General features: G+C 41.2%; 3 protein-coding genes across 10 annotated transcripts; 2 read left to right on the forward strand and 1 right to left on the reverse strand.

The window, feature by feature from the left end:
• Positions 1 to 63,498: 63,498 nt before the first annotated feature.
• Positions 63,499 to 814,206, reverse strand: LOC126470515 (constitutive coactivator of peroxisome proliferator-activated receptor gamma-like). 8 transcript variants are annotated; one of them, XM_050098424.1, is made up of 15 exons: positions 814,078 to 814,206; positions 770,534 to 770,680; positions 714,732 to 714,818; positions 687,918 to 688,019; positions 618,148 to 618,259; positions 554,475 to 554,841; positions 514,206 to 514,475; positions 457,395 to 457,608; positions 399,538 to 399,852; positions 324,414 to 324,485; positions 272,225 to 272,311; positions 123,803 to 123,978; positions 103,994 to 104,206; positions 68,602 to 68,697; positions 63,500 to 68,490 (listed from the first exon to the last, which is right to left on the reverse strand). In XM_050098424.1, exons 5-15 carry the CDS (start codon positions 618,237 to 618,239, stop codon positions 68,410 to 68,412), a joined length of 1,983 nt encoding a protein of 660 aa, XP_049954381.1. In that variant the 5' UTR covers positions 618,240 to 618,259; positions 687,918 to 688,019; positions 714,732 to 714,818; positions 770,534 to 770,680; positions 814,078 to 814,206; the 3' UTR covers positions 63,500 to 68,409. The 8 variants fall into 8 exon arrangements, 4 of the variants coding, with proteins under 4 accessions (XP_049954380.1, XP_049954381.1, XP_049954382.1 ...); XM_050098425.1 differs by lacking the exon at positions 714,732 to 714,818; XM_050098426.1 differs by lacking the exon at positions 714,732 to 714,818 and having other exon boundaries at positions 687,914 to 688,019.
• LOC126470516 (serine protease inhibitor 2-like) lies at positions 197,642 to 230,236 on the forward strand. The gene is made up of 7 exons (XM_050098427.1): positions 197,642 to 197,740; positions 208,616 to 208,944; positions 211,990 to 212,200; positions 212,726 to 212,937; positions 213,040 to 213,225; positions 223,045 to 223,189; positions 229,484 to 230,236. Exons 1-7 carry the CDS (start codon positions 197,719 to 197,721, stop codon positions 229,879 to 229,881), a joined length of 1,503 nt encoding a protein of 500 aa, XP_049954384.1. The 5' UTR covers positions 197,642 to 197,718; the 3' UTR covers positions 229,882 to 230,236.
• Positions 317,990 to 381,185, forward strand: LOC126470517 (leukocyte elastase inhibitor-like). The gene is made up of 8 exons (XM_050098428.1): positions 317,990 to 318,127; positions 348,373 to 348,494; positions 348,593 to 348,775; positions 349,202 to 349,415; positions 352,948 to 353,162; positions 368,012 to 368,197; positions 379,979 to 380,120; positions 380,199 to 381,185. Exons 1-8 carry the CDS (start codon positions 318,109 to 318,111, stop codon positions 380,555 to 380,557), a joined length of 1,440 nt encoding a protein of 479 aa, XP_049954385.1. The 5' UTR covers positions 317,990 to 318,108; the 3' UTR covers positions 380,558 to 381,185.
• Positions 814,207 to 960,959: the final 146,753 nt, after the last annotated feature.

Below are 960,959 nucleotides of genomic sequence, written 5' to 3' on the forward strand. Positions count from 1 at the left end.
ACCCGGAACACCCCAGTGCCCCAGTGAGCAGGAGGATCCGCAGATAATGAACTTAAATAATTTGCGTAACGGTTTCTGTACTTCGGATGGCGGCTGAAAGCTGTATGTGTCGTCATCAGTAGGGACCAAGAGTCGAGTGTGCCTTTGTGAGCATCGCAAAATATGTAGTAAAGGGCCATGCCTTTTAGCCAATTACGGCGTTCGTCCTGGTTGATGGAAAGTATACGCCGTCGGGGAGCAATATATCATCAGCGTAGGTAGACCCCGGCAATCGCCGCAAGAGTAATGCCAACATGCGCTGCGTCAGTAGCCAGCACTTGCTGGTCGCCGCACAAGTCAGGCGGTGTGCATCCGAGTCAACGACTGAGCATGTCGGACACAAGTGGTCGTCCACCAGATGAATGGAATGTAGCCTCTGACCTGACGAGTAGCGAACTTCCCATTCACAACTACGTACCACTGAAACGTCCCCTTAGAACAATTTATATATGACTGTGCTTAAACTGACACACAACACTTTTAGCGCAACGCAATCTGACTTTCAAAAATCCCTATAAAACAAAGGCCCTGACCAACATTAACCTATACCTTTCACAATTCACTTACCTCACCAAAAATCTTCGTTACTCGAACTACTGCAATACAGCGAGCGCCACTACTGCCAGCTAAATAAAAGATTCAAACTACTGAAGGCACTAACTACTAATAGGCATAGTTAGCAAACGAAGGATTTTAATAGAGAACAAACAATGTATTTACCTTAATAGTGTTGAAAAATCATAATATACATAGCAGTTCATGACATCCAGTCTAACAAATTTCAAAACTCCGCCATTTCTCTCCCCACATCCACCACTGCTGGCGGCTCACCTCCAACTGCGCAACGCTACGCGCTGTTAACATCCAGCTGCCCAACACTACAATGGCAGACAACAATGCAAACTAGCCACAGACTGCACACAGCACAGCCAGTGATTTTCATACAGAGCGCTACGTGGCGTTACCAATAAGAAACCCTAAATAGCCTACTTACACCACAACGAACGCACCGTCGTAGGCAGAAAAGGCATGTGTGCCGCTCGCCACATCGTGTTCCAGGCAACTTCAGGATGTCTGTGACCGACCGTATTTATAGGTTGCTGCTGTTGATAGAGGCGATAATAGTTTTTCGTGCTGGGCATCCCTGTCGTCGAAAGGTCTGACCGTAAGTAGCTGAAGTCAATCAAGAACTCTCTGATGTGGGCGAGTGCCGGTGAAGTGTGACCTATAGAAACCGGGGGATGCAGAGAGTGTGGTGCCACTTCCGCTATCAGGGTTCCCGTCAGAGTTGCGTGGCCAGAGGTCCACGTGCGACGCATAGTGTTGAGATTAAGCGATGGCGCACGGTTATATACATGAATCGAACAGATACCGCCCGCCCGCTGCGGCAGTGTCAGGGTGGCGAATCGGACTTTAAAAACAAGGCCGGCGCTTACGAAATGTCCATATGCTGCTTGAAATCTGTCGGTCATCGTAGCTGTCAAGGGAAGGACATGCGCAAAATAGTTCAGTTTAGAGACAAGATAGGTGTTGACATAACGTGTTCTGAGGAGCATACCCATGCGACGCGATTTGTTGTCCTGCAGCAGAGCACGTGTCTGGTGTAGGAGCCGGCAGTGGGTAGCAGCCACCGTGCGTCGAACATTGCTATAGAACTTGTAATGGTCGCCTAGTCGTTGATATTGCTAATTGCTGTAATCGCACTATTTCACTCCCGTTTACGGAGCTTGTTAGCACTTGATGTTTGGTTGGCGCCATTAAAATGCGTTGTAGTAATCGCTGCTGCTTGCTGGATCGCTGCTGTGTCTCGATGCTGATGCTGGCTCTAAATCTGGTTGTCTAGGGTTAAAAACATGAGGTCCCGTGTTTTTTATGTGCTTTTGATGATAAAGAACGAGCGAAACCAACAAATATGTAAACTTCAAATATTTATTACTCTGGTGGCCATCTTAATTCCACTGTCCACCAAAGACCATGACACAACACAAAATAGTACTTCCTTTACATGTTCTTTGCATTGTTTATCCACCTCAAACAATAACACACAAACACACTTTACCAAAGTGACATTCCGACTGCCTCCCGACCGTTCTTGCTGCTTGTATTTATAACATTGTCAAAGAACTACTAAAAAGAGATATAGTTTACAAGTCACATGTACATCTGTTATCATAATTTGTGCAGAAAAGTTATTAATTTGCATCGAGTGACATAATTTAACATGTTATTAAAATGACAGACAGATTTGTAGACTTGACAGAATAATTCTTTGTTACAAAAAGGCCGTTTTTTTAGAAGTTTGTCAATTGACTTCTCTAATTTGCATAAATAAGTAATTAACATGAATTATTAAGAATTACATTGGTTTTCGTCTAAAATAGGATTGATTACGTGAATACTGAGTGAAAACGCTCCTAGTGAACAAATAGGTTTCACTGGGTGATTTTTATTTAAGGAGATCCAAAATACCTAAGTTGGCTACTATTTTTCGTACTTCATATTAATTATTTAAGATAAACTTAGTGTTTTTACATGATGACATTTGCTGTATCAGTGATCAAGTGATATTAACTTTTGTGTGGGTCAGTTATTCAGTATAATTTAATGGGTTGACTGTTTATGGAGACATGTTGTGCAATCATTGTTAACATACACAATAACTCTTCTACAATCATAAATACTCGTTAAACTGGTTGAATTTGGAGGGTATCACATACTTCATTAAAGTAAAGCCTTTAATATGTTCCGTTACAAACTGCACTCCTAAACATTTGAGTACGGCCACCTTGTCAAAGGGCAACGCAGTTACGTGGGAAAGCCCCCCTCCGACATCCATGTATTTTGTCTTCTTCACGTTGATGATGCTCTCAGCGACCGCCCCGTACTGGCGTAGCCACTGAAGCGCCATATGCATCCTCTGATCTGGCCAGGAACACAACGTCATCGGCGAATGCAAGGACCACGGGCTCACCCAACACAACGACATCTCGGAAGTAGAAAACACTTTCTCCCGACACTTCCGCATCTAACAGTGGTGCCAGGTTGTGTAGATGGCCGGACTCAGCAGCGGTTGGTTTTATTGGCCACTCAGACTTAGTCTCTGTGGCGGCCGGCCGGCGGTCAGTTTTTATCTCTAAGGCTGTACGTACCCTCAATTACACTTCTCGCTTCAGTCGTGCTTGATATTAGCAGTAGTTTGAGGTCATCCACATGAGTGCTAAAAGGAACTCGTTAAACTTCGGTTACACGATAAATCGGTCTAATCTAAAAGCCGTAAATTCAACTAAATACCTAGGTATTACAATGACAAATAACTTAAATTGGAAGAAACACATAGAAAATGTTGTGGGGAAGGCTAACCAAAGACTACGTTTTGTTGACAGGACACTTAGAAAATGTAAAAGACCCACTAAGGAGACTGCCTACCCTACGGTTGTCTGTCCTCTTTTAGAATACTGCTGCGCGGTGTGGGATCCTTACCAGATAGAACTGACGGAGTACATCGAAGAAGTTCAAAGAAACGCAGCACATTTTGTATTATCGCGAAATATGAGAGAGAGTGTCACAGAAATGATACAGAATTTGGGCTGGACATCATTACAAGAAAGACGTTTGTCGTTGCGACGGAATCTTCTCACGAAATTCCAGTCAACTTTCTCCTCCGAATGCGAAAATGTTTTGTTGACACCGACCTACATAGGGGGTAACGATCACCACGATAAAATAGGTAAATCAGAGCTCGTACGGAAATACATAGGTGTTCATTCTTTCCGTGCGCTATAGGAGATTGGAATAATAGAGAATTGTGAAGGTGGTTCGATGAACCCTCTGCCAGGCACTTAAATGTGACTTGCAGAGTATCCATGTGGATGTAGATGTACTGGTTTTGATAGATGCATCCATGTCCCACGAGGAAATAGAGCGAGGAAAAACCGAAATGAATATTTACGATAGTTGATACATCGAGGCACCATCCACATCCCGCTGCATGAAAATGTATACAAAGAAGCAGCAACTTCTTACGAGGGAGTAAGCACCAAAATAGTAGCCAAAGGAGATGTAACAGCCTTACTGCTGTTTACAGTAGCACCAACACGGCTCTGGTAGCATTCCTCTTACATAAAGAAAATCTGGTCTCATGTTTAGTAGTTTTGCTCATGTGTAGGATAATACAGCAATTTCGTCCTAACACCACGTCTCTCCAGTACAACCCCCTAGCACTATTACAGGTGATATATGACATTGTTCCTGTCTCCTTTGCCGCACAGGGTAGCCGTACGGTCAAATGTGCCTTGCCACGGTTTGCGCGGCTCCTCCCGTCGGACGTTCGAGTCCTCCCTCGGGCATGGGTGTGTGTGTTGCCCTTAGTGTAAGTTAGTTTAAGGCAGGTGGGTGAGCTGACTTTAAATACAATTGAGGTGTGGCGACTTTAAATACAACTGTTACAACGAAGTGTTTTCACTATCAGAATGGCTTGCTCTTGTGGGTGGAGCTGCTACAGGCGTGGTGGGTGTGTTCCATAGGAGGTCACAACTGCCCTTTTAGGCAAACAACCCACAGTCAGGACAACTGTCATTTATCTCAGCTTCGTTCTGAGAGACACCGACTTCACTGACATAAGTTATTGCATACACATTGTATGTGTAAATTTTGTTGTCATCGATAGCACTGACCGCCCAGCAACGTGCTCGTTGGGGATGCATTGTACTGAAGACTTCGCAACCAATGTAATTTGCTGCGAATACATAGAAAGAAAGATCCCTTATCATTTAGCTACAATATAGCAGGTCAGCAACTGGAAGCAGTTAATTCCATAAATTATCTGGGAGTACGCATTAGGAGTGATTTAAAATGGAATGATCATATAAAGTTGATCGTCAGTAAAGCAGATGCCAGACTGAGATTCATTGGAAGAATCCTAAGGAAATGCAATCGGAAAACAAAGGAAGTAGGTTACAGTACGCTTGTTCACCCGCTGCTTGAATACTTCTCAGCAGTGTGAGATCCGTACCAGATAGGGTTGACAGAAGAGATAGAGAAGATCCAACGGAGAGCAGCGCGCTTCGTTTCAGGATCATTTAGTAATCGCGAAAGCGTTACGGAGATGATAGATAAACTCCAGTGGAAGACTCTGCAGGAGAGACGCTCAGTAGCTCGGTACGGGCTTTTGTTGTGGTTTCGAGAACATACCTTCACCGAGGAGTCATGCAGTATATTGCTCCCTCCAACGTATATCTCGCGAAGAGACCATGAGGATAAAATCAGAGAGATTAGAGCCCACACAGAGGCATACCGACAATCCTTCTTTCCACGAACAATACGAGACTGGAATAGAAGAGAGAACCGATAGAGGTACTCAAGGTACCCTCCGCCACACACCGTCAGGTGGCTTGCGGAGTATGGATGTAGATGTAGATGTAGATGTGGATGTAGATGTGATCCACTGAGAGTCTGCTCTGGGGGTTGTGGCTGGCATAGAGCTGCCAGTTCTCCAAATAGCGGAATTTTTTTCAAACTGGAGATTACTCCAGAATTTCGTTGTCGTTCCATGAGGGTCCAGCCTTTCAAAGCAATACATTCAACAGATTGCATGAAGCATGCTGCTCTTGTCTTTTATCTAAATGTGACTGGATATATTATATCAATGCTACCAGAAGGATCTCTTTGTGTACCATCAGCGACAGGATAGACTAGGCCTCTATCCCTACCTGCAGTGAGGAGAGGAAGGGATGAAGCGTGGTAGGGGTGTGAGGGTAAGACTCCCTCTCATGTGGTCAGTTCGAGACTATCCATCGAGGAGGACACAGCTGCAACTACCACGACTCTCTCCTGATGCAATCTTCTGGGGTTGGTTTTTGTGGTAGTTGTGTTATTCCGATGATTTTTTCCGATACCCAGTACATGTGTTGCATTATGACCCATTGTTTACGAATGCTAGTTTTTTACATGACAGTTACGATGTGTTACTAGAATAGTGAAGCATTTTCCATCAGTTATGGTACGGGATATTGGCCTCCCTCAATTTTGAGCACCTAGGTTACAGGGTGATCGTCGAACAATGCATCAGGAGACTTCTGTAGCGAACTCTGATGTCAAACAGCGATAGATACAGTCCTCATCTGTATGATTACAGGTAATACACTTATTAAACTCCTCTTTGTCCAATACCAACATATCGTCAGTTGAACATAATTCCCACCAAAAAATAAGGATAGTACCTTCCACTTCAACTTTTTTCCCCACCAGCATCTGGGTGAAGGGTAGAGGTTGAGTGCGTCTGCCACTTGTTTGGAGTGGTATCGTGAAATATTTTCCCAGCTGGATAACACCTGTTGTATGGCATCGTCAATTTTTGAGCTGTATTGCGATTTCAGGCACTCCTTGTGTAGCGCTACGCATATGGTTATGTATTTGGGACCTATCTTATGATTAACTCTGTAATTAGGACCGGTCTTTACTTCAGTTTCCCAACCAAGACAAATAAAGTACACTAACCTAACATGCTCTCCTGCATTTGGACACTTTCCCTTTTTTAAGTGGTGCACTTGGGATAACTGTCCAGAAGGACAAGGGTTTGAGTGCCTGAACGGTAACCGTTATTTTAATTTCCCGCCAATTCCCGGGTGGGGTGGGACAAAATTACGCTCGGAGCCCAATCTCCCTACTACTGACGGGTACCACTTTTCCTTCTTTCCTTGCCTGTAGGCGTACAATACTACGTTTCACCAAACAATATGCTGTTTCTAACACTTCACTACCCTCCAATGGCTCTATTACATGTCTTACACCTACTGGTAGTTCGATTCCACATTTACCAATAGTGATTCCCGGGTGCCTTACGACACACAATCGTACATAACAAGCCTTAACGCTATTGCTCGCTGTTTAACTGGGCTGTCTTGTATACTAGACACTCCTCGAGGTACATAAACATTGACAACAGTTTCCCCTAGTCGGAATATCTTCCCACTCAATTTCCCTACACGTCGTTGAAGGTCAATTGTGGCATGATGTTGATGCAGAAAATCATACCTATTATCAAGCCAAATCCCCCGTTTACATAAGACACCACTTCCACACACTGTCTAATTCATCACTGACCCCAATTCTCATATATCATTATATCCCCCACCCCCCCCCCCCCCCCACCACCACCACCACCACCATCACCACCACCACCGCAAGTAAATCTTATCGTGGTAGGTTCCACTGCCACCTACCCACACGTTCTCTCGAGGTTAATGACACATATGCTCCTGCATCCAACAATACTTATATTTCATCCGTCTATAACACCCATTATGGCACATTCCGCCTCTGCATTCGTTCTCTCTGAACTTATTCCGATCGGAAACCACTATCGGCAGCCCTGGGGCCCCCTTCTAAGTTTAACGGACCCTTTCTATTCCTTGGACTAACTTTAACATTATCCTTATAACCTCACCGTTGACCTCCCTGCCGCCGTTGGATAAGCAGCTGCAGCAGCAAGTCGTATACTCCTAGCTCACTCATTTGTTACATCGTTTAATTATTAATTTCTTTGCGTGTTTTTGGTACTTGCATTGTTTAATTCATGAATTTCGGGCGTATTATAGTATTTGAGAGTTGTAGCATCGCGTTTTAGTACCCGAATAGTGTAAAATCGCGTAGTCTCCTTCCGCCGCCGAGCAGTGTGTCAGCAGCGCGCAAGTAGCAGCATTACTGCATTTACTAGGCAATCTTGTATTTTAATAACCGTTTAAATTTTGTGTCGATTTGTTTGCGCTCTCTGTAGATTAGTTCAGACGTTCTTTGCACAACAGTTTTTAGCATGGATAGGGACTGCAACTGCTGTGTTCGGATGCAGGCTGAGTTGGCATCCCTTCGCGCCCAGCTTCAGGCAGTGTTGGCTTCGGTCACACAGCTTGAGGCTGTTGCCAATGGGCATCACTGCGGAGGTCCGGATGGGGGTTTGTCGGGGACGGCCAGCTCGTCCCACGCATCCCCCGATCGGACTACGACTGTGGTTGCCCGGGATACTGCCCGCATTGAGGCTGATCCCTCACCTGTGGTAGAGTGGGAGATCGTCTCAAGGTGTGGCAGGGGGCGAAAGACATTCCGGAGGGCTGAACGGAAGGCCTCTCCAGTTTGTCTGACGAACCGGTTTCAGGCTCTGTCTCAGGCTGATACTGATCTTCGGCCTGACATGGCTGCTTGTCCTGTTCCAGAGGTTGCCCCTCAGTCTGCAAGATCCGGGCGGTCGCAGAGGGTAGGCTTACTGGTAGTTGGGAGCTCCAACGTCAGGCGCGTAATGGGGCTCCTTAGGGATATGGCAGCAAGAGAGGGGAAGAAAACCAATGTGCACTCCGTGTGCATACCGGGGGGAGTCATTCCAGATGTGGAAAGGGTCCTTCGGGATGCCATGAAGGGTACAGGGTGCACCCATCTGCAGGTGGTCGCTCATGTCGGCACCAATGATGTGTGTCGCTATGGATCGGAGGAAATCCTCTCTGGCTTCCGGCGGCTATCTGATTTGGTGAAGACTGCCAGTCTCGCTAGCAGGATGAAAGCAGAGCTCACCATCTGCAGCATCGTCGACAGGACTGACTGCGGACCTTTGGTACAGAGCCGAGTGGACGGTCTGAATCAGAGGCTGAAACGGTTCTGCGACCGTGTGGGCTGCAGATTCCTCGACTTGCGCCATAGGGTGGTGGGGTTTTGGGTTCCGCTGGATAGGTCAGGAGTCCACTACACGCAACAAGCGGCTACACGGGTAGCAGGGGTTGTGTGGCGTGGGCTGGGCGGTATTTTAGGTTAGATGGCATTGGGCAAGTACAGAAAGGGCAACAGCCTCAACGGGTGCGGGGCAAAGTCAGGACATGCGGGGACCAAGCAGCAATCGGTATTGTAATTGTCAACTGTCGAAGCTGCGTTGGTAAAGTACCGGAACTTCAAGCGCTGATAGAAAGCACCGAAGCTGAAATCGTTATAGGTACAGAAAGCTGGTTGAAGCCAGAGATAAATTCTGCCGAAATTTTTACAAAGGTACAGACGGTGTTTAGAAAGGATAGATTGCATGCAACCGGTGGTGGAGTGTTCGTCGCTGTTAGTAGTAGTTTATCCTGTAGTGAAGTAGAAGTGTGAATTATTATGAGTGGAGGTTACACTCAACAACCGAGCTAGGTTAATAATTGGCTCCTTTTACCGGCCTCCCGACTCGGCAGCATTAGTGGCAGAACAACTGAGAGGAAATTTGGAATACATTTCACATAAATTTTCTCAGCATGTTATAGTCTTAGGTGGAGATTTCAATTTACCAGATATAGACTGGGACACTCAGATGTTTAGGACGGGTGGTAGGGACAGAGCATCGAGTGACATTATACTGAGTGCACTATCCGAAAATTACCTCGAGCAATTAAACAGATAACCGACTCGTGGAGATAACATCTTGGACCTACTGATAACAAACAGACCAGACTCTGTAAGTGCAGAACAGGGAATCAGTGATCATAAGGCCGTTGCAGCATCCCTGAATATGGAAGTTAATAGGAATATAAAAAAAGGGAGGAAAGTTTATCTGTTTAGCAAGAGTAATAGAAGGCAGATTTCAGACTACCTAACAGATCAAAACGAAAATTTCTGTTCCGACACTGACAATGTTGAGTGTTTATGGAAAAAGTTCAAGGCAATCGTAAAATGCGTTTTAGACAGGTACGTGCCGAGTAAAACTGTGAGGGACGGGAAAAACCCACCGTGGTACAACAACAAAGTTAGGAAACTACTGCGAAAGCAAAGAGAGTTTCACTCCAAGTTTAAACGCAGCCAAAACCTCTCAGACACACAGGAGCTAAACGATGTCAAAGTTAGCGTAAGGAGAGCTATACGTGAAGCGTTCAGTGAATTCGAAAGTAAAATTCTATGTCCCGACTTGACAGAAAATCCACGGAAGTTCTGGTCTTACGTTAAATCAGTAAGTGGCTCGAAACAGCATATCCAGACACTTCGGGATGATGATGGCATTGAAACATAGGATGACACTCGTAAAGCTGAAATACTGAACACCTTTTTCCAAAGCTGTTTCACAGAGGAAGACCGCACTGCAGTTCCTTCTCTAAATCCTCGCACAAACGAAAAAATGGCTGACATCGAAATAAGTGTCCAAGGAATAGAAAAGCAACTGGAATCACTCAACAGAGGGAAGTCCGCTGGACCTGACGGGATACCAATTCGATTCTACACAGAGTACGCGAAAGAACTTGCCCCCCTTCTAACAGCCGTGTACCGCAAGTCTCTAGAGGAACGGAAGGTTCCAAATGATTGGAAAAGAGCACAGGTAGTCCCAGTCTTCAAGAAGGGTCGTCGAGCAGATGCGCGAAACTATAGACCTATATCTCTGACGTCGATCTGTTGTAGAATTTTAGAACATGTTTTTTGCTCGAGTATCATGTCGTTTTTGGAAACCCAGAATCTACTAGGTAGGAATCAACATGGGTTCCGGAAACAGCGATCGTGTGAGACCCAACTCGCTTTATTTGTTCATGAGACCCAGAAAATATTAGATACAGGCTCCCAGGTAGATGCTATTTTTCTTGACTTCCGGGAGGCGTTCGATACAGTTCCGCACTGTCGCCTGATAAACAAAATAAGAGCCTACGGAATATCAGACCAGCTGTGTGGCTGGATTGAAGAGTTTTTAGCAAACAGAACACAGCATGTTGTTATCAATGGAGAGACGTCTACAGACGTTAAAGTAACCTCTGGCGTGCCACAGGGGAGTGTTACGGGACCATTGCTTTTCACAATATATATAAATGACCTAGTAGATAGTGTCGGAAGTTCCATGCGGCTTTTCGCGGATGATTCTGTAGTATACAGAGAAGTTGCAGCATTAGAAAATTGTAGCGAAATGCAGGAAGATCTGCAGCGGATAGGCACTTGGTGCAGGGAGTGGCAACTGACCCTTAACATAGACAAATGTAATGTATTGCGAATACATAGAAAGAAGGATCCTTTATTGTATGATTATATGATAGCGGAACAAACACTGGTAGCAGTTACTTCTGTAAAATATCTGGGAGTATGCGTGCGGAACGATTTGAAGTGGAATGATCATATAAAATCAATTGCTGGTAAGGTGGGTACCAGGTTGAGATTCATTGGGAGAGTCCTTAGAAAATGTAGTCCATCAACAAAGGAGGTGGCTTACAAAACACTAGTTCGACCTATACTTGAGTATTGCTCATCAGTGTGGGATCCGTACCAGATCGGGTTGACGGAGGAGATAGAGAAGATCCAAAGAAGAGCGGCGCGTTTCGTCACAGTCGTTCTTCCCGCGAACCATACGCGACTGGAACAGGAAAGGGAGGTAATGACAGTGGCACGTAAAGTGCCCTCCGCCACACACCGTTGGGTGGCTTGCGGAGTATAAATGTAGATGTAGATGTAGACCAAAACCTCCTCTACTGCCATTTCCATGAAATTGTTGGCGACCCCTGATACTCCAGTTGTGCTGTGGGTTTCGTAATTGGTAACATTGACTTTGAAAGTGTCACTTTCGACCGCAATTAAAATACTTAATATTCGATGTAAATACCTGTTTCTGCTCTCTTACCCCTATCGACGTATCGATTTTTTCGTATTTGAAAGCTAACCTAACCCCTTTATGAAGATAACTAGGTGCCCCGTGCGCACTCTCCAAGACGTTTCTGGTGTCAGACGCCTTAAAAAAGCATCGAGCGCTCATTTCTCGGCCTCTTGCAGCAACTCTTCATTTACCTCCTCGTTTAATGGAGAGCTCGTAGGTGTTAAGGTTCATTTTCCTGATTCTATCCGCAAAATATTCTACTGCCTCATTATGTCTCCTGGATACCACCCTTAATCGTTCGCGAAAAAATCGTACGCTATTATGCTTTCTGTATCGCTGTTCCAACTCCTGTCTCAACTGGTCAAAAGTTTCTGCAATTCGAAATGCTCTTGGTATCTTGCAAATAGTTTTGCTTCTCCTGACAAACGTAACCTTCCAAACTGCAACACCGTTTATCTGACCAACTTCCAATGTCAGCTGACGACTGAAGATCCTCTGTAAATGCCAACACATCCTCAGACGCTCTACTAGAGAAAGGAGAAAAGATTCACCACATTCAGATCTCTCCTAGAGTTTGCGACTTCAACACTATTATCTAGCGATTCTTTCCTGCTAACACATTAAACCTAACCACATTATCCGCTCTCAACTGAGCCACCTGATTCACTAATGAGTGCACCGCTTCGTCACTGGTGACACCACGTGTCTGATTTTGCCTCTGCATCCACTAACCAAGATAAATATTACGCAACAACGAAATAATACGCACAGAACAATTAGTCCTGAAGTGTTCTACCGAGTTATTTCTTCTCTCTGGTCATGAGATACCTGTACTCTCTACATTCCGTAGCCGTGCGCCCAAAACGGCTACAAGTAAAGAAGTTCCACTACTGATTCAGCACAAGCAACGGACTGCCCGAGGAAATTACACTGAGTGCAACGCACATGTGCTAAGCATTCTTCTTTACCATCACTCCTAAATGGTGACAGTTCCACAGGTTCGTCTTGTTTCGTAAATGTAACTTTCGTAAAATCACGCGATCTAAACTTCGATCTCATGATTACCATCGCACAAGATCAAAATAGTCTCACTCACCCCTATGACGACACTGCGGCCTACGGTTCGAACGACGTGCTGCGGAAGTTCCACACCCTCCGCTGTTGAATGCTGTAACGTCGGCCATCCTCATTCCACTCTGTGTAGACCGCTCAGTAGCGGCAGATCTACTGGGTGTTACGAAAAGGTACGGCCAAACTTTCAGGAAACATTCCTCACACACAAAGAAAGAAAATATGTTATGTGGACATGTGTCCGGAAACGCTTACTTTCCATGTTAGAGCTCATTTTATTACTTCTCTTCAAATCACATTAATCATGGAATGGAAACACACAGCAACGGAACGTACCAGCGTGACTTCAAACACTTTGTTACAGGAAATGTTCAAAATGTCCTCCGTTAGCGAGGATATGTGCATCCACCCTCCGTCGCATGGAATCCCTGATTCGCTAATGCAGCCCTGGAGAATGGCGTATTGTATCACAGCCGTCCACAATACGAGCACGAAGAGTCTCTACATTTGGTACCGGGATTGCGTAGGCAAGAGCTTTCAAATGCCCCCATAAATGAATGTCAAGAGGGTTGAGGTCAGGAGAGCGTTGAGGCCATGGAATTGGTCCGCCTCTACCAATCCATCGGTCACAGAATCTGTTGTTGAGAAGCGTACGAACACTTCGACTGAAATGTTTAGGAGCTCCATCGTGCATGAACCACATGTTGTGTCGTACTTGTAAAGGCACATGTTCTAGCAGCACAGGTAGAGTATCCCGTATGAAATCATGATAACGTGCTCCATTGAGCGTAGGTGGAAGAACATGGTGCCCAATCAAGACATCACCAACAATGCCTGTGTTGATAACGTGATCGCCGGCCGCGGTGGTCTCGCGGTTCTAGGCGCTCAGTCCGGAGCCGCGCGACTGCTACGGTCGCAGGTTCGAATCCTGCCTCGGGCATGGATGTGTGTGATGTCCTTAGGTTGGTTAGGTTAAGTAGTTCTAAGTTCTAGAGGACTGATGACCTCAGAAGTTAAGTCCCATAGTGCTCAGAGGCATTTGAACCATTTTAAAACTTCTCCCACACGACCCCGTAGCCAGGAGAGCCCAGAGATGAGGCTTCCGCCACCAACCTAACACCAGTAACTTTCACACGCAGGGAACAAACCTCTTTGCCTACCCGGAAACTATAAGGGTTTGCCACTCTGTAAGACTACCGCAGATTCTCTGCGACAGACTAAACCACTGTACAGCAAAATGAAACACACCCACATTCATTCACTCACGCATGCCACAGAGTTTTGGAATAGGAGAACAAGGGATAAACATTTTGTGGAATCATGGTCGTGAGTTGGGTAACATATATAAACATAAAAGATTTATAATAGCGTTACAGACGCATTTGCAAGTCTGAAAAGAACCAATATAACAACGATCTAATGCTTGCAAATCGTAGAAAGAAATAGGCTACGGCTAGATTGGATCATAGCTCAGTCTTCTCTGGTACGAAGTTTAGCAACGAAAACACCGGAATTGTTATGTAGGATGCAATGTGCACTGGCAAGCAAATAAAATGATAATGAAAGGGGACTGTAGGGCCCTTTCAACTTCAGTGGTTTGTAAAGGGTAAATGTAGACGTAAAAAATCAAGTGTCATAGATTTGTTTGTAATTTAGAAATTAAGGAAAAAGTAATAGGTGACGGAATACGATGGCCCGGTCGAAATGCTAGGGTCTAGAAGAGAAATCTTCAACAAAGGGTTCGTATTCAGGTACTTTTTGGAGATGTAAACAATCGCATAATATCTTTCTCGGTGGTACTAAGTGCCCAAATTCCAGCACTTCCTTCAGAAACTGTTTCATTATATTCTGACGTGGAATATGTATCCTGGCTAATAAATTACTTAGAGGTCTGTTTAGCAGAGATATATAAAGGACTTATAGTGAGATGATCAGTCTTAGGGCACAAAAAGATCAACGATTTGTTGATCAGTTCAGCAAAATCGGCCAGTAGAGGCCATATTTTCAGCAATAAACAAGAAAACCATTCCTGATGTAAACACTGCTCTAAGTGAACGTAAACAAATAATTGCATTTTCTACCGCTGAACTATCATAAGGTTTGAAGGACCTTAGTGGAGAATGTTCTAGTTGGAAGCTAGAAATTATTGCAATGTATACTGCTTGTGAAGAAACGGTAAATAAAGATTTGATACCTAAGCATTCTGTAATATTAATGAAACAAAAATAGTATTTAGAAGGTATTGTGACGGTTCCCAAACCCAAGGTCCTCGGCGGTACTTTTCGGGCAGCCACCACAAATTGTATAGAGCGTGGGTAGTGACCAGGATGTAGCTATGTCTGTTGGCCGAAAAATAATTAATGACAAGAATTGCGCCAGCTAGAATGAAGAGATAACTTATCTTTATTTCTGACGAAACGTGCACCAGCAACACAAGTCCAAGTAATATCCAAGAGTAATCGGTGTACTGAACCTAGTCGAATACAATAGCAAATATCACACTGCAATGGCTCCGCTATAAACTACACGAAAGGCTAGCAACAGACAATCGACAATAGACTGTCCGTCTCGGGGCCAGCGCTCCTTCTTATATGCAAAAGGCAGAGGGCGCTGCGGACCCGAGTTCAGCCGTGGCGCGACCTCTTCTGTCGGCGGTAACGCCCTGAGACGCCTACGGCAGCGACAGGAACTGTGGCCAGCGATGTCAAGGTCAGGGCGCGCGTGCGCGAGTTGGTTGATTGGTTGGGTCCGTGGATACAACAGAAGGAGCAGTAACTGAAACAAATTTCGCGACTGAAGTGGGACGCCAAACCCGGGAATAAGCTTGTTATGGACGGGAACATTTCTTCTTTAACGGATAGAAAGAATAATTTTTCTGATAAAGTGGTTAAAATTTACCTCCTAGGTTTTGTTCTAATACGGTGCAGAAAATTTGATGAGTATATCTCTAATAGGAAAGTTCATTGGAAGATGTTCAATCAGGATTTCGCAACGTCTTGACTAAATCTTGGGAAGTCGCTGGATATCTAAAACGTTATACAGTAATCTGATCTAATAGTGTTGCAGAGTGATATACCTACCCAGACAGCCACGTGTGTTATTAACGACCGCTTCCGGGACGGGTAGGTACACCGGCTCAGGACGAGTCCGCCCGGCGGATTAACGACGATGGGTCGGTGTGCCGGCCTTCCTAGATGTGGTTTTTAAGCAGTTTCCCACATTCTACCAGGTGAATACCAGGGTGTTTCCCATTTCACACCTCAGATACATGCTACACAAACATTTAGGGCACTTTCTCATACCTGCACAAAGAATTTACTCTATACGCAAACAGAACTAGATACACTGCTTCTGTCCTGAGGAGTTGGTAAGAGACTGATGACTTTCGCTGTCCGGTCTCCTTAAACACATAAACCAGAATTACGATCAGAGTAGTTAAAAGCGTAAAATTCAAAAAAAAAAAAAAATGGTTCAAATGGCTCTGAGCACTATGGGACTTAACATCTTATGTCATCAGTCCCCTAGAACTTAGAACTACTTAAACCTAACTAACCTAAGGACATCACACACATCTATGCCCGAGGCAGGATTCGAACCTGCGACCGTAGCAGTGCCGCGGTTCCGGACTGCAGCGCCTAGAACCGCACGGCCACCGCGGCCGGCGTAAATTTGAAGAAAACATTTTACAGAACTGTTGGCCACAGGAGATCCAAGAAGAAATAACTATGAATTTATTTAACGGAGAGAGAGCTACCAGGCTAGATGTAGTTCGTTACTTGTTTTCAACGATTTCTGATGAACTAGAGCCAGCTCAGCTTGGGGAATTACATCTTACCTTGGTTCACAGGGCCTGCGTCGGTTCAGACTCTGAAAATTTGTCAGCTGAATTAGCCCAGCTCAAAGCCACATTTCGTCAGAATGGTTATACTTAAGGACAAGCGTTACGCTATCGACCAACTATAGATCAGGTGAGTGAAGATAACACCGAGGTGGCATCAGTGAGTCTGGAACCGCGTGACCGCTACGGTCGCAGGTTCGAATCCTGCCTCGGGCCTGGATGTGTGTGATGTCCTTAGGTTAGTTAGGTTTAAGTAGTTCTAAGTTCTAGGGAACTGATGACCACAGATGTTAAGTCCCATAGTGCTCAGAGCCATTTGAACCATTTTTGGCATCAGTGTCTACGATGTTTTTGCCTTGTAGGATAGGTCGTATTTTGCTGAGATAACATGTGAGATGTGTTTCTCGACCACCATCTAAGATTAGGGTCCTTTTGGGATATCTAAACGATGACCTTGGTGTGCGTAAGATCGGTGTCTATCGTATTCCATTTTAGCTGTGGCATGTCATATATTGGTCAGGCCATTAGGAGCGTTGGGGACCAGTGGAGTGATCACAGGCGCTGCACACGCTTACAACAGCCCAGCAAATCTGACATTGCAAAACACTGCTGTGGCACCATTCTGTGGAGTATAACAACACGGAGACTCTGGCATGCACTTCCAGCTACTGAAACAGTGTTATTAAGGAGCAGATGAAATTAAATTAGCAAGTGACCTTATAAATAGAGATGGAGGTTCTTGCTTAAATTCTGCGTCATTCTCTTGCCATAAAACAGATGGACATAGTTAATTCTACCTCATCCGTTCCTTATTAACATTCACTATCGATAACTTCAGACGTCAGCCATTCTTGGTTGTGCTGTGGCACTAGTGTTTACAACGTATGTATGTATGTATGTATGTGTGTGTGTGTGCGTGTGTGTGTGTGTGTGTGTGTGTGGGTGGGTGGGTGGGTGGGTGTGTGTAATCTATCCGGATATGCTTTGCATCAAATTCCTTCACACAGCGCTTCCTTGCTGCACTTGTGTCTTGAAAACAGCAGGGTCTGTACCTGTTCGAAATATCGGTAGTCTTCAAAGACGTCACGCGGCTGCATTCCTGTAAGTTATTTGACCGTTTTACTGTTAGCCTCCCGCATCTTACGCCATTTCCCGTGCAAGAAGCAATGCTGCAGGCGCTGCATGGCACATGTGAAAACTGCATTGCCCTACTACAGTAAAGCGTTTACAGGTGCGGACAAGCAACTAAGTTAGCGACCGCTGCGAAAGCACGATCGACAGGTGACAGTTATGCACGTACAGGCTTGCTGCGCAAATGGAGACCCTTGCCGTCACTGGTAACCGCCCGCGCGTATTTACAATTAGCATGACGATTTTGCTCACAAGCAAAGGTTAAACGGAATATTGGCTCATTGAAGGGCATGCTGGAGGCAACCACAATACAGAGTGTCCCAAGAGGAATGTTCAATATTGATGAATACGGCAGGAATGATCACTCGAAGCAAAAAAGTCTAGTAAACATGGGTTCTAAAATGTATATCTTATGACCTATGAGCACTTGTTCATCTTCGTTACTGTGAAACATACCCCACATATCTCTTTGTTGTGTACATAGTTCCGCATAGTCAGGGCGTACACAACTTTCCCAGTAGAGCGCGCCCCGCTAAGCACAATAGCGCAGGCGCAGCGCTCGTCCGTCTCCACACTATGAGATGGCGCTGCCTTAGAGACGGACCAAATTGTGCTTCCGCCGATCCACGTATTAATATGTAACGCAGCCAATGAGATTGCTGCTAATGTAGAACCTTTTCTCCTCACGGATCACACTTACGCAGTGATACCTGAACGCGCAAGGTATTATAACGAGTGTACAGACCTCCGATTAGTCAGTCTGCATTTGTCTGCATTAGTCTGTACCAGTCTTCATTTGTCTGCATTTGTCTGTACCAGCCTATAGTCAACTTTCAGTCTGCGCCTAATAAGATTACCATATTCCTGTACATAGCCATGAAGATAAATGAATAGACACTTTGTCAAGTATCAGAGATATGTGAGAATAAGATTAACGTACCAAGACCAAAGGAACTTCAGATTGTCAATTGTAAACAGCATCCAGAATCAAGTTACGTAATGTCTACGCTTTTTATTATTTTAATAAATGTGTGTGAAAATTAATCAAGTTCTGTTTAAAGTTGGTCATCGTCAATCTGCTACTCCAAGCGTGCAAGTGGCATTTCTATCGTCTGACCTAATGGTAGAAGATAAACACGCCACGATAAGACCACGAGACATATTGCTGACACTCGCCTACTTCGTTAGAGCGACAAGTCAAATAATCTGACGGTGTGTGTACCGAAAGTCTTACAGTACGCACACCACACTCTTCTACTGAACAAGAGCTCATAGCTCTTAAGGCATGCCTTTTACAGCTCATGTTTACTAGGCTTTCTTGCACAGATGATCGTTCGCGTCGTATTTCTGAATATTGACCATTCCTCCTGGGACAATCTACATGTGAGGTCCCGCGAGTTCGTACAGTCCGTGAGAAGAGGAGAAATGTTGCTTGATCTAGGAGCAGGCACTAAGAGTGGCGAAAATCGAACTCAGTATACCGCAGCCGATTCATACTGTGTTGGCAGGGGGCGGCAGTCCAAAGTAAAGGGAGTTAATTTAAATGGAAAGCAGAATTGGTATTAAATTTATAATCTCCCAGAATTATTCAAGAAACCACGCGTATAAAAGCAGGTAAACACGGATTCATAGGTATAGACAGGGGATGGAGCATATAGGTTCCTGAAACAAACTTCACCCACAAGAGGTAAATGGGAAGGTGGTGACATTACCCATCCGTATAGGATAGTTTCACTCCGGCGTTCGTAGTAGTCGGTCACGCGTTGTTTACTTGCGCGCGCTGCAGCCATTGTTTACAAGTCACATGCGACAGGTGCCGTCTCGCGTAGCGTTTATTATACAGTTGCGTTACGCGGTAAGTGATAATCTTTACATACTCCTAAGTGCGTTAGAAAGTATCAAGTACAAACAACAATCGAAACCTACCCCACAATAATACCTTGAAACTGGATTTCGCCAAGTACAACGAGCGGCCAACAGCTCTCGAAATCAAGAGATGGGTAATTGCCCACATGAAAGTAACAAGAAATCAAGTAGACAGTGAGCAACTTGACACTAAAGAGTCGGCCTACTATTACAAAATTTGCTCCAACTTAGTGTACTGGTCACTTTGAGTTAGCATTAGCGACAGGCTCTCTCAAGAAAGTTACCCTTTAGTTCAGTCGAAGGCTACTTGACAAATGTGTGTGCCTTTAACAGTTCCGTGAAGGCTCCAAAGGATGTAACAAAACTCAAATTGCAGCCTTATGAAAACGTTCGTGCAGTTCTGAACGAGGTCTGGGCGGATTTTTACCTGTTCCTCGTCCCAAATGGTATCAGAACTATCAAAATGGAAGCTATAAAACCGATGCCCTCTGTAATGACTAGTGGGGGCTATCAAAAGTTAGTTACATTACGTACATGGGACAATTATAAACATGTTTCACATGTAGCGAAATATACCACGTTAAACAAGACTGTTCCGGACGAAAATTCTGTCTTGAGTAAACCTATTTAAATGTAAACCTTTATTTTCTGACATCGTAGCAGAAATAAATAGTGAACCGGTGGCAAACGGTGCTGTATGAGCTGAAAGTTCAAAAAATGCTTCAAATGGTTCAAATGGCTCTGAGCACTATGGGACTTAACATATATGGTCATCAGTCCCCTAGAACTTAGAACTACTTAAACCTAACTAACCTAAGGACATCACACAGCACCCAGTCATCACGAGGCAGCTGAAAGTACACTGCTGGCCACCGTAAATGCAACACCAAGAAAGACAAGAGGTAGCACAACAAAATTTATTTTGTAGATAACATGTTGACCAAGTATCAAATGATTACGTTTACAGACGTCTGTGACATGTGGTTCCTGCCAGAATCAGTAGCCAGAGTAGCCGCCATTGTTGGAGATCACCGCTGCCACACGTCTCGGCATTGAGTCAAAGAGACGTTGGATGTGTTCCTGGGGTACAGCAGCTCAAGCAGCTTCCACACGTTGCCAAAGATCATCTGGTGTGGCAGCTGGGGATGTAATCTGGGTCACTCGTTGAGCAACCATGGACCACATGTTCTCTATCGGCGAAAGATCCGGAGAGCGAGCAGGCCAGGGAAGCAATTTAATCTGGTTATTGACGAAGAACCTTTGGACAATGCGTGCCACGTGTGGTCGCGCATTATCCTGTTGAAATATGGCTGTGGTCGAGCCCTGAAGGTAAGGAAGGACAAGTGGCTCCAGCACCTCGGATATGTAGCGCAGGCTATTTAAAGTACCGGCAATGCGTACTAGAGGCGTGCGAGAGTAATATCCAATACCGTCCCATACCATAATACCCGGTGCAAGACCAGTGTGGTGGTGCATAATGCAGCTGTCCAGCATCCTCTCTCCACGGTGTCTCCACACTCGAATCCGACCATCGTGGTGCTGCAGACAGAAGCGTGCCTCGTCAGTAAAGACAACGTCATTCCATTCTGCCGTCCACATCCGTCTGTCATCACACCATTGGCGACGGAGACGTCTGTGGTTCTGCGTCAATGGTAGACGAAGCAATGGACGTCTTGCGGACAGACCACTCTGCTGTAAACGGCGTCGAATGGTACGCGCAGACACTGGATGATGCGTTACAGACGCAATGTGCTGTGCTATGGTTCGGGATGTCACTGAGCGATCCGTCACTGCTATGCGCACAATTTGCCTATCAGCACGTGCAGTGGTGCACCGATGTGAATGCGATCGACCACGTCGGTCCGTCGTACCCTCCTGCATCCAACGGTCACATATCCGCATTACAGATGTTTGGTTTCGTCCAACGCGACTAGCGATTTCTCTGTATGATAATCCACAATCTCGGTAAGCCACTATCCTTCCTCTGTCGAACTCGGATACTTGATCAAACGATGTTCGCTGTTGTCTAGAGGCATAACTGATCGTCTTATGAAACAACCACAAGGTAAACACACGTGCCGAACGTACACTCATCGAAATCGCCAAGCCTTAAATGGCGCTATGAGGTGGCGCCACAGGCGCGCGTGATGTGCGTCTGCGCTGAAATTCTAATCAGTTGCATATCTCATCGCTGCAAACCCATGGTGTAAATTTCACTTGATTCGGATGCTTCCTTCAGGGTGTTGCATTTTCGGTGGCCAGCAGTGTAATTCAGTTGCTGTTAATGATCTAAAGACTGTAAACAATAACTCGAACACAGTAGTGATGTACGAAATGTTTCAAATGAAGGTGTATCTCCGCCTTTAGGCCTACATGGAAAGAGCACCAGACAGAATTAGGAACGGGGAATACTGACACACTACCTGCCAGTCACGCCCATGCCACTAGTGTACCTGAAGATGATAGCACAGCTCATTCTAGTAATGTCGAGGCAACAACTGGTAAACAGTTCGACACTCAAAGAGACATTGTAATCATGGACGGACAGTTTACAACAGCCAATTCAGAAATGTCTGCAATGAAGGCCGCCCGTGGTGACGCGGTACGCGGTGATTTGGGGCTTGAATTTAAATCGATGATACGTTCAGCGGAAGCATTTGCGGATTGACCATAAGAATCAATAGAACAATCACAGATGGACACAACTGTGTCTACTAGTACAGGGAAGCTGGGTCAACTTTCGACTCAAAAGTATAAGAGGAAAATTTCTACGAGTAGTAACTAAGGGGAGCAAAACGATGTAAACAAAAAATCCACGACAACTTCCATTAGTGGCAGCGGGGAAAGATATAACGGTGTCTGACTTAGAAATGATCTCCTATGCCGAACATCAATTGTTTGCGGACAGTCGTAAGGGAGGACAAAAAGTACAGACACTGGGGAACCAAGCGTAAATATAGTCGAAGCGTAATTTCAGTCTCATTCCAAAGTTCAGACCAATTACTATATCAAGTATAAACACAAAAACTGAGAAAAATAATCCACAACCACAAAAGACATTTATAACCTATCAAAATTATAAATTTGGAAATTGGTGGTAAATTCCTATCGGACCAAACTGCTGAGGTCATCGGACTCTAGGCTTACACACTACTTAATCTAACTTAAACTAACCTACGCTAAGGGAAACATACAGATCCATGCCCGAGGGAGGGCTCGAACCTCCGACGGGGGGAGGGGTCAAAATTATAAAATGTTTACATTATATATCAATAGAATATCAACTAAGTTCTACAGACCTGTCTACAAAGATACTTCCATGCGGCTGAAATCGATATAGTATTACTACAGGAAGTCGAAACTAACAATCTAGATGAAATTTCAGGATATAACGTAATTCTCAATAGATCTGAAAGTGCAGGTACGGCAAAATTAACAAAAGATGGCATTCAAGAGGCATAAACGGTGAGGCTATTAAGTGGCAGAGAAATACCAGCAGAAACAGAAAATACAATATTTCTAAATGTGTATGCTCCGTCTGAAATCAGTCGTTAAGAGGGGAGGGCCGTGTGTTTCAAACAGGAAATTGTCTCTGTTTTATCGACGCGATGGAGCAGAGTCGTATATGGTGCTGATTTTAACTCTGTTATTGCCAAAAAAGACCAAAAGCCCAATTTCAACAGATACATGGAACTCGAACACATGGTCAGAAATTTAAATGTGATTGATCCGTAAGGAGGCAACAAATGCTGACTCATTAATGTACGCCTGCGTGACTAGTCATTCAAACGAGCGGTATAAATCGAATATACATCTAACAAGACTTAGTACTTAACGTCACTATGTCAAAAACCTGGCCTGTAAATTTTCTCAATCATTTTGCATGTATTACCAAAATCAGTTTATACGAGAGTTGGAACTTTAATAGTGGCAACTATTTATTTACAGCTCGTACAAAATAGATACGTGTTCCAAAGTTTTACTGACCTTCAAAGTAGTCACCAGAGCTATGTATAACCCGTTGCCAGCGATGTGAAGTCGTAGGATACTGTTAGCAGTGCCAGTTGTGCTTCCAGTTCGAGCGGCGCGGTCTATTGCCCGACGAATTTGTAGCAGTTCTGAAGCGAATGCCGTGAAGTGTTTCCTTCAGTTTAGAAATCGAGTTGAACTCACGAGGGCTTAAGTCAGGGAATGCAGTAGATGGTATAGCACTTAGCCGGCCGCGGTGGTCTAGCGGTTCTAGGCGCTCAGTCGGGAACCGCGCGACTGCTACGGTCGCAGGTTCGAATCCTGCCTCGGGCATGGCTGTGTGTGATGTCCTTAGGTTAGTTAGATTTAAGTAGTTCTAAGTTCTAGGGGACTTATGACCTCAGAAGTTAAGTCCCATAGTGCTCAGAGCCATTTGAACCATTTTTTTATAGCACTTAGCAGCCTCATCAGTAAAAAAAAAAAAAAAAAAAAAAAAACAGTAACAGCTTGCACTGTACGTGCTTGAGCATTGTCCTGCAAAATGATGGTCAGGTCCTGCGGAAAGTGTCGTCACTTCTGTCTCTAAGCTGGTCGTAGGTTGTGTCCCAAAAATGAACAGCACAGAGACAGAAGTGATGACACTTTCTGCAGGACCTGACCATCATTTTGCAGGACAATGCTCAAGCACGTACAATGCAAGCTGTTACTGTTTTTTTTTTTTTGTTTTTTTTTTTTTTTTTTTTTTTTTTTTTACTGATGTGGCTGCTAAGTGCTATACCATCTACTGCATTCCTTGACTTAAGACCTCGTGAGTTCAACTCGATTTCTAAACTGAAGGAAACACTTCACGGCATTCGCTTCAGAACTGCTACAAATTCGTCGGGCAATAGACTGCGCCGCTCGAACTGTCAACACAACTGGCACTGCTAAGAGTATCCTACGACTTCCACATCGCTGGCAACGAGTTACACACAATGCTGGGGACTACTTTGAAGGTCAGTAAAACTTTGAAACACGTATCTATTTTGCACGAGTTGTAAATAAATACAGGGTGGTCCAAAAGTCTGGAAACACCCTCATAAAATTCAAATGGAGTAGCAAACAATGAAACAGAGTCCCTACACTCGAGGAACGGGAAGGGGGAAACTTTATAGGCTATGCCACCAACATGGCGGCCACCTTAAAAGTCGCCTTCTTGGATTCAACTCCAAAATTTCAAATGGGAATGTGGTCATGTGACATATCAAACAGATAGAAAATTTCACCAGAAAAACAATGCCGTTGTTACTTTAAACATAGCTTTATTCATTCTCGGGTTATAGCTAGTTACATGTGGCAGCGGTGGGACGCTCGGCAGCATGTGTGTTATGTGCCGAAGAGACATTACGCCGATGTTACACAGTCCCGAGAGACCACCAACAGTCATACAGTCATAGGAATGGCTCGATATGTTGTCCATTATGTTGGATTGTTAATGCTATAGTCCAAACCCAGTCCTGATGAACTTTGACCAACACATCTGACTGAATTTGACCACACCCATCAACAATGTGCTGCTTTAGATGATGCAAATCTCGTATTTTCACAGAATAAATCAGTGCTTTGACATGATCCCAAAGATAGAAATCCAAAGGAGTCAAATCTGGTGAACTTGGTGGCCACTCCACAGCACCCCTATGACCAATCCACTTTTGAGGGAACTGCACATCCAGGTATGCTCGCACATTGTGCCCCTAATGTGGTGGAGCTCCATCATGCTGGAAGAATTCCGGAAATGTTCCGTCCTCTGTTAACAACAAGGGAACACTTCTTCATCCAATAACCTCACATACCCGTTGGCTGTTAACGTACCATCAATAAAAAAAGTCCAACGACTTTGGTACCCCACACCCCACACCACACCAGACCATCACTTTTGTGGGTCGACCGTTTTGGAAGCATCAATCCAGTGCAGATATGTGTCGGACCAGTATCTGTGATTCTGCTTGTTCACTTCACCACTGATAAAGAAATTGGCTTCATCACTGAACAGCACCTGATAGGGGAAACGTGGGTTTATCTGCAGCTGCTGTGTCACCCATTCTGCGAACTGAACCCGACTATCTGGGTCATCCTCGTTCAGATGTTGGAGCAGCTGAATTTTGAACGGGTGCCATTTGTGCTGCGATAAAATTCGCAGTATGGAGGTACGGCTAACCCCACATTCTTGTGACAGGCGACGAGTACTCGGATACTTGCTAAATAATGCCAACACGCTCACTGTGTTGTTGCTTCATCGGTGGCGGATTTTGGTCTTCCAGCCTTAGGTTTATCTGAGACAGAACCTGTTGCTCAGAATTTGGCCAAAAGCTTGGCAAATGCGCTGCGAGTGATGGGCTGTCTGGTTGGGTGACGACTGTACTTCTTTCTCCTGATATCAAGATGATTTCAATGCGTTCTTCATGTGTTAAAGACGTTTTGTAACCTGAAAATAAGGAAACAATGATTAAAACGTTAGCATGAGTAAATGATATCTAACAGTTAAACACATGTAACATAGCAGGCATGGGATAGTCACTTTGCACAGTTTCAGACTCCATTTTATGACTTCTCAATGCGTAATACTCACGCTGCCGAGCTTCCCACTGCTGCTGCAAGTAATTGGCTATAACACGAGAATGAATAAAGCTATGTTTAAAATAACAACGGCATTGTTTTTCTGGTGAAATTCTCTATCTCTTTGATATGTCATATGACCACATTCCCATTTGAAATTTTGGAGTTGAATCCAAGATGGCGGCTTTCAAGATGGCCGCCATGTTGATGGCATAGCCTATAAAGTTTCCCCCTTCCCGTTCCTCGTGTGTAGGGACTCTGTTTCATTGTTTGCTACTCCATTTGAATTTTATGAGGGTGTTTCCGGACTTTTGGACCACCCTGTAGTTGCCACTATTAAAGTTCCAACCCTTGTAGAAGCAAACAACTGCAATCGTTTTGTAGTGGAAAGGCATCAGGGCCAGATCATATACCTGTAATATTCTACAAAGATTATGCAAAGGAACTTGCTCCCCATCTAGCAACAGCTTTCCGATTGTCGTGTATCAACGAAGAGTACCTAGCGACTGGAAAAAAAGCGCAGATAACTCCCGTTTTCAAGAAGGGTCACAGGACAAATGCATATAGTCCTATGTCATTGGCATCATTCTGTTTTAGAACTATGAAACATGTTCTGTGTGTTATGACATTTTTTGGAGAACGAAAATCTCCTCTATAAAAGTCAGCATATATTCAGCAAACAGATCTTGCGGTACTCAGCTCGCTCTGTTCCTCCATGAGACCTACAGCGCTGTAACCATCGGCGTTCGGGTAGATGCCATGTTCCTGGACTTCAGGAAGGCATTTGACACTGTCCCGCACTGCCGTTTAATGGAAAAAAAATACAAGCTTACCGAGTATCGGACCGGATTTGCGACTGGATTCAAGACAGATGTAGAGATAATTTCTGAGATACCCCAAGGAGGTGTGATAGGACCGCTAGTGTTTAGGATGTATACAAATGATCTAGCACAATGCTTCGGAAGCACTTTAAGTTTGTTCGCAGATGATGCAGTTGTCTATAAAAGGACAGCAACACCAAAAGACAGTAACGATTTGCAGAATGACCTACGTAGGTCTGATGAATGGTGCAGGGACTGGTAGTTTGACCCTGAACGTAAATAAATGTAACATACTGCGCACACATAGTAAAAGAAACTAACTACTGTACAACTACACTATTGATGACAAATTGCTGGAAACAGTAACACAGTAAAATATCTAGATGTTTCTATCCGGATCGATTTTAAATGGAATGACCACATAAAAAAAGTAGTAGGAAAAGCAGATGTCAGACAGATACATAGGAAGAATCATCCACGAAGGAAGTGAAGTACAAGGCACTTAATCGACCGATTCTCGAGTATTGCTCATTAATCTGGGATACTTACCAGGTAGGACTGATAGAAGAGATAGGGAAGATCCAACGAAGAGTGGCGCGTTTCATCACTGGATCGTTTAGTCGGCGTTAGAGCGTTACAGAAATGCACAACAAACTCCAATGGCAGACGTCACAAGAGAAGCGTCGTGTGTCACAAAGATTTACTACTGAAATTTCGAGAGAGTACTTTCCGGGAACAGTCTGAAAATATATTACTTCTTCCCACACATGTCTCGCGAAATTACCATACGAGGATATTCGAGTTAATAAAGAGACTTACCGACAATCATTCTTCCTACGCGCCATTCGCGAATGGAACAGGAAAATGGGGGATCAGTTAGTGTTACAAGAAGTATACTCCACACACCGTCAGATGGCTTGCGCAGTCTTGGTGTAGATTTACATATATAACTTTCAGTGGAAAAAGATGCTGGGGATATCTTACTCAGAGACGAGGAATTAAGAATTATGGTGTTGGAAACGCGGAAGGCCTGCGTCGCTAACATAAGGAAATATCCCAGCAAGTAATATTGGCGGGTGGAACCGAAACCCGAACTACTAAGATTGTTTAGACAATATGGTTACAGCAGAATTGACTGGAAGAAAAGTATATAGGAATTTCAAATCATGTGCCTCCGAGAATTATACCAACATACACACGACGTGACCACTGCATCTGTTCACAGATAAATCAGATTAAAGCGCAGATAATGTCAACGCAGAGAGCTAACTGTATTATCCAAAAGAGAAAGTGTCACTCTACCACCGAATCCGACATCGAAAAGTACAAACCGCAATATAATCGAGAAACTCATGAGAGGAAACGAAGCAATACAACAGCAGTCTCATATCAAAAGTGGAGTGCTGTAACATTCCCGTGAGTTGTATGCTGCAGTAAACGAAGACAATCTCGAACAAGTTTCTCTGAACGACATCGACGGCGTGCTGACAAGCAGACAACGATTCTCTCAGCGAAGAATTTACAGAAAGGAAATATATGAAGACCTATTGAGGAACCCGAAAGGAAACTCACCAGGAATGGATGGCATACCAGCTGAATTTTGTCTCATTTATTGGAATATATTGAAAGAAGAACTAATTAACGTGTACAGTGATACATGGAACGTCCAATAGCTCTCTTCAAGGATCCACAAGGGGTTCATCGTATTGGTACCGAAGAAATACCCGCCAACAAAAATCAGTTACCCTAAGCCGATATTTTTGATGAACGCCGACTACAAAATTCTAGTCCGAGAGCGAGCGCAAGATTTAGGGACATAGTGATAAACATGATAGGAGATCATCAAACATGCGGGTTCCCCGGACGCAATAAAATAGACACCCTGAGTCACTAACGTGACATAATAGCCATCACAGATATTTGTAGAACAAGAAACTTTGTAAGATCTATTGGTTTTTCGAATGCTTCCGACCAAATCTCTCAAAATTTTCTACTAAAAGCAATGCGGAAATTTGGTATCTACAACAAATTCACCCGACATGTCAGACTCATATTGCAACTGGCCATTCGATATAATGTGGTCAGCCCTATATAAAGTTGTGTTCGAACGTCTCCTAAGAAAACTGAATTCACTCACAGTCATGATCTTGTTAGGAAAGAAAATCGTATGTCGAGCATTTGTGGATGATCTGAGCATATTTGTGTAGACACAATTTTGAGATATACAGAGGCGAGTGTGCCGGAGCTTACCCCATTTCACTGCTAGTAGCGCCGCATCATCATAACACGCCTGTGCGTAGCATAGAAAGAATTGCGCTATAATCTATGGTTGAAATTAGATATTAAAGTTATTTTTCCAAATTTTGTCATTATATGCTTCAGTATATTAATGTTAAAATAGTTAAATCTCAGCATGATCCAATAAACATGTTTCGCCAAATACACTGTTTTAATTTTAAAAAAATAAGTGGCGCTAAATAATGCAGCTAGAAAGCTAAAAATTGTTCGGAATGTGCAAACGTATGCCACAATCGACTGTTATAGGTCTTAACTTGATCGGAGCAATATTGGTCAAAATCGGAGTTTCGACGATAAGTTGAAGGCGCTAAATATTACTCAGAGAGATGAAAGTTCTTATGAAGCTACAGTTTGGTACAAAAGCAATAACTTTGTGACTCCACTAAGCTAACTCTAATAGTTTTAAAGTAATTTACTAAAAGCTAAATTTGGAACAAAAACGTCCTTATTCGTAATAGATTAAGCATCATTTGTATTAATGATAGAAAGTTATAATTACAGCATTTGATTACGTTAAGGAAATAATACATCTGTACCAAGTTTGAAGACTTTAGTGTAAATAACAATCAATTCAAGGACTCTTTAAGAGGTAGCTCAGAGGTTACGTTCTACTGTCGGTTCTGTTCTAAAAATTCTAGCCAGCAAAGTTTAAATGCAGTCGAGCTGAGACTTTCTCAGTAACTAAAGCCAACGTAACTTTAATTATGTAAAAATTATGAAGATTGTAAATTGGTACACAATAGAGTTATTAAATAATATGCGTCCGAGAAAGTGGCCGTTTAGGTGGTACTACCTGCGTATACAGCAGTTGACAGCAGATGTTCCGTTCAGCCGTCCGCTGCGTACATACATAAATACGGCTAGAGAGGCATGAGACAGATTTCGTCCAAATCTATCGATCTGTCCATATCATACGCTGTGTCTCAGATGATGTCACAGCCAGGCAGCTACCAAACATGTTTTCGGTACAAATAGGAAGAGAACGCACGATGACTGTACACCATCGTGGATCACTTAGATTTTAATGGAAGTAATTGTGTGCCGCCCGTAATGTCGACAAAACGACGTGGCAAGTGGTGAGATTATTTTCCACTTTCGTGGCGAGCAATTAACTTCTATGATTAGAAGTAAGGGCGAAATACCATTTTGATTGTAACTTATCACAGAGGTTGCCTCTGAACTGCTCATAGTGCTGATTATAATGGGACGTTATTATTATTATTGTTATTATTATTATGAGTATTATTATGTTTGTGCATGTGAACTTCTACTGAATACATGAATCAGTTAGAACTCAAAACTTTTATTTATAGTCCTAGTTCTTGATCCCACTGAGTAAACAGGAAGTAGGAACACTTCTTTCAGCGAGGACAAGAAGAATTTTGGACTTGCAGACTGGAAATTATGGTCAGTATGTTCATCACTTCCTGACTGACCGCAAAAATAGTCATCGGGGTCTTGTAAGCGATGGTGACAAACGAATTCATTATACAGGGTGAGGGCAAAGTCTTCCGCTGATTAGAACATTTTATTACAGAATTACAGTTTGACATAACAATTCACATCGGATGCCGTCACATAACTTAGTGTTACTAGTGTTTTTTTTTCTTTTTTTTTTTAAGACCACATACGTTAGTAAACCTCTGCGTGTGCTCCCTTGGTAGCTCGGAGAATGTCGAGGCGGTATTCCAGTTCCCGCCAGGTGTTTCGTAACCTATGTTCTGTCACGTACCCACAGCAGCTTGTATCCTAACCTTCAGTTCGTCGACACCATCAACTGGTGTGACGAAGACTCCGTCCTAGTACAGCCCCAGAAAAAAAATTCAAGGGGTGTGATGTCTGGAGAGCGGGGTGGCCAGGGTGTTGGACCGTTCCTTCCAATCCACCGATCCGGAAATGTTTCATTCAGGAAATCACGCACTATCAAAGCGCAGTAGTGGGGGTGGGGGGGGGGGGGGGAAGGGGTTCATCTTGCTGGAAAAGTATCCATGGTTGATATTCTTCTAACTGTGGGGCGATAAACTGTTGCAAAACGTCTGAGTAAATGTTAGCGATAATGGATTTTTCCGCGAAGAAAAACGTTCCAAAAACTTGTTATGCATGAGGCCGCACCAAACATTCGCTGTCTCGCTGTAACTGTACAGTAGCATGTGGAGGCTCTAAACCCAATGTATGGACATTTTGCCTATATCATTCCACTGACATGAAAAGTGGATTCATCGGTAAATCATATGCGATTTAGGTAATCGTTAGCGTCATCAATCCTGTTGAGAATCTCAGTTGCAAATTCAGTACGTGTCAACAAATCATTCGGGTGCAAGGCCTACATGATTTGCACTTTGTAAGCATGCAACGCCGCGCGGGATTAGCCGAGCGGTCTCAGGCACTGCAGTCATGGACTGTGCGGCTGGTCCCGGCGGAGGTTCGAGTCCTCCCTCGGGCATGGGTGTGTGTGTTTGTCCTTAGGATAATTTAGGTTAAGTAGTGTGTAAGGTTAGGGACTGATAACCTTAGCAGTTAAGTCCCATAGGATTTCACACACATTTGAACATTTTTAAGCATGCAACCTAATCCTTTTACGAAGCATCTTCACCACACTCGCTTGCGGTATTTCAAGTTCACGTGATGCTTGATGAGTTGATTTAGACGGATTCCGCTGAAACGATTGCTGAACACGATCAACAGTTGCATCACTCACACGAGGCCTGCCACTTCGAGGACTATCTTCAACGCTGCCTGTTTCGTTAAACTTTGCATACCATCGCTTTATTGATTTAACGTCAGGAGGGCTGCGTCCATAAGTAGCCTGAAACTTACGCTGAACACTGATGGGCGATTTCGTTTTGTGAAACCAAAGCACAATCTGCGCTTCCTCCTGCTTCGACGCCATTTCTCCAGTAACTAACGTGACCTTACAGACCACGTCGGTGTTGTGGAGCGCTAGCGCCATCTATTGGTCACAACAACTAGTAACACTAACCCGTGTAACGTATTATGTCAAACGGTTATTCTGTTGTAAATTTTTATAATTAGGGCAAGACTTTGTGCTCACCCTGTATAATAACCCGCCGCCGGTCCATAACAAGACCAGATACCAGATTCAAAACATTTACTGAACGCTTACTGTTCAGCAACAGGAGCCAGTAACAAGTTGAAGACAATGAACAAAGGAAAAGGTTTACTGCTGGAACAACAAGAATTGCTACCCACAGCGACAAAGGTACAAGGTGTAGGTCTAGATCTGGCGGCAGAGTTACAAAGGGTGCAGACTACCAACTGGCGATCGATGTTGCACAAAGTCAGGACCAGCATACAGCTGCAAAATGGCTCTGAAAACTATGGGACTTAACTTCTGAGGTCATCAGTCCCCTAGAACTTAGAACTACTTAAACGTAACTAACCTAAGGACATCACACACACCCACGCCCGAGGCAGGATTCGAACCGTAGCGGTCGCGCGGTTCCAGACTGTAGCGCCTAGAACCGCTCGGCCACCCTGGCTGGCATACAGCTGCATTCCAAGCGATGTCTCAATATGATGTAAAAAGTAAAATTAAGTAAACGAGTTCACCTTATCAAAAGTGAATTAAATAACATCCATTTTGTTAGTACCAGCGCCACTAGCCAAACGTGTATCAGTGATTGGATATCTTGTATGCCGTGGAGATGGTATTGGATTAATAGATACGTACGCAAAATGCAACGCATTACTAGTACGCAATGTCCTTAAAAGATCAAAATTCAGCCACATCGGATTAACAAGAAGCACTAGTCAATATTAGCAAATACGCAAAGTTAGCTTTCTCAGAACCACCATAGTCGAGAACAGCTACATAACCTAGGAAGATAAAATGAGCAATGCATAGAAATAGTGCCATCGTATTAAGATACTTTTAGGTCCTAACAGAATGTTAACTAAATACCCTCATGTCAGTTGGCCAGAGGTGTGGAAGAACATTCACAACATAGGCCCTACAGCTTGCATCAGATGTTACAACAGAATGGTATAAAGCTGTCAGTGAAAGTATTACAATTGTCACATTGTTGTACTCTACCCATCTTGCCGATTCACCTAATTGTGATAAGTGAAATGAGGAGGAAACACGAGTTCACATGTCACCACACACGCGTGATTTCGGAATGGACTCAACAAAAACTTAGATTGCTACTGTGCTATGGCACAATATATCAAGATATAAGAAGGGACACCACACCAAAAGCAGTACCCCAGCCGGAAGAACTATACGGTAATCTGGCTATCGGATCAATTCTTACACTACATGAAAAAATCAAAAATATCGAGCTTAACTGAAGTAGTGGGGCAACAAGGACACCAGCACACATTATAGGTTGCCTGCATGACGGGCAAGTAAACACTCAACGGTAAACATATTGTTCTATTTTGATTGACAAGTGCTTAAGCTGCACTTCGGTTACATGGTTTGTCATGTCACCCCCACTGCTCCCCTGTTCCCCTCCCATCCAACACCCCATCCCTCTGGGAACTTCCCTCACCAATATAAGATCAATTTTGGTATCAGTTTGATTGACTAATTAACTAAATCAATCAGTTAATTAAACTCTCCTCTCTGGGAAACCACCTATCCTCCCCCCTCCCCCACCTGGAAATTGGTGTGAAAAAATCTCAGTTGATTGGCCGTTTAGTGGGAAATCGATCGCAGTTTGTGGAATATTGTTTAAACAATTTACACAATGTGTGGAAGATTGTTTGTTTAAACAATTTGTGGGATATAAGGCAGTGTATGGAATATAGCTTATTTACTTATCTATTTATTTATTTATATTTTTACTTAAAGAATTGTGTGGGAAATCGATTGCACTGTATAGAATATTGTTTAAACAATTTCTGGCAGCCAAGGCAATGGGTGGATTATAGTTTATTTAAACAATTTATGGGATACAAGATGGTATTTGGTATATAGTTTATTTATTTAGTCAAAGAATTTGCCACAAAATTCATTGCAGTATATGGAATACTGTTTATTTAAACAATTCGTGGGTGACAAGGCAGTATGCAATATTTAAACAACTGTGCACTTTGTTATTCTGATTGCACATGGAAACGCCGAATGGGTTTAGTTTATATTTGCTGCCAGAGTCAGGGATGTTAAAAATGGTTCAAATGGTACTGAGTACTATGGGACTTAACTTCTGAGGTCATCAGTCCCCTAGAACTTAGAACTACTTAAACCTAACTAACCTAAGGATATCACACACATCCATGCCCGAGGCAGGATTCTAACCTGTGACCGTAGTGGTCGTGCGGTTCCAGAATGTAGTGCCTAGAACCGCTCGGCAACCCCATCCGGCCAGGGATGTTAAGGCTCATATTTTTTCATTTTCCTCATGTTTTGAAGCACATTGGTGTCTAAGCACAGATGGGAAAATTAGAACATTACATATCTAAAAGTTCATGACATATTTCGAAATTCATCGCCACTTTCTACGGGTGGACAAATTACTAGAATATCAGTGGCAAACTATTTTGCACAGATAGAGAAACATATAGCAGTCATATTTCACTGACAGCTAAACTATCCAAAAGTGGTCTACAGATCATGAATGGAATGAAGTGGGGTATACTAGCCACCATTTGGGGTCTCCCGTGCGTGTGTCTATCGCCAAGGTGCCACCACGACGCTCAAAACCGCCCAATGTCCCAATTACAGATCCCGTTACTAAACACCATCGACCACAGAATGTATATCAGCCTCCTTTGATACCACGGCCCCCAAACAAAGCATTCTGTTGATCGGGAAATTCCAGACTCATTTCCTGTCTCTGTTTTTCTCAAGAGACCACTGGCTATTTGTCTGTGTGAACCAATGTCCCAAAACATGCAGACAGAGATTTTAATCTCTCCTCAGAATATAGTGTTCCTATTGGCTAATGTTGGAGACAAAGGGAGAGCTGACACAAGTTCAATATCAGAAATAGAATGAAAAAAAAAAAAACAGTTTGCACTAGCCCATAAAATTAATTGTTTAACAATTTACAAGAGTCAAATAGATCACTTACAACACATTGCCTTCACCTTACGATGCTCCTTCTTTGTAATAAAACATATTTTCAACATTTGAGTATCATACACAAACATTATGCGTATCAAGCAATGAAATTTCCCCCACAAATGGATCATAGTACTAAATATATCCGAGATCTTGTATACATCAATGTTTGAGAGCACCAACACCCTCCTCCACCACATTGTTCCATTAAACACATCTGATGAAAAAACAACCTACTGATCACACAAACTAGCGATCGCAAGGCATGCACCGTTCGCCATCTGCAGGGTAGCCCTCATCTTCACCGGCCAGGAGAGAGACCCAAACCTGCCCAGGCCATCTCTGCCCATGCTGAACTTGTGCATGTATGCAATACAACTATCAGAAACATGATTGGGTTCTTAAAAGTACTATAGAATTCCTAAATTGGGTTCTCTCCGCTACATTCAGAACGTAGGAGGAAGGTTCTATTGCGTGACTGAACAGAGACAACAGCAAATACCACTGCAAGACAGAGTCTACTGTGATGTGTTGAGAAACACTAAACATGACACATTTAAACCACAATCTCCTTCGCAGCAATATTTGCCATGGGTAGATGTTAGAGATTGCTGAAACACTCTTACATTCCATGTAGTCGCCTTCCAGACACCCACATGCACTGTGCAGCAGTGCAGTGCCAATACCCAGAGGTCGGTGAAAAATACTTCCGCGACCGCAACCGCAGTTGTGGGCACATGTGTATGTCAGAGTGCACCACCCCTTGCAGGGAAAGCATGCAGGGATGACTGGAGTGGTAGGAATTCAGATGTTATCAATACGTCCAGTGCAAACACCAATCATTTTGAATCTTCTCTCACACAACACACAATACACAAAATGGACAACATACACCATGTGATCAAAAGTATCTGGACACCCCCATATAATCCGACGGGAGGCCCTAGTCACACAACATTTACATTTACATTTACCCCTATATAATACAGAATTGACCACTGGATATCACGAGAGGAGGACCTGCCAGCATAAAATGAGTTGGGGGATATTTGTCTCGTCAGTAAAGATGCTAAAACATCAGAATGGATGTGTCAGAAAAACTCAGTGACTTCGAAATTGGCCTAGTCATTGCATGTTATCTGAGTAATAAGTCTATCACGGACATTTCAACCCTTTTAAAGCAATCCAAGATGACAAATAAATTATAATGTGGTTGTGATGTGGAAATGCAAAGTTACAACCACAGCAAAACCAAGACCAGGTAGACTTCATGTGCAGACAGACAGGGACTGTCAGTCATTGTGGTGTGTCATCGTAACAAATTGCAAAAAGTCAGAGGAAGTAAGTTGTGAAGTGCTACCAGCAGTCCAACTAGCACAATGACTGTGATTAGGGAGTTAAAAAATATTACGTAAATTGTCAAGAAGTTCCTCATAAACTCTACATTTCTGTGGTGAGTGCAAAGCAACACCTGCGATGGTGTGAAAAGTGACGTGACTGGACAGTGAATGACTGGAAACGATTGACTTGGAGCCGAGAATCGTGCTATATCCTTTGACAGTGTGATGGAAGGGTTTGGGTTTAGTGAATACCTGTAGAACATTACCTGCTTTAATGTGCAGTGCTAACAGTGAAGTATGGAGGAGGTTGTTGTTGTTGTTGTTGTTGTGGTCTTCAGTTCAGAGACTGGTTTGATGCAGCTCTCTATGCTACTCTATCCTGTGCCAGCTTCTTCATCTCCCAGTACCTACTGCAACCTACATCCTTCCGAATCTGCTTAGTGTATTCATCTCTTGGTCTCCCACTGCGATTTTCACCCTCCACACTGCCCTCAGAAACTAAATTGGTGATCCCTTGATGCCTCAGAACATGTCCTACCAACAGATCCCTTCTTTTAGTCAAGTTGTGCCTCAAATTTCTCTTCTCCCCAATTCTATTCAATACCATTAGTTATGTGATCTACCCATCTAATCTTCAGCATTCTTCTGTAGCACCACATATCGAAAGCTTCTATTCTCTTTTTGTCTAAACTATTTATCGTCCACGTTTCACTTCCATACATGGCTGCACTCAATACAAATACTTTCAGAAATGACTTCCTGACACATAAATCAATGTTAACAAATTTCTCTTCTTCAGAAACACTTTCCTTGCCGTTGCCATTCTACATTTTATATCCTCTCTACTTCGTCCGTCATCAGTTATTTTGCTCCCTAAATAGCAAAACTCATTCACTACTTTAAGTGTCTCATTTCATAATTAATTCCCTCAGCATCACCCAATTTAATTCGACTACATTCCATTATCCGCATTTTGCTTTTGTTGATGTTCATCTTATATCCTCCTTTCAAGACACTGTCCATTCTGTTCTACTGCTCTTCCAGGTCCTTAGCTGTCTATTACAGAATTACAATATCATCAGCGAACCTCAAAGTTTTTCAAAGTTTTGACTTATCTGGACGAAAATTACAGTTTGCAGACTGACACAAAAAAGTATGTCTGGCATCACTTTAAGACAAATGGTGACCTGATGATACTTAGATGTCAAGGTGGAGGAGGTAGCGTTATGATATTGGGATGTTTTTCATGGCTATGTTGTGGTCCCATTTTTGCACTTAAGAAAACACTAAAGGTGGAAAGATAGGAATACACTTCGCAGCAGTGTGTACTGAGTACACTAGAGGAAAATTTGAGAGACAATAATTGTATCAACATGACAATGCGCCCTGTGACAAACCAACATTTGTGGGACAATTGTTTGTGGGAAATAACATCTCTGAAATGGAATGGCCTACCAAGAATACCAACCTAAAACCAATTGGAGTATCTTTGGGACGAGTTAGAACGTCAACTTCACACCAGTTCCCAGCTTCCAATACCACTAAAATTGCTGGTTTCACTTCCTGAGGAAGAATGGGCTGACATTCCTCAACAGAAGTTCAGACACTTCATTGAAAAATACAGTTCAAGCTATCATAAAGATAAAGGGTGCACACACCCCATATTAATGCCCACTAATAGGTGTCCACATCTATTTGATGAGATCATGTTCACTGCCATGCAGAAAAGTTGTGTACTCTCTAGACTGAGATTTCAAACTTAGATTCCAATACCAACAGGTAATATCTAAGGAAGCATTGAATTTCGCATCGTGAATGTTTTGTAACAATTGGAGCTCCAGCCGCAATAAAAAGAAAACCACCAACATTTCAGACTTATTTCTACCAAATTCCTCTGAAGCGAAGCGTTTAAACAAAATAGCCTTTGCTCTATTCATTCTATCCAAGTATAAAACAATCATGGTATCAGGTCTGATAATCATCTGTGGAGCTGTTTTGCTGCATATTTCTCAATGTTCTTTTTTTTATATAAAAACTGTAGTTTCTAGTAGGTATTCACTTGGTACTGACAGAATACCCTATTTTTTGAACAGTGCAATGCAGTGGGCCCTTTTGTAACTCTTGCTCATTATACTTCTGGCTCATTTTTGCATTTTGAACACATTTTCCACATTCTGAGCACTTGCACTCCAGAATATTATGCCATAACTGATGCTAGAATGTATGGGTTCATAGTATGTTGCTTTTAGGCACAAGTTATTACACACTGTGGTTAGTATTCATAAGGCATAGCATGCTGTGCTAATTATTTTTCCAAGTACCTTAATGTGTTCATCCCATCTTAATTGCTGATCAACATACATACCTAAAAATTTTGTGCAAACTACTCACTCTTTGGTTTCATTATGTATTTTATATTTTGTTATTTTAGGTCTTTTATTCATCTAGGAGTTCATATTATTAGTCTATTTTACATAAAGAGTCACTTTATTGTTATTTGACCAGTTGGAACTTGGTGACTAAGATGGCGTCTAGTGCGGTTGTGTGTAGTGATCAAGTGAACAAAAGTTAAGTTGTGCCTTAAAAACAGGTGTCTATGGGAATTGTGGTAGTGAAATTGTGAAGCTAAAAGAACGAATTCCAAGTTTACAAAAAACTGTGGACGTTTTAAGATATGACATTTCGCGTTTAAGAAACGAAAATGCTGAGCAGCTGAAAATCCCTCGCAACATGGCGCCAATTGTAAATAATCAGTCGAATTACTCGACAAACAAGAGTAAAATTTACGAAAATACGTGTTGCGTGTGTAAAAACTACAACACTTTCAGTGACAGGCTTGCACTAAAATATCAAAAGTTGCGGAATGGAGACATGCAGAATCGGAGAAATTCCAGTGTGTACCAACTACGTTTAACGAACAAAACGCAACGTTAGAGTCAAAAAGATTCAGGACTCTGCTACTGTGGACATCGTGCATAAAATGTAAAACTGTGTTTCATTTCTCTTGTGTAAATGTGAACTCTAAACAAAAGTTCTGGCTGTTTATGGAAGACGAGTTAGGACTAGACTTGAATAACAAAGACTGTACTTACGATATAATCAATGTGCTCATTGATGAGGTTAAAGAATTAAAAATTAAATCTGACGAGCTCCGACTACAGAAGTTACAAAATGATGGTGAAATACTCAGAGAAAAAAAAAAGGTTCCAAATCATGCGAAAACAAAAACTCTATAAACTAAATCGCTGCAAAAACCAATCAGTATATTACGCCTAAAACAGCATCTAAAGCTGTGAAAAAAATTGCGAATGATTCCTCGTTATACATTACGCCAAGGAACAGGTTTGATGTGCTACAAAAAGATGAAAATTGTGAACAACAAAGCACTGAGGTAAATAAAAACTTCATAGTTCATGAAAACAGCATAAGTAGCAAGAAACATTCGTACAACAGACACAGCAGTAATATAAAAAGCTCACCTAAACACAAAAAAAATAACAGTGTTTGCAGACAGCCATGGGCGATCAGTTGCAGCTAACTTAATGTATCAAAGTCATAATAATTTCGTAATCCAAGGAAATGTTATACCAGGTGCACCATTAACTTCAATACTTGAAAGCTGTAACAACTTACAGAATCTCACAATGAATGACACAGTTATAATCTGGGGTGACACAAATGATGTAGCCAAAAACGAAGCAGACAAGGCATTAAATGCTATAACATCAGCATTAATTAAGCTTCAGCACACAAATGTAATCATAGTAGGGATACCCCATAGATATGATCTTGAAAACTGGTCTTGTGTGAACGATGAAACCAGGCGAACAAATAGGAAAATAGCCAAAATAGTGAAATCTTTCCAAAACACTCAGTTTGTAACAGTCCCAGAGAACTGAGACTGGTACACTTCTCACGGACTACACCTAAATGCTACTGGCAAGGAAGGAATGGCCAGAACTTTACTTTCAGTCATGTCTCCAAAAAATCAACTAAAGCCTGCAATATCACTTGAGTGGAAGGATCCAGATGGAACTGAGCAAATAGTACCACAGCAAGAGAAAATTACAGTACCAGAAATCAACCACAATGTTGTCAAGAGGACAGTAACAGGATATTCAAAAGTCCAGAAACACATTGTGCTCCTAGAAGATCCTCAAGACCAATAAAACCCAGAGTTCAAAGTGACATGTTTTTGTGCGAAAGTAAAGCAACTAACAAATTCCCAGGACTGGGTAAAAACAACTTGCTAAGCCAGCTAGTTAAAACAACAGAAGCTGTGGCATCAACTGCAGACTCTTCAGCATCACTTACTCAATCAAATGTGGAGTATACAACTCCAGTTACTGCAACATCAGGCAGTTCGGCAACTCCTCGGACTGTACGGAGGAAGAAGGCACCTCAACAGCTACCTTGACAACTAGACAGACAGAAGCCAGGTTGGGTAGTAGATGGAGAAAGGCAAGATCGCCAAAGAACAGGAACACTTTTAATGCCTGGATCCAGAACTTATGTAAGTGAACCAACTCAGTGCATTTTAAAGGAAGATAATCCGAGAGACCAGTTAAAAATACCACTAAGGCTCATGCACCTAAACATACAGTACCTTAGAAATATGCTTAATATCTTACAGGTTTTTGTAAATGAACACTCACCTCATATAGTAGTGTTAACTGAGCATGGATTAAAATCTGATGAAATTATTTACTGTAAACTAGAGGGCTAGTCCTTAGCAAATAGTTATTGTAGACAGCAACATAAGGGTGGTGGTGTGGCAGTTTACATTAGTGGGAATCTCGAGTACAAGAAAATAAACTATCTAGAGCAATACAACAAAGAACGCTTGATTGAAGTGACAGGCATTGGAGTCCACACCAAAGAGTGTTGAGGGGTTATGAGAAAACATAAAGTTATTGGGATTTATCATCCACCAAAGGCTGATGTAGTTAGCTTCATAGACACATTTAGTGAGACGTTGTGGTCCCAGTGACCTAACTATACTTGGTGATCTGAATATTGAGGCAAAATCTTCCAGTTTGTGTAATATGAGGTTAATAGATACTCTAAACCCACATAATCTCATAAATGTAGTAAATAGTGATACCAGGGTAACAAAGTCCACATCTAGCAGAATTGATTATGTTATACTATGTAAACATATTAAAGACTGTGTTAGATGCTGGAAATTGGATTTTCATTCCTCTGACCACAAATGCCAGCTTGTAGAGCATCCCAAAAATGACAAAAGTTATCGAAAATAAAAGTATCCTAAAAGAGAGTAACATCCTTGCCCTAAGAGATAAATTAGCTATAGAGGACTGGGATCTGGTTTACCAGACTGAAGAATCTGAAAACAAATGGGCCAAATTCTATGATACTATGCTAAGACACTTTGACAGATGCTGCCCTGTTAAGAAAATACAAAGAGCGTTCACCCATAACCAAAGTGCAAAAACCAACAGACTGATACTTCCAGCAAATATGATAAAACTCAGGCAAAACATCCAGGACCTGGATGTGTTACACAAGTCAACAAACCTGCAGGTTTTTAAGGCCAAGTACAACGAAGCCAAGAAAATCTTTAAGAAACAGCTTTCAAATCTAAGAAAACAGATATACAGCAGTGAAATAGCTCAATCAGACAATATAGCCAAGACATCATGGAGAATTGTAAATCAATTTTGCAAAGCCACACCGAAGCCAGAAACTGAAATTGTAAATATAAGACATGAAGGAAACACAATTAAAGATCCTAATAAAGTCTGCAATGTTTTCAATAAATACTTTATATCTGCAGCTGTTAGTCCAGTTAATAACACAATTGTGAGTAGTGAGGTAAAGCTCTGCCCCTTTGAAGAGCCACCTTTTGAATTCAAACAAGAAAGTGAAAAAGAAATGGGCAGGATAATAAATAACCTAAAGAATAAGTTCTCATCTGGATGGGATGGTTTGAGTAGTATCGTGATTAAAAAATGTAATAAGGAATTAGTTAAACTAGTCACCAACCTGGTAAACTGCAGTATCAGAGAACATACATTTCCAAATGTATTGAAATGGAGTACAGTTAAATCAGTGCATAAAAAAGGATCCAAGGAACAGGTTTCAAATTTCAGGCCCATATCATTAATACCTGTCTTCAGCAAAGTATTTGAAGTTGTGCTGCTGACACAACTTAGTGACAATTTCTTGAAAAATAAGTTCTTAACAGAGACACAACATGGATTCCGAAAAGATCATGTACTATCACAGCAATTATGGAATTTCTTCACAAAACATATGGTGCCCTTGATCAAGGAATGCAAACAGCTGGCATATTTCTAGACCTTACTAAAGCCTTTGACTCGGTAAACCATGAGTTACTTTTAAGTAAACTTGAGTCATGCAATGTAAATGCTGCATCCATGTACCAAGCAGTATACAAGGCTGACTTACGAAATCAATAATCAGATCATTAATTTCCAGTCCAAATATGAGACAGTCACACAAGGTGTACCCCAGGGCTCAATTTTGGGCCCTTTCCTTTTCCTAGTGTACATAAATGATATACAGCAACCTTTAAACTCCCAATTGGTAACCTATGCAGACGATACATCACTGTTATTTCTTGGTAAACAAAATGATGAGTTAATGTTGGTAGCAACTGAGGGACTACGTCAAATAACTACATATTTCCAAGATCAAGGTTTGAAAGTTAATATCAGTAAATCTCAGTTATTGCCATTTAAACTTACAAACTTACACCAAACCTCCATTCAGTAACATAGGTGGAATTGAAGTAGTGGACACAGAAGGCTGCAGATTTCTAGGTATTCACCTAGATGAAAATCTAAGATGGGTAAACCATATCAAATTTTTATGCAATAAAATCAGCAGTTCATTACATCTAATCAGCCAGTTATCAAAAGTAGTCCCACATCAGACATTAAAAACAATTTATTATGGAACCATTTTTGCGCAGATTAATTACGGGATAGAGATATGGGGTTGTGCTGCCGACATACACAGGAACAGAATATTAACCCTCCAGAAAAGAGCAATCAGAATTATCCATGGATTAGGGTATAGAGATTCATGCAGGGAAATCTTTGTTCATCATAAATACCTCACAGTCTACTCACTGTATCTTTACAAATTAATTATATTTTTTGTGACACATCAAAACAAAGCAACAAAATGCTCTGATATGCATGCCTATAATACAAGAAATAAAGACTGCTACTACAGACAAAGAACAAAATTAAAAACAACAGACCATAGTCCATCCGTTAGTGGTCAAATATGGTACAACAGATTACCGAGCTCTATAAGGTGCCACAAAGGGAACTTATTCAAAGTGAAACTGAAATATTTCTTGATTGACAAGTGTTTATATTCTTTAAGTGAATATTAATATTAAACTAAAATAAATTATTGCAAACTCGAGTTGTGCTTCGTTAGCTCAGTTGGTAGAGCACTTTCCCGCGAAAGGCAAAGGTCCCGAGTTCGAGTCTTGGTCGGGCACACAGTTTTAATCTGCCAGGAAGTTTCATATCAGCACACACTCCGCTGCAGAGTGAAAATCTCATTCTGGAAACATCCCCCAGGCTGTGACTAAGTCATGTCTCCGCTGTATCCTTTCTTTCAGGAGTGCTAGTTCTGCATGGTTCGCAGGAGAGCTTCTGTAGAGTTTGGAAGGTAGGAGACGAGATACTGGCAGAAGTAAAGCTGTGAGTACCGGGCGTGAGTCGTGCTTCGGTAGCTCAGTTGGTAGAGCACTTGCCCGCGAAAGGCAAAGATCCCGAGTTCGAGTCTCGGTCGGGCACACAGTTTTAATCTGCCAGGAAGTTTCATATCAGTGCACACTCCGCTGCAGAGTGAAAATCTCATTCCAGTTTCCTTCCTGTTTACATGATACACAAGAATTGATAATTTACATCTGCTTATCTTGTTTTCTCCTCACAGTAGATTTGCAACAAAATTAGTTTTTATTAAACTTTCAACTATTTCAATAAAGCTGTTGCATATGCTTGCTCTTCCCCTTGGCTTTGTAATCTTTTTATTGTCATGTAACAAGACAATACTCTAATCAGTTTTCTTACTTTTGCCTGTTTCCTTTTTTTCACATACCTTTTACTTCTATAGAAACATATAAAATATTTCACACATTATTGCATGAAATAGTAGAAAACTGTTAATTTTAACACCAAACTGTGAAAAATATAAGGTATTTTTATGTCAAATTTAACTTTAAGGCAGAAAGATTTCTGGTCTCTTTTGACATACCATTGCTGGTACAATAATTTATAACACTCTTCTCTATTCCAGTTCCTTCATTTGTGCTTAATATGTAACACAGCTTTCATAAAAATTTATTTATTAACTTAGATATTTTGAAAAAGATCTTTTGTTCTGTTCAAACTATGTTCAATTTTATAGTGTGCAGCAATAACTGATGCACTGGTTAGTTCATACAGTTATTGCCAAATATAACTGTAAAACATTACTCACTGGTTTTTGTTCCATCCACATTACATAATTTTTTAAAAAGTGTAAAATAATAAATAAAATGATAAAACATATGAATTGTAAAATAAAGTTAATACATGCTGACAATACATCCCATGTATACAGACAGCACATTTGATTGGTATGATGTACACTGAAGCCAGCTGTGTTGTAACTAAACAGCAGCCTCAGTGTGAATTCAACCTTTGAAACTTAATAGTCCATTTGGCACAGTGTGCATATATAAGAAGTTTTAATGTTTTATCTTACATTTACTGGTCTGTATTTTACGATTCAATCCAATTTAAAGTTTATACAACTGTACATTTAATAATGCATGCATGTAGCATTATTGTAACTGGTTCTTTATATGTCTTTCAGCACTGAAGATGACCATACAGTGACCAGAATATGGATATGCCATAAACATTATTTGCAACTGATTGTTATACCCTTTAATAGTTGAAATAAATACAGTCATTGTGGACAACTTCTTCTGCATGGAATCAAACATGTACCTGTAGGTTATTGCTTTTTATTAAGAACTGCTCAATGAGATTTTGTCAGACTGCAAGTGGAACTGAGACTACATAAACATTCCTGGTATAGTAACTGACAATATTCTTGTTGAGTCTGCACCAGGATCATATAATCATCTTGATACAATGTTTCATCAGTCTATCTGGGTGCCATCTTTAGATGAGAATGTTGTTTGCTAAATTTTGCTGATGAGAAACAAAGAGCATTCTTGCCTTAAAATGACTGTCAGATGGACAGTTGAGATATCATGTCAAGATTATTTTATCATCTGGCTGCAGACCCAACAAGAATATTACAAAAGAAACTGATTGCTGTGAATCAATCAGAAATATGTTAAATTATTCTCTTGCTAACATCTGCATCTATTGAATAATATGTTGGAGATGACACAAAAAATTCATTATTTTGTTTTAACTTTTGTTATCCTCTCTGTGGACTCTGGGTGTATTTTCAGATAGTATGTGAATAATGGAGCCAGTTTACTAGTACTTTGTTATGGCTCCTAAGTTTTCCATCTAAGCTGGGATGTTGTCACTGTTGGAGACTGTCACGGTTGCTGTGCATTGTGAGTTGAAAATCATAGTCTCTGTCTGCACCAATCCTGTCTAATTCAGGGGCTTAGTTCCTACTCCAAAATTTAACAGAGACTGAAGGTTCCCCAAGGGGTAAAAGCAAATATCATTATCTATAACACTTGCATATGATTTTGAACTGATAACATTTCAGAAACAGTTTCATCAAAGAACAGGCCTCATCACGTAAACTATTCATTCCAGTAGGGTCTATTTCCTGGAATTATATTGAACTTGCCCCTATAAGTGATATATAGCTGAGGAAAATTTTGATCCTCTTTTATTAAACTGCCACAAGGTTTCAGATAACCAGAAGTTGAGAACTTGCAGATGAAGTATGTACTTGAAATAACTACACGTGATGTATGCTGGTATAAAAAAATTTTGAACTGTGAGACAAACAAATCTATCAGTCATAAGTCTCTACTATAATGAATGAGAATCTAATGATATTGGTATAAAAAGGTTTAGTGTATGATTACAATAATGTTTCTAATGTTACTGCGCATGCCCAAAAAATGTCTGTCACTATTAATCATCACTACCAAATAGCTTTAGTTCAAACATTTGAATATCAACATTCTAAACACGCTGCACATAACAGAACTCTTGGTTTTATCAAGTACTTCACAACCAGATTTATGTAATGGTGTCTATCTTCTATTAAGTTGTCTGAAACTTAGCCCAGAGTCTTTGTTAATTGTAATAATTTTTCTGTTTTCATACTTGTTTCATTATTTACATCTTGGTTTTGACAAGAGAAATTTATTTACGTAACAAAAATTTTTCACTACTTATTCATCCTTTTTGTCTTCAGTTATCTGTTGTAACTTGCTCTAAATAAGAATATGTTTGTCTTTATTATCACACTGCCTTTACTCACTCTTCCATTTCCATCCCACAGTTCTGTATGTCAATAAGGATGTAGTGTGTGAGCATAAATCTTTTGGTTTCTTTGTTTCCTCAAAGTTTGTATGCAGAGACTCAGAAAATTTGCTCAGGTAAGTACAAAAAAGGGAAGCTGTCATCAACCTGAAGGATGGTTTGAGTGCCACAGTGCTTTAGTAGAAACAACCGTATTTAACATTATATATGAAGATAGTAACTGTTCTTGAAAGAACAGATACCATTTAGTGACTGAGTAGCTTCTCTAGAATAAATGATAATTAATTGGAACCCTCTGCTGCCAACACGTGTTGTTGATATACCTCGATGGGGACAGCTGAAAATGTGTGCCCCAACAGGGACTTGAACCAGGGATCTCCTGCTTACATGGCAGATGCTCTATCCATCTGAGCCACTGAGGACACAGATGAATAGTGCGATTGCAGGGCCTTATTGCTTGCATGCTTCCCATGAGACCCACATTCCCAACTGTCCACAATCTACATACGTAATGTACCTAATAGATATTTGCCCATCCACTCATTACTCGAGAACAATAAGGTGACGATTCCCGTAAGAGTTTGGGCAACCTGTGTGCATTCGCACAGACAAAGGTCAATGGCTGGGTAACCTTTAACTATATATATGAAGATAGTAACTGTTCTCGAAAGAACAGATATCACTGATGACCGTGCATCTTCTCTAGAATAAATGAGTCCTGGTCGAGGCACACATTTTCAGCTGTCCCCATCAAGGTATATCAACAACACCTGTTGGTAGCTGAGGTTTTCAATTCATTATCATTTATTCTAGAGAAAGCAGTGCATTTGCATATCCAAATAAGCCACTAAGTAAGTATTTGACTAAATGAGAGGAATTATGAAACTGGAATTTTTTCATGAAAATAGGCATCTCACCATTCAGTGTATCAATCAAACAGAACCATGAACTTAAACAATTTTCCAATTATCTGTCACATATATAAACCAAATTATAGAAATTAGTAGCTAAATAAACAAACCCCCTGAAAATGCACTTAGTATTATGGACAGCTGCTTTGAAAAGCTTCCCCCAAGCACCTTCACTTTCACAGAAGCGAGCCAAAATAATATCCTAAAAATAGTGAAAAATTTCAAACCTTCAGTTTATGTTGATTACTGTGATATGTCATGTAATTTGTTGAAAGATGTTATTGATTGTGTGATTTATCCCTTAACTTTTTGTATTAACAAATGCCTAGTTGAAAGTAAATTCCCCGACATACTAAAAATTTCTGGAGTTGTGCCCATACATAAAAAAGGGGAAAAGAACTGTCCCACTAGTTACAGACCTATATCCATAACCCCAGTTTTTTCAAAAATTTTACAAGAAATTATGAATGAGCAAGTTAGTGTCTACTTGGGTACGGTTAGACACTGGACTCGCATTCGGGAGGACGACGGTTGAATCCCGCATCCGGCCATCCTGATTTAGGTTTTCCATGGTTTCCCTAAATCACTCCAGGCAAATGCTGGGATGGTTCCTCTGAAAGGGCACCGCCGACTTCCTTCGCCATACTTCCATAATCGATGAGACCAATCACCTCGCTGTCTGGTCTCCTTCCCCAAACAACCCAACCAACCCCTACTTGGGTAAACTAGATATAATTAGTGATAAACAGTTTGAATTTAGGAAAGGTAAATCCACAACAGATGCAATGGACTCCCTCGTAAAATTAGTACTAGATGTGTTCGAGGCTAGGGACTATGCCCAGGCTGCATTTTGTGACCTGAGCAGAGCCTTTGACTGTGTAGAGCATGACACTGTGCTGAATAAGCTAGTTTACTATGGTTTTGATGACAACAGTATAAATCAGTATAAATATGTTCAGGTCTTTCTAGAGAACCGTCAACAAGTTGTGTGCATTGGTAGGGAGAAATCAAATTTGGTTAATGTTAGGTACAGAGTGCCTCATGGGCCGGTGCTTGGACCTTTACTGTTTATACTGATGATTAATTACCTGCCCTTGTTCATAAATTCTCACACAATATTGTATGCTGATGACACAACTTTATACATAAAAACTCTGATCTAGGTGTACTGAAAACACTGACCAAAAATACCCTTGCTCAGTCCTCATTATGGTTCAAAGCTAATGGCTTCTTACTAAATGAAAACAAAACCCAGACACTTTACTTTAGCCTCAAAGAGATTCCTAACTACCAAGAACCAGAAACTGTCAAATTTTTAGGTGTTACTATTGACAATAAATTGACATGGGAACCACACATTAAAAATATATTGGCTAAGCTTGCAAGAGTTATTTATCTAATTAGAAATTTAAAAAGACATTGTTCCACATATTTTGCCTTCTTCCAAAGCATCATCTCTCATGAAATCTTACTGTGGGGTAGTAGCTATCATGTAAATGAAATTTTACTTTTACAGAAGAAAGTAATAAGAATGATAATGGATTCTGATAAAACAGAACATTGTAAACCTCTGTTTATTAAATTGCAGTGTCTTACAGTAGTAAACTTATTCATCTACAATGTTTTATTGTTCATTAGAAACAATTTCTCTAATTTTGTATTGAGAAGTGATATTCATAGCCATAATACTAGAAACAGAACATCTGTAGACGTGCCATATCATAGATTATCAAAATTTCAGAACTCCTACCTAGTTCTTGGACTAACGATGTTTAATAGACTAAGTGCTGACTTTAAAGAACTGCCTGTAAATATTTTTAAAGCTAAATTATACAAGCTACTTGTGAACAATCTGTTTTACACCATTGACGAATTTTTTGAAGACGAAAATACTGTATTCTAATGTGTACCTATTTTATGTAAACCAGTTTACATCAATATAGTAGTTTATGTAGAAATATATGCTCTTGACTTTGTCTATTGCTGTAATCAGCCGAATGACAATAAAATTTTATTATTATTATTATTATTATTATAGATTGTCACCACTCCTAAACATAGCCCTTATAGATTATAAATTGAAACATAATTACCATTTTACTAAACATTTGTTTGGTTGCTTTTATATCCCCTCTCTGGGCAGACAGTACTCAGTTGGCATCCAGAATTCATTCAGGTAAAATCTACGTCTAGAAGGTCTACTCATAGCTATTGCTCATGTAACATCTCCATGATGGAATTTGTATTAACATCTCTGTACAAAAGTTCACACTCAGACTAGAACATGTCAACATATCCACTAGAGAATTTGTGACTCTATAAGGTAATGAATGCAAAAGTGGTGGTCTAATTTAAATCAGTTAATATCTCATGGCAGTGTCTGCTGTGAATGCTTTCTGTAAATTTATCAGACACAGTATCAGTTTGACTCGAAGATGGAAATTTGTACTGTAAACATTGCCACTGTGTAACATGTATTATAAGTTGCAAATAACCTTGGTGCAGTAATATCATGTTGAGAAAATTTGCAATGGTTCGATGAGGGTTATTAATGAGTTTCATAGGAACTGTGGCCTAGTCATCACTGGAAAGAAAATTAATTTGCACAAATGTGGAAATGTGACAAATTCAATCCAAATGTATTGTGTCTATCATTGAACTGTAGAGTTACCAACTAAAGCAATTTCAGGTTATAAGACTTCAGTTCTTTTTGGGCCAGTTGAGGATATGCAGAGACATCACTGGGCATAGTGAAAGGACTCATGAAATTAAAGTAGTACAGCTAGTGAAAATATAGTGACAGTGGGTTCTTAGTAGGAACAGAGGACAGTGTGAAAACTAATACAAGGAAGTGAATGAAAGTGTAATTCAATGCATAGCCTGAAACAAGTGTGACATTGTTAGTATGGCACCAAATTATGTATCAACTAATGAAAAATCAAAGATATGACCACCATACTGGATGGACTTTCTTCAGACAATGAGAAGATGTCAACAAATATATCAACAGCAACAGCTACCAACACTGGAGAAGTAACAGATACGATCAAATAATAGAAATTCCAGGTTGAAATATTTATACTATAAGGAAAAATATTGCTACTCACCATAAAGATGACATGTTGGGTTACAGAAAGGCACGACAAAAAGACTGTTACACATTTAGCTTTTGGACAAAGCCTTCTACTGAAAAGGAAACACACACATATTCATTTATACAATTAAACACACCTCACGCACAAATGACCTCTATCTCCAGCAGCTCAGTCTGGAATGCATTCCAGTCCAAGCTGCTGGAGATAGCAGTCATGTGTGTGTTAGGTTTGCTTGCTTGAGTGAATTGATGTGTGTGTCATTCCTTTCCTGAAATAGGCTTTGGCCAAAAGCTAAATTTGTAACAGTGTTTTCTTTGTGCCTCTTTTCATGTCAGTATGCCATCTTTATGGAAGTATAGGGTAAAGTGTTTCTTCTGCTAGTTTTTGAATGTTGTTTGTCATCTTTTCAAACTGCGTTGTGAAATGATTAAACATAGTGTATTTAATGTGGATGGACAGGGATTAGAAATTAGAGGAGAAAAAGTACTATTTAAAAGTGAGCCCTGCAAGAATACCTGCTTTGAGGATAGGGATCAAGGACTAGGAATTGATGATGAAAAGGGGGTGCTAGTTAAAAATAAGTCTTATGGTGAGAGTGGGATAAAGTGAGAAGAATTAACTTGCTGTGACAAAATGGATGCTAGGCAATTATTGGCAAAATGTCTAGGGCATCACCTATGGAATTCTTGAATGCTAAAGATGATGGAGGTGATATCAAAAGGGTCAGATGGAAGACATGAGCTAATATATTCATCATTTAGGAGCAGAAATTAAAAGTAGTTAAATTCAAAAACGGACAAAAATAATAGTGACATTAAAAACAAGGTTAAAAGAGACATTAATAACTAAAAATCAGATTTGGACAAAAAGATAAATTCAGTAAAAGTCTATTTGGAAAATAAGTTAGAAAAAGTGAATAATGACTTGGAAGTAAAAATAAATACTACAAGCAAAAAATGTGAAACTAGGAAATAGAAAATTACGAAATATTGTGATAAAAGAGTAGAAACAGTTTTTAATTCATGTAAGGAAAAGAATGAAAGATTAGGGAAAATGTGGACTCAAAATAAGAATAAGTTAGAGTCACAAATTGAAACAACAAAGTTAGATATAAATAATATAATAGAAACAACAGAAAAACAAGTAGAAAACAGATGTATGTTAACTACTGAAGAAAAAATAGATGAAACCATAGAAAATATCTGCTTATAAGTTAATCTACATTTGCTTACATTGAAAACCAGATTAGTGTGGTCCAAAGTGTTGAGCATAGTGTATGTAATGTGTCTAATGAAACAGAATTTGTTATTTATAAGAATTTTAACAATTCTGAACCATAAAGTAATGTTCACCAATATGCTTTTACTAGAGAATTTAATGATTTATGTATGAATTGGACAGATATAATGATTTACATAGGAACTGGACAGATGAGAAAGAAACCAGACAAGTGTAAGTAGCGCTCACAGTCTGAGGATTCTTTGGAAATTTGATTATGTTTATAGACAGTTCACCTACAGGTGTCGATGAGCGAGTTTCCAAGTATCAAATTATGAGAGAAATTGCCCTATCATTTGATTGCATTCATGTATAAACTTAAATTTTTTACACCACAAGGTGACCATAGACCTTAATATTTGTCATTAAAATTCAACTTGATACCTCTACTGTTTCTGAGAGAAATGGTTTTAACAGATGGAGAGACGGACAGCAACAAACTGACCTTATAAGGGTACAGACACCTAAACATACCAGTTGCAAGAGGTTATCTAAAGGAAGATGCCTATGGATGGGCAGTTACAGTTACAGAATCTTGCAATTCATGGTAAGGTTTTAAGGAAGCATTTTTGAAACAATGTTAGTCCAGGGATGAGCAGAAAAAGATTTTAAACAAATTTTGGGGTGGTGAAAGGTATGATTTCAGAAGAGGCACTACCAAAGGACTTTGTCACTTCTGGATTACCAAGATTAAATATTTTGATACAGAATTAGGCAATGAATCAATCATAATGGGACTAGAAAACAAACTTCCCCATAGATAAAGCAAGCTGAGGAAGAAATAATGGAAATCCCATATTAGGTTGGATAGTAAATGACTCTAGTGGACTGTGGGATGGTGGAAGAAGCCAATATGACAGACCAGGGGAACTGAAGATTTTTCTGGTTGCAGCTAAATATGCAATTACATAGTGTGTGTGAATGAAAATACAAGTAATTTTAGGTCAGTTTAAGGGAATTTCGTGTTTAGGGATCCATTCATATTTTTGGTTTTTAAAATTTTCACCTTTTATAGAAAAATGGGGGTTGGTAAGTATGATGTATCTTTGGAGACGTAATGAGACCTTTGTTTCTCTTCAAGTTTTCTGGCATGGACTTTTTGAATATTTACTTGTGTTTGTATATGTCAGTAAAATTTCATAATTGTTTATGGTGCTCATCAGTGAGTAAATAAACAGTCATAGCATCCTACAAAGCAGGAATCACAACACTATGGATATGAGAAAAGCTTTGCACCATAGTGGTATTTATTTATCTTGAAGAAGTGCTAGTCAGGAAGATCTGAAACAATAAAGGGGTAATACAGAGATGTGATGAGAAAGTATTAATAAACAGAAGTTAAGAAAAAAAAGTGTGCCTGCGAGAATTGCATGCAAAGTTGAAAAGTTGAACCCCGATATAAAACTTAACCTGCAATTGTTACTATTGAAAATAGAAATACTATGCTATTTGAAATAAAAATAATAATAATAATATAGACAAAGACTAACAAAAATAGTGAAAACAGAATTGACAGCAAGAAACAAGACAAAAGCTATAAATACTTATGCTATACCAATATTGACCTACTCATTTGGAGTAGTGAAATGGAGTAACACAGACCTAGAAGCACTCAATACACTTACACACTCACAATGCCACAAATATAGAATACATCACATACATTCAGCAACAGAAAGATTCACATTAGGCAGAAAGGAAGGAGAAAGGGGATTCATCGACATAAAAAACCTACATTATGGACAGGTAGACAATTTAAGAAAATTCTTCCTAGAACAAGCAGAAACTAGCAAAATACACAAAGCAATCACTCATATAAATACATCGGCTACACCACTGCAATTTCATAACCACTTCTACAACCCTTTAGATCACATAACATCAACAGATACGAAGAAAGTAAATTGGAAAAAGAAAACACTACATGGCAAGCACCCATATCATCTAACACAACCACACATCGATCAAGACGCATCCAACACATGGCTAAGAAAAGGCAATATATACAGTGAGACGGAAGGATTCATGATTGCAATACAGGATCAAACAATAAACACCAGATATTACAGAAAGCATATTATTAAAGATCCCAATACCACAACAGATAAATGCAGACTTTGCAAACAACAAATAGAAACAGTAGATCACATCACAAGTGGATGTACAATACCAGCAAATACAGAATACCCCAGAAGACATGACAATGTAGCAAAAATAATACATCAACAACTTGCCATAAAACATAAACTAATAAAACAACACGTTCCCACATACAAGTATGCACCACAAAATGTACTGGAGAATGATGAATACAAATTATACTGGAACAGAACCATTATAACAGATAAAACAACACCACATAACAAACCTGACATCATACTCACCAATAAAAAGAAGAAATTAACACAACTAATCGAAATATCCATACCCAATACAACAAATATACAGAAGAAAACAGGAGAAAAAATTGAAAAATACATCCAACTGGCTGAGGAAGTCAAGGACATGTGGCATCAGGATAAAGTTGACGTTATACCGATTATACTATCAACTACAGGAGTCATACCACACAATATCCACCAGTACATCAACGCAATACAGCTACATCCAAATGTATATATACAACTACAGAAATCCGTAATTATTGATACGTGTTCAGTAACCCGAAAGTTCCTAAATACAATGTAACATATACCATACAGTTAAAAGGAAGTCACACTTGATGAAGGTCCGCGTCACTTTCCATTTTTAACCAGACCTAAGGTCCGAGAAAAATAGAAATAATAATAATAATGGTAAGGAAAAGAACATAACACCACATAATACATTAACTACTGGTGGAAATAAATGAATGTGAACATGTTTCTAAAGATTTCCCAGTCATACACAGAGAACTGGATGTCACATGGTGTGAGATCAGCTGAACTGTAGTGCAAAATGTGGCTGGCCGCACATGTGGCACTTGAAAGAATGGGAAAAGACAGTGTATGTCAATCAGTGAGCCATTACAGTGCACTGTGGTGGTGTTCATCACTGCAAAATGGCACTAAGACAACATCTGGATGACTTCGCATGGGGAAGAATCATTGGGAAAGCAGGAAAGTGGAAGAAGAACAAAGTGTAATGAGTGCAATACAAGAGTTTCATATTGCTCACAGCATTGTTGCACTAGCATGGGGAGCGTTCAAAAAGACAAACACTTGTGTCTAAAGGAGAGGAGGTGGTTGACAGTGGTCAATTACAGAAGCAGAGACTGCTACATTGTGCAACAGGCAAAAAGAGACCCATGCCAAACAGCAGTTGCAATTGCAACTGCATTTAACAGGGGGGCTCTTTGACCGACAACCAGTACATTGCGTTCTGTTGACACATACACATACATCAGTAACACGGTTCATGACGGTGCCAAGAGAATAGGCACTAGACCAATGTGAGGTGGAGTCGCAGGCTTCTTTTGGATGGGAGCAGATTCAGTCTAAGTCGTGATTCTGGACATACCCTCATATTGCAAGGGGCAGGAACATGTAATGCACCTGAGAACATTCTGAAATATGATTGTTTTGGTGGTGCTGGTGTTATGGTCTTGGGGAGGCATATTTTTGTATGGACATACTGACGAAATCTTTAAATATGGGCCAGTTGCTGATCATTTTTATTATGATACTGGTACTCCTTCTCCATGTACATCTTTTCAGAGGTGCATTTGACCCTGACTTCATTTTTTATGGATCACAGTGTGCTACTGCATCGAAAAGCACAGGAGGAGAAGCTCTTTGAATGAGAGGATATTCATCAATAGACTGATCAGCCCCTTCCCCTGACTTAAATATCCTCAAGCACATGTGGGATGCATTAAGAAGATGTATTGTAGCATTAAAACATGCACCAATTACTGTATATTAGTTGTCAACTGTGCTGGTGGAAGAATGGAATGCCCTACCACAAGAACTCTTTACCAGCCTTGTGGCCAGCATGGGGCATGTTGCAGAGCAAGCATTGCTGTCCATGATGATCACATACCCTATTAAGGACTATTTTCTGCCTTTTTTAAGTTCCAGGGGACCATTATAAATCATGGTGACTTCAGTGTAATTATTTTCTTTGATTTAAAGTGTATTCTCTGTTTGCTCATTGCACGTGTCTTTCAGTTAACTTCTGTATTAAACTGTAGCAGTTCTTATTATGTGTGGTCAAAGTTTCATTGAGCTGTGTTACTTAGCAGCAACATGTCAAGTGAAAGTTACTTTCATCCTTAAGTCTTACACACCAGTATATATTTAGTGCAGACATTTGTAGAACTTCACAGTTCGGACATAAAATTACTTCAAGGGAATGGTTAACTACACTCCTGGAAATGGAAAAAAGAACACATTCACACCGGTGTGTCAGACCCACCATACTTGCTCCGGACACTGCGAGAGGGCTGTACAAGCAATGATCACACGCACGGCACAGCGGACACACCAGGAACCGCGGTGTTGGCCGTCAAATGGCGCTAGCTGCGCAGCATTTGTGCACCGCCGCCGTCAGTGTCAGCCAGTTTGCCATGGCATACGGAGCTCCATCGCAGTCTTTAACACTGGTAGCATGCCGCGACAGTGTGGACGTGAACCGTATGTGCAGTTGACGGACTTTGAGCGAGGGCGTATAGTGGGCATGCGGGAGGCCGGGTGGACGTACCTCCGAATTGCTCAACACGTGGAGCGTGAGGTCTCCACAGTACATCGATGTTGTCGCCAGTGGTCGGCGGAAGGTGCACGTGCCCATCGACCTGGGACCAGACCGCAGCGACGCACGGATGCACGCCAAGACCGTAGGATCCTACGCAGTGCCGTAGGGGACCGCACCGCCACTTCCCAGCAAATTAGGGACACTGTTGCTCCTGGGGTATCGGCGAGGACCATTCGCAACCGTCTCCATGAAGCTGGGCTACGGTCCCGCACACCGTTAGGCCATCTTCCGCTCACGCCCCAACATCGTGCAGCCCGCCTCCAGTGGTGTCGCGACAGGCGTGAATGGAGGGACGAATGGAGACGTGTCGTCTTCAGCGATGAGAGTCGCTTCTGCCTTGGTGCCAATGATGGTCGTATGCGTGTTTGGCGCCGTGCAGGTGAGCGCCACAATCAGGACTGCATACGACCGAGGCACACAGGGCCAACACCCAGCATCATGGTGTGGGGAGCGATGTCCTACACTGGCCATACACCACTGGTGATCGTCGAGGGGACACTGAATAGTGCACGGTACATCCAAACCGTCATCGAACCCATCGTTCTACCATTCCTAGACCGGCAAGGGAACTTGCTGTTCCAACAGGACAATGCACGTCCGCATGTATCCCGTGCCACCCAACGTGCTCTAGAAGGTGTAAGTCAACTACCCTGGCCAGCAAGATCTCCGGATCTGTCCCCCATTGAGCATGTTTGGGACTGGATGAAGCATCGTCTCACGCGGTCTGCACGTCCAGCACGAACGCTGGTCCAACTGAGGCGCCAGGTGGAAATGGCATGGCAAGCCGTTCCACAGTACTACATCCAGCATCTCTACGATCGTCTCCATGGGAGAATAGCAGCCTGCATTGCTGCGAAAGGTGGATATACACTGTACTAGTGCCGACATTGTGCATGCTCTGTTGCCTGTGTCTATGTGCCTGTGGTTCTGTCAGTGTGATCATGTGATGTATCTGACCCCAGGAATGTGTCAATAAAGTTTCCCCTTCCTGGGACAATGAATTCACGGTGTTCTTATTTCAATTTCCAGGAGTGTATGTTACTGATATAGACAGTCATCAGAATCTATCTCTTCTGTTAATTACTATTGCATTCATTGCTCCAGTAACATCACAGATTAGTTGATCTTAAAACTTGCAATTAACAGGTTTCACCTTTTAACAAAATACAGTGCTAGAAGGCAGACTGAACACATAACTTAAAAATCAAGGATGGTTTAAAATTTCCAGATTCCAGTGGCCTCATTACAGTGTTCCTTCTATTACTGATGACTTCAAGTACAAGAGATATAAGGAACTAACCTCCATTTTGATTTAGTATGGAATGTAGTTGGGGTAACAGAACAGTCACTACACTGAATTGCACAGTAGGTCACTGTGCTTAGTTAGAGCTGTGATGTTGAAAGAGACACCATGCTTCTCACTCACCTATAGCTGTCATTCAAAATTCACATTGCAAATGAAAATACCAGAAAATATTAAATCTATTCCATAATATGGTTTTCATGTGGTAAAAGTCTTGGGGCTGTTGACATTCACTGCAAAATTTGTGCTTATATGAACCAAATATGATGAGTGAATGTGTTAAGAATCAGTGGTGTGGTTTGTTAAAACACAGTGTGGAATGTTCGTGAAGATTATAGGCATGACCCTCCAACCGTAGTCAGCAATGGACTGGCATGGAAAATTGATACAAAAGTGAAAAAACTGGTGTGTAATGATACTTTCACTGACAGACAACTTTCTGATTATTGTGTTATTCATGATATAATGGGTAAAAAGTTAGAGTACCACAAGTTCTGTGCTTATTGCCTTACAAAACTCCTTTCTGAGAACCCTCAAATTCAACAGATGACTGCCTCACATGACTTTCCTTTTTCATTCTAGTGTGGAATATGAAGATCTACTGAACAAATTCATGACAGATGATGAGACATGGTTACCTATGCTAAAGCAGAGACAAACCAGCGATCAATGGTAATGGGGTCATACCACCTCACTCAACAAATCAGAAAATCTTGCCATGTGCTGCTAACCAATAAAGGAACAACTATAACTGGACTGGAAGGAATATTCATCCTTAAGCGTACTGTGAGACATTAAGAAAATTTGTGGTGATTATGCGAAAAAGCAACATAAACATATAGTTTTAAGATTTTTCCAATAAATTTTCTTTAATTAATCCAAAATTTTATTTATAACACAACAAGTTGCTTTCTGGGTAGCCCTCACATAAAGTAACTGCTAGAATAGTTAAGCACAAAAGTAGTAGTAGTAGTACTGCCAAAATTATCTCCTATTTTAAATACCTCTTCTATAACATACTAAATAATAACCAACTGAAAAGCTTCTTGTGCTTGATAATGAAAATGAACCATCAAAACTTGTAGCAATAATCAACATTTTCATAACAGTTGATGATCATACAACATGATTTTGACAGAATTATATGTATTTATGGAATTGTTTTTTCACTCTCTATGTGAATGGAGAGCTGCATCAAACCAGTCTCAGGACTGAAGACCACACTTGCAAAGATAGCCCTAAAAGAGCAAAGAAGTGGTAAAATATTCTAGAATAGAGATAATTTTTCCTAAGAATATGATCATACACAACATATTCACAGTTACTTGCATTGCGTTTACCATTACAGACAGTGTTCATCATGAAGCAGATTTTCTAGAGCCAGAGGTTTTGCATTATTTCACATGAAGATTCCTATTGCTTCCAGTTGAACAGGAAATATGTCAAGTTCAAACAGGTGCTCTAGCTGACTGCTGTCTGTTTATTTTATGGCTGCTTTTGATACAATCAGATACAAAAATCATCACAAATGCTTGTATCTTATCATGCTTCAAAGGGTTCAAAAATGCAAAGGAGAGCAAGATTGTTAAAAAAAATTACCACTATTTTTAAATGCATAGAAATGAAACATTCAGATTTATAATACTGAATTACGTATAAAACTTGCTTTGTATTTATTAGTATGAAAGCAAGTTTTATGTTCTAACAGGATAAAACTATTAGAAGGATATGGAAAGGTTTGAAGATAATGAATGAATTTAATGTAACAGGAATATCGATAATTTTAAGTTGGTAAGTAGAACATATAAATTAGCAACAGTGAAATACATGTTTCACTGTGTAACAAGGAAAAAATTACTGTCTGCGGCCTCTTATATGAAAGGGATACGTTTTACTGACAAACTTGCAGTGACTCATACATAATCATCATTACACATGAGGAAGGAAAAGATTTGCTGCTCTATTTTCTGAAACAAATAATACACATCTGGTTTTATTTTGACATAAAAAAGTAAATCAATCCTCATCCTGAAGGTTGTTACAGACACCACAATGCCTTACTAGGAATGATCCTGATTGGTAACTGATAGTTACCAACCATGCACAGGCAGGGTGACAACTCGAGCGAGCGACCAAATGATGTAAATTGCCCTGAAGATGACCCCATTGTGGGTTGAAACTGGTTGGCGGCAAAATAAATAATACAATTGTGACTGTCATTTTGAATAATTGATTATAAGTAAATTATCACTGTTTATCTCCATACGACTATGTTGTCTAAAATTTTCTGTTGAATAAATTTAGAAAACTGGGATCTGCTGCAGACTGGGCAATAGATCTGCTGACATATTTGTATTTTTCACGTACACATTACGAGAATAATGTAAGTGAGATTAGAGTGCATCCACAATCATACATACAGTCCTTTTCTCATGCACACCTTACACAAATGCATTAGGCCTTGAAGTGGTTAATATTAATATCATGAATACTTGAATACTCTGCTGGGTACTGTAGTGCGACATGTGGAGTACGAGTACATAAGTACTCCAGTTGGTTAGTTGACTGTTCTTCCACAGATCATTTTACTATGATGTTAGACATGTGAGCTTAATACAGAAATTAAACATAATTGTACGTTAAGAAACATCCATGCACATAATTACTTACAGGTCTAGTTAATTTCAGATTAATGTTGCACTATTTGTTCACATATCATCATGAGTCACTCACACATAATTTCAGATGACTTCAGATCCATGGTGGTCTCCCTGCCTCTCCATTATATTTTTTGTACAGTCCCATTTGTCTGTCTGAAAGACTGAATCAGTGTTTCTCCATAATGAGATGAACTCAGGAAGCTGAGACCAGGTTATTATTTTCCATCATATATCTTGGTCATACAATGTTCTGATAACATACATTATACTCTGAAAACATCCTCACTTTGCTTTAATTAACTGCACAGTATATACTATTTGAGAGTTATGCTTTAACTGTATTTTAGAACATGTTGGTTTTAGTTATCTCTTTCTTTTCATTTGACAATTCAATTCCCAGGTAGATAATCATGTTATGAGATTTTTGTTTAATTTTTCTCCTTAGATGTAAGTCAAGTCTGGCTCTTGTTCTATGATCAAAAGTAGAGCAGTTATTGCAATAATTAGTTTTCTTCTCAATTTGGCAAATGGATTGGTAGTCGCATAGTGACCTTAGCAACCAACCTACCAGTCACGTACGGTGAAATATAATTAGCGAGTGATAGCATTAAGATTACTTTCTTTTTTTTATAACTGCATGACACATGCTTCTCTATTTTGGTATGGCATTATATATGTTAAGTTATTGTGAAATAAAAGTAGGTTATTCAAAACAGTGTTTGATTCAGTCACAGCAGATGTCTACTTACCCTATGAGGTAAAAATTCTACAGATCTATCAGATGGTGCAATTGTAATCTCTTACTGTTTAAACAGATTTTTGCAATTGACTAAGTTATTGTTTTTAATGACCCGTTTTTGTAGTTTGAATGTACTGACCATATTTTGTGCACTTAATGGCAAAAAAGGATACCATAGCTAAAGACTGAGAGCATATATGAATAGGTGCAACTATTATGACATATCATGCTGACCACATTCTCTTTGGTAGTATTGTTGTGTGCCCACTGCACTACAGTTACTGTTCGTTTCTAAAATATCTATGTTTGCTACATATTCTATGGAATTATCATATCATTTTAATGTGATTATCAGTTTTGCTCTTCAAACTGTAAATTACACAGTTTCCTTTCTTTATGTTACTTATTGACTAACTGTGAAGATCCCTTACACTTCCATTAGCTGTAGACAAGGTGTGCTTTATTCTGTATCAAGTTTAATGGATTCATGAAGCAAAGTTGTGTGTCTGGGGGGCACACGCGCGCATGTTTGCCCATATATGCATAATACATCTTTTCTTTCCTCAGTGACATCCACAAAGAATAACATGCTGATAAGCCAAAAGATTATGACCACTGCCCACCATACAACTGAACGCTGCCTGGTGGCATTACGAGTATATGACACTGTAAAGAAAGTATGTAAGTTGAGCAGAGAAAAATGGGGAAACATTCTAGCTATGATACAATTGCAAATGAGCAAATCCACTGACCTTAGAAACTTTGAGTATGGGCAGATAGGAATGGTCTGACACCTGGAATGAGCATTGCGCAAATGATGAAGCTGCTCATCTGTTCCCATGCTGTCTTGAGCATCTAAGAGAAGTGATTAGAGGGTGGTGAAACCACAAGTAGGTGACAAGGTGCTGGACATCAACACCTCATCATATACTGTAGAAGATTGAGGCTCACCTTCTCTGTAAAGCAGGATAGGCAGTGATCTGTGGCAGATCTGATGACAGATCACAATGCTGTTGCAGCTAGAAGTGTTTTGTAGCACACTGTTTGGTACACTGCAGAGAACACCCACATTTCCATGTTGACCCAACAACATTGTCAATTATGATTGCTGTGGGCACAGGGCCATCAAGATTGGACCATGGACCAAATTGGAAATGTGTTGCCTCACCAGACAAATCATAGGCTGGTAGGGGCAATATTATGCTACGGAGGATATTCCCTAGGGCTTCCATGGGACTAATGGCAGTAATCAAAGCCACCAAGATAGCTGTGGAATACATGAATATTACTGGAGATCACCCGCACCCCTTCATGCTCAATGACTTCATGGCATTCCCGTCTGGATAACTGTCCATGTCACAAGGTCAGAATCATGCTACAATTTTTTGAAGAGAGTAATAGTGAACACATGTTCGTATCTTGGCCACCAAATTCACCTGAACAGCTACTAGCACCACACCCACAAACCACCAGGAATTGTGTGGCATGTGACATGTGTATCTGGTGACATATACATAAAGAAATCTACCACAGACTTGTCAAATCCAGGTGATGCTGATTCACTACTATATTGCATTCAAGGGATGAACAGACTCTCTGCTAAGCAGCTGGTAATACCATTTTGGATCATCAGTATAGTTCCAATATGCTGTTTAAACATCCACTGATTTTATTAATTATATGACATTAATTACAACTTTTCATTTTTTGAATACATAGAAGCTGGAAATTGTTCTCACATGTTAAAATTACACAAAACACTGAGCTACATTTTCTAAAATAAAATTTATTTATCCTTTCATTGTTGATCTACACTAGAGGATGAACAAAGACAATGTAAAATAAGTTTTGGAAATCATTAAAGTATTGGACACATTAGCCATAGAGCACACCAACACAGAACACTAATCAACATTGCTGAAGCAAATGATAATGAGTTTCTTTCTGCTATACTAGACTAGACATACACAAAGATAATGTTTTGGATCATCAGTATAGTTCCAATATGCTGTTTAAACATCCACTGACTTTTATTAAATATATGACATTCATTACAGCTTTCCATATTTTTGAATTCATAGCTGATGTCAATTGTTCTCACATGTTAACAAAACAGAAAACACTGAGCTACATTTTCTAACACAAAAGTTATCTTTTAATTGTTGATCTAGACTACAGGATGAACAAAAAAATGTAAAATACATTTTAGAAAATCATTAAAGCAATGTACACATTAATTATAGAGCACACCTACACAGAACACCAATCAACATTGCTGAAGCAAATGACAATGAGTTTCTTTCTGTTATACTAGACTAGACATACACAAAATATGTTTACAGTATGTTTGTTTCTGTTATACTAGATTAGACATACACAAAATATGTTTACAGTAAGTGTCTTTCTGTCATACTAGACTAGACATACACAAAATATTTTTACAGTAAACTGTAAATGCAAACTACATTAAACAGTCTGACAAGTTAGATCAGCTCTGCAGGACAGAATTTATAGAATCAGATGTTACATGAAAATTTGTTCCTCACACTCAGGTACACAGAAGTAGGAGTATATAAGTGGGAATGTAAAAGTAAGATCCATGGGGCTTCCATAATTACTATCCTAAATCCTTATATCATGCTGCTGCCTTCATTTGTAGGTACAGAATAACTGTGTTAACACAATTCATTTTCACAAAATGACATACCTTGTAAAACAAAAATTGTAAGACCACATAACAACAACAGAGCATTGATAACTACTGTGTGTCACAGAAATTCCATTTCACACACATGAAGCATAGCAACATAAAGGCAGTAAATTGTAGGAAGCATTTTTTTCTGATTTTAAGTTCAAAAGACTCAATAAATATAAAAATGTTGCTACGGACAAATTTTTGCCCTGTGTGTTATATTATTAGAAATATTCAAATGTTACATATTCATATAAAATACACACTTTGCAGATAAAGTCAAAGATAAAACAGACATTCCACCCAGTAAGGATCAAACAATGGGTGCACAATTTCTTCTTGTTATCACAACTAATATCATAAAAGTAACAGAGATGCAAACACCAACTAATTTTATACACCAGACATGACTTTCAGTGTTCATTCCTATTAAGAAACAACTTTTTTTTAATAAATCATACCGTATAAATGTTAAGAGCTAACTAACATGGAGCAGGAATGCAGTATGGTGTTGAATGCGTAGAGCAGGTAGTGCAGATCTGTACACAAACTGAACAGTGGGACATATAGCAAATAACTGGAGCAGATAACTAACCTAACAATTATTTCCTTCTGTGATTTTGGTGTAGGTTCATCTGCCACTTTACTATATGTGTTGCCTTGGTCTTAAACTGGTCCTTGCTATAAATTTATGAGTTGGTTTTCAGATTATAAACTTGTTCATACAGGACCCATGTTGTTCACTGATAACTTCAAAACAATTACTTTACTACAGTATTATGACTGTGATCTCGTCATTTCTATTAGTAGGCTCATACATAAATGTAAAGTGGTCCCATGGTAAATCGCTGTTACCTTTACCAACATAATCTGAACATTAAAGTATAGAGTGATAAACAGTGTTGCACAAGAATACTGCAGGCTTGACTGAGAGTGAATTTAAATAATATTCAGCAGTCTACATCTATATCTACACCTACATGTAAGAAATAAATATATCCATAAAATAACATCAAGACACTAAAATTTACTTGACTTAGTCATACTACATGTGCTGGCACACTACAACATCAAAACATCAATTACTACATACATACAAGGTATATGATGTATTTTAATAAACATTAAGGTACAGATATTTGATACAACAATTTCATGCATGGCTGTCTTAATTACTTGTTTCCAATTGGCACATATATTTGCATTGCAATTAATTGTTTTAAATACACAACCATAATCTGTCCATGATTATGATATGATATAATACAAGTTAAAGCTTTTCAAGGATCTGTTATTCAGATCCTAGACATAATACTGTAATTGGTAAGATTAGTCATGGACTGACATTTATAAAACACCAAGATTTGTCATTTCTTTTACCACACACTATAGAAAATGGTGAATGATGACACTTACTAAGCCATGAAGAATCACTGTTTAAGTGACCATGTAAAAGGTGTTATCTACTGTACCTATGTTCTGCACTAATGCTTGTAGTCATTACTTTTAGCCCAGATCACATAAAAATCATATTGACTGACTACTGCCTTTGGCAGGGAACCCTTGTCAGTTAATGGCCGTCCACTTACTTGTGCACATTTGACTAGGGTCTTCTGTTCTCTAGGCAGATGTGCAAATCACTATGTCACCCTGGCACAGTGGCTTTGCACAACCGCACAGACTACCTCCCTCCTCAAGCCAAAGTCCTACTCATACCTCAGCCCTGCTGGTACTCCTCCCACAGTCAAGCAGCATTGTAGAGGCTCTCCATCCTCAGCATTGAATAAAACAGAGGATCCTGCCTAAACTCAGACATAGGTGCTTCAATCAAATGAAACTGTACGGTTCCAGAGAACTTTTCAAGTCCTAAAAATCTACTATGCATATATGCAGACTGAAGCAATGGCCATATTAGATGTTTAAGACTTGAAATGTCTCTGGAATGATGTAGTTTTACCTGGGACATTCCATGTCAACTAACTTAGGTCTTCCTGCTTGACCATCACTGATTTTGAAAAACAAAATTATGTGAACATTCTCACATATCCCTGATATACATTGGTAAAGTTTAACATTCATCAAAGCAATACTGGACAGGACATAGTCACTTGCTTAACTCCATGCGCGACTTTGAGCAGAGCGAGTGTGAACTTCTATCGACTTTGAGCTGTTATATCTCAGGCAATAATTTGTTGGATGAAATGAATTGGGCCAGCTTGTACAACTAAGTGCTCATTTTAGAATAATAATGAAAAGAATTTTACGATACACATTTGAAATTTCTTCAAGTGCCGATGTTTTTGGGGTATTTTGACTACAATTTTCTGGCTAAATATGGCTTGTAAAATTCTTTTCATTATTAACGTTTACAGTTGTACAACTTGGCCAAATTAAAATTCACCAGAAATTCATGGTCACCCTGCTCAAAGTCATGCATGGAGTCAAACATGTGACTATATCTTAGCCACTGCTTTGATTACTGTTAAATGTTCATCGGAGACTTACATGAATATCTACATCAAATTTCATCCAAATCTTTGATGGTTAAGCAGGAAAATGTTCTGAAATTTGGCAGTGTGACATGGAATGACCCTTCAATTATTATGCGATCTGGGCGTTTATGATTTGTTGCAGAAAGCAATGCTGCAACATTTTTTTACAGTTTGGAGAGGTAGGAAGTCTTAAAATAACCATAAAATTATAATATCTGCAACTTGTAAAAAGTTTTTTTCTCCAATAAGATGTCACAGTACCATTATTTTTAAAATTTCAAGTGTGTTGTAAGATTTTATTTAACACAGAAAGTGTTGCTACATGGCTAGTACTGATGCAAGGGTGAGAAAAAAATTAAGCCTTCTAACACAATTAGTTACATCATTATAAAGTACTGATTTGTTCAAAATAAGGTACATTGTTGCAGTTAAATAATAGTTAACATAACACAAATGTTAACAAGTTTCATATTTTAGAGATGCCATATTCCATTATGGGCCTGAAGTCTATTGGTCTACCTATGTCTAAAACATGATACATAATCCAAACAATATTCTATGTAACACAACAGGTCAAATATTAATATCAGATTATATTTCAAAAGTTGATCACATGTAGATTAAATATACACTGGCCCATTTTCACATGATTGAAATTGTACTGCTGAAAACAGTTTCTTCCTGAGAAATGATATGATATAGGTATTTTCACTCACAGTTTAGGAGCAAGTGTGAAACATGATGAAACACAATGAAAATATATTCTACATCAGATACATGCACATATTTTTGAAGAAAGTGTAAAAAGGCTGGTTGAAGAAATTAGTCACTGACAATGGATTTCACTACATGTAACGAATGTCAGGTAAAATAATATTATCTGGTAGAAGGAGAATGTGAGGCGGACATTAATATTTTTCACATATAAAAATGCAATGCCTGAGATGTGATAAGTGTCAGAAAAAGGATTCACTGACGTCTGAACCTCCAAATACTGAATTTGAAGTCTGGGCCTTAAACACTTAGATCAGGTGACAGATATAAAAGTTAGCAAAATAAATACAAAAATATAAATAATGAAATGAATTAGGAAATATTTTATCACTTTACAAAACTGAATAGATGAATGAAAATGTAAGTGATTCGATATAAGTCAACAAATCTATTGCTAACACAGCCCAGTACTATAACAACACTATATGCCCTGACCACAGTGTGTTATCTGTGTAGCGTGTAATAAAAATCATGAAAATTCTGTGATCAACACAAATAGTGTTAGTACAGTTCAACTAAATGGTAGTGCTGCCCCATAGAGCATTTATGCAACATATAACAGCCCAATACATATGCTAAGATTCTGGTACATAACATAAATTACATCCACTGCATGTTTCACTTCTTATTTGTATTCAAGAACATCTTCCTTATTTTTCTCGCAATTACAGTAATATACACATTTCTTTTTTTAGAAAGTAGACATTTCAAGATTTGCATTTTGCTTTGTGAGAAACTCTTTGACTTGCAAGTACTGTGCTTTGTAATCATCCTGCAACAAAGAAACAGGAAAGATTGATACGGATGGAAATATGGTATTGAGTTAATTAAAACATGTACCATTTCAAATAATTAAAACCCAAAATAAAAAACTAAACATTACCCGGTGATTGATGAGTGATTTTATATCAAACCCTAAGGACATCTTCTTCCACAAATCTTGAAAATATTTTCCATCGAAATAGGTATCTGGCAAACACTGTAACAGAAAAATATTCCATTAGCATCTACTGCAAATATGCCACATTATGAATAATAAGGTTCCTGGGATGTGGACAGGCACATGCAGTTTGAAATGAAGTAATGAAAAACTACAGGCTGCTTGATGCTTCACATTAAAGGAAGGATATTTCAAAATTGTGAGTGTTGACACACACCAAAAAAGTCAGAGGAGTCTTTTCGTCCTCAGATAAGATGGGTACCAATTGATGTGGATTCTGAGTGGCTAGCCCCCTTTCCATTCTCCTGCAACTGTTTCCTGCTCTGAAGAACTGACATGAACGGAGTATGTTATGACACATGTAAGTTGTCACTACAAACAGCTACACTGATATTAAGAATTTAACGATCTGACATAAGCTGACCATATTGTGAAAAACTTTGTAAAAAATTATTCTTACACTTACAGAAAATCAATAACTAAATAACAAGCACAATGTTAACAACTGTTTACAAAATACTGAGAAAAAATATTCTTTGGGAACTGTGAAGCTAGTAAGTTGTTAGGAATTGAACTCAAACAGAAAGAGACTGATGTCAGTTTCCAATTAATATAATCATTTATAGATATACTTATGATTTTATCCAAATAAAGGGTTTGTCTAGTAAAACTGAAGCAGATGTATTTATCATAAAAATATTTAAATCAGTCCAAGTCACAGAGATTTAAAATCTAGTCCTTCCTTCACATTCTATATTAAAACACACATGATAAATAATTTTGTCCTTAATGATGGTATTAGCAATGATGACAATTATTATTATTGCCATTAAGGACAAAATTATTTATCTTTGGGTGTTTTAATATGAAACATGAATAAGGACTAGATTTTAAATATTGTCATGTTTGCATTCTCTGCAACTTGGACTGATATGAAGCTTTTCATATGAATACATCTGCTTTTATTGGGACAAAATCATAGAGACACTCTAGGTTTCAGGATGTAAATCCCATCTTGAGGTGGAAAAAGAGAGAGAGAGAGAGAGAGAGAGAGAGAGAGAGAGAAAGAAGAAGAAGAAGAAACTAAGAGGGATACTATATAAAATGAATCAATTAAACAGGTCCGTAAAAATGTGACCATCAGGTCATGTCTTGATTGCATATGAGAAATCGTACCAGCCATGTAAAAAAATCCAGCATTTTTATTAAGTAGTATGTGATGTCCGATGCAAGTGAGGCACAAAAGAGTTCTCTGAGTTAACAAGTAACACACTACATAAATGGTGCCTAACGGAAAAAACTCTGAATGTATCAACAAATAAGCACTGATTGCCTGCCTAATGTAACCTGTGAACCAACTGTGAATGATCAAATATCTGGCATTGACTTAAGAAAGTAAAATGAAAGCATAAATGCCATATAATGCCAAAATGTGAACCTCAAAAGTGGCAGATCACATTAATGTCTGCCGTATGTCGTGGATACCCTGCAAAACTGGTCCATAGATGACCATGTGAACTGCAATGAGATGCCCTGGTACACATGTACGTCATAAAGTGTCCACCCCCAGAACTAATACCAAGGGCAGTAGGGAGAACCAAAGAGATCATTGCTAGCAACATGGTCGTACCCCCATATTGTCTCCCAAATGTCACCCACAACTAATAGCACTAAAGTCATATTACTGTTTGAATGGCATTAACTGAGATACAACTGATACAGAGCAAACAAAGTCACAACACGCAATACATGATGCAATTGTCAAAAAATAATAAAAAGGGATAATAAAATTGTCAAGAAAGAAAATAATAAAACCATTGTATAAAATATAAAAGAGCCCAAACTGACATGTTATAAATTAAACATATTAGTAGAAGATATGACAAAAATACAGAGTAGTTAATTTTCAAAATACAAGGTTATGGATGAATCTTTAATTATATACAATCTGCACATACTTCAAACTAGGCTCAGAGAACGTGATGCCACTCATAATCCTCAGTCAGCTCTAGTGGTGCATTGGGTAACTAATATGAACAGCTTGTGTAACATTAATGAGGGCTTAGAAATCTTGTATGTACAATCAAAAGAACTGATCCTTAAGTTTTTTTTAAGAGTTAGAAATCATGAAGTGTAAGTTGCAGCATCTAGATAGTAGCCTCAATGATCAGACTGAACATAAACATAAAGGGACACTCAGCAACTATTTACAATATCTGCGGTGGTCTCCACTGTAGTAGGCTGTCATATTTGGTCATGTTTGTGTAAGGTATATGTAGAACATCTTGTCTCCTCATCTTGAAGGTTGTGTATCATGTCAACTGGGAGATGTTGCATAATGTTTTCAGAGCTACGTTCTACTTTCCTTTCAACGAACTGTACATACTACATTGTTCCTCAGCTTTGTACCTAATATGTAATTCTGCAGCTATGTATATGCAGTTTTTTATGATGTTTACTAGTAATTCTGACTTTTCTGTTACTGGAGATTTTAAGCACCATGGTTATGTAGGTTACCTTGTACATTGTGTTGCACTATCTGTATCAATAGCCTTGTATTCTTAATGTGGCCTGCACTGTATATTTGACATATCCTGCACTGTTATTTTTGATTTGTGGTATGTCAGTTTGGTCTCTTTTATGTCGATTGAAGGATGCTTGAAGTTTCAGTTGGTTGCCCATTTGGTCACTAGGAGCACTGTTCATCATGTACCCTTCATTTCTGTTGTCGGTGCAAAGATGGTGACTGCTCAACGAAAAGCTTTTCATGTCATCAAGTGTGGCAGAAGTGAATAGACAACAACTGTTCAGCATGCATTTTGAACCAAGTATCGTGTTGAACCTCCTAATATATGGTGTATTGTATGCTGATCTAAATAATTCACAAAGAAAAGGTGTTTGTGCAAAGGGAAAGTTTCCAGACAGCCGCATACGAATGAAGAAAATTTTGGCCCTCAAATTCTACAACGACCATTTGGAAATTCCTAAGGTAAAAGTTAGTAATGAACCCTTATCACCTACAGTTGGTTCAAGCCCTTTCCAAAGCTGATAAGGTGAAAAGAATTGAATCCTACAAGTTTGTCCTTGAGCAAATGGAAACAGAGGCCAGTTCATTTTGAAGTAATGAAGCAACATTTCACACAGTCAGTCGGCACAACATCTGATGATGGGGCACTGACATATCTGGAAATGTTGCAGGAATGGCTGTTGGCTCAGCTCAAAGAAGAGGCACGTCAGTTCATATTCCAGCAGGATGGGGCACCACCCCATTGGCACTTATCTGTCCATACCTATTTGAACAAAAGATACCCACAGCATTGGATCAGCTGCCTGGCAGCTTGTGACAGAGCACTCCATCATTGGCCTCCAACAAACCCTTACCTCAACTCCTGTGATTTTTTTCTATGGGGTACGTTAAAGATATGGTGTTTTGACCACCTCTACCAGGTAACACTGAGGAAGTAAAAGAAGGAATAACTGCAGCTATCCAAACTATTGCACCAGAGATGCTACAGAGAGTGTGGAATGAGTTCGAGTATTGGGTTGATGCCACTCGAGTGTCTGGAGGGGATCATATTGAACATTTATGAACTTGTTTTTGACTGAGACAGACTTTTTAAGTACTATTAATTAATTACCCACACTTCCATCATGTTTCTTTGATTAAATACAGATTTTAAGAGTTATGGTATTCTTTTTGAATCATCCTGTATACTTTTAGGGACAAAATGGCTAAAATAGCTGAATCTGGAAGGGCACTTCCAAAAGGAATTAAATTTTGAACTGAAGATAGGATTCATAACATCGGTAGGTATTGTTACAAGTTTAAATTTGGAAACAGCATATGAAGCAATGTGTCAGTAGGTCATAGTGACATTTGATGACATCATATGATAAGTCAAGTGCCTTGAGTCATAGCACAGAGTTCCAAAATATAGTGCAATGGCTTTTTATTCTGCAGCATATGTCAAATTTCATCCTACACATTGTCTCCTGGGGAAAAAGTGTAGGTAATACTACAGGCCAAGGGATGAAGTCTATGGCTTGTACGTTGTTTCATGATATGGGAAATGTGTGAAGATGACTCATTTCTCCTTGGAACGTAGTAAAGGAAAAGTGTGATAAGGAATGGATAGTTTGTTCTGTTCTTGTCTTTGGTAACAGGACAGGATGCTTTTCAAACTGATCCTCTGGTCATTCCCACCTAGATAGAAGTGTATTCCACAGTTAACTACCAGTCTGCAGCTGTGCACAACATACTGATAGGACTTTGTTCCAATATCTGCCTACTCTGCTGAGATCATTGATGAGTCACTATAATGGCTACACCTTGCAACAGTGAAGCTCAATACAGGGTGCATTATTGCTCTCTGTATCTATAAAAGAATCTGTTGCATTATCCTAAAACATGTTCTCAATACAGTGTATATGGTATTTCCAGAACCTTTTTAGTCATGGTACATACTCCTTTTATCCACTGCTTCAAATTTCATGCACTGATGACTCCTGTATAAAACTTATATTTTGCAATGTATTTTAATGACTGAAAGAGAAATGTAAGTTCAAGATGCAACTCCTCTCAAATACATCTAACTATTAGAACTATGACTTGGCCTTCTCAGGCTTGTGAATGCATGAATGATCACAATAGGTCTGTGCAGTGAAATGACGTTTCATATCATGCTGCACTTGGTATACAATATACAGTCACGCATTGTAACAGAACTATTCAGATTTTTTGCAACACAGAGTTCAGCTACTATTTTTTAGAGAGTTCCATTGGCTGCTGTGACTACTATGTGTGTAAAAGTGCATATCTGAAATTTCCTGGCAGATCAAAGCTGTGTGCCAGACTGGTACTAAAACCCAGAACATTGCCTTTTGTCAACAGTGCTTTTACCAACTGTGCATCGCAGGTACAGCTCATAATCAGCCCTCACAGCTTCAGTCCTGTTAGTAGCCCTCTGCTACTTTCCAAACTTCACAAAAGCTTCACAGCATTTTGGGTGAACCAGTTCTCCATAAAATGCTTCCTTCCAGGAACATGTCCATCACAGAATGCCAGACAGCATCTATTAAGTTTGGAAAGTAACAGAGTGTTACAGGCAGAATTAGATCTCTAACTGTAGGTTGCAAGTTACACCTAGGATAGCTCAATTGATATGAGCACAACCTGTAAAAGTTCAGATGGAAGGCCACAGTTTTTATACGCCCCAGGCTCTAAACTTACACACGACACCCCACTATCATGCAGGCTTCAAAATCTTCATGCTGCTGCGGATGGAGATAGTGGTCATAAGTGTATGAGGTATGGCTGCTCGTGTGAATGTATGTGTGTTTTCCTTTCTGATGAAGTCTTTAGCTGAGAACTCAATGTGCAACAGTCTTCTCATTGTGGCGGCCTGCAACTCAGCATGTCATCTTTATGGTGAGTAGCAATCTATCCTTTCCATAATATAGTTGACATTATAATCTGGACTTTCCATTGTTTGAGTTTGCCTAATGACCAGAACAGGTCTTACTTCACTTCTGTTTCAACTATTCATCATTCCTGTAACATAATTATTTTCCAAAGACTGGAACACATAATGAAATATAAACTGTGAAATAACATTTACAATAACTGACTCAGATGAAAATTTTGGGTCATATAGCTTTTTAACCAGTTTAGATCTGCAGTCGGATGTTTTGAAACTCATTTCATGTCTAGTGATGTGGTATTAAAATGTAGCCTCTTTAGCAGCACAACCAAATAAGTTTTATTCACATTTTTTACTTCAAAAGATATCTTATGTTTGGTGAAGCAGTAGCAGTAATACAACTCCTATGTTTAGATATTTTTGTGTGGTCTAATATCACCTTTTCCTTTATGTACAAGTCTAATATCACCCTTCCTTTATGTGCAACAGACAGTTCTCCAGTACATAGTGAGCAATACACAAATTCATTGCTACTGTCAATATTGTTGTGGTCTTCAGTCCAGAGACTGGTTTGATGCACCTCTCCATGCTACTCTATCCTGTGCAAGGTTCTTCATCTCCAGGTACCTACTGCAACCTACATCCTTCTGAATCTGTTTAGTGTATTCATTTCTTGGTCTCCCTCTACGATTTTTACTCTCCACGCTGCCCTCCAATACTAAATTGGTGATCCCTTGATGCCTCAGAATATGCCCTACCAACCGATCCCTTCTTCTGGTCAAGTTGTCCCACAAATTTCTCTTCTCTCCAATTCTGTTCAATACCTCCTCATTAGTTATGTGATCTACCCATCTAATCTTCAGCATTCTTCTGTAGCACCACATTTCGAAAGCTTCTATTCTCTTCTTGTCTAAACTATTTATCATGCACATTTCACTTCCATACATGGCTACACTCCATACAAATACTTTCAGAAACGACTTCCTGACACTTAAACCTATACTCGATGTTAACAAATTTCTCTTCTTCAGAAACACTTTCCTTGCCATTGCCAGTCTACATTTTATATCCTCTCTACTTTGACCATCATCAGTTATTTTGCTCCCCAAATAGCAAAACTCATTTACTACTTTAAGCGTCTCATTCCCTAATCTAATTCCCACAGGATCACCAGATTTAATTCGCCTACATTCCATTATTCTCATTTTGCTTTTGTTGATGTTCATCTTATACCCTCCTTTTAAGAAACAGTCCATTCCGTTCAGCTGCTCTTCCAGGTCCTTTGTTGTCTCTGACAGAATTACAATATCATCGGTGAACCTCAAAGTTTTTATTTCTTCTCCATGGGTTTTAATTCCAACTCCCAATTTTTCTTTTGTTTCCTTTACTGCTTGCTCAATATACAGACTGAATAACATCACGGTGAAAAATCAGCATTTCTGTTGGAGGTTAATATTAACCACTCGCTTTCTTTTGCCCATTGCTAAATGGTGGGACAGAAAACAAATACAGATAGAATGATCAAAACGCGTAGAGGGGTTACTTCACACACAAAAACACTGCAAAGACTATTCCTGTTGTGTTACCAAATGATTAACAGTAAGTGAATAGTTGTGGTCAAAGTGATAGCCACGTGTCCCCATCAATGTCAGCACTTGCTCCAATGTTAGCTGACAGAGGCAAGGCAGTAAAAGAATGACTAAAAACCTGATGTGAAATATATAGATACAAAATTTTTAAAAAAATTCCTTGTCAGCTATAAGATTTTCAAACAACCGATATTTTTATAACCACAGATATTACCCCAGACAGCACTAAAAAATCAGGACTGTCCAGGCATACAGTAAGCCTAATTAAGACTGAAAAGTGCCTGGTTTCAGTGGAATTGTTAGTTATGGGGTATGGTGTGATGGATTATGTAGTTTTTTTTCACTGAGGTAAAATGAAACGCTTCAGTGATTTTGAAGAATTTGCAGTAAAGATGCAAAGATGAAAAACAGGTATGTAAGACTGCTGTCCTTTAGACTGAATTTTATAAGATATTAGGCTGGAAGGATCTGGACAGGTTAAGAAGAGACAAGGCTACAGAGAGGTAAGAAGTAGCGTCAAGTGACAGAAGGAACAGCCAGCTTTGTGTCGAATGTGAAAAGATTACTTTGAGCGATAACTACAGTTAAAAATGGATGAACCTCAAGCAGATGTAGGTGTAGAAAGGTAGAGAGGGTAAAACAAACTTTTAGTAAGATTTGCAAAAATACGAATGCAAGGAAGGCAGTACGGAGAAATAAAATTTTGTTGTTATGTAGTTTCATGCCAGTGGTGTAGATCAGCTGTAGCAGGATGAGATAGTAACAAATTCACCAGAGAACAAGGGCAGCAGTTTTTTAAACCTAGTACTGTTCCATGACAAACAATAGTGTATTTAGGATAAATGTGTCAAAGATTTCACCAGTGATGACTTTTTAGGTTACTGTGGGGAGAAAGAAATAATCTCCTCTGTAAAAATTGAGATGGATTCTGCACACAGACATCTTGCAAAAGTCATGTTGCTCTGGTCCTCCATGAGATCTACAACACCATAGACAGTGGCATTCAGGTTAATGCCATGTTCCTTGACTTTAGGAAGGCATTTAATGCCATCCCACATCGCCGTTTAGTGAAAAAAATATGAATGTACCGAGTATTGGCCAGATTTGTGACTGGATTGAAGACTTCCCTGCTGATAGAACTCAACAAGTCACTCTTCCAGAACAAAATTGACAGATGTAAAAGTAATTTCTGGAGTACCCCACAGCGTGGTACGACCATACCTGTTTACAATGTATGTAAATGATCTAGTAGAAAGCCTCAGATTGACCTACATAGGACTGATAAATTGTGCAGGTTCTAGTAGTTAACCCTGAAAGTAAATAAATATAATATATTGCACATACATAAGAAAATAAATCTACTACTGCACAACTACACTACTGATGACAAATTGCTGGAAACAGTATCTGCCACAAAATATCTAGGAGTAACTATCGACAGCAACTTTAAGTGGAATGAGCACATGAAACAAATACAGTAGTTGTAAAAGCAGCAGATGCCAGACTGAGATTCACAGGAAAAATTTTACGGAAATGTAAACTATCCACAAAAGAAGTAGCTTACAAGGCACTCACTTGACCAGTTCTTGAGTATTGTCCATCAATCTGGGACCTTTACCAGGTGTCACTAATAGAAGAGAAAGAGAAGATCCAGTGAAGACTGGCATATTGCATCACAGGACTATGTAGTTGGTGCAACAAACTCCACTGGCAGATGCTGCATGAGAAGTGTTGTGCAGCATGAAGAGGTTTACTACTGAAGTTTTGAAAGAGCCCTCATGTCACATACATCTCACGGAATGATCGGGAAGAGAAAATTCAAGAAGTTAGCGCTAATAAACAGGCTTACCAACAACCATTCATCCCCTGTCCCATTCACAAGTGGAACAGGGAATGGGGGATCAGTTAGTATCACCCAACATACCCATCACCACAAACTGTCATACGGCTTGCAGAGTACTGATATAGATGTAGATGGAAATGGAAATGTAGATGAAGTAACCAAGCAGTGTTATTCAAGCATACCATATCTGTGCAAACACCTCCTTACTGACCCAACATACCCATCACCACAAACTGTCATACGGCTTGCAGAGTACTGATATAGATGTAGATGGAAATGGAAATGTAGATGAAGTAACCAAGCAGTGTTATTCAAGCATACCATATCTGTGCAAACACCTCCTTACTGACAATTTTCAGCAATAACAAGAAACTGTTTTCCATCACATTATATTTTAATCAGCTCACAATGTCAACTATCATATCTGTGTCAGAATATTTTAGGGCTGGGGAATAAAATTTATGAACTACTCTTTGCATCAATGTGTTAAGAGTCATGAAACTCAGTTGACATAATATGCATCTCTGAACATCATGTGACATCATCCTTTAGAATAGTGAGCATATTCTGAGCACCTATAGGAAATTTTAATGTGTTCATAAATCACTTGCACACTCTATTAACGTATTTAACAGCACAGTAGACCAAAGGCACAGTGGTTGTTGGTGATTTTAATACAGATTTTCTTAAAATTCCTTCCAGTAAGAATTCATTTCAGTCAGTAAGATTATTACAAGGCACTCATTTGACCAATTCTTGAATATTGTTCATCAGTCTGGGACCTTTACCAACTACAGTAGTTATTTGCTCCAAAACAGCCATATGTAGACACATATAATGAACAAAATTATAATACGTGATCAGTAATCAACAGTTTCTCTTACGTTTTCTCACAGGCATCACAGCACATGTTGACAGTATGATTGATTTACAGTTTGTCCCCGTGGCACAAATTCCTGATAAACTAATCCTTCAAAATCAAAGAAAACTATCAGCATGACTTTCACATTTCTCCTGACCTGATGAGCTTTTCTTGGTCTTGGAGAACCTTTCCTGGCCCATTGAGAAGATTGAACCATGGTTTCAGCATTATAACCACCAACCCACACCTCATCACCAGTTATGATTCTCTTAAGGACATCTCGCTCTCATTTGCGTGATCCAAAAGCTTTTCACAGATTGTGAGGCAAAGGTCTTTCTAGTCTTGACTCATGAGGCACAGGACGAACTTGGTGGTATTGATGCATTCAAAGATGCACTCTCAGGATTGCATGACATAATCCAACCGAAATGTAACATTTTTCTGCAATCTCTTGGACAGTCAGTCTTCGATTGGTGTGAACAATTTCGTTGACATTTCCAACATGAGCATCATTGGTAAATGTCGAAGGGCATCCTGAATGGGGGTTATCTTTAACTTCCATCCTGGCATTTTTAAACCCTGTGAACCATTCGTAACACCAAGTGTGGCTTATGCAATCATCACCATATGCTTTCTCTCTGTAAAGGTTTTCATAAGCTGAATGCAAAATTAAATGCAGACGCATTGCTTCTCTAACCCTGCTATCTCCAAATTCACAAACTGTATGACACAACATTCTACTCAATACAGCACTGAACAATGACTAACAGATATACAACAATCAAACTTTTGGCAGTTACACATTAAACACATGCATGTGCAGGGATCCCAACTGCATTTCACTCCAACACACAACTGGCACGAAATTATGAATGTTGCATCATTTTTTTAACAGGCTTTGTCTGTTTGTTACTGGAAAGTTAACTGGAGAATTATCAACACAAAGTCAAATATGGGTAACAAAAGTATAGTTCTAATAATTAACAAGAAAACAGGAATGGGAGTAAACTACTATGAACAGCACAGTGAATGCATTGTCGAAAACAAGACAGATATAAGGCCAACATAGTAGAACAAATTTACATTCCTAGTGCCTCCACAGATGAAGAAGACACTGAAATAACATATGACATAATAAGAAAAGGTAGTTATGGGAAACTAGAATTTAATTGTAATGAGCAACCGGAATCTGGTAGTATGAAAACGAAGAGAAGGAAAAATAAATGGGTACGAAAAGTCTAGTATGAAGTAAATAATTTAGGTGTAAAGGAGAACAGTCACTAAATAGCAAAAGTGTTGAGCTGCAGAGAGACACACACAAAAGGAAAAGAAAACTTGCTAGCTTTTGGAATAAATCCTTTGGCACAAGTGTGTGTGTGTGTGTGTGCGTGTGTGTGTGTGTGTGTGTTTACAAAATGGGTCTGAGCACTATGGGACTTAACTTCTGAGGTCATCAGTCCCCTAGAACGTAGAACTAGTTAAACCTAACTAACCTAAGGAAATCACACACATCCATGCCCGAGGCAGGATTCGAACCTGCGACCGTAGCAGTCGTGTGGTTCCAGACTGTAGCGCCTAGAACCGCTCAGCCACCCCAGCCAGCCATGGTGTGTACACTTGCTCAACAAAGGGTTGATTGTGAAAGCTAGCAAGTCTCCTTCCTCTTTTGTGTGTGCCTGTCACTTACTCGCCAATTTTGTTATTCAGAGAAGGAAAAACTGTAAGAGAATGTGGAGTGGAGAGAGAAATGAAAGGAGAAGTACACTGGTGGAATTTTGCACAGAGCATAGTTTAATTATCGCTACTCTTGGTTTAAGAATCATGAAAGAAAGTAGTATAAGCAGAAGAGACATTGGAAGTTTTCAGATATTCTCAGACTTCAATTAGAAAGTAATACATCTATTTCTGAAAAAGATGGGTGCTAACAGGTGTGAATATTACAGAACCATTGGTTTAATCAGTCATTGATGGAAAATACTTACACAAATTACTAACAAAAGAATGGAAAATGTCATATAAGAAAGGCTTGGGGAAGATGAGTTTGGGTTCCAGAGAAATATAGAAGCACATGGGGCAAATAGAAGCACATGGGGCAATACTGACCCTATGATTATCTTTGAAGGCAGGGCAAAAAAAGGGAAAAAAAAATTATAGAATTTGATGACTAAGAGAAACCTTTTTACAAAGTTGACTGAAATAAACTCTTTGAAACTGTCAAGATAGCAAGGATAAAATATACAGAGCAAACAGTTATCTACAGCTCATACAGAATCCAGACAAAGTTATGACCTTACCCCTAATGTTATTCAATCTATAAACTGAACAAATTGAATAACATTAGGGGTAAGGTCATAACTTTGTCTGGATTCTGTATGAGCTGTAGATAACTGTTTGCTCTGTATATTTTATCCTTGCTATCTTGACAGTTTCAATCTATAAACTGAACAACCCCCCCCCATGAACCATGGACCTTGCCGTTGGTGGGGAGGCTTGCGTGCCTCAGCGATACAGATAGCCGTACCGTAGGTGCAACAACAACGGAGGGGTATCTGTTGAGAGGCCAGACAAACGTGTGGTTCCTGAAGAGGGGCAGCAGCCTTTTCAGTAGTTGCAAGGGCAACAGTCTGGATGATTGACTGATCTGGCCTTGTAACAATAACCAAAACGGCCTTGCTGTGCTGGTACTGCGAACGGCTGAAAGCAAGGGGAAACTACAGCCGTAATTTTTCCCGAGGGCATGCAGCTTTACTGTATGATTACATGATGATGGCGTCCTCTTGGGTAAAATATTCCGGAGGTAAAATAGTCCCCCATTCGGATCTCCGGGCGGGGACTACTCAAGAGGATGTCGTTATCAGGAGAAAGAAAACTGGCGTTCTACGGATCGGAGCGTGGAATGTCAGATCCCTTAATCGGGCAGGTAGGTTAGAAAATTTAAAAAGGGAAATGGATAGGTTGAAGTTAGATATAGTGGGAATTAGTGAAGTTCGGTGGCAGGAGGAACAAGACCTCTGGTCAGGTGACTACAGGGTTATAAACACAAAATCAAATAGGGGTAATGCAGGAGTAGGTTTAATAATGAATAGGAAAATAGGAATGCGGGTAAGCTACTACAAACAGCATAGTGAACGCATTATTGTGGCCAAGATAGATACGAAGCCCACGCCTACTACAGTAGTACAAGTTTATATGCCAACTAGCTCTGCAGATGACGAAGAAATTGAAGAAATGTATGATGAAATAAAAGAAATTATTCAGATTGTGAAGGGAGACGAAAATTTAATAGTCATGGGTGACTGGAATTCGAGTGTAGGAAAAGGGAGAGAAGGAAACATAGTAGGTGAATATGGATTGGGGGACAGAAATGAAAGAGGAAGCCGCCTGGTCGAATTTTGCCACGAGCACAACATAATCATAACTAACACATGGTTTAAGAATCATGAAAGAAGGTTGTATACATGGAAGAACCCTGGAGATACTAAAAGGTATCAGATAGATTATATAATGGTGAGACAGAGATTTAGGAACCAGGTTTTAAATTGTAAGACATTTCCAGGGGCAGATGTGGACTCTGACCACAATCTATTGGTTATGACCTGTAGATTAAAACTGAAGAAACTGCAAAAAGGTGGGAATTTAAGGAGATGGGACCTGGATAAACTAAAAGAACCAGAGGTTGTACAGAGATTCAGGGAGAGCATAAGGGAGCAATTGACAGGAATGGGGGAAATAAATACAGTAGAAGAAGAATGGGTAGCTTTGAGGGATGAAGTAGTGAAGGCAGCACAGGATCAAGTAGGTAAAAAGACGAGGGCTAGTAGAAATCCTTGGGTAACAGAAGAAATATTGAATTTAATTGATGAAAGGAGAAAATATAAAAATGCAGTAAGTGAAACAGGCAAAAAGGAATACAAACGTCTCAAAAATGAGATCGACAGGAAGTGCAAAATGGCTAAGCAGGGATGGCTAGAGGACAAATGTAAGGATGTAGAGGCCTATCTCACTAGGGGTAAGATAGATACCGCCTACAGGAAAATTAAAGAGACCTTTGGAGATAAGAGAACGACTTGTATGAATATCAAGAGCTCAGATGGAAACCCAGTTCTAAGCCAAGAAGGGAAAGCAGAAAGGTGGAAGGAGTATATAGAGGGTCTATACAAGGGCGATGTACTTGAGGACAATATTATGGAAATGGAAGAAGATGTAGATGAAGATGAAATGGGAGATATGATACTGCGTGAAGAGTTCGACAGAGCACTGAAAGACCTGAGTCGAAACAAGGCCCCCGGAGTAGACAATATTCCATTGGAACTACTGACGGCCGTGGGAGAGCCAGTCCTGACAAAACTCTACCATCTGGTGAGCAAGATGTATGAAACAGACGAAATACCCTCAGACTTCAAGAAGAATATAATAATTCCAATCCCAAAGAAAGCAGGTGTTGACAGATGTGAAAATTACCGAACTATCAGCTTAATAAGTCACAGCTGCAAAATACTAACACGAATTCTTTACAGACGAATGGAAAAACTAGTAGAAGCCAACCTCGGGGAAGATCAGTTTGGATTCCGTAGAAACACTGGAACACGTGAGGCAATACTGACCTTACGACTTATCTTAGAAGAAAGATTAAGGAAAGGCAAACCTACGTTTCTAGCATTTGTAGACTTAGAGAAAGCTTTTGACAATGTTGACTGGAATACTCTCTTTCAAATTCTAAAGGTGGCAGGGGTAAAATACAGGGAGCAAAAGGCTATTTACAATTTATACAGAAACCAGATGGCAGTTATAAGAGTCGAGGGGCATGAAAGGGAAGCAGTGGTTGGGAAGGGAGTGAGACAGGGTTGTAGCCTATCCCCGATGTTATTCAATCTGTATATTGAGCAAGCAGTAAAGGAAACAAAAGAAAAATTCGGAGTAGGTATTAAAATTCATGGAGAAGAAATAAAAACTTTGAGGTTCGCCGATGACATTGTAATTCTGTCAGAGACAGCAAAGGACTTGGAGGAGCAGTTGAATGGAATGGACAGTGTCTTGAAAGGAGGATATAAGATGAACATCAACAAAAGCAAAACAAGGATAATGGAATGTAGTCTAATTAAGTCGGGTGATGCTGAGGGAATTAGATTAGGAAATGAGGCACTTAAAGTAGTAAAGGAGTTTTGCTATTTGGGGAGCAAAATAACTGATGATGGTCGAAGTAGAGAGGATATAAAATGTAGGCTGGCAATGGCAAGGAAAGCGTTTCTGAAGAAGAGAAATTTGTTAACATCCAGTATTGATTTAAGTGTCAGGAAGTCATTTCTGAAAGTATTCGTATGGAGTGTAGCCATGTATGGAAGTGAAACATGGACGATAAATAGTTTGGACAAGAAGAGAATAGAAGCTTTCGAAATGTGGTGCTACAGAAGAATGCTGAAGATTAGATGGGTAGATCACATAACTAATGAGGAAGTATTGAATAGGATTGGGGAGAAGAGAAGTTTGTGGCACAACTTGACCAGAAGAAGGGATCGGTTGGTAGGACATGTTCTGAGGCATCAAGGGCTCACCAATTTAGTATTGGAGGGCAGCGTGGAGGGTAAAAATCGTAGAGGGAGACCAAGAGATGAATACACTAAGCAGATTCAGAAGGATGTAGGTTGCAGTAGGTACTGGGAGATGAAAAAGCTTGCACAGGATAGAGTAGCATGGCGAGCTGCATCAAACCAGTCTCAGGACTGAAGACCACAACAACAACAACAAACTGAACAAGCAGTAAATTAAAACATTGAGGTGTGAAGATGGCTTTATAATTCTGCAAGCAATGGCAAAGAACTTGAAAGGATAGTTGAATGGAATGGAAAGCTTCTTGAAAAGAGATTATAAGATGAACATCAATCAAAGTGAAACAAAGGTAATAGAATGTAGTCATTTAAAATCTGGTGATTCTAAAGGAATTAGATTAGGAAATAAGACACTCAAAGTAGCACATGGATTTTGCTATATGGACAGCAAAATAAGTGAAGAATGGCAATGCAGAGAGGATATAAAATGCAGATTAGAAATAGCAAGAATTGTATACCTGTAAAAGAGAAAACTGTCAATATATGGTACCAGCACACCTGGCAACACTTCACAAGCCACAGACGAACAGGAATTGGATATACTTCCTGATTTCCTCCTCCCCCTATTTCTATACATCTCCTTCTCCCCACTCTCTGTCCATCTCCTCCTTCCCCCTCTCTATTTCTGTATCCTCCCCTGCCCCCCTTCCCCTCTCTGTCATCTCTTTTTCCCTCCCTCTCTTCGATCTTGGGCTTTGTTCATTGTTATTTCTAATGTACCCTTGATTGGGGACAGAAGTCACTTAAAGTGAATGGCTAAATATATTGGGATATTTGTTATATAGGGTATGAGAGGGACTTCTCCAACAGCTGGATCTGTGAGGATGGTGGCTTCAATGACAGCATTTCACACAGTTTTAATCTGCAAACTGGTGAGATTACAAAGTCTGTGATTAATACAACTTTCCTGTTTCCTTTTATAACTGACTGCAAGGAAGAAAACAAAACAGCATGTTGTTGTGTATACAATTTTTGTGTAAAATTATGTACAACAAGAAAGAATATATGTGGGAGAAGCAGCTTGGCTAATAGTTTGAATGTCCTGCTATCATAATTAAAATTGACTGTGAGATAGGAAATGAAACTGTACATTTTCACAGCACAACATAACATTTTCTTTCTTGCTGTCAGTTTAAACAGAAAAATCTGTACATTGTAGTTTAAAAAATAAAAAGCCTATATCCATCTGAATGCTTATTAGAATATCATCTGAAGTAAAGAACATCTTGAGATTTTTGCTAATAACTCTTGCCTTTTATATATTTATCAGTGTATCGTGTAAAAATTTGATGTAAAACAGTAAAGCATGTTTTGAGAATTTTGCTAACAATGTTTCTACTTTGTAAATAAAATTGCAAACAGTTTTGTCACAAGTATGAACATACACCTCTAAAATGCACCTTGTGGAACTTGGCACGTCCACAAATGTAACGCTCCTCTGATGCTTGTAAGTTGTTAAAATTTACATTATATAGTAAAAGTGAAAATTTATGCCAAAGTTTAGATTTACATGACACGCAAAGTACATTTTGGAACCTTCTCACTGTAAATACATAGTGCAAGTCAAACTAGTTTTGACAAATCTGTGTGGAATGTGCAATATACTTTCCATTAAAATGTGCAATACACTCTCCGCTAAAATGTTAACATGGTATGAGTAATGAATGTACACTGGATCATGACATAGAACCAAAAATGTTTTTAAATTTCTGAAGATGACAGTCTCACCTGTTGAAACAAGTCCATAAAAGAACAGTTTCAAATGCAATCTTAGCTGTAAAAAGTTTCTTAAAAACTCAACAACTTTTTGAGATTTTTGGCAATGACATTTCCCCATTATATATACACAGGGTGAATCACATAAAACTTGAACTGCAAATATTGTGGAAATGGAAAGTGCTGTTGATGTATGGTTTTCTTAGAATAGATTGGTAGTCCGAGGCTCTTATTGTTAGCGAATGCACAGATTGTAATAATACTTATAAAGTACTGACATTAACAAAGTAAAAGTAGGGTAAATTAGAATGTCAATGGTGTTTGCTGAAGGATTCTAGCGTGCGTCTTTTATGAGATACCACAGTTACAGAAGTTCCCAGACATTGTTTTATGCCATTCAACATGCATAGTTGTCAGGTATGATTTTGGTATGTTTGCTTACATTGTGCTTGTGTGTTCCTTGAGTGCATTGCAACTTGCTGCTCAGTTAGTGTGTGACAGCCCAAGTAGTAGGTTGTGAGTGGATGATGGGCTTTACCAATGCAGAAAAGCCACCATTATCATGGTGTACGGAAAGTGTAGGAAGAATGCAGTTCACCCTTGTATGGTATATGTGGCAAGATATCCCAATAGACATCAACCATCTTGTCAATTATTTATCAACCTCTCCAACCAGTTACATGAAAGTGCTAGTGTAACACCTACATACATAACAGAAGGAAACAACTGATTTCAGCTGAGGGGGAAATTAATTTCCTTGGTGATGTTGCAGTTGACTTGCTTGTTAGCTCCTGTGAAGTCACATGAGGAAGTGGCATGAGACAAGCAAATGTCCTACATAGTCTCCATTGACACATTCTTCAGCCCTATCACATCTCTCTCCATGAAGAGCTGCATGGAAATGATTATGAGAATCAGGAGAATACTCCAGATGTTTCCTGCATCTTGCCTAGTGAGGAAGCCACATTTACCAGTCAGGGCCAGGTAAATTGCCAAAATATCCACTATTGGTCTGTTGAGAATCCCCACTGGTTTCATCAGGTCAAATTTCAGCTTCCATGGAGTGTAAATGTGTGTTGTGGGATAGTGAACCATCAACTCATAGGGCAATTTTTCATAGACAGAACACTGAACCTGCACAAGTATCACAGTCTCCTAACAGACCATCTTCCACAGATGGTAGAAGATATTCCTATGCAGACTAGAAGGAGCCTGCGGTACCAACATGGTGGATGTCTACCCCATAGTGCACAAAGTACTACAGCATGTATTGTTTCCAAATCGTTGGATTGGACACAGAGGACCTGTACCTTGGCCAGCCTGTTCCCTGGATTTGGTGTCTGCAGACTTGTTTCTGTGGGGAAAGCTGAAAGATGGTACCCACGAGGACATACCAACTACACCCAATGATATGCAATGACATATTACTGCAGCCTGCTGAGACATCTCCGCTGAAATGCTAGCACATGAGCAGCAGTCATTCCGTACCACACTGGAAGCATATACTGCTGCTGCCAGTGGTCATTTTGAATACAATCTGCAATGTTCAGGGAATAGGCCACGAAACAGGTCCTCTGCATCCAATCGAAGATCTGCTGTAGTATTTTGTGCACTATGGGGTGGACAGCCATCATGCTGGTACCACAGGTTCCTCCTAGTCTGTAGAGGAACAGTTTCTAGCATCCCTGGATGAAAGTCTATTAGTGGGCTGCAATATCTGTGCATGTTAGTGTTCCATCTACGAAAAACAGACCTATGAGCTGAAGGTTCATTATCCCACACCACATGTTTACACCCCATGGACACCAACATTCCACGTGACAAAGCCAATTAGGATTTTTCAACACACCAATAGTTCATGTTTTGTCAGTTTATCTGGCCATGATTGGTAAATGTGGCTTCAGCACTAAACAAAATACATGATACATCTGGAGTATTCTGTCTTAACCCCCATCTACAGAAGTTAACACGATGCTCACCATTGTTTTCATGCAACTCTTCATGGGGAGTGACGGGGTAGGGATGGAACTCATGTCAATGGAAAATGCATAGGACACTTTCTTGATTCATGTCACTTTCTCATATTATTGTGTGGAAGCTTACATGTGGAGTAACTGCAATAGCAGCAAGAACATTAATTTCCCCCTTTTCTGTCATCACTTCTTTCCTTCTGTTATGTTGTCTAGGTGTTACACTATCACTTTCATGTAACTGGTTTAAGAGGTTGAGAAATAATTGCCAAGATGGTTGATGTCTATTGGGATATCTTGCCACATACCCCACACAAGAACAAACTGCATTCTTCCTACCTCTCCATAACCATGATAATGGTGGCTTTTCTGCATTGTTAAAGCCCATCATCCACTCACAAACTGCTGCTTGGACTGTTACACACTAACTGACTAGCAGGTTGCAGTACACTCAAGCAGACTGTAAGCAAACATAAATATTACGGCATAAAGTGAAGCGCCGGCACGTCAGTCAGGAATGATAGAGAAGAGATGGCTGTGAGAAGAAGTCAGCCAACTGCACGCTGACTGACCCCTATCCAGGAAGACAATGCAACAGCAGCGGGCCCTAGGTGAAGAGGACATAAGCACGGTGCCAACTGGGGATGGCCCAGTTCGATAGTAGCTGCAACATTAGCAACTAGGGTAGCAGCATCAACGCTATTTACTTCGCTTGTACACTCTATGTAACTCAAACATCAAATTGTTTATCCTGAAGAAGATTGCTTGTTTTATAGGTTGCCCTTTGCTTGCAACACATCTGTGTAATTGTAAAAGGTAAGTATTGTAAATTTCTTTTTTGTAATAAGACTCATTAATATGATTTGTTTGAATGTTTGTCTAGCAAACCTAGTAAACAGGCTTCCTAGACACCGCAATAACATCATACCTAGCCACTAGGCAGACTGAATACCACAAGCAAGTGTCAGTGTAAAAACTTTTCAAAGTATGATGTCTCGTACATGACACACTAGAAGACAGCAACAAACACCACTGACATTCTAATTTATATTTTAATTTGTTAATGTCCATAATCATTGCTACATTTACAAAATGTGAGTTTGCACAAAAATATATTTTCTAAGTATTACTGCAATCTGTTGATTGTCCAAGAAAATGAACCCCTGGCTAGCAATCCACTCTGTGAAAATTGCACATCAATAACACTTTCCATTGCTGCAATTTTTGTAGTGCAAGTTTTAGGTGCTTCACCCTGTATATACAACCCTGTGGCCATCCAAATGTTTACTACAGAATTGTGTAAAAATCTGAAGTAAAGTGGTCGAGAACTTTTTGATATTTTTGTTAAAAATGTTAAACAACAACTTATCTTTATACAGAAGTATAGATGCACTTAAGTCTTAGAAAGTATTTTCTGAAGGTATTCATCTACAGCAGGGGTAGTCAACCTTTCTTCACCTACCACCCACTTATGTATCTTTACTAGTAGTAAAATTTTCTAACTGCACACTGTTTCCAGAGTAATGGTGATTTATGAAGTACATAAGTTGCTTCAGTTTATAAATTTATAAAGCAGAGTAAGTTAAAGCATATAGTAATAATTCCTTACCAAATGCTCTCTGTCAAAATTTTATGGAAAAATAATGAAAATGTTTTTCAAACCCCTACAACCTACCAACCCCCATAAAAGCTCGAATGCCAAGTAGGTAATATGGACCAGATTGACTGCCACTAGTCTAGAATGTGGTCTTATACTGAAGTGAAACGTGAATAATAAATGCTTCAGACAAAAAGAGAATAGCAGTTTTTTCAATGTGGTGTTACAGGAGAAGGATGAATATTAGGTAGACAGATAGGCTGACTTACATGGTAGTACTAGATCAACTGGGGAGAAAAGAAACTTGTGGCACAAGTTGACAAAAAGAAGGAAACAGTTAATAGGGCATATAGTGAGGCATCAATGAATCATCGGTCATCAGTCTAGAAATGGAGGGGAGTTGTATATGTATATGTGACTTCTTTGGGTGGGGCAGGGAGAGGGGAGAGGGAACCATAGAGGGAGAGCAAGGCTTGACAACAGTGAGCAGACTCAGATAGATATAGGTTGCAGTGATTCTGCAGAGATGAAGTAGCTTGCACAGGACAGACTAGTGTAGAGAGCTGCACCAAACCAGTCTTCAGACTGAGTTTGACAGTCTTGAATATTGTGCCATGGAATACTTGAGACCAGACATAACAAATAACCTGATCAATATAAATATGACCATCACTACATCAGAATAACTAAAGACCATCATAAAATTTTTAAAATCAAAACAGGTATGATAAAATGTCAACAAAATTAATTAAAGAGTGGATAAGTTACATTATCCTGGGTACTTTCACTGCGCATTGTTATGGAGAGTCAAAATAAGTTTTGGCTCTGAGCGCTATGCGACTTAACATCTTAGGTCATCAGTTGCCTAGAACTTAGAACTAATTAAACCTAACTAACCTAAGGACATCACACAGCCATGCCCGAGGCAGGATTCGAACCTGCGACCATAGCGGTCGCTCGGGTCCAGACTGTAGCGCCTAGAACCGCACGGCCACTCCGGCCGGCAAATATGTTTTGCGTTATGTTTTTAATAATGTCATGTTTACATGAATTGTACAATGTGATGTGTTTCTGAGCAGGTCTTGAGGAGAGAAAATGGATTATTGAATAACAATTACACAGTACTATTTCAAAAAGATATATTGCTATTTATATCTTCATAACAAACAAGGTTACAAGAAAGTCGATCATTCTGTTTAATATCCACTGGGTAGCTAAACATTTGCTTGATACATTTTTCACTTCTTTTATGAACAAAAAGTTATTTGGGATGGCCTTGTTAAATGAGACACCCTGTATGGTGTGAAAACTGCCACTCAGGGTCTACGTTTGAGACTGGAAGCCAAACTGCCTTTACTACAAACTGCTGGCAGAAAAGTTGTTATTTCACTAAATTATTAAGGGCTTTGTATCCCTTCAGACTATGTAAACTGAAGAGACCTGTCATTTCAGGTATACATAACAGGCTGTTTGCCATCTCATCATTAATAGAGTTCATCATTATCATCCTTTTGTTGGAACAGGAATCTACCAATGTGAACACAGACTTGCATGTATCTGTGGTCATAAAAGTTGGCAGGCTGGTCTAAGGTGCAGTTCAATGCGTTTCACTGTTTTCTTCGCCTCTGCTTGAAGTACTTTTCTTCATGTTTTACAACAGTTGCTAGTTTCATCATTAAAAATTCCATTTCTAATGATAATGAATCCATCTTCAAATTGTTTTAACTTGGAGTAGATCTAACAGTTTTAACCACAAACATTATATTACCAAAAACTTTTATGCAGCAAATTGTACCAAAAATAATGCATTTTGGGAAGAGCTTTAATTCTGCACAATAATTAGTTTCCATTTTTGTGAGAGATAAGTACAAACACAAAAACCACCAAACACAACATTTCAGCTTGAGAAACACATAAATCAATATGGCACCTGTTTGGTTTGCTTCTATCAAGCAATCACAGTGCAGGACAAATGTCTCACAAACATATTTCTGGCTGTAAACTAGAATGCTGTGAACGTTTATCACAGTATTTACTAAATATTATTTTTACTATTCTGTCAGGTGAATAGCCTGAGTGATTGGAAGATATGGAACAATGAGGCACTATGCTGATTTCTGTGTTTACACAGCTAAAGGGCCGTATTTTGTGGTTTTAAGTTTATAATTGTGTAATATGAAAAGATGCATTTTAACTAATGTATCACACTAAAGATCTCTCCAAAGCACAATGTTTTTTCTAATGATTTATAGCATAGGATCTGACAGAATGAACAGTAGGATTTGAAAACAAGCACAAGTATATTTCTCAGGTATTATGCAATATGAGGATTTTGGACAGGCTTGAAAGGAGATATGGTAGAACTTGTGTGGATGCAGAAAGTAGTAATGTTACAGAAGTTATGGGTGTAATGTAGCATTATCATCTCCAAGAACTTGTGAAAATGTGTGTGGATTTTCTACAGTGCCAGACAAAGTAAGTGTGTGCTATACTGAAGTAAATACGTGTGTAGATTGCTTCATGAGTGATTTAAGTGGGATAATATCTAGTCCATTGGGTGATAACAGGACTCTTTTAGAGGCCATGGAGCCTAGGCCAGATGTACAGGGAAGTGCATGTGCCAATGATTTTTTGTATCATGCAGAAAGGAAATGCACACTGTAATTTTGTTGTGATACTGCAGAGGATGCACAAGAAGCGACCAATAAAGCTGACTGTATTGCAGATGTTGTGAATAATGAAGTGGTACAGATGCACTTATTTCCAAAGGATGCAGATTCATTGCAATCTGTGGTGGCACTGCATCCTTAGAAGGGGGAGGGTGTAGGTGAAGAACAAGGAAAAATTATAATGAGACTGTTAGTCATGTCAACAAGGCAAAATCCTTTCAGGAGGGTGTTCCCATATATCAGGAGGATCGTAAAAGTGGTGACACTTGCAATATAATATGTACTGGAGATATGATGGGCCATCATGCAAAAACTGAGCTATGGCGATATGTAATGAAACTTGGGGGAACAGTCTTCCAGGCGGGGTGAACTGTCAGCAGCGATAAAACAGCCACATGGTTCATCTGTCATGAAGACTGAACCAATTAAACTGTGGGAAAAATCATTAAGGTTCAATTCATATGATGTAGTACCACAACCCATAAGGAAATGTAACATTTCAAGAAGAAACCAATGTGTGAATGAATAGTGTTATAGTGAGGGAAATGAGGGGAATTAACTGTCAATGTATTGTGTGTGATACTAACATATGTGGGTTTTGCTTGCACATAGTTATAGGGACATGTTTTTTAGGAAAATGGAAGAGGAACAGCTGTTGCAGAGAGAAAGTTTTGGTTAGTGTAACAAAAGAGAAGGTTAAGAACTGGCTGCATGAAAAGAGATGGTGAAGATAAGAAACAACAGTTTCAGACCACTTACTATTAAGGATGATTCGTTAAGGGTAATTTGTTAAGAGAGAAAGACTCTTTTCCACATCTGTTGGTAATGATGTTAGAGGGCACATTATTTTGCATTAATATTTGTTATGATTAATGGCTTACATATGTTTTTTCAATGATTAGGATGCTTAATGGATGCCGTTGAAGATTTCTTGTGTGTTCTGTGAGACTGGATCTTGTGAGATAATACAGGGATGGGAATGTAAGAGATTAATGACATAGTGCTCAAAGCAATTTTTGCATGATGATTAGTAAAGGATTTAAGCAATTTACAGCAAATTGAAGATTTGCCAGTGATTAGAGGGATTAATAGGAATTGGTGTTAACAGTTTTATTTTGTTTTGTGTAATTTTGTGTGGAATAATGTTTATTTCACCAGTGTGCTTGAAATAACTTTATATCATAAAATGGAAGTAACAGGGAATAAGTTTTGAAATACCAGCTTAGCATAATATATAAGTAAGCAGGACCACCTGTTGTGAAGAACAAGCCGTAAGAAAGTTTGTGAGAGGGAAAGCATTCCCCAGTATTTTTGGTAATTTGTTGAATGAAACGTCAGGCAAGTAAATTAAGTATGCATGACTTTCTGACAGACATCAGCACCTTCCTGAGTAAATCAATTTATCATTAAGTAGTTGGTAATGAATGATACACAGGAGTGAAGAATCTGGTAACATTACTCTGTTAGTTTGTAAGTGGTCAGTTAAGGAAGCTACTGGTCATGGGGAAAATGGAGGTGCCAGTGGGGTAATATGCACATTAAGTATGCAGTCAATGAACCTTGTGGTTTAACTTACGTTCTTAAAGAAAATATACTGTACACAATTATTAGTTTCAGAATGTATGTTGAGTCTTTGCAGAGTGACTGTGAGCTAACATCTGGAGAGTGCATCTACCCGAGGGGGGAGGTGCGTAGTGCCATGACCATATTTTGATGCTATTTAGCAAAATAGTGACAATGCCACTGCTACTGGAAAAGGCCATGGGACTGTACATGCTCAGCACTAGTCAAATGTTGTTATGTCAGATGCAGCAACGCCACTGGCTAATTACAACACTGCAGGCCAGACAAGATGCCAACACCATAATAACAATGACACATTGGAAAGGTAGAACTACTGCAGCATTGGTAGGCCAATTACTACACATCCAATTCATGGCCTTGTTTTGGCCTACATGCTTGAGAGTGATGCTTTGGCAAAACAAGTTTGCACTCATCATTTTAGGCAGTGGTATAACAGTCTGGCTGCCACCAACTACAAGGAGATGTCTACGTTTGTCTATGAAGTGACATGGTTCTACAAGCAACCACCACGAGACTTGGTCTCCACTAACTGCAGGCCAACGGCTGTCTCTTAGTCCAATGTTGTGGTTTAGTGCCTTCCAGTGTTGGGCCACTTCCAAGATCACTTCAGCTACAGCCAGCGATCTACACTGAATGGTAGCCATTAATGACCAGGGCGGTGAAATTGCTCAGCCACCAATGCCTGTGAGGGAAAAAAAGTCATTGTAGGACGATGGTGGGATACCACACCTTCTGCAGTGTCCTGCCCTGGGCAGCAGAGCTGTGCCTAGATGGCATACAAGTAGCCGCATACTCTGCAGGTGAGCATTTCCATTGAGCCACTGACATCACAGCACACTACAGAGCACATATCGTAGAGGGCATTAAAGAGTGTTGCCACCACAGAGTGCCATCATGAGTGTTATAGTTCTTCAATAAAACGAAAACAAACAAACACCATCCAAACAGACCTTGTAGGCCAGTGTCATCCTCAGCCAATAAGTGTCAGTGAATGCAGATACGGAGGGGCATGTGGTCAGCACTCCACTCTCCCAGCCATAGTCAGTTTTCATGACCAGTGCTGATACTTCTCAATCAAGTAGCTTCTCAACTGGCCTCTCAAGGGCTGAGTGCACCCCACTTGCCAACAGCAGTCGGCAAACACAGATGGTGACCCATCCAAGTGCTAGTCAAGCCCAACAGCACTTTACTTCAGTGATCTGACAGGAACTGGTGTTATCACTGCAGCAAGGCTGTTGGCTCCTCAATAACATGTATGACTAATAATGACGTGCCTCTGAGCAACCATCAGCTATCATCCTGACAACAACCTCCCGCTTTAACTCAACACTGCCAATGGAGAGATCATCCGCCCCAGGCCCCTACACAAATAATATACTGATGAGCCAAAACTTTAGGACCACCTGCTTAATAGCTTGTTTTTCCATCTTTAGAACAAAATACATCACTGATTCTGCTTATCAGGGATCTGATAGTTTGTTGGTAGGTTTTTGGAGGTATGTGGCATTAAATGTCTATGCACAGGTCATGTAATTTGTGTAAATAACAGGCCACTGATTTGCATATGTGGTGATGGCACTTGATAGTGCCCCAGATTGGTTCCATAGGATTTACAACAATGGAATTTGGTTACTGAGCCATCAATGCGAGTTCACCATAATGCGACTCAAACCACTGTATAATGGGTGTTCAAAAAGAAACAAGCCAGAGGCATAATTACAGAAACCATTACCTGTATGTTAGAAGTATTGACCATGGCTTTTGAGACACTTGTCCGACTGTGACACAAGGCAGTGAATGGCTGTATCATAAAATTCTCAGGGCTGTGATGTTAACCAGTTCTACACGTACAGCTGGATGTCACCATCCAAGGTGAATTGTTTGTCCCTTGGAGCCTTTTTAAGGGGACCAAAAATTCATTCCTTCCGATTCACTTCCTGCAGCATGAGACAACAGTTAATGTCCAGCGCTACTTGCAAACCTTGACCATCCTTCACCAAGCGATCAAATCAAAACGACCAGGCAATCTCACTCATGGGGTCATTCTGCTCCACGACAAAGCAAAGCCTCATACGGCCAACACAGTCACGGCACTCCTGCAGAAATTCAAATGGGAGCTTCTTGGCCACCCTCCATACCGTCCAGACCTCTCTCTCTCTGATTACTCCATTTTTGGTCCCCTTAAAAAGGCTCTGAGGGGCAAATGATTCACCTTGGACAACAACATCCAGCTGTACATGTGGAACTGGTTAACATCACAGCCTCAGAAATTTTATGAGACAGCCATCCACCGCCTTGTGTCACAGTGGGACAAGTGTCTCAACAGCCAGGTCAGTACTTCTAACATACATGTACTGGTTTCTGTAATTATGCCTCCAGCTCATTTCTTTTTGAACGCCCCTTATAGCATGGTTCTGGTATCGAGATACAGACAACTATACTGCTGAAAGATCACAATGTATGATGAAAGATGTTCTCCAAAACATTTGTGCATGCACCACTGCTGCGCTCTTTTGGCAGAGATACCACAGATCACCTTCTAACCTACTTTACAGAGCAGACAAGGCTCTGAATTCCACTTTCTGTGAAGACTCATGGATGTTCAATCAAATTTAGCACCTAGTGGTAGTTTCACTGTCATTTTACCTCTTTCTGTAGATGCTCACAACAGTAGCATTTGAACATTCGACTAGCTCCATCATTTTTGGGATACGCGCTCACAGGCTCTGCGTAACAATAATCTGCCCTTTATCAAAGTCATTCATCTCAATGGATTTCCCCATTTTCAGCCATAGCTTGGCCTCTCTGTGTCTGCTCCACTTACATACTTTTGTTACTATGTCAGGCACCCACAACGCCACCAGGCGGCATCCAACATCACGATGGGCAGTGGTCATAATGTTCTCCTTATCAGTGTAAAGAAAACCCTGTTTCTACTATCTGTGACTTTTTTGAGGTCTTGATTGTGCTGATGAAAGATTGTTTAGCCAGTTCCATTGCATGCCTACAGTCATGTGCCAAGAACAAGAAGTGGAGAAACCTTCTCAGCATACTTCACTACAAGAATAATACCTAACACAGAAAGAATGAACATTAAATACAGATTCCTTCGAAGTTCAGTTCTCGTGATTGTAATATGTATGAATATTCTGTTCAAAAGTTTGGAGAGTCTGCCTAGAATTTTAATGTTTACAGTTGGCACAATGTGACATGATGTATTGAATCAGGCTGTTTTCTAGAGAGTGACAGTGTTCAGACAGGCAAAAAAATTTATAAATGTCATGACAATTTTTACGAAGAAGATGATGGAGTTACATTAAATAAAATAGGGATGTTGACTCTATGCCAGTTGACTAATGAATGATTGCTTTTAATCAAGAATCATTTCAACAGCCACAGATAACCATGCATTCAACAACATGTAGTGGATAGTGGTGCTTTCTAAACAGCTCTATAAATCTGGGGCCCTCTCAAGGTTTCTATGTAGATGACAATTTATCTCTGAAAATGTTTCCCAAAAGGGGGGACAAAAAGTGAGTAAATACGTGTATATGTCAGCCACAGCCTCTCAGTTCAGAAGCCTCAACTTAAGAAAACACTGGCCGTCAAAGTCTACATTGCATCACGAATAGATGTAAAGTGTAAATACTGAGATCTTCAGGAAAATTGTTTGCAATGCAGATCCAAACAAATTGCACCTATGCAACATTTGTACTAAAAAGTGTGTTTCTCCTATCCATCAAATGATGTAACCATATACATAAATGTCAATCAGTTTTCAAAAATTTTACATCATTGTCTGTCAGCAATGTTATTTGGTAATGGAGCAAAGCCTCCAAAATGTGTTACAATTTTAATAGGTTTTAATGTTCAGTGTATGGTTATGAAGTACTTACTTATTTATAGTTTAAATACAGAGTGATGGGAGCAGCTTATCTGAAGCATATTTCTTGTTTTTTAGGGTTCTGTACCTCAATCGGTATAAACAGAACTCTTAAAGGATTGCCTTGTTGTCATTCTGTCTGTCTGTCGGTCTGTCTCTCTCTCTCTCTCTCTCTCTCATGGCTAAGACCCATTTTTCTCAGGAACAGACAGACATATCTAGTTGAAATTTATGTCACATACTAAGGTCTATGGGCCCTTGGTGGTGTAAAACAATTAAGGGGACATGTATGTGAATAACTGTCAAAAGATCAATTTTTTTAATTTTTGTCTTAAAAAATTCTCTGTAGTTTTCTGAAGAGGAAAAGTTTACTTTCAAGATAATGGACCACAGAAGGTACCAAATTAGAGGAATTTAAAAGTGGCTGTACGCACCATGACTTCCCCATGGCATGCAGTCAGCTCTGTTAAAAATAAAGTTTGTGAATTCAAATCTTGAGCTGACATAAAATTAAAAAAAAAAAAAAAAATAGAATGTGTTGGACATGTCCAGAAAAGGTTAGCTAGAAGACTGAGGAACTTGAAGAGGAATATGAAGGGAAAGAAATTAGCCGATGGTAAATGGCTTACAGACGAAGAAATAGACAGGTTGCAGAATTATTATGGACAAGCCATAAGACAAAATAAAAATGAACTTGAGGGAATGAAAAAGGCACTATGAGCTACCTTCTTTCATAAATCCTCCACAGATGACAATGCATGTGATGCACTTTGCCCATCTGGCAGTGATTGATGGTGTGGCTGTTACTCAAGGGGGGACTGATGACCTCAGCAGTTGAGTCCCATAGTGCTCAGAGCCATTTGTTACTCAAGGTGAGGCCTACAACCATAAACATTCTTTGCCATTTGCTATAATGGAAGTTGTAAAACCTATATACAGGGATATTAGTGACACAAGATCATTAGAAAATGGTAGGACTCAAAATCCAAATGAAAATTTCAATAACTGTATATGGGAACAGATACAAAAACTGTTCTAGGAGAACAAAATACTTTGAAAATAGGTATGCTAAATTCTGTTCTATATTTCAATGATGGTTAATGTTATGGAACTGATGGGAGTGCCTGGTGGACTAAATATGCATAGAGCTCTAATAGCCACTGACTAAAGGAGACTCTTTGAAATAGAAAAATCAGTGTGGGAAGCCACCAAAGAAGCAAGAACGAGAAGAAGAAATGTGAAAAAGAGAAGGAAGGAAGAACAACACAGGAAACAAGATGAATATGGACCTGGGATGCATTAGTGCCATGCAAGTTTAATAGAAAAAGCAAGTGTTAACTTTGACTTGAATTTCCCAAAAGTTAAATTATTTCATGTACTGTTACATATTGGCTAAAAACTATTAAAGATAAAGAGCTGGAATTTTGTATGCTGTCTTAAAACATGCTTAACTGAAAAGCAGATTACTCTTGTGACTTAACTTTCAAAATAAAATGCTTTTTTGAAGAAAAACCTTGAATTCATTTCCAAAATTTTTGATAATCAAACTTAAAATTTTTTTGTACCACAATTTATGACAGCACCATCTTTTCAATAGTCTGCTTGAAAGATAATAGTGTAAAGAACTTACAGAAAAAAATAAACCTTCTACTTTCTTTGTATTTTGAGTAATATGTACCTATGATGCACGTAAGTAATTAGCATTGTTTATTTTTATTGCAACAAAAAAAAGGTGTGAAAGATAAAGCTGTGGTTCACACAAACAAATGTTCCCAAAAGATGTTTTAAATGAGGTGAGCATTATATGGGCTTACAAATTTTATTCTTTGAGTTATACTGTTTAGAAAACTGACAATTTTTTGAAGGTTTCCCCTGGTATTCATGGACCAGTCCCCTTAAGCTTCTAAGTTGAATGCAATCAAAACATACAGCCATTTATGTCACATATTTAGATACTTGCAAACTCACACACCAAAACATATTATGGTACTTCCCACTGACCTAGAATCATGAAATTTGGCAACAAGCAAGGTTTCACATTATGACTAATGGAAAAAATCCAAAAATTATTAATTTGTAATTATATCACAAGAAAAAAATATTTTTTGTCATATTTTATCTGTCTGTCTGCCCATCTGTTAAGATGTCTTGTTTGCGTATCAAGTTAAAATTTATGTAAAGTTCAAATTTATGCTACATACTTAGGTCTATGCTCCCTTGGCATTGTAAAATATTTAAGCTTCTAAGTTAATGCAATCAAAAGATACAGCCATTTGTGTAACATATTATGAAACTTGCAAACTCACACACCAATACTTATATGGTACTTCCGATTGACCTAGAATCAGAAATTTGGCAAGAAGCAATTTTCCACACTATGCCTAAAATTTTTAAAAAATCCAAAAATAGTTAAACTGTAATTATAGTGCATAAAAATATATTTCTGCCATTAGAACTTACACTGCATTCACCATCCATCAAAAACTTAACAGAAAAATATTACTGCATGCAAACGTAAAATGTAAATTGTAGTCATGTTCTACTAAAATAATAAAAAATATGTTATTAAATCTCCTCTCTCTACATATGTAAACAGAAGTCCCCTGCTCACTTCATTTTGTATGTCTGGGCTATTGTCAGGAGCTACTGTAGAAATTTTGACATGGTCTTGGAATCCCCAGCACCGATATCTTCCCTATATGAATACTCCAATACCCATAACAGGCAAAAATCATCAAGACTCTCAATTCCTGGGGTTGATGAACTACACACACACAATTAAGTTAGTATTGAGCCCCCAGTGCTCCGTTCGCAAGGTTTTTTTTTTTTTTTTTTTTTTTTTTTTTTTTTTTTTTTTTTTTTTTTTTTTTTTTTTTTGGGGGGGGGGGGGGGGTATGTGGGAATGTGTTACTCATGTCATCATCATTCCTTGTCTAAAGCCCTGGAGGAATTTACCACCTGCTATAAAGAAAATCACCTAATCACCTGAATCCAAATGCTACCAAAACTCAGACCCAGCAATTTCGCCTCAGGAACAAATAAGCAGCTAAAACTCTTCAAATCATCTGGGAAGGAATTGCTCTTGAAGACTGTCTGACTCCAAAATATCTGGGAGTGATTCTGGGCCATATCTGTACATACAAGAGACAGAAAGTGTCTACCAGAAACAACACAGTACAGTAACCGACAAGTTGAATACGCACCATGAGAAATAGTGTGCTAACACTGTGTTACACCTGTGCGGACTATCAATGTTCAGCATGTTACAAGTCCAACCATGTCAGAAATATATATGTGGTGCTTAATGAGACCTGTTGCATTATCGTGGATCATTTAAGACCTACATCCATTGGTGAACTCTGCTGTCTTGCTAGTATAGCCCCTCCTGAAATTAGACACGAGATAGCTGCCTCATGCCAGGAAAGCAAGGCTGGGACTATAAAAGTCCACCCTTTATGTGGCTATCAGCCAGCACATCATCAGCTAAAATCGAGAAAAAAGTTTCTTGGTAACTACTGAAGCTGTTGTAGGAAAACCAGAGCAAGCAAGGATCTCAAAGCTGCGGAGGAAATGTCTACATCCTGGCTATTCAGAGAAGTGAATGCTCTCAGCAGATTATGCTCTAGTACCATGAGATGCAAAACCAACCTGCAGAAGTTGGTCCTTCCTGTGGAGTAAGTTTTTTGCACGTGTGGTACTATTTTGACTAACAACTATCTACTACAATGTTCTTCAACTCCAGCCACATGCACCATGAGGGAGACCTGATGAGTGGGACAATGAACGCACTCAAGGTGGCCAATTTCTAGTCAATCAATGAATAAAATGATGTCAACACTCAATTTCCTTTTGTTGATTCTATACTTTGTACTTCCGACAAAATAATAAATGAAAGAAAATCATTTTCTATTCCTGTTTTTTGGCTGAGGGCTGTTCAAACATTTTAAAGTTAATCAGGAAGATGTCAGTGTGCATGCATCAAATGTAGCCTACTGTAATTTTAAGTTTCTTGCATCATAAATGAAAGCCAGGTTTAATGCCCTTGCTTCAGAGACTGAAACAGTACAAGTGATGTAGATATTCTTATGGGCCTAATGTAAATGCATGACAAATGAAACTAAGTTCATCTGTGTTACTAGCACCACAGATAGTATTAATATATTTTTTAATCTATGTATCACAAAGAAGCATAAGTTTATCTATAACATTTGTAGTGTTGAAACACATAGTTACATCTGTGATGTATGCAGTCAGATGCACATGATGTGATACTGTCTCAGCGGCCAGAAACAGGGGTTATGGGTGTGTGAGTTGTGCTCATTGTGAATGTGTACATGTTTTATACTTTAGAAGAAGGCCCTGTGGCCAAAAGCTCAAAGATGTAGGTCTTTTTGTTGTGCCTTTCTGCAGCTCAATGTCTCCTCTATATGGTGGGTAGCACTCAATCCCTTCCAATAGTCTCATTATTCCATACTGGATATATTGTTGCTTCTGTAGTGACATAGTCTGAAGGACAATGAATAGAAATAACTGCTACAATACAGTACATAAGGTAACTGAAAGAAATAAGCAATGAGATGAAGAGAAATGACACTATTATCCAAAGACAATAATTACACTAAAGTCACTGTGATTTTTTATGGTCCTCTGGATACCACAAGAGGCAGGACATGGTTTTTAATAGGATGTGTGACCACCATGGATGGGAATGCTTGCCCTGTATGTGCTCCTATGCTGGTCACAAGACTAGTAAGCAATTCTTCTGTAAGTGTGTTCCATTCCTCAACCAGTGTGGTTGACAACTGCTGGATGGTAGTTGGTTCTTTTGAATGTGCTTCAGTGCCTCTCCCCAATGCATCTCACACATGCTCAGTGGGATTTAAGTTGGAGGAATGGGCACACCAGACCACTTGCGAAATATCCCCTTGCTCCCGTAACTTCTCCACCTGTGCTGCTCGATGCAGTCGTGCATTGTCATCTATAAAAACAAAACAAAGTCAGGGCTAAATGCACCCCTGAAAAGACGCACATGGGGAAGGAGTACAGTATCACAATAACATGGACCAGCAGTGCACTGTGTTCAAAGATTGGTAGGTCACAATTCTCACACAACACTGTGATTCCGAATACCACACCACTTTGACCACCAAAATGAACATGGTCGATAATGCTGCACATACCCTCATATATCTAGAAGCGGGAACATGTAATGTGCCCAGGAACATTGTCAACCGCGATCATTTTGGTGGTCTAGATGTTACGGTGTAGGGATGCATAGTGTTGTATGGGCACATTGACCTCCCAATTTTTGAATACAGTATATGTACCTATCAGTGTTATTGGGACACTGTACTTCTTCTCCATATGTGTTTTTTCAGAGTTTCATTTGGCCGTGACTTCATTCTATGTTGACAAACATGACTGCTTTGAACTGTGCAGATCGAGGAGCTCTTGGAGCGAGAGAATATTTAGTGAATGGACTGGCCTGCCCATTCCACCAACTTAATTCCATTCAGCATGTGAGGGATGTGTTAGGGAGAGGTACTACAGAACATCCACATGCACCAAATAGCATCCAGCAGCTATCAACAATGCTGGTGGAGAAACCAAACACCCTACCACAAGAACTCCTTACCATCATTGCGGCCAGCATGGGATCACGCTGGAGAGCGTACTTTGCCATCTGTGGTGATCACACACTTTATTAAGAACCGTGTTCCATCTTGTGTAATGTCCACAAAACCATTATGAATCATTGTGACTTCAATTTAATTCTTCTCTTTGAATAAAAAAAGTATTTATGGCTGTCTCGTCACATATTTCTTTCAGTTAGATTCAATACTGTACAGTAGCAGTTCTTTCCATGTATGGTCCAAGTTTCATCAAGCCATGTTACTTGGCAGTGACACCTCATGTGAAAGTTACTTTCATCCTTAGATTCACCCACCAGTGTATAATGTGGCATTAATTGTGACAGCCCATTTACAGTGCATCATAGCAATGTTTGTGGCAACACCTTATCATTCAAATAACAAGACCAGTTCTATTAGTCTAAATGCATATTATAGCTTCTTTTATAAGCAGTAAAACTCATATGAATATCTGTGGACAAGTAGATCAAACTCCTTTGCTCTGATATCACTTAGTTTCATGTAGCCTTTATTGATTTTAATGAAACTGTAAATTTTAATTGGTCTCAATGTGGAACTATATTTTAAGGGAAGTATATCTTTTAAGTATGTTGGTTTGCTATAAACTGTAACAGAGAATGTTAAAATTGTATTTCTGATGGTGCGAGTATGCTGAGACTACAATGTAATAATAATGTGTGTCTACAAAAGGAAAGTGAAAATTTCTATAAATATATAAGGTTTATTTCCCATTTTTTCATTTTCTTTGTTATTTGTATATAGCAAAATGACAAATCTAGAGGCCACAAAATATTATCTGTAGTGGTGGCCACAAGAAGCAATGAAAAATTTATTCTTTTCTGAAACACCTTTTTAGGTGTCTATTTCTATTAACAAGTACAGTAAAAATCATGAAGACAAAATAACTAGGAAATGATGGCATCTGAAACAGCAGTGTTAGCTTACCTCTTGAGGTGGTACTGGAAAGCCACATGCTCCAATGGTATTGAAAACATGCATTGCAGTTTTAAGATAAATATTTGTCAAACGATACCCTCGAGCATTAGGCTTTGAGACATGTATACCTTTTAGGTATTCATAGTCATGTTCATTAATAGTTATAGCCATGATAATGAACAAATCAACTTCAGTTTCCATAATGAATAACTTGTCAACTTCCTGAAATGCAAAGAATGAATAAGTGATCTTAAAAACAGCATTGCTTATATTTAAAAAGAATACTGAGAGAGAATATTTAAGTGATCAATGCCATTACTATGTAATTTTACATTGTTTATGGCCAAAACTGTTCATTTAATCAATTATAAGGCAGTCATGCTGAGGTCTAAAAGTATAAATAATACAAAAAACTGGGCAGTTGTAGAACAAGCATAAAACCAACAGCAATTTGTGTCAATCTGACAGTGTGACGTCCCTCAACTTTGCCACACAGCCATGAGTACTTCCTCAAGGTTATAACATCACATAGTGTGTGTCACCCCATATATACTGTAAATCATTATACATTCTCCTCCCATGAGAGGAAGAGGTGTAACCTGTTAAAATTGTTAACTAGAACAAGGCATAGGTATGCAATGTGGTTCCTGTGTTGCAGAGTACGATAAAGAATGATTTTAAGAGCGGCAAATAACGACAGATGTCATACAGGTGCAGTCAATGACCCAAAAGGCTATCTCCAGAACATCACTCAAGTGTATCGAGCTACCATAGTCATTCAGACTTGAATCATAACAGGTTGACCAAGGATCACAAGCCCTCAGTAGCACCATTCTCTGACAGCAACACCATGAAGCAACTTTCTGGCTGACTACTGGAGTCACACCTAGCAACATCATAAGGAGTCCACGTTTCAAGGCCAACTGTTTACTGGTAGTAACTGAACACTGACAGTAACTACACACAGATTACCTCTGTACTTGAGTGCATTCTGTTCATCACTGTGTAACAGTGGACTGGCGTAAGGTGGAGTGAGAGACATGTTCTTGGACCAGTGATGGTGTGATGGTGTGAATGAGCATCAACGCATTCATCAACAACTTGTCAAACCATTTCAGTGTGGTTAGTTGTAAAGGTTCATACAACATATTAATGGTCAGCATCTACCATGCACTCTGGTTTTCTCATGTGTTTGTATTAATATCAGTAGTCAACATATTTAAACTTTTTTTGCATCTGGTTTGCAAACTGATGGATTTACCTAATTTTGGGGTGCTGAATTCACTGGTAAAACCAGTTTTTTCTTTAACACTTTAATTTCATAGATACACAGCAGAATCAAAACAATACTGGTGAACACTGACAGAATTAAAACAAACAATAAATATGTATCCAGAACTTTAGAACTCAATATTATTTAATATGTATATATGAACATGATGCCAATAGAAGGCCTCAATTATTTCACACATATTTTCAACTCTAAACTTCTTTGATAACTGAAAAATGTGACCATGGTACTCTTCTTTTGTCTGCTGGTTCATCACTATCCCATTAGACTTCAACAGTGGTAGCTCATCATCAAAAGGTTCCAGTGACCTTCATAATGGCTTTCCATCACACAGAAATCTCAGTGAAAGCATTCATCCTGCTCATCACTTATGGCTCCCAGATTTTCCAGAAAACAAATCAAGGTAGGAATGTAAAAAGAGAATTTTAAGTAACATTCTAAACCTCATGTTCTTGCACCTGTCAAACAGATAATTCATAATGGAAACCAAGGTGTAATCTCTTTTGCTGCCCGAAAAGTGTTTCCCAATTGCTTTGAATGAGGACCAACAGCAACTTCGATATTTGTGGCTTTGGTATCAAAGGTTGAATCTTTCAGCAATTTTATTATCTGTTATCCAAAAAAATATACCTTCTTTCAGCTCTGCTTCACTCAATTTAGGAAACTTTTCTTTCAAATGTTTCAAGGCCTGACACAAAAATACCCTTAAAAATTAAAATTCTTTTGTGCTACATCACTTTGAAAGGTGGATTCAGGTTCTGCACACCATGATACATACTAGTTGATATATCACATCCTAGATGCAAAACAGCTTATTAGTAGTGTAATTGGTTGGTTGGATTGGAGAGAATGAGTAGTATAATTAATGTAAAATATGACTCATTTCTCTTGATACTTTTCTTCCTTGCCTTGCGTGTTTTCCAATGTTCATTCTGTTCCATTTGCAATGTTCTTTCAGCAAACACAACTGTAACTCTGATCAGATATTTAATTATTACAGACTTAATTTATCAAATTACATTGCAGAATATTAAGAAACCTAATCTGCAAGCACAAAATCAGGTTAATTTGGAAATAAAGCTATAAAAGTCACATTAAGTAACAAGACTTTCATTTTAAATTTCACAATTTTTCATTAAATTTGTAATTCACATCTGAACAACTATTAAACTATAGTCCTTTGGTATCAAAGACCAGCCTTAAAAAAGCACACTAATTCATATGTAATTGCATTGCTTTCACTTCCTGGCTGTCTTATAGAGTCTGCAATCAAGGCAAAGAGAAGCACCAAGTGTGCTACTGTAAGAAATAAGCTTTACTACTACAAAATGAGGAAGTATGAAAGATGACAGTGCTTTCCGGGAAGGCCACTGCCATGGTAATACCTGTCGGGCACTTCCACTTTCATTTTGTCTTGGTGATTATCATACAAGTTCATTCGTTTTCGGTATATCTAAATTTTCCCTCATTGATATTAACCTGATGGACTATTAGAATTAGGATAAACCACTGATTGATCTAACAGTACTTGCATGACTTGAGTAGCAGCAGTAGAATTAAACTCGGCTATAGAGACAGATTTTTAGACGCTGGAGGTGACAATCGCATTAGGGGCAGCTTTAGAACTTTCCCTGAGCAGCAGGTGAGTTCTCAAAACGTTCTCATTGCTAGCCTTCCTTTGTAGTCACCGAAACTGGCTGTGGGCCCTGCAGGGCAGTGGTTTATGGGCCACAATTCTGGTGGTTGGCCTTGTTCCACTAGTGGCCGAAGCAAGAGGGTGGGAAGGCCATGGCTGAATGCAAAATGACACTTTTTTAGAAACTGGCAGCACTGGGCATCTTGGTGCTGGCCTAACCACTTTATTAGCTAGTGGACATGGTGTGGGAGTCAGAAGTTCAAGAACATCAGGGAGAACAGCTGTTTTTTGGAAGATGTTGAACAATGGTAGATGCTGTGGCCACACATTTTGGACATCGTAGCACCTACTGCATCGGCATCCCACTTTACGTCAGCCATCACAGGATGCCTGAATATGTTCACCAGGAAAACCTATGTCATCTGTGTTGTCAAAACAAAGACTTATTGGTGGCCACAACACAACACACCTCCAGGTCTCCACCAATGGTCCCCAGCGACCGCTACCCATTTGTGGAGCCTGCAGAACAGCTTCACCTGAGGGCGTAGCAAGCCTAGGAACTAATTTGCTGCACCAGGCACGTGATCGCAAATAGTTCTGGCAGATACATCCGGCAATGGGCCTTATAAAGTGGCACACTGCCAGCAAAAGGCAGTTCGACGCATCGCTCAGAAGGATACAGAGCTGCTGCCCCGGCAGCCATGGCCAGACGCCTCTTCTAGTTGGCCAATCTCCTGGTATAGTCGACAAACCTCTTGACATTGTAGAACTGTTTGTGTTGATGCCCGCCCTGTGAAAAGTTAGGTCTTTTTATTATTATTACTATTTTGTATTTGTGTCGATCTGCAGTTGGAATCGAGTCGTTTGTTCTTTTGGATATTATACTATTGTTTTGTTTTGGTGAGTCCAATAAACTGTTTCCAGATCTGATTTTTACACATTTCTATTCTGATAGTGCAGATACTTCAGTAAAGGAATGGACTTGCTTCTTGACTGTCGCGGAATACAGACACCAGAGCTCTCCCATTTTTATGGAGAGAGCAGTTAGTTGTAAACTCATTCAGACACCCGGGTGAAATTTCAATATTTTTGTCGATGTGGAACAATCGCTGGTGGATGTGAGATTATCTCCTGCTGTACGATGTGCTACCAAACATTGCAGCTTTGGCAGCGTCGCATGCAGATGATGACATCTCATCTCTCACCAGCTATATCAGTAATGCTGTGCATCTTCAGCAAATTCAGAATCTTATCAATTACTTCCATGACCATCTTTTTTATAGCAGCCTTGTACTCGCAGTAGTTGCTCCCAGTGTTCATTGCATGCTTAATTATATTTTGACATGAGAGACCAATCAGTGGAACAATACATTAGAGCGTGCTTGCCTTGACTGGCATTCTTCCACTCACAGCAGCCGGCCTCATCTACATGTAAATTCCAGTTAGGTTCTCCAAGTATATTGCCAACCAACCTGTATTTGTGTTAATGAAATGTTATACACTTGAAGTTTCTGTTTATATGGTTTTTCTCTCTTGACTTTGATATTAGTTAATAAATCTCTATGTGATGCTGTAGGTACTTGTTATTAATTTTTCAATGACACCCATTCTCATTCCCTGTGATGTCATTTATTTTGTTGTGGGTTTGAAGGAGTTAAATTAATTTTTTGTAAAGTTACTCAACTAATTAGGTGATGCACATAGGGGCTACTATTTAACAAATGTCAGATTTCCTTGCATTACTGATAAATGTGGCACCTCTTGGGTGTGGTGGTTATGACTTTTTAGTCATTTGGCAGATGGAGAATTGTCACCACCATAGGCCAGCTTGCAAGTATAGCCCACAGCTCTTATCTTTTTCCAGTAATAATACATAATTTCAAGCTTTGCTAAATCCAAATCCTTATTCCTCTCAGCAAAATTGTAAACAACACATTTATTGACACAATGTCTGTTATCAGAATGCTGAGGAATCACATATTATTGTACACCACTGAAAGGCTGCTATCTAACAGTGCTGCACCAAGGAAAATTTGGCAGAATATTATAAGCATGTGATACCTTCAGTTTCTCAGGATTAACTGGGCAGTGAGACTGCAGTAGCATGACACTGTAGCTATTTATATGGGTCTGTATGTGTGCTCTGAAGAAAAATGCACATTTGTAAACTGACGTAAAATATTCAAGTTCTTGTTTGTATGAGTATAGAACTCTCAACAACTTTGGTACATGGGAAGCAGTTTTCTTTACTTGTGCTATTATTTGATAAATTAATAATGTTGCTGTAATGAAGTATGGAAACTAAGCTTAGTGAAGGTGATTCCTGCATTCGTTTTCATCATCAACATCAAACGTATTTTTGTACCTGAATTTAAAATGATAATTGTGATGAAAATGAACATTTTTTGGTTTCAGTCACATGCCCAAAGCAGTAATATATAACTATATAGCAGAGCATGAAATGAAGTGCGATGATTTGTTGGCACTTGAGAGTGAGTATATGTGAATGTCTCATTTCAGAGACATTATGAGATCTACTGCAACTGCAGGCTTAGTGCCATGAAGTCATTATGACATTATTACAAACAACTGTGCTCTTCTGAAAAAAAAATCCATTGCTTATATAAAATACAGAGCAACCCACTACGGTATGATTACAATAAACAGCTGCAACACTATTGCTTGAGTGGAACAGCTGAATTGGAAAATACAGGGGTTTTGCAATAAGTAATGCCCCAAATTATCATTATTTTTATTACTACAGCCATTAATATATATAAGGAAACATACTTTTAGATTATTCAAATTTGATGTTTCTTTCACATGTGTACAAAGTTTTAAACAATTCCAACAGATGCAGAACTGTAGTGAAGCATCAAAATGGCATCTGCATAAGACACTCATTAGAAGCAACATACTGTAATTGCATTCTTGGTTGCAGAAAAAGAAACCATGGAGAACATCCATAAATGTTTGTGTGCAGTTTGTTGTAAAGATGCAGTTGATAGGAGTACTGCTGGTGATGGGTAAATAGAGTTTAAGTGTCAGGAAGCACATAACTGAGCTCCACAATTGACGATGTTTGGGACTCCTGTCACAGCCTATGCTCCCCACATACTGAATCATGCAGATGTCATTATTCTTGCAGACTATCACATCAAAACTCAAAACTTAGCTCTACAGCACTGCAAATGTGAGTGCAATGAAAATATGACTACTAGCACAGGACCAAAGCTTTGTTGTTGTTGTTGTTGTTGTTGTTGTTGTTGTCTTCAGTCCTGAGACTGGTTTGATGCAGCTCTCCATGCTACTCTATCCTGTGCAAGCTTAGCTTTAGCCAACAGGTAATACATGCTGTTACATAATGCTGGTGTAAGGGCATCAAACATCATAGCAAAAGAATTTTTAATTGATACTGTCACCAAATTCCAACTGTTAAGAATACATATGTTCTGAGAGAAAAATTGTGGCAAATTATTTATTGAATGACTCTCATACTTATACTTGCAGCTCTGGCTATTGTGTATGAGACTTTGCTTCAGCTTCTCCACATCTTACTCCACCATAAAATTTTATTTTAAGTCCAAATGCATAATGGTAATTCATACTTAAACCATTATACTACTCCAATAGTCTTCCTGTTACCAACAAATTTGAAGAATCCAGCACACTAGTTGAAAGTGATTACATAAATTGAACATATATATACTTGACAAGCCACCTTGCAGTTGAGGTGGAGGGTACTTTGTATACCATTCTCAATTCTCGAATTCCTGTTCCAGTCATGAATGGTTTGCAGGAAGAACATTTGCCAGTAAGTCTCTAGGGGGGGCTCAGATATTTCTAATTTTATCTTTGTGGTCTTTTTGCAATATATTCACAGGAGGAATCAATATATTTGCTGACTCTTCTAGGAACACACACTCTTGGAACTTTAACAGAAAACCACACCATGATGCAGAATGGCTCTCTTACAGCATCTACCTGTGGAGTTGTTTCATCATCTCCACGACACTTTCATGCTTACTATATGAACCTGTAACAAAATGTGTTGCTTTTCTTTGGATCTCTATTTCCTATCTGGTACGGATTTCGTACTGACGAGCAACATTCAAGTTTTGGTCCAACTAGGTTTTCGTAATCTACTTCCTTTGTTGGTAGGCGACATTTTATGAGGATTCTTCCAATGAATCTCAGTTTGGCATCTACCTGTCCTGCAATTAGTTTTGTGTGGCTATTCCACTTTAAAATGTTGCATATGCATACTACCAGATATTTTATGAAAGTAACTGCTTCCAGTGACTGTTCTGCACTCATGTAATCATATAATAATGAATCTCCCTGTCTATATATGTGCAATATATTACACTTGTTTATGCCAAAGATCAATTGCTACTCCCTGCACAAAACTCTTGTCCTCTGCAGATCTCCCTGTGTTTTGCCACAATTTTCTAGTGTCGCAATTTCTCTGTAAACAACAGAATCATCCACAAAAAGCCTAATGAAACTTCTGACATTGTCCACTATACCATTTTCACATATACTGAAAAAAGTAATGGATCTACAACCTCTGTTGGGGTATGCCCAAAGCTAGTTTCACTTTCCTCCATTGAGAATGACATGCTGTGTTCTGTATGCTAGAAACTCTTCAGTCCAATCACACAGTTGGTCTGATATTCTGTACATTCATATTTCATTCTTAGCAGCAGTGTGGAACCGCATTAAATGCTTTATGAAAGTCAAGGAATATGGCATATAGTTGGGCACTGGTATCTACTGCTTCCTGGGTCTTGTGGACAAACAGAATAAGCAGGGTTTCTTGCAGTCATTGCTTTCAAAACCCATGTTGATTCCTAAAGAGGAGAATTTTAACCTCCAGAAATATCATAAAATGTGAGCATAAAACATATTCCAAAATTCCACAACAGGCTGACATCAGGGGTATAGGCCTACAGTTTGCACATCTGCTTGATGACCCTTCTTGAAAATGGAAATGACCTGTACTCTTTTCCAATCATCAGGAACACTTCACTTCTTCCGAGATCTATTAGCATACTTTTGGTGGACTCTGTTAAGTGTGCAGCCTTCAGGCTCATGCTAAACTTCAGTGCTATGAAACATTTCCTAGTATATGTGGCACACTGTTTGGCTCACTGTTATTCCTGTCTGCATCTAACCCCCATGAACCACGGACCTTGGCGTTGGTGGGGAGGCTTGCGTGCCTCAACGATACAGATAGCCATACTGTAGGTGCAACCACAATGGAGAGGTATCTGTTGAGAGGCCAAATGTGTGGTTCCTGAAGAGGGACAGCAGCCTTTTCAGTAGTTGCAGGGGCAACAGTCTGGATGATTGACTGATCTGGCCTTGTAACACTAACCAAAATAGCCTTGCTGTTCTGGTACTGCGAACGGCTGAAAGCAAGGGGAAACTACAGCCGTAATTTTTCCCGAGGACATGCAGCTTTACTGTATGATTAAAAGATGGTGGCGTCCTCTCGGGTAAAATATTCCGAAGATAAAATAGTCCCCCATTCGGATCTCCGGGCGGGGACTACTCAGGAGGACGTTGTTATCAGGAGACAGAAAACTGGCGTTCTACAGATCGGAGTGTGGAATGTCAGATCCCTTAATCGGGCAGGTAGGTTAGAAAATTTAAAGAGGGAAATGGACAGGTCAAAGTTAGATATAGTGGGAATTAGTGAAGTTCGGTGGCAGGAGGAACAAGACTTTTGGTCAGGTGAATACAGGGTTATAAATACAAAATCAAATAGGGGTAATGCAGGTGTAGGTTTGATAATGAATAAAAAAATAGGAGTACGGGTAAGCTACCACAAACAGCATAGTGAACGCATTATTGTGGCCAAGATAGACACAAAGCCCACGCCTACTACAGCAGTACAAGTTTATATGCCAACTAGCTCTGCAGATGATGAAGAAATTGATGAAATGTATGATGAGATAAAAGAAATTATTCAGGTAGTGAAGGGAGACAAAAATTTAATAGTCATGGGTGACTGGAATTCAAGCGTATGAAAAGGGAGAGAAGGAAACATAGTAGGTGAATATGGATTGAGACTAATAAATGAAAGAGGAAACCACCTGGTATAATTTTGCACAGAGCATAACTTAATCATAGCTAACACTTGGTTTAAGAACCATGAAAGAAGGTTGTATATGTGGAAGAACCCTGGAGATACTAAAAGGTATCAGATAGATTATATAATGGTAAGACAGAGATTTAGGAACCAGGTTTTAAATTGTAAGACATTTCCAGGGGCAGATGTGGACTCTGACCACAATCTATTGGTTATGAACTGTAGATTAAAACTGAAGAAACTGCAAAAAGGTGGGAATTTAAGGAGATGGGACCTGGATAAACTGAAAGAACCAGAGGTTGTACAGAGTTTCAGGGAGAGCATTAGGGAACAATTGACAGGAATGGGGGAAAGAAATACAGTAGAAGAAGAATGGGTAGCTTTGAGGGATGGAATAGTGAAGGCAGCAGAGGATCAAATAGGTAAAAAGACGAGGGCTAGTAGAAACCCTTGGGTAACAGAAGAAATATTGAATTTAATTGATGAAAGGAGAAAATATAAAAATGCAATAAATGAAGCAGGCAAAAAGGAATACAAACGTCTCAAAAATGAGATCGACAGGAAGTGCAAAATGGCTGAGCAGGGATGGCTAGAGGACAAATGTAAGGATGTAGAGGCTTATCTCACTAGGGGTAAGATAGATACTGCGTACAGGAAAATTAAAGAGACATTTGGAGAAAGGAGAACCACTTGCATGAATATCAAGAGCTATGATGGAAACCCAGTTCTAAGTACAGAAGGGAAAGCAGAAAGGTGGAAGGAGTATATAGAGGGTCTATACAAGGGCGATGTACTTGAGGACAATATTATGGAAACGGACGAGGATGTAGATGAAGATGAAATGGGAGATATGATACTGCGTGAAGAGTTTGACAGAGCACTGAAAGACCTGAGTTGAAACGAGGCCCCGGGAGTAGACAACATTCCATTAGAACTACTGCCGGCCTTAGGACAGCTAGTCATGACAAAACTCTACCATCTGGTGAGAAAGATGTATGAGACAGGCGAAATACCCTCAGACTTCAAGAAGAATATAATAATTCCAATCCCAAAGAAAGCAGGTGTTGACAGATGTGAAAATTACTGAACTATCAGTTTAATAAGTCACAGCTGCAAAATACTAACGCGAATTCTTTACAGATGAATGGAAAAACTGGTAGAAGCGGACCTCGGGGAAGATCAGTTTGGATTCCATAGAAATGTTGGAACACATGAGGCAATACTGACCCTACGACTTATCTTAGAAGAAAGATTAAGGAAAGGCAAACCTACGTTTCTAGCATTTGTAGACTTACAGAAAGCTTTTGACAATGTTGATTGGAATACTCGCTTACAAATTCTGAAGGTGGCAGGGGTAAAATACAGAGAGCGAAAGGCTATTTACAATTTGTACAGAAATCAGAGGGCAGTTATAAGAGTTGAGGGGTATGAAAGGGAAGCAGTGGTTGGGAAGGGAGTGAGACAGGGTTGTAACCTATCCCCGATGTTATTCAATCTGTATATTGAGCTAGCAATAAAGGAAACAAAAGAAAAGTTCGGAGTAGGTATTAAAATCCATGGAGAAGAAATAAAAACTTTGAGGTTCACCGATGACATTGTCATTCTGTCAGAGACATCAAACGACTTGGAAGAGCAGTTGAACGGGATGGACAGTGTCTTGAAAGGAGGGTATAAGATGAACATCAACAAAAGCAAAACGAGGATAATGGAATGTAATCGAATTAAGTCGGGTGATGCTGAGGGAATTAGATTAGGAAATGAGACACTTAAAGTAGTAAAGGAGTTTTGCTATTTGGGGAGTAAAATAACTGATGATGGTCGAAGTAGAGAGGATATAAAATGTAGACTGGCAATGGCAAGGAAAGCGTTTCTGAAGAAGAAAAATTTGTTAACATCAAGTACAGATTTAAGTGTCAGGAAGTCATTTCTGAAAGTATTTGTATGAAGTGTAGCCATGTATGTAAGTGAAACGTGGACGATAAATAGTTTAGACAAGAAGAGAATAGAAGCTTTCGAAATGTGGTGGTACAGAAGAATGCTGAAGATTAGATGGGTAGATCACATAACTAATGAGGAGGTATTGAACAGAATTGGGGAGAAGAGGAGCTTGTGGCACAACTTGACTAGAAGAAGGGATCATTTGGTAGGACATGTTCTGAGACATCGAGGGATCACCAATTTAGTATTGGAGGGCAGCGTGGAGGGTAAAAATCATAGAGGGAGACCAAGAGATGAATACACTAAGCAGATTCAGAAGGATGTAGGCTGCAGTAGGTACTGGGAGATGAAGAAGCTTACACAGGATAGAGTAGCATGGAGAGCTGCATCAAACCAGACTCAGGACTGAAGACCACAACAACAACATCTACATTTACATTTGTACTCTGTAAATAATGTGAATATTAGATGTACTTCTCAGAGTGGCACGCAGGTTTATTCCTGTACCTTTCACATTTACAATGCAAGAGGAATAACTACTTAAATTCCTCTGTGCACACTGTAATTACTCTAATGTTATCTGTATAATACCTACAGAGGTAATAATTAAGGGGCTGAAGTATATTCCCAGAATCTTCACTCCACACTGGTTTTGGAAACTTTGTTTGTGGTCATTCCAGATAAATGATGTATTTCTTAACTATCTGCCATTCTGATTTTTCAGTGTTTCCATGACAATTCCTGTGAGTCAAACAAATATGTAACTATTCATGCTGCCCTTCTTTTAAAATATTCTAATTTTATTTTTATTAGTTTTGAGTACTTGACAGAATTCTGTTTTTATTTTTATATTTATTGATGTTGTTAATTTAATTGAAACTGTTGTATAGGCACTGTTTTTGGGTGTAGTGTTAATGTTCTTCCTCATTTGCTAATTTTATATTTATTTATTGTTAGCTTTTAACTTTGTAATTGTATTACCACTGCACTGCCAAATATGAAATTTGCTTTGTGTTCATGCCCCACTCTAGATGAGTAATATGTCTTCTAATGTTGTTCATGAATATTGTAACTTCTTTGATGACAACAGTCAGTTAAAGACTGACGTTGGTCTTGTACACCAACAACCAGTCAACTAAGTAAATTAATCCTGTGGACAAACACCATATTATGGCTTTCATTTTGAAAATATTCTTTTCATGACAGGAACTTACAGCCCAGTCATCAAGGAAAAATTAGGGCAATAAATTTGTGTAGTTACAAATTTTTCGTACGGTGGTAGGGAGTAGGAAACAAATAATAGACATCCTGACTGTTCAGATGTGAGTGGGAGCACATGTGTGTTTGTGTGTGTGGGGGGGTGGGGGGGTGGGGGGGGGCATTTAAATCTTTTTGAGTTTTCTTGACTAGCTCGAAAACTTTGACCTCTGCTGAAAATGTTACCCGGAACAAAATTAAATACACTGCACAACACAATTAAAGGGTCACATTTTTGGAACACCATAATTGTCTCCCATGGCAATGTAGACGTTTGAAATTTAGCTCAAAGGCACCTCCAACCTTCTTCTGTAATTGTGTAAAACCATGGACCTAGCGACGAACTTGGTGATGTTTCAAACAGCAAAATGGTGACACATAGGACAAAGCGGCCAGAGCTCAGAAGTTCATGTGAGGTGTAAGATGATTTCTTCTGCCCAAGACTTTGTGGACATGTCATACAATGGGAATGTCATTCCAACCCCTTTTATACACATTTCACCAATTCTTTTTACGCCTCTGCAATGGAGGTCATAACCACAATGCCCATCATTGAAATAATGCAGTTTCCTTATAAGTGACCAACAGAAACATTTCACACACACCATCAACAGAATCAACACTAAAAGTCCTCAGTGGGTGTGGTAAAAGATGTTAATGAAACCACCCCTTCCACTGGGGCATTGGTTACCACACATTTCACTGTCAAAAACGACAGTTCGCACTACAATGGGCAATAGGATGATCTTCTTGACAACCTTTAACACTGATTCAACCCTTTCCTAAGGGCATCCATGGGCTTGTATCCTCACTGATCACGATTGCACCCTATTGGAGTATAGTGTAACTGTAAATTTTGCTTTGGTATACAGGTTGGAACCACTAGTAACTGTTCAAAACCATCCAGTGAAACGAGACTGTGACCTGAAGCAGGAAAGCGTGTTTATGTTTTTTCATCCCTCCTGCTTCACACACTAATTTGACTGAACAGAGACACCCATTTACTGATTCCTAGATGCTGGTGGACATACATCCATTTTGGCACCCCTTAGATTTTATATGCAGCCAGCAGGCGTTAACCCAGTGAATGTTGTGTGATGCAGCTGAGGTGTGTTGAAATGGTCTTATGTCACAACAGCACCTAGGAATCAGTGAATGGCTTTCTCTGTTCAGGAGCATTTTTTCCCCCTGTAATCATGTCATGTTTCTGCACCATTACAGAGGAAGGTAGTAGGCATCTTTGAGCCAAATTTCAAACTCCTGCATTGCAATGGGGGACAATTACAGTGTTTCAAAAATGTGAGTCTCTAATAGTGTTGCACAGTGTACTTTAACTTTACTACAAAAAAGGTCCTATTCATATTTTTCTCCAGGACTAATTTCTGCATTGCAGGGGATGAAAAAATCACAGATTGTTAAAAATAGTGTTTAATGGTATACAATTAATGTATACTGATAAATGAAATGGGTTAAGAACAAATATTAAATGCTTGTATCACACCTAAGTGTAGTAGAAACATATTTAGGAATAAATTGTGTTCTGAGGATGTAGCACGGCAGAAAGACAGGGGTGGAGTTTAGAAGTGTGAGGGAAGGCAGGTCACCAGATTCTGTTCATGCACTTCCCTCCTTCACACGTCTGCAAAACTGCAGCTGACTTACCATTCTTTGTGTTCAAAAACCGTATTACAGAACAGTCGATGGGCTCAGAAATTGCATCAAACATTTTGAATGATCACTAACAAATGTAATGTTGACACAGTCTAGCTGTAATGGTGTCAGTGGAAATACAGTGAACCAGAAAGCCAAGTGTGAATGTGCAGAACTGTGATACTTGTGCTGCGGTGACAACAGAACAAAATGGTACTTACATTCAGGAAATACCTAGGGTGAGGTGTGCATTTTTCACAAAGTGTATTAGCACTGCTTTGAATACAGGTATGAGTGACTAATAATACAAATGCAAGAAAAGCATAAGGACAGAATATACATAAATCTGTGGACACTGTTCCACAGTGCTAGATGGAAACTGAATCCTAGTCATCCTGTATGGGAGCTGTAGCATTCTTCCAGAAAAGGCATCTTCCCCCACCACTAGTGCTACACGCTTTTCAACTCACAGACTGACTATATCTCCCCAGAATTTACTGTCCAAACCCCTCATGTGAGTAGACAAAATAAGTTCACTGAGCTCCAGTTTATATAGTGGAGTTATTTTCAATTTCTTAAGTGAGTTTTTTTTGCTGTTGTTAAATGAGCTCTTATGTAAAAAAGCTTAACAGCCGGAGCTGTCAGCTGTCTACCACACTGAACACCCTACCCCAAGTGTAACGTGCTGTCAATACGTATTTGACTGTATCAATTTCATTATCTCCATTGCAAATGACTGGAATACTTTTTGCAGCTTGAGGGTATCAAATGCATCATCACAGCCAATGTCATATATGGCCTAAAGGCTTAAATTGGCTCTCTCTGTAACAGGAGAAGGTCACTTAGTGTTATGGAACTTCAGAATTTCAGCACAAGTCAAGCACTGCATTAAAGCAGATTACTATTCTAGGTTTAAACATGATCAGTGATATCCCATCATTTGTATTGACACCCATCTTGCAAAATATATTGTGGATGTGTGGTAAGTGGCTCCACTTAGTGCAGCCCAGTCTACAACAATTCTTGAATGGGAGAGATTTATGCAGTCTACCAATACCACAATTCGTGGTGAGAGAAGTGCAATCACTTTCTGATCATTAATTAATTCACCAACAAGTCACTGCACCATGGTTACACTGCTTTACACTATGCTGTCAATGACAGAAGTGGTAATATGACATATTTTTTCAATCTTGTCCATTTCTCACTACCACTACATAGGTCACTGACAACATCAAACTTACAAGTTAAGCACTTCTCAGCCATTGTTTACTGGAATGTATTTTATATAAAAGCTCATTTAACTACTGAAAATAACTCCATTACATAAACATGAACACTGTGGAGTTATTTTGCCTACTTACATACGAGAACTGGATGGGAAATACTGTGGAGATGTAATCTGTCTGTAAGCTGACAAGTGAGCAGTGCTCACGATGGAGGATATCTCATTTCCTGGAAGAACACTGCACCTGCCATACAGGATGACAGAATCAGTTTCTCCTGTAGCAGTGTAGAACAGTGTGTAGAGCGTTACATAGAATCATCCATATGCTTTCCGTGCATTTGTATTATTAGCATCTCATATCTTTATTCAATATAGTGTTAACATACTTAGTGGAAAATAAACTCACCTTCTCCCCTGGAACTTTCAGCACACTGCATCATCAATGAATCACAAGAGAAGCTGCAAAAGGACTGGTATAACCTTGTGAAGTACACTGTAGCTGCTTTTGTGCCATAGTGTGGTACAGAGAATGGGAAATTGCCTGGTTGCTGTTCATTTTGCAGATCTATGAAGGAGGGAAGTGCATGGCCACAATCCAGTGGCTTACCTTCCCTCACATTTCTAATATCCACCCCCCCCCCCCCTTTCGATCCTGTTACACCACCAGAACATAGTTTATTGCTTCATATGTTTCTACTGCACTTAGATGTGATACACGCATTTCATATTTGATGCTAAGCCATATCATATAATAATAAAGATTAGTTTTATATCAATAAAACACTATTTTAATAGTCTGTGATTTATGCATCTCCTGCAATGCAGAAACTATTAGTCCTAGAGAAAAAAGAACAGGACCTTTTCTGTAGGCAATTTAATGCTGTTTAATTTTGTACTGGGAAATATTTTTGCTAAATCCCACTGTTTTTGAAATATGTAAGCAGAACCTAAAAAAGCGACTTTGACACACACACCACCTGCCATGATTTTTAGTATGTTTTTAATGACACTCACCCTTACCACTGTACAAAAATTTGCAAGTACACAATTTTTTTCCCACAGTCAACATTTTTTGGTCTCCACTGACTGGGCAATTAGTGAAAATATACTGTGAGACCTGAGTTTCTCCTGGCAGACACACACACACACACACACACACACACACACACACACACACACACACACACACACGTAAACACTAGCACCATCAAACCAGTTATGATGGACATCAGAAGTTATGGATGCTGAAATTAATAATCAACGGGTGAGGTAGCATAAACTCTATCCCTCTATTTTTAGACAAAGAGAGAGCAGGACTCCATGTAGAATTTAAACAAAAACCACCATCTCCATTTATAAGGTTACTTGCTAATTTCATTTCAAGAGCTTCTTTAATGACACTAGCCCAATAGCTGGAAGGGCATGCCAGAATTTGTGTGTTGTTACATTCCACAGGATAACTGGTACCATGACAATGTTCTGCAATGGTGGATTTGCTTGGCTGTTGTATGTGCTACTTATGCTCAGGACACTGGTCCTCCACAATCCTGATAGCCTGACCAATATATGACATGCCACAACTGCAAGGAATACAGTGGGCACCCACCTTATGCAAACCAGTATCATCCTTTATGGAACCTAACATGGGCCCTGGTCTTGGATGGTGGTCAAAAAACACACTTCACATCATATTTCCACAAAATATGACCAGTCCTGATAGAAATGCTCCCTGTGTAAGGCAAAAAGGTGTTACCTCGGTATCATCATCACTAACCCAGTACACAGTTGGACAATGGTGCTATGCACATCTGATCTGTCTTTCACTATAACCATTCTGATGAAATGTTATCTACAGTTGGGCTAACTCAGCTGACAAACTCTCAGGGTCTGAGATGACATGGCCCCTGTGAAACAAAGGTACAGACTATCCCTTCCTATAAAAGGCATGTCCCAATGTATCATCCACCTTCCTCCTAACCAAAACATCAAGGAAGGGAAGACAACCATCCTTTTCCACCTCCATTGTGAAACAAATATTTGGGTGGATTGAATTCAGGTGTTCTACAAGGTCGTTCAAATTCTCAATGCCATGAGGTCAACCAACAAAAGTATCATCTATATATATGAAAAACACACACACACACACACACACACACACACACACAGACACAGGTTTCAAAGCCACCAACTGCAGGGCACATTTCTCGAAATCTTCCATAAAGAAATTAGGAGTAATAGGTGACAACAGGCTGCCCACTGCAACTCCGTCTTTCTGCTCATAGTAGTGGTCATTGAATAAGAAGTAAGTGAAGTCAACACATGTTGAAATAGGTTTGTTAATTCATCACCAAACCTAACCTCAGTCAACTGTAACAAATTCAACAGAAGATCACAAGTGAAGAGAGACACTACATCAAAACCTATTAGATTACTAGAGTCATTCAAATGCATTCCCTCTAATCAACATAAGAAATCCACCGAGTTCTTAATGTGGTGCTCACACCAACCTTCTATAGGACTCCACCGAGGCACACTGTGTTTTGCTACACAGTATGTCTGACCACCAGTCCTACTCACATTGGTGCTCTGACATATCACATGGCATAACACCTGTGGAGTACCAATGTTTCATCCAGTTGTGAGTAACATTAGTGCTCCAACCTAGATATCATGTAGCAAAACACCTGTATACTCTGTTGAGCCCTGTAATAGGTCGGTGAGAGCACCACATTAAGAATTCAGTGGGTTTCTTATTTGGATTATAGGGAATGCATTTGAATGAGTCAGATATTCTAGTAAGTTTTGATGTAGTCTCTCTCTTCACTCATGTTCCTCTGTCAAATTTCATTACAATTGGTTGAATTTAAGTTTGGTTATGAATTAATGAACCTATTTTGACATGTGTTAACTTCCACCTAATTTTTATTCAATGACCAGTACTATGAGCAGACAGATGGAGTTGTGATGGGAAGCCTGTTGTCACTTATTATTCCCAATTTGTTTATGGAAGATTTAGAGGAACGTGCCTTGGAGTTGGTGGCCATGAAACCTGCGTGTTTTTTCAAATATGCAGATGATACTTTTGTTGTCTGGCACTGAGAATTTGAATGTCTTTATAGAACACATGAATTCAATCCACCTAAATATTTGCTTCAGAATGGAGTTTGAAAAGGATTGACTTGTATCTGCAGGCTGATAGTTGTCACCATCCAGCTTGTACCTTGGTTCAGAGAGCCCATGCCATTTTGGGCCCTGAGAGTTTGTCAGCTGAGTTAGACCATCTAAGGTCACCTTCCATCGGAATGGCTATAGTAAGGACAGTTCAGACATGTGTTGCACTGTTGTCCAACTGTGTACCATGTGAGTAATGATGATACTGAGGTAACACCAAAGTCTATGTCCGCCCCCGGTAGCTGAGTGGTCAGCGCGACAGAATGTCAATCCTAAGGGCCCGGGTTCGATTTCTGGCTGTGTCGGAGATTTTCTCCACTCAGGGACTGGGTGTTGTGTTGTCCTAATAATCATCATTTCAACCCCATCAATGAGCAAGTCGCCGAAGAGGCGTCAAATCGAAAGACTTGCCCCAGGTGAATGGTCTACCTGACGGGAGGCCCTAGTCACATGACAATTACAATTAATTACCAAAGTCTATGGCCTTTTTGCCATACACAGGAGTATTTCAAACAGGGTTGGTCATATTTTGTGGAAATAAGATGTGAAGTGTGTTTTTCAACCACTAGGGTCCCATTAGGGGTTCCATAAAGGATGATACTGGTTTGCATAATGTGGGTGTCTACTGCATACTTTGCAGTTGTGACATGTCATATATTGGTCAGATTATCAGGACTGTGGAGTACCAGTGTTCTGAGCATTAGCAGCACATACGCTTGCAACAGCCGAGCAAATTTGCCACTGCAGTACATTTTCTTGGAACCAGTCATCCTATGGAATATAACAACACATTGATTCTGGCATGAATGTTCAACTGTTGGGATAGTGTTTTTAAGGACGTTGTTGAATTTAAATTAGCAAGTAAACTTATAATCAGGGACAGTGGTTTTTGATTAATTTCTGCATGCAATCCTACTCTTTCTTGCCAAAGAAGACAGAGCAACACACTTTATGCTATTTCACCCATTGATTATTAATTTCAATATTGATAACTTCTGACATCGGTCATCTTTTCTTGATAGTGCTAGTATTTACATTGTGTGTGTGTGTGTGTGTGTTGTCTTTATGGAGTTTCTGTGGAAACTGAGGTTTCAAATTCGCTTGCACAGCAGTTCCTTGCTGCAATTTTGCCTTGAAAATGCCATGGTGGGCTCCTGTCGAAATACCAGCAGTTGTCGACAATGTTACTTGGCTCATTTCCTGTAAGTTACGTGAAAATGTACTACTTGCATTTAATTGAAAGTGCTGTCTGGTAGACTGAAAACAATATCAATTAATAAGTCATATTTACATTTATTTCTCAGCAGCACTGATTATTATTTTTAATAGTAATCACCCCACATTTCCTTATGCCTTTATACCCTTTCAGTTTTTCCATCTTTTCTAACATTTTATACAGTTTCATAAAGGTAGCATACCTCTAATTATTTTCTCAGCACAGGTGGAGAAAGGAAATACATTAATATCAAATAAGCAGTAGTTATCAATCACAACAAAAGTAAAAATTCAACCAGAGTAACTGAACAGTTGAATCAAGCTGTGTCACTTACATGTATGAGGTAAAACAGTGTTGCAGCTGGAATAATGAGATGATTTGGCATAATCTTTAGTTTTTCAGGTTGCATATAATTAGACAATATCCAAGCGATTAGACCCCATCTCTTCTTCACGGTATCATCATCACTGGCCTTTGAGTCCCAAAGTGCATTGAGACCAGGATGTCTCACTGAAACAAAGTTACAAAACAAATTGAAACAAGAATCACTATCTGATGAAATATTTACACACTACATACTAATACATTACAGAAATTCAAAACTTTCTTGTATCAATATGGAACATACGTCAACAGTTAATATCCTCATTTGTTTATGGTTGCTAGGGAAGTGATGAGAGAATGATAATTCATGGAAAAATAATTATTCTATTTCAATATCACCTGTCTTTCAGAAGCACCCTATCTTTTTGCGGCAAGGAAAATTGTTCTTATTCCTTTATTACAGTTCATTTCTATGAACGAGAAGTGAGTGGGGAACTGTATTTACTTTTTACCAAAATTGAGATCCAATTTGCTTCCAATTTCTGCAGACAACTACCGACTAGCCTTTTATACAAATACGCTTCATCAAGTAATGAATATGCAGCAGGATGGGGCTAACTTATGCTTCTCAACTCATGCTGATAAATGCATATGCGCATATACTGTAACTGTAGATCATTCGATAAAGTCCAGGCAGTCTTCGAAGCGCTCCAAAAGGTCACGTGCCAGCTTGCGGCACGGTCATGCAGTAGCCACAGCAGTGGCCACTACTTCCTGTCGCATTGGAAATACCCGCGGCATTCCCCCTTCTACCCAACCCCGGTGCACAGATACCCTTTGTCGTTGAACACGAACTGCTTCAGGAGTTATTACATCTGGTGTTGCGGAATATTGTCACATACATAACTTGAAGATGTCACAGGAACTAAATGCACCACTGCACAAAGAGAGAGAGGCAGGTTTGCAGATGACGCGGGAATATTTAGACAATCACACGTTTTATTCCGGGGAATACCACCACCACCACAATTGAATGCGGACTCTAAAAAGATCGCGGCACACTTGTGAAACCATCCCAGAGACACTTTGCATGCTTTTTGTGGGAAATAACCTTGTCTTTATGCACAAGCTGCTTCAGGAGTTAGTAATTCCAATTGAATGTGTCTCTAAATACACTTTCAAAAAGATCGCTGCACAGTAGTTTGCTTCAGTTTTGCGATGTATACCACCTCATTTAGACACAGACTCTGAAAAAGATCACGACATACTTGTGGGACCTCTCAGTCTTCCTCCACTACTCCGCAATATTTGCATGCACAAACAAACAAATTAGGTAAAGTGTTTAATGCCTCACTACATTTTCAGATGTTGCTTTAAAGAATTTGTTTCAAATACACTCGCACACAAAACACTGCTCTGTCTTCCCTGGTGCACATGGAATGGAAATAGTTCACAGCAAAATATACTCGAAAAAATTACATCGCTAAAATAAATGATCACAAATATACCGCGTCGAAACTCTGAAGACGATCGTGCATCATATAACAAAGAAATATTGTTAAATACACTGTCACAGTAGTTTGCTACACGAGGCACGGTCGTAACTGGTGGACACGCAAAGCGGCGGCGCGTCCGTCAGCGGCCACAGCTCGCCACACAGTGAAGTGCAAACCGGAAGCGGGTTTTTTTCTGGCTGTACCCACGAGTGCGTGAAAACAGTAGCCGACCCGACCAGCACCAACTTGTCCTGAGTGCTCAGATCAGCATTCACCAGCAGGTGGGTAGAATGCCACACTCCTATTGGCTACTGAAAATACTGTTCAGGACTTCCCATCAACCGCTCTTCCTGATTGGTTCCCGCCAAATTGTTGAGTCTATATGAACCCTCCCCTCTCCACTCCCGGTCTCATTATGACGATCTTCGACGACTAAGTCGAAGAGAAAATCCCAACACCCAATCCATCATCCTGTTCCTTCCCATATAACACCAAACTTCTCGCCTACCTCAGGCAAGTACCAGACACACTCACAACAATCATCACAGACACCAAAAACTATAGAAAAATCACACACACACGTTCACAGGGGAGTAAAAGCCGAAAGGCTACAGACTCCCCCTCACACTTCCCCAAAGAGGGGAAAGCAACAGATGAGAGCAGCAGTCCCGGTCTCATTAGGCCATTGTCAGTTCGTCTGTATAGTTGTGTGTCTGTATGTGTCTCTGTCTCTCCTTAATCAATCACGAAGTGCAGCAGCAGCAGCAGCACTACCAGCGTCAGTGGCAGTAGCAAGCATTTTAGAATGGTTGAAGAAGAAGAGTGAATAATTTATGCATATGGTGATGGTAATTAAATCGGGAAAAAATTTAATATGTTAAAAAATTCTCATCGGTATTTCAGTTTCTTTTTCTTATTTTACAGTGCAACTCAGGACTTTATCCTGGATTGCTAGTGTAGACGGGAGGCGGAGTAGGAAGAGGCTGGGCTGCAGCAAATTCCTCCTCATGTGGAAAGCCAGCACCTAGGACTGCAACGTGAGTATAATTTTTTTTTAATAGGCGGCTGGAGGCACGCCTAATGAGACGGCAGAACAGCTATTTAAGTGTAAAAATAATTCTAATTTTCTTTGTGTGCGTCTGCAGTAGTATATGTTTTTTTTTCTCTAACAAGTATGTATATTTATATATATATGTCTTACTGTTTTTGTTGGTGAGATGGATCAGCAACATATCGATTCTGATGAGGATGAAATACCTGATTGGGTCAGGGAAATGACCCTAGACGAAAACGTACAAAGGGATCACGACCTGGTCCTTTTTGAGGAGGATGACTTCCCTGAAAGAGTGGTAGAAATACCGGACAACGCTGATGAGTTGCTAGCGCCATGGACCCAGAGCAGGAAAGGTAATTACTCACTCCGCTTATAACCATGTAATCATCTGTATTATTTCCTTCTTCCTTTCTTTCCTTGCAGCAAACGTTGTACTTCTTTTTTTTTTCATTATTCTACAGCAGACGCGTCACCGCAGCCACAGCACAGTGTAGCTCGGGTACCGATTGTGGCTAAACCTTCCATCTCGCCAAAGCAGTTTCCGGTAAGGCAATCAACGCCTATAAGGGCGCCGCTACACGGATCGCGAGAAGCTGCCGCTGCCGCTGCCGCTGCCGCTGCCCCAGCACCGCCACTGCCATCCGTGGGCCGAGCAACGAGCTACCACCCCTAAGGTTACTGTGACTGGCTTGCAGCAGCAACAACAGCATCGGGAACCATCGCCAAAGGCAGGTTACTCCCACCGGTTTGATCCAGTAGCGCCGCTTCATCCTCCTTCTCATCCTCGTCAGAATCGTCGCCCGAGAAAGGTATGTCTGCCACTGCAGGTACCACTTAGCACCTCACCGACCCCGTCATCGACATGATGGACATCACGCTGTAGTAGTAGTAGTAGTAGTAGTAGTAGTAGTATTAGTAACAGAGATTATCCTGTGGCTATCCTTTTATTGAAGGGCATCAGGTCAGTGACATCATACTGCAGTTAGGATACCTGGTGAATGCAAACGCTTTTGAGGAGCGAATCTCATTCATGATGATCGAGAACCCAACAGGAGGGTACCGCAACCCTGTTGGTTTTCTAAGGGCGTGCCTCCTTGTCATAAAGAAGGAGCTCCTCAAGGTAGCCTCTGATCCACGGTATCCCACGTATTAATAAACAGTGCCCTGCGTCGAGCTGTCGCACGTTCACAATGTTGATTCTGGCACTGAAGAGAAGAATCTTCATTAACTTTGGGGGGGAAAATGGCATGATAACATGGAAAACTTCAATTAATAAATCCACCTTGAGTGCTATACTGGCCCGGTTCTCCGAGATGGAAGTGAGAGGGTCAGCTAAAGCATTCAGCCAAATATTACACCTGGACATCCATACACATGTCTATGATCCGGTAAATGGAGAGTCTAGCAACATCAGCCTCTCTAAAAATGTAGCTAATAAGAGGGCATGCATTAATGTCGAAAACAGAAAGGATCAGGTTTGTTTTGCATGGTAAATCCCAGCTTGCGAGAGAAATTACGATCATAGGGATCATTCTGAGCGGTTCAGTACATACCATGTACGTGTTAATATTCGTGGGTGTTATAACTTTGATGGTATCGAGTTCCCCAACAACATCCAGGACATACCTAAATTTGAGGGCAGAATACCGGAATAACGGTGCGCTTTTATGGCCTGGAAAAGAAAAGCAAGTCAGATGAGCAGGACAAGCATATTGTCGTCAGTCCCCTTGAGGCGTGGCGCCTTTATTACTCCTGTCTAGAGCCTGAGTGTCAGGACAATGACTCATGCGTGCACAGTGACAGATGGTTTGAAGTGGGTTCAGCCGAGTATGTAGTTCTACTTTTCATCCACAAGAGTCCAGTTGTGCACAGAGACATTCAAGAAACAGGTCAAGAGAATGTTTATATGAATTGTTCTGTTTATTTCTTGAAGGCTGTTTTGTTTATTAATGTTTGTACAGTTTTGCATATGCTTTTAGTAGTGTGAATGATGGGTGAATGTGGACTAAAGTAGATATGTAGATCACTATTCTACTGATAAACGCTGTGCGAACTTGCACGAGAAATTTTTAAGACAGTGTGAATGCAGACGACGGGGAAGTTTGTATCATAATATGTTAAGTAAGTTTATGGTAAAAGAAAAGCTAATTCGAGTGCAAATGAAAATAGTTAAAAATAGTTAGTATAAACAAAATATCAGAAAGTTAAATATTTATTTCAGGAAAAAGTACAGTTCGAAAGTGTGTTAATTGTTGATTGGTTAGTCATGAAAAGCGCAGACTAAAGCGGGAGAATAATGTTTTTCTATTGGCCTTAAAGAAAACTGACCAATCAGAACGGAGATTCTTCGCGCGTCTTTTCTCTTGAAGGTAGAGAATGCTTATGGCAGTCAAAGGGAGTCGGAGCCTAGTCTTTCAATGGTACGGTCGTGTGTAATATGAGCTCCGAAGGAAGTTATAATTTGCTGGTTTTAGTTGTGCTACATTTTCAAAAAGTGTTTTAAAGTAAAGGCATATTTATTCCGTAATAGCTGTTCACATTTTGGGAACTACGTTACCATTAACTGGCTAACGTGAATGAAAGGGTTTGTGCATGACTGTGTTAAGATCAGCACGGCTCCGGCAGTGAACGTGTAAATTATCAAGGTTCAGAATATACCGAAATTTTGCCAGTATTTTCACCTTTCATTCAAAATTACGACCTTCTCCCGATTCTTGGAATAGTTACGTTGTATGCAGCCTGGTGTGAGTTGCAGTACGGTTGACAGGTACGTGCAGGTAAAGGACGAAAGAAGCGCGCCGCCGCACCCTCCATTTCTCAAAATTTGCCAGTGAGCATGAGTTGCATGTAAACGTGCCACTCTTCTCTTAAGGCGATTATTATCATTATGTTTGGATCAAGACAATATCCCGCCTTCTCGCCTCCCAGATGAATAAAAATAAGGGTAAACAGCATATTTGCTTAGGGTGCCTGAATTATTTTTCCTCAGACAAGTTATTAGCAGCGCATCTAATAGACTGCACTTCGCCGGCCGCTGTGACCGAGCGGTTCTAGGCGCTTCGGTCTGGAACCGCGCTGCTGCTACGGTTGCAGGTTCGAATCCTACCTCGAGCATGGATGCGTGTGATGTCGTTAAGTTAGTTAGGTTTAAGTAGTTCTAAGTCTAGGGGACTGATAACCTCAGATGTTAAGTCCCATAGTGCTTAGAGCCATTTGAACTATTTTCTGACTGCGCTTCCAAGGACTCGGTACGTGTTCCAGAAACTCATTGAAACTCTGCCTCGGGGCAATATGCATATCACTCAAGCTGCACTTTCCGACGAGGAAAAGTTTCAACTTGTGACTAGGAAGTGGGTTTTCCTATACGAGTATGTAGGTAGTATGGCGAAACACTACGAAACTAGACTACCCGACATAACTACATTCTCCAGCGACCTCACAGGCAGTGCCATAACGGATACAAAGTATGATCATGCCGTGAGTGTCAGGCGGGAATTCAACATCTCCACTTTAGGAGAGCATGCACGGCTTTACATGGACACAGACGTGCACCTGCTTGCAGACGTTTTCGAGAAATTCTGGAGTCTATGCATGACCACATATTCTCTGGATCCCGCCTTTTGTTACACGGCACCTGGATTGTCTTGGGATGCAGTGCTCAAGAAAACGAAATGCAGCATCTAATTATTGAATTAATGCTGACATGCTTCCTTTCCTTGAGCCAGGGATCCGTGGGGGTCTTTTCGAATGTGTCCATAGGCATGTCAAGGCAAATAACCCACGGATGGATGACAGGTTCAGTGCATCCCTTGATTGCAGTTACATAATGTACTTGGATGTAATTAACTTACGAGCATGCCATGCAGCAATCACTGTCGATTGGTGAGTTTCGATGGGTGCCAGATGACGAATGTGAGTGTATGCGGTGGAGGCAGAACTAACATAGCCTATTAGTTTGCATGATGCGCATGCCGATTTGCCGTTGTGTCCACAGCAACTAGTTCCGCGAGGAGGCTTCACCCCAAAACTGATTACTACGCTGGGGAATAAGCGGAGATACGTTATTCGTTATCGTAATCTCTGGGAGTGTTTCAGTGTGGGGATAGAGCTGGTTAGAATTACCTGGACTATCTCCCTGAAGCAGTCCCCCTCGTTCAAGGAGTATATTGATTTGAATATGAGATACAGAGCTTCCACGACGTGTGACTTCGAGAAATATTTTTATAAATTAATAAATAATTCAGTTTTCGGTAAAACAATGGAGAATTTGAGGGAAAGACTTGAAATTTTGATTATAACCGAATGGGATGGGCGTTATGGCACAAGAAAATGTATTGCCAGACCAAATTTTAAGCGGTTCACCATGTTCAATAAGAACTTTGTTGTTGTTTGGATGGCGTACACTGCAGTAGAGATTACGAAGCCTATTTATGTGGGGATGTGCATACTAGACCTATCCAAAACCCACATGTACAGCTTTCATTATGAGTTTATGAAAACTCACTTCGCAGATCCTAAATTACTTTATATGGATACAGAGAGCTTCATCTATTGGATGAAGAACTGCAATCCATATGAAGTAATGAGGTACCATGGTAATGAATTCAACACGTCCTCGTACATGGCCGCCAATCCTTATGGTATTGTTCCACAGAACAAGAAGGTTATCGGACTAATGACAGACGAGGCGAATGGACTGTCGATTGTGGAGTTTGACGATCTGCAATGAAAAATGAATGTGTATCCCACATTGGAAGGTGCCACCCAGAGGCAGGCTAAGTGTTCAAATGTGTGTGAAATCTTATGGGACTTAACTGCTAAGGTCATCAGTCCCTAAGCTTACACACTACTTAGCCTAAATTATCCTAAGGACAAACACACACACCCATGCCCGAGGGAGGATTCGAACCTCCGCCGGGACCAGCCGCACAGTCCATGACTGCAGCGCCCTAGACCGCTCGGCTAATCCCGCGCGCAGGCAGGCTAAGGTTGTGTGTCGTATGGCATGGAGAGCCCTCTCTTTCGAATACTATTTGTGGTGCCTTTGCAGTGGTGCTCGCGGTGCAGCACTGCAGGGGATTTTACCATATGACCATTTCACGAGTGTACCGTGAATATCAGAAATCTGGTAAAACATCAAATCTCCGACAACGCTACGGCCGGAAAAAGGTCCTGGAAGAACAGGACCAATGACGACTGAAGAGTATCGTTCAACGTGACACAAGTGCAAAGCTTCCGCAAATTGCTGCATATTTCAACGCTGGGACATTAGCAAGTGTCAGTGTGCGAACCATTCAACGAAACATCATCGATATGGGCTTTTGGAGCTGAAGGTCCATTCGTGTACCCTTCATGACTGCATGACACAAAGCTTTATGCCTCGCCTGGGCCCGTCAACACCGACATTAGACTGTTGATGGCTGGAAAAATATTACCTGGTCGCAAGAGTCTCGTTTCAAATTGCATCGTGCGGATGGACGTGTACGGGTATGGAGACAAAGTGACAGCATCCTGTCTGATCACCTGCATCCATTAATGTCCACTGTGCATTCCGACGGAATTGGGCAATCCCAGCAGGACAATGCGACACCCCACACGTCCAGAGTTGCATTATAGTGGCTCCAGGAACACTCTTCCCAGCTGAAACACTTCCGCTGGCCACCAAACTTCCCAGATATGAACATTATTGAGCATGTCTGGGATGCCTTGCAACGTGCTCTTCAGAAGAGATCTTCACCCCATCGTACTCTTACGGATTTATGGACAGCCCTGCAGGATTCGTGGTGTCAGTTCCCTCCAGCACCACTTCAGACATTAGTCGAGTCCACGCCACGTCGTGTTGCGGCACGTCTACGTGCTCGCGGGACCCTACACGATATTAGACAAGTGTATCAGTTTCTTTGGCTCTTCAGTGTATACGCACGCCATATGTCTGAAAGAAAGAAGTTAAAAAAGCATACCCAAAAAATATATTTATTTATTAAAAACCGTAAATATATTAGTATATTTATTTACTCATATGTAACGTATGTGTAACCCCTAACTATATATACCTACGCACCATGTGCGTATTGTCAATAGAGTAATTTTTAAGTTTTCACCTGCCGCTAGCCATCCAAGTCAGATTATATAAGTGTGTATATATATTTATATAGCTCACAGTCCATCAGAATTATTATTATTGTAAAAGCCATCGTTACTGGGACCGTTGAAATTAGATTCTAAGTGTGCAGAGTCCATCAGAATTATTGTAAAAGCTTGGACTGTGGAATTTAGATGTAGTAAAAGTATCTCCACATTATTTTTTAGCGTGGATTTATATATCTGAAAAAATTGTAAACATTCTCATCCAGTGCTACCGGAAATAAAAAAAAAAGTAAAAATTATTCTCAACCAGTATTACTGTTGTAGCATCCAATTAAAAGTATCTCTGCACTGCAATATCAGAGTCAAATTGTACCTGAAGAACTGCATTGTACCTCAAGAACTGAACTGTAATCTCAAGAACTGAATTTCATCTGTTTAACTGAATATCGTTTCCATATGTCTTTAATGTTATTTACAAAAAACCTATCCCCTGTTAAAAGGTTTTGCATCACCCCAGTTCCCAGAACTCCTGTAGATAGACGTTAACGTTGATTGTGGATACTGTATCACAGACACAGTCCCTTTGACTCTTCAGATATGTCACTAAACCCGCCCAAAGATGTGAACAGCCATGCATGAGCAGCGCCTATTAAACGGAGCGGGTCCGACAGCCGATCAGTTCCAGTCATTCCACCACGAAGGAGGTACACGGCTCGCGTTGTCATGAGTTCAACCATGCTTATACGGTCAATACCGCGGTTCGATTGCGTCCGCATTGTTACTTTGTGCCAGGACGGGTTCTCAATAAGGGAAGCGTCCAGGTGTCCCGGAGTGAACCAAAGCGATGTTGTTCGGACATGGAGGACATACAGAGAGACATGAACTGTTGATGACATGTCTCGCTCAGGCCGCCCAAGGGCCACTACTGCAGTGGATGACCGCTACCTGCGGATTATGGCTCGGATAATGCGAAACTTCACTCCCGGCGTCCATGGCGAGGTCCATATTTGCAACCACGACACCATGCAGCGCGGTACATATGGGTCCAACAACATGCCGAATGCACCGCTCAGTACTGGCATCACGTTCTCTTCACCGATGAGTGTCGCTTATGCCTTCAACCAATCAGTAGTAGGAGACGTGTTTGGAGGCAACCCGGTTAGACTGAACGCCTTAGACACACTGTCCAGCGAGTGCAGCAAGGTCGAGGTTCCCTGCTATTTTGGGGTGGAATTATGTGGGGCCGACGTACGCCGCTGCTGGTCATGGAAGGCGCCGTATCGGCTATACGATACGTGAATGCCATCCTCTGACCGATAGTGCAACCATATCGGCAGCATATTGGCGAGGCATTCGTCTTCATGGACGACAATTCGTGTCCCCATCGTGCACATCTTGCGAATGACTTTCTTCAGGATAACAACATCGCTTGGCTAGAGTGGCTAGCTTGTCCTCCAGACGTTAACTCTATCGAACATGTCTGGGGTAAAGTGAAAAGGGCTCTTTATGGATGACGTGATCCACCAACCACTCTGAGGGGTCTACGCCGAATCGCCGTTGAGAAGTGGCACAATCTGGACCAACAGTGCCTTGACGAACTTATGGATAGTATGCCACGACGAATTCAGGCAGGCATCAATGCAAGATGACGTTCTGCTGGGTATTAGAGGTACCGGTGTCTACAGCAATTTGGACCACCACCTCTGAAGGTCTCGCTGTACGGTTGTACAACATGCAATGTGTGGTTCTCAAGAGCAATAAAAAGCCCAGGAATGATGTTTATGATGATCTCTAGAATTTTCTGTGCAGGTTCCGGCACTCTCGGTTCCGAGAGTTACAGAACCTGTACAGAAAATTGGAATAGAGATAAACATAAACCTCATTTCCGCCCTTTTTATTGCTTTGATATATATATTTACACATAAAAAAAGTTTTACATCACCTCGGTTCCGAGAGTTCCGGAACCTGTACAGAAAATTGGAATAGAGATCAACATAAACATCATTTCCGCCCTTTTTATTGCTCATGAAATCAACATATTGCATGTTGTACGTAACGCCGCTTCCTTTGGACGCAAAGATGAAAACATAAAAATAGTACCCAAAACCCAATACAAGCCCCAAACCCAAGATCCAAATTTCATAAAAAAAAGAAAACAAAGTCCCACTGTGATAGCATCACTTGAATAGTAGAGAAACAATGTAAAAAGAAATAGAAAAGAAATCCAGTATAAAGTAATTTAGTATGTTTGCAAAAGAGAGTAAAATCGAATCCCTTTAGTATCAAATTCAAGTAAAAGTAGATCGCAAAATATTACCAGCAGGGAGAGGGCAGCCATTCGAGACCTGAGACAGAGCCCTGAGATTGTTGTCTTACCAGCTGACAAACGCAATGCTACAGTTGTCCTTTCCCATAAGGACTACATTGAGAAGATGCAGACGTGACGTCTCTTACAGGAAGATCAACGCTGACCCCACAAAGAATGTGGAGAACAAGACTAGGGCTCTTCTCAAGGACGCGGATTTACCAGAGGATATCGCCAAGAAATTGACACCTCAAGGACCTGTACCGCCAAGACTTTATGGACTCCCTAAAGTCCACGAAGAAGGGGTGCCGTTACGCCCAATTGTCAGCAACATTAGGGCACCTACATATTTGCTGGCCAAATACCTGGCAGAACTACTAAGCCCTTACGTGGGTAAATGTCCTCATCACGTTCGGAATTCTATGGTTTTCGTAAAATGTCTCGAGAACTTCAAGCTGAAAGACTCAGATATCCTGGTGAGTTTTGACGTTGTCTCGTTATTTACCAGGGTACCCCTTCGAGAGTCAGTTGAGCTCATCGCACAGAAATTTGACGAGAAGACGACCGACCTTTTCAGGCACGTTCTGACTTCCACGTATTTTCTCTCTAATGGAGAATACTATGAGCAAACAGAAGGATTCACAAAGGGGAGCCCACTTTCGCCTGTGGTCGCGAATTTCTATATGGAGTATTTCTAGGGGGAAGCTTTGCCGACATCCAAATGGAAACCTACTTGTTTTCTACGTTATGTTGATGACACGTTCGTGAGGCCCCATGGAAGGGACAAGCTCCTAGACTTCCTTACACACCTGAACTCCATACATCCGAACATCAAATTCACTATGGAGACCGAAGCAGAAGGAAGTTTACCATTCCTGGACGTCATGGTCAAAAGAAGAGCGGATGGCACCCTGGGCTATGGGGTACACAGGAAGAAAACGCACACCGACCTGTATTTGCATGCAAATAGCTGCCACCACCCTTCCCAGAGGAATGGGGTACTAAAAACACTGGTGCACAGGGCGCGCACCATCTCGGACGTAGAGAGTCTGCCCCATGAACTGGAACACCTCAAAACTGTATTCCGGAGAAACGGGTACTCGGAATGGCAGATCAGACGCGCTCTCAGCCCCACCTACACAGTACAGCGTGTGGAGATGGACGAAGTCACGGAGGAATAGATAGCCATCACTTATATACCGTATACTGGCGCACCATCGGGGAAAATAGGACGAATATTGAGGAAACACCGAGTAAGAACTGTCTTTTGCCCACCCAATGAAACACTAGCATTACTGGGAAGTGTCAAAGACGAACTCGGTTTGCGGAAGGCCGGCATATATCAGATTCCCTGTGAGTGTGGGAAGACTTACATTGGACAGACAGTGCGCACCATCAAGGATCGTTGCCGAGAACATCAGAGGCACACTCGACTTATGTACCACAACAAGTCGGCAGTCGCAGAGCACTGTTTGTCCGAAAATCACGAAATGGACTACCAACATACCAGGATCTTGGCACAGGCATCTAAATACTGGGACAGCGTCGTTAGAGAGGCTATCGAAATTCGCACCAGGGACGGACTCATCAAAAAAAAAATGGTTCAAATGGGTCTGAGCACTATGGGACTCAACATCTGTGGTCATAAGTCCCCTAGAATTTAGAACTACTTAAACCTAACTAACCTAAGGACATCACACACATCCATGCCCGAGGCAGGATTCGAACCTGCGACCGTAGCAGTCGCGCGGTTCCTGACTGAGCGCCTAGAACCGCTAGACCACCGCGGCCGGCCACGGACTCATCAACAGAGATTGCGGCTATAACCTCAGCAAGGCACTGAGTCTAATTAAAAAGAGGCTCAACAAAGAAAACGAACGAGCGAACAGGGCGGACGACGCAGTTACACCGACGCCACCACAGACGCCGACGCCAGCCTCTTTTTTTATTTTTATTTTTTTGTGTGTGAGGTGGTGTTTACAGTTCCTTCGGCTTCGCCGAATCTACGTGTACTTGTGTGTGGTTTCTTTTGTTATTCTCTGTGATTATATTTTTATTGACAAAAACAAATCGTACGCTTTGGAGGGCATGGTCGGTAACAATAAGGCCTTGCGGCCCCCGACCATCCTCGATTTATGAGGCGTGGGTTTATGGTTGTTGGGTTCTGTGCAGTGGGTGCAGCAGGTGCTGCTTCCCACTGCTTTCCTTTTGTACAGTTGCGCCAGTCGGCCGCTCGGCGAGGTGTTGTCGTCGTTCCGTGGCGGCCGCTGTACTCGTTGTTTCCCGCCGCTTGCCCGCTGGGTACGGGCGTCGTGCATTCGTAGGTCTGCAGCAGGTCTGCGTCTCACTTTAACATTGACTCTCTATCATCTAGTCTAGTGTGGTTTACTCTAGATTAATCTATGATGCTAAGGGTGGTCGTACAGCGGACAGAGAGTGGGGGGGGGGGGGGGGGGGAGTGGGCTTAGTCACCACGTCTTACTTTAGTTTGGGTTCTACGCTAAGTTGCTTGGGTACAAAAGCGGTAAAACAAAGGTAACTCAATTTACACATTTATCTAAACACTATTGGATTTCAACAAGGGAGCACAAATCGGCTAGACAAATTAACTACGAACCAAGGCAAAACCAATTTAAACATTTATCTGTTCCCTATTGTTTCTCAACAAGGGAGCAAGGATTTGCAAGGACAAATAACAAGGGTATATTATATCAAAGGGGAGTGCTAGTGGACTAAGATAGAAACAAAATCATATTAAGCTATTAGGCTATTCACTATTGCTTACTAATCTACTCATCTTGTATGATTTGGCGTGGCACTCTCTGCCTGTGCCACGTTCGGGGTATCACAGTACCTGTGCCCCTGAGTTGTCTACAGTTTTCTCTTAGTGTTTCTAGTTTGTCAAATAGTGTGTTTACTAATCTTTTAACTGTATCTTGTATCATCTCGATTTCCACTGTTTCGTGGAGCTCGCGTATGGGTGTCCATGTTGGGCGTCCAGAATCCACCTTAGTACCTTGTTTTGCACCCTTTGCAATTTTATGTGGTTGGTCTGGCACGTGATTCCCCACGCAGAACACCCGTACGTTAGTGCTGGGAGGACTGTTGTTTTGTATAGTGTTCTCTTTGTTTCCATCCACATCTCCCTGCTGAGGAAGAAGGACAGGAGGGCTTTTGCGAGGTTTATACCTCTCTTCCGCTTTTCCCCGATGTGAAGGTGAAACAGCATTTTTTGTCTAGTGTTACACCCAGGTATTTCACGGAGTCTCTCCACGGTAATTCCTGGGCTTTTAGAGACAGCTGGTTTCTGAGTACCGGCCGCTTTCTTGTGAAGTAGACAGCTGTAGTTTTGTCTGCGTTTAATGTCATTTTGTTTCCCCTACACCAGTCTTCTACCATGTCTAGCTGCCTTTGGAGGCGTGCTATGTTTGAGTGGTGCTGCCTGCCACTCGTGTAGAAGGCTGTGTCATCCGCGAATTGGGCTATCCCGGCATGCGGTGACAGGGGGATGTCGTTAGCATATGTGTTGAAGAGTGTGGGTGATAGTACCGAGCCCTAGGGGATGCCGGCCCTCAGGGTCTTTCTTGAGGAGCGTTTTTCGTCTACCTCAACAAGGAACGTCCGGTCTGTCAGAAAGCTGTCTATCAATTTTGTGTACACATCGGGGATCGTTGTATTGTGATGTATCTTGAAGGTCAGGTTGTCGTGCCAAACCTTGTCGTAAGCCTTTTCCCAGTCGAGGAATACTGCTGCTGTTGAATTTGTGTAGTTGAAATTGTGTGTAATGTGTTCTGTTAGTCGAAGGACTTGTAGCTCTGCAGAGATCTTTTTCTGGAACCCGAATTGTTACGGTCTGAGGGTTTCATCGTCTATGAGACATTTGTTGATCCTGTCCAATAATACTCTTTCAAGCGTTTTCCCCCATTGTGGAGAGTAAGCTGATAGGGCGATGGTTCGGCGGTAGTTTTGGGTCTTTCCCTGCCTTTGGGATTGTAATAACTTTTGCTGCCTTCCAGGCCGCAGGGAATTTTTGTAGCAGCATGCAGCTATTTATTATGCGTGTTAGCAGGACTAGTGGTTTCCAGGAGAGGTTCTTTAGGTGTATGTTTGAAATTTTGTCTAGTCCTGGTGCGGATCTGCCCTTTCTGCAGGCTATTATTTTCCTTATTTGTGTCGGTGTTGTGAGTTCTGGTGCTGTTTGTGTCGGTGTGTCTCGGAGATTTTGAACTGTTTGTGTGATATTTTCTTCCTCAAGCTGTTCAGCGGCTGTGAGATCGATCTGTGGTGTTGTGTTTTGCTCCTCGTACGTGGCCGCAAGCAGTTCGGCTTTCGACAAGGCATCAAACACGATTCCCTGGGGTCCTAGCATAGCCCTTTTGGCTGGTCGCTGCTGTCGAATGTTTTTGACCAGTTGCCACTCGTCCTGGGTTTGGAGGCAGAAGGTCTCCATCCTGTCTTCCCAGGTTTCTGCGCGCCATTCTTTCAGACGCTTTTCGAGTTCACGAGAGAGTCTGTTCATTTCTCTCCGCTCCCGCGGGTCCCTGCTTCTTTGCCACAGTTTTCTGTGTCTGTTTTTCTGGCATCGGAGCTCCCGCAGTAGCGGAGGGAGTTCTGTTTCGTGCCTATCCGGTAGTATTGTAGTTGTCCTGTCTGTTTTATGGCTTTTTGTATTTTGGATGTCAGGTATTCGACAGCATCGTCCAGCTTTTCCTCTGACGACAGGTCCAGTGTTGGGTTTATTGTGTCTGTGAGGACCCTGCGATACTGTTCCCGGTTCATTTTTATCACTTTTCTCAGGACGTCCGGGAGAGAGTTCATCCTACGGAGCCTCACTAGTACCGGATTGTGGTAAGACGTTAGGTCCTGGATCGTATCTAGCGTGACGTCGTCTCCGATGTTTTTCGCCAGCAGTACGTCCAGGACGTCCGGTCTGTCTCCGGCTATGACTGGGATGTGTGTCGCGTCGTCTGGGCCGCGGACGATGTAGTGGTACGCGTCCTCCAGTTGCAGGAGTTTTGTTCCTTTCGGGTTCGTTGTGCGGGAATTCCACGCTGGAATTTTAGCGTTTAGGTCCCCGCCCAACGCCACGCTTTGGTGCCTGTCGAAGATCACTCTGAGGCCTTCTTCCAGCAACTGGCGGTTTGGGGCTAGGTATGCTGCCCCCACCGTCAATTTCCCTCTTTCCGTGTTTATTGTAACCAGAGTGACCTCGATATCCTGCACTGGAGGTGCGACCACCACATCGTGCGGAATTTTCCGTTTTAGGAACACGGCCGTAGCGCCTCCTCGTTGATTTTGTCTGTCTGTGCGGTAAGCCGTCATGTTCCGCAGTTTAAAAGTATCGCAGGGCCGGAGGTGTGTTTCGGAGACTAACAGGACGTCCACATTGTGATCAGATATGAACGTTTGTAGTTCCGTTTTCTTGTTTCTGATGCCGTTTGCATTCCAGATGCAAAGTGTTGTGTCAGTGTTTTGTCTGCCTCGTTGCGCCATCTTTACATGAACGCACTAAGCAGACCCTGTAGTATTATGTGTGTTTTTTCCGTCCTGTCCGATATTTGACGGAGCGCGTTTGCCGTGTTAAATATTGTTGTGATGATGTTTGAGTCCTGCTCGAGGGTACGGATCGTGTTTATGATCTCCCAGAGGGCGTCCACGAGCAGTCCTTTTTCATTTGTGTGTGGTGTGGCAGTGTTTCTCTGTTTGTTTTGTGTTGTCTCTTTTTGCATCTGAGTTGGTTTTGTAGTGTTAGTTTGGATGTGGTTTGATGTTGTATCGGTCGTTGGTGATGTTAATGCCTCTCTGAAGGAGCGGCGGCGAGGTGTTGGTGTGTTCGTGTCTGTGCCTGCCGCCTCCGCCTGTGCGGCTGCGGTAATGTCCGGATGGACTGTCGTCGCGCAGGGAGAGGTGGAAACTGTGGTCTTGTTTGTTGGGAGCGTAGGGAGCGTGCGGGGGAGCGTGCGCCCTCTGTTGGGTGTGTGTCTGGTCTGTCTGTTTTTCGTGTCGTTCTTTCTGTTTCGTCATTCGTCACCTTTTGTATTGTTTTCCCTGGAGTTGGGACTCTTACTGGGAGATTTTCTCTGTTTGTTTGGTCATGTTGTGTCTGTGGTGTGTCTTTTAACTTCTGGATGGAGTCTGTCCTCGTCTGTCTTTCGCCCTTACTTGAGTTTTGCATTTCAACTTGCGTATTTCTCATGATATCACATTCAAACATGTTTAACGCTTTCCCCTCTCGGTCATAATATTTTCCACACGGAATCTACTAAAAAGGACGACACTCACTACTAGCGTAACCAATGAAAGAGTAGTTACTTAAACTTCTCACTTAAATTTTGATGAGGAATGTATTTAGGAGCCGGCCGAAGTGGCCGTGCGGTTACAGGCGCTGCAGTCTGGAACCGCAAGACCGCTACGGTCGCGGGTTCGAATCCTGCCTCGGGCATGGATGTTTGTGATGTCCTTAGGTTAGTTAGGTTTAACTAGTTCTAAGTTCTAGGGGACTAATGACCTCAGCAGTTGAGTCCCATAGTGCTCAGAGCCATTTGAACCATTTGTATTTAGGAAGTACGCCGTTATGCTCCAGGAATAATCCTGAATAAGAACATCAAGTCAAAAAGCCTGAGCAAAGTGAGACATCCCCAGTGTGAAGTCATGTCTTGTGAAGAATATTGTATAAAAATAAGATAACTTTAATTGCTTTTGCAATGCGCTAACACTTCATAGCTTTACATCACAGATAACTTTCAGTAGATAACGAATTACCACTGAAGAATTAGTCAGATTTTCTAAGCGTATGTTGTTGTGGTCTTCAGTCCTGAGACTGGTTTGATGCAGCTCTCCATGCTACTCTATCCTGTGCAAGCTTCTTCATCTCCCAGTACCTACTGCAACCTACATCCTTCTGAATCTGCTTGGTGTATTCGTCTCTTGGTCTCCCTCTACGATTTTTACCCTCCACGCTGCCCTCCAATGCTAAATTTGTGATCCCTTGATGCCTCAGAACATGTCCTACCAACCGATCCCTTCTTCTAGTCAAGTTGTGCCACAAACTTCTCTTCTCCCCAATCCTATTCAATACCTCCTCATTGGTTACGTGATCTACCCACCTTATCTTCAGCATTCTTCTGTAGCACCACATTTCGAAAGCTTCTATTCTCTTCTTGTCCAAACTAGTTATCGTCCATGTTTCACTTACATACATGGCTACACTCCATACAAATACTTTCAAAAACGACTTCCTGACACTTAAATCTATACTCGATGTTAACAAATTTCTCTTCTTCAGAAACGCTTTCCTTCCCATTGCCAGTCTACATTTTATATCCTCTCTACTTCGACCATCATCAGTTATTTTACTCCCCAAATAGCAAAACTCCTTTACTACTTTAAGTGTCTCATTTCCTAATCTAATTCCCTCAGCATCACCCGATTTAATTTGACTACATTCCATTATCCTCGATTTGCTTTTGTTGATGTTCATCTTATATCCTCCTTTCAAGACACTGTCCATCCCGTTCAACTGCTCTTCCAAGTCCTTCGCTGTCTCTGACAGAATTACAATGTCATCGGCGAACCTCAAAGTTTTTACTTCTTCTCCATGAATTTTAATACCTACTCCGAATTTTTCTTTTGTTTCCTTTACTGCTTGCTCAATATACAGATTGAATAACATCGGGGAGAGGCTACAACCCTGTCTCACTCCTTTCCCAACCACTGCTTCCCTTTCATGCCCCTCGACTCTTATAACTGCCATCTGGTTTCTGTACAAATTGTAAATAGCCTTTCGCTCCCTGTATTTTACCCCTGCCAATTTGAAATAGAGTTTTCCAGTTAACATTGTCAAAAGCTTTCTCTAAGTCTACAAATGCTAGAAACGTAGGTTTGCCTTTTCTTAATCTTTCTTCTAAGATTAGTCGTAAGGTTAGTATTGCCTCACGTGTTCCAACATTTCTACGGAATCCAAACTGATCTTCCCCGAGGCCCGCTTCTACCAGTTTTTCCATTCGTCTGTAAAGAATTCGCGTTAGTATTTTGCAGCTGTGACTTATTAAACTGATAGTTCATTAATTTTCACATCTGTCAACACCTGCTTTCTTTGGGATTGGAATTATTATATTCTTCTTGAAGTCTGAGGGTATTTCGCCTGTCTCAAACATCTTGCTCACCAGATGGTAGAGTTTTGTCATGACTGGTTCTCCCAAGGCCATCAGTAGTTCTAATGGAATGTTGTCTACTCCCGGGGCCTTGTTTCGACTCAGGTCTTTCAGTGCTCTCTCAAACTCTTCACGCAGTATCTTATCTCCCATTTCGTCTTCATCTACATACTCTTCCATTTCCATAATATTGTCCTCAAGTACATCGCCCTTGTATAAACCCTCTGTATACTCCTTCCACCTTTCTGCCTTCCCTTCTTTGCTTAGAACTGGGTTTCCATCTGAGCTCTTGATATTCATACAAGTGGTTCTCTTCTCTCCAAAGGTCTCTTTAATTTTCCTGTAGGCAGTATCTATCTTACCCCTAGTGAGACAAGCCTCTACATCCTTACATTTGTCCTCTAGCCATCCCTGCTTGGCCATTTTGCACTTCCTGTCGATCTCATTTTTGAGACGTTTGTATTCCTTTTTGCCTGCTTCATTTACTGCATTTTTATATTTTCTCCTTTCGTCAATTAAATTCAATATTTCTTCTGTTACCCAAGGATTTCTATTAGCCCTCGTCTGTTTACCTACTTGATCCTCTGCTGCCTTCACTACTACATCCCTCAGAGCTACCCATTCTTCTTCTATTGTATTTCTTTCCCCCATTCCTGTCAATTGTTCCCTTATGCTCTCCCTGAAACTCTGTACAACCTCTGGTTCTTTCAGTTTATCCAGGTCCCATCTTCTTAAATTCCCACCTTTTTGCAGTTTCTTCAGTTTCAATCTGCAGTTCATAACCAGTAGATTGTGGTCAGAATCCACATCTGCCCCTGGAAATGTCTTACAGTTTAAAACCTGGTTCCTAAATCTCTGTCTTACCATTATATAATCTATCTGATACCTCCTAGTATCTCCAGGAGTCTTCCAGGTATACAACCTTCTTTTATGATTCTTGAACCAAGTGTTAGCTATGATTAAGTTATGCTCTGTGCAAAATTCTACCAGGCGGCTTCCTCTTTCATTTCTTCCCCCCAATCCATATTCACCTACTATGTTTCCTTCTCTCCCTTTTCCTACTGACGAATTCCAGTCACCCATGACTATTAAATTTTTGTCTCCCTTCACTATCTGAATAATTTCTTTTATTTCATCGTACATTTCATCTATTTCTTCATCATCTGCAGAGCTAGTTGGCATATAAACTTGTACTACTGTAGCAGGCATGGGTTTTGTGTCTATCTTGGCCACAATAATGCGTTCACTATGCTGTTTGTAGTAGCTAACCCGCACTCCTATTTTTTTTATTCATTATTAAACCTAGTCCTGCATTACCCCTATTTGATTTTGTATTTATAACCCTGTAATCACCTGACCAAAAGTCTTGTTCCTCTGGCCACCGAACTTCACTAATTCCCACTATATCTAACATTAACCTATCCATTTCCCTTTTTAAATTTTCTAACCTACCTGCCCGATTAAGGGATCTGACATTCCACGCTCCGATCTGTAGAACGCCAGTTTTCTGTCTCCTGATAACGACGTCCCCCTGAGTAGTCCCCGCCCGGAGATCCGAATGGGGGACTATTTTACCTCCGGAATATTTTACCCAAGAGGACGCCATCACCATTTAATCATACAGTAAAGCTGCATGTCCTCGGGAAAAATTACGGCTGTAGTTTCCCTTTGCTTTCAGCCGTTCGCAGTACCAGCACAGCAAGGCCGTTTTAGTTAATGTTACAAGGCCAGATCAGTCAATCATCCAGACTGTTGCCCCTGCAACTACTGAAAAGGCTGCTGCCCCTCTTCAGGAACCACATGTTTGTCTGGCCTCTCAACAGATACCCCTCCGTTGTGGTTGCACCTACGGTACGGCCATCTGTATCGATGAGCCACTCAAGCCTCCCCACCAACGGCAAGGTCCATGGTTCATGGGGGGTCTAAGCGTATATTATTTATAAATATTTCAGCTGAATCATGATTACTTATAGTAGGGGAGAAAGGTGTCAATTATACCACTTTTGATATTTTATTTGTTACATCCTAAACAGTAAATTACAAAATTATTTAAACAATTCCATCCCTAACTGCGGGATGTTGTTCTTGATATCTGATCTAAAGAACAAAAATTCTGACAAAAATAAACGGACTACACTTACTTTTCTAAATATCTGCAAGTGGTACAAATTAGGATTCTGGTTGCCTCATTTGTACCAGTAAGCGTGTAAATTGTGCCTCCCTTACAAACCATCTCCCTAAGCTTAAAGATAAGTAATTACTGTCTAAGTTTAAGCAAATGTTCCATATTTTAGTTCTTACATCACTATTTGCATGCATGGAATATAGCTTTTTCCCTTATTTCCCCAGCCCTCTGATCATTTTGCATTTCGTGCATCTCATCATTTCTTCCATTCGATCTTCCTCGCAAAGTATGCTATACCATTTTTCTGTGTTACGAATGAATTTTTGTGGTGGTTTCCCCGCTGAGTCTCCACAACACTTCCTTCTCACAGATGGAGCAGTAATTCTAGATTTCTTCTTCTTTATTTGGTTAACTATTTTTTTCTGCGAGGGTTCTTTTGCATTGAAATTATGGAGCAATCCGTTTCGTTCTACAATGTTAAACGCAAGTTTTGTTACGTCCAACATGCTTAAACCGAACATCATCTCTTTAAATGTAAGAATATGTTCTTCCAATTCGTTTTAAATTTCACTGAAAAACATTTTACCATGGCCTAACATTTTTGTATGCCTGTTTGCAATTTTGTTTTGATTTTCAGCATGCCTCTTAATTGTTGTCTTAGGCCATATTCTATACGTGCACATCAATTGAATCCATGGTCCCCATTTAGGTATTCTGTTACAGCTAAATGCGTTATATTTGTGCTCCACTTTCCATAACGCCTTTCAGAAGTTATACTGCTATACAAAATAATTCTTAAATTAATAACTACAATAAAGAATGGATTAGAAAAACCACCACATCATTTCTAAACATTATGTTACCATTAGTGCTAAACGCATCTTTTAAAGCTCACAGTACAGGGAAGTTTCCTAAATTGTGCCAGTACAATATCGGAAATCTATAGCGTTACATTACAGGCAGCCTCGACATTTTCTCTTTGTCAGTTTCTATAAACAAATCATAACCAATACAGATTCATAACAGTCTGAAAACTAAGGCTATTTCATGTATAATCACGCATAAATAAAACATTATGTTGCCACTTACCTTCTAACAATAATTCTCCTCGCCAAGTACAAAAAATATCAGATGAAAGCTACAACAAATTCAATGCTGTCTTTAAACGATTTGTTCCTCAACAAACAGAACTCTTAGCTGATAATATCGCAGCAAGAAGCACACAGTTAAAGGTGATTTCACTAAATTTCAGACAGTTAAAGAGGCAGGAATTTTGTAGCAGTGGTACAAAGTAGGAGCCGGTATAATGTAGACAACTCTCCCCTATCTATGACTCGAGAGTAAGATAAGATTACATCTCTAATACAAGAGGCAATCAAATGAAAACGAGACAGATGGAAAATAAGTGAGTAAAATGGTTATTATTTCAAAAGGATTGGCCGTAACTATATTTATCCCATATATGAGAATACGGCCAATACCTTCACGGAAAAGTATTTTCGGTTGCCTATGGAACTGTGATTGCACCCAGGCGTTCACCTCTTCGAGCGAAACGAATCGACTCGACGGCCACGAACGTCTTTCTTTAGGACTATAAGAATATGGAAACGCATAAGGAGAGGTAGGGACTGTACGCAGGATGTGTAAGTGCTTCCCATCGAAACTTCTGAAGCAGAGTCGAAACAATCTTGTAAACATGTGGGCAGGCATTATCCTGATGGAATCCGTCAACATTACTGAGCATTTTCACATGATGGTGCGCTTCAGTTTTTGCAGAGTCCATGTTCATCAAGTCCAAGCTCCTAGAAATGTCGACGGACGCTATCATTCTGTTGCAGAATAATGCCCGTCCACATACTGCCAAAGCTCTTTCGACTACGCTGCAGGAGTTCCGCTGGAAAGCCCTTGCACATCCTCCTTAAAGTTCCCATAGTTTTGGAGCACTGAAGAAAGACATTCCACATCTAAAGCTGCATCTACATACATACTCCGAAAGCCACCGTACGGTGCCTGGCGGAGGGTACCCTTTACCACTACTAGTCATTTCCTTTCCTGTTTCACTCGCAAATAGAGCGAAGGAAAAACGACCATCTTTATGCTTCCGAATAATCCCTAATTTCTCTTATTTTACCTTCGTGATCCTGAAGCGAAATGTACGTTGGCGACAGTAGAATCGTTCTGCAGTCAGCCTCAAATGTCGGGTCTCTAAATTTCCTCAGTTGTGTTTCTCGAAAAGAACACCACCTTCCCTCCAGGTATTTCCATTTCAGTTCCCGAAGCAGCATCTCAGTAATGCTTGCGTGTTCATCGAACTCACCGGTAACGAATCTAGCAGCCCACCTCTGAATTGCTTCGATGCCTTGCTTCTGTCCGACCTGGTGCGGATCCCCAATACTCGAGCAGTACTCAAAAATAGGTCGCACTGGTGCCCTATATGCGTTTTCCTTTACAGATGAACCACTCTCTCCTAAAATTCTCCCAATAAACCGAATCCGACCATTCGCCTCCCCCACTACAGTCTTTATATGCTCGTTCCATTTGCAACGTTACGCCTAGATACTTAACTGACGTGACTGTGTCAACCAGCACACTGCTAATGCTGTATTGGCGAGTGTGTTATTCCTACTCATCTACATTAACTTACATTTTTCTACATTTAGGGTTATGTTATGTTATGTTAACCGGGGACCTAGAAACGACGGACAGGCTCAGTCCCCGCCGCAGCCGCAGTGGTCCGCAACCCCACGACTATCGCAGTCCACTTCACCCCTCCGCCGCCCCACACCGAACCTAGGGTTACTGTGCGGTTCGGCCCCCGGCGGACCCCCCAGGGAACGTCTCACACCAGACGAGTGTAACCCTATGTCTGCGTGGTAAAGTAATGGTGGCGTACGCGTACGTGGAGAACTTGTTTGCGCAGCAATCGCCGACATAGTGTAGCTGAGGCGGAATAAAGGGAATCAGCCCGCATTCGCCGAGGCAGATGGAAAACCGCCTAATAACCATCCACAGACTGGCCGGTTCACCGGCCCTCGACACAAATCCGCTGGGTGGATTTGTGCCGGGGACCGGCTCTCCTTCCCGCCCGGAAAGCAGTGCGTTAGACCGCACGGCGGGGTACATTTAGGGTTAGTTGCCATTCATCACACCAATCAGAAAATTTGTCTAAGTCTTCACGTATACTTCTACAGTTCTCAACGACGACACCTTCCCATACACCACAGTATCATCAGAAAACAACCACAGATTGCTGCATTCGTGGCCGTTGATTTGCTTCGGAGAAAGAGGTGCAGGCCTGAGTACAATCATAGTTCCGTAGGCAACCGTGAAATTTTTTCATGAAGGCATTGGCCGCCTTTTCTCACAGTGGGATAAATGTATTAACAATTATTGCGATTACTTTTGAAATAATAAGTAGTTTATTTACTTTTTTCTATCCATCCCATTTTCATGCGACTGCCCCTTATGTAATGCCGTATAGAGGAGAAAATTCACAAGGTCAATTCTTGTGTTATATGTTTCAACATATCATCGAATCATAAGCTTCCAGCCTTTTCCACAAGTCTATTAGCTCCCTGTATACTACGAGGACGTGCGAAAAATAATGCCTCCGAATTTTTTTAAGCTGTTCTCAATACCGGTTGAAGAATTACATGTGACACGTATTACTCGGCCGACTCCCCGATTCACTGACGCAAGCTGCAACCTTCTGCTGCTAGAGGACTCCGAATTGTGGCGTGTAACATGGCGATGTGTAACGTAACTACGTCGGTGCATGAGGAACAGCGTGCTATAAAGCAAGTTTCTAACCGCAGAAAATGTTCCTCTTACTGAAATCAATAAAAGAATGAAAGCTGTGTGCGGCTATGATTGTATCAATATCAGCAATGTGGAACGTTGGGAAGTTCGCACTCGTAATGAAAGAAACGGTGGTGCTAACGTCAGCGTGTGTGATAGAGTTCGGAGGGACAACAGCGCACTGCAACCTACGACACTCATCCGAATTGGGTTGATGAACTTCACAGAAAATCGTCGGATGACACAGACACAGCTCTCAGGTAGCCTACATGTGGCGTATTGCGAGAGCACGACCTCAGATGTTAAGTACAATAATGCTTAGAGCCATTTGAACCATTTTTTTGGGAGTCAAAGCGATGCTATGACACAATCCACACAGAGGAAAATGTCCAATGGGATGCTCTGAGAATCCAAAGAGAACAAATGACGGAACTCTTAGACATTATTTTGGGCACGACGCGATGAATTGAGAGTAACGAAGTATATGCGAGATGATCACCACAGCTAAGCATCTGCAGCTGCGCGTCGCAGTGACTACCCAGTTTCTTCAAGGCTATGGAGCTTTTCCCAGTGTCCCTTGGAAAAAATCGTGACTCGGAATGAAACACGGCTCCTCTACTACGAACCAGAGAGGCAGCAATAAAACCTAGCGTGGAAACACCCGCTGCCCTCTGTGCATAAGAACTTTAGACAACAGTCATTCTAAAAGAAAGTAATGCTAGCACCGTGACGGAACGTAAAAGAGATTGATCTTGGATCCTGCTAGGCAACGGAAACGTGAAATACGTACAGGGCAACGAGGACTATCTCCTACCTGCATGCCCGTGTTTAACTCATAAAGCAGGACAAAGGTACGCACTCTCCAAAGACCTGGTTTTGAGTTGCTTCCACATCCAAGGCACAACCTTGGTCTCCCGTCATCGGATTACCACATCTTCAGCCCTCTAAATAACTCGCGTGAAGTGGAGCAGTGTTAAGACACGAAACACGCATTCGGAAAAACCGGGTTTCATGAATCTCCCTCCGACCATTCCGATTTAGGTTCACCGTAGTATCCTTAAATCGGTTAAAACGAATTTCAAGAAGGCTTCTCAGAAAATGACACCACCAATTTCCTTCCTCAGCCGTCTTTTAACCGAAACTGGGCTTCGTATCTGCCGCTCTCGTCGTCAACGTGACATTAAACCCTTATCTTCCTTCCTTTGTTAGCAGCTCAAAAACCTAATTCGTTGACAGCATTCACAAGCCGATCGCAGAGTTCCTAAGCGCAATACCGTCCTGGGATGTATGTGGCAAAATAATATGTGTAGTTCTTCTTCTCGTTTGGACATAAAGAATTTCTGTCAACACTGTCTTTACTTTTTGACTCAATGTGACATACACTACTGGCCATTAAAATTGCTACACCAAGAAGAAATGCAGATGATAAACGGGTATTCATTGGACAAATATATTATACCAGACCTGACATGTGATTACATTTTCACTTAATTTGGGTGCATAGATCCTAAGAAAACAGTATCCAGAATTATCACTTCTGGCCGCAATAACGGACTCGATACGCCTGCGCATTGAGTAAAACAAAGCTTGGATGGCGTGTACAGGTACAAAATGGTTCAAATGGCTCTGAGCACTATGGGACTTAACTTCTGAGGTCATCAGTCCCCTACAACTTAGAACTACTTAAACCTAACTAACCTAAGGACATCACACACATCCATGCCCGAGGCAGGATTCGAACCTGAGACTGTAGCGGTCGCGCGTTTCCAGACTGTAGCGCCTAGAACCGCTCGGCCACTCCGGCCGGCTTTACAGGTACAGCTGTCCATGCAGCCACAGTTCATCAAGAGTAGTGACTGGCGTATTGTGACGAGCCAGTTGCTCGGCCACCATTGACCAGGCGCTTTCAATTGGTGAGACATCTGGACAATGTGCTGGCCAGAGCAGCAGTCGAACATTTTCTGTATCCAGAAAGGCCCGTACAGGACCTGAAACATGCGGTCGTGCAATATCCTGCTGAAATGTAGGGTTTCGCAGGGATCTAATGAAGGGTAGAGACACGGGTCGTAACACATCAGAAATGTAACGTCCACTGTTCAAAGTGCCGTCAATGAGAACAAGAGGTGACCGAGACGTGTTACCAATGGCACTCCATACCATCACGCCGGGTGATACGCCACTATGGCGATGACGAATACACGCTTCCAGTGTGCGTTCACCGCGATGTCGACAAACACTGATGCGACCATCATGATGCTGTAAACAGAACCTGGATTCATCCGAAAAAATGACGTTTTACCATTCGTGCACACAGGTTTGTCGTTGAGTACACCATCGCAGGCGCTCCTGCCTGTGATGCAGCGTCAAGGGTAATCGCAGCCTGGTCCCTGAGCTGATAGTCCATGCTGCTGCAAACGTCGTCGAACTGTTCGTGCAGATGGTTGTTGTCTTGCAAACGTCCCCATCTGCTGACTCAGGGATCGAGACGTGGCTGCACGATCCGTTACAGCCATGCGGATAAGTTGCCTTTCATCTCGACTGCTAGTGATACGAAGCAGTTGGGATCCAGTACGGCGTTTCGTATTACCCTCCTGAACCCACCGATTCCATATTCTGCTAACAGTCATTGGATCTCGGCCAACGCGAGCAGCAATGTTGCGATACGATAAACAGCAATCACGACAGGCTACAATACGACCTTTATCAAAGTCGGAAACGTGATGGTACGCATTTCTCCTCCTTACACGAGGCATCACAACAACGTTTCACCAGGCAACGCCGGTCAACAGCTGTTTGTGTATGAGAAATCGTTTGGAAAGTTTCCTCGTGTCAGCACATTGTAGGTGTCGCCACCGGCGCCAACCACGTGTGAATGCTCTGAAAAGCTAATCATTTGCATATCACAGCGTCTTCTTCCTATCGGTTAAATTTAGCGTCTGTAGCTCGCCATCTTCGTGGTGTAGCAATTTTAATGGCCAGTAGCGTATAAAACACCCACTTCAGTAGTAGACTGATTCTGTCCATTCAAATACGTACATTACAAACGTCAAGGAGACAGTTCATGTATTGCAGATGTACTTGTTAGTCACAGGAATGTTTATCTCGAATCGTCTAAGAGACTCCTCATTTACTGTATGCGCCGGTCGATGTGGCCGAGTGGTTCTAGGCGCTTCAGTCTGGAACCGCGCGACCGCTACGGTCGCAGGTTCGAATCCTGCCTCGGGCATGGATGTGTGTGATGTCCTTAGGTTAGTTAGGTTTAAGTAGTTCTAAGTTCTAGGGGACTGATGACCTCAGATGTTAAGTCAAGTCGTGCTCAGAGCCATTTGAACCATTTTACTGTATACTCCACTAACTCCAATGCGACAGTTCCCCAGGCATTGACGTAGAAAGACATCGTCCTCCACGAAATGGGAGGCTCTTACTTCGCTTCACCTGCCTTGTGATGACTGACTGTTTTTGTTGTTCTCATCACTTCATCATCATTCATGAAAGTGGCGAGATTGGACTGAGCACAGGTAGGGAATTTGTACGGGCGCTGATAACCGCGCAGTTGAGCGCCCCACAAACTAAACATCATCATCATCTTACTTCGCCGGTGCAAAGCCTGTGCCTGACATATACCCAATATATATTGAACTGATGGGAGGAGCATGTGCTCTTTGCCACAAACCATGTGTGAGCACATCTAAAAATTTACAGAGATAGTTTATGGGAATCTGAAACTAAAATATCTTCATAGTACTTTTTCAGGTTTACATTTGTTATTATTAAGGTAGTCATACTTTTACGGTATTATTTAAGATCGTTGTCTATTTCCTTTTAATATAACAGTAGAACATCCTGTCAGATTAATCTTTTGCAAAAAAGGCAAAAACAAAATCAGTATTTCAGTTTTTCGCCTGTACATACGATAATATCAGAGAAGCTGAGCGAACATCGATCATTCTTCTTCAACATGTAAGAATACTGGTAGGTAGGCCAGATATTAACGTCTCATCGATGTCGAGGTCATCAAAAAGAACGCACAAGCTCACACTGTAAAAAGGTGGGGAAAGAAATCGAAATCTCAAATTTGACGGAATCACTACGATATTCGCGATTTATGAAAACCACGAGAAATGAGTCTGGTCTTCTGACCAGCGTACTGCCTCGTTCGATAACGTGAACGGGATATTATTGTAGTTGCATATTATTCAAATCACCGTCAGAGAACCAGTATGTTCCTCACACATACGCTTCTCATGTAAGAGGAGAGTTGGGGGTTAACGTCTCGTCGACGACGACGTCATTAGGAAGAGATTCCTGGAAAAGGAAACCGGCCTTGTTTTCAAATGAACAATGGCCACATTGTGAGACTGATTTGAGGAAGCCATACAAAACCATTATCTTGATGGTCAGACAGGAATTTGAAACTCGGTCTTCCCGAATGCGAATCCAGTCTCGTGACCACTGAAACACTCGTTCCGTAATAAGCTACGGCCATAAATACAGGTATCTCTGGCCTTATAAGGACGCAGAGGCGTTTGAAACCACCATTTTGGATGTCTTCACTAAATCGTCATTTCACCGCAGATTTTACAGGATGTCTCCATCCTGGATGTGGTTGAATTTCGTTGCGAGATTTGTAAGTGTCGTAAGGAACATGTGTTGGTCAGCAGTTTATCACCAGATAAACCAGGAAACGATGGCGAAGCGAGACTTCCAGGCGCTGTCATAATTCGTGGCTTTTCTGTAAGAGAGTCTTACCGTCAGCGTTTTGGGTCAAAAAAAGAGACGATGCTAGTTTCAGTCCAGCCCATTTCAATCGATTGACTCGAGCACAACAGCAACTACAGCATAAATCGTTAGTGTCCATCTGTAAGCGTTTGGGAGGGAGACTGCGTAACGAAAAACCTCTATATTCTTTAATAAGGCAACACTGACGTCAAAATCCCAGTCCAGTAAAACACATGTTTTCCACACTATTCCTGTATCATTCAAGACAAATTTCTGTTGTGGGTCACACTTACTACTAGTGGACGCATTGGTCAACATCGCACCACGAAGACAATACAGCAGATTACCCTCTGTCAAGCTACATAATAATTCTAAACTGAATTTTTCTCTTCAGGATCGAAGAACAAATGATAGCTTTCAGCAAACACAAATCTTTAATTAAATTTTTTTTCTGCAATATTTCCGTCTGTGGCAAGATCTTACAATGATGAGGATTCGAAAATGATTTTGCAATTATTTTTACTTGATTCTTTTTATTTAATTCATTTCGTCACTAATTTCACTAATCGCAATGGAAAACAGCCACGTAATCCATCAGTATGAGCATCGTGTAACTTTGATCAATGTGTATTTGTACTTTAATTGTGTGGCTGTTGGGTTTCTGAGACGAATACGAGAACAAAATCAGTATTTGCCTAGGTAAGTGTGGGAAATCACTAAAACTGGGTAGTGTAGCTGTCCATTAGTTATTAATCCTTCCTGCGCTTTCGATACAGGTCTGGCTCACCTTCCTGTCTCGAGATCCAACGCAGTGCACTTCTCAAAAATCGTTTTTAGGCATCCAATGTCCCATTTCAGTCTAGCCTTTTAGCCATCTCGATCTGGCTTCTCCGCCGGTGATTTTCCAATAGCCGCATGTCACGAACTGCGCGGCCCCTCCCGCCGGAGGTTCGAGTCCTCCCTGGGGCATGGGTGTATGTGTTGTTCGTAGCATAAATTAGTTTAAGTAGTGTGTAAGACTAGGAACCGATGACCGCAGCAGTTTGGGCCCTTAGGAATTCACACACATTTGAACATGTTCCAATAATAAAACTTATAAGCCTTCTTTGCTGATAGAATAAACGTATTTCTTCCAGCATAAAATCGTCTTCCTCAGTACATAAAATCTTATTTCTTCATAAATTAAAATCTTCTTTCTGCATAAAATTATAGGCCTATGTAAAAATAAGCCCTTTGCCCTTCGTTAAGTTAAACCGTATTTCTTAGCAAAATGAAAAATATAAGTTTCTTATTTATATCAGTTACAGTATAGAAAAAATGGAAAATTGATTCATAGTTAAAAAGTTAAAGAGCGTTACTGAAGAAAATACTGCAACTACCCACATTTTTGATTAAATGATTTATTTCACATTAGGTAGTTTCGTGCCTTGGCACCTTTTCATATGACAGTGAAGATTTCTCGTACAAATTAACCATTTTTCTTCAACAATGTAACGAAATATTCGTGATTTTGTGGGTACTCAGAAACCAACGAACCGCACGAAACTCTGTAGTTGATAGTCAGTTGATGATAAATTTTCGTGGAATCCAGTTGAAGTAGTCGGTTCAATTCTGCAAACGGCAGTTAGTTAATGATACATTTTTTTCAGTAACCAGTAAGAAAATCTAAAACGATGTGTAGTATTAAAATTTTGCAATCTGAAACTATTTCATATTATACATGTAAGACCGATACATTTCTTTTAATTTACATATTACAACATAGAAGTACGTTTCATGGACATGTGACGTACTAAACCACGTGCTAGGCTAAGGACAAGAAGGCCGACGCATAGCAGGTAAGTGATTTGGTTGGCAGTACCAAGGATGGTACAGTGATAGAATACTTTTACAGCTACGATGTCTGTTACTGCAAAGATTTTTGTTCCTAGCCTGGATCAGGTGGAAACTATACATTCAATTTTTGTTGCCAGTGGCAATGTCTCATGCAACTACACATTTAATTTTTGTTGCCAGTGGCGATGCCTCATGCAAAATTTTCAGTCTCTAAAAAAAATGGATACATTTTCTCTTTGATCAACTAACTAAGCTACATACGGCATCATACATATTCTATCAGTATAAAATTATATGATTTGGATTAAATTTTGCAGATACATTTAGTTTCATAACTCTCATCAATAAAATAATATTAAAGAGCTTCCTCTCTCTTCCTCCCCCATTTTTTCTTCCTCCGCAGAGTTTTGTACTTAATTTTGTAATTTTTTTTAAAAATTGCGTACTTCTCTATGCACTTTTTTGTTCTTAGTGTTGTCCTTTCTAGTCCAAATACAGTAGACATTGCCCGTCCTTTTATCCAGTTAACGACAGTTATGTTGTGTTGGGGTATGGTATTTCGTCTGGAATTAGTAAATCTGGTGGTTGTATGACGTTGGGGCGAGTTCTTTTGATGGTGGCAAGTTTCTGTCTGATAATGTTGCGAAATAGTTTTACATTGTTCCACAGGAATAAGTGCTTCACATTGTCTATTCAGTTGCAAATGGGACATTTGCTGGGTTTGTTAACTTTGTATTTTGGAGTTTACGATTCTTGGGTATTTTCTTGACTCTAATGTGGTTTGCTGATGCCACAGTCGATGGTGGTTTCGATCGTAGAAGGTTGTCCACATTGCTGAACAACTGCTCTTTGGAAACTTCCATTCAGTACTGCAGATTTTTTTTTATTACGTTATGGTATATTTGTTGGAATCTGAGCTAGATTCAAAAACGAAACGTTTCTCAATAGGATGTTTATTATGTTGTTGTTGCTGTTGTTGTGGTCTTCAATCTGAAGACTGGTTTGATGCAAATCTCCATTTTATTTTCTCCTGGTGCAATCCTCTTCCTCTCCGAATGAATACTGCAACCTACATCCTTCTTAATCTGCTTACTGTATTCGTCTCTTGAAAACCCGTACAACTTTTGCCCCCACACTTCCCTCCAGAACTAAATTGGTAATCCGTCGATATCTCAGAACGTGTCCTGTCAACTGATCTCATCTTTTAGTCTCTTGTGCCACAAATTACTTTCCTTCCAATTCTGTTCAGTACTTACGCATTAGTTACGCGGTCTGCCCATCTAATTTCAGTACTATACTGTATCACCACATTTCAAAAGCTTCTATTCTCTTCTTCTCTGAACTGCTTATCGTCCACGTTTCACTTCTATACAAGGAGACTGCTTTCAGACGAATACCTTCAGAAAAGACTTTCTAAAAATCTATATTCGATGATAACAAATTTCTCTTTTTCAGAACCTCTTTTCTTGCCAGTACCTTTCTACATTTTATATCCTCTCTCCTTCGGCCGTCATCAGTTGTTTCACTGCCCAAATAGCGGAACTCATCTACTACTTTTAGTAGTGTCCTTTCCTAATCCAGTTCCCTCAGCATCTCCTGGTTTAATTTGACTACATTCCATTGTCCATGTTTCGCTTTTCTTGGTGTTGGTCTTATATTCTCCTTACAAGAAACTGTCTATTCCATTCAACTGCTCACCCAAGTCCTTTGCTGTCTCTGACAGAATTACAATGTCATCGGGAAACCTCAAGGTTTTTATTTCTTCTCTTTAAACTTAAATTCTTTTCCATATTTTTCTTTGGTTTCCTTTACTGCTTGCTCAATGTACATATTGAATAGCATCAGATATTCATTACGATTTCTGTGGGAAGTTAATGAAAGTAAAAATTATTTGGGAATATTTCATTTAATAAGCGAGTCGTTACGCCATTTGCTGCCTTTCTCATTGGTTTTATACGAAGCACAGATTACTAATGGCAGTGGCAATTGTTAGTGTTTCAAATTTGATCTTGAAAATGTAATATCTGGTTACATATAACAAGGAAGATGAAAAAGTGCTTTATGCTGACGTTTGGAATATTATAATGGAGACTAAGATACTTCAACACATGAAAAATGTAAACAAACTGTTCTGGAAAATTCTTAACTGATTCCCTGTAAGTGGACTGTGGCTGAAATTTGGTAAAACACAATACAAAAGGGACTGAATATTTTTAAATTCTTAGATGCTTATATTGATAAGAATGTCAACTGAAGTCACGTGTTTTTATTTTCTTAAATTTCTACTCTCTTCATCTTCTGCGTTGATGGTAATAGTAGGCTTTGTGATGCAAATGAATGCACGTGGACTGTGACTGAAATTTGATAAAACACAATACAAAAGAACCAGGATATTTTAAATTTATAGGTGTTTATGTTGATAAGAATGTGAACTAAAGTCTCGTGTTTTTTATTTTCTTAAATGTCTAATCTCTGCAACTTTCGATCGATACAAATTTCAATAATTTACCTGCTTTCCCTATTTTCACATTAATGTCTTGTGGCGTCATATTCTTGGACAATTCTTCACTGTGTAAGAAGGCGTTCGTTGCCCAGAAGCGCGTAGGAAAACAAAATATGTGGTGGCTGTTCTAAATCTTCTTGTAGACAGCTCTAACAACAGCCTCGCAGAACATTAGTTCTCATGAAGTTTGTTGCAAACAATCAAACACAGTTCCAATTAAAAAAATAATACTAGAAGACGTAATAACTTACAACATCCATCATTCAGTGTCGCAAGGAAAAGAGCGAGGTATTCACCAACAAGAATCTTTGACCAGATATCCAGTGATGCGAAGTAGCTCATACAACACGAACCTGAAGTCTACTTCCAAAATTCCAAACGTTGTTCAGGGATGTTTTGGCACAAGGAACCTGTGATTTCCAGTGGGCCGTTACAGAGTAACTGCGGTTCGTCTGTTTTCTCACAACAGCACACATTTCGATAGTATGCGGTGTGTGTCTTGTCTGGAAACAAACTCGTTCCATTTACTCACGTTACTTTTTGTTGATAACAGTGATGCCCACTTTACTCGTAGCTCTGAAGTCCGCGTTCGCCGGCCGAAGTGGCCGTGCGGTTAAAGGCGCTGCAGTCTGGAACCGCGCGACCGCTACGGTCGCAGGTTCGAATCCTGCCTCGGGCATGGATGTTTATGATGTCCTTAGGTTAGTTAGGTTTAACTAGTTCTAAGTTCTAGGGGACTAATGACCTCAGCAGTTGAGTCCCATAGTGCTCAGAGCCATTTGAACCATTTTGAAGTCCGCGTTCGACCCTGTTCGGTTCTGTCTCGGGTTTGATTTTACAGCACTATTAGTTGTAAGTTAACAATTACACACAGTAGCAATGCCAGATTTACTGAAAAAATTATGGCCTATCTCACAGTATTTTTCCATCCGTCTGTAGATTGTTGCATTTATCTGCGTTTTGCCTTGTGTGTTTAGGTGATTGCATATTACAGGGCTTGTCATTGATGGGAAGGTATCTTCACGAAAACAAAATTTATTGGGATAACAAACCGACTGAGTCATACTTATGTTGTTACTCTGTATTGAACTACCGGAGACCACGGGTCCCTTGATACCAAAATGCTCAGGAATTATCCCTGAACAACCTCAGACATTTTGTCGGTGGAGTTCGGGTTATCGTTTAGATATTGCTAACTGACCTTGTCAAATGCCTTTACGAACTCTCAAGAAACAGTTGTACATTTAATTTCTTGCGCTTTCGTAGTTCACTGCAAATCTGTATTCCCTTATGTTTTACAGTACTTTCCCGTCTTTGCAAACACGTGTTTAGTATGGCTCTGTTGTGTGCATTATCGTTTTTAGCCATTGTTCGATGATCCGTGGCATTACTTTGCAGTTGTGCGAGGGAAAATCAAAACAGGACAAGAAAACATCGACGACTCTGGTACATGGTTCAAATGGCTCTGAGCAGTATGGGACTTAACATCTATGGTCATCAGTCCCCTAGAACTTAGAACTACTTAAACCTAACTAACCTAAGGACAGCACACAACACCCAGTCATCACGAGGCAGAGAAAATCCCTGACCCCGCCGGAAATCGAACCCGGGAACCCGGGCGCGGAAGCGAGAACGCTACCGCACGACCACGAGCTGCGGACACTCCGGTAGAAATGAAATAGAAATGAAATGTCATACAATAAGGGGCTGTGCTGCGATACAGCCATTTGAAATTCAGCGTGCAATCTTGTTTGTCCAGAATCGCTTTATAGCATGTATCAATGCACATGGTCAAAATTTCGAGCGCTTGATGTGACAGTCATAATAATAAACACACGAACCGTACCTTAGTTACGTGTTTGATTACATTTGGTACAGCAGGGTAGATGTGTGTGGCACCTCTTATCGTGACGAGGATATAGTGGTTTGCGGCGCTGTTATCTTGTAACTATTTGGTAAAGTTCCAAACATGCTATGTCGTTGAAGTCCTCTTCGAAGACTCTTCCCGATACCACAGAAAAAGTATACAGATCTATTAAGAAAAGAACAAATTCGGAGTCATTTTTCGGCAGCTAAAAATGTTAATAATTTCTCGCGTACACGAGAAAAATCACCACATTGCCCGCTGTAACTGCACCTTGTTATATTTGCTCATTCTGGGTGACCCGTCTTAGCTACCTCACTATATACAAAGACCACTGGACTTCATTCGTAGTAAAAATATTTGGTAAATATCTACGGGGATAGTTTCTGGTCGGAGAGATTTACTTTTAGGACGTTGTGCGATCGTACATTCCACCCATTCTTCTTAGATTTCTGTTATCTGTGTTAATATACAAGGCGCATCTGAAACGTTCGGTGTATAGTCCCATATCTTAAAAACAGTGCCGGTTAAGATGAGACGCCCGCGTATACGTACTGAAAGACATGTCAATAAGCCGCGCGGGGTAGCCGCGCGGTCTGGCGCGCCTTGCCAGGGTTCGTGCGGCTCCCCCCGTCGGAGATTCGAGTCCTCCCTCGGGCATGCGTGTGCGTGTTGTCCTTAGCATTAGTTGGATTAAGTAATGTGTAAGCCTCTTTTTCCACAAAAAAAAACCATGCCAATAAGCGCCCCCTACCGTTCAGATCACCAAAGCGAAACAGTGGTGCACGCTGCGATCAAGCCAACGGAGTCACTGTGAGAACATGTGTCACTGAAAAATGGATCAACGTGTTAACATGAAGTTTTGGTTCAAATTAGTGGAAACGGGGACGGAGACCAACGAGTTGAGTTGTTAGTCAATTGTACGGGGTTAAAGCAGTAAGTAACAAGTCTACGTACCAGTGGTTTTAACTCTTTAGATACGGAAAGGAAGGTGTCGACGATGATCCGCGTACGGGTCAACCGTCAACTAACACAATTTCAGGCAACACCAAACGAGTGTGACGGATGCTTGCGAACGATAGGCGGTTGTCTTTGAGAATGAGAGCAAAAGAATTAAAGATCAGCAAAGACAGTGTAAGCACAATTATTTATGAACAACTGAAAAGACAGAATACTTGTGCCCAGTAAATACCGCACACGCTGACAGACCAGCAGAAGGAAACTCGAATGGAAACGTCTGGAAATTTCATCGAAATGTGAGACCGCAACCCGCAGTTTTTCGAAACCATCGCCAGAGGGTATCAGACCTAGTGCTACCAATACGATCCAGAGAACAAATGACAGTCAATGGCATAGTGTTCATCGTCTTCCCCGCCTCTCAAAAAACGTTGGCTGATAAAATTCAAAACAAAGACGATGTTGATCGCCTTTTTCGATAGCAAGAGCTAGAACCATCATGAATTTCTACCCGGGGATCAAACTGTGAGTAGGGAGGGTTACGAGAGATCTTGAAACGACTGCTGCAACGCATCCGGAAGTCCGGCTAGAACTGTGCCTGAGTGCTGGGGCACCCATCCCCTGGGGGCAATGGATGAAGGGTTAAAAGTCGGTGTTACGTAGGTTTTTAAAAGGGTCGGAACTGGAACATTTTTATGGCTACTTACAAGTTGCCATTCGTCTTCCAAAATCTTAAAAATGGAATATCCTCCACGACAACGCACGTCCGCACACTGCGATCCGCGTGCTCAACTTTCTCGCTTCAACGCGAAGTGACTGTTCTCCAGCATCTTCGTTACTCTCCAGATTTGCCGCCGGCAGACCTGTATCCTCACCTTAAATTGGCGGTGAAAAGCTTAGCTTCGCAGACGTTCCGGATATCCAACAATGTGTGACCATGATATTGCGAAAGACTCCACAAGAAGAGTTTGCTGACAGTTGCCAACAGATTGGCAGCCGATACCAGAAGTGTGTTGTAGCTAATGGTAACTACTTTGAAGACCGGTAAAGGTATTTTGTTTGTAGCTCTTGTTTCCTTTATTTTCTGAGACTATACACCGAACATTTCAAACATACCTATAAACTGTGAATTTAGTTAGCAAAAATCTCGAAGGTCTTGGTCGATTTACTTCTTAATTTTTACATAATACTTTATAAACATATGGACGATATTTTTTTTAAATAACAATGTGCCAGTTTTCTGCTGAAACAGGCTGCGAGAAAGAAGATGCTGCGATGTGTCGTGTTGTGAAAATGTGCTGTTTCGTTTTCTTTCTCGCTGTCGGTCTTGACTACGATAGCTTAAACTGAATGGGTAAATGGACTGTTATCATTTGTATACCGGGTATGAGACAGACCTCTCCAGCTACTGGATATGTGAGGATAGTGGCTTCAATGATATTATTTAGCGTATTTTTAATTAGCGAATGGGTGGCATTAGAAGTTTCTAACGATTCAGATCGCGTAGTAGTATTTTGATCATAAGCTGAAAAGCCATAAATTCGACTTTCCTAACATAAAGGTTTTCTATTAAAATCGACTACGGAGAGGAAAACAAAACAGCACATTGCTCTGTGCACTATTTTTTACAAAAATTACATGTACAGGGAAATAATGTATATGGTAGAAACAAATTGTCTAATGATTCAAATGCCCTGCTATCGTAGTGAAAACCAACTGCGAGAAAGAAAAAGTAACCGCACATTTTCACAGCACAGCGCAGCATTTTCTTCCTCTCAGTCAGTTTTATCAGAAAACCCGTACATTGTTGTTCAGAAAAAAATAGATAGCCCATGTCCATCCAGATGTTTGTTAGAGTGTCGTGGAAAAATTTGAAGTAAAACGATCAACGATTTTTCGAGATCTTTTTCAGTCATATTCTTTTATATAGTTCATTATAGTTTCGAGTTTCGTACCTTCAATGTGGGCAAAGTCGCGTCGCGTCCTGACACAGTCACCAGAGATACCCCCATTAGGACTTTATCCAATCCCCACACAAACTTTGCAGTTGCAAAGCATTGCTTGGTTCACTAGTTAAACATAATTTTGCTCTGCTCCAAGTCTTTTTTGCAGTTTTCTTGTTATTTATGGCTGCGAGTTTTCATTAGTAGGATGACTAGCCATTACGTCAGTGATGGCTTCCTTAATTTACTTTTGATTTGTTATAGATTTTCAATAGTCTATTCTCACTTTTGTTAAGATTTTTCTGGTCACACTTTCATTCTCACGTATCAAATCATGCATTAATGTTTCCTCTCCTCGAATCGCATTCTGCGTTTTGCTATTATTTAATATTCCAGTTTTTCTTAGTGCATTTCTTTTTGGTCCAATTACTTTAACTTCAAGAAGCATTCCATTACTTTTACGTCTGGTTGACATAATTTCCTCGGATATCTAAAGCAAAAAACTGCCGTTTCCCTGCATCACAACGCTTTTTGTCGAATAATTAACTATCATTTTCCAAACATTTGGTATTCGACAGTTAAGCCCTCACATTGTTGCCTAGTTACACGGTATCCTGCTTACATCTTCATGTATACTTTGCAGGGCAGGGTACTTCACACCAGCATTCATTTTTCTGGCCTGTTCACTTATTGTGCAAGGCAAAAACTATTATTTTTAAGCCTCTTTATACGTCCTAATACAATCTTACTCTCATATTCACAACGCGAGATTTACGATTGTATCGTAATGGTCACACAGTCTTCTTTGAATGCAGTTTCTCTAAAGCTACCCAACAGGGTTTCGTGGGAACTACGGCGTATTCCGTAAAGGTCTTACGCAGCGACACGCGCAACACTGCGTCATAAAGGGGTGTAATGCTGATTTTCAAAACCCTTTCTGCGCGATACGTCTTCTTTTGTTCGATAATTACTGGAGTAAAGTATGAGAAGTGATTACAATAGATTGAGGAACATACATCCCTTGTTGGACTATTCAATACATAGATTCTGTCCAGCATGCTTGCTGAATGGTTCATTACATGGACGAATCCAGGCAATGTGATGTATTTCAGTTCTTTCGTATCCTTCCTGTGTGGTCTTTGAATTATATGTTTATCGAAGAGACAAGCTTTATGCGATGGTAGGTATTAAACAAACTACGGTAGAAATTTATCCCCATGTGAAATGGTTTGGGCAGAAGTAACAATTATGGATGAAGCAAACGTTGTAGTTGGTCTTCTGCTGGCCACCTGTAGAAGTAACTTACAACTCCAGAGAAAACCGTCGTTCCCTAGCACATATCTTTCGTAGATATACTACAGTAGGTGGAAGAGGTTTATTTCTTTCTACAGTTGATTGCGAAAAGTAGAATTTTATAGTTGGCGGACGAGGGACACCTTCCTACGAAAGAGTTATAAAAACTTTCTTTGAAAACTGTCTAGAACTGGTGGTGCGGCACCCTACCCATGATGGAAATATACCTCGATGGCAACAAATAACCCCGACCTTTTTGAGGATGTTCACATAGAGGACCATGACTGACTTGCAGAAAGAAAAAAAGGTACAAGGCGCTGTACAAGTAAGCATACGGTAATTTCATTTCTCATACAGGATCTAGAATAATTTGATTCAGATAGTGAACATGTAGATCAAGTTAGAAGCAATATTCGTCCAAGTTTTAGAACAACAAGCGCCTATCACAATACAGATACTCCAGTAAGTATACAAGCAATATCAAGTAACTTCTTTAGGAAAAACATCTCCTGCACAATAGGTGAAAAACAAGATATAGCAAAACAAAAGCTGAACTTCTGAATTTTCTTTTGAAACTTTCCTTCCCCATGAAAAATCAAAGAATGTTGCCACTATTCAATAGCTGTACCATCACTAAGTTGAATATCATAGCTGGCCGGAGTGGCCGAGCGGTTCTCGGCGCTACAGTCTGGAACCGCGCGACCGCTACGGTCGCAGGTCCGAATACTGTCTCGGGCATGGATGTGTGTGATGTCCTTAGGTTAGTTAGGTTTAAGTAGTTCTAAGTTCTAGGGGACTGATGACCTCAGATGTTAAGTCACACAGTGCTCAGAGCCATTTGAACCATTTTGAATATCATAGCAATCAGCCAATATTATTTACAGGACATATGGAAACAGCATGTCAACAAAAGAGACTGCATACAAAGCACATGAACTGTATATACTAGAACATTGTCCAAGCGAATGGGATTCACATGAGGTCTGACTAACAGGGATATCGAGAGCGCAAAAACAACGGCGGTGCGAATGGGCACAGGGCTGTATGACTAACGAGAGAATGTAACTGAACAGAGGGGGGGGGGGGGGGGCGGGGGGGTAAAAACCGCCCAGCTGCATACGCGTCCAGAACTCTAAAGAATGCAGAGCGAAATTACAGCACAATCGAAATAGAGTTTTTGGCCGCAGTTTTAGGGGATAAAAATTTCTGGAATATTTGTTTGGTCGAAAGTTCACCATTTGTACACATCATAAACCACTATAGTGGGTCGGGAATACTACCGATCCGTCTTCACGTTTAATGAAGTTCAGATTGAAATTAGAGGAGTATGATTACGGAATTCTATACAAAAAGGACACAAACAACCAGGTAGCTGATATCATATCGAGAATAAGGGAAGTACCGTTAGCTGATACCGAAACTGGGGCAAATGAAAGTGAGGAAAATCCGGTAGTCAAGGAAGACTAATAGCAGGAGATTAATGCTGAAAAAAAAAGCGGAAATTTTGTGGCACTTCCATGACGCACCCTTTGGTAATCATCAATGGATCGTGAGAACGTACGATCGAATTAGGAAGTACAGAACGTGATGCGGTATGAAAAAGGATATTGAGGACTATATCAGAAAATGTGTCTGTTACCAAATAAAAACAAGATAAGACAAAAACGCCGTTGAAAGAAGAAGTGTTTGATAGGTGTGATGTTGGTGTCGTCAGTCCGGTGACAGTAACAGAGAGAAATAATATCCCAAATTTCAGGGTGATCTAACAAAAGTTCACAGTAGTGGAACCAATGGAACAGCAAGCTGCAGATAAAATGGCTCCTGTCCTGGTGGAAATAATAATTTTGAGATCTGGGATACCTTGGTAATATTGAGTGATAATGGCACCAATTTTTTTTAGTGACACACTAAAGAGAGTGTGCAGATTCTTAAGGATCGGTAGGGTGCACTGTTCCTGCTATCATCCCCAGTCGAATGGAGCACTGGAAAGATCACATCGAACTATAACGGAATTTCTGAGACTCTGTATCAATAGTGCTCAATCACTTTGGGACGAATGGCTTTAGTTCGTGGTATTTGTGTGCAATAACACACACAATAGCGGCACGAATTATACACCACATGGGTTGTTTTTCGGTGGAGAATGTAATATACATGGTACATTGCACATGTGTTACTTACAATTACGATGACTGTGTATATGAATTAAAGAGAAAATGAGGTGGATGCACCAATGGGCCAGGGATTATTATAAACCGTATAAGGAGAAGATAAGGAGTACTCTGATAGAGACCAGAATCCAAAAGACTTTAAAATGGGCGATCAAGTTCTATTGTACGATGACAGCATTAGAAATGACACAAGCTTATGCTAGACTCATAGTGGCGTAGCCCATACAGTGTAGTAAGGACAGAGGGACCAAATGTGGTCATTTGTTCGAAGAGAAACAAATCTATAACGGTGTATGCCAATAGGTTAAGGGATTTCTTCTAACATAGGACTTTTTCTTGAATTTTAGATGGGTAAAGTGACGGGAGTTCTGTACCTGGTGATCAATATTGTAGCCATGTACATCATTGGACAGTATCAAGATTTTAGCATAGAGAAGGTTCCTTTCACACCGGGCTTATATTGTGATAGTATGGACAAGGTACAAATCTTCACTGTGACATGGAGGATCGTTAGCTATATTAATCCAAGAGAACTTCAGGGAAAAGCTGATGAGACAGAGAGACTGCCACATTTGTCTGTAGGGCTATGTAAACAAAAGTTTAGGAATAAGGGATCAAATACTTACAGCTGTAGAACAAGCCTTAGAATGGCATACATAAAAAGGATATGGAATTCACAAGATCTAATTGAACAATTAACAGGACATGAGACATGTACGAAAAGAAGTGTCTTAAATTTCGTTGGTGAAATATGTAAAATATTATTTGGGACAGTACATAAACAGGCTGCCTCATATTTGAAATCAAAGACTGATTTAATTGAAAATGAGCAAAGTCAACTGTTTAAGTTGACCAAGGAGGAAGTAACAGTAGTCACAGCAACTTTGACGAGTTTCAGTCATACAGCAGCTATCAAGTGAAAGAAGGATGTTGCAACCAGCAAGGGAAATTCCCAAGGATTGTATTAAGAAGTTAGCGAAACTACATTATAGTATTTGGACCCTATTGAGTCAGGACTAATGGTTATTAGTTGCTCCCAAAGAGGAAGGCTTGACTGTTTTGTGGAATGAAAACAAGCCGATTGTAGTGGTCACCGGTACAGCGAGACTAACATTTTATGGAACATAAGTGTTCATACAGTCCAAAAAAATCAAAAGAATTCATGCGACCGGTGAAGACCCAGTGCCACCCTTGAACATGGAGATTGATTGCTGTATAAAGTTGGACACGCCGTTGGAGCATATAATACAACGTTTAGATGACCTTAAGGTAGTAGCCCACAAAACAGAAGAACTAAGAGGAGTAAATAGCACTTAAAGAGCAGCGTAGTTCTTCAGAAATACCTTGGTTTTATTACTCGTTCTTGTCCTACCTACGAAAAGAAAAGGAATTAAAGTCCAACGAGAAGTATTCAAAATTTTTAGGTTTGCTGATGACATTGTAATTTTGTCAGAGACAGCAAAGGACTTGGAAGAGCAACTGAACGGAATGGGCAGCATCTTAAAAGGAGACTATAAGATGAACATCAACAAAAGCAAAACAAGGGCAAGGGAATGTAGTCGAATTAAACCAGACGATGCTGAGATAATTAGATTAGTAAAGGAGACGCTAAATGCAGCAGATCAGTTTTGCTATTTAGGCAGAAAAATAACTGATGATGGCCGAAGTAGAGAAGAGAAATTTGTTAACATCGAATATAGATTTAAGTGTTAGGAAATCTTTCCTGTAGGTATTTTAGAGCGTAGCCACTTATGGAAGTAAATCATGAATGATAAACTGTTTAGACAAGAAGATAATAGAGGCTTTTGAAATATGGTGCTACAGAAGAATGCCGAAGATTAGATGGGCAGATCGTGTAACTAATGAGAAGGTACTGAACAGAGTTGGGGAATGGATCTCTTGATAGGTCACATTGTGAGACGTCAAGGGATTGCCAATTCGATATTGGGGGGCCTCTGAGTCACTGACCTGTCTTTTTTTGATGCCGAAGAGCAGTCATGAGTCTGCCTCTGGATTCAGTGGATCCCACTTTGGTTTCTGCGTCTGACGACGCCACATAGGTTCCTCAGCCTCCATCCTGACGTAACAATAGTGGCTTCCAGCCCCAGATTAGGTGACCCCTATAAACTGGATGTCAGATGTGCTCGATTCCAGCACAGATGGAATTGGAGGACAAATTGGTCAAGGATAAGGAGGGCAATGATTCCGCAAGTGGTTCCGACCCATTACACCAAGAGTGCAAAAGTCACATAGGGTGAGTCACAAACAAACACAATACTTGTTCTCAGGAAAATTGTATTTTTCTGCTATGTCCACAACAGGACTTATAGACTGGAAATTTACTTTTAGTAAGCTGAGTGAGCCAGTTGAAATGTCTCAGTTTAGAGGTAACAGTTGGCAAGAGTACCTTCTTCCAACTTATTTAACAGGTCATAGTGCGCGTTGTGATAAATTTATGCCTATGATACGTGCTACGTGTAGAAAATACGGGAACAAAGCACATGACAGGTCAATGTGTCGTTGAACAACACATAGGTATAAGAATTACATGTAATTTCCTTGGTCGCAACTGTAGTTATTGAATTCATATTTGCAAGTGCTACTAGTCTGTTCGTGAAAAAAGCGAAAAGTAAATTGCACAAACATGGTGCATTAGCAGGCAGTTACTACCAGTGATATGATAACCAGTTTTATGGACCAAGTTTCTAAATTGTTAGAGGACAGTGAACAACGTAAAGCTTATAATGAACAGCTAAATCAGGAATTAAAAGCTTTACTGGCAGGGCAGCAGCCACAATCGAGTCTAAGTGAAATCAAAAATGTAATAAATGTGTCTTGCTGATATGTTGATCTTGCAGCCATGATCTCATAACCCCCTTCTATGGAAAAATATCAGAGGAAATTGCTATACTTGTAAACTATGTATTAGCCATGGCCGAGTCAAGTATCTGGTCAGACAGGGGCAAGCTTGGGGATAGCCAAGTTATGTACCGTGTATCACAAAGTTCTTAATAAGGCACCCACATTTGCAAAATTAGGAGAGGGTTTGCGGCAAAGGTATATAAAGCAAAATAGTGTGTAGTTTTTTTAGGAAAAACTCAAAAACTTTACGAAGAAAGCGAATGAACTGAATCATTGTCTGACCCTATACGCAAAGTGAATGCTAAGACTCACGAGGCATTCCCTCAGGTTTTTTATTTTGCACATTCACAAATCAGTTACCTCGGATCTATTATTAGCCAAGATGGAAGGAGGACAGATCCTCATCTCACTTTATTTGTGCGTTCACAAATCAGTTACCTCGGACCTATTATTAGCCAAGATGGAAAGAGGACAGATCCTCATCTCACTTTATTTGTGCGTGATTTTGCAATTCCACAAACAGTAAAACAGTTATAATAATTTCTTGGATTAGCAGATTACTAGCGAAAATTCGTCGAAGAATTTTCAGAAATTGCACAACCACTAACTAGATTATGAAAAAAGGGGATTACATACCACTGGACATCAGGATGTCAAATAGTATTTTAAAACTTTAAAGGAGATGTTAACATCAGACCCTGTATTGGTTTGCCCTGATTTTACCAAAGAATTTATACTATGGTGCGATGCAAGCAACACTGCTTTAGGTGCCATTTTACGTCAAAATATAGATGGAAAGGAGCACCCATTGGCATATGTGTCTCTTCAGCTAAATACGGCTGAGTGCAACTATTGGACTACAGAAAAAGAAATGCTATCTTTAACATATGGTATACCATATTTTTGTTGTTATCTATATGGTCACAAATTTAAAGTTATTATGGATCATTCATGCTTGAAATGGTTATTGCGACTGAAGATCCTTCAAGTCAGCTAACAAAGTGGTCACGGAAGTTAAGTGAGTTTCAGTATGAGGTAGTTCACAAACCTGATGTTCAGGACACAAATGCGGACACACTTATCAGGAAAACTGCGATGTTACAAGCATCTGCACTAAGCCAAAAAGACTGAAAGAATGCACAAGCAGCGGACAAAGAATCGAAGTTGTACAGCAAGCAACCGCCGTTTCTTAGACACAGAGGTTCACTGCATCAGTCAACAAAATGCACACCATGCATTCCGATTCCTGCACCACTCTGAATCGAAGTGTTTTGACATATACATGACCATGTACTGTCAGGACATGGAGGTAAAAGTGATACTGACAGGCAAATTGCAGAGAGAGTTTGGTGAAGAACACAATGAGATGATATGGAGCAATTTGTTAGAAATTGCATCCTATGTTCTCAATGAACAAACTTGAGACCAAAAAATACAACTACAAAGGTTACCAGAACCACGGAAGCTATTTCAGATGGTAGGAGCTGACCTTCAATACGAGTTTAGCAGGGAATAAGTAGCCTATCTATTAATTACGATCAACCATTTTTCGAGATACCTAGTAATTAATGATAACGATACTAGATTAAAAATCGAGAACTGTAGTTCAAATCATGATTAACAATTAGGTACTTAAAAATTGGAATACCGGAAACTATAATCGCAGATCAAGGAACTAATTTTATGTCTGATCTGATGAAGCTGTTATGCCTCCTGTTAAAAGTGAAGTAGTTGCGATCTCATTGTTTCACCCACAATCAAATGGGCATGCAGAGCGAGTCCACCATACCAAAGTTAAAACCTTAGGTGAATGTATCTAAATTATGTGGTGTGTACAACTCTACAATCCACACAGGGACAGATCTTTCACCATACGAAGTACGTAGTATATAGGCAGAAGATAGCTTCACCTTTTGACGTGATGTAGCCGAAGTTACGTACACAGGGCAAACATGTGAAGCAATTTGCAAGAACTCTGAAAAAGGTATAGCGACAGATAAAACGCACTAACATAAAACCATTGGAGCGTCAAGAATGCACTGTACGAAGTACAAGTAAGTTACCTCAGTACACAGTAGGGCAATGAGTCGTACTAGCGAACTCTTATACCCCAAATGGTGAAACTAATAAATTCTTGACGAAGTTTCGAGGACTGTATCAGGCAGTGTATATGGCTTCACTGGTTAATGTCAACTAATTTGCCCAAGAAAACATCGATAGTGTATGTTAGTTAGATAAAGGCTTTTAACAGTGGCTTTAATGTGTTACCGCACATACTATCACATAGTGCATGTTAGTAAGATAAAGGCTTTTAAGAGTACCATTAATGTGTTACCGCACATACTATCAGAATTACCGCAGAAGAAGAAGAAGTTACCACGTGGAACGAAACTAGCACAGACTGTACCGTATGGGCTTAGGTCTAGAGATAAGTAATAGAGTATTGGGTTATATGTGTTTAATTTTATTTTATTTAGTTTTCTATTGTATATGTAGTTTCCATTGAGAAACACCTGCACACTGAGAACGAGATGGGATTTATGTTAATTCCTTTCTCCTAGGTGATGTCAAAGATGATGTTAAAACACGCTATCACGATCATTGTGGTCTTACTCGTACGTGAGGCAGAGGTAGTTAAGAATCAGTTGTTGAAAAATGGAATCTTATTTTCATGGTAACCGAACGTTCTGCTGACGAACCACAGCTGGTCGCTAAAACTTGCATTTGACATCTGGGAGGTAAGAAATGAAGTACAACGATTACAGGATATGTTCATAGACTTAGCTACTGAAGCAATAAAATGGAAAATACTAATGGATATGTAGACTGAATATCATGAATTGAAGTATTCCTACGACAAACTAAGGAGTCTGTTGCAACAACTGACAGCGATAATTCCTCAGTAGCTGGTGCGAAAGAAGAGGGATTGCTTAGACGTTGGTGTAAGGCTGTTGAAAACAGTATCTGAGACACCAGATAACGAATACTTCGTGAATTTAAATAATGTGCTACGTACGGCACAGGAAATACCCACGAACACAGAAACAACTTTAAGTTGGCATATGAAACAAATCACGAATATTTAACAAGAAATGTTGAACATCACAAAAACTATGCCCAAAATAACAACAAAGTTTTAGCAGTATGCGAAAGGAATGATGGAAACGCTAAAGAAAGATTTAAGAGAGATACAATATCATTTACCTACTGGCCATTAAAAATTGCTACACCACGAGGATGACGTGCTACAGATACGAAATTTAACCGACAGGAAGAAGAGGCTGTGATATGCAAATGATTAGCTTATCAGAGCATTCACACATGGTTGGCGCCGGTGGCGACACCTACAATGTGCTGACACGAGGAAAGTTTCCAACCGATTTCTCATACACAAACAGCAGTTGACCGGCGTTGCCTGGTGAAACGTTGTTGTGATGCCTCGTGTAAGGAGGAGAAATGCGTACCGTCACGTTTCCGACTTTGATAAATGTCGGATTGTGGCCCATTGCGATTGCGGTTTATCGTATCGCGACATTGCTGTTCGCGTTGGTCAAGATCCAATGACTGTTAGCAGAATGTGGAATCGGTGGGTTCAGGAGGGTAATACGAAACGCCGTACTGGATCCCAACTGCCTCGTATCACTAGCAGTCGAAATGACAGGCAACTTATCCGCATGGCTGTAACGGATCGTGCAGCCACGTCTCGATCCCTGAGTCAGCAGATGGGGACGTTTGCAAGACAACAACCATCTGTACGAACAGTTCGACGACGTTTGCAGCAGCATGGACTATCAGCTCGGAGACCATGGCTGCGGTTACCCTTGACGCTGCATCACAGACAGGAGCGCCTGCGATGGTGCACTCAATGACGAACCTGGGTGCACGAATGGCAAAACGTCATTTTTTCGGGTGAATCCAGGTTCTGTTTACAGCATCATGATGGTCGCATCCGTGTTTGGCGACATCGTGGTGAACGCACATTGGAAGCGTGTATTCGCCATCGCCATACTGGCGTATCACCCTTCGTGATGGTATGGGGTGCCATTGGTTACACGTCTCGATCACCTCTTGTTCGCTTTGACAGCACTTTGAACAGTGGACGTTACATTTCAGATGTATTACGACCCGTGGCTCTACCCTTCATTCGATCCCTGCGAAACCCTACATTTCAGTAGGATAATGAACAACCGCATGTTGCAGGTCCTGTGCGGACCTTTCTGGATACAGAAAATATTCGACTGCTGCCCTGGCCAGCACATCCTCCAGATCTCTCACCAACTGAAAACGTCTGGTCAATGGTGGCCGAGCAACTGGCTCGTCACAATACGCCCGTCACTACTCTTGATGAACTGTGGTATCGTGTTGAAGCTGCATGGGGGCGGATGTACCTGTACACGCCATCCAAGCTCTGTTTGACTCAATGCCCAGGCGTATCAAGGCCGTTATTACGGCCAGAGGTGGTTGTTCTGGGTACTGATTTCTCAGGATCTATGCACCCAAATTACGTGAAAATGTAATGACATGTCAGTTCTAGTATAATATATTTGTCCAATGAATACCCGTTTATCTTCGGCATTTCTTCTTGGTGTAGCAATTTTAATGGCCATTAGTGTAACAATACTAGATGAGACTCTACTAGTTGCCAGACTACTATGCGAACTAGCTAATAGTATGCGAGATTCCAGAATAGAAATAGAAAGGGAATATGAAGCTGCTTATCAAGCCACACATGGATAGTTAAGTACAACACTATTAACATCACACTAGCTTTTATTAGGATTCCAGAGAGCAGAAAAGTAATATCTAATGGAGTTACAACATGTTTTACGTCTGGTAAAAAGTAACATAGCATTTTTTATCAAGTTTCTTCGGTTAAGGTGTATTTGGATCAACCTAACGTATAAATTAATACGCAGTTTCCAGAAGCAGGTTTCAACTCTCGATACCAGTGCTTACGCTTCCATTCAAATGGAAGCTTATTAATAACCGGGTACAGGTTCAAACTAGCGGTGCATTATTTTTCAGGACAAGTGGATACGCACGTTGTTATGTCAATAAGAGATGTCAGCAGTTGTGTCAAGGAGTCAGTCACAAGCTGTCCATCTCAGGTGGCGCGAAGCGACAAGTGATCGTGTGAAATTCGGTTATTCCTAGGAGAAATGTGAGCACCAGAATACAAAAGGGTAACATCAGTGCCACAACCACACTTTCACCAGGATGACAATCATCGGATTTATTCCATGTTCTTACGAAAGACAGTAGCAGTTAATTGCTATAACAATAGAACATTTATGGCTATGATAAAATTAGAATTGAGGTAGACTGGGTTATTGATTAATAGAACCAAGTGTGACATAGAAGGAACGCAGTTTCACCTTCCTGCTATAATTATAGGTACCACGTTAATTATAGGAACTCGATCAATGTTGTATTTGGCTGGAGAAACCTCTACGTATGTTACCCATGCAAAACCTAACCTTCCTGAACAGTAAATTGGATCCCAGTTTGCTACAAACGATAGGTGGCTTAATCAATTCAAAGAAAGGACAAATTTCGGTAGGTAAAATGTCACAGTGTGTACGGTGGTATCAAGAGAAACGTAGATGGAATATCATTATGATCAGTGAATCAACAACTAGTGTTATCAGGATACTAGCATTTATTTGTGCAGTTTACTTTTGTCTAAGACGGAAAATCACTCATGCAAAAGAAGAACCATTCATGAGATTTCAATAGAATGGTTTCGTACTAGCAAATAGGAGATTCTAGATAACATAAAGTAAAAAGAAGCAAACTAGGAAGATGACATTGAACTAGGGTATAACATCTGTTGTGATTAAAGGAACCAAAGACTCAGAGTATATATAAATATGTAAGACAGTTAACCAGCAGACAAGGAAAGAGTAAAATTCGGACGAATTTTATTAAAGTGGATGAGAGGCCCGTAGGTTCGCGGTCGCCCACTCCTGGGCTGGAAACCCCAACTGTTTCATCAAGATGGAGACCGATGAACCTGTGAGGCGTCGTCACACACAGTAAAACAAGATTAAATAATACTTCTTTTTCTCCTCAAAATACATCTTGTCACCGTGTCTTTCGCAGCGGCAGATGGCTTTGTACGCTGGAGTGGAATATGCTGCATCCAGATGCAGGCGTAAGGTTGCCGAACATCACTATATCGTTTCCAGAGCACAGGCCAGTGACTCAGAGGATGGCGGTTTGTCTGCCCATTGGGTCTGAAGGCGCATCCTGTCAGCTATTCTGCTATGGATGACTGTGGAGCGTGATTGTTTGGCCCGTATGCTATCCTGAGAGAACTCTATTCCTCTCAGGTCACTACCCGTGTTGTCTCATCAATGGACCACCATGTCAAATGCCGTGATGTCGTGTTGAATGCTGATCCTGACCCACCAGTTCAGTAAGCCGTCTGACCTGCACGATTCTGAAGTTTCAGAGCAGCTGATGCCCTGAACTGGTTTGGTGTTGGTGGGCTCCATCAGTGGTGGCTTCAGTACTAGATGCTGATTTGCAGTCATCCATGGCTATGAATCGGTGGTCATCACATAAGTCATCATGAGTATGGCCAATACTGGAACAATCTCACGCAAGATGCTACAAAATTATAATCACAGAATCGAGTGCGAACAACATGAATGCCATCAATCCTGATCGACTGACTCTAGGCTATTACAGTATTTATGGCGTCGAGGAGCGGTATTTATGACACCATTTGTAACGACCAAATCAGTCTCGCTCATTATGAGTCGTCAGCGGTCTTAAGTTTTGATGTATTCGCTTCATCAATTTATTTCAGTATCATAAATGCTTTCTCAAACCCGTGTTAATTGTTGCTGCGTCCTACCAAGTGCTCCTTACATAATTTTACGAGCGTAACGGAGGTAGGTTGGTCTGCATTTGTCTTACACTTTTCCCCTAATACCAGTCACACCTACACACAGAATTTTGATGTTAGACTCTAGGTGACCGACCAACCGTGTCGTAAAGTTTACACCTAGTGGATGGCTCGTGTTGTTATATTTCCATGTGCTTCAGCAGTGCCAGGCTGTAAGGACTTACAAAAATTTTCTCTCTCACGTTCCTTTACTATCTTGACGTGTAACAAATTTGAATAGTTCATATATGATTGCGGTTATTGTTGTCGGCTGTGCATTAACTCTGGAGGAATCCATTCGAGGGACTTCCTGTATATGGGTTGGTGGAAGAAGATACTTGACCATTTAGACTGTAGTGCTATCTCATCATCATCTGGACTTAATGCCTATCGCTTATTTTGGATAGCCAGCACTTTATTTACGAATGTCAAGTGGGTTACTGAAACTATCGTGAATATTCCGGCAATTTTAGATAAAACAATTGCCTCATTTAAATTTCATGCCGTTTTAATTTGACAAAATTGCGATATTTTCAATTTATCTGGGAACATTTGAATATAATGCCATGTGGTGTGCTTCTACCATCTTTAAAATTCTGACTGGAGCTGAAGGTTAATTTGAATCAAGAGCTATACGTCGTGGGCCTTCAAATTTTGTATTTATCAAAACGATTATGCAATCATCACGCAAAAATCTACTATGTTTCCCGAAAATAGTACTCACTTAAAACTTCTGCAGCTGCAAGCCCTTGGCCCTGAAAATGGAAAAGTTATAGGAGCACGAAGCACCATTTTGGGTGACTGTGAACTGGTGCGTTTGTAGTGTTGTCAAAGCAGCGATTTCCAACAATTTCATAACGAAGATAGCAGCTCTAATAGTTCCACACAGCACTGCTAATAGTATTATTTTATTCTTGCGATTAATCAGAAAATACGTTCAGCATGCCCGCAGTAATCTGAGCCGAAGATACTTGTACATCAGAAGGAAAGCAGAAAATATGGATACTTGCTCCATGGATATCCAATATGCAGACTTGATATTCAGCTAGATTCAATTGCTCATCTATACATACAGCTCATTGTTTTTATATTCTGAACGTTGTTTCACAGGTCTAACTAAATACGGAAATTCTCAATGCAATGTTGCATGTCAGCAGTTTTTATCGTCTAAGGTACACTTGTGTGGACAGTACTAAAAAGAAGATGAGCGAATGACACTGAATGGTGCTACATTCCCTAAATTCTCACTATTTACGATGTATATTCGTTATGATAAATGTGGTTCACACCTCTGGTGCGCATTCTCCATAAAAAATAGGCATATGTCATATAATCAAGTACGACACTGGTAATGTAGAAGTACTTCACGAGAAATGGTAAAAGCTATCGACATACCCAGTCGCGTTCCCTTGTTCCTGTCATCACTAGCGATGTGCTTGCTATGCGTTTCCTCCCTCAGCACGAGATAAAACAAGGTTTTAAAGTTTCAAACTGATTTACCATGACGGAGGAACTTTACTACTTTCATATTTTGTCTTCAACCAACCCCGAAGCTGAAAGACTGTTTCAATGTTTGGACTCCAGTTTGTCATCTCTTCCTAAATCCTGTAACAACTCGGTTGAGCTACGACAGTGTTTCGTATTTGGTAATGTAGTGGTAAATAGGTAATAAAAATTCCGTTACACATACATTCTGCAGGTATAAGTTTGATTTTCACCTTTTTACACCAAATTACTTCTTACTTCAGTCAAACGGAGCAGAACAAAGATGCAACGAAATACACAGCGTTAATGTTTGCTGTCTATTAGACTACTCTATTACAGTAAATATAATGGATTTCCGTATCACCTGCTTCAATTCCGAAAGGAAATTAAGGTCTTTTTTGTCTCTTCGACGTCACTTCATCAGCTTGGATCTAGGCGGAGCACTACATCAGTTGATACGGATAAGAGACAGAACTGGTGGCACTACAAATGAATGAATCTTCGTTGTATTAACCTTGGGTAGCTTTAGGAAACTATGAAACCATTAAATTGGATGGTGTGACAATGCGTAGGAGCTGGCACATACCGAATACGAATCCAGTATTTTACCACTGCTTCGTCGATTTGTTGTAAACTCATACGGTGTCCACATCGTTATACCATTGGTTTTCTGAGGTATCCTTCCCTGCAGAGTGGAGGGAAATATAATCAATGGATTCAACATCTGAAAATTTATCGTGGACATAGAATTCATCTTGATCTCTTCTCTTTGTGTGTTTTCCTCGAGGCTCAAAAATGTATGCGTTCATGTCCCAAAATATAATATAAAACGTGCAGATATTCGGCAGTTCTCAATACTGCGATTCTGTGTTGCAAAATTACACACATTTTTCACTGAAAGCGAAATATAGGGCGCTGAAAGTATAAAATCATACTGTAAGAACAACCACTCCCGTTGTTGTACGTTGAAAGAATGCTGATTTCAAGATATGGATAGAAACACTCTTCAGTCATCTCTCTCTCTCTTTTTTTTTTTTCTTTTTTTTTTTTCGACGAATAATTGAGCTACTTGTTCTTGAGCCTACTTCATCCGTAAATTCTTGCTATTGGCATTAATTATTTGTCTATATGTTACAAAAAATTTATTAAAATCGAGGTTGCCACAATTTAAGGGAGATAACCGCAACTAACAAGACACTAAAACTAAGGCTATATATGACATCTCGGTTTTGAAGATGTTTACTGATCCTCTTCCACCTGAGGATAGAGGTATCATAACAAGATAATGGCGCCCCAAACGCGAGCGAGTCATTAGTGGGCCTAAGAACAAATCTAAGTGTTCCAGGAAGTCTATCGCTGAATCACCATCAATACGTGCGTGTTCGCGCGCACGCACTACATTTCCTCAATTTTTCTTCCTTCTCTTTGTATGACGACAAACATGATTCTAGAACAGCGATATTTGAGAACTTCGTAATTATAAAGGAAACAACGCCGTCGTTCCATAGAAAACATATAATTTCGAAAATGAAATTCTACAAGTTCATTGTTTATTTGAGTGTTGGCACATGATCTTGGACGCTGTCCAGAAATCCGTTTGCAAAGGATGATGGCAAAAGCTGTATACGTTGTGAGTCGTTTTAGTTACCAATCAGTCAATTCGTTTTCCTCGCAAACAGTAGACAGCCATGTCACTTACATAACTGGTCGAGAAAAGAGAAAAAACTGAACACCGTGAATATCATGAGATATGTAAAACTTTGTAATACGTATGAGTGATGCATATTCTATTAAAGCCATTGAAATTTCACACGAATATAATCAAACAACCACCAGCAAAAAATAGATTCTTTTATGGTGCTCTGAATATCTTGCATTCTTTGCCTCAAGTGGTACCAACTACCACGTTGTTGCGGCACCACTTTACAGCTCACTGACTACGCTATTCAGAAAGTGATGATCCAACTGTCAAATGAATTTCTCAAATTCATTTCTATTCGACGACATATTGATTCAACAGTAAAGCCAGAAGCTATATAGGGTGTTGATTGTATTGTGAGAGGCGGTACTACTAATCGAAAAAGAAGTCCAATATACATGGGTCTGGAAATGCATACCTTCTCAGAGCAAAACACTGGTTCACAGGAGCAGCTAAAAGGCGTTTGGCTGTGAATATGAGCACAATCGTCGCACTAGCGCTCCGTCAACACGGTGAACAGAGTAGTTTCACGTATTTGTGTGTTACAGAATTCCAGGAACACGTTAGTCTGACAAGTAGGTAACCTGCAGTCAGTTGTGTGTTTCGAGATTTGTTGTAGCGTAGATTCATTCGTGGTAGTGTGTGTTACTGAAACATAAATTTCTTACCACTCTTGGTATGTATCGTGGTTTCTTATCTACTTACACAAAAAAATTTATTTTTATCTTTACTGTTATTGTGCGGTTTGTACCCGTACGTAGGAATGGTCTACTATTTTTCTTTTCTTTTCTTTTCTCCACCACTTAATAGCAATGAAGGCCTACTACTCCACAAGTGATATGGCGGACATGATTTTCTCGTATGTTTTAGCAAATATAAGTAGTCTCCGAGTATTTACCCTCCAGCTAAAATATTTTCGCGACGCAAGATAACAACTAATAACCTGTTTCTGGCGGACTGTTTCAGCCTATTAGGGACATACGTTCTCTAGCGCCCCAAAAAGGAAACGGTGGAAAGTATAGCTCAGTCCGAAAGTCTGAAATGTAGCATAAATCCTGGAACCAGCATGTGACGATCAGCAGCAGTGGAAGGCATTTATCACCCTCCACGCATTCTTCAACGCGTCCATGCCATAAGGCCGCAACACAACCGTTGCAGATTGCAGTTCTATCAACGGCTCTTGCAAAAGTGATGTGTAGATCCACTGTATAAATGAAAGAATTTATTTACTGATGAAGCGGTGTTCATTGCAGATGTTGTGGAGAATTTTCGTAATCGGCATGCATGTGATGACGAAAATCCTCCAGCAAATGTAGGAAAAGGGCGTTATCACCATTTTTCAGTTCATGTATGGCCAGGCGTTCTTGATGCTAGATTAATACGTACTACCACAGAGATTAAATGAAGCTCATTGTTCAGAACATTCTTTCTGACGTATTGTCTATTTTTCTGGATGACGTAACATACTATCAAAGCTTACAGATGTAGCTCATGCATGATGGCTTCCCTGTTCCTAATCCTTCAATCCCCTAGACTTTTGGGTCAAGAACTGAGTACCAGCATCGCCTTGCGTCTCATGAAGACGAATCACGTGAACATTGTCCCAAACTGCTGAAACTATCGACAAGGTGAGTAGTATAATACTGGCCCATACAGGTAGAGGTGAATGAAAGAGTCATCAGAAAAAACATATGGAGCATTTTACATGAACAGTTAACTCTGTATTTGAAGGAGCCCGCTTTTTTTTTCACTCTGACCAAAATCAAGTGTGAAGGCAAATGTTTGGGATGTCCGCTGATACTCTGGTTAGACTTGCTGGTGTAGATTAGAAGTGGGACCAACACTTTATCCCAGAAACGAAACAGCAGTCAGATGTATGGGTGGAGGTCGGTGACCATACACAAAGAAAAATTACGTCGAGTTCACCTGACGGCAAGGATGGCCACTCTGTAAAATGGACAGTTATTACTAAATACGTTGTAAGCAGTAAAACATGGACTAGCGAATACCGCGCAAGTCTTCTGGGCCAAGTGGACGAGAAAATACGTAAAAAGAATCCTGTATTGTTAAAAAGAGTCATCTGTCAACAGGACAATCAAAGACGCTTTGCTAATGGAAAAATTGAGTGTTTTGCCTTAACAATTGATGGAACACCAAGCTTGGCATCATATAACTTGCCTTCATTCCCAAATCCAAATAATATTCTATTTGAAAAACCTTTTTGAGGCCAATATAAGTTTAAGGGTATGTGGTGACCTTTCGTAATCGTAGTCTTGGGGATAAATCTACACACTGGAAAGCGTTGGTCAAAGTGCATTGACATAATGCGTGACCCTCGAAGAATAAGTGCATTTTTATCCCAAGAATACAGTGTTGCAGGGCCAGGCTGAAAAGGCTGAAAACATCCAGCTGAATAGTACCATGCGGCACAGAGGGTTATCTCAACAATTAGTAACGATTACCTCAAGTAGACTGCTGAGGCCACAATCACACCGTTATTTCAGCACACACGTCGCATTACATTCCATCAAGGCGATATTCAGTACGCGACACCTAAATTGTTCAATGTCTCTTCGATTTCAGTTGAAAAATATTTGTTCCTGAGTATGTGCATATAGGTACATAAGCGGGAACCATACAAAACTCCTTTTAATTTGGGTTTGCAACGTATACAATCTCTTATTTCTGTTCGTGGAAGCTTAACAAACTAGTTCTTTTTCAATAGGTTGATCTTAGTGGACTGCCACTTTAATCGTCATTTATGTCACTGTTTGTCATTAATTGCTACAACTTCTACTCCCCCATCACACCTTCTTGATAATGATTCTTTTGGGCAATGAATTTATCATTTACTAACTTAACAAACTAAAAAAACATACGCTTTCAAATATACATTATTCCCCACATTCAGTTGTTGGTGTCATCGGAAACCCGTTTTATCGCTGTTGGCCCTTGAGAACATTCTCTCTTTATTTTTGTTTTTGAGTATCGCAGACACAACACTGCTCTCCTATCTACGTAGAAGCCACTTGTCAACAGAGTCGCCATCAGACACTAGTCAGTCGTGAAAACCAGTTTTTCCCCGAGGAACAACGTGATTTATCTTTATTTCTTTTTCCTTTCCGTTCAGTGACTTAAAACGTTTACACGGTAAACTCTAGTTAGCATTCCGTTTTTTAGAAGGTTGCTGATCACTATTGCTTCCGTAGTTCCTTACGCAGTAGACTCCATGAATATAGTCACCGAAATCAATTACTTTTGCCTTTTTACGGCACCTTCCTTTTTTATGGAAGAGACCATCACGTTTCCGATACTAACCCATGACTTCGGCATGTAGTAGGGAACCCCATCTGCTGTTCAGACAAAAGGAACAAAAAACAAACATCATTGTAGTAAATAAGACAACTAGTGAAATTTGCGTCGTAAGCGTCCGTTATAAGCAGCCAATTAGAGTGGCGGCTATCTTACCGAAGCCAAATACCGGATGGTTCCTTTGAAAGGACATGGTCGATTTCCTATCCCATCCTTCACTATTGTGTTGCGTCTCTAATGACCTCGTTGTCGACGGGACGTTAAACTGTAATCTTCCTTCTTCTTGCCAAATTTTTTTCCATGTCTATTTGCTTCCGATATCTGAATGGGCATCTGAGATGCACATAGCAATTGCCACGACGTATGAATACGCTGGAGCATACTTTTCTTTTGACGTTTTAAAATTGTCTTTTCCTAACTCGTCTGTTTAGTATCTTCTAGAGTTTACTTGGTTTAGAAGGTTCTGCAATCGGAGGTTTAGAAGGTTCTACAATCGGAAGGAAAACTAGAGGAAATTGTATTTGTGAGACAAGATAAGAAAAGATATACACTGTAATGATCTGTTTACAGAAAAATGAAATGTGTATAGTACTTCACAACAGTGAAAACCAAATAAAGCTGTGAAACATTCAATGTGACTACTCCTGTTATTGCTATTCTTCGTATCTGATACGACTCTTGTCTCGTTGCTTGGCCATCGAAGCGTATATTGTATTTGGATGTATGAATTTCTTATTTAAAAATATATATAAGGATTTTTTTGTATGTACGGGATGACTAACCATACATGATCCCATTTTGACCATATTACAAAGTGTCTCCGTTAGAATGTTAGCAAGCACCTATTATATTTAAAGTGTCAGCGACAGTAAAGTCACGGTGTCCAAGCAAGGTGCGTCAGAAGTTGTATAAAATTTTGCAGGGTCTGATTTCGTATCTTTAGAGTCGTGGAGTCCATTACGATTTATGTTTGCCTTGATTTTCTCTAGCCATTCCAGCCTTCAGAAAGTTTATTTCCTTCAACACGGACACAGTGCATTCCATCTCCAGTCTTTAGAAAAACTAAATTAGTTGCCGGTTCTGACTAAATCTCTGCCTACGAGAAATTAAATTTAGAATAAGAAACAAAAAAAATCTGTAGGAGGAACTATCTACACTTAAATACAAGAAATGAAACTCCGCTGAAATGTAAATATAATTCTATAAGTCTGCAATCACCGAAGGTAAAGTATCTGTCTGAGAGGTGAGCAATAATGGTGAGATGAATGCAGAGAACTACGTACAAGCTATTCACAAGTTGTTACCTCTTGAGCAGTCAGCGTTTATGGGGAAACGCATTCAAAATAACCGAGTAACAGCGTTGGAACTACGTATATTTTTTTGGCTATCGCCAAGTCAAATAGAATTTGCTAGTTTTTAGTATCGCCTCATCTTAATTACAGTCGTCAGCCACGTTCCTGCTTGACCGCTGCAGCCAATTTTTGGAATTGTCAGGAGCATATGTTCACGGAAGACGACACAAGTAGCAACACCGAAACAATGGAGATGACGTCAATGAAGATGACGAGGTGCTATAACTCAGTAGCATTTACTGTCTATTCTAACTTCATGAAACAAGGTATAACCGTTAGAGGTCTTGACGAACGCAAACTGAAATGAGTTCAGGGCGTCAGCCGACTCGATCCGAGGCCACGTGTGACTAACTGTACACATTCCAGGGGCACCGGCCGATTCGGGGAACCTCTACACAGCATGACGGTCCGGGGCCTCGTGACGTTGGCTCCAAGCGTCACGGTTTTTCTACAGGAAAAAAGACGTAACTCCACAGTACGTTCGGTATTACAAGGAAATTCCGTGCCGACTAGCAATACCGACGGAGCTAAAACTACTTCCTTCCATCACCAGAGTCAGATACGTTAGTCACCATGAATCTACAACATTTTCTAAGGCGATTTAATATTTTTCGACTTGTGGATCTGAGAATTCCTTTTAACTGCTGAGCTCATGTAAGTTCCTAGTCGCTATAGAGATTTCAGATAACATTTCTGTCTTGAAACGACGAAATCGACTTTCAGATTTCGAAAGAAATGACGGGGCGAATTCCATGTGCGTTTCCACTGTAGCTTACCTAGGACTTGATAAAAATTAAAGACAAGAGAAGAAGGGAATTATTTAACAAGGACTGCTGAATGCGGAACTGATTTTATGGACAGAACGGTACACGAGCAGGAAGGCAGTTTGTGAAGCAAACGAGCACAAGCTAAAGGTCAATGTTATATTTCACAACAAAGTACTATATAAGCAAGTTGCATATCGGTCAAATTGTTGTTGGTAATAATCTGGCAACCTCGAGACTACCGCTGATGGCGTCACGTCTTTTTGCAACGTAGCGGTGTGGCCGCTCGTTTGACCTTGACTGCTGTGCCATGATGCCACGAAGACGCAGTCGCTGGCGTAAGGTCTTCTGCGACACGCCAAGGTACACTGCGATGCTGCGAATCCCACCACTAGTTGCTCCATCGAAGCCTACAAAGAATATCATTTTCTTCATTCTTTGAAGTTCCTCATAGGAGAGGTAATATTTGGACGTATCTTATCATTGCATCATGAAATATCACAGTCCAATGTAACGTATATGACGAGAGTATATGAGCGATTAAATTAGCATCCAACACCGCCACAATAAAACTATAAAAAACATTTACAGAGCGTCCGCATTTCAGAATAGGTAGTGAGGACTGAATTAACACTAACATTTCTACCCAATGAGCCACTGAATGCTGTATTGCGAAGATTACATGGAATCAGTTGCTGACATCCTCCCCAGTCCAGAAAAAGATAATGTGCAGAAGAAAGCAATAATACGTACAATGCCTACATGCCTCAGCGTCTCGAATCTTGTCATTATGATGGTTCTAGTGGAGGAATTACTATCGGAGAGACAATGTGGATTCAGGCCCGCTAGAGCAACCACAGATATGATATTCACAGCTCATCAGCTTCAGGAATAATGCAGAGGTAAAAACAGACCTCTTTACATTGCCTTTATTGATCTTACTAAGGCACTAGACTCCGTAAACTGCGAAGGTTTTAGATGTGAATGGTTTTCCACAGGAATTTATTGCCATCTATAAATTGCTCTATATAGATATGACAGTAGCTGTTATTGGTAACGATTCTGTTGGTCAGTCATTCCGTATCAGTACAGGTCTTAATTTCCTTGTAGGTTGCCGCTGGCATGCAGTTAGTAAAAAATGATCTTCCTGATCAAATACGGTTAACTTACAGAACACATGGGAAACTGTTGAATCTGACCCGTGCTAAAGCAACGATTCTAACATTTTCTGTAGCATTAGTTGAGCTAGAGTATGCCGATAATAATGCAGTTGTAGCTCAGTCCGAAGAACTATTGTTAATTCTGAATGCCTTCTCCCCAGCTGGTATCAAACTGAATATCAGCAAAACACAGGTTCTTCACCAACCAGCACCATGGAAAGGACAATGAAATATCGGCGTCACCATCGATGGAATGAATCTTCGAGTAGTTAACACATTTCGTTTTCTTGGCAGCATCCTCTCATCAAGTGCGAATACAGAGTTGGAAATACAGTACAGAATTAACAGTGCGGGAGTATCCTTTGCCAGAGTAAGATGTCGAGTATTTGACAACCACAATGTCAATACTGCCACATAGATCATCGTTTACAGTTCAGTTTTAATTCCCAGCGTGCTTTATGGATCAGAATCCTGGATACGTTACGGAAGCCACCATAAAAATCTGGAACAATAACATCAGCGATGCTTGAGGAGGATTCTGTGTGTATTACAGCAAGATAAACGCACAAGTGTCAGCATCTTTGGAGAGGTACATACAATCAGTACATAAGCGATGGTTTTAAGACGCCAGTTACGATGAGGAGAGCATATAGTTTGCATGCCCAATAATCGCATTCCCAAAAATGTGTTTTACTCGGAGTTAACAATGGGCAAACCATACGTAGGAGGTCAGAGGAAATGATTTAAGAATGTGTCACACTAATGTTAACAACTGGGAGACCTCAGCCCTCGACCGTTCATTCTGGCGGTCACTAGCCTATCGAGAGGAATTTCTTTGTGAAGAAAACAACCGACTGACAGTAACTGAAAGGAGGCAGCGTAGAAAAGAAAACAAAATACGGAGACGAAATAGGAGAGATGCTACTCTACCTGGGACCACCTATCACCACTGAGGCAATATGCGTACTTCTCTCACTGGACTCTACAGTCACCTCCGAATTCACAGACGATTAGAAGACAAACCTTCTCAATTAGGAGCGTTTTTTTATGACTATAACTATATATCTTATGTATGTCGTGAATATTTTTAAATCGCTCACCAAGGACAGGTTTTTCCGTATATCGAGAGTTGTTGTTGTGGTCTTCGGTCCAGAGACTGGTTTGATGCAGCCCTCGATGCTACTCTATCCTGTGCAAGCTTCTTCATCTCCCAGTACCTACTGCAATCTACATCCTTCTGAATCTGTTTAGTGTATTCATCTCTTGGTCTCCCTCTACGATTTTTACCCTCCACGCTGCCCTTCAATACTAAATTGGTGATCCCTTGATGCCCCAGAATATGCCCTACCCAACCGATCCCTTCTTCTAGTCAAGTTGTGCCACAAATTTCTCTTCTCTCCAATTCTATTCAATACCTCCTCATTAGTTATGTGATCTACCCATCTAATCTTCAGCATTCTTCTGTAGCACCACATTTCGAAAGCTTCTATTCTCTTCGTGTCTAAACTATTTATCGTCCACGTTTCGCTTCCATACATGGCTACACTCCAGAAACGACTTATTGACACTCAAATCTATACTCGATGTTAGCAAATTACTCTTTTTCAGAAACGCTTTCCTTGCCATTGCCAGCCTACATTTTATATCCTCTCTACTTCGACCATCATCAGTTATTTTGCTCTCCAAATAGCAAAACTCGTTTACTACTCTAAGCGTCTCATTTCCTAATCTAAATATCGAGGGTACATATTTTAATAATGAAGAAAGGAAGTAAGCTTCGAGTTTCACGTCCCGTCGATAGCGCGCTTGTTAGAGACGGAGCACAATCTCGGATTACGAAAGGATGGGGAAGAAAGTCGGCCGTGCCCTTTTCAAGAGAATCATCCTGGCATTTGCTTGGAGCGATTTAGGGAACTCACGGAAAATCTAAATGTGGATGACCGGACGGAGATTTAAATCGTCGTCCTCCCGAACGCGAGTTCAGTATGTTAACCAATGCGCCACCTCGCTCGGTTACCATAATGCGTTATGTCTCTATACTAATGTCTCCAACTGAAGTTTGCTGATAATATTTAAAAAAACATCTGCGTTGATTAAACAAACGAGTCACTACTCCCGCAGTTCTCCTTAGAACTTTATCTACCTGAAAAAAAAAATTAATCCCCTCTCATTTATATACCTGACTAACGTGAATTATTCCATTTATTACCAATATATACAAACGATATCGGACTTCTGGTTTATGTAGGAACATAAAATAACTGTTTTAGACTTAGTGTTAGCTGTCAATCACTCAAAACAGCCCCGATTTTTGTAAATCTCTTTAAGTTTGCAACTTCTTTAGCAATGCCATTTCTCTATCAAAAGAAAAGAAACTCCGTTATTCCTCAAATTGTGGGCAGCATCAGCTTTCCTATACGACGAAGTTGTTAATGACCACTGTGTCACTACAATTTATTGTTATGCAGACACCAAAACGTATCTGATGACACCGCTGTTTACTTTCTGCGGTGGTTTACGATGAGGAGCCTGGATAAAGTCGACGTTTATGCTCTGCGAGGCATTAATTTCTTCTAATAATCATGAATGGTAAAATGAAATTAGGTTTCACAGTTTGTTTCAGGGCTTTTCATAAGACGGGCTTGTTTAGATTCGAGGAATAATTTTATTAATCTACACGCTGATCGGTAAGTTATATGTAACAGCTGATGCTAAACTTCGTCATCACCTTAACTGACAACTCCTGTAAAGTTTCTGTGGAAATACCGGGAACAAGAGGAAATGAAAATGGCTTCTTGCGAAACTAGTTCTAGCTTATTACTGACTGATATCGCAGCTTCAGCTTCATTCCACCTTCTCATAAGCTTCATCCTTATTTCCGTTCTTGCGGATCACAAATTCTGCATTCTCTCATCAATCTCAAAACAGTGCTTTCGTTCTCCACATTATAGTCGGCGGTTAACATTCGAGCGCAAGCCAGACAAAGCCTGAATCACTCATTTATCTTGCTTTGCCACTACTAAACCTCTGAACTTCACAGACAGAACACTAGAGACATTTTAAAAAAAAATTACGTCTATTAAAAGCTACACGAAGATACGTGCTAGGTAAAAATAAGAGAAAACTACATGTGTACATGCCTTTTACTCGGTGCTGGAAATGTTTCGAAAATCTAACGAATAAATGAAAGTAGCTTTGCCATTCATTGAAAAACAGAAATTAGAATATATATTAAGTCTTTCTATCGTGATGGAACGCGGGGACGGAGTCGTCTGATAATCTGAGATTAGGAATAGGTTGCCTCTGACTGCAGTCAACGACGACGACACCGGCGATGGATGTTGGGCAGACAGCAATAGCTGTGTTGAACTCGTTCCAGTTCTGTGTTTCTAATAACGGAATTTCTTCTTTCAGCAGATACTGTACGGGCACCTGACCGTCACGTTCACACTCCGATTTGGAGAAGAAGAGAACCATTTCAAGAATCAGGTCAGTTCAATGGGATTTTGAAAATAATTCGGCGTTTCGCCTGAGACAAGGTAGCAAATTCCTAGAAGGGCGGACAAGGACTTGAATGCATATCCGTGTCGACACTGGGCAAAGCGCTTTACCACGACGTCCGTTTAGGTGTGGGCGGGGTAATGAGTTCTTGAAAATAAAAATAAAAGTATGAAGACAAGACCACCATTGAGGCACTGGCCTCGACAAGCTACTGAGAAACTGTTAAGTCACTGAAACACACGCTGCCTGCATGGCGGTGATCCATCAGCATCTTTATCGTGGAAGGGCGGTGGGTGAAAGTCTTTGTTTACAATTTTTGTCGTTCGTGCTGATGAAGTATAAATGGTCATTTGATGGGTACCAGAAGACATGGTGTGTGTAGCTACTTCCCTGCCGGCCGGTGTGGCCGTGCTGTTCTAGGCGCTTCAGTCTGAACCGCGTGACCGCTACGGTCGCAGGTTCGAATCCTGCCTCAGGCATGGATGTGTGAATCGACGACAAGGAATCAACATACTGTACAAAAAATGAGGAACGTAATATACTAGATTAAATGAAAGTAACTTGTACATTTAAAGTTTAACAACACAACCAATCGGATCTAATAACCGGTAAACACAAATTCCAGTGCGATGAACAGTTCAAGTTTTTGGGCGCAATAACAGACGAACAAAATCACAGACAAATAGAATTGAAAATGAGACTTCACAACGTTAATAGAGCATACTGCTCCACACAAAAACTTCTAGAGTTTAAATTACTGACAAGGAAAACTAAAATCCAGCTACATAACACAGTCACTAGACCACTTCAAACTTATTAAGCATAAACATGGAGTTTAACTAAAATAAATGAACACCAGCTATAAGTATTTGAAAACAAAGTTTATGGGAAAATCTTTGCTCCATACTACGACAACGATTCGCAAAGCTGGATAAGAAGACACACCACAAAAACGCAGTGCTATCACAACAAGCAACATTAATGATCATAATAAATTCCAGAAGACTTCAATGGGCAGGCCATTTGATGAGAATGAAAAAAAGGATGAAATGGTTCCAAGAACATTCATAAAGAAGGCATCTGATAAAAGACCAAAGGGGAGACCCAGGAGTACATGGGTAAACGAAATTAAAACGATATATAACAGGATGGGCGTAAATGCTTGCAGGAAGATGCACACGACAGAAGCTTTTGGAGGCAACATGTGATGTCGGAATGGGAGTTTCGAGGGTCTTAGGAGATAAGACGAAAAAGAAGAAGAAGAATATGTAATTAGGAATGCACTTTTCTAAACCATTTTTATAGATGCTATACAAGTGTTGATGGGGAAATATCATACTTGGAAAAATTCAGGATATGTCACCTCTATACATACGCCGCACATAATAAATAAAGAAATAAGAGAACACTACAATATACAATTCAAACAAACAAATTTCTGCGTTGATGGCTTACTCGCACATCGATCAGTGTAAGCGACGTATAATGTACTTATGGAAATAAATAAAACTTAAGCTGCTGTGGAGGATGGCCATCCAGAACACCACAGCATTATTTTTAATTTCATCAAAAATATTACAGTTTTTAAGAACATGTTTCATCTGCTCTGTATATAGTTAGTTGGTATTTGATTTCTATCCACATTGCTTTTATATGAAGAATTTCAGCAGCTTCTACTGGTACGATGTCTTTACGAACGACTCCCAACACTGTTTTTAAGTACGCTAGATGCCTTTGTCACGACTTGGTACATCCAGTATAAGGAATGCGTATTCCTGAGTGTGTGTGTGTGGAGGTTTTAGATAGACATATAAAAAGAGATATAGAGCATATTTAAATATAAATCACAGTCTGTAAAAAAGTAACACAAGACAACCATGAAAGGGTCAGCATATTGCCAGATTTTTCACTGATAAATTGTACTATAATATTAAATGTCTGGTTTCATATTATAGCGAGAAAACTCATTTATGATCGACTAAACTACACCACACAAGTGTGGGAAGAACTGTCTAAAAACCGCATTCAAGCTGGACACTGTAGCTGGCCGCTGTGGCCGAGCGGTTCTATGCGCTTCAGTCCGGAACCGCGCTGCTGCTACCGTCGCAGGTTCGAATCCTGCCTCGGGCATGGATGTTTATGATGTCCTTAGGTTAGTTAGGTTTAAGTAGTTCTAAGTCTAGGGGACTGATGACCTCAGAGGTTAAGTCCCATAGTGCTTAGAGCCATTTGAACCATTTTGGACAGTGTACCGGGCAATGGTCACTGGTCTGTAGAGCGGACTGGGTCCTGGTTTAATTCTAAGGTCATGTTAACATTATCTTGTGTGCCTGCTCCCGAACGATTACACAGAGTACCATGTAGATACGCAGATTTAAAGCGGACACAAGTGCATGGCTTCATTCAATTGCGTAACCGTTTCGTTAGCATCGTGACAGCTAAGAGAGAATAACTACCAGCACAGGAGGAACATTAAGTTGTTCAGTATGAAATGGAATGTACTCGGTATACGTTGACCTCTGTCCTTATCGGAAAAATCATCGTGCTTGGTGTACACAGAAGGGACAAGTAAAAGACTGACATTATTAAGCTCAAAACGCCGCCGCTACAACCAGTTGCAAGTCGGGTTTTATGCACTACTGCTGCGTCAATCACAGCCTCGATCGTTAACTTCCCGTCAGGACGAAAATTAAATAAATGTATACTCTCCAAGATTAAGCTTGGTCAGTAACTTGAAAGTTGCTCTTCTGAAAGAATTTGAGAGGATATTTAAGATAAGAGAGAACATTTACCCTCACTGCCTAGTTTCCGGACGCAATGTTCAAAAACGTCCAAATTCATCATCAGAAGCGCTTAATCGCGTTGGAAAAGCATACACCGCCATCAGGATGTATACCATAAACGAAGTCAGAGACTGAATTGACACAATAATAGATCCTTGAGACACGTGGTCACGCCACAGCTAGTTCACACTGAACACAACAAAGAAAATGTGAGCGCCTGTGTCCTGCCCTGTGAACCTCGACTCAGCAGTGATATACTTTTACTTGTTAGTGCCTGTAGCTGTCATTTACAGGGCCTTTAGAAATATTGGAAAGTCTCCGGCATGAGTACTCGACACATTACATTTTAGCACACAAAAGAATGACTGGAAAAAGAAAGATACACTGTGGCAAGCTTTTATGAAAGCTAATTTCTTAATGCACGGCTCAAAAACATTAAAGGCAAGCATATTTCACATATTTGTGTATGTCATAAGTTTTCGCAAAAAAAAAACACTGTCTCACTTTTACAACAGAAAAAATGTCTCCTTGTAGCAACAATAACAAAAGAAGAGTTTTCTCACATTCAAAAGTGAGTGTTACGGGAATTTTGGTACAGATTAAAGTTTATTCCTTAATTGATAATCTTTCTTAAGCATTTTGAATACCATTTGTTTGAGCCAACGCTGATCTAAGATACTAAGCATAATATTAAAATGTAATGTTGTTGATTTCTAAATGCTAACTTCACATAATTAGAGCTATTTTCTCTCTGATAACTGCATTTGCTAGCAATTAAAACTGAAGCACCAAAAAGGATAACAAGTAACGAAATTTTACTTTTTATACATATGCGGTATAGTAAGGAGAATGCATTAATGAATTTTGTAGGTGGTTTGGGGGTATACAAGGTGCGAAATTTAATACACGTCTCAGACAGCAACAGTGGCTCTAAATGGATTAGGCACCGAGTCAAACTGAACTTGGATGACAAATATAGGTATGTTATTTTATGTTGCATCAGTTCTATGTCAGAGTCAATCGATCGTAGCGGTTCGCGAATGGTGGCGTCCCATATATCTCGACAACCATAACAAGATGTTAACGTCAATACATTTTGCCACCTCTACATCTGGCACGAGGGAGCTATTACAGAGAAGATGAGCATCTTCTCTCGAGATCGATAAGACACTCTGAAAATATTTTGAGGGAAAAAATTTGAAAATAGGAGGATTACGAAGAAAATAGAACAGAAACTTATGTTGAGTAGATAGCATATTTCACCACTTCGCATCCCAGCTGGCATAGTAACTGACAACCGAGAGAAAATTTTACAGCATTTCGAAGATATGTTTCAATTATTTTAGAATTCAAAACATGAATCCTAAACACGATAGTTGATAATTAAAATATCAAAAGTAATAGCACATGGGACGTAAAACCACTCGAGGTATGACGAAAGGAAAGACATCTTGAGAACTGGTTACAATTGGAGACAAAGTGATATAAAAAGAAATTATAATAATGCTTACAGATTTCTGCGAAGAAAAAAGTCCCCAAAGTCGGAATAGAAACAGCCTAACAAAACACAAAAAGCCTTGGACCTACCATTCTTCTCTCCGCAGTTTACGAGATACTCCTCAAAATTGTCGTCAGTCAATTTTAAACGGGCAGAGTACAGGCTGTCTCTATTAGTGGATGTGGGAGACTGAACTAACTGCAAGTCGTGAATTACATTACATCACGGAGCAATGAGTATAAAGCAGCATTTTTCTGGTATTAATAAATTTTGAGAAACCATTTGCTCAGTTGCAACAAAATCGGTGCTAACAGCGCTTGAGAAACAAAGCATTCCTTGAATACACGTCAACAGAATGAAGAACATATAACCGAATGCAACTTCCTTTTGAATTCTTCAGGGCGGTGAGAAGTTCAGAATTTATGCCGGAATCAGGCAAGGAGATCCCATTACACTAAAACCATTATTAGCAAGGGGCTATTTTCAAGCCCTTAAACTGTGGAAACGAAAAGTGAGTATGTGATATTGAAACACATACCAACCACCTTCGTTTTGCAGATGGCATTTAACAGTTTGCCCATAGTGACGATAAATCATAAAATAATGTATAACTGATATTTCGAAAAGAAAATAGCGTAAATTAACAAGGAATTCATAGCACCGTCTCATGAGCTGTGAATTTATTACTGTTAAAAATGACTAGGTGGACAGCAAAATAAATAAACAGAAGCGTGAATCTGTCCTTAAGTGCTTTCGGTAAGCTAATCAGAGTTTTCAAAACAAAGTTTCCGATAATTATGTCTTAAATTCAAAGTTTACAACTAGAGCGTATTGCCTATTTGGTATTACGGCAGTAAGATGTGAATACTTAACGCGAAAACCACTTAAAAACAGGAGGTTATTATACGAGCAATAGAGAAATGTATGAGGAATTAATAGGAGAGATAGGAAAACAAATAAATAGATTGGAGTCTAGAGTCGAAGACATAATCTTGAACTCAATGAAAACAAAGTGGATGTGGGCAGGACATGTATTCAGGTGGGTGAACGGTAGATGTACCTATGCAATTCTCTGCCAGATTCCAAGAGATTAAGATCGAAACGACTACCTAATATAAGACGTGCAGAAGACGTTGCAAAACACACAAAAGCAACAAGCTGAAACTAAATTTAGTTATTGATTCATAAACAAGAGTGAGGCTCATCAGACTTCTCACTAGAGCTGCTTTTGCGAGTACAAAGATACGTAACGTCGTTCCTATTACTTTATGGAGTTCCATGGAGCTTAGAAGATCTTGCAGATGTCTAAATCAAGTTCAAACTCTCTTTTTTATGATACAGAACCTTATTACAGTGTCTAACTTTAATGATTGCCCTCCTTATGACGCAAGATTTCATGCTATATATTGCATCCTTATGAATGAAACACAACAATCGTATGACGATACTGCACATCTGCATTTGTTTACACACACAATGGAAAACTAATAATTAAATATTAAAGCAACGTGCAGAAAGAAACACGAAAAAGGAACATAACTCTGGGCTACTTTAACAGTCTGCCCCTTTCCTGTTAAAATATAGAAATGTCTCTTTAACGCTGTTTAATTCCTTGTCTGTGATAATTTTCTTATTACTATTTCTTCTAAGCGTTTCTGCATGTTCCCCGCAATTGTTGCCGTATATTTGGGCTGACTACGAGACAGCCTTTCCATAACCTTGTCAATAGGTCCTCTTTTAACGAAATTGACCGTTGTTTCCTGTAAATTCTCAGTAACATCGAGATGTAGAAATTGTGAGGCTATTTCAGTAACTTTAGCGTAGTTATATAGTAACTACAGACTCACTCTGTGCACCTTGTGTTTACGGTCGCTATCTCTGAAGAACTGCACGTTGACCTGAAGTACAATTTTCACCATATTTCGAACAATCTTTTAATACAGCCGAGTAGACCGAGAGAGGTAGCGCAGTGTTTAGCACAGTGGACTTCAAATCCGAGGCCGGCCATCCAGATTTGGATTTTCCGTGGTTTCCCCAAATCGTTCCAGTCAAATGACGCAGTGGTTCCTTTCAAAGGTCACGGCCGATTTCCTGCCTCATCCTTGAACTTTTCTGAGCGTGTCCTCCATCTCTAATGACCTCGATGTCGATGGGGTTCTAATCTTCCTTCCTTTCTACACCGAGTAACAATTTTTTGCCATAGAACTATCAGTAAATGTAAGAACGTGAGGCTCACCTCAGTCGGAGATACACAGTCATATATTATCACACAGCCCCCATAGCGCTTTATTCTGGGCAGTAGCTCCTTTTTTATATAAACCACTCTGTTGCCATGCAACACATATTTCCGCTCCCTTCATACATATTAACACTGTATCTACGTTTGCCAGTAAATATAACGTCTCTCGCCACTCATAGCCTTTACTAATATAAATTCTTCGGAGGTCGAACCTTTTCCTACAGGTAATATCACTAAAATATTGATTTTTTTTTCTTGTCAGTCGGCTCCTGTAATATTGACCACAAAGCACTCTTATGTTTATCCCGGTGTGATGTTTCTTCTTGCACTTTTTATACATTTTACACACTACGAGACGTCAGTCTTTAATAATAAGCTTCCGAGGTTGGCACCATTCTGGCAGTGAGTCGATTCGATCTTCATCACCACATTTATTTACTACGTCCTTAATAGTAAAATTGTGTACGTTTAAAAGAAAAGCGTGATTTCCCTGTGCGAAGCGTAAAACAAGATGACGAGGCCATTCCGCTTCATTTCACATCGAGCATTGCTGTGCAAATGTACAGGTAATTAATTAACTGTAGGACTACAAATGAGGTCACGAGTGACATTTCTTGCTATCCATCCGAAGAAACAGACTGAAGTAATTCGGCACCAAAGACAAAAAGAAGATTTACCGGCAGCTGCTAATTATGAATTTTGCGTGACATCATGTTGTTGGAAAAATGCTTTCTCCATACCCCTACGCACTTATTTTCCGCAAAGGCAGACGCAGTACGGGCTCTCACCATTAGACACGAGAAAACTGTCGCTGTGGTTAGTTAGACCCTAATGCCAGTATTATGTTCGTGGATTACAAGGAATGCAAGTGATATTGCAGTAACACAAACCTCATACTTTCAAAAAAATTTTGAATGTAAAATGCAGCTTCTAAGAATCAGACTGATAATCTCCAAATAACGTAGACAATATTTTACCAACATTTTTCCGCGTCAAACGTGAATGAGAACTTTGAAGTCATTACGATATCCTCCGTTGCCATTGTCAGGAGCCGACTGCCTTCACTGGTTCTTTCGTGGCCTTATATAAAAGACATTTATAAGCAAATTACGACACTCAGGTGATGGGAGTAATGAAGAAGGAAGACACCGGAAACTCGAGTTCCCAGTTAAATACGAAAGAAAAATAAATACAAACTAGAAAAAGCTGAGAATGCGGTCTTCATCAGTTGCTACATGACACATAACTTCCGGCAGAGGAAAACCGAATTTCTGAAACCGATTTTCGCTGTAGTTTTAAATGATGAGGTCTGAGGCAGTTTTGATACCGGTCAAATATCGGTTTTCTGATCGCCAGTTGTCTTACACAATCTCTCTGGAAACCAGCTGACCCGGTTTTCGATTTAGTAAGCCCGACGACTGTTTCTCTTCAATTAAAAATCGGGAAACACACAATTTCGTGCTCAGTCTAATATCTCTACTTCTTCTTCGATGCACAATAAGTCCCTACGTCCAGTTTAGTCGAAAAGTTTCACAAAAGAGGCGTAACCTGAAAATCCAAGTATGTTTCAGACACGGTTGGCTGTTTACGTGGGAGCGAAAATCAAGAGTGGAGGAGAAAATCCAGCTGCCAGAACCGCATTTCCAGATAGATATGGGAGTGTTTACACAACTACAGAAAACGGTATTGGGAATTGCTTTACGAAGTCCAGTTTTGGCAGACTCGTGTAAACGTAGCGATTGTGAGCCTATGTTCGACAAAGGAGCTTTTTCCCTTCGTGAAGTATTCAGCAGGCCTCCTGCCAAGATTTATCTGGAAATAATTCCACACGCAGTTTATTATACTTGGTCAACTTGTGCTTGCAAGCTGCATAAATTCGCTTTGTGGAACATGCCTGAAGTGTTAGGCAAGGTTGATGCGGCTCGCGACGCGAGAAATTCCGGTGGGCAGAGTGGTCTGGACAGTACTTCCCCCGGGCCCAGCGCCAGTGTGGAGGAAGTGGAGGGGAGCGCAGGTAAACAAGTCAGACCGCAGCCAGCGGCCAGCAGTCGCCACCGCGCCGCGCAGCGCACACCATGGCCGTCCGCGCCTTCACAGGTCAGTGCTCTTGTCGCTAAGGAGTCGGCTCCCGGTTCGTACGCCCCACCCTTTCTCTTCGTGACACCACGCTGGTAAACCACAATGGCAGTCGGCTCAGAGGGAAGAAATCGAAAAGGGTCGATCGCGAGACTTCTTTCCGATATTACAAAAACACATGCCGGTATCGAGATAACTGACAAATCAGCGAATGCTATGGACACAGTTACCTTTAGGGTTGCGACTACGGCGATATCAAAGTTAAATTAAGTGCTTTTGACATGTAATAATTTCGGAATGCTGTGACTCATTACGTGCAGCAGCTACTGTCACCGTATCACTCACGTTATAGTCAATTAATTTCCACGGTAAATGAGTTAGGAAACTCCTCCCCATTTTATTATTGGAGTGCTGAATCTCTAAATTTATCTCAAAGTTCAGCTAGCAAACTATCGACGGAGAGGATGCGCGCTAATCGTTGTATTTCCCTAGCTTTAAAAGGCAAAGGTTTGCTAAACTCTAAAGTTGCTTTGAATAGAAGTTTTACTACCATTGTCTTATTAAAAGTGGTATGCTGTCGCTTTTCTCCGACAACTGCAATGACGTACCAAGCCAGTCATACAGAAGTTTACAGTTGAACATAAACTCCGAACCACGGTGCAACCTGACATTCTTCACACATACAAATCATTGCCTGAAGTGATGAAAGTGGCAGGAAAAAAGCGGAACCGTAACGACAGGTCCCATTAAGCTACAGCACATTATGAAAACCTTTAGGAAACTTGCCACGTTCTATCTGCTTGGCCACCAGATGGCAAAAGAACATGAAAATTGTTGGAGCGAAGTAATGATGGAACTTATCGTTGATGAGATACCCATTTACAACCGCACAGAAGTCGTAAACAAGCTAGCGTCGTCCTAACGAGCAGACAAGCGCGCTGAACTGTTGATTCATATCCACTGCTCCGAGCGAGGTGAAGCAGTGAGAAAGGCGCTGTACTTCCTTTTGGGAGGAGTTGGGTTCAAATCGTCTGGCGATTCTGATTAGGGTTTTCCGTAGTTTCCTCAAATCGATTAAGCCAAATAGAGGGTTTGTTTCTCTGAACAATTTGCTGAGATATGAAATGGAACGATCACATAGGCTCAGTGTCAGGTGAAGCAGGTAGTAGACTTCAGTTCTGTGGTAGAATACTAGGGAAGTGCAATCAGTATACGAAGGAGATTTCTCAAAAAAAAAAAAAAAAAAAAAAAAAAAAAAAACGCTCCTGTGATCCAGTCTAGAATATTGCTAAAGTGTGTGGCACTCATACGAAACAGGGCTAACAGGACATACTGCACGTAAACAAAAAGTTGTACGAATAGCCAGAAGTTCCTCCTGTGCGAGAGCGTCAAGGATATTTCGAAAAAAAAAAGGCATACACTTGAGAATAAATTCGAAATATCCTATGAAAGCATGCTTAAAAAGTTTCTTCAAGCAGCTCTTAGGGATTGCGAAGAGATTAGAATATTACATCGCGCACAGAAGCGTTTAAGTGATAATTCTTCCCGCGCTACACACGTGAATGGATCGGGAAGCAGTCCTAAGAAGTGGTACAATGAAGTACCCTCTGTCATGCACTTCAGTGGTTTTGAGTATGGATGTAGGTGTAGAACAGGACACGGCTAATGTTTTTGCCCATTGTCGACTATCAGAGCTTACTCTGTTGCTAATGACGGCGTTAAATGCTGATATTCCTTCCCTCCTTCATAATGTTAAATGGTGGCAAGAATGCGCAACGTTCTTCTTGTAAATAAGCTATATTTTGGAGTTAAATGGTAAAAATTGGCCTTATCGAGTAGACGTGGATACAGTTCATAGCTTCAGAGTTTCTCTCATATTCTGCGGTGGCGGTGCATGTATCGTTACGTCTGCAATTCTCCTGGAAAACGTTCCCCCAGCGCGCAATGGAACTATGTGAACGAACGTTGACCCCGCGGGGTACAATGGCAAGGCGGTTGAGACGAGCCTGCGAACAGCCCAGCCTACGCATACCCCAGCAGCAGCCACTCCGTTCCACGTCACTAGCCGTTGACTTGCCACGAGTAAGACGATTTACCAGCAGCCCATCGTCACACGGCGTGAAATGTTTTAAGGACGTGTGTAAAAATATGAAAATCTGGAAAAATAACGGAGTCCTGATTTTCATTCCTGCAAATTCCTTAAAACTTTAATCTTCATATTGAAATGCTAGAGCTAAACTGAAATCAATAAGCCAATAACAAAATTTGCCCTTTGTTTTTCAATGGATCATGAATCAATGGAAATTTCTTTGAAATGCTTCAGTGTCAAGTGTTCATAACAGAAGCAAACTAGCAAATATTCCTATATTCCTAATTCATATGTGCTCTTCCGTGGTTAAAAATATTTAAAATCATTTTTTGCATAACGTACGTTTTTGTTTGCTAAAGAACATTTGAGTCCTTTAATCGCCAACAAAAATTGTTTTCCAGCCATAAAAAAAGGGGTTTCACGATGTCAAAGATAACAGCAAAGTGTCAGGAAGACATAGTTAGCATCACGCTAGCAGTCGTAATACTTAAGATGTGATCAATCTTGTTCTGGTGGAAGATAGGTGGCACCTGCAAGACGCCGAATTAAGATGACAAAATAAAGAAACAGTAAAGCATGTCTACCTCAGAAATAATTATTTTGCGCTGAGGCCAGTATTGTTGCTGTTAAAAGGGTAGATGAAATGTCTGTTTCATACGCAAAAGAATAAAATCTGGATCAAAATGTAATTTTTTGGACGAACACTTCCGGAAGATGATGGATCTCATTGTAAAGTGACAGTACACAATCGAACTATGAACGGGCGATGCAAAAGCTAAAACTGACCTTGAAGTACTTCGGATGGAATGGAAGCTTACATAAAAATTTACTAAAATCTATGCAACTAAAGCTAACTGAATGAGCATGAGTGATGGTTAAAATCACTTAAACTTAATTCCTACTGGTAGTACGAGACAATGTTGGAACAGGCTTTACAGTTCCAAGCGCGTTTTGTAGCGACAGCGTCTGAAAATATTCCTGTACACTGTCTGCTTACGTGTCTAACAACCCATAAAGCTGCTCGTTCTGAAGACAGTCACGTATATCTAAAAGTGAACGAGCTGGAGTGACTCTTCTACGTTAATGTACAGTAAACGCGCGAGCCTTCTATTGTATCTTGCGGTTGTGTGTGTGTGTGTGTGTGTGTGTGTGTGTGTGTGTGTGTGTGTGTGTGCGCGTGTGCGCGCGCGCGCGCGTTTTTTATATCGACCTCTAATTTAGAATTCCTAGTTCTGGGCGTGATATGATACACATTGGCACAATGCACAGGAATCTTCGGGTTGGCGAAATAAGCAAACTTTCTAGCTAGACAATTCTTAAACGAGGAAATAAAAATCGAATCTCTACTCAGCAAATCACTATGAAGTGCATGAAAGAGGGTATTTCCTATTTTACTGCTTCTTAGGGCCTCCTTCCATACTGTTCATTTATAGAGCGGGGGAAGAATGTTTAAACACTGCTGTGCGCGCTGTATTGCCTGTCTTCGTGGCCCCTGCAGGAACGATGCGTTGGGATTTACTATATTCGTTGATTCGTTGCTTAAAGCTGGTTATTGAAACTTTGTAGCTATGTTTTGGCAATTTTTCTTAAAGCATTTGCCAGTTTTTTCAGCATCACCGCGCAAAACTTTGTCCACTAATTCTTTCCTTCGTTGTTAGTCCTGCTTAATTCGGGACACACACTTCAACAATATTCTAACATGGGTCGCACGAGCGATTTGTAATCAATCGCCTTTGAAGACAGTTTCCATTTTCGTAGTATCCTAAGTGAACGGAAGTCTTCCACCTGCTTTACCTACGACTGAGCCTATGCGATCGTTCAATTTCATATCCAAACAAGTCGTTATTCGGGTATTTGTGTGAGTCGAAAGATGCCAGTTGCGACAAATTGATAATGTAGTCGTACGATACTAAGCTTTCTCGTTCTGTGAACGGCAAACATTTACAATTTTTGAACATTTAAAGCGAGTTCCAATCTGTACATCACTTTGAAATCTTATCGATATATATTCGTGCCGGGGTCGACAGAAGCGTCCGATCCAACGCGTCGGCTTTGACCCGTGACGTAAGGGTGTTGTCGTGTGTGACGTCATGACGGCGCGGAGTTTGGTTTGAGTGTGGCTGTCTCCAGTTCTGTTTTATCTTATTTTATTTACTTTTCTGATCTGTTCGTTCTATCCCGTGAGATTTTTTTAAGACAAAAAACACTAATCAGCTACTGAAGCATCTTTATCTTCTATGGGTTGCAGGGGTTACGACCCCTGGGGAGGTGGGTGGGTATTCATGCATGGCTGTCTTCACTTACACGTTGTAGCTACCCAAGTTGTCTAAATTTGTTTATATTTAGTTTGCCCCCCACCCAAAACACCCCATTTCCCGCGATTGTCCCGTTAGTGTCATTAGGCTTCTTGTGGAAAGTGTGTGTGTTTGTTTGTTTTTGTTTCCGCCATATTTGTGACGTCATGGGTCAAAGCAGACGGGTGGGATCGGACGCTTCCGTATTACCTCGTGCCGTTTCCTTCAGACAGTACTTCATTGTAGGTAATTGCAATATCTGCGAAAAGTCTTAAGTTACTATTGTTTGTGCAAGGTCTTAAATATAAAACATGGACAGAAAATGTTCCAACATTTCCCTGGGGCACGTTTGAAGTTACTTATGTAAAAGATTGTTCACCCAATTGCACATACTGCATCCTCTTTATCTACAAATCAGTCCAGTCGCAAATCTTTTGATGCTATCATGTGATCGTACTTTGAATAATAACCGTAGGTGTGGGGTACTGACTGAAATGCTTTTAGAAAGTCAAGTAATAGTCTGACTGCTTTGACCAAAAAACTTTAATGTCTTGTGAGAAAAACTTGACGTGGTTTTCGCATGATCGAGCATCGAATACCAAAGCAGGGTAGTGTTGAAGTTCGTAACTGACTGATTCATTTAATTCTCATTTTGAGTATTAGGGGATGAGGTTACAAAAGACGCTAATGTCAGTAGAGAGAGAGAGAGAGAGAGAGAGAGAGAGAGAGAGAGAGAGAGAGAGAGAGAGAGAGACGTTGTAAGTCTATAACTTACAACACAATTATGGCATACCTCTGAGTTTCCTTGCGAAAAAATTAGGTCCACTTCGTCGACTACATTCATTCCTTCAGTTAGTGTGAAATGGATACAAATTTAGGTAACTCAATCGCAGAACCTACGTTCCTCCAGTTAGTTACACGATGAACGTAAATACTACCATGAATAACTAATAGTGCGCTGAAGATCGTGGCTTGACTTTTTGTCAAGCATACACAATTAAAATGAATGTACGTTGGTCTGTGCTCGTTTCGCACCAATCATATGCTGCGCAAAGGCACCTTGGCCGCAAACTTCGTACTAAAAATCCTGCACTCATTTCGTAAAATTAGTATCTCCATTGTTTACAAGGAAACATTTAGAAGTTTTAAGAGACAGCAAGAATAAACACTAGCGTATAAGGACTTTTCATCTTGGAACTGAATTTTTAGAAATCTTACTTGAAGATTCAAAGGAAAATACTTATTGCATCGACAAACCTGTGGAACTTCTTGTAAAGTGGATGACGAAATTTGTAAATAAACTAAAATACTAGATTTACATGTATAGTAGGTCAAACTTTGACAGGACATTTGTCACCTAAATTACCGCGAGTCGTCATGGAATGAAATTTCCTATTGCGCTTGTGCAAGACCCACGACAGTAGCTAAGAAAATTTATTCACAATATTCAGACAGTGGTAAAATGTGTGCTGCAAAGCCCTATTTCCCACGACCCCTGTAAGGGCTCCGCTAAGAACCGGATGGAGACATGGCATGTAGTTTCTTAAAACAAGCAGAATCTGTACTTTAGGATATGATTTACTTATACTTTATATTCAGCTATTGTAAATATCTTCAAAGTGTCTAATCACTATGATTGAAATACATTTCGTGAATTCGCAACCATCTTAGTCGTCGTCCATGTGTAATGTTTTCTGTAATAAAAGGTATTCCACAAAGTAAAGAAATGGCTAGGGACTAATAATGCCGGGTAAGTTTGCAAGATCGTTTCCAGTGAGCAAAATAGATTGGTGGGTACTTATTCCTCAATCCTTCATTATTGTTGGTGTGTGATTGACATTAATATTTATTATAAGTTTGTTACAGGAATGTTATGACGCATTTATTTTTAACAACGATTTAAGTTGTTCACTCCACGAATGTCAATTTAACTTTTCTATTAGAAAAAATTGATGTGACAAATATTTTCTCCTCGATAGCAAAGCCAATGCAAATGGTTGCTGTTCCCGCAAGAAACGTTTGACAGATTACTGCTGCAGTTCTGCTTGAAGACATAATTCACTAATTATTTTCTTGAGGAAATACCACTATTACATTGTCACGCAACTAAATACACTAATTTTCTAACAGTTTGTGTAGGTTCTCTTTACCAACAGTAACGGCTGCCCGCCTAGATAAGATTTTGACCTCAACAGAGAAGGCAACTCTATTGCTGCACCGCTACTTTCCAGCATAGAGGTATCGAATGTAAGCACAGTTCTTATCCCCTATAAAGTTCAAGAACGGCTAAAACCAGTCTCAAATTAATAACTGGCGACGTGTAGCACTTCCTCGCATTTGTTCTGGTCTCAGACTAGTGCTATAATGAGTCTAGTAAACCGACAAATTACGAAATTTGCTATCATGGTATTGCAGCCGAAAATTTTTTTTATATACAGGGTGGTTACAATTAAACTTTCGCTACTTGAGAGGGCCCCTTAAAAAGTGTGATCGTAGCACAATTCAACATTGTGGAAACATTTGTAAGGACACGCGGAAAAGAAATAACGAATAAACCATTGACAGACATTTGCATTTCCAAATGATAAGGTAACGTTCAATTTCGTATCCTACGTTCTACGTTACAAACGTAGCTCAATGTGACAACCATCTGCATCGACGACAGCCTAGAACCGTCCTAGACACAGTTTCACAATTGTGCAGCACTTCTCTAACGGTGGACCATGGAATATTCAACTGTCGTGACACAGCTGGTGCACCGTTTAAAGATCACACATTGCGTCCAACATTCTCAGCCATGGCAATAGTAACTACAATAATTCGTGGTGGAATTGGCCGTCGGCAACTCCCAAGAGCAACACCCAAATCGCCAGTTAATTCGAACTTCCTAATCATGTTCTTCAAACCCGGTGCGGAAAGGGGATTTCTCCATATTTCTTTAATGCGTCGATACTCGCTAAAAGCAGCAGCACTACTGCTGTTATTTCAATCACAGCTATAGCAAAGCCCTTCTCAACTTGTACAGACCCGTATCGACTGTCTGCAATTGATGATGCAGTACGGCGCCTAAACCGAACTCATGGCAAGGTACCAGACGGACGGCGTCACGACGAGAAGCCCATTAGCTCCAATTATAGCCAACCTCTTCCTGGAGTACTTAAACATTGCCCTAGACACGGCTCCTGCAAAGTCTACTTGCTTTTATCGGTACGTAGAAGACACATTCGTTTTCTTGCTTCGTGGGCGTGAAAATCTGGTAGAATTTTTCAACTTCAGCATCCATAATATCAGATTTACGATGGAAGTAGAGAAAGGTACATTGTCTTTTCTAGACGTCCGCATCCGCCGGAAAGAAAATTGATGTCGCAGCCACCCACACAGACAGATATCTGCATGCTACCAGCTATGATCACCCTTCATAAAAAAAGTTCTGTCTGAGGACATTGGTGCATAGAGCGGAAGCCGTTTCAGACGCTGAAAGTCTTCCGAAGGAACTGAGCCACTTACGGGAAGTCTTCAAAGAAAATGGCTACAGCAACCGCCTGATTTCTCAAGTCATCTTGCAAGGACGAAGAAGCTTGCGTTCTTAACCTTCTGTGGCTGTCACAGGAAAGATTAGCCGGCTTATGAGAAGCATAAAATCGATACGGTTTTTAGGTCACCGGCTAAAATTTGACAGCTAATAAGGGTTGTGAAAGACGATGTTGGTCTCGGAACACCAGGAGCATGTAAAATACCGTGTGGGTGTGGACAGTTCTATATGGGACAGACTGTACGAACTATTGAACAGCGCTGTGTGGAACACGAGAGATGTTTTCGCCTTCGGTATCCTGAGAAATCAGCGGTGGCGAGACATACTTCAGAAAACGGACACCGTATTGGATTGGCCGAGAAATCTGTTACTACACGGACTACTAATTTTTGGGATAGTGTTCTAAAAGAAGCGATAGTTACAAATTTTTGACAGCATCCTCAATAAAGATGGCGGTCTGCAGCTAAGCACAACCTGGAACCCGGCCATCGGTAAGTTGAGGCGGGCGCAGTAAGCGCGCAATGAAAACATTACCATATATGGCGCTGGAGCGAGCACCAGTGACGTCACTGAAGACAGCGCGGCTGTATAAGAACGGCAGCAGCAATCATTAGACAGTCACCACTTGACAATGGCCAAGGAGTACTCGGCCGGAAGTTTGTGGATTTTAAACCACTAGAGCCCGAGAAAATTTTACCAGCTTATCAGTATGTCTGCAACTCGAGAAGCTACACCCCACTAAGTTTACCTGATCTTCTAAAAAAATGGCCAATTTGTAGTAAATTTTTAGTTTCTATGCTGTTCTTTTACCTTAGATTCCGTAAAATTTTACTAGGGCACCTGAATACAACCACTCAGACTGATATCATGGCACACTCCCCCACCCCCTCCCTTCTCATAGTCAAATGGTTCAAATGGCTCTGAGCACTAGGGGACTCAACATCTGAGATCATCAGTCCCCTAGAACTTAGAACTACTTAAACCTAACTAACCTAAGGACATCACAAACATCCATGCCCGAGGCAGGATTCGAACCTGCGACAGTAGCAGACGCGCGGTTCCGGACTGAAGTGCCTAGAACCGCACGGCCACCGCGGCCGGCCTTCTCATAGTCGATCCAGGCTGTAATATAAGTAAGTTTCTGTTAACAATATGAAATATTAATAGTGTATGATGCGTGTAGGCGTTGGTTATGGAGGCCTTGACCTTGCTTCCACACCGGCCAGGTTCTCTCCGCCTTTTCCCTACATTTTATCTGCTCTGTTGGGCTGTTTTGTTTCCCCTTTCCTTGTCTTCTTCCCCAGGTGGTGTCCCTGTTGTCTCATGATATTGGTACGGTATGGCGTGGGTGTAGAGACAGTTTGTTGGTGGTGCTGGTGCCCCACTATGTGTAGTATTTGAGCCACCCTTGCTCTCTGTTTCCACCCACCCCACCTCCTGTTCATTCCTCTTCCTGATGTCCTGACATCCCTTTTTCCTTTGTTTGCACGTGACGCCTTCCCCTTGATGATTGGGCTTCAGGAACAATTTCCTGCCATCCTAGGTCATGGGACCAATGACCTCACTGTTTCGTCCCCTCCCCCAAACCAACCAACCAATCAACCATTTCATATGAAACGACTGACGCTGCATCCCGGATTTGATTTCTTAGATCCTTGAGATCCCTAACCTCTGTTTCTCACAAACTTGAGTTCACATACACCCAGGTGCAGAGCAGATATCCAAGGAAGTCAAATCAGGTAAACACAGTGGACGCAATCTTGAAACTCTTCCTGTCCACCTTTTGGCGAATCTTCAATTAGGTACTGATATTCCTTTCTGCGAGAGTAAAATAAGAGAATCCTCTACCCTGTTGGAACACAATTATCAACAATGTTTCTTGCTGAAGAGTGGTTCCTGAGATTGCTAATTATTATTAATTAATAACCACTGATTGCGGTTTCCCATCAGACATTGTTTGTTTTTGCAAAGTCCTGAGATTGCTCCAGAATACCAACGTATGTTTCTCTTCTCTTCCGCAAAAACAAAGGGTCCATAAACTGTAGTCATTGTGAATCCAAGCCAAACATTAATTTTTGATGAGTGTTTTTGCTATTTAATGGTAGAGTGAGGTGCCTTGTTACTCATAATGCAGCAGTTGCGTTTAACTTCTCCGCTGATGTGAAATGTGGCCTCATCAGTAAAAAAAAAAAATTGCCAGGAGGTGTTCGTTGCACGTAGCTCCTATCAAATCATAACTCAGCTTGGAGATTGGCGTGAGCTTAGTGTTCAAATTTGTGAAGCACTGAATGTGGCATGCTTATTTGTTTAGCTCTTTGATTTTGATAAGTGAAACTGGTTCCTTAAAGGAAGAGTTCATGCACATTCGGAGTTCTTCAGTTTGCTTCTGATACACTGAACCCTCTCTTGTGGTACAGGCCGTTTCCGGGAGCGTGATTGACAGACAACGTTTCCAGGTCTTTGGAACTTCTTGACAACTAACAGGAAGTTTTATCTTGTTGGTGCTGGTTTGTGAAATTATTGGGTGAAATACTTTAATTTCCAGATAAGATAAAATACACAGCCACCCACTAACACCCACACGTTCTCTATCGTAGGCATTCTTCCCGATTAAATTGAAAAAAAAGGGCCATGTTATTACGGAAATGGATTAAAATTATGTATTATGGAAATATACAAATTATTTCTTAGAAATGAATCGATACTTCATGACCACCCCATGCAATAAGCCTTGTAGAATACTTCACATAGATGTAAAATTACTTGCACTCCTGAGCTAGCTCGTCTGTTTATTAAACTGTTTCATATCGTGCAGATAAACTGTAGATTAATGTTCCCAACAGTGAAAGCAACAATACTATAAATAGTTCCTCTTATTGCCAGATGAAGTGTGTTAATTGTAACTCAGATGGAATGCCACAGACGGAGAAAATAGCTACCACGAGTAAGGCCAGAGTGTGATATGTGATTTGTTTGTGTAGTCGTCGTGTTCCTGTGCGGAGTGCTAGCCGTGCCACCCCTTCTGGACCTGCCGCCTGCTGAGGACCCAAGCCTCTGGGACGACGACGACTACCTCCCCGTGTCTGCGGGAGAGCGATTCGATGCCTTCGACTGGGCACTTTGCCGGGCGCTGGATGCACGCTACCCGGGAAATGTGGTAGTTTCACCCATCGGCGTCAAGATGGTCCTAGCAATGCTGTACGAGGGCGCCACGGGCGACACAGCGCGCGAACTCGAAGCGGGGTTGCTGCTCACAAAGGACCGCCAGCAGACGCGCGACAAGTACAGTGCCATCGTGGCCTCGCTGCAGGTAACACTCCGAACATCTAAACTGTATTTAGTTAACTATTTATTTTGAATAAACGTCCTCTGAATCATTACCCAAGAGTGTATACGACGAGGCTAAAGATATTCTGAGAGCTTCCAGATTTCTATAATCATCCTACAATTACACTGTTGATCGTTTAAACTGCAACGCCATGAAGGCGGCGTGCAACAAACCTCAAATTGCCACGGAGTGTACTACATGTTTGGATATGCACGTGATTGTCCTTTCAGCATAACTGCGCGGAGTAGTATTAAGTAATGCCAGATTAAGTAGCAGCCTCTTCATTCAGATATCGCGTTTGGATGTTGGTTGTCTGAGAAGATAGTCATGCTTAGTGTAAAGAGAAAAGTCTGCCCGAGCATACCGGAATTCGGCAGCAGGATCGTGGCCTATCGAGACTGCACGCTCTCGTTCGGAGATACCGCTGTTCATGTGGGTCGGGATCCCAAGACTGTCCTGCGAATGTGGAACTAATTACTTCAGGCGGCCCATAAGACACTGAGCAGGATCTCAATGGCGCCACACAAGTGCCCGAGAGGACAGACGTTATATTCGCTCGACTGTGCAGGGTTTTACAGCCATGTCAACTATATAGTCACAAAAGTGACTTGGTTTCAGCGAGACCAGTATCCCCGTGGACAGTGCAACCATGCCTCGAACACCACAGATGCCAGCAAGGCGGCCATTGTTGCGGGTTCCTTTGAGCCAACAGAGGCGCACAGAAAATGGCGCACCTGAAGACAACGCTGCACAACGGAATGGCACCTAGTCTTTTCAGACATGTCGAGATTTCATGTACAGCTTCACGATGGAAGTACCTGTATGTGAAGATGCAGAGAACTAATGTAACAGATTGCATTTGTCGTCATATGGCCCCACCACCTGACGTGGTGTCCGCAGCTCGTGGTCAAGTGGCTAGCGTTGCTGACTCTGGATCATGCGATCCCGGGTTCGATTCCCGGCCAGGTTGGGGATTTTGATCTGCCTGGCAACTGGGTGTCTTTTTCCCCATCATTTCATCATCATTCGCGACCGTGGCTAATTTGGACTGTGTAAAAATTGGGACTTCGCATGGGCGCTGATGACTGCGCAGCTGAGTGTCCCACCACCAACACCACCACCACCACCACCACCACCACCACCACCACGACCTGACGTGGTGGTATGGCATATCATGTCATTGAGTACGTAGCACGTTTGCCTCTAGTTCATAAAACTGGTAATTTGGACAGCAGGTGCTCTATCCGACGTTAATGCTAGTAGCTGTGCCTTATCCTAAAGGTCTTTGTGGCCACATGTCGCACATGATATCCTGCCTTGTCTCTCATCCACTGAAAATTTTTGATCATCGGTTGCCGAGGGAATGGGATGCTAACACACGCCAGCTGCTACTAATGAAGTCTGTTGTAGACTTCACACCATGGAATGATCTAACCATACCTGTATTTATCATCAAAACCTAGAATTGGTGCCATCTGAGTTATTAGAACCACTGTTGCTGCCTGGGGTGGTAGCTCTTTTTACTAAACCTCTCCCCTTGTATGCCCCAAATAACCTAAAAATTCATTGACAGCAGGCGTTGCCTGTAGGGGTAACAGCGACAGTTAAAATTTTTTTCAGGCCAGGCACAAAAAGCACTCAATATTTTTACTGACTGGTGTCGATTCACTATCATGCTTGCTTGATAAAAGCTGCAAACTAGCGTCCTTTATGATATTTTGTTTATAGATGCACTGTAACTTCCATTCGCCTTCTCTTCGACAGGTTTTTAATGCTTGCCCATTTCATATCACTGCTTGGTAAGGAAAAGCTGTCACTCCAATGGTTGATTTGAACGGTACGGTGTACTACTAAACATGCTGCTGCAGGAGGTAGTAAAATATCTTATTCTGACCTTTGAACTAGCGTTCTGTCTGGAATCCGAAGTGTTGCCCAACTTCGCAACTTTCACATTAACAAATCATTGCCATAGCAACAAGAGGGGGTGTTCACTTTAAAGGAATATTTCATACAGAAGGCCCATAAGGCCACAAATAAGAATAAGAATATTCTCAATGATCAAACAAGCAACAGAAGACCAATATTCAAACTAATTCAGTCTACCATATCTCTCTCTCTCTCTCTCTCTCTCTCTCTCTCTCTCTCTCTCTCTCTCTCTCTCTCTATCTATCCCTCCTACCACCTATCCCTCCTACCACGTATCCTTCCTCCATTACCACCCCAGCACTTCTAAATTCTCCCATGATGCCTGTCAGCTCTAAGGCATATGACAAAGAGCAGGCAAGCATGTGCAGTTAACTGCAGTATAGATTATATGCAAAGAAATATTTATTGGAAGAAACTTATATTTTATGCATTTAGCACATACAGAATGAAAAGTGGCTGCATGAACAGGACACACAAATGAATGTAAGTACAAAACACAACCATATACTGTAAACAGAAATAGCTAGACTTAAGAAACTGAAAAAGAACCCCTACAAATCTCGAGTAGAAATATGCATAATCAATTTTACGTCTACTATAGACAACTGAAGATACAAAACATCTATTGGTGCAATATATCTGGTACTCAAAAATAAATTTTTAGTTGCAAAAGATGTAAGTTTCTTTATCCTTCCGTTAAAACATATTTGAAGCCAGTAACTGACTGCAGTTGTTAACAATATTCTTTCCCATCACAGATTATCGAAATAGTATTTGCAGGGTGATTTGCGATGCAGCTGCATGACGTTCTTTATAATATGATCATATTACGTAATGTTTTCTGTTATTTGGATCTGCCGGTTTTGAGCTACAGAAAATTAGCTATAGCTCTGTAAAAATTAGATTGCTTGAAAAATGGTATATAACTGTTGGATTCTTTTCAGTGTCATCTGTACATAGTCTGATTTTCCATACACATCAAAAGTCGCCCTGCAAAAAACTAAAACATGATTTAGTAGTTACACAATTTATTACGAAGTCTTGGTAAAACTGTGTGACTAGGAATTAACCAGTTGTTCAGTCAGAAATTTCTATCCACAGGGAAGCAACCCGGATTATCTGTTCGACTTGGGAAACAAAGTATTTGCAGACGTCTCACTGACACTACGACCACGCTTTGTTACAATCCTGAGGGCGTTTTATAACAGTGATATTCAAAATGTCGACTTCAGAGATCCTAAAACTGTGCCCTTAATTAATGAATGGGTAAAAAATGCTACACGTGGTCACATTGACTCAATAATGAATGAAGGTATGTATAGCTCAAACCATATTCTCTTTTTCTGTATGTCATTCGTGGAAACCACTCTCACGAGCGAACTCACAGCAAATTTTTTTCACATTTCGTTTCCACTACTTACACACGCCTTTGCTTCGGTTATACAAACATACTACAGGCAGTAATAAAATAAAGCTTCCTACGAAGATACTAATATTCAGCCGTTATATTCACTTTGTGAGGTCTCATCGCCATTTAATATATTGCTGTTCGAAAAGTAAACCTTGAATTTTTATTTTCTTTAGCAATTTGTCGCAGGTTGTCAACCTTTAAGCTTCTTCCTTTACCACTCTTGTCAGGACAAAATACCCATAAAACTTCAACTCTATATGGCATGTTATCGTGTCAGTTATGACTGATAGATACTAATTTATAATGTAGCTGCTATTATCTTCTAAATTTAAATACTTGGAAGGTAAAAAATTAAGTGAATTTAAAGTTTATCACAACAAGAAATTCTATATAAAGTTGGTTATTAATGGAAGGTATTAATTACAGATGGTCTTTCGGACGCTGTCCTCCTGCTTGTGAACGCACTGTACTTCAAAGGCTCTTGGAAGTATCAGTTTCAGCCTCAGCTTACCTTCACCAGCAATTTCTACACAGGCAAAGGGAAAACTGTAGCCGCACAGTTCATGCGTCAGAGTGCAGAGTTTTTCTACTTACACTCTAAAGAGATTAATGCAAGCATATTGCGATTACCCTATCTTGTAAGTTGCATATTATTAGCAATTCCCGAGTTATCTCTGTGACTGCGGTGTGAGGAATCTCTGCAAGTTCATTATAGTAAAACGTTGTACTCATTGTTACAGGGCAGGAAATTCTCAATGTTCATCGTCCTGCCGGACGACAGGGATGGTCTCGAAAACCTTCTGAGCACTGTAAATCCATTTGCTCTGCGAGAAGATCTCGGACTGCTCAGACCGACTGCAGTACACGTGGTGCTCCCAAAATTTACTTTCGAATTTTCTGTACTCCTGAACGATGTTCTGAAGGAGGTAAGTAGTTATGTAAAGGTAATTAAAACTAGACCACAGAGTAATCATCTCGGATATATTGTATAACTATACTGACAGCTCATGTTGGTCTCGGTACGCTGCATTAAAATGCACAGCGCTAGCTGCTTGAATATCAACTTCGTTGTTGCTGAATTCAGAACTGGGACGTTCTTTTCCTCAGATGACTTTCCATTTGGTCGCCAGTTTGCGAGTTATTGAAATTGCATATTTGTTGGGTAAAAAAAAAAAAAACGCGTAACCTAATTTTTACGCAGTCTGTTTATGAAGGATCGCAAACAAATGTCACGTACATAACATTTTTGTTAGAACGTGGGTACCTGACCACATCACGGAAACGTCATTCGTGTCCAAACACTTTGGCGGTCACTTGAAACATATCTATCACTCTCCTTCACTTACTTCCTATCGTTGCAATTTCAAAAGCAGTACAGCATGTTGGAAGTTTGTGTCCAAGCTAATTTTCTGCAGTTAGCGCACAAATCTTATCCATTGCTAACTATGTTTATGGACGTGATTCAAAGTAAGAACCCACTGCCAACAATTGTGTCCATTGTTTGGTGTGTCCTAGCTGCAACAAATATTTTTCCTCAGTGGAAATCTCATGTGCACTGTGTCCTAGCTGCAACAAATTATTTTTCCTCAGTGGAAACCTCATGTGCACATGTTTGTGAGTGTTCATTTTTTCACCATGCACGAGTTCTGCAACCAGCTAGGCATAACTAAAAAGTTTCAACAAGTGAATGGTTGAATACTATTATCGTTCTTTGCATGGTAATTATTAAATGATCAGTTTGTTTATTATAACAGTGAACATTTCAAAATTGCCCATAAAAAGAAGCCAAGCGTAAAAAGTATATTTTCAAAACAAGTCTATACATGTGTATAAATCTTGCATCTAAAATGATCAAAAATCACATAACAGCATTAGAGCACAAAGAAAAGTTTCTTTCTGCCAGAAAAATTCAGATCTGAAAGGGTTAAGCTTTAGTGTGTAAAGTAATTTTTGTTTAGCGCATTTCAAACACACTACTATAAATTAAAAAGTGTAATGTGGAGAAAAATTCAACTTTGTAAAGTATTTGATTCTGTTATTGTCTGGAAAGTCTGTCTTCGCAACCGAATCAGACTTCCAAATGTTTAGTCACACGTCTCTCTTCACCTTCATTTTTAAAGCTGCTTGGTAGTTTGTGACGCATGACGTGACAGGATCTGTTGGGTAGCCGGAATAAAACTGGTCAGGAAATTGCGCCCCACTAGCTCAGTCTTAAAACGCAATAGCTTCTCACGCATAATCGCACCCTTTCTGAAAGTTCACTTACTTGGTATCTCAAGAAAAAACTAGGAACCCAAATGTCTCGACATTAAATTCAAAAAATACCAGCAGAACTGACAAGGTGCAGGTTACGTAAGTTTTACTTATGCAAAGCTGAAAACTATTAAGAAATAACGCGGACTTACTTATAATGCTCCGATACGATGTTTTTATTTCGGACTAGCACTTGCACAGGCGTTACGATGTCGTCGGAGTTTTTGCAGGTCGTCACGTAAGTGTGCAATCGTGTTCGGAATCGTTTCGGATGGTTTTCTAATGGTTGTTTCGCTGTCTGGAGTAAAATTTCGCTTCATTTTGAACATTTGGTGCGCATGATGGTTACAACAGAAAACACATGCTAAAGCTGAATTCAGTTTATAAGCAGCTTAAATACTTTACCTTATCTGTTGCAAATGTCACGAATGCAGCAGGCTACTGAGAAAGTATAAAAATAAAGGGAAATGAGGCTAAAATTCAGATTCCTAGCCGTTAAGATTGGCTTTCTAAATATAGAAACATCACGACTGATAAAGCGTATGAGGAAGACAGAAGTAAAAAAGGTGGTAATTATTAAGAGAAATTAGAACAAAATTTCCAATCGTACCTGCGGTTAATGCGGTTGGCAATAACATTGGAGTGTCTGTTCGCCTGACCGATTAAATATTACATGGAAAAGTGGAATCCATAAATGCGATGCAACAGGCATTTCAAAGCTCATTAGTTATCACCTTGAACTCTACCCGCATAAGGAAAAAAAAAAACCCTCCCCCTGCAGGTCTGGGGTAAGAATAGGCCTGAGGTATTCCTGCCTGCCGTAAGAGGCGACTAAAAGGAGTTTCAACCGTTTCGGCCTTTCATGTGATGGTCCCTCTTGGGGTTTGACCTCCATTTTTCAAAATTCTACAAAAGTACGAGCCTTTGGGGAAGGATGCCTTACGTGGTGTACCATTGGTCCTCAGTGCACTAAGTCCTTGGCACTCAGCATTGTACCGGCGTTGTAACCATACCCACTATTCCTCAAATTGGGCCTAAACGCCTGGGTTGTACAAGTTACGCCCATAGTGCGTCCCCATCTGCACCTACGATCATGATGGACTTTCCATGGCACCAGAAATCCAGCACGGTAGCCAGCCCCTTGTGGTGGGGTCGTCATGTACCCTCTAGGTTGTAGCCCCTGACAACACAGGGATCGTACTGCCGATACCTGAGCTGCAACCTCCCCACGTCGGCCAAGGAGTAGATGCCCGTCTCCTTGGGGCATCAGGACTCCCGGCAACGGTCACCCTGCCAGGTGGCCCTTGCTGAGGCTGGGTGGCGCCCGTGGGGAGAGCCCCTGGTCGGAGTGGGTGGTATTGCGGCGGATGTTTCGCAGATGAAACGTCAACACGTATCAGGTCGCTCTGCGGCCGAGTCTTTCGAACGGAAAGGTACTGCCTCTAGTTCTGGTTCTCCTGCCCTTTCCCCCTTGGCCACTCCCTGGGAGGAGGGACAGGCCCGTCGGCTTGGGGCGAAGTACTTCCCCCGCTATTTGGTCTGTTCTCGAACCGATGGGGGGACGGTCGCCACCTCCAAGCCCATGTTCTTTGTTCAGCACATTGAGGACATCTTTGGGGAAATCGAGGCTCTCAGTAAGATGCGTTCGGGGTCCGTTCTTATAAAGACCACCTCCGCCACACAGTCGGCGGCGCTCCAGGCGTGCGACCGCCTAGGGGATATCCCAGTGTCCATTGTCCCGCATCTGGCACTAAATAGGACGCAGGGGGTTATTCTTCATCGGGACCTGCTGCTGCAATCTGATGAGGAGCTCAGGGCCAACCTGGTGCGCCGAGGTGTGCATTTCGTCCGGCAAGTCCAGCGCGGCCCCAAAGGCCGTCGCATCGACACCGGGGCCTTTATCCTAGCCTTCGAGGGGGACGTTCTCCCAGAGAAGGTAAAGGTGATGTGCTACCGGTGCGACATGCGACCTTACGTCCCGCCTCCTATGCGCTGTTTTCGGTGTTTGCGCTTTGGGCACATGTCGTCACGGTGTGAGGCTGAGCCCCTTTGTGGCGATTGTGGACGTCCTCTTCATGAGGAACATACATGCACCCCACCACCTCGGTGCGTTAATTGTCCTGGCATCCACTCGCCTAGATCCTCAGACTGCCCCGCATATCAGAAGGAGAAGAAGATACAAGAACTCAAAACTTTGGATCGTCTCTCATATTCTGAGGCCAGGAAGAAGTACGACCGCCTCCATCCCGTGCTGTTGACCACTTCGTTTGCCTCAGTTGTGTCCCCTCCTTCCGTGGTATCCTCACCCCTGTCCTGTCCCCCCTCCACCTCCTCCCCCCATCCGGGGTCTCTGCCTCCGCCTCCCAAATCCCTCCCTTCCAAATCCTCCTCCCCCGTGGCCCCCGCCCCCTCTGCCCCAGGGGCCACCCTTCCTTCCTTCCTCCTCCTCCTCCTCCTCCTCCTCCTCCTCCTCCTCCTCCTCCTCCTCCTCCTCCCCCCCCCCCCCCCGCCGCCTGAGAAGCGATCCTCTTCTCAGGCGTCCGTCGGGGCAACGTTCCAGACCCCAGCTTCCGAGGTCCGGCGTTCCAAAACGGACCCCACGCGTGAGGACCTCCTTCGGGTCCAGCCCACCACCCCTGTACCTCCTCGGACTTCCAAGAAGGCCCCCAAGAAGAAGTCTCAATCCCCCTATCCACCCCGGCGCGTTTCGTCTGACGCTCCATCCGTGAGTCGCTGCTCCCGGCCGTCCTCAGTTTCGCCGGGACGCTCTGCTGCCAGGCGCTCAGCTGGCCTCTCGTCGGCAAATGATGATGCCCCTCCTACACCACCAGGGACAGCGGCCACAGCTGGCGACGACTCGATGGAACAGGATCCGCCTCCCGCCGGTTGTAGCGTTGTTCCCTCGAAACCTGGCCCTCCGTGGCCATCAAGGTGACCAGCTCTTCCCCCGTCTCATTCCCCCTCCTTTTTGACTAGCGATGGCCTTGTTACATTGGAACATAAGAGGTATTCGATCTAATCGGGAGGAATTACAACTGCTCCTCCGCCTGCACTGTCCGCTCGTCCTTGGTCTCCAGGAAACCAAGTTGCACCCGACTGACCGTATTGCCTTTACCCACTATACCTCGGAGCGGTATGACCTCACCCCTGTGGACGGTATCCCAGCTCATGGTGGGGTCATGTTGCTCGTTCGGGACGATGTCTATTACCATCCCATCCCATTGACCACCCCACTCCAAGCAATAGCTGTCCGTATTACTCTTTCTGCTTTTACTTTTTCAGTTTGTACCATCTACACTCCATCGTCATCCGCTGTTAGTCGGGCTGACATGATGCAACTGATTGTTCAGCTTCCCCCGCCGTTTTTATTGTTTGGCGACTTCAATGCCCATCATCCCCTTTGGGGCTCTCCTGCATCCTGTCAAAGAGGCTCACTCTTGGCGGATGTCTTCAACCATCTCAATCTTGTCTGCCTCAATACTGGCGCCCCGACTTTCATCTTGGACTCTACTCATACCTACTCCCACTTGGACCTCTCGATCTATTCTACCACTCTTGCCCGTCAGTTCGAGTGGTATGTCCTTTCTGACACCTATTCGAGCGACCACTTCCCCTGTGTCGTTCGTCTCCTGCACCACATCCCATCCCCACGTCCTTCGAGCTGGAACATACTGAAAGCTGACTGGGGACTTTACTCCTCCCTGGCGACCTTTCCGGACCACGATTTTCTCAGTTGTGACAGTCAGATCGAATACCTCACGGCTGTTATCATTAATGCTGCCGAACATTCCATTCCTTGTACTACCTCTTCTTCACGTCGCGTTTCCGTCCCCTGGTGGAATGAGGCTTGTAGAGACGCTATCCGTGCTCGACGACGTGCTTTACGCACCTTTCGCCGCCATCCTACGCTGGCGAATTGTATTGGATACAAACGGCTCCGAGCGCAATGCCGTAGAGTCATCAAAGACAGCAAAAAAGCTTGTTGGGCCTCTTTCACTAGCTCCTTTAACAGTTTTACTCCCTCTTCTGTCGTATGGGGTGGCCTGCGCCGGCTGTCGGGCATTAAGGCCCACTCCTCGGTACCTGGCCTGACCTCAGGTAATGAGGTCCTCGTTGATCCTGTGGCTGTCTCCAACGCCTTCGGCCGGTTTTTCGCGGAGGTTTCAAGCTCCGCCCATTACCATCCTGCCTTCCTTCCCAGGAAAGAGGCAGAAGAGGCTCGGCGACCTTCCTTCCACTCGCTGAATCTGGAAACTTATAATGCCCCCTTTACTATGCGGGAACTCGAACGTGCGCTTGCACTGTCCCGGTCCTCTGCTCCGGCGCCAGATGCCATTCACGTTCAGATGCTGGCACACCTTTCTCCGGCGGGCAAAAGCTTCCTTCTTCGTACCTACAATCGCGTCTGGACCGAAGGTCAGGTCCCCATGCATTGGCGTGACGCCGTTGTTGTTCCCATATCCAAACCCGGGAAGGATAGACAGCTTCCTTGTAGTTACCGCCCCATTTCTCGTACAAGCTGTGTCTGTAAGGCGATGGAGCGCATGGTTCATGCTCGGTTAGTTTGGATTCTTGAATCTCGACGGCTACTTACCAGTCCAATGCGGCTTTCGTCGCCGCCGCTCCGCTGTTGACCACCTTGTGACCTTGTCGACATTCATCATGAACAACTTTTTGCGAAGGCGCCAAACGGTAGCTGTGTTCTTCGATTTGGAGAAGGCTTATGGTACCTGTTGGAGAGGAGGTATCCTCTGCACTATGCACAGGTGGGGCCTACGCGGTCGCCTGCCCCTTTTTATTGATTCCTTTTTAACGGATCGAAAGTTTAGGGTACGTGTGGGTTCCGTATTGTCCGACGTCTTCCTCCAGGAGAACGGAGTGCCTCAGGGCTCCGTCTTGAGCGTAGCCCTTTTTGCCATCGCGATCAATCCAATTATGGATTGCATTCCACCTAATGTCTCAGGCTCTCTCTTTGTCGATGACTTCGCGATCTACTGCAGTGCCCAGAGAACATGCCTCCTGGAGCGCTGCCTTCAGCGTTGTCTAGACAGCCTATACTCATGGAGCGTGGCAAATGGCTTCCGGTTCTCTGAAGAGAAGACGGTTTGTATCAACTTTTGGCGATATAAAGCGTTCCTTCCGCCATCCTTACATCTCGGTCCCGTTGTTCTCCCATTCGTGGAAACAACTAAGTTTCTAGGGCTCACGTTGGACAGGAAACTGTGTTGGTCTCCGCATGTCTCTTATTTGGCGGCCCGATGTACCCGTTCCCTTAATGTCCTCAGAGTTCTTAGTGGTTCATCTTGGGGAGCGGATCGCACTGTCCTGCTTCGCTTGTATCGGTCCATAGTCCGATCGAAGCTGGATTATGGGAGCTTCGTCTACTCGTCTGCTCGGCCATCCCTCTTACGCCGTCTCAACTCCATCCACCATCGGGGGTTACGTCTTGCGACCGGAGCCTTCTACACTAGTCCTGTCGCGAGTCTTTAAGCTGAAGCTGCCGAATTACCATTGACCTACCGGCGCGACGTACTGCTGTGTCGGTATGCCTGCCAGCTGTTGTCTATGCCCGACCACCCCTCTTACCAGTCCTTCTTCGCCGATTCTCTCGACCGTCAGTATGGGTTGTATGTGCCTGCCCTGCTGCCCCCGGAGTCCGCTTCCGTCGCCTGCTTCGACAATTGGATTTTGCCCTCCCTACCACCTTCAGAGAGGGTGAGAGCCCGACACCACCTTGGCTCCAGGCTCCGGTTCATATTTATCTCGACCTCAGCTCACTCCCGAAGGAGGGTACTCCGGCTGCAGTGTATTGCTCACGGTTTGTCGAACTTCGTGCTCGACTTGCCGGTCACACCTTTATTTACACCGATGGCTCCAAAACTGACTATGGTGTCGGCTGTGCCTTTGTCGTCGGGGCCGCCACCTTTAAATACCGGCTCCTCGACCAATGTTCCAGCTTTACGGCCGAGCTTCTTGCTCTCCATCAGGCCGTTCAGTATGCCCGCCGCCACCGCCATTCATCATATGTACTCTGCTCTGACTCACTCAGTGCTCTTCAGAGCCTTGGAGCTCCCTATCTGGTCCATCCCTTAGTTCAACGGATACAGCAGTCCCTCCATTCTTTCGCTAATAATGGTTCTCCTGTCAGCTTTCTGTGGGTTCCCGGACATGTAGGAGTGCCTGGGAATGAGGCTGCGGATGCTGCAGCCAAGGCTGCAGTCCTGCCTCGGCCAGCCTCCCATTGTGTCCCGTCATCTGACGTTCGTGTGGATGTTTGTAAGAGACTTGTGTCGTTGTGGTGGGATGCTTGGTCATCCCTCCAAGGAAACAAGCTCCGGGCAGTAAAACCGCTCCCAACTGCTTGGACAACCTCCTCCCGACCATCCCGGCGAGAGGAGGTCCTTCTGACCAGGTTGCGGATTGGGCATTGCCGGTTTAGCCACCGCTACCTGCTCTCCGGTGACCCAGCCCCGCAGTGCCCTTGTGGTCAGGCATTAACAGTGCGCCATGTTTTATTGTCGTGTCCCCGCTTTAGTCAATCTCGTCTTGTCCTGTCCCTGCCATCTACTTTACCGGATATTTTAGCTGATGACGCTCGAGCAGCTGCTCGTGTTCTGCGTTTTATAACTTTGACTGGCTTGTCCAAAGACATCTAACCTTTTTACTTATTTTATCTACATCTTTGTTAGGTCTTTCTGGTGTCCCCCCCATCCCCTTGAGTTTTACTAGATTCCATGTGCTCTAACAACAGTGACTGGGCGCTAATGACCTCAGTAGTTGAGCGCACTTAAACCCCACAAAAAAAAAATCCTTCACGGAAAATTAGTTCTACTGTCCAAAACAAAAACAGATTCAAACACTGTAAAAATGGGACTTCCTAAGACAGCACTTTGAGTTTTGCTGACCACCACGTTTCTAATAGCAGAATCTACTGCAAACAACGAATTACGTAGCGCAATAAATCAGTTCAGGTAAAGTCTCACGTTGCTTAATGCACAACATAAAGCGCAATATTTTGTTACTCATACTGAGCAAACCTTAAAACTAAGAGCAGGCGTTTAAGATATGTATGGTGCTTCATCGTAAAACAAAAACAAATGACAGATTCCAACCATTATACTCACTCAGTGACCTTTGCAACCACGAATGTTTAAACGGTGTGAAAGCGCTACTTACTAGTTATCGCATTATGTCGTGAAATTAGCCACACTGCGCTCGTTTTCCACTTTATAGGCTGAGGTAATTACATGACTATACTGAGGGGCGCAGGACGAAGGTTATGCAAAACTGGACCCGAAATCTGACACGGCCTAAATAGAGCTTTGGCAATAGCACTGCAAATGAATAGTTAAAGGATTTGCCAGTTTCAAACTTCATTACGATTTACTGTACTAATGACAGAACGTGCAACCACCCAACTAACCAGAAGACTTAAATATTCAATCATCAATAAAGGAATGATGCATAGTTGAGATGTACAAAACAAGCTGGTGGAGGGTTATCGACTTTTCGGAGTGACGTGATTGATGGGGAGTGGAGCGATTCTATTGCTTTAGATTCACGCATTGTTTTTCACATCAGTGTTACGTGAACAGTTTCTTTCTCTTCCTCTTCCTCAACCCCCCAAAAATGTTTTCCGGCGAGGTCGGTTCATACACCCCCTTCCCCCGTCTATCAGACAGAATCGCACCTAGAATTCATGCATACATACTGCAACAAGAACAAATATAAGTTCTCTATTAGCTTCACAAATATAGACGGCCATAACTGAAACAGAACTGAGTGCGGCAGAAATTTTAAAACTGCCTCCCCGGTAGAGGTCAGTGAGCTGTCCCATACTAACGAGTACTATGCAACGAAGCTAATCATTCCTTTTCATCTAATGTGCCAACCCACATTCACAACCGAATGCCATGGGTAAAAAGGCACAGAACGTAATGTGTTCTTTGAAATAAACCAGGGACAATACTGAAATTTGTGACCGAGCGACGTAGTGTAGTGGTTAGCACACTGGGCTTGCATTCGGGAGGTCGAAGCTTCGAATCTTGCCCCCCCTCCCCCCCGGCCTGCGTCCATATTTAAGTTTTCTGTGATTTCCGTAAACCATTCCATGCAATTAACGCGGTGGTTCCTTCCTAAAGGACACGACAAAGTTCCCTTCCCCATCCTCCTCCCTCCCTACTGATCTTCGTGTGAAATTAAAAATATTGGCAAGTTTCTTAATTAGGCACTATAAAGTTCTATAAATTTTGGAAAGAAGTTGTACTTGGTCCTGGCAACAGTGTACTGCAATTCAAATTATATATCTACCATTACCTGCGTAATGAGAGGTCAGTGAAGTGAGGATGGTAAATATCTCTTGTTACAAAAACTTCACATTGTTACACATTAACAGGATATCGGCAAATTGACACTTTTTTGCAAAAAATAACTGAAATTTATAGCAAGAGTTGACTGTATTGACAAATGCTATATATATCTTTCTGTTTCAGCTGGGAATAAAACAAATTTTCACTGACAAAGCTAATCTGCAGGGAATTGCAAGGAGTCGTTATGGAAAGCTGTCAGTCTCAAAGGTTTTACAGAAATCAGCTCTAGAAGTAAACGAAAAAGGAACTACAGCAGCAGCTGCTACAGGCAAGTTGTGCTAGTTTAGCCAATGTGCAAAAATGCGTTTAAAGTTTCTACTTCAGTATCTTTATATCCTAATATATTCTTGACTGCGAATATCGTTAATCGTAAGTTAACAAGAAAAACTTCTTGGGTTTCCAAGACGAGTATTTGAATCAAGAATTAGTAAATTTTAAGTCCTCATTGTTGGAGGAACAATGTCGTTGACTGCAGTTCGTTTCTGGGAGTTATACAATTAAAAGTATAACAACCAGTTCTAGGTGCGTCTTATAAAAGTATTGAACTGAATTGTTACATCAAAGAAAGTAGGCCTAAGTACTAAAAGCACAATTAAGTTCACACTTAAATCACATCACATTAAACCCTCTTGTGATGCACCCATTAGAAAAAAACTACGTGATTACTGTTTACGTAAAATTCTTTATAGAGAATTTCACTGAAAAATTATTCGAAAAGGTAATTTCCCAGGTTTATTAATGGTTGTCGCACTTGATAATTAAAAACCCCATTTACAAGACATGAGTACGAATGCTGTCCATTAACGTTATTAATAAAGCTTAATCAGATTCTGGAAACAGCTGTCATTCAGGCTAGTAACAAAGCAAACTGTTACAGCCTATGCTTATTTTCTGAGAATTACATTGGAATACGTTCCTTCCTCCTCGCTTAGTCAACAGTAAAGGATCAGCAAATTGTTTGCCTTGTGTGCATCAGTAATTCACATTTTGAATCTCAGGAGTGTCTCAACCATATACACGGATCAGTAAGAGAACGAAGTCCACATCATCGTGTACCTCGTCGTTCTAATTTTCGCCTATAGAGATGGCGGAGCATTAAGACACGGGACTCGTATATGGGAGGAAAGCAGTTTGTCGCCGTCTAGCCGTCCATATTAGTTTTCCATGATTTCCCTAAAACACTTAAGGCGAATGACGGAACAGTATTTCCAAAAGGTACGGCTGTCGTTGACTGTACTTCAAATCTTAACACCTCGTTCCCCCATGATTTTCATTACAGTCCCAAATCGAGGGTTTTAACAGTCTGCCGCCCTGGTTACTATAGAGGCCCAGAGTAATTTTATATTTTGTGCAGTACGGGAGATCTGTTTTTAATGTGATATTTTCTGACATTTTATGTGAGCACAACAACCCTGTAGCTGTCTTTACGCATGGGTCTAGACAGGGGGCCTCAGTTGGTTGCTGTATTGTTCTCCCAGATCATGTCCTCAAGGTCCGATTGCCTCAAGACTTCACTGTCTTCGACGCAGATCTACATGCGATCTTGTGGGCACTGAAGCAGATGAGACGTTCTTCCAGTGCTAAATTTGTTTAATCCGATTCTCTGAGTGCTCTTAACTCTCTACAAAGTTTCTACCCAGCACATAAAATACTCCCGAATATCCAGGATGTCCTCCTCCAACTGCGAAGACTGGCGAAGATTGTGTCTTTCTGCTGGGTACCAGGGCACACGGACATTCGGGGGAACGAAAGGTCGGATCCTAGCAGTCAAGGTGGTGTCATGATCCTCAGCTGTTTTAGTGTGCCATCATCCTGCATGCTGTCGCCTCGCTGTTCACATCCAAGACTTGCTTCGATGGGATGGAGGAGTGGCTGAAAGTGACGGACAAGCTCCGTCTCGTTAAAGCGACGGTGGTGCCTGCGCTTTCTTTTAGCTCCTTTGTCGTTCTGTGTTTCAATCTCACATGCAACTTTTTCTCTGTTTTCGCGTATGTGATATAGTGATTTGTGCGGTCGATTCGAATGCATGAGTGTGGAACAATTTTCGAGGTTTCAGCCACATTCATTGGTTTAATGTGTGTAAAGGCGCTGGTAATCACGCTGTTGAGCGCCCATAAGACTGACTCTCTCTCTCTCTCTCTCTCTCTCTCTCTCTCTCTCTCTCTCTCTCTCTCTCTCTCTCTCGCGATTTTCATCCCCAATATGACTTCACTGCTACCGTTGTTTCGATTTCTTCCTAAGCCTAAACTACGCAATATGCTACGTCACTTGTTTGTTGAGAGTTTAAACTTGATCATGATCTTAAGATTTTCCACGTCTCTCTTCAGTGTTTTGCAACACTCCTTTGTCCGTTTTCTGACACAGTATGTAGGATAGGACAAACAAGACTTGGGTGGTACAATTTTTAACTGCTGCATACAGATGTCAAACGGCGTTTCTAGTAGACCTTTTTTGGCATATGGTTTCAGAGTAGAAATTTTTTATATATAAATTCTTAAAGGCTGCAACATAAATTGTATGAATTTTCAACCGTGTGTCTACATCCAAATCAAAATCTAGACTCTGCAGACCCCTGTAAAGTGCATGTCAAACAATCTATCCAATTCTACCACAGAAAAGTATTATTTATTTCCATTCCATCGACTTCTCGAATACTGGAAGAACATCTATAATGGCATTGTACGCGATGTATTCGGTCCAATTTTGTCTCCACGGGAACGACACATAGGGGTTGTATGTTTAAAGATTCTTCATCTGGTACTGGTTCTTCAAACTTGTAAGTAGTCTTTAGTGGGATAGTGGACACCTTTGTCATCTGCCATTTAAAGTTCACTGTGGGTTAAACCTGTCAAAATTTGTGCTGCCCTACTTAGTACAAGTTCATTGTCACCAGTTAATCCTATATTGTATGGGTCCCACAGGTGAACCAAATTATAGATTGAGTCGCACAAATGTTATCTAAGGAATGATGTTTATAGATTGAAGGCATTTTTCCAGTATTCCACCAATGAATTTAAATCTGTCACCTGAATTACCCACGACTGAGACTTGTCATTCCCTTGCATATATATCCACGAACTGTTATATCCAGATATTTATATTAGTTGACTGATTCCATCTGCAATTAACTGATATTATAGTCAGTAGATACTACATACTGCGTTTTGTGAAACGCATAACTTGAAATTTCTGAATATTTATCATTACATGATTTCTGTTGTATGTCCTTTGCGTCTCCATTCCGTGCAATCGATTGCTTCCTTCTAAATGTTGCTGTATGTGCTGACGTCTATCACGTAATTACATCTGAAATCGCTTCCTCGGTCAACTCCTCTTTCCTTCCACTTAGAGCTCTGTCTTGTTACTTGACCACTTACCTACCTAACAACCACCAGCCTAGGAGCACCGATAAGCTAATTCTACAGAGCAGTCTACAGTAAACAGCAAAACTCTAAATAGCAGCGGGATACATCTGAACAACAGAACCTTTCATTAGAAGGCAAGGAGGACATTCCATAAAAAGTGGCCTTTCTGTATCTAGACTCAGTTCACACATGCAACAACCCTAAAATCAAGGAAGCAAGTAAGGAATTGTGTGATATTTCCTAAACGACCACTGTTCAACAAGGGCAGCAGCTCCTTAAATGCGAAATGTATGGGGGATTCTCTGATGTAGCTCAAAAACGTAATTACGTTGGCTCAAACAAAATTATGGTCTCCTGCCTGGGTATTATGAATATTAAAACCAAGGAATTGTGTAATGGAATAAGAAACATTAAAACATAACTGCCAAATCGTCAAATTTGGAGTACGTGTTGCAGGCTTCCTCTGCCTAAGTGTGTCCACAGCTACCAAACGCCCTGTCAGAGTTCGGCTACACAATACTTGCATGTAAAGCTATATGGGGAAAGACAGTGATCACACAGTAAGGAACAGAAACTGCAAAATATTTCACGAAGAAATGAAAGTTCAAAATATAAATTATCAGCCAAATGTTTTACGCTGAACTGAAAACTTGCTAGAAAAGTCAATGCAGCCACCAACATCTACAGAATTCTTCGGCTCTGTGTTTAATACGCCTGTCATCAGTCGACATTGTCTACCCAGACGAGGAAGCATAAATACGTTCTCTTGTAAGTGCAGCTGCAAAACAGCCGTTACTTCCATACCTATATCAAGATCAGCCACACGAAGTACCAAGAGCACAAAATACTGACGTCTCATCACAAGAAAAAATGCAGCAGGCAGCGTACCAAAACGCCCATAACGGCCAACTTTACCACTAACAGCCAAACGTCAAGCGAACAAACAGAGAAGGGCAAGTCGTACTGAGATTCTCACGAAAAGCTTTCATCCAGTCACCATATACGTGCCATAAAGTGTAAGTCTGTTGCCTATACCTGCCCTCCTAATGGTACTGTAAACTCTGATTCACAAAGAACTTTTAGCAGTTTCCGCTCTGTTGTTGCTTAGTGAGCTTTATTGTAGACCCTTTTATGGGGGTCTGTTACCATCTGAGAGCCTAGCATGTTCAGAAGTTCGTCTTCTGAAAGGAGTACAACGTTCATTTCAGCACACTTACAGATTCCTTCTCCACCATAGATGTGTTTGCTTTTCGTTGCTCGTAGAGACAGCTCAGGAGAAAAGGTCTAAGACTTCACTCCAGTGGGAACTTCCTCATCTTCATACATCTGACAGACAAGCAGTGCACCAAAGTGGATACCAAGACTGACTAGACATTGTTTAGGCAACTGGCTGTTTTTGAACACAGTGTCACATTACGAAAGTGATTCATCAGTCTGACTAATCAAAGATCTTCGGAGGAGGGAAGTACCACTCTGCAATAAGGGTCAGTTTGAGCGGCTCTGATCAGGTTCAGATAGTGACCAAATACACTTAGCACCGCTGTATTATTTAGGACAAGAATTCCTGAACTCTCATCAGTCCATCTCGGCTCAAGTATAGGCAACAAGAAGAAAGATTTCTGGAAAATATAAAAGGCCAGCTATAGCACCTACACTGAAGGGTGTCTCCAACCACCAGCCAGTAACATCGACCAGACAATAGCCCAGCGTTTCGCCATTATTGCCACCACCACCACCACCACTGCTGCTGCTGCTGCTGACGTGGACCTGGCATCGCGTTGTCACCATCTGATCATGGAAACGATTCAGTTGAACAGGGCCCCCTTCTCCATGTGAGAGCGGCATTTGGCACCAAGGCTCCTGATACTGACTCCAGTCACAACAGAATCGAGAGCACTATGCTTCAGAAACATAGAAATCAAAGGAAATAACTACAGAACATTTAATGAAATACGGCACAGGAAAATTTTCCGAATCAGACAGGCAGTTTCGGTCTCCCATCAAAGCGGAAAAAGACTTAACTTACCCAGTAGCTAGCGAAGCACTGCGTTAACTAGCTATGTAGGAAAAATCTTAGCATATGGCCTGGTCTGGATCAGACAACACAGCTTCTTAGCCGATCTATGTGGGTTCAGGAGATATCGACTGACCGTTGACAACTTTGCCTGCCGGAGGTAGCTACACAAACCTTACTACTGTGATAGCGGCCAATAGTTATATTTTTCGACACAAAGGGCATATGATACTACTTGGCATATTATTTTCGGACACGATCATCAATGGGGCTTCTGTAGACATTTTCCTAGGCTTTCGTAGTCCTTTGTAACCAACTAAAAAGAGGCTACCGAGTTGGGGTTTCGTCTGCAAATTAATTTACCTGCCAGAAAATAACGCGGAAAGTTGTTTCAAATGTGTAATGAGGTTTCTGGGCTACTTCAGATCGTAAGGGAAAATAGCACTTACTCCATTATGCCTTGGTCTAAGCAGCCCAATTATACATGGCCTCCTCCTCTGGCGAGGGAATCCTCCAGTCTGCACTACTTGTGTACAGAACTAAGTACGCCACACTCTAAATGTTTTATATTCAGAAAACAGGGCAGAGGCTAGTTCACCAGTTGGTGTATCATGTTTCGGTAGACGATAATACGAATGTGGGACAATACTCTGAAATGTCTTGTTTGCTCCCTTAGTTAATAGGGATAATATTTTGTTACCCGGGTGGCTACCTTATCCTTTCCTTTTTTAAATTTGATCAGTTCGCCACATTTTCTGAGTTTATAATTTCAGCCTTCATTCTACAGACCAATTAGGTTTTTAATATCACATTTTTACAATCTCGGTGTGACTGTTTTACAATCTGCGTGGCTGGGTATGACTGGATATATGAATGTGAGTCTTCTAACAGTTCACATTTGACCAGTTATTGACACAGCATCAGTGAACACATTATTTTTAACAATATAAGTTTACTTCAGTCAAATGTTCGACAGTCACTCAGTTGAAACCGGTATAGCCACAGAAGAATTTGAGTGACTGAAATAAACTTATTCTCCTACAGAGTACATGACACTGATTTTCTATCCTAATTTTTAGCAAGTCAGATTGCACTTACATGAGTTTCCCAGCTTGTCAAGGAATTGACAAATCGTAAAGATTAGGTAACCAAACACATTTAAAAAACGTGTCTTCTGTTACAGGTATCGAGGTCATTGATCGAATCGGAGTCAGAGAGGTGACATTCAACGCTACACATCCATTTCTTTTCTTTATTGAAGACGAGACGACTGGTACAGTAATATTCGTAGGAAAAGTTGTGGAACCATCGACTGACAAAACGCCACAGAAAACCACGATTTCTGTTCGACAAGGAGAATTCAACGGTGACAAGAAGAAAGACGGTTCCAAAGGTGTTCAACAGTCTCACGTGTCTCAAACTGAAAAGGAAGGACCTTACCCTGTGGAAATGCCAGATTTTGACATCACATCTCAAACAATCGATAAAGGTGGACAGCAGAAAAAGCGGGTGTACTATATTTTATCCCAAAGTGCGTTCCATTACCTGATTCAATTTTTACCACAGAAGCTTCCGCAATAGTGAACGAAGAAAGTTTCCCTTGATGTCAATACTTTTTACTCGCTAGTCTTTACCAATGCGTCTACTATACTCATGTTCACAACATATGACTGAGAAGACGTGTGTGTGTGTGTGTGTGTGTGTGTGTGTAAGAACCAACCAACAGATTTGCAAATTATTAATACAGAAGTCACTGTCAAAAGAACAATATTTTATTGGTATGTAATGTGGAACAACATGCGAGTGTTTTTTTATAATGTTAAACTATATGTAAGAGCTGCAAAGCTAAAACAGAAAGAAAAATGTTGGTTTTATTTATTTATGTCTTGTTAAACTAAAATTTAACTTTTAATTAAAGAAATTTGTAATAAGCGTTTTTCACAACTGTTTTAATCTCGGTATAAATAGCAAAATTTTTTGTCTGTGCCTAAGGTACACCTTGCCTCAACCTAACATTTTATGCCTACAAACAGACGCAAGCTATAAACCACCAACCTAAAAATCATTGACTTTAAAGTAATGTTCAGTGGGTTTGGAGAGGAACAGGGAAACATCCTAGACAGTGCTTGCTGGCTTCCTTTAAAAAAGTTGTTGCAGGCACAGGCAACACTCTGCAAATATAAAAGAGGAACGCATATTCTAAAAATGATGTAACATCGTTCTTAGCACCACGTTTCCTCCCAAAAATTTCATCGCTTACGTTATATGTGATGTGCTTCTTTTGTATCTCGTATTTCTTACAAACGTCACCTTCTCTGAAGACACTGCTCACAGCGCTCACCAATCATCCTGTGAGTTTCGCTCTCCATACCTTGGATATTAGGAGCATCAGTCTCACTTCACCGTCAAAACCCCTAAAGACAAGTGCTATCAATCTATCATACGAGTCTCAGATACTAAGGTTACATGCATGTCAAAGATCTGCAGGGCTTTTCAGTGGATCGCAGAAAGGCACGACACTATCAGCTGCACAAGTCCGTAACATTTCCCCTTAAATCATTCGATAACTACAGCGAAACAGACGAATAGAAACACAAAAACTCTATTTACAGTAACATCACTGGATTCTATATTCGCTCAACAAGTTTGTGCCACGTTTAGAAACGCCACCCATCAATCACTGGAAGAGCGATTATAGCTTATAGTGCTTCGTCCCTCTTCAATCAGTGGTCAGGAACACTAAGTTCTTATATCTCTCCCTGTGGTAGAAACCCTCGGTATTATCCTCAAAAATACTGTCTTCTAACACTATTTTTGCTTTTGTGCTGACTTAGCTGTACGACCTGCACTCTCACGAAAGGGTAAAAAGAGAACGAGGGCTATTTGCTAGTGTGGGTTGCATACATTCAGGGGCAAACTTACTGTTATGCTAACTGATTTAGTACTCCTGTGGATAATACATCCCGAGAAACCTCTCCCCGACCTTCTCCTCCCTTCCCTCACCCCCCCCCCCCCCCCGGGAAAAGGAAATTGTTCAGTTCTGAGCCACTTGCCCCCCCCCCTCCTGGGAAATCCCCCAGCATTCCCACCACCACCACCACCACCACCACCACCACCACCACCACCACCACCACATGCATTGGTCACATTGGCACCTGCGTACACAACTCCGGCCATTCCAGACGCTCAGAGGCCGGAGAGACTCACTGACAGCCAAGCAGTTAACCAATCAATTTACGTGGGGAATAATCGTCCAGTGCAAACACTTCTCATATTGAATCTTCTCATACAGCACACACGTCAACTATCTCCGCTCGACAAGCATACTAGCTAGTTAAGTATTCAGCCATCCAGAGGACCCGCCACTGGGACTCGTTCCACATCATTACGAAATATCGTATTCATGATCCATGGAACTAGTGTTAATCTAATCTAATCTGTCGGCAAGTGTCGATAGGTTGAAGCATTCTTCGTAACTAACCAGTCGTAATAGGCTAAGCTGTGGCTTCTGGTCGACCGCTGGCTGCAAACACTTCGAAACAAGCAGATGTGGATTAGATGCAAGTTCTAACTGCAACTCCCCAGTTAAAAAATCCACTTTACCAAATCCGAGACAGGGATGTTGCTGTCCATATACGTCGAATTTCTCATGTGAGATTTAGATCCCTCCCATTTACAGGAGTCATTTTCAAAGACAGAAAAACTCAGATAACGTGTTTTCACAGCGCTAAAGTAAAGTTTTCTAGGGAAATACTGTACAACAGTATGGCATAGGGTACACTTCATGTAAGTATTCTCTCATCAGATAAAACTATTTGTACTTATCTGTTACGTCCTGCATCACAGGACAGGCAACTCATTTGCCTCATGACAAAGTGCTAAGAGCATGCTCTACTTCTGTCATAGGATGTCTCCTCACATTTGCACTGTCTCCAAGTAACCAAATCCTTCATCTCCTAAGATAGCAGCACAGGGAGTTGTAAATACCAGGTTTCTACTATGTATCACTTTATAAATTCGGTAATATAGCTGAGTTTGTTACGATGATCATCTCTCCCTGTGGGAAATTGAAATTTCGTTAAGATCTCGCCGCTACGATAAAACGCCTGACAACTGCTCCGACTCGTGGATCATATCTGTGGTACTCTATCCCTTGCTTCCACCAGTAAATCATTGTCAAACTGATTAACTAAACTGGCCATGAGTCACTTCGCATGGTAATTTTTTTTTTTGTTGCAGTCGTATTACGCTTCCCAGGTAGATCAAATGAGAATCCCTGGAGGGTTGACGATATTTCTTTCGAGGAATACTATTGATAAAACTTACAGAACCGACATTTGAAGCTGACTGCAGAATGTTTCTTCTGCTGCCAACATTTTACATAAGGATCACGAAGGTAAGATAGGAGAAATGAGGCTCATGTGGAGACATGTAGCTGCACCTTTTCCCTCGCTCTACCTGCGAGGAGAAGAGGAAAGGAAATGACTAGTAGTGGTATAGGGAACCCACCGCCACACACCGCATGATGGCTAGCGAAGTAGGCATATAGATGTAAATGTAACAGTCTACCTATTAAGACGTGACTCGCTGCATTTATAGCCCCACATATCATGGAAGAATGTTCTCTTAATTATCGAGAAAATGAAGGAACTTCTGCCACTGATTGTCTCATGGTAAAAATGTTCATATTAGCCCCTATCTTTATCGTTGCAGTCACTTCACGTGACGTATGTGAGAGGTTGTAATATGGTCGCCCACAACACTTAATGTCAGAGTATCGCTAACCCGCCGTACTCTTACGAATCTTGCAGTCTTTTATATATAGGATTTGAATCCACCTGTTTTCGACGAGCAAGTGATGTGCCCTGCCAAGTCAGAGATCCCTATTAATTCTCTGGAAATACCACTATTTTCTGACAACACTGTTCCACTTGTTTGAAGGCTGCCGGATCCACCTGTCATTGACTAGGTAGACCCATCACAACTAGAAAAATAGCATACTCAACGCAAAGGAGGAAATGCACGACCATGCAGAGTATATGCGGACAAATACATTCAGAAGCATAACACCTACAATTCATCAATATTGAATGACTAAATATCCTCCTGTACATGTCCTAATCTCCTTTATTACAGTCTTATGATTACTTTGCCAGAAATATGACAGTGTAATGGTGTCAGAGACTTTTGACAGCTCACCCTCTCTCGCGCGCGCTACGATTTTACCGCATCTCTGGTCCGATGCATCCCAAAAAAATACTGTGTGTGTGTTGACATCGAGTATATGTGGTGATCCCTTTAAATATTCATGTAGTGGTCCACTGGCACAGGTGGCCCGTTACTGAAGTCGCTTCCACAGTGTTGTGTAAAGTTTCGTCGCCCGTACTGTAGGAAGACCATATCCCACAGACACAGACTATCAATCACAAGATAGGTTCCTGAGTTCTTTCATAAGCAGTTTTTTTGTGTGTGTGTCTTTCATAAGCAGTTTTTTTGTGTGTGTGTGTGTGTGTGTGTGTGTGTGTGTGTGTGTGTGTGTGTGTGTGTTGCTCCCACAACACACACGACGATTGAAATAAGATAGAGGCGGTATTTCTTATTGACAACAGCGTAGAAGACATTGAAACTGGTAGTCTGCAGCATTGTGAAGCGTTTCCAAACAGCTCTCTGAAGGTGATGACTTCTACATTTAAACTCATGTTCCACAATGATGGGGTAGCAGATGTCTTGGTGTTCCACTTTCAAACAAACCAACAGTGTTGATTCCTCATATTTGCGGGTACATACTATACCCAGTTATGATTACTGTTTCGGTGTCCTAAGTGGTGGTCATCATGACCTCCAAATCTTAGGCATCTGTCTTTCTCATTTTTATGGCTTACAATGCATACCTGCATGTTGAACAAGGAGACTTTCTGCATGATGTAAACCCACAGAGCACAGATAGTATGCACCATCAATTGAAACACCAGTGGAAGTATGGAATGATTATCATACACCCAGTTAAGCATGTAGGTACCATCGTTCATCCACATTTTTGTCGTATTTACCTCAATTTTAGGTATTTTCATCAATTTTCATAATTTCATCACGTTTTCCGTAATTTAAACGCATATTACCCAATTACTTGAGTTCCAAACCACCACTCTCGACGACTTGTATCAACAAAAAGGCAGATCCCGTTGATCGCGTGATGCTCTCAGCCAGTGACATTGCAGCATGATTCTCAATTCATGTATCACTGCTAAACCACCCATCCATTACTCTGAGAGTGCTAAATACATGTGGACATATCATGAGTGCTGTAGGGGGAGGGGAGAGGAGGATGGGTATCTCGCAGAGAGGAGTGGCAGAAGGCGACATGTGCTGGCTAGGAAAAACATCAATGGAGAGGGGGTAGTTAATTGATCAATTTATTAGTGTAATTAATTTCATACGAAAAGTGTCCTCATTCCCACTTTACCCTAGTACTTCTCTACTGCCTTCATTCTCTTGCCACCTGTGCACATACTCATCCTCAGCCTTGTTTTCTAAGTTGTCCTGTCATCTCCAGTGTCTTTGCCTACCACCCGGAACAATCGCCCGCTCCAGCCGGAGTGGCCGTGCGGTTCTAGGCGCTTCAGTCTGGAACCGCGCGACCGCTACGGTCACAGGTTCGAATCCTGCTTCGGGCATGGATGTGTGTGATGTCCTTAGGTTAGTTAGGTTTAAGTAGTTCTAAGTTCTAGGGGACTGATGACCTCAGATGTTAAGTCCCGTAGTGCTCAGAGCCATTTGAACAATCGCCTGCTTCCCAATCCTCATTGTAAAACATCATGACTGGCTGTGTTGGAGTGTGATTCTTCAATTTCTTTTTGTAATTAATGATGAAATACTACATGAGTGAGTGGCCGAATGTTGGTGTCGAATGGGAACAATATTTTGGCCATCAACTGTCGTTTTTAGGACCTTCTTTTAAACGGGTGCTTGTCTCTACTACCCCACCCCTCCCTCTTCCCTTCTCATCCTCCAACCAGCCATTCTTCCCGCTGTCACTGGCAGCACCCCTGTTGTTGCTCTGCTTGCCCCCAAAGTACTTTCATTGTGAATATCTCGTACCTCTACATAAGCAGACAAAGTGCAGGTTCCCAGGCCCTCATAAGGATCCAATAGTTGAAGATATGTGCCAGTTTAATCCATGATCTGGACATAACAGGTTTATCTCAAGGTCATTGATATGGACTTCTGGTATCAGGTTACACACACGGCAGAATTGGTTCTCCCCCACTCCCTCAACCCCAGTGAACCTCTGAAAATTGGCAGTGTGTCGTTCTCTCAGGAGTTGGGCAGCATAGGGAGAGGAACACGATGTGTGTATTTGTTAATAACAAATTAAGTCACGTCACTCGAGTTTGAGGCACCAGCAGATATCACAACCTGGCAAATATGTAAGTAATCTTATTCTTCTACAAATTTATGTATTTATCCATGTTTTCCATATTTCTTAGTATTTTCCTCCATTTTACGTATTTTTACTAATTTTCACAGGATTTTACATCATTCTACGTATATTTCTTGTATTTTACCCAATTATGTAAGTTAGAGCCCACGCATACCAATGTCACATCAATGTGATGATGCTCACAGCCAATCACAGTATGGCAGGTGTCCAATTCATCAGTGCTAAGCCACAGAAGTGAACACACAGGTGTAAATAATGTCACGTCATATAAATGACGTCATAGCAAATTCTGTATGCACTATAGATTTCTAACCAAAGATACTGTATGTATATGAAATACCAGACTTCGATGGATGAACCTCCACTACATTACTAGAAAGTGTGACGTCAGTGTAAAATTGTGATGGCTCCAACCAGACACACTGTGTGTAGTACCGCATTACAGAAAATACCTAGACATGGATCCAACCAGTAACTTCAATCAGAAGCATGACGCCTGGAGGATGGCTCACACCTCAAATAACTGTGGGATTTACCACCTATAGCAATAACGGCAAACAGGTCCCAACGCGTTGTTTGAAATATGTAAGACTGCAACAAATACATACCCAGAGTATAAGGAACTCCCCCTCCCCCCGGCGTTACCTGGACAATAAGTTGAATGACTCATGTGATTTGGTGGTCTCGTATGGAACTCCTCCAGCAGCTGTGGCCGCCATAGTGTCAACATCTGAATGAGAGCTCCACCTCTGTACCCAGCACTAAGCCAGACCATTTCTGTAGGCTTGCTAGAGAGAGTTACATCATAGATATATTTGTCTAAATCTTTGTGGCTGGTAGAAGGTACTCGATGACTGAGGGAGACACACCAATCTTAAGATGCAGACACCTACAGGATTACCAGAAGAAATCTGAAACACCTTTGTGGATAAATGTTGGTAACAGTATGCCAAGCACTGACCCCCCCCCCCCCCCTCTCCACTTTTCTCCATAGACCTACGAGAAACAAGATCCCCTCCTCCCCCAATCACTATGATTTTAAAACTAGCGTAGGTGACCCCATTTTAGCCAGGCGGCACTCCCAGTTACAATGAAGACACACAATTACAATATGTAAACAAAATCAACCTTGGAATTTTATTAGCATAGGAGAAATTACTATGTCTCGTGTATTAACTACAGAAAAATCTAAATATGGCTAACGCTACTAACATAATTTCGACTGGTCCATAGAATTCCAGAGAAACACAATGGACAACTAGCACATCACAGTATATGGCGACGACATAAGACTGTTAAAAACAATCCTGCAAGAACAATGACCGTTGACGAGATTTGTCAGGGTCCCAGGCTCTGAGATCTTTCTACCAACTTGATGAAAAGTGGGACCTTAGAGAAGGATAAAGCTAGTGCGAAATCTCCCAGTAAACTGATTCCTCAACGACTCAGTTACAGTTAAGTTAGCACCATGTGGTTTCAAAGGAAAGGCGATCTGAGCAGCGCCCACACACTGGTCACAGCATCTCCAATTGCAAGAAGCTCTTTCATAAGACTACCATCGTGTCACCTGGTGAAAGCATTAAGCAGCCTGTCGGAGGTCCATGAATAAATACGCACTAAAATAATTATTACATGTATGTGAGCTTCTGGATTTACGCACACAGTCTTATCAAAGTGCCTTATTTAGCAACAAAAAATACACCTTACTTGTGCTAGTTACAATATCATCAGGTGTGAAGTGTTGCATGTTAAGATTTTATGACGACTCCATCTCTCTGCTGGTCGAGATACAATGTTACAGCTCTAACAGTGCTCTATGACATAGTTAGTGGTGACTGAAGCATAAATCAGCAAATATCGCAGTAAGGTTCAGACCCTGATGTTGCTGAGAGGGGAAGCCTGTAGAAAGGATATTATTAAAACTTCTTTGTTGTTCTCTTCTATGGTGTAAATGTAACATCTCGTTTGGAAAAATGTACATAAACCTCTGCTCTTGTAGGACTCTGTTGAGGGTAATTTGTTTAAGGATTATGTGTTTAAGGCAGAGTGCATAATTGTTATACTCCAATTCGACCTCTTGTAACTCAACCTGTTATGTGTCTGACAGATGAGCAAATCCAGTAATGCGGTTTTTATAAGCTTCATGGCCACACTTCATACCAGCGAATCTTTTTCTGCTGTAACACACTCCTTACTAAGTAGAAGACTTTTCCCAAGAAAACAATAACGTAATACTGGACTTGGTAGCAGCAAGTTCAATCGACACGCTAGTCAACCATAACACACCTGGAACAATTCGTTTGTATCAGCCATAGTTTTGACTGCATAATAAGGCTAGTTTCCCAGTCTTGGCTCTGTATTAACTCACACGTCAACAACTGGCAGCGATGACTGCAGCGGCGCACGTTCAAGTACCGCTGTTCAGCAGCTCCAAGCACACACCTGAAGCCACTAACTACAGGCGAAAAATATGGAAATTATCAAAAATTCAGTAAAATCCGGATACGTCATGGGCAAACAGGCCTCAAATGAGAGTATAGCCAAAATTTTTTGTGATATCAAAAAGATCAAAGTGCCTGGCGATCCCTCTTGGATACTTCCCTGTATACAAGAGTGAGCGGATTATTGGAAAAAAATCTGACTCCAAACTGACAGAGATCTACGCTAAAGATTGAGAGAAAGACCTTTAAACTCCTTGAAAAATAAAAAATATATAAGCATTTTGTTATTCATACAGAATGGGGAGTAGACATGGTGTCACACATATAACTGGAAATAAAGTCAGTAGAGAGGGTTGGGTTGTTTGGGGAAGGAGACCAGACAGCGAGGTCATCGGTCTCACCGGATTAGGGAAGGATGGGGAAGGAAGTCGGCCGTGCCCTTTGAAAGGAACCATCCCGTCATTTGCCTGGAGCGATTTGGGGAAATCACGGAAAACCTAACTCAGGATGGCCGGACGCGGATTGAACCGTCGTCCTCCCGAATGCGAGTCCAGTGTCTAACCACTGCGCCACCTCGCTCGGTCAGTAGAGAGGGGACAACACGCTTTTAATAGTGGAAAGGTGGAGAATTCTAGAAAGAAATGCTGGCAATTAGACATTGTCGTACTCCCACTAGCTCAGTGTGTGAGTGAGAAACCGGTAATATCTTTTTCTATATTTCATAGTATTCTCCATCCCTTGTAGATGTGAGTTGCAAGTCGTACGTATCTGGAATTGGAAAAATATATGGATGCAGTGCAAAGTGGTATGATTCTAGATTCGAAAGAAGCAAAACACATTGAATGAGTATTGCCGTTACTATACATGAAATCGAGAAACGTTTGCAGATAGAGAATAAAAAGGGGCTCTGTGAACAACATGGATAGCATAATTTTTACCTCTATCACTTACACTAGCTCCTAATAATACTGGTAGTTGGTGTTTGTCTATTTTTTAAACCCATTTATTGTACGTTTGACTTTTTTTTTTTTCTTCAATTCTCTCTGGCGACATCAGTTGTGGGAAATTTACTGCACTCGTCAAATAGGACACTGACTGTTTTAGAGGAGAGTAAATGCACATTGGTGGTGGGTGGTTGCGGTCAGTGTATTAGGTAGTCAGAGCAGAATCACAAGGGTCGCCTTCTCTGAGTGGTCAGCGCGACAGACTGTCAATCCTAAGGGCCCTGGTTCGAGTCCCGGCTGCGTCGGAGATTTTCTCCGCTCAGGGACTGGGTGTTGTGTTGTCCTAATCATCATCATTTCATACCCGTCGACGTGCAAGTCGCCGAAGTGGCGTCAAATCGAAAGACTTGAACCAGGCGAGCGGTCTACCCGACGGGAGGCCCTCGCCACACGCCATTATTATTATTATTATTATTATTATTATTATTATTATTATTATTATTACTGGAAAGTGCTGCCGCCATGGCCATAGTGGCGGTGGGTTAGTAACGTGTGGGTTACTACACTTCTCCTTTCCTTAGGGGGGGGGGGGAGGGGGGAGCGCCCAGGTACTGTCTCCATTGTGATGCTCTGATGGTTGACTTGATCATGGTGTTGGACGTGCTCATCCCGGGCATGAAGTCCCTGTTTTACTTACTATTCGCCCTATTTCCACAGTTTTCCTATTTTATAATTGGAGACACTCGAGTTGGGTAGTATAGGGAGAGGTCGTAGGCTGTGTCAATTTGTTTATAGCAAATTACCTAAAGTCACGTCACTTGAGTTCTACTTGTTAATAACTATTTAGTATTACGTGTCACCAGCAGAGACCAAACTCAGGTAGATACGTAAGTACAATTTTTACCTGTTTTTCGCCGGCCGTTGTGGCCGTGCGGTTCTAGGCGCTTCAGTCTGGAACCGCGTGACCGCTACTGTCGCAGGTTCGAATCCTGCCTCGGGCATGGATGCGTGTGATGTCCTTAGGTTAGTTAGGTTTAATTAGTTCTAAGTTCTAGGCGACTGATGACCTCAGAAGTTAAGTCGCATAGTGCTCAGAGCCCTTGAACCATTTTTTACCTGTTTTCCCATATTTTCCACCAATTTTAAGTATTTTCAACCATTTCCGTATTTTCCACAGTTTTACATTTTACATATTTTGTCCAATAACGCAAGATCCACCCCGCTGTCCCAGACGTCGCAACGACGTCATGATGCTCTCAGGTAATCACAATGCACTATGTAAATTTGGAAATTTGTGGTAAGGTCTTATGGGACTAAATTGCTGAGGTCATCGGTCCCTAACCTTACACACTACTTAATGTAACTTGAACTAACTTACGCTAAGGAAGACACACACACCCATGCCCGAGAGAGGACTTGAACCTCTGACGGGGGGAGCCGCGCGGATCGTGAAAAGACGCATCAGACAGCTCGGCTACCCCGTGCGGCCACAACGCATTATGTGACCGAATTAGATATCACTGCTATCTTCCCAACTCGATCTTTTATATCTGGGGAACCAAAATGGGCATCTAAGGGATAATGTGTACGCTGTGTATATTTGCGAATAAAAAAAATACGTTAGTCGAGGCTTGTTTGTTAGTAACAAATTAACATTTCATGGCACCAGCAGACACCACACCCAGACAGATAAATAATACTCTCATTATCCCATAATTTTACACATTTTTGTGTGTAAACGTCAACATCGCGTCGCGTCGCGTCACGTCGACGCATCCCGTCAAGTCGACGTCATGATGGTCTCAGCATTTTCCCGATTTATGTATCATTGCTAAGCCATCACTCCATCACTAGGGAGTGTGAGACGTCACAGTGTTAGAAATGAACACATTGGTAGAAATTATGACGTCATAGAGAATTCTCTATGCACTACCGATTTCTAACCAAAGATAGATAAATAGAGAAACACCCACTACACTACTAGATTATGTGACATCATAGTAAAATTCCGATGCCTCCATCCACAGATACCGTATTTGTATCACAGCGCTACAAAATACGCACATGGAGATAGAGTCGACCAGTAACTGAAACCAACTCAGCGAAAATCATGTCGCCTGCAGATTAGATCGCCTCTCAGAACCCTACGTGTGGGTGTGTTGCCAAGAACGCTTGGAGGATTGTTGCCGAGACACTACCCAGCAATGGTCGATAAAGTTGCGGTATAATGCTTTCCAGCCTGTTGGGGTGACATCGTTGCTATATCACTTATGGCCGAGGTATCTCCCGCTTGCGATAATAACGGCAAAAAGATCCCGAAACCTCGGTAGAAACATCAATGACTTGTACAAATATACACACAGATTACGGGGAAATCACCCCTGCAATCGGTGGATAATACCGATACGGTATGGAACTTCTCGTGCAGTCGCGGCAACCAGGTTGTGAACGGGAGACCACATATCTTCCTAACACAACGCCAGACCATCTACCCAGGCGTGGCAGAGAAATTTAAACAATAGGGATCTGTAATCGTCTCCGAAGCGAGCGACCTAGTGGCTGTACACAAGATACTCAGTCATTGAAGGAGGAGGCATCCTGCCACAGCAAAACCTGACGTAACTTGTTGACGCCTTCGCAGAAATACGCAGCTAACAGTTTAAGCGCCATGCACATACCTCCCCACTACCCTTTCTCTCTAGACCGATCAGAAACACACTCCCCTTCTGCGCTCACCCATCAGCTTTTAAAACTTGAGCGGACGACACCGTTTGCAGCCAGGTAGCACTCCCAGGTGGAATGATGACACGTAATTACGATGTCTAAACAAAATAAACACTGCAATATTCTTAGCATGAGCAAGATTATTATAAGTCCTGTATATTAACCACGGGCAAATCAGCGTATTGTCATCGCTATTAACGTAATTTCGACTGATGCATTGAATTCCAAAGACACACACTGGACATCTAGCACACTGGAGTGTTACTACGAAAACTTATTTGTGCGAGTATCCGCTAAACGTGAGCAGGACAGGTGCAACTGGCATATCCTCTCACTACAGGTGAAAAACCGGGTATATCGAGAAAAAAATTAGCGACAAAATACAATCCTAGGACCACTTCGACGATGCACTGGACACCAGTATTTCCAGACATGTAACTGACGCAATATTAATATACGACGTCGCTGTACGACACGTAAATAGATGCGGAAATAATCCAAAGTATACACAACCTCGCCTACACAATCGAGACTAGGCAATGGCCACAGCGCAGTAAAAATAACCTCTTCCCACATATAGAGTCATAGACTCACAGAGGTCACGATGCATATCCCACTATACGAAAAAAATGCCACCTTCGAGATAAATCGCCGTTTGTCGACAGCGTGTTCTCCAAAGAAAACTTATCGTGCAAAAAATGGTTTGAATGGCTCTGAGCACTAAGGGACTCAACTTCTGAGGTCATTAGTCCCCTAGAACTCAGAACTAGTTAAACCTAACTAACCTAAGGACATCACACACATCCATGCCCGAGGCAGGATTCGAACCTGCGACCGTAGTGGTCTAGCGGTTCCAGACTGCAGCGCCTAGAACCGCACGGCCACTTCGGCCGGCACTTATCGTGCACCTCGTTATTCAAAAATGCGAAAATCACACGCATAATGACAGATGGAAAAACGGTTTGTACGTACCTGATAACAGTCAATCAGTATCATATTTATGACGAGAAGATGTGCGTCTCTGTCGACCCAGGATCGGAATACTCGGGCGTGCAACACTTCTCTCGCTATTCCCAAGGTCCACAATGGGTCAACATTGTGCGAACACTGGCTGACAGAAAACGTGCGAAGCGGCCTAAGAAAACCTAATAAAGGGACCGATGGCCCTTGTAGTCTGATCCCTTCAATCCCACAAACCAACCAAAAGCTAATAAATGGTGGAGATCCCCGACTCGTGAATCCGTTCAGTTAACGGACAGAAAGTTCCTATCCACTCGCCCGGATCTGAGCGTCCGAAGACTGTGCCCGCATTGCAACCGTTAAAACGAAACAAGATCTGAATTGCACCCACAAACTGAGAGCGACGCCTCTCTAATGGCCACAGGCCATTCTGATAACGTTACCAACATGCAACTGACGAACACGAAACAGGCAGGGGAAGCTGTCTAAAGAAAAACGTTCTAATATTATTTTGTTACACGTTGTAAGTTGCTGGAGTTAGCCAAACAGGCTTATTAATATAAAAAGCATTATTTAGCAGCAAAAACACCCCATATTTGTACTGTCTACAATAATATGATCAGGTGTTGAACTTTCAGCTCCTACGACGAATCCACCTCTCATACATCGTTAGAGCTCTGATGACGTCCAGTCTACGACATGGTCGTCAGATGACGAATCGCAGATCATATAATGTTGGGGTCTAATACTTTTGGGGAGGAGGGGGGTAGCAGATTTTACCTTCACAGTGAGATTTTATTAAACCGACTGTACTTGTGTTATGTTTGGCAACGGGAACCTATAAAAATGCGTTCTGGAAGTATACGCAGTGTTAAATTACGATCGATGTATCACAAGACAGACTTGCACACTTTATCCTACGAAAGAGGAAAAAGGAAGCTATGAGCAACCATGTGCTTTATAAGTTGCTGGCCACACTCTGTAGCACTGACTTTGACTGCCTGTGGAAATATTATAACACAATCCTTACTAAGTGGAAGATTTCTCCAAAAACTAATAGCATAATGCTGGGACTTGTTACTGGTACACTATGTGATCACAAGTATCCGGACACCTGGGTGAAAATGACTTACAAGTTCGTGGCACCCAACATCGGTAATGCAGGAATTCAATATGGTGTTGGCCCACCCTTAGCCTTGATGACAGCTTTTAGTCTCGCAGGCATATGTTCAGTCAGGTGCTGGAACGTTTCTTGGGGAATGGGAGCCCATTCTTCACGGAGTGCTGCACTCAGGACAGGTACTGATGTCGGTCGGTGAGGCCTGGCACTAAGTCGGAGTTCCAAAACACCCCAAAGGTGTTCTATAGGATTCAGGTCAGGACTCTGTGCAGGCCAGTCAATTACAGGGATGTTATTGTTGTGTAACCACTCCGCCACAGGCCGTGCATTATGAACAGGTGCTCGATCGTGTTGAAAGATGCAATCGCCATCCCCGAATTGCTCTTAAACAGTGAGACGCAAGAAGGTGCTTAAAACATCTGTGTAGGCTTGTGCTGTGATAGTGCTACGGAAAACAAAAAGGGGTGCAAGCCTCCTCCATGGAAAACACGACCACCGCCTTCAAATTTTACTGTTGGCACTACACACGCTTATATATGACTTTCACTGGGCTTTCTTCATACCCACACCCTGCCATCGGATCGCCACATTGTGTGCCGTGATTCGTCACTCCACACAACGTTTTTCCACTGTTCAATCGTGGAATGTTTACGCTCCTTACTCCACGCGAGGCTCCGTTTGGCATTTACTGGCGTGATGTATGGCTTATGAGCAGCCGCTCGACCATGAAATTCAAGTTTTCTCACATCCCGCCGAACTTTCATAGTACTTGCACTGGACCCTGATGCAGTTTGGAAATCCCGTGTGATGGTCTTGATAGAGGTATAGCTATTATACATTACGACCCTCTTCAACTGTCGGCGGCCTCTGTCAGTCAACAGACGAAATCAGCCTGTACGCTTTTGTGCTGTACATGTCCCTTCACGTTTCCACTTCACTATCACATCGGAAACAGTGGACCTAGGGGTGTTTAGGAGTGTGGAAATCTCGCGTACAGACGTATTACGCAAGTGACACCCAATCACCTGACCACGTTCGAAGTCCGTGAGTTCCGTGGAGCGCCCCACTCTGCTCTCTCACGAGGTCTAATGACTACTGAGGTCGCTGATATGGAGTACCTGGCAGTAGATGGCAGCACAATGCACATAATATGAAAAACGGATGTTTTGGGGGGTATCCAGATACTTTTGATCACATAGTTTAGGTTTCAATCAACACGCTAGTATTACGTGAGCTGACATTCGACAACACATTTTTTTTTCGTGAAAATAATATTGAGAACCGACATTCACAGTCAACGTGACACAAGGCAAAATATAACTTGTAGAGATTGACGTTTTCGTGCCGGCCGGGCTGGCCGTGCGGTTCTAGGCGCTTCAGTCTGGAACCGCGCGACTGCTACGGTCGCAGGTTCGAATCCTGCCTTGGGCATGGGTGTGTGTGTGATGTCCTTAGGTTAGTTAGGTTTAAGTAGTTCTAAGTCTAGGAGACTGATGACCTCAGATGTTAAGTCCCATTGTGCTCAGAGCCATTTGAACCATTTTGACGTTTTCCTCTTTGTAGCTCTGTTTTTGTGAACGGCACAAGGTATCATACTGTGTGTGTGTGTGTGTGTGTGTGTGTGTGTCTTGCGAAGCGAGACGTCATGGTCACATTATCCCATTATAAGCAATATTCGGCCTGGTGATAGGATAGGCTCTAAAAGAAACATAATGAATCTGTGTGTATTATTTAGAAATGTACGTATGTAAGCTCAGGACTGTCAGTAAACTAGGCTTCTATGGAAGTAGTTCTAGCGATAGTTATAGCCCACTTCCATCAACCCAAGTGGTTAGTGTCTCAGACTGTCAATCAAATCTCGTATTTTATCGTACACACAACGGAAATCGCAAACATGTTATGTATGTGATAAATAATTATTGATTCGAAGACCAACCGCAGGTAACACCATACTGATATTGGCACTGTATAGTGGGACGATGACACATTTGGAAAGATGATGTTTCTACCATCCGTAGCTTCAGGGGCATAAAAAAGCTAGTCTTCCAGTCTTGATTCTGTGGGAAGTAACGTGAGCAGATGAGATGATTTCAATTATCCGGCTGAGTAACACTGAATTTCACAATCAGATTGGCTGTCATTATCGCTCTTTTGTGTAATTGGGTTCCACGTTAAAATTATAGGCATACAGTGAATAATTTTATAAATCATTTTTGCTATAGGCGAACAGTGAATAGCTATATAAACCAGTACTGTCTTTCTTTCTAGTATAGTTTTGAAGTATTACATCCTGCCATTACGGAATAATCCACTTAAACTACAGTCTTCCACAGCATGTACACACCCAGCCAAAAAACTATAACACTTATGTACTTGAATTTTAGGAGCCATGACATGAAAAGACGTCATGATCCATACCATCTTATCCAGTATTACCCATCAACTAGACCAGTTGCAGAACGTAAGCATTTGCTTCCGCGGACGTTGTCACTGTCAATAAAATTCTTCATGACTGTTGACCGCATTGTCAATATATAAAATTGCCCGACGTTTCGGCCACAGTGGCAAATGGCCTTCCTCAGGGCTTTGTGCTGAGATAACTCACTAAGACCTGAGGAAGGACATTTGAAACAGTGGCCGAAACGTCGCACAGTTTTAGATAGTGATAATGCTGGCAACAGCCCAGAAGAATTTTACTGATACGTTGCAGAATGCTCTTAGGGATATAGAGACGATCATTTTAATAGACCTGCTCAACAAACAAGGTTTACTGTATATACCAGGAACACATAATTTATTCTATGTCACCACCTGCAAGACAGCCAGACTCTGTAGAGATGCGTAGTCGTTCTTTACATTTTCAGACGTTCTTTACATTTTCAGACTTCCTCACACTAGATTTCTCCATACTGATTTGTTTACGTCGAATAGACAGTAATCCGGATGTGCAACATAAAATGCTACCAAGGTATCGACCGTAATATAACTGTCAGTACCCCGTTTGGTACTTTGTGAAACCCTTTATCAATCCGGGTTGTTTAGGAGAGACGTACTTCCATCACATCTACATTAATTCTTTGCACGTCAGTCTATTTTGCTAATTGTTTATGTCTGTCGATTTGCTATTATTAGGTAGACCAACCATTGTAATGCATATTTCCACGCTAAATAATTAAAACTATAGGGATACAGTTCTATAACCAATTACTGCACTGCCTAGGTGTCATCTCTGTTTGCGCCACGTAATATTGTTCTTAACAAATCGAACTCAAGTGACGTAATTTGTTTTAAACAAACAGTCACATCCTCTCCATATGCTGTCCAGCTCCAGAGTAATCCCCCACACCCTGGTCTCTTATTTGTAAAAGATGAAGATGAAGATGGTTAAGGGTGGAAAAGGTGGGGGTGCTTGAGCGTCAATGGTCCAGACGGGAGATGGGGTAGGACAGGGAGGGGGAGAGGCGGTTGCCGCCTTTTTATTTCACACGCTACAATTGCCTGGGTGATTCCCCTAAGTGATCTTGATCAATTCCCGGTGGTTCCCCGGGGCAGAGGGAGTGGGGGAACCAAGGAGCCCAAGTATGTAACCTTACACCGTGTGTGTAACATGACATCGGATGTGATGAGATCGTTATCTTAGTCCGTACCCACCCCGCTATCCTGCTTGCGTAGGGAGGCAGGCGCATATCTCCTCGCTGACCCCGGCTGGGCTGATGCACGGGCAGCGACTTTCGCATGGCACTGCTGGGCTGGCATCCTTGCTGTGCAATCCACTGTGTTTGTTACTGTAACCCACATGTCGCCACACTTGCGGCAACCGACCCACGGCTGTTAACGTTCTATGGCACTTCCATGCTACTTTTCTTTACTTTTGTAAAAGACTAATAATTTCCTGACCAAAGACTGGGTCACAGCACTACACTGCCCTTCCCTACGGAGAAGTCCCAATCCCTTGGATCGTACTCAGGCTTAGAACAGTTTGTAATTACTTCTGCCCTTAATCCGTAAAACTAGTACCCCAAATCTGTTATCCTTAACCAGTACGCAAATTACTGTGTTCATTGTTGAATCCATAAATCTATCTTTCATCTCTTGCCTGTCGTAACCAGTCGATGGGAACTTCGATTAGCCCTGATTCGGCCTTCCGCATGGCTCGTCAAATACATGTGCGGTAGGCAGAGAAAAATCAGAATCACCATGGCGCTTGGAACTGCAATGCTCAGAGTCACAGTTACTTGACCCTTACCGATCCAGTACTGTTCCACATGCTGCAACAGTTCTTCTGCAGTGATCCACCCCTCCTGAGCTGCTATCATTTGGCTTAATGAATGATACTGGCTAGGTTCCCAGGTATTGTTAAGGAAGGTATGGTTTTGTTTGGACAACATCTCTAAAGCTTTGTCTGGCCAGTACAGCTGTAGCTGTGCCACATTTAGTGGGGTAACATCCATCACAGTAGCGGACAAATGATGCTAGGGTCCCAAAATATTACACATAGTCCCACTGATCAACAATTCATTGCTTCGTAATTTCAAACGTCTCGTCCCCATCAGTTTCCCCTGCTCATAGCAGCTAGTAACTGTCACCTTGTTATTGTTCACCAACTATATCCTATGCAAACCTGCTTGCTGAAAATACATTTCCAGTTCGATCACAACTTATTGACAAGGACATCCCTCTGTTTTACTCTTGAAGAATTGTATGATGCATGCGCTCCTGCTTGTCACAGTTTCAAGAGACAGGTATATGGTGACTACCCCGCTCTAGCATTGCTGGATCTTACCATTGGTCATCAAAATGTGTTGATTCCTATCTTCCGTTAATAGCAGCACCCTTCCTCTGTTCCTTGCGCAAATTTTCCAACTTCCGTTAACTTCGCTGTGTAAGTGTGTAATGGGTAACACCTGAACACATCGCGCTTGCCCACCGATAACAACAACAATATGCAGAATCGTGTGCTGTCTGTTGTTACACCCACCGTTACACTATGGTAGTAGAATGGCAAGTTCTGGCTACTCAGCTCCACCACGAGTTGTAATTCCGGCGGCAATTCTCGTTGCACCTCCCTCAGTGCCCATGTAGCGGTTGATGAATGCTTCCTGCAGTCTCGTGAACTCCACCCTGGCATCCCAAACACTATCCCCCAGAAACTGCAATAGCCTTGTTAACGTTACTCTTGCATCCAGTATCTGCATTCGAGCTTGTACTGCTTCCAAACCCCGGTTCAGAGTGCTATCTGAGACCATGGCTTGATTCACAACTTCCTTAGTCAGTTTCCGGAGCATGCTTGTGTTGCTTAGCACACTACTCTCCTAGTTCATGATCAGCATGGAATCACATTCTACAGTTATTTTATTTGCCTCAGCTAAACCTCTTGAGGTCTCTGTCACTTTGCTCAACTTGCTTACATCGCTCGCCTCTTCCGCCCAGAACAGTACCCGCTCCTTACTCAAATCCACTCACTGTGCACAATCCACATAATTCCTGACGTATCGATCAACATCATCTTTCCTTGCCTTTCCACCAATACTTTTCCGCCACTCTCCCATTCGTTGCCCAGGAACCCCCATGGCCTAATAAAATGTGATCATGTAACTCACGTAACACTTCTACGAGTGTTCAATTGTCTTGAAGCAGAGGCAACAGGATATTGTTGCTCGTCGACCTCCTGGAACAAAATACAACACAGAGCGAGATTCGACACATCACATGACAATATGAACTCCTTCGAAAGTCTGGAAACAACAACGCTGGACTTCACGTTAATACTTTCTTCAACTCGAAAAATGCTTTCTGGCATTCTTTCGACCATATAAATTTAATCCAGTTCTTCAGCAACTGTGCAAACAGGCTGGCAGTGTCCGCAAACTCTTTCACGAATTTTCTATAATAATTTGCGAGACCGAGGAAACATTTTATTTTCTTGGTTGTTCATGGTATCGAAAGCTCTTGCACCGCTTGTATTAACCTCAGATCGATCGTCACACTATCCTTATTAATGATACGGCCAAGATAGTTAACGTCTTCCAGTGAAAATTGAAATTTTCTGTGCTGTGTGCAGTGCAAATGGGCTGTTCTTTATCTTTTGAACACTCCCTCAGGCGTAGTCTACGTACTTGCATATCCCTTGAAAAGATGATTATATCAACAACAGAGACATTGATGTGGTTTCAATATCTTCAGAACTCTGCATTCTTCAACCCAGATGCCATCTATATTTTTTGATAGTGTCTCCAAGGTGCTAATAACGTCGTTTTCGATCTATGCTAAAAACGCCGTTTTCGGTCTATCTTCCGGAGCAACTGCTAACTGATGGTATCCACTCCTGAAGTCCACAGTCGAGAAGTACTGGCTGTGCCCTGGGTTATCTGTCGTCTCCATGATGTTTGGAATTAGGTAGGTATCTGTCGTAGTCTTACTATTCAAATGGCGGTAATCGCAACAAAACTGATGCTTCTTTGAGACCTTCATATACTTTCTTCACACGGTCACAATTCCTACCACCCAGGGACTAGTGCTCTCTCCTATAATTCCATCACCCAACTTTTGGTTTATAAATTCCTTCAAGTCTGGTTGCAACGATCGTGGGACTCTGTACAGCCTCCGATATACTGGTGCTTCGGAATTCTGGCATAGCAGGCAATGGCCCTTGCGGAAAAAATAAAATCCTGAAATTCCAGCACCAGGTCCTCCATCTGGATACTCTCCGTTCACCTTAAATGCTTCAATTTTCCACGAGATGCAGTCCTAGCGGGATCGTGCCTCATCACATCCAACACCTCCTGTGTGGCTACGCTCCTCATCTAGAATCTCCAATGCAGCCAATAACTTTTCCTTTAACAAAATGGTTCAAATGGCTCTGAGCACTATGGGACTCAACTGCTGAGGTTATTAGTCCCCTAGAACTTAGAACTAGTTAAACCTAACTAACCTAAGGACAGCACAAACATCCATGCCCGAGGCAGGATTCGAACCTGCGACCGTAGCGGTCTTGCGGTTCCAGACTGCAGCGCCTTTAACCGCACGGCCACTTAGGCCGGCTTTTCCTTTAACAACTTGACTTCTTCAGTGCCAGAATTATCCACACTGACGGGTACTATTTTGCCTCCATTCCTCTCTTGTATTCGTATAATACTATGGTTCACCAAACAACATGCTGCATCCAACATTTCACTACCCTCCTGATTCTATTTATATAGCATATAAACTGGCAATTCAGTATCCCCATTCACTCATAGCGACTTGCAGTTACCTCTTGACATGCACTCATGCGAGTCAAGCCTTAATGTCATTGCTCACAGTTTATCTGGACTGTTTTTTTACATTCCTTGTGGCAGATCAACAGTGACTACAGTTTAACCTAGGTGGAATGTCCTCCCACCAAGTTCTACTAAACGTCATCAAAGATCAATTCTGGCATGATGTTGATGCAGAAAGCCCATGCTGTAACCTTTATTAACAAAAGAAACAACTTCTTTACATTTCTTAGACCTGGTTACGTCGAACGAAAAACTCGTCGCTGCTGATACCAATGGTCGTATTTCACTATCCTCTACCCCACGCAAATTATAACATGGTGGGTTCCAGCGCCTCCTTCCCACTAACTCTCTTGAGGCCACTGACACATGTGCCCCTGTATCCAACAAAACTTTAATATTTCCTGCCACCTATCACACCCATTATGGCACATTCCACCTCTGGATTCGTTCTTACTGCATTTACTTTACTAGGAACTCCTGTCTGTGGTCCTGGTGATTCCCCCTAACTTGAACGAAGCCTTCCATCTCCCTGCACCACCTTCATTATCACCCCTATATCCTTGTCAGTGACCTACATCCCCCCTACCACCATTCACATTAAATTGCTGGCCACCTCTACTAAACCCATCACTCGTTCATCCTGGTAGCACTGTCTATGAGAATACATGTTTCTGATCCTCCGCCCCTGTCGATCTATCAATTTGCTCGTATTCTAGCGCCAACTTAATCCCAGCGTGGAGATCTTTAGGTCCCCTGTATGTAGCCAGCTAGACATCTCTGGTGGCAAATGCCTCAGAAAAGCATACAGTGTCCCCTGTTCAGCCTCCTACAGTACCACTTCGTTCAACTCGTCATCCTGCGATAACTCATAGGTGTGAACATTCAACTTCCTGATCCTATCCCACTGCCTCATATACCTTCTGGGCACAGTACCCAATTGCTCCCGATAAAACCGCGCGCTATTTTGCATGTTATACCGTTGTTCTAACGCCTGTCTCAGTTAATCAAAAGTCCCTCCATTGCCTAAGCTTCTCTGTACCCCTCGAATAACTTTGCTTCCCCCGTCAAACATAATTACGCAGTGTGCAGTAACTGCTTATCCGAACAACACCTAAGTTAGCCGATGACTTGAGATCTTCCACAAATGTTACCACATCCTCAGACGTCCTGCCAGAGAAGGGAGAAACAAGGTTAGCAATAGCCGAATCCTTCCCTAGAATCTGAGACCTCAACAACCGTACTTCGTGATACTTCTCTGCCAGTACATTATTTACAGCTACATTACTGGATCCCATTTGAGCTACCTGATCCACTAAAGGTTGCAAAGCTACCTCACTGGCGAAACTTTGTGTCTCTGACTTTGCCTCTGCCTCGAACTTACTCATTTTCACAACTCAGATAAACACAGAGGAATAACAAAATTAATATAGGTAGAACAGGTCGTCACAGAGTACTCTATCACCCATTTCTTCTGTCTAATCACGAGCCACGTGGACTCCCAGCACTGCCAGCTGTGTGCCCAAAACGGTTACAGATGAATCAATTCACTACTACCGATTCAGCACACGGAGCAGTGTTTCCAAGCAAAATACACTGAGTACTATGCACAGTCACCTATCACTCATCTCTAGAATTCCCGCTAAACTGTGATAAGTCACAGTGATAAGTCCTCCAGTCTTGTAAAGGTAGCGTTCAGACAATTACGCCCATTAAACTCTGACCCCATTACTATCACCACACAAGAGCAAAAACAGTTTCACTTAAGCTGACGACGATACTGAAGTCTGTGGTTCGGATGATGCGCTACAGGGATGGCACCCCTCCACTGTCGACTGCAGTGACGTCGGTCCTGACGCCACTCTGTAAAGTGCTGGGTGGTGGTGACAGGCCGTGGAGCCCAGGGTAAACACTCTTAACAACTGCAAATAACTTTATTGATCTTGATACGTGGCGTAGTGAGGCAGGCACACGTCTCCTCCTGATCCTGCCCGGGGCTGATGTATAGGCAGCAACTTCTCCCTCGTGCTGCTGGGCTGGCACCATGTGCTACTGAGGCCGGCAGCCTGTGTTAGGCAATGGGCCTTGACGTCATGTTGTGCTGCGATGGTGTCCACTCGCGAGGCCGCTTCCCCGCTCTGCACAAGGCAGCGGTGATGCTGTGTGGAGCCAACACCGACTCAAAGTAAGGCCTCGGAGCTTGTTGGTGACGTCACGTCAGCTAGGCACGGCGAACGCCACGTCTGTTGCAGGCATACTCATAATGGTGGTGTCTCCCTCCCTGACACAGGGAAATGTGAAACTATTGGCGGTAGTTGACCAACACACATTGTCCTGAGACATTTCTGCACTCAATTAATTGCGCAATTTGTTACACTTCTTAACAAATAGTGTAATCCTGAACTTAAATTTCCACCTGTTTTAAGGATTGACATACAAAAACAACTTCGTGGTCCAGCAGCGACAGAATGCGTGCTTCTTTACTTTTTTTGTAAATCTGAGGAAGTTACGTTTGTACTGGGTTGCTTTTACAAGAAAATGTGAACACATTGGTGCTCTTCTTTATGCATCTCGGTTGACTCTGCGGTGAGTAGCACTGAATGTTAATGAAATATCTTGCGATTTTACACGTTGGGGGAAGGGGTGGGGGACAGAGGAAGAGGCAAAAGAGAGATACTTGTTTTATCAAATAGATTTTTTTTTTATCTTATAAAGTTTCTCCTTTCAGTTGTAAGAGGGGAATATTTATCTTTTCTAATGCGCATGTTTAAAAAAGTTTAAGCTCAGCAGTATTTTCGATGTATGAAGCTATTTTGTTTCCTGTTTAGAATTCCTTTCGTTGAAAACGACTGTAATCTAATGACTGGCAACAGTTGGACAGTTACACACGTAAATTAGTTCACATTTCCAGTGACGATGTCAAACGAAAATAAATAAATAAATAAAACGATTTCATTGTAAGGGGATTGATTTAAGTTTCCATAACAAAATGGATCAAGTAAATATAGTCGAACAAGGCCCCGGGAGTAGACAACATTCCATTAGAACTACTGACGGCCTTGGAAGAGCCACTCCTGACAAAACTCTACCATCTAGTGAGAAAGATGTATGAGAAAGGCGAAATACCATCAGACTTCAGGAAGAATGTAATAATTCCAATCCCAAAGAAAGCAGGTGCTGACAGATGTGAAAATTACCGAACTATCAGTTTAAAAAGCCACAGCTGCAAAACACTAACGCGAATTCTTTACAGACGAATGGAAAAACTAGTAGAAGCCGACCTTGGGGAAGATCAGTTTGGATTCCGTAGAAATATTGGAACACGTGAGGCAATACTGACCTTACGACTTATCTTAGAAGAAAGATTAAGGAAAGACAAACCTACGTTTCTAGCATTTGTAGACTTAGAGAAAGCTTTTGAGAATGTTGACTGCAATACTCTCTTTCAAATTCTAAAGGAGGCACGGGTAAAATACAGAGAGCGAAAGGCTATTTACAATTTGTACAGAAACCAGATGGCAGTTATAAGAGTCGAGGGTTCAAATGGTTCAAATGGCTCTGAGCACTATGGGACTCAACTGCTGTGGTCATAAGTCCCCTAGAACTTAGAACTACTTAAACCTAACTAACCTAAGGACATCACACACATCCATGCCCGAGGCAGGATTCGAACCTGCGACCGTAGCGGTCGTGCGGTTCCAGACTGTAGCGCCTTTAACCGCTCGGCCACTTCGGCCGGCTAGAGTCGAGGGACATGAAAGGGAAGCAGCGGTTGGGAAGGGAGTGAGACAGGGTTGTAGCCTTTCCCCGATGTTATTCAATGTGTATATTGAACAAGCAGTGAAGGAAACAAAAGAAAAATTCGGAGTAGGAATTAAAATCCACGGAGAAGAAATAAAAACTTTGAGGTTTTCCGATGACATTGTAATTTTGTCAGAGACAGCAAAGGATTTGGAAGATCAGTTGAATGGAGTGGACAGTGTCTTGAAAGGAGGATATGAGATGAACATCAACAAAAGCAAAACGAGGATAATGGAATGTAGTCGAATTAAGTCGGGTGATGCTGAGGGAATTAGATTAGGAAATGAGACACTTAAAGTAGTAAAGGAGTTTTGCTATTTGGAGAGCAAAATAACTGATGATGGTCGAAGTAGAGAGGATATAAAATGTAGACTGGCAATGGCAAGAAAAGCGTTTCTGAAGAAGAGAAATTTAGCATCGAGTATAGATTTAAGTGTCAGGAAGTCGTTTCTGAAAGTATTTGTAAGGAGTGTAGCCGTGTTTGGAAGTGAAACATGGACGATAAATAGTTTGGACAAGAAGAGAATAGAAGCTTTCGAAATGTGGAGCTACAGAAGAATGCTGAAGATTAGATGGGTAGATCACATAACTAATGAGGAGGTATTGAATAGAATTGCGGAGAAGAGGAGTTTGTGGCACAACTTGACAAGACGAACGGACCGGTTGGTAGGACATGTTCTGAGGCATCAAGGGATCACAAATTTAGCATTGGAGGGCAGTGTGGAAGGTAAAAATCGTAGAGGGAGACCAAGAGATGAATACACTAAGCAGATTCAGAAGGATGTAGGTTGCAGTAAGTACTGGGAGATGAATAAGCTTGCACAGGATAGAGTAGCATGGAGAGCTGCATCAAACCAGTCTCAGGACTGAAGACCACAACAACGACAAATATAGTTACTTGAATGTAAAATTTCCTAAGCTTGCATTGGGACAAAGCGTCTTCTCACATTGATCTACGTTTGTTTCGACAGGGTTCGGTAGTACAGAGATATGATCTTCATTTGTAGCTTTACGATAGTAAGAAAATCTTTCATCTAAATAAAATTGCAGAATCCAAAACAATACCAAACATTTTGTCTAAAGATGAGAGATTTATAGTGATAAGCACGCCCAGGCGTTTCTGCCTGCAGCAGACCTGGCGTTCGCCGTGCCTAGCTGACGTTACGTCACCAACAAGCGCCGAGGCCTTCCTTTGAGTCGGTGTTGGTGGAGCCCGCTTGTGCGCTATTCCTCAGCGTCATGTAGGCCCTCGCCCCTCTCGCGTCGCTGTGAAGGAACACGAAGACGGCTATGTGTAGGATACGACTCGCTGCCCTCGGACAGTAGTCAGCTGGCGGCTCGTGTTGAGGGGCCGAGTCCCACTAGTAACCCACTGTCGGAGTCGGCAGGCACGGACAGCAGATCGGCACGGCTGAGACACCAAGTTCCGTGTAGGACTTAGTGCAGATAGCAGGTGCAGCCTGGTCTCTAACCCATGACTGCAGCTGGTGGAGCCAGTCGCCTCATTGTCTGGCGTTGCTTTGGCGTCTTGGTGGCAATGCTGGCTTCTCGCCATGACAAGTGACCCCGGTCTTAAAATCCAGACTTATTTATATGCCTCTATTGCCTATTTGTTTCACTAAAACCCGGGCACTTTGCCGCTGAGCTCAGCTACCCTCACTGCGGAATCCACTGGCATATCTCCACATGTCTTCACAATTGTGGCTACCGACCAGCGGATCTTGAAGTAATGCACTATGGCGCTTCCATGCTACTTTTCCTTACTTTTGTTAAAGACTAATAATTTTCCGACCAAAGGTAGGGTCGCAGCACAACACTGTACTTGAAGAATGTAAGTTTCGTTCAGACTTTGGCGTAATTCCTCTTCTGACAGTTCACTAAGGGTAGATGACACATTAGTAACCGATGGGCATAGTGTGGCAAATCTATTTAACAAGTACTTTATATCCGTTACTGATAGAATGGGATTGTCAGTAAATAATGCCCTTGAATATCTGAAACTAACCTTTACAAATAGCTTCAGGTACATGAATATGTCGCTCACTTCACCAAAATAAATAACTTCCATAATAAAATCTTTAAAACAAAGAATTCTAGTGGTTATGCCCGCATCTCGTGGCCGTGCGGTAGCGTTCTCGCTTTCCACGCCCGGGTTCCCGGGTTCGATTCCCGGCGGGGTCAGGGATTTTCTCTGCCTCGTGATGGCTGGGTGTTGTGTGCTGTCCTTAGGTTAGTTACGTTTAAGTAGTTCTAAGTTCTAGGGGACTGATGACCACAGATGTTAAGTCCCATATTGCTCAGAGCCATTTGAACCATTGAGCCCTCTAGTGGTTATGACGAAATATCAACAAAGTTAATTAAGGCCTGTTCCTGTGAGTTAAGTACAATTCTAAGTTACTTGTGTAACCAGTCAGTTATAGCTGGGACATTTCCTGACTGGCTAAAATATGCAGATGTTAAGCTTCTATTCAAGAAAGGCGATAAAGAGATACCATCAAACTACAGACCGATTTCACTTTTGCCAGCATTCTCAAAAATTTTAGAAAAAGTATTGTACAGGCAGCTTCTCAACCATCTGACCACAAATAACATATTATCAAGAACACAGTTTGGATTTCTGAAGGGTTCTGATATCGAGAAGGCTATTTACACCTACAGTGAAAATGTACTTAATTCATTAATAACAAGTTACAAGCAGCAGGTATTTTCTGTGATTTGTCAAAGGCATTCGATTGTGTGAACCACGACATCCTTTTAAATAAATTAGAATTCTATGGTGTCACGGGCAGTGCTGCAAAATGGTTCAAGTCATACCTCGCTAACAGGAAACAAAGGGTGTCAGTGCAAGGGACTAGTGAATTAAGTCATCAGTCATCATCAGAATGGGAAGAAATTAGATGTGGTGTCCCACAAGGATCCATCTTGTGACCATTGCTTTTTCTTGTGTACATTGATGATCTCTCATCAGTTACACTGCCAGAAGCTGAGTTCCTTTTGTTTGCAGATGACACAAGTGTTGTAATAAATAGTATGTCGAGTGTAGTTCTAGAAAGATCTGCTAATGATATTTTCATGGATATTAATAGATGGTTTAAGTCCAACTCACTGACATTAAACTTCGAAAAGACTCACTATATGCAATTCAGAACCTGTAAGAGGTTTCCACCCAGCATATGCATAAAGTATGAAGAAGAGCAGATAGAAGAGGTTGACAGTCTTAAATTCCTGGGATTACAACTTGCTAATAAATTCAGTTGGGAGGAGCACGCCACAGAACTGCAGAAACGCCTTAACAAATCTGTATTTGCAATTCGAGTGTTAGCAGACATAGGCGACATAAAAATGAAAAAGCTTGCATACTTTGCCTACTTTCATTCCATAATGTCATATGGTATAATATTTTGGGGCAACTCTTCAAGTCAAACAAAAGTTTTCAGAGTCCAAAAGCGTGTAATACGTATTATTTGTGGAGTAAATTCGCCGGCGTCCTGTAGAAACCTCTTCAAAGAACTGGGTATACTAACTACTGCCTCTCAGTATATTTACTCCTTAATGAAATTCGTCCTAAATAATATACCTCTTTTTCCAACAAACAACTCAGTTGATACCAGGAACAAAAATGATCTGCACAAAGACTTAAAAGCACTTACTTTAGTTCAAAAAGGGGTCCACTACTCAGGAACACTCATCTTCAATAATTTGCCAGCAAACATAAAAAATTTAGTTACAAATAAAGATCAGTTTAAAAGGAGCCTGAAAGACTTACTAGTGGCCGGCCGCGGTGGTCTAGCGGTTCTAGGCGCTCAGTCCGGAACCGCGCGACTGCTACGGTCGCAGGTTCGAATCCTGCCTCGGGCATGGATGTGTGTAATGTCCTTAGGTTAGTTAGGTTTAAGTAGTTCGAAGTTCTAGGGGACTGATGACCACAGATGTTAAGTCCCATAGTGCTCAGAGCCATTTGAACCATTTTTGAACTTACTAGTGGCCATCTCCTTCTACTCCATTGACGAATTTTTTAATGGAAACAAATGATGTATGTATATATTCATACTATTAGTATTGTTATTTCAGCTTTTAAAAAAAATTGACATGTTCCACATCCACGAGGATCTCCTCAGCACGGATCTATGGAACGAAAAAATAATCTAATCTAATCTAATCGCACATATCTTATTTGGTTAGGCACCCAGGACCATTGTCGACCGTTCCTTCACAAGGCAAGAGTTGGGAACATCTAATGTGCCCAGGAACATTACCGAACATGATAATTCTGGTAGTCCAGGTGTGAAAAGACATACTATAGCGTGGGTGTACTGACCTCCAAATCCATCAACACGGTACGCTCACCGGTCAACGTTATTGTGACGCTGTACTCCTTCCCCAACGTGTCTTTTCAGTGGGCTCTGACTTCATTTTTATGGATGCGACGGCATCGATCTGCGCAGGTGGAAGAGCTCCTGGAACGAGAGGATATTCGGCGAATGGACAAGCTTACCCGTTCCCCCGACTTAAGTCGCATCGGGCACGATGGTATGCGTTTGGGAGACTCATTACATCACGTCCACATGAACCACCAAGTCCAGCAGTTGTCAACCACGCTGGCGGCGGAATGGATCGCCCTACCACGAGAACTCCTTACTAACCTTGTGGCCAGCATGATATCACGTTGCACACTATGCACTGCCGTCCGTAGTGATCACACACCCTATTTAAAACCATGTCCCGCCATTTGTAATGTCCAAGGAACCATCATGAACGGCGGTGACTTCAGTGTAATTATTGTCTTTGAATAAAGTTATTTTTGTTCGTTTCACTGCGTATTTCTTTCGGTTACCTCTGCACTATACTGTAGCAGTTGTTTCTGTGTATGCTCTAAGTTTCATCGAGCTACGTTACTTGCCAGTGACATATCACGCGAAAGCTATTTTTGCCCATAAGTTTTGCACACCAGTGTAATTTCGTCATCTATAAAAGTACTATAGATCTACGTTTAACCAGTCGTGTCGGTCGGCTAATACTGCATTGACCTAGTAGATAGTGTCGGAAGTCCCATGCGGCTTTTCGCGGATGATGCTGCAGTATACAGAGAAGTTGCAGCATTAGAAAATTGTAGCGAAATGCAGGAAGATCTGCAGCGGATAGGCACTTGGTGCAGGGAGTGGCAACTGACCCTTAACATAGACAAATGTAATGTATTGCGAATACATAGAAGGAAGGATCCTTTATTGTATGATTATATGATAGCGGAACAAACACTGGTAGCAGTTACTTCTGTAAAATATCTGGGAGTATGCGTACGGAACGATTTGAAGTGGAACGATCATATAAAATTAATTGTTGGTAAGGCGGATACCAGGTTGAGATTCATTGGGAGAGTCCTTAGAAAATGTAGTCCATCAACAGAGGAGGTGGCTTACAAAACACTCGTTCGACCTATACTTGAGTATTGCTCATCAGTGTGGGATCCGTACCAGATCGGGTTGACGGAGGAGATAGAGAAGATCCAAAGAAGAGCGGCGCGTTTCGTCACAGGGTTATTTGGTAACCGTGATAGCGTTACGGAGATGTTTAACAAACTCAAGTGGCAGACTCTGCAAGAGAGGCGCTCTGCATCGCGGTGTAGCTTGCTCGCCAGGTTTCGAGAGGGTGCGTTTCTGGATGAGGTATCGAATATATTGCTTCCCCCTACTTATACCTCCCGAGGAGATCACGAATGTAAAATTAGAGAGATTAGAGCGCGCACGGAGGCTTTCAGACAGTCGTTCTTCCCGCGAACCATACGCGACTAGAACAGGAAAGGGAGGTAATGACAGTGGCACGTAAAGTGCCCTCCGCCACACACCGTTGGGTGGCTTGCGGAGTATAAATGTAGATGTAGATGTAGATTATTACTGTGAACGTCGGGTGTTCAAACACACATTGTTGCTGCAATTCTTTTCCATTATCGCTACTTTTAATTCTGGCAACGATTTGTTTAGCACCAGGCTACGGTGTACACGTGAAAGTAGATAAGTTACTTCTAAGTTTAGGTGAATATACCCTTTTAGTCCGATTTCGTATGGGTCCTGCGTGTTTGGGAAATACAGTATTCACTTTTGTACGAATGTTTTGTAAGCAGTCTCCTTTGTAGATGCACTCTTTTGTTCTTGGAGCACACCGTTTTAAAACATGGAATTAACTGCCTTTTCAGTTTCTGTCTCCTATTTTTTTGAAGTTCGCGTTGCCCAGTCTCAAAGTCTCTGCCTCCATAGTAACCCCATGTTACTGGGAATGTTATGCAGTGTTTTTCAGATATAATTTGCAACTGCAAACTGGGCACACCACCTCTGTCTCAGATGTTATCTTCCTCGTGCCAAAAGAAAAAAAAAGATCGCTACCATAAGTTTCGTGAATCCATGCGCGACGCACGTGTTTGAAAAATTGCGAAACTATCTCCATTTTAAATATTACTGCCACGAAGGGACACAGCACCGTGAGAAAACTGGAAAGACCATCAAGTTGCCTTTCTCATGACGTTATGAATCTTAACTAATCAGCAGATCCGATATTAGTATGCCCCGAAAGGCAGGGGCAGCGGCACACGCAGTATCAGTGACCGCAGGAACTGGTACTGATTTTCGTGATCAGTGGATGCGAGCCTCTCTCGCACCTGGAATTCACTTTGTTCTGTCCTTTTGTACCGCTCATTTCGTTTAACTTCGTTTTGTTCTTATTCCGTCTTGATCCAATTTCAGAATATAATGAAAGGATTTCAGCGTCGGATACAAAAGCCCAATTTTGCGGCATCTCTTCAACCGAGGAAGTAATCGAAGATCTTTTTACCAGGCTGAAATGTGTCGAGAGGATGGAGTTGCTATGTCCAGCCCTTATGATTTGGGTTTCCCGCGCTTTTTCTAAAGCGCTTAATGCAAATACCGTAATGGCAAAAAACAAGCTGAAGCCAGCCAGCACTGAATCCAATAACATACTGGGTGACAATTATTCAACTATGTGAAATAATATTGCCATAACTTCTCAACGGTTTGCGTTAGGACGTTCAAACTGCACGGTTGCCTGCGGGGCATCGTGGGAATTAGTATGCGCAGTATGGTTTGGTTTAGCGACGAAGCCCACTTCCATTAGGATGGGTACGTCAATAAGCAAAATTGGCTCATTCGGGGGACTGAGAATCCGCATTTCGCTATCGATAAGTCTCTTCACCAGCTTTCTCCTCCGAATGCGAAAATATTTTGTTGACACCGACATACATAGGGAGAAACGATCACCACGATAAAATAAGGAAAATCAGAGCTCGCACGGAAAGATATTGGTGTCCGTTCTTACCGCGTGCTGTACGAGATTGGAATAAGAGAGAATTGTGGAGGTGGATTGATGAACGCTTTGCCAGGCACTTAAATGTGATTTGCAGAGTATCCGTGTAGATGTAGATGTTGAACGAGTGAGTGTGTTGTGTACAATGCCTAGTCACGGAATAATCGGTGCGATATTCCTTGATGGCACACGCTGACTACCGAACGGTACGTGAAGCTTTTGGAAGATGATTTCATCCCCATTATCCAAAGACACCCTCATTTCGACTATATGTGGTTCATGCAAGACGGTGCTCGATCCCATCGAAGCGGGAGAGTGTTTGATGTCCTGGAGGAGCACTTTTGGGGACCGTATTCTGGCCCAGGGGTACCCAGAGGCCACTGGCATGGGGTTCGATTGGCCGCCATATTCTGCGGATCTGAACACATACGACTCCTTGTACATCAATAGCCCAAAAACCATTGCTGAGCTGAAAACAGCATCGATGTTCCGACACTTCAGCGGGTTATGCAGAATTTCAATATTCGTCTGCACCACACCATCGCCAATGACGGCAGGCATATCGAACACGTCATAACCTACATCCTAATATCTGTATTGACGTTTACATGTTGAATAAAGTGTGTGCACGTCGTAGTTTGTAACCAACTTATGTTTTTTCCATATAATTCTGATTTAGTGGTCCCTCGTGTGTTCTGTTTACGTTGTTTCTGTTGGATATCGAATTTCAGACAACAAACTCAGTATCAAAAGGTAGTTCCACGAACTAATCTCGACTATGAGAATCCTTTTAGTCCCTGAATGTCTTTGCTCTGGCGTGTGCTACACGTGGCCAGGACAGAGGTTATCTATAGCATGACCACTTAATAAAAAGTATTCCATACAACTACTTTTCTTCCAGTCCACTGCTCCAGCGAAGGACACTCCACCAACAAGACCACAAGTAAGTAGAAAATTGTGCTCTCCTTCCATGTGAGTGTTATTACGATTTACGCGAGGTCAGGTACGGAATTATTAAAACAATACTTGGAGGGAGCTTCATAGAGTCACAAATTTTATATTTTCATCTACATCATATTCCGCTATCAATCTAACGGTGTGTGGCGGAGGGTACCTCTGGTACCACTAAATGACCCCTCCTTCCCTGTTCCACTCGCGAATGGCGCGTGAGAAGAATGACTGTCGGTAAGCCTCTGCGTTAGTTCTAATTTCTCGTATTTTCTTGTCCTGGTGATTTAGCGAGACGCATGTGGAAAGAAGTAATACATTATCCGGCTCTTCCCGAGATGCGCTCTCTCAAAATTTCAACAGTAAACCTCTCCGTGATGAACAGCGCCTCTCCTCAAGAGTCTGCCACTGGAGTTTGTTGGGCATCTACGTAACGCTCTCGCGCCGACTAAACGTTCCCGTGACGAAACGCGCGGTTCTTTGTTGGATCTCCTCTATTTCTCCTATCAGTCTTACCTCGTACGGATCCTAGATTCACGAAAAATATTCTGGATTCGGGCGAACAAGCGCCTCGTAAGCCACTTCGTTCGTGGACGAGTTACATTTCCTTAAGATTCTTCCTATGAAACTCAGTCTGGCATCTGACTTTATACGGTATTCGTTAATACTATGAGTTGAAGCTTTATGACGCTGAACTATTTCTCATATCAGTAGGAGTGTGTATTCTGTTGCGTTTAGCTGTTTGATGTATAGTACTCTGAGCTCAGTTACGGCTAAAACAAACACGCCATAATTCGGAGCCCTCTTGCCACAGTGGGTTGCAACTTGCGTCAGCGAAGCGGGAAAGTCGACAGAGTAATACGCGTGACATGTAATACTTCAACCGATATTGAGACCAGAATAAAAAATTTAGAGGCATTATTTTTCAGCAAGCCCTGGTAGTATTAGGTACCAGGGCAAGTGCAAAATAAGGAAATCGCTGAATATGAAACCCAAATGGTTACATGCATGGACAATATTCTTGTACTATATGGCAGTCGCCTTACTGTGATAGTGATTTGCCTGTTGGTGAAAGGGTGTTTAGATTGAGACAAGAAGCTGTATACAGTGAAGTCAACGGCCTAGCTCTGCCGTGCGTTTTGTCCTGGCCACTGTAGCACAAGAAACTGATTTCAATACGCCCCTACGTAAGGCACTGACCTACAACGCAAGGGATCCTCCTCCGTTTAGAAGACCTACCACTGTTCAAAAATTGCTATATATTGTGACAGGAAGTTAGCATGCTGTTTGTCAGCTTCAATAGTTCTCTTTTATCTAACGGTATAGATTTGAAGTTCTGTGTCAAAGTCTCGCACAGCAGTTATGAGGCAGAAGATTTTCACGGGTTTCTAGGGGGGATGGCTAGTCTTTTTTTCCTTTTGTTGTGAGCGAGCAAATAGCTACAGTTGTGATTAGTGTAGCTGATGTTCTGTTATCTTACATTTATTTTAACATTTTTAATAACATCACTTCACTGTGTGTTTTACGTATAGCACTTTTCTGTGTGTATGTTTGTAGCGGCGTGTGAGGGAATTACGTTTCTATTAGAGGATTACATCTTTTAAAACGCAGTTTTTCATATTTTTACCATTTTCTCTCCAAGATGTTATAGTGGGAGCGCTGATTAATTTTATGTAGCCATTCCTTCTAATTGAAACCGACCAGTTATGCCTCAATTGCTGCCATGTTTCTAACAATGAACAAGATGACGTTGCCTAGGCGTCAGGCACAGAACGCGCACAAAAATAAGCTTAGTAAAATATAAAAGACACGAACGAGGGCGGTTGTTTCCAGCCCGTTCATTATACTTTGCTGACAGTTTTTCATGATGTATACTAAAGTTTAAAGCGACGTGTCATACTTTCAAAGTTAAGTGGTCCATTGGAGCTGTGTGCATTAATAAAAATATCACCGAGCGATGTGGCGCAGTGGTTAGACACTGGACTCGCATTCGGGAGGACGACGGTTCAATCCCGCGTCCGGCCATCCTGATTTAGGTTTTCCGTGATTTCCCTAAATCGCTCCAGGCAAATGCTGGGATGGTTCCTTTAGCCGGCCGGAGTGGCCGTGCGGTTCTGGGCGCTACAGTCTGGAACAGAGCGACCGCTACGGTCGCAGGTTCGAATCCTGCCTCGGGCATGGATGTGTGTGAAGTCCTTAGGTTAGTTAGGTTTAATTAGTTCTAAGTTCTAGGCGACTGATGACCTCAGAAGTTAAGTCGCATAGTGCTCAGAACCATTTGAACCATTTTTGATGGTTCCTTTCAAAGGGCACGGCCGACTTCCTTCCCCGTCCTTTCCTAATCCGATGAGGCCGATGACCTTGCTGTCTGGTCTCCTTCCCCAAAACAACCAACCAACTACAAATATCAAAAACTATCATGGCTTTTGTGAATACTTCTTCTTCGTTACCATTTGGCACGTCGGAGAAAGCAAATAAGAGACGTGATGCTTTGGCTAAAAAGTAAACTCACATTGGTGGTGGAATGGGGTGTTTAAAATATCTAACCAGACATCTAGATTTAAGGTGTCGGTGATTTCCCTCAAACACATCAGGCGAATAGTGGAATGAAAGCATCGAACAGGCAACTATCAATTTCGTTCCCCATCCTTGGCCATTATAAAGACGTCTTCGCCGATGGAACATAGGACTGTAATCTTACTTTTGTAGAAAAAAAATGTCATTACCAACTGAGGACTTCGTCCGGTATTCCCAGCAGGATATCAGAGCTGACAGAGGATGCCACAAATGTAAACGGTTTCTTAATAGCAACGTGGAAGTGTAAGATTTCTTAAGCTCTATTTAATTACAGTCCATTTTGATATCTGCTCCGGTTGACAGGCATCGTACAATCTCTAATGACACAGCAGTTGTCTTCTTTTTCTGCTGAATACATCAAAACCCTATATGGTACAGTTTAAGACCAGTCAGAATTATTTTTCATACTTATTGGCTGATGTACGTACCAAAGTGATCCGCAACCAGCAGTGCCTCCAGCCAGTCCTATGGTTTTACATAAACACTTGGTTAAGAAACCAGCAAAGTTACCCCCTTATTCTCTCAGCTCTTTGTTTAAAATAATCCTATATACTTACCGAAAAGTTAGCAAAAATCTTGTAAGGCATTGCACAGGCGCCTGCGTAAAACTCAGAGCTGGACTTAACTAAATCCCCGTCAGGCAAGAACGACTGTTATGTGGATCTTAGAAAAATTAAGAAAATGCATTTTCTACCGATCCTCCTTATCGCGTGCACAAACTACATGGAACGGCTGTATAAACACCTTTCCCACCACTTAAAGGAGTACACCAACGAAATGCGAACATCCGATGTTTGTTATATACATTTTCTTTTGTTACATATACATGGTGAACATTAATAAAACCGACAAACTGCAGTGACGAATTCCTGACTGGAAATGGAGGAAAAAATGTCCTACGAACAAGTCTCCCGAAATGGATCGTTGCCATGATAGATGGCACTGACGAATGACTGTTCCTCTGACCACGTGCCGTGTGTTCCTTGTGTGTTGCAAGCCGTGTGATTGACGCAGCGTTCTGTAAGCAGCAGAACAGTCCGGTATTCATGTCGGGAACAAGCCGAGATAGTGTTTGTCTACGGGTAAACAGAGTGAACAGTCGAGAGGCAGCATGACTATACCAAAACAAGTACCCTCACAAGCACCAACCACATCACACAACATTTCAAGCCCTTTTTTCGGCGACTATGTGATCATGGATCTTTCAGACAGACGAACGTGCAAGCTCGCGGCGGACTGTGTGTACACCAGATTTGGAGAACTGGGTTCTACGGAATATTGAAACGAACCTCACTACAAGCACCAGGCAAGTGCATGGCCATTTTCTTGTTTCAGTCAATGGAGATAATTTTCCCACATAACTTTCTACTAAAAACTGAATTTTGTACATGATCAATAAGCTAAACGAGACCTCTAATGTGACTGATAACATTCAACAGAAAAAGGAAAGACAGAGTCATAACCTTTCTGTATTCTGGCCAATATGGACCGGAATATAGCCGCACAAAATGGTGCACCATCGCACGTATGGGCAAATTTTCTGAGATTTTACAGAAAAAATTGAAATCCAGCACTCCAGCACATACGGAACCACTTACATGATAGTAGTACCACCAGGGCCGGTTGTAACGCCGAACTGAGTGGGGCGTCAGAGGTTCCCATGTACAGATTTCGTACACAGATTGTATCATAATTAGTACCGAAAACTGACATGGAAAGCAAAAAGTTTTGAGTAAAAGTGGGTCTGCAAACTCGATGTGAGCGAGATAACTGCGAATGTGTGGTTACAAGCCGCCACTGACTTCAGTGTCAAATATTGTACTAATTATTATAAACATATTTGAAATGTACACTTTTCGATTAAGTCCTCATCAAATCGGGGTCAAATTCCACCCAAGATTTGCCTTAACATAAAACACAATACTACTTCAGGACGTTTCATGCGGCGAAACAAGTTTTTTTCAAATATCAAGTTGATAAGACATGCCTTAAGTCGACAGTTGCTCCAGAAAGATCGTGTGGACTGTCAACTTCATCCACTGAAACTGACGCCTCATGGTCAATACGTGGTGTTTCATAATTCCTATTACAGACTTCTATGAGTTGGAACGGGGAATTAGTAAAGAAAATTTTGAAATGGAACCCATACCTGGAAATGAACCGTTTGAATGTAAATATGTTTGAAGATCGGTTCACTTTCAAATATGCCGCTTCACAGTACACACATACAGCGGAGGCAATGAGCTCTGAGAAGTGTCCTCTACATGAGCCCGTGGCATGGGCAATGATTCGAGTAATAGTCGTCGGATTCTCTTTTAGGTTACGAAGGACGTCCTCGTCTACATCTGCATCTACATACATACTCAGCAAGCTACCGTAAAGTCCGCGGAGGAGGGTACCCTGTACAACTACGAGTCATTTCCTTTCCAGTTTCCCTCGCAAACAAAACGAGGGAAAAACAGCTATCTGTATAAAAATCTTGAATGCTTGGAGCTCAGCAGCTTTCAGACATTTGTTAAAATACATCTTCAATAAACCGTGAGCTGCAGTAGAATTGTTTTATCTTCCAAAACCGGTTTTCGGGTTCATAACCCATCATCAGTGGCATGTGATGTGGAGGAACCAACAACTGTATGTGTATCGATTTGTACAAAATGATAACTATACATATGTATCAGTAATATAAGTGTGCTTACATTATGCACTTCTATAGCAATGACAAGATTGTCAGTTAATAACACAGGATCTGAAATATGTTCTATAACACAATACACAGTTTGTCATGTACGTTATAGCTGTTTACATGTCTTCGTACAAGCCCAAATCTCTCTAATCTTATCTCCATAGTCCTTACGCTAAATGTACATTGGTGGCAGTAGAATCGTTCTGCAGTCATGCTCATATGCTGATACTCTAAATTTTCTCAGTACTGCTCCTCGAAAAGAAGATCGACTTACCCCCAACGACTCCCATCTGGGTTTCCGACACATCTCCGTAGTACGTGCGTGTTGTTCGAACCTACCGGTAACAAATCAGCAGCCCATCTTAGAATTGCTTCTATGTCTTCCTTTAACTCGACCTGGTGCGGATCCCAAATACTCGAACAATACTCAACAATGGGTCGCTCTAGTGACTTACATGCGGTTTCCCGCACAGACTATCCAACTTCCCTAAAATTCAAAGGCGAGATTGCACTGCGTCCTTAGAACACCATAGTCAACACTTCTAGTTGCAAACCTACCAGTTTAGCCGGCCGAAGTGGCCGTGCGGTTAAAGGCGCTGCAGTCTGGAACCGCCAGGCCGCTACGGTCGCAGGTTCGAATCCTGCCTCGGGCATGGATGTTTGTGATGTCCTTAGGTTAGTTAGGTTTAACTAGTTCTAAGTTCTAGGGGACTAATGACCTCAGCAGTTGAGTCCCATAGTGCTCAGAGCCATTTGAACCTACCAGTTTCTCGCAACCATAGTCGTAGCTGGACGAAAACGGTATGTGATGTCATAGATACAACAGGGACTTACGACGGCGCCCTCTTCACAGTTTTTGAGCGTACCGTGAAGCGGGAGATTTGGAAGTGATTTTTAAACTTATTTTATATCGCAACGGAAATGGGTTCCTTATTAAAACTTTATCTACAAAGTACTAAATCCTATCTACAACCGCTAAAGGTCTGTAAAAGAAATTGTGAAACTCCCTGTTGCTTTATACTCAGTTCTGAAAGAGTTTTCGATGTTGAGGGCTAGAAACATTGCCAGTATATATACTTAGCAACTGTACGACTTACACATCATCTAATCAATAGAATATTTCTCTTTCGTATCACGCACAAATTTGAGACTTCTTTTTCACATGCACACATAAGAAATTTAACCATTATCAATTTTCATATACTTCCCTGACACATTACTGAACGAGGTGGAGCAGTGGCTAACACACTGGTCTCGCATTCAGGAGTACAACGTTTCAAATCCCCGTCCGCCCATCCGGATTTAGGTTTTCTTTGATTTCCCAATTCGCGCGAGGTAAACGCCAGGACGGTTCCTTTGAATGGAGCATGGCCTATTTAATTCCCCATCTTTTCGTAGTCCAAGTTTGAGTTCTGTTTCTAATGACTAAGCTGTCTAATAGCTCAAATGGCTCTGAGCACTACGGGACTTAACTGCTGTGGTCATCAGTCCCCTAGAACTTAGAACTACTGAAACCTAACTAACCTAAGGACATCACATACGTCCATGCCCGAGGCAGGATTCGAACCTGCGACCGTAGCGGTCGCGCGGCCCCAGGCTGTAGCGCCTAGAACCGCTAGGCCACTCTGGCCAGCTGACTAAGCTGTCAATGGGACATTTAACTCTGACCTTCCTTCCCCCTTCCTTCATAGCAGATTTTCTTAAATTTAACTACATACTGGTGAGTTTTCATCACATGTAACATTACGCAGTTCAACAGCGTGTTATGCTTAACACGTCAGTATTAAATTAGACGATTTCTTTGTATTTCAGTTCCACTTTTCACGACGGAGAATGAAATAATCTATAAATTATTGAATTAAAAATTCCATTATTAAACCAAAAAATAACAAATTATATCAGTTTCCCTCCATTCAGAAGGCTGTAGCACGCAGCGACTGTTATATTGTAAATAATAGATTTCAGCTATCAGTCGTCCTTTTTTAATTCAATGAACTGTGAATGTAGCCAGACCAACAGGGATTACATGCATTGATCAAAAATGATACTGCATTGAGAATGGCTAGTTTCTAGCTGAAATCTAGATCTGCCAATAAAATTTAAAAAGGACAACTGATAGCTGAACTCTATAATTTCATTTGTTCCGCTCAGTTTAAAAGAGAGTATATTTTTATTCACGCTAGAGCAATGTACTAGCTGTAGTCCTTTCTGCTTTCAATAAAATCTTTTGAAGATCTCAGGGATCTCAGGGTTGCCTTAAATGGAAATGAAGTGTTTCATCTTTTAATATTCACCACTGGAGTAAGATTCGTAAATTTATTTCTGTTACAGAGAAATGTCTTTGTACAGGGGGGTGGACAAGAATATGGAAACACGAAAAGCAACACATTTTCATGCCTAATACGGTGTAGCAAAACCACTGGCATTCAAAACATCTTCCAGTCATCTCGGAATGGATGATTACAGGTCTTGTAAGATTCTCAAGGGAGTATTATACCATACTTCCTGCAAAATAGCGGCAAGTTCAGATAACGACGATGGAGGTGCATAGCGCTCACGTAAGCTTCGCTTCAATGCAGACCACAAAGGTTCGATAATACTGGTATCTCGTGAGTGTAGTGGCCACGGGAGATGCAGCAGTTCATCCGCGTGCTCACAGAACACGTTCTGGACGATGAGAGCTGTGAGAACAGGGGCCATGTCATCTTGGGACACAGCATCACAAGTGGGGACCAAACTCTATACTATGGATTGGACCAGATCAACCAAGACTGTCACATAATCTTTGACATTTAGCGGATGATGTTTTTCCGCTTTCCCTGTGTGCGGTATAAATCTTCTTCCTCTTTAAACACCAAACACTTTGGCTTCCTTGGATACGGAAGCACCTACCGTAGGAACATCAAAAATTCGCCCACGTTCGAATTCACTTATCTTGGACACAATACACGCACAGCTACACGGAATGCTGTTCTGACCACGACTGACGCTTTCAACGAAACACGAACATTGCACAGGTGCCGTGCGTTGTCAAATACAACAGCACAACCTGCAGCCTGAACTAGCATCTGCATCTGAGTTCAAGAATTCATTTCTCGCCGTGTTTCCATAGTTTTGTACAACTCCTGTAGTACTTACTGTAGAAGAAAAAGCGACGCATTTCCTTTATCACTACATTTGGATTTATTTTTAAGGGTCTTACGATAAGCCCAATGAAAGGCACTCATTGTCTGTGGGCGGGATCAGGGGGAAAAGGGAAGGGGTGGGGTGAGCGATGGGACGCAGCCCCAAATCCTCCCGCGGTCAGAAAAATGGTTCCGGATCCTCACAAGCCCGCAAGGGTCTGAAAAACGATGGGACCGAATCCTCCCGTTTGAAGCAAGTAGCAGTTCTAAACGTTATGAATACTCCAAGCAGGCAACAGAAAGCATATGAAGTACAGTAGAAGATGCAAAAAATTTTAGTGTGTATTGTATGTTTAAAAGTTTTATCTTTTATCTTATTGAGATAAAGTCCAGTCGGCACAGCGCCAGCGACTAAGTCCCGCTCAAGGTCACGCGCAAAGCGTGCATAAGTGAATCTATATTTTTTGTTTGAAACATGGGAGGGGTAGGGGAAGGAGATAAGGAACATGGCAGAGATAACTATATTATTGTCTATAATACAACATACCTTGTGTCAGTTTGGGAGGATTCGGTCCTGTTACCTGTTTACCTACCTTGTTTCCGGACCATTCTTGGCCGCGTCCGAGCGTTGTCCGCAGAATGGTACGTCCCTCGCGAGGTAGACTGATCTAGTACCAGCTCTGAATAAAACAGGTAGGGTATTACTCGACAATAAGGGTACAACAAATATTTTAGAACAAAGTGGCTTTCATAGAAGCATCGTTAAGCACCGCAGAAAATAATATGTTTCCCAATCAAGCAAAAATGCTGCAATTAGATTATATAGAGAGAACGCAGCGAGAGACTGCAAAACACTGATTCAGTTTCTGGTGATCTTTTCTAAAGGAACGCCATCAGCGTGATGTACAATGCGGTCTTCTCTGAATAGCCAAGAAGAGTTGAACGGTGAAACAACTGGAAGCATTAGAAACCGGCATGTGTATGACACAGATACCAGGTTCAAACTGAACAAACAGTTTCACATTCCAGTCCTCAGTTTGCAAAATCGGTCAAATTAGCATATATGTTTCAGTACCCGCTCGCCAACCATTGAGACTCTACAATATCATCACCGATTGACAGCAAGAACGCTTGGTTGAACATGAGCGAGCTGTGAGGGGACAGCTGTGTGAAAGAAGCGCACTCTTTCCACAAAAGCATATTAGGGATACACGTCTGTTCGATAGTAGTCATTTATTAGTTCGATAGTAGTTATTTCTTTAGGATGCTGCTTGTATAAAATGATACTGCAGAAATAACTGCGTTTACACTCGCAGGCAGAGGAAAAGGCTTCTTTTCGTAGGAAGAAAATAGGAATAAAAGGGACAGGAGAACTCACATTTTGCGCCCCCTCCACGGCTGCTATGTTGGCAGGGGACTATCTCGCCACGGCCTCAGTACAGCCCCTACAGGAGCGTCTAGCAACACGCATTTTTTTTTTTCTTATCTGCACGTACAGGTTGACAATTATTGAACTGTATGAAATAAAATCGTCAAAACTTCTCGACGGTTTGCGCTAGGACGTTCAAACTGCACAGTTGGCCGAGGGGCATGATGGGAATTAGTATGCGCAGTATGGTTTGGTTTAGCGACGAAGCCCACTTTCATTTGGATGGGTTCTTCAACAAACAAAATTGGCGCATTTGGGGAACTAAGAAACGGCATTTTGCAATCGAGAAGTCTCTTCACCCCCAACGACTGACTGTGTGGTGTGCAGTGTCCAGTCACCGAATAATCAGTGCGATATTCCATGATGACACACTGACTACCGAACGGTACGTGAAGGTTTTGGAAGATGATTTCATCCCCATTATCCTAAGTGTCCCTGATTTCGACAAGATGTGGTTCATGCAAGACGGAGCTCGATCGCATTGAAGCAGGAAAGTGTTGGACGTCCTGGAGGAGCACTTTGGGGACCTCATTCTGGCTCTGGGGTATCCACAGGCCAGTGGCATGGGCCTCGATTAGTCGCCATATTCTCAGGATCTGTACACCTGCGACTCCTTTTTGTGGGGCTATAGTAAAGACAAGGTGTACAGCAACAACCCCAAAACCATTTCTCAGTTGAAAACTGTCATTCAGGAGGTCATCGACAGCATCGATGTTCCGACACTTCAGCGGGTCATGCAGAATTTCGCTATTCTTTTGCGCCTCATTATCACGAATGATGGCAGGCATGCCGAACGTGTCATAACCTACATCCGAGTATCAGTAGTGACGTTTACATGTTGAATAAAGTTTGTGCACGGCGTAGTTTGTAGCTAATTCACATTTTTTTCATATAGTTCAATAATTGTCACCCTGTAAAACTCTCCTGGGTTTCGTTCGTACTTTTCGCTTCCTTGATCAACCTATTCTCCCTCAGAAGGTCGTATAACTCCTTATAATGCTGTTGTTGCTTAAAAATACAGGGTGTCTCAGGAGAAATAGGCAGGCGCGCTCATGCAGAGCAAAAAACTGCATATGGACACATACCATGTTCTGAAGGGTTTTCGGGTAGAATACATTTAAAGTACATTTGTTTTTGGGGTAGTGGCTGGCACGTATTTGTCGGGGTAGTACAAATAATTCATCACGAAAATTGCCATACCTTACGCCATTAGATGTTAGTTTAAGGGGTTGGATGAAGTCTCAGGTGTAAAATCGAAAGGCGAATACGACGAAGTGAACTGCTTGCTCGAATCATGATAGCTGCTGCCCTCATCAGGGAACGCGCAGAGGTACTCGGGAAAGTAAAACATGTTCTCCCACGAGAGCACAAATGCATTGAAGTTGCCGGTGGGACGTTCGAACATATATTGTAAACTGTACGACAGCAGTAATGTAACGTTTACCATAGTGCTTACACGTGAATGTATTACAGATACGTATTTTTCAACTGATGTCTGCAAAAACTTATGCTGTACTTTTTTCTAACTGTCGTACATATGTAAACCTGACAATGTATTAAATGACACAGAAAATAAATAACAATATACATTTAGATGTGTTCTACCCCAGAAACCATTCGGAATAAGGCGTATGTCCATATGAAGTTTTTTGCTTCAAGTGAACGTTCCTGTCATATCCCTGAATCTTGACCATTCCTCTTCGTACACCCAACTGGCACGAAAAACTTTAATGTCGTATTTGCACGGTTCATTTAGCTAGATCTTGACCATGCATTGTCCCAGCAAGCACCGTGCCGCAGTGGCTACGCAATGCAGGAGCGGGATTCACATCCCGTCTCGCTTTCGAGACAAATTATCCTAAATCAAGAGAATAGTGCAACAGTTCTTTGAAAACTCGACGGCCGACATCTTCTCCACCCATGGTTCAAAGTGATATTACGTTGCGTTTCTACCCCTTCCTTGCATTATCATTTTAATTATATTAAACGTTGTAGCTCGTTGAGGCATTCTTTACAGGAAGTTACAATATTCTGTACAATTCAGCGTCTTCCAGGTTTCAAGAAAGAATGATCACTAATACTAATAGTGTAATTCGCAAACTCTCAATTAAAACTTCCTCTCGGTATTATCCGTTTCATGTCACAGCCCCTTCGCAAAAAATGTATTTTTCAGTTCCCGAATAACATAGACAACCCCATGACCAGGATACGAGTCAAGTGATGATTAGTGAGATATTGTGATAACACTAACAAAGTTTCATGAAAGAAGTTGTCGGTACACATGACGACATCTATTTCAGGTATTCTTATCGGTACGTCAGTTATAGCTTTGCGATTGTCAGCTTCCATCTGTGATTGCAGACCATCGTTGTTTATGGTTGCTAATGTGCGCTCTTGTAATTCACTTCAGAGATAGGATTACACCGCCGCATTGTAAATTACTGAGCCGGCATAGTGTGGCGCACAAATATTCTGCTGATATTAGTAATTCCTTTTTTATGTAATGTCAAGTTTAAACTTCTAAATAAATAAAGTCATTTAACTTAGGGTACATGGTTGGTCTACTCAGTCGGGAGGCAAGCTGACATTCAACTCGCTAATCCCTTATTCGTGGCCGGCCGGAGTGGCCGAGCGGTTATAGGCGCTACAGTCTGGAACCGCGCGACCGCTACGGTCGCAGGTTCGAATCCTGCCTCGGGCATGGATGTGTGTGATATCCTTAGGTTAGTTAGGTTTAAGTAGTTCTAAGTTCCAGGGGACTGATGACCTCAGAGGTTAAGTCCCAGAGTGCTCAGAGCCATTTGAACCATTTTGAACCCTTATTCGTGTTCAGAAGTGTATTTGTATTGTTTCTCTAGTACCTGGCAGACGTATCTCCTTTTCTGCCGAATGTTGCTATATAACAATATGAAGTTACACATTTTTTCTATTGCTTCAGACGCAACTTCTCTCCCACCCACATTTTTCTATTCCACATTTGCTGTCTACACCTCTGTCTCTTGCTACAGAATTACAACATCCCTAAACTACAGTATTATCGCGTCTTTTGGAACATCGATTTTGATTCACAGCTACTTTACGAGTTTTATCTTCGTCGTGAGTCTCTTATTTGGGAAGATTCGCATCCGTTTGAGTTATTTACTTTAGTTTGTTTAGTTGCCTTTGTGATATATTGCCGCATTTTTTATAGTGGTTGTAATTGCATATTTCCTTTGGGCGCATCAACATTCGCAGCCTACATAAGTAGTATTACAAATCAAATAACACAATTTCAGAGACTTTACTGGTCTCATACAGATACGATTATACACACACACACACACACACACACACACACACACACACACACACACTTTCGAGGCTGAGCTGCTATTCCAGAACATGGAGAGCCTCGGCAATGCTGCTCGCATGTAAGCGGCAGTTCAAAGTAAACTGGGGTGGCAGTGCGGATTTGGATCGGGGAGAGAAACGTGCCAGGGTAATCCGTGTAGTTGTGTGAACCGCTGTGTCAAGGTGGCTTAGTAGCTAACGTACCTGCCTAGTAAGCAGGATACCCGGAATCGATTCCTGGCCTAAGTACAAATTTTCACTCGCTGCAGTCTATACACATGAAAATATTTTACTTCCGCCGGTTGTATTTACAGGGGCGGCCAAATGAAAACGATACAGATGGAAAAAAGTCAGTCAGCTGTTTATTATTTCAAAAGTAATTGCCGTAACTGTTAATACGAGGGTTGGAACTTAAATAGGGAAATACGGAAGCGTCCGATCCCACCCGTCTGCTTTGACCCATGACGTCACAAATATGGCGGAAACAAAAACAAACACACACACTTGCCACAAGAAGCCTAATGACACTAACGGGACAAGCGCGGGAAATGGGGTGTTTTGGGTGGGGGGCAAACTAAATATAAACAAATTTAGACGCCTTGCGTAGCTACAACGTGTAAGTGAAGACAGCCATGCATGAATACCCACCCACCTCCCCAAGGGTCGTAACCCCCGCAACCCATAGAAGATAAAGATGCTTCAGTAGCTGATTAGTGTTTTTTGTCTTAAAAAAAAATCTCACGGGATAGAACGAACAGATCAGAAAGATAAATATAATAAACTAAAACAGAAATTCGAGGAAATAGATAATTAAAATACGTAATAAGTGTTTTTATATTTTAAAAAAATCTCACGAGATAGAACGAACAGATCAGAAAAGTAAATAAAATAAGATAAAACAGAACTGGAGACAGCCACACTCAAACCAAACTCCGCGCCGTCATGACGTCACACACGACAACACCCTTACGTCACGGGTCAAAGCCGACGCGTTGGATCGGACGCTTCTGTCGACCCTTAAATAGTGGCAACTATTTATTCACAACCGATACAAAAGAGTTACATGTTTGCACCTGTTACTGTCCTTCAAAGTAGTCACCAACGTTGTGTAGAACCCGTTGCCAGCGATGTGGAAGGCGTAGTATATCGATAGCAGAGCCTGCTCAGTTGATGATGTGAATGGAGCCGTCTACTGCCTGTCGAATCTCTGGAACAGTTCTGAAGCGAATGCCACGAAGTCGTTCCTTCATCTTCGGAATCAAATCAAAGTAACAAGGACTCAAGTCTGGGTGGATGGTACAGTACTTCCCAGTCCCATCGAGCGGTCATAGCAGCTACAGCTTGCGCTGTATGCGCCCGCGCATTGTCGTGCAAAATGATGGGTGGGTTGCGCAGAAAGTGTCGCCACTTCTATCGCAAAGCTGGTCTCAGGTGATGCTCCAAAACGAACAGCAATACTGTGCACTGACGGCCTGTCGTGGAGGTACGTAATGCGCTAGGATAACACCCTCACAGTCGTACACGAGAATCACCGCAACTTTCACGTTACTGGGGCTCTGACGCACTTTCGACTTTCGCGGCGACCCAAATAACGCCACTCGTTGGATTGGCGTTTCAGTTTTGGCTTCGTGGCATACGCTTCAGAACTGTTCCAGAGATTCGACAGACAGTAGACCGCTCCATTCGCACCATCAACAGAACAGGCTCTGCTAACGGTATACTACGCCTTTCACATCGCTGGCAACGGGTTCTACACAACTTTGGTGGCTACTTTGAAGGACAGTAACAGGTGCAAACATGTAACTCTTTTGTATCGGTTGTGAATGAATAGTTGCCACTATTTAAGTTCCAACCCTCCCACATTTGTCCTCTGTGAGAAAAGACGGTCATTGCCTTCCTGGAAAATGTTTCTGTTTGCCTATGGAACCTTTATTGTACCCAAGCGTGCACCTCTTCGTTCGAAGCAAATTGACGGCCACCAATGTCTTTTTTAAGGGTTCCAAAATATGGAAATTGCATAGGGAGAGCCCGGCACTGTATGGAGGATGTTCTGCAGCGTACTTGAAACAACCTTGGCAGCATATGGACGGGCTTGGTAGGATTATGCAAAGCCAAGATCTAGCTAGATGAACAGTGCAAATACCACGCTAAGGTTTTGCGCTTGAATTATTGTCAGGAGATATACCTGGTGCCCCTAAAGGAACGGTCAATATTTAGTGATATGACAGGAAACATGGGCACGTTCACATGTGGCCAATGTTGTTTCGAGTATGCTGCAGAGTTTTCGCTGGGAAGCCCTTACACATCCTCCATACAGTCCTGATCCCTCCCCATGCGATTCCCATATTTCTGGAACCGTCAAGAAAGATATTCGTGGCCGTCGATTTTCTTTGGACGAAGTTAAGCCTGAGTACGCCCATGACTCCGTAGACAACGACAAACATTTTTCCACGAAGTCATTAACCGTCTTGTCTCACAGTGGGATAAATGTATTAACAGTTATGGCGTTTACCTTTGGAACAATGATCAGTTCACTTACTTCTTTAAGTCTGTATCATCTGACTGCCCCATGTATTATTTCCTGTCACCTCTCTTTTTCGCACTTCTCTCAAGACTCGCTTCATGTTTTCATTCGTTCAGAGACATACATCTTTGAGCCATTTTACCCCTTAAAGAGTTATGTACATAATTATTTAGTCATGCGGGTTACTTTGTCTACGTTCCGCTGCATTATTGACCATTCTACATTTCACCCTGATGCTGAAACAATGTACCTTTCCACGTTGATGCTATGTGAAAGTGATAAGGCAAAATACTTATCACAAACAATACTAGTGCCTATCAGTAGTCAATAGGTAAAGATGTCCTCAACCAGAAGATTGTTTTGAAAATCGCAGTGTTTTAGTTGGCACGTTTTTCTTTGAGGTGGACAATGGCCTTGCGCAGTGGTAATACCGGTTCCCGTCAAATCAACGAAGTTAAACGCTGTCGGGCTTGGCGAGCACTTATACAGGCGACTGTCCAGGTCTGCCGTGCGCTGTTGGTAAGTGGCGTGCACTCAGCCGTTGTGAGGCCAAGTGAGGAGGTACTTGACTCAGAAGTAGAGGCTCCGATCACGAAAACTGACAACAGCCGGGAGAACGGTGTGCTGACCAAATGACCCTGCATATCCGCAACCAGTGACGCCTACCGGTGAGGATGACACGGCGGTCGGTCAGTACCGTTGGGCTTTCCGAGGCTTGTTCGAATGAGGTTAAGTTATTACTATTGAAGGTAGAACGCCCTTGTATTTAACTGAATGTACTGACTTATCTAGCCTGTTATGGGGGAACCTACAGTTAAACGTGGACTCGAAACCATGGCATAACTTCGTTTGTTTTACGCTATCAAATCATTGCCAGAGGTGAAAGTAGCGACAAATTAAAGGAAAAAACCACAAGACCGATGCAGATTGAAACATGCATTTTAGGATTTGTAATCTGAAACCCACTTAGACCCAGTCATATTAATATACGTCGTTAATAATCTTATAAATTGATGAACGATATTGGCTTAAGAAATCTATTTGTTTTGCTGCAGATGTATCAAACCTAACAAGGCTAGTAGATCTTAATACAAACCAGGAATGACCTGCTCTTGAAGAAACAAAGACGTACTACGGACATACAAGGCGAATGTTTGAGGTGTAGCAGGACATCCTTTAGCAGCTAAACAGGAAGCTGTTTCACGAAGCATGTCACAATACAGATCGCTAGCTACATCCTGAGAAATATTTCACCACTCTTCCTGCAAAAACACACGAGATATGGAACTTCTGTTTCCCCCCGAGTACAAAACGTTAAAACAATTTACGCAGCTGAGTGACGTCTTCGACAACCGCCTATATTTCGACAGGAGCATACCCCGCCATTTTCAAGACACGTATGCAACGAGAGAGCGCTGTGCAAGGAAACTGAAAACCTCTGTATGCGGGGCGTAAGACGTAAGGACAACACACGCAAAGTAGACACTAGCGTTGCCACACAACCAAAGATGACCAACGACAGAACTTGTTGGTAGTGAATATTAATTACCAACGGGTGAGGTAGCATTAACTCCGCCCCTCTGTCACCATCCGGCTCAGCGTGAAGTGGTACTTCGTACCTTTGTTCATATGGGGTCAACAAATTTCATGCCCTGAAAGTTTTTCAGTTGAATTAATCCATCTCGAAGTCACGTTTCGACAGAATGGTTATGGTGAAAGACAAATTAAACTGGCGTTGCGCTATCGACCAACAGTGACTCCGATGAGTGGTGAAAATAACTAAAATAACTATGTGGCACCAAAGTCTACGGCCTCTCTGCCTTATGCAGGTAGCATTTCCAACAGAATTGGTCGTATTATGCGGAACCATGATATGAAATATGTTTTTCGCTAACCATCTAAGATTAGGGAACATTTTAGGTGCTACAAATGATGATCTTGGTTTTCGTAAGGTGGGTGTGTACCGTATTCCTTGCAGTTGTGCCATGTCATACATTGGTCAGGCTATCAGCGCCTTTGAGGGTCGGTGTATTGAGCGTGTCACACACACAACAAACGAGCAAATCTGCTGCTGCAGAACATCGCCTTGCCACCAGTAATCCTATGGAATATCAGCAACATGGAGACACTGGCATCCATTTCCAGCTATTCGGGTAGTGTTATTGAGGAAGTAGTCGACATTAAACTAGCAAGTGACCTTATGCATAGAAATGAAGGTTTTTGCTTAAATTCTGCTTGGAATCCTGTTCTTTCCCTTGTCAAAACAGAGGGACAGAGTTAATGCTACTTCACCCGTTGGCAATTAATAATCACTATTAATAACTTCTGACGCTGGTCATAATTGCTTGTGAGGTGGCACAACTATTCACGCGAAATGTGTGTGTGTGTGTGTGTGTGTGTGTGTGTGTGTGTGTGTGTGTATGGCATACCGAGGTTTTACATTTCCTTGCACAGTGGTCTCTCGCAGAAGAATGTGCACTCGCCGAAATATCGGCGGTTGTCGAAGACGTCATCCCGCTGCACTTCCATAGATTGTTTGAACACACGAGACATTGCATCGGTTGTGCAGTCTCGATCAACGGACCAAAACTGGGAGTCATCACAGATCAAGACTTATTGTCTGCACTACCATACCTTTAAAAAAAAAAGGAGTGTATTGTAGCAAGTTTCCAGAATAATAGGACAGAAAAACACATTACTGAAGTTGGAGGAAGTCTGTCTCCAACACGGCAGTGCCATCAGCGGTTATACTCATCAGCGTCTATGAGTCCACATTACTTCTGTCTGCATATGATAGAAATAATACAGCAGGTTACATGTAAGAGATGGAAGTGCCCTCGACTATTCAGGTTGAGTCGAAAACATGATAAAATTCTTATGGGTTGAATTTCTCACGTAATAACAAGAAGAAAAACAAATACCGACATGGGTCGGAAAATGCTTAGTTTCTGTGGTCAATTACGGCTGATCTTACACAAGCCAAACTTGTGTACAGGGGCCAGCTATCAATGTTTCTTACGCAACACACTACCTCGTTACTTGGACGATATTCCAGCGTACCTGGATGAGTGTAACAAAGTCTCTCGGCTGAGCACGGAAGGGAACAATGTTGTCAATTCATTGACATCCGTACGCACAATAAAGTTCGATAAGAACAGCTGTGTTGTTCCGTACAGAATTTATTCTCACGCTCCCTATTGACGCACGATGTTGAGTGAATTTGCTTTGTAGGACCATAAATATCTTTTCACCTGCCTGTGCAGTTTCAGTGCTAGCTTCACACATGCTACCGCGTAAAATAAACACGCCACACGGAGAGAGGCATAACGAGAATGAAGCACAACAGCTCTATTACAAACCGCAATTGTCTTCCGTAGCTGACACGCGTAACAGACACCTAAGGTTGCAATGCGATATTACTACGGTGAAGAGAACAGACGGCGTAACCATATTGATCCTCTAGCTGGTTGTTGTTATGGTACCTGTCCAATAAACAATTAGCTATTAGACACTCGGGTATGCTGATCATAATATATCCTGTCTGTCGGTCGAGGCATATGGTGGTCCTGCATATTTCAATGTTTTCCTGCTCCGCGTCTAGATCAGTTTGGTGGCTTCTGTGCTCACCCTGCATAAACCCACAGGACTTCTTTCTGGGGAGCTGTTTCAAGCCCATATTACATTATTTAAAACGATGAGCCAATACATTGTCGATTCGATATCTGAAATGTCGTGTAGAGATAAAGAACCTCGCAAAAATAGGAAGACGTCCTCAAAAGCCTCATCTGTGCAGCTGATTGAGGATATTACCTATCAAAGCGGTATTGTAAGTCTTCTCCATGTCAAAAAAGAGATAAGGAAAGAAACCAACTATTACACAATGCCTGCTGTATATCCGTCTCCAGTACGGCCAGGTTATCAATGACTGAATGATAGCTACTGAACCCCCACTAAAAACTACTAAAGAGTGATTAGGATTCCTACATCCAGATAAAGCGACGGTTGATCATACTCTCCAAGGATTATCTACGTATTTTGTGAGGGCAAAGCTACTCGGGCATGTATGTCCTTCCCGGGTTCCTAGGCGGCGATTTAAACTTCTTCTTTCCACAAGTCAACAAACTGTTCTGTCTGTCAGATAAAATTACGTAGGGCGAGGAAAATTTCTTTACTTCTCCCCATGAGACGCCATATCATTCTGCCTCAGTGACCAATCTGTGGCGCTGGGAAGTTGGAAATCAGCTGACATTAGCAGTAACTCCGGTGTAATTTGCCATCATTCACTGGGCTAAGTCACGAGACTCTCTGGAAATATTACATTTCGCATTGCAGCAACGACTGCACATATGGTTGTCTTGTGAAGCAATACTCACGCATACGAAGGGCTGAACATGAGAATATTTAATATTTGGACAGCTGAACACATATGTCACAAGTCATCTGCTCTCTGAACACCATGGTGTTATGCCCAAAATGTTAATACTTGAAACGACACATTGTGGTAGTTATGCAAGGTCTTACTTCCGCATAAGTGAAATCTGATATTATGCACTCGGTTAGTTTTGGTACTCTGGAAATAAGAATTCCAGTTCATCATTCACTAACTTCGTAATGATCTTTCTGTGTCCTCCACAAGATGCGGGACGCAGTCTATAAAAGTTGTTCCAAAGAAACACCGACAACCGTTGGTGACAGGTTCCTTACAGCAAAACAAGAAAGACATGGACTCCAAAACGCATATCTTAAAGAGTTATGAGCACTTGTTCAGTAGAAGAGCTCTGCTTCACAATAGCGAAGATGAAAAAGTATTCATAGCTCTTAAAGTATGCATTCTACTGGACTTCGACAAGGACTACGTAATGCTCCCGCATTACGCCACAACAATAGTTCCCAAGTAGACATCCATCAGCTCAACGTGGATATTAGCAGATATACGGCTCCATTCAGCAGTTAATTAGTATCTGAAGTTAGTACCTCAGACAGAGTCTTAGGACCCAGCTACAATGGCCATCAAGAAGAGCCAAACTGGACGTAATACAACTAATGATCAATGGATCCACGACTGTACCAAGATTTAAAGACAGATCAGTGTAAGTTGGCACTGATGTATATTGCCACACACAATCTTGGTATTACATCTGCGTATTGTAAAAATTTTATCAGTAAATCATAGTCAATTGTTGCTAGTCTGTGTTGCCGTCATTTTTGCAACAGTCACTGCCTAGTTGTATCTGGGCCCTGTGAAGACTTTGTATAGTTACTGCATCCAATCACACCACCTCACAACAGCAACTACTCGGTGGAAGGGAGATCCCTTCCTGACAAATTTATGTGTTTCATGCCAAGAGCATTTAGTGAATACAACAGATCTTGTCATTCAGCAACCTAGAATTTATTGCAATTACGACTAGTGGGTATCTCAGTATTTAAGGCCTATTCTCTGAGTAGTATGGCGTTTAACAACTTGTTTACTTGGACAGCTTTCGCTGACTATTCGGGAGTGTACACTTCTGTGGCCTTTAAATAGATTTTAGTGCCCTGTGAATACCTCTTCAAGGACATGAAGAGGTGACAATTTCTGGAAAGTGCTTTAATCACGTTTAATGACAGCGAATACACAGAATGCAGTCTACTGCTGCAGTCATTTTGTTTTTAAGGATTTCTCACATGAGCGACCCACGACAACTCTCCCGGTTTTTTGGCTGAGGATACTGCTCATAAGAGAACTCGAACCGCTGTGAACGTTTGTGACACAATTACTACGAGTTGTTTGGGGAATAAACGCCAATACAGATAGTTTCTCTTGTAATCTTGACAAGCTAAAAAGCCTAAACTTTGGGGGCGCCAGGTGCCCCAAATGATGCGCGGTAACAAGTGTTTTGCTTCATCGGTGCGTAGCACACCTTGTGGTTGAAGGTATTCTGATAGGAAATTGCACAATCCTAGCAGCCCAAGCTATTAAGCCAAGATTCTCGATTTCTGAGAAACACAACTTCCCATCGCCTGGATTTGATTTGGTGTCACGATCACATGGTCTATGACTTCGCAAATTAGTTTTGTGTGGACTGCGTGCCGTGCTTATTGTTGACATGTTGGTAGTAAACCAGTCAGTTGTTACTAAATAACTTTTATTCTAAGGAAAAACAATCGGATTGGATGGCGAGGTCCTGGCCCACTGTTAACGCGACTGCTGGATCCCACTCCCGAGTATTTTTTCTTTATTTATTTACATGCAGTCGTTGGCGTATCAAATCCTAGTGTAAACTGAAGACTAACTGGTTGGCAGCGACCTGGCGGCCTGTCTCACTACACAACAAACAACAGGGTTTTTCGAAAGGGGGGAGGGGGGAGGGGAGGGGGGATTTGTGTCGCTATCATGCATGTACTGAAACTACGAGTTGTCACATTGAACAGCTGATATGAGCGTAAGTTGTTATATGGTGTAAGTTTTTTATGTCAATCAAAAAAAAAATCATTCAAGACCAAGAGTTTCTTATCTCAAAGCACTGAGCTTACGATCTTCTAATATCTGTATAATTTTGACTATACAGGTTTGAGAGTTTCTGTATAGCGCAGTATTATACGCGATCCTGAAGATACAAGAGCAGCGAGACATCATCATATATGGAATTTCTCGTCTGCTCGTCGTCTTCGAAGCGTAGCAAAGTGATGCAAATTATTCAGGACACATTTCTACTCCAACCGCATGAGACACGTTTTTCATTCTGGTATGTATCACGGCACAGGGAAATCCATGCAAATAGGTTAAGTCGACATAGCAGCCAAACATATCTTCAAACACCATAATTTGAGAGAATGTGCCACATACTTGGAGGCTGATATCTCGTTGTTGAGCATGATAAACAAAGATTCATACACCACATTTAAACAAAATGCATTTTACAGTTTTGACGGGAGGGCAGAAGCAAAAGTAAGTACTCAATTTCAGCTGACCAAGGGACGAGAATAGTACAACTCATGAAATGTTATGGGATTTATGGGTCCGCATATAGGCAAAAAATTTGTTTATTCTCAACAAAGATGTTTCTACGAGAGTTCAACATCACCGTTTTTCTTTTACTTTTTAGAATTTTGAGTACTGTCTGGACTTCAGCATAATTATTTTGGTTTGACATTTTAGTGGCTCAGAATGGCTCTGAGCACTATGGGACTTAACAGCGGAGGTCATCAGTCCCCTATAACTTAGAACTACTTAAACCTAACTAAACTAAGGACATAACACACATCCATGCCCGAGGCAAGATTCGAACCTGCGACCGTAGAGGTCGCGCGGTTCCAGACTGACATTTTAGTGTGCTGCAGAGCTGGCGTCTCCTCTTTTCTAGTCCGATGCTCAAACAGCCTCGTTTTTCTGGCGCACAATTTTAGGCTTTCCTGTCTTCCATTCCTCATTTTTCTCTTGAGCTTCATAGCTGACGGATAATACTTGTAGTTTGGAGGGAGAGGGAGAGGGAGAGGGAGAGGGAGAGAGAGAGAGAGAGAGAGAGAGAGAGAGAGAGAGAGAGAGTTTGAGTGCTGTCAACAGGGAACGTTATACTTTAATTCCAAAGAAAAATTTTTATCAGTTTTAATCAGAGCCAGCCAGATTTTAAGTTTTTCTTGTGTCATTCAAGGCAAATCCCAGAATGATATTTTAAAGGAGTCCACTGCCTGTATCGCCTCCCTTAATAACCGATATATCAATCGCACATTAAACCTTCGAAAACAGAAAGTTATACATGTGTCCCGTCTGTTATTAATCAGTCTACCGCATAAAACTGAACTGCTACGGGTAACTGACGATATTGGCTTAACTCTATTTTGTTTTAATTCCTGTCCGCAGCTCGTGGTCGCGCGGTAGCGTTCTCGTTTCCCGCGCCCGGGTTCGATTCCCGGCGGGGTCAGGGATTTTCTCTGCCTCGTGATGACTGGGTGTTGTGTGATGTCCTTAGGTTAGTTAGGTTTAAGTAGTTCTAAGTTCTAGGGGACTGATGGCCATAGATGGTTCAAATGGCTCTGAGCACTATGGGGCTCAACTGCTGAGGTCATAAGTCACCTAGAACTTAGAACTACTTAAACCTAACTAACCTAAGGATATTACACACATCCATGCCCGAGGCAGGATTCGAACCTGTGACCGTAGTGGTCGCGCGGTTCCGAACTGTCCGAGAAATGGACGTGTATTTGTGTTACATATTTTAAAGATTCCTTATTTTTGGACGTGCACAATGTGAGTGCCGTTAAATTCTCAGAGAACTGGTTGAGCACATCCCATCGTGTACTTTATGGCGGCACACAAGCACAACATTTACAAAACGTGGTCGACATTGACGTAAATACCGTAAAAACGCATTAGTTTCAAAGACGTTAAAGTAGTAAAGATGTTAGGCTACTGACGCTGTTTGTTATTTATTTCATGTTTGATTGCGAATATGATGTTACGTAATTTCAGTGCTGTTACCATCAAACAGAATGACGGTTCATCTACATATCTCTCGTACTAAATTCTTACACTATTTATTTGATTACTGGATGAGAATTTCTGCTCAGTATGGTTACTGTAAACATCAGCTAAAGGTCCAGCAAGACTTTTCCCCCTTGGTGTTGCAGTATTTTGTTTACAGGTTTTGCTATTAAAGGTCCTAGGCGCTTCAGTCCGGATCCGCGCTGTTGCTACGGTCGCAGGTTCGAATCCTGCCTCGGGCATGGATGTGTGTGATGTCCTTAGGTTAGTTAGGTTTAAGTAGTTCTACGTCTAGGGGACTGATGACCTCAGATGTTAAGTCCCATAGTGCTCAGAGACATTTGAACGATTTACTATTAAAAACAACATAATTACGAGACATTACAAGTGTGAGAATCTCTCGTAACTCATATACAAGTATTTCAGGTTAGTTGAGCTTTTTATGTTCTAGTAGGTCATTTTTCAATACGTTAACAGTTTCTTCTACTGGGATATTAGTATAAAATTGAATTATATTTAATGAGCAACGTCTAGCCATTACTGGTATGTGTATGCCTTTAATATTGTAATGGCGCGACGGAGCGTCAACATCAGTATTAGCCAAGAGGGCCACTTCTGCCTCATAATGGTGTGTGCCGGAATTTATGAGTTGGGATGTTCCAAAACCGCTTTGTTCGCGGAATCAGAATGCTCTTTCAATAACAACATTCTTTAATAAGCGCGGCTTCCATACAAGAGGTCGATGTCTGCGCCCAAGAATCGGCCAGTGCACGTGAACCCTGGGAGCGGCAGTATGCCACCTCAGCATAACACAGCAGGTGGTATGTGTGCCCTTCCTAATGCAAGATAACTGTCTGCTTAGCATCAGCATGGTGAAACTGCTGAGTGATGAACACGGCATGGGGTCCGAGTGCTGGGTAGGGCTATGCAGATGCTCTGCTTTAAACCCAGGACCCTTGGAGTCGGCCAGAGTGACAAGTGATGACTCCAAGACACAGGTCTCTTCTCCTCTGGTGAAAGTCGAAAGTTCAAGTACAAGTGCTGCTAATAGCTGACGCAGGGGATTCATTTAAACTCTCCAGGACTGGGTATGTTCTGACAGGAGCCCACTTCCCTGCACGTAGACAGCTCTGGAAGCGCAGCATTGCGCCACAGCGTGAAGTGACCCAACCCACTGCTGCAGTAGACAACTGCGTTGCAGAGTTCTACGCCATTTTCCTAGAACCCAGTTACAGGACTTTGTCTGTACTGGGCCAATACACTCCTCAACTGGTTGCGATGCCTTGCAGCGACTGATGCCACAACAATAAATTCTACTAAATCAACTTCGTTTTTGATCATATAACTGCTTTCAAAATTGACAGTGGAAAGAAGGTCTTTCAGTTTCTGCTTATTCTGTATGCCGGGTTATTTATTGCGTTTACTAGCGGTTGTATGGGGCAGCTTTCTTTTTTTTCTGGCTCTGAGCACTATGGGACTTAACTTCTGAGGTCATCAGTCCCCTAGAACTTAGAACTACTTAAACCTAACTAACCTAAGGACATCACACACACCCATGCCCGAGGCAGGATTCGAACCTGCGACCGTAGCGGTCGCGCGGTTCCAAACTGTAGCGCCTAGAACCGCTCGGCCACCCCGGCCGGCCCATTTGTAGGCCTCCAGCGGTACAGTTCATTCCACTAGGAGAGGAAGTTAAAGATTAATATGACTGAGAGCTACCATTCACTACTGGTGGTGCATTCAAATTCTAATAATAGCAACATAATCTGCTCATAAACGCCGGCCGCGGTGGTCTCGCGGTTCTAGGCGCGCAGTCCGGAACCGCGCGACTGCTACGGTCGCAGGTTCGAATCCTGCCTCGGGCATGGATGTGTGTGATGTCCTTAGGTTAGTTAGGTTTAAGTAGTTCTAAGTTCTAGGGGACTGATGACCACAGCTGTTAAGTCCCATAGTGCTCAGAGCCATTTGAACCATTTTTGCTCATAAACAGACTTAAAGCTCTGAATACTTGAGTCACTAGCAGACTTCTTGCAGATCATAGGCAAAAATAACTTCGGTTTCAGTTAAATTATTTTAAAAACACTAACTGCATATATTACTGGGTACATAAGAATAGAGTTAAAGAGGAAATTTGTGTTTTTATTAACGTCCTTAAAGCATGATAGATGAACATTTGGGATCGGATATTAAATATGCAATTAAATAGTAAACCTCAAATGATGTGTTATAAGCTTTCAGTCCGAAAATGGCTGTCAGACGTATTTTTGCCAGTTAGTTACGACAAAATTTTCTCTGATAAGGCCTCGGGGTCTACAGATCGTAAGCACGGCCCTGACTGGAACCTCACGCCACTCACTGCAACGATACTAAAGGAGCATATGCAAACTGGCGGAGCAGATGAGTAGTGAACAGGCTTTGACATCTCTTATAGTTCAGGCACTGAGTGTTGTGCAAGCCATCCGGCATTGGTCAAAAAATCTTAAAGAGATTTTCATTTAAGAGGTGAGACAAAAATTGTCATGCACACGTAAATGTGTATACCATACACTGAAGTACAAGATACAGTTCTTGGGCTGTTGCAATCACGCAACATCAGGCAGAAAAAGAGTTTACAGCACTAGTTTATATTGACAACACTACTGCAATGAATACGTCCAGAAGTCATATGTTACGTATCACGTTGTTTAATAGTATTAACAATACACATATCAATTGGTTCTACTAAGAAATCTGTCAGTACAATAGAAGGAGTTGCCCATATTCAGGCTCTTTGTAAAATTGCGGTAAACCGGGTATCTCCCCCGGACGGCACTTTCAAGGGGCGCCAAATTCATATTCTTGAAGAAAAAACCCTTATTTCACAAAGCGCACAGCGTCCGGCGCACGTTAGTCTATCGATTATCCATATGATTTTGAGACGCATCTCAGTTCGTTTTTGAATATTTTAACATGTTATAGGTTTTATTCTGAACGAATTATAAGTTGATTTTTGAATGCGCGCATAGTGAACGTGATTTTCTGCCAGGGGAATACCCATAGCATCTTGAATATTCTTCCCTGAAGACAAAAGGGGACGGGGCTATATGATCTGAGCCGAATAAACCCGAACGGGTAAATACCAATCGCTGTTTGTTTAAGTGGTTGACTGGGTGTGCAAATGATCAGCGTTGTTGTAATTATTAGCGAAATCCATAGATTCAGACTACCAGAATGGAAATAGAGGAATAACAGGTAAAAAAGATTACAAATTATCATCTCGGTGTATCCAAAAAAATGAAATTTTGACAGAAAATTGTTAACAGATCGCTTCACTACTAAGAACCAATTGCACAGTCCCCGGTTAGTAGCCGCTTTATGTTCTATTCTCGGAGCCGACCGATGTGGCCGAGCGGTTCTACGCGCTTCAGTCTGGAACCGCGCTGCTGCTACGGTCGCAGGTTCGAATCCTGCCTCGGGCATGGATGTGTGTGATGTCCTTAGGCTAGTTAGGTTTAAGTAGTTCTAAGTCTAGGGAACTGATGACCTCAGATGTTAAGTCCTATAGTACTTAGAGTCATTTGAACCATATATTCTCGGAAACGCGCGGAAAACGCCTTGTACGAACACGTAATTACGCCTAAGTGGAGAATAAACGCGGGATAACTGAACCGGTCATTCTGGCAACGTTAGTGAAGTTAAAAGGAGAGTAAGTTTTGACGATGGCCGGAACAGTCACAGAATTAGTGATGACAAGTTTGTTTGTTAGAGTGAGGGAGGAGAAGAAACTGGGACATGACGCAAATTGTCTGGAAGACTATGACGATTCCAAATTTATATAAAAATTTCGTACAACTATTTTTCGATCTCATGCATCAGAAACTGGAGCGCATGAATGAAATGTGAAACTATTTCCTACCATAAAACTTTTTGCTTGTAGTATACCTAATAAACATTTGATATTGGTATTTCGTGAATTATATTCTATCATCAGAATGAAATTTTCACTCTGCAGCGTAGTGTGCGCTGATATGAAGCTTCCTGGCAGTCGTGAGTTCGAGTCTCGGTCCGGCACATAGTTTCAACCTGCCAGGAAGTTTAATATTCTGCCGTGATATTTATGTAAATAAGGTTCATAAAAATGACCATTTGTGCCAAAACAGTCTCCTTATTTGGTGTGTGTTACAACTTCTGCAATATTAGAAAGGCTTATTTCGTTTTCTCTAGCAGACAGTGACAAAATTGACGTAATCAAATAGAGAAACCACACCCCTACTATTCGTATTCACAGCTTTTTCGGTACTGGACAACGATATTTTGATTTTTCAGGCAGCAAAACATTTGACCAACTTTGATGAGGTAATACATTCTTCGCAGAAAGCAAAGCACGCCGCGTAAAGCTGTAACAAGATTAGAAAGAAAGAACTGCTGGGAACTAAGGATTGAAGAAACTTGCTTGTCTCTTGTCCTTACTGCTTTTATGTTTCCCATATTTCATTTATGTCAAATAAAAGGAAAGTTATTAGCTAATAGGCAATAAAGAGTGGAAATTTTCTGAAGAGCTCTTATTCTCCCGGCCACAAATAATCCCACCCAGTATTAATTTTGAGTTTTTTAAGGGGTTTGGGGTGTGGGATAAGATGTCAAAGCGACCGACTGGGAGCAGAGGAGGCACCAGAGGACATTTTAATTTCCACTGTCCTGAATATAGCTTTGATGGCTTCCTTTACAAAATATACACGTTTGAATTACACACAGCGAAATATAGTGACGTGCGATAAAAGAATGTTGTGTGAAGAGGCGTGGCACTGCATTTTGGCACACTTAGGACCAAATAACATGTCTTACATTTCCTCGAACATATGTTTTATAAATCAAACTCTTCAAAAAGATTTGCGCTACAAAAGAACATATTTTTGAAAGATCGATTTTTTTTAATTTCTGACGTCCTATCCCAAACGCTCGAGGGGAGTTGAGGCTCCACTATCAAATTTTTTACCCCGGTTCGGAAATGTAGATCCGGGGCCGATTACGGAAACATGCTGAAAAGTAATGCTTCCGAGCTTTTTATGTGAAAACTCTTACAGCTTTTTTTAAAAAAATAGAGTCATTAACATTAGACATCTGTATTCTTCATTGTTTACATATCTGCAGAACTCTGGTGCTAAAGGGCTCCGAATTATACCGTATAATATGGCGACGGATAGCGTTACGTCTGTCGGTGAGTAACAGCGTCCTGTAAACAAGTTTCGAATTCGAAGAATTCGTCCACACAGGGAGCACCCTATCCTTCAGCATGACAATGCCAGACCGCACACGAGGGCCGCGAAGTGTGCAACAATCCGACGTCTTGGGTTCACTGTCAGCGACCAGCATCCATATAGTTCCGACTTGGCACCGCCCGCTTTTTATCTGTTTCCAAAGCTTAAAGGACACCTTCGAGGACTTCACTCTGATAGTGATGAAGCGGTGCAAGTGTAGCTGAGGTTGTGGCTCTGTCAACCCAAAGTCAAATATTCTACAGTGACGGTACTAACAAACTGGTTTCTCGTTGGGAGAAATGGGTTCGTCGCCGGGGCGACTGCGTTGAGAAATTAATATGTAGACATGGGGGAATAAATATGTAGAACGTTAATAACGTTTGTTTTATTTAAATACCTTTGATTTTTCACATAAAAGTCCGGAGGCATTAATTTTCAGCACATCTCGCATATCCAGTATTGATCCTACTCTTAACTGAAAACTTGTCTAACATGGAGAAGGTTTCAAGGAAGTTTGGTAAGAATATTACGCTGTGGTTTATAGATTCAACCAGTTAAACGTAAGGATACTTTTTCGTTCGACTATCTGGATTCGGAAGAGAAAATCATTGAAACTCACCTACCCTCGGGACAACGCCATTAGATACAACGATCACACAGTATCAACTCTGCTCATGTTCACCGACGCAGAACCAATTACCAGCCTTGAGGCATAAAGAAAATCTAAGATCAGAATGGCCAAACAGCAAAATTCTTAGCGGACTCAGATATTATTGCGCCTACACCCTTAAAATAAAGTAACGCAAATAATATAGCAAAATAAAGAGTAATAACGTTGATCGGTTACCTAAAGAAAGTATCTGTTTACCCTTAGAATAAGATGCGCCTGCCTCCAGTGCACTATCGATATCTGAAAGTTCTTACAATACAATGCCTGCCGGCCCGTGTGGCCGTGCGGTTCTAGGCGCTTCAGTCTGGAACCGCGTGACCGCTACGGTCGCAGGTTCGAATCCTGCCTCGGGCATGGATGTGTGTGATGTCCTTAGATTAGTTAGGTTTAAGTAGTTCTAAGTTCTAGGGGACTGATGACCACAGATTTTAAGTCCCATAGTGCTTAGAGCCATTTGAGCCAATACAATGCCTAAACATTAAGAAGAGCAGATTCCACTATTCTATTATATATTTGATCAGTATTTAATTAACAAAAATATCAACAATTCCCATAAAATAGTACGTAATCCCTATATGCTCATACCGTATTTCTCGTCTTTCAAATGTTGAACGAAGTGTCTGCAACATGTGGGGTCTGAACCAAACTTTTTTTTACTCACCCTACAAACCAGGATCATCTTATAGACAGTACATATCAACTCTCTGGATTGTGATATGGTGCGGTGTTTTTGGGAGGAATTCTTATGTTGCATGGAAATAATCCGTGTTGCAGGTAGTGATGCTGTTGAACACATATAATTCAGTTATTGATGGAATATGTGTGACATGTTTCGAAATGTGTACTATATTATCTTTGTGAATTGTAGCTTCATGAAAGCGGTGTGTTCGCTTTTAATTAGCTGATGATACAGATCAACCCCCTGTGCACTGTGTTTGGCAGGAATTCACATGTGGCGTGCATATGATACGTGCTGCAGACGCACAGTAATAATAATTTCGAGTGACTCAACGGTCTAGAGCAAGTCTTTCAGTTGGACGCCACTTCGGGGACTTGGGCGCACCTAACCTAACACAGTAATCATACTAGAGCAAAGGGATGTACAGTTTAAGGTGGAAGACGGACCACGAGTCGTTGCTAGCGAATCTTCACATAAAGGACACATGAAGGCTAGGTTAAATGCAGGCTGAAAAATTACTATGGTTTGACTGGGATTCAATCCTGTGACCTCCCGGTATACAGGCAAACTATTTACCACTAGACCACCAGCCCTGACATAAGCACACACTGAATACATTTAAGTCTGGAATACATTAGTTACAAGTAGAATATGTGCAACATACAGGCTGACTCAGGAGGAATGACACATAATTTTTGACGTGATCTACACGTGAAAATAAACTTGTTAACATGCGTCTGATTTTCGATCGTTATGGAACTGGAGCAGGTTGAAGACTACACATATCCATTAATGAATACGAAGAGAAGTGTGAATATCACTTACCGAAATACTGTGTAGGAGCTATGGTGGCTCCGGCCTGAGTGGCCGTGCAGTTCTAGGCGCTACAGTCTGGAACCGAGCGACCGCTACGGTCGCAGGTTCGAATCCTGCCTCGGGCATGGATGTGTGTGATGTCCTTAGGTTAGTTAGGTTTAATTAGTTCTAAGTTCTAGGCGACTGGTGACCTCAGAAGTTAAGTCCCATAGTGCTCAGAGCCATTTGAACCATTTTTGAAATGTATCGTGCCTTTCGTGAATAAAACACACGTTTAATGAAAACTATGTATTCAGTTTAACGACTAATTGCTTTGATACGAATTATTACAATTAGAATTTTTTCTAAGTATATGAAGTAAGTTTTAATACATCTACTTTTGTATTCTGTTGTTTTTTTACTACATTCTACTACACCACTGGCCAATAAAATTGCTACACCAAGAAGAAATGCAGATGATAAACGCCTATTCATTGGACCTAATATATTATACTACAACTGACATGTGATGACATTTTCACGCAATTTGGGTGCATAGATCCTGAGAAATCAGTAGCCAGAACAACCACCTCTGGCCGTAATAACGGCCTTGATACGCCTGGGCATTGAGTCAAACAGAGCTTGGATGGCCCGTACAGGTACAGCTGCCCATGCAGCTTCAACACGATACCACAGTTCATCAAGAGTAGTGACTGGCGTATTGTGACGAGCCAGTTGCTCGGCCACCGTTGACCAGACGTTTTCAATTGGTGAGATATCTGGAGAATGTGCTGGCCAGGGCAGCAGTCGAACATTTTCTGTATCCAGAGACGCCCGTACAGGACCTGCAACATGTGGTCGTGCATTATCCTGCTGAAATGTAGGGTTTCGCAGGGATCGAATGAAAGGGTAGAGCCACGGGTCGTAACACATCTGAAATGTAACGTCCACTGTTCAAAGTGCCGTCAATGCGAACAAGAGGTGACCGAGACGTGTAACCAATGGCACCCCATACCATCACGCCTAGTGATACGCCAGTATGGTGATGACGAATACACGCTTCCAATGTGCGTTCACCGCGATGTCGCCAAACACGGATGCAACCATCATGATGCTGTAAACAGAACCTGGATTCATCCGAAAAAATGACGTTTTGCCATTCGTGCACCCAGGTTCGTCGTTGAGTACACCATTGCAGGCGCTCCTGTCTGTGGTGCAGCGTCAAGGGTAACCGCAGCCATGGTCTCCGAGCTGATAGTCCATGCTGCTGCAAACGTCGTCGAACTGCTCGTGGAATTGGTTGTTGCCTTGCAAACGTCCCCATCTGCTGACTCAGGGATCGAGACGTGGCTGCACGATCCGTTGCAGGCATGCGGCTAAGATGTCCGTCATCTTGACTGCTAGTGATACGAGGCCGTTGGGATTCAGCATGGCGTTCCGTATTACCCTCCTGAACCCACCGATTCCATATTCTGCTAACAATCTTTGCCGGTCGCGGTGGCTGTGCGGTTCTAGGCGCTGCAGTCCGGAACCGCGGGACTACTACGGTCGCAGGTTCGAATCCTGCCTCGGGCATGGTTGTGTGTGATGTCCTTAGGTTAGTTAGGTTTAAGTAGTTCTAGGTTCTAGGGGACTGATGACCTAAGATTTTAAGTCCCATGGTGCTCAGAGCCATTTGAACCATTTTTAACAGTCTTTGGATCTCGACCAACGCGAACAGCAATGTCGCGATACGATAAACCGCAATCGCGATAGGTTACAATCCGACCTTTATCAAAGTCAGAAACGTGATGGTACGCATTTCTCCTCCTTACACGAGGCATCACAACAACGTTTCACCAGGCAACGCCGGTCAACTGCTGTTTGTGTATGAGAAATCGGTTGGAAACTTTCCTCATGTCAGCACGTTGTAGGTGTCGCCACCGGCGCCAACCTTGTGTGAATGCTCTGAAAAGCTAATCATTTGCATATCACAGCATCTTCTTCCTGTTGGTTAAATTTCGCGTCTGTAGCACGTCATCTTCGTGGTGTAGCACTTTTAATGGCCAGAAGTGTACTTCTGAATACTCTTCAACGCGTACTTTTATGAGGCAGCTATTCAGCATAGGATAAACAAAATAATGCTCTCACACTACGTTCCTTCTATGAGTAATACGGGAGACTTAAATCCATTTTGGGAATAATGAGGAGGTTTAAACACACCAAAATGACATCATACAATATCTTAGCCCATAATCATAAGATAAGCCGACATATTTAATAAATTTGAGGGATTTCCCTGCTAAACGATTTCACACCAGCTGTCGCCCGCCCTTACATGCGAGAACCTTCTTATGAGTTCCACAATTCATCAGGAGAATGAAATTCGTGGCCAACACTTTGCAACAGACGAAATTGTGGTCGAGTATTAGCGGTAGTAGTGATTTCCCTCTACCCAACCCCCACCTCTCCCATCCCCCCTTCTCTCTCTAACACGCATACACGCCCGCCATGTGAATCCAATGAAGGAAGACAACGTGAATTCAAGGAAAACAGATTTTAAAAAAAACAAATCTTGTATACCGATGCTACAGAAAGTACGTGAATTGGCGCAGCACTTGAAGGAACTACACTCTCGCACTCTCTTGGACGGTGGTTCGAGTCCCCGTCTAGTCATTCAAGATTTACAACGGTGTCGCTAAATCGCTTAAGCTTTATTACTGCATGTTCCCCCCCCACCCCCCCCCCCCCCCCCACCCCTCGCCCCTGCCCACCATGTTGCTCCTTCCGACTGTGAGCTCCGTCTCAAATGACATTTCAGTCGATAGGACGTTAAATCCCAGTATTCTTTAAAATTGCTATATAATTCGAGATGTCTTCTTTAGCGCTCTTTTCCTTCGTTTCATATGTACCGTCCTCCAGTTGCAGCGACTGTTCCGTTCCTAATGACCTCAAAATCGACCAAATATTGATCTATAACTTTAATTTACTTTGAATGAGACTGAAGTGATCACTAAACTAAAAGTTCTCATGCGATGGACGGATCACCGTCAACTCTGTCTCAGCGTCTCACTCAATGAGACACGAATGAAAGGTTTCTAATTTAATTGAAGACATTGGTGCACAGTGTGATGATCATACACTGTACATCATCATCGGCATCGCTCCTTCTCTTGTTTGCTAAAACGCTAGTAATGAACATTCCTTACAACGCTACAGATTCGCAGCGAGTACCTCCCAGACAAGAGTCACTACGTTCGACAGTGTTCTCATCTACGGATGCGGGTGATATTTACGACACAGCCAACATTTTGTGCAGTGAAATGACGATAAGTTGTTAATCAAACCATACGGAAATGTCTTCTCCTGACAGTAGTTCATACTCAGGGTGAACCAGGACACCATCAAAAAACTTTCAGAGGTTGTATTATAGACCAAACCAAGAAAAAAATTACAGTAAACATAGGTTTTAAAATTCATACGCCAGCCGGAGTGACCGTGCGGTTCTCGGCGCTACAGTCTGGAACTGAGCGACCGCTACGGTCGCAGGTTCGAATCCTGCCTCGGGCATGGATGTGTGTGATGTCCTTAGGTTAGTTAGGTTTAATTAGTTCTAAGTTATAGGGGACTGATGACCTCAGAAGTTAAGTCGCATAGTGCTCAGAGCCAAAATTCATACCTTAACAGCTATGAGCACTTGTTCATCATTGCTACTGTGACACACATATTTTCTCCTGTAAACTCTTTTGAGAGTTGGTAGTACTGGACCAAAACGAGGAAAAAAGTCCAGTAAACATGGACCTCAGTCCGCATTTCGTGGTCGTGCGGTAGCGTTCTCGCTTCCCACGCCCGGGTTCCCGGGTTCGATTCCCGGCGGGGTCAGGGATTTTCTCTGCCTCGTGATGGCTGGGTGTTGTGTGATGTCCTTAGGTTAGTTAGGTTTAAGTAGTTCTAAGTTCTAGGGGACTGATGACCTAAGATGTTAAGTCCCATAGTGCTCAGAGCCATGGACCTCAAAGGGTATATTACTCGACAATGCGAAGTGGTAACCTCGCCACAGTGGCAGAACCGTCGTGTTTACGCCACAGGAACACGGATGAGGAAGCAATACTAACTACACTCCTGTGTTCTTATAAGTGGAGCTCTGTCACACACAGCTTGTCTATTAGCACCTTTACAAGCGACGCAGTTTCCGGAAGACGAAAATCTCATATCGAAATTAAAATGCGATGTTCGCTGTAGTGTTTACAGGTTAGGTTTGAATCTATTTTCCTAATCCGATCAAATGTAAGTTTTCGAGTGTCACTTGTCTAACATGAATATATTATGTAGATCTACCGTTCCGATTTAGTGAACTCTGAAGTGGGGCTGTGAGCACCTTTGTAGTTTTTTTATTTGATAGAAAGAGGAGGTCGTTCAAGAACAGACGTTTAAACATCTTATCCAGGCGGGACAGTTTTATTACTCCCGCCAGATCATGCGCATTGTTGAAAACAAGTGCCAATTTTTTTTTTTTTTTTTTTTTTTTTTGTGGTTTTAGGGCGCACAACTTCAATGGTCATTAGCGCCCTGACTACTCTAAGAATACACCGCGAGGCACAAGTTGACCACAACAACTAAAAGGGAAAACACGATAAAAGACAGACTGACAGGCATAGGATTAAAAAACAGCATCATCAAATGTCCTTAGCGAGGTGTGTCAAATTGATAAAACGAAGAACACGAGCAGCTGCTCGTGGGTCATCCGCTAAAATGGCATCGAAAGTATTTGGCAGGTTAAGATCGAGGCGCAGTGTGTTAAGATCTGGACAGGACAGTAAAATGTGCCTAACCGTCAGCAAGTGCCCACATGGGCAGAACGGCGCCGGCGCAGCCGTCAGCAGATGGCGATGGCTGAACCGGCAGTGTCCAATTCTTAACCGGGCTAAAATGACCTCCTCCCGCCGAGAAGGGCGTGAGGAGGACGTCCAAGCCACAGGAAGAGGTTTTAAGGCCCGAAGCTTGTTGTCGGTAAGTGCAGCCCAATCGGCATGCCACAGAGATAAGATGCGCCGACAAATCACCCTGCTAAAATCGGACGAAGGGACACAACAAAAAGCTGTCCGAGGCTGGAGGACCGCAGCCTTGGCCGCGGCATCTGCAGCTTCGTTCCCAGGGATACCGACATGGCCAGGAACCCACATAAAGCTAACTGGAGAACCGACGTCCACCAGCTGCTGAAGAGAGCGTTGGATCCGGTGTACGAAAGGGTGAACCGGGTACGGATCACTGAGGCTCTGGATGGCGCTCAGGGAATCTGAGCAGATGACATAAGCAGAATGTCGGTGGCGGCAGATGTAAAGAACAGCCTGGTAGAGGGCAAAGAGCTCAGCTGTGAAGACAGAACAATGGTCATGGAGCCGGTATTTGAAACTTTGTGCCTCAACAATAAAGGAACACCCGACCCCGTCATTGGTCTTAGAGCCATCTGTATAAATGAATGTCATGTCGATGAACTTTGAACGAAGTTCTAAAAAACGGGAGTGGTAGACCGAACCGGGGGTGACCTCTTTTGGGAGCGAGCTGAGGTCAAGGTGAACGCGGACCTGAGCCTGGAGCCAAGGTGGCGTGCGGCTCTCGCCCACTCGAAAGGTTGCAGGGAGTGAAAAATTAAGGTGTTGAAGGAGGCGACGAAAGCGAACTCCAGGGGGTAGCAGGGCAGAGACATACAACCCGTATTGACGGTCAAGAGAGTCGTCAAAAAAGGAACGATAAGACGGATGGTCGGGCATTGACAGTAGCCGACAGGCATACCGACAAAGCAGTATATCGCGCCGGTAGGTGAGTGGCAATTCGCCAGCGTCAGCATGAAGACTCTCTACGGGACTGGTATAAAATGCTCCGATCGCAAGTCGTAAACCCCGATGTTGTATGGAGTTGAGGCGGCGTAAGATGGATGGCCGTGCAGAGGAGTATACGAAGCTCCCATAATCCAGCTTGGAGCGGACGATCGACCGATATAGACGAAGTAGGACGGTTCGATCCGCTCCCCACGACAGACCACTGAGAACACGGAGGACATTTAAAGAACGGGTACAACGGGCGGCCAAATAGGACACATGTGGAGACCAGCTAAGTTTCCTGTCAAATGTAAGGCCTAAAAATTTGGTTGTCTCCACGATTGGGAGAGCAACGGGACCGAGTCGTAAGGACGGTGGGAGAAACTCTTTGTAGCGCCAGAAGTTAATACAGACCGTCTTCTCGGCAGAAAAACGGAAGCCATTGGCGACACTCCAGGAGTAAAGACGGTCAAGAGAACGCTGAAGACAGCGCTCCAGTACACGTGTACACTGCGCGCTGCAATAGATGGTAAAATCGTCCACGAAAAGGGAGCCTGATACATCAGCTGGGAGGCAATCCATTATTGGATTGATCGCGATGGCGAAGAGAGCGACGCTCAAGACTGAGCCCTGTGGCACCCCATTCTCCTGGCGAAAGGTGTCGGACAGGACAGAACCCACACGTACCCTGAACTGTCGATCCATTAAAAAGGAACGAATAAAAAGAGGAAGGCGACCGCGAAGGCCCCATGTATGCATGGTGCGGAGAATGCCCGCCTTCCAACAGGTGTCGTAAGCCTTCTCCAAATCAAAGAACACAGCCGCGGTCGGGCGCTTCCGCAAGAAGTTATTCATAATGAAGGTCGACAAGGTAACCAGATGGTCAACAGCAGAGCGGCGCCTACGAAATCCACATTGTACATTGGTAAGTAGGCGTCGAGACTCGAGCAGCCAAACCAATCGAGAGTTAACCATTCGCTCCATCACTTTACAGACACAGCTGGTAAGCGAGATAGGTCGATAACTGGAAGGCAAGTGCTTGTCCTTCCCCGGCTTAGGAATTGGGACAACAATAGACTCGCGCCAGCATGCGGGAACATGTCCCTCAATCCAGATGCGATTGTATGTACGAAGAAGAAAACCTTTACCCGCAGGAGAAAGGTTCTTCAGCATCTGAATATGAATAGAATCTGGCCCTGGAGCAGAGGACCGTGATCGGCCAAGTGCGTTTTCGAGTTCCCGCATGGTGAATGGGGCATTATAACTTTCACAATTCGAGGAGCGGAAGTTAGGTGGCCTAGCCTCCTCTGCCTGTTTGCGGGGGAGGAAGGCAGGGTGGTAATGAGCGGAGCTCGAAACCTCTGCGAAAAAGCGGCCGAAGGCATTGGAGACAGCCTCAGGGGCTACAAGGACGTCATTCGCGACCTTCAAGCCAGAAACTGGTGAGTGGACCTTAGTGCCAGATAGCCGGCGCAGGCTACCCCAGACAACAGAAGAAGGAGTAAAACTGTTGAAGGTGCTTGTGAAAGCAGCCCAGCTGGCTTTCTTGCTTTCTTTGATAATACGACGACACTGAGCACGTAATCGTTTATAATTGATACAATTCGCCACTGTAGGGTGGCGTTTAAATGTGCGTAAAGCACGTCGACGAGCACGTAAAGCGTCTCTACATGCCGCGGTCCACCAGGGGACCGGTACGCGACGTGGAGAAGAAGGAGGGTGAGGGATGGAATATTCAGCAGCAGCGAGAATGACTTCCGTGAGGTGTGCGACCTGACGATCGCAACTTGTAAAGGTTTGATCCTGAAAGGTCGCCCTGGAAGAGAAGAGCTCCCAGTCTGCCTTGGAGATGGTCCAATTAGAGAAGCACGGAGAGGGGGTATGCTGCAGGAGATGGATAACACACGGGAAGTGGTCGCTCGAATATGTATCAGAAAGTGCATACCACTCAAACCGGCGTGCAAGTTGGGGAGTACATATAGAGAGGTCTAAATGGGAATAGGTGTGAGATGTGTCCGAAAGAAAGGTTGGGGCGCCAGTATTGAGGCAGACAAGATCGAGCTGGTTGAAAAGGTCTGCTAACAAGGAGCCCCTCGGGCAGGATGCTGGAGAGCCCCAAAGGGGATGGTGGGCATTGAAATCTCCAGTTAACAAAAGTGGTGTAGGTTGTTGTTGTTGTGGTCTTCAGTCCTGAGACTGGTTTGATGCAGCTCTCCATACTACTCTATCCTGTGCAAGCTTCTTCATCTCCCAGTACCTACTGCAACCTATATCCTTCTGAATCTGCTTAGTGTATTCATCTCTTGGTCTCCCTCTACGATTTTTACCCTCCACGCTGCCCTCCAATACTAAATTGGTGATCCCTTGATGCCTCAGAACATGTCCTACCAACCGATCCCTTCTTCTGGTCAAGTTGTGCCACAAACTTCTCTTCTCCCCAATCCTATTCAATACTTCGTCATTAGTTATGTGATCTACCCATCTAATCTTCAGCATTCTTCTGTAGCACCACATTTCGAAAGCTTCTATTCTCTTCTTGTCCAAACTATTTATCGTCCATGTTTCACTTCCATACATGGCTACACTCCATACGAATACTTTCAGAAATGACTTCCTGACACTTAAATCAATACTGGATGTTAACAAATTTCTCTTCTTCAGAAACGCTTTCCTTGCCATTGCCAGCCTACACTTTATATCCTCTCTACTTCGACCATCATCAGTTATTTTGCTCCCCAAATAGCAAAACTCCTTTACTACTTTAAGTGCCTCATTTCCTAATCTAATTCCCTCAGCATCACCCGACTTAATTAGACTACATTCCATTATCCTTGTTTTGCTTTTGTTGATGTTCATCTTATATCCTCCTTTCAAGACACTGTCCATTCCATTCAACTGCTCTTCCAAGTCCTTTGCTGTCTCTGACAGAATTACAATGTCATCGGCGAACCTCAAAGTTTTTATTTCTTCTCCATGAATTTTAATACCTACTCCGAATTTTTCTTTTGTTTCCTTTACTGCTTGCTCAATATACAGATTGAACAACATCGGGGAGAGGCTACAACCCTGTCTTACTCCCTTCCCAACCACTGCTACCCTTTCATGTCCCTCGACTCTTATAACTGCCATCTGGTTTCTGTACAAATTGTAAATAGCCTTTCGCTCCCTGTATTTTACCCCCGCCACCTTTAGAATTTTAAAGAGAGTATTCCAGTCAACATTGTCAAAAGCTTTCTCTAAGTCTACAAATGCTAGAAACGTAGGTTTGCCTTTCCTTAATCTTTCTTCTAAGATAAGTCGTAAGGTCAGTATTGCCTCACGTGTTCCAGTGTTTCTACGGAATCCAAACTGATCTTCCTCGTGTAGGTAGCTGAGCAATAAGTTGCATCACATCTGCCCTGGTAACGGCAGATGACGATGGAGTGTAAACGGTACAAAAGGAAAACGTAAAAGTGGGGAGAGTAATGCGGATGGCAACTGCCTGCAGGCCGGTGTGCAACGTGATGGGATCGTAGTAAATATCATCCCGGACCAGCAACATAACCCCTCCATGAGCTGGGATACCTACCACAGGGGGTAGGTCAAAACGCACAGAGGTGTAGTGTGCCAAGGCAATTTGATCGCATGGGCGTAGCTTCGTTTCCTGGAGGGCTACGACGAGCGGACGGTGCAAGCGGAGCAGCAACTTCAAGTCCTCTCGGTTGGAGCGAATGCTGCGAATATTCCAGTGAATAAGTGCCATCATAAGAAAAGGAAGATGAGAGAAGTGGTCACCTCGAAGGCCGCTTAGGGCCTGGCTTCGAGCGAGCACTGCCGCCGCTATCAGTAGGCGGACAGTCATCGTCCATGTGGTCTATAGGGTCATCGGCCATCTCGGGAGGATGGCCGGGAGGGGGAGCTTCCTCCGCCAGTGAACGGCCAGATGTACGGCTACCAGCGGTGCGGCCAGGCGAAACAGATGACGGCCTGGGGCGGCAACCGCTGGGTGGCGCAGGAGAAGGAATGCGCCGTGGCGGGGAAGGAGAACTGTGCTTCCTATGCGCCTTTTTGGAAGGACGTGTAGTGGAAGTACCGGTCGAAGGCTGGGAGGTCGAGGTACGGAGGAAGTCTGCACGGGATGGTTCCTTCTTGAAGGCCCGTGCATCTGACTTCAATGTCTTCGTCTTAGCAGAAGCTGAGGAAGGTGCTCGTGTCTGTGGGGTGATGGGAGGAAGAGGAGACGTCGACCGCGCGATCTTAGCACTGGCCGAACGGACGACCGTGGTGCTGAAGGTCAGATCGCATGTCTGGGTTGCTACCTCCCGGGTAGTCCGAGGAGAGGCGAGGACAGTACTGTATTTCCCCGCTGGGAGCAGCGTGGGCTTCCTACTAGCCAATAGCTTGCGAGCAGCCGAGGTGGACACTTTCTCTTTGACCCGAATTTCTTGGATACAGCGTTCTTCCTTATAGACAGGACAGTCGCGGGAGGATGCGGCATGGTCACCCTGACAGTTCACACAACGAGGAGACGGAGGTGGACAGTCACCCTCATGGGCATCCCTGCCACAAGTGACACATTTAGCTGCATTGGAACAAGACTGTCTAGTGTGATTGAAACGCTGACACTGGTAACAGCGCGTAGGTGTCGGGACATAGGGGCGAACAGAAATAACCTCGTATCCCGCCTTAATGCGCGATGGCAGCTTAACACTATCGAAGGTCAAGAAAATTGTCCGGGTCGGTACAAGGTCATTGTTGACCTTTTTCATGACCCTATGGACAGCCGTCACGCCCTGCTCAGCGAGGAATGATTGAAGCTCCTCATCAGTCAATCCGTCGAGGGAGCTAGTATACACTACACCACGAGACGAGTTCAAAGTTCGGTGGGCCTCCACCCGGACAGGGAACGTGTACAGGAGGGTGGCCCGAAGCAGTTTTTGTGCCTGAAAGGCACTCTCAGTTTCTAGTAATAAGGTGCCGTTTCGCAACCTGGTACAAGATTTGACAGATCCGGCTATGGCATCTACGCCCTTCTGAATAACGAAAGGGTTGACAGAGGAAAAATCCTTTCCGTCCTCAGATCGAGAAACTACGAGGAACTGTGGGGCAGGCGGTAGTACTTTTGTCACTGTTGGCTGGTCACGTTTCCGTTTTTGAGTCGAAGTCGAAAGAGATGGAGTAGAATCCATTGCGGAGGAATCCCCCATGATTGCCAGCGTCTCCGATGGCGCGCTCCTTCCTTGTGGGGACCCTCTCAGAGGGCACTCCCGCCTTAGGTGAATGTTTACACCTCAGGTCACACCTCCCGAGAAACAGACGGAGGGACCAATCGGCATGGTCAGAAGGTATCAGCTCAGGCAATCACCCCTCCCCGGGCCTGGCCTTTACCAGGGGGTACGCGCGTGCCTTACATGTCTACCCAGGGCGGGGAATTACGCGTTACCCCGTCACCGGCTACGCGTGCGAACGCGTGGGTCGGCCTTCAGGCACGCACAGGGAGGAAGGAAGAAGAGGAAAAAGAAGAGAGAGAGGGAGAAAGAGGACAGACTGTCTCAAACGCCGAGGCGGAGACCAGAGAAGGCAAGGAGAAGAAGGTAATGAGAAGGCAAGGAGAAGAAGGCAAGGAGAAGAAGGCAAGGAGAAGGCAAGGGAAAAAAGGCAATGAGAGGGCAAGGAGAAAAAGGCAATGAGAAGGCAAGGAGAAAAAGGCAATGAGAAGGCAAGGAGAAGGCAAGGAGAAAAAGGCAATGAGAAGGCAAGGAGAAGTCAAGGGAATGAGTAAGGAAGACAGTGAGGTCGAGAAGAGCAAGGAAAGGAACCAACAAAAGGAAGGAAGAAACGAGAAGTGAAAAACCAAAAAGACCACGATTATAGGTCGTGGAACCGTCCGTCTCCGGACGCAGGCGCTAACAACCCCCGTGAGGGGGATGGACTCCTTTTAGTCGCCTCTTACGACAGGCAGGAATACCGCGGGCCTATTCTAATCCCCGGACCCGCAGGGGGGATAAGTGCCAATTGATCACTAGTTAAACATTATTGTAATCAAACATTTTGGACACTTGCAATGGTTAGAAATATTCTGAGCTTGTGAAGACATTGCGAAAATCAATAGCGTTGTCTCAAGTAGTGGTAAGGTGTATCGGGTAAACATAAACCAGAGGTAGGTTCTGAATCGCCAGAAGTACCCTTAAGTTTTAATTTTAAACTCTCCATAAAAATGATTATTCATTATTTTTATTCAGTTAATTGTATGTATATTGTTTAAAATCCTTTGACACGTAGATTTAAACATCGTATCAACTTTTTAATTTGCCAATAAGCTTGTAGATTGTATCAACAAGTCTATCCCACCTCTCCCATTGTGAGTTGCCTAATGTTTCGTCACTAACAAATGATTGCTGATGAGAGCGTTTGGCAGCAAAAGAAAGTGGATATAACAGTTTACAAGGGTAATACTTACTATGGCCAATTACTTTCGTTAATTTCGAAAATATTTGAACACTTGCGTATTTTGTTTCGTCAAAGAAAGATGAAATGTTATTCTCCTCAAATACACAAAGATAAGACTTCATGGTCCATTTATGAGTGATAGCCCGACATTTTGGTTTTTCAGTCATGTGATAAGTGAATCCTTAATGAAATTCATGAAACAGTCTGCATTCACTTCAATAAACAGCGACAATACTCCTCACACACTGTCACTTTGCCCACACTTATTTAGAGTGTAATGGGGGTGAATCCGTGTTTTATGTAACTCACTGGTCGCTCTGACGCTTCATTCCTCCATAAAAACCTAATGGTGCAAGCCCTTTTTTGCACTATGTCCTCTCGTTCGCACATAAGAACACAGATATTTTGGCTTCTTTTAAAACTAACTCCCACAGACATAAAAATTTTTATACTACATCACTTAAAACTTCCGCGCTAACAGACCGTGGTCAATGTATAAAACTTTCTCCTAACGTTTCCTCTCCGACAGAGGGAGACATCTTCAGAGGTTAAGTGGCGAACTGCAACCAGAACTTGAGGAGAGCCGAATATATGGGCAGTGTAGAGGACACCACACCCATCAAGTGACGTCGGCTACGAGATTATCTCTGATAGTGCCAACATTCTCGATTGAAAGTAATCGATTGTCATTCTTACTTTGCAATGTTGGCATCAAATTTCATCTAATTTACTGCCTTCCTCTTTTCTGTTAAAATTATTCCGGTGTTTATAGTTCTCAATAGCCTCTCTATACATACGGGCATGATAATGCGATGTTTTCGATATGACACTCGTCTCAGTGAATTTTATTTCATGGTCACCCTCTTGGTAAAGATGTTCCGCTACGACCGATTTATCCGTACGTCCCAGGCAGCAGTTCCTCTTGTGTTTAACGAGACAGTTGTTAGCACTTCTTTCTGCGGTACCAACATAAACCAGTCCACAACTACAAGGAATTTTATATACACCCGGTGTAGCCAAATGATGTCGTATATCTTTTGCCGATCTTAAAACGTTCTTTTATCTTCCTAGTGGGGCTGAAGGTAGTTTCCACACCATACTTGCTCAGCACTTCTGTCTCTAAGCTGGTCGTAGATTGTGTTCCAAAAATAAACAGCATAGAGACAGATGTTATGACGCTTTCTGCAGGACCTGACCATCATTTTGCAGGACAATACTCAAGCACATGCAGTGCAAGCTGTTACTGTTTTGTTTGACTGATGGGGCTGCTAAGTGCTATACCACCTACTGCACTCCCCTGACTTAAGTCCTCATGAGTTCAACTCGATTTCTCAACTGAAGGAAACACTTCACGGCATTCGCTTCAGAGCTGCTACATATTCGTCGGGTAATAGACCGCGCCGCTCGAACTGTCAACACAACTGGCACTGCGAAGAGTATCCTACGACTTCCTCATCGCTGGCAACGGGTTATACACAATGCTGGTGACTACTTTGAAGGTCAGTAAAACTTTGAAACACGTATCTATTTTGTACGAGCTGTAAATAAATAGTTGCCACTATTAAAGTTCCAACCCTCGTATCTCCTTGTTAGAATAATCATTGTTCTTGAATGTAGTCCGTAGATGTTTAAGCCCATCTTTTAAATTAGTCGGTTAACAAATTTTGTGCGCCCTGTCAACCAAGGTTTTAATGAGACCTCTTTTTGGTCTGTGGTGGTGGTCATAATCTTTAAGCAGGTAACTGTCAGTGTGCTTGGCTCTTCTGTATAGCCTACGGCCCAGCGTCCCATCCCCTCGCTTGATAACAGACACATCCAAGAAATTCAGTTGGCCCTTATTCTCCGTCTCCATAGTAAACTGTATTTGAGGACTGATACTGTTGAGATGTATCAGAAAGGCATCCAATTCCGTTGCACCGTGCGTTCATACTACGAACGTATCATCGACCATCGACATAACGGTATCACCTGGCTGCTCTTTTACTAGCAGTCTGCAACGCTCGTTGTTCGAAGTTCTCAGAGTTTCCTAGTTAGCCTTGAAGTTCAGTTCTGTGTGACAAAAGCTGTGTAGTTTTCTCAAAGTTGGTATTTCTTTATATTGTTCGTAATAACGTAGAAATTGCTGCATGATAATACACTTACCCATTTCGTCGATGGTATCCTTATTGTGAGCACATCGCCTCTCCTTCTTTGGCGTGGAATTCTGAATCCCACCCTCCTCGGCTTCGTGTCCCTCCTTCCGTAATTCGCTAACCATCTACTTGCTCAGCTTTAAGATTCTGGTCATACGTTTCGCCGCCTTCTCCGCCGGTAAGACAAATCCCTTCTCTTCCTCATCGTCAATATATTTAATCACGTTAACAGGAAGCCGTCGCGTCTGCCCACAAAGACATTCGCGTTCATCTTCCATGCTTGCACCTTAATCGGAGTGACACCGTGCCTAGTCGCGTGACCAAGTTAGTTCCTGCTTCGGCCAGGTTACCACTTCGTCTCGCTTAAGAGCTATCAGTACTTGGACATCTTCGCTACGGTGAAACACATCTCTTCTACTAATTGCTCATAGCTCTTAAGGTACTCATTTGAGACCCCATGTTACTGGACATTTTTTCCTTGTTTTGGTCCATGCTATCACTCCTCAACATACGGAAAGCAAAGAGCTTGCAGTAAAAAAGGTGTGTTTCACAGTGTCGAAGATGAACAAATGTTCATAGCTCTCAACGCATGCATTTAAAAAGAAAAAAAAAACTCTGTCCGAACAGGCCATGAAGGCCCAACGGTACCAACCGGCCACCGTATCATCCTCAAGACCACAGGTGTCACTGGATGCGGATATAGGGGGGGGGGGGGGCACACCGCTCTCCCGGCCGTATGTCCGTTTACAAGAACGGAGCCGTTGCTTCTCAATCAAGCAGCTTCTCAGTTTGCCTCACGAGGGCTGAGTGTAAACCCGCATGCCAAAAGCGCTCGGACGTTGGCATGTATTTTACAACCCATCTTTAACAGACATAATGGTTCAAATGGCTCTGAGCACTATGGGATTAACTTCTGAGGTCATCAGTCCCCTAGAACTTAGAACTACTTAAACCTAAGTAACCTAAGGACATTACACACATCCATGCACGCGGCAGGATTCGAACCTGCGACCGAACAGACAATTTTCTTTTTTCGGTCCATACTACCATCTCTGAAAGTTTGTCGGCGGAATTCTAGTTCATCCTGTAGACACCTCATCTATCAATTTCAACACATTAGTTTACAGGGAGAACCGGTTCTCTGGCACAGTCGAAACTTTTCTTGATGAAAGAAGAGTGAAATTAAGGGCACATCTTTTATGTCTTAGATGCCAATACAATAATTTCCGCGGAAATGACAAAGCTTTGACGTTACTTCATCAGTTCGCGCGTGCGGCGTTAAATCAAGCGAGTCGGCGGCGTAGTGGTCACGAGCACAATTTCAATTTTTTGTGCTTTGTGTTCAGATCCAATCATATGGTTTTTTTTCGCGAAAATACATGACATTAATGACATCAATATTTTTTGTGACATCGAGAATAATAAGGGGTCATTGACAAAGGTAATAACTTCACATCTTAATAAAAGTTGTCTTTATATAATCTTATATAACTCGGGAACAGGCCTCGGAAAGCCCAATGGTACCAACCGACCGCAATATCACCCTCAGCCGATAGGTGTCACTGCATGCGAATATGCAGGGGTATGTAATCAGCACACCGCTCTCCTAGCCGTCGTCAGTTATCGTGCCCGGAGCCGCTACTTCTCAATCAAGTGGCTCCTCAATTGGCTTCACAACGGCTGAGTGCACGCCACTTGCCAACAGCGCTCGGCAGACCAGACGGCAAGCCCGGCAGCGCTAACTCTGATGATCTGACGGGAACCGGTGTTACCACCGCGGCAATGCCGTTGGCAATATATAACCTCATTCTATTAACAGTAACTGAAGACGAAAAACATGCAAATTCTAGAATTTCTGTTTTTGTTTTGATTGTTTGCTTTTATACTTCAAGAGGACCAGTGTATTCATCAAAGTGACGTGTATCATAAAAACATCAAAGCATTAAAGTTCAGAGCACCACGAGCGACGTGCGAATACGCATGTGCCACAGTCATTTTTTATGTGAATAGCATTAGGAAAAGTGATCTCGTTAACGTTGCTAAATACCTCGCGTACTGGCGATAATTTCGCGGCAAACCAAGCATATCAAAGTATTTTATCGAAAGCTGGAGCATACAGTGGATTACGGATCCATGCGTGTGTTTTATTAATTGCGTCGCTTCTACTTGTGATTTCCGTTTGCTGTGCGATGAGAACTGGGCACTTCTGTTATGAGCGAATGTAATTCTTCGCCTGTCAGTAAAAGTATACGTCGGACGGTTGATGGTTGGCGGAATTACTTTTAATGTACACGTCGACGTTCCCATTTCATTGACAATCAGGCCATCGCATAAGAAGGGATAACTTTGTCCACACCACGAGTCAATAATGTACAGAAACGGCTCCATTTTTACGTAAAGTCGCAAAACTTTGTCCAAAAACTTATGATACGATTTCATTGTTTCAGTTGGTCGGTAGCTATTTCTGTAACTCTCTCACTTCAAAACGATAACATTGTCTTACTATAAATGTGATGCTCACATTCTGTTTAATCTGTAACTATAACGAAATCAGGATTGGACTCGGGAATTCTAGTGGAGGTTTTAAGTTGCAACTCTCCTGCTCTTTCCAGTAATTAATCAAACGTACCCGTAAACGTACCCATGTCTTTGCTGCTAATGTATTTGGTGACATGCCGCTGGCGAATTCTGTGTTTCCCCTTAAAAGAATCGCAGTATATGGTTGGAGCTTTGAATTCGAAACTTTCCGACGGCAATAAGACTGCTGCAGCCATTGCCCAGAGCCGCAACGTTCATGTAGTATCTAGGTGTCCATTGTTTCTAGCCTCTGTAAAACGATCGAACGCTTACGGATCGATTATTTTATATTTATCTCGAGTCGCCCCTCCGTTTGTGAGTCCTCGATCGCGATATCTGTTTTGTACTTGTGAGCTTGTGCCCTCGTACACTGCCCAGTACGGATTAATGCTTTCCGGAGAACTGTTAACAACGGTTTTTGATTGGCTCCAAGAAGTCAGGGCAAATTTGGTCCCCGAAACCAACAAGACGTAATCCAATTAATGGAACGGCATCGTAATGTGTACGCAACTGCCACAAAAGCTGGAAAACTTGCAAAAGATACCTGTCATCAGTTTTTGTACAAAGTTTATGTGACCTTACGTAGAAATGGATCCGTTTCTGTACAGTATTGACTCTTGGAATGGACAAAGCTATCCCTCATATACGACTGCCTGGTTGTCGATAAAATCGAAATATCGACGTCTTCATTAAGAGAAATTCCTCCAAAGTGTCAACACTGCGATGTACATCTTTACCGACAGGTGAAGAATTTACATTCGGACATCACAGAAGTGCCCTATTCTCATCACACAACAAACTGAAATCACAAGTAGAAGCGATGTAATTAATAAAATCCACGCCCGAATCCGTAATCAATTGCAGGGTCCAGCTTTAGAGAAAATACTTTGATATGCTTGGTTTGCCTCGAAATTATCGCCGGATCGTGAGGTATTAAGTAAGGCTGCTCTTTCTAATAATATTTGCACAAAAAATGACTGTGGCACGTGCGCTTTCCAGCTTTGATCGTGGTGGCCTAAATTTTGATGTTTTGAATGTTTTTATGATATATATCATCCTGATGAGCCCACTGGTCTTCCTGAAATATAGAAGTAAAAAATCAGAGCAAAAATTGAAATACCAGAATTTATATGTTTTTCATTTTCAATTACTATCAGTCATACAGGGCTAAATAAGAATTGTGACGATGCTCGTAATATCTGTCTTTAATAAGATTTGAAATGTTTGTTTCTTTTGTCAATAGTCCCATCGTATTCCTCGATGCCACAAAAACTATTATTGTTACTGACGTCACATACTTCCACAACAAAAGAAAAAAAAACAACATACACGGAGCACAAAACTTGGAAACTGTGCTTTTAGCCTCTACGTCATCAACCCGCTTGATTTAATTCAGCTGGAACTGATGAAGTAGCATCAAAACTGCGTGATTTCCTCGGAAACTATTTCATGTTGGCACCTAAGACAAAATATGTGTCCCTCTATTTTCACCAAGTGTAGCTCCGACTGTGCCAGAGAGCTAACTATGGCGCGTTCCCCTTGTTAGTCTAAAAACGACATGGCAGTTAAAAACGCTAAATGTTTATGTTTCAATGCCAGTACGACATTAACGCCCTCTCTATTATTGGGGGCTAGTTATGCAAAAATCTTTATTTCTGACAAGATAAGTAACTGTTGTTTCCCGAAGGTGATAACTATTTATGAAGATCTTATTTCACCATGCCTCACTTAAGCGGCTGGTGCAACTTGTGTGTAAAATCATGGAGGGGAGATTAAGCGTATAACGTCCCGTCGACAATGAGGACATCAGAGACGGGGCACAGGCTCTGATCGAGAAAAAATACTGACCATGTCCCCTTTCAAGTGCTGGCGCTTTAGCGTATTAGGGAAATCTAAATCTGGCCGTCCTCCCAAATGTGAGGCCAGAATATTACTACTGGGTCACCTCGCTCCGTGCTACTAGGTTAATATTAATGAAATGTTCTCGGCCTTTCAGCCGCGTCAGATGGTCAATATCCCACGTACTTTCCACCGAGCTCTCCTCGGACATTGTCAAGTGGTAAATGACTAGACAATAACCGAGGAGAGCTCGGTCGAAACCTCGTGGGATTTTAGCCACATGACACGGCTGGGAGCCCGAGAAGATTTTATTAATTCATAACACCGCAAGACCATGCATTCACAGATTAATATGGTTCAAATGGCTCTGAGCACTATGCGACTTAACGTCTGAGGTCAACAGTCGCCTAGAACTTGGAACTAATTAAACCTAACTAACCTAAGGACATCACACACATCCATGCCCGAGGCGGGATTCGAACCTGCGACCGTAGCGGACAGATTAATATTACTTGGAAACATTGTCAGCATGTGTATGAAATAATCGTTCCCATTACTGCGGCCATAAGCCTCCTTCCACCCATTGCTGCACAGAGGTAAGCCCAACAGACAAAATGTTCGGCACCCCTTTAAAGGATGAGACTGGTCGCTTTGGAACATTGTAGATGGCGCAGCACTGTACCAGGTGGCCATGTGGTCTTCCACCACTGAATTGGTATGTATGTGCCAGACGATTGCATGGAATCAGCACAGTAAGTAGGTCGACGTGTCAGAATGATCCATACCACACCTTGAATGATGTTACACTATTTGTTAGTGTCAACATAAGATTGTACAGCCAACCAGTTGCAAATAACTGATTGATACACTGACTTACGTTTCGACACCTACTACGGATATCTTCATTAGAATGAAAAATTTGAGAAAGCGTAAAATTACATTGCAAGAAACCAATGGTGAGAATTACGAGCAGATATGCTCAAATCAAAAAATAAAACTCGTTCCAGCCTTTGGCACATGTGCCTAGCTAGGACCAACGTCAGATTGTTGAGTCTGATGATGTTCCTAGTTAGGCACACGTGCCAAAGGATGGAACGTGTTTTATTTTCTAACTGGAGTATATCAGCTATTAATTCTCACCATTGCTTTCTCGCAATGTAATTTTACGGTTTCTCAAAATTTCATTATGGTTAAGCCACTCGTAGTAGGTGTCAAAATCCAGGTCAATGTACCTAACAGTTATTTGCAACAGGTTGGCTGTATAATCCTATGTTGAAACTAATATACGGTTGCTGAGAAACAGCCATGTTTCACATTTGTTGATGTATCAATATGGACTGTCCAACATATCTATAAGGAATGTGTAGACGTGTAGTGTGGTCTGACATCTCTCGATTTTGTCTCAATTCGTATTATGCAAGGTGTGGAGTGCACCGACGGCGCAATGAGGTGTTTTAACCCGCAGCGAGTAGAGCGTGTAGTACAGGTCAGAGGTAGCTCTGTTATGTTTTTCGTACCGTGACAGGAGCCTACTCATTCAGGTTATCGTGATCTCAGTGAAGGAGTGTTACACTTGGTTCTACATCTTCATGACGATCGCACTGTGTACACTCGTGCCTCCCGAGATGACAACAGCCGTGTTCATGCACACGTGCTTGGTTAGACCAACATTAGAGCACGAAATCGCAACTCGACTGGCCCACTAAATCAGTGGATATTAATCTCATAGAAAAAGTCTGAGCCCGTTTGAAACAGCGTATGAAATGCAGCAATCAACATCTCCGCAATTTGGTAGCGCTCTGAGACCTAATCGTGGATGATTGGCCTCGGGTCGGAGTGGCATACATAAACAAACTGACGGACACAAACTTACTCAACGGATTGAGGCCATTATGAAGGCAAGAAGCAGTTACACGAAATTAGCGTCATGTTTCCTGGGTGTTAACTATCGCAAGTCCGTCGAAAAGGCTCAGAGACATACCCGACTACAATCTCAACACATCCTGTAACATCTCTTTTCACTAACACGAAAACTTCAACTCTTCACACAAAACTTACCCTTAATATTGCGCTTTGGAACAGGGGGGGAATAGAAAATTTCAAAGAACGCTTGCCAAACCAGTTATTTAGCAAATAATCACATGCCAGTTTCATCATAGCTGATTGTCCAATTGGATACCAACAAATGTATGTGCTGTTGCATTTATCGCACAGCTCTGTACCTAACTACAGGAACTTGGAAATTATTAAGCAGCCTTGAATTTTATGTGTCTTCCAAAATTTATAGGTAAATTATGAAACACATAACATGTCAGCCTCAGTTGCAAATAGAAACCAATCTTTACCTAGGTTTCAGCCGAAATAATTTGGTCTTCTTCAGAAGCTACTGACACTAAACTGTTGCATGCCAAAGTTTGGCTGACTTGTTATATGTTTAATTATCACAGTTGCTGACGGGACTTCACGGTGTTAAAAATTCTTAGGTAAATTATTCGTTGTGAACGATTTCTAAAACTGATTCCGTACTGTGTTCGCTGCTATATATATATAACTTAAGCTTATTTATTTAAATCTGAGGGACAACATACTGACTTTCTCAAACTCTGATTTTATTATTTTACTTGCACCTCTTAGAGTAATCTCTCATTGCCGATTCTTTGGACAAGTGTATGCAGGTTAGGAGCACGTCCTTTATGGTATACAGCGATAATCCTTCCAGCATCGTTTTACTGCGTAAAGCGGCTTTGTAAAATAGGAGGAAACGGTACTGGACACCTTTCACATTTCAATAGATAAATAATCTCATTTTTAGTATAGTAGTCTGTACGTAAAGTGAAATTAGAAGTCGGTAGAAAACAAATCTTTAAAAGATATTTACGGTGTTCGCGGATTTTTGGTTGTTTGCTGCTGTTGGTAACGGTTCGCGTGACAAATGATGGTAAGCGAACATGAGAAACCATATTTGAGATGTGCGTAGCCAATCACATAGCTCGTCCATAATTTCCTATCCTTCGTCAATGAAATTAACGGGTATTTTATTTCATTCACAGCAATTTAAGCTGTACCCAACTGTATGCTATTATCTAATTGTCTCCGATCAACAATAACGAATTGCCAACTGCAACACGCAATGTTAGAGAGGGATACAGTAAATGCACTTTAGCCGACAAAATGGTGTAAAGAGGCTAAAAGCCTACGAAAGCAACCCTCTGAAGTACTTCTGTAGTTTCCAGTCAAACAACACAAAGCTAGTGTATCAGTTTCTAATATAATTTTTTTACGAAATTCTCATAGATTACTTATGTCTTTTCACAGGTCTGCCAGAAGCTATTTTCTGCTGCTGCCCTGTGTGTGTGTGAATTTCTAAGGGACCAAACTACTGAGGTCATCTGTTCCTAGACTTACACACTACTTTAACTTTTGCTAAGAACAATATACACACCCATGCCCGAGGTAGGACTCAACCTCCGGCGAGCTGCTGCCCTATGAAAATGCCATGAATATTAGTGGGCGTTATTATAGTTCTCCTTTGAGTACACACCTACAGAACAGCTTCTCCGTACGATAATCGCTACGACCTAGCACTTGAAACCCGTGTGTTTCGGGTGCGTAAATTTTCACACTTCTCTGTTCAAGTTGGACCTACACTGATAAAAGTCGAAATAAAAGCATCCTAGTTCACCGGTTCAATTTACAATTTACAATTGACTTCACAATTTTGAATATTAATTAACAAAGCAAATGCACGCGTGAAAAACGTTGAGACACTGTGGACATAACTGCGAGACAAACAGCCTACTCGTACGCCAATTGAATCTTTAGTGCACATTTATGGAAGTTCTTAAAATGTAGTACCACAACAGCGTAGTTTTTTTGCAAATGTTAGAAATGGCCCTGACAAATGGCTAGGTCAGTATTCGTCTAGGAACGTGTCTCCAAGTGTTTCACGTTTACCAGAAACCGAACTTAAAAATGACTCTCTGATGCAACATTACTACTTATGGCGCCGGCCGCGGTGGTCTCGCGGTTCTAGGCGCGCAGTCCGGAACCGTGCGACTGCTACGGTCGCAGGTTCGAATCCTGCCTCGGGCATGGATGTGTGTGATGTCCTTAGGTTAGTTAGGTTTAAGTAGTTCTAAGTTCTAGGGGACTGATAACCACAGCAGTTGTGTCCCATAGTGCTCAGAGCCATTTGAACCATTTGAACTACTTACGGCAATGAATGAGACGAAGTCTATTGACGATGCGTCCTTGTTAACGAAAACGAATGACAAATGAGGCAACGGATGACACACAACGGTAACGTGTTTTTTCTTAGTGTGCAAGTGTGAATGGCAAATAGCAGTGGACCGGAGTGAATGTGGCACGTCACCAAAGCCGTATTTCGCGAGCAGCCGCAGCCTTGGAAGAGCCTCTGCACTTGCTGCTAGCTGTAGTACAGTAACTGGCTGAACGGGTCAGCCGACTGTTCCCCCTTCCTCCACTGGTGACGTCACGAGTAGGGGAAGTGGGGTTTCTCCACTTCTGACGGCATCTGCAAGCAGTCGGCTGCCGAGAAGTGACAAACACCCATCATGATCGGCGCAGCCACAGGTGAGGCGATTGCGCTATGCATTGCTATGCCAGCCACACACATTCTCACAGTCGTACCGCTATTGCTGCGAACTTACATTTGAAGCCCGATAAGTGCTTGAGGGTATTAGTTTTGATAAAGAAGTTGCTCCTTCGGAACAGTTAGCAGGGCAAGTGGTACACTTGATGAAAGCAATTGGTTAGGAAACTAATTCCTGGGCACAATATTCCGTATGTAAAAATAAAATTAAACAAAAAGGGGGTACGATGTGCAGCTCGTTCATTAATTGACGTATTTGCTTTCGAAGTAATACAGTTAATTTTCGTGAAGTGCATAAACGAAAAATAACTATGAAGTCAGATATATCTCACGCATTCATTATATAGATCTTATTCTGAAATCAAACGCTGATAACTCGGAGAGTTGCCCCATGTCTGAGCTTTATATAGTAGTTAGGCTTTCGTTAACAGGCAATGATGTATGTTTTGTATAAATACCTCATAAATGAGCACTTCGATGAAGGGAAATGTAGAGACTGGTCCCTTGATTCGAACTGTCAGTGTTTCCCGTTCTTTGATAAAACTGTTTCGCATGATGATAAACCATGAAATACATCAAAATTACTGTTTAAGTACGCTTGGATGCAAAAGTTAACTAATTACCTCAAGAACTGTTAAATTATTAAAATTGTAAATTATGTACCATTGTCAAACGGTGTGATCATGCCTTTTCTTCAAAAGCTATTTATGAATTGATGTATCACATCAGTGCAGTGCAAATTACAACCACGTCAACCGCAATTAGCTGTTTTATGGGAAAAATGGTATCTTAATTGCTTTTAAATGTGAATGGTGGAAAAATTTCCTGCAGATAAAGGTAGTTGTTCGTTCAAAGGTTGCTGATGAGTTTATTCACGTGAAAAAAATATATTTAGGGCCTGCTATCGTATATTTCTTCAACTGACAGTTTGGGAGGACATTTGTAATGTTCTAACATGAATTCAAGTTGCCGATGCGCTGATATTACAAATATCTAATAACAAATGCATGGGAAAACAAACGCACTAATCATACATCGCGAATGTTAATTTCTTGCTCCATTTAAAACTTTTATAAATTATAGTCCTGTAGAAAGGTTGTTAAATCAGTAAGGCAAAATATCTGCATTCATTGACGAGGAAATTCATATTTTTTGTATTCCACGTAAAACTAAAGCTTTCGAAGTGCCGTACAATTGTATGTTCAGGCTTGACGATACAGTTAACCTACTCATCAGTCAGAAATAGTTTACGGTACTCGTGAAGCCTTGCACTTCGAAATGTCACAACAGGAACGTCCAATAACTTCTTGTCAAAGCAGGTGGTAGGGTTACGGTACTAAGTTTGCTGCAGTGGACACGTTCAGAAACGCAGCTACAGTGAATAACTGTACTACACCACACATCCAGCAGTATTTGGTAACGCACACTTGCGTAGTCGGTCTGGTAGATTAAATATTAGCAAGCTATCACAAAACTTAAATCTGTAATACTAGCATATGAGCTTTACAAGCTAACACATGCTGCCAAGAGTTGTATGTTTTCTGATTAACACCTCTTGAACATACTCAGAAGTGATCCTCGTGATCATTATCGCGCGTGCAAAACATTTCAACTCTTTCGTGCACGGAAGCTCTAGCCATAAGTTAGAGGTTAACAAATCCCAAGAATGGAAAGGTAAATTTGGTACATAGCCCAGGAAGGTAAGGAGGTTACCTTAATGAGATGGACCCGAATATAGACCAATACGTCACAACATAACGAAGCGAGAGACATGCTAATTTTGCTCGTCTATTGCAATCGTATTCAAACAAAATACTCTATGGTTAAGATACCAATGTTCTCAATTGCACTGGATTTAGGTGTAGTGTATCCGCATATACGCGAATTTCATGCTAAACATGGTGTGAATGTTACTAAGACGAGTCAGTTTGCTTTCCCAGCTTGTTACTTTAAATTGCTTTATGGTATTCGACACGACCTGAACACTGTCCGGCTGAATACACGAGAGCATAAAAAAGTTGAGACTACAAACAAAATTTTGCACAAATTGCTTACAATAAAATTAGATTAGCGCGCGGTTTTTCGCCCATCCAGGAGTCTGTATTCCTTAGTTTGACTAAATCGCTTGTGATGAATACCGGAGTGATCCCTTCAGAAGGAATAAGTAATTTCCTTCCCCATTCGTCTACGTCAAGCGATCTTTACTCAACCTGACCTTAAGCTCTGTGTCTGACGAACTCGAGATCGACAAGAGGTTAAACTTTCTTTACGTTATAGCCGAAAATATGTAAATGATCGCTGGCATTGCAGAATGCAGCTTTCCAGTTCTAAGCAAAGTGGATTAGAATTTAACATCCACGTCGCCGTATAGGTCATTAGACATAATGTACTTGTCGGACTAGAAAATGTTAGGGGAAGAAGCATCCCGTGAACTTGAAGCACTGGACCTTACATTCACTACGGCAAATCCAACGGCGTCTTGGGGATTTGAAACAATCCCACCATACTGGAGTTTCACTCCGAGGTTTTCAACTTCGGCAAAGAGAAAACGCTACAGAAGTCCTAAGAATAAAATTCTTTGGTTCTCATATCAAAAATCCATATAAAATGTCATCCTTTAACAACTTTTAGTAATGTCTTCACAAGACTATAGTATTTGTTGTAGCTGTTTCGAGTATATGACGGAAAAAATTGGCAAAACTGTTTCTGAAGTTCTCATGTAGGACCAGAAGAAAATATGTACTACACTGAGATTAACATGCGTCTCCCATCTAACATAAGAAAATTAACGGAAGTGGCGTAGTAGAAAGAAAGACTAAAATTAGTCCACAATATTTCCTGTCACGTACAGTCACTGCATAGTGAGAAAGTACTAAAAATTAAATATGCAAAAAATTTTGTTCGTCGCTGTAAAGTTAACCTTGACCCAAAAGATGGTTACTACATATTGTCGTATTTGAGGTGGATTGCGCTTGACTTCCTTCGACTATTCGAACTGACTTGGCTAGTTATAGGGGAACTGAGAATAATAGTGCAATTTGCATTTTGCACATTAACAAATCATAATCAGACGAAAGATGCGATAAGTGATTAAAAAAATCAAGGGACCGAACGGGAATAGAGCTGTAGATTTTGTAGTCTAGCACTTACCTAGTGAGTCACACTTATAACGGATAAGGTAGGATAAAGGATTCTTATCGAACAAGGATATGTCATTGACTGCACGCGACTACTGAGTCATACTTCACGACGACTTCTAGAGCATTATTTACGGACAACAGTTTTCTAATCCTGCATAACGTGATCAAATACGCTTTGACCAGCACAAATTTGTTGGCAATTCGATGTGTCCAGAATAAGGTAAATGCCGGCAGTTACTTACCTGCCCAAACTGAAACAGTGGAAACTTACACCTAGTGTCTGTAGGAAATTTACGAATAATACGCGAAATAATTGGTAACTTGTAATCGGAAATTTTATAGTCCCATACGAAACCGATGAAAATTGAGCCACAGTCAGTGACCATGCGCTCACACGCAGTTGCTGTGAGTGCACCGGGAAAGAAAATACTACAGAAAGGTTACGCTTTCGGATTTCAAACATTGTTGAAATGTGGTGTAGCTTGATGGACTTGTAACATCAAGAACTGCAAATTTATTAAAACTGCTTTGAAAACATAGATGCACTAGTCAAAAAACCACGGAGAAATAAATGGTGATAAAATTCAGAGGTAGAAGATAGTTTGTGATCTGAAGAGGAAACTTAGAGTATACACTATGCGATCAAAAGTATCCGGACACTCCCAAAACATACGTTTTTCATATTAGGTGCATTGTGCTGCCACCTACTGACAGGTACTACATATCAGCGACCTCAATAGTCATTAGACATCGTGAGAGAGCAGAATGCGGCGCTCCACGGGACTCCTGGACTTCGAACGCGGTCAGGTGATGTCACTAGACATACGTCTGTACGCGAGATTTCCACACCACTAAACATCCCTAGGTCCAATATTTCCGATGTAATAGTCAAGTGAAAATGTGAGGGGACACGTAAGGCGTACAGGCTGACCCCGTCTGTTGACTGACAGAGGCCGCCGACAGTTGAAGAGAGTCGTAATGCGTAACGACCAGACATCTATCCAGACCATCACACAGGAATTCCAAACTGCATCAGGATCCAGTGCAAGTACTATGACAGTTAGGCAGGAGGTAAGAAACTTCGATTTCATGGTAGAGCGGCTGCTCACAAGCCACACATGACGCCGGTAAATGCCAAACGACGCCTCGCTTGGTGTAAGGAGCGTAAACATTGGACGATGTCCGCCCCCGTTAGCTGAGTGGTCAGCGGGACGGAATGCCACCCCAAGGCGCCCGGGTTCGACTTCCGGCTGGGGCCGGGGATTTTCTCCGCTCAGGGACTGGGTATTGTTATCATTTCATCCCCTACTCCGACGCGCAAGTCGCCCAATGTGGCGTCGAATGCAATAAGTACTTGCTCTCGGCGGCCGAACTTCCCCGTATGGGGGACTCCCGGCCCACAATGCCGTATGCTCATTTCCATTTTATTCCCACTGGACGATTAAACAGTGGAAAAACGCTGTGTGGAGTGACGAATCACACAATGTGGCGATTCGATGGCATGGTGTAGGTATGGCGGATGCCTGGTGAGCGTCATCTGCCAACGTGTATGGTGCCAACAGTAAAATTCGGAGGTGGTGTTACTGTGTGGTGGTGTTTTTCATGGAGGGGGGCTTGCACCCCTTGTTTTGCGTGGCATTATCACAACACAGGCCTACATTGTTTTCAGCACCTTCTTGCTTCCCACTGTTGAAGAGCAATTCGGGGATGACGATTGCATTTTTCAACACTATCGAGCACCTGTTCATTATGCGCAGCCTGTGGCGGAGTGGTTGCACGACAATAAGTCCTGTAATGGACTGGCCTGCACTGAGTCCTGAACTGAACTGAATCTTATCGAACACCTTTGGGATGTTTTGGAATGCCGACTTCGTGCCAGGCCGCACCGACCGACATCGATACCTCTCCCCAGTGCAACACTCCATGAAGAATGGGCTGCCATTCTCCATGAAACCTTCCAACACCTGATTGAACGTATGCCTGCGAGAGTGGAAGCTGTCATTAAGGCTAAGGGTGGGCCAACACCATATTGAATTCCAGCATTACCGATCGAGGGCGCCATGAACTTATAGGTAATTTTCAGCAAGGTGTCCGGATACTTTTGATCAGTATATCAGTAATAACCTGAAATAACAAACGGAAGAAGTAACGATTAAAGATACAGACAGCTTTGGAAAATCCAGCTAGGGAAAATTCTGCTGAAATTACCTGCAAGTATTCAGGAGGTTCATGTTGCGTTGAATACATTCTGAAAACTACAGTTGGGCGGATTTGTTGTTACATAACGATACGAAAACTTCATCTTATCAGCACGTCTTCAACAGTTGCTCATAAATGTGCTAATCTGAAATTATCTCCGTCAACAACGTTTTCAGATTTTGGAGAAAGCATAATGAAAGCTGGAAGTGAAATGTGGACTAGTGGAAGAATCCAACGTTGTCAATTTCATTTAACACAGAGCTGGTGGTGAAGCATACAAATGATGGAACTTGCATATGACTGCTATTCTAGAAATGAAATCGGCAAATTTGTCTTGTATATTCTATTTGCTATTGCAGGATCCTAATATGGTTGATAGCTGTTTTGTTGAGGACTTAATAACAGCGATATCAGTGTGTGATAAGCTACAAACGTTCTGCGACTATTTAGTAGATATTTACACATACAAAACCGCACTCTTGCATCCACCAATGTGGGCAGAGCTATGCTGCATTAGACACAAACCACCAATGCTAGCGAAAATTTCCACGGCTAGTAAAATAGTCCGTTCCACTCCCGCAGTGCAGATAGATTTCTTGAGGTACGGTACTGAAGTAAATTCAGCTCGACATCAATATTGCAATCAATTCCTCAAAAAAACAAGAAATCTTATCCAGATTTAAAAAAAAAACGGGAAGCAACAGTAGGCTAACTTGAAAATGGAAACATTACAAGAATGCAATATGAGAAATGAGTTACCTATGAAGTAAAACCTGAGGCAGTTCGCCTCGTGGTGCATCCTGGGTAACGATAAACGAAGCGGTACAAAAATCACCGATTCATATTTAAACAATAGCAGGATAAGCAGTGGTTTTTCCTTACTACTTACGACAGAAAATGTTTGCGTCGGTTAGAAGTATGTTATTACCTGAGCTGTAGGGTAATTTTGTGGTCCTTCTCTGACAGCCGAAGGATTGCCTCCAGGGCTCCAGACGATATCCTGAAAATAAAGAACGGTTGGTTTTAGTAAGCTTAGGGTTACCAGACGTCTCTTTTTTTGACTAACAACGGTCCAGAATGATTTTTAGGAAAACCGGGGAAATGTATAGCTAAAAAAAATACTACTGCTTCAACTCGAAAGTGCGGAAATACAACTGAACTCTCACAATTGCAAACACTAAAGAATTTAATCTTTCTTCCAACAATATATTTTTCTAGCCTTTCCTCTGTCAGCGCCGCGCTGAGCTCGTTACTACTTCAGAGCAACTGAAATAACTGGTGTGGCCACTACAGTGAAGTACCAGCTACAAGACAGCCAGTTAAAGTATTACGTATGCAACAATGCAAGATACCTCGGCTTCTAACAATTTCGAATTACAATGATCATTTTAAACTGCTCTCTTCTCAGTTTGTTTTTAGTTTTTAAGTGAATTAGTGTTAATGTTCAATCGAAACCATGCCAAAACGCAAATGTGCGTTTACCGACGAGTTCCAGAAACGGTTTCCTGACTTCGGGCTGGGAAGTACCAACTAAAAGACAGTGTGTCTCATCTATCCATTTGGTACATTCATTTCAATTGCTAGTAAAGGTAAGGTTTATTATCGTGCGGCTGTTTGTCCGTAAATATAAAATTGACATTGGAAATTCATCTGTAGTACTTTTGTTATAATGAATAACTTATAATACGTGCATAATTATTTTGCAGGAGGTTAGACCTAGCTCACCAAAACACTGGTAAACACAATACGCTTGTTTGTACTGCTTCATCTTCGTCCAAAGTCGACTTTTTTGCACAGTAGGATTCCAGACTGGCCCATGCAGCTGAAAGCACCCCATTTTTCATACGGTCAAACATCATCAGAGTTTTAAATCAATGGACTACACAGGAAAGCTGGAGAAAGTCTTAATCAAAGACTCAAATACATCTGTCATGGGTTCGCACTAAAACAGAAGCAATTATTAATACTGCAGTGTCACTTCACTCTATTGTCTGTTGACCTTTTAGAGGTATTTCATGTTTCGGTATTGCAACAGGTGGCAATAACCATGGTCCTGTGAAATTATTTCCAATTCTAATGTAATACTATGAAGTTAAATCTGGAGTAATTCCAACAAAAGTGATAGAACTTAAAAATACTTCAAATGAACATTCTCAAACGACTGCATCTTACGTATGCGATACTCATACAAATAGAGATACTGATAACAGATTTTGCTTTTTACCAGGGACAATACCAATACTAATTTTTGTGAAATTAGTACACTACTGGTCATTAAAATTGCTACACCAAGAAGAAATGCAGATAAGCAGGTATTGATTGGACAAATATATTACACTTGAACTGACATGTGATTACATTTTCACGCAGTTTTGGTGCATAGATCCTGAGAAATCAGTATCCAGAACAAACACCTCTGGCCGTAATAACGGCCTTGATACGCCTGGGCATTGAGTCAAAGAGAGCTTTGATGGCGTGTACAGGTACAGCCACCCATGCAGCTTCAACACGATACCACAGTTCATCAAGAGTAGTGACTGGCGTATTGTGACGACCCTGTTGCTCGGCCACCATTGACCAGATGTTTTCAGTTGGTGAGATATCTGGAGAATGTGCTGGCCAGGGCAGCAGTCGAACATTTTCTGTATCCAGAAACGCCCGTACAGGACCTGCAACATGCGGTCGTGCATTATCCTTTCCGCAGGAATCGAATGAGGGGTAGAGCCACGGGTCGTAACACATCTGAAATGTAACGTCCACTGTTCAAAGTGCCGTCAATGCGAACAAGAGGTGACCGAGACGTGTAACCAATGGCACCCCATACCATCACGCCTGGTGATACGCCAGTATGGCGATGACTAATACACGCTTCCAATGTGCGTTCACCACGATGTCGCCAAACACGGATGCGATCATCATGATGCTGTAAACAGAACCTGGATTCATCCGAAAAATGACGTTTTGCCATTGGTGCACCCAGGTTCGTCGTTGAGTACACCATTGGAGGCGCTCCTGTCCATGATGTATCGTCAAGGATAACCGCAGCCATGGTCTGCGAGCTGATAGTCCATGCTGCTGCAAACGTCGTCGAACTGTTCGTGCAGATGGTTGTTGCCTTGCACACGTCCCCATTTGTTGACTCACGGATTGAGACGTTGTTGCACGATTCGTTACAGCCATGCAGGTAAGATACCTGTCATCTCGACTGCTAGTGATACGAGGCAGTTGGGATCCAGCACGGCGTTCCGTATTACCCTCCTGAACCCACCGATTCCATATTCTGCTAACAGTCATCGGATCTCGACCAACGCGAACAGCAATGTCGCGATACGATAAACCGCAATCGCGATAGGCTACAATCCGACCTCTATCAAAGTCGGAAACTTGATGGCACGCATTCCTCCTCCTTACACGAGGCATAACAACGTTTCACCAGGCAACGCCGGTCAACTGCTGTTTGTGTATGAGAGATCGGTTGCAATCTTTCCTCATGTCAGCACGTTGTAGGTGTCGCCACCGGCGCCAACCTTGTGTGAATGCTCTGAAAAGCAAATCATTTGCATATCACAGCATCTTCTTCCTGTCTGTTAGATTTCGCATCTGTAGCACGTCATCTTCGTGGTGTAGTAATTTTAATGGCCAGTAGTGTAGTATTAGTAGAATTGGTACAGATCGGGAAATGTTCTCGCTCACCTGAAAACAGTTCAAATGATAGATTAGTAGTATAAGACTGCTCTTCTCACGTTTCACGTAACAGTACTCAAAATGGTGTTGCTGGGGGGCTGACATCCGAAGTATTAAAATATTTAATTCTGTTTGCACAGTGCGCACTGAAAGCCTGACTTCTGTGAATACATAGATGTGCTATCTAGGCAATTAAGTCGTTCTATGATTAGGCGGCGGTCTCCTTTCCCTTGTTACAAGACTAACCCAAACGTATCTTGCGCAGAAATCATATTTCATTCCTCAAGATGCAATATGTGTGTGCACGTGTGTACGATGCCACAGTTAAATTTCTCAAAAAATGGTTTTCAGTATTTACAACGATGCGTTTGAAGAAATTTTCCAGGGAGGAATGATGTGGAACAAGCACCTATGTCTCTAAATGATGAGCAATACATAAAGTGCTTTGACCAGTTCTTAAATTTTTGTCGGTTTTTGAGGAAGCAGGCTAATGGAGATCAGTTGTCAAATGATCTCTGGCGTAAATATTTCCAAGAGACAAGGAATGTCGTTTTTCTCAGAGCTACTAAAAATTTTAGTTTTTCTTTGCTATTCCTAGTCACAACGCTAGTGTAAAAGGGTTTTCTCACTAGTAAACAAAGGACCAAAGATAGAAATAGATTCAGTGTTAAGTCTGTTAAGGGAATTAAGTGTGCATTATAAGCATTGCTTTTATTTGCCTTTTATGATTATTTGCTGCAAAACAAGTAATTACTTTAAGAAATTGGTCCATCAAATGAGTGCTTCAGAGAATGATATAGGTGACTAGTTTGTATTAAAATGTCACAAATTATTGAAACGTATGATTAATTAAACTGATACGGAAAACTACCTATTATGTAAGTTTCATTTGCAAATCACACAGGGCAGTATACTTACATATTTTCATGGTATTAGTTGCAAAAATTATTTATCTTAATGCCACTTCGGTAAATGTCGAGTAACCTATAACAGTTTTGCAAATTCTAGTGTGAATCTAGAAGTGTCCTCAGTTTTGAAGATTCATCTTGACAACCCTAAGTAATCTACTTATCTGAACGGCGAACAGTTACAGATCCCTTTTTCATTTTTGTAAACGCAGGTAATCGCCAGATGATTCATAAATTGATGAAGTTTCTTTCGCCCTACTACATATTAACAATGTTACTATACAAATGTATTGCAAAGTATTTAAACGCGCGTGCATGAGAAGAAAAGATTAAAAAATCTATAAATTTAGTTTTAATTGGCATCAGACACCGCTGACGTAGACTGGTTCCGGCAAGCCCCTTGCGGGGAAGTCCAGAAAACAAGGAAAAAAGCGTGAGGTAGGAGGGAATGAAGTGCCGCAAAGCAGGTTGATGTTTACGCTGACCGCTGCCGGGACAGTTGCCACCAGCATGTAGCAATCTTCGCCATCAGCAGCACGAGGGTCAAACACCACGGCGAGTGAGAGCCAGTACTGGCGGAAAATGACCTTGTGGGACGCTCAACATGTAACCCACTCAAATACGCGCTGCAACAGGACGGCATACTCCTGCTTATTTTGTGTAGACTGCACGAAGGAACTACGGTAAGTCTCGTAGTAACTACGTTATACATAACGCACGCAATTAAGATGATTCACTGGGAGACGAATACTGGAATAAGCTACATATTCTGTAAGCCACTGTGCAGTATATTGCGTGAAGTACCTATACCACTGCGTCCAGTTCCTTTCGCACATGGTGATTAAATATATGGGTACGTATGTGGTACCATCTTATTTTGACGCTCCCTATGTGGTATAAATAGCGGAAGCAGAGTAATATCGCTCTTCTAAGACTACACGAGAGGACTTAGGCGAGAAGAACGGCACCCATCTTCCAACGAATCTCATTAAGTCTCCTCGGCATCTGACACTTCAGCATGATCTATACTAAACTGTTAAGATTGTAGCACCACGTCTCTGAATTCCCTATCTCCTCTGACGTACTTAAGGGCTCAAAACACTGACGCGTTGCTTGATTTGCCGTAGACTTGCACGCCGTTTCCTTCACATATGTACTGTACTTTGCCACAACCTATTGGAAAAATGACTTTCGCCGGCCTTTATTTTCACTGATTTCACATGTTTGTAAAATTTCGTAGCGCTTTGTTGTTAAAATTTATTTAAATGTTTAACGTGTATAGTGTTATGTTAAAATGCTACAGTTTCTTCTCTTGTTTGTTGCATTGTTTTGCATTTATCCGCAGCTCAGTATAAAAAGAGAACTATCGACTTCGTTCTGTATTTCCATGTAGTGATTTGGTGAGGATGCTTTCCTTGACTTGAAGTGGCAACGAAGCGATCTAGCAACGTCAAAGTGCGGTGCTCTCGTTCAGTAAGTGCGCGAGCGTCAGGTTGATACTCGTCACTCTATAGTACGGTGCTTATTAGGCGCTACAACAGAGGCGTCGTTAATCACATGGAGGTTTACCGTTTACGTACGTTCCAAAAAGTACTTCCTTCCACACATACCTTGCCAAATGGTTATGGCAGTAAAAGTGGGTAAATTGCAGCTTGCCCAGAGGCCTAACGACAGTCATTCAGCCCGCGCACCATTCGGGTGAAGAACAGGAAATATAGGCACATGGTAGAACGCAGTTTAGATACCATGGCACAGAAAGACAATCCAGAAGTAGTTTTCCAAGACTTTGCAGCGAAGCAAAAAATGCGAGAGATTACAAGGAAGAAGTGCGCACTTTGAAGGAAACACACAATATCGACAAGCTGAAAGAAAATAATCGTTCCGTTATCTGACTCCTGCTAAAGCCAGTTAAGTTCATAACAGGTCGCAGGAGTCACTCAGTCTACAAATACCTTGTAGGGGCTACTGCGATGGAACAACTCATTTCTCCTGAGGTGTTTCGTGCCTTTGTTGAACTAAAACTGCGCTGAAGTGCTAAAACTTAGAAGTCAATCTACATAACTTGCAGCTTTAAGAAAATGTTCTTTAAAGCTAGCCACAATAATAGTCAGCTTAAAATCATTTCACTCTTCATACAGCAGCTTCTGATTCACTTTTCAGTAAATGATGGCCATGCCACCTGTCATTAAACAACTCCCCCCCAATGCCGTGGCGTCATCAAATTGCAAAACTGCCTCGTACCCCTGGTGCGTATATTTCGAAACTTACCTGGCAGTTCGCTGTATATTGCAGAATAGTAGTTCGTTATTTTTTGAGGTGTGATTGTGATATCCGATGTATTAATGGTGCTATCCGGTTAGATCTTTATAAAACAAGCCTAGTGAAAATAATGGCAGCTAGTACTTAATTGCAGAGAAATGAAAGGTGCATACTTTCATACTTAAAATGTGCCTTTAGATTACACCCCGCAGGGGGCTCACGACTGGCGAGTACGTGCGTGGCAAACATAGGGCTCCACGCTATAGACGCACATACTTCCTTCCCTGCACTGGAATCTCTCATCTTTGAATTTCCCTCCGTTTTTCTCTTATGGTGGCAGCCTCTGATGTCGACCAAGGCATTCCCCGTGTTCTGGTTTCCTTTCTCGGAGTATTCATTCAGACACGCGCAGATTAGTATTTAAAGTACGAGCTTGGCAAATACGTAAATTTGGAAACAATTATTGTCCTCACAGATGCCAAGTATTTGATACTTTAGGTGACACTATAACATTTAGCACTTCATTCATTGCAGAATGATAGTTTCACATCAGAGTAAAATTATCTACAACTTGATAAAAAGTTCTGAATATCTTTTCTATTAGCACACAGTCGAATCTAAGACGGTACTCTCGTGTTAAGCAATGATTACGAGTGGTCGCTGATTACGGATACTAGGCAGAGCGGCACTGCGCTCGGACATAACTTCCCAGCTGCGGCGGCGTTAAGGAAATACATGGGGCATGTCTACATTGACATCTGAGATTCGTTGATGCGTCGGGCAACGACTATCTTCAGTTCTGGTGCAATCGTGAGTTACCAACTCTTGCATGAGACCTCGCTCTACCGACAACACACTTTCACTTCTCTATAAATCGTTTTTCTGCTTTGACAGTAGTATTGCCTTCAGTGCCTCGCTTTTACTACTCCTACGTACTTTCCTCACCTGAGCACATTCCTAGTGGATGTCACTACCTCCGGATGAACGCCGAACCCTTGACTCGGACAGATGACATCGCTGTTTTGCCAATTTTAACTGTCCAATCAGTCAAAATCTGCACTGAAATTTTTTTGTAGAGGAAGAATACACCGAAAGAAAGTAAATTTTAGCTTTCACGTCACACAGTATGTTTCAAAATATGTTGAAATATGAAAAATCTGTAACTCGGCAGGCGACTGGAAGGATTTACACACCTGCCATAGCTGTGGCGCACAGCGCATGTGCAATACGGTGGGCACATATCTTTGGTTGACGACATATAATCGGACTACATGGCACAACACAATCATTTGTAAAGCGAATTGCAGATTTTGTTGATAGTTTGACACAATTGTTTAATTACTATTTGCTCTAATTTGAATCTCATTTAATATCTCTAATAATGAATTACCTTTGCGCTATCGCTAAGTGTTAACAATGGAGAAAAAATTGAATTTTCTTTGTGATTTCTTGCGTGTGGTTGGTAATAACATCTGTCTTTAAGTGCCAGAGGTTCACAGTAATGTGGAATCCAATTACTGTTTCCAACCACGTGAAAACGAAATACGAGGAACGTGGTATACAATCGAAATCACTTCTCCTGAAATATATATATATATATACATGCGTTAATTTCGTGGACATTCATTCCAATGACGTCGACATTTTGTTAGAAATTATGGAAACATTAGAACAAACTGGAAATAACTCGGATGATTCCGTGAATTGTGGTTCACACAACGATTCTGTGCTAATTAAAGTCCAGAACAAAGTTAGAGTACCTTCCAAGCTCAAAGAAAACATTTACAATAATACATCTAACTCAGAAGGAAATGTCTGTAAGATTTTTGGGTAAATGAAGGCGGGAGAAAAGCTCGAACTTAAGCAATGTGCGAAGCTGGTTTCGTTTTGTCACATCTGAACATGAACTGTGTAACGGAAGAAAGATTCAAATGAAGTACGAAATATGTGCCAAAATGAAACTCGTACAAGTATGAAAGAAAAACTAGTAGAAAGATTGAGACCGACTCGTTACTCAACGCACCGTTACTGATGATTTATGGGACTGGGCTCATTCAATTGCAATTGAGGTGACCATTACTGATTTCCATGCTTCTCCGACCTGGTTAAACAGATTCAAGAAATTATACGGAAGACGAAGTCACAAGATTACGAAGTTTACCTGAAGTAAAGATGCATAGACGTCATTAAAAGGAAATACTATACAAAAATTCGTCGCTGATGTGAAGATAAAGCTTCTTACCACCTAACAGCTGCGCATAAAGCGAGTCAGGTTTCGTGCAAACAGCGCTTTATCATTTTTAGCAAAAATGAAGTCACTGTGCAGTCGAATGCTACAAGACGTTCTTATACAACAATCCCAGAGATAAATCAGTGGATTACTGTTTCCACAGCTTTAGCTCTGTCTTCAGGTACATCAAGCCAACTTAGGCCAAAAAAATTAAAAGCAAGGACTGTTTACTTGCAAAATCTTCTAATCGACGTAGCAAAATCAGCAAAATATGGGAAATAATAATTTTCAATATTTGAAACGTTTACCATCCGCAGAAAATTTCATTTCTTTTGTTGGACTTTGGGCCTGGACATAACGACACCTCTTTCTTTAGGAGAACAACGAAAAGAAATTCGGATTCTACCTGGAACTAATGGTATGCTTTAGTCTCTCGCTAATAATTTTTTCAACCGTGCAATGTAATTTTTCCAGAAAATTGTCGGACAATATAATATTCAATAGCTCTTCGTCATTTCAAGTTCACCAGTGGGACAGTATTGTTAATTTTCAGTAATTTCTACATTGTCAGTTTGCATCACCGCATCTGAAGAATTTGATCAAGTATGCCTAGTAAGCACCACTATATGCAGAACGGCCACGATAATTTCTTGCGCATTTCAGTTCTGTCAAAATAAAACTAGTAATTACTGTAAATAGCCTGAATGAGTTCATTTTTCGTTTCAGTTGTGCCTGGGGTATGGGAAACGTCCAATACACTCTTTCCATTTTTGTGATTACAAGCAACAAACAAGGAGCTGTTCCATTGTTAGCAAAATATACGATATTCAAAAATTATAAGAACTGTTCTACAGAAACTGTTATAAAATAGCCGGCCGTTGTGGACGTGCGGTTCTAGGCGCTTCAGCCTGAAACCGCGTGACCGCTACGGTCGCAGGTTCGAATCCTGCCTCGGGCATGGATGTGTGTGATGTCCTTAGGTTAGTTTTAAGTAGTTCTAAGTTCTAGGGGACTGATGACCACAGATATTAAGTCCCATAGTGCTCAGAGCCATTTTTTTTTTGTTATAAAATATTTAACGTCAACAAATCTGAAATAGTTTAGTTGTCGATATGAACTCAGATATTCAAAAAATTGATTTGAGTCTTTTGGTATGGTTTAAGTCCTTAAAATTCACCTGTCTACACGTTGAACTTCGAGCTACGCGGCGCTACATCATCTTGTCAAGGTTGCTTCTGCTTATCCGCCGATTCGCGCGACCGGAAGGAAGGGCTGTACAAACAGCTGTTACAAGCTGTTCATATAGAAAAAATGAGTAACCCCGGTTTTTAAAAATACTGCCAGTGAGCCTTTACGGCTAGCATTTTGACACTGCATTTCTTTCGATGTATTATTCCTGCGTGAAAAAATTTCAGCGTTAAGTTTCGACATGTCAGACTGGACCATTTCCTTGCAAGTTATTCATGTAGTTTATTCTCCATTTTTATTAAGAAATTTCTTGGCTTTGTAGGAGTAAACAGCTGTCTAAGTTGGGAACGAAAAAACTATCTGGATATCAGAATAATTGTTTTGCTACTAAAGTGCATAGCTTGCCAGCAGATATCGAAGATATATTGGCAACTAAACATAGTTTCAAGGCCTGTGCTGTTAACAGAATAAGCACCGCGTAAATTTATGGCACGGAACAGTCATGATCATTCTAAGGAAAGTAAAACCTCATTCGATAACAAGCTCTTCTTACGAGGACCAAAGAAAATTCTGGGGTAATAAAGGTGGCTCTACTTATGGCGACCATTAGAGACAAAGCACTAATTCAGTTCGACAGTCTCATAAACTGGATTACGAAAATCGCGAAATACCTAATTTTGAATTCTCGAGGCTGGGGATAAAGAGGTCAGGCCGTTCGGTATTTCAGTGGAAAGCAACACCATGTGTTCGATGAACCATATCATATTTTATTACGCTGATAAGGGGACCGCGCCAATTCATAACCGATTTAGACCAAATTTATGGTATATGCAGAGCTTTGTTAGAAATTAAAGTAACAGATGTGGGAGCTCCTGATGGAAATGGACATGTCTTGTGGGTAGGGCCTCCCGTCGGGTAGACCGTTCGCCTGGTGCAAGTCTTTAGAGTTGCCGCGACTTCGGCGACTTGCGTGTCGATGGGGATGAAATAAGGACAACACAACACCCAGTCCCTGAGCGGAGAAAATCTCCGACCCAGCAAGGAATCGAACCCAGGCCGGTTAGGTATGACATTCCGTCGTGCTGACCTTTCAGCTACCAGGGGCGGCAGCTCCAGATGACAAAGCGTTTAGGAAAAAATTGCATTTTTGACGCGGCGCTGGTAGGACGAGGCTTTAACTACTTGTTAGCGTAGTTGTTAGGCAGCGGTTTGGGCAGCGGAGAGAGGACAGAACGCTAATCCGAGGGTCACTGGGTCGAGTTCCTCGGTGGATAAGTTTTTATTTTAGGACTTTACGTTCCACTGCAAACAGATCGAAATAATTCTCAAAATATTGTTTATTAATATTTCCATAAAACGCATAAAAGGCAAAGGAAACATGAGTATTGTAAATAAATTTCCAAGAAGGAATTTAAGAAGTACCCAAGAATATCCTGTATAAAATTAAACATTTATTACTTTACAGTTGATTTACATGTTCAGGGGTGATACGTGTCGTAAAAACAGATGAAGCTATAATTTTTTTGGTGTCCTGCACACGTTGTAAGCTCCGCATTTTTACAACTACATCGATGTTTTTAGGTTTCTATAAAGAGACAAATTTGGTTTACATTCATAAAAGGTTCTCTCATCACAGTTCGGCTGCAAACCACGCTAAAGCATTATTTCGTCAATATTGACAAGAATAGTTGATCATCTACAATGGACTGTGTTTTGAAGCGGTCTTCTCGGGATGTGATTACTTTTTCTCTCGCTGCGAAATAAGAGCAGTTTTGAAAAGTTTGTGAGTAAACTACTTGCGTGACGATAAAAAGACATTGCAGGGACGGATTAGCGGAGTGCATTGGAGTGCTATATAAAGGCGATCCTTCATATTGAAAAGACTAGTCATATAACTGTAGTATCCCCCCCCTCCCCTCTGGTCAGTAACAGCATATATTTGTTCTCCTCCACGTAGGTGTTCATAGCACAAGGCAGTTTTTTTTGTAAGTTCCTCATATTTTGATGAAATGACATTCCCACATTTTTCCACACACTCATCCCCCGTTTTTCTAATCCTCGGTCCAAATTTTCCTTTCTTTCCATTTCATGTCTTTCTATGGAAATATTAATAAGATGAGTATATTTCGTTTATTTGCAATGTAACATAAAAAGTGAAAAGAAAAATGCTTCCTCATAACTACTCTACCCCGCGACTCTCGCATTAGCGTTCTGTGCTCTTTCCGTGGCGCCGACAGCTGCCTGGAAACTGCATTAACATAAATGGGTCATGCCTCGTCCGATCCACGCCGAAAATGCTATTTTTTTTTTCGAAATGTTTCTCAATCTGGAGCTCCCACTTCAGTCACTTTCATTGTCAGCCAAGACCTGCATATATCATACATTCGGAGGAAATCGATGATGACGAGCAGGCGCGATCCCATTATCTTTTGTAGATATTTATTGGGCAATCAGTGCCTGTTCCATTCGCCTAAAGAGCTTTCCAAACATACTCTATTTTTCAGGAGCCCCAAAACGCACAACGTTCTGCACTACACAGGATAAAATGACCAGCTGAATACTATAATAGGTGTTTGCCGGCTCATAGATCATACTGAATTTCTTTGCTGAACGAAAATCTAACCTCCTCCTAATCGATGCACCACAGAAGCAAATAACTGCTATTCTTCTTACAGTAGATCCTTCCATAATTCATTCATATGCGCAAGAACAGACTTAAGTTTTTTTTTGTAGCTGAAAGGATAATGTTCATCAGCATTTATCAAACTACCATAGAAAACATTAACATAAGTTTCAGGGCACCCTAAGGAACCTGTGGCGTTGCAGTATCGACTAAGTAGACATTGTATACGTTAATTCAGTGCTGAGTGGAAGCATGCGTCAGCGTGCGTAAACATCAGCATCAAATAACGGTGGCGTATTGCGTCAATTCAACGCATGCATCGGAATATCTTCCATCATGAGTAGTGGAAATCAACCATTCGCCTAAGACTGCAACGTGAGCCAGATGTTAATGATGCAACAGTTCTAACTTCTTTGCGTTACTTAAGTCAACCAACACACTACATGGTCAAAAGTATCCGGACACCTGTTGTTGGAGATTAATATCGGGTGTGTCTACCTTCTGACTTTCTCAGCTTAACTGCAGTATACTGGGAACAATGTCTGAATGTCGGGAGAAATGTTACTGTCCACAAACAATCGCCTCAGATATTGCCCTATGACAGCATGCAGTGTTATGCTGATACCAACGTTTATTGTCGTCGAAATGGTGCTCTGCTGCACGCAGTGCACAATGTTGTAAAACTGTTGGTATCCTTCTGCATTTAAAATTTTCTTAAGCACAATGACGGAACCACACACTAACCACCAAAAACCCCCACATCGTACCACCTCATCCTCCTCATCTATACTCCGCTGTTGGCACTAGAAACGATGGCAGGTAAGGTTCTCCAGGCAATCCCCAAACCCTTTCACCGGATTGCCACAGGAAATAGCGTTATTCATAACTCCAAATATTTCATTTCCAGTTACACAGGGTCAGTGGTGTTGCTGTTTAGCCTACCTCAAGGGTCACTTGTTACTATTGGCTACAGAAATGCATGGCTTATGAGGAGCTTTTCGATCATCGTACCCCATTCTTTTTAACTCCCTGCAATCCTTGTGCGTAGCCGGACTGTTGGTAGTACTTAGTGTCCCTGCTCCCTGTCCATCAACGCTGCTCTTCGTTTAGCTGTGGTTGTAGCTTCGGATTTCGCCTTCTTAATCGCATCACCAACAGTCGACTTCTGGAGCTGGTAAAGAGGTGGTGACAGGAAGAGAATTCAGCCATCCTTCCAATTAACCATGCCAAATCAGTAAATAACCATGCTGACCTTGCGTTGATGTAGGACAAACGCATTTTAGGTATTTTTCATAATATAGTCCCTAGTATCTGACAGTGTCGTTTAATTAACACAGTGCTCTCCACCTCTTACACTAGTGGATCCGCCTCTCCTGGTCATTTCGAATTACACAGGGCTTCCCAGATACATTTGATAAGATAGTGTGTGAACGGCACCCACTGAAAGCACGTCTCCTATTGGTGTGGTAGTACCTAGTCGAATTGTTTTCGTATAGAGAGATGATGATAAAAACTTCTAGTATCGTGTTCAATTTTGTTTCTAAATAAAACTAGATTCATTTTGCTGCTTTAGACTGACCCCCATGCAGGTCTGGGGATTAGAATAGGCCTGAGGTATTCCTGCCTGTCGTAAGTGGCAACTAAAATGAGTTCCTCACGTTTCGGCCTTTATGTGATGGCGCCCTGCAGGGTTTCACCTCCATTCTTAAAAATTTTTCCGAAGAGCGAACCAATTGGGAAGGACGCCTTACATGGTGCATCGTGTCCATCGTGCATTGAGATCTTTAGCCCACTTTCTTGTCATCGCATAGCAGCCCCGCCCATTCTCCATCTCTTGGGGGAGGACATCTTCCCGGGTGCGTTTTCCACCATGCACTATGCAGTGTCGCTTTCTGCATAGACGATGTCCATGGACTTCTTAGCACCTGATATCCAGCACGGTAGCCAGTCCGTTGTGGTGGGGCAGCCATGTACCCTGTTGGTTGTAGCCCCCTGACCACACAGGAATCGCTCTGCTGATGGCTGCGCCATAAACTTCTCACGTATGCCAAGGGGTAGATGCCCATCCTCCTGGGGCATCGTAACTCCCGGCAATGGCCATCCTGCCAAGTGGCCTTCGCAGCAGCTGGGTGGCGCCCATGGGGAGGGCCCCTGGTCGGAGTGGGTGCATCAGGGTGGATGACATGAAATGAAGCGTAGTCCATCTCTTGCTGGTGGTGAAACACCAGCAGTCTCTAAGCGATCATGAGCTCAATTCAATGCACAGAAGTATGACCCCAAATCGTTCCCCTCCCTGGCCACACCATGAGAGGAACGTTAGGCCAAGGATGGCAGTGGATCTTACTCAACCCAGTACCTTGTATGTTAGTGAGCTGATGGGAATCTTTCATGACAATGAAGCCTCAGTTTTTTGTTGAGCATTCAGAGGACAAGTTTGGGGAGGTGGAGGGCTTGTCCAAAATGAGATCTAGGTCAGTCTTGATCAAAACAGCATCCTCTGCCCAGTCACGGGAGTTACTCGCTTGTGACAAGTTGGGGGATGTTTCTGTAACCATCACGCCCCATAAGAGCTTAAATATTGTCCAGGGTATCATTTCACAGGGACTGTCTTTTGCAGTCCGACAATGAGCTGCGCGCCATTTTAGAGAGAAGAGGTGTACATTTGGTCCAGCGAGTCCACCGGGGTCTGAGGGATAACCAGGTTGCACCAGTGCCTTCATTTTGGCCTTGAGGGTAATACATTACCCTAGAAGGTCAAGGTGATTGTCTACCGCTGTGATGTAAAGCCCTATATCCCTCCTCCGATGCAGTGCTTTAAGTGCTGGAAGTTTGGCCATATATCTCCCTGCTGTACTTTCAGCGTCACATGTGGAGATTGCAGATGACCATCATATCCCAATACTCCATGTGCCCTGCCTCCCATCTGTCAACTGTGGAGGGCACCATTCGCTTTGCCTGCCAGACTGAAAGATTCCCGAGAAGGAAAATCATGGAGTAAAAGACCCTGGACCGACTGACCTACACTGAGGCTAAGAGAAAATTTGAATGCCTACATTCTGTGCATACGACATTGTCTTACGCTGCTGCTACAACAGTTCTGGCACCATCAGCTCTGCCAACCCAAGTCATCTCTCAGAGCTGGAAGACTACACCTGCCCCCTTGATGGTTGATGGTGGGGGCATTTCCCTCCCTGTTGCTCCTGCAACATCTGCTTTGGGAGCAACAACCCCCCCCCCCCCCAACCATCAGGGATGTCCGTCCCCACTTCTAAGCCAGAGAAATGTAGTCTTCTTTGGCTTCTCTCGCTACGAAGGGGTCCCTTGGGTCACTCCCTTACCAGGGTTCAGCTAGTGGGAAAGATGACACCTGCCAGTGGCTGAAGAGCCCAAAAGCAGCTGGTCATGGGGCTTCACGCTCATCCTCCATCCCAGAGACTGAGCCAGTGAAGTCCTGCCGGCCAGGGAAATCCAAGGAGCAGTGAGAGAAATCAAAAAGGAAAACCCCTAATACAAAGGAAATTGTGGTGGCACCCACACCACTGCTACCAACAAGCTCTGAGGGTGGGTTGGACATTTTGGCATCTGCTGTGGACCTAGATCTCGCCACTCTGACACAATGGATATAGACTGCTCATGCAGTATGTCAGTGACAGCAGGAGTCTCTGAGGCATAAACTGCCTCACTGAATGTTCCATGCCTTCCCAGTCTTAAGATGTCATCCTCAAGTGGAACTGCGACAGTTTTTTTTTCCACTGCCTGGTGAAGCTATGGCAGCTCTTAAGCTTTACACCTGCTATCTGCATTGCCCTCCAGGAAACGTGGTTCCCAGCAATGTGGACCCCTGCCCTCTGTGGCTATGAGGGATATTACAAGAACTGTAGTGACTGTAATAGTATCAGGTGGGGTTTGTACTTATGTCCTAAACTCAGTCTATAGTGAACCCGTGCCCCTTCATACCCCTCTTGAAGCTGTGGCTGTCAGAATGACAACACAGGAAATAACTGTCTGCAATGTATATCTTCCTCCAGATGGTGCAGTACCCCTGAATATATTAGCTGCACTGATCAATCATCTTCCTAAACCTTGCCTACTTTAGGGAAATTTTAATGCCCATAACCTCTTGTGGGGTGGCACCATGCTTACTGGCCGAGGTAGACATGTCTAAACTTCACTGTCTCAGTTCAACATCTGTCACTTCAACAATGGCGCCGCCACACATTCCAGAGTGGCTCACGGTAGTTACTCAGCCATTGATTTATCAATTTACAGCCCTGGACTTCTCCCATCTATCCACTGGAGAGCACATGATGATCTCTGTGGTAGTTACCACTTCCCCATCTTCCTGTCACTGTCCCAGCATCAGGCCCACAGACGCCTCCCCAGATGGGCTTTAAACTAGGTGGACTGCGAAACTTTCACCTCTGCTGTCACCTCTGAATCTCCCCCACACAGTAACATTGATGTGATGGTTGATCAGTTGACTACAACCGTTGTTTCTGTGGCAGAAAACGCGATCCCTCGCTCTTTAGGGTGCCTGAGGTGTAAGGCAGTCCCTTGGTGGTCGCTGAAAGTCGATGAAGCAATTACGGAGTGTCGGCAAGCTCTACAGTGGCACCCTTCCCTGGAGCACCTCATAGCCTTTAAATGGCTCAATGCCCACGTTTGCCAACTTATCATACGACGGAAGCAGGAGTGTTGGTCGAGATATGTCTCGACCATTGGGTGCCATACGTCACCTTCCCAAGTCTGCTCAAAGATCAAATGTCTTTTCGGGTACCAGGCCCTAACAGGAGCCCTTGGTGTTACCATAAATGGCGTGTTATGTACTAACGCAAACGCGATTGCCGAGCACTTTGCTTAGCACTTTGCTTAGCACTTTGCTTAGCACTTTGCTTAGCACTTTGCTTAGCACTTTGCTTAGCACTTTGCTAGAGCCTCTGTCTGAGAATTACCCCCTAGCCTTTTGCACACTCAAACGGCGGCTGGAAGGGAACGCCCTCTCATTCAATACACGCTGCAGTGAATCCTATAACGCCCCATTTACAGAGTGAGAGATCCTCAGTGCCCTTGCACGTTGCCCTGACACAGCTCCTGGGCCTGATCGGATCCAAAGCTGGATGATTAAACATCTCTCATCTGACTACAAGCGACATCTCCTTGTCATCTTCAACCGGATCTGGTACGATGGCATCTCTCCATTGCAATGGCAGGAAAGCACCATCATTCCGGTGCTCAAACCTGGTAAAAACCCGCTTGATGTGGAAAGCTTCCGGCCTATCAGCCTCATCAACGTTTTTTGAAAGCTGCTGGAACGTATGGTATGTCAGCGGTTGGGCTGGGTCCTGGAGTCACGTGGCCTGCTGGCTCCATGTCAGGGTCGCTCTACCACTGATAACCTTGTGCTGGTAGAGTCTGCCATCCGAACAGTCTTTTCCAGATGGCAACAACTGGTTGCAGTTTTTTTTTTTTTACTTACGTAAGGCATACGACATGACCTGGCGACATCATATCCTTGCCACATTCTATGAGTGGGGTCTCCGGGGCCCACTCTCGATTTTTATCCAAAACTTCCTGTCACTCTGTACTTTCCATGCCCAAGTTGGTGTCTCCCATAGTTCCACCCATATCCAGAAGAATGGAGTCCTGCAGGGCTCTGTATTAAGCTCCCTATTTTTAGTGGACATTAACGGTCTAGCAGCAGCTGTCGGGCTCTCCATGTCATCTCTGTATGCAGATGACTTCTGCATTTCGTACTGCTGCTCCAGTATGGGTATTGCTGAGTGGCGCCTAAAGGGAGCCATCCACAAGGCGCAGTCATGGGCTCCAGCCCACGGTTTCCAGTTTTCAGCTGCAAAGTCGTGTGTCATGCACTTCTGTCGGCGTCATACCGTTCATCCAGAACCAGCACTTTACTTTAATGACGATCCACTCACTGTAGTGGAGACATATGGATTCCTAGGAATTGGTTTTCGGAGCTTGATTGACTTGGCTCCCTCATCTTCGTCAGCTTAAGCAGAAGTGCTGGCAGCACCTCAATGCCATCCATTGCCTGAGCAACACCAACTGGGGTGCAGATCGCTCTACGCAGCTGCAGCTCTACAGAGCCCTTGTCCAGTCCAAAATTGACTGTTTTATGGTTCGGCAGCACCTTCAGCCTTGTATTTACTCGACCCTGTGCACCACTGTGGTGTTAGACTAGCGACAGGAGCTTTTAGGACGAGTTAGCTGACCCGTGCACTGGTACCTCCATTGCAGATCAGACGTGCGTAACTCCTAGCACACATTAGTAGTTACCCTGAGCATCCGGATTACAGTCTCCTTTTCGCGTCTGCGGCAGTCCATCCCTCTCCCACATCGGTGGCCCAGGTTGCGGCTAACTATTGTGGTTTGCGTGCGGTCCCTCTCCTCCGAACTGGAGTCCCTATACCACCTCTACTTGTGGTCCGTTCATGTACGCCTCCATGGTGTATGCCTTGGCTGTAGCTTCGTCTGGACCTTTCACGTGGCTCTAGTGACTCCATTGACCATGCAGTCAGTTCCTCTCGATTCTTGACGTGTTCCGGGGCTCTGAACTGGTTTACACCGACGGCTCGGTGGCTGATGGTCACGTTGGCTTTGCCTACGTTCACGGCGGCCATATTGAACAGCATTCCTTACCCGATGGCTGCAGTGTATTCACTGCAGAGCTGGTGGCCATTTCTCGTGCACTTCAGTATCTCCGTTCATGCCCTGGGGAGTCATTTCTTTTATGTACTGACTACATGAGCAGCCTGAAAACTATCGACTAGTGTTACCCTCGTCATCCTTTGGTAGCGTCCATCCAAGAGTCCATCTATGCCTGGTCGTACTGGATCCCTGGTCACGTCGGAATCCCTAGAAATGAATTTGCTGACAGGCTGGCGAAACAGGCTACACGGAAACCATTTCCGGAGATGGGCATCCCCGCAACTGACCTCCATTCGTTATTACGCCACAAGGTTTATCATTCGATCTGTATTTTGGCGCGTGTCCTTTGTCCCTCTGTTTCCTTAACCCTAGTGCTTTTAGGGTGAAGGATTTAATGTGTTACAGGGTGGCTGGCTTTTCCTTTTTATTTTCGTGGTGGGCCAGCCACTGTAATCTGCTTCCTTGTTTTACTCTCTTCTGTTTCTTGCATCTCTGTTGTTCTCTTGTCCTCTTTTGTTCCTTTTAGTGTTCGTTGCTTTCCTTCGTTCTTGTGGTCTTTCCTTTCTTTCCGTTTTGTGTTGTCTGTCTCGTCTATTTTCTTCTCACACTTGTGGCATTGTTTTATTAGGAACAACGGACCGATGACCTCGTAGTTTGGTCCCTTTCCTCCTGTTTTAAACCAACCAACCAACTTTAGAGTGATTAAGGTCGATGTTGCGGGCTGGAGCAATCGAGAAGTCCCTTACAGAACGTTGTACTATTTCAGTGGCCGCCATAAAGTTATTTTACGCGCCTCTAGCAGTCTTCCAGCGGAGATTACATAGCCCCTTAAAAGCATAATTTGGTTGCAATAGCAGATTGTTTCCAGTATCGCAGTGCACTACGTGACAGCTAACAGACAGCAGTTTAACGGCTCTATCACGATTGAATGCTACAGTAAAGTCGGCAACGTTAGAGATTTTATTAGTTTGTTCTCGTAAGAAATTACCAACGATTTCGAACGTTCGCATTCGTAACTATACTATGTCGGGCAGAAAGTATATTTTGGAAGAGACAAAAGTGGGGACTACGCATAAACGAACAGACCGCACACGCACACGCGCGCGCGATGAATATACAGGTGGCGCTAATCTACGAACGAGAATGATTACGCACTGGCCACCTTTTAGAGTGAACCTGCGTTAACGTTCACATCAGGACATTTTTAGAGTTTTCACTAGATTCCCTAAATAACTATGAGGGAATGATGGGACTGCTTCTTGAACAGGGACAGTACAGTTACCTCCCAAACCTTCTTCAATCCACGATTGTGTTCTGTGTTTAACGACATACACACCGTTGCTAAATTTATTTCGCACATCGTCTATTCCCACACTAGCAAGTACGACTAACCGGATCGGCGTGTAACACAGTATCACATTAATTAAACGGTGATCATTGAATGCGTAATGGCTTTGACTACCTGCATAACAATACAGTATTCCTCAAGTGCAAGTACTCCTTCGAACCTGAAAGTAAGTCGTCTTTATCGAAAACCGTTCCTTTATTAATAAGACGTTGTTGTAGGAAATTTGCAGGATACTTCTAAAAGATACTCTCATGCTATTACCAATTCATATTGACTTGTTCGCGGTGAAAGGGCACCACAGCACTACTGCAAAACTAAACGCAATATGAAATCTTATTCTTGCGTTAATGCTTAACGGGATCCGGCTACCAGGAAGAAACGGAAACAAACATCCGGTTTAAGTATTTCAACAGTCGCGACGTCAAATGACGCAATCTCCCCCACCTGTACGATTCTCTCAATTGTTCTTGCAAGTACGGTTACGGGGAAAGTATTTCATGCACGCTTATTTCCTTACATCTGCAATGGCTGCATTTCTGTGGCACCATGGCAACTCAACTCTGTGTTATCCAACATTTTTCGAAGATGAAATAATCTTGGTCTAGTATTTTGAATCTTACAATTTATTTCGTTGATGATGAATATGGGGGTGGTGACAGTGATGAGAGCCATGATAATGGAGATGTCCTCGGATATGAAAAGTAATTAAATATTGGATCATCCTCTCCCAATCTCTCTCTTGCCATAGTACAGAAATATAAACTGCAGTTTAACTACGTGGTTTGTGACAAATCAGCTGATAAACTATTTGCCGCCTCCCACTCATAACGTGCATTCATTTAATATGTGGCACAATGTGTACGCCACAAACACCACACAATGGTGGGAAGGGCCGGCGCAAGCCCAACTGCCGTCCCGTGCGAGCTGTTAAATTGCCCCCCCCCCCCCCCCCCCCCCACCACGATTTTTTTTTTTTTTTCCGCAGAACGTTTGTGGCATTCTATTTAAACAAATTTGTAGGAAATGTCAGCACTCAGTGTAACTGTTGAGTTACGTTCAGCATGTCGGTGTAGATGTAAATATAACTCAAAGCATTGAGACTGGCCACTCAGTGGCCGAAATATATGTAGATCTGGAAAATAAAAACAAAAATACTGACTGACTGGTGACATTCTCTATAGATTTGTACAAAAGAGTCGCTGGGCACCAGCTCAAAAATGGAGTCAAACCTGATTGAAGAAATCTAACTAATTTTAATAAAGTTTACAAAAATGTTCAGATGCGTGTGGAATCTTAAGGGACTTAACTAATCGATAACGATAATTTGGTCTGATTAATAATATTTACAATAACTATTTAATGTTGAACAAAATAAGAAACAACTCAGTAAATAACCAACACACTGATCATAATATAAAACTTTAAAAAATACTAGATAAATCGAACCTTCCTGGCTTTTGCTTGAGCAAACTCTCACATGATCTGTGTAATTTAAGTCCTCTGCAAGCTAGTGTTATATCGATATTGTTGCAAGATCATTCAAACGAGTTTGGCTCATCTTTGATCGGAGGTATGTCTCTATCAGTTTCAGTTTTGAGGAACTCCTCTCTCCAGTCGCAACTGTCACTGGAAGTGTTAGGAGAATTCTCAGAACAATGTTAATTTTACGGCAAAAGTTATGTCTCCCTATAAACTTCGGTCTCTTTTGGACCTATTCCAGGTTTCAACAATGTTGAAAGCACTTTTAGTTCTTCCCTCAACTCCTGTCGCTTGACTCATGATCTTGCAAAATCGCTACGAGGTTTCTACACTTTGTGTCCAGGCTGTCAGGAGGTGCATTCTTAAGTTCGCCGATGTCCTAGAGAAAATCTAAATAATCACAATGAGATTTCAGTTGATTGAATATCTCATCCAAAGTTGTGGTTACTATATCTAAAAGATAATAGTAGAATTCAATCTTGTAACGTTTTGTTGGGACATCTATTGTCTCATCCCTTCCTCCATAGGTAAAGTGTATTGGCTTCTTACTTCATCGCCGGGAAACACTTATCCGTGGTAACGTTAGATCTTCTAGCTCTAATTCTATAGCCAGTTCTTTGGAATCCGTCAAGAAAGACACACTTTTCTTCTGTTCTGCAAGTCTCAAAATATGCTTTCGTTTTTAAAGCATTTCCACGGCCGCAGAACCATTTGTCAGTGGCCTGGATGGTCTTACTGACTACCCTGATGTGAAGCAGAACATCGTACCAGATTACCAGAGAAGTGAGAAGGTGTAATTTTTTGATTCGCAAGTGACGTTGTTTCGTGAGGGGTCATGCCATCGAATTCTTCTGATATCTGAACCAGTGCATCATAAACGCCTCCAATTTGAAATCTCAGGGGAGTAAGTGCATCGATGCGACTTTCCTACCAAGTATCGCTCAGTGTCTTCAGCGACAGGTTAGGCAGATACTTCGACATCCCAACGTCGAACGGAGGGCGAGAAGTAGTCATACAAGCTTTTCACTGTGGAAAACATGGGAACAGCATATTTAGAAGACATAGCGGCATCGTTTACAACAAGATACAATGAGTGACTGCTACATGGTACATAAAATGCTCTCTTGTTCATGTCTGAAGTTCTTTTCTGGATACCATACTTCTTTCCTTCCATGTTTGCTCCAGTGTCGTATCCTTGCCCTATCATATTACACAATAGGATTTTTTTATCTTCAAAGAACTTGAGTACGACCTGCGACAAAGTGGAAATTTAAGAATTGGGCACTGGAAGAAACCCCAGGAAATGCTTCAGAATTCGGACATCGTATACCCCGTCGAGTCTAGTCTCCTGGACGAAACTTACCACAGCTGTCATCTGCTCAACTTTTGAAATATCTGGTGTGCAGTCCAGAATTATACTGTAACACTTTGCAGATTTCATCATTAATAGAATGTTGTTGGTTATAGATGATCCAATAAGATGAATTATTTCAGTCTGTGTTTCTTTTCCAAGATAATGATGACCCTTACTCTCACCTTGCTTCGTTCTGTGCAGGTGCTCCATCATCACAGTGTCGAACTTTCCGAATAATTCAGAGAGTTTCAAGAAGTTTCCTTTGTCAGGCTGAAAGAATGTATCTGTACTTTCTCTCAAAGGCAGACATTGCCGACCCAGGAAATGAATGATTGCTATTAAGTGCTCAAGAACATTTTTCCATGAGAAATATACTTCTATCATCGACCTAGCAGACTGTTCATTTTACAATGTGTTTATAGTGTAAATCTGTGCCTAAAATTATAGTAATCGTGGCAAGCTAAAATAGCATAGGAGATAATAAATAGTGAATTTGATTATCCAATCATTAATAATTGGTTTGTATCTTCTTATCAGCTTCACTTAGTTAAGATACCCCTTACTAAGCATAGAGGAGAGGAGAATGACACCTATTGTTAGGTGACTTACTGTGGCTGTTTATTCAATTGCAGCACCAACGCTTGCAAATGACATTTTCATAACTACTAAAAAAATGTGATGAGTTTAAGTTAGCATTACTGTTGTAACCCTTTTCATTTGCTGCTGCTTGATTAGAACAGCAAAGAAAAAAGGTCATTACTGATAGAACAAAAGCTCATGCTTTGCAAGAATGAGGAAGGAAATTAGTCACATCCTTACACAAAAGAAACATCCCAGCAGTCACCTCCTTCGGTTTTGGGTAAATGATGGAATACCTAAATCAGGGTGGCCCTCTCCTGGAACAATCCAGTGTGCCAAATTTGCACCATCTACTTTAGTTGCATTCCCAAGAACCATTTAACTAGCAATATGTGGAACAGACATTAAATATGAGCATTATGTATTCTTGTAAGAAATGTTCTCTTCCTACTCCTCTTTTTTTCAAAATAAAGTTATACATCCATGATGAACTACTCACTTTGTTTAGGGATGAAGCAAAGTAATACACTTTATTCCAATAGCATATCTATACCTACAATTTGTTTCAGTCTTAGGATTGCTGGGATATGTCACATTTGCGTATTCGACAAACACTGGACTGAGAGGAAAATTTTTTAACAAAATACCTAGTGATGACCGATTCAATTATTTTGATGCTGAGCTAATACAGGTAAACAGAAACAATATCATTTGAATTTTCAGACCTTTTTTATGGCTTGTCAATAGTTCTTCACAAAATGCACAAAAATAAATGAAAGAACTTTTCAGGAAGCTACAAAGCGGCATGATGGAAATGTACTTATTTCTCCAGTGAGTATGAAAGCTGCTCTGCTAATGGTACTTGAAGGTGCAGTAGGTAAATCTGCAGATGAAATTAAAGATGTTCTGCGATTGCCCGATGAGAAGGAGTTGTATCGGATGAAAACGCAGCAATTTCTGCGTAGACTCGCTGTAAGTATGTATGAGGACAATGGGAGACATGTTAGAGACTCAGAATTTTACTCCTATACAGGAACTGTGCCAGTTAATGTGTAAACCTAATCGAGTACCTATTACCATTCTAGACAAATGTATTTGATAAAAATTCTATTCAGTACTGAATTCAACTCCAATCAGAAATATTTGCTACAATAAATGTAAACTGGTTTGTAAACAATAAAATAATGAAGTAATGAACTTGTTAAATATTAAGTTTACTTCACACGACAATAATAATCCAGACTTCTAGTTCTCTTAACATGTTATCCAAGTGTCAGAAACAAGAAAAAGACCACACACATTATTTTATAGCAAAGTAATGAGAGAGGGGGAGGGTTGAATGATTATTTCTGCAAGAGTTCCTGGACTAACAATAACAATAATAATTTATTTCCAAAGGTCAAATCTCCATCGATTACCATAGAGACCGGAAACAGTCTCTTCCTCTCAAATGACTTGAAGCCATATTCAGAATACAGAGCTGCAATGCAAGAATATTACTCTGCTACCATCAGTGAAGTGGACTTCACTTCACCAACAAAAGCTGCTATGACAATCAATGACTGGGTTAGTGGAGTCACCCATGGACTTATACCAAAACTTGTTGAGGCAGGTTAGTGTGAAGAAACACACACTAATATATTGTGTGAGATTTTTTGTGTTCATTATCATGTATGCAGTCTTTTCAAATTCAAATGACAACAATCATAAACAAGATGAATATTTTCTTATGTCAATTACTTAGTAGAGTAGATGATCAGACTGGCTAGCTAATCACTACACAAAGCTGAGGAGGAATTCACTTCTCAATACACCACTGGAGCAACACACACGGCCAGCCCCCACCCCCTCCTCTCTCTCTCTCTCTCTCTCTCTCTCTCTCTCTCTCTCTCTCTCTCTCTCTCTCTCTCAGCTAAAATAGAAGAAATAGAGCACACATATGTTTACCCTCTGATCTGGACTCTAGCCAGAAAATAAAATTCTACCATGGGGCAAACAAAAACTGTAAAACACAAACAGCAGCCTGGTGAGTCTCACAACTGGATTAAAAACTCACATTTTTTATGACCGTGTTAAATGCAAGCTGGTAAAAACTATTTAATACTAACAGTGAGTAGAGGGTAGTATACTACTGCTTTATTGTGCCCACTTGTGCATTACTTTACTTTAATAATAGTGTAATAGCCCAGACAGACAAAACTCAATGTGCCACTGTTTCTCACAACACATCATTTTGGCTGCAATGCCAATGTGCTCATTTCCTCTTGATTACATATCTTGATGCCTGGCTAAATGGTACCTCTTGCTTTTATAGAAGAAATAGCCCTGAAACATCTGATACTTTTTCTGTTGGGTACAACTGTTGGTTATTTCAGATGGCACAAAGGAAAATGGAAGCAGATGAGACAAGACCACCTTCAATCTCTTATCACCACCTCTAGTGCCTAGTGAATGTAATGGGCATTTTAAGCTCATTTTGAAGGCAAATGCTACAACAAGATCATAAAGGATTACACAATTGCAGCAGTTTTTCTTCTTATGGCTATTAATGTGGAATGTAAGGTGCTTATATAAAGTACTAAACAAGTCATAAAAGCTTCATTCAAGATAGTATCTTCTAGACATAAATCTAAAACAATCCTGGGAGTTGAAAGTTAAGACAAGTGTGATTCATCACAACATTTCCGCAAGAACAATCTTGCTTTGAATATCAAAGTATGCAGTCACTTATAGATAAATATTACAAAGTTGTTCAGTAATAAGGTGTTTCATGCACTACAAACAGTATTTTGTATCATTGTTATAACTATTACTGCCTGATGTTCCCACTTTGGTCTTAAAAAGAATGTTACTAAACACATCTATGGGGAAACAGCAGTCACTATTTTCGTAGGTCTATGAATTAATAATGAAGCTGCACTAAAATATTATATTTTGTAAACACCAACATTAAGGATGAAATGAAATTTCTTAAATTTGTACTTTTTTCAACCAATCATTGAGCAGCAAGCTATAACCTCTTGCCCACAAAAAAGCTATGCATTGAGTGATGTGTAGCTTCTATGTACACACGAGGTTTCAAAATGTGTGGTATATCCTGAAGATTTATGAAAATGTAAAAAGTTGAAACTGTGACATGATTACACCATTCATATAAATATTATGTCACTTTGTGTTGAATGGATTAGAGACTTCAGAAATTATATGAACTATTAAAGCATCAGTTTTCCACCTAAAGGAGTGAGGTTTCCTGTCATTGATCTAAACTTGAACTATACAGTGCCACATGCTTCCTCCAAACTGCAGAGAAATTTCCACTCACTCTACCAAAATAGCATGCCTTCAGTGTTACCTGAAGACTTTGGTATAACCTTGTACTACTAGATAATGTTAAAAACCTCAATATTGAGATTGTGTTGCCTCCAGAAGCAAATAAACATCATTATCACACAACATACAACAGTGGCATGCAATGAGAACTCATATCAAATGTGTGAAAGAGCAACCAGAAAAATTTTCATTGATAAGTTATTCGAATTGTCCTCAAATAAGATATTTCTGCAGTTCCATATACACAGTGCTATCAATGTACACATGTATAAATATGGACTTGTTTATGACATTACCATAATGAATACAGTAACGTTTGATAAAATCCATTTGGTAATGACACCACGATATTGACATATTCTCAGAAGTCACAAATACAGAACAGCAGTTAATGAATTTTCACTGATTACTAATATTAAGAGTTGGTATCTACAAGTTCCCAATATTAGAATTCTTTGCTCAAATTGATAAGATTCCACTGCAATACCACTAGATTTCTATATAAGATGAAGGATGACTCATCCATTGTGATGATTGCTACATAGTTTCAGGTTTCATCACCTGTGATAACCTCTGAAAGTAAGTTTGGCTTGTCTTTGAACAGTCATGGCACAAACTATACCACAGTCCTCATATGCAATTCTACCAACAGAAGATATTCACATCTGCAACTGCATGTCCCCAAGGTGATGTAGTTTTAAATAAAACACCTACAGTCTTGCAGCATCAGATCCCTACACACAGCACACACTACTTCAGGTCTGTTTATGATTGTAAGTATTGTCTCCAGTAGCTTGCTTTAATGCTTAGTGTATTTCTGTATTAGTTTTCCTGACTCAAACAAAAAAAATGTTGTAGAGGCACACTGCTTTGTCAAATAAGCCCTTGCCAAAGTGCAAGCTATCAGCAACATGACAGTGGAAAAATGCTCACCAACAACTAAACCACTCAGCTAACAGCAACTTGTGACACTGATTTAAGAAATATGTATGGGGGAGAAATACTATTGCAATGTTCTAAGACATTTGGAGGAACAGAGAAGACTGTCCACAGAGATTCTGTGTGAAGACTGTTTAGGCCTACTCCATGACAATCCAAGACCACATAAAACCTATGTTCAGGAATTTTTGGCAACAAACAGGTAGTAGCTGTGTCCTATGCACCATACTCAGCAAACTTAGCTGTGTGTTACTTCTTCCCAAAGAAGAAAATAAGGCTGACTGTGTGAAAGTGATACAGTGGAAAGGATTAATGTGGAATGGCAGAGGGTATTAAATGCATTGACAGAGAAACACCTCCAGGATGCACTCCAAAGTAGCAGAAATGTTGGTATCAGTGCATTTGCTTCCAGGTGAACTACATGGAAGGCGATAGTGCAGAATAGGGTCCATGTTAGACACAGTAATTTTAGGTAACATGTATTGTGAGAGTTTGGGTACTACTTTATAAATTCCTCATTCACACATTGCATAAATGAAGAATGAAAACCTGAACCACAGTTTAGACTCCTTTTACAATTACAGATTACCTGATGCAGGTCATATAAGCTACTTCGCTAGTTTAAAAAAAGATGAGTGTAAAGACTCATATAAAATTGGGTATCATTAAACTAGAGTGCATTTGTTGTTTACTTTTACTTCTCATTACATGTATCATACAGTAAACATAAAAAGACCAGTAAAATTACTTTGTTACACAGATATATTTTATAACAAGCTGCCATTATTATATTCTCTTTATGCAATTGGAAACTTTGTTTTTCATAGTACAGCTTGTAGCCATAAAACTGAATTTCATTTATTGCTTGATTTCAGAGGGTCTTCCAACTGATACAAAGCTCATGATGACCAATGCAGTCTATTTTAAGGGAAAATGGAAAATAGCCTTTGATGCAGATGGTACAACAGTGAGATGTTTCTACAAACAGAATCTTGAATGCCAAAGATCATATTTCATGGAAACCCTAAGTTACTTCAAGTATGGTTACATAAGCTCTCTCGACGCAGAGGCTGTGGAAATTCTTTATTATGTAAGTACATTGTTCCCTTTGCTGTTATCATGTTCCATTAGGCTTCAACTTTTATACCTTCTACAAACAGCCAAAAATTTTCTTCCTTTCAAATTTTCCCACATTCTATTTTTCACTACCATACAAAGCTGTGCTTCAAACGTACATTCTCAGAAATTTCTTCCTCAAATTAAGGTCTATGTTTGATGCTAGTAGACTTCTCTTGGCAAGGAATGCCTATTTCAGTAGTACTAGTCTGCTTTTTATGTCATCCTTGCTCAATCCATCGTGGGTTATTTTGTTGCTCGGTAGCAGAATTCCGTACCTTCATCTACTTTCTGATTACCAATTCTGATGTTAAGTTTCTCAGTATTCTCATTTCTGCTACTTCTAATTACTTTTATTTTTGTTAATTTACTCTCAATTCATATTCTGTACTCATTAGACTCGTCATTCCATGTAACAGTGCCTGTTGTTGCTCTCCAGTTTCACTGAGGATAGCAATGTCATCAGTGAATCATATCACCAATATCCTCTCACCTTGAATTTTAATCCCACTCTTGACACTTCTGTCATTGTTTCTTCAATGAACACAGTAAGGGCAAAAGACGACGTCCCTGTCTTACACCTTTTTTTTTAATCTGAGCACTTTGTTCTTGGTTTCCCACTCCTCTCATTCCTTCTTGATTCTTGTACATATTATGTATTACCTTTTCTTCCCTATTGCTTACACCTATTTTTGTCAGAATTTCAAGCACGTTTCATCATTCTACTTTGTTGAACGCTTTTGCCAGGTCAACAGATCCTATGAACATGTCTAAATTTTTCCTCACTCATGCGTCCATTATCAACTGCAATGTGAGAACTTCCTCTCTGGTGCCTTTATCACAGATCCTAAATTTTCTTTTCCACTCTTTTGTATATTATTCTTGTCAACAGCTTGGATGCATGATCTGTTAAGTTGATTGGGCATGTTAAGTTGATTGTGTGACAATTCTTGCACTTGTCAGTTCTTGCTATCTTTGGCATCATGAGGGTGCTGTTTTTCCAAAAGTTCGATGGTATATTGCCAGTTTCATACATTCTACACAGCAATGTGAATAGTCGTTTTGTTGCCACTTCCACCAATGATTTCAGAAATTCCAATGGAATATAATCTCTCCCTTCAGCCTTAGTTGATCGTAAGTCTTCCAAAGCTGTTTTAAATTCTGACTCTTAAACTCTCTCTTTCCTGTCGACAACTATTCATTCTTCTATCATGTTGTCTGACAAGTCCTCCCTGTCATTGAGGCCTTCAATGTGCTCCTTCTATCCACTCTCTCACCTGCATTTAACAGCAGTATTCCCATTGCACTCTTAATGTTATTTCCCTTGTTTTTAATATCACCAAAGGTTGCTCTGACCTTCCTCTATTCTGAATCTGCCATTCTAGCAATCATTTCTTCACATTATTCATGCAGCCATTTTGCATTAGCTTCCTTGCACTTCCTATTTATTTAATTTTTAAATTATTTGTATTTCCATAATCCTGAATGGTTTTGTACTTATTTTGTTGATCAGTTGAAGTATTTCTTCTGTTATGCATTGTTCGGTCGAGAATACAGGTGTTGGGCTGTTGCATTGGCCTGCATATTCTCCACACCTTTGACATTCTGAAAACATCTAATCATGTATTGCCAAGAGACTGGTGTGTCAACACTTGCCAGCCACTAAGATTCATACACTGTGGCATACAGTTCACGCATAGGGATCATGAGAAAAATATGAGCTTACAAAAAGTACAGAGAACTTCGTAGACAGTCATTCTCCGTCATTCAGTACACAGATGGAATAGGAAAGAAAACTGATGATACTGGTATTATGTATTCTCCACCATACACTGGCTTGTTGAGTATTTAATGTGTGGAAATGACTTGCCCAAATGTGAGATCCAAGCTCAATTTGACTACATGCCCAGCCAGGCTGCTGCCAGAGACGGCAGATCTTCGAACTAAATTTCTCATAATTTACCCCACAATTGCACACAAATTTAATAATTTCCTACATGGCTGTAAAAGCCCAATAAATAAAGTTTTACATGCTATTCTTCCTGGTGCTGCAATTTTAAGGTCAAACAATGTACAAGCACTCTCCAGCAGTATGTACTATTTACACACCACCAACAGTTACTGCAATTACTACATTGCATTTAGTTTAATTACATACTTTTGTTTGAATGTGAACAGCATCTTGGTTAGCATGGGATAGGAGACCTTGCCTTATTTTCTTGTTTTCGTATTTGCAAGAGCTATTCAGATATCTAGTGGCTGTGGTAATGGAGAGTGTATGTTTTAAGAACTTGATGTCAGAGTTGACTGGTGTCTGCAGACAGGTAGACAGAAGCTGTATCAGCAGCTACTGATGAGCTCCTTATTTGGTGCCAGACAGACAGTTGACAGTTATTAGCATGCTGTGCTTAGATGAGGAGTGGTTGTGTGGAAAACAGCAGCATCAAATCGCAAACATGTGTATGTCAAGTTTCTTGTAAGTTTGAGGCATTACATCTGCTAATAATGATTTGGACAATGGGCTTCGCCTTTTTGCTTGAATAAATGGCTTTCTTATCGTGTTACAAGCACCCACAGACGAAATGGAGATAGTGCTGTGTGTAAGCAACTTAAATTTCAAATCATATGATCACCTGTCTTTGGGAAATAGTGTCATGCAAGGGGAATAAATCCCATGTACACTTAGCGTATCCCTGTAGGAATTGTCTGACAGGTGAAACAAGCTATCCATGTGCCAGTCAAAAGTATTGGTTGTACTTGACTACAGATTACCACTCAGGTCTGCACTAATTAATGTGTGTTGCATGGCATCTGAGACTGTTGTTTATTCTTTCAGAAAATGGTGAAGACAGCTAGTCTCACTAATGGATCAAACTACAAATATCAATGTGCACCATCATTCAAAATCAGGTTCATCTGGTCTGAATGAGGGTGGAGGGTCGAAATTAGAGGCTCTCTGAGTTGTGCAGTGTAGCTTCCTCAATGTGCACTTCATGTATTGAGTAGCCCAGGAGAGGGCAGGAAACTTCCATATATAAGTTGCAATATTAACTCCAATGAGATCAAACAAAAGTATGAATACACATAGACAACAGTAACTAACAGTGATACTTACCTGGAAACATCACCAAACTGACCTGAGATTTTAAGGAAAGAAAAACACACTTCCAATATCTCAGCCCCAGCAATTGATCCTGCACAAAAATTTGGGCCACAGTTCTGGTAGTATGTAGTTATGAACTTCTAAGCGCACAGCATTTAAATAATTGCGCCCACACATTTTCAATCTGTCCATCTACAGCTGCCTAATGCCAGAGTACAAAGTACTGTATAGCAGATTAAGAGGTTTGTCTTCGTAAGACCAATGATCCAAGAAGCAATAATGCTTTGTTCATTGTTTCAAAATGTACTGTTTCTAACCCATAGCTGTTGCCAGAGATCACTTTGCTTTGAACACCTTCATGTTGCAATTTAGAAATGCAGTATAAATTAATGAAATGAATGAATATATCATTAAATAAGTAGCATACTCCTATTTAATAATTAACATCACTGATATTTGTTCTTTGCTTTGGACTGAAAAGTGGACACTGATAAAGTGAAGTACATTTGCAGGAGTTACGCCATTCATTGTGACTGGTATGGTTAAACTGGAAATTATTAACTCCATTTCATAACACTTCAGTTGCTCACACTGATTCATTTTGATTTTGAGGTATGGACAGGTAAAATAATACTGAACATATATTTGCATGTGGCTGAAATATTATGTACACTTTCCATATAAAGCAATTTGTTCTTGAAACAGATTTCAAAATACATTTGACAGATGTGACCCTCTCCCTCCAAGCTCCCTTGGCTTTGAATGCAACACACACAGCAGTGTGCTGGTCGCTATTCTACTGTACAGTACTTTATGGTCGGGCTGCAGTAGGGTGGACAGAGTGACAAACAATAGGTGTACACAAATATTTAGATGATGTTCGCAGGGACATATCCGCATACTACCAGAATTGTGGCCCACATTTTCATGTGGTATCACCTTTTAGATCTGATATCTTGTTACTGTGCCTTTTCTTCTCAAAATATGAGATCAAATTGGGCTTGATCCACATACATTAGTCAGTCATTCAAATATAGCCTCAGTTCAATAGCACAGAAAGAATTATGACTGCCACATGATAGTAGTGGTAATTTTAATTTGCTGATATTCACTGAAAAAATGATAAATAGCCAGTGCGGTATAAAAAACAGTTTTCCAACGTAATCCTGAACACATTCTCAGGTGTCAGCCTCCAAGAAACTATTCCCAAAAAGCCATGGTAGAGATGAAGTAAGTGGCACATTGGTAATACACCAGACTTGATCTCTTTAGGCTGGCAATTCAAATCCCTATCAAGTCATTTCAGTTTTTTAGTTTCCATCCATCACTTAAGGAAATTTCCAGGATGGTTCCTTTGAAAAGGATACAACTGAGTGCCTTCCCCAATTGAACTTGGGCTCAGTTTCATGGGATGTTAAAACCTGAACTTCCTTCTTGACATTTCATAGGAATATTCTGAATCTTCTAACTATAAATGGAACAATTGTTTTCAACTGTCCAATCAAGGAAAAAGCACTTACAATTTGTATTGGTATCAGAACAATGACAGCACTAAAGGCAAAAAGTTATTCCTCAAATCTAGGAAAGCAGTTGTTTTGTGGAACTGGCAGTTTAGTTTAAAATTGACAAAAGATTCAAGATTAAAGCTCAGATACACAAATTACTCTCTATATATACATGGAATATGGCAAAGACCCTTCTTGGTTAAACAGTGCCCTCCAGAGAATATTTGGGAAACCAATTATTCTCAGGAACCAGTAGCTCCAGTATTCCATACATAGTTGAATATTTTGGGTCATGACATGCCAGTAGACTGTGTGACACTCTCAATTTAATGACATACAAAATCAGTTGGCAGCAGTTCAGTGTTTAATAACATGTATTCCTACATTGATAGCCATAACTATTTATGACATTATATACTTTAAAGAGAAGTTTTCCAGTGATAGCAGTGCACTGAAACATTTGAGGTGTGCTACAAAAGGATGTTGAAAATTAAGATGACTTATAAGAAATGAGGCAGTTCTCCACAGGAGAGAAACATACAGTAAACACTGACGCTGTTTCATTAGTGACAAGGACACTCTCTCTGCCAGTAAGTTGGTTTTTCCAAGGTGTCCATTGTGCATCAATGCTGTCCCCACCTTGTCTAAAACAACACTGATGCCTAATTCCCACATACACCTTGCACAACTGCTGACCAGCCAGAATGGAACATCCCATTTTGTCCACCCCTTGCCATGGTCCGAGGTAATAAATACTGTCCCTATTATCTTTATCACTGTCACTAAACCTCAGTAATACTCTTGTTGGTTCTTATGACTTCTGCTCCCATCATCCTCTTGGTAGACTCTAGCAGTCAACTGGCCACATATGGCCATCCATCATCAACTATTCCAGCCTTGTCAGTGCCAATGTCTACTCTGAGAGGTAGGACCAACTTTTATAACAATCATGACATATAACAACTTTGTTGCACCCTTGTACTGTATTCTAAGTGGATATAATTATAAACGAAACTGTGGCAACCATTGTGGGAAATGCTGCTTGGCATAGTATTACTTTAAAAGATGCTTCAGAACAAATGCCACTTGCCATCACTGTTGTCCTGCAACTTTCTTCTAAACTGTGAAGATGATTGTTTCTCCAACATATATGTAATTAACAAGAAAGATTTCTAGAGATACAGTTGTCATGTTTCAAAATAAGGACACTATCATTTCATATACAGCTGCAGTGATTTTCCTGTCCTTGCAATTGTACTGTCTTGTTGAGGGTGTATTTATATTTTTGTCATGACCCCTCTACTGGAATCCACAATGTCACAGTTTTAAAACTGAAACTATGACACTTTTTTCAACATTGAAACTGGCACTTTTTAAGCCAGTTCACAAAAGTTAGACTGACTTAGTTTTTAAATTCACTTCTTTTTTAAAATTGAATGTATTCATTATGTTAACATTTTCGGAATAATTACAATGTGTGTTAATACAAGGACAATTAATATTTATAAAAAATCCACTGTCCTTTTCCATAGGCAAGTCAAGAAAACTAGACGCTTGATATATTGTTCATTTTAAAGTCAAAGTAGTTCAGGCTCTTTCTGTATGAACCAAATTGCAGCTGCCATCAAAATAGGATTTGCAGTTATCACAATATAAAATCTAGCACATAACAATAGTTCCACTTTTACAGCATGGTAATGCTGTGCATGAGAAGGAAAGACTTCTTTAACAGCAGATACAGGAAGTTGGTGCAGTGCAAGGATACTGAACTCACTCGGGAGGACTGCAGTTTAAATCCTTGTCAGATTGTGCAGTTTCCCTAAATCTCGTACGGCACATGCTGGGATGGTTCCCGTGTGTGTGACATGGCTGATTTTCTCTCTATACTTCCCCAAACTGACTGTTCTACATCTGACAAATTTGTCACTGACTGGCTGTTTAATCCTAATCTTCCTTAACCGTTCATTTATGTGCCCCCTCCACACCCCTTGTGATTTAGTGAATTAATGGGGACTTCTCGGTGTGACGTCATGTGTGCTGGACTGCTGTTGAAATTGCTCACCAATATTTTATAATGTTTGTCTTCAGTTACTTATTTTAAAGTTTATTTGTGTTGATATTTGCTGTAAAAGTAAGTTATCAATGGATTTTTATTCATCTTAGTCTTTCTTTCTGTGTTGTTGATGTGAGTGGTTTGTTATTCATGAGTATGCTTACGTCATTCATCAAAGTCTCAGACCTCAGCAGTGTGTTCATATTTCTTAGTGTGCAGTTGCAGCTCTAGCAATTCTAAAGGTAAGTACTGTCAAGAGATTTGTGCACTGTATTTGAATAATAAATTTAGTAGTTTTCATTCATCCAAATATTAGCAGTTGCAGCTGTAGTGGTTCTTAAGTTGAATTCTGACAAAGTTGTTTGTGCACTGTTATACAGTTATTAAATTTAGTAGTTTTCAACTGTGTCTCATCTTGTTTGTGGCAAATTGACGGCCTAATAAACTGTTGGAGATGTTTGCCCACTGTGTTTTTTTTTTTGAGTTGCCTGTGCATTGAAGTTGTTCAGCAGATTTTGTGTGTCTTACTGATTCTAGTGCAATATTTCAGTGAAATTTTCATTCACTGTTTTAATTTCATTGAGTGTTCCAGGGGCTGCTTGAATTTTTGCTTTAACTAAGAAATTGTCTGAGGTTTTGGTGGTATTGGTATTATTTGTTGTTTAGTGGTATTAATAGAAGTTGTTGCTTTCTTAGTAAAGTGAGAACTTAGAGACAACTATTGTTAGTTCTTTAAGTAACTCTACTTTTGTAATTAAACTTATGTAACATAAATATTTAATTTTTTCAGTAAGTGTTAAAATTTTACCATGAGTGAGAAGTGTAGGCTTTGTCATAGGATTGTGAGTAGTTCATTATAGTGTGGGATCTGTTCAAAGTATTTTCATTGGGGGGAAGACAGTGGGCATTCTAGTGACGTCCTCTCCTAGGAATGCAGAATCCATAGCAGAAATATGTTGACAGAGGAGCAGGAGTGTAAGATCTGTGCCCTTCAGGCACAGTTATAAGACACAAAGGAGAAATTGGATAGATTGAAGAGGGTGAAAGGTGATGGGAATGTGAACTGGCAGTTGGTAAGAAGGCAGCTAGGAGGAAAAGATATCCAGACAGTTGTGCTTCGTGTATATGCAATAGATTTGACAGACTGTCAGAGTTGAGTGGAAAGGAGCCTCTTATAGCTGTTGGTGTAGGAAACACACAGCAGTCCTCAGCAGTTAGGAAGCCAAAGCCAGGTACAAATTCCAACAGAAAGGAGGAAGTTCTGCTAGGTAGTTCACACCATAGAGGTGTGGGCCAGCAGATGCAGGAAATGTTGGGAGTGAGTACCAGGTCACCAGCACTGTGAAACCTGGTGCAGGGCTGGCTCAGGTGACTGACAGCGTATGCTAGTTAGGTAGGAATTCTCTGAAAGAGGATTGGGTAGTGATTGTGACTGGAGCAGAGAATAGTCTTGATGGGGATGGGGAATATGATGTAGGTGGTGACCTGGTAAAGATAGCTACTAACTGCCGAGACTAATGTGCAATCTGTGCAACTGTTTCAGCGTCATGATTGGCCTTATCTTAATGCGGCTGTTAGGCATGTTAACATGGGGCTGGAGAAGGCACTGATGGCAGAGGGCATGGGTCACATTGCAGTGTTGCCAGCTGAGTCTATCGGTAGATCGGGTTTCACTAGGCATGGCCTGCACCTCAAGAGGAATGTGAAGGGGGGGCTGGCAAAGCTTACAGGTGACAGTGCAGTGGGTGGTGGTGGGATCACTCATGGAAAAATTCCTGTACTAGCTGCACCTTTTTTAGATTGAATTCAGCTGGTAGGTATGCCTGCTTAAAAGACGTCCCTCTAGCAAAGGAATCACCTTCAGAGGTGGTAAAGTATCAGAGTAGAGAAAGAATTAGGATATTTAATCAAAATATAAGAGGTATTAGAGAGAAAGTTAGTGAACTGCTTATAGATGTTGACTCTGACATTATTGGTATATTGGAGCACCACTTGAATAATTTGACAATTCAGAGGCATCCTTTACCAGGATACAAATTACCTGGCTGTTTTCAAGGAGTTCCTTGCAGGATGGTGGAGTGGCCATGTACGTAAAAAAACAGTACTCTATTTGAGTCCATAGACATATCACAGCACTGCACTGAACAGATATTTTAATGTTGTGCAGGGAATTTAATGAAACTAAACGTCTAATTTTTGTTGTTTACAGGTCCTCCAACTCTGACTTCAGAGCATTTCTGCTCAAGCTAGAGGGCAGGGTTCTCAATTCACTTTACAGGAACTGCCAGAAATTAGTCATATGTGGAGACTTCAATTTTATTTTTGTATATGATTGTGCAAGAAAAAGGATGCTGTGTAGGAAAGCTAATCGAATGGCATTAGTGTTTTTTTTAAACCTTGTTAAGGAACAAGAGTGGCAGAATATTTATAGTGCTGATAAGATAGATGACAAATATAATTCTTTCCTTAACACATTTCTCATGCTCTTTGAGAGTTGCTTTCCATTAGAACATTCTAAACAGGGTACTAGCATAGGGTGTCCATTCGTCCCGTTTTTTGTCAAAATGTCCCGCTGTCCCGAAAGTTTTTTGGGGGACGCTCAAATGTCCTTTTTTTTATGATTCCGCTTGGCTAGAGTATTTTACGCTACTGGTTGTTTGACTTGCTATTAACTGCGCAATTATTTATGCTAGGAAGCGTGTGATGACATTCAGCATACGCCAAACATGTACCGAACTGTCAAAAACCGCAAGTAATTATAAACGCACTATAGGTTACAAATAACAACAAAGATTCTTCTCTTCTAAATCGCCCACTGAATCCATCCATTCGGTCCAGAGATAGTCTACACCACTGATACTTGCTCTCTGGCTTTTGTCACTACACTGTTAATGTTTTGCACTGTGCAATCACTGTTTCATTATGCCAAAACAGAAGTGTAATTTTAACAGTAATATAAAAAGAGAGTTTCCTTTTATCACTGTTAGTGGAGAAACTGTAGAATGTACGTCATGCAGGTCAAAATTTGCTATTAGTCATGGTGGAAGGTCTGACATTGTGAATCACATTAAGACGAAGAAACATCGCATGAGTGATCAAACAAAAAGAGCAAATAAATGCGTGAGTGACTACTATGTAAAGCTAAAATCAGTAACAGAAATGGATACGCAGTTGGCAGCACAAGAAGCTACGTTTGCATACCACAGTGCAATGCATAACCATAGCTTTAAGTCAATGGACTGTACTACAGCAGTTGTTAAAAAACTTTTCAATCCTAAATTCACATGTGGACACACAAAAGAAATGCAATCATTTCAAATGTTATTGCACCGTATGCAGCTCAGCAGGTTTTAAATGAACTGAAAAGTGCTAGCTTCATTTCTGTAATGATTGATACATAGAATCATCTGGATTTGAAGTTGGTTCCTCTCATTATGAGGTATTTTCACCCTGAAAATGGCATCACGGTGAAAGTGCTCAAATTGGTTAATTTAGTTGGAGAAATGTCAGATTTACTTCAGAATTATGTGCTGGAGGTTTTAAAGAAATATGATCTTGAGGGAAAGGTGATTGCAGTTTCTTCGGACAACACTAACACCGATTTTGGTGGTAAGCAGAGGAAAGGACAAAACAATTTGTTCTATAAACTGCAACAGAACACAGTGAATAATATAGTAGGTGTCGGCTGTCCAGCACATGTGGTGCACAATTCCTTACAAACTGGCTCAGACTGCCTACCCATCGACTGCCAATTAACTGTAAACAAAATCTACCAGCATTTGCACATATACTCAGTAAGGGTTGAATCTCTGAAGTCGGAACTACGGAAGCATCTGATCCCTCCCGTCTGCTTTGACCCATGACGTCACAAATATGGCGGAAACGACCATAAACCACGATTCCAGTATGGCGCATATAAAGTCGTTACGTACACATTAGGAGGACGAAAATACATCGAAAAAAAAAATACACACATTCCACAAAAAGCCTAATGACACTAACGGGACAAGTGCAGGAAATAGGGGGCTTTTGGGTGGGGACAAACTAAATATAAACAAATTTAGACACCCACCTCCGTACAAAACCATGCACAATGACGAAAAAAACCGAAATCACAAAACTCCCCAAATACCACTAAACACAATATCATCTGGAATAGGACACTTCCCTTGACCTATATAGCTCAACAGCAGCTCCCGATCACATAAATTAGGACCTAACGCTTTCCTTGACCTATATAGCTCAAAAACATCTCCCAATACCAATACCAATACCAACATTCACAGCCACACATTGGGATCGAACACTTCCTTTGACCTGTTATCCTTAAGACATCTCTACATACAGCTGTCCCTGGTCCAAGACACCGGAACTTTAAGTAAGCCTCATTTCTTCACAACATACTAAACACTTCATGACTTCATCCAAAAATCCAAATAGTTGGAGAAATTTTATTAGAGACAATGCACTGTCCCCCATCATAGCCGACAACCGAAAACTGTTGACCCTGTCATTCATATACATACCTACCAAAGACATAAAAAAAGAAATTTACCAAAATTCACACACAATGCCACACTCGCAAACTAAACCAAAAACATCACCTAACACACCACCAGAGAGCACCACTAATTGCATCAAAACGACACCTACAAACACGCCACTCTCACAAACTAAATTCCTCGCCGTCGTGATGTCACACACAACAGCAGCCTTACGTCACGGGTCAAAGCCGACGGGTGGGATTGGACACTTCGGTTGACCCCTGAAGTCATTCTGAAAGTTTACTGAAACTGAATACAAAACTGCACTTGGGCACAGTAAGACAAGATGGCTATCTCTGCCACCAGCACTGGAAAGAATTGTAGAGTTATTTCCCACTTTGAAATCGTATTTCATTTCCCTTAAGTGTCCTGTTATCCTTAAACAATTCTTTGATAACCCTGTGTCTATTGTTCTTCTACACTTTCTTGTTAGCCAGCTAAAACCTTTCTCCACAACTATTAAATGTATTGAGAAACAAGAAATTACAATAGTGGAAGCTTATCAAGAAATAAACAAATTATTAGGCACATTACAATATAGAAAATCTGAAGGATTTCTCACATCCTTTGTACATGAGACTCTAAGAAAGCTGGAAGAAGAGGGTGAAACTACTGTAAAACAATTTCATATTTATGCTGACATCTTCCTTGACTCTTGCACTGAGTATATTAAAGAATAGTTTTTACCATTTCTCACACCTTTTAAAGCATTTGACTGGGTTAATACTGAAAAGGGGCAGCTACAGTGGAAGGATATTCAGGACTGTTGTGTTTTTGTTAAAAGTATTTTACCAAATTTTCCTGTTGATGAAGACTAACTGTTCGATGAATTTTCATGTGCTCAGAACTTCATATAAAGTGAAGAAAGAGACAAAGAAAGTGTTAGTGCAACATGTTGTAAAATATTTGCTTATTTCAAAAGTAAAAACATTAACATGTAAAACATTATTCATTTGGTGAAGTTTTGTCTGGAAATTCCTGGGTCAAATGCTGCTGTGGAACATACATTTTCGTTAGTGAACTCTTTGTGGTCAGATGAAAAAAACGGAATGAAAGTTGAAACAGTGAGGGCCTTGCTCATTGTCAAAACACTCTTTAATGGTGCATCGTATACTGACTTTTATGATACAATTTCAAACGAAAATGCACTTCTTGATAAAGTACGTAAAAGTGAAAAGTACGGTGATAGTGTGGCAGAATAATTGTAAAAAGTGATTTGAGGTCATCTGAGTGCACGTTGTAAAGGTAAACTTGTATGTGTATTAAATTTAGTCAATACAATATTTATGTCCCAGTTTTTCCTTCATTTTCCCAAGTTTTTCTCTAATTTACCTTAAATGTCGCCTTTTTAAATGAAAATGAAATGGACACCCTATACTAGCAGTAAAAGGCAGCCTTGGAAGTGTCTGGTCAGAAGCACAAGGTTGACAAAATAGTCAGTTTATAGTAAAAACATTTCTGTTACTGATAAACCAGATATATACACAGTATTTAACAATCGTTTTCTGAACATTGCTGGTGAATTAAAGAAAAACCTAGTTTCTACATGGAACTGTGTAACACTCTTGAGAAATGCCTTTCTGAGATTGATCTGTGATACTGACAAGGAGGAGATTTAGGCAATAATTAAATCATTGAAAGCTAAGGACTCTCATGGATATGACGGAGTGCCTAGCATAATCTTAAAGTACTGTGCTGCACGTGTTAGCCCTGTCCTTAGCCATGTTTGTAATTTTTCCTTTAAGAATGGCCAGTTTCCTGAACAATTAAAGTACTCAGTGGTAAAGGTGCTTTATAAAAAGGAACAAAGAGATAATGTACACAATTTTAGACCTATTTCTATGCCATCAGTGTTTGCTTAAGTTATTGAAAAGCCGTGTATGTAAGGATAACTGATCATTTTTGTATAACATAATTTGCTATCGAATGCACAGTTCAGCTTTAGAAGAGGTTTAACAATTGAAAGTGCTATATTCTGCCTTCCTTGTGAGGTACTGAATGGATTAAACAAAAAGTTTCGAACACTAGGCATCCTTTTTGATGTAACTGAGGCATTTGATTGTGTTGTTCATAAAATATTGCTCCAGAAGTTGGACCATCATGAAATGCAGTGAGTAGCTCACAATTGGTTCACCTCTTACTTCAACAACAGACAGCAAAAGGCTGTTACTCGCAGTGTTTAAAATGGCTGTGATGTGGGGTCTGAGTGGGGCACGGTCAAATGGGGAGTGCCCCAGGAATCAGTGTTGGAGCCACTCCTGTTCCTTATTTGTCTATATTATATGCCCTCTATTATTATAGGTAATTCTAAAATGTTTGTTTGCTGATGACACTAGCTTGGTAGTAAAGAATGTCGTGTGCAACACTGGCTCTGTTTCAAATAGTGCAGTTCATAAGTTCATGGCTTGTAGAAAACAAACTAATGCTAAATCACAGTAAGGCACAATTTTTACAGTTTCTAACACAATTCAATGAAACCCGACTTTTTAATTTCACAGAATGGGCATATGATTAGTGCAACTGAACAGTTCAAATTTCTAGGTGTTGAGATACATAGTAAACTGTCATAGAAAGCCCATGTTCAGGATCTTGTTCAAAGACTTAATGCCACCATTTTTACTATTCGAACAGTATCTGAAGTCGGCTATTGTTTGACATGAAAATTAGTCTATTTTGCTTATTTTTATTCACTTATGTCATATGTTGTTATATTTTGGGGTAACTTTTCCCATTCCCAAAGGATAGTTTTGGCTCAGAAATGGACAGTTTGGACAAATAAGTGGTGTAGGTTTGTGAACATCTTATTGGACCCTGTTCACCGGTCTGGGTATTCTGAAATTGCCCCCTCAATTTATATATTCTTCACTATGGTTTCTTGTTAAAAATATCAGCTGATTCCCAAGAATTAGCAACTTTCACTCAGTTAATACTAAGCAGAAATCCAATCTGCTTTTGGATCACACTTCCTTAGCTCTTGTGCAGAAAGGTGTGCAGTATAACGCTGCATCTATTTTCAATAAGCTACCACAATAATTCAAAAAAATCTTAGCAGTAATCCACATGCTTTCAAATTGAAACTGAAGAGTTTCCTCATGGGTCACTCATTCTATTGTCGAGGAATTCCTCGAAAAATGAAGGTGATTCCTATGTTACATTGTTGATTGTGTTTACTTAAACTTATGGCTGGGGTTTTTATTTATTTATTTATTTTTTTTGTTCATAAATATTTTAATTTATCTGTAATTACTTTATGTTGTAATTTCATGTAATGACATGTTCCATGACCCTGGATATTTGCTCCTCAATTCGGCCCTATGGGACTATATGTGTAAATAGATAATTAATCTTGAACACCTGACACACTTATAATATGAATTTTATTCTCTAATTATAACAGTAGAATAATTTGCCAAAAAGATATCCTATCAGACCATTAAAGTCAGTGAAGCATGAGGTAACTAAAATGAATGTATAGCATGAAGTTTCAAGAGATACACACGCACTTGACACATTTAGATTTGGTATTTTGCAGAACTATTTAAAAGACAAAGTAATACCACTTTTCCCTTTTTGGTTTAATGCCCATGTTACAATTTAATTTGATTATTAATGTTCCAGGATGATCAGTATTCAATGGTGATTCTACTTCCAACCAAGAGAAACAGCATTAACAAGTTAATCAGGGACTTAACACATACCCCACTTTCTGAGGCAATTGGAAAACTTCAGCTAACAGAAATACTGCTGTCAATACCTCGTTTCAACATAACCTACAACTCTGAGCTCATACCTGTTCTTGAGAGGGTAAGTTTTTCTTGCAAATGAAAAAATGTCACTTTCGAATGAATTTTACACCAGGAAATTGGATATATAATACTGTGAAATTTACTGGCAGATTAAAATGGTGTTCTAGACTGGGACTTGAACCCAAACCCTCCTAGACTTTGGTGGGATAGGCTTTTGTCAACAGAGTAAGCCAGGAAAGACTTCCAACCCATTCACGAGAGCTACCGTAGAGTTTGAATAGTAGGAAACAAAGCATAGAAAAGTCATGAATTGTGCTCTGTAAGCAAGTTTCACTAAATCATTTCACAAATAAGTGTCTACTTTTATCTGCTGTTACCACACTTCCTGTTGATATGTCTACAGTGTGTCTGATGGTTTACTATACCACATCCTTGAGACACGCATGTCTGAAGGAACAGACGCTGTTAAGATTTACGGCTGTATAAAATAGAATAAAAATATTTGCAATTGTGAACACAATTAGACTTCAGCTGCACAATTTATTGGCGACATGTGAAAATTTGTGCTAAACTGGGACTCAAACCTGGATCTCCTGCTTAACATGAGTAGTCACCTTAACTCCCCCCCCCTTCCCCCCCCCCCCCACCCCACCCCCAATATGTCAACGTATGTCCATGTCCTGAACTCAAACCATCGCTGTGATTTCTGTGGAAGGACAGTGTATAGCACTCCATAAAACACAGACAATGCAAATTAGTATTACTTACCTACAAAGATCTGACTGTAATAAATAATCTCTTTCCCTGCATGGGACTTGCAGCAACTGTGAGTGTACAGGACATGGATAGACAGTTATGCCTGAGAGTTTGGGTCAGTCTTCCAGGCATGCTCAGAAAGCTGAAACGGTTAAGGTGACCACTCGAGTAAAGTGGGAGATCTTGGTTCAAATCTTGGTCTGGCACAAGTGTCACCAATAAGTTGTGCTGTTGAAGTCTAATAGTATTCACAATTATGAATACATTTCTTCTTGTTAGTTATGTGCTGTGTTCTGTCTTCTAAGCCAAACCACCAAAGTAATTAATTCAATTTTTGAAGAATGTATTACACCAAATGAGAACTTAAGTTAAATGCCTAATGATATTCTTGTAAATATCTTCAGCTTTGAACATGTAACACATCAGCCTCAGTTGCAAATAGAAACAAATCTTCAGCCAGGTTTCAGCCAAAATAATTTGGCCTTCTTCAGAAGCCAGTGACACACAACTATTGCATGCTAAAGTCTGGCCATGTCAAGTATAAGACTGTAGCACCGTAATAACCAGTCATAAATCTGCATTACTTGGGCTGAAGAGAAACAGCAGGCCCACTGCACGGATAAGGTCAACAGGCTGCAAGTGCTGCACAGCTCTCGTGGCCTACCGACCTCATCCACACAGCGGGCCTGCTGTTTCTCTTCAGCCCAAGTAATGCAGATTTATGACTGGTTACTACAGTGCTACAGTCTTATACTTGACATGGCCAAACTTTAGCATGCAATAGTTGTGTGTCACTGGCTTCTGAAGAAGGCCAAATTATTTTGGCTGAAACCTGGCTAAAGATTTCTTTCTATTTGCAACTGAGGTTGACGTGTTTATGTTGAATTATCACAGTTGCAGACAAAATTCCTTTTCAGCTTTGATTTGTGGTTTTAGGGCATCTTGACCTCAGTTTTAGGGCATCTTGACCTCAGTTTTAGGGAGGTACAGTTAGTAATTATTATGTGAAATACTGCTGTCACGCCAAAACTGTGCAGTCTGTAACTGTTAGTGATACTGGTACATGAAAGCCGTGGCTAAATTGCACAACACAGTGAAAACTGAATATCACATGATGCAGGTGTGTGTGTGTGTGTGTGTGTGTGTGTGTGTGTGTGTGTGAATTATAGTACACTAGTGATTCTGAACAAAATACTGCATATGGAAGTATGCCTTATTTTGAATGGTTTCCGAGATACAACAAATTAAATACCACTTTTGTTTGTTTTTCTTGAATAACTCGAAAACTGCACACTCCAGCGAAAACAGGTCACAGTACAAAATTAAACTCTATTAAATTTCCTACAAAAAAGGTCCTATTCATTTTTTCTCTAGAACTAATGGTTTGTGCAAAGAGTGTGCGAGAATGTTGAAAAACTCACTAGGTGCGCATGCGCTGTGGCTTACGTAATTTACATAAACTATGTAAGCTATCCCCCCCACAGAAAAAAGTACAGTGGCATGAGGTCTGGTGATCATGGGGGCCATGTCCTACGAGCAACTCTGCTAATTACCTGGCTGTCGAAGAGTTCATTTAAATATCTGCACACAGCACGACTGTTACGTGCCAGCGCCCCATCATGCTACAACCACACGTATAGCCATACGTCCAGGGGAACATCTTCCAGCAGGCCAGGTAGAGTTTCTTCCAAAAAGTGAAGGTAATTTGTCCTGGTAAGTCGAGGAGGTAGACAGACCAGCCCAACCAGATGGTCAGACACAATGCCTGCCCAAATGCTGAGCTAAAATCATTTCTGGTGTCCGTGGTCTTACATGATGTGAGGATTTCCCCTTGCCCAGTAATGAACATCTAGAGTGTTGTAAAGGCAATCCCGACAGAAGCTGCACTCGTCGGTAAACAACACAATGGCGGGGAAGTCAGGATCTCATGTAACACATTGCAGAAACCACTGGCAAAACCTTTGCCTGTGTTTGTACTCCGCCACAAGATTTAGGTCTTTGACAGGGTGAAAACTAAATAAATGCTGGCCATCATTCCACAAAACCTCCCAGACAAACCAAGGAGTAATCCTTATGTCATGTCAAATCGCTAGAGTCCTTGTCGTAGGTGCTTCCTCGAAGCGCTCTCTTCAAATGCAGCATCCCATTGTGTTAAGGGTCATCCAGCATTACCATGATATTATGCTAACGAGCCTGTTTTGCCAAGTTGCCGGTGAAATGCTTCAAATGTTTGCAGGTGTGGGTGGTGTCTTGCTGGGTACTGTTCCTCATACAACCGTCAAGCTCCGTGTGCATTACTGTTGGCTAGTCCATAGACAAAAAAAACATATCTCGTTGTTCTTCAAACGAATACTGTGCTGCCACGCTTACTGTATGACTAAATGGCTGGTGATTGTGTGTGTGCGTGGGCACTCCAAAGTGAAGCCTACATGTGAATGCCTCTGATGTAAGATGGAGACAAACAGCAGGACCTGTTCGACACATGTGCATATCACGTGGAGGCAGTGACAGGGTGAGGAATATTTGTATATGTGAACTGATAACCACATTGCTGTCCGTCAACCGATCATCAGCAATGGGGCAATCCCACAGCCAATCAGTGTGTGGTGCCATGTTTCTGTAGTTTAAAAATGGTGCATTGTCGACATACACAACATAAGTGATTTTGGTTCCTACTGGCATCACCTATCCATGGTTAAGATTTCGTGACAGTTTTTCTCCACCCTGTATAATGGCATACGGAGACTCTCAAATAAGTGGATCAGTTCATTTCTTACTGACTGGAAACAACTGGTGTAAATTAGGCAACTGATCAAAAGACCAACACAGTTGCTTAAATACAGTCACAAGAGTGTACAATGAAATGATATGCCCCAAGTATCTGTTGCAGGACCCCCAACTTCACATCACATTAATCAATGATGTATGAGTAAATGAGGAGTCACAAGAGGCTCTTATTTGCTGATGATACAATAACTGGGCTAGCACTGAGAACAGAGACATACAGTAATCTGTAAACTGTGTGACAAATCAAGTCAGTAGTCAGGCAAACCTTCAGCACTTACATATAAATGATAGTAAAACTGTTGATATGAAGTTTAATTTATACCAGAATAAGAACCCACAAAAAAAAACGGTTGTGCCAACTAAGGGTAAATCAATCCTAAGCAGCACACTGTAAAATTATACCCGGCACTGCTGCAGTGCAACGTAAATTGGTTGACCCATACCCAGTTTATTAATGGTAAGCCGGTCGGAGTGGTCAAGCGTTTCTAGGCACTACAGTCTGGAACCGCGTGACCGCTATGGTTGCAGGTTCGAATCCTGCCTCAGGCATGGATGTGTGTGATGTCCTTAGGTTAGTTAGGTTTAAGTAGTTCTGAGTTCTAGGGGACTGATGACCTCAGAAGTTAAGTCTCATAGTGCTCAGAGCCATTTTTTGTTAATGGTAAGCCAAGTAGTGTGTGTTATCTAGTTAGTTATAAAACAATACACTAGTATCAACACAGTTAAAAATGCCTACTATGCATACATCTTCTCTATCACGACTTGGTACAAAGAGAATCAAAAACAGGGCCACTAGAACAATGAATAGAAGTGATTGTAACTGTGACTTCACATAATTTAATATACTTCCCCTTCTATGTACTTATACTTCATAAATACTTAAATTCATTAAAACAAATCTTACAGAAAGTTTCAAAGTAACTGTGATGGTCACCCTCATAATACTTGTCTACAAACACCTTCATGATTTCCACTAACTCTACCAGACGAGAACATTTTACTTTTGCTTGAATCTTTTTAATCACATTTTCTGTAAGGAATTATTTCCACAAACCCTCTACATGATATCAATCTGTTGATAGTCAACATCTGTAGTATACAGTGAATTTGTAGGTTAAAAAGATGCATAAAATAAACTATCCTTTAAAGGGCATAGTCACTACACTTCAATGTTCTAGGAAAAAATGTAACTCATGATTAAGATTAACTTTACTATAATCCTCACATGTCACTGCACACCTTCCTTCTTCCTAAATATGTGATGCTGCTAAAAATTTCTGTGAATGGACAACTATCTAATGGAAACAGACTTTTAAAAAGTGTGCCACAGCTTGTCATGATGCATATCAAGGCTTTAAGGTTATGTTTATATAGTGGAAGCAGTAAGCAAATATTTGTTTACAACTGGTTTCAATATAAATTCATGCAGTCAGTTGGTGAAGGTTTATGAGGAGACTCTTATGTTTTCAACAGTTAAGAGGTAGCTGAAACAAAATGTGGGCACATTTCTCTGAAAGATCAAACATAAACATCTATAACTGCACCCGTACGTGGAAATATTAAGAAGGTACACAATATGGTATCGGACAAGTGATAAGAAGTTGCCATAGGTGTATCAGAAGAGAGTGTAGTGTGTTTTAGTTGAAGATTTGACTATGAGAAAGCTTTGCATTTGTTAAATTCTACATAAAAGCAAATGTGAAAACAAATTTTTTCAGTGTTATTTGGACTGTCTAAAAGAATAAAGACAACTTCCTTTGTACATCTAGTTGCTACTGTGGAAGTGACATGGATCAGCCACTTTACATCAGAAACAAAATGACAAAGTGGAATTATATGGTGACCTTACATGGAAAAAAGCAGTCACTTCATCTACCAGAAAGGTTATGACTTGTATTTCCTGAGATATGAAAGGGATTTTCCCCATTATCATGCCAAAGTATAAAACAAAGAAGAGTAGAGCCTGAAATGAACAAAAAAATTAATACATAAAAATGACAATACGCCATCTACAAAGATACTTTAACAATAGGAAAACTGAGAAATTTGATGTACAAAGTGTTGGAACATCCAATGTATCCACCAGATAGAGCACCATTAGACTTTCACAGCCACAGAATTTAGAGCCAATTGACGACTCTGACTGCTAATTAGGTTTATTGTGCAAACTTCTCAGAACTGGACAGCAGAAACTGAATTTACTCTCTGAATGAATATTCAACAAAACAACATTGGCCTCTCAGGGAACTATGCCAAAAAAACTTATTTTTAAGCTAAACACACAGTTTTTCACTGAGACCAAAACTCTTTCCTTTGCCCTCATGAAATGTGTTTCTCCCGCAGTCAGATTTACTTAATTTTTTTTCACCGTACTGCACACAGTATTTACAACTGCATTGAACAGTCAACATTACTGTTTCCTTCCGCTAATGTTCAAAGAAGATACATCAAATGATTGCATTCAACTTCTTTTTAAAACTATATTTCACCAACTCTCAATACTACACAAGATGTTATTTGGATCTTCAGTACAGTCTAAGTTCAGTTATCCTACCAAATTAAAATTCTCCATAGTTTATGATGAACAAAGGTGGCACAAGGGTAAGACCATGGACTCATATTTGGGAAGATTTTGGTTAAAATCCTTGTCTGGCCAACCAGATTTGTCGAGAGATCTGAGTGAACAGGTCCAGGTATTGACAGAATGGGTGCAGGCAACAACCTGGCCAAGATTAGTGCATACAGTACCACAAGTCCTCTGGAGAAGTTAGTTGCGTCACACACAAATGTTGGATTTGTGTCGAGGTTCTACAATGGCATGATCAACCCAGGCTGAATGCCATCAGGAAAGTTGACAAGAAATTGATGCAGTGTGCTGAGTTCACATGGAGGCTTCCACTGATGCTGCACAAGTTGCTGTTATTGGGATATGGGAATACACAATATATGGTCTACACTTGGACATGAAGGGAACTTGATAGCCAAAAGTTAAGGAGGTTAGGGACAATGTCACAAACAGTAGACTTTCTGTGTTTAGGTTACACGTATCATTCAGATAAATTGGTTTAAAAGAAATCCATTTAAGTGAAGTGCCACGCACAGAAGAAACTTGTGTGGATAAGCTCTGCTTTGGATAAGACAGAATGTTGGAGGACTAAAAAAACAAAGTTAATGAATTTCTCCTTTGTTTAAACAATCCAGATTGTCTAAAGGAAGTTGATGTATTATGTTGTTAGAGCATCATTTAAATATGGGTACCCATATGTTAAACATTGAGGGCTACAAATTACCAGTCCATTTCTGTAGGGAAAGTATGAAGAATATAGGAGCTGACATGCATGTAAAAGAATAAGTTCAGATCTACTGGCATCAGTAATTCCAATTTAGATCAACAACTGCAAGCCTGTGCATGTGAACTGCTGCTACCAGAAAAGTCATTTAAAATTGTTACAATATATAAGTGCCTGTTGTGAATCTTTCAAATATTCTTACATGAAATTGAGAAGTTATGCCACCCAGAAGACAAAAGAAAGCAAATGATAATCTGTGGACATATTATTAAATTTTCTGAAAGATGCCAATAAAAGAAACACTTTAGACACGTTGTTTCAAACTTGAAACATACTGCATTGTTAATTTCCACCAGCAGAATCACACACGAAAGTAGACAACATTTTGTAGGTGAACATTTAATAAGTGAAAAAAAAAAGAAAAAAAAAAATCATCCAGTAGTGAATGGCTTCTCGGATAATGCACAACTAGCCATACTCAGAAATTTACCTGATTTCAATTATATAAATGACATACAGTAATGTTATTTTTAATTGTACAGTCAGTTTTGGTCAGAGATCATTTTCCAGTACCTATTGTATTATTTAACACAACACACTACTTTGATTACAATGAAGTGGTAACATGGGAAGCAGGTACAGTAGTCAACAAACATACAACAGAAAGTTCAAATGCAGTCTCACATGAAGCTGAGTGGAGTGATGTGTACAATGTGACAGATGTCACTTTGAATTTAATGTACTTCTAGACGGTTTTCACTCGGTCTTTAACAGTTGCTTTCCAAGAAAATAAAGTATGGTTCTAATCAGACAAAGAAAGGCTTGGATTACAAAGGGGATCAAAATATCATGTGCAAAGAAAGGGAAATTATTTGCAATGGTTAGGACAAACAGTGAAGTAGAACAGGTTAATTATTACAAGAAATTTGTGCTGTCCTAAGCAAAGTGGTTAAAAAAATGTGAAATAAATATTTCAGATAATAAAGTAGGTTGCAGTAGGTACTGGGATATGAAGCAGCTTGCACAGGACAGAGTAGCATGGAGAGCTGCATCAAACCAGTCTCAGAACTGAAGATGACGACGACGACAAAATCAAACCTATATGGGCACTAGCTAGGAGAAACAAGTAACAGTTAAGGAATGTGAGGACTCCATTACTAAAGAAACCAGTAAAATAACAAAGTATAGCAATCAGGTAGCCAATACAATTAAGAACTATTTTGTCAAAGTAGCTCAACAGACTGGTAGTCAGTTCAAGGGATAAAGCAATGTAATACATGCAAGAAGCAGTGCCCCCCACACATACAGCCATGTTACAATTACTGCACACTCTATCAAAGAAATTAACAATGTAATTGTACTCCTTCAAAACCGCATTTCCGTGCATCTGGCAATGTCTCAAGTGAAATACCAAAATCCTGCTAATCACATAAATTCAGTGAGTTCAGTCACATGTGCAAAGCATCACAATCACAGGAGATACTTCCACAGAGATGTACAGGTGTCGGACAATAATGTATTTCCAAGAAAGTTAGTACAACAGATATTATTAATTATTGACATGTCTCACTTTTCACCTCTCAACATAAAGCAGTCACCAATCCAAAGATTGTTTTGAACTAGGCATGCTCCTGTTGGAGGTGGTATGATGTTACCTTCCTCTGACCTTTGAACTGATTTGCCCAGCCAGTTATCGGGGACCTACAGTTTTATGTTGATTCTGAACAACAGTGCAATTTGGCATTTTTTCCAAATCAACAAACACTGACACAAGTGAAGGAAGTGATAAGTGATAGATAAAAATCCTAGGACTGATCCATGATGAAACTCAAGACCTTCAAATTTATAATCTGGAACTTTACTACTGAGCCACACATTCTGGAAAAAAATTATATAAACAAGAACGACAATGCACTTCCCTCAAAATAACACATTTAATCATTCTAAAATTTTATTTCAAAATGGTCTTCACACACAGATATTTTTCAATTCATAAAACAGATTGCACAAAACTTAAATGAGAGAATATTGCCAAATGGTATTTTATGAGACTTGTCAAAAGAATTTGATTGTGCAGTTCACATTATTCTCCCAGAGAAGCTCAAACATTGAGATATTGCAGGTAATTTGTTTTCATTCAGTGTAACTAAAAGGACACACAGGGACATTGAGAATATACACAATGTAACAGCATCTCGATAATGGGGAATAATGACAACAGTTGTATCATAGAGATGGGATTAGGTCCAATCTTGTTACATATATAGGGTGATTCTGTAATGATGATACAAACTTTAAGTGGAGATGGGAAAGGGTAAATGTATCAATTAGAGGTAAAGGACCCCAGTCTGGAAACAACAGAGTCATAAGTTACAAATTAAAATCATTCTGATACCTCTGACAGTGGAATACATGTACTAGTACTGTTGTTGCTAACATTGTAGGACAGGCAATCCAGATGAGCACTTCAGTGTAAAGTGTGGGATAATAACTTGCCTAATCCAATGCACATGGTGTACTGAGATTGATATGAGCACTCCTGATAGTCATTGTCTGTACTGTAGTAGACGGCAGTCTGTGTTTACAACTTGAAATACTAACATCTACCAGTCTTCACCAAATAACAGAAACTGCAGACATGATTCTCATGTATGGGCAAGAAAATGGAAGCAGCACAGAAGCATAAAGGTTGCATCGGACTACATATCAGCACAGAAGACATCTGGCTCGCATCACGTTTTCAAGACTGTTCCAACAATTATGTAAAACAGGGCAAGTGGTGCCACAGTGTGATGACCAAAGATGACGAACTACACGGGCACCCGACACACAGTGCAGTGCTTGTTGCAGTGGATAAGGTGCATGCAGCTGCATGTGAAATGAATGTTTCACAAGAATAATGTGTGGTGAATATTATGGAAAATGCAGCTACACCCCTACAACCCACAGAAAGTGCAAGCTTTCACTCCACCTGAATTTGGACCTCGTGTTGTGCTCAGCCAGTGGTTCTTGCAGATCCTTACAGTCGATCCTCACTTTCCTGCACATGTACTTTTGATGGCTGAAGCCTGTTTAACCAGAGACCCAATGCTAAATAGGTGCAGTAGTTGTGTTTGGACTGATGAGAATCCCCACACTACAGTTGAGAGCGAACACACATTATCAGTCAACACTGGGGTACGGCAGAGTCAATAATTACATACTAAGCCTGTTTACTCTTCTTCTGCACTTAAATGCACCAGTGTAAACAGTATTTATCACAGACATACTACCCAGGTTCCTGAAACATATCCCACTTGTTTCTCATCAATGGATGTGGTTCCAATATAACTGATGGATTGTGTACAAATCAGACATCACCCAAAAAGTGGATACACACAGGTTGATGTGTAAAATTGCCAGCATGTTCACGTGGTCTCACCCCACTAGATTTCTTCTTGTGAGGCTGTGAGGAGTCTTGGGTACAAGATGCTTGTTGAGACTAAAGAGGATTTCCTGTCAAGAAGTCTCACTGCCTGCAACACTTCAGAAGACACCAGGAATATTAGAGTGGGTATGACAGAACTTTATGTGATAATGCCAGGCCTGCATTGAAGCTGTAGGATGTCATTTTGAAAAACTGTTGTAAATGTAGCTGCCAATGAAACTTGGTTGGTAAATGGAATTCATTATTGCTATACCATAAGTTTAGGGTTTTTGGTCTCTCTAACATTGAATCATACATGCCATCAGTGGACCATCAACAAGGGAAATTATCTGAGTGTATTGGGGAATATTCAGTGGGCATTGTATACATCATGATCACGGTTTGGCAATTGGTGCCCTCAGTTTGAGTGCTGCATGAGGCTAAGGTGGAACCTGAATAGATTTCTGTTTTTGCCTTCTGACTCAGTTGGTTCCGGACTAGTATCCCTTATCTCAAATTGATACCTTTCCCCACCATTCCCAAATGTTTGTGACATGATGGAGTCACCCTGTATAAATCCCCTTCCATCACATATTCAAAAAGCAGAAATTATAATAAAACTCAATCAAGTAACTTCAACACCTGAAAATGTAAATAATATTTAATTGAAAATTAATTGGTTCTCTGCAAATGGGTTGTCACTGGATTCAGATGAAACCCAATACATGCAATTCAGTACTGCACAACCCACACCATCAGAAATAATGCATGAGGGTAAATCAATAAATGAAATGGAATATTCTTAATTCCCAGATTTGTACATTGATAAGAACCTGAAATAGAAGTCACATGTGGTAGATCTTCTTAAACATTCTGCATAATAGATAATAACAGATTTTGGAGATGATGATGTTGAAGTTGCCTTGCTTTTCATATTTTAGTTCAGTCTCTACAGAATCATATTCTGAGGTAGCTCATCATTGAGGAAAAATGTTTGTTATACAGAAGCATGTAATAAAGATGTGTTGTGTCCTCTCTAGAATGTATTATAGACACCTCTTTAAACTATTGGGCTTACTGACAACAGCCCTACAGTACATATAATGCCTTATGAAGTTTGGTAGCAGCAATAAATTGACTACAGTTTGAAATTTATTGTATGTAAAAATGTTGAACTTAAAACAATGTACATGGCCAGAATCTTGCCAAAATATTTTAAACAATGTTCTGTAGTTGTAAAACCGACTCATTCCATATCATGGAGAGAGGTCACAATTATCATCCACATAACATGTAAATAAATAACAAGCAAAATAACTATGAATATCAGTAACTACCATCTTTTCTCATTTTCTTTCTCTGATCTTTCTTACACACACACACACACACACACACACACACACACATACACACACACACACACACACAGTATAGCACTCAAAAAAGCTCTAATGTTTCTATTGCAGAAAAAGAGAGATGCGGCATCATGTACCATGACAATCACAATGCTGTATGAATAACATGTAACCTCTTAAAATATTTTTGTTGGGAACTTTTTGTTGTGGTTTTCATTGCATGCTGTTAAAATATTTTTTTACAGTTAGGAGTACAAGAGGTGTTTGGGGCTCATGCCAATCTCTCTGGAATTGCAAGAAACATAGGAACAGCTCATATCAGCCAAATACTACATGCAACGAAGATTGAAGTCAATGAAGAAGGAACAATTGCAGGGGCTGGTACAGGTATGTTAAAAATGTTTTAATTTTTATACATCTCGTATATATCATAATATGCTTGACTGATAAATTTAATTTTGACAGGTGTTCTAGTTGTTCCACTTATGGGAACTACCATTCCGAGATTCCGAGCTGATAGTCCATTCTTATTTTTTATCCGTGATACTGTGGCTGGAACTATACTATTTGGCGGGCTTGTCTCAACTCCAGAAGCCGCAAATATGCAACTGAGTGAAGAAACTTTCGTATCAGAGTTAAAAGTTGAATTGGACACGAGGAAAGAAGAGACGACAGAACATTATATTTCACAAGTATCACGAGGACATACAAAACATCTAGTAGCAAGACCAACCAACCTTCCAACAGATGGAAGACCAGTATACCAACAACCACAATCCAATGACAAAGATGCCATTCAGTTTTCATTTTCAGGAAATTTATAGTTTATCTTTCAATATGTAAGTGTCCTGAGATTTGCAGGATGGCAGTGCCCAAGACAGTCATTGCAAGATTGAAAATGATCAGTAAAGGTCTAAGATTACATAAACAATTCTCTGTTGCATGATTATGCAGAGTTGGACTGCAATTTATACATATTGAGGCACAGTTAAGAATGTAAACTACAGCTGTGTTTCATACATAAGAAAGTTCATAGCATTGCATATGTTTCAGTGTACATTTTACCATCCCTACTCTACTCAAGAACTGAATGTAGGAAAAGTGACAACCTGTATACTTATCTGAAAGCTGTAATGTACCTAATCATATCTCCATCATTCATGTAAGGACACTACACAAGAACGGCAAAATATTAAGATTCCACAAAGAAAATAATTCTTAAGGTTTTGAAAGTATAATGTAATAAAAAATTTTGAGTGGCTGCTAATTTAAATTTTTCACTGTTTGAGACACATGTTCGAAAGTAGAAAACATCTCGATAAACCAAATACAGCAATATAATATTTCCTGTAATGGATAACACCCTTTTTTTTTATCGCTTTAATTTATAACAGAAATGCTCTCATTAATTATATTTTCAACCAAATAAAATTGTGCACTGTTCATTATTAATTTTTCTTTCCCTCTTTCATACAAAGCCTGTTTCAAAGAGATTTTCTACCTAGTAGTGAAAGAAGAAGAAGAAGAAGAAGAAGAAGGCGGCGGAGGGGGGGCGGAGGGGGGGCGGAGAACTACCTTGTAACTATTTATATGCCAATTTGAATTGTATATTCATGTCGGTTTCCATCCATGAATACTCTAATTGCTGAATAATGATTTATATTTAGTAAATCAAAAAATTTATGGACACTAAATGTGATGAACATCTTCAAAGTAGGTATATTCAGACCAGTATCAGAAGAGTATATGATTACCCTCAACACCAATACAGTCATATGACTAACGCTGTTAATGTGGTTTCTATGTGACTTACAGTGACTGCCAACCTAGTAGAGCTGGTTTATGCCAATATTTTGATTATACAGACTGAAGGAATACACTTAAGAGTTAAGAGGGTAATCTGGCACTCCATACACCCTGTATGGTTGTGTGTGTTTCCTGATAAGATGGAGCCCTCACTTATCCTGTCAATAGGAGGACATCTTGATTAACCTATGGAGTCATGAGCCATGCCTCAAATTTATCAGTGGATGTGTATCACTCAATGCCCAATAAACTGTGCATTGATGCCATTTAATAAGTCGGCTACCTTGGCTGTCTACTCTTTACCTATCACTGCAGAAACTTCAAAACACTCCATTTTAAACACGTGTCGCAACTAGCACAACACTACTGCAGTAATAGGAGACTGAACTTGCGTGTGAATTGTGAAGGAACAGAGCAGCAGCTTGCCAAACATATAGAAAAATGTAGTTAGTACAAAATTAGTGGTGTGATGAATGGCAGTCATGTAGATTAAATATCTTGGTGACATGAAATGACAAGGATATAAGGACGGTAGTAGGGAAGGCGAATGGTAAATTTTGGTATATTGGGAGAATTATAGGAAAGTACAGCTCATCTATAATGGAGACAACACACAGTTTGCTAGTGTGACCCAGTCTTGAGTAATTTAGGATCCACATCATGTCATATTAAAGGAAAACATCAAAGTAATGCAGAGGTGTGCTGCTAGATTTGTTACTGGTTAGTTTGATCAATATGCAAGTATTATGGAAATGACTCCAAATTCAGTTGGAATTCCTGGAGGCATGATGCCATTCCTATCATGAAATACTATTGAGAAAATGTAGAGAACAAGCTTTTTGCCACTGAATGCACAATGATTCTACTGCCAACAACAGACATTTTGAGAAATTTGAGAGTGGAACACAGGAAAGTGAATGTGTAGTAGTGGTACAAAGTACACTCCATCATGCACTGCATGGTGGTTTGTACAGTATGTACAGTCTGTATATGTAAATATGAATGTGGCATAATCATAGGTGTAAACTGCATTGCCCTTGCCAACTGAGCAGCATAAAAAAATTGTATGCTGATTACCACACTCCTATAATTGGATAACTACATGTACACTCCTGGAAATGGAAAAAAGAACACATTGACACCGGTGTGTCAGACCCACCGTACTTGCTCCGGACACTGCGAGAGGGCTGTACAAGCAATGATCACACGCACGGCACAGCGGACACACCAGGAACCGCGGTGTTGGCCGTCGAATGGCGCTAGCTGCGCAGCATTTGTGCACCGCCGCCGTCAGTGTCAGCCAGTTTGCCGTGGCATACGGAGCTCCATCGCAGTCTTTAACACTGGTAGCATGCCGCGACAGCAGTGCAGTTGACGGACTTTGAGCGAGGGCGTATAGTGGGCATGCGGGAGGCCGGGTGGACGTACCGCCGAATTGCTCAACACGTGGGGCGTGAGGTCTCCACAGTACATCGATGTTGTCGCCAGTGGTCGGCGGAAGGTGCACGTGCCCGTCGACCTGGGACCGGACCGCAGCGACGCACGGATGCACGCCAAGACCGTAGGATCCTACGCAGTGCCGTAGGGGACCGCACCGCCACTTCCCAGCAAATTAGGGACACTGTTGCTCCTGGGGTATCGGCGAGGACCATTCGCAACCGTCTCCATGAAGCTGGGCTACGGTCCCGCACACCGTTAGGCCGTCTTCCGCTCACGCCCCAACATCGTGCAGCCCGCCTCCAGTGGTGTCGCGACAGGCGTGAATGGAGGGACGAATGGAGACGTGTCGTCTTCAGCGATGAGAGTCGCTTCTGCCTTGGTGCCAATGATGGTCGTATGCATGTTTGGCGCCGTGCAGGTGAGCGCCACAATCAGGACTGCATACGACCGAGGCACACAGGGCCAACACCCGGCATCATGGTGTGGGGAGCGATCTCCTACACTGGCCGTACACCACTGGTGATCGTCGAGGGGACACTGAATAGTGCACGGTACATGCAAAACGTCATCGAACCCATCGTTCTACCATTCCTAGACCGGCAAGGGAACTTGCTGTTCCAACAGGACAATGCACGTCCGCATGTATCCCGTGCCACCCAACGTGCTCTAGAAGGTGTAAGTCAACTACCCTGGCCAGCAAGATCTCCGGATCTGTCCCCCATTGAGCATGTTTGGGACTGGATGAAGCGTCGTCTCACGCGGTCTGCACGTCCAGCACGAACGTTGGTCCAACTGAGGCGCCAGGTGGAAATGGCATGGCAAGCCGTTCCACAGGACTACATCCAGCATCTCTACGATCGTCTCCATGGGAGAATAGCAGCCTGCATTGCTGCGAAAGGTGGATATACACTGTACTAGTGCCGACATTGTGCATGCTCTGTTGCCTGTGTCTATGTGCCTGTGGTTCTGTCAGTGTGATCATGTGATGTATCTGACCCCAGGAATGTGTCAATAAAGTTTCCCCTTCCTGGGACAATGAATTCACGGTGTTCTTATTTCAATTTCCAGGAGTGTATATTATCAGCAAATGTCTGTAATATGTGCTAAAAAAAGGACCAATACAAGATGTCACTGAAAAATTACATGTACCTGTTAGCAGTTTATCAATAAAATAAAAATAAAAGTTAAATCCTATTTGGTGGCTTATATCAGGTTAAGTTACAGCATCTATTAAATTGCAAGTCAAGTCAATAACAAGAAAGAAGCAAGCTACTACAGTTCATTAAAAATGTATTACCAGGGTGAATATCTGACTGCAGAAGACTTTAATTTTGAATATGAAAGTAGCTGTGAATTTTAATGGTCATTGATGGACAATGTTTGATATTTAAGGACATGGGCATAAGGTATTTTAAAATGTCTGAAGCACTTGAGGACAGCAGCGATCTTGTGGCTGCAAGGAGCAATGAGAGAGACCCAAAATAGTGGGGCATATAGAGTTCATTACAGTGACACTGTGTGAGTACCAGAAGCATGCAAGGTCAATAATCAGGAAAGTAAGCAATGACCTTTCACTCCACCTTCAGGCCACAAGTGGCTCATCAGGACCATCCGGCCACTGTGTCATCCTCAGCTGAGGATGCGGATAGGAGCAGCATGTGATCAGCACACAGCTCTCCCGATCATTATGATGGTTTTCATTGACTGGAGCCGCTACTATACGGTTGAGTAGCTCCTCAATTGACATCATGAGGCTGAGTGCACCCCGAAAAATGGCAACTGCACACGGCACCCTGGATGGTCACCCATCCAAGTGCCGGCCACGCCCGACAGTGCTTAACTTTGGTGATCTGACGGGAACTGGTAAGCAATGAACTTGGTGGTCTGCAAATTCTATTAGGGAAAGGTAGTTGTTTTATTGACACTTGTGTAGGATCAGCAGATATGGGCTTTATTCTTCTGGGCAAACTTATATTTAAGGTCTCTGTGTTAATCCCCAGAACTCTTAAACATAGAGAAATGATGTATAGTGTTACCAAATATCAGCTACTGCCATATTGCCCCCTCCCTCCAGTAGTTCACAAAGTTATTAGAAAGCCAACATATATATGCCATTACAATTTGATCAAGCTGATAAGTACACAGGAAAAACTGGGTGAGGAAATCAGTATGTTAAAAGCGCATATAATGCAGTCTATGCACACAGTAAATAGACAGCACCACAATATCTGCATTAGCAGACTGCATGAGACAGGCAAATTAATCATCAGAAATTAGCTGGGATTGTAAACTATCAGCATGTAGCAATATTTACAAAATAACGTGATGTGAATGTAAACTGACTCATCCCATATCACTTATTTGTCATGCAAATGATCTATGGAACACACAACTAATCACCTCCAAGTCTAAAATGAATGTATTTGTAGCAACATAATAGATACTGCTTACATTATCTAGACAAGTTGCACCTCATTCCGTTTCTCTAATGTATTCATTAAAATTTAGTAGCTGCTAACCCATTTGTAGATACCAAGCTCTTCAAAGAAATGGCAAATCTGTCATCAGCTCATGTACCTACGAAGCTGGCAGAAATAATTGCCTTTTTATACAACTTTTGTGCCTCAGAAAAGTATAAAATTTGTTCAGAAATGCAAACGTGACTGAAATGCCAGGAGTACGATATATGTTGATACTTAATATGTCATAGTTGAAAAGGTCTATGCAGCTTCCAAGTAATAAGTACCCCACTTAGACAATTGTCTACTAACTTAAACACCTAGTGACTAATCTACTAGAATGCATGATTGTTGACACCAATTGTTCTACAAAGTACTTGCTAAATTGCAGCAAACAGCAAATTTATCAAGTTGATATTGTTAATTTAAACCAGCATTCATTTAAGTATATAACTTTCAAAGAATTTATGTTCTCCAGAAGTACTTGCAGTTCATATATTTCTTATACCACCCTACTGATAGCTGATGTTTAGATCGATTATGAAATTATTTTTATGAACTAATCAAGCAAAAATCTTCACACCAGTCAACATTTCTGGCACTAGTTAGGGGTTTGCACTCTAAGTTGCATTCCTGCATTATTTAGTTACCTTTGGACAAAATCCATTGGGAATTGGGTCAACTTCATTAGTTACAGCTGTTGAAGGAGCACTCAAAACAATAACATATTTATTTGTGCATTTTTTATGGAGAAAGAACTCCTCAAGAGCATTCCTTTTCAGAAGCTAACATCCTTCTGTCACGTTTTTGAAGTTATACCATGACTTGTTAAAAAATTTATTTCATAATTTATCATTTATAGTCACATAACATTTACAGATTTTTGCATACAGGTTTTTTTCAGTTTCAAATTAGTTATATTTATCTTTTTATACTCGAATAGTCTAGTCTGTCATTCATTTCTGCTGACATCATTAGCACCTCCTATGAGTACAGCACAATAATTTCTTGTGATATTAGAGAATGCTTAGTCACATTCACAGTAACACTTGACATTTGTTACAGGTTTTTTAATGGCAGAAACATGAATACTGTTGCTAACATAGCTTGTCAGTAATATTGACATGTGGCATGCATGACCATAACTAAATAATGTTACCATCATCTTCTGTAATCATTTTACCACTGCTGAAAAGTTTTTTGTTCTGCCTTCACCATAAGCATTTTCAAAACCTTCATCACATGTGCATTGAAGGGCATCAATATTATTGCACAAAGTGAGATTTCTTTACCAGTTTCTTGGTGTTTATTTCCTTTTAAAAGAGAACCATTTTGTAGAGTGCATCAACTTGTCCATTTAATTTACATAAAAGTTTTGATTATGATCTTCTAGCAATATAGAAATGTGTGTTCCTTTTTCAAACATGTACACTTATCCTTCAGATCAATTTTCTTTTTCTTTTAGAGCAAACATATCACTTCAAAATACTGTGATTACTCTCTCCATTTCTCTGATTATGTGTCTAAATTTGCTTTCAGTAGTGCACATAAGAAAAGATCATGAATAATCGACAGTTACAAATTTTATGTTTTACTTGGAACATATTTCATGGAACTAACAGTGGTAGTTTGTCACATATCTTGCAGCTGTCTGCACTCAGATTGAGTTTTACTGGTGCAGGTTGCAGTTAAGATTTTCCCGCATGGTGTCACCTTGTATAACTAGTAACTACCAGTAAACTTAAAACCAAAATCTGAACTGAAGCTATTTATTTGTACCTACAGAAATGTCCCTCACAGATGACTTTTAAGATGCCATTGATCAACTACTTCAGCATTTCCACAAATGACCCAAGTCTGATGCACTTATGAACAGCCTGGATTAGGTGGAACCAGCATAAGAATGAATCCACTCATGATACCATGATCAGGCAAAGAAAAACTATAGCCAACACAATCTGCATGGCAAAGAGAAATTATGTCAGGGCCCTGGTGCAACAGACAGGTAAGAACTTCCACAGAATCATCTCAAGAGACCAGTACAAAGAACTCAAGAAGCAGACAACACAGTACCCTACTTCTCCACAGGTGTGATTGGAACTTCCATCTAAAAAAAATCTGCACCCACCAACATCCTTACGGTCTGTTTGCAGAAGCTTCTCAACATAGGAACATAAAAAAGAGAGCTTCTCCCAATTGGAGTTCAAGGAGAGAAAAAGAAAGAGAAGAGGAAGGCACCTACAGAATCTGGCATGACCAGCTGCATCAAAACCAGGAGGGCATAAACATATGTGTAAGGAAAAGACAATTGGCCTTCTATGGACACTTGATCTGCATGAATACCGAATGACTCACAAATGGGGTCTTCACGGTGAAAGGTGAGACAAAGGCCACCAAGCACACGAGTATGACACTGGTAAATTCTTATCTGGAATAAATGGACAACACACAGGCCCAGTTGAATTGGTGAGTTCAAAAACGGGTCATGTACCAGGAGATAAAATTTCAGGAGACATAAGACCATGATGTCATGGAGTTACCATGTAGCAACTGGGCCTCAGAGAAACAATGTATGCCATTACAACATTTTAGCCATTGACTGTCGCAGGCCGGAGTGGCCGAGCGGTGCTAGGTGCTACAGTCTGGAACCGCGCGATCGCTACGGTTGCAGGTTCAAATCCTGCCTTGGGCATGGATGTGTGTGAAGTCCTTAGGTTAGTTAGGTTTAAGTAGTTCTAAGTTCTAGGGGACTGATGACCTCAGATGTTAAGTCCCATAGTGCTCAGAGGCATTGACTGCAATATTAACCATTAACCATTGACTGTGGTCAGTAATAGTTTGAAAGTACTGTAGATGACCACTTTTTGATGATGATGATGAGGAGGAGGAGGAGGAGGAGGAGGAGGAGACTGTCAATTTGTCTGCAGTGGAAATATTGTGCTATGCAAGTTTGTTATTCATATTTGTTATAACAATAAGAGTGTGTGTTATGAGCATGCAGGTTTATTCATAATGTACCCAAAATATGACCACAAACAAAATACAGCAAAGAAGACTATGGTGGGTATCATGATTGTTCTCTCATCTATCCTTCACAGGCTACTGTCAGATACTGTAGATACTATTGTAAAATTTTGCATTTTGTGGACACACAAAATGCAAATCAGGCCACGGGTGGTGCAAATAGAATAAGGAATTAGGGATAGTAAAAGTGCTGTCGCTGTCTGCATGCTTATTTTACTTATCTGCAACATATGCAAATTACTATGTCAAATACAGATACTTTGGTATTTTAAGATGATACACATGAGTAGCCACGACTTGTTGGTCTTAAAAATGTAAGTTTATAAGACTTCCTGCAACAAGATCGACAGCTGCCCCAAGCGGCTGTGTGTCTGTTGTGCTCTTACATTTCACATCGTTTTCATGAGATATACTGAAGCTGCAGCGTTTTTCTTTGACGCGCTAGTGTAAAAGGGATGCAATATCAATTAAGGGGAGGTTTACTATCTTTGGCCCGAAAAAAGGCATGTTCTTTGAGAATTTTTTTCTTTGAATGTGTTATAGATGTCAATGTCAAATTTGGTCAAAATGTTTATTGATATTTCCTCTACAAACTAGAATTTTTTCGACCAGAAATGTCGACGAGCAAAGGCGAAAGTGCCGTCGGAACGAAACAAAATTTCGATGTAGACATCCACGCGCGGTATGTCACAGGTCAGCCAGCTCATCTGAAATCAAAACTGAGTTGACTTTAGCGAAGTATACAAGATTCTTTAGGACTTGTACCTTGCGTAAGTTATTTGGACAATAGGAAACATAATGGTGGCCATTTGAAAAAAATTGGGTTTTTTCATCAATTTGCCTACTTCGTCGGCCAAGTAAAAATATAGTTGATGGATCGGAATAAAAGTGGTACAACTCCTAGATAATTTAGTTAGCTTCGTCTGAAACAAAGAATCATGCCAGTCGGTTCAGCAAATTCGAAGTTACCATACCGCGCGATATAAAAATCACTTCGAGAAAAACGCGTTTGAAGTTTTGACTACATATAAATGCAATATTATGCAACTTGTTCAATCTGCTATTCCGGGTCAATAAACTAGTCCTTCCTCTTCCTCATAGAGGGCGTTCTGCTCGACCTGGGCCATCCTAGGCAGCTCGAGTGCAGCTAGTACGGCCAATGAAAAGCAGTTTTCGACCGTTTGAATCCGGTGGTAGCCCGAATGCTTGGCAAACTACGTCGAATAGTGTCCCAAGGTGATGGCCATCGCTGTCATGGTCTTCAGAATTGCTGAATACCCTTCATTGAAGCTGCTCACTGCCAGGAAAGTCGCAATCTCCACAGTCTTCGCACCAGAATGCAAGTGCTTGGAGGCTAACTTCCAAACACACGCTGAACACGTTCAAACTTTCATTTGAATTTTGTGTGTTTCCTCCCAAGCACCAGTAAAATAACTTGTCCTCCGAAAGAAAAAAAACTGGTGGGTGAAAAAGGCCGATTTCAGGCAGGTGCATTTTTTGTTCAACCGCGAATAACAAACATTTCCGTTCTGTATTCGAAAATCCGTTTCAGGGGTGGATTCTAAACACTTTTATGGAGCCAAAAATGCATATTATTTAAGTGGCACAATCCGTGTAATTCGCACGCCTATTTACTTAAATACATAAGCCGGCTCCCAGCACTTCCTTCGTCTTACAGTAACATCTACACCTATACTCTGCGAAGTGCATGGTAGACGGTACATCCCACTGTACCGGTTATTACAGCTTTTTCCCCGTCCCATTCACATGCAGAGTGCAGGAAAAATGACTTTAAATGCCTCTGTGTGTGTTGCAATTACTCTAATCCTACTCGCACGATCCCTATGGGAGCAATATGCAGGGTGTTGTAGCATATTGCTGGAATCGCCATTAAAGCCGATTCTTGAAACTTTGTTAGTAGACTTTCCATCTATCTTCAAGAGTCTGCTAGTTAAGTTCTTTCAGCATGTGAATATCTATCTCTCTCTCTCTCTCTCTCTCTCTCTCTCTCTCTCTCTCTCTCTCTCTCTCTCTCTCTCGTGGGGCAAACGAAGCTGTTACCGTACCATTCGTGCAGCACTTCTTTATATGATCAATATTATCTGCCAGTCATACTTCATACGGGTCAGCACAATTTAGCAGTATTCTAGGATGGGTCGCACGAGTTATTTGTAAGAAATATTCTTGGGAGAATGATTGCATTTCTCTAGTATTCTACCAATAAAACAGTCCGCTACCCGCTTTACCCACAACTGAGCCTATGTGACTGTTCCACTTCGTGTTCTTGCCAAGTGTCACACCCAAATATTTGTATGGGTTTATACGATACTTTTTTTTTTTTTGAAGCGAACAATTTTACATTTTTGAACACTTAAAGCAAGCTGCCAATCATTTCATCACTTTGAAATATTATCAAGGTCTGACTGAACATTTGTATAGCTTTGTCCAGACTGTATTTTGTTGTAGATATCATCATCCGTGAAGGGTGTGAGGTTGCTATTAATATTATTCCAAACATCATTAATTTACAACATGAGCAGCCAATGACCCAACACACTTCCCTGGGGTGTGTCCGAAATTAATTCTACAGCTGTTGATGACTCTGCATCCAAGATAATATGCCGTGTCATCCCTACCTGGAAATCTTCAATGCTGTCACACATTTCGTCTGATACTCCATATGATCGTACCTCTGACGATAAGCATTGGTGTGGTCCCAAGTCAAATGCTTTTCGCAAATTGAGAAACAGTACATCTGCCTTATTGCTTTTATTTATGGCTTTCAGGATGTCATGAGAGAAAATTAAAATTTCACATGATCTGTGTTTCCGAAATCCATGCTGGTTGGCATGGAGGAGGTCATTGTGTCAGAGATACTGCATTACGTTTGAGCTCAGAATGTTCTAAGATTCTACAATAAATGGATGTCAAGAACACTGGACAGTAGTTTTATTGATCACTTCTGCTACCCTTCTTGCAGAGAAGTGCGAGCTGTGCTTTCTTCCAACTACTGGGCATGGTTTTGTGCCCAAGGGATCTGAGACATAGTTAACAGAGGGGCTAAAGGTGGATTCACACTTGTCGGAACGCCACCATCAAGAAACCATAAAGTTTTAGCATGTAGACAGTCAGAGGAATTTCTGAGCATTCACACAACACGAAAGAACATCGTGGCGTCATAGCTGATTCATAAATCACTTACCAGAGTTGCTGTTTCGTAGCTCATGGTAGATTATAAAATGTCGAAATTTAGTTTAAATAAGTTTGCAATGATTGTTATTGCACTTCATCCTGAGGAACAGAGCAAAACGGTCTGGGCTAGCAAAATGTTAAATTGAAGCTCTTACGGATATTTGCATACTCGTTACAAGGAGCTGGAAGAGTAGTAGTCATTGTTCTATAAGTATTTCAGAATGTCTGAACAACAGTTTTTTTACCTGTTAAGCAAGAGACAAATAAAAATTACGAAAAGAAACCCAAGATTTAAGTATCCAATATCACTTCGACTGCAGCTCATGGTTTGCTTACAGTATGTCTAGATGGGAGGTTTTGTGTACTTGAACTATGTTTACACATATTTCTGCTACCTGCTGTTCATCATTAATTTATTAAAAATCTTATTTTAAACTTCTGCATGCCACATCAGCTTTACTCCTAGTTTTTCTTTTCACTGTTCCACTGGAAAAATCTTGAGTAAAGCACATTGAACAAGATATGCATCTTTTATTTTGCAATGTATTCCTTCAGTGTATAAAATAAAATACTTTAAATTAGTATATTCTTCCAGTACATATTAAGACATTCTCGCAGTAGTAGTCACTGGGGAATACTTTCGTACCAGTTCACACTGTGTTCTTCAAAATTGCTCGCCAAGTAGGCTACGCTATGGCCCGTCCAAAAATTCTTACCAAGAAACCTTGGTGGTGTGTGGTGTGTCAACGCCACCATATGAACTACAGAGGAGAATCTTTTGATATGACGGTGACATTCTGTCAAGTGTGAATTCACCTTAATTCAGCTGTGAACTGGGTATAGAATCTGATAGGGATTCCGTCAGTCCCTGGGCTTTGTTCAGTTTTTACGATTTCAGCTGTTTCTCAACATCATTGACACTGACATCTATTTGACTCATCTTTTCAGTGGTACAAGAGTTAAGCTGGGGCAATACTCCTTCATAAAGGAACATTCGAAAACAAAGTTAAGCATTTCTGGTTTTTGTTAGCTACCCTCAACTTCAATTCCAGGCTCCTCAATGAGTGATTGGACTCTAACTTGGGTGCCACTAGCAGCCTTTACATATGATCAGAATTTCTTTGGGTTTTTGTTAAACAACATTTGACAATATTCTGCTACAGCAGTCATTGAAGGCTTCACACATGACGCTCTCAACTGCCAAATGTGTTCCATTCGGCATCCCTCTATCTATGGGCCTATGTTTTGTTTAATACCAATTGTACCATAGTACATTTCTTTAGAAATTTGCTTATAATGCCTGTGTACCAAGGAGGATATCTTGTATTACGAGCTGTTCTACTGGGGTACATATGTATCTAATGCATGGTCAACTATTCTTTTAGACTTGAGCCATAGTTCCTCTACTTGCTCCCACACTGAGCTAAGAGTTTAAAGTTCCTCATTGACATGAGGCTGTTGTTTCTGTTTCTCATTTGCTGAATGTAAAAATCATTCTGCTTGTTTCAGTTGCTTTTTGTGTTTTTGTATTGGTGCTATAACTGAATTATGGACACTGATATCAGTATTGATGTGAACTTCCTCAAAGAGGTCAGGTCTGTTCATTGCCATTATATTCAATGTATTTCCATCATGAGTGGGGTTCAGATTATCTGTTCTAGGTCGTTTTCAGACAAGGCTCACAATTTCATGCAATGTCCACCACTAACAAATCTATATGCATCCTAATTGATTGTTAGATAGTTAAAGTCTCCTTTGACGACAGTGTCATTAGGAAACTTATGTACAAGCAAACTGAGGTTTCTCTAAAGTTTTCGTTTACATCAGGAGATGAGTCTGGTGGGCAATAGAAGGATCCAGTTATTTTATGCCCACCCCTGATACTGAGTCTTTCCCAAACAATCTCACATGCAGCGTCAGTTTCTATCATGGTGGATGGGAGTCACTTGTCTACAGCGACAAATACTCCATTTCCCTATCCTTTCAATATACACTTACATATTCCCCAAAAAAAAAAATCTCGCTGCTACCGATTTCAGTTTTCAACCAGCTTTCTGTACCTAGTATTACGTGAGCTTCATTGCTTTTGCTATGCTGCGAATGATTCGGCAGTTTACCATTAGGATTTTAATATTTCAAAATGAGGGAGCACAGCAATCAGTCATTTCCTTTCATGTTTTATTAAGCAAATCTAGATTTCAGCTAGTGCCTAGCCATTATCAATGTACTATTTCATAGCCTCAATGCATGTCCTAATATGTCAGTCCCCTGTTGTTGGGGTTTCTGTCACAGTTTCTTCAAGACTACTCTTCTTGAGCCATTGATAATGGCTAGGCAGTAGCCGAAATCTAGGTTTGTTTAATGGAACCTGAAGGGAAAGAATGACTGACTGCTGTGCTCCATCATTTTGAAAGTCATATCACAGTCGTTGAGCGCATCCACATAGCTAATGAAAGATGACTTGATGAGGATTTTAATACTCTCACCTATGGGAGGCATTTGTTTCGATCTTATAGTGATACTTCTGGGTTTCCTACAGCTATCCTTATCTGGATTGGGTGGAGAGTCACTAATCTAAAAGAAATCCTTGTGTACACCCCACACACAGTGAGCTACCTGAGTAGCAGCCTGTGATTTGTAATGCACACCTGACCCATTTAGGGGGACCTTACAGGTCTCAGCCCTATGGCACAAGCTCAGGAAGTCGCAGCCTAGCTTGTCACAGAACCTTTGAAGTCTCTAGTTCAGTCCTTCTATTCGACTCAGAACCAAAGAGTCAGGATAAGTTCTGGAGACAGTGCTGCAAATTGTTTCGTCGAAGCTCCATGCACAAGGCTGGTATTCTCAACCCTCTTTCAGTCGCTGGAATGATCCAAGTATGACCTCAGAGCCCAGACAAGTATCATTTGTTTCAAGTGTGCCACAATCTGCACTTCATTGCGTGTTCCCTCAATGGCTGGTGGAATAAGCTCAGCATGCCCAATGAGGCCCCCAGGCATACACACTGAGTGTACCTGGTGTTTCTTCCCATACCTTACTGCCATTTTCCCACGGGGTACCATTATTGGTCATGCATTTGAACTGTCGACAATTGATACACTCCTATCCTTTCGTGTTTATCTCCTCTTGATGCACAACAAAGCAGGTTTACCCAAAACAGGTGAAGTGAGTCCTACTGGCTCAGTTTCATTGAATGACAGCATCTTGAACTTGTTTATAAGAGGGATCGGTATAACACCCTGTGTCCGACTTGGTCCCTGTCTACCCTGTTCAGGACTCCACTCACAGTCAAGTAGATGGGTAATTATAGGGCTTGTATTTCATGCAGGAGACAGTGTGTCCACAGGAGAGGATACAACATCAGGTATCTTCGTGCCTCTCTTGGTAACCCAACACTCCCATTCACAGCAGCTTCCAATCACTTGACAGTAGTGAGGATGATATCCAGCTGCTTACGAATAGTAACTAACTAATCTCCTGCCTGAAAAAAGCCAACACATTGGCACTGTGTTATGCCTGGTCCAGTATTTTACAGAATAGTAAAGGAGAAACTTTATAATAAGCTTGCTGATTGTCTTTTAAGTTTGATATGCTGCAAATAATATCAGCAGTCTTTTGGAACATAAGTAATTCATAGCTAAAAGCGAGATATCTATTACAACAGAGAACTTGGCTTTACTACTGCTCTAAAGTGTTTTCTAGGTTATCGTTATTAAGGAAGTTAGCAGCTTTATTTTACGATACATACAGACAATAACACTACCAAAAGAGGGAACTAATATAATACAATATTTTCCTGGGTGTAAACCGAGGCTACTTTGTTCCAATATTTAGACACTATGTACCGATGCTTGAAAATACCTAAGGTAAATTTAGCAAATTTGATAATTTTCAAGCAATTAACTAAAGCACGAAGGAATGATGTCTGAGTGAAGAGATCTTCAAATTTTCATTTTACAGTGAGTTATACAGTTTCTAAAATTGGGGCAAAGTTTCCCATACGGGCAGGTTACTTTGCTCCACTTTCAAAATCAATTTAATTCTTATGGAAAAAATTCTATGGAGCAATGTTAGACACAGAGTAAATATTCGATTTTCTTGGATACACCATGTTCACCAAAAATACATTTTTATATAATCTAGGTACCATAACCTAATTACCACACAGTTCAGCATTGACACTCAACACCACACAGTTCAGTAATTTGGAAAAAGCCCCTTTTATTCACTATGTTAGGTAGATCTATGCCTCCTACAACAACTTTCCCTCCATAAGAGATCATCTGGTTTTGATGGCCATTTGCATGATATTTTTTGACTTAGTTACAGCACTTATTGTAGCCCCAGTCTCATTAAAGTTTTGAATAACACCTGGATACAGATGATCCTCATAATGAAAGATCATAAAAGCACCGACTTATCTCTTTACTTCTTTAATTTGTGGTCCTTGACAGTTCTGTAAGTTTTCCTCCTCCTTCGTACTCTACTTCCAGAAGACATCTCTTACCGTGAGACTCCCAGGATTCTTTGTCAGAAGAGTCTTGCGTATAGTGATCTTCACTTCTCTTAGAATGCCAAATTTGCTTTCTTTTACATTTTCCTGGTTGGTCTATAGGTGTTTGTGAACCGGTTTCTGCTGCAACACCCACATTTTCCACCATTCTTCTACTGGTACTTGTTGCATAAGAAAGACTTTTTCGAACTGGAATCTTTCTTCTTTTGTGGGACTTCTATCCCCAGGAATGTTGAGAGTGTCCTTTCTTTGAAGAATGAACAGAAATGAATTATTCAGATCATCTTGATGCACCTCTCTGTGTCCAATGCATTCAAGCAATGGTTCAACATTACAGGGAAATATTCCACACTTCCTAAGGCTACTTCTCACATTTGGCTGCATCACATCAAGAGCCTTTTGCATCAGAGCAGGAAATTGGTGTTTAAGAACAACACCACACTTCATTCCTTCAAGTGCTTGCTTCCACTCACACAATACATACCACCATACAACTTTCATGGGATGAAAGAAGGCAATGTCTGAAGGTTGAATGAGATGAGGTCAGTTTCTCTACACCTCTGCAAAATTTGGATGTTCAAATGTGTAGAGAGATCGTCAGGAATCACAGCCTTTCTCCCTTCCAGTTTCTCCAACTTGGGCAGCAGTATGGTCTCAAACCAGTTACTGCATCAAACCATCCTGAACTACAGTGATTGTACCTGCATCCCTTTGGACCTCCCTCCAAGCATGTGTTCCGCAACTGCCCAGACTTGTAGGCAACATAGGGTGGCAAAAGTCCCCCTGCTGCACTGCCACACATCATAATGGAGCAACTAGATTTAGAAAAGTTACAAATTCTTTCTGGGTACTTTGTACCTCGGCAGCAGATAACTGTGCTTTTACCAGGATTGTCGAGAGATTTGTCTCATCTCATGTGTAATGGTGTTACATAGGACATATTTCAATGCGTTTACGCAATATGATTTCATCAATAGCTGCCCTGCTGCATATCTTTGTCAATTGAGGGTGTTGTTGAAGGAAACATTTTGTCCAATCTTTCCCCGGTATATTGTTGGAAATTGCTTTCACACTACGCTCCAATCTATCCAGATAAGATTTTTCTATATACACTCCTGGAAATTGAAATAAGAACACCGTGAATTCATTGTCCCAGGAAGGGGAAACTTTATTGACACATTCCTGGGGTCAGATACATCACATGATCACACTGACAGAACCACAGGCACATAGACACAGGCAACAGAGCATGTACAATGTCGGCACTAGTACAGTGTATATCCACCTTTCGCAGCAATGCAGGCTGCTATTCTCCCATGGAGACGATCTTAGAGATGCTGGATGAAGTCCTGTGGAACGGCTTGCCATGCCATTTCCACCTGGCGCCTCAGTTGGACCAGCGTTCGTGCTGGACGTGCAGACCGCGTGAGACGACGCTTCATCCAGTCCCAAACATGCTCAATGGGGGACAGATCCGGAGATCTTGCTGGCCAGGGTAGTTGACTTACACCTTCTAGAGCATGTTGGGTGGCACGGGATACATGCGGACGTTCATTGTCCTGTTGGAACAGTAAGTTCCCTTGCCGGTCTAGGAATGGTAGAACAATGGGTTCGATGACGGTTTGGATGTACCGTGCACTATTCAGTGTCCCCTCGACGATCACCAGTGGTGTACGGCCAGTGTAGGAGATCGCTCCCCACACCATGATGCTGGGTGTTGGCCCTGTGTGCCTCGGTCGTATGCAGTCCTGATTGTGGCGCTCACCTGCACGGCGCCAAACACGCATACGACCATCATTGGCACCAAGGCAGAAGCGACTCTCATCACTGAAGACGACACGTCTCCATTCGTCCCTCCATTCACGCCTGTCGCGACACCACTGGAGGCGGGCTGCACGATGTTGGGGCGTGAGTGGAAGACGGCCTAACGGTGTGCGGGACCGTAGCCCAGCTTGATGGAGACGGTTGCGAATGGTCCTCGCCGATACCCCAGGAGCAACAGTGTCCCTAATTTACTGGGAAGTGGTGGTGCGGTCCCCTACGGCACTGCGTAGGATCCTACGGTCTTGGCGTGCATCCGTGCGTCGCTGCGGTCCGGTCCCAGGTCGACGGGCACGTGCACCTTCCGCCGACCACTGGCGACAACATCGATGTACTGTGGAGACCTCACGCCCCACGTGTTGAGCAATTCGGCGGTACATCCACCCGGCCTCCCGCATGCCCACTATACGCCCTTGCTCAAAGTCCGTCAACTGCACATACGGTTCACGTCCACGCTGTCGCGGCATACTACCAGTGTTAAAGACTGCGATGGAGCTCCGTATGCCACGGCAAACTGGCTGACACTGACGGCGGCGGTGCACAAATGCTGCGCAGCTAGCGCCATTCGACGGCCAACACCACGGTTCCTGGTGTGTCCGCTGTGCCGTGCGTGTGATCATTGCTTGTACAGCCCTCTCGCAGTGTCCGGAGCAAGTATGGTGGGTCTGACACACCGGTGTCAATGTGTTCTTTTTTCCATTTCCAGGAGTGTAGCACAGGTCAGCAGAATTTAAGGGGAAGCCATAATCACTCATTTATATATAGGATGCAAACACATTCTCCTCATTTCCATTAACAGGCTTCATTCTTGGGGTATTTTGGTGTCTTTGCTTAAGTTTGTTTAAAATCATACATCTTTGGACTTTTAAGTGATGTGCAGCCTTTCTGTGGGAAAATGTACCATTCCTGATACTTTCCACATTAACAAGCGAAGTAGGATTTCAGTTCACCATTAAATTCTACAGCGAACGGTCGTATACTTACCCTTTCAGTAACAAAATTCTGTTCCATAGGGCAACTTTTCAAACGCAAATTTCAGTTAAATAAATAACACTTCAACTTAATGCTTCCACTGAAAAACTAAGCACAAAATGGCAGACCCAGAAAGTACTGGAAGGAAGACTGATGCTATCTATGATTTAAAGTTGAAAGCTTTTGATTTTAGTTAAGGATTTCCCCTCCAGAGGGCTTTGAAACTTTTCATTTCCCCCCAATAGGAGCAACGTGGCTCCATTTTACGGTATTCATGGAGACTGTACTTCATAAACACAGATTTATTACGAAATACGTTCTACAAAACACTTGTAAACTGCGAAAATCTTTGCAAGCCTCCGAAACTTCTCAATACGTGCCTTTGTCACGTGAATACAAAAAATTTGGGAACTGTTAGTTGTGTATGGGGACTCCACAATATAGCTCAACAGCCACAGGAGTTTTTATTAAAACAGCACGAACATCATGTTTACATTTGCAAGTTTTCGAAATGAATTTACGTAATGCACACGTTTTAAAATCATTAAAATTGAACAAGACTCTAACTGTAGCTTACCTTTATAGAATGGATGAAATCTCTCAACTGTAACATGATGTCTACCGTTCCTATTGTCTTTGCCATTGACAGACACCTCATTTGAAGTCTGAGTTCGAGGACACTCAAGCAGCAACACAGTTTTAAGTCTCTCTTTTGTTTTCTGCAGAACAATAGATGCTGGCGGGAAAACAGTGTCTGCAAAATCTTCCATCCTAGCACCACAGTCATGTGGAACTTCGTTGAGCATACGGAAAATTATCCCTGGGATTTCATTTTTTCTGTGTTTCTCAGCAGCTGTTAAAAGTATTCGTTCCCAGTCACTGCCAGTGTTACCTAAAAGACAAAGACAATTTAAATTTTAAAAATCAAACTTACGAGATGCTTAAAGAAGGGGAAATGTACCATTATGCTGCCAGTAACGACGACAGATTTGTATACTTTACGTACACAAAAATATGCAAAAAAACTGGAGATTCAAATTTTGATGGAAGAAAGAGACTTGAAAAGCTAATTTGCTTAACATGCTTAGATCTCATTTCTTCTGCGCAAATTAAAGTACCACAAGACAACACACATGTCTTGACAATTAAATGACAAATGTAAATAAATATGATTCCGAATTGGGGCTCCTTAATGTTAACTGACAGACCACAATGGTATATGGGGTAAAACTAGCAATTAATGATCTAACAACTACACCTACATTCATGCCACATTTGCAGAAACTAAGATCAATGTTTTTGATCTGTCATGCTAATGTGAAAAGTGGTAGAATTGATAAAGCAGCGTACAATAACCTCAAGAGACACTAGAGGTCACAAATTAGATTAGCCAAATGCAGAGAAAATAATTTCAATGAGAGCTCAATAATAAACTTAATTCTGCATGGAGGGTCATTAAAGCAGGCAGACTTAGAGTAAAAGTTGCATATGATGTCATTCCAGATTTTTTATTTTTTAATCAATGCTCCAAACACTAATTCTTCACATCCTTATAACCAGAGTTTCAAAATTACAGTCTGCTTATACAAATTAGTTTTTATAAAATTTTGCTGATGCTATGCCAACTTGTTACCTGCAAACAACATGTTCGTTAGTGGTATTTTTTTGGTCTATCTTAAAAAGAATATAGTAGTAGTTCTGTTTCAAAAAGGATGACAAATCCTGATCTAATAATTATTGTGCATTTTCTCTGCTACCTATTTTCTCAAAAATAATTGAATAAAAAGCGAATTCTCATACACCAGCTACACAGGCCACAACTGGTCAAAACATTTCTATTGTGATACCCTCTTTGGAATCCAAATTCTCTGCAGAAGCTACACAAAAGGGCTTGGGCAAGCAATCTGAATCTCTAAACCACAGAATATTACTGGAGAAACATTTATGTTAAGGCATTAAGCACCTGGAACAATAGACGGGACTGTGGGGTGACTAGAGCTCACTGAGCACTCCTCGAGCTTCTAGTTCTCAAGCAATTCTCGAAAAGCTCACGAGGAACAGCGTGGCGGCGCCTGTCGCTGCACCCTAGTTGACTACGACAGCATGGGCTGGGGTTATTGGAACTGAAGGCCGACACTAAACAAACACACTCGTGGTCACTGTGCTCATAACTAGTATGTCTCCGGTTTCAATCGAATAAAGTTATGATTCAAAACAATGTGGATATATGAAAGCGAAAGTCATGGAGCTGACAATAGCAACAGCACTTGTTGAAGTATTTGTTTTCAAAGTCTTCGAAATATTTCAAAAAATACAACGGGCGTGATCAGACACTTACTCTTCTAATAATGCGGCTCAGGCAAAATACCCAGGTACAGGCCTATAGGTATGTATGTTATACGTCAAAATCGCCAGGGACGGAAACATTGATGACAACGTAACCCAAAATCAAAAATAGCGAAGTTGCACGGTATGTAATTTTATTGGATTACTTTTCCAGCAAAATCTCCTTGCAGGAACCACTGATCCAAAACATACGTTTCTCGTCACAGAGGGAAGTAAACGGCAACAAGAACTAGTTGCCGCTCAAGCTGCCATGACAATTTTAAACAGCTCTGTTGTAGAGGACACTGGTGTTCGATGTTTTGTCGTGCTGTCAGAAACAAAATATTCGATTATAAATCGAAAGGGGGGAAAAAAAATTGTGCCACATGACTGATGAAAATTACTATAAAGAGAAAGAGACTGTAAACATGAAGGACTCTACCAGTTTCTTTAATGATCGACATTTGGACCTTGCTGAATTATGGCATACACGTATGGATGTAACTGGTCATTTTATGAACAGTAATTTGTGCCTAAAAACTTTAGCTCTCGAGACATAGTTTCTTTCCAGTAAAGCATACAGTGCCAAATGTTAATAAGGCATTAGATGACAGGGTTTCATAATGGAACATTGAAAAGAAAGCTGTAAGCATCAGAACTGGTAATGCGAGTTACATAACGCCCGCAGTACAGCTTACTCGTACTCGCAGCGTAGGTATGCAACACGATCGATTTAGTTGAGAAGAGTTCTTTGAACAACAACAACAGTGATCCCTGCATTAAGCGGGAAAAAAGGCGAGAAAATTCGTCAGTTATTTTAAAACAAATTCCTACCCTAATGGAAAAAACCTCTACATAAATTAATTCACCAAAAAGATACTTGTAGGGAAGTCAGTTCTGCGGTTCTGTGCAGCTGTTGTGACAGATGGTTACATTGGGGTGAACGTGGTGGCATGGGAATCAGGAAAGTAAATGGGTCTCTTCCAAGGTATTGAAGAGTATGTTCAAGGGATAGGAAAATAGCGGAACACGAAAGGAAGATTTCTACTTTGTGTACTTTGCAGCGTTGGCACGCGACGCAGTAGCGTGCCCATTGCTGGCAGCCCTTGTTGACATTTCTCCACACAAAGCGCTCTGCTACGAGGTGGGCGTAGGCACGAACACTGGGGTGGGCTAAATTACACAATGCGTTGAAGACAGCTCGATGGAGTGTGGTTGGGATGAGGGGGCATAATGTGCGCGTACTGTGGTCACACCAGATCTCACCAGAAATGCCAGGGAAGGTGGCACAGACGAAGTGCAGTGAAGAGGTAGAGTCTGAAATCAGGTTTTCTGTGTCCTCGTCAGTGGGTTGGAGGTTAGGCAGTTCAGAGAGGTCTAACAGGGAATGGATGGCGTCAACTCGTGAAAGGAAATCAGCAACCATATTGTCAGCACCCTTTATGTGTCTGACATCGGTGGTGAACTGAGATATGAATTCCATGTATCCGAAGCAGCTAGGACGTGTGTCAGCTGGCAGGTTTGTAATGGCCATAGACAGGGGTTTGTGGTCCATTAAAACATAGAAAGGACATCCCTCAACGTCGGTCTTAAAATGCTCGATCACTTCGTAGACAACGAGCAACTCCCTGTCAAACGCGGAATATTTCCGTTGTGCATTGGTAAGCTTGCACGAGAAGAACTGCAGAGGTGAAGTTTGGCTGTCGATTGTCTGGCTAAGGGCAGCGCTGATAGCAGTATCGCTCATGTCTGTAGTGATGAAAAGCTGCGCATTGGGATGAGGATGCATGATGGTGCAGGCCTCGGCAAGAAGATTTTTGAGGGCAGTGAAAGAGGCAGCCATAGCAGGGGTCCATGGAACAGTCCGAGATCCAGAAGTGTTGGTGCCTGCCAAGGTGTCTGTCAGTGGAGCCTGAATCTCTGCAGCCCAAGGTAGATGTCGGCGATAATAATTAATTGTCCCAAGAAAGTGCCGGAGCTCTTTGAATGACGAAGGTCTGGGTAGGTTTAGTATTGTTTGTACTTTCTCAGGGGCAGTGAAATGCCGTCAGCAGAGACCTGAAAACCAAGAAAAGTGACAACAGGTTGATGTAGCTGTAATTTGTCCTGGTTGGTCTCGATGCCTGCTGCCACGAGAGTGTTCATAACAGTTTGCACATGTCGAATGTTGTCCTTGACAGAGGAGCTGAACACAAGAATGTCATCAAGATATGGAAAGTGGAATTTTAGGTCGAATAGTACTTCGTTGATGAAGTGTTGCCAGGTCTGGGTTGCGTTTTTCAGAACGAAGGGCATGAATCGAAATTGAAATAACCCGATCGGGGTGGTGATTGCTGTCTTCTTGATGTCTTCAGGTGCCATGGGGATCTGGTGGTAGGCCCATTTGCAATCAATGACAAGAACGTGGTTGCACCTGCGAGGGAACTGGTATAGTTGGCATTGTTGGGTATGGGGTAGATGTCCATAATTGTTTGTGCGTTTAGTTGACGGTAGTCTCCGCACATGCACCAAGACCCGTCTTTCTTGGGTGTCATATGTATGGGTGTAGACTAGCTACTGGCAGAGGGTTCAATGACGCCGGAGCTTAGTAGTTCAGAAATCTGATTTTTAAGGTCGGAGAGGCACTCGGGACAAAGTCGACATGGTTTACTGGAGATAGGGGGACCTGGTGTGAGGTGAAGCTTGTGAACCGTGCCGTTGGTGATGACAGAAATGTTGCCGGTGGCACAGGAGGCGGTTTGTTTACAATGTGTGGCGGGCGGGGCAGGCAAGGCGTGGTTGTGGTGTTGGGAGCCACTCAGCGGATCCAACAGGAGCCAAAGCAGCAAAGTGTCCCAGGAGTCAATGCGAAAAGATGGCCGCCAGCCCAAAGCAGTGGCACTGTGGTCGGGTGAGCTTGGTAGAGCTCGTGAGCCTTTAGTGAGTCCACTGTCCGAGGGCATGGCTTGTGGCAGCACGGTCATGGGCAAAACGCTTGGTGCGAATGCACTGTCTGTGTTGTCAGTGGCGGTCACACAGCGGCACGCAGGAGCCGAGGTTGCATAGTTTGAGGTGCTGTCTGCAAGGGACGGGGTAGGAGCCATCCGTTCAGGAACACGTGACGCTCGTCGCACCTGCGTAGTTGTGTCGGGCCGAGTGTCAAACACTGCCATGTTAGGAGGGTGCGGCCATGCGGAACTGTCAGTACATGTTATGGCAGTCTTGATAGCACAGTTGCAAGGGATAGCGGGATAAATACATGGAGGCTCGATTGCTGGGACTGCAAGCAGATTCGGCGCACTTACTGACCTTGCTTTGTCCTTGCTTAGTGTCTGTAATTCCTTCGCTGCATCGGAGAGCTGGAGCTGTGTTTTGTGGAGCCGGAGGGAGGGCTTGAAGTTTTCCTTGTGCAGGCGAGCGACGTGTTCAAGCTCGACAAGGCACTTGTGCATGGTTTCTTGTAACGTCGTCGACACAGACGAGCATGTACGGATGATATGAGCCCGGACCGATGTGTCACGGGAGGGGATGGGGGGGGTGTTTGCTCTACGGAGCACAGGGGAAATGAGTCTTGGATGGATGATGAAACACAGTAACGCAGTGTTTTGCACTAGGTCCGGTGAAAGTTTGTGGTGTCGCAAGAAGTCAATGCCTAGTAAGGTTCGTCAATTTCGCACACTAAAAAAGTCCACTCGAGTTTGCAGTTTGCAGAGCGTGAGACGACGTAGGAAGTTGAACCCGAGCATTGTAGTTTATATAAATTCATGGCTTGCAGTGAAGTATGATGAGGGTGGATGTTCGACGACGCTAAGGATGGAGGCAGCAGCGAAACATCAGTGCCTGTGTTCATTAGGAAAAGGTATCCCAATGAAATGTCTTTAATGTAAAGTCGTCCACAATTACCCGGCTGTTCCCGGACAGAATGGAGCACTGGGGGGTGCCTGTCGTGTGCAGGAGGCGGCACCCGGACGTACCTGTGATTGGCGTTTGGGAAGTAGCAGAGTGGTCTGCAGTTCCGCACTGCCTCACCAAACTGTGTGTGGAAGTAACAGTACGGGTAGTGCAGTTGCATTTCTTGCAGAATGTTCATTGCCAGTGGTGGTGGCCGAGGTTCGGTGGCCGCAGCAGGTTTGGTTGCAGAAGGGGGCGGAGCCGGTGACATCCCAGTTGCTTGTTTACTGTTTCCCGGAGCAAGCGGAATGGTCGGCACAGTATGGCCCCGGCTGCGTCCGGCCACAGGACGAGGAGTCTGAACCTGAGACTTGTCAGGTACGCAGTGGCTGGCGAAATAGAGCAGTGATGCATCATGTAGCTTGTCAGCAATTGTCATTCTTTGCTCAACAGGTTCGGGAGACATTTGTGCCAGAGCAAAGCGGATGTGAGGAGATAGTTAATCTGACCAGATGACGAGGAGAGCTGTGTCGGAGAGTAGATCGGCGCTGACCAGGGCACGTAGCCGTCTCCAGAGCTGGGAAGGTTTGTCGTTGACTAGTTGCTTGACGTGGAGCACTTGCCATATTGCTGCCTCAGTTGAGTGTGCAAGCCGACGTAGAACTGTCTTTTTGGCTACAGCGTATCGGGTAGATGAGTCCGGGGTGGCAACCAGGTCAGTAATCAATTCCTCCTGGTCGTGCAGATGGGTGATGAGACACAGAAACCTGGTTGACTCATCGAGTTTGTAATGGTCAAACACTTCGTCCACAATTTTGAACCAGGTTGTAGCTCTGTCAGGATTAAACGGTGGCAGCATCAGTAAGCAGTGTAGAATGTTTGGAAGAACAGGTTGAGTTGAGTTTGTCAGGGCACTGCCTGAATCGAGCTGTTGTTGCTGTAGTATTCCAGAAGAGTGTGCCTCTTGGGGATGTGGCAACGACGGCTGTTCAGGTGGCAGCATGAAGGTGACACGTTGTGGTTGAGTGCAATCTGTAGCGAGGCATAAGCCCGCCGCAGGTGAGACACTGTAATGTGTCAATTGCGCTTGCGGAAGCTCAACACATTGCAAGTGTGTTTGGATTGACGCGTCGCGGAACACCGACGCGGATGAGGCACCGAGATGTGCCAAGAACGGTAGTGGAAGCTCGACTGGAGCCGGCGTGGGGGCGACAGGTGAGAAAAAGTTCAAAGTTTGAGAACGCGTGTTAGTCCACGGAAAGCTCGACGTATGATCAGAGCCGGGGCCACCTGTGTTGCAGAGAGGCTGCGGAGGTGCGGGCTGTCCAGAAGCACAGTGTGTGAAATGATGTCAAACGTGGGATGGAATGTGTGAATGTTCACTGTTCATAGTCACACTGCTCAAAACGGTGTGCGGACAAGGTGAATGTCGTGGCACAAAACACTGAGGCATAGCAGTGGGACAGAGGTGGAGGTCAGGCACAGATAACAAGTTATTGTTCCTGTTGCAGGCCGAGGTATCGAAGTAGGAAGGCATGTGCTGATGCTGAACCGAGGCATGTGTGGACATGGTCGGATGCTGAGGAGGTTGACCTGTGAACGAAGTAGTTCTGGCCACGTGGCAGGTATCTGCATGGTACTGCATGGATTTCGGCATGGCAAATCGTTGTCCTGGTGATAGTAGGTTGTCTGACAAAGCACTTGGAGAAATCGGCAATGATCCTGCACTGCACGGAGATCCGTAAGAGGTAACTGCACAGTCGATTAGGGAGGGCACATGTGGCAGGAACAAAGGCGTTTGATAGCCGGAGTCATGCGCACTCCTAACCTCACGTATTGTTGCAGGCTCGAAAACGTCCGGTGAAATCGGCAGACTCATCAAGTGAGAGGCATCGTGTTGCAGTCCTGGCAGGTGTACATCGCCCGCAACACAATGCATGTCTATCACAAAATCTGGCATTGGGCGCTGGGCCAAAGTCATTGTTCGAATGCTGTGTCGATGTAATACATGCGAAAATAACCAGCACGGAGGTCGCGGACACAGTAAAACGGCGAAAACAGAAGATGTTACAACTCGGGGTCACCAGTGAGGAGGGTGTTCGGGTTCGTTGCACCAAAAGGCACACCCATCTAGCAGTAGTTTATTTATTAACCTTAACACATACAAGGATCACAAAGGTGGATGTGAGTCCATCTAAACTATGGAATTCTTCTATGGGGAAATTCTCCAGGCCCCCAGAAAAATTTTTTTTGGCAGAAGCAAAGAGTCATCATTAAATGTGGACTATAAAGCAATGAACGTAAGTTATTTGGTTGGATGAGTCTTCTTTTCACTCTGTTTCCAACTTCTGGCTGAGTTTACTCCCAAGAGTGAAACAGGGTGGGGGTTCAGTGATCATTTGGGTAGCCATACTGTGGTATTCTATGGGCTCAATGGGCACTCTACAAGGTCACATTACTGCAAGGCTTATGTGACCATTTTAGCTGATCATGTCCTTCCCTGTTTGTTCCCTAAGCATGACGTTGTGTTTGAAGATGATGTGGCCCCTGGTTGCACACCTTGTATTACCCATGAGGGGTGAGCACACGGAGGAATTGTCTCATCACCTCATGCCACCACAGTGCCAGATCTCAATATTTTTGAGCCTTTGTGGTCTACTTTGAGAGAAAGGTGCATGATCACTATCTACCTTCATCATCATTACCCAAACTTGCCATTATTTTGCAGGAAGAGTGGTATGAGATTCCCTTGAAAAGATACAATATTCCTGTATTTATTTAGTCTGTAATGACTGGAAACTGTTCTGAATGCCAGTGGTTTTCCTCAACTGTATCAAGCATGGTAATGTGTTGTGTTTTTGGTGTTTTCATATTTTTGTCCACCCCCTGTATCTTACCCACATCATAAATTATGATAACCTATGTGTACACCTCCAGCCATAATTTGCAAACACTTTTGAAGTGCATGGCAGCACAAAGGACCTACTTCTTATTGTCCCACATTTTACATTTTTTTTTGTTTCATTTCCATATTTACTACCTAATACAAAGTTGCCGATATTTATTAGTGGACACTGATATAGCATGCTTCCCCCATTCGCCGTGACAGATTGAACTGTTCTCGGTTTGCTGGGGATATTTTCAATGAGGTGTCTGAACATCTGTGGAAGAGTAGCGGGCCATTCTTCCTCCAGAGTTGAAACCAGAGAAGGTAGTGATGTTGGATGCTGGGGTGTACAGAAGTAGATGTTCTAACTTAGCCCAAAGGTGTTCCACTACGTTCATGTCAGGACACTGGGCAGGCTAGTCCATTTCAGGAATATTGACATCCACAAACCTTTACTTCACAGAGCCTACTTCACGACAGGGTGCACTGTCGTGCAGATACAATCAATCTTTTTTCCAAACTGTTCCTCTACAGTATGCACTACACAATGCTAACCATGAAAACATCCCTATACCATAGAATGACATCCTCCACACTTCACTGTTGGCACTACAGATGATGGCAGATAATGTTCTGCAAGCATTCACCATACCCTGCACCTTTCCATAAGATTGCACAGAGTGTGATTCACCACACGACATCACTCGTTTTGTTGTTTCTCTTTACACCACATGATATGTCACTTAGCATTGTCTACAAGTTTATGAGATACTGCTCAACCATCATACTCCATCCTTTTTAATTCCCTACAGTCTTTTACGTGGACTGCTCATTGCACTTTAACTCATGGCTGATTCATTCTGCTGATTTCATGCAATTTTTTAAACCACCCTTCACAATGCTCAATGGTCCCTGTGCATCAATACGTAAGGTTTGCCTGACTTTGGTTAGGCTGCTGCTGTACCTTCATATTTCCACTTCACCAAAAGTCAAACAAGGGCAACTATAGAAGGGTTGAAATGTAGCTGTGGATTTGTTACTTAGGTGGCATCCAATGACTAGCCCATGTTCGAAACCAAGGAGCTCTCCTGACCAACCCCTTCTGCTGTTACACTTCTCTTCTAACACCACAATGCTCCCTGCCACTTTTTATACTGGCAGGTTAACCTCTCATGGCATGTAGCAGTCAATTACATAGGGGTGTCTGAATACTTTTGATCATAGTAGTATGAGGAAACAATGACTGGCTGTGTGTGTGACAATCAGTATAATCTTACCTTGTAGTCCCTATGGGAGTAATATGTGAGAAAGAACAGCATAGTCCTAGATTCCTCATTTAACAGTGGTTCTTCAAATTCTGTAAGTAGGCATGTTACCTTCAAGTGTCTGCAGGTTTAGGTTTTTTCTCCCATGGGTCACACAAGCCTGTAGTCAGTCATGCTGTTCTTCGTACACATACAAAACCCCATATTAGATCTATTTGCTACAGGTCCCACACATTTGAGGAGTATTCTAGGATGGATCATGTGAATGCCTTATATGCAATTTAGTTTGGGGAAGGACTGCACTTTCCCAAAATCCTACCAATAAATAGTAGTCTACCATCCACTTTGTCTACAGCTGAGCCTATATAATCATCCCATTTCATAAGCCCACATTCATGTATTCATATGAATTAACTGATTTCATTTGTGACTCATTGATAAGGTAGTCATATGATATTATGTTTTTGCATTTTGTCAAGTGCACAGTTTTAGATTTCTGTACATTTAAAGCAAGTTTCCAATCTTTGCACCACTTTTAAATCTTATCAAGACTTGCCTGAATATTTATGCAGTTTTTTTTGTAGTACTTCAGTGTAGATAGCTGCATCAAATGCAGGTTATTATTAATACTGTCTGCCAGATCATTAATAGACAACAAAAGCACCAAGTGTCCCAACACATTTCCCTGGAGAATGCCCGAAGTTCCTTTTACAATTAATGACTTATTTTATTTAGTCTGCTTAGACAAATATAGTAAACACCACTGTATGAACGACACTGGCCCTCAATAAAAACCAATAATCATCTCAAACAAGCATATAGTGACTTCATTTATCACCTCTATTGGCAGTACTTAACAGTGGCACTGTAACTCATCTCTCAAAGAATCAGCAGAATTTCAGGAGAAGGGGAAGGGGGATAAATCTTGTGTGAAACACAGCTTTATTCATATACAGTATTGGTTTCAAATGAATTTTTTTGGAATCAACGAAAGAAAATGCTCAGTCAACTACATGTATTGGCAATACAATTTTAACAAATTATGTTTCTGAAGATGTACATAAATTATGTTTAAATTTAGGAGTTTCTGATCATCCAACATTACTCACTCAGCTCAGATCAAGCAAGGAGTTCTGCCTAAAAATGTCTACATGAAAAGGAACTTTAATCAGGAAAATATGAGTTCATTTCATGACAAGGTGAGTGAGACAGAATTGCACTTTGACTGAAATATTTCAAGCAGTGGAAGTTTTAAAGCATTCTTAAGTAGGTTTTTAAATGTTTTCAATGAAAAATTTCCACCTAAAACTTGTTTTACTAAAGCAAAAAAAATTTGAACTGGATCACTAAAGGTATAAAAATCTGTAGTGCTATGAAAAGCCAGCGACATAAAGAACTAAGATTTAATAAAAACCCTGACTTTGTTGAATATGTTAGACAATATAAAATTACATTTAAGAAAGTTGTGAAGGCAGCAAAGCAAATGGCAAATAATAGTTTAATTTTAAAAGATCTGAATAAATCAGTGTTAAAGCCTGCAGTCATTAAATTTGTAAAATCAAGCTTGAAGATGAAGTTATTGTAAATCCAGCTCAAATTTCAGAATGCTTCACTGAATTCTTCATTAATGTAGGGAAATCAGATGTCAATGCTGCAGTCTGTAACAGCAAAGTATGTGTCTTCAGACTAGATCAAATGTCTGAATGCCTCCCGAAATTTTAAACAGTGTCGGCAACAGAAGTAAAAAGTGTAACATTAACAATGAAAAATGAAAACTCTGCACATTGGGACAAGACACCCACACAAGTTCTCAAATTTGTGCATAAAATAATAGGACACCCACTGTCTACAATAATAAACTAATCTCTTGAACATAGATGTTTCCCAGAGATGCTAAAGCATGCAGAAGTAAAACCGCTGTTCAAAAAAAGGGTCGAGAGAGGATATGCGAAATTATCATCCCATACCTCTTCTTCCAGCCATGTCAAAAGTATTAAAAAGGTCAGCTGCCATCCAAACTCAAAACTTCATTGAAAAATCAATTTGGCTTCCAGCATGGAAAAAGCACTATAGAAGCAATTAACAAGTTTGTTGACAAGATTAGCACATCATTAAGCTATAAAACTAAAGCTGCAGGGATCTTTTGTGACCTCTGGCTCACTTCATACATGTGCAGTAGGAAAGAAAGGGTGGTTGTCTACAAATGCAGGAAATTATTCTTCCAAATGGAAGACTAACACAAGGTATCCCTCGAAGTTCTGTCGTAGTACCTATTTTGTTTCCACTATACATTAGTGATCTGTCAATCAATACAAATACCCCATCAGTTGTATTTGTAGGTGACACATCTGTATTAATTGAGGAGCATGAGCCACAAACTATCGCTGTCTGCATCGTCAGTACAATAGGTCATTTAGAAACATAGTTGCATCTCAATGGATTAACACTGAACATCCCAAAAACACATATGATCCAGTTCAGAACAAGCCAGACAGCATCACAGGAAATTGAAATAAACCATAAAAACCAAAATCTAGAAGAAGTGGATTCTGTGAAATTTCTAGGATTAAATTTATATGAGAATTTAAATTGGAACAAATGTGTAGAATATCTAATAAACAAACTATATAGCTTTGCATCTGCAGTGACTGACATGGGCACAAGGAAAATTGCATACCACAGCTCCTTTCAGTCAGTTATAAGGCACAATATTGTTGTTTGGGGAAATTCGAGTAACTTAATGCACGTACTAAAATTACAGAAATTGAGGGAACCCAAAGAAGTCATGTCACTATTTTTTTTCCATACCAATTTAGAATTATGTGAGGAGAACTGCTTTGATCACACTTACAACACAAGAAACAAAGAAAATTTTATGCTCCCTGCTCATTGTTTAAACTCATATGCTCAGATTACCCAGTGTGGGGGAATGAAAATTTACAATAAATCAAAAGCCAAGAACATTTTGAGTATCAACCTAGATTCACTGAAAGGAAAGCTACATGATACTCTGCTTCAGTGATGATACTTCTCAACTGAAGATTTCATGAATGATGAACTGAATATCTGAGCAGAATGTAGTGTATAAATTGTCTTGTTACGTGAATATGTAAAGATATCTTTTCACAAAAAAGTAGCATTGATGTTTAAATACAACTCCACATTATTAACTATAGCTTTATATCAGTAAAATTGTATTAACCATATTCTGATGTGTCTCCTATAGTCTAATCAAATGATTACATATGTATGTTATAAGACAAGTAAGTCACAGTTTACAATATCATGCAAATAGTAGATGCAGGTGAAAAAGTAAATCCCAAATTTCTTTATTTCCAAAAGGTATTTAACTCTGTACCACAGCATCATCTGATAAGAAAGGTATGATCATTCAATGTATCTTTTGAGACATGCAACTGGCTCAAAGAATATTTCACTAATAGAACCCACTACATTATAATGGATGGCATATATTCCACAGAAGTGAAAGAAACATCAGGTGCACTCCATGAAAGCATAACAAGACCACTAATGTTATCAATATCAGTAAATGAATCACCAGATATGGCTAGTGGAGATATTAGATCGTTTTTATTGGACAATAATAGGGTAATGCCAGTTGGCTTCGACAGAATCACCACTTGGTGTAATAAATGGCAGCTCTCTTTAAATGTGGATAAATGCAAGATAATGACCAGGAGAATGAGAAAGAACAAAATACCATAAAATTACAAGATTAAGAGTCAACTTCTGGAACCATCCAAACAGGATATATTTATTGTAAAGCTAAATCATACAAATCAGTAGTAGGGAAGACATCTGGAAACCTTAGGTTTGTTGGAAGGATTCTGGGAAAATCCAGCACATCTTTTCAGGAAACTTCATAAGAGATGCTAATGTGATAAATTTTATAGTACTGTTCCTGTGACTGTACTCCACATAAAGCAGGCATGACAGAAGGTATCTGTCAAATTAAATGACACACTGCTAGGATTGCAACACATTATAGCCCACATAAATGAGTAGCAAAGATGCTTAGGGAATTTAAACTGGAATCTTTAGAAGAAATGTGGCTTTTTTATTGCTAAATCATTCTAGACAAATTCCCTCCCAGTGTGCATGGAAGACTGTGCAAAATTTCTGCTGCTTCCATTATATAGGCATGAGAATAAGGAAGATTATGGCACAGATAGCCACAAAGACAATAATTTTTCTCTTGTTCTATACACAAATGGAATAGGACAAATAATCAGCACTTCTGACAAGAGATATTCTTCACCATGCACTGTATGTTATCTTTCAGAGTATATATGTACATGGAGATGTAAAATACAGATTATGAAATATCAATTACTTATGGAAATTCTTCAGTGGATAATGTCCACAGAGATCCTCATTTTCACAACAAAAGTAATAAAAATTTAAGTTTACACTGTGTGTGTGTGTGTGTGTGTGTGTGTGTGTGTGTGTGTGTTTGTTTGTTTTCATGTTGCAAGCAACTACAAGTGTTTTATGACTCTGATATTCATTGTAACGTAATCAAACCATTGATAATTAAGCAATTCTATGATGGCAGTCAGCAAATTGAGTTCTATTGATTCTGCTAAATAAGTACCAGCAATTGTCTCTGTACTTCTTCACTGTGTAAAGTCTTGGAGGGAAATAGGTATAAATGAAAGTAAACCTGTTTAGTAAGGCTGTATTATTTACTTTGTTTGATCAAACTGTGCCGTCATAATATGTGAAATGTTGCAGAATACAAATGTTTCAAAGTTCAGAAACTTTACTGAATTTAGAATTTCAAGAATTACACGAGTTTCACAATACTTTCATCAGTTAATTTTCTGTGGACATTGTCATTCCTCTACAGAAGACAACAAAGCCAACATCAAGATAATCAGCTAAGTAAAACTTCTTATTTTCATATGTGGATATGCCCTTTCATGCAACTCACTTCAAAATAATGACTAACATTCAGGTGTAGGAGAAGTAATGAATATTCAGTATCGAAAAGGCACATTATAACATGCATGGAAATACACATTCATATGGTTTACTAACCTGAACTGTAACTTTAAAAAACCCTGCATAATGCAAGCACAGACATATACAAAATTGTATTGCCATCGTGTCTGCTATGATAAAGTTCTACATATTTACTAACAACAGTGTCATCTCCTAGCAGATACAATCAATGCTGTGCATTCATTATGTGTAGCAAACTACTGAAAAACATTATTTAAAAAGAAGTGCATTTTTATAACTGCTGCAGGGAACACATTATAGTGTAAGTAAAATTTCTATTCACTTTGGATTATCAGTGGTGAGTAAATTCAACAGTAGAACAGTTATCAACCAGAAGATTGGTTTGAATACTGTACCACAAATCTTTACTAGATAAGGTCCTACAGCAAAAGTCTAGAACAGGGCCAGTGGCATACTTACATATTTCATGCAGTAATGTTGTCAGTGCTTGGCATGAAGTATGATGGAACAAAAGAAGGTGTGTCACCTGTTTGCGTTACGCAGCCAATGAGAGAGTAGCAGGCAGATGACATGTTTCAAAGTAATACATTCGGAACAAAACGTGAAAAATAGCTGTAAATGAGGATTATAAATTTCATAGCTCCTCGTTTGAGTCACAGCTATTTAAACTGTGCTAGCATCTGCAAAACAAGGACAATGTCGCAACCCCTGATATTCGAAAAAGCAGTGTAATACTCATATTTCTGCTCTGTATTGCTATGCAAGTGATCTGTGTGAGCACTCTGAGTAAGTGGATCAGTGTTTTTTAATTAAATCATGGGAGGAGGTAGGTGGGTCAATGTTTTTAACTAAATCATGGGAATAGGTAGGTGGGTCAATTTTTAAACATTAAATCATGGGAGAAGGTTGATGGATCGATGTTTATTAATATATCAAATGAATAGTCATTGATCCCCCTGCCTTCTTCCATGATTTAATAAAAAAACATTGATCCACTTACTCAGTGTGCTTGTGCAGATCCATTGCATAGTCATTTCACCACCACATTGTACACATTTTTGTGTCTCTGAAATTAATCCATGAGACATGCACCGATGTCAGTCCACTTTACAGCACTTGCTGCCATAATCACAAAATATCTCTCTTGAAACTCAGTGATACACAAAAGAACAGCCAACAAAACAAAGGTTTCAATTTTGGCACTAGAAATACATTGCCTCTCTCCTCACCTCTCACTGGTTATGAGAGAGAATCATCTCATCTGCTACGTAAAACTGACATGTTGCCAACCTATGTGTGGTAGGTAAGCACTGCCTTGACTGCCGATGACCCTGATCTAGACTTTAGCCAGGTCCTATTACTGTTGGTATGCTCTTTCCTTCAAACAGTTTGAAAACCCATGTGCTTATAAGATTACCCATATTTTAATGTTGAGTCCAAATCAGGTTGCTTCTAGACATCTTTCATTACAAAAAGCATTGTAATATATTAAATTAACAATAGTGAGAGACGATGTTCTAGAATCAAGACAGGATCAAACATTGATTCTTTGGATTTCTTTTCAGACACTTAAGTGATGTGGCTCCAAACTTCAAAAGCCACATAACATAACTGTTCCAAGTTGAAGCATAAATTTGTATCCATTATAACTGTACCAAAAAGTGTGTGAAGTTTGTTATGCAGCTCTTGCAATAATGTTAGTTACAACATAGGTAAACTTTTTGCTTAGTGTTAATGTAGCAATGTTAACCATTTGAACAGACTTGTAAGTAGACCCCTCCATCTCAGCATATATATGCTTTAATGACGTTATCACTATTCTCATCTAGATATAAAGAACTGGAATGCAGAACTTCACACCATTCTGAGATATTGAGTTGAACCAGCTGGTCTTGAAATCATACTAGTGATGATTCAATGAAGTGTGCAAAAGCAGAGCAAAGTCTTTTTTTCTGAAAATATGGTTACTAAAAAGCAACATAGATCAAAAGTTGACCATCTTCCAAAAAGTTCTCATACTTGTTGAAATCTAAAGATCTAAAATGAAGTTACTGAATTGTTCAACACCTAAAAGTTGTGTTTGCCTCCAATTAACAACAATTCTCAGTAATGCCTTATGAATCAAGAAGAAAAGAAAGAAAGAAAGATTGTGTGAGAGTGATATTAAGAGGTAAACTATTAATTAAGTTCAGTGCCTAACTTAGTAAATCTATGAACTCAAAGTCAAAGTATAGTTAAAGTGTGAGACACTACACTTGCACAAAAAGCAAGCTCCAAGTGGAGATAATTTGCTACTGTCTTACCCAGACTGTGGAAATTTAAATGAATGTGGTATGAGCTTGTGCATCATAGTATTTCATTTGTGTCATTATGGATGGCTATGGAATTGGGGGTAAGAAATAAAGAGGAAGCCACCTGGTAGAATTTTGCACAGAGCATAACTTAATCATAGCTAACACTTGGTTCAAGAATCACGAAAAAAGGTTGTATGCATGGAAGAAGCCTGGAGATACTAAACGGTATCAGATAGATTATACAGGGTGTTACAAAAAGGTACGGCCAAACTTTCAGGAAACATTCCTCACACACAAATAAAGAAAAGATGTTATGTGGACATGTGTCCGGAAACGCTTAATTTCCATGTTAGAGCTCATTTTAGTTTCATCAGTATGTTCTTCCACCTACGCACAATGGAGCACGTTATCATGATTTCATACGGGATACTCTACCTGTGCTGCTAGAACATGTGCCTTTACAAGTACGACACAACATGTGGTTCATGCACGATGGAGCTCCTGCACATTTCAGTCGAAGTGTTCGTACGCTTCTCAACAGATTCGGTGACCGATGGATTGGTAGAGGCGGACCAATTCCATGGCCTCCACGCTCTCCTGACCTCAACCCTCTTGACTTTCATTTATGGGGGCATTTGAAAGCTCTTGTCTACGCAACCCCGGTACCAAATGTAGAGACTCTTCGTGCTCGTATTGTGGAATACGCCATTCTCCAGGGCTGCATCAGCGCATCAGGGATTCCATGCGACGGAGGGTGGATGCATGTATCCTCGCTAACGGAGGACATTTTGAATATTTCCTGTATCAAAGTGTTTGAAGTCACGCTGGTACGTTCTGTTGCTGTGTGTTTCCATTCCATGATTAATGTGATTTGAAGAGAAGTAATAAAATGAGCTCTAACATGGAAAGTAAGCGTTTCCGGACACATGTCCACATAACATATTTTCTTTCTTTGTGTGTGAGGAATGTTTCCTGAAAGTTTGGCCGTACCTTTTTGTAACACCCTGTATAATGGTAAGACAGAGATTCAGGAACCAGGTTTTAAATTGTAAGACATTTCCAGTGGCAGATGTGGACTCTGACCACAATCGATTGGTTATGAACTGTAGATTAAAATTGAAGAAACTGCAATAAGGTGGGAATTTAAGGAGATGGGACCTGGATAAACTGACTAAACCAGAGGTTGTACAGAGTTTCAGGGAGAGCATAAGGGAACAATTGTCACAAATGGGGGAAATAAATACAGTAGAAGAAGAATGGGTAGCTCTGAGGGATGAAGTAGTGAAGGCAGCAGAGGATCAAGTAGGTAAAAAGATGAGGGCTAGTAGAAATCCTTGGGTAACAGAAGAGATATTGAATTTAATTGATGAAAGGAGAAAATATAAAAATGTCGTAAATGAAGCAGGCAAAAAGGAATACAAACGTCTCAAAAATGAGATCGACAGGAAGTGCAAAATGGCTAAGCAGGGATGGCTAGAGGACAAATGTAAGGATGTAGAGGCTTATCTCACTAGGGGTAAGATAGATACTGCCTACAGGAAAATTAAAGAGACCTTTGGAGAAAAGAGAGCCACTTGTATGAATATCAAGAGCTCAGATGGAAACCCAGTTCTAAGCAAAGAGTGGAAAGCAGAAAGGTGGAAGGAGTATATAGAGGATCTATACAAGGGCGATGAACTTGAGAACAATATTATGGAAATGGAAGAGGATGTAGATGAAGATGAAATGGGAGATACAATACTGCATGAAGAGTTTGACAGAGCACTGAAAGACCTAAGTTGAAACAAGGCCCCAGGAGTAGACAACATTCCATTAGAACTACTGACGGCCTTGAGAAAGCCACTCGTGACAAACCTCTACCATCTGGTGAGCAAGATGTACGAGACAGGCAAAATACCCTCAGACTTCAAGAAGAATATAATAATTCCAATCCCAAAGAAAGCAGGTGTTGACAGTTGTGAAAATTACTGAACTATCAGTTTAATAAGTCACATCTGCAAAATACTAATGCCAATTCTTTACAGACGAAAGGAAAAACTGGTAGAAGCCAACCTTGGGCAAGATCATTTTGGATTCCGCAGAAATGTTGGAACACGTGAGGCGATACTGACCTTACAACTTATCTTAGAAGAAAGATTAAGGAAAGGCAAACCTATGTTTCTAGCATTTGTAGGCTTAGAGAAAGCTTTTGACAATGTTGACTGGAATACTCTCTTTCAAATTCTAAAGGTAGCAGGGATAAAATACAGGGAGCGAAAGGCTATTTACAATTTGTACAGAAACCAGATGGCAGTTAAGAGTTGAGGGGCGTGAAAGGGAAGCAGTGGTTGTGAAGGGAGTGAGACAGGGTTGTAGCCTCTCCCCAATATTATTCAATCTGTATATTGAGCAAGCAGTAAAGGAAACGATAGAAAAATTTGGAGTAGGTATTAAAATTCATGGAGAAGAAATAAAAACTTTGAGGTTCACCAATGACATTGTAATTCTGTCAGAGACAGCAAAGGACTTGGAAGAGCAATTGAATGGAATGGACAGTGTCTTGAAAGGAGGATATAAGATGAACATCAACAAAAGCAAAATGAGGATAATGGAATGTAGTCGAATTAAATCGGGTGATGCTGCAGGAATTACATTAGGAAATGAGACACTTAAAGTAGTAAAAGGGTTTTGCTATCTGTGGAGCAAAATAACTGACGATGGTCAAAGCAGAGAGGATATAAAATGTAGACTGGCAATGACAAGGAAAGTGTTTCTGAAGAAGAGAAATTTGTTAACATCGGGTTTAGATTTAAATGTCAGGAAGTCATTTCTGAAAGTATTTGTATGGAGTGTAGCCATGTATGGAAGTGAAACATGGACAATAAATAGTTTGGACAAGAAGAGAATAGAAGCTTTTGAAATGTGGTGCTACAGAAGAATGCTGAAGATTAGACGGGTAGATCACATAACTAATGAGGAGGTATTGAACAGAATTGGGGAGAAGAGGAGTTTGTGGCACAACTTGACAAGAAGAAGGGACCGGTTGGTAGGACATGTTCTGAGGCATCAGGGGATCACAAATTTAGCATTGGAGGGCAGCGTGGAGGGTAAAAATCGTAGAGGGAGACCAAGAGATGAATACACTAAGCAGATTCAGAAGGATGTAGGTTGCAGTAAGTACTGGGAGATGAAGAAGCTTGCACAGGATAGAGTAGCATGGAGAGCTGCATCAAACCAGTCTCAGGACTGAAGACCACAACAACAACAACAACAACAACAACAACAATCACCACCACCACCACCAACAACAACAACAACATAGAATTGAAAGTATGGACAAGTGTGAAACCCAGTGCTAACACATGCCTTACCCTTCAAGAACAGAACCAAGAGAGTCTCTGAGATTGGTATCCCGCTCCAGGAGAAAGCCTGCCATGGAAGTTTTTCATTCTCATGCCCATATATGTAAGCCTATAAAAAGGTAGATGTGTGGAGTAGGTATTATTTCATACTTCATTTGCGGGCTGTAAGACGTGCTACTGACATTTTCACTAAAATTACATTTTTCATATTTTCGGCATGATTTATTCAATGTAAAACAAATTTACAATGAAACTAATTTACAATCATTGTAACTATTACGTTACTGGGTAAGTTCATATGATTTTGTTTTGCATGTTGGCACTCTGGTTGCTATGGGTTTATTTTTCTATTGTCATTTTTTATTTGTAGAACTACTGTTGCTGTTTGAGTTTACATGTTGTCATTTGGAGATAGTCAATGGAGCTGTGGACTCTACACAATGGTGTGCAAAGTGGAGAAATCTGAACATTTCAGACATATTCTTCTGTTTTGAGTTCAATAGAGGGGTGACAGCAGCAGAAGCAGCTAGAAACATTTGCACCATGTATGGGGATAAAGCTATTGGCCACATCACAGCAAGAAAATGGTTTTCTGATTCTAAGGAGGATTTTTTTACACTAGTATCTCTTGACATTCAGGAAGACCTTCAGCGTTTAATGAAGATTGTTTAGACGCATTAATCCACAATGATCCACATCATTGTATTCGGGAACTGGCCAATGTGATGAATGATCATTCTACCATGATGCAACATTTGCATGCAATGGGGAAAGTTCAAGAATTATATATATGGGTACCACACCCTCTAATCCAAAATCACAAAAGTCAGCGGATGGCGACAGTGAATCTCTGTGTGCTCATCATCAATAGACTCATGAACAACACCACCCATACCTACCCTGTATCATTACTGATTATGAGAAATGGTGTCTTTATGACGTGAAATAGTTGAGCCCAAATAAAGCAGCAGCTCACCATACAGACCGGTGCACATCCATGAGAGATAATGTTATGCATCCAGTGGAATGGTGACTGTGTGGTGTACTACAAATTGCTTCCCTAAAGTGTAATCATCACTGCTGACATATACTGCCAACAACTGAGATATATTGCAGATGAAATCCAAGAACAACAACCAGGAAGACTGTATGAAGTGATGCTACTCCAAGATAACGCCTGCTCACACTCTACCAGACTGACAAAAACACTATACATGAGTTGGGTTGGGAAGTCATTCCACACCAGCCTTATTCACCTGATCTTACACCCTCAGATTTTCACATTTTCCATTCTCTATGGAACAACCTTCAAGGAACTTCTTTTCCAGATTAAAATGCACTCAGAATCATGTGATTTCTACAGTTGCAGAATCGGAAAGTACTCCAGTGTTGGCAGACTGTTGTAAATATTGAAGGAGGATATATTATTGATGGCTAAAGTCTCTGTCATGGGTCTCTTTTGTGTTTATTAAACTTATTGAAAAATTTATTTAAAATCATCTTGAGAGGTAAATTATGTTTAACTACAATTATTACAATCATTTCTGGTTATCTGTGTTAAATTAGCATACAGAAATATGGTATTTCTAGCTTAGCTTCATAAATATCTGAAGATGGTGTGCCACACCAAAATCTGTTGAAGGATAATACATGGTGTATCAAAAAGAATCATCTGATTAAAAAACATCATAACTATTATGTTATTTGAGATATGTGTGTGGACAATTTACTGTTGGAAAGAGCAAACTCTTGAGTTTTACATGTTTCCCACCAGGTAGTAGCAATGTGCAACCACTTCAGTTCTAGTAAAAATGGTGTCGGGACAATAGAAGGCATTTTGTGTTCTACATTTTGTGCAGTGCAGGTCACTAATAACTGTTCGGTGTGACTTTCATACTAGGTATCGAGAAACAGGTTGTTTGTGTAAAGGCAAATTGCCAGAATCTCCCCGAGTGTCTGACACAGACATTGAATACATCCATCACAGTTTCACAAGGAGTCCACAGAAATCTGTTTGTCATGCAGCTTGACATGCCCTTGATGTCCGTCGGGTGAGTGTTGCGTCAACATTTACACATGAAACCGTACAAAATTCAGTTATTGCAAGCTCTTTGTGAAGGTGACAAACAACATGTGGAGTTCTGTAATTTCGTTCTTGGCAAAATGGAGGATGACAGTTTTCTTCCATGCTTAGGGCTTAGTGATGAGGCAATATTCCATTCAAATGGGAAGGTGAACCATCATAATGTGAGAATATGGGGTACGGAACAACATAAAGTTGTACGACATTAGAGGGACTCCCCAAAATTTAATGTATTTTGTGCAGTTTCACGGAAAAAGACATATAGCACATTTTTCTTTACTGAGAATACTTGTTACTAGAAGCATGTATCTCAATACGCTTGAGAACTTTCTTTTCCCCACAGCTGGAGATTGATTCGAACGACTTCATTTACAAACAGGATGGGGCACTGGCATCTGGAAGTGTGGGAATTTTTAAATCAAAGGATTACTGGACTAAATGATTTAGCTTTACATTACTGCCCTCCAAAGTCACTGGACTGACCGTATGTGATTATTCCTTGTGAGGGTTTATAAAAGACTCTGTTTATGTGCCTCTGTTACCAACAATAATGAATTAGCTGAGACATCGCATAACAGCAGCTGTGGAAGCTCTAACTCAAGACATGCTCACTGTAGTGTGGGAACAATTTGAATACCACATCAACATATGCCATGCATCTCAAGGGGGCATATTGAACACCTATGAAAAGGTATGAATAAAGGTTTTTGAGATCCCCGTTCACCAAAAAACAAAATTCATTGTGAATGTTTATTCGTTTCAGAAGTATAGACGTGTAAAATTGGATAATTCTTTTGGATACACCCTGTAAATTATTTGTCACAGTGACTGTTCTATCCAACTTGACTATATCATTTTTTGTCAATTACAATACATAAACATAGAATATAATACAGCAAAAGGGTCGTTTTAGTAACCTACAAAATATTCCATCTGGTTCTTGTAGAAAGAAACAGATGATATCTCCACCAATAACTGAGTTGTCCAAACTACTTGAGATGCCCTTGATTATCAAAGACAAGTACTTGAATAGACATTTACTGTAACTTCTTCTTCCTCACCAAAAACTTTTTAAGTCACTTCTGGTGGCTAAACAGCCTTCTGAATGTAAACAACATGAAGTATTTACAACACTTGTAACATTCATGGAAGAGAATATGACATGCAGCTTATGCCACAAAAAAAGAAACATACTTTTAAATTATGCTTCATATGACATAAGTTCAGATAAACCTGTAAGATATAGATTTGGAATTCACCTGTATTTACATTAAGTATTGAGCACATTCATACAATGAGACGATAGCCACTGACCCACTGAAAACAATCTTTTTCTGACTTAGTCATATTCCAAAAGGGGTGCAGTTAAAATGTATTATGAGTATCTGGACATGAAAACTATCTTTCTGCTCATAAAGTGGAAAACGCATAATAAATATGAGAAATGTCAGTTTGTTAAAAAGCTATTGGATTACAAGGGCTGTGGGTGACTTCATGATGTTTACAACAGTTCTCCATATATTCCAAAGAATTTGTACAGAGACAGAACAAATTAAATAATACTTCATTCAGAGTGACAAATGTTGTCTTCTGCCAAGCAGGATAAATGAAAACGTGAATGAAATAGCAACCACTCCTGTACAAAATATGTCATTGTTTATTTCCACCTAGCATCAGAAACAGTCAGGAAAAAAGTAAAAATACTGCTTTCACGAGCCCAGGAAATGACTTGATGGAGTTCATGATTACAAGAACTCAGCAAGAGAGTTCTCTTAGCCTCCATCCCCTCAATTCTACATACATGCAGTGACTTTGTTAGGCCAAACAACACAGCAGGAGGTTGAGTGGCAAACCCCAGCATGAAACTGAGTTGGTAAGCAGACAACATTTGGATGTCAATGGAAGGCAACGGGAAACCACCACTGAAATTTTCCCATGAGCCCCCATGGCTTTCTCAATCCTAAATTGTCCAGAGCTTTAAGTCCCCCAGTTGGATCTCTGGAAAGGGAAGGGGGAGGGGAGGGGAAGTGCAACATGGAATATTCATGGACTATTTTACATGGGAAAACTTGCTATATTAGAAAGAGAGATGAGTGCAAATGACCTGGATATTTTCAGCCTTGGTGAGACTCACTGGAGAGGAAGTGGCCATTTCATAACTCAATGAAGGAGCACTGTGTATTACTCAATGTGTTGCCACCAAAGAAGAAATGGTGTTGCAATAGTTGTCCCTGGAAATGTGAACAACTGTGTTCTAAGTTATGAGTCCATTAATGACAGGAAGGGTCATATCTATCAAATTAAAAGCTTCTCTCTCTAAACTCAACATCATTCCAATCTATGGCCCTACTGCTACAGAATCAGATGAAGAGATAGAGGAGTTCTATGAGCAGCTGAAACAAGTCCTTAGCAAGAGCCCTAACAAAGAACAGGCAATAATTCAAGAAGAGTTCACTGCAACAATTGTAGATACTAGCCAATACGCATAGGGACAATCTGTGGTTGGACCTTATGGTCAATGTGAGAGGAATGACTGAGACAGATACATACTAGATTTCTGTATGAGTAACAACTTGACTCACTGTAACACTATGTTCCAATATCATCAAGTCAACTTGGATAGCACCTGGTGATAAATGTAGAAACCAAACTGACTTCATCCTAATGTGAAGATGTAAGACTTTGGCCATGGACTGTAAGACCTTTCGCGGAGCTGAGTGTGAAAGTGATAACAATCTGCTGTCCATGATAATGTAGATTACACTCAAATCCACCAAGAGGAGTGAAGAAAGACAATTGCAACTCACAAACAAGGAAGCTCTTTGAGAATTTGGTGAGTTTTTAAGACCAAAACTCCACAACATCAGTCTTCATAAAGATGTACCAACATCACAAACATGGGACCAAGTGAAGGAAGTTGTTTCCGCATCACTCCTGACATCAGAACGATCACAAATTGCAAAATATCCTTGGATACCACAGTCCACACTACAACTATTTTAAGAGAAGCAATCTGAAAGGACCTGTGCGATGAAATACAATGGAATTTCAGAAAGTACAGACTGCACATCATAATCACAATCAAGTATGTGATCTCTTCAAGAAGCTCAAAATCATCACTGGTGAATTTAATACTCATATGTGGGTGGTAGATGATGAGAATGGCAACCCTATTGGAGACAAGGAAGAAACTTTTGCAAGGTGAAAAAAAGTACTGTGAAAATCTGTATTCTGGGATTAAAAACAGTAAGAAAAGTCAAGCAGTTGAGCAATTTACATTGGAACATACAATCTTACACAGCAAAATAGAGAATGCAATACGACATCTGAAGAACTATAAATCCCCTGGTCTAGAGAGTATATCTGGTGAGACAATCAAGGAGATAGAGCAAGAAAGTTTTTATGTCATGCATTCAATGTGTACAAGACTGTGGGAAATTGGGAAATGGTCATTTTATGTCATGCATTCAATGTGTACAAGACTGTGGGAAATTGGGAAATGGTCAGAAGACTGGTCAAAGTCGCTCTTCATCCCATTACACAAAAGGGTCAATCAGGAACTGCTCCAACTACTGAACTATTGCTCTCATATCCCATGCAAGCTAAATATTGCTTACATCCTGAACCAGTCTTTAAAGTCATACATTCAGCATCACATATCAACAGAAAAAGCAGATTTTGTTGAAGGAAAAGAAACTTGTCAACAGATTCTCAAAATGAGAAATAATTAAGGAATTGCCAGAATTCTGTGTTCCTGACTGATCTGCTTCCTTGATTACAGAAAACCCTTTGATTATGTTGTCTGGGAAAAGATAGCCAGGTGTCTGCAGAGTTTGGTGTCCCATCACACTTGACAGCGTAACACATCTACAGAATAATACCTTGTAGCTGTGAAGGTGAGTGCTGGCTTGTCTGATTTCTTCAGTGCATCAAAAGGTATCAGGGTTGTATTCTGCCCCCCCCCCCCCCCCCAAACCCCCAACTGAACAACATCTGTGCAAAACATGTCATTACAAATGCCTTCATGGATAAACTAAAGGCCTCTAAATTGATGGTAGAACTATTAGCAACCTCAGATTTGCAGACAATTATATGCTTTTAGCCGTCGGCGAAGCTGAACTTGCTGAGCTATTAATGAAAGTAAAGGATATTAATCTATTGTATGGATTTGACCTCAATCTCAGCAAGTCCAAACTCATGATAATTGATCGAGGATTACAGGTTCAACTCACAGGTCAATTAAGGGAACTGGAGGTCGTGCATTCTTTAATCTATCTTACATCGACCATCTGCAACATGGGAAGCTCTAAAGATGAAATAAGAAGATGAATCATGCTAGGGTGAGTGACTACAAAGAAGCTCACCAAGATCTGGCAGAAAAGAGCAATAACACATACCACAAAGTTCTGGCTTGTTGAAACATCAGTGTTTTCCATCTTCTTTTATGGCTGTGAGATATGGACCCTTAAAGCCAGAGACAAACAGTGCATCAATGCACAGCTGAGCTTTGGTGGTGGCACAGGATGCTGCACATAAAATGGACTGAAAGAACAACAAATGTGTCCATTATTGAGCAACTCAGTATCTCCATGTGCCTTTCTTCTTGTGTCAACAAAAAAATTCTCCAGTTCTTTGGCCACATTGAGAGAAGAGATGATGAAAACTTAGTGAAAATAATCATGGAAGGGATGATGGAGGGCAAGAGACTGAGAGGAAGAGCAGCAAGCAGGTGGATAGATCAAACCAAGAAGATTTCAGGTATACCTCTTCAACAGGTTGTAAGAGATGCTAGTAATCAAACAGGATGCACATACTTGGTTCATGGGGTCATGACACTCAGTAATGAGTATGACCAGTGATGATGAAGGCTTTCATACTGCATACAGTAAATTCATAAACCCCACGTGATGTGGGAATTGCCTCTCCTTACAGAGGCAAAAGTATGGAGCTGAAACTCCCATTCTACATTAATACATCTGCATCATGCCATTCTTGACTATTATTACAGTTATGGATGTTGCTTGCACTACAGACTGAGATAAATCTTTATTCTAGGCTATTGCTACTGGATTGTATTGCGTTCTGAATATTGTAACTGTACAATAAACTGCACAATGAATAACACATTGGCAACTACGCTATTTAAACTCCATGTATGCATCACTATGGAATCAGTGTTATCAAGTTCCTCTTAAACCAGCTTCTATAGAAGGAACAACAGCAAATCAAAAAGTTGACTGTACCCTCATATGACTCAAGATCCATTGTAAAATGACTGGCCATGCAATACAATCATAAAGGAGGTCATGAATAGTGGACACTACTGGATGGTGAGGGTATAATTAGTCAACAGCCTGCAGACTAGTAGTAGAGTCACAATCAGAAAACAATTGATAGTTTTCTTCTTGACGAAATGGTAGGCTCTAGCAATTGCCACCCATGCTGCCAGAATCAACTACAGGACTAAGGGGAAAAATAATTGCCCAGCTTCAGCTTCTGTGAGATCATATCTTATCTTTTCTGAATCTTTAGAGCCATCATGTATACAATTTCAACACCTTAGGCTTTCTGAAAAGCAGTGAGGAAGTTGTGACATAAAACAACAGGGATAACAGAGAATTTACACCCTTGGATTAGGTCTAGTGTGAGTGGTACACCAGTGTGACCATGACCACGACCAATGGCTGGCTGTGGCTGCAGCTACTATGAACAGGGTTACAGCTGGGCGGCATTGTTGGCAGTCAGTTGGCCACAGCTCAGTCTTACTATGGAGATTATAGAGGTAGCTACAGCTGTGTAACTCTGGAATCATGAGGTGAAACAAAAGAAGAGAAGGTACTGGGTAATCCTGTGTTGCTTTTTATTGAACTTACATTATTCGATTTCACTAGTGTGTCTATAAAAAGTTTTGATGAAATATCACAGGAAATCTCAGACAGCATAAGGAGTACAGACACAGCAATATGGCTATACACAGGAAATGAAGAGAAACTGCTTGCTAAGTTAAGGTAAGTTTGATTAAAGTTTTATCCATATTATAATTCTAAGCATTACAGTACTTATTATTTTAACTTAATTCATCAAAACATCTAAGTAGTGATGAGGTAACACTACTGTTAATACCATAATCATCAGTTGTTTCTGGTGGAGACTGCACTTGTAATGTGCCGACTGGCGGTACCCAAGATCAAACTTACGACGATAATGGATCTTACTGTACCAACGTCGTTATGCCGTTAATGTGTGGCTTCATGCCGCGCCAAATACTTGGGTGAACCAATCGACCACTACAGTTTTAATTCAGTACAGTTTTTAATTTCACAGTTGATGTTATGACTGCGGATCACTATCTGATTTTAGAAGATTCCAGTCATAGTGGAGCGCCTGGGGACTACTCGAAGTCTAGCTCGTACCGTAATCGCACTCTACAGGAACAAATTGAAGACAGATTAACCTTAGTATAATTACTACTGTGGAAACCTCAACCACTGATTATGCAGCCGGTTTGAATATTGAATAATTAAAGACAGCATCCTTACTTTACACAACATCGTGATCGAAAAATGATACAATTACACTACGAATAGACACATCCAAACATTCTAATGACAATGATCACCAATATCAAGCAGTAATTATGAGATAAGCCAATTTAGATAACAACTCTCTTTATCTAAACTACTGGTCACATCAAAGCAACAAATCTCTTTAAATACAGTACCTATTTATATTATGTCAAGATAAATGCCACATCTAGCTTGCAATTGTTCTCCCACACAACAAAATCCTCACAACACAGCACATTATCTCTGGAAAAGACTCGTAACTTTTTAATTACTTACAAAATTCCTATTCCATATATCGTTGTGTTGTGACCAGTTTGTATTAAGACATGGATTAAAATAGTTTAGGCTACCATTAAATCTCTTTCTGCTCAGCCCAGTGTTGTTATGTAAATAACACAATGTCACGTACTCCACTGATTTACAAATCTTTGTTATAGGTATAATCGTTGACTGTTCTGTAATAAATTATGACAACTTCAATTCTACTTGCATTTACTGAGGACACTCTTTCCATATATGAAATCATTTTAACTGTTTAGAATATCTACCTTCTATATATTTATTGTGGATCCACTCAATCAATGAACTTTTGATCAGGTAACTTTACAAATATCAGAGTATACTTGCTTCCCACACCAGATACTAATTGAGTACATGTAAGGTTTTTGTTAATCAAAGAAAACCTGAATTTATTGTCTCTAGGTACTTCAATACACTTTTATTCATGTAAATGTGTGAGGGCCATCAAATGCTACATGTCCATAACACAGAAATTCCGTAATAAAAATAATTAAACAAAAACCCTAAGTGCCACCACCACTTTAAATCTAACTGCAGTGCCTCACTACACCATGCAGTGGGCCGCTCTACTATCAGACCTAGACGCACACCGATATATCCTCTTAGTCGGTGAGAGGTTTACATGGGAACTAACTAACTCTTTATGTCATACCATAGGAACCATTTAAAACGAACAAACACGCAGCCCCATGCCAACTTTTGACAATTAATTAATTATTCATTGCTGCTGTCAGTTTTCTACAACAGTGGCCGGCTGCTGTGCATCACTCAGGCAGCATCTCTGGACCCAGTGATGACGAGTTGTTGCATTGCTGAAGTCACGCACGCTCACCACCTGTTTTTTCATCAATGCTGTCAGATCATCTACAACATATTTTTTTTCTTAATACATCGTACACATGTATTTACAGTAACCATCAAGTGTTACTATTAAGTTATCGGGTAGGATGCTGAGCACTGGTAAGGGCGAACATAACCCATGCGTTTTGACACAGCACACACTTAAGTACAAGGTGATTCAAAAAGATGGACACCATTTCAGTTGGCTACATTTTGTGAGCTATATGTTGCATTTTAATTCTGTAAACTGCATTTGATTACACATGCATGGAAGTTTACAGATGTTTAATATACCCTCCTTCAGCTGCATGGATAACATTTAAATGGTAATTCTTCCAGTCCATCTGTGGCATGAATCGGCAAACCAGTGTTTAATAGTATTAGTTGAAAACAGTCTTGGCTACATTTTTTTTTTTTTTATCAACTACACATTTCACTTTATTTTGGTATCTTCAGGCTGATCTACACAGGAAACAGAGAACAAATACATCTGTTTAAGGATCACAATCGCATTTTGCAGATTTGGATAACCTAAAAGCATGAAGCTTCCTGGCAGGTTAAAACTGTGTACCGGACTGAGGCTCGAACTCGAGACCTTTGCCTTTCGTGGGCAAGTGCTCTACCAACTGAACTACCCAAGCACGACTCATGCCTCATCCTCACAGCTTTACTTCCGCCAGTACCTCATCTCCTACCTTCCAAACATCACAGAAGCTCTCCTGCAAACCTTGCAGGACTAGCACTCCTGAAAGAAAGGAAGGTCTTGAGTTCGAGTCTCAGTTCGGCACACAGTTTTATTCTGCCAAAGAGTTTCATATCAGCGCACACTCCACTGCAGAGTGAAAATCTCATTCTGGAACCTAAAAGCATGTTTAAACAGATCAAATACTGAAAGAGGAAATACCTTAACTTGGTATTTCTTAGGACGATCCGTTAGACAGTGTAGCGAAAGGGCTTCGTCGAGTACATCAGGCCAACATCAACTTCATTAAACTTAGTAAATACTAGAAATATAAAATAGTAAAAACAGATAAGAGAATTCACAAATGATCGGACACTCAGAAATGCAATCATATTGCTGAAGCCTTATCATAAGGCTTTACCTTTCTAGATGGACATGAGTCACTCCAAGACCTGCACAGTGCAGGCCCCATCTTACTCTATTATTTGCTCCTGTGAACATGAATTTGTTATGCAAGTCTTGGAGTCACTCATGTCCATCTAGAAAGGTAAGGCCTTATCATAAGGCTTTGGCAATATGATTGCATTTCTGAGTGTCCAATCATTTGTGAATTCTCTTATAAATTTTTACTATTTTATATTTCTAATATTTACTGAGGTTAACGAAGGTGATATTGGCCTGATGTACTCGACGATACCCTTTAGCTACATTGTCTAATGGATCATCCTAAGAAATACCAAATTAAGGTATTTCCTCTTTCAGTATTTGATCTGTTTAAACATGCTTTTAGGTTATCCAAATATGCACAACGTGATCGCAATCCTCAAATAGATGTATTAGTTCTCTGTTTTCTATGTAGATCAGCCTGAAGATGCCTAAATAAGGTGAAACGCGTAGTTGATAAATAAAAAAACTAAAATTGCAACCAAGACTGATTTCAACTAATACATTGAAATGGTAGTTGAATTCATCCCACACTAGATGATGAACCTGTTGCATCATTGAGTTCACCACAGCAGTGATACAATTTCTTAGGTCCTTCGAATTTGTGGGAAGACATAAACTGCATTTTATATGAACCTCCACTTGAAAAAAAATGCAGGGTATGAGATCAGGAGACCTTGGTGGCCAGAAGTGAAGTGCGAAGTCTTCATTCACCATGCAACCTCTCCATTATTAAGGTAGAGATTCATTCAGAAAACATCAAAAATTTAGATGCTAATGGGATGGAGCTCTGTCCTACTGGAAAATGGAATCTCCTGAAGCTTCATTCATTTTAGGAGCAAGACATTTTTGCATCATCATTCTGAGACACATTACTCCAGTAACCATACTGTCACCAAAGAAGATGGGTCCATAAACTTTTGTCAGTGATATGGTGTGAAAATTTTGGGCTGTCCCTCTCATGTTTTAGTGTCGCATGGAGATTTTATAGCAGCCATATCTGAATATTTTGCCTTTGGACTGTCCCATTTACGTGAAATGTAGTTTCATCACTAAAAATGTCACGAGGCAGAAACAACTCATCTTCTTCAATATTTCAGAGTATGTGGTCACGAAATTATACATTCTTTACCTTATAAATTGCATGAAGAGCCTGTACCAGTTGTATATGGTATGGTCTGTACACTGACAGACACCTCAGTATATGCCATACAGTTGTTTGCAGTAGTCCCAATTCCCTATCCATAATGAGACAATTTCATTTGGCTACATTCAAAGTTTACTCGAATGTGCTCCATGTATTCCTCTGATACATGCAGTCAGCCTTAGGTTTTATCTTTACACTTAGAGCTAGTCTCATCAAATTGTTTATTCCAACAACCCATGCTCTTCTTGATTGGAATTTCAATGTTGGACTTAATATCGAAATGCACACTGCACTGTATTCACAGACTTGCTTTTGCTGAACTCATGGATGCAAAAAACCTTGTGTTGTATAGTAGCTACCTTGCTTACAGATGGAAGTGCTGGGGTATTTTCTTGAAGTCATTGATCAAAGATGAGAAAAAAAGAGCCTGTTCTATCTGTCACAATTTGTGTGCCCATTTTATGCTAGTTTCTGCAGATTTTTGCAGCACACCATCTACCTACATCTGCAACTACATGAATACTCCATAAATCACAATTAAGTGCCCAGCAGAGGGTTCATCAAACCACCTTCACAATAATTATCTTGTTGTGACTCGCCGATCATTCAAAGTGCCGCCGCGCAATTACGCACGTCCTCTACATGCGGCGCTGTCTGCCAGCCATGCAGCAGCTGCGCCACCTAAGCGGCCAGCTGAGCAGCGGCCGCTAGACTGAGACTCAGTGCTTATTCGAATGCTAACGTGTACACATGTCAACTTACTCTGTGACTTATATGTGTTGTTGTGTCGTTCCTAAATACATGTGTTAAACTTGAAGTTCTAACAATTGGCAATGAGGTAGTGGATTTTTCCTTTTCACCGTTGACTCACAGGGTTCCATGGCTACTGTCGAGCAACTCTTGGAAAATCTCCTTGAACAGCAAACGCTTCTAACAGCGGCGATTCGCGATTTCGTCGCGGCGTCAAATGCGGGGCGTTTCTCGTCTTTGGCTGTACCTCCTTTTCCTCCTTACGACGAGATGGCGGAAGACTGGCCTGATTATGAAAAATGTCTTCGACAGCACTTCTTGGCATTTCATGTCACGGACGAACAACCATGTAAGTCTCTGTTCCTTTCCTGGATTTCACCTCAAATGTATCGGTTGTTGTCGCAATTGGCTCCTTTGAAGGATCCTGCATCTTTGTCCTTTGCTGAAATGTGCTCACTTCTGTCTGTCTATTTTCAAAAGCAAACGCATGTGGTAGCCTCTCGTGTTGCCTTTTATCGTTGTCAAAAACAACCAAATCAATCCTATCACGCTTGGGCTGCTGAACTTCACGGCCTCAGTCAAAAGTGTCAATTTGTTACTGACGTTCACAAAGAATCCTATGCCGATTCCATGGTACGGGATGCTATTATCCGGTTGGCGCCCGACAAAGAAGTTCGGCAACGTGCCCTTCAGTTGGCGAATCCGACTCTAGATGAAGTTCTCTCCATTGCGCAGTCTTTTGAAATTTCTCGTGCCACTGGGGCGCAAATAGAAGCGTGGGGTGATGTCGGGGAAATACAACCTCTGTGCGCTGTTGACGACGCGTGCGGCGCGTCCCCGCCGGCCGACGTGGCCGCAGTGCGCTCCCAGTGCGCCTAGCCGTAAACAACCCACTAAGAAACTGCAGCAACATCCCCGGCAACTTCCTTCATGTCTGCCGTGTTTTACGAAACATTCACACGACGATTGTCCCCAACGTTGGGCTGTGTGTCACAATTGCAAAAAGAAAGGTCATGTGTCTTCCGTTTGTAAATCCGACCGCATACATGATGTTCATGAACATGCTACGGGTTCTGACCCTACCCTCTCCCGGGTTTTACGCTGTATTCAGAAGGGCTGGCCAGATCGCCCGTCCGCTAAGACTTCTGATCCGTTGCGGAACTACTACACTTTGCGCTACCGCCTCACGGCTAGGGATGGTGTTATCCTCCTCTCCACTGACAATGCTTTGCCGTGTGTTGTGGTCCCTGCGTCTTTGCGTGCTTCGGTCTTGCGCCTCCTTCACCAGGGGCACTGGAGTGTGTCTCGCACAAAATCTCTGGCGCGCCGTCATGTGTACTGGCCTGGCATCGACTCTGAAACAGCACACATGGTCGCTGCCTGCGGCCCTTGTGCGTCACAGGCTGCTGCCCCGAAGTCATCTTTGTCACCGTGGCCTTCGCCTGAGAAGCCCTGGGAGCACATTCATGCTGATTTTGCGGGACCCTTTTTAGGTACTTATTGGCTCCTTGTAATTGACGCCTACTCTAACTTTCCTTTCATTGTCCGCTGCACGTCACCTACCACCGTGGCAACCACCAGTGCTCTCGCCCACATTTTTTCTTTGGAAGGCCTGCCCTCTACTCTTGTTACTGATAATGGTCCGCAATTTGCCTCTTCCGACTTTGCGGATTTTTGTGCTCGTCACGGCGTTACGCATGTCACGGCCCTGACGTTCCATCCACAATCCAACGGTGAGGCTGAACGACTGGTCCGCACATTTAAGGCTCAGATGCGGAAACTTCTGACTTCTTCTGCTGCTGATGCTGCGCTTCTCCAGTTCCTGGCGTCTTACCGTTTCACCCCCATGGGTGATCACAGCCCGGCTGAGCTCTTACATGGCCGACAGCCCCGCACGCTACTTCATCTTCTGCGGCCTCCCACCTCACGGCCGCGGATGCCTTCACTTGGCCGGTTCACCGCCGACGACCTCGTCTGGGTACGGGGATATGGCGGACAGCCAAAATGGAGCCCGGGCTGCATCTTAAGACACCGTGGCAGACGCCTGTATGAAATCCAGATGGACACGGGTGCTGCAGTGCGTCACTCGGACCAGCTTCAGCCTCGGGTGCCAGCAACGCCTGTTCCGAATGCCGCCACACCACCTTTGGCTCTACCTGATGCTTGGGATCTTGGCATCTCTCAATACTCACAACGCAGCCCTCTCACCGTCATCGCGATGCCAGCACCAGAACGGACGCCACCAGGAGACGTGCCCATGCAGGAACCGGAGGACCATCCTCTGTCAGAGTACATCTACTCGCCTCCTCCTCCAACGGACGCTGACACATCGCCCATGTCTCCTGTCATATCAACTGGACTTGCTGCAACGGGCAGATTGGTGCATGGGGCTCCAGCAGATTTGACCCCTACGTCTCCTGTCATCTCGACCCGTTATCATCAGGGACACTTCCGTCCGTACGGGAAGCCTCCTCCTCGAGATTTTACGGCGAGTCAAACAACGCCTATGGATGTTAGCCATCTCCAGGACACCTCCATCAAGACCAGTGCAACAATTTCAAAGGGGGGAAAAGTGTTGTGACTCGCCGATCATTCAAAGTGCCGCCGCGCAATTACGCACGTCCTCTACATGCGGCGCTGTCTGCCAGCCATGCAGCAGCCGCGCCACCCAAGCGGCCAGCCGAGCAGCGGCCGCTAGACTGAGACTCAGTGCTTATTCGAACGCTAACGTGTACACATGTCAACTTACTCTGTGACTTATATGTGTTGTTGTCATCATCATCATCATCATCATCATCATCATCTTGGACAGTTTCCAGCCACTGGCTGGGTCTGTCGGGAACACAAGCCTCTCCATCGTGTTCTGTCTTTCCACCATTCCCCCTCTTCCACCTTCGTCCAGTTCTCTCCTCTTCTCGTCACACATTCCTTCACTCCCTTCACCCATCTATCTCTTGGTCTTCCCCTGGGCCTCTTCCCCTCCAGTTGCAGATCAAACATCCTCTTTGGAATTCTTCCCTCATCCATTCTCTTCATGTGTCCATACCATTGCAGTCTTGATTTTTCTATCCTGTCCTGTACTGGTTCCTCCTTTAGTCTTTCCCTCACATACACATTTCGCAATCTGTCTCGTCTTGTTACACTCAACCTGCTCCTCTGGAACTTCATTTCACTAGCTTGTATTCTACTTTTGTCGCTTTTGTGCATTACCCATGTCTCACTTCCGTATGCCAATATGGGGACAAAGTAGGTTCGGTATATAATTCCCTTGGATTTCTGTGGCACCTCATTGCTCCAAATAAGCGCCCTAATGCATTTGAAGAACTGCCCTGCTTTTCTGCACCTTTCATTTATTTCCATTGCGTTTCCCCCCTTACTTTCAATCATGCTTCCCAGGTACTTGAAGTTCTCTACCACTTGTAGTTTTCCCCCTCCACAAGTTATATCCACATTTGGCCTATTCTTCTTCCTTGTTGTGACAATTATTTCACTTTTCTTTGCAGAGAAATGCATTCCATATTGTGCTGCCGTTGCCTCCCATACATCTAACTGCTCTTGCACCTCCTCCTCGCAATTTCCCCATAACATCAGGTCATCGGCAAAAAGCACTGCTTTCATTTTATGATCTCCAATTGCATCTGATACTTGCTGTAGGATTTCATCCATAACAATAATAAACAATAAAGGCGAAAGTGCACTTCCCTGTCGCAGCCCATTTTCCAGCTTGAACCATGCAGTACGTTCCCTCCCCACTTTCACACAACTCTCACTTCCCTCATACATTTTTCTGACTTTTCGTGTTATCTCTTCATCTATCCCTTTTGCGTACAGCACATCCCAGAGCTTGTCCCTATAGATACTGTCATACGCCTTCTCAATATCTAAAAAGGCCATGATTAAGTCCTTCCCGTACTCATAGTGCCTTTCCTGCAGTTGCCTTACCGCAAATATGAGGTCCGTTGTTGATCTTCCCGGTCTGAAACCATACTGCTCCTCTTGCAGTCATCGGCAAAAAGCACTGCTTTCATTTTATGATCTCCAATTGCATCTGATACTTGCTGTAGGATTTCATCCATAACAATAATAAACAATAAAGGCGAAAGTGCACTTCCCTGTCGCAGCCCATTTTCCAGCTTGAACCATGCAGTACGTTCCCTCCCCACTTTCACACAACTCTCACTTCCCTCATACATTTTTCTGACTTTTCGTGTTATCTCTTCATCTATCCCTTTTGCGTTCAGCACATCCCAGAGCTTGTCCCTATAGATACTGTCATACGCCTTCTCAATATCTAAAAAGGCCATGATTAAGTCCTTCCCGTACTCATAGTGCCTTTCCTGCAGTTGCCTTACCGCAAATATGAGGTCCGTTGTTGATCTTCCCGGTCTGAAACCATACTGCTCCTCTTGCAGTCTACTTTCAATACTGCTTCTTATTCTCTTCTCCAGGATCTTTTCATAGATTTTTCCACAGTGGCATAGCAGGGTGATTCCTCTGTAGTTCTCACATCTCCTTTTATCCCCTTTCTTGAAGATCGGGACTATAATTCCTTTCTTCCAATCCTCAGGAATTCTGTTCTCCTTCCACACCACCCTCAGCACTCTGTATAGCCACTGGGTTCCTACTTCTCCTGCTGCTCGTATCATATCCACTGTTACTTTGTCCCAACCTGGTGCCTTGCCCCCTTTCATCCTCTTTATGGCTTCTTCCACTTCATTCCAAGTTAGATCATCAATTTCCCCACTATTATAAACGTCTGCTGCCTTAGGCTCTCCTTCGCTGTAAGTTACCCGCTTGACAGCATTCAACAGATCTTCAAAGTACTCCTTCCAAATCTTTTTGAGCTCATGCATTTCCTCCACAACTCTTCCATTATTATCCATGATCCTCAGGCACTCGCTTCTGTCATTCCTCTTATTTCTTACCATGGTGTAAAGTACTTTTTTGTTCCCTTCACTGTCCTCTTCTAACATTCTTGTCCATTTTTCCATCCACTTCTTCTTCTCCGTCCTTACTATAGTCTGTGCCGCTTTCTTGCTTTCCTTATATTTTACCCTAGCTTCCTCTGTTCGGGTCTGGAACCATTCTCTGAAGGCTTTGTTCTTTCGAAGTACTGCCTCTTTACATATGTTGTTCCACCATGGGGTTTCCTTACTTCTCCTCTTTGTGCTAGTTCTTCCGTACACAGTCTCAGTTGCCTCAACTAGAGCCCTCTTAAAATCTCCCCATTCTTCTTCCACTGTTCTCTGATCTTCCTTTGGCAGCTTCTTCCTGATCAGTGTCTGGTACTGGGTCCTCCATTCATCCTCTTTCAGCATCCATGTCTTCAACCTTTTTTCCTGTATGTCTGTTGCCCTCCTATCTTTTTTCTCTCTCAGGGTGGCTACCAACAGCCGATGGTCACTGTCTAAGGCCTCAGATGGAATGACCTTAACATCTGTGAGGCTGCTCATCATCTGCCTATCCACTAGTACATAGTCTACTACTGAAGTTTGGGACCAGTCTCCACTGTACCAAGTTATTTTTTGGCTACTTCTCTTCTTGTACCAGGAATTTGTGATCGCCAGCCCATTCCTCTTGCAGAATTCCAGCAACAAATTTCCTTCTCTATTTCGGTTCCCCCAGCCCTCTGGTCCCATTATCTCCTCGAATCCTTTCCTGTCTGTGCCAACATGTGCATTGAGGTCCCCTATTATAATCTGATTACCTCCATTTAGCTGCTTTTGCATGTCATCTTCAAATTCCTCCTTCTCCTTTTTTGTACACCCCACCTGTGGGGCATATGCTTGGGTTATTTCAATGCTTTTTCCTTTCACTCGTACTCTGGCCTTTATCATTCGATCATTGATACCTTCCACCTCCTCCTGCAGACCCTCTCTGACCACTATTGCCACTCCATTTCTTCCCCTCTCATTCCCTATCCAGTACAGTTTACATCCTTTACTTAGTGGTTTCTCACCAACTCCTCTCCACCTAGTCTCAGCAAGTCCCAAGATGTCCAATTTCCTCCTTTCCATTATTTCTACAATTTCTTCTAACTTCCCAGTTAGAGTCCTTACGTTTAAGGTGCCCAGTCGTAAACCATCTCGTAATCCTTTTCCATTGCTTGGTCGGTTTCCTTTAAATCCGTTCCGTGATCCGAGGCATGTTCCCTTTTTGAAAGCAGTTGATTTATCCACCACTGGCTTGCTAGGCCTATCGCAGCTTCACCAGAGCCCCATTAGCCGTCACGTTTCAGGGTTCCTATAGGGCCCTCCCAGCTACCGTAGCGGTCCTGGGGCACACGAAGTCCCCGCTGTACATCGCCCCTATAGGCAGTCCCCTACTTTGTGCCGTTGCCCATCTCCCACGACTTGGACGAGGGGTTGGACTTATGTTGTTGTGTCGTTCCTAAATATATGTGTTAAACTTGAAGTTCTAACATATCTATTATTCCACTCATGAACAGCGTACAGAAAAATGAATGCCTATATATTTTTGTGTGAGCTCTGATTTTCCTTATTTTATTATGATGAACATTTCTCCCCATGTAGGTTGCCGTCAACAAAATATTTTTGCATTCGGAGGGGAAAGTTGGTGACTGAAATTTCATGAGAAGTTCCACCTGCAATGAAAAATGCCTCTGTTTTAATGGTGTCTGTCCCAAATCCTGTATCATATTCTCTACTAATTTTCCGTTGTGTTTTCCTTTCCTTACCCAGCACTCTAGCCTGATATGGTCCACTTGGAACTTCACTTTCTGGTGAGGCCTATGTCCCAGCATTTTCAAATGATAAGCTGTTGTGAATATGTAAGGGGGGGAGCGGTATTACTTACAAACAGCAACAGATTAAAATATAGATACAGCACTGTTACCAGTTAATCTCCATTTTTCTCAGCTGTAAGAATCTTTAATGTTACACCATTTCTTTTGTAATAACATACCTGAAATAATAAAATAATATTTTAACTACTGATAAAGTCTATTATTTGTACATTGAAAATACACACAGTGATATGTTGGATGAGTTTTGGCATGCCATATGTGGTAGAAACTGGCAGGATGCATGCTTTTTTTTTTTTTTTTTTTTTTTTTGATGATTGGCGTATTTCTGCTTATTACATTATCTTAGCACAAGTTTTCAAGAAATTTTGTTCAGAAAAAGGTTGCCTGAAATGTAAGCTGTTTCACAGATGTATGACCTAATTTAGTAATTTCTCCTTTTCAGCTATTTAGCAACAGCAGATTCATTTGCTTCATGCTTCTTGACTATGAGTAGCAAAAAGGTAATCTGGACTGTCTTGAAAGGTGAATGTTTATCAGAATTGACAAAAACAATTAGCTGCATACAGCAAAAGACCTTGGAACTAAGACTAGTTTTTCAAGCTGTCTCGACACTGTTGATGGAAAGCTTGTGCAGCTGCAGAAACCAGCAACCAGCGCACCAATGTTCTGTAACTATAGGAAGTACTTCTGAGTTGTATTGATGGCTATTTGTGTGGCAAACTATAAATGTATTTCTATAAATGTGCTGACTAAACAATACTTCAATAATCAGTAGTCTGCAAGTGAACACTGCCTAATTACATGGTGATTCTGGAAGATAAACACATTTCAGACATAAACAAAATTCCAGTGTCTTATGTATGTCTTACTGAGGATGTGCTTTCACAGTCACACAGAACTGTGTGTCTATACATAGGGCTACAAAATGATACAGAAAATTTAAGTATTCAACTATTGTCATTTTGGAGCTAGTCTTTTGTAAACTGCACATTCTGGATAAAGGCCAATCAGTGGAGGATCCTTCACACTGTTAAGGTATATTGTATTCTGCACAGCTATGTGTGAAACACAGATACATTGTACTGATACATTGTAATGATATCCCCTGATTCATGAGGATGTTCTACACTGAATATGCAGGCACAGAACCAATTCACAGTACTGAAACACATTGATCAATTACTTTTTAGATGAAGGCACTCGGCCATGGCAGTTGGATTACATTTACTGAATCATATTTACATGTTGGGATAATTAAATAAAAATAAAGGTAAAACAACTTACACAATGTGTTTTGTTCCTGTGGTGCTGAACATTCACTGCCACTGAACATTATACTCATTTCTTTCCATATTCTCATTTTCAGATTTTTATCTGCATATTCTTCAGATGACAAGTCCCACAAAGTAAGTCTCTCCCAATTTTAATAATAAATTTTACTGACCTGAATTTCATGATGACAGAAAGATCCTTTTACACAAATGCAGCAACAAACAAACAATCAAATGTAAAAAAAAAAAAAAAAACACACAGCTATAAATGCATCCAAATGTTCCCAGACAGTGCAGTCTAACATGCATGCTATCCCAAGCAACTGCATACAACTTTGGCTGCAGTGACTGCATGGCTAGAGACTAGTTGCATTGCAAAATACTGGCAGGATGGGACAGCTGCCAGCAGTCAGCTAGTTGAGTGTGTGTGTGTGTGTGTGTGTGTGTGTGTGTGTGTGTGTGTGTGTGGCACTTTTTGCCTTCTGTGCAGACTTGGCCACAACTGATCAACCACAAGAATGGCTGTGATCCCACTAGTGTGCTACCACCTCAACCGGACCTGCAGTCTGGGTACACACCAGGGTAGAGCATTTGGGGTCACCCCATAAGAGTGCACTAGAGATGCAGGAGGTGGACTCCCCTATAGTGAATTCCAAACATATTCCAATCTGGAAGTGTGCCTCGGAGTTTTTTTTGTCAGGGGATATACATTTACACCAGGAAAAAAGAATCTGAGAATTTAAATGGCTAGGAAAATGGCAGATGGTAGTTGCATAATAAATTAGCAGTAGGTGGCATAAAAAGTACAGAAGTAAGATCACAACTCCTGCCAGAAGGCAGTCAAAAGAGCTTATATGAAAGGCACAGGTAGGTGGCCTTACCCCACAATGGTGACCTAGATGTAACAGTTGCAATGCTGGTAGTGCTATCTGGCACCTGTAGCCTAGTCACAACAAGACCAGTGCCCACAGCATGAGTGAGTGGCACAGTCAGAACCCAAAGAGATATTCCCAGGGAATAAATATGGGTTAACCATGTCAGTTTAGAAGGCGAAGCCTAAAAAACAGGTCCATACAACGGCTTGAGGTACTGATTCTGAATGTAGAACTTTGGGTCTGGATGAAGTGTGGTGTAACAACCAAAATGTACGAAATGTGGTTTAAAGGAGGAAAACTGAGAGACATGGTAGAAGGTCCAAGAATAAGTCTTCCCTATGGCTGCTTGCAACTGACAATCAGCTAAGGCCACAGGCTGAGAGCTGTACCAAATGGCAAAACTGTCAAGAGAGAGAACAAGAGTAATCAATAGATCCATAGAATCTACAGATTCATTGATGGCCACTAAAAAAAGTTAAACACTCAATGAGTCCTGAGGGATACCATTCTCTTGAAACTAGGGAGAGCTAAGAGAGGCAGCAGCTCTATTTCTTAACAACTGAGATGACAAAAAGTAGAAAATAAAAAAAAATGGTAAAGCACCTCTGAAACCCCAGTTATGGGCCGTGGTCAAGATATGGTGATTCCAGGTAGTATCATACGCTTTGTGCAAGTTGAAAAAAGACAACAATATGATGCTGCTTGGTAAATGACAGTCTGATTGGCATTTACAGCCAGAACAGATGGTCAGTTGAGGAATGCTCCTCTTAGAAGCCACAGTGATAAATAAACAAAAGGTCCCAGGTTTCAAGAACCCAATATACTGAACAGGCCACTATACTCTCCAGCACATTAATGAGATTCATCGGTTTGTAGCTGTCAATGGGTAATGAATTTTTGTCTGGCGTAGAAATTGGGATGATGATACTATGAAGAGATTTCACCTCAAAGCCAGGTATGAGTGAAAACAACGAGCAAGTAGTTTTTATGATTCACATTCAAGTGTTGAACCATTTAACTGTGAGTTGTGTCAGGGCTTGCGACCATGTTGCAAGACAAGTCAAGCGCTCTAAATAATTCCCATTTCTTGAAAGGCTTGTTATATGACTCGTGGCAGTACACAGTAAAGGATAGGCATGCACATTCTGCTCTCCATTATTGTGCCTGAATGGTGGAAGCATAAAAAGTAGATGCTCACAGCATTGTAAAGTGGACAGAAAAGTCTTCAGCAAGGACAGATTGGTCAGCAGAGTCATTAAATTAAGTAAGAGACCAGGGACAGTTTTTGGCTGCTGGTGGTCTTAACAAACCATGCAGCTTGAGGGAGCGGATACATGCTGCAAAGGTTTTAAATTCTATGGGAGATTATTTTTAAGAACAGGTAAGGAGGAAAAATGAACAGCTCTTAAATCTGTGACTCCTGTGGCTACAGTTTGGAGCTACGTCTCCTGCGACCTGCCACCTGTGATTCCTTCAGCCACTGTTTGGAGTCAGGTCATGGACCTGTAGAATTCTGAGTGGTGGATTCCTCAGAGGGTGGCCTACTGCCACGAGATGCTGGAGGAGGGTGAGGCTTCAAGAGTGAGGGATCAAGGTCTCTGGTGTTGGTGAAGAGTGTGTAACGGATGTGCTTGGCCTCATCTCAGGGTGTAGGATACGGTCACAGTGAGTTGAGTCTCAGGTAAAATCTGAGCATGCAATGAGCATTTTGTGAAGACACTCATGACACTAATCACTACATTTACAGAAGGGAGGTATTGGTATTTATTATTATTATTATTATTAATTTTTTCAGATTGATAGCCAATCAAGAGTTTCCACACTTCTATTTTCCACTCTTTTTCATATATAAGGCATACTGGTGAGTGTGAAGGGTGTTGACCCTAGTAATCAACATATTTCAAAGGGTGTCCACATGGTACACCATAGTGTCAGCAGCATCAATGGGTTTGTGCATTCATTGGGACATATGTCCAAAGCAAAAGTATTTAAAACAGTAAACTGGTGATGGTATATTTATTTCTTCATAATCTTACTTTAGCTGGGAGTGTGGTTTCTTCAAATGCCAGAAGGAGTGCTCCAGTGTCCAGTCAGTTGTCTTTTGGTATCCAGCCATTCCAGGTTTGCATTCAATGGCTCATCCAATAGTAGGTTCAAACTCAAGGTGCAAAGCAATAATGTTATGAATTCTGTGGGGGTGACATTAACTGTAGTACCACTACATTGAGTAAAAGGAAGACCATAATGCTACCTCTCCCGGTCGATGATTGTTGTAGAATGTTTTCTTTTAGATGTTTCATGTCTTACATGCCAATGGCCACCTGTCCGATGAAGCATAAAATGTGATTCATCTGGAAAGGTCACCCAGCCTTCATCTCTGATGAACAGCAGTGCATGGGTGCACAAAACAGATGTCTGCTGCGGAGCTCCATACGCAGCACTGTTTGATGAATTGTCATTGAGGAGATTGAGTTTGTAGCCCCTTGGTTCATCTGGGCAGTCATTTACTCAACAGTTGCACATCTATTCCCCTGTACATATATTTCCATCTATATCTACACCTACATCTATAAAGATATTCTGCAAGCCACCATACAGTGCATGGCAGAGTATACCCTGTACCACTACTTGTCATTTCCCTTCCTGTTCCACTCGCAAATAGAGCAAGAGAAAAACAACTATCTATATGTCTCCATATGAGCCCTAATTCCTCACATCTTATCTTTGTGGTCCTTACACGCAATGTATGTTGGCAGCAGTAGAATAGTTAGGCAGTCAGCTTCAAATGCTGGTTCTCTAAATTTTCTCAATATTGTTTCTCAAAAAGAACATTGCCTTCCCTCCAGAGATCTCCATTTCAGTTCCTGTAGCATCTCCATAACACTTGCATGTTGTTTGAACCTACCAGTAACAAATCTAGCAGCCCACCTCTAAATTGCTTCGATGTCTTCCCTCAATCCGACCTGGTATGGATCCCAAACACTCAAGCAGTACTCAAGAATAGGTTGCACCAGAGTCCACCACAGCATCATCAGCATACAACCACAGACTGCTGCCCACCCTATCCTCCAAATCATTTATGTATATAGAGAACAACAGTGGTCCTATCACACTTCCCTAGGGCACTCCTGACGGTACCCTTGTCTCTGATGAACACTTGCCATCAAGGACAACATATTGAATTCTATTATTTAAAAAGTCTTCAAGCCACTCACATATCTGTGAACTTATTCCATATGCTTGTACATTCATTAACAGCCTGCAATGGGGCACTGTGTCACAACACTTTCTGGAAATCTAGAAATATGGTATCTTCTGTTGCCCGTCATCCATAGTTCTCAGTATATCATGTGAGAAAAGGGCAAGCTGAGTTTCACACGATCAATGCTTTCTGAAATTATGCTGATTTATGGATATAAGCTTCTCAGTCCCAAGAAAGTTTATTATATCTGAACTCAGAATACGTTCAAGGATTCTACAGCAAACAGATGTATTGGTCTGCAATTTTGCAGATCCATTCTTTTACCCTTCTTATATACTGGAGTCAACTGCAATTTTTTCTAGTCACTTGGGACTTTGTGCTGGGCGAGAGATTCATGCTAAATGCAAGCTAGGTAAAAGGCCAACGCCATAGAATACTCATTATAAAATTAACCAGGATTCCATCTTTACCTGGCTATTCATTTGCTTCTAAATCTTTCAGTTGTTTCTCTACGCCAGGTATGCTTATTAGTATGTCATCCATATGGGAGTCTGTCTGAAGGTCAAATCACGGTATGTTTGTAAGATTCTCCAATGTGAATGATTTCTTGAAATCGAAATTTAAAGTTTTGGCTTTTGTTTTTCCATGTTCAACTGCCACACCAGACTGGTCAACAAGGGACTGAATGGAAGCCTTAGACCTGCTTAGCAGTTTTACATATGACCAGAATTTTCTTGAGTTCTCCGCCAGATCTTTTGCTTAGGTGTGACTGTGGTAGTAGTTGTATGCTTCACACATAGTTCTTTTCACTTGTCATCATTTATGCATTCCCTTTTGAACCAAGAGTGCAACACACTCTGCTTCCTCAGCATCTGACGAATTTTGTTACTAAACCATGGTGGTCTTTTCCATCTTTTATCCACTTACTAGGCACATAACTTTCCAGATGTCAATTTACAGTCTGCTTACACTTTGCCCATAATTCCTCTGCATCCATCTTACTGGAACTAAGTGATGCCAATTCATGTCTAAGTAAGATGTTGGTAACTACTTATCTGCTCTATCTAGCAGAAACACTCTCCTAGCCTTATTGACTGACTTATTAATTTTTGTAATCATAGCTGCTATAATGACATCATGAGTGCTAATCCCCATTTCTATACTGACATGGTCGATAAGGTCCAGCCTATTTGGAGATACAAGGTCTACGAAATTTCCACTGCCTGTGAGCTGCTGAGCTAGCTGCTCAAGACAATTTTCAGTAAATATAATCAAAAGTATTTAACACACCTACCTGTCTGTACCCCCTGCCATGAATCCACAGACATCCCAGTCTATATTTGGCAAGATAAAGTCACCTCAACTAGTGCTGCAAGATCTGGGTACTTACATACTACTGATTGTAGATTTCTTTGAATGACTCTAAAACTGTCACAGCAGAATCAGGTGGCTGGTAAAAACATCTGACAATTAACTGGATTTCACCTACACCTGTTATACACCACCAGATGACTTCACTGTCACACTCAACTTCAACAGAGACAATATTTGTATCAACTGCACTGAACACTGCCCCTCATATGGCCTCTAACCTGTCTTTTTGATATACGTTCCATAACTTGCTAAATATCTCAGATCTTTCCACATTGGGTTTCAGCCAGTTCTCAGTCCAAAGAATAATTTGAACATGAGAACTTTCCTGGAAGGCAGTAAATTTGGGAAGTTTATTATGAATACTTGGACAGTTTACTGATAAAACTGAGACAGTCGAACTGTCTTTATTCTGAACACCGTTTGACTTCCCTTGCTGCATATTGAATGACGAGTGTCCATCAAAGGACTTCAAACTACTGCCTAGCCTAAGAAAATCCTCATGTGTACGCCACAAGTAATGTGCTACCCAAGTAGCTGCTTCCTTTGCGTAGTGCACCCCTGACCTATCAAGGAAAGTTCTACAAACCCGCACACAATAATGCAGGCTCATAAATCTGCAGCCAAGACTGTCACAGAGTGGACAAAGCCTTTGATTGAGAACTTCTACTCGGCTCCAAACCAAAGGACCCCAATCAACTCTGGGAATGAAGCTGCAAATTGCGAGCTCTGCTTGCACACTGTGCGCGAGGTCAGCAGGCTTCACCACCTCTGACAACTGCCTGTACAAACTGATGATCACCTCAGAATCCACGCGACAGGCATCGTTGGTGCCAACGTGAGCCACAACATGCAGACAACTGCACTCTGCACGCTCAATAGGCCGAGGCTAGGCCACCTACACATCTCAGATGAGGCTCCTTCACAGACATACCGAGTGCACATTGGTTTTCTCTCCAGGCCTGAACACTATCTGCCTAAGGGGCTCCATAATGCGCTTAACATTGGAGCCCCCAATAACTAGTAGACCCCACCACCCATGTACCTGCTCGGATCCAGCTGAAGGAATGGCCACCTGTCCACTTACAGGCTGAATGGGTGAGGCCAGGCAGCCAGTCTCCACATTGGCCCTCCACGTCGAGCAACGCAAAATCATTACCACCCGCCACTTACCCTCCTGTGAGGGCGGATCAACCACATTGGGTGCATTAGGAGGTGTCTCAGAAGCAGAGCCCATGGGCAAAACAAGCAACACCTGAGGTGTCCCATGCAATGTGCCACATTCTCTGCCATTGCTACACCCTGAGGCAGCAGTCTGAAGGTGATTGACTGCAGCCAAAAGCACATTCAGCTGAACTCCTCCTGTGTCCACACAAAGCATGCACATATCCAAGCCATCCTAGCAAGACTAACTGACAAAGTGAACTACAAAAGCAGACAATCCTTGATATGTAACTTGATAGCCTCTCAATGTGTCACCAATGGATGCTGATGTGTTAATGAGCTTGTAGCTGGGTTTGCAGTGAGCAACTATTGTGCTACAGACAGAATGAATTTACACATATGAAAACATGAGATTAAACCTCTTAAACAGAGAAACACACATAAAATTTAATAAATATTCTCTGTGGAAGTACAGAAAAAGACAAAAACTTAACTTGCCAGTCTGTAGTCGTATATCAGCCAAGAGCTGGAGCCTGAGTGGCTTACTAAATTAACAGACGGCTGCTTTCAAAACAAAACAAATGAGCACCTACTGTGTTACAGACTGAATGGATACCTGTAGCCATTGTTCAACCTGCCATCTACGGCCTGTTGTCTACCACTGTTGCCTCATAACTGGTATTGGATAGTACCATTTTGCCATGAACCGTATACTTTAACCACGGCAGCACGCAAACAGTTTACAAACAAAAGCTGTTTCAGAAATACTTCCAGCCTTGGCCCTAAAGCCAATGATCATGTCCTTTTGGGTGTCAGATAAATCGCTTCATTTCCGCATTACAACAACAACTGCACTGTTTTCCACATTCCCTCGACACACTTTATATACCCTCCACTGCTCGTGCTACCACCTACCATCTGTGAGAGATTGCACAAACATAGGTGGTGATCACATTACCGTGATGACCGTGTTTAAGGAACAGGGACTGAGTACGAATTGCAATTTAAAATGTTTGTGAATGCAAAGTAACATAGACTCTCTAATCAGGTATGTTATAATGTGTTTTATCCCCAGTTTGGAAGTGAGGAACCAGGAATTGAGGAAATCTGGTCAGTCTCTAATGGAAATAATGCAAATAGCTCAACCCTATGAAACTGTTGATGCAGCTCTGTGTTTCTTCATGGTCAAAGAGTATATCATGGCAGTCAGATCTCCACAACAGTTATGCTGAACATTACACCACCTCTTTATTTCCTTTGCCACGCATGCAGCAGATGCAACCATCAGCACAGCATGTGCCACTATCCAGGCAGAACATGCCACAGGTGCAGCAAAAAAGGACACTTGCAAAAGGTATGTTGTAATAGCTCCAGTGCAGATATGCTCCCAACCTATGGAAGTGTACCATGTAAGTGATAAATCTACGATCTACGGAAGTCCTGATTTCTCAGGATGCAATCCAGCAAATGTACTTAGATTTGTTCAGTGAGAAACACCCTGTAAAATTACTCTTGGACAATGGTGGTTGTGTGTCCTTGCTAAACCAATCTACATACTTAAGTTCAGATTATCCAACTGTGCAGGCAGTCGAGACAAATCTTTGGGTCTACAAGCTTCATTAAGTGCCCTCACTACAAAACTTCCAGTTTTATTCACTTATGACCAGTTAAATTCTCTTGTGGTAGCTGATCCCAAAGAGAAAGTGATTTGGGACAGACTCTTCCCACACTTTCAAATGAAACAGAGCATGCCATGCAATCTGAAGGTCATTGCACCACCTTAAACAGGCTCTTTGACAGATATACTGCAATCTTCTCATCTAGATTATGGAAGACAACAGATCTCAAAGCTCATACCACTCTTAAAGTGACAGCTACCCAACACTTCTTCAAAGTCCATCCAGTGCCCTGGGCTCTAAAGAAGGCTCTTAACACAGAATTGTATTAAGTCACTAATGAGGGTGAAATATTGTCTGTCTCCCATAGTCTATCACCCACATTGCTGCTAACACTACACAAACCCAGTGGTTCTTTAACACTTCGTGGTGACTTCAAAATGACAACAAATGCATGACATGATGTGGAATCTTATGCTCTACAGACCCCAATATGAACTCAGCTCTTTTCCAGTAAAGCTGACATCACAAAGACATATTTTCATAACTCCTCAGATACAGCATCAAGGGCTTACCGAGTGCTAGATGTGCCATACTGCCTTTACCATTATAATTGGTTACCTTTTGGTATCCCTCCAGCCCCTGTCATATATCAGCATTTTGTAGATAACTTGCTGTAACATATTCCCAAATGTGCAGCATACCTTGGCGAAATACTGGTTCAGCTGTGACTCTATCACTGCCACAGTCTCAAGCTTTTGTTCCAAAGTTTGGTGGGAAAAGTATTCAAATTCAACCTGCATAAATGTTCTTTCACTCAGTCCTGACTCACATAATTGGCATTCAAAGAGTTGATAAAACAGATTTGCATCAGTGGAGGACTAAGTCATGGCTATCAACCATATGGAAGTGATGTCTAACATCTTACCTTATGCACCCTGTGGTTATCTAGCAATGTAAAGGGCTACCCCACTTGAAGCCCACAGTCCTTGACAACCGTCTTAGGTGATAGTTGACTATGTCACTTGGCTGAATTTCTGTAAGTTATTTGAACATTGTATACACTACAATACAATATGGGGTAAATTAAAACCAACATAAAAATTAATGATGTCAGAACTGATCACACGAAACAATTTTGTTATCTTGGTAGTATGGTCACTGAGGACAATAAATGCTTAATGTAAGTGAAGAGAAGAACTGCACTGGTAAAACAGGCATTTATAACTAAGAAAACATTTTAACCAGCAAACATTTGAATATAGATGTCAGAAAATATTTTGCACATTCATTTGTATCGAGTAAACAGTTATATGGAAGTGAAAGTTGGACTCGGGGTAGACAGAGGTGGAATCAACTTGGAACTGCTGAAATGAGGATATGGTGGACAATGACAAGAGCAAGCTGGACTGAAATAAAAACCAACCTGAAAATCTTAAGGGAAGTAAATGAAGAGAGGAGATTATTAAAGTAAAGAGAAAAATAAAATTTACTGGATGTGTCATCAGACATAAAACCTTCATCATGAAAATTCCGGAAGGGACAGTGCTGGGAAAGAAAGGAGGCGGATGGTCTAGGATGAAGTATTTGGAAGACACTGAGAAGAGGATAGGATGTTGCAGTTATGTGGAAACAAAATGAACAACCAATGACAGATGAGAGTAATTGCACTGACAAGGCATTAGCCTTTAGAATATAAATCAACTAATTTCAAAGTGTGTATACTTCTTTTACATCCTGTAGTTAGGAGCATGTATCTTAAGCAATTTCAAGTGGTACAACAACATAAAACTAATTGTAAGAGAAGCTGATGTCAGATAGAGATTAACTTGAGGTGTTCTCAGGAAATATTATTCACTTATCGTAAGGGCAGCTTACACAACCCTAATTCAACAAATCCCTGATTACTGCTCAGCATTCAGGAATGTTGCACAGTTTTAATTGTGGAGATACAGATAATTCACAGAACAATTAATTTTGTAAAAAGTTTGTTTCATGAGCACAAGGACATCAAAAGGAGATAATTCAACTCCAGAGGTAGATGAAACAGGAGAGGGATTTTGCTTCATAAAGAAATTTATTGTTAAAATTCCAAGAATGTATGCTCCATAAAGACTCAAGCAACATAATACCTATCCCACACATATCTTTTGCAATAACCATGATGGTACAATCAGAAAACTCTGAGCTTGTGCAAGAGGCTTAGAAACAGTTGTTCTTTCTGTGCACCATTTGTGAATGAAACAGGCAAGGAAACAAATGGAAGGAGGGATGATGTATAAACATGACTCGGCCACATACAATAAGGTATCTTGCTAAGTGTAAATATAAATGTCAATTTAAATTATTATTGTTTTTCTGTGGTAAGCCCACAGGTGCTGCACTGCATAGTTGATCTTATCTTTATTCTGTACTAGCAAATGTGAATTTCAGTTTATGTTTGTTTATGAACACCCAATCTGATTGATTACTGTAAATCATGGAAAATTTTTTTTCTTTGTGTATTCACTTCTCCCAACATATTTCCACATTTTTGTGCAGCCTTGAAATTTTACTTGTACATGGCAAGCTCATGCATAGTCATAGACAATTTTGAAATAAAAAGTGTCTACATAATTTTATTGCTTCACGATAATCTGGAAAAATGGTTTTGAAGCTACTTTTACTTCACCACAATAGCATTTTTCATAAGGTAAGCATGATAAGATGTAGTTAATTTGCATTTTCATGTGAATTTTAATGTTACTGGTAGATTATATACTTTTATGTCCCTATAAAACAAGCTACACAAGAAATCAACACATAGCTAACTTTACCATCCCTGTGTCAAAATTTTCATACAATGGCATTAGCAGTCACTATGTTTATCACCTTCATATATAATGTAAATAATAAAATAGGCAGTTCTAGATAAAATCTTATTATATAAGTTTCAATCAGTGTAAGTTCTCCACAGTTTGATCCACAAAAGTCCAAATTTAATGGTCTACCTGCTTTTCTGTTGTACGTACGTTGTAAAGTATTCACTTGCTTTTTTGTACTCACTATTCATGGACACTTGCACAACAACAACTAACTTTATTCTTGGCAACTGAGATCAGTAGTATGAGCTAAAGATTATTAATGGCACAGAATATTTCCCAGTGGTCATATAGTTCAAAGCATTCTATTGCAAAAATAGTCCTGAACATAATTGCTGTTACTGGCACACCACAAAGTGAAATAAACTGTTATTGAGCTCCCATTGATGTATACTTTTTTAACATACAGACAAAATGCATTATAAAACATTTACAGAAGAATTGGTCTTGAATGCTGGACTTGGCACTTACACTGCATACTGTTTACTAAATATACCATTAGCATACACAGCAAATGTTAGCTCAAATGGAAGTGAACACTTCCTTTATAAACTGCTACACCATACAGTGTTGCCAGGTTGCACAAATTGCTGGCCTTAGAATTTCAAGTTTATCATCACATTAACAGACAGTTCAGAATTATTACAGTAGTTTCAGTGATGATTTGGTAGCCAGGCTCTTTAGTCAGAGCCTTTATGTCAGTGGTGCTAGACAACAGACTTCGTGGATCCCTTAGACAGTAGACACATCACAATATTGCAAGATAAAACATTTATCTGATTCAATAGGTATGACATTTTAGCTTTGCCATTTTCTCAGAGACTATGAGAATGTTCTCAGTGCAGAATATAGTGTTGTTTACCTTTCTGTTGTTGTGGCGTCCTGGTTAGTGTCTGTGGCTGTGGACAGCCAGATATTACTGTCATTTTTTACTGCCAGTCAGCAGTTACATTACTGTAAATTTACTCTGCTGCACATCACTGCAGCTACAGTTCTCAAGTACTGCAGCTATCTTCAATTACCTTTGTCTATGTCCCAGAATGAATATTTGTGTGGGATTTTCTGAGGCTAAGGTGAACAATGCACGAGTGGCAGCACAGTGAGTGATGTTAATTGTCTTCTTCCTATGAACTGTATACAGCATGCTCTGAGATTTTAAATTACTGTTATTTCTTCTTTCTAATAAAAAAAGAAGGCACCCCTTCTTCCAATGATTGGTTTTTCAAACAGAGGAAACATACGTTTGGGAAAGGACCTCGTATAAATGGTTGTTGCATAGATATATAATTTCTCTCACCAGCAACTTTGCACTTATACACTGCAGCAATGTGCATAAATGGCTGGAACACATACATATTTGACTAATGCAAATATGTAAAGTATTAGCCTCATTCTTTATTAAATGGAAAAAATAAAAAAAACTTTGTTAATGTCTTTTTTTAACAGCAGCAGCCAATTGTACCTCTCTCTGTGCATAGGATTTGCTCCCCATTATTACTTATAGCTCAGTGCTTTTATGCCAGCAGGCACCATACCCTAAAAAACACACACACACACACACACACACACACAAAGTAGTGACCTAGGCATTAGCATTTACTCATGTATCAGTAATGTAGAAAGGAAGACTAGAATTTATCATTCTTTTGATAACCAGATGGTTCGAAATTGTATTACTAACCAGCTGTCATAAAACAATGCCACTAATCTATTTGTTTGGATTACCAGAAAAAATAAATGCTTGAAATATTTCAAATCACTGACTAAAATTAGCAATTAATATAACTAGTAAGTAATTTCTACATCATCTTGGTATCAAAAGAAACAAATTAGCATTTCTCACTCATTACTGTTCAGCAGGTATCCAATAAAAGAAATGCTTCAGGAAAGTACTGGTGCACTACTGTATTTTTCTTTCTATATAGATATCCCAATGGTAGTTCACAAACAGAATTCTTTAGTTTTAAATTATTCACCACTGACCAGATCTATTGCCCCCTATACAATCTCAAGATCTGACATTAGTTGCATACAACAAAAAAATACTGTATTAGTTTAAGGAAAGTCATTAAAGTGCCCAAAAGTATGCATGTCCTGACAGAAATAAATACTGCAGATAACAAGATTAAAACTATTAGCTGCATTGTCAAACAGGAGACAAGACAGCCAGTCAGAGTACAGGATTCCATAACAATTAAACTAGATGACAATGGTGTGACTGACAATTCAAAAGTTGTAAATTTTTTAACTATCACTTTCTAAATGAAACAGCAAATGTATTATTAAATAGTTCAGTTGAAGAAGCAAGAGAATATATTGAAAACATCCTTCCACAAAACTTTAAGTAACTAGAAGTAGCACCAACATTGTTCACTGAAATTAATAGTTATAAAAACCCTAAAAAACAAAAGCTCATGTGAGCTGTTCCAACGTAATAAGTAATGTCCTTAGTGATATGTGCAATGCACCACTGGCACAGGGAATTTTTCCAGGCAGGTTAAAATATGCAATTGTTACATCATTCCACAAGAAAGGTTACAAGACAGACTTAATCAATTATCATTCAATTTCCTTACCGATATCTTTTTAAACAATATTCAAAAAATTAAGGTGCTCAAGAGTAGTCGCACACTTAACTGGAAAAAATTTATTAGCATTTCACATTTTGGATCCCAGAAATGTTGCTCAACTAAGAAAGATATTTATACATTCACTCATCATACAGTACAAGCCTTACATAATAATGTTTTGCCAGCTGGTGTTTATTGTGATCTTTTCAAGGCATCTGATTGTGTGCATCATGTTTATCTCTTAGAAGAACTTGGGTGTTACGGAATAGATGGCCTTACACACAGTTGGTTTAAATCACTCAACAAACACATTACCAAAACATGTTCTGAGTAATTGAGGCAATGTCAGAAAGGTAAGAAAATTTTAGCGACAAAAAAAGGGGGGGGGGGGGGGGGGGGAGTCCAACAGGGTTCAATTTTAGATCCACTCCTATTCCTTATACAAACATTAAAAAAATTTTTAACATTTTACATCACCCCAGTTCGCAGAACTCTAGATAGACATTGACTGTGGATACTGTATCACAGACACAGTGCCTTTGACTGTTCAGAGATGTCACTAAACCCGCCCAAAGACATAAACAACCAAGCATCAAGCATGAGCAGTGCCTATTAGATGGAGGGGGTCCGACAGCCGGTCAGTTCCAGTAATTCCACCAGGAAGGAGATGCATGGCTCGTGTTGTCTGTTGATCAACCATGCCTAGACAGTCAATACTGCAGTTTGATTGCATCCTCATTGTTACTTTTTGCCAGGAATGGCTCTCAACAAAGGAAGTGTCCAGGCATCTCTGAGTGAACCAAAGCAATGTTGTTCGAACATGGAGGAGATACAGAGAGACAGGAACTGTCGATGACATGGCTTGCTCAGGTTGCCCAAGGGCTACTACTGCAGTGGATGACCGCTACCTATGGATTATGCCTTGAGGGAACCCTGACAGCAACACCACCAAGTTGAACGTCATGTTATGACTCAAACTGTGTGCAATAGACTGCATGATGCACAACTTCACTCACATTGTCCATCGTGAGGCCTATCTTTGCAATCACAACACCATGCAGTGTGGTACAGATGGGCCCAACAACATGCCGAATGGACTGCTCAGGATTGGCATCACATTCTCTTCACCGACGAGTGTCGCATATGACTTTGACCACACAATCGTCGGAGATGTGTTTGGAGGCAACTCGGTCAGGCTGAAAGCCTTAGACACACTGTCCAGCGATTGCAGCAAGGTGGAGGTTCCCTGATGTTTTGGGGTGGCATTATGTGGGGCCAACATACACTGCTGGTGGTCATGGAAGGCGCTGTAATGGCTGTACGAAACATTAATGCCTTACTCCGACCAACAGTGCAACCATATCGGCAGCATATTGGTGAGGCATTCATCTTCATGAATGACAATTCGTGCCCCCATCATGCACATCTTGTGAATGACTTCCTTCAGGATAATGACATCGCTCGACTAGAGTGGCCAGCATGTTCTCCTGATATGAACCTTACCTGGGATAGATTGAAAAGGTCTGTTTATGGACGACGTGACCCAGCAAATCGCTGTTGAGGAGTGGGACAATATGGACCAACAGTGCCTTGATAAACTTGTGGATAGTATGCCACTACAAATACAGGCTTGCGTCAATGCAAGAGGTGGTGGTGGTTAGTGTTTAATGTCCCGTCGACAACGAGGTCATTAGAGACAGAGCGCAAGCTCGGGTTAGGGAAGGATTGGGAAGGAAATCGGCCGTGCCCATTCAAAGGAACCATCTCGGCATTCGCCTGAAACGATTTAGGGAAATCACGGAAAACCTAAATCAGGATGGCCGGAGACGGGATTGAACCGTCGTCCTCCCGAATGCGAGTCCAGTGTGCTAACCACTGCGCCACCTCGCTCGGTGTCAATGCAAGAGGATGTGCTACTAGGTATTAGAGGTACGGGTGTGTACAGAAGTAGTCATACCAACAACAGATGTAGCACATGAGCATGATCAGAGTACAATGCTCCAGATTTTTGGATGTACAGACTGATGAAAACTTGAACTGGAAGAAGCATATTACTGAGCTTCTCCCAAAATTCAGCTTCACAACTTTTTCTCTTTGTAATGTTGCTAATCTTGGAAACAAACATATCAACCACCTGATAAATCTTGCAATTTCCACTCAATAATGTGGTAACTCATCACTTAGAACGAAAGTATTGATTGCAGAAAAGTGAGCCATAAGAATAATATGTCATCTTCACCCATGGATGTCATGAATGTGCCTCTTCAAGAAGCTAGGAATTTTAATTGCACTGTCACAATACACATATTCACTAATGAAATTCATCATAAATAATCAATTACAATTTTAGAAGAAATGTGATGTCCACATCTACAGCACTAGATGGAAAAATGATATTAATTACCCACTGTCATAATATGTCTGCCAGGTAGTAGAGCAAGTTTTAAATGTAATTTAAAATAATTTCTCCTTGACAGTTCCTTAATAATAATCATAATAATAGCAATAGCAACAGTAAGTGTAGCTGGATGAGTATGATTCAAAATAATGCGTTCATTAATGTTAACACCAATCATGCATACACATCCTGTCAACTGACGCATTCCACATCATTTCAATAAAATAATCATTCAAATGATGCACGGAATATATAACTACCTAACTAACCAACCCAGAGGTTGTTTGACAATCTAGAGAACCTTTCTGTTCCATCCACCAAAAACATTCAGCATTTGCCTGTTAAGCCCAACATTACACTGTCCTCGTGGGTGTAGACATCATACATATGGTTTTTAAATCTGTGACACATGCTAGTTGCCTAACCATTTAATTCCAATTTTTCATTTGAACATGGGGAGTATTCTGAATATACTCCTTAATTCAATTCATTTTGTATATGTTCAGCATTGCAGCTTGATAAGAACCAGATACAATCCACTGAAAAATACTATAACTGACCTGTAATTGGTATGTCTGGGTGTGGCAGGTAGCTCCAAATACTTTCAGCCAAAACATCACTCATACTTGGATCATGTAAAAGTTCAGAGCATATCTGTCGGAGCAAAATGTAAATGGTGTTTCCCATTGGAATACTCCTTATATAGTCGGCAATGTTGACTGCGATGTCCTTGTACCAGTACATCCCTCGACTACTAATGCTTTCATGATACTCCTGTAGGGAGATAACAAGAGGAGAAGAGAATAAGTAAAACATTAACTTTTGCATATGCAATTCCAGAAACAACAATCTAGAATAAAATGACACGCATATAAAAATACAGTACTGGGCAAATAACATGAAATAAAAAAGAGAAATCTTAAACTTTTATTGTATTAATTACAAATGATCCAGTGTGTTATAAATGACTAATGATCAAACACAAGGTATCTTTCAAGTTAACAATGTGGATCTGATTGCGAGTTATAAAGAGGCTTAATTTTATTCTCCAGTGTTCCCCAATATTATTATTCCATATGTTAGTGAGCTACAGTTCCATTTGAGCAGATCTCTCAAAGTGAAAGTGACAGCATTCCGGCTGATAAAATAAATATTCAAGTAGCAAAAATTCCTCTGAGGTGACACACAAATTCATTCATTCACACACACATGTTCCAAAAACCTAATTTTGAAAGAGAGCCTTCAGTGATGTTGGAGGAGCTTATGAGTGCTCAATGCTGAGGTTATCAGTGCTCAGTGCTGTAGAATGAGTCGAGTTATACATTAAGTGTGACAGAAAATCGTGAAGTGCCCTATCATAACTTCACAAATACCATCACATCCAAAAGAGATACACGTAAGACCAATTTTCACATAGGTAGCCTACATCAATATATTTTCACACTGGTGTTGTACTGCAAAGAACTGTGTCAACAAATCAAAATAAGCACCAGATTAGACCAAACATAATAATCACTATGTATACCATGGATCCACACCATTCAAAACTGTCATTCAAAAACAAACATGACAGTAATTCAGCACTGAAGAATACCTTTGAAGTATAGAACAAGAAATTAGGAATGTCAATAATAATGTAAATGCATTAGGTTGTGTGAAACCTGGTGCTTGCATGAATCAATTCTTATTTACAAAAAGTGATATTTCTCCTAACACAATGAAGGATGAGCATATTGTGATCTGTGTTGCTAAAAATTATGTTTCACATAAGTAAGCTTTGAATATTGTTAATGCCTTAAGAAAGCCTCAACACTTATTGAAACATACCCATTGTTCTTCACATTCCCCAAAGGTATGATTTAATTCAATTTTCATGTGTTAACAGGGCAGTAAGAACAATGTGGTACCTTCACAGGCATGACATTGTCACATCACTACACATTCAGCATGGATGTTACATGGACCAACAATGGCTCAGTAACAGCTGGGGAACAGAACTCTGTGAGAGGGAAACAAAATCATTACGCAAGTCGATCTACAGGAAGCACAGTGTCTGAGCGGTGCTGAAAAGATCATGGGCAGAACTCAGCACGCAGCTGATGTGGGTGGCTAATAGCTACACACTTGGCACAATACATGGCACCATACACTACGTCAAGTCTGTAATGGTTGAACTCCAAGTAGGCACTAGACCACTCCGTCTTCTGCTGCCCACCAGTAAACATTTCTGCCTTTGGTTCCGCCCATATTATGCGTCATGTGCGACCTCCATGGCAGGTTTCCAGACTATCCTGCTGCACTAAGCATGCCAGATTATCTACCTCCATCATGATGTCTGCTGGTGGGGATGCTAAAACCTGAACCAACCACTAAAGGTTGGCAGCCATGCAGCCAGGCAAGCGGACAAGTTTTGGTGTTCTTGTGAAGATAAGTCATTTTAGATTATAACAACATTTATTTTAGTACTGATTACATGGTAAATATGTGTATTAGAGTGCTTTTTAAGCAGACCATTAAAGTTTTCATTTTTCTTTATGTAATATAGCAGAAAATGTGAAAAGATCATACAGTTGGGTTATAGTTCTACACCTACATCTACATTGATACTCCGCAAGCCACCCAACGGTGTGTGGCGGAGGGAACTTTACGTGCCACTGTCATTACCTCCCTTTCCTGTTCCAATCGCGTATGGTTCGCGGGAAGAACGACTGTCTGAAAGCCTCCGTGCGCGCTCTAATCTCTCTAATTTTACATTCGTGATCTCCTCGGGAGGTATAAGTAGGGGGAAGCAATATATTTGATACCTCATCCAGAAACGCACCCTCTCGAAACCTGGCGAGCAAGCTACACCGCGATGCAGAGCGCCTCTCTTGCAGAGTCTGCCACTTGAGTTTATTAAACATCTCCGTAACGCTATCACGGTTACCAAATAACCCTGTGACGAAACGCGCCGCTCTTCTTTGGATCTTCTCTATCTCCTCCGTCAGACCGATCTGGTACGGATCCCACACTGATGAGCAATACCCAAGTATAGGTCGAACGAGTGTTTTGTAAGCCACCTCCTTTGTTGATGGACTACATTTTCTAAGCACTCCCCCAATGAATCTCAACCTGGTAACCGCCTTACCAACAATTAATTTTATATGATCATTCCACTTCAAATCGTTCCGCACGCATACTCCCAGATATTTTACAGAAGCAACTGCTACCAGTGTTTGTTCCGCTATCATATAATCATACAATAAAGGATCATTCTTTCTATGTATTCGCAATACATTACATTTGTCTATGTTAAGGGTCAGTTGCCACTCCCTGCACCAAGTGCCTATCCGCTGCAGATCTTCCTGCATTTCGCTACAATTTTCTAATGCTGCAACTTCTCTGTATACTACAGCATCATCCGCGAAAAGCCGCATGGAACTTCCGACACTATCTACTAAGTCATTTATATATATTGTGAAAAGCAATGGTCCCATAACACTCCCCTGTGGCACGCCAGAGGTTACTTTAACGTCTGTAGATGTCTCTCCATTGATAACAACATGCTGTGTTCTGTTTGCTAAAAACTCTTCAATCCAGCCACACAGCTGGTCTGATATTCCGTAGGCTCTTACTTTGTTTATCAGACGACAGTGCGGAACTGTATCGAACGCCTTCCGGAAGTCAAGAAAAATAGCATCTACCTGGGAGCCTGTATCTAATATTTTCTGGGTCTCATGAACAAATAAGGCGAGTTGGGTCTCACACGATCGCTGTTTCCGGAATCCATGTTGATTCCTACATAGTAGATTCTGGGTTTCCAGAAATGACATGATACGCGAGCAAAAAACATGTTCTAAAATTCTACAAGAGATCGACGTAAGAGATATAGGTCTATAGTTTTGCGCATCTGCTCGACGACCCTTCTTGAAGACTGGGACTATCTGTGATCTTTTCCAATCATTTGGAACCCTCCGTTCCTCTAGAGACTTGCGGTACACGGCTGTTAGAAGGGGGGCAAGTTCTTTCGCGTACTCCGTGTAGAATCGAATTGGTATCCCGTCAGGTCCAGTGGACTTTCCTCTATTGAGTGATTCCAGTTGCTTTTCTATTCCTTGGACGCTTATTTCGATGTCAGCCATTTTTTCGTTTGTGCGAGGATTTAGAGAAGGAACTGCAGTGCGGTCTTCCTCTGTGAAACAGCTTTGGAAAAAGGTGTTTAGTATTTCAGCTTTACGCGTGTCATCCTCTGTTTCAATGCCATCATCATCCCGGAGTGTCTGGATATGCTGTTTTGAGCCACTTACAGATTTAACGTAAGACCAGAACTTCCTAGGATTTTCTGTCAAGTCGGTACATAGAATTTCACTTTTGAATTCAATGAACGCTTCACGCGTAGCCCTCCTTACGCTAACTTTGACATCGTTTAGCTTCTGTATGTCTGAGAGGTTTTGGCTGCGTTTAAACTTGGAGTGGAGCTCTCTTTGCTTTCGCAGTAGTTTCCTAACTTTGTTGTTGTACCACGGTGGGTTTTTCCCGTCCCTCACAGTTTTACTCGGCACGTACCTGTCTAAAACGCATTTTACGATTGCCTTGAACTTTTTCCATAAACACCCAACATTGTCAGTGTCGGAACAGAAATTTTTGTTTTGATCTGTTAGGTAGTCTGAAATCCGCCTTCTATTACTCTTGCTAAACAGATAAACCTTCCTCCCTTTTTTTATATTCCTATTAACTTCCATATTCAGGGATGCTGCAACGGCCTTATGATCACTGATTCCCTGTTCTGTACATACAGAGTCGAAAAGTTCGGGTCTGTTTGTTATCAGTAGGTCCAAGATGTTATCTCCACGAGTCGGTTCTCTGTTTAATTGCTCGAGGTAATTTTCGGATAGTGCACTCAGTATAATGTCACTCGATGCTCTGTCCCTACCACCCCTCCTAAACATCTGAGTGTCCCAGTCTATATCTGGTAAATTGAAATCTCCACCTAAGACTATAACATGCTGAGAAAATTTATGTGAAATGTATTCCAAATTTTCTCTCAGTTGTTCTGCCACTAATGCTGCTGAGTCGGGAGGTCGGTAAAAGGAGCCAATTATTAACCTAATTCGGTTGTTTAGTGTAACCTCCACCCATAATAATTCACAGGAACTATCCACTTCTACTTCACTACAGGATAAACTACTACTAACAGCGACGAACACTCCACCACCGGTTGCATGCAATCTATCCTTTCTAAACATCGTCTGTACCTTTGTAAAAATTTCGGCAGAATTTATCTCTGGCTTAAGCCAGCCTTCTGTACCTATAACGATTTCAGCTTCGGTGCTTTCTACCAGCGCTTGAAGTTCCGGTACTTTACCAACGCAGCTTCGACAGTTGACAATTACAATACCGATTGCTGCTTGGTCCCCGCATGTCCTGACTTTGCCCCGCACCCGTTGAGGCTGTTGCCCTTTCTGTACTTGCCCAAGGCCATCTAACCTAAAAAACTGCCCAGCCCACGCCACACAACCCCTGCTACCCGTGTAGCCGCATGTTGCGTGTAGTGGACTCCTGACCTATCCAGCGGAACCCGAAACACAACCACCCTATGGCGCAAGTCGAGGAATCTGCAGCCCACACGGTCGCAGAACCGTCTCAGCCTCTGATTCAGACCCTCTACTCGGCTCTGTACCAAAGGTCCGCAGTCAGTCCTGTCAACGATGCTGCAGATGGTGAGCTCTGCTTTCATCCCGCTAGCGAGACTGGCAGTCTTCACCAAATCAGATAGCCGCCGGAAGCCAGAGAGGATTTCCTCCGATCCATAGCGACACACATCATTGGTGCCGACATGAGCGACCACCTGCAGATGGGTGCACCCTGTACCCTTCATGGCATCCGGAAGGACCCTTTCCACATCTGGAATGACTCCCCCCGGTATGCACACGGAGTGCACATTGGTTTTCTTCCCCTCTCTTGCTGCCATTTCCCTAAGGGGCCCCATTACGCGCCTGACGTTGGAGCTCCCAACTACCAGTAAGCCCACCCTCTGCAACTGCCCGGATCTTGCAGACTGAGGGGCAACCTCAGGAACAGGACAAGCAGCCATGTCAGGCCGAAGATCAGTATCAGCCTGAGACAGAGCCTGGAACTGGTTCGTCAGACAAATTGGAGAGGCTTTCCGTTCAGCCCTCCGGAATGTCTTTCGCCCCCTGCCACACCTTGAAACGACCTCCCACTCTACCACAGGTGAGGGATCAGCCTCAATGCGGGCAGTATCCCGGGCAACCACAGTCATAGTCCGATCAGGGGATGCGTGGGACGAGCTGGCCGTCCCCGACAAAGCCCCATCCGGACCCCCACAGTGATGCCCATTGGCAACAGCCTCAAGCTGTGTGACCGAAGCCAACACTGCCTGAAGCTGGGAGCGAAGGGATGCCAACTCAGCCTGCATCCGAACACAGCAGTTGCAGTCCCTATCCATGCTAAAAACTGTTTTGCAAAGAACGTCTGAACTAATCTACAGAGAGCGCAAACAAATCGACAAAATTTAAACGGTTATTAAAATACAAGATTGCCTAGTAAATGCAGTAATGCTGCTACTTGCGCACTGCTGACACTGCTCGGCGGCGGAAGGAGACTAAGCGAAATTACACTATTCAGGTACTAAAACGCGATGCTACACTCTCAAATACTATAATACGCCCGAAATTTATGAATTAAACAATGCAAGTACCAAAAACACGCAAAGAAATTAAGAATTAAACTATGTAACAAATGAGTGAGCTAGGAGTATACGACTTGCTGCTCAGCTGCTTATCCAACGGCGGCAGGGAGCACACTGACTGTGACCAACCGACACTGGCCGTTCAAAACAAAAACAGTAGACAAACGACTACGCGAATTTACACTATTCAGGTACTAAAACGCGATGCTACAACTCTCAAATACTATAATACGCCCGAAATTTATGAATTAACAATGCAAGTACCAAAAACACGCAAAGAAATTAAGAATTAAACTATGTAACAAGCGAGTGAGCTAGGAGTATACGACTTGCTGCTCAGCTGCTTATCCAACGGCGGCAGGGGAGTTGTATTATCAGTTTACATTTTGCCGCAGTAAATCTACAGAATTTCATTTAATTGTTCTTTGCTCTCGCTAGCAATTTAACTGTAGTGTACCTCTTCATTATTTAAGTCACATTTCCAAAAAGTAGTGTGAAGTTTAAGTTGTTGTTTCGGAAACTTTGCACTGTTGTTTTTGTTTACATACAGTTTGCGTATAGGCCAAATTTGTGGAATCATATTCTCGTGTTTATCTGTAATTTAACTGACTTATTCTTAATAAATTATTATGTTTATCATGAGTGAAAAGTGTTTGACTTGCCATAGAATTGTTGGGTTGGGGCTTTGGTGTGACGACTGCTGTAGTTTTTTCCATGTGGGTGATTGTAGTGGCTTGGGAGGCGGGAAAGTAAATGAGACTCATCAGTGTTTTTGTAGGATATGTAGCAGAGATAGGAAGATACTAGAACAGGAGGTGAAAATTGCCACCCTTCAGGCTGAGTTAGACAAAGCCAGGGGAGATCTTGACAGGTTAAGGAGGGAGAAGGATAAACAGAGGTCGGAAGTGGTAATAGGCAACAAGAGGAAGAGGCCCTGAACTTTGTCTGACAGCTTCGTGGTGAATGTGGAAAATAGATTTGACCTGTTGCTTCAGTTATAAGCTGGTGAACCTCAAGCAGTTGCAGGTGTAGACAGGGCACAACCAACTTTCAGCAGCAAATTGAAAAGTAAGAATATAGGGAAATCAGTAAAGAGAAAGAAAGTGTTATTGTTAGGTAGTTCCCGTGGAAGAGGTGTTGGCAAACTTTCACACGATTAATCAGGATCAGAATACCAGGTCACCAATTTTTTTAACCGTAGTGCTGGTCTGGAGCAGGTGACACATGATTTAGAATCACTTTGCAAAGATTTCACTCAGGAAGACACCATGGTTATAGTGGGTGGGCCTGGTATTAGTACTGACAAAGATCGTGGGTACAGTATAGAGTGTGACCTGGCAAAGATTGCATCAGCATTGAAGCATAGTAGTGTTGAGTTTTTATCTGTTCTTGGGTGCCATGACCAACCTCATTTGAACTCTTCTGTCAGGAAAGTTAATTTGGAGTTGGATCGGCTGCTTATGTCAGGTGCAGGGTCACACATTGGTGTGGTTCCTGTTGACTCTCAATCGGTGGGATTATACTAGGCATGGCCTTCACCTCAACAGGAAGGGGAAGGGTAAAGTGGCTGGGGAAAATAGCAGGAAAGTTAAAGGGGGGAGGCACTCTCATGAGTGATAAAATACCAGTGGTTATAGGGCTCAGAAAACACCATTTTTTAGGGTAGTGACAAAAGAAAGAAACCAAGTTTTAAGAGAGGTTAGGATTGAGAAACCAAAAAACATAATTATAGCTTATTACATCAGCATAAACAGCTGTTGGTTAAGAATTTTCAACAATCAGCAGCAATTTCAGCTCTACCCCATTTTAACTCAGTCAATATGAAAAGTCAGCTATCTCTATTGCATCAAAATATTCGAGGACTGAGAAATAAAATTAATGAATTAATTATCTGCAAAGATGAATCAGGGTCCTCAAACCCAGCTAACATAATCTGCCTCTCTGAACATCATGTCACCACTGGTATAGAACTTTTAAGTGTTACAGGACTTAGGTTAGCATCTCACTTTTGTAGAGCAGAAGTAGAGAAAGGAAAAGTTGCCACATTCATCAGGAACTATCATAAATTTAACAACAAAGACACTCACTCATAAATTTTGCCTAGAATAGCATATGGAAACATGTGCAACAGAAGTAGAATTTCATAAAAAAATCCTTCATAATATTAAGAGTATATTGAGCACCTGCAGGTAACTTTAATCTGTTCATAAAGCTCCTTGAAGCTGTACTGGCCCATTTGGCAACCATAAACAAAGAAATAGTGGTTGCTGGTGACTTCAACATGTATTTCCTTGAAGACTCTCCCAATAAGAACTTATCTGAGTTAGTGATACTTTCATTCAACTTAATTCCCTCTGTAACCCTTTCAGACCTGATACACACAATTGTGTGGGCGCGGTTTATTTGCATTGCAGCATCATATTATTCCACTATGCAGTTGAGTTCCAAGTCACACGAGTATGCAGGAATTGCTGTTTCGTATACAACTCGATTTATATCAAAATCTCGTTATAGACGCGAGATATTGTGTCTTAATCTTTGATAATTTTCAAGATGGCGGGTCGGAAGCATGTCTGTTGAGGTAAATGTTTATTGTGCTTTATTTATTGTGTTTTGACATTTAGAAAAATGTGTTTGAGATTCCGAAAGGTACAGAAGTAAATAAAATTATGTCTGCCACAATTGTTTGAATACGTTCATAGCTACAATGAGTGTAACATCCACACGCACAATTGTGCGTGTTGGGGCTATTTTACCGGCATATGGTCGTTTTCGGTTGATGTTTGTGGTTACGATTCGGAACAGATTATGGAAAAGGCAAGTCATTTTACTGTTGTATTTACGCATTATTTTCACAGTTCATTTGTTTGTTTCATTTTAGGGCTTACTGATGAGGAAATTCTAGCCATTTTAGATGACTCTGAAGTGGAAGTCTTCAGTAGTGATGACGAATTGTTAGATACAACTGGGACTCTTCCAACAATCAAACCTAGACTTGGAGATAGCTCTGAATCTTCTGTCAAGGAGGAAAATTGTAACAATGCTTCTGCAACAATACAACCAGTTGCTCCAGACGTTCAGGACAATTTTCCCAGTCAACACAGTAGAAAGAATTCTAAAAAAACAGTGGAAACACATCGTCGTTTGTCCACTTGGAGAAAAAGACCATTCACCTCCAAAATTTTTGCGCACTCAGAGAGTGAGGTAGGACAGGAAATTAAAACTCCAATGAGCAATTTCAGTGAGTACTACCCAGATTTTTTTTGGTTAGCATCTGACTGCACTAACAGTTACTTCTTTTCGAAGAATGGAAGTTGCTTCATACAAACCCTCAAGAGATAAAAAAGCTGTATTGCATGCATGTACTTATGGGATGCATTAGATATCCTCGTACACATATGTACTGGCAGAAGTCATTTCGTATGCCAACTATTGCAGATTGTATGCCTAGAGACAAGTTCTTCACTCTCAGAACAGCACTGCATGTTGTGGACACTAACAACATTCCATGTGAATCAGAAACTAATAGATTGTGGAAAGTACAACCTGCAATTAATGTTGTACACAGTGCTTGTTTGAGACTTCCACACCCCTCTGAAAATGATTACTCCATTGATGAGCAAATGGTACCATTTACTGGATGCTGCACATTGTCTCAGTATGTTCCAAACAAACCACGCCCTTTTGGAATTAAAAACTTTGTTTTGGCAACAACGAAAGGTTTAGTACTTGATTTTGAATTTTATCAAGGTAAATAAACTCCTCTGCCAGATGTTAGCCTTGGTCTTGGGCCATCTGTAATACTTTGCCTTGCTCAAACATTACCTCAAAGTGAAAGACTATATTTTGACAGATATTTTACAGCTTTGCCATTATTGCACCAGTTACTTGACCTAGGGCTGGAAGGAACAGGAACCATAATGAAAAACAGAGTGAAACCAGTTCACCTGACAGAAGAAAAAAGACTGAAGAGAGGAGATAGGGAAGAATTCTGCAGGGACGATGATAAAATAGTCTTTGTCCAGTGGAAAGATTCAAAAGCTGTGACCCTTGCCTCTACTTGTACAGGATGTGAACCTGTAAGCAATGTTGAGAGATGGAGTAAACCAGAAAATAAGTACATCTTAGTGCCATGTCCTGCAGCCGTAGTGAAGTACAACCTGTGTATGGGAGGAGTGGACCTCTGCGATCAAATGATGCAGACCTACAGGACTTTCTTGAAGACAAATAAGTGGACTTTAAAAGTTTTGATTCATTTACTTGATTTGGCTTGTGTCAATTCCTGGTTACAATACAAAGTTGAATGTGAAGCCAATAAAGTACAAAAGAAAAACACTTTAGATCTTCTTGGATTCCGATAAGTGATTGGGGAAGCACTAATTTCTTCTTCAGGACAGGAACATGAAACTGAATCCGATGAAGAACCACCAAGTAAAATGTAGAAACCAGCAGACACACCATGTGATGAGAAGTGGCTAGACTGGCCAACTGGCCATCACTGGCCAACTGTTGATGATTTGCCTTCAGCTTGTTGCTGCAGGCAAAAAAATTGCAAGAAGAGGATGAGAACAAGATGTCTGAAGTGTAATATTTATTTGTGTTTGTCAAAAGACAGTAATTGCTTTCGTGAATATCACTGCAAGAAATGACATAAATATGTAAGATAATCCTGACCCCACACAATTGTGTGGGTTCAAAATTAAAAAATAAAATTTTCTAAGCAATTGGTCCATGATTCTATATTTTTTTTAGTTACAAAAATGTATTATTTCAAAATTTTCATTTCAAGTTTGGGTGGGGGTCTGAAAAGGGTAAAGTTCTCAACTACTGTAGCCAATTACTCACAAACAGCCATTGATAATATCTTTATAGAAAAGTCCAATGAACTAAATTATATTGCAAAGCCAATAGTCAATGGCCTCTGTAGCGGTTCCACCTACTTAATTTTCTTGTTTGTCCTTGGTGTCAACGTACTGCACTGCTGCACTGGCTGAAAATTGGGGTTTGTAATTTGGACACTGACTATGGTAAATAATGTAGCCGACAGATGCACAATTGCGTTTCACAGTACTTTAATTTTCACTTTTCACAACCCCCCAATATTACACAGATATATGTGTATGGCCAGTGCACTATTGTGTAATCTTTCCATAAGCCTCATTAATAGTTTGCAGGCGAACCTCCACATATTGCTACAATAGTTTTCTGTTGGACATCTACGAGCAGTAAAAACATAACCACAAAGCTCACAGTTCTTGAAGAATAGAAAGGTACGTATGGAGCAGACACTGTCAGTGTTTTAACACACGGCCTATTGGTGTAACACTTATTTCACTGTTAAAATGATGCATTGTTGTCGTTCTCAGATTCCTCATCTGAAACTCGGCCGTGGACTGACTGTCTCATGACCAAAAATCGGGCCCTTATATATCATCACAATGATAGGTGCTGAAACTAAATATTTTTTGAAGTTTAATTTACAGAAATTACAATTAAAGCTTAACTCATTATATTAACTGAATACATTGAAGATTCCGTCTTTTTAACAGTTTCCCCTACTACAAGAGTTAAGCTGAATTATTTGCTTAAATCATGAAATTAACAAATATTGTTATGCAAACAATACTTCTGACAAAATTGTTAATTACTTCGGAATTAATTAAGGTCTGTTTTTGATAACATGTTTTTGAATAGAGCCAAATAAATACTTTAAGATTACTAATATTTCATATTACAAAAGTTTATAATGAGTACAGAACTTATATTTGTTTATACATCAACAATATAATTTATGTTACAAAACAATTACTGATTCCACCCTATAAAAAAATACTAACTAGGAATAGTTGAAATTACTTAGAAAATCACTTACATACATAAAACTAAGCACAAAATTAGATCTGATGTTATATTCTTTAAAACTGAGGGCCAACCTTTCTCTTACACGAAAATGCAGATTATACTCATGTATGCTAATAGTAAATAGTTAAAAGTAACAAAACAAATTTAAGGAGGCAGATGTCAAAACAAGAGAGAAATTAAAAATATCTCAGCTTGCTTCGTCACACCTTTCAGCCCATGACATGCAGTTCCTTCTGTTAAATGTTAATACTGAACAGGATATAAAATCTGTTAAATCTGAACTCAAGAGGGTAGCCAATTAGACCAATTAGCCAAAAATGGATTAAGGACACTCCTCTGAGACATTCACTGCAGTGATGTTTACAGTGATCATGGCATGAACGAAAAATATAACATTTTTGCTAATAAAGTGCTTACCTAATTTGAACACTCTTTTCCCCCAAAACTAACCAATGTTAGAGAAAAGTCTACAAAGAAGCCATGGATTACTCAAGGAATGGAGGTATCTTGGAAAACAAAAAGAAAACTGTACCTGTCAATCCGAAACAGTTCTGATGTTGATGCTATAGCACATTACAAGAAATACTGCAAAATATTAAATTCTGTAACACGGACATCAAAGCAAATATATTACAAAGAAAAGATAGTCATATCTGATAACAAAATAAAGACAATATGGGATATAGTGAAGGAGGAGACTGGTAGAACCAGACATGAAGAGGGGCAATCAGTATTAAGAGTAAATGATACATTGGTGACAGATGTGTATAGCATTGCAGAACTTTTTAACAAACATTTTATAACTTACTAGAAAGATGGGGTTGTCAGGTTCTGTAGATGCTGCCGTGGGATACTTCACACCAGATATTTCAAGTAACTTCCATAATATGAATTTCACCCTCACTACCCCCAGCAGAAGTAATGTCCATAATAAAATAAAACAGAGTTAATTAAAGAATGTGATTCTGAGTTAAGCAATGTATTAAGCCATCTGTGTAACCAGGCCTTTTATCAGTGGAATAGTTCCTGAATAGTTGAAATATGCTGAAGTTAAGCCACTGTTTAAGACGGGGGATAAAGAAATAGTGTCAGTTTCGCCAGCATTCTCAAAAATTTTAGAAAAGGCAATGTACAATGCGCTTTATAACCATCTTATCACAAATAACATACTGTCAAAGTCGCAGTTCGGATTTCTAAAGGGTTCTGATTTTGAGTAGGCTATCTACACTTACAGTGAAAATGTACTTAATTCATTAGACAAAAATTTCAGGCAACAGGTATATTTTGTGATCTGTCAAAGGCATTTGACTGTGTAAATCACAATATCCTTTTAAGTAAATTAGAATATTACGATGTGACCGGAAATGCTGCAAAATAGTTCAAATCTTATATCTCTGGCAGGAAACAAAGGGTGTTACTAGGAAAGATACATGTATTACGTTATCAGGCATCATCCAACTGGGAACTAATTAGATGGGGGGTCCCACAAGCTTCTATATTAGGGCCCTTACTTTTTCTTGTGTATATCAATGACCTTTCATCAGTAACATCACCAGATGCCAAGTGTGTTTCGTCTGGTGATGACACAAACATTGCACTAAATAGCAAATCAAGTGTAGTCTTAGAAAGATCAGCTAATAAAATATTTATGGACATTAATCACTGGTTCATTGCCAATTCTTTGTCAATAAACTTTGAAAAAACACACTACATGCAGTTCAGAACTTGTAAGGGGTGTCCCACAAGTATATGCCTAACATATGATGACAAGCAGATAGGAGAAGTGGACAGTGTTAAATTCTTGGGATTACAGCTTGATAATAAATTCAACTGGGAGGAGCACACCACAGAACTGCTGAAGCATCTAAACAAATATCTATTTGCAATGCAAACTCTGTCAGACATAGGGGATATAAAAATGAAAAAGCTGGCATACTACACTTACTTTAACTCCACAATGTCATATGGCATTATTTTTTGGGGTAATTCATTAAGCCAAGGTCAAGTTTTCTGGGCACAAAAACATCTAATAAGAGTTATATGTGGTGTGAACTCAAGAACATCCTGCAGAGGCCTGTTCAGGGAACTAGGGATACTAACAACTGCATCTCAATATATTTATTCCTAAATGAAAATTGTCATTAAAACATATCACTTTTTTCAAACCAACAGCTCAGTTCATGCAATCAGTACTAGAAATAAAAATAATCTTCACAGGGATTTAAAGTCACTTACTCTTGTACAAAAAGGTGTGCATTGTTCAGGAACACACATTTTTAATAACTTGCCAACAGCCATAAAAAGCTTAACAACCAATGATTTTCAGTTTCATAGAAGCCTAAAGGATTTTTGGTGGTCAACTCCTTCTACTCCATTGATGAATTTCTCAGCAGAACCAACAGATATTTTGTGTGTGTGTGTGTGTGTGTGTGTGTGTGTGTGTGTGTGTGTGTGTGTAACTTCTGCACCAATTCAGAGCACTAACATGTTCATTGTAAATCAATATTGTAGTAGTTCTATTATATGTTTATTACCTTATAAATAAAAAACAGTTTTTTTTTAATTTTTAATTCAGTGCATTAATGCGATCTTAGTAAATGAGTGTTGTAAAAGGATCCTTTCATATAGTGTTCATTAAAAAAAAAAAAAAGACAATCATTCCACTTGGGACCTGTGGAAGATACATTAGCTTATTTGTTTTAGTTGTAAATATTTGTCATGTATTATTGTTTTTCTGACATGTTCTACATCCTGGAGGACCTCCTCACTGTGGATCAACAGGAATGAAAGTAAATTTAATCTAATCTAAAAAGGAGACAATGGTGGCGCCAGTGGCTCCAGAAGAAGGGCATGGATGCTGCAGCAATGTGGGGTCCACTGGTGGCAGTAGAGGTGATGCCTCCTCCATCAGACAGGTGGGTATTAGGCTGAGGAGGAGGGGGAGGAGGAGGAGGAGGAGGAGGAGGGTGGATCAAAATCCACGGGCTCCAGAGCAGCAGCACAGGTGTAAGCTTCATTGGGGGCCACTGTCACAACTGACAGGACAGTGGAGCACAGTATAGGGTTGGCAACATGGGAACATATCACTACAGGTGAGACCCCTCACCTGATACAACATTTTGACCCAACTGGTACCCAGTAGACCAATAGACAGTGGCTGTTATGACCCAACAGGATTTGAGCATAGCTAATTTGCATGACACATCGGCCACTCCCTACAAGCATCCACCATAAACAACTGATAACCTTTGTTGCTCACAACAACACCGTGCAAACACTCCTCCTGCCAGCCAAAGGACTGATCCAGCAGGCAGACCTGGGAGGAAAATGTGGCAGTTCGTGGTGCTCCTTGGGTTGAGACTGCACCCACTGAGCAGTTTCGCCCAGTATGTAGCCAGAAAGCTTAATAATGCATCATCATGGGAAGTGGCAGACATGGAGTTCTTCATTTGGGTCTTAAATGTATGCTTGAAGCACTCCACCATCGAGTTAAGAGCCAGGTGAAATGGGGAGCAGTAGCCAGATGATAGATACAACTGCAAATGCAAAAGTACTCAAATCCTCATGAAACTAATTACAAACTGCTGACCATTCTCAGGTACCAGGGATCTTGGGGATCCCTCAATTTTCAAAAATTACTGACAATGCACAAACCATGTCAGTCTATGATGTGGAAGACAGCTTGGCTACATATGGGAAATTGGACAGTGCAATGACCACCAAACACTACATGCTGCCTAAAAAGGGGCCTGTGAAATTGACATTCACCCTGTCCCAAGGGTGCTCCAGAACTGGTGGCCTAAGAGATGACTAGCATGGCAGTGCAGCCTGATTCTGTGCACAATCCTCACAAGAACAAACCAGATGTTTGATGTCACGATTCATTGCCGGCCAGTAGATGTAATGTCATGCCAATTCCGCCACAACTGTTGGGCAGTCCCATCCAGCAGCTTGGAATAAGGCCAAATAAGGAAACCAATAGCTTGTGATCAATGATAAGGAGAGCGTCATACAACAAGACATGAAACATTTTAATGCCAAAAATAATAGCTAGGGTTGCCTTTTCAACCTGTGAATAATTATGCTACACAGCAGAAAGCGTCTTTGATGTGTAAGAGATCGACTGTTCAGTGCTGTCTGGGTTCCAGTGGAACAGGATGGCACCAGTGCCATAATGGGACGTATCACAGGTCAGGGTTAAAGGTTTACCTGATATGAAAGAAGCCAGACAGGGAGCACAGCACAAATGCTGCTAGATAGACTGAAAAGCCTGTTAACAAACTGCAGACCAGACAAACTTAATGCCCTTCCGGCAAAGCTGGTTAAGAGGTTGGGAGATGTGTGTGGCCTGGGGAACATACTGAGGATAATAAAAAATCTTACCCAAAACAGACTGGAGCTCCTACAGGGTCTTGGGCACTGCTAGGTTCACAACGGCTTTGATGTGGTCATCTGTGGGGACAAGACCATCTTTACTAAGCACATGATCCAAAAAAATGCACCTTTGGGGAGAAAAAACTGCACTTCTCCAGCTTACAAAGAAGGCCCTACCTCAGCAAGCATTGGGAAAATCAGATGAAGGTTTCTGTAAATGCTCCTCCCAACCAAGATGTAATCAGGGTCATTGAGGCAAGTGGGAATGCCCTAAAAGCTGCTCCAAATACCACAGGTAAACTCCTGGCTCAGCCAAAATTTAGGAAAGATATTAAACTGGTAAAGTCCAAATGGGGTACTGAGGACTGGGAAAATCCAAGAAACGGTGTCCAATGGCAACTGCAGTAAATATTGCGCAAGTCAATGTGGGAAAAATACCAACCTCCTGACAACTTTGCAAACCAACTCTGCCTGCTATGAAAGGGATACATCCTCAACACTGCCTGCAAATATTGTGTACTAGTTAACAGAAAATTCACTAGCAACAAACTTCATCTAAACAAATTATAGTAATTTCCATGTTGAACGTGTTGTGATTGCACACCAAGGTCATCAGATCCAGGAAAGACAATGCTCACACCTCTTAAGTGTTCAAATAGATAACAGGCTTAAATGAGAGAATCACATTCTCCAAATCTCAAAAAAGTTGCGCTCAGCAACATTCACCATTACAATAATATCCAATATTGGAAATACCAGTACTGTATCTCAAAGTGTGCCTATTTTGGTTATTTCCACTCACATATGTATTATGGAATCACCTTCTGAGGAAATATTTGTCAAACAGAAAAGTGTCATCAAAATTATGTGTAGAGTGCCACCAAGAACTTTCTGACATAGCCTTTTTAAAAAAGTAGCGATACTAAATACTACCTCACAATACCTTTATTTCTTGTTGTAGTGACACTATTATATCAACATCACTTCCATGCCTGCATGTAATATCGTTCCAACATCAATTAGATGACAAGCAGTAGCTGTAACCGTGTTCCAAAAGTGTACTACCCATCAGACCTCACCTCTGTACAGTCAGCCACAGCAGGGTCAGCCACGGTGCTGCCTGTGTGTAGTCTGAGGCTCATCTCATCTTGGCAGTACTGAATAAGTCTCGGCTTTTCTCGATCCTAGTCAGTATAGCGCGACATGACATTTAGCAGTGTGATGTAACACTTTCTTCCAGTATTTGCCCGGCTTATTTTGGTCAGCATGATTTTCTTCAGTTCAGCAGATTAGTTGTGTCAGCGTTGTTTATGCTTCATTATTTATTTGTGGTATAAAAGAAGTTCACAGATGCAGTGAATGTTTGCACAAAAAGAGGCAGTCTAGTGTTCTATAATTATAATCCTCTAAAAATGAATGGGAATCACAGAGGAGCAAGATGATAACTCTCAATATCTGTTATGTATTCGCATTATTGACAGGTACTGCAAATTTGCTATGAAACAGCATTACAACACCATGCAGAAATAATTTAGAGATTTTGTTGACAATGAAAGAGCTAAAAATTATAATGATCAACAGGCAATCTGTACAGGATTCACTGTTTTGTACATGAAGATGTAATCTGTGTTACATATGCAAGCACAGTACACGTGATGGAATGTGTGGTGTAAATAGTAAATTTTCTACATCAGCAACTACAACAGTGTCTGATGGAAGTGAATGAAGAGTTTGGATATGTTACACATTACTCTAAAGTACATTGGTTAAGTCAAAGGACATGGCTGGAATGAGTTTTTGAGTTAACACCCACTATTGTTGAATTTATGAAGGAAAAAAGAAACCATGGACCTAAATTAGAAGATCTGGAATGGATTGCACACCTCGAATTTTAAATAGTCAACTGCCGACTGTCCTTAGTAAGAAATTTCAAGGTGGAAGCGACTTACTTCTGTATCCATGGTGAAAAAGAATGCGTTGTTGAAGGGACAGTTTCTAAAAAGGAACACCACCCATTTCCCTAAACTTAAATTCACTGAAAATGCAAGGTTTCAACAATACATTGTGGCAATGAATGAATTTCAGGAATAGCTTTCTAAACATTTGAGGAGACTGCCAATTGTACATCTACTGCTGAGCTGTTTCTGAGACCATTTGCCATTTCAGTTGAAAGCACCCCTGTGCATCTACAGATGGAACTGGTTGAAACTGCAATGTAACTCCTGTTTAAAAGACAAATTCTTTTACATTATGACTGTCCGGTGTTCTATGCAGTTTTCCTCAGGAAGAGTTTCCATACACCTATAATGAGGTCGCAAACATGATATCAATGTTTTGATCAACATATGTGCATGAAAGGATTTTTTTGATTATGAAATTAAATTAGTCATGATTATGTGGTAAGGTGAGTGACAAATGTCTGCAAAACTGACTGCATCTGTCGATATGCTGACAGTGTTTGGCAGATATAAATTTTACTCCTACAACATGCTAAAAATTATTTAATAATATTTATTAAAAATTTATTTTGCTTGCGATCTACACTCCTGGAAATTGAAATAAGAACACCGTGAATTCATTGTCCCAGGAAGGGGAAACTTTATTGACACATTCCTGGGGTCAGATACATCACATGATCACACTGACAGAACCACAGGCACATAGACACAGGCAACAGAGCATGCACAATGTCGGCACTAGTACAGTGTATATCCACCTTTCGCGGCAATGCAGGCTGCTATTCTCCCATGGAGACGATCGTAGAGATGCTGGATGTAGTCCTGTGGAACGGCTTGCCATGCCATTTCCACCTGGCGCCTCAGCTGGACCAGCGTTCGTGCTGGACGTGCAGACCGCGTGAGACGACGCTTCATCCAGTCCCAAACATGCTCAATGGGGGACAGATCCGGAGATCTTGCTGGCCAGGGTAGTTGACTTACACCTTCTAGAGCACGTTGGGTGGCACGGGATACATGCGGATGTGCATTGTCCTGTTGGAACAGCAAGTTCCCTTGCCAGTCTAGGAATGGTAGAACGATGGGTTCGATGACGGTTTGGATGTACCGTGCACTATTCAGTGTCCCCTCGACGATCACCAGTGGTGTACGGCCAGTGTAGGAGATCGCTCCCCACACCATGATGCCGGGTGTTGGCCCTGTGTGCCTCGGTCGTATGCAGTCCTGATTGTGGCGCTCACCTGCACGGCGCCAAACACGCATACGACCATCATTGGCACCAAGGCAGAAGCGACTCTCATCGCTGAAGACGACACGTCTCCATTCGTCCCTCCATTCACGCCTGTCGCGACACCACTGGAGGCGGGCTGCACGATGTTGGGGCGTGAGCGGAAGACGGCCTAACGGTGTGCGGGACCGTAGCCCAGCTTCATGGAGACTGTTGCGAATGGTCCTCGCCGATACCCCAGGAGCAACAGTGTCCCTAATTTGCTGGGAAGTGGCGGTGCGGTCCCCTACGGCACTGCATAGGATCCTACGGTCTTGGTGTGCATCCGTGCGTCGCTGCGGTCCGGTCCCAGGTCGACGGGCACGTGCACCTTCCGCCGACCACTGGCGACAACATCGATGTACTGTGGAGACCTCACGCCCCACGTGTTGAGCAATTCGGCGGTACGTCCACCCGGCCACCTGCATGCCCACTATACGCCCTCGCTCAAAGTCCGTCAACTGCACATACGGTTCACGTCCACGCTGTCGCGGCATGCTACCAGTGTTAAAGACTGCGATGGAGCTCCGTATGCCACGGCAAACTGGCTGACACTGACGGCGGCGGTGCACAAATGCTGCGCAGCTAGCGCCATTCGACGGCCAACACCGCGGTTCCTGGTGTGTCCGCTGTGCCGTGCGTGTGATCATTGCTTGTAGAGCCCTCTCACAGTGTCCGGAGCAAGTATGGTGGGTCTGACACACCGGTGTCAATGTGTTCTTTTTTCCATTTCCAGGAGTGTATATTGTTGAGAAATACGAAAGAAAGTCATATGTGGCACTTTCTCAATTCCCCCCCCCCCCCCCCTCCTCCCCCTCAGACAACATGGTGTGGTAGAGGGCGAAATGTGCACTCAGGGAACAAGAGAGATTGGCAAGCATGCATGACCACTACAAGTAAGCAGAGTTCTTGGCCATCCAAGAGCTACAGAATATACTTGTCAGCAGACTTAAGTCCAGAAAACTACATTAGCCAATGTGAAATGCGCTTCTTGTATATGATTTGTGCCAAGAGTGGAAAAAGGTATGTCAGAAGTTTCCACCAGCAAATTCGTATCTTATTACTGCTCCTATTAAACATATGAATTGATTTAGTCTTCCCAGGAAACTATGGACACCTCTGAATTGATTTTGTACAGTGCATGGAATGTGTGATGCCTGTTTGTGTGAATGGAGATTCAAGGATGACCTGACTAACTATTCAAACCATGCAGCACCTGACTGAAGGGTGTTTATTATGAAAATTTCCTGGTGGAATCAATGAACTGCACTTGGTGACAACAGGAACTGTGGACTGGTTAAGAGATCTAGATATTCAATTATATAATTATTGTGCATGTGGTTTGTTTATAATAATCATTTATATACACAGTCCAGTCACATTAATGTGACCAACACCTATGTTCAGTATCAACATCCAGTAACTACTCACGGACAGCAAGGATCAAGGGGTGGCACTAGCAGTGGAAGGTATATAGGTCATGTCGGTGGATGGTGGTAAATAGTGCAGTCATCGGCATAATGTGGAAGCAGAGCAATTTAATTTATCTGATGTCCAAAGAACAACATTGGCTTTTGGGCCAAGGGTGGAGGCATTTTTGAAACAGCTAAAATTGTAAACTGTTTGTGGGCCACTGTGGTTAAAATCTATTATGCATGACAAAATGGCACTATCCAAAACCTCTGCCGAGGCAACTGAGGTGCCCAACTGGCCATAGAACAGGGACAAACTATGACTGCAGAGATGTTACAGGAAAATACAAGTGCAATTGTTGAGAAACAGACCACCAAGATGAATCAAGGGGGCTACCAACAGTCTCCCCTCAATGACCATTCAGCGAATGTTCTATGAACTCCTTAAAGAAGAATGTAAAATGACCATCAGCCACAGGCAAGGCCCCCTCCACATCTCAGATGAGGGGACCGTGGCAGACATATCGAGTTCACATTGGCTTTCCGTCCAGTCCTGAACACTATCTGCCTAATGTGATCCATAACATGCCTAACGTGCCAGCTGCCAATAACTCATAAACCCAACCCTCCATGTGCCTGCTCGGACCTTGCTGAAGGAGTGGCCACCCGACCACTCACAGTGTGAATGGGTGAGGCCACGTGGTAAATCCCCACACTGGCACTCCGCCTCGAGTGACGAAAATGCATTACCACCCATCACTCTCTCTGCTGTGATGGCAGATCCACTGTGTCAGGTACACTAGGAGGTGCCTCGGCAGCAGGGTCTGCAGGTGAAACAAGTGACACCTGAGGTGTCCCATGGAATGCTCCACATTCTCTACCACCACTACAACCTGAGGCAGCAGCCTGAAGGTGACTGTCCGTAGCCAAAAGTGCATCCAGCTGTTCATGAACTGCAGCCAGTGCTCCTGCATCCACACATGGCATGCCCACATCCTACTCATCCTAGTAAGACTAACTGAAGATGTAAACTATAAAAGCAGAATCCTAGATATGCAAATTTCTACACTCCTGATGTGTCACCAATGGATGCTGATGCCTCAATGAGCTATGTAGCTGCTGTTCAGAAAAAAATGAAACCTGCACTACAGACTATCTGAATATTTAACTTGCTGCTCTGTAGATATGTAACAGCCAAAAACAGGAGCCTCCTCAACATACATTTGCTACAGAATTCTTGAACAAACAAATATAATAAATTTCCTTCATATGAGAAAGCTTCTGTCAAAATATCAGCACAGGTTTAGAAAGCATTGCTTGTGCAAAACTCAGCTTGCCTTTTCCTCACATGATATCCTGTGGACCATGGATACAGGGTAATAGGTAGAGTCCATATTCCTAGATTTTTGGACAGTGTTTGACATGTTACCACACTGCAGATTGTTCACAAAGGTATGAGCATATGGAACAGGTTTCCAGATATGTGATTGGTTCAAAAATATCTTCAGTAATAGAACACAGTACATTGTCCTTGATTACAAGTGTTCATCAGAAACGAAGGTATATGATAGTACTGCTGTTATTCTCTATACACATAAATGATCTGATGGACAGACTGAGCAGCAATCTGCAGCTGTTTGCTGATGATGCTGTGCTGGATGGGAAGGTGTCACCATTGAGTGACTGTACAAGGATACAAGATGACTTTGACAAAAATTCTAGTTGGTGTGATGAATGGCAGCTTGCTCTAAATGTGAAAAAATGTGGGTTAATGGAGATGAGTGGAAAAAACAATACCAATGTTCAAATACAGTATTACCAGTCTACTGCTTGACACAGTCATGTAAATTGAGTATCCAAGTGTAACCTTGCAAAGCAATATGGAATGGCACGAACATGTAAGGACAGTAGTAGGGAAGGCAAATGATCAAAAATTTTAGGAATGTGTAGTTCATCTATAAAGGAGACTGCGTACAGAACACTACTGTGAGACATTCTTGAGTCATACTCAAGAGGTTAGGTTCCCACTAGATTGGATTAGAGGAAGACATTGAAGAAATTCAGAAGCAAACAGCTATATTTGTTACCAGTAGGTTCAGTCAACACTTAGGGATTATGGAGGTGCTTTGTGAGCTCCTGGGGGTCCCTGAAGGGAAGATGACACTTTATTAATAGAACACTAATGAGTAAATTCAAAGAATTGCATTTTAAGCTGATTTCAGAATGATTCTACTGCTACCCATGTACATTTCACACAATGGCTAGGAAGATTAAACAGAGAAAGTACAAAGGCATACAGGCAGCAATTTTTCCCTTGCTATATTTGTGATTGGAAAAGGACAGGAAATGACTAGTTGCGGTGCAAGGTACCCTCCATCACACACCACACAGTGGCTTATGGAGTATGTGTGTATGCATAGATATTTATCTCTACAAATTTCTCCTTGATTTCCTCTTCTGCTTGCACAGTGTACAGATTAAGTAACATCAGGGACAGGCTACATGCCTGTCTCATTCCCTTCTCAAATACTGCTCCTATTTTCATGTCCTTCAACTTTTATAGCTACAGTCTGGTTTTTGTATAAGTGGTGTATTTTATCTTTGCTATCTTCAGAATCTCAAAGAGTATATTCCAGTCAATATTGATAAAAGCTTTCTCTAAATCTACAAATGTCATAAATGTCAGTTTGGCTTGCTTCAACCTTATTGGTGGTATTGGTTTAATGGTTATTAGATCTTGGTCCAAGATAATTCTCTGCCTAACATTTCTTCTTCCAAAGCTGGAGACATAATTAAAAGTCTTTAATGACTCACAAATCAGTTACAGGCCCAGCAAGCCTAACTGTTGACATGCACCTACGCAATGGTCAGTTCATGAGATTATCCAATCACTGCCTATGATCGCAGAGTCACACCAACATATGTTATGGAGCTAGTAGTGGATAAGAGTTGGCGCTGTTTGTTTTATTTAGCACTAAGGCCCACAACTTGTCTGATTTCAATCCTCATTTACTGTTAAAGCTGTTTTTGTGCTCTTGAATTTCGATGGCCTTTCTATACATCCTAGCATAGTAATAATTACATCTTGATTAAACTACAGTGTCAGAGAAACCAATCTGATGGTTCCCTGGTCTCAGTGCATGCTCTGCTACTGCTCATTTATCTGTACTGTCTGGGCAACAGTTGATCTTGTGTTCCTCAAGGCAGGTTTTAATGCTTCTTTTTGCAGTTCCTATGTACACTTTACCCCAAGTTCAAGGTATTTTATATATTCCTGCCATGGCAGGGATGGATGTAGGTTCTTTGCAGTGTTCCAATACCCATGCACCTTTCTTGCTGATTTAAACACTATATCAATATCATGGTTCTTGAATACTCTATTGCTGCAACCTGTGACAGTTCTTACAAATGGAAGGAAAACTTACCCTTTAGTTTTTTTTTTTTTTTAATTCAAATCTCTAGATCTTTTAGGGTTTAGAGCCTATTTATCTTTTCGTCAGAGAAGCTGTTTCTTCTGAAGACAGTTTTTAATACTAGAGCTTGTCCTCAAAGTAATGTTTTGATAACTCTTCTCTTCTGTATGGGATGGTGACTGAAATTTCTGTGAAGGTATCTATTCATGTGGGTGGACTTTCTGTAGACTTTATGCCCATAAGTTCCATCAGGTTTTCAAATTACCTGTACACAAAAAAATGAAATTTGACCTTCTTTCACTTTTTTATAGTGAACTTTATATTAGAATTACTATTACTCAGAAAATGTACTAATTATGAGAGTTCTTTTCCATGAGACCATATGAGAGAAGTATTATCCACATACTGAAACCAACATGAGGGTTTTCACTTTGCCATCTGCAGGGCTGTTTCTTCAGATTTTTCCATATAAAAATACACTGTAACAGCACAGGGTGGGTTTCCCACAGCCACACCACCAGTTTGCTCACAGAATTTGTTGTCCCATTGAAAGAAACCATCTAAAGTTTCCCTTCCATTTGTAAAAACTATCACAGATTGCATCAGCAGAATACTCAGAAAACATGATATCAATACATTATTTAAACCGACAAGAAAGGTGCACGAATATTTAAACACTGCAAAGAATCTATGCCCACCAATTGACACAGCTGGAGTATACAAAATCTTTCACAATTGTGGTCAAGTGTAATTGCAAAAAGAAGCATTAACACCTGCCTTAAGGGAAAAAGAGCAATTGCTGCCTGGGCAACACGGATAAATGAGCAGTAATAAATCATGCACTGGGACCATGGAACCACGAGTTGGCTTCTCTGATATAGTGATTTTATCAATATCTATTCATTACTATGCTAAGATGTATAGAGGGGCCATAAAAATTCAAAAGCACAAAAACAACTTTAAGCAAAAATAAGGTTTGAAATTAGGCAAGTTGTGGACCTTGGTGCAAAATAAAACAATCACCACCAAATCTTCCCCACTAAAAGTTCCGTAACATACGTTGACCTGACTTTGTGATCTGATGACCTCATGAACCAGCCATTGTATGGATACATATAAATAGTTTGGCTTGCTGAGCTTCGAGTCCATAACTGCTTTCCGAATCATTAAAGCCTCTGACAATGTCTCCAGCACTGGAAGATGAAACGATACACAGAGAATTATGCCTTTGACCATGGGCTAATGCCCATAAAACCATTATCACCAAAAATGCAAATACCTACTATGAAATCCTGGATTTTATGATTTCTTCAACCTGTCTACTAAGGTGAGTCACAAGGTCAATAACACTTTGTATGTACTTATATTTCTCCAGAACCTAAACTGATCTTGCCCGAGGTCATTTTTTACCAGTTTATCCATTCTTGTGTAAATAATTTTTATCAGTATTTTGCAACCATGACTTACTAAACTAATGGTTTGGTAATATTTGCACCTCTCACCATCTGCTTCCTTTGGAATTACAATTATTATACTCTTCCTGTAGTCTGAGGATATTTTACCTATCTCATTTACCTTGCATACCAGGAAGAATAGTTCTGACATGGCTCTCCTTAAGATACTAATAATTCTGAGATAATGTTATCTGCTCCAGGGGCCATATTTCACATTTGGTTTTTCAGTGCTCTTTCACATTCTTCTCATAATATACTCTCTCTCATCTCATCTCCATCTACTTCCTCTTCTATTTCAGTAATATTGTCTTCAAGCCGTTTCCCTTGTGTTGACCCTATATGTAAATTAATGGAGTGCAAATGATACAAGGGGCGGACAAAAATATGAAAGCACCAGAAACACAACACATTACCATCTCTAATATGGTGTAGGAAAACTGTTGACAGTCAAAAGAGCGTCCATTCATTTTGGAATGGATAAATACACATCCTGTAGGGTCTTCGAGGGAGTTTTATATAATTATTCCTGCAAAATAGTGCCAAGTGCAGGTACCAAGAGGTGGCTAGTGATCTCTTGAAAGTAGACCACAAAGGCTCAATAATATTGAGATCTGGTGAATTTGGTGGTCAGGAAAGAGGAGACAATTCATCCTCATGCTCACAAACATCCCAGTATGATATGAGCTGTTCTTGTCTTGGAATGCAGCATCATCATTGGGACAACAAACATGGTACTGTGGGATGGGCCTGATCAGCCAAATTGGTCACACAATCCTTGGCAGTAATGTGATCTTGCAATACAGTACCATGATATGGCTCCCCAAATTATCGTAGAGTCCCCACCACATTTCCCTTGGCAGTAATGTGATCTTGCAATACAGTACCATGATATGGCTCCCCAAATCATCGTAGAGTCACCACCACATTTCATTCTTGGGACTAAACTTGCCCAGAAGTAGGAAAAAGTGTGAAACAAGATGCATCAAATCAAATGACTTCCTTCCATTGCTCCACAGTCTGGGCTTTATGTCTTCAGCATGATGTTCTTCTTTTATGTGCATTTGCATCACCAATGAGTGGTTTTGGAATTCCAACTCACCCTACAATTTGCCACTTCAGAAGTTTGGTTTCTGTTCTTGGTGCTGACAAGGTTCAACAGTGCGACATTTGGTTCTGCAGTGACTTTTGCAGCTGTTGTCTTTTTATTTTTTATCACATTACTCTACAGTGACTGTCTGTCATCTTCATGCACCACACAGTTTCATCCATGTTGTGACTTGGTGGATGATGGTTTTTCACTTTCCCTTTATACGGTATAAATCTCTAATATGGTGCCTCTTGAAACACTAGACAGTTTGGCTACCTTGGTTGTGAAAGCACCCACCATATGGAGACCAATAATTTGCCCACAATCAAATTTACTTAGCTCGGACACAACACACTCACAACTACATGGAACAGTGTTCTGATCATGACTGACACTTGCAATATATAGAGGAAATTGCACAGGTGCTTTTCATGGTCAAATACAATAGTGTAGCATGCAGGCTTGGCTAGCATCTGCATTTATGTTCCAGCATGCATTTCTCGCAGAGTTTCCGTATTTCTGTCCTACCCCTGTACATGGTTAAATTAACATTATGGAAATAGCATGCTGTAATAAAATACATGTTCCAACTCATCTGGAAATAGCATGCAGTAATAAAATACATGTTTCAACTCATCACACAATGTTGCATCTACACACATCGCTACAAATAGGCAAAGTTAAAAAGTACCTGTAAATCAATACATTCTATACAGGGATTGATTACTTAGATAATACAGAGTAGGGGTTTGGTAACACAAGTAAACATCAATGTTGTTGTTTTTGTGGTCTTCAGTCCAGAGACTGGTTTGATGCAGATCTCCACGCAACTCTATCATGTGCAAGCTTCTTCATTTCCAAGTAACTACTGCACCCTACATCCTTCTGAATCTGCTTAGTGTATTCTACTCTTGGTCTCCCTCAACGATTTTTATCCCCCACACCGCCCTCCAATACTAAATTGGTGATCCCTTGATGCCTCAGAACATGTCCTACCAACTGATCCCTTCTTCTCGCCAAGTTGTGCCACAAATTCCTCTTCTCCATAATTCTATTCAGTACCTCCTCATTGATTACATGATCTATCCATATAATCTCCAACATTCTTCTGTAGCACCACATTTGAAAAGCTTCTATTCTCTTCTTGTCTAAACTACACTCCTGGAAATTGAAATAAGAACACCGTGAATTCATTGTCCCAGGAAGGGGAAACTTTATTGACACATTCCTGGGGTCAGATACATCACATGATCACACTGACAGAACCACAGGCACATAGACACAGGCAACAGAGCATGCACAATGTCGGCACTAGTACAGTGTATATCCACCTTTCGCGGCAATGCAGACTGCTATTCTCCCATGGAGACGATCGTAGAGATGCTGGATGTAGTCCTGTGGAACGGCTTGTCATGCCATTTCCACCTGGCGCCTCAGTTGGACCACCGTTCATGCTGGACGTGCAGACCGCGTGAGACGACGCTTCATCCAGTCCCAAACATGCTCAATGGGGGACAGATCCGGAGATCTTGCTGGCCAGGGTAGTTGACTTACACCTTCTAGAGCACGTTGGGTGGCACGGGATACATGCGGACGTGCATTGTCCTGTTGGAACAGCAAGTTCCCTTGCCGGTCTAGGAATGGTAGAACGATGGGTTCGATGACGGTTTGGATGTACCGTGCAGTATTCAGTGTCCCCTCGACGATCACCAGTGGTGTACGGCCAGTGTAGGAGATCGCTCCCCACACCATGATGCCGGGTGTTGGCCCTGTGTGCCTCGGTCGTATGCAGTCCTGATTGTGGCGCTCACCTGCACGGCGCCAAACACGCATACGACCATCATTGGCACCAAGGCAGAAGCGACTCTCATCGCTGAAGACGACACGTCTCCATTCGTCCCTCCATTCACGCCTGTCGCGACACCACTGGAGGCGGGCTGCATGATGTTGGGGCATGAGCGGAAGACGGCCTAACGGTGTGCGGGACCGTAGCCCAGCTTCATGGAGACAGTTGCGAATGGTCCTCGCCGATACCCCAGGAGCAACAGTGTCCCTAATTTGCTGGGAAGTGGCGGTGCGGTCCCCTACGGCACTGCGTAGGATCCTACGGTCTTGGCGTGCATCCGTGCGTCGCTGCGGTCCGGTCCCAGGTCGACGGGCACGTGCACCTTCCGCCGACCACTGGCGACAACATCGATGTACTGTGGAGACCTCACGCCCCACGTGTTGAGCAATTCGGCGGTACGTCCACCCGGCCTCCCGCATGCCCACTATACGCCCTCGCTCAAAGTCCGTCAACTGCACATACGGTTCACGTCCACGCTGTCGCGGCATGCTACCAGTGTTAAAGACTGCGATGGAGCTCCGTATGCCACGGCAAACTGGCTGACACTGACGGCGGCGGTGCACAAATGCTGCGCAGCTAGCGCCATTCGACGGCCAACACCTCGGTTCCTGGTGTGTCCGCTGTGCCGTGCGTGTGATCATTGCTTGTACAGCCCTCTCGCAGTGTCCGGAGCAAGTATGGTGGGTCTGACACACCGGTGTCAATGTGTTCTTTTTTCCATTTCCAGGAGTGTATTTATCATCTACGTTTCACACTCCATACAAATACTTTGAGATAAGACTTCCTGACACTTAAATCTATACTCAATGTTAACAAATTTTTCATATTCAGAAACACTTTTCCTGCCATTTCCAGTCTACATTTTGTATCCTCCCTACTTCGACCATCATCAGTTATTTTGCTCCCCCAATAGCAAAACTCATCTACTACCATAAGTGTCTCATTTATTAATCTAATTCCCTCAGCATCACCTGATTTAGTTAGACTACATTCCATTATTCTCATTTTGCTTTTGTTGATGTTCATCTTACAGCCTCCTTTCAAGACACTGTCCATTCCGTTCAACTGCTCTTCCAGTTCCTTTGCTGTCTATGACAGAATTACAATGTCATCAGCAAACCTCAAAGTTTTTATTTCTTCTTCATGGATTTTAATTCCAACTCCAAATTTTTCTTTTCTTCCCTTTACTGCTTGCTCAATGTATGGATTGAACAACATCGGGGATACGCTACAACCCCGTCTCACTCCCTTCCTAACCACTGCTTCCATTTCATGCCCCTCGGCTCTTATAACTGCCACCTGGTTTCTATACAAATTATAAAAAGCCTTTCACTCTCTGTATTTGACCCCTGTTACCTTCAGAATTTGAAAGAGAGTATTCCAGTCAACATTGTCAAAAGCTTTCTCTATGTCTACAAATGCTAGAAACGTAGGTTTGCCTTTCCTTAATCTATCTTCTGAGATAATTCATAGCATCAGTATTGACTAACGTGTTCCAACATTTCTACGGAATCCAAACTGAACTTCCCCAACGTCAGCTTCTACCAGTTTTTCCATTCATCTGCAAAGAATTTGTATCAGTATTTTGCAGCCGTGACTTATTAAACTGACAGTTTGGTAATTTCCACACCAGTCAACAACTGCTTTCTTTGGGTTTGGAATTAATATATTCTTCTTGAAGTCTGAGGGTATTTCACCTGTCTCATACATCTTGCTCACCAGACAGCAGAGTTTTGTCAGGGCTGGCTCTCCCAAGGCTATCAGTAGTTCTAATGGAATATTGTCTACCCCAGGGCCTTGTTTCAAATTAGATCTTTCAGTGCTCTGTGAAATTCTTCATGCAGTACCATATCTCTCATTTCATCTTCACCTACATCCTCTTCCATTTCCAAAATATTGTCCTCAAGTACATCACCATTGTATAGACTCTATATACTCCTTCCACCTTTCTGCTTTCCCTTCTTTGCTTGGAACTGGTTTTCCATCTGAGCTCTTGATATTCATACATGTGGTTCCCTTTTCTCCAAAGGTCTGTAGGCAGTATCTCTCTTACCCCTAGTCATATATGCCTCTACATCCTTACATTTGTCCCCCAGCCATCCCTGCTTAGTCATTATGTACTTCCTGTTGATCTCATTTTTGAGACATCTGTATTCCTTTTTGCTTGCTTCATTTACTGGATTTTTATATTTTCTCCTTTCATCAATTAAATTCAATCTCTCTTCTGTTACCTAAATATTTTTACTAGCCCCCGTCTTTTTACCTACTTGATCCTCCACTGCCTTCAATATTTCATCTCTCAAATCTACCCATTCTTCTTCTATTGTATTTCTTTCCCCTGTTCTTGTCAACCATTCCCACCTTTTTGCAGTTTCTTCAGTTTTAATCTACAGTTCATAACCCATAGATTATGGTCAGAATCCACATCTGATCCTGGAAATTTCTTACAATTTAAAACTTAGTTCCTAAATCTCTGTCTTACCACTGTACAATCTATCCAAAACCTTCCAGTGTCTCCAGCCCTCTTCCACATATACAACGTTCTTTCATGATTCTTAAACCAAGTGTTAGCTATGATTAAGTTATGCACTGTGCAAAATTTTACCAGGTGGCTTCCTCTTTCATTCCTTACCCCATTCCATATTCACCTACTACTTTTCCTTCTCTTCCTTTTACTACTATCGAATTCCAGTCCCCCATGACTCTTAAATTTTCATCTCCCTTCACTATCTGAATAATTTCTTTTATATCAACATACATTTCTTCAATCTCTTCATCGTCTGCAGAACTAGTTGGCATATAAACTTGTACTACTGTGGTAGGCGTGGGCTTCATGTCTATCTTGGTTACAATAATGGGTTCACTATGATGTTCATAGTAGCTTACCTGTGCTCCTATTTTTTATTCATTATTAAACCTACTCCTGCATTACCCTTATTTGATTTTGTATTTATAACCCTGTATTCACCTGACCAGAAGCCTTGTTCCTCCTGCCACTGAACTTCACTAATTCCCACTATATCTAACTTTAACCTATCCATTTCCCTTTTTAATTTTTATAACCTACCTGCCTGATTACTGAACCTGACATTCCATGCTCCGATCTGTAGAACACCAGTTTTGTTTCTCCTGATAACGATGTTGTCCTGAATAGTCCCCACCTGGAGATCTGAAAGGGGAACTATTTTACCTCCAGAATATTTTACCAAGAGGATGCCATCATCATTTAACCATCCAGTAAAGCTGCATACCCTTGGAAAAAATTACGGCTGTAGTTTCCCCTTGCTTTCAGCCATTCACAGTACCAGCACAACAAGGCCATTTTGGTTAATGTTACACAGCCAGATTAGTCAATCATCCAGAATGTTGCCCCTGCAACTGCTGAAAAGGCTGCTGCTCCTCTTTAGGAACCACACATTTGTCTGACCTCTCAACAGATACTCGTCTGTTGTGGTTGCACCTACAGTATGTCTATCTGTATCGCTGAGGCATGCAAGCCTCCCCACCCATGGCAAGGTCCATGGTTCATGGGGGAGGGAGGTGGAGGGGTAAATATCAATAACAACCATATATCATTTCACATAACATTTTCCACTATGTTTTTTTTCTTTCAGTTTTTCCCCTGAGAAACATTACTCCAAAAGTTAAGCAATGCATAATACTAACACCTCATGGATGCTGACTCAGTTTTTCAGGTTACTAAATGGTAGGCTGTGGTACCCAAAGTGGAAACCAATGGTCCTAACACTCAGCTGACATTGTGAAATAATGTGTGTTGTGTAGTGTGTGCACGGGTTGGAGTGAACAGTATAAAATTTGTCTTTTACATTATTAAATAAGTTCTTTGGGGAAAGTATTGTACACTAGGGATAAACAGAATGAGGTAGCATTGTTTCAAACAATGTGACTTGTATTCGGTAGGGTGGAAGTTCCAATTTCCATCTGGTCATCCTGATTTAGGTTTACTGTGGTTTCCATAAATTATTTCAGGCAAATGCTCGCATTGTTCCTACTAGAAGGCCATGGCCAAATTCCATGTCGCATCCTTCTCAAACTAGACCTGTTAGTTTGCAAATGCATGTGTATAAGAATTATAACAACGAAAATAATCAATTTTTGACAACATAATGTAATTGGATAGAAAAAAAGTACTCACCAAGCAGCAGCACGAGAACACACACATAAAAAGGGGTTTTACTTACACAAGCTTTCGGAGCCACTGGCTCCTTCTTCTGGCAGAAGGGTTGAAGGGGAAGAAAGAGGAGTGAAGGAAAAGGAATGGGGAGGTTTAGGAAAAGGAGCAGAGTTTGGAAAAGTCATCCAAAACCCCGGGTCAGGGGAGACTCACTGGATGGGATGAGAAGGAAAGACTGATTGTTGGGGACTGCACTGGACAAGATTTGAAAATCTGGGAGTTGAAAGGTGGGAGACAGGGTAATATGAAAGACAGAGATTACTGCTAAAACATCGTGCATGAGTTAATAAGAGTGAAAAGCTAAGTGCTTTGTATGTAACAGAGGTGGGAAGGGGACGGAAAAAAATAGACAGGTCAGAAAATGAAAGATGTAGAAAACTAAAATGGAGCAAACCCAAAGGAGTAGTTACTGTGAATAAATGCTGAGACACAAGAAATTAAATTAATGCCAGGTGGATGGCAAGAACCAAGGACATGTTGTTGTGCTAGTTCCCATCTGCGGAGTTCAGAGAAACTGGTGTCGGGGGGGAAGAATCCAGGTGGCATGTGTGGTGAAACAGGCACCGAGCTCATGACTGTCATGTTGTAGAGCATGCTCTGCAACAGGATATTGTGTGTTGTTGGTATACACCCTGTATCTATGCCCATTCATCCTGACCGATAACTTGGTGGTGGTCATGCTGATGTAAAGGCTGAACAGTGTTTATATAACAGCTGGTATATGATGTGTTGTTTCACAGGTGGCACTCCCTTTGATAGTATATATTGTGCCAGTTACAGGGCTCGTATGAGTGGTGGTAGGAGGGTGCATAGGGCAAGAATTACAACAGGGACATTCGCAGGGGTCGGAGCCATAGGGTAGGGAGATGGGTGCAGAAGGAGCATAGGGTCTGAAAAGGATATTGCAGAGATTGGGAGAGTGATGAAAAGCTGTTCTAGGTGTGGTGGACAAAATCTCAGACAGAATGAATCTCATTTCAGAGAATGATTTTAGGAAGTCATGGCTTTGTTGAATAGCTAATTAATACAGTCCAGACCAGGATAACACTAAGTGACAAGTGGTGTGCTCTGAAGTTGTTTTGTGGAGGAATCAGCAGTACCAGGACTGGATATGATGGCCTGGGAAATCTGCTTTTGAACTAGGCTGGTGGGGTAATTATGTCCAGTAAAGGCTGAGGTGAGAATGGTGGTGTATTGCTGTAAAGAGTCTGTATCCATACAAATCCTCGAATGCCAAGACTGTATAGGAGGGAATGCTTGACATGGAAAGTATGGCAACAAAATGTAAGTACTATTGTTTGTTAGTAGGTTTAATATGGACAGAAGTTTGTAGCTGGCCTTCAGTGAGGATGAGATCAATGTCAAGGAAAGTGGCATGAGATTTGGAATAGGGCTACGTGAAATTTAATTGGGAGAAGGTATTTAGGGAGTCCAGGAATTTTAACAGGTTAGCCTCACCATGAGTCCGTATGACAAAGGTGCCATCAATGAATCTAAACCAAACCAGGGGCTGAAAAGTCTCCTCCAAGTGACCCATGAAAAGGTTGGTATAGGAAGGAGCTATCCTGGTTCCCATGGCCACGCCCCTAATCTGTTTGTATGTCCTTGTATGTCCGATCCTCAAAGCTGAAGTAGTTGTTGTTAAATATAAAGTTGATTAAAGTGAGCAGAAAGGATGTCATAGGTTTGGAATCAGTTGGGTGCTGCCTAAGGAGATGTTCAGTAGCAGACTTACAGACCATGTACATGGGGGATGTTGGTATAGATGGAGGTGGCATCAATGGTGACAAGCCAGGTGTGTGGTAGGAATGGGTCAGGAACAGATTTCAGCAACAACAACTGCTACTGCTACTACTACTACCACTATTAAAAGCAAACTCCGTCTGAACAGGACTGGGAAGGCCCAACAGTACCGACCGGCCGTCGTGTCATCCTCAGCCCACAGGCATCACTGGATGCGGATATGGAGGGGCATGTAGTCAGCACACCAGTCTCATGGCCATATGTCAGTTTACGAGACTGGAACCGCTACTTGTCAATCAAGTAGCTCCTCAGTTTGCCTCACAAGGGCCGAGTGCACCCCACTTGCTGACAGTGCTCGGCAGACTGAATGGTAACCCAACCAAGTGGAAGCCCAGCCTTACAGTGCTTAACTTCGGTGATCCGATGGGAACTGGTGTTTCCAATGTGGCAAGGCCATTGGCACTGCTGCTGCTGCTGCTACTACTACTACTACTACTGCTAATAATAATAATAATAATAATAAAAGGTTAAATCTGCTTTTGAACCAGACTGGTGAGGTAATTAGGTCCAGTGAATGCTGAGGGAGTTTTGTTTCTGAGCAGCTATGGTTGGTAGGACTGGGCCCATGCTTATGGTATGCTTGGACAGGGGAGGGGGGTGGGGGCAACAGGTGTGCCCGTCCACTGTACAATACATAATAATAAAATTTCCTTTTTGTGAAGAAGTCTGAGCAACAAATTTTTTTCAGAGACAGACTGCACAGTTCAGATACCAAACATTGTCAAGGACTCATGTGCTTGCATGGCATAAAGGGTTCAAGGAAGGACAAGAATGAGTGTAAAATCAGTAACACAATCGTTGTGCTCAGACCACCATTACGAACCAAAATATTTGTGCAGGTCAAGACATTCTTGATGATGACTGACAGGCATATGTATCCAAATTACAGAACATGTTGGACTAAGTTATGGGAGCTCTCAAGCAATGACCACAAACGACCTAAAGTTCTGTTAAGGGTTTGCCAGATGAGGCCTTCACTTCTTGACTGCAGATCAGAAGTTCAGACGTTTGGAAGTCTGTCAGAAGCTTATAGCATGGTCTGCCAAAGAGAGTTGCACATTTTTCAATAGGATCTTCACATGCGAAGAAATGTGGGTCCACCACTACACTCCTGAGTCAAAAAAAAGCAGCATGGAGAAGTGGAGGAAAGGGGAGACAGCCCTAGTAAAAGTCAGGACTCAAATGTCAGCTGGAAAGGTTATTTCAACCACCAAGTCATTGATCTTTTGCCTGAGCAACATGAAATCAAAGCTGCTTACTACTGCCAGCTGTTGAATGAGGTGAGGGCTGTGTATCACACAGAAGATGAGACCAACTGATTCGAGAGGCTATCCTCCTCCACAGCAATGCCAGGCCCCATACTGTAGTTCTAATGGACTCAAAACTTGAAAAAAAATGACTGGACACAATGTGATCATTATCCCTACAGCCTGGATCTATCACCCTCTGATTTTCATTTGTTTGGGCCACTTGAAGAAATTCTAAGCAACAACAATATGAAGATGAGAAGAGCATGGAGTAACTTGTGTGCAATCATCTCCTAATGCAATCAACTTCATTCTACAATGCTGGGATTAAAAAATCTTCCTTCTTGCTGGTAAGAATGCATTTGTAAAGCAGGAAATTATGTGGAAAATTAATTAAATTTCTTTTTCAATGAATACCAAATATTTAAAAAAAAATAATCCTGTTTTATTTGATTTACCCTCGTACAACTACTATACTTGCAATGCCTCAGTAATGTTTACACTCTTGCTGTGTGTAGAGGGAGTAGTGGAGTGGAGTTTATGTCAAAATGCCACAAAGGTGCTATTTGGATCATTTTTCATGGTAAATTTTAAGCAAGTCAGACCACATTCACAGCAGAAAGTGTCATTTCAAGGGCAGCTCATGGCCAACTAAAAGTAAACATGCAAAAATAAGGCGAATTTATGGCCTTAGCTGTACATTCAATGCACAGATTTCTGTAAGATAATTGTCTACATAGCTTACAACAGCCTCTGGAATTGCATTTTCACAATTAAGTGAATATCAGAGGCTGAAAGCAGCTGGCTGTGTACTAGATATCCAGCAAAGTGTACATTGGCCCCTTGAGGAATAATGTTAATGCTCTGACAAATGGAGAGAGGTGTTGCATCCACACTTACAACTGTTCAAGTGCAGTATATGGTCCAGACTTCCTCTTTATGGACAGCAATGTGTGGCCCAATCAAGTTGCTCAAAGTCCCAATTTCCACACAGTCCAAATTTTTCACATTCGAATCTAACCACTGTCATGAATGACGATGATGATGATGATGAAATGATAAGGACAACACAAACACCCAGTCCCCGGGCAGAATCAAGTTGCTCTGTTAGATTAATTACTCACAGAAGAATATTTCTACCTTGTCAGATCTGAAACTACAGCATGCCTGGGATTCATTAGAGGACTGAACTGCTGCCTGCCCATCTCCACAAAGGACTTTTTCAGACCTCCAAACAGCTCACTAACAGGAATGATATCCACAGCTAATGGAGCTCTTGATCAACCTCATATAATGGGTGCCAGGATTGAGTCAAATGTGTGTGGCAGCTCATGATAAACATAGCACCTTTTAGGTTTATCATTTTTTTTTTTTTTTTTTAGATTGATACTTTTGTTTGTAACTAGGAATAACCATATTCCTTATTTACTTTTGTGGTGTTGTCTGAAGAATGGTGTGCAAAAGCAAGGTTGGCTGCACACTGCACCGACAAATGAGAAACGTCAGCATAGCCATGCCTCCTAAAGCTTCTCCACACCATTGCAATAGCTTGTCTACTTATGCTGAGGAATGCATGCCCCAGTTCACAGTCAATGATCAAGATGACAGCACCATACACACCAGTGTATTAAATTTCTAAGGAAGAACTTTGTGTGAACATTACGTCAGCCATTCTTCAAGTGAAGAATCTTGTAAATTTTTCTGTCTCAAGTGATACTTTAATATTTAGAAACAGTTGTAAATACTCAGAACATTTCTGTGGAAATGGGTTATGGAAAATTTTGATCTTCATATCTACACTGTAACAAAGTGAACTAATATTTTATATGTCGTAGTTTTGCTCAGTCTCTAAACCAAAGAACCCACCATTGTGCCAGTGCGTGTATTTTCATACAGCACAACAACTCTTTTCTTGTTGTGGGAGAGATTGTTTATATTGTTACTTTTGTTTGAAAAGGTACGTAACTATGGTTGCAAAAGATTTCTAATTATGTGTTTTGACAGTCAAATGTCTTGTGATTCAGCTTTGTCATATTTTGTAACCTGTCCATGAAAAATGCTCACTTTTTTCCTATGCAAAACTTTTGGACATTAGTGTATGAACCATATTGTGTACATAAATAGGATGAAAGTTAATATAAACATATTTGATAGCATGACCAGGTATGATCACTGTATGATTCACTAGAATACTTGTTGTGTCATCATGGGGCAGCACTGAAAAATATGCTGCATTATAATTTGTAATTTGTAATCAACAGCCAGATTTCAGCAGACAATTCTATGTAATCCAGTTAATTCTGATACTGTCCACTCAGACTGAAGAAGACCAATTCATTATGTTACTTCTGCATATCCATTTTTCTGATTTATTTTAATTTTAGCACACTGAGTATTCAGCTGCATAAGTAACTCTGCCCACACTGTTTGTTCAGCTTCTAATGCCACAATTTGCGCCCTCCACAACTCAATGTGATAACATTTTATATATCTTTATAATATTCAGGTGACAACTGAAGAAAAAATTACAAATAATTTGAATACTGTATTCTGAGAGTCTTATTTCCTTTCCAACAACATATGTACATCCTCTGAAGCATTCCTACTCTTCTTTGGCTCTGTAACAGTTATTGTGGTATTAGAGTACTCTACAACATGATTATGAATGCCCTTATTAACATATTACAATGCAAATGCAAAAACTTTGTCTCTCAATCTGGCATCCACTCACACACTTGCACCCACACATACAGCATTTAAAACTGTTAATAAACTACTGCCACAAAACTGACTTTTTAAAATATGACATAATCACATATTTGGAGGCGCTATTAATCAAGCAGCTGTCAGAGCAAAAGTTTAAATAATATATCAAGAAAGTGTAGCTGACTGATAGCTAATAAAAAATAGAAATTTGGGAAGGACATCTTGCACAAAATACGATTTTAAATACTGCATCAGTTTTACCTAGTCATGAGTTAGAATAGAAGACTGGCCATCAGGTAACATTTCTGTATGTTGAGTTCCACAGCTTTTATAAATTTAAAGAGAGACTTTTTTAATCTCACGAAAGTTGAAATTTTGAACTTTCTAAAAGTTTGTCTCACCCTCCCCCCAATGGACAAAGAAACAATCTGTGCAACATTTTAGCTCAAACAAACAACTGCTAAATGACCCCAACATACATTAAGTACTGAAATTTTCACCTAGAAGGTCTTTTTTCAGTATTTTTTAGTTATTTCATTTGCAATTATTTGCAGATACCAAAATAGCATGTGATTTTTATTTCCAGCAGTTTGTGATCTGGTATTGCTAAACTAGTGAGAGGCTATACCAAATGTTTTTGATGTGAATTATGTTACATGATAAATTTATGCAGTTGCTATTACACTGCTATTAATGTCTGATAAATTTATTTTACAACATCTGTATTTTTACAATTTTAAGAGCTTGGTTTACTTATTTTGTTAACCAAAGATGAAATTTTTTCCATAGATGCTTTTTTAATTATTGTTTTGAACAATATGTACTGCTGGTGCAAAGGCATTTCTGTGATACGTACACTCCCTAAATTTGTAAGAGGGCAGTTGCTTCTTCCAGCAGTTCATTACACAAACTAAAAATATATTTTTACATCTCTCTCTCTCATATTCCATGTTTCCAGTCAAATCACTGTAGCTAAACTACCCTCAAACTAGCAAGTTTTAAATCTTTTATTATACCATCCATAAGATTTATAAAATTTATAAAAAGTGCAGTGATTCAAAAATACTGTACATTCTTTTTGTAAAAATGCATGAATTGCTATTAGAAAAACTGACCACACTGCTGATAAGTTATTCCAACTTTACAATGAATCAAAGAGTTCACAGAAACATGTAATTAGAACTGCAGACATAGAAATAGGAAAGAGAGGTCTTTTTCTCAAAATTATGGATGATCTCTGCCCCATGAACCATGGATCTTGCCAAGGCAGGGTGGCTTCCATGCCTCTATCATACAGAATAGACACATTGTAGATGTAACCACAACTGAGGGGTCCCTTTGGAGAAGCAGACAAATATACAGTTCCTGATGGGCAAAAATGTAGCTGAATGACTGATCTGGCCTTTTAACATATGGCCCTCGTGTGCTGGTACTGCAAATGGCTGAAAGAAAGTGGAAATACAGGTGCTTCTTTTTTTGCTCACGGGTATGCAGCTCTACTGTATGGCTAAATGACAATGGCATTATCTTTGGTACAATCTTAAGAAGGTAAAATAGTTCCCCATTTGGATCTCCGGGCAGGAACTAAACACAAGTAAGTTATCACCAGGAAAAACAGAACTGGCATTCCACAAGTTGGAGCATGGAATGTTAGATCCCTTAATTGATTACACAAGACAGAGAATTTAAAAAAGGAAATGGATAAGTTGAAGTTAGATATACTGGTAATTAGTCAAGTGCAATGGCAGGAATAACAGGATATATGACAAGGCTTTAAACACTAAAGCAAATAATGGTAATGCAGGAGGAGGTCCAAGAACATATAAGAAAGCAAGACTGTGTGTAAGGTACTATGAACAGCACAGTTAACACATTATCACAGCCAACACGGATATGATGCCAATACACAGCACAGTAGTACAAATTTGTGTGCCAGCTAGATCCATAGATGAAGACATTGAAAGAATATGAAATGAACGAAAAGAAATAATTCACACAGTTAAGGGAGACAAAAATTTAATGTTATAGGGTACTGGAATTCAATAGTAGGGAAAGAAAGAAAAGAAAAAATAATAGGAGAACATGAACTGGGGGGAAAGGAATGAATGATGAAGCCCCCTGGTAGAATTTTGCACCAAGCATAATTAATCTTTGCTAACACTTGGTTTAAGAATCATGTAAGAAGGTTGTATACATGGATGAAACCTGGAGACATTTGAAGATTCCAGATTGATTGTATTCAGTGATTCTTATTAATGTATAAAAACCCTAAAGTGACGTAAATGACACTGATACAAGTAATTTAATATAACACACACGGAGTCACAAATTTTGGGACATACCCCAAAAATGGACACGACAAGTTGAACATGTGACATACCTTGCTGCACATGCAGCAGTTGGGCTTGATCGTGGAAGGGTGATAGCGCCACGCAATGACTGCTTTCAAGCGATTGGTGCAAATTTAAAACAACTTTTGTAAATGTGATCTGTTCTAAATATAAAGTTACAAAATTATTGTCATCGCTCTAACCACGAAAAAGTGTTCTTGTTTTGTGTTTCTTCCATTTTGTCCATTCTTTTTTTGTTTACAGACAATTTTTAGTACAGAAAACATACGTCATTTACTGGTAATGATGGAATTTGGAAGCTTATACTCATTTACTTGTGAGGCAGTATGGAAGGTTTTCATTGAAATTACCTGTCCTCCCACGGTAGCTGAATGGTCAGCGTGACGGATTGTCAATCCTCGACGCCCAGGTTCGATTCCTGGCTGGATTGGGGAATTTTCTCCACCCAGGGACTGGGTGTTGTGCTGTCCTCATCATCAGCCTATCATCCTCATCGACTGCAGGTTGCTGAAGTGGCGTCAAATTGAAAGACCGGTACCCGGCGAACGGCCTGCCCGACAGGGGGCCTTAGCCATACGATTAAATAAATAAATCGCAATTACCTTGCAAGTACCTTGCAATTAACCAGCAGAGATCATAAAAACAGTAAATAAAATAATAAATTTTACCTCAATGTCAACACATAACTGACTAGTGCAGTGAAGATAAAAAAATTACTGCCTGTCCGTTGCAAGATTAGAAACCTGAGTCCCATGCACCAAAGTTGGGCAAGTAGGCCTGGAGCTACACCGACATGAATACTTGACTTGGGTTGGGATGATGAGAAGCAACAGACCAACAGATCAACAGCTGCAAGTGTGATGAAGTACATCATGTACTGACATCACATGTTCAACATTTGTCATCCACTTTTTAGGTATTTCCCAACATTTGCAACCCCATGTGTCTTATATTAAATTAATTGTCTCATTGTCATCTATGTCACTTCAGAGGTTTTTAAATGTTAATAAAAATCACCCTGTATAATGATAAGACATATATTTTGAAACCAAATTTGAAACTGTAAAAAATTTAAAGGGGCATGTGCAGACTCTGGCCATAATTTATTGGTTATGAATTGCAGACAAAAACTGAAAAATTGTACAAAGGTAGGAAATTTAGAAGATGGGACATGGATAAACTGTAAGAACCAGAATGTGTTGAGAATTTTGGAGGAATTAGACAATGATTGACAAACAGCTGAAAGGAATGCTGTAAAAGATGAATGAGTAGCTGTGAGAGATGAAATAGTGAAGGCAGCAGAGGATCGAATAGATACAGCAACAAGGCCCAGTAGAAATCCATGGATAACACAAGAGACATTGGATTTAACTGCTGCAGAAGCAGAAATAAAAATTCAGCACTGGAACCATACAACAGGGAATACATACATATAAAAATAAGGTTAGCAAGATGTGCCAAAGAGCTAAGCAGGAATGAAAGGCTTTAGAAGCATGCATAAGTAGAGGAACGATAGAGGCTGTCTCTAGGAAAATTAAAGAGATCTTTGGAGATAGAGAAACAACTGTACAAAGAACAAGAGCTTGGTTGGATATCCAATACTACACAAAGAAGGGAAATCCAAAAGATATAATGAATATGCAGATGACCTATACAAGGGAAACAAATGCAAAGAAAGGAAATCCAAAAGGTGGAAGAAACATAGAGTGAGTCTATATAAGGGGAACAAACTTATGGAAGATGATATACAAAGAGATGACAAAGTGGGTGAAAATAAGACAGGAACCATGATACAATGAGAAGAATTTGACGGAACACTCAAAGATCTAAATCAAAACAAGATATGTTCAGCAGACAATGAAAGACAACATATCCTCAGAATTACTGAGATCCTTGGGAGGGCCAGCCGTAACAAAACTCCCACCTGGTGTGAAAGATATATAAGACAGGCAAAATATCCTTGGACTTCAAGAAAAATGTAATAATTCTAATTTGAAAGAAAGCTGCTGCTGACCGATGTGGGAATTACTGAACTATCAGTTTAGTAAGTCATGCTCACAAAATATTGACACAACTTATTCATGGAAGAATGAAAAACTGGTAGAAGCTGACCTTGGGGACAATCAGTTTGGGTTCTGAAGAAATGCAGGAACATGTGAGACCATACTGTCCCTATTGCTTATCTTAGAAGATAGACTGAAGTAAGGCAAACATACATTTTTACCATTTGTAAATTTAGAGAAAGCTTTTGACAATGTTGACTGAAGGTAGCAAAGATAAAATACAGAGATTAAAAGATCGAAAAACATGAATGAGAAGCTGTGGTTGAGAAGGGAGGTTGTACTCCATTCATAATGTTATTTTATCTGTACACTGAGCAAGCTGTAAATAAAACCTACAAGAAATTTGGAGAGGGAATTACAGTTAAGGGATAAGAAATAAAAGATTGTGATTTGCTGATGACATTGTAATTCTGTCGAGGGCAACAAAGGACCTGTAAGAACTGTTTTGAATGGATAACTTCTTGAAACGAGCTTATAACATGAACATTAACAACAGTACGATGAGGGTAATGGAATGTTGTTGAATTAAATCATGTGATGTGGAGGCAATTAGACTATGAAATGAGACTCTAAAACTAGTAGAAACTATTTGGGCAGCAAAATAGCCATTAATGGCCAAAGTAGGAAGAATATATAATGCTGACTGGCTACAGCAAGAAAAGAATTTTGGAAAAAGAGGCTTCTGTTAACACTAACAAGGGGAGGCCGCCAATTGTGAAATTCAGATTCGATTCATACTGCGCATAATAAAAGCTCATGGCCAGAGGTGTAATGTGGCAAAGCACCAAGATGCACTTCTCAGCCGTTGTCGAGAAAGTCGACAGTTAAAAGAAACCGTTGCGGTGAAATACTCTCTACGATTAATAATTTTTCACAGCGTCGTGGCGCAGCGGTAAGCGCTTGGTTTCGTAATCCGAAGGTCGCTGGATCGAATCTCGCGCCATGCGATTTTTTTAATTATTAGTTTTTTGTAATTCAAATATATACATATTAATGAATTGCTTATGCATGTTGGTGAAGGCGGATCGCTCTCCAATTGTACCGCCTCCATTTTTCCGTTTTTTTTAACAGGGTGTACCAAATCTCTCCCGTCCGCACTGATTTTCGACGATGTTATAAGTTGCGCTAGGGACCGCATCTACCTTCTGTCGAAGTTAGCAGGCAACTACGCTGTTATGCGGCGGCTCGTTTCGGCCCATTCAACATCTGTCCTTCAAGTGTAACGAGCGAGTAATGGAGTTTATATTTCATACCTGCCACAGCGAATTTGTGTTCGTGGGGTCTCTATTCTAATTCGAACATTTGACTTACGCTATACGTATTCGTTTCGGAATATCGTTTCTACGTCTTCCGTTAACTATACCTGGTTAACATTATGAAGACAATTAATAACATTTGTGAAATACAACTTTGTTTGCGGAAAACATAATGATGTTCGAAGTCGCCAGTTTTTTCACGACAAACGACATTCAACAACTTATTATATGCATAATTGTTGCAACTGATTGCCGGGAATTATATATATATATATATATATATATATATATATATATATATATATATATATATATGTGTGTGTGTGTGTGTGTGTGTGTGTGTGTGCACACATTTGAATTACAAAAAACAAATAAAAAAAAAATTGCATGGTGCGAGATTCGATCCGGCGACCTTCGGATTACAAACCAGAGCGCTTACCGCTGCGCCACGACGCTGTGGAAAATTATTAATCGTAGTCAGTATTTCACTGCAACAGTTTCTTTTAACTGTCGATTTTCTCGACAACGGCTGAGAAGTGCATCTTGGTGCTTTGCCACATTACACCTCTGGCCATGAGCTTTTAGTATGCGCAGTATGAATCGAATCTGAATTTCAGAATTGGCGGCCTCCCCTTGTAAATATAAATTAAAGTGTTATTAGGTATTTTCTGATGATAATTGTGTGCAGTGTAGCCTTGTATGGAAGTGAAAAGTGGACAATGAACAGTTAAGACAAGGAAAGAATAGAAGATTTTGAAATATGGTGCTATAGAAGATTGTAACACATCTACCAATTAGAAGTAGGTTTATAATACGCAACTGTAATTATGAAGTGTGTATTCTTTGTTGATTAAGGTCATTGATTTGTGACAGGAAATTTAAAGTATTGTAATGTATATATGGAAAAAGCTAAATGATGTTTAAAATAATGAAATTTTATAATATGTGAATATTAGAAGAAAAACATACATTGGAAGCTGGTTCATGCTTAGGGCACTTGTATTGTAAAATGTAAAAGATGTAGGAAAGTCCCTCCACAACAGAAGTGGATCAGTGCAATGTAAAAGGTGGTTTTGGCGGTCGAGCTGGGTGGGTACTTGGTGGGAATGATACGCAGCCAGTGGCTGGTCGTTGCACGGTACACATCGACGGTGCCAAGGGAGGTAATTGGAAGCCGTTTTGCAAGGAAATTTGCCTTGGATGTGGATTTGTCTGTTGCTTGGTACTCTCAGCAATAAGGAATGTCTCTAACACATTAAACATTTGATGCCAAGAAGAAATTGTATAGAGCATTCAAACATCAAGAGCCATGAGCACAGTTAGCTGCCACATTGCTTGCCATCACTACTTTGCCACTGCTCGAACAACTTCAAGCATACAAATATGTATCAGAGGACAGACCAGTTAATTTGTGTGAGTAATTTTAATAATAATCCAAGTGATATAAACCTGTGCTTAGAACCATAACTTCTATCCTGATCATGAACCTATGCAGGATCCACTCCTAGGTGTTTATAAAACTGAGGATCCTGTTTCAAATGCACAATTATTGTTTATTTATATTTGTTAGATGTGCAAGGATTATTGAAAGTGAAGCTAGTTAGAATTTTTCTAAAATACTCTCAACTTATTGCAATGCATTGTTTTGCAAAAATTCTGTGTCAGACTGTGTAAATGTAACTGTATAAAATACCTGCTTCACAGGTTATGAAAAAGGCACATAAGTCAAATTTATTTGAAACATAATGTACCCTTGATTACTATCATGAACCATTTATTTGAAGTTAATTGAGCTCAGTGTTGAACAATTTGCCTTGAACAGTAAAAACATAAACTATTCCAAGTGATGCTAAGAATTAACTTTAGTTGAATTAAATTTTGCTACTGAAATAATCATAGAGTTTGACTAGTGATACAATATCAGTTTATGGGTCCCACCATATTCTTCTCATATTAGAAAGGTAATTGGAATATTATTGGCACTAAGGAAATCTGATACATTTCTCTAAATGGGAGCATAAACAGTGTACTGTGGTATTATTTATTTTTAGTTTTTGGTATTTATATGTCAGTTAAGTCAGAACCCCCTCCTGGCCAAATTTAGTTCTGCACTTCTTGCAGTAACATTTCAGTACTGACTCAAGGAACAATCTTGAATGTAGCTCTTATTAGTGTGAGTTTGGTACAAATTTTGCTTCCTATGATTACTAGTACATACAGTAATGGTGACTGCTGCTACACACAGCTCAGAGTGCCCTGTGTCCATTTGTATCCTGTGTACAATTCAAAGGGAAATATTAATGAAAGTAACTTCAATAACTAATATTTAATTCTCTTAAATATATATTTCCAAATTCACATGCCTAATTGGGCTGGTGACCGTTCATTTTTTCATTCATATACGAAATTGACTACTTTAATTAAACCCCAAAGTTTAAAGTCTGTTTAGTTTTTCAATTAATAGCATTATATTCAAAATGATAGTCCGATACCTTCATCCATTAGATACATGCATGGTCAACTTTTCCGAATCTTCTCGGAGGGTAACATTAGCAGGCTAGTGTTATACATGGCTTTTCCCGTGACAGGACTTGAGGTTAGGTTGTTAGGGAAGAGTGATGTATAATGAAGATGATGGTTACACTGAGTAATGACTGAGCAAATACTAAACTGAATTGGAAAAACAAAATTTATGGCTCAATCTGACTAAAACATGGGATCAGCATAAATGATAAAATATGGTGGAGACAAACTAGTACGGGTTTTGCATGAGATTATAGTGGAAATATGGCAGAAAGAAAATATGGTGAAACAGTGGAGTACAGCAATACTCTGCCCTATACATAAGAAACATGACAAAGCTGACTGCGGGAATTATAGAGGAACTGCACTTCTCTGTATAGTATATAAAGTATTAAGAAAAATCATGGCTGGGTGGTTAAGAGCATACGTAGAAGAGTATCTAGGAGACTACCAGTGTGGTTTAGAACAAATAGATCCACTATAGATCAGATTTGCATAATCAGACAGATCCTTGAAAAATGTTATGAGTGTAACATTGACTTCCACCAGCTGTTCATTGATTTCAAACAAGCTTATGATAGTATCAAAATGGATCAACTTTGGAAGGCAGTGCAAGAGGCAGGAGTCCCTAACAAACTGATAATATTGATTCAAATGACTTTGAGAAGAACAATATGCAATGTAAAGATCAAGGGCACTTTTTCAAAGGCATTTGAAGTTAATCAAGGACTACGGCCGGGTGATGTGCTCTCCACTGTTCTGTGTAATGTCTCCTTGGAGAGTGTAATGTGTGAGACACAAAGCAACAACCCTGGGGGAACACTGTTTAACAGAGTGACTCAGGAGCTTGCATCTGCAGATGATATTGATTTGTTATCCAGGAGGAAACAGGACCTGGAAAAAAAGCTTGAAAAAGTAGAAAGATATGGTGCAGAGACGGGGCTGACCATTCATCAGTCAAAGACCAAGTATCTGTTAACATCTAGGAAAAGATATAGTGAAGGAGAAAGAAGCATGACTTTGAACAGAAAAGAATATGAATGCTGTGAGACCTTTAAATATCTTGGGTCACTGGTAACTGAGAATAATGATATGCGAGAAGAAATACATGCAAGGACTGCAGCTGGTAACAGGAGCTACTTTCCATTGGTTAAAGTGTTTAAAGCAAGGAACCTTAGTAGGAATCTGAAGCTGACTGGGTATCATACAGTAGTTAGACCTGTGGTGATGTATGGTTCAGAGACCTGGGTTGTGACACAAAATGATGAGGAGTTGTTGCTGAGATGGGAAAGGAAGATACTTAGGAAAATCTATGGGCAAGTGAATGATAGAGGTTTTTGGAGAATTAGAAATAATGAGGTCAGAGAGTGGTACAACAAACCAGATATCGTGACAGAAATAACATGTTGGTTGGGATATGCTGAAAGAATGGTGGAGAACAGCACAGTCAAGAAAGTTCTCAAAGGAAAACCTGATGGACATTGTATAAGGGGCAGACCAAGGACCAGATGCCTAGACAACATGGAGGACGACTTGAAAGGATGGGAGTTAGAAGATGGAGAGCCAAGGCAGTCAACAGAGAAGAGTGGGCAGAGGTTGTCCAGGAGGCCAAGGCCTTACAAGGGCTGTAGTGCCAAGGAGTAAAGTAGTATGGGATCAGTTGAAATGACACATCCAGAGTCATTACGAATTCTCAATTTGGTAATGGAAGGAAAGGAAGGGGTGAGAGAGAGAGAGAGAGAGAGAGAGAGAGAGAGAGAGAGAGAGAGAGAGGGAGGGAGGGAGAGAGGGAGAGGGAGGGAGAGAGAGAGAGAGAGAGAGAGAGAGAGAGGGAGAGAGAGAGAGTGGGGGGGGGGGGGTTATGTGTGTGAGGGGGGGAGGTAAAAATTGTAGAGGAAGATCAAGACTTGAATACAGCAAGCAGGTTCAAATGGATGATGCAAGGTGTGGTAGTTATCCAGAGAGGTAGACAAGAATGACATTTTTCCACCAGACTATCTATAAAAGTTTACTAGAGACACAGTTGAAAATGAGCAAGGCCTGAAACAGGTATATGAAAAATAAGAAAAACTGTACATGGTCTGACAGAAAAATGTCATTCTCCAAATTTAATGAGTCTTTGGGGCCCACACAAAAGAAAGTGAGAGATGAAGAGGCTTGCAAAAGATGGAGTTTTGTGGAGAGCTGCGTGAAACCATTGTTTGAATTGAAGACAACAACAATAACAACAACACTGACGACCTCTCTGACATGACTCACAAAGTTCCTTGCGACGTGTGGAAAAACAAGACGATATCAGTCCCCCAATGCTTCAGTGCCAAACAGGACACCTGTCCTCTGTGTTTCATGTAGGTCAAAATGGAAGATTGTTTTGCCACCCATCAACTACATGTGTCCAATACAAATGATTCACTAAGCAAAACCAGTGATGCTGATACTGCTAGTAAAATGTAATCTGGCATTTTTCACCACCGATGATAACGAGAGCAACTGTTCCAACAAGATGAGCTACTCTGCACATTTTTACTCATTCTATCCCTCAGTTTATTGATGTATGCAAGATCCATGCTACAAATGCAGTTTATATGGTAATGGTTGCTGCACAACTTTTAGGTAGGTACTGAACACCTGGTAGTATATCACACCTTACCTCAAAGATTCTGATGCTTTGTTAAGAAAATGATACATGCAGAAATGAGACATAATTTAACATTACTGACTTCAGGGAATATACTTGCAACATTCACAGGTGGTTAAAAAGGAGCAATTGCTGTGAATCTCTCAAATCCTAATATCTTTAGGAGAACAGAAAATCACAGCTGTCTACCAATACTGAATAAGCAAAGTATGGATCATAACCAACAAAATTCAAGAAATTTGTTGTAATACAGCAGCAAGCAATATGGGTCTACTGAATGGTGCTGAGGTGATACATACCTCATTCAATCTTAACTGTCAGTTTTACTGCATCTACTGCAAGTTGTCTGGTTGTACACAGTGAAGTAGCACAACCAGAGTTCTGGCATTTATAGTAAAGCATATGATCAGGATTGTACAGCCGCACTTTCACGCAGGGATCCAGCCTTTAAATGTTCTGGCAGCACTGGCATTGCTGAAAACCTTTTGACTCATTTTGTTGTGCCTTTCACCATCTGGGATACTTCTTATGCCATTAATGTCACTCAATGTTTTTATAACATTAAAGGACTTCAATGGGTATTTTCACAAGTGTGACTATATTAAATAACTACATGGTCAGATATGATGAATGTCACTGGTTCAATCAGAAGAGTGTTATTCCACAATCTACTAACACATTTTGATGTTCCTGTAGTTACATAAAGTGTTTCCTAAATATAAAAACTTCCCAAACATTTATTTCTATCTCTTTATGATCATAAAGACATTGTGAATGACATAGCAGGTCCTGTTACTATTCCACACTGTTAGATTCAAATTTTAGTCGCTCAGGTAGGTAGTATACCTGTATGTCTGGGTAAGAGTAATATGAAGATGTGGCAGGAGTCCCATATACAACATCTTAATGAAAACTTCACTTTAACATCTGTTCATCTAGTTGACGTGTTACGCACATTGAGGTTGAGCTTTTCTCCCAGTTCAAAAAACTTGGTTTTTAAAAAAAAAAACTTGGGATGTGGTGGGTAAGCTTCCTGGTGTGTTTGCCATTTATCACATTTTGCACACATGTAACTATCCCCAACATTATTCAATATCTATACTGAACAAACACTAAAGGAAACCAAAGAAAAATTTGGAATAGGAATTAAAGTTCGGGGAGAAGAAATCAAAACTTTGAGGTTTGCTGGTGACAATGTAATTCTGTCAGAGACAGCAAAGGACTTGGAGGGGCAGTTAAACGGAATCCACAGTGTCTTGAAAGGAGGATATATGAAACATAAAAAAAGCAAAACAAGGATAATGGAATGTAGTCAAATTAAATCAGGTGATTCTAAGGGAATTAGATTAGGAAATGAGACATAAAATAGTCAATGAGTTTTGCTATTTGGGCAGCAAAATAACTGATGATGGCCAAAGTAGAGAGGATATAAAATGTGGACTGGCTGTGGCAAGGAATGCATTCGCGAAGAAGAGCAATTTGTTAACATCGAATATCGATTTAAGTGTTAGGAAGTCTTTTCTGAAGGTATTTGTCTGGAGTGTAGCTGTGTATGGAAGTGAAACATGTATGATAAACATTTTAGATAAAAAGAGAATAGAAACTTTCAAAATGTGATGCTACAGAAGAATGCTGAAGATTAGATGGGTTGATCATGTTACTAATGAGGAGGTACTGAACAGAATTGGAGAGACAAGGAATCTGTGGCAAAACTTGACCAAAAGCAGGGATTGGTTGAGAGCACACATTCTGAGACATCAAGGGATCACCAATTTCATACTGGAGGGACGTTTAGGTGGTAAAAATCATAGAGGGATACCAAGAGATGAATGCAGTAAGCAGATTCAGAAAAATGAAGTTGCAGTAATCATTCCAAGACAAAGAGGCTTGCATAAGATAGAGAAGCATGCAGAGCTGCATCAAACCATTCTTTGGGCTGAAGACAACAACAACAACTTACAGAACACTAATGATGTTGTACTACTCCCTCTCCTTTGCATTATGCTGATAATAAAAATTGAGGTATCAAGGTTAAATAATAACATTAAGTGAAGATAATTTTTAAATTCACTCTAATATCATATATGGAAGAATATAATTCAGATACTTGAATACTGATACTGATGTAGGTACACTGTGACTCTTGTCCATACAGCTTGAGAAACAAAATATGATTTTTGTATACATAAACTAGTTCAGAATCAGGAAAACAATAATAACTACTATCCAATAACCAGAACTGCTTAACATCCATGTGAAATGGATACAGCGGTGTACATGTTAAGTTTTTCAGCAATATTTTCTCACTCCTCAAGAAGAGAACTCTACAACTCTGGATCTGTAAAAGAAAATACTGACGTAGGTGAAATACATATTCCAAGAGAATGATACAGCAAATGATTCAACAACCTTATTGTGAATCAATTTCATATGGCCATCAATTGTCATTAATGTCTATTCGTCCAGACATGCAAGTAAAGAATGATAAATATTTTAACAATATAGAAGTTGCAAAGAAGATTAGTGTTTAAAATCCTGTTGACAATGAGGTCATAATGGATGGAGCACAAGTTTGGAGTAGCGAAGAATGGGAAAGGAAACGGAACATGGCCTTTCAAAGGAACCATCCTGGCACTTGAGTCAGGATGGCCAGACAAGGGTTTAGCACTTTTGACATGAGCATTCCGTTTCCTATGTTGCATGGATTATACTTCAAAAAGACAAGTGATGTAGGACCTATGCCGTCTGTGTCTCAGCTTCATAAATGAACTGCAATGTTTTCTTTATGTCTGTTATCTGTATAAAGGCACTCTGTGATGCTTTTACTACCAGGAAAAAGCAAAGATGGCAGCACCCATCACTTGTATTGGCAACAAAGATATACAGACAACATTATGTGTTACTTGCTTTTCGGAGTTCATGTTCCCCTTGTTGTCGCATGCCACACGTTACAATGTTACACACACAGTGCAAAAGCCATTGATAGTTGTCTGCTACATACTTTGTATTCATTTTCAAGATGAACTTACAGTATAATACTGAAAAGCCTAAAGCTCTAATTCTCAGAAATTGAAAAAAGATGAACCCACATTTTGCACCATATACGTACATGGTTTACCATATAGATACATGTATGCTGTTTTTAAGGTAAAGGTAACATTCAAAGGCAAAAAATTTTGTCCTTCAAAAACCGTTACCTTACTGTTCGTGAAATAGAAAGATACTAGGAATGTATTCCTTCTCGCAACAAACACAAAATGATTGCATAAAATTTCAATGTCAGAACAAAAACAAAAATGATACAAAATTGAAACTTGTCTGTAATTTGGATTACAATAAAAACAACTCTGTTGGGGACCACAGTGACCACCTAATGGACTACTACATTTACCAGATTATAAGACAAGGGTTTTTCCCAAATTCACCATTCAAAAAATATGGGGGTCATCTTATATTCACGGGTCATCTTATATTCACAGATTAAACTACTGCTGCTGAGGTCAACATTTTCACATTGTTTAATAGGTTACTATAGTGATCATCTTACATTTACAAATGAAGCTATGCCTATTGAGGTTTTGTATAAATTTATTTTGCACAATACTTGGTTTTACTTGTGTTCAAATAGACTTGAGGTTTCCTGATATGCTGAAGCAATCAATAGAGTATTGACTTCGCTCGAACAGTCAGGTGACATTTGACCTGCGGCACTAGTGTAAGGGATATGTGAAAAACTATGAACTAGCCACTACAACAATCTGATGCTCTCTTAAAAATTAATAATTCTGTGAAACACATGAGGAAATAGGATTAAATTCTATCAACTTACAAACTTTTGTTGTATTTGAGCAGGTTTGCAGTAAAAGTTCTCATACATGTATAGATACCATATACATACATTTATGCTACTTTTAAAGGTAAAGTAACATTCAAAGGCAAAAAATTTTTTCCTTCAAAATCCATTACCTGATTCTGAAATGAAGTCATTATTTTATTCGGTTATGACAAACCAATTATTTACCAAGTGGGTTGGAAATGAGGAATTTGGTTGCTGTTCACATATTAGAATACTAGAGAAAATTGTTACCCGCTTTTAATCAGCTTTAGAACAATATGCTGACACTCAGATGAAATGAGAAGGAAAATTAATCCAGAATGAAATGTGAAAAAAAAAAAAAAAAAAAAAAAAAAAAATCATCATATGAAACTGACTGTAATTGTTGTCACAAGAACAAATTACAGGGGCAAGACCCATTGTGAAGATAGCATGAACAGACATTAGATTGCAGGATGAACAGAAGTTTGACAATTGGACTGAATCATGATTGCGATTTTTATCTATATATTGTTTTCTGTTGTTACATATGACCCACACCCTAGAAGATATTGCCGTCCATGTTTCACTGTTGCTCAAGCACAGCACTATGAAAAGTTTGAGGGGGAGCAGTGACTCAGCTTGGCTGATAATTACAACGAGTGTGGAGAGAGGAGTGTTGAAAAGGCAGAAATTCCATTGTGCAGTCAACCATGGGAATGTGTACTGTGTACTTTGCCTTTTCATGAACATCTACCATGTTTAAACAGCAGTTTGCATGAATCCATTTGCATTCAGAATCAAACTGATTTTAAAATTTGACCAATACTCAACATAAGCATATGAGGGTAATCCCAAAAGTAAGGTCTCCTATTTTTTTATATAGTACAGAACTCTGTTTGTGTGGCAGTTGGTCACACTGTTATGAAGAGTGCTTCATGTTCTGTGAGTAAACATGTGCATGCCGCGCTGAGGCACTCAGTCGTGGCTTGGCAGCCATTGAGAATGGAGCTCTCGTTGGATGTTACCGCTAAGTGTGAACTGCACACAGTTATTTGGTTTTTGAATGCAAAGGGCACTGCGCCAATTGAAATCCATCGCCAATTAATGGAAGTGTATGGTGAATCGTTCATGGATGTCAAAAATGTTTGTAAGTGGTGTAGAGAGTTTGCAGCTGGTCAGATCGAAATTCACAATGATCAAAGGAGCGGGAGACAGTCAATTTCTGAGGACCACAACTAATGCTGACAGGTACTGTGAGACTCTGGAAAAACTCAAACTGGCAATTCAGGACCGGAGAAGAGGAATGTTGAGCAAGGGCATACACATTCTCCATGGCGAAGCTCGCCCACACATCGCTCGGCAAACCGTTGCTCTCCTGCAACAGTTTCAGTGGAACATAACCTCCCACCCACCCTATAGTCCCAACTTGGCGCCCAGTGGCTATCACCTGTTCCTTAGGTTAAAAGAACATTTGGCCGGAAAGTGATTCAGCTCTGACAACGAGGTGAAAGAAGAGGTTCATAACTTTCTGAACAACATGGCAGCGAGCTGGTATGACATGGGCAGACAAAAACTGCCACAGCGTCTACAAAAGTGCATCGACAGAAATAGTGATTATGTCAAAAAATAGGTAAATGGAGGAGGAGGAGGAGGAGATTAGTGTTTAACGTCCCGTCGACAACGAGGTCATTAGGGACGGAGCGCAAGCTCGGGTAAGGGAAGGATGAGGAAGGAAATCGGTCGTGCCCTTTCAAAGGAACCATCCCGGCATTTGCCTGAAGCGATTTAGGGAAATCACAGAAAACCTAAATCAGGATGGCCGGAGACGGGATTGAACCGGCGTCCTCCCGAATGCGAGTCCAGTGTGCTAACCACTGCGCCACCTCGCTCGGTATAGGTAAATGTTCAAGCTGTAAATTGATGTAAACCATTGTAGAATTAAACAGGCCTATATACTTATAAAAAAATAGGAGACCTTACTTTTGGGACTGTCCTCGTACATTTCTGCAGGAGATGCTAACAGTCTATATGGGGCCCAGTGGTGTTCTTATGTGTTTTGCACAGCAATGTTGTAAACACGCACTGTGAGGTATAACAGAAATGACTGGGGGTGTGTCAGCTGCTGTTTCTACACAACCAATGAGAAAGCAGTGGGCAGACAATATTTTTGAAAGAAAGTAAGAGATGTGGAAACATTCTAATCAGTATAGAGGCAAAAGCTGCTGTGCATTAAGAAAAATACAGCTGTGTTCTCTTGTCCCACAGAAATACCAACATATTCAGAAGAAACACTCAAATATTTTCACAGCTGTGCTGTTAAGATGATGATGATTATTAAAAATATTACAGGCGACATGCTAAGTAAAAAAAAAGGCAGTGTTGATAAAAATTGATGTAAACAATTTATTTTTGTTTATTTTATTTCTGTTTGTATTATCAAAACCTAAATAGTCAATAAATGGTATAAATTTAGATTAGGTGTAATGTTATGTTTTTACACAGACTCCTTACAACAATAAAAGATAGTAATTTTGATTAGTCGGAATATCTTAAAATAAATTTTTCTCAAGAAGCCTCTTAAAAAAGGGGGGGGAGGTCATCTATTGTTCAGGGTCATCTTACACACAATAAATATGCTACTACACTTTTGAGACAAAGCAAATAAAGTGGTGGAAGAAAGCTTTTTTCACTTTTTCATGATGTTTCATATGAAAAGTCAAAGTCCACTAGCAAACATCTTGTCGAATTTGTTACTGAACGGGCAATGGCTTCAATAAACAAAGGAGGACTGGTTGAATCAGCTTCCACTCAAATTAGTTCAGCAGTAAACAGACTCAGTGGGAGACATTTACCTACACTGATTCTGACTACAGAAATATCACAATGGTCTCAGAGGCGATGTAAGGTTTTTATAGAATGAATCAAGGCAAGATTGGGGAAAGTGCCAAGGAAAGATACTATGCACTACTGTGAGGAATGTGATGTAGGATTTCGTTTTCCAAAATACTTCAAAACTTTTCATACCAAGGCAAATATAACTAAGTAATTTTCAATAAAAAAACTACATTTTCAAACAACAACTCAAAATTGTATCTCCATTTAGGAAATAAAGATGAAAAAAAAATTATTGTTGTTGTGAAGACAAAACAATCATTTGAACATAGTAAAATGTTCTATGCAGCAGAAACTGCAACACAAAATTCAGAAAAACTGTAAAAAAAGCACAGTATCCATTTGAATTACACCATAGCTGCCCAATCCTAAAAATGTTAAAACTGTCCCCCAAAATGCAAGTTCGGTGTGCTAACCACCACACAACCCTGCTGGGTCAAGTTTGATGAGTATGGTCCTGTAAAATAAAGTAAGTTGGTAAAATGCAGAAAATTGGTAATAAAGGTTACACCAACTTACCCTTAGTTTTCTGAATGGGACTATGTCATTTCCCATAAGTGAAGCAAGAAGTGGGAGATGCTCCTCGGACAGTCCTAAACTGTGTGCTAGGTTCGTGCTATCATAACGTATTGTACAAAGTGTAGGAAATTTGATCCTGTCCACTGCAAAATAGTAGTGTATTCCAGCATGTATCATGAAGTCAGTGTCTCGAGCAAGAATGCCAAAACAAGAATGTCTGCGGGCATAGTCGACAATTTCCTCATCACATTCATTAACAGATGCATAAACCTGCAACAAATAGAAGCAAGAGTGCCAGTGATCTATAGAGAAATTTTCAAAAGTTTAACAAGAAATAATAAAGTAACAATAACAATAGTAATAATAATAATAATAATAATAATAATAAAGATTACATACTGCAATAGAATAACAAAGAATTACAGTAGGAACTGAAATTCAAGTGTAACTACCTTTGCAATCTTGAAAGATCTTTATGATAAAATAAGATGTCCATTTTAGTACAATTCCCAGCATGAAAGTAACTCAGACACTAGGAAACATACACATTCACTTTCAGAACAAACCCATGAGTGGAAAATATCCAATATCTAATCCCCCAACATTTCTTCTTCCTCTGGACCTGCTGCTGTTACTATTAACATAAGTGGGACACTGAGAATGATAGATACCCAAAGCACACTATCATGGGGCCCACATTTAAGTGAATATCAAAGAAACTGTTGAGACAGCTGTTCATGAATCTTCATGTAAACAATGTGGACCTACAACACAGATAAACCTGACTCACCGTAAGATCAACAGAAGTCAGAAGCATGAATAAATGCTACAGTCTCACAATTGACATTGTTGTGTTTTAGGCCTTTATGATTCTCAGCACCTTAATTGTTTTTCACAGAGCACAGACAGCGCTCACTTACAGTGCTCACTTACAGTGATGTTCTCAATTAATTTGGGCAAATAAATGTGTAGCAAAAACTCTAACATACTAGCAGTATGAAGTTTGGTCTGTTTGCAGGTCTTGTCACACATAATTCTGAGGAGGAAGGGGGATGGAAGCAAGAATTTTTTAAATATTATCACTGTCTCAATTTTAGTATAACAGTTAATACAATACATATAATAAATTTATCAGTACCTAAAAGACTGTTCATGGAAGCTACTCTTGAAGGTAGTTCGTCAAGACACATAGGTTATCAGTTTGTTATCTCAATTGTGTTTCTATCTTTCCACTCTCCTTATTTTTAATAAAAGTATATAAACCTGTATATGGACACATCAAAAATAATATTGTGCCTATCTAAGTTGATGGTGTACAAATGTACATGATATGGTTGGTTCATAAAATAGTAACTTATCATTAATTAAAGACTGTTTTTACCACTTTTATCTAGCACAAACTGGGAAGCATCTATTCATGGGGCACAAAGTTTTGTGGCTGGAGCAGGGTGATGGTGGTAGTGGTGGTGGTGATGGTGATGGTGGTTGGTGCAAAAAGCTTAGAGTTACATAATGTGAATCTGTAAGAGGTAGATTTTTTTCATTAATACATACAGAATACCATCATTCAGAACTATTAATAACATGTCTAATGCGTGTGTGTAAGAATAGATGACTGTAAAATGTGTATATAAATTGTAGCAATGTGTTTATGTTTCTTATTGATGGTAAAATAGAAAGCGGGCTACTGACACTGGGCATTTCTTCTGAGACCAGTGGAACTGCTAGGCATAGATGAGCTACAGACTTGAACTTTCAACACAGTTCAGGGAAATTCTGCCTGGCATCTGTCTTTCTCACAACTAGTTTTATATGGTTTTTATGTTTCTTATTGATGGTAAAATAGAAAGCGGGCTACTGACACTGGGCATTTCTTCTGAGACCAGTGGAACTGCTAGGCATAGATGAGCTACAGACTCGAACTTTCAACACAGCTCAGGGAAATTCTGCCTGGCATCTGTCTTTCTCACAACTAGTTTTATACGTTTTTTTCACTTTAAACTAGTCCAGCCGCAAACTCCTATATATTGTATTCTCTCAATTTGAAGTCCGCAGAACTTTCAGGCGGTGGGTCTTTTGAAAATAGCCAATCCTGTACAATCTATAGGCTCCAGTATTTTCATAGAGCACAGCCTCTTTCCTGTGTTGCTGATGGCCATGAACAGTGAAAGGCACTTCTTCGAGTGTTAGTTAAAGTTTGTATTAACAGATGACGCAAACATGCACTAAGTATTATGGATATTTGAGTAGAAATATATCTTTGCACTAAGGTCAATGCGCAGCTCATTGTAGCAGGGTTGTCAGATCCTTTGAATTTCAGAGGAGCTTCCATTTTTTTTAAGTATTCCAGCAAATACAGAATTTTGTGCAAATCTTAATTTTATTTAATCAAATTAGATAAAGGAACTGTAAAACAACTCTTGTAAACATGGCACAATATGTGACACCACTCAGTTTGTGCTCTCACTGTTGCTTGTGGGAACATCCAGCTTATTGTATCATCAATGTGCATACTGCCAAAGTGGCATTAAATAAGAATTCTCGTACCAAGAGGCCAACCTCCTTGAAAGGGGGCTCCTGGTCAACAATGCCATATGGTATACACATTATTTTTAAAAAAATTCCATCTCAAGTTCCACTGAAAGAAAGAAATGTGCACACATTACTGTTGCCAATTTGTGTGGGGAACACAGGCAAAGAAACTCTGCACCACATGTGGAGCACCACAGAGGAAGCATGGAGTAGAGGAAGCAACCCCCTATTGTCTGAAGTATTTTGCTAGGGGTAAGAGCCATAGCCTGTGTTTCATGCACCAGTAGCGAACATCAGAATCTTTCATGAAGTAACAATTAAATTTTCAAATAAAGTACTGCAGTAGTACAAGCTGCTATATATTTCTTGTCAGTTCATTCAGAACACAACAGAAATAAATGTGGTGTTAACAATGACTAACACTATCCGACGTCATGCTTAGATGCAAGGGCAACAAAACAAAGACTTCCCAGCTGAAGCAAGGAAAAGTGTGCGCAAGGCAATGGACGACTGCTGACAGTCACCAGATCACACCATTAGCTTCCAAAAAGTATAGCAGTGTTTTGCACATGTAGATTTGAGTTCCACTTCAGATTCTGAGTTTGTAGTGACAAGAACCAAAAAGGTAAAATATGTTACAAATTAGAATCTCTTATGGAAAAAAGAAACAAGAAACTCCCATACAATACCTACTGCTATGCATGTGATAGTTTCCTAAAATTTAAAAGTGGTTAACAGTGACAGTAAAACACACTAGTGGAAAGAAGCATGGGACACTGAAACTTATCTAGGCAGCATGACTTGATTCACAATATTCATTGTGGCACAACAAAAGTGGCTGGAATCTTAATTAAGGTTACAGGCTAGGCTGGTTTGGTGAAGCTAATTGAAATTCTTAAGAAAAATACACTGAAGTGCCAAAGAAACTGGTATAGGCATCCTTATTCAAATAGAGAGATGTGTAAACAGGCACAATATGGTGCTGCAATTAGCAATGCCTGCATAAGACAACAAGTGTCTGGCACTGTTGCTAGATCAGTTACTGCTGCTACAATGGCAGGTTATCAAGATTTAAGTGAGTTCGGATGTGGTGTTATAGTTGGCACATGAGCAATGGGACACAGCATCTCCAAGGTAGTGGTGAAGTGGGGATTTTCTATACGACCATTTCATGAGTGTACTGTGAATATCAAGAATTGGGTAAAACATGAAATCTCTGACATCACTGTGGCTGGAAAAAGATCTTGCAAGAATGGGACCAGTGACAACTGAAGAGAATCATTCAGCATGACAGAAGTGCAACCCTTCCGCAAATTGCTGCATATTTCAATGCTGGACCATCAACAAATGTCAGTGTGCGAACCACTCAACGAAACATCATTGATATGGACTTTTGAAGCCGAAGGTCCACTCATGTACCCTACATCTCAGCAGGGGACTGTTCAAGCTGGTGGAGGCTCTGTAATGATGTGGGTAATATGCAGTTGGAGTGATATGGGACCTCTCATATGTCTAGATATGACACTGATAGATGACAAGGACGCAAGCATCCTGTCTGATCACCTGCATCCATTCATGTCCCTTGTGCATTCCGACAGACTTGGGCAATTCCAGCAGGGCAATACAACACACCACACATTCAGAACTGCTATTGAGTGGCTCCAGGAACACTCTTCTGAGTTTAAACACGTCCTCTGGCCACCAAACTCCCCAGACATGAACATTATAGAACATATCTGGGATGCCTTGCAATGTGCTGTTCAGAAATCTCGACCCCCTCGTCCTCTTACAGAGTTGTGGACAGCCCTGCAAGATTCGAGGTGTCGTTTCCCTCCAGCACTACTTCAGACATTAGTCATGTCCATGTCGTGTTGCGGCACTTCTGCATGCTCGTAGGGGCCCTACATGATATTAGGCAGGTGTACCTGTTTCTTTGGCTCTTCAGTGTAAATTTAGCTTTATTATTGATGAATAAACGGGTACAGGACCTGCATAAAACGTTTGTGCATGGCAGTCCATGTCCAGAGTGAAGGAAACAAAATAACATATGCCTTTTTAAGATTGTTTTCACTTACTGCTAGGACTAGTGAAACACTGATCAGGAAGTTGTCGTGTTCTTCTATCATAATGATATTCCATTCAAACAGAACATGACTGGTTTCACTATGGAAGGGGGGCAAATGCTATATTAGGGGCCTTGCATACCTTGTCCACTTGATTTGTGCAAGATATTCAACTGCTGTTTGTGATGAAATGGAATTGCCATATATTTGCACTTTTTTTATTCATATGTAGGCTTAAACCTTCCATGATACACAGAACATTATTATATTTGCTTACAAATGTGGCTGTTGCCATAATCTTGGCTGTTTTTCCACTATCGGGACAGGTTTTTACAAGGGTAGTCATAAAGTTTTAATTATTAACTTCACTAAATAAAGTTACATAATTAATTTTTTGTTTGTTAGCAGGTACATATCTACAGGCCAGGGAAATAATGAACTCCCTGCACTACACCACTACAACACATTACTATGAGAGTCAAAACGAAATGCCAACAGTCCTTTGATAAAATGGAGTATTGTGCGGCAACTCATTTTCTGGATTTAAGGGGGACAACACTGAAACAAAGTGGAAGTTTAAGATAAACCAGCACCATCATATGTCACAGTTCTTAGGTGGCACAGATGTTCCAGTGAGATCAAACATGTCTGAGTGATAAAGAAGGAAGAGGGAGACCATTTCTCTGTAAAGAGTCAGGTATTTTAGGAGAAGTGGAGGGCACAATGCTCAAAGACCAAGATATCATAATAGAGGTGATAGTGGAAAAAGTGAACATTAGTCATGGATCAGTTTACAGCTTCTAATACAACATTTTATTGCCTGATGTGTTCCTTTAACTGCTAACACCTCTTCAAAAAGCCTGCCAAACTAACACAGTTGTGGCTCTATCAGATCGATCCAGACACCTTTACTCTTCTACCAACATAAGAATAATTGATTTTCAATGATTTCACATTTATTTTGTACTGATGGTCTTTCCTTCCCTTATACACTTCATTAGCGAGCAGCCTATGTCCTATGTCTTCCCATGCATTCTTACCCACATTTGCTTGGTAAATTCCCCAAGTCTAGCTCTTACCTCCTTTGTAAGGCTTTTCCATCATTTCCATGACACTACTTGTCCTGTAGTCCAAGCAGATATTCAGACAAGCTTTGCTACTCTTTCTTTCCTGGTCTCATATCTCTGCATTCTAACATCGATTTCATTAGTCTTGCTGCTTTAGTGTAATAAACTGGGGCTCACAGCAGCTTTATTACTTTTAGTAGAACATTCTTTGCTTCAGATTTCAATGTAATCTGCTTCTGTTCTGATTGTGTGTCAACATCTTTTAATGAAGTTAACCACTGACTGAATATCTCAGTTAATACATTTTTATTCCTCCTATATTTGCTTTGTGGTATTCAGCAACTGCACCTTCTTTGTTTTTTGTCTGTCTTGTGCTCTCTAATTCCTTTACTACTGGCTTATGGTCACTTATCTCATTAATTATATCACCAGGCCTTATCAGAAAAAAAATCCAGTAAATTATCACTGCTTGTATTTTCTGAAACAAACTGCACACAGCATGTTCCCTTCTTCTTCTTCTTCCGTGTCCGGATGCACCAATTATATCTTCCCTTCCCAGTAATTAGCAACGTAGATTGCTTTGTCATTGACTTTCAAAATATCATCTTTAGTGCATGTCATAGACATGTCTGGGCAGATCAGTAGGTGGTCCAAGTCCTGTATTGCTCCGCATTCACACCTATCGCTATCACTGTAACCCCATTTAAATAGGTTTGATTTGCACCCAGTTACTCCAGTGCGCAGCCGGTTTAATGACCTCCAAGTTGTAAAAGGTAGTTGAAATCCTGCAGATCCCTCCTCAAGTAGTTCCATTGTGGAGTGTGGCACCATTTCTTCCCAGAGAGATAGCCGCCTTGCGACGGGCTTGGTGGCGAGCTCTTCAGTAGTTTCCATGAAACTCCTGCGGGATTTCAGCCGGACACGTTGTTTTCGGTGCATATACATCGGGTGTCGAGGATCATTCTTTTGTTTTGATCTTTCGATCTCGGCGGCTACTTGTCTGCGGATAGTGGGTGGTGCTATGCCTATGATGGGGTAAATGATGTCTGTGGGAGTTGGTTTGAGGCATCCTGTGGCAATACGTACAGTTTCGTTTACGGCGACGTCAACTTGCTTAGCGTGGGCAGAGTTCCTCCACACTGGCGCCGCATATTCCGCAGCTGAGATACTCAGCACCAGACCTGTGGTGCGCAAAACATATGGTTGAGCTCCCCACGATGAACCTGTTAGCTTCCGCAGTATGTTGTTCCTGGCTTTTTTTTAGTGTTGTGACAGTGCTGCTTAAAAGTAAGTGCTCTGTCCAATGTTACTCCCAGGTATTTTGGGCTGTTTGTATGTTTCAGCTCTTCCCCTTGCCACATGACTCGGAGTTTCCGTTTGGCTTGTTTGCTCCTAAGATGGAAGGCGGATACTTGTGATTTACTGGGGTTTGGTTTGAGATTATTGCCGTCGTAATAGGTAGCAAGTTCTGTTAAGGCTCCTGTGAGATTCTCCTCCACTTGTTCAAAGGTTTTATCCTGTGTGGCCACTGCTGCATCATCAGCATATATGAACATTCGTGTATGGTGGCTGATGGGAAGATCATTGGTATAGATGTTAAATAATATTGGAGCCAAAACACTGCCCTGTGCAAGTCCATTTTTCTGTGTCCTCCATCGGCTGTTTTTAGATTGTAAGGTTACATAGTAGCGTCTGTTCTGTAGCATACATTGCACGAACATAGAAAGGGTGTAGTCCTTAGTGACATTATACACTTTCTGGGTAAGCAACTTATGGTTAACTGTGTCATATGCAGCACTGAGATCCAGGAATGCGACCCCAGTTACTTCTCCTCTCTGATAGCCGTCTTCGATGTACTGTGTGATATTCAGGATTTGGCCACAGCATGATTTTCCTGGTCGGAATCCAGCTTGTTCGTTAATGAGGACTTTGTCCACATAATCAGCTATGCGTTTGAGGATCATTCGCTCCAGCACTTTAAATAAATGACAAAGCAGTGAGACAGGCCGGAAATTTTTAGCTTCAGCTGGGTCTTTCCCTGGTTTTAGTAACGCAATAACCCGGGCTTTCCTCCACAGTTTAGGAATTTGCATTGTTGTAATACAGTTATTCATTAGCTCTAGGATCCATGCTTGTACTCCCGGTCCAAAATGTTTTATTTGCTCAGATCTCAGATCGTCGAGGCCAGCGGCCTTATTGTTTTTCAAATCTTTGATGGCATCTTGTAGCTCCTGAATGGAGAACAGGTGAGCTAGGAAGCTAATCTCCTCGTTCAATTTTCTTTTAATTTTGCCATTCCTGATCTTCCTTTTAGTTTTTCCGTTCATGAGTAGTTGGTGAGCTATCTGATCAGGTGTAACTTCACTGTAATTTGGTTGTGGTTCTGTTGGGTTGTTGTTGAGACTTTTGACCAGTTTCCATGCCTTCCTACTGCTGTGCTTCATGTCCGTCTCTTGTAGGAGGTTGCACCACTTTTCCTTTCTCGCTTCGGAGATACCAGACATCAGTGCCTCACCTGCCTGGATCGTTTCCTCTGAGAAGGGGTCCTTATTGTACAGTTCTTCATACTTTTTCAGAGCTTCCTTGCTGCTACCATTGAGTCCAGCGATATACTGGGTGCGGCACCCTCTAGGTATGTGCCGACGAGAGATTTTCTTGACAAGGTCTATAAAAGTTTCATATGTTTGTATCTCTGGTTTAATTTCCAGGATCTCCTTATCAAGGTCCTCTGTGAAAAGTTCCCAATGAGCTTTTTTGAAATTGAAGCGTCTCTTGAAGGGCATTACATCTGATTTGATTACTGCAGTAATGCAGCAAGTTATTGCTCTGTGTTGCGATCTTGGAATTGGGTCCTCGATTTGCTTTACAGTTTGCAGGGATACCTTTTCGGAGACAAAGATGTTATCTGGATTATATCCTCGTTTCCATCTTCCGCTGTTAAATGATGCAGGCAACTTTGGGTCATGTATCAATTTCAGTTTAGTCTGGTCTGCCCAGGCCTCCAGCATTTCGCCATCGTCATTTGTTTCTTTATAACCCCATGCGAGACCGTGACAGTTAAAATCTCCTAGTACAACTTTCATGTTTTTTGAATGGAAATTTCCAGGCTCCGTAAATTTGAACCTCGCACCGGGTGGTTTGTACACGGATGTTACAGTACATGAATGTAGCTCAATAGTTAAGATTTCTATGTTTTCTTCGCAGGTCAGAGCACAGGAGCGTACGTCTAAGTTCGGTTTCACAAATATAGCACTTCCGTACCTTTCGTGTGGTCTCTCAAGAACTAATTTCATGCCCTGTATTTTTGGTCTATGGCTAGTTGGTGCTCTGTGTGTTTCTTGTAACACTAAAACATCACAGTTGTTTCGTTTGCACCTAGTCGGCCAATCCTGCAAACACCGGAGCACCAAAACCAAAGCATGTTCACTAAGAGTTGATTGGTGCCTTATGAGCCTACTTTCCCCTCACCAATATACTGCTGGTATGTTTTGATATCCCCAATTATATTTCCATCCTTGTTATCAGCCAGGTTCCCATAATTTTAACAGTATCTCAACTACACTTTCCTTCCATTCTCCATTTTCAATTCTGTATATGGCCACTACACCCACCTCTTCCTCTCTACAGGTGTTGAGCTGTACTCCTACAATTTCAATGATACTATCACAGAAACTCTGCTGACATAAATATGCTTCAAGCATTAAAATAAATATCCCATACCCCTGATTCCTCTATCCCTAGATCCCTAGCAAGGCACATGCGTAATCATTTCCATTGTTGCCTCTAAATGTCTTGATGAAGTAAAAGAGTTTCAGAATGTTGTAAAGGTAAAAATACATAGACTATTTAATCCCAGCCAGATATGCTGGCTCTCTACACATATGCTTCTACTCAGGCTGCTTGAGCAGTATGATGTACTGAACCTCTTTTAATAGTTCCATATTTTGTGTTTCTCATCTTCAGCACACTTTATCCTAAGGTGAAGAGTCCTATTAAATCCACAACATGCCATGACATTAGCCAACACTGAAAATTGTATTAGAATGTTACATGAAAGAAAATTATCTAGAATCAGTCTCCTTGAGAGATGTTTTGTATCAAAATCCCTCTCATTTTAAATCTTTTGATGACATGTATTTAGGAGTAAGGATTTTGTTTAAGACTGATAAAAATACAGACTTGGCTTGTGACCAAATTAAGACCTTTAAACAAGTTTTCAGTCTTAAACTTTTTGGTTTAGAGTAACCATTAGATATTCAGTTTCCTTTCAGTGATAAAGTTGTGACATGTGCAGCGAAGTTTCCAAGTTAAATTAAAAACTACATTCAAGAAACTGACACTTAATTGAGACTATTAAGAAATACAGAGGTAGGAATGCTGAATTCTGGAATGTTGTTCATAAACTGATATGGGCAGATGGAAAATCTTTATTCCAAAAGGTTTCAGCCATGGTGTAGGTTGGAAAGAACATTTTGGCAAATATAGAGAATGAAAATGACAGTAAGAAACTTACTGAGTCTTAGATCAATAAATGGACGTCTATGTTCCAAGAGGCATATGAGACCTTCCCCCTGCCATGATTTTTCTATTTCTGATAAATAATGACAGCCACAAAAATGTTGGGGAATGAGAGCAATCGATTAGCAAACATTATATAACTTTCTCTTAATGTTTCCTATTAGGTATATTAATGAAATAAACTGACTGTATCGCATTATTCGCTGGGAGACTCAAAAAAATGGTTCTGAGCACTATGGGACTTAACATCTGTGTCATCAGTCCCCTAGAACTTAGAACTACTTAAACCTAACTAACCTAAGGACATCACACACATCCATGCCCGAGGCAGGATTCGAACCTGCGACCGTAGCGGTCACGCGGTTCCAAACTGACGCGCTTAGAACCGCACGGCCACACCGGCCGGCTGCTGGGAGACTCCATCTGGGGTAGTTTGGTTACCGTGTATATTAATATAAAGAGGCTTTTGAAATTTTTCCTATACCCACCAAAATTTTTAAGGTCTAGCCTTCAAAATTAATCTGCATTTTGAACATTGGATTTTAGGCTGTGAATTGTTCAAGTTGTATCCAATCAGCAACCAGCTGATTTACTTACATTGAGAGAGGTTTTAGATGGTTCAGAGTATGAAAGAGGCAATTCTGAGCTAAATTATGAGTTTGAAGGTACATGACTGGCTACTTATCAATAATAAATAGTTCTTAGTACATGCTTACAAAATATTCCAATTTATGATCTCTTTTAGACTTTCATATGATTACAGAGTCACTGACTAAATAATTTGTTTCAGCAGAACAAGAGAATGGTAGTATCTCATCAGAAGGGACTGGGAGTGATGGTAAATTTAAGTACGAACTGTTTGCTGCTGAAGTTCGAATTTTGAGTGCAGTTGATACCCAGAGGTCTATAAATATCAATTCAGTGCCAAAAAAATTCTCATGTACATCAACTCCAGCCATTTTGCATGAGATTGTGCTTAGGTTGTTCTAACTAATGAAGAAATTAGAGATCTGCAGGCATAAACAAATCTATATGCATGGCAAAAAAAAAACAACAATGAAATGTAGTAAGAACTTAAACATAATTCATTGTCGATTTCATGGAAGCCATGCGACATTAATTGAAATTAGGTTTTTCTTGGCCTCATTGTCCATGTATGTATCTCAAAAGGGTCAAGAACTGCACATCACAGTAACACTGTTGTTGTTGTTGTTGTTGTTGTTGTTGTTGTTGTCGTCGTCGTCTTCTTCTTCAGTCCAAAGACTTGTTTGATGCAGCTCTCCATCCTACTCTATCTTGTGCGAGCCTCTTTCATCTCTGAATAGCTACAACAACCTACATCTTTCTCAATCTGCTTACTGTGTTCATCTCTTGGTGTCCCTCTACAATTTTACCAGCCACATTTTCCTCCAGTACTAAATTGGTGATCCCTTGATGTCACAGAATGTATCCTATTAATCGATTCCTTCTTTTGGTCAAGTTGTGCCACAAGTTGCTTGCCTCCACAATTCTGTTCAGTACCTCCTCATTAGTTATGTGACCAACCCAACTAATCTTCAGCATTCTTCTGCAGCACATTCTGAAAGCTCCTATTCTCTTTTTATCTAAATTGTTTATCGTCAATGTTTCACTTCCATACATGGCTACACTCCAGACAAATACCTCCAGAAAAGACTTCTTAATACTTAAATTTATAAATTCTATATCCAATGTTTACAAATTTCTCTTCTTCAGAAATGCTTTCCTTGTCATTGCCAGTCTACATTTTATGCTCTCTCCACTTTGGCCATCATCAGTTATTTTGCTGCCCAAATAGCAAAACTCATCAACTACTTAAAGTGTCTTGTTTCCTAATCTAATTCCCTTACCTTCACATGATTTAAATTTACTACATTCAATTATCTTTGTTTTTCTTTTGTTGGTGTACATCTTATATCATTCTTCCAAGACACTGTCCATTCCATTCAACTGCTCTTCCAAGTTCTTTGCTGTCTCTGACAGAATTATAATGTCATCGGCAAACCTCAAAGATTTTATTTCATCTCCCTGAGCTTTAATTCCTACTACAATTTTTTCTTTAGTTTCCTTTACTGCTTGTTCAATGTACATATTGAATAACACCAGGGGTAGACTACAACCCTGTCTCACTCTCTTCTCAACCAATGCTTTCCTTTCATACCAGTCAACTCCTATAACTGCCATCTGGTTTCTGTACAAGTTTTAAGTAACATTATGCTCCATGTATTTTTCCCCGGTACCTCCACAATTTCAAAGAGAATATTCCAGTCAACAATGTCAAAAGCTTTCTAAGTACACAAATGCTATAAATGTAAGTTTGCCTTTCCTTAACCTATCTTCCATAGTAAGTGCTAGGGTCAGTATTGCCTCACGTGTTCCTACATTTTTCCGGAATCCAAACTGATCTTCCTTGAGGTCTGCTTCTACCAGTTTCTCCATTCTTCTGTAAAAAATTTGTGTTAGTATTTTGCAACCATGTCTTATTAAACTGACTGTTTAGTAATTTTCACAACTGTCAGCAACTGCTTTCTTTGGAATTGGAATTATTACATTCTTCTTGAAGTATGATGGTATTTTGCCTGTCTCATATGGCTTACTACCAGATCGAAGATTTTTGTCATGCCTGGCTCTCCCAAGGCTATCAGTAGTTCTGACAGAATATCAACTACTCCCGCAGCCTTGTTTTGACTTAGATCTTACAGAGCTTTGTCAAATTCTTCTTGCAGTATCATATCTCCCATCTCATCTTCATGTACATCCACTTCACTTTCTATAATACTGCTTTCAAGTTCATCTCCCTTGTACAGACCCTCTATATACTCCTTCCACCTTTCAGCTTTCACTTCTTTGCTTAGGAATAGTTTGCAATCTGAGCTCTTGATACTCATACAGCTGCTTCTCTTTCCCCCAAAGGCCTCTTTCATTTTCCTGTAGGCAGTATCTATCTTTCCCCTAGTGAAATATGCTTCTAAATCCTTACATTTGTCCTCAAGCCATTCCTGCTTAGTAATTCTGCACTTCCTGTCATTCTCGTTTTTTAAATATTTCTATTCCCTTTTGCCTACTTCATTTGCTGCATTTTTAAATTTTTTGCTTTCATCATTTAGGTTCAATATCTCTTGTGTTATTCAAGGATTCCTTTTAGGCCTTGTTGTTTTACCTATCTGATCCTCTGCTGCCTTCACTATTTCATCTCTTAAAGCTACCCATTCATCTTCTATTGTATTCCTTTCCCCTGTTCTATTCAACCATTGTATAATGCTCCCCCTGAAGCTCCCAACAAACTCTGGTTCTTTCAACTTATCCAGGTCTTATCTCCATAATTTCCTAACTTTTTTTCCAATTTCTTCAGTTTTAATCTACAGTTCGTAACCACTAAAGTGTAGTCAGACTCCAGAACACTAATCCAGTGATAATCAAGCAGTCCTGGGGTCAAGGGCATTTCTGTGATATTTATGACAAGTTTCTTTTGAACTCTGTCGAAAGAGATGTGAAATTAGGGAATTAAAGAGATTTATACACATCTCATGGGTTAGTGCAAAGCCCAAAATGGTGTTAAGAGTAAAAAAGAGCATAATCTTCTTCTTCAAATTTTGCAATATTTTTCATCTGACTACCACTGTGTCTTGGTGGGATGATATAGGTTACATAAGCAGCTCCGAAGCACCTGGGACACTATCCACAGGACTGCTGAGCAAGTAATGCTTTCAGAAGGTTCAAAGCCAAATAATGGGACAACAGAGATTGGTCATGTGAGGCGTGCAGGTTGGCCAGCGAGACAGTGGCTGCAGCAATGGATTGCTGTCTTGTCTACCAATCACCCTACCCTGCAGATGTGTTCAACTGCTCCTCTCCTTGAGGGCAATACGTTCTCTGCCACTACGCACAGTTCCCTCCACAGTCATAGCAGATGACAGACAGAATGTAACCCATAGAAGAAGAGTAGGAGAATAAAACTCCATTTTTTGGCAACTCTTTTTCATTCCATATGAAAAAGTCAACAGGATCACCTTTAACCCATCCTGATAAAAACAAGTGGTGTCCTGGAATGGGATCGCCACCATTAAGTCCACCCAACCTTTTCTTGTTCAATCACAAGAGCTATTAGACACCCATGAGCCCGCTGGTACCTTGCTGCAGGTTCTGTGCCAGATGCACACCTGGTGTGCTTGTGCATAAGTTTATGTACTGAGTGCACCTGCCACAGCAGTCAGTTGGGATAGCTATGTAACACCACTGAGCACACTATCAGCCACACGCCACTGCTGCCCAAGCCAAGCAGAGGTGAGCCGCTGGCAGTTGCTGGACTTCCGCAGGCTGCATCAATTCAACGGAGACAGCACTCCGCTCCAGGCCACCTCCAATGCTGTTGCCACCTTCATCACCACCACCGGCCCACTAAACATCCCCCCCCCCCCCCCCCCCCCCCCTGGGGCCGACACCATGTAAGTGTCACTGCAATGCATTCTGCTAGTTAACAACTCTGACGAGCTTCTGCTGAGGTAATATTTCATCACCTAGAATAGAACGAGACCTCTTTTTGTGTTCATCTGTTCGGTCTCAGTCCCAGTTTTGCAGTCAGACATCCTCACCAATCAATGGAGAGGACAGAAATGGCTCCCAATGCTGCAACTGTGGCAACAGGTGAGCCTAGCCACATTACTTCACTGCAATAAGCATCCCGAAACTTGAAAAAATAGTATACGGGAACAGCTTAACACAATAACTCGTGAACGTGAAGCCAGAGCAGTCAAAATAGCCAGTATGCTTCCTGCGGTAAATTTTGTACCTTCTTTTGCTGAAAAGCCAGGCAAAAATGCAACAACATTTTTGCAAACTGTCAAGGAGTAGGACATACATGTGCATGGCCAAACCAGTTTTTGTTAAATGTCAACAAGCTGAAGCTTTCAGGTGATGCAGAAAATTATGTAGAGTCAGTAGATGTGTTGCAGGAAGCACCCACTTTTGAATTCTTGGCAAAGGATTAGCACAGTGCTACTCTGACAAGCATCATGTTAGCTATTATTGTGATCGGTTGTTCATCCTTAGACAGAATAGCAGTGAGGACTTTGAAGCATTTGCAGACAGAATTAGGGCAGTATCTTGTCACAAGAGACAATACATGTAATGAAGTCTTAATTGAAGAAACTGTATCCATATGTGGAATCAATCCACAAATAGGCAGTGAAGTAAAGGTAGCCTCCTCAACCACCTTGCATGAAGCAGTCAGACTTCTTCTATTATGTGAGGAAGCAGGAAGATTTGTATCCACCCTGCATGTGCCAGCAAATGGTAACATGTGTTCATTAATGACACAAATTGCCAAAGATGTGGGAATCCTAACTATACAGTTGAGTGCTGCTAGGCTTCATGCTGTAAGAAATGCCATACCGTCAGACATTAACAGCATCATTGTCTGCAAAATAAGTAGCCAAATTCCCCCAAGAGGAACATGCCAGCAGAAAAAATAAAATGATCAGTCACGCAGGAGTACTCATACACAGTGAAACGAGCATGGGGCAGGTCCTGCCACTCACCCTCAACCCCAATGAAATATATGGACCCTACAAAAATGATTCGTATATTTCACTGAGGTGGCAAATTTAGTTTTAGTGGGTGAGCTCAGAGGGAAGACTGTCAAAATTCTTAAGAATACCAGCACTCAGATTAGCATTCTTTTTGTTTCAGATAATGACAAGTGTGTGCTAAAATTGCCACAATACAATGAAAGTGGACTTGGAGACGAGATAATCATTCCTGCATGCATCTGTACAATATATCTGCACACTGAAGGGGAAGAGTATGTCTTTGGTATGAAAATAGTAAGGAAATGCAGACAGGACTTCAGTGTTATCTTAGGGAATTATTTTCTAACACACTATCAGACTGTGATAGGTTATCGAATGTACCCTGTTCAATTCAGTGGTTCAATACTTCGTTTGAGCAGTGAGCGTGCATTACAATCACGAGGAACTTGTGAAGGGGAGGCCCACCTCACAAGCTCCAACCAAGCCATGTATACAGGTGCTGAAAACTATCATGCCTGTAAAAATCATTGGTTGAACAGAAAGAGTTCTCTGGATTGATATTAAAGACCGAGAACTGCTGAGATCAGACATTCTGGTTGGTCCACTCACCCAACATGAATTTCTTGTCGGGTTGCAATTACATGTTAAGAGAGGTTTGAGTAAACTCAAGATAAAGGGGAACAGGTTTCAAATACCTGTGTGTGTTGTCAAATTTGGTCAACAGTGGCCAGTTGTACAAACTGAAGTGGCAAAGCCAAAACATGTTAAAGGAAAGAATAAGAAGCAGTTATCAGTACGGAAGGTTTGCACGATAGCATCTTCATTAAGGAATCAGTTAAAGAATAAGTTGGCACATTTCCGGGAGTCTGAGCAAAATCTTTTATACACAGTTTTAGAGAAATATGCATGGTTGTTTGAGGAAAGGCAATATTGCCAGCTACTGACCTCATACAGCATGAAATTGCATGGGAGATGCAAGACCAATCATGCAGAAAGGATATGGAATACCATACCACCTACAGTCTGTTGTTGAAGACAATATTTAACAGCAGTTGGGTGGATAATTCAACCCTCTGCAAGTCTGTGGTCAAGTCCTACTGTTGTTGTGCCCAGAAAATCAATCAATGGGGAAAAAATCTATCCATTTGTGTGTTGATATGAGGGCAGTAAACAACGTTACCACACCTGATACCTACCCCCTGCCATGTATCAACGAGACCTTAGACAGATTAGAAAACTGCAAATACTTTACCATCCTGGACTTGCATTCTGAATATCATCAGATTCTGATTGCACCATAGGATAGACCAAAAACTTCTTTTGTGGTTCTTTTTGGACTGTATGAATTCTTGCTCATGCCTTCTGGTCTTTTGGTCTAAGAAATGTGCCTGCCACTTTTCAAAAATTTGTTGACTTGTTATTAAGAGGTTCAAAACTTTCTCCGTGTCTTGTCTGTCTCAATGACATCATAATTTTTGCAAAAACAACTGATGAGCATACCAAGAGATTAAGAAATGTATTATCTTCACTCCAAAATGCAAATTTAAGTTTGAAGTTAGAAAAATGTTCCTTTGCACAATCGCAGGATCAGTACCTGATGCATGTCATTAGTTCAGAAGGAGTTAGGTCAGATCCTAGGCTAACTGAGGCAGTGGATAATTTCCCAGTGCCAAAACATGTTAAAGAGTTACAATCTTTTCTTGGCTTAAACAATTTTTATCACTGACTTGTACAATATTATGCTACAATAGCAAAACCGCTGACAAATCTATTAAAGAAAGGTACAGTGTTTGAATGGACAGAGGACTGTGTGGAAGCAATGAGAAATATCAAAAACATACTGACTAGTTCCCCTCTGTTAGTATACCCAGACTTTGAAAAACTGTTCATCCTTTTGATGGCTGCACCAGATTACACGGTTGGGGCCATTTGAGCCATTAAATTGAGGATGATGGGGGAAGACTAATAGGTTTTGCCTCCAGGTGAATAAATTCTGCAGAAATTACCTACAGCACTTCTGAGAAAGATTTGATAGCTCTCATATTTGGCAAAAATTACTTTAAATACTACTTGTGTGGATGCCAATTCACTGTGGTTGCACGACACAACGCTAAAGTATGGATGCTCAGTTTAAAGGACCCCACAGGTCGTTTGACTTGGTGGACATTAAAAATATGATTACACAGTTTTGCATAAACCCTGCCATTTGCACGGATATGTTGATGTGCTTAGCGGAAAAATTAGAGCTGCACAAACAGATGATGTTTTGATAAAAGAATCAGAAAAATTACAAGAGAGACATGTGCAATGATGTATGCATCACTCTCTGATTTTGTTACAGAAGACGGTGTACTATATCGCAACACCCCATTGGGTAACAGAATAGTAATACCTAAAGAACTGCAACAACGAATAAGAGCACAGTTGTATGACAGTTTACAGGCCTGCTATAATGGCCGATGAGCCACAAACACAAGAATAGCCTCAAACTACTGGTGGAGGGATCAACAAACCGACATTCGGAAGTATATACAAAATTGTCTGCCTCGTGTGCAAAGAGTGCGTCCACTTATAAATGTTACCAGAAGCTTCAAAACCATTTCAGATTGTGGTCTTTAATCTCTGTGGCCCATTCCACAAAGCACCAAGAATAATAAATATATATTGTCAATTATTGATCACTTTTCAAAGTATTTAATTTTGATACTACTTGCAGATATGACCACAAACTGTTGCCTGCACCTTTGTCAATTACCTGGTATTGCTGTTCAGAAGTCCCTACACAATACTCACTGACCATGGCTCATATTTCTTGTTGGCACTGTTTGCACAATTTTGCAAAACATTAAAAATAAAAATTGGTGAACTACACCCTTTTACCCAAACGCCAACGGGCACTTGGAGCATGTGCATAAGACTATTGTGCAAATGTTATTGTACTATCTATTGAAAACACACTTAGCTTAGGACAAATATGTAGGATTCATTATTTCTGTGTACAACAATCATGTCCAGAAGGCAACAGGATACACTCCATATGAAGCTGTTTATGGTGTACCCATGAAATCACCTTTTGAAATTGACAAATTTCCTCCTAGAGTCAATGGAGGTGAAGTGAAAAGGCTAACCCGTTGTCTCAAAGCCATTTGGAAACAGGTTAACATAGTAATTCCAAAGCCACACAAAAGCAGTTGGAATGTAGCAACAAAGGTGCTATGCTTTCTCAGAACAAGCCCGGCGATTTATCATTGCTTCAAAAACCATGGTGAAGCACGGGCAAATCAAGAAGTTCACTCCTCTTTATGAGAGCACTTACTCACTTTTATGGATAACCTCTCTAAATGCTGAAATACATTTACTCAAGCATTCTATCATAGTACATTTTCACCAGCAAAATCCGTATCACAGACCAGCTGCACCATCTCAATTCTCTCTTCCTGCTTCTCCTTCTAAAACAACCACGGCACATAAAAATGCCACAATGGCGAAGCCAAAGAAAAAGAAGGACAAGCTGATGTCAACCCATCCCTACTATGCCTTAAGGAATAATCTGTGCTGGTGTAAGCTGCCGCCAGCACACCAGGTAGCAAAGAGGTTGCGAGAAGATCGATAGAGGCCAAGGACAGACTAGCAAGAAACATGCCACAAATGCCCTCTTGGCCGCCAGTATTTAGATCACCACCGTGGACCAAAGGCCTCAATCCCAGTCAGTTCCAGACTGTCATCCAGTGAGTCACCGAGACGTCAGTTGCAGCCCAGTAACTTGCAGTCGCAAACAGTTGCAGGCAGCACATAGCGACCAGAGTAATGTTCACAGCGGACTTTTACTTCAACAGCAGAAAGGCTAATGTGATCTGTTATGGAAAGCTTGTACCACAACACCTGGACTATCTTAAGTAATTTTCTGTTCTGATAAATAATGAAACCAGCTAACATGTGCATGCAGTTTGTGTTATAGAAAGAGGATACTGGCCACCAACCAACATCCTCTCCTTGCTTCGCATGATACAAGCCTACAGTGACAATGAGACAACACAAAAAAACTGGCAAAAAATATAATTCCTTGCAGATTCTGCTTGCTTCTCTTGTGTTTCAGCTTGTAGGGGTGCTCATTGCTAATTTCTTGTTGTGTTCTTGCATGTATTTCAGGAAGGAAGCTGCAGAACTAATCAAATTTCTCTTTTCAGAGGGTCTGCTTGCTTTTTGCTATAACATATTTGTGTAAACCATGGCTATCCCGCCCACTCCACCCCTGCCCCTGCACCTCAGCCACAGAAGATCAATGTGATGGTTCTAACACAAGCTTTTCAGTTTTAGAACCAACAAATTGCTGCCTTGCTAAAGACAATACAATAACTTCTGGCTGCACAAGCTGCATCGGCCACACAACAACCAACTGACCGACTAGCCCAACAAGCGGTGCCAACCAGCGTACCACTGTTCTGACAATTTAACGACACTGAAGAGGAATGGCTTGAATACCTGACACTACCAAGCACATTGTCAAGCTCATAGTGTACAAAGTGCTATCAAGCTACAATACTTTCTTTTGATTTGGGCTCCCCATTGTTCAGATTAATAAAAAACTATTACCAACTGTGTCTCCCGACGAACTCAGTTATGACAAAGTTATCACTGCATTAACCCAGCACTATGACCTGCAAGTCCAAGTAGCTGCAGCCAGATATCAGTTCTTTCACTTGCAGAAAAATCTGGAACAGATGTACCATCAGCGATACACAGAATTAGTGGGCATGACTACGAAGTATCAAATTAAGTGTAGTTGTGGTACCTTTATGGTGACTTAATGATAGGGATGCTGTAACATTCAATGTCCCAGATAGAAGACAATGGGAACAGATCCTAAGGTACTCTGATCCATCACTTCCTCAAATGTTGCAAATCTTAGAACAATATGATTTGGGTGCCATAGCAGCCAATAAGTTTGACCAGGCCCTGAACTGCAGGCATTGCTAGTCATGATGACATACTACATTCGGTTCATACCGAAAGCCCCTCAGATTGCAGCTGCATTGCATCTCTTGCATCACAAAAATGTACCTTTTGTGTGGACTAAAGACTGTCAAGATGCCTTTCAGAAACTCAAAAATGCCTTGCTTAGTGGCAGATGTTAAGTACTTTTTGACCCTACCAAGCCAGTAGTTTTGCAAGTTGATGCTTCTTCCTGTGGAATCAGCACTGTGCTTTCGCATGGAATTGGTGCACAAGACAGACCTATTGCTTTTACCTTGAAGTTGTTAACTCATACTCAGTGCAATTATTCACAAATAGAAAAAAAAAAGGCTCTTGTTATTCTGTAGGGCGTGACAAAGTTCCATCACTATTTGTATGGTCACAAGTTCTATTTAGTGATAGATCACAAACCTTTACAGCCCTTGTTTCATCTGTCAAAGCTAGTTCCTACATGCACTGCTCAAAAATTGCAATGATGGGCTTTGTTGCATTTGCAGTATCAGTATGAAATTGTGTACAGACCTATGGCACAACATGGCAGTGCAGATGCCCTACTTGCTTTCCAATTAGCCCATACTCCGATTTTGATGCATCTTCCACATCTTTTTGCCAAATTGATGTGCAGGACTCTAAATTGTTAGAATCTATTCCCTTGCACTACAGTAAAATAGCACAGGCCACAGAAGCAGTCCCAGATCTCAAGATTTTGTTGCATTACATTCGCACATCTTGGCCTCGTTCACTGAACAGTATCCACAACTCAGTAGTGCACCGATACTTTGCTCGCCGGCATAACCTTTCCGTATAATAGGGTGGGATTCAAGCTCAAAATGACAGTGGACAGTCACATGTGTTTATTCCCAAAGTGTTGCAAAAGGATGTGTTGTGATTGGTCCACCAAAGACATTGAGGAATTGTTTGCACTAAACACTTAGTATGCCAGCACTGTACTTGGTAGGGCATGGATTCCCATATTGAACAGATGACATTACAATGTCACACATGCGTGGAGAACCAATCCGCTCCACCACAGACATTCTCAGCTTGACTCATTGACATTCTCAGCTTGACTCATTGCCATGGCAACAAATGTACTTGACTTTGCAAGAAAATTTTGGAACAATCGTTAGTTCACAGTGGTAGACTCTTCTAGCAAGTTTCCACTTGCAGTGCCTATGAATTCAACCACGTCTTGTAGCACCATTCAAGCATTGTCCTCCATATTTTGCACTGAAGGTTTGCCAGAAGTACTTGTGTCAGACAACAGGTCACAGTTCACTTTATGTGACTTTGAACAGTTTTGTGAACACAACAACATTCGTCATCTAACAAGTGCTCAGTTTCACCCGCAGTCCAACAGAGAAGGGGAACTCTTCTTACGCACTTTGAAACAACAGATGTCCAAGCTTCGCACCACCCACACATGGGAACAGGTGCTGTAAGTCTTTCTTGTCTCCTACCGCTCCTACCCAAGAGACAGACCATCACCGGGACAACTTCCGCACGGCTGCCGCCTTCAGATGCTGCTACACTTGCTACACCCATTGCAGCATCCGGTGTCGTCAATGGTCCACAAGTATCGTTTTGCGCTGTGCGATTTTGTTCTTTTCAGGGTTTATGGCAACCTTGGGCACTGGGAAAGAGGCGTTATCCAGGAACGCATTGGCTCTTATATGTATTCGATTGTAAGTCCTGATGGTTTGCAGCGCCGTCACCAGAACCAAATTCGAGCATGTCATTTGCCCCATGATTCTGCTGCTTGTCTTACCTCAGATTCATGGTTTCATGGGACTGCGCAGCCTTCACAGCCATCCGCTGGTGCCACTATGGCACTCCAGGAGAAGCGGATGGATGATGCACCCCCCCCCCCCCCCCCAATCCCTCCCGCCGATCCCATGGTCCTGGTCCTGCCACCACCTTTTCTGTCACCATCATTGCCCCAGGACATGTCCTCAGGTCTGGACATATGCCCTGGCAGCAGTTTTTTGGTGGATGTTCCTGTTGCCTCACAAGCCAGTTGGTGGGGTATGGTCGGGAGTGTGCCATCCTCCACAGCTACAGCTCCTGGCTCATCTTTACATCCAGCACCCTGTCAACCTCCCTGTTGTCATTTGCAGCCTCACAACATGACAACGGTGAGGCATTTCGGGGGGAGGGGAAGGGGGGGGGGGATGTACTGGTGTAAGCTGTCGCCAGCACACCAGGTGACACAGAGATACAGAGGTTGTGAGAAGATCAATAGAGGCCAAAGACAGACTTGCAAGAAATGCGCCACAAATGCCTTCTTGGCTCCTAGTATTTTGATCGCCGCCACGGACCAGAGGCCTCAATCACAGTCAATTCCAGTCTGTCATGCAGTGAGTCACCAAGACATCAGTCGTAGCGCAGTCACTTGCAGTTGCAGACAGTCACAGGCAGCACATAGCAACCTGAGTAGTGTACACAGTGAACTTTTACTTCACCAGCAGTGAGGCTAATATGGTTTATTACAAAGAGCTTGTACCACAACACCTGGACTATCTTGAGTTAGGTAATTTTCTGTTCTGATAAATAAAGAACCCAGTTAATACATGCATGCTGTTTGTGTTATAGAAAGACTATACTAGCCATCAACACACATCCTCTCCTTACTTCCCGTGGTACAAGCCTACAGTGACAAAAGACAACACAAAATAAGCACCCTTATAGCCCAACGCTCCTGGGACTAAATACATTCCATAAGAGAGCAAAAATGCCAATGTTATTGCTGAATGAAGTTTACTGGAAGTTTTATTTATGCAATGTACTGGGAGGACCGTGACAACTGCCAAGGAGATGCATTGCTACCCCCTGTACACAGTAAGACTTTTCTTGTTCTTTTCATGTTTATGATCATATGTGTTTGTATTTGTGTCGTGTTATACGTAAGTCATAGTTTTGAAAATTAGCAGCCAGAGCAGAGAGAAATAATTTTATAATTAACAGTAGGAAATGAGGATAAATGTTAAATGGAAGACATAGCAACAGATTTTGCAGTTGTGGCAAAATCATGCCAATTGGAGGAAAGCATGAAAGTGCAACTGTGCTTTTGAAATAGTAATCTCGGAGTTACACAGCCTAGCATTTTCCAATCAATTGTTCCTGGTCATGGATGAGGAGACTTCAATTAGAAAAGACTAAGTAATTACAAGGTCATTACATTCATAAGTCATGTAAGACAAAAGACTTCTGTGAGGTATATACGAAGTATTTAGTTTACACAACATTTTTGCCACTAGGAACAGATGTAAGACACTGTAAAAGGCCTCTGAAATGCTTACCAATAACCATCATTCAGGAATACATACTCACAAGTCACATCTGAGAATTAAATACATTAAAAGACTAAAAATTACACTCTGTTACAGGATTTATCAGAAACTCCTCCTTGTGCTACACCTTGAACACTTTTGGAGAATAATGGCTGAATTTTATCGAGTCAGCCTTCCTACAGGAAGACCTGACACTGAAGTTATGTACCTGATATTGTGCTAGATTTCAGTCTAACATTTATTTCCAGTTAATTGCTATGTAACAAAACGTTAAAGCTATACGAGCATGAAAACCACACACTTATACTGTACCCACACTTATGAGTATTAACAACAAATAACCCGCAACACAAATGAGTTTATGATTACTTCGTTGTATCTCAATATTATGAATGTGCCAAGAACCACACATTTAAGTGAAACATCTGTACATCATTACACCAGTATTTTACACTTTGTTTGAGTACTTTATGTACACTGCAGGTCTACCTGATGGAGTCAGCTACAAATGATTTGAATAAGAGATTTATATTGTCACGAGCAAGCTTTTAAGAATATAACACAACCAAACTTAACACTTATAAATACTGATGTGATTCTTCAACTTATCCCAGCGCATTTCTCACTCGAACAGTCCACTGGTGTACTGCTGGTCCACAGTGACCAACGGGCACAATATTTCAGTGATCAGACATGTTGCCATCGTCAGTTGCGCTGATGAACTGAGCTCCTGAGGGTGGGTGTCCATCCTAAATCCCCTTCCCCTGCGAGGCATTCTCTCCGCGGTCCGTGCCTGCGGCTGCGCATCAGCGATCACTGAGAGGCTGGCGTTGGTGTCTGTGGTGGCATCGGTGTAACTGCCTCGTCCGCCCTGGACACTCATTTATTTTCTTTGCTGAGCCTCTTTTTAATTAGACTCAGTGCTGATTCCCATGCCTTGCTGAGGTTATAGCCGCAATATCTGTTGGTGAGTCTGTCCCTGGTATGAATTTCGATAGCCTCTCTAGCGATGCTGTCCCAGTATTTAGATGTCTGTGCCAAGACCTTGGTATGTTGGCAGTCCATTTTTTGATTTTCGGACAAACAGTGCTCTGTGACTGCTGACTTGTTGGGGCACATAAGTCGAGTGTGCCTCTGATGTTATCGGCAACGATCTTCGATTGTGCGCACTGTCTGTCCAATGTAAGTCTTCCCACACTCACAGGGAATCTGGTATATGCCGGCCTTCCGCAAACCGAGATCATCTTTGACACTTCCCAATAATGCTTGTGTTTTATTGGGCGGGCAAAAGACAGTTCCTACTCGGTGTTTCCTCAATATTCAATATTAGCTGCCACCACCCTTCGCAGAGGAATGGGGTACTAAAAACACTGGTGTACAGGGTGCACACCATCTCGGACGCAGAGTGTCTGCCCCATGAGCTGGAACACCTCAAAACTGTATTTTGGAAAAACGGGTACTCGGAATGGCAGATCAGACGCGCTCTCCACCCCACCTCTACAGTACAGCATGCGGAGATGGACGAGGTCATTGAGGAAGAGAGAGCCATTGCCTATATACCGTATACTGGCGCACTATCAGGGAAAATAGGACGAATATAATAAGTTGTTGAAAGTCGTTTGTCGTGGAAAAACTGGCGACTTCGAACATCATTATGTTTTCCGCAAACAAAATTGTATTTCACAAATGTTATTAATTGTCTTCATAATGTTAACCACGTATAGTTAACGGAAGATGTAGAAACGATATTCTGAAACGAATACGTATAGCATAAGTCAAACGTTCGAATTAGAATAGAGACCCCACGAGCACAAATTTGCTGTGGCAGGTATGAAATATAAACTCCGTTACTCGCTCGTTACACTTGAAGGACAGATGTTGAATGGGCCGAAAAGAGTCGCCGCATAACAGCGTAGTTGACTGCTAACTTCGAAAGAAGGTAGATGCGGTCCCTAGCGCAACTTGTAACATCGTCGGAAATCAGTGCGGACGGGAGAGCTTTGGTACACCCTGTTAAAAAAACGGAAAAATGGAGGCGGTACAATTGGAGAGCATTCCGCCTTCACCAACATGCATAAGCAATTCATTACTATTTATATATATATATATACACATATTTTTTTAATTACAAAAAAATAATAATAAAAGAAATTACATGGCGCGAGATTCGATCCGGCGACCTTCGGATTACGAACCCGAGCGCTTACCGCTGCGCCACGATGCTGTAGAAAACTATTAATCGTAGAGAGTATTTCACCGCAACGGTTTCTTTTAACTGTCGATTTTCTCGACAACGGTTGAGAAGTGCATCTTGGTGCTTTGCCACATTACACCTCCGGCCATGAGCTTTTATTATGCGCAGTATGAATCGAATCTGAATTTCACAATTGGCGGCCTCCCCTTGTAAGACTTAATGAATATAACATCTTCTTTAGAAATGACCATAACTCCACAAATCTTACTATAAAACACATGCACTTCAACTGCATATCAATACGCTACATACTATTATTCAATTAGGCCTACAACAAAAACTCAGTTTCAATTTACTACCCGAAAAGATGTTTTTGCGCACTGTTACTAATATCTCACTCCACTTGATACCACCCATGCAAATGATGTACCCCATATGGGAATCCACTTTATCTCACTATTATTCAGCTGCTCAAGTACATTTGTTGCAGTCCACTAGCATGCTGCATGCACAGATATTATTACCAATTACCTGTGGCAACTGTGAATTTGAGTGTTACCAATTACATCTGTTCACAGTGCCTGGCCTACAATTCAGAAACATATACTTTGGCAAACTAGTGACACACTAATACTCAGTAAAGACCATCAACTGCATGCCATCACGCATTTTTATGTACGCATAACAATTACTACATGTGTCCTAAAATGTGACTCAACACTGGTTGAGGAACTGTGAACTTGTATTATTCCTAGAGGAAACCCCTACTCCTTCTCGCCCTCTTATTGTTCTGACAGTGTACTAATCCTGGTTTGCCCTGTTAGCAACAGCTTATTGCATTTTGTACACCAGGCCACTATTGTATTTTTGATTTGTTATCAACTCACTGCAATTTCCCAGATTTTTTAGGTCGCTTTAGTTGGCAGTGGTCTTTTGTTCAATATTCCTTTGTGTTAAGCTCTCAACACATTTAGTTTATATCCATAACATTAGCCTTACACCTTTGCTGCCATTCCTAACTGAAGTGCGAGTCCCCTTGCCACAACTACATAATTCTCTGACATTATCCAACACATCTTATGTCACCTCTTAGAATCTATCAATAAACACCTAGCCAAGGAGCATGGACAAATTTCTCTTGACTGTGCTACCGCACACCCTGCTGAATGGCACATTCAAAATTATTACAGATGAGTAGCTATTCTGAGTGATACACCTGTACCATTAGCTCTACTTGTCATTGACTTCATTGTATTGATTTCATATAAATATGGCTACAGTAAATCACATGAGCCAGCACTGCAGGTTGTACCAGATCCCCAACCAGCTGGTGAATATCAGGATTAAAAATGTCATTTTATAGGCATGGCCCTCCTTTAGGTTAAGATATGAATTCTATTTTTAGTAATTAGTCCAGTTCTACTGCATGTCTAATCAGACCAGATTTGTAAACAGAAAACCTACCTCAATTTGTTAACTTTAGACATCAAGTGTTTACTAATTATTATGTATTCTGTAAAGCTTCTTTAATTCATTTCTTTTGTAATCACACTTTTAATGGCAAATTGTTGTATTTCTAATGACAGTCATTATTACTTTTCTGCCCTCCTTTTATAAATTGTAAATTACTCGAACCCCTACTATGCGACTCCCGCCCATGAGTGTTGCAGTCACCGACAGCCAACCCACTTGCTGCATGTCAGCCTTGACACTAGGATCTTATCATGGTGCCCATGTAGCCATGGGCTCGCTCAGCTATAGCGTTGCTGACTGCCACTAGCATGCTCACAATGACGCCTAATTGACAACAGGCCATTGCACCAACTCCAAAAACGTCGCTTATTTCAGAAGTAACTTTTTAAATAAAATTTTTAAGCAAGACGTTTCAAGAACTAATACTTGTCAACATGAATTATTGCAATACTGGAACTTTGTACCCCATGTGCCTAGTATGTTTTCAACATTTGGTTTACAGTCTCCTTTAGGATAAGTGCCCCTTTCTTAAAACATTAAATGTCCACCAACTTCCAAGTAGCCATTTCAACAGTTACATTTTTCTTGATTATCAGACTCACTCGACGTAAATCAATTAATGACCTGTAACTGCTTCTCATAGAAGGGGGAGGGAATTGTGCAGTCCAAAGTAGTGTTGAGGGTAAAAAAGAGCATTATATTCTTTTTCAAATTTTGCAATTTTTTTTTTCAATTACCACTGTGCCTCAGTGCCATGATGGAGGTTACAAAAGCAGCTCCACAGCACCATGGATGGATCCCATGCTCAGTTCTGCTCAGCTAGGAACACTTTTGGGGATGCCGAGCAAGTAATACTTTCAAAAGGTTCAAAGCCAATGAATGAGAGAGCAGGGATTGGTCTTGTGGGGTGTGCAGGTTGGCTGGCGAGACAGTGGCCACAGCAGAGGATAGCTCTCTTGTCTACCAGCCCTCCTACCATACCATGGTTCACTCCATGGTCATAGCAGACGACAGACCAAATTTACCCCATAGAATCGAGAAGGAGAATAAATCTCCATTTTTTGGCAACTCTTTTTCATTCTATATGCTATAGTGAACAGGATCAGTCCTGGATGCTCACTTACACTCCTTAACCCATCCTGACACATATATTAGTAAACAGAAAGAACTTTTTAATATGAAGTATGGAATTTTGTTTTGACTTCATAAATGATAGGCACTGTCTGCTCCGAATTGTGGGGATGAACATAATCTTCTCGATTAGAGGGGTTTTATGAAGAGGTTATCACTATTTGTCACTGCAGCATGAATAAATCTCTGTCATCTGCAACACTGCATTGTATTTGGATGTTTATTATCTTCCTAGTGCACTTTATTACAGTAGTATCAGTTGTTATGTAGTCCTGCAGTTTAATAAAATAAGCCTTGCTGAAGACACAGTAGTTGTACCGCACTGTTATTAAGAAGCTGGTTTTAAAATAGATGATGTACTTCATGTGTTCCAGTTAGTAGTAGTAGTAGTAGTAGCTTTATTCATCTGTAGATCTCTTTTTACAAGGACATAGCACATGTCAAAGTATTTACAAATTTAGATCAATTTAAAATAAGCTAATTCATATATACATATATTTACAGACTTCTAGTTAGAGACAATCATTAGATTTACTTCTGGTGTACAATACTTCGTTACAAATAACTTATTAAATAATGTAATGCCACATTGTTCACTCATATCTCACTATCAGTCACTGCACACATTATACACACATTGTTTCATAACGCTTCACTCACTACACACACACAGGTGATCTCTGAGCCATTTTCTGTACCGCAACTTCCCATCTGCTATCCTGAAAAACTTAAGTCAGCATCCCTCCATAATGAGTGAGATGTTAAGCTCAGAAAGAGGAAGAGGTGTTAGTATTGTGCTATGCATAGCTTGGGAGTAAGTATTTCTAGAAAGGAAAAAAAGAAGGAAAAAACAAAGTGAAAGTGTTATGTGGAATGTTGGATATTTTATAATCATTAATATTATTATTAATATTATTATTATTTATTTGTATAACATTGTTTATCAAACCCCAAGTAATCCATCAATGTATAAAATGTATTGCATAACAGCTACTTTTTAGCTGCCTTTTTAAATAAGTGTATTTTGGCAATTTCTTTAATCTCTTTTGGTAATTTATTGTACAGCTTTATTCCTTGGTAGAAAATGCTGTTTTGAGTTTTATGTTTATTTTTTCTTGGTAAATGTAAGTTGAGTCTATCTCTTGTTGCATGGTCATGGACAGAGGTGTTTGTGCAGTAATTACCAATGTTATTTTTGATGTGTACAGCTGACCGGTAAATGTATTCACATGGAGCAGTTAAAATCCCCAGTGTTCTGAACAGATCTTTACAATGAACTCAACTAATATTTTTGGTTATTATTGTTATGGCTCTTTTCTGGAGTTTGAAAATTGTGTTCATATTTTGTGCATTTGTTCCCCCAAAAAAGAATTCCATAGCTAAGAATTTAGTGTACATATGAATAATATGTAACTAAAAGACACCGCATGTTACACAATAATGATAGGATTCTAAGGGCATAACTTGCTGATGACATTCTGTTTGCAAGTACCTTTGTGTGTTCACACCACTTCAACTGAGAATCAATATTCATTCCTAGAAATTTTGAATTTGTTACACAGTCTATAGAGGTGCCATCTACATTTTATTGAACATTGTCATTTTTCCTATTCAAACTGAAATTCATGGCATTAGTTTTCTTTATGTTCAATGTCACTTTATTGCTTATTGACCAATCAGAAACTTCCTTGAGAGTTTCATTTGCTTTCTCAGCAAGGAGTTCTCTTGTTTTCTCAGTGACTATAATATTGCTGTTATCAGCAAAGAGGATTTTTTCACCATGAGTAATACTACTGGGAAAGTCATTGATGTATATCAGGAACAGTATTGGTCCTAATATGCTACCTTGTGGAACCCCTATATTAATGTATTTTGGTTCTGATAAGTGTTTTACTAAATGTTTAGATCTATTTGAAGTATGTGTCATCTCTACTCTTTGTACCTTATCTGTTAGGTATGATTGAAACTAGTCGTTAGCTACCCCTCTTATTCCTAATGCTTCTAATTTATTTAATAGAATCTTGTGGTCGACTGTATCAAACCCCTTAGAAACCAAATTGCGATTCACTTAAATGACTGTATTTATTCCGGTAATTCATTAATCTGTCTTTCATAATTGCTTCATTATTTTTGAGAATGCTGACAGCATGGAAATGGGCTGGTAATTTTCTATGTCTTCTGCATTACCTTTCTTAAGCAAAGGTACAACTCTTCCCTGTTTGAACTGCTCTGGATATGTCCCTGATGTGAAGGATTCATTTATTATATTTGTTAAGGGGCCTTGTATAATCCCTGTGCATTGTTTCAGTACACCCATTGGTATTTCATCTAAGCCTACTGACTTTTTATTTTTTAGTTTTTGAATTGTTTTACCGACTTCATTCTCTGTGGTTGGACGTAACATCTTTGTATTTAGTGCAACATTATTTACAGGTGTTATATTTGTTCGGGGGAATTTTTGCTGTAACTTCTCCGCAATACTTGAAAAATGTCCGTTTACATAGTTTGCTAAGTGCTGTGGATCATTTATTACTTTATTTCCCTCCCTTAGCAGTATGTTATTCTGCGTTTATTTGCCTCTCCCCGTTTCCTTTTTTATAACAGCCCAGACTGCTTTGCTTTTATTTGCAGCATTATATATTATTTTGTCATTAAATGACTTTTTTGCAGCAATCAGCACCTTCCTATAGATCTTTTCGTATCTATGATAGAAATTTAAGAATTCTGGATCATTGTGAATTTTTTTCATGGAACTAAGGTACTTAAGTGTTTGGGAGGACTTCTTAATACCTGCTGTTATCCATCTGTTTTGGTGAGATGTTGATACAGACATGCATACTTTTCAAAGTGCCTTTTCAAAGTTCAATTTAAACAATGTGGAGAATTTAGAGACTTTCATATTCACATTGGTTTCCTTATACACTTCAACCCAGCTTTGTTTTTCTAGTTCTTTTGAAAAAGCTTTTATTTTGATTTCTGATAGTTATCGTTTGTAGGCTCATAGTTTAGGCAATGATTCTATGCCTAACTTTATTTTTGTTATTTGACAGAGATGGTCTGATAGTCCAAGATCTTTTACAGCTACATCACATTATTCCTGGTCCATATTTGTGGCCACATTAAAATAAAGTGATCCATTACAGAGCTGTTTGACTTCAAGGTTCTTAAAACATTTATTAACACTTGTGACTGCACAATGAGACACTTTTTATTTGTGTTCCAGGTTATCTTTTTATCACATTAATAACATTCTGGCATACATATCCACAGTTACTATAGTTGACTTACACTGAGGTGACAAGTCATGGGATAATGATATGTACATATATAGATGGCAGCAGTATTGTGTACACGAGGTATAAAAGGACAGTGCATTGGTAGAGCTGTCATTTCCACTATGGTGAATCATGTGAAAAGGTTTCTGAAGACATTATGGCTGTACAACGGGAATTAACAGACTCTGAACGAGGAATGGTAGTTGGAGATGCATGGGACATTCCATTTCAGAAATCATTAGGAAATTCAATAGCCTAAAATCCACAATGTCAACAGTGTGCTGAGAATACCAAATATCAGGCATTACCTCTCACCATGGACAACGCAGTGGCTGATGGCTTTCACATAACGACTGAGAACAGCAGTATTAGCATATAGTTGTCAGTGTTAACAGACAAGCAACACTGCTTGAAATAACCACAGAGCAACACTGCTTGAAATAACCACAGAAACCAATGTGGAATGTATGGCAAACATATCCCTAAACAGTTGGAGAACCATGGCCTGGTCAGATTAGTCCTGATTTCAGTTGGTAAGAGGTGATGGTAGGGTTCAAGTGTGGTGCAGACCCAACAAAGCCATCGAGCCACAACTGTTCATGATTGGTTTGAGGAACATTTTGGATAATTCTAGCAAATGATTTGGTCACCGAATGAACATTTATGGCATGTAATCAAATGGTCAGTTTGTGCACAAAATATTGCACCGGCAACACTTTTGCAACTATGCACAGCAATAGAGGCAGCACGACAGTATTTCTGCAGGGGACTTCTGATGACTTGTTGATTTCATTCCACATCAAGTTGCTGCACAACTTCGGGCAAATGAGTTCTGACACAATATCAGGAGTTATCCCTCAACTTTTGTCATCTCAGGGTATTTTAACAAACACTCTGTAATGTACCATGAAATTTCTCACAACTGTGTATATTTTTATTCATCAGTCATCTCAATGAGTTAACTAAGATTCGATGAGTCTGATGAACACAAATAGAATCCTAAATGGCAGGATTAACTGATCACAGTTGAGGTTTCACACAAATGTTAAACATTAAATAGATGTTGAATGTGTACAGAGAAGTGAGAAAATAAAACACCTACAGCCATCTTTATGATTTTATTTTATTTTGTCACAACCAGTTTCAACACTTCAATGCATCATCTTCAGGCTGCTGTTGATATGATCCCTATATACCGGGTGATCAAAAAGTCAGTATGGATTTGAAAACTGAATAAATCATGGAATAATGTAGATAGAGAGGTACAAATTGACGCACATGCTTGGATTGACATGGGGTTTTATTAGAACCAAAAAAATACAAAAGTTCAAAAAATATCCGACAGATGGTACTTCACCTGATCAGAATAGCAATAATTAGCATAACAAAGTAAGACAAAGCAAAGATGATGTTCTTTACAGGAAATGCTCAATATGTCCACCATCATTCCTCAACAATAGTTGTAGTCGAGGAATAATGTTGTGAACAGCACTGTAAAGCATGTCCGGGGTTATGGTGAGGCATTGGCATCGGATGTTGTCTATCAGCATCCCTAGAGATGTCGGTCGATCACGATACACTTGCGACTTCAGGTAACCCCAAAGCCAATAATCGCACGGATTGAGGCCTGGGGACCTGGGAGGAAAAGCATGATGACAGTGGTGGCTGAGCACACGATCGTCACCAAACGACGCGCGCAAGAGATCTTTCATGTGTCTAGCAATATGGGGTGGAGCGCCATCCTGCATAAACATCGTACATTCCAGCAGGTGTTTATCAGCCATGCTGGGGATGATGCAATTCTGTAACATATTGGCGTACCTCTCACTCGTCACGGTAGCAGTTACAAAACCAGAATCACGCATTTCCTCGAAGAAAAAAGCCCCAATAATGGTAGATGTGGTAAATCCAACCCATACTGTGATTTTCATGTCGTGTAATGGAGTTTCCACAACAGTTCTAGGATTTTCAGTAGCCCAAATTCTGCAGTTGTGGGTGTTGACAGACCCTCGGAGCATGAAATGAGCTTCGTCGGTCCACAACACGTTACTCAACCAATCGTCATCTTTCGCCATCTTTTGAAACGCCCACACCGCAAATGCCCTCTGCTTCACTAAATCGCCTGGTAACAGTTCATGATGCTGATGGTTTTTGTACAGATAGCATCGGAGGGTATGCCAAAGTGCCAACCAAACAGTAGTGTATGGAATGCCGGTGCGACGTGCGACTGCACGAGTGCTGACTTCCCCATGCTTAGACAAACTCGCTACAGTCTCCATTTCTTCGTGAACTGTCTCAGCAGCATTACGCCTTGCACTCGGTCAGCCACTACGGGGTCTATCGTCTAAACAACCCATGGCTTCAAACTTCGAAATCATTTTCGCCACAGCTGCATTTGTCAATGGACCTTTACCCGTTCAAAACCCCTTCCTACGGCGATAGGATCATAACGCTGAACTAGCACATTCCCCATTCTGATAATACAGCTTCACTAAAAGCGCCTTTTCAGGTAACAACAACATCCTGCAACTGCTGGCGCATCTGATACTCTCTCTCATTACAGCTCCTTTTATACACGATTGTCATGTGCAGTCACTGACGTTTTGCTGTCCAGCGCCATCTTCAGACATTTTGTGAACTTTTTTTTTTTTCCTAATAAAACCCCACGTCATTCCAAGCATGTGTGTCAATTTTTACCTCTCTATCTACATTATTCCGTGGTTTATTAAGTTTTCAAATTTATACTGACTTTTTGATCACCTGGTATATCACATCAGTTGCCAGCATTACTGGATACACAGATAATGTGTCATCACTCCAACCATCAACTGTGAGTTGGTAGTTGGCAGGAGGTCTCTGGGACGACGGCCGTTTACTATTGTGACAAAATAAAACACCTGCAGCCATCCTTATGATTTTATTTTATTTTGTTGCAATCAGTTTCAACGATTCAATGCATCATCTTCAGGCTGTTGCTGATATGATCCCCATATATATCACATCAGTTGCCAGCATTACTGGCTACGCAGATAATGTGTCAGCACTCCAACCATCAACTGTGAGTTGGCAGTTGGCAGTTGATGGTTGGAGTGCTGACACATTATCTGCGTATCCAGTAATGCTGGCAACTGATGTGATGTATATAGTGATCATATCAACAACAGCCTGAAGATGACACACTGAAGCGTTGAAACTGGTTGCAACAAAATAAAATAAAATCATAAGGATGGCTGTACGTGTTTTAATTTGTCACAATAGTAAACAGCCGTCATCCCGGAGACTTCCTGCCAAAAGGATGGACATACAAAAACTGTACAGAGAAGGGCTGCACAAACGTTCTTAAGTTTGTTTGACCCATGGGAAAATGTCAGAGATGCAAAAGAAAGTTAGCTGGGAGACACTAGATGACAGACGTAAATTGTCTTGAGAAAGCCACGTTACAAAGTTTCGAGAACCATCTTTAAATTATGACTCTAGGAATATACTGCAATGACCCCTATGATGAGGGGCAACATAGTCACTAGGTGACCATGATCTTATGTTTTGACATTTTGTTAATACCGCAAGTCCCTGATCACAAATATTTATTTATTCAATTACCAGTTTCAATCATTATGATCATCTTCAGACTGATCTGTCTTCATGAAGTTAACAGAGTAAGCATATAAATATACAGGGTGAAGAAAAAATGCTGCATGGAAGATCAGCACGCAGTTCCTCACCCAGATTCAGGACAAATGTTTATCTAGCAAAATCAGATCTTGTGCATTTTGAACATATGTATGAAAACAAGGTGCTGGCAGTACTGTCACATCATGCAGGGCATCAAAATGTACAGAGGAATGTGTATCACCCTGCACTTCCCTGCTGGCCTTTGTAGCTCACTAAGCAGACTGCTGGAACATGAAACCCTCATCCAACATGCAGCTATGCTTCGAATGTCAAGTTTCTTTTTTTATTGTTTAGATGTCCATTCCCTATTTCTCATAATTTATAAGCAGAACATCATTTTGTCATGTGGCAATAGCCTATCACATAACAGTGGGCTGCATGTGTCTGCTAACCACACAGTACACAACCATAACTTAGCCTATTAAGTTCATGTAGGACAGCTTCCTGATAGAGTACATAAACAATGAATATGTCAATATGTTTTGATGCTAGGCACGCCCAATAACCAAGCTGAAACTGCTGCTTGTGCATATTCTGAACAGTATCCTCACATGCACCATCCGGATAAGAATGTTTTCCATCAGCTGGAGCAACGCCTCCAGGAAACTGGTAATCTTCGCCCACAAGTAATGGGCACAGGTCATCCAAGGACTAGAAAAATGGCTCTGAGCACTATGGGCCTTAACATCTGTGGTCATCAGTCCCCTAGAACTTAGAACTACTTAAACCTAACTAACCTAAGGACATCACACACATCCATGCCCAAGGCAGGATTCGAACCTGCAACCGTAGTAGTCGCGTGGTTCCGGACTGAGCGCCTGAACCGCTATACCACCGTGGCCGGCAAGGACTAGACATACTCCATAAACAGAGGACATGATTCTTGAAACAGTTCACCAAGCACATCTGCGAAGTACCTGTGATATTAGTAGTGTATCCATCCTCAGCATCTGTAGTCGTTTGAAACGAAATAATAAGAAACCAACTGCATTAAAGAAATTTAATTTTTTTTACCAGTTTTAGGCACTTAGTGCCCTTCTACAAAAGGTTATACCTATTGCACTATTTCTGAGTGTCAGTAATAAGATGCATACAGAAAAATGCCACAGCCGTGTGGTTCACAGTGGCAAAGTGTTTGCAAATGCAAAGTGGTCGGTTTGAACACCTTCTCTAAAGTGCACGTTGCTCATACATGTACACTATGTGATCAAAAGTATCTGGACACCTGGCTGAAAATGACTTACAAGTTCATGGCATCCTCCATCGGTAATGCTGGAATTCAATATGGTGTTAGCCCACCCTTAACTCTGATGATAGCTTCCACTCTCGCAGGAAGGTGCTGGAAGGTTCCTTGAGGAATGGCAGCCCATTATTCATGGAGTGCTGCACTGAGGAGAGGTATCGACATCAGTCGGTGAGGCCTGGCATGAAGCCAGTGTTCCAAAACATTCTAAAGGTGTTCGATAGGATTTAGGTCAGGACTCAATGCAGGCCAGTCCATTACTGGAATGTTACTGTTGTGTAACCACTCCACCACAGGCTGTGTATTATGAACAGTTACTCGATCATGTTGGAAGATGCAATTGCCATCTCAGAATTGCTCTTCAACAGTGGGAAGCAAGGAGGTGCTTAAAACATCAATGTAGGCCTCAGCTGTGACAGTGCCATGCAAAACAAGAAGGTGTGCAAGCCCCCTCCATGGAAAACATGACTGCACCATAACACCACTGCCTCCAAATTTTACTGTCAGCACTACATATGCTGGCAGATGACATTTACTGGGCATTCGCCATACCCACACCATGCCACTGGATCACCACATTGTGTACCATGATTCGTTACTCCACACAATGTTTTTCCACTATTCACTCATCCAATATTTATGCTCCTTACACCAAGCGAGGTGTCGTTCGGCATTCACCGGCATGATGTGTGGCTTTATGAACAGCCGCTCAACCATGAAATCCAAATTTTCTCAGCCCCTACCTAACTGTCATAGTACTTGCAGTGGATCCTGATGTAGTTTGGAATTCCTGTGTGATGGTCTGGATAGATGTCTGCCTATTACACACTACGACCTTCTTCAACTGTCGGTAGTCTCTATCAGTCAACAGATGAGGTCGGCCTGTATGCGTTTGTGCTGTATGTGTCCCTTCACATTTCCACTTCACTATCACATTGGAAACAGTGGACCTAGGGATGTTTAGAAGAGTGGAAATCATGCATACAGATGTATGACACAAGTGACACCCAATCACCTGACCACGTTCAAAGTCCATGAGTTCCGCATAGTGCCCCATTCTGCTCTCTCACGGTTTAAAATGACTATTGAGGTCGCTGATATGGAGTACCTGGCAGTAGGTGGCAGCCCAATGCACCTAATATAAAAAACGTATGTTTTTGGGGGTGTCTGGATACTTTTGATCTCATAGTGTATGTACCGGCACTGTGAAGATAAGCCTAGACATCAAACAAATGTTACAGTGTTGCCAGATCCTCATTTTTTAAATCGCATTTCTATTAAATCTAATGGGAGAACTGGGTTTTGCTGAATACACTTTTTTCTAGAACTGGAATGAGGAATCACATGCCAGCCACCAAGTGTGGAATTTTTTCTTCACCCTATATAGCCATGAATGGCATTGTCACATAGAGTAAAATCATGATAAAATGGTACACACTAATGACCTGTGAAGTCAGGTTGTCAGTATGCATCACTCCCATAGGTATCTTGAGGACAATATTAGATTAAGTAGAGCACACATACAGGCATTTAAACAGTCATTATTCCATATATGATTGGAATGGGAAAAAGCACTAATAACCTAGACAATGGGAAGTACCTTCTGTGATACACTTCACAGAGGTTTGCAGAGTATGGCTGTACATGTAGAGGTAAACGAATGCTGGGAAGTGTGCCTCCTAAGAACCCATTCATCTCGCTAAAAAAAAAAAGTCACTCACATTAAAGCCATGCAGGATGTTATATCTTTGTTGTAAAACAATGACACCAACACGAGAGTTCTTTCTAATATTGCCTCGAGCTGTGGTGCATGTAATGTGGTGCTGTGGTTAGCATCGCTGGCTGGCTGGGAGGCTGAGAGTCACCAGTTTAAACCCAACCACCAGCAATTATTTGTTATTTAGTATATACCATTCATGGATTTCTGGAATGTTCAATGGCTGAACAAATTTGAGCAATTTCTGGAACATTTAATATTTGTATAAACATCTGCACTCTCTGACCTAGAGTTCAGTTCTGTTCTGGCTGTATGTTGGTGCCATTAATAAACATGCTTTCAGTTCTAAGTGTTGTACTTCATTGACAACTATGACTTCAGATTTGAGCTTGATTGCAATTCTGACATGACAATATAAAACAAATGAAAGAGAGTTGTACTGTGTCTAGTTTCTAGGGATCTGCAGCATAGTTATGTGTCCACCTTCCCTCTTGAGGTTACAAGTACATTTCATCTGTGCCTCCATGGTCACAGCTACTAATGTTTTAAGGCCTATCACAGTGATCAGTGGTTTAACACCTGGGAGTAATTTTGTGCTGAGAAATAATGCCATGAAACACATCTGATTTCATTTTCACAAACATATGTCATATTCAAACTCATATGCATATGATAAGTTTCAATTGTATATAGTTTAAATCATCAGATTTCTTTAAAACTCTCCATTCATAAAAAATCACAATAAAGTAATCAACAGTGGTGGCTAAACTGAAATGCTCTACAAGAAGTGTAATTTAGCTGTAAGCTGGATATACTCACATTGGTAAAACACAGTTTGAATGTTTTATTCTTCATAGCTTAAACAATACTCTTTCTGATCTTTTAAGAAAAGCAGTTATTACCTTTAAGGATATTTACAACAAAATACGAGGTTCATATTCTAATCTGTGGCTAGCTCACTCAGGTGTTTGTAGGCCATAAATTTGAGTATGGATTGCAAGGTAGGGTATTTTCTGGCATTTATCACATATGTAAAGGTTTTCCAGAGATTAAAGTCACCTTAAGAACCAGGATTTCTTGGAACCAATGAGGACTTATGCTTTGTATAACTGTACATAACCGAATGAGCTACTAAGCCTTGTATGTTAAAAATAAACAGTCCAATAGATTCAACAGATTGCAGTTCTTGGTCAGGAAGCTGTGCTTGAAAAAGTTCCAGATAATATGGCAAATAAAATAATAATGTTATTGCTTCATACTCATTAATTTTTATTCAAAAGACTAATACTGACTTATGTCCTCTTAAATTGTCAATAATGTTGACTATTCTCTGCGACACATAAATATGTTTTAATCGATTTATGTTCCTGCTTTGAATTTTCTTAATAATTAATGTTGGTGAGACAATGCAGGCAAATCACAGGAAACATATGACTCCAGCTGACACTGTTCAGAGCTCTGATTAAATGACCACTTGCATAATTTTATGTTAGTAAGCAAAATTAAATGATCAAAGTGAAATACAAATAATTTGTGCAGATTATAATTATAACTTTAATGTTTCTGTTTCCTACCTCACAGCCACAAAAGTGTTGAAAAATATATCTGGCATAATAATGAAGGCCTATAGGCTGCTTCATCCAGTTGGGAAGCTGATCAACCTGTGCATGATTATTATCCAACCAGTAAAAGAACTTTCTATCTGCCTCCTTATCTTTTCTTCTTCGTTCACTCAAAGTTTCTCTTTTTGCATTTAGTGCTGGACCATCAAAGAAGAAAACTAATTTTATATCTTGGTCTTCAAATGACTTCACAAATTTAATGCATTCCTCCCTAAATTCTTTGTACTGTCCACCACATGTCCAGTTTAGCTGACCATATATTGTTTTAAGACATGATGGTCCATCAACAACAATCACTGGTTTTCTGCGATTCTGAAATCTGAAAGAAAACATTAATAGTATGAATATTAATTACATCAGCACACTAACAGTTTTGAATAAATGTAATTGTATCATTCTCGATGTATTAACTCTCAATCTCTGAAATCTATTCAAATTTAATAATGCCTAATACCATAAAAATTATGGTGAACAATTGATCTTGTGAACATTTTTTGAAACAATAAACACCATAATTACAAGCAAGACAATGTATAGGTAGAGGTAGTGCATAACAAATAATGATCTTTCAGTAAATATTAGGATATATGCAAATAAAAAAACATATCCCAATGACTTTAAAATCAATTATTCAATAAAAATTTTGGACCTGACTTATTCACGTCAAATACAGTAATTATTTTCTAAGAAAGTATATATTTTCCCTCAGAAGAAGATTTTACAAGATCACTTTATACATAGTGAGATTACGATGATTCTGAGGGTGCACTGGAAAAGATGGAAATAACATTGGTGCTACAAGTGAGCCTTTGACACCGGCAGTACCACTGCTGAATGCAGTGTGTAGAACTTTCAGCTGTTGGACTAAATGCGCACTGAGAACTGGTCAGTTCATTTCTGTGTCTGTAGTATTATCATCTACTTGAACTCAGTTGCGAGTGTGACTGGACTAGACTCCGATTTGGCTTCTTCCTTTATTGATAATTCACTCTGGCTGGCTACGGGCTTGTGCGTGACTCTTGAGCAGATTTTCACATTACATCTGTGCTAAATTGTCTCTGTTCAGCTTGTCGTTTATTTTTCTTAAATCTGCTGTGCAAGCTAGAATACTGGCACAAGGTTTGCTATATGCTATAAAGTGCAAACTTTTGTCACAAAAGTTTGAGTGCAGAAGTGTTCTAGAAGATCAAATGGACAAATAGGCATTGAAAAAGGTATGGAAACACCGAAAACACAACACAACACATTATCATACATAATACAATGTAGAAAACACACTGGCATTCGAAATAGCTTTCATTCATCTCCTGTATGGTTTCCAAGATCTTACACAATTCTTCGTGAAAGGTATGGGCACATTCAGGTAATTATGATGATGAAGGTGGATAGAGATCACTCACCCTCCTCTCCATAGTAGACAAATGCTCATTAAATTGCAATCTGGTGACAGTGGTGGCCAGAGGAGATTCATCCTCATGCTCATAAACCCAGTCTTCAATTATGTGAGCTGTGTGGACATCGGTCCTGTCATCTTGGGCACAAGATCACCACTGGGGAATAAACATTGTACCTTGGGATGGACCTGACCATTTATACTATCACATAATCCTTGGCAGTAATGCCACTGTGCACAGTAACCATGGGGCCCATGAAATATCAAGGTAAGGCTGCCCAAATCAAACACTGAACGCCAGCCATGTTTCACTCTTAGGACATAAAGTCAGCCATAAGTTGGAAACAGAGTGAAACAAGTCTCATCCAACCAAACGACTTTCTTCTATTGCTCCACAGTCCAGGTTTTATGGCTTCAGCACCATGTTTCCCTGTTACACAAATTTGCATCAGTGATGAGTGGTTTTGAAAATTCCAGCTCAGCCTGCAATTCCCTGCTTATTGAGCTCCCTTCATGTTGTTTTGGTACTGACAGGGTTTACGAGCCCAATACTCAGTTCTGCAGTGACTTCCGCAGCTGTTGTCCTCTTTTCATCACAATCCCGTTTAATGACCATCTGCCACAATCACTCAACACACACTTTTGTCTGTGTTGTGAGTTCATAGATGATGATTGTTCCACTTTCCCGGTATCCAGTATAAATCACTGATATAGTACCTATCGAAACACTTAACACTTTGCCCCCTTGGTTATATAAGTGCCCACCACATGCGCACCAACAATTTGCCCACATTCAAATTCACTTAGCTCTGACATAATACATTCATAATTACACAGAACAGTATTCTGAGCATGGCTGACACCTGCATTGCATTAAGGACACTGCACAGGTGCTGTTTGTGGTCAATACAACAATGCAGCCTGCAGGCTTGGCTAGCATCTACATTTATGTTCAAGCATCTACCAAAAGGAATGCATTAGGCGCAAAAATGCCACTTACAGTACATGATACGAGGTTTGAGAATGTAAACAAATTTAATATACTCTATTCTAGTAAAAGTATTCCAGTGAATGACTCAGAACTGAAGCTGAATTCGAATGTTAAAGTTACCTTGGCAAACATTCCAAAATGTGTGAATTCGAATCTTAAAGTGACCTTGGATAACGTTCCAAAAAATGTAAATTGTCGTAAAAAAGTTATGTTTGATTTGCCAAAGTCTGAACTACCAGCAGCAAGAAGTGAAATTTATGCTGAGAATAAAACAGAGCGTGTTCATATTTTTGCTGACAGTCATGGAAGAGGTATGGCCAAAATTGTAAAAAACAGTTTTAATAGTGCTAATGTTTGTGGAATCATGAAACCTGGTGTGAAAATTCAGGAAGTTGTAACAGGCTGTGATCCTGAAAGAGTAAAAAACGATTACGTGATTATAATAGGTGGTTCAAACAATGTAGCCTGCAATGAAGGTTTTGATGTTACATGATCACTCAAGGAGAAATTAACGGCTCTTCAGCATTCTATGGTATTTGTTGTGAATATTCCTTAGAGACATGACTTAATCCCACAATCCTGTGTAAATGAAGCTGTTATTCAAATGAACTCTAAATTAGTGAAGACTTGCAAACAATTTAGCAATACTTGTGTAGTAGATACGAGTAATTTTCAAAGAGAGTTGTTTACCAGACATGATATGCACCTTAACAGGTCAGGTAAACAAGCATTAGGTACTCTTTTACATGCAGCAATCATGGAAGAAATCAACAAAATATCTCCCCACTCAGAGCCTATTCCCCTTAAATGGCTCCAGCAATCACATCAGACTAATTTTCAAGTTCAGAATTTCAGCGAAGCAGTTAAAAATGAGCCTATTGTTTCTAAACCCACAAGTGCTTTTTAGGCGAAAGCAACAGTTCTCAGCAAATATGAAAGCCATGACAATTTTTCACCATAATGTAGGACGACTTACAAAGTTAATGAAATTTCTGTTCTTTTAGATGACCTACAAGAGGTAAAGGATGCTGATGTTCTATGCTTTAGTGAACACCACATGAGAGATGTTGAAATGTTACAGCTCAGTGGTTACTGTCTAGCTGCACATTACTGTAGATCTATCATGAAGAATGGTGGAGTAGTACATACTTAAAAAATAACATATCATATACCACATTAGATTTAAAGAGTAACTGTATTGAACAAGATATTGAAATATGTGTGTAGAAATAACTATAAGTGACCGTACGGTTATAGTGTTAGCACTATACAGAGCTCCCTCAGGGAACACTAATGTGTTCCTGAGGCAGTTAGATTCTGTCTTATCCCAAGTGTACTCAGCATCTAAGAATCTAATAATTACAGGTGATTTCAATGTAGATTTCCTAAATGAAAGCAATGCTAAAGCAGATTTAGAACATCTAGTAGATTCTTATAATCTGATGACAGTAGTAAATTTTACAAGTAGAGTTACCGAGAACTGTCAAAGTCTGATTGACAATATATTTATAGATAAGTCAAGAGTCAACAAGATCAGTGTGTGTCCAATTCTTTGCCTTTCTGATCATGGAGGTCAGTTGCTTACTTTCACTGACATCAATCTGTGCAACAGTTCTGAGAATTCTTGGAAATCTTTTGGAATAATAAATGATGAAACCATCAAAAATTTCAACAACAGCCTGCAAAAGATAGATTGGAGTCCAGTTTTCAATGAAGCAGATGTGAACAAAAAATATAATACATTTCTAAATGAATTTATGTCTATTTTTGAAGCCACTTTTCCTAAAAAAAAAAATAATAATTAGAAACAGTCATGAAAGCTCTATCAATAAGTCATGGATCACTGGACGGATAAAAACATCCTGCAGAACAAAGAGGATGCTATATAATTCCCTCAGAACGTCAAGAAATATATGCATTAAGTCTGAAATTGATAAGTCTGACAACAAAATAAAAACAACTTGGTATGTAATAAAGTGGGAAATGGGCAAAAAAAAAAAAAAAAAAAAAAAAAAAAAAAAAAAAAAAAAAAAAAAAAAAAAAAAAAACAGGGAACTTAAACAAGGTACAAGGTAGCAATATTGTAAAGAAACCTGAAACGGCTGCAGAAATCTTCAACAGACACTTTTTGTCAGCAGCAGAGAAGACAGGCTGCAAAGGTTCTGTGGATGAGTCATTGGCTCTTCTACAGAAAGCTATCAGCAATAGACCCCCACAGGTATCCTTATCTCAAGTTACAGTAAAAGAGATTGAACGAATTAATACTTCATTAAAAAATAAAAAGTCTGTAGGTGTGGACAATATTTCCTGTAAAATATTGAAATGTTGCTTTAAATATGTAAGTCCAGTCTTATGCAACATATTCAACACATCACTGCAAGAAGGAATTGTCCCTGACAGGCTAAAACTAGCTGTAGTGATACCACTCTTTAAAAAAGGTGAGAAAGAAAATGTTACAAATTATCGCCCAATCTCCCTTTTAACTATCTTTCCAAAAATTCTTGAAAAACTGATGCACAGGTTGATTGTCAAACATCTCAGCTTCCACAATATCCTAAACAAAAGTCAGTTTGGTTTTTGTGTAGGTCTTTGTACAGAACAAGCAATATTCTCTTTCACCAATCAAGTTCTGGAAGCCATGAACAAAAAAAAGTCTCCAGTAGGTGTTTTTGTGATCTCTCTAAAGCCTTTGATTGTGTAAGCCATCTAATTCTTTTGAAAAAAGCGGAATATTATGGTTTGGGTGGTATCGTTGGTTCATGGTTCCAGTCATACCTAAAGGACTGAAAGTAGACTGCAATGCTGAATGGCACATCTGGAGAACCTGCCTCATCTGAGTGGGGCACAGTAAGTTGTGGTGTGTCACAAGGCTCTGTTTTGGGTCCACTGCTGTTTCTCATCTTCATTAATGATCTCCCACTTTGTTCTGATACAAAGAGTAAATTTACTCTTTTTGCAGTTGACACTACAATTCTAATTGATGATTTTACAGACAACAATCTTGACCAAACTATAAACGAAGTTTTCAATGATATAGTAAATTGGTTTTCTTCAAATGGTCTCTCATTGAATACAGATAAAACCCTTTATATGAGATTCCATACTCCACAAAGAAATCTGGAAAAAATTAACGTTTAAGTGTAGAGATCAAGCAATACAAAAAGTTGAGGTTACAAAATTACTGGTTACTTATAAAGACAGCAAATGTAATTGCTCGACACACATTCTTCATCTTTACAAACACTTAACTCAGCAATATTTGCACGATGGGTTATTGCTTCAGTGGCTGACGCAGATACTATTAAGGCTTCTTACTTCGGCTATTTTCATTCATTGAAGTCATATGCTACTATATTCTGGGGGAACCAACCTCTCGCAAAGAAAATTTTCACTGCATAAAAAAAAGCCATCAGAATAATGAGTGGTGTCCATCACAGACACTCTTGTAGATGCTTGTTTCGAAAGGTGGGGATCCTTACCACCGCCTCACAGTATATCTTTTCTTTGTTGACCTTTGTCTGTAATAACCCTTATATCCACAATGATAACAGCCAATTTCATAACTATAACATAAGCACCAAAAACAGTCTGCACATTGAATTGAAAAGTCTCACTATTGTTCAAAAAGGAGCTTACTACTCCAGTATTAAGCTGTTTAATGCTCTCCCACCACACATCAAATGCCTTAATAATAGATTGCGAGCATTCAAATAAGCTCTCAAGGAGTACCTGATAGAGAAATCTTTTTATACAATTGATGAATATGTGAAAGAAAAGCCGCGCAGGATTAGTCGAGCGGTCTAAGGCGCTGCAGTCATGGACTGTGCGGCTAGTCCCGGCAGAGGTTCCTCCCTCGGGCATGGGTGTGTATGACCTTAGCAGTTAAGTCCCATAAGATTTCATACACTTTTTTTTTAAAGAAAATGTATATAATCACTAAACTTGCAAGTGTTGTATAAATAGTGTAATTAATTTTGTTTTGAATAGGCATATGAAAATTGTTTATAGTATTTCTGTATCTCCCTTCGAATAGTGAACTTATCTTGATTCCTGTATATATTACTCATCCTTAACATGTGAAACAAAAACTTTCTGTTAATTGAATGTGCGTTTGTTTAGTTGGTATCTTATTTACATTCTATCTTTTTGTTGCATTTATGTAAGATATGTTTCAGGTCTGTACAATCAGACAAATTCCATATCATATATATATATATATTACTTATCCTTAATACGTGCAAAACAATTTTCTCTTTATTGATTGTGCTGTTGTCTATTGCTTTTATTTACATTGTATCTTTATTGTATGTATTTACACAAGTTATGCTTCAACTATGTACAATTTGACATGTTCCATATCCTTGCGATTCACTCACTTCCAGGATCTACGGGACATGAAATACATAAATAAATAAATAAGCATGCAGTTCTTGATGTGTTTCCATAATTTTGTCCAACCCCTGTACATAAGAGTCAGTATTAATACTATATCCTTTACTTGTGAACTTAATGTTCGCCAAGAAGTGCTGCAATGAAACCTAGCATCTCTCAAAGGAAAATACTTACAGTTAAGCAAACAATTATTTCTTTAAATTACTTTGTAGACCACTGAAGACACTTAAAACAAGTAGGTGAAATAAGTTTGGTCAAAAATGAATGTAAAATTTGTAACACCATAGCTCTAACGCTGTACTGATTTATTTTGCCTTTTGTTTTGTTTAATGATGTAGTGTTGAGTTTCTGTAAAATTTGTTGGATTGAATCAATACCATGAGAGTGTTTATTCTTTTCTCTGTTAAAAACTTTGATGTCTTTTAGATTGTAGGAAGTGTAATCTCTGTAATATGTACAATATGAGTAAATTATATGTTTTGTCTTTGCCACATAATCTCTTTGGTTAGCTTTAAAATTAAATAATTTTGTGTAGAACTACCAATATGTGCAAATGTTCTGTTTTATTTAAAGTGTTTGTTTGCTGTTATGTAAACTACTGACCTTCACTTAGGATTATTAGTTATTTTGTATGTAAAAGGTGTTGTGGTTCCCCTCGGGAACAGATGCATGCAGTGCGCGCAAATTGTGGTTGGCATAGGTAGAAAAGGTGGAATCAAGAGTCAGTCAGGGACGAGCTACCAAACAATCAACTGCTCATGTAAAAGTTGTGTATTGTGCTGGTGCCGAGAGAGGCTTTCTGTGCCACTTTCCAATGCCTCAGATGGATGGATAAAGACTAGAGCTATTCTGAAATTGGTATCTATCATCGCCACCAAGAAATGACAAGAGTCCAGCAATTCTACCAGCAAATCCACCTACCAACATGCACTCGCCACCACATTGCACAATCACTGTAGTAGAACAGAAGAACAATTGTAATGTACAGTGAAGGATCAGCTCATTGGATGTGTTAGTGTGCTCAAATATAAGGTAATTTATAACTGAATTTATGTACCTACCTTAATTTTTTCCTTATCACAACACCTCTCAGGTTCCTCTCCATTAGAACTATGGTTACCGAGTATCCTTTATTGAAAGCATATTAAAATTAATATAGCAACAGAGTGTGCTAAGATTAATAATGTTTGTTGAAAGGATCCAACAAATATCTCAATTTTGTGTACCATAAGCAGTACTGTCTGTAATCATGTGAAATGGCTCACTTAAAATTGAATGATGTAAAATGTTTACCCTTACTAATTCAGTTTTTAAATTTTCAAAATCTTTCTGACATTCAGGCTGTTCAAATGTGTGCTGAGAAAAACTTGCCCCTTCACAAATTTGAGGTAAAACCCACAAAGACCTAAAAACTCTTTTAATTGTTTCCTGTTCTTTGGAAGAGGACACTTTTCAATAGCATTAAGCTTTTCTGGGTCTTTGCCAATCCCAGATGTGGTTATTATGGGTCCCAAAAACTTAATTTCTTGTCTCACAAATTCACACTTTTTTAACTTCAAAGTCATGCCCCCTGCTTGAAGAACAATAAGGGTTTTGTTTAACAGGTCACAATGTTCTTCCCAATTATCAGTAGCAATTAATAGGTCGTCTACATATGCAATCAATCTGGCACAAAGTTCTTTTCCTAAAACAGAATACAAAGCCCTAATGAAAACAGAAACAGATGTACTTAAACGAAATGGTGCAACTTTGTATTGGTAACATTTTCCTGCAAACAAAAAAAAGCTGTATATTTCCTAGAATCTTTGTGTAATGGGATTTCCCAATATCTGCCAGTGAGGTCTAGACTGGTCAGATATTTTACATTATGGAACTTTTGTAATAAATCATCTAAATTTTCAGGTCTGTCTACTTCTCTCCTGACAATTTTATTCAGTTTTCGTGCATCAATGACTACTCTTACGCCTCCATCCTTCTTATTGACTATAATAAATGGACTATTGTATTCACTATTGCTTCTCTCTATTACCCCCCATTCCAACATTTTACCAATTTCAGCTTGTACTGCTTCTTTCTTAGCTATAGGTATTGGGTATGGTCTGACAAAGTATGGTTCATGTTCCAGGACATCCATACGGTATTCAAAATTATTTACGACACCTGGTTTATCAGAGAATACTTCCTTATTATTATTCAAGATATTAAATACATCCTCTTTCTGTTCACATGAGATCTCCTGGATAACATCAACAATCTCCCTTAAACTGTCAGTTTTTTGATCATCCTGCAATAAATCTTTCACATGGTATATTTCATATAGTTGGGATAAACCATCATTTTCAGATCTTATTTTTAACAATATGGGTTCTATATCAACATCTTGGGCCTGGTTGTGACCTTCAAATTTAATTTCTATTGTATTGGTTTCCCTATTAATCTTAACAGTTCTACTACCACAATCTAAAATTACTTTTTCCTTGTCTAGCCAATCAATACCTGTTCAAATTTTTGACTTTCTATTTCAAAGTCCATCAATACTTGTTTTCAAATGGGCTTGCTGGACTTACCAGTAGCTCCTATAATTTTTACTCCACTCACAGACATTATTACTAGCCCTGGTTTACATGGAATATGATCAAAGAATGATTCATATATGGCACTGATTTGGGATCCTGTGTCGAAAAGCACTTGCAGCTCAGGGTTATAAACATTTACAGGTATTATGGTTTGTTTAATAATTCTGTGTTCCTTTTCCTCCTGTTCTTTCCATAACAGATCCTACTCAATCATAATGTCTTTCCAAGAAATATTACCTACTGATTTCTGTTGTATATCAGGTGGCTTTTTGGGTTTGTTGACCTCTACATCTTTACAGATTTTCAAGAGATCATGTTCTACTATATTTATATCAGGAGGTTCTTTAGGCTTCTGTAAATCTACTTCTTTCATTACATGAAGTAAAGCTTGCCCTAATATAATGTCATCTGACGGCTCTTTCGGTTTTGTTTCGGTTATGCATTCCGGATTTTGTTTCGAAAACATGTCATTCAGTTTTTTCGTAGCCTCTTTCTGCAAAGGTATAATTATGTTTGTCTACCTCTGAAAACTCATCTGTATCTGAATCTGTAGTCTCTCCTTCATCTGAGCTATCACTAAGCTCTATTTCGTTATCAGATTCGAGCAGGAAAGTAACTTTTAAACAGTGAGGCAGATTATCTCTAGATGTTCCAGCTACCTTGTTTTTTGGATTATTTTCTACACAATGCACATCGTTTGGACACTCGGGTACTTCTGTTTGTATCACTTTGAACGATTTCAGCCTTAACTTCATACTTAGTATAATCGTCATTTACTTCGATAACCTTCATTTCATTTTCTTCCTTGCTATCCTTCTCAAGTAATTGTGCGAAATTCTTACTAGACCCTTCTGCATTAGAACTACAAAACACCTTTCCATCAACAATAGCTTCACCTGCACTGCTTATAATGTCATGTTTACTAATGTCCTCCTTTACATCACTTTCACCTATTATTAATTGTGCATATGTCTTTTGCGTGGCATATTCTACCTTCCTTTCCTCTTTACTCATCATAACCTCACCCACGTCTACGTCTTTTACCTCATATACATCATTAACAACACAAATATTCTTCTTTTCACTCGCATTTTCTGGCTCTCTTTCATTCTTTAATAATGCCTTTTCGCATGATTCTGATATTGAGTTATCCTTATCATATGACATATTAACTTTATTTTCAGTTTTACATTCGTCTATTACTAAAACCGGCCAACGGAAGTGTCCGATGCTGCCTTTTACGTTTCTCTCTACGGCAGCCATCTTGTTCTGACCTCGCCCATTTGTGTGTGTTGCTGAGTACAATGTACGGTGCTCCAGCAAGCGTTGCCCCAAGCACAAGCCCACTGGGCTTGCCACTATGTATCACTCTGCGCACGTCACCCCCAGGCTCGTCCTTAAACTTCCTGCCCTGTATTTTACATCCTTCTTTCTCGAATTTATTATCTGACATCTTTTCTTTTAGCCCAAAACCGGTTTCCACGTGAATCCGGCCCGTAACAAACATGGTTTTCAGTTTTCCACTCCATCTCTAGTTTGGAAATTCTGTGCCATGTATCCCCTACCGCGCATCATATAGCTTCCCCTTCCTCTCACGCGACCTCTTTGAATCGTGTTTACACGACAGCTATCATTTTCAGGTCGTTCATTTTGGTCATTACTTTCTCTCGATTAATTGTTGTTATTATTGTGACGAACTTCGCGATTTCCGCGCCAATGGTCTTCGTCTTCGACTCTTTCCAAAAACGCTGCAAAATTCCTATGATTACTACTCACATATATTTTTGAATCCTGTGGTAGTTTCTTCCAAAGTTCCCAAACAATTACGGTTTCAGTGCGCCTGTTTTTCAGGCGTATTAATTTCCTATATCATGATTTACAAACTTCTTTCAAGGTTTGCCTCCCTCTAATATCATACATTCAGGCCATTATACACTGCTGGAAATTGAAATAAGAACACTGTGAATTCATTGTCCCAGGAAGGGGAAACTTTATTGACACATTCCTGGGGTCAAATACATCACATGATCACACTGACAAAACCACAGGCACATAGACACAGGCAACAGAGCATGCACAATGTCGGCACTAGTACAGTGTATATCCACCTTTCGCAGCAATGCAGGCTGCTATTCTCCCATGGAGACGATTGTAGAGATGCTGGATGTAGTCCTGTGGAACGGCTTGCCATGCAATTTTCACCTGGTGCCTCAGTTGGACCAGCGTTCATGCTGGACGTGCAGACCGCGTGAGACGACACTTCATCCAGTCCCAAACATGCTCAATGGGGGACAGATCCGGAGATCTTGCTGGCCAGGGTAGTTGACTTACACCTTCTAGAGCATGTTGGGTGGCACGGGATACATGCGGACGTGCATTGTCCTGTTGGAACAGCAAGTTCCCTTGCCGGTCTAGGAATGGTAGAACGATGGGTTCGATGACGCTTTGGATGTACCGTGCACTATTCAGTGTCCCCTCGACGATCACCAGTGGTGTACGGCCAGTGTAGGAGATCGCTCCCCACACCATGATGCCGGGTGTTGGCCCTGTGTGCCTCGGTTCTTATGCAGTCCTGATTGTGGCGCTCACCTGCACGGCGACAAACACGCATACGACCATCATTGGCACCAAGGCAGAAGCGACTCTCATCGCTGAAGACGACACGTCTCCATTCGTCCCTCCATTCACGCCTGTCGCGACACCACTGGAGGCGGGCTGCACGATGTTGGGGCGTGAGTGGAAGACGGCCTAACGGTGTGCGGGACCATAGCCCAGCTTCATGGAGACGGTTGCGAATGGTCCTCGCCGATACCCCAGGAGCAACAGTGTCCCTAATTTGCTGGGAAGTGGCGGTGCAGTCCCCTACGGCACTGCGTAGGATCCTACGGTCTTGGCGTGCATCCGTGCGTCGCTGCGGTCCGGTCCCAGGTCGACGGGCACGTGCACCTTCCGCCGACCACATCGATGTACTGTGGAGACCTCACGCCCCACGTGTTGAGCAATTTGGCGGTACGTCCACCCAGCCTCCCGCATGCCCACTATACGCCCTCGCTCAAAGTCCGTCAACTGCACATACGGTTCACGTCCACACTGTCGCGGCATGCTACCAGTGTTAAAGACTGCGATGGAGCTCCGTATGCCACGGCAAACTGGCTGAAACTGACGGCGGCGGTGCACAAATGCTGCGCAGCTAGCGCCATTCGACGGGCAACACCGCGGTTCCTGGTGTGTCCGCTGTGCCGTGCGTGTGATCATTGCTTGTACAGCCCTCTCGCAGTGTCCGGAGCAAGTATGGTGGGTCTGACACACCGGTGTCAATGTGTTCTTTTTTCCATTTCCAGGAGTGTAAATTCATGCCATAAATGGTCTTGCTTTTCTTCTGACCAGTATTCATCAATAAATTTTTGTTTAAAACTTTCAAAGAGCATCTGGTTAGTATTGAGGTTCAATGCCCGCCTTTTTGCATTCCTGTTAATGCAGCGATCATAACATTAATTTATTCCTGATCAGATAAATACTCAGGAAAGTTCCTTTCACAATTTTTCACAAAATCAAGTGGGTGCCATCCGTTACATCTCTTTGCAAGGTCGAATTTTTCCTCGCCCTCTAATATTTTACTGAAAGGTATTCTTTCAGTAAAATGTGCAGGTCGTCTTTGTAATTTTCTTTCTAAGTCGTACATTTTGCCTTGGATTTGTGAAGTGTTATGGTCACACTTCTTTTCGCAAGTAATGATCTGTTTGTTTAGTTCTTTACTTGTTTCTGTTAAAGATTGTTTAATCAGTGCAAATTCCGTGTTACATTCTGTTTGTATTTCGGATTTAGTACCGAATACCTTTTCGTCCACTTTAGTACTGACTAAGGGTTGTATTTGATCTTGAATTTTAATTACTTCAGTGTCAAATCTTTCGTTAATGTCATCAATCTGTCCTTGTACACTAGCAATATTGCCATTGATGACAGTAATTTCGCTTTTAATGCCTTTGATTTCATTACTCACTATTCCTACCCCTGAATTGACTTCTTCAATTTGTTTGCTAAGTCGGGTACTCTGCATTTTGATTTGTTTACTTTGTGCAATAATCTGTTGGTTTTGCTCGTCAAGTTGATTATTTTTCACTTTTGGTTTCCATTGCATTTTCATGTTCAAGTCCTACTTCCCTTGCTGTTTCTTGTGATATGAACATATTCCTCGATTCGCTAACATAGCCACTGTCTTCGACAACATCGCCTATTTTATCTTGTTTAGTACGAGCGACATTCACAGCTTCGATCTGTTTATTTATGTCCGCGTGATATTGTACGTAGTTTAATTCGCGTGTAGTGCCATCTGTTGGTGTGTTGCCTGAACTGCTCTCGGTTGCATTCTGGTCTCCTGTGTCTAGATTTATTTCTAGTTTTCTGTCCCTTTTAGTTACTATTAAGTACTGATATCTTTTTACCTTCAATTTACGCTGACTTTTCACTATTCGTTCTGTCAAATAATTTACAGGTTCACACCGCTGGACTTTTCTGTTCACTTTAAGTTTGAAAGATGCTTAATACTTATACTTTTTCCATTGGTAGCTTTCAAGCATGGTGTAACCAGTGGCTCCTGAAAATCAATCCTTCCAAGACCCAGGCAATCATCGTAGGTCATACCACTCTCTCCTTCCGGCTCCTGGATTTCTCACTTACCGTCTGCGCCCGTTCTGTCCGCCTCACCTACCTTGGCCTCACCACTGACCGTCACCTCACCTGGATCCCTCGTCTCCGCTCCATCCAATTCAAAGCCCACAATCGCCTCCGACTCCTCAAACTCCTCTCTGGCGGGAAATGGGGGTTGCACCCCTCTACTACCCTACACACCTACAAATCCTTAATCTGTCCCATCCTCTGTTATGCCAGTCCTGCCTGGATATCTGCTGCCCCCCCCCCCCCCCCAAATTCTACAAGTCCCTCCAGATCCTAGAGCGTCATGCACTCCGCCTTGCCTTCCGTATATGCCTCCTGTCCCCCACGCAGATCCTCTATGACCTCATTCCATTCCCCCATCTGCTCCTATTCCTCAAACATATCCACATACTCTACACCTCCTGCCGCCTTGATCCGCCTCACCCCCTGGTTGCTCCTCTCCTCTCCTATCCCCGCCCCCTGCCACATCTTCACTGTTGTGTCCCACCTACCCTCCATCTCTACACCCTTCATCTTCTTTCCCAAGGTGGCTTCCATCAACTCCCCCTCCTGGATGATGCCCTCTCTCCCTCCATTTATCCCTCCTATCAACTCTGATCCTCACCCCCCCTACTTTCCTCCGTCCTTTTCCTGGGCTCCCTCTATCCCCTTCCATCCTCTTTTTTCCCCACCTACCCACTCTCTGCCCCCTTCTCTCCCCCGAGTCCTTTTGCATTTCCCTCCTCTGCCTTTTCCCATTCCCTCTCGCGTCTGCCTTGCCCCTCCCCCCCTCCCACCCACTATGAGTCCTCTACCTCCTTCGGTTCCCCCCCCCCCCCTCTTGTTTTTCCTCTCCTCCCTCCTTGTTTTCCCCCTCATCTGTCCAGGTCACCCCTCCCCCCCCTCCATCTGCCCTTGGCTATGGTGTGTCATCTTTGTGCGGACATTTTAGTGCAGTGTTTACAGTGAGTGTTCAGTGTTGTGTGTCTTTTCCGAAGTGTTGCAAACGGACATCATACAGTTGCTGGGTGTGATTTTTATATCTCTTGCGAACAGAAACCAGACTGTTGCCATGTTTTTTTAATTGTCTGTCTACTATGTTACCTATCTGCTGCCTGTGTATTTTATTAGCATTGCCAACCCTTTGTTTTATGTTTTAACTTTCCACAATTTTCTGCTGTTTTACAATTTAAGTCACTGTTTTATCGCCTGTTTTTATTTGTTTCTTATCTTCTTCTTAAGTTTTAAAAAGTCTGTAGGCTGCAGAGCAGCATACTAGGCTGCTGCCAGCCCCCCCCCCCCCCCCCCTTAGGGGGGAATTGAAATTCAACAACGGAAAAAAAAAGTAGCCGTCAACTGATTAACGTCCTGTCAAGCGGCGCCACGTGTATCGCACGTCTGCTACTATTATACCACAACCTCAAAACTGGAGGCAGTTCGTATCATTAAATTATTTTTATTCAAGCAATTATGGTATAAAGCAACAGAGCAGTGTTACCCTCTGAGAGGAATTTTGTTATGTTGACCGTGTTGTACCTAACGGAGGTGGCTTATCGGAACTGAAAGAATTATGTAAATATTTAAACAACAACAAACAATATTTTACCTATCTACACTGTTCAAAGAATAAAGAAAACGGTCGCCAGCCTAATTAAGCAAAAGAATAATTGACATTCTTGTTCAAGAATATAGGTATGAGTAATTTTAATGGACAAACACAACCTATACTTCACCACACACGAGTGCAATGAACTCTGGCACCTGAATACAGTATGTTCACATTGAGGTTGGAGCTAACAGATCAGAACAAACTATAACAGATAACAAAACACACTATTATCTTGAGGACTTAGTCAAACTTAATGATCTCAATAACATTACTCTTAATATTCACTATAGAATCGTTAATTGGACATAGGTTTAGTATCACTTTTCAAACAAATTCCTATCTGACATGAAATATGGATATAGTTTACAGCAAATTTAGTTACTGTGCATAGATAAAATCTCTTATTTCTAACACCTTTCTACTTAGAATGAAAATTAAATGGAGTTCACTAACAAATTACTTCTCACTGTCTTTTGAATAAAGAAGTTACTATTTTCATAGACAGTGGCCTTTCTATTAATCGTTATCTAGCATGAGCACAATAGACAAACTGTTGATCCTCTTACACCATTAACATGCACTTTTAATGCACAAGAGGAACCCACTATTGTACAGAATTTGACTTGAATAGCAAGAGTAATTGAAACTTTCTATAATTAAGTAACTTTCTTTGTGCCTTTGAACTACTTTCAATGGAGGGAGGGGGGGGGGGGGGGGCGGCTTAATCTTGACCACTGTAGCAGAGCAAACTAAACACACTTTCATTACATCAGTGAAACACTTAGCAAGCATGAACATATAACTCTAAATAGTTGCAGTTCTGAACTTTTACTGCATTGAAACACAAAATTGAGATATTTGTAAAATCCTTTCAACAAACAATATTAAATTTAGCACACTCTATTGCCATATTAATTTTAATATGCTTTCAATGAAGGACACTCGGTAATCACTTTAACATGGGAAGGACCCTAAGTGGTTGTGTGACTAGGGATAAAAAATCAAGGTAGGTATAAGAGGTCGAGTATAAGTTACCTTATTTTTGCACACACTAAAACATCCAATGAGCTGATCCTTCACCCTACTCCAGCTTTGAGGTTATGGTACAGCAGTAGCGGACAGTAGTGTTATAAGTTCAGCTGCAGAAAACAAGTAATAGTTATTTATTATCTACAATATAAAGAATGCTGAAGTAGTGAATGAGGATGAATGGCTGCAAGTGTTAATATAAACTGTTATATGTTGACAAACAGATATATAATCTAGATGTTTCATGCAACTGAAACTCCTTTAATACCTCTACTGAGTCTGTTCAAACATCTATCTTTATGTAGCTCATATTCCCATACTTGAAGTTGAAATTTGATGTCACACACTTTTTTAAATTTTACTTTCTTTCAAGTATCTTCATTTAGTATATCTTTATGATATACACTGCTGATTTTAATTACAATTCCGTTTTGAGTGGATGTGGATGACTTGAAAGACATATATGACATTCTTAAATTACATCAAGTATAATCCCTTCCACAAACACCTTTCTTCTCCACAGGGGAAAAAACAACTGCCTTACTAACATGTTCTTTAAACTTAATATGAGTGACATGTTAGTAGCACAATTTTGTGCTCTGTACAGAGGAATAAATGTTCCCTCACTAATAAGTACCAGCTGCTAGTGCAACTGAAGAAAGTAAACAAAATTAAGGTTTAACGTCCTACAGAAAGTGATGTCATTAGATACTGAATTGAAAAGAAAGGCAGGTTACAGATAACTTCTTCTCAATGACAGGATAATCAAAGATGGATCACAAGCTCACACTGGAGAAGGAAATCAGTCACGCCCTTCCCTGCATTCATTGTAAGCTATTTACGGAAATTTCAGAAATCTTACTCTGAATGACCAGATGGGGTTAAGGCCCAAGATCCTCCAAGATGTAAGTCCACTCTCTTAACAATGTGTCACCTGGCTTCATACTGAGGCAGGGTGGAGGACAAACTTGGACACCTATTAAATAATTTAGCAAAAACACATAAACCTTAAACCGAATGAGTAGATGGTCATTTGAATCCTGCTTCTCTCAAGCAAAGTGTGGCTATAAAATAATGGGACTATTGCTGTAAATTACTTTATTTAAAAAATACATATTGAGTTTTTGTCGCTCTCAATATATTCCCCTCTTCTAACCCAACAACACTCAATGCGAATTTTCCATGGATGGAAACAGTGCTGGAAGCTTTCCTCTGTGAGCTCCTGAATTACATGTGCCACTTTTTCTTTCACTGCTTCAATGGACTGAAATATTGTTTCTTGCAATGCAGGTTTGGACATGGGGAATAAATAAAAGTCACATAGTGTTGGCTCAGGTGAAGAAGGTACCTGGTCTAAAACTGGGGTGCTATACTATGCTAGAAACCTTTTAACAGACAATGCGGTATGAGCCAGTGTGTTGTCTTGAAGCAGAATCCATTACTTCCAGAGTTCGGGATATTTTTTTCTAATTTTCTCACAGAGTTGAGCAAGAATCTCAAGATGGTAATGCTGATTAATAGTTCGACCTTCAGAAAACCAGCGAAGATACACAATTCCATGAATATTAAAAAAAGAAACAATCATCGTCCCTTTGAATCCTCGTTTGCTCATTTGACCTTCTTTTGCTCTCAGTGAAGTTGGACCCTTCCAGTGCATGCATTGGAGCTAAGTTTCTGAATCATAAGTGAAAAACCAAGAATCATCACAGGTTATCACTCTTTCCAAGAAATTAGAATCATTTTCAATTGTATTCAAAGCACCTGTACAAACATTTTCATGAGTTTCTTTTTGTATGAGCATGAGAATTTTCAGCACCAGTTTCATATACACTTTTCCCATGTTAAATTTGTTCTGTAAAATTTGAACTCCACATTCTTTGTTAATTTCTACAGTTTCTGCAATCAATCAAATACTCAACTGATGGTCATATTGAATTAGATTACCTACTTTTTTGATACTTTCATCCATTTTTTTATGTTGAAGGGCGTCCTAGGCATGAGTCATCTTCAACATGTTCTCGCCCATCCTGGAAGTGCTTGAACCACTCAAAAACTTGTGTATTTGATAAATAGTCTTCATCATACACTTCTTTTAGCAGAATATAGGTTTCAGTAGCAATATTTCCAAGTTTCATGTGAAACTTCATGACAATTCATTGCCTACTATTACACTTATCATTTTCCCATTGAAACAAAATAACATCTAGTGCACAAACACACAAACAAAGGCCACAGCCACACTGATTTGCCCACACTGATTTGACTATAGACACCAGAGACACCAAATTTGATTGAGAAGGCTTCACGCTTCACAGCTATTGGTCGTTCATCTTTGGCACACGTGTACTTATATGACAGCATCAGTTCAATTATTTTATAGCCACACGTCGTATGCAGCACTGAAGTCACTGCATCACTTCACTTGATGGGTGCAGAAGGTGTGAGGCCTATTCATCATTTGCAGATTAAGTGTGAGATGAAAAATGATATCCCTTAGTGAAATGCCAAGGAATGGGAAGGAGAACCAGGCTCACACAGTGTATACACTTAGGGAAACTCATCAACATCTACATCTAATCATACTTCGCAAGCCACCTCATGGTGTGTGGCAGAATGTGCTTCTGGTACTACTAACTCAACCCCCTACCCCCCTGCTCTGTTCATCTACATATATGTCTACACAGATACTCTGCAAGCCACCATACGTTGTGTGGCAGAGGGTATCCTGCACAACTACTTGTCATTTCACCTCCTGTTCCACTCACAAATAGAGCGAGGGAAAAATGACTCTCTCTTCCACTCGCGAACAGCATGTGGGAAGAGAGAGTGTCAGTAAGACTCTGTACTGGCTCTAATTTATCAACTTTTCTCATCATGTTCATTACAGGAGATGTATGTAGGAGGAAGTAATATCTAGTCTGACTCTTTCCAGAGGGTGCTCCCTTGAAATTTCAATAGTAAACCTCTCCGCGTTGCATAATGCTGCTCCCATAATGTCTGCCAACAGTGGTTGTTGACCATCTTGTTAATTCTCACACAGTGCCTAAACTATCCCATGATGGAACGCACTGCTCTTTGTTGGATTTTCTCTCTCTCTCTCTCTCTCTCTCTCTCTCTCTCTCTCTCTCTCTCTCTCTCTCTCTCTCTCTGCTATCAGTCCTGCCCATATTGATGGTCAATACTCAAGAATCGGTCAAACAAGCCCCTTATAAGTGACTTTCTTCATGGTTGAGTGAGTTAGATTTCCTTAAAATTCTCCCTATGAATTTGTCTGACAGCTGCTTTGCCTACTATTTGTTTTATGTGGCCATTTCAGTTGAGGTTGCTCTGGATAATTACTCCTTTGTATTTCATAGTAGATACTGTTTCCTGCAGTTTCTCATCAATTGTGAAGTTGTACAGTAGTGGATTTCTTTTCCTATGTATGCACAATGTGTTACATTTATTTATGTTCATGCTCAACTGTCAGAGCCTGAACCATTCTCAATTCTCTGCAGGTAATTCTGCAAATCAGTACTGTCATCTGGCACTGCTTATTTTGTATAGACAACTGCATCATTTGCAAATTGTCTTAAGTAGCATCCAATGCTTTCTACTAGAACATTTATATACACTGTAAACAATATCGGTCACATCACCTTTGTTTCACTAAACGGCAGTACAAGTTGGCATCAAATACCTCCTGAAGTCCAGGAACATGGCATCAACCTTAGTGTCTCTGTCTACAGTGCCATGGATCTCATGGAACGAACAGAGCAAGTTGCGTTTCACAAGATCTCTGTTTGGGGAATCCATTTTGATTTCTGCACAGGAAATTTTTGGTCACCAAAAACACCATAATTCTTGAGCATAAAACATGTTCCATAATTCTACAATTGACTGATGTCAATGATATAGGTTAATAATTGTGTGCAACAGTCCTACAGCTACCTTTGAAAATGGGACTGATGTGCACTTATTTCCAGTTGCTAGGTGTCCTTCATTGCTCCAGCAACCTATGATGAACTTCTCCTAGATGGGGAGCAAGTTCTTTTGCAAGATCTTTGTAGAATCTTTTAGGTATCTCATCTGGTTCTGGTGCCTTTCTACTACCAAGCAATTGTAGTAGCTTTACTATTCTGCTAAAAGTTATCTCATTATCTGCCATTTTGACATTCATACAGTGATTGAAAGGAGGGGCAGTGTTACAATCTTTCCTGGTGAAACAGTTTCAGAAGATCAAATTCAGTATTTTGCTCTTCTCTCTTACCTTTTGTTTTGGTGCCCGTATGGTCTCTGAGTAAATTAATAGATGATTTCAAACTGCTTACTGATTTTACATAAGAACAAAAACTTAGGTTTTGACATTGCCTTCATGAGTTGGTTCTCTAACTATCTGCTCAAAGTAATTTTCGGATAAGATTTTCAGAATAATGTCACACAAACCCCTGCCTCTGGCACCAGTTTTGATAACATGACTCTCCCAATCTACACCTGGCAAATTGAAGTGATCCCCTAATTACAACAGCATGACCTCAAAAATAATAATAATGATAATGAGTGTATGGCATTGGTGGCCAGGAGACCCCTCGCAGCATGGTTCGGCCGCCGCTCCACAAGTTCTTTATCGCCACTACGGCGACTTGGGAGTGAATGAGGATGAAATGATGATGAAAGACACACAACACCCAGTCATCTCGAGACAGAGAAAATCCCTGACCCCGTCGGGAATCAAACAGGGGACCCCATGCACGGGACACCTCAGAAATTATAAGTTGTTTCTGAAGCACTCTGCCAGTACAGCTCCTGACCCAGGCAATATATAAAAGCATCCTATTAGCATTTTTCACTGAACTTTAATGCTTAACTTCACCCAGATTAATTCACATTTGGGATCTGTGAGAACACTAGATATCTTCAAGTTCCGTAATGCAATAAATATGCTGTCACAAGTGGTGACTAATCTATCCTTATGATAAATATTCCAATATATAAATTTAGGATTTTGTTACTGTTCACTTTCAGTTTCAACCAACTTTCTGTTCCTAATCCAACCTGGGCATTAGAATCTTCAACAAGTGATACCATTTTTGAGACCTTTCCTTGGATGCTCCCACAGTTTACTAATATCATATTAACCTTTTCTATATACGATCTGCAAGGACGAGCATTCTCTGAGAACAATGTTGCTGTTGTAACTTCGATTCTGGCTGGCAGTTCCTCTCTGATCCCAAGTGGGGGAAAGGGGGTTTATCTAACCTAAAACACCCACAAAGCCACACATACTCCATTACTCTAGTAGGTGCTCCCAGCATGTAGTGCATGCATGGCCTATTAAGGGGAGCCGACCGTGGTGGCCGAGCGGTTCTAGCCGCTACAGTCTGGGACCACGCGACCGCTGCGGTCGCTGGTTCGAATCCTGCCTCGGGCATGGATGTGTGTGATGTCCTTAGTTTAGTTAGGTTTAAGAAGTTCTACGTTCTAGGGGACTGATGACCTCAGAAGTTAAGTCCCATAGTGCTCAGAGCCATTTGAACCATTTTATTAAGGGGAACCCTACAATTCTCCACTCAGTAGCAGATGTCAAGGAATTCACATCTGATAACATTGCAGAGTCGTCTGAGCCTCTGGTTTACACCTACCATTCTGCTCCAAATCAGAGGACCACATTCAACCCTGGGTACAATGCTACAAGTAGACAGCTTAGCATGCGACCAGTGTCCAGTTATAGTTGCCTTCACCAAATCAGCTAACCAATGAAAGAAGCCGAGGATGGCCTGAGAACCCAAGCAGCAGGCATCGTTCATGCCAAGATGTGCCACTATTTCCAACTAAATACACCCAGTGCGCTCGATAGGCATCGGCAGGGCCTCCTCCACATAACAGACAATACCACCGGCAAACATACTTGGTGCATACTGGCATTCTTTCCTGCTCTGTATGCTATTTCCCTGAAGGGCTACATCATATACATAACACTGGAGCTCCCAATGACTAGCAAACCCAGCCCTGCACTTGTACAAACTGGGAAAAAGAATTGGCCACTGGCCCAACAGGATAGATATTCGATGCTGGCTCAGAAGCATTATCAACACTAGGCAGTAACTGTTGCTAAGGCATAAACTGTCAGCCGTGAGGTCTGTTCCCTCTTTTGCCTTCCACCCAGAGACAGGCAAAATCACCACCATCCGCCACTCACTCTTGACTGAGGATGGACCTGTCAGATATTGCATATCAGAAGACACAGTGACAGCCAGGAAACCAGGGGATTCCATTGGCAGCAAAGGTGTCACAGGTCTTATCATTGGTGACTCCAATGTCAACATAGCTTTGAGCATTAGCCAGAAGCCAGAAGCCTGTCAGCTGTAGCCAATGCATCTTCTAGCTGTTTACAGACAGCATCCAATTCTCCTTGTGTCCACTCACAAGTGGCACCTTAGCCATATTGTATTGTGTACAAAAACTTAATAAGTTCTCAAAAAATACAAGAAAAGCAATCAGGAGTAACTTAGAAAGTACTAGTTGACCCCACAAAAGAGAAAATTACTTGACTGTGGTGCTACTGAGGTTGGTACATATGCAAAATAACGAGAAGAGTAAACAAACACTAAGATCTGCTCTGCAGTGTTGTCACTATAGCCTGGGACTCCAAGATCTGCAAGCTTTTAAAACAGATAAAAATTGCTCTACTGAAAATATGTGTATCAACAGTTGCCTTTTACTAGAAACTCTGCTCACCCAAAAGTTACTGCAGGAAATAAATATGCAAACTCCAATGTGCTGATCTAAGCTATATGCTAGCAAAAGATTTAAATGTAGAGGCAGGACATGGCACTTCTGACGATGGAAAATTATGTGAGGAATTCACCTCACACAAAAATATGTACCAAGATTTATGCAAGAACAAAAACGTCAGAGTAATTTGCTAAACACTAGTCTACACAGTAGAACAGAGAGATATAGCCCACTTCTTAGTTCCACAGTTTGAAATGCAGCAGCACTCACAAATTGTGCTGTATTGAGAACTAGTTACAAGCATAAACCAGTTGTATGTGTTTGCAGCAGTAGGTAAGTAAACTACACCATCTGATGTAGGAGTATGGAAAGATCAAATGATCACGATAGGCAAAAGTTGTACTTATATCATTCTACCAGTCATATCCTTGAACTTCTGGGACACTTGCAGTTCACTTGTATGTATGTTCTCCAGCAATGCCATAATAACTGATGGAAAGTTTAACTCTCACATAATAGAATGGAAAAGTTACAACTTTATGAGTGACAGACAAAACAAAACATCCTGAAAAACAGTTTCAAAAGCTTTTTTGGGAAAGTATCTAGAGCACAAAGTTTCAAAACTCTCAGATTGTGGAAGTATATTAGATTTGTTGGTGAAAGACACACCCAATCTCTCTTAATACAATCTGACATGACTGCGATCAGTACACATGATGCAATTGTTGAAACATGCAATAACAATGGCACAAAGGGCTAGAGACACAGCCAGAAAAGTACAGCCAATTTGATAAGGAGGGGACCAACTTGTTTCTCAGAAAGATACTACAATTACTTAATTCAACCAATAACAATGCAGGTCAGATATGTCTCAAGTGAATATCACGTCTAGCCCTAGAAAAATATAAAGGGGTCAGCAGAAGAAATTGCCAACTCTCAATTTAGAAAAGATTAGTCTTATCATGGTATCCGTTGTATTTTTGAATGCATGACATGCTAGTGAATAGTATTTCCATATGTAGTGATGGAAAGTGCTGTCTTCTATATAAATTGTTCTGTCTTGCTGTACTTGTGTCCTTAGTTTTGAATTTAACCAAACATATATCATGGAATAACACAAAATATATTCTTGTGGGTTAGCATTTTCTTCCGTTGATCCATTTGTATTTACCCATTAAAATAGATAATGATTATACACATGACCAATTACATACAAGTATTATCATGAAACTCCTTGGCCTTCCACTGGTCATTCCACTGTATTTTGTACAATACCTAGCTTATTTTTCTGCCCATGGTTTCTGGTCAGCTTCTCTGAATACTGACACCAGCTATTCCTCATGACAATACTCTTCTTCTTGCCTGCCCCTCCCCATCCGTTTCTTGCAGTTACATCTCTGCACATAAACAATTTAGTCAGTATGTGTGTGGCTGTCGTATGGAATACAATGCATGACCGCTCTCATTCTGATTGTTTTCAGTCACTTATATTCTTCATTAAGCTGTTTTTGCACTATGCAAGGACAATTCTTTTTGTTTTTCTTATTTTTAATGTTAGTGAGTAGAACAGTACACATCCAGAATGTTCTTATTAGGTGGAGCCCAGTAAAACTTGAATAAATTGCTAGAATTTTTGCAAGAATTAGAAGAAGAAGAGAATGAAAGAAATGAAGACTGTTGACAGTCGATGGTTGGAGAGATAACATCACAGTTACAGATAGTTTGCGTAAAGTAGTTATGTTGGCCACTGATGCATCGTGTATATGGATGGTGTTAACCCCTTCGGCATCAGGCCTGAAGATGGTGCATTGAAGTGCCGAAACTGGTAGCCATAAAATAAATGACATCATAAGGATGGCTGTAGGTGTTCCATTTTCTTATAATAGTGAACAGCCGTAGTCCCCCAGATCTCCAGTCACAAGGATGGACATACACGAAAATGAAAGAAAAGTTGAAAATCAACCAACTCGGAATTTTGAGAATGATTCTATTCTGAGTGAGGAAGAAATAACAAATGATGACCGTGATTCTGAAACTGAAGTTGAGGGTAGTGATGGAGAGGACAAACATGAAACAGGGGCCAAAGATTTTCATGTTGGGAAGGATAAAGTTATGAAATAGTGAAAATCTAGTTTATTGAGATTTTCATAAATTAAGACAAAAATATGGTAAAAATTTTACCTAGTCCAAGAAGAAAATAAGAGATTCTGCACACCTCCAACTGAAGTATTTTCGAACCATTTTGATGTAAACACAATTAAGGACATTTTAAAACACACTAGTTCAACATTCGAAAATTTATGCCCAATGTATACACAGCCGAGATATTGCACTGATCTAACCAGAGAAGAACTATTGGCCACTATCAGTATCCCTATTCAAAATGGCTTGAAAAAGGAGTGAATGATAAACGTGGAAGATTTATGGGCAGTGGATGGGATGGGAATGACACTTCTCTGAGCAGCCATGAGTTCTCGCACTTTTCTACTAATTTTGAGGAGTCTTCAATTTATGATCATACAACCCAGCAGGAAAGAAGAGCGCTTGATAAACTTCCTGCCATAAGATATACACCCATCTAAAAAAGTTTTGCATCACACTGGTTCCCAGAACTGAAGATAGACAGTGACTGTGGGTATTTTATCACAGACACAGTCCCTTTGACTGTTCAGAGATGTCACTAGACCCGCCCAAAGATGTAAACAACCAATCATGAGCAGTGCCTATTAGACAGAGGGGGTCTGACAGCCGATCAGTTCCAGTCATTCCACCAGGAAGGAGGTACACAGCTTGCGTTGTCTGTAGTTCAACCATGCCTAGACAGTCAATACTGTGATTTGATTGCATTCATATTGATACTTTGTGCCAGGAAGGGCTCTCAACAAGGGAAGTGTCCAGGTGTCTCGAAGTGAACCAAAGTGATGTTGTTTGGACATGGAGGAGATACAGAGAGACAGGAACTGTCGATGACATGCCTTGCTCTGGCTGTCCAAGGGCTACTACTGCAGTGGATGATCTCTACCTACGGATTATGGCTTGGAGGAACGCTGACAGCAATGCCACCATGTTGAATAATGCTTTTTGTACAGCCACAGGAAGTCATGTTACAACTCAAACTGTGCGCAATAGGCTGCATGGTGCACAGCTTCACTCGAGACATTCATGGCGAGGTCCATGGAGACATGTTTGGAGGCAACCCAGTCAGGCTGAACGCCTCAGACACACAGTCCAGCTAGTGCAGCAAGGTGGAGGTTCCCTGCTGTTTTCGGGTGGCATTATGTGGGGGCGACGAACACCGTTGGTGGTCATGGAAGGCACAGTAATGTCTGTGCAATATGCGAATGCATCCTTCAACTGATAGTGCAACCAAATTGGCAGCATATTGGCGAGGTATTCATCTTCGTGGGCGACAATTCAAGACCCCATCATGAACATCTTGTGAATGACTTCCTTCAGGATAACAATATTGCTCGACTAGAGTGGGCAGCAAGTTCTCCAGACATGAACCCTATCAAAATTGCCTGGGATAGATGAAAAAGGGCTGTTTGTGGACAACATGACCCACCAACCACTCTGAGAGATCCATGCCAAATCACCATTGAGGAGTGGGACAATCTGGAGCAACAGTGCCTTGATGAACTTGTGGATGGTATGCCACAACCGAATACAGGCATGCGTCAATGCAAGAGGACATGCTACTGGGTATTAAAGGTACTGGTGTGTATAGCAATCTGGACCACCACCTCTGAAGGTCTTGCTGTATGGTGGTACAACATGCAATGTGTGGTTTTCATGAGCAATAAAAAGGGCAGAAATGATGTTTATGTTGATCTCTATTCCAATTTTCTGTACACGTTCTGGACCTCTCGGAACCAAGGTGATGCAAAACTTTTGATGCCTGGATTTTTCACAGCTTTGTTCAAAATATAAGAAAACCTTACAGGATGAGTGAACTTGTCACTGTTGATGAAATGTTGCAGCCATTTCATGGACACTGTTCATGGATTCAATACATGCAATCAAAACCTGCCAAAATGGCATAAAACTGTATGCAATGGCAGATGCAAAGACAGTTTATTGTGAAAATTTGGAGGAATATGTCAGTATTGTATGTATTCATGGATTCAATACATGCAATCAAAACCTGCCAAAATGGAATAAAACTGTATGCAATGGCAGATGCAAAGACAGTTTATTGTGAAAATTTGGAGGAATATGTCAGTAAACAGCCAATAGGTCTACACACTGACTCAAACACAACAGGGTAAGTTGTAAGGGGTCTTGTTGAGGGCAGAGTCAGTGCAAACAGAAATTTAACCATCAATAATAGGCATACCTCTACGCCCCTAGCCACATACCTCACATAAAAAAGTATTACACTTCTAGAAGCTGTGAGAATAAAAGAAGGCAATATTCCTCCAGAGTCTTTACCTAATAAGACAAGCACTCTAAGTGCTTCAATATTTAGTTACCAAAATATGTAACAAAAAGGCTGTTCTTTTGATGTCTATGATGCATAGTAGTGGAGGGATAAAATCAGAGAGTAGAAAACCAGATATTATTTCAGATTATAATACAATCAAAGGTGGAGTGGATATGCTGGACAAGTTATGCACTACATAAAGTATATACAGAACAACCAAGAAGGCAGATTTTACTGATTCTTTTTTTATCCTTATAAATAAATAAATAAATAAAGTTGGAGTGAATACCCACGTGATGTCTGTAATGTTGAAAGGAAATGAAAGACCCATCTTACGTAGAATTATTTTGAAAATGTTTCTCTCAAACTAATGAAGGAAACATGGATTGTAAGACTATCTGCCTACCAATGGACCTCAAACATTTCTAGATCTCCAATATCCACAATTTTGACTTCAGCTTCATCAAATCTTCACCATGTAGTATGTGTGCTCACTTTCTATGTAAAACTCACTCTTCAAAGAAAATTGTTTGCAATAACCATCAATAAAAACAATTTATAGTTATAAATAATTAGATTCAGTTGCAATACAAAGAATAATAAATGTTTCTCATTTAAAAATTTTTCTTGTTTGTGTTTTTATATGATAAACATATTCACCGAGAAATCCTGCACTTGCATATATTCTACAGGGTGACCCAAAAGTCCGTTCACATTAGAAATTTCATGAATTCGTGAGGCAATGTAGAGAGAGAGGTAAAATTTCACACACATCTCAGGAATGCCATTAGGTTTCACTGAAACCAAAATCAAGTGCAAAAACTGGCCAGCAGATCACACAGGGCAGCAACACATCAGTGAAATCACATGTGAGTCACGTATAAAATGAGCTGTAGTGAATGAGAGAGTCAGACCATCTCTAGCCTGGTTGATAAACACCTGCTGGAAGGTACAGCTTTTACACAGGATGTTGCCTCACCCCATATTGCTACATAGGTGAAAGATCTCTTGTGCACATCGTTCAGTGAGGATGGCATGCTGAGACACCACATCTGACATGCTTGGCCTCCCAGGTCAACAAACCTCAATCCGTGCGATTATTTATTGTGGGGTTACGTGAAGTTGCAAATCTACTGTGATCGTCCGACCTCCTCAGGGATCTGATGGCTTTTATCACCATACCTACTGACATACAGTACAGTGCTGTTCACAACACTGTCCCTCAACTACAGGTATTGTTGATGAATGATGGCCAACATGTTGAGCATTTGTTATTAAGCACACCGTCTTTGATAAAAATCAATTGTTACGCTAATTATTGCTTTTGTATCACATGAAGCACCATCTGTTGGTCATTTTGTGCACTTTCTGGTTTTGATAAACTTCCATGTCATTTCAAGCAGGTGGGTCAATTTTCACCTCTCTACCTACAGTATACAATTAAGTACCGAATTTTCAAATGTTAATGTACTTTTGGGTTGCCCTGTATTTTGAACACAAAATGGTTACTGTATGTTGTTTAATACATTTCATCTAAAACAAGAGCAATTATTTACGTAAAATAATTTGTTTTATTTTGTGCAATAGCTGACTGCTCAAGTGACAGGTACTTCACAACCAGTGGAAGGTTAAGAGACAGGCCTGTTATGCAGTAGCATGAAGTGAAGCATAAAACAACTGGTATGCAGAGATTAATTGAAATACATTTAAGCATGAAAAGAGCAATATGTGAAGCCTTCAGTAAGTACCTTAACAAAATCCTATCATAGCACACCTTCCAGAACCCTGATAAATATTTGACATTAACAAATGCTGTAACTGGCTCAAAATTTGTGCCCAGACACAGGGACTGAATCAGGCAGCAAATCATAAATTTTATCTCTGTATAACATAGAAAAATCTGAGGAATATTGCTACTCTTCAATTCCTGTACCACTGTAAAAAAGTTATATGGCAATAAATGCTAGTGATATTTAAAAGCAGTTGAAATAATGCAGCAAGGCACTAGAGTCCATTGTAATCCCTGCCAGATTTTGTACACCATTTGTAACTGAATTAACTTCACTCCTACCCATATAATGTACTAGAGATCCCTAGAGTGCAGATGGTTCCCACTGATTAGTACAGAGCACAGGCCACCCTCATGTTAAAAAAAACAGCAACAGAACTGATCCACAGAATTACCTGAGATATTCAGAGTTCATCCATAATGATCCAACTACAACAAAATCACCTTCTCCACGGCAGACTTCCAAAATTAAGAATTTTAAGTAACACAACTCACACTCCTTGGGCAATATCTTAAAAGGAATGGGTAGATGCAACAAACTGCACTTTGTGTTTACAGTCTTTGTAAAGTCATCCATACAGTACCAGTACTATCTGCTGAAAATGTTTGTCTGGCATATATAGCCAGTTATGTGATGGACTGAAATTTTTTGATGGACAGAATGCAGTATGTTGTCATGGACGGAGAGTTATCCACATACAAACAAGTAATATCAGGTGTGGCCGAGGGAAGTGTGATAGGGCCATTACCATTCAGACTAATGTATTAATGATTTGGTGGATATTGTTACATGCAATCCCACACTTTTTGATGGTGACAATAGTATCTATGAGGAAATATCATCTGATAAAATGTGCAGTAGAATCCAGTTGAATTCAGACAAAAGTCAACCTGATGTAAAGCCTTGCAGTCATCTCTTAATGGTGAAAAACATACAGTTGGCAGAAATCAGGAAACATAATATTGTGTATGTTTTTGACTACACAATGAACGAGACATGACTGCCGTAATGATCTTCCTACAAATCCTCACACTAACTGTGTGTGTGGGAATGTGAAAAAGAAGAATCATGTGGTCTCACTAGTATGTAAAGCAAATGAAAACTTTGATTTATTGCTGAAATTCTGGGAAACTGCAGTTCGTCTATGAAACAGACTGTGCATAAAAAGCGTGCATTACCTGTACTGGAATATTGCTTAAGTTTATAAAATCCATATCAAGTTGAACTAACAAGGCATACTTAGCATGAACACATAAGGACAAAACAAACGGTCTGTTTAATTTAGTTTTTGCATGTTCCATGAATCATAATAGCGATTTCTCACCAAGATGTAGAATGAGTCTGATTTACAGTTATAATGTATCGTGTAAAGTATGGAAATAGCTGGTCATTTCCGTTACTGTGTTCTTTTAATATAAGGGTGAATCACTAACTATTGCCACCAAGAATAACTCTGAAAGTGTGACAGTAGTTGAAAAGTTTGTGGGACAAAAGTTGCATGGGACAACAGGGTCCAGAATATGACGTAGGTTTCTTGTTGCTAGATGGGGTTGCTTCAGAGATATAAGGTCAACTTTGTATTTTTAAATGGGATGCTATAGTTTGGTACTTATTTTCTGATAGCACCTATCAAGACGAATGGAATGATGTGTAACAGTAAGGTCTTTGAAGGTCAACGAACGTCACAAAGGTGGCATGAACGTCCATTTACAGAAGGTGTTCGAAGTGATGACCATTGGTATCAATGGAGTGCTGCATTCATGGATTGAGTGGTATCCTTATCACATCAGCACTTATGAAAGCCCATGCTCTGACAATTCTCTCTCACTTATCTTCAGGTGTAGTTGAAACGTCTTTATAAACAGTGTCTTTTACGAATCCCCACAAGAAAAAATCCAGAGGCATCAAGTCTGGCGAACAAGTTGGCCATGACAAAGCTCCTCCACGTCCAATCCAAAGATTTGGGAAATGTCTCTGCCACTGATTTCTAGCAATCAGTGAAAAATGTGCCAGACACCCATCGTGTTGATACCACATTCTGTTCCTTGTTCCTAAAGCTATTTCTTCCAATAACAGACCTAATGTTTCTTGCAGGAATGTAGTGTACTTCCTACCATTAAGATTTCCTTTGATGAAATAGGGGCCTATAATTCTGTCCTCCAGAATCCCTCACCATACATTCAACGACCACAGTTTTTGGTGTGCATCTTGCCGCAGCCAACATGGATTTTCAGTTGCCCAATAATGCATGTTACTCAAATTAACATTTCCATGGTTTGTGAATGTAGCCTTGTCAGTAAACAAAATCAAATTAATAAATGTGTCATCCCTCTGAATCTGAAGTTGAGCTCATCAGCAGAATTCAATGCGACGCATACAATCCGTATCAGTTAATTCTTGGTGGAGATTGATACGGTAAGGATGATATTTATGTCGAAGCAGAACATGAACAACACTACTCTGGCTCATGCCAGATTCACTGGCGATTTGATGCGAACTAACACAAGTATCTCGAACCATAGTGGCAAGAGTACCAATTTCAGTTTCCTCGTTAGTAATTTTCCTTTGCCGGATATGTTTCCGATGCGATAAAGATCCAGTTGTTCTCAATTTATCATACACATATTTAAATATACAACTTGTACAGTGAGTACATTGAGAACACCATTCAGCGTATAAGTCTCTAGCTCTCACTGAAGTTCGTTGGCATTCTCCATAAATGAGAAACATATCGACTTGTTCTTAGAAGGAATACTTCATTCATATTTGCTTGATTCAACGATACTAGTCTTACCGTTCCTATTAGTGTTGTATTGCAGAACTGTTGAATTGTGTTTACATGTCAGTGGCACATTAGATGGATACACCATATTCGGCAAATATTTACTATTTGCACGATATACAAGAGGGAATTGTCAGAGCATGTGCTTCAATAAGTGCCGAAGTGATAAGGAATACCATTCAATCCATGATAAGAAGATTGCAGCACTGCACTAATAGCAATGGTCATAACTTTGAACACCTTCTGCAAATGGACATCCATGCTATCTTTTTGACCTTCGTTGACCTTCAAAGACCTTACTGTTACACATCACTGCATTCGACTCGATAGCCGCTTTCAGAAAATAAGAACCAAACTATAGCATCCCATTTGAAAAAACAAAGTTGACCTTCATATCTTCGAAGCGACCCCACCTAGCAACAAGAAATCAACGCCATATTATCCCCAGTTGTCGCATGCAACTTTTGTCCCACAAACTTTTCAGTTACTATCTTACCTTCTGAGTTATTCTAGGTGGCAATAGTTAGTGACTGACCCTGTATATTTTTACACACTCTTCACATTACTGGCTAAGTGGTCATAGATTCCCTTTTGTGCCCCACCTTGCAATGGACAGGGTAAGAATGAAAGTAACTTTCACACAAGGACCATACCCTGTAACCACTACAATATGGTACACAAGGTAAATGAAAGAAATACACAATGAGACAAAACAAAATGACAGTTTTATTCAAAGACAATAATTACACGATTTACAATGGTCCCCTGGACATCACAAAACGTGGGATGTGGTTCACAATACAGTGTATGGTCGTCACAGACAGCAATGCATGCTCTGCAACATGCCCCCATGCTGGCCATGAAGTTGGTAAGGAGTTCTAGTGGTAGGGCATTCCATTCCTCCACCAGCACAGTCGACAACTCCTGGATGGTCACTGGTGAATGTGAATGGGTTGAAATAGTCTCCCCAATGCATCCCACTTGTGCTTGATGGGACTTAAGTCATGAGAATAGTCAGGCCAAGCCATTCATCGAACATCGTCTCATTCCAAGAGCTCCTCCAGCTGCACAGTTTGATGCAATCACAAACTGTCATCCATAAAAATGAAGTCAGAGTCGAATGCACCCTGGAAAAGATGCAAACAGGGAAGGAGTACAGAGTCACAACAACACTGGCTGGTGCATATACAGTGTTCAAAGATTTTGAGGTCAGTACGCCCATGCCATAACATATTGCCCACACCATAACATATTGCCTACCAGAATGATCATGTTTGACAATGTTCCTGGCTGCATTACATGTTCCCAGTCCTTGCCATACCATGTTATGTAATGCATACAGGAAAACTGTTGAACATGATCATTTTAGTGGTTCAGATGTTATGGTGAAGGGGGGCATAATACTGCACGAGTGTCCTGACTTCCAAATCTTTGAACACAGTACACTCATCAGTAAGTGTTATTGTGACACTGTACTCCTTCCCCATGTGAATCTTTTCAGGGGCGCAGTCAGGTCTGACTTCATTTTTTTGGATTACAATGCATGACCACATTGAACAGCACAGGTGGAGGAGCTCTTGCAGTGAGAGGATATTTGGTGATTTAACTGAGCCGCCTTCTCCCCCAACTTAATTTCCATTTGGCACATGTGAGATGCATTGGGTAGACATATTGCAGCACATATAGGTGCACCAATGACCATCCAGTCGTTGTCAACCATGCCAGTGGAGAAATGGAATGCCCTATCAAAAGAACGAACACCTCACCAACCTTGTGGTCAGCATGGGAGCACATTACAGAGCACACACTGCCATCTGTGGTGATCACACACCACATAAAGAACCATGTCTTGCCTTTTGTAATGTCCAGGGGACCATCACAAATCACAGTGACTTCAATGTAATTATTGTCTTTGTATAAAAGGTGTCATTTCTCTTTGACTCATTGCACATTTCTTTCAGATACTTTCTGTATTATAATGTAGCGGTTATTTTAATGTAGAGCCCAGATTTCATTGAGCTATGTTACTTGGCAGTGAGACATAATACCAAAGTTACTTTTCTCCTTAAGTTTTGAACACCAGTGTATTTATGAATGTTATTGTTGTTTTCAAATAGCTGCAGATCACTGACAAAAACTTAACAATGGAGTAAATGTCCTGTTAACTGGTAGTTATTATGGCCAACTATTTGAAGACCTTTCTACAACAGATTCTACAGTGGACATAACACATTATCCTATTTCATACTTGTGTGAAACAAACACCTTCTTCCTCAATAACTTACCACAGGATAGGATCCCATAACACTTTACTGTACAAAAACATGTTTTTGACATTTTCACCTTTAATATCTGTAATGCAAAAGTTGCTGAGTGTAGACATTTAAGAATAACTGTAACATGCAACTTCTAATTTAGGTTCTTATCAATATAAACACCTACACATTTTGAATATTATGCTTCATATATTGATTTCCATCATGAATTATTGCTAATAGTTTGTTGAGGCTTTGTGTGGTATAGAATTACATGTCTTATGTTTTATCCAAGTTTTGTGACAGTCCATCTGCAGAGAGTCAGTTATTAATTTCCAGGAAAATTTTATTTACATTATCAAGTGTTGTAGTTTCTCCATTAGGTTTCATTATAATATTTGCACTATTAGCAAAGGGAACTTTCATGATACAAAGCCTATCATTTATATATAACAGGAACAAGAGCAAAACCAATACTGATCCTCATGGCACATCTGTGGTGATAACTCCCCAGTTTGCAGATACTATGTGCACTCCCCAGACTTTTTAATATGAGCTCTGCAGTCTTTTAACTAGATAGGATTAAAAACAGTCTCCAGTACTATAATACTTGAGGTTACCTAGGAGAATACTGTGAACTGCACAATCAAATGTTTTTGACAATTAATTGAAAACAACAGTTGACAGTACTCTATCATTTAATTTTGTATAATCTGATTCGTTAATTGAAAAAATTGTGTGTTCTCTGAAGAGACTCTTTTCAAATCTAAATAGAGACTGACTAAGTACCTCATTCTGAAATAGGTATGATCAAAAGAAATTCTTGCATACATGAAGTCTGTCAGCGGCACCAAATTTAGTGTCAGATATTCATGGTTGACACTGGAACTGATATTGAAGATAGCAAAGAAAATGCAAAAATTCTTCACTCAGTTTTCAAATGTTTCTTTACAAAGAAAATTCCAGCAGTACAGTCCAAGTTTAATTCTTGACCCACAAGAAAGAGGAGTGGTACAGATATTAGTGACAGTGGCTTTGAGAAAAAGCTGAAATTTCTAAAACTGGACAAGGCTTCAGGGATCCTGGAACTCCTATCAGATTATACACAGAATTAACTCTAATATACTCTAAACTGTTCCCAGTAGTTAGAAGAAAGCAAAGGCCACACTTATCTATAACAGGAAGAGTCACAAAATTAATGTCCAATAACTATAAGTACTTAAGCACAAAATTTTTCAATAAGTTACCATGCTCAGCTCGTACAGTACCACTAAATAAATATAAGAATACATTGCAAACCTGTCTAAAAAAACAACGAATTCTATACAACTGAAGAATTCTTAGAAACTAATCATCAAACTATATGTTTTACCTAAGTTATGAAGAAAATGTTTTGATATTATGTAAGCTAGTTATTTACTGTGATTCTTTTCTTATGTGTGTATTTAATTATTGTATAAAACATTGTTTTACATAATGCTGAAGAAAAGGTCTTTAGTTCCTTTTCCTTTTCTCCCCTTTCTGTAATTATTTGAATATCGTACTGAAACTAAAACCCTCTGTAAACATTGACGAAGCCAATTGTACAAAAAAATACTGAAAGGCTAATAAAAATATTCTATTCTATTTGACATCCATTTGTTATAGAATCTTTGAACATATTATGAGATCAAATGTAATGAAGTATCTCCAACAGAATGACCTCCTCCATGCCAACTGGCATGAGCTACTTTCAGAAAGTGATTCTTAAATATGTTGGCCACCTGACAGTTATCATTCATTATTTAACAAAGTCGTAACATACTGCTATTTCTCTTATAACTTTTGCTCATATAGATTTAATTTTATCATCCACATTATTAATTTCAGAAATTTTATTGTGGAGGAAACTGTGGCAATGAAAAATCTTAACTGGCAAATATTCAAAGAAAGGAACACAATATCTGGTGAAAATCTACTTAGAAATTTTCAAAAACTAGTATTCAGAACAGAAATTATGTATATCATGCAGTCTCCTACATATGACTTCCATAGAAGCTGTGAAAACAAAACCAGATTAGCAAATGCACATACAGTAACAATATGCAATACTTCTTCCCACCCATCACCTGTCAATGCAGTATAAAGTACCATCTGTCACAAACTTTATAATGTTTTGCAAAACATAGATGTAGAAGTTATTTATCCACTTTCAACTGTGTCTTTCACTTTTAAGAGAAAGCAATGAAGTAGTTTGTCATTACAACTATGTTGTCTAATATTCAAGATCACTAATCAAGGTTATTCACCATTTTTGGCTACTGGCGGTGAATCTAAACCGTGCTTAAGCCAAGGTTATGTGAAAGAATGTTATTCTTATATCTGCATCTACATAATTACTACGAAATTCACAATTAAGTGGCCTGGCAGAGGGTTCTTCGAACCATTTTCAAGCTATTTATCTATTATTCTACTCTCAAACACTTAAATCTTTCTGTGCGAGCTCTGATTTCTCCTATTTTATTATGATGATCATTTATTACTATGTATGTGGGTTCCAACAAAATATTTTCACACTCTGAGGAAGTAGCTGATGATTGAAATTTCATGAGAAGATCCTGCCGCAATGAAAAACGCCTTTGTTTTAATGCCTGCCACCCCAATTCATGTATCATATCTGTGGCACTCTCTCCAATATTTCATGGTAATACAAAAGGTGCTGCCCTTCTTTGAACATCTTTGATGTCCTCCATCAATATTAGCTGATTCAGATCCCACACAATGCAGAAACACTCCATAATAGGGCAGACAAGTGTAGTGTAAGGAGTCTCTTTAGTAGACCTGTTGCATCTTCTAAGTTTCTGCCAATAAATCACAGTCATTGGTTTGCCTTCCCCACAATATTATCTATGTGATCGATCTGTAATTGTAATCTCTAAGTATTTTGTTGAATTTACCATCTTTAGATTTGAGTTATTTATCATGTAACTGAAATTTAGTGGATTCTTTTTATTACTCATTAGGATGATATCACACTTTTCATTAGAGTCAAGTTCTACTTTTCCCATTAGACAGATATCTTGTCTATATCATTTTGCAATTGATTATGATCATCTGATGCCTTTACAAGATGGTAAATGACAGCGTCATCTGCAAGCAATCTAAGAGTGCTGCTCAGATTGTCTCCTAAATAGTTTATATAGAGCAGGAACAGCAGAGGATCTGCAACACCTTCTTGGGGAATGGCAGATATTACTTCTGTTTTACTTGATGACTTCCTGTCAGTTACTATGAACTGTGACCTTTCTGAAAGGAAATCACAAATCCAGTCACACAACTGAGATGATAGTTGATAGGCACGCAATTTGAGTAGAAATCACATGTGAGTAATAGTATCAAACTAGTTGTGTTTCACAAGAATGACATTCTCTGAATCTATGTTGACTTTTTGTCAATAAATCATTTTCTTCAAGGCAATTCATAATGTTTGAACATAGTATACATTCCAAAATCCTACAGAAAATCAACATTAGCGATATGGGACTGTAATTCAGTGGATTATTAGTATTTCCTGTTTTGGGTATTGGTGTGATTTGTGCTACTTTCCAGTCTATAGGTATGAATATTTTGATGATGGAGCTCTTGCAAATGATTGCTAAGTATGGAGTTATGGTATCAGCATACTCTGAAAGAAACCTGAATGGTATACAAGCTCGACTGGAAGCCTTGCCTTGATTAAGTGATTTAAGCTGCTTTGCTACATTGAAAAGTTACTCATGGTGGCAGTTCTTGATTCAAATTCTAGAATATTTACTTCATCTTCCTTGGAAACCATTTTTAGTAACTTTGCTTTAGTGGCACTGCCATCAGTAACATTACCATTATTATCGTGCAGTGGAGGTACTGGTTGGGTCTTGCCGCTGGTGTACTTTACATATGACCAAAACCTGTTAGGGATTTCTGGTAGATTTCAAGACAATAATTTCATTGGGGAAACAGTTAAAGGCATCTCACACTGAAGTTTGCACTAAATTTTGAGCTTCTGTAAAACTTTGGTAATCTTGGGGTTCTGCACTCTTTTCAATTTGGCATGCTTTTTTTGTTGTTTCAGCAACAATGTTCTGGCATGTTTTGTGTACTATAAGGGATCAGTACTATCTCTTATTAATTTATTTGGTATATATCTCTCAGATGTCATCAATACTATTTTTCTGAATTCAAACCACATCTGGTCTCCACTCACATAGTTAGTTGGAAAGGAGTGGAGACCGTCTCTCAGGAAGGTGTTAAGCACATTTTTATCTGATTTGTTAAATAGATATATTTTGCGTTTATTTTTAGTGGGTTTGGATGTTACAGTATTCAGTCTCACTATCACCCTATGGTCACTAATCCCAGTATTGATCATGATGCTCCCTACTTGATCAGGATTCTTTGTTGCTACAATGTCAAATAAGCTTTGGAATCATTTACATTTTGAGTGGGCGCCTGAACTAATTGTTCAAAGCATTCAATATAATTTCAGATGACAGTTTATGTCTACCAACGAATTTAAACATGTATATTCACCCACATACTGAGAGTAGCTTGAAGTCACCACCAACTATAATTTTGTGAGTGGGGTGCCTATTTGAAATGATACTTAGTTTTTCTTTGAACTGTTCGGCAACTGTATCATCTGAGTGGGGGGGGGGGGGGGGGGGGGTTGTCAGTAAAAGGAACCAATTATTCATTTATTCCAGTTGTGTAGTATAAGCTCTACCAGTACTAACTCACAGGAACTATCTACTTCAATTTCATTACAAGGTAAGCTATTTCTGACAGCAATAAAGACTCCACCACCAACGTTATTTAATCTGTCCTCTCAGAACATGGTTAGGTCCATTATAAAAATTTGGGTGAACTTATTTCCAGCTTTCCATACCTATAACAATTTGAGCCTCAGACTTTCCATTAGCACTTGGAGCTCAAATTCTTTCCCAACACAGCTGCAACAATTTACAACTACAGTACCAATTGTTGCCAGATTTAGCTTCCGATGTTTGTCCTGAACCCTTTTAGATTGATGCCCTTTCTGCAGTTTTCTCAATACCCTCTAACCTAAAAATCCACCCAGTCCCTTCCACACAGCCCCCACTACCCATGCAGCTGCTTCCTGTGTGTAGTAGACACCTGACCAACTAAGTGGAACCTGGAAACCCACCACCTTATAGCACAAGTCACGGAATCTGTAGCCCACACAGTTGCAGAACCATCTGAGCCTCTGATTCAGACCCCCAGCTCACCTCTGTTCAAAAAACCACAGTCGGTTCTGTAGATGAGGCTACAGATGGTGAGCTCCACCTTCATCTCGCAAGCAAGACTGGCAATTCAGGCACTTCAGCTAGCCGTCTGAAACCAGAGAGAATCCAAAGTGACACGCATCATTAGTATTGACATGAGCCACTGCATGTAGCCGCCACCTGCAGTTGTCTGCACCATGTGCTCTTTATGGAATAGGAAGCAGCCTATTCACATCTGGAATGACTACTCCCAGTATGCACACAGAGCGCACACTGAATTCATTCCCCTCCTTGACTGCCATATTCCTAAGGTGCCTAATTACACACCTGATGTTGGAGCTCCCAACTACAAGTAATTCCACCTTTTGTGAATGCCTTGACCCTGTGATCTGAGAGGATTCCTCTAGAACAGGGCGAGAAATTGTATTTGGCTCAGAGACATTGTCAGCCACAGAGAACACCTGAAACCTGTTTGTCAGATAAACTGGGGAGTCTCTCCAATTGACCCCCCCCCCCCCCCCCAAAAAAAAAAAAAGAAGTCTCTCATTGCCAGCCACACCCTTGAATGACCTCCCACTCAACCATGCGTGAGAGGTCAACCTCAGTGCGGACAATACCTGGAGGGGCCGCATCCTTCCTAAAAACCCAGAATACTAAACCCCTCACCTGAATCAGATTCATTGATGGCATCTTTGCTATCTGGATTGAAGTGTGGACAACTTATTCACATTCCTCCAGAACCTCAACAACGTCTCCACCATTTGCTTCACCTGGTCCTACTCAACCCAACAAGCCACCTTCCTAGATGTTGACCTCCACCTCAGAGATGGCTACATCAGTACCTCCACCCATATCAAATCTACTAACCGCCAGAAATAGCTCCACTTCGACAGCTGCCACCCATTTCATACCAAGAAGTCCCTTCCGTACAGCCTAGCCACCCATGGTTGTTGCATCTGCAGTGATGAGCAGTCCCTCTCAAAATATACTGAGGGTCTCACTGAAGCCTTCACTGGCTGTTATCCTCCCATCCTTGTACAAAAGCAAATCTCCCGTGCCTTATCTTTCAAGTCTCCCACCACCTCTCGAAGCCCCACAGTCCGGCCACAGAGGAGCATTCCCCTCGTAACTCAGTACCATCCAGGACTGGAGCAACTGAATTAATTTCTCCGCTAAGGTTTCAATTACCTCTAGTCGTGCCCTGAAATGAGAAATGTCTTGCCCACTATCCTTCCCACCCCTTCTACCATGGTATTCCGCTGTCCACCGAACCTACGCAATATACTCGTCCATCCTTACACAATCCCAGCTCCCAATCCCTTACCTCCTGTCTCATACCCCTGTAATAGACCTAGATGCAAGACCTGTCCCATACATCCTCCTACCACCACCTACTCCAGTCCAGTCACTAACATCACCTATCCCATCAAACGCAGGGCTACCTGTGAAACCAGTCATGTGATTTACAAGAGAAGCTGCAACCACTGTGCTGCATTCTATGTGGGCATGACAACCAACAAGTTGTCTGTCCACATGAACGGCCACCGACAAACTGTGCCAAAAAACAAGTAGGTGACTCTGTTGCTGAACATGCTGCTGAACATGATATCCCTCATCTCAATGACTGCTCCACAGCCTGTGCCATATGGGTCCTTCCCACCAATTCCAGCTTTTCTGAATTGTGCAGGTGGGAACTTTGCCTGCAATACATCCTACATTCATGTACCACTCTTGGCCTCAACCTTCATTAGTCACTGTCCTCACCCATCCAGCCCCCTCCCTGTTCCCATTCCAGCACTACACAGCCGTCATTTCACCACCACACCCAGTCTTTTAATTTCTTTTTATTTCTCTCCTTTCCACTATTTACCCCCTCCCCGCTCCACACCTTCTCTCCTGCCGTCCGTCTAAACTGCAACACTTCACTGTCTGCCACTACCATCATACTATCCCCCCCCCCCCCCAGCCTCCTCCTTACCCCCACCCAGTTGCCATTCCCCTCATGCACTGTTGCTGCTGCTTGCAGTGTGGTTTCAGTTCTCTGAGACTGCAGCCGTGTGTGCAAGTTGCATTTGCGTTAGTGTGTGTGTGTGCATGTATGTATGTATGTATGTATGTATGTGTGTATACTGCTGACAAAGCCCGTAATGGCCGAAAGCTATAATTGTGTGAATCTTTTTGTTGTGCCTATCGTGACTCAGCATCTCCGCTACATGATGAGTAGCAACCTTCCTTCTCTGGTATTGTTACAAACTCTTCTTATATACAATTCAGCACTGATAGTTAAGTGTTTCACTGTTAGGGAGCATCTGGCTCTACATTTGTAGCCTGGCTGTCATGTTGTGCTTCGGGTGGTTGTCACTAGGTATCATCTTTACTGTGTGTAGCTTTTTATACTTGACAATACAACACATGCTTTCAGTCTCCCTTCTGTATTTTTGTTTAGGAAATGCTTTCAAAAAAAGGATCACTATAGCAATCCAGAATTTTGACATTGAATTTAGGAGCTCAGAAAGTGAAGATGAACGTGATGTTGTGTGGCGTCGCAACTAGCGCGTGATCGCCCATTTGTCTATTAAAAGCTTTACTTCAGAATGTATGTGGGCTGCAATGTAAGCTGGTAGAGTATTATACGGTCAGTAATGGACGAGTTGTGTCCTGCAGACTGACGTCACGACCATCTGTTGCAGCTGCGCGTGTGAAAGCAGTGGAGTAGCACTGGCAGGCCACTTACATTATACGAAACTAAAAATATTAATAACTAATAAAGGAATAACCTGAGGAACATCATATTTGATGTACAACCTTCTGTTGTGAAAACAAACAATATGTCAAAGTCTGAGATCAAAAATAGTTGTATTTTGGAAGTTAGTAAAATTACATAAAAAAACATAATTTTCCGACAGTCAAGAATTTAAATAAATACAGTGATGTAATAGTTCACCTTCAGTGACTACGTACAATGATCTGATAACACTTTCAGTGTTCATATATAAATTTGGAAAGTTTTTAGTTTCAGAAAACCTCTGTAACTTTTCTATAATAATAATTTCAAGAATTATAAGTAAATATGTGTATTGTGTGTTAGAGTGCGTGTGAATGAGAATGCGTGTGTGAGAGTATGTGGGACGTTCAGCATTATTAAAAATCATTCATGTAATTCTCTACAGGAACTGGCAAGTGTTCCAACTCTGTAACGTGGGAACGCATCCACTAGTGGTTCCCCTACTAGTGAATGTCCGATGTCCAAGTATGCATGCTTATGTATAAGACAGCCAGAACATTCGCGACTACATAATAAATTTCCAGATGTAGAGTAAAGCTTATAGTTCATTTTGTTTTGTTTATTTAATTAGAGTTTTGTGTTACTTAATTAGATGACGTCAATGAGCCTAGAGAAGTAGTTGGTGCTTGCTAGATTTTGGCGCGAGCCGTGCCCTAAAAGTGAGTTCTCATTGGTCGTAAGTGCTGACAGCCAATGAGAAGTGAGACGGTTGGCCGCCTAGCGAGGAGATATAGTTTTGAGTGTGGGAGAGTGAGAGAGAGTCGCAAGCTAGCTTTGATTGGAGGCGGTTATGCTCGATGTGACTTTTCGCATTATATGTAAGATGAAGTCTTGGGATGACTTCCGTGTTATGGTCTAGTGTCAATGGTATCTGGTAGTGACCAGAAACTGTTTACGAAAACTTTAGAGTGTTGTGATAATTCGTACCGACGAAAATCGCGAGTGAACTTTGAATTATATAGCGTGGCGGTACTGAGTATATTCTTACTGAGTATTTTATGGCGAGCATAAGCTTTAACTAAAGACAACCACTGAATATCATGTGCAGAAGTAATTGGCCGATCATTGACTGTGTTACAAGTAATTGGTTTCGGAATTTGGGAAGTTAAAAGTTCTGGCTGTTTTAGGTATGGTGATAACTGTGAGCAGACACTTTAGTAATTTTCGTAAATGTGGGCTGATGATCTTGCTTAACGGCAATAAAGATCTATTGAAGGTTTAAATTTGAACTTCATGTTTAAAGTACGAGTGACATCCCCTTTCCAAATCATTTCTTTAAAGTACATAGACAATTTTCAGCAAATTTTACTTATAGCGGCCTCCGGTGTGTAGCTATGAGGTTACAGTTTCCTCAACACTGCTTTTCTGTGATCTCTTAAGTAGCTGCAGTCAGGAGTTTATGTGCAAAGATCTACCGCTGTAAAGAGGTAGGTGAACAAAAATTATAAAAGAAATTGCATTGCAGCAGCAACGTATAATCCGTCGCAATTGGGGCATCGCATGCACGCACGTAAAAAATCCGTCGCAGTTGGTTCATTAGAGACTAAAAATGATGACAGTTTGTCAGTTGAGTGACAAATGTTCAGCAGTGTTACACAATAAATACATCCACTATGTTCCAGCCAACTCCTGCGAGATTTATGTTCACAGAAAACTGTTGTGAAATACATAGTTAGACTTCATAGCTACACAGAAACTAAAAAAGACTTCCAGTTTCAGGATATTTCCATCAAAGTACAGTGCATGAGTACACTCGGGATTTTATTATTGGTGATCTTCAAAGCTTTGTAACTCATTACTTTGAGTTTTAAAAGCTATCTTTATAAGCCTGTATCTAATTTGATTCATGATAGAATGTTTTTCATTAATAAAAAAATATTTTTGACATTATTTGAAGAAAAAAAAAAAAAAAAAAAAAAAAGACCTTATGTTACAGGGTTAAATGAAACAAACGTTACTAATGTACTACATCTTAAGATCCTTGCCTCATTTCAAATAAAGTAAATATGCTGCTACCAACACATTTTTACTTTTTGCACTACACAAACATTTTTTAAAAAAGAGTGGAGGTCATAATTCCTTCTGATATTATAATTGTAATACAGTTCTTTGGCTGCATAGTGAACAGGATTGTTAACTACAAAGCACATGACTGACAAATTGTGAATTAACCTCAAGTTGGGTAAGTGTAAAGGATAGTAAATGAAGGTTCTTGAAGACAATCCATACATGATAACTAATACATTTTTCTGCATAGTAAATACTGTATTATTTAAATACTATCATCATCATCATCATCATCATCATTATTATTATTACTATTATATTCAATGTTGGTGAACTGATTGAGAAGATTCCATATTCAGCAATGGATTAAGGAATGAAAGCAAGATAAAAACTGGTAGGCTTTTAAAATATGGTGCTACTACTATGAAAATTTAATCTAGAGAAATAATGCTAAACACAAATATTTCTTAACAGTGTGAAGGTCACTGTTCTCCCAGCAGAGCTTGCTTTCTGTAGGAACACCCAAAAATTTGAATCAAATCATTCAGTTATGAGTTGTTACATCTGAATTCCTGGGATTATTTGTTAGCATTAGATTCTAGATTAGGTGATATCATCTTATACACTCTAAAACAATAAAAATGGTGCACCACAAAGGAGCTATGCAAATTGACAACAGACTGATATCCATAGAGGTACTGATGAAAAATGCAAAACTGGAAACTTTGGCAGCCGATGGATGAATATGTGACACTGCAGCACAATTCCACAACTCAGCTGGCAAGGACAGGAAACATGGGAACATGTCAATACCAGGGCATAAGTCCTTTGTGAATTTCATCCCATGAACTCAGCTGAACAGTAACTATGCCTTGCAGACAGGCATGTGAATAATATACGCAGATGTCAGCATTTGAGGGAGGACATGTAGATGGGCTCGAAGATGCTGCTTGGAATAATCTGTGACCCGCCTGACAGTTGAATAGGAGCCACTATTTAACAATGTTGGCAGGAATGGGTGAACCATGGCAGAATGCAGCATCAAGAAGAAAGTGATTGACCTAGTGAGACAACAGAACGTGAGGACCAAGCAATCATCAGAGAGGCACTCCGAGCACTGGATTCATCATTATCATTGGTCTGACATGCAACTGGGGCTTCAGTGAGCACAAGGACATTTATTAATAGGTGGTTCACAGAAAGGAAGTTGAGCTCATGGTGCCCTTGCACCAACAACTGTTGACCTCTGTACAGCAACAAGCCCATTTGCAGTGGTGTCAGTCACATTTGGCCTGGAATATCATTAACTGGAGTAGAACTGTCTTCAGTGATGAGTCCTATTTCAAACTGTGCCTTAATGACCAGCAAAGAAGTGTCTGGAAATGCCCCAGAAAGTGGCGGGACATTAATCTGATTTTTGTCCACCATACGGTCTGACAATCAGAAGTTATGGACTGGAGTGCCCTTTCATCTCACAGCAGGACCCCTTTGGTTCTCATCTGCAGCACCCTTGCAGCACAGCAGTATGTTGACAATATTCTATGACCTGTTTTGTATCCCTTCATGGTAAGCCACCCTGTGCTTACATTTGAGCAAGGTAAAGCCTACCTGCACATGGCACAAGTTTCTACTGCCTGTCTTTGTTCTTGCCAAACCCTACCTTGGCCAGCAATGTCACCATCTCTCTCCCCAACTGAGAATGTGCTGAGTATTATGGGTGGGGGCCTCCAGTCACCTCAGGGTTTTGATGATCTATTGTCTCAGTTGGACATAATTTGACGTTACATGCCTCAGGAGGATACGAACAATTCTATCAATTCCAAACACTACTGACTTGTTCAATTTGTGTCACTCTCCCTCTTGAATAAATCATCCATTTTTTTCTGAAATTGTAATCATTTATTTGTCTGTACTTGTACATCACATCTACTGATTTTCGTCCCATTAGGATAATTCCTCTGTGATGTGTGTGGTTTTCCCTTCTTTTTCTTTTGTCTTAAGAGTGTATACAAAAATGTTACTATCATCAGAAAACATTGTCCATTAGTGCACGGGTAAATTACTAGAAGCAGTAGAGAACCATGTACAGATTTCAAAAGCACTACATACCCAACAACGCTTCTGATGCTACCTCCTAAGTTTAAAACTGTTCTTTGAACCCAGACATTGACACATACCCTTGCCTTTCACTCTACCATCATAGTACAATCTGACATTATCTCTCTATATTCCAGATACAAAATGTAAACTAATATTCAGTTCCAGAAGTTTTTCCTACTTTTCAATGATTGTAGATAAATACTGTAGTTGTGGGAAATATGACTGAACTTAAGAATAATATTTATCTCGATACAATGACTATCAAAAATACACTTTTTAAAACTGGGAAACATTCATTGAATCTCCATTTATGAAGCAGTTAATTTACGTTTTCTTTACTGGTATCAGATGCTTGTTCTTTGAAGCACAATTTTTAGGAAGGCTTCTCGTACTGACGCGTCAATTCAGTTCACATCATCTGGAGTTAACCCACAATGAAAGTAAACAACAACCAATACATATACCTTCACCTGTACTAGATGGCATTGATCATTTGTTACAGTGCCATTTTTATGCTTGTTTAACATTTCACTCAAATAACCAAAGAGTAAAGTTTCTGTTTCAGAGAGGTAACAGTCACAGTTGGATGCAGTAACTTAGTATTGATACTTTCACTCTTTGAGTCTAGAAATCATAATTTGAGCCAGACCTCATTAAAATGTGTACATTCTGAAGTCTTTGATGACTGAGTAACAGTAGGTTGTTGTGTAGAACAAGAGGGTGTTTATCCAAGTGTAACAGGACAATTTTACATTCTAGGAGGTCTAGGAGACTGAGCTGATAAAATTCTTCATGACATCATCAGTATCAGTTTTCAGTAATGTCAGACGTTTTCTTCCTACTGAGTAGTGTCATGATTTGGACATCAGTCCCTGTGTAAGTTACACCTATCACCAGAGTAATTGCTTTCTGTGAATATAAAGTTGTTCAGTCAGACTTTTATGACCACCTACCTATAGTACAGTGGAAAATTTTATGAAATGTCTGATGGAACAGGCAAGAGCTCTCTACTATCTGGTGTTTCAGATCTTCAGAAGTTTCTTGATCCCCCCAAAGTATTGTTGAGATGGGGGAAAAGGAAAAATTGTCTGAGATATTCTGGCTGCACGTAAATTTGACAGGTGGCTTGATCTTTCCATATACCACAAGTTCACATTCACCAACAAATGTCTTAGTACACAAGGCTTCCATTGAACAACTCAGAAGAAAGCAGTTTCAACGCATAGCTAAAACTGTTTTGACATGGATCACTTAATTCCAGGATAAAAGGTCAGTAGTTTATGTTCTGTAAGCCATGTGGAAGAAGATACCAAGTTAGTGCTTTCCAAGAAATGAAATGAGATGATCCACAATATATTTAGTAAAGTAGATGGAGTCCCAGACAGAAAATGCGTAAGACTTCAGCACAAAGTTAAAGGAAGTCTTTGGCTCAACATCACTGGAATTTATTACTTCCCAGTTAATGTAGATATACCTGTATGGGTCAGTCTATCTGAATAGTTTCCAAATTTTGTGCAGAACACCAACTTTAAAATAAAATTTGAGGTCTGGAAAAATCCGTGATTGTTGAGCACAAGCTTATGAAGGAATTAAAGTTATGTTTCATGAAAGATATAAATTTTGAAAGAAATGAATTAATGACATTAGCTGTCAGTGGGAATAGATTTAAATCAATGGGTAAATTTGAAAATTTGTGCCAAATCGGAATTTGAAACCAGGTCTCCTACTTACTAGGCAGATGTGCTGATCATTGCACCATCCAGGCATAGTGGGCATTGAACTGCACTAATATCAGACCCAAATTCTCAACTTACCCACACACTACTGATGTAGTGCCCCTTGACCATAGCCTCATTACTTGTGTCATTTTACTGTGTCCCATAAGAGTTCAAGCATGATGTGCATCCACATTGAAGTGATTACTGGCCATTCTCATCTTAATGTCTGAAAGAACAGGCACCACATACATAATTAAGGTGAGGGTGGCCACTGATAGCTTTAGTGCAAATGCACACCACACTCGAACTCTTATGGGAATTGGCGAAATGCCATGGGTGAAGAGGATAATGGACAAGGGGCACTACATCAGTGGTGTGTGGATAAGTTGAGAATTTGGCTCTGATGGGAGGCATGCTAGGGTAGTCGGTGCAGTTACAATGGCCACTGTGTCTCGATGGCGCTGTCGTCAGCACATCTGCCGAATAAGAAGACGACTCAGGTTCAAATACCAGTCTGGCACAAATTTTCAGCTTTCCCCACTGACTTAAATGAATGTCCACTGGCATCTAAGGTCATTAATTCCTTTGCGTCTTGATTCATAGTGGCTGCAGGATCCAAATCACCTCTTCTTTCAGACATGTCTGAAAGGACACCGTATATATATTAGACACACACACACACACACACACACACACACACACACACACACACACACCAGTCACAAATATGAAAATGTGTAACAACAGCTCTCTCTGGGACAGCAGCTACAATGTTAGTGGTGTATGGTTGCTTGCTTGTGATGTTGAAAGACTACTGAGAATTTCACTGGGATGCTTATATTTTAATGTAAGCAGTAGCAACACTAGTGTTCCTCCATCAAAGACATCAACGTGATCTCTGGTTGCATCTCATCACAATGAGTTAGGTCATTAATTTAACATTTATCTTCCACTAATGTTGTCTCATTGTTTTCACGTTTAATTTGTACAAATACCATCCCATCAGTTATTATTTTTTCTAGTAAAAAAGGTGTATATTCCCTGACAAAAGCTACAATATTATTGTATAAATAGTCATTAAGCAACCTAAAAAGAAATTATTTAGTTTCGTTTGTTTTGTAATAAAAATCTCATCCAACAACAGTAAGTGATTTTGGGACTTTGTCATTCATTCGCAGCAGATAAGACAATGGACAGCTGAATTCAAACATTAGCGTACTTCTCTTGAAGATAAGTCATGTGAAGAACATTGCAAAACCGAAATCACAGATGAACACAAGAATATTAAACTATGACATTGGATGATGAGTGTGTGAAATAGCAGACATCATATACATATATCAGAAGGAAAAAACTGAAATTTTATCTCATGATAACAGAAAGTTTTCAGCAAGACTGATCCCTTATTTGTTGTAAGCCTCCAAAAACCAAATATGTTTTGATCAATTTAAAACATAACCTGAATGATTTTTTGCTGTAATTTGTCACTGTGGATGATTCAGAGGTCCACCAATTCATCACAAAAATGAAACAGCAATTAAAGCAATGTGTGGAAGCCAGTAGCCCTGCACTAGACAAAGTGAAACTCATATCATCTCCTATGAAGGTTACAGCTTTTTTTCCTGCAATGAAAAGGGAACTCTTATTCAAGTGAAACAGCAACTAAGAGACCTTGTATGCAAAAGAGAAAACCATATTTTATCAGCACAATGAATCTGTTCACTGGAAAAATGGTGGACAAAGTGCACATATCTAAAAGGGAACTACATCAAAAAATACGTGCATGTTGACCGCATATAAAACACTTGCACGACACCTTTGCTTGAGTGTTTGAATCCTCACAAGGTCAGGTTAATGGGAGACATCAAAGCAAATCAGAAGCATGCTGCTCAATTTGTTACCAGTAGGTTTTGCAAAATAGTATTGAGAATATTTAATGAACAGGGCATTTGCAGCTGGCTGCAAAATGATTCAACTGACACCAATGTCCATATTGTGTAAGCACAGCAAAGACAAGATAAGAGAAATTAGGGCTTGCCCCATTTGTGAGTGGAATAGGGAAGGAAATGACTAGTAGTGGTAAATGGTCCCTCCACCATATGCCATATGATGAATTGCAGACATTTTTTCTTTGTCCTTGGAGAAATGTACATCAGGTTTTATACATGTAGGCATACACAAATTAATGAAGGTGCTAATACCACATTCACACAGCAGCATTGGCAAGCTGGTCATTTTCAGAACAGCAATTCTCTTTTCCATTTACCCTCCTCGTAATACCAGTGAGTTGACTATTGTTTTTTCTTCATCTCTAGGCTTTTCACATAAATTGCATTTCCATGATATTCAACTCCTGCTAAAATCAATAATAATAATAATAATAATATAATAAAATATTTCTATGTTTTCTCAAAAATGTCAGCAGTTTTTCAAATGTCTCATCTCTCCTCACAATTATACACTTTTAATGATGGGCTTGTGTTTTATAGGTTTGAATGAAGCTGTATCAATTGGGCTCTCAAATTAGCTTCTTTAAGTAAACTCACTATTACTACTTAAATTTTCTTCATCATGTTTGATGAGTGAACAGCCTTTGCCGTGTATGGTAAAAACCTTAGATAGTTCAAATGAAAAAAGCAAATTAAAAGTTAGAGGATTAAAAACCTGTTACTGGGTTAGAAAGTCGTGTGGGGCACTCCTGATTAATTACCCTAAACATTGTTAGTTTTATTCCAGTTATCATCGTTTCCTTACAAAATTAGTTTTTCCATTTAGTTACATACCTTCTTACAGCCTAGTTATTATTTCTCTCCCTAAATCTGAAGCAAATAGAACTGACAACAAGAACCAAATATGTAACTTTCCACTTTTTTATGTTTTAAATGTTTTGTTTAGAAAAATGCTCATGTGTTTCAACAGGCATATTTTAATCATATTATGGGTAAAATTATTGGAAATAACTCTTTTAATCCTATCACATTAATTATTAATTCCCTTGGACAAACAAAGTTTTTTCATCAGACATTTAAACAGCATTTTCCACTTGTCCAAAACGCAAATCAAGGTTTTCGTCCATGTAAGTGTATAATGCAGTTCTTTATGAACTTTTCCCCATTAGTAAAGCTCTCTCTGTCTGGCACCTTATAATTAGTTTTAGAATATGAGCTTGTTTGAGCAAAAATATCCTCCATATATAAAATCATGTCCTGGCACTCTTGGCTGCACAATATTTTGTTTATTCTGACATAAATACCTTAAAACTGACACTAGACTTCATGTGTTTACTCAGTTTGACTAATTTCCAAATACAGAATAAAAATTAGTACCCTTACTTGAATTATCAAGGTTTTACACAATAGATATATTCAGTATTGCAATCAATCTCTAACTGTCACTGTAGCCAGTTTCTATCTTCTCAATGTGGCTTGCAGGGCTGTGACCTATAGCAGCTTCAACCTGATTGGTTGAGCACAGACCAGCCTGCATCTATTACCATATAGCAAGCTCTCAATGAAATATGCTGTAGACACAAGTCAACAAACTTTTTAATTTATACTATGATCCTTTGTTATCCCTTCTTAGTTTTTACAAAGACCAAATCATTCAATCCTGATGTTACTGCTTTTAGTTTCCTGTCATATTTTTTTCCTTCCATCCTGCCACTTTCTTTTCATCCTGTCTGGTGCTTCACGTGTGATTTGTACCATAGTTAATGTTTGCAGCATGGATGAACCTGTCTTATCTGCAATGATATTCATGGGCTTTTGTCCAGACATCAATTCACATGGAGCAAAACTGTTGTTGTTGTGGTCTTCAGTCCTGAGACTGGTTTGATGCAGCTCTCCATGCTACTCTATCCTGTGCAAGCTTCTTCATCTCCCAGTACTTACTGCAAACTACATCCTTCTGAATCTGCTTAGTGTATTCATCTCTTGGACTCCCTCCACGATTTTTACCCTCCACGCTGCCCTCCAATGCTAAATTTGTGATCCCTTGATGCCTCAGAACATGCCCTACCAACCGGTCCCTTCTTCATGTCAAGTTGTGCCACAAACTCCTCTTCTCCCCTATTCTATTCAATACCTCCTCATTAGTTACGTGATCTACCCATCTAATCTTCAGCATTCTTCTGTAGCACCACATTTCAAAAGCTTCTATTCTCTTCTTGTCCAAACTATTTATCATCCATGTTTCACTTCCATACATGGCTACACTCCATACAAATATTTTCAGAAACGACTTCCTGACACTTAAATCTATACTCAATGTTACCAAATTTCTCTTCTTCAGAAATGCTTTTCGTGTCATTGCCAGTCTACATTTTATATCCCCTCTACTTCGACCATCATCAGTTATTTTGCTCCCCAAATAGCAAAACTCCTTTACTACTTTAAGTGTCTCATTTCCTAATCTAATTCCCTCAGCATCACCCGACTTAATTCGACTACATTCCATGATCCTTGTTTTGCTTTTATTGACGTTCATCTTATATCCTCCTTTCAAGACACTGTCCATTCCGTTCAACTGCTCTTGCAAGTCCTTTGTTGTCTCTGACAGAATTACAATGTCATCGGCAAACCTCAAAGTTTTTATTTCTTCTCCACGGATTTTAATACCTACTCCGGTTTTTTTTTTTTTTTTTTTTTTTTTTTTTTTTTTTTTTTTTTTTTTTTTACTGCTTGCTCAATATACAGATTGAATAACATCGGGGAGAGGCTACAACCCTGTCTTACTCCCTTCCCAACCACTGTTTCCCTTTCATGTCCCTCGACTCTTATAACTGCCATCTGGCTTCTGTACAAATTGTACATAGCCTTTCGCTCCCTGTATTTTACCGCTGCCACCTTTAGAATTTGAAAGAGAGTATTCCAGTCAACATTGTCAAAAGCTTTCTCTAAGTCTACAAATGCTAGAAAGGTAGGTTTGCCTTTCCTTAATCTTTCTTCTAAGATAAGGCGTAAGGTCAGTATTGCCTCACGTGTTCCAACATTTCTACGGAATCCATACTGATCTCCCCCGACGTCGACGTCTACCAGTTTTTCCATTTGTCTGTAAAGAATTCGCGTTAGTATTTTGCAGCTGTGACTTATTAAACTGATAGTTCGGTAATTTTCACATCTGTCAACACCTGCTTTCTTTGGGGTTGGAATTATTATATTCTTCTTGAAGTCTGAGGGTATTTTGCCTGTCTCATACATCTGGCTCACCAGATGGTAGAGTTTTGTCATGACTGGCTCTCCCAAGGCTGTCAGTAGTTCTAATGGAATGTTGTCTACTCCTGGGGCCTTGTTTCAACTCAAGTCTTTCAGTGCTCTGTCAAACTCTTCATGCAGTATCATATCTCCCATTTCATCTTCGTCTACATCCTCTTCCATTTCCATAATATTGTCCTCAAGTACATTGCCCTTGTATAGACCCTCTATATACTCCTTCCACCTTTCTGCTTTCCCTTCTTTGATTAGAACTGGGTTTCCATCTGAGCTCTTGATATTCATACAAGTGGTTCTCTTTTCTCCAAAGGTCTCTTTAATTTTCCTGTACGCAGTATCTATCTTACCCCTAGTGAGATAAGCCTCTACATCCTCACATTTGTCCTCTAGCCATCCTTGCTTAGCAGTTTTACACTTCCTGACGATCTCCTTTATGAGACGTTTGTATTCATTTTTGCCTGCTTCATTTACTGCATTTTTATATTTTCTCCTTTTATCAATTAAATTCAATAAAAACTAGTTGCCTTTAATGTTTGCAGCATGGACAAACCTGTCTTATCTGCAATGATATTCATGGGCTTTTGTCCAAACATCAATTCACATGGAGCAAAACTAGTTGCCTCATGCCACATATTATCAAGGATTTGTTCAAAGATAACCAGTGACTCTCCCAGCTTGAGTTAACTTATGAAAATACATCCTTTATGAGTTGCAATTTCATAACACGTCCTGTTTCTGTTCATCAGAATTACACAGACAGAAAAGAAATTGCAACACGAAAAAGTAATTAATGTAGAGTAATGAAATTTTGGGAGTACATTTGTGTAGGTAATATATTTAAGCTACTAATGATGCAAGATCAATGCAAGTGCAAGATAATGCATTGCAAATGTGAAATGCTCATACATTAATAACCAGTGAAACTGACAGAATGTTCAATGCAAGCATACATTGTGTTGTACAGGTGCTGGATGTCAGTTTGTGTCAGGGAGCTCCAGGTCTGTTGCACTTGGTCGGTCAATACAGCAATGGGTAATGCCGTTTGTGGATGACACTGGAGTTGTCATCCCATGATGTCCCATATGTGCACGACTGGAGAAAAACCTGGTGATTGAGCAGGTCAAGGCGACATGTGGATACCATCTAGAGCATGTTGGGTTACAACAGCGGTATGTGGGCGAGTGTTAACAAACTGGAAAACACCCCCTGGAATGCTGTTCATGAATGGCAGCACAACAGGTCGTATCACCAGACTGATGTACAAATTTGCAGTCAGGCTGAGTAGGACAACCATGAGAATGCTCCTTCTGTCATATTAAATCATACCCCAGACCATAACTCCATGTGTAGTTCCAATGTGTCTAGCATGCAGACAGGCTGGTAGCAGGCCCTCAACTGTCCTCCTCCTAACCAAAACACAGCTGTCACTTGCATGGAGGCAGAAACAGCTTTCATCAGAAAACACAACATACCTTCATCATACCCTCCAGTGAGCTCTCGCTTGACACCATTGATGTAACAAATGGCAGTGCTTTGGGGTCAATGGAATGCACGCTACATGCATCCAGCTCAGAGCTGTTCTTCAAGTAACCAATTTGTAACAGCTCATTGTGTCAGTGTGATGCCAACTGCTGCTCAAATTTCTGCTGCAGGCACAGCAAGATGAGCCACAGCCATATGCTGAACACAATGGTCTTCCCTCTCAGGAGTTCCATGTGGTCATTCAGAGCCTGGTATTCTTGTGACTGTACATTCCCATGACCACCACTGTCAGCAATCATGTACAATGGCTAAATTCCTGCCAAGTCTTTCTGCAACACTGCTGATGGAACATCCAGCATCTCGTAGCCCTATTACGTGACCTTGTTCAAAGACAGTGAGGTGTTGATAATGGTTTCTTGGTCGCCTTAAAGGCATTCTTGACTAACACCAACTCACCGTGTCCAGTCTCAAAGGTAATTAATGGTCACGACCATTACAGCGTGTATTTAAATCAAACCTGATTTGCATCCTCACAGTGGTGATAATAGTGCCACTCTTATGTGGATGGTGTGAAATCTGAACAGACACCATATTTCAGATGGAGAAACATACCTACCAATTTTCGTTTATGTTGCACAATTCCTTCCTGGTGCTGTGATTTTTTCCCCGTCAGTATATGATCGACTGCATAAATCCTACTTCTCATTTCATCCCCTGTCTTATAATTTTCTCTCTGACTAACTGCCTTTGTTGCATAAACATGACTCTGTGTGATCTCTATACTCAAGCAATACAAAATCACAATTTCAGCTTTTGAATTTGTGTTGGTAACACATCAGTAATATCTGACTTTCCATCTTTCAAAAAGAACTATAATATCCCTTTCCTCAGTAGACACAGCAAATCATTACAATCAAAATCCATTTTTCAGACACATTTTTCCAAAAAATCTACACCAATTGAAACTTTGATGCTTATAGTAGGGTGAATGAGGAATTGTTTTTCTATTTTTTTTTTTCTTCCAGTCACCTACACTGAAAGTAAAACACGGTATGTAAAAGTTTTGGATAGCTTTTGTGTAGATAACACTATTTTCAAACCCCTGATAATGGCATTTTAACAGTATCATCCTTTTCTGGAAGTGAATGTAAGAAGTGCTCAATGTTGGAAATTACCAATCTGCTTTCTAACAATGCAGTATTTCTCGCAGATCTCAAATTAAGGTGGCCTGGCTCAAATCTCACAATAAGTGCTTGTACAGTTTTAATTAGTAAACTGTTTCAAAGTTTGTGGTAATCAATCATAAAATGATAGGCCACATTGCCCTATGCCCTCCCACACAGGTTCACGCATGCTTAAGTCACCTAATTCACTGATGCTGCACTTCCGGTGCTGTCTATATTTGAAACCCTCTTTATATATAACTTCATATATTAAATCTTCTCCCTCCAAAGACTTCTTCCTCAACAGAGGGTTCACAGTGTTAACACTTACTTCATTTGTTTAACCCCTCTCTCATGAACTCTACCTTCAATGAATTTCTGTTTCTTTATTAACAAGCCCACAGGTGTAAGTACTTAAAGTTCCCTTACTTGCTCTCATTCTGTAGTTGCCTTCTTTTTGGCATCTTTACCACAACTGAAAATGTTATTTAGTTTTACTGTCACTTTGCCACTAACTAGATGTCTTTAGTTTGAAAAATCTTCAAAGGCTGTATTCTCTACTGTACTTGGCACAATCACCGTAGCCCTCCACACTGATGTGGCAGCATCATTACCTGCTTGGTCAGCCATTACTCCATTCTCACTGCCTGTTTCCATATTTTCTATTACTGAAAGAGGTGGCTCATAATGACAGTGTTTCTTGTAATGAATCTTACCTCTTCAGAACTTTCATATGACAACTGAAATGTTTGATTCTGTATAATTAAGACACGGCATGTGTTAATTATTATACTTATATATATTCCACATCTGAAGATATTTCTGCATATATTTTATCACCAAAACACTATTTTTCTAATAATACATTTTTATTTTTCATATTGATTCATTTTGCAACATCAGTTTTGATCCATGAAAATTAGTAATCACAATTGTAAACTTATATGATCCAAGAACTACTTTACAATAAAGATAATATTATTAAGTTTCAGTTTTCATACAAACAAAATTTCTGTTCTCATTTATAATTTTTCTAATTTTATTATCAACCATAAAGTCAAATTTGAACAATTGCAGGAAGCTGCTATTTTTCATACTGTGAAAAATTTGCAATCTCTGTTATGACCCTTTAGATGCATAAGTCTTCTGGTAAATAATCATTTCCAGAAGTCCGGCCCTGGTAGCTGAGTGGTCAGCGTGACAGAAGGTCATACCTAATGGCCTGGGTTTGATTCCTGGCTGGGTTGGAGATTTTCTCTGCTCAGGGACTGGGTGTTGTGTTGTCATCATCATCGTCATTTCATCCACATCGACACGCAAGTTGCCGAAGTGGTGTCAACTCGAAATACTTGCACCAGGCGACCGGTCTACCCGACAGGACGCCCTAGCCACACGGCATTTCCATTTCCAGAAAACACTATGTACACTATATCAATAAAGCATTTCAATTAACGCAGTCGTGTTAGTAACAGTTTGAATTTCATCCTGTTCTAGAAGGATCTGGAAGCTATAGAGTTGCTGTATACATGTTAAGATGGCCAGTGCAGTTTCAGTAGCTACTGAGGATGGCTGATGTGATAGTCTGAGGAATTATGTTCTTTGTCTTGTGCAAAAATATTACACAGTGTTGGTGATATACAAGTATGGTTGCATAAAGTGTTTCAAGGACTTATAAATAAATACAGATGACGATTAAAAAGCAAACATATTTCAGAGACTTGTCATTGAAACACCTTGGACCAATAATTTTTGAAAACTTACACAGGGACAAAGAAGACACCACAGACAACAAGACAGCCATAGCAAGTTAAGTAACATTTATCTGCTAGTATATTGTTCCAGCCTTCCTTCTTATACAAATATTGACCAAACTACAAGAGGAATAAATGGTTCAATGTTGCAAATTTTGATTCTGTATATCCACAAAAATTTTAAAGAACAAAGGTGCATTATACTCTGTTTGAGCCCTAGTTGAGACTTGTCCTATTTTAACTGATAAGCCTCATTATTTGAATCATAGTTTTAACAACAGAGTTCAATATCTCCTTCTCTACTATAAACAGTGTCTGTTCACGACTTAAGTGTGGGACATAGTCATTTCCAATCATTATCTTACTTGGTACTTCATCTGCACAGATGATTCTGATACTATTTTGGCTGTCATTTTAAGCACACCCTAAACTATTTGCAAACTGAAAAATTTGTTATAGGTATCTATGTGCTGACAAAAACCACAACTCACATTAAGTGGAAGTTAGAAAAACTTTGCTGGTAATAATGTGTCTAGGTACTTAAGTTTCCACCAAAAATATTTACACAAACTTTTTAATAAGCCTTGGTACAGCTGATACTTTCACCTATTCTAGAAACCCATCATTCATTTCTGCTGTGTTTCTCACAGGCAATAGTCTTGTAAAGAAATTTTTTTGATATATCACACATTTCTGTGACTTTGAGTGCCCACGCTGCAGCATCACCTATCATATGACCATTAACAAGAAATTTGTTCCTGCAGTCTCCAAAATTTAGGTGGAATGTTATTAATTACTGAATACATGCTTTTGGGTGACTCAGTCCCTGTGGTTAAAAATGATTAAATTTCTAATACTTTATACACAGGGACTTCAGACAGTAAGTTACACATCTCATCCCACACTAAGACCATTGTGCAACAAGGTAGCGCATCGTCAGAAGAGAGTACATGTTCTCGGTCTGCTACAGAGACAGTTCTGGAGTGGTATGGATAACACGTGCATCACAGAAATTTGGAAACATATTCCAAAGTTGAAGTTCATATCACAGTACGTATACTGTATGCAAAACCTCAGAACTACATATACAGGGTGGTCCATTGATAGTGACCACGCCAAATATCTCACGAAAGAAGCATCAAACGAAAAAACCACAAACAACGAAACTCGTTTCGCTTGAAGGGGGAAACCAGATGGCACTATGGTTGGCCTGCTAGATGGCGCTGCCATAGGTCAAACGGATATCAACTGCGTTTTTTTAAATAGGAACCCCCATTTTTTATTCCATATTCACTTAGTATGTAAGGAAATATGAATGTTTTAGTTGAGCCACTTTTTTCGCTTTGTGATAGATGGCGCTGTAATAGTCACAAACATATAAGTACATGGTATCATGTAACATTCTGCCAGTGTGGATCATATTTGCTTCATGATACATTACCCATGTTAAAATGGACTGTTTACCAACTGCGGAAAAGATCGATATCATGTTGATGTATGGCTATTGTGGTCAAAATGCCCAGCGGGGGTGTGCTATGTATGCTGCTCGGTATCCTGGACGACATCATCCAAGTGTCGGGACCGTTCTCCAGATAGTGACGTTATTTAAGGAAACAGGAAGTGTTCAGCCACATGTGAAACATCAACCACAACCTGCAACAAACGATGATGCCCAAGCAGGTGTTTTAGCTGCTGTTGCAGCTAATCTGCACATCAGTAGCAGACAAATTGCACGAGAATCAGGAATCTCAAAAACGTCAGTGTTGAGAATGCTACACCAACATCGATTGCACCCGTGCCATATTTCTATGCACCAGGAATTGCATGGCGACGACTTTGAATATCGTGTACAGTTCTGCCACTGGGCACAAGAGAAATTACGGGATGATGACAGATTTTTTGCATGCGTTCTATTTAGCGGCGAAGTGTCATTCACCAACAGCGGTAACGTAAACCGGCATAATATGCACTATTGGGCAATGTAAAATCCACAATGGCTGTGACAAGTGGAACATCAGCGACCTTGGTGGGTTAATGTATGGTGCAGCATTATGGGAGGAAGGATAATTGGCCCCCATTTTATCGATAGCAATCTAAATGGTGCAATGTATGCTGATTTCCTACGTAATGTTCTACCGATGTTACTATAGGATGTTTCACTGCATGACAGAATGGTGATGTACTTCCAACATGATGGATGTCTGGCACATAGCTCGCGTGCGGTTGAAGCGGTATTGAATAGCATATTTCACGACAGGTGGATTGGTCGTCGAGGCACCATACCATAGCCCGCACGTTCACCGGATCTGACGTCCCCAGATTTCTTTCTGTGGGGAAAGTTGAAGGATATTTGCTATCATGATCCACCAATAACACCAGACAAAATGCGTCAGCGCATTGTCAATGCATGTGCAAACATTACGGAAGGCGAACTACTCGTTGTTGAGAGGAATGTCGTTACACGTATTGCCAAATGCATTGAGCTTGACGGATGTCATTTTCAGCATTTATTACATTAATGTGGTATTTATAGGTAACCACACTGTAACAGCATGTGTTCTCAAAAACGATAAGTTCACAAAGGTACATGTATCACAGTGGAACAACCGAAATAAAATGTTCAAATGTACCTACGTTCTGTATTTTAATTTAAAAAACCTACCTGTTACCAACTGTTTGTCTAAAATTGTGAGCCGTATGTTTGTGACTATTACAGCACCATCTATCACAAAGCGAAAAAAGTGGTCCAACTAAAACATTCATATTTCTTTACGTACTACACGAATGTGTAATAAAAAAGGGGGGGGGGGGTTCCTATTTTTAAAAAATGCAGTTGACATCTGTTTGACCTATGGCAGTGCCATCTAGCGGGCCAACCATAGCGCCATCTGGTTTCCCCCTTCAAGCCAGACAAGTTTCGTTCTTTGTAGTTTTTTCGTTTGACCCTTATTTCATGAGATATTTGGCCATGTCACAATCAATGGACCACCCTGTATATTCAACATGAAATTCTGGTGGTATAGGGACCAAATATAATGTCATGTTCAAATGTAGTGTAATGGAGCCAAAAATCTGACCAAGGCTGCATAACATGAATAATGCTGATTGGGAAGGAAGGAAGATCTTGCATCACTCAATTTCCAGAAAACTGAAATAACATTGGGGTGAAGGGGAGGGCAGGAAAGAGATTTTCCAACAATGATTCTTAAATGGCCATGAACAAGGAGAAGGTTTCTGTCATAGAGGAACTGAATGATTGATAGAATGTTCCAACTGTTATTTACAGAGACTTGGTGACTATATTGAAAACTAGGGTCATGTATTTGTGTCACTTTGAAGTGCAGTGTAGCTTTCCGAATAAGCTACTTGCTCAGCCATACTAATGTGTCATTTACTTTTTGAAGGTCTGTTGTAAAAGCAGCCTCCACTGGGATGGCAGGTGCTTGCTGTGCAATCATTCTTTAAATTTTTGTAAATTCTTGTGCATAATCATTAGCAAAATTATCTTTTCAGGCATGTTTGTTAAATCCCAAAATATTTCATGAACTTGCTATTAATCATTTTGATCACATGAATTGTCATGGATACTCATTGGTCATGCAAAAATACACAGTGACTCAAAAGAACAGGAAATTATGGAATGGAGATTAATGGATGAGCACAATTACTTTACAAATATTTATTTATGCCAATGTATAGTACAAAGTATGGCATTATTGAATGTCACAAGTATTTTTATTTTTTGACTATCACAACTGACAATGAGCTTCTCCTCAGCACACACATTCCTGCAGCCTGATACGACCATTATGCATGGCTCGACCTAACATTTCAATAGGAATCCTGGAGATTCTCTCTAGGATTCCTACTTTAAGTTCTTTGGTGGTAGCAGATCAGGTATGGTAATCTGCACGCCTAAGATGGCCCCATAAGAAAAAAATCACATGCTGTCAGGTCAGGTGATCTTGGGGCCCATGCAGTGTCATTGTAGCTTGAAATGACATGGTACCAAAGAACTGTCACATAGCTCCGGTCAGTATCCATGCCGTATGTGCCTTTGCTACATAATGCTGAAATCAACTCTTTATAGGAAAATGGGGCACTTCATGCATACTGAACACATGTTATAGAGGTAGCACACCAATCATCATCTTCAAAAAAGTATGAGCCTATAATGCCACTCGATGATGTGGCACACCACACAGTAATCTTGCTGCTGTGCAATGGACACTCGTGTAGCTGATGTGGATATTGCTGGGACCAATAATGAAAATTCTGTCTACTGACAAAGCCACTGAGGTGGAAGTGAGATTCGTCTGACATACACAGGTCATTAATGAAATTGTTTTCATTGTGCACTTTTGCTAATAAGCATTTAGCATTGTCTATGCATTAGCAGATCACTAGGTTGAAGCTGCTGAACGATCTGCAATTTGTTTGGATCAAACTTGAAATTCATTTTCAGTATTTGTTGAACTCTTGAACAATGCAACTGTAGAGACTCTGCATGATGTCAAATGGAGTGCTTGTGGGCTTCTTGCCAAAGCAGTTCGCACAGCCTTGATATTGTCTCCTGAACAAGCAATTTGGGGTCTCCTTGCAGATTGCTTCTCCAACGCAGAACCCACTGCTTCAAAATTACAGACCCAGGTGTTGCTGTGTGCACTGAGGAAACATGATCTAGCTGTCTGATGTTGAAACAACTCTGACATTCTCGATGTGCAGCCTCCACACTTCCGTTCTTGTAATAGGCTTTTACTGCAAAGGCATGCTACACACTATTCCATTGCTCCATGTTTGCTGCTTACTAAATGGCAAGATAATGTGAGCAGCATTTTATATGTCATTTGGAGCCACCCACCTCACAGCATTGCCGCAACACATCTCAAAATTTCCCATTCTTTTGAGTCATCCTGTACTTAACCCACGTTTCAAAATTAATATAGTCTGATTCACGAACAGTGTGAGCCTGTGCAGATCGAGGCATGGATGGTGCTAAATTGCTGCTGATTCCAAAAAACAGTTGTGGAAAATGCATCATGAGGTTCTGCACTTGAAGAAAGAGCGTATCCTGCAAATTATGTCCGTCACTTGCTTACATAGAATTTGTTGCTAACCGCCATCATCAGCCATGACAACTCACAACAACTGGAATAAAAATTCACTAAATAACTCACTATGATCATGTTTAATGCTCACACTTGACACAAAGTTTACAGACTCTGCCTATAGTAACAGATAACTCAGGGTTAGCTCATCTTCCCCTTTTCTGTTGTTACATCACCAGTATCAGTGGACAGTTTAGTATCAGTGTGTTCAAACTGTACTATGTCTGAAAAGCATGCATTGCTACTCACCATAGAGACGACACATTGAGTTGCAGACAAGCACAACAAAAGGACTGTTACACATTTAGCTTTCAGCCAAAGCTTTTTTCAGAAAAGGAAACACACACACATCCAAAGAAACAAGTGCACCTCACACACACATCTCCAGCAGCTTATTTATAAACGTACACTGTAAAAAGAAAATGCAACTTACCTGTAAAGGACAGCTAAAGTTGACATGTCTACCCAGCAGCAGACATCAGAACAGTGCCTTTCCACAAATGTCCGTAGGCCATGAACTCCCATTTCAATGCCTTCACTAAATGCTGAAACAAATGATATTTTACTTAGTTCCCTGTTCCATGGTTCATTTTACATGATAAACTGTAATGATGTGGAACAACACATTTTACGTGCTGAATACACTGAGGTGACAGAAGTTATGGGATAGCAATATGCACATACACAGATGGCATACACAAGGTACAAAAGGACAGTGCATTGGGACAGCTTCCACGTGTACTCTAGTGATACATGTGAAAAGCTTTCCAATAAGATTACAGCCACAATGGGAATTAACAGACTTTCTACAAGGAATGGTAGTTGGAGCTAGACACAATGGACATTTCATTTTGGAAACTGTTCAGGAATTCAATATTCCAGGATCCACAGTGTCAAGCGTGCCACGAATAGCATATTTTAGGCTTTATGTCTCACCGCGGACAACACAGTGGTCAACACCCTTCGCTTAATGAACGAGAGCAGCGGCATTTGAATACAGTTGTCAGTGCTAACAGACAAGCAGCACTGTGTGAAACAATGTGTGACGTACAATGAATGTATCCATTAGGACAGTGCAGCAGAAATGTTGTTAATGGGCTATGGCAGCAGATGAATGACACGAGAGCCCTTGCTAACTGTACAATACCATCTGCAGTGCCTCTTCTGGGCTCGCGACCATATCGGTTAGATCCTAGAGAAATGGAAAACTGTGGTCTGGCCAGTTGAGTTCCAGTTTCAGTTGGTAAGAGTGATGGTGGGTTTCAAGTGTTGTGCAGACCCCATGAAGTCATGGACCCAAGTTGTCAACAAGGCACTGTGCCAGGAGGTGGTGATTCCACAATGTCGTGGGCTGTTTTTACAAGGATTATTAACTGGAAATGGTTATGTCTGGCTGCTTGGAGACCATTTGCAACCATTCATGGGCTTCATGTTTCCAAACAACAATGAAATTTTTATGGATAACAATGCGCCATGTCACCAGGCCACAATTGTTCATGATTTGTTTGAAAAACATTGTGGACAATGTGAATGAATGATTTTGCCAACCAGATTGCCCAACATGAATCCCTTCGAACATTTATAGGACATAACTGAGAGGTCAGTTAACGCACAAAATCCCGCAGCAGCAACACTTTCACAACTATGGACAGCTATAGAGACAGCACGGCTCAATATTCCTGCAGGGGATTCTTTCTGTGACTTGTTGAGTCCATGCCACATTGAGTTGCTGCACTATGTCAACCAAAAGGTGGTCCAACATGGTATTTGGAGGCATCCCATGATTTTTATGACTTCAGTGTATTTCCACATGCTTTTTAAGAAAAAATATACACAGATGTGTGTTAGTAATTCCTACCCATCACATTTCACAGATTAGTATAACAGAAATTCTTCTACAGAATAGCAATTATCACAAAGGAACTTTCTCAGTTTGTTTCCAAATTTTACTCTGCTGTCTGTCAGATATTTTATATCATTGGGTAAGTGATAAAAAATTTTTGTTGCAGCATTGTGCGCCCCTTTTTGTGCTAAGGAAAAAGACAGTCTCAATGTGGAGCAATAAATGCCAATTTGTCTTCTGATATTGTAATTATATACCTCTTTGTTCCTTTTGAACTGTAATGGATTAATTACAACGATCTTCATGAGGGAATAAACACTCAGTGAAGCAGTAGTCACAATGCCCAACTCCTTAAACAGATGACTACATGACAATTGTGGGTGAGCACCACATATTATTCTTACAACACGTATTTGTGCAATGAAAATTTTCTTTCTTAAAGATGAGTTATCCCAGAACATTATTCCATATGACATTACTGAACGAAAACATTGAAACTATGTCACTTACTGATTTGTCTCTGCTCATGATTTGCAATGATTCTGAGTGCAAATATGGCTGAACTAAGTTGTCATAGCATCTCCAAAATGTGCTTTCTCCTTTTTAATTTATCAATATGAATGGACACCAAAGAATTTTGAAGTTTCTGCCCCATTTATTATTTCTTCGCCATGTGTTACATTTGTCACTGGTGCAGTATCCCTAGATGTGCAGAACTGATTATGTTGTGTCTTTTTAAAATGGAGGGTCACACCATTTGCAGAAAACCAGTCAATGATAAATTTTCAGAACTTAATTTACATTTCTTCTATTTCTGTTTCTATGCTTGGACTGATTACAATAGTAGTGTCATCTGCACAGAGAACTAATTCTGCTTGTTGTATATGGTTGGTTATACCATCAGTCCCATAACATTTCAATTTATCTAGGATATTACTGGGATTCACACAGCAAATGTCTTAGGCAGGTTGCAGAAAATACCAGAAAGCACAATTTTATTATTTAATGCCTAATAAAATTTGGTGAGTGAACATGTAAATAGCATTCTCTGTAGAGCAACTCTTCTGAAACCCAAACTAATTTGCTGAGGACACTATTGTTGCTAAGGTGAGATGCTATTCTAGAAAACATCACCTTCTCAAAAATTTTGGAAAATGGTGTTTGACATGAAACAGGTCAGTAGTTATTGACATGTTTGTTATCACCTTTCTTAATGAGGGTTTAACAAACAGCATATTGCAGTCTGGACAAATGCCTTGAGTTACTGATGCATTACATATTTCAGATAAGACCAGGCTTATTATATCGGACCAATCTTTAGCACTTTACTGGAAACACCATGAAAATCAGATGAGCTTTTATTTTTGAAAGAATGTGTAATTTTCTCAATTTCAGAAGCAGAAGTTGGTGACACGTCCATGTCATTGAATTTTATGTGTTACATTTTCCACATGCTCTTGTGATTTTTCTCTTGAACTCTTTGTTCCTATGCTTTCCACTATATTTAAGAAATGGTTATTAAAACATCTGCTATCTGTGACTCATCATTTATAATCCTTAGATTCAGTTCAATAATGATGTTATCCTCTTCCTACAAATTTTAAGTAGTTTTTGTAGTGTGCAACTACTGCAGGACCCCTACTTGTTCTTGCCAAAAGGCACATTTCCCTTCTCCTTTCACAAGATATTCAGAAAGGACACTGGTGCAATTAGGTAAATAGTTCTGGCTTTGGTATCCAGTACACTAGACTATACAATTATACATTAACAAAAGAACAAATAAAACAACAAAAATATACACAGAATAAGGAAAAAACTTATCCAAGAACACCAAAATTACACAAAAAAAGATGTGAGCCTACCAGTAACAAATCTAGCAGCACACCTCTGAATCTGTTCAATGTCTTCATTTAATTCTAACTGGTGGAGATTCCAACCACTCCAGCAGTACACAAGAATAGGTTGCAACTGTCTCCTTGTTATTTTTTCACTCCCATGCACAGCGTGTTTGGTGTCTTCCATACCATATAGTATGTTATGCCCAGCAATAAGTTCCTTGGATTGAGCTCTATGTACTGTACTTCAAAACATCCCTATCTGATAAGACCTAGGACATGATGGAATAAGTTCTATCGCCCTCTGGAAGGTTTTTCTTGTTCCGAGCCTAGATGGTTCAGATTCAGAGCCACATGAGGGATGTCTAGTGCCATTTTCCTGCTCCTTCTTCATAAATTCATCCACTGTTCTTGGTCCTAAATCTGTGAGCATTATGTCCATGTGATTATATAACATTCTGATTGAAGTTTGACTGTGGGCATTCTGTTACAAAGTGTATTGCATCATTCAGAGCAGTGATAACCTGTGTGGCATGAACAGAAATTGTACTGTTAAATGCTGCGTATTCTGCTATGGTGAAACACAGAGCAAGGGTTGACATATGGAGAGTGCCAGAGTGCACACCCCATACTCTACTATTGAGCTTTTAGATGATATCTTTCCCTGCACACAATTCAAAAGTTTGTCCGTGCAGTGAGTTATGAAGGTGTGGCTGTTGTCATGTTTTATTTCTGTGCACTCTGCAGTGTCACAGCAAAACAGTAGCTGTTCTCCCCAGTTTATATTCAAGCTCCTTTGGACTTCCACTCATGTAGAACACACAAAATTGCATTTTTCCAGAATCAGGCTTCAGGTGTTTCACATTATAATAAAATGCCACATCGTTAAGCACTGACTCTCTCATTTCCACCTCCTCAAAACTTTCAGCATGGGCAGCAAATGATGGCATATCCACATACACGAAAATCTTCTATTCCAGAATGCAATCTTGTATTGTTTTTGAATTGTTGGTTGCTCAAGTCAACATTCCACTGTAATGGGGCCACGATATTGCCTTCAGTTACTTTATTGTTCTGATTTCTCCACAGACTTGAATCCACACTGCTGCTTTATAGGAGTCTGGTAAACCTGCCCATATATACATGAAATAGGGACCGGAAAATGTAGCATCTATTTTTTGTGGAATTCGCATCCTTTTTTTCAAATTTTGCATCATTTTTGTCAAAATCTAAGTTTTTTTATTGATTAGATGCACAAATTAAAAGGTTGTAATGCTACATGAGTGAAGACAAACAAAGCCTTAGTTCTTTGAAACTGACTGCTAAAATGAAGTGCTGATTGGAAACTTTTTGACTGAAATGTTTGCTTTTGCAAAATCTTAAACACCTTTTTCTTACAAAATGGTCTTTTTGTCATTTGGCTGCATTTAATGTTTCAAAAATGATTGCTTTATTGAAAAGCAGCAACATTTTCCCATCAGTGAATTGAATGCATCTCCGACTTACCATGTTTCTGGACATTATCTGCCTTTTCCCGCCCAATTCAATGAATACAAAACCAGCAGACTATCAATTTCAATCTTTTATGGGCATTCAGAGCTGTGCGATCCTTGTTGACAGCACCACAGATAGAACTGACTTAGACCCCTTCCACACTGGAACACTGGTGACGGTCACCAGCTACTGTCACTGACAGAGATACATTCGTCTGAACTGGAGGATTCACACCAGGACACTACACTGCCTCACTGAGCCACTGTGACCCAGCAGTAACTCACCCTCACCACGTGTGATGGACAAGGTCACTTTGTTTGCAGCAGTCACTACCGGACATGCTTTAGTTTTAATTGGAGTGTTCACACTGTAACACAAATCACAGACACAGAGCTGCAGATTTGCCAACTGACAGGCAGTCATTTCTGAGACAGTGACGCAAAACATTCATTGTACATTACACTGGAGGCATTGTAGCCATGAGTTTAGATTTGATTATCACAGAAGATTTTGTAAGTCAAGAAGAAAGTCGTCCTGCTATTTGGGATGTGAGAAGCGATGACTATAGCAACAAAATGATGAAAACGAATGTGTGACAAGAAATTATAACGAAGCTTGTGCCTGATTTCAATGAGAAGAGCATGGATGAGAAAAACAAAATTGGTAAGCTGTATGTTCTTTTTTTCAAATTTAACAATTTGTTTTTCAGACCATAAAAGGCTAGTGAAATTTAGTTGCTACCCCTGTACAGGCCCATTTCACTAATTAATCAGTTGGCAATACCTGTGGTGTCGGACTCCAGTGATCCAGGCGTGTTCACCACAGTCACCAGTGACCATCACTGGCAACTGTCACCGTGTCCCAATGCGAAAAGGGCCTTAGCGTGCAAGTAGAACTGAACATATGGTAACTCTATTTTAACATAGGAGAGAAACTTCAGCGCAGTAAAAAATGTTACAGATTTTATTTTCTAATCGATATAGTGCAGAGTGCAGGCACTGTTGGCTATAGTGGCAGATGGCCGGAAGCGCAAACAAATTAGAATTTTGACCGCCAGAGGGGAGAGGAGCAGCCTACAAGAACTGACACATTGTCACAGGGATCGCCGATTTCTTCTGGTGTTCGTTGTAATCGAAATCCGTGATGGACCAGGATTGGTTGCTTCGCATACTTCAAAATACAAAAACAATAAGAAATGCACAACAGAAAGTAATCCGGGTCGGCTACCGTTCAATTGGTTGTTTAGGTGAGAATTTTTTAATGGCATGGTTCAGGCTCGACCTCTAGCGGTACTTGATGCAATCACCTTTCAAAACGTCTGCCACCTAATCTGCCATGTTGTGTGTGTCCACATTATATAACCATTTGAGCTTTAGGCATTTCTTTGCTCTAACATTCTAGGTCTCACAGCTGAGAACAACATTGCACTACACAGCATGTATCTTAAGTAGATGATCCAACCGCCACTAACGGCATGGCGCCAGGTCATTGAGCACATTGATACATCATTGCATACAATATGTTTTTTTTTATTTTGCAAACAAGTTCTTACACACTCTATCTTTCCAAATTGAGCTTCACCAGATGTACAATACCAGTAACTGATAATTGGTTACATTTTCGATATTTATATGCAGAAAATAAAAGGTATTTCTGACTATCTCTGATAAAATACTTCATCTGGACACAATTCGCTATGAAATAATGTCTATTATGTTATTTGGCAATTTGAGACAGAATTCGCATCTATTTCGCATTTATCCCAAAATGCGAATTTCTAGTCCCTATACATGATTACGGAAAATTCTTCCCGAGACTGTGAAAATCACAAAGAAGTGAATGTAGTCAGATATTTTTGAGTACAAAAATAATGCTGCAATACTAATTTTGCACCATTTCATTGAAATATCCAGTTATGAGACATGTATGGTCTCCATATTCCTCTTCTAGCACACTTCCTCATTTTGTAAGGGAATCCTAGATGTTTCGGATAGCATCATGGTGTACCCAAAAGAAAACGAACTTTTTAAATTTGTTTATTCATATCTTAAGCACACATCTTCGGTTCCCTCTCCACTTGCACTAATACACTCGTCTACTCTTTTATTCCATTTTTCAAAACATTATTATATTCATCGTTTGTGTTCTTTGACAATGCCTTCGTGGGTTTCCCCCCCCCCTTCAGGCGCTTTGTTTTATTTTATTACTTCTTTATTACTAACTCTATTTACAGCACACTTTTCAGGCAGTATTCATATATAACAATGAATGTATCCAAAAAACTGTATTATTGTATGATACAGATATAATGCATGAAAAATTAGCTTTTCTTATCCAGACTATTCTCATCCTGTGTTTGATATCAAAGGCACTTAGTGACTATCAGCAAACTTTAAACATAATTTCAAAAATTGTACGACACATGGTTTCTATGTGGAAGTCCGATTCTTTAAAAAATTGGAGGTGCAGTTCTTTCAAGTAATTTGCACAAATGAAGACTTTGCTATCATATATCATCTGAACTAATTCCAGCATCATCAGGTTCCCACATAAATCTGCATTAAACACAGTACACTCTTTTACCATGCCATAAAGGCATAGGCATGGAAAAATCATTGAGCAGCTATGAATGCTCCTCTACAGAATACAATTTATGGTAATCTGTCAAGTTTGAAATGCTCTCAATTCTCAGTAACAACAATGTTGCAAACCCTCAAACATGCATAGCTACATCTCTGTTCGCATATCTAAGCACATATGTTTTCGCTTTGCTCAAAAGTTAAACAGGATTGTTGCTTACAGACATCTACAATATGAGCTCTCTTACACTTCATTGTTGGTGGCAGCTTTATGTTCCTGTGTCATACTGACGCCATTAAACTGTTACGTTTTGCTCTTGGTTTACCCTTTCAGTGTTGATGGACAGTTGAAGAACTTGGAAGTTCTGTGAAGAACTCAGGGATGTATTCCACTTCTTTTCCTCCTCCTCCTCCTCCTCCTCCTCCTCCTCCTCCTCCTCCTCCTCCACCCCCACCACCACCAAACATTAAAGGGTAGTCCTTGTTGATGTTGCCATCATTCTTTGCCTCTCAGCACCTGTATCATTTGGCTATAGTTGATTCCACTGATAACACATTGTAATATAGATTTTCCAGGTCTACCTCCAGATTTTTTCCCAAGGGTTCCTTCGAAGATTTTTTATGAAGCTTTTAAGTCAAATTAGGTGTCCAATTGTTTTAGTTTTTCTTCTTTGTATCATGTTAATGCCCTTTTAACCTTGATGTCTTTTAGAATTTCTTCATTAGACTTTCTTTCAGTCCATGATGCTTTGTAGTTCCTCTCCACATCCACACAGCTACTGTTTATAATTTTTTCTTTCCTTGTTTCCCTAAAGTCCACCCTTCAGAACCAGAGCTCACAAAGCACCTACAAAATGTTTTGATGAACTTTTTCCTTGCGTCTGTATTATGGTGGCTATATGTCAATAAACAACTCTTAGTTCTGAATACTTGTTTAATCACTGTAATTCTTCTTTTAGTATTCATTATATGTAATGTCTGTGCACACTAAGTTGACACTCGGCACAGTGGAGTGACCGTAAATGGGAAATGCCTTTACGGTCACTCATACCAGCCACCACGCCAAGTGTCAACTTAATTTACATGGACAGTACTTCTGTTGTAATCTATTATTGTACTACCCAAGTTAGAAAAAGCATTTATTGCATTAGCATTTTATTTCCTGTTACATATTTTCCCTTGCTTGTGTGTTCAATTTATTTACCATAATCATTTTGATCTTTGTTGCATTTATTTTCAGTCTGTGGCTATATGTTGTAGCAGACAAAATTTTTAACATACAGTTCATATCCTTCTCAGAATCTGCTAAGACTACTACATCATCAGCAAATTGAATACAATGTATTTGTTTACCATTGATTTTGATCCCTTTGGAGCTGCTTCACTTTTTTTTTTCTTTTTACACTTTCTATACCTAAAATGAATAAATAAGGAGAGAAAAGGCAGCCTTGTCAGGCACCTCTTCTAAGCCTAGCCTCTCCCTTAATACCACTGATATCAATTTCTGTACTCTGGCTTTTGGACAGACTGAAAATCAGCCTTTTCTCTCTCCAGTTTAATCTCATTTTATTCAGTTTTCCAAACAGTATTTTCCAGTCCACTCAATTAAAAGTCCCCTCTAGGTCCATGAATGCAGGACATATTTCCTGTTCACTTCAGTTCTTCTTTCTAAAATGATTCGTGGTGCCATTATAGCTTCTCTGCTTCCTTTTCCTTTCCTAAATCCAAAGAGATCTTCTCCTAAATATTGATTAATCTGTGCTTTTAGTATTTCCTTAACGATACGGAATTGGAATTTTTGAAATAGGGCTTAATAATGCCCAGGCTCTATAATTTAAACAATGATGGGCATTTTATTAATTCCACTGATATTGTTACACACACACACACACACACACACACACAAGACTTTGTACAGTTGTTTTTTTGCCTTATGTCCAGCACACCTTAATAGCTCAGTAGGGATGTTATCTGTTCCAGTTGCTTTGTTGTTGTACAGGTTGTTTAAACCATTATTGAATTCTAAGATGGTGACTGGTAGTCTTGCGAATTCAACTTCCACTTCTTCCATTGTTCTTATGTAAACTCAATCATTTATGACATCTTCTCCATCATATAGTTCAATGAATTCTCTTTACCTAACTACTATTTTTCCAGATTCAAACACAATGTTCCCTTTTTTTTATCTTTAACGACATTGCTACGAGTTCTTCACTTCAACTATAATGATTTCATTTCTGAATACACTGAATTTACCTTGTTTGTTTGCTTTGACTGCAAGGTCTTCTTCTATATCCCTAATAATTTGTCTCATCCACTTATCTTTTTCTATGCACCACATTCTTGTTATTTCATTCCTGATTTTTCTGCTTCAGCCAAAATATATTTTTCTCAACCTACTTTATTCTTTTATGAGATTCAGTATTTCTTGTGTCATCGATGGTTTTCTTGGATTTAGTTTCTTCTTACTGAGTACTTACTGCATTCCTTCAGAAGTAAAACTCCTTTCTTCCTCGAAGCTCACATTTTGCTCACGTCTTATCCTCTCCACTCTAAATTTCTTCTCAATAGTCTTTCGGTACACCACTTTGTCTTAGTTGTACTCTGTTCCTTTTTAAATATAATAATGCTCTTGGCTGTAACTATTATGTAATCAATGTCCAAAGCATTGTATGAATGACTAGATTTTTATTTGATTTCTGTATCTTTGTTTGACTACATTGTTCAACTACAATATTACAACTTCTCTCCAACACTAAAACTGATTTTAGTATTGCATTTATTAGCTCTGATAGGATAGCCACCCCAGCATGAGGAAGTAATATGACTATCACGTATGGTGATAAGCAAATAATGTGCTTGTAACCAGGTTTCTTGAAGTCTTTCCACAGGTGGTGGTCTTCCTTTTGCTGTATATAATTTTGACTCATGATTGCAGATAACTTGTCACCATATGTGGTCCTTTGGTTTGTTCACAGAATAACTTTTTCTGCTACCAGTGATGATTTTTCTTTTTATTTGTACATGGTATGCCATAAGTCAGTCGTCAAAAATGCATTTGGTGCAATAATACTAAACAAATGAAAATAAACAAAAAACAGAAATAAATGTGGAGTTCAGTGAACCTACAAAAGATTCTCAAAGTGATTTCTAGGCTTTTCTAAGCAAACACTGCAGCTTTTCAACACTGATTCACAAACTTTCTGCAAATCTTCTGTGCCTATAAGTTTCAAACTCTGATTGGATTCATTCCTTTAGTTGTTGAACATCGCTAATCTTTATGAAACAGATGTCATTGTTTGGTACATCCCACATTCAGACAAGGCTCTTGTTGCCAAGCTGTGGAAGGTTCTGACATTTGAGGGGTTCACAACCAAAGTGGACTAAGTCTGTTTTGAACACTTTAGAGAAATAAGAGTCCTGAAATGGGGTCTTAAAGTTTCTGCCTCATTAATAATACCTAAAAATTTAAATTTTCGACAATGCTTAATAACTAAGGAACAGTTTAACTTAAATTTTGGCATATATTGGAAATAATTTATTAAACAGTTTAACTTGTTAAAACAAAAAATGGACTTTGTTCACTAGGGTTGTGAATTTTAATTTATTGGATGGAACAAAAAACTCAATTAAAAAGTGTTTTTAAACAATCACTGTTTTTTGTAACAGACATAAGTCAGACCATTACATTTATGGTTATAACACAATTTACTACCAAAATAGAGATTTGGTGACATTTTTTTCCCATAACTATATCAGCACAATTCAAATCAATCAGTGTACCCATATTCATTGCTCTGATCTTCTTCACTGTTTATTGTTTCAGTTGACCTAGTAGAAATCTCAGCTGGGAGATTGTTGAAGAAGTATTGATGAACTGGAGGCGTACAGGAAAAGAGATCCATCATGTACCTCTATTAGCGGCAGAGATCTTACGTTGAATTCCGTATGGGGGCTCCTAACTGACAGATGACAGTCATAATAATGATCATGCTTCATTTGTTTTGCTTGAGGTTTACCTCCGAGAAAGAATATTTTCATTCAGAGTTTCCTTGACAAACATTTTGAGTGTGGAACCTTTCACCACACTTAACCACCTTATGTTTAGTCAATTGAAGGCTTTACCATCAGTGGTGTTTTTTGCTATTGTTGCTTACTTCCTCCAAAAACTTTGTGACTGAGAATTTCTCTCTCTCTTCATATAAACAAACTTTAAATGTGGAATCTTCCACTTTGAGGATTTGTTAATTTGGACCCAGTGTTCCAGTGTGTACATATGTTGCACCTTTTTGTTTGCAGATTTAATTATTCCAAATTATGAATCATTTGGGAGAAACATGGCCATATACCAGGCACTTATGATCTATTACATTTGCTGAAAAATGTTGCTCATGAACCAGCTTCAAAAGTGTGGGCAGTATTTTTTATATACATCTTTCTGAACACAACAGCTACCAGAATGTAAAACAATATGTTTGTGGCTACAGACATTATCTTGTAAGTACATCCTGACAACACTGGCAATATCTTGAAATCACATTCCATCACTTGTTTCGTCTCAAATATACAAAAGTTCTTTATCAGTATAAAAGCAATGGACTCCAAAACTGTATATGTATATGTTTCTTTTGTAGTAAGCAATTATGGTTGAACGTGTCAGAAGAGGCCAAGTCTTTTGTAGATCAAATGTGTAAGCTTAAACACTATTTGAAGCCTTCTCCTTGTCAGTGTGGAGTGGTGCTCAAGCTTGCTCAGCTCTCCGAAAGTGGAGTTCCTTCTCTGTAACAATGGCTCTTAATCCGCTGCACGGCTTTTCATTTCCAAAGCATCACAAAGACAACAAGTATTTTTATTAGGAAGCTTAAAATGCAAATTAAATTTGTTGCTGAAAATTTTGTAATATATTTTCTCTTTTACTAGTCCCAGTACCTCTCATTCACATTTTCTCAAATAAAGAAGATACATTTTGTGAACTGAAAGTTCAGGATCCATATACATTCTGCCAGGACTATCTATTCTGGTATAATGACTGCAATGTGCTGGAAATGATTTTATATGTGCAGTTGCACTGTAATGATCGATCTTATTTTGTGGGCTACGTTTTCCTCGGTTATCTGTGACCGGAAGAACTTCATCTTTCGATACAAAATGGTAAACACTACTTCAGCTGACTTTTAATGAACCAAAAACGTACTTCTTGCAAACAGTAATATTTTCCCGATTTGCCCAAAGTGTATAGTGGTAGCTGTACGATTTTTCTGTTCCACTAGTATCACGACGGTGGGATCTAATAGCTCTATTCGCAAAACGCTTCCTAATATTCTTCTTCCAAATGTGTTTCTGCCTTTTTCGCTTTCTCCCTCTTTCAACATTTTGAGTTAGACCAGACTGAGAATTTATGTTGGGATCTCCTACAATTGGTAGAGATGTTCCATCCGATACTGAAACAAGTAAAAACAAAATAATAAGCTCAGCACAGAACTCAATAATTAGCTGTAATAGTATTTATACAGTAATAAAATGCAATTCTTAATTTATCAGAAGCCAACTGAAGCAGATTAATATAAATGTCCACTTAGCATCAGTAGAACCACAGGCAAAATCACTACTTCTTGCACTGCGAACTTAATGTTTACTGCAATGGAATTAGGAAATGGTATCTGAAAAATACTGTGTAAGAGTCAAGCGTTAGTTGTGTGATCGCTTTTAAAGCACTGTTCTAGACCACAATAACAGGTACATAAGCGACAATATACAATGTATAAGCAATTTGTTGGTATATAAGTCATAGTCTCAGAATGATCAAAGCTATATTTCCATTCTACAAAATAACACTAGGAATAATTCCAGTTGACTTACCTAGGTCTGTATCAGATGATGTGTCAGACAAAGAATTAGGAAATAATCTTCACCAGGATCATAATCTTCTTTGGCAGACATACTATGAACACGAAAAACACACACAAAGTATGTACTTGGGTCACTATCACAATGAAAAACGCTTAGTAACATTCAACTTGCACAGGAAGAGCAGCAATCTGTGAAGTACGTAAAGAGTTATGGATTTACTCCACTATTGCATTGAATAAATCAAAGGATCATACACTATTAATAAAACAGAGAATGTACTTTATACTTGGAATTTCGGAGAACATTCTCAAGTTCACACGAACAAAGCGAGTCAAACAATATACTTCACCTGTAGACGTGGCAAAAAATGACGCAACTGACAGAAATAACCAGATACTGAGAAGTAACGGTTACTGTGATAACTGCTCATCTGATACTGGCAGATATTTTAATAACTGCCAACAGTGCCCCGCACCATCTGTTGACCGAAGATCGTACTACACTTTCGCGTCAACTCATTGGAGATCTGGCTACGAAGGAAAGGTATAGACCATTTTGGATGACAAATAACATGTCAGAAAGTATAACATAAAACATTTGCATATAATACTTATTATTGTCATCATTTGTCAGGAGATTACAGTAATCGCTGATATTTACAGAATTAAGACACTGTTAGAATAAAACAGTTATGCACTTTTAATAAATTTATCATACACATAATACCTGATCTTGACTGTTGTGACCAAGTGTTGTCAAAAATGATATATAGCAGAATTTTTACTCAAGCTGGTCTAACAATCCCTGTTCATCTGTAGAGTAGGAGGAGGCGTCAATGGAAGCGTCCAATTCCACCCGTCTGCTTTGACCCATGACATAAGGGTGTTGTGCTGTGTGGTGCCATTACAGCATGATGTTTATGAGTTGGTTTTGTTTGTAGATGTCGCCTTGTTGTGTTTCATTGTGCCCACCTTTGTATATGTGTTTGGCGTTTTCGTCAGGTGTTATTGGTTTGTTGTTTGTAGTGTGGTAAGGCGTTTAATATGTGTGTGTGTGTGTGTGTGTGTGTGTGTGTGTGTGTGTGTGTGTGTGTGTGTGTGTGTGTGTGTATGTGGGGGGGGGGGGGGGGGGAGGTGGAGTAGGGCTCGCCGATCTAGTTTGCAGTGCCAGAATTTGCTGGTGGTAACTGTTGTTTTCTTTCTAGTTGAGATGTTTTGTATATTTATGGTGTATTGAATGTGTTTTACTTTATGTAGGGATGTTTAATTTGTGGATTTTTGAGGTTGTGGTTTCGGTTTTATTTTTCGTAGTTGTAGGTGTTGGTTTTGTGGTATCAATAGTTGAGGTTGGCCTATACAGGTCACTGGAAATGACCGATTCCCATTTTCGTTGTTGGAGGTGTTGGTTTTTTGGTATAGTAATCTGTGGTTGATTCATATAGGTCAAAGGAAACGTCCGATTCCAATTTTCGTAGTTTTAGTTTTAGGTATTGGTGTTTTGGCATTGTCACCTGTGGTTGACCTATATAGGTCAAGGGAAGTGTCCACTTACTGCACATATTTAGAATGAAATATTTCAGGAAGTTTCACTGCAGATATTTGTTGGTGTAGCGGAATGTTGTAATTGTTTTTCCACTAAGTTTTTAATGGTTGCTGACTTGCTGGCAGTTTATTGAAAATGTGTGTTCCTGAATATTAGACCCCTTTTTGTACCAAGGTAAGTGATGATTACTGTTTGTATTCCTAGTATTAATATTATGTATTGAGCGATTGGTTGGAAACACTTGCAACAAATTTCATTGAGGGCTAAATATACTAGTGGTTAGAACAGGTTTCTACATGAAACTCTTCAGGCTTTCCCGACGATCAAATGACATCTCGGATTGTCGGGTGTTCTGCCGGATATCAGCGTCGTCCTTGCACGATATTTAGGCAATGTAGCTCGTAACCTTTATCAGGTGCGACCTGAGACGAGCCTCAGGCCACACCTGGTGAAGGGTACGAGCTAGGTTACCGAAATATCGTGCAAGAACGACGCTGATATCCAGCAGAACACCCAACTCAAGATGTCAGGTTTCTACATGATGTTCTTGAATTTATACCACAAACGATTTTTATTACACGCTTTCACATGCTACAAAGTTTTGCTCCGTTCGATGATTTAGACCTACCTTAGAATATGATCCCTTATGAAATTATAGAATGAAAGTATGTAAGCTTTTTTATATTTATGTCTCCTACATCTGACATAATTCTCACTGCAAATACAGAGTTATTTAGGCACTTCAGCAATTCTGTGGTATGCCCTTCCCGACCGAATTTATTACCAAGTTGTAGTCCCAGAAACTTAACACTGTCAACCTTTTCGATCTACATGTCTTCATATGTTATACACATGCTGCAGCTGGAAAAATAGAGCAGTTTTCCAAATCTCACATAAAACTATAGGACTATCTTGTACAGCAGTAAACGAATGTCACATTACGTATGTTTTTGTGTTGTATTACAACGCCGTTCACTTATTCTGTTAAGTGAACAGCACAAGAAATTAAGCTTCGAATTTAACCTACATTATTCAGTTTATATATTACTTCATACTTAAAAGCGCACGTTGTTAACATTTTACTTAAACGGTGCTGTGCGTAAGTTCCGCGTACTTTCTGTTGCAGCTGCGAGTATAATATTTCTAATAGCGACCGATAACGTACAAACATGTAATATGAAACACTGATCGTTCAAACATAAACTGAGATGTACCTGGAGTTAATTAGCTACGGTTATGGCACGATTCATGCGACATTCCTGCGATTCCGCACTACTCGCAGTTATGCTGATAACTAAACAGATGGATTCCAACTATGTCGTTATTCAACTGTAGCCCCGTCGGAGTATTCAGTATTGGGTAGTGAGAAATAGCTTGACAGTCATTGATAACCATTAAAAATAACAGTTATCCAGGAATAACTGGAACCGTGATAACGGTTACTCCAGAATAACCGTTTGGCCCATCTCTATTCACCTGAGAATGTTCTCAGCTTGAGTCAAAGTGTTGCTGAACACGAAGAAAATCATCCGTTTTCATGTGAATAAAACTAAAGAAGTTTCTCACAAGCGAAGAACATTTTCAGTTTTCTAAAGTAAGATCTGTATCATATTACAGAGTGTTTTTAGTGAATATGGTAGAATATATGCTGATTGAAAGGGAAAAAGATATACTCAGCCCTATGAAATACTGAAGAGAGAAGTTGTAGAAAACATTATGAGGCTGGCTTATCATTTTCTTCCCGAAAAATCGTGAAAGCAAGATGAGCACCCTATCAAACAATCAAACGAATATAGTGAAATATACTTGAGCTATTTAGTAGACCCAGATTTTCAGACTGGCATACGAGAAGACTTTTAGACAGTACTTGATTTGTAAGGAGAAGGAAAAAAAGAAGAAGAGGCGGAGGTTCCGGTACTGCGACATTCCGCAGTTCTTTAATTATTATTTAGACGGCTTAAAACGTTATATTAACGCTGTTTTTTCGTCAGAGATACTGGTACAGCGTATCGGTGTGAACCGTCACAAATCAAGCACTGGACTTAGGCACACACTAGACAACTGTGTCACTGACATTTTCAGATGTTCTTCATCATCATGTTAATTGAAATGCACCTTTGTGGATTAGGTTTTCCAGAAACGTAGGCAAACTAGAAACAGCAAAAGTTAATTAGAAATCAAGATATCAGTTTCCATGTGTGGTAGGAGCCGTTGATTGGACGCAAATACCGATCATAAAACTTTCTACACGGAGATGAAGACATTAACCGAAAGGACTTTCTTAGTATCAATGTGCAAGTGACATGTGTTTACAGTGAAATGTTTCATAGCTTGGCCTGTAAGTGATGCTAGGCTGTGGAGAAACTCTGATATATGCCAGATACTAAGAGAGAGCCAAACAAGAATTGCCCAAATAAAAATCTCCCAAGTCATACAGACTGTTTTGTTCTGCACAGATAGGGGAAGAGGATTTTGAGGCACCTAGTTTCGGTGACAATGATCTTTCTGTAATGGGAGAAGAAGAAGCAGTAGTGAATACACATATACGTGGCACAAACAGAAAACGAGAAATTGTCAGTGTTATACATCAATTGTAGTGCATGGGGGGTTTGTACCTAAACTTTTTATAAATGAGCCTAAGTCATGCAACTTTCTCGCAATTCCATAGTAGTTTGATTTTTCTAGGAACCTGCTGACATTTGAGTTGGATATTTTACTTGCAGCAAAAATTGTTTCACAGGTGTGGTGAAAGCATTTGCCAGATTCTACAGTAGATAAGTGTGCATGCTGTTTAACCTGTAACATTTCAAACTGGAACAGTTAGCCTCACTTTCACTTACTGAATCATTTCAGCAAAATGATATGGAGTTGTGATAATACAAAATTTAATAAACATTAATTAAAAAATAACCTTTAATTTTACACATGATGCATTAAAAAATATCATTCTGATGAAAATAGAGACAGTAGTCTTCTATTAAAAAAGAAAAATCAGTTTTCGCTGTTTCGTCTTCAGTAAGTCTAACAGGTACCGCAAAAAAATTTTTAAAAAAAGAGGCGCTGTAATTCTGCATTAATAAACTGCTTGTCTCCTCAGTTTCCATAACTAAACGCTGTCATTTCTGCGCCCCCCGAGGAGCCATAACAGGTGATCATGACGAAGAAATTTTGCGGATATTGCAACAATGCCTGTGACTCAAACTATGTAGTGTCAAAACCATTTAGCTCTACAAATTCCAAACAAGCACCTGGGAAAGAGACGTCCCTACTATGGAAGCGCATAAAACAAATAAAAATACAAGTGTGTGCCATGACTCCGTTTTTTGAAGTGAGTATATACAAGGTGTGTGAGAAAAGTAATGAGACTGATTTTTTTTATGTACGAAAGTTTTTATTTTTTTCAAATAATGATATTGTCTCCTTCAAAGTAGTTCCCTTCAGCAGCTATACACCAGCAGAGTCGTTCTTCCCTGTCTTGGTAGTAGCACTGAAAGGCTTCAAGTGGTACGGCCTTTAACAAAAAATGGTTCAAATGGCTCTGAGCACTTCCATCACGGAATTTTTACCTCAGATTTAACATCTGAGGTCATCAGTCCCCTAGAACTTAGAACTACTTAAACGTAACTAACCTAAGGACATCACACCCATCTAGGCCCAAGGCAGGATTCGAACCTGCGACCGTAGTGGTCCAGACTGAAGCGCCTAGAACCGCTCGGTCACAATGACCGGCAGCCTTTAACATTTCAGTCACATTCTTTGGAATGTTTTCCAGAATCCAAAAAGACCTCCTTTTAAGATATTGTACGATTTAGGGAAAAAAAAATGTTAACAGGACTCAGATCAGCCGAATAGGGGGGGGGGGAGGGGGGGGGGGCTGTGGAACGACAGGAATGCCTTTTGAGGTAAAAATTCCGTGATGGAAGTGGCTACTTGACATGGAGCATTGTGATGATGCAGCATCCACTTGTCTGCAGTGTCCAATCTCACTGAATTCACCCTTTTCCTGAGCCTTTCAAGGATATCTTTGTAAAACACTTGGTTGACAGTTTGTCCTGGAGGTACACATTCCATATGCACGATACCCCTGCCTTCAAAAATACAAGTCAGCATTATTTTGAGCCTTGATTTACTCATTCGACCTTCTTTCAGTCGAGATGTCTCATGAGTCACTCCTCACTTTGCTGCTTTGTCTCAGGATTGTATTAAAAAATCCACGTCTCAAGACTGTGCTAAAAAATCCAGGATTCATCTCCTGTATCACACAACTGAACAATTCGTGATCATTGGCAACCCGCTCAAGAAGATCAATGCACAAAACTTTGTTCAAAATATTATGTACAATGAAAGTGATTAACAGTTCACCCATCATCCTTATTGTTAAACTTGGGTCTGATCTCACAAAAGCACGCACACGTTCGACGTTCTCGGCGGTTTCTGAAGTTGAATGCCTCCCTGAGCGAGGTTCATCTTCAACGTGTTCTCAGCCTACCAAAAATGATTTGTTCCAGCGAAAAAAATTGTGCTCTTCATAAGGAATGTTCCTCATAGGCCTGTTTCAACTTAAAAATATCGCACTCACGGAGTCCCTAAGTTCAATACAAAACTTGATGGAGCAATGTTGCTCTAAATTCTGCCGTTCCATTTTCGTAGTCAAGAACACAACGTCACTGATGATGCTCTCAGAAATCATGTGATGGCTGTATGGACATGAAACTCAGAATGAGTATCTGGAAGGGACGAACACATCTGTCTACACAAGTGGAACAACACAGTGTTGCCAGTTTGCTTGCAGTGTTGTCAGTATCATTACTTTTCTCAAACACCTCGTATAGCACCCAAAGTCACAACCACACACTTGTGCAATGGTACTTGATGCTGAGGTAAGCCGGTTCGAATCCTGAGGGTGAAAAAAATTTTCACTGCCAGTAAAGTCCCTGATCGGCAGACTTTGCGCCATTGTCCTGGTTTCAATAACAAACCTCTCTGCAGTGTCCAACGAAGTGAGGGTATGTGACACTGTTGATGGTGATACGTCTGTCACATGGGGACTTAGGGCTTGACAGCCTCCTTGGTGCTATTCTCAAGCTGTAGGTTATTTAGTCCAGTAATGGCGTCACAAAAAAGGCACTTCGTTTGCAAAAAAATGAGGTACAAGATATTATTTTTGTATCGAATGTATATAGCTGAAAGTATGTAGCATCCAAAATTTCAGTTTTCAAAACCCTCGGGACAACTTTCTGTGAAAAAAAGAAAAGAAAACACGAAATTGTGGCACTTTTTTCAGATTTTCCCCTATTACTCGGAACTTATGCATCCTACTGAAATTTTTACTATTACCAAAATGAAAGAGCAATAAATGGCCTACTTAAATGTCAAAATCGGTGAAGTCACTTGCCTGAAATTAGTTGTCAAAGTTCGTTCATTTGTATCAACTTGTCTAGAAAGTCATCTCCAGCGCCTGTAACTCAGAAACGACTACTCCAAATGAAAACGTTAAGTTGTCAAAGTTGTAGAGCATGAAATTTCATGTTATAAAAGCATCAGTTTTTTTTCAATTTTAGGCACTATTAAACATTCAAACACTTGAAAGCCAAAAATTATATTTCGTTCTTGTTGTGTAAGTCAAAGTTATTCAGTGAAATGAAATTTCGAACAGGAAGGCACCCTGGGCGTAGAGGTATCTGTAGATCTCCCTCAAGTGACATGTTGTAAACAGCTGAGGCTGCCACCCACTCCATTCCTTTGTTATTGTTTCCACTGTTGGTCGTCCCAGTCTTCCTGTGTTGTGGGTGGGACGCGTTCAAAACTCCTTGTGTCTTCCAAAATTCTCGTTTGAGTTTACTTTCGTTGTGCGGTCAGGGCATTTAAAATGAGTGGTCCGGATTGTACGGAAGTGTTTTTTAATTTTCTATGGCAATTTGGAAGATAATGATGTGATTAAAGTGAAACGGAAAAGACTCGAAACGCTACTACAGTCCAATAAGAATAGGTGAATCGCAGCACACAGTAACTTATTAACTGATCTTGCTGAAGCTGATTTGCACAGTGCTTGTCAGTAGACGTACAACAATCCAAAACTGATTACATCGTCTTTGACAAAAGGCCTTGCACCGTCAACATCGAATCTTCGATCATACAAGAAGGTTCAAATGGCTCTGAGCACTATGGGACTTAACATCTTTGGTCATCAGTCCCCTAGAACTTAGAACTACTTAAACCTAACTAACCTAAGGACAGCACACAACACCCAGCCATCACGAGGCAGAGAAAATCCCTGACCCCGCCGGGAATCGAACCCGGGCGTGGGAAGCGAGAACGCTACCGCACGACCACGAGATGCGGGCATACAAGAAGGTATTTGTTTTAATAAACACTGCTTTTACTGTGGCGAGGAAACTGATGCTAATTGGGAGAAACTTAGCAGACTACGCAAAGCGAAATATTGTTCATAGAGCGATGAAACTGTTAATGGGATAAGTGAAAGGCGAGATGATGACTGAGTTCGCGAAATGATGGAATCTATCCGTGATGAGGGGCCTTTGCGCAAAAGATGCTCGGTATAATAGGTTTTGTCAGAGGGATTATTAACGGACAATCAAGAGTGAAGGAACAGGGAAGTCCTAGATCCACAAATAGATTGAAGCCATTGAAATGATTTCTTCCTACATCGAACTGTCAGAAGAGTGCCAGTTTACTTTGCAAGAGTTGAAGGACGAAATCACGAATAGTTGGAGGCAGAGGTAAGGACCATAAAAAAACCCACTCTTCCGGAAGTACGGTGAAGAAATAATTACTGTTGACGGATGTAAGAGAAGAACAGTAGTGTGTTCCAACAGTACAGGCTATAAGATTCTGTCTGATAGTTTCTATCACAGCAGCAGATCGACGAGAAGAGCGTCTGAGAATTACACGCCCTGCTGATGATTTACCCTGTGAGGACATCCATAAACAGGTCTATGATACACTACTGGCCATTAAAATTGCTACACCACGAAGATGACGTGCTACAGACGCGAAATTTAACCGACAGGAAGAAGATGCTGTGATTTGCAAATGATTAGCTTTTCAGAGCATTCACACAAGGTTGGTGCCAGTGGCGACACCTACAAAGTGCTCACATGAGAAAAGTTTCCAACAGATTTCTCATATAGAAACAGCAGTTGACCGGCGTTGCTGGTGAATCGTTGTTGTGATGCCTCGTGTAAGGACGAGAAATGCGTACCATCACGTTTCCGACTTTGATAAAGGTCGGATTGTAGCCTATCGCGATTGCGGTTTATCGTATTGCGACACTGCTGCTCGCGTTGGTCGAGATCCAATGACTGTTAGCAGAATATGGGATCGGTGGGTTCAGTAGGGTAATACGGAATGCTGTGCTGGATCCCAACAGCCTCGTATCACTAGCAGGCATCTTATCGGCATGGCTGTAACGGATCGTGCAGCCACGTCTCGATCCCTGAGTCAACAGATGGGGACGTTTGCAAGACAACAACCATCTGCACGAACAGTTCGACGTCGCTTGCAGCAGCATGACTATCAGCTCGGAGACCATGACTGCGGTTACTCTTGATGCTGCATCACAGACAGGAGTGCCTGCGATGGTGTACTCAACGACGAACCTGGGTGCATGAATGGCAAAACGTCATTTTTTTCGGATGAATCCAGGTCCTGTTTACAGGATCATGATGGTCACATCCGTGTTTGGCAACATTGCGGTGAACGCACGTTGGAAGCCTATATTCATCATCGCCATATTGGCGTATCACCAGGCGTGATGGTATAGGGTGCCATTAGTTACACGTCTTGGTCACCTCTTGTTCGCATTGACGGCACTTTGAACAGTGGACGTTACATTTTAGATATGTTACGACCCGGGGCTCTACCCTTCATTCAACCCCTACGAAACCCTACATTTCAGCGGGATAATACACGACTGCATGTTGCAGGTCCTGTATTGCCCTTTCTGGATACAGAAAATGTTCGACTGCTGCCCTGGGCAGCACATTCTCCAGATCTCTCGCCAATTGAAAACGTCTGGTCAATGGTGGCCAAGCAAATAGCTCGTCACAATACGCCAGTCACTACTCTTGATGAACTGTGGTATCATGTTGAAGCTCAATGTGTTTGACTCAATGCCAAGGTGTACCAAGACCGTTATTACGGCCAGAGGTGGTTGTTCTGGGTACTGATTTCTCAGGATCAATGAATCCAAATTGCGTGAAAATGTAATCACATGTCAGTTCTAGTATAATATATTTGTCCAATTAATCCCTGTTTATCATCTGCATTTCTTCTTGGTGTAGCAATTTTAATGGCCAGTAGTGTACATTGTAATATCCCCCACCTAACGATTTCTTGTCAGATGGCCCATGCTTTGTCACATCCAGTGGCTTTTGCAGTAAGACCACGGTCATTTCTACCTTCACTATTGATTGCGCTCAGTACATTCATGTACAAAAGATTCGGGTCAGGTCTTACTGTCAACACTTTTAGTGCAACTGGATTTGCAGCTCCATATATGAAAGCTTCCCTATTTAAGATGTCGTAGATTGCATGACCTAAACATCTTAACACAACCAGTGAACGATTTATCCAGCATATCTTTGGTAACGTCGATTTTAACACATGCACGACTGACAGGTAGAATACTTTCTGTTCTAAGTTTATTTGCATGGCCATCCTCCGCAGCATGCACAGAAATACTTGTTTTGTAAATAATACCGCCTTTTCTTGCTGCCACTTGTTTTCCCAGACGCGTTTCGCCTTTTTATTACTCTAAGGCATTTACAACGACATAGTTTTGTTATTTTTAGATTACCAAACAGCTGACATCGCGTTTCTTTTGTGTAAATAAGTAATTACTTACAGTTTGTTGGCATCTGTGTTCCCTCTCATCTGATCTGGAGGTCGCACTACCAGTTCATTTCCGAAATTTTATATTCCAAACTTTTTCTTTCACACTATTCGCCACATTTCTCCTTCTCTTTCTGATGCGCTATTATTCTTTTGCCACTAGTTATAGCTATTTGTTCGAACACTGTGCTTTTAACGACGTAAATATTTTGAGTTCATTACGTGGTTCCTCCTGTTTGGTTTGTTGTCACCGTAACGAAGTATATGTTGAAAACTAACGTCTATTCATGAAGTTTATATCTGTGTGTGTGTGTGTGTGTGTGTGTGTGTGTGTGTGTGTGTGTGTGTGCGCGCGCGCGCGCGTCTGTGTGAAAGAGAGAGAGAGAGAGAGAGAGAGAGAGAGAGAGAGAGAGAGAGAGAGAGAGAGAGAGTCTGAGCGTAAGAGTATTGTTTTTTTTTTAGTGTGGGTGGGTGGGTGGGGGGGGGGAGACAGGTGGGGGTGGAAGGACATTAGTGGTTTGAGTTGTAGACTGCTGAATATGATTGTAATAGGTGTTACTGAGTGGTTGAAAGCTTTGGTGATAAGCTGATTTGAGTTTTGATTTAAATGTTCTGTGGAAGGGTTCATGGCCAAGTGAGTGTATATGTGTTGGGTGGTATTATTATTAGTAGTATGGTTCTTTCTTCTCGTACTTTGATAATTTTCAAAGAGTAATTTTAACATGTATCCTGAAAACTTGTAAAGGGGGTGGGGGATTCTCTGGGGGAAGAAAAAGAAAAAAAAAAAAAGAGAACATCTACACACTCTTCAACTCACACACACACACACACACACACACACACACACACACACACACACACACAGATACAAACATCATGAACAGACGTTAGTTTTCAACATATTGTAACCTCCCCACTCCTCCCTTCTTCCACCTACTGTCCACATTAAACAATGCCCAGTCCAAGTAATTAATAAGCAAAGTCTTTTATGATGATTTGACACGAGCGAAGATTACAATAAACTTTCAAGGTTACTTAGCTTGTCATGATGAGATGGCTCCAGTTCTTCTTGTCTATGGGTCTCATTCTTGAAGCTGAAAATCTTACATCAGGTCCTCACAGTTGGTTTTAAATAAATAAATTGGAAGGTTGTTGTTGCAGAATTTTTTACTTAAATATATTTCACAATTTAGTATCATACAGCAGGGCTTCCCAACCTTTTCAGCTGGCGGACCCCTTCTTCAGTCGAAAATCCATGGCGAACCCCGAGTCAGTCAAGAGCACAGTAACTTTAAATTTCAGAGCGAAACCCATGGGAACTGAAAGTTTTTAATGCAAGTGCCATGTTCCCAATGTTCATATCAGCGCACACTCTGATGCAGAGTGAAAATTCTCATTCTGGAAACATCCCTCAGGCTGTGGCTAAGCCATGTCTCCGTAATATCCTTTCTTTCAGGAGTGCTACTTCTGCAAGATTCGCAGGAGAGCTTCTGTTAAGTTTGGAAGGTAGGAGACGAGGTACTGGCAGAAGTAAGGCCATGAGGACGGGACATGAGTCGTGCTTGGGTAGCTTAGATGGTAGAGCACTTGCCCGTGAAAGGCAAAGGTCCCGAGTTCGAGTCTCGACCCGGCACACAGTTTTAATCTGCCAGAAAGTTTCAAGAAATAATATCATTAACACATGGCTTTATCAGATTTTCTGCAATAGTATGAGCTTTGCCTGTTTTTGCCACTCAGTAACTAACCAAGAATGAAGCTTTTAATGAGTTTTCATTGATTTTTTTTTTTTGCACGAGTTTTCATGCAATGCTGAGAAGCAGCTAGTTTGGCACTCTTCCTTTTGAAAAAATGCGGGTGAGTACCTTTAAAATGACGGCGCAATTTAACTTGAACCATTGAACAGCTCGGAAGGACTCGCGCACAAATTACACACTGAGCTTTACTGTCCTTTGTCTCCATAAAGCCCATTTAAAGATAGCTTTCTTTGTACTTCCTCTTCTTGTTTATTCCACTTCCACAGGATATTGCAACCAATGGAGTACTTGCAGCATTTTCACATTAATAAATCCGGCTGTGGAGCTTCTTGTGATTGTTCTTCCTTTGGTCGTCCTCGCACCTCATTCATTTCAACTGGAAACATCCCTTGTTGTGAAGGTGATGGAGAAACTGCACCCTTCTTCAATGATCCTGACTTCAGCCACCGATCCATGTTAGAAGTAATAAACTGGTCGAAAATCGACTTACGAAATAGGTAGTGCACTGACAAAGCAAGTTTAACATTTAATGATGCCTGGTGCCGCAAACTGCCGGTGAGCACTGTGATTGGTTGACAAAGCTCGCTCCGCGCATGCGTACAACGTTTCAGCGCATCTAGCGCAGTGAGCCGGCGCACAAACGACCCCCGTATTGTTGCGAAACAGTTGATCAGAGGAGCCGCATTCTCCGTCACTAAACTGTGTGTGCGTTCTCACTTAGGAACCGCAAAGGCTGCTTGGGAATACGACGTGAAGTAAAAGTACACAGGTTTTCACACGAAAAAAACAATAGTGATGAATTTCATTTTCACATATTTAGTCAATAATTTTACCCATTATTTTACACGATTTGATGAAACCGCGCCGCGGACCCCCTAGAAAGAGCCCTGTACATACAGTATGCGCCCGAACTATTCAGAGGAAAGCTTATGACTCTCTCGCTCTGCGGAAATCGGAAAAACAATAATCCAAAGCGTTTACTATTTTTCTTAAGAAACGGATTCCTATTTTTCCTCACATTATTCATTCCGATTATTATTCGATAAATGAATCCGGAAATAAACATAGTAAACAGTGTAGGATTGCGTAATTAATAAAGAAAATTTTAAGTGTGTAAAAAATTCGTAATTTCAAATGTTTCTAAAAAAGAATAATTTTAAATATACATTCAGAACTAGTATTTATCGATTATAACATCGTAGGCTTAAATAAATAAATTAAAATATTTTATAAGGTAATTCATTTTCATAAATTTTGGCTCACAGTATAACATACTGTATATGAAATTATATGGAAGTTTTCAGAAAAGCAACTGAGATGATACTGACCTGTCCAAAATTCGAAAAATAATACTGGTACCGACAACTACTGTTGAGGAAACGTAATGCTAGAGGAAGATATCCCATTGCAATATACTTCGTAGGTTGGGAACAGGTAGGTAAACATACCAAACAGTAGGAATCACATAATGAACTTACAATATTTACATCGTTAAAAGCACAGCGTTCGAACAAATCGCTATAACTAGTGACAAAAGAATAGTAGTGCACCACAAAGAAGAAGGAGAAACATGGTGAAAATTGCGAAAGAAATTGTTCAGAATACAAAATTGTGCTTATGTTTCGGAAATGTAGTGGTAGTGCGTCCTCCAGACCAGATGAGAGAAGATGCAGATGCCAACAAACTGGAAGTAATTACTTATTTGCATAAAAAACGAGATATGATCTTGTCTCGAATGAAAACCAGCCCACAGTTGCAGAGTCATGAGATGCTTTTATAACAGTGGTTTGTGTTGAAAAAAAAAAAAAAAGTGCAACTGTGGGCTGTTTTTCAATCGAGACAATTTCGTAACGGTCGCTGTTGTCGCTGCCATGACGAAAATGATGCAACGTGATCTGTTTGATAATATAAAAATAACAAAACTGTATCGTTCTAGATCCCGCTGAAGATGCCTTAGAGTAAGAAAAAGGCGAAACGCGTCTGGAAAAAATAAATTAACCTGCAGCAAGAAAAGGCGGTTTCATTTACAAAACAAGTATTTCTGTGCATACTGTGCAGGGTGGTCACGCAAACAAACTTCTTATTCACACCATTCCAGGGTTTCATGTGATTTATACCAGAAATTCAGAAGACTTCACCTGCAAGTCCATAAAACTGTACAATGCACACCATATGCAAATGTAACGATCTTGTACGTAAATATATCAATGTAAAGATTAAAAACAGCTCACCCAGTAGCTCAGAAATTGTGGTTAAAATTAAAATACGAAATCAAATCGGTATACTCTACAAAACAAGAGTTACACTATGAGTTATAACATACACAGTTACAACTTGCAAACACCATTAGCAATATGGCAGTTTTCTCCTGTGTAGTTAACAAGGTCGAAAGGCACACAAAAACTGATGTACAAAGAATGGAAACAGTTCATAGAAGAAAGATCAGCCAACTCAAAGAACTCCAGTCACAACACAACAACTTTACACACAAAAAGAAACACACAAATACACAAATTCTGCTCAAGATTAGTGAACCTTACAGACATACAATTAAACATAAAGAAAGACAGCCATTGGAGAAATTCAGATACAGATGAAGATTACATAGAAAATCTAATTACAGAATCAGAAAGCGTTTTGACAAGGGAAGACAGGAATGAAAACAATGGTTTCAACATTGGAATAACTAGAGAACTAGTAAAATCAGAAATTTGTAATATAATAACCAGTATGAAAACACAAAAACAACAAAAAAGAATCTGCAACATTCAGGAAACTTAGGAGAAAACTTCAAAATGGAAATATCATTTCCAAAGCAGACAAGGGGAACACAGTAGTACTCACAGACAAAGAACAATACATTGAAAAAAAAAACACAAGAATTCATCTCACAAAATAACATTACAAAATTGAAATCAGACCCAACAAACAAATTCCAGACAAAAGTAAAACACACACTGAAAAATATAGACATCATACTGGATAACACAAAGAAAAGAAAGCTGACACACTGCACCTTTTGTACAAAGCCAATCAAAAACCCACAAACCAAATCTTCCTGTGAGACCAAAACTGGATTTCAGAAAATCCCCCTCATATAATATGAAGGGTACATGTTAAAATTACTGACTCAAAATTTCAAAGTACAAGAAGACAGAACCATTAAAATCACTACACAGCTAATACAACACATAAAAGATACAAAAATCCCAGACACAGCAACACTCCTCTCATTTGATCCAGAAAGCACATATTCCAACATACCAGTACCAGAAACAATAGAAATTATAGATAAGAACGTGAAAACCTATAGTCGACTCCTTGATGAATGGATTAATGAAATATGCACATTAACAAAGCTCACAACAGAACAAAATTACTTCCAATTCAATAATGAATTTTATTTACAAGAAGATGGATTACTAATGGGGTACCCAGTTTCAGGAGCCTTAGAAAAATTTTTGTAAACCATATTTAAGGGATAATTGTCACAAAAAATAGTGGCAAAGGAATACAATATATTATATTGGTTCAGGCATACAGATGGCATCCTTTGCTTAATTGACAAACCACAAACAAAAAATTAAAAATTACATACAAGGTACAAAAAATCTAAAATTCGCATTTTAAATAGAACATAATAACCAAATTAACTTTCTGGATATAACAATCAAAAAACAAAACAATAACCATATATTTGGAATTTACCATAACACCACAGCAATGGTCATTATCATTCCCCAATCCTCAAACCACCCACACCCACAAAAGCAAGCAGCACTTCGCCACATGCTACATAAACTCAACACAGTTCAACTCACCAAAGGAAACTACCAAAAAGAACTAGGCATAATAATTCAGATAGTACAATACAATGTTTAAAATAGTAACATAGTCACAAAGCTACAAAACAAAATTAAAAGTAAAATAAAAGCAGAAAGCACCAAATCACAGACAATAGCACAACAGCTGTGTAGTCCCGGGCACCTTGCCATGGTTCTCGCAGCTCTCCCCGTCAGAGGTTCGAGTCCTCCCCTGGGCATGAGTGTGTGTGTTGTCCCTAGTTTAAGTTAGATTAAGTAATGTGCAAGCCTAGGGACCGATGACCTCTGCAGTTTGGTCCCATAGGAACTTACCACAAATTTCTGGCACAACAGAATCAAACACCAACACTCAGTGCTGTAACAACTACACAGAATAATCAGAAAAATATGAGGGAAAATACAGAATGGTACACAATGACATACAAACACAAGCTCACACATAAAATCACCAACATTTTCGAAAGACAGGGAATAAACACAGCGTACACAACAGACAATTCTACACAAAAATACACCCCAAATTGAGAAGAAACAGACACATATACCAGAAAGCACGTATATATCAACTACAGTGTAACACTTGTGATGGCAGACACATAGGACATCATCCCGAGAACTATACCTATGGAGGACATCATTGCCAACACCGAAGCAGCCATTCGGACCCTTCCTTGTGAAAGGGCAGAGGAAATACGCACTGAAACAGCCAGGATACTGCGCCGAGCAAAACCACCAGCTTGCAACCTGAAGAAAGAAGAGGTACAAGCCATTAAGAATCTCAACGCCGATAAGAGTATATTGGTACTGCCTGCCGATAAGGGGAATGCGACCGTCGTAATGAAGACCGAAGATTATGAGCAAAAGATCCGAGACCTATTAGATCCGACGACGTACCGAAAACTAAGCGCAGATCCGACGCAGCGTATCACTCGGAATACGAATCGATTAATCAAGGCGTCTTCTCTGCCGGCGGACATACAGAGAAACCTGCGCAACACTGAAGCCTACCGCCTCGGCTGTATGGATTACCCAAGATCCATAAGAACAACGTTCCACTGAGATCGATCGTTAGTGCTCCTGGCTCACCAACGTATAAACTGGCGAAACACTTGGCCTCTCTGCTCCAGCCACACGTGGGGAAGACCGACACATACATTAAGGACTCAGGACATTTCATTGAGAAGCTGAAGAAACTGAAACTTGCGTCAAACGACATCCTGGTCAGTTTTGATGTTGTTTCGTTATTTACGAAAGTGCCACTCAGTGACGCTCTGGAGCACATCGGTTCCATGTTCCCGCAAGACATCAAAAAGCTCTTCCATGCATGTCTCACCACGAGGCATTTCACGTGGAATGGCGATTTCTACGAACAGCTGGAAGGTGTCGCCATGGGTAGTCCTCTCAGTCCAGTGGTGGCCAACTTCTTCATGAAACAATTCGAAGCACAGGCACTGGACTCGGCGACTTGCAAACCTAAGGTGTGGTACAGGTACGTCGATGATACTTTCGTGGTGTGGAGCCATGGTGAAGAACAGCTCGGTGAATTCCTGAGACACTTGAACAGCCTCCATGCCAACATAACATTTACCATGAAAGTAGAAAAGGACAAGAAACTGCCATTTCTAGATGTGCTGGTCACAAGGGACGGCGAAAACCTGGGACACAGCGTGTATCGGAAACCGACACACACGGACCGATACCTGCACAATCTGTCAAACCACCACCCGAGCCAGAAAAGAGGCATGATTAGTACGCTCGTAACGAGAGCAGGACGAATATGTGAGCCTCAACACCTCAAACGAGAAATGCAGCACCTGGAAACTGTTCTGCGAAGCAATGGGTACTCCACAAATTACATTAGAAGTGGAACAGAGCCAAACACTCGGCGAAGTAAGGAACCAGTAAAAGAAATGTCGGGTACGGCCTTTCTGCCATACATTCCCAGATTGACGGACAGAATCGGCCGTATATTGCGCAAACACGGCGTAAAGACGATTTTCAAACCGACAAGGAAGATCAAAGTGTGTCTTAGATCGGCGAAGGAGAAAAGAGACCCACTTGCAATGTCGGGAATATACCGTATACCATGCACATGCGGAAAAGTTTATGTCGGAATGACTGGACGATCAATTAACACCAGGATCAAAGAGCATAAGCGACATTGCAGGTTGGGGCAGGTGGAGAAATCGGCCGTGGCAGAGCACGCACTGAATGAGACCGACCATGTAATAAAATTCGCCGACACGGAAATTCTGGCTGTAGAGAAGCACTATCACACGCGCTTGTTCAGAGAAGCTGTAGAAATCCAAAAACACGCGAACAGTTTCAACAAGAAAGAAGAAAGCCTTAAGGTACTGCAGCGAACGACCGTCGCAGGTAGCAAGAGGAGAACCGCACCGGAAATGACCGCGGAGAAGCCCTCGGACGTTGGCGCGCCAGGTACATATAGTCTGCGGCCGCGAGCTCGCCTCCAGTTCACCACCGGCAATGGAGGGTGAAGCTTTGACAATGCCAGCCACTCGTGCTGTCGAAACGTCAGAAAAATCATTAGATGAACGTCAGCCGAAGAACCCGAGACAGAAGCCAACAGGCAGTTTGTAAACAATTCATTGTTTACACTAATAGATAAAATAATAGAATAAAACTCCAAAAGAAGATTATCATAATAGTAATATAATAATAACACCAACCAACAACTGTTCACTCACTTGGCCATGAACACCTCCACAGAACATTTACATCGAAACTCAAATCAGCTTATCACCAAAGCTTTCAACCACTCTCGAACTCTATAACATATTCAACACTCTACAACTCAAACCACCAACCTCGCCCCCTCCACTCCCGCCCCCCCCCCCCCCACACACACACACACTAAAAATAAAACCATTTTCATCCTTCAGCTCTCTCTCTCTCTCTCTCTCTCTCTCTCTCTCTCTCTCTCTCTCATAAAAACACGCACGCGCGCGCGCACACACACACACACACACACACACACATATATATAAACATCATGAATAGACATTAGTTTTCAACATATACTTCGTTAGGTTGGCAACATGTATGTAAGGAACCAAACAGGAGGAAACGCATAATGAACTCACAATGTTTACATCGTTAAAGGCACAGTGTTCGAACAAATAGCTATAACTAGTGGCAAAAGAATAATAGTGCATCACAAAGAAGAAGGAGAAACATGGTGAACAATGTGAAAGAAAAAGTTCGGAATACAAAATTTCGGAAATGAAGTGGTAGTGCGACCTGCAGACCAATTAAGAGGAAACGCATATGCCAACAAATTGTAAGTAATTATTTATTTACACAAAAAAAACGCTAGGCCGGCCGGGTTGGCCGAGCGTTTCTAGGCGCTTCAGTCTGGCACCGCGCGACAGCTACGGTCGCAGGTTCGAATCCTGCCTCGGGCATGGATGTGTGTGATGTCCTTAGGTTAGTTAGGTTTAAGTAGTTCTAAGTTCTAGGGGACTGATGACCTCAGATGTTAAGTCCCATAGTGCTCAGAGCCATTTTTGAAAAAAACGCTAAGTGAACTGTCTGATAATCTAAAAATAACAAGACTGTACCGTTCCAGATCCCACTGAAATTGCCTTATAGTAAGAAAAAGGCAAAACGCGCCTGGGAAAAATAAGTTGCAACAAGAAAAGGCAGTTTTATTTACAAAACAAACATTACTTTCTATTCCATGGGAGAAATCACAATCACTCCCTACACAGCTATAGAGTCTGACAAGAACATTGATCAGGAAAGAAAACATTCACTTTCTGAATTTTTGTCCACAGTTGGTGTACCTCAGTGGATCACGTATCAGAAAACAAATTATATTAGCTTAAACAGTATTATTATAAAGGATTTCAGTTTCGACGACCCTGAGTGCTTGAAGGTACCCCTCTCTAGATATGAGATTCTGTGACTTTATGAGAAGTGGAAGAGATTCACTACCATGCCAGAGTGGAAAAGATTCACAGACAGAGCCACAATCACTGAGAGTTTCTTAGTTCAAAATAATGTGCCTCCCATTATTAAATTATCCTCCCACCTTGAGCAACACAATATGTACATCTCTTCTAACATCACTGAAAAAATGCATAAAACATGATCAAAGCTGGTATTTTGTCAGTTTCGATCAGACACTTTATTTGAAAGCAATGGATACTGTAAGAAGCAAAGGCGGTGATTTAGGAGATGTCATTGTACAATTAGGTGGTTTCACATTCTAAAGTTCTTACCAAGGTGCTTCAGTAGAACAATGGTAGGCTTGAGAGACTTACAGTCCACAATATTAGCTGAAAATAGTTTGAATAAAGTTTTGAGTGGGCATGTGTACACTCAAGCGGTAAAAGCTCACACATTGGTTGACATGATATTGTCATATTACATCTTTCAGGACACTGAATTCAAAGAAAATGACATGAAAATAACTGAGGAATTGTTGCTCCCCATAACAGACCAGGACCAGCGACAGTCTCCCAAATAACCTCAATGGAACTGAAATTTGATAAAATGTGTGTCATATTTAAATTATGATTTTTAAATATCGTCATTTTCTTTTATTTTTTGAATTGTACAAATTTTTATATTAGGCCTACTCATATGTAAATACAAACTGGCCATTAATATGTAGTTGGTTTTCATTTTAGCAACCCACTCTTACTAATTAAGACATGGATAAAAATTAATAAAAATACACTTGAATGAAGATAATTAAAAAGATATATATACACTCCTGGAAATGGAAAAAAGAACACATTGACACCGGTGTGTCAGACCCACCATACTTGCTCCGGACACTGCGAGAGGGCTGTACAAGCAATGATCACACGCACGGCACAGCGGACACACCAGGAACCGCTGTGTTGCCCGTCGAATGGCGCTAGCTGCGCAGCATTTGTGCACCGCCGCCGTCAGTGTCAGCCAGTTTGCCGTGGCATACGGAGCTCCATCGCAGTCTTTAACACTGGTAGCATGCCGCGACAGCGTGGACGTGAACTGTATGTGCAGTTGACGGACTTTGAGCGAGGGCGTATAGTGGGCATGCGGGAGGCCGGGTGGACGTACCGCCGAATTGCTCAACACGTGGGGCGTGAGGTCTCCACAGTACATCGATGTTGTCGCCAGTGGTCGGCGGAAGGTGCACGTGCCCGTCGACCTGGGACCGGACCGCAGCGACGCACGGATGCACGCCAAGACCGTAGGATCCTACGCAGTGCCGTAGGGGACCGCACCGCCACTTCCCAGCAAATTAGGGACACTGTTGCTCCTGGGGTATCGGTGAGGACCATTCGCAACCGTCTCCATGAAGCTGGGTTACGGTCCCGCACACCGTTAGGCCGTCTTCCGCTCACGCCCCAACATCGTGCAGCCCGCCTCCAGTGGTGTCGCGACAGGCGTGAATGGAGGGACGAATGGAGACGTGTCTTCAGCGATGAGAGTCGCTTCTGCCTTGGTGCCAATGGTCGTATGCGTGTTTGGCGCCGTGCAGGTGAGCGCCACAATCAGGACTGCATACGACCGAGGCACACAGGGCCAACACCCGGCATCATGGTGTGGGGAGCGATCTCCTACACTGGCCGTACACCACTGGTGATCGTCGAGGGGACACTGAATAGTGCACGGTACATCCAAACCGTCATTGAACCCATCGTTCTACCATTTCTAGACCGGCAAGGGAACTTGCTGTTCCAACAGGACAATGCACGTCCGCATGTATCCCGTGCCACCCAACGTGCTCTAGAAGGTGTAAGTCAACTACCCTGGCCAGCAAGATCTCCGGATCTGTCCCCCATTGAGCATGTTTGGGACTGGATGAAGCGTCGTCTCACGCGGTCTGCACGTCCAGCACGAACGCTGGTCCAACTGAGGCGCCAGGTGGAAATGGCATGGCAAGCCGTTCCACAGGACTACATCCAGCATCTCTATGATCGTCTCCATGGGAGAATAGCAGCCTGCATTGCTGCGAAAGGTGGATATACACTGTACTAGTGCCGACATTGTGCATGCTCTGTTGCCTGTGTCTATGTGCCTGTGGTTCTGTCAGTGTGATCATGTGATGTATCTGACCCCAGGAATGTGTCAATAAAGTTTCCCCTTCCTGGGACAATGAATTCACGGTGTTCTTATTTCAATTTCCAGGAGTGTAGAAAACACATGTGCCCATTAGAAAACTACGTTCCCACTGAGAAATTGATTTCATTGAATAATTCTGACTTAAAAAAGAGGAATTATTTTGGCCTTGAAGTGTACAAACGCTTAATAGTATCTAAAACTGAAAAAACAAATACTTTTGTAACATGAAATTTCATACTCAACAACGTCGATAACTCTACATTTTTTTATTTAGAGTGGCTGTTTTTGAGTAACTTGCATTGGAACCACCGTTTAGCCAATTTGGTAAAAATGAACGAACTTTGACATCTAATTGCAGTTTCCGAGTAATAGGTGAAAATCCCAAAAAGTCTCAAAATTTATTTGGTTTTTTTCCGTACAGAAAGTTGTCCTGAGGGTTTCGAAGGTCGAAGCCTTGGATTCTACATCATCTCAACTACATACGCATGACACAAAAATAAAATCTTCTACTTAATTTTTTTGCAAACGAAGGGCCTTTTTTTTACGCCGTTACTGAACTACATAGCTTAGAATTCAACATGCTCTCAGCTATTTGCACAAGATAAAAGAATAAAAACCTCTACCTCGTTTTTTAGAAGCAAAAAGTACTCCATTACTGGACTCATGAGTCTGCACCAGATTTCATCCTCTTCCTTCTCTCGCGCACGCGCACGAGCGCGCACGCGCACGCTCACACACACACACACACACACACACACACACACACACACACACACACACAGAGAGAGAGAGAGAGAGAGAGAGAGAGAGAGAGACTACATACATGTACTACTACAGATACTGTAATGGATCATATTGCCAATAAACACCTCATATTACAAAAAGGTTCATGCAAACACGTGGAAGGAGTTTGTACAATTTTATGCATGCTCCACTGTATTAGTTTTACTGAAAGTGGCCTAATATTAGACGACTTTTACCAAAAATTGTTTTATTTCCTCAGAATAAAAGTAAATAGTTTCCTAATTCATAATTTCAAAACGTTAACAAATGGAGAGAATGGGACTTTCCAGGAATTATGTGTACTGTATGGTTGGTCATACCCAACTACGAACTTCAAACAAACAGTTCTTCCCTCATTATTAACGTTATTGTCACATTCTTCACCTACTTAAGATCAATCTTAGTCTTAAGACGTGTTTTCATATGACGCAGTTCACTTAATACGAGGATCGTCCACAATTAAGTTCCGTTTCTATTTCTATCCGCGGCAGCACTACGATCGCAGTTCCAAGCATGCATGGCAGTTACTCTGACTCAAGGAGAAGACATATATGCCATTTTCAGATCGCTGCTGCCGACGTGTGCTTGGAGTGCTTCTTTATGTTGCGGGGCGTCGATGGTCGAACCCAGGACTCCAGATCGATGAGCTGAAGCCGGGAACCACCGCGCCACTTTTCGTCAGGAGCCTGAGCAAGTTCAATAGCGTCAAGAGGCAGTGCAGAGTGATACAGCAGTATTCAGAAGCGTTTCTTTATTCACGTAAGTTACAGTACTACAATGGGTGTAATGCAGTGTAAGAGTGCCGCCCACAGCGTTGTTCCATGAGTCCAGCCAGCTCAGCAACCCTGGTATGCTGACACCGCTGCTCCATCATCAAGGCCGCTCAGCTGGGAGTCATCTGCGTCCGCCCAGTCGCCAATTGTTGATGCATCGCGTCTTCCTGTGTAGCTGCTCACAATTCCTGAGACTGCTACAGTCCCTGGTCCTCGCCGCCTACAGCTCTGCTTGGCCTGCTCTGTCTGACCATGAGACGAAAGTGCATGTACTGGTTACCCATGGCCCTCAGGCTGCCGCTGCTCCCAGGACAGGACGGGACTCAAACCCACACCCTCCTGGACGCCGTGCCGCAACTTGCCACTAGTGGCGCTTGCCGGATGGCAACACCCGCCACCGACTCTGGTGCTGCTGCAGATCCTGCAGCACATGCCTCAGCCCGGATGCTGGTACACCATCCTGGACCTGCTGCAGACTGTGGTAAAGGTCCCAACCTCTTATTCTGTTCTTCCTGCCTTTCCAACACTTTTGTATTGGCCTTCTGTACTCTCTTCCAGACTCCCTATATTGTTCGTGCAAATTTCCTCACTGTGTCCCCTTTAGCTCCCGATTTCGGACATAGAACGTCAAACGGTGATCGCATATTTCTTCCATATACCATCTTGAATGGTGACATTCCGACCCCCGAATGTATTTTGGTGTTATTACTCGATACCATGTACGGAAGATAAATGTCCCAGTTGTCATCGTTTCCATTCACTTAATAACTTAGCATTTTTGAAATTGTCTTATGTACTTGCTCCATTCTCCCATTCACCTGCGGATGAAATGGACTGGTCCATAATTTTTTAATTCTCAATAACCGACACAACTGCGTCATTAATTCGGACATGAATTTCGTTCCCTGATCCATAATTATGATATCAGGCAACCCAAACTTCACTAACCAGTTATTGACTAAAGCTTGTGCTACCTTACTTGCTGTTGGTCTGGTATTGTGTCCACGGCAAGAAACCACGAAAAGCGATCAATTATAGTTAAAACGTAACTATTCCCTGCTGGTGTTTTGTTATATGGCCCGCAGCCTTCTAGCCTGATAAACTCGAAAGGTTTCGCAGCCTCTGGTAACCATTGCAATGGAATTCTTGCATGCGTCACATCCACTCGCTGCGCACATGGTACACAATTTGCTACGTATTGTTCCATATCACTTCTCCGAGTGCAACACCAAACTCTTTCTGCTACTCATCTTTCCATTGCTCGACAATCTCCATGCCCTGAAAGCACATGATCATGGGCCTGCTTTAAGACTTCCTCTCTCAAACTCTTTGGTACCACTATCCGTGGTCCACACCTGGTAACTCTACACAACGAATTTCCCTCCACAATGAAATGTGGTTGAGTTCTAAAACCCTGGCACTCCTCATGCTCTGCTTGTGCCCTTTGCCATTCTGCGACACTCTTACCTATTACTTCTAATGCGTCTAACTTGTGACTTAATGCATCTGCATTCCCATGTTTCTTCCCTGGCTTATGAATTACTTCAAAGTCAAACTCACTTAATTTTAGAGCCCACCGTGTTAACTGACTAGGAGGATCCTTGAGTCCCAGTAACCATCTCAATGCCGCATGATCTGTCATGACATTAAACTTCCTACCATAAAGGTAACAACGAAAATACATTACTCCATATATTATAGCCAACATCTCCTTTCCCGTTGTGGAATAATTCCGCTCTGCCCTACTTAACTGTCTAGAAGCATACGCCAGCGGATGCTCCTGTCACTTTACCATTTGATCCAGAACACATCCTGCTGCGCTGTTTGAAGTGTCACATGATAAGATCTTCTTCAAAATTCGGAAACACCAACACCAGACCCGAAACTAATCTCATTTTTAATTCATCAAAAGCTGGCTGGCATTCCTCCTTCAATTGAAATTTAACCCCTTTCTTTACAAGCTTTGTTAATGACTCAGCTATTTCAGCAAAATCCTTTACAAATTTATAATAATATGAACATAACCCAATATATGATTGTAATTGCTTCATTGTATATGGTGTCGGAAAATTTTGAGCTGCCTCTGTTAACCAAGGATCGGTTTGAATCCCTTGTTCACTGATTACATGACCTAAATATCTGACCTGCTTTGGCGCAAAATTACACTTTCTTAAACTTAATGTTAAATGTGCCAACCGCAATCTTCTGAGGACTTCTTTTAAATGCGATACATGTTCTGGTATATCCTTCGAAAATACTAAAATGTCATCCCGGTAAACCATACATGTCTTTGGTTTCAATCCCCTTAAAACCCCATCTAATAATCGCTGAAAAGTGTCCGGTGCATTTTTCAACCTGGACGGCATACGTAGATACTGATAGTGTCCCCCAGAAACAGTAAAAGCTGTCTTTGCCCTATCCTCTGGCGCTACTTCCAACTGGTGGTATCCGCTCTGTAAATCCATCATTGTAAAATACTTACATTGTCCCAGATTGTCCAAGGTGTCCATGATATTCGAAATCAGATATGCGTCCAAAATGGTTTTCGCATTCAGAAACCCTATAATCACAACAAAACCTATATTTCGTTGTACCATTCACCAATTTCTTAGGTACGAAAACTACAGTGCTCGCATACGGACTATCGCTATGCTCTTATGATTCCATCCCGTAGTTGCTGTTCAATAAACTCCTCTAGTAGCGGTTGCATATGACTTGCTACCGTATATGGTTTCCTAAACACTGGTGTATTATCCTACATTGGTATGTGATGCTTTGTAATCAGTGTTGCTGGTATCCTACCCTCCGTTCCGAATAAATCGCTAAATGTCAATAACAATTCCTCCAATGCGACCCTGTTGTCTCCCTGCAAATGCTGTAATTTGCCCCTCAACTACGATGCATCGACGTTTTGCTTATGGCTCTCCTCTGAATCCTCCCTATCGAGGTCATCTTCATCAAAAACTCCCAATGTGGCCAATAACAACCCTTTCAACAAGCTAAAAACCGCTATGCTGAAGTTATCTACACTTACAGGAACCCTATAATCTCCTTCTACATAACTTGCGTGAGCTGAACTCCTCCGCACAAAACAGTGCACATTATCCAACTCCTCATTACTCCAGAGTGGCTCCACCATGTACAACGTCTCCTGTGGTAAGTCCATATTTATTGAAACCCAGACTACCTTCCCTGTACCTGCCAGTATGTTATCCTGCTGATCGACCTTTAATGAATCCGTTCACAATTTAGCTGGCATCCCCTTCGCGTTAAGTGCGCCTTGCAACATTCGTCCATTTGCAACCGTTTCCACCATGCAAAACTTTGTTCCACTGAGTTCCACTGTTTTTTTGCCAAAGATCTATCTTCGCACAATGTTTGTCAAAGTCCAGTCCTAGAATCACCCACCTCTACCTGCTCACTAAACTTAGTTCCTGCAATCACAAATTGAAGTGCCATCACACCCAATGACTCCACTTTATCATCCCCCACCCCACATAACCTATAACGTGGGGGCTCAAGCCTTCTCCTGCTAACCAGGACTAGACTAATAACAGACACACGTGCCCCCATGTCAACCAGAAACCTCTGTTCCCTTCCGTTCACCAAGCCTAATAAGCAGCATTCTATCTGTGTACCTAGAAGCGCATTACCTAATTTCACTGGGACCGCCCTCCAACAGTTGAAGCGGTCCCGTTCTCGTTTAACGGCTGCTGTCGCAAGGTTCCCCCCTTCTATTACTCCTGCAGTTCACTGCTCGGTGACCCATTTCCCCATATGAGTAACACCGCAACTGATGCTGACACAACCTCCTAATATGCCATAACTGGTCACAACAAAAACACTTAATTTCCACTGCCAGAACTTTATGCTCTACCCTTTGCTTCGTCACATAATCTACCGCCTCCAAGTATGTGGCAATCTTTAGAGCCACCGCGATATCACTGGGATTCTCCATTCTCATCCACTATCAGGTGTAACTTCGCCACTCTCAACATTACAACATCCGTCCACCCATTGGCCTCAGCCATTGTGATAATGTCATTAAGCAACACCGACACATCCACCATTGTTTTACCTGAAAAAGGGTTAATCAATGCCGGGTCAAACGGTCTATGACACTCCCCGACCTGCAATTTCCTTTCAGTCGACGTCCCTTCCCCTACTCGCCATGCCTCAAATCTCTCTGCTAATTCTTCATATTTTTCTTTGTCATTTATCCTTGCCTCCGACAATACCCAAATTTTCTCAGAGCGGCTACAGCTTCCGCTGTAGTCACTGCCGCAGCCTCCACTGCTTGATGTGTTTCCACCATTCTTGGTTATAGCTCTACTGTTAGTGTTAATTCCACCCTTCTACACCTGAAACTTAGTTCTTGAGGCGAATCATCGCCCATCTACATTCTGAACAATTGCTTACCAAATGTCCAAATCTGTTACATATAAAACAACTCTTGGCACCCACTTTGTACACGGTAATCCGTGACCTGACAGGTTACAAAAATTACATCGCTTAGGCGCTGTGTTGTCATGTCCCCCATTTCCCCTGAATTCAGATACTTCTACAGGCTCCTCTGGCCTTACAAAAGATACCTTCAAAAAGTCCATCCTAATTGACACTTAACTGCATAAAACACAAAAGAATGACACACACACAATAAATCAAACGTCAGTCACCCATCCCCATTGTGCTCGTGCACAGGTGAGTCCTGATTTCCTCCCTATACTGGTATGAACAAACACTTTCCAAACGACAATACATAACAAGAAGTGTACGACCACCAATCACAAACACAACCAAACACCTCAACTACCCCTCTACACAGGCACACCTCAACGCTACTTGCTCTACATAAGATGTGGGAGTGGAAACCTGGTACCAGTGTTATAACCTGCACCACTTCTGACACCACTGTTGCAGGGTGTCGATGGTGGAACCCAAGACTCCAGATGACCAAGCTGAAGCCGAGACCCACAGTGCCGCCTTCCGTCAGCAGTCCAAGCAAGTTCAATAGCGTCAAGGGGCAGTGCAGAGTGATACAGCAGTATTTGGAAGCATTTCTTTATTCACATAAGTTACAGTACTACGATGGATGCAGCGCAGTGTTGGTGTCTGCCTGCAGCGCTGTTCCGCGAATCCAGCCAACTCAGCAACTCCTGGTACGCTGACACCACTGCTCCGTCACCAAGGCTGCTCAGCTGGTAGTCAGCCGCACCCGCTCGGTCGCCACTTATCGATGCGTCGCGTCTTGCGCCACGAAGCTCCTCGCGATTCCTGAGACTGTTAAAGTCCCTGGTCCTCACCGCCCTCTGCCCTCTTTAGCCTGCTTTGTCCGACCATGGGACGAAAGTGAATGTACTGTTTACCTGTGGCCCTCGGGCCGCCGCTGCTCCCAGGACAGGACCAGACTCGAACCCGCGCCCTCCTGGACGCCGTGCCACAACTTCCCGTTAGTGGTGCTTGCCGGACGTCAACACCCGCCGCCGACTCTGGCGCTGCTGTGCCTCCTGCAGCGCACGCGTCGCCCAGACCCCGGTACGCCAGGTGGGAAGCAAATGTGGCCCGTCCTGGACCCACTGCAGACCACTGTCAGTGCCCTCCTTCAGTCAGACCGTGCAATCTCCAAGTACCTGGCTGCCTTTCCGTCCTGCCCCAGTATTGTATCCCCGGAGGTGGAATACAGCCCGAACAAGAACATAGAAAGAAAGAAGAGATTTACATAGAATATTTACATCATCACTGCCAGACTGGTCCCTATGAGCGTAGACCAGCACAGGTCCGACCCGACTCTTGACTGACCTGGCACAGCCTTCAAGCTAAAAGTGCCTGACTATTTATACTGATTTTCCCCTCGCTTCTGACGTAGTGTCAGAGAGAGAGAGAGAGAGACAGAAACTATGTCAAGGTTAAATTTCCATACGTCATCCATTTGCACATCACCATTCCCAGCTCTGGCCTACTGCCTCGCCTCATACATCGCAATAACTTCAAGCAACGCTGCGGTTTCCTGCCTTGTTGTTGCACCACTTAAAACAAATCGTGCATGGAATAACGCCATCGCAGCTCTGCGCCCTGTGTACTCTATCTGGCCTACTAGCTGCTATTACCACACACTGCCAGCGGCCCCAGGCTTCATCGCCCAACCGCGCCTATACTGAATTTTAACAAAATTCCCCTTTCCTATTACTAAGACTAATACTAGCACAGCATTTTTAATTTCGGCCGTAATTGAAAATGGCAACGCGTGTGAAATCAGATCTGTGATTTGTTTTCTAAATGCAAAGAAAGTTAAACCAGAGGAAATTCATCGGCAAGTCTGTGAGATTTATGGACAAAATGCTATGAGTGATTCAATGGTTAGAAGATGGGTCAGACTGTTCAATGAAGGACATGATCAAGTGCAAGATGCAGAACAAAGTGGACGCGTGTATGTGGTTACTGATGAACTGGTTCACACAACTGAAGAGAATATTAAGCAAACCATAAGTTTACACTTAGTGTCCTTCCTATGGAAGTACACAAACCTCACGATCACTAATTTATGAAATTGTTACTGAAAAACTGAAATTTCGGAAACTTTGTTCTTACTGAACAACACAAAAAACAACGGATGGGAAGTGCACTTCAGTTTTTGACACGCTAAAATGAAAAAGGCGATGGTTTTCTTTCTCAGATAGTCGCGGGGGATGAAAGTTGGGTATTGCACGACACCCCTGAAACAAAATTGCAATCAGTGGAATGGAGGCACACTTCATTAAGTTAAGCCTAAGCAAATCTTGACACCTCGAAAAGTCATGGGCACCGGTTTTTGGGACAGAAAAGGCATTTTGCTGATTGATTTCTTACCACAAAGCCAATCAATCAATCCACATGATTACTGCGAGACCATTAAGAAATTGCGCCGCGCAATACAGAACAAGCGCTGAGGATTACTGTCAAAACATGTTTTTTTCCATGATAATGCCCGACCTAACATGGCGAATGTGAGCAAACAACTCTTACGGGAATTTCACTGGGACGCGTTTGATCATCCACTGTTGTAACCTCCCCACCGCAATTTATAATGAATGACAATATTATTTATGAATGCCAATGGACATAGCGCTAAGTGTAACCTCTCCACTGAAATTTTAACGACAGAAATAATAAATGAATGGGAGCCAAACGTAACCTCCCTGCAATTAAATTTAATGACAATAAAAGTGAGAATCGCAATCTGACTCAAGTATAAGTTCTTCATAAAAAAATTAAGGTCCATTCAGTGATAATGATTATTCAATTAAACCGAAATATCGGTCTTTGGCCCTGTGCAAAAATCAAAATTAAATTCTTACCTCATTGCAACACCTAGTCAAATTTCTGCTCTTGTTGTTGCGCACCGCTTGGAGGAACTGCATTGCAAATAATAGTATTCCCTTTTTTTTTTGTAATCTAATTGAAAACTGAAACTTTTGTTTAGGGGAAGTGGAACGAAATAGTTACTTCAATTAAAATGAAAATTTTATGTAAAATTGCTTTTGAAATCAAAGTTATTATTGGGGGCACTTGTTGAAAATTAGTTACAATAATTAAACTTTACATTATCCGATGATTATCTTAATTAACAGTATACCTCATTCAGCATCTTGACCAGTGTTGTCGCCAGACCACATCACGCAATCCCACTGGACTGCTACCACTGACCGACCGCTCTGCATGACGACTACTGGCGTACTGCACGCCACTGAACAGAGCTACTGCTCGCGACGACTACTGACAGAGTACTGCGCTCAACTAGACAGAGCTACAGACTCGCAACGACTGCAACGACTGACTGAGAACCGCTCGCAACACTCGCGCGGTCAAGCGTATACTCTCTGGTCACAGATGCTACAATGCCTCGCCATCGCTGCTATGTTACATACATGTTTCATAACCCTCCACTGGGGGGGCAAAAATTTGGCAGCGATGGTGAGTCATTTGGACTTGCCAAGCGTGGCAAAATTTTTCTTTAATTAACAAAATTCTACAACTTACAGAATATTTAAATGTTGTGCACAAGCACTAAGTACAAAATATATCAGACAAAGACAAAATGTGAGTACAAAACATAGTAGCAAATCAGAAAAATGTATATACAAATTATTTGACAGATAACAAAGTGCACAGGCACTGAAAAAAAAATTCTTTAGCATATTCAGAACAAATAAACAGACTGGCAAAAAATATTATGTTGACAAGTGACATGAGTGCACATGCACTGCAGTTGAGAACATATCAGTAATTGATGAAATGTATGTACAATTAGTAACAAATGACATAAGTGCATACGCATTAAAGTATTGAATATACAGAATAGTAGAAATCATATTGAAAAATGAGAAAAGTGTACAGGCACTGAAGTTCAGTAGAAAACATATTAACACCTAACAGAAGTGCACATGCACTGTAGTTCAGAAAATAAAAAATGTATATACAATATAAAAGACAAAAGTGCACATATACTGTACTTCAGAACAAATCAAAAAAATTCTTTAGCATTTTGGCAATAAATAAACATAATAGCAAAAAAAAAATCATGTCGACCAGTGACATAAGTGTACTCGCACTGGAGTTTAGCGAATTGAAAAAATGTATAGCCATGAACATAAATAATGTTAGCAAAAATGATTTTCACTATGTGACAAGAATTAGGATAGGAAAGGGAAGGATTGCATCATGGTTGTAGCACTTTAGATTGCACACAGCTGTTTTGAAAGTCCATATCTTTCCACAGAAGTACAACACCAAGTGACACAACTTGAAGTTCTTTTCCCCTCAGAATTTATCAGCGTAGCCAAGACACTGAACTGTCGTATTAATGTTTCATGTTTTCATTTTGGCAGTACATTAGGTACACCAAACAGTGGGACCATAATAACGTCTTCATCGCTCACGGTGGTGGACAGCATGTCGTGTCAACACCACGCTCTTACAAGGCACGCCAACGTAGAATTAGTGCAAAAGCAAAGATAGTGCTCCATGATCACTAGGATAAACAGGACAAATGGACATCGCAGTAATTCAGGGTAGTTAGCTCATGAGGTGAAGGACATTAAGTCACATAATATTGTCAATTACAGTAGTAGTTTGCGGCATTCATAGCCCAGTTATTGAACATTTCTGTACCATGTATGTAGTATTACAGAAAAATGTTCATTAATTGTTTTACATAGAATCAGTAATCTTCTTTTCCTAGTTACAAAGCATTATTAAATAATCACATTCCTTTCCAGTTACAAAGTATAGCATAGTTAATTAATCATTTGTCATTCCAATATAGTATTAATCATTAACCTTCTCCTAATTACAAAGCATCATGAAACAATCGTATTCTTTTCCAGTTACAAAGTATGGCATAGTTAATTAATCATTTGTCATTTCAATAGTAATAATCATTAGCTTTCTCCTAATTACAAAGCATTATTAAACAGTCACATTCATTTCCAATTATAAAGCATAGTTAATTAATCATTTGTCATTTCAATATAGTAAGAATCATTAGCCTTCTAATTACAAAGCATTATGAAACAATCGCATTCATTTCCAGTTATAAAGTATAGCATAATTAATTAATCATTTGTCTTCCAATAGTAATAATCATTAGCTTTTTCCTAATCACAAAGCATTATGAAACAATAGCATAGTTAATTAATTATGTGTCATTCCAATCTAGTAAGAATCATTAGCCTTCTTCTAATTACAAAGCATTATTAAACAGTCACATTCATTTCCAATTACAAAGTATGAACATTGAAAACAAGAGCTAATTAATGGCATAATTAATAACAATTCATTATATGACACTAATTATTGGCACTCAGTGGCCATCAGGTATCGAATAGTATAAAGCATTGTTCCTCATTCATTATTATTCAGATCATTACGAAGTCATTATTAAAAATCAGTTAATTATAGTCATAGCATTAATAATCATGGGGATTATAAGTAGTCTCATTACAATAACAGTGGCAATTACTAGCCAGTTACTAAGCATTATTTTATATATATGTGTATTTTTGTTGTCTCATTAAGAAGTCATTACTCAAGTGACATACTATTCAGAGCTAATCAGTATTATTCAGAATTTTCTCAAACTGGTATCACTATTTGGGACTGTTAATACATTTTTTTTTTTTTTTTTTGCTAGCAATGCATTGCGTTGGGATCGATAATTAATTGCTGAGGCATAACACTATTTGCTTTTGACCTATTGCTGCAAATGAGGATAGGTAACGTCATTCGTCATGAGTCAGCTGTAGCAAGGTTATGTAACAAGGCAGTATATGTGATTACATTTATAAATGGCAAACACAAATGGGTAAAAAAAATAAAAATGCAAGTACTAGAACAGGTATAATAAGTAACAGTTTTAGTAAGTATCATGACAAGCATCTCCTGGAAAAAATGCAAAATGGATTATTGACCTGAAAGAAGAAACGCACACTATGCTGAAAAGTAGTGAACTTCGAATTAACAAGTAGTGAAATGTGTATAAAATGTGTTCCATAGCTGTCCTTTCCAAAACTTTCCGTCATCCTACTATGCAATATAACACCTGCTGTCAAAACAAACTGCAACAAATACTTAAATAACTACATAGCATAAATATAAAACTCCAACATTATCCTCATCTGTAAAGAAAAAACTTCATTATCAATCACTTCATTATCCATATTATCATAACTTCATTATTATCATCACCTGTAAAGAAAAACTTCATTATTCATAATACCATATCCTTCATCATTATTCATCAGTATTCATTATCATCTGCAAAAAATCACTTCATTACTCATTATACAACTATTCCTTATCTCTACCATATTTCATCACTAAAACTAAGGTGTGTAGTTCAGTCTGACAGCCTGCATCAATCACCTTGTATTCTGAAAGAAAAAATTAGTTAAGACTGCTATTCTACGATGAGTATAGTATATTCTTGTTAATGCTTGTTAATCCTGATCCATTTACTCTTCCTCATAAAGTTATTGCATCTTCTTTCGTTTATTCCGTAGGTGAAATTCCCATTTCTGTTGAATTTATTTCTTACACGCACCATTTCTTTCTGAAATTGATGAACAAAGATTAATGTCCTGCATTTAAATCATATACCCACTAGATAATGACTGGTTTATGGTAACATAATTAACCATACAGCATAACATGACAGAAAACGTAATATGTCAAAGGCATTGACAGTGTTCAGAGGCAAAATGTACAGATAATATCACAGTGCAGCAGCAAAAATGTAAAACAGTCACGATGTTGAGATGTCATAAGGCAAAAAAATGTCAAAGTCAACTGGTGTGTGTTATATCTTAACTATTTCACAGTGCATACAAACAAAACTGGAGTACAATCATATACACAAAAAAAGTGGAAAATGTGCACGGTCTGATGTGTAACGACAAGAAAAGTGACCTGCTAACCTTACCTTGCCGGGCACTTGCCAAGAAAAAATGCGATAATCATCAGTAATTAGTCAAGTGAAATAATTGCATTAATAAATGACATCATAGTGTGTTGAATCATAAAGTGTCTTCATTCAATAAACGGTTTAATGTTTGAGATATGGTGGTTGCCTTTCGATTTTCTAGTTCTCAAATTTTCGACGTGTACAACATTGGGGTGAGGGATGCTGCGAATCCGATATGGACCTGCGTATAGAAGTTCAAATTTACTGCACTTACCTTTTAATTTACTGGATAAATAATGTGTACGTACTAATATTTTCTGTCCAACGTGAAAGTCTCGGCGTCTACAAACCTGTCTTTGCTGTCTTCTCCGGCGCTCTGCGGCACGTTTGATGTTGTTCAGCGCAATGTCAATTATTTCGTGGTGTCTTAGTCGACGACATTTAGGGAAGTTTACTAATTCTTTAATTTTGTTTGGTGGTTCAACGTTTTTCAGTATAATAGACGGAGATAACATAGTGGATTCATTTGGAATGGAATTAATTACATCTTGGAATGAGAGTATGTGTGTATCCCAATCAATATGTCTTTTGTGGCAGTATATTCTACACAGTTTACCAATTTCTTTCATTAATCTTTCACAGGGGTTCGAAGAAGCGTGGTACTTGGATATATAAATCGGAGAAATGTTTCTAGCTCGTAACATGCGTGTCCATATAGCTTGCTGTAAAAGAATTTTGCGTAGTTGCGTGCGTTCGTCGTCTGTATTTGCACTGCTTTGTCTAACTTTATCGGAAATCATCTGCATTACGTCGTAGTCAGTTTCGTCTGGAGTATTATAGTTGTGTACGTACGTATTCGTGAACAATGTGGGATTACAGTCTATGTCACGTGTTGCGGAAATGACCTTTGTGCGGTTAATTGTTTGTTCTTCCGCAGATAAAGAGTGCTGAAATTCTAAAGCCAATTGTATATTTTCATCCTTCACCATTAAATAAGAATTCTGAAAATCAATGACTGCGTCGTGTTGTACGAGAAAATTAGTACCTAAAATTACGTCTGTTGTCAATAAAGGAACAATCCAAAAATTTGAGTGGAAAGTATGACCTCCAATACAAAATGATAAATGCGTCTGTAATTTAACGTCTACACCTTTACTCGATACTGCTCCCTTCACTTTGGTTTTGCCTAAAGGTAATGTCGGATAAGTATTCTCTTTGTTACACTCGTTAAAAGTCTCCTCATTTATTACTGATATAGGTGAGCCGGAATCGATTACTGCTGAGAATTTCGATGAACCAATTTTAATTTTGATAACAGGATGTGAAATGGTTTTCTGAACAAATGGTCTTTCCTGTAAAAGAGTGTCTCTGGTGTCGTCAAATAATAACATTTTCGTGAATAACATTCTGCGTGTCTAAAGTAGTGCTTACGTTACTGGAATATGCAGTCTGTACTGTGTCTGGTCAAATTCTGTCGTACGTGCTATTATTTACGGGAAGATGCTGTGACATATCCACTATATGAACTGCTCTGTTATTTCTTACTGACCTGTTACGCTATGGATGACACCTATTGTCTGTTTCATTCATGATTATTTGTTGTTGCTGATGTTGTTGCTGCTCATAAGATCGACTGTTATTAAATGTACGCTGAAAATTGTGCTCATCATTTTTTTTTTACGTCTGTCATGATAGTAATTTCTATACGGCGCATTGCGATACGAGTTGAAATAGAGTGTTGTCTGTACGTAGTTATTTCTTTGCTGCCGTGCGTTACTATTTGTTGTAGCTGAGACTTTACGTGCACGCGGCGAAACATTAAAGCCTGGTTGACCTTGTAGACTGCATTGTTGGTTAGGTATGCTAAGCGGTTGACTTTCATGCTATTGTGGTGAAAAACATCTATTGTTACATAAATATGGTTCCTATTGCTGATAATTTTACACATACTGATGATTACGATTTTATCTGTTAATAAAGTTACGGCGGTAGTTGTCATTACGGGAGTGCCTGCTGAAAATTGTCACATTCGGTAAAATATTTCTCATATCCGGTTTTCATTACATATTCTTAATCCTAGGTAGAGCAATAGTTAAAGAGCAGTTTGGATAGATATAAAGGATAGTAGAAGAAAAGGCAGCAGTGCAGAAAACTAAAGATGAAACAGCACTACTACAGCTCGGGGCCCTATGCTCGCTACGGCACATATTCATTAAAGCGTAATGAATCCCCTGAGGTCAATTACGCACTGCAAATAAATTTTAGCTTTTGCGTTGCAAGCAATAGCGGTAAAATACCAAAGGCAAATTGTTGTATCCGTGCTAATTCCAGTTTCTGCATTACAGGTAATAGCGGTGAATGTACAAAGATAAATTGTCGTATACAGTGCAAATCGTGTACCTGTACGCTGTCATTATTAAATTCCTTACATTTTCTTACAAATGCAAATTGCTCGAAATCTACGTTCTCGTCACTCAGTTTGATAACACGTTCAGGTTTGTGTGTGAATCTGTTCGTCTGTGTCATTTCGGATTTCAAGTTGCGTAGCTTTTCAGATTTTAAGTCGCGTGGCTTTTCGGATTTTACGTCTCGTAGTCTCTGTAGCTTGCTCACATGATACACGCTGCGTGACTCTGACAAATGTTCATAAAGTGGCGTCTGTTGTGGTATGTTATTAACTGAAGTGTTTTTCATTTCTGTTACTTCTTGTTGTAAATTTGACAACTTCCTACGTAACGTGTTGTTAGATGAATCGATCTCATTAATTGTCTGCTGTAAATTTTGAAATTCAGGTGTTTGGTTAATTGAAATCGGTGCAGTATCGTCTGATTTATTGTCATTAGTATTTCCGATAACATCAATACGACTGGCCAATTCATCACATTTTTCAGTCAGTATTTTAACCTGATCATCGGTTCTAGAATCAGACGCATTAATCTGTTTTTGCAACTTGCGCGTAGTTTCGCTCAGTTTTTTAACATCAGCATTGATGACATCGCACTCCTGTGTTAGATCTAATTGTTCGAATCTGTCTGTCACTGTTTGAATATTTACTGTGTGTGTATCTGTTTTTGATTTAAGATCAGAAATTTCATCCCGTAATTCCGCGTTCAACTGTTCTATGGTATTAATTTTGTCGGACACTGTAGTAATATTATTGTCTACATACGTCTTCGCTTTCGCGAATATTTTACGTTTGTCCTCTTGTCTTTGTGCAGTGATTGTTTCCATGACTTGTCGTTTTACTTTGTTTTGATCTTGAATAAATTTGCGGAAACGCGTATCACTGTTCTGTATGTGCTGATTAAAGCGCTCGTTAATCTGAGTGTTCTGCTGTTCGAATTTCGCGTCTATCTTTGCGTCCGTTGTGCGCGAAAGTTCTACCGTCATTACTTTAAACTCGTCCCGTAATTGTGCAGCTTTTTCAGAGCATTGTTTAGCGACTCTGCTAATTTCGTCTCTGAGTGTGTCTGTTGCGGCTGTTTGCATTTCTCTTAATTCCCGCGCAACAGACTTAATTTCTTCGCTATTTTTTTTTGAATAAGCCTCAATTTCCACGCGCAACTGTTCCTTAGTGTCATGGCACTGCGCGGCAACGTCTCTAATTTGTTCACTAAGCTGTCTGGAATTGTCGTCTAATTTTTTATTAAGTTGTTTGAGATTTTCGTCATTATTGTCTAGTTTCTCATTTAAGTGTTTGTTATCTTCCCTAAGTTGTCTGAAATTTTCATTCTGTTCACTAAATTGTTGTTTGAGCAATCTTGCCATAATTTGTTCAAAGCCAAAGTTAGCGTTTATACTCTCTGTGCTGTTTAGTGGTGGATCTGGAACTCTCTCGCTTACTGTAACCATTTGGTTATTCTCAGATTTAGAAAAACGTTTGTCAGTCGGATGTACACTGTCAGACATTATTTCGGAATTAAATAAATCCGTCGTACTTTCACTACACTGACCATTTTCATTCGAAAAATTTGTCTGTACATTACTTGGATTTTCTAAATCGGGTATGTTAAGCTCGGCAGCGCTCATTACTATAGACCGCTCCGCGTCATCAATTGTCGTCAAGTTAACAGACGAGACAATTGAGTTCGTTTGTTCATCATTAAGGTGAAAGTCATCATTAGTGGTTGGAATGCACTGATTGTTAGTGAACGCAGGATTGTCATCATTACACTGCGTGTCACATGTCCTATCGGTAAAGTTGTTTGGGTCGGTAATTTCATTCATAATACCTCGCGATACACTATTCACAGTCTTTCGCGGCATTTTTACAATAGTCACAATTTTTCACAAAATAAATAAGCACAATGCAAAAGCAACACAAATACAACAGAGCAACGAATTGCCGTTGACCTGTAGAAAGAAAGTCACAATATTATTAAAAGCGTGGCGCTAAATCCTAATTATATCTAAGCAAATAAGAGCAGATATCTGACTGTTGTTCAAAAGACTCTCAACGAAATACGATCCTGGACTGGGTGTCGCCAAGTGTAACCTCCCCACCGTAATTTATAATGAATGACAATATTATTTATGAATGCCAATGGACATAGCGCTAAGTGTAACCTCTCCACTGAAATTTTAACGACAGAAATAATAAATGAATGGGAGCCAAACGTAACCTCCCTGCAATTAAATTTAATGACAATAAAAGTGAGAATCGCAATCTGACTCAAGTATAAGTTCTTCATAAAAAAATTAAGGTCCATTCAGTGATAATGATTATTATTGAATTAAACCGAAATATCGGTCTTTGGCCCTGTGCAAAAATCAAAATTAAATTCTTACCTCATTGCAACACCTAGTCAAATTTCTGCTCTTGTTGTTGCGCACCGCTTGGAGGAACTGCATTGCAAATAATAATATTCCCTTTTTTTTTGTAATCTAATTGAAAACTGAAACTTTTGTTTAGGGGAAGTGAAACGAAATAGTTACTTCAATTAAATGAAAATTTTATGTAAAATTGCTTTTGAAATCAAAGTTATTATTGGGGGCACTTGTTGAAAATTAGTTACAATAATTAAACTTTACATTATCCGATGATTATCTTAATTAATAGTATACCTCATTCAGCATCTTGACCAATGTTGTCGCCAGACCACATCACGCAATCCCACTGGACTGCTACCACTGACCGACCGCTCTGCATGACGACTACTGGCGTACTGCACGCCACTGAACAGACTACTGCTCGCGACGACTACTGACAGAGTACTGCGCTCAACTAGACAGAGCTACAGACTCGCAACGACTGCAACGACTGACTGAGAACCGCTCGCAACACTCGCGCGGTCAAGCGCATACTCTCTGGTCACAGATGCTACAATGCCTCGCCATCGCTGCTATGTTACATACGTGTTTCACTGTACAGCCTGGACCTCGCTCCTAGCGACTTTCATCTCTTCTTACACCTAAAATCTGTCCTTGGTCAACACTTCAACGATGATAATGAGCTGAAAGAACATGTTATCACATGGTTGAATACACAGGCGGCAACATTCTATAAAGAAGGCGTACACAAACTTGTGCCACGCTATGACAAGTGCCGACAAAATTTCGGAAGTTATATAGAAAAATAGTTTAACAGATGTAGATTTTTTTTACAATAAATATTTTTTCTGTATCTGTACACGTTTGTTTTATATAACCAAAGGGATCTTACTTTGTGGACATACCTCGTATTTGCCAATCAAGTCATTTCTTTCTCATAATTTGCTCTTTACCAATGCTGAATTTCCTTTAAGCTATCAGCCTTCTGCCTTCTCGTGATCAGAGTTTGTTATTTGCTCATTATCACCAGCAGTGGGACAAAGCGGGTATCAGCATAATTTGTTAGTGCAGCTTACCTACTTCATGAGGAAGCATACATTCAGAGGCATACCTATTGTTCTCTTTTGATTGAAAGGTCCTTAATTTATTGTTCTGTAGGATAATCAGTCCTTTTACTTGAAAAGTTTTTAACCTATTGTTCAGTGAAGTGGTTTTCCAAGAAACCCCCACCTCACCCTCTCCTCCTCCCTCGCCCCTCTGGGAACTCCCCTCGCCAATACGAACACACTTTTGATATCAATTTGGTTGACTGATTAATTAAATTGATCAATTAATTAACCCCTCCCCTCTGGGAACTCCTCTCCCCTCCCCACCTGGAAATTGGCGGGAAAAAGACTCAGCTGAGTGGCCATTTGGTGAGAATCTATGGAGGGGCAGGACAGAAGTGTGCTCGTAATACCACTATTGGAAACAATAAATTGATCAATCACCAATTTGATGTTGTGATTGGATTTCTAAAGCACTATATAATCCTTCGCTGGTTCTCTCCACTGCATTCAGAAGGAGGAGAAAGGCCTACTGAATGATAGGATAGAGACGACAACGACAACAACAACAACAACAACAACAAGTACCACTGCAAGACAGGGTCCACTGCAACATATTGCGAAGCACTGAATACGACGCACTTAAGCCGCAATGCAACCCGATGTAATAAGCTGTTATGACTAGATGTCACAGATAACTACCAGTTGGGTATTTGACGTGGCGATTCACTTTTTAAAGCACTATAAAATTCCTAAATCGGTTCTCTCCACTACATTCGAAAGGAGGAAGGGCCTACCACATGATGGAATAGAGACAATCACAATAACTACCTCTGCAAGACAGAGTATACTAAAATGTATTGAGAAGCACCAAACATGACACACTGAAACCATGATCCACTCCATAGCAGTAGTTGTCATGGCTAGATGTTAGAGACCACTGGGACACACACACATCCTGCACACTCTTGTCCTGATGTTCACACAAAGTGCGCCGCTGTCGTCAATGCTCAGAGACTAGTGATAACTACCACCGCAACTGCAGCCACAGTTGAGGACACGCGTGTATACCAGAGCGCATGGCCCTCTGCCATGGAGGACATCTCAAGATGACTGGAGATGCAGGAATTCGTACGTTATTAATACATCTAGAGCAAACACCTGTCATTTTGAATCTTCTCTCATGCAACACACACATGCTTCTATTCCCAATCACCCAGCACACTGCTCACTCTGCTACCCATCATTGCCATGTGCAAGATAAGACAGGTTGGCGCATTCTTTGTACCTAATAGCTGCGAGGTGCTGGGGCTAGCAGTGTATTTAACATTACATTCTTCTAGAATCTTCATATGGAAATGATGCTCTAAGCCCCCACCCCCCTTTTTTAACTCCGACTTTTGCTGTTGCACATGGATTAAGAAGAAACACGAACTGACTGTAATCGACCCTGCAAGTAGAGTAGAAGAGAGTTTGGCACCAGCAATAATTTAATTTAATAGAAATTAATTAAGTAAAGGAAAGTTTCATTAACGTAGTGAGAAACGAAAGGGTTGCTCTACCGATTAACAGAATGAAAGTTCTGTCCAAAATAACAATTTGATTTATTATGACTAAACTCAAAATAATAAACGAAACACATGAAACAATTACAATACATCAAATTGGATAGTCAAATAAATGCTGTGAAGATGAAGTTGTCCATAAACTAGATTGTGACATTTATGACGAAGTGGTATGTGGAGCCAATTCCTTGCAACTCAGCCGGCCGCGGTGGCCGTACAGTTCTAGGCGCTGCAGTCCGGAACCGCAGGACTGCTACGGTCGCAGGTTCGAATCCTGCCTCGGGCATGGATGTGTGTGATGTCCTTAGGTTAGTTAGGTTTAAGTAGTTCTAAGTTCTAGGGACTGATGACCTAAGATGTTAACTCCCATAGTGCTCAGAGCCATTTGAACCTTGCAACTCAAATATTAAGAGCAACACCCAGCCAACCCAACATTAATTGCTGCTACAGTAGCGAGAACTCAGACAATGAACACCCAGGACAGAACAAAGTTCGAAAAGAAAAACAGGCGCGCTCTGCTGAGCTCTGATTATTACCTAGCAAAATTCCCTAATCTGCCGGTGCTGCGGACATACATTAGCAAACTGTCTTCTTAACTGCAAGAACACGATCTGGCGTACCGAAGGCGATGGCTGGTTGCTTCAACGTCCCGTCGTGGTGGTGATAATGTCGCGAGTATAGGTCGAAGCAAATTATCCTGGTCTGGTTGTTCCAGACTAAAGACTTCGTAGCAATAGAAATGCGCCTCTGAGGGAGACGAAGAAGGCCCGCCACACAATCACTGACGGTACAGTGATTCATTTTAACAAGCGAAGTCACACAGTAACTCCAATACAGTCATCTTTAGCCAAAACTGATCAAGACAGACAACTTAGGCCGCCTGTACACAGAACGCTTAATTGCCAACTGCACTCGGAAAGTTACGTTAAAGTCGAAACTTCAGCAACTTCGTCAAACAGTTACAATTAAATAAAAGTATATTAGACAGCCAACGGAAGGCAGGCTGTCCAGAGCAGCGAGAGCGCAGTCTTGTAACCTACTCCGACCGAAAGGCGAGAGCCGACTCTCTCAAGAGCACCCGTACAAGCCGAACACAGAACATTCCCGCCCCCACGACAGTGGCCGTGGTTATACGTTCCAATCAGCAACTCGAAAACCGACGGAAAATTCCACTCTATTGGCGAAGCACTACCATTCCGCCAATGGAGATTCTTGGCGCCAATTTCTGGGCCGATTTTGCTACGTCACGGAGCTATGCCCTGAGCAAGCCAATCACAGTTACGATTTTGCAGAAAACGCGGGAATTTGCCCGTCAAGACTGCCTGGGAACACAAGTCATTCCCACGCCTCGCTGGTAGCCCGCCAGAAAGTGTTTTCACTAAGTTTCTGCGAAGTAACGGAATCTCTAGCCCAGCCGCTCCTTCAGGCCCCTGTGGGCGTGTTACTACCACTCTTATGACAATGTCGGCGTCTGGAAAGCATCCACTCGACTTCCTCACACCTGTCGGCTTAACACTTTCAAGCTCATGCGGAAACCGCCTCTCACCGGACCATCCGGGTGACGAGAGACGCTGCATGGGAAGTCCGCGTGTGAAGGAATAGCAACTTTTCACCACATGCAATTAGAGAGGAAAATCGAATTACTCTGTGTAAGATAGAAATGTGAGAGGGGGCTCATGCCACCTCTCACAGCCTGTCACAGGCTGAGCTAATCCGCAACTTCTGGTCGTCAAAGTCTTGTGACCACTTCTGGCAATAGCCGCGGTGCACAGCAAACCAAATGCCGCCAGCTGCCGTGTGCTGTGAAACAAACAGCTGCACCTCAGATATATACGTTAGTTCTAATTCCACCTCGACACAGACCCACCCAAATTAGCCAAATCCACTTTACGCAATCCAAGACAGCAATATGTTCGCCATACACCGTGAATTTCTCACGTGAAATGCAGAATTCTCCCATTTATACAAGGCAGAAGAAATCAAGACATACGAGCCTTTTTACATTACTAAAGTATCGTTTCTTGTTGTGAAAATCCTGTAACAGTACGGCAAAGGCTATATTTCCTCTAAGTACTCTCTCATCAGGTAAAAAAAAATCTCTTCTAATCAGCTTAATATCGTTAGACACAGGACTAGAATATCAAACTTATTTTTGGTTCATGACAGAGTGCTAAGATCTACTGTTTCAGGACGCCTCCTCCCTTTCAAACTGTCTTACAGTAACCAAATGCTTCACCACATACAAAGTCTCTTAAGGTAACAGCACAGATGTAAATATCAGGTTTATACTACGTATTACTTCATAAATTCGGTAATGCATCTGATATTATTACGATGGACATCTCTTCCTGTGTAAGTGAAAGACCGAAATTTCGTTAATATATCACCACAAAGAAAAAAATACTTGATTACTGCTCCTACGCCAGAATCATATACATGGTACACGAGCCAATGCTCCCACCCACCAGGTAGGATGTCGTTGATATTAAATGGATAGGCTAATTAATCACTTAGATCATGAGAGTCACTTTGCATGGCGAGTAATTTTTTTTTCCACCAGCCAGTATACACTCACCAGGTAGCTGAAATGGGAATCCCTGGAGGGAAGACGATGTTCTTTTCAGGGAACACTATTGAGAACCGAACCAAAGAAGGATTCTGCTGCTGTAAACATACATTTCGCGTAAGGACCACGCTATTAAAAGCACGATCGCAATGTCTATGTGACGGTCACCCTGGATAAAAAGCAGTTTTGGTTCTACAGACACATACAAGAGTCGCTGATAGTGTTACGCTACTGGTCGAAATTCTGTCTGCGATTTCGAATGAAGTCTATCCATTCAATGATTACTTGCATTCGATCGTATAGAGACGTCTTTTAATGATTACTGTCACTGGTGAATCATATTTGTGACACTCTCATATTTCAAAACGAGTCACCTTTTTCAAACCTGTCTGCTAACGAGCCCATACAACAAAACTCCAGCGTACATTTTTAGACAGTCCCTCTGCATCTTGTAACTGTCCCTCGTTCTCAGCCCCACCCTCCCTGCAGCTTTGTCCATGTGATCGTTCCAGTTTAAGTTGGAACTGAACAGAAGTCGGGAAGTCGGAGAGTGCTATATCTAAAGCCTTCTGCATTCTGTGGAGAAACAGGGTGAGCTGAGTTAATGTGACGTTAGCGTGTTTTGATCACTCGGTGAAAATAGTAACATGCTGTCATTGCTCTGCCAACTGTGTACAATGTGTAAGACCAGCGCCAAATGAAGCTTTCTCCTGCAACACGAGGTAGCAGGCATAACAGTAAACGCCGTTACAGGAAGTGGAAGAAGAACAAGGATTAGGTACTGCACTGCGGTGTGTCTCCAAACAACATATAGATACTGCAGTCTGAAGAACATCTGGATCTCTGAAACTGCATGCATGTCTGTCAACCAAGCATTCTCTCTATCCTCGTTATTTTGTACCATCCAACAGAGAAAAACTATGAACTATAAAATCTTCGCTGACGTCAACCTGTAGAGAAATTGATCAGATTTTACCACACCTCTATCTTCCGATATATCGAAAACAAATACTATCTATGTGTTGACATTGACCATATGTGGTAATCCATAAAAGCCACATGTGTTGGTCCATTGGAAAAGGTGGCCAGTGATTGAAGTCGCTTCCACAGACCAGTGTAAGGTTTCATCACCCGTACTGTAGGAGGACCACATCCCATACACTATCAGTTGCAAGAGAGGGTCCCTGTGTTGTTGTCTGACACATTGTTTTTTCTCCTATAACATATCCAGGGTTGCAAGAGAGGGTCCCTGTGTTGTTGTCTGACACATTGTTTTTTCTCCTATAACATATCCAGGCAGTGTATGACTGCAGCTTTGTACACTGCCATATATTTTGTTTTTCTACCAAGACTTCGAGGTCTGTGTCAGGTGCTAAACTGACATTAACATATCTCGATCCATTGTCCCTCACAGAAAGTTAGACACTGCATGACGTAAAACTACGATGCTACTGCTCTCACACCACGCATAATTATTGAAAAACGAGGGCTATTTAGAAAGTAGGGAACGTTTCCGTCTGACGCCGCTAGGCACGCGCCGATCGCGTATATTTTGGTATGGATGTGCGTGGCAGCTCAGTTGGCATCCATCAGTGACAGCGGAAACGTCTCTGCAAGTCTAGTTTTTTCGATATTCGAATTTGAAATACGCGCTGCAATCGAAAATCCCGCCAGTTGTGAGGTACGGTCTGTGATACGATTTTTGTTGGCAAAAAACATAAAGCTATAGAAATTTATCGTGAACTGTGCGAAGTGTATGGAAACAACGTTATGAGTGAATGTTCCGTCCGGAAATGGTGCGTTCGGTTTAAAAATGGCCGAACCAATGTTCATGATGAAGAGGAGAGTGGACGCCCGAGCATTGTGACTGACGATCTTGTCGCTAAAGTTGATGAAACGATTCGTGAAAACCGTCGCTTCACAATAACGGAGCTTTTGGTTTCCTTTCTACAAGTTTTACAGACTTTGTTGTTTGAAATTGTCACTCAAAAGCTGGCTACCACAAATTTTGTGCACAATGGGTGCCCAAAATGCTTACAGAGCACCATAAAGAACAGTGAATGGGGACAACGTTGACATTTCTGGAGGCCTGCCACAAACATGGTGATTCACTACTGGATCGAATCGTAACCGGTAACGAGACTTGGGTGAAACACGTCAATTGAGAGACAAAATTACAGTCCATGGAGTGGGGGCACACAAGGTCCCCCCAAAAACCACGAAAATGTTTGCAAACCTTGTCAGCAAGGAAGTTGATGGTGACATTGTTTTGGGCTAGGAAAGGTGTGCTTCTTATTGATTTTCTCGAACGTGGAGTAACCATAAATTCTGCCTGGTACTGTCAAATTTTGTTTTTGCACGACAACGCCCAACCTCACATGGCAAACCGCACTAAAGAACTCCTTAATTCATTCAAATGCGAAATTTTCCCTCAGCCGCCCTACAGCCTCAATCTTGCACCGAGCGACTTCCACTTGTTTCCCAAGATGAAGAACTGGCTTGCAACGCAGTGCTTTGATGACAACGCGGAACTCCAGGCGGGCGTGACTCACTGGCTGAAGTCTCACACGTTCCACATCATTACGAAGTGTCATATTCATGATCTATGGAACAAGTATTAATCTAATCTAATCTAATCTCAGGCAGCAGAATTTTACGACGAAGGTCTTTCACAGCTTGTCCACCGCTATGATAAGTGCTTCAATGTGTTTGGTGACTATGTGGAAAAGTAGTATGTCAGTCAATGTACATAAATTTTATAGGCAGTCAGTCAATGTACATAAATTTTATAGGCAAATATACTTCAAAATGTCCGCCCCTTGTGGTCTCGTGGTAGCGTTCTCGCTTCCTGAGTACGGGGTCCCGGGTTCGATTCCCGGCGGGGTCAGGGATTTTTCCTGCCTCGAGATGACTAGGTGTTGTTGTGTCGTCTTCGTCATCATCATTCATCCCCATTACGGTCAGAGGAAGGCAACGGCAAACCACCTCCATTAGGACCTTGCCTAGTAAGGCGGTGCGGGTCTCCCGCATCGTTCCCCTACGCTCTGTAAAGAAGCATGGGACTTCATTTCCATTTCATACTTCAAAATAAAAGAAAAAATTCACTACTAGTTCAATGCTGATAATTTTACGAATATTTCGGTCGTTTAACTTACTATGGGAAAGGGAAGGGAAAAGTTGTCTATGTAACTCATGCTGAATGACTTCTTAGTTAAATCATTAGTTTCCGTCATAACAGCATAAAATACTACCACTTTTGGAGGATCGTGTGTTTTGATTGAAAACATTTTGGAAAAAGGTCTCTCGTACTTATTTTACAGGCATAAGATATTTTTGAGGATTATATTGACTGTTTCCTGATTGACTGTTCACGTCTTCTCGAAGAACCATCTCATGGAGTATCTTTCTGTGCTATAAGGTGATCCGTCACGCAAGGTCATTTATGCATTGAAAAAGTTTATGTTCCGTGATGAAGTTGAATTCCGAGAAGAAGAACAGATAGTTATTTGTTATACTTGTATTGTCCTTACCACTATGCATGTCGAAGCATGGTCCTGTGCCGGTTCAGATGCCAAACCATCGTATTTGGATTTCAGAATTCTTTAAAATCAAGTCGTCGATAGTTATATCTCAAGTGTGGCTTTTCAAAAACCGAAAAATCATTAGAGTTCCTGTCCTCTGTTCTGTCACCTTCATTTTATGAACCAAAAATGAAAACTATGAAGAGTGAAGCAGAACCAACGACGAAAATACGTAAAGATTGAAGTAGAAATCGATAAAATTCCAAAAATTATGAATAATGGGATTGAACAGTTCGTTTATAATAACATGAGAGTATTGAGAGTATAGATTTGCTTTGAGGCACAGGTTTATTGAGACAGAGTCGTCGCAATGGCATGACAATGGAGACGTCAGTGCTCTGCACCTAGCTACAAAACTAAAAGTTGTAAATTATCCAACTGACACAGGCGTCAAGGTCACGAAACACTGTAATAAATAATTTAAAAAAAAATGAGGAAGAGAAGCTATATATACTTCAAGTTGTGTCTGAGTATCCCCATCAAGTTGCATGGCAGAAAAGAGATACCTTATCCAAGAATATTTTTAAGAGATAATTTTATTTTCTTGTCGTACTAGCTCAATCTCTTAGAAAATAGTGAATCTATAGGTTGTATTATTAGAGTTAATGCAACAATATAGTATTAATAATGAAGTTGAAAGTAATACAATCGTCACTTAAAAAACTACTTCTGAAGAATATTTATTTAGATAAAAAGTAAATACCCAATTATATAACATTCTACAATTTTCCAAAAGTAGAGGCACCTGTTCCCCTTTTCCTACTGAGCTGAAAGAAACCAAACTAGGTAGCAGGACAAAGAAAAAGCGAAGTCGAAAAATAAGATCTTCCCTAAGTGTCATGTTTTATTTTTGGAAGAAATGCGAAAATCACTACTTCTACGTAAACTTTCTTCATTACGTTTTTTTAAAAAAAGATTAAAAGTTAGCTTAAAAATCAATCATTAAATGAAGCAGACGAAATCTAAAAAATATCTGCGAATAAATAAAAACTTGCTTGTGATATGTGTTCTACAGTTGACCAGAATGACAGGGAGATAGGCGGATTATTATTTGCTGCCTGAGAAAATTATATATATGGCATGCAGCTTAATTTTTATGTCAGTTACATAACTATAAGAAAGTTATAAATCACCGGTTGTAGATGCTGAACTGAATATACAAAATACCAGAAGTAGAGGTATCCGGAACAGTTTGAATAGAATGAGAACAGGCGAGCACAGTGGGAAAAAAAAGAAAGAACAACAACTTAATACTGAACTATATCCCGTTTCAAGTAGGACGGCGCTTCCACACATACAGGCGGAGCGATAGGGAGGCTTGGAAGGGATAAGACTTGCACGTGCGTGGCGGCAGAGAGCGGGCAAACGAAGTCCGTGATGACGAACTTGTTGCTGCAGACAACAGTCATGTTCATTTGACTTCGGTACATCGTGTTACACGTTCAAATCTATGAGGGAATAATACACTTTATAACCGTTTTCGATCATTGTCTACATGAGAGAAAACTTACTTGTGAGCCTTCAGGCTGTGTCTACTGCTGCTCCACCACAATTGTCTGTGTGACGTCGGAGGGCGAGAACAGCTCATACAACTTTGTGAAGACGTCAAGAACAATTTTTCTCAAAACGACAATTGTCTAACGACAAGATCATCAAAAAAAATGGTTCAAATGGCTCTGAGCACTATGGGACTCAACTGCTGTGGTCATAAGTCCCCTAGAACTTAGAACTACTTAAACCTAACTAACCTAAGGACATCACACCCATCCATGCCCAAGGCAGGATTCGAACCTGCGACCGTAGCGGTCGTGCGGTTCCAGACTGGAGCGCCTTTAACCGCGCGGCCACTCCGGCCGGCACAAGATCATCGAAAATAGTTGCAATAACTGTCATTTATCGAGATTTGGACTGTATTTTAAGTAAAAATGTAATACACAACAAAATAAACTTCAAACTCAAACCAAAATCATTATATTTGTTTGACAACTGCTTCTACTCCATATAATTTTTAACTGTGTATAATACGCATATGTACGTGTGTTTCACTGCTGTTCAACGTAAAACTCTATGCATAAAAAATAATTACTGGCAGCAGACACTAGTACAAAAGACTATCGTACAAACTGTTAATATGTTATCATATTTTTCGGTGTCAACAGCCATTATGAGTTGACACTAACTCATTTGACATTACAGTGGGAGAACGCATTTATGATCCAGTGAACAAGCTAACGATTAACCATCTTCTGTGAATAACTCGACGGAAGGCTAATCGATATCGTCGAAAACGACTGATATCTCGACAGGTAACCCTCCCTTTCATTTTGAGGCATTTTCCATTTCGTGACATGAAAATGACAGGGGTTTACGTGTAGAAATACTGGAGATTTTGACGAATTTATACAGCCGCATTCTCGCAAGTACTACAACGGGCTGTTAAAAGCTTAACTTTTACTTGGACAATGTGTTGAACATTATAGTCTGGATATTTCACAGGCTACATATTCCTAATCAATAAAAGCTAGTAAGTTCTGATGTACAATGTATGCAATTGACAAAAACGTTTTTAAACCATGAGTCTTTAAAACCAGGAAGATCATTACTTTACTTTATTTCAAAATTCTACATCGTAATACCATCTGCCATCTGAGTCCATGTCCGAACCATGTGATTGTAAATTTAGGATGATAAGTTCAAGACTTTTATCCATCTTCACCTCCGTGTGAAAGTCTTATTTTTGAAACTTTTCAGCGCCACGCTGAACGGAAATGCTGTCTATTGCTTCATGCACAAGCCTTTCGGTGCCTGTTATCTTGAATGTTTTTTTTTTTTTTTTTCCTCCACATAGCTTGTAAACTGTGCGCAAATTAATTCAAATGTGTGTGAAATCTTATGGGACTTAACTGCTAAGGTCATCAGTCCCTAAGCTTACACACTACTTAACCTAAATTATCCTAAGGACAAACACACACACCCATGCCCAAGGGAGGACTCGAACCTCTGCCGGGACCAGCCGCACAGTCCATGACTGCAAATTAATTCTATCGAATTATACTGACAGTAATATAGGGATAAACGCAAAACTGTGTGGCCACATTCACATGCAAGAAAGTCAAATTCGTACATTCTGTCGCGTGACTTATAAATCATTGAGCTGCAGGAGTTCAGCACGAGTCCGGCTTATATTGTCCGGAATATTTTTATTTTTCAGCCAGAGCACAATATCCCCTTTCCTGGCGCTCGTACTTGGTCATTTCTCTATAACAGCTGAATGATAACTGGCTCGGTAATTACCGTACAATGACCGACTTGGCAAAAATTGAAACTTCCAGGCAGATTAAAACTGTGTGCCCGACCGAGACTCGAACTCTGGACCTTTGCCTTTCGCGGGCAAGTGCTCTACCAACTGAGCTACCGAAGCACGAGTCACGCCCGGTACTCACAGCTTTACTTCTGCCAGTACCTCGTCTCCTACCTTCCAAACTTTACAGAAGCTCTCCTGCGAACCTTGCAGAACTAGCACTCCTGAAACAAAGGATATTTCAGAGACATGGCTTAGCCACAGCCTGGGGGATGTTTCCAGAATGAGATTTTCACTCTGCAGCGGAGTGTGCGCTGATATGAAACTTCCTAGCAGATTAAAACTGTGTGCCCGACCGAGACTCGAACTCGCAACCTTTGCCTTTCGCGGGCAAGTGCTCTACCAACTGAGCTACCGAAGCACGACTCACGCCCGGTACTCAAAGCTTTACTTCTGCCAGTACCTCGTCTCCTACCTTCCAAACTTTACAGAAGCTCTCCTGCGAACCTTGCAGAACTTTTTCCTAATGGAACTTTAAAACTTCAAGTACCATCACTAATTTACCAGTAGGTATTCATGGAATGATTCTAATTCACCCATGTTTCATCAGTGTAGTACACTTAGAACTACCTCCTCCTAACAGACGTGCTTTGTGCTGCTTCTATGTCAGTTCTTTCAGCTGAAAACTCTCCTCTTAACATATTTAAAACCAATGTACTTTAAATTTATTAACATCGACTAAGCGCTACCTTTGAAGCCAATCTGATCAGGCATAATTGTAACGAGTTTTTGTGATGTTGGGTATCCCTTCTTATATACATTTCAAACTCGGAGAGCTTTAAAACGTCAAGACCATCTATTTGTGCTATAGGTTTCTTGCGATTTCGATGATTTTCAGGCGACACGATAACAAATTTTCCCGATTTTTCTACAGCTCCGACACTTTTGCATACTATTCTCTGTACAGTTCTCTTGTCGACATGCGTTTCTGCAGTTCGTTCATGAGTCTTCAAAATGTCAAAAGCAGAAATATCCCTTTCAGATTCACATTTGAAGATGTTATAAATGCGGGACACAAACCTCCTCGACTGCTTGTGAAGCATCTACATCTACACGATTATTCTGCAATTCACAATTAAGTGCATGGCAGAGCGTTCAAAGAACCACCTTGAAGCTATTTCTCTACCGTTCCCCTCTCGAACAGCGCGCAGGAAACACGAACACTTATCTTTCCTTGCGAGCTTTAATTTCTCTTACTGTATTATGATGAACATTCGTCCCTATGTAGGTGGGCGCCTGCAAAGTATTTTCACACGCTGAGGAGAAAGTTGGAGACTGAAATTTCATGAGAAAATCCTGCTACAACGAAAAACGTCTTTGTTTTGATGAATGCCATCCCAATTCGCGTACCATATCCGTGGCAGTCTCTCCTCTGTTTCGCGAAAATACAAAACGAGCTGCCCTTCTTTGAACTTTTTCGATCAATTCTATCTGCTATGGATCCCACACCTAACGGCGATACTCCAGAAGAGGGTGGAAAAGCATACCTGTTGCATTTTCTAAGTGTTCTGCCAATAAATCGCATTCTATGGTTTGCTTTCCACACAACGTTATCCATGTGATGTTGCATTTTAAGTTATTCGTAATTGTAATTCCTAAGTATTTAGTTGAATTCACACCCTTTAGAATCGTGTGTATTCTGTAAACAGAATTTAGCGGATTCCTATCAGTACTAATGTGGACGACTTTTCATTAATTAGAGTCAACCGCCACTTTTCTCACCATAGAGATATCTTGTCTAAGTAGTTTTAAACTCTTATGACTTTTTAAGACGGTAAATCACAGCATCATCTGCAAACAGTCTAAGAGGACTGCTTAGATTGTCTCCTGAATCATTTATTACATCAGGAACAGGGGAGCGCCTATAGCACTTCTTTGCAAAAGCCAGATATCACTTCTATTTTACTCGAATTTTTCCGTCGATCACTACATACCGTGATCTTTCTGACAGGAAAACACAAAACCAGTCGCACACTAAGACGATGCTCCGTAGGTATGCAACTTAATTAAAGTTGCTTGTGAGGAACTTCATATTTATTGCTGTCACAAGACATTTTCATTTTTAAATCACACTAAAACGTATAAAGATACACATTCACATCTATACTGCTACAAGAAGTAACATCGACATCTCAGTGAATAGTTCGGTCTCTTTGTGAGTGAAACTGCACTGTCGCAAAACACGGCAACACCGCACTATGTGGGAGAGAGATTCTCGCAGTCCAGTTTGTACCTCGCGGCTAGCCGCTCGGATGGAGAATGAATCCTCTTGGCTACTAAAAAAAAAAAGTGCGCGTCATATATCTTGGCGGCCGAGTTTAGGTTCGTTCTGCGCATCTGACGTCACAAAACACAGTCAGCCAATGAACAGAGAACGACGTTGCCAGATCTCGACAGCAGTGCAGAGCACGGACGAGTGCCTTCAGTTTTAGAAACGTTCAGTCATAAATAAAGTAATAGAACAAAAGCAATGTCTTGATAGCAGACTTTCCTTTACAGAAAGTTTGGAAAAAGCATTCTTTATACCAATTGCTTCATATTCTATTAATTAATTAAACCAAACAAGCAAAAAGAATCCTAATTCAGGCGATAGCAAGGAAAGATGTTTGTTTCAATCTCACGAACTGCTTTTTCGCAATAAAGAACAGCGGTAATTGTTTATTTCCTATTGTACTTCTACGAAGCGTGAGTAATTCATAGTCATACCAAGTGTTTATAAGTAGTTGTGTCAGGTGTTAAGAGTCCTTATAGAGTTACACTGTTCAATGAGCCAAGGTAGCGGAAGGGTTAAGGTGTTGGGCTGCCAAGTGAAAGGTTATGAGTTCAAACCTTGTGTGGTGCTTAATATTTTCTTTATTTAAAAACAATATTGGAGTGCCTTACTTCACGAATTTTATTCGTTTGAATGAAATTTCTAGTGCTTTGCCTCTTCATTAACTTTTTCGCTGCTGCAGACACGTGCTCCCCGCATTTCGCGCTGTGCGCGATTTTGTCATCAGTGCACTTCTCGCCTGTGCAGACACATGGTGTTCCCACTGCTTTGACACACTTATCATTCGATTTCACAAAAACTATTTGGCCAAAAAATTTGATTTTTACACGTCTTCTTGCCTGATACCTTCCCCCCATAAATGACTTAATTTTGTTTTGATGTGCAGCATTAAATGTAGTAAACTATTGCACGAAATTTTGAAGAGTTTGAAGAGTTTGCAGAGGTAAAAGTCCATAGCGTATACTTTCCGTATGGTCGATTTTAGTTGCCACAATGTTGAGAATGAAATGTGGACAAGATACCTAAATTTCATATAATATTTACTGTATAACAATATCTCATTTAATTTAAGAACCACATAGGTGTCGTATGTAATATTGAGAAATATTCCGTCTTTCGCGACTGTAATAAAAGTTTTATATACACACGGCGCGTTTGGCTTTATTTTAAAGCACTTCCATCGGTGAAAGATATGGCACATACACAATGGTATTCATGTTCTATTTCTTGTTTTTGTTCCACAGTCGCAGTTTTACCAATGGTATTGAAATATATCCCTCTTCTGCAACTGTAATAAGCGACTTATTTAGACCAGACGCGTTTCTCTCTTTTGAAGCATCATAAGAGGACTGTATTTTGTGTCCTCCATTGCCAAGTAACCTTTCGTAGTTTTGTGCTGCGGTAGCACAATATTCAACGTTTGTGTTGGCTCATCAGTGTTTTAGCAAATAAATGCTGTTTGTGTGTGCCACACACAAAATTATATTTGACATAGCTCTGAGCACTTCACTGACAGACGGTATATTCAAGTCCTAATGTTTTTGTAAGTCCACAGTTTTGTTTAATGTATTTTGTCTACTTCCTTTTGATTGACTGAAGTGCTTTAAAATAAAGCCAAACGTGCCCAGTGTAAGTAAAACTTTTGCTACAGTCGCGAAAGGCGGAATATTTCTCAATATTACATACGACATTTATGCGCAAGCCGCCAAGATAAAAGAATTGAACTATAGGTGTTAAAGCTGGGGGATGCGCAGAACTGCAGATAGGGCCACGCCACCTTCCAACACGATGCGAGTTGTAGGAGCGGTGGAAATAGAATGAGGAAAAAGAATGAGACCAGTTGAACGAGAGCGAGGCGGGAACGACGAAAGGAAGAAATAGAACTGGTGAACTACCATTCCGGGAATGAGACCGACTGCGACCGAAATTAACTGTGAACGACCGTTCTTTAGAGGTGGTTCCTCGGTCTCTCCGTTAACTTTCGTGAACAGTGCCTTTGTACCCGTTCATTTGGGAACATCCCACCCCACGGGTAAACTTTGCATTGCCTTCAGAGGAAAGACCTTGCATTAGGTTTCCCATAGCCTTACAAGCATGTATACTTACGGCGTAGTGCTTAAAGTGGAGAACAGCTCATCTGATCCATGAAAAGCAGCATGTTGGCGAGGTTATGAACTCCAAAGCGAAGGTCAGACATGCCAACGTCAACTCACAATGTCAGTGTAGAATACCTAGCTATTGTTAAAACTTATGCTCCCACAATGTGAGAAGCAGTTACGTGGTAATTTGATAATAAAATATGTCTCGTAGACTTGTATATAAATTGTCCTTAACATAAATTTCCACCTTTACAAGTTTACTGCTACGATTACGTCGATGTCTGGACTTACTTACTTGGGTAACCAACTTCTTTTTCTCAAGAACAGAACGAAATCCGTACACAGACGCTCACAGGCAACTTTTTAACCTTGTAGACAGGGCATCCATAGGTGGTACCTGCAAAACAATGAATCATGAAAGAGTAACACAAACTAAAATGCTCACTAATATGAAATTTTTTTAAAGGACCTTTAAAAACATATAAAACAGAGGAAATTATTCACACATAGCTAAGTCATAAAAGCTAAGTAGCCCGGAACATGGAACCCAACATTCGGTGTCTGCTCAAACTAATAAACCCCAGATGATGGTACGTCAACGAGTCAAAATCAGTCTGATGTACAGGTCCAAGTCCAAAACGGTCGGCGGAGCCTAGACACCTTACATCACCGCAATTGCCTGGTAACACGAAGATACACATAAAACTATATAAAGACCTGATGAGCAGCTAGTTTAAAGAATGGAGGGGGTGCTTACAGCGAAGTAGCACAATAGTCCAAAGAACTGGACAATGTGTATCAAGCAAGTGACTTGTTAACAGAAAAGGAGACAAAAAAAAAAGATATAATAAGATGAGGATGTGGTTTCCAATCCCACGAAACCGGTTGTGATCTAACAATAAGAAGATTAAATACAGTTGAAGGGGCTTCTTAATCGACAAGGTGATTAACCTCATAAGCTTGCCTTGTGCTCAGAAAGTGGTATGAGACATTCATACTTTAGTGAAAACCAGAGCAACTAGTAGTCATTGACATCCAGTGTTCTTATGTTTAACGTGTGAATAAAACGGCCACGAAATACAAGTAGATGTCAACTGAAACTTCATCCAAAAACTACATTCATCATAAGTTTGCATCAGTCGTAACAAATATCATGTTCGTTCTTAGCTGCCCCATGTCCTTAGTTTCAAAAATTAAAAGATGTCTGCCTTGGTACCTGAGCGGGCAATGCGGCGGATTGCTAACCGAAGGGGCCCTTGGCAAATGGTTCAAATGGCTCTGAGCACTATGGGACTTAACATCTGAGGTCATCAGTCCCCTAGAACTTAGAACGACTTAAACCTAACTAACCTAAGGACATCACACACATCCATGCCCGAGGCAGGATTCGAACCTGCGACCGTGGCGGTAGCGCGGTTCCAGACTGAAGCGCCTAGAACCGCTCGGCCACACAGGCCGGCGAAGAAGGGGCCCTTGTTCGATTCACGGCAGCGTCAGAGGTTTTCTCTGCTTGGAGACTAGGTGTTGTGTTGTCCTGTTCGTATCGTCATAAATGACATTCCACTGTTGAGATGGCTGTATGGGCACGTCCCGATAGCCAATATATTTAAAAAAAAAAAAAAAACAAATAAAATAAATCAAAGTTTCATTTTATTGTCATTTCTCATGAGCTTAGAAAATAAATTTGCCGCAATAGACACAAATTAGCGAGCTTGAAGCGATACATCTCCGTAGAACTACCGTTAGGTGCCATAAAATGACTCACTGACAACAAATTTTTCGTACGGGACTACCTTCTTCCGATTCCTTCCTCCCTGGCCAGACAGTTGCTCCTGCTGTGGAGTGAGTGCGAAGGAAGGGAGCAAGATTTGGAGTGTAACCAGCCCTGGATCTACGATATTTCCGACTCTGGGCAAAAACATGATACTAGCGATCCCCCACCCCCTCGAGGGTTTGAGATAGAACGTCAAAAACTGAAGAAAAATCGATGTTTCAAAAATATGTTCATTTGGTACCGCACATATTTTTGAAGAGTTTGATATTTAAAACATATATACAGGGTGTTACAAAAAGGTACGGCCAAACTTTCAGGAAACATTCCTCACACACAAAGAAAGAAAATACACTCCTGGAAATTGAAATAAGAACACCGTGAATTCATTGTCCCAGGAAGGGGATACTTTATTGACACATTCCTGGGGTCAGATACATCACATGATCACACTGACAGAACCACAGGCACATAGGCACAGGCAACAGAGCATGCACAATGTCGGCACTAGTACAGTGTATATCCACCTTTCGCAGCAATGCAGGCTGCTATTCTCTCATGGAGACGATCGTAGAGATGCTGGATGTAGTCCTGTGGAACGGCTTGCCATGCCATTTCCACCTGGCGCCTCAGTTGGACCAGCGTTCGTGCTGGACGTGCAGACCGCGTGAGACGACGCTTCATCCAGTCCCAAACATGCTCAATGGGGGACAGATCCGGAGATCTTACTGGCCAGGGTAGTTGACTTACACCTTCTAGAGCACGTTGGGTGGCACGGGATACATGCGGACGTGCATTGTCCTGTTGGAACAGCAAGTTCCCTTGCCGGTCTAGGAATGGTAGAACGATGAGTTCGATGACGGTTTGGATGTACCGTGCACTATTCAGTGTCCCCTCGACGATCACCAGTGGTGTACGGCCAGTGTAGGAGATCGCTCCCCACACCATGATGCCGGGTGTTGGCCCTGTGTGCCTCGGTCGTATGCAGTCCTGATTGTGGCGCTCACCTGCATGGCGCCAAACACGCATACGACCATCATTGGCACCAAGGCAGAAGCGACTCTCATCGCTGAAGACGACACGTCTCCATTCGTCCCTCCATTCACGCCTGTCGCGACACCACTGGAGGCGGGCTGCACGATGTTGGGGCGTGAGCGGAAGACGGCCTAACGGTGTGCGGTACCGTAGCCCAGCTTCATGGAGACGGTTGCGAATGGTCCTCGCCGATACCCCAGGAGCAACAGTGTCCCTAATTTGCTGGGAAGTGGCGGTGCGGTCCCCTATGGCACTGCGTAGGATCCTACGGTCTTGGCGTGCATCCGTGCGCCGCTGCGGTCCGGTCCCAGGTCGACGGGCACGTGCACCTTCCGCCGACCACTGGCGACAACATCGATGTACTGTGGAGACCTCACGCCCCACGTGTTGAGCAATTCAGCGGTACGTCCACCCGGCCTCCCGCATGCCCACTATACGCCCTCGCTCAAAGTCCAGTGTTAAAGACTGCGATGGAGCTCCGTATGCCACGGCAAACTGGCCGACACTGACGGCGGCGGTGCACAAATGCTGCGCAGCTAGCGCCATTCGACGGGCAACACCGCGGTTCCTGGTGTGTCCGCTGTGCCGTGCGTGTGATCATTGCTTGTACAGCCCTCTCGCAGTGTCCGGAGCAAGTATGGTGGGTCTGACACACCGGTGTCAATGTGTTCTTTTTTCCATTTCCAGGAGTGTATGTTATGTGGACATGGGTCCGGAATCGCTTACTTTCCATGTTAGAGCTCATTTTATTACTTCTCTTCAAATCACATTAATCATGGAATGGAAACACACAGAAACAGAACGTACTAGCGTGACTTCAAACAATTTGTTACAGGAAATGTTCAAAATGTCCTCCGTTAGCGAGGATAGATGCATCCGCCCTCCGTCGCATGGAATCCCTGATGCGCTGATGCAGCCCTAGAGAATGGCGTATTGTATCACCGCCGTCCACAATACGAGCACGAAGAGTCTCTACATTTGGTACCGGGGTTGCGTAGACAAGAGCTTTCAAATGCCCCCATAAATGAAAGTCAAGAGGGTTGAGGTCAGGAGAGCGCGGAAGCCACGGAATTTGTCCGCCTCTACCAATCCATCGGTCACCGAATCTGTTGCTGAGAAGCGTACGAACACTTCGACTGAAATGTGCAGGAGCTCCATCGTGCATGAACCACATGTTGTGTCGTACATGTGAAGGCACATGTTCTAGCAGCACAAGTAGAGTATCCCGTATGAAATCATGATAACGTGCTTCATTGAGCGTACGTGGAAGAATATGGGGCCCAATCAAGACATCACCAACAATGCCTGCCCAAACGTTCATAGAACGTCTGTCGCATGTCAACACAAGCACGGAAGTCAACATTACCTTCCTTCAATTGGGCCAACTGGCGGTGAATCGACACTAAAATGAGCTCTAACATGGGAATTAAGCGTTTCCGGACACATGTCCACATAACATCATTTCTTTATTTGTGTGTGAGGAATGTTTCCTGAAAGTTTGGCCGTACCTTTTTGTAACACCCTGTATTTGAGGAAGTGTAAGGCATGTTCATTTGGTCTCAAGTGTGCTAAAGTGCAGTGCCACACCTCTTCACACAGCATTCTTGTTTCGCACGTCGCTGTATTTCGCTCTGTGGAATTCAAACTTGCATACCTTGTAAAGAAAGCCATCAAACTTACATTCAGCACAGTGGACATTAAAATGTCACATGGTGCCTCTCCCGCTCCCTGTTGGACGGTTTGACATCCTACTTCCCTCAAAAAGCTCACAATTAGTACAGGATGGGATTATTTGTACCCGGGAGAATAAGAACTCTTCAGAAATTCGCACTCTTTATTGTCTATTAGCAAAAATTTTTCTCTTTTTTTGTGAAATAAAATTAAATATAGGAAATATAAAACCAGTGAAGGCAAGAGACAAGGAAGACTGTACACATTTCTTCAATTCTTAGATCCCAGCATTTTTTCTCTAATCTTGCTACAGCTTTACATGGCGTGCTTTCTTTTCTACAGAAGAATCTACTACCTCATCAAAGTTTGTCAAACGTTTTGCTGCATGAATAATCAAAATGTGGTCGTTTAATAATGAAAAAGCTGTTAATACAAGTAGAACCCAAAACTGGCGTGGTTTCTCGATTTGGTTACGTATACTTTGTCACTGTCTGCTAGATAAAGCTAAATAGGCCTGACTAATATTGCAGCAGTTGTAACACACGCCAAATAAGCGAGACTGCTTTGGCACAAATGGTCATGTTTATGTATCTCATTTACATTAATAACATGACAAAATATGATTCATGAAGTGCCAATATCAAATGCCTGTTAGGCCTGCTCCAAACAAAAGGTTTTATGCTAGGAAATAGTTTTACATTTCAAACTTTCATTCATATGCTCCAGTTTCTCAAGCATGAGATCGAAAAGTAGTAATGCGAAATTTTTACATAAATCTGGAATTGTCATATTCTTCCATATAATTTGTGTGATGTCACCTTTTCTTTTCCCTCCTCATTCTAACAAACAATCTTTTCATCAGTAATTCTGTAACTATTCCTGCCATTGCAGTACTTATTTTCCGTATACTTTCCATAACCCTGCCACAATCACCGGTTTATTCTGACCGGGCGTTATTACATGTTTGTACAACCGCGCTATTTTGAGAACAGAACTTAAGCGGCTGCTAACCGGGCGCTGTAAGATTGACCCTTAGTATATAGCGATCTGGCAAAAATTTTCTGTCAATATTTCATGTTCTTGAATACACCGAGAAGATAATATGTAATCTTTTTACCTGTTATTCCTGTTATCCGTTCATTTCCATTCTGGTAGTCTGAATCTTTGGATTTTACTAATAATTGTAACAATGCTGATCATTCGCACACCCAATTAATCACATAAACAAACATGAACGTGTTCAGGTTTATTCGGCTTAGCTCGTATAGCACTGTCCCCTTTTGTCTGCGGGAATGTTCTTTATTTCTAGATGTGATGGGGAGTCCCCTGGCAGAGACATCACGTACACTTTGCACACATTTAAAAATCAACTTACGATTCGTTGAGAACTCAACAGTATGCATTCAAAAACCAGTTGGGATGCGTTTCAAAATCATATGAATAATCGATAGACCAACGTGCGCTGGATGCTGGGCGCTTTGTGAAAAAAGGTTTTTTTATCTTCAAGAATATGGCTTTCGCACTCGCTGCAATTGCTGCCCGGGGCAGATATCCCGGTTTGCCACCGCCTGCCCAACCACCGTAATCTGATCCAGACCTGAGTCTAATGTCCCTCAACATGGAGGTCATTAGAGACAAAGCACAAGCTCCCTGGAGCGATTTAGGGAAATAAAGGAAAATTCAACCCAAATCAGGATGGTTGAAGTCGGATTTTGAAACATCGTCCTCCCAAATGCGAGTTCAGTGTGCTAACCATTGCGCCACCTCGCTCGGTGCCTGAACGCGAGCCAGCGATTATACATTAATGGCAGAATTATATCAATCCCGTTTAGAGCTAGAGACCATTACACTGTACTGGTGTATTATCTTTGACTCAGTGCACAGACACCATTGATTTTGGCATATTTAGCTGTCCTGTATTATAACTTGCAGTACACCATTTCAAGGCACTGGAGCATTGAAGATTTATCAGGTTTATCACAGACAAGTCACTCTTATCGTTAAATGTCAGTTAATCATGCATCAACAATATAAGCCTCCGAGAGAAAGTACAATAACCGAGATTACAACAAAAAATGTCACAACACAGTACTAACATAATGGATTTGGTCGTCGATTGTGCAGTTAAAGGATGTAGGTTTGCATACCACTCTGTGCTTGTATTTTTTAAACTAAGCATTGTTGACAAATTCTGGGGCATTATTAATAATACTGAAATAAATATTTGGCTATGTATTTCGAAATATGTGGTTAGGCAGGAAACAATGACGAGAGCTGACATTGCTCCAAGTGATAAGAGGAGCAATAATATTCATATTCTTCCTTATCACAAATATTTGTTTGTTTATAAAGAAGTATATAACCAATATAGGTTGTTAGATGTTTTTGTTTCTAGTGCACACAAAGATCATGAAGAAACTGATACATCAAATGTTACAACCAATGGCTCTTCCAGTTGCCATATTTCTGCCGCTTACGACATGTACCGCTTCACATGAGCAGATTGGTGAATAGGCCTGTAATGGTTTAAAAGGTCATTGAGGTAAGGTGTACTGCTTTCTCTCCGTTCATCGTGAGCTGGACATGGATGTCAACAATGCGCTATACACTGATGAGCCAAAATATTATGACCACCAGCTTAGTATCTTGTTTGTCCGTCTTTGGAACAAAATTCATCACTGATTCTGCATGTCAGTGATTCTAAAGTTTGTTGGTAGGTTTGTAGAGGTATGTGGCATTCGACATCTACAAAGAGGTCATGTAATTCACGTAAATAGCAGGCCGCTGATTTGCGTACTCTGTGATGGTGCCCCATAGCGACCCAGATGGGTTCCATTGGATTTACAGCAAGCGAATTTGGTCGCCGAGACATCAACATGAGTGCACTATAATGCTGTTCAATCCACTGTAGCACGGTTCTGGCTACGAGACACGACAATTAAACTGCTGAATGACGACATCGCCGTCAGGAAAGACATCAAGAATGAAGGGATGTAGCTGTCAACTTGTCTTTGATTACTACCACAGGTCCCATGCATTCACAGGAGAATATCTCCCTTAGCGTAATACTGCTCCCACCAGCCTGCGTTCATGGCGTGCTACACGTTTGGAGCTGACGTTCACCGCGATAGTGGCGTTTGTGGAGATGACCAGTGACGTAGGGTCATAAAAATGTGATTCACCTGAAGAGCCGACCCGTTTTCATTGATTGATGGTCAAATCTCGATGGTTCCATGCCCACTGCAATCGTAACTGACGATGTCGTTGGGTGAGCATGTGAGTACATAGAGGTGATCTGCGGTGGAGCTCCATGTTCAACAATGTATGATGAACTGTGTGCTCCAAAACACTTGTACGTGCACCAGCATTGTGTTCTTTCGCTGGAGATGCCACAGATCACCATCTATCCTACTTTTCGATACAGACAAGCCTCCAAACGCCACGTTCTGTGAAAAGTTATGGATGTCCTACCATTTAGCACCCAATGGTAGCTTCACTGTCCTTTCACATCTTTCTGTAGATGGTCATGACAGTAGCACGTGAACATTGGATCAGCATGGCGATTTTCGAGATACTCTTTCACAGGTTCTGCGTAATAATAATCTGCCCTTTGTCAGAGTCCCTTATCTCAATGGACTGACCCATTTTCAGCTCATATCTTTGCCACAGTGATCCCCTGTCCGTGTATGCTCTGCTTACATGCTATTGTTATCGCGTCACGTCCTCGCAATACCACCAGGTGGCATCCAACGTCGTGGTGGCATCCAATGTCTTGGTCATAACGTTCTGGTTGATCAGTCTGCATTCTTCTGTGAGTGTTGTTATGTCATTGGATTCTCTTCTTCGAACATAGTCGCATATAATTAAGGTGGTTTAGCGCGGTCCAGCGGTAACGAAACGAACCCACTAATTACCGTCGCATTTAACGTGCACCCACCCTGCTATATTGCTGTTGTTTGCTCCGATACACGTATTCGTATGACACGTCCATATGGGCACAATTGGCCAAATGGAAAAGGACTGTCCAGTGAGATTTGATACAAGAACCACCCGGGTTCAACGTGTAACACAGTGATTAACAAATAAACTTATTTCATTCGATACAGAAATAGCCAAAGTTACAGGATTCACGTTCCATTTAAGTGATGACTAGTTCTGGGTTATTTGAACCCATTTTCAAATCATTCAGACAGACAAAACAGTATTTTCCGAAACAGCATATCAACCACGTCAAGATTATACATATACATAAAACAAAGTCAAGCTTAGCCATGAACAGTGGCAGGACAAACTTATGGCAGTTATATGCTTGTTCTGCCACTGTTCATGGTTAAACGTGACTTCGTTATATGAGGTGTGTTCAAGAAGTGGTGACTTCATATTTTTATGAAAAAATATTTATTAATTCATCAATATTCACGTATCCACTTGAAAGTATTTCCCCTCAGATACAATACACTTGTGCCAACGCTTCTTCCAATCCTCGAAGCATTTTTCATAAGCACTTTATGGTACAGCCTTAGAGTACTTCCAGTGATGCAGTTTTTTTCCTCAATCGTTGTAAATCTTCGTACTTTCATAGGTCTCTTCAGTTTTGGGAACAGGAGCAGGGGGCCAAATCCAGTGAATATGGTGGCTGAGGCATGATTGTCGTATTGTTTTTTGGAAACATAAAATCTCTCACAAGTAACGATGAATGAGCAGGTGCATTGTGATGCAAAAGCCATGAATTTTTTCTCCACAATTCCGGACTTTTTTTGCGTATTGCTTCACGCAAACGGCGCATAACGTCAAGGTAATTCTCCTTATTGACCGTAAGACCTTGACGCAAAAACTCATGGTGCACTACGACACAGTGATTGAAAAAAGAGTGAGCGAAATTTTGACATTTGATCGAACTTGGCGTGCCGTTTTTCAGTATTGGCTCTCTGGGGTGCTTCCATTTGGACGATTGGGTTTTGGTTTCGACTTCATAACTGTAAACCCATATTTCATCACCAGTTATGACCCTTTTGAGCAAATCAGGCTAATTACTGACGTCATTCAAGAGCTCCTGAGCGATGCTCATGTAACGGTTCTTCTGACGAAAATTGAGAAGTTTTGGGACAAACTTCGCTGAAATATGTCTCATGCCTAAAACATCCGAAAAAATTGCATCACCCGAGCCGGCCGATACGCCAACATCCTCAGCAACTCCTTTTACGGTAATCCGACGATCTTCACAGCTTTGATCTTATCATCTGCTATTGATGTGCTGAGGTGTCCACAGCGGAGCTCGTCATTGGCATCTTCTCTAGCATATTGTAAAAGCTTGTACCACTTGTAAACTTTTTTTTTTTTTTTTTTTACTTAGAGCAGACTCACCGTATGCCACTATCAACATTTCAAGTGTTTTAAAGCACTTGGTCCTATTTTTACACAAAATCTGATGCAAATTCTTTGCTCCATCTTTTATAATAATCGAAAACTGCCGATCACACTAAAACCATCTAACCTTTCTATCTGTCAAAAACAAAGTATGCTGTACACTTGAAACTGTGAACATATGTGCGGGACATGTGTACCAGCAAAACAAAAAAAAAAAGGATCGATAATCGAACGTACATTGCCCGTGCAATTTGAAAAGTCACCTTACTTTTTGAACAGCCCTCATACATATACACTAATATTCCAAAACATTATGTCCACTGCCCACACCGACGTCGGATGCCACCTGGTGGTATTGCGGGCACGTGACGCGATAACAATAGTATATAAGCAGAGCATACACGGACAGGGTATCACTGTGGCAAAGATATGAGCTGAAAATGGGTCAATCCATTGAGATAAGCGACTTTGACAAAGGGCAGATTATTATTACGCAGAACCTGTGAAAGAGTATCTCGAAAATCGCCATGCTGCTCCAATGTTCACATGCTACTGTCATGACCATCTACGGAAAGATGTAGAAGTACAGTGAAACTACCATTAGGCGCTAAATGGTTGGACGTCGACAACTCTGCACAGAACGTGGTGTTTGGATGCTTGTCTGCATCGAAAAGTAGGATAGATGGTGATCTGTGGCATCTCCAGCGAAAGAGGACAGTGCTGGTGCACGCACATGTGTTTTGGAGCACACTGTTCATCATACATTGTTGAACTTGGAGCTCTACAGCAGACCATCCCTATGTGTTCACATGCTGACCCAACTACATAGTCAGTTACGATTGCAGTAGACATGGAGCCATCAAGATTCCACTGTCGATCAATGGAAACGGGTCGGCTCTTCAAGTGAATCACACTTACCTCTACTAGGTTGCTGGTAGTCTCCACAAACGCCAGTATCGAGGCGAACAGCGGCTTGAAACGTGGAGCACGACACGGATGCAGGCTGAGGGGAGAAGTATTATGCCATGGGAGACATTTTCCTGCACTTGCATGAGACCTGTCGTACTAATTGAAGACACACTGGCAGGGTCATCCATGGTGGCCGAGTAGTTCTAGGCGCTTCAGTCCAGAACCGCGCTGCTGCTACGTCGCAGGTTCGAATCTTGCCTCGGGCATGGATGTGTGTGATGTCCTTGGGTTAGTTACGTTTAAGTAGTTCTAAGTATAGCGGACTGATGACCTCAGAGGTTAAGTCCCATAGTGCTTCGAGCCATTTGAACCATTTGAACACACTGGCACCTGCATCCCTTCGTGTTTGATGTGCTTCCTGATGGTGATGTCATCTTTCAGCAGCATATATCTCCACGTCTCGGTGCCAGAACCGTGCTACAGTGGTTTGAGCAGCATTATAGTGACTCACACTGATGTCTCGACAACCAAGTTCGCCTGCTGTAAATCCCATGGAACCCATCTGGGTCACTATCGGGCACCATCATCGCATACGTGAATCAGTGGTCCGTTATTACATGACCTGCGTGTAGACAGCAAATGCCGCATACGTCCAAAAACCAACCAACAAACTGTTGGATCCCTGATACCCTAAATCAGTGATGTATTTCGTTCCAAAGACGAACAAACAAGCTAGTAAGCAGGTGGTCATAATGGTTTGGCTCATCTGTATATGTATAATCATGACATGGTTTATATGCCATTTCGTAAAGTATAGTTTTTTCTAAAAAAAAAAAGTACTTGCTCGCGAAAGGCACAGGTCTCGAGTACGAGTCTCGGTCCGGCACACAGTTTTTATCTGCCAGGAAGTTTCGTATCCGCGCGCACTCTGTTGCTTAATGAAAATTTCATTCTGGAAACATCCCCAGTCTGTGGCTAAGCCATGTCTCCCCAATATCCTTTCTTCCAGGAGTGCTAGTTCTGCAAAGTTCGCAGAAGAGCTTCTGTGAAGTTTGGAAGTTAGGAGACGAGGTACTGGCAGAATTGAAGCTGTGAATGCGGGTCGTGACTCGTGCTTGGGTAGTTCAGTTGGTAGAGCATTTGCCTGCGAAAGGCAAAGGTCCCGAGTTTGAGTCTCGGTCCGGCACACAGTTTTAATCTTCCAGGAAGTTTCACATCAGCGCACACTCCGCTGCAGAGTGAAAATTTCATTCATAGTTTTTTTCTATATGAATGATTTCAAAAAGGGTTCTGATAACCTGGAACTAGTCATCATTTTAATAAAAAGCTTATTTTGCAACTATATCAATCTTATTTCGAACTGATTAACACAACTTGCTGTACTGCAATTGATCCAGCATGCTAAAAATCTATAATACAAACGTAAGACTTCTAATGCCTAACACATAGGCGTCTATCACTCCTCTTTTTATACTATAAAGATCCACAGTGACAGCACATGATCACCCCAATCACGCCACTTTGTGTGCTAGATATCCAGTTATGTGCAATGTGCAATGACAGAGTAAATGTTTATTTTGTTTATTTGCATGGCTGGATGAACAAGGAAACTACACATCCCTTCCACGTTTTATGCTTGCTTCTTCCTCCATCGAAGCTTGCTCACTCACAAAGGACTTTCTCGCCTCATCCAATGGATATCTAGCACACAAAGTGGCGTGATTGGGGTGATCATGTGCTGTCTTTGTGGAGTATAAAAAGAGGAGTGATAGACACAGCAGGACGCTATGGATGATTCTTATGACTGGAGAATCTATACAATGTTTATACAAACATTGGTAATAATAATTATATCGAAGATGTTATGCTTTTTAGCATGATGAATTTAAATGTGCTCACAACTGGTGCAGGACATTTTTCGAAGAGTGTTTCACTACTTGAAGAACTCTCGAAAATAACGTACAAGAGGCTGAAACCGAGACTTCGCGATTGGTAATATGCGTGCAGAGTCCCTATGTGTATGTGTGTCAGCGGTGGATGGTCGTGGTTCAGATGCAAAACTTGCTAACTGTTCGTCTATAAATGACGCTGCCGCGTAGGTGCACTTTGTAGGTAGAGATGGCTCTGAGCACTATGGGACTCAACATCTTAGGTCATAAGTCCCCTAGAACTTAGAACTACTTAACCCTAACTAACCTAAGGACATCACACACACCCATGCCCGAGGCAGGATTCGAACCTGCGACCGTAGCAGCCCCGTGTAGGTAGAGAGGGAGAAGGAAAACTCTCATAGCCCAAGATGCTACCTGCAGTCGACATACTGTCACCTAACGAATAAATTACTGGGGTAATAAAAATAAATACCCAAAAGCTACAGTCAGTAGATGTCCTGAAAGGGTTGGTTATATGCATCAGAGATGGAAGGTATAAACAGAAATAGCGAAGCACATCTGGTAAGCAATTAGAGCATATTCTTAAGGGGGAAAAAACTGAGCAGCAACAGAAATCAGCTCTGTACAGATGTCATATCCCTGTTCCAGACCCTTACACGATGGAGTGGAAGACAAACAAACATGTATAACTGTTTCCAGACTTTTAAGTTTCCATCACGTGCAGCACTACAGAGTCTGAAGACAACCTCTCTGATGGGTCAGACAGTACACGGAATTGTTTCCAGACTTTAAGTTTCCAAACTATCCATCACCTGCACCAATCGCTGAGCCTCATATAGGTATGAAGCGACTTCTATTATACTTTTCATGATCGCTTTATCCAAAATGCATGCATATGGATCTTCAGGAAGAGAGGAAGTCTTACGATTTTTTAGTAGGTTGGTGCATAAGACATGACAATATTCTCACAGAAAATCAAACAACACATGGGTATGTTAGCGACATGACCATATAAATATGGAAAAACTATCGAAAAATATGAACCATGACATAAAATCGGTAAAATTCGAGGAAAACCTGGTATAATCACGATAAAATTGATGGGAAATACGTAAAATCGAGAAAACCTACTAAAATTATAGAAATTGACTGAGAAAACATACAATTAGAGAAAAATAATATGAAATGAGTACTGACTGAAATCAATCAAATTGCGTGTTCTGGAGGATGAGAGTAGACTGATGCTACATATACACACCTTAATAGTGGAAAAAGGAGGCATTCTAGAGACATGGCGTCAAGGCGAAACTCCAATATTATGCTGCACATGAGCAATAGAGCATAACATCGGACCACGACTTCCGTGTGCAAGAGGAAGGTCACTAGGGGAGGTGGCAATCTGTGACTGGTACATCTTCTCTGTCTAAGATCATGGTGTTTATTTCCTAAGATGCCACTGTTTCTGCATATGCATTTTCGGGTACCGACGATCATTTATAGGACTGTTATGAACATATCATCACTTCCAAATTGTAATCGGGTCTGAACTTCATAAACAGAAGGTATCATACACCTCTGAAACCCTATGTAGTGTTTGTGTTACAAAGAATAGATGTTTTCTTTGGTGTGCAAAGTAGCTGTTTTATGACCTTAACTTGCCACCATAGTAAACTTCCAGGGAGAACGTATGTCATGTGCCGGAAATATATTTCTTACATTCGAATATTAGTAGCATTGCATTCCACATGATTAATAGATCAGAAACCGCACAGCTCTAACATTATAGTGTGTTTAAGTGCAGAACCGTGTGGCACTTGGAATGTGTGTATGTCCCACAATAGTTTCCCTGTTTGCAATACGTTCTTGGTATGGACGCCAAACACTGGAACAATACTTTAGAATTGTTAGTGCAAATGATTTACGTAAAATCTTTCAAACTCCGTTCCTAAGTCACTGACACAGGTTTGTAAGGTACTGCAAATCTGGTGTGTGTACAGTCTTAGACATAAAAACTGACCGCCGGCCGGCCACCACAGAGACTAAGTCTGAGTCGTTCACTTAGGGGGGGGGGGGGGGGGGGCAATAAAACCGACCGCCCCTGACAACGCCAAGTCCGGCCATCTGCACGATCTGGCAACACTGCTAGATGCGGAAGTGTCAGGAGGAAGTGTTGTCTACTTCCGAGATGTAGTTGTGTTGGCTGAGCCCGGGGTCTAGTAGTGCCGGCACGGTAGCTCAGTGTGTTCGGTCAGAGGGTTTAGCTACGCTCTATAATTAAAAACTGAGTGCACGGATCAACAAACAACCTGAATGAGTGTCATCGGACGTCCGCCATGAATAAAGTCAACGAACAATATAGAACAAGATATTTAAAAAATGGTAATCATTGCGAATTCTAAATTATAGTCGCGTGTTTGCGTCCAACTGTTATATTACCACATTTCAGCCCTCGTCTAAAGTTATGAGTCTGGCTGAACATCGAAGATAATTTGTTTCACATTCTACCCACCAGCAGTAACAAGTACTTGCAGAAACAATTCCACAGGACAGCTAGTGGCTGCGTCACGACAGAACAGCTTACGCTCGAACGTTTCCTCGCGCTGCAGAGGCTACCTGCCACCGGCCACACGCCACCCGCCGCCTGAAATCCGGCGCCGCCCAGGCGAACGCGGCGCGGCGCTGTGAGTGTATGTATCAACTGTCATTTTCGAATTTGAAATTCTAGTTATCATCTTGCAGTTAAGCATTGGATTTTCCATACTTGAAAATCATGAACTACGGTTAAACTTTGTAAAATTGAGTCGCAAGTGGTAAAAAGTGTAACATCTGCAACACAATATTTACGTTTGGTATAACAGAGGGGTGAATGCAGAGGAGGCCGCTAAAAAGATTTGAACTGTGTGTAGAGCGAGTGCTTTTCGAAAAATACGCCGTAAAAAATATTATTGTTTCAACAAAGATCGTTCTGGCATGAATGATTTTCCACATTAAGGAAGTCTCGACTACTGATATATGTGATGGATTACCAGTTAACCATCAGGCGACATTTGCATTCAACGGGCAAAGTTCAGAAGTCTGGTGTAGGAGTACTGCATGCTCTAATTCGAAACAAAGAAAATCAACGGAGTGACTATTATTTAACGTCATCAGGTCGGTCATTGAGCAGTCCTAAGCAGTACTGTTACTGGTGACGAGTTATGACGCCTTTATCGTTAACTTCTTAAGAAGAAATGAAAGGCTGAGCCCCACCAAAAGACGTAAACTCGAGCAAAGAGTAGTGTGAACATAATATTTTACATCTGATAAATCCAAAAACCTGTTTTGGGTTACGAATTCTGCCTCAAGGGGTGTGTGCATCACAGCTGGAATTTGTTGCCAACAGCTGAGACGCCTTGCGGTCGCAGTGTAAGATAATCGACCGACAAAACAACATCACGTGTGCTACTGAATGATAAGGCACTTTGTTGATCTGAGAAACACGACTGTCCAGGAGATTGACAGGAAAGTCATCTCTCAGGCACTTGTATTGATAGGGAAGTCCTCTCTCAAGCACTTGTTCCTCTCATCATACACTCGTAAAATTTTACCTTTCCCACTCTTGATTGATCAACATCGACATCGTTAGAACCAGTAGGTGTAGAATTTGTAAGCCACCTTAGCCTTGTCAGATTGCTTTAGATATCGTGAAAGAAAATTCTGCTGCTGATTAATTTCTCTTTGATGATTACTTTTGCGTTCAGTAAACTCATGCAAAACGCAGTTAAAATATTCACTGTACTAACAAATTAAATTCAGCTTAGTACAGAAACATCACAACTGCAGTCTAAATAAAGCATTAAGTATCTGTAAGACGATGGAGCCTATTTTAACACGAATTAGTAGGATATTAAGGACATTTGACTTGGAAAAAGTCTGTATTGACTTCATGTCCTGTATCATTCGCAAGTATTATCAAAAAGGGGCAGTTCATACATAAAATTATGTTTTCACAACAACAACAAATATGTCGGCAGAAAACAAAAGTGGCATTATGAATTTTGCAGTACCGTAAGGTTTTCGCTCTGACACTAAGGGGTACTAAAAGTACCAAGACGAATTTTGCTCGAGCGTTATCTTACGATTCCCTTATTGAGCTTGTACCTGCCTGCTTGCTACAGAACAATTAAAAATCTGGCTTCCAGCGAGTCTAGAAAGGCGAACGAAAGCAGCTGGCACCTGGTAGCCAAGCATGTTACCTGGGAACTGGTTTTTCCTAAAGTGGGTAGACATTTTCGGGTTGAATTGTTGGCAAATGTCAGTCAGACGTGTGCCGTTGGTGTAAGTGTTTCGGTGTAATGAATTTGTGCCAATGATTTATCTATAGGTTTTTTCTGTCCCAAATAGATAGTTGAAGTCTCCCGTTACTATTTTCACCTCATCTTGTGTTCCAGAATTTTTCGACATTTTCGGTGTTTTTCTTATTTTCTAGGGTGGTGGGGGCATGTGAATTGATGAGTGTATATTTTTTATTAGGGCTCTGAATGATCATAGTCATAAGTCGATTGTTGATGGGTGTGACCTCTTTGACAGAGCTGATGATAGATCTGTGTTCGAGAAATGCCATACCGAAGGTTGGTACGCCTTTCGCTACCTTTTGTTGTGTTTTGCTATTGAAGACGCGATAGTTTCCTTAATGCAAGGTTTCACTGTCTGTCAGTCGTGGTTCTTGAAGAGCAAGGATGAGAATTTTTTGTCGGTCGATTTCTTATGTGAGATTATTCAGTTTTCGTGTTTGGATCAATGTATCGACGTTTAGTTTTCAAATGCATGTTTTCTGCTTGTAGGGAAATTTACCAGAGATATCCGATATTCTCTGCCGTGCTAGCCTGGACCCCCCACAATCCGAAAATCCAGCTGCCGCCTGTCGACGAGTGGGTTGTGTACCACCTGGGGTAAAGTTGACTTTGCTTGCACAGTTCATGTTTGCTTATGTTTCATTGGTTTGGCCTTGGTGATACCAGGACCGGACAGGACCAGAGCGTGTTCAAGCCTTTGGAAGCAAATATTTTCAAAAAAAAAAATTCAAATGTGTGTGAAATCTTATGGGACTTAACTGCTAAGGTCATCAGTCCCTAAGCTTACACACTACTTAACCTAAACTATCTTACAGACAAACACACACACCCATGCCCGAGGGAGGACTCGAACCTCCGCCGGGACCAGCCGCACAGTCCATGATTGCAGCGCCCCAGACCGCTCGGCTAATCCCGCGCGGCGCAAATATTTTCAGCCGAGCTCATTGAGCTAACAGACGGTGACCAGAGTACCGGTGATTTTTACTCAGACGTGTCTGGATTTTGGGTTCAACGGGTTGAGTAGCCGTTCAGGATTGTGTTAGTATTTGGTTCACCCCAAGTATTTGATTTTCCTGGGATCCATCCATATGTGGGAGGCTTTCCCCTATCCGCCAAACGGGATTATTATTATTATTATTATTATTATTATTATTATTATTATTATGTCATCTGCAAATCCCATATGGTGTATTTTCCCACCACTGAAACAGATGTGCATTGTCCGATTCAATATTTCCATCACATAAATATGGGTTAAAATTACGTTATATTGCTGCTAGCAAACATATTCATCACTTTTTCTTAGACAGTTGCTACCTGTTGCTCCATCAAAGGAATTTATGTGCGCGGCGTTGTTGCAATACAGACGTTCAAATTATCCGATTTCTGTGAATTCATCTCGATACCAGATCGTTATAATCGGATGCAGCCAGTCAGTCTTTATGTGGATAACTAAGGAACTGATTGTTGTTCAACACACGGCAGTCGTCGCCCTCACTGGAATCAACGACTCTGTGTGTGTGTGTGTGTGTGTGTGTGTGTGTGTGTGTGTGTGTGTGTGTTTTAATGTTCACGCACAATCTGAATCAATACTATTAACATTAGAGAGACAACCAACAATAAATGTTGCATCAAATATGACTGTAAAGTATTTTAATGCGATGGGAAGTTACAAACTGAACTTTTACCCAACCCACGTCCTGCATATTGCGTTAATTAAGTAACGTGTATTAACTCCATAACATCGACAGGAGAGAGAGTGTGCTCTTGTTGTCGTGGCTCGTGACAAGTGCAGCGATTACCAGTGCCCAATGCCACCGCGATTTGTTTATGTTGGCTGAGCGTGGACACTGGCAGACGCTTTGCCATAAACAGAAAGAAATCACCTTGGCTCTGACTGCAGTGAGCGGACATCACTGCCTGCATGTTCTTATAGTAACAAACGTGAGACTCTACTCACAGGTGCCATGGAGGAATTGGAACGGATATCATGTCATTAATGATCAGAATAGTAACCAGTGATGAACTGTCCACTCTATTTGAATCCCAAGAAAATAGGAACCTTCTCACAAAGGAATGTGAGGTGATATCAAAATTTATCCAACGTACAAAAATTAACTGCAGAGCTTTCATGCACGCATTAGTAGCACACAAGGAAATAATATGTCTTCGAAGCGTATATTTCATTTCCTCTTCTCATGTCAACGCCCTTGTTTTACTATGAAGTGAGAAAATAAACACGAAAACCTAAAGTTCCTGAGAAGCATATAAGCCATTTCCTCTTCTCAGATCAAAGCTTTTGTTTTAGTATGAAGTAAAAAAAAATAAACAGTCTAGGGTTCTGAAGCATAATATGACACCAGACTCTTATCGTAGGCTCTATCAGAAAGGCAAAAAGCTGGGAGCTGTCCATTCTTTTGTCCAACAGTCTGTTTCCTTTCATGCATTACTACCATTCGACGGCTCTTATTTAAGGACTTGCGGGCATCAAGTTCTTCAGCACAATAAGCCTCATGCTATTGTGCTAATTACGGTATGGAAAAAAATGCAACAAAGACGAGTTCCACTAGAGCATTGAGGATATTTGCACATGTCTGTATTCAGCAATGACTGCCAGCTGCCACAACACTTAACAGGATCCATGCGGCCGGCCATACAACTGTGAGTGCACTTCAGACATTCAGTAAAGGCGGGTCCACACTGAGTGCGCCGTGCCGTGCCGCGCCGCGCTGAGCAAAAAGGCCGGTTCCCACTAGAGCGCGGCAACGCGGCGTGCGGCAAAGCGTTTTCCGCGTTGACGCGGCGGCTCGCGGAAGTGGCGTTCCCATCTGGAAGCGGCAGACGTTAGCGGTAGCCAATGACGGACAGCCACTGAGGTACGGGGCAGGACCCACTGAAACGCGCGGTGCGTTTGATTAACTATATCTTACACCTACATGAAGGAAAGACGAAGTTGGGTGAAGACATACCAATTTTTCATTTTCTGTACAATGTGCTCTTTCACATATTTCATTATTCATGTTTTCTCATTTCACCATAAACAGATTTCATGACTACCGTTCACGATTGTTCACTATCTCCTAACACAGTGAAACAATGTACAACAAGGGAGATTATTCAGATAGTTAAGCAAGACAAAAATTTAAAATGTGGTACGGTAGCAGGTACACGAAAACAGTAAGAACACAAAGGCTAGGTGGAAGGGATGAAAGTGGAAGCCACCTGATAGAATTTACCACAGAGCACAATGTAATCATCGCCAGCACCTTGATTAAGAATCACGAAAGAATAATACATATTTGGAACAGTTTTCGAAACCAGATTTTAAATTGTAAGGCATTTCCTGGTGCAGACGCAAACCTGACTGAAGACTGTCAATAGCAAGAAAAGCGTTCTGAAAAAGAAAATTTGTTCACACCGAATATAAATGCTAATGGTTGGATACTATTTTACAAAGGTATTTGTGTGGAGTGCAGTCTTGTATGTAAGTGAAACGTGGACGATGAACAGTTCTGTCAAGAAGACAATGGACGCTTCAAAACGTGGTGATTCATAAGAATGCTGAACATTAGATACGAGGATCGTGTGACTAAAGAAGAGGTACGGAATTAAATAGAGGAGGAAGAGGAAATTACAGCACAACTTTGACAACAATAGGGGTTAGTTGACAGGACGTATTGTCGGGCGTCAAAGAGTGAGGACAAAGGGGTTGGGTGATAGTATTCTGATAATAATCATCTGTTGAAATACTATTCTACTATTTTATCTATTAATGTAAGCAGTGAATTTACTCTTCCATGCAGTCCTTAAAACATTTAAACCAAAACTGAAATCAGCTGAACACCAAATCTTTCAACCACTGTCTGACAACTACTGAATTCACTTTCAACTTTCTATAACTATCGCTGGCTAGCCACACACACATACAGATATAAGGAGAACAAAAATAAACAGACATTAGTTTTCAGCATATAATTCTGCAGGTTGGCAACATGTACATAAACAAACCAGACAGGAAGGGACATGAGGTGAACACACTGTAGTTACGACTTTAAATCAGAGTTTTCGGTAAAACGTCTACTGCTAGTGACAGAAGAAAAAAGAGCGAACATGAAAATGTGCTATGTTCCATAATCTAAGTTTTAGTTCAACCTCCAGCATGTGACCAGGTGAGGGGAAACGTATATGTCCGCCAAAAACTCAATTCACTGTAAGTAATCAGTCATTCACGTAAAAAAAGATGTGAACTGTTTTATAATCTGCAAGTATCACAGATCAAAACAAAACTGAGTCATTCTAGATTCCACCGAAGATGCCTTAAAGTAAAAGGCGAAACGCGTCTTGAATCAGTAAAGTACACTGGATAAAGAAAAAAGAAAGGAAATAATCAATAGCTCTACATATTTAGTAAATTACATCTTATGACATACCAGCAAATTAGTTTCGGTTTAACTTCTCATTCGACATGCTATTAATGCCATTTAAAAAAATTCATCTATCCCTTCTGAAAAACTGTAGTTACTTTCATATCTCGGTAGATAAACATATTTAGGATATTTATCATGCGACGAAATACATGACTTTTCACAAGTTATCGTTTGCAAAAAAAAAAAAAAAAAAAAAAAAAAAAAAAAAAAAAAAAAAAAAACCACACATTTCGATTTCTTGAACCGTTTACGAAATTTGCGGTTGATACAACCACATGGTTTACGACGAGCAGGACGAAGTACCGATCGCGTCGCCGAGCAACCCGCGCGCGGTCACCGCACAGCCCGTCCGCCGACATATCATTCAATATCTCGAGAACGGTGATAGCTATCGATCTGCTCTCAGCTTTAAAAACAATTTCGATATGTTGACTAAATTTCATACGCAATAATGTATTACCTAAAATGAACTGTACGCAAAGTCCACGCAATGCGTTTTTACCTCTGCACACTCATTAAAATTTCGTGTAAAGGTTTACGTAAATGCGATACAGCAAGTAACCACCACGAATAACGAAAAGAAATTCGGTTCTTTATCGAGAGAAGATATCAGGCTGTAACATGCCCAAGAATCAAATTTTTCTACCGAATAGTTTCCTTGGAATCGGATGTTAAGTATTTCATAGCTGCCGCCGCGTCCGCGCCAGCGGTTCGGCGAAAGTTGGCGTGGCCCGGGGTTCCGTACCTGACGTCACGCTCAGCGCGTTCTGTGATTGGCGGCGCGCACCTGGGGCGCGTCACGCGGCAGCGGAAGCGGTTCGACATGGTCAAACCGCGACGCAGAGCCCGCCGCGCCTTGCCGCTGACGCCATTTCCATGGCAACCACGCCGCTGACGCGCGGTTTTGACGCGCGGCAGCCCTAGTGGGAACCGGCCTGACATGACGTCGACAGAAAGTCCAAAATTGCAACGCGATTTTGCACTTGGAAAACATAGGGGAATGAAAATGAGAAAGAACAAAGAAAACTTTCCTCAAAGGAGAAGCAACTGTCAAGAACTCATTTGGCAAACCAGAACTAAGGAAATAAGAGAAGGCTAGAAAGTGGAAGGAATATGTAGGTAGGAGAGTGGGAGGGGTTGTGCAAACTAACATAAGCACAATGTTAGATTCCTGTGAAATGGCTGAACACGCAAAGCAATACTGATCCTACCACTTAGATAAGTAGACACACTGAAGAACTGCGAAACTGTGTTTATAGCATTTGCATGTTTAGAGAAAGGTTTTGTCAATCTAAATGAAAACATTCTTTGAAGCTCTGGAGATGTCAGCGATAAAACACAGGGCCACAAGATTATCTACAACTTGTACAGAAACCAAACTGCATTTCTAAGACTTCAATGACTTGAAAGGGAAGCAGTAATTAAGAAGGTAGAAGTAGAGATGACATAAAATGAAGACTGTCAATAGCAAGAAAGCGTTCTGAAAAAGAAAATTTGTTCACATCGAATATAAATTATAATGGTTGGATACTATTTTACAAAGGTATTTGTGTGGACTGCAGCCTTGTATGTAAGTGAAACGTGGACGATGAACAGTTCTGTCACGAAGACAATGGACGCTTCAAAACGTGGTGATCAATAAGAATGCTGAAGATTAGATATGAGGATCGTGTAACTAATGAAGAGGTACGGAATTAAATAGAGGAGGAAGAGGAAATTACGGCACAACTTTGACTACAACAGGGGTAAGTTGACAGGACATATTATGAGGCGTCAAAGAGTGAGGACAAAGGGGTTGGGTGATAGTATTCTGATAATAATCATCTGTTGAAATGCTATTCTACTATTTTATCTGTTAATGTAAGCAGTGAATTTACTCTTCCATGCACTCCTCCACAAAACATTTAAACCAAAACTGAAATCAGCTGAACATCAAATCTTTCAACCACTGTCTGACAACTACTGGATTCACTTTCAACTTTCTATAACTATCACTGACTAGCCACACGCACATACAGATATAAGGAGAACAAAAATAAACAAACATTAGTTTTCAGCATATAATTCTGCAGGTTGGCAACATGTACATAAATAAACCAGACAGGAAGGGACATGAGGTGAACACACTGTAGTTACGACTTCAAATCGGAGTTTTCGGTAAAACGTCTACTGCTAGTGACAGAAAAAAACAGAGCGAACATGAAAATGTGCTTATGTTCCATAATCTAAGTTTTAGTTCAACCTCCAGCATGTGACCAGGTGAAGGGAAACGTATATGTCCGCCTGTCCGCCAAAAACTCCGTTCACTGTAAGTAATCAGTCATTCACGTAAAAAAAGATGTGAACTGTTTTATACTCTGCAAGTATCACATATCAAAACAAAACTGAATCATTCTAGATTCCACCGAAGGTGCCTTAAAGTAAAAGGCAAAACGCGTCTTCAATCAGTGAAGTACACTGGATAAAGAAAAAAAAGTTTGTTACTTACCAAAGGGAATAATCAATATCTGTAGATATTTAGTAAATTACATCTTATGACATACCAGCAAATTAGTTTCGGTTTAACTTCTCATTCCACATGCTATTAAATGCTGTTTAAAAAAATTCATCTATCCCTTCTGAAAAACTGTAGTTACTTTCATATCTCGGTAGATAAACAGATTTAGGATATTTATCACGCGACGAAATACGTGACTTTTCACAAGTTATCGTTTGCAAAAAAACACGTTTCGATTTCTTGAACCGTTTACAAAATTAGCGGTTGATACAACCACATGGTTTACGACGAGCAGGACGAAGTATCGGTCGCGTCGCGAGCGACCCGCGCACGGTCACCGCACAGCCCGTCCGCCGACATATCATCCAATATCTCGAGAACGGTGATAGCTATCGATCTGCTCTCAGCTTTAAAAACAATTTCGATATGTTGACTAAATTTCATACGCAATAATGTATTACCTAAAGTGAACTGTACACAAAGTCCACGCAATGCGTTTTTACCTCTGCACACTCATTAAAATTTCGTGTAAAGGTTTACGTAAATGCGATACAGCAAGTAACCACAACGAATAACGAAAATAAATTCGGTCCTTTATCGACAGAATGTATCAGGCTGTAACATACCCAAGAATCAAATTTTTCTGCCGAATAGTTTCCTTGGAATCGGATGATAAGTATTTCATTGCTGCCGCCGCGTCCGCGCCAGTGGTTCGGCGAAAGTTCGTGTGGCCCGGGGGTCCGTACCTGACGTCACGCTCAGCGCGTTCTGTGATTGGCGGCGCGCACCTGGAGCGCGGCACGCGGCAGCGGTTCGACATGGTCAAACCGCGACGCAGAGCCCGCCGCGCCGTGCCGCTGACGCCGTTTCCATGGCAACCACGCCGCTGACGCGCGGTTTTGACGCCGCGCCGTGCCGCTGACGCCGTTTCCATGGCAACCACGCCGCTGACGCGCGGTTTTGACGCGCGGCAGCCCTAGTGGGAACCGGCCTAAAGGTCTTGACTTATTCAAGTTCCATTTCCTTAATTTGCTATCGTTTACTGTATTTTTGGTTGTAAACTGCAGATCGTAACCAATAAAGTATTGTAGGTTTGCGTCTGCACAGGGAAAATGTCTTATAATTTAAAATCTGGTTTCGAAAACTTTGTTCCAAATATGTATTATTCTTTCATGAGTGTTAAGCAAGGTGCCGGCGATGATTACATTATGCTCTGTGCGAAATTCTACCAGGTGGATCCACTTTCATCCCTTTGTGTTCTTACTGTTTTCCTGTACCTGCTACCGTATCAAATTTTAAATTTTTGTCTCGCTTAACTATCTGAATAATCTCTTTTGTCGTACCTTGATTGTTTCAATGTGTTTATGGTGAAATGAGAAAACATGAATAATGAAATATGTGAAAGAGTACATTCTACAGAAAATGAAAATTTGGTATGTCTTCACCCAACTTCGTCTTTCCTTCTTGTAGGTGTAAGATATAGTTAATCAAACGCACCGGGCGTTTCAGTGGGTCCCGCCCCGTACCTCAGTGGCTGTCCGTCATTGGCTACCGCTAGCGTCTGCCGCTTCCAGATGGGAACGCCAATTCGGCGAGCCGCCGCGTCAAAGCGGAAAACGCTTGCCGCCGCCGTTGCCGCACGCCGCGCTCTAGTGGGAACCGAGGAACCGGCCTTTTAAACTGCTGTGCGCGGGTGAGCGCGTCCAGTGTGGACGGCGAACCGCGCCGCGCCGTGCTGCGCCGCGCAGTGTTCTGGCTGTTGTCGGTACAGCAAAGGGAGTGGCGCGTTTGCGCGCGCTCAGTTTCGACGGGGCTTCGGCTGGCAGGCGTGGTAGTTTATTACGTGCGTCAATTCGCGGTGACAGGTCATGTGTTCTCGCGTAGGTGTCATTATGGAGTGGGACCGGAAGCAAAGTGAGAACCTCAAAGAGCTGTATAGACAAAGGCGGGAACTGTGAGACCCAAAAGACAATAATTACCACATAAAAATCAAAAAAGTGATGCTTGGCAGTGGATCGCGAGTGGCGTCGGCTGTGAAATCGACGAAGCAAAAAAAAAAAAAAAAAAAAAAAAAAAAAAAAAAAAAAAAAAAAAAAAAAAAAAGAAGAATGACATCATTGTTGTCTTCCTACAGAAGGGAGAAAATGAAAATGAATCAGTCTAGGTGCACTGGAAAAGGTAACTACTCATAAACAATGTTTGTAACAACACAGTTTCCCATTTACATTTATTATAACATCGCACTATTGTTTCAGGGCTGACAGACACAATAGTAACTGGTTTACTTTCCCATTATTTGAATTCCTGAAGGAACGAGACACTCCCACTGGTACGATACACACAGAATATGTGCGTACATGTTATGTAACAATTATCTATAATATAGAGTCAGATTCTATTAGCACTTTAACACACTAGATAATTAGGCCAAAGTGTGGTCTTCACAATGGTGTAGTGATAAACACGTATATGCTTTCATGCTGCCTCATCTGGCCAAGGTATACGTCCATTTTTGATAAAATAGTCGGCTATCTCTTCGCGAATAGCTCGGGCATTTGACGAACTTTTTCTTGGCACTGCCTTTAAATTGCATAATGACACTGGTTGTGCTTCCCGTCTCCATGTTCCTTCCACTAAAGTGCCATCTGGCAGCTCACTGTCCACTGTGCCGCCTGGAGCATACAAACTGGAAGATTTCTTGCTCTGTCTCAAATAATTATGCAAGTAAATAGTTGTCAGTACAATAACACTGGCTTTTTCTGGGTCCAGAAGCATTGGTTTCCTCATGACCCTAAAAACGGATGTCAGGATTCCAAAACAATTTTCGACAACTCGACGGGCTCTTGAAAGTCCATAGTTGAATGTTCTCTCTTTTGTACCTTTCGCATAGACGCCTGCGTATGGTTTCATCACATTCTCATGCAAAGCAAATGCTTCGTCGGCCAATATAACATATGGCGTCATCTGTTCACGTGCAGGAAGTGGTTCAGGTCGAGGTATGTTAAGGGAGTTGTCTTGCAATTTCTCCCACAATTTAGTGCTTTTGAATATTCCGCCATCAGATATACGACCTTGTGAACCTACATGTGCATAAAAGAAATTGTACTTTGCATCCACCAGAGCAAATAACACAATGCTAAAAAAGTTCTTATAGTTATAGTACTCGCTGCCGGTATTTATTGGTGCCTGTAACATTACGTGTTTACCGTCCATAGCAGCCAGGCAATGGGGGAATTCCATGTTTTATCAAATTCCTCCGAACATCGTTTCCATTCTTCTGAAGTACTCGGCAACTGAAAAGAAAGGGTTTCAAAGAAGTTACAACATATCTTGTCTTAAAAACTGAAGAATTGAAACATGTCTTTGTTACATAATCGTGTCAAGTGTGGTTGAAATGAGGGTCTACATTGGGCAGTTCTAGAATGAAAGCTTGCGATAACAAGAATTTCTCTTGTGAGGGGCCCACAGTGATACAATATTTTCTGAAGGAAATCATGGCGCCATTGACTGTTGACAAATTTTTAGTATCATGTCACAACTGCAGTTTCGGCGTTAAGCCATAGTCTTGCATTTTGCATAGAATTTTCATTCCATATATGAAATTCGTACTGCAATATTTTATGCTCAGAACAAGTGCATGCCGGTTACAATGATATAACTTAACATATTTCGAAATTTAACTTAACGATGGCTTACGGCCGAAACTGCAGTCGTGACATTGTAATAAGAGTTTGTTGACAATCAATGGCATCTTGTCTGCCTTCAGAAAACATCCGATATCAATCCACCGACCATTGTTCACAAATTTAACCATACTTGTCACACTAGTGGAATTTCCGAGTTCGCCAAGAAATATTGCTACTTGCAGAATCGATTTAGCCGTATAAGTGAATTAAAGGAAAAGAAATTACTTCGTACTGTATCATAATGAAATAGAATTCTGGTTGTGGCATTTACTGTAAAACCTAATACATTATAGCCTAATGTTTCATTTCAGAGTTCTGGTGATGAAGAAAACCAACAGGATTCTACGGTAAATGTCGCCGAAGAAGTATTACATCTAAATGACACTACTCTGGAGAGTCCTGGCGAGTCACCTCCTATTAACAAAGAAGAAGGAATGGCGTACAGGGGAAAGGTTTTCCAGTCCCCAAAAAAACCGGCCAGTAAACGTAAGAAGAAAGAAGATCCGATGCTCATGAAGGCCTATGGCATTTTGGAAAGTGTGGGAAATGTACGTCCCGACGAGTGTTCCACATTCGGGGAACATATTGCAATGAAGCTCCGCAAATTTGACACCCGCAGGTGATCAGTGCTAATGCACAGAATAAACAATTTGATTTTCGATGCCGAGACTGATTTGTATGCACATCATCTGACATCAGATAGTTCGTCTCCTTCTGTCGTCCATTCTCCCCAAAGCAGTCCTGTTCCCCACCCACCCCTCTCCCCAATGCAGTCCTATTGGTAACTTCTCCTTCGAGTCACTCCCAGTCACCTCTGCTCGTCTCTCATCAAACGGTTGTCCCTACTCAACCAAGCAGCAGCAATGAACAACATGACTATCTCGCTCTGCCTACCAGATTCAGCTCTGCTCCAAGAACCTCCATCATATACTTTTTTGTAGTGCTTCATAAATACATTTGATTAAGCACATTCTGTTAACAATAACGTGTTTCAGACATTTTTATTTGTATGCGGATATTTACGTACATAAGGTTGTAACGAATAACAAAACTGCAGTCAATAAATAATTGTTTGTAAGGAACTATCTTTGATGTAATGCTATCAGCCCTCAACCCCTTTTACCTTGTACACATTTGACTTCGGACAGGTAACAACTTTATGCAAATAACTTAACTACAAATCCTTTGAAAAGGATGGTTTCATTTAACGACAATGAACAATAATAACTTCTTACCTTCACAAAGGGTTTCAGTGCATTATTGAGAGTGGTGCAAACTTCGATGACAATCGTTGATATACTTTGTTTAGATATTTTGAACAGATACATCACACTTGTAAAGGAATCTCCAGTTGCCAGAAAGCGCAAAGTTATTGCCAGTCTCTCTTTGGTAGAGATAGCACGTCTACAATTTGTGTCTTTCTCCATTATGTCTGGTTCGATCACTTTCAACACATATTCGAAGTCTTCGAAAGACATTCGATAAAAGTTTTCGAACTGTCCACTGTCGCCTGCAAGTAGTTCACTGAAAAGATCATTTCCACCGTACAATGCCCTACTCTTTAACACTGGGGTTACCCAATGACGACGATTCTTCCTCTTCTTCCTTAACTGATGGTACAGCACAATAAATGCGGCACTCACAATCTTGGCTCGCTCCATCTTCAGACGTGCGCGCGCTCCAGCTGGAACTACAGTGCGTGCCTCGGAACGGCGCGGCGCGGACGACGCATCATACTGTGCTACAGCAGTGCGGGGGCTGCAGCGGCGCGGCGCAGCGCGCTCAGTGTGGACCCGCCTTAAGACGTCAGGAGATGGACGGAAATGTCAAATTAACGTCACTTTCCGAGTCGTATTCAATCCAGAATGAAGTATTATTAAGGTAGTTGAGCATTCTAGCAATTACACTTTGATAATTCCCATATGAGTATTCTGATAGCCAAAAGAACCCGTTAGTCTGAAACCATCGGGAACTGCATTAATATCAAACCGCAAGAACTTGAGACAATACGTGGACTCTTCGCTGGGTAGCCTATAACTTATTTAGGATTCTCTCCATCCTAGGCATAATGCAAATGGAACTTCACATTGGGTTGGGTTGTTCTGGGAGAAGAGACCAAACTGCGAGGTCGTCGGTCTCATAGGCTTAGGGAAGAACGGGGAAGGAAGTCGGCTGTGCCCTTTCAAAGGAACCATCCCGGCATTTGCCTGGAGAGATTTAGGGAAATCACGGAAAACCTAAATCAGGATGGCCGGACGCGGGATTGATAACTTCACATTCACGAGGCGCTTTCTGATATTCTTGACAAACATCAGCAATTTGCTATCACAGAGTTACAGTTACAACTGTCTTATGATAATGGTACATGTTTCCAGTGGGCGTGGTGGTGTTACGCTATCAAACTGCTTCCAGTAACGTTAATGGTGGCGCACATAATTTAGCGCTGACTACCTACTTAAATAAAGATAGTGTGGTGGCGCCATCGCTTCTCTTTATTTGGCATCAGCTTGGGAAATCCAATTTAACGAACATAATACTCCATTCGCGAGCTGCTAATGATACAGTATGACTACAGAGATCATCGTGCGGGTCTTACATTAATTCTGCAGTGAATTGCTTAACAAATATTACCCCCAGCTATGCAGCTAGAATGACACATTACACAGGTACTCTATGGTTAAGTAATTATACAGGATGTTTCAGGAGGAATAGTAAATATTGTAGGAGATGGTAGTATAGACAAATTGCAGAAAAAATGCCACATAACATGTGTCCAATTTTTATTGAGTACATATAGCTGGGTTCAATGCATTTTCGTTTCGTATGTTGGTCCTTACAGGACCCAGTTGTCTACACTTCCTTGAAAATGAGCTTCCAGCGTTACTGGAAGAGGTTACTTTGGCTACAAGAACGTGTATGTTCATCCAGCATGACGGGGCTCCTGCACATTGTAGTCCTCAGGTGACACATTGTCCAAACCTAACATTTCCAGGAAGATGGAGCAGTAGATATGGGAACTTTTCTTTTCCACCAAGGTCCCCGGATCTTATCTCTTTGGATTTTTGCCTGTGGGGATGGTTAAAGTAAAAAGTAAACCCGAGAGCCGATTTGTTCGTTCAGATTATGAATAGTGCAGCCCTCATAAAAGAACGCAAAGACGACCTCAGAAGAGCTACACGTGGTGTTATCAAGAGAAGTCAAATGTGCATAGAAGTTGGTGGGGGAGTTTTTGAAAATCAACTTTGGACGTCCTCATCTGCCTTTGCTTTGAGTTTGTTAGGGTTAAGTACTAACAGGTGTATCTCTGCACTCAATAAAAAGTGGATGCATTTATATGTAATTTTTTTATGCAATTCGTCTGCACTACCACCTGCTAAAATATCTACTATTCCTCCTGAAACACACTATATATAGATATATGTGTGGTGTCTGTTCTTCCGGACATGTCCGAAAGAAAAGACACTACGAATCCGGGTTCTAACCTGGTCACGCACAAATTTTCATCTGACACCGCTGTTCTATTTTAGCGCCCTGGACATCCATCCTTCGATATTTAATTGATTAACAAGTCTTGTCTATTTCGATTTGTAGTGTCTGTTCTTTCGGAAATATCCGAAAGCACACACACACACACACACACACACACACACACACACACACACGCATTTTTATCTTAAGTGCTGTCCGAAAATGTTTGGCAACTCGGTGATAGTGCCGGATTGGAGATGTATCAACCTACTCATTTCACTAGATTTAATTGTAATTTTCTGAACAATTCATGTTTAATAATTGACAGCGACAGTGTCTCCATTCGTTTACTTTGTCAGAAACCTGCTTCTTTCTGCCCTTGCCTGTACTACAGCAATGAGTGATTGCTCACATTCTTGATGCCTTACTGGACGTGCTACTGCAACTGTAGCCAAAGATTCAAATCCTGCTGGAAAAGTATGTTTCAAGTCAGATGGATAAGCTCCTCCCCTACTGTCACTAAAAACGATCACAACGAAATTAAGTATAGGAATCCTATGAAACCCTTGAGTTCATAATGCGGTGCTGTGCACATAAAAAAAGTAGTTTTTCACAATTATCAGATGACAGATGGAATTTCTCAGGTTCCATTAATTATCACTGCATTATTAATTCTTGGTTCACTGGCGCTTTTCTGTCGCTTATTGTAACTGTTTTTTGAATGTTAGAGCTGGAAGAATATACATCAGATTTTCGTCATATGGAATATTCGAATTCACCTTAAGTCTTCAAGTTTCGAACGAAGGCAGAATATCCGTCAGAAAACATGACAACAAGAAGACAGGCCATGCCTGTCTTCTGGCGAATGTACCAATGACAGTGATCTCGATAACAATATTGTACAGCAAAGATACGTTGCCAACTCAACCACTGGAGAAGCTCCAAAATTGTAAATCGCGTCTGCTGAATACGCTTTCAAGGTTTCGGTCTGATTAAGACAGCAAAACACAAACAATTGTCGCAGTTATTTATTTATGACATTTAGTTTGCATTCAGTGCATCGATGTATCACAACTAATTACACTCTAGCCCCTAAACCTACTTACAGAAATGCGAATAAGACTCATTGACATATAATGAGGATATTGCGGGCCTTACCACACGCAACATTGAGACGAAGCTATACAGAATACATCATCAGCTAGTATCCTTCCTGGCAGTATAACTGAAACTTGGCAACAGTGCTGAATATGTTTGGCAACTCTGTGACCGACGAGGAGGAGGAGATTAGTGTTTAATGTCCCGTCGACAACGAGGACATTAGAGACGGAGCGCAAGCTCGGGTGAGGGAAGGATGGGGAAGGAAATCGACCGTGCCCTTTCAAAGGAACCATCCCGGCATTTGCCTGAAGCGATTTAGGGAAATCACGGAAAACCTAAATCAGGATGGCCGGACACGGGATTGAATGTGACCGACGAGTTACTTCCTTGATGGCACAGAACTATCCTGCTAAATTCACTTGATATTATCGTGTCATTTCAGTTTAATAATGTGAGTGATTTTCTCTTGAGATGTGACGTAAGGATATCAGTTAATGCTTTTCAGGCAACGAAAATCGTTTCACACGGGAAATACAACTATTATCGTCTCTTACGTTGCGAATTATCTGCCATCGCGGCTACTGGGCCAGAAAGTAACTCAAAGGCACCGCACCTATTCGCTAGCTCCTACGTAATGTGCATGCCTGTCAGGTGCACGCTGCATTTGTTCGCCTTTCAAGACTCGCTGAAAGCCAGATTTTTAATTCTTTTGCGGCAGAGTTACAAGCAGGCAGATACAAGCTCAATAAGGGGCAACGCTCGAGCAAAATTCGTCTTGCTACTTTTAGTACACCTTAGTGTCAGAGCAAAAACCTTACAGTGCTGCAAAATTCATAATGCCACTTTTGTTTTCTTCCGACATATTTTTTGTTGTTGTGAATACATAATTTTATCTATGAACTGCCACATTTCCATAATACCTGCGCATGATACAGGACATGAAGTAAATACAGATATTTTCGAAGCCAAAGTCGGTAATATTCTACTAATTCGTGTTAAAATAGGCTCAATCGTCTTACGGATACTTAATGCTGCAGTCGTGATGTTTCTTTAGTAAGCTGAATTTAATTTGTATTAGTGCAGTGAATATTTTAACTGTGTTTCCCGTTAGTTTACTGAACGCAATAGTAATTATCAAAGAGAAAGTAAGCAGCTGCAGGATTTTCTTTCACGATATCTAAAACAATCTGACAGTGTTGAAGTAATTTACAAATTCTACGTCCATAGAAGCCTACTGGTTCTAACGGTGTCATTAAATCAGTGTAGTTTGAAGAGTATTTTCGACTAGAAATGAATTGCCTTGACGACTGATCGATCAAGAGCGGTAAATGTAAAATTTTACTAGTAAATGATGAGAGGAACAAGTGCTTGAGAGAGGTCTTCCCAATCAATAAAAGTGCCTGAGAGATGACTTTCCTATCCATCTTCTTGATAGTTTTGTTTATCAAATCAACGGAGTGCCTTATCATTCAGTAGCACACATGATGTTGTTTTGTTGGTCGATTATCTTACACTGCAACCGCAAGGTGTCTCAGCTGTTGGCAACAAATTCCAGCTGTGATGTACACACCCCTTAGGGCAGAATTCGTAGCGCAAGACATACTTTTGGAGCTATCAGACGTAAAATATTGTGTTCACACTACTCTTTGCTCGAGTTTACGTCTTTTGGTGGGACTCAGCCTTTCATTTCTTCTTAGGAAGTTAACGATAAAGGCATCATAACTTGTCACCAGTAACAGTACTGCGTAGGAATGCTCAATGAGCTACCTGATGACGTTAAATAATAGTCACTCCATTGATTTTTGTTGTTTCGAATTAGAGCATGCAGTACTCCTACACCAAACTTCTGAACTTTGCCATTGAATGCAAATGTCGCATGATGGTTAAATAGTAATCCATCACATACATCAGTAGTCGAGACTTCCTTAATGTGGAAAATCATTCATGCCAGAACGATCTTTGTTGAAACAAGAATATCTTTTTCTGGCATATTTTTCTCAAAAGCACTCGCTCCACACACAGTTCAAATCTTTCTAGCTGCCTCCTCTATATTCACCTTTCTGTTATACCAAAAGTAAATATTGTGTTACACCTTTTTCCACTTGCGACTCAATTTTACAATGTTTAACCGTAGTTCATGATTTTCAAGAATGCAAAATCCAATGCTTAACTGCAAGATGATAACCAGAACTTCAAATTCGAAAATGACAGTTGATACATACACACAAAGCGCCGCGCCGCGTTCGCCTGGGCGGCGCCGAAGATCAGGTGGCGGGTTGCATCTGCCCGGTAGATGCTGGAGCGCGAGGAAACGCTCGAGCGTGAGCTGTTCTGATCGCGACGCCGCCACGAGCTGTCCTGTGGAATTGTTTCTGCAAGTACTTGTTATTGCTGGTGGGCCTAAATGAGGTTAAAAAAAATTCTGTTGGACGCGAACACGCGACTATAAACTTAGAATTCGCGACGATTACCACTTTTTTTAATTAATTTATTTATTTTTATATATTTGTTGAGATCACATAGGACGCCCTCCAGGCGAAAAACAAATATGGGTAATTACAATAACAAACACAATAAAAAGGGAATTACAGAATTTAAAGAAAACGCCCTCCTGGAAGAACAGACAAAATGGCATCCGCATCCCGCCAACTTGTGGGTAGCCGCACACTGAATCCCAAGGCAGTGAGGCATGTTCCAGGCACGTCTTCACGAAGAATATTGCATTTGCCGATACACTGGATCGAGTCCTGGCATTACACAATCTCAGTGAAATCACCTTGTCATACATGGGACACCCCAGCTGCAGGAGGGATCGAAGAAGGCACAACCCAAACAGTTGGCATAGTACTGACGGTATCGCGAATGGTGCACGAGAAAAGTAAAGCAATCTTGCAGGAACGTCCATACATCAAGAACACTCTTATCACCTTCATGGAACAAATAAGAGATCGAGAGTCCTTTTATCCAGATCACAGTGTTGGTCTTCATACGTGGGAAGTAAGTCTCATCTGGGAACAGAAGAGATTTCAGTGTAATGGCATGGGGAGCTGTACATAGCAGAAAGGCAAGCATCTCGTGAATCAGCTGCCATACCTCTGCAGAAGATCCACACATCAGTCGATTTTCGTCCGTATCAAGTTCGTGACAACGAGGACCCAGCGGCGAATCTGTCATTTTTATGGCATGTAGACGCTGTTGTGCCATGTAATTTCCATTAACGACCAGATACCAGGTCGCCTATGTGCTCTTGTCAAGGAGGATATGGTGCACACAACGCCAAACCACGGGCCATGCGATTGTAGGATGTCAGCTTTCCACAACATTCCTAGTATGATTTCTCATCATTAGGCGGTAAACATCATGTGCGGTAGGGTTTCTGGTACTAGGCAAGTTGGCATGGACATAACTGTATTCGATGAAATAGGTCCTGACATGTGAGAGTGAGGAAGAAATATGGACTACTGCAACAGGTGCCGGTTCGGCGGCGGGTCCACGATTTAACCATCGTACTTACATAAGGGGCAGCTGCTCTCGCTTGGACGATGACAAGGCCGAGGCCGCCATCTCGAGGAGGAAATGTCGGCGTGTCATAGCAGACTTTGAGGATGAGACCCGCACTTAAAAAGTAACCGAACGCCGCCTGAAGTCTGTGTGCCATTGCATTTGGCATCGGTAAAATCTGTGCTAAATGGGGCAGTCGCGAGACTCGATGTATGTTAACAAAATCCACCCTTTGTAACATGTCCAATGCTCTTAGGAGGTTGCCACGAACGTTAGTGCAGATAGCTTGAAGCAGGCGTTTGTAGTTAAATGAGATCATGCGCTGTGTATCACGCATGAAGGTGATCCCCAAACATTTGAGCTTGTCCACTAATGGCAATGGAGCCACACTCTCTGTTGGAAGACCTCTACTGACGGACATAGCACTAAATTTCGTCAGATTCATACGGCTGCCCACAGCAGTCCTGTACTGGTTGATCCATGCCAGTGCCTCTCGCACTTCATCCTCTGATAGAACCAAGAACACCACGTCATCTGAATAGGTGCGGCAGATGAAAGCATTCCCCCTCATTGTTAACCCTTTGAGCTGGCTCCTCACACCGTGTAACAGTGGCTCAAGGGCGATGGCGAAAAGCAGCATTGACAGCGAACATCCTTGACCCACCAACCGCATGACATTAATAGGGCCCGCTTCACGGCCATTGACCAGCACTCGTGATGTGGCACCTTGGAGGAGCCGCAAGACGATGTGTATAAACGTGTAGGGAAAGGCCATCCGTCTGAGTACGTTTTCTAGAAAGGCATGACTCACTCTATCAAAGGCGTGGTCGAAGTCCACTGTCACTAAGGCACCGTGACAGCGGCAGGTCGTGGCCAGGACTATGGCGTCATGATAATCACTGAGTGTCATCTGAATGTTACTGTAACTACCAAAGCACTTTTGACCCAGAGACATGACTGGAGGAATGATGCGCTGAAGGCGAGCGGCAAGAATCCGGGTAAAAATCTTGAAGTCACAATTTAACATGGTCAACGGTTGATAATGCCCAATCCCTGACCTCCCGATGGCTTAGGGACTGGGATAAGCAAGCCTTCTACGAATTCGGGTGAGAAAGGAAGGTCAGGGTTCATCAGTTCTTCATACATTGCAGTCCAGCATGAGCCCATATCATCAAGGAATGTATGTAAAACTCCAGCAGGAACCCATCTGGACCTGGGGCTTTATTCGCCCCACCATTATGAAGAGTATCGGCGACATCATCAGACGCAACTGTCACTGTGAGAATCTCCGCAGCAGCCTCATCCACAGTACTCGTCAAGTAAAGGACATCAGTCGTTACCGCTATGTTCTGGTCCCCCGCTGCATAGAACTGGTTGTAGTGACCCACAAAGGCTTTTACAATGTTATTCTGGGACGTCAATCGGCGACCATCTGGCATGTCGAGGGCGTTGACCAGATTACTCCGACACCGCTGCTTCTCTCGGATAATATGATGCATGGACGGGGGCTCTCCTAGTACACAATCGTGACACCTTGTGCGTACTATTGTGCCTTCAAGGCATTGATGCACAAGAGAAATAATCTTCGCCTTAATACGTTGAATTTCAATCCACTGTTAAACAGAGGGCCATGGTTTGAGAGTTCACGGAGAACTGTGAGATAGTATTCCATGGTATGTCGTTGCCACAGCATTTTGTGCATGGAAGGATGGTTGTACCTCCGACGGGGTGCAGACTGGTGCTTCCACCACAGAATCAACCATCAGGGCAACATCTTGATAAATATGAGCCTCATTGTCTTGAGTGTCCTTCTTTGACACATCCCAAGCATGTCTTCGGCTGGCTATATTGCACAACAGCCACCAACATATAAGTAGGACGGCACATGGCTGGTTAGCTCTATGTGGATCTGTCGTACTCAGAACTGGGTATGTAGTGAACTGAACCCACTTTTCAGCTGTATGACTATATGACTAATCAACTTTCCATATGGGCAGAATGCAGATACCACTATCTCTGAAGATACCTCGAAAGGGAGCTCTAATACAGGTATCATCCGCAGTCCAAGTCCAACATTTTCCACAGTTATGTCACCGATGTGTCCATCAGAGTGACGGACCTGTTGCGGCCACGTGTGGTAAGCGTTGCTTCACACAGTGGAGAATGGCAAAACAGAGGCAGGGCGGCGACCGAGGCGTTGTGAAGTAGGCAGGCACAGATAGCCTTGCTGACAGCAGCAGTCTACCAACAGACTGACGCAAGGACGCACACAGACCGAGCGAAGCCTGGAGAGTGCTGAGTAAGGAGAAGTGAGGCCAGCACTCTAAGTTACGCTGCCATATACTGCGGGAGTAATAACAAAACGCTACCACCAAGGGTAATAAACGTCCTCCTGCCGGATATAAATAGTGGAGGGCAAGCAGCAACAGACAGAAGCAATTAGGAAGCAGTTCGGATCTGAGGACGGATGTGGCCCGTGTCCGAATGTTCAATCTTCGTAGGTGACGATTCCGGAAGTCTGTTCCAGCTCGCAGGAGTCATTCGTTCGCCACCAGATGTCAACTTCAGCTCTAGAGGTCGGTCCGAGTTCGGTCGGCACCATGGCTAACGGTCTTGGTCACAGGCGCCACTGGGGACTGACGCCCGGACTTCACAGCAACCCACCCCCACGGCGCATGGTCCGTCCATGACGGGACCTCGCGGACATCGCGACTGATGGCTTCCCAGCTGCCAGTGCAGCAGGCGTCGGCAGCTGACCTCACGGCGACACGGCTCCGTGGACGTGCCCATACCGGGCGCCGAGCGGCAACGAGTTCATCTCAGGCACAGGGCATCCTGGCTTCAGCGGAGAACTGGTGGCCTGAGGCTCCCGAGTGCGATCAGCGGCGCGCGTTGCGTGTATTGTCAGAGAATTTACACAGCAGCAGCCAGGCGGAGGAATCTGCAGGGCTCGGCAGTGGCAACGAGGGAGAAATTGTAAAGAAAGTTCAATAAATAATTGTAAAACTCCACGCCGTCTCAGTCTTTGGCGCAGCCACTGTGTCTGATTCTAACAAGTGGTGCAGAAGTTGTAACAGAACTTAAGACCACTTCGAGTTGCACTTAGAATTGTGTCACATATGTTTTTGTTTACGAATTTCACGTATACCACACTGCTTACTATGGACATGTGGATGCTAACAAGGTCGCTGCAATCAATCTTAACTTCATCTCTGATAAACTGTTCGATTTCCAGTGCTTTTGGTCGGATATACTCTGGTGCAAAGTTAACCTTCAGTGTCGATTTTCTGTGGGCATAAGCCATTCTCAGTCGAAGGAAATATAGCACGCTAAGACAGCAGAATCATGTACACAACTCTGTGAGTGAGCTGTGCGGCGAGGACGTTAACAAGACGCCCATGCCGCTAGCATGCCGAAAGGTGACTGCCACTAGACCACGGGCTCAGCCAACACAACTACATCTCGGAAGTAGACAACACTTCCTCCTGACACTTCCGTATCTAGCAGTGTTGCCAGATCGTGCAGATGGCCAGACTTAGCATTGTCAGGGGCAGTTGGTTTTATTGGCCAGCTTAAGTAAACGACTCGGACATAGTCTCTGTGGCAGCCTGCCGGTGATCAGTTTTTATGTCTAAGACATAATATGCATTTTCCATTGCTTGTGATCATTTTCGAGGACCGATTCGAGCATTGCATATTTTCTGAACCATAAATAGATGTGAGCACTGAGTGCTATATAGCTCTGGAAAGCTATATTTTGCATATATCACAAAGAATCTATCATCTTAAAGTTTGCCACTGTAGTGAATGGGATAGAAAACTTGCACAGTGGATGTATGTCACATGTTGGACATGATGTCCTGCATTAGAGTACTAAGAGCATTGAACTCTGCATGACTAATATGTTGGAAACGACATGGCTTTAACATTATAGTGTGTTAAAGTGCAGAATCATGTAGACTTAGAGTGCATGTGTTTATGTTGCACAACCATTGCTCTCTTGGCAGTACCTTCCTGGTGCTGACTCCAGACACTGGAACAACACCTCACAATTGATATCACAGTTGATTTACGTAAAATGCTTTGGACAACATCCACCTGGAGCTCTACCATGCATAAATCATGTTTCTTCTTAACTGTCTGTTTTATCATCACAACACACTCATATTTACTCTACACCAATAAGGGGGCTAACCTCCTCAACATGCATGCATCTGGAGAGATCTTATGCACCACGATGGGTGCCATAAGACTGGTGCGGAACACTCTTTACCAAACAGCAGTTATAGACTCAGCTCAGTTTGTTCCCTCACGAGACATGGTATGTAGCAGGTATAGTACTTCTGATTATTTGCAAATTAAATTGGCTACAGTGTTTATTTATTTATTTATTGTTCTGTGGGACCACATTTAGGAGAAGTCTCCATGGTCATGGAACGAGTCAATACACGAAATTATAACACGATTGTAGAAACAGATAAAATGAAATATAAGAAACATATTCAGGCGACAAGTCGTTAGTTTAAATAAAGAAAATCAAGAATGTAACACTGGAATTTGCTTAATTTTTTAGCTCTTCCAGGAGCTCCTCGACAGAATAGAAGGAGTGAGCCATGAGGAAACTCTTCAGTTTAGACTTAAAAGTGTTTGGGCTACTGCTAAGATTTTTTAATTCTTGTGGTAGCTTATTGAAAATGGATGCAGCAGAATACTGCACTCCTTTCTGCACAAGAGTCAAGGAAGTGCATTCCACATGCAGATTTGATTTCTGCCTAGTATTAACTGAGTGAAAGCTGCTAACTCTTGGGAATAAGCTAATATTGCTAACAACAAACGACATTAAAGAAAATACATACTGTGAGGGCAATGTCAAAATTCCCAGACTATTGAGTAGGGGTCGACAAGAGGTTTTCGAACTTACACCATACATAGCTCGAACAGCCCGTTTTTGAGCCAAAAATACCCTTTTTGAATCAGAAGAATTACCCCAAAAAATAATACCATATGACATAAGCGTATGAAAATATGCGAAGTATACTGCTTTTCGTGTTGAAATGTCACTTATTTCAGATACTGTTCTAATGGTAAATAAAGCGGCATTTAGTTTCTGAACAAGATCCTGAACATGGGCTTTCCACAACAGCTTACTATCTATCCGTATGCCTAGGAACTTGAACTGTTCCGTCTCGCTTATAACATGCCCATTCTGTCTGATTAAAATGTTAGTTCTTGTTGAATTGTGGGTTAGAAACTGTAAAAACTGAGTCTTACTGTGATTTAGCATCAAATTATTTTCCACAAGCCACGAACTTATATCATGAACTACATTATTTGATAATGTTTCAATATTACACACAAGATCCTTCACTACCAAGGTGGTGTCATCAGCAAACAGAAATATTTTTGAATCACCTGTAATACTAGAAGGCATATCATTTACATAAATAAGAAACAGCAGTGGCCCCAGCACCGACCCTTGGGGAACGCCCCATTTAACAGTGCCCCATTGGGACTGAACATCATTACCACTCTCAATATTGCGGAGGATTACCTTTTGCTTTCTGTTCTTAAAGTAGGAGGCGAACCAATTGTAAGCTACTCCCCTTACTCCATAATGTTCCAACTTCTGCAGTAATATTTTGTGGTCAACACAGTCAAAAGCCTGGTCGAAGGCAGTGTGGGGGCGGGAGGGGGGGGGGGATCTTTCAGTCTCCAACTTTATCTTATGAATTCGAGAATACTCTGTGGTTCCCATCCACATAGCGAAAGCAGTCCAATCGTAATCATAAATTCCGCACTATGATTGAAGTACTAGAATATGTAGCTGACCTAACTGCATTGGTATAGGACGCTGTCTGGTATGGTTTGGTGTATATGTCTGAGAATTTACCGTAAATGGACATACTGCACAGTCATCTATCTACATTTGCAGTTGAGTATATGGTACAAAGTACTGGAGAGGCTGTTTAGTGATGATACAGAAATTGGGAAGCATGATGTCAGGTCACTGGTTGGCGTTGAAATTATGGAAAAACAGGTAAAATTGCTAAAATTGATCGCACTTTCAAATGTGGTGCTTATTACCGTATTTCACCCCTATTGAAGGTGTATTTTTCATCCCATCCATCCACTGGTATGCTGTTGATTACCACATAATGATTGAATGACAACACTTGTTTCACATGGAGAGAGTCTTGATGGGAGCAACACCTTCCAGGGATGATAAGCACTCAAATAGTGATTGCGTGCATGGCTGCAATAAGAGTAATCAATCCTCTTGGTGTCTTTGAAATTGAACATCGAGATATCTGCTACCCTGTCACTGTGGAAGATGAAATTAAATGTAGAGGTCATCATCTGCAGGCAGCTGTTTGGAAAGGCTCCACAATGCTGTAAACTGTTTCAGTTTCTGCACTTTGCAATGTTTTCCACAGTTTTGTCAACAAGAATCACCACCTCTGTCTTTATTTCAACTGTCCTGTGTGTTGTGAGAACAGTGTAGTTTACACGATGCACTGTCCAGTTTTCTGAGAGAGCCAATGGATCAAATCATGTGGATTTTGATATAACATCTGACAAAGGCCTCGAAGTAATGGTAGAAAAACAAAATGTGTGGCTGTGTATACAGCTGTAGTCATACACTGTTCCAATGTGTAACAGCAAAAAACAATCTATCAAACTGCTTATGAAACAACACATGACCCTCTCTTTGCGACTGATAGTCCATATGGTCTTCCTCCAGTATAGGAGACAAAACTTTACACAGGTCCATCAAAGCATCTTCGATCACTGATCGCCTCCTCCAGTGGACTGATACATGTATATTTAATTGGATCACCACATGTTGTCGATGTCAAACTATGTATCGGAAGTGAGGGATGTGGTAAAATCATATTGTGTTCTCAACCAGGTGACATTAGTGAAGTTTTTACAATTCGTTCTTTTACTCTGTTGTATTTTACAAAAATAATGAGGGAGAGGGATGGAGATTGTGGTATCAGCAAAGACTCTGACACCATTACATTGTAGCATTTCTAGCGCAGTAATCATAGCAACATGATAAACGAGATTAGGGCATGGACAGAGTGATATGTTATAGACCATCATTCGATATTAATGAACTGAAGGCGTTACACTTCTTAATTTCTTTGTACAGTCCATGTATACAAGGCATGGTTGTGAATTTCCTCCTGCACGTTAGTCCAATATTTTTTTCATTGTGATAGCTCTTTACCTGTCAGCCTTCTAACCAATGGAACAGCACTGTCAGAACAAGATTGGATATAGTGAGAATTAGCATGGGTCTATGACTTGACGGGGGACAGCTCTTATTCATGGAAATGATGTGGATTCAAATGCTGTATATTGAAGACTGGAAGATCCGTGAGAAAACTGGAGGTAAACGATACTCTGACGAAAGGGGAGTTGAGAGGTGAGTTCTATAGCGCTTCTTGTAAGTGTTGTGGACAAACATAATACAACCTCTCACATTCGTCTTGGGAAGTGACAACAATAAGAAAATTAGGAGCTAATATGGAGATTTTTACCGAGAGACAATCAGCAGCAGACGTTCCGTCTTTTGTTTTAATAAATGGATAAATAAGACAACATTCATCCATGAGTTTTGCGTGCCTATAAATGGATGGACTGACAACTTAATAGGTAGACTTAATTTACATTTATGTCTGTTTGCTAACATCACAAGCCATCGTATGATATGTGGCGGAGGTTACCCCCCCCCCCCCCCCCCTTTCCTATTCCACTAGCATATAGAGCAAGGGAAGACTGCCTATATGCTTCCTTACAAGCGGTAATTTCTATCTTGTCTTCGAGGTCTTTACACAAAATGTATATTGGAAGCAGTAGACTCCTTCTGCAGTCAGCTTAAAATGTCGGTTCTCAATAGTGTTTCTTGATAAGATCATCTTCCTTCCAGGGATTCCCATTTTAGCAACCTGGCGAGTGTAATTCGAGTGCTGAATACGAATTACTCGCCACGCAAAGTGACTCTCATTACCAGTTTAACTAATTAACCTATCAATTTGATAACGAGGGGGGGGGGGCGGGGGAAGTAATGGGTAGGTTACCACGGATACGTTTCCAGAGTTGGAGCAGAAATAAGGTGTTTTCTCGTTGCGGCGACGTCTTTTAATGAAATTTCTATCTCCTACCTAGACAGAGAGAGATGACCATCATAATAAAATCATACTTATTACCGAATTTATAAAGTGATACATAGTATAAACATGGTATTTACAACTTCTCTGTGCTGTTACCTTAAGAGACTTCTTATAAGGCCAAGAAATTGGTTACTTTAAGGGAGTTCGAAAGTGAGGATGCATCCTTCACAGAGGAGGACCTTAGCACTATGTCATGAGCCAAGAACGAGTTTAATATTCTAGTTCTGTGATACAGGATGTAACAGATAGTAAGCTGATTAGAACCGATTTTTGTAACTGATGAGAGAATACTAACAGGAAATATAGCCTATGCCATACAGAAATAAGGTGTTTTTTCGTTGCGGCGACGTCTTTTAATGAAATTTCTATCTCCTACCTAGACAGAGAGAGATGACCATCATAATAAAATCATACTTATTACCGAATTTATAAAGTGATACATAGTATAAACATGGTATTTACAACTTCTCTGTGCTGTTACCTTAAGAGACTTCTTATAAGGCCAAGAAATTGGTTACTTTAAGGGAGTTCGAAAGTGAGGATGCATCCTTCACAGAGGAGGACCTTAGCACTATGTCATGAGCCAAGAACGAGTTTAATATTCTAGTTCTGTGATACAGGATGTAACAGATAGTAAGCTGATTAGAACCGATTTTTGTAACTGATGAGAGAATACTAACAGGAAATATAGCCTATGCCATACTGTTACAGGACTTTCACAACAAGTAACGATACTTTATTGACGTGAAACGAGTATATGCCCCGATTTCTTCCGTCTTCGAAAATTACTTGTATAAAAAGGAAATACATACATTTCGCATGAGAAATTCGAGGTGTATGGTCAACAAAATCTCTGTCTCGTATTATTTCAATGGGGGAGGGGGGGCTTTGTCTGGATGTAATTGGTTAGAACTACTGTAACTGCAGCTGCTGCTTGACTCACAGCGTGCTGCTCCCAGTTGCAAGAGTGGTCACAAAGAGTCAGCGACCAGAAGGCCTGGATTCGCTCTGCCTGTGACGTGCGGTCAGGTGCAAAGAATGCGCCGACCTGTCTGCTCTTGCCTGTGGCAGGGGAGAGTTAGGGAAGTGGCTAGTGTGCAGTGTGAGCAGCAACAGAAGCTGATGTGTGTTGCGTGAGAAGATTCAAAATAATGGGTACTTGCACTGCACGATTATTCCCCCATGTAAATTGATCAGTTGAGTACTTGGTAACAGTCTCTCTATGCACTCAGTAGGGACAGCATGTGGATGCCAGGGGATGGGCGTGCAGCTTCCAGCGTAGTCGATATGTCTGGGGGTATCCCCCGACTGGCGGCCACGGGATGGTGCGACGTCCCTGTCGGTGGCAGGGGGGGCGCGATCGCGGCTCCCGGCAGTCGGTGCAAGGTGCGCTGTTCACAATCATGAGTGTTTGTTGTGATCAGTTGGATTTTTTCACCTGGTATGTTTAATGGAAAGGTTTCGGTGGAGAGCAGTACTTGTGTTCTCAAACGTCAGTGCATACAAGACCTCAGATACATTTAGCACTACGATCTATTCGTGTTGGAAATGTAATAACTTGATCTGCATATTGTTTGCATGTGATACTTAAAACCTGAAAATATGTTTTTATTATGATGGAGCATCGTAAAATGGTGGTGTTTTAAATGGTCTAATTCACTCTTGTAAATTGTTAAACAATTAATTTGAGAGAGTAGAGCAAATGGACTATTTCCCTCTATTTTTGATATCGAAATTGCATTAGTCAATAGGAACACAGTATTATGAGGAGAGATGAAAACCTCTGTCTGCAAGGTTGGAGATGTCGGTTCAGACACACAAACAGGAAGTGGCATCTTGAGAGAGACAGACAGGAAGCGAATCTGAAATTTCCTGATCGACAGCATGCCGTCACTTGATGCTTTGTTTGGGGTCACGAGATAAAAGGAGACCGATATCTGGTCCACAGTCAGTGGCATTTAGTATTGTGAACTGAATTAGGACATTGGGCGGTTTTCGATCTTTGTCGTGGCACGCACACACACGCGCACACACACATGCTCGAGAGCCCGAACAGTGGCTCGTATATCGCACTTCATCCCATTTTTTGGCGCTTACAGTTATTACGTCATGGGAAGTGAGGTGGGGAGTGCAGATGTGAACTCTACCCAAATGGGGGAGCCCTGTCTCCAGAAAACTGATTAAGTAAAGAATATGCATGAATGTATTATTGACATTAATTTGAATTTCGTGTCATGAGATCCCTTTTCTCCAGCACATATTGAGTGTTTTTCTGCCAATTTTTTTCTGGAAGGGGTGGGGGACGGGTCGAGGGGTGTGGAGTGGGACATCCTCTGGTGGTGGCACTGTGCACTAGCTCAGTTGATCCTTGCACATCAAGGTGAGCACACAGGAAAATTTCCCAACAAGACAACACATCCAATCTGGAGCAGTGTAATTACATAATTAGGACATGTAGTTGCTGGATGTGATCATTCCCGCCGAATAGAAAGATCCAACCCCCCGAAAACTGACCTTTATAAATAAACAGTATGTCATCTACTATATAACTGACATTGACTTAAATTTCGTATTATTAGAGCCTTCCTCTCCACCACAGACTGAGTGTTTCTCGCCAATTTCCAGATGGGGCAGGGGAGGGAGGGCTGGGGGGTTTCCCAGATGGAGCGGTTAATCAGTTTAATTAATTAGTTAATTTGATATCAAAAGGGTGCTTGTATCGGTGAGTGCTAATGAAACAAAACATTTGCTGCAACAGTTGATATGTGGACTGATTTGCACAATCAGTTGCATTACTTGACGTTTACAGTATATTACATAAAAAAGATTGGTGTCTTGTGAATAATGCTTTATTTACAATTAAATTCCCAGATGTTAAGATAGGAATAAATATTATGAAAGAAACAGGAACGAGGATGTGTGATTGGAACATTTCACCAAGTATGTTACATAAATTTCTTTTTTCCTCAGAGTAGAATGCCAATACAATAAAACTTTCGGAAAATTACGAAAGGCCCCTGGTGCTGCTCATTGTATAAATATAGCACTCAGCACAGCTTCAATGAAGATAGCTTCTTGTTAAATCATGCCCCAAACATTGCAGCAACAATAAATACTGCAAAATGCATTGTACACAGATATATCTCCTTGAGTTAGTAGTTACTACGTATGTTTGTCCTTAGATGTAAAATTCAACGAAAGACTAAGACTTTACGATGACAGAACTACACACGTTTTCTGCATAACCAACTTTTTCTAATATATTATGGTTAGTTCACGAAATGGAATCAGTCCTATTCATCCGTCAATCAAAAATTAACTCATACTGAACCATTCCTATTGCTCTCCTAACTGAAAATCAGGAGCAGGGCTTAAACTATATAAACCCCAACCATCACACAATCATTCTCACTCTGCTCAAGTTCGTTCATGGGTCCAGAACTTTCCACACCCAGTTGCCTGCATGTGTTAATTCATCATGAAGCGCCCAGTACCAGTCACCATCAATGATAGAGCAGAAAGTACCCTGTAAGTAGATATTTTTTCAATGTGCAGAATTTGTAGTAATGTATTCTCACTGTTCTTTTTGACGCTAATTTTGCAGTAAGTGTGTATTCTGAGTTTTTTTTTCTTCTAACATGTGTTACTCGTTGAATATTTCTGCTTGTAGCATGTGTTCCGATTTCAGTACATCAAATGTGTTTGTAGAACATTTTTCTTTGTATTTCAAACCACATTTTCAAATTTAGTAGCGTATTTCTCATTAAAACGAATTTATCCGCAAGAGTCGTATATTTTCCATTGCATTCCAAACCACTTGTTCGAATTTCCTTACATAAAGTTTCTTTGCCATTGCAGCATTCATGCCAGACACACTACCTGCCTTCGATTGGCAGCTCAAAGAAGATGGCAACAGCAGTAGCTTCCACATGAGGATGAACAGTCTACACAGCCGACTACACCAGCACCACAGCAGCCACATAAGTATATATTTTTACCGTACAGAATTTGTAGTGGTACATTCATGTTAAACCGAATTTAGTAGTAGCAAGTGTATTCGAATTTCGATACATTTCAAACCACATGTTCAATTTTAGTAGTGTTCTTCCATTTGTAGCACGTTTCTGTTTGATACGAATTAACACTGCATTTCAGATCACACGATCAAAATTCTGTGGTATATTTATCTATAAAATGAAATTAGTATAGTTCAGATTACACTGCATTTCAAGCCATGTGGTCGAATTTCGTAGCATATTTCTCAATAGAGTGAATTCAGTGGTATATTTTCCACTCTATTTCAAATGATGTGGTCGAATTTCTGTAGTTGTATATTTCCTGATAAAGTGAATTTAGTATTAGTAGTATGTTTCAGATAAAGCAAATGGTTGTCTCATCAAAATCTTGTCACCTTGTTACAGTGTACACGATGACTCACATCGATTAGCTAGCAGAGGCTGAATTGCAGCGCCAGGCTAATGAGGCTGCACAGACCTTGGAGCAGTCATGGAAGTATATACAATCACATAGTGTAGTTCTTTTCACAACATTTGTGTTACAAGAAACTTGTAAGAGAGTGTTACAGAACTTCGTATTTCATTTGTTGCAGCTTCTGCAGGAGAGATGGAGTTTCAGCTCCATGAAGAGGTGCTGGCATGGGAGGCAGCTGTCACTGAGGACCACTGGGATTTGGCACTGGCATGTCAGGACGAAGGTGAGAAGGGAATGACTTCAGTAATTATCTTTATTTCACGTGTATGTATGAAATCAGTGTTCTCCACTTCTCTCTATCTATCTATCTATCTATCTATCTATCTCCATCTCTCTCCAGTTACACTTTCACAGTATGCCCTGGTGCAGCTACCTGGCAGGTGCAAGTGAAACGCATGCCTGCGAGACATGCATCACCTGCCTGGACGCTATTAGCCACCGAGTGAAGCGCAGCCGCCCTCGTCTCTACTGCCACATCTGCCGATACTGTCACGCCCGCCATCACCATAGGTGCTGCACCATTCTGGCAGCTGTGGATGTCACCTACTCCAGCGCAAGCTATCACCAGCCTCTCATCATCTCTATGGCAGCATGCTTTGCCCAACCACCACCGCAGTAGCAGCCTGGCATATCTGGGGTAGACCTCACTGATGCACAGCATCTCCACAGCCTGGCTGTTCACACTGGGATGACATGGACCCATGCTGTCTACCACTGCTCATAGTGTATCATTGGTTGGCAGCAGTTCCCCCTCTCCCATCCTAATAGTGATCTGCACCATGTTAGTAACGCCATCCCAGAGCTAAACTATGTGGTAATCGAGGGCAGTTTTGATGGGCGAATGTCATTCTCGTGAATTGAGAACCAGGTGGGTTTCTTCCCCAGGAGACAGAGTTTACTTGCCTTATCATCCGAAGTGCCCTTCCACTAAGCGCAGTGCAGTGCTGTGCTGTGAACTCACGCATCCCCCCCCCCCCCCCCCAAACAAGGCAGTGCAGCAGAGGAGAGCATCATCATCTATATTTGGGGGAGAAATGTAGTAGTATCATGGAGCACCTCTGCCGCTACGTGGTTTGATGATTTCACCTTGAGTGCCATATGAGACAAGTTTTCTGAGCTGCAGATGAGAGGCTCAGAAAAGCACCCAGCCACATGTTATAACTTCAAGTTGAACAAATATATTTCAAGGACAATAATTCATGTAAGTCACAGATCAAGTAAACAAAGTAAGACGTGTATACACTTTGACAGTCAGATCAGAACTGAGTACGAGTCTAGCGGCCGTTGGCCGCTTAGTTGGCGCTGCTGCTGCATGGCTGGCAGACAGCGCCGCATGTAGAGGATACGCGTAACTGCGCAGCGGCACTTTGAAAGATAGGCGAGCCACAACACTTTTTCCCCCTTTGAAGTTTTTGCACATGTCTTGATGGAGGTGCCCTGTAGATTGCTAACGTCCATACGTGTCGTTTGACTGGCCGTAAAGTCTCGAGGAGGAGGCTTCCTGTACAGAAGGAAGTGTCCCCGATGACAATGGGTCGAAATGACAGGAGACGTGGGGGTCGCATATGCTGGGGCCCCGTGCACCAATCTGCCCGCTGCGGCAAGCCCGGTTGTTATAACAGGAGACATGGGCGATGTGTCCGCATCCTTAGGAGGAGGCGAGTACACTTGTTCCAACAGATGGTGGTCATCTGGTTCCTGCATGGGCACGTCTCCTGTTGGCGTCAGTTCTTGTGCTGGCACCGAGATGATGGTGAGAGGACTGCGTTGTGAGTAATGAGAGATTCCAGGATCCAGAGCGTCAGGTAGAGCCGAAGGTGGTGTAGCGGCATCCGGAACAGGTGTTGCCGGTACACGAAGCCTAAGCTGGTCCACAAATGACGCACTGCAACACCCGTGTCCACCTGGATTTCACACAGGCGTCGATCACGGTGTCGCAAGATGCGTCCAGGACTCCATTTTGGCCGCCTGCCATATCCCCGTACACATACAAGGTCACCGGCAGTGAACCGGCCAAGCGAAGGCACCCGAGGCCATGATGTGGAAGGCCGCAGAAGATGAAGTAGCGTGCGGGGCTGTCAGCCATGTAAGAGCTCAGCTGGGCTGTGGTCGCCCATGGGGGTAAAACGGTAAGATGCCAGAAATTGGAGAAGCGCATCATCAGCAGCCGAAGAAGTCAGGAGTTTCCTCATCTGAGCCTTAAATGTGCAGACCAGACGCTCAGCCTCACTGACTGTGGATGGAACGGAGGAGCCATGACGTGCATGACGCCGTGACGGGCACAAAAATCCGCAAAGTCGGAAGAGGCAAATTGCGGACCATTATCAGTAACAAGAGTAGAGGGAATGCCTTCCAAAGAGAAAATGCGAGCTAGAGCATTTGTGGTTGCCGCGGTGGTAGGCGACGTGCAACAGACAATGAAAGGAAAGTTAGAGTAGGCGTCAATTACGAGGAGCCAATAAGTACCTAAAAAAGGTCCCGCGAAGTCAGCATGACTACGCTCCCAGGGCTTCTCAGGCGAATGCCACGGTGACAAAGACGACTTCAGGGTGGTGGCCTGTGATGCACAAGGGCCACAGGCAGCGACCATGTGTGCGATTTCAGTCGATGCCGGGCCAGTACACATGACGGCGTGCCAGAGATTTTGTGCGAGAGACACCCCAGTGCCCTTGGTGAAGGAGGCACAAGATTGAAGCAAGCAAAGACGCAGGTACCACAACATGCGACGAAGCATTTTCGATGGAAAGGAGGATAACACCATCCCTAGCCATGAGGCGGTAACGCAAAACGTAGTAGTTCCACAACGGATCAGAAGTCTTAGCGGATGGACGATCTGGCCAACCCTTCTAAATACAGCATAAAACCCGGGAGAGGGAAGGGTCAGAACCCGTAGCAGCCGCCAGCCAGTCCCCGGTGTTGGGGAACCCGTCGACAACCCGCTGCTTGGCAACATCCAGGTGGAAACACAAAAGTTCGTCCCTATCGAATGCCAGATCAGGACCCATGGGAAGGCGAGATAGTGCTTCAGCATTTGCATGTTGAGCCGTCGTCTGGAAATGAATCTCATAATTGAAACGAGACAAGTAAAGAGCCCAACACTCGAGGCGGTGTGCAGCCTTGTCAGGAAGTGACGTTGATGGATGAAACGAGGAAACAAGTGGTTTGTGATCCGTAACAAGATGAAATTTGGATCCATGGAGAAAAACATCAAACTTATGAAGAGCATAAATAATGGCCAAAGCTTCTTTTTCAATTTGAGAATACTTTCGATGGGCATCCGTGAGCATTTTGGAGGCGTAAGCAATGGGTTGTTCAGAACAGTCAGAAAAACGGTGCGCAAGGACTGCACCGACCCCGTATTGAGAGGCGTCCGTGGCAAGAACAAGATGTTGGCCAGATCGATAAGTAGCCAGGCACAGGGCCTGTTTCAGCATAGTCTTTAATTTCTGGAAAGCCGCATCGCATGACGTGGACCAGTGAAAATGCACGTTTTTATGCAACAGGCGATGCAACGGCTGAGCCACTGAAGCAGCAGAGGGTAAAATCCTGTGATAGTATGCTATTTTCCCCAAGAAGGCCTGCAGTTCCTTAACAGATGTAGGGTGAGGAAGGGCATCGATCGCAGTGACAGTTTGCTGAAGCGGATGAATACCATCCCGAGAGAGTTGAAACCCCAAGTACGTAATAGATGCCTGAAAAAAATTTTGATTTCTGAAGATTACACTTAAGACCGGCAGTCTGTAAGACATGAAAAAGTGTGCGGAGATTCTGAAGATGTTCTTCAGTGGTGGAGCCAGTGACAATGTCGTCCATGTAATTTATACACCCAGGGACAGTGAGCAATACTTGTTCCAAGAATCGCTGAAAGAGAGCAGGGGCGCTGGCAACCCCGAATGGCAATAGCTGGTATTGATAGGGGCCAAAAGGCGTGTTAAAGACCAGAAACTGCCAGGAAGCAGTGTCTAGAGGAAGTTGATGATAGGCTTCTGACAGGTTAAGTTTATAAAAATACTGGCCTCCAGCAAGTTTAGTGAACAATTCTTCGGGTTGAGGCATAGGGTAAGTGTCGATAAGGCATTGAGCATTTACAGTGGCTTTGAAATCCCCCCAGAGACGAATATCACCATTTGGCTTAGCAACAACAACGACAGGAGAGGACCACTCACTCACTGAAAGTGACAGGAAGCAAGACCCCTGAAGCAGTGAGACGATCCAGCTCCTGTTTGACCCGATCACAAAGGGCCACAGGAATGGGCCGAGCCCAAAAAAACTTAGGCTGAGCAGTGGGTTTGAGCGTGATACGAGCTTCAAGGTCGTTTGCACAGCCTAACCCAGGAGAAAAAAGGGACGAAAATGTCATCGACGAGGAATCCAATTGAGCATAAGGAACAGCATCAGCGACAATACTGACAGAGTCATCTATGGAGAACCCAAAAACGCGAAAGGCATCGAAATCAAAAAGATTCTCCGCATTACTATTGTCAACCACAAATATGGCAACAGTGCGAACAGCAGATTTGTAAGATACCTCAGCATCAAATTGTCCCAAGAGAGAAATCTTCTGTTTATTGTAAGTCCGTAATTGCCTAGTAACAGGTGACAGGACTGGAGAACCCAACTGAAGATACGTCTGAGAATTGATGATAGTGGCAGCAGAACCAGTATCCACCCGCATGCGAACATCTTGACCAAGTATTTGGACACTGAGGAATAACTTCCCTGAAAGGGAAGAAGTACTATTGACAGACAACACAGAATCAGAATCAGCGCCATGTTCATGAACATCATGTATGCGGTCGGATTTGAAAACGAATGACACATGGCCCTTTTTTTTTTTGCATTTGTGACACACGGCCCAACGTTGTGGACAATCCTCTCGTGAATGTTTCGTAAAACACAGCGGACGTGAAGGAAGTTGCCGTGGGTTTTCTACATCTACATGATTACTCTGCAATTCACGTTTAAGTGCTTGGCAGAGGGTTCATCGAACCACAATCATACTATCTCTCTACCATTCCACTCCCGAACAGCGCGCGGGAAAAACGAACACCTAAACCTTTCTGTTCGAGCTCTGATTTCTCTTATTTTATTTTGATAATCATTCCTACCTATGTAGGTTGGGCTCAACAAAACATTTTCGCATTCGGAAGAGAAAGTTGGAGACTGAAATTTCGTAAATAGATCTCGCCGCGACGAAAAACGTCTTTGCTTTAATGACTTCCATCCCAACTCGCGTATAATCTGCCACACACTCCCCCCTATTACGCGATAATACAAAACGAGCTGCACTTTTTTGTACCCTTTCGATGTCCTCCGTCAATCCCACCTGGTAACGATAGCACACCGCGCAGCAATATTCTAACAGAGGACGAAGGAGTGTAGTGTAAGCAGTCTCTTTAGTGGACTTGTTGCATCTTCTAAGTGTCCTGCCAATGAAACGCAACCTTTGGCTCGCCTTCCCCACAATATTATTTAGTTTTGCTTCAGTTTCTTAGAGGTTTGTTTACGGTTGGGCCGAGGCTGCGCTTGGGAGCATACCACGGCCACGTCGGCAGGTGGGGACACGCCACACGCTTCGTCAACAGCGCACAGAGGTTGTATTTCCAAGACATCACCCCATGTCTCTATTTGCGCTCCAGCGGCGCGAGAAATTTCAAAAGACTGAGCGATGGATGGGACTTCATCTAGAGTCGGATTTGCCAACCGAAGAGCACGTTGCCTAACTTCTTTGTTGGGCGCCGACCGAATAATAGCATCCCATACCATGGAATCAGAGTGGGATTCTTTGTGAACGTCAGTAACAAATTGACACTTTCTACTGAGGCTGTGATGTTCAGCAGCCCAAGCGCGATAGGATTGATTCGGTTGTTTTTGACAACGATAAAAGGCAACACGAGAGGCTACCACATGTGTATGCTTTTGAAAATATACTGACAGAAGTGAACACATTTCAGCAAAGGACAAAGACGCAGGATCTCTCAAAGGAGCCAACTGCGACAACAACCGATACATTTGAGGTGAACTCCATGAAAGGAACAGAGACTTACATGTTTGTTCGTCTACGACATGAAATGCCAAGAAGTGCTGTCGAAGACGTTTTACATAATCAGACCAGTCTTCCGCCGTCTCGTTAGGAGGAAAAGGAGGGACAGACAACAACGAGAGACACCCCGCCTTGGATGGCGCGACGAAATCAAGAATCGCATTTGTGAGAAGCGTTTGCTGTTCTATGTTGAGACCTTGCAACAGTTACTCTAAAGTAGCCATGGAAACCTGTGGGTCAACAATGAAAAAGAAAAATTCACCACCTCGTCGCCAATTGTTATAACTTCAAGTTGAACAAATATATTTCAAGGACGACACAATTCATGTAAGTCACAGGTCAAGTAAACAAAGTAAGACGTGTATACACTTTGACAGTCAAATCAGAACTGAGTCCGAGTCTAGCAGCTACTGGCTGGCTGGCCGCTTAAGTGGCGCTGCTGCTGCTGCTGCTGCTGCTGCTGCTGCTGCATGGCTGGCAGACAGCGCCGCATGTAGAGGACGCGGGTAATTGCGCGGCAGCACTTTGAAAGATCGGCGAGTCACAACACCACATAATAAATCTCGACATCCATACACATGTCCATGATCCATCCAATCAATGGAGAGTCCAGCTATATTAAGCTTCCTGATGATGTATCTAGCAAGAAGTCATGTATTAATGTCAAAAACGGAGATCATTATTGCTTTGTGGGGTCAATGCTGACTTGCAAGAGAAATTATAAGGTGCATATTCAGCACATATCATGATACAGCGGAAGTATTGATATTTGTGGGTTTTATAACTTTGAGGGTATCGAATTCCCCGTTAAACCCCCAAGACATATCTAAATCTGAGGCACAGAATACCAATATATTGGTTCATGTTTTTACCCTGGATGGGTGTAAGTCAGATGATGGTAAAGTTTCGAATATGGTTGTTGGACCCGCCCATTTCTCGGAATTAACAGCGCAACGTAAGGTGCATGTGTACATACTGTTATTCTTAGAAGAAGAAAATAAGGAAGACAATTACCATTACTGCTGGATCAGAGACATGTCCCCGTCCTCTCCTCCCAACTGGGTAGACACAGACATAAAGAGCATACTTGCTTAAGGTGTCTGAATGTCTTTCCCTGATGTGACTTTTTAATAAAACATCAATCTGACTGTTCTACTAGGAAACCAGTATGTGTTACAATCGAATTTATTGAATTTACTACTACAAAAGCTAGTATGGTACTGCAACTGAGCAAAGGTGACCTACACATCTGTATCAACTATTATAGCACATTTTTCTGTACACACACCTATACAATTCATCAGAAATGAAAGGCAGGTGTAGGTGTGTGGGTGTTTTACAGACTTTGATGCTGCTGCTGCTGCTACACCTCAAACTTTAGAAAGATGATTATATATACTCTGCAAGCCTACACACTGCGTAGAATAGCTTCTATCATGCTAACTGACCCCTTTTGCTATTCCTCCTGAATATGGAGCAATGGGAGAACGATTATGTGCCTCTAGCAAGTACCTTCAAGTATTCAGTTGTGGTGACGCTCAGCGACGTGTACCATGCAGTACTGATTGCTATAGAAAGACTCAGTGTATGGCCCACTACTAGTTTATGCTGATTTTGAATGCCTCCTCACTCCTGTGACACATTGTGAAGGTGAATCTACAGCCTCACATACAAACGTCACAAACACGTACCATACGCAGCAGGGTACCAGGTCGTATGTATGTATGATTTATGTCTTGCATCAGAAGTCGTATGTCGAGGGTAATCCCACGATTTGGTTGCTCACTGAGTTGGGAAACTTTCACGCGACGTTGATCTACAGCATCAACATTCCCATGACAGAGTCAAAGGAGAATAATGTTTATACGTGAAGTCTGTTTAATGTTATATCTGTGGGCAGCTGTTAGATTGGAAAGTGGAGACTTCTCACAGAGACGATAGTCATCTAAAGAGGAAGTTGCATCCTGCTGCCCATTACACATGCAACCTGAAGTATCAATTACAGGGTGCATACCTGTCTTTTTCTACAATCTAAGCAGTTATGATACTGTATCGCTGAGCATGAATGATTGGGTCGTTTTCCTGCCTGATAGAGTCCCGAAATACATCTTATTCACCAAACAAATGTCACCTATAATTACTCTCTACTCTCTGGACTCTCAACACTTTATGCAGGCACCACTCCATAAACTTGTTGAAACTCTGCCTCAGGAGGATACGCACATCACCTGATGTGCATATCCCAATGGCATGAAGTTTCAGCTTGTGACAAAGAAGGGAAGTTTTCCCATAAGAATATCTGGATCATATGGTGAAACTCAATGAACCAGGCTACCCAACATTGCTGCATTCTACAGTAACCTTAAGGGTGATGCCACATCAGATGCATAGTTTGAGCAGTCCATGAATATTTGGCAGGAATTTAACATTCCAAATTTGAGTGAGTATGCAAGACTTTATATGGACATGGAAGTGCATTTACTGGTCGATGTTTTCAAGAAACGCTAGAGTGTATGCATGGACACATACTCTCATCAGGCTAGTTATTGCAGAATTGTGTATCTTATACCCTAAAATATACTTTATTTTAAAAATTGAAAAATTACATCCTCAATTGTAAGCATGAATTCACCGTGTTTAGGAAACAGCATGTATACGTGGACAAGGAAAAAAAATTCCCGGATTTCCCGGATAAAAATACACTTTTTCTCGGATGAAAACATACTTTTCCCTGTTAACTGACAGTATATTTTCTCTCGGAACTGTATAAGTCCTTTGAATGATTATGGTTTTATACACGGGAGTAGAATTTCCTGGCGCTTTATAAAACTAAACACAGGGAAAAAAACGCGTTTTGGAAATATCTTTGATGTGCAGCAACATGTACACTGCATATTTTCGCATGTTACTTTCCGAAGCATTGAAATCGAGATTGCAATGGACTTTTGTAAGCCAGTCATAGCTCATGTCACGTGATCTCGCCAGCCGATGACAGCGGGTATTCAGAGCTTAGGACATGTGATGTAACGCACAAACAGAAAAAGTTAATGGTTTAAATTAATATACATAGTGTTTCTACACGAAACGCAAAGCTTTCACATATAATATCTGTCTGGAAGATTAATACGCTGCAAGAAAAGCTAAGCTTTCACATACAATGTTGGTCTTTTGTGCGCGTATTACAATTTAAGATATACCACACAAATGATCATCGTAAAATTTTTACTAACGCCTTAAATGTCTGATCTTCTGGGCTCGAAATTCATCTAAATGGCTCGTCATCAAAGAGTTGATTTTCAAATGAGAGCCAAAGGCTCTGTGATTTAAGAAATTCATCGTACATTATCGCACATAGCTCCGTTGTAACTGCCAGAATGGTACTTTGATGGTAACGCATTTCAGACCACCATTCGGAATATTTTCCCATGACCTGTTAGAAATAGATTCGTTTCCGCAGTTGCCAGAGAGTGCCAGATGACAGGCGTCACCGCGCTTGTGCAGCTACGATGTCGTAGGGAGCCCGTATGTTCGTACGTGTACAACATTAAAAGATCGTACATTATGTCATAGAAGAAACAAGACATCAGAGGATACTCATAGAGCATCGCAATTTCGAGACCCACACTAAAATGTGCACATTTAAAGTGCACCTTTGTATGTCCATAGTTTAGATTAGATTAATACTAGTTCCATGGATGATGAATACCATATTTCGTAATGATGTGGCACGAGTCAAATTTTTCAATACATGACATAATTAAGTTAATTTAACAACATACTTAAGTTAATATAACAACTTTTTTATTTTTTTGTGTTTTTTATTTATTTTTTTTTAATATTCCCAGTTAAGTAGGCCACGACTTGATATTAAGCTTTTCAGGATGTAAATTTTCTTGGAGTACCAGTACTGTGTTATCTCATGTTTGGTTCTTTATTATGGCATAATGCCATACGTGCTAGAAGTTGAAAACGTGCACTTGAAATGCAGCGAACAGTGTGTGGAATTAAAAAGAAAATTTCTTTAGCAAACCAACAAAATAACTTCATTGTTCTGCAAGGCAATTAATGCTTGACTGTCAGAAAGGTGGAAATCAGAAATCTGTTTTGTTTAAATTTAACGTGAGAGCAGTAAACGAAGAGGAAACAGCAAAATCACTAAATGTAAACACGGGTCACGTGGAGACTACCCACTACCTCACTGTAACTCACACTGCTCTACTCATCAGCCCCGGATCTACGATATTTCCAAACCGGTGCAATACCCCGCCACTCCCTCGAGCATTTGAGACAGGGCGTCAAAAATTTTAAAAAGAAATCGAATTTTCAAAACTATGTTCATTTTGTAGCGCACATCTTTCTGAAGAGTCTGATGCATAAAACATGTGTGTTCGAGGAAATGTAAGACATGTTGTCTGGTCGTAAGTGTGCGAAAGTGCAGTGCCTCGCCGCCTCACACAGCATTCTTCTATCGCACGTCACTGTACTTCGCTCTGTGGAATTGAAACGCGTATATTTTGTAATGGAAGCCATGAAATCATATTCAGGACAGTAGAAATTAAAATGTCCTGTAGTGCCACTCCTGCTTACAATTGGCCGGTTTGACATCATGTCTCTCTTCTGAAAAAAAAAAACAGAGCTCTTAAGAAAATTTGCACACTCTATTCCCTATCAGCTCACAACTTGCTGCTTTGTGTGACATAAAATTAAACATAGGATACATAAACCCAGTAAAGACATGAGACAAGCAAGACAATATATATTTCTTCAATCCTTAGCTCCTAGAATTTTTTTCCTTTCTAATCTTGCTACAGCTTTACATGGCGTGCTTTCCTTTCTGCGAAAGAGTCTATTACCTCATCAGAGTTCGTCAAATGTTTTGCTACATGAAAAGTCGAAATGTCCTCTAATACTGAAAAAGCTGTTAATGCAAATAGGACCCAAGACTGGTGTGGTTTCCCGATCTGATTACGTCTATTTTGTCACTCTCTGCTAGATAAAACAAAATAGGCCTTTCTAATACTGCAACAATTGTTATACACACCAAATAAACGAGACTGTTTTGGCACAAACGGTCTTTTTTGTAACGACAGAATATAATTTATGAAGTACCAATATCAAATGCCCATTAGGCCTATTACAAGCAAAAAGCCTTACGTTAGGAAATAGTTACACATTTCATTCATACTCTCCAGTTTCTCAAGTATGAGATCGAAAAGTAGTAGTACGATATTTTTATACGAACTTGGAATCGCCATATTGTTCCATAATTTATGTCATGTCCCCATTTCTTCGCCTTCCTCGTTCTAACAAAGTCTTGTTATCACTAATTCTGTAACTATACCTGCCAATGTCAAAGCTTATTCACAGGTTAACTCCACTAACTCTGCCAGAATCACCGGTTTAGTTATCCCGCGATTATTCTCCGGTTAGGCGTTGCTACATGTTCGTACAATGCGTTTCCCGCGCTTCTTCCAGAATAGAACGTAAAGCGGCTGCTAGTGGAGGGCGGCCGAGGTGGCCAAGCGGTTCTAAGAGCTACAGTCTGGAACCGCACGACCGCTACGGTCGCAGGTTCGAATCCTGCCTCGGGCATGGATGTGTGTGATGTCTTTAGGTTAGTTAGGTTTAAGTAGTTCTAAGTTCTTGGGGACTGATGACCTTAGAAGTTAAGTCCCATAGTGCTCAGGGCCATTTGAAATCAATTTTGCTAGCCGGGGACTGTACAACTACCCCTTACTAGTATAGCGATCTGGCCAAAAATTTTCTGTCAAAATTTCATTTTCTTAGATACATCGAGAAGGTAATACGTAATCTTTCTTACCTGTTATTCATTTATTTCCACTCCTGTAGTCTGAATCTATGGATTTAGCTAGTAAATATAACAACGCTCATCATTCGCAAACTCAATCAACCACACAATCAGACAGCGGTTGCCATTAATCCGTTCCGCCTTACTCCGCTCAGCTCGTACAGCCCCATTTGTCTGTAGGAAAGTTTGTTTCTACATGCAACGAGGATTCCCCTGACAGAGACATCATGTACACTATGCAAGCATTCACAAATCAACTTACGATTCAGTCAGAAATCAAGTTAGAATGTATTCAAAAACCGACAGGGATGCGTTTCAAAGTCATATGAATAATCGATAGACTAACGTGCGCTGGATGCTAGTCGCTTTGTGAAACAAGGTTTTTTTCCCTCAATAGCATGAATTTGCCCCCCACCCTCCTCCTAGAACTGAGCCTGCTGCGCATGCAAGAATCTGTGAGCTTGGGCGCTCCATTAAAATTTTTCCCGGTAGCATCTAGCTGCTTTGTGCCACTGCTTACACAGCCAACACCCACATTTCTGTAGCCAGAAGCGGGAGAAGGTACTACTCAACTGTGCATGCACATGATCCCGCTCGTAACTGCTAAAACGAATCAAATGTAAACAGTTGTGACGTAACGCTCATTCGGGGCAATTTGTTGTTCCGAAGCATTGCATAGTCTCCCTAAATCCATTGACACACTTTGCTGTTGACATACACTTGTATGAGCACTGTGTTTTGTTGCTGTATATGGAGCATTTCCTTTGCAATTAAGTTTTATTTTCGTTTTTTCTCTCCTTCATGTTTTATAGTTGCAGTATTATTCTGAAATAGCGGTATACAGTAATATACTTTGTTAGAGTATCGGTTCTTGCCAGTCAAAATTATAAAAATTTAACTGAAAACAAAAACAATGATAACTTCCCGGAATTCTAAAAAATTCCCGCGTTTTTCCCGGTTTTCTCTCGGATGAAAAAATTCCTGGGTTTTTCCCGGATCTCCCAGTTGTCCCGGGTCGTATACACCCTGGGAAAACAACATGCACAATCCATGGAAAGTTACATCTGCCTTTTTCACAGGATGAGATTAAGGAATTCAGATGTTGCAGGAGCAAACGATACATTGTCTCTACAGTTACACACAAACAATAAATTAAAATGTAGGCAACACGAACCTAAATTACAGAAGAAATATGATTTCGGCAACACCACATACCATGGCACAACTTCCGATAAAACCAAAGGGTCCTTATGTAAAACAAATTTAAAAGTTTCCTTTGGAGTAGAAAATACCTTAGGGTCAAAGGAATCATCATAACTTCTCTCGGGGGAAAAAAAATAAATATCTTCAGTCCACCATTTGTAAGATCACACATGATGACTGAAACATTGAATAGACAGGTTGAAGATTTAAAACTCACTTCAATGAATGTACACTTGTTCAACGTAAAACATCGCAATGTATGCAGTTGTGAACACAACAATAAAATCACAGGTATTGAAAATTAAATTATGACATACAGATTTTGCATGGAGCCAACAAGGGGCAGTAACTCAAGGTGCTTGAAGAGCTGGGAATTTATACTGGGGGAAAAAAAACGGCAACACGGAGATCATCCGATGTAATGAAAGAGCCACATAAACATCACAGCCGTTCCTTAAGAGTGAGCAAGTGGAAGCATTCTTGGACCCATTGCATTAAGGTGGTGGTGGTGGTTAGTGTTTAACGTCCCGTCGACAACGAGGTCATTAGAGACGGAGCGCAAGCTCGGGTTAGGGAAGGATTGGGAAGGAAATCGGCCGTGCCCTTTCAAAGGAACCATCTCGGCATTCGCCTGAAACGATTTAGGGAAATCACGGAAAACTTAAATCAGGATGGCCGGAGACGGGATTGAACCGTCGTCCTCCCGAATGCGAGTCCAGTGTGCTAACCACTGCGCCACCTCGCTCGGTTTGCATTAAGGGATGGATTGTGTACAGTGCTCTAAAGGACACCAAGAGACTCTGAGCATATGACAATTAAAAAGCATGTGTTGCTGGATGGGTGGCCTGAGAGAGAGAGAGAGAGAGAGAGAGTGAAGAACTCTGTTGTAAATATTGAGCAGTGTTCTGGAAGCCAATACCAATAGTGGTCGGTGGCAACGATGAAGTCACACCTGGCACCAGTCAGTCAGTCTTAAGAGCCTGCATGAAGGTGGTATCGCTAAGTTACATGCGAAGGTTGAGAAACTTACAGCGACATATTGAATCTGGAGTAGTTTCCTTAGTTTGTGAACAAAGTTCAAGATGAACATGGGCTGCCACATGAAGCCAAGGTGGTGACGGATTCACATCCATCAGAAATCTGGCAGGTAGCGGGAAGTTAATGTGCCGGAGCAGTAGTCGAAAGCAAACTCTGCGAGATAACAGAGAAAGAGAATTGGCCCCTATACTGACGATCAATAGTCATCAAAAAAGGAGGCACAGGATGGATTGCTAGGCATGGCAAACGAACGGCACGCGTATCTGCTGAGGATAACATCACGCCAATATGGCAGCGGTAGTTTGGCAGCTTCTGCATAGAAACTCTCAACTGGGCTAGTGTAAAAGGTGCTAGTGTAAAAGGTGCTAGTGGCTGAACAGATTCCACGATGGTGGACTGTATTAAGACGGCATAAGATGGATGAATGAGCGGAGGAATAAATGGGACACCAATAGTCTAGTTTCAAACGAACAAGGGATTGGTACAAATGGAGGAGGGTGGTCCAATTGGTTCCCAAGAAGTACCACTTCGGACACATAGGACACTAAGGTTTTGGTTACAGCATGCAGCCAGCTAAGACAACATTTTGGAGGACCACGAAAGTTTTCTATCAAGCATGAGTCCTGGAATTTCATAGTTTCAGTGAATGGAAGAGCAACAGGCCCAAGACGTAAAGACAGTGGAAGAAACCCACTGCCCTGGCAGAACTTCATACGAACAGTTTTCTCAGTGGAAAAGCGAAAGCCCTTGTCCATATTCCACAAGTAAAGATGATCGAGGCATCACTGAAGATGCCGCTCAGGAAGACAAGCCCATGGAGAATTTCAATGGGCCAAAAATGGAGCTGGGGATGACTGGAGGGAGACAGACCATAATAGGGTTAATGGCTATAGCACAGAGGACGATAGTAAGGACAGATTTGTCCTCGATAAAGGGGTCCGACAAGGCCGAACCCACACGTACCTTAAAGCTCTGTCTTAAAGTTCCTGATGAAGTGAGAGCATGATCTAGCTCCCTCATAGTAAAGGCGGCACTGTAGCATTCACGATTCTTAGAGGAAAAGAGTACCACTTGAGCCGCCTCCACTTGTTTCTGAGCAAGCTGCAAAATGGTGGCCTTAGAGTCAGAGACAGTGATAGAGTCCACAATGACATCATATGCAACAGTCAGGCCAGAAATTGGGAAATAGACCTTGGTCCACAGAGCCAATGGAGGTTGCCCCTCATAATGGAAGAGGGAGTGACACTGTTAAAAGAACGAGTAAATGAAATCCAGCCAACTTTCTTGCTATCGCAAAGTATACGAAGACGCTGCACATGGAACTGTTTATAACAAATACAGTTAATCATCATACGATGACAGTCAAAAATGTGCAGAGCACATCTCTGCACACAAATCATTTTGCAGCACGCCTCATTCCACCAAGGGACTGGGACACAGTACGGTTAAGATGAAGTACGAGGTATGGAACATTCTGCAGCAGCAAGGATAATGTTCGTAAGGTACTCTACCTGATTATTACAATCGGGGAAATGTTGTTTGTAGACGGTCACTAGGGAGGATTAAAGCCTCAAGTCTGTCTTAGAAAGCCCCAAACTGGATTTACGTGTAGATGGGGCAGCAGACAGATAGCACATGGGAAATAGTTGCCTAAATACGTGTCAGTCAGAACGAAAGGAACGTGGCTACTAACAAGGGAATCTCCCCATCGCACCCCCCCCTCAGATTTAGTTATAAGTTGGCACAGTGGATAGGCCTTGAAAAACTGAACACAGATCAATCGAGAAAACAGGAAGAAGTTGTGTGGAACTATGAAAAAAATAAGCAAACTATACACACTGAGTAGTCCATGCGCAAGATAGGCAACATAAAGGATAACGTGTGCGTAGGAGCGCCGTGGTCCCGTGGTTAGCGTGAGCAGCTGCTAAACTAGAGGTCTTTGGTTCAAGTCTTCCCTCAGTTGAAAAGTTTAATTTTTTATTTTCAGACAATTATTCTGCGAAGCTGCACAGGTACACAGAGCACTATTGTTTACGTGATCGTGTGTCAATTATCAAAGTTCAGGTACTCACACATAATCAACTTCGCTATCCAAAATTCCAAGATATGTTCAGATTTGCTTGGACATATGCAGGATTTGACAGTCTACACACGGAAAAATTTGAAAACGTTAAAAGAATATGTTTTGACAGAGCACAGGGAAAACTGTGTGACTGTGAAACTGTTGCATTCATTTGTTGCAGTTTATCTGACAAACTCTTATGTTTTCATCACTTTTTTGGGAGTGATTATCACATCCACAAGAAAACCTAAATCGGGCAAGGTAGAAGAATCTTTTTACCCATTCGCCAAGTGTACAAGTTAGGTGGGTCGAAAACATATTCCTGTCATGTCACGCACATGCTGTCACAAGTGTCGTATAGAATATATCAGACGTGTTTTCCTGTGGAGGAATCGGTTGACCTATGACCTTGCGATCAAATGTTTTCGGTTCCCATTGGAGAGGCACGTCCTTTCGTCTACTAATCTTTGGTTTTGCGGTGTGGTCGCAAGACACAAACATTCAACTTATTACAGTGAACAGAGACGTCAATGAATGAACGGACAGATCATAACTTTGCGAAAATAAAGAAAGTAAACTTTTCACCCAAGGGAGGTCCGCCCCAGTAGCTGAGTGGTCAGTGTGACAGACTGTCAATTCTAAGGGCCCGGGTTCGATTCCCGGCTGGGTCGGAAATTTTCTCCACTCAGGGACTGGGTGTTGTGTTGTCCTAATCATCATCATTTCATCCCCATCGACACGCAGGTCGCCGAAGTGGCGTCAAATCGAAAGACCTGCACCAGGCGAACGGTCTACCCGACGGGAGGCCGTAGCCACACGACATTTCCATTTCCATACCAAAGGGAGGACTTGAACCAATGACCGCTCGTTCCGCAACTGCTAACCACAGGACCATGGCGCTCCTGAGCTCAGAGTATCCTTGATGTTGCCTATCTTGCGCATGGACTACTCAGTTTATATATTTTGCTTATTTTTTTCATAGTACCACACAACTTCTTCCTGTTTTCTCGATTGATCTGAGTTCAGTTTTTCAAGGCCTATCCACTGTGCCAACTTATAATTAAATCTGAGCGGGGTGCGATGTGGAGGTTCCCTTGTAAGTGTTAAGGCAGATAAAGTTGAGTTGATTGAAAAGGTCAGCCAAGAGAGCACTTCTCCTAAAGGTTCACGGAGAGCCCCAAAGAGGATGGTGCACATTAAAGTCACTGAGCAGCAAAAAAGGGTGAGGCAGCTGACCAATAAGATGCAGGAAGTCTGCCCTGGTTACACCAAATGATAGAGGAATGTAGACATTGCAAAGAGAAAAGGTGAAGAGAGGAAGGATAATGCACGCTGCAACAGCTTGCAACCGAGTGTTCAGCGAGATGGTTTGGCTACGAACGTCACCCCAGATGAGCAGCATGAGTCCCCCACAAAATGGAATGCCATCTTCGGTCGGAAGGTCAAAGAAGACCAGAAGGAAATGTGAGAGCTCAAAGTGCTCGTGAAACAGGGAATGGGGAGGAGGGAACAAACGAAAGGTAGTCACCTTGGCAGCTGCCGAGTGCCAGCCTTCACAGACTCACTGCTACAGGGCAGAAAAATGATAGGCTGTGCACACCGGCAAAATGGCTGGTCAGCTGGATCAGGGTATCATGCAGTGACGCCGCTGAAGAGAATCTCTGAGATGGGGAAGGAGAAAACTGTGTCTCTATTAGATTTCTTACAGTATTTGTTGTTGGAAGATGAAGACACAGATGTTTGTTGGCTGGAGGGACACAAAAAGTTTTCGTGAGAGTATTCCTTTTGTCCTTTCCATCCTGGTGGTTGTATAGCAGGTGATTTTGCCACCAAGGGCGAGGATTTGGTGGCTCATTGCAAAGCTGGGGGAGGAGGAGACAGGGATGCTATTGTGATATAGGGCAATTTTACAAGCGCAGTGCTGAATTGGAGGTTGGAAGTCTGCATGGCCATGTCCTTTGTTGAGCGAGGCATAGCAAGAACGGTACTGTAAGTGCTGGATGGCAAAATGCAGGGATTTCGACTAGCCAACAACTTGTGAGTGAAAGGATAAGGTACTTTTTTCTTCATCTGTATCTTATGGATAGTCCGCTCATTGAGATACACAGAACATTCTCGGGACAAGTAACAGATTTGGTCATGTTTTGACAGGACACGAGAGCATGGTTGTAACACTGTCACTGGTAGCAACACATCAGGTTTGGAGTGAACGGTCAGACCGTGATGACTTCATAGCTTGCTTTGTTTTTCGACAGAAGCAGCCCTTTATTTTACATTGTACAATTAATTACTGACGCATACATGTATGCCTACAGTAGCGACATCTGGCGAACCTGCAACACCAACATTTTGTGGCTACTGTAGGGCAGTTTGTTTTGAACAGTAGTGCTGCTGACAAGATGAGTCTTGCATATGCTGTTTTATATATATGACGATGCTGTTGCTGATTTTGTGTTTAACATTTGCGATGCCACTATGGCTCCAGTATATTAGGATATGTTTTTATAAAACAACTATGCCTCTTCATATTTTTGGTGCACAAATGCACATGTATGTCAGTAATACTTTTCATTATGGTCTGTTTTATTGTTTTAAGCTGTAGACAATCTGCTAGTGTATTTGTGTTTTTCCCATATTTTGCTGCAGATCTGAAGATGGTCACGACAGACTGAAACCAGTGACAAAAGATTTGTGACCATAGACGTGAAGTAAGGGAAATTTATTCTATATTTGGGTCACTGGTCAATTCATGACCATGTCACAGCTTGTTTAAACAATGAAATATGAATATGTGTGTCTCAAACCTAAATGAAACTTGTTGGTCTTTCGGCAAACAGTGTTCAAGTAACCAGTAACTACAATGATTTTTTATCCGAATTCATGAGTGAATTCAATGAACGTTTTCCTTTCATAACAGTATATGACAAGCACAGTAAGACAAACTCATGAATAACTAAAGGAATACGCTCTTTAACATCAGAAAGAGGAAACGGCACATGGAAACAAAGCACAATCATGATGCAGTTTCTCCCATACGTAAGCAAATACAAAAGAATATTTGACAGTAATGAAACAGGCGAAACAAATGATGAACAGTAAATTAATATCAGATGCCATAAATAAATAAAAGCTGTATGGCCAAAACTGAAATAGGTACTGAGAAGACTACAGTCTTTAAATTAGAATTTGATGGGGAAACTGTCACAAACTTCAGACAGAAATGTGAAGAATCCAACAGATACTGTATAACTTGAAATAAAATGGATAATAATGTGGCACAGATCAGCTGAATTTAAAGTTATTCCTGTATCCTGTCATGGCGTAGCTAGCATTATCAGATCCCTACAAATTCTGAAATCTTTCAGCTGGGAGGAAATTTTAAAAAAAATTAATAAAGCATGATGTCGTAATATTGCATACCAACTCTGCAATACAATAAATCTATCATTTGTGAAGGTCTGCTTCCCCAACAGGCTGAAACTGATGGACACACTACCTATTTATGAAAGGAACATACATGAGAGAGGAAAGTTCCACCCAGTAACAATATTATCATTTTTTCTCCTAAAATAAATGAGCGAACTCGTATATTCAGTTAGAAAAATATAATAACACTCATAACATTATCCTGAATAATTGATATGAATTTAGGTAGGGGCTATGAATGAATTTATCACTAAAATATGTAATTGCCTTGATAAGTGTGTTTATCTGGTATCTTTTGTGACCTCACTAAAGCATTTGACATCATAAACCATAAGGTGCTGCTTCACAAAATGGCTACTTATGGTTTCCATGCAAAATCTTTAAACTGATCCTCATTCTGTCAGAAAAACAGAAAACAGGGTGTACTTATACCACAGCTGCAAACCTTGACAAGAGGATGTCAGTAATCACACAGCAAAAAGGGAGGCACGTTTGGGGTAAGCCAGTTCGAATCCTGGTGGTGGAACAACTTTTCACTGCCAGTATTTGGCCAGCAAGGGGAGGAGTGGTGGTGGCGGCATAAAGGTCCTGATTACCAGACTTTGTGCTAGTGTCCTGGTTTAAATATCAAACCTCTCTGCAGGGTCTCATACAGTTACAGCATGTGACACTGTTAATGGTGATCTGTCTGTTGGATGGGGAAGTTAAGCTTGGCGGCCCCCATGGCGCTATTCGTGAGGTGCCAGCTATGTGCCAGCACCAGGTTTCACCCTCTCCCTCCTATCCTCAGCATCATAATCCTCATCATCGTCGTCATCATAAAACACACACACACACACACACACACACACACACACACACACACACACTCAATACATACATGTAATATTAGAAAAAACTGTAATGGAGTATGTTGCAAATAAACAAGCAGCAGCATATGATTAGAAAAATGTAAACAGTACCTTTCCTATTTTTTCCTAAACATCAAATTGTAAAACGTACGTTATAACACTGACAAGGGGAGGCCGCCAATTGTGAAATTCAGATTCGATTCATACTGCGCATAATAAAAGCTCATGGCCAGAGGTGTAATGTGGCAAAGCACCAAGATGCACTTCTCAGCCGTTGTCGAGAAAATCGACAGTTAAAAGAAACCGTTGCGGTGAAATACTCTCTGCGATTAATAATTCTCTACAGCGTCGTGGCGCAGCGGTAAGCGCTCTGATTCGTAATCCGAAGGTCGCCGGATCGAATCTCGCGCTATGTGACCTTTTTTTTTTAGTATTTGTTTTTTATAATTCCCGGCAATCAGTTGCAACAATTATGCATATAATAAGTTGTTGAAAGTCGTTTGTCGTGGAAAAACTGGCGACTTCGATCATCATTATGTTTTCCGCAAACAAAGTTGTATTTCACAAATGTTATTAATTGTCTTCATAATGTTAACCACGTATAGTTAACGGAAGACGTAGAAACGATATTCCGAAACGAATATGTATAGCGTAAGTCAAACGTTCGAATTAGAATAGAGACCCCACGAACACAAATTTGCTGTGGCAGGCATGAAATATAAACTCCATTACTAGCTCGTTACACTTGAATGACAGATGTTGAATGGGCCGAAACGAGCCGCCGCATAACAGTGTAGTTGCCTGCTAACTTCGAAAGAAGGTAGATGCGGTCCCTAGCGAAACTTATAACATTGTCGAAAATCAATGCGGACAGGAGAGCTTTGGTACACCCTGTTAAAAAAAAAACGGAAAAATTGAGGCGGTACAATTGGAGAGCGATCCGCCTTCACCAACATGCATAAGCAATTCATTAATATATGTATATATTTGAATTACAAAATAATAATAATAATAATAATAAAAAAAAAATTGCATGTCGCGAGATTCGATCCGCCGACCTTCGGATTACGAACCCGAGCGCTTACCGCTGCGCCACGACGCTGTAGAAAGTTATTAATCGTCGAGAGTATTTCACCGCAACGGTTTCTTTTAACTGTCGATTTTCTCGACAACGGCTGAGAAGTGCATCTTGGTGCTTTGCCACATTACACCTCTGGCCATGAGCTTTTATTATGCGCAGTATGAATCAAATCTGAATTTCACAATTGGCGGCCTCCCCTTGTGAATGTAATACATGTATATGCACGGTAGCACCAGGCCACTGGCTTTCTACACTTTAAGTATTCCGCCAATGGCATCTGCATGGACAGGCCTCCAGAGGCCAACTTGAGCACAAGGCATAGCATCCAGCACACAGTCTATCACAGCCCTCCTTTTTGTAAGTACAGTGCAGCAGGCACTCACTCTCACATTGTGTTTATACTTATTGTCAGCAATTGCTTGTATCAGTACTTGGATTGTTCCTATGTTGTTTTTCTCTATATTCTCAACTGTTGTTCGCTTGTATGTGGAAGAACAATTAACTATGGCTCACTGTGACCATGCTATTGTTTGTGTCTTACAATATGACACAATTGGCGACGAGTGTGGTGTTCACTTCCGCGTGCTCATTTTATTTGGTTGTGCCTTCAGTTCTTCTGTCCATGGAGGCAATGCTCCAATCTCTCCCTGAGCAGCAGTAGGCTTTACACCATTGCTATCATGAACTTGTCTGCCACATTGACTATGCAAGACTTCCACGTTGTTGGCGTACCCACAGCCCTTTCCCCATAACAACAACACAGGCAAAGACTAGAAGGCTTACAAGAATCGGCCTTAGCAACACTTCCTTACTTTTGTTGTCACTGATGCAAACATGTGTAAGACTTTGTTCCTTTCTTGGATTTCTTCTTGGATCTACCAGCTGTTTTACCAGTTAGCACCAAGCCATGAACCTGTGGCACTTTTGTTTGACAAAATGTGTAAGCTGTTGTCAAATTATCACTGCAAACACACGCCATTGCAGTGTGTGTAGAGTTCCATAATTGTCACGAACAGCACCACTGTCCTCTGGGACTTGGGCAGCTGAACTCCAGTCACAAATGTCAGTTTGTTACTGATGTCTGTCGTGATTCACCACCACCACCACCACCACCACCACCACCACCACCACCACCACAGACTAAATTTCTGTATGTTTTCTGCCATATTTCAACATCAGCCACACCTATGATTTACGCCCTCTCAAAAAAAAATTCTGTTGAAAGATTGCCTCACATGAGTGTGATGAAGATCCACAGTTTGTGTAACAGGCCTTCCATTATTTCTGCACCCATCAAGACATTCACCATGTGACTGCTGCTCCTTTTCACCCCCAACTGAACTGGGGGACAGAACATCCTGTCTGCACATTCACAGTTTAAATGAAGAAGTACTTTGCGGACTCCTGCACGAACAATGACTGGATGCACTTCTTGAGTTCCTGCAGGTTTATGCCAGTGGGACACTGGAGTCTGGTCAATATGCTCCATGGTCACCAGTGGTGCACACACTTGTATCTGCTCACGCCACTCCAAAAATGACCCTCAGTGCAGGCCTCATCACAGTTCACTCCTTGCTCTGCAGTCTGGGCTCAAGGGTTCGGCTGCTGACAGAACTGGATTCTGGCCACGGTGTACAGCTGCCAAGGCCTCCATCTCTATGGTGCATACCAGTTAAGGGCTAGTGGATGCCACCATGACCAGCTGTATCCTGTTGTAGTGGCGAGGCCCAGGGAACTGCCACCGCCACCTCCACCGCCTCCCTCCACACCTGTGTGGCCTCACAGGGTGTCCCTATAACACAGGCAGACCCACCCTCGTTGTGGATGCTGGCAATTCTGTCACGGGCTGGGTTGGTGCCTCTGGGTTCTCCAACACTGGATCCACAGTACCTCTGACCGAGCTGCCAGTGCCTTCACCATCGGCACATTTCCATCACATTGAGGGTCCAGACGTCGAGATGCTACTAGTGCTCTTGTCACCAGTCCTCTCAAATAGTTATCTGCTAGGGAGCGGTTGATGTTCACTCCCACGGGCGCCTCTGTCTCAGCATGGAATCTCCTTCTGCAGCCACAGTCATCACCTACAGTGTCCGCAGCAAAGGCCACAGATGTCTTAATAGTCACCCTGATGCCTGCACTGGATGAGTGCTACAATTCTGTACATAATACCTGGATATGCAATGCAGCATGAGGCTGATGGCCCACTACACTTCAAATATTCTGCCAATGGCATCTGTGCAGGCCAACCACCAAAAGCCACCTGCAGTGGGCTGCACGACTTGTGCACTTGGTGTGGCATACACTGCACTGTCCACTGGATCTCTTCTCTTTGTAAGTGCAGTACAGCAGGCACTTGCTCTCATATTGTGTTCATACTTATTGTCAGTGACTGCCTGTATCAGGAACTGGACTATTTCTACATTTGCGTTTATGTTCTAAAATGTTATTCACCTGTATATGGAAGAAGAATAAACTGTTGGTCATTGTGGCCATGCAGCTCTTTGTGTCTTACAGTACGACACAATGTGTATGTCCAAAATTTTTAGTAACTTACCATAACTCCGTAATTAAAGTGATAAATCGGTAGCAGCTACGGACAATCCTTAACAGTTGGCAGCCATGTTACACAACAAAAAGGTGAGAGATCCTGTTCTAGCTCGAAGGAAATAGAAGCAAGGGTATTCCAGGTATCGAAATTAGACCTATTACTGTTCCTGTATTACATACATGACATGCCATACAGGATACGGAAACAATACTCTACGTAGATGACTCAACAACAGTAGTTCGCTGTTAGAACAATGAAGAACCAGCACATAATACCAAATAAATTCAACAACTTGAAAAATGGTTAAATAATAATGCTACGAAACACAACCTTATGAAAATACAAACTGTACATTTTAAGACCAAACAAATTGCTGAATATGTTCCCCAGTTAAATCATGATAGGAAAGAGCTGATCACTGCAGACTCTTAAATTTCTTGAAGTTAGTATAAACAAATACTTTTCATGGACTAAGCACATGTATTATTTAGTGAAGCAATTAAATGGTTGCGGCGGCGCGGTTCTTTCCATCCCTTTACGACGAACCTGCACCTACCTGTGAACATTGTCTCAGCATATCATCAGTAGGAAAGCCAAGTGAAACCTACTGTACTTCAGCGTGAACCAGGCTGCAATTAAAGTCACTAATCCACGTTTCGGGAGAAACACGAAATGAAAGGTTGGAAATTTTGTCCTCAATTAATATATTCTGAAACTTAGGTGAACAAGTATCACTACCAAGCCCGTGCTAGCCTTAACACAGTCACTCACAATCCCTTTCACTCACATTAGCAAGCTTATGGTGTTGTATTTCCCAAAAATGTAATAGCTACAAAAATATGGATTGTTTATGATTGAGAATGCTCGCCAAATATTAAGTCTGTCGGTACCGGAATATATGTCTTATCTCGTCACCAAATTCACTTAAAAATTCCGAAATTTCTACACACACATCGGAATAACTATACCGTCACTTTCCAACACTTTTGATGTATGAAACACTGCTAGATGCAGCAACTTATCATTTCCATTGGAACTACTACTGCACAAGTCCTATCTCTTTCATGGCTAGGCTTCGACTCTTCTCTAGAATACTCTAAGTCTTCTCTACCAGCAAAGAAAGGCACACAAAGAATATTCCTTTACCATTGGTCAGTTTACGCAACAGCCAATAGCAAAACAACACTCTCCCACGCCAGTCCACATTTTTCATCAATAAGCAATCGCAATATAGTAAACCTAACGACTGCACCTTTTACCGACGTAATTGTCTAATATGCTGAAGTTTTGTTTATGCATAAAGTTATTTACTATTGTTATTTATACCTGAATTAACTTTCCCTTTACCATAAACTTACTTTACAAATCTATTCTACAAAAATCCCCTTTGTTCATATCCATCCTTCTTCGAAATGTTCCCACACTAAATCCTACTACATAACTCATTAAACAATTATCTTTATATTAACATTAATCCACACTCACGCATCATTCATACTGCTAAAACACATTTATAACATTTTACATACACAAAAAGACATAACAACACTTTATGAAAATACTACAACAGCTTATGAAAAACATTCTATTACTTTAGTGCACTCTACTGGACACAATCGGAAACTAAATCAGTCCCCTATCCAATACTGTCCTCTATCGGCTGATACATAAACTATGTGCGCGTCCAGTCTCGCGTCACCATCTGTCACTATCTAGCTCTGAGACACATCTCCCAATTAACTGCCTCCAAGGCAGGATCGTTATATGGCACTACGCCTCATGGTTTCCCTTAGGCAATGACAGTTGCGTATCACACATATTTTAAATCAGCTGTTATATGTTACAATTTTTTGTGGTGTGTTGAAAATGCAAACCATGCTGCCAGGGTAGTGGGGTGCAGGGGTAACATCACTGTTATGATGGGGAACAACAGGCAATCACGCAAATCATTATTCATAAACCTTGACCCAACGACAATTCTTTATATGTTTATATATGAAATACTCCTCTTTGAGTTACGAAGGACAGCCACAACTTTTCAAAGGAAATGCTTTTACACAAGCACATGAAACGAGCCAAAGATCAGTAGTCACTGGCCCCTTGTCAAAGATTTAGCTTATCTGAAAATATCCCATATTATCTACAGTAATATATAAATACAAGTCATCACTGAAAGCTGTCACAAAAAAAACTAAAGTTCTTGATCGATTTACTCCAAACTTTTTCATGATGCTGTAGCATACAGTTGGAAGAACATAGGCTACATGTAAAAGGGGAAAGATTGTTAGCAACAGTCTCAAAAAATGTGGCTCCATAACCATTCCCATGATGCGATTCTTGAGTTTCTCCCGGCGTATTTGATAATCAAAATATCCACGGGTGTACTGCCGGTCTACACTGTCCAACAGGCACAATATTTCGGCGATCATACATGTCGTCATCATCAGGTGAACTGACGGACTGAGCTCCTGTGAACGTGCCAGCACGGAGATCCGTACGCTATGGCTGCTCAGAAGGAACTGGGTTCGGTTGCGGCGGCGGCCAATTTAAATACCCTCCGCCCGCGGCGCGCTCCCCGCGCCACAGTCGCGCGGTGGAACAGATTGCGACGGCGTCTGAGATGACGTCTGAGTGATGGCTCTGTCTGCCGTGGTCATCAGAACTATATGTTTGCTTGATTTACTCTTCATTACCCCAATCGCTGGTTCCCAAGCCTTGCTAAGATTATAGCCACAGTCACGGTTTATGAGGTCATCATTGGTGCGTTGGACACTGTAGACCGGCAGTACACCCGTGGACATTTTGATTCCCATCATAGTAATTGTCAATATTCGTATCGGGTCTCCAGCTGGAACATAACGTCATGTTGATATAATATTTGAGTGGTCGACATGGCCGCCATGTTCAGGTGAATTAGCCATTGCACTAACTTGGAACTTAAATCAAACATGCAGTAGTATCTCCTTTATACACCGCCTGTAGGTCCAGCACACGTACACCAACATAATTATCCTCAAGCACAAAGCACAACAACACACTGGTGGTGAAAACTCACGGAAACAATAAATCAATATCAAACATTGTTGGCACTTTTTGATGACTGAAGCAAAGACTGTTGTTTTTTGATGTCAAACAAAACAGGGTTCCAACTCTTACTTCAAGGATACCTCTTATCTCTGTTTATAATATTATCAGACAGCCGGATTTCAATAGCTTCTTTCACTGCACAGTCCCAATAATGTGACGCAGTGGCAACCACTTGTGTCTCATTATACAACGTTTTATGCCCTTCAGTAAGACAATGTTCTGCAACAGCAGATTTTTCTGGCTGAAATAAATGCTTGTGGCGACGGTGCTCCATGCATCAATCCTAGACCGTACAAATCGTTTGTCCAATACAGGCTTTCCAGCAAGGGCAGGAAATTTTGTAGACACCAGGCTTCTCAAACCATAATCATCCTTCACTGAGCCTAGCAGCACTGATATTAGCTGGCAGGCAGAACACACTTTTAATATCAAAACATCTTTCAAATTCTTCCTGTTTTTTGAAGATATGCTTAAAAATATATTCCTTCCGCCAGCTAAGACTAGGGTGCTGCTGGGCTCAGTGAACAATGATTTGGTTTTGAGGAAGTCCAGAATCTATAAATTACTTGCCATTGCAGGAGAGCCTATACTGGATAAACAATTCATATGCTAGAGAATCGATGTGTCGAGCACCATCGCCACACGTGTTTATTTCAGCCAGAAAAATCTGTGGTTGCAGAACACTGTCTTACTGGACATAAAATGTTGTATGAGACACAAGTGGTTTCTCCTGCATCACCTTATTGTGACTGTGTAGTGAAAGATGCTTCTGAAATCTGGCTATCTGACAATATTATAACCAGAGATAATGGGTATCCTTTAAGTAAGAGTTGGAACTGTGTTTTGTTTGACATTAAAAAACAATGGTCCCTATTTCAGCCATCGAAAGTGCCCACAGTGATATCGATTCATTGTTTCCATGAGTTTTCACCACTGGTACACTGTCGTGTTTTGCGTTATTGGTCAGTTATGTTCGCGCACGTGCGGTGTACGTACAGGCAGTGTATAAAGTAGCCGCCACTGCATGTTTGATTTCAGTTCTGGCAAGTTAGTGCAATGGCTTACTCACCTGAAGATGGCAGCCAGGTCAACTGCCAAAATATTGTATCAAGATGACGTTATGTTCTGGGTGGAGACCAAATAAGAATTGTGGCGCATGTTGGAACAAATGATGCCTGTTGTCTGGGCACCGAGGTCATACTTGGGTCATTCTAGTGACAATTCATAACGGAGAGACCATCCATGGTATACAGTCTCTGTAAATATACTTCTAAAGAAACAGAGCCTATTGCATAATAGATGTAAAACAAAGCATAGGACTATAGACAGAGAGTGCTGAATGAAACGCATTCGGCTGTCAAGAAAGCAATGTGTGACCCTTTCAATGACTACTGTAGCAGAACACTGTCTCATGATTTTTCACAGGACCCAAGGAAATTATGATGATATATTAAGGCTGTTAATGACACCAAAGTTAGTGTCCAGTCCCTAGGCAAATGGGATAAGAACTGAAATTGAGGGTGGCAAAGCAAAAGCTGAAATGCTTAATTCAGTAGATTATATGAAATATAAATAAATAAAATACATAATAGGGAAAAGTTTCTAGCAAAAACCCGCAGAAGGTCTTGACCAAATGCTGCAAATCAGTGTGTTTAAAGAGCTCCCAAGAGTTGTGTACCTGTGATACTGGTACCAGAGGGTACCTCAAGTACTACCCTCTCCTGTGGATCTTGTCTCCTCTGCAGAAAGTATGGGATCTGTCATTACTTGTCCTTTTGACTGCAAGTGGATTGTCAATGGTAGATCTAGGCATCCCGTACGGAGTGGTAGGGACGAGGGAGGTCTCACGGTGTTGTACCGATTCCCCCTAACCACCAAGTTTGAGGTGCTGCCTTTCATTGAAGCTGAAGCTTGGCCACTGGGACTCGCTTCACATGTTTCGGGAAACCTGTTTCGTCCGATGGCAAGAGGAGGCAAACACAAAAGGGTAGGGGGTCAATTAATCATTGACAGTTCAAATTTATGGCGAATGATGGTATCCCTTATGGAAATGACAAGAACAGACACCAGGTGCACTCAGTGTGTATGTCTGGAGCCCTCATACAACATGTTGAAGAGGTTATTCCAGCACTCACTGAGGGAACAAGATGCAACCAGCTGAAGATTATGGCGCATGTTGGAACAAATGATGCTTGTTGTCTGGGCACCGAGGTCATACTTGGGTCATTCTAGTGACACGCAGAGTAGGTTGAGAAGACCAGCCTTATGCATGGCATTTCAATGAAGCTCACAATTTGCAACATTGTCCCCAGAACTGATCGTGACCCCTCTGGTTCTGAGTCGAGCAGAAGTACTGAACCAAGGACTTTCTAAAGTTTTGCGACAAGCTAGGCTGTGAGTTCCAGGACTTGCGCCATAGAGTTGAGATCTGTAAGGCCCCCTAAATGGGTCAGGTGTGCATTACACATCAGAGGCTGCTACTCAGGTAGCTGAACGAATGTGGGGTATACACAAGGGTTTCCTAGATTAGTGAATCTCCATCCAATCCACATAATTATATCTGTAGGAAACCCAGAAGTATCAGTGTATGATCGAAAGAAATGTCTTTCAATAATGTGAGTACTAAAATCCTAAAGGTAAAGTGCCGAAGCATTGGGAACTAAGTGCCACAGTTTGAAGAGCTTATGAAAGCAGTGAAGCTCACACAATACTAGGTACAGAGAGCTGGTTGAAATCTGAAATTGAGAGCAGCAAGATTTTTGGGAAAAATTTAAGTGTATATCAAAAGGATAGGCAATCGGGAAACAGAGGTGGTGTATTTGTCACAGTAGACAAGACATTCAGATCCACTGAGAGAAATTGAAGCTGCACATGAGATTGTTTGGGCAAAACTCAGTATCAGCGGTGGGCACAAAATGATAATTCGATGCTTCTAGTGCCCACCAGACCTGTCTACTGATGTAATGGAAAACTTTAGAGAAAACCTCAGTTGCCTTGTACATAAGTTCCCAAATAATACTGTAATCATCGGTGGAGACTTTAATTATTCAACAATTAATTCGGAAAATTACAGTTTTGTTAGTGGTGGGCATGATAAAACATCCTGTGAAACATTACTAAATGCCTTCTCCGAAAAATACCTAGACCAGATAGTTCAGAATCCTACTCACGATGGAAACATATTGGATCTAATGGCAACAAAAGGGACCCTGCCTCTTTTAGGATGTCCACATTGAAACTGGTATCAGTGATTGTGATGCAGTTATAGCAACAATGATTACCAAAGTACAAAGGACAACTAAAACATGTTCCAGTAAACTAGATAAAATATCAGTAGTGTCATATCTCAAAGATGAACTTGAAACTTTCAGCAGAGAGCAGGAGCATTTAGAGGAACAATGGCTCAAGTTTAAAAAAATAGTTGACCATGCACAGGATAGACACGCGCTCAGTAGAACAGTTCATAAAGGAGAGACCATCCATGGTATACAGTCTCTGTAAAGAAACTTCTAAAGAAACAGAGACTACTGCATAATAGATGTAAAACAAAGTATAGGACTATAGACAGTGTGTGCTGAATGAAACGAATTTGGCTGTCAAGAAAGCAATGCGTGATGCTTTCAATGACTACCATAGCAGAAGACTGTCTCATGATTTTTCACAGGACCCAAGGAAATTATGATGATGTATAAAGGCTGTTTATGGCACCAAAGTTAGTGTCCAGTCCCTAGCAAATGGGATAAGAACTGAAACAGAGTGGCAAAGCAAAAGCTGAAATGCTCAACTCCATTTTCAAATGTTCCTTTACAAAGGAAATCCCAGGATTTCTTGGATTCCCCCCTTCAATCCTGATACAACTTAAAAGATGAATGAAGTAAGTATTTGTGTCAGTGGCGTTGAGAAACAGCTGAAATCTTTAAATCTGAACAAAGCTCCAGGGCCCATTGGAATCCCCATCAGATTCTATACTGAATTTTCGAACTAGTTAGTCCCTATTTTAACTATAATCTACTGTAGATCCCATGCCTAGTTCTTGGAAATAGGCACAGGTCACACCTGTCTACAAGACTAGTAGTGATACACTAAACAACCCTTGACATTAATTTGTTGTAAAATCTTAGAAAATATTCCGAGCTCAAATATAATTACATATCTTTAACACAATAACCCCCTCAATGCCAAGCAGCAAGGAGTCTCATAACATCAATCATGTGAAATGTGTTGGCAGAAGAGCCAACACCATGTTACGAATGGAGGCCGAAATGCACGCGTTTTAGCTCACGCAGGCTGGCGTGAGGAGGCAAGAACTATACTGACGTGAGGTCTGGAACATGACAAGGAATTAGAATTCAGAAAGCGGATGTAATTAGTTTGATACTTAACTTTAATCCATTAATGATGAACGTCGCTCTTGACAGTACATGATTCACAATATTGTCTGTTCAGAATTCATTCTAATTAGTGAATATGGCGCCTTGCTAGGTCGTAGCAAATGACGTAGCTGAAGGCTATGCTAAACTACCGTCTCTGCAAATGAGAGCGTATGTAGACAGTGAACCATCACTAGAACAGTCGGCTGTACAACTGGGGCGAGTGCTAGGGAGTCTCTCTAGACTAGACCTGCCGTGTGGCGGCACTCAGTCTGCAATCACTGATAGTGGCGACACGCGGGTCCGACATATGCTAACGGACCGTGGCAGATTTAAAGGCTACCACCTAGCAAGTGTGGTGTCTGGCGGTGACACCACATGAAACACAACTCACACTTTTCTCACGACATACTGAAAGCTCTGGATCAAGGCAGTCAGGTAGGTGCAGTATTTCTTGACTTCCAAAGAGCATTTGACTCAGTGCCACACCTATGCTTATTGTCAAAAATACAATAATATGAATCAAGCGAAATTAGTGACTGGACATTTTGGCAGGGAGGATGCAGCATGTTATCTTGGATGGAGAGTTATTGTCAGATGTGGAAGTAACTTCACATGTGGTCTAGGGAAGTGTGTTGGGAACCATGTTGTTAACATTGTATATTAATGACCTTGCAGAAAATATAAACAGTAACCTAGGGCTTTTTGCAGATGATGCACTTGTTGTTATGAGAAAGAACCTTATGACCCAGATGTCCTGTTCAATTATCCCACTTCAAAAGACATCATCTCACATTTCGCCTTCCATTCTGCCATTTCCATGTCAACTGGCAACTTCGTCACTAGCAAAATATGTTATTCACAAACCCAAGTCCAGATGTCCTCTGGTGGTTGGTGTTAGCCGTGTTTGTAAGTAGAGATGCCATGGTAAGCAGTACTTGCCAAATGTTTTCCAGGAAATTGACAGATTTGGGTAAGGTTCTTGATGATGTGGGGAGGCATCAGTGTTGACAGCTGTACAGATCTTAGAATGTGGATTTTATAAACAAGGAAGACAAGTAGCAAATGCTGAAACTTTTTACATTTTTTGTGTGTGTGTGTGTGTGTGTGTGTGTGTGTGTGTGTGTGTGTGTGTGTGTGTGGGTGGGCGCGCGTGCATCTGTCTGTCCATCCATCCTTTACGCATGCTGACTGATAAATTGAAGCCCCCGGAAGGAGATGAGGAAATTAAATGAAATTTTTTGGGTTGAAGGGTATGTGATGTTACTTCAGTGATTACAAAATTGAATCAAATTAACAAAGAACTTTGAAGTAAGGGCCTACTTATCAGTACGATGTTCTATCCTTTCTGGCCTGGATGGATGCATCGATCTGATTGGGAAACGTGTCACAAAGCTGTTATATCCTCTCCAGAGGCAAGTTGGACCATAAATAATGTCACTGGTCCTTGATATCCTGGGTAGGGCAATGGGACAGAGTTGACGTTAAAGTTAATCCTACACAGTTTCTATTGGGGACAGATCTGGGGATCTAGCTAGGCAAGGGAATACTTTAACATTGACTGTTTGTCCTGTTGAGAAATGGCTCCACAGTATTGTTATATAACAGGTAATACATGAGGACACAAAATGTCTGTAATGTAACATTGTGTCACCAGCATGCACTCAGTCACTACAGGCCATAACCTGAAGTCATACCTGATGGTTCGGTTCCTCACACCATGGCTCCGGGAGTACCACTGTTCTGTTTCTCCAGAATACTGGAAGAATGAGACGTCTTCCTACGTCACCGCAACACTCACCGATGAGAGTTATCTGTTGTAGTGTAGAATATTGGAGAATGGGATATCTCCCTAGGTTACCTGTTGTAGAGCAGAACTGAAATTCATCACTGAAAACAACGTGATGCCATTCATCAGCAATACGTGCTTAGCAATAATGCCACTACTCCAAACACCACAGTTGGTGTACTGGTGTGAACAGCAAACTACTCTGGGGATGGTAATTCCCTAGTCCAGCTGTTGCTAGTCTCTGACCAACAGTGCAGGATGACACACAATGATGAGTCCATTAGTTGTTCATGGGCAGCAGACACAGATGTGAAGGAGTTTTTGATGTGTTTGGTGCACAATATGTCTAACTACCTTGTGTTGGTTTGATGTGGTTGACCGGATCCTTGGCAATGAGTACATCTGCCCTCACATTCCCAGTGCACATCGGGCCACTGTCATGTCAAAATACCCCATAAATGCACATGCATATGCGGCATTAGTAAGTGGCACCAAGATACTGTCATATGTGAGGTAAAACATGAGGACATAGGATGTCTCTGACGCACCATCAAGCCAACAGAACTTCCTCAATCACAACCAGCCATGACCCGAAGTCATACCCAGGCCACTGTCAACCAACGTCACTTTAACAGCACAATGGTCACAAATCCCTGCTTCTTTCCTGACACTGTCAGTAAAGTCAGAGCTATTTATACCCATGAGCTCAAAAATATTTCTGTTACATGTGGACTGTAGAATTGGTTTCTTAAGACAGTTTTCAGAGAAAAGATTCTAAACTTTTTTGTAAGGCTGCCTGTGTATGAGTTAGATCTTTTGTGATTAAATGGTTTTCCCATCCCGCACCCATGAATTGACAAACCATATGATGCGTTGTATCCGTTAACTGAGTAGTAGTCTCAGAAACTAGTCATGCAACAAAATATATCATTTACAACTAAAGCAGATAAATCAATCTAATCAATCACTACTCATGATCCAATTCGCAAAAATGAATTTAGTAAGGGGTTAACACTGAAATAAATTATCACAATTTCTAATGAAAAAATTAATATATTTTCCATGTTATGCAATCTGCTGAAATAATGGAGAGAAAGATGGTGCATTAGGTACACACAGCAGATTGTCTCAAAAAAAGTATCTCGATATCTTCTAAAAGGAGACACACATCGTTCATATGAAACAAAGACAAGGTGACAGAGCAACTACTGTAACAGTTATGAAATGGAGGATCCACATAAGTACAAAATGACAATAGAAGAATGAATACTTACAATGTTACAATAGCTCCCCCGTCTGGTATATTCAGCAACAAGTGACAATTACTTGTTTAAGAATTATGACATATCTGGGACTAATACTGTAGAACATCTCAATCACCCAGCTTTTGTGAAGAATTTGCTCATCTTTGAAAGTTGCACCTGGAAAAGCAAAAGACAGACCTGATATTTTCAAGAAGCCAAGAGTCTGACCAACAACTAACAAGTCATTTCAGACTGTCAACACAAGGATGAACCACAACATTTGGCTTAATAAAAGCTGCCCTGCAGCTTCAAACAATTATGTAACTTCAAAAGGTTTCCCATTTAAATATAACAAATTATCTCTCAGTATACATTAACCCGTTTCTTGATGTAAATCTGAAAAAGAAAAACAATGTACAGGCATCTTCACTGTTAAGACTAAAATATGTAGCACAGCAGACTAATTAAGAACATGAATAAACCACAACAGAAAATTTCTCAATATTGGAAGAATCAATCTACGAAAAACTTCCTTGTCTCATAAGAATTTCAAGACAAGTGATTTATAAGAATCATGGAAAATCTTAATACATGGTCAAATGAGGATTTGGAGCACCTCCTCCCATATTTGAAGCACATCCTCCCAAATACAAATCCAGCACTGTAACTATTTTACCAACCCGCAAAGTAGCTAAGGTGCAGACATGGAGATAAATTAAAACTGTGTGCTGGACTGAGACTCAAACTCGGGACCTTTGCCTTCCATGGGCAAGTGCTCTCCAACTAAGGTATCCAAGCACAACTCATAACCTGTCCTGACAGCTTTACTTCAATCAGAACCTAATCTCCTATCTTTCAAACTACACTGAAGTTCTCCTGTGAAACTTGTGGGACTAGCACTCTTGGAAGAAAGTATATGGCAGAGACATGGCTTAGCCATAGGCTGGGGGGATGCTTCCAAAATGAATTTTCCCTATGCAGTGGAATGTGTGCCGATATGAAAATTCCTGGCAGACTGAAGGTTCCAAGTTCAAGTCTCGGTCTGGCACACAGTTTTGATCTGCCAGGAAGTTTCATATTGGTGCACACTCCACTGCAGAGAGAGAATTTCATTACGGGAGATATAGTTTGAAGAAAACATAAAAACCATGCATTTCCAGACAAGTACATTAGACCTTTTTTGTCCCGTATCCTCTCATCGATCAATCCCTGGGATTCGTACAAGGTGAAAAAAATCACCCTGCATAGTGCATGGTGGAGGATACTTTCTACCAATGGTAGTCATCCTTTTCCTCGTTCCACTCGCATGTGGAACAAGAGAAAAGTAATTGCCTCTATGCCTCTGTATGAGCCCTAAATTCTCTTAACCTGTCCTTATGTGATATGATCACTGGAGGTACCAGAACTGTTCTGCTGTCTTCCCCACACATAAAAGAATTGCTAGCGAACAGTATTACTGTTGACTACCTGATCCAACATATACAGGATGAGAGTGTGCAAAAATTAACAGGACATAGAGGATGTGCCACTGAACAATTTGCGGTAAGGAACCTGGGGTCTGAGAATCCAGCTTAAGGAGATAATAGGAATAAATAATAGAATAAGATTACATTAATGTGCACTTTTTTTATTACATTACTTACAGTTAACTGCAAATACCATCATTGCCACAATGAATGTACCATTTGTATCGTATCTTACAAAATCTTCTGAAACTGATTTTCAACCTCAATGCATCAGCTAACAAGATTCTGATGCTCCCTGACAAATATCGCTGGTGTGTTTTGAATCATGTCACAGGCAGCTGCAATTCTGGTAACTAATTCCATCTCGGCATCCACTGGCATCTTATACACAAGCGACTTCAGACGGCCCCATAGGAAATAAACAAGGGAATTCAGATTAGGTGACCTTGCAAGCCACGGAATGGGGACACCCCCAACCCCCCCCCCCCCCTTCTAATCCAGTGACCAGGAAATACAGCATTGAGATGGTTGCAGAGACAACAGCACTGAAGTGAGGCGGTGCACTGTCATGTTGTATCCACAACCTCTCGTGAACAGCCAAGGGTACATCCTCCAAAAACTCTTTGCACAAACCTCAAATATACATGGCCATTTAGACGGCCAGATAGAAGATATGGCCCAATGAGATTGTGGCCTACAATGCCAGCAGGTATTCTCAGCAAAACGTACTTGATGGTGTGACCCTACTACAATGTGAGGGTTTTCCTCAACTCACACATGACTATTCCAACTGTTCAAAATACCACCACAATCAAATAAGGTCTCGTCAGTAAACAGCACAATTTAATGTAAAATCTGGCTGATTAATCCTTGGAGCAACCACTGACACAATGCGACCCCTAATGCAAAGTCAGTCACAAGCACTTCATGGACTCGTTGGGAGTGATGTGGGTGTAATTGCTATTCGTTAAGTATTAATGCTTCTAAATAAACAGCACAGTACATGTAAACTTGTATGCATGTTAGTGATAAATAATCTGGGAAACAGTAACGCTACACACTGCGGTAGAGAAGTTTACTTCCATATCACCTTAAGCTGTCTTCTCAGACCCCACATTCCTTACCTCAAATTGTTTAGTGGCGCATTCTCTATGCCACGTTGCACTTGTGCACACTCTTACAGAAACACACTGTATTTATATACATAGAAAACACATATGGACCTATCACACTACCCTGGAATCCTCTCGAAATTACATTTGTCTCTGATGAATGCTTGGTGTTCAGGAGAAGGTACTGGGCTGTATTACTCAAAAAGTGTCCGAAACACTCACATATTTGAAAACCTATTCCATATAGTTAGATCTCTGTCAGCAGTCTACAGTGTGGAGCACTGTTGAACAATTTCTGGAAATCCAGGACATAGAATATGCCTGTTCACATTAATCCATGATTTGCAGCATATTTTGAGCAAAAACACACAAGTGATGATTTCTCAAGGCATTCTGGTTTCTGGATAACAGCTCTCTCTCTCTCTCTCTCTCTCTCTCTCTCTCTCTCTCTCTCTGTCCACCAACAAAGGAAGTAACTTACAAAACCCTAATTTGCTCAATACTTGAATATCGCTCATCAGTCTGGTAATTGTACTAGATCCAAAGATGAGCACTGAATTCCGTTAAAGGTTGATTTAGTATGTATGACATAATCAGTCAACTCCACTGACAGATACTACAAGACAGGTATTCTGGGTTCCATGTAGTTTAGCATTAACTCTTTAATGCCTGAATAAATTTCTTCATGGAAGAAAAAAAATTAAAAATTATATCATTCTAAAAGTACCCGAAAAACTCAAGACATGACAGCACACGGCAGAAGCGTTTGTAGCTTCGTGAAGAGTTTGCATCTATTGGCACTGGTGCTCGAAAATAGTTAACTTTACACTTAGTAGAGGCATTGGTATGATGCAAATTCATGACACCCGATGTTAAATGGTTAAAATTTCAAGAGTGTATGTTCTAAGAATGGTCAACCAAGAATTTGAGGAACACGTGTATCAATGTCTCGTATGTTAAATGTCTGTTGATACAGATGATACACATGGTCTTATTGCATAGCTTGGGGTCTCCATTTTCACTATATGGGACAACTAAAGTCATTCATCATCTGCTGGCTGTTATACATTACAGTATCAGGGGACCTCTCAGACAGAACTGAGTACCGGTGTTGCAGCATTCTCCAGCTGACTGACAGCAGCTGTCATTTGTAGACATTGTATTCAACCAAGCACATGCTGCAAAATCTGTCAATTATTCCTAATTGAAAGACAGTCCAAGGAGGACTCCATAGCTTCTTTATTGTCCTTTCAACCCCCCCCCACAAAAAAAAAGTTCATCACAGTTTATAATTATGAATTAACTCTGTCTCTTTTGCAATTCCAACCAAACTATAATTCGGTGAATTTGGCTCCAGTTAATTCCCTGGAGCTGAATCTTAACACTGAAATGACGAAAACTCGAAGAGTGTTCTCCATTAAGAAGCCTACTTCCCAGCATTACACTGTGTTCACCGATGGCACATCAATGAGGCTTATTTAAGGGACTGTAAGCAATCGGTGCATGAATCAGCTAGCTCTCATGGACACCTTAATGCAGTGTAAGTTGCAAGGGCAGTCTGTTTGATCCAAGAAGGACTGACTTACCACCATGTTGCTAAAGACATCAGTGTCTCTCAATCTCTCATCCTAGGTCATGGAAACATTACAGGGAAACAGGTCAGTACACAAGGTGAGCTGGGCAAGTTTGCCAACGCATTACAACCCCACTTTAAGACTGATACCTAGCCATCTCTGCATTGTGGCAGTGTATGGCTACCACCAAAGTACTGCAAGACGATCTCAAAAGGACCACTGGAGACATTGTGTCCAATCATTCTGTAAGGAATACGTTATGAGAAAGGACCTTACAGGCCAGATGTCCTGTTCAATTACCCCACTTCAAAAGACAGCATCTCACATTTCGCCTTCCATTCTGCCATATCCATGTCAACTGGCAACTTTGTCACTAGCAAAATATGTTATTCAGAAACAAGTCCAGATGTCCTCCGATGCTTGGTGGTAGCCGTTTTCGGAAGTGGAGATGCCGTGGTAAGCATTACTTGCCAAATGTTTTCCAGGTTGGTTGGTTGGTTTGGGGAAGGAGACCAGACAGCGTGGTCATCGGTCTCATCGGATTAGGGAAGGATTGGGAAGACAGTCGGCCGTGCCCTTTCAGAGGAACCATCCCGGCATTTGCCTGGAGTGATTTAGGGAAATCACGGAAAACCTAAATCAGGATGGCCGGACGCGGGATTGAACCGTCGTCCTCCCGAATGCGAGTCCAGTGTCTAACCACTGCGCCACCCCGCTCGGTGTTTTCCAGGAAATTGACAGATTTGGGTAAGGTTCTTGATGATGTGGGGAGGCATCAGTTTTGACAGCTGTACAGATGTCATTTGTTGTCATCCATGGTTGCCTTACCACCTGACAGTACATCAATCAGATCCTGCTGGGCCATGTGGTGGTGGCTGCTGCAATACAGTGGTGGGCCTGCATTCCTTCTCATGAACAATAATGACAGGGTCCACATGGCAATTCTCTCCAGAAATGTTTGGAAACCTGGAGAATGAAGTAATGGAATGGCCAGAAATGAGTCCTGCCGTAAACCCTATTGCATATGAGTGGGACATGCTTCATAGAAGTGTTTGTGGGAGTCCTATTCTACCACAGCCTCTTCACAAACTCTCAAAGGCTCTCATTAAAGAACTGGGACGGATACCATGAGAACTCCATAGACTTATACGGGACTTGCCATGTAGGTGTCTGGCAGTGATAAATACTCACTGAGAGCATGCATGTTATTGAAGTTCCCAAAGTCCAATGAAAGCACCCAGGATGATGGAATGAATGTTTCCATCTCATTTTTGACACCAGTCGGATATGTATTATGTAAATCAATAAGGATGTAGTAATGTTTTGTTGTGTACTTAATTTGTGCAAGATAAAGATATAATTTGGTAACATACTCACTCCTCAATTATTGCTCAATGAAATATGACAGACACCCAAAATTATGTTCCCTAATTTTTTGGCCAGTGTATTACTTCCTGCTACATATATTTCACAAAAAGACCATATTCTGAAAGTTTATGGACCTAGAAGAGTCAATCAAAATATTGGCTCCTCCTATGTATCTCTCACAAGAAGAAAATGGCTCTGAGCACATCTGAGGTCATCAGTCTCTCACAAGAAGACTATGAAGGTGAAATTACAGACATTCGAGATCACACAGAGGCTGACCAACAATCTTTCTTCTCACAGACCATTTTTGAATGGCATAGGAAAGGGGGCAGATGACTGGTACATGAAGTACCCTCTGCCATGTGTCATAAGGTGTCTTGTTCAGCAGAGCTGTGAATGTGGATGTAGACTGACTGATATTGGTAGATAATTTTGCACGCTGTTCTTTTGTCCTTCTTACATATGGGAGTAACCTGCACATTTTCCCAGTCACTATGGACTTTTCGCTACACAAGAGACTGACAATAAATGTGCACTAAGACATTGGCCAATGCCACAGAGTACTCCCGGTAAAATTGAATTTAAATTCCATCAAAGCCTAGCACATTATTATTTATTGACTTGTTCACGTTTTTTAACAACTATGATGATTAATTTTGTTTTGAATATGTTGTTCTGGCAGTGTTAGGTGTATGTTAACAGTGATACACAGCAGTATGGATAGACTAAATGATAAAGTTTTGGCTTGTGTGCATCTCCTGATGGGTTCACTGAATGCAAAGGAAGAGTGGATCACCAACGATATGCTGAGATGTTCTCACAATTATGGAAACCAATCACAGTCTTTTTGCATCCGAGGGTTGTTGGTGTACTCCATGTTTTGTAATGTAGGTTGTGATGACTGTGTATTACACAAGTTGACAAAAGAAGAATTTTTTTGTGGCCTGAATGAAGAATGTGGAACTATACTAATTTGGAGTCACAGAAAAAGAATCTGTTATTACGTCTTTTACCTGTTCTAGTTTTGGAGATGCATGATAATATAAGGTTAGTGAAATGTAACATTTAACAGTGTTATGTGAAACTATTAAAAAAGTCTGAACAATTTTTTAAAATGAGAATGTGATTTAAATCAACTACATTCAACTTAACAAAATCAACAGAAATGAATACAAAAAAACACGTGAAACACAGACATGGACTCTTTGGAGGAGGGTACTTTCTCTTTACTGTGATCCTGTGCTGCAGCATCTTGAAGCTACATCCAACAATAGTCTGCATGCATAGAACAGTTCCATCAATCCTGATATCTTCATTCCATCAGTCTTGGTGGACCTGTTCATCATGCTATCACACAATCATTGCACTGCAGTTCTCCAGAAAAAATCTAAATGCAAATGGAAAAAGTGCATTTTTTGTGACATGACGATACTTGTCCAGCGCGCTGTTCACTAGCTCAACACAATTTTCAGCTCTTCTGTTACCCAAGAATCCACGCACAACACTATTAAAGGCTTCCAATGCTTGTTTCTCATTGCCCTGGAGGACTAAGAGTTTTGACCTACAAACATTTTACGAATTTCAGGACCAATGAAGACTCCTTTCTTCAGCTTTGCCTCACTCAGCCATGGAAATTTGTCTTTCACATACTTTAAAGCATCTCCATCACTATTCACTCCATTTATGAAGTTCTTCATGAGGCCAAGTTTGATATTTAGAAGTAGCATAATAATTTTATTCCAATCTATTAGCTAGCCAAGCTGGATGTTCTTATACCCATGTCAAAGAGTTTCCATTGGAGATTAGTATTTTTTGGCGTATACAGCAGATTTCACCCAACCGTTCCACTTACAGGAAACAGCAGTGTTTTGTGCATCCCAACTGCTTACCCAATAGTGTTGCAGTCGTCTTGAGGCCTCCACAGATCTGCCAGTTATGGTCTTTGTATTAACCACTTCCAGAAGCAATTTCGTATTGGCATATGTTTCCTTCATATTGACATTGTGGCCGACAGGAATTAAAGGCATATAATTCTCACTATGGAGCAACACAGGTTTTAAACTAAGCTTTGATGCATCTATGAATAATCTCGTGTCCTACATTGGCTGCACCACATTCAAATCTGACATCAAGCTACTCACATTACAGTAGACATTTTGGTTATTCTTCTTTATAAATATTGAATGCAATCTTTCCCCTGTGTCCTGTACATTGATGCATTCGTAAGCGGTTCTAAAAGATTCCACCTTTCAGCCTAGAAACTCATCCTTGTTTTGTGGTAGGTCAAGGTTACGAATTAAATCATTTATATCACCTTAAGTTAGCCTTTGTGGCTCTTTTTGATACAGCTGTAAAATTAGGACACTGTGATATTAAAGCAAAGAGTATTGGATGAGATGTTTCTTCCATTTTGGCTTCATTGACATCTGTCTCCAGACTGTAATTCCTTGGTTCATTACAGGCATGCAATACTCATATGGATAGCTGACCGGATACTGGTGTACGTAATGTTCAACCTCTTCTTTCTTCATAGATCTTTGTTAATAGGAGTATCACACAGAAATAGCTGTTATCCATATGACTGGTGTGCTACATTCAAATCATAGGGGCGGTATGCCTGATCATCTCATTTTACACCAAAATAATGATGGGAAGCTATGTTTAGTAATGGAATAATAAGATATTTCTGGTTGACAAATATTACAGTTCCACAGATATAGCAGAAATGGCCAGAATGCTTTACACATTTTCATGATGATGTGGCTTTTTTATGAAAGTCCACTCACAGAATCAAGCTGGAAGAATAAAAGGCCTTTCCTAATTTCACTGCAAGTAATCTGAAAACAGGCAAGAATGCAGACAAGTTTTACATAAGAACTAAATAAGATGTATATTGGTATTTAATGTAATGAAGCACCCCACACTTACATAGTATAAAAACAGAGTTATATAGTATATCTCAGAAATAAGAGGAAATGTAGTGGTTTAAATGTAAAATTTGTTTTTTACAGTCCAAAATATATAGGAAACGGCTGTTTTCAACTCAGTCAGATTTTCATTGTTGACCTGTGTTCCTGGGCTCTCACTGTTGTGAAAGTATTTTCACAAAAACAAAAGTTATCGAGGTAACAAAACCACACAACTCATAATTACATCATTACCCTGTAATGAGCCAATGGGGACCACAGGCCCCTTATAACAAAACGCTTAGAAAATATCCCTGGGAAAAAGAGACACAGAAATTTTTGGATGTATGCAATCTCTAAAAAATACTAGTGAAAATGCAAAAATGGTTCCTCAAGCCACTTTTAATGAAGGAAAACTCCCTAAAACATAATTGCACGTGGTGGTGAACAAGCAATATTTACAGTAGAAGAGGATAAAGTGGAATCAAATGGAAGCTAGGACCATCTTCAATTCCCATTCTCGTGATGATGTGGGATACTCTCTAGCCATATATACAAGAAGCTGCCATAGAAGACAGGTGAAGCAGAAAGTATTGGCCAAGGATATATAGCATTGTGCTAGCTGTGAAGATCCTTACCATGGCCTTTGAGACTATAGGCTAATAATTATCCCTCTAAATGAAACTCAGTATGAAAAAGTGAACTAAAAGATTGTTAAACTGATCTAGAGGTGACACTATGGCAAACAAAAAATGTATCCTTTACTGTGAGAACATGACTCGAAATCAACAAATTGGGACATACAGCAGTACAGATTAGATACACTTTGGCTACCCAAAGTCAGGTGATACAAATCTGATGTGATGAAAATATGTGAATGCTACACACTTTCACACTCTGGGGGAATGGGGGAGCACATTGAGCAAAGAAAGGAGTGGCAATGTTATTTAACAATACACAAAAATCAATTGACTACAATCTACAGAGCAAGGTGGCACAGTGATCCACATTTTAATTTCTCTTGGATTTCCTTTATTGCTCATTTTTAAATGCATAGATATTTACTGGATGTAGCCATCCTCCCTCCCTACCCTTGTCCAATAAAAGCTTATGTTCAATTCCTAATGATCTCACTGCCAACAGGGTTTGAAGCCACTTCATTCTTGCTCTGAATGTCAACACTTATACAAGCCTTTATCTAAGAGACTTGGGACAGTATGTTTCAGGAGAAGTGTATGATATGTACTCATCACATAATGATACATATCAACAAACGAAGGTGGTGAGTTACTACTGAAGGAAACATTTTACAACAATCTACATGAAACAGTGAAAAGTATAAATAACAGTGACATATAGATCAACATATAAAGGATTCAAAGGTATGGTGCACATTCATGGCATAGGGGACTGGTTATACATTCAACTGCAGATTTTTGGCTGGTAACAGGAAAGCATGTTCCAACTGCTTCCTTGACTATGTTTTTGATTGGGGAGGGGGGGGGGGGCCGGCAAAAGTAAAAACAATTCCTCACCAGTAAGTGGAGGGATAGGTCGAGGGGAAGATCACTAAAGTACTTCTCAAAGGAAACGTCCTGGAATCTCCTTAGAAAGCATTGAAACTCTACCTAAATCTGGATGTTCGGACAGGATCACTCTCCCAAATGCAAGTCTAGTATGTTACCACAGAGCCACCTCAACCTGTCATCCTTGAAGTATTGGTTAGAACACAGAGTTTGTTTTTGGAAACTCAGTTTCAAATATTCAGCAATTTTTCCATTTAACAGGTGACAAAACAATGATGATGAGACCTCCTGGTAGATCAAAACTGTGTGCTGGACTGAGACTTGAAATCTGGACCTTTGCCTTTCCTGGTCAAATGCTCCACCAACTGAGCTATCCAAGCACAGCTCACGATCAGTCCTCATAGCTTTACTTCCACCAACACCTCATCTCTTACCTTCCAAACTTCACAGAAGTTCTCCTACAAAACTTGTGCGACTAGCAGCCCTGTCAGGAAATTTCATATTAGTGCAAACTCTGATGCAGAGTGAAAAATTCATTTTGGGAACTGTGCCTAAGCCTCTCTCCATGATATACTTTCTTCAATAGTGCTACTCCCAAGTTTTGCAGGAGAACTTCTGTGAAGTTTGGAAGTTAGGAGATGAGGTACTGGCAGAGTAAAGCTGTGAGCATAGGTCGTAACTTGTGCTACGGTGGCTCGGTTGGTAAAGCATTTGCCTGTGAAAGGCAAAGGTCTAAATTTCAAGTCTCGTATGGCACACAGAAGTTTTATATTAGCACACACTCCCCTGCAGTGTGAAAAATTCATTCTGAAATAATAATGATGGTAAAATTTTCTTTGATGAATGTGGTTAAAATTCATAAAATGATATAAATGTTCATGAGAACTTAACTACAAAAAATAAAATATGATTCTTGCATTCAACTCCTCCCTCCCCCTATCTCGTCATTAAAAACATGCTGTTACCTGTTAGGACTACAGCAATAAAATGATAAACTGAACTCAGTAAAATCTAAAATAATATTGCCTTAAGCATGAATGACTGATTACTGAACTAAAAGGATAAGCCAGTCACTCTGTTACACATTAAAACCTCCATCCTAAAATCTTTGTGGGTGGTCTTTCCACATTAAAGTTTGGTTCTGCCTTTGGCCAAAATATAACACGCACTGTTAAAATGTGGTATACAGTGATTCACATGCCGTAAGTATCACACTTTCGGACTTTCTCCCACCACAGTATTAAGTCATGCATTAAAGGGGCTTTCCCTATTCAGAGAAGTGTCAAAATAACTTCATCCCACTGAAGTGGCTTGTACAAGACACGAAAAGGTCAGGCAGTTGCCATTCACCAACCACAGTAAACTATCACTCACCAAAACCCATTCCTTCTCCCATAGTGGAATGGCATTCTGATCAATAAGTGAGGTGACAACGTGCAAGGGCATAGCATTGTCACACACTGTGTCCCGTTCTGGCTGCCTTAGCTGGTATATCTGCATGCTCATTCCTTCAGGTTTCCACACAGTAGTGTTTGCAGTGAGATGAGGAAATTGGAGCAGATACTCAATTCCCTCATAGATGCTCAATGCATTTTGTATCACATACACCTGTGCTCTTAAGTGTGTAAATGTGTTAAAAAGTCAAAACTCAAACAAATGACCTCCTCTTGAATGATCAGTATGTACTATGATACAATGCTACATATTTATAAGTTTATACAAATACAACAAAATTTTTGTATTAGAAGTGTATTTATCTTTAAATTAAATCAAGTCTGTAATGTTTCTGGAGGTCTTAAGAAGCCAGGATAAGCTTACTCCAGCCTTGGAAATCAAACGTCAATATCTGGCACAACCATTTCCAAAAGTAACCTCTTTGCATGAATCTCAAAATGCCTGACTGATTGCTGACAGTTATTGAAGAGATACTCTCAATATGGGCAAGAATTTACGAGGCATGTTTTTTTAAGTAAGTACCATTTTTTTAAAAAAAGACGTGCTAAGATATCTCAATAATTTTATTTTTACATGAAAGCCTGTACCTTAATCTATGCACTGATGCCATTACAGTCTGATTCTTCCTTGTTTATGTTGTGTACTGAGTGTTTTAAGATGCCTCCAATAATCGTGAGTCCCGCTGACTGTGGAGTACAGGCTGTTATAAGATTTCTTAGTTCTAAAAGCCTAAAAGCAATCGATATTCATCGTGAGATCTGTGCAGTTTACGGAGAAAACATTATGAGTGATGGAATGGTAAGAAAGTGGGTGAGAGCATTTAAAGACGGCCGCAAAAATGTGAATGATGAACAACGGAGTGGGCGCCCTTCGGTCGTTAATGAAAGTTTGGTGCAGGAAGTGGACAATAAGGTGAGAGAAAACAGACACTTTATGATTTCCTCCTTGTGGGATGACTTTCCTAATGTTTCTTGTAGTGTTTTGTATGGAATTGTGACCGAGCACTGGAATTACTGAAAATTGTGCGCACTTTGGGTACCGAAAATGTTGACGGATGTGCACAAAACCAAACGTTTAGACAGTGCATTGACTTTGCCTTGAGCAGTACCACAACAACGGTGATGCTTTCTTAAGCCAAATTGTTACGGGCGATGAAACGTGGGTGGCCTATGTCACACCAGAATAAAATCAACAGTCAATGGAAGTTGAGCAAGGGCATTGTTTTGCTGCAAGGCAATGCCTGTCCGGATGTGGCGAATCAAAGACCAAAGATTTCATCACATCTTTTCGATGGAAAACTCGAAATCATCCTCCATACAGCCCCGATCTTGCGCCCCCTGTTCCTGCACTTCAAGAAATACCTGGGCTGTCAGCGTCTTCAAGACGATGACTAAGTCAAAACAGAGGTGATGCAGTGGTTAACAAGTCGGGCGGCAGACTTCTATGACGAGGGTATTCAAAAACTGGTACAACATTATGACACGAGCCTCAATATTGATGGAAATTATGTAGAAAAGTAGATTAAGGTACAGGCTTTCATGTAAAAATAAAATTATTGAGATATCTTAGCACATCTTTTTTTAATTTCAAAACTGCACTTACTTAAAAAACATGCCTCATACATATGAATACATTTTGCACACAGGCTAGGAGTGGATAGGAATGCAATTGATCCTAAATCCTCCAGTAGTCATGCCAACATTTTAAACGTGAGGGTCTTGCACTGGCTGGGATCATTCAAATTTTTAATAAAAGTGAAGCAGATAATCTGCTTCCCTAACCCAATAGTTAATATACTATATAATAAAAAAAAAGGAAAAAAAACACATAAAGGAATTATCCAAATGGGACAGAAATTGGTAGGTGTAATGCACATGTACACTCAAACAAATGATTACAATTTCAGAAAAATTTGATGATCTATTCACGTGAAAGAGCTTCACAAAATTGAGCAAATCAATAATGTGTTGGTCCACTTCTGGCCCTTATGCAAGCAGTTATTCAGCTTGACACTGATTGATAGAGTTGTTTGATGTCCTCTTGAGGGATCCTATGCCAAATTCTGTCCAATGTGCACATTAGATTGTCAAAATCCTGAGCTGTTTGAAGGGCCCTGCCCATAATGCTTCACACATTCTCGTTTGTGGAATGAGCCACCTTGCTGGCCAAGGTAGGGTTTGGCAAGCATGAAGACAAGCAGAAGAAACTCTGCGTGTGCAGGCAGCTTTATCTTGCTGAAATTTAGGCCCAGGATGGCTTGCCATGAAGCGAAACATACCAGAGCATAGATATTGTTGACATACTGTTGTGCTGTAAGGATGCTGTGGATGACAACCAAAGGTGTCCTGCTTTGAAAAGAAATGGTACTCCAGACCATCACTCCTGATTGTTAGGCTGTATGGTGGGTGACAGTCAGGTTGGTATACCCCTGTGTCTGGGGTGTCTCCAGACATGTCTTCAGCATCGAATTTCATTGACTGGAGTAGAATTGTCTTCAACAATGAGTTTCGCTTCTGACCCCCAATGACCAGTGAACACCCATCTGGAGATGACCCAAACAGCTGTGGGATACCAACCTGACTGTCACCCGCCATACAGCACGACAAATAGGAGTGGTGATCTGCGATGCCATTTCTTTTCATAGCTGAATCCCCTCTGGCTGTCATTTGCATCACCCTTGTAAGCAATGTCTAATCCAGCTCCAACATCGAGAAAGAGTAGATGTAAAACTAACTGTTGGCACAACTGAAGTCCCAAATTCTCCTCTGAATTTCGGCAGCAGAGCACAAGGCACTACGGGCACTCAGGGAGGACACAGTGGTCTTGGTTGCAGACAAAGGGAATGGGATGGCGCAGCTTAAATCAGAAGACTATTGGCAAAAAAATCAACGCCCTCCTGCAGGATCCTGCCTACAAACAACTAGGGAAGAACCCCACCACAACAGTGACTCGCAACACCGTTGAGACGCTCAACAACTCGGGACTAGAGAAGAATATTATCAGGAAGCTGTACCCGAGGGCACTGATACCACCACGTCTCTATGGCCTCCCAAAGGGCCGAAGGCATCCCATTACGACCTATTTTGAACACTACTAACTCGCCGACATATGGTATTGCTAAGCATTTATCAAAGATGTTAAAACCCTTTGTGGGTTACGGTCCACACCATGTGAAAAACCCGGCTGAGTTTATGAAGGTACTACAGGGGATGCGGCTGGAAAATGAAGACCTACTAGTCAGCTTTGATGTGACATTCTTATTCACACGAGTACCAAGAGAAGACTCCCTGGCTTTACTCGAAGAACACTTTGAGGAGGATATCATCAAGTTCTTTCGCCATGTGCTAACCACCACCTATTTCAAATGTGGTGGGAAGTTCTACGAACAGATAGATGGTGTAGCTATGAGCTCCCCCCTAGCACCAGGCATACCCGACCTATACCTGGAGCACTTTGAAAAACTAGCACTGGACACTGCTAAACACAAGCCAAAAGCCTGCTACAGATACATTGATGATACTTTTGTAGTTTGGCCACATGGCAGGGACAAACTGCTCTAGTTCCATCAACACATAAATGGTATACATGGAAATATCAAATTTACCATGGAGATAAAAGAGAACAGAAGCTTAACCTTTCTGGATATCCTGATAACAAGAGACATGGAGAGCACACTGGGACACGCAGTATACAGAAAGAAAACACATATGGACCTCTATCTTAATGCCAACAGCTGCCACCACCCTGCGCAAGGCAATTCTGTACTCAACACCTTAGTGCACAGGGCCAGGTCCATCTGCGATAAGGCAAGTTTGCCACGAGAATTGCAACATCTCAAAGACACCTTCAAGAAAAATGGATACAGTGAGACACAAATAAGCAGAGCTCTGAAGACCGACCACAAGAAGAGAGCGCAGATGAAGACGAAGTAATGGGCTGTGCGTTCTCGCCATACGCAGGTCCTCCAAGGGCCAAGATCGCTAGAAGTCTCAAGAAACAAAGTGAAGACCGTTTTCCGCACAGCGGGAAAAATCGAATACCTTCTCGGTCCAACCAAGCATCCAATAGGTCTGACGGCACCTGGTGTGTACTAGATCGGATGCAAATGAGGGATGCAATATATAGGACAGACGCAACGTTGCATCTCACAGCGCCGCAATGAACACATCACGCATGTACGCTTGGGTCAGACCAACAAATCTGCTGTGGCAGAACATAGTATTGATGAGAAACAAACCTTTGATTTCAAGGACACAAAGAAAATATCCAGTACAAACGGATTTTGGGACTAAGTAATCAAAGAGTCCATAGAATACGGTTACATGACAACCTAATCAACCGCGACAGTGGCTACCATCTCAGTGCAGCTTGGGAGCCTGCAATCAGGAAAATCAGAGAAGAACGTTCCGTTCCACCAAGGGCCGCGGACGGAGCAGACACAGACGAATGCCGGGACACGAACCCTGCACACGCGTCTCCCCCACCACCTGCCGACACTTCGTCTGAAGATGATGGAGACGCATTCCATCGAAACGTTGCTACGAGACGATGGCACTACTCGGCTGACAACCCGTGAAGACTTCATATATGAAATTCGCTAAGAAAGCCTGCACTCACATATAACACACAGGCCCTATTGTCAAAACTAGAAGCTTTGAGGTGGTTATGCATAAAAAGATATTACTTAAACTTTTTAGTCATTATAAATAATGTAGAATCATAAAATTAAAACTATTGCATCACTACATTGTAAAAGTGTCATAAAAATCAGTTTTCACTATTCTGTAAGTAACCATCACAACTGCAAAAACCTCTATTTAACTGCATAGTTTGTGAGCTCTACATAGTCTTGTTTATTAACTTTAGCACTCACTCTGAGCCCCACATGTCTCAGAGGAAGTCTCCAAACCTGTTACTATGTTCATTAACATAGCTAGAAATGGATAATCATAACTCTGTCTTTTACAATGTTATGGCAAACTACTTTTAAGTTTATAATTTAATATAATTTATAATGGTTTTTTTAAGTTTATGTAATGCCATTTTTATATATAACCACCATGAACATTTACATATATAGTCCACAATGCCACCATACACAGCACAGTAGAGGGTACGCTGTACCACTACTAGTCATTTAATTCCCTGCTCCACTCACAAATAGAGCAAGGGGAAAATGACTGTCTCTATGCCTCTGTAAATGCCCTAATTTCTCATATCTTATCTTTGTGGTCCTTACACAAAATGTATGTTGGCGGCAGCAGAATTGTTCTGCTGACAGCTTCAAATGCCAGTTCTATAAATTTTCTCAACATTGTTCCTTGAAAAGAATGTTGTCTTCCATCCATGGACTCCCACGAGTTCCTACAGTACCTCCATTACACTTCCATGTCGTTCGAAATAACTGGTAACAAATATAGCAGTGTGTCTCTGAATTGATGCAATTTCTTTCTTTAATCCGACCTGATACGGATCCCCAATGCTCGAGCAGTACTCAAGAATAGATTGCACTAGCATCCTATACACAGTCTCCTTTACAGATGAACCACACTTTCCCAAAATTCTCCCAATAGACCACAGCTGATCAACTCGCCTTCCCTACCACAATCCTTTCACACTTGTTCTTTTTTTTATATCGCTTTGTGATGTTATGCTTAAGACATTTAATAGACATGACTGTGTCAAGCAGAAACTATTAATGCTGTATCCAAACATTGTGGTTTTTTCCCTACTCATTTACATTAAATTACATTTTTCTACATTTTGAGCTAGATGTCATTCAACACACCATCTACAGTTTTTTTCTAAGTCATTCAACTTCACAACCTTATTATACACCACAGAAGAATCAGCAAACAACCACAGACTGCTGCCACCTCGTCCGCAAGATCATTTGTGTATATAGATGATGATGATAGTACTTCTACCACACTTCCCTGGGACACTTTTGACGATACTCTTGTCCCTTATGAATACTTGCTCTCTAGGACAACATACTGGGTTCTATTACTTAAAAAGTCTCTGAGGCACTCACAGATCTAGTAACAATTCCATATGCTCATACCTTTGTTAAAAGTCTGTAGTTGGCATCAAGTCAAACGCTTTCCAGAAATTTAGAAATACGGAATCTGCCTGTTGCCCTTCATCCGTATTTCGCAGTGTATCATGAGAAAGGGGAAGATGAGTTTCACACAAGTGATGCTTAGTAAAACCATGCTGATTCGTGGACACAAGAATTTCAGTCTCAAGAAAATGTATTGTGTTCAAACTGAGAATATGTTCAAGGATTCTGCAACAAACCGATATTATGGATATTGGGCAGTAATTTTATGGGTCTGTTTTTTTACCCTTCTTATATACAGGTGTCACCTGTTCTTTCTTCTGATCACTTGGGACTCTGCACTGGGTGAGACATTTGCAATCAATGCAAGCTAAGTACAGGTTCAATGCTGAAGAGTACTCTTTGTAAAACTGAACTGGGATTCCATCTGGACATTGCAACTTATTTGTTTTCAACTCTTTCAGTTGTTTCTCTATGCTAGGGTTGCTTATTACTATGTCGTCCATAAGGGAGTCCGTTCAATGGACAAACAATGATATGTTTGTACGATTCTCCTCCATGAATGATTTCTTAAACACAGAAGTTACAACTTCAACTGCTATCTTCAACTGTCATACCATACTGGTCAACAAATGACTGGATGAAAAGAAGCCTTAGACACACTTAGCAATTTGACATTTTTCTCGGGTTCTCAGCACGATCTTTTGCTATGGTATGACAGACATAGTTGTACGATTCGTGCGTAGATCTTTTTCACAGACGCACGAATCTCTACTAACCTCTGTCTGTCATTTGCACATTATACATCTACATGGGTACTCTGCAAATCACACATAAGTGCCTGGCAGAGGGTTCATCAAACCACCTTCACAATATTTCTCTATTATTGCACTCTCTAACAGCACATGGAAAAAACGTGCACCTATATCTTCCCTTATTTTATTATGATGGTCATTTCTCCCTACGTAAATCGGCATCAATAAAATATTTTCACATTCGGAGAAGAAAGATGGTGATTGAAAATTCGTCAGGAGATCCCGTCGCAAAGAAAAACACCTTTGTTTTAATTATGTTCACACCTAATCCGGCGTCATGCCCGTGACACTCTCCTCTCCCATTTGTCCATAATACAAAACCTGCTGCCCTTCTTTGAACTTTCTCAAAGTACTCTGTTAATTCTATTTGGTAAGGATCTCACAATATGCAGCAGTACTCCAAGAGAGGACAGGCAAGCATGGTGTAGGCAGTCTCTTTAGAAGATCTGTTTCATCTTCTAAGTGTTCTGCCAACAAAACACAGTCTTTGGTTCACCGTCCCCCAACTTTGTCTGTGTGTTCTTTCCAATGTAAGTTGTTGATAACTGTAATTCATAGGTACTTAGTTGAATTTACAGCCTTTAAATTTGATCGATTTTTTGTGTAACTGATGTTTAACAGAGTTCTTTCAGTACTCACATGAATGCTATCACACTTTTCATTATTTACGGTCAACTGGCAATTTTCACACCATACTGCTATCATTTCTAAATCTTTTTTGCAATTTGTTTTGATCTTCTGATGACTTAACTAGATGATAAATGGCAGCATCATCTACAAACAACCTGAGATGGCTACTCATATTGTCTCCTAAATTGTTTACATAAATAAGGAACAGCAGAGGGCCTATAACATTACCTTGGGGAATGCCAGCAATCAATTCTGTTTTACTCAATGACTTTCCATCAGTAACTACAAACTGTTGACAGAAATTCATGACTCTACTCGCGTAGCTGAGACGATAATTCACGAGCACAGAATTTGATTACAAGCTGCTTACGAGGTATAGTGTCAAAAGTCTTCTGGAAATCTAGAAATACGGTATCAATTTGAAATCCCTTGTTGATAGCACTCAACACTTCTTGTGAGTAAAGCTGTGTTTCACAATAACAATGTTTTCTAAAACTGTGTTGACTGTGTGTCAATAGACCGTTCTCTTCGAGGTAATTCTTAATGTTTGAGCACACAATGCACTCATGTTCTTTGAACAACTTGAGATAGGACGTTTATATTCACAGGACATGTACACTAGTATTTTCTGCAGAAATGATTAGCATTTGAACCATGTCAGCTCGGCGGGTTCAAGGTCAACATCAATATCATGGTGCAACACCACCTATCAGTAAAATGTGCTGGCGGCTCTCATTGTTACTATAAACCGAAGGTAATGGATCAATTTTGACTTGAGCAGACATGCGGGATGCCTCACAGAGGTATGCCCCCTCCCCCCTCCCCCTACACACACACACACACACACACACACACACACACACACACACACACAGTCTCTCCGTAATGAATCCATAGACGTATAGATGTCCCAGTCTATACTCCGTAGGTTACAGACACCTCCAACTAATATTGAATGATCTGGGCATTTATGTGCTACTGACCGTATAGTTTCTTTGGATGACTCTAGACTGTCACTATCGAATCAAGTGAGTGGTAAAAACATTCGGCAATTACCTTGGTTCTGCCTAGACATATTCTACGTGACCACATAACTTCACTGTCAAACACAACTTCGATCTCAGTAGAGGCAACATTTTTGTAAACTGAAATGATACTCACTCTCCTATGACATGCAATCTGTCTTTCTGATATATGGTCCACAATCCACAAAATATCTGCTAGTTTCAACAGTAAATCATTATCTTACAGCTTAGAACTGTTAAATGGTGTGGAAAGTCTGCTGGATGATGACATACTTTCAAAAATTGTTGAAGAACAATAAATAATTTAGTAGCTTTGTGATGGTTAAACATTAAAACATTTATAAAAGCTGTGGAGCACTGCTTAAAGTTATCTGCTTCTAAGGCCTTCCCTAGGTATGCACCTTCAATTGGAGTTAGACCACATTCATACGACAGTGAGCAGCATTTGCTGCTTTGGCTGTGTTCTTTTTATTTATATGTTATGCTGAAAAAGAAAATGGCAAATACGAAAAAGTCTTTATTTTAAGCATGTGACAATGTTGTTGGTGGTCTGAAAACTTTTCTCAGTATTTCAGTATCTGAACAATAATAAATATAAAATAATGTTAGAAGAAAATCCATGAAAAGAGGTCCTGCTCAAAAATTATTAGATCTATTTTATTTCCCTACACAAAAACAAACAATTTAAAACCATTTCCTGGCAGAAAACAAATTCAAAATTACAAATAGCTCATCTTTAGTTTTCTCTGAGCTCTCAAATTTGCAATGGCCAAATAGTAATCAGTACTAGAAGGTATCGCTCTTCATGATTAATGCAGTAATTTATACAGTCATGCAGTAATTTATACAGTCATAGACAGAACTGCTTTCATAGTTATATTTCCATATATGACTGTTTGGGTTGCATATGGACTGTACATGGATGCCGATGGCCTGTGGAAACAATTTCAGAAATTCACTCACATGCACGTACGTGCAAACCCCCCCCCCCCCCCCCCCGACACACACACACACACACACACACACACACACACACTCACACACACACACACACACACACTCTTCCACCTCTGATAGTCAACTAATAAATGCTGACTGGCTCGGTAATACCAATCCATGACGGGTGCGGACATAAGCTGAGAGTCCGCAACCAAATGCACAAACAATCACTAGAGCCTAAAGAAAGATTGGTCATACTGGCATTCCTGGAGATAGCTGAATTGCCAGCCCATGGCAGGGCAGCGGTATTTATCTAATGGAAATGGAGGCATGGAAACTGATGTGTGGCAGAGGTACTCTAATCATTTCATGGTGGCCTTGCATATTAGAACAACAGCATACCGCCCTTTAAGCTATAGTTGACTGACTGTTAAATATTTTGTTGGTTTCAATGTAACACATTCCCCTCTAAATCACTGGTACAATGTGATTAGTTGCTTAGTTAGACTGCAGAGAATAATTCGCCACATCCATGTGCTCTGGGATGTGGAATGATCCTTGTGGCACACTGGTAGAAAGGAAAGTGGGCTTGCGAGCATGGTGTACTCAAGAACATGGTATCCAGGCTTCCAGCATTACAGTGGCTGAAGGCTGAGAAATGGCCTTCATAAATTCACGTGCAGACAATGTCAGATGGTCTGCTCAAAAAAAGGAAGGAAGGATGGTGGAGTTTAACACCCCATCAACACTGAGGTTATTAGAGATGGAGCACAAGCTCTGATTGTTTCACGGACGGGGAAGGAAATCGACCTTGCCCTTTCAAAGGAATCATACCAGCATTTGCCTGGAGTGATTTAGGGAAATCACAGATAACCTAAATCTGGACAGCTGGACGTGGGTTTGAACCACCATCATCCTGAGTGCAATGTCTGCTCCAAAGGTAAGGACATTAGAAACAGTGCAACTGATGGATGGACAGGAGCTGCCACTTCCATGTACCAGTGGGTGATGTATGGGAGTAAACTACTAAGTGCTAGTTGGACTTGATCTGGCAGTCGTCCACATTCTAAAGGGTGTTGTCTTCTTGTTGACAGTGGCCACACATTCATAGTAGTATGTGAGCGAAGTTCATTCCGATAGCGAGTATAATAGTGGTCAGGCAATCCCACCATAAATAGAAAATTACCCCACTTCTGGGTAACAGTGTCCAGCTTCCACTTGGAGGATATGCCAACTTCCATGTTCAGATACTGCTGCCAGGATGAAAGGTATATTGGGGTGGTTCGTAGATGCTGCAGGCTCTAGATGAAGGTGGTTCTGGAACATGTGTGGTTGTTAACCATGGAGGATTTCTATTGGCCACAGACTTCATTGTAGCTTCCGTGGTTGTAGGTGACACTGGGACAATATATGGGAAATCTGGGACAGCATTGATTATTAGTAGCTCAGGCATGATTCAAACATTACTTTTTCTTATTTACTGTACAAAGCAAAGAAATAATATTATGTCAAAGAATAACAACTATCAAACAAGTAATGTGTATCAATCTGGATTAGGATAAGACACATTTTCCATATCATATGTAGCAAAAAGTGCCATATCGACAATGTATAGACAATTGTTTAAAGACCTAAATTCTCCGGGTTTCAAGCAAAACATGATAATATTAAGCGAAACAAATTTTTACTTATATAGAACTTATCAAATAAATGTTATGTGAATGTGGGCAAGTTTTGAAAATGGCAAAATGTGTGTAAAATATCCAGAAATAAACCAACATGAAAACACAGATTTATGACAAGAAAATTAATGATTTTCAGAAAAAAGTTATAATACTGATAAACATAAAGAAAAACCTAAGTACTTTTTAATATGAAGAACCTTGTACACTTTCTCTAATGAATTGTAAGTTATTGGTAACTGTAGTGAAATGTATAATAATGTAATATACCAATTTGAAATGTGCTGCTGAGGCCTCTACATGTATTTTGGGAACTACTGAACTGTGTTAGGAGTAAGTTAGATGAATTTACTGTGAAATAAACCATGTCAATAAAGAACAAAGTGTCTGGTTGTTTTAATTAGAGCCCATGGACCATAACTGATAAGAATTAAGATGAGTACGTTATTTTTTGTTTATTTTGATAAACATTATGAACAGGAGGTGCTGAAAATGGAGGGACTTGCCATTATAACATCCTGATGTGCGTCTTCTAGTGCACAAGATGCCAGAAATATGTAGCATGTGCAGCGATTAAAATGCATCTGGCAGTACAACTTTAAGTTAGCTGTTATGAACAGTGAAATATTTGCAATGGATAAGGTTAGTGGCATATTACAGCAAGAAAGAAGTTGACGTTTGTTGACAGCAGTTATATGGATACTGGTAACCTGTAGAAATATGCACAAGGAAGTTCATAGCAGGGCAAATGCACTGGATTAACTGAGTGCTGGAATATGTGTTGTATCCGGTTTGCCGAGCACTGGTGGCATGTGGAGTGCATTCAGCCCTTGTGATGCAAATCATATCTAATTTCTTTTTCTTAACAATTATTTCTCATCACAACTAACCCTGCACCACCTTTACAAACTTTCCAGATTATTTCTAAACATACTATATATTCCTTCCACCTTTCTCTTCTTGACTTAACATTGGTTTGCTATCTCCTCTCTTTATGCACACACAGCTGCTTCTCTGTTAGTCAATGGTCTCTCAAATTTTCCTATATGGTTCTACAGCCTTGTATTGCTCTTTTAGCCATTCCCGCTTTGCATTTTGCACTTTGTAATTCTCATTTTTTAGATGTCTGTATTCCCTTTTGCCTGCCTCACTTTCTGCATTTTATATTCTTTCCTTTCGTCAAATTGTTTATCCCGTCTGTTATCCAAATTTCTGTACTAGGCATTGCCTCTCTGCCTATTTGTTCCTGTACTGGTTTCATCTCTCAAAGGTACCCATTCATTGTCTATTGTATTCCTTTCCCCTATTTTTGCTCCTAATGGTCCCTTTGAAACTCTCAAAAACCTTTGGTTCTTTCAATTTATCCTTGTGCAATTTCCTATCATTCTGGAATTTCTTCAGTTTTAATCAGCAGACTATTACCAATAAACTATGAGCAGAGTTCACATCTGCCCCAAGAAATGTTTTGCAGCTTAAAACTTCTCATGATCCTTTAATCAAGTGTTAGAAGGAAGGCCTTCTACTACGTTCTGATGCACTAAAGCTCAAAAATTTGCTTCTATTTTTCCTGAATCGTGGCAGATATTTCCTACAAGGTTTCTGGACAAGTTGATACAGCACCCAACAAGCACTCTAGAACTCCTCAAAGAGATTTGATGGTATTCAGGACAGATTTTTGAGGTGACCAGCCCAACAAATCCACTTGATGCTCTGTGAATGACACTGCATTGACAGAGAGGTGTATTATGTGGATACAGAATAGATCTAGTTTGAGCATCTATCATTTAATAGAAAACCAATAATAATATCACATGGACCACTCTAAGATCACACATTCATTCGAGTGATTAGTGGTTCTGGGCAGCCACTCAACAGACTGTTATGTCACTGACCTCTGCAACTGTGCAATAACATACCTTCAATGGACCAGTTGAAAAGATCACAATTATTTGAAGTTATACCCGTTGTACGAGGGTTGGAAAAAATAGTGGCAAGTATTTATTCACAACCGACACAAAACAGTTACATGTTTGCACCTGTTACTGTCTTTCAAAGCCACCGGCATTGTGTAGAACCCATTGCCTATAATTTGGAAGGCGTAGTATACCGTTAGCAGAACCTGTTCTGTCGATGGTGAGAATGGAGTGGTCCATTGCCTGTCGAATCTCTGGCACAGTTCTGAAGCGATTGCCACGAAGTGGTTCCTTCATCTTCGGAATCAAATCAAAGTCACAAGGACTTCAGTCACCTGTGACCAGCTTTGCGAACGAAGCAGCAACACTTTCTGGGCAACCCACCCATCATTTTGCATGACAATGCGTGGGTGCATACAGTGCAAGCTGTGGCTGCTCTGTTCAGTTAGTGGGACTGGAAAGTACTGTACCATCCACCATACTCCCCAAAGTAAAGTCCTTGTGACTGATTTGATTCCGAAGATGAAGGAGCCACTTCGTGGCATTCACTTCAGAACTGTTCCAGAGATTCGACAGGCAGTACACAACTCCATTCGCACCAACAGAACAGGCTCTGCTAATGGTATACTACGCCTTCCACATCACTGGCAACGGGTTCTACACAACGCTGGAGACTACTTTGAAGCACAGTAACAGGTGTAAAAAGTAACTCTTTTGTATCGGTTGTGAATAAATAGTTGCCACTATTTAAGTTCCAACCCTCGAATGTTTCAGAATTTGAGCCTCTTTATCAGTTAATTTCTTAGGTCTACAATTGAATGACTCAGCTTAAAATGACTCCAGTGTTCAAACTTCATAATAATGAAATTGTTAATGGTCCTGGACATGTGCAACACCAGGGAAATTTCTCAGATGGAGTACCCAAGACCGTTTTTCCTTCTGGAAAACTTACTCTCAATTCTCTTTTGCATACATGGAATTGCTATGTACAGTCCCTTGTGCAATGGAGATAAAAATAAAACCACACTTCCAGCACAATTCAGTAGAACACGTTGGGTCTCCAGTCATTGATAGCTCAGCTACATGGTTTAGTCTTTGAAGATGTGCCAAAGAGTCATTTCAAGTTTAGAACATGCACACATTGTCAGTTTATGACAAAAAGCAAGAAACGTCTGCCAAACTGGTGCACACTCCAGTGATGTCATTCTAACATTCAGCCATACCCTGAGAACATAACACTGAAGTCCTGTGTCCTCTTTGTGCTTGCCTGCAATTGATGAAACCAGCTGATGATCACTACCTACAAATTATGGCTTGAAGGTGTAACAGAGTTGCACTCTACTTTTTTGTGGGCAAGTGGAGGGCTGTGTCAACCACCTCAACACCATCAATTTGTTCTCTATGCATCCATTATGAACAACACAAACTTTCCAAGCACCATGATGCATCAAAAATATCATTAAGTTTTCTCCTCTGATGAGTGCAGAATTATTCTAGTGTCTGATATCGTAATCATAACAGAATAGTGAGGGGGCCTGTCTTTGTGTAGCTCCACAGGCTCAGCAGAGGTGGGCGAGCCATGTTTCGGACCAGTGTTACATTCTAACGAAAGACACCTCGAACTGCTATCGAGGGTAATTTGAGGGTTTTGCAGACTCTTCCAAACTTTGTCCAGCCCTAGTCAACATTTCAGCAATGAGCTTGTCTTTCAAGATGACACTGCATAAGCATGTTACGGCCAACTCGAGAACACTTTCTTCAGGAGGCAGGACTCATATGAATGAAATGGTCTGTGCTCTCTACTGTAATGAATCCAACTGAGCTTACCTGCAACTATTTGACACTTCCAGTACATAATCAGAGAAACCCACTTCATACATTTAGTAGCTTCAGGAGGGCCACTGTTAAAGAACAGTACAGGCTTGAGCAGCAACTTCTCTATCAACTAGTGGGCAGTATTCCGAGGAGGATTCAAGCATGTTACAATATATAGGGTGGAACAACACAGTCCAGAGTGTTACCTTGCAGAGATTTAGACTTCAGAAATGTGCTCTTTCAAACAGATTGCCTTTGTTTCAGTTATTGCACCTTTTTTAAATATTACAGTAAGTTTTTTTTTTTAGTTTCATAATGGTTATTCTTTCATTTCTTCACAGATAAACAACAGGTGGTGCAAAACAGCAGTACTTGTTCTTAGATGTATAACCTGGTATTAGTTAGATTTTTCAGAAATCTTTGTCCAAAAAGTTTACTTGTTACCATCTTTTATGGACTAAAAGAGACTTGTTTTTTGTTTTTCGTTTTTTTCCTTCAAAAAATTGTTTCCAAAATTCAGAAGCATCATATTTGAAATTTATATAAAAAGTCCAGTCCTAGATTTAAAATTCCCGCCAGTCTTAAAAATGAACATATATTCGAGGTCGCAGGAAACCAATCTCTATCTGACAACATTAGATTCAAATGGTACCGACAGTGCACTGATATGATGAACATGAGCTGTGGGAATTCACGAGCTTGCTAACACTGTATCCCTCCTGTCCTGGCATCACAAACCCAGAACTATGTCTAGCCTATGATGCGTAATTGCAGTCTATGGTGCCAGTGAATTTAAATTGGAAGCGATTTGTATTATCGGTAACAGTACAATATTTTTGTTCGGTAACAGTACAATATTTTTGTTAGTAGCTAGTTTCATAACGGAAAAAAAACAACAACAACAACAACAACAACATTCTCAATGGCACTGAAGACGATCCTATATACGAAGAGAATAATGTTAAATTGGTATTAGTCGTAATGTGTGACAAATGTTTCTTTAAATTCACCTCTTAGAATAACCTTGCACTGACATTTTCTGAACTTCCAGTAATAACAAACTTAACACATTAGAGTAGGCAGCATTCTTTTTACAGTGCAATAAACTTAACATATTTCATAATATTCCTTTACTGTTTCATATCTGACCATGAGTGGACTCTGTGGGATGGGGAGGGGGGAGACGTAGTGGACAGGACTCTTGGGAGATCACTGAGGCCCTTTCCTGGAACTGAAAAATATGCAGCAGGAGTATGTTAATGGAGGAGCAAGAAGTGAAGGTCTGTGCCCTTCAGGCACAGTTGGAGCAAGCTTGGTGAGAGCTGGTGAGAATGAGGGAAGGTGGTGGCAGGGGAGGGGAGGAGGCGAGGGGGAAAGGGGGGGGGGCACTGGCAGTTTGTAGGAGAGCTAGCAAGATAACGATGTGATCTGGCAGTTTTGTTGTGGTTACCGGTAACAGGTTTCAGCTGCCAGAGGTGAAGGGTGAGAAGCCTCAAGATGATGTAGGCATAGGATACATGCAATCAAACACTGCCTGTAATTAGGAAGGGTAAGAACAACACCAATGTTAGGAAGTGGAGAGCAATGCAGCTAGGTAGCAGTCATGGCAGAGTTATGGTCCTCTATTGCAGGAGAAGTTAGGGAACGAGATCAAGTCATCAGCATTTTCAAGCCAAGTGCTGAGCTAGATCAGATGATTGAGGAGTTAGGGCCTTTGCGTAAGGATTTCACCAACGATCATCACGTAGTGACAGAATGGGGCAGGGAACAGCCTGGACAGAAACAGGGCATACAATCTAGTTGGTGACCTTAATAACATGGCTTCCCTAACTGATGGCACCAATGGGAACATGGCAGTGCTGTTCCAGCAGCATGACTGGCCTTGTCTTGGCAGTACTATAAGACATGCGAATGTGGAGCTGGAGGTGGCACTGATGACTGTCGGCCAGGTACACACTGCGCTGGTGCTGGTGGGGACTATTACAAGATGGGGCTACATTAGGCACGGTCCGCTCCTGAACAGGTTTAGGAACGGTAGGTTGGTGCAGTTAATTAGCGAGAGTATGTTGGATGCATGTGGGGTCCCACAAAGTCAAACACCTGTTGTCATGGATAGGAGACCTAGGAATTTTTTTAAAAATAAACCCCAACAGGCTTCCCTCTCTTAGAAATATCTCAGCTAGCTTACGAACCTTCTGCGCCATGTATACAGGAAATAGAACGAATCACATTGGAGTGTGCAAGCACCATGGAAATTTGCTAAGAATTATCTATTATTCCTCAAAATGTGCAGTCTATTAAAAATAAAGTACATCAGCTTGAAGTTGAATTACTATCTCTGAGCAGCATGGCAGTGTGCATTACAGAGCACTGGTATAAAGATGATGAATTGCAGCATACAGTATTATCATATGAATGTGCAAATTGATACTGTAGGTCTACCTTAAAGGATGGGGATCATCTATTTATATCAGGGGTGGCAAACAGTTTCAAGTTAGCGAGTATCTTATCACAATTAGCACATATAAAAATTTTAAATTCTCACATATTGAAATAACAAAGCTTTCTGCTTATAAGAGTCAAATCATTCTGCGTGTTTACTGCTCACCTAATGGTAATGTCCCTTCTTTCTTCAAAAAATTTACTGAAGTCCCCGGAAGTGTCTCTGCAGCCAAAACTAGCATAATAAAATATGAAGACATGAATGTTAATACAGGAATTGAAGGTGAAATTAGTAATAACTTCCTGAACAATTCAGCACTTTTGACATACCACAAATGGTACACACTGCTACGGTGATTTCAAGAAGTTCACCTTCAATTTTAGAATATGTATTCAATGGACACTGACAGGGAAAACTGTAAAATACTTATCAGAGATCTTGGCATCTCGGATCATTACTCGAGACAATAAACGCTAAAGACAGGTTTGTTGGAACCTCCAAAACTGCACGCCTACAAAAGGATTTTCTCACATCATAAGATACATACTTTTCCTAGGGCATTGGCAAATCAAACCTGGAATGAACTGTATATGTAAAGCAACGTAGGTGGTAAGTTCTCTAAATTTTGACACTGTTTAAATAAATTTTTGAGGTGACATTTACAAAAGTATCCATTTCTACTGCAGCAGCTAAGGAAAATAAATGTATAACTGCATACATCAAAGTCCTCACAGGCACTTGAATTTCTCAGTTCTTTCCAAATGCACTTCACTAATCCACAGTTCCTTGAATACCATCACAGGTAAAAAAAATACAAGAGGTTATTATTGGTGGCAAAAAAAAAATCACTCAATGACAAATTAATGAATTACGATTATTATCTGACACTATCAGCTGCATTGGAGGTAAACTCAGAATCTAATCATGGTGGGTGTTCTTATTACAGAAGCTTATTCACCCAGATCGAGAAAAAAGTTTTTTAAAGGCCAAGCCAAGGCCAAATTAATATATAACGCAGAACATAAAAGTAAAGCAGTGCGTGGTGCTGTAAAACAAAAAAAACTAAAAAAGGTGGACAGAAGTATAACAACACACAAATCAAAGACGGGGATAGGACAATAGGAAGTCCTTACGAAATGGCTAATTTTGTAAATGATTATTTCTCTGGTGTTGCAAATAAGCTGCAACAAAATCTTCCTGAAACAAATGTAGCACCCACAATGACTTCTACAGCAAGGACTACGATGATGTTTACCCGCAACAAAGCTTGACATTAGGAAGACAGTACAACAATTAAAAAATAGTAAGTCAGCAGGCATACACGAGGTTCCTATCTCTGTTCTGACGGTGTGTGTAAATAGCATACAAGCCCCATTAACAACCATAATAAACCAATCCTTTACTTCAGGTGGCTTTCCAGAGTACCAAAAGTACTAAAGAAAGATATGTGGAAAGCACTAAAAATCAAGGGCCAGTTTCACTGCTGTCTTCATACTCAAAAATAATTGAAGCGGTCATGAAAGAGAGTCATATGTTACTCAAACAAAGACAACCTCTTTAACAAAGCATAGTTTGGTTTCAGAACTGGAAGTAGTACAATATCAGCCATTGCAGAGTTCACAAATGTGGTACTTGCAGCTATTGATAGGGATCATTGTGTTACAGGCATTTTCTTCGACTTGTCAGAAGCTTTTGACACTGTTGACCATAAAATACTATTGAGCAAGCTAGAAATGCTAGATATAAGAGGAACAGTCAATGAGTAGTTTCAGTCTTACTTGGAAAACAGGGTGCAAAACATTGAAATTGTTCACATCTGCTGGTGATAAATTTTTAGTAAAACAATGGTCAAACACGAAACATCAAAACATAGGTATTGCTCAGGGTAGAGTATTCGGTCCAGTTCTTTTCTTCATGTGTATCTATGAGTTTCCAGACAGTATAAGACATGGAGAAAAAGTTCTCTTTGCCGATGGCAGCAACAACTTAGTCATTGATAAAACATCATAACATATACCCACATAATATTACATCACCTAACCACCCATCACCACCCAACCACAATAGAAATGGACATGAAAATTGTCCAATTAAGTAACAAGAAACATCTCCTAAATCTAAAAGAGAACTTCCAAATTCAAAATGTAATAACAAAGAAGAAACACACAATAAATGACTAGACAAACATCAGCAACCAGATATTACTTAAACTAATAAAATATATTGTAGAGAAAGAACCCCCCCCCCCCGAACACTACAAAATAATACCACAAACTAGGCAATACCCACACCCCTTATCAGCCACCTCTGTAGCATAGTGAAGTAATAATTGACAACACAGTAGTCTGGACATGTCAGCTCTTTTCACACACACACACACACACACACACACACACACACACACACACACACACACACACACACAGTATTACAAATATTGCAATGGACTATGTTGCAAAGAAAACGTCACTCAAACAGAGCAATAGCCGACACTCCCATTACTACAAAAAAAAAAAAAGGACAAATGTATGCTACAATAATAAAACAACACACATCAAATGGCAAGATGACACTGGTTCTTAAAAACATTAAAATGTGAATATAGTTAGTGTTTGTGAAAGTGCTGTGTGCTGAAATCTAACATAAATGTGGAAGAACATGAAGAGTGATGTAAATAACAAAAAGCCACGAGTAACGATAAGAATTAATACTCTTTATAGTTGTAAGTTAAAGCATGAAAATTGTTCATGATCCTGACAATCAAAATCATAACAGGAAAAACCATATTGTTACACTGACCATTGAAGATGCTTTAGATTAAAGGAAAACAGTTGCAGAAGGCGTATTTAACCTAAACAACTTTTGTATCTGTAACTGACGAAAAAGGCTGAAAAGCAAAGAAGACAACATAATTTATGTATAAATGAAGAAACATTATTCATTAAAGGATTACCGAATGAGGCCACGTAGCTCTTGAGACACTGACCCCACATTCAGGAGGATGGAGCTGGTCTGGCCGGCCATCCTGATCTGGGTTTTCCTAGATCACAGAGGCAAATGCTGGGATTGTCCCTTAATCAAGGTCATGGCAGACCACCTGTTCTATCCCAATAGGTTACCTGTCCTATCCTCTTAAAACATGTTATGTAAGCACTGTGTTATATTTTGCCCCATTGATTGGCACTGTATTATCTTAACAAATCCTGTATCACTGTGAGATGATCCTTGGATGAATAAATAAATAACACAAAATAAAACTGCATTTAAAAATGTCTACCAGCATTCTATAACATAGTGTACATCATTCTATAACAGAGTGTACATGTTTTGTTCACCAAATGTACATTAGAAATCTTCCTTCCCTCCATCCTCCCTTCCCCGCCTCCTTGTTACTCTTGTCCACTACGCCCAACATATGCTCTTGAACTAGTCAGGATGTAGTACTAGAACAATGTAAAAAAATGTGTAATTATAGTGAAAACTTCTGGTAAAATGTAAATACATTAGGGTTAAAGAACACCACTCATCGAAAAGCACAAGCATTTAGTCATCAACAGGCACAGCAAAAAGGAAAGAAAATTTGCTATCTCTTGGAAGGAATCTTGTTGGCAACTCTAATGCTTCAGCTATTTGGTAAGTGGTCTCCTTAACTCCTAAAGCATTTATGGAGCCAAATGTATGTTTCATTAGCCTGTTAGCTCCGAGGAATAACATTTTTGGAAAGCTTTGCAATGATTTTGATCTTGTGTAAGTGTAGCGCCCCAAAATACACGGTGAGTGGATACTTTTACTTCTTTAATTATATATCATGAATATTCATATTGATTATGTAAGAATGCTGATTCTAGTGGTGGTAACACTGAATAAAATGTTCTTGGGCTTCCGCTGCATTATCGGTTAAAATGCCATGAGCTTTTCACCAAGTCATTTTCCATCAAAATGACTGCTGATGGGCTGCTGCTAGGCTTTTACATACTCTAGCTGACAGCTGTGAAGTTATTGGTACCTGCAGTACAGCCTTATATGGAGGTATGTTGAATCCACATTTGATGCACCTATTTCAACCTTGTGATCACTGGACCCCACAATGTGCTGAATTATTAAGAGTGTTGTCAGTGATTTTTATGACAATGGCTTCTTTCATTACAATGTCCCACATGCCATTAGTGGGAGCCACAACAGAGGTGTTGTCAAGCTTGACCTGGTGACTCTTTTCCAGCTAAAGCAGATTTTTCAGGATAGTACAGGTGATAAAACTCTCGTGTATACTTATTAACCACTTGTACAAGTTTACTTTTTCAAAACTATTACAAATGCCTTCCAGCATTTCAGTAATTGCCACATCTGAAAATTGATTTCATTTTCTCTCTCTTCAGCAAGCAGCGTAGCTTATTTGACACAGAGCTAAAAAAAAAAAAGCAAAAATGCAAATTTCTTTTCCTGCTCCTCACTGGTGGCCTTATTGCAATTCTTACTTGAGACAGATTTGTTTAGTGATTGTCGTAGCCATTATTCTTGAAGAGGTTGTGTAAATGGCACAGCACATGGGGCAAATTATCAGTATCCGATATTTTTCTTGAACAATGTACTACAGTTTGTATCACATGCCACATGATGATGGCTGATGGCATGCAAGTACAGATTGGTGAGCGACAGTTTTCTGTAGAAACTGTGACTAAGGCACCCACTGTGCTTGTGAAGGATGACGATACCTAGGTAAGGCAAAGTGTTGTCTTTTTCCTACTTCTATAGTGAACTTCATGTTACTGTTAATGCTGTTGAGATGTTCCCGGAATCCATCAAGTTTTCCTTGTCCATGGGGTCAAATGATGAACTTCTTGTCAACATGTTGAAATGAACAACTAGTCTAATGGGGTCATGACTAAGGCAATATCCTTTAAGTTCTTCATAAACAGGTTTGCAATTGTAGAAGTAATGAGCTTCCTACTGCAACATTGTCCATCTGATCATAATACTGGCCATAATAATAATAATAATAATAATAATAATAATAATTATAAAGACAAGCGTGTGCCTAACAGACTGACCACGCCACTTTCACAGAATTGGTTTACTAGATCCAAAAAGTATTTGATAGGCATATTTGCAAACTGTACAACAATATCAAAACTGACCACGATATCATCCTCATTAAGTGTAAGACATTTAATTCAAAATGGTTCAAATGGCTCTGAGTGCTATGGGACTCAACTGCTGTGGTCATTAGTCCCCTAGAACTTAGAACTACTTAAACCTAACTAACCTAAGGACATCACACACATCCATGCCCGAGGCAGGATTCGAACCTGCGACCGTAGCAGCCGCACGGTTCCAGACTGCGCGCCTAGAACCGCGAGACCACCGCGGCCGGCACATTTAATTCAGGAGATAAAATGATATGCTTTGATATGAACCAAGACCCACATGCGAAGCGGGGAGACTGGTCAAGCACTTCACCAGTTTGTATGTCAGTGAACCAATGGTGGATACGATGAGGCAGAACAGCATCCCATCCTTACATAGAGCACAGACAATAGGTCTGCTCTCATGTCATTCTCATTATTCTAAATGCTGGGTCATGGGGAAGCTTCTGGTGAGTGTATTCGTGTCTGCAATTATGGCTCTTTTTCCCTTGTCAGTACGAAGAACAACAATTCTTCCATCATTTCATAGTGCACGAAGGTGCGCTCAACCCCAGTCATGTTTTGTGCTGGTGCCGTTGATTTGTGACGATAAGGCTGGTTTCACAACAATTTGTCTACTGTTCCACTGGGCAACTTGGGGAGTGCTTGTTTGACACCATTTGCTATTTCACAGGCAGGGATGTGTTGCTGCAAAGGTGTGAATAAGTCAGCTTAAGTGCCAATATGGTATCCATGTCTATGCATATGACTATCAAGTTGATGACGAGACTAAAGAGATACATAATCAAATCATTCTTCAGGCCTCCACAAATAATCAGACAATTACTGAGAACAGATAAAGTTGTGAGAGGTCTCAGAATAAATGAGAGTTTACAATCTTACTTCAGACAAACAGTGCACGCTGTATCACAACACAGGAAGGAGCATGGGAGGTTTTATTAGCTATGCTCTCTCAAATAATCTGCTTTACCTCAGGATGCTCCAGAAAAGAGTCACCAGATCAAATCTGTCATGTCTCACACTAATGGTGTTTGGCACAGTGTAATTAAAGAAGCCATTGAAATAATGATAACTGAAAACACCCTTAATAGATATGGTGGTCTAGAGCTCAGTGCAGTGCGAGATCCAATGATTGCAAAGCTGAAGTGGGTGCACTGACTGCAGTGTCAACATATACCCATATACGGCAAAACAGTGAGCAGTACTTGCAGAAGCTCCTATCATTTTAACCACACAATTCAGCTTCAAGCCTCAGAACTTCTATACTTATTGATATGTTTCAACAATCCACTCCAGTCATCTCCAAGTCATTGGGATAGTACACCACAATCCACCTCTCCTAAATTAACTGCAGTAAAGAAAATTCCTCGTTCTCTGAGATCACTGCATGGTGAGAGTTAATATCTTAAGAAATTTGGACTCATCAGCTCAGTCAATTGGACACTTTTAAAGGTGGATCCATTAACAACACACCTACCACATTACAAATTCTCAGACACTGGGTAAATGGTACACGTACAACTAGGCTGTTCCCAGAATGAATTATTCACTCTGTAGAAGAGTGTGTGCCGATACAAAACTGTTCATCTGGCTTCTTGTTGTACACCATGCCCACAAAGCATACTTCTGGACACTAGGTAGCAAATGGTAGCCACAGTATCCAACGTGGCAATGCCAGACTCTTCACATATCTGTGCAAGTATATGATCACTAGTGCCATATGTTGCATGCAATGCCTTGACTGGAATGGCACAAAGTATTTCACATTAAGAGGCACTGCCCCCCCCCCCACGTCCTGCACAGTGTCAAATAAGACAATCACACTACCTTAGTACATCAGCCTTACTTTATGCTGCTTACAGACCACTTTGTTAATTGTAATTGGTTTTGCTTAGTAGTCCCAACAACTGTATTTTAAGTAGAAGTGGAAAGACTTCAGTGTTTAATAACCAAAGATGCAAGCACCTTAAAAATTATGCAGATAAGGTTTTTATAATATTTTCATACTTCATCATTCTCCGTCGGGGTTTACTTCTTTTTAAATCATTGTTAGGTAATTTGTTTGATTTTCATTTAATAAAGAGATGTCAAAGAAAGTAAAAATATTGAAGTATGATATTCAATAATACACGATTTTTTTAAAAAATATAAGAAATGCAACATTGCAGACAGAAAATGACGAACTTCAACAACAATTCCGGACTGACCTATGTCGGATGTTTTGAGTGCAAACAGATTTTTCCTGTATGCATTCAGTTTAACTTTATCAAAAACACTGCTAAGAACAGATTTCAAAAGTATTGTCATATTGGGTATGATTGGCCCCGTTTTTGATGTTTTTGCACAATACCTCTTGCATTTCTATTCACAGTGATTTTTATTATTATGCATTATTTCTATACGAACATCCATATCACACTGTTATATTTTTCATAGGTTAGTAGAAAAAAAGTAACTGAAGGGGTCAATGTTACCCCATGACATGGGGTAACTACAAACGTGCAGAATAATCCAGGGATATATATTAGTGTAGTGCAGTATGAGTGAGATCACAGTAAAGGGCCCTCAATGATCCCCAATGAAAACTGGATGTTTTGTAAAATGTTGATAAGCTAGGTATCAGAGAAACATCTTTTTATGAATAAAATTATCAATCCTTTATTTAAAACACACAAAAAACTTTTACTGAAAAGAAATTAAACTTCTTTTACTAAAATCCTCCCTGGAAATTTATACAGAGTTCTGCACCCTTCTGCCCTTGGCAGCTTGCCAATCATATGACAGAATGGGGCAGTATCATATTCCTTTGGAACAAATGTAGTTTTCATTGAGTCAGTGGAGCGAAGCTCCCATTACTTCAACTATCTTTTCCTTTGTTGCAATTTTTTGAATATTACAAAAACAGAAACGTCTGCTTCCCCCTTTTACCCCCAACTGCTTTTACCGTAACAATGTCATCTGGGAAAAGATGATAACACTCAAACCTACTGAGCAGCAAATCTTCAACAAATGGTTTGTTTGAAGGGTCAAAATTGCTTTCACCATTTTCCCGAGTCTCTGGCAATTTCATTACACCTAGCTCATCATCTGATGAAGAATTATCTCACTTTTGGAAGAAATTTTTCCTGGCCTTTGAGAGGTCTTCATTAGCTGTGGATCACTTGGAACAACTAATCTGAGGATAGTTTCTATCATTTATACCTGCAGATAATTTGAACATTTTATATGGTGCAGACACATTTTCATATGATGACCTTTTGAACAATTTTGGTCCAATGTTCAAAGCATAAACACCTAAAACAGCATTACCCCAGAGCTTACATAAATTTTCTTTCTTTTTGTATTTGACAGGACCATTGATTTTTTTTCTTCTTTTCACAGACAGACTAAATAAAAAAAACCAGAGATTCAGCTACAGCTTCCTTCGTTGCTTCCATATCCTGTTCACTAGGGAGTTTACAGAGGACAACTTCTTTTTTAAATTGGAATATTCCACATGCCTTGAACGCATTTTTGAGATTCATCTTAATTTCACTCCTAGACTATTTATCAGTTCATTAAGAAGGGTTCGAAACATTGCCCTTGGTACAGTTTGGAACAGTGTATTGCTCATTTTGAGCAACGAGTCTTCAATGGATGAGGGGGTGGGGGGGGGGGGGGGGGGGGAGAAACATCCAAAGGTTGTGTTAAATGGATTGTATTGACTGGGATACACACAAACTTTATGAAATTTTCATCACATAGCTGACAAACCTTACTTGTGAAATGTGAACTTAAGTTGTCCCGTATCATTATCTTTGTTCCAGGCAGGTTTTTAGCATGAGGAAGCAGCACATTTTTAAACCAGTCTGTAAATACTGCACTCTCAAACTAACCCTGTTGAGTTCTGTTGTGGATTGTTCCACCTCTACAGCACCTTCCATCACAACAGGGTGCACCCTTTGGTCCTCCATAACTCCAACTATAATATGAATTTTCAGTTTTATGAACAATAAGTGGTAACAAAATATCAGAAGCAGACCCACACATCATGATAGTTGTGGATGATGACTTGGCATGGTTGAAATCAAGGTCAAGATACTTAACTCCATGGCAAAATATAAGTTTCTTCCTTCCTCGACCATTTGATGTATTAGATTCATCACAATTAAATACATTACAGGCTGTTAATCTTTGGCAGTTGTTTTCAAATTGGTAAAATATTTGATACGTCGATCTTTTGTCTCTTCCTCCTAGCTGCAAAGATAACTTTATTTCGTTTAATAAATGTATGGGCCAAATCGTTCATTACCTGGATAGTTATTCCGGAATCATCTTTCATTGCATCCAACTAAGTCTAGGAATGTTTTGGAAAAACTTTAATATCCATAATCTGGAGTGCAAACCCCAATCAGCAGCAGTGGCAGTAGAATTTTCTAATATACATTCTTCTTCTTATGTTAGTGCATTTTTATTTCCTACCTTAATTGGTCCATTTTTCCTGATGTGGTGTTTTTTACTGTGGTTTTTGATATACCTTGCCTCTTGGCTGCACCTTTTACTATCTCTTTACTATTTTTAATTAACTAAATCACTTCTTCCAATGTTTCCTTATCCACATCTAGGTACTGCCTTGCACTTGGAGGCCTTTGCTACATTCTAGGCACTGCAGTTCAATTTTTAATTTAGTTATAGCTTTACTTTATCTATTCAAACTGACACTTTATTCTTTAACTTCACTGTCTAATAAAGCTATAGCCTATTGTGCCCCTTCTTTATGCTTAAAACAAACACTAATCTCAATCTAAAACTACTGCAATAAACAGAACACTTGTAACAACAGAGCCTGTCCATGACTGACTGAGTTTAAATTCACTGTTGCTCCAGTCTCAATTTTTTTACACTTGTTTTCTGCCATATTTGGGCAAATACATGTGGATTAATGGAAATTTGGTGATAACATTTAGGAGGTCAATGTTACCACCAAGAGAAAAACCTGACAGTGATAGGAGTAACTACTTCTTCTGGGTCCAGAAACTTTTCCCAATTCTATTTATAAGTAGATATGTAGTGCTTGCTTAAAAAATTGTTTTGAACTACAATATTTCTTTTTAATTTTATCTTAACGTGTACAAATTCAAATCAACAGATTTAATTGTATTATATGATAATTTTTATTTTCAAGAATATACTTAAGTTTATCCAGAAATGAAAAGGAAGAGCGAAATTGACCCCAGGGACAGTATTACCCACAGGGGCTCACTATAATCCCAGTTGACAGTACCTAAGCTAGTAACTAATCTTTACACTGCCATATATATTATATAATCATCTGTTTAAAGGGACTAAACTACTGGGCCATCAGTTCCTCTATTTCACAACAAAAACACGTAAAAGGTAAAAAGTGAAAAAGTAGGGACTTGGCTGCTCAAACTATGTGAGTTAAAAGAGTTTTAAAAAGTGTGTCAGTAGCTGTAACACAACAGGTCACAGAAGACAGAGATAACCCAAGCATCATCTTGCACAAGAGGCTCTAAGGGCACAACAAGGTGAGGGCAGAAGAAAGTAACCTGCAGTAGCATGTGGGGAACCCACTGCAGGTTCTCCCCTCCCCCTCCCCACAGACACCCCAACACAAAGTGGAAGAGTATTGCAGTTTTGTGTAAAATCCACTGCCCCTCAGGAAATACAACACTTTGGTAGTCGCTGTCTCATCATCTCAATGCATCTGAGCAAGCTGAGAGCATGCTACAGTCCAGCCAGTAGGGCACACTCGACAACAACATGTGCTATCGGCAGTAGACCATCACAGCTGCAGTGAGGAGGATCCCCCTGATGCAGAAGGAACTTTTGAGTGAGTCTCGTGTGGCCGATGCATAATCAGCATAACACAATGGCATCTTTCCAATAGGACTGGAAAGATGTATTGCACACCTTAGTCGACCCTTTGATCATTCTCAACTTGTTTTGGGTTGTAGCAGCCAGCCATTCCAATTTCCAGAGCCGCAAAACATTACGTTGAAGTTGTAATCTTAAGCCTCTAAACGGTATTCCAACATCAAGTTGATCTGTAGTTGTATATTTAGCTAGATGGTCGACTAGTTCACTTTTTCGAATTCCTATGTAGCTCTATGTCCAGATGAAGATCATTGTCTCTCTAGAGCTGTAGCGATCAACCAGTAGGTCCTGACTGTCAGTGACCAAAAGATTTTTGGGGTAGCACAGGAATATGCCTTTTAAGCAATTCATGGAGTCACTTCAGATCAGAAAGTTCATCGTGGCCAGGGATTTGACAAACCGCAGAGCCCGAGATACTGCAGCAAACTCTGCAGTGTACACACTGCAAATACTCAGCACAGAGTGCTTCTCATGTCACTTAACATGTGCAAAAGTGTAACCAAATCTGTCACTGACTTTTGATCCTTCCACGTAGATGCATAACGGATCATAATAATCATAGAGGATTGAATGAAATAGGTGTCAGAAGGATAGGATCAGCCTCCTCCTTGGGGCCACAAAAGAGGTCCATCCGCATCACAGGACAGGGTACAGACCATGTGGGTAGGCTGTTGGAGGTTCTTCAGTAGAGTATAGAGTTGGATCCCAGATGGTCTAACCAGTTTTGAGCAATGCGCAAACAGTCTCAACTGCTGGTTATGGAACAGAGTTGAGTGACATGGGTGAGTGGGCACCTGACAGACTGAATGCGTAATTTTCCAGTAGCTTTTGTTGTCTAACGTGCACTGGTTCACTTCCACCAGGAGACTGTCAACAGAGTTTGTACAGAAGACCCCTATTGCCAACCACATGCCGGTGTGGTGAACAGGTTGCAGCAAGCTCAGTATCCATAGTCCAAGAGGGATAAAATTATCACTTTGTAAAATCGCAGAACTATGCAGTCCATGGCCCACGAGGAGTTACTAAGAAAACAGATAGCATTTACTTTTTTCATGTAAGCTGCCTTGAGCTGGCACACATATGGAAGCTAACTTAGCTTGTTGTCAAATAAAATATCTAAGAATTGAAAAGTTTCAATGACTTCAAGTATCTGGTCACCAAGATAAATTTCTGGGTGCGGGCAGACAGTCCGGAATTGGCAGAAATGCACAACTTTTGATTCTGCAGGAGAAAATTGATAGCCGTGATTCAGGGCCCAGTTTTGAATTCTCCAGACACCCCCCTGAAGTTGGTGCACAGTGATGCAGAGGTGTAGTAAAGGCAAAGATTGTCCACAGAAAGTGACAGAGAGAATGTGAGGTCCATTGCATTTACAGTACCACTGATGTACCGGGTGATCAAAAAGTCAGTATAAATTTGAAACCTTAATAAACCATGGAATAATTTAGATAGAGGGGTAAAAATTGACACACACGCTTGGAATGACATGGAGTTTTATTAGAGGGGGAAAAAAAAAGACCCGAAGTCGCAAATGTATTGTGATCGACCGACATCTCTAGGGATGCTGAAAGACAACATCCAACGCCAATGCCTCACCATAACCCCGGACATGCTTTACAGTGCTGTTCACAACACTATTCCTCGACTACAGCTATTGTTGAGGAATGATGGTGGCCATATTGAGCATTTCCTGTAAAGAACATCCTCTTTGCTTTGTCTTACTTTGTTATGCCAATTATTGCTATTCTGATCAGATGAAGCACCATCTGTCGGACATTTTTTGAACTTGTGTATATATGGTTTTTTTTTTTTTTGTTCTAATAAAACCCCCATGTCATTCCAAGCATGTGTGTCAATTTGTAACTCCCTATCTACATTATTCCAGGATTTATTCAGTTTTCAAATTTATACCGCCTTTTTGATCACCCAGTATATAGTGAACAGTGTTATACTCAGAACTAATCAACTGAAAGAGGCACTCTAGCAATTGCCCGCAAATTATACACCAAATGTATCTGCAAGAGACCATGTTAGACATGTATTAATTCTTTCAGAAATAACACAGAATCTATATGTAAGACAATTAGCTAGTCAGATGAGACAAGAAAAAGAAGAAATATTTTGAAATTGTTCACCACTGGAAAACATTTACTTGTACCTATTACTTGTACATCAAATAACAATGAAAAAGAAAGTGTTATTAAATAATTTAGAAGTGTGTCAGATATATGCCAATTTTGTAATCTTGTTAGAGTAAAACAGCAGCAACATTATCAACAAAAGCACTGTGATGTGCAAAATGATCTAAGCAGCAACAGAAGAAACGAATTACAGGTACTGTACATGAGATTTCACATGGGCAACGGAAAAGCAAAGACTACACATTAATCATTACATGAGAATATGTTTAAGGCCAGCTAAAAGATTACTGACATAGCAGACTGAGATCATCCCTATGTAAAACTTATGTAATGTATTTGCATGGTATTTTTTTGTTGTTTATGTAGAATATATGTAACTAATATGCATCAACATATTTGTCGGAAGCTTGTCCACTACCCCAAATTTGTTACTTGAATTTACCTCACAGCTTCAGTTTTTATAACGAAAATTGGGTTAAATATGCAAATTCGATATAATTTTGGTGAAGATGTAAACTTTGTGATACGCTACAAGTCAATCTTTTACAACACCCTTAATTTGGCATTCACTCACAAACAAATTATCACATATCACATAGACCTCTGACTATACTACAGATTACATATGAAGTCCGTCTGCAACACCGTGCTCTCATATGGGACGGGGGGGGGGGGGGGGGGGGGGGGCGTCAGTAACACACACTTGCCCATTCCTCTGCAATGTACTGTGCACTGGCTTTAGGTGTATGCATGTAGATGTAAATAAAAACAACTATTAAAAATCTAAACAACACGGACTAAAAATCACATAAACATACGCTTTCATATGTGTTGTTTAACCTGGTTACACAACTATAGATCAAATAGAGAGATGTGACTTGAATGACCATGTTTAACATTTTCTGTTAACAGTTCGGTGGCTTACTGTCACTGAAAAATTACAAGCAAATAGCCACTGATTTGAGGCCAATGGTAAATTTCAACCAAATAATTCGTGATAATAGGTTGATTTTTATTACCGCACAAACAAAACTGTTGCCAAAGCGGTGTACATTAAGATTAATAAACCAGACAACAAAACAATTATTCTGTGCATTAACATACAGTAGTTTATGAGTCATCACCATTTTATCAGTACATTACGTTCTGTCTATTAATTTTCATTCAGTTGATCATTTTGCCCCTGATTAAAAAGATATTTCAATTTCGCGATATTTTCAGCAGTGGAGTTGAGCCAGTCATCTGAAAAGTTGTTCCAAACAGTTACTTCAGTACCTACAGAAGTTAATTTACAAATTAATAATAAAATGACTCCCTTCACATCTTTACGACTTAACGTGCGCAATGATTCATGGAACATGAAATTAATTATTTATCCCTTTAGTTGTATGCTAATTTGAAGTTTATTTTATAATAATCGTCTTCCCTTTCCAAATACAACAGGTCTGTGACAATCCAGTGCCCTAGGTCTTTCTACGCAACCGCACTAATATATTAACAAATTCCCCACGTATGGCGCTTTCACTTCCGTTTTGTGGGTGATGATTTACCCTGCTGCACAAATCCTGCAAATTAAATTATCGTTCACGATATGATGATAAAATTAATATTGTTGCAAGATGGAAAGCTTAACCGTATTTTATACTATACAGAAACATGAAAAAGTTGTCGCTCATACTTACTGATAGCTTACCGCCCACTCGATGCAACAAACACTATTGATTTTCAAAGTTTGTTTATACATACAAACCACATGTCAAACCGACGCCACCAACGTGCTTATTTGTAGGTGGTGTTGTTCAAACCAGGAAGCTCAACAAACACTCTGACCGAATGAAACTCATTGGTCTGAATACATAATCATAGCGTAGAAATATCTCTATTTATATTGTACGTATATAATTCGGAGTATAACAGCAAGGACATTACAGTATCGAAGCTTTTGAGCATATAGCTCTTTTGTTCAGTTTATTACAATAATTTGTGAAGCACACTCCTTTTTCTAATATAAAATTTATCCTCAAGCGTTCTAACTACACTTAAAATAAACTGATTAAAAATATAAAGTATGAGAACTATTGTCAAGGAACGTTTTGACGATACATTAAATGATCCCTATTTGGTAAGTAACAGATAATCTTTTTAAGAGTGTGGGCATATGAAAAATCATCCGACTGACAAATTTCCTACACTGATGTCCCAACTTTCACTACGTTCTGATAACCAGTTTATTTGCCACACTACCCTAGCGAAATCAAATGTCGGAATGCAATTTTAATATGAATATTTCATCTGTTTTTAAGTTAATTTACTTATCCATGACTAGATAAAAATCCATAAGCATGTGCTTTATACTTTTTAAGTGCAAATGCGTTTCCAGAAAGATTTTTCAACAGAAAATGCCAAATATGCTTTCACCAGTCAAATTTTGAATGATCTGAATAACCGAACACCACCCATTGGGATTTTTTGTGATCTCTCAAAGGCTTTTGATTGTGTAAATCATGAAATTCTGCTAGACAAGCTCAAGTATTGTGGCATGAGTGGGACAGTGCACAAATGGTTTAATTCGTACCTAACTGGAAGAGTGCAGAAAGTTGAAATAAGTAGCTCTCGTAACATGCAAAGATCAGCACATTCCTCAAACTGGGGAACTATCAAGAATTGGGTTCCACAAGGGTCAGTCTTGAGTCCTTTGTTGTTCTTATTATATATTACTGACTTGCCATTCTATATTCATGAAGAGGCAAAGTTAGTTCTCTTCGCTGATGATACAAGTATAGTAATCACACCTGACAAACAAGAATTAACTGATGAAATTGTCAATACTGTCTTTCAGAAAATTACTAAGTGGTTCCTTGTAAACGGACTCTCACTGAATTTTGATAAGACACAGTACATACAGTTCCATACAGTGAATGGTATGACGCCATTAATAAATATAGACCTTAATCAGAAACATATAGCTAAGGTAGAATATTCCAGATTTTTAGGTATGTCCATTGATGAGAGATTAAATCGGAAGAAACACATTGATGATCTGCTGAAACGTTTGAATTCAGCTACTTATGCAATAAGGGTCATTGCAAATTTTGGTGATAAACATCTTAGTAAATTAGCTTACTACGCCTATTTTCACTCATTGCTTTCATATGGCATCATATTTTGGGGTAATTCATCACTGAGGAATAAAGTATTTATTGCACAAAAGCGTGTAATCAGAATAATAGCTGGAGTCCACCCAAGATCATCCTGCAGACATTTATTTAAGGATCTAGGGATATTCACAGTAGCTTCTCAGTATATATACTCTCTTATGAAATTTGTTATTAACAACCAAACCCAATTCAAAAGTAATAGCAGTGTGCATAACTACAATACTAGGAGAAAGCACGATCTTCACTATTCAAGATTAAATCTAACTTTGGCACAGAAAGGGGTGAATTATACTGGCACTAAAGTCTTTGGTCACTTACCAAATAGTATCAAAAGTCTGACAGATAACCAACAAGTATTTAAGAAGAAATTAAAAGAATTTCTGAATGACAACTCCTTCTACTCCATAGAGGAATTTTTAGATATAAATTAAGAAAAAAAAATAAAAAAATAAATAAAAATAAATAAATAAAAAAGATAAAATAAAAAATAAAGAAAAACAAAAAACACAAAAAATAAAGTTGTTATATTAACTTAAGTATGTTGTTAAATTAACCTAATTATGTCATGTATTGGAAAATTCGACTCGTTCCACAACATTACGAAATATCGTATTCATGATCCATGGAACTAGTATTAATCTAATCTAATCTAATCTAATCTAATCTCACACACACACACACACACACACACACACACACACACACACACACACACACACTCATACACACACTGCACAGTGGATTTGAGGAAAGAAGAAATAAGATTTCCGGTGGCACTATTATTTCAGATTGAGTGTAGGTTTTAGCGAAAGAAATCAACCATATTACCGTGTCTCTTAGTGCACTCGCACTAAGCATTGCTCAAAAATATGGTGTAGAATAAATTTAATATTTCGTAATATTTTGTGTGCAAAGTGAAGACATTAGCTTTTAAATCAGTCTTTAGGCCATCGTAAATAGCTTCCAACATATCACACAAAAATTTTGAAATTGTGCCTTTCAGAATGTGGTATAGGTCTACATATTGGGAAGGTATAATCGCCAGATGCCAAATATCGAAGCATCACTTCTAGTTTCACTTGACCCAGAACTGCATCTTTAATGTGTGTACCGATTTTTTAAACAGAGCTTGAATCACACCTTTAGTAGAGTTCGAAATTATTAGTGGTGACCCTGAAAAGCAAGATTACAAGCATCATGTCTTGCTGTATTTATTTTAAGTTGTGCAGACACACGTCAATTAACCTTCAAGGACTGTCATTCAGTATACGTGTGAAAGACAAGCATGGAGTTTAGAGTAAGATAATCTGAATACCTAAAGCACTGGAAAGTGGAGACACATACACCACATTCGCAAACTGCGTTATGTAACAGAACCACCACCCTACTTGCATAAAAATGCAAGTAAGCAGTAATAATTATTTGTAGTCAGCTAATCTGCACCTTCCACAACCCAAAAAAGGCCCACTACGTTAACTTGGACCCCTTTTTGGACCAAGGGTAGTGATTTTAGGTCTTTATGTAGATTGTTCTTATTCCTAGTATTGATACTACTTATTGGACTATTTCTTGGAAATATAGATAGATTACTTGCAACACATTTCCTCAAGGAATAAATATGCTGAGAAGCAGTGGTTAGCATACAAAGTTCCTTGAACAGGTTTCTACATTATGTCCTTGAATTTACACCACAAATGATTCTTATCACATGCTTTTGCTTATATCCCCTACATCTGACACCATTCTCAATGGAAATACAGACTTGTTTAGGTGCTTAAGCAATTCTGTGGTATACCCTTCTCAACTGTCAACCTCTTCGATCTGCATGTCTTCATATGCTATACACATGTTGGAAGGAAATCTCTTACAGGTTATGAACTGCATATAGTGGGTCTTCTCAAAGTTTAATGGCTGTCAGTTAGCTTTAAACCATTTATTAATGTCAGTGAAAATTTGATTAGCAGCTATTTCTAAATCTGTGCTTGACTTACTACTTATTGCAATGTTTTTATCATCTGCAAACAAAACAAACTTAGCATCTGGTAATGTAACAGACGAGAGGTCATTAATGTACACAAGAAAAAACTATGGACCCAACATGGAACTTTGAGGAACACTACATGTAATTAATTCCCAATCAGATGAAGACTGACTGCTTACTGCACAGGTATTTTGCAATGACACTCTTTGTTTCCTGTTAGATAGATAAGACTCAAACCACTTCTCAACAATGCTGGTGACACCATAGTATTCTGAAACTTCCTGGCAGATTAAAACTGTGTGCCCGACCGAGACTCGAACTCGGGACCTTTGCCTTTCGCGGGCAAGTGCTTTACCATCTGAGCTACTGAAGCACGACTCACGCTCAGTCCTCACAGCTTTACTTCTGCCAGTATCTTGTCTCCTACCTTCCAAACTTTACAGAAGCTCTCCTGCGAACCTTGCAGAACTAGCACTCCTGAAACAAAGGATACTGCGGAGACATGGCTTAGCCACAGCCTGGGGGATGTTTCCAGAATGAGATTTTCACTCTGCAGTGGAGTGTGCGCTGATATGAAACTTCCTGGCACATTAAAACTGTGTGCCCGACCGAGACTCGAACTTGGGAGCTTCGCCTTTCGCGGGCAAGTGCTCTACCATCTGAGCTACTGAAGCACAACTCACGCCCAGTCCTCACAGCTTTACTTCTGCCAGTATCTCGTCTCCTACCTTCCAAACTTTACAGAAGCTCTCCTGCGAACCTTGCAGAACTAGCACTCCTGAAACAAAGGATACTGCGGAGACATGGCTTAGCCACAGCCTGGGGGATGTTTTCAGAATGAGATTTTCACTCTGCAGTGGAGTGTACGCTGATATGAAACTTCCTGGCAGATTAAAACTGTGTGCCCGACAGAGACTCGAAGTAAAGCTGTGAGGACCGGGCTTCGGTAGCTCAGATGGTAGAGCACTTGCCCGCGAAAGGCAAAGGTCCAGAATTCGAGTCTCGGTCGGGCACACAGTTTTAATCTGCCAGGAAGTTTCATATCAGCGCACACTCCGCTGCAAAGTGAAAATCTCATTCTGGAATCATAGTATTCTAATCTACCTAAGTGAATGCTGTGGTTTACACAGTCAAAGGCTTTGTCAGATCACAGAAAATGCCAGTACCCTTTAATTTATTATATATTGAATTACGTACATTCTCACTGTAAGTGTAAATCGCTTTCTCTATATCAGAACCCTTAAGAAATCCAAACTGTGACTTGGGCAATATATTATTTGCAGTCAGATGCTTAAAGAGATGATTGAACACAATCTTTTCAAATACTTTTGAGAAAGCCGGCAAAAGTGAAATTGGTCGATAGTTTGATGGTATCTCTTTATACCCATTCTTGTAAAGAAGCTTAACTTCAGCATATTTTAGCCAGTATGGAAATTTGCCGCTGATAAGATATTGATTTCACAAATAACTTAAGATAGAACTATACAGTGGGGGCTGACACTGAATGGATTTATTAGTATAAAGCTTGATTTTTATTTTTTTGCTTGCTGTTTAGCTGTGCTTTCTGCCTGGCAGTAAGTTGCAGTGCATCAGTCACGTTGCCCAGAACCAGATAGAACCACCCTGAAACTTACATGTTGAACCATCAGCAGCTAAACTCACGTGTTGCTGACGAGGTAACCCTATTGAACTGAGCGTCCTACGATCTGACCAACCAATAGGGAGGCTTGGAGGTGGTCAAGTGGGGGTGGAACCACGGCCAGCTGCCGTGCCGAGAGCGGACAAGCCACTCACTCTCTTCTGCTGGCGGCTTCCAAACCGACCAGGCGCCCTCCTCACCTGTTCTCTTGGGCGGCTGCCTATTCAGTCTCGGCGGCTTCTCCAGGCCTGCCTGTATACGGCATTAAATTTTCATGCATATGAAAATATGTTTTCTTTATGCTTACCTACTGCTTTCCCCTCCCGGCCAATCCTGACTCATTGACAACTGGTGTTAGAAGTGGGATGGCTCACTGTTAGGCCCGTCTCATTTTAAGTTTAACCAGCTGTACCTAATGAAGCTGCAAGCAATACTTCGCCCTTGACGTGCCAGATGTGCTGCGCGATAATATGCGCACGCATTCGTGGCATCGCCACGCAGCGTTCCACCATATCGGCGCCTTTTTCCAAGTACCTGCCGCAGCGAACGCCAGGCTGCGTAGCCAGGCGCCTCACCACACGTCACCACCAGTCGCCACATTGCTGCCGCCCCAGGCACCACGCTACGCTGCAGGCAGCCGCCTTCGGCGCCACGCCGTGGCATGGACACACGTTCTGGCCCGCTATCTTAGACACAACGCCCAGATGTCGACGCTGCTGCCCTCACCTCCACTGCCGTTTACAGGTGCCATCGCCCAACGCACCACTGCCACAGCTTCTGTAAGTACGTCGCTCATTTTTCTACGCCGCCGCCTCCATGCTGTCAGCTAAACCATCGTCCTGTCCAATATAGGCCCTTTCTTTTCTTTCTGTGCTTCAACTGTAAAAGTCTTCAGTGAGCACTTGGTCCCCTAAATTTGTAACCATGCCTCAAACCCGTAGTACCACCACTGGCGAAGATAACTCCCCACCTATGGGAAAACCAGACCCAGTAGCTCCCTCCAAACAGAAATCGACAAATTACTATTACAGAAGAAAGAATTAACAGAAGAATGCCAAAAATTGGCTCAGGTGATGCCCGTACCTACATTGAATAGAGACACCACCTCTTTCACCACATTAGAAGCTGGGTTGAAAGAAAGGTAATCAGACCAACGTGACACGCACTATTACAGGGACAAGTTATCTACCCTCCACCAGGAGCAAGGGGAGGACGTGGAAGCATTTTCTAACCAAATCCGCACTATGGTTCAAAAATGGCTCTGAGCACTATGGGACTTAACGGCTGAGGTCATCAGTCCCCTAGAACTTAGAACTACTTAAACCTAACTAACCTAAGGACGTCACACACATCCATGCCCGAGGCAGGATTCGAACCTGCGACCGTAGCGGTCGTGCGGTTCCAGACTGTAGCGCCTAGAACCGCTCGGAATCCGCACTATGGCATGCCGCACTTGCATGCTGGGTTCGGATCCCACATGTAATGAGGTATTAATCGAGCAAGCAGAAGCCCACTTGATTGATGTATTTATACGTGGAATCAACTTGTACGTGGGACGGGAGGTCAAAATAGCATCACCCGCGTCGTTGAATGGTGCCACACGACTTGCAATGATGCGGGAGGAGGTAGCACATTTTGTTGCTAGTTCGGCGCGCCCGGACGAACAGCCACGTCCAATTTTCAAATACAAGCAGGCATGCAAAGGTTGCCGAAAGGCAGGCCATGCTGCCACGCAGTGCCGTGTACCTTATTGCTCTCAGTGTAGAATCATAGGGCACACAAGTAAAAACTGCCTGCAGAACTCGGGAAACGGGGCCCCCTCGTATAACCAGTAGAGGCAAAAATTTACCAAAAATCTACCCTGACCCCAAAGACAGACGGAAAACGGTCGAGGGGAAAGTCACGCCACCAGACCGAGCCCCCTGTAAAATTTACGCATCGAATCCGCCATGGTGTCGTAAATGAGGCATCGAGTATCCTCCTACAGGGTAAAATTAGAGGAAAGAAGGTAAGAGTACTTGTTGACATGGTATCACAAACATAGGGCACGGGGACAAACAAGTGTAAAACCACCCTGTCACCACATTAATGGTCTGAGTGACGAGATAATCCTACCTGATGGGTATCGTCAAGTTAAGTTGAAAATCAGAGCCAGCTACTACCCTTTTGACATGGACGTAAGTCGGAAACGATAGCGAGATTTCGATGTCATCCTGGGGAGTGATTTCCTTCACCGCTACCAGAGTGCAGTCGATTACAGAACGCAAACCGTCCTTCTCGGTGAGAAAAACCACCGGTTCGGCGGCTCCCACGTCATTCCGTTGCAAGGAATTTGTGAAACGCGGCCGCTTCCACAGGCTCCTTCTGCACAAACCTGGGCGTTACATAAACTACCTCTGTTAGAATCAGCGGTGGCATGGAAAGCATTCTCTGGCTTGGGGTCAAATCCTGCAAACTGCTGAGAACAGCCGTACTGGTGGATCCTCTCCGTCAAAATGATGCCCTCAACAGATTACAAGTCCATGTTAAACGCGTTTTAACAACAGCAGAAGTTCAGGGGAAGAAATTTTACGTTCCCGTCTGTTTGGACAATTTTGGAACGAATAGAGGTAGAGATTCCTAGTGGCACCATTATAGCTAGCGGCCACGGGATTGAAGACAACCACCCTGTAGAAGAGAAGCCAAAATCTAACCAACACCGGCTCCTGGAACGTAACGTATGTCATATTGCTCCCGTGCTCAAAGACAAATTTAAGGATAAGTTATCTCATCTGTCTGTGGCTGACCAAAACAAATTGTATTCCGTCTTGGAAGAACACTCCGGGTTATTCGAGGAAGGGCGTTATCTGCCGGCTACTGACCTTGTTTACTATGAAATTCCCACCGGAGATGCAAGGCCCATTGCACAGAAACCATATAGAATACTGTACCACCTCCAGCCCATTGTGGAAGAAACTATCCAAGCAGGGATAATATAACCCTCTGCCAGTCCCTGGTCGTCCCCAATTGTTGTGGTCCCCAAAAAGTCATTCAATGGAGAGAAGACCTACCATCTTTGCGTCGATATGAGAGCATTAAATCAGGTAACCACTCCTGATACTTACCCTCTCCCCCGTATTGACGAGACGCTAGACAGGTTAGGAAATTGTAAATACTTCACTACCCTTGACATGAAGAGTGGGTACCAGCAAATACCGATTGCACCACAGGACTGGCCAAAAACAGCGTTTGTAGTTCCCTCTCGTCTATATGAATTTCTGAGAAAGCCAGCCACTTTCCAAAGATTTGCTGACCTATTACTTAGACGATTGAAACCCACAACGTGCCTAATCTATCTAGATGATATCATTGTTTTTTCCAGGACCATAGATGAACATGTTACCCAGTTAAGAAATGTTTTGTCTAGACTAAGAAGTGCTAATTTAAGCTTAAAAATAGAAAAATGTTCCTTTGCTGAGAGTCAAGTACAGTATCTTGGGCACATTATTAGTGCTGATGGAGTAAAACCCGACGCCCATCTAATTGAAGCAGTTAGAACATTCCCTTCCCCTAAGAATGTAAAAGAATTGCAAAGCTTTCTGGGACTCAGCAATTATTATAGGCGTTTTGTAAAAGACTATGCCACAATAGCTAAACCCCTTTCCCAGCTGTTGAAAAAAAATGTACCCTATCAATGGACCACCGAATGCGAAGCTGCCGTGCAGCATCTCACAGATGTTCTAACTAGTTCCCCCTCGTTGATCTATTCCGATTTCGAAAAACCATCCATTCTCTCATATGATGCTTCCGACTTTGCCGTATGAGCTGTTCTGAGTCAAATTATTTACATTGAGGAAAGACCAATTGGTTACGCACCCTGTCAACTGAACCAGGCGGAAATTAACTACAATACGACAGAGAAAGAATCACTGGCACTAATGTTCGGAGTTAACTACTTTAGATGCTACCTTTACGGGAGAAAATTTACAATAGTAACAGATCATGCAGCACTTCAGTGGCTATTAAATTTAAAAGACCCTAGCAGCTGTCTCACACGCTGGGCCCTGAAACTGAGTGAGTATGATTACCAAGTGCAACACAAAGCTGGAGGATTGCACCAGAATGCTGACGCCCTTGGCAGAAAGATGAGAGTAGCTCAAACAGGTGATGTACTAATTGACGAACTAAAAGACTCTCAGGAAAATGATGCAAAATGCTGCCAGCATCGCTCCGATCCGGATTTTGTTACAGAGGATGGAATTGAATGTTGTAAGAAACCCCCCCCCCCCCTCTGGGTAAATCTATAGTACACTACTGGCCATTAAAATTGCTACACCAAGAAGAAATGCAGATGATAAACGGGTATTCATTGGACAAATATATTATACTAGAACTGACATGTGATTACATTTTCACGCAATTTGGGTGCATAGATCATGAGAAATCAGTATCCAGAACAACCACCTCTGTCCGTAATAACAGCCTTGATACGCCTGGACATTGAGTCAAACAGAGCTTGGATGGCGTGTACAGGTACAGCTGCCCATACACCTTCAACACGATACCACAGTTCATCAAGAGTAGTGACTCGCGTAGTGTGACGAGCCAGTTGCTCGGCCACCATTGACCAGACATTTTCAATTGGTGAAAGATCTGGTGAATGTTCTGGCCAGGGCAGCAGTCGAACATTTTCTGTATCCAGAAAGGCCCGTACAGGACCTGCAACATGCGGTAGTGCATTATCCTGCTGAAATGTAGGGTTTCGCAGGGATCGAATGAAGGGTAGAACCACGGGTCGCAACACATCTGAAATGTAACGTCCACTGTTCAAAGTACCGTCAATGCCAACAAGAGGTGACCGAGACGTGTAACCAATGGCATTCCATACAATCACGCTCGGTGGTATGCCAGAACGGTGATGATGAATACATGCTTCCAATGTGCATTCACCGTGATGTCACCAAACACGGATGCGACCATCGTGATGCTGTAAACAGAACCTGGATTCATCCGAAAAAATGACGTTTTGCCATGTGTGCACCTAGGTTCGTCATTGAGTACACCATCGCAGGCGCTCCTGTCTGTGATGCAGCATCAAGGGTAACCACAGCCATGGCCTCTGAGCTGATAGTCCATGCTGCTGCAAACGTCGTCGAACTGTTCGTGCAGATGGTAGTTGTTTGTCTTGCAAACGTCCCCATCTGTTGACTCAGGGATCGAGCTGTGGCTGGACGATCCGTTACAGCCATGCGGATAAGATGCCTGTCATCTCGACTGCTAGTGATACGAGGCCTTTGGGATCCAGCACGGCGTTCCGTATTACCCTCCTGAACCCACCGATTCCATATTCGGCTAACAGTCATTGGATCTCGACCAACGCGAGCAGCAATGTCGCAATACGATAAACCGCAATCGCGATAGGCTACAATCCTACCTTTATCAAAGTCTGAAATGTGATGGTACGCACTTCTCCTCCTTACACGAGGCATCACAACAACGTTTCACCAGGCAACGCAGGTCAACTGCTGTTTGTGTATGCGAAATCGGTTGGAAACCTTCCTCATGTCAGCACGCTGTAGGCGCCAACCTTGTGCGAGTGCTCTGAAAAGCTAATCATTTGCATATCACAGCATCTTCTTCCTGTCGGTTAAATTTCGCTTCTGTAGCATGTCATCTTCGTGGTGTAGCAATTTTAATGGCCAGTAGTGTACAAACGTTTCGATATGCATCTGCTGCCTGGCCATCTACACTCCTGGAAATGGAAAAAAGAACACATTGACACCGGTGTGTCAGACCCACCATACTTGCTCCGGACACTGCGAGAGGGCTGTACAAGCAATGATCACACGCACGGCACAGCGGACACACCAGGAACTGCGGTGTTGGCCGTCGAATGGCGCTAGCTGCGCAGCATTTGTGCACCGCCGCCGTCAGTGTCAGCCAGTTTGCCGTGGCATACGGAGCTCCATCGCAGTCTTTAACACTGGTAGCATGCCGCGACAGCGTGGACGTGAACCGTATGTGCAGTTGACGGACTTTGAGCGAGGGTGTATAGTGGGCATGCGGGAGGCCGGGTGGACGTACCGCCGAATTGCTCAACACGTGGGGCGTGAGGTCTCCACAGTACATCGATGTTGTCGCCAGTGGTCGGCGGAAGGTGCACGTGCCCGTCGACCTGGGACCGGACCGCAGCGACGCACGGATGCACGCCAAGACCGTAGGATCCTACGCAGTGCCGTAGGGGACCGTACCGCCACTTCCCAGCAAATTAGGGACACTGTTGCTCCTGGGGTATCGGCGAGGACCATTCGCAACCGTCTCCATGAAGCTGGGCTACGGTCCCGCACACCGTTAGGCCGTCTTCCGCTCACGCCCCAACATCGTGCAGCCCGCCTCCAGTGGTGTCGCGACAGGCGTGAATGGAGGGACGAATGGAGACGTGTCGTCTTCAGCGATGAGAGTCGCTTCTGCCTTGGTGCCAATGATGGTCGTATGCGTGTTTGGCGCCGTGCAGGTGAGCGCCACAATCAGGACTGCATACGACCGCGGCACACAGGGCCAACACCCGGCATCATGGTGTGGGGAGCGATCTCCTACACTGGCCGTACACCACTGGTGATCGTCGAGGGGACACTGAATAGTGCACGGTACATCCAAACCGTCATCGAACCCATCGTTCTACCATTCCTAGACCGGCAAGGGAACTTGCTGTTCCAACAGGACAATGCACGTCCGCATGTATCCCGTGCCACCCAACGTGCTCTAGAGGGTGTAAGTCAACTACCCTGGCCAGCAAGATCTCCGGATCTGTCCCCCATTGAGCATGTTTGGGACTGGATGAAGCGTCGTCTCACGCGGTCTGCACGTCCAACACGAACACTGGTCCAACTGAGGCGCCAGGTGGAAATGGCATGGCAAGCCGTTCCACAGGACTACATCCAGCATCTCTACGATCGTCTCCATGGGAGAATAGCAGCCTGCATTGCTGCGAAAGGTGGATATACACTGTACTAGTGCCGACATTGTGCATGCTCTGTTGCCTGTGTCTATGTGCCTGTGGTTCTGTCAGTGTGATCATGTGATGTATCTGACCCCAGGAATGTGTCAATAAAGTTTCCCCTTCCTGGGACAATGAATTCTCGGTGTTCTTATTTCAATTTCCAGGAGTGTATTAAACCTGAAAAGAACAAAATATCGCAGAACTTAGGCCTTTTTCCACATGCGACTATTTTGGTTTGAGAAGTGAAGGGAATTATGTTCAAAGTTCCATTAGATTGATAACTTCATCAGACGGCAGAATTGCGTTTTAAAAAGTGTTGCACTGAATGTACTCGAATGCGCGACACTTACTGTTACGCTACTAGCTGACACATAGCTACAGTAGCTCCCGAAGTCAACAACAATTCCTCCAGAGCTTCCACATTCCTGTGAGATAATGCATATGGCCAGATCTAGACTTCTGAGAGACAGATGGTTACAGCTCTTCTTTTGCACTGCATGACGTTTTCAAAAAACAGATAGTGCAATAGAGTAGCTTAAGTGGAAAGGAACACTTCCTATTTAAATTTTTGCATCCTGCACTCTTGGCGGTTCTGTATAGGTGGCAGTTACGCGTTTTTATTTCAGTGATTACAAAATAGAGTTGAATGTCTGCATTGGGTAGCCGAGGCAGCTAGTTCATGGTGATTGGTCCAACCAAGTAAATGAATGTACTGAACATGCTGCAAACCACTACAGGGAGCCTGTGTGTCAGAATTCTCATCCTATGTGGCGCAACGGCGTTAGGATAGAAACATGAACCCCAGAGAAGAGGATTTGGTGGTCTGTTGGATTCTTGCTAGGTTCATATAATTGTGGTCTGGGTTTGACTCCAACTTCTGCCAATGATTTTTGATAGGGGGAGACAGATTCTATTCCTTTCTGGCTACGCCAAGTGAAAAAGGTATAATGGCATTGTGGTCTGAAATTCACATTAAACATGGTCTTCCTTCTCTACCAAGTAGACGTTAGGTTGAATCACAATAAATTCAGGAGTGGCGACATGTAGGAACTCTATCACCAGTAACCTTTCTTATATTAGTTATTTATTTCTAGTGACGAAACAAACACTATGTAGGGTCACAGGACACTTATTCCATCTTTTATTTGAGCTTCTGTATGTCGATAAAATTGGTTATGAACTGGGAATGCAACTCAGACCGCCCTTAACGCGGAATTTGATCCCTTCGTGACAATATAGCTCGACTACAATTTGTCGTTTGTTCAAAACTGCAGATTTCTCAACATCTTCACAATTCCGCGCGAATGGGTTCGAATCCTGACCTGGCACTAAAGTTTTCATTGTGTATTATCAAGCTCTAGGATGAGAACACCTATCTGCATGCGGATAATAATTTTGATTTTTAATGTATTTTCATTTGTTGTCAACACTAACGATTTCTGACGTTTTTGACTCCCAGTGAGACACAGAACTATTTGCGAGATCACTGTAAGTTCAAGGATGTTATTCCGAGCTGCTGTTGGAGAAAAATTCGTTAGCTGACGTCTCTTTGTGTGTAGTTATCAACGATATGTGTGCGGTTCGATTCCCAGTCAGCACTGAACCCTTCGTCATATTATTTCTAGTTCAAACACGCTCACATGTCGCTGCTGGTGTAACAAACCCATATTTAACGTTCGTTTTCTCTAGAACATAACAGCGATAGGCCCCAGTTTGGAGTCCTGGGAAGGAAAAAATTAATGTTTCGTCTCGTCATTTCAGTTAAAACATCGAGCTAGTGCCGAGAAAATCCGATATGTCACAGTTGATTGTGCTTCGATAACAATCCGATTAGGTTCTGGGTTCGAATCTCTATCCAACACAAAGCTTTAGCTCACGGCATTTCAAGTAAGTTACCTGTGAAGAAGCAATATTTAACATCTCTCGTAGTTCGTTAACAGGGACAATAGATGCTGGGTAGGAATTCGCGTCCGTTAAAAATGTTTGCGTTGTGTAGTTTAAAGTTGATATTTGCTAAGTGATGCTGTCTAAAACCGAGGTATTTCACTCTCTGTATGCGTAGTCAGGAATGACTGCTAGTTTCCGTGACTCGCGAAATCTTTGCTTAGTTTGCATGACCTGGGTTTGAATCCATATGCAGAAGGAGACGGTTCGCCGTGTCATTTGAAGTTCATACACATTCTCAACTAGATGTTCGTGAATAACTTAAATTTTTAATGCCATTTTGTGATAAATAATACGTACGGTATGTTACTTTGAAGAGGAAATCATGAATACGACCAACTTACTACGTGCATTACCTATCTCACGTAATAATGAGAGTGGTAACATTTCAGATATGTCATTTCTTGTAATAAATGTGAGCTTACAAGCCTCAAGGACAGTCTTATCTGTGATAAAGTGTTCCCTGATATTTGTAGTATCGTGGTATTACTTTACATCTTGAGTTATTGTGATACAGAGCAGTGTTTTCTAGTGATGACTTGTTGGAACCATCTTCAATAGTCAAACGACTGTACCGAGGAGCTATTAGAGGGCCTGCTAGACAGCTGCGTTATGTGGGTTGCATGCTAATCTGGCGAAATGCAATTCAGATCGTTCGGATACTTTTGAGCATGACTGTACATGCCTAAAAGCTAATAAACGTGGAATAAAAGTTCTATGCCTTGCAGATTCCAGGGACTACTATATGAATAATGCTTTCTTTTGTATTGGTTCAGAAAGTGAAGTTCGCAGAAACATGTCAGCGCCAATGCAAACAGTGTTGCGATTAATTGAACCCATCAAAGGGACAAATCGAAATGTGACTGTTGACAATTGGTTCACTTCCACCGAACTTGCTGAGAAATTGAAAACACAGAAGCCCACCATCCTGGGAACAGTGAGAGCCAACAAACGTGAAATTCCACAAGAATTTAAGGCTAGCCGGGCTAGACAAATTGGATCTAGTCTCTTTGGACATAGTGCAGACCTCACGCTTTGTTCATATGTTCCGAAGAAGAACAAAGCAGTTATTTTATTGTCTACCATGCATTACGACCAGAAGATTACAGACTCTGGAAAACCTGAAATGATAACCAACTACAATGAGACAAAGGGTGGGGTGGATACTCTTGACCAGCTCTGCGGTACATACACTACTTCGAGACGCACAAGGAGATGGCCTATGGCTATTTTCTTCGCAGTGTTGGACATTGACCGGTAGGTGTGGCCGAGCGATTCTAGGCGCTTCATTCTGGAACCGCGCGACCGCTACGGTCGCAGGTTCGAATCCTGCCTGTGTGATGTCCTTAGGTTAGTTAGGTTTAAGTAGTTCTAAGTTCTAGGGGACTGATGACCTCAGATGTTAAGTCCCATAGTGCTCAGAGCCATTTGAACCATTTCTTTTGTTGGACATTGCTGGTGTAAACAGTGCTATTGTGTCATACTGCAAGCCTAATTCAACAGCACAGTAGATGCCAAGAAGGAAATTTTTGACTTGATTAGGCATGGCACTTATCAGAGAGCATATGGATAGACGTGAAACCAGATATCTTCCAAGGAAGCTGCAGCAGGTTGTTGCAAAAAATAGAAGTGGAGACGAAGGAGTGGGGAGTACAGAGCCACGTGTCAGAAAGGGGTGTTGTCAGTTGTGCGCTCGAGAAAAAGACAGAAAGACAAAATTTCCTCTGTGAAGTGTCATAAGTTGCTTTGTTTGGAACACAGTGTATGTATTTGCCCAGACTGTGCAAAATAACATGGCTTATTTTACATGCACAATTTAATTATGTAATCACACATAATTTATGTATATACACATAGTTCATGTATTACACATTCACATGTAATAATATGTATCTAATTTGACAAGTAAATGCAGTTATTTGTGATAACATCTTATTTTCAATCATTGGGGTTTCTCAGACCTCACTAGAGCTTTAATGCAATTTTTTTTCACCGGACCAGTTATGGGTTAAAATGATAAAACTATTTTTTATACACTATTCTGGTGTCCTAGGATGGCGTCGTCAGTGTATATCCACTGCTCGAGCTGCTTATAAACCAACTAGAACGAAGTCCGGAGACTGCTGTTCTGTCTGTTAGGAAATTAATGGATTTTATACGTTTTTTTAAGTAGGAAACGTACGTATCCTCAATCACACTTCCTGTCCTCAGTCATGCATATCATTAGTAGTAGTAGTAGTATCAGTTTTGACAGGAGTGGCTATGTCTCGCTAGAAAGCAGAGCGAAGAAAAAGCGACATGAATGTTTTCAGTAGCTGATACAGTGAGGTACCACCCACACCCTGCTGCACGAAAATGCACACGAAGAAGCAGCAACTTCTTATGAGGGAGTAAACATCACAGTCTTATTGATTTTTACAGTAGCATCACCAGAGCTCTGGTAGCATTCCTGTTACACAAAGAAGTCCTAGTTGATGCTAGGCAGTTTTGCTCATATGTAGGATAATATAGCAATTTCGTCCTAACACCAAACCTCTCTAGTACACATCCCTCACACTATTTCAGGTGATATATGTGATATTGGTCCATTCTCCTGCAGAAGACTCTAGGGAATACGTTGATTCTTCTCCTTAATACATGGTGATCAAAAAGTCAGTATAAATTTGAAAACTGAATAAATCATGGAATAATGTAGATAGAGAGGTAAAAATTGACACACATGCTTGGAATGAAATGAGTTTTTATTACAAACCAAAAAAAAATACAAAAGTTAAAAAAATGTCCGACAGATGGCGCTTCATCTGATCAGAATAGCAATAATTAGCATAACAAAGTGAGACAAAGCAAAGATGATGTTCTTTACAGGAACAAAAGCAGAATCACGCATTTCCTCGAAGAAAAAAGGCCCGATAACGGTAGATGTGGTAAATCCAACCCATACCGTGATTTTCTCGTCGTGCAATGGAGTTTCCACGACAGTTCTAGGATTTTCGGTAGCCCAAATTCTGCAGTTGTGGGCGTTGACAGACCCTCGGAGCGTGAAATGAGCTTCGTCGGTCCACAACACGTTACTCAACTAATCGTCATCTTCCGCCATCTTTTGAAACGCCCACACCGCAAATGCCCACCGCTTCACTAAATCGCCAGGTAACAGTTCATGATGCCGATGGATTTTGTACGAATAGCATCGGAGGGTACGCCTCAGTGCCAATCAAACAGTAGTGTATGGAATGCCGGTGCGACGTGCGACTGCACGAGCGCTGACTTCCCCGTGCATAGACGAACCCGCTACAGTCTCCATTTCTTCCTGAACTGTCTCAGCAGCATTACGCCTTGTGCTCGGTCGGCCACTACGGGGTCTATCGTCTAAACAACCCGTGGCTTCGAACTTCGAAATCATTCTCGCCACAGCTGCATTTGTCAACGGACCTTTACCCGTTCGAATCTCCTTCCTATGGCGATAGGATCGTAACGCTGAACTAGCAGATTCCCCATCCTGATAATACAGCTTCACTAAAAGCGCCTTTTCCGGTAACGTCAACATGCTGCGACTGCTGGCGCATCTGATTCTCTCTCTCATTACAGCTCCTTTTATACACGATTGTCATGCGCAGTCACTGACGTTTTGCTGTCCAGCGCCATCTGTCGGACATTTTGTGCACTTTGTTTTTTTTTCGGTTCTAATAAAATCCCATGTCATTCCAAGCATGTGTGTCAATTTTTACCTCTCTATCGACATTATTCCGTGGTTTATTAAGTTTTCAAATTTATACTGACTTTTTGATCACCCGGTACTTAAGGAATAATATTGTTTGTCAGAACCGGCTGTAGTTCAATATATGGCAACTCTGAGTAATACTTATGTCGCCTTTGTTGGAGCATGTGTTACGAAACCCATGTAGTTTACAGGCGGAGGGGAGGGTTGAAAGTGAAAGATGCCAGAGCATAATTTTTAAGCTTTTCTCGGTTTTGAGTGTCTGAGTACCCCTAATCCACTTCATCTCCACGCATTTCGTGGTACCTTTTCTCTAATTTAATGTTCTCAGGCAATTTAAGTAATTTTGGAGATTTTTGGGGTTTTTACATATTTCGTCGTATTTCCCTCAATTTTACGTATTTCCCATCAATTTGTCGTGATTAGACCAGGTTTTCCTCGATTTTTACCGATTTTATGTAATTTTCAACCCTTTTTTTGATATTTTTCAGTATGTATATGGTCATATTCACGACATACCAATCCATGCATTGTTTGATTTCATACGAGGATATTTGCATGTCCTATACACCAGCCTCCTAAAAAATCCTAAGAATTCCTCTCTTCCCTATGATCTACCTGCATGCATTAGAGTAACACTTGCCTCGTACCTAGATGAGACTCAACGAGTGGTGCAGACTGGAAACTCGTAGCCTGGAAACAAATCCGTATACTGGCATGGAACATCTGAGTGCTTGTCTGCAGGCTCATGTAGCGACGCACTTTATGGAAACTCAAAGTCTGACACAGTGCTAAAAGTTCATTTAACTTCCACTTCACCTATAACTCGGTGGATATATCTCGGAACGTCTGATGTGATGTCGAGACAGAGTACATTACAAATACTAAAGAATTATCTAGTTGGGGCGTGTGAGGGAGTCGCAAATACCGCGTACATACCATGATCCTTAATCGAATCACTTTCAAAGTTTAGTGATTTTATCCCTAGGCTGCATCGTTGGCTGATAATACGTATTCCTACGATCACCGCCATGGTATTTGTCCAGAAAAAAACCACCTCATTCAGAGGTAATGTGGTACCTCGATTCGTAAAGCGGGTATAGTTTTTAACATGGATACTTGTATGCACCTGTAGAACCAAGACTGGTTGTGACAGTAACACGCGGTAGTTGTTGGGGTCGGATTTTTCTTTAACATATCGCCGATAACATGTCTCTTTCTAGGACACAGTGGTAGGACTCGAAAGAAGAACTTAAGCGACATGCATGCCCATCGCTGATTTTGGATCAGTATTATTTGGTATCGTAGGCAATCAGTTATTGACGAGGTAATATACTTAGTAATATTGGTGGGTGTGTGATATGTTCGCATTTGAGCATCAGGTTTATAAAGTATGTGTGTTTGTGGAAGGGAGATGACTATGCCCTGTTGTAGGGAAGGTAAGGATTGCGGAGGGGGGAGTAGGTCCAATTGTAAGGAAGGTACAGCTATTTCCAGAGCCACTACCGACAAGAGGGTGTATTTCCGATACTTCACTCATTCTCGAATGCCGTTCAATTGAGAGCGCGATCGTAACATTTAATTCTAAATATAATGATAAACATATCTGCCACCAGTTATCCGGAATGATTCGTAGTATGCAAAGTCCGTGGTTGTAATGATTCACGTTTGCTGTTAACAGTAGCATCCGTGCGAATGCAGAGGCCTGTTGGATTTTAAGAATGTACATGAGTTAACTTTGCCCTTGTCTAGACGACCAGATAGTGAACTAATACTTAATACGTGTTGGGCGGCTTTCGTCATCAAGTGGAACTTTGAGAAGATGGTATGATTGTGATGGGGTGTTATTCTCTTCCATGTGAATTGTCCGTTTGTCTGTTTGTGCACATTTCGCGCATTTGTTTAGTTGAGAGAAGATCGAATGTGGTGTGTGGGAGACACGTTTGCCTATTCTCTAGACATGGGAAAGACCTTAGTTGACTTGTAAACTATATGGATGATTTGGGATCTGTTACATGATAGACTTCGATATTCGAGAGTGGAAATATCAGTTTCCTCTATTTGTTTCTAGTTACTCAGTGGTATTGAGGACACTCCACACAGCTAAAGTTTCGGCTTTGTAGAGAAATAATTTCGAGTCTATATCTTGGGAATTATGTTGCATGAGCGATCAGGAGGCTACTGCTATGTGCTTGATATCGAGAAGTACGGCGAATATTCTTCTGAGTATAGTATGTATTTTATGATCTGCAGGCAAGTCTGCGGGTTTAACTGTCAATGTAATTTAGCGATGTGTGGAAAATAATTGTACCTCTGAATGGTTCCGAAAGAATAGGTGGATGGTCCTTCGATACCGGCGGCATCAGTAATTCGTCGGGTAAACTCTATAAGAGCTAATCATAATGGTCCATCATTTGTGCTGGGATGTAGGATCCTTTACAGAGCGTAGGGAAGATTTGCGTATGTTGAGAGCAGAAAGGGTAACACGTTAGGATCGCTGGGGAGAGTGCATTCGATGTTAGATTCGTTTGTAAGTATGTGCGTGCACTTGCCGATGTTGCGTCAGACACGCTGGGCAGTTAAGTATAGTTAAACGAGTGTATCATGTCGCGCTAGGAGCAATGCGCTCTGTGCTATTGTGTCATAGGCGGTAAAGACATCTGCTGCTAGGAGGTCTCACGTATGGGGCCTGCACCTTGGAATTCTGCGACGTCGGTATAATGGTAACTGTACAGACCCGAATTACACCTGCATTCGGTGTTCGCGCCTCGGAGCTGTGACGATGCGCGGTCCTGAACGGACAACTGTGTGTGCCTTGACAGCTGACGGCCGCGTCGACCCCAAGAGCGCGGACTAGCTTCAAATGGTTCAAATGGCTCTGAGCACTATGGGACTTAACATCTGAGGTCATCAGTCCCCTAGAACTTAGAACTACTGAAATCTAACTAACCTAAGGACATGCCACACATCAACGCCCGAGGCAGGATTCGAACCTGCGACCATAGCTGTTGCGCAGTTCTAGACTGAAGGGCCTAGAACCGCTCGGCTACAAAGGCCGGCGTGGACTAGCTTCTAGTGTTTGCGCTCTGTAAATTTGTCTTCGCTCCCATCCGATTGCGTCTTCATCGGCGTGTAGGTGAACACGTATTGCGATAGCAGTTTCTCAGAAATGAAGTATGAAAGGGATGTGGCCGCTTGCAGGACCCGGGCTGGGGCCTGTGCGTGGTTTGACATCTGACGGATGCGTCACTTATCGTTGCCTCCTGTGTACTCTACTGGACAGGGGGTGGTGGACTGTGCTTGCGTGCATTTATTGCATTATTTCGCGAGCAGGTCTGTAGGCCGCGCTATGAGTTATTTGAACACTTTACGGGTACTGAACGTGTCTAGACATAACTGTGCTGAATTATTTAGGAGGAGTATGAATGTCTGTAAATAAATTATTTGCGTAAATTAGAAGTTGTTTGCGTGTCTGCAGACTGTGTATTATGAGCGCAAGTATAAGGTAGGGAGTGTTTTGCCTTAGTGTGATAAATATATTCGATCTCTAAATAAAATGTTCGAAAGCAAATAGAGTGGACTCCTTCCTTACTCTCCCCAGCAGCTTAGCGCAGCTGGAGTAACTTTAGCATAATTCTCGCCCCTACAGACCACCATCTGGGATTAGGTCATAGGAGGGATGAGAGTGCGATCTGATGGCAGTAAGATGTACTATGTCAGTTGGACAGTAAATCTCGTGGTGGAGACACTGCCTGCAAAGTAAAGACTTGTGTTCAGATCTGTTTTCCCGCCATTTCACCCCACCATCTTGGATGACGTCATGTGCTGTGCACGTTAGTACATGTTAGCCCGCCAACATTGGTCAATAATGGGGCGTGGTGCTGGGTTGACGACTGAGGTGGAGAATTTAGATCTTTGATTCCAAGTCCAGGTGGGTGTGGCATTGGTGAAAACTTATTCTAAGTCCTAGCTTCTATGAAGTCGAATCACATGACTAATGCAGTAGCCAATAGTAGTGCAGAATTCTAGGGGTGGGGGGTGATAGGTCATGAATTAACACTGCGCTGAGAGTGGGAAAATGTGGAACTTCTCATTTGATCATTGAATATTGAACTTGTAAATTGACTTATTGAATATGTTTAAAATTGAAATGGAATGAAGTACTTAGGTAATTGATAGGTTAGATGAGAGATGTTTGCGTCACTTGCGTTCAGCTAAATTTGTTAGCATATTTACAGAGGACTACGTCCGGCGCGAGTATAAAGGTGCGGGCTTGAGGCTGTGATGTAAACAATAACTCACGGGCTGCTGATGCGGCGCCTGTCCGGTTATAATGCGCGTGCAAGAGAGATCAGACGCTCTGTGTCATCACCCGACTTCACAGCAGCGCCTTCTGGTGGCCATGATATTAACTAAGCCACTTGGTCTCTGGAGCTCGTGGTGAACACACTGGGAACAGCTATCTAGAATAATGCTACTTGCATCATCACCTGATGTCACGGCGCCGTCCTCTGGTGGCGACAATATGAACTAAGTCAGTTGGAGTTCAGGCCTATTGGCAAACACATGTGCTTGAAATTGGTTAAATAATAAAGACAAGTACCTTTTTCCCGCAATTTCTTTGCTCAGTAGTAATAATCGTGGTGTGATGCATTATCATGCTGGAATTTGAACTTCGCGCCATTTTTTTGGGGGGAAGGTGCGTGGCACTTTCCTGCCAAAATTCAAACTTCCCGCCAAAATCTACCAGCTTCTTGACGTCATCGACGCCATCTTGGGTGGCGTCACCGCCATCTTGGATAACGTTACTTTGTGCTAGAAGTGCTGTTGTTACAATTCTCAATCTGTCCTTTTATTTCTTGCTGTCACACAATTTAGACTTCCTCAGTACATCTCTTCTACTCTGATTTTTGTCCCTTTTTCCACACCCTGCGTTTCTATTGCGTCCCAGACCTTTCTTGTACAGACAAAAATCAAATACCTTTACTATATCGGGAAACACCATCACAAGGTCTTCCCCAGGTTCATAGTGTGGTCCTGGAGCTGCATTACTGCAAATGTGAGGTGAAAAGTTGACCTCTCTGGCCTGAAGCCACGCTTTTCCTCTCTCAGTTTTTTCTCAACCCTTGTTTTAAGGTGGTGCAGTGGTCAGCACACTGGACTCACGTTTAGGAGGACAATGGTTCGACCCACGACCGACCATTGTGATTTAGGTTTTCTGTGATTTCCCTAAATTATTTCAGATAAATGCTGGGATGGTTCGTGTGAAAGGACACGACCGACTTCCTTCCCCATCTGTCCCTAATGAGATGGGAACAATGACCTCACTGTTTGACACCTCCTCCTGAATCAACCATCTAACCTTGTTCAGATTCTGCTCTCCAGGATCTTTTCATATAGCTTGACACAGAATGGTATCAGTTTGACTCATCTGTAGTTTCTATTCGCTTTCATGAATATAGGGACAATAAGTGCCCTCTTCCAATCTTCTAGAGTCTTCTTCTCGTTCCACAACACCCTCATCACGTGATACAGCCACTGTTTCGCAACCTCCACTTATTTCTTCACCATTTCGACACCTATTTCATCCATACCAGGTGCCTTTCCTATTTTCATCTTATCCAGTGTCATTTCATTCCATGTCAGGTCCTTCGCATCCCCCCACCCCCACCCCTCCTGAGTTTACTTCTATCTCCTATAGTCTCTTATCCTCACCTCCAAGTCCATTCGAATTTAGCTAATGCTCAATGCACTTCTTCCAGACTATCTTCAGTATATCTTCGTCATTAATCTCATTCTCACTTCTATCTATCATTGCTGCATCCTCTCTCAAACTTCGCCTCTTACGTTTAACCATTCTATGTAGTTCTTTCTTACTTCCAATGATATCTTCATCCATTATATTTGTTCATTTTTTCATCCAATTTCTTCTCTCCTCAGCCATTGCCTTATTAGCTCCTTTCTCCTTTTTCTTGTACTCTTCGCTTGCTAATTCCGTCCTTTCTCGGATCCACAATCTGAAGGCCTTGTTTTTCTTTCCCACTACCTCCTTGACTCTTTCATTCCACCATGGTGTCTCCTTCCAACGTTTTCTGCCACTTGTCGTTCCACATACAGCTACAGCAGCTTCTACCATAGCACTTTAAATTTTCCACATTTCTTTTCTCCTGTTCTTGGTTCGTCATTTAGTAACGTTTCCCGTATAATCTCCTGGTATTCTTCTTTGACTTCCTTTTCCTTCAGTTTCTATACTCTAAATTCTCCTTTCCTAGTTCTCTGTCTTCTTCCATTCCTTCATGATACTCATGCTTATCAGCAGTAGCTGTTGGTCACCATCCAATGCCCCAGATGGTAGTACCTTTATGTCTGTTAGAGTCTAATTTGTGTCCCAGTCATAGACCATGTAATCCACCAAGGCATTCTGCACTAGATTCGAGCAGCACGTTATTCTGTGGCTCTCTTTCTTCCAAAACCATGAGTTACCTATCACTAAACCATCTTGCAGAATTCTAGCAGTCTCTTTGCATCTTCATTTCTACTTCCCCACGCTCCTGCTCCCAGTACATTTTAGTACCTTTGTCTTTCACTCCCTACATGTGCACTGACGTCTCCCATGGCTAATATCCTTTGTCAATTCAACTGCTTTTGTAGTTCTTCCTAAAAGTTCCTTCCTTTGAGATGTACAGCCCACTTGAGAGCATACACCTGAAACACCTCCATAGATCTTCCATATGTCATTATTATGATCTTGATTATCCTGTCGCTTATCCTCTGTATCTCATCTTCTAGATCATCCCTCGCAACGACTCCCATTCCCTTTTGTCTTCCTTCTTCATTTCCATTCCAGTACCATCTGTAATATTTCCTCAGTTCCCTATTGCCTTCTTCTTTCCTTCTTGCCTCTCCAATGGCTGGTCTTCTCCTTTCTGTCATATCCACTGTCTCCTCTGCCTTTCCTGTCAGTGTTCCAATGTTCAAAGGTCCGATTTGTTGTCTGTTTGCTTTGCTAGGTCGTTGTTTTTCATGTCTATCCTTTCTAAGGCTAGTTCCCTTGTTCAAACCGAGTTGTGGATCCACTGTTGGCTAACTAGACCTATCACCCTACAGTATATGTATGTGTGTAATGAAAAAATGTAATAAATTTTGTTTTAAACAGGAAACAATAGTACCGTGAACTTGGGTGCATAGAGACAAAATTGAGAAAAGTGAATTTAAGTAAACCTTTCACTTGTGTTTTCATCTATGGTGTTGCGACCAGTGCATTTAAGATGGCCAATCTGTTGTCTGTAAGATATTTTCTTGCCAAAACTGTACTTTATCATGTTGGCTGGCACTATATTGAGCTGGTAATTAGCGTGTTTTTGACCTCAAAATGTGGGTCCATCCAGAGGCAGAGTGAAGTTCATTGAATTTATGTTCTTAGTTAAGTGTATTTTGGTGATTAGTTACACATAATAAATATTTATTTATCTTCAATTTGTTTGTTTCAAGTACTGCTTGTACAGTTATATAGGGGTGAATAGAGACGAAAAAAACCAAAAGTACTTACCAATAACATATTTATCTTAAGAATATGTATTTATGCAACAAACAAAATTAATTTTTATCTTTATTTTACTTATTTGTTAATCTAACCTCAATGTTGACCTCTTTCCAATGATTCATGTTGGTTAGGATATACAAAAGAGACCCTCGATTGAATGCACATCACCCTGTTGATGAGAAGACAGTAGCGCAGGCTGTCCAGGCAGCTGCTGATGAAATTCCATGAGGAAAGCAGAGAAAAGAAATCGAAATCTATAAGGCAGCCCTGCATCGTTATGTGAAACATTCAAGTGACACTCCTGGTAGGAATACTGAGTTCAGGAATAAAAGCTCAGACTTGTATTTCTAAACATTTAGAAGAAAATCTTGTTGACTATCTTATAACTTGTGCAGATCCGGGCTATCCTTTAAGTGACTTTTACTTGCGTTTTTTGGTTCAAAATTTTTTATTTTTATTTTTTGCACTTTTTTTTGTTACGCATATATTTGGGTTTAAATTGATAGGAAATTTATTAATTTATGTTGATTGGTTTCCGTTTTACAAGCGTTTTAGTAAAACCCTGCAACACACACTTTTCATGAACTCAACCTTCTTTTTACTCGCTAGTGACTACTTGTTATAGTACAACTGTTTGAAAGCTTAGTTTGTAACACTGATGAAATACTGTTGGCAACGATGATGAAAACAGCTGCCAGTTTACTTTGTTGTTTTCAGTTCTTTGTGGTGACTGAAAGTGAAGTTTGTTTACGATATTCGTATTTCAGTGTTTATATCTCAGCAAACAAGTTTATATTATGTAAAAATGCCGCTAATACAAAACAAGAAAAGAAAACGTGAGTTCAGTGGGGGGAGATGTAACAAAAAACAGTTTTTGCATCGTGGTGAATCTGAACTGGAAGTTCATTGTGAAGGTGACCCTAAGCCTAGTACTAGTATCGAATTTGCTTGTGCTTCTAAAACAAGCTCTTCTTCTAAGAAACGTACCTGTAACTTGGCTAAATATGAGATATATGGAAAAGGAGCAGGTTGCTATGATATTGTTAATATCAACAGACTAGGTTGCCTAGTTAGCCAAATTGCAGTGTGCGTAAAATGTAAAGTATCCTTTACCGTCTCTACTGGAAACAGGCTAGGCTTACAAGTACCGATAGTAATAAAGTGCAGTGACTGTTCTCTCGAAGTGTCCACTACTAATTCTCCATGCTTACCAAACTCTAAACAATCAGAAGTGAATGTTCGATTAGCCTACACATTCCGATGTATTGGAAGAGGTGAAGAAGTGGCGAAAACTTTCTGCAGCGAGGTGCTGCAAAAGAGGTCTGTGAAGAGAGTATGAAGGCTGCTGTTAAAGAAAGTGTCGGTGAAAATGATGGTAATAGAGACTTGACAGCAATATTTGACGGATCGTGGAAACGTAGGGGCCACACTTCACTCAATGGAATTGTTACTGTAATAGTGGAAAACACAGGCAAGGTAACTGATGTTAAAAAATTTATACAAGTATTGCAGATGCGAAAATAGAATGACCAACAATCATGATGCTGATTGCCTAGCTAACTACTCTGGAGTATGTGGAGGAATGGAGGTAAAAGGAGTTGTAGAAATGTTCCAAGAATCGCTGCCGAAATACGGAATGCGGTACAAGTATTATTTAAGGAGACGGGGACAGTGCTTCTTACCCTAAGGTTTGTGAGGCCAAACCATATGGTCCCGACTTCTCAACTGAGAAACTGGAATGTTGCGGTCACGTCGAGAAGTAGATGGGTAGTCGCCTCAGGAAACAGAAACAGAAACTTGGAAAAACAAAACTTTCCTTAGGCAAAACCATCGGGTGTCGTGGCCGCCTTACTGGTGAGGCTATAAATCAAATACAACTATATTATGGACTAGCTATACGAAGGAATGCTACAGAAACTCTAAAGGACATAAAGACAGCGCTCTGGGCAGAATTTTTTCATTTGTCAGCTACCAACGGAGACACATCTGTACACGGACTATGCCCCAAAGGTGAGACAAGCTGGTGCAAATTCCTAAAAGCCCAAGAGAAAAATGAGCCTTATGACCACAGTGACCACACTCATCTTCCTGTCATGTAACAAATAAAACCCATATTTAGAGACTTGGTCCATCCTGACCTCTTGCATAAGTGCCTACATGGTGGAATGCAAAATCCGTCAGAGTCGTTCAACAATGTTCTATGGTCGCGGCTACCAAAAGCAACTTTTATTTTGATGACCACATTTCAGTTGGGAGTGTACGAAGCTATTACAAGTTTCAATGAAGGAAATTTAGCAAAGTGTAAAATTTTGAGTCATATAGGCATATATCCAGGCAAGAACTGTGTCAAGTTTTTTAAAAAGGACGACGAACTTCTGATTAAAAAAGCGGACAAAGCTGTCACAGAAATTCAGAAAAAGTGTCGCCAGGCAACACAGCAAGCAAGAAGAAAGATTGAGGACCAGTTTGAAGAACTGGAAGATCCAGATGACCTTCATATGAAGCTGGAATGTACTAAAGTAAGAAGAAAATCATTGTTTAATATTCTTATCTTTAGTTGCGTTTCCCCGACAACTGTGTTTTTCAATGGTTAGGAACATTTTTCTTGGCTACTATTAATGTTATCAACACGATTTTTTAAAAATTGTTCCTTATTTGTTAGCTGTTGATTTAAACTGAGGAAATATGAATATCTTTTAAAGAACTATGGTATAAATTTAATTAAAGCCAAAAAATTGCAGTTTTTATGGCTACTTTTAAAAATATTTTTTTAAATGTAAGTTTTTATTATTTTTAAGACTTACTGTTTTAAAATTGAGATACAGATATAGGGAACACAACAAAAAAATCATGATAATATGTCAATTGGGTAGGGATAAAAATGTTCCTAAAGTCATATAATTTAACATGACCTAGATAGAATCATCCAATTCCCCATCATATAATGTCACTTGGACAGAGAGGGCACATACATAGCTAACTTTAAAGACGACATGCCTGGATATGGGTTGGGATCAGCTTCCTAACTAGATATAAAACTAAACTGTCTCAACACTTGTGTAAAAATATTAAAAGGAGCTGAAGGAAAGTGTCCCCAGCAACTGCCACTCTCTTTGATCAACTGACAGGGTCACAGGAGGGTACTGGATCTAGTGTTACTCTAGCAGACTTTCCAAAAACCAATGTAAATGGTCCAGAAAAATTATCTGATGATTTAGAAGAACATATTCCAAAAGACCTAGAATCTTCTGAAGAAGATATGTAAAATGGTGAAGTGGGGACTGCAGATGAAGATGTAAACAATTTAAAGGAAGGAGACTGGGTTGACGTCAAGTTTTCTTACAAGAAGTGTAAGAAGGTGCTCTTAGGATGGTTCTTCAAAATGGCCAATACAATGAAACTCTTCATCACCAAGTGGTAACTTTCGTTACTGCAGAAGCCCATTGAAGTACATCATTAAGTATACTATTTCGTTTGTGAGTTGACACAGCTTCTCATAAGAAGGGGCTTATTGTGAATTTCCTCTGTTGTCTTTGGTTTAAATTTCGTGTGCGTTTGGGGGTATTCATCAGGCACAGTTCCGCAGTTTGTTAACTATGCATTGCATAGTATCGCTGCTGGCATTCTGACAGTCACTTACAGTTGTTAGTCTCCTCATTTGAGTGGTAGCCTTCGTTACTGCAGCAGTGCTTCGAAATACACCATTTCATTCGTGAGTTGACACAACTTCTCAACTTCTCATAAGAAGCGATTAATTTTGATTTTTTTTCTGCACTGTTTAGTTTAGACTCCTAAATTTGTGTATTTATCAGGGACAATACCAAGTTTTAATAACTGTCTAGAGGATATTTCTACCATCTTTAGTAAGGATAGGAACTATGATTGCTGTGTTGAGATGTGAGTTGAGTTGGTGATTCTTTGCTCACAGCTCCAGGCATTGCTGGGTTTGGTCACCCAGCTTGAGGCTGTTGCCAACAGGAATAACTGTGGGGGGCTGCATGTGTGGATCTAAGGGACATCCAACACATCCCACGTATCCCTCGATCAGTCCACTACTGTGGCTGCCCCAGGTACTGTCCACACCAAGGTTGACTCCTCACCTGCGAGAGTGGAAGCTAAGGGTGGACCAACACCATATTGAATTCCAACATTACCGATGGAGGATGCCACGAAGTTGTATGTCATTTTCCTGTTGGCGTAGCCCTGTTTTTATTGCATGACTGACACTCTCATCATCTTCAACGTGTGTTCCCCACAGAGAATTTTTAAGCGGCCCAACTTTTTGGGTGCCAGGTCTGGGCTGTGGGAGGGATGAGGCAATGATGTCCAACCCAATTTGGCGATGTGTTCCCGGGTTCTAAGACTTGTGTGTGGTTGTGTATTTCGTGTTGGAGCAAGATTTCTGCTGAATTCTTGTCCTATCGAACACGTTGCGAACAGTTCTTGAGTGTATTCAGTCTTCCTGTATGCCTCTGAATTGATGGTTGACCATTTTGGCATCACATTCACGAGAATGACGCCATCACAATACCAAAAGACTGTCACCATGACTTTTCAGCCAGGTGTCCAGAGACTTTTGATTACATAGTGTAAGTATTTGTTCTGTAGAAACGGAATGCACCTAAGCAAAATTCCTATCATGTGAATAAAAAATTCCTACTGAGTAGTAGTTCACAATTCAGACACACAGAGAGTGCCACCACCTGGACTTGTCCCCCAGCCGGCCGGAGTGGCCGTGCGGTTCTAGGCGCTACAGTCTAGAGTCGACTCTACACTGTTCAATCGTCCAACGTTTACACTCCTTACACCAAGTGAGGTGTCGTTTGGCATTTACTGGCGTGATGTGTGGCTTATGAGCAGTTGCTCAACCATGAAATCCAAGTTTTCTCACTTCCCATCTAAGTGTCATAGTACCTGCAGTGGATCCTGATGCAGTTTGGATTTCCTGTGTGATGGTCTGGATAGATGTCTACCTATTACACATTACCACCCTCTTCAACTGTTGGCAGTCTCTGTCGGTCGCAGGTTCAAATCCTGCCTCAGGCATGGGTGTGTGTGATGTCCTTAGGTTAATTAGGTTTAATTAGTTCTAAGTTCTAGGCGACTGATGACCTCAGAAGTTAAGTCACATACTGCCCAGAGCCATCTGAACCATTTAAACTTGTCCCCCAAATCTGCAACTCAAACCCATAGACCAACGTATCCTCACCATCCGCCTCCACACAATACTGTGTTCCTAATGGCTAGTACCGAGTCAGTGAAGGTATATAAAGACCATCCCCACCACCAGCCGTTCTCATTATGTCATTGTCAGCAACTGTGTCAGGTTCTCTTCTTCTTGCACATGAGAGCGTCACCAGTTTAGTTGAAAACTGAAAAGCTTAGGAGTATAAGGCAGTAGCAGTACCAGTGGCAGCAGCAAACGCCCAAGACCGCAGTGGGTCGATGGTGAATTACCAAGTAAGTACAGATTCAAATCGAAAAACTTCAACTTTCCACTAATGATTTCGTAGCAGCGGTGTTGAATACATGTTGTTTTATTGTTCCAGTATACAACCAGCGTATAATAGAGGATCAGGCAGCAGCAGCATGATTGTAACTAATATACTGTATTTTTCTTATTTGTAAGGCAGCTGAAAGACAGCAGCAGCAGGATTGTAACTAACATATTGTATTTTTCTTCTTTGTAGTACAGTGTCTACATAATGTGTTGATGTTTGACGTTGTCTTAAAAAAACTGGGTTGACGTCAAGTTTTCTTACAAGAAGTGTAAGAAGGTGCTCTTAGGATGGTTCTTCAAAATGGCCAATACAATGAAACTCTTCATCACCAAGTGGTAACTTTCGTTACTGCAGAAGCCCATTGAAGTACATCATTAAGTATACTATTTCGTTTGTGAGTTGACACAGCTTCTCATAAGAAGGGGCTTATTGTGAATTTCCTCTGTTGTCTTTGGTTTAAATTTCGTGTGCGTTTGGGGGTATTCATCAGGCACAGTTCCGCAGTTTGTTAACTATGCATTGCATAGTATCGCTGCTGGCATTCTGACAGTCACTTACAGTTGTTAGTCTCCTCATTTGAGTGGTAGCCTTCGTTACTGCAGCAGTGCTTCGAAATACACCATTTCATTCGTGAGTTGACACAACTTCTCAACTTCTCATAAGAAGCGATTAATTTTGATTTTTTTTCTGCACTGTTTAGTTTAGACTCCTAAATTTGTGTATTTATCAGGGACAATACCAAGTTTTAATAACTGTCTAGAGGATATTTCTACCATCTTTAGTAAGGATAGGAACTATGATTGCTGTGTTGAGATGTGAGTTGAGTTGGTGATTCTTTGCTCACAGCTCCAGGCATTGCTGGGTTTGGTCACCCAGCTTGAGGCTGTTGCCAACAGGAGTAACTGTGGGGGGCTGCATGTGTGGATCTAAGGGACATCCAACACATCCCACGTATCCCTCGATCAGTCCACTACTGTGGCTGCCCCAGGTACTGTCCACACCAAGGTTGACTCCTCACCTGCGAGAGTGGAAGCTAAGGGTGGACCAACACCATATTGAATTCCAACATTACCGATGGAGGATGCCACGAAGTTGTATGTCATTTTCCTGTTGGCGTAGCCCTGTTTTTATTGCATGACTGACACTCTCATCATCTTCAACGTGTGTTCCCCACAGAGAATTTTTAAGCGGCCCAACTTTTTGGGTGCCAGGTCTGGGCTGTGGGAGGGATGAGGCAATGATGTCCAACCCAATTTGGCGATGTGTTCCCGGGTTCTAAGACTTGTGTGTGGTTGTGTATTTCGTGTTGGAGCAAGATTTCTGCTGAATTCTTGTCCTATCGAACACGTTGCGAACAGTTCTTGAGTGTATTCAGTCTTCCTGTATGCCTCTGAATTGATGGTTGACCATTTTGGCATCACATTCACGAGAATGACGCCATCACAATACCAAAAGACTGTCACCATGACTTTTCAGCCAGGTGTCCAGAGACTTTTGATTACATAGTGTAAGTATTTGTTCTGTAGAAACGGAATGCACCTAAGCAAAATTCCTATCATGTGAATAAAAAATTCCTACTGAGTAGTAGTTCACAATTCAGACACACAGAGAGTGCCACCACCTGGACTTGTCCCCCAGCCGGCCGGAGTGGCCGTGCGGTTCTAGGCGCTACAGTCTAGAGTCGACTCTACACTGTTCAATCGTCCAACGTTTACACTCCTTACACCAAGTGAGGTGTCGTTTGGCATTTACTGGCGTGATGTGTGGCTTATGAGCAGTTGCTCAACCATGAAATCCAAGTTTTCTCACTTCCCATCTAAGTGTCATAGTACCTGCAGTGGATCCTGATGCAGTTTGGATTTCCTGTGTGATGGTCTGGATAGATGTCTACCTATTACACATTACCACCCTCTTCAACTGTTGGCAGTCTCTGTCGGTCGCAGGTTCAAATCCTGCCTCAGGCATGGGTGTGTGTGATGTCCTTAGGTTAATTAGGTTTAATTAGTTCTAAGTTCTAGGCGACTGATGACCTCAGAAGTTAAGTCACATACTGCCCAGAGCCATCTGAACCATTTAAACTTGTCCCCCAAATCTGCAACTCAAACCCATAGACCAACGTATCCTCACCATCCGCCTCCACACAATACTGTGTTCCTAATGGCTAGTACCGAGTCAGTGAAGGTATATAAAGACCATCCCCACCACCAGCCGTTCTCATTATGTCATTGTCAGCAACTGTGTCAGGTTCTCTTCTTCTTGCACATGAGAGCGTCACCAGTTTAGTTGAAAACTGAAAAGCTTAGGAGTATAAGGCAGTAGCAGTACCAGTGGCAGCAGCAAACGCCCAAGACCGCAGTGGGTCGATGGTGAATTACCAAGTAAGTACAGATTCAAATCGAAAAACTTCAACTTTCCACTAATGATTTCGTAGCAGCGGTGTTGAATACATGTTGTTTTATTGTTCCAGTATACAACCAGCGTATAATAGAGGATCAGGCAGCAGCAGCATGATTGTAACTAATATACTGTATTTTTCTTATTTTTAAGGCAGCTGAAAGACAGCAGCAGCAGGATTGTAACTAACATATTGTATTTTTCTTCTTTGTAGTACAGTGTCTACATAATGTGTTGATGTTTGACGTTGTCTTAAAAAAACTTCATAAAAATATGTTGTATATTTTTTGTTGTTGTTGTACATGATTTACTGGAAGAACGAGATATACAGGGTGAGTCACCGAACGTTACCGCTGGATATATTTCGTAAACCACATCAAATACTGAAGAATCGATTCCACAGACCGAACGTGAGGAGAGTGGCTAGTGTAATTGGTTAATACAAACCATAAAAAAATGTATGGATGTATGTTTTTTAACACAAACCTACTTTTTTTTAAATGGAACCCTGTTAGTTTTGTTAGCACATCTGAACATATAAACAAATACGTAATCAGTGCCGTTTGTTGCATTGTAAAATGTTAATTACATCCGGAGATATTGAAACCTAAAGTTGACGCTTGAAACCTCCGACGTTCAGTTGCGTGTTGTAAGAAACACGGGCCACGGTTGGCGAGCAGCATCTGCAGGGACATGTTTACGATGACGACCGTGTTTACGAGAGTTGCTGTAGTGCACTGTTGTGGTTTGGTCTACCTGTCGCAGTGTCCGCATGTAGCGCTTGCTGCTATTGTTATTCTGCATTCCTCTCCGCACGCAGACCAACTGTAGTACACCGTGTTACCAGACGTCTGTGACAGTGTAGTGTTGTAGGAACTGTGTCCATGGTGTATTCGAACTCTGAAAAGGAGGAGATGATACTCATCTATGGCGAGTGTCGACGAAATGCAGCTGAAGCCTGCAGAGTGTACGCAGAACGGTACCCAGACAGAGAGCATCCAACGTGCCGCACACTGCAAAACATCTACCGCCAACTGTATGCAACAGGTATGGTCGTAGCATGCAAACGGGTCCGTAACAGGCCCGTCACAGGAGAAGCGGGTGCAGTTGGTGTGTTAGCTGCTGTTGCCATGAACCCACACATGAGTACACGAGACATTGCGAGAGCCTGTGGACTGAGTCAAAATAGTGTCATGCGCATACTACATCGTCACCGCTTTCACCCGTTTCATGTGTCGCTACATCAGTAATTACATGGTGATGACTTTAATCATCGAATGCAAATTCTGTCAATGGGAATTAACAGAGAATGCGTTGCAGTTCTACCTGTTTACCGATGAAGCGGGTTTCACAAACCATGGGGCGGTGAATCTATGGAACATGCATTACTGGTCCGTAGACAATCCTCGCTGGCTCAGACAGATAGAGCGTCAGCGACCGTGGACTGTAAATGTATGGTGCGGAATCATTGGCGACCACCTCATTGGTCCTCACTTCATTGCATGGGCCCAAACAGCTGCAACATATATCGCGTTTCTACAGAATGATCTGCCAACGTTGCTCGAAAATGTCCCACTGGAAATGCGTCGACGTATGTGGTATCAGCGTGATGGTGCACCTGCACATTCCGCAATTAACACTAGGCTGATCCTTGACAGGATGTTCGACGGGCGTTTCATAGGACGTGGAGGAGGCATAAATTGGCCAGCCCGTTCTCCTGATCTTACACCTCTCTGTGGGGTACGTTAAAGGAGAATTGAAACGTCCCCTTTTGAACAATTACAAAAGACTGTGCTTAAACTGACACACAATATTTTGTTAGCGCAACGCAATCTGACTTTCAATAATCCCTACAAAAGAATGGGCCCTGACTAACAGTAAACTATACCTTTCACAAATCACTTACCTCACAAAAATCTTCGCTACTCAAGCTACTGCAATACAGCGAGCGCCACTACTGCCAGCTAAATAAAAGATTCAAACTACTGAAGGCACTAACTACTGATAGGGATAGTTAGCAAATGAAAGATATTAATAGAGAACAAACAATGTATTTACCTTGTTATCATCATATATAAATATAGCAGTTCATGATAAATTTCAAAACTCCGCCATCTCTCTCCCCACATCCACCACTGCTGGCGGCTCACCTCCAACTGCACAGCGCTACACGCTGTTAACATCCAGCTGCCTAACACTACAATGGCGAGTATTACAACAATGCAAAGCAGCCACAGACTGCACACAGCACAGCCAGTGATTTTCATACAGAGGTGGCGTTACCAATAAAAAAACCTAAACAGCCTACTTACAGAATGTGTACCGTGATGTGCCTACAACCCCAGAGGATATGAAACACCGTATTGTGGCAGCCTGGGGCGACATTACACCAGATGTACTGCGGCGTGTACGACATTCATTACGCTAGAGATTGCAGTTGTGTGCAGCAAATGATGGCCCACCACATTGAACATCTATTGGCCTGACATGTTGGGACACACTCTATTCCACTCCGTAATTGAAAACGGAAACCACGTGTGTACGTGTACCTCACCCCTCATGGTAATGTACATGTGCGTCAGTGAAAAGACCAATAAAAAGGTGTTAGCATGTGGACGTAATGTGCTGTTCCAGTCTCTTCTGTACCTAAGGTCCATCACCATTCCCTTTGGATCCCTACGTAATTCGGTGCTCTCCGATACACACGATCGAACAACGGAGGAGTGGTACTCAAGCGTAAACTTAAGGCTCTCTCAAAGTGTACCTCTCTGTTATGGAAATGGAGCTCCCCAAGATTGTTAATGATCCACGATACCCCGCCATTAAATGCAATGCAGTGTTGTGCATCAAACTGTCACACCTCGCACCCTTCCCCCACAAACATGTGTCTGCCGTTGAAGAGATAAGCCTTCATTATCTTTGGGGGGGATAATGTCATGACATCATAGAAGACATCAATCGCCAAGTGGTTTCATGAGTCCACTTTAAGTGCTATAATGGACAGGTTTTCCGAGATGGAAGTTACAGGGTGAACAAAAGCGCTCAGACAAATACTACACCTGGACATCCCTAAACTTATCAGTGATCCACTAAATGGAGGGTTTAGTTATATCGAACTTCCTATGGATATAGCTGAGAAGGAGACATACATTAATGTTAAAAATAAAACCAGCCAGCCTTGTTTTGCATGGTCAACCCTGGATTGCGAAAGAAATTGCGATTACTGGTATCATCCAGAATGTATAACTCGATCCGGTAAAAACCTACAAATTCGTGTACGGTATAACTTTGACTGTACTGAGTTCCGTGTTACACTCTGGCACATACCTAATTCGAGGCCCAGAATATAGGTTCATGTTAATGGCCTGGATAAACTGAAGTCAGATAGGTAGAACGACCAGGATAAACATATAGTTGTCAGATCCTTTCACTTCTCCTAATTTCCCAGTGAACATAAGCTGTATGTAAACATGCTGCTATTCTCCAATGAGAAAAATAAGGATAAAGGCGTTTATCATTGTGTTTGGACCATAGACCTGTCCTGACTTCTTTCCTCACAACCGAATAAACACAGGCATAAACAGCATACTGGCTTAAGGTGCCTCAATGCCTTTTCGACAGGTGAGTGTTTAGTAAAAGCAGCTATAGTGCGTTTAAAATTAGTTGCGACCTTTGACGTTTGGCTCACCAGAGAGGACATGGCGCCGCTGCCTAGGTAACACCAATGACAAGCTGGCTTTCCCCACCACGCCGCCAGCAGTTCGGTTGGTTAAGCGGCCCTGTTGCCATGCCTTGTATAAGCAGTACAACGTGGTGTCGCGCATTAGAGGCACCTATATTCATCAACTCTCGCTGTAAAGTGATATTTTATGGCATTGAATTGTTCTACATTCGTCAGGTTTTGTGAACGAGTGTTCTGTGTTGGCGTTGCATTAACAACAGTGTAGCACGCATGAACACGATATTCGCAATTAAAGGGGTCGTCCAAGAACTCGTTCACCGGCTGTAAATATAATGTTGTGTTGCAAAATATTTCTCTGAATTTGACAATAGTAATGGACAACACGCAATATCACTCGGTTTTGATGGATAAAGGTGCAAAGATGCAGCGGAGGAATATGGCTACTGTTCTCTGGGTACAAAGAAATGTTCGACTTGATAAAATTGAACCTAGTTTGGGTAAGACGAAGTTAATGGGACTTGTAGTACTGTACAAGCTAAAACTCCACGCTACCAGGTCGTCGAAACGCTAACGGTAAAGAACATAGTTTAATCAGGCTTCCCCCGTATCATGCTCTTTTAAATCTGACTGAGAATATATGGGTCTAGGCGAAAAGTAATGTGGCAAAAAGCAACAAGAAATTTACACTCAGTGAGGTTCAAATGCTGACTATAGAAGTCACTGCAAATGCTGTATCACAGGACTGGTCTCAAGTTGTCTGCCATACCAAGAATGTAGGTGAGGAGACATGGATTCATAAAGGACTGTGTCGCGTTTTGAGTAATACGCCACATCTCCTGTTGCTGTGTTAATTTCGCCTTTTTTGACCAAATACAGCAGACTTTACAGGTATATTTCTCACTAACATTCGAATGCAGTTTGAATTGTGTCAGAATCCTACAACAGCGTATTATTGAGAGTGGAACATATCAATAGCTATGAGAAAATCCATTTTCAGCATAAACATAAATCTGCAGTTTCTTCACTTGCATTCTTGCAAAACCCACAGCAATTCTCGTTCCACAGGCTGTTGATGCTGCTTCAAAATTACATTACCTCATTAAAAAAATCTGCAGTTTCTTGAATATTTCGATAGATATGGAAGTGTCACATATAGATCATAAGGCAAAATACTCTTCTCTTTGCGTACTATCATTTGCCAAAATCTTGTTCCGATACCTCAGACAGTTTGTGAGATATGAGGAATTTATGAATGTCTCGTTTTGGCGTTTTCACTGGCCAGTGCGTTCGTGACGGAGCCCTTTTAAATACATTCCATTTTCTCAACATTGGATACAGATAGCGATATCCTTCTAGTTTTAAACAACAATTGGATATGTTATCTGAATTTCAAAAGCAGCAACATACGACTTTAACACGTATCAAATGCAAATTCATAGTGACCCCTACTTTACACTGCAAACTTTTAAGAATTTCTTGCAGTAGTTTAGCTAATTCCGAAACATCACAAAAAATGACCATTAACGAAATAACAGGTACTTCATCATGAAACTGACGAATGAAGCTATAAAATCTGCGAGACTTAGAGTTTATTACCGTCTAGTTTCTTTAAAATCGCTTGAGAAAGATTACAGATTGGCCAGCTTAGGCGTCAAGCACGCCTGGCGTCATAGTCGCAGGCTGATGGGGGAAGGGGGGGGGGGGGGCTGCGAGACAGGGAGTTCAACGTGTCATATACATTTGTAATATGCGGGATACATACTTTGAAGTGCATTTAACAACCGAGCGTATTTTTTATGTACTTCTTACTAAGTTTGTAAATATATACCTCAAAGTGTAACCAGCAAGTAAAGCTTTGCGCTAGATAAAAAAAAGAGGAAAATAAATCCACAAAAACAGGAAAAAATCGATGAAGTTGGTGGTATAATATCTAATATGCACCAAATTCGGTGGTTTTCAGACACTTTCAAAGGTATTGGCTTGTTATCAAGTCGTTTTGCAATACTATCAAGGTAAAAAGTTTACTGCATCAGACGTGTTAATAGTATTAAGTGCAGTGTAATAGCGAAAAATTGCGGTGGCTGATGTAGATACAAAACAATCGTTGCATCTGAGCTGTGGTACTTATCGCAAAGAAGCTTTCAAAGTTCTTCTTCTTCGTTTCCTTCCTTTCTCTTCAAACGATTTTATTTCAGGTATCAAATACAAATTGTTATGGCGCTTACGAAACGTCTGTGGAAAGCGATGGCAGTTACAAAGAGAATGTGTCTCTACTAGTAATGTAATGACATTTAAACGTACAGGGCGCTTTTCGGACAAACCGATGGCGCCCTGTGATCACGTGATCAGGTTGGCAATGTAGGTTCGTTTGAGTACGCCAGAGAGCAATTTTCCATTTCGAGAAATTAGCGCTACAGCGCATGCACGGCTACGATGACGTAGAACTTCCGTGCTTGCTACTTGCGCTGCTTGTACACTTCTCGGCCCATTTCTGGCTGGAGTGAGTTGGGAAGAAGTTGATCTTCAGTTGTGATCGTTGAGCGTTGACCATGTGCAACAGCAACGATTTTATGGGGAAGAGGCGATACAAAGTAAGATTTTTTTTTGTTCATTAATTGTAAAAATTGTTCTGTAATATTCTATGTATGTTATTTATGGCCTGGAAATTCAGTTATATATCCGTTATTTTCAGACTACGACGTAATGGAAGAGTTCCTAGTTTTTCATTCACCTCGCACACAAGAACCCTTTCATTCTTGTCCCACACCGGAACCGTTGTGGGATAGGGAAGTGACTTTGAATTCTATAGAATTGTATATAATGAACGGCTAGGTAAGAGCCGAGACCTGAAACGCAAACAGCAGACGTTTACGCCAGCGCAGTGCAAGAATAAATCGCTGTGATTGCTACGAACTTGCAAGGGTATGGTAGGCAATAATAAGTAATCCAGGAGAGGATGAAGAGACTTCGTATACATGAAAGAAATGTATGAGGTGTTTCAGAACAAGAGCAACATTTACCCTGAGGTCTTGCTTGGTGGTGCAAGTAAGTTACATTTGATGCTTCGTACATTCATCATGTGAACTTCTTTTAAATACTTATAGTTTATAACAGTTTTTGATGTACATTAACACAGTGCTTAAATTTCTTTAGACATTGTGTCGGAGGCAGCGACCAGGCTATTCCGGGGTCATTAGGATACAAGACTGGCGACAGCGAAACACGGTAGGTGACGAAGTTCACAGATGTTACCACATCCAGTTGAAGGCTTTGTGGGTATTATCTTCGAAGACGAAATTTTTGGCGGGCACAAGGAGCTGTGTTTGGTTTCGTCGTATTTCTGGTGGGGCATCACGTGACGTGGCCATGTGTAGCCGTGCCGCCCGTGCGGCATGTTGTTGAGAGGACATACTGAATTGTACTTAGAGCAACTGTTTTATCATATCCCACACAGATAAAGGATTCAAATAAGGAAGCAATTCTTGGCTTTTCAGTCATTTCAAAATTAGACTCCACAGCTCGAAATACCATAAAATTTTTGACAGATCTTTTTTTAATTCGTGCTCTGCAATGTTGTTATGTAGCATTTCCAACACGTTTACATCTACACATCACTGCAAAAAGCTACTAGGATGTAATACAAATTACTTGCAACAAAAAAAAGAGTTTCTTGTGTAGCTTACACCGGAATAAAGGACAATAAATTTCATGACTATTTCAAAATGTGAAAAAATTAACATGGTTGTCTATGAGGCATAGAAACTGTACAACTGACAGTTTATATTCTACTCTAGGAATAAATATGAAGCCATGTGGGGAGTTTAAAACGATAAAACATGGTATGCTGCCAGTCTAAAATTTAGCATAGAATGGCATTCTATAAATTTAAGACGTAAACACAAGAAATAACTTCAGGCCCAGAGGAAGTACGAGACAAGTGCCTTGTGATCGAAAAACACTTTCACAGAAGGCAGATCTATAAAATTCTGCTACAGCTGTCATTATATTTGAAACAAAATATTTGGTTCAAAACTACTGACCAAATTTGCCTACTTCGTCAGCTTCAAGTAAATGTTTGCGTATGTTCGTACGTATATAGCATTAAGAGACCGTACAGTGTCATAAAAGGAACTGGACATCAGAGACTACTCCAGCACCATCGGAATTTCGTAAACCACACTAAAATGCTTCATTCCGCTCTAATTGCACATTTCTATGTCCAGATGCACTCTGAAGTTCCTGATATTCAGCTTTTCATGTGGTTCTCGTGATACAAATTTTCTTGGAGGTCCAGTACTGTATTCTCATATTTGGTTCTTTATTATGGTATAACGCCATTCGTCCCAGAAAATGAAAATTTGTACTTTAAATTGAACGAAGTTGAAAGTAGCCAATAGCGCGGAATGAAACACTTCGTTTCGTTTCAAATAAACTAACTGCCTCAGCGGAAAAAAAATTAACTGAAGCAAATTTCTCTATAAAACAGACAGAAATAGCTTCATTAAGACATTAATGGTTGATTGCTAATAACGTGGAAATAATACAAAATCAGAAAATTGAAACCACTAACTTAGTTTGGTCTTTCATGGTTATGAGAATGTATATTAATTCACTTGATGGCTCCCGGCCACAGAAACCCGTTTTGTTTTGATTTGACGTGGGAGCTGTAAATGAAGACACGGCCACGGGTCACGTGAGGAAGGACCCCCCCCCACTATAACTCAGCTTGCTCTGCGCATGCGCGAATCTGGCAGCTTGGGCGCGCCAGGAAAATTTTTCCGGGTGGCTTCTGGCTACTTGCTGCTACTGCTCGTACACCAAACAGCCACGCTCCAAGTAGCCAGAAGCGGGAGGAAGGCACTGCTCATACGCGAATTCAGCTTTGCGCATGCGCACGAGCCCGCTGGCAACTGCTCATACGAACCTTTAAAAAGCGTATGAGCAGAGCAAGCACCCTCGCTCCGCCCTCCCCCTACTGCTGAGGACATCATCCGTTTCACCACCATTGTGCTCCAAAACATCCACCCCTTCCAGCGCTCACACACTCTTTCCCAAATCGCCCTCGCTGCCCGTTCCATCTTCCATCTTACCACCTATGCCACATACTCCCACAACCAGGCCCACTTCACCTTCACCCCCCTCACCACCCTTGTCTAACTCTCCACTCCCATGGTACAACAACCGTACCGTATCCTGTACCACAACATTCGCTCCCTACCCACCCACAAACTCCTCTTCCTCCACACCCTACGTCAGCACCGCGTGGATGCCTTCGTCCTAAATGAAACCTTCCTTCAACCCCGTATCTCCGTCTCCATGGCTCCTTACACTCTACACCACACCGATAACCCGTACCCTCTCGTGCGTGGCGGAGTTGCTATAGGCCACCTCAAGCACCTCCCTGTCCGGCCCCAACCTCTCCTTAACAATCCTGCCGAGCATCTCACCCTCAGCCTCTTCTTCCCCACCCTTACCATCACCTGTGCCACCATTTATGTCCGCCCTCGCACCCCCATCCCGTACGATTTCCTGGCCCACATTGACCGCACCTTCTCCACCTACGTGATTGCCGCCGACCTCAATATCCACAGCCGTGATCCTGCCGACCTCGGGCGGTGGCATCAGTTTCTCACCACTCTCCAGGGAGACCTGGTTCCCCTGCCTCAGCACACCCGGCCCGAATCCAACACCACTCCTGATGTGGTCCTTGCCTCTCCAAACCTCCTTGGGCGCATCACCGCGGATGTCCTTGACCTCATTGGCAGTGACCATGCTCCTGTCCTCCTCACTATCTCTAACGGTCGCCGTCCCCGCCACGCTCCTCGCCCTGACGTCCCTCCTAAACTTGTCCATGATTACTCCCGTGCCAACTGGGATGCCTACCGGGATTCCATTCACACCCAGGTTGACGGCCACGACCTTACCCTCCAGTCTCCTGATGACATTGCTCGCACTGCTGCCTTCCTGCACCAGACCTTGTCTGACGCCGTCGCCACCCATATCCCCACCAAAGCCATCCACCCTCACCGCCCCGCCCTGCCTCCACAGGCCGTCCTTCTCCTTCGAGAGTCCCGCCGCCTCTACCGCTCTTTTCTCCACACTCGTGACCGGGATACACTTACCCGCCACCAGCAATTACAGCGACACATCCGCAACCTGCTTGTTGCGAAGAAACGCCGAGCCTGGCGCCAGACATGTACACAACTCAACACCACGCTCCCCATCAACTCTTCCAAGTATTGGTCTGCTTTCCACCGCCTTACTGGGAACCGCCCCACCCCCCAGTACCCTCTCCTCCTTAATGACCGTCCCTTTCCTGACAACCTCAGTAAGGCCAACCACTTTGCCTCCCACCTCTCTGATGTTTTTTCCATCCCAGATGATCCCCACTTTGATTATTCCCTCTTCCCTGGTGTCATGGACCGTACGAATACCTCTGTTTCTCCCCTTGCTTCTAGCTTCCAGTACTTGGGCCACACCCCACCTTCTGCACTTAACACTCCCATCACTACACAGGACATCAGCCTCACACTCCGCACTAAACGCAACACTGCTCCCGGCCACAACTGCGTTACCTACCGCCACCTCAAACACTGCCCTCCCTCCTTCCTTTCCCTCCTTGCCACCCTCTACAATGTCATCCTTGCCACTGGCTTCTATCCCGACCTGTGGAAAACCTCCCGTATCCTGATGTTCTCCAGACCCAATAAGCCTCCATCTGATGTCTCTTCCTATCGTCCTATCTGTCTCACATCGGTGTTCAGCAAGCTCTTGGAATCCATCCTTTCCCGGCGCATCCATCTCCACCTCCACCAAAACCACCTTCTCCCGAACACCCAATGTGGCTTTCGACCTTCCTTCTCTGCTGATGACCAACTCCTCCGCCTCACTCATCTCCTCTCCCTCCAGCTTAACTCCCGTCGCTCCGCCATTTTTGTCTCACTTGACCTCGAAAAGGCCTACGACCGTGTCTGGCATCCCGGTCTCCTGTTTAAACTCCAAACCTACGCCCTTCCTATCAACTACATCCGTCTGGTGGCCTCCTTCCTCTCCCACCGCCCCTCCTATGTTACCATCCATCATGCCAATTCCCACACCTTCTACCCCTCTGCCGGTGTGCCCCAGGGCTCTGTCCTCTCCCCTCTCCTCTACCTCCTGTACACGGCAGATATGCCCCAACCCCCCCCTCCAGTACACCTCTTGCAATATGCTGATGACACCGCATTCCTCGCCCTCGCTCCTACCCTCCAACGGTCCCAACGCCTTCTCCAGAATCACCTTGACCTTTTTGCTGCATGGTATAACCAATGGCTCCTGAAACTCAATCCTTCCAAGACTCAGGCAATCATCGTAGGTCGTACCACTCACTCCTTCCGGCTCCTGGATTTCTCCCTTACTGTCTGCGCACATCCTGTCCGCCTCACCCCCACCCTCACCTACCTTGGCCTCACCATTGACTGTCACCTCACCTGGATACCTCATCTCCGCTCCATCCAATCCAAAGCCCACAACCGCCTCCGACTCCTCAAACTCCTCTCTGGCCGGACATGGGGGTTGCACCCCTCTACCATCCTCCACACCTACAAATCCTTCATCCGTCCCATCCTCTGTTATGCCAGTCCTGCCTGGATATCTGCCCCCCCCAAATTCTATAAGTCCCTCCAGATCCTTGAGCGTCATGCACTCCGCCTCGCCTTCCGTATCCGCCTCCCGTCCCCCACGCGGATCCTCTATGATCTCATTCCTTTCCCCCATCTGCTCCTATTCCTCGAACATATCCGCATCCTCTACACCTCCCGCCGTCTTGAACCCCCTCACCCCCTGGTTGCTCCTCTCCTCTCCCATCCCCGCCCCCTGCCACGTCTTCACCGTTGTGTCCCCCCTACCCACCATCTCTACACCCTCCATCTCCTTTCCCAAGGTGGCTTCTGTCTACTCCCCCTCCCGGATGATGCCCTCTCTCCCTCCATTTATCCTTCCTATCAACTCTGATCCTCAATCCCCCTCCATTGCTCTGTCCTTTCCCTGGGCTCCCTCTTCCCCCCCCCCCCGTTCCGTCCTGTTTTTCTCCCCACTAAACCTCTCCCTACCTCCCTTCTCCCCCCCAGTCCTTTTGTATTCCCCTCCTCTGCCTACCCCACTCCCTGTCGCGTCTGCCCCCCACCCCACTTATGGGTCCTCATCCTCCTTCAGCTCCTTTCCCGGCTCCCCCCTTCGCTTTTACTCTCCTTTCCCCCCTTTTTTTGTTTTCCCATCTTCTGTCCAGTTTCCCCCCACCTGCTCTCGACTGTGGTGTCACATTTGCCAACTTTTTAGTGCAGTGTTCCAGTGACTATTCAGTGTTGTTTGTCTTTCTCGTGTTGCGAACAGAAACCATGCTGTCGCTAGGTGTGAATTTTATGTCCTTTGCGAACAGAATCCAGACTGTCGCCGTGTTTTTTTAATTGTCTATTGTTTTCCCTGTCTGCTTCATATGTATTTTTATTAGCGTCATCATCCCTGTCTTGTTGTTTTAAGTTCCACGATTTCTTTTCGCCTTGTTACTCTCTAAGTCTCCGATTTTATCGCCTGTTTTTTATTATTTGTTCTCTTGATCTTTGTCACAAAATCTGTCAGCTGAAGAGCGGCATACTAAGCTGCTGCCAGCCCACCCCCTTCGGGGGGAATTGAAATTCAATAAATGAAAAAAAAAAAAAAAAAAGAAAAAGCAAGCACCAAGCACGGGCTGCCTACGTCATCGTAGCTGCGCTTGCGCAGTACAGCCTGTTGTCTGGCGCATTCTGGTAACTGCTCAAACGAACCTATAAGGTTAGGTTAGGTTAGGTTAGGTGGTACATGCTGTATTGAGTTGTCGTAAATCAGCCGTAGGTTTTTTTTTGCTATTCAGGTTTCTAAGAGACGAAAAGCGGAACGCAAAATTGTTGGAGAGAAAATAGGAAACGTTATATACATTCACGTTCTGGGAGGCAAATAAGTTGATTGTTTAAAGTGATTGTGGTTAGAATACCATATTTTCCCGTAGAATATAAATGTACAGGATTTATTTACTACTGTGACGTATGCATTCTAGCTGCAAGTGTAGTGTTGCACTGGTGAACATTGTAATCTGCTGATTTAGTTTTATAGCTGTGTGCATGCAATTTAGTACTGTTCTAATGGTTGTTGGAAGGCTTCTTCAATGTTTACTATCGTTTAAAGATGGTGAGTTATTAAGTAATGGAATTCTTGAACTTTATTTTTAGCCACTGAAGTATATAACGGTGAAACTCACTGAGAACAGAAAGAGACATCAGACTTGCAGCAAACCTGGAGAGACTGTGGGAAATTTACATTTTCAAAACAAGATGCTGAAATAGCAGGTCAGGATTTATATGAATGACTCGGCTGACATTCAGAAAATTCGTAAAGCAAATCAGTGTTTAGTAAATTCACTCATTATTATTAATCATAAGTACCATTAGGGAGTAAATGATTTAGGATGTGAGTATGAGGGTTTCATTGTTAGAGTGGACAATTTTTAGACCTTAGCTGCACTGCTTAAAGAGAAAATGCTGTAGGACAGATTGAATAAAAGTATTCTGTCATTCCTGTTTGTGGGCCAGTATAGTGAGAAAGATTTCTAAGTGCAAAGCAGGCGGTACTAACCTTTTTGGGTTGTACTAAGAAGACGCAAATTCTGAACAAAGGTTCCAACAGTATTGAAGTTACATTCTACCTAATTTAGTCCTGTTTTATTGCCAATTAGCAGTCATTGTCTTGTCACTATTTCCTACCAGAGGTTAATGTGAGGTTATTTGCACAAGGTCAGGTTCTGATGCTACACCCATCTGCTTTGACCCATGATGTAACTGTGATGTGGTGTGTGATGTCATGGTGAGCCTTGATGTTTTTGAGTGTTTGTGTTTTTAGATGGTATGTTGTATTTGGTGGCACTGTCATGTGCAGGATGTTTGTAAGTGAGTTGTTTGACATAAATTGAATGTTTCAGGTTGCTATTGGAAGAATTTGTGCTGGCTTTCTTGTGAGTTACTTTGAATTTGCATATTGTGGCTGATGGATTCATTTTTATGTTTGGAAATATTAGTGCCGGCGTCATTCCATGTCAAATCAACACACTTTAAATAAAAATTTTACCTCACCCTCTTCAGATTTTGCTGAAAGTTGGTATACTTTAGTGGGTGCTGAAACTAAGAAAAATACCAAATTTCCATTTTTTACCTCAAACCATTCCTGGAATATGGTCATGTACACTTTTCAGAAATTGGCCAAAAATCTGTGAACGGACCTTTTTTTAATTGCCCTAGGGGAAATACGGAAGCGTCCGATCTAACCCGTCGGCTTTGACCCATGACGTCACAAATATAGCGGAAACGACAATTCCAATATGGCGGATATAGAAACGTTGCATACGTATCACAAAGACGAAAACACATAGAAAAACAACACACACAAAGGTTTCACAAGAACAATCTGCTAATATTGATAGCAAACAAAGATAATAATAAACAAGTGGTGCTCAAGGCCAGGCAGGGGGGGGGGGGGGGCTGTGCCCCCCACGACCCCCCCCCCCCCCCGCCAAAAAAAAAATCCCAACCTAACCTCGTATTCAGGGCTATGCTACAGATCAATGTGTAGGTCAATCAAAAGATAAAAAAAAGAAACAAATAAAAAAAAAAGAAAAAAACAATATTGATTCATTAGACATAACGAGTAGTGACAAAACATATAGACCATAAAGATTGAACAATCTAATGGCAAACTGATAAAAGCCTCATAGACGACGTTAAAACAAGAAATACAGTAAAAAGGTAAACTATATATTACAGGCCCTAAAACTCCTACTAAGGTAACGTCAACGAGGCAACATCTACAAACACGCCACACTCACAAACCAAACTCCGCGCCGTAATGACGTCACACACCACAACACCCTTACGTCACGGGTCAAAGCCGACGCGTGAGATCGGATGTTTCTGTTGACCCGCCCTAGGAGCTGTGCTAATTGAGCTAGAGAACTGGGAAAGGTGTCATTTTACAGCATTTTTCATGCTCTTTCCAGTGATAGAAAAAAACATAGCTTCAAATTAATAACCTTTTTCAAAATGGTAATTAATATTTTGATTTAATTTTTTTTACAAAATATAAATGTGGGATGATGATGGGTTCATTGTTAAAAAAAAATTATTCCGGACTCTTGTTTTTCACTAACGGCCCTAGTTTGACCAAACTGACCTTTAAGGTAGTACGTCAGTAGAGGACTGTACACATAGGGCTTGATGTCTGTACAATAATTCAGAGACTGGAGCCATTGTTGAGATGATGTAGTCTGTATTGTTACCTTCTAAGGCTTTGTGTGCCTACAGCATTATTGTGCACTGTGGTTTTAGTGCAATTCAGTAGTTACCTCTGTGTTGACCAGTCTGTATCTATTATATTTAATAGTTCATTTTCAAGTAAATCTATACATTGAAGGACAGTTTATAAGTGGTTTTTGTATAAATATGGTGTGGTGTCACCGCCAGACACCACACTTGCTAGATGGTAGCCTTTTAAATCAGCTGCGGTCCGGTAGTATACGTCGGACCTGCGTGTCGCCACTGTCAGTGATCGCAGACCGAGCGCCACCACACGGCAGGTCTAGAGAGACGTACTAGCACTCGCCCCAGTTGTACAGCCGACGTTGCTAGCCATGGTTCACTGACAATCACGCTCTCATTTGCCGAGACGATAGTTAGCATAGCCTTCAGCTAAGTCATTTGCTACGACCTAGCAAGGCGCCATCACCAAGTATATTGAAATGGAGATTATATCTGTACAAGAGCGATGTTATACAATTATGGATTAAAGTTAAGTATTCCAGAAGCTACGTACTTTTCTTTATAGCATTCATTACGTATCTTGTTTCAGACCTCACGCCAGCCTGTGTGAGTTTAAGCGCGTGTCTTTCGGCTTCCTCTCATTGTGTCTAGGCTGTCTTGTCTAGACACAACATATGGAACCAATTAAAAGGGCAGTTCTGTAAGAGTGCAGTGTTGTAATCCATTGAAGAAGTCGAAACATTTGATTAGAGACAGAAAAAAACTGAGAAATGTCACAACATGGATGCCGAAATTATTTCCTCAAATACCAAGTGGTGCCAAGATTTGTTATAAATGTAGGAAAGATGTAAACAAATTGAAAAATACACCAGAGCCCATCAGTGATGAAAGTGTTGGAGAAGAATCTTCTGGATCAGAGATAATCATCAGAGACCAAGACCCTGAATTCTCTCCAACTTCAGTAGCTGTTAAAACATTTAACACAACACTTCAAGAACTAGGTGAGTCCCCAATTGACAAGAGAAAACTAACATCTAGGCATTATGCAAAATCAAAAGTGAAGAAAATCTCATCAGTGACACGTAAACTTTTTGTTGCTCCTGAAACTTCGTCAAATACTGATGAACCTGTTCTTGAAAATCTTAAAAGAAACTTTAAAAATTCTATAAGTAGAGCAAAAAATCTAATGATTCTTACAAGTTTACCTGAAAAGTGGAGTGTCAGGAATATAATGAGGGAATTTAATGCTCTTAATTACATTGTTCGGCAGTCCAAAAAACTTTTGAAAGAGAGAGGATTCATGGAAGGTCCAAACCCAAAACCAGGGAAGTGTTTGCCAACAGAAACTGTCAAAACTCTACATTCATTTTATGAAAATGATGAAGTTAGCAGGGCAATGCCAGTATTAAAGATTGTGTGACAATTACAGAAACAAGTGGAAATAAAACAAAAATATCAAAAAGACTTATTTTGTGTAACCTTAAAGAAGCTTACAAACATTTTAAAGACAAGTTTCCTAACATAAAAATAGGTTTATCTAAATTTGCTCTGTTGAGACCAAAACATTGTGTATTAGCTGGCCGGAGTGGCACACACACTGTCTGCGTGTGCACAGCTCACCTAAACATAAAATTAATGATAGAAAATGCCAAACCAAATACATTAACAAACAGCAGCTTAAACAATTATAAGCAGTGCATTGAAAAAATGCTTTGCAACCCATCATCAGTTGATTGCAACATGGGAAACTGTGAATACTGCCCAGGAGAAACTGCCGTATGTAAAATTTTAAAAGACTCTTTTCATGAAAACTTAATTGAACAAGTTCAGTTCTGACAGTGGGTGTCAGTTGACCGATGTAATCTGGAAATTGTTCACAAAACTTTGAAGAGTTCATAGATTTATTTTGTAGTAAGATGTCGACTTTGATTTGGCAGTACTTCATTGCTAAGCAACAACGAACATTCCTTAACTCCACAAGAGAAAACCTTACGGAACCTGAATTTGTTGTCATATGTGATTTTTCAGAAAATTATAGTGTAGTTCTACAGGATGAAGCTCAGAGTTTCCACTGGACGAGACAACAGATTACCATTCATCCTTTTGTTATATATTACAAACAGGAAGACAAAATTGAGCATATGAGCTTTGTGATTGTTTCTGATTGCCTGGAGCACAATACAACTGCAGTTTACACCTTTCAAAAGAAGCTAATTTCATATCTAACAAATAAATTTCAAAAGATTCCAAAAAAGATTTACTATTATTCTGACGGTTCTGCCGCTCAGTATAAAAATAAGAATAACTTCCTGAACCTTTGCCTTCATGAGGAAGACTTCAACATAAAAGCTGAGTGGCACTTTTCAGCCACAGCACATGGGAAAGGGCCTTGTGATGGTGTAGGGGGTTCAGTAAAGAGACTGGCAGCTCGTGGAAGTTTGCAAAGGCCGTACCAAAATCAGATCCAAACCGCACGAGATCTATTTGAGTGGGCAGTAGATAATATCACAAATGTTGATTTTGCATATTCCACTCAAGAAGACTATGCTGCTTCAGAAATATTCTTAAAAACCCGACTTGAAGAGGCATTGACCATCAAAGGAACACAGCAATTTCACGCTTTCATTCCCAACACTACATCAAAATTAATAGTCAAATACTTCTCAGGTGATATGCAGAGTTGGGAGAGGGAAGTAACTACATCACCAGACAAGCAGAAGTCGCAAGATGTATCAGGCTATGTCACCACTTTATATGGCAGAAACTGGTGGCTTGGGTACATTTTAGAAAAAACGAAGAACTTGATGAAGTGAAAATAACTTTTCCTCATCCATGTCGACCAGCTAAGTCATTCTCTTATCCTGCACATGCAGATGTCCGATGGGTGTCAGTTGTGGATGTTCTCACAAAAGTGAATCCATTTACTCCGACAGGAGGAACATACATTCTTAATGAAAGTGATGTAAACCAAACCCAGTCAGCTTTATTAAAATGTAATATGTGAAGTTCCAAGGCAGTTTATTGGGAAACTGCTTTCAACTCAAAACTTAATTTTTGTCTCAGGTTAGTGTTAATGTATATTTTATAGAAAGTTGTTTCAAAATTATTGTTAGAACCTATTGTGTTAAATTTAGCTATGTACAGATACCTGTTACTCAAAAACAAGCATTACGTATTTAATTTGTTTAATAGTTCCATTTCAAACATCATGGACCAGAACTATTATGTAAATACTTGTACTTATTCATACTTTATTTCAGTTTGTAGTTAAATGTTCAATTTCTTGTTTTTGTTATATCAGTTAATATACTGTTAGTGAAATTGTATGAAATTAAAATAAGCAGTCAACTTAATTAAAAAATATGCTGATTAGTGTTGGTTTAATAAGGTGATGTTTTGATATTTCTAATGCTTGTTTTACTTACCTTTCAGTATATTGTAAAGAAATTAGTGTTTGTTAAAGGTCAGTTTGGTCAAACTAGGGCCGTTAGTGAAAAACAAGAGTCTGGAATAATTTTTTTTAACAATGAACCCATCATCATCCCAGATTTATATTTTGCCATGTGATTTACGATAGTATGAAGTAGTTATGAAAATATTTTGAAAATTTTCAATTATGTACTTTTAGTAAAAAAAATTAAAATTAAATCAAAATATTAATTAGTATTTTGAAAAAGATTAGTAATTAGAAGCTATGATTTGTTGTATATCCCTGGAAAGAGCATGCAAAATGACACCTTACCCAGTTCTCTAGCTCAATTAGGTCAGCTCCTAGGACAATTTAAAAGAAGTCTGTTCACACATTTTTGGCTGGTTTTTGAAAAGTTTACATAGTCATATTTCAGGAATGGTTTGAGATAAAGAATTAAAATTTGGTATTTTTCTTAGTCTCAGTGCCCACTATAAGTATACCAACTTTCAGCAAAATCTAAGAGGGTGAGGTAAAATAGGTGTGTTGATTTGACATGGAATGAATCGCAGTTTGTTTCTTGTGGTTGGAGATTTAATATTAGTTTTCTTTTCTCTTCAGTCATGAAGACGATAGATATTTATGAGGAGCTCATTGCTTGTTGCAATGGGTGAAGTTGTTTGCGTATATTGAAATTGTTGGTGATAAAAATTTTCATAAATTTTTGGTATTTCCTTTTTAGTGTTTGGTAATTGTGTCGGATTGTTACTGGTAGGTATCGTGGGTATTGATGTACCATCATTAGTTAGAATACATTTCTGATACAATCTACCTTTCATAATAGGGCAGTAAATCACTTTGTATAGACTGAGTTTGTTCTTCACATATAGTTTGTGCGTGTTTTGATTAATTAAAAATAATGCTATGTTCCAAGGGTCATTGGTCTGTTTCTATAAAAATGGTGTTGATTACATTGGTTTTACACTCTGTGTCTTTTTTGTGTTTATGACTACATACTGGCTATTTACAGATTATCAGCTAGCTCATTGGTTGAAAAGTAATAATAATGAACATATTGGCCTGTCACTGCTCATGTTACTGTTAAGGAATGTTTACATCTACTTCTAAATAGCACAAGCAATCATTGTAGTCTTTTGTACCACAAGGTTTTTGTTAAATGTCCATCTTCAGAGCAGAAGTTGCCAGAAACAGCAATTTCAGTTAACATTAGAATTCGTGTAAAGGTTTACAGAAGCCTTTTGCCTTTGGTTTTATTCTTCAGTTTCTATTTACCGTGACCGGTTTTGAATTGACGAGCAATTTATCATCAGATGGTTGCAGCTATGTTGTGCCTCATGTGACTATGGCAAGAGAATGAAATGTGTTCACAGGATGTGATAAGTATGTACAGTTCAAGCCTGGCCAGAGCTGCACAACTCCAACAATGCTGCAAACATGCAATAAATATGCACCATCTGATGATAGTGATTCAAAACTGGTCATGGTAAATAAAGATTGAAAAATATTACAAAAGGTGGCTGACAGCAGTAATTTCTGGAAACCTTTATTCATCAGTCACAGTGTCCCACATATATAATGGATAGTTGTTAAAGTTTTAAAATTTTTTGGCACCTGTCAGATTATATTGGTGGAAAAGTAATAGAAAACTTTTGTGGCTCTTGTCGAATGCTTTTGTGAGCCTTTGGCAGACTTAATGATAAACAATTTTGTTTTCTTCTAAATTTTAACGAAAATAACTTCTTGGTTGACATATGGCTATGGTGGCACAGGGTTGTTTGTTATATACAACATACCACATACTTATAGTGAGCAGGAGCTGCACATGCAATGCAAATAGAGCAAAACATATGTTCAGATTATTTTTATTGTTGTCTTTGTGAGCAGCAGTGGGAAAAATATCAGTGGGGGTGGTCGACCGGGCAACAGTTTGCTCTCCCCTTCCTGTACATTCTAATGTGCCTGAGAAATCTGTGTTGCCTAAAAAAATCAGTTATTTTATTGTATATTTATTTGTCCTGTGAATCATACACTGTACAGGGGTACATCATGATATAGGACAAATCAAATAATTTGCAATGAAGTTTAACGGAAAAACTGTTGTATGCTTTTCAGTATATGGCACTATAACTCTGACATATGGGAATAACATTTCACAAATATACAAATAAATTTTACACTCACACATTTCATACTTTCGGCCTTGATTATACAGACACACACATATATGTAATAGACCACATATTATACACAGATAAATCTACAGGTACGCATTTCTTATTTTGGCCTTAATTGTATAAACTATTTAAATTCATCACATATTTACATTGTAGATAAAAATTCATCAACACCATGGCAGCAATTCTGTAGCAAGTAGTCACTCACTGGAGTTTTGAATTTATGCCTGCCAGTTATTGCCTTAATTTTTTTTAGGTAGTTTATTATATAATTTTTTCCTGCTTGCAAGGGTCCTTTTTATTTTAGTGTTGTATGTGTTGAAACTGCATATGTAAATCTTGATTATTCTTTGTGTTGTATGAATGGATATTTTGGTTTTTTGGAGCAATCTTGCTATTTTCATCTACGATTTTCCTTATAAACATTGTTTCTAGGATATATGGGCATGGTAATGGAAGAATATGAAGCTTTTCAAATGAGGGTTTGCATGAAGATAGAGGTGCTGAGCCTTCCATGGCTCTTATAACTCTTTTTTGTGCAATAAAACAGATTTTGCTGGGTGGTGAATTTCCCCAGCAAATTAAACCATATCTTAGCAGTGATTCTGCTTGGGCATAGTACACATTTTTTATGGCTTGCATTGATGTACATCCAGCAAGAATTTTTATACTATAACGAATGGTATTTAATTTACTACATAGGTGTTGTGTGTGTTTCTGCCATCTTAGATCATCTTGGATCAAAACTCTCAAAAATTTGGTGCTATTTACAATTTCAAGTCTTTTGCCTAACAATTCTATGGTTCCAGTTAAAGGCTGTTTATTCTGCACTGTGTGTAGATGCATAGTGTTTGTTTTATGTGTGTTTGTCATTGAGTTGTTCATTGCGAACCATTCTGATACATGTGAAGTGCTCTTTTGTATTTCATTTTGGAGTTCTTCTGTGGTCTTTCTTTTGATAAGTATATTTGTATCATCAGCATATTTAATGTACTTATCGTTAGGGGTGGATGGTCCCAGGTCATTTACAAACAGCAAGAACAAGATTGGTCACAGTACGGAACCCAGTGGCACACCATATTTAACACACTGTTTTTCTGATTGATAGAAAGTTGAATTTTTTCCTTCTTTGTACAAGACTTCAACTATTTGGTGTCTGTTTTGTAGATATGACTTTACCCACTCATAGGCTGGGCTTCTGACACCAACATTTTCTAGCTTTCTAAGCAATAGACCATGGTTAATAATGTCAAATGCTTTTGAAAGATCTAGGAGTATTGCTGCTATGTGTTCTTTTTTATCTAATGCATTTAAAGCTTCATTTAAGAAATCGATAATAGCTGTCTCAGTGGATTTACATTTCTGGAAAGCATGCTGTGTAGCTGAGAAAAGTTTATTTTTTTCAATGAAATATACGAGTCTTTTATAAAAGATTTTTTCAATTATTTTAGAAAAAACAGATAATAGAGAGACTGACCTATAATTTGTTATATCTGTTTTTTCACCCTTTTTGTACAGTGGCTTCACTTTAGCTGTTTTTAACCTTTCTGGGAAGATTCACCGAGAAAGTGAACTATTGCATATGTCTACCATGGGCCTGACCACTAAGGGTGCTCATTTTTTAATGAAATGGCTGGGTATGTTGTCAGTACCAGAGGAAAATTTTGATTTTAGCTCCCCTATTGTTTTTAGCATTTCCTGTTGATCTGTTGGGTATAGGAAGAGAGACTTGTTACTAGGGATAGTTTCAATCTGTTTTGCAGTGACAGCATATTGAAAGTTTTGCTTCACCAGAATCTCAGCTGCCTCAGAGAAATATGAGTTAAAATTATATTTGCTATCTGCTGGGGATCAGATATTACAGAAGTTTTTTTTTGTTCAGTTTGATGTTATGGTATTCTCTCTGTTTTACTCTTCTTTCATGCCTTATGATGTCACATATGGCTTTCATTTTATTTTGTGCATTTGCTATGAAGGAACTATTTGCCATTCTTTTTGTTTCTTTTATGACTTTAACTAAAACCTTTTTGTAATTCTTAAAGTAGGAATCAAATTCTGGGGATTGGGTGTGCTGTCTGGATATTTCATGAAGTAATTTCTTTTTCTTCACAGATATTTGTATCCCTGTTGTGACCCATTTTATTTTCAGATCCTTTTTTGTGACTGTCTTTTTATGGAGTGGAAAGCAAAGTTCAAAATAATAGCTAAAACTATTTAGGAATTTGTTGAACTTATCATTTGTACTTTTACATTCATAGATGTCTTCCCAAGTTTCTAGCAGACACATAGGTCTCAAGAAAGAAATTCAGTTGGCTGACCTCTAGCCACTGTCACAATCAGTTATTTTAGTCAAGGTGTAGTGTGGTTTTGAAAAATCTGTTCAAGCTGAACTGTGATCTGCACTATCAATAAAAGACAGAAATATGTCTGTGTGACCTTTGTATCCTTTGGTTATCTCAGTCAGTTCAAAAGAAAATTTAAAATGTACCTCATTAGTGACTCCTTCCACTGATTATCTTAGTGAAAGGATTTGATTCCTCCTCTAGATGGATGGCAAGTAGTGTGTTGTAAACTTTCCTGTGGAATTAAATATTTAGGTCACTATTGTCTTTGATAAATACTCGATTCATGAAGCAAATAATTAAGTTTCTGGTAAGGCAGCCTGCAGCTACCTAATTCAACTGAAGTAGCAGCAGATTTCTATCTAATTCACTGGAACGCATTTAACTTGCATAAACAGAACTAGTATGAAGGGTTGCAGCAGTTTCTTGTTAATATAGTGTACAGCTTAAGCAATGTTTGGTTGTATTTTGTTAATGTGTACCTTAACTTGTTCCTTACCTTCTTGGTAGGATGTACAGAACGATGAATTCATAGAAGGAATCTCTCTTCTGCTGAAATTGTGATGGTTTGTTTATGTCAAGCTACACATCAGGAAATGTGTATAATGTGAAGATGCTGTCAGAATGCTTAATGCTTGATCATGTGCCTACAGAATCACTGTCGATAAACCACTAGCCTCACTATCTCCAGCTGCCCACGTCTGATGTGAATGCAGTACATGATCAGATTAGCTGATTATATGCTTCAACATTTCACAACTTAATATGTGGTCAAATGTAGTTTACACTCCTAGGCACTTCATTTGAGATTGATTTGCACGTCATTGGTGACAGTGATTTGCGTGTCATTTGCGACAGAGTGATGTACTCTACGTACAAAATTCATGTTACTAATCAGTACATACTTAATTCTTTCCTAGTATGACATGTAGTGATGTTATTCTACTTATGTTTATTCTTTCCATTAATGCCAGGTTCTATCAAAAAATATTCAATAATTATTCAATAAACCTTTGATTTATTTTCAGAAACACATCGCAAATCCAGGACCACAAGAGAATGACTACACAATTGCACAACCAAACATTCTCTGGGATGTTTATTAGGGACAGGCCATAGCCAATACCCAACATCATTATTTTACTAGCTGTGCCAAATTAATGTGTCTGGTAATGTATTAATAGTAGTATCATAGATACACTTTAAGAAAAGGAAATGATTCACATTCCACTGTGAAAACCCACTGTCATAAAATGTTTATTGAAGTGGATGACACTTGTATCTCATGTATTGGAGTTACTGTTGCAATGAATGTGATTTTTTTAGTATGACATGTTAAAAACAATTGCAGTAAAATAAATCTGTTTATTGCAAATGGAGTTGTCTACTACATATGTTATATTGTCCCATTATATGTGTTGTCATAATCCCTGCTCCCATCCCCACCCAGGGAAAGTAATTACAGAATCATTGCATGATGTTACTGTGTGTGTGTGTGTGTGTGTGTGTGTGTGTGTGTGTGTGTGTGTGTGTGTGTGTGTGTGGAAGTGAGCAGGGGGAGGAGTGAACACACTTTCAAGAAGAGTTTATTGGTCCGTCCACTAGTGATTATAAGTCAGAGGATAATATTTTTTCACTGAATTGCTTACATTTCTTCAAAAGTAAAGCTGTGAAAAGTATGAAATTAAAATATTTTGTGATTGGCTCTGCATGGAATGTTTAATGTTTTGTTGTTAGGTATTAAATTCAAAATTTATTCACTTACTGTGAAGTATTAAACATCAGCTGCATTAGGTATAGATATAACACCTATTAGTGACACAAAAATTTCTGCCGGACTGTGACTTGAACCCACATTTCTATCTTGCTGCAAGGAAATATTCCATGAAGTTTTGGGTTTGCAGTCAGATGTTACTGGACCAGTCTTTTGACTGCATAACTTACAGCAATCTGAATGTGAATGGGGTGAAGAAATACTGAATATTTATATGTCCTAGAAACCTCAAAGATTCCCTGTGTATATGCTTAGAATAAGGTATTATGAGCCAATTGTAACACATTCAGCCAATGATACACAGCTTCTTATTTGTCATTTGTTCAGTTCTTTTTCTTTGATTCTTTTCACACATCAACTCTCCCCTGCTTGTAACTTCAGATTGATCTTTCTCTGAGAGTGTATAATGGGCTATGAAAATGACCACTTGCTTACAACAGTTTCTTCTAGATATGTTCAGTTTGCTTTGACCTTTTTGGATGTGACATGATCTTGAAGAAAATATTTTGTGATTGGCTCTGCAGGGGATCTGAATACTGTCACATTCATCTTTTTTTTATCATAATATATTTCGTTACACTGATGCAAAACATCAGAAAGAGTACACGAGATGAAAGCTCCATGTATAAGGGGCAGTCAAATGAAAACCCAGACTGATGGGGAAAAATGTAAGGAAACTGTTTAGTATTTCAAACGGTAATCACCGTAGCTGTGAATACATTTATGCCACTGTGAGACAAGATGGTCAATCGTTTTGTGGAAAAATGTTTGTGGTTGCGTACAGAACCATGATTTATACCTGCGTGTGCACCTCTTGGTGTGAACCAAATGGAGGGCTCTAAAAATTTGGAAATCGCATGAGGAGAGATTGGGACTGTGTGGAGATTATGAGAAAGCTTCCCAGACAAAACTCTGCATCGTAATTTAAGAAGGCTGCCAATAAAATGCCTGCCAGGGTTGTATATAATACACTGTAGAAGTTTCTCTGGGAAACAGATGTTCTCCATAAAGTCCCAATCTCTCACCGTATGATTTCCATACTTTTAGGGCGCTGAAGACATTCATGGTTGTCCCTCTGCTTCAGATAAAGAGGTGGGTGCATGGCTACAATTGTTTCCAGAGGCAACTGCAAACATTTTTCCACAAAGACATTGACCACCTTGCCTTACAGTGAATGGCAATTACTTCTGTATTAATGAATAGTTTACTTCTTTTCCATCTTTCTCATATTAATTTGACTGCCCTTGTACACCTCTCCCTTAAGTTTAGATTTGTGTACTACAAAAGTGCTCTATTATTATTTTTACAGCATTTTATTTTTTTAATACTGTGTTCCCTTCAGAAATTTGCAGCTGTATGCTGGGTTAAAGATTTCCCAAATTTGGAAGGTTTTTCATAATCCAGCTAGATTTTTCTGCAGTGCTAAAGCAGTCAATAGTAACTTCATAAACACTGATTGACATGTGCCATTTTGGATTTGCAAACTGTAGACTCACTTTTTTGGGGTGGAGGCAGCAGACTACATACTTCTATTGTAGAGATGAGGAACTTTAAACTTAGCAAGTTGGAGTAACTCCAGTTGCTATAACTCTACTCCTTAGATAACTTTATTTCTTTTTTTATATTATGCTGATATTAGATGTACCACATTTACATAAAGTGCCAAAATTTGTATTTAGGTGCTGTTTCAATAAAAGTCATTATTCATTAGTTTGAGTTCTGCTAATGTCAATGGTATAGTTAATTTTTCATTGTACGTGTTCTTTTAAGAGAAATCTGTAATTTGCTTTGTTCAGAAACCATATGCTTAGAAACATATTGTGAGGTAAAAATTGTTTATTTTCAGAATGACATAAATTATTTGAAAGCCCACATTTCACTCTTTCAGTAAACACTTTATTATTTGTGAAAGTCATTAACTAAAAAGTTATTTGCACTTAAAGTTTCCACACCCAGAAAATAATATTATTATTTGGACCTTTAAGTATGTTTATATAAAATCATAGCTGTAGTTATAATTTTCTTCTTCTAATTTTTCTGAACTAGAAAATAGCTTTGGTTATCATAGTAATTTGACTATTAAGAAATGAAGAAAACTCCTATGCTGTGAAATTTACAAGAGGCTCGGTAAATTCTCATGGCAGTGTGCATGGTATGAATAAAATAATACAACCAACTTTGTTTATTTCTCAATCATCTATCACATAGATAAAATTATTACTTGCTTCCCTATAATGTCATTACCACTAATTTCAAAAGTGTTCTCTTTATATAGCAATAGGAATTTAGCACCTTGTTATCGTTACAGTAACTTCTCCATGGCAGAGTCATAGTTAGCTATTTTCATCTTAATACCTCAATGTAAAAATTCATAGGGTGCACTCATCCATTCCACATTTCAATGTCAGTCACTAATATGAGTAGATCTTACTGTTACAGTCACTCAGTGTGATTATTTCATGAACTTGTTTGTAGTCATCCACATAACTTCTTTGTGATAAAGTGTTAGTAAAGCTTCACTGACTGAGAGCTTTCAAATGTTGTTTTCTGAAGATTTACTTTTTTGTAGACTTGGATGACGACTTCGCCATAGAAAGAACCTGCCACTAGAGTTCAAGTATAGTAACTGACTTGGTTTATTTGAACTATAAAAATAGTTGATAGCAGAAGTTAATCTTCATCTTTGTGTTTTGGCACTAAGAAATGTGAAGTGATCTCAAGTTTAAATCAATGATGTCATGTCCATCATTGAAATATTAGATTACATCTCCAACCAATTTCAGAGAATGAGACTTCAAAAGATTAGCATTACCAAAGAATACCAGTAATATAATCAGGTCAGCAATGTTACATAATGTGTTTAGCTTTTCTCTGGGCAACTGTAGAATTCCTAATGATGATGAAAAGCTTCCTAATGATGCATTAAACATAAAATGTGGCTACACATACAACTAAGTATGATAGGATTGTACATTTAAAAACGCATTTTGTAAGCAACTTCCTTTCCAACTGGAAAAACAAGTTGCCCAAAACCTCAATAGTAAATGCTATATTGTACAGTGTGCTCATTCACACTTGAAGTGTTTGTTCCCGTTTCATGAAGTGAACAAATTATATTAGGAGTGAGTCAATTTTGTAAAGGTTTCTGTTCTTCATATACAAGATATGCCTGTAAGAGTTACTGTTAAGTCAATTATAAGTTCATCAGGCAAATTTAGGAAAACTAAAATTATAAGTGGTGGCTAGATACCTATACACAGTGTTCACATGCACATCTTACAATGAAATTATGGCGTAGTCTACATACTAATGCAATGAGTTTGTTGAGGTGATGAATCCATAAACAATAAACACATTCCAAGTACAGGAAACCTTGGCTAAATAGTGTTATACTGCTGAAGGCCAAATATAATAAATAAAGTACAGGAAGCCTTTCACTGCATTTATGTAACTCTCTGGATTAAATTATCTTTTATAGACGAATAATATTGAATTTGGTTTGTGTTAATCACAGATTTGTAATTAATTCAGGGGTAAGCATTATAGCTCTTGGATCAAACATAATTACCTCATGTTGAAAAAGTGGTAGCATAATAGTATTTATTTGGGTTAGTGCACACAGCAACGGAACACTGTTGTTGTAAAAGAGAATAGTAACACTTGCACCAGACCTACATCCAAAAAGGTGCTATCCAGTGTAAATATTTTGTGATATGTACCTAAGACAAAGAGCTACAAAGAGAACTCTGGGTTAAGTAGGCAGAATCTTGTGTAGGAAGGACCTCATGTCAGGACATGATACAAGAAAACATAAAAAAGTTTACTTACTTTTAGTTACTTTTTATTTTCCGTATACCATTAAGATTAATCAAATATGTGTAATAAGATACCTGATCGCAATACCATTACTTCAGACAAACAAATTTATGAATAGACACAAGTGGTAAAACAGCCTGCCAAGATACACTCCTGGAAATGGAAAAAAGAACACATTGACACCGGTGTGTCAGACCCACCATACTTGCTCCGGACACTGCGAGAGGGCTGTACAAGCAATGATCACACGCACGGCACAGCGGACACACCAGGAACTGCGGTGTTGGCCATCGAATGGCGCTAGCTGTGCAGCATTTGTGCACCGCCGCCGTCAGTGTCAGCCAGTTTGCCGTGGCATACGGAGCTCCATCGCAGTCTTTAACACTGGTAGCATGCCGTGACAGGGTGGACGTGAACCGTATGTGCAGTTGATGGACTTTGAGCGAGGGCGTATAGTGGGCATGCGGGAGGCCGGGTGGACGTACCGCCGAATTGCTCAACACGTGGGGCGTGAGGTCTCCACAGTACATCGATGTTGTCGCCAGTGGTCGGTGGAAGGTGCACGTGCCCGTCGACCTGGGACCGGACCGCAGCGACGCACGGATGCACGCCAAGACCGTAGGATCCTACGCAGTGCCGTAGGGGACCGCACCGCCACTTCCCAGCAAATTAGGGACACTGTTGCTCCTGGGGTATCGGTGAGGACCATTCGCAACCGTCTCCATGAAGCTGGGCTACGGTCCCGCACACCGTTAGGCTGTCTTCCGCTCACGCCCCAACATCGTGCAGCCCGCCTCCAGTGGTGTCGCGACAGGCGTGAATGGAGGGACGAATAGAGACATGTCGTCTTCAGCGATGAGAGTCGCTTCTGCCTTGGTGCCAATGATGGTCGTATGCGTGTTTGGCGCCGTGCAGGTGAGCGCCACAATCAGGACTGCATACGACCGAGGCACACAGGGCCAACACCCAGCATCATGGTGTGGGGAGCGATCTCCTACACTGGCCGTACACCACTGGTGATCGTCGAGGGGACACTGAATAGTGCACGGTACATCCAAACCGTCATCGAACCCATCGTTCTACCATTCCTAGACCGGCAAGGGAACTTGCTGTTCCAACAGGACAATGCATGTCCGCATGTATCCCGTGCCACCCAACGTGCTCTAGAAGGTGTAAGTCAACTACCCTGGCCAGCAAGATCTCCGGATCTGTCCCCCATTGAGCATTTTTGGGACTGGATGAAGCGTCGTCTCACGTGGTCTGCACGTCCAGCACGAACGCTGGTCCAACTGAGGCGCCAGGTGGAAATGGCATGGCAAGCCGTTCCACAGGACTACATCCAGCATCTCTACGATCGTCTCCATGGGAGAATAGCAGCCTGCATTGCTGCGAAAGGTGGATATACACTGTACTAGTGCCGACATTGTGCACGCTCTGTTGCCTGTGTCTATGTGCCTGTGGTTCTGTCAGTGTGATCATGTGATGTATCTGACCCCAGGAATGTGTCAATAAAGTTTCCCCTTCCTGGGACAATGAATTCACGGTGTTCTTATTTCAATTTCCAGGAGTGTATTTTTATGAGCAGTAATCGAAATTTATACAGGTGGTGTATAGGCAACATGGATTCTGAACTTCTCAGTATTGTATGGCATAGTCCAAAATAAAAGAACTGTGATTTTACGATTGAGAAATACCGGACTCAAAAAACTGAATCTTACAATTCTGCAAATAGCAACAGTTGCACACCTATTGCAATAAGCTGTGCATTAAATCATGATTTCAGATATCACTATGAGTGATTGACACTTACAGTGAAAAACAAATTATGTGCATTTTATGTACTCATGTAGAACTGACAAAAATTGTTTGTGTAAACATTTTGAAAACCCACTTAGAGTGAGAGTGAGTGAGTGAGTGAGTGAGTGAGTCTGTCTGTGTCAGTGTGCCGGTGGGTTAGAAGGTTGTGTAGTGCCGGAGTGGGAGCAGGGAAGGTTGAGGTCAGGGGGGTCAGGGTGGTGTGGATGAAAAGAATCCGGTCGAGCATATCATGTTGAGTGGCATGCTTAGCAAATGGATGATCCAGTTTGGCACTGGCCATTCATGTGGATACACAACTTGGTAGTGGTCAGGACCATGTACAATGACAGAAAGTAGTTGCAGATAACTTGGTAGATCACATGACTGCTTTCACATTTGTCCCTGCCCTTGATGGGATGGGAGATGCCTGGGACAGGACTGGAATGTGTTGTATTGGTCAGGTTTAGCATCTATTACAGGATAAGCCACATGGGACAATTCATTCGGTTGTGTGTGTGTGTGTGTGTGTGTGTGTGTGTGTGTGTGTGTGTGTGTGTGTGTGTGTTGTCGTTCTCTGAAGTATCATTAATGAACACTGATGATGACAGAAAAATGTGTATAAACTATCATTAATGCAATACAAGTCATCCAATCTTAGCATTTTAAGAAAACTAAATTGTGTGGTTGCCTTAGTCTTAAAGCAGTATTTATCTCTCCAAAAATATATATCCTGTCCTTAGACCATTTTGCAAAAAATAAGCCAATTTTCTCCAGGGACTGTGCAAATCTGTGTGACCAAGCAGTTCTAGGCGCTTTAGTCTAGAACCGTGCGACTGCTACGGTCGCAGGTTCGAATCCTGCCTCAGGCATGGATGTGTGTGATGTCCTTAGGTTAGTTAGGTTTAAGTAGTTCTAAGTTCTAGGGGACTGATGACCTCAGAAGTTAAGTCCCATAGTGCTCAGAGCCATTTGAACCATTTTGTCCATATGATCTTTTGCAGGCTTGCCAACTGTAGCTTAGAAGTTCTGCTTTTGAGTAAGCTTCATCTGTTGAACTGCATCCCCCCTACCGGGTACTGCTCGCAAACAATGAAGCCCCCACCACTTCCACTATATCCACCCATACAATACTATCTTAACACTCTGTTTCGACATTCAGCTTGGCCACACATAACAGAACTGTCACCTAGCCACCCTAACCTAGTCCTTGAGCTACACTACAGATTAGTCATCACAACAAAATGCATATTTAATCTTGTTATGTCTGTGTTCATTTAGGGAGATAAAGTAGGTGTTTACACAACCTGAAAATTAATTTGTGTAAGGAAATTGCATCTGAAATGTAATGTTACAGAAGAAGGCTGAAGATTATATGGGTATACGGGATAACTAAATAGGTGGTCCTAAATAAATTTGGAAAGAAGAGAAACTAGTGGCACAACTTGACTAAAAGGTGGGACTGACTGTTAAGACACATCTCAAAGCATCAAGGAATCGTCAAGTCAGTTTGGTAATGGAGGGAAGTGGGTTGGGTAAAAATTACGGAGGCACACGTAGGTTTGACTACTGTAAGCAGGTTCAAATGGATGAAAGCTGTGCCTTGTAATAAAATATATCCAAGTTTCCTGAGCAAATTAATTACAATTGCAGCCAACGCTTTTAACAGTGTGATATCCTCATGGATTTGTGCATCAGTACAAATGGTCATGGTTGCTTCTAAAGGGTATCAAATATGTGTCTGTATCTTTATTATTTTTAGTTATCTATTCTCCGTTCAAATATTTACTATCAACAAACATTTGATATAATAGTCAGTGGCTGCAGAATCATTTATAACATAGTTCCAGCATGTTTAGGGGGGTGGGGTGGGGGGGGGGGGGGGTAATCTGAACAGACCCTGAAGGCCCAATTGTACTGACCAGCTGCCATGTCATCCTCAGCTCTTAGGCATCACCAGGTGTGGATACAGAAGGGGAATGTGATCAGCACACCACTCTCCCAGCCATGGTCAGCTTTTGTGACCAGTGTCGCTACTTCTCTGTCAAACAGCTCCTCAATAGGCCTCACAAGGGCTGAGTGCACGTCACTTGCCAACAGGAGTTGGCAGATCCGGACGGTGACCCATTCAAGTACTAGCTGAGCCCAACAGCTCGTAACTTCGATGATCTCATGGGAACTGGTGTTACCACTGCAGCAAGGCCATTGGCCAAGAAAATATTGGTTTCATTTTTATTGTGTTCTGACCAAAGGAAACTAGGGTGCAGTTGTCTTGTACATGTTCCATGGTGTATTAATAACTTGCAGACTTAAGCTTGTTTACAAAAAAAACATTAAATACAAAATAATTTTTAATCATTATGGGCTCCAAATATTTCTGTTTTCTGTGTAGTATTATCACTCCTAGCAGATTTGTATGTTTGCGATTTTTTATTTTTTATTTATTTATTTTTTTCGTGTTACAAAATCACTGATTAAAAAATTGGCTACTTAGAAATTGCTACCCGACGAATAAAGAGTATTAGATACATATTTCAACACAGGAAGCAATATGTACAGGATAATCCCTCTAGGCAAAATTCACATCCTTTGGCAGCACTTCTTCAGTGGTGTTATTAATGCAAGATACCTTACACCCTTGGTCCCTGCAAACCAAGTTGAACCTGGAATATTAGACAATGAGTGCCAGTGTAAAAAAATACCAATCAACACTATTGTGTTTAACACAATTACAATTCCACATTTTGCTCATCTTTACTTTCGGTGCATTTCCTTTACCGCAACTATATAATAACTCTGTAAAAATGTGATTGTAAAGATCACAGTACAGTGTATAGATATACTATCAATACTGAACAAATTACAGTGAGTACTGTTATCAGCTAACAAGAATAGACACTATGTTAACTGTTGTTGATTAATATGTTTATGACTTTAATGTAGAATAGAAGCAAATTCTTCAGAGAATGGGGCATTAATACGAAGAAAAATCTTTTTATACACATTAAAAATAGAGTTTAAAACTGACTTACCATCCCATGATTGGAATACAGTCATTTTTTAAGCACTACCATAATATCCTCTTCTTGCCCATGTATCTCAAATAAGCCAAAAGTCTGTAGTCATTCTTGAAGCACTTAATGATGTCTTCTGCCGTACTTTATGCACATTCCTCAAGCATGCAGCATCAGTATTTGGGCATAGTCTGAGAGCGTTGAGACAATTCACAGTAGTTGAAGTGGGTGTGGTAACTTCTGCGAATGATGTTACTTCCCATGTTTTGGTACGGGAACAGTTGTGTGTTGATTTTATAAAGTTCTGTCGAATAATAGTTAAAATAAGATGCCTCTTTAAATTACATATTTATAGTTCGTTAATGAAGTTACTATACGTGAACACGGATTCGACCTATTTACAATGAGAATCGTCACACTCATTGATGTACTTCATTGGAAATCCTTATAATTTATTTGCAAGGAGCATACGATCTGCTGAGTTGGAAGCAGCCTGCCCCTATTGAAGGAGGCCTACCAGCTACTGAGCAGACAGCCACCGGTGACCACAAGCAGAGTCGTGATTGATGCAGGTCAGTGCACAAATGGGTGTCACAACAGACTCCCAAATTAAAGATCACTCTCAACAACATGAGAGACACAGATATCCCAGATGGACATCCACAATGATTACCCTGAGATGGAAAAGCAAAATGGTGGTGATGGCCGACAGCACAACACAAACGATGGAGGCTACCTGAGAGAATAGAGTCAGATCAACTCGAAGTAAGCCGCTACAAAGGGTGGCTGGCACATAATGAAGAACTGAATCATAATATTAGCAACTTCAAGGAAGATAAAAGATATCGAAGATGAGACACCATGGCAGACCATTTTGCCTACCATACTGGAAAGGAAAAGATTACTCCCAGCTAAGGCTGTAACTTGAGAAAAAAACCCATGGCATAACATTATTTACTACCATTTTCTTATTGTATTTTCTTTAGCTATATGTATTATGTATGTGTAAAATTTGTAACAGCAATCTAAAGAAATAACTTAAAATGGTAAGACTGAACTAAACAAGTTACCAGCTTTTTGCAAGAAATGGGATATAAATGCAATAAAAATAAAATTTGTTGAAACCCATGGCTGGAAAGGGTAGTTAGCATTCCCTTAAACAGCTTGCTCCTTCCTCTGACGGAGGAGACTGGGCGAAAAAAGGATGATAATGTCCGTACCTTGAATTTGGGGGGGGGGGGGGGGGAGGGGGGCTTGTACAACAATGGAGCGATTTGTGTCTGCTAATATTAACAAAACTGAGATACAGTGTTAAGCCATGTTGTTAATGACATGACATTCACATGGTTCTAAATATGTGTTACTCAGGGAATACAGTTGATAGTTATTTATCTGTGTTATTTGCTTGTGATAACATGGTTTTTTTTAAAAAAGAAAAACAGTTAGGAATATCAGTTAATCAATGGAGAACATGTAGCTTGCCGCCTTTCTTATGCCTGAGGCAAATTAAGAAAAATGGGGGCAAATAATTTACAGGCTTTCGAAACTTTAGGAAAATACTCATATTGGATTTAGTAGTGAGAAACAGAAAAGTTGCCTCCCCTAGTGGGTGAGCGTCTGCCTCCCCTGCCCCATAATTCAATTTTTTTAACTTTATTTTTCTGTTTTTATGAAAAACAGCTCATCTTTCGAAGACATCTATTATCGCACACATACACACTCTCTCTCTCTCTCTCTCTCTCTCTCTCTCTCTCTCTCTCTCTCTCTCTCTCTCTCACCCCCTCCATGCTCCTACATCCTGCCAGCTAGGCTGACAGTGTCATTGGTATTGGTATTTTGATTTTGTGGCATGTGGGATGATAGTGGTGGAGTAGTGTCAAGTGGGGTGGGTGGAGAGAGAGGCAGGGGGATGAGCTGGTAATGGGTAGCTAGCAGCTCGGACAGAGATGGCCAGTTTGCTGGCTAGGAATGTGGGAGGGAGGGTTGGCAGGTATATGGGCTGGCGCAATTGTAGTAGCCAACAGGAAGGGGCACTTGCTCAAGGCAACTTAGCTTGGAGGAGTGACGGGACAGAGGGGACAGAAATTGTTGGGTTGAGGGTGTGGGGACAGCAGGTTACTGTAAGATGAAGCTGTGATAATTTAAGGAACAGAGAATAAGTTGTAAGGATAACTCACATCTGTGTGGTTCAGAAAATATAGTGGTGGAGGGGAGGATCTATATAACCTGGGTTGTGAACCAGCCATTGAACTCAAGCATTCTATGTTCAGCTGCATGTTGTGCCACAAGTACGGTCTGCTTTGCATTTGGTTACAGTTTGGGGGTGGCCATTTGTCCTGGTGGACAGCTGGTTGGTAGTCATACAATACAGAAAGCTGTGCAGTAATTGCACCCAAGCTGGTATATGACATCTGCTTTCACAGGTGGCCCAGCCTCTGATGGGGTAGGATAAGCCAATGACACAACTAGAGTAGTAGGTGCTGGGGGGTGGATTAGGCAGATCTTGTACTTTGGTCTACCCCATGTATATGATCTCTGTGACAAGAGGTTGAGAGTGGGAATGGCTTAGAGATACACTAGGATGATGTATAGGTTGGGTGGGCAATGAAACACCACTTTAGGAGGGTTGCAAAGGATCTTGGGTAGGATGTCCCTGTTTCAGAGCAGGAAGAGAGGTAAAGCCTTGCTGAATGATATGGTCCACATGTTCCAGTCCAGAGTGATGTTAGGTGAAGAGATTTAGCTGATTCTTGGGGATGGTGTGAGGGTATGGCATTGGAATGTCCCTGTCAGCGAAGGCCTTTGTGAGCCCTTCAGAATACAGGGCAACGGAGTTCTCCTCAGAGCAGATATGTCACCCACAGGTGGCTAAGCTGTATGTGGAGGGATTTTTTTGTGTGGAAGGGATGGCAGATGTCGAAATGCAGGTACTGTTGGTGGTTAGTGAATTTGATGTTGACTGAGATGTGGATGGGGCCATCAGAGAGGTGGAGGTCAACTTCCAGGAAGATGGCACATAGCGTAGAGGAAGGCTAGGCGAAGGACATAGGAGAAAGGGTGTTGAGGTTCTGAAGAAATGTGGATAGGTTGCCTTGGCCCAGATCATGAAGATATATCATCAATGAACCTTAACCAGGCTAGGGGTTGGGAGATGGATCATTGAATATTTGTTGATTTACTCCATAACTGTAACATTCAGACAATTTATATTCTAAGTGTGTTTATAGTCATTGTATCTCAGTCTGGGAGTCATTAATTGACTTTCTGCAATAAATCATACAGTGAAAATTGGGATTTCTCTGAAGAAACTAGCAAATTGCCTAGTTCTTGCAAAGCAGCTTGGTACCAAGATAGTGGCCCCCGTTTCAAACAGAGGAAGGGGCTTGACACTAATTTAGCATAGCAGTCTTGAGGATAACAGTCTTCTGCAGCTACTGAACACAAAACATGGTTGATATACTCAGCAACTTTTCTACAAAAATCATAATCACATTTCTCTGCTTTCTCAGGCAGTGTGTGTTTCAGAGTTAATTGTATCATTGCCATCAATATCTTAATGAAATTCTTGTGGGTGGAGTTCAGCGATCAGGAAAAGTGCCTAACACCAGCCAGATGCATGTCGAAAGATGTTGCTGAGGTCTCCCATCACAGCACTGCGTAGCAGGAGAGACATCAGGCAGACATTGAAACCCTATGGCATCATGTGAGAATTGCAGGTCTTCTGATTTAATTAATCCATCATTTAAGGAGGATCTGGGCAATAATTTACTTATTTCTGCACACATGTTTGGGAAAAATAACTTTTTAATAGAGACTCAGCTTCTGTTTATTTAACAAGATAATATTAATGACAAAATTTATGTGGTTCTATCTTTTTGTTTGGTCATCAGCCTACTCAGTTATAGATCATTTACATTTACAATAGCTATGGTGTAAGTTACACAATCAAGTCAGTGCCCTCAAACTAGACATTTCCATTTCAATCACATAAATTTTGTCATTAATATTATCTTGTTAAATAAACAGAAGCAGAGTCTCTATTAAAAAGTTATTTTTCCCAAACATGTTTGCAGAAATAAGTAAATTATTGCCAGATCCTCCTTAAATGATGGATTAATTAAATCTGAAGACCTGCAATTCTCACAACCTTTGTTCCTGAAGAATAAACTAGGTAAGTAACATAGCTGAATGATTTGTTATATTATTTTAAACTGTATTCGTCCAAGACAAAAGAAGTGACTTCATTCTTGTAGGTGTATGTCCAAATCATTTGATGGCCTCTGAAAAGAATTTACATCATCGTATTATGCACCTGATAAACAAACACATTCACAGTCTTACCCAAAACCCATTTCATGTTCTGTATTTCTCTCCTTGTAATGTTACTGGAAACTTATTACCTATAGGCATGCTATCACTGAAAAAACAAATACAACGTAACTGACTTTGATTTTGCACAAATGCGAAAATGTGCTCAGGCACGTGTCATTGTTGTGTGGAGAGTAGTTCTTGTACCAAGACTTTACCTGATGGAAATTAGAATGATCTCTTCAATGACAAACTGTTGCTCACCAGAAAGTGGTGCGTTAACATGGAGATCTGTCTCGACAGTGATTCACAGTGCCAGTGCCAGTGCCAGTGCCAGTGCCAGTGCCTCTGAAAAGAATTTACATCATCGTATTATGCACCTGATAAACAAACACATTCACAGTCTTACCCAAAACCCATTTCATGTTCTGTATTTCTCTCCTTGTAATGTTACTGGAAACTTATTACCTATAGGCATGCTATCACTGAAAAAACAAATACAACGTAACTGACTCTGATTTTGCACAAATGCGAAAATGTGCTCAGGCACGGGTCATTGTTGTGTGGAGAGTAGTTCTTGTACCAAGACTTTACCTGATGGAAATTAGAATGATCTCTTCAATGACAAACTGTTGCTCACCAGAAAGTGGTGCGTTAACATGGAGATCTGTCTCGACAGTGATTCACAGTGCCAGCTGCTCCACCAATTGATCCTCTTGCAAGCCTTCCTGCACTTTGGTGCAGTCTTCCAGCTTCTTGGCCTCCATACAGACAAATAGCCTCACATAGCTACCACAGTTCCAATTACACAGTATTTCATTCTTTTGCAGTTACATGGAATTTCCATATTTTTTTACCTTGTTTGACTTAAGCAGAATTTTTTTCCACCTTCATTTACATTGTAAGGCAATGAAAATCCATAATTCTTGCAGAAACAGCTGTGTCACGCATGTCAGCTGAAGAAAATCAGGAAAGGAAAGCAGATAAATGGAAATATATAATAGCCATGAAATCAAACGTACTATTCTTCAGTTGCAACTACAATCATTTTTTACATGAATTTTTAGTTTGAGAATAATTCTCAAACATACTGATGACTAAAAACTCTCATGAATTTCAATTAAGAAGAAAACTTGTACTGTGAAAACACTTTGTATAGCATAAGCCAACTTTTGGTCAGAGAATCTGTCTATTTAATATTTGTTTCAAGTTTATGCCCTGACCAAATTTCCTCTCTGTTTCTTTTCTTTACTTATCACTCATCTGGTCTGAGGCATCATTCAGTTGGCTGCTACTCAGCCACAGATCTGATGTGAAAAGCCTTGAGCAAGACTGTGTCTATATTGATGGAGACCACATAGTAAGAGATAAGCTCCACTCTTGGCAAGATATCCATTGCATGTATTGTCTGTTGGTAGAAACCTGATAGTCTGTCCTTACTACTGTGATCAATGGGACATTAAAAATTAATCTTCACACAATGGAAAATCCATTATGTAATAATGACAGTATTTTGAACAGGGTAATTGCTACTCATCACTTACCGGAGATGCTGAATGTATGTTGTGTAATTGTGATGAAGGCCTGTATGACTGAAAGCTTTGTTTCACAATATTTTTGTAGCGCCTAAGTATGAATCAGCATCTCCACTATATGGCGAGTAGCAACTATCCTTTTCATAATACTGTCAAACATTAATCTTCCTTTTTTGTTGTTGTGAGATGACAAAGCACTCCAGGTACAGTTGGTAGTGACACTATTTTAAACCAAACAACTGTTTTTGTTGTTATAAGTAGTGCTTGATTTGTGATGGTATACACTACTGATACCTCTGATATAAAAAAAAGCCATTACAATAATGTTTTAAGACATTGATTAAAAAAAAACACACACACACACACACACACACACACACACACACACACACACACACACACACACACACACACACACACACACACACTCCCTGGTAGGGCACAGTACGGGTACCTCTGCTTTTTTTACAAATCAAGCACTGGTCATAGCTGTTGCTACTTCTGCTTGTTTTATTTCTTCAAGATCATGTCATATCCAAAAGGTGAAACCATACTGAACATATCTAGAACAAACTGTTGTAAATCAGTGTTCATATTCATAGCCCATTATGTATCCTCACAGACTGATCAGTTAGAAGTTACAAGCATCCCCCCCTTCTCTCCCCCCCCTCCCCCATCTAGCCCCCTTTTCCCTTGTACCCGCAGTCCTCGCAGAGCCTCCCAGATTTTTGTTCATCATCAAGTGTGTTGCATCAGTGTTGAGTTTGGTGCTGCTATACAGTGTCATCAAGTGATGTGGTTTTAATCATGTGCTCAACTTGTATATAGTTTTACTGCCTATGATTGTTCCATGCTATGCTCCCCATCATGCCACTGCTTTAATTGTTCTGCAACTTTTTGTGCTCTGCCTGTGCTTTGCCTTGTGTCTCTTAATCATTACAGTGAGTGTTTTTTTGTGTACAGTACTTTTTTAGATTTTAATTGCCATTTTACACTCATCCCTCTTTGTATGCATTCTTCTACTTTGTTCTCCCTTTTTGTATCTCTGTTCCACCATGTCTTCTCCTTTACATTGTTTTAAATGTCCTCCTGTACACTTGTCATGTCTTTCGGTTGAAGAGCAGCACCTATGCTGCTGCCAGCCTCCCCGGAGGGGGAATTGAAAATACAATAAAGGAAAAAAATGGCACAATGAACATTCATAGCTGTGATTTTTCCACCCTTCAGTGGTGGCATCAGTTCTTTCCCACTCTCCAAGATGACATTGTCCCTCTCCTTCAGCATACCCATTCTGAAAGTAACACCACCCACAATGTCATCCTTGCTTCATCCTACCTCCTTGGACGTATCACTGCGGAAGTCCTAAATCCCATTGGTAGTGACCACCTCCCCTCCCACTCACCATCTACTTTGCCCCTTGCCATTCACGATTACCGCTGTGCCGACTGGAATATTTACCTGGATCCATTGACACCCAGGTCGGAAGCCACCCTTCCCCTTCTACCATCCTGATGACATCGCTCACGCCTCATCCTTTCTCCAGAAGACCATCTCTGATGCTGTGGCGGGCGATGTTCGCACCAAACCTATCCAACCCCATTGTCCTACTCTTCCTCCGCGGGCCATACCCCATCTCTATGAATCCTACCAGCTCTACCGTTCCTTCCTTCATACTTATGCCTGGGATACCCTCCTCCACCACTTGCAACTGCAAGGACATGTTTGAAACCTTCTGACAGCAAAGAAATGCCGGGACTGGTGCCATACATGCACATGACTCAAAGCCACCCTCCCCATCAACTCCTCCGAGTACCGGTCTGCTTTCCACTGCCTTACTGGTAGCCATCCAGTCCCACATTACCCACTCCTCAATGACAACCACCCCTTCCCTGTCAACCTCAGTAAAGCTAACCATTTTGCTTGTCACCTCTCCAAAGTCTTCTCCATCTCCAATGGCCCACACCTTGATTAATCCCTATTCCATGATGTCTTTGACTGCATCAATACCATTGTCCCGCCACTTGCTCTCAGCTTTTGGTACTTGGACCAATTACCATCCTCAGAATTGAACACTCCTATCACAGCACATGACATCCTCTGCTCCAAACACAACACAGCCCCTGTTTTTGATTGCACCAGCTACTGCCACCTCAAGGAATGCCCTCTCTCCTTCGTCACTGCCGTTGTCACCCTGTACAACACTATCCTCTCCACTGGCTGTTACCTCAACCTGTGTAAGACTTCCTGCAGCCTGTTGTTTCTTAAACCCAACAAACTCCAGTCCAGCACCTCCTCCTATTGCCCCATATGCCCCACCTCTGTGTTCAGTAAGGTCTTCGAGTTCATCCTCTCCCACCCTATCCATCACCACCTAACACCACTTCTTCCCTCTTACCCAGTGTGGTTTCTGGCCTCCGCTTCTCCACCAACGACCAGCTCCTTAACCTTAACCATCTCCTCACTCCAACTTAACTCTCATCACTCTGCTATTTTTGCTTCCCTCAACCTCGAAAACGCCTCTTACTGTGTATGGCATTCTGGGCTCCTTTTCAAGTTCCAGACCTACTCCCTTCCTATCAACTTCATCTGTCTCATTGCCTCCTTCCTCCCTCAATGTCCGTCCTATGTTACCATTCATAATACCAATTCCCATATCTTCTACCCTACCGCGGGTGTGCCCCAGGGCTCCATCCTTTCTCCTATCCTATATCTCCTGTACACTATTGCTGTGCCTAAACCACCCCTACCCAACCATCTCTTTCAATATGCTGATGACACTACCTTCCTTGACCTCTGTTCTAACCTTGAACAGTCCCAGCACTCCCTACAATCCCACCTAAACCAATTTACTGCTTGGTGTAACAAGGGGCTCCTTCAACTCAATCATTATAGGATGTACCATCCCCTCCTTCTGGCTCCATGAGTTCTACCTCACCATCTATGACTGTCCTATCCAACTTACTCCCACCCTGATATACCTTGGCCTCATCCTTGACTGTCACCTCACCTGGGCTCCCCATCTCCTTACCATCCTACACAAAGCCCACAGTAGACTCCACCTCCTGAAACTCCTGTCTGGCCAGACTGCATCCTTCGACCATCTTCCTACGTACAAATCCTTGATCTATCCCATCCTTTGTTAAATCAGTGTCGCCTGGATCTCTGCCCCTCCTAAATTGTATAAAGCCCTCCAAATTCATGAACACCATGTGCTCCACCTCACTTTACGTATCCATCTCCCCTGAGGATCTTCTATGACCTCAACCATTTCCCACATCTCCTCTGTTTTCTTGACCACGTCCATATCCTCGACACCAACCACCACCTTGATCCCCCTCACCCCCTGGTGTCCACTTTCCTCTCCACTATGTCTCCATCGAGTGCCATTTTAATTACACTGCTGGCCATTAAAATTGCTACACCACGAAGATGATGTGCTACAGATGCGAAATTTAACCGACAGGAAGAAGATGCTGTGATATGCAAATGATTAGCTTTTCAGAGCATCCATACAAGGTTGGCCCTGGTGGCGACACCTACAACGTGCTGACATGAGGAAAGTTTCCCACTGATTTCTCATACACAAACAGCAGTTGACGGCATTGCCTGGCAAAACGTTGTTGTGATGCCTCGTGTAAGGAGGAGAAATGCGTATCATCACGTTTCCAACTTTGATAAAGATCGGATTGTACCCTATCGCGATTGCGGTTTATCGTATCGCGACATTGCTGCTCGCGTTAGTCGAGATCCAATAACTGTTAGCCGGCTGATCCCTGTGGAGGTTCGAGTCCTCCATCGGGCATGGGTGTGTGTGTGTTTGTCCTTAGGATAATTTAGGTTAAGTAGCGTATAAGCTTAGGGACTAATGACCTTAGCAGTCAAGTTCCATAAGATTTCACACACATTTGAACATTTCAACAATGAACGTTAGCAGAATATGGAATCGGTGGGTTCAGGAGGGTAATACAGAATGCTGTTTTGGATCCCAATGGCCTCATATCACTAGCAGTCGCGATGACAGGCATCTTATCCGCGTGGCTGTAACGGATCATGCAGCCACATCTCGATCCCTGAGTCAACAGATGGGGACGTTTGCAAGACAACAACCATCTGTATGAACAGTTTGACAGTGTTTGCAGCAGCATGGACTAACAGCTCGGAGACCATGGCTGCGGTTACCCTTGACGCTGCATCACAGATAGGAGCGCCTGTGATGGTGTACTCAACCTGTGTGCACGAATGGCAAAACGTCATTTTTTTCAGATGAATACAAGTTCTCTTTACAGCATTATGATGGTCGCATCGCCGGCCGGAGTGGCCGAGCGGTTCTAGGCACTACAGTCTGGAACCGCGCGGCCGCTACGGTCGCAGGTTCGAATCCTGCCTCTAGCATGGATGTGTGTGATGTCCTTAGGTTAGTTAGGTTTAAGTAGTTCTAAGTTGTACTGATGACCACAGCAGTTAAGTCCCATAGTGCTCAGAGCTATTTGAACTATTTTTGATGGCCACATCTGTGTTTGGCGACATGGCGGTGAACGCACATTGGAAGCGTGTATTCATCATCGCCATACTGGCGTATCACCCAGCATGATGGTATGGGGTGCCATTGGTTACACATCTCGGTCACCTCTTGTTCGCATTGACGATACTTTGACAGTGGACGTTACATTTCAGATGTATTATGACCTGTGGCTCTGCTCTTCATTCAATCCCTGCGAAACCCTACATTTCAGCAGGATAATGCACGACTGCATGTTGCAGGTCCTGTACAGGCCTTTTTGGATACAGAAAATGTTCGACTGCTGCCCTGGCCAGCACATTCCCCAGATCTCTCACCAATTGAAAACGGCTGGTCAATGGTGGCCGAGCAACTGGCTCATCACAATACCCGAGTCACTACTCTTGATGAACTGTGGTATCGTGTTGAAGCTGCATGGGCAGCTGTACCTGTACATGCCATCCAAGCTGCGTTTGACTCAATGCCCAGGCATATCAAGGCCGTTGTTACAGCCAGAGGTGGTTGTTGTGGGTACTGATTTCTCAGGATCTATGCACCCAAATTGTGTGAAAATGTAATCACATGTCAGTTCTAGTATAAGATATTTGTCCAATGAATACCCGTTTATCATCTGCATTTCTTCTTAGTGTAGCAATTTTAATGGGCAGTAGTGTATATGTGGATTTTATGTAAATGTTCCTCATCAAACTGGCCCTTTTTTGTATTTTATAACTCCACTTGTTTCCCCTTCTCATGTGTCAGCTTCATCTTTTATCCCTATATTTTATGTATGTACTGTTCTCCTGTGTTGTTTTGTGTAGTCTCGTGACTGAAGAACAGTGAATTGTGCCACTGGCAGCCCTCCCCTACCCACATGGGGCAGGGGTATGAAATAAGAATAAAGGGAGAAAAAAAACCAGAGCAGTGAGACGGTGGGTCACTGTTGTAGTATTATTATCACCTGTCGTTACTTTCCTCCCAGCAACAACTATTCATTTCTGGATGTGCAGGATCCTACTCCTGTGTACTCCAACGACAGCTTGCTGTCGTCCTCCTCCTCCTCCTCTTCTTCCTCCTCCTCCTCCTACTATTATTATTATTATTATTGTTATTATTACTTTCACACATCCTTCCCATATAGCGCTATTGGTTAGACTGGTTGGAGTAACTCTCTAATGCTAGACAACTAGCAAAAACAAACACTACACATCCAACAATTATTTACAAAACAGGATGGAGCTACTGTCTAGTGTTCAATCAGTGACAACTCAAATTGTTTAAGTAAACAATATTGTACACTGTGCACAAAATAAAGACTTATGTCTGTCATATCCAGAAGCCCAGCACAGACTGAGTGATTTTCCTGCCTGATTTTGGGGGGGGGGGGGCAGAGGGGAGTAGGGGATGGCCAACAAGGCCCTCTAATGGGGGTGTTGTGAACCAGGTGAGCTGGTCTCCAAACATCAAGATAAACACACAAAATATGATATTCCCACTAATTAATTTGAATATCCCACTGTTTCGAAGGTAGGGGAAGGTGTAGGTAGGGTGGGGGATGTGGAAGGGGAAGACAGCCACATTCCAGCTGGGGAAAACCTATTAATGTCATCAGGGGGTGGGTGTATAATTAATTGATCAATTAATTAATTTGCATAATTAATTTGATATCAATTTTATATCAAAAGTAGACTAGAATGAATTTTACCCTACTATTGACATCACAAGACATCAAACGTGACGCATGCGTAGAGTCACATAGTCAAACTACGATCGGGGAGAGATGTCCAGTTGTATGGGAGCTAGTCTTTGACACTGTGGTTTTGAGAAACATGAAATCAACCATTCCAGTCACTGTAAGAAGCTTTCTTGATTGTAGGTTTGTAGTCAGTGTGAGGGATTGGTGTTAGATGGAACTGTCTTCCTGTAATGATCCTCGTTGCATAGAGGTTGACTATTTCTTTATGGAAAATTCCATGACGTCCTTTTATTGGTAGTGACTGGAGGCCTGTGTCATTTTTCCTTGCTTATGTGATGGTCTCCAATATTTGCTACATATGTCTTTTAGTCGGATTGTCGAATCGTTGATTTTGTAATTTCTGAAAATTTTTGACAGTTTGTGATTATCAATATGAACTTGAATGTCTGTATTCCATAATAAATGGCCTCTCTCTGCTCTACGGGTGGTTTCCGGTGGAAGGGCATTCATTGTTTCCCTAGAGGAGCTGAAGTAGTTCTTTCTCTCCCCCTCTTCAGTTTTTGAGCCATTTATATATATAAAAGCGAGTTGTAGCAAATTTTGTTGCAAGTTGGTCAAGATCGTAACTGATATCCTTCCCATTTCTTAAATCGTGTGACAAGTATGAAACCGGGACTGCATTAAACAAGAAGTCATACAGACACCAATAGCAAGGTAATTTCGTGTCCTCTACTATTACTGGTAAGAGATGTTGCCATTTCTCGTAGATTCGTACAAGCAGAGGAGTTCATTTCCTGCTTTTCCTGTGAAGTGCTTGTGTTAGACTCCAGAATTTGGACACTTCCTTTATAGTGTTACGGTAAGATAACGATGAACAAGCCAAGACAAGGTTGAGGGCTAACTTCAGGGTCTTTAAGCGACAGGAGCTTCCTGGGGTGATTGCAGCAGTGGCCATGTGGAAGTGGCCAGACAATTTCCGGTTATGAAATCCCTTACATCAGGCCCAGCAGCTAAGTGTATAGCACTGAAGCATCGGAAACGAGGAAATCCTCTCACCTAATGATTTGCAAAAATGTCCTGAACATGGCCATCCATCTGAGTAGCCTGTTAGGATTCTCCATCTCGCCAGTCGAATTATTTGGCAGCAACTTCCATTGTAGCTACATGGCATCATCTTTTCTCATGTTTAAGGACCTTTTCTCACCAAAAATGTTCCTCTCATAAAGTATCTCTCCTGAATCTTGAGTACTTTTTACTTTTCTAATATCTGCAAATTTTGTATTCCATCAGACAAAGGTTGTCAGTCGCTTCGATGATCGTCTTTATTGTGCAAATATTGTGTTAAACTCGAAACAAAAACACTTGCTGATTCCTACAATATTGCTTGTGGACTCTTCTGGGGCGATTACATCGGAATTTCTGTCTGTGGCTCCATCTGGCCTTAAGTCCGTATAATGAACCTGCCTGGTGCCAGGAGATAAAGCAAACAATGTGACATAGTTTGCTGACATTTTATGATTTCTCCTGTATATTTATGTATTTATTTATTTCTTATGGTTCAGTATATCGCCACATGGTTGTCGGTCAGGTGCCGGCAAATACGTTTCTAGTGAGAACCAACAGCACTTTTATTACTTTATATTGGCAGTATCATAACACCACCATTTGTACCTTAGCTAATAAGAAAAGTGCTAATACTTTGCTTTCTTTTTTCTGGGTACAACGATTCATTTTTCGTTAGCAGAGAAACGAGTTTCTGTGCTGCCTATTATGTAAGTGATGTCAGATGCCTAACGACCGCCAGGTTGAATTATCACTTCAAGAGTTACCTCAAAGAGAATAACTATGTAATAAGAGGTTAATGCACCTATCATACATTGTTTTGTTAGGCTATAGCCATCATTGTAATTGACAATGAGAATTATTTTATATGTACAACATAAAGCTTAATTTAAAATGACTTTTCTTCTTTGCCCATGTGCCAATTGTGAAATGGCAATATGAACAGCATATACCCATTTAGTGTAAAATAGGTATGAACAAACTTAGAGATAAAATTATTCAGACTCAAGCACTAATTACCATATCTGTTTTAAATGTAAATGTCTTCCATGATTTTAATGACTTTAAACGCACAAATGGGATATTTCATCTCTGTGATATAAAGAATTAATAAGTTCTTGGCATCTTAATTACGACTCGAGTGAAAACAATATTTTATACATACACGTTTGCTTCTTTAGTCCCAAGACTGGCCTTATGCAGCTATCCACACTGCTCTATACTGTGCAAATTCCTTCATCTCCAAATAACTACTGCATCATCATCATTATCATCATCATCATCCACTTGAACCTGCATAATGTATTCATCTCTTGGTCTCCCTCTAAAATTTTTCCACCACATGCTTCCTACCATTACCAAATTGAGATGCCTTCATGTCTCAGGATATACCCTACCAACCAGTCCCTTCTTTTAGTCAAGTTGTGCCACAAATTTCTTTTCAGTAGCTTCTCATTAGTTACTCTCTCTGCCCATCCTAGATTCAGCATCCTTCTGGAGCACCACATTCCAAAAGTTCAAGTTTCTCTTCCATACAAGGCTGCACTCCAGACAAATATATTAAAAAAAAGACCCTAACACTCAAATTTGTATTAGACATTAACAAATTATTCTCTTTCACAAATTCTTTTTGTGCTGTAGCCAATAAGCATTTTATATTCTCTCTACATTGGCCATTATCAGTAATTTTGCTAACTAAATAATAAAATTCATCTGCTACTTTGAGTGCCATTTCTTAATCTACACTGATGTGCAAAACATAAGGACAAATGTTACTTTCACATCACTTGTCACCACCAAGTAACGTAGCTCCACGAAACTTGGAACATACACACAAAGAATTGCTACAACATAGTAAAGAAGGTAAATGGAAAAAATATGCAATGAGAGAAACACAGATCACACTTTTATTGAAATAGGATAATGACACAGAAGTCACCATGATTTAGGATGGCTCCTGGATGTTACAAAAGGCTAGACTTAGTTCTTAATAAGGTAAATGATCACCATGGGTAGCAATGCATGATCTGCACCATGCTCTCATGTCAGCCACAAGGCTAGTAAAGAGTTCCATTTCTCCACCAGCGTGGTTGGCGCCTACTAGATGGTCGTCTGTGTATGTGGATGTTCTGCAGCAGGACTCTACAATACACCCCACACATGCTGAATGGGATTTAAGTCAGTGGAATGTGCAGGCCACTCCATTCACTGAATATCCTCTAGTTTGAAGAAATCCCCCATCTCTGTAGTTCAATGCGATCATGTATTGTCACCCATATAAATGAAGACACAGCTGTATGCGTTATGTCTGACATAATTGATACACGGAACCTAAAGTGGAAAAGTGTTTATTGACACCGTAACGTTAAATGCGCACAGCTCTGAGCCTTAGTTAAACATTGACTACACAAAAATGCTTCTTTAAGTGTCTTCCAAAACTAATCAATTAACATCGTAGAAATTAAAAACTTCTTCAGAGAATTTACTATGACAAGAGGAGCTATTCTTGAATATTGTAGTAAACAACACAGTCTTGCAAAACATCAACAGTTGGAAACCAAATGTTGAAATCACTCGCTGAACGACATATTTAGTGGAATAAACGTTAAAAATTCTGACAAGCCACTATGGAGCACACCCATTGAGAATGCTAAGTCTTTGCCAAGCATGAGTAAGGAAAAAGTTAATGTTCTTACCTACAATCACTGAAACGATGACAAAGTCCAGACGCACTGAGCTGTCAGAGTCCAGTCCCAGGGGGCATGACAACTAGGTTGAAGAGGGGTGGTGGACGACGAACTGAATGGCTACAACAGCATAGGCTCTGGTGGAGTTCCTCAGTTCCAGGTTGCGGGTTTTCAAATAACTACGCACCCTCTGACTCACAGTTGCAATATTAAAATTTTGACTGGTTTCGTTGTCTAGGGGCTAGGATACGTAGTTACAGGCCAAATACTGCTGAGTCTACAGTATATGATAAGAATACACATATGAATCGAATGGTCAAAGGTTTCTATCACTTGGCAATTGTGAATTATGAGAGTAACATGTAAATTTATGACTGAAAGATTGCAATTAAATAAAGTCTGCAGGTACTATCTTAATGACTTTAAACGATGAGTACTTTTGAGAATGCAATATATTTCTGCAAAACACTTATTGGTGTCAATGGTCCAGCAATTAAATAAAATATAAGTTGAATACAGGGAAACAATAGAGTCCTACTGAACACAATTAGTTATGAATAACAACAAAGCTCGTGAGATATTCAATTCTAAGCGCACACTACGTCTTCACTGTAGAAGCCACAGAAGCCTCACAAGTCAGCACTACGAAATATTTCTATCTGTCGCAACCACGCGTAAACTGCTGCACACTCTCCAAGTCCCTCTCGCGACTATGCGTCCTTCACATCGTCACGTCCAGCACTTCCCGTGTCCAGTGCCATACTTCCCAGAACTGCCCACCGCTCAGGACTCACCAAGTCTCTGACACGACTGTCCAGAACTCTCCGTGTCCTGTGCGACTGTCCCTCATGCCGTACCGGTCCGAACTCGCTTCCATCCAGTCTCCCCATTCACGAGCACTGTGACTGGCTATAGCGCTCGTGCCATATCTTCAACGCAACTTACACTCACAAACATATTGAAACACATACGAAATACTGGAGTTACAGTTAAATAACTTGAAATTAAATAAATATTTTTACGGCTGGATCATAAACATGCTCTAAGACACGTTATTAGCTACATAAACAAATTAAATAAACATATATCAAAGGAATAGAACAAAAGGTAGGCCACTAGCCTAATTTCTCTGTACTTTCTAAAACACGTTCAATATTTAACCAATTTCTTCATGAATTGTATATATCGGATATAAACAAAGACAAATATATTTATAAGCGTGCTGCTACCGTTTTTTCATGTAACTGTGGAGTACTTATGGCCTGACGCCATGTACAGCAATCCGCCACTTTGACCTCCAATAAATCATGTAATACTCAAGTTACATGCCTGTAATTCATACCAATTTAGGTTTACACTAATAGCTTTCCAAAGCCACAGCTATCGACAAAATCGAATGAAGCGTTTATATTTTGGAAATTCGTTGCTGCATGTTACTTGTATAATGTACAGTCAGATACTAAACTTTAAACTAATAAAGATATTGAAAATCTAATTACACCATCAGAATTGTCGTGCAAATAATGGTAATGTACGTGTTTCTTTTTGAGGTATCATGATTCATGTGGCTACTATTAATTTCTATACGAGCTGCGAAATGTCTGCCATTAAGGTTTCCCAAAGTCCACCATCTTTGGCACTCCCGGGTCTCCTTCATCAACACAGCATCACAACGGAATTCCCAGCCACACGGCTGGACCATATGCTAGGGCTATCCCTCTCGTCCAGCTAATGTTCGCCACCACATGTTTGCTGCCGGACCCTGGCTGGCCAAGCGGCCCGTGCGGCCATGCCAACTTAGAATATTTTCAGGCCGCCACAATTCACCCATTACCTTACACACTTCCATTTATTAACATTCTGGCTTGCCAGAAGTAGCACCCTTCAGTTCATACTAGTACATATAAACAAATTCCAAAGAAAAGAATTTTATGATTAAACACCAGGCCAGTAGTGTCTTCCCAATTTTTGAAGTGATGTGGGAGCAGTATGAATTTTGAAATAATTTAAACTAACACAAATTATGAACGAAACGGCGAATTAAATAAATGCCTGCATTATAATTAGGCATAAATAATTTTCTTGCACAAGAAATAAAATTTTTAAATGCACTTGTACTTATCTGCGATTTTGTAAGCACTTCTTGTGCCACTCACTGAGTGCTAAGGCGCCTTCTTGCACTACTATTTTCCATCGCACTACACGCGCTCACACAAATTTTAGCACGAACTATAGTTCAACTCACATCAGTCTTTTGACCAAGTGCCTTGCAGAAATGGTATCTGCCTCTGAATTTCGAGTTCCACCGTTTATCGTGACAAATCTGTCTACAACAAAAACCGAAAGTAGGAACCCCTCAACAAACCATTTCCCAAAACCAACCAAGATCCTTGCTAAATATTCCTCCAGCGGAAAATGATGCTCAAATTCCCATAAGTTTTATTTAATTGACTTTAACAAATCCTTCCTACCTCCAAGCACGAAAAAATGTGTGCACATACAATTACAATTTTGATGCCCTTCAAATTGACCACTAAATTCCTGGCCACACTCTTATACAAAGCATAAATCAATACATATTTTACTTAAATCCACGAGGTCACTCACCTCCACGCACCCTCAGTGCCTAAACTTCCCCCTTCTGCACACGTACAGTACCACAATAAACTAACAAATTGCTAATGAATCCCCAAGTATGTATATATATATATATATATATATATATATATATATATATATATATATTATCCCTCCAAAATTACTACTACTAATTACAGATTAGAACAGCTTGTCACTTCTGCTTTTCTCTATACACCCTTAGCAATTTTAAACTTCTCTCGTTTCCACATATGTGGCAGCAACGAATGTAACGTTCTACTGTACCAATGCCAATCAGTCTCACTAGAATCACACTCGTCCTTCATATAACAATTTGTACGAACTTCATTACACAAACTGTCGCCATCCATACTATTTACTTCAGCCCTCTCTAAATTTTCTGTTAGTTCTTCCACATACTTCGCAGAGTCATTACCCACAGCATGCACAAATTTGCTGTTTTTCCCCTCCAAAATATCGACACTTGCAGCTTCAACAAAATTACACATCAATTCACTGTTAAACACTTTCTCTTCCTGAAATAATACATTGATGCCTAAGCCATCATCACCATAAATATTCGTCTCAGCAATCTTATCTGCTGATACACCATTTAAATCACTACAAAAATTCACATCAGAAACCTTACTTTCCTCCATTGATAAATTAACTTTACGTGAATCGCACATAACTTTATCCTCCGCTGCTACATAACACAAATTGCTGCTACCTTGTCGTACAATTTTGGGACTTCCAGCCTTGCTACATTCTGCTGTGATCAGACAAAAATCAGCACACACTGCCATTTCTACACACCTTTCAGCCAGATTAACCCCCGATCCTATTTTACATACATTCTCACTTTCACACTCTGATAAACGTTTTAGATTCACACATTCATCAATAAGTTTCATTTCGCCTTCATTTGTGACTAGAAACGTGTAAATTCCTTTCTTCGAAGTATCAATACCAGTGTTCTCTACATCATTACATACATTACCATTACCCTGTTCCTTTAAACAGAAATCATCTACCTCCGCCGATATGTTTATAGCTTCAACTGCTGGCGAGACCAATGCTAAGCCTCCCTTAGTAACTTTGATTCTTCCCACCGAAACACAATCACCCTCACTTGCAGCTGGCGAGACCAAAGCTACCCCGCGTACGCTAACATTGACGCTGTTCGCCCACTCACAAACACTTGCTACTACACCACCTTCCTTACTGCTATTGCTACTGTTTGCTAATACCTATTCAGAACTCTCCACACAATTTGCTTACACACAGCTCATCTCCTCTTTAACTTCTGTTTGAACCACTGAATCTTTCCATTCATCACCATTCACACACTCATTCATTACACATTCATAACTTACATCATTCCCCGCAAATTTATTCCCATTACTTTTACTTAAATCTCTCATGAATCTATGCTTCTGCCGTTCACACCTGCTTTTATTCAAAGAGCCACCTATATAGAGTTCCTCTTTAACATACTCTATATTACATATTTGTTGCCTTTCTCCAAAACTATCAACATTTCTACCATTACTATTATCTCCAGTCCTTTTCATCGCCTGTTCAGATCACCATCCCCTGACCTGAGATGTGGCAAACATCAGTTTTCCGACCGGTTATTACGCGATTGCACTTCACGAGAATTTCCCCTGTCAAATCTGCATTCTTTACTTGGGTCCCATTCATGGGAGCTATCACCCCAGTTCGTTCCTCAACCATTCTGCTCATTCCAGCTACTATCTCCCCTAGAATTCCTTTGATTTCTCTCACGATTATTATTTTGGTGATGATTATTTGGATTCCCATTTTGATAACTACCGCCCGGTTTGCTCTGAGGTTTGAACTTCAAAGCCCTCTCTAATTTTTCTACAAATTCTAGAAATTCGTCCATGGAATCATATGGACTATGGACAAGATCCCACTGCAAATCTTTGGGTAATCACCTTATTAATGTGGTGATTTCTGTTAAAACCCCCAACGGATTTTTCACATGCATAAGCTTGCCAAGTTCGCGCTTGCAAAAATCTCTCATTGGCCCATTACCATACCTATGACTCGGCCCGTTTAAGAATTCATTTTGGATCAGTGTCTGTTTTGCCTCGCTACAAAATTTATTCAAAAAACACTTTTCAGACTCTTCGTACGATTTGCACGAACTACATTTAACATTTGCCCAAGACTGTGGGCCCCCCTGCGGGTTCGGGGGTTAGAATAGGCCCGCGGTATTCCTGCCTGTCGTAAGAGGCGACTAAAAGGAGTCTCACACGTTTCGGCCTTATGTGATGGTCCCCTCTCGGGTTTGACCTCCATCTTTCTAAATTATTCCGAAGAGCGAGCCAATTGGGGCAGGGCGCCTTACATGGTGCACTGTATCCGTCGTGCGTTGAGACCTTTAGCCGGCTTTTTCGTCGTTGCACTGGGGTCCCGCTCGTTTTCCATCTCTTGGGCGAGGATCCGTCCCTGGGTGCGATTCCCACGCTGCAATCTGCAGTGCTTCTTTTAACTGCGACGACGACCTTGGACAGTTTTGCACCTAAGATCCAACACGGTAGCCAGCCCGTTGTGGTGGGGCCGCCATGTACCCTCTTGGTTGTAGCCCCCTGACAACACAGGGATCGCTCTACTGATGCCTGCGCCGTTAACTCCCCACGTATGCCAAGGAGTAGATGCCCATCTCCTTGGGGCATCAGGACTCCCGGCAATGGCCGTCCTGCCAGGTGGCTATTGCTGCGGCTGGGTGGCGCCCGTGGGGAGGGCCCTTGGTCGGAGTAGGTGGCATCAGGGCGGATGACCCGCAATGAAGTGTGGTACATCATCTCTCGCTGGCGGCCAGCCGCCAGCAGTCTCTAAGCGTTCTCGGGCTCAATTTAATGCTGAAAAGTACAATCCGAAAACGTTCCCCTCTCTGGCCACGCCGTGGGAGGAACGTAAATCTCAGGATGGCAGTAGCAATTATTCGCCCCGATTCTTAGTTTGTACGAGAGCTGATGGGGAGTCTTTTCTCTCCACAAAGCCTCAGTTCTTCGTCGAGCATTTAGAGGACAAGTTTGGGGAGGTGGAGGGCTTGTCAAAAATGCGCTCTGGATCGGTCCTGATCCAAACGGCATCCTCTGCCCAGTCACGACGGTTACTTGCTTGTGACAAGTTGGGGGATGTTGCTGTTACGATCACACCGCATAAGAGTTTAAATATGGTCCAGGGCGTTATTTACCATAAGGACCTTCTTTTGCAGTCTGATGACGAGCTGCGCGCCAACTTAGAGCGCAGAGGTGTACATTTCGTCCGGCGCGTTCATCGGGGTCCGAAGGAAAATCAGATAGCTACCGGTGCCTTCATCTTGGCCTTCGAGGGTGATACGTTATTGGAAAAGGTCAAGGTGATGGTCTACCGATGTGACGTCAGGCCCTATATTCCTCCCCCGATGCGGTGCTTCAAGTGCTGGAAGTTTGGCCATATGTCTTCCCCCTGCACTTCCAGCCTCACATGTCGAGATTGCGGACGCCCGTCTCATCCCGATACTCCATGTGCCCCGCCTCCCATCTGTGTCAACTGCGGGGAGCACCATTCACCTTGCTCGCCAGACTGCAGAATCTTCCAGAACGAACGCAAAATCATGGAATATAAGACCCCGGACCGACTGACTTATACTGAGGCCAAACGGAAATACGACCGATTACATCCTGTGAGAATGACGTCATCCTACGCCGCTGCTACAACACCTGTGCTCGCCCCATCAGTTTCGCGGCTTCCGGCTGGATCGCTGAGTGGTACAACTCCTCCTGCCCCCTTGCCAGTGGGGGGGCTCTACCCACCGGGTTGCTCCTGCGCCACCTACCTCAGGGGCAACACCATCCCCCCCATCAGGGACGTCCGTCCCTGCTTCTAAGCCGGAGAAGTGTCCAACTTCTTCGGCTTCTCACGCTCGCAAGGGGTCCCTCGGGTCCCTCCCTTCCGAGGTTTCCACCTGTGGGAAGGCTGACGACCGACAGTGGCGTAAGTGCCCGCAATCGGCTGGTAGACGGGCTTCACGATCCTCCTCAGTCCCGGAGACTGAATCGGTGAAGCCCTCCCAGCCAGTTAAACCCAAGGAGCAGCGTGAGAAATCAAAGAAGAAGAGCTCTAAGCCCAAGGAACTCGCGGTGGCAGCCACCCCACCGCCACCTTCCAGCTCTGCGTCTGAGGACGAGGTGGAGATCCTGGCGTCCGCTGAGGACCTCGGTCTCGCCGGTCCCTCAGACGCCATGGATAGCACTAGCACGGGTGCTCAATCGGAGGCAGCAGGTGACCCAGCGGCGTAATCTGCCTTCCCAGTCCCGTCACGCCTTTCTCCGCCATGGACAATACCATCCTCCAGTGGAACTGCTGCAGTTTCTTCCACCATCTAGCTGACCTCCGCCAGCTTATCAGCCTTCATCCTTTCCTTTGCATTGCTCTGCAGGAAACTTGGTTTCCGGCAATGTGAACCCCCGCCCTCCGTGGCTATCGGGGTTATTATAAGAACTGAGCAGCTTATGAAAGGGTGTCTGGTGGCGTCTGCATATATGTCTTTCACACTCTGCACAGCGAGTCTGTCCCTCTCCAGACGCCTTTAGAGGCTGTCGCTGTATGCGTGTGGACGCCACAGGCTGTTACCGTTTGCAGTCTTTACATTCCACCGGATAGTGATGTCTCGCAGCATGTCCTGGCTGCCCTGGTCGCCCAATTGCCGCCACATTTCTTGCTATTGGGCGACTTCAACGCCCATAACCCTCTGTGGGGTGGGTCAGTGGCCACAGGTCGAGGCGCCATCGTTGAGCATTTATTGTCGCAGCTCGATCTCTCGCTGTTAATTGATGGTGCCTTCACACACTTCAGTGTGGCGCATGGCACCTACTCCGCCATTGACCTTTCCATCTGTAGCCATAGCCTCTTACCGTCTGTCCAATGGAGTGTGCATGACGACCTGTGTGGTAGTGACCACTTTCCGCTCTTTTTGTCACTACCACAGCGTCACTCTTCTGGGCGCCCTAGCAGATGGGCTATGAATAAGGCTGACTGGGATTTGTTCTCCTCCACTGCCGCTTTCGAGCCTCTCTCTACTGATGACATTGATGCGGTGGTTCAATCGGTCACCACCGGCATCGTTGCTGCCGCCGCGTCTGCCATTCCCTGTTCTTCTGGGTCCCCTCGGCGGAATGCTGTGCCTTGGTGGTCCCCTGAGATCGCTGCGGCGATTAAAGATCGCTGGCGGGCGCTCCAGCATCACAAGCGACATCCCTCCTTAGCCCACCTTATCGCCTTCAAACGGCTGCGTGCGCGGGCCCGCCTCCTCATCCGCCAAGGCAAGAAGGAGTGCTGGGAGCGGTATGTGTCCACCATTGGCCTCCATGTCACTCCCTCGCAGGTCTGGGCCAAGATTCGACGCGTCTACGGCTATCGGACCCCTGCCAGCGTCCCTGCGCTCTCACTGAATGGAGCCGTTTGTACTGACTCCGACGTCATTGCAAATCGCTTAGCAGAGCATTTTGCTATGAGTTCTGCTTCTGCGAATTACCCCCAGGCCTTCCGCTCCATTAAAGAGCGGATGGAACGTCGGAGCCTTTCGTTTCGCACCAACCACCCGGAATCTTACAATGCTCCATTCAGTGAGTGGGAATTTCGCAGTGCCCTAGCTGCTTGCCCTGATACCGCTCCTGGGCCAGATGGCATCCACTGTCAGATGCTGAAACACCTTTCAGTGGCCTGCCAGCGGCGCCTTCTCGATCTTTACAACCGTCTTTGGGTCGAGGGGGAGTTTCCGTCGCAATGGCGGGAAGGCATTGTCATCCCCGTTTTGAAACCTGGAAAGACCCCTCTGGAGGTGGACAGCTACCGTCCCATTAGCCTCACCAACGTTCTTTGCAAGTTGCTTGAACGGATGGTGAGCCGGCGCTTGCATTGGGTACTGGAGTCTCGGGGCCTTCTGGCTCCGTCTCAAGGTGGGTTCCGTAGAGGCCGCTCCGCCACCGACAATCTGGTGAGCTTGGAGTCGGCCATCCGTACTGCTTTTGCCCGCCGTCAGCACCTGGTCGCTGTCTTTTTCGACATTCGGAAGGCGTACGATACGACATGGCGTCATCAAATTCTTTCTACGCTTCATGGATGGGGCCTTTGGGGTCCTCTGCCGATTTTTATCCGCAATTTTCTGTCGTGTCGTACCTTCCGCGTGCAAGTCGCGGCCTCTTATAGTTCCTCCCATGTCCAGGAGAACGGTGTGCCACAGGGCTCTGTTTTAAGTGTCTGTCTGTTTTTAATAGCCATTAACGGGCTTGCTGCGGCCGTGGGAAATTCTGTCTCCGCTTCCCTGTATGCTGACGACTTCTGCCTTTATTATAGCTCTACTGGCATTGCAGCTGTTGAACGTCAGCTACAGGGCGCTATCCGTAAGGCGCAGTCTTGGGCTGTAGCGCATGGGTTTCAGTTTTCGGCAGCCAAGACCCGCGTTATGCATTTCTGCCGGCGCCGAACAGTCCATCCTGAGCCGCGGCTTTATCTTGCCGACGAACTCCTTGCTGTGGTGGAGACCCACAGGTTTTTGGGGGTGGTTTTCGATGCCCGGTTGACTTGGCTGCCTCATATCCGGCAGCTTAAACAGACGTGTTGGCGGCATCTAAACGCTCTGAGATGCTTGAGCCACACCCGCTGGGGCGCCGACCGCTCTACCCTGTTGCGGCTCTACCAGGCGTTAATCCAGTCCCGTTGGGATTATGGGATCCTGGCCTATGGCTCAGCATCCCCATCTGCATTACGGGTGCTGGACCCAATTCTCCACAGTGGGATACGCCTTGCCACTGGTGCTTTCCGCACCAGCCCTGTGGACAGCGTACTAGTGGAGGCAGGTGTACCTCCACTGCGGTTCCGACGCCAACATTTGCTGGCCGTTTATGCTGCCCATGTTCTAAGCTCGCCCGGGCATCCAAACTATCGTCTCCTGTTCCCGCGGTCGGTCGTCCGTATGCCAGAACGTCGGCCCCGGTCTGGTTGTACAATAGCGGTCTGCATCAAAGAGCTTCTCTCGGGGCTTCAGGGTTTCACTGTTTCACCTCCTTTCCGGGCTACTTTGCATACACCCCCATGGTGTGTTCGTCGCCCTTGCCTTCGGCTCGACTTGGCACAGGGCCCTAAGGACTCAGTCCCTCCAGAGGCCTTCCGCCGCCGCTTTTATTCCATCCTGGCCACGTATCAGGGCTCTGGTGTTGTTTACACTGACGGTTCGATGGTTGCTGGTCGTGTCGGATATGCGCTCACTCTAGGGGACCATTCCGAACAACGTTCCTTGCCGGATGGCTGCAGCGTTTACACTGCTGAACTGGTCGCCATCTTTCGTGCCCTAGAGTATATCCGCTCCAGCTCAGGTGAGTCCTTCGTTATCTGTAGCGATTCCCTGAGCGGTTTACGAGCTCTCGACCAGTGTTTCCCTCGTTCTCGTCTGGTGATGGCTATCCAGGAGTCTCTGCATACTCTCGCCCGTTGCGGCCGCTCGGTGGTCTTTGTGTGGACCCCCGGTCAGTCGGTATCCTGGATAACGAACATGTTGACCGCCTGGCGAAAGAGGCCACCAGTAAGCCATCTCTGGACGTAGGCCTCCCAGAGACTGATTTGCGGGCAGTCTTCCGCCGCAAAGTCTTGGCGCTATGGGACGCTGAATGGCGCGAACTGACAATGCGCAATAAACTCCGTGCTGTCAAGGAGACGACGGCTGTGTGGCGGTCATCCCTGCGAGCCACTCGCAGGGACTCAGTAGTTCTTTGCCGGCTCCGCATTGGCCACTCCCAGCTGACACACAGTTATTTACTGCGCCGGGAGGACCCTCCTCTATGTCGCCGTGGGGCGGCTCTGACAGTGGCCCACATTTTGATGGCCTGCCCCCTTTTAGCTGTGGTCAAGCAGACATTTGCGCTGCCTGCTACGCTCCCTGCCCTTTTAACAGACGACTCCACTATGGCTGACTTGGTTTTACGTTTTATTCGGGCAGGGGGATTTTATCATTTAATCTGAGTGTTTCTGTTTTCTTTTATTGGTTTGTGTTGCCACTGGCCTTTGGCCTATGATTTTAAACTGATTTTTTAATGTGTTTCTAAGTGGTTGGCTCTTCCTTTTTTATTTCTATGGTCAGCCAACCACCGTCAAACTCTGTGTGGTTTTAGTTCGTTTTGTCTTGTCTTTGTCTCAGTTTCTCTTGTTCTGTATCGTCTGTGGTCTCTTCTGTTCCTCGTTTTTATTCTCTGTGGGTGTTCTTTGTATTTGGACAAAGGGACCGATGACCGTAGCAGTCTGGTCCCTTTAATCCCCAAAACCAACCAAGACTTTGGGTCACCCACCAAATGCCGTTTAACGTATTTAATTTTCACTTCGCCCGACATGCCGTGAACAAAGGCATCCCTACACGCAGCCAAGAAATTTACTGGGTGATATCTTCCGTCTTCTGTGTAACATTTCACAGATCTGGTATTTGCTGAAGGGATATTTATAACCGCCATGGCTTGTTGGGAGGCTAACGAATTTAAATCACTTTTTATCTGTTGCATTTATTTTTTAAATTTATTTTCACTAGTGATACTGGACTCTATTTTATTTTTAATTTTGTCCACTTATTTCTCCAGCTCACCTACACAATTGACTATGTCACTAATTGCTAAATTTACATCACTTTTGTGAGCATCTTGCGCTTTTATACAGTTGCTTACCTTGTCCCCAAGTTCCGTCTGTATCTTATCCATTTTTTCCCCAAGATCTTTTTCCACTGATTCGATTTTAGATTTTACTATTACAATTTCTTCTGTAATTTTCCCCATATCCACTCGAACACATTTTAACTTATCATCAATTGCTTTTTCAAGGTTACTCATAATTTTTTCAACTTCCTGTTTCACAGGGGAAACTATTTCAGTTCGCATTGTACCCATATCAGTCCGAATTGTATCTGTAACTGTTTGCAGTGTGCCCATATCTGTTTGCAATGTGCCCATATCTGTTCGAACTGCACTGATATTATTTGCCATTCCCTGGATCATTTGCATTAGCTGAGACATCATTATCTCACCCACATTCGTTCCCCTTTCTTGAATTCCTACTAGTTACACTTTCGCGCTCTAATTTCGGACTAACCGGCTCACTTCCATTTTCATAATTACACATACTAGGTGACTGTTTTGTATTCCTGAGATCTATAAGTGGAGCTTGAATTTCAGATTCAAACACTCTCTCAATATTTGCGCAGGCACTTATCTGATCTGAGATGGTTCCCTCTGCCATGGTGATGCCATTGGTTGTAGTGGAAGTCGACATTGAAGGCTACCCTGGAGTACTCAGAGACACTGCCGTCGTACTGCTGCTGAACTGCACCCGCCATTGGAGAAGTCGCGTGACATAATTCTAGCTGCTGCCACTTACCGCTTGTTCCAACCGTCTCCAATACCGCTATCCATTAAACGCGCTAACCGCTACTGTTCTCTGCACTCAACTTATTTAGACTCTGAGCCCCTGTGCAAATTGCCTTTAAAGTGATAGATTAGGACCTCTATTGATAGCATGTGTTGGTTGTGAAGATTACTGCGTAATTTCACTATTTCCAGAAACTTACTTGGGGGAGGAAACCTGATCTCACACTGTGTTTTGTGAGAGGTTCACTCTACAGTAATCTCTACTGGTTTTGCAACGGTTTTTAAACATCGCATTGTACACTGAATAACAGAGAGAAGAGGAATTACCACTTTGCAGGGCACAAATCCTGGATGAGTCCCCAATTGCGGGCTTTCGAATAACTATGCACCCTCTGACTCAGAGTTGTAATATTAAAATTTTGGCTGGTTTCGTTGTCTAGGGGCTGGGATACGTAGTTGCCGTATTACAGGCCAAGTACTGCTGAGTCTACAGTATACGATAAGAATACACATATGAATTGAATGGTCAAAGGTTTCTAACACTCAGCAACTGCAAATTATGAGAGTAACATATATATTTACAAATGAAAGATTGCAATTAAATAAAATCTGCAGGTACTATCTTAACGACTTTAAATGATGAGTACTATAGTAGAAGTACTTTTGAAAATGCCGTATATTTCTGCAAAAGACTTACTGGTGTCGACGGTCAAGGAATTAAAATATAAGTTGAATAAAAGGGAAGAAATAGATTCCTACCGCACGTAATTAGTTGTGAACAATAACAAAGCTCACGAGATATTCACTTCTAAGTGCACACTATGTCTTCACTGTAGAAGCCACGGAAATCTCACAAGTGCGCAAGTCAGCACTATGAAATAGTTCTATCTGCTGCGACCACACGTAAACTGCTCCACACTCTCCAAGTCCCTCTTACAACTGTGCTCCTTTGTGGCGTCGCGTCCAACACTTCCTGTGTCCAGTGCCATACTTCCCAGAGCTGCCCACCACTCAGGACTCCCCAAGTCTCTGGCGCGACTGTCCCTCGCGCCGCACCGTTCCGAACTCGCTTCCATCCAGTCTCCACATTCACGAGCTCTGTGATTGGCTAGAGCACTTGTGCCATGTCTTCAATGCAACGTACAATCACAAACATATTTAAACACATACGAAAGACTGGAGTTACAGTTAAATAACTTGAAATTAAATAAATATTTGTATGGCTGGATCATAAACATGCTCTAAGACACATTATTAGATACATAAACAAATTAAATAAACATATATCAAAGGAACAGAACAAAAGGTAGCCCACTAGCCTAATGTCTCTGTACTTTCTAAAACACGTTAAATATTTAACCAATTTCTTCATGGATAGTATATATCGGATATAAACAAAGACATAAGGTAGATGAATAAATATATTTATAAGCATGCTGCTACCATTTTTTGTGTAACTGTGGAGTACTTATGGCCTGACGCCATCTATAGTAATCAGCCACTTTGATCTCCAATAACTCATGTACTATTCAAGTTACATGCCTGTAATTCATACCAATTTAGGTTTGCACTAATAGCTTTCTAAAGACATTGCGATCGACAAAGTCGGGTGCAGCGTTTATATTTTGGAAGTTCGTTGCTAAACTTTAAACTAATAAAGATATTGAAAATCTAATAACACCACCAGAATCGTCGTGCAAATAATGGTAATGTACATGTTTCTTTTTGAGGTATCATGATTCATGCGGCTACTATTAATTTCTATACGAACTGCGAAATGTCTGCCATTAAGGTTTGACAAAGTCCACCATCTTTGGCTCTCCCAGCGTGTCTCCTTCATCAGCACAGCATCACAATGGAATTCCCAGCCACGCAGCTGGACCATGCTCTGGGGTTACACATCTCGTCCAGCTAACGTTCACCACCACATGTTTACTGCCGGGCCACGGCTGACCGAGCAGCCCGTGCGTTCACGCTAACTTAGAATATTTTCAGGCCGCCACAGTTCGCCCGTTACCTCACAGGGTTGGCAATGTCATTCCGTCTACTGCCCCAGCATGAGCTTAAATCCATGAAGTATTGAGTACTACATCATTCTGATTGGGTGCTTGGCTGGACTGCAGAAGTAGAACATAGTCTTGATCGGCACAAGCTGATGCTAACTGCGCATGATGATTGAGATTTTGGTGCATCCACCAATGTCGTCCTCTGATGGTTTGCTTGCTGACTTCTTGGCCTCAATACACCCCCCCAGCAGAGCTAAAGGCGTTTGAATTGTGCAGCCCATAGGCATTCGGCTACTGGCGCTCTGCAGTAGATGCACCACAGCACAATGCAACCTTGAAAACATGCATATGTGGAAGGAATATAATGTCATGATTATCATACCAGTGAGTGCACTGTGTTCAAATATTTGGAGGTCAGTAGTCCCATGTGACATTATGCCTCCCACACAGTTGAACCACCAGAATGATTATGTTTGACAATGCTGGATGTACTCCTATGGTGAGAGGTGGGAACGTGTAATGCACCCAAGAACATTGTCGAACATGTAATATAGTGTAGCAGTTCTTTCTATTTATGATCCAAGTTCAATCAAACTATATTACTTGACAGTGACACATAATGCAGTTTTTAAGTTTTGCACGCATCAACAAAGCCGACCGGGTTGGCTGAGCGGTTCTAGGTGCTACAGTATGGAACCGTGTGACCGCTACGGTCACAGGTTCGAATCCTGCCTCAGGCATGGATGTGTGTGATGTCCTTAGGTTAGTTAGGTTTAAGCAGTTCTAAGTTCTAGGGGACCGATGACCTCAGATGTTAAGTCCCTCAGTGTTAAGAGCCATTTGAACCACGTCAGCAATACCTGACTTAATTCGAATACATTCCATAACCCTTCTCTTGCTTTTGTTGATGTTCACCTAACAACCTCTTTCCAAGGCACTATTGTTCCCCTTCAACTGCTCTTCTATGTCCTTTGCCATCCGTGTCAAAACAACAGTGTCATTGGCAAACCTCAAAGTTTTCATTTCTTCCCCTTGGACCGAGCGAAGTGGAGCAGTGGTTAGCACACTTGACTCTCACTCGGGAGGTAGACAGTTCAAACCCACGTCCAGATGTCATGATTTAGATTTTCCGTGATTTTCCTAAATGGCTTCAGGCAAATGCCAGAATGGTTCCTTTGAAAGGGCACAGCCAACTTCCTTCCAAATGCTTCCCTAATCCAATAAGACTGAGGACCCTGCTATATGGTCCCCCCTCCCTCAAATCAACCAACCAACCAACCTTCCCCTTGAGCTTGAATCTGTTTCCCAAATTTCTCCTTGTTTTCCTTTATTGCTTGCTCAATATACAGAATAAATAACACAAGCGACCCAGTCTCGGTCCCTTCTCAACCACTACTTCCCTTTCATATCTTTCAACTACAGCAGTCTGCAATCTGACTTGTGTAGAAATTGTAAATAAGGATGTCATTCCCTATATGTTATCCCTGTCACCTTCAGAATTGCAGTGTCCAAAATGGCCGCTGACTCAGATACACAGATATATTTCCTCTACAAAACTTACTTATTTAAGAGTAAATAGTGTTGAATTGAAATTTATATACACTGAAGAGCCAAAGAAACTGGTACATCTGACTAATATTGTGTAGGGCCCCAGTGAGCATGCAGAAGGGCCACAACACGAAGTGGCATGGACTCGACTAATGTCTGAAGTAGTACTGGAGGGAACTGACTCCACGAATCCTGCAAGCTCTCCATAAATCCGTAAGAGTACGAGGGGGTGGAGATCTCTTCTGAACAGCACCTGCAAAGGATCCCAGATATGCTCAATAATGTTCGTGTCTGGCGAGTTTGGTGGCCAGCAGAAGTGTTTAAACTCAGAAGAGGGTTCCTGGAGCCACTCTGTAGCAATTCTGGATGTGTGTGGTGTCGCATTGTCCTGCCGGAATTTCCCAAGTCCATCGGGATGCACAATGGACATGAATGGATGCAGGTGATCAGACAGGATGCTTACGTGCATGTCACCTGTCAGAGTCGTATCTAGACGTACAGGGGTCCCGTATCACTTCAACTGCACACGCCCCACACCATTACAGAGCCTCCACCAACTTGAAAAGTCCCCTGCTGACATGCAGGGATTCATGAAGTTGTTTCCATACCCGTGCACTCCATCCGCTAGATACAATTTGAAACATGACTCACCTGACCAGGCAACATTTTTCCAGTCATCAACAGTGCAGTGTTGGTGTTGATGGACCCAGGCAAGGCAGAAACCTTTGTGTCATGCAGTCATCAAGGGTACATGAGTGGGCCTTCGACTCTGAAATACCATATCGATGATGTTTCGTTGAATGGTTTGCACGCTGGCACATGCTGATGGCCCAGCATTGAAACCTGCAGTAATTTGCGGAAGGGTTGCACTTCTGTTACGTTGAACAATTTTCTTCAGTTGTCGTTGGTCCCGTTCTTGCAGGATCTTTTTCCAACAGCAGTGATGTGAGAGATTTGATGTTTATCGGATTTCTGATATTCATGGTACACTCGTGAAATGGTCGTATGGGAAAATCCATACTTCACTGTTACCTTGGAGATGCTGGATGCAGCATGTTGGCAGAGAAAAACACATAATGTCCTCAGGTTGTGGGGTAATTAATTGATCAGTAAATTAATTTGATATCAACTTGATATCAAAAGTTCAGATGAAACTTTATCCTACTACTGACATCCATCATTGATATGAGGCTGGAACATAGATCTTACCTACCATATTTACAATGAAATACAATTCTAGTCTCTGGAAGTTTTGATGAAGACTAAATTGGTGAGGCAGATCTAAATCATATAATACCGGTATTAATAAGGTATATAAGCAAGCACACAAAGTACTGTAAATGCAAGTGGTTGTAACTAACTAGTGTTACCTCTGTACTGTACAGATTCAATATAAATAAGTGCAGTTTGATGGTGGAATACTTAAAAGTGGCAGTACATGTATTCAAACTTCGCACCATAAGCTCTCTTGGCTCAAGTAGTCTTATTGACACAGCCTACTAGCTGGAATAATGCACTGAACCTTTGTATATACATATATATATATATATATATATATATATATATATTAATTAGTAACTTATATGAACACTCAAACTATTGTAGCTTCAATATGTTTGTTTATATGATGTCATTCTGCTGTAGCTGTTATACACTGACTGACAAAGAAAGGGATGCGCACTATAAGAGAGGAGGAAACCAAGGGAAATTTCGGTAATTGATCAGGTATGTGACTCTACTAGAGTGATGACAAAATCGAGACAAGTTTATAAGGAACTTGGCAATTTGAGCCCACTTACCAGTATGACATTGCACTCTGGGCTGCATGCATGCACTGGGAAGGGTGTCATAAAGCTGTTGTACTAACTTCTGAGGCAAGCCATTCCAATTGGTCATTCTAGATACTGGCACAGGTACAGGATTGACATCTGAATTGGTCCCATGTATTTTCTGTCAGGGACAGATCTGGGGATCTTATTAACCTCTGGAGTACCTCAACACTGCTCACACAGGTCACACATTACATTACATTACTTGTTCCATAGATCATGGATAGGAAATTTCATTATGATGTGGAATGTGTCAGTTCAACATAAGTTTTCACTACACTTTTTCTTTATAGCTGCTATTACATATCTAAAAATTTATCTATGGAGTAGAAATTGTCATTCAGAAGTTCTTTTAATCTGTCTTTAAATGTTAGTTGACTATCTGTCAGACTTTAAATACTATTTGGTAAATGACCGAAGATCTTTGTGGAAGCATAATTCACCTATTTCAATGCCAAAGTCAGATTTAACCCAGAATAGTGAAGGTCATCCTTTCTTCTAGTGTTGTAGCTATGCACTTAGCTATTATTTTTGAATTGGTATGGGTCATTAATATCAAATAGGATAAGTGAATATTCCTAGTTCCTTAATAAATGTCTGCAAGGTGCTCTTGGTTGGGGTCCAGCTATTATTCCGATTACACGCTTTTGTGCCATGAATACTTTTTTCTTAATGTTTAATTACCAAAAATATGATGCCATATGAAAGTAATGAATGAAAATAGGCACTGAAGGCTAATTTACTGATATGTTTATCATACAAATTTGCAATAACCATAATATCATAAGTAGCTGAACTCAAATGTTTCAGCAGATCATCAATGTACACTCCTGCTCATAAATTAAGGATAACTGCAGAACGTGGTGCCACACAACGTGACACTACACAAAACTGGCACTAATAGCATAGGCACATAGGGAACAAACACGACACATATCCTTAAGTCCACGGTCTTGGTGATAAGTTGAGAAAACCGTTCCGAAACACATGTGCTACAAACGCCACTGTTTCCTGCACATGTATTCCGACATCAATATGGGATATGATCACCAAGCACACATACACAGGCCGCACAATGGGTTGGCATACTCTGGATCAGGTGGTCGAATAGTTGCTGTGATATAGCCTCCCATTCTTGCACCAGTGCCTGTCAGAGCTCCTGAAGTGTCGTAGGGGTTTGAAGACTTGCAGCGATACGTTGACCGAGAACATTCCAGATGTGCTCGATGGAGTTTAGCAACAAACTTCTATTCAAAGTCAATATTTATCAGTTGTGTTTTGCCGTTTACTGTACAGAACTGTAATACCGCATTTTCTCAAAATTTATTGAGAGTCCAATTACAGAGAAATACTTACTAATTTTCTGAAAGAAATTACTTACAATTTTCTCTGCTAATTCTTGTTTATTGGAAGTGATTACTATAATTGTATTATCAGCAAAAGGAACTAACTTTGCATCTTCAGGTCTCCAAATGATAACAAATGACTGTCATCCCACAAAGTCATTAATATATATTAAGGACAATAAGGGGCCCAAGACTTAAACCTGTGGGATACCATCCTTGATACCTCCTCAGTTAGAGGACTCTGCTGATTTTTGCAGACTATCTGTACTCTTAATTTTAACCTTGTGCATTCTTCCAGTTAAATATGAATTAAACCATTTGTGCACTGTCCCACTCATACCACAATACTTAAGCTTATCTAGAAGAATTTTATGATTCACACAGTCCGAAACCTTTGAGAGTTCATGAAAAATACCAGAGGGTGATGTTCAGTTATTCAGAGCATTGAACATTTGACCAGGGAAAGCATATATATCATTTTCTGTTGGAAAGCCTCTCTGAAAACCAAACTGACATTTTGTTAGTAGGCCTATTTGTTTTTTTACAAATATGCGGAGCTACTCTTGGCTACATTACTTTTTCAAGAGTTTTGGATAAATCTGTGAGAAGTGAGATTCGACAATAGTTGTTAGCATCACACCTATGGCCCTTTCTTCTGTAATCGTTTAACAATACCGTATCTCTGTCTACCTGAAAAAGTGTCCTGTTTCAGTGAGCTACTACATAGATACATGTGCCATGTGTGGACGAACATTATCGTGTTGAAAACTGTCAACACAGTACTGTCGCATGACAGGTAACACATGAGGATGGAGCATGTCTGTGATGGACCATTGTGCTGTCAGAATAAAAATGGATCAGGCTACCCTCAGTCACTACCACCTATAACTTGAAGTAATACCTGACAGTTCCACACGATATTATGCCAGGAGTCACACAGCTGTGATTCTCCGGAAATCAGAGAATGAGGCCTCTACCTAGGTCGCCGCCATACTCACCAACTGTGGTTATCCATGATTGTGCAGAACCTAAGTTCATCGCTGAGTATACTGTAACGCCATTCATCAGCAGTCCATGCTTTCAGATCATGGAACAACCACAAACTGAGACTGAGCTGTTTGTGTTTTAGTGTTAACTGTAGCCTATGCATGAAAGAGTAATTTCGTAGTCCATTTGCTGCTAGTCTCCAATTAATGGTGCAGGATGGAAGAGAATGTTGTTCTCTGACAGAAGGCGCAAATATGAAGAGATTACGATGTGTCTAGTGCACAATATGGTGATCCTCCCTTGAGGTGGTCAGATGTGGTCGACTGGAACCTTGATTACAAGCATGTTTGCCATCACTTTGTTATGCAGTCCAACATCAGATGATTGTCATACCCAAATGCTCGAAAAATCCGAAAACTGTCCTATTGGACGAACTGGCCAGAAGCTGACAATGCTGTCTGACATGTGTACGCAGCATCTCCTTGTCCTTCTCAGTGGTCGCTCAAAATCTGAGACTGTTCACGCCCCTTATATAACACACTGGATCTGGTAACAACACTAAACACAAACAGCACGAATGCTCTCTGGTGGCCATTATACTTGCAACTCTAATAATTTACATACCCACTGAAGATGTCATGGACATCCAACCATGTCTTCTTGGAGCGTCACTTTTTTGTTCATGCCATATATGTCAAACATTATTGTAATATTAGAAAGGAAACAACTCCTGGTGTTCTGCAAAATTTTATTTATTCAGTTACTGATACAAACTGACTTTCAGCTCCTTAAGCTATCCTCAGGTGACAACCGAATGTCACGAGCACAGATGCACTAGCTTGCGACTAATGTGTGACTTACACAGATATAATTTACACAGAAAATACAACAATGATGGCGTGTAGACTGTTTACATAGGAAAATATTACAATTTTTCTTTCACACAAAAAATAACTACTACTACGTCGTAACTGCCGTCTGCTCCACATCTGCTGTGCAGCGAGCTACGTTAATTTAAGTATTAACTGTATTTTTCTTACTTGTCACTTCTTCCGTGTGATTTTGCTTTTAGGAAGCTTTAATTTTCGAGCACTAGTAATAGTGTTCCATAGATTTCTTGTTTGTTTTGAATACAGTTAGGGAGAGTCCCTTTAGTCAGCTGTAGTGCCAGTAGTGCTAGCGTTTGTTTTGAATACAGTCCAGAGACAAGTAGTGCTTATTTTCATTGTTTTCAACAAGAAGTGCCTAGTAACCACAGTTTAATCAGCAGCATTTAGTGAATTAGCAGTCTAGTTAAAAGTTGATTAACTCTCTACAGTAAATTGATTTATTAGGATGGATAGGATGTGTGACTGCTGTGTACGGACGCAGGAGGAGCTGAAAACTGTTCGCGAACAGCTGAACGTGTTGATGGCCGCGAACAGCCGTCTTCAGGCTGCTGCCTCGGAGTCTAGCGGCAGTGGGGAGTCTGGTGCGTCGCATGGTACACCTCACGGTCCCTGCTGACAAGACATCTTCGCGGGTGCCGGGCGCGGTTGGGCCACCGTCTTCCCAAGAGGAGTGGCGGGTTCAGCGGCGTTCGCGGCGCACGAGGCGGAGGGTCAATGTGGAGGCTGGCCGTGTGGCATCGCCCGCTCTGCCTGTGAGTGGACATGTGGCCGCTCCTTCAGCAAGGTCCGAGCAGTCACACAGGGGGAGGGGTTTATTAGTGATTGGGAGCTCCAACGTTAGGCAGGTGATGGAACGCCTTAGGGAGATAGCGGAAAGGTCAGGGAAGAAGGCCAGTGTTCACTCTGTCTGCTTGCCGGGAGGTCTCATCCGAGATGTGGAGGAGGCCCTGCCGGCGGCGATAGAGAGCACTGGGTGCACCCGACTGCAAATTGTCGCTCATGTCGGCACCAATGACTCCTGCCGTCTGGGTTCAGAGGTCATCCTGAGTTCATACAGGCGGTTGGCGGAGTTGGTGAAGGCGGAAAGCCTCGCTTGCGGGGTGGAATCTGAGCTAACTATTTGTAGTATCGTTCCCAGAACCGATCACGGTCCTCTGGTTTGGAGCCGAGTGGAAGGCTTAAACCAGAGGCTCAGACGATTCTGCGGAGATCTGGGGTTCAAATTTCTCGACCTCCGCTATCGGAGGGAGAAATGTAGGGTCGCCCTGAATAGGTCAGGCCTGCACTACACGCAGGAAGCGGCTACAAGGGTAGCGGAGTACGTGTGGAGTGCACATGGGGTTTTTTTAGGCTAGAGAATTCCCTCTCTAGGCCCGACAAGACGCCTCCTGAGACGCGGCAAGGTAGTAGTAGGCAAAACGCAACGGTGAATAACAATATTAATGTGCTTATAGTAAACTGCAGGAGCGTCTGTAGGAAGGTCCCAGAACTGCTCTCGTTAATAAACAGTCACAACGTCCACATAGTACTAGGAACAGAAAGTTGGCTGAAACCAGATGTAAACAGTAATGAAATTCTAAACTCAGATTGGAATGTATAGCGCAGAGGAAGGCTGGACAGTGAAGGGGGAGGCGTGTTTATAGCGATAAAAAGTACAATAGTATCGAAGGAAATTGACGGAGACCCGAAATGTAAAATAATCTTGGTGAAGGTCACGGTTAAAGCAGGCTCAAACATGGTAACTGGATGTCACTATAGGTCCCCTGGCTCAGCAGCTGTTGTGGCAGAGCACCTGAAGGAAAATTTGGAAAATATTTCAAGTAGATTTTCCGACCATGTGATAGTTCTGGGTGGAGATTTTAATTTGCCGGATGTAGACTGGGAGACTCAAACGTTTATAACGGGTGGCACGGACAAAGAATCCAGTGAAATTTTTTTAAGTGCGTTATCTGAAAACACGTCCTCTGGGGAGACCGAGGCGTAGATGGGAGGACAATGTGAAGGCTGATTTGAGGAGCCTAGATATTGAAGATGAATGGAAGGAAATAGGCCAAGACAGGGACAGATGGCGAAAATACGTTGCTGCGGTAATGGACTCTCGAGTCCGGTATGTCCAGTGTGTAAGTAAGAATTATCTGAAAACTACCTTGAGCATTTAAACAGAGAACCGACTCGTGGCGATAACATATTAGACCTTCTGGTGACAAAAAGACCCGAACTATTTGAAACAGTTAACGCAGAACAGGGAATCAGCGATCATAAAGCGGTTACTGCATCGATGATTTCAGTCGTAAATAGAAATATTAAAAAAGGTAGGAAGATTTTTCTATTTAGCAAAAGTGACAAAAAGCAGATTTCAGAGTACTTGACGGCTTAACACAAAAGTTTTGTCTCAAGTACAGATAGTGTTGAGGATCAGTGGACAAAGTTCAAAACCATCGTAGAGTATGCATTAGATGAGTATGTGCCAAGCAAGATCGTAAGAGATGGAAAAGAGCCACCGTGGTACAACAACCGAGTTACAAAATCGCTACGGAAGCAAAGGGAACTTCACAGCAAACATAAACATAACCAAAGCCTTGCAGACAAACATTAATTATGCGAAGCGAAATGTAGTGTGAGGAGGGCTATGCGAGAGGCGTTCAATGAATTCGAAAGTAAAGTTCTACGTACTGACTTGGTAGAAAATCGTAAGAAATTTTGGTCTTATGTCAAAGCGGTAGGTGGATCAAAACAAAAGTCCAGACACTCTGTGACCAAAATGGTACTCAAACAGATGATGACAGACTAAAGGCCGAAATACTAAATGTCTTTTTCCAAAGCTGTTTCATAGAGGAAGACTGCACTGTAGTTCCCTCTGCAGATTGTCGCACAGATGACAAAATGGTAGATATTGAAATAGACGACAGAAGGATAGAGAAACAATTAAAATCGCTCAAAAGAGGAAAGGCCGCTGGACCTGATGGGATACCAGTTCGATTTTACACAGAGTACGGGAAGGAACGTGCCCCCCTTCTTGCAGCGGTGTACCGTAGGTCACTAGAAGAGCGTAGCGTTACAAAGGATTGGAAAAGGGCACAGGTCATCCCCGTTTTCAAGAAGGGACGTCGAACAGATGTGCAGAACTATAGACCTATATCTCTAACGTCAATCAGTTGTCGAATTTTGAAACACGTATTATGTTCGAGTATAAAGACTTTTCTGGAGACTAGAAATCTACTCTGTAGGATTCAGCATGGGTTTCGAAAAAGACGATCGTGTGAAACCCAGCTCACGCCATTCGTCCACGAGACTCAGAGGGCCACAGACACGGGTTCCCAGGTAGATGCACATTTCTTGACTTCCGCAAGGCGTTCGATACAGTTCCCCACAGTCGTTTAATAAACAAAGTAAGAGCGTATGGACTATCAGACCAATTGTGTGATTGGATTGGAGAGTTCCTAGATAACAGAACGCAGCATGTCATTGTCAATGGAGAGAAGTCTTACGAAGTAAGAATGATTCCAGGTGTGCCGCAGGGGAGTGTCGTAGGACCGTTGCTATTCACAATATACATAAATGACCTTGTGTATAACATCGGAAGTTCACTGAGGCTTTTTGCGGATGATGCTTTAGTATATCGATAGGTTGTAACAATGGAAAATTGTACTGAAATGCAGGAGGATCTGCAACGAATTGACGCATGGTGCAGGGAATGGCAATTGAATCTCCATGTAGATAAGTGTAACGTGCTGCAAGTACATAGAAAGGAAGATCCCTTACTATTTAGCTACAATATACCAGGTCAGCAACTGGAAGCAGTTAATTCCATAAATTATCTGGGAATAGGTATTAGGAGTGGTTTACAATGGAATGATCATATAAAGTTGATCGTCGGTAAAGCAGATGCCAGACTGAGATTCATTGGAAGAATCCTAAGGAAATGCAATCCGAAAACAAAGGAAGTCGGTTACAGTACACTTGTTCGCCCACTGCTTGAATACGGTGTGGGATTCGTACCAGGTAGGGTTGATAGAAGAAACAGAGAAGATCCAATGGAGAGCAGCGCGCTTTATTACAGGATCATTTAGTAATCGCGAAAGTGTTACGGAGATGACTGATAAACTCCAGTGGAAGACTTTACAGGAGAGACGCTCAGTAGCTCGGTACGGGCTTTTGTTGAAGTTTCGAGAACATACCTTCACCGCGGAGTCAAGCAGTATATTGCTCCCTCGTACGTATATCTCGCGAAGAGACCATGAGGATAAAATCAGAGAGATTAGAGCCCACACAGAGGCATACCGACAATCTTTCTTTCCACGAACAATACGAGACTGGAATAGAAGGGAGAACCGATAGAGGTACTCAAAGTACCCTCCGCCAAAAACCGTCAGGTGGATTGCGGAGTATGGATGTAGATGTAGTTAAAGGGAAACCAAGAGCTTTATGTGGAAGTATGTTTAACAGCTGATGAAAAAAGTTTAGAATTTACGATTTCAGTCTATTATTTGTATCTAAAACACAGTTTAAAAGAGGGAGAAAATAGAAACCGAGTTTCATCATTTAATACACTACTGGCCATTAAAATTGCTACACCACGAAGATGACGTGCTACAGACGCGAAATTTAACCGACAGGAAGAATATGCTGTGATATGCACACAAGGTTGGCGCCGGTGGCGACACCTACAACGTGCTGACATGAGGAAAATTTCTAACCGATTTCTCATACACAAACAGCAGTTGACCGGCGTTGCCTGGTGAAACGTTGTTGTGATGCCTCGTGTAAGGAGGAGAAATACGTACCATCACGTTTCCGACTTTGATAAATGCCGGATTATAGCCTATCCTATCGCGACATTGCTGCTCGCGTTGGTCGAGATCCAATGACCTTTAGCAGAATATGGAATTGGTGGGTTCAGGAGGGCAATACGGAACGCCGTGCTGGATCCCAACGGCCTCATATCACTAGCAGCCGAGATGACAGGCATCTTATCCGCATGGCTATAACGGATCGTGTAGCACATCACACGACTAGAGTGGCCAGCATGTTCCCCAGACATGAACACTATTGAACATGCCTGGGATGGATTAAAAAGGACTGTTTATGGACGACGTGACCCACCAACCACTCTGAGGGATCTACGCCGAATCGCTATTGAGTAGCGGAACAATCTGGACCAATAGTGCCTTGATGAACTTGTGGATAGTATGCCACGACGAATACAGGCATGCATCAATGCAAGAGAACATGCTACTGGGTATTAGAGGTACTGGTGTGTACAGCAATCTGGACAACCACCTCTGAAGGTCTCACTGTATGGTGCTACAAGATGCTATGTGTGGTCTTCATGAGCAATAAAAATGGCAGAAATGATGTTTATGCTGATCTCTATTCCAATTTTCTGTCAGGTTCTGGAACTCTCGGAACTGAGGTGATGCAAAACTTTTTTGATGTGTGTAGATATTAGCACAAAGCGGCTTTTTTTATAATTTACAAAAAATCCATGCCTGCTGATACAGTAATCTCTGCAAGCTCCCAGCATCCATAAACCCACAAACATGCAGCTTTCCTTTCAATGATGCATCGGCCCACATCCGTTCCATAATCTGAATCTACCTTTCTAACAGAATTAGAGGCCACTGGCTAAAGCTTTGCCCTGATTGATAAAGTACTACAAAAAAAGAAAATGCATAAAATTACGCCACTTCTATATGCTTGCCAACATACACTGGCAAAATTTCAAATAACCTCGGTAAAAATTTGAAGTCTCGCAACAAAAGACCTTCATTTTATAACAACAACAGCATATCAAAATTTTTATTCATTAGTAAAGACAAACTGCAACCCTTGCTCAGAGCGTTGTATGTAAAATCACATGCAAGCATTATGGGAAACTGTACATTGGTCCATCAGGCAAAGATGTAGCAATTAGTTTATCTGAACGTTAGAGAAGCTGGAGATTGAGAAAGGAAGATTCTATCTTCGCCCATTATCTAATAACAAAAAACAACCCATATTATGTAGAGTGTGAAGTGTTACATTCTGTAAAGAAACTTAGAAAGACGACTCTGCTGGAAGTACTGGAAAGCAACAAACATATGACACAGAATGTCACCATCATACACTACTGGACATTAAAATTGCTACACTAACAAGGGAACCTCCCCATCGCACCCCCCTCAGATTTGGTTATAAGTTGGTACAGTGGACAGGCCTTGAAAAACTGAACACAGATCAATCGAGAAAACAGGAAGAAGTTGTGTGGAACTATGGAAAAAATAAACAAAATATACAAACTGAGTAGTCCATGCGCAAGATATGCAACATCATGGGTAGTGTGAGCTCAGGAACGCCGTGGTCCCGTGGTTAGCGTGAGCAGCTGCTGAAGGAGAGGTCCTTGGTTCAAGTCCTCCCTTCAGTGAAAAGTTTATTTTTTTATTTTCAGACAATTATCAAAGTTCAGGCACTCACACATAATCAACTTCGCTCTCCAGAATTCCAGGACATGTTCAGATTTGCTTGGACATATGCAGGATTTGACGGTCTACATACGGAAAAATTTGAAAACGTTAAAAACATATGTTTTGACAGAGCACAGGGAAAACTGTGCGACTGTGAAACTGTTGCATTCAGTTGTTGCAGTTTATGTGACAAACTCTTATGTTTTCATCACTTTTTTGGGAGTGATTATCACATCCACAAGAAAACCTAAATCGGGCAAGGTAGAAGTGTACAAGTTAGGTGGGTCGACAACATATTCCTGTCATGTGACGCACAAGCTGTCACCAGTGTCGTATAGAATATATCAGACATGTTTTCCTGTGGAGGAATCGGTTGACCTATGACCTTGCGATCAAATGTTTTCGGTTCCCATTGGAGAGACACGTCCTTTCGTCTACTAATCGCACGGTTTTGCGGTGCGGTCGCAAAAGACAGGCACTAAACTTATTACAGTGAACAGAGACGTCTATCAACGAACGGACAGATCATAACTTTGCGAAAATAAAGGAAGTAAACTTTTCACTCAAGAGAAGACTTGAACTAAGGGCCTCTCATTCCCCACCTGCTCAGGCTAACCACGGGACCACGGCGCTCCTGAGCTCACAGAATCCTTGATGTTGCCTATCTTGCGCATGGACTACTCGGTTTGTATATTTTGCTTATTTTTTTCATAGTTCCACACAACTTCTTCCTGTTTTCTCGATTGATCTGTGTTCAGTTATTCAAGCCCTATCCGCTGTGCCAACTTATAACTAAATCTGAGGGGGGTGCGATGGGGAGCTTCCCTTGTAAGAATAAATGCAGATGATAAACGGGTATCATTGGACAAATATATTATACTAGAACTGACATGTGATTACATTTTCACGCAATTTGGGTGCATATATCCTGAGAAATCAGTACCCAGAACAACCACCTATGGCCGTAATAACGGCCTTGATACGCCTGGGCATTGAGTCAAACAGAGCTTGGATGGCGTGTGCAGGTACAGCTGCCCATGCAGCTTCAACATGATACCACAGTTCACCAAGAGTAGTGACTGGCGTATTGTGACGAGCCAGTTGCTCGGCCACCATTGACCAGACGTTTTTAATTGGTGAGAGATCTGGAGAATGTGCTGACCAGGGTAGCAGTCGAACATTTTCTTTATCCAGAAAGGCCCGTACAGGACCTGCAACACGCGGTCGTGCATTATCCTGCTGAAATGTAGGGTTTCACAGGGATCGAATGAAGGGTAGAGCCACGGGTCGCAACACATCTAAAATGTAACGTCCACTGTTCAAAGTGCCGTCAATGCGAACAAGAGGTGATCGAGACGTGTAACCAATGGCACCCCATACCATCACGCTGGGTGATACGCCAGTATGGCGATGACGAATACACGCTTCCAATGTGCGTTCACCGCGATGTCGCCAAACACGGATGCGAACATCCTAATGCTGTAAACGGAACCCGGATTCATCCGAAAAAATGACGTTTTGCCATTCGTGCACCCAGGTTCGCCGTTGTGTACACCATCGAAGGCGCTCCTGTCTGTGATGCAGCGTCAAGGGTAACCGCAGCCATGGTCTCCGAGCTGATAGTCCATGCTGGTGCAAACATCGTCGAACTGTTCGTGCAAATGGTTGTTGTCTTGCAAACGTCCCCATCTGTTGACTCAGGGATCGAGACGTGGCTGCACGATCCATTGCAGCCATGCGGATAAGATGCCTGTCATATCGACTGCTAGTGATACGAGGCCGTTGGGATCCAGCACGGCGTTCCGTATTACCCTCCTGACCCCACCGATACCATATTTTGCTAACAGTCATTGGATCTCGACCAACGCGAGCAGCAATTTCGCGATACGATAAACCGCAATCGCGTTAGGCTACAGTCCAACCTTTATCAAAGTCGGAAACGTGATGGTACGAATTTCTCCTCCTTACACGAGGCATCACAACAACGTTTCACCAGGCAACGCACGTCAACTGCTGTTTGCGTATGAGAAATCGGTTGGAAACTTTCCTCATGTCAGCACGTTGTATGTGTCGCCACTGGCGCGAATCTTGTGTGAATGCTCTGAAAAGCTAATCATTTGCACATCACAGCATCTTCTTCCTGTCGGTTAAATTTCACGTCTGTAGCACGTCATCTTCTTGGTGTAGCAATTTTAATGGCCAATAGTGTAAACAAACACCACACTAATTCCTTGCCTGCTTGTCACTGTTCATGCAGGGTGAACATTTATAAAACTGACAAAGTGCAGAGTAGGATTCCTGACTGGAAATTGAGAAAAAAAGTTCATATGAACAAGTGTCTGGAAATGCATCATTGCCACGGTAAATGGCGCTGACGAATCAGAGTTCCTCTGATGGTGTGCTCTCTGTTCCTTGTGTGTTGAAGGTTGTGTGGTTGACTGTACTGTAAGCAGCAGAATGGTCTGTTATTCATGTAGGGAACAAGCCAAGATGATGTTTTCGTATGGTCAAGCAGATGGAAATGGTCGAGAGGCAGTATGGTTATACCACAACAAGTACCCTCACGGCCACCAACCACATTACAGAACATTTTAAGCCCTTTTTGGGCTTTTGAGTGATTATGGATTGTTGTAGACAGACAAACATGATAGGAGGCACCAGACTGCACATATACCAGATTTCGAGGACTGGGTTCTAAAGGATATTGAGACAAATCCTAGTACACGCTCCAGGTAAGTGGACCTCCAGCATGATGTAAGCCAGAGTACGATTACGCGTTTCCTGCATGACAATCGCGACTACCCTACCACCTGATACGGCTGAAGGGATTATTAGCAGTGGATATCCCTCTAAAGGGAGGATTTTGTCGGTGGTTTTTGGACCAGACCATCACAGTTATAGGATTTCTGTCATCAGTCCTCTTCACTGTGTAGCAACCTTTCCCAGAAGAGGCATCATTAATCTACATAAACGTCATCTGTGGGCTACAGACAGTCCTCGGAGGATGGTTGAGGTGTCTCATGAGCATCGGTTCAGCATCAATGTGTGGGCAGGAATTCTTGGCGACCACATAATTGGACTGTTTATTATTCCACAACGCCTCAATAGAGGAATGTACCTGGACTTCCTGCGTAATACTCTGCCTGGGCTCCTTAAGAATGTGCCTTTGGCAATACGACACGTTATGTGGTTTGTGTATAATGGAGCACTGCTCCACTTCCACATTACAGCTTGCTAACATTTCAACAACATCTTCCCTAGACACTGGATAGGGCGGAGATGGCCTGTAGCATGGTCTACTAAATCACTGGACTTAAACCAGCTGGTTTTTACCTATGGGGGCATCTGAAAAGCGGTGTGTGTGCTGAACCAGTTGCTGATGTGCAGATCCTTCACAGAGCATTCCTGAAACCTGTGACGCTATTCAGAGAGTGTGAACGCGTGCTTTGCATCCCATGGATGGCACTTTCAGCACATGCTGTGACATGGATGCGATGCATCTCTGTTCTCTGTTCGAGGGCGATTTCTTGTCATTGCACGCATATTTACAGCTAGTAATAAATTATTTAACATACTATGTGAGAGCTCTCGAATTGTGAGCATGTAGAACCGTATAGCAGCAAGACTTTTGTGAAGGGATTAGTGTCCAGCTAAAACAAAGATATACTGCACAATGGTGAGGCCAGTTGCATTATATAGTACTGAGTGCTGGCCAACACCTAGAAGTGCTGAACACTCACTAAATGTCATGTAAATGTGGATACTGAGAAGATAATTAGGCACTTCCCTGCTCAACCACGTCAACAATACAAAGTCCGACGACTAGACAGAGCGGCTCCAATCAATGAGAAGATGCAAGAATGGAGACTTCATTGGTAGAGACATGTCATATGGGCACCATCTACTTCAGTCATTAGCTCAGCCTACCATCCCACTACTAAAGGACAGAGACAACGTGGACAACCTAAATTACAGTGCGTAGACACTATAAACAAAGTTCTAAGATCAAGATACCCAAATCCACAAGAATCATTAAAGTGTAAGAAATAGTGTGCATTGACCCAAAAAGTGTATCCCACTCCAATGGGATAGTGCTAATAATAATAATAATAATAAAAATAATAGTAATAAGAGGAAGAAGACAGATGAGCCACTGCCACTGCAGCAGTAGCAGTCATCTGATGCGGAAATAATGTTATATAACCATACCTACATTTTAAACGAATATGGTACTAAACATATCAGTTGGGTACGAAGTTAGATCGTGAATTCTACCCAGTGGTAGTATTTGAAAACTAACAATTCGGGAATATAAAATAATATTATCCGTGGATGAGTGGAATTTTCTATGTCATGCTGCAGTGCAGATTTCTACTTCGTTCCTTGGAAACGTACCCTCGTTCTTGGTGATACTGGGTGATCATACAATGTCTGCAGGGACTTCCCACGACCGACTAAAATATTTAAGAACAGAGAGTGAGTACATCTACATGAACACACATGTAAACATCTAATGTTTACTAGGTACACAATACATCAGTGTCTACAGTGTTGGTTAAGTTGGTAACCATATTTCTACTGGTTCTACGAGAATCGTGGAGCAAAACATGTCGACCATCAGAAGAAATCATCATACAACTCTATGATTGATGCTGTGATCAATACAAGTGGAAATGCAGAAGCAGCTGTTCGAGATATAAGTGCAGAACTATGCTTTTAACGTATTTTCATGTAACCTACTATATGTAAAAAATTATAAAATAAAAAATGTGCAAAAGCTATATATGTGTTATTTATTCCTCTAGATAAGTCCTATTTACTATTGTAAATGAACAGTCTTCACCATGAGCGAGTGAACAAAATAACCTCGTCACAAGGATCTTGATATAAGTGATTGGTTCTGCAGTGATACTGGAAATCGGGAGATGAAGAAGAATGGTTTACTACTTCCTGGTAATATATATGCTTTGACTGTAAGGCCATCTGACTGTGGGAAAATTAATCTTATTTTATCGCTGTTAACACATCCTGAAGGGATTCGCTTCAAGCATGTACATAAATGTTCAAAAACCATATTTCAGCCTAAATATCAACCATTACAAAAAATTTTGCGTGCTGTTGATTTAGTAACCCACCAGAAATTCAGCGAAAGCAGTGATATCCCACTACCTGAGAAAGTAAAATCAGTTTATTCATAGTTGATGACATTATAGTGATAGAGCAGGGTTCAATATGCAAATATTTTGTTTAAGCTGTCATATTAAAGCCAACGTATTTTATTTGAGCCAGACATACATACTCCAGGGTTCCAAAGAAGTTGGTAAGGAGTAATGTACTGAAACAGGGCAATAAAAATTAAAAACATATTTACTAAGTACATGTAGGAACCAACATGACATTCCATGAATTTTTTTAGCATATGCACTGATTGTTGGAATCACGTGCAATGTGACTTTATTGATAAAATGAGGAAATTGAATGATGGCCAATAAAACGAAACTTCCTGGAGTGTTTTCTTAAAAGGTAGTCATCAATATGCAACTGTATCAGTACACTGTAACTATGGACAAATTTTCACTAGTGTCGTACACTCGTCCCGAAGGTGTGAAACACATGTCACTATACACTGGCAGAAAAATCGAGACAATCAATGCAAAAAAAGGAACAGGAAAGTCCTATCCGAACAGTAGATACAAAAGATTAGATGTTGAGAGCAGAAACAGAAGTCAACAAAATACTAATGGATGCACTTGGTTTCATAGAGGCAAGAAATATGAAGTAGTTTCAGAGTATGTAAACTGTATGCAATCACAAAATAGGCTTACAAGGGAACCTCCCCATCGCACCCCCCTCAGATTTAGTTATAAGTTGGCACAGTGGATAGGCCTTGACAAACTGAACACAGATCAATTGAGAAAACAGGAAGAAGTTGTGTGGAACTGTGAAAAAATAAGCAAAATATACAAACTGAGTAGTCCATGGGCCATATAGGTAACATCATAGACAAAATAAGGTGAGGAGCGCCGTGGTCCCGTGGTAGCGTGAGCAGCTGCAGAATGAGAGGTCTTTGTTCAAGTCTTCCCTCGAGTGAAAATTTTACTTTCTTTATTTTTGCATATTATTATCTGTCCGTTCGTTCATTGACGTCTCTGTTCACTGTAATAAGTTTAGTGTCTGTGTTTTGCGACCGCATCGCAAAACCGTGCGATTAGTAGACGAAAGGACGTGCCTCTCCAATGGGATCCGAAAACATCTGATCGCAAGGTCATAGGTCAACCGATTCCTCCACAGGAAAACACGTCTGATATATTCTATACGACACTGGTGACGGCATGTGCGTCACATGACAGGAATATGTTGTCGACCCACCTAACTTGTACACTTGGCGAATGGGTAAAACGATTCTTCTACCTTGCCCGATTTAGGTTTTCTTGTGGATGTGATAATCACTCCCAAAAAAGTGATGAAAACATAAGAGTTTGTCACATAAACTGAAAATAAAAAATTAAATTTTTGACTCGATAGAAGATTTGAACCAAGGACCTTTCGTTCCGCAGCTGCTCACGTTACCACGAGACCACGGCGCTACGGCGTTCCCAGTATACTTGACGTTGCCTATCTTACCATGAACCACTCAGCTCTCAATTGATCTGTGTTCAGTTTTTCAAGGCCTATCCACTGTGCCAACTTACAACTAAATCTGAGGGGGGTGCGATGGGGAGGTTCCCTTGTTAGTATACAACAGCATGTCGGCGACAAAGCGTAAAGTAATTAAAATTTACAAAGCTATTCGTCAGACGTTACTATTGCGAAAATTAAGACTGCTGCAATAAGAACAGTCTCTCTCAGAAACGTTTAAGCCAGTAACAGCAGGTCTGAACATGCTCTCACTAACTATGGATGTATGCAGAAGAGGAAGAAGAGGATGGAAACAGTATTACGGATTACATTACCGAACATAGTGATAGAGAGAGATCATATGTGGCGTCAGAAAAGGATGAGACTTATATGATAAGTACCCACCTTACACAGTTAACCAAGGATGCGCTGCAGGTGGGCAATACGAAATTCACGCAATCATCGGGTTTATTAAAGGTCTTCAAAACTTGAAGTTCTGAGAAGTATCTATTGAAAGAGAAGCAAGCGCATGCCAAAATATTACGAGGGCTATCCACAAACTACATTACGTTTTGGAATGAAAAATAAATAAAGTATTGGAATTTTTTTAAATTATATAAAGATGAAAGCCACACTTAAATACTACTTTTCTACATAGTTGCCATTTAAATTAAGGCACTTATCGTAGCGATGGACGAGCTTGGAGATTCCTTCGTCGTAAAATTCGGCTGCCTGCGCCTTCAAGCACGTTACCTCTTCTTGAAGCTGTGAGTCGTCATCAAAACGCTGCATAGCCAACCACTTCTTCATTGCTGGGAATAAGTGGAAGTCGCTCGGTGCCAGGTCGGGACTGTACGGCGGATGAGGAAACAACTCCCACTTAAAAGATTCGAGAACTTCACGAGTGGCATTTGCCGTGTGGGCCCGGGCGTTGTCGTGAATCAGCAAGATCTTTGAGCCCAACCTTCCCCTGCGCTTGTTTTGTATTGCTCTTATGAGGTTGTGTGGAGTTTGGCAATACCTTTGAGAGTTTATTGTAGTGCCTCTTTCCAGGAAATCCACAAAAATCACACCTTTTCTGTCCCAAAAGCCAGTCGCCATCACCTTCCTTGCCGACATTGTCTGCATGCATTTCTTGGGTTTTTGGGGGGAATTTGTGTGCCCCCACTGCATTGACTGCAATTTTGTCTCGCAGTTCACATGCTTAACCCATGTTTCGTCACCAGTAACGATGCGATCGAGTAATGAGTCGCCATCTTTCTCGTAAGCGTCCAAAAACGTAACGCTGCAGCCATTCGCTGATTTTTGTGAATCTCTGTCAAGATTTTTGGTATCCATGTTGCACAAAACTTGTGGTAACCAGGCTTTTCGGTAATGATTTCGTGCAACAAACTTCGTGAAATTTGTGGAAAACTCATAGAGAGTTCCGTTATTGTGAAATTGCGGTTTTCACGGACCGCGGCATCGACTATTTCGACAAGTTCGGCAGTCACTATGCTGGGTCTTCCACTTCGCTCTTCGTCGTGGACGTTAGTTCGGCCATTTTTAAATTTTATGACCCATTGCCGCACTCCACCTTCAGTGATTATGTTGTCCCCATACACTTCACAAAGCTGCCGATAGATTTCTATCGGTGTACAGTTTTTTGCAGTCAGAAACCTTATTACAGCACGCACTTCACACTTCGCAGCATTTTCAATTAACGCTGACATTTCAAATTGTCACAGTAACTCAACGGAGTACAGCACGAACCTCTCACTAGCATGGCAGGATGCCGACTGAGCGGCGGAATGCCATGACACCAAGATGGCCGCGCTAGTCCCGCCCCTAACGGACACAAACGAAAACGTAATGTACTTTGTGGATAGCCCTCGTACATATGAGAAACGCACATAGGAAAGACAACAACCCAAAAGGGCGAATAAAGGGATATAAAAATGAGAAATACGATAATATTATTAAACCCAATTTGAATGGGATGTGTGGCACAGGTGATGTCATAAGACTGAGCATTCTACCTCTGGAGTACTATACATACTACAATGACCCAAACAAGATCATAGAATAGTTACAACTACTCACAGCATCAGCCACAACAGGGAATACAACTAACATGAAGCTTCGAGAAAGAGCTTCAGGAAAGACGTATCATCATGTAATTATGGAGACAGTCATTCACGTACTTCACGAACCTGCGCACAAAACTTTTCCACATAGACATGTCATAATATGAGGTTCAGATAATTTATGGTAAGCCAGTGTCATGGATATGAATCAATATTAACATCCGAATAAATGCTTAAAATATATTTTAATGGTCATAGATATATGTATTCGAAATTCGCCTAGGCCATGCCTGTGAAAGGAGAGACATGGAAGGAAGTAGTATGGGTGTTTGAATAATTGTTACAGAGAGGGACGAATCGACGTCTTGACATTCCTCAAACTGACCATGGATATTTCAAAACAGTAAAGGAACGATACCGCATAAAGCACTATTCAACATTCTTGCACATGAAGGTGAGTATTATGGAACGTTTTGACAGGAGGATAAAAATTCATATGTGGATGAAATTTAGTTTTCGAGGGTCAACAAATGACTAGACATTCTCCCACAAATAACTGAGTAATTTAACCAAACTAGTCAAAAATGCCTTTAAGGTGACAAAGGTGTCACTATCAACACCTCACTGAGTTTGAACAAGTTCGTACAATAGGGCTTTAAGAAGCCAGATATTCCTTCTGTGATATTACAGAAAGACGGAGCAGGAACGTAACCACTGCACATGATCACTGGCAGCGGTGTTCACGAAGAGATGTACAGTCGCAAGAAGACTGGACTCCAGACGGCCACTTAGCAGTACTTTGAAGGAAGATCATCGCGTTTCGTATATGGCTCTGGCACTTTGTACTGCCTCTGCAGCAGCAATTTGAGCAGCAGTTGGCACCACAGTCACACAACAAACTGTTATAAATCGGTTACTTTAAGGACAGCTCCGAGCAACACGCCCTGTAGAGTGCATTCCACTAACCCCAAACTACTCCCATTTGTGACTTGAGTGGTGTCAAGCAAGAAGTGCTTGGAGGGCAGGGTGGAGGTCTGTTGTGTTTTCTGATGAAAGCTGGTTCTGTCTCAGTGCCAGAGATGGCTGTGTGTTGGTTAGGGGAAGGCAGCTGAGGGAGACACACTGGACCTACCTGAAGATGTAAGTGTAATTTCGCAAGAACATATTCTGAAATTACTTCCAGAAACAGCATCGGGATGGCGTGGTAAACTGAGATTCCCTTTCCATTTCTACGGCTGCAACTATTCAGCTTGGTATTATATGAGACTAGTAATGTACCGTTAGACTCTCGAAAAAATGTCATCTACACAATTCTGAAGATAGTAAGAGCCGATGTGTATGGAAACTATCGCACACACTAATAGCTCGTGCTTCAAAGCTGCTAACAAGAATTGTATAGAGGAGTATGGAAATGAAAATTGAGTATCTGTTGTTATATGACGATCAGTTTGACTTTAGGAAAGTTAAAGACACCGGAGAGGCGCCTCTAACGGTGCGTTTGATAATCGAAGCAAGGCTGAAGAAAAATCAAGACACATTCATAGGATTTGTTGAGCTACAAATAGCGTTAGACAACGTAAATGGGGCAAAATTCTAAGAAAAATAGGCGAAAGCTACAGGGAAAGACGGTTAATATACAATATGTGCAAGAACAAAAAAGGAAAAATAAGACTGGATGACGAAGAACGAAGTGCTCGGATCAAAAAGAGTGTAAGAAAGGGATGCAGTCTGTCGCCACTACTGCTTAATCTATTCACAGAAGCAATGACAGAAATAAAGAAAAAGGTTCAATGGCGAGATTAAAATTTAGGGCGAAAGGATATCAACGATACGAGTAGCTGATCGAGAGAGGCGGCGCTGTGGTTAGCACACTGGACTGGCATCCGGGAGGGGGACGGTTCAAACACGCGTCCGGCCACCCTGATGTAGGTTTCCGATGATTTCCTAAATCACTTCAGGCAAATGCCGGGATGGTTCCTTTGAAAGGACACGGCCGACTTCCTTCCCCATTCTTCCCTAATCTAATGGGACTGGTGACCTCACTGTTTGGTCTTCTCCACCAAATCAACCAACGATTCGCTGATGACATTGATATCCTCAGTGAAAGTGAAGAAGAATTGCAATATCTGAATAGAATGAACAGTCAAATGAGTGCAGGATATGGATTGAGAGTAAACCAGAAAAGACCTAAGTAATAACATGCAGCAGAAACATCAGAATTGGTGATCACGATTTACACGAAATTAGGGAATTCTGCTCCCTTCAAAGCAAAATAACCCATACCGAACGAAGCAAGAAAGACATAAAAAGTACACTAGCGTAAGCAAAGGGGGCAGTCCTGGCCAAGAGAAGTCTAGTGTTTTAAAACATAGGCCTTAATTTGAGGAAGAAATTTCTGCCAAGGTACGTTTCGAGCACAGAATTGTGTGGTAGTAAATCATGGACAGTGGGAAACCGTAACGGAAGAGAATCGCAGCGTCTGAGATGTGGTGCAACAGACGAAAGTTGAAAATTATGTGAGTAATAAGTTAAGGAAAGAGGAGGTTCTTTGCAGAATCAGTGAAGAAAGGAACGACTGGAAAACACTAACAAGAAGTAGGGACAGGATGATAAGATAGATGTTAAGGCATCAGAGAATAACGTCTGTGGTACTACAGGGAGCTGTGGTGGGCCAAAACTATAGAGGAAGACAGAGATTGGAATACATCTGGCAAATAATTGAGGACGCCTGGTACTTGTGCTACTCTGAGATGAAGAGGTTGGCGTAGGAGAGAAGTCTGTGGCGGACCACATTAAATCAGTCAGAAGACCGATGAATCAAAAAAATCAATTAATCAATCACATGAAAGGTTGTTGCACGGTAGATTGTGGGGAGAAATTATTATTAATAAAAATTCGATATGTTGCACCGTTTCCGGTATGATTAGCATTGAAGTTAGCCAATCAGGCCATTAGACATACAGGTTCAAGTGGCCCACCACAGACAATTAGTATCAGTTGTTCTCAAAACTTGATAATAGCGCACGAGACTGTTCAGTCTTTGGCTCGAGTCTGATCCTTACTACAGTCCCACGTCCAGTTTTTATATCGCTTTGTTCGACTTTAGGAAACAAAACGAGGAACACGCTAAGCGACGCCGTCTCCGGCGGCCACTTGGATTTGCGTGCCTACCCTGCAGCATCCTTTCAGACTGTTTATGACCATCCTGTATGTATACAGTTCACCTTTTTGGATCACATCTTGAGAGTAAGGAATATATATTTTCAACAGATTAGACATAAAAATTGAAATTTAAGAAATGACAAATAAAAATGCGAAAGTTAAAATATTTTTGTTTCTTTGTGTCAAGATTGACTGAAACCGATGTAGCAAGTATTTGAAATTGTGAGTAGAATGTTTGGAATAGATTTTGTTTAATTAATAATGTAAATAGTTACTATGTAGTTGCATTGATCACGAACTTGACTTCAGTACACTGCATACACATGGTCCTGAAGCATTTCATCTTGTATTAATTTTGATAACCCCTGATTACCACCTCCGTAAAATTCTAGAAATTAGTTTTCATTTCTTTGCATGGGCTACATGTGTAAGTTGCGAGAGCATCTGTCTATCAGCTTTGTGTACGTTTACATCATGTAGTGGCAGCAGAAAAAGTTAACAGGAGATTGCAGGCCGAACTGTATGGTGCTGTACAGTCCAACCACCTAGTGACAAGTACTGTAAATAACGAACTACACAGACTATTATGTTTCAAATAGTATTTAATCATAACTAAAATGTTTTGCACTTAAACAATAATGTGTATAGAATAAATGACGACGATACTTAGTTCGTGGGGCACTCAACTGCATGGTCATCAGCGTCTATATAAAATAAATAAGTAAATATTATTGTCAAAGTATAAACGTAAATATTGGGAGAGTAAAGGCTATAGGGCGAACAGTAGTGAAAGTCAGTGAGGGGAAATACCAATAGACAAGGAATGGGTTACTATCCCCATTTTCAGGAGTTTTCTCTGTGAAGTCATGAAAGGTGCATGTTAGTCAGCAGATATAGACTGAACCTCTAAAAGATTTACTGTATATAATATTGAGTCGCCAATTATATCACAGCAGCACGCCGATGTTATTGAATGTGTAAGCCAAATTTCTACAAGGGTTTAACAGTCAGCTCACTTAATGATGGAATGGACATGAAATGATGAACTGGGCATTGCAACTCGGCCTGGGCAGCAGATGCACAGTGGTTCAAATGGTTCAAATGACTCTGAGCACTATGGGACTTAACATCTATGGTCATCAGTACCCTAGAACTTGTTGTTGTTGTTGTGGTCTTCAGTCCTGAGACTGGTTTGATGCAGCTCTCTATGCTACTCTATCCTGTGCAAGCTTCTTCATCTCCCAGTACCTACTGCAACCCACATCCTTCTGAATCTGCTTAGTGTATTCATCTCTTGGTCTCCCCCTACGATTTTTACCCTCCACACTGCCCTCCAATACTAAATTGGTGATCCCTTGATGCCTCAGAACATGTCCTACCAAACGATCCCTTCTACTGGTCAAGTTGTGCCACAAGCTTTTCTTCTCCCCAATCCTATTCAATACTTCCTCATTAGTTATGTGATCTACCCATCTAATCTTCAGCATTCTTCTGTAGCACCACATTTCGAAAGCTTCTATTCTCTTCTTGCCCAAACTATTTACCGTCCATGTTTCACTTCCATACATGGCTACACTCCATACAAATACTTTCAGAAATGACTTCCTGACACTTAAATCTATACTCGAAGTTAACAAATTTCTCTTCTTCAGAAACGCTTTCCTTGCCATTGCCAGTCTACGTTTTATATCCTCTCTGCTTCGACCATCATCAGTTATTTTGCTCCCCAAATAGCAAAACTCCTTTACTATTTTAAGTGTCTCATTTCCTAATCTAATACCCTCAACATCACCCGACTTAATTCGACTACATTCCATTATCCCCGTTTTGCTTTTGTTGATGTTCATCTTATATCCTCCCTTCAAGACACTGTCCATTCCGTTCAACTGCTCTTCCAAGTCCTTTGCTGTCTCTGACAGAATTACAATGTCATCGGCGAACCTCAAAGTTTTTATTTCTTCTCCATGGATTTTAATACCTACTCCGAATTTTTCTTTTGTTTCCTTTACTGCTTGCTCAATATACAGATTGAATAACACCGGGGAGAGGCTACAACCCTGTTTTACTCCCTTCCCAACCACTGCTTCCCTTTCATGTCCCTCGACTTTTATAACTTCCATCTGGTTTCTGTACAAATTGTAAATAGCCTTTCGCTCCCTGTATGTTACCCCTGCCACCTTTAGAATTTGAAAGAGAGTATTCCAATCAACATTGTCAAAAGCTTTCTCTAAGTCTACAAATGCTAGAGACGTAGGTTTGCCTTTCCTTAATCTTTCTTCTCAGATAAGTCGTAAGGTCAGTATTGCCTCATGCGTTCCAGTATTTCTACGGAATCCAAACTGATCTTCCCCGAAGTCGGCTTCTACTAGTTTTTCCATTCGTCTGTAAAGAATTCGTGTTAGTATTTTGCAGCTGTGGCTTATTAAACTGATAGTTCGGTAATTTTCACATCTGTCAACACCTGCTTTCTTTGGGATTCGAATTATTATATTCTTCTTGAAGTCTGAAGGTATTTCGCCTGTTTCATACATCTTGCTCACCAGATGGTAGAGTTTTGTCAGGACTGGCTCTCCCAAGACTGTCAGTAGTTCTAATGGAATGTTGTCTACTCCCGGGGCCTTGTTTCGACTCAGGTCTTTCAGTGCTCTGTCAAACTCTTCACGCAGTATCGTATCTCCCATTTCATCTTCATCTACATCCTCTTTCATTTCCATAATATTGTCCTCAAGTACATCGCCCTTGTATAGACGCTCTATATACACCTTCCACCTCTCTGCTTTCCCTTCTTTGCTTAGAACTGGGTTTCCATCTGAACTCTTGATGTTCATACAAGTGGTTCTCTTATCTCCAAAGGTCTCTTTAATTTTCCTGTAGGCAGTATCTATCTTACCCCTAGTGAGCACTATGGGACTTAACATCTATGGTCATCAGTCCCCTAGAACTTAGAACTACTTAAACCTAACTAACCTAAGGACATCACACAACACCCAGTCATCAAGAGGCAGAGAAAATCCCTGACCCCGCCGGGAATCGAACCCGGGAACCAGGGCGCGGGAAGCGAGAACGCTACCGCACGACCACGAGCTGCGGACTGCACAGTGGTGAACTAATGCCAGTGAAAAGCAGTTTCTTTCAGTACATATGCTGAAATCAAAATGTTAATTCCTATATTTTAATTTCAATTACTCATTCAGTTAAATCTTGCTTTTCGCGTTAATTACTGTAAAGGGAACTACTTAAAACTGTCATTTGTAAATTGAAATGTGGTTCACACAATTATTCAAATGACAAGCCACCGCAGTGCACACAATACCTTCTGTGCAATGCAGGTTAGTAATATTTACTGTGTATTTTTTACCTAAATGTTGTTTATTACTCTGTGTTACATGTTAACATTGCCTGTGGGTGTATGAGCGTGTAGTCTGAATTGCTAAGGTTAATGTGTGCCTTTTGTAGTGTTTGTTCCCAATCCCCATACATCTCACAGTCAGAATGAAATTGTCAGTATAGGTCGCAACCCATCCACTAATGACGTTGTAATTTGAATATATTATTGTTAAGCGTAGTGTCTCACCATCTCAGATGTACATTGCAACATACGTTATCGAGTAGCTACCACATGCGATCGTTACTGTTTCAGTCCGATGCATGGTTAAATGAATGTAATTCCTACTTAGGAATTGACTAATTAAGGGAAATGAATTGGTGGCATCGCACACTCATGGGAGGAAATGTTGTCTTGCTTGTCTGAGTGCCTTTGTACATTCCCTATGACGGTAGCAGCGTCCATGATGCGACCAAGCAGTGCATTCTAGCATATTCACTTTTCTTTTGTACAGCTCAGACTCTATCCAACCACATAAACAAAAATGTAATGTTTCAACGTCTGGCGCTGTTGGTGGCTGTTAACTGTACTGCTACAACTAATCCAGAGATTAGAGTGTGTCCAGTTGATGTCCTTCCTCATGTGCCTGGTGAAATGTGGAGGGGCTCCATCATGCTGGTAGTTCATTTCAGTCTGCGTGGCCAAAGCAACTTCCTCAAGGTGTTCAACAAACGAAAATTAAAAATAATAATAATAATAATAATAAAATAAAATAAAAATTTTAAAAAAATGCGAGTAATTTTGCTCAGAATTCGCTGTTACAAAATGACTGGACCTGTCAACGTGTTACCAATCACGCCACACCAAACAATGATCAAGAAACGAACTTGGAAATTGGTTTCCACTGTAGTGTGCAGATTTTCTTGCGACCATCGATGACTATTAAATGGGTTTTTGGCTGCTTCAGTGAACAGTATTATTCGAACCAAATGAAATTCAAGTGGTGTGGCATAGTCGACAATGTGGTGATTGTGGAAACGCTGTATGTGGAATGGGTACAAGGCCCCACATGTGATGTTCGCCATACACATGATTGTGGGACACTAATACATGCATAAAGTTGCCTTCTGCTGGTAATAGGACTAAACTGCATCATTTCAACAACTTGTTGTTGTCTTTGCACAAGTTGTTGGACTACGCGTTCAGAAGATAAATGAGAATTTGGAAGAATGCCTGCTTCACTCAATGTGCTGAAAACTCTGGTAAACACACTATAATCAGGTGTTCAACATGTCGGAAAGCGTCAATGGTAATTTCCGGCAGCTGCAGGAGCAATAATACACTGCCTACGCAGAAGTCGTAAACATACACCATACTCTTCATTCGTGTGGACGTGTAACATTTTAGCCAGCGCTTGTGTAAACATGGTAAACCGATGCTTCCATGTGATACACTCTCAGTCCCTCGCACTATGTCACTCAGAAAACACCACGGACAACTGCGCGTTCTACGGACTGGTAAAATGACAGAAAGACGTCCTGAGCAAAGAGGTTCAAAGCAACAAGGCAGGCTGAGCTAGAATAAAACGTCAGAGCGGTTTGCGAGCCACAACATCAAAAACAAATGTACATTAAATGTGTTCTGTCTGGGAAACCATTAGAAATAGGGCATATGTACATATGAATTTTTTGCTTAAAATGAGCGTTCCTGTCATATCCCTGAATATTGACCATTCCTCTTGGGACAATCTGTGTAATCTGCATATGATTGTTTCCTTCGTTATAATCATGGTGTGTGATGAAAAGATATTAATTCTTTTGCAATTGTATTTTGTAAAGTGTAACTGAAATTAACTTGCTGTAAAATATTTTGTGGAAGTAATACAAGAGCAATGTACTCTATTTACAATCCTGCAGCTTCTGGACGTAATACTTTAGATGCTAACTGTTGGAAATGACGTAATGTAATGTAGTTTTTTTAGAATAAATATAATCAACATTAATTAACTTCACAATATGGCGCTTAAAAAACCCTTCACTACAGTAACGAGTCGAACAGATCGAAAATGGATCTAGGAATTTCCCATCGGCGATAATTAATTAAAGTCAGTCACGAGGTATAGTATTAATTTCGCGAGACTGGGGACGGGCTTTCATAGCAGTGGATTATCCAAATTGAATTTTAATTCGGAGATTGGTTAAACTCTCGCTAATATCGCCGACTGAGTGCACTAAAGTATGGGAAGTAGGGTTTGTCACTGAGAAGAGAAATGGGTTCAGTGGTTTCCTGCACAGGGTAGAGCAGCTGCTGTGCTGGATTCAGTGCTAACCTTGGTTGGCATCCATTAGTGCCTGTGATGGACTTTCACTAACCTGCGCAGAAAAAAAGAAAAATTAGTGGTTTACGCCCCACTGATGCTGAGGTCCTTAGAGATAGAGCACATGCTCAGATTAGAAAATGGTGGAGAATAAATTCGGGTGGATCTCTTTCAGAGGAATCGTCCTGGTACTTATGTCATACGATTTAGGGAAACTATGAAACACCTAAATCTGTATCGCCAGACGGTGATTTGAACTACCATCCTCCCAAATGAAACTGACTTGCCTTGTAGAATGTTCTTATAGCTCTAGATAAAATTTCTCGGTTGCTCTAATTTGTCAGAATGTTTCCTGAAACGTCAGAAGAAAATTTCCTGAACACACGATTAACAAGAGATTCTCCCAGGAGTTGGGTTCTGTGGAAAATGGCAATGGTTATATTTAGAAGTATTTTCTTTCCTCAAGACGTAAGTTGTGGACCAAGGGGCCCTGCAGAGTTTGTTTTAAGTGTTCAGTAAGTTTAAGTTCACAACTGCGTTTTTTTAGTGGCACGAACTTTTATCAATCGTTCTGATCTTCAAGGATGCATGCAATTTTTTGGTGGCATTCTAGATTGACATTACAGAGCAAACTGCAGTCTGGTGGTTAGATATTGGTCAAAGAAATCAACTTTTTGAGATATGTTTCTGTGAAAATGAAGATGTTTGATCTTTTGAAATTGTTTCCCTCTCATATTTTTAACTGCTTTGTAGATTTTCGAAATATAAGAAGGAACAAGTTGGAAGTAAAATTGGTAATGTTCACTGTCTATTGTACCCAATCAAATGGTCGGAACAGGACTCTGTCTGAGTGTTATAAGATAGTTGCGGAGTTTAGGATGTTATTTAATCTTGCTTCTCGAGTTAAAGTGTGGCCTGTGACAATGATACTCACGTTGTCACAAGTATGGGAGTAAAGGAGATGGATCCAGGTTCTCCAGTCACATGTTTTTCACTGTTGTCGATTTAATAACATCGGATATCGATATCACATGAGTCGTCTTTCGCCATGCGCACCTGGATCGGGTCAAACAACATCCTTTCGTCTTAAGAAGAAGAGCAGGACAAAAATTTTACAACACTAGCCACTGTCACCTCAGCGTAGCGTCGACTATCTCAGTATTAGGGAGGTGGTGCCACAGGGGCTATTTTGATATCGATTTGGTATACAAGTTAATTAAATTGATCAATTAATAACCCCCACCCCCGGATGAAGTCATGTGGGTCTCCGCCTCCTTTCCACCCCTCCCCTACCCATTGCTCTTTACTGTTGGTGGGAATTTCAATTTTGACGGCAATTTCGAAATTTGGTGGGTATTTCTTTCTCCCAAGGTTGTGCTGACGTCCTACCCCACCCCTACCCGGAAATTGCCTACAAATTCAAAATGGTATGCCCTTTCTGGGACTCGAAAACCGGTCATTACGCACAGAAAGCCCAAAGTGCACCCCGCAAAACATGGAAACTGTCCAGATGCAGGAGAGAAATGTTAGGTTAGTGTACTTTGTTTACTTTGGTTGGGAAACTGAAGAAAAGATCGGTATTAATTACGTAGTTAATCGTAAATATCGGTTCTGATTCGACAACAATTTGCATAGCACTGCACAAGGAGTGCCTAAAATCGCAGTACAGCTCAAAAACTGAAAATACCATACAACTGGCGTTATCCTGCAGGTAAAAAAATTTCACAATACCATTCGAAACAAGTGGCAGACATACTCAAACTCTACTCTTCAGTCCGCAGCTCGTGGTCTCTCAGTCGCGTTCTCGCGTCCCGAGCACGGGGTCCCGGGTTCGATTCTCAGCGGGGTCAGGAATTTTCACCTGCCTCGAAATGACTGGGTGTTTGTGTTGTCCTCATCATTTCATCATCATTCATGAAAGTCGCGAGTTTGGACTGAGCAAAGGTTGGGAATTTGCATGGGCGCTGATAACCGAGCAGTAGAGCGCCCCACAAACCAAACATCATCATCATCGTCTATCCTTCACCTACAAGCTGGTGGTACAAAGGCTGGAGTGGAAGGTACTATTTTCAGTTTTTTGGTGAAAAATATGTTCAACTACCGAGGTGCTGGTGTTGGACTGAGAGTAGTTTAGTAAGTCTATTACCTGTAACCATACAGCTGAGGACTGTATCTATCGCTGTTTAACATCAGAGATCGCTACAGATGCCTCCCGCTGCATTGCTCGACAATCAGCCTGCAGCTGTGAAAATAGAAATTCAGGAAAGCCAATACACGCTACCACAACTGTTGGAAAATGTTTCAATGTTCTAATTACACATCGAAATTGTTGTGAGAAAAACTAGCACTCGTAATTAATGGGTCATAAAGCAACACATGTACAGGGGACTAGAGAAAATTGGTGTCCCAAAAGATTGCACCAGGAGAGAGTGCCAGGAGTTGAATGTGCGTTCTCCTCGATGTACGGTCAAGAACTAAAAACTTAGGGACATTCTCACCTCTCCTCATCCATCTCTCTCCCTCCCTCTCCTCACCGCAGGTGGGATACAGGCTTTTTCAAACGGTCATCTGCTACCGCTTCCGTGCAGCACCTATGTTGACTGCAGCCTTCCGCCGATCTGGTGGCACAATCTTTGACCAGCAGAGCACATGGTGGATGGTCAAGGCAGAGGCTCTGCATTATCACGAAAGATCATGATGCCGCCTGAACAAAGTGAGATAAATGACTGGTACCCTGAGTGCAACTTGCTTGTTTGTCTAAAATGTAGCCACGCCCCAGGAGCATGGCTGCCTCAGGTGACCACATACACACTGGACTCGCCCCTGCTCGTAACAACATACCGTTCTGTGATGCAGAACACTTGTATTTGATGTCAACGCATCTCTTACAAGTGACACCTATTTTAAAAAAGGAAAATAAACAATAACGACGATAATAAATGTTCTCCTTCCACGAAAATACGTGCAGCCCATTTTCTTTTTATGTTAGGAGCAAAATTGGTATAGTTTTTACATTTGACTGCAGAATATAAAACACGTCTCTATTTCTCCTCAACGCCCGTTACTTTACGACATCAAACGAAGTGAAAAAAAAAAAAAAACTACAGCACGGCCACTGTTTACAGATGACCAAACTGCAGAGGTCGGAGTGGTTTCTTTCACTTTGATGGATGGAATTACATGCTTGAGAGCATCCCTCACGTTCAAATATGTATCTGTAAATAAACTGTCATAAACATTACAAACATTTCAGACATGTGAAATAACATCATAGAATACAGGCTTTCACGGCATTTCCTCACATGCTGGAAAAAATACTATCATTTTACATTCAACAACAACAAGCTATAATTCAAGAGGACGTTGCTGTTTTGTACACCATAGCAGGTCTCTTTTTACCAGTCCAGTGCTACATTGCACTGGCATTTACAAAATAGATCTTGAGAGCATGTCTTGTAACAAAATCTCATAACATCACCTAGTAGAGGAACCTATAAGATTCCTCCATACATCGAAAACAAATACCGTACGCATGCTTACATTTAACATTTTTAACTCCATAATCGCCTCTACCAACCTGCATATAAAATTTCTGCCATCCAGCAGACAATCATTCACAATAGCAGCAGATTCTTGCAATTCTAGTTTCATAAGCAATTTGATCATCACAGAACATCCTGTTTCACGCAATCTACTCACATGTCGGGAATAACACTATCGTTTCCAGGTTCCACAACGAGCTACACTGAAGTGCCAAAGAAACTGGTATAGGCATGTGTATTCAAATACAGGATATTTAAACAGGTAGAATACGGCGCTACGGTTGGCAACACCTATATAAGACAAGTGTCTGGTGCAGTTCTTAGTTCGGTTACTACAGCTACAATGGCAGGTTAACAAGATTTAAGTGAGTTTGAACGTGGTGTTATAGTCGGCGCATGAACAATGTGACACAGTATCTCTCAGGGAGCGACGAACTGTGGATTATTCCGTACGTCCGTGAACATCAGCAATATGGTAAAACATAAAATCTCTGGCATCACTGCGGCTGGAAAATGATCCTGTCAGAACGGGACCACGACGACTGAAGAGAGTCATTCAGTGTGACATAAGTGCTTCCCTTCTGCAAATTGCTGCACATTTCAATGCTGGGCCATCAAGTATCAGCACGTGAACTATTCAACGAAACATCATCGATATGGGCTTCTGGAGCCGAAGGCCCAATCGTGTACCCTTGATGACTACATGACACAAAGATTTACACTTCCCTTGGGCCTGTCAGTACCGAAATTTGACTGCTGATGATTGGAAACATGTTGCCTTGACAGATGAGTCTCATTTCAAATTGCATCGAGCGGATAGACGTGTACAGGTATGGAGACAACCTCACGAATCCATGGACCCTGGATGTCATCAGAGGACTGTTCAAGCTGGTGGAGGCTCTGTAATGATGTAGGGCGTGTGCAGTTGGAGTGATATGGGACCCCTGACATGTCTAGAAACGAATCTGACAGGTGACATATATGTAAGCATTGTGTCTAATCACCTGCATCTATTGATGTCCATTATGCATTCTGACGGACTTGGGCAATTCCAGCAGGATAACGCAACACCCCACATGTCCAAAATTGCTACAGTGTGTCCAGGAACCCTCTTCTGAGTTTAAACACTTCTGCTGGCCACCAAACTCCCCAGACATAAACATTCTTGAGCATATGTGAGATGCCTTGCAACGTGCTGTTCAGAATAGATCTATACCCCTCCTACTCTTACAGATTTATGGACGGCCCTGCAGGATTCGTGGTTTCAATTCCCTCCAGCACTACTTCAGACATTAGCCGAGTCCACGCTATGTTGTGTTGCGGACCTTCTGGGTGCTCATGGGGCCCTTCACGATATTAAGCAGGTGTACCAGTTTCTTTGGCTCTTCAGTGTATAATTAATGTGGTGTCTGCTATATAGTTAGAGGTTATGAACTATGAAATAACACAGGACTTGCGGTAACACCTATTTTTAGACATTCAAGCATGATGATAATAATAAAAACAGTCATGATTCCATGACAATAGATACAGTCGGTTTATATTAGTTTTATGAGCAAATTCGGTGTCCTTTGAGAGCATTCCATGTTTTCAAATTGTAAATTGTCATGTATGAGGGCGCTACTTTTTTTCAGACATATGAAATACCGATATAATTCAGAATCTATACATTAACTTAGTACGTTCGAGAGCACTTTTCATCATTATTTTGTTACATCCAGTGTAGGTGAAAAACTATGAACTATCTGCATCCAAACTTAGATCAGTCATACTCCTCGTAATAGCTTTTACTGCACGTCTCTCTATCAACACATCGAAAAACAAATACCATCTGCGTGTTGACATGAAGCATATTACATGTACACATATCGCTTCATTGGAGCAGGTGGCCAGTGGTCGAAGTTGCTTGCACAGATATCTATAACGTTTGTTGCCTGTACTGGAGGAAGACCATATCCAAAAGACTATCAAGCACAAGAGAGGATTCCTGTATTGTCCTTTCATAAGCAGTTTAATACATTGTTTTTTAGCTGTAACACATCCTAGCAGTGTATGGCTACAGAAAATTGAGAAAAGCTTAAATATTGTGCTCTGGCTGTCTTCACCTTTAACCCTTCCCCTCCCCCTGTAAACTACGTGCGTTTTCGTAACACATCCCCTCAACAAAGGCAACACAGCGGCGCCATATTAAAGCAGGCCAAACATATGTATCCCAATCTATAAATGTGTTCTCACGCAGTGTTATTCCTTAAGTATTAAGGAGAAGAATCAATGTATTTATCAGACTTAAGCCATTCCCTAGAGTATTCTGTAAGAGAGTGGACAGATGCCACATACATCAGCTTTAATAGAGTGAGAAGGGTGTACCCTAGAGATGTGGTGTTATGACGAAATTGCTATATTATCCTACACATGAGCAAAATCACCTATCATCTGACCAGAACTTCTTTGAGCAAGAGGAATGCTACCGGAGCCATCGTGATGCTACTGTAAACAAAAGTAAGACTGTTACATCTCCTTTGGTTACTGATAGTGGTGCATACTCACTCGTAAGAAGCTGCTGTTTCTTCGTGTGCATTTTCGTGCAGCAGGGAGTGGGTGGTACCTCAATGTATCAGCTACCGAAAATATTCATATCGTTTTTTGGTTCAAATGGTTCTGAGCACTATTGGACTTAACTTCTGTGGTCATCAGTCCCCCAGAACTTAGAACTACTTAAACCTAACTAACCTAAGAACATCACAAACTTCCATGCCCGAGGCAGGATTCGAAACTGCGACCGTAGCGGTCGTGTGGCTCCAGACTGTAGCGCCTAGAACCGCTCGGCCACTCCGGCCGGCATGTCGTTTTTTCCTCACTCTATTTCCTAGTGAGGCACAGTCGCATTCATCAAAACAGCTACTACTACTGAAAATACGCACAAGTGACGTGGGAATTGTGATTGATGGTACATATGTTTCCAACTTAAAATGACGTAATTCCTGAAGTGACAGAACTGCAGTCTCTTGACTTTCTTCTAGTTGGTTTATAAGCAGCTCAAGCGGCAGATATACACCAATGACGCCTTCATAGTGGGGAACAGCTTGGTCACTTCCTTGGACACCAGAATTTTAAAGTTTTTCACCGTAGTGACTGAGGAAGAAAATTTGCAGGGTGATTGGAATGCGCCGAGGCACACATACATTGCATTTACGTCGATTCTGAAGAGGCTGATATGATGATGATGATGATGATGATGATGACGGAGGCGGATGCTGCAGTGCTACCGTGTCAGACCGATGGGAACAGCCAGGCTGCCGCTCAGAGTGGGTGCACGGTTTATGGCCCCATGTCACGGATTGCGCGGCTCCTCTCGCTGGAGGTTCGAGGCCTCCCTCGGACATTGGTGTGTGTGTTGTTCTTAGCATAAGTTAGGTTAAGTTAGTTTAAATAGTGTGTAAATCTAGGGGCTGATGACCTCAGTACTTTTGGGCCCTTAGGAATTCACACACATGTGAATATTTTGAACAGCCAGACTGCAGTGATGGTTGCCGATGCTATTGCTTCTGCTGCAGACATGACCTGGTAACTTGAGGGGTGGTGGATCGTTGCTCAGTCCGCGGACGCTAGAGAGGCGATGCCAGAGTGGCGGCCGCGACCTTCCATGCCACGTGTAGCGGCGCCCTTATAGGCGAGGCGTGCCTTAACGGGCGCCACTTTAAGAGAGGAAGGTTTAGCCACCACCACCACCGGTATGCACGCTACGCCGTGTTGCGGCTCAGAAGACGCTATCACTGTGGAAGAAGAGATGAAAAGGTAATAATTAAGTACATTGCTTGCCGCTGGTGGTGCAGTGAAAGAATACTGCCGACCACAAGGGTATAAGAAGAGTGAGTAATTACCTTCTTTGCTCTGGCTCCAAGGCATGAATATTTCATTGGGCAACACCATTACACCCTCAAAGAAGTCATCATCACCAATAGAGGCCTTTCCGCCTCTATTTCAGCGACCCTTTGCCTGACCCTTTCAGGCATTTCATTATCCTCGTCAGAATCAGCATCTGGCAATTGGTCTGTATAGCCTACGACAACAACAAACAAGATATATAAACCGATTTGTTAGAAAGAAAAAAAATACTTCCTATACTACTACTACTACTACTACTACTACTAGAGGCACTACTACTTCTAGAGGCACGTACAAGTGGAATCTTTTTCAACTTACAAATATGCTGGTTGGGCATCTCACAATTTTCTGGAGGCAGTTCCTGCATCTCCGGATGAAAAGCCTCCGGCAGCCTTTCCAAAAAATCTAACTCCACCTCTAGAGGTGTTCCTGTAAAAGGACGAGACATAATTTTATTTATTTTGAATGTCGAGTTACACAGAAAGATCACACATGGATATTGTTTTCCATACTTACGTGAGAGTTGCTGTTGGTTATCCACAGCTGGAAGCTGTTCCACATAGCGTTGCTGCTGCTGCAGTAGATAGTTCTTCTCAGTCTCAAGCTCTGCCTCCAGCTCAGTTTGCATTTCCATCAAGTATCATCATCATCATCATCATCATCATCATCATCATTTAAGACTGAATATGCCTTTCAGCGTCCAGTCTGGAGCATAGTCCCCCTTATAAAATTCCTCCGTGATCCCCTATTCAGTGCTAACATTGGTGCCTCTTCTGATGTTAAGCCTATTATTTCAAAATCATTCTTAGCAGAATCCAGGTACCCTCTCCTTGGTCTACCCTGACACCTCCTACCCTCTACTGCTGAACCCATGAGTCTCTTGGGTAACCATGCTTCTCCCATGCGTGTAACATGACCCCACCATCTAAGCCTGTTCACCCTGACTGCTAGATCTATAGAGTTCATTCCCAGTTTTTCTTTGATTTCCTCATTGTGGGCACCCTCCTGCCATTGTTCCCAACTACCAGTACCTGCAATCATCCAAGCTACTTTCATATCCGTAACCTCAACCTTATTGCTAAGGTAACCTGAATCCATTCAGCTTTTGCTCCCATACAACAAAGTTGGTCGAAAGATTGAATGGTGCACAGACAGCTTAGTCTTGGTACTGACTTCCTTCTTGCAGAAGAGAGTAGATCGTAGCTGAGCGCTCACTGCATTAGCTTTGCTACACCTTGCTTCCAGTTCTTTCACTATGTTGCCATCCTGTGAGAATATGCATCCTAAGTACTTGAAACCGTCCACCTGTTCTAACTTTGTTCCTCCTATTTGGCACTCAATCCGTTTATATATCTTACCTATTGACATTACTTTCGTATTGGAGATGCTGATCTTCATACCATAGTCCTTACATTTCCGATCTAGCTCTGAAGTATTACTTTGCAAACTTTCAATCGAATCTGCCATCACAACTAAGTCATCCCCATATGTGAGACTGCTTATTTTGTGTTCACATATCTTAATGTCACCTAGACAGTCTATTGTTTTCAACATATGATGCATAAATAATATGAACAACAGTGGAGACAGGTTGCAGCCTTGTCTTACCCCTGAAACTACTCTGAACCATGAACTCAATTTGCCATCAACTTTAACTGCTGCCTGATTATCTATGTAAAGACCTTTAATTGCTTGCAAAAGTTTGCCTCCTTTTCCATAATCTCGTAGAACAGACAATACCTTCCTCCTAGGAACCCGGTCATATGCCTTTTCTAGATCTATAAAGCATAGATACAATTCCCTGTTCCATTCGTAACACTTCTCCATTATTTGCTGTAAGCTAAAGATCTGGTCCTGACAACCTCTAAGAGGCCTAAACCCACACTGATTTTCATCCAGTTTGTCCTCAACTAATACTCGCACTTTCCTTTCAACAATGCCTGAGAAGATTTTACCCACAACGCTGATTAAAGAGATACCTCTGTAGTTGTTACAATCTTTTCTGTTTCCATGTTTAAAGATTGGTGTGATTACTGCTTTCGTCCAGTCTGATGAAACCTGTCCCGACTCCCACGCCATTTCAATTATCCTGTGTAGCCATTCAAGACCTGACATTCCACTGTATTTCATGAGTTCTGACTTAATTTCATCCACCCCAGTCGCTTTATTGCACTGCAATTTATTGACCATTTTCTCCACTTCCTCAAATGCGATCCTATTTCCATCATCATTCCTATTCCATTGTACATCGAAATCTGAAACATTACTGATAGTATTTTCACATACATTGAGCAACTCTTCAAAATATTCCCTCCATCTGCCCAAGGTATCAACAGGATTCACCAGCAGTTTTCCTGACATGTCCAAAATACTTGTCATTTCCTTCTTACCTCCGTTTCGAAGACTGCTAATTACACTCCAGAAGGGTTTTACAGCAGTCTGACCCAAAGTCTCCAACCTGTTTCCAAGGTCTTCCCAAGATTTCTTCTTGGATGCTGCAATTATTGTTTGGCTTTGTTTCTTTCTTCAACATAACTTTCTCTGTCTACCTGAGTTCTAGTATGTAGCCATTTTTGATACGCCTTCTTTTTCCTTTTACAGGCTGCCTTGAATGTGTCGTCCCACCAAGCTGTTTGCTTCATCCTACCTTTACACACTACTGTTCCAAGACATTCTTTAGCCACTTCTAGTACTGTGTCCCTGTACCTTGTCCATTCCTTTTCCAATGACTATAATTGACTAAATTCAACTAACTGGTACCTTTCTGAGATCACTGTTATATACCCGTGCCTAATTTTCTTATCCTGAAGTTCCTCCACTTTTATCCTCCTACATATGGACCTGACCTCCTGCACTTTCGGCCTCACAATACCAATTTCACTGCAGATTAAATAGTGATCAGTGTCATCAAAGAATGCCCTGAATACACGTGTGTCTCTCACAGCCTTCCTGAATTCCTGATATGTTATTATATAGTCAATGACAGATCTGGTTCCCCTGCCTTCCCAAGTATACCGGTGAATGTTCTTATGTTTAAAAAAGGAGTTTGTGATTACTAAGCCCATACTGGCACAGAAATCCAAGAGTTGTTTCCCATTCTTGTTGGCCTCCATATCCTCTCCAAATTTACCCATAACCTTTTCATACCCTTCTGTTAGATTTCCAATCCTGGCATTAAAATCACCCGTGAGCAGAACACTGTCCTTATCCTTTACTCTAACAACTACATCACTGAGTGCGTCATAAAAACTATCCATCTTATCTTGATCTGTCCCTTGTGATGACCTCAACCCATAGGAAAAATAATTATCAAAATCTGAACTGTGAAGTCATCCAAAATTCTAGTTGGAAAACCACGCTCTTTGTTATACTTCTCAAATGGTCACGATCCCACTTTGTTTATGAACTGAAACTCTAATATTCACGAGAAACTGCTCTGAAATTAACCTGAACCCAGAAAATTGTGTATATATTCTCTGAAACTTCAAAGACATCTAAGACAATATCTGAAAGGAATTAGAAAAAGTGACAAAATTTGGTGAATCACACACAATACTGTTAATAATTGCATGAACATTGGGGGCGTTCACCATACATCTACCCATTTTTGAGTATAACCAGTGTCTCTTAATACTACGACTCGTAGCAATACAATATCAAAAACTTCTATTACTGGGTAAACAGTCCCTACGTGATTTGACAGCTGACATTTATAATTCCCGCTCACGTCAGGAAATGCACCAATATGGGAATAGCAGCTTTTACGTTATTGGTCAGAACGCAAGCAATTATGGCGGTCGCCGTAATTTTCGCGCGAAGCCATATTTCGCGACAAAAATACTCTTATTAGTCACTGTCGTATATCTAGTCTCATAACAATACATAAAACTACATAAAATAACTACAATAATTGTGACACGCAAGGAGAATTAGTTCTAATGAGAGGAAGAAGTTTATATTTACTGGTGTTTCAAAAATGACTACCAGGCAACTTTCAATTCACTGATTGTAATTTTATTTTCGTTAGCAGAGAGCAAACATACACTAAACAAAGAATTTATTTAAATAGAGTCTGTAATTCTTATACTTTTAATAGAGAAAGAAAGTTTCTAGGTCAGGGGATAGCGTTCGGCGAAATCTCTTAACTTTTTGTTGCACACGAAGCGTTGCGTTGGGCAGCACGATGTCGGCGGGTTACGATGATGAGAACAGGATACAGGCAGTTCCGCTGGTTAGTCTTCTCCGGCGAAACGCAAATAAAGTTCCGGCACAGCTGTATCATTAACCCCGTGGTGATTAACAAACCACAAGACGCCAGTATACGACCGTTGTTGACATGTCCTCTCTTTCAAAGTACATGACGTAGACATCGCTCGTTTTTACACTTTATGCACTGTCCGTGACGCTATCGTCCATAATTACACAGTTCGTCACATTCATATAGTCTTAGCCACAAATACACAGTTCATAGAATTGTTCTTGGGTGCGAAGCACACCGTAAACAATGTCCACTCTGTTCTCGCATTTCAAACTTCGACAACGTCACTGAAAGTCATTTATATTGCACAGTTAATTAAAGTCTTTACTTTCAGGGCTTGATAGAATGTGATAGACAACAGTTCCACCACCCAAAACCAATATCAGCAAAGTTCATTCGCATAAAAGCACTGTTCGTGTCGGCCACAACAAAGTAATGTTAACGGCACTTTCACAGTCCGGTTTATTTGCTCTTAAAGTTCGCTGGCGATGGCATTACTTACCGCAGTGGTAAAGAGAATTAACAATCTGATAGTTCGGTATCACTGTCCATACAATTACGTATGCTTTTCATAAAACACAGTACTATTTTTCCCGCGCACGCTTCACAGACACACCATCCACCATCCCCTCTACTACACAACAACCTTTCGACTCTCGATATCACTAGCGCTGTCCCCTGTCTATAGATGTTATATCGTTATCGTAAATTACATAAACCTTTATAAATGTTATTGACTGCATTTTTCACAATTAATAATATTCCAAAAGAGAACTTTACAAATTTTACCACAGGTACAAACCAAGAAACATATTTATCCATTGGCAAAGGAAATAATCACAATTACATCTTTACATTTAAAAACCACAGTAGAATGTTACATAATCACAATTAGAAATGCCAATATGAACAAAAGAAAAAGAATAGAAATCTAAAGAAAATCATGAAAAACATTTTATATGCGTAATTAGCAATGCCTTCACACCCTTCACAATGCGAATATACTGACACAATCCTAATTTTCTTGCTAGACACAGTCAAATGTATCCACATCAGTCGTTCGTTTACATACCTTATTGCAACTACGCTGGGTTCCATTTCTTTCCTGATCTAAAGCCCTACACCCCATTGTGCTATTCCTGCTTTGACTCCTGACAGGTAGACCTTGTATTCTCCCACTTCCTCTTCTTTCTCACCCCTTATCCGAATTTAACATACACACGAAAATTTACACTCAAAACACAAATTATTTAGTCACTTGGTAATCCTGTCTCCAGAAGTCTACGCCTCTTGCCGCTATAGTCTGAATCGTTGCTAGCTCTCTTCATCTTGGAGACAAAAACGTATGCACACACAGAGATAAGAGTATACACAACAAGGTGGGTCGCTATGAAAACATCTTTCTCGGCAATTAGGCCAGCACTGGACCTGCAGGTACAAAGGCGGCGTATCACCGCACCAACCATGGTGGCCAGGTAAAGACGTTATGACCCTCTCCAGGCGTACACGGCCAGACACGTCTTGCCTGTGGGGCAGGCGTGCACGCTCAAAACAGTAGGTCATCATTCAGCCTTCAGATTTCTGTAGCGAACAGATCGCTGATACGTTGCAGTGGAATTTCTTAGCGATAGTTCGAAAGCGTTTTTACATGCAATGAGTATTGATGCACTGCGTTATTTCGGCTGTTTAAGCCTTGTGAGCGTGTTTGCAGAGTGTCATACAAGCATTATTTTGACAATTTTACGCATAGTAAAAGTGTCTGTACACGGGTGTACTACATTATTTTGTGAACATGTCTGTGGCCTGAAAATGGCATTATTTCGACAGTTCAAATTAATGAGGATGTTAGTAGTGGGGCTAGGCTGGTACAGCCCAAAAGTACCGTTATCCAAGATGGTGGCGATGACGTCATCCAAGATACCGGCGATGGCGTCAATCAAGATGGCGGATTTTGGCGGGAAGTTTGAATTTTGACGGGAAAGTGCCACACCCCACTGCCCAGAAAAATGGCGCAAAGTTCAAATTCCAATATGATAATGCATCACTCCCCAGTTATCTCTATTAAGCAAAGAAAATGTTGGGAAAAAAGTACTTGTCTTTATTATTTAACTAATTTCAAGCACATGTGTTCTCCACTGAGTCTGGACTCCAACTGGCTTAGTTCATATCGGTGCCACCAGAGGGCGCTCTCCTGAAACCAGGTGATGAGGCAAGTACTGTCATTCAAGATGTCTACACCAGATGTATCCACCACGAACTCCAGAGGACGCCACCACAATGTCGGGTGATGACACAAGATCGTCTGCTTTCTCTCTCGTACCACACAAGTGGCCCCCGACCAGTATTCAAGATGATGGCACCTACTGTGTTCACTGCGAGCTCCAGAACCCAACTGACTTAGTTCATATCGTGACCACCAGAGGGCACTACCGTGAAGTCACATGATGACACAAGATCCTCTGCTCTCTCTCGCGCATCTAACCTATCAATTACCAGTTTACTTAATTCCTTTTCAATTTGAATCACATTCAATAAGTCAATTTACAATTTCATTATTCAATGATCAAATGAGAAGTTGCACATTTTCCCACTATAAGCTCAGTGTTCATTCATGACCTAGCACACCAAACCCCTAGATTCCTGCACTCCTATTGGCTACTGCATTAGTCCTGTGATTCGATTTCATTGAACCTAGGACTTGGAATCAATTTTCACCAATGCCACACCACCTGGATTTGGAATCAAATAGTTAAAGTCTCTACCATGATCCTCAACCCAGCACCACGCCCCCTTACTGACCCATGTTGGCAGTCTAACATACACTAACTTGCTCTAACGGACACTAACCGGTACTAACGTGCACTAATGTGCACTAACCTGTACTAATGTGTACTAAAGTGCACAGCACATGATATCATCCAAGATGGTGGGGCGAAATGACATGAATACAGATCTGAACACAAGCCTTTATTTTGCAGGCGGTGTCTCCACCATGAGGTTTACTGTCCAACTCACATAGTACACATTACTGCCATCAGATCATACTGTCATCCCTCCTATTTACACGCCGAATACAATTTTCGCCGTACTTCTATATATCAAGCACTAGGCAGCATTCCTACCAATCGCTAAGGCCGGTATTACACTATCAAATTTCTTTGTCAAAGATTTGATCAAAGATGTGATCCAATATTCCGTCCAATATATTTGACAAAGATCTTTGACGTAGCGCTAGAAGGGGTATTACACTGTCATCAAATTTCTCGTCAAAGTTCAAGATGGCTGACAACAACTTGTTATTTAACCGCAACAGTTCTACGTACTCCAATTGCATTGTGTGCACATGCGGAAAAGAAGTGTGTGTGTGTGGGGGGGGGAATGGAACCATACATACGAGGTTGACAGTCTTAAAAGTCCTGGGATTACAACTTGATAGTAAATTCAGTTGGGAGGAGCACACCACAGAACTGCAGAAATGCCTTAACAAATCTGTATTTGCAATTCGAGTGTTAGCAGACATAGGCAACATAAAAATGAAAAAGCTTGCATACTTTCATTCCATAATGTCATATAGGATAATATTTTGGGGGTAAATCTTGAAGTCAAACAAAAGTTTTCAAGGTCCAAAAGCGTGTAATACGTATTATTTGTGGAGTAAATTCACGGACCTCCTGCAGAAACCTCTTCAAAGAACTGGGTATACTAACTACTGCCTCTCAGTATATTTACTTCTTAATGAAATTTGTCGTAAATAATATATCTCTTTTTCCAACAAACAACTCAGTTCATACATACAATACCAGGAACAAAAATGATCTGCACAAGGACTTAAAAGCACTTACTTTAGTTCAAAAAGGGGTCCACTACTCAGGAACACTCATCTTCAATAATTTGCCAGCAAACATAAAAAATTTAGTTAGAAATAAAGATCAGTTTAAAAGGAGCCTGAAAGACTTACTACTGGCCAACTCCTCCTACTCCATTGGCGAAATTTTTAATAGAAACAAATGATGTATTGTATTTATTCATACTATTAGTATTGTTGTTTCAGCTTAAAAAAATCGACATGTTCCACATCCACGAGGATCTCCTCAGCACGGATCTATGGAACGAAAAAACTAATCTAATCTGGGTGAAGCCGTGGGTTTTACGACGACACGATAAAAGCATTCAACAAAACTTGTTACGTGAGCTTACAGTGGAAGACGTCAAGTCGCACATCAATTACTTAAGAATGGATGAGCATACATTTCTATATGTGCTCAATGAAGTGTATCCTCATATGACAAAGCACAATATTCACTTAAGAACTGCTACATCTTCAGAAGACAGGCTCACTATAACACTCCGATTCCTTGCTACAGGAGAGGGTTATGTTATGTTAGGTTAGGTTAGGTCAGGTCAGGTTAGGTCTCCAATCTTCTTAATCTATTTTTGTATTCAGGGTGCCTCACGTTGTAAAGCGCCTCATCAGCTTCCGACATCTCTATTAATTTTGTAGTTGTCGGCACACACCAATTGTATTTACCGGCAATGGTTATAAAAACAACAGACGACAGAACGCTGCAGCGATGCTAGCGCTCCATGTGGTAACATGTCACATTGCAGTGAACAGAAGACAAGCGGTTTCTTTGATCAAATATACAGCGAGGCCCTAGATTTGATCAAATATTGGACGACATTTGACAAAGTCCCTATTACACTATCAAATATCTTTGACAAAGATATTGGACAAAGATTTTGGACAAAGAAATTTGATAGTGTAATACCGGCCTAATGCAACATAATGCACAAGATATAGACTGTAAATTATTTCTCCACAAACACCAAACTTTAGCTAGGTGCAGCGTGCTGTAAACCATTGACTAACTAGAAACAAATAGAATAAATTGATATTTGCACTCTCGAATACCGAAGTCGGTGATGTAACAGATTCCAAATGATCAATATTGTTTACAAACCAACTATGGTCTTTCCCACATCTAGAGAACAGGCAAACGTGTGTCCGACACACCACAGTCGATCTTCCCTCAACTAAATAAAGGCGCCAATGTGCAGAAGCAGTCGATAGAACAATTTACATGGGAGGGAATAACGCTCTACCGCAAACACACCATCTTCTCAAAGTTACACTTGATCACGAAAGCCGCCCAACACATACTAAGTATTAGTTCGCTTTAGGTCGTCTAGAGGATGGTAAAGTTAACTCTGATACATTCCTACACTCCAATAGGCCTCTGCATTCAGAAGACTGCTACCATTAACATGAGAACGCGAATCAATACCACCACAGACTTTGCATACATGGACACATTCTTGAAAACCCCTCACATATATCTTCTGCCATTAGACTTGCAATTAAATGTTACGATCATGTTCTCAACTGAATGGTGTCTGGCAATGAATGAAGTATCTAAAATACACTCTGTTGATCGCTGTGGCTCTGGAAATACCTTACCTTCCTTTGACCAGACATACTCTTCGCTTCACTATCACAGTACTCCAAGTCAAATCCATATCCGACCTACAACAGCACATAGACATTTCCTTTACACAGACACATATACTTTACAAACCTGATGCTCAAATGCGAACATATCACACACCCAGCACTAATACTAAGTATAATATTACCTCATCAATAACTGGATGCATATTATACCAAATAATACTGACCGAAAATCAATGATGGGTGTGCATGTCTCTTACGTTCTTCCTGCGAGTCATACCACCGTGTCATAGATGTAATCGAGTAGATGTTAAAGAAAAAATCCCGATCCCAACAACTACTGCATATTACTCTCACAAGCGCTCTTCGTCCTACAGGTGCACCCAAGTATCCATGTTAAAACCTATAATCGCTTTATGAATCGAGGTACGGCATTACCTCTGAATGAGGTGGTGTTTTTTGGACAAATACCGTGACAGTGATCATAGAAATGTGTGTATTAACAGCCAGTGATGCAACCTTGGGATAAACTCAATGAACTTTGAAAGTGATTCGGCTAAGGAAGGTGGTATGCAAGTGCTATTTGCGACTCCATCACACCACACCCAACTAGATAATTCGTTAGTTTCTGCAACGCATTCTGTCTCAAGACAATATCAGAGGTTCTGCGACATATCCGCTAAGTTATAGGCGATGATAGACAGTAGTAGTAGCTGATGTGCTGATTGAGGTCGTAAGAAGAAAAATATACACTAACTTCTCAGATCTCTAGCGTTACGTTATATGTTAGAAACTACGTCCATTCAAACATGTACTTGCATAGGCTCACACCCACGAGTCACCTTCCTTGAACCTGTTTGCTACAGTAAACTTACAACCTGGTTTTAATCACACCCTACACATCTTGCAGTCGCACCCGTTTCTACAGCTTTCCAAAAGTGCTAGTTCCAATTTAAGTCAGAGAAAGACATATCCAACACCTTCTGCAACCCGTGTAGAAACAGATCGAGCTGAGTTACTGCAACAGGACCATTATAAAAGCTCATCGATGCGGATATAGCTACGGTGGGTCTCCAGCGCGAAGAAATAGATTTCACAATACTTCCCCAGAATAGCATAGCGTGCAGCCATCCAGCATTCCTAATGGTTCACCAAGTCCCACACCATAAACTGCAGCTGTCTCTGTGGATGCGATCATATGATGGAAATATACAGACACCGCAGAGACCACTTTAAAATTCCATCACCTATACTCTAAGCGAATTATCGTATGAGACACTCCCTCTGGTCCTGATTCAAACACTGTTTTCTAACATGCTTTTGTACATTGCCCAACATTTCGTTTTCTGCCGTTACTTCGAGGTCTGTGTTAGATTCTAAACTGATATTCAGACGCTCTGATCCACGACGTCTCACAGAAAACTAGACATCAGAGAGTGTAAATCATATTCTTACGGCAGATAGCATAACACTGGACGATTTTTAAATAAGGAAACTAGACGAGTTTGGTAGCGTTGTGGATAGTTTCTAAACTACCGTCTGAAAGTGATTGACGACCTCTACATTTAAACTCATATGTCACAGTGACAGAATAAACGATGGCTCCACGTTCCATTTCGAGTTATTCCTAATTTTGCACTCGACCCCAACTTTGTTGACGAGTTCTAAGAGCGACTTTGGTCCGGTGATGTAAAAGGGATGATTTTGTATGGTGGGAGATATGAACTGTATGTTTACTACATCGACACGGTAGGTGGTGATATACTCCCTGGCTGGAGATCGGTTTGAAGCGCCAATATTCTTGCGAGTCTTGTATGTGTTTGATGACCTGTAGACAACTTTACGATGTTTAGTTGTCAGTGCAAGACGGCGATCAGTGTAAAATCGTTTATTACCTCTGAGTGTAGCATCTGTAGAAAGAAAGATCAGGTTGAGGACGTATAGAATGAGGGAACTGTCGGTGCAATTTAGCAATCTGTGTAATATAACAGCTGAAAGCACCAGAAAGAATAGGTGGATGGTGCTTCGATACTGGCTGCATAAGTAATTCGTCGTGTAAATTCGATAAGAGCAAATCAGAATGCTCCATCGTTTGTGCTGGGATATAGGGGTCTGTACATAGTGGTGAGAACATCTGCGTATGTTGAGAGCAGGAAGGCTATCACGTTATCTCCGGGAGGAAGACTGGATTCGGTGATATTTTCGTAAACAGGTTCTGTTAGAATAGGAATTTACGCGCATACACGCTGAGACAACAAGAAAGCGAGCGTTAACTATTTCTGGGGCACTATAAAACTACGAAGAGCAGGACTTGGCTGCTGTTTTTTTTCACAAAGCTATGTGACGTAAGAATAAGATTGAGAATGTTTTAGATGGCGAGGTGTCAGTCACGCTGGGTGAGGGTACGTGTGGCTGAACACGTGTGTCAACACGCTCTGTGCTATTCTGCCTTCAAAGGTAAAGACAAGTGGCGCCTGGAGATGCCTTGAATATGAGACTGGCGTGAACGCGCTTTGGAATGCTATGATGTCAGTATAACCATGACTGTATAGAGGCATACAACTTTCACCGGTGTTCGACGACGCCGGCTCGGGGACTGACAGAGCGCGCAGGACCCAAGCTGCGGCCGCCTCACTTTGCGTGGGTTGTGGCATGCGCAAGCCTAAATGGACGTCTGTGTGTGCTTTGACAACTGACGGCCGCGTCGACCACAAATGCAGGTGAACGAGATTCTAGCGTTTGTGCTCTGTAAATCTGTCTTCGCTTCCACCCGATTGTGTCATCATAGGCATCTAGATGAACACGCATGTGGATAGAAATTTCTCAGAAATGAAGTATGAATGAGATGACACCGCTTGCGGGACCCGGGCGGGTGCCCGTGCGTGGTTTGAC

The sequence above is a fragment of the Schistocerca serialis genome, chromosome 3 (assembly GCF_023864345.2).
Source record: "Schistocerca serialis cubense isolate TAMUIC-IGC-003099 chromosome 3, iqSchSeri2.2, whole genome shotgun sequence".
NCBI classification, from domain to species: Eukaryota; Metazoa; Arthropoda; class Insecta; order Orthoptera; family Acrididae; genus Schistocerca; species Schistocerca serialis.

Excerpts from the sequence above, each read along its gene's own strand:
- LOC126470516 (XM_050098427.1), top strand. The coding sequence starts at position 197,719 with ATGGCCGTCCGCGCCTTCACAG. Across the intron at positions 197,741-208,615 it reads GGCCGTCCGCGCCTTCACAG|TCGTCGTGTTCCTGTGCGGA; the intron begins GTCAGTGCTCTT and ends TTGTTTGTGTAG. Across the intron at positions 212,938-213,039 it reads TATTGCGATTACCCTATCTT|GGCAGGAAATTCTCAATGTT; the intron begins GTAAGTTGCATA and ends TCATTGTTACAG.
- LOC126470515 (XM_050098423.1), bottom strand. The coding sequence starts at position 621,579 with ATGGAAGACACCAAACACGCTGTGCATGGGAGTGAAAAAATAACAAGG. Across the intron at positions 554,842-618,147 it reads ACTTTAGCTGTCCTTTACAG|ATTTCAGAATCGCAGAAAAC; the intron begins GTAAGTTGCATT and ends GTTTTCTTTCAG. Across the intron at positions 399,853-457,394 it reads CCCAGACATACCAATTACAG|GTAACACTGGCAGTGACTGG; the intron begins GTCAGTTATAGT and ends TTTGTCTTTTAG.
- LOC126470517 (XM_050098428.1), top strand. Across the intron at positions 349,416-352,947 it reads ACCAAAACTTGTTGAGGCAG|AGGGTCTTCCAACTGATACA; the intron begins GTTAGTGTGAAG and ends GCTTGATTTCAG. Across the intron at positions 353,163-368,011 it reads CTGTGGAAATTCTTTATTAT|GATGATCAGTATTCAATGGT; the intron begins GTAAGTACATTG and ends TTAATGTTCCAG.